Here is a 1153433-nt window from a genome sequence, read left to right as displayed (position 1 = left end):
GATAAAGGAGTCCAACTGATCTCTAGATCATCAGTTACCTATAAATTATTGATTGACTGACTTCTAGTATTTTACCAAGCTTTTTTATAAAAAAAAAAAAACTTGGTTTCACACACCTAGTGGGAAAGAGATAAGGCTTTGTGTGTGTCATTTGTTACCTAGTTAATTCAATAATATCTGTTAATTGCTTCATTCGTTTGCCAACTAGGAACATCACCATAAAACACCAATCTCTTGTCCTTATAGGCTTCCAGTGGAGGATCTTTCTAATTGACAGAGACAGAGATACAGCATCAAACAGTGGCAAATGCCAGGGATGTTCTCTCTATCACAAGGATCAGAGGGAGGTGAGCTCTGAGTGAAAACCACAGAGGACAGCAGGCAACAGATGTGACCTAGTGAGGCCACGCACATCCCATCACACAGGGCTGTGGTCACCTCCGATGAAGGGCTGCACTTCATTTAAGTGTGAGTTGAAGCTATTGGAGGGATTTACATGGGGAAAGTGATGGATACAACCCTCTTGTCACTTTACCACATGTGCTATCTTAAATTTGGGGAGAGAGAAGGAGAAAGAGAGGGAAGCAGAGAGTTCCAAACTCAAGAAATCTGTTGTCTACTATGAAAGATGTAAAAGAACAAAATTCATGTAACATAATTAATACTTTTTCCTCAAAAATATCTTCCTAATATTTTTTCTTAATCAGTTTCTGACTTAACCTCTCTCCAGGCCTGGATCACATATACCTGAGTCCCAATTAGAGCAGCACTGGCTGCTCTTCTAATTAACTGTGTTCTATTTCCAACACCCACACGAGGGCTGGCAACCACCTGTAACTCCTTCCAGGGTGATCTGATACCCCCTTCTGTTCTCCATGGGTACTGCATGTATGTGGTGCACAGACATACATGCAGGCAAAACCACTCACATGCATAAAATGAAAATAAATACATTTCTAAAAATAAGGTCATTAAAAGTTTATAAAAAGAAAAGTAGATAACTTCTTGGCACATTTTAAATTTCTCATAATAGAATGTTGGTAGAAAAAAGTGAGAGATTTTTCATTCATTATTAGCATCCTTCAGCAAATTCATTACAACCTAAACATCAGTAATTCCCACTCCTCTCTGTAAAATAAGGGTTCTGTCTGTTTTCTGTTCAACTATCAAATCCAGTTTCTCTGCTCAAGTCAGACTGTACCTCACTACTGCTGTGGCTTACAGGGGCCCTGGCCATTCTTTTCTCTCACCTCTGCCCAAAGTTATTCCCTGAAAACATTCAAGGGCTGAAACAGAACACGCGTTCAGTGGGTAAACTGCTTGCTGTACAAGCGTTTAGATCCCCAGAACACATAGAAAGGCAGATGTGATAGTGCAGTCAGGTCTGCGATCCCAGCCCTCTTACCAGGAACCGAGGCAGAGATGGGAGAACCCTTAGGTTCTGGCCAACTAACCTGGTGTAGACAACTAACAAACTAATACAAGAGACCCCGTCTCAAACGAGGTGGAAGCAGGAACCCACACCTGAGGCATCCTCTGACTGTGTGTGCCTGCACACATAGACACACACCCAGACACAGACATAGGCACACACACACAGAGACACACAGGCACACGCACGCGCGCGTGCACACACACACACACACACACACACACACACAGAGATTTTTCTAAAGGTAAATCTGAGGAGAGGGGACATTTCTCAGAGACCTCATTTTCCGCCAATACAGCTTTCAAATACCTTTATGGACAAATAGAGAGAAAGTGGACTATAGGAGCCCTCATCAAGGAACAATGTGTCTAAGGCCTCTTCTTTATAGGTGACTCTGTCCCTTTGATCATCTTTCTACTCTTTAGGCTGGAGGCTGCTTCCTGCTGTTTACCCTCCTTGTCTCTGCTGGGGGACTTCTTCTGTTTCCCCTAGACCAGAGCATCTTTATCCTCAGGCTAGCACTACTCTGCCTCTGACCAGGCCAGTTCTAGACTATCAGGGAACAGAGAGAAGCCAGAAGTTGGAAGTGAGAGACAGAGAAAGGGAATATGCCGGAAACAGGGGTGGTCTCAAAGGGGAATTAGATAGGCACAATGGGGTCCAGAGAGCCCTTCCACTCTTTCTGAGAGAGTCCCAATTCAAGCTAAGCTTGTCAGAGCACTTATCCTACAGGCTCCAAAGGTCCGAAGCCCCCAGACAAGAGCACCCTCCTTCACTCATCGGTATACACCCATTTGTTCCTTCGGCAGCAGTTTAGAAAAGAAAATCTACAAACTTGGAAACTTGGCTGGTATTCCACTGGGAGAAACCAGATATTGGTGGACAAAAGGTGCTTCTTTTTCACCGGCCTGGCTTCCTAATTAACATACCAACAAAATAAGGAGGGTTTAAACTCCCCTTTTCTTTTTCACCTAAGTAAGCACACATTTAATGTCACCCTCCGAATCGTGTGTAAAGAATACAATGGAAAAGTCTATTACAGAGCCAGGACACAATTTACATATTTCTCATGCGTGCACCCAGAAAAACGGCAAATGGGCACGAGCAGCATCCTCGGATTTTACTCTTGAAATGTTAGTTTACAGGAATGCTAAGAAAGTAGCACGTGGTGCCTATCTTTCTAAACGCTGCCCAGATCCTAGGATGCTCAGGAGCCTGGGGCACCCCTCTGGTGCCCAGGAACAAAGCCATCGCACAGACCTTACACAGTGCAGTAAAACTTTCTTCTCAGACCAGGGTGGGGAACATTAGCTCACCACTCTGCCCTCGGGGTGAGCTTGCAATCTGCAGAGTAGATTTGGGGTCACGCTTGGAAATCTCCAATCTGCAGGGAATTAGTTCCAAGATCTCCTTTCCAGCAGTTAGCCTCTTATTCAACAAAACAGAGAAGTGGCGCTCTGTTCACACCCAGTTACAGCACTCACCTCTCTTATTCCGCTCCCAAATTGCAAGACCACGAGCTCTTCCCTACTCTTTTTCTTCCTTTCTCCCTTTCTTTTTTAAAATATATTATTTTGTAAACCATTCCTGAATATTCTGCCCAGGTTTTGAAGAGACGGGAGTGCCTCTGCCCTGTCCACTTCTTACTGTAGAATTTGGGTGCCCCGTGTTTTGTGGACACACAGCGTCCACAGGGAGCTCCTACAAAAACTCGCGTGTGGGATCCTCAAGGGCGCACTGCTCACCTCGCGGGGTCCCCGGCCACTGAGAAGCGCCGAGCCCTCGGCTGTGGCTGGAAAGCTCGTGGTCTCCAGGTCTCTGGTGGGCTCTCGGGGCTGGAAGGCGGCGGGAGGGACGCGGACCGCGCCCATCGCCACGCAGACAGCAGGAGCGGCGGCTGTGCGGTGTGCGCGGTGCCCTGCGGGTCGCCTCCTCCCCTGCCGCCCCGCCGGCCCTCCTCTGGCGCCACCCGGCGCCGGGACCCGACCCTGCGCTCGGCTGCAGACCGCTCCGCTCCCGTGTCCCCTACTCCCGCAGCCCCCACTCCTCGGACATCCAGTCCCATCTGCGCGGTTCGAAGAGTTCTCTGAGAGCCCCGAGGAGCAGGAGCGCTGGCCTGGGGAGCCCTGCTGTCGGAGGATGCTCAGGCCTCCAGAGAGCTGGTCCTGTGCCGGCCTCTTCAGACTCGGTCCCCAACTGGTTCCTGTTGTTTGGGACAGAGTTACCCATTAGTTTTTCCCTGGCCTTTTGCGTCTCCCCTTCCTTCCCCTCTCCTTTCCTTACTCACCTTTCTTTTTTTCCCTCCTCTCTTTTTTTAGTCAACATTCTTTTTTATTTCTGTACTTTTTGATTCTTTACATTGAGCTTGTTTATTTTAGAGTCAGAAAGACAGGAATGTTGCTTATGATAGAAAGATATCATTCAAGGAAAACCCTACATGGGCTCTGATGGAGAGCGAGCATGATCTGGGACCTGGGAATCTATTTTGAGTTTCATATCTTCACTTATTTTCTTCTAAGACCACAAACCCGAGTGTCCATGTACAGGACATAGTGATGGCGCTGAGTGTAGGACCCACTCGGCCAGGGAGCTACTTCTCAGCTCCCAAAAGCCACATTTTTACGACATACTTTAGGGACAGGAGAGGAAGGGAACCGAATAGGGCTGTAGGGGTCTGATCACATGTTACTTTTTTTTTTTACACTTTTTCTGGCCAACCCAAAGTCTTCTTTTCACAGGGGGTGGGGGGGGAGAGGAACCGTCCTGTGACTATAATTCCAAGGCTGGAGGCAGGGGAAGGGGGACAAAGACAGGGGATCTCTGGGGTTTGCTGAACAGCCAGTCCAATGGTGCCTGCCTCAAAACTAGGGTGGAGGACAACTGAGGAAGACAACTGCCATCAACTTCTGATCTCCTCATGGATCACACACACACACACACACACACACACACACACACACGGGCTACCTTTCTCTGCCAATGGTCACTTTCAGAGTCAAAGCTGGTTCTTGAGTCTGTGGTCCCACACTAAGGATTCCCCTCTGATCTGCATGGCCTTTTACCTTGCCCCAGGATCCCTCTAAAGGTAGCCGTTTACTCTCACTGCCGCTCTAAGTTGGATTTCTTCCAGCTCGCCCCCCCTTTCCCACTCCTCTGTCCTTTTTCCATTAAGCTCCCCCATTACTGGCCACCAATTTTCACCCCCCCCCCCAACCTGGATCTGCCACATTTACTTCAAAAGTGTTTCTGGAGACTCTCTTTGCATTCCCACACTGCCACCCTTGTGAAGTTTTAATTACCCTGAGCTGAATCATTTTAATAGTTTCCTAACAAGTTCTCTTTTTTTGCCTCCGGGTCTCCTCACCATCAGCACAGACTTCAGAATGTCACCTTCATGACAAAACAAGCAAACTGCCCGCCTCCCCTGCACCTCCCCTGCAGTAACTATCAGGAGCATTTAACCCTAACACAGACTAGTCTAAGCTTTCACAGTTGGAGAGCTGGCTGGCTTTCCAGCCCTTGTCGACTTCTATCAGACTTCTATCAGCTGCAGCTCTCTGAACACACCCTGGCTGTCAATGCATAGCTTTCTTTTGCTCCCTTCCTTCCTTCAGCTGCGTCTTTACTTGTTGAATTGGCCCCGATTCTTCAACATCTGAATCAAATACCTTTGTCCTTCAACACTGTTATTCCAGATCTTAGGATTCTGTCTGTTACAGCCCTAAGTTGGGTTGGACATCATAGTTGGCTGTGTCTTTTTGTCACCCTAGTAACTACCAGAGTGTACAAGGCAAAGGCTGTGTCTGCCTCATCTTCATCCCCCCAAGGGGATGTTTATTTTATTCAAAAGGTTTGTGTTTCAGCCTGGCGATGGTGGTGCAGGCCTTTAATCAGGTGGAGAGAGACCAAGGAAGTCACTCAGTGTCAAGCCCTGGTCTCCATGTGTATGTGTGTGCATGTGCATGTGCGCTCACACACATAGATGTACTATACATGTGTATAGGCATCTAAACATGAATACACACCAAACACACTTATGAGAGATGGGGGAAGGGAGGAGGGAGGGAGCGAGAGGAAGTGTCTGGGTGGGGATATGGAGGTCCCTCAAAACCCCCAAAACAGATCTGCCTTATGATCCAGCTCTACCATTTTTTATCTTACATACCAACCAAAGTTTCTCCACCTTCCTCTCGTTCCCTCCCCCACCTCCTTCAGCTGTACCATTTTTGCAGATATTCAAAGAAATGCAATTCAGCATGCAGAAGCAATGCCACACCCATGTCTGTTGCAGCACTATTGGTAAAAACCACATTGTAGTATTAGCCCGGATGCCCATCAATGAATGACTGGCTGTAGAAAAATGTAGTGTATATGTGTGGTAGAATAATGTTCAGTCATAAAGAATAATGAAGGGCTGGAGAGATGGTCCAGTGGTTACGGGCATACTGCTCTTGCAAGGGCCCAGAGTTCAGTTCTCACACCCACACCAGGCAGCTCATGACCACCTGTAACTCCAGCTCCAGCAGGGTCTCTCCTTGAACCCACGCTTGCTGATTTACCTGTCTAACTAGTCATCTTGCCCTGGGGTGGGGATCCCCTCAAACTCCAGTCCTCACATGCAAGCTGCAAGTGTCTTATCCACTGACTCATCGTGTGTGTTTTCTTAATGGTAGCCATTCTGAATGCAGTGAGATGGAATCTGTGTCATTTTTCAAAATGCCCCCCCAAAAAGTAAGAAAAAGAAAATGTCCCTCCCCCTTCTGTTATATGGGACAATGTGAGTATCTGTGTGTTCTTCAAAAGTCTGATAGAATTCATCAGTGAAGCTACAGGGTCCCGGCTTTTCTTTGATACAAGATTCTTCTTTATAGCTTAATTCTCTTTGCTTGTTAATGTTCTGTTCAGTTTGTTTATGCACTATTGGTTCTATTTCAGTAGGTCAAATGTGTCCAGAAATTTGTTCATTTTTCCCCCTATATTTTCTATTTAATGGAAGATATGTTTTTAAAATTTTCTCTAGCGGTCCTCTGGTTCAGTGGTGTCTGCTGTAACCATCCTCTTTTCACTACCTATTTATTAACTCGGGTATCCTCTTGTTTTCTTCTGGTTACTTTGGCTAAGGATTCAACAGTTTATTTCAAAGAATCAACTCTTTGTGTCATAGTTCCTTTCTATTATTCTTGTAGTCTACATTCCATTCATTTCTACCCTGATTGTACTACTTCTTTCCAGCTACTAATTTCAGGGTGAATTTGCTCTTCATTGTTTTAAGCTCTGACTTTTTAACATAGAGCCTGAGAAAGTTTGGTGGGGGGTGAGGGTGGGGGGTGATGGTGAGGGGGAAGTGGGGTGGCGGTGAGGGGGGCAGAGGGGAGGAAGCAGGGTGGTGGGATTACAGCTCCTTTACGAGCTTCCGCCATCACTAAGACCACGGATACAAACCTGGTAGTGAGCTAGCTTGTTGGAGCCCATTCCCTATGGTGGGATGCCATGCTCAGCTTTAATGCATGGGAGATGGACGTGGCCCAGCCCCAACCTATTGTGCTAGAGACTATGTTGACTCCTCATGGGAGCCCTTACCCTTAAGGAGGAATGGACTTGGGGTGGGCTTGGGGGGAAGGTAAGGGAGGGTGGGAGGAAGTGAGGGGGAGTGGGAGGAAGTGTGAGAGGGAGAATTGTGGGGTTGGAATGTAAAATAAAATTAAAAATTTTAAAACTGGCAAAAAGAAAAGTTTCCGCTGGTCAGTGAGCTCTTGAGCACATAGTACATTTAAGAAGGAACAACACAACAACAAAACTGAAAATGCCTGCCATAGCACACGCATGGGCATTCCAGAGCTCTAGAAGGCTGAATGCAGTTCCTGTTGAGATGAACCTCCAAAGACACGCGCGCTTTAGGCTTGGCTCTCAGGAACTGAGAATCGGGCAGAGACAGCTGAGAGCTGAGCAGGTCCGGGTCTAGCTTACCAGTCTAAGGTTTGCTCCTGCGGTCAGAAAAGGCTAGAGATACTTGGTAAAAGAGATCCTCTTAAACAGGTTTCAGTGTATTTTACAATGTGCATAGGCTTGAGAAAGAAAGAAAATGGGTATAGGCAGTTAGAGAAAGAAGTAGTTAAAAAAAAAAAAAAGAAAGTCTTTAAAGAGACATAAACGTAACATACTAGAAAAAAAGCTCCATAGACACGGGAAATACACAGGAAGTCTGGGTCCTGTGTGTTATTGTGTCGATTCTGAATTTTTTGATTCTGAAAAGCAAAGGGTAGCTGCTAAGAGATCTGGAATTGAAAAAGGGACAGTGGAAATCAACCAGTCTAGATATTTTAAGAATGCCAAGTCAAATGGAAATGTATTTGTCAAATGGAAATCAGAAATGCTTTGGAGAGGAGGTTTTGCTTTTGTTTCTACAGAAAACAGGAGGCTGTGGATTCGTTCCAGGTTGATATAGGTGTTGTTTGATCAAGGGAGACTGCCTGAAACTTGACAGGTGATACATATAAACAAAGGTTATAACTGGTCTTCCCAGGACTTGGTCATTATCTCAAATTTTTCTCCCTGGAACTCTAAAGATATTTCACCCACAGGCAGCAAGAAGCAGTTTAGAGAAAACTACCTCCACATTCCCAAGAGCCTGGCTGTGGGAGGCTTTTGGTTACTTGGTGGGTCATGGATGTTTGTTATAATTTAGAGGAGTACGGGATAAAAACCAAATATTGATCTCAGATATTTTGCTTTGGCATGGATTTTGGTATATGGATACAAATTCAAAGTCAAGGACTTTCTTATATTGGGGCAAATTTAAGGTAATTTTTGTAACACTATATATGTTCCTATCGTTTAAAGGATTTTTGTATGTTGACAAAAATTTAAGGTTATTTTTGTTACAACATATTTTATGTATGTTTCTGCTCTTGTTTAAGGTATAGTACCTAGGCAGTTAATTTAAAAACATAAGGTAAAATTCTAGTTTTTGAAAGTTATTATTATGAACTACTTAGGATACTCAAGAAACACAGGTCAATAGTTATCTATATCAATCAAATTTGTAGATACACTAGGTATGCTTTCTAGATCATACAGAGATATTTTTGATAGATGATCTTTAAGACCTTTCAAAGACCTACAGAATATGGCATTTAAAATGTTTTAATTTAGGACTTCTCATGACAATGAGACACATCTGTTCCTGGCAGCACCAATTTACTTCAGAGATGATGGGCATTGAAGAAACTCCTTATGAAGCTTGCTTTTATAGTGGCAAGATTAACCATTTAGGTAAGAAACTGCTTTTGCCTTGACCACTTGACAGTATGCTGCATAAACTGGACATGCAGGACCCCTGAACTTTGTCAAAACAAGGGATTCCTGTATCACAGAAGAAACTGTCAGACATTCTTCAGGACACAAGAAAGTGATTGACAAACTGCCAAATTAGGCAGGGCAGTCAGACAGTCTTTCAAATTTCCTGCTTCATTGAAAAGTCTGCCAGATACTATGAACCTGTAAGCTGAAGACAGATGCCCCAACGTTACAAAGGAACTTTGGGTGACTGTCCAGGCAGTCAGATATCCCTGTCATTTCTAGTGTTGTTTGGAAGATGTTTGCAATGCACTTTTTGTTTACTTAATACTCTATCCTTCTGGAGTTGAAGACTAGATAGTTATAGTAGCAGTTTCCCTTAGATACAAAAGAAAGTAAGTTAGGTATAAATGTATTCCTTTCTCTGAATACGCTAACTACAAATGGACAGAATATTGTGAATTAATTCTTACTTGGTAGCTGTTTTTTGTATATAGTTTTATTATGTTAAAGTTTAAAACTTTCTTTTTCTTTAGACGAAAAGGGAAATGTTGGGGAATATTATTTTAAAGTGTGTGACTTTTGTTTATGCTGCATTTGTTTAACTTTGTGAAGCCGTATTACTGTCCCTGTCTAAAACACCTGGTGGTCCAAATAAAGAGCTGATGGCCAATAGCGAGGCAGGAGCAAGGATAGGTGGGGCTGGCAGGCAGGGAGTATAAACAGGAGAAAATAGGATCAGGGAGGAGCAAGAAGAGAACAGGGAGAGAGGGTCATCAGGGGCCAGCCACCCAACTAGCTTCTGTGAATAGGAAGGAAAGCAAGGTATACAGAAGTAAGAAAGATAAAAGCCCACAGGGAAAAGGTAGATGGATTAATTTAAGATAAGAAAAACTGACTAGCAACAAGCCAAGCTAAGACTGGGTGGGCCTCAAAACTCTAAGAATAAGCCTCCATGTGTGATTTACTTGGGAGCTGGGTTGTGCTCCCCCAAAAGGCTGAACAGTCAAAAGAATAGGAGCAAAAACATCATTCAATACATCTGTTTTCCTGCAAATGGAATAACACCATCCTTCCTACATTTTTTTTTTCTTTCTTTCTTTTTCAAGACAGGGTTTCTCTGTATTGCTTTGGAGTCTGTCCTGGAACTAGGTCTGTAGACCAGGCTAGGCTGGCTTTGAACTCAGAAATCCGCCTGCCTTTTCCTCCCTGAGTGCTGGGTTTAAAGGCGTATGCCACCAATGCCTGGTCACCATCCTTTCTTATAGCTGGAAAAATCCTATTGAATATAAGCCACATTTTCCTTATTCCTCTACCATTCATCTATTTATTTGAGACGGGCTGGGTTTGGGGAATTAGCTCAGTGGTAGAACACTTGCCTGGCGAGCACAAGGCCCTGGGGTTTGCCCCTCAGCTCTGGAGAGGGAAAGGAAGAGAAAGGGGAGAAGGGAAGAGAGAGAGGGGGAGAGAGAGAGAGAGAGAGAGAGAGAGAGAGAGAGAGAGAGAGAGAGAGAACATGAATCACTGTAGTAGTACAGGCTGGCCTGGAATTCACTATATAAAACAGCCTGGCTTTAAAGATTGCAGGCATGAGCCATTATGTCCAGCTTTATTTTCCAAACCTTTCTTTTGAGTTTCTCTTTCTTTTCTTTCCTCTTTCTTTCTTTCTTTCTTTCTTTCTTTCTTTCTTTCTCTTTTTTTGTTTTGTTTTGTTTTGGAGATGGGTTTTCTCTGTATTGCCCTGGCTGTCCTGGAACTTAATTTGTCCACCAGACTGGCCTAGAACTCAGATCTGCCTGCCTCTGCCTTCTGAGTGCTGGGATTAAAGGTGTGCCACCACTGTCTGACTCTTCTAAATTTCTTGGTGAGAATTTTATTTATTCTAACAGCTGCCTCAGGCAGCTGTAATGTTGGTCAAGTACCACTATTTTTAACAAGCATTTTGGTCATTCTTTGGTTGAGGAGCATCTAGGTTGTTCCAGGTTCTGGCTATTACGAATAATGCTGCTATAAACATAGTTGAACAATTGTCCTTGTGGTATGCGTGTGCATCCTTTGGGTATCTGCCTAAGAGTGATATTGCTGGGTCTTGAGGTAGACTGATTTCCATTTTTCTTAGAAACTGCCATACTGATGTCCAAAACAGCTGTACAAATTTGCACTCCCATCAGCAATGGAGGAGTGTTCCCCCTTTTTCCACATCCTCTCCAACAAAAGCTGTCATGATTTTAGCCATTCTGACAGGTGTGAGATGGTTTCTCAGAGTTGTTTTGATTTGCATTTCCCTGGATGGCTAAGGATATTGAGCCAATTCTTTAAATGTCTTTCAGCCATTTCAGTTTCTTCTGTTGAGAATTCTGTTTAGATCTGATTATCCCATTTTTAATTGGATTATTTGGTATTTTGTTGGCTAGTTTCTTGAGCTCTTTGTGTATTTTGGAGACCAGCCTCTGTCAGATGTGGGGTTGGTGAAGCTTTTTCCATTCTGCAGGCTGTCGCTTTGTTAACCTTGTCCTTTGCCTTATGCAGCCTCTCAGTTTCAGGTCTCATTTAGTCATTGTTGCTCTCAGTGTCTGTGCTGTTGGTGTTATAATGAGGAAGTGGTCTCCTGTGCCCATGCACTCAAGGCTACTTCCCACTTTCTCTTCTATGAGGTTCAGCGTGTTGGATTTATTATGTTGAGGTCTTTGATTCATTTGTACTTGAGTTTTGTGCATGGTGATAGATGTGAATCTATCTGGAGTCTTCTACATGCCAACCTCCACTTATGCCAGCACCATTTGCTGATGATGCTTTCTCTTTTCCATTGTATAATTTTAGCTTCTTTGTCAAAAAACAGATGTTCATGGGTGTGTGAATTAATATCAAGTTTTTCTATTTGATTCCATTGGTCCACCTGTCTTAGGAAAATGTAGTACATTTATACAATGGAGTATTACTCAGTGATTAAAAAAAAAAAGACACCTTGAAATTTGCAGGCAAATGGGCAGAACTAGAAAAAGCCATCCTGAGTGAGGTAACCCAGAGCCAGAAATGCTCTCTCACAAGTGGGTATTAGATATAAAGCAAAGGATAATCAGCCTGCAGGGAACCTAGGTAACAAAGAGGCCCCTAAGAGAGACCTACCTACATGGACCAGCCTAGGAAGGGGAAATAAACAGATCTCCTGAGTAAATCAGGCTTATGGGAGGGGGTGAAAGTGGAGAAGGGAGTAAAGAAGGGAAGTGGGGAGGTGAACATATGAGGAATGGGACAGATGAGTTGGGGGTAAGGACAGAGAGGGAGAGCAAGGAAATAATTACTTTGATACAAGGAGCCATTATGGTATTAATGGAAACCTGGCACTAGGGAAATCCACAAGAGCCCAGATAATTCTCTAAGCAACAGTGGAGAGGATGCCTGAACTGGCCTTCCTCTGTAATCAGATTGATGAACACCCTAGTTGTCATCATAGAGCCTTCATCCAGTAGCTGATGGAAGCAGATGCAGAGATCCACAGCCGAGCGCTGGGCCAAGCTCCCTGAGTCCCGTGGAAGAGAGTGAGAGGAGGAATAATATGAGCAAAGGGGGAAACCAAACCCGCAGAGACAGCTGACCCAAGCTCGTGGGAGCTCGTGGGAGCTCAATGACTCGGGACTGACAGCTGGGGAAACTGCACAGGGCTGAACTAGGTCCCCCAAATGCAGGTGACAGTGGGTGGCTTGGGCAGTTTGAGGGGCCACTTGCATGAACTGACTTTTGGGAGCCTATTTCCTATGGAGGGATATCTCGCTCAGTACAGCCAGAACTACACAGAGAAATCCTGTCTCAATAAATAAACATTAGGCGATCTCCCTTAGTTTGCTTGCTTTTTTTTTTTTTTTTTAGATTTCATTTTTTTTAATGTGTTGTGGGTGTTTTGCCTGCATGTATGTCTGTGCACTGTTATATGCAATGCCAAAAAAGCCAGAACAGTGTGTTGGATCCTCTAGAACTTGGAATTACAGGTGGTTGTTAGCCACCAACCTTGGTTCTTCTGCAAGAGCAGCCAGTACTCTTAACTGCTGAGCCATCTGTCCAGCCCCTTACTTTGCTTTGTACTGCTGTGATAAAACCCCATGAGGAGGGAAGGGTTTATTTCACCTTCCAGCCTATAGTCATAAAGAGAAGTCAGAAGAGGGACTCGTGGCAGGAACTTAGAGGCAGGAGTTGACTGAGCAATGCTGCTTTTACTGCTTTGCTTTCCTTAGACAATCCAGGACCACCTGCATAGAGATAGCATTCCACACAGTGGGGGGGGGGGGGGCTCCAACTTCAATCATTGTTCAAGAAAATGTGGGGCAGGAGGGATGCCCCGGCACTGGTTGTTCAAGGGATTAGATCCTTAGCACCTACATGGTGGCTCACAACTATTTGTAACTCCAGTTCCAGAGGCTCCATTGCCATTTTCTGGCCTCTGTGCCAGGGTATGCATGTGGTGCACAAACAGATGGTCACATAAAACATCCATACACGTAAAAAGAAAACAAACCTGCTCTCACAGAATTGCCTGCAGGTCAATCTGATGGATACATTTACTTCACTGAGTTCCCCTCTTCCAGGGTATGTGTGAGTTTGTGTCAAGCTGACAAAGGCCAGTCATCTCCAATTGTCACCAAGTGTTTTATACACCATGGCTCACTGCTTTGTTTTTAATCGATTTTTATTATTTTTAAGCGTGTGCATGCACACGTGTGTGCACATGGACCTGTGATTCAGACACATGTGGAGGCCAGAGGCACTGGATCCCCTGTTACTTGAGTTATAGGTGGTTGCATCATCTGACATGGGTCCTCTCCAAGAGAAGTCCATGCTCTTGACCACTCAACCATCTTTCTAACCCTTTAGGCTAGCATACAAAGTAATGGGTTTCATCATGGCATCTTTCTATTTTGTGCTCATTCGTTCCTCTCCCTCACTGCCCTCCCCTCTGCTCTTCAGCCGGTCCCTGTTCTTGGCCCCCGTTAGTTCCGAGTTCTTCTTTCCTAGTACATGGATTCCAGTACTTTTTGTTTCCTACCTCCCTTAAATTTCTTCTCCCCACTCCTGATCCAGAGGGGCGGGGGTTGTTTAACGGGATTTTCACACTCCTTAAGCTAGATGTCCAGAGTCTACACCCAGCCAGTCTTTTGAGGCTGGGAAGCTGGATAGAAGGATAGAAATTGAAAAGGAATTACTTAGCCTTAATGTTTTTAAGAAAAATGTGCCCTCCCTTATGTGAGGTCCTGCGTTTAATACTCTGTCTCACACACACACACACACACATCCCTGTGTGTATGTTTATGTACATGCATACATTTCCATACATCATATGTAAAATTACATTTATATGTATGACATACATACACATATACAATTACATTTCTGTGTATGACATGCATACATATAGATATGTATGATTACATTCATCCACTACAGTCCTCTGCTCTACCAACTGAGCTGTCGAAGGCCCCGCTGTATGATTACATTTATATATGACATTTTATACATACTTAAATCACACTTTCTATGTGCATCCATAAAGACTTCATTCTTTTTAATGGTTGCTGGTTGTCCATTATGTGAATATATCACTATTTGTTTCGGCATTCTCCATTGATAAAATTTGGGTAGATCCTAATACTTTACTGACATGAATACAACATTTACACTTGTTTTTTGTGCTAGTATTTCTTAGAACTGGAATGACTAGGTCAAAGGGTATGAAATTATACTGTTATGTAACTCGACACTTTAAACCCTATTACTTAATATATTATGAAAGTCTTTCCAGATCATTAAATATTCAGTTTAGCTGCCAATATTAGACTCTATGTGTATGCTAAGTTATTTTCTGTTTCCTCAAGCACTAGAAATTGTGCTGCTCAAACCATTTAGCAATATTGTAGCTTAGTCTTTGCATGTAGGCTTAAACTCAGAGATGAACTCCCAGAAACACACTTGTTTAAAACTCACAACTATTAAACAATGAGAACTTCTACTGTCTCTTTATCACAGAAATAACACATCATTGTTGTTAGACAAAACAAATCCCAACTGGACCATCCTAGACCCCAGAGGTAACTTCTACTATCTGTTCTGTTTGCTGTAATTATTGAATGCAAAAAACAGTATGTGCCACTTAGAGCTACTAGTAATAAACAGTCTTTCACTTATCTCCATCATCTTAAATATCTGCATAGTTTTACCTTAGAGGCACAAAATTTTATTTCCACGTACTCATTGCTGGGCGTTTGGGTCACTGATAAAACTCTTCTGCTGAGTGCAGGTTTTGAGTGGAAGAGCCCCTCTCAGTGTTGAGGAGGCTTTAAGAAAGGCCCCCTGTTTATGCCACCAGGGACCAAGAGGGCAGGGAAAGGGGCTAGGAGTGGAAAGGTGCTGGGCTGAAGTCCAGAAGTGCTCCAGCAAGGCTTTCAATGAAGGAGAGCCAGGGACATGTATCAGCCAACTCCCAGAAGAGGTCTCTGAATGGAAGATGCCAGAGCTTTGAAGATAAATACATGCGTGGGCATGTCTCCCTGGTAAGAGGAGGGGGAGGCAAATCCTTGACCTTAGCTCAAATGGCAATTGACCGTCAGCACCTCAAGTGCGGTGTGTGACTACAGCTTCTCCCCAAACAAAGCCCAGAGTTAGCTTTCAAAGGTCACATACAGGGTTTTGGCCTGGAGCCAGACTCCACAGCAAATAACATATTGCCAGGGTTTGTCCTGAGTCCTTTCCTACCTGAGCATGCAAGGGTGCCTGGAGTCTAAGTGGAAGTTTGTCAGGGCTGGAACAGCGTAGGCCAGAATGATTCCCTTTGAGGTATGTCTCTGACACCTAAGGGACAAAGCTCCAGCGAAGTTGGGCAACTGAGTCTCTGAGCTTCCTCAGCAGGCTGGGCCAGGTCTAGTGCGAGGTCACACAGCTGCCCCATTCATCTCGGCAGAGGGCTCTACTGGACAGAACCCTAGACACGTGCAGTGTGAAATAATGGCCACATAACTTAAGATAGCCATGAGAAATGCCCCGTTTCTAGTTTTCCTTTTAAAAAATCATCTATTTTGGTCTTTCTTGAATTTCCTTTAACTTTTTTTTTTTTTTTTTTTTTTTTTTTGCTATTTTCAGCTTGCCCTATTTCATTAACTAATGGATCCTTAGTCAATTATTCATTATACATACTACTTGCGTTAAACTTTTTTCAGCTCTAGGATTTAAATACTTCGAAATTTAATGTCAAGTAATGTGCTCTGATTATCAAACCACATCCAGAACATCCATGGCTACACAAACTTTCTACACATCTCATTTGGTCCCCATTGCTCCTCCCAAGGTCCCCATTGCTGGCCCCGAAATGACTGTTTTGCTCTTTCCAACCACAAAAAGAAAGACTCTCAAGGCCTCCAGCCACAATAAGTGAACATTCCTGAATTTGATTAAAACATTGCTCTGACTGTCCATTACTATCCTGGCTGTCAATCACAGGACAGTACTGTTTAGGCTCTTGAGGAGTGACACGGAGTTCAATAAACTCTGCCCCTTAAAAATGTCTTCTTAGGTTATCACAGTAGTTCCGTGTTCTTCTAGCACTTTCTTCAGTCGGTGCCTCTATTTTCAGGATCTCATGTGACTCGGGTTGCCCTCAATCTTCTCAGAGCTAGGACTACACATGTGAAGCACCATGCCGAGTTCACGAGATGCTTGGGGGCAGGGGGAGGGATATCGAGCCTGGATCTCTGTGCAAGCCCCTGCTAACTGAGTTACATCCCTAGTCTTCAGCTGCTCATTAATTTAAAAGACTTGTTTATTTTATCTGTATGTGTATGAGCCAGCAGTGTGTGACCCCTGCACAGGAGTCTGCAGAGAATAAAATAGGTGTTGGAACTCCTTGAAACTGGAATTATACAAGCACGTGTTATGTGGGTTCTAGGAATCAAACCCAGGTCTTCTGAAAGAGTAGTAAGCGCTCTTAATGGCTGAGAGCCATCTTCTCAACCTCCGATTCATTGTTCTTTTTAATAAGTGTAGAGTGTAAATAAGGGGGTTGCACCCAATGTGCTGTGGGTGTACCTAATGCTACTGAACTATGTGATTAAACGCCTTTAAATGAGCCAGGTGTAGTGGCAAATGCATTTAATCCCAGCATTTGGGAGAGAGGCAGATGGATCTTTTTTGAGACTACAGAGTGAGTTCCAGGACAGCCAAGGCTGTTACACAGGGAACTCCTCTCAAAAACAAAAACAAATTGTTAAAATGTTAAATTTCTGTTGTCTCTATTTTTCTATAATTAGAAATCAAATAAATAAGCTTATGTAAACTCACTTTAATAAAAATATATTTGCAGGAAGGGAGAATGTCTGGGTGTGTGAGCAGCTCTGAGGAGGCTATCAGAACAAGCTTAATGTCTGAGGCTCACACAAGGCAATTGAGGCTAACCTTGGCTTTTATGGGGCTCTCACAAAGGAACCAGGACATGCACATTGCCTGCAGTAGGCTGAGAAGGAGAACTTAGTCATTTTAAATTCCCATTTGAGCTGGAATTAGACTCCGCACTGTTGTGTGAAATTAAAGAGCAGGAAGATTTATTGGGCAGTGTGACCAGTTTTCTTCCTGGGTAACCAAGGATTTGGCTTGTACAGGACCTAGGTAAAACCTGGGCTGGATTCTTGTAGCTCAGAAGTTGTCCTGGAAACACAGACTCCCAGAAGACGATGCAGGTACACCCACTTTGACGTGAAGACAAGGAGAACTGGGGGAGGGGCTTGCATGCTCCAGGGCACGTGAATGGCAGGTGATTGAACCAAGACTACAACTTACACCTCCAGCACTGTTTTCCAATAATGATGATACATTTTAAACAGTCTCAATGTTCATAGCTCAAACATCTGCCCCCATCTGTCTCCTTGTTAATTGGGTCTGGTGTTTGGTAATTCTTTTGCTATATTATATGATCCTGATTGCGAATATCTCTTCTGGATGATAGTCATGCCTATGTTCTATAAGTGATATTGGCCTGCAGTATTCTCTTGACATACGATTATATTCACTGATTCTGCGACATATATGTTTTCATATCTTTGAAGTCAGAATGCATCAGAAAAGCTGCCATTGGCCTGGCTTAGGTCATGACCACTTATGGACAAGGACTAAATATTCCACTGACAAACTGCTGACAAGAAAAAGAAAGCCCCTGCAAACCAAAACTTGCCAAAGGGAAAACAGTCATTGGGAAAAGAATCCCAGAAATGGATCTTTCTTTCAGAAAGTCATATTACCTGTGTTTCGCTAATACAGGGTTGGCACTGCAGTAGCTGAGACCTGGAAAGTAATCAGGACAGAGTGGCATTGAGGACAAATTCTCTCTCTCTTCATTCTTTGAAACTCTAATAGGCCCAAAGCATTTATTAAATTTAAAACAAAAGTCTTAAGTGCTTTTGTACTATAACAAAATGGAGTTTTACAGTCGTTGGCATTTTCCATTAGATGAAATAAAACCACAGTTTTTATATTAAACCACAAAAAAGACTGAAGAACTCTATTTTAATTTTCTTCTAGACTTTGACTATTTACAAAAACACCAGAATTAGCAATGGGCCATCGACTCTCAGCTATGATCACATGGCACCCTGGGATTGTCAACCACTCAGGATTTAAAAGTGCTGTTCTAAGCTTTTCTACAATTGAATTGGCTTATCTTTCTTTTCTGGTTTCTCTTAGATAATTTGCATTTTCACTAGGAAATTACCCACTGTTTCAAAATTCCAGTTTGACAGCATAGAATCTTATAGTTTTAATGACTTCTCTCTTTGGCTCCTGGATCACTTTTTCTTGTCCCAAATAGATCTGCACACCCTTTGTACACGAGAATCTTATGTCCACTCATAGTTGCTTCTTTTCTGCTATGACCATTGCTTTGTTTTCCATCTTTTGCTGTTTTTAAAATCTATTTATGAAAAGACAAACTGTTCTATTTTCTCTTATTTAACACAGAAAACGTTTATGGCACATGTTTTTATTTTCTGAGTATAGTTTTCACTGTGACCTTTGGATTTCAGTAAAAAGTATACTTTTTTTTTTTGTTTGTTTTCCAGGCAGGGTTTATCTGTGGCTTTGGAGCCTGTCCTGGTACTTGCTCTATAGACCAGGCTGGCCTCAAACTCACAGAGCTCTGCCTGCCTGTGACTCCTGAGTGTTGGGATTAAAGGTGTGTGCCACCACTACTGGCTAAAATGTATGAATATTCTGGTTGATTATATGTACTTTATACTTCAATTCTCTTATTCACATGCGTTTGAACATTTAAAAATTGTAACTTTGTGTTTACATGCATTTCTGTGCGTGGGTAGGTGCCTGTCAGAGCTGGACCCTCAGCCTTTGAGTTACAGGTGTTTGTGAGCTGTCCAACCAGCATTCTGGGAACCAAACTCTGGACCTCTGTGTGAGAAGTACAGTATGAGTGATCAATGGCTGAGCCACAGTTTTAATACTTTTTACATTCTCTAATTTCAACTCTGAGTGACATCAGAAACTACGTCTAAGGACATATCCCAGCGCTGCAGAGAAATGCAAAGGGCCTTGGGTGACAGACTCTTTATAAACAAAGAAACAGGACCAGTGAATGCAGTTGTGAGAATTTTTTTTAAAAAGATTTCTTTTGATTTGTTTTTAAGGCAGGTTTTCACTATGTAGTCCTGGATGGCCTTGAACTCATGATCCTTCCTCCTCTGCCTTCTGATAGCCTACTCACTTCAAGAATTTATTCATCATTAAATATATTTGACTTTGGTAAGCTTTCTACGGAATCCAAAATCTCTTTGCAGTTTATTCGTTTGAGAGATGATGTATTTACACATAGGCACCCATCATGTCACGTTATTATTTTACCATGCCATGCAGTACATTAACAGGTACTCAAGATTTGCCCAATTGGAGTCTTTGCCCATATTGGAGTCTTTATGTGTAATTATTTTATCTAATCCTTCTTGTGTGTTTTACAGTTTTGGCCTTATACATGTAGCCATTATATTGTTTACCATGTGTTTATGCATTCACAATCTATTATTTAACCTATGTACCTATTTTCATTGCTCACTGCCATGTCCTCTGTTCTTTATCATCTTCCTAGCTGTTATGGTTTGTTCATTGGTTGGTTAAGTCCCCTATTAAACATTTTCTTCAGGTGGGGAAACAGGCATTAGCTTCCAACTTCTGGTATATCTGCAAGTACCTGGATATTACTGCACTAAATTCCAGATATCAGATTGTTTGTTAATAATATTTAATTTTTATTTACTTTATTAATAATTATTTTCACTTATTCATTTTAATTTTATTAATAAGAGTTTTTATGTATCTTGCCTGCATGTATGTGTACCACCTGATGCAGTACCTGAGGGGGCCAGAAGAGGGCGTCTTATCTTCTAGAGTCTCAACCACGGAGCCATCTTTCTAATCCCCAAGTTCCTTCTGTGTATCTGCTTGGAACCTCCCACCCCACCTCCACAGTTTCAGATTTTATCAGGAACTTGCTAGGGTTTGTATTCAGTCTAGGATATAATTACTGGAGGCATTCAGTAGTGTCTGGGATTTCTTGGTCTAAGAAAGCTTCTCTATTGTGACTTTGTTCCTTTTTTCCTTACCTGAGCCTTTTTTGTCTGCCCATATCCCCCATCACAGTCCACTAAACTACTTAAGCTAACCTCCAGTCTAATCTTTGTGCTTTGAAATATTTTCCCACTTGATCTTTTAGCCTATTAACTGGGATCTCGGTAGTGGTTAATCTCTCATTTAGGTATAAAATCAAGTGCAAAATTGCCTTTTTTAAAAAGTCACTTCTACATTTGTGTGTGTGTGTGTGTGTGTGTGTGTGTGTGTGTGTGTGTGTGTATGTATGTACCACTGTGCACTTGTAGAAGTCAGAAGTTGGGAACTGGTTCTCTCCTTCCACTCTTTGGGGTCCCAGGATCAGACTGAGGTCATCAAACATTGTACCAACTGTCTTTACCTTTTAAGTCATCTGGCTTAGCCCACTTTGGGTTTTGACACAGAGTCCTATTAAATAGTCCAGGCTCTTAAACTTAAAACCCTCCAAGTTCTGCCCTCTGAGGCCAGGGTTACAGGCAAACCTGGCCTTCTTGCCCCTCTAGATGTAGTGCTATTTCCTTTGTAGGCTCATTGTGGTTTGGGGATTGGGGTTTTAGTGAAGTGCATGTTCTGAGCTGGAAAGATACGGAGGGAGGGAATGTGTTATCCATTCTCCAAGCTTCCGGTGGGAAGGCAAGCTGTGCACAAGTGTTCTTAGAGGATGGAGAAGAGAATATGGAAGAGGGAGGATGGAGGGTTGAGGAGGGAGGATACCATGAACCATTCAATCCTTCTTGCCACTTGGGATCCAGAAAAGCCACATACTCATGTGGAAGAAACTTACATCTCTTAAACACCTTAGTCCCTCAAACTCAAGTTGTCATAGGGTTTGTTTGTTTATCCAACCAAAGCAATACCTGTCCTCCTTGCTAGGCAACCAAGCCACTCACAGCAAAGTGTATAACTTCAGGTACCCAAATATACCACCATCAGAGACCAGGATGAGGTCCTGTGTCCACCAATTTTCACTCTCCCCTGATAATATTATTATACCGCCTATTTAAGAACAGCTGCCCAGGGGGAAACCCTTTTCCTCTCTGAGGATGGAAAACTCAGCTGCTTCTCTGGGCAATCTGGAAGTTCCTGGTTCAGATTTCCTTGTAGAGCAACACTTGGGGGTTTAAGGTTTGATCTGCTCTCTGTTGGCTGTCTGCTCAAAGCAATCTATTTTCATCTTCCCAGTAGAATACCATCCAGGGACAGGGCCACTGTAGAGGAAGCCTGCGCTTCTGACTGGTCTCATTCAATTTAAGAACTTAAGCAACTGAATTCTCTTTTTTGTAAAGCTGGTGTTTAGATCTCTATTTCAACTACATATCAACTTCTTTTTTCTTCTTTTTTTCCCCAGACAGGGTTTCTCTGTGTAGCTTTGTAGACCATGCTGGCCTCGAACTCAGAGATCTACCTGCCTCTGCCTCACAAGTGCTGGGATTAAAGGCATGCACCATCACTGTCCAGCTTAAATGTCAATTTCTTAAGTGATTTCTAGTATCAGTTTAGTGTCAGGTGGACTGAATAAGGTTGTCTATATTTCCTCTTCTCTAAGGTCTCCCATCAGATTTCAAATTGTGATTACATTGCAATTACATTGAGATACAGTAGCCAGTAGCCCAGTTAGAGTGCAGTTCCAATGCTAATCTACCACAGCCTACAAAATGCAGCAGTACCCTGCAGTGGGAACTGTGTTTACCTGGGAATCCAGAAGCTTAACAATAGGCACAGGGAGTCTCTGGGAAGTTGAGATGAGGGGATGGGGAAGGGAAAGTTAACAAAAACGAAGACTGTATGAAGAAGTCATACACTTATTATCTGGTAAGCCAATTAAACACTGTAAGACTGAAGGGAAATACCTGCAGCTTATAATGCATGGCCTAGAAGCAATGGGTTACTAAGCACAACTCCCAGTGGCGGGTGTGGGGTACTTTATAGAAACCGGTCAAGAAGGTTCTCAAAACAATAAGAGTCAGTTCTCTTGATTGTTCAGTGGAATTGGTGGATAAGACCATTGCCTGTGACTTCAAGGCCAGCCTGGTCTACATCAGTCAGTTCCAGACTAGCCAGGGTTATATGACACCTTGTCTCAAAACAAAATCAATTCTATTGCTAAGACACCACACACTTTGGTTGCAACATAGAGAGAAAACAAGCTGGAACTGAGCTGGAAACTTCCTCCCTTGTAGCTAGTTTTCAAAGAGTAGTAATGTGTAATGCCAGAAGCTGGAAGAAAGTCATAACCAGCTGGGATTCCTACCAGCTACAAAAATCAACCTTCCAGGCAACACATGCAACAACCTCCCAGACTGGATTTAAGGCCTGTTCCATTAGGAGTGAAACCCATGTTTAGTCAATAATTCATTTCTGGACTGGTCATAGGCCCAAGGTGTGTGGGGACAGGGGAAGATGGGGAACTAGGACTTACTATATTGTTGATTGACATAGCACCAAACTACCTTCTGTACCATAGACAAACACTTCCAGCCTTAATCTGAGAATCTTCCTTGCAGTGAACAGAGCTCAATAGACTAATGGCTGTCCAAAATGCTCACAAGTGATGACCGAGCATCTAACCCTGAACACTGATAATCTCCTAAGGCTCAGATTGCAGAGGAGGTGGCGGGAATAAAGTAGGCACAGGAAGACAGGAAGAAATGCCATACTGTAGGCATGACACACCGTTGCAATCGTGAACAGCAGCTGCTACTACTGGTCTTGGGTCAAGGCTGCCCCATCAATGTGCACAGGGCCCTGTGGGAGTGGGCTTTTCAAGATCTCATATACTCTCAACCTAAACCCAGTGTGGTATCATCTCCTGCTGCCTGTGGATCACAAGATATAGAACTCTCAGATCCTTCTCCCATGTCTGCCTGCACGCCACCATATCCTGCCATAATAGACTAAACCTCTGAAGCTGTAAGTCAGCTCCAATTAAATGTTTTCCTTTATGAGAGCTGCCGTGGTCATGGTGTCTCTTCACAGCAATAGAAACCCTAATACAGGTCTGTTGATTTTAAGCTCCCCGCCCCCTCAAATGAATACATGTGACTTCTAGCTCCAACAAGTTAAGGAAAGTTAATTACTCCTCAAGTTGGAAGTGACTGTTGTGATGGATGGGACATGTGTAACTTTATATACCCTTGAACTTTCTGGCCATCAGATGCCTGCAGAGTTAGGTGGACGATGTCTCCTCCATCACTACCTCTAAGAAGTTAAAGAGTTTTATTCAGGAAAGATAAGAGACTGGAATGACATGTTTTTTCCTCATCCTTTCCATTCCTTAGGCCTGTTTTTATAAAGAACCTTTTCTAGATAATAATGAGAGATGCACAGTTTCTCCCACTTCAGCAATTTTGAAGCATAGCTGGTTTGTAATTGTTGTCCTTCCCAGTCACTATTTGCCAGCTCACAGCCAACCAAAACATTCTTCTACATTCTGGAATTCAGAACATCAGGTGCTCTAAAGAAGGGCAATATGAAGTGTGGGACCATCAAGTTAGGACTGGATCAGTATAAGATTCTGAAATAAACACAAATCAGAACTGACCTTGGTTGCAAGGTGATTAGAGCCTGCAACACAGGGTGGGGCAGAGGAAGGAACGCTCATAGAGGAGCATATTCGAACTCGATTTTCTCTTGTATCTTAGCACGTGCAATAAATGCTAATACACATTTAATTTTTAGAGTTGTATATTCAATACTTTCAATAAACAGATAAGTAGTGATATACCAAATACAGGCATTATAAAGATTTTTTTAATGTTTGTTTAGAATAAAATGCTGTTACAAAAACCAGAATTGGAGTTCAATAAAACAAGGCACAATGTTTAAGGCAAAATTTATAAAGATATATAAAGTTAATATATTTTTTCATGTCCTTTGGGTGAGGCATAAGAATTTAAATAGTTTAAACATTCTTTTAGACTATTAGCCATTATAAAGTTACATATATTTGATACAATAAGACTCTGTCGTTTCCAGAAAACAAACTCCACTACTGATCTATATTTGAGTTACATTTTAATTGTATATATACTTATACAGGTATTTCTAATACACAAGACTATAGGTACTGAAAATTAAAGAAATCAGAGAATACATAATAATTTGACACCTTTTCAGCATCTTTTGTTAGCATATGAAGCCCCCAACTTTATGAAAAGCTAAGGCTGTTATATAGACAGTCTTCCCCATTATGTTCTGTTTCTAACAAACATCCAGTGGGCTCAGAATGCAACAAACCTCAACACAAGTCTGCATGTGGCTGTTACAAAGTGACTACTGGCGTCACTGGAGTTCCAGGAACACAGTGCTGACCATGTGAACTGAGAACAGGGACTCTCAACCATCCCCATGCACAAAACAAACCAACTTAGTTCAATAACAGCAATGCCAACCTCATCCTAGTTTCTTTCCTCAGCTGGAGCTCTGAATAACACAATTTTATTCAATTTTTTTTCATGGCCAAAAGAATAAAGTATGTTCTGATGAATGCAGAGATTTCTGCATGTGAATAACCTGCACTATGCTACTAGATCTAATGCACACATAACACACCATATGAGATTGCATATTTTATCAATTATTGAGGCTGACTACTGTTGAGTAATAGCAGCACCCATCAAGATCACCTACTAAGTGCTTAACTTTGTGAGTTAGTGGAATGCTTCTTACTTCAATCCTTGGTAAATAGAGATCAAGAAAAATATAAAAACAAAGGTGGCACTTACACATATTAAACTATTCCCCTTTCAACCTATAGGAAAATTGATGATGATAAGACATGCTAGACCTCATTGACAGTATTCCCCTACGATGCTATAAATACGATAGCAGTGGGATTTCTGCTTGCTGTCCTTTTGGTAGCATGAACATTTAAATAAAATACTATATATAAAAGATACACCTTTCTACTGGGAGTAGGGTAGGGTGGTGGTGCTTGCTTGGGCTTTGGTTCCAGATGGCTCCAATCTCCTGGCACAATATGGTTAAGGTACCCTTCCCAGAAGCCCTGCTGTGGGCAAAGGAATCTCAGCATCAGTCTTTCTCCTTCAAGTCAATGTAGAAGATCATACAGCCATCACTGACAGTTTACCATCCAATAGACCTTCATTCCCATACTTTGGGTTAAACGGAAGACTTTAAAGGCACTTTCAGACTACAAAGGATAGTGCTACCTACTCTACTACCAAAAAGATCACACTGTGATGAAATTATAAAACTGCATGCTACTGAATTAATGTTATATAACACTAAATGCTTAATACACAGACAGTGAGGGCTAACACAACACTTTTCTAAGCAAGGGAACAGAACTATGTGCTACACATCACACTGCCTAAAGTCTACACAGTACCCTTCACCACGGGGTTACATGCCTAGTCTAACTTAAAAAAAAAATCAGTATTTTGGACTAAGTAGAGAGCAATACTTATAATAAAATCTCTACTTTTAGATGAAAGGCAAATCATTTCGTTAAAAATTCCGCACTTTAAAATTAAATGCAGCTAAATCATTTTACATATATACTTTTAGTGTTAAAGTCTTACCTACAAGCATGCACATGCAAACAAAATTTGTTTATGTAGTTACTACTAAATACTTGACTTGCAATTTTTTAAAAAGGCAACAAAAAGGTAACATTCACTAAGGTTACCTGCTATATTATAAGCCAGGCCAATAGGAACTGCTTTCCAATAGGAACTCTGCGAAGAGCAAGATTGAAAGAAAGCCAAAGCTTGGTGGTTCTGCTTTATGGGGAGCAATGGAACAGCCTCCAGTAGCAGGGGCCCGATTCACTAACATTAGCAGTAATAAACTTAGTGATAAGGATTTTAGATGGCAGTAGGAGGCCACTTGGTGGATTAATTTTAAAACAATTTCTTACTATTTGATAGGGCTTTACTGGCTCAGGGATTTCCTGGCCACCTGATTTCTCTTTCCCTATCTTTTGCTGCTTTTAAAGACTTGTTTTCCTTAACAACCCAGCAAACAGCCCCTTCTTGAGTCTTCATGTAACCCAGTATCTCCAGTGTCTGTTAGAACTGATCTGCAGTACTGGGCTGCACTATTGAGGATTGCCTCTTATTTTTATTTATGTCACCCCCAAATATCTCATATTTGAAGCACATCTACAATGTTTATTTTTAATATTGGCAACAAAAATTTAGATATCAAGTTTTTAGACTAACTGGCACCTTTGGCATTTTTCTAAGTAAAATACTGAGCTGGGCCCATGGTTTATTTACACTTGTGATTCCAGCAGCTGGGAAGCCGAGGCAAGAGCATTACAAGCAGACTAGCTTGGGCTACACAGCTACTTCAAGGGTAGCCTGGGCTACATAGCCAGGCTCTGTTTCAGAAAATAAAATAGCCGCATTATGAAAATTAGCCCTTGTTGATTCTAAATGTTCATTAGCTGGGTAAACATGGGATTCATACCTATAGAGACAGGCTACAGCTTAAAATACACCCTGTTGACTTCAGAAGATAATCCTAATTCTAGAAGGCCAATTCCTATCTCATTAAGTTAATGTCTATAATTAGCTTTTATTTTTAAAGAAAAAGTATGAAAAACTAAAATAGCAATCATTGGCAGCTCTAGTAAAGAAGACAGCCAAAGATGGATTTAAAAAACAGAAAGAAAAAACAACCAAAACAGGTAAAACAGCTGCCAATGAAGACTTCACTAAAAGCTATCTATGCTAGGCGTGGACTGTACCTTGTTCAGCATGCACAAGGCCCTGGATCTATCCCTATAATCCCCATCTCTGCAGAAAGACAGCTGCACACTGTTCACAGAGTTTAACTATACACATAAAAAACCACAATAAACACTCTGCTGAAAGAAGACCATAAGGCAGGCATATCATATGCCACAGGCTGGAATATTTATATTTAGGAAAGATAAAACACTATACTGTCTTTCTAGGAGGCTGGAAAGTGTATGTATGTTAGATGCTCTATTTACAAGGCTATTTTACAAGTAATCTCTAAAAAGCCATTCAAGCTATTACTTAGGTCAAGAATGACTATTAATCAAGAAAGTAGAAATATTTAAACCAGAAGAATATGGTCCCATCAATCTGGACATTTTCCATGAGAACATTCTAGATTAACTAAAGTCATCTAATTACAAAGCATTTACAGTTTGACACTTGGGTACTGCCCAAGTCATCTGTGCCTTTCCTAATCGTGCAGTAGGCAGCTTACAGCTGCTCACTTGGTGAAATGCAAAGACTTTATAACATCATTCAATTACATTTGCAGTAGAAAACATCACTTTTATAAACACAAAAAGAAAATTTCTAAATAAAAAAAAATAATCTTACTACACTATTTTGAGGAAAAGGTAAGGGGATCACTATAGCAGCGTTTCACAACTGCAGCCACGAAACTCTCGTGTTTCATGACGTAACACAAACACACACAAACCCTGAATTACCCTAAAATCCACTAATACAATCTACTAAAATAAAAAATAATATATACAAGAAACCTAACATGCAAATATTCTCAGCTTCTAACAAAGCACTCTTTAAGAGAACACTGGACGCCCTAATGTAATCTGAAACTACCTTTAGCACTTACAAACCAGCCTTTGTGCTATTAATTCAAGTTGGTTATTTAATCATCAGTAGTGAATTAAGACATATTCTGATGCCCACTTAGGAAAATTTGTTAATTTCCAATGACAATAATCTGTTACTATTTTTCTCCTACATCTCCTACATCTTAAAGGAAAACTTTAATGTTTTCATTCCTGTTTTATCGATACTTCGTAGTGTTCAATGGTTAAACCAACTTTGTGAACTATTCTATTGTGGATGAACATACTAAGCTCTATTCTGACTACCTTCAACTGTCATGTTATCTAGTTGTAGTTTTTCTTTCAAATGCAGAAAGTTTTGGTTAGTATACAACACAAGCAAAGGAGGCACATTTGACAGTTCAAATCCTCCCCACCCCCACGTTGGGACGAGTTTTCGAGTATATAGCCCAGGCTGGCCTCAATTTCACTATGGTGCCTAGGCTAACTCTGAACTCCTGATCTTCTGCCTCTACCTCCCAAGTGCTGGTTTGGAGGTGTGCACAGCCATGTCCAACTTCCCCTCATTTAGTCCAATATTATAAAGCAGCTTTTCTTAGATTACTTGCCATCTAGATTTTTCTGTCAAGAACAATTATTCTGTCTTTTGGTAAATAGATGGATCGTGACTGTAGCCTCCTATAAATGTGAAAGCCATGCTTGTAAGAGATCACTGCAGTTAACAAATTGAAGTTGAGGTGGTCAGAGAAGTAGATGGTGGTGCACACCTTTGATGCCAGCACCAGGAGGTAGAGGCGGGTGAATCTGAGTTCCTGGCCAGCCCACTCTACATAAAGAGTTCCAGGCCCACAGGACTTGGTATTATCTACACAGTTGTTTACCTAGTCTGTTAAAGCCTATTTCCTAGTGTTTTGCATAGTGTCAGGTTGTAGGTTGCTCTGAAATCATTTTTAGAATAAGCTTCCATATCCTTGCTAGGATTAAGGCACTGTAACACATCATAGCTAGATTGCATAAAGTCAGGAACAATCACACAAAACAAGAACTGAAGTTTGCATATTCCATTTAAAGGTGATAGTCCTTACTGTACTGGTTAGTTGGTCACAAAGGCTCAAGCCCAGGGGTGACACAAGCAGAAGGCTCATTCTATTTATGGCAGTGTTCAGCACAAACCAGGACAACTCTCGTAGTACAGCTGTCAGGGTGTCCTACTATAATCAACCCAACTGTCCCAGGTGACACCACTCAGGCAGATTATGACTGCTCTTCAGAGTGTACCATTGTGTTAGTGTTTCATCAAAGACTTAATTGAAAATTGTGACCAACCAGTTGAATTTTGAACTGCCATTTATAATAAATTACACTCAAAAGAATCTAAACATGGAACTGAACTCAATCTTGCTAAATGGACAGACAGAATGCGAAATCTTTCATGTCACTGCAACTCTTACATGGACATTCAAGATGAAAACACAAAGGTTTCCAATCATTTTCAAGCTCCATTTTCTTTTTTAATCATCTTTGCTTAGTTTTAGTATTTTTCAACACCCACTGCTGCTCAACCAAGAAGAACCTTCTGCATCCTGTGTGCAGCAACACTGGCTTCATCTTCTGAGTCAGACTCACTCTGGGATGTAGAGCTGTGTGTGGCAGAGCTGCAGGGGGAAGAACATTCTGGAGAACACAAATAGTGCATCAGGGGGAGGCGGTACTTCCCGCAGAAGTCCACAAACTTAATTTGTCTGACACAGCAGTCAAAATAGACTCCTAGGGAGAAGAATATAAGAAGTCAGTAAAAGCACAAAGACCCAGAGTCCTTTTTCTAGAGAAACACTGCATCTCAAGCTTTAAGCAGAAGTATTCCAGCAATCCCTTCTCATAGCACAGTGTAGAGAAATAATGGATGACGTTCCAGGTAGCAATCTAATTGCTAAGAGAAGGCAAGGGGGGCTCTTGAGATGGCTGAGCAGCCAGGGAGTTTGGGAATCAATTTACCTCAAGACCTAGCAAAACCACTCCTCAGTGCACCAAAGGGTGCACAATCATATCACAAAAACATTTGCTCAACTATGTTCATAGCAGCTATTTGTAATAGCCAGAACCTGGAAACAACTTAGGTGCCCCTCAACTCTATCAATGGATAGAGAAAATGTGATACATTTACACAATGGAGTACTACTCAGCAGTAAAAAAACAATGACATCTACAAATGGATGGAACTAGAAAAAACTACCCTGAGTAACCCAGACCCAGAAAGACAAACACCGGACGTACTCACTCATAAGTGCATATTAGATGTAAAGCAAAGGATAACCAGCCTACAATCCACAAATGCAGAGAAGCTAAGGAAAAAGGGGAACCCTAAGAGGGACACACATAGAGGGCTCCAGGAAGGAAAACTCACAAAGATCCACCTGCCTCTGCCTCCCAAGTGCTGGGTGGCATTCATTAAAGGCATGCACCACCACCACCTGGAGAGAAATAATTTTTTTAAAAATTAAAAACAAACAAACAAACAAACAAAAAAAAAAACTAAAAAAAAAAAAAATCTTACAACGCCCCCTCTCCCCAAAACTGGTATTTCCAGTGGGTGGTGGTGGTACATGCCTTTAAGGCAGATGCAGGAGGATCTCTGTGAGTTTGAGGTAAGCCTGTTCTACAGAGCAAGTTCCAGGAAAGGCTACAAAAGCTACCCAGAGAAAACAAACAAACAAAAAAACTGGTATTTCTCTTACGGTTCTTACTTAAGACCTCCTGAACTACTGTCCTTCAGTGGAATAGAGCTACAGCCAGAGCTGAGAGGAAGGCAACGGACTCTACAGATCCTTTAGAAACACCTTACCATCCCCCCACTGCAGAATTGTGTCTTAAACTTCAAACCTAAGTTTCCCAACTACCCTCTATCACATGACGAACCAAAACAGAGTGATCTGGTCTAATCAAAGGAGACCTCCCCATTGCTAACCTTTTTACTTATTTAATTTTTAAAGGGAAGACCTCACTTGTATCCCTGGCTGGCCTGGAACTCTGTGTAGACCAGGATGGCCTCCAACTCAGAGCTCCATTTGCCTGTGCCTCCTGAGTATGGGAATAAAGGCGTGTGCTACCAGGCTTGGCTCCCCTACAGCATTTTATGGTTTATACTCTGATCAATTTAGAAAGTAGACACATTCAATGGGTTTAAAATAAACCCCTCATAACTGTGTTAGCTTCCCATAGTACTAGTCATTGTAAGCTTTCAAACCATACAAAGAGAAAATGTCTCATAAATGATGATTTTTAACTTAACAGTTCAACAAGGAACCTGGGGTGGTGATAGGGAAGCATGTAAAATGATTGATTTTATTTAAGTGATTTATCAATGTTATCTGAAATTTTAAACTTGTAATTTTAAAGGCATTCCTAATAGAAACAGTTCTTTAGAATACTGAAGAAGTCAATGAAAAGGCAGCGAAGAGAGGAGAGTTTCTTTCTCTTTAGAGGAACACTTCCAAAAGGACGGACACTGGCCCACTGGGTTTCACAGGAAGCAATGGTGGGAATGCCTCCTACAAGTCTTCACACCCTACTTTCAACAGTCCCCTGCCACTGTCACAGCCATTTCTAGACAGAGGCCCACAGACAAAGACAGCAACCCTTGCTCTTGAGAGGAGGTGATCAAACCAGCTCAGAGAATGCTTTTCTTCTTAAACTCAGTCTTTATCTTGTAACAATATGAGAAATTTACCTGTTGTTTTCTTTTTACCTATACAATAATGTTAAGACACAAGATGACCCTTTTTTGGGGAAAATCTTACCTGGTTTTGCTATCATTACGTAACGTTTTCTTGGTATTTACATTTATCCTCACACCAGTGCCTTTCTATAGCTTATTAAAAACAGACTTATTTAAAAGTGTTAGTTGTCTCCCAATGCTCTAAATGCGAATCTTAGACTATGGAGTTGAAGAATATAAAGTTCTTTTGTTCATCCTGAAATGGGCACAGTCTGCTGATACACATCTCTAAGTGTACCCTAACTGTATCTGATACAATGAATAGTGAACCTTCAAATAAACATGGAAGAACTGTTTATATTTCTTTGTATTTTCTTTCATTTTATCACTGTACTTTCCTCATAATGTTCTAATACAGGATGAGATTCCCTGGGTATTTTCCTTGTGTTTGAAGTCAAAATTAGTATGAAAATAATTTTTAAGAAGAAAGGAGGCTCAGGGAGTTAAATGTCTTACTACTTTGTATGAAAGAAGCTTTATAAAACAACACAACATTAAATTTTAAACATGGCTAAATGAATTTGAAAAGGACCAATATTCTATTCACTTACCACCACATTTTGGGTTTGGGCAATTGCTGGCTGAACCCAAGTATCTTAAGAGATTCCCAGGAAGGTCACAGGGAGTGTAAGAAATACTTCGGATCTTAATGGTCCTTGCAGCTAATTCCAGCAGAGTTGGAGGGTCGTACGTTAAATCTCTAACGAACCGAACAACCAGTGGATTTCCTCGTAAACTCAACTCTTCCAGATGGATAAGGTTGAGGATCTCTCGAGGCAGGTAAGTCAGTAAGTTATTGTGGAGACTGAGAGAACGAAGTGAATGCAACCTGGAATGAACACAACACAGAAGCCAAAGGTAATGAAGCACGGCTACACACATTTCTAAATGTGCACAAACACATCTGTGTGTGTATACACAGGCTTTGAGCCTCCCATATGAAAGAACAATTAGGACTGAGGTCAACAGAAGAAAAAGTGTCTAAAATGAACTCAGAATAGTCTTATAAATGCTATCAAAGACTTTCCTTCTGGGTACTTAAAACACTTAAAGTACTCTGATGTCCTAGCTGGGACAAATGATAGATTTAAGGACATTGGAGGGCCTATTTTAGCACTTACAAAAGATTTCAGGTATGCCATAAATAATGACCCTTTTCATTATAAAGCCACATATGGACAGGAGTTTGCTTAGCATCAGATAAAATCTGCCAAGTTCCTCAAGAAAGTTATGCCAAATTACTATTTTTTTCTGTTACAAGAAGCAAGCTGAGGGGCTGGGACAGTCAGTAAAGCCTCTGCCTTGCATAAGGACCCGAGTTCGATCCCCAGCACCAACGTGAAAATGCCAGTTAAAAATGTCAGGTGTCCCAAAGGCAGTGCGCTGGACCTTCTGGCCAACAAGTCTAGACTGACTGGTAAACTCTCCAGGCTGATGACACCCCATCACAAAGGAAGTGAATGGCATCTGGCCTCCAAAATGAGCATGCAAACCTATACCTACCTGCACACAGACATACACTCTTGCAGAGACACATATGCACACACACACATACACAGCCAGCTGAGCAAATACTTTGAGGAATAGACCAGAACACTTAAATAAAATTAAAAGCTACTCAGCTTATAACAAGCTGCAGAGCTATTAAGCACTGCTTTTTTTTTTTTTTTTTTTTTTTTTTAAAGCATACCTATTTCTTTGCCTTTTCTTTTTAAATCAACGTCTTACTATGTAGCCCAAGTTGGTCTTGAACTTAAGAATATCCTGTTGAGATTATTGGCATACTCTTCATTCTTTCCAATATATAAAGCACAAAGAGAGTTCCAGACAGTGACTCATAACCACAAATGGCTGTCTCTATAAGCCAAGACTACTCACTGTGAAAGCTGAGGAGGCACACTTTGGATTTTGTTGTCACATAACACCAAGTAATTCAGAGAAGGTAGATTTGCTAATTCTGGTGGGATTTCTTTAATGAAGTTTCCTCCAAGGTATAAGCATTCTAAACTGTAAAAGAAAATTTAAAAAAGCAAATAAATACAAGTTGGTCAAGATACTTCATTGTCTCTACTACAATGGACACATACTCATTCACATATTTTACTCAGGATCTGCTCTAAGCTAGCCAGTGGTTCTCAACCTTCCTAATGCTCAGGCCCCTTAATCCAGTTCCTCATGTTGTGGTGGCCCCCAACCATAGCTTATTTTCATCGATAAATTATAACTGTGATTTTTGCTACTGTTATGAATCATAATGCAAATATCTGATACACAACTGATCTTAGGCTACCCCTGTGAAAGGGTCATTTGACCCCAAATAGGTTGCAACCCAGAGGTTGAGAAATACTGTGCTAAGCAGTTTCCAGAAAGTGAATGCAAAACAATGCATGATTAAACCACCAAAACAAGAGAACAGTTTAGGGGACTGGAAAAGAATATGAAGGGTCACAGCAGCTCTCATGGAAAAGCTTCCCCCAGCTGGGACACGAACTTAGTCCTTAGACAGGGAAAAAACATTTTGGCCTGGGCAGTGATAGGTGGATCTCTGTGAGTTCAAGGCCAGCCTGGTCTACAGAGTGAGTTCCAGGACAGCTATTACACAGAGGAACCCTGTCTCATAAAAACCAACCAACCAACCAACCAACCAAACAAACAACCAACCAACCAAACAAACAAAAAACAAACAAACAAACAAACAAAAAAAAAAACAGAGGGAGGAAAGAAAGAAGATATAAGACTCTGGATAGAGGAGGGGGCTTTGAAGACTCAATGGGCACACCTGTTAATAAAAGAGATTTTTTTCCTCGAAGATCCCAGACAAGGCTGGAGACGATAAGTTAGTTAGAAGCACCCTGCAATCCATGCTGGCATGCTTGTATTTGATTCACAGGCAAAGGGAAACCCCATAATCTTGCCCTTCATCCAAAATGGGCAGAGAACTGTCTCCACCCTCTGATCTTCAGACAAGCTTTATCTGTTAGAGTACAATCACCACAGAAAACCATATACAAAGTTTCTTTGCTCTTAATAAAGCAAGTACATTCTTCAGAGTTAAAGTTCTAGTTAACCCTGATTATAAACATCTTCAATGTAGGATATATAGCAACAAGACATAATGCTATTTTCTGATGATTGTAGAAAGGCTCCTTCCAAAGGAGTTTTGCAGGGAGGTGACAGTCAGCTCTTAACAGTATTCATAAAAATAAAGAGCGTACACACACAATGTATTTGCAACTTTCCTACTATTACTTTTGGTTTTGTTACTCTGCTCAGAACTATTGTTCTTTCAAAGACTTTCAAATAAAACACAAGTAAAATAACAAAATACCAGCTTTAAAGTGGGGGTGGGGTGGGGGGAAACCAGGCTACTACACTGTCAGCCAAAATAGGAGTTATCTGGTGGGCATTTTACTTTTTGCCCCTATGTGTGTGCAAACGTGCATGCATGTGGAAGCCAGCGTGGACTTGAATGTCTTCCTCAATTACTCTCATATATGAGGCAGTCTCTCCTTTGAGCCTGCAGTTGGCAGATCTGCCTGCTCACCAGCCTCCTTTGGTGACCCTATCTCCACTTCAGACCATATCCCCTTGACAACACCTTTTTTGAAAGTAACTTGATGGTGTGAAAAAGGTACTATTCTGCACTTTTCACCTACAGATCTGCAATTTTCTAATTAGTGAAATTTAGTTTTGTCTCTGTGTTTCTGATTATTTGCATATCCTCAGAGCATTTCTGGTTCATACCATTTGTCCATTTCCTCATGGTTTAGACAATTTCCATTGCTTTGTTGAGAGCTCTGCTGCTAAATACATGCTCTGCATAACTTTGTTCCTTTGTGACCTACTTTTTGCTTGCTTTAGATGTATTATAAGATTCATGTTGCCTTTGTAAAAGGAGCAATTCAGAAGCTGTAGTTTGTCATCTGCCTCCTTACTGGATGCTCATCTCCCACATAACCACAGTGTTCCACTTAGATGTCTGTTACTTTTTGCTCCCAAAAGCTACATTGCAGACACATCAAGCTTCTAACTCCTAAAACTTCCTGTTGGAGTGTTACTTAATTCATATGAAGTGTTTCTTTGTTCCTTTAAATCCAGTTTGTTCTAGATCCACTTCCCCTGATTATCAATATTGCTTCCAGCTTTTGCTGTTAGCATTTACTTCATTCAATTCCACCACTTACTGTCATAAAAATTAGGGCCAGTTACTCTCTGCTTATTAAAGATAGCATAAAACACCTAGTCTACAAATATGAACATCTACCATGTGTCAGGCACTATAGTGTCAATCACTTGTCTCTTAGAGCAGATAGTACTCTGCCTCCTGAGCTGGGATTAAAAAGGTGTGCATCACCACTGCCCAGAGGAAAGCTTTCTCTTATGAGAAATGTGAGCAGAGCTGAGTGAACTGACAAAAAGCGGTCAGTGCAATGCAAAGTTATAGCACAGCAGACTGAAGAGGAAACGCGGTAGTCGGAACTCAGCAGTTAACAGCTGGCCTGGGAAGGTCGGATCACAAAGCCTGGAAGGATTTTGAATTTTATCCTAGGTATGATAGGTGGGTTTTAATATTTAATTTTGTGTTTATGTGCATGCATGGGTGTGTGGTGCTCAGAGAAGCCAGAAGTCATTGGATCCCCTGGAGCTAAAGTTACAGGCAGTTTTGAGCCACCTGACCTGAGTGATGGGAAGCTAACTCCAACCCTTTTCAAGATGACTCTCAGAGTCATCTCTCCAGTCCCCTGCTGGTAGATGGGTTTTAAATGAAAGCTGGTTGCATTATTTTACTCACAGTTAGCTGGATGAATGTGTGCGACTGGAAGCAATACAGTTGCCAGAAATATCTTTTCATTTTTAATTTACTAGTGTCTTTTTCTTTTACTAGTGTTTTTACGTACCTCTCATGCACAAACAGGGAACAACTTGATTGTTGATATGTTAGGGACTAGGGTCTATAATGATCTATCTCAGTATATTGTCTCTCTTTGGTGCTGCCTTTTCTTACTGGCATAGTTTCTTTTCTTTCATTCTTTCCCCCTACTGTTCTGAGCCACATATGATATTTCCATTTTGCTGGCAGATGTCCTTCAATTTCCTTCCATATCTGGCCTCATTATCTCATCAGTCACTATAGTCATTTGTAGCTGACTTGTTTATTCTCTTTCGCAGGTGCAACGGTCATCTATAATAGCTCTTAAGTGTTTATATGGTGAACGCTTGGTCCCAGCTGGTGGAAGTGTGTCACTAATGGCAGACCTCTGGGAGTTATACTCCTTCCCTGGTTCCGGCCATCTGCCATGTTAATAGCCAACCTCTGCCACACATGCACTGTGTACTGAGCTGCTTCCCATGCCTTCCACCACAAGGCCAGCACTGTCTGAGACCGAGTCAGCTCTTCCCTCAAGTTGCTTGTGTCAGGAACTTTGTTCCAATGAGGCAAAAACAGTCGTCAAGGAAGCTACTAAGTGATTCACAGGCAGGTAGGCGTACAGAGCAGGAGAGCAGGTAAGATAGATGAGGTGGACCATGGAGCAGAGCAAGGTGGGATCCAAGGACTGGGCACTCCCTGGGGAATGAGAGCCCATTCAGGTTTTGGATGGGGCAACTTGATTTCCTCATGAAACTCAGAATGGGCAGCAACTTAAGAATTATGAAATGTTTATTTCTAGAATTCTACATGTAGTATTTCTGGGCCACAGTTGATTGTGAGTACCTGAAATCATGAGTAGATGGAGGAGACTACTATGTATTTTTTTTTTTTAAGACTTTTACTTGTGTTTTTCATATATCTCCATTCTAAAACTTCTCTTTCTGTTTCATGGAAAATTTTCTTCCTTTCCTTCTCTGAGTTAGAAAACATACTTAGGGCGTTCCCACTCCCTTTTACAGGAGTAAACCAACCACTTTCTGATTGCATTTAAAGCCTCTTCTATAAAATGGAAGATATTTGGCATTGTTATTGGTACAAAAAACAAAAACAAAACAAAACAAAAAAACCTGTGGTTAGGTATGTCATAGGCCCTAGGGGAGAGCCAACTATTATTCTATTAAATGGACAGGGCATTAAAACACTGCTGTTGACTTACTGCTGTACACAGACAAGTGCATCTATCTCTCAATCATCAGAGAAGATTCTTCCTGATGTAGATGGCAACTAGTACAGAGCCCTGCACCTGCTTAGCATGCAGAGATCCAGAGACTGAGGAGTGCTCAGCCCTAATCCATTTCACATTCCAAAGCCCCAAGGCTCAGGATCCTGAAGTAAAAAGGGGTGGGAAGTCTCTAAGCACCAGAGGTAGTAGGTAACGTCAAGAAAGCAGTATTTCCTAGACACAAGAGGGCTGTTGTATATAACAACTCACAGCAATTGTGACAGCATGCAAAGACCTGTGCAAGCTCAACCCTCACAAAATCCAACCATGAACTGGATATTAACACAAAGTCCCACCAGTAGCTGAGAAATTATTTAGGCATTTGATGGCTGCTGGGGGTGGGGTAGAGTCAGTTTTGTAGGTCAACCACACTTCAGGTCAGGCCCCACAATCCAGGAGTAGCAGGGTAACATCAACATTGAATTTGGAGGGTTTAAGGACAAAACGGAAAGAGAATTTGAAGTTGGTTAGGTAGGGAGGTAGTATCAAACCTAGCAATGTGTGTAGAGGGGTGATGATCTGCTAATACACTGTATGAAATTAAAGAAAGTCAACACAAAGAAATGGACATCCACAAATTCAATGTAAGGTTTTAAATAGAGAAAGGGTTTTATTTAAATTTTAGCACATTTTTCTACTTATCATCTTGTTGAGTTACCTCATTCCTAAGATAGCCACTGTAGAATAGCTTTAACATTCCACAGATTCATTTTTAGCCTTTGTTTTTGCTGCAACCCTCATATATTTATCTTTGAAAATTACACTGAACAGACAACATGGGAGGTTCACTAAAACATAGGACACTGCTTTTTTAAAAGATCAGAAAAAGACCCAGAAAACTCATTTGGCTCAGACTCTCAGTCTCCCCAATAAGTTTCTGAACTGAGAGGAATAAAACCTAAGTTTGTCAGAAGAATGTCAAAGTGTGAACCATTCCTACCTTTAAGCATTGTAAACTACAAGCAGAGTTAAGACAAATCTAAGGCCCAGGAAAACCTGGAGAGGCCAGTGGCATGTTAAGGCAAGTTTTGTTATTCTTTCCTGGAATGGTGACAGGTAGAGAAAGGGACATTTTTGTACACCATATGCTTTGTGTAATTTTAAAAAAACTGTTCTTCTTGACTGTTCTTCAAAAGGACAGAATCTTCATGTGTCAACATATTAGACTTGCCTAGCAAGTGGAAGGTCATGCGGTCCACCCTCAGCACCGGGAAGGGAGGAGAGGAGGAACACAGCAGCATACCCCAGCACACAGTACACACCAGGGTTACAATGAGGAGAATTTACACAGATTTTGGAAGAACATGATGTTCAAGTGACTATAACACCACCTTCATTTTCCAGCATTTCAGAATAGTTGGAAGTCTTTGAGAACTGAACCACTGAGCTCTCACTGGGGCAATGATTTGGCTCCAAGCAACTCATTCACATCTCAGCCTCCTCATCCGTGAAAAGAAGGAAATGAACTAGGTCATGGTCGAAGCTGCTTCTTTCTCTAGGAGTACAATTCTGCATGACCCCATTGGTCTACATCCAACTAGAACTTATTTTCTAAGCCTTTGCTGATTCCTATCAGTATAGTACTGAACAACAAAAAATCACCATGCAAAAAGTCCCAGAATTTGTCAAGCCAAAGACCATAAATCAGGTCAACCAGGTATAAATGACCTGACATAGTTCTCTGGATCACATGTGCCAACACAACAGAAGCCTAGATACTTGGGTCCTAGCCCTACCTGGCCACTGGAAAATCCATGGATTTGGTATCAGAGACCCTAGAAGGTCAAACCCAGTTCTACTACTTAATGGGTTTTGTGATCTTGAGACCTCCTTTCTCTGAGTTTGTTTCTACCGCTAGAAATAGAACACCTCATCTTAGACTCATAGAGAATGCTAGAAGACCTATGACACAGCCCACCCTTTACCTACTTTGCCTACTTTTTCCATGTGGAGATAATTCTCTCCATGGGTTCCTCTTAATATGCTGGAATTGAAATCACACAGTATTTCAATTAAAAGGAACCAGAGCACATCAAATTAACATAAATCTCTCCTTAGCTGTCCTACATCCTATCTCTTCCTAGCACTCTTGTAGATTATCATCTCTATTGTATCACAATGGTCTCCTAAGCAGACTCAAAATTCCCCTCTCTCTCCAGCCTCTCCTCACTCCACTGGAACAAGACACATGTGCATTCAGAATGTAACCCACACTCTACAGAAGCCTTCAAGCTGTGCTGACAGGCTGAGTGGCCCCAGTTTTAATGTCACTGTCTAGCACAATGCTCATCTTTCAGCAGTTTGGCCATTATTCTCCTTGCTTCGGGACTTTCACACACACCCTACTCTTTACTTGGACTGATCCCAATGGCTCACAGTACTTAACTTGCCCTGGTACTTCCTTCAAAAGCCTGACTCAAATGCCAAAACAGGTCAAATCCCTGTGATTCCATCTCAAGGTGCTCTCACAACCAGGATTTATTGCTAAGCACAACTTAATAAGAAAATCCATAAATGTTTAGCATCTCTTCCCTGTGCTAATATAACTTGTTAGATCCATGTAGGCAGGACATGCTCAGCAAGTCACCCTAGAGCCTAAGGGAATGTTGGAGACACCAAGTACCCTGCAAACATCTATCAAGGAGCAAATTAAGGGACACAATGTCCAGATGTCTCATTCTGCAAATAGAACACATTAAGTGAGTGACCTGCCTAAGGCTGAGACATTAATTTTTATTCCCAGGTCCATGTTTTCCCTGTTAACTAAAATGTTCTCTCCTGCGCCACATTCTTTTAACTTGGCTAATCCAATAAAGGAGCTGAAAATATTTAACAAACAGAAGATACTTCTTTGTTGCTGTTTTACTTCCAACTCCCCTGCAGGTCACCCTAGGGAACTTTCAGTACCCTTTTTTTCTGTATGTCCTCATTCCATTAAATTCTACACTGTTGAATAAATAACCTACTAGGTTAGGTAGACAATTCCTGTAAGGAAGAAATGATAGTCAATCAGATAAACACAATGGTGGGATGAGCGAGATGAAGGAGTTCGGCTGTAATTGTCAGGGAACAGAATAAAGGAGGCACAAGCTGGGCTGTGGCGTCCCAGGCAGAGGCAGGGAGATCTGAGCTCGAGGCCAGACTGGCCTACAGAGCAAATTCCAGGTTAGCCAGGGCTACACGGCGAAACTCTGCTTCGGGGCGACCCCCCTCCCAAAAAAAGTTAAAAGGAATCGCAGGAGCGACTCCTAAGGTAAGATTTGGAAGTGTGAGTACCCCAGGGTCAAAGGAAGCGCCCCTGTGACGAGGCTCACCCAATCCACATTTAGCAGTGACAAGCTGCCTTTTCTATAGGGTGGATAAGTGCAATGTTCACTAACTCCACTAATGGTACTTCGACAATCGCTGAAGAGAAGGGGGAGCTGCAAATAGAACGAAAAGGAAGGGACTAGATCAGAGCACCACGATAAAAGCACTGCGATGCAAAGGCACGGAAAGTCAAGGACGGCTTTCCAGTAACCTCCGTTAATGGGTGCCCACTTCGCCTCCTCTCTAGACTCAAGAAACAAGGCGAAGCCGGGTTTCGAGGCACCCTGGAGGGCAGAAGCCAGCCTGGGCTACGGAGTGAGTTCCGGAGCTCACTGTTTGGGGGGGGGGGGCGGTCAGAAAAAAGAACGCAGCTAAACTGCCTGGAAGACCTGCGTAGACCAAACACAACGCAGACGCCACGACCCACTCAACCTTAGCTACGTGTTACCACCGGCGATGGATGGCCCGGCAGTCCTCGCCTCCAACTGGGTTGGGTGCCACGGAGCTCGGGCCACCGCCCAGCTCTCCACCCTGCCCGCCCCCACGACCCCGTCCCGTAGCCTCTCACCGCTGCAAGTTCTCGATCTCGGCGGGGATGCTCTGGAGCTGGTTGCCGCCCAGGCTGAGGGTCTGCAGCGCGCGCAGCTCCAGCAGCGAGGCGGGCACCTCCTGGAAGCAGTTGCCGCTGAGGTTGAGCACCTGCAGGCTGCGACAGAGCGGCGACTGGGCCAGGCCCTTGGGCAGCGAGCCCGGGCCGCCGAGCCGGTTGTTCCTGGCCAGCAGCGTGCGCAGGCCGCTCAGCGTCAGCAGCTCCGGTCCCAGCGCCGTGAGCGCGTTCCCGCTCACGTCCAGGAGCTGGAGGTGCGGGAAACCGCTGCCCAGCGCCCGCGGCAGCGACGTCAGCCGGTTGTAGGGCAGCAGCAGCCGCAGCCGCAGCAGCGCCTCCCGCGAGCCCCGCCGCTCCTCGGAGCGCGCCTCCAGCTCCGACTCCAGCGTCTCGGTCGAAACGCTCAGGCGGGACCAGTTGAGCTCGGCGTCTCCGATCGCGGCCTCCTCCATCCCGCCCGAATCGCAGGCCGCCGCCGCGGCGCGCCCCGGAACCTGCTGCGAGCGCCGCGCCGCGTCGGAAGTGGCGCGGCCCCGGGGCCGCCTGCCGCTCAGCCCGTGCGCCCGCCCGAGTCACGCGATGCCCAGGCGTCGAGTGTGCGCGCGCAGCCTGGGGGGCGGGCTCCGGCTCCGGCTCACGTGGCGCGCGGCGCGGCGCAGCGTCCGGTGCGGGCGAGCCGAGGCCCGACGCTCCCGGGAACCGGCGGAGGGAGCCGTCCTGGCCCCAGTGGGCTCCGCCTCGCGAGACTCCCGGGGAGGCGAACTGCTCGGCGAGCGGAAGCCCGTTGCGCTCTGGAGCCCGCTGCGCGCCCTTTATAGCGGGCGGTCGCGGCCTTGGCCGCCTGGGTAAACAGCTCCGGGTCCGCCCGAGGGCCTGCGCGTCACGGGGTGCCGCCCCCTTTGTTCTCCCTTGAGACCAGGCCCCCAAATCTACCGTATCGGGAGGGCGCAGCCACGGCAGGAACTGAGAATTGCAAGTCTGCAGAAGAACGGGCCTGGTGGCGCACGCCTCTAGTCTCGGCACTGAAATGTAGAGGCAGGTGTATGGATGTTCGAGGCCAGCCAGTCCTACGTGGTGTAGAACAGATTGCAATTGCCCCATCTGGAAGACACGCTTAAGGACTTTCCCTCCAGGATTTTTTTTTTTTCTTTTTCTTTTAAAGCGGCACTGTAATAGTAATGTGTGAGTGCCCAGCCAGCCACTGAAGGCTGGTCAGCAGCTCCCACAGTGCAGGCCACGGAGTGGGTTGGAGCAGCCACTGAGTGGTCCTGAGCAAAGGGGGAAAAGGTGGAAGGAAAATCAAATTCCAGCAAGCTTTCAAAAAAAGAAAAAAGTAATGTGTGTCGAATAAGAACTTTGCCCACGTCAACTACACAATCACTGGCGTGGGCTTTAGTCTGCTCTTGTGGGTGGGATGAGTTTGGGAGGTGGATTGAGGAGGTCCCTTGGTTTGAGCTGGCTTACCTTGAGCTTAGTTTGAGAAAGCGCTCAGAGTCCACTGTGAGAACCAGAATTCAATTGGGAAACCCTTGACTCAGGCTCTAATTCAGTAATTCCATTTCGTGTATTTTCACCCTTATTCCATATTTTCTGAAATTACCCTTTGTAATCTTACAGCCATTAATGGAATTGAGAAAAATAGTTTTGTTTCTTACTGAGCCCAAATACAAGAATTTTACAGGTTACGTGTAACCAATGGCATTAAATTGCTTTCTTCCTAAGGGGGAATTTTTTTTTTAATTGTCAGTCATATAGACGAGAGACTTGAGATTTACACTTCACAGATAAGCCTTATTGATTGAGTTGTCATAGGAGGATATCGTTTTGTCAGTTTAACAGTCTATGGTGGAATTAAAAAAGAAAGAAAGAAAAAGACTGCCAGGCATAGAGAGGCAGAAGCAGGAGGATCTCTGTGATAATGAGGCCAGTCTGGTCTACAGAGTTTCAGAACTTCCAGGGTAACATGAAGAGCCTGTCTTAATGTTATGTCTTAAATAAAATTTGTGCCACACCTTCAATCCGAGCACGTGAGAGGCATAAGCAGACAGATTTCTGAGTTCGAGACCACCTGGTGTACCTAGAGAGTTTCAGGACAGCTGGGGCTACACAGAAAAACCCTATCTGGAAAAGCAAAAACAAAACCTGAAAGTGTCTTACAGGCATATGATCTGAAAGTTTCTTTGTTAAAATAGACCTTATTTCAGATCAAAGTAACACTATAGAAGTAGCTCTACTATAATAATCAAAACACTTAATGCAATTTTATGCTTTAAAGATAAGTATCCTTGAATTAAATAAAAAATAAAAAATGTGATTAGGAAAAAGCTAAGATTACATATCAGGTAATGGGGAAAAGATGATCTCAATAGTAGGAAATGAAGCTATGTAGAAAGTTTTGAATAGGACAGAGGCTATTTTTTTTTTTTAAATAAACAGTAAAGAGTATAGAAGATGGAGCTTTAGCAAAGAAATGAGCAAACTGACAAAATTTTAAGTATACTCCTTGCAGAACTGGGGTTTGACTATTTTAATAACGATTTGAACTAGTTATTTGTTGAATTTGAGATATATGTAAACATCATTGGACAGAAACTATGTTCTAAAAGTTGAACACAGTATTATTTTTGAAAGCTATCACAGGAAAACTATAGATATTAGTAGAATAGGTTTCCATATAGAAAAGCTCTTTATTTTCATTTTTGTGCCTATTCAACTGCCTATCATTGCAAGTATGATTAATTCTTATGTAACTGTACTAAGTAATGGGTTTCTTGAACTTCTTAACACATGTATAGCATTGTGTTTTGCTGCTTCAATCCACCATCACCTTCCCTTGCCCCTTCCAAACTATCTCCCTGTGTTTTCATGTTATGCATGCATATGAGGGCATACAGTATTTGTCTTCTTCCCCTTTCCCTCACCTTCAAAACAAGCCCTTCTAATCCTTCCTCTCAGTACCTTTTACACACACACACACACACACACACACACACACACACACACTCATCTATCTTATATGTATCTTATCTACATATGGAGAGAGATTAATTTTCAAATATAGATTCACATATGACATAAAACATGGGACATTTGTCTTTCTTAGTCTGATTTATTTCCTTTTACATGATGATCTCCAGCTTACCCTACTTTTGTTGTTGTTTGGGCTTTTTTGTTTTGTTTTTCAAGACAGAGTTTCTCTGTGTAACAGCCCTGGCTGTCCTGGAACTCACAGAGATCTTTCTGACTCTGTTTCCTAAATTCTGGGATTAAAGGCATTTGCCAGCACACCTGGCTAGGCTACCCATTTTTACAGGTGTAACTTTTTAAATTTATTTTTATTTTGTGTTCATTGGTGTTTTACCTGCATGTATGTCTGTGTGAGGGTATCAGAAGTCCTGGAACTGGAGTAACAGACAATTCTGAGCTGCCATGTAGCTGCTGGGAATTGACCTGGGTCCTCTGGAACAGCAGCCAGAATTCTAAACTGCTGAGTCATCGATCCAGCCCCCAGTGTAATTTCCTTTAGATAATTTCACTGATTGGCTGCTGTGTCTGACTTATGTGATTGATTTTTTTTTTTTAAAGTTATTTGGTGAGATTGAAAGGCCCCTGAGAGGAGCATCCTTATTTATGAGTATATCCCCAAACCCCACAGTGCCTAAGATTTTGAGTAGCAGTGTATTTATATTTTTAGTTGAAAGAGGACTAACATTTATTAAGCTCCCACATTTATCAAGAACTTGACATTTAGTTTGACTTTCCATATCAGATAAATTACATTTCAAACAAATGTAAAAATCTGATGTAATTTATTAAAAGGAGTTTTTGGCCCTACTTCAAAGGGGGAAGAAACCTAAACTGAGAAAGAGTAAATGCCTTGTATGACATAGATAGTGACAAGCATAGTAAAAATTTAGCATCATGTCTGTGTGACTCCAAAGTCCGTGACCTTTAAATTACGACACACCGATTCACTGAACGTAGTCTAGTGTGTGTGTGTGTGTTTTCCTTATTCAGAATGATAAGATTGTTCAAATAGTAAGGAGACAGTGTTTCAAAAGGCATCTACCCACTTGTGACGTTTCAAAACTTCTGTGTTTTATTAGAGTTACAGGGCATTTGTTGACACTGGAGATTTTGTGGGCATAAAGCACACAACCAGAGTGGACCACTCAGTTGGAAACAAAATTTGAGATGCTGTGCTTTTGTTATGTGACAGTACTTCAGGACCACAGGCCTGGTGGGTGCTGAGCAAAACAAGCCCATCTGTAGACTACTGGAAACCTGTCATTTGTAGGACACTTCCCAAGTGAAGAGAATCAGAAGTGTGTATGCATCCAGCTCTTACTCTCTTGCAGGAGAATTCAAGGAACCCAGAGGGAAATCATGGGAACAGACTAGAAAGAGACACAGAGAGTGCCATTAACTTCTGCCAGTTGTAAAACCTATGTGTAAAAACTTGCTGATGTCTAGGGTTATTGTTGCCTATCAGAAGGTCAAATGCTCACATGGGCACACAGGGTTTTGCTTTATTTCCACTGTGGAATCCTTTTCACTCTGGCTTATCTACTTACCCCTAAGATGGATTCATCTTCCTATCACTGCAGTTCAAGTCTTAAAAAATAAAATCAGTAGCTCAGGACCAGGTGTGGTGGTGCATGACCTTAGTCGCAGCACCTGGGAGACAGAGGCAGTGGATCTCTGTGAGTTTGGGGACAGCATGGTCTACAGAGTGAGTTCTAGGTCAGTCAGATCTATTAGATGACCCTGTCTCAGCAAACAGAAAACCCCAGATCAGTAACTCAAAATTAAAGGTAGGCTTTAGTGATTCTCTTCATTTTTTAATTATTATTTTTAGTAAGTAAACAAAACACAATGGATTTCTTCATGATGCTGTGCATATCATTGTACTTTGCTGGAAGTTGTTGTGTGCCAGATACTGTCCTATGGACTTTATGTTCAATATTTTACTTAATCCCATCTCCAAACTATAAAGTAGGTAGTAGTATCCACATTTTACATACAACAAAATCAAGATATGAGAGAATTAATTAATTTTCCAAGTCACAAGAAATGATGGATCTGGGTACCAACACAGTGGAACTTAATTATAGTAGTTATAATTCAGTTACTCCCTGGCTTAGTTATTTTCCTTTTTCTGTGCTAAAACACCATGACCAAGACAATATATAGAAAAAGTGATTTGGCTTACAGTTGCAGATGGTTAATAGTCCATGTTGGCAGAACAGAGGTAGCAGGTGACAAGCAGCCACAGCTGAGAGCTCATGTCTCAGAACTCCAAACAGGAAAAGTAAAGAGAGCACACTGGAAAGGGTGCTTGGCTTTTGAAGCCTCAAAACCCAGCTGATGTGGGATATTTGATTGCACTGTGGTACCCCAAGACTGTTCTAATAACCTTGAATCAGGGCGGAGCCAGTGACTAGCTAACCAGAATTAGCCATAGAGAAGCCAGAACTATGGTAGATAAGATGCATAAGAAGGAGGAGAGACATGGAGATTTTGTGTGCTCTTTGATCTGGGAAGTATGGAGAGTAGGTCAGCTGGTCAGTCCTCCAACAATCCTTTCATCTATCAGGTTTTCACCCCAATATCCGACTCCTGAGTCTTTATTGGTAACAGAAAAATTTAGATAAAAACAGCAGCCATCTCTGGTGACATAATTCCTTCAGCAAGACCACACCTCCTAAACCTACCCAAAGAATGTCACCAACTGGAGACCAAATATTTAGATGCCCAATGCAATAGGGGAATATTTCATTCAAAACACCACAGTGCCTTTAAGGGACTTCCTGTGTAGGAACAGAAAGAAAGCATGAATCATTGAAAACTGCAGTTTTAGAAGGGAAAATATACATATCACTCAAGCACATGAGAAGGTGATAAACTTTACTAGTTATCCGGGAAATCTGAATAAAAGTCACAACAAGCTACTTGTGTTGTTTTTCTGTGGCTTATCAGCTGCACCCAAATCTACTGATATTTTAACTATTTTCTGCACCCCCGAGGCCCCAGAGTCAGTGCCCTGGATACAGCTCAGGCCTCAGCCTGGTGGAATTTCTGGTCCTGCCAGCACCAGCTGTACCTCAGCCTCCAAATATAGTTTTTTTTTAATATTTATTTATTTACTTATATGAATGATTTATCTCCATGCACATCAGAAGAGGGCAACTGCTCCCATTACAGGTGGTTGTGAGCCACCATGAGGTGCTGGGAATTGAACTTGGGACCTCTGGAAGAGCTGCTATTGCATGGGAATCAATACTCACTAGACTCAGTACAGGTTAAATGAAGTTTATTTGGGGAGAATGCACTTACACAAGAAGCAGGTGACCGCCACAAGTTCCAGCTCCAAGGATTCACCCAGGCTGCCCTCTGTCACCCAACCAGAAGCAACAGAGCCACCTGTGCCCCAAACCCAGACCTAAAACTATTCTCCCTCATGGCTGCACCTGTGACCACGCCAATATGGGCGTGGCCAGCGCTATAGGTGTGAGCAGGGTGAATATCTCACTACAAACTGCCAGTGTTCTTAACTGCTGAGTAATTTCTCCAGCCCCTGCAAATATAGTTTTAAACTATGTCTTTATCATCCTATTTACCAATAAAGACTTGAGAATTATATGTTGGGGTGAAAACCTGCTAGAACTGAGAAGCAAACAGTCGACCTTTCTTTGTGGCTGGAGACCCAGCAAGAAGAGTGTCTCTTCAACCATCCAAACCAAAAAAGATCCACCAAGACTGCAACCCCCTCCCTACTCCTTCCTGTGCATCTCTCTATCCTGGTTCCTCTGTACTCTCTATGGCTAATTCCTGACAACTAGTTGCTGGCTCCACCCCCTGATCCAAGATTGTCTTAGTTTTACAGTGTGATCAAATATCCCACACTACCCATGCCCACACAGGAAAGCTAAAATAAAATGGTGATTAGTGCTCGTGCATGTGTGAATAATAGTACCCCTCATAGTCTGATGGTGGGGTGAAAAATGGTGTAGTCACTTTGGAAACACAACTGGATGCTGTGAAAAGGGTTAAAACTCACACGTTGCCATCTGACTCAGCAGTTCTCCTCTCAGGCACATACCAAAGAGTAAAGGGGAACTCATCACAAGCATGCACACACAAATGCTCACTGCAACATTATTCATACAGTGTGGTGGGAGTTGGGATTGACCCCACATTCCTAAATGGATAGAGCATAGATGAAACGTGGTAGATCCATGCAGTGGGACACTATTCAGCAGCACAAATAAAAGAAATGCCAATATATGTTACATGGATGACTCTTGAAGACATTATACTCATCTCTCTGTAAAAGAAACCAGCCACAAATGAACACACAGTGTGTGATCCTATGTGATTTCCAGCCACAAATGAACACACAGTGTGTGATCCTGTGTGATTTCCAGCCACAAATGAACACACAGTGTGTGATCCTGTGTGACTCCCAGCCACAAATGAACACACAGTGTGTGAGCCTGTGTGACTCCCAGCCACAAATGAACACACAGTGTGTGATCCTGTGTGACTCCCAGCCACAAATGAACACACAGTGTGTGAGCCTGTGTGACTCCCAGCCACAAATGAACACACAGTGTGTGAGCCTGTGTGACTCCCAGCCACAAATGAACACACAGTGTGTGAGCCTGTGTGACTCGCAGCCACAAATGAACACACAGTGTGTGATCCTGTGTGACTCCCAGCCACAAATGAACACACAGTGTGTGATCCTGTATGACTCCCAGCCACAAATGAACACACAGTGTGTGGTCCTGTGTGATTTCCAGCTAGAGGTCCCCTGCAGCTTTGTCATCATGCTATTTGCCCTGCTACAAAGCCTCTGTTGACAAACACATGGGCTCACTCACATCCTGGTCCATATTCACCTTGCCTATTCTGAAGGTCAAGATGCAGCCAACCCAGTTAAGACGAGATGGCAATTTATGTGCTGTGTGGATGGGAAAGGGAAAGAGATGTCTCAATAAAAAACTTCCCACAGGGTGGTGGTGGCACACACCTTTAATCCTAGCACTTGGGAATCAGAAACAGGTGGATCTCTGTGAGTTTGGGGCCAGCCAGATCTAGTTCCAGGATGGTCAGGGCTACACAAAGGAACCCTGTCTCAAAAACCAAAACCAACCAACCAACCAACAACAACAAAAGAACCTTCCATTACTGAAATTGTGTGTTAATGGATGAAGCTTCAGTAGGACCAACAAGAGGAGAAAACGTTGCTCACTCTTTTCTGGACTCCCATTCTCTGTTCCATAGTAAGTGTGTAAAGTCTGCTATTGTTCCACTTACAGTCTTTGTTATAATGTCATAAAAAAGGTCACTAATTCAGGAATACACAATGAATACACTAGAATCGCAATTCCATCATACCGAAATAATCCCTGTTATTATTATGATACATTTATTTTCCTCCTCCATGAGCACACATTTCCCCTCACGAGGTTGACATCATATATCATGTTATCATGTGCCTATAAAGTTTCATACTTTGTTTTTTTTAACCAAAATTTCTCACATGCCATTTTATTAGTCTTCAAATTTTTGATTAAAAAAAAATGAGCGCAGAATAATTGCCTAACAGAGGTTTGGAGTTTTCTTTTTAGTTCTCAGCGTAACACCTTGAAAGACTTTTTCAGTTAACAGCTATGACTGAACAGTTCTTTACTCAGCATCTGCGGCAACAGGTTGGTAATAGCAGTTCTCGGAGCCATCTCCCTGAGGACCGCTACACAACTATTCCTTCAAAGATGTGCTGGCTCCGCCTCACTTGCTTCTGGCTGATCAGAGAAACCAGCTGGCAAACAGGTAAGCCCTCTGCCTAAAGAGATTGTCTATTTGGGAAGATTTGGTGGCAGTCAAGCGACTCTTGGCGTGACTCAAGTGTTGCGCTCTCTGTGTCAACTGTGCCTTGTCCCTTCATGCTCCTCTTGCCACAGCCATGCTTCATGGACCTCTCTGTGGTTTTTCTGCAAATCGGACATCAAGAAGGTATAACCACTAGAGGCAAGGCCTGGCTACAGGGCTGGAATTTTCTGTTTTAGGATAATGTACTCTCATTATTATTAGTGCATAAATCTGTTTGTTTTGAGTTTGGGGGTGGGGCGGGGAGGTTGTTACCCCCCCCACCTTTATACAGTGAAACTTTGTAAAAATCTTAAGCCAGATGCATTTAATTCTATGAATGAATACTTATTGGATTAGAATTATATAGACTACTCTGAGAGTCTAGTCCTGTTGATGAGTGCGCAGCCCAGTAGAGTTGTAGTTAAATATGAATGTGGACAGCTATAAGACAAAGAGGATAAGTTGAAGGTGACTTTAATATTCTTGTCTATTAAAATTAGTTTTACATGAAGCCTGTGTTCCTGTTAGGACCATTGAAAAAAAGCTTTATTAAATGTGTACGAGGATTACACAGCAGCACAAAGGGAGAGGAGTGGAAATTCTGTGTAACTGGAGGTGAAAGGGAATTAGGAAGGCCTTGGAGTTTCTATTTTTCCTAATGACGAAAAAGAGTTCACAAATTTTATTGAGTTATAAAAACACATATTGTATTTTTAGAACCCTTTTCTCCATGACGTTTATTTCTTTTCTCTATTAACTACAATAGCCATAGTGGCTGTTATTGGTCATACTACCCATTAAACTCATATTAATTTAGGTCTAGTTTCAAAATATTTTATTGTATCTTCCATGGAGAGATATTTGACACATAGTACTTACAATGTATCAAAAGTAGTGCTGGGATGTTTCTCCCCACTTAGTAAGTAACAGGAAAGAAAGGAGGGCAGACTATATGCTGAGAGGGAATCGTTTTCTTGCCTTTCTTTGAAATGGAAAGAGATACAGAACACATGGAAAAAGTAGCTGCCTACAGTGTGATTTGTGCAATAAAATTATGCTTAGGGTGATGCAGAAGGAATGACTAGCTGGCTGTAAGGTGAGAAGGACTTCAAGAGAGCTGCCTTAAACAGTTTGTCTGTGGGGGCAATGAGGCCAGGAAGGATGCAGGCAATAGTGGGCGTGGGGTGGTACCATGATATTGGGATGTATTAGTACAACTTTAATCGTGGAGAAATATCCTGGAAAGTAGTGGCCCACACCTTTAATCCCAGCACTCCAGAGGCAGAGGCAGGTGGATCTCTTGAGTTTGAGGTCAGCCTGGTCTACAGAGCAAGGCCCAGGACAGCCAGGGCTGTACAGAGAAACCTTGTCTCCAAATAAAAAATAAAACAACAACAACAACAACAAAAAACAACATCAAATCAACAAAATAAGACAGAAAAAGAAATTGGCCAAGTGGGAGGTTGGATTCAGTTCGAGTATTATACCTTTACTTTACCTGCATACCTGTGTGCTTCTGTGTTAGAACTCCTTCAAGTGGCAGCATGTTGTCACTCAGATGGCGTTGGCACATGGAGAACAGGTTGTGGGAGCCTCAGTCAGGTCTGGAGGGTGGAGGTGGTGCTGATGAAGACCCCGCACTCACAGGTGGCTGTGGCTATGCGGACCAGATTATCTCTTAGCTGAAGCAAACTTCTGCCTTTCTGTTCTTCACAGAATGGCTTTCTTCTTGATGTGGGCCAACCTACTTCTGCTTCTTCACTGTACAGGTGAGTCCTTTTCAAAAACTCTTCATTTTGGAAACCATTTAGGAGATAGTGAGGACAATGCTGCAGAGATAAGAAACAAAACCAACCAACCAACCAACAAACAAACCAAATAACCAGTCAAGCAAATGATTGACTCTCTTCAAATTTCAGCCTTGTTATTTGTTAAATGTGAAAAGCCAACATTTATTTACTTTACAGACTGTGGTGAAATGTGTGGGAGAATATTTCATACATTTTGCAACATCAACAAGAATCCCCTCTCTCCAAATTAGGTGTGTTCATTTGAAGCCACAGCCACGTGACTAACTTCATCCCCCCCCCCCACGTTGATTGCAAACTTCCCAACAGAACAGAAAAGACACACAGATGCCCCACCTTCAAGTGACCTGTGAAAGTACCAAATTTGAAATCAGCCCTGTCTTAAAACAAAATCCGGATGGTCATAAGTTAACATTTTGTGCTCAAGTCTACATCAATGTTGTTGATTGTCAGGTGCAGATCTTAAAGTGGTTAATGTAATCAAGCTAATCTGAAGCATATAATTGAAGGTTTCTAAAGACACTATGCATACAAGCCCTACAATATAACTACTCCATACAGTGACCAAACATATTATAGTCCTCGGGGACATGCCATCTCACAGGAACCCATAGCGGCTCTCATCTCCCATGGGCAACAGCAGTTGGAGAGTATCCCTAGTACCCAGAGATAACTCAGAAGTTAGTGCAGGTCTTGGTCCACTGGTGATATTTCTTGGCTCTTTTCATTTGATGATTGACTGTGTGTGTGTGTGAGAGAGAGAGTGTGTGTGTGTGTGTGTGTAGGTAAAGGGACAGAGGCAAAGTGAGTTGACAGTCACTCATACTAAAAGTGCTACAAAAACATTTAAATTAATGTAGATGAGAATGAGAAAGGAAATCTCTCAGTACCTCTCTAGTAATATATCTTGTAACAATATTATCAACATGGTATGGCATGCCAGGTACTGTAGCAATGTGTTAGATGCCCATCATAATTTTTGTATGATTTTCAAGGAATTTTTGTACAATTTTAGCTTTTTTGGTGCTTTTCTTGTCTTGGTCTTTTAGACCTGGGGGAGCTAAAGACAACAGCCTAGAAACAACAGTTTGAAAAAGATGAAAGGCATATTTAGACAGGACTGGGGACAGTGCAGACACAATACTTAGAGACATGACATCCAGCCTTGGCTGATTGTGTCACTCTTAGACTCCAGAGTGTGAAGCCTTTCCTTCCAAGGTCATAAAAGGTACAGTTGTAGCAAGAGCTCGGAGGCTGAACCCTGGATGATAAAACCAATGATCCATCAAAGAGTAAACTACACATTCTGATAAGAGAGATCGGAATGAGTGCAGCTACGCACAGCTGGTCTCTTTGTCATGTCCCTCTGGAAGATGACTGAGTCCTGTCACATAAAAACAGTCACTAAAATCCCAAGGTGTTTCACTACCACCTGGAGCAGGTGGTGTCCTAATTATATATACAGAAATAAACTCAGAGAGATGAAGTTGCCTGAAGCCACATGATTAGTAAAGGGTAACTTAGCACTAGAGCTTTGATTTGTAATTTTTCAGACCAAGACTTTAGAAACTGTGCAAATTCATCCTTGCAACCATTGCATAAGCTGTTTCTTCCTATGTCGTCCCTTCTATCTTGTCTTTCTTTTTATTCATTCATCTGTTTCCTCAGTAATTGATTCGCTTGTCACTTTGAAAAGAATGATTATTAGCTGAAAGCGTACATTTTAGATGAAGAGCTTTGGAACCAGAGTCCCGAGACTCAGCAGTCTACTTCTGCTCACAAAGTGAACTGTGTGCCCCCAAACAACCCCACCTCCTGGTATTTGATAGTATCTGCTTCAGTGTAGTCTGCAGATGAAGGTTAAATCCAGAAAAGAAAGACCTTACAATATGTTTAGCATATTATAAACACAAAATACATATAAGCTGATAGAGTCAGGGTTCTGTATATGCCCACGCGCGCGCGCGCGCACACACACACACACACACACACACACACACACACACTGAGCTCCACATACCAATTCTTCCTCCTTTTTGAAGCTTGGTATCTCTTTGGAGAGAGTCAGACAGACAGACAGACAGACAGACAGACACACACACACACAGAGAGAGAGAGAGAGAAACACACACATACACAGAGAAGGGGGAGTCAAGTGACCTGTCAACCTTCAGCTACCACATGCCAAAAATCCATGAGACCTATATAGTTCATGGCTGTGGTTTCTACAATCATTGGGCCCCCAGTGAGAACTCTGACCAGGCTGGGAGGTATTTGCAGCAGGTAGAATAGGTTTATTGAAAGATTTTCATGTATAAACCATCTTTCCACCATTCCAATGTGCCTTCCTGGATTGCTAAAGTGGAGAATAAGGAACATTTTCAATAATGTTTCGACGGTAGGGTTCTGGGAGTGACGCCTGCTCTGTGAGTCAGAGATGTTTACCTAAGGGCTCAGCTGGCAGCTGACTGAGGGATGGAAAGGTTACATTGCACAGTGCATGTGGCAGTTTTCTTTTGCCAGTGTTAATCTGGCAAGCACAGCTTGGGTTTGGAGCCAACACCTACTGCAACCCAGCTTCCAGACAGGTAGGCTCTGACAGACCCACTTTGCTGTGTCATTCTGAGTCCAGCAGAACACAGGGGGCAGGTAGAACACACATGACCAGCTACGTCTTCCCCGCACACCTTTGGGCTCACTTCTCCAGTCTTTTAGTGATTCTATAAATGGCCAGTCCCCTCCAGTAAACCCTTCTCTGGTCTGCTGCTGTCCCTTACTCAAAGCCGTGGTCATCAGCCTTTACTAATTTCACTTCTTTGACGATCTAGTGTCTGCAGAAGAGGTGCGGGCGCACCCGTTCACTGATGTGACCCTCGACTGCGAGTTCTCCTTTATAGAGAGCACAGAAGACCTTGAGTTTTACTGGGAAAGGGAAGACATAATAGAGGAATATGAGGTGGAAGACCGTGACTTTTACCGCTTTTTCAAGTACTACGATTTCTTTCAAGTGTACACAAAGGTGGTTTACCAGTTCTACGACAAGGCAGAGCAACTTGAGGACCAGAATGCCTTATATGAGGGAAGGGTCTCTGTGGATCAGAACGAGATTTCCGAGGGTGTTCTGTCCCTTCTGCTGCGGAACGTGGATTTCATGGACGAAGCTGTGTACAAGTGCTCTGCTATCACCCCCAACGGCCGAGGCGAGAGTAAGGTCAAGCTGATAGTGGAAGGTAAAGGGACTTCATGGACAAGCTTGGCTTCAAGTTTGGCCTCTGTTCATAAACTCTACATTTTCTCTCTTGGCCTCATTTTTCTAACGAGGATTACTTTATTTCTATCTTAAGAGTAAAGAGATATCAATTTACTTTCCTCTGAACTGTTTCTCTGAACAAAAGGTGCTATGTCTAAACCAGTCCATCACTCGCTCATTGATACGAATGAATTGAAGGGCAACCAAAGCTGCACTGGTTGAATCCCAAATGTTACACATTGCAACTGCCCCCTGCAGCGCATGCACACACACACACACACACACACACACACACACACACACACACACACACACACCACTGATGCAACAATAGTCCCATAGGAAGATGCTAAGGTCAGACACAGTTTAGTGTGAATGGCGCTAAACTGGGAGTCAGGAGACTGGAGTTCTAAATCTGGATGGCATTGGGCAATCCATTAGCTTCTCTGGGCTTCTTATTCTTACTATAAAGCATATAGCTCATTAGATGAAAGCACTGGTTCAATTCCAAGCACCTACATCATAGCTTACAATCATCTGTAACTCCAGTTCCAAGGGATCCAACCACTCTCTGGCCTCCACGAGCACGGGGCATGTCCACGGTACATAGACATATGTGTAGCTAACACACATACATAAAATAAGAAGTTTAAAAATATGAAAAGTAGTTTGAAAGACATTGATTGGGTTGAATCCATATTCTCCTAGTGTTGAACCCTTATTTTCCAGTATTGCTTGGAAAACTGTGTCCTTTCTGACAGAGAGCTCATGGGGCTTCCTGTCCTGCAAGGCAGCCTCCTCCCTCCAGAGTAAGAGTTGAAAAGAGATTGGAAGATGGTAAGAATTGTTTCTCTCTCTCTCTCTCTCTCTCTCTCTCTCTCATTGTTGTTTGAGACAGGATATTTTATTTGTTTGTTTGTTTTTTCAAGACAGGGTTTCTCTGTGTATAATTCCTGGCTGTCCTGGAACTTGTTTGTAGACCAGGCTGGCCTTGAACTCATAGAGATCTTACTGCTTCTGCCTCCAGAGTGCTGGGATTAAAGGCATGCACCACCACTGCCTAGCAAGACAGAATCTTTCTATGTGGGTTGGTTTGGGCTTGACCTCACAACAATCCTCCTGGCTGAGCCTTCTGAGTGGTGGAAATTACAGGCATGTGCCACCTCCCAGCATTATTACTTCTGTGATTTCCCCAACTAAGTACTAAGTAGGCCCAACCTTGCTTAGCCTTCAAGATCAGATGAGAGTTCATTCAGAGTGGTGTAGTCATACACTCTTCTGTAATTTTCAGTTAGGGCATCTGAGGTCAGTGAAAAATGTGGAGTGAACCCACATCAAGAAGGAAGACCCTCAAAGGAAGACCCCCTAATAAAGACAGCAGCAATAGGGGCCTAGATGGCAACATATCCTCTTTTCTCTTACTATGCTGGGGTCAAAATATTAGCTACAGTGAACCTGGGCATGCTGTCTCTATGTGGTGGGGGAGTGGAGGGGTTAGTATAAACACTGAAGGCTTGAACCTTCTGGGACCAAAACAAACAAACCAAAAAGTAACTAATTACATTGGTTTTTTTTTGTGTTTTTTTTTTTTTTTGTTTGTTTGTTTCTTTTTTGTTTTTTGTTTTTTCTCCAACCAGACTCTGAAATGCCCCAGGTGAAGTTTGACAAGATTGATGATGAAGATGTGGTTACATGCACATCAAAGGGCTGGTACCTCACACCCAATGTGACCTGGTTAGATCGGGGAGAAAGGGACATTAGCAACCACAGTACGGTAGAGGTCCTGGAGGAGCAGATGAATGGCTTGTTCAGAGTGTACTCTGTCCTCAAATATCCAGTCAAGTTAAATGAAAAATACGTCTGCCATATTACGGAGACAAATGAAAATAACCGGCCCATCAGATCCATCCGGCGATACCCTAGTAAGTGCAGCACAACTCCGAGGGGTAGTGGGAATAGGCTGTACTTCACCACACAGAAACCACGGCTCATTAATATTTACTGAATGCCAAATGTAGCAGGCACTTCTGAGCACTTTGGGGACTTAAAGAAGCTTCAGGAACAGCAGCTTGTAGCCTGGGGTCAGAAATAGTGCTGAGGTAGAATCCCCTGGGTTTGGGGAGGGGGTAAGACTATGCTTCAGGGAATGACAACTCTTGTCCAGACAGAGGTGGCTGTTCCTCCCAGAGAGGCTTCTGTTCTCAAGCTTCCTCATATCCTGATATGACAGGCTGAGTAGTCATAGCAGCCATCTATGGGGCCACTTACCATGTTCCTGGAACTTTACATGTGTGTTGTTTGTGTCTGTGTGTGCACATATGTGTTCGGGGTGCATCTGCATCTATGTGCAAGGATGGAGGCCAGAGGCTGGTGTTAGTCTTCTTCCTCAATTGCTTCTCTACTTTGGTTTTTGAGATAGTTTTTCCCACTGAATCTGGAGCTCACCCATTCAACTACAACGATTAGGCAGCCAGCCCCAGGGATCTGCCTAGCCTCTGCTCCGCCAGGGCTGGGATTACACATGGGCACTGCCTCACCCAGTTTTTATTTGGATGCTGGAGACCCCTACTCAGATCTTCATGCCCATGCAGCCATATCCCCAGCCAACATTTTAAGTCATTAACCTATTTTAAGTCGTTAACCTAGCCCTACAAGATAATTGCTTGTTACTGTCCCTTTCTATATGAAGAAATCAGAACTTTAAATAATTTGACCAGAATCTTAACTAATGAACACAAACTTTAAATTTTTGGTAACCAATAATGTTATCTACATCAAATATTATATATCTAAAATGTATTAATGTTATTTATCAAATTTAACTGGATTCCCTATATTTTACCTGATAAAACATAATGATACAAACAGTAAGAGGGAGACATTGAAGCTGGAGGATGGTAGGGCTGGAGCATTCACACCTCTGGAAGAAGAAAAAGGAGACACTATAAAATTCTATGTCTGGTTTAGGGTTCAGGCAAGAGTGCAGGGTAGTGATTCCCCAGGCCAGCCATACTGTCACCACAGGGAATTCGAGGACAGGTCCATTCTTGGATCCCACTGTGACCTGTGGAAAACCTGGGGTAGACTCAGTATTGAGTTTTGATATGTCCTCAAGGTGATTGTGACCCACACTCAAGTACAAAATGTGCTGGTGTAGGATGTAAGCTGTGGCAGATGGTAATGACAGCCAGAGCACCTCTGTCCTTTCCTGCATGTGGGGACAGGGTGTGGTCTCCTCAGAGCCCTATCTAAGAGATGAGGGAGGTAGAGCTACTCCAGCTTTCCCCCAGCCCAGCAAAACAGGCCAAACCAGACAGATTTATGCATTTAAATTTCCCACATGAGCTGGCCTTTCCTTCAAAGGAGGGGAGGGGGCTCACTTATCTTCCAGACTTCTAATTCTTTCCCACACATTCAGACAAACTTGATGTCTGTGAGTGTTACAGTGGGCCTGGGAGTTTCTTCTGAGAACACTAGGATACATTATTAATGAGTTGACCTCAAAAGAAATACTGTTGTTTTTACCCTCTAAAATTTCAACACCCTTAAGATGTCCTAGAACTATCTAAAAAGCCCTCATATTTTACTTCTCTCTAGATTCCCCCCATTTATTTATTAATGTGAGACCCTTGAGATCTGGCATCTGCCTGTTTTCCCAGCTCTGCAGCATGTCATGATACAGCCATTGCTCATTGCTCTGGGCTTACCCTGTCCTGAGGCTTTCAGACTGTGTCTATTTTTTTCACAGTGCCAAGCCTTTGTGCACACTCTGCCTCTCTGGAATACCTTTTCCTTGATCTGCCTCATGAACTCCTTCCCATTCCCAAGACTTGGCTCACATCTGGGACCCTTCTCTTATGCTCATATCTGTTTGTTTAATATTTTGTTCATTTGCACATCAAATATTTGTTGAGCTCCAGCTCCATGCCATATCCTCTTTGTAGCACGAGATACAAACCAGTGAATAAAATGAATTCTTACACTCATGAAACTTCACACTATTAGTGGGGAAGGAATACGTAGTAAACTGGCAATTAAAGTGTGTTGATGTTACCATATGAGGCCACTTACCTGAAATTCAATACCATGGGGGAAAATCTTCTATGTTGTGTGAAGGAAGTCAGAATACTGGTATCCCTCGGAGTGGGGATGTAAAGAGTCTAGAAGAAGATGAGGAGATTTCTGGGGTGTGGGTGCTGGTTGTCTAGTAAGTAGTACCGGACACTTACATAATTTTCTATATGTATTTTTCAATATTAAGGAAAACATGTACTAGATCATATGGTTACTAGCCACATAAAGGAAAACAAAAGGTAGGAGGCAGATCAGAAAGAAGGGAGTAGAGGGGGAGTTGTAATGTGAGACTATCCATAGACAGCCTCACTTCCATGTTCAGTTTCAACAAAGACTGGAGCAGAGATATGGAAGCCAGACCTAGCGTAAGCAGGAATGGTGGGCTTGAGAAGCAGCATGGAGGCCAGGGGTTGGAATGGAAAGAGTTAGTCACAAGCGTGTAAGGCTTAAGACGCTAGAAAAATGAGAGGCGGCTAGCGCTGTGTGGTTTCTAGTAGAGCAGTGTAAGGATTTTTGGATTTTTCTCATACTGAGAGGAAATGCAAAGCCTTTGAACAGAGGAATGAAATGATCTGGCTTGTATTTTATAAAGCTCGTTCCTGTTATTCTTGAGAGTAGGCACAGAGAAGCAAGGGTAGGACCAAGGTGGCCAGGCAAGAGAAGATGGTGTCTTGACCCTAGGTGTCAGGAGTGGAAGTAACAGAAAGAGACTGGGTTATGTTTACATTTCTGAAGGTATAGCAAACAGAATTTGTTAAAAGATTAAGTGAAGGATGTAAGGGAAAGCGAGGAGTCCATGCTCACTAAGATGTTCTTTCAGTAAGAGAATGGGTAGGTTAATGTTTTTCTAGGAAGCATTGTGGTTTCTTTGGGGGGCATCTTTAGTTAGAGAAGCCCATGTGAACCCTTGGAGGGGAATGCCAAGTACCTAGTCATATATTCAATTGTGGGCGAGGGAGATGAAGGGAACCCAGTAAAGGAGAAAGAGAAGGCATGAAGAGTGAAATAAATTGAAAACCAAGGGAAAAAAACATTTCAGAGAAGAAGGAATGTTTAATTATGTGGAATACTACTAAAGAATCGAAAAAGATGGAGATGGAGAGTAGATTATTTGAGAGAGAAGTTAAATAGGAGTCAACTCGTCAGCTAAGTGTAAGGTTAGCCCTGCAGTGCTGAAAAAGAGTGCAGCCATCATCTAGGAAAGACCAACTACAGAAATAGAGCAGTTCCTTTTCCTTCTTTCTTTCTTTCTTCCTTCCTTTCTTTCTTTCTTTCTTTCTTTTTTTTTTTTTTTGTAGCACAAAAGCACTTTTGAAGTTGATGATTTTTAAATTAAAATGAGGTCACTGGGCACCAGTGTGTGTTTTTCTTCAAGCTCAGTTATTTGAGTGTAGACACACAGTGGTAATAGAGTTGGATCAACCAGATGTTAGAGTTTTCTCATGCTGCATGCCAGATGGAGACAGATGGGTGTGCACTGGTAATATAGAGATCAGCAGCAGAATTTAAGATGGAGGGAAAGATGAAGATTTAAGCTGGGGAAGATGAAGGATGGAAGTGAGGAAAAGGGCCGAGAAAGGGTGGTAAGAGGGTTGGGGTTGTGTCTTGGTGGTAGAACACTTGCCAGGCACCCATGTAAGCCCTAGGTTCTACCTTTAACGTGTACCTGAAAGCAGTAAAGTCATTGGATTCTAGGTCCTGATGGCATTAAACAAGCTATTTAAGTTGGGGGACTTGACTTGAGATGGTGAATTGGAAAGACAGAGGCAATGGTTAAAGAGTGTCTGGAAATCGAGAAAAGGAGAAGTCATAGTTATTGCTAATGACTCATCTAAGAACTGACCATGGGGAGGGTGACTAAAACAAGATGTAGGCGAAGATCTTTCAAGAGAGGAGGTTAAGGCCCAAATGGATGGGGTATACATGGGATATTGACATTGACACCAAGAAGTGAGAGATGGAAAGCATGGGAGAGTAGTAGGTAAGCCAGAGTGATGAGAATTGCAGAGGGACAATAGGAGGTTGCAACATGGAAGGGTACTGAGTAGTAACGATGCATGATATTCAATTCTAAGCTAGAAGTTTGTAGAGAGATAGGCAAGGAATGTTCCAGCCTGCAGTCTTTCTTTGTCTGGGATGACTTTCCCCCAGAGCATCCTGGAATGTCATGTGAATTGCTGGCCTATGATATCAGCTTCCTCACCTTAAGCCCCACACAGATAACAGGCAAGGGAGGGTCACCCTGAGGCTCTAGGCCTATGTTGATCTTCTCTCTCTTTTTTTTTTTATCTCTGCAAGTTGAGAGGAAATATTGTTTTCTCTCTTCCTGTTTCCTTTTGGATTCTCTAATTGTTCTCCAAGAATATTTGTTGAGTAAATGAATTGTTGAGCTACTAAGACCAAATTTCATCTTATAAATGGACAGAAATTAAAAACTGTGCTTAGAGTATTTTTAAAAGAGCCTTAGGGGGCTACTATTCTTAGAGGGAACAACGAATGTATTGCTCAAAGTTTTTCCTTCTTGTGTGGCTCTAAGAATGCATTGTAGCTAGACTGCTTCTAACACAAAACTAACTTTTATATTATATTTCTCCTTCCACCCCACCCCCCACTTTTTTCCTTCAGAGAAAAGGTTCGGTGAATATGAATACTAAGAGATCCAAATGCCCAAGAATCTGCTGTGCCTTTAGTCAGCGGAGTTCCTGGTTTCTCTTGTGAGTGATGTTCTTTTTGTCCTGGACCCTTAATATCATCAACTAAAAAAAGAAACAAGGCAATCAGTACAGAGTATTACAGATTAGCAGAGTCCTGCTTCTTTATCCCTGTTGTCTCTTTTGTTTAAAAGATTTGTTTCATTTAATCTCATTCTCCCAACATGTTAAATTCTGAGTAAATTTCAAAAGTCTTCCATGCAAAAGGGAAGGAGATTAAAGTCCTGGTAGACAGAGTGTCACGTGTCAGTTTCACTGGGGTATAAATGGCTTGGTGAGCTCAGGGGCAATCTGTTTCCTCTATGTCAGGTTTTTGTTTCCTTTTGGTAACAGTGTTAAATTTGGGCATTTGGCCAACTGAGGAGAGCCTAAGAGATCTCTCCCCCCAAATTATTATGAATATGTTTGCTAAAGTCCTTTTATGCATTACTGAACAAAGGCTGTAGAAATATTGGACATTCATAGCGAATTTAACTCTTTCAAGCTTTTCTGTTTGTTCAGTGATTTCTATCTTCATTATTCTTATATTTAGATTTCTAAATCTCTCCCATCTCTATGCTTTCTGTAAAAACAGATTTATGGTCTGAATATTTGTGTTTTCCCCAAATTCATCCTTTGAAATCCTTGCACCAAAAGTAATGGTACTAGGAGGTAGATTTCCCAGGGAAGTGGCTTGGTCACTAGGGCAAAGCAAATATGATGAGACCTGTATTGTTGTCTTGGTTAGGGTTCCTATGGCTGTAACAGAACACCATGATCAAAAAGCAAGTTGAGGGAAAAAAGGATTTATTTGGCGTACACTTTCATATTGCTGTTCAATGTTGAAGGAAGTCAGACATGAAGTCAAACAGGGCAGGATCCTGGAGGCAGGAGCTGATGCAGAAGCCATAGAGGGATGCTGCTTACTGGCTTACTTCACATGGCTTGCTCAGCCTGCTTTCTTATAGAACCAAGGACCACCATCTCAAGGTTGGCGTCACTCACAGTGGCTGGGCCCTCCCCCATCAATCTCTAATTAAGAAGAGCCTTAGAGATGGATGTTATGGAGGCATTTCTTTAACTGAGTGTTGTGGAATAGAGTATTTGTTTAACTATGTAAAGATGTGTTATATTTGTTTATGCCGTGGAATATAACTTGAACTATGTAAATGGATGCTACATTTGTTTATGCTGTATTTGTTTAACTATGTAAAGGTGTGTTACATTTGTTTCATCTTGCCTGCCTAAGGCACCTGATTGTTCTAATAAAAAGCTGAACAGCCAATAGCTAGGCAGTAGAGGGATGGGGCAGGCGCTGACAGACAGAGAGAATAAGGAGGAGAAGGAGGAGGAGGAATTTAGGCTGGGAGGAGAGAGAATGAGGGAGACTGAAAGGGAGACACCTGATGCCAGCCATGCAGCCAGCCAGGCATCCTCTAGTCAGCCAGGCACAGAAGAAGATGGAAAAAGTAGGACATACATAATGAAAGAAAGGTAAAAATGAGACAAAATGTAGGTGAAGAGAAACAGGTTAAATTAAGTTATAAGAGCCAGTGGGACAAGCATTCATAATTAACAAGTCTCCATGATTTGGGAGCTGGTTGGTGCCCAAAAGATAGCCTGCTACAACGGAGGCTCCTTCCTCTCTGATGACACTAGGCTGTGTCAAGTTAACATAAAACCAGCCAGTACAGTGTGAGAGAGGTAGGTAGGTCCCTTGTCTCTTCTGTCATGTGAGGACAGATGACAGGTGCCACTATGAGGCACAAAGGGAGTTCTTATCAGACACTGGGTCTGTGAGTACGGTAACCTTGGGCTCACCACCCTTCAGAATGATGAATGAGTCATCTTGGTGACGAAACGTTGTCATAGCAGCAAATGTGAACTCAGCCATCTTCACTTGTTCCTTTTTAGGGACCTGGGTGTGGCAATGTCTTTTCTGGTGTTTGAGCTCATAGGATTTAAGCTTAGGTTGTAGATAGAGAAGAAAATGGTAATGAGACATTAGGAAAAAAAGAAAAAAAAATGTTCTGGAAATGAAATTTTTAAATGGACCAAAACCTTAATTTTTTGAGTTAGGTGATTCATCTGATAAAATAATCTTATTTCCATCCATAAAGCATATTTCTGCTTCTAAAACTTCCACATAGGATATTCCAAGAAGGGGACAGTCTAAGGAGACAGATATATGAAATGTACAGAAATGATGTCTCTATTCTTTTTGAGTTACTTTAGTCTTCTTAAATATTTATTTGTATGCATGTGTGCCTGTGTGAGTGATGTTTGCAGGTACATGCAGATGTCCACAGACACCAAAGTCAATTGGATCCCCCGAAGCTGGAGTTACAAGAAATTGTGAGCTGCCTGTGATACTGGTGCTGGGAACTGAACCCTGGTCCTCTACTGGATCAGTAAGTGCTCTTAACCACTGAGCCATCCCTCCACCCTGTTATTTACGTTCTTGAGGTAAGCTCTCAGGGGCAATGCTAAGTGTTGCTTGCACCTGTGGGAAGACCAAGATGGATATGGACCACTAGGTCACCTAGCCCGAATCAGAGTTAATTTTGTGAGCTCAGCAATTACATCATAGGCAACACTGACTGGACATGAATATTCATGATGACGAAATGATTTTTGGAAAAACAAAGGAAAACAGTACAGAGTGGGTGTGAGAGGTGTGCGGATTTGATTTCTGTCTCTGTTTCTTTCCAGTTCTGTAGCCTTGGATACGTTCATAAGTTTATACTTCCCTGTTGCTTATTTGTGAGACATCTCTGACACAGGGCCAGTATGAGAATTGAGGCCGTGTATGAGATGAAGATAATTGGTAACGGTGATACTTGACACAACATTTCCTGGGTGCTAGAAGTTTTAAAATTAACATGCATTTGCTAATTTAATCTTAATAAATATGTAAATAAATAAAGCAGAAATGGAGACACAGGAAGTTGAAAGAGCTTCCAGAAGCCTAAGGTGTAGGAATGGGTGGGCAGTACCCAGTGGAAGAAAGGGTGGAAGGATTGTGGGAGCCAGGGGGGTCAAGTACACCAGGAGAACACAGCCCACAGAATCAACTAAGCAGGGCTCATAGCTTGTAGGTTCACAGAGACTACAAGCAGCATTCACAGGGCCTGCATGGGTCTGTGTTAGGTCCTCTGCATACATGTTATATTGTATAGCTTGATGTTTTTGAGGGACTCCTAACTGTGGGACTGGGTGTGTCCTGACTGTTTTGGCTACTCTTGGAACCCTTTTCCACCTATGGGGTTGCCCCATCCAGCTCTGATATGAGGGTTTGTGGCTTGTTATGTCATGTTCAGTTGATATCGCTGACAGGCCTGCTGTTTTCTGAATTAAAAATAAAATGAATCTGAAGAAGAATGACTGAATGGGGGCAAGTGAGATGGCTCAGCAAGTAAAAGTCTTGTCACAGGAAGCCTGCGAGTCTAAGTTCATTCTTGGAACCCACATAAAGGTGGAAGAAGAGAATGTTCCCTATTGAAGTTGTCTTCTGACCTCCACACCCGTGCCATGGCATTCATGCTCACACACATATATGCCACGCACACACATGCTAATAATATTAATTATTATTTTATTAAAAGAATGACTAAATGAAACTCATTACTTTGTCTACTCACTGATGAAACACAGAAATGACAAAAAAAAAAAAAAAAAAAAGATGGCAGAGATGGCTCAGCAGGTAAAGGCACATGCTGCCAAGCCTAAAACCTTGAGTTCAGTCCCCAGAACCCACATGGTGGGGCAAGAACACAAACTTTCACAGCTGTCTTCACATGCATGCTGTGTGGCATAGCTCTCCACCACATGTACACCAGTAAATAAATGTAAAGAGAAACTTAAACAGTGCAAGACAGTCATCCCAATGAAATGCCTTATGAGTTACAAGAAGAGAAAGAGAAAGGCATTTGTGAAAGATAAAGAATATAGGGGGAAACCCTGTTATCTTAACACTTTGGAGGCTGAGGCAGGAGAATTGTGAGGTTGTGGCCAGCTTGGGGTACAGGGTGAGACTCTCTCTCTCTCTCTAACACACACACACACACACACACACACACACACACACTAATAAAATAGCTGCTTGGCAGTTCTGGATATGGATCTAGGGAATAAACTAGAACAAACAATGTTGTCTCAGCATCTTTAAGAAGGAGAAATCCTGATAGTTTGTGTATTTAAAACTAGGTCAAAAACTAGGAAGATAAAGTTCTTTTTCTTCTGTAGGCAAAATTTTCTTACACATAGTTTATTTTCTTAACATTTTGTACATGTTTCTGTATTAAATAATGCATTCTTTTTTTAATTATAAAGGTGTTGGCCAATGGCTAGAGTTTCTTATTGGCTAGCTCTTCTCTCACATCCTACATCTTGACTCCTCTCTACTTCATCTCCCAGAATCCTCCTTGTCTCCTAGTCCACCTGTCTTGATTTCCTATCATCCAACAGAGCTTTATTCATTAACCAATAAGAGAAACATATTTACAGAATGACATCTTCTATCATCTCCTCTTTTTTGTCTAAAATAAAAATGGTTTTAACTTTAACATAGTAAAATATATAACAAAACAGTTATCAAATAAGAACTATAGCTAACAATATTTAGTCCATTAACATTTAAAAAGATTTAAAGAAAATATTCCATCATCTATTCTATCTTTGTGAGTCTAAAGTCTTACATGTAACTTATCTAACTAAGGAAAACTATAACCATACTATCTGTCTTCGACTCCATCGAAGACCACAGAAGGATAGTATATAAACTCTAGAAATGACAGAGACATCTTGCTACCTGGATAGTCATCTGACGTTCTTCTGTAAATTGGCGCATTCATCTTCAGCCTATAGGCCACGTATGTCTGGCAGACTTCTCAGCAAAGTAGGAAATTTCAAACTGTCCCACTTGTATTGGCAGTTTGTCAGTCATTTTTGTCTGTGTCCTGCAGAATGTCTGGCAGACTCTTCCATGAAGCAGGAATTCTGTAGCAATGTCCATCTTGTTTTATCAGTCACTTTTCTGTGGGTCCTGCATGTCCAATTTATTCAGCATAAAGTCAAACAGTCCAGACAAGAGCAGTATCTTGCCTAAATCGCTAGTCATGCCATATTGGAAGCAAACTCCATAATGAGTTTCTTCGATGTCCATCTTCCTTTCTGACACAGGTGATGTTGCCAGGAGCAGTTATGTCTCACTGTCAAGAAAAACCCTAAACCATTTTAAATGCCATATTCTGTAGGTCTTCGAAAGGTTTGAAGAATGCCTATCCATTTGAAATATATCTCTATATAGCTATAAAAACCTAATAAAACTAACTATAAGTTTTGACTATTATAGGTAACTATTTGTAATTTGTACTTAATTATACATTACATTTTTAAATGAGCTATACAAACACAATACGTAAACAAGAGGAGAAATATACATATCACAAAATTGACCTTAAATTTGTATCAATAAATGAAAATCCATTCTAAAACAAATTATTCAATTCTATATCATAATCCCCCCCTTTTTTTTTTTTTTACCTTTAAAAGAGATTGGTTGTGATCATTAACCATTTAAAACCAACCCCATTTAAATGAAAACAAGCATCTATAGACAATATTTGGGAATTTGGGCGTTGTTCTTTCCAAACTGCTTCCTGCTGGTTGGGGATGCTGTAATATCATGGGAATCCTAAGGAGATGCAGAAATCCTGTTGTAGTCTGCATTTTGGATCACCTGGTACTCTGTTTCAGGGGGTCTGGCTTGCTCAAACCACGTTAGTCTGGAAGGAATCCACAGCTTTTCATTTTCTGTGGAAGCAAAAAATAGACATTCTTTCCCCAGTTACCTGTCCTTAGACTTAAATTTTGAAGTCAAAGCATTTAAAAATATATAAATTGGATTAATACAGCAGCATTGGTAATCAAGTGTATTTTAGCAGTAGCTGTTCCTTCCTTAGCAATTGAGCAATTCAACGACAACACAATAGCATACAGTATCGATACTCCTTGTGTGCTTCCCATCTTTAGGTGACTTATATTTTGGTTGTGAGCCTAGCCTTTAATGGCTAAGCTATCTCTCTAGCCCTAGGTGGCCTTTTTATTACTTTTTTCCTTTTACTTCTATTTTTTTTTTTTTTTCATTTTTTTGAGACAGGGTTTCTCTGTGTAACTTTGGCTCTCCTGGAACTCACTCTGTACACAAGGTTTGCCCTGAAATCACAGAGATCCACCTGCCTCTGCCTCCTGAGTGCTGGGATTAAAGGAGTGTTTCCCTCTTTTAATTCAATATCCATTTTATTTTCTCTCCCAAGTTAATGTATATTTTTAAACACATTGTGAAAATCTTTTAGGTTTTGCTTTATCTGAATCTGTCTTATATCTGCTAAATAGCATTGCTAAAACTAAAGCAATGGCTATTTTAGCTACTTTTTTCCCAATATGGCGGGGGTATGTTTACGCCAGCACTGAGAGCTGTGCTCATCACCTTGGTCTGTGCTGCCATCAAGCCACATGCTGCCGTCTTGGAGATATGGTCACTGCCACTACCAGTTGTATAGCAGGGCCTCTTAAAAATGCCCTATGTTTTTTGTTTGTTTGTTTGTTTTTGGGTTTTTTTTTTGTTTTTTATTTTTTTTTCTGCTTATGCGAGTCAGGAAACCTCCCTTAAAGGAGCCATGAGAGTCTCTGCTTGTTTCTAGCAAAACAGAGCCTGCCCAAGAAAAATGCTGCTACCAAGAAGTCTTCCTTGTCTCTGTTCTTTTTTTTCTAAAATCCCTTTTTTAAGTTCTTGTCAAGTTTTAAGTGAAGTTCTTAGTACCCACTTTGCAGGCGCCATTTTGTTACGAGCAGTTTCTTGCCACCCTGGTACCAGAGTCTCGTCAGTCCCAAAATAACACGCAGAGACTCTATTAGTTATAAAGCTGTTGGCCAATGGCTAGAGCTTCTTATTGGCTAGCTCTGTCTTAAATATTAACTCATCTCTATCCATCTAAGTGTTTCCACGAGGTCTTATCTTACCGGAGAAAGGGTCCAGACCTCTTACTTTTCTTACATCCTACATACATATTGACCTAAATAATGCATTCGTGCTTCATTCACTATCTTGCTATTCTTATTTGTCCTGGAAATGCATTCTTTTTACAGACCTGCATGCCTTCAAGTTTCTGTTGGTTTTAGTTCTTATTATCTGACCACAGAAGGTCAGGCAAGACCTATTCATCCCAGTGCTAAGCATCAGGGTGTATTTTCCTCTTTGGTCCTCTTTGTTTGACCTGTTTGTCTGCAAAGGTGTGCTATCCCATTTGATATATGGGTGGTGAAACTTTTGTGCCATCTTTGACCTCCTAGGAAGTCTCAGAGATTTGTTTCCTCTCTGGTTTCTCTACAATGTGACATTCTTAAGTATAAGTTTCCATGAATACTTTCTGTTGATGAGGCCAGGAGGATGTAGGAAAAACATATCTAGAGTTTCTGAAGAGGTTTTCCCCTGACATTCAGGAAGCTGAGACAGGAATATATTGAGTTCGAGGGCAGCCTGGACTATGCAATGACACTCTGTCAAAACAACAAAGGGTACAGGAATTTAGTAATTTATAGTAAGCCTGCCTGATTTAACAATGTCTTTTTTTGTTTGCTTGTTTTTCAAGACAGGGTTTCTCTGTGGCTTTGGAAGCTGTCCTGGAACTAGCTCTGGTAGACCAGGCTGGCCTTGAACTCACAGAGATCTGCCTGCCTCTGCCTCCCGAGTGCTGGGACAAAAGGCATCCACCACCAACGCCTGGCTTTAGGGTTTTTTTTTTTCCCCAACAGTGTCCTCTCTTGATACATTTTCCACAACTGCCATCTTGTCCCCACCCAAAAATACTGTTCCTAGCTGTGCAATCTAGACATCCTAGCATCTTCCTATCCAACTGTAAGATGTGTCCATCAGAACATCTCAAGACAACTCAGATTCAGCATGTGGGAAACTCCCATGACTTCTCTCCCCAAGTGTCTCAGGAAATGGCACTGTAGTCTACTGAGTCATTCTGGTTAGAACCTTGAAGTCATTCTTGACCATCAATTCTACCTCTGTATCCATTCAAGAGCCACTTCCCCTAGAAGCTACCTCCTTACACTTTGGTTAACCAAGGGCTATTGTCTTAATTCAAATCACTCTAGTTTCTTCCTTCATTTCTGTAGTCTCCCCAGGGATCTGCTGGGACTTGCCTCTTTCTAGCTCTGCTACCTCTAACCGAAAGCTGGATCTGGCCATGCCCTCCCCTGACTACTCATCTGATTAGTTTTCTGCTGTCTACATGATACAGACAAGCTACATAAATATCTATGCCACGGGCCAACAATGATGATTACACTTTTCTTAGTCAGTTCACTGTCTGCTGAAGCCTTAACATGTTTGCTTTGTTTAGCTTACACGGCAGAGTTCTGGTGACTTGTTAGTTGACTTGTACAGAGATGGATAGTTGCCAACAAAATGAAGTACAGCAAATACTTAGTTAGCATTGAGCACATCAGGACTTTTAGGTTTTCCATATCCTATACATTTCATTTTATTCTTCATAAAACACATATGATCATTATCTCCATCTTACAAACAAAGACACAGCACATTTGTTAGATGTAGTACAATAATTGAGTATAGAGTGGGATTCAGACCCAGGTATGAATCTACTATCGTTCCTGTTGCTTCTGTCCATTTCCACATCTCCCTATATGCTACTCGATCCAAGTGGATGCTAGGAAAATCCTACTTATGCAGAGGTCAGCTTGTTGTTTGTGGTGGGTTTCTTCTCTTTTCTTTCTTTCCTTCCTTCTTTCTTTCTTTCTTTCTTTCTTTCTTTCTTTCTTTCTTTCCTCTTTTGAGACAGAGTTACCCTGTAGCACGATTTGGCCTCAAATTTGTAACCTTCTTGCCTCTGGTGTTCTTATGTGTTGGGTCCCTAGTCGGGAAGACAGAGAATGAACAATGGGCCTCTGTAGCTTCCAGGGGACTTCTGGAAGTATGTCAGGATCAGGGTGCCAGAGTTTAGCTTTTGTGGATAGCATTCTCTAGTACAAATGACAGAATTGTCGATGGTCTTTGATGTAGATAGCAAGTGCTTCGCATGTCTGGACAAGGTCTGAGATCTCCTTTGATGTAAAAACTTTACTGTCTTAGAAATAAAATTCTGTTTCACAACCAGCCTAAGCCCAAAGACAGGGGGAAAATGACACCTGGGGACAAGATAAAGAAATGAGAGGAACAAATGTCCCCTTAATGAACTATGACTTCTATGTCCCCAAAGCCCCACCCCTTGGGGGAGTTGCTCAAGGCATTCACTGCTGGCCCTTCCTGCTTTCTTTCCTCTCAGCAAGCATAACCTTTAAAATAACCTCCTCCTTCTTGCAGCTGCCAAGATCAATAGCTGCTTGCTCTACTGCTCAGCACCACTGACTCTGAGAGACTGTCCTTGAGCTCTTCACTGTGTTCATTAAAAACAATAAATCTGTGAATATGAAACTGAATAGGACTCAGTGTAATGGTGACTCCTCCTCCAGTTACCCCTCCTCCTCCCCTCCCTGTGTCTCTTGAGGACTGGGGTGAGAGGCAGACATTCACCTCAAACTTTGGTTTAGAAAACTCCACAGAGCTGATTTTTGATTCCCAACCAGAATGTGGGGTTTTGTTTTTGTTTTGTTTCTTTATGTTTGTTATAATGTGCTCACAGCTAACACAGCCTGCTGACATATTTTTCTCGGAGAAGGGCCAGTTTTGATTTTGCTTGTCATCCTAACTCAACTCCTTTCTCAGTGCCTGACACCAGGGACTACAGAGGCATTTGCTCAATTCTACATTTCTTTAATCTGTTTATACTTCCCAGTTCTCATCTGTTAACAGTGTATGCATGCACTCACCTTTTCCACAGATCCAAATGGTGTCTATGGACCTAGAGCTCTTCCCACCGTGAAGCCAACACTTCCACAGTGATCCTATACCAGAATCATTGTGGGGTCCATTTCATGGGTCGCTAAATGTACAAGTGTGTAGGGAGAACAGTCCAGGTTGACACAAAGCTACAGACGGAGTTTTAAGGGCTGGCACACACATAGCACGCAAAGCACCTACTGTTCCCTGGTTCACTTACCTGTAAGAGCCCTAATCTCATCAGAGTAAAACCCAGTGTTTGCCTGGCCTATTCATGCTGTCAGAAACACTCTCCTCTTCCTTCTCCATCATTCCTTTAGTGTGTATCTGCCACTCTTCCCCTCATCCAGCCAAATGGATGCTCCAGCTTCTCTCGTCATCACCCACCCAATCTCCTCCACTGCCTTTCTTTACACTCCTTCCCGATGAGGCCTGTCTGCAGCCCAGATGCTTTGTCATCCCACATGCTCTCCGTCTTCCCTGTCTTGCTACCTTACCACTTTCTGACAGATATAGGTTACTTTTTCTTTTTTAATCATGCCTGATATCTATCTCTTCTTACTAGAACATGGGCTTCACAAAACAGAGACTATTATGCCTCCCTCCACACACTGATTTCTGATGCATCCAAGTACTTAAACACTTAAAATGCTTAGAATATAATAAAGACACATAAAATAATTGCCAAGTGAACATAAATGGTATTGATCTCAGTCTCTATCTCACAAAAGTACTAGAAACCACTCTTCTTAATGAGCCATAAAACAGAACAGATCTGAGGATATCAGGACTCAGCTCCTCTCCTGGGCTTCTCAAGCTCTGTTCTGGAATTTTCCAGAGATTGCAATTCTAAATCAAGTTTATACACATCCCAGTTCTGGTAATGATTGTGCCACACTACGTTCTGATTTCCCTCGTGGGCGGGCATTTCTGTTCATTTCGAGGGCTTCTGAGTTATTCTGCGTTTGTTGTCCCTTCTTGGGTTTCTCCACTGGTACACATCTGAACTTCTTTTGTCTTAATGACAAAGGGAAAGGTGAACAAGTTGGTTTACACCAGCAGTGAAGTTTGTGACAAGACAAAGAATATCACACAAAAAGTCAAAGGAGAGTGAGCAAAGTAGGAGAAAATAATCAATAGTGCTAAGGACATGAAGAACTAATTGTTACTGACCTAGGGCCAAAAGGCCAACAAACAACACAAACACAAGCAAAAGAAAGGATTAGAACCGTCGTAGAAGAGGCTCAGTTTCACAAACAGAACAAAAACATCAATACCTGGAAAATGAAATAGCAGGAGCCCCATTTTCCTCTACTGGTAACCAAAGAGTTTGAAGTGCAGGAAACGGACTTGTTTAGATACTGACTATTTGAAAGGACCAGTGTAGCACACGATCCCTGAAAACCATGTTCTCAGCAAAAGGAAATTTGTTTACCCCAAAGGGACAAAGAGCAGGAAATAAGAGACAAAGACAGACAGAGAACCAGGGAGAAGGGGAAGGGAACAAAGGAGAAGGGATATTTGTCCCAGATTGGGACAGAGAGGGTACAAATGTGTCCCGTAGGCAAATGGCAGTTTATGAAGGTAAAAGGGGATGAGGTGTTTAATTTTGACTGGAGATGTTAATTGGGGCAGCCAAAGGGGCCTTTGGGTTGCTGGACTTCATTTGATACTTGGACCTTGGTAGTCAGCTTCAGGTGGATGAAGTGGCCAAATAAGGGGATAGACCTTAGGTGATAGCTTTAGGAATGTAAGGAAGAGGGAACAGAGGGGAAGGCCAAGGCCTGCTAGAGCCATGTTTGCCATGTGTCCAGCCTATTAGGAGTCCCTTCACTTTTGGTGGGAATGTATACAGTATGATGTCTTTGAAGGCAGTTACAAGTATATGTACAAATGCACATGTTTTCTAAGACAATGCTTATCTGTTATATTTTCTTTGATAGTCTCTAAGGAATATTCTTACCATGCATACATTTCTTATTGACCGGAAGACTCCTCCCTTATTCAGACAGCAACATTTTACTAGCTACATCAAGCCGTGTGGGAACCAGATGAGAGCATGAGTGAATGTGTGCTGTTGGCATGAGCATGGTCATGTCAAGGATGCCAAATGTTGACACTAGGTGAGAAAGTGTCTACTCCCAGATAGCTGTAGCCAGAGACTTCTCCCCTACAGAGACTTGCCAGCCAGGGTTAGCTAACTGCCTCCTCATTCAGCTGTATACAATAAACCCGGCTCCTCATTCAGACATTCTGAGTTTCTGGATTGCTGGTGCATGTCCATCAGAGTGCAAGAATCACTCCTTTGCAGTGTTTCTGCATTTCTTCTTTCCCTGACACTTCAGTCCTGTGGATCCCAAAGCCATGCAGGATTTGGCAAGTAGTGCCTGAACAGGAACCTTGACTACAGGGCACTCACACGTTGGTCAGGCAAGGGAATGCTCCCCTGAGAAGGGCACAAATAAGGAGGGGGCCATTTCTATGTATTGCATATAAAATATGGGACGAGCATAACCTAGAGGCAGATATTTATTAGTAGTTTGAAGGAGATTTTGAGGAACCATGAAAATAAGGTGTTGCGGGAGAATTGTTTGTATGGCCATTACATTGTGCCAATAAAGCCACCTTGAGTCAAAGGATGGAGTTAGCATTTGGCTGACTGGGATCAGCCATAGACTTGCTGGAGGACTGAGGAGAAACAGAGAGGAAACAGAAGGTGCAATACGGAAGAGAGGTAACACCACCTGGTAGAACATAGATTTTAAAATATGAGTTAATTTAAGTTGTAAGAGCTAGTGGGACATTCCTAAGCTAAGGCTGAGCTTTCATAATTAATAATAAGCCTTGGTGTCATTGTTTGCTGGCTGGTGGTCTGATGAGAAACTACTACTACTACAGGAAGGTAAAGATATTTCACTTAAAAGATGTTCAGAAGATATACTCTTGGTTTCCGGAAGAAGGGGACAGTAAAAAAGACAAAGAAACAAAGAAACAAACAAACAAACAAACAAAAAAAACAGCAGAAAAATTAAGAGATAGATGCACAGCTGAAGTCCTTGAATGTATTCCCATTTTTTACTTTTGGTTTATGGAGTTTTAAACTCCAGTTATAAAGGACTGACCCTTTGTCCCTGAGAGATAGCCATAGCTGCAGGTCTTACAATGACACCTGGACCTGCAGAGACAGAGAGGCAACTTTGATTCACATGTCATGCTTGCCCTGACCTGCTAATACTGAGGAAAGTGGTTACAAGGATGAACTACCCAACCCACAGTAAAACTGCCCCTTGGGTCTGGGCCACCAAGAGATTTAAGGTAAGGTTCACTTACTCCCTTGCAGCAACCTTTTAGAGCAAGATGTTTGGGGAGGACATTGATGATTTTAAATGTTTTCCTGTGTTTGCGTGATCTGACTCACAAAATCCAAACAAAACAGTACGCTATCAAATCCTTACAGGAGATCAAAAGAACCTGTGGGCCTATGGCTCTACGTGCACACAGATTTATTCAGAGTATCCTGATTGGCTGAACATGGGAAAATCTTAACTCAACCCAGGGGATTAACTGTTTTCAAGATTGGGTTTGCAGAATTATGTCAGGACCAGGCACAGTGTAAACTAGTTCATGGAGCAGATCAGAGATACTCTATGTCCCATACAGGACCTTGGGAAGAGACTGGTAACCAATCGTGCTCTCCTTTGCAAGCTGCCTCAAGAGCAGAGAGACAGACAGACAGACAGACAGACAGACAGACAGAGAGAGAGAGAGAGAGAGAGAGAGAGAGAGAGAGATAGAGAAAGATTGCCCACTAAATGAAAACCAAAACAAAAGAACAAACAGGTGAGACTCACCAAATCCACGAACTGCACTAAGACTTTGAGGCCCAGCTCCTACAAACTTATAGCTAACCCAGAGACAGAGATAGGGCTTCCAAAACAACTGGCTTTTGAAAATGCTAACAGGATTTGGAGGAGGTACTCCAGGGTTTGAATAAGCACTTAAACTTAGGAGATGGTTAGTTAGGTGCAGACATGGGTCCTGGTCACCTTCACTGTACGGCTCTGACAAAAGGCATGTTACAGGGTGAGAACCTCACTGGCTTTCAAGGTTTTTTCTGGGTTTTTTTTTGAGCAGGATGACCTGAAAAATGTAGGTCAGAGATGGAGGATTTTTATGCATTTCTTTTAGTCTGTTCTGGACACTACACAGAACTCTTGCTGGGTTAGAAGTTGAGCTGCATCAGGAGAATTTAAAAAATAAGAAATGGGGAGGTGTGGGGGAATAGATGAAGTTCCTGAGTGGATGTATGCTGTTGACATGAGGCCATGTCAAGGACACCTATGTGTCAGATCTATGAGAATGGCAAGGCCTTCTCCTGGTCCACGTGTAGACATTAGCAGTATGTACAGAGAGTATCCACCATAGCTGGTTCCTCCCAGATGATTGTAGCTTGAGACTGCCTCCCTAGCAGAGACGCTCTACCAAGGTTAGCAAACCTGTTCCTCCTTCAGCTGTGAATAATAAACATACTGTACAACTTCACCAGTGAGCACAGCCCACCCCACCCCACCCCAGCCTTTCTGTTTATGTGTTGTGTCTTCATTCCCTGTCACTCCAGCCAGATTAGTCCCAAAGCTATGCAGGTCACGGCATATAATAACTCCTAGTAGCAGCAGTCTATGTTGTTGTTGTTGTTTTAATTGTTTCTCTTGGCTCTTTGGGGGCCCACCACCCAGCTCCCAAATAATTGCACAGAGGCTTATTCTTACTTATGAATGCTTGGCCTTAGCTTGACTTGTTTCTAGCCAGTTTTTCTTAAATTACCCCATCCACCTTTTGCTTCTGGGCTTTTACCTTCCTTTATTCTATATATCTTTCTTTCCTTCTTACTCCATTGCTGGGTGGGTGGCTGGCCACTAGCATCCTCCTCTTCTCCTCTTCTCGCTTCTTCCTCTCCTTTTTCTCCTATTTATTCTCTCTGCATGCCAGCCCCACCTAACCCTCTCCTGCCCAGCTATTGACATTCAGCTCTTTATTAGATCAAGACAGGCAAAGTAACACAGCATCATAGAGTTAAACAAATGCAACATAAAAGAACACATTTTCGCTTCACTAAACAAATGTTCTACAACATTAACAAATGTAACACATCTTCAACTAATATTCCACAGCAAGTTTACGAATGTCTTCATGTCCCACATTCATGCTAGGCTTACTCCAAGGGTCTTACAGCATCTGCTTAGATCTGGCTAATCTTGTTCTATGCAGTTTTCCTTTCTCCCCTTATTTGTTCAGGGACTGATGTGAGCTTGGTACATGTGCTCTAGAGTTAAAGTTAATTTATACTCATATAATGCAAAATAAAATTCTCTCATATAAGACTTTTGAGTTGTGCTTCATTTAAGTTGTTTTAATGTGCTTTTACATCCTAAACACATATACGTTGTAAAAATATTTCCAGAGATTGGTGGAAGATGATTTAAAAGTGATCATTGACATGTTGTCCATTACACTGGGTAAAATTTTATTTCTGAGAACAAAATTTGAAGACTAAAACTGAACAATGTGTAATGAGATTAGTAATCTGTAACAATAACATGGTCAAGGAGAATTTAAATTTTTTTTAAAAGTGTGTGTGCATGCTTTTCACGGGTGTGCAGGTGCATGTTTGAGTGCAGGTGGGTGGAAGGATGGCCTCAGATGCCATCCTTAGAAATATCATCCACTTCCTTTAGACAAGGTCTCTCATTGGCTTGGTGGTCCTCAATTAGGCTGGAAGTACAAGTTCACACTGCCTTGACTGGCATTTTCATGTGGGTTCTGGAGATGCAACCCAGTTTCCCATTCAGAATAGCAAGCACTATTTGGAGTGAATTATCTCCCTACCCTGGAAATTGCCTTTTCATAATGTTTGATTTTCCTTTGGGTAATTCCCTAAATCTAACCTGACCTGACTTGGCTGTAACAGGGAACCACACTTAGGTAGATATGAAATGCTTGCTGTGCCAGCATGAGGACTCGAATTCTCATCTTCAGAGCTCATGTAAAAACCAGGTGCACAGGTACACATCTGTGACCACTGGTGCTGGGTGAGGACAGGGGTTGGGGTGGTATCCCTGAGGCTTGCCAGTTATTGACCTCCAGATTCAGTGGGTAACCCTGACTCAAAAATAAGGTAGAGAGTAACTGAAGAGTACACTAATGTTAACTTCTGGTCTACACACACATACTCATATGCACACACACAGAGACACACACACACACACCTGCACACATACAGATGAACACACACATGAACATGTTTACCCATACACTTGCACATACACAAAATTTATAAGAAAGACTTCTATACGCCAGGTGTTGGAGGCACACACCTTTAATCCCAGCACTCAGGAAGCAGAGACAGGAAGATCTCTGTGAGTCAAGGCCAGCCTGGTCTACAGAGCAAGTTATAAAACAGCCAGAGCTACACAGAGAAACCCTGTCTCAAAAAAAAAGACATGTATGTGTATATGTGTGTGCGTTTGAAATCAAGCAACTTTAAACCTCTGATACCAATATATTATATGTTGTAAGTGCCCATACTTACTTACAGGGCCAAGGTCAGCTGATATGGCCTCAAGGAATTAAATCAGCCATTTGGAGGGTCCACAGCAAAACCCAAGCTGTGGAAATTATATTGAGAGCAATCAGACTTTTTATACCTTTATCAGAAACAATATAATGGCAATTGCCAGGATCAACACAGTTGTAGTTGCCAGGATACAATGACATTTGCAAGCTATGCAGAATACACAAGATTAATGTCTAAGACTAATAGTACTGTCAAGCTTCCATGCTTCCTTGACTTCTAAGGGAGCATACAGAGAAACACAAAGAAACCTGTATGAATATTGAAGGAAATATCTATAAAGGAGACTTTCAGCTACAATGCAGTCGTTGAAAAGGCAGAATTGGTAGAGGTGGAGAGTGCAGGATGAAAGTGGAAAACAGGTACTGCTTATGTGTCTTAAAATTGGAGTGAAGTAGATCATCTAAGCCACCAACATTTGGTCTTGTCTATCCCAATAGGACATGTGTATCAGGAGCATTTAAAGTTATCCAACACATTTTTGAACATGCTTCCCTGTTCCCTGTGTCACTTCCCCGAATGTATTTGTTTTCTCATGTAGGTTTACTTGTAGTCACCATCCCAATCTCAACTGACTCACGTGACTTTAGAAGTCATTTCAGGGGGTAATAGTTCAGGGGGGAGGGAAGTACTTGCTTGGTATAGGAACAATCCAAAATGAAATGGAATCCTGTGATCCCAGCACTTGAGTGGCAGAGGAAGGAAGATTATTGCAATTTGGGGATTAGCAAGTTTGAGGTCAGCACGTGATATATAGCTAGACTCTTAAAAGCCATTTAATTTACTATTTCCCCAGTTACAGGATGCTTCTTGCTCCATCCTGAGTGGGCTCACCCTTTGGTTTACAAGTTGAAACCTAATGTTGAGTTCTCTACCAGCATGACTGACATTTAATGTTCCTCTTAAAGACACCCTAGGGAGCTTATTTACCCCATCCACTCTGAGGACACAACCAGAAAGCACCATCTTTGAGGGAAAGGGCAACCCCTCAACAGACACCAAATTTGCTGGTGCCTTGATTTTAGACTATCCAACCTGAAGGTTGTGAAGAATAAATTGTTTTAATTACTCAGAGAATTACTGATGAGGCAGGAAAAGTGGAGAGAATGAAATGGAGGTGTTGTCTTTGTTCTTACAGACATTGGGGCCTGAGAGAGAGATGTGCGATTAGACCCATGCTAAAGAATCCTTCTTTAGGGGGATGAAAACTTGGAGCCCAGGGGAAAGAGTTGGGCAGTGAGGGAGGAGAGAGTGATGGAGAAGTATTACAAGATAGCCCTCAGGGAGCTGGGGCTGGAGCTCATTGGGAGCTCATCTGCCTAGCATGTTCAGGGTCCTAAATTCAATCCCCACTACCACTCCGCCCCTCCCTGTAAACGATCATTTAATCCTGGCACTGTGGCACACGCACGGTGGCAGAGAAAAGAGGATTCGAGTTCATGGTCGTTCAGCTTCATAATAAACTTGAGGCCGGCCTTAGCTATATAGGATCCTGTTTTTGTTCTTAAAGATATACACCAGATTCAACCTTTATTACAGAGAAAAGGGGAAAAAAAATCTACGAATCAGCATTCAGATGAAGGCCTCTATCTTGTGTGGTGCTGGAAACTATGATAATCAGGGAATGCCCTGCCTTGAATTGTGTGGATTGTAAGAGACTTCTAGCTTGTGAAGCTGTGGGACATGGGGGCAGATGAGATATTTGGAGTGCTGTGGAGGTGGGAAACTACGTAATGTAAACACTCATCACTCCTCAAGACAAAGGCTGCATAACTTTAGGCAATACGAGGGGAAGCAGTCCCGGCTGAGGTCCCTATGAGTATCAGGAGGAAAGACGGGCATCACTGAAGGAAATGGGCGCAGGAGAAGCAGTGTTTGACCAACAGTACACGGCCCAGATAGGCATGGGTTCACAGGAGAGTTAAGACGGAAATGAATTCTGCAGGAACCTCAAGGCTGGTCTGGGGCTTTAGTGGCTTGGCAGAAACATGTGGTAAGTAGGCGAGGCTCTGGCAGATCTGTATGATTTAGACAGGCATGTCAATTGGGCTTATGTGCTGAAACATGCAGCAGTGCATGAGAAGAGAGGAAAGTTAATGGTGGGAACTGTTCAAGGTCCCTCAAAAGCAAATGCAGCAAGAGTGTGTTGATCCGGAGTTCCTAAGGTGTGGGTGTGGGTGTGGGGGTTGGTGGGGTGGGGGGATGGTAGAAAGCCAGACACTGGACTAGTGAGCCCCTGGGAGGTTTCACAACCTGGGCAGCAACAGTTCCTCAGGGTGGTGGAAGCCGGCCGGAGCAGTAGAGGTGAAAAAGACTGAGCTTGTCCTAGAGGTGGTCAGTGTGCAGCCAGAGTGTGCTGTTTATCTCCTCAGCAATGAAGTACACCGGGGTGGTGGTAGGGGCCGACACTGTTTACCCAGACCAAGGCCCTTTCTGCAGGCAAGTTTAGCCAATAAGTCATGTACAGAACACTGCCTGGAATCTGTCAGAGTCAGGGAGCCTGGCAGGCAGCGTGCGTGACACGTGAGGAATGAGATGTTTTCATGCTATATTTGAATGGGACGACATTGTTGTTTGCATTTTCTTTAATTAAACTTTTGAGACATGGAAGTAATGGGTTTCATTATGGCATTTTCATACATAGGTCACTTTGTTAATATTTATCCTCTTCCTCCGTTATCTCCCCAGGTCCCCTTACCCCCTCTTGCTGGCTCCCTTCCTTTCTTCAAACAGTTGGGTTGTTTTTTTTTTTTTTATGCTTTTATGTCATATTAATTCATTACCCTCTCTTTCACCTCTTCCTTTAGGAGTTCTTCCTCCTTTCTCATGGTGGGCTTTCTATTTCAACACACACACACACACACACACACACACACACTTAAATTTAGTTACTGCATATGAGAGAAAACATGTAGTATTTTTGAGTCTGGCTTATTTCATTTAATGATTTTCACCCATCTGCTTCCCTGCTAATGTCCTGATTTCCTTTTTCTTTAGAGCTGAAGGAAGTTCTCTGTACATATGTACCACGTTTACTTTGTCCATTCATTAGTCCATAGACATTGAGGCCAGTCCTATTTCTTAGCTATTGTGGACAGTGGGTACGTAGAGTGTAGCTGAGTCACATAGCAGTTCCAGTCTTAAGTTACTGAAGAGCCTCCACGCTGCTTCTGAGTGACAACAGTAGTTTACACATCCACCAGCAATGGGTGTGTGCCCCTCTCCCTCCTTGCCAGTATTTGTCATTTGTTTTCTTCACAATAGCCGTTCTGGCTGGGCTGAAATTACTTTTCATTTGCATTTCCGTGCTGGCTAAGAGTGTTGAAGGCTCTTGAAGTACTTATTTGCTCTTTGTATTTCTTCTTTTGAGAATGATCATTAAGTTCAGTAGTCTGTTTATTGAATTGAGTTTTTTGCCACTTACATTTCAGTTCTTTCTGTACCGTGGGTATCAGCCCCTTGTCTACTGTGTAATTGGTGGAGATTTTTCCCAGCAGTAGGCTGCCTTTTTAGTTTAGCAAAGTGGTTCTCAACCTGCAGGTCATGACCCATTTGGGGGTTGCATATCAGGTATCCTGCATTTCAGATATTCACAGTAGCAAAATTATAGTTATGAAATAGGAACAAAATAGTTTTATGCTTGTAGGTCACCACAATGTGAGAAATTGCATTAGGAAGGGTGGGAACCACTGTTCTGTAGATATATGTTTAGTTCATTTGATCTTCATTGACTTTTAAAGTTTTTTGTTTTGTTTGGATGATCTATGTAAAAATGAGAGTGGGTTATTGAAATCATTCACTTGGGAGAATGAGTCAGCGGGATTGCCATGAGTTTGAGGCCAGTTTGGTTTACAAAGTGAGTTCCATTTAGGGCTTTAGAATGAAACTTTGCAAAAAAAAAAAAAAAAAAAAAAAAAGGAAAAAAAAGTATAAATAGCAAATGAACGAGACAAGGGAAACGAAGAGGAAACAAGGTTAAAGCAAGGTTAAATACACAAAAGGTAAAAGAGTGGAAAAGACTGTTATCGAGGGAAAATAAAAGAGAAGGAGATGCCAAAAGTTTTAAATGAACAAAACAAAAACATTCCTAATAATGAGAACATTTGAAAGCAAAATTAGATAAGTGTATAGAGAATAAAATATAAAAATATAAGTTTGAAATAGGATAAAAAGAATTTAAAAACTAATAAACACTTAGTAGAGGGGGGAGTGGAAACACAAGAAGGGGTGGGGGGAAGGAAAAGATTGCCCAGTAATGAAAAATACTGCAGAAACCAATTTTCATATATGAAGAACAATTTTTAAAATTCTGGGGACCGGAGAGATGGTTAAGAGTGGCTGCTCTTGCAGAGGACGTAGGTTTTAAGTCCTAGCATGGCAGTTCACAACTGTCTGTAACCACAGTTTCAGGGGTCCATTGCTCTTTTCTTGGCCTCGACAGGCACCAGACAGGCATGTGATAGACATGCACATCTGCAGACATGACACTAATATAAGTAAAATAAAACAATCAGATCTTAAATGCTAACAATGTATAATGAAGGGGCTGGAGAGATGGTCAGTGAGCCACTTGCTGCTCTTACAGAGGACCCGATTCTGGTACCCAACACCCAACTGCAAGCTCACAACCACCTGTAACTCCAATTCCAAGGTATCTGACACCCTTCCTGACCTTCATGGGCACCAGAAAGACACACGATACACATATGTACATGCAGGTAAACATCCATATACATACATAAATGAAAACATTTAAACATGACAAAGGAAAAATACGCCGAACTGTAGGGGGTTTTGTTTGCTTTTTAAAGTGAAATGTCAGAGCAGTTCATTCTGGTTACTCAAAAATTGGAGACTGCATTTTGTGCATGGGCAGGTGGGGACCGTCAGCTGGACTTGGGGGACTCTTTATTTTCCTGTGGTTTATGCTGTTGCTGTGTCTGTATTGGGCAAGTGCCCAATGTCTGCTCAAGCTGTCTTCATTTTAAAAGGGTCTCTTCTTTGTCTACCAGGAACCTCTGCTGGCCTCACTTAGCTTTGCAGTGTTGACAGTGTAGGCTCTCCTACCCTCCTAAGTCTGGACCTGTCAGGGTGACAAAGTGCAATGGGACTGTGGTAAGCAACCTGAGCACTGAGGTAGCAGAGGGCCTCTCTTTGTATTTTAAAATCCTCCTAAGTAGTAATTACCCTGCTGGAGAGATGCACTTCATAGTAGTTCTCAGGCTCTACAGCAGGGAATACAAATAGGTAGCCCCAGAGGTTGATAGATCCTGCTGACCTGAGACTTGGGGCTGGCTATAAACTCTAATATTCCTCTAAGTGGATAAGATCTGCTCCTGACCACAGATGGCAGGGGTTTGCACTTCATTATCAGAGTTGAGCCTTCTAGAGTCTACACTTTTCTGTTTGTCAGTATCTGGCCTTCCTGCTATCCACAGTTGCCTCCCAGGTCTGTCTCTCCACCCAGTGCTGTGCTCTGCTGAATTTAGAGACCACAGACTATCTCAGTTTTAAGACCCTTGTTTAAAATTGAGATGGTATCTGGACACTGTCTGACAAATCATAAGTTGACAAAATGGGTGGGAATCCCCTCTATCAGTTACTTGTCTGCCAGAGGAACCCTTGTCTCACCAAAACCTGCTGGTGGATCTGAGACTCACTGTTGCAGAATATCCGTTTACACTGTGAAGATGTGCTTTTGCCAAGGCGCCTTCTGATTGGTTTAATAAAGAACTGAATGGCTAATAGCTAGGGAGAAAAGAGGTGGGACTTAAGGGGACAGAGAGGACTCTGGGAAGAAGAAAGGCAGAAACATTAGGAGACACAGAACAAACAGGATGTGCAGGAGGATAGATGATAGTCACAAGCCACATGGCAGAATGTTGATTAATAGAAATGGGTTAATTTAGATTATAAGAACTAGTTAGAAACAAGCCGAAGCTATAGGCCAAGCTTCATAGTTAATAAGAACTGCTGGGACACAGAAAGGCTCATTGTATCTCATGCCATGTCCTGAGGGCATGACTGCCTGTCTCTTGTCACCAGAACTAGCTGGCTTACCTTTTGGATGATACTTCTTCTGGGAAGCTATTCTATTCTGGCAACTTTTATGTCAACTTGACATATGCTAGAGTCATCAGAGGAAGGAGCCTCAGTTGAGAAAATGCCCCCATAAGATTGGGCTGTAAGCAAGCCTACAAGGGACATTTTATTAATTAGTGATTGACAGGGGTGGAGGAGTTTGTGGGGGGAGGGCCCAGGTCATTGTAGGAAGTGTTGTCCCTGGGATGGTTGTCCTGGGTTCTATAAGAAATTAGGCTGAGCAAGACCACCAAAGCTAAGAGAAACACAAACCTACTTTTATGTGGTAAAATGTAAACACACTCATAATTTCATTTGGCCTTCAATGGAGAAAAGGAAACCAACAAAACTATTATTTTTATTTTTATTTATTCGTAGTAACAAAAATCAAAAATTACAAAAACAAGTTAAATGAAATATGGAAGCAAACTAAATACAAATACATTTTCATAACCACAAGGGCAACAGAAATTTGTTGAAACTGTTTCCTGAAGTTTAACGATTTAGATCATAGGTATAACCAAGGAATTCAGACTGTTCACATGGACTTGTTCACAGATGGAGGAGCCTGCTTTCCCAAAACTGGCACTAGTATCCAGAGTACTGGCATATGTATATGGGAAAACTTCCCTGGGCCTGTAATCTTAGGAGACACTGCTGTTTATTAAAAACAAAAAAACAAAACCAACAACAACACAGAAAGCCCAGGGAGTTTGTAGTCCTGGACTGAAGGCTTCTGGGGGATTGTAGGAACTAAGCATGGTACAATCTTGCTTGTTGGTGCCATGCAAAGCTCTACCCAAGGCTCCCCAAACTAGTGTACTTAGCAGCTTCTCATGAATGGTTTACGCATCCCATGAATCTATGGCGGTGCAGACAATAGTGGCCTTGCTCACACAGAAGTAGCGGAACTTAAGAGGAATATGGGCTTGCCCATGGGTATTCAGTGTTACAGGGTGGGGTAGTCTTGGCTGAAAAGCACTGTTCTAAAAATGACTTGAACAGTCACTGTAGCTCTTTGCTTTGAGCAAACTGATGATATTCCTGCCCTCTCCCATCATGGCCAAGGACTAGCAAAACTTTTGATTAAGGCATGCTGCTGTGAGTTCTCCAAGGCACTTGGAGAGGGAGTTTAAATCTAGACTGCACAAGGGGTTCAAGAGTTTTTTTAATGAAATGGGACATAAAAGCTCTCAACACTCAGCAATGTGGAGTTGTCTCCTTTCAAATGAGAACAGGAGAAGCTATTTAGGAGGAATTCCACTTCTGTCCCACTTTCCATACTTGCCTATGTGGGAAAATCTCAATAATTTATCTGGAGGGTCAATAGTTTGAGTTTTGCAAATGAGACAAGGTTTTGATATTTTGTGTGTGTGTGTGTGTGTGTGTGTGTGTGTGTGTGTGATGTTAAATGCACATGAAACATGGCTGTAGGGAAGTTAAGAATCTGAGGTCCAAAGAAAGAACCGACTTGCAATCTTTTATACTGCTTTCAAATCTGTAAACTTCTGTCTTCCTCTGTATGGGGAAATCTCTGACTCTAACCAGAGACTGCACTCATGTGCACCATGTTGAGAAGGTTGGAGGTTCTCCTTCACACCCTCTTCCTGGGCAGACAGAGCCATGAAATCCTCACCCCAGGCACCTGAAAAGCTCATTTAGACCAAGGCGAAACCATGTTGTTCCTAGCTGTCTTTTCTTATTGTATGGTTTCATCTATCCTAAGGAGAAGACAGTCACAGGACCCTAGCTCCTTCTGGACCAGTTACCTAACCCACAAACTGTATCATTTATTAAATCCCAAGATGCATTCTTATCACTTTACTAAGGAAACTTGCACCCAGAATAGGATGAGACAGGCCCAGGGTTGCTCTACTGGTTAGCCACAGATCACTGTGTGTTGGCAGGCTGGGATAACCTAGGTTTCTGTCCTGTGTAAAACAAATTAACTCTCTGGATTTCAATAACTGCCTATGAAGATGCTTTGTCCTGTGGCTTCTGTCTGAGGCATCTTACACTTCTTGGTATGTAGCTGATCTTCTGGAAGCCTGGGGTGGGGTAGTGCAGCTCTGCCTTGCATCTAGTCTAGTATGTGGCAGGGTAAGGGGCTATCTATGTTACAGAAAAACTCCCAAACCCCTTTCACCTCTGAAATAGTAGGACTACTGGAAAAATAATTACAAAAGCTTAATATCTAGTCAAGAAAATGAAATACTAAAAAATGACATGTATAATGATAATAATTGAGGAATAAAATCAGCTTGCCCCAAAAAAAAAAAAAAAAAAAAAAAAAAAAAAGTCTTTTATAGAGAAATAGCACCTTTGGTTAAAAAAAAAAAAAAAAAGAAGTCTATTTTAAAATTTTGGGTTAGGTGTCTATGGCGCTTGAAGTACATAAGTATCTGCATCACTTAAACACTCTCCTAGAAAGTCCATCCACATCTGAGGGCACAGATGTGGGATGGCTGCGTATTCAGGTGATTGTTGGGACCCAGGGGAAGCAGATATGGTGCAGGTTTGTCATGCTGACAGTAGTGACAAGGGTCAAGGCAGCAGGATTCCTCTCCACAGAGCTCCCCACTCTTCCTCCAGCAGAGCCAGCTCAGCCCTCCCCCCAACATCACATGCTTTTCCAACAGCTGCTGTGACCCCTGAAAGGATTGGTTCAGACCCGGGCCTGCTCCTCTGGCAGCCTGATGCAGTTTCCTTACTTGCCTCCAGCCCCAAAGTGCCCTTGAGTTTCTCTTAAAGCATTCCTGGAAATGAGGGGAGTGGCCTCCCTCCCCCCCTGCTAGCCAGCCACCCTCATTTCCTTCATTGCAAAACAAACAAAATAATATTCATTGCCAGACAAGCAAATACTGATGGTTTGGTGATCACAGCAGATGCTCCTGTATCATGGTCTCAGCACCGAAGAGGAGGCGGCGCTGGGCTCCAGACACGGTGCTGTGCTTCTTGTTAGACCTCTTTGGTGTTTACCTTCCTGGCCTTTTCAGCTGTTTCCTTTGAGATGGAAGAGGAAATAATCATTATACAAATACAAAAAAGCTGATGGCATTTATCCAGCCCCCCCCCCAATACATATAGGATCAATAGACACATGATTTTGCTAGATTTTAGTTGTTTACTTGTACGCTCCCTCCTTGTGTGATAAACAATACAAAGCTATATCCAATTTGTGGCATAGTCATTCAGGAGCAGTTTACTGAACTAGGAGCTGACTCTATATGAACATCTTATGAAATAAGCAAAACACTTGTTGTCCCACAGTTTTAATGATAAAGGATACTAAAGGGAAAATGTTCTGAATCCATGTCCTACAAAATTGCTAAAATCAATAGGTCCCAGAGGCAGACCATCTGGGCTTGAATTTGGCTGTTCAGCTTTCCTAGTGTCCTTGGAAGTATTTTGAAATCTACATCTTAATGTTTTCAACTGTAACATGAGGGCAACACTGTACCAGCTCTTACAACAGCGCCTGACACATTCCTCTCCAAAGAAGATGTACAGATAGATAGCCAATAAGGACACACCATTAGACACTAGAGGAATGGAAATGAAAGCATAATGAGATACCACTACATGTCCAGTAGGTCAGATGAAATAGAGATTAACAGTAACAAATGTTAGCAAGGACTTGAAGAAAATGGAGACCTGTGGGGGAGAATGTACAAGGAATGGTGTTTGGGAAAAAGTTTGGCAATCAATCCCCTGGGGATTAAACATAGCATTATTTTATGACCTGAATTCTATCCGGAAATATACAGGGGGAGTGAAAACACGGTCCACACAGGAACTTGTACAGTAAAACTCACAGCAGCATCCTTCATCAGAGTCAGAAGTCACCTAAATACTCATCAACTGTTGACTACATACACAGAATGTCATATATGTAGAATGGCACTCACATAAAGAAGAATGAAGTAGACTCATGCTAAAAGCATGAACCCGAAAAGCAAAGTGCAAGAAGGCAGATAGAAAAGGAACATTCTATGTGGCATGTCCACGCCAGGCACATCTACAGCTGGAAAACAGGTTAGCACTTGCCAGGGGCAGAGGGAAAGGAAAAAAAAAAAAAAAAAAAAAAAAAGAGTTACTTCTAATGGGGGATGTTAAAACACTCTGGAATTAGACCGTGAGGAATGGCCCACAATCTTAGGAATTCTGCCTCAATTTAAAAACCAACCTTAAGAAACTGCTGACAACATTAGCTGGCATCTACTAGGCACGCTTGGTGCTCCTTGCCCAGCTGCCTTGTACTGAATGTTTTGCAGTGATCACTGGCTTTACTTCTTGTGGCCTACACCTGCATCTCCACCTCGGGGCTTTCTCTGTCTTAGAAGTCTGCTCTGCCCACACATGCCGGAGGACAGAAATGCTAAGAATCATTTCCTGGTAGCAGCTCTCAGCTGGCTATTAGAAGGCTGGGAGAGATACCCCAGACCCTCCCACCTCCAGCAACTCCTTCAGGGAATGATCTTATACCACAGTTTGGTAGTATAGGTCAGTAGCATTCTCTGGGATCTACTGTGTCAAATGAAGTATGTTTTGTTTCCCTCCTCTCCTGGGGCTCTGGACAGCTTCTGAGTGGCATTAAGAGCCTGGTAGTAACAGCGACATTTGAACCAGCACTGTGGCTGCTCACCTGGTGCTTCTGGGGTTCCTGGACATATCTGGTCATCTCCTCCTGTGTCTTGGTCTGGGCTCCCTTCTGAGTCTTTCCTGTAAGAATGATCAAAGTTCAGAGCAGTGGGGGCTGTGGTAAGCTGGAGAAGGCTCTACCTAAAGGACTGTCCACTTAACCTGTGGAGAAGAGTTGAACAGCCCACCTCTCTCTGAGCAGCTAGTCATTTAACTATCCTATCCTATCCTATCCTATCCTATCCTATCCTATCCTATCCTATCCTATCCTACCCTACCCTACCCTACCCTACCCTACCCTCTCCTCTCCTCTGGCTTCTGTTCCTGCTGTTCTCTTTACTCACAAGATGAGCTAGTCCTACTGAAAAGCAATGGCAACAACCCGAGTGCTGCTCAGGACATCCCTGGGGTAGTGCTCCTTAGTGGTTCCCACACTCTCATAATGTCCCAGAGAACATTTGCAAATGTAATTTCTGGCCTGGGTTGCAGTTTCTTGGCAGAGTGCTTGCCTGGCATGCAAGCCATGATCCCTACCCCCATGCTCAACCTCAGAACTGCAAAACAAAGAGACAAATAAAATAAACTCAAGTTGCCTGGCTTTCACCTATAGAAGTTTTGATATAATTGATTGAGATGGGAGGTATCAGGGTGAAGAGATTTTGCCTTTTGAAGGGTTCTGTACACCCAGGGTTGATAACTACAACATGTAACAAACATTTCTCAAGTATAAAGAAAAAAAATAGTAAAAAGCAAAACAAATCCCAACAAAGCAAAGCAAAGCAAAACAAAACGAAACAACAAAAACCCCAAAGAACCAAACCTACACAGATCCACAAGATGTTCTTTTTGTAGATTATACTCTAGAAGGTTTGGAAGGGTGCCTGGGAATCCATTTGCTGAACACAATACTTACCATGAGGAAACGGTAGACATTAATATCAGTCTGTCCCTCATAGCCAGCTCTCGTGGCCCTGGCCCCTTCTGGTATTATCTCAGTGCCTTGCTTGTGCCCTTGATATTTGTGATCTAAGATGACACCGCTAAGTTTTCAGACACTAGCCTGAAAATGCCTCTTCAATTTCCTCTTATGTCAGTCTCTACACCACCATGTGTTGAGGCCCCATAGACCGAACTTTCTGTAAGGAGGGCAAGCAGTCCATAGTGTGCTATGGAAACTGACAAAGTCCGTTGGGAATAGCGTGTTGTCTGATGCACTGTGATTGACTTATTGCCCAGATGTCTGAGTTTAGGGTTCCATAAGTCAGTGCGCACTCACTCATGCATCTCAGAAATGGAGGAGGGATACCTAACAAAGCGAGGACAAGAGCAGTTAGACATATGGAAGGGAGTTTGGGAGGACAAACTGGGGGTGCTTCCTGGTTGAGCCAGGCGGGGTCCCTGTTTAAAGATGCCCTCTGATGGCTTCAGTAGCTACAGTGTGTGTGTGTCTGGCTATCAGTTCCAATGTCTTCTAGAAAATTATTGTTCTAAAACAGCCTCTTTTGCTTTCTCATCTGTCCCTACCATTAGGTTGGGCATCTGTTCTCTCAAACTGAAGCAGACTTGGACCTGGAAGGTTAGCAAACCTATGGATAACACTGGCTTCCACCTGCAGTGCTGGTATTCAAGGCTCCATGGCTAGAATGCTTCTTGGGTCTTTGATTGCTGTCTCTCAGTGACCATCTTACCCAATTCTCCTGAATATAACTTTAAGTATCAACTTTTTCTTGCCTCGATTAACTTCTTAAAATATAGCCCCAGGGTCATTCCTGCAGGTAGAACTTTTAAGTCTGGTTCCAACTGACATTTCTTTTCACACTGTGTGACTTCTATTCTGGACCTGGCTTTAATACCCTTCTCTGATTTGCTTTCATCTGGCTCTTTGATTCAGCCTGACTTTGATGTACGTTCCCTCTTGATCACTGAAATCTCTGTAGCTCAGGTCTCTGATGGGACATGAGTAGTTCCAACGTACTCTTTGACCTCTACTCTGCCTCCCAAACTTCAACACCTATATGTCCCCAACCCGTCTTGGACCTGTCTCAATGGTCTTAATTTTTAACTAATTTATTTTTTACATTTTCCATTTACTTTTTTTCCTGCCTGGTATGGAAAATTAAGGTCATTTTGACTTCTGACCTCCTGACTCTTTTATATATAATATTTCCTTAAGTGTCACAAGGATTAAGTTGGTAATATACAAAGACCGTGGAAGAGCGCTGGTATACTTTTCTCACCGATCAGTCTTTTCTTTCATGATGGTTATTTTGGTCTGATATCGACAGTTGCTGGTGCTCTGGGCCACCATTCTCTCATTTGACATCCCTGGAATGATTTTCACACCTGATGCATCTGAAGAAGTGCTCCTCCCACAATGCTCCCCAGCGGGGCTGTCACTTACTTCCGATCCCTGACCTTCCTTTATCCCCTGTCACTGTCTTTCACTCAAGTCAAGCTCTGCTCCCCCCCTTCCGCCCTAAGTGTGGCTCACCATCGCAGGTCATTGCAGTGCAGACCCAGTGTCCACAAGAACAGACACAGCGATTGCAGTCTACCTCGGTCTCAGCTCCATCTGCATAAGTTTCGTCCTCCAGGGCACACTCTGTTGGATCATACATAAAGGCAACAGTTGGGACATAAGTAGAACAGGGTGGTGTCTTCAGTACAGTCTGAGCACCTACGTGTCCCCCTTCCCAGACAAGGGCTGCCTTGTCTCTCATGGTCAAATGCTCCATAAGCTCATGGCCTTAACTCCACCATGATGGGCTGATGACAGCCCAGTACCATGGGTAGGGGCTAGTTCAGTATCTTTGGAGAATTCTACCAGTTATTTCTGGCTTGCACCTCCCTTTCCCTGTGACCCTCCCATCCTCAACAACACTCAGTGTCTAGACTAGGCATACTCTTCTCAGGAGGGTTGAAGGATGGGTTGAGACACTTGAGGAACTCCTGGAAGTTGAGTTTCCAGTCGGCATTCTCATCAGACAGTTCAATGAGAGCATCAACACAGAGCCCTCTGAAAGAAAGCACAAGAGAACGCCATCAGCGAGGCGGCGGCTTCTTCCCTACAAAAGGAAAGAAGCACAAGGCTCACAGACACCTGGGGCCTCAGGCAAGATGACTGTTGAGGGAAAAGACTTCTTTCCTCTTTGGCCTGTCACACCATTACCCAGTAACTCCTGTGAACATCTAACCTCCAGCTGTTAGACTGGATATCACATCCCATAGGCTGTTCAGATGTTCCCCCATAAAGCTTTATGAACAGTTAGTTTTACCCACCTTGATTAACCAATGCTCTCATTATTTGCATACCTTTGTCTAGATTGCCTTTTCCTGTGGTATGACTTGTCAAGTCAACCAGTCCAGAAAAACAAAACAAAACCAAAAAACAAAGCAGGAGATGATAGATGACATGAAAAGGAATATAGGACTTGAAAAAAATATTAAATTCAATCAAGCATCACCACCATCACCATTCTAAAAAGGTCTTTTAGAAGTTTTGTAGAACCTTGGCTTCATCACTTCCTCTGTTCAATAAGACTTGGGCCCTGGCTCAGCTACTTCATACCCAAACATTCATGAGCTATTATTCAGTCTTTCTGAGTTTATTTTCTTACTTCTATAGGTAGGGGGGAAAGTCTCTCCCTCACTGGGATGTTTTGAGGATCAAACATCGAAATGATCAAATTGCCTAAATCCAGGTTACCAAAAAATGAGTGGCTATTCCTTAAGGTCCAGACTCACAGAAGCTGCCCTTTGAATTTGTTTTGAACAAAAGAGAGGCAACGATCTCATGTTTAATTCTTCCTGATGTACTAGTACCAAGCCAGAAGGTTCTTTGTTTATTAATATTTATTCTAAGATGATACTAAAAGAAGGACATATGCTTCTAACAGTTAGGGAACTCTACATGAAATAGCACTGGTCATCTCAAACACCAGGAGTGAAATGATTTTAGGTTTACCACTAGAGAATACATGAATACAGTTCCATCAGAAGATCAATGACAGAACATCACTTTGCCATACTCAGAAGCATAGTGGGTGTGGCATGACCTTGATAACTTATTCTAAAATTACAGTCTTTTCCCCTTGCAAGTTCTGGCCCCAAACAATAGCCTCTTGCTCAGGCACCAGTGTTGACATCCCAGTTTTATAATGTTCAGAGCACAGATGGGAGCAGAGACCCCACTTCTCTATCTCTTTCACATCGGCACTGGACGCTCCTCGGGTTCAAACCCCTCTCTCAGGAAAACTTCCCTGGGGACCGTATGGCCAGGCCCTCACTCCCCACCTGAGCAGTTTGTTGTTCTCCTGGTCAGCGTAAGTGGTGATGTTGATGGCTGTTTCGTTCTGCTCCACGAATTTCAGGAATTCACTGGAGTCCAGGTGAGAGTCACCATTATCAAAGTTCTAGAAGAGATGAAGAGATCTCTCAGGATCTGGCCTGACCCCTCATCAGTTCATCTTATTCTTAATACACCCCAACCCTGTCCTCGCCTGGCCACAAGGAGCTTCTCAGATCAATCCAAGATGAGCAAGTGTCTAAACAGAACCATTAGGGGTTTCTTTCAGTATGGATCCTGCTCAGGAGGGCAGCTGAACAGATGTCTGCATTACTTAAGAATACTCTGTGAATTAATAAATAAATAAAAAAAAGAATACCTGTGACCCACTCCCTGACACAGTCCCACAGGCCCCAATTCAGACATTGATAGCATCACTGTCTCACACCCTAGTGAACTCATAACAAGCTAGGGCATTGTAAGCATACATTACACTCTGGGACGTGGAGTCCTGGGTGTATGACTCTAGCAGGTTGCTAAGGGGAAGCAGCAGTGTAAATAATCTTCCAGGCTCCCCTTGGGACCCACAGAAGTCTACCTTGCTGTTTAAGGCCAGCCTGCCTCCTCCTCAGCCCTACACCGCAATGTCAGCACGTATGTGCACACAGATCCTTGGGCTACACTGTGCAGGCTGATGACATGTGACACCCCAGGAACACAACTGAACAAGGAATGGTGAGGTCAGGCATCATTCCCCCCAAATTGACATGCTAAAACAAGACCTCCGCCATCTGGAGCCATTCAACATGCCTATTCCCTAGCAACAGGAGGGAGCATCGACTGGAGGGTTTAGATCAAATTCCGTGTTGGGTGCTGCTGCTATCCTAACCAGCCCTAGGGGGACCCCTTCACTCCCCACACTTTCCTTAGGCTGCACTGGGAACCAATCAGCATCTCTATGCTATTTTTAAGTTGGTTCCTTACACTGTAAAAAATAGAGTCTGGAAGAAATGTCTGCTTAACTCCTGGGCAGGGAGCAAAACGTAGCCAATTGTTCTCTCCTGGTTGCTATGTGCCACATGTAAAATGTCCATGGCATGTACAGTGAGAGGAACACAAGAGACAATCATTATGCCTTTGCTTAGAACCTGTTTGTCAGTCTTATCCACTGCACACCTGCCCTGAGGATCTCCCCATAATCCACTTGTGAGGTTTTGACTAATTAAAGATGCACAAGTCAATAAGCTAGATCAGGGAAGGGGCATTCTGAGGACCACAGAACTTTCCTGAGTACAACTACAGCAAACCCTGTCCCCTGTCTGGTGACGAGAGTGAATGTAGGGGAAGCAACGGTCCTGCGGTAGGTGCCCAGCCACTGACTAGGCATCTGGAGCCGCTACTACAGTCCAGTTGGCTCTCACAAGTCCGTACTTTGTGTGCACACTTCATCTATTGGGGAACCAGATCACAGGCCTGAAACAAAGCGGACATCCCAGTTCTTGCCAATCTCATCTCATCTCATCCACCTGGTGCCCAGAAACAGCATTAAACCCAGTAGCACCTCAATCTCTGGCCAAATCTAGCATACTTCACTCAGCTAACCCACTGCTAAGGCTGGATACCTCTGCAAGCCTGTCTGTAGCTGTTTCTGAGACAGTAACATTTTTCTCTTTTGATTGTATGATGGGAGACAGGGAGGGAATGTTTTGAGACCTGTGCTAGGGAATCATACTTGTATGTTGACACAGTGTTCAGAGGAGATGGGCTGAGCCACGCATTCACTCACATAAAGCAGCTGAGGAACTGGGGTATATCATGCTAGGGTCAGGGAGGTAAGAAGGCTGGCTTCAGTTTCAGCCCCATCCTCTAAGAGACTCCCGTCTAGTGACATAGGTATGGACAGCATGGGTATGAAAGATTCTCCCTACCAGGTTCTCCTTTTGTTCTGTTTTGAATTCATCAAAGAAACGGTTACTGGACCATTTGGAGGGGAGAGGTAGTGTGAGCTTTACTTGAATTCTGATTAGATTTGCCATCCAGCTAGCTAGTGTGAGGAAAGCCAGCTGGGCTGGATGACAAGGCTCTGCCACAGAGGTCTGAGACATCAGATCTTTGACCTACAGGCAGCTGTGGACCTGGAGGGATGGCATCTCCTGCTGCAGATGTCTTGGAGGAGGAGCTTTGTGTCTGTAATCTGTGAGCAAGCTTTCTGAGATGGGAGAATGCTCCAGAGAAAAGATGTTTTCCCAAGTGGCTATGCTTTTTTTCCCCCCTAGAAGCCGGTAAGAGTGTTATTGCCTGGGGACATGGAGATATGTTGAATGGCATCATGGCCTGGGTACTTGGCAATCAAATTTAATAGCAGGTATCAGAAGTGCCCGAGGCCAGTTTCCATCTACAAATGGTTACAAGATCCCAAGAGACCTCTTGGAATTAGTGTTCTAAAGCCCAACAGCTCCATGCTCTAAGGACAGGACAGAACGAATGCTTACAATGAACCTTACAGACACTATTCATTTGGCTTTGGGAAAAGTAATTTTCTTTAAAAGCATTAAAATCACATCTATCTATCGTGTGTGTACATAGGAGTGTCATGACATAACATTTGTGTGGAAGTCAAAGGACAGTTTGCAAGAGTGGGTCCTGAGTGTCAGCCTTGGCAGCCAGACAGGCCTGAGTCATTTTATGTCTCTTTCTGCTCCTGTACAGTTCTTCTGCTCAGCAAAGTGATGCAGTTTGCTATAGAAAAGGAATTGCCCATGTCTTCAGGGCTCTGTCATGTGGGAATGGCTAGGACACTGCCCAGTAGGAAGAGCGATGCTCTCTCTCCAGTGTAAGATGAAAACTAGGAATCCATAGTTTAAATCTCTGACTTAGTGGAGAAAACTTCTATCTAATAAGACTAATACAGGAGGAGATGCCTTAAACAATCAGATATCCATTTCAAACCAATCCAGAATTTCTTCATCTATGTCCATAATGCCATCTAAAGAATCCACAGACTAGGATGGTGTGAAAGGTGTTTGGGTGGCTTGAGAGCTTCCAGGAAGTCCCTTGCTTGTGTGGCTGGCTAGTTGTGGGGATAGCAGGCTTGTGAGCTCTCACTAGAGTAAGTGTCCAAGGCACTGACCTTAACATGTGCATCCTGAAGGGCAGGGGCTTGGTGCTTCTGTGTGAATGCAGTTCCTGAATGTGTGGCTGAGTGTAAGAAGTGTCTGTGATGGATGTGTGTGGTTTGTGTGTCTGGAATATTGTAGGTGTGTCTCTGTGTTCTTGTCAGTTAGCTAGTAGAGTGCCCTTAACCACTTCTTCCAATGGGTCTCAGGGCTCCTGAATGATCTCCCATACCCAAGCCAACAATTTATTTCCTCACTCATTTGCCCTTCAAAAGCAGTATCTTTCTGGGTCTCCCGATGGAACTCTGTCTCTTCTATTAACATGGTGTACAGCAGCACTACTTGGATTCTGGAACAATCTCCAGACCCACAAGTTCCCTGACTCTTCTCACATGAAGAAGATGTGAATGGTCAAGTTAGTGACGTGGAGAAATGGGTGGCAAGCTGTGTGTGTGGGGAAAGATGCTGAAGTGGGTGTGGTATACCAGAAGGTGCTCTGTACCAGCTTCCAAAGTGTTCCACAGGGAAGCAGAGAGCCTGGCCACTTTTCCCATGGCAGCTCCTGGAGACCCTGGTGGTTTTAAATGTTCATAGGGGTGTTGGACAGGCATGTTGGATCCCAGAAGTCAACTTCTGGCTCCTTGCTGGTCAAGCAGGCTGCAGCTTTCACAGCTCCATAATATAACTGGTGATGTAGGCACACTCAGGGACTCTAAGGAACTCTGTATCTCCTGATAGTCACAAAGGGGGAAGAGGGGAGTTCTCTTTCTCCAGGACTGAACACTGTTGACCTCGACTCTGATTACCTTAAAGTACTTGTCCAGGATCTCACTGTAGTTGCTGCCTTTGGAGAACCAGCCATCTGGAATGATCTCAGCTTCCAGCCACTGGATGATGCGACGCCGGAGCTCATCGCGGTTAGCTTGATAGCAGACAACTACGGGGTGAGGGTGGGGTGGGGGGAATGTGTGAGGTGGGTGTGGGGAAGAGAACCAGGGTCATCCGCTGTCCAGAGCCCAGTGTCCCTCTCAGTTCTGTGTGTCATCCTATTCAGTCTTCACAGCACCCAGGCAGGCAGGATTATCGTACCCAGAGTACAGAAATGTGTCTACCCCAGGAGTCACGCTCACATATGTAAAACACCCATAAAGATTAGGACACTGGTTCTCAACCTGTGGATCTCAACCCCCTTTGGGGGTTGCATATCAGATATCCTGCATCCTGCATATTAGATACTTACATTATGATATATTTTGCTATATAATAGTAGCAAAATTACAATTATGAAGCAGCAACAAAATTAATTTTATGGTTGGGGGTCACATGAAGAACTGTATTAAAGGGACATGGAATTAGGAAGGTTGAGAAACCCTGGACTAGAAACTTGAAACAGTGGTCAAACAGAGTTGTTATTTAAGAAAAAATAAGGAAGAAAAAGTGAAGGATGCTTTCACGAATGTTTAGGGGCAAGGGAGAAAAAAAAGGTCATCCACTGAAGCAACTCTCCTGGTCCTGAGATGCGCTTAAAGTACTAACAAACCAATAAATGAAAACACTAGTTATGCATGCTGCTGGACTGCTGGAATTCTACATCTCTCACCAACTGAGCCTTTCAAAATTCTCTCCCATCATTCTTTATTATAAACAATAGAAAACAAAGCCAAGGAAGGGCTATGTCTTAGCCCTTCTCTGGGCAACTGTGACAAGTGCGAGTCATGTGGGTAGACAAGCTACGAGGAGACAGCTCTGGCCAAAGGAAATTCTTGGAAGACAACATATGCTAGGTCATGAGGAGGCGCAGGGCCAGGGAATGAACATATGGGCACTTCCCACCCTTCCTTCCTAGCTGTGTGGTTTAGGGGAACTGATTCAGTCCTATGGGCCTTTATACTTTAAGGTAATTACAGCAAGGTCTGCAAGGTTACCATGAGGTCTGGGCCTATAAACCACACTGCGATTTCAATAGGTTTTAATAGCAAGCTACAGCAATCTCCATATTGGCATTTCCAATTGTCCTCTGACAAAAAGAGTCCTGTCTTCTGGTTTCACTGGGTCCATGACATTAGTGTGTCTTTTTATTTGTTTGTTTATTTATTTATTACTTTGAAACAAGGTTATTTTACATGTCAATCCCAGTTCACTCACACTCCCATCCTCCCCTTCACTCCCACCAAACCCCAGCCCATCCCCTTCCTGCTCCCCAGGGAGGGTGAGGCCTTCTATGGGGAGTCTTCAAAGTCTGAGCATGTCTTACAAGGCCCTGAAGGTCTTGCTGGCTGTCTCTCTAAAGGGCATTTACCATTCAGCAAAAATGCAGAAGATCCAATATTTAGACCCAAACAGCTGCTTTGACCGGCAGACACCAAAACAAACATTTTTACAACACAGTCTCATGGTTTTACTGAGCTGTATTGCCCTCAGACCAGATCTGGATCAAAAGTTCTGATCCCATGTGATCCTGGCAGCTCAGCGGGGGACTGTGGAAGACAAGATGCTTCCTCCGTGATAAGTCTCCTCCCTATGATACACACACACACTGTGGAAATGTCAGGTACTTACTTGGGCTGGCAGATGGACTCACAGACTTCTTTTCTGCAAGACAATAGGAGATGTGTAATGCCAAGTGAAGAATAAAAGAAAATGTCGATGGTTTTAGGATTAAAACTGTGAACTTGCAACTTTGTCATCATTTTGCATTAATACTTTTTTTTTTAAAAAAATTAAGATTTGTTAATTTCTATACTAGATGTCTGTGCACTATTTGCAAGTCAGAAGAGGGCATCAGATCCTCTGGAACTGGAGTTACAGATGGCTGCTAGCTTCTATGTGGGCATTGGGAACTGAACACAGGTCCTCTGGAAGTGCAGCCAGTGCTCTCGACCACTGAGCCAACTCTCTAGCTCATGCCTTCAATTCTTCTATCCTTTTCATTCTTATAAGGTCTAAGGATGGGGATCCTTCCTGCCTGCGGACAATGGACCACCCTTCTAGATTTATATTTCATCCTGCAGTGTTGAGCAGTCCCTGGGATTTCAAAACTCCATATAGAGATTAATTCTGCACAAAGGTTGGAGAGGAGACTGGTATCTGGGATAAAGCTTTGTGTTTTCCCAGGGAAAGTCAAAGATGGAATTGCTGGGCAAACTCTAGTCATAGAAAGGTCTGGTGACTGGCAATCATGCTTGGGAGTCCATCTTTCCAACTGATCACAATGACAAGAGTGAAAATAAAGAAAGCATATTACAAGGGTGAGAAATGCCCAAAATTTAAAAGCAGGAAAAGGAGAAACTGACCCATGTTTTCAAAAAGGTGTGGAAATCCCTTAAGGGCCTTTTTACCATTGTTGATTATCGGTGCAGTGACCTTATTTACTCTTCAGCTGCAGGTGATGCTGAGAGCAGGCCCAGGTCAGATGCAGGGAGCACAGGACAAAGTCAGCCAGGTCAAACCTAGGAGGCTTCTGAATGTTAGGAAGGAGCATCTCTAAATGGTTGTGTGATCAGCAGGCCACCCTGCTATGGTATCTGTGTCTGTCTCCCTGTCACAAGACCTGCCATTCAGAGATGGCAGCATGCCTTACCTTTGCAGTGTCCATCATAATCAACCTGGATCTTGGATCCAGTGAGGCAGGCATCTCTATGAAGTTCACAATGGTTGATGTAGGTCTTGCCATTACTGCCACACACAGGTCTCTTGTGAGGTTTGCATTGCTGAAACAGATGGGCAGGAGGATGCTTGTGTAGCATGCAGGCTAGAACATGTACTCATAGCCATTTTGTCAGGTGACTCACCACCAACAGAGATGGAGCATGTATATATCACCAGGGCTCAGGGAACCTCAGCTCTGGTCATCATCAGTGACTCTGCTTTACTTGATACGGAAGATCTACCTCAAGTTCTCCTTGCCTCTCTGTTTATCCTGGTTCAATGTCAACTTTCAAGTACACAAACACCCTCCTGTGGCTGAAATATTTGCACTGCATGTATCCCCAATGCAATTCGTCTATTTCTGTTTTCCTAACAAAACGCCTGAGCTGGGCTCTTTCCAAATCATAGAAGTATACTTCTCATAATGTTGGAGGCTGTGACATGCACGATCAAAACAAATTCATTTAATGTCTGGTGAGAGCCTGGTCTCTACTTGTAAAGGAACCCTCAAACATGGTGTTTTTACATGGCCAAATGCTGTGTGAAACCCCTTTGTAAAGGCCTTAATTGATTCATAAGGAAAGGTCCCTGGTGACTTCATTTATCACCTCTCAAAAAAATGGCTTCAATGTAAGGACACACACACACACACACACACACACACACACACACACACACACTCACTCACTCAATTCTTCTAGGGCCAAATTACAAGGATTCCATGTTCTCCATGCAGCTTTTGTCCTAATTTCACAACCACTGTTGTAAGGCTGACAGGAAATCATTATGGACAGAGATATGGAATAAAGTTCATCTGGTTTGTAGGTGGACTAGAGCTATTAGAGATATGAAGACAAAAGACAGATGTTAACCAGAGTCCTGGGCCAGGATGGGCATCTAACCCCTCCATTTTATACAGGAAGATACCCAAGCAAAGAAAGGAAAACTTCATTTATTCACTCAGTCAACATTTACTGTGGAGTGCTTGCTATGTTTTGGGCGCTGAACAAAACCAACATGGGCTCGTCTTTACAGCAACTCCTGGGAATTTGTTTGCTCAAAATCACACAATTATCTGTGGACAAGCTGAGACTATTTCCAGAGTCTAATTCTTGCTACCACATGGTGGTTAGTATCCTTCCAGCACAGGCTGCCAGGGTGAAGAGATCCTAGTGGGATCAGGTTTTAGGTTTCAAGTTGGTACACTTTCCCTTCAGATGCAATGAATCAGGGTCTGGAGACTTAAAGGGTATTATTATTTACAGAAAAGCCCATTTCCTGGGTACAGAGCAGCTTGACAGAAGGGAAAATAAAAAAGAAAGCCCATGGTCAGGGTTACTTACTTTCACATGCAGAATGAAAATTTATTAAAGTCTTGCCTATTTCCTAAAGGCTCATTTTGCCTTTTAAATGCCATTTCAAGACAAAACTTCAAAGCCCACATTCTGCCTGATGATTTAAAAATTTGCATATCCTTTGACCCAGGAGGCCCCCAGTGGCCATCAATTTTGAGAAATAAAAGATATTGGCTAAAGGATGCTATTGTTGTGTTGGTAAACAACCCAGAGAACTACTTAAAAATCCATCTCTAAGGAAACGAATGAATACATTTACATCACTAAATATTATTCAGCGGTTTCAAAACGCTAAAATCTGTGTCGGTCTGGGAGGCTGCCACAGCACACCAAAGACTGCATAGACCCATGTGTGGAAATAGTATTTTAAAATTTAGTATTTATAAAATAGGGGAAACTCTGCTGTTTAGAAAAGTTGTTAATGCCATTACCTCAGACTAATCAGAACTGAGAATTCTTTGGTAGTACAAATGTCTAAATACTAAGACTGTTTGACACATAAAATAACTGGTAATGTTTTAAGTTCAAGAAAAATTTTAAAGTTCAAAACCATACTTAATTTCATGTCTAGCAATACAGTTTCCAATAAAATAACACTGCAATGGGTAGCTTGGTAAAATTTTAAACTAAAGGAAAAAGGAACAATTTTTACTTTTACAGAGCCTCTCCTCAGATCATTTTTTTAAAGTCACTTTTTCAAAGTAGGTCAATGTGACAAATGTACTTGTGACTAGTCATGGCTACTTTCTGCTACAGTGGTCAGTAGAATTAGGGAACTCGATTTCACAACCATTGCCTCAAAGGACTGACACACATTAGATTCTTAGGGAAAGCTAAACAGTTCTTGCTACTTCAGACCCAGAAAGTTGAACTCCAGCATCCAGCATAAAAAAACAAACCCAAACCGCAAAAGACAAAAACTCTGACCGATCCGAAGCTAGACACAAATTTTCGTGTATGCCTCTTTCGTGATTCATGCATACTTTTGCCGACATTCCACCCTTCCTTGCTTATTATGGAGGAGGTCTAACTACACTCCCAATCTCATTTTTACCTTTTAGACTACACCACCCTAATACAGTATATAGTGGTCTGGAATCCACATGAGAAAGAACCTGAATTTTGTCTTTCTTTCTGAGTTTGAGTCATTCCACTTAATATCACACTTTCCAGGTCCATCTATTTTCCTACAGATGGCATTTTTCTTTATAGCTGAATAATATTTCATTGTGTATATGGATCACATTTCATCATCTGTTCATATGCTGGTGAACATCTAAACTGGTCCAATTTCCTTGCTATTATATAAATGTGTGTGGGGGGGGGCATATGTGCACACGCGCTTGCGTGTGAGCCTGAGTGCACATGCACATGAGTATAATGACTAGAGGTCTATACTGGCTACTGTCCTTGGTTGTTCTCTGTATAATTTTCTGAGATAGAGTTCTTCTTACTACATCTGGAGCTCATGAAATGGCTGGCCAATGAACTCCATGGATTTGCTTCTCTTCTGCCATGCTAGGGTGACAGACTTCTGCTGCCACACCAGGCATCTATGTGGATCCTGAGTCTCTGAATACAGCAAGCATGTTTCCTACTGAGCTGGCTCTCTAGCCTCCTTAAACATTTTAAAAAAAAATAAATGAAAAGCAATCTCTTTTAAAATTTAATTTAAAAATCAGGAATTTCACTCTTAACCCTAGGGGAAGCCTTCCTTATGTCTTTGGGATACACAAGCTGTGTGTTTATAGAAATGACAGGATCCCTGGAACTTTCCATAGTCACTGCCCTCCATGCCTGCCACCCGAACCTACCTCAATGCAGAGGCATGTGGGCTCCCCCTTCTCTGTGACTGCACACTCCCGGCCAGCTCCACAAAACACATTGGCACAGATCTTGGATTTGCTCCTTTGTTCTTCCTAAAACACAAATCACAAAGAAAGCCATGTTACGGGATACAAGCCCACCACAGGATGAAAGGACAGAGGTAATGACCGAGGCTTGAGACTTTGGTCTGCTTAAAGGTGTCTTCCAATATGGGCACCAAACTCACATGCACTGTTCTGGCTCAGGTTTGGGAACCCCAGATGGTTCACCTAAGAGCAATGCAAGAATGGCTTTCCTGCATTCTTCCTCACCAAAAAAAAAAAGCATTGAGCATCTGTGTTGTGTTAAAGCTAGCACTGTGCTAAGGGCTGAGATACAAAGGGCAGTCTTTGACCTAATGAACTCTGTGGCTCCCAGGGAGTAAGTATTTAGAACACATTTGTGGGCATGCAACAGTGAGAGCTCCAGGAGGAGGTATGTATGAGGAAATCAGGTGAGACTCTGAAGGTTCCACGCCCTTAACTGATTCTTTAAGGTGGAGAAGACTAAGCCAGGAGGAATTACAAACACTGGAGACACATCTAGACATCGTAACACCGAGAGGAGTTCACAGCAATGCCATTCCGAAGGGCAGGAGAAGGGTGCTAAAATGTGGATGTGCTATTGTCTGATATTCAGCCACTGTGTGTGTTCAGGCTACAAGAGGACAAGGACCAAACCGCCCCAAAGAGAGTAGCCTAGCCCGAAAGCCTCTTGCTGGTCAGGATTCCTGCTCAGACAGACATAACAGAGCAGCAGGGAAATGAAGCTCTGTAGGCCACACAAAATGTGGGCTTTGGCAGGCACCAGCTTGTAGGTGGCACATTATTTAAGCCCTTTCCCTGGTGGTAGAGGGCCAGCCCCACCCCTCTCACCACTCAGCCCTGCAGCAGTGTGGATAAACAGAGAACGGGATTCCTCCAGGCCCTGTCCTCATCTAGGCTGAGCAGGCTGAGCTCTCCAAGTTTCCAGGCCTGGTGCTGGCTACAAAACAACAAAGGGAAGAAGCCTAGGGATGACTGGGATAAAAGCAAAGTTCATGCTTCTAGCCCATGCCTACCATGTCGTCTAAAGAACTCATACCCACAATAACAGAATATTTCTTAAACGGGAAACCAAGAACAGGCCAAAACCAAATCAAACCAAACCAAAAACCGAAGTATAAAAAAAGTTGAGGTGTGAGATCCTTGAGACGGGTCCAAAATAGCTGCTCTGCTGCCACCTGGAGGCTACTTTGCAAACTTCAGGTTTTCTTTTCCTCCCATAAGTTACTTTGCCTGCCATGCGGGGCTAGCATTGTCTAGAACTCATTTGCATTTCCACATCTCATAGGTTTACATACTGTTGCTAAACCTTTTCTTTCCCCTTAAATGTTGCTAAGGAGAATTCAAAACCGCTGGCACACAGCGAAGCCAAGATGAAGCAATCCTCAGAATCGATTTAGATCTCTGTCTCAGAAACTGGGGTGGGGGAATAGTCAGCAAACTCCCCAGACAGACAGGGCCCTCCCTCTTGTGGGAGCTGTACCTCAGAGGACAAAGCAAAGCTGGAAGGAAAGAGAAAAAGTAATTGCTGATTGCTGTAAATAACTCGGGCGGCCTCTTCCCTTCCCTGAACACTTTAACCCGTGGGCCATCAAATGAGCAAGAGATGCACAAATGCACACAAGTGAGCATGGGCATGTCTGCACTCACAAGGCACCCCCACCCCATGTCCCTAATTAGTCCCTTTGATCCCTCAAGCCATGCATTTCCTCATCTATGGAATAAGACTAAATAGATAATCCAAAAAAAGTGTGATGAATGGGAATAGCTTGCAGGCTGCTTGCAGAAGAGTCTGCTGTGTTTAGAGCATTTGGTCTCATGTGTGTGTTTATGTATTAATTTGTGTTGGGGAGGGGTGCCCCTGGCAGGGTATGTGTGGAAGTCAGAGGACAACTTGTGGGAGTGGCGTCTCTCTTCCCATCAGGTGAGTTCCAGGGATCGAACTCAGGTTGTCAGTCTTGTCTGCAAGTGCCTTTACCCACCCCTTTTTTTGGTAAATGCTACAAATAAAAGCTATCTGTGAAGGCTGAATTCAACTCAAGTCCTTGCAGAAAGTGAAGGCTGAATTCAACTCAAGTCCTTGCAGAAAGTAGTAGTTCTCAAAAATATATCTGGAGAAGCATACCTTTTTCTTACACCCTAAGAACTAATGTTTGAAGAGTGCAACTAAAACTTGCAAACGTTTCCATACATACGATTTCACCTTACTGCATGGCTAACCCAACAAGAACATGTATATTAATAAGCTCCATTTTACAAATGAAACGGAGGCTCCAAAAGTCAAATAATTTGCCTAAGCCCCCCCCCCCCAAGCCTGTATTCAGCTCACAGGTGACTAAGCACCCATTCATAAACACCAGACATCCTGCAGAATGACTTACTACTTACCTACTCTAAGTCCCTAATTCTGATGTCATAGTATCCCCATCTTTCAGGTGAGGAAGCTGATCTTAGAGGCCCAGTACAAAAAGACAGAGTTGGCTCCTCCTCCAACCACAGGGAAGCAATTCTTCTGTATTTGGCTTATTTTTAAGTCCACGTGACTTATGGTTAGAGAAATTATGGCGGGGATATGGGTGATACAATAGGAGGCGGAAGCAGGCAGTACTGAGTGTATGAGGCATTGAGATCTGATACTGACTCTCATATCCAACCCTCTTCCATGTCTGCAACAGCCACCATCACGCGAAAGGGAGTCTCTTGAAATGTTATTCCTCGGGTGCAAATATGAAAAATTGATGGTTAGAATTGTGCTGAGGATTAAATGGGACATGCTGTGTGCTATACAACAGGAAGTGGCTGTCACGACAGTGGGTGGTTTATTATCAGTTTTCCACTGAATTGCTGTCACTGTCACCTTGGACTGTCAAGTCCCCATCCTTCCCGGTCCTCTCTGGTGGAAAGCGTGGAGATGGGGGAGCTGCTAGTTACACAAGCATTCTCTTTGCAGGTGACATGTCTGTCAATAGGTGGCAATCTCTCTCTTTGTCTCACAGCGCCCAGAGCCGCAATGCGGAAGAGCCTTCCTGGCTGCTGCAGCTCTACCCAGCTGTCCTCCCAGTGAGAAGTACAGGAACGTGACAGTGACAGGGGCTGTCTATCCTGGGGCACTCAATGCCCTTCCTCTCCTCGCTCACGGGTATACTTGACTACAGAAATCAAGGTCAACAACGAAGGGCATTTTCTCTAGAGGAGTGTGGTCTCTTTGTGCCACTCATCTTTGGGAGTCAAAGGGTCAGAGCCGACCCCAAGGCTCCTGGAAAGTTGCTTGGGGACATAGGTAACTTTTGGCAGAGCAGCTGGTTTATAACAGTAACCTAGTCAGGGGTTGCAAAGGCCTGACGCCAGGGGCTGGAGGACTGAGTGTGGAGGCTAACTCAGCACCTGCAGCTGAGCGAGGCTCTGCAGACACCTGTCCCCATTGTCTCTGTTTGTGTGTCTTGCATTTTCAGTTGCATGTAACAGATGCAGGGGTGTTTGAGATTCAGAAAAGCTCCATGGTCCACCAGTGGCAGGTAATTCAGGAAAGGAACACAAGTTGATCTGGTCCCAGAGTCTCTGTGTTCCTTCTCCAGTAAGGCTGAGGGAGGGTGCTGAGGGCAAACGGGGCTGGTTTCTAGGCCTGGTAGAAACAGTTCTTGCAAATGAAGTAGAAATGAAATGAAGTAGAAATGTGTGCACTACCATCAATCATAGTGATTTCAGAGATTGTTAACCACACTGGCTTATTCAGGGTCTAAAGTGTGAACAGACACACAGATCTGAATGTACTCATGAGTGTGATGGACTAGGTGTGAGTAGAGGTATATTCATGAAGCATGAACACCAACATATAGGTTTAAAAATCAACAAAACATCTGGGCATGAAGGTACATGCCCATAATCCCAGCACCTGGGAGGCTGAGGCAGGGAGACATTGAGGTTTCTTGTGGGATACATAACAAGATTCTCTTCAAAACAGCAAGTAAACCCCAAACTACAAAACAAAACAACCCCCCTGAGCAGCAACAACAACAATAATAATCCCAACAAAATATCTGCCTCTGACTTAGTTAGGGTTGGTTACTATTGCTGTGATGAAACTCCGTGACCAAATGCAACTTAGAGAGGAAAGAGTTAAATTGACATCACAAACTCAAGCAGGGCAGGAGCCTGGAGGCAGGATGCAGAGGCTATGGAGGGATGCTGCTTACTGACTTGCTCTTCATGGCTTGCTCAGCCTGCTTTCTTATAGAACCCAGGGCTACCGGCTCAGGGGTGGTCCCACCCACAATGAGCTGCCAGCTCTCACATCAATCACTAATCAAGAAAACACCCTACAGCTTGCCTACAGCCTGATCTATGGTTTCTTAAAGAGGTTCCTTCCTCTCAGACGACCTCAGCTTGTGACAAGTTGACATGAACAGCCTCCAAATGGAAAAACAATCAGAAGTTCTGGTTCGTTCCTTTTACTCCTGCCTTGTCTCCATGGTGTTTTCTGGATGTGAGTGGCAAGCTAGACTCTGCAGAGTTAGTCTCATGGCTAATTTTCACACTACAAATTCCTCTTGGCAAACGAATGCCCCACAGTTCTGCCTTTTACCAGATGAAAACTTTCTCTGTCAGCTCTTGCATGTTAATGCTTCAGTGTGCTTACACAGTGAGTTTCAAATCAATTTAAACTTAAAATTTTTTATTTATGCATTTGTGTGTGCGTGCATCCTATGTGAGGATATGCTGTGGATGCCCAAGGATGCCAGAAGAAGCCCTGCGGCTTGCATCAGTTATAGGGCCATGAACTAGCAAATATGGGTGTTGGGAACTGAACTTTGGTCCTCTGGAAGGGCAACAAGTGCCCGTAAGTACCACTTGGCAATTTTGGTAGGTTATCTTCCTATCTTTTTTTTGGCTCTCTAGAAGGAGCTTTACTCTGGACTCTTCCAGAATTGAGATCCTGGCATGATGACTGCCCTCAGAGGACACTATACACTGGGCCTGGCCTCCAGCTTTCAACTCCAGCCTCTTTCCAATGATCCACTACCTCTGTTTACATTACAAACAAAGCCAAGAAACAGATCATCTTCAGTCCAAGGTCTTACGGACTTGCCACGATGTTTTGTTGTTGCAAGCAATGAAAAAGGAAGTCACTGCAAAACCAGTAGAGGTGATTTTGAGTTTCAGTCTGGGTCGAACAGCACACGATACACATGGAAATGTTTCTAAAAAAGCCTTGCGAAGTAAAACAATTTCTGCAGGAACCATGTGCCTTGGCAAGGATGGAAGTTTATAAGCAAAGCCATAAATGTCAGCTCAATGCAGCATCGCTTCACTAACTGGAACTGGGTTAGCATCATCTTAGTTCTTTCCCCTTGCTAGTCTCCCCTCCCCCCCACCCTCACTCTGTCCTTTCCTGCCAAGGTGGGTATCGGGCCCCATTTGCCACTATCCTGTAATAGAGCGGCTTTGTTAACAGGCGAAGGGCTCTCCTTGCTTTGCCAGAATCAGCCATGGAAGCTTCACGAGACTATCAGGGCCTCTCCAATGTAGAGTGCCAAGGAGCTGGGGACAAATGGATCCACAGAACTGGGGAGATGGGGCTGCCACACGAGTGGACTGCGCAGACAGTCCTCCCGGAGCGCAAGCCCATAGTGAAGCCAGAGAGTGTGAAGGAGAAAATGAAACCTCTTCCAGCTGCTAAAATCTAGCTGGAACATCCATCCCATGACCCCATGCAGTCTCTGCACCCTGCCTTGAAAAGGAACGTGCCAGTGCACCACAGACTGGAGAGGAGGAAGGGGAGAGATGCTCTACATCAGTCGTTCTGATTGGTGTGGCAGTAAACAAAGCATCCATGCCAACTCCATGCTTAAGTGTCCTTGGCCTGTGTGTGTTCCCAGCCAATGCCTTACCTCAAGTTCAACATTCCAGGGCCACAGGTGGGTTTTGAAAGGCCCACAGCTTGAATGCTTGCTGGGAACCTTCTGTGAGAACATGTGACTGTGAGTGTAAAATGGAGCCCAGGGTTCTTGGAGGGATCTAGCCGGTTAAAGCACTGAAATAGATGCTTAGTTTAGCATCCAGGGCTACCCAACTCTCTCTCCATTCACTTCACTGTTTCCTTCTTAAAGAAGACCGTTCTAACAATGGTTTGGGGCCCTGGTCAGTCTGCCAAAGTCCTGCAGAACAGCCTGTGCACACATGGCTTGTCTCAGGCAGGCAAGCACTAAGTGGCTGGGCTACTTTGGCTTCCCGAAGACCCACTCTCAGGGAACAGTTTTCACATTAAATGGCTTTTGGGAATACAAAGTTTCAATTATACAAGCTGAGAAGTTTCTGCAGACTATTTCTTTCTTTATTTATTTAAACTATACTGTAATGACTATTTTTAATTTGCCAAGAAAAGGGATCTTAAATCTTCCCAGGGCATGCACAAAATAGTAACCACTTCTCAGAGGTAACAGATGTGCTAATTAGCTTGATTGAATATGAATATAAATACATTGGGCTGGAGAGATGGTTTAGCCACTTTTAGGCTAGGCTCACAGCTAAAAATACGGATGTAAAGATCATCAAGTTGTTTACCTCAAATACATAAAGTCTTTGTATACCAATCAAAGTTTAGAAAGCCTAGGTGAAACTGCCATGCATAGAACACTTAACTATTCCAAATTATCCTGGTAGTTTTGCACAAGAAATTCATTTTCTGTTCTTCGGCTGAAGATTTGTCTACTTTAATAGCCAATGTAGGGCATAGACATAGTTTTCCAGGTTTCTTCAAATAAGGGAAGTAAATCATTTAAACATTTAAAATTAAAACTGATGAATGCTCATATTAATTAAAGATTATAACAGTGGCAGAGCTTGGTAGAGCACACCTGCAATCTTAGCACTTGGGAGGCAGGCAGATCTCTCTGAGTTCTAGGCCAGCCCGCTCCACATAGAGTTCCAAGCCAACCAGGGCTTTATCACGAAGACCCAGCTGGACATGGCGGTGAGGACACATGTACCCCCAGCTCTGAGTAAGGAAGATCTCCTGAGTGTACGAGTTCCATGCTAGTTTAGGAAACAAAGGGACACTGCCTCAAAACAAGTAAACGAAGAAAAAACTAATCAAGATAACAGTTTGTGACCAGCATGGAACAAGGGATATAGCATAAGTCTAAAAGGAACTAAGGACCTGACCTCCATCCTCGTGAGCTTTCTCATGCAGCTGGGTGGTCAGATTGGCGGGTAGATGCCTGCAATGCTGCAAATAGGGACCCACTCTGAGGATGGGGCTCATACCACTCCGGCAGGACAGCAGGCTCTACCCATAAACCCTATGGACATGTGGAGAAATAGAGAAGAAAGGACTGGGAGCACACAGGGACTTCCTCATGGGAGGAGATATGGTTGAAAGACATCTTTAACGTTCTAAAGAATATCTAGGTCTGGCAATATAGTGGGTGTAGGGGAAGGAAGGAGTAAACCTGTGGAGGCCTTTGGTTTTGGGGGACCAGCAGGTAGAGGAATGTCTGCAGAGATACAGCCATGGCAAGAGGGTAGGGTGAGCACAAGGTAGGCAGTGACGAGTCAGGTATGAACTCAAGTCTCAGCAGACAGTAGGATATCCCACTGACGGCTAGAAATAGGGACAGAGATGCACATCTGGATGTTATCTGTGTAGGAGTGAGAGGGAAGAGAAACACATGGGCTCAGGCGGAAAGGGTGGGGTGGAAGGCTAAGGACAGCTGGGGAGGGGAAGCCAAATGGGAAACAGAGTCCAAGCACCCATCAGTCCACCAGGGGTCTCTGCAATCAGAAAGGACAACTTGCCTCCAGGCAAATGCAGTATTAGGCCAGGGTACAGGGCTTGGCAAGCACAGTACAGGCAGGGTTGCAGACCCTCTCATTTCTCTGCCTGCTCAGACCAAGGGCTCAGAAAGTAAAGCAGCCAAAAAAGTGGAGGAGGGCAATTCATGAAACTGGGGAGTGCTCCAAAGATGAATACGATTGCACGAGAAGTGAATTGGTCGATGCTAGGATGAGACAGTGAGAGCATCCCAGCTCTGAAACAGTCACCAAGAGGCAGACCCAAAGCAGGACCCCAGAAATTTACCTGCCTCCAGTATGGTGTGACCTAGGGAAAAGGCTTAACATCTCTGAGCCTCAGTTTACCAATCTATGACATGCAAGGGTTGGATGTGATGCTCAAGTCCCTTATATTGTTTGAATTCCATTAACTAGTACCACGCTATGGGATCCTGAATACCAAATGTTTATCTCTCAAGTAGGAATGTCTGGAATGCCTACTAAGAGAAGGGTTCTCTACAGACTTTTTGAGGTAGGATCTCATTATGTAGCCCCAATTCACCTGAAGCAAAAACAACAATGGGTACCAACTGGGCTCAGTTCACTTGTGAGGAAACTGCTGGAACGTTCTACTCCACTTGAGTGCTACTAATTAAGTTTTAATTCTACTTATGTTTGCCTTGTATGAAAAAAGAGTAGGGGAAGAAAGGGAAAATGGCTAACGGAAATTCACTGGCGATTCAGAGCCTCCTTTCCTGCCAAGAACCTGTCACTGAAATATGCTTCTTGCGCTGCCAGGCCTCACATTTACTCCGCATTCATGCCCTAATTATTTCCACATGTAGTTCAAGAAAAATGGCTGATTGGGAGTTTCTTAAGCAAAAAAAAAAAAAAAAAAACAAAAACAAAAAAAAAAAAAAAAAAAAAACACAATCCCCCACACCTAAATCCCCAATACTCTTCAATTCTGAGTGGTGATGGCTCCAGGACAGCTGACTGAGCATCCCAGACAGCCAGTTTTAGAAGCATCCATCCCTTACAGAGAAAGCCACATCTGGACCGACATCCCTGCTTGCTCTCAGCCCTCCATCCCCAGCAAGCTGACCCTCCACCTTCCCAGCTAGAAACCAATTAGTATTCATTCTTCAGAATTCTGAGTGGAATGCAGAATTCTTTGTTCTGATTGGGTGTGAGGGAGAGGGATAAAACCAAGAGGCATCTTGCTCTGTTAGCCAATTCCAGCAATACCTGGGTGGTAGTTGTTGGCAACACACATTGCCAGGGAAGGAACTGACTGTGGTAAAATAACCACAGTAGCTACCTTGATTGAGAAATAATGTACTCTATCTCTTACCCCTACATGCAGCTTCATCCCATTACCCAAATTTGCATATGACTCCCTGTCTTAGTCAGGGTTCTACTGCTGGGAAGAGACACCATGACCAAGGCAGCTCTTAAGAAAGCACTTAATTGGGGGCTGGCTTACAGTTTCAGAGGTTCAGTCTGTTATTGTATGGTGTAAGGCATGGTGCTGGAGAGGATGATGAGAGCTACATCTTGGTCTTTAAGCTGCCAGAGAGACTCTCAAAGCCCACTTCCAGTGAGGGACATACTTCTTCCTTAATCCTTCTAATCCTTTCAAATGATGCCACTCCCTGGTGACTAAGCATTCAAATATCTGAGCCTATGGGGGGCACTCTTATTCAAACGACCACACTCCCCTATTCTGAAGAGAAGCCATCATCCTGTAAAGTGGTTCCCATGCAGTTTGGCTGCCTGACTCTCATATACCAGCCCTCACTTAGACATATTAACAAGTCCACAGCACGTGGTCTTTCCCTCTCTCTTGAGTGACTTCACTGTTTAATGTGGCCTTGGCACTACTGGCTCTTTTGGAGACTAGGGAGAGGGACCTGTGAGTAGAGTAAGTGGCCAGGACAGGTTAAAGGCACAAACTTGGGCTCTTGGGTTTCTCCAGTTGAAATGAGAGCTCATTACCCTTTGAAAATGTCGGTCCTATGAGATATTGCTAGATGCTTCTTTAGCCTTCAGATGGGAAGAGAATGTCCCACAAGACCAGCTTAAAAAACACTATCACCATCTGGGAAGTCTGATTTATGGTCTGGCTTCCCTAAATTCTTCCCGTCCTTCATGGTTTAGTTCAGACTGTGTAATTTTCTCCTCAATGAGCCTTTCTTTTTGATTGTTACGAGAATTCTCCCTTCCTCGTCTGACTTGCAATTCTCCCTTGCATGAATCCATTTTGAATTTTTTTTTTTAAATCGATTGTGTATACTTTTTTTCTTTCCAGCTGAGCTACAACCTTCTAGGGGACAAAAGTTAAGCATTGGTGTCCTTTATGGGCCTTAGCACATCATCCACATCACTCAATCAACCTTAAGTTAAAAGGCAGACTTGGGCGGCATCACTCTGTTTTGGGGCAGGAAAGCACAGTGACAGCACCAACTGCTGTCCTAGAACCGACCCAGGGGTGGGTTCTTCCACAACTCTCCACCTGACCATTGGCACTCAGCCTGGGACTTTACCAGTCTGAGATTGTCTGAGGTCCACACTGACAGTAGGTGTGTGCCTCTATGGGCGCATGTGCGCTGAGGAGGCAAAGGAGGGCTGAAATGGCTTTCAGTCAAGTCTTCTGTCTATGACTCATGTGTGCTCCAGCTGAGGCATGCTGAACGAATAAGAAAGGGCAGAAGGAAGGAGGAAGAAGTGGAACTTCCTGGAGGGACCACAGGGCACACATTCAGGCAGGGTAAAAGCAGCCCGACACCTTGGTGGCCTCATCATGGGGGAAGGAGAGGCAAAGAGAAGCAAGGGAGACAAGACCAGAGAAAAAGTGGGCTGGTGTTGGTTCCTTGGGGCAGTGGTTTGGTGACCTCTTCCTAGGAACCCTGCTCCTTCATCGTCCTAGCAAGTAAGAGGAAATGGACTGCTTGATAAGCGTAGACCTGAAACAATACTTGCCTTGCTCTGCCCCTTCTTTGTGGCAGAACATGTGGGTCTCCTGGCTATTGGGGGGGGTCTCATAGCGCCCCCTTCTGGCTCATGTGCTATCCTGGTAAAGGACTGTACTCTACTGGAAAGAGAATTAGGAGGGAAGGCCGGTGTTTAGCTAGACATATGGAGGGTGTTTTCCCTAGGACTGGGTACCCAACCAAGATTAAGACCTTCTGTCAATGGCTGGGGCTGGGGCTAATAGGGATAACAGGGAGGTCAGAGATGCTGAACAAAATGGAAGTAGAAGTCCTGATGTAGTGGGGCAGCATGAGTCTCCAGTTTAAAAACGGGGACAGAGCCCTGAGACCCTTTGTGTGTGTGTGTGTGGGGGGGGGTATGTGAGTTTGTGATTGCAAAACAGCTGTCAAGATTCCCAATCTAACAATTATTTTTCTAGTCTAAAAGTGCCGAAGGGGTTAAAACTCAGAAACTCCCAACTAAATGAAGTCTCCATATGTGTGTGGCTCAGCAGGGTTCTAGGAGAAGCAGACAGATGTAATTAGAAGTGCTCAGACACTGTGTTGCCATGGAAACTGCTGGCCAGCAGAAACCTGGAGCCCCAGGAATAGTCTTCCCCGGAGCTGCCTGAGGCAGGTGGTACTCCTCCAGCTTGCCTGCCTCCAGGCTCTTGGGTCCCATCTAGTTTCCTTCAGTGATGCTAAACGTGAGCCGATGCTTCCCTTCAGGAGCATCCCAAGAAAGGGGGCTTTGAGTGGTTAGAACAAAGTTCTCTGCGTGGTCTGTTTCTGCATCCCGGGTTAAGGGTCAGGCCAGGAGGCCACAAACTCCATTTCTGTTTTATGACAGTCGGCATTTCTGAGAAGACAGTGATACAGGACAAGCAGGAAAGGGTCTGTGGATGTGGCTTTCAGCCATCTGCCCTATCCACTGTGACAACGTAGCTCCAGTCAGGCAGCAGGCACAAACTATGACCTTAATCACATATCATGAGGTCTATGGGGGAATTATTTTATAGAGTAGGAACTCTAACCTAATGTCTGTGCGTCCCCAGAAATCCAGTTACAGACTTGAGGAATAGATTTCAATAGGACATATAGATACTAAAAAGCCCACCTGGCACTCTATAGACTTAGGAACAGTGAGAAACCTTAGAAATTACCTCTTGCAGCCCAGCTTCAACAGTCAGGGTTTCTTAGAGGCTCTGCTACCAGGATGCTGGGAAATTCGAGTGTGAGGAGCACCTGTCCTTCTAGATTTCGGCCAATAGAAATCCCCTCACCTGCTTCTCTAAAAAGATAACCCATTTCATACACTGCCACCAAAGGAAGATGACTACTCTGAACTGCTTCCAGGTGGGGAAGTGGCCAGTAGTTAATCATTCCTAGCAGGGAGGCTTACTAAATCTCCCCTGAAGAGATGATATTTCTTTGGGTACATTCTTGCACATTCCTTAACCCAAAGCAGTGGCTCCGGTATCCCATGGTCAGGAAGTGCAAGGAAAGGTCAAAGTCCCTGGGAGACCGGCAGAAATGACTATATTTTAGGCATAATAGATCCAGTCTGAGTCTTATGAGCATCTGGTTCAGCCACAAGCACAGTTACAAAATTGTAGGATGTTTAGAGGGTAAGGCCCACCCAGTATGCAGCCTATAGTAATGGCCCAGATGCTGGCAATCCTGGCCATCCATCTAATAGGACTCCCTAACTGATACTACGCAGCCATGCTGGTGGTGGCCCTGGTCTCCACTCTGGCTCTAGACTGGAAACCACTGGGCTAACATTCTTATTTATCTGTACTCATGCTCAGACTCTTAGGCTGGAAAAATGGGGTACAGATCTCTGCCAAGTTTGGGACTTCCCCAAGATTTCTGAGGTAATAAGGGAGCCTTATGACTTACAAGGAGCCATTGCTCTCTCTCTGCTCTGCCAGGTGGGAAAATCTGGCAATCCCCAGGATTTTAACAAGTCTGATTAGAGAAATGTTGATCTTTCTAGAACAAATTAAGAGCTACATAAAACCAATTCCCGTGGAGAAAGGTAAGACTCTAAACGCAAACAAATCTCTGACCATTATAGCTGTCCAAGGTGAGACTTGTAGACTCCATTTCCACCACAGTAAAAACAAAAGAACAAAACAAAAACAACAAAACAGGCCAAACAAGCAAGGAGTAACATCACATCATGCACGTATGCACGCACATGCACACACACACACACTCACCCATCCTCCCCCCCCCACCCAAACCATGTTATCGGTGTGTGCTGGAGGCACAAAGAAAAACAAGGCACCACACATCTATGTGGGGTTTTGAGGAATAGAAACACCATATTCTAACAATGACTCAAAAAAATGCACAGCCCATGACCTACAGCTAAGTGATGCAGTAGCTAAAATCTGAAATGTCCCTCCAACCCCAGGCTCGTGCTTTTGAGTATTTTGCCCTTGGCTTGTGGCACTGTTTTGAAGGCTATGGAGCCGTGATAGGTAGGGCTTGGTTAGGAAGCAAGTCCCTAGAGGCAGGTCTCTGAAGATTAGGCCATCCCTGATTAGGTCTCTTCTCTGCTTCTTAGTTGGTGGCCATGTGGCAAGAAGCCACAGGAGCAAATCTCCAGCACCCAGGACTTCGCCACTCGTCACCATGCCTTCCTCGCTGTCACAGACTGAACTCTCTCTGGAGCCGTGTGACAAAGGAATCCTGTTCTCCCTGAGTTGTTGCTGGAACTTTCTGATTTGTCAGGTAGGTTTGTTGACGAGAAAAGCAAACAACACAAGTGACAGCTGTCTGGACAATTCTTAACTAACAAACACCGACTATTAGCTTCAGAAGAGTAAGTCTTTCTATTATTTACTACCAACCACTTTCCTAAAAATCCCAAAGAAGTGTTTTGCAAAAAACAAATAGAAGCAAAAAATTATTTTAAGACATATTTCCCAAACGTTATCATTTCAATGTATGAAGAAAGCTTATATATTTTTTTTCATACTGTCTTTTTCTTGTTGTTATTTTGTTCTTTTGTTTTTCAAAACAAGGTTTCTCTGTGTAGCCTTAGGCTGTCGTGGAACTCCCTTTGTAAACCAGGCTGACCTTGAACTCACAGAGATCCACCCGCCTCTGTCTCCACCACTGTCCAGCTATGAACTGTATATTTTTAAAAGATAATTTTATTAACTTTCTTTTCTGATAGTCTTTACCTTCCTTCCATTCTCTCCTATCTCACACCCATACCTGCCTGTTATACTCCCAATTCCTGTAAGTCCTTTCTGTGTGGACCTTTTTGTTTTGCTCTGTGATCCACTAAGTTTAAACAGGTTGAGCTGTGTGACCCTTGTTTGGAATTGTCTGTGGAGCCTGATAGAATCATGGGTACATGACTCAAGACAATGAATGTCCTTCCCCCAGCATCTCCCAGTTGCTAGTAGTTGAACAGGGACGGAAGGAACACCTCTGGCGTCACTGAATGACTACTAACAGACCTAGTCTGAGGCAGGCCCAGTGGTGGCAACCTCAGCTGCTGTGATATCATGACTGTCATGGCTGAATCATGCCCAGAAGACAGTATCTTGCAAGCTCCACCCCAACTTCTGGCTCATACAGTCTCTCCATCTCTTCTACAATGTTCCCTGAGACTTGCAGAGGGTGGTATAAATGCCCTGGTTAGGATTGGCTACTCAACTGCTCTAAGAACCTAGAGTTGCCATGGACCTCTGCAGTCACCACCATTCACTGCAAAAAGATGACCCTCGAATAAAGGTCAACAGCAGCATTTGTCTGTTTATAAGCAAATATTTCTAAAACAGTCTGGGGTCATGTACATTTAGCTACACAATATTAACTTATCATCTAGGACCTCAGATCTCCTCAACTATGGATTTCTGGCAGGAATTACAGTGCCAAGCATGAATTTCCTTGAACTGGTGGGGCCCATCTTACCTGACAGGCTGACATTGGGGTTTGCATGATTCACAGTTGGTTAAGACCATTGATGCCTTTAACAGCAGGGTTTTTTTTTTTTTTTTTTTTTTTCCCGATTCTGAAAGCTAGGCAGCCTGAAGGAAGCATTCATCTTAGCTCTTAGCTCCAGTTTGGTTTTTATTTATCTTGCAGTCTGTGGTGTCTTCAGCAATAGGATCTTGTCAACTAGTTCCCGTGGGAGAGGCAGATGAATGGTAAGAGCCTATACTGTTTGGGGGATGGGTGGGTTCTGGGCTCATCTGATGAGTAAGTCATAAGAAGATAACTGGCTATTTCTCGTTTGAATTAGCCACATTGGAATAGTTCTAACTACTTGGTAGCTGAAGAAGCTATTCACACTACACAGCACAGTTCTAAACAGTGCTCAGTTCTGACCTTACTGAATCAGAGGAGGAGCTTGGGGGTAAAGTAAGGTTTTATGTAGCTTTGAATGTTCTAGACGTGTATGTATATCTGCAGCCCACGTGTGATATGAACATATGGGCAAGGCAGAAGACTGAGCTATGCCTGGGAACAAGATATGGAAATAACAAACACCCAGAACTTACATGGACCAGTGTTGTGGGCTCATAAGCCTCACTTTGGCTCTGCTTTCAGTGCCCATGGCCCAGTTGCTTCAGCAATATGGTTTCCTGTATGAGAAAAATGCTGGGTCCAGTGAGATGACACAGGGGTAAAGGAGCTTGCTGCCAAGCCCAGTGATCTGTGTTCAATTCCTGCGCCCACACTGTAGGAGACACCTCACCAGCATATTGTCTTCTGACCTCCACATACATGCCATGGCACATGCGCCAATCTTTCAAGGAAATGAATATATATATATATATATATATATATATATATATATATATATATATTCATTTCCTATGTTTAGACTTTGAGCAGCTTAGCTCACAACATGGATCACATAAATAAAGGGCTAAATAAACTACATATTTTGAGCTTTCATGGACATGTTAGACAATGAGATGGCTATGTCTTGTCAAGTTTTCCTCTTTGTTATTTTCTTATTCTTTCTCCCTCTTTCTCTCTCTCTCTCTCTACACACACACACACACACACACACACACACACACACACACACAAACTACTATTAGTGTTCTGAGATTAAATAATTGAAAACACGCATTTTATTACTGAAACATTTCTGCCTTGCATTCTTCCCTTGAAGCAGCTAGGAAGAAAAAGCTGAAAAAAAAAAAAACAAAAAAACAAAAAAACAAAAAACGACATGTGCTGGCTAATCAGACCAGCCTGGGCTGGCAGGAGGCCTGAAGAGTGATGGTGAGGAATTTAATTCCATCACAGTAAAACCCTCTATTTTCTGGAGGGAATAAAATCCCATGAGACCCTCCTGTTGTACCAACAATGACCTCCTTTTCTATGCAAAAGGCTAACAGCAGCTGTACTGATTTAGCTGCTGCAGCCAGATCCGCATTTATGGAGGAAAAATATCCCAAGTTCCATGTAATAGGACAGTTCCCAAAACCACCACTGTTTTTTTAACTGATCCACCCTGGAGAAATGCCACATATTTAACTGCTTTGGGGTACCCAAAGAGACTGAAAGGTAGAGCGACTGGCTGCGGTGAGTCAGGAAAAGAACTGGTCTGTGGATCAAATGTAAGAGTTTGGATCGGTTGGGGGTTGGAAGGTGCAGCTGCCTGCTCTTCAGGTCTCCATCCAGTGCTGTTCACTGTGTTGTGGGGTGGAAGGTTTCCTGGAATAAAGGGATTCTTCCATGAGACCCGAATGTGCCCATCTGGCAACACCGAATGATTTTCCATTGTTTGGAGACATCATGCTCATGGCTGCTGTGACAGCTGAGGACAAGTACAGGAAGGGTTTCCCCAAAGTGAGGGTCTCAGTAAATGACAAAGTCAGGAGGGGGAGGGAGAGAGAGAGAGAGAGAGAGAGAGAGAGAGAGAGAGAGAGAGAGAGAGAGAAATCACCAACAGAATGTAACGCTTTATTCTATACTCCTGGGGGCATTTGCTTCCTCTGGGAATGGTGCCCAGTTATACCAGAATTGCTGAACATGGAAGTTAAAGAACAAAAATATTTACTACTCAGCTAGCCTCTGCTAAAATTTCAGCTTCTTTAGGGCCTGAACAGATTAGAATCCAGGTGTCTTGATAAAGTAAAGTCAGCATTGCCAGGATGTTCAAGGTTAAGCAAAGGGTTGATGGGCAGGTGTTGACAAACCACTTTCCTTGGCACATGGGACACATGCAGACTGACACAGAGATGATGACATTGGGGTACACAATAAAAGGCAGAGGTCATTCTGTAAATATGTTTCTCTTATTGGTTAATGAATAAAACACTGTTGGCCAACAGGGAAGCAAGTTAGGTGGAGGATTCTCGGAAACGTAGGATGGAGTTGCGATGTGATCTTGGGAGGAGAAGATGCACGAGTCTGGTGTTCTCGGTAAGATAAGACCATGTAGAAATACATATATTAGTAATTATAGGTTAATAATTAAGACAGAGCTAGCCAATAAGAAACACTAGTAACTGGCCAACAGTTTCATAATTAATACAGTGTCTCTTTGTGTTATTTGGGGCTGACACAGCTATGGGACCAGGCTGGCGGGAAAGGGCTCATAACACCATATTACAAAGGACAACAGCCTCATCAATGGTCCAGTCAGTGGGTAATTCAACAAGCACTTCATAGGCACCTATTATTTAATAAACACAGGTCTAGGAGCTGGGAACTCATCAGTGAATGAAACAAACAGGGTTCTGTTTTTAAGGAGGACGGCGAGCAAACAAACAAAAACAAGTTCATTTCACACCACATTGTTGGAGGACAATGTGGTATAGATTACTGAAAGCTGGGAAAGAAGGAGCCTGACTTCGTATGATTGGTAATACTGGAGCGGAAAACTGAAGCATGAACAGTTCATTCACAGAAGGGAAGTGCAAAGCAGAATGGGATTTCTTATGCTCCCAGAACAGGAAAAGGGCCATTGTGATGTGGTACAGGGTACAAGAGGAAGAGAGAGGCCAGAGCATAAGATAAACAACACAGTAAGGGACATTGAAGGGCATTGCATAGAAAGTGACACGTGTAGATTTTATAAAGGCCACTATGGATGGTGTATAGAGAAACAGATGACCAGACGATAGGAAGAAACACGAGAGCATCTAGGATACTCCTTCAGTAATGCAGCTATGATGGTGGCTTGGACCACAGTGGAGGCCATGGAGACAGAGGATAGTCAACACAGGTGATGTATTCTGATAGTAGAGCATGTAGTAGAATTTGCTAAGAGACTGGAGTATGGACAGTGAAAATAAGGTACCAGATAGGCCAGATGTGGTAGTACAAGCCTTTAACTCTGGCACTTGGGTGTGTTTCAGATCAGCCTGGACTGCATGGTGAGTTCAGGCCAGCTAGAGCTACACCCCGAGATCCTGTCTTAATTCATAGAAAATTCTTTAATGCTTTCGCTGGAAACCCCAAATATCCAGAAGTAGAGTCAGACAGAACCATGTTGATGGCATCAACCTGAGTCACTCCTAGAAGACTCTTTCTTCCCTTGGACAAGCTCTGAGCTCCAGATGGCTACATCATCGCCATGAATTGGGTTCATTAGGAAGCAAGTTCCCCAAGACCTGGGGTTCGATACAGATAGGCTCTGCTGGCAGACGTTTGTCCAGATTAGCTCCTGGAGCACTAGCTCACACATAATCCTGGCATTTGAGAGCTGATGCTGTGGGATGGCCCATGAGTTTGAGGCCAGCCTGGGCTAGAGTAATTCTTCACTCTAGCACTTCCCTTCATTTGTTTGGCCGCAGCATCAGCGTTTCCCATCTGCACCCCCTCCTCCTCATTTTCTCGTTTCCCATTTTTACCACCATGTAAAGCACTGGGTTTCGCTATGGCAACTTCATACAAGCTTTGACATTTCTGTTGCTCCCCCTTCCCTGACCCCCATCCTCCTCCTGTCAGTCCCTGTCCTCCCCAGTGGTGTCCATTCTGCTTCCAGACTACCCGGCTGTCCCACCCCACCCCACTCCCATTTCCAGGACAGGCATCACCGTGGAACAGTTCATGCTCTAAACACTCTCAGCCTTAGAAACTCTTAACCATTGTTTCTCCCTTAAAGGGAATGTTATGGTTTTCTGAATATGGCTCCCGTCACACCTAGGCTACAGGTTGGCAATCCAGAACCCATAATAATATCCAGGTACCCAGGAGCCAAACACACTCATACTATACACACATATACACACATGAATGAATGTGCATGTTCTTGTGTGTAGGAGCGTGTGCGCCCGCGTGCGCACACACACACACACACACACACACACACACACAACACAGAGTCAAAAAGCCAGCCTTCCACAGAAAGCTCGTCCTGTCCCCCCACCCCCAGCATAAGCAGAAACAAGACATTTCCTATAATTAAAAACCTGTCACTTTGGAATGGGGAGCTCTTTACATCCCAGGTCACTGGAACATGAGTAATTAAGGTCTCCAAGACAATGCCATTTACACTGAGCCAAATGACAGCATCGCCTGCAAAAGTAATCCAGCCAACCAAGAAAACAGCCTGTATGGAGAGCAGGCTCCTAATTAAACCACTGTACAGTGAAACAATGTAACACGTGAGGAGCCTTCTGTTTGATTAAACGTGTAAGGGGATTTTGAGGGGAAATGCAACTTCCTAACCTGTAAAATCCTCAAATAGTAGCTGTTCTAATAGGAGTTTGTATCACCATCATAGCTTTTTGGGGGGATTAAAAATGCCTAAAATAAGATATCGAACGCACAAATAAAAACAGTGCCTATCTCATCCAGATCAAACTATACAGGTCCTTTTGTAAAAAATAAACAGACTTCTTCCCAGTTGTATTTCTAGGAGAAAGCTGTTAAATTTAAAACTGTCCTGAAAGTAGTATGGCCCCTTTTAAAAATTAGGAAATTTTATTAGGAAATAAGGAGCTGGCTGGGCGGTAGTGGTACATGCCTTTATTCCCAGCACTCAGAAGACAGAGACAGGTGGAGCTTTGTGAGTTCGAGGCCAGCCTGGTCTACAGAGTGAGTTCCAGGACAACCAGGGCTGTTACACAAAGAAACCCTATCTCAAAAAAGAAAAAGAATAAATAAATAAATAAATAAATAAATAAATAAATAAATAAGGCACTGGAGAGAAAGCTCAGCAATTAAGAGTGCATGCAGCTTTTTCAGGAGATACACCTCAAACCCCGGTACCCACCTCAGATGCCTCACAACCACCTGTAACTCCAGCTCTGGGAACCAATGCCTCTGATCTCCATGGGCACTCAAGCACACACACACACACACACACACACACCAAACAAACAAACAAATAAATAATAACCACAGCCCTGGCAACCCCTAAGATAAGCCAGGCAGGGTCTCCCATCCTCAACAAGCCAAATAACAAATAACAAATAGTGAATTCGATGAGGCCACATTAGGAAGAGTATTACATCCCAAGTCCCTTTCCTGTGTCTTAGTGTTTAAGCAGTACAGATAAAGGTGGGGCCCTGCCCCCTATCACTGGATCTCGACACTCCTGCAAAGCTGTTAGAACTGTGTGAAGTCTCCTAGGAGACAGGGTATCATGAGCTTGCTGGAGCAAAGCCGCTCTCTCGGGTCAGTTGTTTGAATACTCTGATATCCAAAGGGTAGGACACAAGTGTGGAAGTCACACGGGGAAGACTGAACTCATCACATCCAACCTGAGCAAGCACCTGGACTTCAGACTCACTCTCCTCCTTCTGCATCTTCCAGAAGGGAACTGAGGAAGCCAAAGTCAGCAGGTGCTCCTTGGCTGGGGTTCTCTTGGTCCTCAGTCAGTCCGTTGTGCATTGCAGAAACCTAAATGAACAAGATGCAACACCGATGGATGCAGACAGAGAAAGCCCTGCCTTTAAAATAAATGCCTACTCAGGAAATCTGACTCTCTGCTTAGCTGTCAGCAAGGCCAAGGCAACACAGGCTAAGACAGAAAAGAAAGGGGGAATAACAGAGCAACTGGGCACATTCACATTCCTAAGATTCTTGGGACCAGAAGAGCCTGAAGTTTCTGGTGTAGCCTGGCCCTGCCCTAGTTGACTGCAGCATCATAGCTCCAGTGTTTCAAGAGGCCTGTTGTGAATGAACTGGTGCATGCATGTGCCTCTCTCCTGCAGAAGCTTTTGTGAATGGAGCTGGGCCAGCAAGAAGCTATGAAGCATCCCTGGGTCCTTAAGACAGGCTGTGTTAGTAAAGAGGGCGTCATGTGCGAGCATCTGTGGCGTTCACAATGAGCACCTGGAACCTGCCCATTTGCTTCACTAGAAGATGTAGCTGACCCAGCAGAAATTCCTCCCTTACTAAAACCACCCTAAGGTTTAAAAGACCCAAGCATCCTTGAGACAGTAACCAGGAATCCCTCTGGGCTGTCTGAGTTCCTTATCCATTTTCTTGCTCTCTTATAAATGTTATGCTCCAAACATGGGTCCCTCTCCAAACTTAGTCAGCTTAACTAATCTCAGGCATTCTGTTTTTGGTTAAGGTAGAATGATCTACTGACATATTCGTTCACTAGCAGTCAAGTTTCATAATCACAAAAATAAGCACTGTCCCTAGGCTTAGAGTGACAACATGACATTAAAGTAATACAGTAAAAGAGACACTGAAACAATACACACTAGTTTCCATAGGACTTTGTCATTGAGGTAAGTCTTACTATGAGACACTGGCAGGTGGCTGTGTTTCCCAGGGACGAAATTTAAGTCATTGTGCACGGGTGTTCATATGCAAATGTGTAGACATACATGTGCACAGTTCTAACCTGTACTAGAACCCTTATTAGGAAGGACATATGCACTACACGAGTAGCCCCTATGCAGGACCAGAGATCAGTGCAATTGAGCACCTGGCTATCTACTAGGGCTTGGAGCCAGGAGCCAGGACATGGCAGTGAACACACTAGTGGGACTGAAGCATCCATGTTGGCCTTGGCTGCCTTACAATGACTCCAACAAGTCACTTGATTTCAGTGCTTGGGTCAAAGACAAAAACACCAATGCCTGAGATAGCCACAAACGTTTATCGCTGAGTCACAGTTCAAGGCCAGGGGACCAAAGCAGGACACTCATCAACACCTGTTCAGGAATCACTGGATCCTGGTCATGGGCCAGGCAACATGGTGGGAGGCAAGAAGGGTTCCAAGCAATTTTCTACGTAGCTATTTTGTAAGCCATTGGCAATACTGTACCATTTTTTGAAGGAAAATGTGAAGGTTTAAAAAGTCAGTAGAAAGTTGTTTTTGTCAAGAAATCTCATGCTGGGTAGTTGTGGTACAGGCATTTAATCCCAACACGGGGTGGGGGGGGGGGGCAGAGGCAGGTGGATCTCTGCGAGTTTGAGACCAGCCTGGTCTACAAAGCTAGTTCTAGGACAGCCAGGGCTATACATAGAAACCTTGCCTAGAAAAACCAATAATACATACATACACACACACACACACACACACACACACACACACAGAGAGAGAGAGAGAGAGAGAGAGAGAGAGAGAGAGAGAGAGAGAGGTCAGATCGCACTCTTTGGATTTTAGATTATAGTGCATTTTGTTGGGGTTTTGTTTGTTTTAGGATCTTTCCCTCAATCCCAAGGGGATTTGGCATCTTCTATTTCTTCCTTGGTATTGAGATACAGTTGCCACTTGGAATAGAAAATCAAATGACTCCTATATCTCGGGGTAGCCAGGATTTAGGATCTGGGCATGAGGACTGCAGGCACCACACCCTGGCCTCCATGTTGCACTCAATAAATAACAGCAGGACCCGGGGGCCTCCTGCTTTCCTTCATTCTGTTTGCTCATTCCTTGGCTAGCCTCTCTTTCCAATGGTTCCCCCATAGGTACAGCAATTAAGATAAGAGCTAACCAAATATCCAATCAAATATTCTACTTCCTCTAAATAGAGTATCTGAAAATCCAAAACGGGGGCGGGGGGGGGGGGATTTTCAACTGCAAGTTCACTCTCACTCTTTTTGGGGTATATTTGTTTGTCTCATTTTCCCTAGGAGAGATACTATTGGGTTATTCACTCCAAAGATGGAGGCTTCCTTAAAGCTAATTTCTAGCAAGGCCACTTTTCTCAGGCATATTGCCAGCCAGTACTTCTTAATTCAGAACCTCACAAAGCAGCTGAATCCTGGGCAGGCTCATAATTCACTCTCTTGCTTCCTATGTGTGTGGGTACATGCCAGTCCCCCAAGACAACTGAGGGCTGACTTTGAGAAAGGCAGGAAATGAGCAAGGAGAGGAACCAGAAAGAACACCGCTGAGGTAGTCAGGGCTGCAGAGCCCTGTGGGCTGCTGGGAAGGCGCGGTGCCAAGCAGACGCTGTCTAGACTTTAGCTGGCCTCTCCCAGTGGAGGGGAGAATGAGGGAGGAGGGGAGCCAGGCCAGAAAGCTCTTTGTTCAGCTAGTGCAAACATATGACGCAACCCCTGAACCCCTGACAGGCTCCAAGACTGGGGGCTCACTCCATCTAAGACATTTCTTCCCGGGGCTGGAATCCAGCTGTAGGCTGAGGAAAGTCCATCCATCAGAGGGGAGCTGGGGATGCTTTTCTTAGTTCCTGAGAACTCACAGTTCCTCCACCCAAACTGAAGTAAGCAACGGCCAAAAGAGGCACGCTGGAGGGGCGAAGGACCATGTTTTAAAATTCTTTCCAGTTGTGTTATTTTAGCTTGTCCATATGAAACTCTAGCTTTTGATGGAGGCCTTAGGACTCTGATGAAACCAGTTGATTACAACTGCTACAGACATAGAAATGGCAACCACAGTCCAATAAGCTCACGACTCCAAGGTAATGTGGTTGGCTTTGGGAAGCTTCACTGTGCGAGGGCACATGGCTTGATGAGTGCAGTGCAGGATAGAACTGGCCCCATCCGCCCCTCAGCCAGGAGCATCCATCTGCGCCACAGACAACCATAGTTAGCAACTAGACTGGGGTTCAGAGCCATTCTGCAGTTTGGCTTTATGTGGTATGGAACCGTTGTGAATACATCTCAAGGGCACAGAAACTGCCCAATCTTGAGTCATTGGCCATTAGCTCCCAAACAAGGACTGCTGTTCAGCATGCACCAGAGAGGCAGCTGGTCAAGCACAGATCACATTCACTAGGCTGGAGAGGACAAAGCTGCAGTAACAACTCAGGTACTATAGCCACCCGGTAACTGATGCACTTTGAAGAGTTTGTTGACCAGGTTTGTACAGAGCCAAGTCCACAGGACAAGCAAAATCTTTGGTGTGTTCTCAGATTCTGACTTCCAGAAACAAGAAGAGTAGCGGGGGTCCCTGAGTTTCATTCTTGGGATTTCAAGCTCTAGGTTTACATCCCACCTCTAACTGATGTTGGGTAACTAAGTTTCTTCCTGGGGAAAATGAGGATAATCAGTGTGTAAGAATGAAGTAGAGACTTTCTCTTTCTGCCTGAGCTACACAATAGCCCCTTTGCAAGCTCAGCTGCTGGCTACTTCTGAAAGGCTTTCCTGGACCCTAGCATGGGGGAGATTCTCAGCCCCGTCTTCCTTTTTATCATACTAGACCATTCTGAGGCTATACCCTTCCCTGCCTATTTCTACTAGATAAAAGAAAGCTCCTGAGACTAAACCCTTCTTCATCAGCACTAACTCAGGCCCCACAGGGGCTACAAAGCCTGAAACCATGGACTCTCTTTCTCTGTCAACTTGAGAAAATAAATTGTTTCAGATGAATTATAAAAGGAGCATGTAAGGTTTTGTGACTTTAAATTGTGTGAAAACAAGCTGGAGGTCTGTAGGGATTATGTCAGCTCCTAACATGGCCCAGGCATTTGGGGGTGATGGCTAGAAGGGAAGCAGGGAGAATGTAAGAAGGAAAGGCTAGACAAAGAGGATGAGAGAGAGGGAGTGTTGTGAGAATTCATCTAAGCAATAGCTTGTGGGGTACCAGCCCTTTCAGGTGTGGATGGATACGCAGAGATTTGAAGTGTACTTGCTCTCTTGTGTGGTGATGGGAGATCTGATCACAGTTTCCAGCAACCCTGGGCAGAAGACAGAGGCAGCTCTCTACTGTCTTTCATGAGTGTTCTCCCAATAAATATGTGATATCCCTTTATTTTGGGCTCTCATGGACTCTCATACCATTCATTTCCAAGGGAGAAGATAGCAAAGAAAAGTCCTGGCCTGGGATTGCGTAGCTGTGAGCACATGAAGCTGGAGTCAGGCTGGGCCCTGGATAAAACCATGCTTTCCTATCAAGACTCCAGGTTCTCTTCAGAGAATCAGGTGCTGTATTCCTGACTGTCAGGAAACACGTCCCGGGACCCCTATGTCATGGACTATTTCATTACTCTGCAAGAGTGCTCTGTAATAGGGTCTATCTAAAAGACAGGCTTGGAGGACAGACATGGTGGCACCACCCTGTCATCTCAGCATCCAGGGTGCAGAGGCACGAGCGTGGCACATGCAAGGCTACATGAGGTGCACAACGGCTGAGGGACATGCTTAGGGTGGAACTCTTGGCTAGGTTGAGCTCAACCTAGGTTTCAATGCATAACTAAAAACAGATAAGCAAACAGTCAAAACAGACTTGGAGATACCTAGTGTGAGAACAAGAGACAACGAAAAAGAGAACTTGGGGAACCTCTGAATGACAAGGATACGGGAAAATACCAGGCAAGAAAAGACATCATTTCAGATAAGGTTCTGTACAAAATGCTGCCACAGCTGACACAGTTGGGAGGCAGAAATGGTGTCATCTGCCCAGGGGCAGCCTCTGGGATTGTGGGTGGGCAGGGGCCACCCATCCCACTGTGTTGAATTGTCTAAACCAGAGGCAAGAGGTGAGGAAGGGCTGGCTGCTCATTCCAGGGGTCTCTGATGGCCAGACTCATTTGGGCTGTATACCACTGGTGACAGAGGTAGCAGGAAAAGACCTGCATAGTCCTATTAGTCTCTCACTTCTGCTAATGGAAAGAAATGTGTGAAGCAACTGATATCACACCCCAGTAAGGGACATGAGGTAATGCCCGAGGCTTCTATAGATTAATAAGTCATATTTATTAAGTATCACTGAAGGATAAAGGAAAGCCTGGAGAAAGACATTTTTTTTTCCTGAGACAGGAGAGTCACTTTCCCTACATGGAATCAAATATCCCATTACACACACACACACACACACACACACACACACACACACACACACACACACACGTACGTCTGCAACACAACATATTGTTTGCCATATATTACATAAGTCATTTGGCAATGTCCTGATTGGTCACAAACGTGCCTGGATTATTCAGGACATACCAGACAGTGTAAATTCAGACTTAATCCTGGGGATAGAGTAACAGTGATTGCTTCCAAATGAGGACATAAAAAGTCCGTGAAGAGATTACACGGAAATCTTTCAAGGACAGTAGAAAATGCAAATTTATAGGCAATATTTTGTATAACTACCCAGAGACCATTCTATTAGCAAGTTATTGCCAGTCTCTGCTAATGCAGAAGCTGCTATCTGTGACGGCAGCTGCTCTTCAAGTCTTAACCAGAGCAAGCGTGTATTTCATCAGGGCAGCCACGAGAACTCTCACTGCCATGCCTTTGCCGATGGCCAACATGAAAGGGCTTGACTTTAAGGTGTTTACAGGCACCCAAACAACTTAGATGCTTGGGCCAGAAGCTAGTAAGTGGCTTTTTCTGACACTTTCAACCTCAGGCCCATCACCTCTTGTTCACTGTGTCAGTCACACCATCCTGAGCTCACCCTTCTTATCATCCTAGGTTCAGGGCTTGCCAAACGGGATTGAGTATTCCAGCAGGAATGACAAGTAGCTTTTATTTCACATAGAGACTCTGACTGATGGAATACTGTTGAAGAAGATTTTCAAACCCCCTCTGAATTCAATAGGAAAGAATTCTATGATGGATTAGTAATGTCTGTCACTGGTAGTGGCAAGTAAGGATTGCACGTATGCTTTGTTCATGCCATCTCCATTTATTCCAGAGTTGGGAGGTACTTATTTTCACTGCCTATAGTGTTTAATAATATCATCACATATTACCGATTTGGTCAGTTCTCTGGGAGCTATAGAGCAGCAGCTACCATATTCTCTCATAAAGCAATCCCTGTTAGTCTTACTCTTGCTACTTCATCTAGGATCTTGACATCATGAGGGTTCCTGAGACCATTTCCTTTTCCAAGAGGAATTTGTCTTCCTAATGTCATTTTATATTTAAAGGAAAAGGCAATGCTGGGCTGGGGAGATGGCTCAGGGGAAAAGCACTGGCCATGCAAATGTGGGCAATGGAATTCAGATGCCCAGAACCCACATAAATGCTGGATAGACATGGTGGCTGGCCTACAAGCCTGGCACTTGAAGACAGAGACAGAATCCCTAGAGCAAGATGGCTGTCTCCACTAGTCATATCTCTGAGCTCTAGGTTTAATGGAAAGACCTTGAGTCAGTTCATAAGGTAGACAACACTAGAGGAAGATGTCCAGCATCAACCTTGGGTCTCCAAATACATTCAGACACATATACATGATACTCCATTAAGTGTCCACACACATGTCAACACCCTCACAAACACACAGATGCATGCACATAACATGAGGAAAAAGTTAGCATTAGGTTCTCAGGAGACATGAAGCTAAGATATACTCAAAAAAACTTAGAAAATATAGAAAAGACTAGAACAATGAGTAAAATTACCCTCCATTCCACCACCTACAGGTAAGATTTTGAAAAACAGCTCAGAGTGGCACATACATTCTCCCTTCTCCTACTAGATGTCAGGGCAATTCTAATTTACAGGTGTTCTAAATAACATGATTGGCATCTTACGAAGACTCTACTTAAATATAATGATCAACTACACATTCAAATACACCTAAATTGCCAGACTCCTGAGAGAATTAATTAATGCTAAAACATGAATTAAAAATTCCCCAAATATTACTAGACATTAAGAAACTGATTAAAAGAAATAATTGTTAAACAAGGAATGATGAAATGTGTGAACTCTTGCCCACCTTTTTTTTTTTTTAACAGTTTTTAAAATTTAAATTAGAAACAACCTTGTTTTACACGTCAATCCCAGTTCCCTCTCCCTCCCTTCCTCCCCCACCAACCCCCTATCTCATCCCCTTTCTGCTCCCCAGGGAGGGTGAGGCCTTCCATGGGGAGTCTTCAAAGTCTGTCATATCATTTGGAGCAGGGCCTAGACCCTCCCCTATGTGTCTAGGCTGAGTGTATCCCTCTATGTGGCATGGGCTCCCAAAGTCCATTAGTACACTAGGGATAAAAACTGATTCATTACCAGAGGCCCCATAGACTGCCCAGTCCTCCTAACTGACACCCAAGTTCAGAGGGTCTGGGTCAGTCCTATGCTGATTTCCCAGCTATCAGACTGGAGTCCATGAGCTCACCTTTGTTCAGGTCAGCTGTTTCTGTGGGTTTTTCCAGCCTGGTCTTGACCATTTTGCTCATCACTCCTCCTTCTCTGTAACTGGATTCCAGGAGTCCAGCTCAGGCATACACTATTTCTACTGAGTTTTTTCTACACTGAACTTAACATCCTTTCTTCACCAACTACATCTGTCTTCACTAGGTAGTGGCTTCCTGGGAATGTCTGGGTATAAAAATTTATCAAGCTACACTTTATAGATGTTTATATTTTACTAATGTAGAGGAATTTTCAGGGGCTAGAGAAATGGCTCAGCAGTTAAGTACACTTGTTTTTGCAGAGGACCCAGGTTTGATTCCCAGCACCTCAGTGGCGCATTACCACCATGGCTGACTCCTGTTTTAAGGGTTCTGATGCCCTTTTGTGACCTCCTAGGGCACCAGGTACAAAGGGGGTACAAAGACATACATGCACACAGAACACTCACACACATAAAATTAATAAATCTTCTAAAAAGGAAATTTTCAAGAAATTATGGAAGGACCTCCCAGTTTTATTTTGTTTGTTTGTTTTTGAGACAGGGTCTTACCATATAGGGCTGGCTGACCTAGAACTGCCTATGTTGACCAGGCTGTTCTCGAATTCACTGGCTAATAATGTTATTCTAATGTACATTTTATCCTTCAGTCCTTAAAGTTCCTGGCCCACCAGTAGACCATAAGGAATCAGAGGGCAGAGACCGAGAGTAGCACATCATCCTGGATTCTGCTCTGTGAACATGGGCAGGACATGATTTTCCTGAACCAGACAATGCTACCTCTGATGGAAACGGTAAAGGGAAATCCTGTGCCGTTCCTGGTTCACTCTTGGAGAAAGCACCCTTGCCGAAGCCACAGGGTTTGGAACTGGGCAACCTGGGAAGACATCTGTATTTAACTCCACAGTCACTCATCGCCTGACTTACAAAATGAACACACTTAATTTTTTCTAATAATATCATATCTGATATTCTGAAGCCAATAAAATGAATATCTGTTCAAAATGTCCCCTGGATGTCCAGTTATTTGGGGAGGAGAAAGAAAAAGAAGCCATCTCATTTTCCAATCCACCAATGTGGCCCTGGGTATTTACAGCTTATCTTTTACTTTTTCTTCTTGCCTAGGCCTGTGCTGCTGACCACTTCTTTGGGGTACACCTCCGGGGACCTTAGATCCATCCACCTCATCCATAGTCCTAAGCCTCTTCCTTGGACAGCTCTTCAACTTGTTTGCATGAGCTTCCTGTCACTCTCCTCACTCTGATAGGAACTGTAATGCATCCACCTTCTAAAGACATTGGCAGCAGCGATGCCTCCATCTGCCAGGTGCTTGCCCATCTGTTTTGGCTTTTCAGCTGTGTCCCTGCTATGTTTTAACTTCCGAATTCCCAATGGTGCCTTCAGAATCACAGCAAGTAGTTTATTTGCTACAGGATAAACAGGAGATCATTTGGGTGGCTAATGTGCAAGCTGCAAGTCCTCAGGAGCTGCAGTTGGGGGGTGTGGGTTACACTGTAGTCTCAAGGACAGTCCTATAGAACGCAGGGGTATTTGTCCCCAGCCCTCCCGAGACAGCTGGTACAGCCCTAGTGGTTAACTACATGCAGGTGGGGAGGTGTAAATGGCATTAAGCAGTGTGGCTTCCAAGGGACAAAGACCTGGCAGTCTGCTAGCATAGCATGCCTACAGCTAAGCACAGTGCATCTGTCTGTAGAACTGTTATTGCTTCTCCACACCGCTGTCTCAGAAGACACATTCCCAGCTCACAGCTCAAGTGTGGGTCCCCTACTGGAATGAGTGATCTCCTCTGTAAATCTGTCCCTTGCATATGTAATTTACAATAATGGGTTTCTAGACCTCGAATGCTGGGAACCACAGCAAAAATAAGCTAGGGCATACATGGAGGGGGCACTTGGACATTTCCTAAGGCTGTCCTGAAGCAGGTAGTTGGGCTATGTCCTCTCTAGCCTGTCATGTCAGAGGAAATGAATTACACTCTTCAGGACTCTATGGGCACACAGACTGATGCCTGGAATTCTCTATATCACCCCTTTATTGCGTTACCAACGCTTTCCAAAGAACTGTGGTCATTCTTGTTGCGGGGGAGGCCTGGGAAGAAAGAGGAGGAATGTGTGACGGTAGAAGCCCCCTCTCTGCTGCTGCCCCCACCCCAGCCTAGTTCCACCCGATATGTATATCTAGACACATGTGCACAGCTCTGAAGAACACATGTGTGTGCTCACATGGACGGGGGCAGAATGCTCATGGAAACGGGCTGAAGGAACACCCTGGTGACAATACAAAGGAAGGAGGGTGAGGACAACCACAGTGTTACTCTGAGGTGCCACGTGTGACACCATGGAAAATACGGAAAACAATGTAATGCTTCCCCTTAGTGAGATTTGGTAATAGTTTTTCAAATGTAACCAGACAGAAGCTACCACCAGCATTAAGAACATTCTAGCCACCCTTCCCTGAAAAGGAACAGCTGGTTCTGAAGGCTGACTCCAAAGGCTTCAGGGTTTTCAAAAGCCAACAGGAGTTGTAAAACCATCAGTTTTTAAAAGTAAACTAAATCCTCGGGATTGATTATTACAGCACAAAGCAGCGAGGAAGTTCACTTTATTTTCTATGTTTCATTTTTTTTAAGAGTTCAACAATATTTGCACAATTGCAGCATATCTAAATCTTACTAAAATGGACTCATGCCAAAAGACTAGAAATACCATATTTGAGTGTTTGCTGAATGTTCTTATGGTTAACAAGGGAAAAAAAAATCCCACTGCAAGCATCATTAAGTACAAATATAGTGTTTAAAATGGATGCCAAGTCACGTCTCCCATAGAGAGGGTCAATTTACTTTTTCAGCCATGATTGAAGATGCAGTATTTAACGCATGCGTTAAAACTTGCCAAGAGTTACCTGAAAGGTCAGGCAATAAAGGCTGGGTTGATTAAAAGATAATAATCCCTAATAAAATGAAGTCATGAAATATGGTGTGGCTGTGGCTCACGCTGGGATCCCTCTTCCCTGTGCCTGTGTCCTGGCTTCACAGCCTCTTCGTCCCTGGCTTTTCATGCCTCAGCACCCCATCCCCATCGCACCCCCACTGAGCCAAGGCTTTGCCTGAGAGCCGAACACTGGCTCTTCTTCCATAGAGCCTGATCAGGAGAGCTTTTCCCTGCAGTGCACAGGGATGAGGGAGGCCAGAGAGCAGTGCAGGTTACCTAGGACAGATCCCACACCCTGGGACATGCAGCCTTGTGCGGATGAGTCACAGTCCCTGCACACCTTAGCTCTGCAGAGTTCTGTCATTTCACAAACTAGTTGGCAATTCGTAAGCTGGCTGTGACGCTAACCAGGAATTCCCCTCATCTATCACAGGACAGCAGCTGCCATCATCGTCATCATCATCATTATTTGAGATAGAGTCTCACTACAGAGCACTGCCTGTACCGGAACTCGCTATGTAGACCAGGCTGGCCTGCCTCTGCCTCCTAAGTGTCAGAACTAGAAGCGAGCACCCCGAGGGCCATAGGGACGGAGGAATATTTTTTAACAGGACTAAAAATCGGACTATTTCCTCCATTCAAACTCTGAAGAAAAATGGATGAGGAGCAGGCTGGGGCTCAAGGAGGCTTTGCAGGTAGTGGGAGCTAGGCACATACCAATCCACTTCCAGAGTTAATCAGTTATACGAATGTGGACAGTTTAACTAGTTCCCTTAACTTTGTTCCCTGCTCTGCAAGATGAAACTAAGAAAGCCCACCTCACAGGGTTTGAAAGGCTTTAAAAGATACCATGCAAGTGACTCAAAGCAGCCAACGTCTGATGTCAAAACACTTGGCAAAAATCCTAAGATTTCATGCTTGCAAGTGGGGTCAGGGAGTGATTAAGTCTATGGGGGTCTCAGAGGTCTCAGGGAGATGGCTCAGTGGTTAAGAGCACTGGCTGCTCTGATGGAGGACCCAGGTTCAATTCCCAGCACCCACACGGCAGCTCACAACTCCCTGTAACTCCAGTTCCAGGGGATCTGAAACCCTCATGCCAATGTACTAAGATAAAATTTAAAAAGGGGGGGGGGCTAGCAGGTTTTGGTTCCATCTTGCCCCCACTGTTGTAACTGAAGGCATCTGATTAGTAACAAATGTTTCTGACTCAGTTTCTCTAGGATTAAAGTAGAATTTTATTACAAGTAGTAGCTACCTGATAGTTGCTGCTTTTATCTCACTGGGAGTAAAACCTCAATCAATGATGAGGTGTATTAAAGGAAACAATAGCACAGTGTGTGCTTTATTTTATTTTTTAAGTAAGAAGACTGCATGCATCTATGAATTCTGGGGCAGACTCAAGCTGTGATGCAAAGGGTGGGGCTAAAAGGTAATATGAAAGAAAAACTCAAAGAGGGGCTATAAACCACCCACCAGGGAGTCATTTCTTTTGCAATGTGCATTCCATTTCTTCTTTCTCATGCTTTTTAATTCCTTCCACATTTCCTGCCATAATTATCAAATGTTTAGTTTCTGACCTCACTTTTCTGGAGACTGGAGCTCGGGGAATTTAGAATTGTTTATTTTCTGTCCATAAACCTTTGAGTTAATGGAGGGGCTTGTGAGCGTGGGATTTGTTGGTTTGTTTGTAGTGTCTCAGGAGGTCACTGGAGTTGAAAAGAAAACATTACCAGAGAGAAAGAAAGGAAGAAAAGAAAGAAAAAAGAAAGGCAGGGCTGCTACATGCTTTAACTGGAAATCAGAGGCCCCAAAAGGGCAGAGCCGCAGATGAAGGAAAAATATGAACTGTAAAAGGCTGTTATGGAACCCAGATAATAACAAAAAACAAAACAAAACAAAACAAAAACCCAGCACATTTTACAAAGAAGAAAACACATTTTGCGGAATCATAATCCACTCTAAAAGAGAAAGAAATTTTCATTTTGCTATTTAAACAATCTTTTCAATCTCCCCCACCAAGGAAAGACTTTGAAAGGAAAAGTCCGCAACTATTCGTAGTTTCCTCTGAAGTGAACAGAATTCCAGGCGTCTGTTCGAACTCTGCTGCTGCTCTGGCCGCCACCTCTGCTCCTATCCGCCCAGTCTGTCCCCCTCTCCCCAGCCTCTCTCCATATTAGGCGTGGTGGGGCTCCAGTTTATAGACTAAACTACTTCAGAATTGAGACTTAAGTTTGTTTAGTAGAATTTCTGCTCGGAACACCCCAGAGTCTATCGCAAGCGTGGGGACCCCCAATCCCACCCTCAGAAAGCATCCTGGGGCGCACACCCGGCCGCCCGGGCGCACAAACCCCAGAGACCGGTCACCTACCTCGCCGTGGACCAGGGCGACGGCCACCAGTGCTAGCGCTAGCCAGTGTTTCCACATCTGCGGAACAGAGAAGAGGGTGAGACTGAAGGCTCTGGGCCCCACGCGGACCCTGGAAACTTCCTCGAGTCCCGCAGACTCGTCCCCTCCTCCCAGCACCGCCGGAGCCCGCGGCCACCCAGCCTCCTCGCTATGCTCACGGTGCTCGGGTCCCGGGCTTCGGAGGACGTGGGGTAGAGCAGAGAGCTGAAATCGAAGATGGGATCGTTGCTGGTCGCCGGGCTCCGAGGAAGTCCGACCTAGTCTCGCCGCCCCTTAAGACCCTTCCTTCCCCGCCCGCCGGGCCCCCAGCTCCTCCCCATTCTCCTCCCCTTCTGCTGCGCAGCCCCCGCGGCTCCCCCTGCGCTCCCTCCTCCCGGCCCCCGCCCGGAGCCCAAGAGCTTCCAAGCACCGCAGGCATTGCTGTCCTCTCCCGGACCCCCATCAAGAATCTTCAGGCATCTCAAGAGAAGGCACAGGATATCCCTGTCTCGGGGGACCCTGCAACAAAGGCGGGGGAAACCGCGGAAAACCCATCCGCGGGAGGGGCGCTGGCCTGCGGCAGTCCGGGTGACAGCAGGAACTAACAGCAGGCTGCAAAGCCCGCTAGAGGGGCAGCACAGGGGCGCCCATACTGGCCTGGGACTTGAGCCTGAGCATCCCAGAGCCACCCCTCATCTCTAAAAGGGACAGAGAGAGCAGAGGATATGAGGGTGTTACTACAACCCAAGTAGAAGGTAGTGGGTACTGGAGTCGGAGAAGTGCTGGTGAACACAAAGCTACTTTTGCATTCAACTGCAGAGAGGACATAACTGCCCTGCTCTGCTAAAAGCCTGAGTGCCTTGTTTTTCTATCCTTTCCTCTAGTCAAGGAACGTGGCCCCCTCTCCGCCATCCAAACCTCACGAATGTTCCTGTTATAATGCACCCTTGCCATTTCCGGTAATTTCCATATGTATGCATTCCATAAGCGGTCTTCAAAGGTGTGCCGCCTCTATAAGGGTGCTGAGCCCCTTTGTTAAGAATCTCTTTCCTGCCCTGACCAGAAATAAATCCACGTGTGACGCTTCAGACCCAACATCCGGATGAGCCCCAATTTCCACCAGCTCAGGGCTTCCACTCATTACTTCTTTCAAGAGTTAGCCTCCAAACCCTCTGTGCTTTTCCCATAGCAGGGGCTAGCACCATAACCTAGGTTTCCCGCAGAGATCTCCTCTGCAGCAGCCCTTCAGTCCTGCACACTTGTCTACTTCCCTATTACAGCCTCTCCTTTCTCGCTCAGAAATTCAAGAAGTCGCTTCTGGTAGCGGATTGACTCCTGACTCCGGGAATACTCATTCTTGTCTGCACTGAGAAAAACATTGACTCCGGGCATAGCCATTCTTGTCTGTACTAAAGAAAAAATTGCCATTTTCTTTCACTCTGGGGTTCAGACACTAAGGTTTCATGTCTTCATCCACGGAGAAATTTCATCCATACTCTTCTCCCACATCAAATCCAGACATTCCCCTTCCTTGTAAGCACTCCATTACTCTGTGTGCCTAACCTTATCTGTCTTGTCTTCACCCTCTTCACCATACACCCTACTGCTCACATGACACCAGGTTTTGTGGTGTCCTCTGAACTTGTCATAATTTGTCTTCTCCCAAGGCCTGCTGAATACCTACTGCTGAAGTTTTAGAAGGTTTCAAAATTATGCCTAAATTCCACCCTGAGAGAGTTGCAAGTGTTGCATGGATAGAAAGAAACCATGTGTAAACTGGGTTACCGGTCAAACTGGAATGTTGGCCATGGCTTTAGAGCTGGCTGAGCAATGGGTCTGCTAGTACTCAACTCCAGAATTGAACAGATGCCACCTGCACAGATAGAGTTGGAAAACATGCTGGGTAAACAGCTGCATGCAAAAGCAAAAATAAACAAAACCCAAAAAGGGTGTTGTGAAGTTATCTAAGAGATAATTGCCTAGATTAGATGGGCCTGTGGAGTCTGTGGATGTGCTATCTCAATTGACATTGATGTTGGAGGACCTAGCCAACTTGGGCAGTACCATTCTTTGGGCATGTGGTCCTGGACTGTAGAAGAAAGCTAACTTTGTATGAGCTTGCAAGCAAGGCAGCAAGCAGCATTCCTCCACAGTTTCTGCCTCAGGTTCCTGCTTGGGGTTCCTTCTGCAATGATGGACTGTGGCCTCTAAGATGAAATAAACTCTCTCTTAAGTTGCTTTTGGTCCAGGTGTTTTATTGCAGCAACATAAAGGAAAACAAAACGAGGGAAGAGTGACACATTCTTTGAAACACATCGGCAAGATACTGCATGCCTCCCAACTTGTTAGAAGGAGGTAACTAAGAAGTAGATGGCCCCCATCATCTGCCCTGCTGTCATCGTGCTAGGGTTGAAGAAGGGAGCCCTTCTGTCCTCTAATAATTAATGATGTTTTGTGCTCTTCAGAACTGGCAAAGCTCTTCCTCTAGTGAAATTCACTTTATTGATTTTAGAACCCAAAGTGAGTTTCACTACATTAGTTGCACCTTTCTCAATAACAGCTTTGGGTAGAAGGAAGTATTTAAGTTTAAAGCCAAATCAACCTGGCATTCTATCCTGGCATCGCACTTGCCAGCTGCTAACCTTTGCTGTCTCCCAATCTAGGCTCTAGCATCTGACAAAGGACAGGGATAATACCCTTCAGGGGCTTGTGAAATTTAAAGTGGTAGGTTATAAAAAGTGCCTGGCAGATAGATAGTAGGCTTCTATATATGGTGGCCATTATTACTTCATCGATCTGCCTTGCATCTAAATTGTCCCCAGTACTATGCGCCAGCTACACGATAGCATCCAACATACCATATTTTTAGTTAACTGTTACACTAAACTTGAAGGCATTTTGAAAATGACTTCTTCTATCTTCCAATAAGAGAACTGAAGATCAGAAAAATTCAGATATTTTCCCAAGGTTAAATAGCTTTGCAACTTGGCATTTTATTGTACACTATTATTCTTTGGTTACTATTTAGGATATAATTGTTCTTGATTCAGAGTATGAATATACAATCAACAAATAGAAGTAAAAATAACAGCAAAACAAACTATAAGAGGGAGTTGACAGTTGTGTTGGGGAGGGATAGATTTCATTGTGAGTGATAGATACTTAAGTGGCTTCTCAATAGAAGCCAATTTAAAAAAAGCATTGCAGTTAACTGGAATTTAGTGGCCTGGTTTTGTTGAGAAGTACCAGGATAGTGGCTGGATTTAGGCAGGTCTTCACCTAGGAGTCTGAACATGTCCCCAAGGACCTTTGTTTCTACCTTCAGTAGCCATTTCTTTCCTTGTTTTTACAGGGTGCTTCCTGAGAGCTGCAGTCTGTGTTCTCAGGGTAATAAGGGGAGGGAGTTAGTCTTCTTCTGGAGATGCCATAGAAGTCTTAAGACATGTTTTTAAAGTCCAAGTGGGGTTTCTTGTTCTTTTCTCCCTTCTTCTCTCTGTCTCTCTGTCTCTCTCTGTCTCTCTCTGTCTCTCTCTCTCTCTCTCTCTCTCTCTCTCTCTCTCTCTCTCTCTCTCTCTCTCTCTCTCTCTCTCTCGATAGACTTAAACTGGCATTCCCCTAACTGGCATTCCCCTGTTTCACCCTCCCCAGTGCTGGAATTACATGGGAACCACCAGCTCCAAATTGACTTTCTTGGTGTCTCCTTAACTTTCCTCTGTGACTGGAGGAATTGGCCGACTTAGACAGGCGAGGACCCTAACTTAGATCCATCTAAAGGCCCAGGCTGATGCTGGCAGGACATACAGGGAACAGACACTCCAAAGTGTCTCTGAGTCTACAGCTCACACCGTAAATTCTGCTCTTCAGAGTGGGTCATGGAACCTCCAGAAAGGACTGGGAATAAAATTCTAACGTCTCATTTTACTTTTACACATATAGAAACACAATGTGGCTTTGCAAATATAGAGATTAAATCTGGCTCCATATTCAGTCAGTAATAGACTGATGGACCGAGTGAGGTATGGATTTACTTATTGTATTGTGTGGTTTAAATTAGATTAAATGCCATTTCAGCTAAAACAAATGAGCAAGAAAAAAAAAAAAAAAAAACCAACCAACCAAAACAAAACAAAACAAAAACAGGACCTCTACTTCAAAGGTAAAGCTTTTCCTAGTTTCCTAGAAAAGCTTAGGAAAGAGGAGAGTTGACATAGTTCCTACTTCTGAAAGAGTTCATTGTCACACTAGCCTAGGGAAAATAACAGGAATCAGATCTGATAAGTAAATTAAAAATTCAAAAGTAACGATAAACCTATTTAAAAATGCAGAGATTAAAGTTTATTTAACTCAGTGTCGATGCACATTCATCATTATTAGTGAAACCCTGATCTTAAGTGTCCTGGGGGGGGGGTACTGGTTAAGTGCTTAGAATCAGCAGGACTTTTAGAACCTGGGTATCTGGACAAAGGATCATCATCTTCAGTGATGCTTAAAGACATGTGACAGTCAATACAACACTTGGAAAAATTTCCCTCCATTAAGCGTCTTACAAAGTACATATCTTAGCTGGACAGTGGTGGCCCACGAAAGCCTTTAATCCCAGCAGTTGGGAGGCAAAGGCAGGTGGACCTATGTGAGTTTGAAGTCTTCAAAGCTACACAGAGAAACCCTGTCTCAAAAAACAAACACCTATATTTGGGGGAAAGGTATCTTCCAGTTTTAAAGGGCTCAGACGGCAATTCAATAGTCTAGCTTGCCACACAAGCTGGTGGCCTGGGTTTGATTCCCAGAACCTATGTGAAAATAGTTAGGCACAGTGGTACAAGCCCATAATTCCTGGACTGACAAAGCAGACACAGGTGACTCTATAGGGCTCATCCTAGCTTACTTGAATTTCAGGTTAATGAGAGACCCTGTCTCAAAAAGCAAAGTGAACAGTGTTTGAAGAATTTCACCTGAGGTTGTTCTCTGGCTTCCACATGCACTCACATACACATACATGCACACTCACTTATACCTACATGCATGCATATATGCACAGTTGTGTAGTATAATTAATTAAATGGGGAACAATATGAGAAGATGAAATGAATTCTTTGCTCCTCACACACATCTGAGATAGTTGTTTTTTTCATGTCTTTGGGTTTTACAAAACAGATTCTATTTACCACTAATAGAAATATTCAGGAAAATGTTTTCATTGCTAATGAACATGTTACAACTTCTCAACTTTGTCATTGTTCCCGAAACAATGCCGCCTAATGGCTAGTTGCACTGCTTATATTTTACTGGGTACTACAAGCAATATAGATATGATTTAAAGTGTACTGGAAGTATAAAACAGGGTATGTGTAAACACTGCACCATTTTACATAACTGATTATCCATGGATTCTGGACACTTCAGAGGTACCCTGGAAATACTTTTCCAGGATAACAAGGGATGACTGTAAATAAATTGATGTAGACATACAAAAATAAAGGAAAACAAAGACAGCAAATATTACAGCAAATTACACCTCGTGGGAGAATTCATGCAAAGTGAATAAAATGACAGCTGTCTCAAATGTTCCTGAGAACATTGCACTGGTTACATCCGGGTTCAATAGTGAAATCTGCAAAGAATTGCTATTTGATGAGCAACTAAGGAAGGCAACGGCAGGGTAGATGTATTCTTTATAGTACATTGCATCTTTAATGGAAACAGTATTTCCTACAGGAGCTATGGGAATATAGTCACACAGGGTAGAAGGCTTCCCAGGAAGGGACTACAGCCAGGCTCAATCATGAAACCTTCACTGCACCATTCATAGAGAAGAGACTGCAGCAAGGACTCTGAGGCTCCAAGCTCACAGCATGTGACAAAAGTCACTGAAATGGTTAATGTGACAGACTTTATACATCACCAAACAGCAAAGTATTTGTTAATACTTAGTAATGACATGAGAACTGACTGGAAATATTTTATCTGCATTGATGCTCCCAGATGATCTTGGGACAGAGGTTTTAGATGTCGTTAAGCTTGAAAATCTGCATCTTCGTTTGGCAAAAAGACAGCTGTTCCCAATTTGTTATTGTCTATTTATGTGTCAACTCGACACTCCCTATCAGATTAAAATAAATCCACACACAATCTATCAATTTGGGATAGAGAAAAATGATAATAAGGACTGCTGAAGAACAGTCATTTTGGAAAAGAAATATGTTATTGAGAAATATTTTGAAATTGGATTCTTGGATGTATCTTATAATTAAGTGATTTTGTCCAATTTAAGACTTTTGCAGATGCAATAAAAACAAAACAAAACTCTGGCATAATCTTCTAAGAGTTCCAGTGGTCTGTTTATCCTTTTGATAAGAATATAAAAGTGGAACAACTTTTAATTAAATTGAAAAATAAATGGTTTATAGGGAAATTTACTCACCAAATTTCCACAAAAGCCTTTGCCAGACTGATTGCTAGGGCTAAGAACGGAATATTTGAGTTTGGGGAGTAGACAGAGGGGACATGTCTTTATTCAGATCTCTGGGTTTGTGAGTATATTCACCATAGAGGGTTACTATAACAGAAAACTGTAGAAGATAGCTTCAACCACCCTAACTTATTTCTCACCATCCTGAAAGCAAAAATCCAGGAATCCAGATGGGCTGGTTGTTCTGAAGTCTCAGTCCCAGGCTTGCCCATCATCCTTCTCCTCATGTGGCTTTTTGCCTGCTGCCTGTCACCCTTCTTGTAAGAAAGGGTACCAGTAGTACCAGATGAGAGGCTTCCCTGTGATCTTACTTAATCTTAATTACCTATCCAAATATAATAAAAGTTACCTACAATTTTGGGGTGAATGCACTTCTGGCAATGGCAATGAATTTACTTCTTCGACTTTGACAGCTATAAAAACCAAATGTGAAATAAATTGACCTTAGAAGCAGACTTGCAATGCTGCTACAAATATTCGTCAAATATTTCTAAATGGATAATGACATCACACTTACCTAATTTATTATCATTGTTGCTCCAATGGCCTAAAACAATGTTTTGACTGGAGAAAGCCCTCTATAACACAATGCATATGTAGCATGTATGAGGCATCAGGTTCAGTCCCCAGTACCACACACGTACATTTACATACTGTGATGGTTTGAATGAAAATGGCCCCATAGGCCCACAGGGCATAACACTATTTATTAGGAGGTGTGGCCTTGTTGGAGTAGGTGGGGCATTGATGGAGGTCTCAGATGCTTAGGCGATGCTGTTGTCTGCGGATTTGAATGTAGAGGTCTCAGCTACTTCTCCAACGCTGTGTCTACCTGTATGCTACCATGCTTCCTGCCACGACAACAGTAAACTAAACCTCTGAACTGTAAGACAACACCAGTTAAATGTTTTCCTTTGTAAGAGTTTCTGTGGTCATGGTGACTCTTCAATGGCAGTAGAAACCCTAACTAAGACACAAACATAAAAAAGTGTTTTTAAAATGTACACTTATTTATATTTAAGTCCTTGTGTCTTTTCCTGCTGGGATATGTTGTAATATATAAATAGCCCTCAGGAACTTGTAGTTACTGTGGTCCCCACAGCCACTTATCATAATTGTTAAACATAATTGGCTGATGGCTCAGGCTTGTTACTGGCTAGCATTTATTAACTCATTTCTAATAATCTGTGTATTACTACATGGCTGTGGCTTATTGGTAATGTTCTGGCATGCTACATGGCATCACCCTGTGACAGCCTTCTTTTTCTCTATAACTCTGTTCGGAATTTGCTGCCTAATTATCTTCTGCCTGGCCATTGGCCAAAACAACTTCATTCATAAAACAATAAAAGCAAGACATATTCTCAGCATACAGAAGGACATTCCACATCATCTCTCCTTTTCTATCTAATTAAAAAGGGAGGTTTTAATTTTAACGTAGTAAAATAATATATAACACAAAATTTATCAAGCAAGAATTATAGTTACAACATTTAGTCCACTTTCACTTGGCAAAATTAAAGAGTCTATTATCTATCCTATCTTTGTGAGTCTAAAGTGTTAAATCTAATTTATCTTTTATCATAACTAAGGAAAACTATAACTATCTGTCTTCAGCTCTATCAAAGACCCCAGGAGGATATAATATTAACTAAGGAAATTGAAAGTGCATTGTAAGCAAATTCCAAAACTCTAGAAATGACAGAGATATCTGGCTGCCTGGACAGTCACCCAAAGTTGTTTTGTAACGTTGGGGCATCCATCTTTAGCCTATAGGCCATAGTAACTGGCAGACTTTTCAATGAAGCAGGAAATTTGAAGATCTGTTCTGCCTTGTACTGGCAAGTTCTTCAGTTGCTTTCTTCTCTGTCCTGCAGAATGTCTGGCAGACTCTTCCATGAAGCAGGGGCCCTGAAACACTGTCCCATCTTGTTTTAGCAAATTTAGCAGTCAGTTCTCTGTGGGTCCTGTGTGTCCAGTTTATACACTACACTGGCAAGCAGTCCAGACAAGAGCAGTTTCTTGCCCAAATGGATAGCCTTGCCACATTGAAGGCAAACTCTATAATGAGTTTCTTTGATTTACTATTATAGATGACTATTACTCTGTATTTCTTAATTATACATTTTAATCGATCTGTATAAACACAATGCCTTAAACAAGAGTAGAAATATACATTCAGTATAAACAAAGCTAACTTTAAATTTGTATCAAGAAACTAAAATCTATACCAATGTAAAGTATCCATTTCTATGTTATATCCCTTTTTTCTTTAGAAAGAGATTGATTGTGGCTATTAACCATTTATAACCTACTCCCCTTAAATGAAAACAAACATTTATAAGCAATATTTAGAAATTTGGGCATAGTTTTCTAGACTACTTCTTGCTGATTGGGGGTGTTGTTAATCTTACGGGGATCTTGAGAAAATTTAGAATTATGTTCCAGTCCTGACTGGGGAATTTAGTGTCTTCTTGGTCAGTAGTCCTGAAGCTGTCGTGGATGTTGCGTCACCTGGACCATCATTTCAGGGGGTCTTGTTTGATCAAACCATATTACCCTGGAAGGAATCCACAGATTTTCATCTTCTATGGGGAAAAAAGCAGACCCCCTTTTCCAAAGTAACATATCTTTAGACCCAAATTTTTAAGTCAAGATACCTTTAAAATATGTATGTTGGTTTAGCTTAGCAACCCACATAATCAAATGTTTCTCTGTAGTTAGCTCATTAACAACCAAAAAATTTAAAGAAAGCACAATAATATGCATACTCTGGGCTCTCTGTGATACTATGTAACTAGAAGCCTGAAGATTGCTGCCTACAGAAAACAAACTCTCACATGTAGGCTAAAAGGACTCCTTAAATACAATATTTTCATGGTTAATTAATCAAACTCATGGTAACATTTTGACTTATCACTGAGAATACCCGTGACAAGATTCTTTGATCAGCATCTTGGGGAAAATAAAGTATTTATTCAACATTTATATATTTACTGATGTGTCTAATGCAGCATTCCCTTTCTAAAGGTCAAGAGTATTTCAAGATATGTACAGTTACTTCTGAATTATTTTTGGAAATTTTTATGTTAGCTGTGAATTTTCCTAATATAGTCATAGACCTATGATAGCCACATGTTCAGGATGAGCTTGGCAGGCATATGCCATTGGATCAAGAGCAGGGCCTGGTAGGATTTCCAAATGTCATGACATGCAGGACGCCCCTGTTCCTTTATGCCACATGCTTTTACTGCACTTTGAGTAACAACATTTCATTCCTATGCCACTTGTCAGCTGCAGTTCCTAACCTGTGGGTTGTGATACTACTGGCAAACCGCTATCTCCCAAAGTATTCACATTATGATTTATGACTGTAGCAAAATTACAGTTATGAAGTAGCCACAAAAATAATTTTATGGTTGGTTGGGGTTGCAACATTAGGAAGGTTGAAAGCCACTGCCCTAGAGGAAAGGAAAGGCTTGGAGAAAACCAGTCAGTACATATCAGCCCCTTGGCCTCAGAGAGTTCAGAGAGGGCATTTGACTGAAGTTCGTTAACAGAGCTAATGAAATCCAATTCCAAGAATTGAATCTGTCCATCAGGAAGGCTGGCCCTCTGTGCTATTGACGTGGGTACCAGATGCCTGAGTTTGGATTCCAGGATACCTTTGCCTGGGTCCTGAAGACACAGAGATGGGAAGTAGAGATGGGGCATCATCAGAGCTTCAACTGCAGTAAACCTGATTTGGCCCTGACTTGGGGGAATGGGGGCTCTTTTTGTTGTCTTTTTTACACAGCTGAAAAAACTGCAGCTGATCGTCAGGCCACAAAAGTTGCTACAGAGTATCTAAGACAATACGATACTGTATAAACATCTTCACCAGTCCTTTAAATGTAACGGTTGTCAGGGTTCTGAACTAATGTTGTCTGGAAAAGAGAAGTGAGTTTTCTCACACCTTACAGGAAGAGCCAAGGTTCTGATCACAGGCCTTTCTTTGCACCTCCCCCACCGCCCGCCTGCTGCAGACACAGACCTGCGTGATTTAAGGCACCCTTTACTTGACTCACCGAGCCCCCATCATCTAAGTTAAGAGGAAATTTTCTAGCTTGGTGAAAGGCAGGGAGGAGCCTTGGTGGCTCCTAGGGGCTGAAGGAGCTGCTGGAGGTACATAAAATCTCAGAGATATGAATGAAATTTGTGGTAGGTGTTAAGGCGGAAGCTTCATCCCAGCCCCTGGCATTAATATGCCCAAAGAATCTGGAATGTTCTGGTGGAGGTTCCACCTAAGCTGCACCCCCATCTCCCTCCAAATCCTGCTGAATCTCAGAAAGCCCCCCAAATGATGGCCCCTCCTCCAGAGATACTCAAGTCACTCCCACAGTGGGGGGGGACTTAAACTGCCCCCCAGAAACCAGACTTGTAGTTTTTCCGCTCATCCTTTCCCATCTTCTCTCTGGGGGGGCTGGATGGATAGAGAGGCTTATCAGGGTGTAAAAACTTTTCAGTCAGTTAAAAAAAAAAGTCCCTGCAGTATACAATGTTACCTTACATGGCAGAAGAGTGGATATAATCTTATATGTCAAAGAGGTGATGACGGCTCTTGAACACAGGAGGATTATCCAGGAGGGCAGCCCTAAAGGCAACCACATGCAGAGGTGTGCACACACAGAAGAGGAGAAGGAAACACACACTGTGACATGAGGATGAAAATGGGGAATCGGGGCTGCAACCCCTGGCCAGGAAACACCAGGGAATGCCAGCCACCAAAAGCTGACACAGACAGAAACAAGTTCTTTCTGGAGGGAAGTGAATCTTAATGACGCCGTGGTGATTTCAGGGCTCTGGTCTCTAGCTTTGTGTGAGAATGGATGGCTGCTGTTGTAAGCCATTAACATTGTGGTAACTCTAGGAAACCAATACCAGACATAATGCTGTAAGCCAGTTAGTGTCTCTCTCTCTCTCTCTCTCTCTCTCTCTCTCTCTCTCTCTCTCTCTCTCACACGCACACACGCACACACGCACGCGCGCACTCAAGCTAGTCTCTCAGCTTATGCTGCTGTTTGCTTTTTCCATGTGGCTGTAAAGAAGGCTGCATGTGGCTAAATCCACGTCTTCTCTCTTGTCCTCCTAGCATGAGACAAGCATTTATTCATCTCAGGCCCAAAGATCCTTCCAGGAAAAGGCTCTGATTAGCTCTGTTTATGCCATGTGCTCACCCCTTGGACAAAGCATACAGCCAAGCAGGAGGTCCTGGGTTGGACAATGTTTGGTGAGGAGAAAAGCTTTCCAAAGAAGAAATGCTAGACAACTAAATACCCACTAAGAGGCAGTAGGCCTGGCCTGGGCTCTTTCCCAGCTGAAGGACTCCATGAAGACATAAAAGATTATTGGTAAAACAAACTTGTCCTGAATGGACATGAGAGGTAAGACGTGCTCACTGGTGTAGCAATGGCAAATCAGAGCCCGGGTGGGGAGGGTTTACCAATCACTTTTTGATCGTCTTTGAGGCCTTCTCCACCAGAGGGAATCCACCTCTGGTTCTGTAAGCCTAGTTCAAAGCCTGAAGCTGGGGAGGCTATAGGCCATATTGGGGAAGATGCTGCTCTTGTTTTGCTAAATGGAAATGTGTCCACACAGCTCCTTTCTGTATAGTTGTGTTTACAACCACAGACTAGTGCTGCTGTCTGCTTTGGTCAGTGCGCAGCGGTAATTATAGAGACTCAAGAGTGGTCAAAGTGATGCAGAATGCTTGGTCAGAAGCCAGCTGTCCATACATATCACCTCCTTGCAAGACTCGTAAAACACTGCAGAAGGTGAGGTGGGAAGAAGGAAAGAGTCAGAAAGCAGAGCAGTGTGAGGTGAGATTTGACAGAGTCATTGCATACTGGACTTCACAGAAGTTGTGGTCATTAACATAAGACCTGCACAAGACCGGGTCTGTTGGCAAACTGTCCTGGTGCGCATGGGGCACGGGTGGGGTACAGCCTTGCCACTCCACCACAACTGGGTGGCTATCTCCAGGTAGATACTGTTGGCTAGGAGAAAAGGGCTCACAAAGCCCTGGCCTCCCTCTAGGAGTTCATAGTCAGTAGGAGAGGGAGAGACATTTTCTTCAGTGGTGTAGCCACAGGCAGGGAGCCTAAGCTCTTGTAAATTATCCCCTAACCAGAATTTTATAAGGAGCCCTAATAAAATGCATTGCGCCACCAAAACAAAACCCACCAATCAAGCCTCCCACCCCATCTCATCCCCCCAAAATGAGAAAGGAGAATCGCTGGGGTGAAGAAACGCAGCAGGGGAGGTCAGGGAGCAAGAAAAGCTAATGTGAGGTAAATATGATGAAATATACATTGTGCACATGCATAAGATGCCATAACAAAACCATTATTCTGTATAATTAATGTGCATGAATAAAAGTTTAAAAAAAAAAGGAAAGAAAAAGAACCTAAATCACTTGCCCTGAGCACAGGGCGGGGAGGGTGTAGGAGGGTGGGGAGGGGATTTCTTTTTGAGAGCAGGTATAAACAACCGCCTCTATAATCCAGGTGCAGATTATAAAGGCTGTTTGAATAAAATGGTGATCCTGCAATGCTAAATACTGCTGTACCAAGTAGGGCTGTCCTAGGCCTGTTGAGACATGGCCGAGTAGCTCCTGAGGGTCCTGGCCGTGTTATCTCTCCTGGTGGGTTTTCCATGGCCAGACACCCACAGCTAAGAGAGGCTTCACCTTGCTCTCTAGCAGTTAACTTTTCTTCTTTCTCCCCCCACTTTAGCCTTCCTCCCTCTAATATCTTCTCTTCCTCCTCTTTCCCACTTCCACTCTTGGGAGGAAAAGCAGGATGCCAGTCTCGGGCTTTGTAGAAAGCAATGTGTTCTATTTTTTCCCCATTGAAAACAAATTGCCGTCCATTGTCGAGTTTAAGTGGAAAGTTTTATCAGCATAATCATGGACATTTATCATAAAACCTCGCTGCCTGACAGTCTCCCAGGGTCTGCACAGCTTCCCAGGAGTGAGTGGGCATACGAGCAATGGTCAGGGCTTCTGTCAAACTCTTGGGTATCACTTTTAATTTACCACCAAAACCTAAAAATGGATGAGAATAGATGCAGTTCCTCAGAGGCCTGACTAGTGCACAGGGGTCATGTAGAAAAACCCAGCTCATTAAGAATGTGTGGATGTGGCAGAAAAAAATCTCATTCTTACCAGCCTTTTACAGTGTTTAGAAATGCTGAGCCAGGCTGCAGGATGGCCCTGCAGAGTGAGCCTTCCAGGTGGCAGCCTCCTCCAGCTGAGGTCCACCCTGCCATGTCTCTTCTCCCCTCATTAAATTTGGAGCTTGCTCACATTTGCCTTCAGAGGAAGCTTCCTTTTTACATTACTGTGAGCTAAATGGCTACAATGAATGAATGCAAAGACTGAAGGAATACATTTTTTCAGGGAACATTTAGAGTCTCTCTCTCTCTCCCTCTCTCCCTCCCTTTCTCCCCTATGAGGAAGGAACTATGCTACTCTAATTTGAATGAAAACCTCTCCATCTGATTGGATATATACTAGGGGTCCCCCAGGCTACCTTCAGATTCAGTGGTTTGCTGGAAGAATCCAGTGGACTCAGCAAGCAGGACTAGGACTTATTACAGTGAGGGACATAAAGCAAAGTCAGCAAAGGAAAAGGTGCCTGGGACAAAGGACAGGAAACTTGGTGCAAATCCCAAGGAGTCTTTACCCTTTGAGTCATAAGGGAGGTGCGGACTTCCAGCAACAAATTGGCACAAGTGCTGAGTGTTAAATTGGCAGGCTTGTTAGAAACACACTCAAGGGTTTTATCAGGAGCTGATCACCTTCTCTCTGCCACATGCCAGAAATGCATGAAAAAGTCAAGTGTTAACGCAAGTTTTGTGTGTGCACAGTCCTGGAGAGATTTGAATACTTGGTCTCCAGTTGGTGGTACTGTTTGGGAAAACGTAGAAGGTGTTGTGGAAGTGTTACTGGAGGCAGGCTTGGAAAGTTACAAGATGGATGTCATTCCAAGTGTACTCCCTGCTTCCTGCTTCCTGCTGATTCAAGATGTGAGCCCTCAGCTTCTGCCCCAGCCACCATGTCTGCTGTCACGACAGGAACCTGGAAGCCAGGTACACTTCTTCCACTAGTCGCCTTGGTTGTGGCATTGTACCACAGCGGTAGAAAAACAGCTGACACAGGTACACACGGACAATGTGTTGACTCTGCGATCCTAGCCACAAATGATTTCTCTGTCAGTCAAAGCTAATGGATTTAAGTTGAACGAGCCTGAGACCATAGTCCCAGAGACTGACCATCAGGAGAGTGCTCCAATGGGATGATAAGCACTGACTCGGTTTGTTCTTTCTAAAAACGAATATTATACAGATGAGTATAGGTGTGAGTGTAGAGCTCGGACTATGCGAGACCAGTGCTGCTGTCCCAGATTCCCAAGAAAGATACCCATGAAAGCCACTGTGCTCTTTGGCCTAGAAATGCCGCATTAAGACATACTAAGTCCTCCTTGTCTGTATTCCTCAAGTTGCCTTGCAATGAACACATTCCCTTCACTAATATGGGTGTGTCTTTCCCAAGGATGAAAAAGCCTGTTGATGCAGCAGCTAATGTTCACCGAGGGACTCAGAAACTGAAGTGAGATTAGTTCTACTAGAGGGCATGCAAGGAAGTTGTGGGATACATTCTATATAAACTAGAAAACATAAGTAGGTTTCAGAAGAGCTGTAGAAAGTATCTGAGTGGCTGAATCATAAGGAGTGGCATTGGGTAAAGCTCTCTATGTCAGGCTATTTCCTTTCCAATGTTACCCACCACCTAGCTCTGGCATCCTCAATTTCATGCATTCCTAAGAAGGCAGACTGAAGACAACAGGGTAGTCGGAGACAGGACTCCTCTGTGTGTGGGACTCAACCTCTGGGGGAGGTTGTTGGCAGGAGTTGTGCCTCTGAATCTGTAGCCAGACTTAAGCAATAAATGACCATGTTGAAGGCCCCCTGGGAGGCAATTGTTAACTCTAGTCCCCTAGACTGGCTGTCAGGCAGGCATTCAGTGTATTTATCAACTTATGGACTGTGTATCTCAAGAGCTGACATCCTATGTCTGTGAGATGAGGTGGTTAGAAATAATCAGATGGGCAAGATATGGCTGTAAAAGGAACCCAGTTGGTGAGAGGGATGAAACCTGATGGCAGACTCCCAGCCCACCGAGATGCCCCCAGAAGCTGTTGACTGCTGCCAGAACATGATTTGGCAGGAAGGTTTCATCCCACATCATCACCTCATTTCAGAAAGCGTAACTTTCCCCTATGCAGCATGGGACCTTTTAGCCTAACTCAGTATCTCAGGACTTTAGCACCGTCTTGGAGAAAGTGCTAAATGGCAGAATACTTTTCTCTGTCCTGCCAAGTCCCTAGGGACCTTCCTGCTGTGTTCACGATCAGGGCTGGGTGAGAGTATCTGCTTGTGGTATTGATGCCTTTTCCATCCTTTGTTGTTAAAAAATGAGCTTGAGTTGTCTTTCCCTGGAATATGGGCAAGGCAAAATGAAGGTATTGGGGTGTTGTGGAATATTACACTATGTAAAAGTGTGCTACATTTGTGTTGTGGAATATTTAATTGTGTAAAGGTGTGCTACGTTTGTTTATGCTGTGGAATATTATTTTATGTAAAGGTATGCTATGTTTGTTTGTGTTGTGAAATATTAACTTTAACTGTGTAAAGGTGTGCTACATTTGTTTATGCTGTAGAATATTACTTTAACTGTGTAAAGGTATGCTACATCTGTTTGTGCTGCATTTGTTTAATTATATAAAGATGTGTTGCTGTTTCACCTTGCCTGCCTAAGGCACTTGATTGGTCTAATAGAAGCAGAATGGCTACTAGCTAGCAGTAGGGGGATAGGTGGAGGTGGTGGGAAGAGGAGAGAGAATGAGGGAGAAATAGAGGGACCAGTCAGTTAGGCAGCCAGTCAGACATGGAGAATGAAAAAAAGAATACAGAATGAAAGAAAGCCCCAAGGCAAAACATAGATGAAGAGAAACAGGTTAAATTAAGTTATAAGAACTAGTGGGACAAGCATAAGACAAGGCCAAGCATTCACAACTAATAAGTCTCCGTGTCTTGATTTGGGAGCTGGTTGGTAGCCCAAAAGAAAGCCTGCTACATTGGGGCTTTGAGGAAAGGGTCCTGGGTGAGCCAACACTGTCTGAACTACTAGTCATCTGCAGCTTACTAGCTCACCTACATTCTTTGTGTCTTAGTTTCTTCTATCAAACATGACTAATTAGAATAGCAATATCATCCATGGGTTCTTCTGAGGACAGAACTGAATAAAACACATAAAAGTATAAACCGTATAATCCTTTTCCTCTAGTACAGCCCTAGACTGGGGGGGTCTCAATTAGGATTCCTCAAATCCCCTTAGTTACTGCTTATGGCACAGTTGCTTTTAAACTTAGCTTTTCATTCTCATTAGAATATCTGCACAGAAATAGCACGGACCCCTATTTAATTATAGAATAACTAAAACTAACAGGAACTGTCTGTGCTGCTCTCTTAGAGACTTGGGCTCTGAATTTAATACCAAATACTATGGCACAATTTTATGTCCTATGTCTTTGGTGGTATTAGCTTTCAAATCTCAAAACCCTACTCTTGCAAAGCTTAGTTTGAAACCTAAAGATTTGGCTTCGTTGTTTGTCCTTTTGTTGTAAAAAAAACCTATGGCAGGGCAATGATTACTTCAGGTCCAGGTCAAAATGGGGACTGCTGAGGGGTGTGGGGTGGGGTACAGGGGGCAGAGAGGGAGAACATCTTGGGCTACAGTTGCTGCGTTGCTGTCTTTCCACTTGTCTCTGGATTTCCACAAGAAATCGGTTTCTGGACATCTGTGGACACTTCTATCACATGTGTTCAGGTCCCTTACATAAAATACCACAGCATTTGCCCATAACCTGTGCACAACCTCATGCACACTTTAAATCATCCCTAGATTATTTATGAACTATACAGACCATGCACATAGGGGTTTTGCAGCATTGTTTAGAGAACAAAAATGTGCTGGTTAATTTTTTGACAACTGGAGACCAGCTAGAGTGATCTGGCTAAAGGGAATCTCAGTTTAGAAAATGCTTCCATTGGTTTTGCTTGTGGGCAGGGCTATGAGGCATTTTCTTGACTAATGGTTGATCTGGGAGGGCATTCTCCACTGTGGGTGATGCCATGCCTGGGCAGGTGATTTGGGGTTGTATAAAAAAGCAGGCTGACATATATATATATATATGTATGTATGTATGTATGTATGTATGTATGTATGTATGTATGTATATCAAGCACTATAGATGTAACTGCATTTCCCCATCTGTTTTGGTTCAATCTACCAGAAATAAACCCCACTATATGAAGGGCCGAGGTACACCATGTTACCCATGGATCTGGGAATTTAAAAAGATCTAAAATGTCCCTGTCTAAGTCAAGGTTTTCCTCTATGGAAAGGCAGGATGTACATCCTTGCTGAGTTGTACTAGCCTGTAACATCTCACATGCCTGAAATTCAAGTTGGATGGAACAGCCTCAACAATCCAAACAGAGCTGGGTCTTGGAGGTATCAATGTCGCTAAGTCATCAAGATGGTTTTCCATGAAGACATACACTAAAGAGTTCATTCATAAGTGTGCCCTTCAATCCTTCAAATCAAATCCATTTGTTTTTATTTACATATCCACACACTCCAGTTATCAGCTTCTGGGCCGGTGCAGGGTTGGAGATTAATGAAAGGATCTGACTGTATGTTGTAAACAGAAAAGCTGCTGATAGTGCAATGGCAATGAAGGAGTCAGACAATAAGAAAAACCAGCTGCTAGCATCCAAGGCATGAATGCTGCCTGGGGCCTGTAGTGTACATAAACTTCCCTCTTGCTCCTTGTTTCTACATCTTAATTGATCAGTGTCTTAGAGATCGGTGGGACTTGAGAAGAACCCAACTGAATTAATACATTCAAGTTATAGTTTCACAATATGACATCATCAAAATAGGATTTTATGGCTTGGGGTGTTGAATTTTGATAACTAAAATTCAGCTTGTGTCGGCTAGTTTTATGCCAACTGGACACAAGATAGAGTCATTTGGGAAGAGGGAACCGAAACTAAGACACCTTGCGAGCAAGACTGTGGTATATTTTCTTAATTAGTGATCGACCTGGGTGGGTCCAACCCACTGTGGGAGGTGCCACCCCTGGGCAGGTGGTCGTGGGGCATACAAGAAAGCAAGCTGAGCAAGCTGTAGGGAACAAGCCAGGAAGCAGTTCCCCTATGACCTTGCTCTGGTTCTTGCTTCCAGGTTCCCACCCTGCTCGCATTCCTGCCCTGACTTCCTTCAGTGATGGGCTGTGACATGGAAGTCCACAAAGAAATAATCAATCTCCTTCCCAAGTTGCTTTTGGTCGGAGTGTTTCAGAACAGCACTGAATGAGACAGGAATGACCTCAACATTTTGATTTTCCTTCGGAAGATCATAATGGTTGAAGTTTGTCCCTTGGAAATTCATGTTGAAGCTCTGACCCCCATGTAACTCAGAATGTGACTACATTTGTCCTAAAGAAGTGATGGAGCTAAAATGAAATTGTCAGGGCTCTAACTCAGTGTAATGGTGTCCTGTTTGTAAGAGTGCACTTGGACACAGAGAGACACCAAGAAGTGTGCCTATGGGAGGACACGGGAGAGGAGCTGCCTCGGAGGACACTCAGTTCACTGACTTCTTCATTTTGGACTTCCAGCAAATGCTATGGCATTTTTTTTTTTTTTATGTAGGCCCAGCAAACCCATGGAGAGATTATTTTGAAACCCACACACTAAAATGAACGTCTTTGTCAATTACACAATGGGGTGGAAAGCTCTGGAGGGTTTGCAGTTCTAAGGCTGTCCAATGTGCTTGCCATCGTCTCTGGGAAGACACTGGATTCAAGCTAAAGCTTTTCCCCTGGGGATGTGATTTGATATAGCAGGAAGAAATCAGGCTTCACGTTCAAATCCAGGCCCTGCTGTGCACAAGATGGGTTGGGTTTGTGGAGGCCACGGGGTCTGTGAGCTCAGCTTGCTCAGTCATGTAGCACGGATGGACACGACATGAACTTTGCATTATCTTGGGGTACACATATAAAGTCACTGCATAACAGGCAGGTAACAAATACAATTTTATTATTTCTGTGGAACATCAGCATGACCTTGTGTCCTACAGGAAAATTGGGAGGCAGCTTCCTTTCTCTGTTAAAGGTTAGGGAGCTATTTTAAAAATCAAGTTTTAGCCTAATGTAATGAGACTCCAGTGTCTTGGTGATGACAGGGATAAACATTTGGTATTCACAACACTTATTATCTAGAGGTATTCTCCCAAGACAGTCAGTAGCTGATATTACAGTGTCAACATTTCTCTGTCCTCCAAACTATTTCTAACTTCTATTTTAGCTCATTCAGAGAACCCTAGTTTTCTCATACATGCCCTGGATGGTGACCTTTAAAAAACAAGTGTATTTTACTGTTTTCCAAAATGTCAGTTATGTGTGTGTGTATGTGTATGAAAAAGAGAGGGGGGGAGAGAGAGATTTTTAACCAATCAAAGATTTTCATAAATCAAAAGCTGTTCCAGAATAAGAAGTACACAGTGAGTTTGGCCACTTAGCCACGGCTGATGGTAGTGGAGGGTCTGAATGATAGTGATAGATAACTGGATGGCAGAGACTGAGAAGTCAGAAAGTGAGGGTACACAATGACAAATGTATAAAGAGGATCCAGGGCTGGGCGAGCCTTGTGGGTCCTTATAGATAGAGAGGAAGTAGATCCTGAAGAAGGGGAGATTAATAGGAGGTCCACACAGGCACGGGTTAACCCGGGACAGGACTGAAACTCTTAGCTGGGACAGGCAACTGGGAGGAGAGTTGGGGTCATTTAGGTCAGTTTAGACGAAGAGATGGGACAATGCTGAGGAGTTCCTGTTTGTTAAACTATTTTCATGGGAAGAAATTATTTCAATTTCTGGGATGGAGGGTCAGGCTAGAGAAGAGGATGCAGGAGACTACACAGACCATGGAGGGATGGAGGAGACTATGCAGACCATGATGGGATGGAGGGGTGGGCTAGAAGGATCAGACAGTGAACAAGGTCAATAAACTGGGACTAGTGAAATCATGATAGATCAGGGCCGAGGTGGAAAGAAATGAACATATAGAAACAATTATATTACTAATTAAAAAAAAGAGTAATATGGAATAAGAGGTATTTTAGGATCTTTTAAACAATGGAGGCAGGAAGATTGTAAGAGTCAGAGGACACAGGGAGTTTGCTATGAGTCTGTGTCTCCTAGAAATATCAGAAGCCATACCCATAAAGTCTCATGAAGATGATTGCCCAAATGTGAGCTGAACAAGGATAAGACACTAATAAACATGCCAAAATTGGACAAGGAAAGGTCCGCACAAAGAACTACAGGCCCCTGAGGAAAGTTTGGAATGGGAGAGGTGGCCTTCCTCAGAGAAGAGGATACCAACTGGATGTCCAGTGACAAATGGTGAGCTCTGAAAACATGCATATTACATTCTACAACTAAACAGGTTATATTTAGGAATATGTATGTACATACATATATGCATGCAGAAACAATTAGTGGAAAAGAGGCCATGAATTTGAAGGAGAGATGGGGAGAGAAAGATAGGAAGGCTTGGAAGTAGGAAAGGGAGTGGAGAAATGTTGTAATTATATTATAATCCCAAAAATTAAATTAGAAAGGAGGGTTGGAGGATGGCTCAGCAGTTTAGAACAGTTGTCCTTGAAGAGAATCTGGCTTTTGTCCTCTGAACTCACACAGTGGCTCATGGCCATTTATAACTCCAGTTCCAAAGGCCCTCTCATGGCCTCTGCAGTCACCAGACATGCACATGGTGCATGGGTATGCATGCAGACACAACACTCATGCATATAAAATAAATCTTAGAAAAGAAAACAGCTGGGGCAAGTGAACTTTGCTAAATTCTAGTTCTAGGATGGTCATTAAGTTCAAGGATTTCATATCTTGGTGTGTATAGAATGAAAACAACAACAACAAAACCCCAAAACATAACTAAACAATAAGAGTAGAGCCAGACGTGGTGGTATATGCCCTTTATCCCAGCACTCTGTCTGAAGAGGTAGGGATCTTTGTTAATTCCAGGTCAGCCAGGTCTAGGTAGGAAGAAGAAGGAGAGGAGAGAGTAAAAAGAGATTTATTTCTCTTATAATTGGTAAATAAAAATGGGAATGACTTCCAAAGCAATATCCTCCCTGAACAGAGGAGGCTTGGGGAGTCTGCACATACTCAGACACATTTTGAACCATGCTTAGCTCAAGGTCACAGACAGGAATGTGTCCATGGTAGACAGGAATACTTCGGGGATGTGCAGCTTGCTTAAGCTTTTTATAAAGATGGCAGGCACAAATGCCTCCAGGCATGCTCAGTTTTCTCCAAGCCTTTTAGTTGAAATGAAAGGAAGGCACTTTGAAGGAGCATCCATGGCGGAGTTTGCCCCCAAAGGTGTCTGCCTCACTGAACAGCTAGCAGGACCATTGGCAATGAGGCCCAGCCAGCAAGGGATGCTAAATGGGGTCCTCTTGAGGGGATCCCTGCTGAAATGTGTATGAAAAGGGAGGGATCAGCAAGTTGCATCCATTTGTCCCAGGCTGGCTCCCTGGGACACTCTGACTGCAAATGTGAAGGGGACCCTGGAGGCTGCAGGGAAATCTTCAGACTTTTGTATTTTGTTCCTGTCAGGGTGTTCGAGGATGGCTTGTGGAGAAGATGCTTGGTTCTGGTTTCCGTGATTTTTTTCCCCATACTTCTGAGCTGCAGCTCCCAGTGTTCCCCTGGAGAAGGCAGCCCTCAGGCTGGGCCCCACTCCAGAGGCCTTCCCTTCTGACATCCCTGATCCAGATAACACTGGCCTCTTCTTGTTCTCTGTCTCTGGAGAGTGTAGCTGCCTCCTGCAATTTTCAGTGTATGCCAACCTTCTCCTGGGATGTCCTCCAACACCTGCTCAAGCTGATTTGTTAAAGTCAATGCTTCCCTGAAAAAGGAACCGGTATGCCTTTTGGTTGTCTCCTTTCCTTTTTAAAATTAAACTCTTATCAGAGTGTCCCTTAGTGTCTGTCATCATTGTCCTTCTTCCCCACCCCCCCCCACCACACACACACACACACACACACACACACACACACACACACACACACACACACACTGGGCCTCAGCTCCACAGGCGGGAAGTCTGAAATGAAGGTGCCTACAGGGCAGGCTTCTGAGGATTGTGAGGGAGGAGTATGGCATAAGCCTGAGTCTTTGATTTTTTTTTTTTTGTAACCATTTCCTTCTTCGTTTACTCACACAGTCTTTATAGCTGGAGCTCTCCAGATTTCCCCTTTCTGTAAGGATACCTGCCACATCACATTAACGCTCATTCTAGCTATTTCAGTTCAAGTTGATTACCTCCATAAAACAAGGTAACATTCTGAGCTAGAGGGACTTGGGTAGTGAGGACGTAACCCAGTCTGTACCAGTCACTTTTCCGCCTGGTAAACAGCAATGTGAGAAGGCTGTTCAAATCTTAGCCAGACTGCTCGCAGGTCCTCAAGCAAGTCACCGACTCTCTCTAAGTCTTGTTTATTTAGCATCTGTGAAATGGATAGAGTAATTCCTAATTTAAAGATTAGACTAGATACGATAAAGAAATCTGTTTCTCCATTTCTCCATTCTCTTCCATAGCTCATCCTATTTTTCTTATTTTATTTAGATGAAAACAAAACAAGCAAACAAACAAAAACAAAACAAACAAAACGGAGTTTGTCTGCTCATAATTCACTCTGAGACCTGAAGGCCGAGGGCTGCGGTGATCACCGGAAAGCCACACCTCCACTCCCAGTTCTCTGCAAGCATTCACTCTTCCTTCCAGCCTGCCTTTGTTCTTCCTAACTCTGACATGACCTGGGTGTGCCTCTGCTCGAGACCCCACTTCCCTGGCCAAGTCTCAGCCAAGTTTCTCCCTGTTGACCACACCCCTGCGTCTTGGGGAGAGGGTGCTTTTCCACACACTGCTTTGGCTAAGAAAGACTTGTTCCTGAATGCTGGCAAGCTGGGAGTTGCTTAGAATACAAGGGCTTTCCTGTAGCAGTGCCACCAAGCATTGTTGTGCAGTAGTCAGCATTTGGAAACAGAAGAGCATTGTTTAAATGAGATTTGGAACACTTTCTACCATGTAGGGGTAGAGTGAATGCCCTCTGTAAACCTCCATTTTATATTTGAAAAGACTTAGGATATGTGTGTGTGTATGTATATGTATATGTGTATGTATGTATACATGCACACACACACACACACACACACACACACACACACACACACACACACGATGGAATCTTGAGCTCTTCTGACTCCTCAGTGCTGGGATTACAAGCGTGGGCCACCAGTGTCCAGGTCTCCAATTTTAACATGACTAGAATCACCTGAGGATCTTGTTAAACGTGGGTTCTAGTTCCCAGGGTCTCCTAAGGCTTGAGATTCTGAGTTCACAGGACTGAGGTTCCCCAGCCGGCTGCACTTAGAACTATCCAGAGAGCTTTACCTGAGAGCTGTGCCTGGCTCCCAGCAGGCAGATCTGACTAAATAGGTCTGAAGTAAAACTCAGATATCATCGGCTAGAAGGCATTGCTCTGGCCCACTTTAAATTTCAGTGTGTGTTTGAGGCACCACGGGAGGTCGTTAGAATGTATCTCCTGATTCAGTTGCTCTGGTCTGAAGCCAGGGACACTGGACTTCGGAAGTGCATCTAGGTGATGGCAAAGCTGCTGTTCGAAGGACCACGCTGACTAGGAGTGGTCCGATTCAGTGTTTCTCAAAGTAACTTTGGGGCCAGGTAATTGTTCATGGTAGAAACTCTCTTGAGCATTGTGAAATATTTAATAGCATCTCTGGCCTCTACCCAGTAGGTGCCAGCCATGCTCACCCATCACTGCCATTTGGGGCAGGTAAATATTGTCAGATAGCCTGAGCGGTCAGAGAAATGGTGGGGCAAAGTTGCTGTTGCCACCGTCATCACTGGCGGCCTAATTCAGCCAGCTTATTGTGCTGGCTAGTTTTTACATCAGTTTGATACAACCTATACTCATCTGAGAGGAGGGGAATCTCAACTGAGAAAATGCCTTCATAATGTCTGTCTGTAGGCAAGACTGAAGATCATTTTTTTTTCAGTTAATGATTGATGGGGGAAGGCCCAGCTCATTGTGGGTGGAGCCACCTCTGGAGTGGTGGTCCTGGGTTCTATAAGAAAGCAGACTGAGCATGCCATGAGGGGCAAACCAGTAAGCAACATCCCTCTGTGGCCTCTGCATCAGCTCCTGCCTCCAGGTCCCTGCCTTGCTTGAGTTCCTGCCCTGAATGTTTTTGATGGTGAACTGTGATATTGAACTGTGAGTGAAATAAACACTTTCTTCCCCAAGTTGCTTTTGGTCATGGTGTTTTATCATAGCAGTAGAAACCCTAAAATACTGAGTTATTAAAAATGGGAGGCCAGAAAAAATCCAGTGTTGCAAGTCCTTATCTTCTAAGAAGCTAATAATGTCCAGATATTGGAAGCCTGGCACGTTGCAAAGCTAACCATTGCCTTGAATGGTTGGTAGATAATTACATCCCTTGAGAGGCCTGTGTTTGAATTCTCAAAACCTATTTGTATTAGTCTGTTTCTCTGTACTATACTGTGATACCTGAGGCAATTAACTTAAAAGAAATAAGGTTTATTCTGAGCCACAGTTTTGGAAATTCCAATCCAAAGTTAGGCGGCCCTGTTCTTTGGTCCTGAAGATGGCTGAATGTCGGCAGTGGAACATGTGATTGAACAAAGAGCTCTCTTCACAGTCAGAAAGCGGAGTGACTGACAGGGGCTCTACCATATCAGCAAGGGCTCTATCTCCTAAGGACACAATCCCCGCCAATGTTGGTACCCAAGGGACCAAGTCTGTGACACATGGACTTCTGAGGGACATCATCTTTATTTAAATTGTGGCTCCCTCTGAACATGTTTCTTTTCTGAGTGTCATTATGTGAAGGTTCATTTCAATAAAGCTGTAATGTTTTAAACAAACCTTTAAAAATCTGCAAAGAACATTCAAATACAAGTCATTGCACAGATATACATTTTAACTTTTCTTTGAATAGGGTTACATGCTGGGCTTATATAATTTTAGGTGGAATGTTTCTCCCCTCCCCCCTTTATATCTTTACTTGCAAGTGTGCATCGCAAAGAGTCATTGGTCTGGTTTGAGGCCTCTGGTTTCTGCTACACTATGGATGCTGGCCTCCCACTGGAACTCCTCTTGGATATCCTGCTGTTGCTCAGTGTCATGGAGAGCTGCAGCTTCCGGTCTGCAGGATTGGTCCCTTCACGTGGATGTTGGAGTGGGTCAATTCATAACCCTGGTTCTGGGCCTGGGTAGTTGCGGGATTGGTCAGCCCACCAGCTTGCTCTTGCCTCACCACTGTGGTGAGCTCTCCGGCACTGCCCTGCATAGTTCACCCCTTGCAGTGATGAGCAAGAGGCGGGGCCAGTTCTCCCACTTCCAAGTCCTCGGGGTCAGCTCTCCCACACCTACACAGTAGAGGGTCAGCTCTACTGTGTTACCCAGGTGTTGTATAGGGGCCACTCTCCCCAGAGCTGCAACAGATGAGGAGCAGGGCCAGCTCTCCTGCTCTTATGACCTCAGGGCAAGCTCTGTCCTCTACCCTCAGGCACTGATGGGCAGGGAGGAGGGCTGGGGGAGGGCATCCCTCCCTCTTCCATGCTGCCATATAGCTAGGTCTCCCCTGCTCACACTGGAGGTGCAGGGCTTGCTTTCCTGCGTGTTGTAGCTAGTATAGGGGTCAGATCCCTCACCAGCTAGTCAGAAGGGATGGAGGGTGTGTGTGTGGGGGGGGTGGTTCTTAATGGGGTAAAGGAAGATTTGAGACGAGGACTGTGACATGAGGAAATGATTCTCTATTATCTCAGTTGAGCTAGCACAGTCCCAAGTGTTTGTAACAGGGAAGCAGTAGTGACAGATTTAGGGTAGAGATGAAAGTAGAAGTTGAAAAGAAATAAAAAGAAACTGGAAACAAGCACAAAGCACTTTGGAAGTGGCAGAACAGAGTACCAGCCAAGAAACGCAGGCAGCCTGTAGAGGCCAGAAATCAATCGAAGAGGGCAGATTGTCCTCGGAGAGTTCAGAAGAAACCAAGCTCTGCTCTGTTCAAGAGAAACTTGCTCTGCAAGTGGGAATCCACCTGGTGTATACTCAACTCTCTCTCTCTCTCTCTCTTTTAAATAACAGCAGCCTGAGCCCCTTAACTGCTTATGCTGCATACATTACTGCATGCTCATAGTCCACTCTGAACAATGCAACAGAGGACCCAGCTTGCACAGAGCTGCAGGCACACCCTTGTCTAAACAATGAAATCACTTCCTCTTTCCCAGTGACACTCAAACTCAGAGTTTATCCAATCTTATCCTCCTCATGTCCAGGTATAAGAACAGAAAGACAGCCTGGCCTGAACTTGTTTTGGGTGCGTGTGCAATAAGGCAAAATGATGTCCTCCAATGATCTTTTAAGAAAAATCCTCTACTTGCCTTCTTAAGCCTGTGCCTAATTTTAAACTCTGAGAAGTTTAATTTATGAAAAGGGACATGCATAGTATAGAAATGATTATGTAACCCAATCTATGCATTAAAACAGAGAACCCAAACTATGCCCCTTGGTTGCACTACAGGGAAGCATCAGCTAACTAACTTCATTCACTGCTTCTGCCCTGGAGGCCCAACGTGCTTGGGGGAGATGTCTCAGCTCTTGAATTTCAATGCATATTAAAACCACTTGGGAAGATTTATAAAATCTTACCACTGGGGCTGCACCCATCGTAAGTCAGAACCCTCCTATTATGGTCCTGGGAGGCTGCCATTGAGAACCTGTGCTGTAGAAGATGGATGGGTGAGAAAGCAGCTAACAATGAGTTTAACACTAGTTTACCTGTCTCTGGAATGCTGGTCCTTTGGCACATGGAGTTGCCTATTTCTTGGAGGGGATGGTGTGGATAGGAAATCACCTGATTGCCAACAGTGGGACAAAATATGTGGTGGGACAAAGATTGAGACTCAATCAGGTCATAGGCAGAGTGGGGACACATGACAGCTTAGAGTCATCATCAACTGGAAAGGACCTAGGATCACTTAGGGAGGGAGCAGCTGGACATGCCTGAAGGGATAGTCTTGATTAGGTTACTGAAGAAGGAACGCCCATCATAAATGTGGGCAGCGCTGCTTCATGGTTGGGTCCTGGGTTTGAATACAGAGGAGGAAGGGAGCTGAGCATCAGTGTTGTCTCTCTGCTTCCTCACTGTTGCTGAAATGTGACCGGCTGGCTTCCTGCTCCTCCTCTAGTGCCTTTCTGCCTGAAGCCGTGTCTTCCTCACCATGGCAGAGTGATTGCACTAGACTGTAAGATGGAATAAATGGTTCTTTCCTTAAGTTGGTTTTTGCCATGGTGTTTTAACACAGTAGTGAGAAAAATAACTCAAATGCAGACCTTAGCAATAGTGTAGGAAACAGGAGAGGAAAGGAAGCAGGAAATATTTGGCTGAGCTGGATGAGGTTATTTATCTAAATCTTGGCATCCAGAGAAAGTCACAAAATTTACACTTTTGCTGGATTGAGATCAATAGTATAGAAACAAAGGAAGTCTCCAGGAAGCTGTGACTGGATGCAGCCCACACCTGATAAGTCTCTATGAGTGTTGCAGGGCAGATCCGGAGACTCTTCTCCCTGGAAGCTTTCCTTAGCCTTGTCTTGAGTTGGGGTTTCTCACTAAGTGCTTCTCTACTTTGTTTGGACACAGGGCCCTTCTATGAATCCATGTTGGCCTCACATTCATGGTCCTCCTGCCTTAGCTTCCTGAGTGCTGAGGTTACAGGCACTATGCCTGGCCTTAAAGCCTTTTTAATAAATAGTTTGAGCTCTACCTCTATATGCCAGTGCAAGTTGCAAAGCCAAAGATGTCTTGAGACTTTGCCGTACATTCACTGGGGTCAAGAACTTCCCTGGATGGGAACCACTGATCTAGAGTAGCACAAAGTATTAGGAGGTCAGCACATTTGCATGCCTAGCAGGTGCACTGGGCTCTATAGACCAAATGGCAGGGTCTTCCTCATTGTCTCACAGCCTCTCCTCCCTCCCATCCTTTCTTAATCTAAGCACATGGATATTAAAAGTTGCAATGAGTAAAAGGAGGACTTGCGTCTCTGTTGCTTAGTGAGAAATTTTTACTTTCAGTCCTGCAATACGGCTTCTTCCATGGGCCTTGTTCTATGTAAGAAGGCCTCTTTTCAGAGTGACAGCCCTTGGGTTTCGTGGATCTACAAAATCCCTGGGATCTTATAGACTAGCTGGGGCTCTGCAGAGGGAATAGGTCTGCCCGGAGCAGAGATGACCCAAAGGAAGCAATTGGCATGGATATCTTTAAAGAGATTACTTCTAAGTCCTCACACATCAACTCACTGTTTTTTCACTTTGGAAAGTGTGAGCTGAGGGAACCACACAATAGCTCTTGTCAGGCCACTGAGATGTGCTTCTCAAGATGGATTTGATCACTGGAGAACTATTCATAACTTAATGTCTCAAGGGAAATTAATTTCCAGATTGTAAAAACCTGAGAAATAAAGCCACACAAAGAACTTAGGGAGTGGCTGTGTCAATACTGACAGAACTTTTCCAGGCACCTCTTTATGGTCAAAGTCAGAATGCAGAAGGGCTGGTATCACATCCCACCCCATATCCCTTCCTGTATTCTGAGCAAAAACCTAGCTCATCTAAGTCAACATGGCTCCCTCTGTGTTCAGAAGACTAAGCATCTGGTTTTCATTAGATAAAGAAATAGTCATTATAACAAGAATGAGATCACATATGGAAAGCAGGCAGCATGAAAGGGGACCAGAGGTTCTTTCAGAAGAATAGTACAATGCAGATGTGTAGATGGGTTGCTTGAACTGTCAACTTGACACAACTTAGAATCATTTGGCAAGAGAGTCTCCACCGTGGATCCTCTAAGTCAGGTTGGCCTGTGGGAATGTCTGTGGGGCAGTGCCTTGATTACCTTAATAGATGCAGGAGAACCAGCTTGAAAGTGGGCAGCACCATTCCCTGGTTTGGGCCCTGAACTGTGAAAGAGGAGAAAAAGCTGATGAGCATCAAGTACATATGTAATTACCCTCTCTCTGTGGATGTGATGTGCCTGGTTACTAGCTCCTTTCTTGACTTCCTGGCAATGACAGATTATAACCTAGAATTGTCAGCTAAACAAACCCTTTTCATCCTAAGTTGCTTTTGTTAAGAGTATTTGACCACAACAACAGACATGAAACTAGAATAAGACCCTCATCATTCAGCATCTGTGAGACTTCTGTCTTCTTCCATGCTAAGCACATGAGATTGCCAATGAAAAGATGTGAGTTGAAACTACTATTTGGAGAACAGAAACAAGGAAGTTGAATAGTTACAAAGTTAATAACAAGTGACAGGTGATGTAGGTATACATAATGGGCTCTCAAAGGGAAATGTAATCAGGGGAAATATCCCAAAGAAGGTGTGAATAAACAGAGGCCATCCTGGTGAAGGATGGTGTTGATAAGAATAAGAATAGAGAGGAGGTTCACTTTGGAGGTTTGGGGGCAGAGAATAGACTGGAAGCAAATTTAATCTGGGTGGAATAGAAAGGGTCCCATGGCACATGTCTGAAGGGATCCATGAGAGGTGTGTGGCTGTTCTGTTTCATTAGGGCAAGAGCCAAATCAAGGCCAGATATATCAACAGACATCTCCACCATTGGTGCCTAGCTTGGCCTCATCCAGAAGGTCCAGGGTTTCCTGTTGCCTCAAATCCCAGTGATCAGGATCAGTAAGAAGTTAGCAGGCCAAGAGTGTGGGGCTTTATGTCTTGGCAGATGGCAGAATTGAGTTTGTTGAACTCTGCATGGGCACTGATACATTAGTCAGACTGTTTGGAGGGGCAGAGTGTACTGACCTCAAAGATATACTCTGGGGTAGTAGACTTGTGGGTTGGGGTAGTAGAATTCATTTCCATTAAACAAAGAGGGCTTCTTTGGTAAAGTCATTGATATTAATAATTAACAACTAATTAACCAGATAGGCCTAACAAAGCTAGAGTATCTATCAGCCATCAGGGCATATGTGGGTGATTCCAGCCTAAGGGTGCAGAGCTGTTGACAGGCATCATCGGCTCCTCAGTTTGGCCAAGCTCGTGAACTCACCAGACTCCACAGAGAGCTAGCTCTGCCCTACAAGTGTCAGCCACTGTCCCTGCAGTGCACCTGTTTTTTCCCTATGTACAGTGGCCTGGTGCCTCCTGGTACCTATCACCTATAACTCTTTTGTTTTAATTTAATAAAAAAATTAATTATGTTTGCAGGGGGGTTGCAATGTGAATTCAGTACCTGTGAAGGTTAGGGGTTGGAGTCAGATCCCCTGGAGTTACAATTATGAACCTCCCAACGTGAGTGCTGGGAACTGAATTTGACTCTCTCCTCTGCAAGAACAGTAGATGTGCTTAACAGTTGAAGCATCTCTCCATCCTCACCACCTAGAACTCTTAATAGAAATTCCATCAAACTTCAGAGCCTGTAAGAACTTACAGAGCATGCTTTCTAACCTCTTCATTTAACACCAAAGGAAACACAATTTGAGGGGTGTTGGCAGAGGCCACTCTCTGTGTAGGCAGGTGACAGAAAGCGTGACAGCACAGCACCTCTGAAAGTGCGGGGACACATAGAACGGAGAAGACAAGAGAGGCCCGAAGATGCCCGGAATGTTTGCATCCTTCTGCTGTTGGTGTTCAGCTGCCTCGTCATCCTCAGGCTATACAAGACTCCCCTGTTCCCAGATACGAGATACAAACTCCTGTTCTTGCTTGTGTGGTCAAGATCAGTTTCTGTTACTTGAAAGACATAAAGAGTGAGAGTTTAGACATGACTAAGTTGGCTTTATTCCTGAGATGCAGGGATGGTACAACTTATGCAAGTCAATAAATGTAGAAAACCACATAAATGGACTTAAAGACAAAAATCACATGATCATCTCAATAGGTTTAAAAAAAAAAGACTGAGAAAATCCAATATGTCTTCATAATAAAAGTCCTAGAAAGAGCAGGACTAGAGGGAATATACCTTAACATAATAAAAGCTACATGTGAGAAACCCATAGCCAATACCATCCCAAAGGGGGGGGGGCTTGAAGCAATCCCACTGAAGTCAGGAATGAGACAGGGATGTTCACCTTCCCCACTCTCCTTCAAAGTTGTGCTTGAAGCATTAGCTGCAGCAAAAGGACACGAGAAGAAAATTAAATGAATACAAGTAGGAAAAGAAGAAACCAAACTGTCACTATTTTTAGATAACATGATATTGTCAATAAGAGCTTCTAAAAATCCTACCAGAAAACTTCTGGATATGATAAACAAGTTCACAGAAGTGTCAGGATACAAAATCAACCTGCACAAATCAATAGTTTTCTACACAGCAACAACAAACATGCAGAGAAAGCGATCAGAGACACACTCCACTCACAATAGCATCAGAGAAAATGAAATTATCTATACATAAACATGATGGAGGCTAAGGACCTTTGCAATGAAAACTTTAAGCCCTGGAGGAAGAGATAAAGACACTATAAAATGGGAAGACATCCCATGCTCATGGATTGCTAGAGTTAATATTGTGAAAATTACCATTCTACTGAAAACTATTGACAGATACAATGCAATCTCAGTCAAAATCCCCATCTCATTTTTCATTAAAATAGGGGGGAAAAATCTTTCCTAAAATTATATGGCACCACTAAAAATCCCAGATAGCTAAAAACAATTCTGGAGGGATTACCATTCCAGTCCTCACTATATATTACAGTCATAGTAATAAAAAAATAATATGGCTGGTACAACAACAGACATGTTGACTCAAACATGAGTATAGCCATTTAATATTTGACAAAATGCCATAAAGGAAGCGTCTTCAATTTCTGGGGAAACTGGATGTCCAGAAGGATGAAATTGGACTCCCAAATATCACCTGCCCTAAAACTATATCCAAATGAACCAAAGATCTTAATGTGAACCCTGAAATAGTGAAACAGCTAGACAAAAAACACAGCCAGTTCCCTACATGATCTAGGTATGAGGAAGGTTGTTGTGACTAGGACTCCATTTGTCCAAGAATAAAAGCCAACAAGTGACAAATAGAACCTCATAAAACTATAAAGCTGCACAGTTAAACAATCAACTTAGCAAAGAGGAAGTCCACAGAATGGGAGAGAATGTTTGCCAGCTACACATCTGACAGAGGATCAATACACAGAATACATAAAGACTAAAAAAACAGAAAAAAGCAAAAACCAAACCCCAAAACTTGATGACCCTTCAAAAATTGGCCTGTATTCTAAACAGTTCTCAAAAGAAGAAACAAAAATGTCTAAGAAATATCTCCAAAACTATTCATCATCCCTAGCAATTAGGAAAATACAAATCAAAGCAGCTTTGAGATTTCATCTTAAGTCAGAATGTTGAAGATCAACAAAATAACTGACAACAAATGTTGGAGAGAATTTGGAGACGAGGAAACCCTCACTCCCTGTTGGTGGGGTTTCAAACTAGTCCATTCACTCAGGAAATTAGTGTGAAGTTTTTTTTTTCACAAAGCTAAGAATAATTCTACCATAAAACCCAACTATAACACTCCTCGTCATATGCTCAAAGAGCTTCAGATCTTACTCCACAAATACTTGAGCAACCATGGTTATTTTTGCTCTATTTACAATATCTGTGAAATATAAGTAACCTAAATGTCCTGTAACTGACAAATGGGTAATGAAAATGTGGTACATGTATACTATGGAGTATTATTCAGCTGTAAAGAAAAATGAAAACATTAACTTGGCAGGTAAATGGATGGAACTAGAAAAGAGAGACAATATATACCCAAGAGGACAAACTTCACACGTTTGGATGATTTATCTTCTACTACTACACTCTCAATCTGCCTGTGTCAGTATATATGGAGTGAGTATTTTTGTAGATAGAGACAGGTTATGTTTTTCAATCCAGTTTGCCCTTTTCTATCTTTAAGATGGTGCATTTATATTGCTTTATTTAATGGAATTACTGATATGTTGAAATCTAAGTATCTTTGTTTCTTTTTCTGAAACATTCTGACAAAAGCAATTTAGGGGAGAAAGGGCTTATTTGGCTTTCAGTCCCAGGGTACAGTCCGTCATGTCAGGGCAGTGGCCAGCTGGTCTGGTTGCATCATTAGTCAGAGAGTGATATATACTGGCTCTCAGCTCTCTCTCTCTCTCTCTCTCTCTCTCTCTCTTTTTTTTTTTTTTTTTTTTTTTTTTTTTTTTTTTTGGGGACAGGTTTCAGGGTTTCTCTGTATTGCTTTGGAGACTGTCCTGGAACTAGCTCTGTAGACCGGGCTGGCCTCGAACTCACAAAGATCCACTTGCCTCTGCCTCCTGAGTGCTGGGGTACTGGGATTAAAGGCATGTGCCACCAATGCCCGGCTTCACTGTCTCCTTTTAATTCAGTCTGTGATCCCAGCCTAGGGAATAGCGCCTCCTACAGTGGGCTCTCTTCCCACCTCAGTTCACACCATCACTACACCCCACAACACACACATGCAGGCCCGTCTCTGGGGTGGGTGATTCTGGATCTCAACAAGTTTCCAATGAGGTTAAACACACACACACTAAGTTTTCCATTTCACATTTCCTTCCATTCTCTTCCCTTTCCTTCTCTTCTATCTCCTCTTCTCTCCTTTCCTCTCCTCCCTTCCCTTCTCTTCTCTCTTCCTTTCTTCTTCTCTCTCTCTCTCTCTCTCTCTCTCTCTCTGTTTTGTGAGTGGGGTGGTGGTGAGACAGCCCATGTTATGCAGCCTAAATTGGCCTGGGACTCACTGTCTATCCAGGCTGGACTCAAATTCACATCAATCACCCTGCCTCTGCCTCCTGAATGTTAGGATTATATATATATATATATATATATATATATATATATATATATATGTATATATATATATGTGTGTGTGTGTGTGTGTGTGTGTGTGTGTATCTGTGTGTATATATATATATATACACACATATATATTTATATATTTATGTATGCTTGGTTCATTGTGTATTATTTATTTTTATTTATTTTGTTAACTAATGTGACATTAAATAATATAACATATAGAGATGCAAATAAGTTTGGTCTGTTTCCCCCTATATCTACCTTGCACTAAGTCTGAATTCTACATACTATTTTAGTATTAAAATGTTTAGGATTGGTTGGCTAATATTTCTTCTTTATTTATAACTTGTGCATTTTAAAACTGATTGCAAGACACTAGTAAAGAAAATGCTTAAATGGCAAAAATACAAAATTGGGATTGGTTACTAAAAAGAGATTTACCAGTTTTTATTAAGAAAAGAATACTGAGGATATATTAGCTTATGAGAAAAACAACACACAACTGGAGTTTTATAAGCATATTCAAAAAGGTTTATAGCAACACACTGATAATCTTGGAGGCAAACAATGTGCTCTAACATAGACAACTCTTGCACAAGCTTTTAAATCAATGTTTTAAAAATACTTGAGTTGTTCCTAGCTATTTATAATGTAAATTCTACCCAACTGAGCACCAACTGAACCACTGGGGAAGAAACAAGGAAGAGAAATCACTCTGTTACTATCCTGAAAATATTTCATGTGAGCCTCTGAAGTGAACTACAATGCCAGTCAGGACTGTGTTTGTGTGTATGTGTGTGTCAGTGAGTGTGTGTGAGAGTCAGTGTGTTAGTGTCTATGTGTGTTACTGTATGTGTGTGTATGTTGTGTATGTGGAATCCTGGGGTCAACCTCAGGGGTCGTTTCTCAGGAGCTCTCCACCTTGTGTTTTGAAACCTGGCCTTTCATTAGGGTTCAGGGCTCACCAATTTGTCTAGACTGGCTGGCCAGCAAGCCACAGATGTCCTCTTTCTCCCATTTCCTTGCACTGGGACTGCAGGTGCAGCTTTTTGTTTTAATGACTTATTTGTTTTTATTTTATGTGCATTGATGTTTTTGCCTGCATTTGTGTCTGTGTGAGAATGTTGGATCCTCTGAAATTGGAGTTATAGATAGTTGTGAGCTGCCACGAGCAAGCTGGGAATTGAACCCAGGTCCTCTGGAAGAGCAGCCAGTGATCTTAAGCACTGATTTATCTCCCCCAGCCATTACTCAGCTCTGTATATGGGTGTTGGGGTTCAACTCAGGTCTTCAAGCTTGCATGTAAGTCCTTTATTGCATGTGACCAAGGACTCCTGAATCCTCCCTCTTGCATGAATTACATTCTAGTATTTTCTCTGGATCCTTGTTGCTGAGGAACATGGGTCTGATTACTTCAACAGTCCATGACAGCCAGCATTTGGGGCATCTGGCTCTTTCAAGTTCCCTGGGTGTAGATTAGGGGTGGTGGCTCATAGTCACTCAGACCTGGTGGCCCTGTGAGGATAACACCAAGGATGTGGAAAGGTCACAGTCATTTGTGAAGTATGTTTAGTTTGAGGCTTATACTCCTCAGCGGCTGTTTAAAAAAAATATGCAAGTAGCCTGGTGATGTGAATTAGTGCATTGTAGACATGCCAGAGGCTGCCTTGGGTTTTAGCTCAATTTTAGATTCAATCTTAGAGGTTAACTGTGCATCGAACTCTGAGGGGTGGTGGGGCTGGATGGCAGTTACAAGAGGATACAGAAAAGATTCTGAGGTGGCCTCAAAGAGTGGATAGGGCTGGAGTTTCCACAATTCTTTATACTCTCACGGTTTCGGTGTGGATAGGCCTTAAGTTTGCAATCTTTCTTCCCTAAGATGCACTTTTACTTCAAGGGAGAACTGGGCTGGGACTGTTCTCTGCTGGGGTCTGAAGGGAGTTGGCGGGGTCTCCTCCCTGAGTGTGTATGACTAAGAGAGGTGGGAGGGCCCACAGAAAGAGACTCGTGGCCAAGAACATCTTGGGTGGAGAGACTTCTGGGACATTTTTTTCCACTCTGCATCAGACAGAGTAAAATTGATTAGCATCTAATTGGTTTCAGCTGAGCTTAGAGTGTCGCATAGACAGCTTTGATATACTTTACTAAATTCAATTCCTCACAGTTAACAAATAGGAAAAAATAATAATAACAAAACCTAAAACACTCCAAAAGAGAGAAAACAGTGCTTTGGGTCACATTTCACCCATTTGGAATATGGACTACCTTGACTAGAGTATGAAAATAAGAAACCAAAGAAGGAATTCTTTGGGTAGTCGGCTGCCTAGAAATCAAAACATCTGTGTTGGGTCCGGGCTTTCCAAAAACAGCCACACGATCCTGGTTAAACCTTTTTGTGTCCCTGCACTGTGCTTTGGACTCTGGAAATATCGAGAAGTTAAGGAGTTTGACCTCAGTGATTTCTAAAGTTCCTTTCTCCTCACATTTCCTAATTGCTTTCCATCGGTTGTTCTGATGAGCAGGGACAAACCCAGAATAACGTTTCAGTATAACTGCTTTTGTGAATTATGGGCCAGAAGGCAAATGAAGGTCTGGGAAAATCTGTTTTACTGGGTGTTTGGGGGCATGGATACCTCGTTCCCTGCCCTTCATGTCTCTATCCATGATATGTGACAGATGACACTTTCTATGAATGCAAAGCCTTTTGTTAGTGTATTTGGACATTGCTAGGTATATAGTTCACCCACCAAAGAGTGTGCTTAGCACACACGGGGTCCTGGGTTCAATTCCCAGCATCCCAAGCAAAGAGAAAATAAAATGTGTTTTATAAAGTATGGTGCAAATAGTTTATATTTGAAATAGCTTGCCAGCTAAACTGTCTTCTCAATCCTTCCTTCTGCTTTTCCTACCATTTCCTTAAATTGTTCCTACTTGTTCTTTGCCCTTTTACTGTTCCTCCTCCATGCCCTTCCCCCATTTGCTACATTTGTCTGGCTAAGTAATTTTATTTTTCTGGGTTTTTCCCCCCCCAAACTCATGGATGACCAAGATGGCAGCCTGAAGTGTAGAACATCTTAGAGAAATTTCACCCTGTGACCCATCTGTTTCAGAGTGTTGAGAGGGAGCTATTTGAAGCCATTTGTATTACCAACATTCTTGGTTCCCCATTACTAAATCTCAATTTAGCATTTAGCTAACTTGTAGGCTTAACCCCAAGACCAAGAGAACTTCTGACCCATCTCTAGTGGTACCTCCAACTTCCCCATTTACCCCCAGAGACTTGAGGCTTAGAGTAGACTTGCTGAGCAGAGAGAAATAGGAAGCTAGTGTTGTGAGATATTTGTACATTGTGTGAAGATGCATTGCTGTGATTGGTGTAATAAAGATCTAAATGGCCAATAGCTAGGCAGGAGAGAATAGGTGGAACTTCTGGGCAGACAGAGGACTGTGGGAAGAAGAAAGGTGTATTCACCAGCAAGATACAGGGGAAACAGGACATGCAGTACACAGATGAGATAATGAGCCACATGGCAGAACACAGATTTGAAAATATGGGTTAATTTAAGTTATAAGTGCTAGTTGGAAATAAGCCTAAGCTAAAGTTCAAGCTTTCATGATTGATACTAAATCTCCATGTCATTATTTGTGGGCTGGTGGTTCTGACAAGAAAGTACTGCTACAGGCTAGTTTTATGTCATCTTGACACCAGCAAGAGTCATTTGGGAAGATGGTGCCTCAAGTGAGAAAATGCCCCCACTAGACTGGCCTGTCAGAAAGCCTGTGTGGAAATTTCTTGGTTTATGATTGATATTGGAGGGCCCAGGCCACTGTAGATGATGGACTGATGGTTCTGCATTCTCTATGAAAGCAGGCTGAGCAGCATTCTCCAGTGAGCAGCATTCTCTATTTCTTTGGTTTCAGTTCCTGCCTCCAAGTTCCTGCCATGACTCCCCTGGAGGATGGGTTACAAGCTGTAAGATGAAATAAACCCTTTCCTACCCATGTTACTTTGGGTCATGGTGTTTTATTACAGGAGTAGAAATCCTAACTAAGATATACTATTTGTCAAGCCAAATGGGCTAGTGAATAAGATAGCTCAGATTGATAGCTCCAGAGTTGATGTTGCTGTATCTAGAGTCCAGAGCTCTCAGGACACAGGCTTCCACTGTAGGTGTAAGAACAGAGCATTGCCAGAGTCCCACTAAGAGTAACACTGAAGAACTGTGTTGGCTTTGGCTGTAGTAGCTCTCTAGGAGCTGATGGAGTAGGTTTGTTAGCAATGCAAGGAGCTGTAAGATTGAAGGTGAGATAAGACTCAGGTTACTTGTAAATCCAACCATTATTTTCCCAAAGTAAAACTCTTTCTCAGGGATAAATCAAGCACTGGAAATCCAAGGTCTGGGAGAGTTTGGTTCCAGGCATCGCCGATTTGATTGACTCATGGATTTGGGAATGGCAGCCTTATTAGACTGGAAAATTTCCCTCTGGAAATGGCATGTGTCTCCCTGCAAAGAAGAGGAAGGTTGGCAAGCAGCAAATGCTTCTCAACACTTCTGGCATCTCTTTTTCATCTGGGCTTGAGATTCATCAGTGACTATTCACCAGTGACTCATGAGAACAGCACAACATCTCTCAAGTCTCCCTTTCTCCAGAAGTAGTTGCAGATTCTGTGTCCCTGGACACTCCTCAGATCCCCGCAAAAAGCAGAGCCCACAGAGTAAGCCCTGCTGATCAGTGCTGGTCCTCTTGTGTTTACATGTGCTTGGGAATGTGGACAGACACGGAAGAAGGATGACCAGGCTAGTGTGACAGCTCTAAATACTGGTGCTGTTTATTACTGCTATGAGTGTATAGCTCCTTTGGCTCCATCTCCTCTATGTGGGTTTAGGCAACAGGGTCCTATCATCTGCTTCTTTACACACCCTGCAAGTCCAACCCCATTCCTCTAGCCTCCCCAGTCTTGGCAATAAGCCCAGACTCGCTTTATAAGGTCTTGATCCTGTGCTTTCTCTTCCTACAGCTTAAACAGTACCCAGACATGGACCCCAGGCCTTTCTCCTAACTTCCCAGCTCCAGTTCACCTTGAGCGAACAAATGGATGCTGGAAGGCCACCTCATTTTAAAAACTATTACAACAAAGAGACAGTGAGGGAGTTTAGTCTCTTGAAGCAGTCACTGTGTTCCTCAAGCACTGTTCTGATTTGGCTGTGGAAGAAGAGGGTGTGGTCAGACTTGTTCCCCCATCCCCACCCCCAAGCTTTCAACACAAACTCTGTTTATCCTCCAGGTCCTTCCTTCTCTGAGCTCTTTTGTAGGTTGTTGCCCTTTCTTTCTCTGGCATCCTGAAGCTGAACTCCAATGAGCTATTTAATGAGCTGTGGCAGCGTTATCTGACTTTTACAAATTGAGTGACAGGGTTACGAGAAAACAAACCATGATTGTGGAGAGTGCCACGAATAACAAGTTCTATACCACTGCTCTTGAATCAACCTGATTAAAAACTGATTATAATTCTTCTGGAATCAGGGGTGCTAAATATATTGGAAATTGACTTGGGCATCCAAGACTTTCAAGTTTGCCCATTTCAGTTTTATTTTCAGCCAGAAAATCTGATCTATCTCAAGATCTGCTGCTTTTGCCATCGGCCATAAACTAGTTTTAGTTACAGAGGAATGCTGTTTATTTGCAGAAAAGATTTACTTCATCAGTAATTGGGTCATCTGTGAAAAACTCATGCCCTCCCCCCTTTAAATGGTGAATAAAACCATGAGAACTCTTATTTATTAGAGCACTACATTTGTGTATTATTCTTCTAGAATATAACAGTTGAGAAACTCTACCCTTCCCTTGCCACCAGGTCTACTTTAGTTATTTAACTATAAGCCCTTTCACTATTGTCCAGGAGGGTTTGAAACTCATTTCTTGTGAAGAGAGACTATTAGGCAATGCTCCCTAACTGGAGATTTGGTGTGCTGAGGTCACTGAGTTCTTGGGCTTTGGTCCAGAGTGACTTCATTTCTGCCTGCTGGGATTTAAGTGGGACTGTTAATAGAAGGGCGGTAGTGTGTAAGCCAATGATGTCTTTTCTTCTGACTCATGCTAAGTAGACTGCACTGTATGTTAAGATGCTCATCAAGTTTCTCTAAAACTTAAGGATTGCAGAACTCTACAGGGTCAATCCTGGGGATAATTAAAACACACACCCCAGATCTGAGAAAGTTTAATCAAGCTGCATTGGCATGGTGTAGGCGTAGCTATTAAAAGTTCTAAAATTACAGCTCTCAATCTCAAGTTAAATGCATCAAAACGGATTTCAGCTGTATCTAACATTCCTGTCAGGGTGTGTTTTTAAAAACTATTTTGATGGAAATGGTAAAAACAATGCTAGAGTTTCAAAGTGGAAACAAAGTGTTCACTGATCACAAGCCTGTCCATTAGGAAACACAGCCTGCATACCCACAAGCATCAGCAATTCAAGTAATTGACACTTCTATGAACCTGAATGGAAATGCAGATTGTGAGAAGAAAATTGGCACTCAAATTATCACCCCAGTTAGTCCCTCTAGCCTTCTAGAAGAAAAACACTTTTCAAAATACTTTAAAAGATTATCAAAGATGTGCACAAAGATTGCAGAAGAATGGCTTTTGCAATATTTGTCACAGTGAACAATTGAACCAGTCAAATTTCCCTTAACTAGAGAATTGGATAAGCAAATGATGCTACATTGTCACAATGGAATTCTACTAAAACAATGTAATGCTTTTGTTATGGCTTTTCCTGGGATTCTATCTCTATTCCCCCAGAAAAGAGGCCAGTGACAAGGGAAAAATGATGCTATGCAACTAGTTTTGCAAACCATTGTGGTTACTTTTCAGGGCGATGATGGTAGCTATGCCACCAGAGTCTCTTCCTCAGGTTTTCGGCTACTTATTTGTCTTTGGGAAGTTAGGGGAAGAGTCTCTGGAGCTCCAGGGGATCAGGAACCTCATTCCTTCCATAAAGGATCATAGCAGCTGTGCTTCAAGACAACAATGATCATATCTGCCCTGAGGAAACAGCCCCAAAACAGCTTCAGCAACAAAGTTCATAAGAAAACTGTGATATATTATCTCATGTATTTTAAGAGAACAAATCAGGTTGCAAAACTGTAGACTCTAAAACTCAATAGCATGCAATACAGGCCTGTCAGGAAAGATGTGCCCTCTGGTGCAATAATAGCATCATTGTTATGAGGTAACCAACAACTTTCTGATTGGATTTGAGGCCTGCTCCATAGGAAGAAATCCATATCTGGTATTGTAAACCTAGTCAAAAGTCTATGGCTTGGGACACAAAGGCTGGGGTGGAGGGAACCTATTACTGTTTTGTTAAATGAACATGCTGTCAAACTGCCTTCTAAACATATATGTTTACACCCATAGATGAGCGGTTTTCTCAGTCTTAGAAATTTCTTTTTGGAGTGGGCAACAGTTAATGCAGAGTTTCATAACTGTCAAAGTACTTCAAATATGTGTCTGTTTAATGCTTAGCCCTAAATGGGACATCTGTATCAACTCTACCAGGGCTCAGGAACTATCACAGAAGAGGAGGGCAGAAAGAAAGGAAGTACCAGAGAATGAAGAAGAGTGTGAAATGTGAAATGTCTACTAGGCATGGCATAAAGTCCTAGCATAACACTCCCACAAGAGGAAGCCAGTGAGACCCTTCAGCATTCCAGGGGCAACAGTCATTGGACCAGTGTGTTACATTAAAAGAAGACACAGTGGGATGTGTTCAGGGAGAGTGGTTTCCAAGTCACTTGGCTTCAGAGATGAATATGCTTGTAATTCCCATCAGTCTTTAAAACTGCCTTTCATTTTCTATCACACTTACCCAGTGCTTCAGGGAAATTAAGTTAGTTTGTGCTGGAGTCATCAGAAATGTCCTTAATTTTGTTTCTGTGAAGGCTTTTTTAGAAGTTGTTAGGTGGTATTAATAGGCTGTTAAATTGGTCAAGAAGCCATTGGGCCTGCCATAAAACAGCTCTTTATTATTACAGACATCTGCACAGACAAGCTCCACCCCCAAAGAAGCACACAAACCCAGAGAGGAAGAGAGGCAGATGTGGTGATCCAGGTCGCTCTTGTATGTTCAGCACAGAGCAGGTTACTGAACTGAACGTGGAGAATTGCAGCTCTCAGCAGGGAAACTATGGACATCAGTTCTTCAGGTCAATACATCTTTGTGGTGTGATGCCATAACCATTGTAACGTCACAGCACATGTAGAAGTAATTCTTAGCTAGATGTGACATCTATTAAAGCTATATAATCCAAGCACATTAGAAAGCAGTATCCTGTACTAGCTGCTCCTAAATCCAGACGTGTAGAGGGAAACCGCATCTGAGCAACTATGAACTCTTGGTGATCACATTTTCCCATCTCTCTCTGTCTCAGTCTCTCTCTCTCATACACAGTAAGGAAAAGAGAGAGACATTTTAAGATGCTGAGTTATCATGGTACTTTCTGGAACTCTGACCTCCCTGACATCTCTTTGCCTAGGCTCTAGAACTCTTCCTTTCTTCCCAGGCTCACATATTTCTTGCCTGCACCCCTGCTCTGTGCAAGTTGAATTGCATGAAGGATAATGAGGTAGCTCTCCTTCAAGCCTCCAGGACTACACTGCCCCAGGTTTTGTACTGTGTGTAAAGAGCAACTTGAGCAGACACTCTAGCTGCCGAGTGACCAGCTGGCCTCAGATAGTGAGGTATAAGACATAACTGCTTGATGCCCGCAACATGAGGGTATGGAGACCCAGGCCAGTAAGGAAAGTGAAGTGGGTGGGAAAGGAAGGGTTAATAACATGTGTCAAAGCATGACTTAGGCAGGGTGAGAATGTGGTAGGTTGGTGTAGGGGTGGAAAACTGCTGAAGAATGGACGGAAAGTGATGTCAAGGCAGGAGGCAAGGTTGGGGAGTGGTGGTTCATCCTTTCAGTGCCATTATGTATATAATCAATAGTTTTGAGACCTGAGGCATTAGGGTAAAAGCTACTGGTAGCCCTGATGAGGTAGACATGGCCACTTGACCAGATACATCAGGTAAAGAGATGAGTTATGGTGAAAAGCAGGGAAAGATGATTTATTTGGTGTAGTTGTGTTGGGAAAAGGAGCACACAAAGTATTCTAATGACCCCAATTCAAACTTTGGGTACTGATGTGGGGTTTGGGTTTAAATACAAGGCAAGGAGTCTGCATACTTGAGTAGTTCTGATCAAGGTGTAGTTCTCCCAGCCTTTGGCACTTCATCGTCTCAGCTCTAGTTCTGCAAGATGGTTGGATACATTGTTAAGTTGCTGAGGGTAGGACGTCACCCTCATGGATAAATGTCCTCATCTGTGACCACTCAACAGGGAAGGTTAAGGGCAATAACGGTTTCTGTACCTTCAGCCAAAGTGTAGACACAAAAGGAAGGTGATGGTACCAGGATTTCACTGGCTTTTACTCACAATCCTAGTTTGATTTCTGTTGCTGAGATAAAACACCAACCACAATCAACTTGTGGAGGGAAGGGTTTATTTGACTGGCACGTCTATGTGACTGCCCATCATTGAGGGAAGCTGGGCTGGGAACTCAAGCAGGAGCCTGGAGGCAGGAACTGAAGCAAGGGCTTTGGAGGAACACTGCTTTCTGGCTTGATCTCCATAGTGTTCTCAGACAGCTTATACAAACCAGGACCACAGTCCTTTGGGCCCACCAGTGTCAATCTTCAATCAAGAAAACGCCCTATAGATTTCCCCATGGGGCATTCTGATGGGGGCAGTCCTCTGTTGAGGATCCTTTCTCTCTGGCATCTCTAGTTTATTTTGATAAAAATTGACCAGCATAGTCACCTTGGGGCTCAGGCAAGGACTCAGCGCTGTTGAGTAAAAGCAGCTTCTAAGGATGTGTTCCAGTCCTTAGTCTTGTGTGTCCCTCTGTCCCTTTCTTTCATAGTCACTTAAACTATAGCTTACCTAGACATGACTGTTGTTTCGTTCCTTCAGTACACTGGAGACTGTTTTCTTCATTGCTTTGTCCCACTTAGTGTTGTTGCTGAGAAGCCCAGTACCTGCCCTCCTCCTCCTTTCTCTCCTCTTCTTCCCACTCCTCCGTCCCCCTCTCCGTCCCCTTCCCCCCCCCCCCCCGCACCTTCTATGCTTTCTTTCTGGCACATTTAAGACTTCATTTTATTCTTTATATCCTGACTGGTTACAGAGTTCCCAGTGGGGTTTGTTTTTATTTGTCTTTTGGAATCAAGCGTCAACTTCCAATGCAAATCTTTCTGTCTTTTGCTCTGGGGAATTCCTGGCTGGTGATTTTATTTTCATCACTTTATGCTGTTTTCCTGTGCACTCATTTTCTGGGATGTATATTATATGCCTAAGACAAAACTTGAATATTTGAACTGTTGTTCCTGTGTTGCATATGGAGTGAATGCCTCCCTAGGATTCCCCCGAGACACTTGGTGTCTCTTTAGCGTGTCTAGAAAGCATTCCATTTATTAGCATTTTAGAAATAACTAGGGCCACATTTTTTGTTTCCAAGCATTCCATTTGCTTATGTGTGGGTATTCATCTGCTTTTGCTTCATTTATGCCTGCTTTGTCCCACAATAGCTCCTAGTCTCTTGTCTCTTTGAGCTTTCACATTTTAAGCAATTTGTTACACTATATTAAAATTAATTTTCCTTTGCAGGGAATGTATGTTCTGATTTCATGTTTACTGCCTGCATATTTTAAGCTTGGGCTTCATAATTTTGATTTGCAGGCTTATTTTAAGTGGAAATTGTTTTGTGGTTTGTTTGTAGCCTCCTTCCTTCCTTCCTTCCTTCTTTTCTCTCTGTTCTCATTATATCTGTTTCTCTAAATTTAATTGGTTCCAGGCTGTGGGATCCATTTCTTTTTTTGAACCTAGTATTATAAAGGCAGCATAGGACTGTGATGGTTATGCTGACTATGAACTTGACAGGATCTAGAAATACCTCAGAGACAAATCAGCATTAACAGTCCTAAGCTGCTTTCATAATGCTGGGTTTAAAAAAAAAAAAGAATAAAAGGATTCCACAGCCCAGAACCTATTAGATCTAGAGAAATAGATACAATGAGAGCAGAGAGACAAACCTTTGGTCATGACTGTGAGGGATTTAATGGATTATGTTAGCCTCTGGCCGGGTCTTTGAGGAGGCCCATGAGGTATTATCTTGATTAAGTTAGCAGAATTAGGAAGACCCATCTTAAATTTGGGCACCTCCATTCCCTGGGACTAGGTCCTAGCATGCACACACACACAAAAGAGAAAGCTAGCTGAAAACACACATTCATTCACTGCTCTCTGCTTTTTGGCTACCAACAAAGTGTGACCAGATCCTCAGTGCCTGCTGTTACAATTCCTCTGCCATCATAGACTGTCCCTTGGACTGTGTCCCCAGACAAATCTTTCCTCCTTAAGTTGCTTTAGTGAGGTTTTTTGTCACTGCAATAACACAAACAGCTGATACAGGACTCATATGGTGATGCTGAAGACATCACAGGTCTACACCCTAGTTGGCATGCAGCTCATGTTTTTTCCTGATTTCAGATCTGTGTTTGTGTCTTCTCACCCTCCATGATGCCAAAGTCACCTGAGGCATAGCTCAAGTAGCCTCTGGCTAAGAAAAACGGTCTGCATTTGAGTCCCTGATTATCAGTTGGAAAAAACATCCACCCCTCCCCATCCCATCTGGTTCCAGGCTAAAGTCTGTGACCTTCACACAACTTCCCATTTCATATTCTGTTGTTTTTTTTCTCATTTGTAGATATAGTAAATCATTTTTCCTTCAAATACAAAGTAATTTTTGTTTCATGTTTACACATTCACTGGGGAATAATAGAAAGGTCACAGTGTGTTTATGCTATGTTGGAGATCTACCCTGACTCTGTGAACTTCTGTCTAATTGTGTCAGACATTCGGCAGCCATGTTTAAAATTTTACTTGCTATGCATTGTTTTCTGTGACAAACGTGACTTGAATCAGTTAGATCATGGGCCATCAACTGCCACACTAAAGAACTGAGTGGGAATTTTGTATTTGGCAAAGTTAAGATGACATGCTGTGTTGAAATAGAATGGGCTGTAGGTTTCCATCAAGGATAAATTTATTCTCACTGAAATAAAAGTTTTGTGTCTGATCCGACTTCCAATGTCTGTGGTCCCTAAAGTATAGGAGCAGCTAAGGATATTCTCTAGAGACTTATGATGGATATAAAACCATAGGACTTGGTAGCTTAAAGAATACCAAAGGTTGTGTATTTGTAGATCCCTCATTTCCATGTCTGGAAGAGATGCTAAAGGAAATGAAAGCGTTCCCACAAAGTTACATACTAGGCAGACTTTGTGCACCTAGGTCCTCTTAGGTTTGTATTTCTGCAAACCAGTTGTCCACAGCATGTATCAGAAGTGATGTAAGAAGAAGGCCTGATCAATTATTTCTTCACTGATGCTTTATTTACAACATGGAGGCACTACACAGAACAAACCACATCCAGGGTCTTTAAACTCTGTTTTAATCTGCTCTGTGTTTTAAAATGTTGGTATGCTCATACCAGCTTTCCTTGCTCCACACAGACAGCAGCACTGGTAAGGATGCTCCTAGTTCTCTCCCATGGCCATATTTGTTAAATGTCTATTTGGATAAACACAGGAGAAAAATTGGGAGTGGTTGAGAACATAGAAACACTGTATATTTATTGACCAATGGCCACAACCACTAAAATATGACTCTTGATTAAGGACATCGAGTAAGCAGAAAGGTGATTTATTACATAAACGTTGTGTAGCTCATATGTTTGTTGAGAAGGCTGGAGAACTAGACCTGAGAGTGAGTTTCTAAAGGAAGTCCTAAACTTTGGGCATTTGCTCTACCACTGAGCTATTTATTACTCTAAGAGGTCTTTCTTTGGACCACTAGCTCCCAAATAATGACACAGAACCATTTTACTAATTATGAAAGCTTGTCCTTAGCTTAGGCATGTTCCCAACTAACTCTTGAAACTCAAACCAACCCATTTCTATTAATCTATATTCTGCCATGTGGCTTGCTTGTTACCTGTCCTCAGTAACATATGTCCAACTTCTTTTAGTCTGACTGGCAAATCTCCCATGCCTCATTTTTCCCCCAAAGTCCCTCTCTCTCTCCTGAAGTCCTACCTATCCTCTCCTGACTAGAGCCATTCAATTCTTTATGAAACCAATCAGAAGGTGCCTTAGGCAGAGACACATCTTTACAAGACACATCTTTGCGTGGCATACAGAAAAATTATCCCAACATATTACCTCAGCCCTCGGCCAACACTCTAGGTCTGACCTATAGAGGTAAGTCACTAAGTCATTATTGTTTATAACACTGTGCACTGGAATGAACTAGGAACTCACAGGGATCTATATTTACTGAAACTACAGCTGCCACCAGCATGACCACCATCAATGCTGTAGATAATACACTCAGGAGTCCTGCAGTTCAAGTTGTGACCTCTATTGGACCTGAAAGTAGTCACTTCCCTCACCATCCTCAGCTGCAGAATGGTCCTATGCCTAAGCCGCCTCCTCCAAGCAGGATCATTACACTTGGTTATCTTTGACCAGCAGAACTGGGCTCACATCCTAACAAGCTAATTTCCAATGAGGAGATGCCATCTGTCTTGAAGAGACAGTTCAGCTATACCAAGCAATGAGCAAGTTTGCCAGTGGTTATTACATTTAAAAACTCAAAGGTGTCAAAGAAATGAAGCATTTGAGGTGATTATGATGTTGCATTTAGGGAGCGATGGTCTATTTTGATAGATACTCCCCGTCCACACCTCTAAATTCACTCCTTATCATTTTCCTCCCTGAACAGTCTCCCATGGGCTGATGTTATTATAAAGGGCAGCATTAACTAACTTCCTTGTGTTCATCTCTGGGTAGGTTTAGTCAATGTCCCAACAGGAGTTGGGACAATAGCAGAAGGCTGCGGTCTGGGCATGTAGATACCCAAATCCCCACCTGGCTGGGTTGCAAGATACTTTTTCTCCAGACAGAAGCCTTGTTGGGTGTCCCTTTCCTACAGCTGGGGTTCCGGCCACACCACTCCTCCCTCTTGCCCTTCACGTCTAAGGGTTCCCACTAGGGAGCCTTGGACCACTTTCCTCTCTTGTGTCCTTTATCCTGGGAATCTTTTCAAACTCTTCTCAGTGACCCCATTCCCATGTACTATCCAATCTTGCTAGGTTCCTGGAGAACACATCCATGCCTACCATGATACGCACCTGGAACTAATGTTCTCATCTCGTCATCAAAGTTCTGGAACACAGTTTTCTTCTGAAACACAAGCTTCTGATTAATTGAATTAGATGAAAAAAAAAACATTTTTAAAATGTGACTATAAGAGAAATCTGTCATCAAGGCTTTAACATTTGGCTTTTCAACAGCTCTAACAAATTTCTTTCCAGTCCTGAACATGTAGCAGGAATACCTCCAAAAAAAAAAAAAAAAAAAAAAAAAACCCTGAGTTTGGAGGACCGTTTCAGACAAGGGAGACTAGAGCATTGTGCATACATACATACATACATACATACATACATACATACATACACACACACACACACACACACACACACACACACACACACAGTGATGGCTAGTTCTGAGGCAAACCACAGAGTTGAGAAAGATGGATTCACAGACACAACACAAAATGATAGCTATTTATCTTGACTATTCGCATATATGAATAGCCATGTTGCCTCCATTTGGCACAGAGTGCCAACATTAGTACTTTGAGTGTCTTGTTTTGTTTTGTTTAATGCAGATGAAAATGGGATGTGCCTGAATCTTCATAAAACCCTAACTGGCTTCTTACTTAATAGCGGCTTCCTCTAGTTCTTTTGACTGATGGACAATTTCCTCTTACATTCTAACAGATGTCTTAGTCACTCCTGCCACATGTGACATAAAATGCTCTGAGCGTGAAACTCTTACTTATATGATCCAGCAATGAATCAAAGGAAATTTCTACTGCCTTCTGCTCTCCATGACACCACCCCCCTCTAATTTCATCATAAAATAACAGTAAATGAAAGCAACTGGCATTAGAGGTTCAGTAAATTCCTCTGCGTCCTTTTAGAATTGAAACTCAGTAATCAAATCACTAAGCTTCATAATGATGAACATAGGAAGTCATTGTTTTTAGTCTTAACAATCACTTTTTAAGGGTTTTTTTTTGTGGAGTGGGGGGAGACAGGACTTTTCTGTGTAGCCCTGGCTGTCCTGGAACTCACTCTATAGACCAAGCCGGTCTCAAACTCAGAGTTGGCAGAGTCCTCCCAAATGCTGGGATTCATGTGGCACCATCACCTGACTACAAATCACATTATTTTACATATTGTTTACTAAATGCCTTTAATTTTCCTATGCTCTTCTCAGAAATATGGCATGTGGTGGCTGCTCCCAGGCAGCTTGCAATCTATGGGATGATGGTGAAAATGATTTAAATCCCATTTAATGTTAAATTGCATAGCACTGATGGGTAGATGTGTAGGGACATTGGGTGTGTTCCTGCATGATGCATACTCCAGCAGTTCTAACAGGGCTAAGTGGCTTGAAGCAGTAGCTCTTGTAGATGACCCACTTGGCAGCCATACTCGAATTTCTCTTCCCCAGCCTTGTTTTTAACACAGTTTGAAATTGTGTTCCATTTGTAGCACTCACATCTTAAGTGATTTCTAAAACTTTCGCTATAATGATCTAAAACTCAATTTTTTTTTACAACCTGTAAATGAAACTCATTTTTGAACCTACAAATAAAGCTTCCCCTCCCATTCAGTTATTCTGACCATTCGAGGGCCCTGGTTCTAATTTATTAAGATCATTTGGACCCTGGTTCTATTATTCACTTGTTAGCTGTTTCAAATATGATTGTTGAAAGCGTCAACCTGAGTAGGCCTTGATTGTAAGGAAGTTTAGAGTCCTGTGAAGTTGGTGAAGCATTGCTGTCTGTCTTCATTCATGTTATCACTGACATCTCAGAGCACAGAGCTGGGAAGATGGCTCAGTCACTAAAGTGCATGCTATGCCTGCATGAGGACCTGAGTTCCAATAGCTAGAACACACAGAAAGCCAGGCCTGGTGGTGTGCACCAGGCTCCTTCTGCCAAATAGGCAGACATGGGCGGATCCCTGGCCAGCCATTTTCCGGTCCATAAGCTCCAGGTTCAGTGAAAGTCTCAAAATAATAATATTAACAACAACAATAATAATAGTAAGAGGAGGGTGACAATAAGGACACCAACATCAGCTGACCTCCTCATGCACATGTATGTGCAGCCCCCACATGACCATGTACACACAGAGATAAATGAGTGAATAAAGCCATGGGCAGTGGTTGTTCCCTCTCTTATAGGCGAGATCGCTGATGTTGAAGACAGTGAGCTAACTTAAGCAAGTGAAAATCCAGGAAATGGCCATGTCTTCCGATTGGTACCAAATATACTCTCTTTAAACCAAGACACATTTAAAGGATTGTTTCGTTTAATCTTAGTTTTACAAGTATATAGTAAGGCCATTAATGCTGTGTGAAAGGACACATTGTCTAGAAGTGATAGGTTTAAAAAGCCCACACCTCTTTGGCGTAACCAGGAATGCATTTCTCTCACACCTCTTGACTTCCAAACAGTTCCCTTTGTGCGGCATCATATTGTACTTACTCTGACATCTGTCCTTTTCAGAACAGAATGTGAGTCAGAGCTCATCCCAGTCGCGATTTAGCTGTATCATTCATCTCTTTACCTGATTTTGATGTTCTGTGTTAAGGATGTAGATAAGGATTTGAATATATATTGACCTAAGAGGGTTCCACTTGTAGCTCCCTGGTTAAGGATTCTGTAATACACCATGCATTTTGTAAAACCATGGGTGTTAGTTACTTTTCTTGTAATAAGAATAATTAAGAATATGACTAAAATCCCCATGAGAAGTAACTGCAAGATGGAATGATGTACTCTGATTCACTGTTTGGCAATATAGTCCATTATGGTAGGGATGGCATGGCCAAGTGGGGATGGCTATGGCTGTGGCAGTGGGAGATGTGGGGCTGCTTGCTCACATTTTAATAGACCATGACTAGAGTCAGAACAGGATTTGGGATCCAGGCTATAAATCTCAATGTTCTTCTTGCAGAGGTCCACTTCCTCTAGCTAGGCCCAACCTTCTAAAGAGTCTGTAATTTGGAATCACCCAGTAGAACCACAAGGAAGGGTCTCATAAACCTATGGGGGGAACACTGGACATTTAAATCACAGCACCATATTTTGAGTTTTGACCTTTTCCTGAGCAGCAGTCAGTTTGTCTCCTAATGCCAGGTGAGCTTCAGCTCCCAGTCAGCCCACAGTCAGGAAGGTTAGCAGGCCACACTTTACACTATACCACTAGCCATAGAGTGTATTTAGCTATGCAAAATGTATTTGTGACATGACATTATGTCTTCAACTTATGGTAGATTTCTGAGGATGTGGCCCCAGTGAGACTAAAGGAGAACCTGTAATTGATTTAACTTCCTGTGAATGGAAAAAAAGTTGTTTTTTGTTTTTATTTTGTTTTTTAATCTTTATTACTAACAAAGTGTTGTGATGAAGAGTCTGTGCATAAATCTTTGGATACACTTGAGGCATTTCCCTAGGCTGGATCTCTTGAAACGGAATGACTTTTATTACTGATACATTTTTCCAAAAGGCCACAGTAATGTGAATGAAGACAGCATTTCTCCATACTCTCGCTGATACTGATTAGCCCTAATAGTAATTTCTACTAATTTGAATTACTGAGTTACTAATGAAGCAGAGCCTCATACACTTCCTACTCAAAGAACAGATTATTCTTTTGGTTATATTGCTGCCACTGCACTCTTTTTAAATGAGTATCTGTGTGTCTCTGGGTACATAGATGCATATAACATGGGTGATGAAGCCCGCTGAAGTCAGAAAAGAGCACCAGATTCCCCTGGAACTAGACTTACACATCTGTGGGTCACCATGTGGGTGCTGGGGATGGAACCTAAGGTTTCCTGGAAGGGCCACAAGTGCTTTTATCCTTTCTCCAGTCCCTCCCACAATGCTTTTTATCGTCCTCTATAAACTTTTAAAAAAGGGTCTTGGAGAAGACAGGGATATGTCCAGAGCTGTAAATAACCTTGGGGGCATTGGTCTGTGATGGATGTGGATCTACTAACAAAGAGATGAACAAAGTTATTTCTAGCAGGAGATGTCCCTTAAGCAGAGCAATGTCTCTCTGTCTTGTTTGAATGAATATTACGAGCATCTTTGTAAAGCACTGAGCTGATAAGAATAAAAGATACACTGCATCTAGTGTTTCCACATTCCGTCTATCTTGTAGCTTCCCTAGAAAATGAAATGCAGGTAGTGTCGCTTAGTGGTCAGCTTCCAAATGTTTACACAAAATGCCTTCCAGAACATTGCAGAAAGCGATGCTACATTCATGCTGTAGATTCCTTTGGGAAAAAAAAAATCTATCCGTATTCTTGCCTGGCTCTGGTTCCTGGCACCCAGTGTGGTTTCAATTTCTCTGTGATGAGAGGCAATGGTTCTGAGGCCTGTATTCTTTCATCCAGTCTGCAGTGCAGACTTCACCCAGACTCTGTCCTCACTTCAATTTACTCCCCTTGCTATCCAGGTTACTCTCCTCGGCTTGAGGATCATGTTTCTTGCTGGAGAAGAAAGCGGCAATTGAATGGCTCTGCACTTGCTCTGTTATCGTTTGACAGGATCTTCTCTGAGCTGCAGCTACCCTTCCCCTCATGTTCTTGCCTCAAGCTGCGTGTGTTTTCAAAGCCCTTTCTGGGGCCACCTCATTTAGCATTCCTCAGCTCATATTTTGATTTCTGCATTCTGTCACTTTTCTTAGAGGGTTGGTAGCATTGGTCTATTCACCTGGAGTTGTGAGTTTTTATGAGTGTGTCATTTCATCAGAAAACAACATCACATAGCATCAGTTCGGCTTCTGCGTGGGCTGTTACATACCAAGTTTACATTTTCAAGTTTTACAATTAAGAAATGAATTTATTCTTATTGTCTCTGGCCCTTGGGTCATATTTGTATTTTAGTGAATTTGTTTCCTGAGGGCCTCAAGTAGATGTCTTATGTGTTCAAAATTTTTCTTTTGCTATTACAAAATCTGGTATGACATAACTGCTCTCATCTTTAGGAAGAAGACAAGGACTATATTTGATTTCATGTGTTTGATGAAGTAAAAATTCCTATTGTATAAATGTGGCCTGCATGTTCTACTGATTAAAACTGGGAGTAGAGTAAAATTTCTATAATTCTTTTTTTAAAAAAAGAACTGTGTGTGTGTGAGTGTGTGTGTATGTGAGTGTGAGAGTGTGTGTGTGAGGGTGTGTGTGTGAATGTGTGAGTGTGTGTGTGTGTTAGAGAAAGCACAAATGCTACAGCATGTGTGAAGGTTGGAGAACAATTTTTGTGGACTACATTCTCTCCATCTACTCCTCTTCAGGGAAATCTACTCAGATTGTCAGGTTCCTTTCCCCCCTGAGCCATCCTGAAGGCTCTCATCATTTTCCCTTGCACCTTTTGAGAAATAGACCCATCAAGAAGGCAAGTCCAGAATGTATTAAATTCGAAGATTGTTGTAGAGATTTAGAGCAGATGTCTAAAGAACTGAAGTAAGGCATCAATATTGCATATTTCCTCTGTGACATTTTTATCGTGTGTTTTACAAAGGCATCTTCCAGCGCCTCTATTTAGCCTGGCATTCTTCGCATGCACCCACAAATACCAGCACTTCCTTGCTCTTGTTTAAATCTCTCTATGTATTGAGTGCCTGGATACCATAGTTTAGTTTTGACGCATGGTGGTACTATATGCCCATTTTTCATCAGATCTGTCTAATATTGAAAGGCACACACCACTGAATTGATGGGGCAAATCTCATTTCTCTAGTTACTTAAGAAATCATATTCATATGTATGGTCAATGCTATAGTGTATAACCTATTCCTCTAAATGCATTAAAAAAAAAAACTGTCGCTCCAGCTTGGGTGCCACTGAGGCTGACTTCTGGCTGTCAGTCCCTTCAGAGATAATCATAGATGAAGAGAGTGTCTTCAGTCCCCAAAAGCTATGACTTTGCAGGGTAGCCCTCATCCATTAGTTGACTGGTGGATGTGACAGTTTAGGCTAGGTGGTCTCTTGCCCCAATTCAGGACAGCTCAGCAGAGTTCATGCCTCAGCTGCGTGCAAGCTTTATTCTCCTCTCTGCTCAAATCTGCCTCTTCCCTTCCCATCCATGGATCCCCATCCAAAGGCAACCACCTAATGAATTTACTACATGCAAATCTCTGTCTTGCATCTTGCTTCCTAGAAGACCCAGCCTGGAATAATTTGCTTGTTTAAACAAAACAAAACAAATCCCTGTTATGCCATGTTATATATTGTGCACTGAGTTATGAACAATCAAGACATACGGGTCACTACCAGCCAACCCAGTTCTCTGCTATTTTCTCAGAATAACTGGACATCTTTCTCCCTATGTGAACTGTCCTTCTATGCCTCTTATGCTAACTCCCATTCATGGATTTAGAAGTTTCTTCCTGATTCCTTCTGTCATCCCTCCAGACTTCATGTGAAACCCCATTGTCGCCCCCAAAGCTGTTCCCCTCCAATTTTCCTAACATGTATGGGATTATTTGCTTTGTCAGGCATCTGTTACTTTGGAATTAGAAATCAAAGTTGAGGAGAAACCCATACTAGTCACATCTTCTGAGCTACCTTTCCATGTCAACAATCGTCCTGCTCTTCCAAAGGCACAAACAGCTAGTAACTGGGAGAGCCGAGAGAGCTGGTGTGGTTTGCCCCCCACCCCCTGCAATGTTTCCTGCTCAGCAGTTCAGAACCCTCTCTCTGAAGGGACTCCAAGAGTCACTGTCTCTCAGGGGTGGCTCAGAGGTTCTATCCTTGGAGTGGCTCTTCAGGGAAGGGTGTCAATGAGCTTTGTGTGTCAGTTGGGCTTTCTGGGAATGTGGCGGGAAAGGCTGAGAGAGGTCAAGGGAGAGAGGGAGCAGACTAGAGCAGAGAAAGTGTTCAGATCACCATTTGAATCTGACATTAAGGAAGAGAAAGCAATGGGGGACAGTGCTGGGGAGAAGAACCACAGACCATGCTGGAGGTCTAACGAGGACTTGGCCAACCCAGTGGAGAGATTTGGAGCCTTTTCATGCCAGGCCAGGCCTTTCCATGCCTGCTGTGGGCTGCAGGGAAGGGCATCATCTGGCCTTGGAAGTTGGTGTGGATGCTGACAGCTGATGGATACTTGAACCCTCTTTCTTGAGGAGAGATACAAATGGAACATGCCTTGGGTCTGCCCCACCCCTCCCTTCTACATCATCACCCTCAGACACTTGCTAGGCTTCAAATCTTTCCTCACTACAGCTTACTAGTTACACGGGCGAACATTTGAGTAGTGATGAGCATCCAGGGACCAGCCCGAGTATATCATAACTATACATTAACCCAACTTACTTTACAGTAAAGAGGTAGGTGCTATTTTCTCTGTTATGCGGATAGTGATTATAGTAGTTTGCATGTAATTGCCCCCCATAATATTATCGGGAGTAGCACTATAGGAGGTGTGGCCTTATTGAAGTAGGTATGGCCTTGCTGGGGGAAGTGTGTCACTGTGGGGGCAGGCTTGGAGGTCTCCCTTGTTCAAGCTTCATTTAGTGTGACGGCCAATTTCCTGTTGCCTGTGAGATGTGGGACACTCTGCTATTTCTCCAGCATCATGTCTGCCTGCATGCCACCATGCTCCCTGCCATGATGATAATGGACTGAACCTCTGAACTAAAGTGAGCCCCAATTAGACGTTTTGCTTTATAAGAGTCGCCATGGTCTCATGGTGTCTCTTCACAGCAACAGAAACCCTGACTAAGACAGGGATACTGGGGAGTAAGGAAATATGGTAACTTTTGTGAGATCATACACCAGTAGGCAGAGAAGCTAGGTATCCATCTATTACATAGCAAGACTAAACCCTTCCATTTTGGAGGGAAGATTGTTAAGATGCAGGATATTAAGAGGGAGATGAAACAGCATGAGGAGAAACTATGGGGAGAGGAAACAGTTCATTCCTTAGGGAAGCTTTTTAAGCTCAAAGAGTAAAGGACTCACACAGATTCAAGAAGCACCTGAAAATGACCAGATTCACTGGACCTCTCCCTCCCTGCGCATGTATTGGCACTAATGGCTGAGACACTTTCAGACCTGCCAGGCCTTGTGAAAGAGGTGGAGACAGCCAAACTTCCTAGAAGAGGCAGAGACCAGCTGAGTTGCCTAGAAGGGGCTCAGACTATTCAAGCTGCCTGAAAGAGACACTCTCCAACCAGCTGAGCTATCTGCAGCTATAAGTGTTCTCCAGGTTCCTAGCTTTCATGAGCCACTGCCCATGCTGGGGTGGATGCTGCTGTCTTTGGGCCGTTCTGATCTTGTAAGGAACCCAGGCAGTGTTGCACACCTTTAATCCCAGCACTAGGGAAGCAGAGGCAAGTGGATCTCTGAGTTCAAGGCCAGCCTGGTCTACAAGAGCTAGAACCAGGATAGCTAGGGCTACACAGAGAAACCTTGTCTCAAAAAGCAAAATAATAAATAAATAACACCAATACTGCTGTAAGCTGCCTCAACAAAATCCCTTGGTTTATCAATTTGGACTTTAGTTGGATGTTGTTGGTTCCCTATGTGGGATAAGTAGATAAAGTTTAAGCCAAAGGTGAGTTTTTTGCTAGGTTGTACCTCGCGCTGTCTTCCCCATGGGTAGGTAATACTGTTGTACTCCAGTCCCTGGCTGCAGATTCTGTGACCAAGAGAAGGTTCTTTGACATCTGTGGTTGCTCAGACCTGATGTTGCTACTCCCTCATCCTTCCATCCTAAGTAGACTTGGCCTCTTGGCAGAGCAATTAACTCCTGAAAGGGGATCACCCCCCCCCTCGATCCACAAAAATTAATGCGTCTCTTCCTACCTGTTTGTCGAGACTATTCTGAGAGCCTCTTGGCCCAGAACCTGGGCCATGTTTTTATTTTCTAAGTTGTTTTTCACCCATAGGAAACAAGCAAAGCAATGAACACATAGTAAGAAATTCAGATGGAAAGCAATCTGATCCATTTTAGAAAGATTTCTGTATGGAAGTTTTTTGTTTTTTTGTTTGTTTGTTTGTTTTTTTGTTTTTTTTTTCAGTCAATCGTCCATCTCTTACTATCCAGAAAATTAAATTAAAGGGATGTTTAATTCCACAAACAAGCTGATCAATCCATATGTTAGTAGAAAAAAGGTTAATGTTTATGATCATTAACCTGCTTTTTCTCTAAAGAACTGAATCATTTGACTAATGTTTCCCCTTCCTCCCTCCTACCCCTTTCCTCAACTCCACCTTGTTAATCTCTCCAATAATTTTTGTTTGAGAATAGTTTAAGAATTCTGCCCTTAAGTATAAGAAAATTGATTTTCCAAAATAACTATCAGAAGGTTTCCATGGGAACTGGAAATCTAAACCATTTTTTTTTTCATGGTCTATACTGGTACAATTAGTCATCTACGGGTTTCTGCTTTGTGTGCTAGCACTGTTAGGACAACCCTGACTTGCCATATATTGTGAGACATATTTTTTTCCAACTTTTAGAAATAACCATGCCTAGTACCATGTCCTTCCATCAATGTAATGTGTATAAGAGTTTTCACACACTGGGAGCATTCCAAAGAAGTGAGGGCCAAGTCTCTCTACTCGTGTTCTGTGACTACTCAGCAGCTCACTTTTAGGAACAGTCTTTAAGATGGGGATGTCACTCCAAGAATTACTGCTAGGTTAGAGTATTCACAGTTGGGCCCGGGCCATGCATTTTTATAATTCCTGAGTGCATTAAGGTTTAAGAACTGTGTCTAGCTGGGTGGTGGTGGCACATGCCAGCACTCAGGAGGCAGAAGCATCCGGATTTCTGTGAGTTTGAGGCCAGCCTGGTCTTAAGAACTAGTTCTAGGACAGGCTCTAATGCAGCAGTACAGAGAAACCCTGTCTCCAAAAACCAAAAAAAAAAAAAAAAAAAAAAAAAAAAAGAGGCCCCATTATCTATGACTCCAAACTGGTGCAGCCATTATGGAAATCAGTGAGAAGAGAAGCTTCCTCAGAGAAATCAAAAATAGAATTACCATATGATCCAAATGCACCACCACTCAAGTATATTCCTGAAGGACTCTGAGTCTGAGATATGACTTTATGTGCATGCTTACTGTTGCTCTGTAGTGAAGCCAGAACTTCAGAACTTCATTTTGGTTTTTGGTTTTTGGTTTTTTTTTGAGACAGGGTTTCTCTGTATTGCTTTGGAACCTATCTTGGAACTTGCTCTGTAGACCAGCCTGGCCTCAAACTCACAGAGATCTGTCTGCCTCTGCCACCCAAGTGCTGGGACTAAGGGCATGTGCCACCAACACCCGGCAAATCTTACTTTCTTGAATGACCTTTTTTAATCAGTTGGGGTATATCTGAATCAGAACTACCACTAGGGCCCAGCCAACTTTCATTGGACACCTATCATAATCAGAGCCTGGAAACAAAGCTGTATACTAGGATCCCCTTGTTCATCCTTCCCCCATTTCTCTGGAAAGTACAAGAAAGGGCACAAGCAACTGTTGTGGAATATTATTTTAACTAAGCAAAGATGTGTTGCATTTGGCCAGTTAGTGGTGGTGCACTCCTTTAATCCCAGCACTTGGGAGGCAGAGAGAGGCAGGCAGATCTCTGTGAGTTTGAGGCCAGCCTGGTCTATAGAGTGAGTGCCAGGAGAGGCTCTAAAGCTACACAGAGAAACACTGTCTCAAAAAAAAAGTGTTTATGCAGCAGATTATTACTCTATGTAAAGGCTGTGTGTTACTTTTGTTTATGCCACATTTGTTTAGGGATGTAAGCATGTGGTATTTAGTTATGTAAAGATATGGTGTATCTGTTTCAGCTTATCTTCCTAAGGCACCTAATTGGTCTAATAAAGAGCTGAATGGTCAATAGCTAGGCAGAGAAGGGATAGGCAGGGCTGCCAGACAGAGAGAATAAATAGGAGAAATCCAGGCTCAAGAGGAAAAGAAAGAAGAGAATGAAGGACACCCGGGATGACAAGCCAGACAGACATCAGCCAGCTAGACAGATGTAGAGAAGCAGTGAAAGTAAGATGTACAGATGTAAAAAAGGCAATAAACCCTAAGGCAAAAGAGTAGATATAGAGAAACAGGGAATTTAAGTTAAAAAAGAGCTAGCTAGAAACATGCCTAAGCTATAGGCCAAGCCTTCAAAACTAATAAGTCTCCAAGTCACGATTTGGGTGCTGGATGGTGGCCCAAAAGAGAACTTCTGGTGCAAGCAACTGTGAAGGAGAGGAGGCTGGGACCCTGCAAAGGAGGGGTGGCTTCAGAGCACTGATTCTTACAGAAAGCAGCGAGCTCAGCAAAAGACTGAGCCTCAGCAAAAACCAACCCAATTGCAAACTGAGCAAAATAAAATGGGAGAAGGTAACAAGCATGGGAAAAAATGTAGTTATTGATCAGGGAAGGCAAGGTAATTAAAAGAAAACTCTAAATATATCAAGGTTGAATCCACCATGGTATCCTATTTCTAAAAATGCAAGCCAAGTAATTCAATATTGATCCCCCCTCCCCAAGGAAGGAACATAAACAGAAAGAGCATGCAGTTGTATTGACTATTTAGATGACATGAGAAAGTTTGCTCTACTTTTCTCACCTTCCATAGAAACAGTTTTCTGCTCTGAGAGCTACTGTTGAAAGCAAAGGAAGAGGTTCCATAAGTGGAACACGCTGGTGACTGTCCAAGGAGACCCCTGTCCTTCCTGGACCTGAAGGAACCAGCTGGTACTTAGCCTTTGGTACCATGATATGTTTGGGCTGGTGTTCTCAGACCATGGACCCTTAACCAGCCACTAGGTATCATTTAGCACTTGGAAATGCAAGGTCAGAGGCTACTGCCACGCCTACTGAATCAGACACCCTGACAAAAAGTTTGTGCTTCAGTAAGTCCTCAAGGTGGTTCTGAAAAGCATAGCAAAGTTAAGTAGCAAGGGATCAAAACTGTATGCTGCTCCCAACTATACATCCTGCTAAAGCTAATGAAGAAATGGGATTCCCCCTCCAGCAGATTCTCATCAGGCCTGAAGACCCTCTGCTGAAGAAAAACCACCAGGACTTGCTTTGACCAGTCAGGTCAGATTTAGTGCTGGAGCCTATCATTCCTGGACCATTCGTTTTCAATACTGAATTAGAATAACATGAATAGAGTTCCTGAAGATGAAACCCAAAGCTGTCCTCTGGCCTCTACATGCAAGTACAGACATCATGAGCACACACAGCGCTCATGCAATACACACACACACTCACACACACACGCGCGTTCAAAAAGATAGAACAATTTTGAATACGCAACTGCTTTCTATAATTTCCAGAATTTTTAATCTTTTCTTTAGTAAAATAGTCAGTGAATTTGGTTTATAATAAATGTGGCTTCTTTTCAAAATCATAAACTCTTAAGTGCCCCATGACTTGCATGGCTTTGGGTGATGAACCAGCCTGCCTCCATCTTAGGCTTAAAAGCCATCTTATAGTAAAGAAAAATAGGTTCATTCTTGTTTATAATTAAATCTCTGTTTCTCAAGGTTTTGGCTATGCCCCACCTGTAACCTTAACTACAAATGGTTCTGTGCTGCCTATTCCAGGAAATGGGAACCTTGCCTTTGTTTCTAAGTGTTTTTAGGACCACCCATTGTTGTGACTACCTTTCAATCATGTCTTTGTTTTAGGAGGTCATTATGACTAACTTGTTACGTTAAGTTCTGTCCTGTAATCCTGCCCATTTTGCCCACCAAATCTCCCATTTGGAAATCCCCTACCCCTGAACTATAGAAACCTTGTCTTCCCTAATGTCTGTTGCTGACCTCTTGAACCCTGCCTTATGGGGAGGCAGCCAGTGTACCTGGATAATAAAGCTTGTTTTAATTTGGCCGTGATGATTGGGGTTGGTGGTCTTTCTTCTCAAATCTTTGGGATTACCACTGGATTGAGCTAATTGGAACAATGAAGTGAAGAAAGGCCAGGCACAGACACATGTACAGACAAGTTGGGATAGGGTGGGCCATGAGCTCTGATGGGGACTCACCTGCAGCCCAGAAACTCAGTGGGTTTGTTTTATATACCTGATTAGAAGAGATGAGTTTATTGTATGCAGCTGAACTAGGAGGCAGGCTTAGTTAATCTCAGTAGGCATCTCTAAAGAGGAACAGTCTCAGGCTGTAGATACTAGGGAGGAGGAAACTGTGATCCATCCTTTTTGCACACAATGTCAACATTCACACAATGGCTTTGTCATTTCTCTGGGCCTGACCCATGAGTCTGAGGCATTTGGGTCTTTGACATAGTTATTATGCTCATGTCAACAGTACACATCTGCTCCTGACTTCATCCATCCACTCCCTATGCTTAAGTCTGTTTTCTTTTTTAATGTTCAAAGTCTGGTAGATTGTGTTCTTTTTGTAAACGGCATTGCAGCCAGCAGCTCAGTGTAAGAGATTAAGTGTATTACACAAATTTACTTTTTTTTATCCTTGGATGAAGGATTTAGGAGAACTGACAGAAGAGCATTCCAAGCCTTGTGACAACTTGAACTGCTAGGCGGCCTTGGGGAAGCTACAGAGCATCTTTTAGAATCAGTCCACAGATTGTAAAGAGCAAGGAACTAGTTATCCTTGTCCACCTCAGTCCACACAATAACTGTGAAGCTAGGGCAGAGGAAAGAGATGTACCTGAAATTATGATCACCACTCATGAACCTTTCTCAGTATTATACGGGATAACCTCCATTTTTCTTTCTCCTTGTCATCAGAAAACCCCTCAGGGAAAGTCTTCAGCAAGGGCATGGCCCAGACTCTTCTGGAAGCCTAATACCAGCACAAACATTATTATTTTGGATCTGTTCTGGGCAAAGGGAATAGCAGAAAACATTCCAGCCTGGAGGATAATGGATAAAACATTAGATGGTTACAGGAATACATTAAAGATTTCCCATCATAACTGGTAAATAACATTGCAAATTGGTGTGTGATTCCACAATAAAAACTGCTCTAATCTTTGGAGTAAGCAATTGGCTTAGAGCAAATCTTCTGAGCTTCCCCAAATGTCAATCCCTTGGAAGTATCTTGCATGCTGAGTATATTATCAAGGCAACAACCAGATAGGGAACAGCTGTAGGGTCTAGCTGTCCTAGGAGATAAACTGGTGCCTCTGGTAAATGCAGGAAATTTATGCTGGAATATTTGCTGAGGGCCAAAGTGGTCCCTGTGGTATGTGCAACATTTCTGAAGGAAAAAAAAAGTTGCTTTTTTTCTAAATAATTTCCTGACTTAAGGCAATTATTTCTATAACGTATCCATTATTGGGATGAGCTGATACTTCCCCGAGATCTGAAGGAATAAAAGGATCTTTCTAATGTGTGCCCACACTGAAAATGAAGGTAGGAATCTTGGCTTCAGTTAAAAGAGGCAAGCAGAGGATAACTTGTATGACAGAGAAAAGAGAATTTTTGATTTACCTAACACCTGCTGTGGGCCAAGCACCTGAGTAAATGTATAGGTGCCAACTTTTCCTTACAGTAGATTGGCTAAGAGGATGCTTGTTTCAGCATAAAAGGGCATTATGGCTCTGAGAAGTTCAATGGCGTCCACATAGTCCTACAGCAAACAGTTGATGACAGAGCTGGCACAAAACTGTGCTGTAGACAGTAGCAGTGACCTCCTGTGCTAGATATCTCCCTGTGATCTTCTACATTTCCTTGGTATCTTTCTCCATTATCCTTCGTATCTTTACAAGCTGGCCTACCTCACATTCTGGCTTTCTGTTGTGATTGGCAGGTGGGGACTGATGGCAAGAGATGGGGAGGGGGAGCACAGAGGCGCCTGAGATGAGAGTGTGAGTGCTCCCTGCAGTTCCTCGTGTTCCATCTCTTGTTGGTTTGAGCTCCCCACACAGAATGCTTATTCTAGGTCTTGAGAACTCTCCTCTGAGGGCCCAGCATGCTGCCCACATCTCTTCAGGTCCCTGATTTGAGTGTGCCACGGATTTAATGCATTTGAGCTGGCCCACCGTGTGAGATCTCAAGGCTTAGAAACTCCCCGCCATATTGTTACTTCTAATTTAGGTAAAATTGTTGAAAACCAGACAAGTCCCGATTCTCCTTCAGTGATCCATCTAAACAGCTCTTGGTTCAATGTTGGGGGCGTCTCTGTCTGTACTTCCTGCTCCCTGAGAAAAACAGGAAGGTTTGTAGGTTCAGAAGCACCCTGCTGGGCCATATGTGATTTCTGAAAGATGACATTCAGAGTTGAGGGAAAAAATGCCAAGCTGACATTTGTATAAAATCCTATAGCTTTACTTCCATTACTTTCTATTTAAGGATATATTAGGAGACGGATGTGCATCCAGGAAAAGAAAATAGCTGAGCAAGAATCAACAGTAAAGTTGTCTTTTAAAAGGCGAGGTAATGGCTGAGCTATCAAGACACAGTAGCTGCCACGTGAACTGTCTCATACAGACTGTGAGATGGGTCTACTTTGGCACAGCCTGCTAAATTCTGCCTTCTTTGTGACTCATCACAAAAGCTGTCAGGGCAATGATGAAGGAATAGAAGTTGCATATTAAACAGGACAGCTCTGACAAGGTTTTTTTTTCCCATGTATTAATTATATCAGAAGGAATACGGCCTTTGTATGTTGTAGCAGTCCTAACATTGTCAAGGGTGTCTCTCTGAGAGGTGTAATGCCATGCATAAACACGCAATAATTTTTAAAGGATCCGTTTTGTCGTGTTTTTCAATTTGAGTGACAAGACATTTTGGGATCACCATATTTCCAGAAGGTTGTCATTCTATTATTAGATAATTACAGTACTTAACATGAAAAAGGATGGTAGAAGTGATACTTTAAATATATTTCCATGATTATAAGATGTCTCTTTTCATCTCTAGGAAGCTGTCTTACCTCAGTGTCTACTTCAGCTGGTATTAATTTTACCACACCAAATTTACTTCATTATCTGTACTGAAAAATCAGCCTTTTATTTTGAACCTTTCTCTAATGTATAACTGGAGAGGCATGTTAGGTGGGTTTTACTTTTTAATCAGGCTGACAGATGTTGTCTTTTCACTGGATTGTAACATGTTTAAAGTAACTATGACACAGTTAAGTCTAACATCTTGCTATTGGGTGTGGTTCCTTCCCATTTCTTGTTTTCTCTTGGATCATGAAAGCATATTTTATTATTCCTTTATATTTGTTCTTTGGTTGCACATTCTTACATAATTCCACCTGCAGTTACCATAGAGATGACAATATGTATTTTTTTTCTATGCATTACAGTTTTCCTCACATCAGTGATTTTGGGTTACTGCTTCCTGACTATGGCAAAGTCCTCTGCAATGGTCTTACATGTGAGATCCTTCTCCTTCAGCTTGAACAAGTCCCTAGTGTTTCTTCTGAGTGTCTGATGCTGCCGTTGGTTCCTTTCAGGTTTTATTTTTCTGAAAACAAATCAAATGTAACCTTTTGAGCTTTAGCATCAGTACTGTAAGATGATTTGCATGAAACAAAATGCACCCATTTTAAATAAGAAGTTGGGTGAGTCTGGGGGTGTTTTCATAGCCTTGGAGCCACCTGTCTACCATCTAGGTTTACTACAGTCCCACCACCCTCTATAAGTTCTTTCTCACCATTTACTGTTCATCCTTTCCCCCGGGAAGCCCTGAGCTGGGGTGCAAGGTGCCTCCATCTTGCTCCTTTCAGAACCTCTTTTCACGGGGAACCATACCTCAGTCCCTGTGACTAGATTCCTTCTGCTAGCACTCAGTTTCTGGCATCCATTGCCGGCTCATAGCATCCTGTAAAAGTAGCTCAGAGATAGGGCCCTGCCTAGCATGTTCAAGGTATGGACAGTCCCTCAAACAATTTATGCCACCACGTTTCCTTTGCATGGATATACTAGATTTTGTTCTTACTATTAAAAATGCTTCTGCTATGAGTATTTATGCACAAAGTGTGAACATAGTCTTTATTTTCTTGTGTATTTACCTGGGAGTGGTGAGTGTATATTTAACATTTGAAAATGAAATCCCAAGCTGATTTCAAAGTGACTACTATTTTGAATACGACTTGCAATGCATCAGAGATCCGAGTTGCTCAGCACTGGCCGAGGTTTGCATCGCACAGCAATTGCCGAGACTTTGATTTCAGTTGCTCCACAGGGTCATTTGTAGGCCTGACTTGCATCTCTTCAAGTAGCAACGGTGTTGAGCGTCTTTTCATGTGCTTTTGAGCTATTAATATATCTTCTTTGGTAAAATGTCTGTTCAAATCTTTTGTTCAATTCATATTTGTCACTTCTTGAGAGTTTTTCATATATTCTGGATACAGATCATTTGCCAGATAGACATTCTTGTTTGCAAATGTTCTCTGTGGTTTGTTTGCTTTATAATTTTCTATTACTGTTTTTGTTTATAATTAATAGTAGAAGTAGTATTTGTGTGTGTGTGGTATGTGAGTATTTGTGTGTGTGGTATGGGCGTCATCTCCCTGGTATTTTTCTTTTTAAGCTATTTTTGAAGTTAATATGGGATTATGTTTAATGATTTTCAAATATTGAACCAACATTGCATTACCAGCCTCCTATGATTGCAGTATAGTATCCCTTTTATGCCCTGCTAGATTCAATTTGCTAACATCTGGTTGGGAATTTTGCGTGTTGTTTATGAGGCATCTTGGCCTAGTTTCTGTTCTAGCACCATATTTAGTGTTGGTATCAGAACAATCTTCTTTAGAGTAAACTAGAAAACTGCCTCTTCTTCTATTTTCTAGAAGTTCCTTCCCTCCCTGTTTCCTTCCCTCCCTCCCAATCTCTCTCTCTCTCTCTCTCTCTCTCTCTCTCTCTCTCTCTCTTTCTCACTCACTCCTTCCCTCTCCTCCCCTCTCTGACTGCCAAAGGTTTGTCAGTTTTACTGAGCTTTTGATTTCTGATTTTTCTGTTGGCTTCCTATTTTCGATGTCATTGACATTTACACTACTCCCCCCCCCCCTTTATTTTGCTGGTCTTGTGTTTATTTTGAACTTCATCTTCTGGTTTCTAAAGTGGAAGATACAGAATATTAACTTGAGGAATTGCATCTTAGCTAATGTTGCAAATTTTTGTTTCTTATTTGTTTGTTTTTTCAATACAGGGTTTCTCTGTATGACAGCCCTGGCTGTCCTGAACTTGCTTTAAAAACCAGGCTGTCCTCGAACTCAGAGCTTTCCCTGCCTCGGACTCCTGAGTGCTGGTATTAAAAGTGTGCACCACCATTGCCCTCAAATCTTTCTTTAAGCAATGTTCTCACATGAATTTGTTTGCTGTTTTGTTTTCTGAGGCAGTCTCACCATGCAGCCCAGACTGGCCTCAAATTCATGCTCCTCCTACCTCAGCTCCTAAATGCTGGGATTACAGCACCACCACACTCCCCACAGTCACAAATTTTGACATGTTGACCATTCATTTTTTGCTTGCTTCTGAATATTTCTTCAGTTCTTCTTTTTGATAGTCAAATATATCTTAAAGAACTCAGGAAGGAAATACTCATTTATTTTATGTGTCTGTGTACATGCCATTCTGTCCCTGTATCTTTGTCCTTGATGCCATCGTTTTCCTCTTGGTGTCTCTGAAGTTTTTCCTCTGGTCATGTTTTAAAGCAGGCCTGTTACCTTTTTAGCTTTCCTTTAAATGGAAATGTGTTTACTTTATCTTCTCTCCTGAAGGATTTTTTCCCCTGGGTATAAACCTATGGTTTTCTTTTCCTGCATTTGAAAAAATGAGGTTTCCCTTCCATCAGTCTTACATAGTTTCAGCGGGTTTCCTGCTGCTGTGAGAACTGTTGCTCATCTGTAAACAATGTGTCTCTCCCCATGCTTTGCTTCCCTTGGTGTTTGTGTTGTAAGTCTTCTTATACTGTATTGGGACATGGGCTTCTTTCATTCACCTATTGAGGGTTGCTCTGCTTTGGGTCAAATTTGGAAAACGTCACCAGTATTTTTCTAAATAATTTTTGTTCTTCACTCTAGCCTCCCATCATAGATCTTTAATAACATTAACCCTAGACTATATGGTGTCATCCCACAGTTCCCTGATGCTCTATTCCTGTTTTAAAATTCCCCTTTCCCAGGGCTAGAGCGATGGCTTAGCAGTTAAAAACACTTGCAGAGGACCAGGCTTCAGTTCCCAGCACACATGTCAGGCAGCAAACATCCACCTATAACTCTAATGTCAGAGAGGCTTCCTGGTCACCTGCATGTGTGTAGTGCACACACATATGTTCAGCCACACACATGTACACATACACACAGAGAGAGAGAGAGAGAGAAAGAGAGAGAGAGAGAGCTGTGCACATAATTAAGCCTTTTTTTCAGAGTCTATATTTTTATTTATAAACTTTCCCTTTGTTTCTTCTTTATGTCTTCAGTCCCTTTATTGGGACTTCCTGACTCTTCACATCTCAAGAGCATCTCCCTTTTTGAAGCATTTCAGGACCATAGTTTCAGGACCATGAGATAACACCAACATATGCATCATCTTGGTGTTGGCATCTCATGGTTGCCTTTTCCCCATGCTACAATTTCTCTAGTTCTCCAAATGCTAATAAATTGATACCACACTCCTGAGACTTCAATTATCAGGGGATGTTGGACATTTGTTTGGATTTGTTGGACAATCAACCTAGCTTGACTTGGGTATAAATTCCATCAAGCCTTCAGTGATTTGAAAGTAATTTCTGATTTCAAGTCGGTTTTGCATGCATGTATCCTGCCCAGTAGCTCGCCTGGGATTTTGACAGTGACCTCTCAGTCCTGTAAATGTTAATGACATTTAAGGTCAGGTCCATGCATATGTCACTTGGAAATGGAGATCAGAAGCAACTTTCTAAGTCTCCCTGAAAACAGTCTCCTTAGTATTTTTTCATTTTCCTTGGGCTTCTTTTTTTATTTCCCAGCCTGGAAGTTGTGGCTATATTTATCTACTCTTTTGTGTATACTCATCCTCAAAGGCATTGGTGTCCAGAGCCAAGAAGCAGGAGGACAGACTGAAGAAGACAACATTGAAAATGTGAGTCCATTTACTTTCTGAGGATTACATCTCTGACTGGAGAAGTGGGCACCTCGTCCCTAGTTTAGACTCCTGAAGTCTCGGTGTCTCTGTCGACACCTCCATGCCGCGGTGGGACCTTCCAGAGGCTGCATGTGAGTGAACAGAGGGAGGAAAGGTGTTTGTCCACTCCCTCTGAGCATTAGGAGACCCATTCATGCTTTTAAGGTAGAAGTAGAGGTGTTTCTGCTAGAACTCTGTGTAAAACGTGCCCACATTGAAGTTTCTTTTTTTGTTAGCTTGGAGTTCAGCCTGAAGTTTATACCAAAGGAAACAAATAGCAAATTCATTTCAAGTCTTCAAATCCCAACTATCTCCAGTCCCCAGCCACCATTTAATTTTTCAGGATCCTTAACATGAAATATAGCTACTCCACTTTCCTCAGAATTGGAAACTTCTATCAAGATTGAACCACTGAATAGGTGGGATTTTTATTATTATTATTATTATTTTAAAATATTGTTTCTTATTTTTCATATCAATCCCAGTTCCCTCTCCCTCTCATCCTATCACGTCCCTCACAGACCTCCTCATCCCATCCCCCATCCACTCCCCAGGGAAGGTGAGGCCTTTCATGAGGGAGCATCAAAGTCTGCCCAATCATTTGGGGTAGGACCTGGGCCCTCCTCTATGTCTCTAGGCTAAGGGGAATGGGCTCCAGAAGTCCATTCCTGCACTAGGGATACATCCTGGTTCCATTGTCAGAGGTACCATACACTTCCAAGGGCTCCTAACTGAGACCTACATTCAGGGGGTCTGGGTCGGTCTTATGCTGGTTTCCCAGCTGTCAGACTGGAGTCCATGAGCTCCCCCTTGTTCAGGTCAGCTGTCTCTAAAGGTTTCTCCAGCCTGGTCTTGCCCCTTTGCTCATCATTACTCCCTGTCTGGAACTGTATTCCAGGAGTTCAGTTCCGTGTTTAGTTGTGGGTATCTGCTTCTGCTTCCAATCAGCTACTGGATGAAGGCTCTAGGGTGGCATTTTAGATAGTCATCAATCTCAATATTGGGGATGGGCATTTAAGATAGCCTCTCCACTATTGCTTAGATAGTCAGGTGGGGATATCCTTGTAGATCTCTGGACATTTTCCTACTGCCAGATTTCTCTTTAAATCTATAATGGCTCCCTCTATTATGGTATTTCTTTTCTTTCTCTCCTCTATTCTTCCCCGACTCAATTTTCCTGCTCCCTCATGTCCTCCTCTGCCCTTCTCTTTCTCCTAACTCCTTCTTCCCCCGCCACCCCACCCCCCGCCTGCTCCCAATTTTCTCAGGAGATCGTGTACCTTTCCCCTTCTGTGAAGGACTATGTATGTCTCTCTTAGGGTCTTCCCTGTTTCCTAGCTACTCTGGCAGTGTGGATGGAAGACTGGTGATCCTCTGTTCTATGTTTAAAATCCATATATGAGTGAGTACATACCATGTTCATCATTTTGTGATTGGGTTACCTCACATAGGATGGTTTCTTCTAGTTCCATCCATTTGCCTGCAAATTTCAAGATTCCACTGATTTTTTTCCACTGAGTAGTACTCCATTGTATAAATGTATCACATTTTCTCCATCCATTCTTCAGTTGAAGAGCATCTAGTTGCTTCCAGGTTCTGGCTATTACAAATAATACTGCTATGAACATAGCTGAACAGATGTCTTTCTTGCATGAATGTGCATCTGTTGGGTATATGCCTAAGAGTGGAATTGCTGGATCTTGTGGTAGACTGATTCCCATTTTCTTGAGGAACTGCCATACTGATTTCCAAAGTGGCTGAATGAGTTTGCACTCCCACCAGCAGTGGAGGAGTGTTCCCCTTTCTCCACATCCTCTCCAGCATAAACTGTCATTGGTGTTTTTTATTTTAGCCATTCTGACAAGAGTAAGATAGTATCTCAGAGTTGTTTTGATTTACATTTCCCTGATGGCTAAGGATGTTGAGCACTTTCCTAATTGTCAGCCATTTTAGATTTCTATATTGAGAATTCTCCATTTAGTTCTGTACCCCACTTTTTAATTGGATTATTTGGTGTTTTAGGGACAAGCTTCTTGAGTTCTTTGTATATTTTGGAGACCAGCCCTCTGTCAGATGTGGGGTTGGTGAAGATCTTTTCCCATTCTGTGGGCTGTCATTTTATCTTGTTGACTGTGTCCTTTGCCTTACAGAAGCCTCTCAGTTTCAGGAGGTCCCATTTATTAATTGTCAATCTCAGTGTCTGTGCTACTGGTGTTATGTTCAGGAAACAGTCTCCTGCACCAATTCGTTCAAGGGTACCCCTCACTTTCTCTTCTAAGAGGTTCAGTGCGGCTGGGTTTATGTTGAGGTTTTTGATCCACTTGGACTTAAGTTTTGTGCATGGCAATAGATATGGATCTATCTGCAGTCTTCTACACTATCCAGTTGTGCCAACACCATTTGTTGAAGATGCTTTCTTTTTTGCATTGTATAATTTTACCTGCTTTGTCAAAATCAGGTGTTAATAGGTGTGTGGGTTAATATCAAGGTTTTCAATTCAATTCCATTGGTCTACTGGTCTATTTTTGTGCCAATATCAAGTTGTTTTCAGGACTATAGCTCTATAGTAGAGCTTGAAGTCAGGGATGGTGATGCCTCTTGAAGTTCCTTTATTGTACAGGGTTGTTTTGGCTATCCTGAGTCTTTTGTTTTTCCTTATAAAGTTGAGTATTATTCTTTCAAGGTCTGTGAAGACTTGTTCTGGGATTTTAATGGGGATTGCATTGAATCTGTAGATTGCTTTTAGCAAGATGGCCATTTTTACTATGTTTATCCTATCCAAGAGCATGGGAGAGCTTTCCATTTTCTGGTATCTTCTTTAATTTCTTTCTTTAAAGACTCAAAGTTCTTATTATATAGATCTTTCACTTGCTTAATTAGCATTACCCCAAGATATTTTATGTTGTTTGTGGCTATTGTAAAGGGTGATGTTTCTCTGATTTCTTTCTCAGCTCCTTTATTGTCTGTATATAATAAGGCTACTGATATTTTTTTTCTTTTTTGAGTTAATCTTGTATCCTTCAACTTTGCTGAAGGTGTTTATCAGCTGTAGAAGTTCCTTGGTAGAGTTTTTTGGGTCACTTATGTAATATCATATTACCTGCAAATAGTGAATGTTTGACTTCTTCCTTTCCAATTTGTATCCCCTTGATCTCCTTTTGTTTTCTTTTTTGCTCTAGCTAGAACTTCAAGTATCATATTGAAGAAATATGGAGAGAGTGGACAGCCTTGTCTTGTTCCTGATTTTAGAGGAATCACATTGAGTTTCTCTCCATTAAATTTGATGTTGGCTCTTGGTTTACTGTATATTGCTTTTATTATGTTTAAGTATGTTTCTGTTATCCCTGATCTCTCCAAGACCTTTATCATGAAGGGGTGTTGGATTATGTCAAAGGCTTTTTCAGAATCTTATGAGATCATATGCTTTTTCTTTTTCAGTTTGTTTATATGGTGGATTACATTGATAGATTTTTGTATGTTGAACCATCCCTGCTCCCCTGGGATGAAGCCTACTTAGTTATGGTGGGTGATTTCTCTGATATGTTCTCGCATTGATTTCCAGTATTTTATTGAGTATTTTTGCATCAATGTTCATGAGGGGTATTGGTCTGTAGTTCTCTTTCTTAGTTGTGTCTTTGTGTGGCTTGGGTACCAAGGTTTGTAGGCTTGTAGAACCTTCTTCTATTGTGTAGAACACTTTGAGGAGTATTGGTATTAGCTCTTCTTTAAATTTCTGGTAGAATTTTGTACTGAAGCCATCTGGCCTTGGGCTTTTTTTTTTTTTTTTTTTGGTTGTACTTTGATGGTTGTCTCTATTTCATTGGGGGTTATATGTGTATTTAAATTGCTTAGCTGTTCTTGATTTAATTTTGGTAAGTGATATCTATCCAGAAAATTTTCCATTTCCTTTGAATTTTCAAATCTTGCAGAGTACAGGTTTTCAAATATGACCTGAAGAGTCTCTGGATTTCGTCAGTGTCCATTGTTATCTCCCGTTTTTCATTTCTGATTTTGCTAAATTGCATGTTCTCTCTCTGCTTTTTGGTTAGTTTGGATAAAGGTTTGTCTATCTTGTTGATTTTCTCAAAGAACCTACTTTTTGTTACATTGATACTTTGTATTGTTTTCCTAGTTTCTACTTTATAGATTTAAGCCCTCAATTTTATTATTTCCTGCTGTCTACTCTTCCTGGATGAGTTTGCTTCTGTTTGTTCTAGGGCTTTCAGCTGTGCTGTTAATTCTCTAATGAGACTATCCTCCGTTTCTTCATGTGGGCACTTAGTGCAATGAACTTTCTTTCCTCTTAGTACTGCTTTCAAAGTGTCCCATAAATTCGGGTATGTTGTGTCTTCATTCTCATTGAATTCTAGGAAGTCTTTAATTTCTTTTTTTATTTCTTCATTTACCCAGGAATGGTGCAATTGCACATTGTTCAGTTTCTATGAGTTTGTAGGGTTTCTGTGATTTGTGTTGTTGTTGAATTCTAACTTTAAAGCATGGTGATCTGATAAGATATACAGAGGGCTATTCCAATTTTCTTTCTTTTTTTTTTTTTTTTTTTTTTTTTTTTGTATCTGTTGAGGTTTGCTATGTTGCCAAGTATATGGTCGATTTTAGAGAAGGTTCCATGTGGAGCTGAGTGAGAAGAAGGTATATTCTTTTGTGTTTGGATGAAATGTTCTATAGATGTCTGCTAAATCCAATTGGGCCATAACTTCTGTTACTTGTTTGGTTTCTTTGTTTAGTTTCTGTCTGGTGGTCCTGTCTAGTGTTGAGAGTGGGCTGTTGAAGTCTCCCACTATAAATGTGTGAGGTTTTATGTGAGATTTGAGTTTTAGTAGTTTCTTTTACAAATATGTGAGCCTTTGTATTTGGAGCATAGTTCTTCAGTATTGGGACTTCATCCTGGTGGATTTTTCCTGTGATGAATATGAAATTACCTTTTCCATCTCTTTTGATTGATTTTAGTTTGAAGTCTAATTTGTTAGATAGTAGGATTGCTACACCCACTTATTTCTTGGGTCCATTTGATTGGAAAATCTTTTCTCAACCTTTTATTCTGAGGTAGTATATGAAGTTGAGGTATGTTTCTTGTATGGAGAATAAGGATGCTTTCTGTCCTTATATCCATTCTGTTAATCTGTGTCGTTTTATAGGCAAGTTAAAACCATTAATATTGAGGGAAATTAAGGACCATTGATTGTTAATTCTTGTTTGTTTTGATTTGGTGGTGGTGGTAGTATTGTGAGTAGATTTACCCCACTTTTTCTTTTGGCTTCTGGTAAAATGGGATTATCTATTGCCTATGTTTTTGTGAGTATAGTAACTTCTTTGGGTTGGAGTTTTCCTTCCAGAACTTCTGTAGAGCTGGATTTGTGGATATATATTGTGTAAATCTGGTTTTGTCATGGAATATCTTGTTTTCTCCACCTATGGTGATTGAGAGTTTTGTTGAATGTAGTAGTCTGGGCTGGCATCTGTGATCTCTTAGTGTTTGTAGAACATCTATCCAGGCTTTCAGAGTTTCCATGGAGAAGTCAGGTGTAATTCTGATAGGTTTGTCTTTATATGTTGCTCTTAATAGTCTCTCTCTCTCTCTCTCTCTCTCTCTCTCTTTTTTTTTTTTTTTTTTTTTTTTTGGTCCAGTCTATTTGTTGTTCGGTAAGCTTCTTGTACTTCTTCAGGTTGAGAAAGTTTTCTTCTATGATTTTGTTGACTATGTTTTCTGCATCTTTGAGCTGGGCTTCTTCGCCTTCTTCTATGCCCATTATCCTTAGGTTTGGTGTTTTCACTGTGTCCCACATTTCCCGGATATTTTGTGTTAAGGATTTACTGGATTTAAGATTTTCTTTGGTCAATGAATCTATTTCCTGTAGTTTATCTTCAGCGCCTGAGATTCTCTCTTCCATCTCTTATATTCTATTGGTTATACTTGCATCTGTTGTTCCTTATCATTTACCCAGCTTTTCTATTTCCAGGATTCCCTCAGTTTGTGTTTTCTTTATTGTCTCTATTTCAGTTCTCAGGTCTTGAACTGTTTGAATTGTTTTTACTTGGCTTTCCTTAAAAGACTTGTTGATTTCTTGCATTTTTTGGTTTGTCTTTTCCTCAATTTCTTCCAAATTTTTGTTTGGTTTTTCTTACATTTCTTTAAGGGATTTTATGATATCCTCTTTGAGGTCCTCTATCCTTTTCATGAAGTTCTTTTTAATGTCATTCTCTTCTGCTTCATCTGCTTTGGGGTGTTCAGGTCCCTAGATTCTGGTGGTATCATATTGGTCTTTTTATTGTTGAATGTGTTCTTGTATTGCTGTCTTCCTGTGGATGCAGATGGGGTCTCTCTGTCTACTCTTTTCTGCTGGTGGGTTTAAGTAGGTTAGGACTTCAATGTCAGTAATTATGGATGGTCAGAGCTCTCTCAGAGTTCTCAAGCAGAGGGTGTAGGGGGTCCAAGATTGAGGTGAGGGCTGGCTCCAGATGGTCTGGCATGCCAGGGCAGGACCACTCAAGCAGAGGGCAAAAGGGGGTGGTCAAGATGCAAACTCAGGAAGTTTCAAGGAAAGGATGGGGGCTTTGGACTACTCTTGCCTTCGACTCACCTCAAGCAGAGGGCATAGAGGGGGTCGAGTGTCAGGTGAAGGCAGGCTCTGGATCAATTGCAAGGATTTTTGTTCTAACTGTTGGGCCTGTCCTAATTTAGTGCATTCCACCATTCCTTTGTTCTTGCACTTTGTTCTTCTCAGCAATGTCTTAACCTCAAATCAATATTAAGACTTTTATACCCCTGGACTCCATAATTGGGCTGTGTAAGGCACATGTGCCAGTGAAAGATGATGCTGAGGGGAAGTCAGGAAGGTGAGTCCTGAGTTATTTACAGTAAAAGATGATTGGTTGTCTAGATCAAACCAGATGAGGTCACTGCATGAATAGCTTGTAATCACTAGGAAAAGCTAGGGCACCTTGGGAGTGATAGGCTGACCTTTAAAACCATTGGCTGGCTAGTTTCCTGCTCTGGTTTTTTCCTTTAAAAGATGCTTGCTATGGGACAATAAAGGAGTTCCTGTTTGACTAGACTCCCTGCTGCAGTCTGATCATCTCCAGGATTCTGGGAGGCTGGAAAATGGGCAGCAGAGGACTTACCTTTCCTTGGACCCAGCTCAGCTTTCTGTGGCTGGGCTAAGGCCCTGCAGGGCTGGAAAAAAAAAACTGATATAATCCTGAAGTACTGTGGGCATTCATATGTTAAATGTCCTCTCGTTTCTTTGTGGATGTTACCATTAATGTTTGCCTTTTCCAGCAAGACATTGCTGGAATCTTCTCATTCTATTAAAAATATCTCTGTGGGTCTCTCCCCCCCCACCCCACCCCCCATCCCCCCCCCCCCCCCGTACCCTTCTCTCTCTGAGAAAATACACTGCACTAGTAAACACTTTCTTACTGGTCACCTATGGATGTCTCTCTGACTACTTCTTTTTTGACTACTCTTCCCTCCTCTTGTCTAAGAGCTCTTGCTCTGTGGCCTAGCTTCTGAGATTTCCCACAAATTGTCACTCCCTACATTTCGTCTCCCACTCACCTTTTACAACAGTGCTGTACAGATGGTTAATTCCCGAGCCAATCTGACTAGATTAAAGAATACCTAGGAAGCGAATTAAAGCACTGGGGTTTCTTTTGTTTTTTGGTTTTTTTTTTTTGGGGGGGGGGGGGGTGTTTGTTTTTAGATATCTGGCATCTCTCTATTACCACTTAGTCCTGTCTCTCAGAATAAGTCTGAATAATGCATGCTGCTGTCCTTCAGTGGAGGGCATAGAAATCTAGATTGTACTTTATATATTGTAATATGCCTACTGCATTGGGGGCAGCTTAGCAGTGACAACAGTATTAGGCTCAATACTCAGAGAAAACCTAATAATAGGTGTTCTTGGTGTTCTTCACCATTCTGATTCAGAGTTGGGTTTCTTTCATCTTGCTACACAACCACCTCCAACATGAAGCTTCGAAGTTGCCATGGCTGGGAAGACAGCATGAATGGATTGTCTGAGGAAGCCTGGGGACCTGCTTACTGTCACTCACAATCCTTTAGCCAAAACTTGTTCCTCCCCGTGGAAAAAGCTGGATAATCAGAACAAATGCTTCCCAGCCTCAAGCCCACACTACAGAGGGAGTCACAGATCTTCAGTGGCCAGCCACACTTCCTGCCTCTGGTCCTACCACACATCCATCCTGATCTTTCTTCACTCAGATATAACTGTGCCACTTTCTCTTGCCTACTGCTCTGTAAGAGAGGTGTAAACCCTTAACCAAAGCATCCGAGACTATTTTGGGAGTTGTCCGTCCAGCCTCACCTTTTGTCTCAAACACCAGCTTCATTGGACTGTTTTCTGAGAGGCTACACTGGCCTGATTCACCTCTATACTTCAGCACATGGTCACATGGTCTTCCTCCCCCCCCTCATCCCCTAAATGTTTCTCTTTGCTGTATGTAATGGGCAAACTTCTACCTCTCCTTCAAGACTCAGCGAAAGCATCTTCATTCCACGGATCCCTGCTCAAGCATTGTTAGTCATATACTTCCTTTGTGTTACCATTATCGTCTGGTGAAACCTCCATGTAAGGCTCCAACGCCAAGTCACACTTGTGCTTTTACACTCCTGTGAACCTCTCTTAAACCATGAGCTCCTGGAGAAATGGTCCATAACCAGCTGTTGTACCTCTGGTACCTAATACAGCACCAGCTATGAGGGATGCTTCATAGACATTCATGCCATAAATTCCTAAGTGAATGAGTAGAGGAAATGCATTCTAAAATATTTCTTACATTTCAATTTCCATTCCATATCTATTCAGCATCTGAAAATTCTCAAAACGATGGGCTTGTATAACCGTTACCACTGCCTTCTGAAGAAAAAAAAGAAAAGAAAAGAAAAAGACATTAAATCACACCTTCCAGAGGGTGCTCATGCAAGCTCTTGTTTCAGTGACAGAAGAATCTTCAAACTCAGTGAACTTCCTGGTGCTTCAAGGTGATCTGGTGCAGTAGGCAACTGTAGTGTGTGGCTCCTAAGAACCATGGAAGCTTCAATCCTGGAGGCCAGAGGGGCTGAGAATGCCTGAGTACTTGAGCTGAGAAGCTTGGAGAAACACTATCATAGTCTTTAATGTCCTGACAAAGGATGCAGCAGGCAGCCATGCTTGCTTCCCTGAGTGCTTCCCTTCATCCAAATACTCCTAAGTCATACTTAACACAAGGCTTTTTAATGCATTCTCAGCCCACGTTTTAATGCTAAAAATATATATATACACACTAAAAATATATCTAACCAGTTCCAAGATATTTGATTACTGTGTGAAGATAGATCACTGTGATTGGTTTAATAAAAAGCTAAATGGCCAATAGCTAGGCAGGAGGTATAGGTGGGACTTCAGGACAGAGAAAGCTCTGGGAAGGAGAAAGGAGGAGTTGCTAGCTGGACGCAGAGGAAACAGGACATGCAGAAGGAAAGGTAAAGGCCAATGAGGCATGTGACAGCACATAGATGAATAGAAATGGGTTCATTTAAGTTATACCAGCGAGTTAGAAACAAGCCTAAGCTAGGACTGAGCTTTCATAATAAGAAGTCTCTGTGTTACTTGGGAGCTGGTAGGACAGAGAAAGACTTACTACATCAACTCTCATAACAGCTCCTTTTACAAAGAGTCAATTTTTTTCAAAACTCCCAAAGATGCATAGATGAAGAAGCTGCGGTGCCTCATACACTCGGTGAAGCTCTTTTCACACCATCTCATCTCATACACCAGCAGGGCAGTGGCGTCCTCTCATACACCGGCAGGGCAGTGGCGTGCTCTCATACACCGGCAGGGCAGTGGCGTCCTCTCATGCACCGGCAGGGCAGTGGCGTCCTCTCATGCACCAGCAGGGCAGTGGCGTCCTCTCATGCACCGGCAGGGCAGTGCGTCCTCTCATACACCAGCAGGGCAGTGCGTCCTCTCATGCACCAGCAGGGCAGTGGCGTGCTCTCATGCACCAGCAGGGCAGTGTGTCCTCTCATGCACCAGCAGGGCAGTGTGTCCTCTCCTGCACCAGCAGGGCAGTGGCGTGCTCTCATGCACCAGCAGGGCAGTGTGTCCTCTCCTGCACCAGCAGGGCAGTGGCGTGCTCTCATGCACCAGCAGGGCAGTGTGTCCTCTCATGCACCAGCAGGGCAGTGTGTCCTCTCATGCACCAGCAGGGCAGTGCGTCCTCTCATACACCAGCAGGGCAGTGCGTCCTCTCATGCACCAGCAGGGCAGTGGCGTGCTCTCATGCACCAGCAGGGCAGTGTGTCCTCTCATGCACCAGCAGGGCAGTGTGTCCTCTCCTGCACCAGCAGGGCAGTGGCGTGCTCTCATGCACCAGCAGGGCAGTGTGTCCTCTCCTGCACCAGCAGGGCAGTGGCGTGCTCTCATGCACCAGCAGGGCAGTGCGTCCTCTCATGCACCAGCAGGGCAGTGCGTCCTCTCATGCACCAGCAGGGCAGTGTGTCCTCTCCTGCACCAGCAGGGCAGTGGCGTGCTCTCATACACCAGCAGGGCAGTGCGTCCTCTCATGCACCGGCAGGGCAGTGGCGCACACAACAACAGGGCAATGGCATGTACACCAACGGGGCAGTCATGCCTACATGGAACAGCAAGTGGACATCCACACCTGTGCTTGGAGGACAGGAAGTGAACTATTCTCAAATACGGTATTTTAATATTCTTAATCTTTTAAATTATGGGGGTGGGCAGATTTAAGGTTAAGATTGATGCCAGGCTGACAGAAAAGTTTTCTGGTCCTCTGGATGCAGGTGTCAATGCTGAGGACTGGATCTGGGACTCAAGTGCTGTCCAGGGCTACACCTAAGCACAAAAACACATTTTAATTAAGGACATAGGATGCCATCACCAAAGGTATCAAAATGTTCTCAAGTCATCAGCAATCACAACTATATTCTGACTTTAAAGGAGTTTAGAAGTCTGAGCTCTATCAAATATCATGTGACGCTATTTTAATTTGCTTTAGGGGACTGTTAGGAGCAGCATTTTAGAATGACTCTGGCCTTATATGTTTACTGGTTGGCAGATGTATCAGTAAGTGGCAAAGACCATTTCTATTTGGGATACATCTCACTTCCTTAATACAGGTTTTGTAGGAGTTGGAGTGAAATAGAGCTCTGCTTTGCTGTCTTAAGATATGAATCAGGGCAATGGGCTGGGACAATGGCTCAGTCAGTAAAGTCTCGCTGGGCAAGCATAGGGACTGGAGTTCAATGTACAGAATCTATATGAAATAAACCAGGTAGGTGTGAGGCACCCTCTTGTGAGCCCGCTGCTGGGAGATGGAGACAGGTGGGCCTCTGGGGCTCTCTGCCTAGCCAGCCCAGCCTAATCTGCAAGCCCTGCCTCCCACTGAAAGACCCTGTCTCAAAAGCAAAGTGGATGGTTCTTGAGGAATAGAATCTGAAGTTGACCCTGACCTCTACATTTATGTTTACACACATGCATGTGAATCAGGACTTGTACAGGTGTAGTACACACACACACACAATCAGGAAAATTGTCCCAGTTCTAGAGACTGATGCCAAGACAGAAAGGAGTCAGAACCTGCCTCAGCCCTCTTTGTGACATCACCTTTGGCAGAATATGGAAGCACCAATGGGAAAACCCCACCTACCGAATTTGGAGATCAGAAGCATGAGGTCACCTCATGAACTCGTGAAATTCATATACAATGAATGCAATCAGTCGACCATCTGTTGGATGAATGGAAGACTATCTGAAATGGGCACACCAAATAAACCCACTGCAGCGGTAGGAGATCCTGGTGTAATCCGAGAAAAACAGGTCCAGAGTGCAAATGCCCTTTAGAAGACTAATCAATTGTGCTGTATATGCTTTGTTGGCAGTAGACTGTGTAAACATAGTGGCAATGGTAGCTGGTGGTAGGGTTAGGTTACAGAAAATAAAAGTCCAAAGAACTAAACATGGCATGAGCTTTCCAAACTTTGTGTCGAAGAGACCCCTACCTGAGTCCTCGTGGTTGCTAGAAGAGGATGATCTGCTCTCTGTGGGACTGCAGGGACTGCACTGGACTCTCCCTCACACACCATTCATGCTCATCTCCTGTTGCCCCCCAATAGGTGCTCTGAACAAGGGACAGTAGCTTCCCAGACCCTGAGGAAAAGCATCTAGGAGATTGGTGAGTTGACTGTGAGATGAGCCCCATAGATGCTATTGATTGGAGTGGTGGCCCTGGATTCAAATTTTCTAAGGTCCTGATGAACAAAATGTTAGAAAGTGGGAAAGTAGTCAGTTATACAAGGGGTTACCACCCATGAGTCCTCCTGATAAAGTAGCATAGCCTTTTCCTAGAACATAAAACATTGTCATGGGGCCTGTGTGCCATCAAAAGTGAGCCCTACGGTATTAAGTCAATAATGATTGACCCTATCAGACACAACTTTTAAATAACTGTTTCATTGCATTCTCTCAACTATTGAAGTTCACAAATAATATAGCTTCCCACTCACTCCTAATTTTAAAAACTCAATACTCTTAAAAATAGAAAACACTGGTAAAGGGGGATAATTTGTAATAAAATAATATGTATTGAAGTATGTTAATGCATGGGCATGACTAACAGGAAGGCATACTTTGGGAACAGAATGAATGTGACACAGACAGATGTAGATGGGGACAAGTGGGCGGGCAACAAAAATGCCAAGAGAGGTAGGTATTGCTAGGAAGGGCTTTTCTGACATCAAGGCTACTGTTGGTAAAGTTTGAATCAAACAAAGTACAATCTCTTGCCTTTAAAATGCAACATTCTGTTAGAACTTTACAAAAGAATTTTTGTGTCCAAATAAAATGGGATTGGATCCCATACCCAGGAAATTATAAGCAATATTTTCAGAGTCCGATCAGAATACATGACATATCTTGGCTGTGGTGCCTGTGCTGGACAGACCATTCTTGGTCCCCTCTTAGTAAATGCCATCAGTGTCACTACCAATACCTGTGGTGATTAAAAAAAAAAAAAAAAAAAAAAAAAACATGTCTCCAAGTGTCCAGTACTTCCCCATTGGGAGCGGCTCCACTGCTCTGAACTGAGTAGGATTCATATGAGGGTCCCACAAGGCAGATGTACCCTGTCTTACAGCACAGTCAGTACATGGCCTGCCATAACAGAAAAGTCCAGGAAAAGGAATTATCTAGATGAGATGGGACAAGTATAGAGTAGTTTGGAGAGAAACCTGAGTTCCAAATGGGGCATTGAGTTGGAGTTTGATAGGGGAAGCCAGGGTATATATGAGTCAACTTCAGGAACCTGGACCAACACATGGTGGCCACCAACCTAGAAATAACTGTACCTTTAGGGCCATAAGGATACCTAGGTACTATAGATTGGATCTTGAATGTCCCCAAAGGTCATATATTTGTGTCCTGAACATGAGACTGTGGTACAACTTGGAGGTAAATGAAACATTAGTGGGTAGAGCCTAGCAGAAAGAAGTTCAGTCACCCCCCTTTACTTTCTGACCACAATGTGAGTATATCTCTACTGCCACATACATGAGGTACTGTGCTGTAAAGGGACCGTGTACTTAAACCACGAGCCAAAATAACCTTTTTCTCTTTATATATCCATTCTCTCAGGTGATTTGTCCCAGTGACAGAAAGCTGACCGGCACACCAGACCTATCCTTAGTGCCTAAGAACCCAGATTAAAGATTCATGACAGCCTGAAAGCATCAGCTTTCTTCCTGGAACTAGAGCCTGGGAATGTGACTTCAAGTTCCTCATACACAGCTCTGTTAAAAAAAAAAAAAAAAAAAAAAAAAAAAAAAAGACTCATGTCAGGCATGAATCCAAGCTGTCTCACGTTGCATCGGAAAACAAAGGCAATAGAGACCAACAGCCTCAGTCCATCAGCAATAAACCTGAGCCTGGATAGAGCTGTCTACAGAGCAACACTCTAGTCTCTTACATTATTTTGACACAGCTAATCAAGTCATCATTCCAACAAAATATGCATTAGAACCAGACTGGAATGTTGCTAGAGGCATCTCTCATCCACCCACATACCAGTTATCTCTTAGTTTCCTCTGGGTGGACACAAAACAGCTGTTTGGAACTCAGATTTGAGGCCCATTTCCAAGAGCAGGGGGAGGGAGGTATGGCTATAAATTCAGGCGTTGTTTATACTGAATCCCACAGTTTACCCGAGTGAGTCCCTTGTTGTGCATTCTGCTTGGAGTCCTGTAACTCAGAAGCCAAGTAGCACTCACACAAACCCGATATTCCCTACAGACCATCTGAATGGGAGAGCCTCGCCTTGTCATCCTGTTCTCAAACCCCCATCGAAGACAACTATCTGAACCACTGCTTTAGAATTACTTGATCTTTTTGTTCCAAAGGGTTTAGTGGGTTTCTTTGTGCATATAGAGAGTTCCTGGAAATGGTTCTCTTTAAAGCTCTTGTTTCAGTTATGACTCTCTCAGAGTTCTGATTGCTCCATCTGGCCCACGCCCATTACGGTGGAGGGTCATGTACAGTGGGTAACTGTGGAAAGAACAAGCCCATCTTTGATAGTCCTTGATGGGATGTATCAGCAAGATCAAATCTTAGAAAAGAAAAGCATTTGCTTCAAAAAGAAAAGATTTTCCATTTCAGCATGCAAAGAGGATAAGAAATAAAACGGCATTACCTGCCATTACCAAACAATCAAGGCAATCAATTTTTTCCTCCAGGAGCTTAGATTCAGTCCTGCTTAAGATGTTATTGAATTACACACCACAGTTCCAAGACATTTTGTGCCCTCTCTACTTCCTCTTCTCAGTCACCTCCCATCTTTGAGTATATCGCATTCTCTAAGCCGAGCTCTGCCCCTGCCTCTGAAGCACCTGCCCAGGTCAAACAAAAAGCCTCCTATCTCGGTAGCTCCCACTTTGCCACCGACCAAGCACCAGATCCTTTTGTTGTTCAAAGTCTGAGGAACTGGCAGAGGTGGCTCTGGACAAAAAAAACTTATTCATGGAAAAGCAAGGTAATCTATAAACACATGCTACTAATTATGCTGTATTCTTTTCTATGCGAATGTGTCTTTTTTATTCTTCTCCCTCTGTGTATCTCAGTTTAATCAAGATCCATTTTTATGCCTGGGAATTCTTGATGGGTCCCCTAATGCCCCCAAAGTCAAGTCCAACTTTATGATGGGTTCAAGATGTTCAATGTGTATTCAACAAGACTTTCCAACAAGTCAACTCCACTACTCAAGGTGAGAAAAGCTGCATTAAGAATCCTCAAGATAAGGCTAGAGAGATGGCTCAGTCGTTAAGAGCACTGGCAGAAGACCCAGGTTCAATTCCCAGCATCCACATAGCAGCTCACAACTATCTGTTACTCTAGTTCCAGGGTATCTGACACCCTCACACCAATGCAACATAAAATAAAGTTAAAAAAAAAAATAAGATTCAAATCTTTGCTCAAGTCACAATGGCTGTGTCTTCTGCCTCCTCCTTCTCTTTCTTCCTCTCTCCTCCTCCTCCTTCAAGGCAGGGTATTCCTATGTAATCCTGACTGGCCTGGAATTCACTATGCAGACACTGCCACCCCAGTGCTGGGATTAAAGGTGTATGCCACACACCCGACTCTCTGCTAAGTTTCTCAAACTTCTCTATGCCTTGGTGTCCTCAACAGTAGGATCATTACAGTAATACTTTGAGTTGTGGGAATCAACTTAATACTAGGAATTGAGAATAAACAAGATAATCACCAAGAGCTGCTTGCCTCTATGATCACCGAACCACTGACTTCCTGTTAGCTTGGGCATTTCCAACATCCTTGTATCCTTCCCAGTTACTAACTTCTGAAATGCTCTGGCTTTCTCTCAGCACTCTTCCTTCCTCCCTTCCTCCCTTCCTTCCTTCCTTCTTCCTTCCTTCTTCCTTCCCTTCCTTCCTTCCTTCCTTTCCTTCCTTTCCTTTCCCTTCCTTCCTTTCCCTTCCTTCCTTCCTTCCTTCCTTCTTCCTTCCCTTCCTTCCTTCCTTTCCTTCCTTTCCTTTCCCTTCCTTCCTTTCCTTTCCCTTCCTTCCTTCCCTCCTTCCTTCCTTCCTTCCTTTCTTTCTTTCTTTCTTTCTTTCTTTCTTTCTTTCTTTCTTTCTTTAAGTCCTCACCAAACTCTTCCTCTTGCACAAGCCTCCCTGGGCTGCTCCACTCCTCTCTTCTGATTACCTGTTGTCCTCAGGTAATGACATTTTTTTTTTTTTTAAACTGTGCAATACTCATTTGTTGCATCACAGAAGTTCTCAAATCTCTGTTCTGTGTTCATCATGGATGCAGTTTCTCCTGACCTTCCCTGATGAGTATGTGGGTTGTCTGAAGGCAAAGATTCAGGCTTGTTTTTGTCCACGACAGAGTACCTGCCACATTGCCTTTCCAGTGGTAGCTCTCTAGAAATGTATGCATTTGGATTGATTTGATTCTTGGGTTGAAGGCACATGCCTTTGGAGTGATGAGCTAAAGGTGTGGTGAAGAAATTTGCTGATTGCTTCTGAGGTTATGATGTCTTTTGAAAAGAAGCTCCATTTCTCTTTCATACCCACGGGCACACCGTCCCCTCCAGAAAGAAGTGCCAGAACTGAGTCTCATCAGGATGAAACGAGGAACTGGTTTTAACAGCTAAAAAGTGCTCTTAGCTAGCAGAGAGGAAGGGACAGTCCCCAGGCTGGCTTCTGCACGAAGAGGTGATCGCAAGAGCAACTGCTTCAGAAAGAAGCACTAGGCATTCAAACGTTCCTCCGTTGGCTGTTCAGACGTGCCCGAGTTGGCAACCTTAGGCATCTAAGGACCAGGGTCAAGTAAGAAATATGCCTTAGGGCTTCTGCATTCTAGTACAAACTCTTTCACTACCTTGCAGGGCAGCTGTGGCTGTGTGTCCTAACCTGCAGTTCCCTCAACCTATCTATGAGGGTGTTGCGGCATCATGAATCTCCTGATCTTGGCTGACTCCGGTGTTCTGTGACCCTTGGATTCTCCTCATAGTGGACTCATGAACCTCAACAAAGCAGGAGATAGGGATCTCCCCAGGCTGGCTCAGATTCTTCTGAGAAGTGGGATATAATCTTATTGCCAGCCAAAGGAGCCCAATTGAGTCATTCCCTAGGGGAATAGGATGGGATCATTTTGTTAGGAGTGGTCCTACAACTTACCATTATCTTGGAATATTTTTCCTTCTCCACCCATCTGGGAAAGTAAGCACTTGGGAAATATGATGGAGAGAGGGCAAGGCAGAAATGAGCTAAAGACTTGTCTGAGAGCCATCTCTACTAACTGTGTCAATTGTCCTTGCATCTAAATCATCACTGGTGTCCTCTCCCTCCAGTCCCTCACTAAAGGACTAATGTCATAGCTGTTGATGACAGTAGAGGCCAGGGAGATTGTACTGAAGAGTGAGTGGTGCCGTGAGTGTGCAAGTTGTCCACGAAGCCATTCATGTCTTGGACTCAGCCTTATTCATACCTTCAGCTGGCTGCCCTACTCTCCCATTACCAGATGGTCACCTAGATGTCCTGGGCAGTCTAGTTCAGATATTTCTGCCTTCTTTTTCCTCCACTACCATTTTGAAACTCACAATAGCCCCTCTTGTTAGTTCCTCTCTATTCCTCCAGCCAAGGAAGCATGCCTGCCTTTTTATGCCAGGGTCTTAGGCTAGATACTTAAAAAGCCATTGTCTGTCTATGCCTAGGAGCTCATTTAGTGCCTGCAAATGCAGGCTTCTGCTGCCTCCTGTTGCTCATGCTTGCCACCAATGGAAACTATCTACACTGTGTTCTAGGGCCTGGGAATAGTATGGTAGGGAACAGCATGGATAATGACCGCCAATCGTGGCAGAACAAGTGGACAAACATGAAAACATGTCTGTGCCGATGATCTGTGTGCTTCACATTCCTGCTTTGCTGTCCCACATGCCAGCATTGCCACAGTCCTGTGAGGTACTCGACTCTGTGATATGTGCTGGAGGGGATGGAAAGGAAGAGAAAACCTATGACATGAACCTCCAGGGAGCATGGGAATAACACACACACATTTGCAAATATTCACCATGGCAGCAAGAGGCATTTTTACCCTAGGGTCCATGGAAAATTTGTATTAAAGTAAATTAGGTCCCCCCCAAAGATCCATAATTATCTTATTTCAAAGTCACAGTGGACCCCTATCCTCAGAGTGCATGAAGAGCTAAGCTCTTGTTACCAGATCCTAACAGAAACCCAATTTCCACTTGCTATCTATGTCATAACAAATTGCCTAACCACTCTAACCTATATAGGGAGCAGATCAAGCCCTGAGCGAGTGATGTCTTGAGAGCATGTGTGTTTTGGCATGGGCATGGCCTGTCAAGGACTCCAAGACCAACTGGCTTATGGGAAATTGGCAAATTGGCAAAGCAGTTTGGGCCAGGCTCAAGAGAATGACAGAGCTTTTTTTTTTCTTTTTTCCCCCTCTCTCTCTGTAGACAGGGTCTGAGTATTTATGAATGATTGATCTGTATGTGTAAAGACTAGCAACTGCAGCTTCCTCCTCCTGGGTGTTTACTGCTTGTATACAGAGACCTCCTACAGAGACCAGCCAATCCCTCCCCTTGTCAGTAACTACTAAATACACTGAGGTTGTCAGCTGTGGTAGCTGTATGTTAGAATCCCCAATCCCAGCTTTGTTGTTTTTGTGTATGTGTGTCATTCCTTTCTTCATTCTGTCGCTGTCTCTAGTCTGTGTGGATCATACCACTAATCTTTACATTCTTCATCTCCAAAAATGGAATAATTTCTGTTATCTTGTAGGTAGTTATGATTTTTTTTTTAAAAAAATAAGACCCAACCTAGTGGTTCAGTCTTGTAATCCCAGATACTTGGTGGTCAGGGGCATGGGGATCACAAGTTCAAGGCCTGCCAGTGTTACAAAGTGAGTTCAAAGCATAACTCCAGGGGCACAGACACTGAAAGAAACAATTAATAAATGGGACCTCTTCAAACTTAGAAGCTTCTGTAAGGCAAAAGACACAGTTGACAAGACCAAACGGCAGCCCACCGACTGGGAAAAGATTTTCACTAATCCTATATCCGACAAAGGGCTGATCTCCAAAATATACAAAGAACTCAAGAAACTAGTCAACAAAACACCAAATAACCCTATTAAAAAATGGGGTACAGAACTGAAGAAAGAATTCTCAATGGAGGAAATCAAAAAGGCTGAAAGACACTTAAGAAAATGCTCCACATCCTTAGCTATCAGGGAAATGCAAATCAAAACAACTTTGAGATACCATCTTACCCCTGCCAGAATGGCTAAAATTAGAAACACCAGTGATGACTTATGTTGGAGAGGATGTGGAGAAAGTGGAACACTCCTCCACTGCTGGTGGGAGTGCAAACTCATACAGCCATTTTGGAGATCAGTATGGCGGTTCCTCAGGAAAATGGGAATTAGTTTACCACAGGACCCGGCAATCCCCCTCTTAGGCATATACCCAAAGGATTCACATCAATGCAACAAAGACATCTGTTCAACTATGTTCATAGCAGCACTATTTGTAATAGCAAGAACCTGGAAGCAACCTAGATGCCCTTCAATTGAAGAATGGTTAATGAAGATGTGGCACATCTACACAATGGAATACTACTCTGCAGAAAAAAATAATGGTATCTTGAAATTCGCAGGCAAGTGGATGGCACTTGAAGAAACCATCCTGAATGAGGTAACCCAGTCACAAAAAGAGAAACACAGTATGTACTCACTCATATATGGATTTTAGAACTAGATCAAATGATCACCAGCCTATAATTCACATCACCAGAGGAACTAGGATACAAGTTGTATTCTAAGAGATTCATATAAAGTCCCTCACAAAACTGGGAAGGGACAAGTCCCCCAGACCTCAGGTAAAGTGGGGGAGGACAGCTAATGGAGAGAGAAGTAGGAGAAAATGAGAGGGAGGAGAGGAAGGCATGAGCGACCAGGAGGATTGAGCCTGGTTAGGAATGGAAAATAGGAAAGAGAGAGAGAGAGAGAGAGAGAGACAGAGAGAGAGAACATAAAAGAGGGAGCCAATATTGGTTTGAAGATAAAGTTTAACACAAAGAAAGGTCGAGGGAACTACAAGACTGCTCCCAACTAACAATCTCAGCTTCCGTGGAAAGGCTATCATAAATGCCCTTCCCGGAGAGTTAGATCAACAACTAACTTATCCATGGAGTCCTCAACTAATGCCTGTTGAAAACAGGAGCAAACACCCATACATAAACACTGAGTCGAACTAGAACCCAGAAGCAGATGGAGAGGACAAGACCATGCGGTAGAAGTACATAGAGACAGCTTACCTGAACAAGGAGGAGCTAAGGGCCACTAGACTGATAGCTGGGAAGCCAACAGGGGACTGACTTGGACCCCCCTGAATATGGGTCTCAGCCAGAAGGTCTGAGCAGTCTAAGAGACCTCAGACAGTGGAGCCTGGATGTATCCCTGGTGCACAAAAGGACTTTGCAAACATATCCCCCATGGAGGGATAACTGCCTTATTCTAGAGATAGGAGAGAAGCCCTAGTCCCTACTTCACAGGACCTGTCAGATCTACATGACCCCAACTGGATGGCATTCCCCTACATATTGTATTGTGGTGGGGGGTTGGGAGGGGAGGGTGTTTAGAGTGCATGGGAGAGGGTAGAGAGGGCAAAAGGGAGGGAAGGAGGGAGGGAGGGCTGGAAGGGAGGAAGGGAGGGAGGGAGAGGGAACTGGGATCGACATGTAAAATAATAAATTAAAAAAAAAAATGCTTTGACTCCAAAATTTAAGTTGAAGAACAAGTTACTGGGGAAAAGTATTTCTATTTTTGTTTCCACAGAAAATGAAAAGATGTGGATTCCTTCCAGACTAATGTGGTTTGATCACACCAGACCGCCTGAAACAGAGTACAAGCTGATCCTACATTCCAAACAGCTGGACAAAACAGCCCTACAGACTACAGCTAGGATATCTGAATCTTCTTTGAATCCCCCAAGACAGCGCCCCTTACCAGCAGGAAGTAGTTTGGAAAGAACGACGCCCAAATTCCCAAATATTGTGTATAAATGTTTGTTTTCATTTAATTGGACTTTGTTATATAAAATTAAATAAAAAAAAAGAAAAGAAAAAAAAAAGTGAGTTCAAAGTCAACCTGGGTAGCTTAAAGAGATCCTATCTCAAAATAAAAACATTTTCAAAGAGGGTATTTCTAAACATGTCAATCATGAACCCTTTGGGGATCAAATGACCCTTCACAGAGGTCACCTAAGCCCATCAAAAACACAGATATTTATATTATGATTCATAACAGTAGCAAAATTACAATTGTGAAGTAGCAACAAAAATTATCTTATGGTTGCTGGTCTGTACACGAGGAACTGTACTAGAGGGTTGCAGCATTAGGAAGGTTGAGAAGAACTACTTTAAAGATCTGAGTGAAGGCAGAAAAGGCTCGCAAGCCCCTCCCCCCTAGCTGAGGAGTTACTGATGGTTAATTCTTGCTGGGGGAGGAGAGAATTTTCTTTAAGGGTGTGCCCCTGGTAGATATACCATTTCTCCAGTGGATGGCCCAGCACCTGTGACTACATCCACAGCACGAATAGGACATGAAGTTAAGATGGGGCCAAAGGTAGATTTGGAAAGAGTTGGAGGAGTGGGGGAGTGAATGTGATCAAAATACATTGTATGCATGTATGAAATTGGCAAAGAATTAATAAAAATATGATATTTAAAAAGTATGAGGCTACAGTTCAGTGATGGCATGTGAGAAGTCCAATTCAAACCCCTAATACCTCAAACAAAACAAAACAAAGCCCTCCCCCCAAAAATAAAACAAAATTTCATAAAGCACAATATTAATATTTTTGCTGTGTGTGTGTGTGTGTGTGTGTGTGTGTGTGTGTGTGCCAGCCAACTTAACACAAGCTAGGGCCATTTGGGTAGGCCTAGGGCCTCAGTTGAGAAGACGCCTCCATCAGATTGGTCTGTAGACAAGTCTGTAGAGTATTGATTGATGATTAAGATGGGAAGGCCCATCCCAGCATGGGTGATGCACTCCTGAACAGGTGAGCCTGGGTTTCTTGAGAAAAGAGATTAAGGAGCTAAAGAGATGGCTCAGAGGTTAAGAGCAGTCTTAAAAGCTCTTCTTTAAGAGGACCTAGGTTCAAGTTCAAGCGTCCATAGGGCAGCTAACAACCATCTCTAACTCCAGTTCCAGGGAATCTGATGCCCTTTTCTAGTCTCTATAATTAGTGAATTGTCATGGTATCCAGACTGTGCAGGCAAAAGACCCATAGACCCATACACCTGAACTAATTTTTTTTTTTTTTTTTTTTTAAAGAAAGCAGGCTGAACAAGCCATGGAAAGCAATCCAACAAACAGCATTCCTCCATGGTCTCTGCTTCAGGTTCCTACCTAGAGTTCCTGCCCTGACTTCCCTTCAGGATAGACTGTAAACTATAATCAGAAATAAATAAACCCTGTCCTCCCTGAGTTACTTTTGGTCTTGGTGTTTATCAAGGCAGTAGAAACCTAACAAGGACAATGTTTGAAACCAAAACACAAGGCTAGAAAGAATGACAAAATGTAGGGCTTATCAAAACCCTAGAGATGTCTAATATTTTCCACTCACAGACAATGAAATCAAGACTGGGAAGGTGTCCAGGAACAGACAGTTAAGCTGGAACAGAGCCAAGACCAGAGAGAGGCCTCTTCTGAACTGCGTTCCAAGCTGTAGGAAAGACAGCCCTAAGCACACAGTCTGCCCCCCTGCCTCCCTGAGCCCTTTGTAGCAGCAGGCAGGGCCTCTTGCTTCCTCAGCCTCAGAGACAATACTACCTGGCTGCATCCAGCATTACCTGTCTCCTCACTCTGCTCTATTGCAGCCTCATTTCCCTTCCTTCCTTCCAGCCGATGACTCCTGTGGAAATGGTTCCTACGTGAGGTTACATCAACACCACGTAATTGATGACCCTGTGGGAGAGACCCAGAGATTCGGTGGGAGCAGCTTGTGTGGAATCTTGAGTCTTAGTAGTCTGAATACTGGAAACTGTTCTTGTAAGCAAGAGCTAGGCACAAGCTTGAGGAACAAACCCTAGAGAGAGAACATCTCTCAGTGAGCTGTTTGGGGGGGTGCAAGCGGGAACACGTTGCTTCCTCTGCCTGTTTCTCTCCAGCCATTGCCTTCCGAATTCTTTTGCTTGCCAGTGTGGAGAGGATCCTGGGAGTTCAGCTCATTGGGGGTCATGCTCCCGGCCCCCTCTCTCTGAGATGTGACTTCATGCAGTGTTTCAGAACATGGAGATTCCGTGTTTTACTAAGCGCCCTCAGAGGCAGGAAGGTGCCCAGCCACCCTCTGTGACCTGTAGTACTAGCCTTGGAAGGTGGCCTCATGGTTGACCTCCTCCCTGGGCAGTTTCTGATTAGTTCTTCTAGTTCCTACTGATTAGAGGAGGGAGCAGCGCCTCCTCTGGGTTTGTGCTTTGAAGTCCCTGTTAAATGTTTGACCAGAAGGAACCCCTTAGCCTATACTTACCCAGACCCAATCATTTTAGAAACACGTTTTATCCACTTGCCTGCTTGATTATATCTTTCCCCCACTCTTCTACAATACCTGCTACTTAATCGAAGTGCCCCCCTCCCCCGTCTCCACGGAGCCCCTTCCCCATCTCTATTCCAGAGGTCTGCCTCTCTTTTCTACCTAAGAAACATTTCCATTTTTTAATCCACTGACATTTGGATAGTCATACAAGCACAAACTGTTTAATTTAGGAGCAGTGTCTGTAGGAAGGAACACTTTGTTAGTTTCCGGAGTGATGCAAGGCTGAATTTAGAAGGCAATGTAACTTTGTTGTTGTTATTCTAGAAGTCGGAGAGATTATGGATTGCACTGCAGAGGCAGCCTGCCTGATGATGAGAGCATTGGGGTTTTTTGTTTGTTTGTTTTATAGCAGTTCCATTTTTATTACCTTCGGAGACTGTGTGTGTAATGGAAACAGTTACTCCAGGCAGACCCCCTTTTCTAGATGCCCAAGGCCCAGCAAAGGGTAAGGAAGTGTTAATGCTGGGTTGATTCTGTTTACTCTCTACTTCCTACCTGCATCTTAAACTTAGCCCTATCAGCCTCTGGAACCAGGAAATGACAGCCACCAAGTACCCAGCAAAGCAAGGATGTGCTAGATAAGATCTCAGCTGCCATCCTTGGCTCCTAGAAAAAGCTAACATGCACAAGCCAAAGAGTACCATGCTCTACCCAATCTAGTTTCTTCCACTCGGACTCATATGCCTATTATTGGAATGGGAGGTGGGACCATGGAAGGAAAAAAATTAGGAAGCTGTATCACTTATAACATCATAGCACCAGCCTTTGGGAAAGCACCCCTCAACACTGCCTCTTCAGCTCCTGGCAAAGCAGCTTCCCATCATGGTTTGGAGGTGCCAGTTGGTTGTCTTACAATCTCCCGGCATTTTACAAACATGATTAGTCACTTTTCTAGATTCCCTAGGGCCCAAACACCCTCCATTCCCCTCAAAAATGTATACATACATACATACACATGTGCAAATTCGAGTTTGGAAAGAAAGACAATGAAGGCTAATTCGTAAGACAAAGTTTCCATAAGTAAAGTGCTTGGCCTGGAGCATAGTACATGCCCCAATCCTGGTGTTTATAAGGCAGAAGAATCAGAAATGCAAGGGTATCTTTGCTGAGTTTGAGGAGGCCAGCCTGGGCTACATGTGGCCTTAGCTCAAAACAAAAAGGAGAAGTCATTCTGGCAGATTGGCCCACCCCACCCAGAGACCCTGAATCTCACAGGTCAAGAGGGTTCAGGCAGAGGGGAAGCTGTTTTTCCATTTCTTATCTGGACTACCGCAGCCCCTGACTCTGAATTCCATTGTGTTCTGGAACTGTTCAAATATCAAAAAGCCAGTAGCTGTCACTGGAGTCATCCGATGTAAACTGTCAGTGACTTCTCTAAAAGATCCAGGATACCCGGTCCTGGTAGCCAGGGAGGGAGGCAGAGGTTGGAAGTCAGTGGCTGTAGTCACTCACTATTAGCAGAAAGGCTGTAGGTGGTAAAGGCAGCTTATCCAAAGAGAAGAAAGATGTCCACGTGGTGGCGGATTTCGCCATCTTTACTTTACAGCATATTTTAGATTTTACTAAAAGTGCCAGGCGCTGATGTTTTTCAGAGCTCTGTCTTGTGGGTGGTTTTTATCTCCATGCATTTTTCATTGCATTTACTAGTGAGTGACTCGAGCATGGTGCGGAGAAACAAGAAAGACACTTAGAGATGGTAAAGACAGGAAAACAAAAGCAACACACAGAGTCTGGGAGAGCATGGGACACAGACTCGAGACTTACAAAGGGGATAGGGGAGAGACGAAAGAAAAAAAGAAAAGAAGAAAACTGAAATTTAGTTTTATGGATTCCGAAAAGCCTATTAAGTAAGACGGGGTCCTGGGAGAAGCTAGCTGCGTCCTCCTGGGTGGGGATCGGGCCATCCTGGTGGAATTCAGAGCCAAAGAGAAACCACAAAGGCTCATTGTTTTGTTTGTGCTCTGGCTTGGCTCCTGACCACGGCCTCGCTGGAGTTCTGATGAACGGCCTGAGCTCCCCCTACTGGCCGCCCTGCAGAATCACCGTCCAGTTCCCAAAAAGAATAGGATTACGTAACCCAGCTTAAACCGCTTAAACATTTCCCCCCCTCTTTCTCAAGGTCTTGGCGTCTCCAAACCTTGCTGTTTAATGCAAGAGCTTGGATGCTCCGACTGATTGACAAGGCCCTAAGACCCAGAGAAGGCAGCTATGAAGGACCCAAGCTAATGAAAGAACATTCAGGAAGGTGGCTGAATTATTTGAACACGTGTCAAGCAAATAAAAGTGCTGCGAAAAGGCCTGAAAAGGGGACTTTTTCTGGACTTTGCTCTTCTTGCCTTAAATGTGACACAGGCATTAAACAAGACCTCTTTGCTTAGGGAGCCGGCCTGCCTGAGTTTAGGTCTGAGGCCAACCAAAATCAGAAGTACTAAACTGAGACCGCTCCTCAGCAGCGAAGGTGCCCTCCTTCCCTTTGCAAAAACAGGAAGGAGAGGGACAATTCTCTCTCTCTCTCTCTCTCTCTCTCTCTCTCTCTCTCTCTCTCTCTCTCTCTCTCTGTGTGTGTGTGTGTGTGTGTGTGTGTGTGTGTCTGTCTGTCTGTCTGTCTGTCTGTCTGCCTCTGCCCCCTCTTGTCTGTCTCAGACTCTCTCTGGCCTCCCTCCATCTTCTCTCTTACCTCCTCTCAAGTTTGATATTAAACCACGCAGGAGCCCTGTCCTTCCTAAAGGACACAAAGGCTAGCCTTATGTATGGGGAAAGCACATCCAGAGCCTCGGGGCAGGTGAGGGAGATACAAGCAGGGACTTGCATGCAGGAGCATCAGGAACAGAAACTCGAGTCTGCAGCTAACCTAGACTGGAGCCTCCACATCCGCGGGGAGCGATGCTGGGTCAGCAGAGGAGCCCGCTGGGCAATAAGCAGTGGACACGCCCTCTGGCCCTGCAAGGGCATCACTTGGAGGACCGGCAGGGTTCTTGCTCCCCATAAAGTACCTTCTTAAGTCCCCCTTCTCAGAGGTTAGAAACCCAAACCTCCTCTTCAAAATTTAGCAACTTGCCGTGAATGATTGAGGCCAGCCTGATATACATGGTGAGAACCTGTTCCAAAACACAAAACAAGCAACTTCCTTTTTTCATCAAAGAGCTGAGCCTCTGTCTAGGCAGAGAGAAAACGTCCCTACACCGTTGTTTAGGTCGGTAGCATGGGGTTGTTTTCAAAGGCTCAGAGTGAACACTGGATAGTTCCCTTTCTTTGTCTTCTTAGAGCTGAACAATCGTTAGTTCATTGTTTTGCAGGGAGCAGTGCATTCCTGGGGAAGGGCCTCTTGCTCTTTAGTTCCTCAGGACGTGGGGAGCCGCCTTTCCTTTGTCCCTCTTCCTATGCCTGTTTCACGGTTTCCTCTCTTCCCAGGAGCTGGCACTAACTCCCAGGGCTGACTTCACTCCTGCCCTGTGCTCAGGGTCTGTGAGCACAGACAGGGTGCTGATGTAGGAGGAAAAAGAGAAAGGTGTTGTCATGCGCTTGTGACATTCCCAACACATCTGACACCCGTAGGGATCTGGCAAAGCTAGCATATTTCACAGAACTCAAGGGAATCCTTTATTCCAGCTGCAAAGCACCTTTGCAAAATTCCTGGCAAGCTTTCAGCCTCAAGGTCATACCATCTACCATCTTGAATAGTCCTTGTCCATTGCCACTAGAAAAGAGGATTTGGGGAGCTTGTGAGTCCATAGGAACAAAAAGTGCCCTGATAGGCACTGCACAGTACAAATAATATTTATTGCCAATGAAAGATTCTCAACTGAAACCAGACCAGCTCTGTGTCTGCTGAACGCAAACACACACACACACACACACACACACACACACACACACACACACACACACACACACACACGAGGCAAAAGAGGAATGCTCTGCAGAAGATGAAATTTCTATGTTGCAATAGTTGAACGGATTATAACATTTTCTAAGCTGTTACTCATAAGGGGGAAATGATGTTAGAAGAAATCCACTCCGCAGCCCCTGCTGTGGGTGCCTGCTGCTCATGGCCAGCAGGGGGCAGGCTTCAGCCAAATACGGGAAATTATGGGTCGCTAGCCCTGCTCCGAGTTGTAAACTGTTTATTTGGCGCTATAAATATCCACTCAGCTTCTGCCCACCCTCATCATAGTGAGAGGTTCTTCATAGATTTTGAGAGACTACATAGTAACCAGGCCCTTGACATGAAATCTCTACAGATTAAAAGCTTGGTAGCGAAGGCTGGTTCTGCACCCCCCCCCCCCCAACTGAGTGCAGCAAGCTGCCAGTTGCCTGCTCAATCACTGCAGTGACTTGTCTCTGTCCTGGGACTGACAAAGTCACCCAAAGCCGCAAATTTGCGGGGGGGGGGGAGTGAGGGTGTTTTGGCTTATATTTGACTCGGAAAAGCAAGCGCCAGTGCCACAGACTCAGTAGGGTCCTCCATGTTGGATTTGCTTAGTGAATGTGGGAAAATCCTGGGAACGGAGAGAAGGGAAATATTTCCTGAAGCTCTGGGCCAGTCCTAGGCATACATGCTGGAGAACTGAAAATAAATACACACACACACACACACACACACACACACACACACACACACACACACACCCCTATACAAAGCCAAAAAATGTCACCTGTCCCTTGGCTGATGGTTTATCTAGTGAATGTTTCAGTAACAGAAATGGAGTATGTAGGGAACTGTTATCAAGGTTGCACCTTTAAATCTTGAAGCTAACTGAAGGAAGCTAGTTACAAGGGACCACGTATTGTGTGATTATTCCATAGAAACAGAAAATACGGAGTGGCTGCTGGGGCCTGGAGGGAGGCAGACTCCTAACAAGAGTAAGATTTCTTTTGGGGATAATGACAATGTTCTAAAATTGCAAAGTGTTGACAGACCAGGTTAGACAACCTTGTGGATGTGTTTAAAATGGGTGAATTGTGCCGTTTAAGAGAAAGAATCCTACATATGGTGTTGTAATTTAAGAAAACCAGTGTGCTAGAGAAAGAAGCTGATGGGAGATGTTATATGTTTCTCATACTGATTAATGAATAAAGCACTGTTGGCCAATAGGAAAGGAAGATAGGAGGGACTAGGAGACAAGGAGGAAAGAGGAAGTAGTAAGAGGAGTCAGGATGGAGAGTCTGGAGAGAACAGAACCGCCATTCTTCCACTCTCAGTAAGACCACGTGGAAATACATAGAAATGGGTTAATAATTAAGATAGAGCTAGCTGATAAGAAACTAGTACCTGGCCAACAGGATTATATCAAATACAGAGTCTCTGTGTGTTATTCGGGGCTGGCGCGGCGGCGGGACAAGACAAGACTGGCAGCGGGAGGAAAAACCATACTCCTTACAAGAAGCCATGTGACAGTGTTCAAGTAGAGGGTTTGTTGTTGTTGTTGTTTGTTTGTTTGTTTGTCTTTTAATTAGGGAAAGGGATCATAAAGAGAGGAAAGGGGAGGGGGGAGACCAGCCTTCGGAGACAGAAGAGACAGAGAGAGGGAGAGAGAGAGAGAAGGATGGGAGGTGGACAGGCCCTTTTAAAAGGGAACATAGTGAATTTGCATGGGTGGTGCTCTCAGTGGCTACAGCTGAGGGCATATCCTGTCAGAACCCCGAGGACAGGCTAGTACATACTAACATATGAGAACTGTAATTTAAAACAACTATTTGGATCATAACAGAAATTACAGAGAGGAGCTCAAAGCAATGAGACTACAAAGAGAATATTTAGTGTGGTGATTTGAATGAGACTGACTCCCTTAGTCTCATATGTTCCCATACTTGGTCCCCAATTGATGGATTGTTTGAGAAGGGTTAGAAGGTGTGGCCTTATTGGAGGTGTGTCACTCAGGTTGAGCTTTGAGGTTTCAAAAGCCTGTACCAGGTTCTCTCTCTCTCTCTCCCTCTCCCTCTCCCTCCCTCTCTCTCTCTCTCTCTCTCTCTCTCTCTCTCTCTCTCTCTCTCTCTCCCTACAGATCAGGATGTATAGCTCTCAGCTGCTTCTCCAGCACCATGCCTATCTACCTCTCAACAGTTTCCTGCCATGGACTAACCCTCTAGAGCTGTAAACAAGCCCCAATTAAATGATTTCTTCTATAAGTTGCCTTGGTCACAGTGTCTCTTTACAGCAATAGAACAGTAACTAAGACATTTGGCTTCTGGGAGGGTCAGATTCACCATCAATTAAATAGTGTGGTTGAGAATAGGGTAGAGTTAAACCAGGTTGAAGATAGAGCTAGCTAAGCACAGAGTAGGAGACAAGGAAATGGTCCATTATACTGAATTACTCTGTTTTTTCTTTAGCTGACTCAAATGCAAAGAATTTGCACCTTGCATCATGATGGCAGTGGTAAAGGGGTGCTGTTCCACTCAAGACAGCAGAGCTGTGAATGGGTGACACCGTGGTGACACCCCATGCAGAGAGAAATAAGAGAGAATCACAGTCTTCAGGCTCCAGTAACAAGAAAGACTTCCCAGTTCTCAGAAAGTGTCAAGGAAGGAAGAAAGGTGATAATCAAGTCACCAACTGAGCTGCCAGGGCCCTTACTGCCTGCCAGACACTTCTAGCTTTATCGCCATTTAAAGGGTGCCCGGTGATACTGGCCTGTATCGTAGCAACTAGGGAGGCTGGGGAAAGAGACCAGAGGTTGAAGTTGTCCTGGGCTATATAGTGAGCTTGTCTCAAAAACAAACAAAAATGGGGCTGGGCAAGTTAGGTCCGTGGATAAGGGCACTTGCTTGCAGGGCTGACAGCTGAGTTCAAGCCCCAGGACTCATGTGGCAGGAGGAGAGAACAGACCTCTGAAAGTTGTCCCCTGACCTCTGCCAGTGTTCTGTATGCATGCCTTCTCCAGCCATGCCCAAATTAAATAAATGAAAAAATTAGTCATCATGTTCATCAGAGTCCCTAGAACACCTCATAGAGGCTTAACCCATGAGCATCTTTAGAAAACACTTGGAAACTGGAGCAATAAAGAAATAGGTCAAAGTCTAGGAAGGAATCCAGGGTGACTGGAGTCCTAGGCAGGAGCACAGTAGAGAGGCAGGACATGGAAGGAGCTGGAAAAAGGAACTTCCTTATTTGCTTGCTCTTTGTGAGAATCCAGCCACTGGACCTGTCTTCCAAAGCCCAAGCATAAATAGTGCTGTGTCTCAAGCCCACGAGAAAACTCCTTCCCCTGGAGAACCATACATCTTTCTTACATCCATCCAAGTGCTTGATAGAAACAATAAAATACTGATATCACCATGTGCTATCAAATCAAAAATGGTTTTGTTTCTAAAACACACTGTGAAGAAACTGTATAAGATTAAATCTCTGAAATTTTGTGTTTATTGATTAAAGTAGAAAAAAAAGAAAATCTTGTTCTGTATTTGTTTATGTTGGCTAGGGAGAAAAATACTTCTAGAGCATGATAAAACATTTTCCAAGCCTGTGTTTTTCCCCAAGTCTAGCCCTTTGGGTAAATGTTACGCATTCTAGGGACCAAGGGAATATGTCTAATTGTGTCTTACAAACTTGCTTAATTATAGATTCATCCAGGAGACAGGAACTCTGTAGCTAATTATGTAGCTAGCTGTTGGCCCCAAAATTCACCACACTCCCAGCCTTGTATCGATCTACAAGCAACTATCCAAATGCCAATTGTTTTGAATAAATTATATAAATTTAGTAGTGGCAAGACTGGTCTGGTAGCTGAACAGATCTGGGTCTAAACCTGCACTATCTTTAGTCAGTATCTTTAGTGACTGTGAGTAATCATGTATTGATCATCCACTATGGACCACAGACAACACTAGGCACTACACTTAGTACCTACTACTTTAAAAAGTTACTGAACCTCCCTACAACTAGGTAGATAAGATATAAAAGAATAATTTTCAAGGTCATTGTAAGGAATGAATTGAGTCCCTTAAAATGCCTGGGACATTGCATTCTAAAATGTTCTCCCTCCTATATGTAAGACACTGGTTTGGTGTCTGGTACCTGTGAGGGGCTTGGTGAAGGTTGTGTTTGTCTTACTCATTGAATACCAGTTTTCAGTGTTGTTACTGGCCTTGATTAGTATCATGGTCAACTCCCCATTTTATAAATGATGAAACTGAGGTTCCAAGTGTTTGGTCACACTGTGTCAGTCAGTATGGAAAGAGGAAACTTGAGTTGTTGCCCCTGGAACCCTCTGTTTCTCCTTCACATCCCAAAGTGGTTTGACTAGAATATTGCTCAAGGCATGTTAAACATGAAGGAATGAGAAGAGATCATCTTCTGAGCATCTGGCAAGACAAAAGATGCTCTAAAGAAAGATGCTGTGTCCTCCCCGTAGGCCACAGACTATTGAGACAATTGACCCCAAAGGAATTGGAATGTCTTCAGGAAGTTTTCAGTGGGAAAAAGAAAAGGCTAGGATTCTGGTGGCAGACAAAGGAAGAGCCTGACATGTCACAAGGTGCTGACTTGCAGGGTATACTAAGGAGCTAAGAGCTCAGAGGATGTACCACTGATGGATGGGTGATGATAGGACAACACCTTCATCAGGAATGCATACATACATACTTACTTATATTTAAACCCAAACTTCATGTTAGGACTCAAAAATGAAATTGGTGTCCCTCTCCCCAGTGTGGGCACAGCAAATAAATCTGCCTTCCCTATTCTTCACTGCTAGTTGTCTCTTTGATTGATCCATTAGGGACTGATATCCAAGACTAGATTGTTAGCCCCAGTCACCCCTTTAAGACTGCAGTAGCAACTTCTTTTTTCTGAGCCATTTTCTTTATGTACAGGGTGGCATTAGCTAACTGATTCTACTTAAGACCCCATGCCTTTCTGAGAAGCTTGGGGACATAACTGACCATAACTACCTTATTTCATCCTTGCCAAGTGTGTGTTTCCATCAAGTTTAAGAATAGGTGCAAACAGATGTAGGATCCTCCTCCATGGCTTTTATTACAGGACAACTGTGTCTAAACTTTACAGCTTTCTGTTCTTGCAGGCTGCAGGTTGGAACCTGATAGTCTTGAAACAATTTTAGTGGGTCAACAAAGGAAATAAAAGCAAATTTAAAGTATCAAAGTGCAAAACAAGCAGTAACAAATATTATTTTGTGAAGTTGTTGCTACATATTTATATCATATATGTATAAATTGATTTATGTACTGTGATAGCACCATATTAAGGATATTTTTCAGTGTGAGTAGTGGAGTCAAAAGATCAACAGTTACTGCTTTGAGACAAGATCTTTGTTGCCTGCATCTTAATTTTTTTCTTACTTTTAAGGTACATACTCATTCATTTGTTGAGTATAGGTTAAACACCTACCTACTGAATGCCAGACACTGTTCTAGGCAGTTGAAATGGAGCCACAAACAAGGCAAGACCCCTCTGCTATGAGGCTTGCCTTTTAGTGAGGGTAACACAAGTAGACCAAGGTACACTCCAGTGTTCAGGAAATGTATGAAGGGAAAAAAGTCAGGTGGGACTTTCATACTCACAGAGCAAAAGTGCTGTTAGTATTCAGGTTTATATCCTTACAGCTTTTTCTCACACCAATGCTATTTGTCTTGCAGTTTCAGGACCTCTGAGGACTAAGTGTCACATCAACAAATGTACAGGGTCAATGATAACCGCCATCCAGACTCTTGCTTCTCTCTGATTCTGTTTCCTTCTTCCTTCTTCAAATCATCTCACGTCCCTGTCCAACAGCCTCTTCTACAGTAACTCTGGAACCCATTCCTCAGCCTCAGGGACCAAGTCCCCTACTGTGCATGGAACAGGCACAGTGGCAGTTTTGCCTTGCTTACTAGGAAGGCTGGTGTCAGGGTTCTATGGACTACTGACTTTTAATACCTTTAGTGATTCCTTGTTGTTTTATGTAGTTGTTTAGTGCAGGCTGGCCTGGAACTCCTGATCCTCCAGCCTTAGTCTCTGGAGAGCTGAGATTACAGGGTTCTTGACAATACCCGATAACTACTTTAGCAACTTGATCACCTTATAGATTAACACACACACACACACACACACACACACACACACACACACACACACACACACCAAAACACAGAAGTCCAGAGAGGTTGTAACTTGTCCAGTCTTAGCGATGAGAAGTGGAAGCAAGAGTCCGAAATGTTTGTGTCATGGCGTGAGGACTTAGATTGGCCTCCTTGTATGAAACTCGGCATGAGGACTTGGATTGGCCTCCTTGTATGAGACCCGGTGTGAGGACTTGGATTGACCTCCTTGTATGAGACCCGGTGTGAGGACTTGGATTGGCCTCCTTGTATGAGACCCGGTGTGAGGACTTGGATTGGCCTCCTTGTATGAGACCCACTTTGCATCTCTTCCTTATCTCCCCATATAGTCCTTCAGTCATGTCGTATTGTGGTGATGCTGAGCTGTTGCAGTGCTCTGTGCTCCGTTAGACTTCTACGAGGGACAAACTGGCTGGACTCATCCTGGCTTAGGAGACCACTAATCATATAAGTGCCTTTGGAGTCTGAGATTGCCTCACTAAAAGCCTTAAACATAAGTTTAATGAAGTTTACACCAAGTCTTGCAGACAAGATAAAACTGGTCCCTTCCAGAGCCGGTGTTTACATTTAGGTGTCCCTGGCTTTCTTGTTTCTTTCAGCAAAGTATTTAATGAGGTAACTTTATCTTTGAAAATGTGAGTGGAGATGAATCATAGTTTTGGGGAGAAAGTGAGGAACTTAAACATCAAGAGGTTTGAACTCCAGAAGTGTGGTTGTGGTGGTACGTATATGTACACAGCACTCAGGAGGCTAAGGCAGAAAGATCCTAAGCTCAGAACTTGCTGAGCTATATAGAAAACTTCGTGTACCCATGTAAGAGAGAGGATGATTTGGACTCTGGTCCCAGTTTTGACAGGTGACTGTGAATTAGTCCCTTCCTCTGTTGAGCCTGGGCATCTTCACTTGTACAAAGCATGGTGTCCACCCCTAGCCAGGTATACTGCTTACTGCTTTCTTTTATTTGTTTCTGTAGCATTTAAAATCACCTTACAAAGAAGAGATGGTCTGAAAGACTCTTCCCATTGTAGTTTCTGCCAGTTATTTTTTTCTATTTATAGGTCTCTTTGCATGCTTATTGCTCACTCCTCCATTATGCATTTTTCTCCACTGATCTGTACTGCTTAACATGTATTATGCCGTGTCATTTACAAAGCTTCTGGAAAAGGCTCTCTCTCCTGATCCTGTCCTAATGCTGCAGCAGCCAGCGGGGACCATTTGCAGCAGCGCTTTTTGCTGACCAGGGTTGGTTTTTTTTTTTTTTTTTTTTTTTTTTTTTTTTTAACTTGCGGGTGTTTTGGGAAGAGCAATTTCAGAATCACTGCCAGATCAGGCCAGCAGGACAGCATCCTCAGGCTCAAGCTTTCTCTTACTATAGGGAGAGACACCATACTGCCATTCTTAACAATTCCGGAATCCAGCACCCTTTTCTGAATGGTGTGTGTGTGTGTGTGTGTGTGTGTGTGTGTGTGTGTGTGTGTGTGTAAAACCATTGATTTTGGACTGCCACTGCGGTCTGGGCTTAGCCAATTTGTGCCATCACAAGTCCCTCCTAGAGCCTAGCCCTGCTGGCACCGATAAATTTCACATGCAAAGTGTGGCTTTGCCCAGAGGGAAATGAGAGGGAGCATTTTTCCTTGATAAAGAACTCATTTGGACTTCAATCTAAAATTCACAGGTGCTAAAACCTGACTGAGATAAATCAGAGCGCTCCACTCACTGGAGGTCAGTGAGTCTAAGAATGCACTGTTGGAGGTCACAGGGCTGCAGAAGCGAAAGGGAACAGACAGTGTGTCTCACTGCATCTCTACGCAAACCGCAAACCGCAAACCGCAGTGTAGCCGAGGAAGACACAGGCTGGGAGAGGGGGAGCTGCTTGTCTAGATTCAGGAAGCAGCAGACACAGGAGTCGAACCTTGGTGTTCTCTGCACCAATACCCCTGTTCTTCCCACCCTACCATACCCCCTTTTGATGAGCATGCTGACTCACTGGGACGTTACATAAGCCTGTAGATCACTCTGATTCCTAAATAATGTGCCTGCGTTGAGAACAATGTGTTAACCACCAAGAGTTCTGGCACAGTGACTGAAGGTTCAGGCTATATTCTATGTAGGTAGAGATATCCAAATAGTAGTTTCGGGGACAGGGGCTGCACCTGCGAGCTCTGTCTGAGCCAGAAGCCATTTTCTGTTTGTCCTTTCCCTTCCCAGCTGTGTTTTAATTAAAAACACAGCAATCAGTCACAAGTAGTTACTTATGTCTAGTCTAAACGTTGGTCACTTGCTAAGAGTGTATCAAGGTGTGCAGGGTCAGGCACGTCAGTTGACAGTCACTTGATCATGTAAATCAGCGAGGCTGGCCTTCGCCTCATCCGCAGACCTTCTTGGTTGACTAGGAGAGTGTCACAGTCTGGTTTGCATTAGGAAAGTTATTTCTCGGCCTCACGTTGGGGAAGAGGCAACAGCTCTGGGTGTTGTCAAGGCCCACCCATGTTCCCTTGGAATTTGCCACTCTACACCAGAGGTGTGTGTGCCCTGGGCTCTAGGTTGGCAGCATGGCATGTTGGTTGGGAGATGTTGAGGGGTGTTCTAGGGTGACTTTTGAGACAGTATGAGACTCAGGGTGCCAGGCCCTGCATAGGCTCATCCTTGCAGATCCCAGGGTTTTCTCTCAATCTCTCAGATCATGTTTTAGTCCAGTGCTTGTTTCCAGAAACTAAAGATCATTTACTATCACAGTGAGGGAGCTAGAGAACAGGTTTAGCTAAATGAAGCAGAAGCGGGAATGGGGAGGATCATTACCTTAAAATTTGAGACTTCAAAATGAGGAACTACAGTTGGCTGGGTGGCCTATGCCTCAAATTTCAGCACTTGAGAGATTGAGGTAGGATTTCCATAGCCTTAGCTACATTGTAAGTACCAGGCCAGCCTGGGCTAAGGAGAGAGACCGAATCTCAAACACACACACACACACACACACACAACTCTGTAGCAAAAAGAAAAATTCAACTAAAAAAAAAAAAAACTCAATGTAGCTGGGTATAGTGGCCTTTTATCTCAGCACCCAGGAGGCAGAGGAAGGTGGATCTCTGATTTTGAAGCCAGTGTGGTCTACATAGTGAGTTCCAGGACAGCCAGGGTTACATAGTGAGACCCTGCCTAAAGAGAGGGGGCAGAGAGCGAGAGGGGAGAGAGAGATAGAGAATTTAACCAACCAAGCATTCCCTCCAAAAACTGGAGAGGATGTGGTAGAAGCTGGAACCCTCAAATACTGTTGGTGGGAATGCAAAATGGTATAGCTGCTGTGGGAATAGCATGGAAGTTCCTCCAAAAAAAGGAAAAGATAGAACTCCCATATAACCTGCCAATCCCACTCCTGAGTACTCATCCAGATGATACTCTCAAGATATGAAAACAAATTAACTGTCAGCAGATGAATGGATACTGTGCACACTCAGGAACAGGTTGGAATGTATGCAACTTAAAAGAGAAAGGGGATTGTGTGCTAAGTAGCAACATAGACAAGTTTTGCTGACATTATGCCAAGTGAAATAAGAAAACCATAGAAAGACATATTGTATAATCCCATTTCCATGACTATCTAAACAGCCAAGTGCAAAGACTCACAGAGCCATGGTTGTCAGGGCCTGAGGGAAGGGATTTATGGGAGTAACTAACCAGGAGCAGTCAGGGAAGTAAGTTCTAGACATCTGTTGTACCCATATTGTAACTATCTGAGATAATGAAAGGTAACGTTTTATACACCTGGAATTGTATTAAGAGTGTAGATTTCATGTTCAATGCTCTACCTTGATAGAAACAAAACAGGTTTCATAGGGCTGAAAAGATGAGGGAATGGACACGGTATAAGGACTCTGGGTTTCTCTAATCTAGAAGGAGGCTGATGCCTTCAACTAACCTAGGGGACACATTGGGAGGTTAAGAATGTAATTCCAATTTCAGATGTGTGGGAGAAAGTGCCACCAGGCTATGATGTCATTTGTAGAAGTGAAGTGCCCCATTTGCCGAAAGTATCTTCCTGGAGCTCACACCACAGTGTGAAGCTCTGTATTACTCACTCCTTAGGCTTGCTTTTTCCAGAATCCTATTTTTAAAAATGCTCCCGACATCACTGGTACTTTTGTTATGTGTGATAATAGCATGAGGTTTTGCATGAAAGGAACCCTCTTAACTGTTAGATATACATGCCAAAGTAGTTAATGGATAAAATGAAATGTTGGCAAGGCTTGATTTCAGATACGTCAAATAAGAAATAAATATGTGTATATATATTTCATATTGTATGTGCACACATATATATGAAGACAGATTTTTAAAAGAAAGGGACAAAATATTTAAAACTGTAAAAGTTGAGGAATAAATACATGAGTTCCTTATACCACTTCCTCTATTATATTTGAAAATTTTCACAATTAAAAAATTAATAGAAGTTACCCAAACATTTTCACAATGCTCCTGGGAAGACATAGTAGCCAATTGTCTTTAATATTTGTGTGTTTGTGGGGTGGTGAGCCCTGAAAGTGTTTTCAAACTTGGTTGGAGAATGCAGGAGAGGGACATCGGGCCTTCCTTTGATAGTCAGAAAAGGTTGGGTGTTGGCTTAGATGGTCACCTGACAAGCCAAAGGGCTGAACACAGGCCCATACAGGAGTCCTCGGTGCCAAGTTTTTGAATAAGTAATGGATGGAATGTGCACATGGAATTGGTGGTTTCTGGGCTCGAAAGAAGAGTGCAAGATGGAATATGAAGATAGCTGCAGACTGTCTTCTTTGGCACAAAAGCTACAAAGCTCATGGGTGACAACTCCAGAGGCAATGGGAGGAGCTAATGGAGCTAATCCGGGAGGGTGGAGGCCTCCTCTTCACCTCCTGGGCAAAGTGGAACCCAGTGTTTGTGCAGAGCAGCTGCTGCTGACTGGAGGTTGTTTTTCATACTGTTCTCCACTAGAAAAATGTTTAATGAAAACTTCTTTGTCTAGGTGTATAAAAATAAAGAATTACTCAAATCTTTAAAAACAACCATGAAACTATGGTTGGAATGCATATGAACGATGGAATTGTTTTCAGCCATAATGAAAAATAAAACTGTGACATTTGCAGGAACTGGATATCATTTTGTTAAGCAAAATAACATAGACTCAGAAACTCAAATGCTACATGTTCTCAATTATATGTACAATCTGGATTTGCATTTGTGAGCGAGTGTGTTCAGGTCATGAAAACAGGAAAAGTGGGTTGAGGGAGAATTTATGGAAGGTGGAAGGGGGCAATGGGATTCATGTGACAGGGAAGCAGAAGGGAGGAGAGGGTGGGAGAGGCAGGTGAGTAAGAATAAGGTATGATGACATGTTTTTTTAAAATGCTATCATGAAACCCATCACTTTATATAAATGCTAAATTTAAAAATCAATACTTCACTGTGCTGTGGTGGAGCACACCTTTGATACCAGCACTCAAGAGGCAGAGGCAGGCGGATCTTTGTGAGTTTGAGGTCAACCTGGTCTACAGAGAGAGTTCAAGGACAGCCAGGGCTGTTTCACAGAGAACCCCTGTGTGGAACAACCAAACCAAACCAAACAAACAAACCAAACAAAAATTGATCTTTAAAAACCCTCCATTTAGACAAAAAGAGCTTGTGGTTGGGTTTTCAGTATTAAAAAGGGGAGCTTGTCAAGAGTTGCATTTTGGCCAGCTGTGGTGGCACATGCCAGTAGGTTTTGATGAAGGAGGCAGAGGCAGGAGGATCACAAGTAAGAGTTAAGTTTTGAAACAAAAGAAATACGGATCTTTTTTTTTTTTTTTTTTTTTTTTTTTTTTTTTAAATCACTCTGCTCCATGAGAAAGCACGGATGTCCTGCCATGTCGTTCATGGCTCCACATTAGGGACCTGCAGACATCATTACCTCATGCTTGTCTCCGAAGCTCTGTCCATAGAAAAAGACTGTGGCTACAGGGTTCGATCTGTGTTCACTGTCAATGATCTTAAACTGCAAGGGTACTAAAAAATGACAATGTTTCAAGAACCACATATCTGCCTCCAAGTTCTGGTACATTCTGCAGCCTTCATACCAGGGCACAGGGTACCCATGGCAGCTTCTGACTGAATGGGATCCCTGGAAATGAGCCTTGCTTAAATCAATCCTAAACCAAGAGAAATTAAGAGCACACTTCTATGGGATGGCAAGGTGACAAGGGCTCGAAGACCAAATGGGGGCCCTAGGGAAAGCATGTAGCCTGTTCAGCCACAGCCTAGCATTTGTGGATAACCCAGAAGGCTGAGGCAGGCAAAGCTGTCTGAGAAGTGCATGGAAGTGTTTAGACAAGTAGAGCTTTTTAAAACTTATCTGTACTTTTGTTTTTGAAAAAATAAGCTTTAAGGACATGTGATAAGAGTTGGTTAAATAAACTATAATTATAAACATATACTGTACATTTAAACATAATATTAAATTTTATTTGCTTATTTAATTTTTTTTTAACTTTTGCTGTGCTGAAGGTGGGACTTGGGACATGTGGCACAATGCCTCGACCTGGTTGTGATTTTCTAAAACACCTTATTTATGCACAAAGATTGGAAGAGAAAAATGCCATATGATTGTCTATGAGTCATAGAAACAAAACATTTTTTAAAATACTTTAATTTTTCATTCTGTTTGAAATTTTGAGGCATTCTGCTGTGTGATCCTCCTCTTCTGTATTCATGTAAGTGTCTACATTGTTAGATCCTGCTTTGGACCTAGAGTCTGAATTTGTGCACAGGGAGTGTGGAGTACTGCTGGAGAGGATGTTACTCATCCACGTACCACCGCTGAGATGCACCAAGCACTTTGCTGGTGCTGGGACACTAGATGAACCACACATCTGATGTATTCCTGGTCTCCAAACAGCCTCCATTCTGATGGAGGGGCCGGGGGCATGGATTAACTAAATAACTGACAATGTAATGCTTGAGTGTTGTGAAGGATTGGTCTGTGGTCCTATGAGAAGTCAGTGTAGGACTTGAGCCTAGTTAAGGGGCTGCAGGACTGAGTTATGATGGATGAGTAATAGTCACCATAGAATGTGATGTTTAAGGAGTCAGGGCAAATTGCTAAGGAGAAGAAGGGCAAAAGGCCTGTGGAGTGAATGAGCTGAAGAATGGCTGGTGAGGGCTGGGACAACAGTGCTGAGAAGCATGAGCTAAGTGCAGTGAAGAGACAGGAAGCAGACTGCTCTGAGAGCCCTAAATCATGTGAGGGTTTAATTAGAGGAGACAGGGTCATGTATATTTTAAAAAGGTCACCCCAGCTGAAGCATGGAAAAGAATTGGGAGGTATGGCCAGAGTAGGTGTATGTAGAAAGCCAGCTAGGGCACTGTGCCCAAGCAAAAGCCAATGATAGGTAATACTCTGTGTCAAAGAAGAAATGGAGACACAGCCTGAACTAAGAGGATTAACCTTGTGGTATGTTACATCGGCCGTCTTGCAAGAAAATGTCATCTTCGGTTTTGTGGGAAAGGCAGTGTTCCTTTGAAGCACAAATATGTGCTTATGTAAGTGACTTTAGCAGTAAGAACAGATACATGCTAACACCGGGAAAAGGGACTGTCTGAAAAAGAGGAATGCAAGATGTAATATTCATAAGCTTTGGGATCTGTCGACATGACAGATGCGCTTCTAAGTGTACTGTACATTTTAGGCAGAAATCTCCTCCTGCTCCTCTGCTGGTTTGTATACGGCACACTGAATGGATAGAGTGAGCAAGCCATTATGCACAAGTTGCTTTATCTTGAGACAAAAACAATCTCCAGGAACAGGCACATTAAAATATTCCATCACCTCCAGTTCACCCCGGGAATATTAATTTTGCTCAAGGAAAAATTAACAAGCCATAATAGCATGGAGAGGTTATAATAAAAGTCCATATTGGAAATAAATCTAGTAAACATAAAACGAGTAAGGATATGAGAGGGCTGAATGAAGTACACAATTAGCAAACCCAATCTAACCTTGAAATCAGTTAACACAGACTTACATACATCCTTTTGAGATTCACATGGAACTACTTAGCATAAAAATTGAACATATCCATGATTAAGAGAATGTGTCTACTTTTTAAATAACTCATTGAACAGAATAGGATTCACACATTTTCTTATCTGTAAATTCTATAGCAACGGTCTATCTCGAAAATCCCCAACTAATCAAGAACCCAACCACTATGACAAAAACAAGCCACACTAAACCAAAACAAATGAAAACTCTCCCAAAGAGAGTCTCGGCAAATTTCAAGGGGTAAAGTCCTTTGATAATAAATTAGAAATTAACAACAAAACGTATTTGAAAAATAAATTGTACATTTCTAGGGACCAATGAATAAGATGGTATTGTGGGTAAAGGCACTTGCTGCCAAGCCTAATGACCAAAGTTCAGTCCCTGGGTCCCACAGGGTAAAAGGAGAGACATGACTTCTGTCAGTTGCCCTCTGTCCTTCACACATTTTCTCTAACTCCACTTCCAGCAGCTCCAATGTCCTCTTCTGGCCTCCAGGTACCAAGGCATGCACACATGTAAGCAAATTCTTTACAAATAATTTTTTACAGAGGCTAGGAAAACAGATACTTGAGTAAAGAAACAGAAAAACAAGTGAAAGAAAATTTCTAATTAGCAATGATTGTGGCACAATAAAAATATAATCCAAAAAGAGTCCCAGTAACTTGTTTTGTAGGTATTGACAATCTGAGTCTTAAGTTCATTTGGAGAGGTTAAGAACAAACTCAGACTACCCCATATAATACTGAAGAAGAAAGATAGATGAGTGATATTTCAACCCTCAAAGCTTGCTATAAAGCTACAGTGATTAGAACTGCACAGCATTGATGGAAAAAAGAAAGGAAGGAAGGAAGGAAAGAAGAAAGAAAGAAAAATAAGCCAGTGGAAGATGGATGGGTATTGCGGTTTAATAAGGAGCAGGATAAACAAATGGGCAAACGAGATGTTTATTCAGGGAGAAATAACTTACAACCTAGACAGATGAACACCAGAAATTTCCACCAGATGCTCTCCTCTCCGCAACCCGCCAGCAAGAAAGCATTCCCTGGCTCCTCCTCAGACCTACTTCCACAGGTCACTTCCGCCCCTGGCTCCACCCCCGCCCCCAAGCACGAATCTTCGAAAAGATCATGTATCTTCCACAAAAGCACATTAGAAAGGAATCACGAACCTAAGTTTAAAACACAAAACTGAGCTGGACGTGGTGGTACACGCCTTTAGTCCCCGCATTTCAGAGGCAGCAGCAGAGGCAGGTGGATCTCTATGAATCAGGACAGTGGTGGGTCACAGAACCAACAGACAAAACCATTAAGTCCTAGAAGATCTGTACAGGAAAAAGGCAAAATAGCCTTGGGTATAGCAATGGCTGTTTTTATTCAACACCAGATGTTATACTTGAAAGAAGTAACTGGGCTGGAGAGATGGCTTAGAGGTTAAGAACACTAACTGCTCTTACAGAGGTCCTGCGTTCAATTCCCGGCAACCACATGGTAGTTCACAACCATTTGTAATGAGGTCTGGTGCCCTCTTCTGGTCTGTAGGCATGCATGCAGACAGAATACTGTATGTGCAATACATAAATGATGGGAGATGTTATTCTGCATATGTTTCTCAGACTGGTTAATGAATAAAGCACTGTTGGCCAATAGGAAGGGAAGATAGGAGGGACTAGGAGACAAGGAGGAAAGAGGAAGTAGTAAGGAGGAGTCAAGATGGAGAGTCTGGAGAGAGCTGGACACCAGCCGGCTCCCCGAGGGTAAGAGGAGACCACGTGGAAATACATAGATCAGCAGAAATGGGTTAATACTTAAGACAGAGCTAGCAGATAAGAAACTAGTACCTGGCCAACAGCATTATATCAAATACAGAGTCTCTGTGTGCTAATTGGGGCTGGCGCGGCGGTGGGACAAGACCGGCGGCGGAAGGAAAAACCCTACTCCTTACACTTAAAGTATCTGATAAGATAGATTCAATTTAATATAAATTTATGATGTCCAAAACTTTATTCTAAGAGAATAAGAAGACAGACCCAGGGCTGTGAGAAAGTATTTGAAAAAGACATGTAAGTTATTTAAAATGTACAAAATTATTAAAACTCAGCAAGAAAGCTCACAGTCTGATTGAAAATGGGCCAAAGCAAAAGGAAAGTAGTGGGATGATGGGGTAGTGTGTGCTCAAAGACATTCATATACCTGCATGAAAATGGCTCTGTGTAACTTAGAATAACACATTAAAAATAAAATTTAAAGCTGGGCCCAAACCCTTAACAGATACCTCACCAAAGAGGATACTCAGTGAAAAAAAGAAAAAACAAGCAAATGAAAATACCCTTCAATTCAGGCCACCAGGAAAATGTGAATTAAAGGAATTGGATGGCCTCCCCCCCATTCTCCCCCCCACGCCACACACACACTCCCTTACACTGGACACTAACAATGCTCAATGCTGTCAAGGGGCTGAACAACGGAAAAACTCATTGATGACTGATGGGAAGTGTGAAGTGGTGTAGCCACATTGAAAGGCAGCCGGACAACTTCTTACAAAACCAAACATATCCTTGCCATACAGTACAGCACTGCCTGTAATTCCGTGATCTGAAAGTTAAGGGAAGGGATCCCTGGAATAAGCTGGCTAGCTGGACCAGCAATGTGAGTGAGTGCAAGGTTCAGTTTGAAGAAGGTGGAGAGACTGGGGAAGACCTCCCAACATCAACCCGGGCTTCTACATGAGTCTACATAGACTTGCATGTGCACTTGTCTATGCACATGCATCCACATACATGAGAAAATGCATATGCACATATATGCACCCATACTAATACACAAATAATGAGTGAGGAGAGAAAACTGGATAAAGTCCTATTTTTTTGTGTGTGCGTGTGTGTGTGTGTGTGTGTGTGTGTGTGTGTGTGTGTGTGTGTATGATCTTGCTGCAGACAAAGGGTTGGAGAGAAAGAGACAGCTCTGGAGTTAAGAGCATATACTGCTTTTACAGAGGATCCCAGTAAGGGTCTCAGCAGCCATGTGGGTGCTTGGCAACCATCTCTAACTCTGACTCTAGGAGGATCAGATGCCTCTGCCATCTATAAGTGCATATTATACTCTCCAAATGGACACAAGTTATCAGAATCGATACATAGTTGCAAATATAATCCTAAAATATATTAAGTACAAGCTAAATCCATGTCCAAGAATTATTAGATTTTTCTCAAGATAAGGCTCCAATCATATCTTTTCCTTCCATTGTATAGTTTAGGCCTCCATCTTCAATAGGCTCTAGGGGGTTTTTCCTGATTGCAGAAAGGAAAACCAATTATTCTAATTTTTTGTTTTCCAAGCACATAAGACTTTATAAGAATCCTTTCAGGACCTGGGGATAATTCTGCCTCGTAAGTTCCCCTGACACACCAATTCTGAATCTCCAAAGGCAAGAGCTCAGAAACTTCATATTTTTTTGGTCAGGGTGGTCACAGAGGACGACAAGAGCCCCCAAACAATACAGGCCATTTCTACTGCCCTTGGTGCTCATGTAAACTAGATAGTAAGACCCTGTTGCTGAAGACGAGTACGTGTTTTGGTTGTAGGACATAGAGCAATCAAGTTGGATCTGAGCTGGAAGCTTCCCTTCTGCTGGCCACTTTTCACAGTGCTGGAAGGAGCTATGCAGGTTGATGGAGAATAAAATGTATCAACAACCCCACCCAGCTATGGACCTTGTATGCTAGGATACTGACCCATCTGGCAATATGTGCCTGCTGGTACCTTACTGGGTTGACTGCTGTGGATTTGAGGTCTGTTATTGTAAACCTAGTCAAAGGGTCATAACTTGGGGCAGTCATGTGCCCGACTGAGGAAGCTACTGCTGATGTTTTACTAAATGGACATGTTGTGCTTGTAAAAGTGCCTTCTCAATTCAATATTTATGTTTATGCCCACAGTGTAGCTGTGCTCTCAGCCTTGTTACAGAAGCTTCTTTCCTTTTCTTCTTCCCTTCCCCCCTCTCCCTTTTTCATTCGTTCTTTCTTCCTTTCTCTCTCTCTCACTCCCAACTCCCAGTGGACAGTGGTTAATGTAGAGACTGGTAACTCATTGAAGTGCTGAGCATTAGTGATTATTGAATGTTCATCACTAAACAGGATATCTTTATTACTCTTTCAGAGACTCGGGAAGCAACTCAGTGGAGGGGGTAGAAAGGATGTAAGAGATGGAGAAAAGTCTAGAATGGTTACCATTTCTGGGTATGAAATGGTTACCATGCTTATGAGCTTACAGCAGCTGTGATTAACAGCATAAGGCCTGTAGAAGAATGGGTCCTTCAGCATTCTAGCATGGGCTGGGGAAAGTCTCATGAGATCCTCTCTCTCCTTGGTCAACTATTGCTGGGACAGGTCAGTCAACTCATGGGGCCCAATTTCTCTCAGGTGAGCTAATGCCTGCCGAGGGAAGAGTAGATATTGTCTACAGTAATGTAGTCATTGGTAGGTTGTCCATGCTCTTCTAAATCACCCTCCTCTATATTCCTGAATCAACCCTAATTAAACTCTTTAGATCACCAATGAAAAAGACATGAAAGTAGATGGGGGATGAGTTGGAAGACAAGAATTAATGGGAGTAGAAGGGGGACAAGAGAGAGTAAAGGTGGGTGAACATCAAAAAACATTATACATGTACAAAAACAATGCAGTGAAACACATTATCAAATATAACTAATGTTAACAGAGAAACCGAAAGGGCGCCCCGTTATTATTCCAATGGCAATAACCAGTAGTTTAGGAACTGAAATACGTATCTGATACACAATAAACACTCAGGGAAGTGCAAGTGCCCATAAAACAGAACAGAACTCCATGTCTTTTACAGTCGTCTTGAGTAATGTTTTTGATAACTAAAAAACATAAGAATAACCACTTAATCTCATGCAAATATTTCACTTTAATAAAGCCCCCCTCACACACACCTTTTTAGTTTTGTAAGATGGCTGTATCGCACTCACACACTCGCTGCATTTCTTTATTCCTTTTATTTTCCTCACTTCCCACATCAGTGTCTTAAGTTCTTTTTAATGTTATCCATATAGTATTTAGATTTTACATCCTGAACCTGCTTTTCATACTGCCTTATCTTTTCTTCGGTTTTAAAACATCTTTGAGAACCCCCCATCCCCCCTCCCTCTCCACTCTTCCTCTCCCCTTTAAATGGATTGCAAATGAGTTTTTGTTTTATACTCATTTGGACACAGAACTACTTTGCAAATATCCTTCTCTGTCTGTTCTCTGCATGGTTGTCAGCTACTGGGGGAAAAAATTAACAAGGACCCAGCTTCCATTTCTTGTGTAATTTCTCTACTGCGCCTAGAAGATTGACTGAAGCTGAGTGGTGTGAGGTGCACTTCATGCAGGGGTGCTTAATAAATATTTTATAACAGTGTTAAAGTGTTGAATAAATTTGACAGCCATGCTGTTGCTCATCACTTCAGCGCCAACATTTTCTAGGTCCTGCCTCTGCCTAGCAACCATTTCTCCCACATACCTGTATGTCCCCAGAAGGTTCAGCCAGACTGAAGCTTTTTTTTTTTTAATCCAGCTTTTCTTGCTGGAGTTATGTGGTATTGTTTCCATCATTGCTTCCTAAGGAGTGTTTTGTGGGTACCTAAAGGCTTTGCTGTGTGCCTTGAAGTTGCTTTCTCCCCTTAGTGATAGTGTGTATGAGGGTGGAATGCAGAGATGCTGAAAGCTGCATGTGTTACCTTTATTTACTCTTCAAATCATCTTTTCTTTTCTTTTTTCTTTTTTTCTTGAAGCAAAGGTTTGTGGTATACACCCCAGACTGGCCTTGAGTGCAAAGCTCCTACTTCTGCCTTCCTAGTCTTGGGATTGTGAGTCTGCCCTAGAATCCTGGTGTGTACTTTTGTATCTGTAAGGATGGATGCCTTTTCAGCACCTGAGTAGTGCTAAGGATTTAAGAGTTCTTAGCCCTTTTAACTAAGATATTTCTTCAGGAGTTTCATTCTTCATCATTTTCTGATTGACTACAGCTGGTTACACCCTGTAACGCCAGTCTCCTATCTCACATCTACAAAATATAAGCTTACACTTAGGTGATGGAGAACCAGCCTGCCTCCATCTTAGGCTTAAAAGCCATCTTATAGTTCAGACAGACTAGGTTCATTCCTGTTTATGATTAAACCTGCTTCTCAATGATTGGACTATGCCCTACCCACCTTAATGACAAATGGTTCTGTACCTCCTATTCCAGGAATGGCAATCTTGTCTTTGTTTCAAAAGTTAATAACCATATTGCAACCCTACCTTTGCTTCAAAAAGGTTGCTATGGCTCTCTTGTTATGATTACCTGTTGTCGCGAACACCTTCCAAAGAGGTCACTATAACTAACTTATTGTGCTTATGTTCTGCCCCTATAACCCCGCCTATTTTGCCCACCAAATCCCCCATTTGGAAACCCTCTACCCACCCACCCCCAAGCTATAAAAATCTTATCTTCCTCACATCAGTGCTGACCTGTCAAACCCCATCTTAGGACATGGAAGCTCCTATATAAGAATAAAAAGGCATGCTTTCATTGCTTGCTTTAATTAATTTGGCCCTGATAATTTTGATCAGTGGTCTTTCTCCTCCCATCTTTGAGATTAATAGTGGACTGGCCCTAATGTGGTAACCTGCAAAATAAAGTTCATTCTCCTTTTGGGGGCGCGGGAGGAGTACGGAATATTTGTAAAGAGCTCTGCATTTTTCATTGTCTCATTTAAACCCACAACTCCACAGGGTCAAGGTAATTTCTTTTGGATAAGAAAAAGGAAACTCGGGAGACACTAAATGACCTTCTCCAAGGTCACCCAGTTTGGATGAACCCAGACTGGACAGCAGGACTTCGGAAGCGACAACCAGTCCAATTTCCCAGACTCATCTAGACTGCTCAATCAGGAAATCGGTTCTTCAAGCGAGGAGCAGCACAGAGAGAGAAACGACTGTCAACTCCAGACAAGATGCCAGAGGCGAGCAGACAACAGCGCGCACGCGCAAAATACGCGTGCCCAGGAGAGTGGGGGAAGTCTCCGCCCCATCTCAGACTCCACCCTTCTCCCTCCCCTTTCTGCCAGGTCGCGCAACGGCGTGCGCAGGCGCATTTCCTGAGTCTGAAGGTCAAACTGAGTCGGGCAGCCCTCTTAGGCGCGCAGGCGCAGACGTGTGCCGGGAGCCAAGATGTCGGGTTCCAAGTATAAGCCTGCGCCCCTGGCCACTCTTCCCAGTACCCTCGACCCAGCCGAGTATGACTTGTCTCCGGAGACCCGAAAGGCGCAGGTCGAGCGCCTGAACATAAGGGCCAGGCTTAAACGCGAATATCTGCTTCAGTACAACGACCCCAAACGCCAAACGCACATCGTGAGTGGGGCAGGGCGGGATCGTGGGCCGCGGCAGCCGCATCTCACGCGGGGCCGCCCAGCTCTAATCCATTTGCTGGACGCGGACCCCTAGCCACACAGCTCTTGTTCCTTTGACCTTGGCCGTAGTCTTAGTGGTCAAGAGGATGGGCCCCGGCTGCAAACCCAGCTGGCCTTGCATCCTGGCTTGACAGTTTCCCTCCCAATCTAGAGCAAGTTGTTAAACTCTGCATAGTCTCGGCTTTCTTGTCTGAAACATGGTTGCAATATGGTCCTTCGTATGTTCTGAGGCAGAGCAACACGTGACCGGTCTAGCCCAGTGTCTTCCTTGTAAGGGCTTGTTCAGGTCAGGTCCTTCCAACTGTGCAGCGTAAAAAGCTGTTTGGAGCTCCTAACTCCCAAGGACATTGCTCTCTCATGACAATGAAGGGGTTGTTCACATTAAGTGCGTTACAGAACCTAAAGTTTGATGAAGCATTTGGCTTTGGGATCAGACCACATGACATATACAGACAAACTATGACCCCCTGGGAAATTTATGTAATCTCTCTTAAAACCTAGCTTTTTAATGTTCTCAAGTAAATGGTGTATAGAGTTGTGAAACCAAATAAGTATGTGGCATCACTATACAGCATGTCAGTAAACTGGTATTTTAACAAGTGCTTGTTTAGACAATTTCCTCTGTAAACGTTCTCCAAATATCTCAAATGAAGACATTCCAACAATTGTATACCCATTCTCTCTGAAATTTCGGAAGTTATGAGAACAACCAAGGGAAAGTTACACTAAGGGGCCAGATACAGTACTAAGTCTTGTTTTGATTTTCTTCTAAAGATATCAGAACTCCAGGTTTCCCAGCCACAGCTCCACATACTGGGATTACTGCCCCTTCCTTGTAAAGCCATACCTGACATGAAAGACTTTTTTTTCCCTTAAATTTATATTTCACGACCTATCATAGAATTAAGCTGTGTTACTCTTTTCTTGACTTCCTAGATGAGAAGACAGGATGGGCAGTATTTTTGCTCATACAGATACACCCAGTAGGAGGTCACAGAGCTCAGTTTAAGCCCTAGTTTGTATATAGTTTTCTACCTAGTTGGATATAGTATCTCCAACCAGACCTTTGTTTGCAGGGTGAAAGAAATACATCTGTTATAAACTATACACATAGTTGATTTTGATGTGTACAGTATTTTTCATTATTATTATCTATTTTCAGACACGGTTTCTATATATCCCTGGCTGTCCTGGAACTCACTATGTAGACCTGGCTGGCCTTGAACTCACAGTTATTCATCTGCCTCTGCCTCCTGAATGCTGACATTAAATGCATGCTCCATAACACCTGGCCTGTTTGTTTTTTGAATCTTTTTAAGTAAATAGAATAAGGTCTCAGTCAAGTTTGTACCCCCAGTCACCTGTCTTTTAATCTCTGCAATCCAGAACAGTTTCCATTTCTCATCTGTAGCAGAGTTGTTCATCCCTGCCTCTTTAGCTGTTCCGTTAATCATTTACCAACCAATACATGTGAATCACTTTGTCTAATCTTTAGGAATGACTGATTTGCTCAGAAATAATTGCTCAGTATCTATTATGAGACTGTTTGATATGATGAGGTAAGAGTATAAAGTCAGCTAAAATCCCTCTCCTTGTAGAGCTGTCTTTCTAGTGGGGGTGACAAAAATTAAGTACGTTAAGAAATCTAAATCATTTTGTATGCGAGATAGTGTTAAATGATACAGAAAAAAGTTAAGAGTGTGTTTAACATGCAGGCACGCACGCAAATGCACGCAATCACTCTTGTTTTTGTAGAGGCCATTGTGGATAAAATAGGGAAAGTCAAAGACAGAACGACAAAAAACAAAATGAGGTTAACGAAGTTCCTAGGACCTGATCACAGAGACCTGAATGGCACTGTACAGATTTTTACTGAGGGGGGAGTCATATAATGGAGACTTACATCTCAACAAAATCTGTTTCCTCAAGAGTTGTCTGCTAGGGGCTGAGGGCAGAGAAGTGATCTAGGAGGCTTTTACCACAGTTAAGTCTCTTAGTTAATGGTTGCTGTGACAGTAGTGGAGGTGGCAAGAAGGGCAGGAACTGAGTAGATAGGTATTAATTAAGAGTAGATCTGGCCAGGTTCAATGCCAGGTAGGTGTGTATGAGAAAGAGAAGGCTGACAGTTCCTTCTACTAGAAGAACCTGAGAGGAACAAGAGTGGTGGATTGAAAAGGAATATTAACAGATAGTTTGGATAGATCAGTACTTTTGGAGTGCCTGTTAGATGCTTCCATCCATGCCCAGGTGGGTAGATGTTGAGTTGAACATGGAGGTCTAAGGCTAGAGGTAAAATTCAGACTAAAAAGGCTCACAGTCATGTGACTGGTTGACTTGAATGGACACTGAGTGGTGTCATGGAAAGTTGCCTTTCCCTATTTACTCCATTTGTTTGTATGAGTGTTTTGTCTGCATTTTGTATGTGTACCATGCATATGCCTGGTGCCAGAAGAGGCCAGAAATAGTCATTGGGTACTTTGAAACTAGAGTTAGGGATGGCTGTGAGCTACCATGTGGGTGCTGGGAACCCAACCCAGGTCCTCATCAAGAGCAACAACTAACTACTCAGCCTCTGAGCCATCTCTCCAGCCTCTTGTGGTTTTGATCTTGAATTTCTGGTGCTTTTGTGAAATGAAATTTCTGTGTCTGGAGAGTGGCGCGTGGCTGGCAGATTGAGAAATCTCACAGTGTGGCCTTCAGGTACATTCTCTAGCAGAAAAGCATATCCATTGACCCTTTCATCTTCTGGACTTACTTTCTACTGTGTCCAGGGAATAATAAACAGTGCTACAAAACCCTTCTGCCTTAGCGTGGAGTGATAACAGGAGTGATTTCTAGAGCAGCAGAAGCGAGTTTTAGACTTCTCTAAATGATCATTACATGGCTGAGGATTTCACCTATTGAAAGGTTGGAAGCATCTCCACTCAAGGTTGCTTTTACCTCTGAGCCACAGCTGGTCACCTCCGGGTCAAATTGCTGTAATTCAGTATAGTTTGAAATGTAAATGTGGGACTTATTTCAGTCCTGCCAATCATGGCTGTGTGGTGTTCCTTAACACCCTCGATGTTCATGCTGCATACTGAAGACTAAAGCTGATTTTATTTGCTTATTTTAATTTGTCAGTTAATTGGGGAGAATAATTTTGCAAAATCACTTGGGAATTTAGCTAATTAACTTTAATTATGTGTTTGGGGTAGATTTGCTATTCTTAGGAAATTATTTTAGTTTAAGTACATCACATTATTTTTTTTCTTAACCAAGATAAGCTGATTTTTTTTAACAACTTTGACCTTTTTTGCAAGACTTTTAATAGTGTAGAATGTCATAGATTGTTTTCCAAACATCAGCCAAATTAGTTTAGAAACATACAGTTTATGGTGAAAGGTATAGCTCAGTGGTAGAGTTTATGCCTTGGTTTGATCCTCGGACCAAAAGAAAGCAAAAACATATAGCTCAGGATTAGAGTAAGGCTGCTTTCATCTTCCTGCAACTGTTGAAGCCAGGAAAGACCCATGGGACAGCATCAGAAAGGATCTTAGAAGCAAAATAGGAAGCTTGATAGAGAAGCTGAGGTCTCTTTTCGCCAGGGGTGTGGTATGGTTCTGATGGCCACTTTCAAGAGCCAGAAAGAGGATAAGGATAAGTCTGAGAGGGATTTGTGGAAATGAAGGGAATTCTGGCTTCTCTGCCAGTTTAAAGTTAGGCACCTTATATCCTAAGTACATAGAAAACTAGCTGGGGATAGAAGGATGTTTAAATTGTGGAGGATTTGAACAGGATCATTAGACAGTTCTGACCGGGCATGGTGGTGCACACCCATGACCCCAGCAGCACTTGGGAAGCTGAGACTCAGGAGGACTGCCATAGTGTTGACTTGGGCTACAGGTTGGCCAGGGCTACAGGGCAAGACCTTGTTTCATAAAAACCAAAACCAAAAAAGGAAAGGAAAAAAGAGGGAGGAGAGAAAGAAAACAAGAAGTTTTTGAGTTCTAGAAACCATTCAGGTCTATAATACATCTTGGGGGTAGAGGCCAGAAAGCCAGAGTTGAAGGCCTGTGTGAGTTACCCTGGAGAACAGAACACACCCTTGTACCTTCACAATTGCCTGATGAATGTCTTCCTCAACATGTCCTCCTTAAGGTTTACAAGTCTTTCTTTGTATTGATTTCAGGAAGATCCTGCCTTGATTCGATGGGCCTATGCAAGGTCAACAAATATTTATCCCAATTTCAGACCCACTCCCAAGAACTCACTTTTAGGAGCTGTGGTGGCATTTGGGCCCCTCATCTTCTGGTATTACGTTTTTAAAACAGATAGGGTAAGTATCAGGCGCAGGTGTTTAACTTTGGTGTGAGAGGTCCCTCTAGGTGGCAGCTGCCATTCAGTGTTGTGGTTGCTCCCAAGCCTCTCGCACAGGAACAGTCCTTTCCCTTTCTATCTTGTGTCTTCATTCCTTTCAGTAAGGATTGGGGGTTTCCATTTGATTTGGTGCTCTGTTAAAAACCATAGCAGCCTATGGGTCTTCCAGGTTTTAATTCAGGGTTTACATTTATGAGACTAGGAGTTAGTTCATGAAAGCTTTCTTGTTTCTTCCGGATACTATAAGGAAATTATAGTGTGATTATTAGGCAAATGAATACCATAGTAACTTTTTTTAAGTTAATTTTCTCCTTTGAGGGTAGGAAGAAATTTTACTAAGACAGGATTGAGAAGGTCTCACTTTGTTGCCCAGGCCAACCTAATTTAAAGACGTCTGTCTCAACTTCCTGAGCATTGGGATTTCAAGAATGAGTCACCATGTCTGCCTTAAAATTAGCCACCTTTTGTGATTCACTTCAAATAGCCTGGTGAAGTTCTTTAGTTTTGTTGGAACATTTGTTAGGGATGATGTTTATTGGTCCAGGGTTAACAGAACATATGGATCATTTAGCATGGTATCTGTTGCTAAGTTCTTTATGGCAGTTACTCTTCAAACATACTAAGCCCTAGCAACAGAAGCAGAAGTAGCCTGTCAGTCACTGGCATCAGAAGCTGGCTGCATGGTCACAGAGAAGGCTGCTCCATTCTGGCCCGCAGTTCCTGGCACAGTCCATTGACTTGTGCAGCCATCTAGGCTGGAGAACACTCATCCGTCTTCATCATCAGCCCCACACTGACTCTTGTATCAGAGCAAGTGTTTTTTGATTGTTAAATCAGCTGTGCTTTTCTAGAACTTGTTTGCACTTGCTCCCCTGTCTACTTTTGAAGCTGGGCATGGGAGCTCACACCTGTAATCCCAGCCCTGGGAAGGCTAAGGCAGGAGGATCACCATGAGTTTGAGGCCAGCTGGGCTATTGACTGAGTTCCAGGCTAGCCTGGGCTGTAGGGTAGGATTCTGCCTCCAAGCAAAACAAAAACTGTCTGCTTTAGAATGGGGCAATTCCTTTATTATCATTAAAAGCAGCTAAGGTGGTGGTGCATGCCTTTAGTCCTAGCACTTGGGAGGCAGAGGCAGGCAGATAGATCTCTGAGAGTCCAGCTTGGTCTACAGAGCGAGTTCCAGGACAGGCTCCAAAGCAGTACAGAGAAACCCTGTCTCAAAAACCCAAACAAAACAAAACAAAAAAAAGCTGAAGTACTTTTGAGTGGCAGTATTTTCTTATTGTCCTAACTTTAGCTTCTTATTACTTCCTCAGAGTTCTTGAGCTTGGGATTACAATTAAATTTTGAGGCTTTTTCTTCCTGATTTGCAATTATTTCGTGGCCATGCCAGAATTTTTAACATTTGTCTTTTTTTGTTTTATTCTATACAGGACAGAAAGGAAAAACTTATCCAGGAAGGAAAACTGGACCGAACATTTAATTTGTCCTATTAAATTTGGCAAGGATGACTATTCTTGCATAAATAAATCTTCTGTTAATTACTGGACAGTTTCTTGTATTCTTGGATTTATTGTTGAAGCACATTAAAACCTTAAAAATGGAAGCAAAGGTGACTTGTGCTGGGAACCTGTGTCTCAGAATGATTGCCACTGTTTGCTGGATGCAGTACAGTCTCCTTTCCAGGAGCCCAACTCAATGAAGAAACTTTTCTTTACTCATTTAATCTGTCATTCAGCAAATGAGTATAAACCATGGCCAGCTGATATCTGTGCTGGGGTTCAGTGGTGGGAGAGCCAGAGCGCACAGCCCTGAGGGCTCATTGAGCGGCTGAGCACTCAGTACCTGGGACTCTAATACCTAAGTCCTTGAGGTTCCAGCCTTGTTGGAAAGCACAGTAGAAGGTGAGGATGTGGAACACATAACAGACATGGGAAAACGAAGTGCTGATAAGGAAGTAATTGTCTTTGAGAAGTTCTGGGAGATGGCATTAGACTTGGTCTCTGAAGATCCCGAGGCTGATAGGCCTAGCAGAAACATGAAAGGGCAAGGCCTGCTGGGTTTGTCTGACCTGGCTGCCTCTGGAGTAGGAAAGTGAGGTTGGAGGTCAGGGTGAGGAACAGAAGGGTAATGGCTCAGGGCAGAGGCTAGAAATCAAGCCTGGGATGAAGGCTAGCTGGGGTTTAGCAGCTAGAACTCTGCTTTCCTTTTTTTTTTTTTTTTTTTTTTTTTTTTTTTTAATAGCATGGAGATAGTAATGCCTTTCACCTTGTAAAGCCATGAAGATAAAAATGAAATACTATTAACCAATAAAAATAACCACTATGCTTTGATGTTCAGTTTTGAAACAGTATGATAACAATTTTATCCACAAAGAATCAAATTGTGAGCCCTGTGTGAACAGCGTGCACCCTGGGCTGATTTACACGTGTCTTTGGTCTTAACTTTGAAAGCATATGCAACTAAACTCTGATCTGTTCCTAGCGTTAGCGAGTTGCCACAGTTAGCAAAGCCTGAAAGGTTTTGTATGTAAATAGTTTATATTGGGATCTAAAAGGGCTGGGGAGAGTGAAATGCAGGGAAGGGGAAAGTGCCACTCTGCTAGTGACCTCTGAGTAATGGGTTCCCATCGCATTCTGAAGACATCTGTAGAATGTATGCAGAATTTCTCCTTAAAACATGGGAAAAGCAAATGTGCTATGTCCAGTGACCAAGAGTTCACCAGGCAATTAATTACCTGTGTTCATCCCAGCATGGGCATTCCTCACCCAGCTGGGAGGGTCCATCAGGAGGAGGGTGCTTAGTGCAAAAGGTAAGCGGGGTGTGTAGCTGAGCCATGTATAAGCACATCAGGAGGACTAAGGGTGTGAAGCAGACATGAGGATGTATATCAGTTCTGCATCTGTGTCATGCAGATCTTCAGCCACACATGTTAAATAACACGACCTTCAAGGTGATGGCTACCTAACAATCTACCAACAGTATAGGAGGGGAAGTGGAGCAAACCAGGGACCACACTACTTCAGCTGGCCTGGGGGACGGAGCTGGCAATCCCCATCTCAGTCATGCTCCCACTCAGGAGGGCTAGCTGCTGCACTCTTTATGAACATTGGTTCATTGATTACATGATGAGCCCTGAGCGTCAACCTTTTAGGACGCTGTCAGCAAGCTGATGCTGTAGATAACCTTACACAGGTTTTGCTGCTGTTCACTTATATCCCAGAGCTGTTAATGCCCACCTTGCCACACACCTCAGTGCTTCTAACTTTGCAGGTCATGATGAGCAGCCCAGTTTGCACAGATTTGCTTTTATAGTGGTAAGTAGCTGCTTTTGGAGCAGAGCTGTTCACTGTTGCCGAGGTATCACCATGCTCCAGAGCCTTAGGAGTCTTTACTGCAGTTATTGCCAGGGTTCTGAGGACGACCCCAAGCGTCACTCTTGCGTGCCATGTGTACCTAGGATATTGGCTGTATTGTGTTAGACACATAATTCACAGCACTGACAGCTGCTGGCCCTGTGGCCTAAACCTGCTGCAGAGTTCCCTCTGGGCTCCATTCAGAACCAGGAGCTTTACAAAGCATTTCACTAGTGGGTGTGAACAGTGTGCCCAAGTAGTCCTGAATCCAGAGAGAGTCACAAAATACTGGCCCTGCCTGTCTCTTGAGAAGGAAAGGGTGTTGAATGGAATGGATGAAATAATTTGCTCCTTTTTTTTTTTCCTTCTGCCCTGGCATGCTGAAGATCACAGGAGTCCATAATCACTGAAAATGAAAGGCTCCTGATCCTACACAGAGGTGATTTCCCACTTCTGCTGTGTCTTCCAGGGCCTGTATTAGCCACATTTCTCACTGCAACAGAATACCTGGCAATTTAAGGGAAGAAAGATTTATTTTGGCTCATGTTTTGTTCCACGGGGGAGGGGTGCTCAGGACAGCATAGAGCAGATCATGTCACAGCAGCTGGGACACAAAGCAAAATTACTGCACCCATTGGGCTTGTCTCTGTCCCCCTTTTATTGCCCCTGGGCCTCAGCCCATGAGGCAGTGCCATTCATATTCAGGGCAGGTCCTCCTCCCATAGTTAATCTGGAAACATCTTCGAAGATGTACTTTACTAATATGCTAGGAACTTCTCTATCCAATCAAGGTGACAATCAAAATTAACCACCATAAAGGCTGGGAGTGAGTTCAGGAAATACAAAGCTTACCCTGTAAATATGAGGACCTGAGTTAAATCCCAGTTCCCCTTGTAAAAGCTAGATGTAGTGGGATGCTTGTAATTCCAGCTCTGAGGAGGCAGAGTCAAATCCCTGGGGCTCACTAGCCAGCGACCCTGACCTAACCTAATAACCATAACCTGGCCAGTGAGAGGCCCTGTCTCAAAGCCAAGGTGAGCCAGGTGGTGGCCCACAACTTTAATCTCAGCACTCAGGAGGCAGAGGCAGGGGGATCTCTGTGAGTTCAAGGCCAGCCTGGTCTACAGAGTAAGTTCCAGGACAGGCTCCAAAGCTACAGAGAAAGGCTGTTTCGAAATGATTAGCACGTGAAGAATGACATCCAAAGTTGTTCTGTGACCTCTGCATCCATGCACACTCTTGTGCATGTGCCATCTGCACACAAATATGTGTGCAGGTGAACACTAATACACACACACACACAGAGAGAGGGGGGAGTAATATCATGGGGGACTGGAGTAATAAAGCGCCCAATCAGTAAGCAAACAAAGAGTTTTGGGTCAGCAATCACAGAAGGTGTGAGAAAGAATTGAGAGGAGCAAACCTGGTAGACACAGGAAGTGGCTGTGTGTAATGACGGAAGGTCCAAGTGAAGCAGAATGCATTTCTGCAAAACGGGCCTGCAAAGCTGTTCAGCTCTACAACTGCAAGCAGGGTTTGTCTGACTCATGCAATTCTCACCGTCCATTTCATGTCATTCCTGATCTGTCCATGCCCCCCCCCCCCCGCAACAACACTCTTAATGCTCCAGTTTCCTTCAGTGCAGACACTGAACCTGGCATCTTTGCATACTCTAAGCAAGGACCCTAGCACTAAGCTATATCCCCCTTTTTACTTTTTAATGTAAGACAGGGGTCTCATTAAGTTGCCCAGGTTGGTCTTGAATTTGAAGTCTTGTTGCTCAGCCTCTTGAGTAGCCTGGATTACAGGCCTGAGCTATCAGAACTGGCTACTATTCTTTGATGATTATGGATTTGAATTCAGAGCCTAAGCATCTAAGCATGCTAGGAAAACACAGAGCTACATTCCCAGCCCAAAAGTTCTCCACCCCCTCCCCCCTGGACCCAAACTTGAGATTTTCCTGCCTCTGCTTCCCATGTGATAGGATTGATGCCATGCCCATGAGCATGAAAGGCTTTAGTAGTTAATTGTTCAATTGTTCTCTAGATCATAACAAACTATGTTGCACTCCTTTATTACTGACATTTAATATTTTTCACATATTTCTGTCCATTTGTCTTTTATTTGCTTGCTCAAATTTACTTCCTGCCCTTTTCTTAATGATTTTTTAAGGCTTAAACAAGATAAAGACTAATCTTGATCATATCAATCAGATTTATTCTAGCATTCCTTCACATGGGGTGCAGGGGGGGGCACACCGTGTACTCTTGGTGTCTAAATGTTAAAGGAAGACAGCACCCAGATGAATTTTTGTGTAATTTCTTAGCATTGGGAATTATTGAGCAATGTGTTCTTGAGACTCTAATCACTCCTCAAGATTTTTTTTTTAAAACCAGTCAGGAACAATGTCCTAAATCAAACCAAGAAGCAGTCTGATGAGGACACCAATTGCCACCTCCTCTGAGCTCCAAATGTGCCATCTGTCTGGCTGACGCTGCTAGCTCTGGGCATCAGAGCCCACACTGTGGTACTGCTGAGCATTAAAAAAAATAAAAAAGACAAATGTGTAACAAGGATCCAGATCCTAAGACTTTTGTCACACAAAGACCTCAGACTTGAGCTTTCAGCAAGATGGCAGTGAAAGTGACTGATGGTGTCAAGCCGGACCAGCCTGATTCGGTTCACCTTCTTGAAGACCACGTTGGTTCCTGGTGGAGCATGATCACAGGGCAAGAGAGGCTCCCGGACACCAGTAATCAGGCTGCTGGTTTTCAGGCTTGGTTTTTAATATTTGAGACAGCCCTTAATGCAGAATGAAGTAGCTCCTGCCAAGCAGGTAGCTCATCCAGCTATGAACTTGTCAAAAGCTGTATGGAAGCCTCCTTATATTATCTCCATCAGCATCCCTTCTGCACACAGAAAGAGACAGTCTCAACAATGCCTCAGCATTGTATGGCATTGCTTCCCCTTCTTTGGAACAGTGTGCTTCTCCCACAGGCTGTTACTGCTTTATTAATTGATATGCCTTCTTACCCTTCTGCAGAGTATTGTTACCCATTTCTATGTCCTTCAGGATAATTCATAGGCTATTTGGAGAAATTAGAAAAAATGGACAAGAATCTGTTTTGGTTAAATTTGCATGATTGTAAAAAAAATGTTTAAGAACATGTCCCACCCCCACCCCGCCCCTGTCCAAGACAGATTTTTCTCTGTGTAGTCCTAGATGTCCTGAAACTTGCTCTGTAGACCAGACTGGCTTTGAACTCAAAGAGATCCACCTGTCTCTACCTCCTGAGTGCTGGGGTTAAAGGCGTGTGCTACCACTGCACACCTTTAAATACATGGAAAGGTTTTGAACTTTCAAGCTCTTATCCATATTTTCTCCTTTTGTGGGAACATTGATTGTGTTCCCGCGTCTCTTCTAGAACATCCATTTGTTGCTCTAACTATTCTAGTGATACTTCAATTCCTTCCTCTGTACTACCTTGGTTTTTTCCGGCAAAGTCAAATGCCTTACCTTGGTGGTACCATGGCCAAGAGAAACACCCACCAAGCCACATCGACTACTTGGAGACCCTTCATTCGGAGATATCACAGAAGTGTTCTATGACTCTCAAGCTCATGGTCAAGCTTTAGATGCAGAGTGTTAAAGAGGGCCTAGAGTTCAGGTTTGCTTTTCCTCGTCATCACATGGAGCATCACTTTAGTTTTCAGTCTTCCCCTTCTCCTTGTCCTCCACGCTTATGCATGAGCTCTTTTGCATGTGTGGGTTGATGTGCATGTGGATGCACAGTATGCGTGTATGCACATGAGGCCAGAGAGCACCCTTGGGTGTTGTTCCTCCCTAGGGAACATCTACCTTGCATTTTAAGACAGAGTCTCTCCCATGGGTCCTAGTGCTTTCTGATTAGGCTAGACTGGTTGGCCAGTGAGTCTCAGCAACCCACATGTGTGTGCTGGAATGATCATTCTTATCTTTTTCTTGTGGAGTGTAACATTAAACTCAGGTTCTCAGGCTTGCATAGCATGCGCTTTACCAACGGAGCTATCTTCCCAGCCCCACACTTTCCCTTTGCAACTGCTTCTCTTTCTTTGTTTTGTTTTGTTTTGCTTTGCTTTGTATCCTAGATTGGTTCTGAACTCATAGACCTCCAACCTCTGTCACTCACAAGGAATAGGACTAGAGGCATGCTATCTTATCTGGATAAGTTTGCGTTACTTCTTTACTTTGTCTCTTACTAGGTTCTAGAAGAATCTTAGACCCTGGAGAAGCTAGAAACAGCTGGGGCCATTTGAGGAATCATTCTAGGAGGGTCTTGAGGGCTGCTATCAGATATGAAATCATTGAGGCAAGGATGGGAAAGACAGAAGGTGATAAGCAACCGTTGAAATTTTACAAAGACTTTAAACATCTCATGTTGATTTTTCAAAGATTAAAAACATGAAGTTTTCCAAGGACGGTCTTATCAACATTTTACATAAAATATTAAAAGCCACAAAGAATGTAGTATTGTGTATAGAGTGGCTTGTTTCATATCATAATTCTACAGGAAATGTTTGGGCTGGAGAACTGCCTTCTCTGATTCTTCAACAAACCCACGAATCTGAGGGTTAGGATTCTGGGCTCTGACACTAGAAAGTGATGCTTTATTTTCCTTCACACATAGTTGTGATCACAAGTGATACTGCCAGAGCTGGACAATGGCTGGTCAATTTTCTGACCTCATCTAAACAGAGGACTGAGAAACTGTTTAAGGAGGGAGTTGTTTGCTTGCTTGTTTGTTGTTGTACAAAATCGATGTTGACAGATTCATTTCTTTCCCTGGGGCTATGAGAATGAAAGTATTCAACCACCTATTGTCTTGCTGCTTGGCCACTTGAAGGTCCTCATGGTAGGCTGTAACTGTTGCCTACCAGTACCTAGACCCACTTCTTTTTCAAATAGAAGCCTGGTTTCTCAGGAGGCTGCTGGATCATCCTTCCAATCAGGCAAGATGAGATAACCCTTGTCTTGGATCAAGACTGCCAGACATTGGTGTGGACATGTGCCCATCTGCCCAGGAGGACATAAGTCTTCTGCTCTTTGCTGTGTTCTAAATGTAGATGCAAAGTTCAAGAATGAAGATGTCTTAGTTAGGTTTTATTCCTGTGAATAGATGTCATGACCACGGCAACTCTTATAAAGGGAAACATTTAATTGTAGATGGCTTACATTTCACAGGTTTAGTCCACTATTTTCATGGAGAGAAGCATGGAAGTATGCAGGCAGATGTGGTGCTGGAAAGGTAGCTGAGAGCTCTACATCTGGCTTCAAAGGCAGCAGGAAGAGAGAGTAATCCACTGGGCATGGCTAGAGCATCTGAAACCTCAAACCCCCACCCCCGCAGTGACACACCTCCTCCAACAATGCCACACCTCCTCCAACAATGCCACACCTCCTCCAACAATGCCACACCTCCTCCAACAAGGCCACTCCTCCTAATAGTGCCACTCCCTATGGATCTATGAGGACCATTTTTATTAAAACCACCATAGACGATAACTAGACAACACGCCAAGAACAGAATGCAGAAAATCAGAAAATGTGGGTCCAGGACTTCTCTATGCTGTCATATTTCCCCATTCTGAACTGCTAACCTCAGACATCTTTAATGAGATACTGGTTGCTAAGCTAACGTTATATTTTCAGATACTTAGAAGTGAATAACCTCTTAATCAGATTATATCCTTTCATGTTTTTGGTTGTAAGCCTAGCCTTTAATGGCTGAGCCATCTCTCCAGCCCCAGAGTATATCCTTTTATTAAGATAAATAGAACATCCTTCATATTTTAATTTTATTCACAGAATCTAAAACAAATGCTGATGAAAGTACAAAACATCCCCATTTGTCAAATTTCCCTTGCTGAGGTGCTATGGAATTACATATAGTTGGCCCTGTACAAGGCATTGCTCTTAATCATGCTTATCGCGGCTTGTACCAAAACCCTGATGTAACTTCAGTTGTAAAAAATCTGGATTAGCCTAATGAAAGTCCCAAGGGCCTCATGATTAGGTAAGAGTCCTCCGGGGAAAGCTCTCAGACACTCATATGAAACTGCTTTTATCAAAATCACTTTAAATTCTGCCTTAACTTCCACTTCACTCCATCTATTAATATACACTGTTAGGATCTTAAATTAAAACATATGATTTCTTGCTCTCAGACCTAAAGACAAGAGGATCTTTCAAGGCTTCTACACTCCCATCCTCGGTACATCTGTCTCTTATGGCATCAGAAGTGTACACACCTTCCTCTTCAGACAGACGCTGGTTTATTTAGGCACAGGGGCCTCTGCTTAGTCATTCCAGTGACTCCTACAGTAGAAGGCAGCATAGTCTCCCTGCAGTGGGATCTGAGTCCTCACTGAGTCACAGAGTGACAACAAACAGTGTGCCCCACGAGGGTGTCTTCACAGAGTCGTTTAACTCACAAAGTCCTGGTGAAAGAAATCACTTATTCCTTTATGTAAGAACAAAAGGCTTAGTTAGAGAGGTTGTCACCTGCTCAGGTTCATTTTTCTATAAAAGCACAAGCTGGATTTCAGAACCTATATTCTTACTGACCATTCTTTCCAAAAATGGAATTCATGTATAATGGTTACTAGTAACTACTTAGTAATTATATTAAAAATGAATAGGTTAAGATCAGCAATTTTCCCAAACCCCACAAGAAATAATAACTAGCTACTTGTTACACAGTGCTTTTATTGTGATAGGTTTCATTTTGCTGTTACAGGTTGTTGTGAGTCACCTGGGTGCTGGGAATCGAACTGTTGATCCTCTGGTAGAGCAGTCAGTTTTTTTTAACCACCTATCATCTCTCCAGTCCCTAAGTCACTGACCTTAACTTATTTACCTGCCTTAACTAGTGCTAGGAGCTAGATGTTATCCTTAGCATTTCTTGCCCCATGAGTAATCCCTTACTTACCCCATGCCATTGCCTTCCTGTCCATTATGTTTACTAGAAAATGGAGCCTTCAGGTCCCCCCACCCCAAACCTTTCTTCTGTTAACTCTGGAAACAGAAGTATCTTCATTGCTGTTCCTCCCCCCACCCCCACCCCTGAGACAGTTTCTCTGTAGCTTTGGAGACTGTCTTGGAACTAACTCTGCAGACCAGGCTGGCCTCCGAACTTACAGAGATCTGCCTTCGAGTGCTGGGATAAAAGGTGAATGCCACCATTGTTAGGCTCTTCATTGCTGGTTTTTAAACTAGAGTTTCCATAGCCTTGTTCCAACCCTGTTTTTCTTTAATTTCTTGATCTGTATATCCTGAAAGTTGAAGATGCTGTGAACCATCAAATGCACATTTGATACCGAGAACTACTGTTTATTCACATCTAGCATTGGACAGTTCTTTGTTGGATGTGATCATCCTGTGCCCTTCAGTCTACTTATCCATGGACCAGATGTCTATAGCTCCCTTTCCTGTTGTGTCAACCAAAAAATTTCTCTCAACTAGTGTTGTTTGGGGTAAAGAAACAAGATGCCCCTATTGAGAATCACTGGTCTAGGGCCATTCTAGTGGCCTGGACTGTGAGAAGTCTTTTGGAAAGAAAAATGAGGAGGGTGGTTTCTATTACACTTGCTTCTAAATGGCAAAATATACAGAAATGCCAAGGAGGTCTGGCAGGAAATACTCCTGTCACCAGAAGAAACTTAATCCGGCTGCTTTTTGTTCTTTGAAGTTTTTCATTCCAAGCAAATATGTGGCAAAGTTTTTGAGGAACATCTTGGAAAATTAAGGAAGCGACACATATTTTTCTAACTGATCTGAGGCACACAGACAGAAATTAATTTTTTTAATTAGTGTGAACAGCCTGGCCTGGGTGAGATCTTGTCTCAGGATGGGGAATTGCTGCTGTAAGTGGAGAGATAAAGTTCAAAGTCATGGGTGCTAAGTGCATGGAGACCCAGGCCATGCATCTGGTCCTAGGAAGGTTTTGCCATCCAAATGACAACAGAATGACAAAAACAGGTCAGAGCTGAGGTGCAATGGGGCAGGGTAAGGTTAAAATGGGTGCATGGAGGAAAGGCCAGGCTTGCAAATAACCTGCTTTAGTGGCACTCTTAGTGTGGGGTTGAAAGTGTGATGGAAACCCAGGAGTGAAAGGGAAGAGAGGAGGGTAAACAACAGGTGCACCAGCGAGGGAGTTGCCCTTTGGGCGGCTTAATCCTTTCAAGGGTTGCGGGATGAAAATACAGCTAACTCTCTAATGACCACTAAAAGTTAGAAATTTAGAAAAAGTCCATCAGACTGTATTTAAAAATCACCCTGGCTGCATGCAAAGCTCAGGAAAAAAGAAAAACACATGAAATAACTTGGTCACGATGACGGGTTTCTGGGAATTATTATTATTATTATTCATAATTACCTAGTTTCTGAAGAATGTTGTTATCCAAAACAACAGTCTAGGAATTGTTATGGGTCATCCTGTCTACAAAGAAAATCGATAACTAAAAGAAACGGGACTCATGGCAAGAAGGGAAAACTAGAAAGAACAAGTGCCTCTGCCAATAGGTATAGATAACTCCCTGACTGGAGAGTACATTCTCCCAGCCACTCAAGGACAAGGCCACTGAGCCCGCCGGTCCTAGAGAAAGAAAACCCCCTAACCTTGCAGGTGTGCTAAACAATCCCGTCTTGTAAAAACTGTGTACTCTATGAAATCTCTGTAACCTAGGAAACCTTATTAACCATTCCAAGTTTTGAACTGTCCCATGACCTTGCTTTTAGGCCTAATGAAAATAACAGGCTAGCTTAGCTTTGAAACTGGCCTTGTTAGCTTTGACGTAAATCCTATAAAAGCTATCTCAATTCTGCCCTTGAGGTTCTCAGTCCTCTACCCCTGTGTGGTGTATGACTGTGGACCCCAGTGCACTTGGAATAAAAACTCCCTCATCCTATTTGCATCAAGACCGCTTCTCGTGAGTGAATTGGGGTTTCCTGAGTGGGAGCGTGAAGGTCCACGCTCTGCAGGTCTTTCACAGGGAAGCAGAGCTGAACACAAACCTCAGAGGTATAGGGCACGAGAGCATCCATCTTTATTCACGTATTCCCATGTGTTGATGTCCGAGTGCTATATCCAGGCATACATTCCTCAGTACTTCACTGTGTTCTGACTTGACATCAGGAAGAGTGATGGGGACTTGTAGTTGAGCCCCAGTTGGCCTGGGTAGTAGTTGGTCATGGGGTATAAGCTTCAGCTACTGCAGTTTATTTTAAAACACATTTGAAGGTAGCTTTGCTGGATAACAATGTTTACTTTTTTAAATTATTTTTATTTCTAGTCCCCCCACCCTCTCTCTAAGGAAGGGTTTCTCTGTGTAACCCTGGCTATCCTGAAACTCACTCTGCAGACCAGGCTGGCCTAGAACTCAGAGATCCACCTGCCTCTGCCTCCTGAGTTCTGGGATTAAAGGACTTTGGGAAAGTTCACCAACATGTTGCCCTCAAAGATACCTGTACCTTATTTATTTATTTACTCATTTATTTATTTATTTATTCAAGACCGCAAGAGACAACCCCCATAAACTGAGAAGCCACCCAGCCCTGCTCTCAACTCCTCTTTTCACACGTTCTTTCGGGTCCATGCAAAAACAAACCTTCTCCTTTCTCTGTTTCTATCTCATTAATTCAGGACAATGTCAGGCTTTTGTGGAGGCTGCTGTTTTTCATTTCCTTTCTTCCTTGTACAGACCTCTCATTCCAATTCTCCTTTCAGCCCCTTGAATCTAGAGGGTGTCTCGTTGGTATGTTTCGCCTTCTCTTTCCACCCCAGCCCACCCTCATTCCCAAAGACCTCCGTCTTCCTCTTCTGTCGGTATGGCTGAATGTCACTTCTTCCCTGAAGACCCCACTTTCCAAAGAAAGCCTTTCCTAGTCCATCCCGTTAATTGTTATATTCCATTCTACTTGTTTTTAGCTGGGATGCTTGTAATTGTTTTGCATGTTTATTTTATCTATTTCCCTCACTAGAATACAACCTTTGTACAGGCCAGGATCATTTCTATATCCTTAATATCTCTAGTAAGGTTGCCAGATTTAGCAAAAAGAACTATTGGTTTCCTGGTTAATTACAAAGATAAGATGAACCGTGAAAACTTTTTAGTATAAGGTTGTCCAAGAATTGGAGAGGACATAGTTACCACTAAAATTATTTATGGTTTATCAGAATTACAAATTTAACTGAGCATCCTGTACTTCATCTGGCTGTGTAGTCCCTGGGTTCTAACATATGACTCTCACCACTTATTATTAGAGGAAAACTTGGTAGCAGCAAATTTAAGTTGCTGTCACGGCAACAAAACAGAGAGGGGGTGCTCCTCCTATAAAACCAAGGCCAGGACAGCTATCACTTTCCATATTTCTGTTCTGGCTTGCATATCTTTTCACCCCAGGAGAACATAGTCAAACCACTTTCAAAGTCTTGCACAGCCCCATACTGAGAGGGATACTGCCCTTATAAAGGAAGCTTTGTAAGTTGAGTTCAGCTTGCTAGACAGTCATGCTTCATTTTTAGTGTGGTCTCCTCCTTGGGTATTAATTACTGTTGGCTCTGTCTCCCAAGACTGATTTTTCCATTTCAACCATTCATCCATAGCACCCTGTCCCAGGGTTGGTAGTAGGGATTTCATGTAGGATTACTCAATGGATTGACGAATGAATAGCAGGGTGAACAAGAGCCCCGATTCAAGGAGACTGACAGGTTTCCTAAGATACAGGACCATTGCTGCAAGACCAGAGAAACACAGATCTGGGTGTTCCCCAGACAGCTGCCCCCTTGGATGGATAACTGCTTCTTCTTGGTGGCTGAAGATCTTGTCTAATTTTATTGTACATGACTATCAGAATTAGATACCTGGTGTCTTGGGTATCCACACAGTTTAGACAAATGGCTGGTTGTCTGGAACTCTGCTGACCTCAACTTGCCCATGTCTGGATTGACTCTAAGGGTTTGAATTGAGATTCCGCCTCGGCTCATAGTTCTAATGCTTGTCCTGTCCTGCACAGGGCATAGTCTCTGACAGACACCTAGTGATCTTAGGGTAATGCCCCCAGGCCAAGTACATGGGGAAGTACCCCCACCCCAAGAACCCAGCCATGGGCTTATCTGACCCACTAGTCCTGGACATGGAGACCTGAAAATGACCATTTGCAACATCCACTGAACACATATTTATTGAGTAATTAGAAAGTCATATACATTCCCGAATGCATTCCACTCTGAGTTACTTGACTATGAAAAATGAGTGCTCATTTTAATCACTGCTCCCACACCCCCAGTGGGTGTGAGATTCTCAAGGAAGCCATGCAAATCTGTTCTCAATTACAGGAACAGGCTTTAGTCTCACTTAGGTTCTGTGGGGTTCCTGGAATTGGGGGTGAAGTGGCTCTTGAGAGGCTCCCAGCACTTGTAGTAGCTCTTATCCAAACAACTACAGGTCTTGAGTCCCCACTTGGTGATGGCCAAACTCAAGGAAGATTCAAACATGAATGCCTATAGGAAATAGGATGAAGGTGAAAAAGAAGACGTAAGGGGATGATAAAGTGTGTTTAACTGGAAGCACAGAGAAGGTATAGGTAGACAAACCATTGGACAAGCTATGGTTATGTATACTTCCATGATGACGAGATGAAACACAAGCCCTGGTTTCTGGATCTGGTTTACCATAAATAAGCTGATGACGCTATATGCAAGGTTTCTATCTACTTATGGCCTTGAGTGTGGGACTAGCATTGCTCATGGCATTCTGGAGACAAAGATTTTATTTCCAAGGGCCATTGTGGGAGAATCCTGGGGTCTTCTGGGAACCATCATTTGTAGTGATGTTTCTGTACATTGAGCATATTTTATTTTCTCAAAGGAAGAAACAAAGCTCAGAGCTGGGAGGTGGCTTCTCTGAGGTGGTAAGTGATGGCAGAATTGAGTCATTAGCCTGTTTCTTCAGGAGTCCAACCAAGAGTTCAGCTCAGAAAAAGGAAAAGGAGGAAACGAGAGGAAATGATCCATGAAGGGACTAATGCGGCACACCCCACTGTGTTCTGGATGTTTCTGGCCTCAGTAGAAGGAAACTAAAAAATGTTTCATTTATATTAGACATTTCAGCTTTTTATCTGTGGTTGACTTTCTATCTACAGTGTCTTTTGTAAAATAATGGAGAACAACCCAAACCTTAAAATTCTTTTTGCTGTCATTAGGAAATTGGAAACACTCTAGACAGGCCAAAGGAAAATTATAATCTTTTTGTGACACCACTCAGAACACCTGTACTAATGTTTGGTGTCTCACATACATTGATGTCTCCTTGTCTGTGTTCATCGAGATGTGTGTCTTTGCCTGATTCCCAGGACAGGCTTAGAAGTAAAGCTTTGAATGAGATGCAAAGGTATAAAGCCTAGTTCACACATGAGAGTAACTATTACAGCCATTGTTATTGTTGTCTTCTGCTGACTTTTCGGGAGCTTCACTGTCAGGCAGAGCTGTGAAGGATCACATGTATCACTTCACAGTGGAGCAAGGATATGACAGATTGATCTGTGTCTACATTCTATCATGGGGAATGGTAAAGGAGATATAAAATTAGAACTAGGTAAAGTTTCTATTTATGTATATGTGTGTCACTCTGTATGTGAGTATGCATATATGCATGCAAGTGCCTGGTGGGGGGGGGTGCCTTCCAGAAACCCAGTCCCTTATCCTAATCCCCTTCCCAAGTCAGCTCTGTCTCACTAGCAATCCAGGCCGTGAACATCGCTCAGATTCTTACTGCGTGTAAAAGCAGTCCTACACCTCACCATGGTGGAACACTGCTTCATAATAGCATGGTTTTCAAAAGCCCATTTGGAGGCCCAAGGTTATTGATGAACAACTCCAGGGTGAATTGTGCACTTTCGAGGGCTGTCAGAAGCAATAGCCAAGCCGAGATCATCAAACTGTGTCTCGCAGAGATGTAGGTCCCTATAGGTGCTTACAGGAGGCTCTTGAAGTGACTGAGGAGATAGGAAGGACTCTATGCCCCCCACACACATAAAAGCAGCTCTGGCTTTGGACTTGGGCCTAAAAGCAAACCCCACTAGACAGGTGGACAGTTAATGTAGGGAGTTGACAAGTCAAGCTTTCAGGCAAGCAGGTCTGTGTTATGAGTTTTAAACTATGCAGCACTGAAGGCATTTGTTTTAAAATGTGAAGCAAGTTTACATATGGTTTAGCATAAAATTATTTCTTGTGGTCCATTAAGTCTATTTCCAAGAATGTAAAAAAAAAAAAAAAAAAAAAAAAAAAAATCAAATCAAATCAAGGACTGCAGCCAACTGCAATTGTGTTCCGCCTCAGTGTTTACAGCTGGACACAAGAGGAATACAAAGTAGGGTTTAAATCCCACCAGCTTCATCCCATGCCAAAGGAGAACAAAGAAAATGAAAAAAGCAGCTGGGAATTGCTGCTCACAAGCCCCTGACTATTGCAAGGCAAAGGCTGCTTGACCTTCCTTTGCTTTTGGAACTGGCTGAAGGTGACATCTGCCTCCTCTACTACTGTGGTCTTCAGGATTACTTCCCATATTGACTACTCAGAGACATAACACACACACAGACACACACACAGCTGCATTTAGATACAGCAAGACCCTTTGAAGGGTATTAATATTTTCTTGCATTTGAAGTTATTGAACTCAATAATCTGAATGCTCCATAAGGCATTATAACTCACAGATGTCATCTGGGTTGGATAAAATGAAGCATGGAGAGGTTACATAGGAATTAAGACCTAGGATTTGAATTGGTCTGACTCCGATTCAAACACTTCCTACGATATCACACCGGAAGTGTAGTATATGCATATGGCTGTATGTATTTATACTTATAACATGCACACACAGACAGAAAACTCTCCTCACTCCACCTCTGTGACTTTGGAGAAATAAAAAAGAGCTGCTGTTCTCTATAGAAGTTTGCAGTGCACAGAGGCAGGTCCCTGAAACATTAGCTTGCTTACCATAGTGCCATCAGCAATCCTCTCAGGTGCCAGTGTGGCCTTGCTGGCCTTCTCAAAGCAGTCTGCATCCGGGCCATGAGGAGTCATGACACTGTGCAGGCTGCCTCCCCCTGGCAGGAATCCTTCTTGCTTTGCTTCATAGTGACCTTTGATGAGTCCCATGAATTCACTCATGCAGTTTCCTGGCAAGGTGGAGGCAGTATTATTTTTGTTGTCCAAGGCAAGTTCCATAAAAATCGTGAAGACCTTCCAAACAGTATTTCTTCTAGGTTTTCAGATCTCAAGTTCCAAATTCACCAAATAATTCCACAATGGCACATGGTTTTACCATATTTCTATTTCCCAGTCTGGAAAGTGTGTGTGTGTGTGTGTGTGTGTGTGTGTGTGTGTGTGTGAAGGTTATGAATGATACAAGACAAGCAAGCTCCAGACTTACAGTCCATTATTAAGTGATAATCTATAAGCCAGCTGCTTGGTCCCTGTAAGACACAGTGATTTATTATAACAGAACTCTTCTGTTCTCCTGGAACCTGAAATTTGAGCAATGGAAATGAGCCTTCTCTCTACTCCAGACAAGGACTTTTCTGCATCATTCCTTATGGATTGTTCCCTGGGCTCTGCCTTCAATGATTAGAAGGCCCTGTGGAGCAAGCTATCATGTTATTGAATAGCTCTCAGTGTTTGTTTGCTTTATAATTAAATGGACATTTTTTTACATTGCCTTCAAGAGTCACATGGAATTTGACAAAGCCCACCATGCTTCCATTTGTTTGGTATTTTATTTCTGCAGAAATGAAACTCATTATCAACATGGCAAAACCTAAAAGTAGGATTTAAAGAAATCTGACACCTTCCCAACTCTGCCTATCTATCTATTCGTCTGTCTGTTTTCCACTCCACTCACTTGCTTATCCATCCATATTGAAAATATATAATTAGATACTATTCTAACTACTGTGCTACACAGAGGAATAAGAAATAACCTGCTTAAAGCTGTCCATTGTATGTCCCACAAGAAGATGGAGAGTGCAGAGCATATGACACTGAAGTGACATCCCTTGCACAGTCAGAAGCTTGGCAGGCCAGTGCCATAGCCTTCTTCCTACAATGTGAGATAGAAGCAGGTACCATAATACCTCTGTAACCTACTGCACAGCCACCTATCCCCTGCTAACCCTGAGAAGGAAGTGAGGCCCAGACTGGAGCCCCACATGCGGAAGCCCTAAGAAACTGTGTTTTAAGAACAGTTCTGCACATAGCTTCAATCTGCAGTCAGAGTCCTTGCTGCACTACATGTTGCCAGGGTCACCTTCACAGTCTAATTTTAAGAAGAGAGCAAGACAGAATTTAGTTTTGATATGAACGTGAATTTAGTTAGCAATGAGTTTGGTGAAAATACCCTACACCGCTTTCGATATTTCAAAGGACAGTGGGAGGGTAGACCTTGCCTTTCTGATTAAGGCTGGATCTAGTTGGCTACGGTGCATTAAAATGACTAGAGGCAATATTTCTACAGAAATAATTCCCCGGGTCCCCTTAAAGTCACATCAAAGTAACAAAGATTTTGAGTATCACTGAAGCAATATTTTTATATCTCAGATAAAACTAATATCTAACTTCGGGTTCTGTGGGCTTTTTTTTTTTTTCTTTCTTTCCAAATCAAATCAGGGTACCATATCTTTATGAGATGGTATTTGGGGACAACTCATTAAACATCACAGGAGGCATGTCACAAGGCCCACTGTTTTAGGCACTCTGCAGCACAAATGGAGATTAAGGGGCTGGTTGGGAACCCAGAGCACAGCAGTGCAGTTGTTATCCCTCTGCCTAGGAGGGGAGACAAGCCCTCCACCACTGCTCAACAGAAAGTCTGTAGACCTCTGGGTCAGAAGCCTATGGCTTCCTAGTTCAAAGGGCAGCCTCTGAGTTTCCACTTTAAAGCCAACGAATTAAACTCTGGGAGAGGGAAGCTTGAGAACAACTTAAAAGAGACAGGGTCCTCTTGATGGTGACCTCGAAGGGGCATGCTAGCTGTCATCTGACTGTGAAGTGGCCTTCTTTCATCCATCAGTCTCACTTCCCCACTGCACAAATGCCTAGCTGGACCATTCAGTGCAGCTGCCCACCATTACACTCTGGTACCTGAGAGCTGGTACAGAAAGGAGGGCATATAAACCAAGGTTCTGTAGTTAACTATGGAAAATCGTTTGTTTTCTAGAATGTTCCAGCTGAAAATGCACGTTAGAGCCTTTTCAGAACTCTATGTTCAAAAACTGTGAAATTCTCCTGGAAGCAGAATTGTGCCTTGACCTGTTTAATTTGCACAATTAAAAATGTCAACCTCATTAAACACAGCTGTGGTATACTTATTCATTCTTGATAATGTATTCACTGGCTGAATAAATATTTCTAGACGTGTATTATGTACAGGCCACAGCACTAGCTGCATCAATTAGCAGTCACATGTGTCTGCTTTGGCATCAGACAGTCTGCAATTAAATCCTGACCCTGCCTCTTAACTAACTGTGAGACCTTGAGAATTGCTTACTCCCCTGTGTCAGTCTCCTCTTCTGGGAAACAGAAAGGGAGATAATTGATATTATCTATCTCTTGCTGCTGTTCTAACCCAAATAAGTTCATACTTAAGAAAAAAGAAAAACTTATAACAGGGCCTTAAAACTTGCCAACAATCATTTATCATTAGTCTTAATTATGCAAAAAAAAAAAAAAAAGCAACTGGATTTGTTTGAATCACCTTCTGTACTGTGCTGGTGGCTGGGGGGAGAAAAGCTATCAAATGGTCTTACCCATCAATGATAGTGTGTGTGTGTGTGTGTGTGTGTGTGTGTGTGTGTGTGTATCACTAACATGCCAGTGAGATGTGCCTACATGTGCACTTATGGCAAGGTTGTCATGGGGTAAACAATTGCTCTCTAGATTTGAGGCCTGTGCTGTAGAAGGGATCCTTTGGTTGGTCCTGAAAGCCTGGTCAAAATACAAGCCTTGGGAGGTCATAGGTCATGCAAGGAAAATTAACACTAATAGTCAACTGCATAGACACAATGCCAAAATATCCATGCTCATTTCTTCAACAGAAGCTACTTTCCACCTCACTCAAAGTAGCTTCTATTTGCAGTGGACACTGGTGAATTCAGTCTCATGGCTGCTCAAGATGCTGAAAACATGTGGAAGATGAGAGCTCAGGCCCAAACAAGTTATTTATACAGTCCTTTCTAAGGCCCAGGGGGGTGCTATGGAAAGACAGAATGAAATAACATAGAACCTGGAAGATAGGAAGAAGAGCAGCAAGCAAGCACCATCCTTTAGATACAACACAGCCAATGTAGTTATGAGCTATAGCAAACTAAAATCACCACTACTCTCCACCTTCAAAAATGCACATCTGAAATGCACTTCTCAATTCGCAATCTACCAACCTTTCTGTCTCTCTTTAGGCCCAGAGAAACAGGAGGCAGGTTTAGTCAATGAACATTTCTGCTGACATTGTGAGGCTGGAGCCTCTCAAAGCCCCTGAGAGGCCTGACTGTAAACTCAAGGCACAGCAGGCAGTCCTAGAACAACCTGGCCCTTGTCCCTAGTGCCTCACTCCTTTGCTGTTTCTAGTTTCCAGGGGTATTCTGCTAAAATAGAGACTTACTGTGGTAATAAGGAGGCCTAAAGGTTTTATCTGCTACCCCCCACCGAGGTGGGAAGATGACAAAGTCAGCGATGGCCACCCCAGGTCGGGTGGACTTGGCAGTCAGCACTGTGAAGATGGAAGGGTCCTGTGGATACATAAGGAGAGACTGAAGGTAAGACGCATGGGAGGTGACTGAACAGTGACAGCATGTCACCTGCACAGGAAGGTGTTTTCAAGTGACAGTTTCTGATTAAGTGACCCAGGTTAGGCTTAGCTATTTGGGCTGTGATTGAGGTGCAGTAATCATTCATGTGACTGTCCTCTTGCTGTGATTGAAGCAAAATGCATTCACAACAGATAAGAGAGCTGGCAGCTGCATTCTTAGCCTGCTGAGTCTACATTAGGAGCACCCCACAGCTCTGAGAGCCCAAGGCTCCCCCCACCCCCCCCCCCCCCCGCTGAGCGGCAGGGAGCTTTGCATTGCTCTGAGAATGTTGGGAAACAAACAAAACAGCATCCACATCCTAAGGTAGATGTTGGTATGCTTCTTGGGGAGCCAGGGCATCAGAGGTATCCACCAGCAGGAAAAATCTGAGAACTGATTAAAATTAATTAATTTTCTGACTCTTGATTGACTCCTTGATTGACTCTCAGAAGGACAAGATTATACTTTTTCCCAAGAGCTTTAGACTTGTAGACGAAAGAGCAAGATTCAATTTAATTGATATCCCTGTTCATTTTCAGGGGAAGCGCTGACATCTGGAAATTCAAAGATTGGGAGTCTGTTCTCTACTACTTTAACTTAATTGGGGAAAGGAGAACGTGGCTATTTCTTTTTCAAAATAACTCTCTGTTGACTTTGTTCTTTGACAGTTTCATGCATTTATATAGTGCATTTAGGTGACAGTCAGCCCTCTCCCGGCCACCACCTGTTCTCATCTCCTGTGACAGGAGCAGGGAACGCTCCAAAGACCTGTGGCTCGAGCTAAATCTTTAAAAGTGAACATAAGAAAGGAGACGGAGAAAAGAGGAAGAGAGGGAGGGGTTTTATCAGGGAAAATAGAAAAGATATCAAGGTACAATGGAATTTTGTAAAGCGGGGGTGGGGGAGGGTTGTGTTTAAAGCCAGTGTAGTGAAGGATAAAGGAGGAGCAAGATGTGGCGTTAGAGAAACGGTTCCTGGGCCAGACGGTGAGGACTGTCAAGAGCTAAGCTTCAGAGCTAAGACTCAATCCTAAACCATGGGATGCCTGTAAAGGTTTTCTTCAGCAGGGGTGGGATGACCAGATCTGAATTTAGCAGAGCTAACTAAGCACCAAAGCAATACAGAGAAGGGTGAACCTCTGTAAATCCAAACGAAAAAAACAAAACAAAACACAAAACCATGAACAAAAAAAAAATCAACTAACCCTTCTGGCTGGAGGAGTTACCTTTTTACCTTTTTTTTTTTTCCCTTTCATTTGTCATGGGAAATGGTCAGAAACTATTAATAGAAAGACAAGGTAGGAAGGCTCAAACAGAGCTTTAGTGAGGTCTCAGAGTGCTTCTTACTGAGGCTCTGGCCTTGGAATCTGGCTCTTCCTTTTCCCCTTTGGTTTTATTAAGATTCACTGTTGTCCAGAAAGGTAGTCTGGACCCCCTAGAGAGAGACTGAATTGGCTCAGAGTAATCCTTCTCTCTCTGACTCTCTGACTTCTGCTCCAATTATCCCTCAGCTTGTGGGTTAAATTAATCTATTATGAAGTACACCACAAATGAGCTTCCCCTCAGGGTCATAGAACTGGCACTTTAGCAAATGTATGTGTTCGCAGGAGACTGCACAGTAGACCAGGGACCTATCTGTGGCCCCCTAATTGACTGAAAAATATGACCAAATTCAAACATTAGGCTTTTTTTAAAAAAAAAAATTCAAGTATTCAACTTTTGTGTAACTTTAGAGGAGGGCCGGCTGCCTTGCTCTTCATAGCCAACCACAGCCAGAAGCATTGGCTGGTGAGCAGGTAAGCAGCCAGAGCAAGCACAGTACATGCCCCAGGTTCACAAGGTGGCCAGACAGACCCGTAAATGACTTTCCCTCCTGACTTCATTATTACCATTAGTAGGTTTCCCTTTTCCCATCCATGAGAGTTGTGATTACACTGAGAAAAAGTAAATTAGGTTGAACATTTCTTGGCTTCCTCATTTGCCATGGAATGTATTCCCTCACTAAAGGACAAATGATCCTGTTGAGGTTTGCAAGGATGACCTTGAAAACCTTAGATCTGTGAGTGCCACAGGTATACTCTGGATCCTTCCCATTCAAGGATTGTCCCATCCCCAGGGTCCCTGCATGGTCTAGACTTACCGCATGGTCAAAGGCCACAGCATTGATGACCATGAAGTTCTCTAGGTTGTATTTGTAGGGTGTATAGTTTCCGTGCCAGGCCACAACATTGAACGGGGAGACATCCTAATCACAAAAACAAGGAAAGCATTGTCTTAGAATGTAATACTTTGTAGCTGTGGACTTACAATTCTTATTGACATAACTTTTTGTTTGATATTGTTCTAAATATAATTAGGCCATCCTTTGGGAACATGGGCACTCATAATCATGCTGTGGTTGCTTCACACTCCTTCCCCTAGGTCCTCACTTTGTCACTACCTCCTTTTCCAGGCCATAAACTGCAACTGTCGTCTCATCACCTGTACAGACAAAGCCTAGGACATTCATCGAGCAACGCTTTTTAAAATTCTTAACATAACCGTAGGAATCTGCAGATGCCATCAGTTCTCAAACAATCCGAGCTTCCCTCTGTTTCCTGGTGCAGGCACTTCACTTGCTATGATATTTCTTCAAGGTTCTGCACCCTAAAGGAACTTCTCATAGACACGGTGTCTGCTGTTGAGTTCGTGGAAGAAGGCACCTTGAAGAGATCCAGCCTAAATGTTTGAGATTTCAGAATGACATTGATACAGTTCCCTGTTTCGTCTTGGGTAGGAGATCACTTTTGTGCTATGGATTTATGGTCTTCCTCATGGGTGCTATGCACCTAGTCAAGGAGGATGTGGTCAAGAATATTCTAATGTTCAGGAAATATGGCTGGTCAAAACACTGAGAATAAGAGGTTTGAGTACTCATCCCTAAATGGGGCATCTATATCAATGCCCTCCAAGCCAGACCGAGGCTCAAGAACCATCTTGAAAGAAGAACAAGAGGAGGAGGAGGAAGAAGAGGAGGAGGAGGAAGGAGGAGGAGAAGAAGAAGAAGAAATACAAGAGCTGGGAGATGGGAAGGAATGCAGTGAAATATTGTCTTCTGGACATGACATGGCTATCAAACTAATGAACTCATAGCAGCTAAAGTTACCAGCACATGATGTACATAAGAGCAAGCTAGCCAACATTATGGTATAAATGGCATAGATGTTCTCTAGGCACTGAAGATATGCACTGGCAGGAGTCTCGTGTTCCTGTGGGTGGTCCTACATCCATGCATATATAGGTAGCACTAACTGTAATTAGGGCAGTATAAATAACAACAACAAAAAAAGATGTGAAGTTGGGAGTAGGATGTGTCCAATGGGATTAAGAGATAGGAAAAAGGGGGAAATGGGGATGAATATGATCCCATGTCCTTGTAGTTATGACATTATGATATTCTCAAAAACAAAGGAAAAAAACTTAAAAACTTAGACGTTATGGTATTCTCAAGAACAAAGGAAACAAACATGCACAACAGCATGGTTTGGGGCTAAATGGAATGACTAGAAGATTGAGATATCTGAGCCTTAAAACAATGGGAAGGCATTGACATTCCTGGGCATGAGAAATAAGAAGGGAAAACAGCAAGATCTGGGACCATGAAGAAGAGAATATTTAAATTTGTAGCTAGTTTTCAGAGGAAACAAAGCTCTGATTTATAGCATTTGCTATATCTGGGGTATGAATACTCTCACTATATTTTATCTTTCCCCTCAATGTAATATTTTTCCAGAAAACAAACAAACAAACAAACAACAACAACAACAAACAAAACACCCAGATGTTGAGTGCCTTTACTCATAGACTGAGATCTGGTTTGGGGTCCCAGTGTGACACTGCTGAACACCAGGGTAGTGAAGATGTGTGCACATCAGCTTTACAAGTTGCAATGAACTGACTTCTCACACTAAGGCCACTTAGTGTGAGCTAGATCAGGTCCCATTTATGTCTTAAACAAGGAGGAAGTAGTGAAGAAATGCCCAACTATTCTTCCTGTCACCAAGTTCCTTCCAGTTGAAACAAACAATAGACAGTAGACTACTTTGTGGGTAAATGCCAGCCTTCCAGGGCACAGGGGAGAATGGACTAGTAGCACCATTACAAGGACCCTCTGGGAAGGAGAAAGCTTTCTACAATAACTGCTAGCCACTGCCAGAATAGACGCTCTTTATCAATTGCATGTAAAATAATAATATGGGGAACATACTTAAAAATTCATGTAGATTTGTACTTCTCAACCCCCCCCCAGAGAATTTTGTTTTTGCCAGGTGAGAGAATTTATGTAGGTATGAGCATTTTAAACAAGACTTTCTGAGGTTTCTAATACAGATGGTCCCTGAACCACTTATGAAAAACCCTGACCTGGAGATCATGAGAATAACATATTGCTGTTTGCTCCAGGGCTTAAACTGAAGTTTCAGACTTGTTTGCCTCTGCTGATTGGCATGGCCTTTTTGCTATTCAAGGAAAATAACACATGCTAGGCAAATACAGTAAATCATATTTAAAACCAGAACAACAAATAACAGTTAACAGAAGGGTTATTTGGGTACCTTTCACTATATAATTAATGTTCTAATGTTATGCATTCAACAAGTTAAGTAATATATAGTAATAGCCTAGCATGATAGTGCACACCTGAAATGTTCTTTCTTGGGAGGTAGCACCAGGAGGATCAGGAGTTCAAGGTCACTCTCAGCTACAAAGCAAGTTCAAGGCCAACCTGGGCTACATGAGACTTTGTCTCAAAAAATAAACAAAAAGCCATATAATATTATAGCATAATATATATATATTACTACATAACATATATTATGTTATTATATATATGTTATTTTTATATGACACTCTTATAGAAGGGACAGAATGTTATTCTGTCTCAAAATTATATATTATATTATTGCCTGTGATTTTGTATCCTCAGTTTACTAGATCTCTGGTATAATCGAAGCTACTTAACTAAATTCTCTTTGTTTTGGATCAACAGCCAATCACTTGTTTGTAATAAGGTGGTCACTGAGGATTATCAGTCTTGGCTGACCTTTGTGGTAACTCATCTTCTTTTTCAGGACATATTAGGTGGCCTATAAGTCATGTACGCCATGTCATTTTTGGGACCTGTATATTGCATGCTAGATAAGTAGAAAAAGCACAACCTCTGGTTGGGGGGGGGGTGTTTAATTGCTTCTGTCATCGACTGGGACATGGGAGAATTACCCTGACCTGTTTCCATGACTAGGAAGGCAAGTAGTATGCAACTCGCAGTACCTTAGTGGCGTGATAAAGACAAAAGAACATATGTATTGCTAACTTTGGCTGTCAACTGGTGCTTCATAACTCCACACTCACCCTCTGGCTACCGACAGTCTTACTTTACCTGTTTGGAAGCAAACAGCCTGCCCTGGTATTTGTTAATCACAGTGTAACCACCTGGCACTTGGCGATCTTCATACCAGGCAACAGGGATCAAGAAATCACGAGGGTTGGCCAGGCCATTTGCTCCTAGAACACAGTAACCCAAACCCCATTTAGATACTTCAGAAGTCAAAGGGAAGATGCCCACAAAGGGGGAGACCTCCTTCTGTGTCATGAGTCAGTCCACCAATTTGGATGATTACTTTCATCACCAAAATCCTTGCTGGATTCCCAGCCGGGGCTATGGCCAAGTGCCTGCCCAGCATATGTGAGCCCCTAGGTTCAGTCCCAAGCAGCATGGAATCTGTTGGATCTCAGTCTGCTAGATTTGTAGAAAGATCCAAGAGATTGGATTGAAAAACAAAAAAATTTCAAAACTCCTCATAAAGAGCATTGTCTTCTAAGGTTGTAGAGTGATTATGGCTCATAGGCTTTTTATATGCATTACCTCATCACTCCTCATATACTACAGGCGAGAGAAAGGGAAAGGAAGCGAGGAGGAAAGAGGAAGAACTGAGAGGACAGCAGATCTCTGTCCAAGGAAGCCCGGGGACTCTCAAACACACCCCTAGACCTTGATCTCATATTAAAAGGCTATAAGCTATTGTCCCAGGCAGGCTTCTGCCCTGTAGATAGAACTCAAAGACTATAAAACTGCTGTCCAGCATAAAAAATGTGTGCATGCCATTCAGAGAGGACCTGCCTGTTTAGCTTTGTTCAGGAGTGGGTGTTCCCTCCAGAGAAAGGAAATAAATCAAACGACAAAATATAAAAAAGCATAAGTGCAAAAACATAATTTAACTCGGAGAGGAGAGGCCTGGGGAGTGTTTTATCATTTCCAGCTCCTGGGGTTAAAAGAAAAAAATAAGCCCCCAGCTGGTTAGTAAATGACATGTATTTTCCAGAGGGTACATGCTCGGTGGAACCTGAAGGCTCAGCTGCCTGCACAGCAGCAGGAAGCTGGACCAAAGTGGGAAGAGTGGGCGGCCAGCAGGATGACAGACGCCACCAAGGCTCCAGCTGCCTCTCTGCTGCCTCCCACCTTCCTCTGAATATTTGGATCCCCAGGGGAGTGACCAGAAGGAAACATGCTGGCCTGTCCTTGCTCTGAAAAGCTGTTGACACAAAAGGAAAGAGCTAGGAGGCATGGCTCAATATAAAACCAGGGAGGGGCCAGTTTGCCCGGCTCCCTTTTCTTCTCCAGGGGAGGCTTGAGAACAATTGCTCCTAACATCCCCTCCTGCACTCCCCTGCCTTCAGCTCTTTGAAGAGTAGGGGCTGGAATAATGGAAGTTTTACTCTACCTCACAGGGGCTGTTGTTTCTAGCTCCTTCATAGCACGAAGTGACACACTTGTTACTGTTAGCGTGTGGATTTTGTGAAGTGTGTTCAAAAGGAATGCCATGTTCAAAGGCCACATGTCACCCAGCCCCGTCCACTGTTCTGTGGGAATAGAACCCAGGCCATTTTCATGACTGGAAACACATAGCTCATTGACTTAAGAAAATAACTATCCACAAAACTCATTCTCATTAGCATACATTTGCTTAAGTACTTCCCTTGCCTCTTTAATATGCCATCAAAAGTTAATCAAATCTCAGGGCTGGGGGACTGTAGCTCAATTGGCAAAGTGCTTGTCTGGGGTTCAGCCCTCTGCACTGCCTGGGACTGGGCATGGTAGTGGGCGCCTATAATCCCCACACTCAGGAAGTAGTGGCAATAGGATTAGAAGTTGAAGGTCATTCTCATCTTACAGAGAGTTAAATGTCAGCCTGGGATATAAGAGACCCTGACTCAAAAAACAAAACAAAACAAAAAGCCCAAAACACTCTAATCAAATCTCAGATCTCATTCTTGGTAAACCTATTCTTGTGTTTCCCTTCTGTGTCCTCTGTAATACATACCATCTAACCAGAAACCCACTACATGCCTTTATCATCATCGTTCTGTTGTGTTATTTTAGAGTACACTGGTTTGGGTCATTGTCTGTTATTTCCTATATTTTAGAAGAAGGCTCTTGGTCTAAGGAAGCTGTCTGGAGAGGGAAGTTAAGTTGGAGTGTAAGAGAAGAAGAGGTAGAAGGAGATGTCTCAAGTGTAGCTTAGAGTGAAGGTTTACCAATGGGTCCCAGGTCAGGTAACTCAAAGTGGACACCATAAACCTCCAGGATGTAGCCCCTGGTCTCTTCGAAGACATCGATGCTGAATCGCATTCCTCTCTGGAGGACATAAACACAAGTGTGCCTCTTAAACAAGTCATGTACTTAAAGATATATCCAGAAGTACACTGATCATGTTTGCAGGTATGTTATTGTGGTAGCTCGAATGTAATTGGCCCCCTTAATCTCATAGGGAGCAGCACTATTAGAAAGTGTGGTTCTGTTGGAGTAGGAATGGCCTTGTTGGAGGAAATGTGTCACTACTGGGCCTGGCTTTGCGGTCTTCTATGCTTAGGTACCATCCAGTGTCTCAGGAGGCTTTCTGTTACCTGGACAAGATGTAGCCAGCACCATGTTTATTTGGACATCACCATGTCCCTCATCGCCCACCATGTTCCTCACCATAATAATAATGGACTGAACATCTAAAACTATAAATGAGCCACCCCAATGTAATGTTTTCTTTATAAGAGCTGTCATGGTCATGGTGTCTTTTCATAGCAATAGAAACACTGAGACAGTCATGAAAGGTAAGCAGATTAAAGATGGGCTACAAAGAAAAATGTAATCCATAACCATACCCATAATTAATCTCTCATTGGGTCCAGAGATAACAGCAGTCTCCAATCACTATCTATACATATGAATATCTTTACCATCTCCACTCTTCCACATGCCTTAAGCAGATTACTAATATTTAGGGAAGTAATAAACATTCTTTGCCTTGTGTGCTATATTAAACAAAAGCCTGCTTACCCTGAAGCCTTCTATGTAACTCACATTCCTCTCTGTTGCCCAGCCATGACAGAGACGTTTTAATATTAGAAATAGCAGCAACTGAAAATCTCATTGCTCCCAAATTAGGGAGAGGCAGTGGGGAGAGGGGCTCATTACCAACCTGAATGACGCAGATCTCATTGGGCTGCAGGAACATCTTGCCAAACTCTGTGTAAATGAGAAGCTTCCCTTTCTGGGGAACTGATAAGGGAGAAAAATATGGCAGTGCAATGGTGAGCAACCCTGCTCAAGGGAGACCCCGAAGGACAAGGGTTCTGTTTGCTTGTTATTGCGAATGTGGAGAACGTTCTTGTGTCTCTTGGGGGTAAGTTATATGCTGACAGTTAACTGTTTTACTGCCTAGAAGATTTTGAAAATTCTTCAAGATCTCCATCTTCCCCCTCACTCCCACCCCCTTTAAGGAGCTTGTATATATGCACTTTTGTGAATTGACCCCAAAGGGTCGTAGAAATAGCATGGCAAAATCACTCTTTTCTGACATTTCAATGGGAATGCTCACGTTTGCCTGTCTACTGACCACCCAAAAGTGTTCACGTCCAAATACTGATATTAACTAACAAAGGGCATGGGAAGACCAGAGTCATCTCTGATGGGCCTTATATATTTTAGATGGTCTAAAAATTTTTACCTGACTGGTAATTATTGATGATAAATGGGCTTTCCTTGGTTGAGTTTAAAAGCAAATAGAATTTTCCTAATAAGTTAGTTGTATATTATTAACTTCATTTCAGCTGCCAAGATCTCCCACATGAGCGAGGCCCAACAGAGACAGCCACAGGCAGGAAGCCCAGAACATACATTAGACACTGAGGTATACTAGGAATCTTTTCAATACCACCAGTGGGGTCTGGACCTCACTCTGTAGATGCTACTTCATTTACCAAAATAGATGGGACAATGCGGGCAAGTAAAATGCAACAACAACAACAACACCTGGAAAGTAGCTCGGGCTAGGGATCAGTCAATCTTCCCACTCAGGAGCTTACCAATCAGGAAATCCCCGTCTGAATTGCAAAAGCATCTGAAATACAGAGAGTATTTTCTGTGGTAACTTTCAGTTTTAACACATTCTGGACAAGCTTATTCATTCTAAAATTATTATTTAGTGCCTCCCGCAGACCAGGTCCTGGGTATAAAATGACCTGCAGAACCTCCCCCACCCCCTACCTTCCACCCCATGGAGTTAAAAGTCTAGCAGACTGCAACAGGAAATACACAAGTGCAGAACTCTATCGCTGCAAGGCATACCTGGGAAAATCAAGTTCAGGGACCTGCACTGGTTTGAGGAGAAAGCAAAGGCCTCCCTACAGATGAGACATTTGACAAGAGATCATCTTGGCAAGGGAAGAAGCATCAGGCGAAAAGAGAAGCGAGCTCAGATGCTCTGGGGCAAGGAGGCTCATAGCATGTTGAAGTAAAGGGAGGCCATTGTGGCTTACATGGAGAGAAGGGAGGTGACCCCATACAAGGCTAGACTTAAAGGGAGGTCTCCAATATCTCATAGAGCTGTGATCTTGGCCTTGATTTGCGACTCAACAGTGGAACAGCTCAGGTAGGAGAGACGGCTCAGCAGTTCACGAGCATTTATTTCTCTTTGAGCGGTCCCAAGTTCTATTCCCAGCACTTCCTTTCTCACAACTGCCCGTCTCCAGGGCCAGGAGATCCAACACTCTCTTCTGGCCTCAACAGGCACCAGCACACATGGTGCACGGATATGTATGCAGGCAAGATACCAATGCACATAAAATAAAATAAAAGTAAAAACTTTTTTAAAAAAATTTGAATAGCTCACACAAATTCATGAAGTCAGCAAGATCAGACTTCAGCTTCATGAACAACAGTGTAGCTCTAGAGGTTGTGCACAAAGATGCCATGACAGACTGCTTTCCTAAGAAAAGGCAGGGATGGCATTCACTTTTTCAAATTGAAAAGACAGAAGAATATTGGTGAAATAGCCCAGCATGTGAGGTACCTGTTACCAAGGCTGAGGATCTGAGTTTGATCCCTGGGACCACATGCTGGAAGGAGAGAAGGTACTCCTTCTGACTTGTACACACATGTGCTATGAAATGCACCCCCTCTTCAAAAAAAAAAAAATAGTATGTAGGCTGGGCGTTGGTGGTGCAAGCCTTTAGTCCCAGCACCTGGGAGGCAGAGGCGGGCGGATCTCTGTGAGTTCGAGGCCAGCCTGTTGTACAGAGCGAGTTCCAGGACAGGCTAAAGCTGAAACCTTGCCTTCATAGCTGCTCTTGTCTTCAGTGGATTTGAGCCCAGGGGAACGTTACTTGGACTAATCCTTCATCACAGGGTCCTAACCTCTCCTTTCTGCCTACCCGGTTACATGACATTCTTTGTCTATGTCATGAGTCACTCAAAATAGAAATTCTCATTTGGTATCGTTATCAAGAAAGACATAGCAACATTTCTCTGAGAGGGGAGCAACTACAATGTGACAGTGTTTGTGCATGTGTGACTAGACTATTAGGTCTCCACAGGCCCTGGGGGATGGGTTTATCATGGCCCCGCACTGAAACTCTTACCTGTTCTCCATGGAGGAGTTACACAGGAAAATGTGAACAGCAAGCCCGTTGTTAGACTTGATGTCTCCAGCTCCACATAAGGTGTGCAGACCCTGGGAGAGCAGGAGAGAGGGTGAGAATAGCCAGGGCTTAAGAGACTCAGCCTCTCCCCCTGGCCCCTGAGAGTCATGAAGCTTGTGAGGTTCTAGTCTTCTTCCCATTGAGAATGTCCCAGGAGTCATTTGGGAGCTAGGCTGCCTGATATGTATTGACTTATGATTGGTTGGCTGTAACCCATCCTAGAAGACCTTGTCTGAACTCTTAATGGCCACGTCAAATGAACTTACATAACATAAAGTTATTTCTTTAAATGGATTTGATACTGACACTTTATTATGATTACAATAAACCTGGAAGAAGGAGGTGATGCCTGGTAGAAGGATTTGGGGGGGACAAGGGGAAGGACCTGAAGCTTCTCTTGACATTTAGCACTCCTCAAATCTACTCCACCCTGGGGCAGCCCTCTTTTGTGAAGAAAGCCAGGCTACTCTCCTCAAAGCAGAACAGAGTTGAGTAGAAGACTATGTGACTAACTGCAAGTCCTTCTGCTATGGGACCAGATGACCCACAATGCAAGAAGCCCTGACATGGAGGCAGGGGACCGTTTTACATCACTCTCCCCAAACCTGCAGGCAAGGAGCCAAAACAGAGTGAGTTCTGCTTCTCAGATACCCATAACCTACACAGGAAAGGAACTTGTGTTTCTATTGTCACTTAGCTGATAAGCGTGAGGTCTACTAAAGTGAGTCTTCAAAAGGTATGGGGACACTTATAGGGATAAAAGCTTCAAGGTGATTTATACAGTTTAGGCTAAAGCGGGGCGCCTGGAGTGTCCTTAAGTAAACTATGAGCCAAGTTGTCCTGCAGAACTCTCCTCTGTCCTCTTTAGCACTGCCCCCTGACAGCTCCTGTCCCTTCACCCACACACTTCTTGCTGTGGGTGCAGGTGTCCCAGTACTGACAAATGGAACTATCTAGAAGGGCTGCCAGTTGGCACTGTACTTATCAGGTTGCCACCTGAGTTGATGCCATCTTAGCCCAGGTATCATTTCAGGGGTTTCAAGTTCTTGGAATGGGAACATTTTTGTATTTTTTAAAATTAATCTGTATGAAATTTAACATTTCCTTCCAGTATTATGAATGCAGGCAGCAATCCACAGCAGCACTGGAAGTACCTGTCACTCTGTCAATGACTGGGGCATTTTTATAGCATCCATCACAGTTATCTCAAAGTATCATTTGGGCTCATACTATGGATTCCCATAGGTCTTATGATCTAGTACATTAACTAGGAGGCATGTTGATAACTATAAAACAAGCGCAGTTTATTTCCTTGAAGTATTTTATCATTGCCTCTCAACATAATTGTATGATTTATTTTACCCAGTCAAAAACACAGGTTATGGCAAGTATAGTGACTTATAACAGTAATCCCAGCACTAGGGCTGAGGGAAGAGGACTGTTGAGTTCAAGGCCAGCCTGAACTACAGAGGGAGATCCTATCTCAACCAACCAAACAAAGCCCCCAAATTAAAAACCAACAACAAAATAAATAAATACATAAATAAAAATAGGCATCACCAGACTATTAAAGATGCCATGGATCAAAAAAGTTAGCAGTCCTGTTCTGACCCAAAGAAGTTCTGGAGGGAGGAAAGTTTACTTTCCTTGGTCTTTCTGTGAGGTAAAAAAAAAAAAAAAAAAAAAAAAAAACAAAAAAAACAAAAACAAAACTCCTGGGTGCCCTTTGGTGTCAGAAGCCATATGGTGCCTGTAAGTAAGACATCCCTCAGCCAGCCCCCATGCTCCACACAGGTGGCTTGGTCTCCGCTTCAGGCTGCTCTGCTTGGCATTCCGATGGCAGATGGTTAGCTCGCTCACCGCAGGACAGAGGAGGGCAAAGGCAAGGTGCGAAGAATATTGACTTACACTCACAAAGTCCACTTTCTTCTGAGACGCTTTTGGAATCTCAAATGGCTTCCATCTAAGCTGGAAAAAGAAATACCCATACAGGAAAATGACTTCACAGGGAGAGACCATAGGCTTATTAAATAGATTCAATTACACAGAGGAAAAAGAACAACTACTCCCTCTGTGAGGCCCAGGCCATTTGTGATTTTGTTGTGTTAGAACTAATAGTTATCCATCATTTCTTTAAAGGGTCTCTCTCTCTCTCTCTCTCTCTCTCTCTCTCTCTCTCTCTCTCTCTGTCTGTCTCTCTCTCTCTCGTGTGTGTGTGTGTGTGTGTGTGTGTGTGTGTGTGTGTGTGTGTATGTGTCTATATGTGAGCACCTGTGTGTATACTCTGTAGGGGTGTATATCTCCTGTGTATGTGCAATTGGGGTGCATGGTTCTGTGTGTGTGCTGTAGGGCTGTATACCTCTTTGTGTGCTGTAGGGGGTGTGTGCATTTAACATGAAGAACACCTTTGTTCTTTAGTGCTTTCAATTATAAAAGTAAAGAGGAGCCATCACACCCTCTCTCAGAAGGTGTTTCTTTTAACATTTCGCTCAGGCACATCTGTGAGTTTTGACTGATGCTGCTTTCATGCTATTTATAATCGGCTCCCTTTCCCGGCCTGCCAGCCTCTCTGTGTGGGCTCCTGACACGCAGGGGAAGGCTCTACTTCTACTTCCAGCCCTTGGAGTTTTGAATTATTTCCTTAAGACAGAGAAAAATCATCCAGCTGAGACTGGATTTGGTAAATGCAGTGCCCCGTTCAGTTTCTTCCCCCAACTTTGGGTTTGTCCCCAGGCTGCCCAATGGTTCACTTTAAATCACAATGATCTTTAATTCAATAATGAACAGATCTAAGGGAGTGGGGAGAAAAATCAGCAGATGCAGGACTCGCTCAGAATCAGCACAGGGTTTATGGATCAATGCAGCACGGGGTCTGCTGCAGGGAGGCTGGGAGCTCTTCTGCCCAGCAGCCCCAGGGCACAACACCTGAGCCCCAGGGCTAGCTCCATCGGCTACAAGACTAGCTCCATCGGCTACAAGACCTGGTGAAGGCTGGATGGGCAAGTGGGGTCGGCTCATTCTGTATTTTGAGAAGGCAGCCAGGCAGGAAAGTGAGCCGCCATTGGAAAGGGTGTTGCTGGGATTATCCTGCCTGTGATGTGATCCCTGCAGTCAGGCAGCATCCATCATTTCTTAAAAGCAAAGGGGAGGATGACATTCTGAGACCACTTCAAAGAGATGCAAAATGTGGGACTGAAAAAGACCATTGAAATTGTGGTTAAAGTAGAATTAGAATGCAGGAAACACTTCAGAGCTGATTCCATTCATGATGCTTCTTCCTGGGACACAGCGAGGACCCAAAGAGCAGGGAGCTAGAAAGGGCTTTCAACCATTGGCATGGGGGACCTTTTGTTCTGGGTAATTCTTTGCTGTAGAGCTGTCCTATGCACAGAGAGATGCTTAGCACTGCTCCTGGCCCTGCCCACAAGATACCAGTTGCATTCCTCCAAGTTGTAGAGATCCAAAATACTCCCATTATCAAAACACCCCTTTGAGTCCAATATCCTGCCAAGAACTACAGACCTAGAAGAAAATTTCCTTGACCTCGAGAAGGGCCAAGCTGAGCACTGAGCGTGTAGGGTGGTGTGTTGTGTGTGTGTGTGTGTGTGTGTGTCCCGGGACCAAACTCAGAACTCTGTGCTTGTACAATACATGCTCTCCCATGGAGCAATGCACCCTCCCATGGAGCAATGCCCCCTCCCAAGTACTGCTGCAGCTTTAAGGGGTGGCCACTGCCTACTGCCTCTCTCTGGAAGCAGTGAGGGAAAATCACCTGAAAAAGAGTCATCATCATAGATTTCCCAGAGGAAGATATCTAAGTATCAGATCAATCGTTGCCCTGGCAACCATTCAGCGCTAACCAGAGATTCTCAACCCTGGATACCCCTGAGAATCAACTGGACAGTCTTTGAAACCACAACCGAATGAAATAGGGACCTCTGGAAGTGGGTCCTAGGCATCAGCATTTTATAAATGTTCTTCTATGTGCAGCTAACCAGGCACTCAAATTCAATGACCACTGCATTGCTGAGTAAACACCATGCTTAGAAAAGCCTATCCAGTCATTCAAGCGATTAGCCATCCAGCTAAACCAAAGAAATCATGGCATCTCAAACCAGATGTGGTGGTTCCAGATAACATCAATGTTTAAATAAATCTAAATCCAAGGAAAAAGGAAAGGTGGGAAAGGGATATGAAGGAGAGATTTTTTTGTATTATATATGTACATATATATGTGTGTGTTTGTTATTATATATAAATACCACATACACAAATAATGTAATACATAGATGTATTTATAAATATATTACTATAAAATATATGAATGTATATGTATACATATATAGAGAGAGAGATAGAGAGAGGGAAAGAGAGAACACGCAAGCCTGAGGGAGACAGCAGAGTACCAAGTGAATTGCTAACTACCTGGTTGTTGTCCTAGAATACCTGTGTAACCTGTCCAAAGGTCGAATATCTGTTGCAGGTAGAAATGAAGCCCCACCTCACAGAAAAGAGACTCTTCTGTGAGTGGGAAAGACTGAACCCAAGGCCTGATGGGTTGGCAAGGTCTGCTGCGGAGTTTCCAAAGTCTTCGGTGGCATTGCAGCTCTCCAGCCACAAGGAGAGAGAGGTTGAGGTGATGGGTAAAAATGTAGCCACTTGCTGATGTAGGAAACCTGCCATCAACAGGGCCCACACTGCAGGTGAAGGAAGCCGTGGCTCCAAGCGAGCCTTTCTTCACCAGCGTAAAAGCGATTGCTTTTAAATGACAGATGGTACAGGGAAAAGAATGATGTATCCATCATTTGATGGTGGTAGATCACACAGAGCCTATATCATGAGGCATAATGAAGACCTTGATAAGACCTGGATCACAAGAGGATTTCAACTTTGGATCATCAGGCGACAGGTTCTGTTCAGGGGCCGTGGTGTGACGTTTTGAGGAATATGGAGAGGGATGAACAGAAATTGCCCTTGCCATACAGAACATTCGCTGCTGAGGCCAGAGGCTCAGCCTAACGCATTTGCGCCAGAGCAGTCACCATGGTAAGCCCAGGCCAAGAAGCCCATGCATAGGACAAACTGGAAGATTTGGCTTCTGCTACTGCCTCTGTGGGCAAATTATATTCCCTGTTTGGATTGCTTCCCTTATATGTAACAGTGGGGTTATGGGAGGGACTGTAATTCCATGAGCTCTTATAGAAGAGTCATTTTGTGACTGATAAACTCTTTGATATGAACTGACGTCCTGTCCCCCAGAGCAACACCAATTCATATATTGAAGCTCTAACCTCTAGTGAGATTGCCTGGGAGCTGAGGTCTTTCAGTGATAAATAAGGTCAAATTAAATAATATAATTTAGGAGTGATAGCCTAAGAAAAATGAGAATCAGGCACTTAGGAGACTGAGGGTAGAGAACTGAAGGTTTTACAGCCTAGGATATATACAAAGATCTTGTCAAAACAAACAAATAAATTAATAAAAATAAAACCCACAGTACCAAACCAAAACACAAACAAACCACAAACCATGCAATTATCTTATTTCTAACATCTAGTCAGAGGAAAGGCTGTTTGGAGACAAAAAAGGAAGATGGTCCAATAAAAAGAAGCTGAGTGGTGGTGGTGCATGCCTTTTATCTCAGCATTCAGGAGGCAGAGGCAGGTGGATCTCTGAGTTCGAGACCAGCCTGGTCTACAGAGTGAGTTCCAGAACAGCTCAAGCTACACACACACACACACACACACACACACACACACACACACACACACACACACACACAAACCCTGTCTCAAAATAAACAACAAACAAAAAGTAAAAAAGAAAGCCATTACCAGACATCAACCCTTCACAGACCTTGTTATTAAATTCTCAGTCTCCAACTCTTGAGGGTACTGTTCCTAATATTTAAGTGGCCTAGCCAATGGAATAATATAATGGTGCAGTTTCACAACCATTTTTTTTCATGCTATAATAATTCCTCCCATATGCAGTTATTAAGTCTTTCAAAAACAATGACTTAGGTTATAGTATTTAATATGACATCTAGACTATAGTGTGCATGAATGCATACTTACTGAATGAGTGAAGAGATTAATAAATATAAGCATGGAGAACACTGCTTATAAAAGTTCACATATTACTTCTGGTGTGTGAGTTAGTTCCCATGCCTGTACAAAGTTGCTCAACTGTTCTGTTTGTCCAGTGGGTCTGTCAACTTCTGAGAGAGGGATGTTGAAGTGACTTGTCTTCATACATTTCTTTTTCTCTCAGGGTTATCAGTGTGTCATACAGTTTGCTTTTCACTTTTGCAAATTCTATTAGAGAATAAACTTTTAGTCCCTAAAGCTGAGGTGGTAAAAGAGTTTGAAAAGCATTTCCAAGAGTGTTTAAGGTTTGAATTAAAATTTCTTTAACATTTCCAAAGGAGGGAGATGAGAGAATTTCTGTTAACATTTCTGTTAACATTTAATGAATGAGATTCAAAATTCATGCCCAGAGAAGAAAAAAGAGAGGAGAAGCCTCAATATGTCTGAAGTTGGAAGAGTCAAGTCTGGCTGGATGATGTCAAGAGCCCTTTCAATACTGAGAGTCCTTGATTCACTGACTCAAACTCAAACTGCCAAGGACTCAACTATGGTGGGGGACCTGGATTTCCTTCACATTGGTGGGCTAGAGGCAGACGTGTTACTCCAACTCATATCATCATCCAAGAATTTGGAAATAACTTGTGGGTAGAACTGTAGCCATGATGCTTAAGCTGGCGCCAGCAGCAGCTATCGTTGGAGGAGGTTCAGGGTAATCAGTAATGTTGACTTTTAGACCAAAGAGTGAAGAGGGGGGTGGATGAAATAGAGAGTGACTCATAGAAGTCTTCCACAGATCTACCAGTCTCAGGAGAAAAGGAACTGTAATTCATGTGGAGAGAATCAGGCTTTGCCTGATTCACAGAGATCTTTGGAGTAATGGACAAGAGTACAGGTAAAGAAGACTCAAGTCACAGCAGTTTTTTAGACTTCCTAAAGTCTTTCATGGGACTTCCAAAAAAATGAGTCATCGTAGATGGAAATCTAGATTCTCAATGTGACTTTGCCCCTGAATGCCAAGCTGAGGGTTCATTATCCAGTGTTATGGTTATGCTAGTCAGTCTTACATCATGATAATGAAATTCCTGAGTCACTTAACTTCTAAAGAGTAAAGGCTTACTTTGGTTCATAGTTTTGGAAATTCTAGTATAAGATTGAGAAGCCCCCGGGCTTCGTAACTCTGATGAAAGTGGAGTATTATGATGGATGTGAATGGTTTACCTCATGAGCCAGGTAGCAGAAGAGAGAAGAGAGTGGGTTTCTGTAATCCCCTCTGAGACTGTACCCTCACTGATCTAAAGGCCTTCACTGCCTGAAAGTCCCACCACTGCCCATCAGTGCCACTCTTAGAACATTCCAGAAGACCTCAAACTGTGACAATTTCCCAAGAAGGAAAATAAGCAGTGGAAATGACTTTGGAAGAGAGACATAACTAGAATCATTCCTTCAGTAATACATCCTGGCACGAGGCCTATTTGACATCTGTATACATGAAATCTTTTGGTTTGCAGAAGTGTCCAGTATCTTTCCAATGAGTGAAATGTAAGTTGGTAGAGATGAACTGTACAAACGATCTAGCAAGCTGTCCAAAAAGGCTGCACAAGGCAATGTGAATTGTAGTGCTGGCCAGTGCCAGAAGATGCATTTAGGGAAATGCAATCCTGTCTATTTATAGGGTGGTGAGATATGAGCTACCAGGGAATACGTTCAACAAATATTTGCAGTTTTGGGAAATAGGCATATGCTAGGTTCTGCAAACCAGAGAGAGAGAGAGAGAGAGAGAGAGAGAGAGAGAGAGAGAGAGAGAGAGAGAGAGAGAGAGAGAGAGAGAAAGAGACCATAGAGACACAAGCTCCTCTCAGACACCCTAAGAAATGCTGGAGTACAAGGGAAGAAAGCAGTGTTCATATTTCAGATCAGTTTTAAATTATCTGAGGGATTTTGACAGATAGATGTTAATAAGGGAAGAGAAAATTCCAGGAAGATGAAAAAGCATAAAGCACCAGGACAGAGTAATTTAGCACATTTTCCTGGAATGGTGATGGTCCAAGTGTGACTGGCAAGCAGGGGACCTGGGAAGAAGTAGAGCAGTGGTTCTCAATCTGTGGGTCGTGACCCCTTTGACAAACATCTGTCTCCAAAAATATTTACATTTCAATTCATCACAGTAGCAAAATTACAGATATGAAGTAGCAATGAAAATAGTTTTGTGGTTGGGGGTCACCACAACATGAGGAACTGTATTAAGAATCACAGCATTAGGAAGGCTGAGAGCCACTGAAGTAGAGGGTTTAAAAGCTCATGGCAGTACATCATGCCTCCTCCTCTCTGGTGTAGGAGCCTGCACTTGACATCCTGGCCAGTAGGGCTAAGGAATGATTGTAGAGTTTGAAGACTTTTATAGAAGAACAAGCTGAATCAGGCATAGGATGAGAATGCCATATTGGATCCATTATGAGACTGTTAGGCTGTTATAATAACCCAGGTAAATGGAAATGAGCTCTGTATCATCTAGAGTTATGGAAAAGAAGAAGAAGAAAACCAGAAATATCTCAGAAGTAAATTCTACAAAATTTCTTAAAATGCAGCCCACATTTTAATTTTTAAAAGTGAACTAGAAGTTCCTCAGTTGCTCAAGAAATTCTTCCTAATGGTTCCTCTCTCCCAGGCATTTTTCATTAATAACTATCCCTTTGTATGTGTGGCAAAGGGAATCCAACAAAGGGGAATTCACCCGTTGATATTTGCAAGGAATGGGTGAGGAAGAATATTATAGCCTGGACCCCCTCACACCCCCATTCACATAGCCTCATCCCCAGAATGCGATAGAATCATTTATTTATTTATCTGCCTATCCATTTATTTATTTAATTTTGAGGCAGGGTCTCACAAGGCTAGCTTCAAACTCATGACCTCATGACCCTCTTGCTCCTGTCTCCTGAACACTGAAACTGTAGACATGTACCACCATGACCAGCTGGGGTAGAATCTTGACAGCATACAAGGTGGTAACTGAATATGATTTGTACCCTTACAAGAGCAGGTATGAGACAGAAGGGAGAGGCAAGACAGAGAAGCAAGACAGTAGAAGAAACCCCCCTCAGTCTCGGAAAGCAGAGCTTTGAGCAAGAGATGCCACAAGTTCTGTTTTGTTTTTGTTTTGGCATCCTTAGCAAACTAATGCAGAGATCAAAGGGAAGACAAACGTAAGCGAAAGGGAATAAGAGAGAAGGGAAGGGAACTCTCTTATTTTTGGTTGTGAGGGGAGGAGCTCCGGCCTGCCTCAACTTGTCCTGCCCTGCTTTGTTCAAGCCCAAGGGAGGCCTGCCCCCTTCTGAATGGAGTGGGAGGAGGAGTGGATGGGGAGGGAGGTAGATGGAACACATCGTGGGGAGGAGAGGAGGGAGGGGAAACTGGGCGGCATATAAAATAAATGAAAGAAGGTATTTAGATTAAATTTAAATAAAAAGAGAGAAAGAAAACCACAGAAAGGGGAGTGTCCTAATTCCAGGAGGGAGATGGCCACAAAGGGGAGATGATAGTCTAGTTCAGGGCCTGGAAAGCCCTTATTTTGTGGGTTTTGAGTCAATGCAATGTCATGGTACCCAGGGAAGGACAGAGGTTCAGAAAGAAAAAAGGCGAGCGAGTTAGTGTTCATGCTTTGGAGTACTGGGAAGACAAGGACTGAAATTACCACAGATGATATATGACGGTAAAAATGGGAAGTACCCAAATGCCACAGTAGAATCCATTTACCAACGTGGGTTATTATACAGCATTACAAATGATCAACAAAAGTGCTCGCCACCAAGCCTGAAGACCTGAGATAAATGCCTGGGGCCCCCATGGCAGGAGATACAGAAACCTGGACATCTCTACCACCCAGGGCTGGTGTGTGTGTGTGTGTGTGTGTGTGTGTGTGTGTGTGTGTACACAGGCACTCACAAGCACTTGTGTGCACACACACTAAGTAAACTTAATTAATTAAAAAAAATAATGCTGGGTAATGGTAGTGTATGCCTTTAGTCCCAGCACTTGGGAGGTACAGGTACCAGGATCTCTGTGAATTGGAGGCCAGAATAGCCAGGGATATACAGAGAAACCCAGTCTCAGAAAAAAATAAAACAAACAAAATATCAACAAACAACAACAACAATCTACCAACAGACATATAAGACATATGAGAAGGTACAAAATATGTTTTTAAAAAACCAAATATGAAGCTATTATATTGTAACACATGCAAAAAATGTTTTTAAATTATTCATATTCCCAGGTTCTTTCCCAGCTCCTCTCTACTCCAGGGAGAGTAATGCTGGCTTGTACAGTCTCACTGGATATCCTTGAACTTCAGTCTCACCATGGGTATCAGTGTGTGTGTGTGTGTGTGTGTGTGTGTGTGTGTGTCTTAGAAGAGGGGTGAGAAGCTCCGTGACTGATGCCATTTCCTAGACGCAGAAGACAGAGTGTAGAAAAGTCCAATTAGAAACCAGTGGAGATAAGGCAAAGGCTTGGGGCAGGCTCAAGAAGGCCAGAGAAGATCCCAGCTCAGAAAAGGCTTGGAGTCTAGGTAAAACTGAGGAAAGGGGATTTTACAAAGCGATGATTCAGGATGTGTATTGGATATCTGTTAATGTTTTAAGGAGAACCAGTAAGGGTTGACATTGTTTTCAATTATTTTTGGTACCTGGTTGCATGAATCTCTAGGAATTGCCTATTCATGCAAATGTACAAGGAATAAAATGAAAAAGATTAAGACAAAACATTAGATGTGTTAATTCTGCTTTGGTGGAATTCCCAGGCACTGATACTTTTCTATGAGTTTTGAATAAAAGTGTGTTATTTTTGGCAATAAGGGTTATCATGAGGATAGAGTCTACTACTAGTATAGTACCTACTCAAGAAGTTGGGTCAGGATTATTTCTCGAGTCCAGGGGTGTTGGGAACCAGCAGTCTGCTGCCCCCACCCCCTGATGATGGGCAGGATGCTCATGGCCATGTCTTCTCTACATCACGACTTACCTGGCTGCTCACGCTTTGCCTGGCTGCGCAGGGGACTTGATTACACATGTGCCTCCCTCTCTTCTCTCTCTCTCCCTCTCCTTCTCTCTTTCTCTCTTCTGTCTCTCCTGCTTTCGGTTGGCCACCAGTTATCCTCCTTTCTCCCCCCTCTATCAATAAACTCCAAGTGGCACTGAGTCTCATATTTGTGTTTCTTAGGCAAGAATTAGAGCAAAAGTACAACAAGGGTTTCAAGGGCAGACTGGGCAAACATAAGGTCTTCATGTCACGGACAAAATGGGGGGTTGGGAGGATGTTTCTTGTTTCTTTCTTTGTTTTGTTTTTGTTTTTGTTTTGTTTTGTTTTGGTTGTCCTTTGTTTGTTTTGAGTTGAGATCTTGTTATATAGCTCAGGCTGGACTCAAACTCATAATCATTCTATCTCAGCTTCCTGAGCATAAGGATTAACTTCTAAGAACAATCAGGGTTGGAGACTTACATAGATGTCTGTCAGGACTTGGAGTAGAGTGCCTCTTTAGTATGAGACCAGGTTCACTCTGCAAAGAGGAAAAGGGGATGTGGCAAGGGAGAGGAGGCAGCAGCTGCTGATTGTAAAGAGAGAGTTAGATAAAGAAGGCAGGAAAGCCCAAGGTATTTTGGAGGAAAGAGACTGTCAATATGGTAAGACCTGGAGAGTTGGACAAGTTTGACAGCAAATATTCTGGAAGGATGTATTGTTTGGCAAATATTCTGGAAGGATGTATTGTTTGGCAGCATTTTTAATAGGTTGCATGTCTGGGACAGAAGGAATTCTATGACCTTTAGTTAATTCAGAAATAATTCCCACATGGTCCAGATCATCCTAGTTGAAAACCAAGTGGTAATTTTCATAGTTGAGGCTTTAACTGTGTTGAGGGTTTTATTATCCAACAGTCAAAAGTTAGGAAAATAAACTTTGGAAGACTGGTGTCTAAAAAGGATTGCTGACTCGGGATGCGAGTTGGAATCTGTGAACTTGAATTGGATTTAGATTTGTTCATTAAATTCTGAGATTTCACAAGTTAGGGGGAGAGACACAGTAAGTAGAATTTGGCATACTTTTTAATATGAGATATTAATGGACTGAGCGAACCTCTGAAGGCTGAATGTAAAAACACTTAAGAGTTCCCATTAATTCTCAGATGCAGGATCAGATATAAACTACAGAAGATGAAGGCTGTGGTGGGATAGTTACCAGGCTTCTGGGAAGGCATCAAGAAAAATAGTCACCACAGCCTATGGGATGTGGCGACCTCTGTAGGACTGAAGGTTAGATCAGAGGATTTATTAAGCAAGTCTTGATTCTTCACAGTGTCGGAGATCTTTCATGTGGGTAGTAGGTAAAGTTACTGATGTATTAAAAATTGGGCTTTGACAGGTAAAGGCATACCTATCTCACAGGCTCCCGCCAGGAAGGCCTGTCAGATAGGAGCCTAAATAGAATTTTCTCAAACTTCCTTCATGAGAGCCTGGAGTACATATTTGGAAAAGGTTATGAAGGGGGAAGTGATGAATGCAGAATGCTGTGGTTAATTAATGAAGCATAAAATTGGAAAGAGAGATTAACTTGTCAGGGAGTAAATGAAGACAAAAGGGTAGATATGTACAAGAATAGCCAGTGTCTATCAGGCAAGGGAAGCAGATGGCAGGTGACACCCATCACAGGTCAAGAAGATAGCTGCTATTTCTATCACATTAAGGGACTGACGAGTTTTGAGGCGCACCTCTCTCAGTATATGAGCAGAGGAGACAGCGGGGAGAATGCTATTTGGTCATTGTCATATACAAAGTGTTGAAGGAATTCAAAGCGAGGATAATGCAACAAGTTTGAGAAGAAACACAATGTCAAGCCAGGTGTGATGCTGTACACCTTTAATCCCAGCACTCAGGGGGCAGAGACAGGAAGATCTCTGAGTTCGAGGCTACCCTGGTCTATATGGTGAGTTCCAGAACAAAACAAAAAAGAAAAAACACAACTCAGTGTTAGAATGGAAAACACAGGAAAGCGGGTAGTCAGGGAATGAGGGCTCGTTGACTAGGAAGCAGCTGCCAATTCCAACACAGCTGTGTTGGTTTCTTGCCATTGACTCTAACTTTTAAACACAGTGCCAGGAACTTCTTTGCAAAATGTTAACTAGTTGTGAGATAATAATTTAGCATATACAACTGAAATCTATGTGACTCTTGCCTGGGGTGAGAGGGTTCCACTTTCTACGTTAATCCTTATAGCATTTGAGGTTTTAGAAGTTAGATACTTGGACAAGAAGGCAAGGCTGGGTGCGGTGGCACCTGCCTATACTCTTAGCAGCTGAGAGGCAGGGACAGGGGGACCATGAGTTTGAAACCTTTCTGAGAGAAACACACACACACACACACACACACACACACACACTGAGTGAGTAGGTGCGGAGAGAAAGAGAAGCGAGCTGGAAGAATTCTATTGACCTAAGGTTAATTTTATAATTCTGATATGTCCCAGATTTAATGACAGAGGCCAAAGTTGTAAGAGATAGAAGTTAATCAGAATTTAATTCAAAACCAATAAAATATCAGTTTATAGTGAGACTGTGACTTTAATCACAGTGATGACAAGAGCCACCCTGTATTTCTTATTAATTGTTGTAACCTCAACCAGTCCAGATTTGACCACAACTCTCCTCAAGGACTGCATTCTTCCCCTGTGTTTGTTAAAGAACACCCTTAGCTCTGGGTTGACAGACATCTGCTAACCACTACACAGGCTGTAGGTGACTATGGGGAACTTGTGCCAGAACCTTGTCTCTCCTCTTATGGCTGTTATGGACCAGTAAACATTTTATTGCAGAGATATGTTGGTCTCAACGCTTGCAGTTTTACAGATTCTATGACATGAAACCGGTACCTTGAAATGACCTTAAGAAGCGATGTAATCACATGAAACAAAGTGCATTTCAGTAGTCATGGAAACAACAGGCAATAAAAGCCTGCCCTCAAGGACCTTATGCCCCAAGCTTGCAGAAGATTTTGTTATGTTTTTCTTTAAGGTTAGATTTAAAACCCACCCTGCCCCTAAGAAAACTATATGACAGAAGAAATGGTTTCACTGTTGCTCACACTAACTACGGACAAGACTGTGACTACAGGGATGCACTTAAGTCTGGATGTTGAGGCAATGCTAGGAATGATGTGCATGGGCAAGGACACTGGAGGGTCTGGCCCACCCCGTTTAACATGAGTAATGTGACTGTGATCTCCATTGACACATCCCTCCAATCTGCCCAAGAAACTTGCCCTGTAAGCCTTCATTTAGTCAAGCTCAGTTGTTCTCGCTTTAGTTTACAGAGGAATTTCCTTTTGTGGCTAGCATGCACAGGGCCATATATCCTATACTTTATGGGCTTTTAAAGGGATTTTTTTTCAGAGATGATTTTTGTTTGTGCTTAATTTTCTTCATGTTTGGTCATTTCACAGCCACTTTTTCCTTTGTGTGACAGGAGATTTGTCTCTATTAGAGGGAACTGTCGGAAATATAATTGAGGATTTCCTGTGCTACCTGAATAAGGAGTTAGAAAACTCTCTGTGGTCCAAATGCCCTCTCAAGCCTCCCACGCTGTCATATAATAAGCCCCACACTGGCATTTATAAAACACATAGGTGCCACGCTTCCTATTTTTCTGGTGAAAATAGAGTCCTGTTGCTAAGCAGACGGGTAACTCTGGGAGAGAACTCAGAGATTTTGAAATTTAACTCTAGAGGCTCAGGAAGAGAAAGCCCCAAAGTGACACATGGGCACGCTGAGATGAAGAAGCCGCTGAGATGAAGAAGCCGTCTTGGAGTTAAGGTTAGACTCAGGTCTGCTGCCCTTATCTGACAGAAAACATCTTTTCACAAACAGTGGAATTGTCTTGTGCCTAGCAGTCGCACCAAAGGAAAGGTTAACCGTGGAGAAAGAAGAAACTAAAAGTCATTGGCGTGACCCAACCCAGACAGTCGTCATGTATTGTCCTGAGTGTAGCACCCTGAGGTTACCTGGGAGAGTTTATCTACATGATGGACTCTTTGTCCACACTGAAGCCCCACATCTCACACTCTGGCACCTTGTGATGATGGCTTCTAAGCATTGGAACCTGTTGGTTGTTAGGTAACCACTCTGCCACGACTCCCTCCTCCACACAAATGCTAACGTACTTGCTTCCCTTTCTCCTGACCTCTCTGTGCTGGCTCATGTCTTCACTTTGCCCATGTCAAACAGGAACTCAGAGATTGAGCACAGATTGGATGACCTCTTCTGAGAGAAGTGGAAGATGGTAAAGTGAGGATGTTTTGCCATGCTCATTTTTATTTATTTGTTTGTTCGTTTATTGTTCTGTATATACAGTGTTTTGCCTGCATGTGTCCCTGCAGGCCAGAAGAGGGCACCAGATCTCATTACAGGTGGTTGTGAGTCACCATGTGGTTGCTGGGAATTGAACCCACATACTCAGGAAGGCCAGTTAGTGCTCTTAACCCTTGAGCCATCTCTCCAGCCCCAACCATGCTAATTTCTAAATATTAGAGATGAGGGGAGAAAGAATGATTGAGTTAAGGAGGATCAGGTAAAGGCAGGATGGTGTGTGTGTGTGTGTGTGTGTGTGTGTGTGTGTGTGTGTGTGTTTGAATTGTGTGCTTCACAAGAGTCTGTCCCACTTAAGGAGAATGGAGCAGGAATTGGAACCCTAAGGTCCTATTCATGTGGGGACTGAACTTGTGGAGTTTGGGTTAGAGCTGAAGCAGGGGCTGACTGTTTCCCACTATGCTGAAAGGGGGATGCACAGTAGGGGACCAGGGAGGTATCTGCTAAACCATTAAACTACCCCAAAGCCAGGCTTATGGCACAGGCCCTCAGTTCTAGCTACTCAGCAGGCTGATACAGAAGATCCCGAGTTCAAGATGTGCTCAGGCTGCACAGTGAGTTCAAGGCCACCCTAGGCAACTTAGTGTTGGGACGCTTTCCTAACATACATGAACTCCTAAGTTCACTCCTCAGTAGCAAAAAAGAGAAAGTCACACAAGATTAAAGGTCAATTATTTAGAAAAGCTATCCCAGTTTAAAAATGCCTGAAGTAGACAATATTTTAAGATACATTTTGTCCACTCCAATCACTTCCATTTCTGTCCTTGCCAGAGAGAATATGTAACCTTCAAACTACTCAGTCCCCTGAGTTCCTGTAATCATGGCAAGATACACAGCAAGGCAGGAAACACAATGACTAATATTTTCCGGCTTTTGCCTTACAAAACAAACCCTAAGCATATAGGGGAAGAACCTTTGCAGATAATTTCAGGAATCGATGAAATCTCATGGATCAAAAAGGAGAAACAAGATGTGAGAAAGAGTCCTCAGAATGAAAAACAAAACCTTCTAAGAGCTGAATTGACCTTAATATAAATTCTGAGGCTTACAGGGACTGTCACAGCCTGTAAGTGACTGCATCAGGATGGCTTTATCAGAGTCATGGTTCTTGCCTATTACCTGTCAGGCACCAGGCAAACACATTCACACATACTCTCTCCTGTGTAATCTTCACCACAATACCACAGGGCCAGTGTTGTCATCACATTCTAGAAGTGAAGCATCTGGCTCAAGGGCAGTGTTGCAGGGATGCAAACCCAGGCCTGTTTTTCTCTGCAGGATGCATCACACCAGGGAGCAGAGACAGGTCCCTAGATGCAGAGACAAAGGGATTGCCTCAGAATTCCTTTCTTTAAAGAGTTCTGCCAGTTATAGTGATGGGTCACTGCTACAAGCTGAGAACATGGATGATGCTGATCATCAGAGGAAACTTCAGAGGAAAAAAAAAATGTACCTGAGGTGGAAGAGATTGTGACAACTGTCTGTCAACACAAGACTTAAAGAATCCTTCACAGCAATCCTCTCATCTCTATTCCAGATTTCAGAAGTATCTCTTTAAGGATGTCAGTATTGAAGGTGTTCCTTATGTTCTGTGATAAGTGGGGGTTAAGAATAAAAACCTACGGGTGTACAGGTATTTTGACCAACCTAGGTCTGAACCATGCCCCTGCCTATCTACATGGCATTACACCAAAAAGAAATGCTTACTTCCCTTGGTTTACACACACACACACACACACACACACACACACACACACACACACACACAATCCATTTCAAGATCCCCACTGGAATACGAGTCACAAACAGAAATGCCAGCACTTGCTTCAAAAAGCACTCTAACTTTCCATGACTTGAGCCCGGATTTGAGCATTTCTGTTCAAGGCTTTGGATACATGGTGTGTTTCAGTTCATGGGGCCAGGTTACCTGGTTAGGATCAGGGCCAACTTCATCCCAGTTGTGAGTCAGGTGGCCTTGGTCAATGGACTCAAAGGGCTTGTGAGAAACTGAAGGGAGAATCCTATACAGCCAGCTAAGGGAAACAAGAAAAACAGAAAGACACAGCTTTCGGTAATGTTCTGAGGGTCACAGACTGGCTCTGGAGGTGCCATCAAGAAGACACTCAGCCAGCAATCATATGGGCTTTGATGTGAGAAGCAATGACTCATCACTTCTCAATAGCCATCTCCTGCCAGTAACTCTGGTTTCTCCACTTCTTCTAATGACAACCCATGCTCTTCAGGTTGAGGCTCTGGTTCCTTCCTATTCTCATACTGCCCAAGCAATGAAGCATTGCCTTTCCCAACAACTATAAGGGAAAAGGAAGCACCATGAGGAATATGTACATGGATATCCACAGGAAAGCATCCTAAGATGTTAATTCTTGCTTTCCAAGTGAGGACAACAATTCTAGATAGCCTGAGAGAATATGGGGAATGCCTTCATTATTTCTTAGAGAATAGCTTTGCCCTTTAAAATCACAAAGTGATTTATGACAATGGTGAAATGATTCCACACATTCAAAACTTCCTAGGGTTCCTACTCCAACCTTTTTCATGGATAGTCCTTAGAGGTGCAGAGCTTAATGCTTCTCTTGCATATTTCCTTGGATATCTCCAATGCATATATAAGGAAAAACAACAAATTGTAGGACTACTGTCTTCTCACACTAATGATACAGGTGGGAACATAGCCCCATATCTTCCCCAGTCTGGCATATTATTATAATTGCACTTAGTAGAAATATATATACATATATACATATATATACATATATACATATATATACATATGTGTGTGTGTGTGTGTGTGTGTGTGTGAGCGTGTGAGTGAGTATGGTGTATATGTGTGATGTGTGGGCATGTGTGTGTGTGTGCACACGTACACATACTTGTGTACATTCAGAGGCCAGAGTAGGACTTTGTCATCTTGCTCTATAAGTCGTCTTCTTATTCCCTTGAGACAGGGTCTCTCACTAACCTGGAGCTAGGCTGGCAGCTGGCAACCCTCCTGTCTCTATGCTCTACAGCTCTGAAGTTATAGGTGGGAGCAGCTCCACTGGCTTTCTATGTAGGTGCTGGGGATTTGAACTCAGGTCAAATGCTTTTACCCACTAAGCCATCTGTCAAGCTTCAATGACTCTACTCTTAAAAGTGAAATATAATACCTTATTTTTTTAATGAGTCCTTTATTTAGAATAAGGTTGAATGTAAGTTTTGCTTACTTATCAGTTCTTTGTAATTTTTCTAGGAATTGCTTGCAGAGTCCTGTGTTGATTTTACTTGGTCTTTTTGGCATTAGTCATGAGAAGTTTTAGTATTTTCACTTCTCTACTATGTAGTTATAAAAGCATATGTCCATGCTTCAATATCATATCTTTATGGTTTTGTTTGGCTTTCTTTTTCATTACTAAGTTTTGCTGTCTGTGTATGTCAAGGCCTGAGCTGGTCTCTTCTCCAGGATTGGATCTGACTCAAGGAAGGGGAAAGAGTCTACTGAGGGACTGTTGAAGATGAGAGGGACACTGTCACACTAAGTCTTTCCAGGGGATGACAGGGTAAGGAGGGAGAAGGACCCTTCTGTGACAGTGGAAGACCTGTTGTTCTCAACAGGCTCCAGGACAGTCCAAACTCAAGAGTGGGGTTGCCTGTCCAGTCACTGAGCACCTGAGCCATAAATGGACTAAGTTTGTCCCGCTCCTGCCCCCAGCTCTCGTTGACTTCCGGCCTAGACTCACAAAAACTTTCCAACTCCCAGGAGTCTGTGGGGCTGAGCACATGTGTATGTCTTAGCCCTGATGGTATGATTCAACTTCTTGGATCCTACCCTCTTTATCTTTAGTTCCTAAGGTTGTGGTGAGGACTACAAGTTCACCTAGGCATCCACTTACTGGATGATTATTGAACTGCTCTCAATCATCTGGTTTTTAACCATAATTTAAACTTTACCCATTTGCTTTCCAGAGAGATAGAGGGAACCTCTAGTAGTTTTGGTGTTTCTAATAGTTTGGGGTTTAAGTGAATATTGACTACCTGAGAATGTCAAGCCAACCCATCCATAGATGGGGAGGGACATAGTTTCCTGCTGGAGGTTTGAGTGTTTTCAAACATTTCTTGTGCATACCTTGGGAAAGTGCTAAGCAGATGGGTGAGCCATGCCTAGTGTCCCTTATTTTTCAGCTGAGTTTAGAAAACTCCCCAGGGTACACTACGTTGCCCTGGACAGATTTAATTCTGATGCAGGGAATGTTGCCAGCTCCTTAATGAAATGCCAAGAGCTCCTTTTCAGCCTCCTGGAACAGAGCTCAGCTCCTGCTGGCTGAAGATACTGCTGAATAATGGGGGCAGGCAGCAATTTCTGGAGGCTGTGTGGGTGGCCCTGTGGAGATAGACCATGAAGTCAAGAACACAGTCCAGGGGAGGCCAGGCTGTCATAAATTAGTACAGATAAGGATTGTTTGTGGATTAGTTTATCTTGTCTAGAGGAAGAGATAGCCAAATAACAATAGAAATAACCTCTGAGTACTTGTGCTTTTGTATTGTGTTTTGTTTGCTTGGTTGGCTTGGGGTTTTTGAGGCAGGGTATGTAGTTCAGGTTGGCCTCAAATTTCTGATTCTTCCACTTCAGCCTTCCAAGTCCTGGGATTACAGGTGTTCACTACCATGCCCAGCTTAATCCTTGATTTTTGACAAATATAAGAGTCTATCCCTTCACCTAAATTAGGATCCAATGGATCTCAGGATCCAATGTACAAATGTAGACTAGGATGTGAGAGGGAGAAGTCTTGTTCAAAACAGTTCAACAGTAGAAGTGGGAGCAAGGACTTGACCACAGGGGGCCTGCCTACAGCGTGAACTTGACTCATGAGGGAGGCGAGATATTTACCATGCATGTGGCTTTTGGTGCCATTGTACACACTGGCCCATCTGCTTCTTGGGAGGACTCAGTGGAGATAAATCTACTTCCTCCCTCTCTCTAGGCAGTATAAGACCACTCCAACCCTACTTCAAATTTCCAAAGTTAGCAACATCATTCTTTTCACACACAGGACCTGAAATTCTTACAATTAAATACAATGACTTCAAATCACAACACTTGGTGGCCTCCTGGGTCTTCAGCGTCAGCATCCAGCCTGCTCCATAGAAGTTGATTAGAGAGCAAGTTCACTGAGGTAACTAGGATCAGAGTGAGCACAGAACATGCCATACTGTGCTAATGAATGTGCTAGATCCCAGGAAAGGCAAATTCCAAGGAGGGGAAAACCCTATTAATTCAAATCACATGGGGCCATAATGCATGACCTTTCAAGCACTTCAGTTTGGAGTATCGGTTTTCGAGCAAAGACCAAATTGCTTCCAGTTAGCCGAGAAAGATGTCTGAATCTTCTCTGACTGTAGTTTGAAACTATACAATCCTTAGAGGAAAGTCAAAACGTGACCTACGTTTCTTGTGGAATTCTAGTGAGACTTTGTAATGGGACTGAATTTGTGTGCTATTTTGCATCTGTACAGCTGTCTCCAAGTTTTCTTCTGCCAGTCACTCACTGGAAACAAGCCTAGATGTTCCTGATGTGATCCAGAATGCAGTGTGTAAGGAGGACCTCAGGGAGACTGTGGCTGGGATATAGGTCCCACAGAATTGATCTTGGCGCGTACCTTCTCTTATTGGTGCTCCGTGGACAAGTGAAGGCTGATCCCGAGAGCTGCTCTGCGTAGAGATTGTAGGGGCATACTTGAGGATTATTCTAAAACAAAGAGACAGCACACAGCATCATTCTACTACCCAAAGCATCCTACTTTCCCACCAACCTGTTCAGTGGGGAGAGATGCTGGTCTCTGGATCCGGGAAGACTCTGGGCCACTGTACATTGCTATCACCCACCCATGTGTACTTGGAATATCTTTGTGACTCCCCCCAATGACAGGAGTGATGCAAGCTTATTGTGGAAAATTCATAACATATATGATGACCCATTATATCACCAACCAAAGCAAACCAGTATTAATGTTTGTAGATTTCTTTCTGTTTTTGCCTCCGAATGAGGATCTTATGAGACATATAAGCCCATAATAGGAATTTTTCTTTTGAAAAAGACACACTGTGTCATGAGCATTTCTTTCTTTATGAGAATTTTGGGGGTGTGCCACTAAGCCCAATCTATCAGTACTTTATATACCATTAAATAGCCACCAAAAAGTTTTTTTTTAAATAAACCTGTTTGCAATGTTTTGTTACTATAGCCAGCATTGGTGAAGACATCTTTGTGCACACATTTCTCAGGCAACTTATTTTCTCATCATGGCTGCATCTGATGTACTTCAAAGGGCTCCCAGGAAGCTCCTCCAACCTTGAACTTTGGGGTATATCCTGGAAGTCCTGTAGTTAATCTCATTAATTTGGGTTGGGTCCTTTGCTGTAGATAATCACCAATTTAAATCCAGTTTTAATGTTTTTGTTGCTATTATGCTGTAACACCATTGTCCTAATGATCTTGGAAACGGGACAGTTTTCAAACTATCAGAAGAGCTGTGTTGGGTGGAGCTACTGGGCCTACAGGCTTGTCCTCTAAGTCTACAGTTTGGAGTTCTCCAAATATCCCTTTCACTCTTACCTGTCCTTCTGGCAAGGAACCCGGGCAGCGAGGGTCCTCTGAAGCACACTCGTTCCCAAATCCAGAAATGTACTACATGTGACAAAGACACAAATTTCATTGTTACTGGGACATACTTGTGTGTGTGCACGTGTTTGCATGCATGTGGGTAAATATATGTGTGCACGTGGAAGACCACAGCTGAGGTTGAGTGTCTTGTTTACTGAGGTAGCGGCTCTCTCTGAGCTGGAGGCTGGACAGTTTGCTCCAGGACCCATGTACTCTGCCTCTCATAAGTGAGGATCCATACTCTGCTCATAACTCTTGAGCTGCAAATGATCCACCTGCTGAGCCATATTCCCAGCCTTTAATAGGATTCAAAGAGCATTTTACAGCATTGCCATTCTACAAAGGCAAGAATAGCTACAAGGGCATGTGTTGTCTATGATGCTCTGCATGTAATATCTGCTCTGTCTTGGCTGGTGAGCCTTTTAGGAAATACACTATGTGTTTGTGCATTTTAAATATTTGCAGTTGATCAGAGAGAAATACTGGGTATTGTATAGACTTTTCTGTCCTTAACCATTCTTGACTGATTTTTTATAAGCTTGCTTTTCATGATCCCATTTCAAGAATAAGCTCTTTAATTTTGGTTCTCTCTGGAAATTCTTGGGAGGGAGATGGCTCAGGCATCATTTCAACTCCAAACCAGCAGGAACTTTCTGGCTCTACATTGCAACTTCTTTCCCCCTGCATACCCTAAAACAAACAAACAAACAAACAAACAAACAAACAAACTACAGGAAATCAAAATTCCAATCTGGGAAGATGTTTGTTAGAACATTCCTTTCATAGGAGCCAATATCACCTTGGTCACCGTGTGTGTGTGTGTGTGTGTGTGTGTGTGTGTGTGTGTGTGTGTGTGTGTAGGTTGTGTATTTGCTCCACATGGATACAAGGAAAGAAGGGTTAAAGACTGAATGGCTTTTAGGAGATGTTCCAGCCCAAAATCTTTTCATAACAATGCAACAAGCCTACTATGATTGACATCTCTTAGGTTCATAACACAGAGGGGGGAATAAGTTTCTTAACAAGGAAACTTACAGGGGTCCCCTGAAATTTGTACCCCCAATGGTAAAGACTGCTTTATTGATGGTAATTGGTAAAGTCAATAAATACTGATTGTCAAAGAATATCTCAGTTATCCACAGACAGCTGAACTAGGACCAAGTAACTAATGGTTTGAACAAATTCAATTCTGTTTCTTGGAAAATGAGTGCAGCATTGATATAGTCATATGCTGGTCCACACACTGTGAGAGCGCTGGTGGCCCTATGCAGGAGAGCATCAGCTACCCCAGCCTTTAGTTATCTACGTTGGAAATCCATTAGCTCTCTGAAACAACTTAATTCCCCTCTCTAGAAATTTATTTATGAAATGGTTGCATGAAATTTTGCTTATGATCCTTCAGGCAACTTGAGTAAGAGCAGCAAATTCTGCAACATCTTGGCTCAGTTACTTCTTATCCATTGTGAGCAAGACTTACTCTTGCAATGGTTAGTGCACCCGACTTTGGGTGTAGGCCTGTCACTGTCTGGCATCTTTGCTGTTCCATATTTCCTGAAGGTTGGGACTATGCCAGTTTTATTTATTTCTGTGTACCTTTGTGTCTTAACCCATGGAAGCTATTTCAGTAAGCACCCAGTCCTCAGAGTGCATGCTTGCCGTGGTGAGTGGGATTTGAACTCCCTTTGCTGTAACTCAAACATGAGTTGATTTTAGCCTAGGATAAGGAGAGTGCAGCCTTACTGGGTGAGTGAAATGTCACCATCTGAGCACAGTTCTTTAAGAGATATAAGAAGGATGTGATGTGGGTGGAGGGTAGGCCCTTCAAAGTTCTTGGCAGCTCCAGGAAGAATGAAGCTAGATGTAACACGCTGGATGTGTGAGCGATGATCAGGCCAGCAGTGTCTATATTTGGAAGGAATATGAAATGTGAAATGTTATGACCTAGAAAGCAATGGAAGTGAAATTATTCATTTGCCTTCAGACACAGTTTTTTTTTGTGGGGTGGGGCAGAAGGGGGGCTGCTGCTGGGGATTGAACTTGAGGCCTCACACATATGTGCTTTGCCCCTGAGCTATGCTTTTCAACCCCCACGATATTTTAAAAATCTCTGAAAATTTATCAGAATCCCCCCCTCCTCCAACCAAGTTCTATTTTAATGAGATTTGTTCCAAGCTTCATGCAGTTTGGAATTACAGCTTTGGGGTAATGGCAGAGACTATCCACTATCCCAAACCTCCATGGAATAACAATTTTCTTCTCTCAAAATGAACCTCATGCTCACCACCAACAGGACTGAATTTGAGCTGCTGAGAGTCAGTAATGACCTCCAATTATCTTCAATTCTGTGAAACAGAATTGTAGATCAGCCTGTGACAGAAGCCACTGAGGATGACAGTGGCCTCTCTTTGTTGGGCTGTGTCATTGTTCCTATCTGCAGGGAGGAGGGGAGGATTGAGTGAGAGCTGCCCTGTCCAGCCGAGCTTTCTGGCAGATAGGGGTGGATTTACTGATTAACCGTCCTTGGTCTTTATAACTGAGTTTATAGGTCCATTCTGAACAAGGGGAACAGGACTTAGCAACTGTGAAGCATTTGCTCAAGGCTCTGCTCCAAGGAAAAAGGGAAAGAACACAGAAAGAACAGCTGTTGGTTTGGGAGGAAGCCACCCAGAGCTCTGAGGGAAAAGGAAAGAGGCAGGAAGGGAGGAGGGAGGTAGCATTTTTTTTTTTTTAATCTTTTTGTCCCACCTCATGCAAGTGCACTGGCTTAAGAAGCAGGTGAAAGCTGAATCACCCTTGGCTGCTTGTTTTCCTAACCTTCCAGGAGCAAAATTACAGAGGCATTTGTTAGATTTTTTTTTTTTCCACCGAAGGCTTTGCAATGGAGGGAGCTGTGTTTTGCAGCTGCTGTCTTCAGGCTTTGAGGCCAAGGACAGACTCTGAACTCTGCTTTTATCAGCTATGAAAACCCAAGTGCTCCAAGTCCAGCTGCCTCTGGGATTATGTAAAGATGTACCTTCTGCAAAAAATGAAATAAAAACCTGACATTAAGCGAGTGTGTTTATGTTTCTTTCAGCTCAGATTTCGGAATAATGGGATGCTATATAAAAAATATGCTTTTCTTTCTTTCCAAGAGAATTATATGCACGCTTGTTAAATGAAAGAATACATTTCTGGGGCCCACGCGACTTGGGTACAGTGACTTCTTTGGCAGCTCACAGGCATCCAGCTTTTCAATTCTCACCTGGTCCCCAGCATATGATTTACTTGTCAGAATCATTTTTAGGGGTACTTCTAAGTCAAATTCTGGGTAACACCTGATGTGAGGAGCAGATGGTGTACCTTGTTTCCTTTAGTGGGTGCTATAGAAATGGAGACAAATCTGGGGAGACAGAGACCTGGGCTTTCTTTTCTTTCCTTTATTTCTTTCCTTTTTCTTTTTTTTTCTCGCTATAGCAGGATTCATTCTCCTGGCTAACTTTCATGGAATCATAGAATCTAGGTTGATAGGAAAACATGCAGGTTGCTGCTGCAGGCTGAATAACAGTCTGGAATGTTGTGTTTATTTTCTTAATGCCTGAAACTAAGAGGTGGGCTTTTAAATAGTGTAGGACTTTGAAACCCTGACCCTTTGACACACAGCCCTCACAGGGCTTGGTGTGGCTTAGTTAATGATGAACCAGAACCCTCAGGTGGTGACCAAGCCTATGATCCCTTCCAAGAGGTGGGTGAAGATTGGGAGTTCAAGGTCATCCCTTTTTGCATAGTGAGTTCAAAGCCAGCCCGGGCTCCTCAAGACCCAGTCTGAAAGAAACGAAAGACAAAATGAAACAGAACAGACAAAAGGACCAGAGAAGCAATTTGGGGCTCACAAATGCTGGCTAAGGGAACCAGTGCAGAGCTTAAACTGGCTATAAAGCTAAGAGGTAAATTCATGGCAGTCAAAACAGGTTATTCCTTCCTGTTAAGCAAACAAAGGCTAAAAGGTAAATTCATGGCTAGAGATGGTGTTAGCTGGTTCTTCTCTCGAATACCTTCCCTGAGTTTGGGGCTGCACAGACCCACCTTTAACTGCAAAGCTAAAAGACAAAGGTATCCTAACACTGCTAATTCTGTCTTCCCAGACTGGCTTAAGGAAGGAGAGGAGAGGTTTATCAACTCTCAAGTCATGGGAGCAAGTTGTAGTTTTCATGCCCATCTCAGTAAAAGCCTGGTGGAGGCAGCCTTGTTCATGCTGGCCTCTGTTATTACCTGCTGTCTCCACTGGTCTCTATCCTCTGTCTGGGAAGGAGCCTAAGGAAGCTCTCACTAACCTCTGGCTGCCTCAGCCATGGCCCGAGGTCATTTTCCAGCTGCCCTAAGGAAACTCGTGAATGAATTTGGAAATGTGAGCAGGTAGGCTCTGTGGATTTGATTAAGTAAACAGTTTTGGAGATGGAGAGTTTCCCCATTATTTGAGGTACTCTAAGTGAAATCACATGTGTCCTGTTGAGAAAGCAGAGATCTGAGTAATACACTTCGAAGATAAAGGAGGGGCTGCAAGCCAAGGAATGTGGGCTTTCTAGAAACTGAAGCCAGAGAAATATTCCTCTTCAGAGTCTCCAGAGGAGCTCGATCATGCTGACACTTTGGTGTTGGCCCAGGTGGACTGATTTCAGATAACCTCTCTGCAGAAGTGCATTAGAATTCATGTGTGGTCCTAAGCTTGCAAATCTATGGTGATTTGGTATAGCCCGATAGGAAACTGTAGGTCATTTCAGACCCAAAGCTATGGAGTCAAGTGTCTGCTAATGGGGCCCAGTGTCTGCACGTGAAACCAGCTCAGCATTTGAGAAATGGCAGGACCAAGGCGACATAGTCAAGAGCGTAGTAGCCCACCTTACACCTCATGGAATTATTTCAGCTCTTTAATTTTCTTACTCTAGTCGTGCTTTTATGTAAATATGATTTCATTTGAGGCTTTGTGTTGACACAGCCATTGAAATGATGGCAAAAACACGAGGAACATTTTAAATTAGGTTTTATAATGTTTATTGATTGGGATGGGTGCACTTCAATTTGGCTCTCTGTGTTAAGATTCCTGACCTCTGGAGATGACCTTTCCTTCTGGAGATGAGACAGCAGGCTGGGCAAGTCTTTGAAACTGAGAACAAAGGACAGCCTGCCATTTACATGTGGTGATGTTTTGCATAATAAGTTGCTTAAATATAGCGGTGGGACAGGACTTTAGATATGATTTATTTATAAATGTTTCCTCCCTTCATGAGCTTCCTCATAGGATTTCCATCATAAAACAAAACTCTTATGGACTCTCCTTCCTCCACATCTTCAATTGTTCTGCTGCATAATGGTCCCCATTATCTATGCCCACTCCTCTTTGGTTCAGATCTGCACACGGGTCTCCTCCTGGGCACCCCTATTCATGCAGCAGCTCCAGCTTAGCTGAAACACTGGGTTCCTGGGATACATGGCTCTTTCTTCATGTTTTGCATCTTCACACATGATATTCGTTTGGCCTAGTCCTTTATCACTTCACCTGGGAATAGCTTTCTTGCAGGAATTTCCACATTAACCGTTATGCTATGAACTAGCCCCGAATGAGAGCCAACTCTTAAGTCTGGTGTGAAGATGAAGAAGAAAAACTCTTTGCTGAGGCACTAAGTGCCTTCAAGGTGCCTGCTAATTAGAGAGTTGCTTGATTTACCATCCCAGATTTTATTGAAAAGCTTCCTGGCAGTGTTCAATCCCTGAATTCCAGGAAAAGACCAGGGGAGTCTGTTCCACTCAGCTCGAGCCCACAGGACTGAACGTTCTAGTTCTGGTTTTGTGTGGTGAGCTGAACACTAGGCAAGAGATTTTTACACAGGGAACATACTCTTCTCCCTGATCCAAGGGCACCAGTCCAGCGGGTGCTACCAACACTCTTTTTGGGACCTGAAATTTGAATTCCAACAAACCCAAGTTCTGTTGTGGCCTCCATCATTTACCAGTAGGGACCTTGGATGAGTCCTTCAGTCCCTATGAGCCCTGCTTTCCTTGTTAGTTTAAAATAGAAAAAAGGGCACCTATGCCCAAGGTTTACTGTGAAGAGTACTAATGCATAGTTGAAACCCCTAGCTCCAGTAGCACATGGCCACTCATTCTTCTCAAAGGCACACTAAATAAAAAAGGACTATTCAAAGTTGAGTCTCAGCCACCAAAATGATTAAGCAGGTTAAGTACATTGAACTGGCTGGCCTGAAGCAGCTCAGACACAAGGATGATGGAAAGCACCCGGGAAGGACGCACATAGAGAAATGCATGTGTCCATTTAGAAGGGGAATTTTCAACATGCCCGCTGATCCACGCGACAACATTAGAAATCAACAAAGGTAAGGGTACAATTACTTCTTCTGTTACCTTTCCTGTGTTTCCTCAGCACAATCATACCCGCCAATACCTCGATGTACCATCTGAACACAGGGCCTTAGGTCAGGCCTCCTTCAAGTGTAGGTGTGTGTGTGTGTGTGTGTGTGTGTGTGTGTGTGTGTGTGTGTGTTTGTGTGTGTGTGTGCGCGTACATGTAGGCACATGAGCCTATAGAGGCCACAAAGGCTAGATAGAAGAAGGTGTCAAGAGCCTTTAGAACTAGAGTTGTGAGCTGCTGCACAGATTCTGGGAACTGAACTCAAGACCTCTGGAAGACCATCGAGTGCTTGCAACTACTAAACCTTCTCTACATTCCCCCACCCATGAGTCTTTTTCAACTCTGGAATCAGAAAACTCCATAAATTCTTGCTGAAGAAGGCACAGTCAACTTGTTAGCGATCTCTCCACTCTAGCTCTTCCCTCCTCTCTCCCCTTCTTTCCATCTCTTTCCTGTTCTTTTTCTTGTGTTGGGAGTTGACACCTGCTAAGTGCACACTTTCCTGTTTAAGTGACGCCACGGGTATACTCTCCAATCTTAATCCAAAACTAACCAGATTGTTTCTTACCTTTAACTCTGTCATTTTAACCCAGGCCGGGGAGTTTAAGAGACACCAACGCTTCTGCTCGCTTCTAAAACCTCTCTGAAGTTTTGTTTTCACCAGCTCATCATGTCTGCTTGATCAGCACGTCACTCAAGGCAGAGTTGCTTAACGGACTCACTGGGCAGTAAGTCCAACGCACTTACATCAAAATTCTTGCACAATTTTTTTTTTTTTTTTAAATTGACCCCAGGTCATTTCTGAGAGCATTTGCAGAGAACTGGTTCCTTTCACTGGACACTGGAGGTAAATATTGACCAATTATTTGTTCCTCTTTAAGGAAGCTTTTTTTTTTTTTTTTTTTTTGCCTTCTCCCAAGGGCGGAGACTGCAAACCTATCCAAGAAACTGTGGGAGTTAGCACCTGCCAGATGTGACAGAATTCTCTGCAGTCCTGGCTCAAGCCAGGAAGGGGTGGAGCCACTCTTCAGTGACCATGGAAAAAACATGATGTGCTTTGACCCAAGTGCAAGAGCTGCAGGAAGAAGGGGCCAGGACTGGATGTGCCCCGCCATCTCCCTGTCAGTGTCTCCCAAGGATGAGCTCAGCTCCCAGGGCTGGAACTGTTGAAAGCCTCAGTGTTGCACTTAGAGCAAGCTCGGATGTTTGCTGTCGTTTATCTTAATTCCTTAAAATACGTTTAGTATGCTTATATATTCTTTAGTCATTTGCTTCCAAATGCCTTTAGTCCTCTGAGAGCCAACTGCTCTCTAGCCGTCTTCTCCTGGACTCCCTCGTCCTTCATCTTGGTCACTTGTTGACTGGTGGTGTTCAGGAAGGAAACATACACTGAGGCTTGTCTGTGCCAGGTTTTTCCCACAGACATTACCTCATTTGCTGTCACAAAAAACAATTTTTGCAAACAAAGTGGGTTTTATTATTACAAACTCAGACACAACAGCACAGGGAGGAAAAGCAGCTGAGTGGATCAAACTAGGTGATTTCCAGAAGTTAAATTCTAACTTACATGTTGGCAAAAAAAAAAAAAAAAGGCGCTAAACTTTTGCAGCTAGAGGTTTCTGACAGTAAAAGATTATTGAGCTGTGACACTAGCTAAAAGGTAAAGGACCAGAGTCCCTACATGAATGACACTACTAGAATATGTCCACCTAACCTAAGCAGTTGGGATGTTTTGTAATAAAATCTGGGAGAAAGGAAACCAAAAGCATTTACATGGAACCTGTACAGGCTACAGATAAGACGTGCAAGACACACAAGACCACAGAGGCTTAGGTCAGTGCAAAGAAAAAAAAAGTATTGGTACTGTTTGCTTGGTTGGCTTCAAAACCAGAATGCAGTATAGGCCTGAAGAGTGGGCTTCAGCATGCAGAAGAGGGACATGGAAGTGTTTTTCTTTGCTGGTTAACCTTGAAATGTGAATTTAAATGGCCTTCTCTTACCTCTTTATTCCTCTATTCACTGGCACATAACTTAATACAGGGCATCTCAGAATGGAAGGAAAGAAGGAAGGAGAGAGGAAGGAAAAAGAAAGGAAGGAGAGAGTAAGAAGGAAGGAGAAGTCTTCTTGTGGACCATTTCAACAGTGATAGAGACTACTGATCCACAGTATTATTGGAGGGATTATACAGGGTCTTAAGCCCAGACTAGGAGGGCCAGGGAAGATGTCTGGCCCAGGTCACCTAGGAGAAGAGTTAAAAAGGGCTTGGGCAAAGGGAACAGTACGTGTGGAAGGAAGGAAGGAGGAAGGAAAGAAGGGAGAAGAAGGAAGGAAAAAGGAAGGAAGGGAGGGGAGGCATAAAGAAGGGGTGAAAAAGAAACTATTATAATAAATTACAAACATTGCCCAGATTCTTCCGCATGTTTCTGTGTGCCCCTTGAGTGTGACTCTACTGTTTCTTCCATCAAGAGAGTCTTTAGCTGGGCATGGTGGCATACAGCTTCCACCCAGCACTTGGGAGGCTGAGGCAAGATTTTGAGTTCAAGGCTAGCCTGGCCAACACAGTGAGATGCTATATAAAAACAAGTCAAGAGTTGGGGGTCTTTTTCTTCTCTGGATCTTGGTAAACAGAAAATGTAACATGGTGGCTTGAAAAATTGGCCATAGATACATGTGCATTTTCTGCTGTCTCAGACTAATATATAAAGAGGCAGAATCAGCTTTCAGGGGCCAGGTGGCAGCTCCATAGCCCACACTAACCGCCACACATATGGATGAAGCAATCTGACTGCCAGATGACCACAGACATGTATGTGATCCCAGGTGAGAACCCAAGAGCTGTAGCTAAACCGAGCCCAGATTGTTGGCTGAAGGACTTGTGACCAAACAGAAGGGCATATTTTACACTAATAAGTTTGGGAGAAGTTGGTTAAAGGTGACAGATAATTTAACCATATAGCTAAAAATCATGTGCCAGGTCAAAAATGGATCAAGGAGGCCAATCTGCATCTTTAGATTATGGGACTAAGCCAGCTTCATAGGTCAGGATTTTAACATACTGTAGTTGCAGTGAAATGATTTGCCTGTGTATGAGGTGTTCCATACAGAGGGAAGACTTACAGGCTATGTAAGTAGAAATAAGAGGTGTTGGTACAAACTCATGGACCGATTTCTGGTAGGCAGCTTGCAGGGCATCTTAGCATGTTAGAGCATAGACAATTGACATTGTGTGGTATTTAAACTCTGGAGTTTATATGCAAACTTGGAAGTGCATGGAGACCCCTGTATTACGGTACAGCATGCAAACTCGAAGTAACTAACTTGCTTTAGTGGGTAAAAACCAATACAAAAGATCCATTAAAGACAAAGGGAAGGCTTCACTGCTTCAAGTCTCTAAGGAGCCAGCTTTAAAGACAGGCTTAAGAAGTGTTTCACAGCTGTGTGTGGTGGCAGTGCACACCTTTAGTCCCAGCACTTGGGAGGCAGGTGGATCTTTGTGAGTTCAAGATCAGCCTGGTCTACAGAGAGAGTTCCAGGGCATGTAGAGAAAGAGCCTCAAAAAAAAAAAAAAAAAAAAAAAAAAATGCTTCTTTGTGTGAGACTGAAGGAGTAAGAAGAAGGTGATGAGAGGTTCCTAGTTGGATGAAATTTCCTTTAGGGCTCTGAAAAATATTTAAACCAGAATTAACTTATTAATAGACTTTAGGAATTCCTCCTATGTGGGTTAACTTTATCTCCTGCCTTCTCTATAACAATGATTCAATAAATTATTTACTTTGCAATTACTATGGCAGGTACTGTGAGGCACACCTCCAGGGAATGAGAGTTAAAAAAACAAAACAACAAAACACAGGTACAGTAGCCTTGAGTCTTTGTCTAATGGATTCCGATTTTAACTAACATGTTCTTCATTCAGTCTTCCTGTGGACCATTTCAACAGTGATAGAGACTACTGATCCACAGTATTATTGGAGGGATTATACAGGGTCTTAAGCCCAGACTAGGAGGGCCAGGGAAGATGTCTGGCCCAGGTCACCTAGGAGAAGAGTTAGCAAGTGCAGTACACAGTGTGGGAACAGTGACTGAAAGTAAGAGTGGGTGGGGGTCCTATTGAGAAGCCTTCCAGGAACAGAAATGCTTGGGCAGACTTCTGAAGCAGAGGAAACAGAAGGGACCTGCCTAGGAGAGCCACAATTAAAAACACATCCAGTGGAAGGGTGAGACTCACTGCCAAAGGCATACTGGACCAGAGCAGAGCCACAATACCCAAGCAATGAGCAACAAAAACAAAGATGGTAAAACCTGGAGCAAGGAGGGGTTTGATAACATTGGGAATGTGTGGAGCAGTGAACTGAAAAGCAGGATTTGAAGTCGGCAGGTGTTTGCTGCTTTCTGATCTAGCCGATAGAAACTTGACTCTCTACAGAGGCTCACAAGAAAAGGTCTAACTCTCAGATACCAGCTAGTCAGGGAAAGGATCAAAGACAAGCATAATAAATGGCGATGAGTCTACAGCCTGAGTGTTGGGATGCACGCCTGCATCCCAGGTACTTTGGAGGCTGAGACGGGTGGTGAGGTTCACTTTAGCCTGGGCCACCGAGACCAACTTGGGCAACATAGTGTGAGCCCCGACTCAGAAAAACAACGAAAACCAAACCCCCAAACCCCAGTATTCTCCTGTCCCCACTGCACTTCCAGGATTTTCACAATTTGTATTCCACTCTTTAGCTCCTAAACTGAAGACTCTCCTCCAGGTCAGTGGCCTGAAATATGACATATTTGCATAAATTTGTATTAAATATGGAATGCAAAATTTCTGAAAATGTTCAATGTGTTTTATTTTTTGTGGGGTGTGCGGTGTTGCACACATCATAGTGCACCTATGGAGTTTGATGGCCCACCTAGGCTAAGCCATCTCACAAGCTTTGAAAATATTTCTCTTCTTTCTTCTCCTTTGTGTTTTAATGAATGAATAACCTGTACATCTAAAATAGCAAGATTGTACCATCTAATCCTGCTTTTTTCAGTTTTACATTTTAGAAAATTTGTTCACACAAAAATAGATATGAATGAGATTTTATCCTCACTTCTGAATTCAATGTCAAAAATCAGCCATTTCTCATTAAGTATTTTCTAATGATCTACACTTCAACACCCTACTTAGGTTTTTCTTTGTGTTGAAAGGGAATAATTAGAAACCTGATTAGAAAAGGCTTCATTTCCCAGCTATTGGGACCATTTAAGTTTAACTGAATATTATACTTTGTCTAACCTGTTTACTCAGAAAGGGCTAGGGAAATAAAAATGTTAATTTTAGAAATCATTTTTTTATATTTTGTTTCTTACTTTGACAGGCTAGAGAGAAGCACTGTCATGAATGTGACAAAGCCTTGGTTTTTGTTCCTTTTATCGACATAAATCAACTATACATAGTAATGGGCTTCATTATGGCACCTTCATACATGCATACAGTGTATCCCAATCACACTCACCCCTTGTCTTTACCCTCTTGTCTCCCCTCATTTCTTCTTCCTTCCAACTGCCCATCCTGTAGCAGGCTTTCTTAGACCACCAGCACCAAAATCGTGACAAAGAGGCTTATTAATTATGAACACTCAGTCTTAGCTTAGGCTTATTTCTAGCTAGCCTTCTTTCTTTAACTTAAATGAACCAGTTTCTATTTTGATCTGCGTGCTGCCCGGAGGTTCGTTTACCTCATCTGGGTACTGCCCATTCTGCTTTCCTGGCTTCCCCCCTGCCCCTGGCTAGTTGGCCCCCCTTTTCTCTCTACCTGCCAGCCCCGCCTATCCCTCCGGTACCTAGCTACTGGCTATTCAAGTTTTTAGTTAGGCAGGCAAGGTAAAACAGCAATACATCTTTACATAGTTAAACAAAGATTCTAGTCCACATCAACCCACTTCTACTTTCATGACTTTTGGGTTTTAGTGTTTAGTGTTCCAATGAGCATGTCAGAGTTGCCTAAAGAAACAACAGGAGAGAGTCTGTTTATAGGTTTGGGGGCATTTTCTAGTGATGCTGTTCCTAAGAGTCCTGGATTAGGTTTGTTTTCTCTGTCAAGTAAAGATTAAAAAGGCAGGAAATAAACCAGTCTCAGCAAGCACAGGTGTTTTATTAAAAGCAAAGTGCATGGGCCCCATCCCATTCAAGAGGCAGACTCCTTTCCACAAGTTGGGAGAGGAGCCAGACACTGAAATCTACTTTTCTCTTGGAGGGCTGGGGGTTTTAAAGGTGGCCTAGGACAGGTCTGCTCTCCTCACTTTGGATTGGTCAGCTTAGTCAAAGGGAAGTGGGCTGGCTGGCACATAGCCTGTGTGTAGACCTGCCTAGAATATAAGTTTAGTCTGGTCAGTTGAAAGGGGCCTACCCAGGGGAGAAGGTGAAGCCCGTCAGATCTTTGATCTGGGTGAAGAAGCCAGAAGTATGCCACCTTTCTCTTTATGTCCTCTTCCCCTCTCTGTCTGTAGAGAGCTGCCTCCTGAATGTCTCTCAACCATTAACTGTATAAAAATCCCTGGTGGGGGCATGGATTCTTCCCCCATCAAGACAGGGAGTTGATGGATCCAATCTTGTGCAGATCTTGTGTGGGCAATCACAGCAGTTGAGTTCAAGAGTGTAACCGCCGTGTCATATTTAGAAGCATCCACCACCACCCTGAGCCTTCTCCGTCTCTTCCTATTCCTTGTACAATGTTCTCTGAGCCTTAGAGGGCATGATACAAACACTTCATTTATGGCTGAACATCCAGTTGTCATTTATTCTCAGTACTCTGTCCCTGCAGTAACTGCAATCACTACCAAAAGAAGGCTCTCTGAACAAAGATGATAGCTGTTAGTTGTTCAGAATGCAATTTGATGGGTAAACCATGTCTATCTAGCAAAACAATAGCAATAGCATCCCTACTAGGGCAAATGGGCTCTTGGGGCTTATAGTACCAGACACAAATTCCTTCCCATGCAGTGGGCATCAAATCCAATCAGATAATGGTTGGCTACTCCACAACAGACCTAGTATTGTTGCAATGCTGGGCTCATCTTATCTAGCTAGTTGATACTGTTGTACACATGGTCCAAGGCTGAGAGGACTGTTGATGGCAGTATCCCCAGCAGTCTGCAGAGCATCTTCAGGCACTGAGGGCTAGCCAGCATAAACCAATCTAGCCTGGTTCTTGCTTGATTTCTCTGTACTGTGATGAAGGCATGGGGTATCTGCAGAAATGTGTTCTGGTGACCAACCAATAGCAAGCAGCAATAGGTTGGCTATCTTTGTTTTCAGGAATTCCACATTTAAAAAAATGTTTTAAAGAAAAATGTTGACAGTTACTTATTTTCAAACTTCCTTGTTGCATTGTTTTTAAGATTTACAAAACTGAAAAATTGTTTTAAAGAAAATGTTGACAGTCATTTAACATTTTCAGATCTTAGTTCTGGTTGTTTCTGCTTTTTACTAGTATATATCAATTGTACAAAACAATGGGTTTCATTGTGCCATTTTTCACATATGTATATTAGGTATTGTGATGTTATGAATAAGAAGGCTACCATAGGCTAATAACTTTCAATGCTTAGTCAGTAGAGAATCTCCGATAAGATTAGAAGGATTAGGAGGTGTGGCCTTGTTGGAGGAAGAGTGTTACTGGGAGTGAATGGGCTTTGAGGTTTCAAACACCCATGGTAGGCCCAGGTTCTCGCTCTGCCTGAGGATCAGGATGTAGCTTTCAGTTACATCAATGGCAACATGCCTGGCAAGCTTGCTGCCATGCTCCCTACTGGGATAATAATGAACTAAGCTTCTGAGACTATAAGCAAACAAAATGCTTCCTTTCATAGGAGTTAACTTGGTCATGGTGTCTCTTCACAGCAGTAGAACAGTGACTAAGACACATAACTAAGATGGGTATATTTAAAAATAGCTATGGAGATTGGTACAGGCAAAGTCCTTAAAGGAAGTAACTATTTAGAACTGTCCTTTTGTTGGCATCTGGAAATCTACCACAGTACTACTGTAGGCCAATGAGTTGTTCGTTTGCCAGTGAGGATAAAAGAACTAGCAGCGGGCTACATTCATAAAGCAGGTCAATTCTGTTGAAGGTACAACACAGAAGTCAAGCTGGAAAATGGGTCCCTTAAAATGATCTGTGCCTACATACCTATTGATGAGATGTGTGTGTTCATCCATTTTAAGACCACTGGTACCCCCTTCCCACCCACCCCCAAAATTGGAAAACTTCCAGGAAGGTGGGGGTCTGCAGTGTGGCAGACCCACTAAGCCTCCACTGCAGGATGACCCTTACAGCTCAGGGGGCTCCAGGACAGACATCTCCAAATAAGAGACAGTTCTGAGCAAGCTGTTACATCTTGGCCAGGGACTGCGTTTTCTACCACTACTTGGTAAAGCTTAGCAGTTGGTTAGTTGAGGAAACAAAACACTGTCAACAGAAGGGGTGTGTTATAACAGCCAGCAGAGTATGGATTAGCAATAGCTTGGACTAGAAACAGGTATTTGTAAGAAAACATCATCCCCAGGAGTGATAACAATAGACTAAAGTCAATATCTCCTGGTTTACCAGTAGGTGGCATGGCTTCAAGAGGGAGAGAAATGTACCAGATCACTAAGGAGAGATTAAAGTTGAACGTTGGTAAGCTTTGTTACAGTGGTACTCAAAACGCACACGATTTACAATCTGTGTATTTGTCTTCCTGAAAGGCTGGAGCCTCACCACCTGCATTGGGGTTCACTTGGTTTGTCTGTCAAATATATAAAATCTGGGGGCCAGAGAGATGCTTAGTAGTTAAGAATATACCTGTAATGACAGCTCCAGTGATGGGAGATGTCATTCTGTATATGTTTCTCATACTGGTTAATGAATAAAGCACTGCTGGTCAACAGGAAAGGAAGATAGGAGGGACTAGGAGACAAGGAGGAAAGAGGAAGTAGGAAGGAGGAACCAAGATGGAGAGACTGGGGAGACGAGACGCTGGCCACTTTCCCCAGTAAGAAGACCACGTGGAAATACATAGAAATGGGTTAATACTTAATACAGAGCTAGCCGATAAGAAACTAGTACCTGGCCAACAGAATTATATCAAATACAGAGTCTCTGCGTGTTAATTGGGGCTGGCGCGGCGGCGGGACAAGACTGGTGGCGGGCGGAAAAACCATACTTCTTACACTCCAGGGATCTAATGCTGTCTTCTGGCCTCTGCAGGCATGATTCCCGCCCCTCAACCCCCCCCCCCCCCGTCCATCCCCTCCCCACACACAAGAAAATTAGAGACATCCAAAACTACAAAATGTTACATTATTGCATAATATAGAATTAAGTGTTGTGAAAGAAAAAGGATGAAACCTTGGAATCTGAATTTAAATCCCCCCAGTTTGAAAGCAACTGATTGGTGGCCCATGGTGGACATGTGGATACATTGTAACTAGAAGTCATCCTATGGGATAGTCCTGGCAAACTGACAATCTCCACTGGGATAGTTGAGGTCCAGGGTTAGACTTCCTGGCACCCTTCTTCCTGTGCAGTGATTTAGCTGTCTTTCAACTATGAAGAAATCCATTTCTCATTTCTTTTCTTGCCCCCCCCCCCCAATGCTTAGTCTCTAAATTTTAAGGTATTAAATCAATGCAGGAATCCCACTGAAATCATCAGTTTTTTTAGAACAGGATGTCACCTGTACTTTTAAAAATTCAAGGAAACCACTATCTATTAAGTATCTGTACATATAGCTACCTGTGTTAAGTGTTCTAACACACACCACTGAGATGAAGATAATGGCAGCAGTTAAGAACACATTCCAGTCTGATGGCCCAGGACATTGGTTCCAAGAAGTCCATTTCAAAATGGACAGAGAATAGTGATTATACAGATGAACACCCCAGGGAAGGTAAGATAAGGGAAGACATCTTCTTTTCTCATTCATGGTGAAGGCACCAACAACAGGTAGATTAACAAGAGAAAAACATACAGATTGAACCTCAAACAAGCAGGGTTTGCCTAACGACAAGGCATAATCACTCAGATTCTGCCTGATGTCTCCATCTTTGAGGATATAGATGCTCCTTCCTCCCAGGATGAAAAGTAGGCATGTGGAAAAAAGGTTTTTCTGAGCAGGTTCATGGAAGAAGCTGCTAGTTTTACAACTCGCTTTGGTGGAGAAGGAATAAGGAGGGATATGAGTACCCTCACATTTTTTTTTTTTTTTGTCATTTTCTAAGATGCCCAGATATTGTATGATGGAGTAGCGTGTCTGCACCCCATTGGTACTGAGGTGGAGAGACCACCTAAATCTTCAGTTAGGTTCCAAGTAAGGGAATTGTCCACCCAAAGCACAAATGGATGCCTCAGTGCTTTTACATTTGGTTCCCATTACACTGGATGAGAATATTGGTCAAAAACTGTTATTCAGGGAGAAAAACAACAATAGATAACAGCTATTACTAGCATGATGGGAGATGTCATTCTGTATATATGTTTCTCTTATTGGTTAATGAATAAAGTCCCATTGGCCAATAGAAAAAGAAGATAGGTGGGACTAGGAGACAACGAGAATTCTGGGAGATGTAGTAGAGAGGAGTCAAGGTTTAGGATGTGATAGAAGCTGTCCGGACCCTTTCTCCGGTAAGATAAGACCATGTGGAAACACATAGATGGATGGAAATGAGTTAACATTTAAGACAGAGCTAGCCAATAAGAAGCTCTAGCCATTGGCCAAAAGCTTTATAACTAATAGAGTCTCCGTGTGTTATTTTGGGAATGATGCCGCACTGGGACCAGGCGGTGGGAAATTGCTCACAACACTAGCAATTTGCATTATCAACAAGGTAAGATAATTAAGACTCAACACGTCAAAAGAGAATTCTAGCAGTTACAGTAATTTATTCTTTGTATTATATTAAATTGTTGTTCACAAGTAGTATGCTATATGTCTTTAAAAGTCATGCTTCAAGAACATTCATTCTTTTGAGGGTGTCTGAAAATGATACTCATTTGTTAAGTGGCTTTATTTGCTGCTACATATACTTATAACACATTTACTTCAGATGATAGATTAAAATTTATTTTTTCTTAGGAAACTACAGCTCAAAACTAAATGCAATATATATATTAAAAGTGTGAAACTCGGGGTGACACTCCCCAGCTTCATAATGGCCACTTTAACTGTACTGAAGCTTACTGAGAGATAGAGACCTTGGGTCAAATTAATTTGGGTGTGTAATGCTTATTTTATTTATGAGTTTTTTAAATAAAAAGTGTATAACATTATAAAGAAAAACTATGGTTCAAGGAATCAAGCTGGTAGAAGAAATGGGATTGAAGAATATTATTAATTTATCAAGTCTGACCTTGTAACCATCACTGATGGGTTGCTTTTATTCCCTCATCCTTTAAAATAAGATTTATTTTTAGTTTACATGTATGAGTGCTTTGCTTTTATGAATGAAAAATGCACTGTGTACATGCATAGTGCTGACAGAGGTCTGAAGAAGGTGCTGGATCCCTGGAATTGAGTTATTGATGGATGTAAACTGCCCTTGTGGGTGCTGGTAACAAATCCAGGTTCTTTGCAAGAGCACAAGTGCTTTCAACCACTTACCCTTTGCTCAGCCCCCTCTTTTCTTTCTTAACCCCTCCCTGCTTCTCTCCATCTCTCTCTTTTATGTTTTTTGAGATAAGGTTTCTTTGTGTCCTGGAACTTGCTCTGTAGACCAGGCTGGCCTAGAACTTGGAGATCTGCCTGCCTCTGGCTCTGGAGTGCTGGGATCAAAGATGTGCATCATTGCCTGACTCTTTTATTTCTTAATAAGAAAGAAATGAGAGAAATTTGGGTGAGTTTCTTAATTAAAAAGAAAGGAGACAAAAAGGAATGGATTTTAACTTAGTTACATTTTATTAAAATTTTTGATATTGGAAACAAACCTAATGCCTTGCACATGCTAGGTAAATGCTCTACCACCAAGTTGCATTCCATGCTCCTGATTTAATTTTAAAAGAGAAATCAAAGAGTTTTAGATAGGTTAGATAGGACTTTGTGTAGCATTTGGCTTCTACTTTCCCAACTTTACAGACAGTCATTTGTGCCAAAAGTCCACACACAGATCATAATTTGCATAACACCAGTTATATCAGAGAAAATCAAACCAGCAAAGACTCCAACACTGGCCTGGTCTTTCCAGGGAGGAGGAAAAGACAGAACAGCCCGGCTCAGGAGAAGCGTTCTTCCAGTCCCCAGGAACAGTCCTGAGCTTCTCAAGACCTTCCCAGCACACCCTGCCTTCCAGAATCTTTTGAAATTTAATGAAAATGAACAGAAAATGAACTTGGTAGTTCTTACCTGGTTTTAAAAGAACTACAACTGTGTATTTATATTCCTCTCTTTAATTTTTTGAGTAAAACTAGAGAGCAGAGAGCTGCAGCACAGAAGAATGGATAATAAGGTGTTGAACACAGTAGCCAATTATAGTCTTTTTTTTTTGCAACCAATTTTATAAATCAAGGAAGAGCTGGTGTGACAGAATTAAACTGGCAAAAAACATGGGCTAAAAAATGATGATTAATTATGCAAACATATACATACCACCATCAAAAAGCTGTGGAGTGATTATGAAATGCTGAACACTGGTTCATAACTTATGAGAATGCCTTGCTATTTGACTTTCCCATAAATACATTGTGAACTCAAGGATAACATTCTTCGTTTACTTCATCAAATTAAGGGTCATTTCAGGAGTTCAATTTCCTTTAAAAAACAAAACCAAGCAACAAGAAAAAACCACCTAAGAGGCAATAACTCTCTTATCGCCCTTGTGCTGCTCTCAGAGTCCACCCAATTTCTAAAGAGAAAGCAGAAAGAGCCTGGGAAAGCTGCAGCCTAGCGTGGAGGAGCTGTGGATGCCTCACAGAAGCCTTCTTTTCTGCTCTATCCTCCATGTATTATTAATTTGTATTCCTATTTAACTCCAGCTATTCGTTCGTCTCTGCCAGACACCAAGCCTTTTCCAGGGGAGAGGAGACAGGCTTGCTATTCTTAGGCATCCCTGTGTGTAATGAGGCTGGAGAAAATGAAATAACACCACTTGGCTTCTTAAAAAAAGACAGAGATGGTTTGGGGTGGATAATTCGGGGCTGGTTAACACGACCTTTCCCCTCAAGAAGGTAAAACAGCACAGATACATTTCTGAAGTACTTAATTAAGTCTTCAGCATTGAGTGTGGGAAAATCACAGACCTATAAAGGCCCCTGGATTCAAGCAAGAGTCAGTTTTCTCTGCAGTCCTTGTCACCTCGTTTACTGCACTGTTTTGGCAATATCTCATATCTTCATGAGGCTTTTACAGAAGCTATCAACGGAGACAGGAAGGGAAGCAACACAGAGAACAGGGGCAAAGTAGGATCTTCTGCATCATTGCTTTCTTTCAGTCTTCCAGGAGAGGGTGAGGTAGCATTTTGAGATGTTTGTATCAAAGCCTGAGAAGTCAATAGCCTGCCACAGCAAGAGGAAAGCTGTGAAAGCTGCCACTGCTCAATCACTCCTCCACAGGGTGAGTGCAACTCAGTCATAATGGAAATTCTTTAAGGTCCCTCCTCCAAACCTCTTCCGATCCGGAAAGCCTGGAATCTGTAGGCAAGAAAGAGTCCTGTTACAGTCTAGGCAGAAAGACGCATATGTTAAAACTGAACTGTTTCCTGTTTCAGGTTCCTGTAGGCCAGCCTGTTGCTCATTATAAAACCAGCTCTCTAAGATTTCACTCAGAGAGCTGTAAAATGATAAATAATAAAAAGAAACTCTATAAATATGGAAAAAATTTGCCAACAAATTGGGGGCAGTGCCATCTGGAGTCACAAAGGACAAATCTCCCAAATCACCAACTGACTTTTATACAAATTGTCTGTACTGTGGAAGACTCTAGACAAAAACCTTGGAAGACCAAAGCTGATTATCTTCTTTCCTTGTGTTACATTATCACCTAGTCCATGGATTCTTCTTGTATTGCAGATTCTTACTTCACCTTTGTCTGGGTTTTTTCCTTTTGTATTCAAAACGACTGACAGTAAGTGTCTGTGCCTACAAAGAGCTTCTCATAAGTTAAAAAAAAATTGGAAACCATCTCTTTCGAAATTTAAGAATCCACTTTATCAGAAAAGATAGATACCAACCTGATTACCTTCTCTACAAAAGTACCTCTTCTCTATGACCTGTGAGAGACAAGCAAAGACTTTATTTAGGGATTAGCATATTTACCTGAAAAAGGTGACTAATTATAACGTTCATTAATTTAACTATAGAAAATACTACCAAATTAAAACCCCTTTCAACAGCTATAGACATTTAATAATGAGCTAAAAATCTGGTGCTGGGGTTAGAGGAATGGCTCCGAAGCTGAGCACTTGTTGCTTTTTGAGAGGACTGGAATTCAGTTTCTACAACCCATACTAGGCAGCTCCCAACATCTGCAACCAGTCCCAGGGAATCACACAGCATCTGCCGGCTTCTGCAGGCACTTACACACATGTGGCATTCACTCAAACACAGACACAGACACACACACACACACACACACACACATACACACAAACACACACAGACACACATATAAGACACACACACAGAATAGACACACACAGACACACACAAACACGAACATATACAGACACACAGACAAACACACTCACACACACACAGACACACACACAAACACGAACATATACAGACACACAGACAAACACACTCACACACACACAGACACACACACAAACACACACACAGACACACACATACAAACATACAAAACACACAGACAAACACACTGAGACACATACACACACACCTACCTTTAAAATCTGGTGCTAAAGGATTGAAACTGTGAGATTATTTCCACTAATGCCTTCATTCCAAAAGGAAGGAATGGTATATCAAACAACCAATGAGCAGAATACAGTGGCACACCCTATAACTGTGAAACTCTGTAATCAGTCCCAACACTCAGGGAGCAGAGGCAGGAGGATCAGGAGTTCAAGACTAGTCTGTGCAACTTAGTGAGTTTCAGACAAGTCTTGGTTATGTAGTAAGACCCTGCCTCAAAAGAAAACAAAACTCACAAATAAATAGCACATCAAAATACATAAGGGCAGAATGATGTTTCAACAGGTTCCTAGAATATGGCAGCAACTGGGCTGCGTTTCCTAGCAGTCAGCTCCAAAGGATCCATAAGACAATGCAAATCACCAAGCAGTGCAGCTATCTTCAAGAGGGATGTGTGTGAGGGATTCTGTGCATCCTGCATACAGACGATGGTACAATGCCATCAAGCAGTCTATGGGCTTCCCGTATGGGCTTCACTGGCACCCTTATTCAGTAGTCTCCAAGCTCACTGCATTTGTCGGCAGGGAGAACAGGCTGAAGCAGTGGATATATCTTCATAAAACATTTCAGCTGCTAAAAGCTCACAAAACACGTTCTAATGCAGTGGGTGTGAGAAGCATGCTTTCAGGTGATGGAGACTATTATATAAGATACTAATTCCATCTGTCCTGGAGGAGAGGATGTGATTATAGATTAGGTGCAGGCAGACTAAGGCATTCACATCTGGAGAGATGATGCTGAGGATGCTGACTGAGAGCACAGCCTGTCCTTTCAGGCCTGGGACAGCTTTCTCATAATACGTGAAAACAAACTATTCAGGCTCTTTCTCTCTTGGAGACTATGTCTGGCTTAGTATTTAAGCCACAACAGACCCAAGGCAAAGACGCATCCATTGGCCTTTGAGGCAGAAAAGCTTGTTTCTGGTTAGTAATACATTGAAATACCAAGCCCTCAAGCCCCCAAAGTACTGAGTCTTTTCCAGTTCTCAGCAGGATAGGAAAATCTTATTCTATTGTAGAATGTAGAATTACTACCAGCTGAGAGAATACAGAGGACTTAGACCCCTCTAATAGAAGAAGCCTTGGCATTCTGGAAGGTCTAATCCACAGAAAAAGGGCAAACTATTGCCAGGTTTGGGTTTCATATCTAGAACATGTTGTGCAAACCAGACAATCTCCTTACTGATAGACTCTATGAGACCTAGACAATAAAGGCAACTTTCTCTTTTGCTGAGAATTCTTCACCCCCAACTTACAAGGTCCTCTCTTAAATCCAACCAAAGTACTGACTGACTGACTGACTGATTCTCTGTCTGAAATAAAGTATTGCTGAGAGTTAAGTTCATGACAGTGTAAAATCCATTATTTCTCTAGGATGAGACTTATAGTTTTTAATATTAAAAAAAAAACACTTAAAACAAGCTGGGCAGTGGCATCACACAACTTTAATCCCAGCACTAAGAAGGCAGAGGCAGGCAGATCTCTGAGTTCGAGGCCAGCCTGGTCTACAGATCAAGTTCCAGGACAGCCCTATCTCAATAAACCAAATCAAATCAAACCAAACAAAACATCTAAAAGTATGAGACCAAATCCAGATGGACAGAATGTTATTCTTAGGGATAGGACTTTGTATTAGATGCAGACTTGGATCTAGATTAGGCAAATGCTGCAACATTTTAGGTTTGAAAACAAGATGGAGAAAAATATTAGTCCTTGCTCCACTTCACCCCAACATGCTATTATCTGTGCGGCCCAGGGGAGTGAACAGAAGCTGCCAATTTCCTAGTCCCCAGCTTGAAGGGTTGGCTACCTGAGAATGGTGAGAATCAGTGTCTGTGTACATCTGTCCCTTTTGCCACACGCCAGTTAATAAGTTGTGAGTGAGATAAAACTTCCCTACTGAACACTTAGGGGATTGAGCCTCATGGTAATGTATTGAAAATATTAGAAATATTAGAAACATTTAAAACATTAGAAATATTAGAAACAAATAGTTAAAAGAAAAATGATCCGCATGGAAGGTCTGTAAGAAGGGGAATGTCTTTCTTATTTTATTTTTATTTATATGCATATGTGTTGTGTGCATGTGTACCTGCTCAACTGTATGTACAATACAGAGGCCTGAAGTGGGTATTGGATCTGTTGGTGCTGGAGTTACAGGTGGTTACGATGAGCCCAAGGTGGGTTCTGGGACCTGAATCTGGGTCCTCTGCAGGAGTAGCAACCGCTCTTAACCACTGAGAATATTCTCCAGCACTGAGGTGTTTTTCTTAAGAGACCATACTTAAAATAGATCTAATACAGAAATTAATCCTTTTCAGTAATGAAAGCAGAAAAAAAAAAGTCCTGTATTACTTTGTTATGCAAAATCAGCACTATGCAAGGCAGTTGCATAACCCTGAGAGGAGAGGAACACTGCTCAAACTTACCAGGGTGCTGAGCCACACCACGTTCTCACTCTAGCTCATTGAGAGGCGGTGCTACACTAGGAATGGGACACTTCTCATAGGGAAACAAGAGAGATTCAAGGAGACAGCTTAACTTCACAAAATAATAGTAACATTTACATGGGAAATATTAATAGCTCGGAGAATAAAGGGCTTTAATCTCTGTTCAGTGCTTTCTGGGATATGGAGTAGTGAATAATTGCACAAAGAGCTGAAAAAAAGGGTAACTATAAATTGTTTTAAGGAGGACTCTGGTATCTTTTTAAGAACCCTAACTGAATCCAGTAGCCTTTACTCTTTGCTTAGAGAACGTCAGTGATGGAATGAGGACGTCAGCAGGCCTTGAGCAATTATTCCAACAGATAAGAGAGATCAAAACAGGTATTCAGGCTGTGAAGTCTTGGGCAAAGGAACAAAAGGACACAGCATTTTACAAAGAGTTTAAGCTATCATATGTTAAGTTTAAAAATAACTTAATTGAAGCCATTACCTTATCAAAAAATCTACTGAGCTTGACAGCATTGGAGGAGCCTGCAGCTGAGGACCGTGGGTTTGTGCAATCCTGGAAAACAAAGGGGCATACAGAAAAGCCAGGCAGTGAAGCTCCGGTGTAACTATTCCCATTGTACCGTTCTAATACTACAGCATCACAACCCTCATAAACTGGAAGGCAATATTCAGATTATGATGCGCAAAGAACAGGAAAGCACCAAACAAGGTTAAGCCCTTTAGTCTTTGCCATGTGAGCCATACTGGAGGGCACTGAATCAACACACTCATCATCAATAACCCCTGAAGGGAGCAGAATTACTAGCAAAACAAAGGGACTGATGAGGTGACCTCCATATGTTTACTCTGAAAACCAGAAATAGAATCATTACAAACAGGACATATTTAAGGCCAGGAACTAAGTGTTCAACTAATTAAGTACTGTGCAGGCTGCATAATAGTTGGAAACATGAAAATGAGATTTAGTGGGCCAAAGAACAAATGGATGCCAAGATTTCTCCATTTCTTCATATATATCACAAAGACATACAGGACCTGATAATAATAAGCAAGAGATTTTATTATTATTATTATTATTCAGTAAGAGTCTTTAAATAGGAAAACATGGCGGGACACTAAGTCATTATAACAGTTTGCAAATGCCGGTATTATACCACCTTTGCTTGTCACCAGTGCGGGCTCTCTTAAGAGATGGAGTAGGCTTTGATGTTTACCTCAAATGCCACCAACACCAAACTGTACAGAGACCATTCAGGCTCTTTTGTGAAGGTAAGTGTCTTCTAAAAATCTGTGAGCCCTCTGTGCCCTTGAGAAAGTTCTGAAATTACTCTTGCTATATTTAATAATGCTGTTTTGTAACAGCCAGGCCCACATGTTTCCTTCTAATACATTCAGAAGCAATTTCTTGTTTTGTTCATACACAGCATTTCAAGGATCACATTTTAGACAATGGCCAGAAACTATAATAGTTCTCTGCCCACTCCTGCAACATACACAAAGAAAAAGGGAGTGGGCAGGAGGGAAAGGGGGAAGCTGGCTGACTATAATTGTAACAGTTTTCAAAGATCATAAAATACTAAGGAAATCAGGAATGGAGGAAGAAGCCAGTAATTTCTGGAAATGAATGTGCTAACACTTCCAGAGTGTGTAACCTGCTTAAGTCACTATTGCTCTAAAGTTGGGCTTACTTATTTGTGAAATGGGGACGAATCTGCTCAGTTTTGTGAGATTCAATGAGATATTGCATGCCTGTCACACAGCAGACACGGGAATATTATTTCTCTTCATTACTGTAAGTAAATGATAGCAGATTGACTTTTTTTTTTTGGAAATAATAAATATTCTAAACGTATCAGTTTTCTTTTTTCTTTTTAAATTAAAAATTTTCATTTGTTTTACATGCCAACCAATTTCCCCTCCCTCCTTTCTTCCTGTTCCCTCTCCCTACTTCCTGTCTACCCCCCACCCCTGTTGAACTTTCAAGTATAAACCATTTAATATAATATACACAATCCCACATGTAAATTAAATACCTTAGTGTATCACTGTGCACACTGCTGTATTTGCAATACATTTTTGAATACAATTCTGTACCAGTTGGGACAAACAAGAAATCAACCTTAGACCTATACTAGATGTTTTTGCAAAATGGGTATTGATTACATCATCAGAACATTAAAACATTAAATGATAACTCTAAATGCGAGTTAAAATTACTAAAAACAAAACAAAACAAAAAAACAACAACAAAAAAACAAAACAAAACAAACAAACAACAACAAAAAAACAAACCCTAAATCAAACAGCAAACAAACAAGTTCCCAACTTCTCCATAAAAATTGACTATTGGAGTTGGCAGGTGGTGGCACATGCCTTTGGGAGGCAGGCAGATCTCTGTGTGTTCAAGGCCAGCCTGGTCCACAGAGTGAGTGCCAGCACAGGTTCCAAAGCTACACAGAGAAATCCTGTCTCAACCCCCTTCCAACCCCCCCCAAAAAAATTGACTATTGGGCTCCACAATTCAGGTTTAGCAGGAAATCTGAAACTCCATGCATTTTTGGGTAAACATTTTGGAGTTGAAAGAGCCATCAGTCATTGATCATGGCTGAGGGAAAGTCTGAAAATTAATAGCTCTAAATAGCTTGTCTGAAGTGGAAAATAACTATATACTAAATAGACACACATGAGAAAAATTACCACACACAACAACCCTAGCACCCATCTTTATTCAAATAACTCGCATTTGTATCCACAGAAGGCAATTCTGACTTCACTTCCCATAGGTGTATGTTAGATTCATACTTCTCCATAGGTTTAAGTAAATTCATACAAGAAACAGTGAGCTAGTACTAATGTTGTCACATTAGTCCCAGTCTGAGGTTTTACAGTTACTTGTTGATTTCTATTTTTAATTCCCATATTCAGCTGCCCTCTTGTACATTAACTCCTTGTATCCTCATTGCCCAATTCTATATTGTTTCCGTTGTGTTCTTGAAGGATACACAAACTAAAGGCATGTTATACTTAAATTCTTGGGAGATTATAAGTGTTGAAGTCCTACTGCTTATCTTTTTGTTTTGCCAACAACTGAAGGTGGTCTAGCCTTTGTAGGCTAAGGAGAGATAATAAGTGTCTAGCTGGCTGTCACAGAAACCAGTAGGCACTAGACAAAGACATATTCAGAAGCACAGTAAAGTTACTATTGGAACAAATTGTGTGCATTTAATGGTAAATTTCCCTTTGAAAATAACGTGCAAATAAAGTAACATCAGCACTAATTCTACAAGATAACATATTTCTATAATTTATACAGTAGGGACTCTCTGGAATACTATGGTCCAGCATTGACTACCTAGGATGTTTACATTGAGAGTTCCACAGTGGCAGCTACAGAAAAGCGGACACATTCCACTGCACAATAAAATAGAAAAACAATGGATGGCAGGCAGAAGCTGAGTCAGACATGGAGTAGAGGCAGTATTTATAGATGCTGACTCACTAGGCAATCTATCAAGTGACAGCACTGGCAGAGGCTGTAAGTCAGCAGGAAAGTCTATGTTTCTCTTGTATGCGGCCCAGCACCACAATACACAGACAAACCATTAGCAGGGTACTGCTCCTGCCAGCACCATGGACACAAAGTTCTAACCTGAAGGGTATGAAGACATCCACAGGCACTGCTAGTAATGATATGCAGCGAGCTTTGGGTAACTGTTGGTATAGCTGATTTCAGAGTTCTTTTGGAGCCAACATTTTAAATCTTAGTTGAAGGATAATCAGGTGAGAACTAGGCTTAACTATAGAACCCAAGCTCAACAGTCAGAGTGCCTTATTTGGCTTGATTACATGTTATTCTTATCTTCATTTTTAAAATGGAGGTCAGAGGGTCTTAAGGTAAAGGTTGATATGGAGACGGTATGTGTGGCATGATATCTGTAAAGCCTTAAAACAGTATTAGGTGAATAACTGCTTTAAGAGTGCTGGCCGTCGGTACTCTCGATAGTCAACACTACACACCTGGGATGACTGCTACCCTGCCTATGAATGATGATGAAGTATGACCATCACTGAACCTGCAGATCAGGTCATTTTCTGGGTAATGTGAACTGGTTTATACGAGCTCTGTTTCCTAGCCTCGCCAGCCCCCTGTTCTTATTAAACTAGCTATTACAGCCAGGTTGGATATGCAGAACTGTATATAAATAACTCTTTATGATGCACTCCTAGTTTATAGTTTGTAATTTTCTTGTACATCTGTTTGTGTGCCCTTCCGTGATGTAAGCTGCTGAGAGGCATGTTCTCTTTTTCCCCCCTTTTTGGTTTTTCAAGACAGGGTTTCACTGTATAACCCTGGCTGTCCTGGAACTCGCCCTGTAGACCAAGCTGGCCTCAAACTCAGAGATCTTCCTGCCTCTGCCTCCCAACTGCTGGGATTAAGAGGCTTTTTCAAAAGCAAAAATAATCAACATACAGTGTCACCTTAATTGATATGATTCTTTTGAATTTGATAGGTTTTGAAACTTTCTCAGGAAAGATTTGTACTCTTCAACGACCATAGTCTGCAGATTCCAGCAATTAATGTGCAAGTTCAAAGGGAAAGAGACCCTCGTGTCATAGTCTAGACTCGGACCTCCTTTGTGTTTGGTGAGCTTCTGCTTTGAGTGTAAAGCTTCTATGACTAGAACATAACCCAGACACACATTAGTGAAAACACATACCAAATTAATCTCTTCAGCATTGAAGTCCTCAGCCAAGAAAGCAGTCCTAATTAAAACTTCATGGCGCTTGGTTTCATGAATCTGGTCCAGTTTAGTCCCTATTACCAATAGTGGGATTTGATTATCAGCAAATTGTTCTCGGTCATAATCCCTGTGATAAATAACCATGAAGAGGTGAATAGGATTTAACTTTCCGATGTATAGTATTTAAATGCAAGATGCTTACACAATTGTAGTGATAATTAACTAATTCCTATCCATCATCGCCTAGAAATCTTTTATCTCCTAATTTCTTCCCTGTGCTTATTCATCATCAATACATCTTCTACTGAATTCCAATTACTTATTACTCAATGTCTGTTCCTGTGTGTCTTTCTAACAGATAACTTGGGCCATTGAAGGCCTAATGTGACTTAACTGTCCCCAACGCTCTGTCTTCAACAGGTATCAGCTTCAAAATTTTCCAGTGTAGAAGCAGAAAGTGGATTTAAAGCTCAGCATATGGAAACCCAAGAGCCTAACATGTACTGCAGGTATTTCATGCACAAATTCTCTAGCTTGCATATCGATTCCCAGCTATGAGGTGTTAAAAAAATAAATAAATAAAAATCTTTCAGAGTAAAAAGAAGTAGAGAAGCTATAGGCTAGAGTAAAGAGAGCCGGAGTGAGACCTCAGCTTTGAATGGGAGTGGAAGGAAAACAGCTGAAATGTTAACTGTAATAATAAAGGGCCAAAAAATTAGCACCAAATAATTGTCCTAACGTGACAGCCATGAGAGAGAGAAAAAAAAATGACCATCAGAATCTCTCAGGGATAGAAGGGGGTCTACTATAACTCATTTTATTTCATTTTCCCCAAAGGACTGAGTAGCAATACGAATGATAGTTCTCATTAGTGAAAGGAACATAAAATCCATTGTTGTTAATTAATTGAAATTCTATTCACCTACTAGAAGCAAAGTAGATCTGGATTTCTGGCACGTTATAAGCTCTATTTACAACGGTCAGCAAAATCTGCTTTTGAACAATCAATACTGCATAATCCAGTCAATAACATCCACTGGAGCACAGCTTCACGCTCCTTCTCTTTCCTACCCCCTTTCCTTCTTTCTGAACAATCTAAACTGGGATGGGAAGAGAGGGTTACTATAGCTCTTCCTCCTTCACAATGATCTCAGCTATAATTCCATCTCAGAACACAGTTGGTTTGAACTATGGAACCCATCTCATATAAGTATCACCATCGCTTTATGTGCACAGAAGCCAATAATAGCTCAAGTTCAAGGCCTAAACACCAGCACCTTCTTACCTGCATATCTGACTCAGGAGACATGGATTGAACTGAAAGTTGAATTATTAGAAAACAAAGTTTTTGGAGTACCTTCCTTCAGGGTTAATTTCTTTTCTTATACTCACAAATTCTCTCATGGGAAGTTTGTGTTTTCTATCAGACACTATTTTTGACACATACTCTCTACTATTTGGACTCTTATATAATCTCTTGTTGATAACCATGTAAGTATATGTATCTTGCTCTCTCAACTTTCCTTTCAGCTTTTCATTTTTTTCAAGAACTATAGTCACTGAACCATAAATGTATATAGTGATTCATCACTTAAATTATAACACATTGATTTTGTTTCTTATTGCCTCTTTCATAAAAATTATCATCCAACTGAAATTAGATCTTGAAATCATTTTAAAATCATTTTGTGAAAAACTGATGGAGAATTTTATTATAGACATAAATGGCTAGCACTTTCCCCTAAAACCCATATCGTTTTATACACACAATAACCCTTTGAGAAAAAAAAAACAATTATGCATTCTTCAACACTATAGCTATCATTGAAAGAAGATTTAAGATCCAAGAAATATATTTAAAAGACACAATAAGGCTTTCAATGTTGATGTTTTATTCTTTAAAATGGCGCTAAGGATTGAACTTAGGACCTTGTGCATGCTAGGGAATGGTTCTACTAAGTTACAGCGTCAGAATTCTAAGGAGGAAATATTTACATAGGCTCATGGCTTCAAAGGGAGTAGATACATAGATCAATAGCACAGAGTACAGAAGTTGACCTGGATAAATATGGTCAACCAACTTTGTCATAGGAATGAAGGCTACTCAATGGAGATAGGATACTCTTTAACAATTGATGATGGAACAAGTGACATTTGAATTTTAAATTGATAAGCCCAAATCACACATATTATATAAAATTAGAGCAGATTATAAATCTAATATAAACCCCAAATTATAAAACGTATAGAAAGAACACACAGAAGAAAATCTGTGTCATCTGAGATTAAGATAACAGTTCTTAGATATGAGCAAAATCTAGAGTAGGAAAACTTAAGTAATTAGATTTCATCAAAATAAAACCACTGCCATGAAAGATGCCATTCAGATAATAGAAAGACTATGTATAGGCTAAAATATAGAACCAATCACACACTTTCCCAAGTTTTATTTTGTAAAGTGAATTTTGAGAATTGCAATCACATTTATAACCAATTGTAAAGTATTTCCAGGCTTACCCATTTGTCACCAGGACTCCAGTTGGAACCAAATCTCTATTCAGAACTTCCAATGACCATCGATATAAGTTTTGAGATGACTTCTTATTTGTTAAGTCATGTACTAAAATAATACCTAAAATAAACAGGTAAAATGTCAGTACTCATCAGCGCCTCTTATCTTACGATCAACAAGGACAAGCTCAGTAAGTACAAGGAGGGAGGGAGAATGAACTGATTTAGGTATACTGCTGTGGATATGCCCAATCTCATTTCAATTAGAAGAAACATGCCATTAGAAGAGTAAGAGGACAAAGTAAAGTAGGAATGTGGGCTGCAGAGATGGCTCAGTGGTTAAGAGCACAGACTTTTTTCATTTAAGCTGAAGTGTTAGGGCCAACTGACAGAGTCACACTGATGTCTGATGAGAATATATTCTAACTTAAGGGGGCTAGGGAGACACTTCATAGGCTTTCTACTGATAACAGTAGCCTGGGTCACCAGACTGAGAAGACAGAAAGGGTACTTATTTTCAGATACAGTTCATCTGGAATACCTACAGAGGCCGGGAAATTACTAAGGGGTCATGGGGGCAGGGGTTTAAAGGGAGATGAGATAGATTGAACCAGCATTAAGAGTTAAAAGGGAAGAATGGAAAAAAGAAGAGTTAAACTTGAGTTGGGGTGGAAGATCAGGGTTGAGGAAACAGTACAGAGAGGGATAAATATCACTAAAGACCTGTAAAAGATATATGGAAAATTACTACTGTTGAGCTTCTGAAATGAATATATTATACACATATACACAAAAAGATAAAAATGGAGTAACTTTATAGCAAGGCAACAATGTCCCAGCTAGACAATGGAGGCTAACAAAAAATTAGACTACGAAATGCAGATTTAAATCAAGAGTTTAAGCACATCAGCTTTCTCATAGTGAGATAAACCCAGCATGCCATGTCGCTTCATTTCAGATAGTCCACACTCATAGACCATTACAACATGGCAGAAATGAAAAGAATTTACCATTGACAGAGTTGTAGAACACTGCTCTTGTGCTTTTCACACTGCTGGCACTGCCCACAGAGCCTCCAACATCCCATAATTCTATATAGTAGGTCTTCTCTTCTGGGGTTCCTTCTTTGTAGTCATGAACCTAATAGATTAATTAAAATACTCATTAAAGCCTCCATACAACTGGTGAGCACCCCTATTCAGTTAGAAGCAACGCCATTCCTCTCAGCCCCTGCCCTCTGATTACCACCTCCTCCTAGCTTTCATGCCCGCTCCTGACTGTTCCCACTCAAGTCTTTCACCCTTTGGACCCTGTATTTGACGGGAACATCTTTGGACAATTCCCTTCCTGCGTTCAGAGTTTTAGTTCTTTTCCCACTAAGCACAAATCCCATGACCCATTCTTTTACTATCTTTCTTAGCCACATTCATGTGACAAAACCCCAATCCTGGCCACAGGCTCTTCTTCCTCTACTCTGTCCCTGGAATTCAGCTTCCTGAATGTGCAGCTCAGAAAACTACATCCTAGCAGACTGAGTTCTTTTCTATTTCAAGTGTGTCCCTGGAGTCATGCTCCCATCAATTCTGCTGTCCACTCCCCTCTCCCTCATAATAATTTTTATACTTTCCACGTCTTTTTGAAAATTCTAGTATCTTTTCTCTAGGCTCAAAAAGAGGTAACACAGTTTCCTAGGCTAGAGTAATAATAATAAAAGAAGAACTTCCTCTGCTTGCCTTTTCTCCCCCCTTGAATGTATGCCCATAGGATTACTTTCCATCTGCTATTACCTTAGGCTGTCTGTGCACCTAAGGCTAAGTCTGAATCCTCTGTGCTGTAAATTCCATCCCATTTCATCACGCAGAAATGCAGTCACACCATTCTTCCTGCTCTCTAGCATGGCATTTTTTTCCTCTGCTGGATAATTCTCAACAACATACAAATATGCCTCATCTTCTTCAGCTATCGTGCTGTTTCTCTGTTCATTTTCTTAGAAAAAGCCTCCAAAAAGTTATCTATTTCCAGCTCTATTTTTCCTCACTTTTTAAAAACGTTTTCTTTTTTGAAAACTTAATACACGAGTACTGTATTTACAACATTTCCATCCTTCCTTCTCCCCTTCTGCCCTCCAACTCCACAACTCCTTTTCAAATTTATGCAATTATTATTGTGTGTGTCTGTGTGTGTATACATACATTCTACTGAGTCTATTTAGTGTTTCTGTATGTAGATATGTTTAGGGTTGACCATTAATTATCTGTACCTCTTTATCCAGGCGTGGGACCTTGTGAGACTTCCTCCTTCCACATTGGCATGTCAACTGTGACTTTATGTAGATCTTGTTTAAATTGTTGAGATTTCATGGTGCAGCTTATGACTAGAAGATGCTATACTTTTTCATGCATATATATATATATATGAATATAAATATAAAAATTGGGAGGCACATAGTGTGATGTACATGTGGTAGTCAGAGAACAACCTGTGTAAGTCAGTTTTCTCCTTCTACAGAGTGGGTTCCAGAGATCAAACTCAGGTCACCAGGTTTGGCAGCAAGCACTTTACATGCTGTGCAATCTTATTGGCCCTCACATTCCCTTTGTCAAATATTTATTTAGTTTTATGTGCCCAAGTGTTTTGCCTCCATGTATGTATGTGTACCATGTACATGCCTGGTACCCAGAGGTCAGAAGAGGGCATCAGGTGCCATGGAATCACATTCTCTTTAGAATTCCTTTTTATATGGCCTTCACATGATCTCTCTTTTTAACTATTTCTGGTCAAGATTACCAATTATCAGCCAGGTCATGGTAGCACATGCCTTTAATCCCTGCCCTGGGGAGGCAGAGGCAGGAAGATCTCTGTGAGTTTGAGGCCAGCCTAGGCTACAGAGCTACACAAGAGAAACTCTGCTTCAAAAAAACAAAGCAAAACAAAACAAACAAACAACAACAACAACAACAAAAAGATTACCAATCATCTCCACAGTTGCTAATGCCAATGGTGGAGTGAGTTTGAGTGAGTTTCCATCTTCTTCCAGCTCTTAGTTACCGCCTGGGCTTTGCAACCTTTCTTCACTTAGCGTCTGTGACACCATGCTCTGTGGGTTCCTCCCATCTATTGACTGGTCTTTTTCAGGGTCACTTAGCTTCTCCTTATTCCTCTCACCTCTGCCGCTGTAGTGTCCTATTCTATTTCTTCTCTGCCAATTCCTGCTCTTGGGAAATTTCATCTACACTTATGAATTTACATATGTTGATGAATCAAAAATTTTTGAAAATCCTGGGAGTTTTAGACTACCACATTAAGCAGGTGACCACTAGAGATGTCTAATGGGTATTTCAGAGTTAATCTATTAAAAAAAAAAAAAAAAGATATCCTTGTCTTCTTCTCAAACCTATTCCTCTACCAAGTTTTACAGTTTTAACAAAGGGCAATCCTTTTGTTGAGATATCTTTCCAATAAATTGAGTCAAAACATTAGGAGTAAACTTGGATTCCTTCCCCACTACACAATTGCTCTGTCAGCAAACTCTGTTCTTTGATCACAACCTTAACTATCACCTTTTAGGGAGATGTTTACTTCTTTGCCTGAATTAATTCACTAACATAGTCTCTTAGCCAGTTTCTCTACTAGAAGCATTCCTCCACCAATATGTTTTTCACAAAGTAGTTAGAAGGAATAATCTCAACCTTATGCTTTCTCAGCCCAATAAATTTCAAGGTCTCCTTCGATTCCTCATGATCTAGACTTTTATTGCCTATTTTACTATTTAGGAACTATCCTGACAAACAGTAACCAGATGTATGATGATTCAAGGATAGTAGACATCAGACTTCTCAAAGGAACTTAAAAATTAGTATATAGAGCCAGGTGGGTTGTACACCTATAATCTTAGCACTTGAGAGGTTGAGGCTGGAGGATTATGCATTTGAAGTTGTCCTTGGCTATGTGGGACTTTTTGACTCTCTACATGTCGGTATTCCTTCCCTCCCTTCCAAAGAAGAAGAAGAGGAAGAAGAAGAGGAAGAGGAAGAAGAGGAAGGAAGAAAAGGAAGAGAAAGAAGAAGAAGGACAAAGAGGAGGAGGAGGAGAAGAAGAAAATCCAAGAGAGCAGAATCAGGTTCTTTGGGGGCAGGGGGAGGGTGAGGTCCAGGCATATGCGTCTCCAAACGATTCTGCTGTAACTCTCTACTGGAGAACTGCTGATTTTACAGAGTGGAACTATTCTGCTGTTAGGCTTACACCTCTACCCCGAACCTGCCCTGATGAAAGCCAAGCCTCCGATGAAAGAGATGCATCTGTAAAGCAGCTACTGGCTTTAGAACAATAATGACAAAAAGGACAACTTAATTGTTTAAAAGTTGTCATAAAATCCACTAAACTTCACATGTTAATACTCAACAGGTTGCTTTGCATTTTGCTGTATTCATTTGTTTAGTTCTAAGTCCTTTGGCCAGGAAAGCGTTTGAGTACATGCGGTACTCTACAGGGAGAGTCACACTGGCTTTAAGAAGATAAGGAACATACAAAGACAACAAGATGGAAAATGATGACAGCACAGTCACAGACATTGGACACTGTTTCAGAGAATGGAAATTAATGTTATATTATTGCAACAAAAACACTGCTATTTTGCTATATGACTTAAATAACTGATAACACACAATTATGCCAAATCATCAAAACAAAAAAGGTTAAGAAGGTATGGAAATGGAAAACATTTTACAAAGATTCTAAGAAAAACTATTTAAATAGGCAGTATGTAATCTGGTATGAAAGAGCTTAGCCATCTCCACAAGCCCCTCCTGAGCTTGCCTTTCCTCACACCCCAAGCCAGGGCATGCTAGGTTCTGTCCTTCTATATTTCTATTGCTCTCTCTACATGCTGACATCTCACTGTCTGCACTTTCTCACTGAACACCCACTGTCTCTTCTCTCACACTGGGAGTTTGAGAGAGCAGGGGTCATGTCCTATTCATCTTTGAATTTCTAGAAAATAGTGCTATGTCCAGAACATGTTTGTTAATATATTTACGGCATGCTATCCTTCAAGGTTTTATTATGCTTAGCTTGCTTACTATATTTCTGTTTTTCCTAGGTATAGCTAGTTGTCAGATAAAGTAAAACTGGAACAAGAACTATAGATTTTGTATTGTCCTGAAGCTTCTGAGACAAGATCAAAACCTGTATTTTTGTAATACAACTCATACAGATCATGCCTTCTTGTGTATACATACTCCTAAGCCACTCGGATGACTCATTTACACTCTCCTCTACCACAAAATACCTTCCCAAACCAGTTTCTCAAATTCCCTTCTAGAATTAAAAGAGAAGTTTTTCTTCCTCCCCAATTTGCTTAATTAATACTCAAGTAAATGAATTCATATGCAGCGAGTCTTAAGAATTTAAAACTGCAGGTTACAAGGAAGTTAACACTGTATTAAGCAAGGCTCTTGACAAGTGGGATCTGCGGTTATATTAAGACTCTAACATGACAGGCAGAGTAATGCCTAACTATAAGAAGCTTTTTAAAAAAAATTATTTAAATCAAGTCACCAAGGATCTGATACTTAGAGACATTCAAGGGTTTATGGTAATCAGTTGGGCTTTCTCAACAGGAGGCAGGACTGTACAGGAATCCTCAACAATGAGCAACACTCCTCAGTACCACGCCCTCTCACATGTCTACTGAACAACTTATCACAACCACACACGGGTTCACTTCATCTGAGTGCTTCAGTGTAACTTATAAAGGGAAATACATTTAATAAAGGAAATGATACACATTAAGAAAGAACAGATGCTAAAAGTTCAATTTAGTAACTGTGCCTATAGAATTACTTCTAGAAAGAGAAAAACAGTAGGAATTCTTAGGAGAGTGTTGGGAGAAAAGGAGAAGTGGGACAAACAGAGCACTAAAAGATGAAATGGGTGTGTGATGGGAGATGGCATTCTGTAAATATGTTTCTCATACTGGTTAATGAATAAAGCACTGCTGGCCAATAGGAAAGCAAGATAGGCGGGACTAGGAGACAAAGAGAGAGGAAGTAGGAGGGAGGAGTCAACATGGAGATACTGGAGAAAGCACAACACCAACCCCTCTCCAGTAAGATGAGACCATGTGGAAATACTTAGATTAATAGAAATGGGCTAGCCGATAAGAAACTAGTAACTGGCCAACAGCATTATATTTAATACAGAGTCTCTGTGTATTATTTGGGGCTGGTGCCGGAGGGACCAGGCACCAGGGAAAAACCTTACTCGCAACAGGTGTCCTGGACATTTGAATTAATGGGATAGAGGCTACTGCCAACTGCGCTTTTTCTAGTAACTTCTCAATTGCTTTCAGTCAAGCTCATTTCCTCTATTTAAAAAAGACACCCCCCCCCCACAATTCTTTCCTTTCTTTCACATCTAACATTCATGAAAGACTGGCTGCACAGTCAATCCATTGGGTTTTTGCCACTAATATGTAATCCCACATCAAAGGATAGTGCTAACTTCCCAATGTTTGTTTTGTCTCTCTACCTTGTATCACAGGCATTTTATAGTGAAGTTCAATGTCGCTCCCTTCAGGAATGCCCATGTTTGCTCATGTAGTAGTCCATCCTTTTAGCTATATTCTACTCTGATTAATTTTTCAATGACTTCTCTTTCAGGTACTCTTTAAATGCACCCCAAGGTTTTCCTTTATTTTTTCTTTGAATTCACTGGTTGTCTGGTTTAGGATGATTTCTAAGCACATGATTGTAATTTGGAATTATCTTGAACTTTAGCTTCTCATTATCAAATGCTTTCTGGTCAAATTCAGTTAGATAGCTCATAGATGCACCCTTTACCATCTTTACAACTGAATTTCTTATAATTTCCTTCTCTCTAACCTGTGATAGAAGCCTTTGGGAGGAGGGTTAAGTCTGTCTACCCAGTAACTTGGACCACCCAATCATCAGCATCTTCTACACATCTCTCACTTTCTCTCAGACTGCTACCACCTTGTTCATAGTGCTGCCCTGTGGCACTGTCTTCAGCAATAGGCATGTCCAGGACCAACTGCAGCAGCATGTAACTTACCAAACCATCCAGCTATGGCTCATTCAACTGCTGAACTAATTTTTTAATTTTAGTAAATTCAAATTTGTTGCCACATTGAGCTTCATTGGAATACTTATTTCCCTACATTGTTCTGGAATAAGAGGCAGTAAAGTTGTGATTAAGAATCACAGGCTTCTGGAGTAGCGTGTCTGGACTTGAATTCCAATTCTGTCACTTGCTAGCATCAAGGCCTTGACAAATCCTACAATGCCTCTGTGCCTAAATTGCTTCTTGTGCTGAACGTGGCACCAACAATACCCACCTTACAGAGTTGTGGGAAATTAATGAACTACTATGTGCATGGGTCCCTAACCAAAGCAAGCACTAAAGAAATGTTAGCTATTATTATTATTGTCACTTTAGAGACTACTCTATAGAAACCTTATCCCTCTAAGTAAATCCACTTCATATCTCTAGTGAGGATAAAAACTACGCCTTTTTATTTTTCCCAGTGCCTGCACATTGTTTCGTTACCCAAAGAGAAATTCAATAAGTATTGATTGCGTGCAATGTACAAGTTAGAGAGTTAAAATCCCTTTAAAGGGAACTAGAAATGACAAATCAATTTCCTTATTTATAATCTGTGAAAAGATTAAGCTCTAAACATCTTGTTGTCATTACTAGGAGTAGCCATGCACTTATCAGTCCATTAGATTTCAGGTAACAAAGTCAGAACCAGGAGTGAATGAAGAATACCACCAAATAAAACTCCTTACTCAATTAATTCAATTATGGGCCTCCACACAGAAGAAGTTGGTCTATATAAACAGTTACAATTACAGAGTAAATTCATTAACTTCATGCAACACCTGAAATGATCACATTATCACCTTTGTCCTCTCTATTTTTAGTTCCCTCTTAACATATCTAAAGTGAGTTACACGGGGCAACTGTATGCAAGAGTTCTGAAGAGGGGGTATTCAAGCATCTACTTCAGACTTAGAGAGTCCCCTCTTGCAGGCTTGGTAACAGATACCGTGGTTGTACTATAAAAGCTGCTTCAGGAAGTGCTGTTCTAAAACATTTATAAGGCCTTTATACATTTTAAACATTTCTGTACAGGGAACAACTGCTCATTTTATTATAATAGTGATTTATGTTTCTATGACAACTTTAGATTATACTTTCAAAATGTCTTTTACTTATGCCACTGCTCAAGAAACACATGCTTCTTAGAGAAGGAAGGCAGAGATGAGCACTAATACAAGCTAGGCCTCTTTCAGCCCCCAATGCCTTATTCTTCAACAACACAATTCAGGTCAGACTGGCTTTAAGGGAATCACCTCGCACCACACTGGTTCCAGTAAGACCAGTCACATATTACGTGAGCTCTGTCTACTATAGCTCCCCATCACCTTTTCTATTTTATTTGTTCTTTTCTCATATAACACATCCTCCCCTCCCTCCATTCTTCCCAGTCACCCCTCATCTCTCCCCTTTCCCCCCGTCCACTGCTCCTCAGTTTCCCTTCAGGGAAGTGCAGGCCTCCCAGGGATAGGACCTCTGCATATATGTTGTGGTTATTTACTCTGCTCTTGGGACCCTTTTCCTCCTCCTCCAGAATTTTTTCCAGTTTCCTTTTGGAAAGTTTCATGCTATCTATCCAGAGTCCTTAACATTAAGTAATGGAAAAAACAACAGCAAACCCTATGGTCCAACACGATTTCAAGGAAACTCTTAACTTGGTAACCCCCAGAGCAGAGATTTTCTAAGGGAATTGATGTTACTCCAGGAAGTCAGCTCTTTTGAGAATTTGCTAGTTTGGCTGACGTGCTCTCTAGAACTTACACAAGAGCATTAACTGCAGAAATGATCAAGCCTCCTTTCACGCAGAGGACCCTGCAGAGACAACATCTGTTCTGGAATCTTTGCTGTCCAGATACACTCAGGACATTCATACACTTGTTTTCCTCATTAAACACACATGAGGGAGGGGCTTTGTTAGAACGCTTACATTCTTGTCCTCAAACTAATCATTTGACCTCAATCATTTCCTTCCTCCAAGAATTTCTACTTTTCCTATGCAGTCTTACTCTATGATTATAAAATCCTGTTACATCTTAGCCTTACCTTTCTATAGTAAAAATAACTACCTCTCTCCCAAAGACACAACTTTCAGATGCTGCTTATCCTTCAACACTCTTGTTTTTGGGTTGAAAACTATGACATGCCCTGCTTATCCCCCAAACTCCTTTCAATTACTTTACCATTACCTAAGAAACTAGTATTGTTTGGAGTTTGGATCATTGTTTATGCTCCCTCCTCTCTGTTGTTACTGTGCATCCCCAGCAGTTTTCTGTGAGCAACCAGACTAGACACTGACAATCTTTATATTTATCGGGAAACCTGGTTCAGCATCCCATTTATCTCTGCTTAATCACCTTAGATGTTTCTTAAAATGCAGATGCTTTGGTGCCATGTATATCTCTAAATTAGAGTATCTGGAGCAAGATCCATAAACCAAATTAAAGAAAAAAAATCTATTAGACTGACCATTAAAATAAACAGTCTATATCCTCCTACTTAACAGGAGACACAACAGAAAGACATGGCATGTAAACAGTTAAGTGGAAGATGGAAGTAAAATACACTACCGAAACACAAAAAAATAATTAGTTTAAACTATTTCAGGATCAGAGAAGATAAACTTCAAGGCACAATACACTGGCAGACAAAAAAATGGACATATTACAGTGATAAAGTGTCAAATCCAGGGGATAAAAGTGCTTGCTGCACAAGCCTGAAAACCAGAATTCAACCCAGGGAAGTCCTTCAAGCAATTTAAACAATGGCAGACCAGGATATAATCTCAAAACAGGCAAATTACACAAGAAGAATGAGGAAGAAGACAATGACAAATTTACATATACAGTGAAAGGTTATATCATTTACTCCTTATAAATGATCAAGTAGATAAGAAAAAGCAATCCAGTAGAGATAATTAAAACATAATACTTAACAAGCTTGACCTAATAGAAAGAACACTGTATACAATGACAAAATATGCATATATGCATCCTTTCTCACTTAGATATGAAATACTTAACAATTATTTAACAAAATTGACCATAAAACAAGACATGAAGCAAATCTCAGGCAATTTTAAAGGATGAAATTATATAGTATATATTCTCTGAGCACAGTGAAAATATGCTAGAAACCAGTAATTATAAGATCATCAATACTGTCAAATGTTTGGAAATTAAGAAGCACATTTCAAATAACAAATGAGCCAGAGGAGAAATCACAATGGAAATTAGACAGTGTTTTGAACTGAATGATAACGAGGCAGCTAAAGCTGTGTTTAGACAGAAATTTCCGTGCCTCAGAGCTCTGTGAGAAGCCTGAAAGAAATCAATGAAACAACTACTCATTTCAAGGAGCTTGAAAAAAGAGCAAATTAAACCTAGAGGTATGGACACCACAGTGAAATTCAAAACAAACACAGGGATAGGGAGATTGCTCAGCCTTGATGGGCAAGCATAAAGGCCTGAGTCCCACCCCCCGCAGCACCCATTTTTTTTTTTTAAACTGGGTGTGGTAGCATGTTATCATAATCCCAAAGTTGGGAAGGCAGAAATTTGTGGATTCCTGGGACGCTGGCCATACAGCCTGGCCCCCTTGGTGAACTCCAGTCTGATGGGCCCCTGTCTCAAAAGGCAAGATGGGTGGTTTCTGAGTAACAAGGTTAACTTCTGGCTTCCACAGGTACCCACATAAGGCTGCACATGCCCTGTACACATGTGCACATATATCCCCTTGCCCCTACCCCCCAAACCCCAAAACATATAGAAAAGTAACAAAACAGAAACATGTCTTTGCTAGACCATTGGCAAAACTGATCAAGAAAAGAGCACCCAGGCTGGCAACATCATTTGCTGAGTAAGAGGCTTGCCTTCAACTGCTACAACCTGAATTCTATCACTAGACTTCATATGGTAGGAAAAGAAAAAGAAACCACTCCCGCAAACTCCTGCAAGTCACCCTCTGATCACCGCATGTGTGCCACACTACATATGCCTCCATAAATACATATACATTTAAAAAGTAAAGGCTATATAAAGTACTCATCAGAGTTAAAAAAAAAAAACAGAAAACAATTTATAGGATTTTCAGTAATGATTGTATTATTCAATTATCTTACTGAAAGAAACTAAGACAGAGTAATAACTTTTACAATTTGCTTGATATGAACAAATTCTTTTTCAAACACAAAACTCCAAAAATCAACAGGAGAAGAAATACAATTGTTCTCTTTACTAAACTTAAAAACTTCCCACGTAGAACATCACAGTTTCACTTGTAAATTCAAAGGATAAATAGCATCAATTTTACAAAGTTCTTTTGAAGAATAGGTTAGCACAGTACCAAAACCCCACAATGAAATTGGAAAAAAGTAAATAGGCTAGTATGTTTCATGAATTTAGGTGCAAATATCTGAAAAACATACTAGATAACTGAGTCTAGATACCATAAAATTGATCTAAACTAACATGTCAAGACAAGCTTGAAGAGGGTAGGGCTGGAGAGATGGCTCAGGGTTTAGGGACTCATGGCTACTTTTTCAGAGGACCTGGGTTCGGTTTTCAGCACCCACCCAGTAGCTGACAGAAGTCTGTAACTCAGTTACAGAGGATCCTACACCCTCTTCTGGCCTCTGAGGGTACTGCAAACACATGGTACATAGCAGCAACATACAGGTAAAACACCTGTACAAATAAAAATAAAGGTAAAGGCACATGGGTGGTGGTGGTAGTTTGGATTTAGTTCAGGATGGCAAGGTGTGTTTAGTGTTTAAAAATTAATAAATAGAATAAAGCAGGGAAATAATGATTATTATGAAGACAGAATGAATAGAATTCAACAACCATTCAGGATAAAAACTCTCATCAATAAACTAGTACAGGGTACTTTTAAAGTAATATATATGTACAGAACATTCTATATCTGGGCTGGGGATACGGCCAGTGGTAAAGTGCTTTCTCAGTGTGCACAAAGCTCTGGGTCAAATCCCCAATACCATATACAAATATAATTCCTATACAAACACTGTACTTAATGTGATATACTTCCCCTGGGATGGGAATGAAACCAAGATTATCATAGGTACACATATCCTAAAAATGTACTAGATTTTAGCCACATTAATAAGACAGAGAGAAAAATGCACAGGACAAAAGGTGATAACATGAGCCTACTTAGCCCCGAGTGGGGTCAGAAATGAAGGGTCAGCCAAAGATAAAAGGGGAGGCAGAAAATTGTACAAAAGTCAAGAGCTATGTAATTTTCTTCTCTCTTATAAATGATATAATTAGGCCTCAGGAGGTATATTGATTAGTTTAAGGTAACTGTTTAAGTAGAAAAGGCAATTGATACAGGGCCTCCTTTTAATGTGCTATGATTGTTCTTAGGAAGGGAGTTAGAAAAGTCTAAAGGAAATTTTGTCCAGAATATATTACTTGATCTCCCAAACCTAGATAAAATTGCTATTGAGTTCATTACCCAGACCCTGGTTTTCTTATACAGCTAAGAATGTAAGAACATATTAGGCTAAAATGATATAGTCTTTTTCTATTCCAAACACAGAGAAATGCTATAAAGTATTTTGAGGGGGAGAAAGGAGAGAGGGAAAGAGAGAGAACATAAACCAGTGACTGAGAAAGAGAAAGGAAGGGATATTCACAGTTGCTAAGAAAACCTTAAAATTAAAGATGAGGGAGATGACACAGACTCAGACACAGCTTTAGGGCTGTGTTAGTGGGAATCCAGGAATGGTGGACTCTTTTAAGGAAAAAAGTATGTGTGGGTGAGTGATAAGTAATAGATTGCCATCCCCATCTTGAAATATGAACTCTGGACAAGCCTCTCAGTCAGAGGAGGAGGTAGCTAAAATAACTAACTAATCCCTACAGTTTAGGGAATCCTGTCAGTTGACTATAGGTAGGCTGCCATAGAATAGATGAAAGATACACAAGAAACGGAAACCTCAGGCCTGTGCCACAGTCAGGTGGTAGGGGAATCTGATGGCACAGGAATTCTGAGCATCAATGAATTTGTTAGGTCCCTGACAACAACAGAAATAAAACAAATCAAGGATACTTGTATAACATAGCACACAGGTCTTCTTGCGTGTTTTTTGTTTTTATTTCTTTAAAGAAAAATATGAACATGGAGCTGGAAAAATGGATCAGTGATTAAGAGCACTGGCTGCTCTTTGGGAGGACCCAGATTCTAGTCCCGGCACTTCACGGAGGTTCATGGCTATTTGTAAACACAGTCCCAGGAGATAAAATGCCTTCTTCTGGCCTCTGAAGGCACTGCACACATGCGGTACACAGACATACATTTAGGCAAACACATAACAAGGAAAAAAATCTCTGAAAGATAGAACATTTTCCAAGAATTACAAGCCATACAAGATATGTTTCTGTAAAGTAAGATAACATATATAGCAAGTAGGATGCTCACCTCACTTTAAAAGATACTATAATCCACAAGAAACTACAAAATGACTATGTGGAAAATGAGTTAATTAAAAATAGAATCCACAATGAAAAATAAGATTTTGAAAAAGTTGATGTTTGAAAGTGAATGGACATTTCAAAAAGTTAAAAATTATACTACTTCAAAAGCAGAATGTACATACATATTAACACTATATTAGGCACAATGGAGGTGTTTAGTCAATTGGAAGGCAGAGGTGAATGCATCTTCTAGAAGGCAGCTATGAAAAATGAAAAACAAAAAAGGATATATGGTATATGGGAATGAGGTTTAAAGATATAAACAGCAAATCCACTAGAAATTCAAAAGGAAGGAATAGAGGGATGAGGAGACAGACGGAAGAGGGATGTCTTTTGAGAAAAGAAAATATGAACAGTACTATTTCTGAATAGGATAATGAATGTGACTGAGGTAGACTAAGATGTAGGTTAGATTAGCATTACTGCAAAACACTAGACCAAAAGAGTCCTTAAAAAAGCATCTGAATGCTGTGGAAGCTCGTGGCTTCTCAGAAAATTGGGAATAAGTCTACCTCAAGACCCAGCAACCTCATTGTTGGGCACATACCCAAAGGATACACACTCACACTACAAGGACATTTGCTCAACTATGTTCATAGCAACATTATTCATAATAGCCAGAACATGGAATCAACAAAGATGCCTCTCAACTGAAGAATGAATAAAGGAAATGTGGTGCTTTCACACAATGGAGTACTACTCAGCTGTAAAAAATAATGACATCTTGAAATTTGCAGGCAAATGGATGGAACTAGGAAAAGCCATTTTGAGTGAGGTAACCCAGACCCAGAAAGACAAATATACTATGTTGATGGGCGATGTCATTCTGTATATATGTTTCTCATACTGTTTAATGAATAAAGCACTGTTGGCCAATAGGAAAGGAAGATAGGAGGGACTAGGAGACGAGGAGGAAAGAGGAAGTAGTAAGGAGGAGTCAAGATGGAGAGTCTGGAGAAAGCAGAATGCCAGCCGGCTCCCCGGTAAGAGAAGACCACGTGAAAATACATAGATCAGCAGAAATGGGTTAATACTTAAGACAGAGCTAGCCAATAAGAAACTAGTACCTGGCCAACAGAATTATATCAAATACAGAGTCTCTGTGTGTTAATTGGGGCTGGCGTGGCAGCAGGACCAGACCAGTGGCGGGAGGAGAAAACCTTACTCCTTACACTATGTACTCCTTCATAAGTAGATAGTAGAAATAAAGCAAAGGAAAACTAGCATACAGGCCACAACCCTGGAGAAGCTAGGTAACAAAAAACACCCTATGAGAGACATACATGCATACACCTATGAAGGGAAAAAAGACAAGATCTCCTGAGTAAATTGGGAGTGTCAGGAGAGTGGGAGGGTGGAAGAGGAGAGGAGGAGAGTGGGAAAAATGTAAAGCTCAATTAAAAAATAATGGCAAAAAAAAAAAAAAAAAAAAAAAAAAAAAAGCAGCTAGAGAAAATAGATTCCCTTAACAGGGAATAATTAATTGAATAGGAAAATTTTAACCATGTCAGAACCTATACCATAGCCCCAAAGAACAGAAGAAAATAGCTGTTAATAACCATTTCTTCCTTATTTGTGCCCATTTTCTGTTATGTCTATTTATTTACTGTGCGCATGTTTGTGGGGGGTGTGTGACAGGGCGCACATGTTGAGGCCAGACAACAGATTGCTGGAGTCAGTTCTCTCCTTCTGCCATCTGAGTTAGTGGGGATAGAATTCAGGTCCTTAGCCTTGATGGCAAGGGCCTTGACCTGCTGAGTTGTTCTAACCAGGCCCCATATTTGTCCTTAATTCAATGGTAAGAAGATGTGCCAACAGATGACAGACTTGCCTGGAACTAGGCACTGACATTTAATTTAGGGAAAACTGCACTGAATACCTAATGTGACAGAGAACAGGCAATCTACAGGACACTCTGGAAGCTTTTGCCTTTACACTGAACTTCTGGGCACACGTTTGTGGCTTCAGAGCTACAGGCTTAGGCAGAATTATTTATGGGGGATATTAACTGAATTCTCAAAATACAGAGATTAAAATTAAAGCCTGTACAATCAGACAACTGGGTTCATGTGTTGATTTAGCTTCATGTGTTGAAGGAATCTTTTTTTTTTTTTTTATTTTCCATGACTAAAGACTAAATAAGAAACGACAATAAAGTCTTGACACACAGTAGAAGCTAAATCAATCACAGTTATTATCATTACTTCTTTTAATTAATTCTTGTAATTTAATCATGTGATTTGAAGGCCGTGGGGGTGGTACACGCCTTTAATCCCAGCACTTGGGAGGCAGAGGCAGAGGATTCTCTGTGAGTTCAAGGCCAGCCTGGTCTACAAAGCAAGTTCCAGGACAGGCTCGAAGCTACACAGAGAAACCCATTTTGAAAAAGCAAGCCAATAAATAAATAATTTAAGTAATAAAAAAACTAAAACAAGAACACATACTCTGATATCCACTGAGCAGCCCACTGTCCATGATGGATTTCCTAGCACTTGATTATGGCAAAGAAGATGGACGAGTGAAGATTTCCCAACACCTGTGGAAGATACAAGGTCTCTGGTCAGAGAAACACGTAGATCCATACTACTGCCTGTAAGCCAGGAATATCTCACAAAATTGTTTGAATTCCGTCAGTGACAGGCCTCATGATTCCATACTCAAAGGACTTTAGTTCTCACACGTAGGTTTTTAAAAAGCAGCTAACCACTCTGCCCCAGATTTATCCTCTGGATGATAATAATAATCCTATTCTCTTTTCTTCATCATGGCCTTTTATTCTGCAGCACTACTTTATCTCTTTCTAGATCTCTTGTGCTCAGGCAATCTTGTCACTAACACTAAAAGGCACTTCTTGATGGGCTAGGTGGAGAGGAAAGGGATGAACCGTCTATTCACATCCTGGTTTGGAGTCACTCATTCATTTAACTGGCTATGAATTGCGAATTCTATCAAAAAATTCAGGAAATCTCTCTGTGTGCAATATTACATATGGACCTACAACTCATGTTACTTTTTATTAGGAAAGCTGTATTTCCAACAACTGAGAAAGTATAAACAGGAAAAATCACCTTAGATCACTACTGCCAGCCATATGGGGGTTTCTATGAACATGTTGTTGTTGTGATCTTAAAAACAGTAAAAACTGGCTGAGGCTCAGTGCTTGCCCTACAAGCATGAGAACCGGAGTTGCATCCACAAAACTGACACACAACACAGAGGTGCATGCTTGTAACGCCGGTGCTGAGGAGGCAAAGACAGACAATCCCTCATGTTTGCTAGCCCGGTAGCCTAAGCTCAGGAGCTCCAGGACAAGGGGAGACTTCACCTTAAAAAGAAGTTTGGGAACAGATACATCTGAATTTTACACCAGCCTGGTTCTACACTAGCCAGGGCTATATAGTGAGACCACGTCTCAAACAACTCTATGGCCCAAACAACAACAGCAACAACAACAATGCAAGATGGAAGGCCTGGAGAGATGTTTTAGCCATTAAGAGCATTTGTTGCTTCTGAAGACGAAACTTGGGTTCAGTTCTCAGCTATGTAGAAAGTAATTAAAAAGCCACAATGATATACATTATGATCATGTTTGCAAATCAATTTTTCTCATTCTTATGAATTTTCTACTAATGGTCTCTGCCTATTTAACTGATAATGGGTTTTAGCATTATTAAATTATATGACCTTTTGTGTCATCCTGTGAGCTGAATATTGAATACTGAATACTGAATATACATTCTTGCACATGTTTGGCAAGTGCTCTCCTGTGGAGAATTATCACAGCCCTGTATGATCTCTTCGCATATTTAAAGAAATTAAACATCTTGTGTAATTGAAGCAAACATTTTCTCAGGTTTCCATTATATTCTTTTACATATAGACTATAAGAGAGGTATATCTAAGGCTTTAATTATCAGTTTGATATAAGCTTTGAGCCCAAAGTTGGCGTAACTAAACCAGGATAAGCATTTCTGTGTGTTAATATTATGTAGTTATTTATTTCTCCATGAACTAAATGCTTGGGGTATGTTAGACAAAAGGAAATGAAGCTCTCAGCAATGTGATGAGGTGACATCCTAGGGAAGAGGAAGTGCTAACTATTCACTTCTGTAAGAACTTTGAAACGTTAATACCAATCTATAAACAGATGTCCTTTCACCCACAGATAAATGTAGTCCTCACCCTTCATCAAGAAAACTTCACGTTGTAAGAGACAGAAACCACTATAGAAAGCCATACCAATCAAAATGCAGAGCTGTGGGGCCCGGTCCTAGTGGCTACATCTACAAAACACTCCCACACCATAATACTGTTGAGGGGACATTACAGAAGAAGGGGTGGAAAGACTGTTAAGAGCAGAGGACCAGGGAGTTTGCTCTGAGAGTGTGTCTCCTAGTAATATCAGAAGCCACACCCATGAAATCTCACCAGCATGCCCAAACATGAGCTGGACAAGGATGACACCAATGGACACACCACAGTGGACAGGGGGAAAAAAACCCCATGAGGCTTAAGCCTACACCAAAAACTACAGACAACAGAGTAAAACTGGGAATGGGACAGAGAAAAACATACTAGCTGCCTGTCCAGTGTCAAACAATCAGTCCTGAAAACAAGTAGCATTATATGGACTTAACAGGTTATATTTAGCAATATACATGTATATGCAAGTATAGATATGCACGAAACAACAATTAATTAAAAAAAGATGCCACGAATTTGAAGAAAAGTGGGAGAGGTAAATTTAAAGGTTTAGAGGAAAGAAAAGGTAGGGAGAAACATTCTAATTAATTATAATTTCAAAAATAAATTTAAAAACTTATAAAAAGGAGAAATGTCAAAAAAGTTCTTTTTGGGGAGAGGGGAGACTGGCTTCAGTCTTGGAATTGAATAGGTTGTCTATTTGGTGCATATGTCCTCTTTACCAAGCATCCAGCAAATGTCTGTTTAGAGCACAAATGGTCATCTCCAGAAATGCGCATCTATAAAATGCATGGCTAGGGAACATTCAAGTTCTTGAGAACTGGAAATGGGAAAGAGTAGGATAATGAGGCAGAAGAGGGAAATGAAGGGTTCAATAGTAATTATAAAATGTTCAAGGTATAAAAAAGATTTGACCCTAAATTAAACTGTGCTTAGCATTGGGCTGCTTCAGAGTGCGGTGCTTATCAAATTTGTTTCGTACATCTCAAAGTCTAATAGGAATTCAACTATTAGATGAGAATAAGGAAGAAGGAAATCTAATGATTACCATCTAATATCACATTGCAAGCTACAGCTTACATACTGGGTTCGCACCAGTTTGCCTCACTTTTATCATCTGTAGAATGGAGTTACAGGTCTGATTTTAGAATTAAAGACGCTGATACGTCTCAGTGTATTCTTAGTATATATTTTACTTAATGAACAAAGTTTTCTGAAGGCGCGGTTTTACCAACTTCTGTCTGCCTAACAAGAGCGATACAGAAACTGACAATACACTCTCGTTTGGGAGACCAGGGTAATGAAAAGCAAAGGCAGAGAAAGCCCCGGGCTCCGCGACCCCCACCTCCCGCCACGCCACCACGTCGTCTAGAGCAAAGTCCTCTGGGAAGTGTAGTTTTAAGGTCTTGGAAAGGACTCCGGCCAGGGACCCAAACGCTAGGAAGCTGGTGGTTAAACAGCGAAGAGTGAGGGGTATCGGGTAGCTAGAGCGTGTCGGGAGTTCCAGGCGTGGGTTAAGCGGCTCACCTGAGTCTCCCAACACCAGAACCTTCACCCGATCCAGGGACGCCATCTTGCCACGATTTCCTGGAGGTTAACGCCCGTTCCTGGATTCTCAGCCAATCAGAGCAGGGTTTGAGGGCAGGGCCTACCACCTCATTGGTCGGCCAGAGCATGACTGACTTGATTGAAAGCTTCGCCGTGCGGATTAGCGGATGGTTTCCAAACTGGTCGCAGGAAATAGGCGTTTGTCCTTGTGTCGCCAGTGGCGTGGGCTGGCTGAAGCCGGTAGTTGATGTGCTGAGGGCGGCTGTAGTGGGAGTGTTCGAGCATCCGCGTGGGTAAATCTTATTCTCTGATCCTTGTTCCCGGTTTCTGACTTGCGTGGTATTACATGGTTTCTTCTGTCCGCCCCCACCTTCTCTAGTCCCCTCTCCTCGACCACCCTCTCTCCTTGGTGCTCTTCTTAAGTCTTCCAAAGAATCATTACCCGGGAGCGGCCCTTGTGCGACCTCGGGTAGGACGGGCTCGGCGGCGTCGACCGTGGTCCGGGAGACCCCTGGGAGCGCCTGAGGGACTGTGGGGTCTAGGGGTCTGCACACTCCTGGGCACAGCTGGTGGAGGGCACCTGGGTCCGGAGCTTGCTCCGTCGTGGGCCCCTTACAGTACGAAGGGATAGAGAGTTCGTGAAGTACAGTAACACGTTCTCCTAGAACTCGCCAAGTAGTACTTTGAAATAGTCTTGGGTATCCTGCACCCACTTAGTTCTTTTATCCTCCGCTCTTCATCCTTATACAAATCACACATTTAATTTCGTAACTCCTTGCTTAAAGGAGTTACAAGTTTAAAAAGAAAAGGATGGCTTGTGTGTGTTATTGTTGTGGATGCAGGTATGGAACAAGTGAATTAATTCTGTGGAAGCTGGCAGGATGGATATGGTACAAGAACACGTGTCCAGAAGATGTATTGAAAGTTTGGTTTGAGGACTTGAGTGGCTTATGCTACTTATGCTAGGTGCTAGCCCTGGTGAACGAGGTGAAGTTTCTGCAGGTAGAAACTGTACAAATTCTGAGGCATTGTGGAGGAGAGCATTAGATGCTACTGTTGGGAATTTAGGAAGGCCAGGAAAACATCACCTAAAGCCTAAGGACATCAGGAGAAAGGTTTGGACTTGGCTTTGAGGGCTGGGGGAAACGGTGTGTGGACATGAGGCCAACTATGGCAAAAGCAGAGTGATTTCTACTTTGTTTCTCCCAGCTCTATACCTGGGGCACCGTAGTCCTTAATTGTTTGTACAGTTAGACTATAGGTCTCGACTGGGTAGGGTGAAGTTGGGAGATGCCCCCTTACTATGACGAGAGAATGAGATGAAGACCGGTAGCTATTACACCAAGAAGGCACCATAGACCAGAGAAGTTATGTTCTTAAGTCTCAACTGCTATAGGAACTAGCAGATGTAGGAATGTGGACTCACTTTTCACTTAACTTCCAGTTTTCAAGAGGAGTGGGACAATGAAATTTATATGCACTCAAGATTTTTCATTGTTGGCAGCGGATTCATAAAATGTTCAAAGCATCTCGTATGGGCTTCCAGTTTCAGAACTTGACCTAAGTAGCTTACACCCAGAGGCTGAGTAATCTTGATTCATCCTGATTGGGGGACTAAGTGGTGAAGGAGCAAAGGCCCTGGTCAGGAAGGGGGATTTAAAATTTGGGATTTTTGAACTAGGTAGCCCACCTGAGTTCCAATTTCATTAGTTCAGCCACCTTGTGTGTATCTTCAAAGAACTAGCATGGTATTTCATCAATGACAGGGTTCTGAAAGGGGTGTTAGCATGCACTTTCTCTCCTTACAGTGGCTTAAAACAGCTACTTAGGATTTTCCCCTCCTCGTCTATTGTTGGGTCCTTTTGATTTTGTTTCGTTCCTGTATTACATTTCTGTTATCTTGTCCTTGCAGTTCTTCCCTTTCTTCCTAAGTTTAGGATTTACTACTCCAGCTCCTGATAGAACCACAGTATCACTTCATGTCATCAGCTCGCTGACGTAAGGATCAGTTAGATGGGGGATTTTGTTCTGAATGCCAATAGTTCATTTGAACTTATATACTAACACTGAAGCAGAGCATGTTATGTTAATTATCTGATTTAATTCATACATTAATTGTGTGAGAAAGGCACTTTAATTTTGTATGTGAAGAAACCGAGGCTGTGGGTTTCTGGGGCCTACATTAAGAAATTGACCTGGAATTTCCAAGCCTAAACTATTGACTATAAAAGTCTTGATGTCCCTCTTTTGCACTGGTCTTCAAGACCCCTGGAGGTATATCTGACAATGGAAACAGGCTGAACAGCAAGTCATACAGTGATCTCTCCATACAGGATGTTCATTTGCAGGATGCAAATTGCCATGGGACAGATTGGAGTGATTAGCAAGGAACTTTGTTGCATATTAGAGTAATCTAAAGGGATTTTTAACATTAGAGACATTCCTAATCTGGAAATAGGCCTAGGGTTACTTAGTATGCTTACAATACTGTCTAGATGATTCTGCTTTGCAGTAGAGTTGAGAACCAATGGTCTGAATCTTAAGAGTGTGCGAGGGCAGGAACAGAGGAGAGTAAAGTAATAAAAGGTGATACAGAAAATGATGGGCCATGCTGACATTCATCTGGCCTTTGGTCTTTTGGATGTTTCTGAAGCCATATGTTCTATTCTGTCAGCTACTGGGCATGTAAAACAAAAAGCAAAATATGGTTTTAAGTACACTGTGTAGACAAATTTGGAAGGAGATCAAAATGTATCTGATACTGTGCTATGACTCTGATTTGGTAATGAACCCAGATATTCTAAAATATCTAGGGTGACAGAGAGAGGCGCCAGGACTGTGGGTTTACACCTAGTGAGTCCAGGTGCTACTTTTGTTATCTGCACGTGTGTACGGTTATGACTGAGTTCGGTGGTTTAAAATATATATTGTAACTAACTTTCTTTTTATTTTTCCAATGTTATAGATATGGCCCATAAAAAGTATGTACATTGGTTATTTAGGACTTTATAGTATAATATTGCAGATATTATTTCTTACAGAAAGAAGTATTACATCTGGTAGGATTGGTTACTTCAGAGTTCAGATTAAAGGTGCAGTTGAAAACTGGCATTAATAACTGGCTCATAGAAATAGTTCAGCAGGATGTCTGTTAAAGTTTTTTTTCTGTATCATACAGAAATTCCAGGGATAGCTGGCTAGTTTCAGTTTGGTCATATTAAAGTTATGTGAAAACAGCCCCAGTTAATAAGTCCTCTTAGGTATTACTTAATGTTTTTATTAATTGCAGTGCCCCATTTTTCCTTCTGAGAGCTTGAGATGTGTAAGGCTTTGAGTGCATACAGCAACCAAAATGCAGCCTGTGACGTGAGTCCACAGCCCAAGTGCTGTAACATGTATGTCAGAGACTTGGAGAGGACCGCTCTGGGCTGTGGCCCAGAAGTTAGATACTGTCAGCATCTGCTTTGTTCTTCAAGGGACTGAGTATTAAAGGACATCTTTTTACCCTCCTATTTTTTAAGACCTAGAAGGTGTTTACTTAATAATCAGATTTGACTTTCAAAGTTGGTAAAGCACTTTGGAGCTTAGCATTAATTTCCTTCGGTTATGACAGTCCTTAATTTTGTCATCCCAGCAGGCAGTTACTTATGTGTTTATTGTTTTGTGATTTCATTGTGAAAGTGTGACTGTGTGAAACATTCTTGAGTCTTTGCAGGAAAGTTTTACTGAGAAGAAATGAAGTTTAGGGTAATTGCTAGGAATCTCCGAGCATGCCATTAACAATAGTGAGCACTCTCAGAGGGTTTTTTGTTTCTCTTTGTGAAATAAAGTGGAGTTGATGTAATATATCATTGTCAGAAATAATAGTTTTTTGGGGGAATCCGGCACACTGTTGATCATAAAAGTAACTAAGGATTATGTCAACTTTTTAGGGGTGATATTTTGTGTATTATAGAGGAAAACCCTGGCTTTCTATTAAGTACTTAAGTGTTAGAACTCTTTTAAAGCAATGGCTGAATGCTTTTGTGGCACTTTAAGAATAATGAGGTGGTTGTAGATTATAATGATTATTGTGTCCTCATGCCTACTTATCTCCACCTCCATCCATAGAGTTGAAGTTGAAGCTTGCTGTTGAAGATGGCAGACCCAGATGTCCTCACTGAGGTTCCAGCAGCATTGAAGCGGCTAGCCAAGTATGTAATCCGGGGCTTTTACGGCATTGAGCACGTGTTGGCCTTAGACATCTTGATCCGCAACCCCTGTGTAAAGGAAGAGGACATGCTGGAGCTGCTCAAGTTTGATCGGAAGCAACTTCGATCTGTTTTGAATAATTTAAAGGGAGACAAGTTCATCAAATGCAGAATGAGGGTAGAGACTGCTGCAGATGGGAAAACCACGCGCCATAACTACTACTTCATCAATTACCGCACTCTCGTTAACGTAGTAAAGTACAAACTGGACCACATGAGGAGGAGGATTGAAACGGATGAGAGAAATTCCACCAATCGGGCCTCCTTCAAATGTCCTGTCTGTTGCAGTACTTTCACTGACCTGGAAGCTAATCAGCTGTTTGACCCTATGACAGGTGAGACTTACCCAGTTTATGAATCAAGTAAAGTAAGATGTGTGCTCTTTTTTTTTTTTTTTTTTTTTTCAGTTGTTCTAAGTTGTAAGCCAAGCTTTGCAGGAGTAAATAGGTGAATGTGAATCAGCTTACAGCCCTGCTGTCTTGGCTGGTTGACATACAGCTTTGAGACATTTTTGCGTTGTCTTTTTCCTTCATAGGGAAGTGTGCTTATCCGTGGAGTTTTCTCACTGATGGCTCTCCTGAACCTCCCTTTGCTTACTGCTGCAGCCTAATCTCAGGGTTGATTCTATACCTCTCTGAGGCTATTCTGACTTTACTTGTGACCTCATTCTTCAGCAAATTATTTTACTGTCTATTTATGCCCATCACTGACAGACAAGCTTATAAGCATATTGAAGGAGATCCCTGCACAGATTAGGCACAAACCACACCCTAACACCTGTTTTCACGGGAAAGAAAAGTTAAAGAGCCTGCTTTCTGACTCAGGCCAGCAGCAAATGACCTTGCAAGTGTAATTTCTAAGAGGAGAAAAAGGGGAGATGTGTGTTAGAATGAGCTAGGATGCAGTGGTGAAGGAGAGAGGGGGTGGGGCAGGGCTATTTGTCCTGGAGTGACTAAAGACCGAGTGCCTCTGGATAGAGAGGAAATAGACAGACTTGGCTCATAGGAAAATGGTGGCTATAAAGGTAAAGGTAAAACACCCTGTGTTGGGATAAGTTGTTTAATTTTAATTGGGCATGCTAATTAGGTGACCCAAAGGGGTCTTTGGATAGCTGGATTTTTGTAGTAAGCCTCAGGAGGAGGACGTGGCCAAATAAGGGAATAGACTTTGGTGGCTGGCTTTAAGAATGTAATCTAATGGTTTTTATCAAGGCAGAGGGAATGGGGGAGAAGAGCAAGGCCTGTCAGAGTTATGTTTGCTAGGCCTGGACTGGCCAGAGTCCCTGCACGTATGACACAATATGCTTAAATGCTTTGCTAGTGGATATATATTGTGCCAGCAGGAGTGTGTAACTAGGACATGTGATCTGCATTTAGGGGAGGACTTTAGAGGGAGGAATAGTTGAGACCTAAAAGATTAAATGAGAATTAGCCAGATCAAGTAAGAGGGGAACCTTTTTTAATTTAATAAATGGATCAATAATTTAGATCAATTAATGGAAGACAATTGTTAACAGCATGTATGACTTGCCTCATTTATCAGATACTTTAAGAATTTGCATTAACACAACTTATGAACCATGTTTTCCAGATTTTTCCAAAAATATAGTATAGCTGGCATTCATGTGAGAAACATTAAAGTACTGGGTTAAATGGTTATTTTTAAGTTAAACTAGGCATGACAATTTTTGTCAAATACTAGGACCAGTTTTGTCTTGTTACCTTGCAGTGGGCTTAGGAAAGGGTTTTGTGGTTTTTGTCATTTCTTTTTTGAGACAAGATCTCACTGTATGCTCAGGCTGCAACTCACTATGTTGACCTTGAACTCCTGTTGAGCCTTTTGCCTTAGGCTCCCGAGTGCTGGAATCCTAGACCCTTACCTAGTACATTGTTTGCTTTTTGTTGTTGTGATAACGCAGCATGTCCCAAACTGACTTGTGGAAGAGTTTCTCTTGGTTTACAGTTCCAGAGGGAGAGTCTGTGTTGGGGAAGAAGGTATGATGGGAGGCGGTTGGAGCAGCAAGGCTAAGATATTATGTCTTCATTAACATGCAGCAAGCAGAGGGAGCTAATTGTAAGTGGTTGATGCTATAAACTCTCCAAGTCTGGCCCCAGTGACATACTTCCTCTGGTAAGGATCCACCTCTTACAGTTAACCTCCCTAGATGGTGTCATCAGCAGGATGTCAAGTATCAAATATTTGAGCCTGTAAGAGACCTAACTAGGAGAACTCTTTGCTTATTTATTTATTTATTTATTTATTTATTTATTGTTATTTCAAGACAGAGTCTACACTCTAGCCAAAGATGACCAGGAGCCCACTATGTCACTCAACCTAGCCTTGAACTCTTAATGAGCCTACTTCAGTCCCCCATTCCTGGGATTATAGGTGTGAGGTACAATGTTTGGCTGTGTGATATTGACCATAAGAAAATCTTGTTAACTATCTTGGGCGTAAGCATTGTTTGAGTATACCAGAGGAATTTCTAGAATTTACCTGGAGCTTGTCATAAATAGGCTTGGGATTTTTGCCATTTACTCAACCAGGTTTCTTGCTGAAGTTTGAGGTTCCAGTTTTGTGTTTTGTTGTTATTGTTGATATGACAGTGGACTTGTCTTATTGTATTGGATGGCAGTGAAAGGTGTTATCTAGTTCCTCACAAATATAATCTGTAGTAACATGTTTCTACATTTATTCATCATTTGAGTCCTATTTAATTTTTATGAAACTTCCTAAAAAATCATTAAGGTAATTGATCCCTGCTGCTCTTTGAATTTCACTCGTGATTAGGGTGAATGAAATTAGGTGTTTGGGATAGGCTTTGGGAAAGTTGTCTTGATTTATGAGTCTAGCTAGAGTTATTAGCATGAATGAGCAGATGTAGGATAAAGGCATGAAAAGATTTTCTGAAAGAAAAGTAAAGGTGAGGTGAGTGTTGGGTAGCTAGTCTGAACAAAGACAGCATTTTCAGTACGAGGTCGCTAATCAACATGAATGTAGGAAGAAGGGGTGTGGGAGAGCAAGACAAGCCTCTTAACCCTTGATGTCACCCAGAACAGAGCACTTTCAAACCCTTGTGCTAAAGTTCAGTTGATGGCTTTTTGCTCATGGTGCGATCTGACTTAGCACAACTGAAAATCTATTATCAAGCAAGGACTCTTGTTCGTGAATGTACTTGCCACCTGATCATAATGTGACTTTTATTGGGCTTTACAGAAGAACAAAATGTACTGATTGGTTGATTCTGTGTGTTAATTCAGAGGTAATAAGTGTGTGTGTGTGTGTTTATTCTTAAACTACTAAAATGTTGATATTTTCCCTTTATCTGTACTTGGTCTTTAGAAACCATTGTGGGGTCCCCCACCCCCTTTGCTTCCTTCTTGTTTTGTTTAGTTTTTATCTCTTCTACCTTCATTATGGAGAAAATGGGAAGTAAACATACATACGGCAGGGGTGCAGGGCCCTCACTCTGATAATATTTATGCACTGTTTACATTTGTGCTCAGTAGATTTCATTCTAACCTCAGTTCTGCACTCTGAGATTTATTGATACTGGAGATTAATGATTTCTCTGATCTAATATTGGCGATGACTGAGGGGCTTCTTTTGTTCCCTTGTTTAGGTTTTGAGAGAGGGACTCAGGTAGCCCAGACTATCCTTGAACTTGCTGTGTAGCTGCAGATGATCCGATTCCTGTTCCTTCTGCCTCTACCTTCTGAGTGCTAGGAGTATAGGCTGTGTCATCCACTAGCTAAGTAATGGACCTGAGAGCTTCCCTTTCTATTTCTTCCTCAGCAATTCTAGGTTGAACGTGATTATTTTGGCTATCAAGGAACATTCAGTAATTGGATTTGGAGCCTTCCATACTTATATACTTTTGGTGAAAGGTTCCTAACTCAAAGTATGGGCAGCTCTTTGCCAATGAATAAAAGGAAGTAGTAACTCCTAGATGAACTCTCCAGGAGCATAGGGAATTCTGTATTCAATGAGTAAGGGTTATCTTACTGTAAATTCATGTATAGGCCAGTGATCTCCTACTCTAGTTTTTTCTTACCCTTTCTTCCTTTTCCTACTGGTTTGTGGATTTTCTCCATATTTGCAATTTATGCTTTACCTTTGGTCTTCCAGGGTCCAACTATAAATGTTTGGTATATATAGATCCTTTTTTACTTCTCTCCCCACCCCACCCCCACCCCCCCCCCCCGCATAAGGAGTAAATTTTTCTTGCCGGCCTGGACCCACCATGGCGCCAGCCCCAAATAACACACAGTGACTCTGTATAGATATAATTCTGTTGGCCTGTTACTTGTTTCTTATTGGCTAGCTCTGTCTTAATTATTAACCCATTTCTATTATCTAAGTATTTCCACATGGTCTCATCTTACCAGGGAGTGAGTGGGGCCGGCATCTGGTCTCTCCAGTCTCTCCATTTTGCCTCCTCCCTACTACTTCCTCGAATCCTCCTTGTCTCCTAGTCCCGCCCATCTTGCTTTCCTATTGGCCAACAGTGCTTTATTCATTAACCAGTATGAGAAGCATATATACATAATGGCATCTCCCATCATCTCCTCTTTTCTGTCTAAATAAAAAGAAGGGTTTTAACCTTAACAAAGCAAAATATATAACACAATATTTATCAAGTAAGAATCACAGTTAACAGTATTTAGTCCATTAACATCTAGTAAGATTTGAAGAAAATATTCCATCATCCTATTTTTGTGTGTCTAAAGTCTATGTAACTTATCTTTAATCCTAACTAAGGAAAACTATAACCATAACTATTTATTTGTCTTCAACTCCCTCAAAGACCACAGAAGGATAATCTATAAACTCTAGAAATGATAGAGACATTTTGCCTTGTCAGTCACCTGAAGTTCTGTAATGTTCCATCTTCAGCCTATAGGCCATATTGTGTCTAGCACACTCCTCAGCAAAAGAGGAAACTAAACTGTCTACCTGTATTGGCAGTTTGTCAATCACTTTTCTCTGTGTCCTGCAGAATGTCTGGCAGACTCTTCCATGAAGCAGGAACCCTGCAGCAATGTCCATCTTGCATCAGCAGTCACTTTCCTGTGGGTCCTGCATGTCCAGTTTATACAGCATAAAGTCAAACAGTCCAGACAAGAGCAGTATCTTGTCCAAATGGCTAGTCTTGACATATTGGAAGTAAGCTCCATAATGAGTTTCTTCTATGTCCATCTTCCTTTCTGACGCATTGTTGTTGCCAGGAGCATTTATGTCTCACTGTCAAGGAAAATCCTAAACCATTTTAAATGCTATATTCTGTAGGTATTTGAAAGGTTTGAAGAATGCCTATTTATCTCAAATACATGTCTGTATATCTAGAAATCCTAACTCACCTTGCTATAAGTTTTGACTATTATAGGTAACAATCTATAATCTATACTGTTATACATTTTTAAATGAGCTATATAAACACAATACCTAAACAAGGGGAGAAATATACATATGACAAAATTGAACTTAAATTTGTGTCAATAAATGAAAATCCATTCCAAAACAAAGTATTCATATCTATACCATAATTCCCTTTTTACCTTTAAAAAGATTGGTTGTGGTCATTAAACATTTATAACCAACCCCATTTAAATGAAAACAAACATTTATAAACAGTATTTGGGAATTTGGGCGTTGTTCTTTCCAAACTACTTCCTGCTGGTAGGGGGCGCTGTCATGGGGGATCCTAAGAAGATGAAGAAATCCTGGCTGTAGTCTGCAAGGCTGCCTTGTTCACGCTGTTTTGAATGTTGGATCGCCAGGAACTCTGTTTCAAGGGGTCTGGCTTGATCAAACCACATTAGTCTGGAAGGAATCCACAGCGTTTCATTTTCTGTGGAAATAAAAATAGGAATCCTTTTCCCCAGTAACTTGACCCTAGATTTAAATTTTGAAATCAAAGCATTTTTAAAATATATAAATTGAATTAATCCAGCAGCATTTCTTTTATCAGTTGTTGTTATTTCCTCAGCAGTCAAACAATTAAAGACAGCAGAATAGCGTATAGTATCCATAGTTTCTCTGTGCTTTCCATCTTTACTTGGCTTTTTTATTATTCTGTTTCTGTTCTGTTGTTTCATTTTTTGAGACAGGGTTTCTCTGTGTAACTCTTATCTGTCCTGGAATTCACTCTGCATACCAGGTTTACTTTGCTATCACAGAGGTCTGCTTGCCTCCGTCTCCCAAGTGCTGGGATTAAAGGCATGTGCCACCACACCTAGCTTCTAGCTGTATTTTTAAAACCATTTTATTCCTTTTCTCTCTCAAGCCTACATATATTTTAGAACACACTTAAACCTTTAGTGCTTTTTCTTAATATGAATCTGTCTTTACTGTAAATCTTTATCTTTTTCTGGCCACGAGTCTTTTATCTGGTAAACAACAACATTGCTAAAATGAAAGTCAAAGCTGTGTTAGCTGTGGTCTTTCCAAGATGGCGGGTACTTTTACCACCAGAACTGAGAGCTGTGGTCACTGCCTTGGTCTACGCTGCACCCAGCACCATGCTGTCGGCTTGGAGATGTGGTCACTGCCATTGCCAGCTCTCGTACACACCATTCAGTTGCTAGCAGAGCTCTTTAAAAGCCTTGCGGTTTTTTGCCGCTTATGCTGAGTCAGGAAACCTCCCTTAAAGGAGCCACGCAAATCTCTGCTTGAATCTAGCTAAACAGAATCCAACCAAGAAAAATGCTGCTACCAAGAAGCCTTGCGAAGCTCTTATTAGCCACGTTGCGGCGCCATATGTTTTGAGTAAGGTTTTTCCGTCAGTCTGGTCCCACTGCCACGCTAGCCCCAAATAACCCACAGAGACACTGTATTTGATATAATGCTGTTGGCCAGGTACTCATTTCTTATCGGCTAGCTTTGTCTTTATTATTAACCATTTCTGTTAATCTAAGTATTTCCACATGGTCTCATCTTATTGGAGAGTGGGCCCGGACCTTTGTTCTCCAGTCTCTACATGCTGACTCCTCCCTACTACTTCCTATTTCCTCCTTGTCTCCTAGTCCCTCCTCTCTTGCTTCCCTATTGGCCAACAGCCAACAGTGCTTTATTCATTATTCATAAACCAGTATGAGAAAACATATTTACAGAATGACATCTCCCATCACCCCCCCCCAATTTGGAGTAGTTTTCAATGTGACCAGCATTTAACAAGCAACACAACTTGGTTATCCACACAGTTTATGTTTGAGAATTGTGCAATGCAGTTGCAAAAAGAAAAAATCCTAAAGATGTTTTAAGTAAGTTTATGGTTTTTTTATTGGACTGCATTCATAGGTAGCATATGGCTGGTGGGATGCAGGCTGGACAAGCCTGGTAGTCTTTGCCCACCACTTCTGGGCTTCAGAAGTTTAATCGGACAAAAATAGCTGTTTCAGTTCCAGAAATATGGGGAGGTTATATAATTAAAACAGACATGATATGAAATCCCTCAGATCAGCAGAATAGCATCTTGTGGTTCCTAACTGCATGTTTTAGATTTAGCAAGCTTTCTAACAATGTAAATAGACTTAGTATTTCTATCTTAACACTCTCAGCTACATGTGATGTAGTTAATGGCACTTCTGAGTTAAGTTTAGCAACATGTGTTATTCTCTTTTTATATGTTGGGGTTAGATGGAATGGAAATAGCTTATGTTTTCCATTTTTAAATTAAAAATATGCACTCGTAGTTTCAGAGAATATTTTCAAGAAGGAAAAAAAGAAATCACCCAAACCACAGGCCTTTTTGTATCTTACCTATATTTATAATAGTAGCCTAGAATATTTTTGATCTCTTGGTTTCTTATTCTAGTATTCAAAATATAGTTAATAGGTCTGGTTTTCCCTGCCATAGCACGAGTACTTTGTTTTTGCATCTGTTATAAATAAGTTGCTTTGTATTCCTTTGTTTATATTGCATTTTATTCTTGCTAAAATTTTTCTCAATAGTAAAAATGTTGCAAAAAGAATGTAGTTTTGTGGCTTCTATAAATGCTTATGTGGCACTGTGGTTTTATTGTAAGTAGAATAAAATTCTCAAATGTTGGAATTAGAATTATGTAGGAAGCCTTTATTATAGATAACCTAGAGACCACAGAACCTCATCTTAAATAAACTCTGAGATAGGTGTAATTAGAAATTCTTAAAGGAATACATTTATTTAATAAAATCTTAAAATTGATGTTTAGAGATGATGTAGCTAAGTCATCAAATGATGTATGTATGGGTGCCACACTACATGCCTTTGTACTGTTGGATTTGGAAGATCTGCAAAGTAATGTCACAAGTCTAGGGATGTAAACAGTGCTAGGATGTTCTGCACAGAACATCAGGTATGTGTGAATCTTCACGGGGATTTAGCTTGTTTTCTCTGGCTCCCTGGAAAAGATACAATCAATTTTAAAAATAGTGTAAAGAAGTGTTTACTAGTTAAATAAAATCTTTAGTTAAATAACTCAAAAATAGCCAACAGTAACTGAGTATAGTGGTTCACACCTGTAATTCCCGTAGTCAAGAGGCCAAGATAGAATGATTGTCATCAGTTCAAGGCTAGCCTAAACTAGTTAAGTTCCAGGCTAATGAGTGAGATTCTGTCTCAGAGTCAGCAATGGGGATAGATCTCCTTTGTTGATGAGTTAGGAGTAATTTAGAATATTCAAGTAAACTTGACATCTAAGCTAGGATCCAACATTGTGAACCATCAACTCTGTTAGTGTTTGCCTGTACAGGACTGGTTACTTTTTCCTGTCTTCATCTCTTACTGCTTAGAGCAGGAGCTGTCTTGAAAGTAGTGTTTGCAGTTCCTGAAATTTGCATAGCACAAACTTAGAAGAAATCTAGGCTCATTTATTCAGTTGCTGAGTTCTCAGTCTTAGAAATCATGTGCAAGTTGTATTAATTAGAAAATTATGCTGAAAAACTACTCAAGTTCCAGATAGCCTGGTAAAAGCTGGGGCTGGTCATGCATGTCTGTAACCCTGCCCAGCATTGCAGGGTGAAGGGAGATCCAGGGGACTCACAGCCTGGCCAAAACAGCAAACTTTTAGTTCATGAGAGTGCCTCAAGGGAATAAGGCAGTGTTGGAGAAGAATGTCCAATGACCTTTCATCCATCTGTGTAAATGTGGGCCTGTGCATCTGCACATATTCACATGCACACATATGCATATGCCACACATATAAATAAGCACATTCAAAAAAGTTATAGAAATCCCAAACCTTTAGATTTTTTATTTTGAAATCATTTTTTAAATGATTTAATTTTGTGTATGTGTGTTTGTGTTGGGGAAGGGTATGTGTACATGAGTGCAATACCTGAGGAAGCCAGAAGGGGGTATCAGTGACCCTGCAGTAGGAGCAATGGGGGCTTGTTATGTTAAGCCACCCAGTGGTGTGGAATCTGGCAACAAACTCAGCCTCTGCCAGAGCAGCATCTCCTCTTAACCTCTGAACCATCGCTCTAGCCCCCAAATTATTTGCTTGTTTGTTTTGAGGCAGGGTCTCACTGTGTGGACTTGGCTGGCCTGGAACTTGCTATGTAGACCCAGCCCAGCTTCTGCCTGAGAGCTGAGATTTAAGTCATTCGTGACCATGCCTGGCTTTTGATGTTAACAGTTTGAGAGCTCTACTTTTTTTTTTTTTAATTTATATTTTATGTATGGATGCTCTACATATATGCCTGCAGGACAGAAGAGGGCATCAGATAGTATTAAATGGTTGTAAGCTACCATGTAGTTGATTGGACTTGAACTCAGGACCTGTGGAAGAGTAGCCAGTATTCTTAACTGCTGAGCTACCTCCCCAGTTCACAGAGCTCTAGTTTTAGAATATATTTATTTTTTATGTTGATGCTGACATAAGAACTAACTTACATGCGAAGAGTTGCATTTTGGTTCTGATTCTGGCATAATATTCATTTGATTATTGTCTTTCAAATATGTCAAAACCTCAGACTTCCTGCTTGGCCACTGTATTTAGAGGTGAATTTGATTGGAGCCTAATTTAAAAAACATATTGCAAACTTTAGTAGTCATCTTAAGTACTATAGTTCACGTTGTCATTTTTCCTATTCTTCCCCAAGGCATGCTACATTTCCCCCCTCTTTATAATGTGTTCTAGAGCCTGGGAATAATTGATGGTTAGGCTAGCTAAATGTCCATTTGTGGAAGGACAAAAGCCAGCTTTCTTGATAAATTCAGTTTGGGGGTAGAGATTATATTTTGTATATCATCAGTACATTTAAATCTTCTCAGTTTCAAAAAATGCTAAGCCTATCCTATTTTGGCCTTTTATGTACATATTTATTTTTGTAGTGCTATACAATGAATTAAGGGATGAATTTATTTTTATGATAGGTACACTAATTATGAAATATATAACTATGTTGCTGTCATGTGTTAGATAATCGTATTTTTTTTCATCTATGTTTGCATATCTAAACTGAAGCCATTTGTGTTAGGAAAGTAGTTTGAAAATTGGACAGAATAAAAGGTGGCTCTTTGAGATTTCAGTATTTGAATTAATAGTTTTGATATATGTATTCCCCTAACTGAACTCTTAAAGCTTGTAACAAAGGAATGGACAGTGCTTTGAAGAAGTAGGTAGTAGCCAGGCACTCCTAAAGAGTGCATCCGTCAGGTCATGGCAATTGTCCCTTCAGTGCTCCCAGACCCCTGTACTCAGAAAGGTCAGTCCATCAGCGTTCATAAGGTCTCTCAGGTTTGGGACTGTTTTGCCCTGTACCACACTCACAGCAGCTATCTGATCTGTATCTTGTGAGCATCAGTGATGCCTGTCCTTACCTTTTCGCAGGAGCCGTCCTCACTGCCCAAACCCCCGTAGGCTTCCTCCCCTTCTTCTTTGAAGTGTCCACTCATAGGTATCAGAGGCGACTTCCTTGAATTCCTGGAATATGAAATGAAGCGTTATCTTATCCTCCACTATTTTTTCTCTACCTTCCTTCCTTTTCCTTTTTCTGTAATACTTATCCGTATTTGATAATACTTATTTGTTTATTTTATCCTGCCTGCCGGCCAGGGAGATAGCTCAGAGCAGGATTGGCTGGATTTAAGAAAGCCTAATGTGGAAAAGTCATGGGGACATCACACCTATTGCTCTTGGTTGAGGCCTCTGTGCAGTAGTCATGTGATCTCCCTGACCAGCCTTGAGGATGTGGGCTGCATCATGACTCGCTGTAGCACTGCACTTTAACAAAGTATGTGGACCTATTTTGACTTTTAAATTTAATCTGTGTAACTTCTTAAAATTTAATTTCTTTTTTAATTTTTAAAATTTAAAAGTGAAGGAAAAATGGCTAAATACTCTCCCAGTCTGATGGACACCTCTGATAAATCTTCGACCGGGAGGTACTGATGGATAGATAGATGGCCCTTTGTCCGCAACTGGAGGAGGAGAGAGGAATGCTATCCTCGGCAGTTAATTGTCTGGGGCTTTGACTCTTGCTACCTCTACCCCTAAGTGTAATCATTTGCTCTTGCTGCTCCTGTTCTCGGTTATGAGTGTCCCAAGCACTGCCTTGTCAATCAGAGGAGGGCAAACTCAGCACTTAAATTCTCCTCTGCTTCCTGACTTGTGTTGACCTTTTTGGCTGATTTTCTTTACCCCTTTGTTCTAAGTTCTTATCTCTCATCTTCTCCATTCTGAATTCAGTTTTGTTCTTATATTGAAGTGTGACATGCCTTCATTACAGAGCTAGGACATTACAGAACTATCAAATAAATGGCCCTAAAATCTTCTGAAATGCCTATTTGTAAAAGTGTCTTTTTCTCCCTATTTCAAACGCCTATTTGCAACTGGATTTACTTTGATCCTTCTGGCAAACATAATAGGTTAACGGTCAGCTAAGTAAATGCCAGCCATGTGATGGGCACTTAATGCTTGTTAAATTCTTTGATACAATTTCTTCCTTTTTCTGTTCCTTCTTAAGAAGAGGACTTAGTATCTACATGGGAAAGTTTGTGAGATTAGAGCTGGCAGAGATGATGAGTTGGAGAAGGGGTATATAATTCTGATGGTGCAGTGAGTTTAGTCTTTTGAAGCAGATAGATTTGTGTTTTGAATCCAAAATGTAATCCTGTAAACTTAGTATCTGTAAGCCTTTATTCTATAAATAGCTTTCTTCTTTAATAGTTTGTGAGAATAGATAACTCCTTTTCCTTGTCAGTCCCATCATTGTCAAACTTTGTCCACAGAATTGCATAGCTTTCATTTTCTCTCTGCTCCCACATTGTTAAGATCTGACTTGCATGTTCTCTCTAGTGTGGCTTGGCTTCAGTTTTTTTTTTTTTTTTTTTCCCTGTTTGTTTGTTTGGTTTATTTTTGTCTTTTATGTGGGAAAGATGGAAATGGGCACTGGGTTTTCAATTCCAATTTCTTCTCCTGTATTTGACAGTCAGTCCTTACGGCTTAGTACAGAATGGTTTAGCCACATGAAAAGTTTTCATTAATGACTAATAGCAGTTCTCTACCAACCGTGTACGGAATTCTTTGTGGAACTTTGAAATTCATGTTCCTGTTCCCCACTCCAGACCTATTGTATCGGTGTTTCTGGATATGGCTTGGGTATTACTGCTACTAGAAAGATCAACATTTTTAAAATACTAGTTTTGATGCCTTATGTTCCTTCCAAACTTTTCCGTCACTAACGAATAAGTCAGAGTGAAGCTTAATGTTTAGAACACTCCTGTGATGATCCGGTGTGTCTCGTGAATCCCAGGTGTCACCATTCTCTTTGATAACTGCATTCCTACCCAACTAAAACTTTAGCTTACTTTACTACCTACTGATGATGGTCTGGGGCATCGTGATCTCCTTGCCCATGTTTCCTCAGTGTCTGGAATAAGCTTCTATCTTCTAAGTCCTGCCTCAGAAAAGTGTAGCTTTCTCATGGCCTTCTTTCTCATAAGTCTTCTTTCTCATGGCCTCGAAGCCACTGTCTTCTCTGCTAAAACACTCATGAGTGATCATTTCGGTCTCCAGATAACCTCCTTCTCTGTGAAACTTTAAGCTTATTGGTGACAGGTTCTTTGTGAATATCCCACCACCATTCTTAGAATGTGCTGAATTTACCTGGGCCTTCTCTCATAGATCTGATTTTGGAAAGCTAATTTGCATCTTCATAATGCTTAGAAAAGTTCATAAAAATGAGGATGGTATGGTAATGTGATGTCATTTTCCATAAAATATCATATTTCTACACTCGGCTTTTGACAGGCCATTCCTTATTTACAATGTGTGCTTTTATGATAACACAGGACTCAGATATTAGCCTAACTTTTCCTTGGGAAGTGTTGACCAGAAAGGGAACAGCTTTCCCTGGGATTCTTTTGTTAACTCTGTCTAAGATGGAGAGGTTCTGACTGATCTTTTAAAAATCTCACTTCAAGAATGTTTCTATAGCAAGTAGCCTTAAGTAATAAGAGATCATTGGTTCTAAAGCAACCAGTATTATCTTCCTCTGGAGCAAAGGGTAGCCTGATAAAGAGCATGCTTAGACTCTAAAGACTGGGGTTGAGTTCCCCAGAAGTGGCTGTGACCAGTCAAGGAAACTTTGATGGAAAATTTGAGGCACTGGATCTTGCAGAATTGATTAAACAGCAACCATGGTGGCCTTCAACACTCAAACATAAGACAATTGACACTCCTCTTCCTCTTCCTGTGCCCTTCTTTCTGTTGTGACAAATCTGAATGGCTTCCATAGGCCTTTTATGAGCTTGACATGTTGGGAAAGACAATAGATGTTAACTCTCCCAGTATAATCCTTACTACTTTGTCAGTGAGTAGCTTGGTATGAATGTTCCCTTTCCCCTATGTAAGATCCTTTTCCAAACTTCATTTGAACAAGCAGCACATAGTTACCTTAGTATGTGTTACATGGAAAGGAACCGAACACACTTGCCATTAAGCATGAAAGATTTTGTTACTTGGTGTGTGCTTTCTTTTTTAGTTGATTTTAGATTATAGAGAGAGCTCATCCTTCCTGGGGAGTGGATGGGGGATGGGATGGGGGGTTGGTGGGGATAATGGGAGGATGGGAGGGAGAGGGAACTGGGATTGGCATGCAAAATAGATTTATTAATTTAAATAAAAATTAATTTAAAAAGGAAAAATAAGATCGGGGCTCCTTTTTAACTTTGGGGTTTCTTTTCCTGTAACAAACTGTGTGTACAGTTTTCACCTGATCCTCTTATTCCTAATGTAGAAACTGAGGTTCAACAAACTGACTTAAGTAATTATGGTGACTGTACATACACTGGGTATATTAACAAGAAAGAAACCTAAGCCAGGCCTAATGGTGCTCCCCTGGAATCTCAGCTCTTGAAAAGTAGAGGCAGGAAGATCAGGAGTTCAGTGCCAGCCTTGATTACATACTGAGTTAGAGGCCAGCCTGGGTGGCATGAGACCCTGTCTCAAGCAAATAAACAACACCTTTAAACATCAAAGGAAACTATAGTTTTTATAGTCTCCCATCTTTTGTTCTGGGAGATGACATTACCCATACAATATTGGATATTAAATAAACATATAAACATGGAAATGCTGTTTTTTATTATACTGGGCAGTTCCACTCCTAAGAGAAACAATATTTCTGTCTTTGAAGGCTTCAAACAATCCAGCATCTACAAAATTATTGAATAGCTTGTTAGCTTGCAAGGTGGGTAAATCTCAAACTCTTCATAGTTTTTGATATAATATATAATATAAAAACCACCTCTGTCAAACTACAATGTGGCCATTCTTTAAGTAACTCTTGCAAAATCTTGATGAGGTTAGCTAGAATTCAGGTTTCTTATACATATATACATATAAAATCAATTTTCCTTTTTTTTTTCATGAAAATCAATTTATTCAAGTTAATGGAGTAGTACCCTGTGTTCTCTTATAAAGTGGTGATGTGAACAGTGCATTTGTATGCATGCTTGCAGGCATGCTCTTTTTTTTTCCCCCAGAAGTAACCTGTAATTTTATTACGGGAGCTACATTAGTAAGCATGTTGATTTATTTACTTGAATCTGAATAAATATTGCCCTCAAAAAAGAAGTGGGGTATTTGAGAGCCCAGTTCTTTTTCAATTCAGATACAACATTTTTAAAGATAAGTAAGCTAATAAACAGTAAGAATTGTATATTGGGTAGTGACATTGTCAAGGACAGCTGGAAGAAAGCCAGGGCTGTTGGGATGACTAGGACATGTTGAGATTTTAGGTAATGCTGCTGAGGGAGAACCTTCTGGGAGGCAGGGACTGTAGGAAAGAGCTGTGGTATGTCAGGAGGTCAGCTGCTCTGCTTTTGTGTTAACATGGAAGGAATGGGATGCCTTCCTTTAAAAGCAAAGTTTTATAAACTATTACACTAGGTAACATCTTCCAAAAGTACTTTTATTTCTCTTTGATAGTCTCTGTGGTTGACCATCTTCTGTCAGCTTCAGTCCTGTGTTGATGTGGGTGTTTTTAGTTCACCAGGTATTTGGGAGTTGACATTACTCTTCATGGATTATTTCTCACATATATTGCATACATTATGTTTTTATATTGAGAAGACACAGCTTGGAGCAGGTAGAGAATATTTAAAGCTGCCATACCATCAAGAACCTCTCTAAAATCCTTACTTGTCTTTTGTTACTGGTATGCTTTTCAGTTCTGGTTGACTTTAAAAAATTGGTCCTGTATTATTCTCTTGAGGCACCAGCCTGCCCTCTGCTTACATCATCTCTTGTTTTCATTTAATTATTTGTTTGCCAGTTTCCTCTCCTCCCAGTTCCTCCCCCCACTCTCCCTCTGTCCCCACCCCCAAATCCTCAGTTTCTGTTCAGGAAAGAGCAGGTCTCCCATGGATATCAACAAAAATGATATGGCATACCAAGTTTCAGTACAACTAAACACCTTTCCATGTATTAAGGCTGGGCAAGGCAACCCAGTATAAGGAATAGTGTCCCAAAAGCAAAAGTCAGAGACAGCCCCTGCTCCCACTATTAGGAGTCCCACAAGAGGACCAAGCTACACAACTGTCACATACATGCAGAATAACCATGCAGGCTCCCTGCTTGTCAGTTCAGTCTCCGTGAGCCCTTACGAGCCCAGGTTAGTTGATTCTGTGGGTTTCCTTGTGGTGTCCTTGACTCCTCTGGCTCCTGTAATCCTATAATCCCCCTCTTCTTCAGGATTCCCTGAGCTCTGAGTAATGTTTGGCTATGGGTCTGCATTTGTTTCCATCAGTTGCCGGATGAAGCCTCTCTAATGACAATTGGGTTAGGTACCAATCTGTGAGTTTAGGTATCATTACATTGACTTTTTCTTTTCTCCAGTTGTGTTTGGTTCTATCCTAGGTCTCTGGGTCATCCAGCACCTGTGGGTCCTGGTGCTCCAGGCAGTGTCAGGGTTGGGCTTAGTCTCCCAGCATGGGTTTTAGGTTACACCATTCCCCCAATCTCCAGTCCACCCTTACCGGAGCAGATCCCATAGGCAGGACAGACTGTAGGTTAAAGGCTGGATTGGTATCCCAGACCCTCCACTTGAGGTCTTAACCTGGCCACAGGAGATGGCAAGTTCAGGCTACATGAGCACTATTGCTAGGAGTCCCAGCTGGAGTCACCCTTGTGATCACTCATGTTCTCATCCCCTCCTGCCCGCTGTTCACTCATGAGATCTCTTCTAGTTCCCCTTTCCAGGGAGATCTGGACAACCCCTCCCCCAGCCCTCTTGTTAACCTAGTCTCTCTTGGTCTGTGGATTGTAGTGTAATTATCCTTTATTTTATAGATAACAGCCACTTATGAATGAATACATACCGTGTTTGTCTGGTTCTGGGTTACTTCACTAAGGATTTTTTTTCCCCCCAGTTCCATCCATTTGCCTGCAAATTTCATGATGTCATTGTTTTTAACAGCTGAGTAATAACTCCATTGTGTAAATATACCTACCACGTTTTCTTTATCCATTCCTCAGTTGAGCGACATCTAGGTTGTTTCCAGGTTCTGGCTATTACAAATAAGGCTGCTGTGAACATAATTGAGCAAGTGGTATGATTGAGTATCCTTTAGGTATGCCCAAGAGTGGTATAGTTGGCTCTTTTGGTAGATTGAAGTTTTGAACTGGGAAATTTTCTGAGAAACTGTCATATTGATTGCCAAAGTGCTGTACAAGTTTGCACTCCAATCAGCAATGGAGGAGTGTTCCTCTTGCTCCCACATCCTCCTGTATTTTATCTTAGCCATTCTAACAGGTATAAGATGGAATCCCAGAGTTATTTTCATTTGCATTTCCCTGATGGCTAAGGATGTTGAACTTTCTTTAAGTGTTTCCTGGCCATTTGAGATTCCTCTGCTGAAAATTCTCTGTTTAGGTCTGTGCCCCATTTTTAAATTTGGATTATTTGGTTTGTTGATGTCTAGTTTCTTGAGTTCTCTATATATTTTGGATATTAGACCTTTGTCATATTTTCCCATTCTGTAGGCTGTGGTTTTGTCCTGTTAATGGTGTCTTTTTCCATACAGAAACTTTTTAGCTTCATGAGGCCCCTTTTTATTAATTGCTTATCTTAGTGTCTGCACTATTGGTGACCTGTCAGGAAGCTGTCTCCTGTGCAGATGCATTCAAGGCTATTTCCCACTTTCTCTTCTGTCGGGTTCAGGGTTATCTGGATTTATGTTAAGATCCTTTACCCACTTGGGCTTGAGTTTTGTGCATGGCAATAGATATGGATCTATTTGCATTCTTCTGCATGTCAGTATCAGTTATGCCAGCCCATTTGTTGAAGGTGCTTTCTTTTTTCCATTGTATAATTTTGGCTTCTTTGTTGAAAATCAGATGCTCATAGGTGTGTGGATTTACTTCTGGGTCTTCGATTCCATTCTATTGGTCCACCTGTCTGTTTTATACCAATATCGTACAGTTTTTATTACTATAGCTCTTTAGTAGAGCTTGAAATCAGGGATGGTAATACCTCCAGAAGTTCTTTTATTGCACAGGATTGTTTTAGCCACCCTTGGTTTTTTGTTTTTCCATATGAAGTTGTCATGCCTTGTTTTAAGGATCTTTCTTGCCTTGAGTTTGTACCTTGACTCTTATACTTGCTCTCCTGAATCTCTTTGGATACTGTGATCTACTTGAGTGTTAGTTACCACCTGTATGTTTATTCTCTCGTATCTAATTTTCTATTCTGATTGCCTCTTGAGCTTTCAATAGTTGTAATAAATGGCCTTCTAAAACATACCTGCTTTAACAGCCAATGAATAATGTGTATTCAGATATCTAAAAACAACATGATGGCTTTTATCAAAAAAGCAAAAGAAAATTACTCATTGTTGAACATTACTAAAAGATACCCTTGTCCAGTTGGTCATCCTAATGTGTTTTGTATGTATAGGTTGGTTTGTATGCAAGAGTGTGCAATCTGTAGTTTTGGTTCCTCAGATTCTGTTCTTTTTTTTTTTATTTTATTTTATTTTATTTTATTTTATTTTATTTTATTTTATTAAGTCAGTGTCTCCCTAACCTGGGACCTGCCTATTAGGCTAGGCAGGCTGGTCACTGAGCCTCCGGGATCTATCTGCCTGTCTCCCCGGTGCTGGAATTCTAAGTACATGCTATATGCCCTACTTTTTCTTTTTTATACCTGGTTATGGGGTTGAGCTCAGGTCCTCATGTTTTCAGAGTAAACCTTTTCCCTACTGTCCAAGCTATCTTCCCAGCCCTGATTATTCCAAAATCTTTGTGTTCCTTAGTCAGACATGCATATAGCAAACTGTTAAGCTTATGCCTGCTTTCTGTAGCAAGAGGAACTACATGTCAGGAGGTGTGTTCAATTGTTTCAGTAATATGGTGCTTGAGAGACTTTGGTAGTTTTCTAGAGGAATCAGAAAATGGGCTTCTATGTTTGCTGGCTGGCCTTAGTGGGTAAAGACACCTGCCCCCAAACCTGAGAACCTGAGTTTGACCCAAGAGAACTACATTCACAGTGAGAAGAGAGAACTGACCTCTGCACACTCACACAGTGGCATGTATGTGTGTGTTCACATGTGACTATATAAATGCACACACACTAAAATAAATCTCACTTAAAAATGTTAAAGGAAAATGGGGGTAGTTCTCTGATTGGGTGTTAATACATCTTACATATATGGCTAGAATAGCAAAAGGGTAAGACTGATTGGTTGGTCATTAGTAACTTAGGTTCACTGGGAATTGTTCATAGTTTTGCAGAGTCCATGCCTATCAGGCAGGCTTGGTTCTGAATCACTTCCTGTGATGGTTGCATTTGATGTGAGAGTCTTCCTGACAAACCAGCTAGCCAGCCAACCAACTAACCAACCACAGCCTAGCTGTGAGTGCTGGGCTGCCTCCTAGCTTTGAGAGGCTGTCTTTCCCCCTCCTGTATTGGGGATAGATGGAGAAAATTGGGAAGAGTAATGTTCTAGAAGTGTTATGTGACCAAAGCATTCACTTATTCTTGGCCATGGGGGTGGGAGGCATGGAAACGTATTCAATTGAGAACATGTCTGGAGGCTTGGGTGTCATACTGAAATAGAAATGCCTAGTTTGGTTTCTATTCTGTTTCTGGGGAAGAGAAGGGAAGAGGAGATCGTCCTTGTTATATGCCCTACACTAGTACATAAATTAATTATCTTTCTCCATCCCTCAGGTAAATTCTATAGGAAAGGAAGAATGTTATGGCTGGAAGTGCATGTCTGGCAGTAATGTAGACTGTTAGTGAGAAGACACTAGGTAGCATCATAGTTGAGTGGATTTGGTTCCTCCCCATCACCCAGCTAGTTGGGTGACCTTGCCATTACCCAGTGCTTTGTAAACACTCAAGGTGCAATAGTTAGAGGTGCTGTTATTTTCTTGTGTTAGCTGTATGACTGGACAAATTATGAATTCCTTAAGGGCCTTAGTTCTTAAGAGTCCTCTCCAGAATTAATTTATAGATCAAAGCATGCAAGGGAGTATTTTAGAAGCAGCATTGTGCAAATAAAGTAATTGTTAGTCATGTGTTTATGGCTGGATTATAATATTTTGGAACCAAAGTTTACAGTGTCTTGATATTATTTTGCAGGTATCAGAGACTGAGCTATCAAATAGACTTTAGACCTGGGGATAGGGTAATAACTGGGTGGTAAAGGAACTGGGACTGGGGAGGAGAGCCTGGAGATGGAGGAGCCTGCTTATAATGGCTGCAGTAAGCTGCAGAGGAGGCCACACTTAGTACAATACAGCAGTGATGAAAAATGTGGGTCATTTTGAAATCACCATAGTTCTATATTGATGTAAGGGATATGAAAACAAAAATAAGTTCCTTGAACTTTTTTGAGATTGATTTGAATATATCTCCTTAAATACAGATGGTTTATACATATGGAACAATAGTCCCCAAGGAGGTAGCTCATTGGTTAGGAGCACTCAGTGCCTTTGCGGAGAGAGGGTCGGAGTTTGGTTTTCAGCATCTCCATCAGGCAGCTCACAACCTCTTGTAACTTAAGCTTCCGGATCCATTATGGTCTTCTGGCCTCACAGACACCTGCACATACATGTGTATGTGTGCATACAACCACACAATTAAAAAATAAATTCCCTCCCCCAAAAGTAAAAGAAATAGACCTTTGACAAAATCTTGTAGTTTAAGGTATTTATTTGGTCTTTTCTAAAACAATAATCCAAATGTATAATATTTAAAGAAAGCTTTTGGAAAAGGGTACAAATTCAGCACTAAGCTGTAAATAATTAGCTATAAGTTAAAATAAAACATTAATGTTGTGATTTTCAAAAACTGCTGGGGATGAAATTTCGAAACCCATAACATGATGGGCATATATAAAGATGGACAGGTCTGTGGTAAATATGACAGAAAATTATAGAACCTAACATAGATATCATTATACAGTTGTCCTGATTTTTTTGTGTGTGGAAGTTTTACTAAACCATTGGAGGAGGCATGGAGCTAAGGCTTACCTGGAAGATTTCCCTCTTCTGACCTAAGACTTGATGTTTTCCATAGGAACTTTCCGCTGCACCTTTTGCCACACAGAGGTAGAAGAAGATGAGTCAGCAATGCCCAAAAAAGATGCTCGCACACTTTTGGCAAGATTTAATGAACAAATTGAGCCCATTTATGCATTGCTTCGAGAAACAGAGGATGTAAACTTGGCCTATGAAATACTTGAACCAGAACCCACAGAAATCCCAGCCCTGAAGCAGAGGTAAGTGGAACCCTGTGACTTGACCTTTTACAACTTGTTTTGGTTTTAATTTTGGAGAGCTAGAGTGAATACTCTAGAGACTGAAGACAAGATGTCACAGAGCTTATGAGTTCTGCCACGCTTGTCTTACTAACTTGTGCCTGTAATCAGATTTGTTGGTCCAGAATGCAGAAGTATGTAGGCCTGAGGCAAAAATCTTTGGAGTAGTCAGGGTTCACCTCAACCACTCCTGAATGGACCTGCAGCCAATTGATTGCTAATCCTAAAATTAGTTGTGCCTCTTGGGAATGTTTGAATATTTCTAGTCATCTTTTTTTTTTTTTTTTTCTTAATTTTTTTGGTTGTTCAAAACCAGGTTTTACTGTGTAGGTCTGGCTGTCCTGGAACCAGGCTGGCCTCCTGAGTGCTGGGATTAAAGGTGTGTGCCACCACTGTCTGGCTCCTAGTCAACTTTTTGTTGTTGTTGTTGTTTGTTTGTTTTTGTTTTTATTTGTTTTTTCCGCCTGGAATCACAGAGATCCGCCTGCCTCTGCCTCCCGTTGTAGTCAACTTTTAAAAGCTAATTTTTTTTTAGGGACACAGCATTTTCCTGTGGTTTTTGTTTGCTTTTCTTTAGCATGCATGTTTTGTGATAGCCATTGCATGCACACTTTGTTTTTGTTGGTCTTTCTCCGTGATTTCTCTCCCATGCCCCTGCCTCCACTCCCAGCTACCACTTGCACCATTGCATCTCACACAGTCCCCTGTCCTCTTTCAGATTTGATGTCACATGTATTTTATTCTCTGCTACCCCAGACCTCCTGCCTCAAAACCTTTCCTCCCTTTCCTATTTTTGTTCTCTCTAATTCATGATCTACACCCACACATATACTCTCACAAGCACACATACATAAACATTAAAAGCTAGGGTTTGTGTATGAGTGAAGAACATAGCATTTTGTTTTATTCTTCAGAAACATTTTAAACACGTGCTTCTTGTCTTACTCAGTTTTCATGCAATTTTCTGAAGGTATAGTTTTATTACCCCTGAGTTAATACTACTAACAATGGCGTCTTCCTCTTTTTTCAGTGCACTGTAGTGTTTAAATTGCCAGGCAGGCTTAGTTCTACCATGCCATGAAAAGTCATTTTAAAAGGGTTATTTGCTTTTAGTTTATGTGTGTGAATATTTTGCCTGCATGTGTGTGAGTGTAAGGCATCTATGTTTGGTCCTCACCGAGGCCAGGAGAAAGTGTCAGATCTCCTAGAACAGAAATTACACATAGTTGTGAGCCAGCCACCCCGTGGATGCTGGGCAGTGAACCCAGGTTCTCTGCAAGAGCAGCCAGTACCTTTAACCTCTGAGTTATCTCTCTAACCCAGAGAGTTACTATATTACTTCTTGAGATGCCCAAGTGAGAACTGGTGTCAGGAAGTGTTCTCTTGTTCTGCCCTGTCTTTCTTTCCAATATCAAGGTGAATTCATATGCGCTGATCTGCTCCACAATGTTCCATTGTGTCTCAAAAGCATGTTGCATAGTCAGTTAAAACAAAGCAGAGATACTGCCCCACTAATGAGTAGGGCGCTCCCAAACAGACCCCATTATCTCAGGACTTCAGAACTATACCCAGGGTTAAGAATCAGGAGAAATTCCTGACTTGACCAAGATTAGGCTAGGAGAATTTTATGCATTTTGAATGTTTTGTTTTAAAGACAAGGTTTCACTATGTAGCCTTAGTTGGCCTGGAATTGCCTATCCATCATTTACTATCTGTTCTATTTCCTCTTTCTAGGGAGATCACACTCTCCACCCTTCAGTCCCTTACTCTGCCTAATTTCTGTGGTTATGTGAATTGTCGGCTGCTTATCAAAGACCTAACAGTTATCATCCACATATAAGTGAATATACCATGTTTGTCTTTTGGGTCTGGGTTGCCTCCCTCAGCATGATTTTTTCTAGTGGAGTTTCTATTTTTTTTTTTTAATTCCCTCTATTATTTGCTGTTAAATATCAAGTCCTGAGTTAATTGCATTTCTTTACAGCTGCATAGAGAATTCTGTAACTTTATTGGTTATTGTGGGCTAACACCTAACACCATGTGTTAGTTATGATGCATTTGCCTGTGATAATTTTTCTAGTACAGTTCAAAACTCAGTTGCATACTGAAGGTCTAGATTTCTTTTTCCATCTCTGTTCTTCCCTGTTGCAGTGTCCTCTTAGAACTATGAGAGGATCTGCCCTAAAGTGGCCATCTGTGTCTTGATTACCTGCAGATGAAAATATCCAAATGCAGAGAAGATGGCATCCGTTCCTTGTATCTTACTCTGAAATATGACCGCAATATTCCAGAAAACACCTTCTAAAATATGACCACAGAAACATTCTGGAAAACACCCTTCACCTTCTCTGTTCCCCAGTGTCGTACTGGCTAGAATTACCTTGTATATTTATTTTAAACCAATATCTGATAAGAGGCATTGGTATTCAGATGAACTAAGCTTTTCTTTGGCTAGGGAAGTTCTGAGTTCTTTGGAGTAATTAGCCATTAATATTTAAATAAAATTGTAAACAAAAATCAAGGAGCCATGATTAGTAGGGAAACATTACCATCCACATCTCGGGCAGGCTCATGTTTGACTCACTGGTGAGACGGAAGCATTTAGTGTCATTTAGTTGATGCTACAAGTAAAATCTACCTTGAATTTCTGTAAAAGAATACTGAAAACAAGATTTTGAGGATAGTCTTTTTCTTTCATTCCCATCATTATTTCTGGTTGTTTTTTTTTTTTTTTTTTTTCCTTCCCCTTCAAAGTAAACCCTATGAGACTGTATTCAGGATTATGTATAAAGAGAGACAGCATCAGAAAATCTTGCTAATGTAAAGACAGATAATACCAATAAAAAGTAAAGGCAGGCCCCACTAGAGCAATGTGTCTTTCTTCTCTCTCCTGACTGGAGTTATCTAACTCTGGAGGGCAACATTATGAGGCAGATAGAAAAGCAAGCTGAGTACAGCAAGGTGAAGATAATGGCTGAGGACAGATAGTATTGAAAGGAGTTGGGGAAACAGTGAGATGAGCAGGGAGAACTCAGCATGTAGTAAAAGCACAAAATCAAAAATGGATCAGGGCGAGAAAATGAAAGGAACATGAGTGCTAAGGGAGAACAAAATGTGAAAAGCCAAGATACACTGAAGTGACAAGTCAGATTACAGTCAAGGCAGCTTCACAGCTAGGAAGGTAGAATGTCAGTTGACAGATATGGTCAAATTGAGACTAGGGGTAAACATGCAAAAAGTAACATCATTTGAATGCAGAAAGGAACAGAAGGTAGAGGGAAGTCAAGTGCTTGCAATTGTAGCATGAGACATCAAAAAAAGCAAGATGTGAAGATGGAATATCTATTTGGTCAGATCCAAAGTAGGAGCAAGGAGACAATAGGGAGGAATTAAAGGAAAGTATTAAGACCAGATAGACTGCCAGGGAGAAAGGCTGTGGGCAAGAATGGCATAGAGTATCCCTGGATGCAGGTAGGATAATGAAAGAGTACTGAGGCAGTAACTGCAAAGCATGCATTAAATAACTGGAACAAGCTTGTTGCTTGGTTTCAAAAGTACAGGATCCAGAAGCAGGGCAGGAGAGCTGAGATAAGCCGAGATTACCTCTAGAGAACAGCCCAAGGAACTTTGAAGTGGTCACAGAAACAGAGAGGCCAGCTTAGTGAGCAGAACAAGGACAGTGGTCCTAGTGGCTTATGAGGGAAGAAGATTAATGACATGTTGGCTAGATTTAGGATGAGCTGATTTCCAAGAGTATAATGGAATATAGGGGAATGAATCGGAGAACTATGAGAGCTCTAGTCAAGGGGAATCATAAAGTCTAGAGTGCACCAGAAAACCAGCACAAAAGGTAGTTCAGGAAGCATGATTGATTGTGCAGTGAAACCTGTACACCGGCACATCAGAGACAAAACAGTATAGATCAAGATTAAAAACTTTAAAGCAGGGGAAATAGGAAGCAGAAGGGAGAAGGCAGACTTGGCTTAGCTCATGGAAACGAGGAAGCCTAGTGAGAAAGAAGGAACAATCAGGCTTATAGTGTTCTGGCGGCAAGGAAAGCCATGGAGTTAGGGAGCAAACCAGACCAGGAAACATCGGATCCCTGATGGGGGTGGGGTGAGGAGGTGGGCTGGGGTCAGAGAGTCAGTCTGGTTGTACAAACAGAAAGGTGCAGCTGGATAGAAGAGAGACTGTTCTAAAGAGTGTTCTGTTCAGTGAGTGGCTGGAGGAGAATGTTAATTCTAAGCTGGGGTCTGACCCTGTACAGTAATTTTCTAACTTCTTCCATGATTGTACACAAAACTCTATCCTAGATTAAAGTTGAACTAGGAAAATATTTTTAAGATTATTTTGTTTTAAACAAAAATTTCATGGAATATACGACTGGGAGCTGTTTTGCCTGACTAGTGTCTTTAAGTAGACTTTCCCTGTCCTCCTCCCCCATGCAAAATTGGTGGACATGTAATAATCTCCACATACACATTCATGTATGTGAGGAGGTACAGTGTCTGCTTACAGCTTTCCCCATGGGCTATAGAGAGCTTTCTGAGCGTTGTTGAAGCATGCCTGCTGGATTGCTAGGTAGCATTTTTGCAAACTTCTACTGCATTAGCACTCTCTAGCTGTCCTTTGTGCCCAATGCTCAGAGTTGAATTTTTCTTCTCGTTTCTCTCTAATCATTTTCTACAGCAAGGACCGAGCAGCAACTACTACTGGAGCTGCTGGTCTGGCAGGCGGGCACCACCGGGAAGCATGGACCAGCAAAGGCCCCTCTTATGAGGACTTGTATACCCAGAATGTTGTCATTAATATGGATGACCAGGATGCTGTTCACCGCACCTCACTGGAGGGCAAATCTGCCAAAGAGAGACCCATTTGGTTGAGAGAGAGCACTGTCCAAGGAGCATATAGTTCTGAAGAGATGAAGGAAGGTAAGAGTGAGAAGTCTGTAAGGTGGCTCTTACCCAGGAGAAGGCCTGGGTAATACTTGGTTTTATTGAAAATTCATGGTATGAAATCGAGCAATAAGCATTAAAAGCAGCCTGTTGTACTGTCTTTCAGTTTAGTCTAAATAACAAATAGGTTTTTAAATCTCTGTTCTTAAAAGATTTATTTTTATGTGTGTTAGTGTTTGCTTATACATGTGTATGGGTACCGCATGCACCTTTTTGTAATGAGTTTGAAGTTTCAGGAAAATGAAACTGTCATTTGCTTATCCATCCAGAAAATTCTTACTCAGTGACTAACACACGGCAGGTACTCTCCCCATGCATGGGGTCACAGTGAATAAGAAAGATGTAGTGGCAGAATCTACATTCCTAGAACGTGAGTAAGTGAGGCAGTAGGCCTAAGTCACTGTGTTGGAAAATGAGTGCTGTGGGAAGAAACATCCTTGCTGAAGTGCAGTTGAGTAAAGACGTGAAGGATGTAGAGAAGTTAGAAAAAACAAAACAAAAAACAAACAAACAAAAAACCCAACTGTCAGAGCAAACAGACAGTACAAATACCCAAATACCCTGAGAGAGTGTGTGCCTTGTGTTTACAGGGAATACCGGCTGTAGCTAGAACAGTGGGTAAGTGGGGAGGGCGGGTAAGAGGGAGGTAGCCAGGAGGAGGTAGCATTTTATAGTACATTGTAAGGCCGCTGGGTTTACTCAAGCAAGGTGGAGGGGCCATGCTTTCATTCCTGTTACACTGTACTTAGTCCTATCTTGACATTTTCCCACAATTCTTACCTGGAGTCTTAGAAGGCACACCTTTTGTCACCCTCCTAAAACTTAGAAATGGAAAACTTTGCTTAAAATAGGGCAGATTTTGTGGGGGAAGGGAAGGATTCACATTCATGTAATCTATGTAAACCTATAAATTCCATGTACTTAGTGATTGTATTACTTAAGCTTTAGTTTTAAAAAAAAAACATTTTAGATACTCTGTAAAATAGAAGCTCAGAAAATGGAGCCAGTGACGTCTGTGTTGTTATTTATCAGTTTAAATATAACACGTCAAAGTCTATTTTTCATTAGTTACAGATGAATGCTCATGACTTTTTGGGTTTTAACTTCCAGGTGGCATCGATATGGACACATTTCAGGGGCGTGAGGAAGCCCGTGCAGGGCCTGATGACAATGAGGAGGTCATGCGAGCTCTACTCATCCATGAGAAAAAGACTTCTTCGGCCACAGCTGGCTCAGTGGGAGCAGCCGCTCCAGTGTCTGCTGCCAATGGCAGTGACTCGGAGAGTGAGACCAGTGAGTCGGATGATGACTCCCCACCCCGGCCAGCAGCTGTGGCTACCCATCACCGGGATGAGGACGAGGAGGAGGATGAGTTTGAGGAGGTAGCAGATGACCCCATTGTTATGGTGGCTGGCTGTCCATTCTCCTACAGTGAAGTTAGCCAACGGCCAGAGCTGGTAGCCCAGATGACACCAGAGGAGAAGGAAGCGTACATAGCCATGGGTCAGCGCATGTTTGAGGACCTCTTTGAGTGAGCGTTCCCTGCTGCCTCCTCCTGTTAGCTCATCTCAGAGAGACTTCCCACCAAGTACTGAAGTGGTCTCCTCCCCCCTTGATGTAAAGTACCTATTAGTCAGTACAAAACCATAATAGGAGAGAAAGTTTGCTTTTTTTTTTTTTTTTTTAAATGCCAGAAACTTCCAAGAAAGGTAGGTGGGCTATAAGTATTCTCTCCCCTTTTATTACTAAAGTATTAATATTTTTCTGTAAATCCTTGCCTAATTTTTTCCTTCGTTTTTAAGACATGCTTTTCTCACTCTGATTAAGATGCTCCTGTCTACCTATAAGGATAAATTTATCCTATTATAACTGTTTTCTGGCCAAGCATTTGAAACAATTCCTTATAGTCCTGCCAACCAAAGCAGCTTACCAAGAAGTGGATCATTAATTAGGGGAGCCCCAACCACTTCATCTTTCCTCCAAATTGAGTTTGGGGTCACCCTGTAAAAGGAGTGAGAGAGTACAGAAGAGAGACAAATTAGAGGAGAGCATGCACACAGATCCAGGGTTACAGATAGCAGCGCAGGCTAAGCACACCTTCATGAAGAGATCAGGAGAGCGCACACAAGGGTAAGGAGTCTGTGACCAGGGCTGAAGAACTGAGAGCCTGGGGACAGTGCCTTAGAACTGCCCAGTGTGATCTGGAAGTCTGTGTAGAGCTGAGCATAGTCCCACTTCCCTCCTGCTCTTAGGCCTTTGCCAGTGCTCTTAGTGAAGGAGCTGTTTCAGGAGAAAGCGCTAGAGGATTGTTGGCTGCTCCACTCTCCCTCTGTCGCTGTCTTCTAATCAGCAAGGCCTCTGTCTCTCCCATGAGTCTTGTCAGACATCGTTTTCTTTGGCCTCCACTGTGTTGTTGAGCACAGTAACCTCAAGGCACATAGTCATGTGGCATGGTGTTATTCCTGAAGGCGGAACTTTCAAAATAAAGAACCATTACATTTTTATAGTGTTTCTCTTTGCATTGTAGTATAGGTGTGAAGCAAAGAACATTTTAGAGTATCTGAGCCTTGTATAAAGTGATGATTCATTTACCTGGTTGTTGGATAACTGAATATTGATGGTTTACTTATTATTGTTCAAAATTTGTGAATTTCTGGTTCTAACATCTTGGAATATAACTAAAATGATCACTCTTCCTATGTAAAGATGTTAGAGATTTCTTACTGGCCATATGTCATAAGTGCAAATGGATGCGAGCTAAATTCTCTCTCTTTTTTTTTTTTTTTTGGCAGTAAATTGCCATAAAATACCTTTTATGTATTTATCTTAAATACATGAACTGTTCAACTTTTAAATTTTGTTTTTTTAAACTTCCATGGTTCTGGAAAAATGTTACTGTTTAAACTATGTTCTTTGTTGCATTTTATATGAGTATGTGTATGAGTGTACTTTTCTATTGTGGAAAAATGTATTAATAAAGGCACTCATTAAAGCAGTGTTTGAATTAGACTATAGAGATGGTTGTACTCACTAAATGGGTATTAATCAGGAACTAAATATTTTCCAAGGAAAATACACGATTGTTCCTAAGAAGACATTAGGAAGAAAAGGTGTCCATCTCATTTTCTCCTAATGTTTGCAAGACACTCTTAGCTGTTTTATTTGACTGATCATTTGGAACAATCATAAATCAGGGATGGTGTGTCTGAGTGAAAATACTGGGAATGGGATTTGCAATAATCTCAGTGTGTTATACAATAAAAGCGATTCCCATTTTGGAAACTAGCACACAGATAATGGATTATATGTAGAAATAGAATGACAAAAGCAAATTCCGTATTATTGCTAAGATTTTTAGGTGTATTCCTTTTCTCATATTTAAATCCCTGGTTAATCGAATTAAAATAATGAGGCACTATAATTTAATAAGTCAGTTTTGACTATTGCCTCTATATTTCAGTAATGTGAACAAACCTCAGGAGAGCTTGTTCTGATTTTGTCACACAGGCATGTTTGTCTCAAGCTGCTCAGTAGCATAAGCCAGTTCGTGACAGAAACACAAAAAATGGGAGTGCTGCTAACTCTTCGCCTGGAATCTCTAGTGAGGGCAGGTCTATCCCCATAGGTGGCAAATACATGTAGTGACATGTAGTAAAGAGGGACCCCAGGATGTTAGGAATTATCGCCACCCACAGCATATAGTGAAGGTAGGAAGGAGCACAATTTCTCTGAATGCAGCTGGCTGTCTTATGCACGTCAGCTGTTCATGTAGCCTAACGTTTCCCCTGCCCTTAAGATTTTCACAGAGCTCTTGACATGGAAGACTAGTTCTAGTATCTTTTCCTTGGGAAACACCGCTCCTTTGAGGGGAGGCAAGCAAAGGGCTTATATTCTCTATTCCTACCTCTTTGCTACCCTGGTGTCTCCATCTGTACCACCTGGATGGATTCTTCCGGGTTCCATTAACACCAGTCTGTGTTGTATTGGATCTTCACTGGGGGTGGGGGTGGGAGGAATCAGGAAAGGGCTTTCAGGGAATGGGGTGGTGGTGGTGGTGGAATTCCAGCAGTTCTCAGAGGTTCTGCCATAAAGCCTGAATTTTCTGCTTCCCTTTTTCTTTCCACATCATCCTTTTTTTCCCCAAAGGCCTTGTAAAGTTTTCCTGTGTTTTAAGATATTCCTGTTTCTTTCAAATAGTTAAAGTGCCTATGACACCCAAAGGGGCATATCAAGATGGCTCCCTAATGTAAGAGCCATCATGGGAGGGTAACTGTGGCCTCTTTTTCCCCCTCAAGACCCCCACTTTCGCTTACACTTTCCCCAAAACTAAGGTGGTGTGCTGCCCAGCCCTAGGAAACCCAGGTCTACCTGGATTACTTGGTCTGCCTTTGAAGATGATATCTTTGTTTATTTTGAAGCTTCTCCCCGACCTTTTCACAAATCATCTTAAGGAATATTAAAATTTAATGACGTAAGAATCCACTCAGCAGATCTTGGTGGAAGTCAGGGGTGCTAACCCTAACACTAACTGGCCAGACACCCTAACCTCCCATGCCATATGTTACTAGTGTGACATTTCTTGGCCATTTTCTCAACAGTCTTTAGGGAATGGTTCTGCGAGGATCCCCAGGTTTATTCCAGCTATGTTATGGAGGCAAGTGTAATTTTTTTTTTTTCTAAATAAAGCCAAACAACACCCACAAAAAATGCCTTGTGATGTGCTAAATGAAGTCAAAACCAGACAGAGGGTGTTGTAATTGAGAGACCAAGGTGGAGGGCAGATCTGGAATTGGCCGTGTCACAAGCCACAAAATGAATTGGCAAATAATTAGGTTTCTATTTTCCCATCTTGCTGTGGTACTTAACTTCTAGTCATCTGCATGACTAAGGGAGGGATAATTGAGTATTTTATAACTGTTGATATTATAAGAGGTTGGGATACCAGCAGGAGATGAGGCAGCAAGAGCAAGTTCACTTTATTCCATCAATTGGCTCCAAGCCTAGATTTCCAGCCAGGACCACAGGGAAAAAAAAAAAAAAAAAACAAAAAAACAGATGTAGATGTGTGTTGGGTTTTTTCCTCTTTATTTCCAAGTTTTGTAAACAGGAATTATAACACTTTCTTATTCCCAACCATCAAAAGTCACTTGACTGGGAGGGACACTTGCCTGCATCCAGGCCTTGGGTTGGGTTCCCCCACCCCTGGGAATAAAGACAAGACCTTTCAGGGTTTTGAAATTGGCATGGTTTGCTTTCACCAAAGCTATGTTACCTTTAACAGCCTGGCTGCAGTCACTTTTAATAGCTAAAACTTCTCTCCCCAGAAAGGCTTTTAGAAAGAAGCTGCTACTGTGGTAAACTCACTCTCCTTTCATGCCCACCCCCCACCCCCAATAAAAGAAATAAAGTAAACTGAACAGGATTAGTGCAGATAACTCTTAAAGCCTGTGAAGCCTAAGCGGGTTGAGAAAGGCGAAGGTAATGACGTCTTCCTTTGGAGGGCCAAAGGGACGAACCAATTCCCGAGTGCCTTTAAGTGCAGGAGCAGATAAGTGGCCTCGATTCAGAGTGAGCTTCATGTCCCCAGTACCAGAGGCAGCCTTTCGAATTCACTTACAAAGCTGCTAGGCCTGGTGCATGACCCAGTTTCAACAGTCAGCCCACGATTCCCATCATACAAAAGTACATTATCGCCTACCCAATGTAAATAAGTCTGTGAAATTAATCTAGAAAGAGTACAAGCGCCAGGCTCTTGAATCATGTTAAGACATACAAGATGGTTGTCTAGTCTCATTGTCACATAAATGGATCTAATATTTTAAAATTACCCAATTAGAAATATAGATAGTGAAACTGAGAATGCCTCGGCCCACCTCCATTTCACTGTTCTGAGGAAATTGTTGTTGACAGACACTTTGCTTATTCCATACATCTTCTATGCCATTAGTCCCCTTCCTGCATGAATGGAATTATATACACTGTCAGATGCTTTTGTAAAAATAAGAGCTATATAGAATTGTAAAATACCATACGATGGTTTATGCAACCTCCTTTATTTAACAACTAGTCCTATCCTTAAATTTTCTTTTTCTTTCTTTCTTTTCTTTTCTTTTTTTCTTTTCTTTTTTTTTTTTTTTTTTTTTTTTTTTTTTTTTTGGTTATTTCAGGTTACTCTGCCTTACATTGCTGTAACAAATAGCCGAGGTGGGATACTGCCTAAGGAACCGGGTTTGTTCATGAGTTTTTGAGGATGAAAGTCTCAGGAGCAGAATTCCGCGTCTATCTGGCCTCAGATGAGGGCCCACTTGTCTGCAACACAAAAGGGTGGGAAATGGCGGTTTGCAGAAAAGCCCCATACATGGAATGGACTTACTTTATTATGATGCCCTTATAAGATCCCACCCTGAGAGGCGGCATTAGTCCCTTTTCCGTTCCTGTTGATGTGGTTGTCATCAGGCTCAACTCATAAATGTACCTCCGTCTTAGCACCCCCACACCAGGGACCCGCCTAGCACATGAAACATCCAAACCAACAGGACACATCCATTTACACTTAAGCAGAGACTGCCAAGTTATTCTTTAAAAAGATGGTCAGGTGATATTTGAGCCAAAGAAGAGTATGGAGTATTGCTAACTTGATTAGAGTTTACGTCTGGGGAATTGTAAAGCCATGTTCATAGTCTTGGGGACAGAGTAGAAAGATGGTTAGAGATAGAAGTAATATGATTTGGGGACTTTGGACAGGATAGTTTTTCTTGGATGATTCTGAAGTCTTCCACATGAATGCTGGATCAGGACTGGAAACAGGAGAGACAGGATTTTCTAAATTCAGCATATAGTGCCTCTATTTTATCTACAAGGTCAACCTAAAAGTCATAACAGTTGACCATTTTTGCTTTCTTCACCCTACATCAAATTTATCATGTAGTTCTGCCAGACTCAAAAATATCATCTAACTTATATAACCTAATTCTGAAGGTAGAGCTGACAAGACTTGCTGATGAATTGGAGATACACTGTAAATCTGATCTAGTGGCTTCTACCACTGCAATTCTCTCTTCAGCCATGTCAGCTCTCACCTTGACTGCAGCCACCTCCACCTCTCTCTGCTTCTACAACACACACACACACACACACACACACACACACAGACACACACACAAACACGATTTTAACCATTCATCCACACAGAGGGATTTAAAAAATGACAAATCATAAATCAAGTTTTAATTTTACATCCAGATCTTTTACCCTTTCCAAGCCCCTATTTGATCTGGCCCCTAACTTCCTGCTCCTCCCACTAATTTCCTTGTTGAAAACTTAGCTTGACTGGAGCATCTTTTTGCCTGCCTTAGGTCTTTGTCTAGTTACAGTCTCTGTATAGACCCTTCCCTGTTCTTGCCTGTCACTTCCTTCTTAAGCACAAATGCTACCTCTGAGAAACCAGGTCTCTGTTCTCCTGTCTGCCCTATATTTTCCTGTTTTATTTATTGCAATTTTAAAACTTGAAATAAATGTCTTATTCATGTCTACCACTCCTCTCCCCAAAGGAGACTAAGTCACCAAAGGACAGGCTACTAGCGTGTGTAGATTTAATTGTGAGGCCGAGTAAGTGTTGAGTGGGGAGATGGGCAGATGAGTTAGCAGTAGGGGAATCTGACCTTTTCCGAACCAAAGCTGATCATTTTGTTCCTGCCTGAGTTGCAAATTAGTTAATTATCTTCTTAATCAGATAATTATGCTCACTTGTGATTCATGGTGCCTAGGGCTCTGTCAGTAGGGGGTGCTGGAACACAGTTTCTGAGGCACAGCTAGACATCTTGAAGCTTTGGTTCTGGGAGCCATTAGCTTTAATGTTTGTGGAAAAGGAAGTTTAGTGATACTGGGGCTGCACTGTCTATACTTGAGATGTGTCTGACCCAAATGGAAATATGCTATAACTGAATAGTGTCCATGGTCCAAAGGGGAGTAATAGCACAATATAATTCTTACATTGATTATGTTTTTAAAAAGTAACGCTATAGATGTGTTGGGTTAAAGAAAGAATACTAATTTTTAACTGTTTTCCCTTCTTTTAAAGGGGCTATTAGAACTTTGAAAACTCCAATAAGAGGTCACATTTGTAGCTTGTGTTGAATGTTTCTGTGGACAGACATAGTCAAGTGAAATTTTTTTTTAAGTAATTGTGTGTGTGCACAAGTGTGATTACATATGTGGGCAGGTGCTCATGGAGGCTGGAAGCATTAGATCCTCTGGAACTGGAGTTACTGGCTATTGTGAGCCAGCTGGAATGGGTTCTGGGAACTGGTCCTATGCAAGAACAGCAAGAACTCTTAACTGCCAAGTCAGCTCCCCAGCCCTGCAGCCCTGGGTATTACACTTACTGACGCTGGTGGTTCCCATTCACACCTTTTTTTGCCTGAAGGCTTCTGCCACCCTTGTTCTTCCCATCATCCATCAGGAAGGTCGCCTTTGCTTTGTGTGTTGGCTCTGTATTCTTGGAGACCTTAATGGACTTTGTTGTGAGATATTTGTACACTGTATGAAAATGTATTGCTGTGATTGGTGTAATAAAAAGCTGAGTGGCCAATAGCTAGGTAGGAGGTATAGGTGGGACTTCTGGCAGAGAGAGAGAGAGAGAGAGAGAGAGAGAGAGAGAGAGAGAGAGGGAAGGAGATGAATCTAGGAGTGTGTGGGACACTAACAAGACATGGAGGGAATCAGACGTACAGAAAGGCTATGAGGCAAAATGTAGATAAATGGGTTGATTTAAGTTATAAGTGTTAGTGTAAGAAGCCTAAGCTAAGGCTGCGCTTTCACAGTTAATACAAGTCTCCATGCTGGTGTGATGGGAGATGTTATTCTGTATATGTTTCTCATACTGGTTAATGAATAAAGTACTGTTGGCCAATAGGAAAGGAAGATAGGAGGGATTAGGAGACAAGGAGGAAAGAGGAAGTAGTAAGGAGGAGTAAGATGTAGAATCTGGAGAAGGCAGAACTGCCAGCCGCCTCTCACTGGTAAGACCACATGAGAATACATAGATCAGCAGAAATGGGTTAGTAATTAAGACAGAGCTAGCCAATAAGAAACTAGTACCTGGCCAACAGAATTATATCTAATACAGAGTCTCAGTGTGTTAATTGGGGCTGGCGTGATGGTGGGACAAGACCAGAGGCGGGAGGAAAAACCCTACTCCTTACACTGGTGTTTGGGAGATGACACATGGGACAAAGAAAGACTTATTATGGGACTTTGTTTCTGCTTCATTCTTTCTCCTTTGGGGTGGGGGGAGTTCCAGGGTGGGGATGTTTGGGGTGGGATGGAGGAGTTCAGGGTAGGATTGGGGGAGTCTGGGGTGTGGTGGGGGAGTTCAGGGAGGGATGGGGATGTTTGGGGTAGGGTTGGGGGAGTTTGAGGTGGGAGGGGGGAGTTTGGGGTGGGATAGGGGTGTTTTGGGTGGGGTGCTTTGTTTCCTTCCTGAGGGAAACTGGCAGCAACATTGTTAAGAATATAATGGGTTCTTCACTGTCCAATGGCATGATACTGGGAAAGGGCTGTTTCTTTATAGTAAAGGAAGCCATGGCGCAGTGGAGGAGCTGAGAGGTGAACTATGAGGACAGCTGGGAGCCCCGTGTGCTGATCTGCATGTATTGTACTAATACATAAGTTACATTGTTCCTGTACTTTCCTTTGAATCTTCACCCCACAGCATGAAACTAATACATATTAAAAGTTACATTGCTCCAGTGCTTTCCATGAACCTTCACCCCACATCATTAGAGCCAAGGCCTTCTGCTTCTTGTCCATTGTAGTATGGTTCACTTCCCAGGCTCAGAGCCTGACATTATAGGTGGTAGCCATCAGTATGTATTGGCTGAACAGATGAATGAATGAATGAATGAATGGATGGATGGATGGATGGATGGATGGTTGGATGGATGAATTAACGAGCAAAGAATTATATGGCAGTTTGTCCAGACCACAAATAAGCTGTGACCCTTTTATATGCATTTTTTTCTGTCATTGCATACCCAATGTCTGTGATACTAATTTGTGTTATCTATCCACACCTTCCTTTTTAAAAGGGCATTTTTATAAATGACATTTTCCCAGCAATTGTTTAAACTACTTAGCCAAAAGTCTATCTTACAAATGCATCTATTCTTAGGCGTGCACATGACTTTATTTCATGTATGTGAAGGTAATCCTTTGAGGAGAAAATTGTATGAACAACAAAGGTTGAACTATTTTCTTCCTTCAGTTTGTGCTTTATTTAATATATTTACTTTTCACAGACTGGAGAATTGACCCCTGGCCTGGGCCTAGTACATGCTAAGGAAGCATTCTGCCACTGAGCTACATTCTCAGACCTCCCTTTCAATTTTCTTAAAAATCAACTAAGAATTTAACTTTTCTCATAATAAAACTGGTGATTTTGTACCAGTCTTCATGTTGTCAAAGATGCAGATGCTTGCCTTATCTTGACAAATAATTATTGGATGCTGATGGCTCATCCTCCTTTTCCATCAGTTAGAGAAAAGGGAAGGTAAGAGAGAGCATTGGATTTGTCAGTTGAGTCAGTATACTTTTTTATGGTAAAATTCATGAGACATAAAATTAATTGTGCAACAGTAAAAAATTCAGTGGCATCTAGTATATTCAGAATATTTTGTAACCAACACTATCCAGGTCATTGTGCTGTTACTATCCAAAAGGAAACCCAGTATGAACCAACCTTCCTTCCTCCCTCTCTTCCTTCCTCCTTCCTTTCCTCTTCCCTCCCTTCCTACCTTCCCTCCTGCCTTCCCTCCTTTATTTTTAAGTTGGGATTACAATATTTGAATGATGGGAATCAAATGAAGGCATTGAAAGTATTGCTGCTTCGTGGAACTCCGTGAGCTTTAAAATACAGATACACTGCCATATGTCTATGAGTTTGATATATGACAAACGTGAAATTACTGATGCACAAAGGAGAAAGTAAATGGTACTGAGATAATTACACTTTTCTAAGAATAAGAGTTATGTTTTATTTGTACCCTACTTGATAAAAATTATTTCTATTTTTTGTTTTTATTTTTATAATGTAATCCTTTATTGATTCTTAGGGAATTGCACATCATGCACTCCAATCCCACTCACCTCCCAGTCCCTCCATATCTGCCCCTTATCCTTGCAGCATCCCTCCCAAAATTAACTCATCTTTCTGGCCTCTCCAACATCTCTTCACTTGTCCTGGTGGCATTGGGAGCTGCATTGTGTCACGCCAGTATACCCCTTGTCCAATCAGCCCCACCTGCAAATGTTCACTGCAATGAGTCATGGTCTGGTTCAAGGCCTCTGGCCTCTGGCACACACACCTTCATCACTGTACTGTCACTGAAACTCCCTTCAGGCACTGAAACTCCTCTGTTGTGCCTAGTCATGGAGATCCTGCAATTGTCATTCTACAGGGCCAGTCCCTTCACACACTCCAGTAGCTCATAGATGGGATAGAGCCAACCCAAGGCCTTGTCCCCTGTTATTAGGTGACTCTATTTAGACTGCTTTTATATATGTATATGTTTTGGGAAGCTCCCACTGTATGAGGGTCCCGTGTGGCCCCTCAAATGGCCCTTAGTTTTAGCTGTCCTTCTATTTCCTGCTTACCTCTTCATCAATTCTCCTCATTTGATCATCCTGTCCTGTCCCCTGATTTGTAACTATTTATTCTATTTCCCTTTTGTAGGGAGATCCATCCCTACATCCTATTCCATTGCTTTATACCTAACCTCTGTGGTTATAGGGATTGTTAGCTTGCTTTTAAAGACATTATAGCTAACATCTACATAAGCGAATACATAGCATATTTCTCTTTCTAGGTCTGGCTTACCTCAGGATGATTTCTTTTTAGCTCCATCCATTTGCCTGTGGATTTCATATTTCTTAAATGACTGAGTAACATTCCATTGTGTAAATGTACATTTTCTTTATCATTTATCCAGTAGTGGACATCTAGGTTTCTGACTGTTATGAATAGAGCAGCAATGAACATGGTTCTGCAAGTGTCTCTGTAGGAGAATTTTGAGACATCCTTTAGGTATAGGACCAAGAGTGTTATAAGTGGATCTTTAGGTAGATTTATCCTTGGCTTCATGAGGAACTGCCACACTGTTTGCAGTAGTAGCTGTACAATTCTGCACTCCCACCAACAAAAGATGAGTGTCCCCCTTACACCCTCACCAGCATGAGCATATCTTATTATTCGTGGCCATTCTGACTGGTGTCAGATGATATCTCAGAGTAGTTTTGATTTGCATTTCCCTAATGACTGGATGTTGATAATTTCTTTGAATGCTTCTTAGTCATTTATGTTTCTTCTTTTGAAAATTCTCTGCTTAGATATGGACCCTGTTTCCTAATTGGCTGTTTGTTTTCTTGGTGTCCTTTTTTCTTTTTTTTTGTATTTTAAATATTAGCCCTCTATTGGATTTGGATTGTGGTTTGAAAAAAAAAAAAAAATCTCTTCCCATTCTGTAGCTTGCCACTTTGTCTGAATGATGGTGTCTTTTGTCATGCAGAAACTCTTCGGTTACATTTATTACTTGTCCATCTTTGTATCATGGTTTATTAATTATCCATCTTTGTGCCTGTGTTACCAGTGTTCTGCTCAGAAAGTCTTTTCCTGTACCAGTGAGTTCAAGAATATTTTATATTCGTGGAACTAAACTGTATATGGTTTGCTAGTTTAATTTCTCTCAGTATAACATCCTACGACTTTTACACGTTGGAGCATGTGTCAAAATCTCATTCATTTTATGGCTGAATGGTATTAATATTGTGACTGTGTGTTTGTGTCCTCTATTCAGCTGTAGATGGACATCTAGGCTGCTTTTTTTCTGTTTTAAACTGTTGTGAACAGTGCTGCTCTGCGCATTTGTGTATGGATTACGTACACACAGGCTTTCATAGGTAGCCTGGGCAGGTGGTCTTGTATTAAAGCGATAATAGAGAAGAAACAAGGAAGCAAGCAAGCAAGCAGCACTCACTCCTCCGTGATATCTGCTTCAGTTCCTGCCTCCAGGTTCCTGCCTGAACTCCTATCTTTGCTTCCCTCAGGGCTGCAACCCTGGAACTGTAAGATGGAACAAACCCTTTCTTCCCCTAGGTGCTTTTGGTCATGGTGATTAATCAGAGCAACAGAAAGCAAACTAGGATAGGTATAAACCTGTGATTTGTAGGTTTATACAGTAATGCTATTTGTGTACTATTTCTTTTAAAAATAGTCTCTCTTCTTACACTCTCTGCAGCAATTACTGTCAATCAGAGGGGAGTAAGTAGCCAGGGAATGGTAGCCAAGGTGTCTATTTTGGATGTGGTGGTCTCAAGAGAACACCGTCACTAGCTGGCAATAGCTACAGAGGACAGGTAAGGAGATGAGGATTCATGAGTTTTCAATCTCCCTCCGTTCCCTCCTCTACATTGTCCAAAATCACTCTTAGGACTCGGGTTATAAGTTAAAATCTAGACTTATCCTCTCAGTGCTGTGGTGTCTGCTCCAATTCTGTCACAAGTCCAGGGTCAGAGGTGGCCTAGATCTTCCTTTGGTTAAACACGGAGGTAGGGCCCATTGGTCTGAACATGCTTGGAACTGGACCAGTGTCAGGGGCGGTGGTGATGGCAGTTGTTAGCATCCGGAAGGTGGATCCAGAGCTAAGTTGCCTCTCACAGTATTGGCTCAGCATGAAGTCAGCTTTAATCAGCCCTCTCCCACTGGCTTCCAAAGGGGAAGGCTGGCAGCTTTTCATTTCAGGGGAGTAATCTACCTGGGAGGTCTGAAGAATGTTCTGACAACATTCCAAGAGAATCCTTCCCTGCTGCTCAGGGCCTGTGTGCAGGCATAATATACATGGGGGAGGGTTAGGGGAAAGGCAAGACAGAGTGGGTGGAGAGGACCCACTGTGAGGTGTGTGTCAATCACGTATCTCACATCTTTCTGACAGGCTGTAACCGTCAACTTTAGTGATAGTTTGCTTTTTTCCATGGAGACTCCTTAGGCTATAAAATTATTGTAGCATCTATGGATGCTGCTGAGGGCATCTATGCCCACATCTCCAGAAACAGTAAGCTTCCTGGTTCCTTCCTGCCGATGCAGCCTTCAAACCCCAGGTCCTTGTTCAGTGCACCTTACCCCACCAGCAGGAGAATACCTACCAAGCAGAGAACTAAATGAATGTATGGCGACAGTGACAGCTGCCCCCCCTCCTAAGCTCAGTTCTCACCATGTATGTTGAGCCATCTTGGGGACTTTTAAATATGTTGTTGTTCACCGCTTCTTTCACTGGGGAAATCTGCTTCATGTTGGATACACTGTGTCCCCTTCTCACAAATTGCAGTTGCTAAGTCCCTTTTGGAACTTGCCTTTCTTTCTAAGTGATACTTTCTCTGGGTAGGCTCTTCCCTTGATGTTTCCCCTCCTCTCTTCTGAAACCTCCACAGGAATCACACCCTGCAGTTAGCGCTTCAGACCTGCTCCTGATTGGGTGTTTTTCACTCACTCCCATGGTGTGCTTCCTTCCCCAATACTTCATGCACAAGGTGCCACAAGCTCACTGTCTGTCTTACAGAGATCATTTCAGAGAAGGGTGTGTGATCCAGGCCAGAGAGCAGGAGCTCCCTGGGGATACTAGTTGAGATGAGCCCTCTTTCTACTAGGGCCGCTTCACTGACGGAGTATAATGGGTAACTGCTAAGGACAAGCTCTAACCCTGATCCAGGACAAGCTGCCTGAAAATAAAACCAACAGACAGACTGGCAGTAGTTCAGTGTGGAGAAAGAAAAATTCCAATGTTGATACCCAAGTCCCTTGCCACACTTGCAGGCATGTTTACCTTTGCAATTACTTCTTATTTTATTCCTAGGCCAGTTTGAGTGGCTCTCCGCCTGACGTTGGTCCCATCATTCCATGCGTATGCTAAATTTCTTACCATCTCATGCCAACCCCTTTCTTCAGCTGAGGAAACAAGCTGAAAGATGTTTTGGATGATTTGCCCATGTCATGGTAATTATAGTCACTGCTGAGACCTACACCTAAGATCCTGACTTCTAGAAATGCTGCCTTCCCATTGTGTTGCCTCCCCTGGGTAGAAACAGGGCTCTGATGTCAACTTACACAGTCTTCTCCCGTGGAGACCTGGAGATGGCTCTGCTGTAATACCTGTGGATCTACTGGGAGTGAAGCTTGGTCTTTGCCTCAGGATCTCTTTCCAAATGGCTGTCTTTCACTTTCCATTATCTGAATTCTGTTTAATGATCTCTACCAAACAGCCCAAGTCTTTTAAACTGTGGTGGGTCACTTGTAAAGGATGTGCCCTAGTGTAAGAATGTGATGTTTGCCTCCCTGTGACAGATCTTTGGCCTCCCTACCCATGTGACCCGAGAGCTCTTCAACTCTGTCTCTCCCCAACAATTGAGATCTCAACAATGGAAGCCGCTGCATTCCCTGTCTTCTCCATACCTTCCTGGTCATCTTTTAAAGCAGCCTGTCCAGTACTAGGGAGTGTAACAGCAGAGATGTAAACACACACCCCTCACTGGTCTTGCTGCCTATTTCCCATCTGGTCCTTTCAGCTGTGCATGGTTCCTACCACGGTTGAGTCTCTTCCTGTTGGCCTTTGCCAATCTGTTCACAATCTTGATTTCTCTGTGCCTTTAATGTCTGAGCTTAGTTGGCCTTCATGAAACTTCTGTAGTAAACACTTTCAACTGTAGACTTGGCCTCTGCTGTTTCTAATAATACCTATTTTTTTCCCCCAAGGATCCCTTTCCCAGGGTAGTGTATATGCTCCTGGAGCAGCATAGTTCCATGGTTGAAGTTTTGGGTGGTCATGTAACTTGTTTCAATCAATTGTGAATAGAAATAACATGCCACTACTAGGCAGAAGACTGTAAAAGCCATTGCACCTTCTTCCCTGCTGCAGTAATCATTAAGTCACCATTATCCAGTGTCCCAGGGTGACCATAATGGTTAAGCTTCCCATGTTAGCCTAACCTGCCACGCTGTGAGAACAAGAAATAATTTGTACTGGGTTAAGCCACTGGGATTTGGAGGTTAAATTACTGTTACCGTTGAATAAGAAGACTGACCTAACAGATACAGCAATCTTATTTATTTATTTGTTTACTTCCTTTTTTATTTATTTTTGACAGTGCTGGGGTCAGCAACCTGGCCTAAGTGAGCAATCCCTAACATTCAGGGGCTAATGAGTTGGTTAAGAAAAATGCTTATGGCTCAGTTGTGACACTAAAACAATAAGGAAAGGTTATTGGGGCTTCGAGGAAGGATGTCTTTGCACTTTTATAGACACATCAGTATGAGATCTCAAACTAAGGACAAATGACTAACTGAGGTGTCCATTAACATATCAAAGCTGATCATCAGATTCTCCCAGCATCCCTCAGTCCCTACCTGTTACAGGGCCCTCCTGGTTGGCATATCCTGCCCCTACCCTAAATAAACTTCCCCAACCCAGGGGCAGGGCTGCCCTTCCCTATATAATCCAACCATCTTGGTTACCTGGCTTTTCTGGTCTACCCATTATTCTCTTGGCCAGGCCTCCCCTCTTGGTCAGCAGCTCCTCTCCCCATCTCCTCCCTCCCATCCTCTCCTCATCTGGCCCAGCTCAGTTTGGTCATGTTCACACTGGACTCTCCCAGATGTCTATACCTCTGATTAAACTCTCCCTTTTCTCTATAGTAAACCTCCCTCTATATCATACCTAGGAGCAGCCCTCTTCCTTCCTTCCTTCCTTCCTTCCTTCCTTCCTTCCTTCCTTTCTTCCTTTCTTCCTTTCTTCCTTTCTTTCTGTCTTTTCCATTTATATCGGGAAAGACAAATTCCCCATTCTTATGTGTGAATGCAAAGCCCGGAATTACTAGAAGTGTCATGATATTATCCTGAAGGTAAAGCCAGCATCCAGGAGAGTAGTGTAAAAAGAACAGATTGGGGGGGAGGGGGCGTGAGAAGGCCTAACTAACTCTAGCCTATCATCACCCTCCTCTGGCCTTCTCAGTTAGAAAAGCCAATAAATCTCCTTTACTGTTTCAGCCACCCAAGTTAAGGTTGCTGTAAATCAAAAATGTGGAAATAGTTTATTTCCTTTCTGTTATTTCTACTTCTCACGAGTCCATGTACTCTTGAAGAAGTAATAAGTAATAATAGCATCCATTTACAAAAACCTACTGTGTGCATGCAACTATGCTGAGTGATTTCCAGAAGGAAAACAAACAAATACATTCCATATCAGGGTAGCAAATATAAGCGTGAGCTCCTTGAAAGAAAGCATTTGTTCTTATGCATATTTGTTTCCCTTCCAAATGATATATAAGTGAATGCTGGGCAAATATTGGATGAACTGAACAAACTTAAACTGAAACATACCCTACAATATTGTCAAACTGCAGGTCTACCAAGCTCAAAAGATTCAAGAACAATACAAGATAGTATGTGCTGTTAATTAGCAACCGGGACACCCAAAGCACAAGGTATTAACCACAAAGGCAGTGAAGGAAATGGCACATTCTTGCCTGTGGGTTGGAAGCAGGAACAAAAGCTTTTTGGAGAAAGTCAAGTGTAATCTTAAAGGGGTGGGGGGCTGGGGTTAATTAGGGCAGGCAGAGTAGAATAAGCATGGTAGAGTTAGGGGCTGAAGTCAGGGCAATCACAGAAGCAATGGCATGCCACCAGGAAGGAGCATGTTGCACTGGGAACATCCAGTTAGAGCCCATGTTTCGCTTTTCTTGTCACAAGACAATAGACAGTTGATGTCTCTTGATTGTCTTTTGAATATTTGGTATAGGCACCTACCCTATTACTTACTGACTCGTTCAGATTTACACACAGTAGGCCATCAACTATGTTTACACAATTGCAGACATCTGTCCACGTGCCATTTCTCCCCAGGGAAAGTACACATTTCCAAGGGCATGTGGGAAGCAGCCTGCTTCTTTTCTGGCTCGCAACTTACTGCTGAGCTTGTTCACAACACAGTAGGCCCTCAGTTAAGTGCCTGTGTTTGTCAAGTTGGTCCTGAGGATTTGGTTTGGGGGATGAAGTTATTTGCCTCATGAGTCTGGTTTTTCAGCACATCAATGCTTCATCAAAGCCCTGTCAGATCCGATTCTCAATAGGGTATCTTAAATACATGCTATTAAAATACCTAAATAGAAGTGCCATCTGTTTGAATAGACTGAGCCTGGTGATTCAGCGGGAGAGGTGGGAGGCTGATCCAGCCAGACATGAACCAGTTGGGTGGGGAACAGACAGCTAGCTCGCTCTCCCTTTACCAATCTCGAGTGCTCACACCGGAATATACTGATTTACAGAAGAGACAACATCAACCAGCTAGCAAAATGTGATGACAGAAAGGAGATATGGGGAGGCATCTGGGCTAGTTAACAAGTCTCCTGCTGGAGCCCCATGTCCCACAGTGGGTGGTGATGAAACCTATGTCAGAGCAGGGGAAAGAAGAACAGTGGCTAGGCCTCTGAAATCAAGAGTTTGCTTTCGTGCAAGTTTATAAAAGCATTTTAAAAAAAAAATCAATTCATTTTGGGAACTGTCACTAGTGAAGTCACCCGGGACTTGAATCACTAAAATCAAATGCAATGATAGGAAAGAGGTTCAGAACACACTTTCCTATTTCTCCTACATTCTCCCTTGTGACAAGCCATCAAGCCTGAAGTCTAAATAGTCTAGGCTGCCAGAATCCTGACCACAGTCAGCCTCTTTTCCTATTACCCTTGTAATGTTGCGGTTGGAGCTGGCTGCTCTTGATGCTGCCCTTAAAGAAGGAAACAGATTCCACTGTTATTCATCACCTCATGGAAATGCATGTTAAGAATACTTTCTTCCTTCCTTCCTTCCTTCCTTCTTTCTTTCCTTCCTTCCTTCCTTCCTCCCTTCCTGCTTGTTTTTTTTTTTTTTCTTTTCTTTTTTAATTCTTACATTGCCAGCAGTAAGGGAGAAAATATAAATCATGTCAGGGTTTTCCACTGAAGCAAGAAGAACAAGTGAGTGTTAAAAGAGTTAGGAAAGGAGGTCCTAGGACATCAGTGAAAAGTGCTTTTCCTCAGCTCTGCTCTTCTTGGTGACACTTACTACATGAAGCCTTGCACACAGTAGATGCCCCATTAATTAATTATCTGTTCAATTGGTCTCCAGTCTTCTTGGCCAAAATTAACAAAAAATAAGATTTTTTTTTTTTTTAAACTACAGCTCTGCTCTGATTTGTCCTCTGCTCTTCCCGTTTGCCCCTCGTATCCACGCTGCTCGCCCAGCTCATTGCTCTTCATCTATCCCACCTCACAGACAGACTGGGTCCTCCTGGCCTGTTGTCCCAATTGGATGTTTCTAATTCTTTTTAGGACTCTGTGTAGGGTGTTTATATTAAATGAGAAAGGAATAAGAAGAGTCCCATGCGCCAAGACTTAGGTTCTGGTCCCAGCTGTGGCATTTCCTTTGGTTCTTGGGTAGTGGCTATATGCTCAGATTCTGCATCTCGGATTTAAGGAAAGAAAAACAATGCATCTATTCATATTCTCTTTGTGTCCCTCCCCCCCTCCCTCCTCCTCTCTGTCTTCTGTCTTGCCCCCTCCCCAGCCTCCTAGGATTGTCACCTGTGTCAAACAGTGTATACACAAGGAACCCTTTGGAAAAAGGAAAGGCCTTCCTTAAAAGCATGCTAACCAGAGGCTCACTGTCTCCCACACCCCACGCTCCCAAGAAAGCAGGTGTAAACGATCTTCCACAGTGTGTTTTCCTAGGAAATGGGCTCCTTTTCTCCTCCCTTCTCAGGGAGCGACTAACTGCCTGGTTCCTGAGGCCCAACGGGAACACATTTGTCAGATCAGTTCTCTGGGGTCCAGGGTCAAGCCCTCAACTTTGCAGCATCAGGAACTTGGTCTTGGCAGACGCTCTGCGTTGATCAGACTCAGGGCTGCTGACTCATGCTAACCCACAAGAGACGGATCTATAACCAGCATGGCAGTTTATTAATTTACAGTGGGAAACATTTGGCCCAGTCTGCCCCTTCTCTCCCTGTAGACCAGTTGCATGGGAAGAGAGTTCATCAGAAGGCTGCTCGGTGAGCAGGGAATTTTAACTAGAGAAGGTGGAGGACTGAAATGTTTGGCATCACCAGGCTGCGCTCATCCAGGGCTCCCACCTCCTCAGCAGAATCCCACCTCCCTAGACAGTCCAGGATTTCAGGCACCTCAGTGGGGAACTTTGTTCTAGAGGTAGACTTGCATGAGCCAGAGTGCACCAAGACTCCCCAGCCCCCATGTTCACTCTATTGGCCCATCTCAGGGCAGTACAAAACACTGTTCTTTCTATAGACCGATCCTTATCAGACCTGCAGTGGAACTGTGGCTCCCTTCGTGTCTGCTGACCAGGAAGCTGGTTACCACTGTGGAACCTGGTCCCTTGCAAAGAAATACAGACTTGTTCAGCGTGTGGAAAACTCTAATGTATTAGGTTCCAGGAGGGGTCTAAGGAGATGAGTACTTTAGGGGTTCCCAGTGATGCTAAGGCCAGGAAACATGCCCATGAAAATCTTATTTGTTTCATGATCTCTTACATCAAGTTAAGACGACTTTGCATATTCCTATCCGATCCCCTTTAGAATGATTGTATACGCTAATTCTCCTAGTTCATGGGGGCAATCGCATAGCATATTTGTGCTTTCCTTCCTCTCGCCCTTCCTTTTCTTCCTTCTTTCTCTCTGCTTCCCTTCCCTAAAAACTTACAGCAACTGACATGCCGAATGGCAAGAGCAAAACCCACTTTAGGTGATTATGAGCTTGAGGATTTGGACGAACAAGCCTGCTGCTGAGTGCACGAAGGCCAGAACAATCTGGAGAAGGAGCGGCAAGCGACTGTTTCATGTGTGCTTCCTGAACTGATGGACTCTAGGACGCACTACCAAGCTGTCTTACGGGATACTCCCCCTACCTTTGACAAGAAAGACAGCTGCAACTCTTCTCCAACATGGTTTCTACCTTGCCAGTCCCTGGCTTCCCCGAGAGCACCAAAACCTGGGAAGCAAAGGAACGGAGAAGTGCCAGGGTGTGGTGACCATCTTTTTATCCCCAGACATTATGTTCCCAAAATGGGTTCCACAGAAACAGGGTTAGAAATCCTCATTTTCCCGAAGAAATCAAGGCTCTGAAAGGTTAAATACATACTTGCTTAAAAGTCATATAAGCAGTAAATGATGGGATCTAATTCCAAGTTCACTCAGTGTCAAGTCCTGTGTTCTTTTCACCATTCTATACTGGTTGTAGATGGGGACAGTACACACAGGAATTTTGAGCATGAGCTTCACAGTGCTGTGCATATGTAATTATTGATAATCCTTATAATTTCTCTCTGCAAAATGACATATATAAATACACATCTTCTAAATATATGTCATAATGATGACTACCACATTCCTACATATAAAATATACTAACATTGAAATCTGCACTTGACTATATAGCTAGTTCTGATTTACTTATAGGAAAAAAAAAAAAAAAGCATTGTGGACCAGGGTGGGAATCAGGATACCTGGCCATTCACCTCCTGTATCCTGGAAGGGACATCATCTTCCATCTGTGCCTCATTACTATCAACTGAAGGAAGGTTTGATTAGGTATCTAACATGCTAGGCTTCAAAGGACCTATTGACAACTGCTACTCTGTCTGTTAATTGTTTCAGACCAAAGTATAGAATTGGAACACTAGATAAAGACAGCTGAGCATTGGGGCCAGAGAGATGACACCGCAGATGGGAGCTCTTGCTGCTTCATAGATGAACTGAGTTTGGTTCCCAGCACCCATCCTAAGCCACTCACATCCACCTGTAACTCCATTCCCAGAGGACCCAACACCCTCCTCTGGCTTCCATAGACACCCACAGGCTCTCTCTCTCTCTCTCTCTCTCTCTCTCTCTCTCTCTAATATTTTTTTAAAAGAAAAATGAGCACATATTAAAAGGCTATTTCATAGCCGTCAATGCCAGGGATGATACCAACCTATTTACATAATATTGCAATTAATTCTCATCACATTGTATTAGTTACTTTTCTATTGCTGTGATAAATCACCATGACTAAGGGAATTTAGGGAAGAAAGAATTTATTCGGGCTTATGGTTCCAGAGGGTAAGAGTCCACCATGGCAAGGAATAGTGTCAGCATGTGGCAGTCATGACAGCAGGGACAGCCCTTGAACTGCAAGCAGGAAGTATAGAGAGTAAACTGGGAATGGCATGTGGCTCTGAAACTTCAAAACCTGCTCCTCATGCTTCATTTTCTCTAGCAGGGCCACACCTCCCAAGCCTCCCGACACAGCACCACTAACCAAAGACCAAGTAGCCAAGCATATGAACTTGCAGGGGGCATTTCCATTCAAAGTGCCACAATCCGTCTCTGAGGGATAGAGATTTGCCCAACATTATAGGACTATTAACCAGAGAGGCTAATACCAAGGGCAGACCCAATTCTAGGGCCAGATGCTTTCAATACGGTTTTATCCTCTATTTTCTTATTTATGAATTCCTACTCGGATAACTATGTAGGGCACTTATTAAATTTCAACTTGAGATTATATAATTCATGGTCTATAAGGAAGGAGAACACACACCAACCCATGTAAGTGGATTTTTCTGGGCAGTATCATTATATCTTCCTTGGAGAAGGGAGCTCTAAAAGAGTCACAGTCTAAGAGAAAGTATTAACACATCAAGCATCCCCATCGTGAGGAGGTGACTGATGCCTGGACAACATCCTAAAGGGGCCCAGCCCTGGAGATCACCCAGAAAAGGGAAGGAGACACAGGTGAGGCCTGCTTCCTTCTGTTTTCTTCCTTTCCCACTGCCCACGTTCAATGGGCTGCCTCTTCTCTGTGTGCTGTGTATTACACATTGTGCAGGTGGGTTGGCGAGAATTGCAAAGGGCTGTCTATAAATTGCTCTAGCTAATTTTGAAGTCACTCTGCATCACACACTCAAGCCTATACTTTCAATAATGTCAGAAAAGTTCGCTTCACTTTTGCAACGCATCAATAGGCTAAATGACATTTTTACCAAACCTACAGGTGACAACACAGTTGGAAAAGACAGCCACTGAGCTAAGTCAGAATTTAACATTGTCTAGACAGTCTGGAGTGTCTTGTCTAACTCAATAAGATGAGATATCTCAGAAATAATTGCAGAATTCTGGGTTTAGAGGAAAAGGAAAACCAGCTGCATGAATTCTGGATTGAGGTGATTACCTGGATAGAGTTTGTCCATATGAAAGGATTGGAGACTGTAATTACCCAAAGGTGAATACTTGCCAACATTGTGATTCAACATTCTGCTGAAAAAGAAAAAGAACATGATGATCTTTAACTACATGAAGAGATTCGAGGTACAGATTACAGGCACCCCTCTGGTCTTGTTGCTATGGGCTGTGGTCAGACCATATTGGAGTACTGGGTTCTGTGGTAGTTACCACATTACTTGGGGACCATTAACCAACTAGAATAAGGTTGATAGAATGGTGAGGGTCAGAAAACCAAGGTACTTGGTGGAAGTGGTCTCACTTACCTTAGAGATGGAGGGGGAAAATCATCAAAGTCATACTATATCATTGTCTTCAAATATTAATGATACTTTCTAATGACAGGTAGAATAAGTTTGTTCATGTCTGTCAAGATGTAAAGCTAGACCAAAGCTGAAGTTAGAGAAGACAGATTTCAGTTCATCCTCAGTAAGAGCTTGTAAATAGCTGAGCCACTGTCCTTTGGGTGGGTGGGGGTGTACCCTGAGCAGCTGGAGGTTTTTAAAACTATGGCTGCCTTGGAGGAAACCTTGATATAGAGCAGTGAGAAGTGAAAAGCATCTTCAGCTGGAGTTCTACTCCTTGGACCAAAGGAAACATTATAATGTCTGTTTTGCACTAGTTGGAGTCATGGCTATAACTTCACCTGATATTTTATGCATGTTGTGTCCCAAATTGGATGCTACCAACTATATGAAAGAAACCAATCTGGGCTCACAGCCACTTTCTGCAGCACTAGGAGTGCCTGATCCCAGTCATACTTAGGAGTTCTTCCCCAGGGGAACTGCAGTTCATGCCTTCATCCATTTGCCAGACAACAGAAGGACTCACTTTGCTTTCTGAACATCTATTATGTAATTATTGTTTCTGCTGCAGAAACATCTTTGTTATTCCATACATTGTATTTTATTTTTTGTGATCTGTTTGGTAATTCCTAAACACCATTTTTCTGCTTTTAAGAACAATGAGAGAATCTTTAGTACAATGAAAACTAGAAAGACATTTCTGCTCTGAGATTTGACTGTGCTAATAGCAGCGATACCAGGAGATTTCCCTTGGCACATCTAGTCATCCCAAAGACTGGGCACGATGTCTCAGAGCTCCCTCACCTTGCTCTCCCACCAGGAAAGCAGGTTGTCTCATTCTTGAAATCCTTATCCAAGAGCTTAAGGAAGTCACTTCTCAAATTTCTTTTCAGGAGATCTAAGAGACAAGGAAAACCAGAGTGTGTTTCCTACTTTGACATACTCAACTGAACACTTCTGACACCAAATGTGTGCAGGCCCTCCTCACAACATACCACATGTCTTTCTGCAGTGGGTAACACAGTCAGGCCAGTGTTGGATATCACAGGTTGAAGCCTTGGCCCCTCAAGACTGTCTCTCATTCCGAATGCTAGTTGCAAACCCCCAGGTGCAGCACCTACTTCTGACTCACTGTAACTAGAGTTCTTATGACTTACCTCCCTTGGTTCAATTTCCTAGAGCAGTTCTCACAGTGCATATTTACTGTTGCCTTTGCTTTCCCTTTAATTATAAAGGATGTGTGAAAGGGTTTGGATAAACAGCCAGATGAAGAGATGCATGGGACAAGGCATGGGGGAATGGGGCAGAAACTTCCAAAGCTTCCATATTCTTTCAAGAACATGATCTTCTTCTATGTACTCATCTGTCCACCAGTTTGCTGAGTTCAATCTTTTTATCATCATCATCATCATCATCATCATCATCATCATTATTTTAATGCTTCCTCACTTGGTCACTGGTGATCAAGCAATCCAACCTTCAGTCCCTCTCCCCTCCTCAAAGGTCTTTGGGTAGGTGTAGGAGAAATTGTGGCCAGCCTACCCAAGCCGCAATCACTCTACCTACAGTGCCCAGGCCAGAGTGAATGAGCATGAGCATGCACATGCGCAGCCGGCACTTCCTCCCTGAGCCAAGCAGCGAAGCCTGCCTCAATGCCCAGAGAAGCTGATGAAGAGACACCTGACCCAGAGACACCAACGAGGAAAGGACATGCAGCAGAGTCAGCCGACTGAGCCAATAGGACCTTGAATGGTGGTATAAAGGCAGGTCTAACTTCCTTAATAAAGGAGTCTGCAGCACGCTCTGCTACTCACTGACTTCTGGTGCCTGAGTGTTGGTGCTGTGTCTTCTCATCTCCTCCTCCTCCTCCTCAAAGGGGTGTCCAAGCAGGGTAACCCGCAACAGGTAAGTCTAAGATTTGCAACCTTTAATGAAGTGCTTCTTACCTTCCTAATGTTGCTACCCTCTAATATAGTTCCTCATGTTGTGGTGACCCCTAACCATAAAATTATTTTCGTTGCTACTTCCTAACTATAATTTTGCTACTATATAAATTGTTATGTAAATATCTTATATGCCATATCTGATATGTGATTCCTGTGAAAGGGTCTTTCGAACTCCAAAGGATTGGTGACCCATAAATTGAGAACAGCTGCTCTAATTGCGAGATTTGTTCCCATGTCAACAGTGCTCTAACCTGAGACTAAGAGTCCCTCACCTCTGCACACCCATCACCTCAAGAGCATACAAAAAGTCACTTGACACATTGAACCTGCAGGGTTTGAGGTGGGTGTACCTGGAAATGGAGAACAAACGCATATCATGCATCACAAGGGAACATAAACTGGATTCCAAAATAGTTTTGGATACTACTACTAATAGTATCAAGATCAATAATACATTTAACTAGCGTGCCTGTCCCTATTTAAGTTATTTCATACATTATAATTTACTCTTTACAATAATAATCCAATGGTAGGTGCCATTATTCTCTCCATTAATAGATGTATAAAACATGATATGAAGAACTTATGTAACTTCCTTAGAATCACAGAGCTAGCAAGACAGAAAACTGGATGTAAGGCTTGTGTTTTCTGACTCCAGAATCCAAATTCTTAAGCACTATACTACTGCACTTATATTGCCACATACTGCTGTGCATATATTGTCATATACTACTGCATATATTCACATACTGCCATATACTACTGTATATCTGTCACCATATCCTACTACACATCTACCACTATATATTTTTGCATATAGACTACCATGTGCAACTGCCCATATATCACCATATAATATTGCATATATATCACCATATACTACTGTCATATACCACCATACCAAGTTTCCTCCTGTTTTACAACAGATCAGTTCTCTGAGTTAAATCCATGATGCAAATTTCTAATTTAAATACCTTAAAGTATTTCTAAACGTATGTATGTATGAATTAATTTATGTTTGAAATGCAGTCTCACTGTGTAGTCCAGGCTGCATTCAAACCCAGCATCTTCCTGACTCAGCCTTTTGGAATGGTGGGATTGTAAGCACATATTGCCTCATCCAGGTCAAAGTATGCATTTTTGTATTTTTTCTGACTATAATATTGGATATACCTTGAGCCACATGCAAGTTAGTTGCTGAGAAATTACTTTTTTCATTTCCTTATCTATAATTTTTTTTTAATGTTAAAGAAGATTAAGACATTAAGTATGTAATGTCCTTGCAGAGTGCCTGGCCCAGGGTCTGTGCAGGAAATGTTTGCACTCATTAATATGTATTAGGATCATATAAAATATGGGAGGACTGAGAATTGGAAGAAAAAAGTCACAGAGTTCTAATGCTTACACAGATTCTAATCCATTTCCTTTGATCTATGTGTGTGGTAAAGTATTCTCTTGTTGTAGGACCCGAGAAGTTGTCCTCTGTTTGCCAAGTCATCATTGGTGCAGTAAGGTACTGAGGTAACTTGGTGGGTGAAAGCGGAGTCACTGTGCGTAACAAACAGAAAGGGCAAATGAGAGTCCCTAGAGGAGAAATGGCCTGGTTTGGATTTCCTGAGCAGTCTCAACAGAGGCCATTGGTGGCTCCAAGTCTTAGAATGACTCCTGTGGGGATAGCTTCAATCTGTGATATCTTTTTATTTGAGTTTGCATTTTTTCCTAGAGTAATGAGGAATCTGAGAGCTGAGTCTAACAAGCTTGTGCTAAGAGCCCTTTCTAGCCTCCATCCACTCCAAGTCCCTCTTCTGTGGCCCACTTCTCCCAGGACAGTCATGGTGGACTCCTCCAGGGTAGCCATGGTAGGTTCATCCAGGGTAGCCATGGTGGACTGGCTCCTCCAGGGCAGCCAAGCCAGGTTCATCTAAGGTAGACACAATGATTTTGTTCATGTTTCTCTGTCTCACTCTCTTAGGAAAGTGGGAACACCATACCACAACTTAAACCTTGTTAGCCAGGAGGGGTATCCATGCCTTATTAATAGCAAATAGGAAATAAGAGGATTTATTTTCCATGCACTTGGCTTAAAGACAGCTACTAGAGTCCAAGAAGAAAATATTTGGGCAAACTAATTTATAATCACCAATGGATGTTGCCATGGTCCTTCCACAGCAACTGCAGGTGTCAGAACCATGAGCTATGCTGTGAGCTCAAAAATGTTTACATCATTTTTGAAGCTTTTACATGCCTATCCAACACCTTGTTAAGGAAGTAGCCAAGTAAATCCATCTTCCACTTTGCTAGCCCAGGTCACCAGTAGCTCTAACTGTTACTGTATAAAAATACAACCAAGCAGTGATTGAAACTGTTGTGTCTGTGCTCCCTATTTAGAGCATTCATTTCCTGAGAGGAAAAAGATGTCCTGACCAACTGGGCTCATGAACAGTGACCCCCATGGAGTGTACCTAACGTCCTCTGCAGCAAAAGCATGGCCAGCCAGTTTATAATTATGTACATCCGAGGTCTATTAGAGCTGACTCCAGGCCATGCATTGCAACCATAACCACAAGATGCACACAGAGTCCCTGCAAGGTGCCACCACTAGTGCAATTGTCTCAAAGCATGAGTGACAATTGATCCTTTAGAACTAAGAGAACAACGAGGAGGAAAAAACAAAACTCTCTTCTTACGTTCCTTGAATCTCATGACTAGCTTCACAGCCTTAGCTGGCAAATCCAGAGTCCTCTCAATTTCTTGACTTCTCCCATGTGTTTCTGGCTTTCCTTTGCCATGGCTCGTGAACTCCAGTCCTTAAGTAGGAATCCTGTTCTTTGTTGCTTTCTGGACACACTGTTTACCTTCAGTGTTTGAAGAGGTTGGTGCCCTTTGAGGAACTTTGCCACAAACCAGCAGCTGAAGCACTGGATACACTCATGGTTCATGCTCCTGCAGGCCTCCCCCATGCTCATTGTGATGATGGTAGAGGAGGAGGAGGCCTCTCTTTTATTCATTAAGTAAATATGGACCCAAAATTTGAAAATCTTCAGTGTTTAGTTAGGTAGGTTAAAAAGCTAAAAGGAATGAAATAGAATAAGGCCTCTGTATTTCTATGACTAACCTTTAGGAAAACATGTTTTATATTATCCAAGACTTGTATTTGTCACCTGTGGGCAGGTTTTGGGCTGATTTTAATCAGACATGATGAACCCAGGATGAAACTGGGGTGGGGGTAGGGGATAAGGTTTGATTTAGTACATAGAAAAAGAAAGTCCAGAAATTTTGGATAAAAAAAAAAAATTGATCTTGAGAGAGTCTTAGAGAATATTCAGTGAAGAAGCATTACACGAAACGCTTATGTTAAGCCCTGGGTAGAAAGATGACAAAAGGCCCTTATCAGGTGCACAGAATAACCGGGTGTTGAGATAGGAGTGAAACTCAGCAACAACCGCAGCTTCTAAGAAAAACCAGGACCTGGAGGTGGGCGTTGGGTGCTATTGAAAATAAGGGCAGAGTAAGGAGAAAGGACTTCCACACTGAGACTCAAGACAGCCTAGCCTGAAGAGTCCGAGGGCTGAAGTTCTAGCTTTGCCAGCGTACTGGTGTGGGAAGTGGAGGGACAGAAAGGACGAGAAACCTCAAGTACCTAAGGGTCTAGACACAGTTCTCTCAAAGAGTGTTCCAGGGAAGCTGTTCTAGAGAGCATCACAGAGCTGTTCCCATCCCATATCCACTGGTCATTTGATCAAAGAGGAAATGTGTGGAGGGATAAATAACATGCAAGACATGTAGAAAAAGTTATATGGAAATACAGTACTATAGAATCACACACACACACACACACACACACACACACACACACACACACACACACACACACAGAGTTACAATGAAGTTACTTTATACCAGAATGCTCTTCCTAGCCACCACATTAATAAATAAAAAAACCCAGTGCCAGGAATGGGTTATCTCTTTTGGAGTTGTTGATCAGTGAGGTCTTATGGCCAATGTGATTGGTAACCTTCCAGAACCTGAAGGTAGGACTAATTTTGAAGATACTACATATTTGAGTTATATAGAACGTGGAGTAACCAAGTTGGAAGCTTTGTCTCTATTGTCTAGCTTTTGTAATGCTGGGAGGTGCTGTGCATGCTACTGGAAGAGGAAATTATCAATCTTACCCAGCTGGGCATCCTTTGAGCTACAATAATAATGGCCTGGTAAGACAGATCCATGGATGCCAAAGTGGCATAAACATCATGGGAATTTCTGAGCACTTTCTGATTGGATTTCAAGTTCCACTCCACAAGATGAAACCCGTACCTGGCCCCATTATCAGGTCAAGAATCTTTAGCTAGACAGGTTATAGGCCCTAGGGGAGAACCTATTACTATTATTCTGCTAAATGGACAGAGTATTAAACTGATCCTTAAAGACTTATTGTTATGCCCATAGATTAATATGTTTCTCAGCTCTCCTCAGAGAATATGCTATGTGCAGTAGATGGTGATTAATGCAGAGCTGCAGCATGCTCAACTCTGAATGAGACAGCTGGATCGTACCCTCGCCTCCAAAGGCCCAGGGATCATTGTGGAAGAAGGGATGGAAAGGATGTAAGAGCTGGCAGCAGGGGATGAATACGGAAACAGTGTCTTCTGGACACCGCAGGGCAGCTGCACATGTGAACACACAACAGCTGTGACAGCATGCACATGACCAAGGGGCTATTGGCAACTGAGAGCTGCTAGGGGAGGGACAATCAGTTTCTTCTAAGAGTGTAACCCCTGACTTGTCATGGGTTACCATGCTCCAGGGGAAGGCCGCACATCCAAAAGTAGGTGGGCAGTGCAAACTGGACTTCATAGTTTTGAAATTACAATATAACCACATAATTTTTTCTTTTCTCCCTCCAACCCTTCCCATGCAACCCTTCCTATTTCAAATATGTGTGTGTGTGTGTGTGTGTGCGCGTGCGTGCGTATGGTGCCAGAATATTAAATTTATATATTTACATATATTTATATATAAATGCAATATTCTCAGTCTATAATGTTACTTGCTATATATATGATTTCAGGGCTTGGAGCTGCATAACCAGTTAGCGGACTGTTTCTTGGGGAAGACACTTTTCTCCAGCTCTCAGCAATCCTAAGGTACCTGTGACCCTGTGTCTAAGATTGGGCCTCATGAGATTTTCCCCTTCTATGTTAGCATGTTTGCTGGTGTCATCCCTGTGCAGGTCTCACTTAGGCAGCCATGTTGAGTCTTCATGCGTTTAGCCCCTCTGACATTTCTGGGAGATGCACTCTTACAGCAGACATCCTGTCCCTCTGACCCTTACAGATCTTTCTGTCCCCTCCCCCTTTTCTGCTGTGTTCTCTGAACATGGAGTGTAGGAGTTGTATTGTAACTGGACCAGTTGGGCTCATGATCACCTGGTCTCTGCATCTGTTACAGGTTTTGATAATGATCTCTGTCTGTTTCAGAGAGATTTTTGTTGAGGGATTGAGAGCTACACCTGCCTGTGGGTATGCAGCTAAATATTGAGAATACAGTGCAACCTCTGGAAGGCAACCTAGGGCAAAGTAAATCGCCTGTGACATTTGAGCCTCTTATACTCTCCTGACTGACAACTTGTAAGGGGGCTCTCACGACTCACACTGGTGCTTTCGTTACATAGTCTATGGAACGTAGGGTCAGTGGTGCCTGCCCAGATGGGAAAATTTTATTCAAAAGATGGATGTCTAGACACACCCATAGACTTATAGGTATTATGTGTAATTTTAGGTAAATAATAGTATGATCCCTTATGACTTTTTCCCTTGCTGTTATTTTACCTTCTTCTCCCCACTTCCGTGTTGCTGCCCTAACCCATTTTCCCCATCTCCCTCTCCAAATTACTTTCACCCTGTTTGGAGGACCCAAAGTTGGGTGCATAGGGAAGGGGAGGAGGACCTGGTCGAAGTTAGGGGACGGATTGAATATAATCAAAATGCATTGAACAAAATTTTCAAAGAGCTAATAGAGATTTTTTTTGAAGTGAGACTTAAAGAAGGTAAACTATACTTCTCTTAAATGACATGAAGTTAGGAAGCTGGCAGTCCAGAACAGTATCACTATGGTGTAACTAGTGTTCTAGCCACCCCAACCATGTGTGTGCATTTGTATTTATGTGTGAACACATAGTGTGTGCAGGTGTGCTTTTCCGTATGTGCGCATACAAGAGTCAGAGTTCATGTCCAGTGTCTCCTGCCATAATGTTTGACTCGGGCACTCTCACTTCACCTGGAACTCACTATTTTGGCTAGACTGGGTAGTTAGTGGGCTTTCAGCTGTGTATCTATTCCTCATCCCCAAAGCTAAAATTACAGATGTGTCAGATGTGTGCTGTGTGTGTGTGTGTGACTTCTGGAGATCAAATTCAGGTTCTCAAGTTTCACAGCAATCCCTTTACTCATGGCACCATTCTGCTGGTTTCTAAACTTATTGTTTAAGTGCCAACATGTTTAGCTTATGGTTTCTACCTTTGAGCACTATAAGCACTATGCCCACCACAGAGGTAGGAGGAAGGAAAGAACGATGAACACATACTGATTTACCCACTCAGCTAGTCTCCTTCAAAGAGGATTTCTTGTAATATTCCAGTTTATAATGGCTACTTACACCTTTTCAGCATTTTGACTGAATATGATAAATCCTAACTACTGAAATATAATTTTCAGGTTTGGCACTTAGGTTAGTTTATATGTGTAAATGTATTTGTTTATCTGGGTAGATGTGTGCATGCATGACACACATGTGATGGCCAGAGGACAAACCATGTGGGCTGCAAGGACTGAATTCAGCTTTGGTGGCAAGATCCTGTACCAGATGAACCATCTCACTACCCCTAGATTACTTTAAAGTTCTCTTACTAAGATACATGAGAATTAAGGTTACTAAATAGGCAAGTAGCCATCTATGCTATAGCTTTCTAACCACAGAATATTTAAAGTCTTTTTCCAGCTCTGTATTATGTGGTGGATAGAGCTCTAGATGTATGGTGTTGGAGATGGAATTCTGAGCCTTGCACGTGGTACACAAAAAACGGTATCTACACCTCTATCCTTGGATCATAACTAGTAATTTTCTGTTGGGTGCTTGTGTTACTTTAAACCTTTTTTTAAAAAAAGTAGATGATTCCTATTGAGTTCCCTTCTCCCACATTAAGCTTTCTTTGTAGAGGGAAGGCATTTGGCCCAACAGCTTACTTACAGTAAGACATATGCCCAATGTACAAACTAGGTCAGAAGGCCACAAAACGTGTTAGGAAACAAACCAGAGCATGTGAGATTGCGCTTGTACAAACATATTGTGTGTGTACTATTGATCTCCATGTCATAGGGGAACTGTAATGAGCTGGCAGAAGCTCTCAGGAGGGAAAATTAGAAGATGAGAAAGCTGTTCTCCGAGGACCAATGACGAGCAAGCAGCACAGCAGATCCCCAGAAGTATAGGGGTTCTAGTCCTATGTACATCTGTCTCTATCCAGGCGTCATGGTACTAGGGAAGGCAACCAGTTTGGTTTTCTTGTTGAAATAAAGAGAGAAAGATCATGTGATGGCCAATTTCTTTTGTTTTGTTTTGTTTTGTTTTGTCTACTTGACACAAGTGACAATCATCTGAGAGGAAGAAACCCCAATTGAGAAAATGCGTCTATGAAATCAGGCTGTATACTAGCCTGTAGGACATTTTTAAAGTTAGTGATTGATGTGTGAATGCCCACCCCTTGGTGGGTGGTGCTATGCTTGAGCAGGTGGTCCTGGATGGTGCTATTAAGAAAGCAAGCCAAGGAAGCTAGTAAGCAGCATCCCTCCTTGGCCTCGGCATCAGCTCCTGTGTCCCGGTTTCTGCCCTACTTGAGTTTCTGCCCTGACTCCCCTTTAGTGATGGACTGGTATCTGGCAGTGTAAGCAATATAAACCCTTTCCTATTGAAGTTGCTTTTGACAATGGTATTTTATCATAGCAATAGAAACCCCAAGACAGATGGTAATTAAAATCTTTTGCAATATAAGTAGTTCCATGCTGTTCTTAAAATTAAATCTCAGTCTTATGATTTTATCAATAAAGACTCAGGAGTCAGATGCTGGGGTGAAAACCTGTTAGCTCAGAGAGGCAAAGGAGCAACCAGCTGACCTTCCTCCTTAACAGGGGTCTCAGAAAGAGCCTTCTCTGCTGTCCCAAACCAAAAGAACCCACAGACTCCAAGTCCCTCCCTACTACATACATCCCATGTGTTTCTCTATCCATTTTCCAGACTCCCTCCAACTCCCTATGACTACTTCCTGTCAACTAGTCACTATCTCCACCTCTTGACCCAAAGTTGATTTTATTTAGTTAACGAAACCTCAGTGTTCACAGTATGATAAAATGCCCTCCAATAGTACCTGTGCCAACACGAGAGAAGACTGTGAAATGATTTGGGAAGGAAGAGTGAGAGAGAATGGAAGTGGACACATAGCCTAGAATGAAGGGTTTCCATGAGAAATAAAATCCTTGGTAAAGGATTATCAAAGCAAAGGAGCCATTTGGGGATGATTTCTACATGGTAGTATCCTGCGTAATGGAATTTTTAGATTTATTTTATGTATACATGTCTGTCGTGCATACCTGGTGCCCACGGAGGACAGAAAGGCATTGACTCTCCTGGAAATGGAGTGATAGATGTTTATAAACTAGCATGTCAGTGCTTGGAATCAAACCCAGGTCCTCTGCAATAACAAGTGTCCTTAACCACTGACCCATTTCCGAGGCTCGTCATATTGAGTCCTTTAAATTGTAGGATTTTTTTTTCCAGCTGATGACTTGAACCCCACTGTAGTATTGGACATACAGATTAAAATTCTAGTAACCAGCAATGATGCCTCTGTGCATCTGTTTTAACCACCTAATTAAAAAGCCTAAAATGGGAGCAGCTTCTATAATCACCCAAGTCAATGAAATGCACTAGTTCCCATTAAGTTCCCATTTTAATGCAACTGTTTTTAAATAGCATTTATTCTACCATTCTAGCCTTTCACACACCTTCTTTTAATATTTGTTTCTACGGCTCCTGATCCTTTTTTTTTTTTTTCTCCCTAATCTCCCACAAGTCTTTCCTTCTTTAAGTTTAGGAACCTCCAGTGATCTATTTATTGATCTTCAATTGAAAAAGTATGTGCGGGTTATTTTATTGCAACATTGAGAGTCTGCATCTCCCTCTGTGTGGGCATGCTGTAGTTCTTCTAAAATACTTTCTTGGAGACTGCCTTATAATCTAATAGGCTCCCCTAATGAGATTGTTTTTCAAATGCAAATAAGGCCTCAAATTCTGCAGCTGAGATGAGTTTCTCTCCTTGAGAGGCCACACACTCATCCCATTCCATTATTTTGCTGTTAGCAGCTTGTCTTTGAACAGAGCCCTGCTGCTCTTTCTGCCACCAGCAACTCCAGAAGAGGGGGATAAGGTCTGTTTTCTGGGTTGATGGACAAGTCAAGGAACAGGAGGATGTCAAGAAAGGCAAAGAATGGCGGCGCTTCGACCCAGTTCAGGCTCTTCTCTAAAAGGTGGCTTCACGGCAGCCCCTAATCCTTAAGCTTCAGCCTTAGATCTCTTCGATAAACTTCAGAATTCTAAAGTCTCTGGTCTAAGTTCTTGTTTCCATTTCCAGCAAATGGTACTGTTGTCATTCTGCACACGTCAGCATCTTCCTCCCCTCCCCCACCAAGCAAACTCCTGCCTTTCCAGCTTCCTTCCCTCATCTAAGCCACGATCATCAGGGAAAAGAGAGAAGAAACACATTTATTTCTGAATCAAACATACTGAGAAGCCAGGTGTGGCACATACACCTGTGATCCCAGTACTTTGGAGGCTGAGGCAGGAGGATCGTGAGCCTGAGGTCAGCCTGTCCTAAATAGTAAGACCTCATTGTCAACAAAATAAAACATAAATTCTGGGAGAGTTTTTCTGTGAGCAGGCCTGATTGAGGTCTGGTCTCCAGTTCTTACTTCGAATCTCGGTTGAGCACATTGTCAGAGGCTAAAGAAAACCCAAAGCAGGAAACTCTAAAGAGCAATGAAGGCCCTTGCTGAAGCTTCTTAAGGAGACAGAGAAGAAGCATGGAAGAATTCTGTATCCTGCTGTATAGATGCTCCTAAACCCTCTTTTCTGTTTTCGTTCTTTCCACTTTTTCTGCCTAATTTATCTGTGCCTGAAAGCCACATTTCTGTTCACTCATGGCTAGGTGATTCTTCTCCTTCAGTCTCTGCTCACATGACTCTGTCAGGGGAGCCTAGGCTAGATCTTGCATTAACCTGTCTTGTGGTTTCTTTTGCAATGTGGGCAGCCGCCAGGATATACTGAATAGACCTTCTTCCCAAGATCCTGCCGTGCAATTTCAAGGAGTGCCGTGACTGACTGCCTCCAGCCTTAGCTTTCTTACCATGCTCACTTATTTGAGTGAGTTCTAATCTAATGGTTGGGCATAGGAAAGAGGAGAGGTATCCCAGTGCTTGTGTCTGGGCAGTTTGGTGTTTCTCTAATGGGCATTGCTCCCAAGATCTTGAACTGGTAAAGGGAAGGAATGATGTTTGAAAAGGAAGATTCTTGGCAATCTCTAGGCCGTCCTTACTTTAAAGAGGAATTGATGCTGAGCCCAGTACTCTGCATTGCAGGATTCTCTGACCATTTCCCTCCCCCTGTGTCTAAGGCTGTATGACGGGTCCTCTGAAAGGAGTTTCCATTCATGCTACAAATAGAAGTGAGTAGACTTGAAAGCCAAATATTTCCCTCTTGCTTCAGTTGTGGTACACGGAAGGCATCTAGGAGAGAATACTTTATTAGAGCCTTGAAGAGACTGTAAGGAAATAATCCATTTATTTGGCTTGAGGAGTAAATTGAAGTCTAGAGAAATAAAGCAGACTTAGATATAACTGTGTGTTTTAGTCATTGTGTTGCTACAACATGATACCTAAGGCTGGTGTTTTGACAAAGAAGAGGTTTATTTAGTTCTATTTCTGGAAATCCAAGAACACAGTGTCAGCATTTCCTTGGCTCTGGTGAGGACCTTCCAGCTAAAGCTTAGTGTAGTTAATGTCATAATGGTGGAGGATGTAAAAGGTGGAGTAGTTTTACAGTGAGATAGCAAGTTAGAGAGACTAGGGAGGGTAGAGGATCACTTGTTAAAGAACTCACTCCTGCAGGAATGAACCAACTCTACCATTCATCCTTTCTGAGGCCTGGGGTACCTAATTACCTCACCCCTACTCCCTACCCCTCCAACTAGTCCTCACCTCCCAATATTTCCTCCATTTCAGTACTCAATACTACCCCACTGAGGAGCAAGCTTCCAGCTCATAAATCTTTAGAGGGCAAACTATAATAAACTGGTCTCAGATTTTGTGTCTACCTCTGAATCCTTGACTATAAAATAAGGATCTTTATTGTGTATTTAAGTGTAAAGCCAAACTGACTCAGAGTCCCATACTACCCTTTGTGGGGATGTGCCCCTGGAGGAGAACAATGGACCATGGGAGAAATGGGTATTTCTATAGTGTTGTGCAGGAAATAATGATTTTCTAGGCAGGCCCCAGGTCCTGGCAGTAAGATACAGTCATTGGAAAGGGAAGTATAATTGCTTGGAGATGGAGTTTTCTAATCTAGTTTGGATCTTATTGTTGGACAGTCTGATCAAATTTGAGTTCCCCTGTACGACTTTCTCTCATTCTTAGCCTAAAGCAATTACTGCTTCCTTCCAAGGATCACTGACCACTGTCCTGACATTATCTTTCTCTGAATATCTGTGCCTTCCAGGTATTTTCATCTTATAAATAAAGTCAGGAGACAAAAACAGGCATAATTCCTGACAAAGGTCACCCCACCTCAAGATTAGTACCATGTGCTCTTTATTAACACGGGACAGATCAATTCTTAGGCCTGGAAAGACGGCCAAGCAACCCCAGTTCCCTCCCAGCTTCAGGTCCTCCCTAGCATCTGTCAACCTGCCAAGAGCCAGTGTTACATCTTTGTCTTAGTGCCCATCTTTATCCTGGTTGGCTGGGAGGCCCTGCTGGGTTTGGAGAGGGTCAGGGCACAAGGCCAGGCAAGATGAGAGGCCACAGAGAAGAAATAAAGAAAAAAATTCCAGAGAAATGTACCAGCGTGGTGCAGAGAGCAAATAGGCTAAGGATTGGCAAGAAAGTGAAATAGCCTTGGTCAAGGTCAAAGCAGTGAGGACATTCTCAAGTTGGAAACCGAAATCAATTCTTTTGCCCTTTCAGTCTGGCAGTAGCATCTGGTAGGCGCTTAGGAAGATGTAAGACTGAGTGAGAGTCAGCCCCAGCAGTCGCCGGAAAAGGCAGAAGGGCAGCAGACCTAGTGTTGAGGCCAGAAAGCAAGCACATCCCTTTACTGTCACCACTGGATCTTGGCTGACAGTAGCAGAGCTGGCCCATGGCCTACTACAGGCATGGTGGGAATCTCTATTCTTTCAAGTTCCTGCTTTCATGTTTTTGCAGAAACAAATACATGTCATATATAAAAATAGCTAAAGCTGTGTTCTGATGAAGCTGGGGGCCACAGGGAACCTCGCTGTCCTGTCACTTAGCATTCAGGGCAAGGACGCTGCAGCACTTCTCCACAGCCAGTTCTTGCCAGAAAAGGTTGCAAGGATTTTGGATCGATGAGACACAGAATCAGGGAGGAGGGAGTACAGGGAAATAAAAGTTCTTTTCCTCTCTTTTCTGCTCCACTGCTTGGTAGAGTGCACCAAGATGACTGTAATTTAAGGATAGAGGAGGGCGTGTGAGAAAACACCATCCAGGAGAAAACACCATCCAGGGAAGAAAACTGTCATACAATGAGCATTTTTTCAGAGGTGAAAGAAAACCTGTCTTTAAATAATTTCAGTGTTCACTGGGGGAGCGCCTAGGCCCTGCTCCAAATGATGTGACAGACTTTGATGATCCCCCATGGAAGGCCTCACCCTCCCTGGGAAGCAGAAAGGGGATGGGATGGGGGTCAGTGGGGGGCATGGGAGGATGGGAGGGAGAGGGACCTGGGATTGATATGTAAAACATGATTGTTTCTAATTTAAATTAAAAAAGAAAGAAAAATTTTCAATGTCCAAGACAGTTTTTTTTTTCAGAAGTATAGACTTCGTGTTGATTCATTAATGAGCAAATCAGATAAGAAAGGGACATATCTTAGTCCATTTTCTGTTGCTGTAACAAAGCACCCAAATATATATTTATAAAGAAGTTTTTTGGCTTATGAAATGGAAGCTGGGAAATCCAAAATAATGATTCATTCAGTGTCTCGTTAGCATGCAATGAAGACCATTGAGTTGTACCATAACATTTTGGAAGCCTTCACATTAAAGTACTCTAGGCATGCTGGCTCAGGCCTTTCTTCTTACCAAGCCACTAATGTCATCACCTTACACTAATGACCTCATTTCATCACAGCTGCCTTTCAACATGCCTTCTCTCTAAATACCATTAGCATGAGTTTGAGGATTGGAGTTTTCAATGTAGGCATAAATTTTGGGGGCCTCATTTAACACATCGCAGGGAACAGATTTGACAAGCTCTATAATGGCAAAGGGAAAAAGAAAAGATATAGTGGAGGCTGAGTCAACACACAGTCATTGGGATCACGTGTTATTCCAGATACCAGGCATTCAGAAGCTACTAAGGTGAAAGATGAGTGAAGAGCTCAATTTTATAGATGGGCACAGATCTATTCACAAACAACTTCATATCAAAGCATAATATGACATATTATCAGAGGAATGAACTACATTCTTTTTATTTATCTTATTTTACATATTGATTCCAGTTCCCTCTCCCTCCTTCTCTCCCTCCCTCCCATGCCCTGCGACCCTCCCCCATCCCATTCCCACTCCACAGGGAGGGTGGTGCCTTCCAGGAGGGGTCAACAAAATCTGTCATTTGGAATAGGGACTAGGCCCTCCCTCCTGCCTCTAGGTTAAGGGAGTATCCCTCCATAGGGAATGTGCTCTCTAAGTCCTTTTGTGCACCAGGGATACATTCTGGTTCTACTGTCAGAGGTCCCTTAGTCTGCCCAGGCCTTCTAACTGAGACCCATGTTCAGGGGGTCTGAGTCTGTCCAGTGCTGGATTCCCAGCTATCAGTCTGGGGGTCCATTAGTTCCATCTTGTTCAGGTCAGCTGTCTCTGTGGGTTTCTGTAGCATGGTCATATCCTCCCTCTCTGCATCTGGATTCCAGTTCAGCTCAGTGTCTGTTTCTGTTTCCAACAGCTACTAGATGAGGGATCTATGATGGTGGATAAGTTAGTCATCGATCTCATTATCAGGGAAGGTCATTTATGGTAACCTTTCTACTGTTGCTCAAATTGTTAGTTGGGGTCAGTCTTGTAGATCTCTGGACATTTCTCTAGAATCAGTTTTCTCTTTAAACCTATAATGACTCCCTCATTTATGGTATCTCTCTCTCTCTTTTTATTTTTCTCTTGTCTGTTCCTCCCCATACTCAATCTTCCTAGTCCCACATGCTTTCCTCTCCTCCCCTTCTCTTTCTCCTAGCTCCCTCTCCACTCACTGCCCCCCTGAACTACATTCTTTAAGTGGTACAGGCTGAGTTTAATTTCATCTAGTAGAGCCGAGAAACACTGCCCCATGGAAGAGGAGATATTTGATCTGGAAATTGAAAAAGTTTTGTATTTGTTTCATACATTGATATTTCATTTGAAAATATCAACTCATTAGCTTAAGAAAATTCAGTCTCACCACTTTCCATTAAAAGGATAACTGCAGTCTGGACTTACTCCATGCTATTATCATTTATATGTCTGAGTTAATGCAAATGCTTCAGTAGACCTACCAAAGGTCTGTCCGTGGTAACTGGAAAACACAAAGCCCAGAGGTGCAAACTATGAGAAACGAGAATTCCTCTAGGGAAAAATGACAGATTTGCTGTTTAGGTAAAGCAATATTGTTCTTGCCCTAGCCATACCTTATTCAACTATTTTAGTTTTGAAGTGGAGTTTAAATTTGTTAAAAAATAAAGGGTTTGATGGAGATTTAAGTATGGAGTTTGGGAGGGCATGCATGGAAGAGAAGGACAATGGTTCGGGCTCATGGTCGCAAGAAAATTACTTACTCAGCTGCTATAATCAGAGTTCAGTGGAAGTTTGGAAGTTTGGTAAATGGCCTATATAGCAATTTTTTTTTTTGTGTTTATGTACCACGTAATCACGTAATCTCTGTTTCAATTATTTAACCCTGATGATACAGCATGGAAAAAGTCATAGAAGATATGCAAATGAATGAATTCTGCTGTGTTGTAGTAAAAAAAAATTATCTATAAAAAATAGTGAAGTGGGGTTAGAGAGATGGCTCAGCAGTTGAGAGCATTGGCTGCTCTTCCAGAGATGACCCAGGTTCAATTCCCAGCAGCCACATGGCAGCTCACAACTGTCTGTTACTCCAGTTCTATGGGGACTTGACCTTCACATATGTGGGTGAGGCAACAATGGATATAAAATAAAAATGAATCTTAAAAAAAATTAACTAAAAAAAAAGTGAGCTGGTGTGGTGGTGTACACCTTTGATTCTAGCACTCGGGAGTCAGAGGCAGGAGGATCTCTGTGAGTTTGAGGCCAGCCTGGTCTACAAAGACTGTTCCAGGACAGTCCTTTGATACTATACAGAGAAACCCTGTCTCAAAACAAAACAAACAAAAACAGTGAAGTGATTGGAAAAGACTCAGGATACCAGTTTGTCCTGAAACCAAAGTGTGTGACTTGGCTCTCTTTCTACTGCCCACTTATTTCTTCAAGATAAAATTTTCTGGCCCCTCATTAGTATTTTCCAACCAATGGCTGATTTTCATTTTACTGTGTGGCAAATAGGGATTGTATGTCATAGGTAGAAATTAAAAAATGTAGCAGTAAACAGGCAAAAACACGGAGTTCAACTTATGCTAGGAAGAGACAGGCAATAAGCATAAAAAAAAAGTGTAATGTCAGGTAGCAATAAAAGCTATGACAAAGCATTTGTAGAAGAAAGGGCATAGCAGGACATTATTTCCGATGAACAGTCAGAGAAAACCTCCCTGAAGAAGTCAGATTCCTCAAGAACTTGAATGAATGGAGGGCACCATGGAGGTAAGGGTGTCTCTGGCTGAGGAGCAGCAAAGGACAGAGCTAAAGGCAAGTGCATCTTTGTAGTGTTGGGTTCAATCCAGAAGTCAGCTGCTCTGAGAAAGCCAAGAGAAGGGTTAAAGTCGTGGACATTTGGACCAGAGAAGTGTCCAGGGCCCAGACTAAGCAGATCCCTCAGGGCACAGGACACAGTCAGAGCAGCCCCTATCATATTTACAGTTTACCAGTGCTGTTCTGCCTGCTGCTTGACAACTAGACTGTAGGGGCATTAGCAGAGAAAACAGCTTTGGGATTGGGATTGGGATTGGGGGTGGGGTTGTCACAGTGTAATAACTATATATATATAACTATATATAATAACGGTGATAGCCTGTTAGAAGAGAGTCTGCATTGGCATTCTTGAAGAATTTTCGTGTGAATTAGATATTGACTGTGAAGAAATCAACGGTGGCTTTAAACTTTTGGCTGGAGGAACCAGAAGTCACCATCCTCTGTGAATGCATCTGTTAATTTTTCCATGGCACTTATGTCACTTGTAAACTGAGAGTTATCAGTAGTGACATTTTTGGAGTTAAACAAAATTAAATGACTCATGGCAAGATTGGCAATAAATAATAATAATAATAATAATAATAATAATAAACATTTGATAGCATATTCCTTATATCAGGTATTATTTTGAGAAAGCAAAGTTAGTTATTCTTTGAGAAAAATTAGAGGTAAACAGACACCGGTAAGTTCCTGAACTTGCTTTAATTTAATTCTGGTATTGATTTTTAATTTTATACTATTGTGTTTGGGGGATATAGTTTGTGTTATTAATCTTCTTAACTGTATTGGGCTTGTTTTAGGGTTTCTATTGCTGTGATGAAACTCTGTGGCCAAAAGTAAGTTGGGGAGGAAAGGGCTTATTTGACTTATAATTCCACATCACAGATCATCATCAAAGGAAGTCAGGACAGAAACTCAAACAGGGAAGGAGCCTGGAGGCAGAAGCTGATGCAGAGGCCATAGGGGAATGCTGCCTGCTGGCTTATTCTCATGATTTATTCAGCCTGCTTTTTTATACCATCCATGACCACCAGCCCAGTGATGACATCAGTCTCTGTGGTATGGATCCTCCCACATCAATCATCAACTAAGAAAATATAGCCTTGGCCACAAGCCAGGCCAATAAGGGGCATTTTCTCAGTTGAGGTTCCCTCTTCTCAAATGAGTCTAGCTTGTATCATGTTGACATAAAACTAGTTAACACAAAGCTTCTTTTTTCTTTCTTTCTTTCTTTCATTCATTCATTCATTCATTCATTCATTCATTCATTCAGTCTGTTTGGACAGGATCTCCCTATGTAACTCTGGATGACCTGAATCTCACTATGTAGATGAAGTTAGCCTCTAACTCACAGATTTGTCTGCATCTGTCACCCAAGTGCTGGAATTAAAGGTGTGTCCCACCACACCCAGCCTTATTTTGTTGTTGTTGTTAAATAGATATTTTATAGTGTACTACATTCTCTTGTCATTTATTCTTACTATTTTTGTTATTTTCTCCATTTTGCTTTTATTTATTGTGTGTTTGTGACAGTGTGTCTGTGGCGATCAGAGGACAATTTATGGAAGTCAGTTCTTTCCTTCCAACATGTGGGTTCCAGGGATCATGCTCATCTTATCAAATTTGGTGGCAAGAGCCTTTACCCCCCAAGAGCTTTCACAATGGCCTGTTATTTTCTTAGTTGTTCCCTTGAAGTTTATAACGTAGGTCTTAGTTTTAATGACCTAGGTTAGATTAATACCAATTCGGCTTCAATAGCATATTTAAAAATATACTTCATAATAACTTTATTACCTCTTATACTTTTTCTGTCATACAAACCATACTTCTATATGTTATAGCTATCAATATATTTTTATAATTATTGACTTATATACTTATATTTAAGTCAGTTTAAAAAAATGAGTCAAAACAGAAATGCATTTATGTGGTCCTTGATATCTAAGTAATTGACTTTTGGGTGAACTTTATTTATTTTTATGTGTACCTTGAATTACTGCCAAACATTCTCTGACTCTCCTTTTAGTTATTTCTTATAAGCCAGGCATATTAGTCATAAGTTCTTTCCTTTTTGGTTTGTCTGAAAATTCCCAAGTTTCTCTTTTCTTTTGGAAAGATAATTTTACTGAATGTAGAATTTTTAGTTCACTGATTTTTCACTTTGAATGAGTGCATTGTCTGAGTACCTCTGGCCTTCTTGCACTTGTGAGTATAAAGCAGCCTTTTTCAAGGCCACTTGCTACATGATGAACTCATGTCTCTCCATCTTGTCTTGTTTATTACAGCATCATCTATTGTTTCAGTTTGCAAACATATGTTATTGTGTGTCTTGTTTAGACTTCTGAGAATATTGGCGATTTCCCAATCGAGTTTCTTGCATGTGTTGAATATTTTAAATCAAGTTTTGGAAATTGAAGCCATTGTTCTGTTATTTCTTTAGCTCTTTTTCTACCCACTTTCCTTCTGTAATTCTCATCATTCTACATGATAAGCTTTACAGTTTCCTATAGTGCTCTCACACTGTTTTGTTACTGATTCTGCTTGCTTTTTTCCTTGCTACCTAAAACTGGATAATAGGAAGTGGTCTGTCTTCAACGTTGTTTATGTTTTCCATTTTCCAGCTTTTATTAGTAACTAAGTCACAGCAGTGAAGTTCCTACTTCAATTATGCTGTGCAATCTGGGATCTATATTTGGATCTTAGAAACATTTTGTTTTGATACATGTAGTGCAGACTGGTCATGAGTTGTTTGATCTTGAGCCTATTCGCCCCAACTTCCTGAGTGCTGGGATTTCAGGCCTGTACCACCATACCCAGCTTTGTTCTCTCTCATGTGTACTTTTTTAGAAAAGTAGGATTCATAGTCTAATGATACTCCATTTAGTAAGACACTGCCATGCCTCCTACTGGTTCTTTACATGTGGCTTTCTTTGAACTTATTTGTGAAAACTGATGTAAAGTCTTTGCTTAGAATGCCCAATGCCCAGTGTCTAAGCTTCCTTTGTAATAATTTCTGCTGTCTTTGTTTCTGTTGTGTATACCTTATTTTTTATTGCTAAATAGCCATTGAAATAACTTAATGTGTACACCTTGAACACAAAATTGCTCTTTTCACCAAATTATGCAGATTTTACTCTTTTAAACATTTACTTGTTTTATTTTGTGTGTCAGGATGTCTTGCCTGCATGTTATATCTGTGTACCCCATGTGTGCAGTATCTGAGAAAACCAGAAGAGGGGGATAGATCCTCTGGAACAAGAGTTACAGATGGTTGCTAGCTGCTGTGTGGATATTGGAAACTGAACAGGGGTCCTCTTGAAGAGCAGCAAGTGCTGTTAGCCACTCAGCCACCTCTCCAACACCTGTTATCTAATTATGTCAATTTTTCATTTCCCACCAAATTTAGTCACTGAAATGCTTGGTAATCTTAGTGGTACCTAATGACTGTACAATGATTTCCTTAATACTTCAAGTCTCTAGTCACTGTTTATGAGTCTTGTGTGCCTATTGAGAAACTCCAATGATTTACAATGTTTTGCTATCCTTTACTTTACAAAATTAAGATCATATAATCTGGAGACATACTTGCCTGGGTTCATATCTTGGTTGTGTTGTGATACTTGCCTCAGTTTCTTTTTATGTGAAATGAATATATGAATTGTATCTGTCTTAGCTTTGAAGATACTAAATTAATTATTAGCCAGCCAATAATCTAGGATAGTTAGTCAGGGAACTATGATTTGGGGGCGGGGTGGAGGATTGGTCCTTATAATTAAGTTTTGTGGCCATGAGCTAAAGCCATCTCTTTGTCTTTATTTATAAGTGTTTTACAAATATCTATTTTTAAAATTTATGTGTTTTGCCTGAATATATGTCTATGTACGTGTGTGCAGTGCCAGCTGAGGCTATAAGAGGGTATTGGATACCCTGAAATTAGAAGTATTGGTAGTTGTGAGTAGCCATATTGGTACTGAGAATTGAACCCTGGTCTGTGGAAGAGCAAGCAGTCAATGCTTTTAAACACATGGCCATCTCTCTAACCTTAAAAGTCTATTTCTTCTTGCATAAAAATCATATGAAATTCAAAATTCAGTGTCGCCAAATAATATTATGCTGATTCATATATGTGTTACCTATCTGTGACTATTTTCATGCTTGGCAGAAAAGCCAAACAGCTGCTATCAATACTGTCTGTACTAAAAAGCCTCAGGTCTTTACTACCTAATGAGTGTGGGAGGGCTCAGTAAAGAAACAGCCAACATGGATGGTTAGGGAGAGGTTTTCAGTGCAGGTAAAAGAGAGAGAATATCAAGTACATCTGAAAGAGTCCAGAGCAGAGAGAAAAGGACAACAGAGTGGATGTGGTCAGTGTTACGATATGTGGTGATGGGACCTGGAGGCCAACATTGGCTTTGATAAGCTGATAGGCACCACAGGTAGCCATATATCCCTTCTGCCAGAGGTGAGAGAAATGGCTCCTTTTTGCATATGGGAACCAGTTTCACAAGTTCCTGGGGGAATGCTGGCTTTTTACTGTCCTGTAGGCCTGCTTGAGCTCACTTCAGGATATTTGGGATGTCTTTTGGAGTCTGGGGAATTGGAGTTTCCTTTGTATCTGACAACACTTTGAGATTGCCAACCTTTGACACATAGTATTGGCAAACATGAAAGTACCTACAGTTATGTGTTACTTAACGAGGCAGATACAGTTTGAGAAATACAGCATTATCTCATCATCATGCAAATATCATAGAGTGTACATACAAAAACATAGATAATGTAGGCCAATCAAAATAGCTCCATAGAATCAAGAAACACAGTAGACATGTGTACAGTACAGTGGCACACCATATATTTACAAATTACAGTACCCAGGATGCTGAGGCAAGAAGTTAGGGAGTTCTAGGCTGATCTGGGGTACATGGAAAACTCTTTCCCCTAAAAACCCAGAAAGAGGAGTGAGAAGGAGACGGAGGAAGGGGAAAGGAACAGCATGAAATGAAGGACATCTACAGTAAACCTTTTTTTTAAAAAAAATAAGTAAAGGACATACAAAATAGCAAAAATATATAGTGTGTAATATAAGCCAATGACATAATTGTTTACTATCAATATCAAGCATTGTGTATTGTACAGAATTATATGTTTTAGACTTTTACATTATTGTTAACATAGTAGACTGGCTTACATCACTATCATGACATGTGAGTAGTGTCTTGTGTTGTGAAGTTACAGTGGCTATTGCACTCTGAAGTGATAGGAATTCTTCATCATATCTGCTATCCATTGTTGATGGAAATTACATCGTGCAGCTGACTGTCATCATTAGCTGTAGATTTGACTAGTTAGTCTCAGTCACTGTCCTTTTGAACCAAGATATATTTCATCCAGTTCACACTGGCTTCCATTGCGCCTCACTGGACTGTATTGCCGCTCACCACCACTTCCCAGTCTCCACAGGCTCTGGCTCCTGTCTCCCTCTGATCTCATCCACCCTCTTACTTGTTCTGCTCTAGTTTCCCTGGCTGGCGCTGAGCAATTTCTTACCCCAGTGTTTTTTAATTTACTTTTATTTGGGGGTAGACTTTCCCTTGGCTCTCTGTAGGTACAAACCCATTATTCTTTAGCTTTCAGTTTAAATATCACACCCCATACAGCCCTTCCTAGACTTCCGTTTTAAATAGAGTATCTCTCTCTTTCTCACTGTTTCCTACCTATATATTTTATTTACTTCCTCAGGGAAATAATATAATCTGTGATTAGTTCATTTATTTATTTGGTTGTTTTCCCTGCCATTAGAACTTTAGTTTTTTTTTTTTTTTTTTTTCCAGAGACAGAAATTTTGTTTCTTAATCTTTGTAGCACCAGAAGAATGATCTTAATAAATATTTGTTGGGTGGATGATATCTCAGTTTCAGTTCCCATGGGTAAGTATACTGTTTCTCCTGTTCATGTTTTCTCAGGTTTCTATGCCAAGGACCTGGAGTGTCTGTTAGAATTGCTGCCGCTGGGCTTTTTGAGACCAGGGTCTCATGTATATTTTGTCTCTTTGCACAAGTGAGTTTACAGGTTGTTGGCTGGTCTGTCACTTGGCTGGCTTTAGTCAGATGCCCTTCATTGACCTAATGCCTGATGGCCAGGAATTAGGAAGGAGGTGGAACCCACAGGAACAAACATGATTTCTTTCAGGAAGGGCTCTGGACAGAAGTGGAAGAGGACAAAAAGGAAGAGTAGCGTCCAATCAGAAATCAACACGGGGCTTTCTTTCTCTTCCTGTGTTTGGTGCCATTATATCTTCCTCTATCCTCCGGTGGAATCTCAGGCAGGCCTCACAGCTTGGATCCTCACAATTAGCTAATAAAATCTGTCTCCTCTGACTATTTGACTCATTAGAACATTCTTCATTCACTAATTAATATAGCTAGTCCACTGTAAGTAAAAATGCTGAACTTCCTTCAAAGATACATCTTTTCCCTCAACTTGGACTTGCTTCAAGTAGAAGCTTGCTGTGCAAGCAGATGTGGGTGGGAGCAGGTGGGCTCTTTCCTTGTCTCCTGCTCTTCTCACTGGGCTCCCTGATTCCCTCGCCACTGATGCCAGGGAGCCAGGAGAGGGCTGAGACAGAGACGTTTAACGAGAACTACTGTAGTTCTCATTCCTTCCCTTCCCTCGTTTGCCGGGTCCTGGCCGAGAGGCCAAGAACCCCTGTGGTGGGGGTGCTTTTGAGGCACCTCAAAGATTTGTGGGAGAGGTGCCATTTGTAGCTTCTAAAGCGGGTCACAACTTCTAAACCTTCTGAGACCTCCCAGCCTGAAGGTTGTCTGCTCGCACAAGATCCAGTTTCAGCTCAGCAGCCTTCTCCTGCAATGCCCAAACCAGCATCTCACCTTGGTTGTTGGCAGGCATCTAGTTCAGCTACAGTGCTCCCTACTCGGCTGCCTCAAACTACTCCAGGCAACCTAAAAGTGTTCTTGGATGTCTCCTGGAGACACTCAGAACTCTCTGGTGTTTCTTCGATACCCCTCTTGCTGCACTGGAGGTGCCATGTTGGTAGAAGGTGGTCATTATGGAAGGAAGGAAGAGGAAGATACCTTTTCAAGTTGCACAACTCACCCTAGTTGTTTTTATTTTTTAATCTAAAATCTGTCAGCTCAGTGGTAGATTACTAGCTAGCATGCACGGGAACCCCTGCCCCACCCCCACCCCAGAGGCAGTTTAATCCCTGGCACTACAAAACAAATCAAGGCAAAGCTTCTCTCGGCATCATTCATTTTATTTTGAGAGGTAGAGAGACAGATGATCAACTAATGTCCACAAAACTGCAGACTCCTCTATGGGGATGTAGCAGCACCTTTGGAATGTGTGAACAGTTGACATTCATTGCTTTAAGAGCTTTGGCCAAACCAAAACAGACTCCATGTCACATATCTAGTGTCCTCTGAAATACCATGTCTCAAGCATGAAACACTGTAGTGTGTGTGTGTGTGTGTGTGTGTGTGTGTGTGTGTGAATTTTGACTAATTCTTAGGGTAGTACATAGTCTTTTCAATTCTGGAGATTTTGCAAGAGCCCAAATGTATCAGCATCATCTATCAACTAACATGGTCTTGAAACCAAATCAAAGATACCATGAATGAAAGCATCTTTCCCCCTCACAGAAGTTCCAGGTGTTCAGGGTGGGGTGTTTTAGCTCTATTGCACTGGGATTCTACTCCTATCCCTTGAGGCATCACTTTTGTATGCAGCTTATGAGGCAGCAGAATTACTTATGTGTTGGTGGGGTGAGAGGGAACAATTTCTAATTTCTGCCAGTAAAATTCTTTCCTGTCCCTGTCTATGGAGCCTGCACTGGCAGTAACCATGTTCTACCTCCCCCGTTCCCTCCCAGCCTTCACAGACATGCATTTGTGTTCATGTTGGATCGATTTAGGGAAAGTGCAGGAAAACTTTCCTCTCTTTGGAAGCATTAATTCCTTCCTGAATTCAGAAATTAGGATTGAGGAGCCTACACATCTAATTGTCTTCCCTGCTGTAAGCAGGAGCGAGTTTTATAAAGACAGATGAAGCCATAAATTCTTTGTGGCATTTTAAACAGCCTGCATCTCTTTAGCCCTTGCTAATTATTTTCTCTCCACTCCTCTCTTTATTCATTGGCTCACAGTCTTCTGTACCTTTCTTTTGTGTGTGGGTGCTGCCGTCCCCAGATCAAAATAGAAACCCAATATGTGTTAAGTGAATGACTGGTTTTGTAGTAGAATTGGCCTACGTGGGCTTCCATGGGCACTATGACATTTAAGAGGCCTCACTTGAGGGCTGTTTGATTAGAGCTGTCCAAGTATACAGGTCTGAGGTCGAGTGGCCACGAAGCTGCAGGGAAAGGTCTTTGTTCTATCCGATGATAATTTCTGCAAGTTTCAACACCAGCCAAGTAGACTCGGGCTTGCCCTGATCTTATGTAGCAGTGAGATGATGGGACAGACTTATTAGGCTTCCTAGGGAAGGCCTTACCCTCTCAGAGGATCAGATGGGAGGTGGTAGGGGTGGGGAAGTGGGGGAGGCAGGAGGAGAGGAGGGAGGGGGAACTGGGATTGGAATGTAAAATATAAATTAATTTAAAAAAATTTTAAAAGAACTTCATTCTTTTATTCCCCAGTGCTGTGGAATGAACCCAAGGCCTTGGAGGCTATGCAAACTCTATGTCATGGAGTATATTCCCAGTCCATATTCATGTGAGTTTTTTGGTTTGTTTGCTTTTTGAGACAAGGTATTTTTTTTTTCAATTTTCTTTGCCTTCTCCTTTTTCTTTTTTTCTTTTTGTGATATTTTGTGTGTTTGTTTTTTTTTTTTCAAAATAGAGTTTTTCTGTGTAGCCCTGGCAGTCCTGGAACTCACTCTGTAGACCAGGCTGGCCTCGAACTCACAGAGATCTACCTGCTTCTGCCTCCCAAATGCTGGGATTAAAGCACTGGCTAGACAAGGTATTTCTGTGTGGCCTGAACGTATTGTACCAGCTGGCTTTGAACTCATGATCCTCCTGCCTCAGCATCTCAGGTGTTGGGGTTATAGGTAAGCATGTGATGACTTGTTTCCCAGCCCCTATTCTTAAAAATACCATGTGCTTCTCTTCTTATTATATGAAAGCTCCTGTGTTAAAGTACAATAAATCCATTATCCCTTCTGACTCTCTGACATTCCATCTTAAATTTCAATTAATATTTCCCTCTCCTATGCATTTCTCTGTTCTATGGCTTCAACTATTACCACTATACTCTAAATGTGGATATCTCCACATCACTAGTCCACATCACCAATAGCTCAGTTGATGTATCCCCAGAGATGGCCATCACCATCCTCTAACTCAGCATCTCAGAAACTTTCCACTCTCTTCTTCCATTGTGCATTGTGTATTACATTACTATCTTTGACATCACTTACGTGTGTGAGCGCACGCGCACATGTGTGTCTTCCTGTCTGTTTTCCCACAGTACTTCTTAGGACCTAATGATGACAAAGGACCTCTGGGGGGCAGAGCAATTTTCCTGATTCTAGGAACTTTGCTCTTAGATGCATTCTGCCACTATCCCTGACAATCTAGCATAGATGTCTCCCCTATGTCATTCTGGGGATCAGTTGCCCACTGAGCTGAGTCCACATCCTAGTCTCTACTTATCTAAGTCTCTCCATGCCACCTTTATTATTTTTTGTTGTTGTTGTTGTTATTTTGATGTATAGTCTTTGTCCTAGTGAAGCTCAGGTCTTTTGTCACTTTTAACCTCTGAGTTTCGTTATAACAGTGCCTTCATCTAGGCTCTTTCCTCTCCCATTTTGTTTCACATGAAAAATCCAAGGCTTACGCTGGAATGAATTGTCATATGCCTGTAGACCTGGCACCAGGGAGGGACAATGAACTGGAGGCCACCCTGGACTGTAGAATAAGACCCTAGCCCCTCTCTAACAAAAATAGAAAAAGAATGCTGAGGCTCAGAGAAAGAATATATTCATGATTGATGATTTGAAGTCTTAGATGTCAAACAATTGAGCTGGGTTTAAACTATTCTTCTGATCTCCAGGAATGTGTTATTTTTCTTTAAGTGCTTTGGTTTGCTTCAGATTCATATTAATATAAGATGAATTTCACAGATGGAAACTCAAATTGCATTTGTGTTGCACCTGCCTGGTAATAATCTACTAGTCCAGGCCAGCATTAGCCTCGAAGACTGTTTCTCTTGTGTTGGATCTCAGCCATAGCAAATTAAGACATTAATATCTCCAGCCAAATTAATCTGCAAAATATGGCTCGGTTTTATTTTTTTTTTTTTTCAGTCTTTAGTCTTGGAAAAGGAAGTTAAAAATCAAATAAAATTAATTCTTTCAAAGCTACTGCAATTCTCTGCTGAGCTTCAATTTCAGTCACAGGGGGCATTGTTCTAGCTGTCCTAGGGTTGCACTTTTGCGCTTCACCAAGGTTCCACTGTGACTTTTTGGTTTTTTTTTAATGATTCTAAAAAAGGAACTGATAGCATATGTTCAAGCTGAGCAAGTGAGTAGGATGCCAATAGCATGTTTTTGTAAACTCTGACTATGGGCTTCCTATGCAAATAAGATTTCTCTGGGTCTTGCTTTTAAAATGAAGACATGACCTTTAGTTCAAAAAGAGATCAAAGAACATTAAAACCCTAGCCAGTCTTTTAAAGGATCCTTAAAGTGCATAGATGTGGGTTTTCTGGTAAACAATCACATTAAAAAACAAAACAAAACAAAACAAAACAACTGGTAATTTTCTAAGTAAAGTACAAATGTCTCTCTCCAACTTCATTTTCTCCTGGATTAAGGAAGGAACACATTTTTTATTTCTATCCTTTTGTGGGTATCAATGAATTGATGATGTTGGTGAGCATTATTTTTAAAGAGATATTTTATTTGCATAGAACAACACAGAGAGGTTCCCATGGTACCAGAGTTTTATTACTAGTGCATATGAGAACCTTTCTTGTCACTTATTTAGTCAGTCTTATTGTTACCACCACATTGATTTCTATCAGGTAAAAACAAAACAAAACAAAACAAAAAAAAAAAAAAACAAAAAAACCCCAGATTCTCAGAATCAAAAGCATCTCATTCTATCCAAACTATCCAAACTCATGGCCCTGCTATATCTAGAAGGACAATTTGGAACTCATAGTTGTTAAAATCTGGCCCCAGGATCTTTTACTCTTTTCCATAAGGTTTTATTGCTTTGGCTCTAGAAATTAATTGCTGACAGTAGCAGGTGTGTCAACCTCATCCCAACTCTCCATGCCATATTGGAAGAGAAGCAAATGATGAAGGCAGCAACATCATCAGTGAAAGGAAAACACTCTTATTCTACAAACGGATACCATTGCCCACTCTTTCTTTACCGCTTCAGAACCCACAGTGTGTAAAGCCGCCTCTGTAATTAGGGAGGGGAGATTCGAAGATAAACAAGGCAGTGAAGATGCAACTTTCTGTTCTACTTGGTCCCGCAGCTACTTTGCCCCAAATAAACACACAAAGACTTGCATTAATTTATATATTGTTTGTCTCATGGCTTAGGCCAAGGCAGCCTGTGTCTCCAAGGAATTTATAACCCAATACAAATTTGTTGTACTATCAATAGTATATTTCACATTTGCTAACTAATTTATTTTGTGTCTTTCCTTTATACATGGGGCGGTGAGTAAGTAGTTCCTACATGTTTGGTAGTAGTTCATACATGTTGGGTTAAGTAGTTCAAAGATTGGTTTTTGCACTGGCTGTGCCTTTGATGACCTTGTTTGATTTGCAAAGTCACTTTATATTGGTCTCTTGTGTTCTCATCTATGTCAGGAAATTTAAAGTTCTGTGCTTCCCTTCAATATATATCAACAACTGTTAAAATATCAAACTGTGTGCAAGGCACTGGCCCAGTTCCTTGAATACCTTAGTGGCCTAAGTAGACACTGATCCCTGCCTTTTCCCACCTTATTTCCTATTGGGGAGGAGAACAGACTGAAGAATTAATATAACACTAAATTAACAATATAGTGTATTAGAAGGTTACAGTGCTCTGCAACAACAACAACAACAAAAAAAAAGTGAAGCAAGAGGGACTCAGCAATGCAAGACGGAGAGCAGTTGCACTTTTACATAGAGTAGTCAATTTTGCTGTTTAAATAGTCTTGGGAATGGTCAAGGCCCTTCACAGTGTACACGGTAACAGGGAAGACTATTGCAGAAACATCACAGAAATGTCCCACCCCTTTCTGGCTTTGCTCTCTCCTTTCCTTCCCGCTGGAATCAGATGAATGACCTAGAACTTCTTCCTGTCGCCACCAGTCTTATGTAGATATCAAGGTATTGAAATGGAAATGAAACCTGTTCACATGCACTGAGATATTCCTTAACAGTGAAAAAGGCAAACAGGCTTTCAAAAAATGTATTACAATGCCTAGTGACTCACTAACAATTTTATATTGATTTTATGTTGAAATGATAATCTTGTGTATTGGGGTAAGTAAAATACATTTAAAATTAATCTTATTTATCTGACCTTTTTAATTTTTAGCTACTACAAAATTTGAAAGTATGTGCACAGCTCAAATGGTGTTTCCTTAGGGCAGCATACATCCAAAATTTGAAATAGGAAGGTGGTTATTAGTTTATTCGTCCATTTTGCCTTGCTGAGTGAGTTATTTGTTGTCTTACTGGGTATCTTTCATATTTCTCAAAATCCTTTACTCTATAGCCTTTGGGTCAAGAAATGTAAGCACAGGATTTGCATTTTTTTAAAAATGATTTATTGTATTTTAAGTACATTGGTGTTTTGCCTGTGTGAGGGTGTCAGACCCCCAGGAACTGGAGCTACAGATAGTTGTGAGCTGCAATGTGGTTGCTGGGAATTGAACCTGTGTCCTCTGAAAGAACAGCCAGTGCCTTTAACCACTGACCCATCTCTCCAGCCCCCCAGGAGTCTGCATTTCTAGAACTGAAAAAGACTCTAGGACCATCATAAGTGTGTATTTCACGAGAGATGGGTGAAGAAAGAAGATTTAGATTCTGGGATAGAGCAGAGGTCCACAGAGCCACATTTTGGTAACTGTAAGGTAATCATTTTGATTAAGTTGTTTTGCCAATGAAGATATATTAGTTTGTCTTTAGTTTTTATTCTGAACTTAAAAATAATGTCAGCTGTCATACATGGTCAATGAGGGAGATAGAGATATAAAATAGGAACACGTTGTCAAGCCACTAATAATTAGGGAGGTCAACAAACCTGAAAGGGTCAGGTTTAAAATTTAAAAGAGAATGGCTTATATAACATACACACAGCTTTGTTTTTTGTATATACTCAGAATATAGCATGAAGCATATTCAACATAAAGCTTCAAACAATTTACATTATAGATTCCCAAATTCCATGAATCTTATTTTTCAAAGTATTAAGAGCCAGGGCAGATGCTAAAGATGGCTCAACTCCCTTTCTTGAAGCAAACAAAAATCCTCTAGCTCAGGGAGCTTTCAGTTCTCTTGATGATGATTCCCCAAGGACAGCAATAAATCTTATTGACTGACTACAGATTCTGCCATGTCCCTTGGGAGCTCATTTCAGTATTTCATCCTTCTGATAGGAAAAGAAGTCTTGCTTGTACATGATTAAAGCCATAGTTCTTTATTCTAAGGCAATTTCTCTTCTTTCTTCCTTTTATTATCTCCCCCACCGCCCTCATTTTGGTTCATAGAGGATAATTGATGAGCATTAATCTTTTTAAATTTTTCAAGTATGCAAGCTGCTGGGATGTAATTTACCCCTTCTTCCCATCTTCAGATCACTGTATGAGCCACTAAGTTCTGTGCAGTTGGACAGCAATGCTCTCTGTCTGTGCTTCTATCTGTAAATCAACTGCTTTGAAAATTCTTTACTGAATTTTCTTCCTCTTGCCCTATCTTCTTGTTTATCAAGGTCACTGGATGTGTTTTTTTCTTTTATTTCATCTTGCCACATAAATGTGTTCCTGAACTTGTGGTATTAGAAAGCTGTAAACTATGGCACTACTAAAACAGACCCTCAATAGGAGAAACCAGACTGCCCCAAAGAATACAGAAGCAAAAGAACAAATGATGCCAGGCCATGAGGAAGTCAGTGACTGACCATGAGACAGGAGCAATGGGAAGAGAAAAAGATAATGTTCCCTGGAAAGACTGAGTTATATTGTATATCCAAATTCCATAGCCTGGATGGTCTCAAACGGCATATTTAAGAGTTCTTTGTTTTGTTCAGAACACTTAATTATTAAAAAAAAAAAAATGATAAGAGTAACTCTTGTTCAGCTCCCAAAGGCTTAATTTTCTTTTTATATTTTCCTTGGTTTGTTCAATTTAATGCTAGTTGTCTTATTGAGACATAGACAATGTTTTAAGTGCAGAAAATACTGTCTAGTTCCATTGGTCAGGAGAATCATTGCTTCACCAAAACTGCAGAATACTCATGAGTGAATTTTTATTGGTGAACCAATCATCTTAGGTAAGAAAGGATTGGTAATACCCCCTTTGTGACTATTGGTTGAAAAATAGTAATTTCTAGAAAGGCAGATGACAATTCCAGGTGTCTCTAATTGCAATTGTCTAGTTTTTCCTGGTTTCTTCACTGAATTGTGAGGTCCTTAAGGGTAGTGGCAGTGTCTTACTCAGATTGGGATCACTATGTCAGGGCTCAGAACTCCATAGATACTCAGTTAGTATGATGAATGGATGAATGAATGACTGTATGGATGAATGGCACAAGTAATCTTATTTGTGAAGAAAAATGGGTGGCAATGTCAATAGTCCAAAGCAAAACTCGTTCTTTTTTATGAGACAAAGTCCATGTGGCCCCAAACTGAGTCTGCCTTCTTAGTGCCAGCATCAAATGCCTGCTCCATTCATGTTTTTAAAAGGCATTATTAGTAGTCTAGTTTGTGCCTAATCTCATTCTGTAGTGATGAATCATTAAAGTACTAATTTTCCTTCATCTTATATAAACTATTTTGAGACACAAACAATAGTAACACTTAAGAATAATTGTATGTATTTGCAATTTGTATACCCCCCCTTCCCTCAGTATAATAGTCCTGGCTGTCCTAGAACTCACTCTTTAGGCCAGGCTGGCCTTGAATTCACTGAGATCTGCCTGCCTCTGCCTCCTGAGTGCTGAAATTAAAGGCGTGCACCCCCCCTCGGCCTCAGCATTGTATTTGCCTTTTTTGCATCTCTGTCTATACATATAACTCATAGGACAAAGAAATGAAAATCAAGATGCCATCAGTGTGGCCTGGGTTTAATCAAGTAATGTTGCAAGTGCATCTTAAATATGATTTTTGTTTTGTTTTTAGAAATTGTAGAAGACTTGACCTTGGCTTTGAACTTGCAATTCACCTGTCTCACCTGAGTACTAGGATTAAGATGTGTGCTACCACACTCAGTTTGAAACTGATTTTAATTGAATGGTAGTAATGAATTGACAGGGAGATGTTGAGAGCCATTCAGACAAAAATTAAAATTGTAGGCAGCTGATCAAAAGAATGATCAAGTGGTGGGAGAAGAGTGAAGAGATAGGCTTAGCGGATGCCACAGGGCTCTGTCCCCAAGCTCATCTACCTCCCTCATCCCCAACCCCATATTTCCCCTCTCTGTGTCCCTCTCCCTCTCTTCCCCATCTCTCTTTCTCTTTCACACCCTGAATCCACCCCCTACATGCACATGAATATACACCCACATATGATATGCATGCACACATTAAACATATCGAGAGAAAATTGATTAGGGTACAATTTGATTTATACCATGCATAAAATGAAACAAACAAACAAACAAAAACAACCTCAGGGCATATTAACACAAAGGCATATATCTAGTTACCAATATTTGTGCTAGTAGGCAGTTAGAAGGAATTACTGTTTTATATTGTGGTACTGGGCGTGCAACCCAGAGTTTCATGCTCTATCACTGAGCTACAAACTTGCCTCTGGTAGTTCTTTTATGCATTATGTTTCCTCAGTCAGTCTCCAGTTTCTGGGCTCAAGCACTCCTTGTATATTAGCCTCCTAAGTGACTGGAACTACAGGCAAGTACCATTCATTATTCATGGCTTGAATTAGCAAGGTTTTAAAAAAATTATTTATTTTATATGAATTTTTGTTTTTGCTTTCATGTATGTCTGTGTGATCATGTCAGATCCTCTGGAACTGGAATTACAGTTGTGAGCTGTCATGTGGGTACTGGGAATTGAACCCAGGTCCTCTGGAAGAGCAGTTAGTGCTCTTAACCTTCGAACCACCTCTCCAGCCCTGAACTAGCAGTTCCAAAGCAAGAGAATGGTATGCTAGAGAGGTTGTTTGGAAAGCAATGCAGAAAGAACTGAAAACCTTAGAAAGGCATTCAGCTTTGAGGGGATCATGAGGATGAAATGGTGAGGCTACAGGACAGAGAGATGAGTGATGACTTGGGATTCAACAGGAAAGGGAGATAGAATGAAATGAGCTACAGGGCTTGGTACCAGGATGAAACTCAAACAGCAAAAAATAAATTTGGGGTTGTGCTTAAGAACAAAGCGAGGATACATGTGTCCTAATGACAATGGAGAATTTAGGAAGGTGCAATGTTTTGATGGGAACAGTATTTGACATGTTAAGTTCTAGTGCAATTAAAACAGCTATCTCTGGAAGTGACGGAAACTCGAGATCAGCAAGAATCAAAGATAATTTCTGAGTGTTCCATTCCCTTAGGCTGACTGTTTTGTACTTCAGAAATTATTTTCTGTTTATTTATTTGTTTTACTGGCAGCCTTTGGATCACATTAGATCATGACCCTCACTTTATCGGAAGGCTGAATAAACCTCTGAGCTGAGAGATCTTTGTGTTTGCTCATATATCCAAGGGGTATCAATCAAGAGCCTAAGTAGTTAGAGACACAAGGACAAGTGACCCCTGCCCACATTGTAATCCAGGTTATGGAGTCAGCCTTGCTTGAGGGTCAGGTCCACAGTGTTTATCACGAACTGTACCCAGCTCTGCCCCAGCTGCTTCCCAGAGAACCAGAGACCACTTCAAAAGTGTGGGGGACCCCACAACAGCCCTTTCTCACACTGAAGTACACAGGTGGCCAGGATCTAAGCCCGCATCAGAGCTGCTGACAGGTAAGCATGGACTGAGGCTCCAGTAGGGTGTAAGTCTCATCAGATGGGGAGGAATCAGTGGTTCACATTACTTCTGTTGTCTGCAACACTGATGCATAGTTGGGTTTTATGAGCAGGTTCCTCAGCATCAAAGGGAGATTCCACAAGAGCTCGGGGGAACCAGATCCCTTTTTTTTTCTACATACTTAGCAATCATGAGGCATAACTTGGGCTGCTTTCTAATGGAATGCCACCATTAGTCTTTGGGGGCCTTTCTGCAAGCATATGATGTATTCTGATCATATTCACTGCCATTACTTGCTCTTTGTATCTTCTTTTCCTATTACTTTTTGTTTTCTTTCTAGGGAAATAATAAGATATGGCTATATACCACTTATCTCTTATTTACTTTTTCTCTGTTTCATGAGGCTATGAATTCTAAAAATGACACAAGAAGTATGTTTGGTTAGTTCAACGTGAGGTCAACAACATATAGATTTATATAGATTTAAACATTTGTCTATATTATCTGTATTACAGATGCTCAATAAATGCATTGTAAATGGTGTTTGAATGGTATCTTATCTTCTTAGGAGAGAGAAATAAGCTGACATCAACTCAATAAACTGCAACATGAACTCTGAATTTAAATAGCCTGAGAGAAAACTTGTAAAAATATTTACCTTAAAAAAATTCTAATTGTATTTGAGAGAAGATGCTGGCCTGCTGATGTCACACAGCATGCTGTAATTCCACAAAGCCCAGCTGGGTTTCAAGGCTAATCAACAATCAAGCATGGCCAGTCCTCTGACCTAGATTTTGCTAAAATCTCTCTTGAGACCATCAAATGATTAATTATTGGATTAACACACTGAAGATTAATGGTGCTTCCTAGTTCTAGCGGTTTGCAAAGCTGATTTTAAGTATTCAAGTCTTTTTGGCATGTCTTTCTCTATGCTGTGAATTTATTTTCTGTAGATTCTGTGTGTAACCAAAAGGTTTGTTTCCTGTAAATCTCTAACTTTTCATTCAGGACACTTAGAAAAGCAAAAAGAACAGCTGGTATGATTAAGAAATTGAATTATGTGTGTTTAAAAAAGTTAGATATGACTCTTTGTCTAGAATTGGGGCCCCACGAAACCCTCTTCTATGTTGGTATTAACTTTTTTGAGGTCTTGTTTAGGCAGCCACATTGTTGAGACTTGATGGGTGTAGTCTCTGTGATAGTTCTAGGAGGCAATCTTACGGGGGTGTCCTGTTTCTGTCTTTTATACTCTTTCTGCCCTTTCTTCTGAGATGTTCCCTGAGCCTCTGGTGTGTGAGTTGTGTTGTAAGATGTCTTAGCTGAAGCTGGGTACCACAAGATCACTTGTTTCCAAATTTTGTTTGGTTGTGGTTTTTTGTAATGGTCTCTGTTACAAAGATAAGCACATGAAAATAGTCTTCCCTAGGGAAACTGTCCCCTAAGTGGTTAACCAATTGATACTAAAAATATTTTTATATAGGTAAATTCACTTAAAGACTGTAAAATAAACACATTTCTGTTTCCCCTTGGAAAAACTAAGATTTAAATAGTTGAACTAGACACTCGGCTAGGATACTAAGATCATAAAATATTTTACAGCTTCCAGTGTATTTTGGACACAAATTAAACTTTTCAGATCATTCCTAAAGTAGGAGAAACAGGCAAAAATCAACATCATTCCACAGATGAGGAAACCAAGACTAAGAAAGTTGAAAGATGTCTGCAGAGTTGCATGGCATTTTGGTGATGAGAAATGATTAAAACTACATTTTTAGTCTATAATGCCTGTGGTTTACTTAAAAACAAAAAAATAAAGACACAGCAGCTTCTTCTCCTTTTCTTCACTTTTTTATGAAATGCTCTTCCGACTCCATGCACAGTTTTTAAGGTGGACTATTCAGAGGACATACTCGGGCAGACATGTTGAATTAAGAATTCTGGCTGTGCAAGCCTCCATCCTCCTACCCAAGTGAAAAATCCTGGTAAGGCCATCTGTTTAGTCAAGCATTTGCCTGATGGCTGTGGGAGGATCGACAACTGCACCATCATGGATTCAGGCCCTAGAGAGTAAATATTGAAGCATGTGTTTGTTTCTGTACATGTGTTGTAGGGCTCAGTGATGGGCACATTCTGAAGATGGAAATAATAATAGTCATTTCCATCCTGTCAGCCCCGATACCACTGCCATACCTGAGCCTCACTGGAAGGAAAGCTGTGGTCATTTTCATGACCCAGCTTCCCTCCCATTTGTTCGGTGCTGACAACCAACCAAACCTCTGCTGTCCCCCTACACAGGCCTTGCTCCTGTCATTCTTACCCTCCCAGCTACACCTTTTCCTTTGAAGGAGTCTGGTGTGGATGGATTTCATTGTTCTTCATAATGGATTTATTTCGAGGACATGCTTGCATTTCTGGCTCTCCTTTCCCTTCAATATGGCAGGCCACCTCATTCTGTACATCAGTAGAGGCAAGTATTGGTTATACAGGATTTGTGGAATAGGATATACATCAGATGTCATGGGGAATATACAAAACAAATAGGAAGTTGTACCATAAAACTTAGTTTGGAAGGTAAAGCTTGAGATCTCACAAGGGGAGAAAACCAGCCATTCTTTAGAAAGGAGTCAGGTGTGACTTTTAAAAATAAGAGAATATAGTGTCAAGTGGTGGTATAGATGGTGTGGACCAAATAGTCTTCATTCCAAAATTACTTAATTAAAAAACACAATCCAGAATTTAAATGTTTGTGCCGTGCCATCTTAGTTTCAGAATAAGCCTAACAACTGCCTTCAGATCAGGTTGACAAATTACCTAAATGGCCAAGTTCAGTATTTTAAAAAGTCCTGGAATTACACAGAGGAGTGTACTCCAAAAGAAACAGTTCATGGAGAGTTTTAGAGAAGTGTTGGAGATAGTTTTCCAATTGAAGATAGAGGTTTGGACAAAGCTGATAGCAAGTATGGAGCATGAGTTTCTGCTGAAGTTAAGGGAAAGGGGAAGTCTTCGAGATTCCCGAAATGAGACTAATGATAATGATAGCAAATGTTTATCAAGCTATGAGGTGGTTTATCAAGTTAGAAGGTGGACTCTGTGTTAGGCACAATGAGTTTATCATAACACACTCTCTTATTTTAAAGATTTTGTTTATTTGGTTTTATTATGTATGCGGATGTTTTCTCTTGCATGTATGTATATGAACAACATATGTGCCTGATAGTCTCAGAGATTGGAAGAAGGCATGGGATCTTCTGGATCTAGAGTTATAGATTGTTGTGAGCTGCTATGTGGGTGCTGGGAACCAAACCTGGGTCCTCTGCAAGAGCAGTAATTGCTTTTAACTGCTGAGCCATCTCTCCAGTCTCACATTGTATTATTTTAGTTTTTGATGATGAAACAAAAGGGCTAAGGGTTGGCCAAAGCATACAGATAACAGGTGACGACACAGTATCGATACCTGTAGTTCTTCTTCCCAAATGCTTTGAAAAAAAAGGATTCAAGTTGACTTTAGAGTGAGAGACTTTAGAGGTTTTATTTTCCAGTTACATTTTATTTTTGTTAGAATAATATATGCCTACAGTTTAAAAAGTCAAGTGTAAAATTTATAATCTGGTCCTTCTATTCCCTGTCTACATTCCCATCCTCAGAAGTCATTCATTGCTCCTTAGCCAATCCTGCCTATGCCTCTTAGTTTGTGTGCTTTGCCATGTTTCAACATCATGTACATAGACTTCCCTGGACTGCCTTCTTTTAAAATGTTACCTAGTATACTTGGTTTTGTAAATGAGGGTTTATCTTTTGTGTATTTTCACCTCTTCTTCCTGTTTCTGCTCTATTTTCTCAGCACCTACATATTTTGCAGGTAACTTAACTTTAAGTACTAACATTATGATGACATTATAAACACTGCTTATAGCCTAGCTAGATAATGTGCTGTTGTGGTACTTTGAATGTAATGGCCCCCATAAGCTCATAGGGAGTGGCACTATTAGAAGATGTGGTCTTGTTGGAGGAAGTGTGTCACTACTGGGGTGGGCTTTGAGGTCTCCTCTGCCTAAGCTATGCTCAGTGTGGCACACAGTTCACTTCCTGTTTCCTGCAGATCAAGATGTAGAACTCCCATCCTCTCCAACACCATGTCTGCCTGTGTGTCACCATGCTTCCCACCATGATAATAGACTAAGTCTCTGAAACTGCAAGCTAGCCCCTGTTAAATGTTTTTCTTTATAATAAGCTTTTGTCCAGTCCCAAGCCTTTTGGAGGTTCTATAATAATTTTATCAGTCAACTTCTCATAAATAGTCTCTACCAAATTTTGTTTCTTTTTCCTTTAATATATAATAACTATCATTTGCTGAATTTCTTACAAGTGACGTTACCTTCACTTTAGTGGTATTTAGTGGAAGATACGTCTTGATCTGCTGTGTTTAATATTGTCCCATGAAGCAGATGCTAAGGTTAATCTGGGATTCAAGATCAGATATCAAAATCACTGTGGAAGAAATTGGGCAGACATGCCTTGGAAATTTTGGACCTTTAAGAGTCTGCATTTTAAAGACAGTGGAATTTTTAAAAGTTGGAATGTTTTATTTTGTGATGTTGATTTTAATGTGTAATCTTGTAGATAAAACAATGGGCATGGTTTCATTTGGATTCCTATTTCTGGATTACATGATAACATTTTTTAAGTTGTTTACAGACATGACAGGCTATTGCCATGTATTAGAGAAGGTTCCAGGCTTTTTTTGTTTTTGTTTTTTTTTGTTTTTTTTTTGGTTATTGTCAGCCATTTTGTTTATACCTATTCCAGGGGTTTAAATGATACATCCCTCTGCATTTCATTCACAGATAATGATGTGGGACATCTATCCTCATACAACTTTGTGGGGATATTTCTGTCCAAATCTTTATTCCACTTTAAAGTAGATTAACTATCCCTCAATTATGGAGTTGTAGTAATTCCTTATAGACTCTAGATGCAAGTTCCTGATCATATGTACAATTTGAAAGTGTTTTCTCACATTCTGTGGGTGGCTTTTTTACTTTGTTAATGGTGTTCATAAAAGAGCAGAATTTAATTTTTTAATTTTAATTTTTCTCACACCCAGAATTTTAAAAACTTTATAATATGCAGCATAGCTTTATTTTTTGGTTGTGCTTTTGATCTTGTACCTAAGAAACCATTCATCAACCCAACATTGTAAAGTTTCACATCTATTTTTTTTTAAACGTTTTATGGCCTAATTCATTGTATTAGGTCTTTGACCTATCTTGAGCTAATTTTTGTATGAGGTACAGGTACACATGACCGTATCTAATTGTCCCAGTCAACATAAAATATCAAAATTTATATACACATGTTACATATGCAACATTATGGTAGACATTGTAAGATTTAAAACAGCTGTTTTTTTTCCTGGCTATTATTTTTAATTCCCTTTCACAGAGACATTTATCTAAAATTTATTTATTTTTAGAAGATTTATTATTTATTTTTTTTTGTGTGTGTTATACATGTGTGTACAAGATGCATGTTTAGTGCCCACAGAGGATAGAAGAGGGTTTTGGATCTTCTGGAATTGAAGGCATGGATGTTTGCCAGCTGCCATTTGGATGCTTGGAACTGAGTTCAATTCCTCTGGAAGTGTAACAAGTTTTCTTAACCAATGAACCATCTTGACAGAATCTATCTGTCTGTCTGTCTATCTATCTATCTATCTATCTATCTATCTATTTTTACTGCTCATATTAGAGTGTTGAATAAGCTAGTGGACATACAGAATATTTTCTTTACACCATGTAAGAACTATATTTGCTGTATTGTGTGGCTCCTTTTGAGCATGTTTAATTGCACATGAATTCAGGGGGTGGAGGAAATACATCAGATGCCTAGTATTTTCCAGGAACTAAATGAGATACCAGAGATACAAAACATCATAAAATATGCTCTTTTTCTGCCATCTAGCTTATAGTGCGGAGGGAAAATATACATTATAGAGAAAATAAAACCCAAAATGAAAGTATCATCATAACTTACTCCAAATCACCCTGTTTCTGACATAGAACAGATTTACTGCAATCACAATTTGTCTTTACATGGTTTACTTTGCAGACCTCTAATTTTAACAAAGAAAATTACTTTTTATAAGATAACTACCCTGATACCTGGTGGTCCCTATGTCTTTTTCTATGTATTTAGTAAGTCATTTAAGTCAATCTGTTGTTGATGTTTGACAATGGATTTTCTACTTGTTTTTCCATAGTTCATAGTAATACAGAGCTCCTGTCTCTTACTCTTACTCTTACTCTAACACTTTTGTGCAAGTTATCTAACCCCTCTCAAGAATCTTTTATTGTGTTCAGTGATTACTAAATGTTTACCAATAATAAATCTGTGAAACTGACTTTCTTTGTACATTTAATGTTAGTCATGGGGGGAAAGTTTAACTGTAAATAGGAAACTTTTTTTCATAACAATCTTTGTCCTATCTTAGTAAATATAATTGCTTAAGAGCAGATCAAGCATGTCAGAATGATGCAGTCCCAAATCAAGAGCTTGATGGTCTGGTGGTAGTGGTGCACACCTTTAATCCTGCACCCAGGAGGCAGAGGCAGGTGGATCTCTGAGTTGGGGGCCAGCTGGTGTACAGAGTGAGTTCCAGGACAGCCAGGACAGAAACCCTGTTTTGGGGGCAGGGATGGCTTTGCAGGTAAAGGCACTTGTCAAGCTTGGTGACTGGAGATCCACAGCTATGACGGAGTTCATAAACACATCAGCTTTGTCTTTTTCAGAAGATGTTGTTTCAAAACAGTTATCCCCAACCTCTGGTTCATACAATCTTTCTGCCTCCTCTTCTACAATGTACTTTAAGCCTGCAGGTTGGGAGTGATGACAGTCTCAAATTTAGGACTGACCATTCCAGAGTCATGTATGTATTAAACACCATTCACTGAAAAAGGGGTCTTCTCTAATGAGGACCAAGAGCTTCACTAATCTAGAGCTAGAAAAAAATACATATTTAGAAGGCAGTTTGATACTGTATCCATTTAGCAAAGTAAAAGTAGTAGATTCTCTTATATGGCTGATGCTTTCCCTAGGCACAGGTATTTAACCAGATTTATAATATTAGACATGAGCTTCCTTTGGTGAAGTGAGTCTTCAATTTGAAAGCCATTATTGCAGCAATGTTACAGATCATAGAGATAACAACTGGATTAGGCTGTGAGGACTTCTCTCCCCTAGCAGCCCGTTAGCACTTCTGGCACTATGAAAGGTAGCCATGAGGGAGAATACTTCCAGGCAAGAATAAACTTGATTTCTGCATGTCCTGTGCCCAAAGTATGTTGTGTTTCAGCAGTAGGATCTTACATTAAGTTCATGTAGGTAGCCAAGAACAAAGGCAAAAAGGCTCCTGATGTTTGTTTGTTTATTTGCTTGTTTTTTTGTTTTTTTTTTTTTTTTTTGAGGCAGGGTCTCACTTTCTCACCTAGGTTACCCTTGTGCTTATCACCCTTCTGCCTCAACCCTTACAGGCTGTGAACATAGGCATGCACAATTCTCACATGTGACATGATTTCTCATCTGAGAAACATATGATCTATCCCCAGATCTGGAAAAAAAAATAACTGAAATATTACCATTTAAGCTCATATAATCAATCATTACAATTCTAGATAATTTGAAGACATTGCAATACTAGGTAATATCATTAATATTTTTTCAGAGTTTGAGGATTTTGTAGACTGGATGAGTCTTTTTGACTAGCTATCATAAATGTTGCAGACAATGTTCACAACAAAAATTTCTAATACTGTACCAATTCATTGTGCACAATAGCATCCTTTGTTCTTTTAGAAATATTAAATCAATTATATACAATTTAATTAGATATTAACTTGCTAATGTCTAATCACTTATTACATGTTTATCTAATGATTCAAAATCAAAAATTTCATTTTATTTCCTCACCCTTCATTTCTTTCCAAACATAGAGTGCCATAGAACCTGCTTCAGTAGTTAGGTTCCTATTAAAACAGATTTTAATAAGGCAAGAGAATTCCAGAAGTAGGAAATGCCTTTAAAAAAAACCCCAAAAAACAAATGATGACTCCAAATCCACAATGTTTCCAATTTATGACTAGAAGGAGAATATTTTAAAATTTTAAGACTTCCCTTGGATTTTCCGTTTATCCTTTACATTGTAATTTCACTGTTTATACCGAGCATTGTATGTGAAATCATCCTGAGTTTTTGCTGGCAGGAAAAAGGACAGCCAGAACAAGTGATTACAAAGGTTGGGGCAAGGGTCTGGCAAGGATAGGGTGAGGGGTTACAGATGCTCTCTCAGCGGGAGCTCAGAGACCTGTTATGCTCACAAGGGGAACACATGGTCTACTTCCATCCTTCCAGAGCCCCAGTTTCCGCTGAGTTATCTGCTGTCAGTGGAGCACAGTCCAGAAGGAACTGGCACAATGTTTACTACCTGGGGGGGATCAAAAATAAAGACCAAAACCCCTATGGTGCCTTTGAACAAGTAAGCCTAGAAACCCACAGAAGGCTGGACAGATTGTCCCTAGCAAAGGGAGGTGGGTTTGGCTTCAAAAGCAAGGACCCAAGGGAATGCTGTTTATAGATGACCAGGAAGAAGGAAGAGGAAGATGTCTCACCAACAGACATCTCCTTTCCCTGGTAGGAACTTATTAAATGTGCTTTCCTTGTTATACCATTTAGAGGTTTATTTAGGAAAAGTAGGTACATTGGAGCTGTCATGCCTATGTTGAAAATTGCCATTTGGTAAGTTCCTTTCCTTGGCATGGAAAGTGCCTCATTTTTCACATGAAATGCAGTGACACCAGAGCACAAAACTGTTTGGAAGTCACCCAAGTGCACTTTTTGGGACTTGCTAGGTTAATGGCAGTCACTTGGAATCACAGAATGTTAGAGACAAAAAGCTAGGAAAGGTCTTGCTGTCAAAGATTTGGAAGGTAACCAGAATCATTGGCAACAGCCTGGAATGCTTGAGGACCTATAGGACTTCACTGGCCAACAACTCCAAAAGAGGTTACCCAGTTATGGTCATTGGGCTTTTTATGTGTTAGCCTTTGGTGTCTAGAAGGGCTTTGCTGCTCTGTTAGGGGATAACTCCATTTAAACTATTGTTATATGTGTGCATTATATGTATTACAGTAATGGGTTTCCATCCCACCTCAATATTCCCTTTCCATGCCTTTCATCTTCCACTGCATTTAATCTTTCCTGTTGCATTATTTGCTCACTTACATTACTGTCTCCCTGCCCCTTGGAGTCATTCCCCCATACCTCTTTATTGTATGGGTATTCCAAATGAGACACATTTCTGAAGTCAAAGATATCACACTGGTGCTGAACATACCACACACCTGGGTCATAGAACATAGGGAAAACAAGCTGTTACTGACCCGGAAACTTCATCCCAACTGGCTTCCTTTCAGAGTGCTACAAAGTGCTGTGCACACTACTGGATGAGCAAAGTGTATCAGTCTTACCTGTAAACCTATGAGCTGTGGTAGTGATGATCAGCCCAACAAGACATGCCTACTAGTGCAATATTGGCATAAACATCACAGGAGTAGCCAACCACACCCTGACTGGAATCAACACCCATTCCATAGCTCTATAGCTGGCCAAGATCCGGTATCTATACAGGTCTTGGGCTCTAGGGGAGGTTCTGCTAGCATTACTTTGTTAAATGGGCATAGTATTAAATAACAGGCTTCCAGTGACTTATCACCCCACCCACAGTAGAATTTAATTAGCACATTTTCATCAGAAAATCTTTTGGCAGTATGTAGTGACTAACAAAGACCCTTTAATAAGAAGACCCTTTAGCACATTAATAAGCAGTTAAAGTGCGGAAAATAAGAGACTGGAAGTGTAAGACCAAAATGGGACATCTGTGTCACACTTCTTCCTCGTAAGGTTCAGAATTACTCCAGAAGAGGAGGCAGAGTGATGTGGATGACTACAAGGAAATGGTGTTCTCTGGGCATGACAGGACAGTTGTGACAGCGTGCACAAGGTCCCCACAAGCTCAAGCCTGACAAATCCCAGCATGGAGGGGTGAAGTGGGCAGGAAGTCCCACCCCTACTAAGAAGATATTGACATCTGAAAGCTGCTGGGTGAGGGGGAGTCTTCCTTGAATGTGTGGCCCTGGGTAGGTCTACTACTCTCCAATAGAAAGCCACACAACCAAGAGTATAGGACAGCACAAATGTAGTTGCTAGGTTAAAAAAAAAAATAACAAAGGATACACAGTTGGGTAGGTAGGGAAGGAGGGCTGGATCTGGGCAGAGTTGGGGAGGGCATAAATATAATCAAACACATGGTACAAAATTCTCAAAGTACTACTAAAAAAAAAAAAAAAAAAAAAAAGGTAAAAGGGCCTTAGAGGTCATCCAGGCAGCTGTGTGTGTCAACAGACTCTTGAGTGATTCATGTTTTCATGTTTTTCACCAAGTTTGGCATCTGCCTTGTGAATTTACATGATGTCACTTCAGCGCTGACAAATGTGCAGTTTGGCTACAGCCAACACTTGAGTGGGTTGCTTCATCCACAGGCGTTAGCTGGTTAATCTGATAAAAATTCTCCCTGAGTCAGTAGACCTCAGCACTTTCGTGTGACCTGAGCTCCATTTCTCCTTCAGCGCCTCTAGGATTTGAGTCACCACATTCCTCTCTTCTACATTCTATTGCTGACCTGAGTGTAAGCTCCTTAGCTCAGTCTTCTCTCACCTGCCCAGTCCCAGCCTCCACAGTCTCCTCCAATCAGGGAAGAGAGAGAGCAGAAACCAAGTCCTGTGTCTCAGGGTGATGGGTGTGTTTTATCAACTCTTAACCAGAAAGCTTTCTCTTTGTGTCTGCACTCCCTTCCTCTCCCTAAATAGAGCACAGAAAGCAGAGGTCAGGGCTGGAGAGCAGGTCAGCTATAAAGAACAACGAAGACCTGGCTCTAAAGGAACTTAAGTTGGATGAAGGACATATCCTTAGGCAAAGAGGACCCCTTAGATGTAGAAACAATGATCTAAAAGCAGGACAGGTCGCACACCTTTCCCTTAGACTCACTTGGCTAAAACTTGTCTCCTAACTGGAGAAGAGGGAACACGCCATGACAGAAATCAGGGAAGTTACAAAACTGAGATAAGGTCAGGCAGTGGTAGTGGTGGCACTGGCCTTTAATCCCAGCAGAGGCAGAGGCAGAGGCAGAGGCAGGTGAACCTCTGAGTTAGAGGCCAACCTGGTGTACAGAGTGAGTTTCAGGACAGGTTCCAAAGCTACACAGAGAAACCCTGCTTCAAAACAACCACAAATAACAACAACAACAACAACAAAACCCAAAAACTGAGATAAGCCAGAACCAGAAACCAGAAGAGGTACGTTTCATGCTAAGGGCCAATAGAACTATTAAGTAGCCCTGTGCCCAAAATCTAGAGAAATCTGAGAATTATAGTTTAAGTCTCCATTAAGGGGGAACACACACACACACACACACACACACACACACACACACACACACACACACACACACACCTCCCTAGGCTTTATTCTTAGAAATTCTGGTTTAATTGGTCTGGGGTGTATTAGTGTCATTGAAGTCCTCCCAGGCAACTCTAATCTAATAGTCAAGACTGAGAGCTACTTTGAAATCATATGATAATATGAACAACAGGGGAACTTCCCAGAAAGTAAGTTTGTTTTTCAGTTCTCTGGAGAGAGGTAGCATAAAGGTACCTTGAAATCGTTTTAGGGCTCTTCTTGGGATAGAAGCTGCTTCAGAATTCCAAGGTGGTTTCTTTCAGACAGGCAGGTGTGGAGCAGAGCCCCTGGTGTCTGAACTTCACCGGGCGGGCGCTGTCTGGAGAAGGGAGTATAATTAGATTCTTTGTGTACTGACAGTTCAAAAGAAAAGGCTCTTCAACCCAAGTTGTATATCCTCACAGAGAGAAGAGAAGGAGGCACTCAGGGTTCCCTGGAGTCCTGGCAGGTGCCTGCTGGTGAGTATTCCCTTTGTCCCTGCAGCCCTGTGACTGAAGCACTAATACCAACCCTCCTCCTCGAAGCTCTTCCTGACCACCCCAAGTAAATTAATCTATCTTGTATTCCTAGAGTGCCGCATGCATCTTTCTATTTCCTGTACTTGTCACACTGTATTATAGTTATTTGTTTCTCTGTCTGTCTTTTTTCCTAGCTAGACTGTGGATTTCTGAAAACCTGACTCTGCTTTTCATCTTCATGTAATAAATGTCAAGAGTGCCAGACATGTGATAGGTACCGAACAAATATTTATAGAACCGATCAGGTTTCTAGGTAACTCAAAATGCTATTTTGTTTAAAATGAAATTGAAATCTGTGTGCAGGTAATGGATGGTAGGGAGGAATGGTGTGATGTCATCCTTTTCTTCACAATAACAAAATTTATTTAAATGCATACTGAGAACATAAAATGTCAAATTCAGAAATTCACTGGTTTTGATGGTTCACATCCTGTAGTTCCAGAGCTCAAAAGTCTAAGGCAGGAGCATTGTGTTTGAGTCAACCTGGGTCTATATAGAGGTCTTGTCTCTAAAGAAGGAAGGAAGGAAGGAGGGAGGGGAAAGAAAGGAAAGAAGGGAGAAAGGAGTGGAGGAAGGAAGGGAGGAAGGAAAAGGAAGGGAGGGAGGAAGGAAGGGAGGGAGCAAAGAAGGAAAGAAAGGAGGAAGGAAAGAAGGAAGGAATTGAGGGAGGGAGGGAGAAGGGAAAAGGAAGATTTAGAGGACAGTGTACATGGTGTGGAAGAGAGTGGCTGGGTGTGAGTTTGGGAAGACTAGGAAACTCAAACTAAAGCTTTACTATAGGAAACTTTTGAACTCTAAGGTTGGGGGACAGAAGTTACTTAAACAAGGAATGTCAACATTAGATTTTTCATGGGAGAAGGACCAGTTTAGTGGCTTTCTGGTGGGTTAATCGTAGCTGTTAAAGTGGGGAAATCAGAAGATTGGGAGAGATGCAGGAAATCGTCTTCCATTCCTAGTTCCAAATAATAGACACCAACAGTTAAAGGCTAAATTATTACTCCACAAACACATCATGTGCTGAAGCCAATGGTCTTCAACCTACCTAATGCTGGGTCCCTTTAATACAGTTCTTCATGTTGTGGTGACCCCCAATCATAAAATTATTTTGTTGCTACATCATATCTGTATTTTGCTACTATGTGTAAATATCTAATGTATGACCCCAGAGGGGTCTTGACCCATAGGTTGAGAACCACTGTCTTAAGCTCTCATATCTTAGCATGTAACCCCTTTTGAAGAGATAAATAAATACATGAAAATGAAGAAAGTTAGGGTGGCCCTGACACACTATGACTAATTTCCTTATAAAAAGAGAATGATAAGACAGACAGAAGGAAGACTCTAGAACAGCAATTCTTAACCTTGTGGGGCATGACCCATTTGGGAGTCAAATGACCCTTTTACAGGGTTCACCTAAGATCATCGGAAGACACAGATAAGATTCATAACAGTAGCAAAATTATAGCTATGGAGTAGCAATGAAAATATTTTATGGTTGAGGGTCACCACAATATGAGGTACTGTATTAAAGGACTGAAACATTAGGAACCACTGTTCTAGAAGATACAGAGGGGAGCTGGCATCTTTCATCTTAGACTTCCATTGATTTCTGTTGTTTAACCCATTCTGTCTTTATGGACCTTTGTCAAGGCAGCCCTAGCACACCAACACAACAGGAAACATGTAGGGCACAATCAGTGGTTAGGTTGTATGCTGTTCTCTTGTATTAATTTTCATGACCTAAAGCTCTGGGTTTTGGCACATTTTGGGTGCCAAAGAACAAGTGTTTTAATGTACATTATTTTATCAAACTCTAAAATAAAAAGTCACGCCCGAAGAGGCAGCTCAGTGAGTAAGTATTAGCTGCTCTTGCAGAGGACCTAGGTGTGATCCCCAACAAACATGCAGCTCACAGCCATCCATAGCTCCGGTTCCAGATCTGATGCTCTCTTCTGACCTCTGAGGGCAACAGGCACACATGGTACACAGACATATATCCCGATAAAACACCCATACACATAAAATGATAAAAGACATAATTAAAAAAGGAAAAATACAGGGTTTTGATAAGAGGCTTTCAAAAACCCTTGAGCAGGGGGGGGGGCGGGGGGGATTCCCTAGCAGGTAAAAGCAGGGACCACACTGGCCAGAGGACCTGAGTTTGTCATTCAGTCCATGTAACAAGTTGGATGCTTCTGCAACTCCAGCACTTCTACAGTGAAATGAGAAGGAGAAACATGAGAATTAATCAGAAGCCCTTGGGCAGGCTAGCCTGGCGCACTGCACAGTGGCAGAGACTGAAAGGAGACCCTGTCTTAAGATGGTGGAAGGCGAGAACCAACTCCTAATAGTGGTCTTTCACCCACACATGCAGTGACACACGTGCATGCAAATGTATAATAAAACGTGATTAAAGATAAAGGTAGTTGTTCATCCATTTTAGATTTTCCCGTTCATATATAATACATTGGTATTTGTAATTTTCACCTTCACCCACATTCAACTCCAGACACACATGTATACTTGAGTATATCATCTGCTGGAACAATCTCCAATATACCTCTGGTAATTCTGTTAGTGGCAAGTAACTCGCTCCTACTTTGCTCAGGAACAGTGACCACAGGGGTGGTCATGTAACTTAAAGGGAACCAATGTATAGGCTGGTTAATCAGTTTCTCTCCCTCCCTCCCTCCCTCCCTCCCTCCCTCCCTCCCTCCCTCCCTCCCTCCCTCCCTCCCTCCCTCTAATAAAGAAACCTAGAAATTGAGAACACAGGTAGCTGAATAGTATTTATAGTGGAAACTGCAACTGAGGTCCTCTGATTTGATCGATTCTCCAGAGACCTCTTGATCCACAGTAGATCGTGTTTGTGTTATAGCTCCCACAACCACTCTTACTTGAGCCATTTTAAGATTTTTCTTCCTCAACCAACTTTACCCTAATACAAAAAATTAAATGAATCCCAAGGTTGAAATTAAGCTTTAAAACTAAGCTGGCAAATAACCACTGATAAACCTATAAGTGCATGTAATTGTGCATATCCTTTTACTCTTCAGAGCAGAGGACAAAGTCTGCACCACAGAGAGGGGGCTGAGTGGAGAAAGGAAAACAAAATCAGTGAAGTAACTGCCTCAGTGACTCATGTAAAGTTTACTTTGAATTTTCCTAAAATAACATTTTCATTTAAATATGAGTGAGTGCATATGTATGACTACATCCATATGCCAAATATACCATAAAAAATAGTTAAAGCCTTACTTAGACAAAGAAAGAAAGGACATGGAACTGAGGTACTATGCTTCATGATACACACAGGAACCAAACAGTTTAAAAACTACCCCTACAATAATAAAACATGCACACGAAGGATGGACATTGTCGAACTTACAAAGAGACTTTAAAGAAACGTCTTTATTTTCCATTGTCTTCAGCTATTTTAAGTACTCACAACAACCAACCAAAAAGCCATTCTAAACTCATAGGTTTTTAAATAACAAAAATTTTAGTAGCTTTCTGAATTGTAATGGAATTCCTTTATGTGAGCATTTCAGTCATCCTTAATTCTCTGAAAATTCTTGGCCATGTGGTTTGGGAGTGTGACTTGTTTTCCCCTTCACTGGTACTCAGTTTCGTCTTCGGCATCACCTTCCATGGATAGTGCCATGGATTCAAGCTAATGGTCCAACTTCTTATAAAAGGGATGCTCCGTGTTTGGGAGCTCTTTACATTTGCTGGAACTACATTTCTAGGTAGCAGAAGGAGTGCAAGTCTGTTTGCATAGTGGGGCCCCGTTGTAAAAATTAAAATGAGTGAAAATGGGGTTGCAAGCTGAGGCAGCCTATGCTGTTAGAAGAGAATTCTACCTGGGTACGTGACCATACTGACCAGCTCAGGCTCCCTCTTTATTAGGACAAAAGCTAAGCATCTTTGATAGAGAAAACCATTGGAAGTCAAATGTTAAATGACCAATGAATCCCAGGGACTTGGAGGAAACAAAGCAGTAAGACCAGGTACTTGGACATACATATTCAAGATAAGATGGCTCAGTGCTTAAGTTTAGTTACTGAGGTTCACTTCCCAAGGCCTGAACTGCAGCTCACTATTCTTCCATTGCATTTCTTGACCTTTCTAATGCCTGATTTTCCCATCTGAAAAAAAACAAAAACAAAAACAAAATCCATATGGTGATAATGGTACTCATCTCATCTGCTTTGAGAATTAAATATGGTAATATATGTGAAATGATTTGCATTCTTCCTTATGTGTGACAAAAGCTTTATATTGATTCACGTCTTGCCAATCTAGAAGAGAGGCATGCAGTGAAGGTGGGCATAGGGCGGGAGCGGGCAGGGGGCACTGGGGTTGATATAGCCTGACTGAACTTCACTCTACCTTGCTCTCTACCTGTGCCTGACACAGAGAAAAGCCGTGCTCTCCTGGCTGTGCAGCTGTGCCAACACGATAAAATAAGAAATCTGGAGAGCTAAGAAAGCAAGGAACAGCTGTGCCTTTCTTTTCTGCTCAGCTTATTTTTGCTCCTTGTGAGGGCCACTCCAGCTACTGAGACTGAAAGCAACATCTCCCATACCCCCACACTGCCAATCCTTCCCCTTTCCCTTCTTCCGGTGAACCAGGGTATCTAAGTAGCAGCTCTTGTGACAGAAAATCTGGCAGTCCGGCTCCTGAGTGCTGGCATCTCTCCATCCCTGCCCAACCCTGTCTCGGTTTTGGCTTCCCTCCTCTGACTCCTCTGCATAGCAGCAGAGGGTGAGCTCACCACTCAGCCCAGTGACTGACAGACCTGCAGCGGCCTCCCTGAAGGAAGCCAGGCTGTGCTTCAGAGCACATTTGGAGGGCATTGCTCTGGTTCCCGGTGACTGAATTAGGTTTGTATTTTGTTATCACTGGATTCTCTGTGATCCCTTTTCTGATTAATAATAAGGTTATTATTATTGCTTGTATTCTTATCCCTTTTTACCACTCATTTTTTTAAAATGCTGCTCTCTTCTCACCTATCTCCTCATTTTTTTCTCGTCAGTAACTACATATTTTAATATATTTAGTTCTAAAGTCCTTTCTAAAATTCAGTGTATACATGAAAATTAATCATGAGTCCTTGTGAGGGAAGGTTCCACTTAATAACTGATGAAGCTTCCTAAATTCAGCCTATAAGTTCAGAGTCTGTGGATGGGGAAACAAATGTCTACAACAAACCTACATATCACATCACAAAATACATAGCCACCAGGCTTCCAAACTCTGGGGCCCTCAGTGTGATACATACATAGGGACAGATTTGGTGCCCTACATGTCACAGTATGATAACTCCAGGGTGAGAGCATATAGAGCATTATGAGCACTGTGGCTGATTGAATCTTCTTTTGTAAGATTTTGTTTAGTAAACGATCCACTACTAAATAAAATTTGGAAAATCATGACACTGGATAAATCAGGAGTTCTGGGAGAACCTAGGGAAAAATGTCACACTCCGCGAATGCAAAATACTCAGGAAGAGCTGTGGCAATGTCTTATTAAAAACAAAAGCAAGAGCTGGAGAGATGGATCAGTGGTAAGAGCATATAAACACATCATGTTTTTATGAGATAGTTACATGCAAGCACACAGGCTTATTGTTGACTGACTGAGGTGTTCATAACACAGGGATTAGACCAGAATTCAGCAAGGGTGCCCCAGAGATTGTGTGGTCCAATGACTCAGTATAGAGGGAGATGTGGTGGTTGGCTCTGAACCTCTCCATCCTGATTCAGCAGGACAAACTCCATTCCATGAGTCTTATGTTTTTGGGTTTGTGCTGCACGTTCTTTGTTGGCCTGTCTAGCTTTTTTTCCCTTGCCTTGCTGCTCCTTGCTGTCTGTCCTTAGGGGACTGTCTTCTGATGGACCATGCTGGCTGGATTTCCATGTCCTCTAGCATTCAATAGGACCCAGCCAATCAGAGAAGTATTCAAACACTGGAAGGCAGAAGGAAAAAGTAGGATATCTACTCCCCCCGACTCCTTCCTTTTGCGTCTGTGATTGGCAATGGCTGTTTACATCTACCAGAGCCCACACTTTACATGTAGTAGACTTCTACAACAGCTGCAGCTCCTTCTAGGCTTTGGGAACCATTCTGCCCCCTTTTGCCCTTTCATATATAGAGGAAGTGGTATTTCTGCTCTTGAGTAAATTTCACCTTCCTTTGTTGGTTTCCCTCTACACAGCCAGATCTTTGTGAATAGTCCCTTCATTAAGCTTTTTATTCACCCTTTGGAGCTTCCCATCTGTGTTTGGATTTGCCATGTGAGCACTGTGGCTGAATGAGCCTTCTATTGTAAGATTTTGTTTACTAAAAGATTTTATTGCTAAATAAAGTGTGAAAAACCATGACACTGGATGAATCAGGAGCTCTTTGAGGACAGAGAACAAATGTCACACTCTTCGTGAATGCAAAAATACTCCAGAAAATCTGTGGCAATGTCTTATTAAAAACAAAACCAGAGCTTCAGAGATAGCTCAGTGGTAAGAGCACATAGGGCGCTATACTCCTTCCTCACAGGACCCAGCTTTAGTTCCCAGTACCTATATGAGGGTATTCACAGATGCCTATAACTAACTCTAGTTCCAAGGGATCTAGTGCCCTCTTCGGGCCCCTGTGGGTACCTGCACCCGTGTGTACACATCCACATACACAGACACATGCACACAATAAAAAATTAAACAAATCTTTAGCAACAACAAAACTACTACATCAAATTATTATCAGACAGACATTTTAAAGTTTCTACTAGGAAGTACATTTTATCTAGCAGTACATTTAGTATCTATAAAGCCTTTTTTGTTTTGTTTTGTTTTTTGTTTTTTTTTTGTGGTGGTGGTTTGTTTGTTTTGTTTTGTTTTTCAAGACATGGTTTCTCTGTATTGCTTTGGAGCCTGTCCTGGAACTGCCTCTGTAGACCAGGCTGGCCTCGAACTCACAGAGATCTGCCTGCCTTTGCTTTAGTCCCGAGTGCTGGGACTAAAGGTGTGCACCACCAACACCTGGATCCTTCTAAATTTTAATCATTTAGTTTCATGAAATGCTTTATTGCACAGAAACAGGGAAAGTCTAGCAAAACATCTCAGTCAATTTTTTTTCTGCTTAAGCCCTCTTTTCCTCTGTTAGAAACCCACCTGATTCCTATTCAATTTATCTTCTAAGGCAATCAGAGCTCCTTCCATTGATTTTTATCTCATCAAAGGTGGACCTGGGAATTGACTTGATGTGCTACAGCAGTAAATATTAAAATTTGAAATTATATCCAAAACAAAGGATTTGTGATAGAAGATATTGAGTGGAAGAATTTTGGAAAAAGAAACCAGAGCTTTCTGAACCAATAAGGAGACAGCTTTTGTAAGACAACTTGCAATTCTAAACAACTTGCATAGATAGCCATTACATATTTTCTGTAGACCCATGGAAAAAAGTTGTTCTAACAAGAGATATCTTGTACAAATAAAGCCTGACTGAAGGTCCAAGAATGGAGCTTGCTACTAGCTAACCATAGAGGTTTGGAGGTCTGTGCAGACAGACAGGAAGTGAGATGGCTGGGCAGAGAGAGGAGATAACCAGGAAGAAACAAAAACTTGCTCTCTTGTCTGCTGAGATGCTAAGGAGGTAAGGTGTAACTGTGGCTTTCTTCTCTCTGATCTCTCAGCATTTTCCTCTACATCAGACTCTGAGTTTTTATTACTTAGGAGAATTAAGAGCTCACATTTTGCAATCCTACTTATGGGACAGCTGTCTTTAGAGTTGCTAGTAGTTCACTGGAATACTTTTTTCTTAGAGAAGAACCCCCCCCCCCCTCCACAACCAGAACCATCAGCAGCTCTTGGGAACATAGTTAGAAATCCAATTTCTTTGTCTTTACCACAGACTTAATACATCAGGAAGTCTGAAGTAATCTCTATTTTAGTAAGTCCTCCAGAGATTGTGATATATACAAAGTCTGAGAACAACTCACTAGAACACTGGGGATTCTAATCTAGGCTCCATGGGAAAACATGCAATAATCCATTAGCGATGTCTACCATGAACATGTAAGAAAGGGATGCATTATGTATTTTGGATCTCGCTTCTGGACACAGTGGATGAATACATGGCAAACTAATGTATTGTTACTCAAAAATTTGGAAGGACAGAGAGAACAGTTGGTCAGAGAAAATACAGAGTTAAATGGAATGGCGTCTAGGAGTTGTCAGAGAACCCAGTGTCTCTCCATAAACAGGATGGGGGGGGCAGTCATTTGGAAACCATGAGTTTTAGTCTACATTTGGAAAAATAAGTAGGCAATAAATACAATGCTTATTGTGACATACAAATAATAATTCCCAAATATCCAGAATTTTCCCCCTCTTCTCTCATTGTGTTTGTCAGTTGAGTTTGTGGATCTTTTTGCACAGAATCTGTGTGAGAGGGGAAGAAGTGGAATGAAAAGGACCCAGAAAGAGAGATTGTCATACAGGAAAAAGGAGGAAGTCTCAACGCCGAAAGATCTGGGGGTTGTCAAGGGGCTGGACTGGTTTAAGGAGAGTCGTTTGCGTTTTGAGGGTCATCTGGAGTAGAACTTAAGGTAAAAGTACAAAGACCTTTGCTATGTGTTGGGATAAAAGCCACATTTGCTATTGCTGAGAGATTTCTGGGAAGATTATACTAATCTTTAGGTTTTTTTTTTTTTTTTTAAACATCAGTTATCATTTCAATTGTTCAGCAGATGTTTCTTTCCGTGGTGCCATGGTAAAATTGAGTTCCATTTTCTTGTACATTTATTTACTTGTTTGTTTATATTCCATATTCTCCTCAGTGGTCTTCATCTAAGCTGACAAAGACAATAATGCTAATAACTTGTATCTGTCTAAAAAGTTTTAATTATAGAACTCTTTAACACATCATTTTTTTATGTTAAAATATTATGGTGAGGCAGGTAAGGCTGATATTGTTGCTCTCGTTTTGCAGAAAAGGATCGAATCTTTATGAAGTTTTATTCTACAACTAGTAAATGGTAAATTTTAAATTCAATCTTGACTCTCCTAACTCCAGATTCAGCATTCTCTTTATTAACTCAGTTGAAAAAAATGGTTACTGAAAAGGGCCACGTCTTCTATTGTTAAAGGTGATTAGTTTTAAACTCCCAACTTTCATGATGTCCCATAAATTGTGATTGTGTGAAAGTAAAGAATTAGGGTTTCATCTGGAAGGTGATATTAAAGAAACCAATTTCATCATATATTCATCAATTTTCTGTTGCTGCTAACTGACTATCACAGATTGAGTAACTTTATAATGTAATTTTACTTTGGCTCATAGTACTGGGGGGGGGGTCTAAGGTTGAGGAGCCCTATCTGATGATGGTCTTATTAGCTGAATCATGGGGATTTGTAGACTGGGAGTGTGTGTGTGTGTGTGTGTGTGTTCTCTGGTCTCCTCTTTTTTTTTTTTTTTTTTTTTAAATAAGCAGCAGGATTGAGTCATGGGAATATCACCACACCAATTCTGATCATTTCCCAAAGACCCAACTCATATTGCTATAGACAAGTTTTTACACTCTAAATTTCAAATACATGAAACCTTAGGGGACATACTCCAAAATATGTCCAAACCATAGCGTCTAGGAAAAAAAAAAAAAAAAAAAAAAACCCTGTTTTTCATACTAGATTTTGGATCAATGGCAGATTAAGATCAAAACCTACTGATATACCATATTCTGGTTTCAGAGGCTTTAAGAATCTTTTGGTGAGGATTAAGAGAGCTCTGAGAGTAATGCACACATCTTCAGATACGTATAGAACAGGACAGAGGGCAAACTCACCATAAGACTCACAGATCCAGCCTTTGTAAGATATTGTTTTTTTTGTTTTTTTTGTTTTTTGTTTTTTTTTTTTTTTTTTTTTTTTTTTATATCTTCTTTAACTGTCTGGTTCCCTTTGTATTCTTCCCATTGAACAAACTGTGTTGTGATACCCTGGCTAAACCATACCAAACTAAGGGAGGTTCCTCCTCCTTGAGTTGGAGTTTTCCCTACAGCTTTCTCTGGATTCCAAATGTTTTGTTAATGGAAAGGTGAATAGGAAAGAATACTGCAGTGGTGTGGACAGTCGGCTTTTTTCACCTAGGGTTCCTTCTTCATTGGATGAAATATGAGAAGTGCAATATTTTATTTCTGTTTTTAATTTCCTCTAAGGGAGAAAGACAATAGCCATTTAAAGAAGATTGCTACATGATTTCTACTGGAAATAAGGCAAAGGAGGAAAAGTTAAGAAGGCATTATTTATAGGGGTTTGAGAGATGGCTTAGGGGTTAAGGTCATTAGCTGCTCTTCCAGGGGACCTGGGTTTGATTCCTATATACAGCTCACAACTGTCTGCAACTCCAGTCCCTGGAGATCTGACATCCTCTTCTGGCCTCTGTGGGCACCACACACATGTAGTACACAAGCATCCACGCAGGTGGAACACCATACACATAAACAATTATCACAAAATTAAAAAACTAACACAAAATTTTTAAAAAGACATCATCATCATCATCATTTTCTAAACACAGAATTAGAATGAAAATGTTGATTCAAGTGTGGTGCCACATATCCTTAATCCAAGCACTCTGAAGGCGAGGCAGGAGGATCAAGAAGAGTTCAAAGTCATGCCGAGTTTGAGACCAGCTGGAACACATGGACCCTGTCTCAAAAAAACAAAAAAAAAAAACAAAAAAAAACAAAACAAAACAAAAACAAAACAAACAAAAAAAAACTCAAAGAACTTTAAAAGATGCTATTTTTTTTTTTCAGAATAAAGTTTTTCTCTACTGCTATCTGGTCTTTGCACTTCCTAAATTCAGAAGACGTGAGTGTGTGTGTGTGTGTGTGTGTGTGTGTGTGTGTGTGTGTATGCTCTGTGCAATGTCAATTGATAGGCAACATAGTATAATTCTCAAGCACAAAAGAAAAATACATTCTAGAATACACTTCCATTTTTCCAAGCAGATAGAAAAAAGAACAAGGGCTTTATTTGCCTATAGATTTCTAATTTAAATGTTGGGAAGTTTCCTAATTCTGCTGATTAGGCCTTGAAGCCTAGGGATACCTGGCAGTTATAACAAACATCTCCTTCTTAGGGACTAGATTCAAGAAGCATATAGCCCTAATTTTTCAAACATAATAGGAAAAGGTGTAGAAAGGAAGAGAGGGATTCTTCCTGGTTTGTAGAAACTGTGAAACATTATTATTGGTACTCGAGAGTTCAAACATACACAAATGAGAGCGCTAGACTGCTCCACTCACGTTACTAGATCTCCCTAGCCTCTATAAATTGCCACTGAAGTCTTACTAATCTGGTATTACTGTTTAATCACCTGTTCAACCTTGGCAATCACATAAAGCTTGCAGAACTAAAAAATTGTTCCTGTTTAATTCTATGGAGACCCATACACCCATTGTTCTATGCTGTGGGTTGACATTTATATGCAAACTAGCCAATTATCCATCTTTTTTCTTGGTTTTCCTTACAGTTGACTGGTAAAACCACTTTCTTGTCTTTGTTCTTCTAAGAAGAAAAATGCTAGTGAGGAAAAAGGGGTTTGTGTATACTATCCAACAAAATATTCTGCTGTTGGTGCTACTAGGATGCTTGAGACATTTTTTGTAGGGTTTGTTTGTTTGTTTGTTTGTTTGACAGAGTCTCAACATGAAGCCCCGACTGGCCTGGAACTCACTACATAGGTCAGGTGAGCCTTGAACTCATTGCCTCTGCCTCTCATCATGCCAAATTTATTTTGTTTTCTGAGGCAAGGTTTTGTGTAACTCAGACTGGCCTAAAACTCACTATGTAGTTAAAAGTGGCCTTGAACTCCTGAAAGTGCTGGGCTTTGCTTTGACATTCTTTGACTTGGGCGTACATTATTATGCCTGGCAACCAACTCTTCTATATGTAAGAATGACCTTGTAGTTTTCTTTTCAGAGAAGTCCTCTATGGATATAAAAGAGAAGGAACCACACAAAAGAAAGGTGTGTTTCTTTTTCCAATCATCTTCCACCAGATGTTCTTTCTCATGTGGCTACTTTAGCCATGAAAAGAGAGGCGGCCAATTAACTTCCTTGAGTAACCAAATATTTAAAACAATTGAATACACAGAAACCTTTTAGTGGCCTTCATTTGTAGGCAAGGCAACCACAAAGAATCAATAAACAAATTGACCAAGCACTTGAAAGTAGGTGTTTGTCACAAGGCTATGTCACTAAATGATAATCATCTGACCTAGCCCTGAGTTCATCAAACACTTGGTGGCTCTTTCCTCCCATATCCAGGCTTTGTGTCCTCCAGGGTCTTAGACTAATCCAGCCCAATTAGTTGGCTTGGTACCAAGTCACATTTGTCCTTGGTTACTCTCTAACACTGGTATTCTGTCTATTTACTTCCAGTGTCCTACACAAGCTCCCTGCCACCGGTCTCTCCAGATCTCGTGTTCTTGGAAGTTTAAGTAATCATTTCTCAGAGATGCTATAACAAGATACCAGAAATTGTGTAGCTTGAACAACAGAAATCAATGATCTCAGAATTCTGGAGGCTGGAAGCTCAAGAATCTGATGTCACTAGAGCTGGCTCCCTCTGAAGGCTGTGAGAATCTTTTCTTCCACCTTCTGGGTTGCTTCTTATCTTTGATGTTCTCTGACTTGTGGGGGCATCATTCTGATTGCCTCCAGTATCACAGGCATTTCATCCCTGTCCCCATGACGCCAATATTGCACCCTTTTTAATAAAGACATCAGTAAATAGTGGATTAAGGGCTCATACTTCTTCATTATGATCTCAAGCAATCTGAAGAGATACAGTTTCAAATATCAGATTACATCTGAGATACTGGAGGTTCATATATGAACACATCAGTGTGTGTGTGGGGGGGGTGGTAATTCAACCTATAGCTGCTTATTAGCTCTCCCCCAACACACTCTTTTTAGAAGGCTGGGTACATTTTGTTTGGTTTTGCTTTGTTTTAATCTGATATTTGAGTGGGCCTCATGTAGCCCCAGAATCTCTAGAAGTGGAAGAAGGAGGATAAAAAAGATTAAACTATTGCAGGGTCTAAGGGAAGCTAGGTTGCAGGCTTAGAAGGTGTAATGAAGGTGAAGTGGACCAACAAATGCGGCTGGTTTCTGTATCTGGGAGAGGCAAGATGATGGGTTTTTTCTAGAGCTTTCAGAAAGCAATACAATGCTAACAACATCATAATTTGGGCCCAGTGAGAACTATGCTAGATTTTTGAACCACAAAATTTTAGTTCATAGATTCTGATTGTTTTAAGATTCTAATTTTGTGGTCATTTGTTATGAAAACAATAGAAAACTAATATGTGTTAAAAGTTGAAATCTCTTATATATGCTCTGATGTTTGTATCTTAGGCCTGGTCTGCCTTGAAAGGTTGTCCTAGTCTTTTGACTCCAGACCTAGCCCATTCTGCTGCCACTTCAAACCTCAGAATTGACTTACATTATACAAAGAGTAATGCTGTGGAGTCCAGTGGGTGTGGAATCAGACTGGACCACAGAATCTGGCTCTGGTATTTCCTGGTTGTGTGACCTTGGATAAATCACTCAACCTTTCTGAGCTTAGTTACCTTCCCCTTATTTACAAGAATGGGGCTAATAAGACATACTTTTGAGCTGGAGAGATAGCTTAGCAGTTAAGAACTCTTGCTGCCCTTCCAGAGCACCTGAGTTTGGTTCCTAGTACCCATGTCAGGTAGTTCACAACCTTCTGTATCTTCAGATCCAAGGGATGCCCTCTTCTGGTCTCCGTGGGCACCCATATGTCTGGCATATACTTATACACACACACACACTAAAGTAAAATATATTTTTAAAAAGAACATAGTTCTTGCTGCGAAGATCTGTGATAATGCAGCTAACACAATGCATTACATATGTTAGGTGCCAGTAAGTTTGAGATTCTAAGAATCACAGTTGCATTTGTCCACTTTAAAGGAAGGCTTACTTGGGATTCAGAATATAAACCAGTAATGGGATTTTAAAAGGGAGAGTCAGTGAGAATTTGTATCTTAGAGTACTTACTGCTGACTGGATAAACATCTAGAAAAAAACAACCCATAAAACCACACACACACCAAATAAAAAATGTCATTGATTTGGGGATGAGAAAGGACATTGGAGACAATACTCAGCATACTGAGTTAATTGTGAGCTACTGGTTATTCTGCAGTAGATAATGGAAAGACATTTGCTGGATTGAACAATAATAATGTATAATAAGTAACTTGAAAGCAGTTTTGGAGATCATATCCATGTATTTTTTCTCTTCAATAGGTTTTATATTCATTACTCATTATAATGAAGTTGAAAGTCTCAAAAAGGTTTTTCAGAAAAATTTAAATCAGCTGAGTCAGCCAGAGGCCACCTCAACAAGATGAAAGCCGCATTGGGTCCCATGATTTGATAGGAGGAGCCATTGTGCTTGCTGCATGCCTTCCCTGCTGAGAGCCAGGGCCTCATTGGGCTGGAATCACTGATGACCTCTTGCATAGCTGCCAAGATGCTGTAGGCAGTGGCAATTGCCAACAGTAGCAGCTTTATGGCCAGCAGCCCAATGGCTACTCTGCAGTCAGCTCCAGCAGTTGGACTCCTATATTACCCAAAATCCTTCTCATGGACTGCTTGGGGCTGTTGAGGAGATGTCCCCTTTAGTTGATCCCAAAGCTGAAGAGTTATTGTGTCTGGATCAAATAGTGTATTTGTCAACTAAATGATGATGATGAAAACTGTTCATTTCTTATTGTAAGAACTGAGGAAGCAAAGTAAAAGAATTTTAGTAAGAAACAGGGGTGATTTGCAAATTCCTATTGCTGAAAGCCTCCCAAGTGCCAAGAAAAATGGGAATATATGAGATTAGTCCTATTGTCTCATTTTAGTGTGCTGGAAAACAAGCACCACGGTAGCTGCAGAGACAGATGGGCTTCAATAGATAATCTAGTTGAAGAGGTCAAAAATGATGGTGAGGGTTGAAGTCAGAGCTCAGTAGCAGACAAGACTCTGTAGAAGGCAGAAGAATATTCAGGATGGGATGGGAGTGGAGTCCCTGGAAGAAATACATCCTTCTACCCTGAGAAGGAGGCAGATGTGGATTTAGAGGTTGAAAACCAGTATGCAGCATCAGAATTTATGCAGAGCAGTGAAGTAAATAGGATTTATGGGAGGGCAGGAAGGCTGTCATTATGCTAAATGAGAGAGGGATGAAGAAACAGAAGCAAACAATATGATATCCCACAGGACCACAGGGAAGGGTTGGGGAGACATTCCATGTAGTTTCTGAGCCCAGGTGGCTGTTCACATCTAATGATTAGCTTGTGGGCATGGCTTGATTTCCACAGTCTTAGCCAGGATCCTCTGATGGTTGCTTATCCCAGGCTCTAAAGTGGGCAGGGCTTGTCAGGTAGATAGCAGTGTAAGTCTTGGCAAAAAGCATCTTTGTGATTTGATATTACAAAAACAGAATGTCTTCAGGTGGTAGGTCCCAGAACCCAATCTGGGATGCTGCCAAACAAACACATCCAGAAATATGATGGCAATGCCTTTGCTCAGCAAGACGGTTGGCACATCTTGCTTCTTGTCTGACAAAAATGTTTCTGCTTCTTCAGCCAGGGAGAAAATTAAACAATCACTCCAAACCAAAATGTAACCTGATTTCTTGGATGAGGCAGAAAAAGTTGTTTTAATTTGGGCATTCTGTAATTTTTAGAAGTCTATGGGATGAGAGAAATACAGTATCAGGTACCCAGAGTCATTTGGGAATTTCCTAATTCATCTTGGTTATTGACTTATGTAATGACTTTTGCCAAATGGCCTTGGACAAGAAGTCCAAGTCACAGCATGCATTTATAATTCCAGATAGAGTTTATTGTTGTGATAGCTTTTTCCGTAGGTTAGAAACACACTAACCTCATTCCAAAGATTGGTTTCAGCTTACCTAGGTGAGCAAGCAAGTATACACATTGCTGAAACACAGATGAAAATCTGAAACACAGCCATATCTAACCAGAAATCATATGATTTCAACTCTGCCTCTAAATTTTCCCAAATCAGTCTTCATCCCCCTGCTTCTCTGTGGCATTATCCCAGTTCAAGGTCTACAACCTTTATGATTGAAATCATTTCTCAAACAATTTGTGATCTCATTTTCCATCATATCTTTCAATTTCTTTCCACATTATTTGGATTGTTATTTTCCTAAGTACCTAGTCTGGCCATTTCACTTCCCTGCCTGAAACCCTGTAATGGTTGGGGATGTGACTCAATGGTATAGCACCTGCCAGACATTAAAACCTCTAATGGCATCTTATTTTTCTTGCTGTAAAACCAACCCTCCTTGAAATGGTCCACAGAGATGTTCATGGGCTACCTCTCATTTGCTTCACCAGCTCAGGTTTTCTATTCCATCCCCACTAACCAACCTTCAGCTCCTAGTTGCCATGCTCTCGACTCTGCTTTTCATAACCTCACCTCTGTTCCTTCTGTTCTGTCGCCTCTGTCCGTAACTTTCTTCCTTACCTCTTTCCCTCTCTCTCTCTCTCTCTCTCTCTCTCTCTCTCTCTCTCTCTCTCTTCCAGTTTTATGACTAAGTTCAACTGAAATTTCAGGTTTGAACATTTATGACTCCTGCATAACCTAATACATTTATCTCTTTCACTCTTTCATCCTTGCCAGGTAGACTGAACCACATTTCCTAGCCTCCGTTGCAGTTAGCTGTGACCATGGGACTAATTCACATGTGAGTGAAACTAGTGTGCTTGGCTTCACCCATTTAAAAAAAACAAAACCAAAACAACCTGTCATAAATTAAATTTTATTTCTTCATTTGTTCATTGAATGGAAAGAATTGAGATGGCTTCAGTGAAGGCAAAACCTTAAGATGGAGGCACCAGGAGCTTTCATTTGACTGAAATCTGAGCAGGAGAGAAGTCATTGGTCCATGGAGTTGCAGAAATAGGGTGTGCTTGTTTCATGGCAATCATTTCCTTTAGCAGCACAAGGTCCTAGCTTAGTTATAAGTTCCTCTGGGAAAACTTGGTTTGAAGGTACCTGTCCTTTCAATGTTCCTGCAATCCCAGTAAGAGCAGGGACCTTTATCTTATTCACCATTTCTTCATTAGTTCTTGTTAGTGTCTGCCCACAGTGTACGGACACATGAAAGTACCTGCCCAGTGTTGAACCAAGTTTCATGTGTATCTGGAAACTTGGGTAAGCACATAGGATTTCATTTGGACAAACACATTTAGTTTCTTAACTGAACAAAGAAGAGATTATGAAAAGCTAACAAGTCCTTACATCCAAACAGACAAAACAGTTTAAAAGATCAGATCTCATTTTAGAGCAAGAAAAGTATTAGAAAAGTGAGGGTTATCTCTCTCTTTGGGTTGGCATGCCATTTGATTTTATTAAGAGTAGAAACAATGATAAAGGTATCTGTCATCTATCTGGCATGTCAAGAAGCTTTGAAAAGAAATATCTGTTTTTTTTTTAAGGTTGTAGAACTTACATCATTTCAAAGTGTCTAATTACAGTTAAAATACTTTGTTATAAAACCACAATTAATGGTCAACGACTTATGAAAAAATGCATTTTTATTTTCATCATTAATATAAAGCAACTTATATTAATCTCTAGATTCCATGTTAATTGAGATCAATGAACTTAAGAGTGGCTATTAAAAGTTACTTTATAGAAAGCAGAAAGGTGCTGGAAAGCACACCTGTGGGAAACACAAACTGGAGAGTTGTCTTCATGAGTACAGAGCCTTCAGTCGTTTTATGGATCCCTCTCAACCTCAAGCTACACTTTCCACCTTCACCAACGTCAGTTCCACACAGGTAGGAGAGGGCAGGGCAGAATGGCATTTGCAATCTGCTATGTTCATGTTGTTTCTTTTATTTAAGAACTGAACAGATTTCTGCCTCTGCAGGAATGCAGAGAGCCTGGTCTCAGGTGGGCATTTGAGGAACATGTGGTTAGATGCTGCTGTCAGTCCTCCTTGTTTCCTCCTTGCTGCTTTGCGTATGTCCAGGGCCAGATGATGCAGCACGGTTGATAAGCTAGCCTAACTGTTGTCAGCCCCTTCCTTTCCCTTCCCTTCCCTCCTCTCCCCTCCCCTCTCTTCCCAGTACTTTTTGGATGATAGAACAGAAGAATAGAAATAGCAAGAGTCTTTGACATTATTGACTACTTGAACTGATACCCACCCAGATAAACATTTATAATTTACTTAAAATAGTAAAATAAATCCCCATTTGTTTGGGCCTTTCTTATTAGTTAAACTTTCAGAAACAACAACAACAAAACCATGGCTAATGCATATAGAAAAAGATCAGGGAATATGGTGAAACGTAATGAAAACTCACCCCAGATAACAATTCATGCCTTCTCATTAGTTGAAGAAAAACAAACAAACAAACAAACAAACAAACAAACAGTCTAAAACCCAAGACTTCTGTGCATTTGAGTATTGGAATTAATGGTAGAACTGTGAAGATGGGAATGATGGCTACAAACTAAATAGTTAAGAAATGTTGCTGCAATTACATTAAAAGCTGGTCGTTCTTCAATGATTAAGAACAGGATTGGTCATTAAGTCCTACCCGTGGTCATTCCCATAGTTCAAGGCACAGAAGGTAAAGCATCAGCAGATACTCCTCCAAAAAGTCATGCCTATCAATACATTTATAGAAATGAAAGATTTAATTATATTTAATTATTAGTTGAGAGTTGGAACCCAGGGTTCACCTAATCAAATTAAAACCAGTATTAGAAGCTGGGCTAGCTGGGCCAGTGAGGTGTCTCAGCAGTTAAAGGTGCTTGCTACCAAGATCTACAACTGGAGTTCTATACCCAGGGCTCACATGGCAGGAGAGAACCAACGCCTGTGAGTTGTCCTCTGTCATAGTTACTTTCCAATTTCCATGACCAAGAAACTCACAGAAGAAAAAGTTCATTGAGGTTTACAATTTCAGAGGATGAATGAGTCCATGACTATCATGGCAGAGAGCATGTCAACAGGTAGGCAGGCATGGCATTGGAGTAGTAGCTGAGAGCTTATATCTGATCCATAAACAGGAGGCAGAGAGAGAGAGGAGAGAGAGAGAGAGAGAGAGAGAGAGAGAGAGAGAGAGAGAGAGAGAGAGAGAGAGCACTAACTGGGAATGGTAGAGCCTTTTGAAATCTGAAACCCCACCCCACCCTCTGTGACATAACTCCATCAAGGCCACACCGCCTAATCCTTCCCAAGAAGTTCCACCAATTGGGGACCGAATATTCAAATATATGAGCCTATGTAGATCATTCTCATTCAAATCACCACATCCTATGACTTTCTCATTTGCAAGCATATCTCGTGAATGTTCTCACACACACACACACACACACACACACACACACACGTAAGTAAATAAATAACTGTAATTTGGAAAAAAAATGAACTATTGAGTTTGCAAATGAAGAAAATTAGGATTTGAGGTCAGTATCCTGACCACAAGCTCATTGACCTGGGGAAGGCTATTTTTTGTAGTTGCGCAATGAAAACAAAACAAAACATCCTCTCCCTGCCCCCTCCTCTGCCCCCCCCCCCACCTCCGTCCTTCCATAGTCTTTGTGAGGCAGAGATTAAGTAATGTGTGAAGATTATTTGTTGTTTTGTTTTATTTTGTTTTCTTGCTGTTAACTATTAATGTGAATGCTAGTTTGTAAGACGACAGTGATGACCATGCCTGTTATGGCACCTGATGTCACTCAGGAATCAGGAATCACTGAGTCCTCTTCATTACTGCCCTCCATATACCATGGCTGATTCCTGAGCACTGTCATCCTCTAACACCCATAGGGGTTCAGGGGTCAAACAGGAGTCTAGGGTGCAATTGCTAGAGTCACAGCTGTGCTATTACCCGGCATATTTTTGCTAACCCCTCAGCGTTTCTGCCAACCCAAGGCAGGCTTTTCAGTTCACAGACTCCTGTCACTTTCTGTTAGATGCTGAGAAAGGTCTAAAAGCCTTTCCTTGGTTTTGCAAAGAAAATACAATTGTCAGAAAATCAAACATATACAGTTCTACAATGGCCTGACACTCTTTTAAAATATACTTAGTATATGAATATGTTAAAATTCATAACAATTTGTGATGAACATGCTAACCATTCATTGTTTAAAAAAAAAAAAAGAATCATCCACAATGTATAAAAGCCTTTTGGATTCCTCCTCACTGCAATCCAGGTAAGCAACACCTTGAATGTTATTGTTTGTCCTATAATGCATTTCTTTGTATTTTTTTTGCTACTCTAAATGTTGATTTTTTTTTTTAAAGATCAGCTCTTACTAGACATATCACCATTCTAGATCTCAGTATTCCTTCATACTCTTCTCTTAAGATGGTAAAATTTTCATTATTATCCCTGCTTTTGACATCTTCAGAACTCAATCTGGGGATACGTATATACACAGATAACACATATCCATCAATCCTCATCTTTATACCCGATGGGATGCCTCCTGTCCCACTCCTCCTCCTCTTTATTTACATTAGCAGGTGGACTTCCTGTTCTCACCAAGTGACTCAGTGGAGAAAGAATGGATGGCAGTGCCTCCTGGGGGGGGGGGGATGCCATACCGCCGCAAAAAGCACTAGTTTGAGTCAACACTGAAGAGAGAGAGGAGAGAGAGAGAGACAGAGACAGAGAGAGACACACAGAGAGAGAGACAGACAGAGAGAGAGAGCGCTAGCTCATATAAAAGTCTAGATTTCTGACTTTTTTCAAAAAATAGAAAACACTGATAACACAGTGCCCACATTCCTTAATGGCAACACTCCACTTAACCCAGGCAGCAGCTGACTTTCTCAGATGGGCACTCTCTGTGTTGCTGTATTTCTATGCTCCTTTTTTCTTTCTGGGATTAAAGTCTGCGTCAGTTTCCATTTATTATACTGGGACTGCTGTTAAGGTAAAAACATTTTTCTTTGTCTGCACCAGTAGTATAAACTGTGTCAGAACAGAGCAATGCCTGCTCTGAAGCCATCCTCAAACTTAAACAAGCACCTTCCTATCACAAGCTGAAGTGTTCCCAAGCAGATTGCTGCCTCTAACACTCTGCTACACAGATTTACTCTAGTTACCATCACCTCAAGCCCTGCCTACATGTCACTCAAGCCCCACTCCCCAACCATCAGCCTCTTTCCTTATCTAGACTCATCTCAAGGCAATGAGAATGGAAATGGAAAAGAGAATGAAAGGGATGAATATCAAAACACTCCCAACTTAAATTATACCTTTGAATTTAAGAGCAAGGCACAGGCATTCACACCAAGCTGGTAGGATTATTTGCAGAACAATTTCATGGAGAGATTTTTTTTTGATTATGCTGTATAAAGCATTTTAGTGAGATTAAGATGTCTATATCTCATTTCAAGCCATTCTAAAGATGTAAGGATGAAGGATAAACTCTAACCTTGGGAATTATATTAATAGATAAACCCACAAGACAGAAGTACTCAGTAGACTAATAGCTAATGTTAAAAAAGGGGGTGGTGGTGGGCGGGCAAGTAAAGATACTGTTTGTTAATCTTCCATTATCAGCATCTATAGAAGAGAGTTACTGTGTGTCAGGCCTGTCAGATAAATGCAAGAATTCCAGTTACAAGTAATATGTTGTCTATGAAGGATAGATATAAGTCATCTGGTTTTTAAATCAATTATTTACAAGAACCTTCTAATTATTATTTTGGGTATAATGTCTCAGTTAATAGATATGATGTCTGAACTTCTGACTTACAAACAGCTGTTAACTTTGGAATGGTTTCTCAGTACTACTCACAACCATCCCCCACAAATCATTCTTCCCACATGTGACAGTCTTGCTTTTTGTTATTCCACTGTAGGCCACATGAGAAGTGAAGCAAACAAAATGCCTGAATATATCAGCTTTACCTTCAGCATCTATTCCCGCTGTAGAACCCCATGTCCACAATACACCCCAACTTCTTCCCTAGGCCCCTCGGACATCTCTGTCAAAGGAAGAAGCCAAATAGGGCCAATGCACTCTTTTCTGTTTATGTATTTTTTTTAAATGTAGAAGTAAGAATTGCTTTTCCTTTATATATAATACTATAAGGTATAGCTCCACGTATCTAGAATAGCACTATGCTCAAGCATATTTTTTGGTAGATTAACCAGTTTGAATTAGAATGGGATTCCGTATGTAACTGAAGGACATATTCCACACTTGAATTCTGTGGACAAATGAAAAATTGAAAACAACCCACTTATGAACTTAGGAAATAAATTACTACTCATCTGAGAAATTTAATCATGCAGCCTCTTTACCTCTTGATTTGGGATAGAAGAATTAATGCTGAGTTTAAATAAAGAGTCTTAAATTTCATTCACTAGAATTTGTTGAGTACCATATATCTGGCATTGTTCTGGACTCTCTCTCTCTCTCTGTGTATGTGTATATGGGTATGCATATATATGCTGATACACATGGGTGAATATGTTAGTAGAAGTCAGAGGTTGAAATTTTATCACTTTACATCTTAATTTTTGAGACAGGGTCTTTCATTGTACCTGGAACTTACTAATTCAGCTAGAATGATTGGCTTGCAAGACCCTAGGGATCCTGCTGTCTCTGCCTCCCTAGCATTGATCTCACAGGTACAAACCACTGCTCATGACATTTTATATCAGTACTGAGAGTTGAACTCAGATTCTCCTACTTGCCCTTTATGTACTTTACTGTTGGATCTGTCTTCCCAGCCCCTGTATTTGATTTTAAGATACAAAATAATTAATACAGATGCGGTCCCTGCCACCATGAAACTTTTAGTCGAATGGAGGGGACATATACTAAATAGTTGACTACAGAAATAATCAGTTACTAATTTCTTTAAGTTTTGCAAAGGCACAGCACCCCATCCCAACACTATAGTGATTACTGCGCCCAGGTTAGCTTTCATTGACTTGACACAACCTAAAGTCACCTGGGAAGAGGATATCTCAATTGAGGATTGTTTCCATTAGATTGACCTGTGTGAGCCTATCTGTGGGAAGTTTTCTTAAATGCTAATTAAGTGGGAGGCCCAACCTACTTCGGGCAGTGCCATCCCTAGGCAAATGGGCCTTGGCTGCTGTATAAGAGAAGTTGTGGAACAAGCCGGGGTGCAAGCCAATACGTTTGCTTCATGGTTTCTGCTTCTGTTTCTGCTTTAGTTACTTTTGTGGCTTCCCTTAATGATTGGCTGTGATTGAAAACATAAGCCAAGTGAACTCTTTCCTTCCTAAGTTGTTTGTCATGGCACTTAATCACAGCAAGAGAAAGCAAACGAGGACAGGTGTCTAACCTCCTTTATGAATTAGGAAAGACTAAGGTAGGCCAAACTTGGGCCTGAAAGGTGTTTAAGTGTTGGCCATTGAAGCAAGTAGAGAACTAGTTAGAGAGGCTAGTAACTAAAGTGAGAAGGAGCTTAGGTTGTTGGAAGAAATGAAAAGAGGTCCAAGTGAGTAGAGAGTAGTGACACAAGTTAGGATGGGAATAGATGATAATTCCAGATCAAGCGGATGGTGTAGACATGGCAGAGTCTTCAGAGTTCTCTGATTACCAGTGGAAAGCCAGTGCAGTATTCTAATTAGGGTATGACATAATTAGATTTAGGTTTACATCCAGTGTCTAGTAACTCCATGTAGTTGTAGCCATCCCTGCACCATCTTACCTCAATCCACTCTATTACCAGGAGTGGCATCCTGTTAATACAGTTCTAAGATCATTCTTGATGCAAATCCTTAAAATATAGATCATCCTGTCTCAAATTAATTCCTAGAAAAGTAACTAAAGCTTTGGACTAAGGAAAGAATAGTTACTAATGTTTTTGTTATTTCACCTTTAATCTTTTAAAACTTAAATTATTTATCAAATTTACTACTAGCCTCTAATCTCCTGTCTAGAAGTTTGATGGGAGCTCAGAATCCATATCAATTCTTAGGTCAGCAGGAATTCATTTAGGGAATTGAAATGGCAATTTAATAACAAGCTAGCATGGAAGCCCATTTTCTTATCTTCATATTTCCTTCTGTATTTGGACCATTCTGTCAATCAGCAGTTACTCATGGCTTGAGAGAGTTAATGTAGCATCCAGATTGTTGAATTTGTGTGCAAGAGATTGTACTTAGAGAATCAGACTTACAAAATTCTTTGTTATAAGCATAGCCACTGCTTCTTTTGTGTCAGTGCCTTTTAAAGAAATTAAACAAGACCAAAAATACATAGATTAAATCCATCTCACTCCTGCATTGTTTATTTATTGTGTGCAGAGCCCCCTCTCTCTGATCATTAGAAAGCTCAGCCTGCAGAAGCAGTGAGTGTGGGGGTGGGGTGGACAGAATGTGATTTTGGCCTTCCCCTGCACACGGCTGTCTTTTCAAACGATGCACGCATGCTTGGTCCATCTGTCTTCAAGGACTCCCAGAGTAGTCAGTAAAACTTTCTATTCAGTGTTAGAAGCTGCATTGCCAGATATTAATAACTCATTTTATTTTTAACTGATTTGCCAAAGTAGGAAAGAAACAAGTAGTACTTATGAAGTACTTGGTAACTGAATTTCAAAGGTCTGATGGTCCAAGTGAGAGAGAGAGAAAGCGTTTTGTGTCCAGACTCTTAGTGTATAAATGTTTGAGTGGGGCTCCTTTCCCCAAGCACAATACTGGTATCTAATGTCTTGCAGGACCTCCCTCTAGAGCCCTGCCTTCAACACCCAGCCCAATGACTACCATCCAGGAAGTCTCCCAGGCTGCAGATTTTTAAGGCTGTTCTCATGTCTCTTTGTTGCTTTCCCAAGTGGTCTCTCTTTGGTAAATTATGGTCACAATCCAGTGTCACAAATTGATCCATGAGTTCTTTTCCCAATGATTACATGATGTTGAACCTATTCTGGAGATAATGACTACACAAAACAATGGCTATAATAGCGATAGATTTCAGCTATGTATGCAGCATGTCCCCCACTTGTGGGAAGGCAGGGTCTTTCTCTTGTTAGTTTCCTGTGCTGTGATTGTGAGAATAGTAACAGACTTCTAAGGAATCAAGAATGGAAGAGATGCTAGGAGACAGCCTAATGAACTTCAGATATCTAAAAGGGAATTACACGTGGCTGTACAATGTCCCCCTTTTCTTTGCTTCATAACACATGTTTTTTTGTTTTGTTTTCTTTCTTTTGAGAAAGTATTTTCCTCATGGAGGCAAGGGTATCACTTGGGGTGTTTTTTTGCTTCCAAGCCATGTGGTTGACATGTGACTCAATACAGCATCAAAATGATGGAATTTATGAGACTTAATCACCCTGCTAGGGGCACTTTGTAGAGGTTATTCTTTAATCTTGCTTCGGAGACTTTTGTAACTGGCTTGGTTCTTGGTCTTTCTGAACCTGTTTACTCAATTGTTTTAGTACTTTTAATGAATTCCTTTTATTGTTCAAATTAGCTAATGTCATGTTTAGATGTTTGTTAGTAAAACCACTAACTAAGATAGATATTAATTCCAAACTGGGGAAATGTGATATTTATTCCAGGAGACTCCAAGGGTAAGGCTATGGCAATGGAATTAACCATAGAATCATTACCTCTATCACTTATACACAGCTCTTCCTTTTGAGGTGAAATGTGGCCATGTGATTGTCTTTGGCCAATGAAATATTACAACTGGTATATTGCCTTTCTAGGTGGGCAACTTGCTACCATTCTGGTGATTGGCATGTGTATCTGAATGACTATGATGAAGATAGCTTCCTAGCCTTACCTCTACTAAATTTGCCTTATGAAGTTGATGCAAACCCTTGTTGTATAAACTCTTGAGATTGTTGGGGTGCCTGGAGAATGGAGGGCTCTTATTAGTGACATACAAGACTGACTTTACTGTAGAAACTGAATAGTGATTTCTGGTTGCCAACATGGAACCCCAATGGACGACATGTCCAGGATATTTTATTCCCTCACCTTTAAAAATCAAAGTCGTTAGATGGAAAATACAAGAGAAATGGAAAAAATGAATATTTCTTTGATTTGAATAATATGTAGTCCCTATTAAGATGAAAGTAGAATCTATGTATATTAATTTTAACCATAATTAAATAGACATGAACCATTAAATCAAGATCATCCAATATAAAGACTAACAAATCTCAAAACATTATGATTTTAAAATAATTTCAGTAAATTGACATGATGATCAATATTGTTGGAAGCTGGCTGAAATGAAATTACTGTTCCCCATGGGTGTGTGACTCTGATTCTCATGGATTTGATCCTTCCAGTTCTACCACATGCCATGAGATGACTCAGGTCACCCACATCTTTTCTTTATTTGGAACATTGCAAAACCATCACTTATCGGGCCACAATTATGTTATTTGGCCTGATTTGGGCATGCATGCATCATGTAAGTATAAAGAGATCTTTTTTTTTCATAAGCTAAAATAAATTTAAAGTATCATGTTTAGTACCAGTGTGAAGATAAATACAGATGTAAGAGCAGACATAGGATGACAGTCCTTGGTTATAAAGGGTCATTCAATTTATATTGAATATTTTTGCATTGATTTTTTGAAGATAAATGAAGTGACAAAAGTATAGTAATTCCTTACAACTTAATTTGCTTTTATTTTATGTGGGTGAGTATTTGCCTGCATATGTGTATGTTCACCACATGCATGCCTGGAACCTGCAGAGACTGGAAGCAAGCATCAGATCCCCTGAAACTGGAGTTACAGATAGCTGTGAGCCATCATGTGGGTGATGGGAACTGAACCTGGGTCATCTCAAAGAGCAGCTAGTGCTGTTAACTGTTGAGCCATTTCTCTAGCACCCACCAGAGTAACTCATCAATAAGGAATTCTGAGGACAACTTGGAGGGCTTGTGGACTATCAGGACCTCTACATTTTAGTCTAAAAGTCTTTGCACTTGATACAGAGTACTGAAATTCAACAAAACATGACATGTCTTAGCAACTCTAGCCATCCTAATAGGTAGGGAAGATACTAAATTTACTGTATTTGCTATTAGATCATTATCAACTGAGAAGGAGGTTTTTAGTGGCTTTACTCAGGACTCTCCTCAAAATTTTATTTCATGACTCCATCTAAATCACAAATAAAAACAGAGTGCATATGAAAGCAAACATGTCAAGGTAAGCTAGAGCTAAAACCAAGTGGGTTGCATGAAAAGAAAATAAACAAAACAGCCTCTAATTCATTTCCCTCCCAAGATTTGGTTTTTATGCCATCAGATGTGTCTTCCATCCACTTCCCCTTCTTTTTGCAGTCATGTGCTGACCTCCAGAAGGTCACTCCTCCTCATTTCTGTCACTCTCCCCGATATACAGCTGTCTTGATTCTTAGACTTATTTACACATATAGAAGTTCCTACCAACTGCTTGACTTTTTTGGTTTTTGACCCTTCTTTCTTCCCATAACTATGTTTTCCACCTTCATTTAGCCACTCCATGGATCACATATTAAAGTAGTAAATGTCGAAGTGCCAGTACTGGAACCCTTGAGCATAACGTCAGTTTGGAGCTTTCCACTCTCATTATTATCCCCTCAAACCTGTCTAGTTCTTTTATTCCAGTACCTCAGTCCCAACAGTCCTTAGAAGCCACCAACAGCAGTAAAATATCAATTCTAATGTCCTTTAGTCTCTCATGTTTTCCATTTTCTTGATTACTCAGCTTGAATTATATATTCAGTTATGACACCGATCTCCTTAGCCCCAACCTCTTTCTGTTCTCTTGGTATATGTTCTCACTGCAATCAGGCTTAAATGCAATTTTATGCCTATTACATGCCTGTAATTGTTTAGTTCACATGACTAGAAGAAAACATTGAGCATCTCTGTATATTCATGATCATTAACTTTGATGCTGCCTAGGGATTATACTCCCACTCTCAAGTTTGACTATTTCATGCCTGCCCTGTCTCTTAAGCCTTTAACACTTCCTCTATTATCTTCACTCTTCACTTGTGATCTTGTTTCCCTTTTCTCTAAGAAAAAAGAAACAGTAGTTAAAGGCCTCTCTAGAGCAACACTATCTCCCAGTACTTCTGTGTCTATAGCTTCTCTCTACCCCTCCCCCACATTGTTATAGATAACTCCACACTCAGCTAAGGCCAGGCTTTTGACTTGTGTCTGGGTCTTTGCTCCTCTTTTTCTCAAGGCTGTCTTCCCACCATTCTCTTCAACTCTCATGTATCATTATTTTTCCTGTTTCCTCAAAAAAAGCAACTAGCCACCTGTTTTTACAGTCTCCCTTAAAAAAACAAAAAACAATACCTCCCTTATCTTGAGCTTACTCTTCTACAGCTCACCAGCCATTTCTCTTCATGGAGGAATTCCCAGGATATGTAATATTATATCACATAGCAAAACTGTAATACATCTCAAGGTATTGTTCCTTCCCATCTTATATACTTGAATTTTAATCTTCTCTTCTTGCTCTTTCTTGAACATGCTCTCCATCAGCTTTTATCCTAACTACTGCAATCACTCCTGTAAATATAGCCCCCCACACCCTACCCACCCCTAACCCCCACCTTCTTTCTTAATGCTTAGGATCAAGCTTAGAGCCTTGTACAGGTTAGGTAAGCACTTTACTGCCAAGCTATATCCCTAGCCAACCTCTTCTCTTTACTATTTATTACCTTGGTGGCCTGATCCAGTAGCATCACTTTAAATACCATCTAAATGCCAGTGACTCACAAATTTATATATTTGTAACATTTATAGCGCGGACCTCTCTTCCTTGAATGCCTGACTTAAATGCCCAACTGCCGGCTGCCAGGCATCCAAATAAAACAACCAAAATGGTGTTCTGATCCACTCCAAATCTTCCTTTTTTCCTCCAAAGTCTTATCTTGATTAACTCATGACAGCTCCATTCTTATTCACTGATTGTATTCTAATTGATCACATACTTAATAGTCATCCATACCAGTGCTTTTTTATTCAATTTTCATTAGTTATATTTTTTTCAAGTAAGAGATTTCCACTATGATGAAGAAGGTAATCTTCACGTTTCTAGGAACCATACTTTGAAAGGGCTACCAGGTATCCACAAGGCATTAGTAGAAAAATATCAAGTTGGGTATGGTAGCAGATGGCTTTAACCTCAGCACTTGGGAAACTGAGGCAGATGAATTTCTGTGAATTTTAGACTAGCTGGTTCTACATATGGAGTTACAAGCCATTCGATGCTATGCACCCAGACCCTGTCTCAAAAAGAATATAAGAAGAAAGTGTCTATGATACTGAGAAAATAAATCCCTGTTTTACAAAGAAGCACTAAAAAAGTTAAGATACATTTAAACTAGAAAAGGAAGAAATCAAAATGATGCCTGCTATATGTGTGTAGTCTTAGATGTTGAAGATAATAAATGCACTTGAATTATCTATTTTAGTCAAGCCATTGCAAATATCACAATATTTTTTTCTGGTAATGAAACGGGCTTGATAATTGGCCACTAGAGCATGGCAGTGTAAGATTTTTAGACTTTTAGTTCTTAATATTTTGTATTTGTTTAGTTTTTTTGTTAATGTAATGCAAACTAGAGTCACCTGGAAAGAGACCCTCAATTGAGGACATCAGATTTGCCTGTGGGCATGTCTGTGAGGCATTTTCTTAATTGCTATTTGAGGTAAGAGAAACCAGCCCACTGTCGGAGGCAACATCTCTAGGCAGGTGGAATATATATATTTTAGCTGTGCAAACCAGAGACCGCTAGCAAGCAATACTTCTTCATATTTTTGCTCTAAGATCCTGCCTTGGGCTCCTACAGTGGCCTTTCCTGATGATGGGACTATAAATTATAATCCAAATAAGTTCTTTTTCTACATAGTTTTTGTCAGTAACATAGGGTGTGTGTGTGTGTGTGTGTGTGTGTGTGTGTGTGTGTGTGTGTGTGTGTGTGTGTGTGTTACAAAAGGGAAAGGAGCAGTACCTTTAGATATTTTAGTCTTATAATTTTGTCTAATGTTGTATGGCCTGAAAATTTCTATATGAGGGTTTCTTTGTGATATCTCCACTAGAGTGTAGAGAAAGCCCATCCTTGAGTATGCATATCATATCTCACATGAGGACAACAACAACAGGGGTTTGCGTCAAATAATAGGAGTGACTGCAAAGAACCAGACTTTGGAGGAAACTTTTTCCCAGCCCAACTCTTAAGAGGAGAGACTTCTCTTCTACTCACAAGTATGGGAATTTAGGAAAAAAGAGCATTCCCTGAAAGGCTGAAAAAATCAAACGGGAGTTATATGCGATGTTTGTCATTTATATTTCTAAGAATACATGCTTTCCAAAAGTAATCTATTGTTTAATTTGACCTGACAAGAAGACAGGTTTTTGTTGTGGTTGTTTTATGTTACTTAGCTTCAGCTAATAATTACCAAGATATATATATTTTTTAGAACCAGTAGGTAAAGGCAGTCGAGTGATAGGTTTTTGACTCTTGTAAAAACAGTGTTACCATTGGGGTGGGGGTGAGGGGTCACTGCTAGAGCAGTAGTTCTTCATATTGACTGCCTTTGGAGTCATTGTGGAAGGCTCAAAAATTCTGATTTGTGGATTCAACCTCAAGATTCATATTAAACAAATATGATGAAACACATCTGTGCTGTAGCCTGAGCATGTGGAATCTTTTGTTGTTGCTGTTGTTTTTACTGATTTATTTTACATGTATGAATATTTTGCCTTCATGTGTGTCTGTACACCATATGCTTGCCTGGTGCCTGTGGAGGCCAGAAGAACATATTGGATTCCCTGGAATTTTGTACTGATGGTGGTGTGCCACCATGCAAGTACTGGGAATTGAACTCTGGAACTTCTGCAAGAACAAGTGCTCTTAACCTGGCAGCCATTTCTCCAGCCCAGTATTGGTTTTCTTAAAGCTCCACTCATGTCCTCTTTGCACTTGAGATTGAACATCTCTCTCTATATATATATGGCTATTTTACACCTTTTCCCATTGGTGAAAGATGGTGGAAAATGGGGAACAGGACCGGTGTTCAGCTATATAGTGACTGAATGAAGTAAATGTTGATAAAATTATTTAAATATTAAACAGCTAAGGGGAGTAGATGATTCATCTTTCCCAGCCTTGTGATCCTATCATTTTTGTGTCTACCCAACTCAATGAGCATATGTAGATTCAAAGACATGTACACAAGGACACAAATTCCATTAACTTATATGCATCGAGGTGATTTTGCTAATCTCATTGCATTCCTGCTTGCTGCTGCTTTGGATGGATGAATTACTTTTGTATGGTGAATGCTTTTCAGGCACAGCTTCATTAGATTTCATTATGCACAGCGTCATCAAGTCAAGGTGATCAAGATGATACCAGCCTACTAGAAGAAGCCAGCTGTGAGGGCCCTTAACATACATTATGATGTTAATAGTACACATAAATATGTGAGTGTATGTAGTAGGGGAGAGAAATTTAAACCAAATTTTAAAATGTGAAAGATACAGCAGCATATGGGAAACCAGTACTAGTTGCTACCAGTCTCAAACATTTTTCTTTTTTCAAGGTCAAGCTGGCAATTTTTCACAACTCCTACCCACAAATGCCCTTCCTGATTGATTGACTCTTACAGCTAGAAGCTCTCCTTACACCCAGGAGGCAAGCTTGCTTTTTATCGTATTAAAAAAATAATCTAAATGCCAAAGTGAAAAGAAGACTTGGCTTCTGTTTATTTTTATCTAAGGAAAAAAAAATTCAAAGCATCCTGTGCATTCTGAAGCAGTTGATTTTTTTCATCTTAAGGATTTAAAAATTTTTTAATTATTTAAAAAATAATATATGAAGGAAATTGCTAGTTACCTTACAGGACTAAATGAAGCCTTATTATAAAACCACTGGTAGGAATCTTTGATTTCTTCCCATTCAGTAAAGTATACTCTCTGATACAGCTATGGAAGAAAAACCTTCACTGTATCTTCAGTCTCCCTACTGTAGGTGAAAAGACATCCAATGATTGCTTATAACTACATGAGACTATTTTTTTCTTTGATTTTTTTTTTTTGTCTGAAAGTTCAACCATAGGTTAGAAAAATCAGGCAAAAGGTTCATGACTTTACATGTAGAGAAGGTGAGTTGGTTTTACAGTTTCTAAATTGGTGTGATAATTAATCCAGGTGAATACATTTCAAATTTATAGATGTGGGAAAGTATGATCAGATGTGAGATGGGAGGAATAAAGAAAGAGGTTGGTGCTGTTTGAAGGGCAGGGAGATAAACATTTCCAAAGCTATAATTTAATTCTAAATGTTATGTATTAGCTATGATGCTTTTTAAGTTAAAATCTACATTTTTTGTGTGTGTGGTGATTTATTCTTGAGACAATGTAAACATACTGTTTTCTCTAGAAATTCATGTAGGTCATAGAAATCACTGCTTGGTTTTAATTTACTTGACTGAACTACTGATCTCTGAGGATAATCAGAGACAGTTCATTTTGAGTCTTTTTCCCCCTTTTTGATTTCTGAAAGACATCAGGATGGTGATGCCAGTGAGGAACTGAAGCTCACAAAGTGATCAGTTGAGGTCATTAGCCTATAGGTAATATTTAAAGCCTTTAGACTAGACAGAACATGAGACCTAGGACTTAGAATGTATGTATGATGTAAAGAAAGACAATTCAGCCTTAAGAGGCTGAATAACTCTGTGGAAAGAAGGATCTAGAATGGAGTGGCCAGAAAAATGTGATGACTAGGAGAGTGAGACTTTAGAGCCAAGAGAAAGAATTATTTGAGGTAGAGAGATAAGATTATCTGTTAAGTACATTTTGAGACATCAGACATGAAGGGAACTGAAAAATATTCATTGAGTTGAAACCTGTTGGACATTAGTAATCTAAGCAATTGCAATTGCACATAGTTATGGGAATAGAAACTAGATTAGAATGAATTAGACAATAAAAGAGAACGGAGGAAGCTTGAAAAAATTTGAGACATTTGGCTGTAAGGTAAGGTAAAAAGTAGTTGAAAAAGAGATACAGAAGTTAAGACATGTTGTTTTAAGGTAGGATAGGCTTACAAAGGAAAGGTTCAAAAAAGAAGAATGAGAAAGGAAAAAAATCAAAATGTAGGAGGGAGAAGGAATTAATGCACATAAATAGGATGAGGCTTCTGAGAAACGCAAAGGAGATGGATCTTGAACACATGGGTTGGGCAGGAAGAAAATGCCTCTTCAGTTGACAAAGATATGAGAGGCAGATGAGTTATCAGGGAAGGCAACGATGCAAGTTGCTACCATATTGTCCAGAAGGTTTGATGGCAGAGGGATGAAGACATTCTCATTAAATGGCTTCCAGTTTCAGTTGTCAGTTAAATGAAAAGGTTGAGAAAGTAGGAAGATTATTAAATAGTTGTTACAGACTGTGACCTTGTGTTATTGATTATTTCATTTCATTCCTCCCCACAACTCTGAGACAGGGTTTCTCTGTGTACCCCTGGCTGTTCTGGAACTCACCCTGTAGACCAGACTGTCCTTGAACTCAGAGGTTTGCCTGCCTCTTTTTCCCAGAGCTGGGATTAAAGGTGTGTGCCACCACTGCCCAGCCTCATTTTACTTTTTAATTCTTGGCATCGTGTTATCTAATTCTATCTCTTTGCTTAAAATACTACAAAATCTCCAAGTCATTCACATCTCTTCCAGCCTTTCCTTTTTCACATTTTCTTTTCCTTTGTTACTTCTGGAAATAGTAATTTGTAGTTGCCAATTCTTGCTCAAATTACATTTGCTTTTTAAATATTTTGGAATTGGTAAAGTAATACGACTTAGTGAAGAGATGAAAGAAATCCCAAAGACACATAAGGAAAATTAGCATAGAGCTATGTTGAAGAAGCTATATATGTACATAAAGATTCAAGAAAAGCTAAAACCCCACCTTCTCAATTCATTCATCTCTTCTCCATGTTGGTACCTAGAAGAGACATCGTACTGACCCCTCCTGTAAGGCATCACCCTACATGTGGAGTGGGGGGGGATGGAATGGGAGGGGGGTCAGAGGTATGGGAGGGTGGGAGAGAAGGAGGGAGAGGTAACTGGGGTCGATATGTAAAATAAGAAAAATAAATAATAATAATAATAATAGGAATAGTATGATTTCATCACCATTCCTATAACACTGATTTATGGTTAGTTATTTGCATCTGTCATCTCATACTCAATTATTATTTTCTCTTCAAGTTAATATTACTTCTTTTTTGCTTTGTCATTCCCCTCTTTTCTGTTTTGTTTTCATCTGTCACTTACAACATTGTGCCTAATTCCAAATACATATGTAATAGATGTCTCTTGGATGAATAAAATAGCTTACATAATTTATGACTTTATTACATCTTCAAATTCGGGCCTGAGATTCTAGCCTGGTGTATGAATACTATTCATTTCACTCATTCATTCATTCACTCACTCATTCATTCACATCTATCAAGTACTCACTGGACATTACTGGGAATATACATTAATAAAACAATAAATTATTTTAAAGATCATAATATTAAATATTTTTTATGTGCATTGGTGTTTTGCCATGGATGTTGAGTCACCTGGAACTGGGGTTACAGATACAGACAGCTGGGAGCTGCCATATTGGTGCTGTTAATTGAACCCAGGTCCTCTGGAAGAGCAGTCTTTTCTCTTAACCACTCTCCAGCCTCCAAATTAAACATTCTTATTCTTGGCATCTTTCTATTTCCTAACTCTGTGCCATCAAAAGTCAACGAGGATCGTCAGTATTTTCTTTGCTTCCTGTGCCTTGTGGAATACAGGTTTCAATTTTTAAGATATAACCCATGATTCTTTTTAACTTTCTTTCTTTCTTGGACTTTGGAAATCTTTGAGTTGAAAAATTGGGCTGAAGAGATCACTTAGTGGTTAAGAGCACGGTATGCTTTTCCAGAGGGACCTGCGTTGCATTTTCAGTACCTGTATGTGGCTAACAATCAATCACCTGTAACTCCAGTTCCAGAGGATCTAATGCCCTCTTCTAGCATGTGTGGGTACTGTCTGTACATGGTGCACAGACATATATGCAGGCAAAATACCTGTATACATAAAATTAAGATACATCTCAAAAAAAGTCAGAGCACAACACATATGATAAAGATATTTTTTAAATTTAACAATCATATTGTCTTTCTTAGCTATAGATTATTTTATACCAAATATGTTTGTGCTGTAAATTTAAATCATAGTTTTACATCTAGTGAGTCACCTTCATTAAAAACCACACAATTACATGAAGAAAAAATGAAAATTCAGCCAAAATATATATTATTTAATACAATATTTGTGTTCTCATTTCCATCATCTGCTACTAAAATGATGACATATAACTCCTTCCTGTCTCTGTTTGAAGAAGTTAGTTTGCTTAAGAATTGTTTATTCTTTCCATCTCCTACCCCCTAGAACTTTTTGGCAAGACATTGAGTTCTTCCTGTGGATTATTGAGAAATATTTTGCAATGCCAGTGACTGCCAATGGTTATGTTAATCTCTTTAAGTTTTTAATTAGAAAAACAAAAGAGATGAAGAAAATGAATAAAACCTTTACATTTCTCAGTCTTGGAGTCTGAATAGATACAGACAGGTTGAAATAACATTTCCATCCATATTGAAGTTTGTTCCATGTATTTAACCATCTAAAAAATACGTTTCTTCTTCTGCTGGCAAGTTTTCTTAAGGTCTGGTTTAAGAAACTAGAGTTGATTAAGCAGATAATATGACTGAGTTTCTTATCTATTCTTCCATTTTTATTCTGGATGTCTGTACCCAAACCTAGCCAACTTCACAGTTTCTTTGAAGATTTTATTTCTAAACAACAAAGTCACTAGTTACCCTTACATATCCAGCTATCCTAGCTGCAGATGTTAGCAGGCATCACTGTTTTCATTTTCATGTTTTTACTTTGTGGGGTCTGTTATAACTTTTTGACAATCACCACAATTCATATGAGAATTCTGGTGCTGAAAAATGAGAGGGACAAATATTTGTGGGTAATTTCTGATTCACCAGGCATTTTGCTATGTGCCAACATGGATCCTGTCATCTAGTCTTCATAGCAACCCATAATCTTATATTCCTTCAATAAATAGAAAACTGAAGCAAACAAATGCATTTGTTCACTCTCAGTAATGAGTAGATGGCAGACTCAAGTTTATCTGACTGCAGAATTTCTGTTCTAAAAGATGTGCCATGGGCATCACATCTCCTAAAGGTCTTGTCACTCAAATTTTAAAACAGCATTGTGGAAAATAGTCATATTTGTTGAGGCACTGAATGTTTTTGATGGCTTATGAGAACAGTGGTACGGAATATTTTAAGTAGGAACTGTTCCAGAGAGTTCATGATATTCAGTTTCCATAATTAGAGTGTATTAGACACTGACACTCTTGAAACACTATGCAAATCAATACAAGACTTGTATTAGAGGAGGATTATGGTTAAAGACAGTAGAGAATTAGAAGAATGGGAAGGGACAAATGAGGCTGAGAAATACGGGTTCTGATTTCCTAACTGAAGAAACTAGAGGGACAAATAACCCATAAATCACTTGCTGCTACTGAAAAACAAAACAAAACAAAAGCCAAGCCATGTAAAGTGCCTCAGCTTGGCAAAGGTTAAGAAAGCAATAATGTCTTGTCAGTCTAAGCTAGTGAAAGCACTAGCTTAGAACAGAAGGCATATGCTGCATAGCTAGGGAGGGCCACATAAGGATTCTCTTATCTTGGTGCCTACAGTTGGGTCCCACAAGATGTCACTCATCTCTTCTTCCACCTTTACATAGGATTTGAATTTTTGTTCCTGACATTCTGGCTTATTCTTTAAAGCTCCAGTTGATGATTTTAATAGAACTAATCATGAATATGGATACTTGTAAAAATGTTAACGTTTCACCCTTTTTTTGCAAATTACTAATGCGGTTTATTTGTTATTGTCACTACAAAACAAATGCATATTCCTGCTTAGACTGATGCTATCTTCCCACAAACAAATGCATATCCCTGCTTAGACTGTCTTCCTGTGTCTTGGTAAATTAAAGCTCCAGGTGTGAAAAGGCTTAGTCTAAATAGAACTGCTTTCACTAGTCTCCTTGCTCCAAGACCAAAAAAAAGCAGTCTATCTTTATAGTTTATATTATCTAGCTCAGGGTCAGTGAATCTATTATTTGTTGATTGAATCTTGATGTCAAATTCATTTGGAATGATCATTTGCAAAGTTAACATCTCTTCTTACTTTGTCCATAGTTGTAAAAATCCAAACTTTTTTGAACGTTCTTTTACCACTTTTTGAGAGCTTGATAGGAGGTTCTAGCAGGGGAGAACAGCTCTCCACCCTTACTGAAGACTTGTCCTCTGTATTTGGAGGAAGGTCATTCTCTTTGATGAAGTGCTCAGCTTCAGGAGGGATGAACATGGAGCAGCGAGGGAGGAAGGGGACACCTGCCTAACCAGCCACATCATCTGAGTCAATCTTGGTGATCAATGGGGTGAGAGATGTCTCAGCCACGTTGCTTGCACACTTACTTGATTGCTTTCCTAAGAAGTTGCTTTTTTTTTTTTTTTTTTTTTTTTTTTTTTTTTTTTAGATCTAGCTACACAACTTTATTGACCTCCTCAGCTCTTCCCATTCTGATTTCTTCATGTCCATTCAAATAATAAGTACCAACAAAATGGAAACTTGTTACCATTTTTTACTCTTAGAAGTCAAGTATGTATTACCATTTCTTTCTAAGATTTATTAAAAGTTTATAAAAACTTTTGTAAGTTTATTTCAAACCCAAACCACAAGCACTTATCTGTTCTACTTTGCCATGTTGTATTTAGTAGATTGTGCATATTCACTCATCATTTTAAAGCTATCCTCAAGTTTTATCAACAACATCTAGAGAAAATTTCATTTTACATTGGTTCTTTGTACCATGAGGATATAAGTTTGTAAAATCTTTAAAACATGGAATTTAGAATTATGTGTGAAAGTACAGTCTCCTAACATAATGATACTCCTTAAAAAGCCCTTGGAATGTCTTCATATATTTAGTATAAAGGCAGTTCCTTATTTTTTATTCATAATAATATAAACGTATACATGAAATATCCAAAAATATAGAAACAATTAGTCATGTTGATGTGCTTGATTTTCAAAGCCAGTTTGTCAAAAGAATAGTTAATGTAGTAGGAAATGCTCACAATAAAATGTCAGTTACAAAAACTGGAGATTAAAACAGCATATGTTGGATACTTAAATTTGTTTGAAAATATTTTTTAAAATGACTAAAAATACATGTTTATAATTGTTATAGATTTTTTTCTTTTCTTTTTCTTTTTTGAGGGGGAGAAGGTGTGTTGTGTGGGGGGGCGGTTAGTGACAGGGTTTCTCTGTATAATAGTCCTGTTTGTCCTAGAATTCACTTTGTAGACCAGTCTGGCCTCAAACTCACTAAGCTCCACCTAATTCTGCCTCCCAAGAGCTGGGACTGAAGGCCTGTGCCACCACTGCCTTAGAGTTTCTTAATGATGGAAATTATGCCAGTACATACAAATAGAAATACTAATAAAAATTATCTCTAGAGAGCACTAATTAGTAGAAAATTTTAAAGATTTAAAAATGCTTTTACAGATATCTGTGTTTTTTTGTTTTTGTTTTTTGTTTTGTTTTGTTTTCTTACTATAGGCTGCAGTTCCTCTCTATTGGCAAATGCCTACATGGGTACCTTTTAATGTAACCTTTCAGTGAAGCTTTGACTAAAAGCACACAAAGACAGAACTTAAAGGTCATCTAGTCTAATCTCCTTTTGTCCTTCAACAACAGTCTATCCACAGGTGCTGGAAACTTTCAGATCACTAAAATGGAAGAACAAGTTAAACATCAAGCCAAGCGTTATAAACTGTGTTACAAATGTAAAAGAAGAATAAAGATAACAATACATTTCTATTGTTATTGTATATGTATTGTATTGTATATTTAGAATGCAAACAATGTGGTTTGCATTCTAAACATCATTTTTACATACCATTTGTTTCGTGTTATAGCCTAGATTGTTTACTATAATGCAGAGAGAAGCTTGAATCTTTTGGGTTAAAGTTACTTAACTTAGGCCCGTGTCAACATTAAACCCCTTTATCTTATCATATCACAGTGTGATGGATGAGTATGTGAAATCTATTTTAGAATAGGCACAAAGCACTGATTTTAACTGCATGCTTAAAAGCAAATATTTGAGTTTTGTACTAGAAGGCATGGGTTCTGTTTGCAATTCTGTTATTGATTGTGTGCTGAGCCATACTTTGTATGTTTTGGTTCTATCCTTATGACCCCTGGCTTTTTATCTGGAACCCATGGGAGCTATGACATTATGTAATTAATTAGCCCTGTGTGCTTTTTTTTCCCTTTGTGTGCTTGCAGTAGGTTGAATGAGTGTTTTGTTTTGTTTTGTTTTTTAAGCTGATGGTTATGCCCTACTATAGAGAGCTGACAATTATTAACCAGTTTCTCTGATGAAGGCTATAGGATAAGATCAGAAAAAAGTCTGATGAAGACTTGGAAGGAAGGATAATTCTCTAATTTGTTTGAAAGTTTGCCAGGAAGAATATAGATGGGGCTTAGCATCTCAGCTGCCTTCTCATAATTCTAATTTCCAAGGCGGCAAATAATAAGGATGTTGCTATAACTGGTCTGATGAACCTGAAATGGGCGACAGTTTAGGTTGTTTGGTTTAGGACCCATTATCTCACAGTGAGTGGATTGGAGAAGTTTGCTTTTGCTAATGTGAACAGTTGCTTGCCTTGCATTATGGCAAATCCCGTGTTATCACACTTTCTACTCAGATTTTCTCCAGCTGCTCTGATATTTGCTGAGACTTCAGCCTCACTCAGGAAATTAATACTGTCTTGCTCTTTCTAATTAGTTATTGAATAACTGGTTGTCTTCTATTCTAATGGGGCACACCCTAGTGACTCTGTTAATATATTTCAAATTATACCAAGCTTTCCTATGAGATAACTTTCCATAAGCTTGCCATCCCAGAAGGCTTTGATTTTCATAGTCTTTGCCCTCCAATGTCTTTTAGTTGTATCCAAACTCCTGATGAGATTTTTTTTTATTTATGTTTTATCCTCATGCTTGATCCTGGCCATAATTAACTTTCTTAAATATCAAAGATCTGTATAATAAAATTTCTTTGGTTTCTCAAAAGAAAACCACCAGCATAAATAGCTTTGAAGCTTTGGGATAAGGCTGATGATTTAAATCTCTATTTCTGAGCTTATGTATGATCCCTGGGCTTACAAATTTATTTTTTCTTCGGCTTTACCACCTATAAAATGAATTATCAGTAACCACTGCATATTATGTCTCGAAGGATTAAATGAGGAGCCAAATATAAAAAAGAAATTGACATAGATCTAGTTTACAGCACAGCCTCTCCAAAAAAAAAAAAAAAAAAAAAAAAAAAAAACAGTCAAATTTCATAATTACACTGTCATGGACTAACCTGTATCCTTCCATCCAACCTTACCTCAGAAAGCAATTTCCTTTGGAATTGGGGCCTTAAAGATTAAATTGAAGCAAGGCCATTAAGATGGTCTCTATTATAGTTTAATAGGTATCATAGGATGAGGGAATCAGGACACGTCAAGACACTAGAATTCTGGCCCACTGATAAAAGGCTAAATGAGACAGAGAGGAGGTTGGTAGGAATGAGCCAATTAGGGGTTTCAGAAGAAACAAAGACTGCTGATATCTTGACCTTAGAACTCTAAATTCCAAAATGGTGAGAAAATACATTTTCTTGTATTTTGTTATAGCAGTTCTGGCAAATTAATGCACATATATTCACACTTTTCCAGAAGAACTGATCAACCCCTTTCCTATTCTAGTTTGTTTAGTCCTCTGATTAGTGATGAGTAAGAATGTAGTCTTGGAAGTTATTCCTAGATCTGAGGACTAGATTATCTTAAGGGACCATGGGCAGACATCTTGCTTTCTTATCTGTACAATGTGGGGAGAATGGCTACCTGTCCCATAGAGAATGGGGAGTAAACTGATGAGCTGCTTTTAAAGTCCATAGCTTCCAGTGGTTGGAATATAGGTAATATCCACATGGTAGAACTTTATTTATGCAATGTATCATTTACACATTTGCTTTGCCATCCTTGCTTCCTTTTATCAAAGTCCAGCCAGTTCCACAAATTCTCCTTGCTATTTGAAATGTCACACATGTACATTTTGTATTATTATTTGATAGCTTTTTTTTTCATGTGGAAAAGTGGCTTTGATCAGCCTCACTATTGGCTTGAGCCCAAGATTATACCTTCTTAAAGTGACTTGTAATGTGTTTCCAACACATATTCTAAAACTCCTTCCAGTTTATTAGTTTCATTGAATGATTTAATTACTTTGTTGCAAGTATCAAGCTCAAACAATTTTTCTTTATGGTAGCTCTTTATACTTGTCATATAGGTAGGAAGAATTCAGAGTCTATTCAGAAACACCACTCAGGCAATTTCACAGTGTGAGGCTATTCCTTAAGAGTACAGGGATCCATTACTTGATCCAGCTTTGGCATCTTTCCCAATGTTTTAAAGATATATTGTATGCTCTGATCTCATTCCTGCTACCAAATGGTTTATAGAATAACACCCTGTTGGTTTTTAATTCAGGATGGAATGTGCTTCCCATATATTTCACCATGATTCATTTATCGAGATTCTTCTGTGACAGCAGTGTATGTTGTTTCCAGTATTCAAGGTGCCTTTTGCCAATTTCTGTCTGCCTATAGTCTAGGCTGTCATCACCCTACTTTCTGCCATAGGAGATTTTCTCTCTCTTACCTGTTACAACTGTGTTTAAGTTTTCACAATCATCTTTTATTCAGGTTAATATATGTTGGATACTGACCATGTAAATGTTATTGTGTGACTGTATATAGTATTGCTTATATTTGGAATAATGCCAGAGAGTCCTGAATATAGTAGTTTATTTTTAATTTTTATTTGTGTGTGTGTTTATGAGGATAAAAACACCTGTTAGACAACTGTTTCATCACTGAGTCACATTATTAATAGTTTTAAGTTTACAATGTTTATTTGGAAACATATATATGAATCTATCTATCTATATATATATGTTCATATATATATATGTAAAAGATTTATTTATTTTATATGTATCGGTGTTTTGCCTGCCTGCATGTATGTGTGAGAGTGTCAGAGCCCCTGGAACTGGAGTTACAGACAGTTGTGTGCTGCCATGTGGGTATCTGGGAATTGGACTCAGATCCTCTAAAAGAGCAGACAGTGCTCTTAACTGCTGAGCCATCTCTCCAGCCCCAGAAGCATGTATATATTTTGACATGACTTTTTATACATATTTGTTGTCCCTGTTGGACAACTGTGTGCTTTATCACTTTTTTTTTTTTTAACTCAGAAGGTTATTGAATTCTCTTCATGGTCTTCAGAAAAGTTTTTGTCAATGTTTCACATGCTTTTTCCTTTTCAGCCTTTTGTATTATAGACTACAGGGCACCACCTAGTTTGTTATAGTAGGATGCTGGTGAGAGTGATTTGTAAGCATTCTATCTCTCTTTGCTGAACTGGGATATTTTCTTTTTTTGCTTTTGCCAGAAGACAAGCCCTCCACATGCTACAGACTTGTTTTCATTAATTTAACATTTAAGGAGTTGCAGGTAGGTCAACTTTTGCTGAAGGAAAGAAGGCAGAACTCATCATTCTATTCAACAATGCCAAATTCACTAATTCAAAAGAAAAAACAGACAAAAAGAAGAAGAAAATCCTTTAGCTCATATTGACACCCATGTTTGGAAGTGAACAATGGGTCAAAAGGGAGAAAAATAAGTGTGAGAAGACAGTTAAGGACAAAGGTACATATTATTAGGACTGTAATATACAATTTAGAAGCATACCAAGATCCAGTTTATAACAGATATGAAATTTGTTTCTACACTTATTTCCCCCTTCCAAACCAAAAAGTTGGGTATCATCTCATAAATCTTTAACTGATAGCCTTTAACTAATCCATTGTCCATAAACATTTAAATGACTGTTTACAAGTGAAATATTGTGCCAGGTACTAAATTAACTAGAAGCCCAAAATTCCATTTTCACTGATAAGAAAGTTACTATCTAGTTTGACAATGAAAGTATGAAGGGGGTTACAAAGAAGTAATGCAAACGTTAAGGCGTCAAATTGAGAATGTGAACATTGATCTGAGGATCTGAAAATCTGAGTACTGTTCCATTACCATGTTTCCTTTGCTTTGTGCCTGAGTACGTCATATAACATTCACATCTCCCCTTCTCTTCCTCTTATCTCCTCTTTTGAAAGAGAAAGGGGAGGGGATGCAAGTGTCATCCTATATCTAAGATATAAAACAATAATTATTTGGGACGATTACTAATGGTCTCCGTTGTAATGCTCAGATTGAAGTATACTATTAGTTATGGACCCTGAACTACCTTTTAAGAACAACCAATCAGGGCTCAGAACTGCGTCTTCCCACGATGGTACGCCGTTTTGTTTTCCCGTGTGGAATAGAGTATTTCCCAAAATGATTCAAATGAGAGAAAGCTTAAAATGCTTCTTGATATGGTTTGAGAGAAATGTTTCCCTGAAATTTTAATTTGTCTATGTGAAGAAGGGGACCGTGGTTTTATTTCGTAGGCTGTGCAGAGCTGGGCAATCAATTCCTTAAGATGTGGAAGTCAACATTCCATTGAAAACCAGTTCCTTTTGGTACAGACGACCTGTTAAGCCAATTGGAGGCTATCGGGTTTGGGGATTATTTCCAAACCCACGTTAAATGAAGATAGCAGGGCTGCAAGGTGAGCCCAATAGATGCACCTGGCGAGCAGGAAGAGATTCAGGGAAAGAAAAAGCTGCAAAAAAAAAAAAAAAAATCCCATTTCACAAGGTGGTCCAAAGAGACCCAAGGTAACCCTTTTGCAGCCTCGGACTCCAGGAGCGCCAAGTTGTCAAGCTTGAAGCATTCTATTGATTCACACTTGCGTCCTTCAACAGGTAGCGCCAATTACAGCCCCCAAAGCACGGCGCCAGGGCATACTGGCTACTATGGCTGTCAATCAAACACCTCACCTACTTTCCTAAATTAGCCCCTCCTCCTGTCACTGGCTTTTCGCCTGACCTATCCCCAAATTTCTTTCCTGCCTGGAGTCCCGGGGACTCGGGTCAGTGGAGCTTGTGATTGGCGAGAGGATGTCCCGCCCTCTAGCGCCTCGAGTGCCCCGCCCCCGCTGCGAGAGTCTGGGAGAGGGAGGAGGGTGCGGGCCGGCTGGGGCGGGGCCTGCCTCCCACGGCGGGGGCGGAGCCTGCGGCAGACCCGCCCGCTCGGTTAGGACCTCGGAGAGCGCCAGGCACCAGGAGGACCAGAGGGACCCGAGAAGCGGCCGGAGCCGGGCTGGACCGTCGCCCGCCTGCGAGCCCGCAGCCTCCGCGCCCTCCGCCTCACGGGCTGGCCGGCGGCTAGCGGCGTCCGAGGAAGGTGCTAAGTCTGGGGTCCCGAGGGACACCCGTGTCGTCCCATCGCGGCTTGCTCTCACACCTGTGTGCGTGTGTGTGAGTGCCTGTGTGTGTGTGTGCGTGTGTGAGTGCATGTGTGTGTGCGCGTGTGTGTGAGCGCCCGCACCGCTGTCTGTGAGGTGCGTGTGGCGTGCGCGGCTGTCTGTGAGGGCTCCAGGGCTCGCAGCCCGCCTTGGTAGCCCCGGCGCCCTGCTCGGCAGGAGGGAGCGAGGGAGCCGGCTCTGCGCGCCCTGCAGGCTGAGGCGGGACTCGGGCCGCAGGCGTCACCGCCGCCTCACATCCCCTGAGAGCCTCCGCTGTGCAGAAGGGGAGCCGGGCGGGGAGGGGACACTGGAGACCAGGGGCGGGAGAGGGGCAGAAGAGAGGAGACGGGGACAGGTGGAGGCAGGCGGTCCCCCGCTCACCCCTCCCGTCGGCTGTGACCGTGAGTCACCCGCAGATGTTTTGGGGTCCGGGTTTGGGGGAATATGGGATGGAAAAAGCCATTTTTTTGCCCTATCCCCCAATTCCTATTGAGAAAGAGGGAGCATTGAAAATGATGGGGGGAGAGCCCCGAACATGGTGGCAAGAGTAAATATTGGCTCCCTCACAACATCGCTTTTTCTGATGATAAAATTTTTGGAGCTGACCCTTAAGAAGGAAAGCCCCCTTCCAGAATGATCCAGAGGGTCTTGGTCTGTTGGGCACTGGTTTGATTGTGTAATAATGATGATATAATGCTAATGACGATGATGACACTGCCTTTTATTTTTACCCCAGTGCTGATAAAGCATAGCTACAGCTGGGGATAAAGCCCTTGAAAATCTGATGTGTGAGGAAGGAATACTGTTGCTCTCGGAGTTGGGTTCTCTTTATGTGATAAAGACATGCTTTTTAAAGTTAAAATTCGACAAAATGAAGCCGGAGCCCCAGTCTCCACTAGATTCCACCCAATGCTTATCAAACCTGGACTAGCTAACCCTGTTTTGACTACTGAAAAGATGAAGGTTCTTGCCCCGTATGATTCCACGTTTTTCACCCCTTCTCGTTCCTTTTAATTTTTCAACAGTGTTTAAAATGAAGAAGTTTAATTTCCGGAAAGTTTTGGATGGCTTGACTGCCTCTTCCCCTGGCAGTGGCAGCAACAGTGGAGGGGTTGGAAGTGGCTCCATACACCCAGGAGGGACCGCAGGGGCTCTCAGAGAGGAAATTCAGGAAAGCCTGACTTCAGACTATTTCCAGATCTGCAAGGTAAGTTTTGAATTGGCTTTAAGGCCTGTTAGATGGATTTGACTGTTGTGAAGACACAAGGGAACGCACATGTATACACATACATAGAAGTGCACACACACACACACACAGAGAGAGAGACAGAGAGAGACACAGAGAGACACAGAGAGACACAGAGAAAGAGACAGGGCTGGAAATTGTTGGGACGCCGGCACCAAAGATCCTGGTACTGGGTCAATTAACATCAGACATCAATTTATAAAAAGCAATGGTAGTTTAAGGAGAAGGAAAACACACAGAAAAAGTAGTATTTGCAAGACAAAATATATTTGTGTATAAGCAGTAAACTGAAGGAGAAATGGTAGTCATTTGGTTTGCTGTGTTGCCATTCAGAGAAACTGAATTCTCTCTATTTCTCTGTTCATTGTAAAAAGAATAAGGCTCTTACCATGTTGTTAGAGTTAAGTAGGTAATGGATCAATGTGTCCAATGACACTTTCTTAAAATTCTAGATATGAAGAAAAGGGTTTTAGGCCCTTCATGAATGTTTAGATTCTATAGGCTTAATGCTTGCGGGAACTTGAAACACTCATAAAAACTCCAAAGTAATCAGTGTTCTGGTTTAGTGAGAAAACCCTTTAGGCACTTAGATTTTGAGCTTCTAATGAACAAGCAGAATTTTGGACAGGGAAAGAAAATAAGAGTTAATAAAACAGATGTAAGTTTGCTATATAAAGATAATACAGTATCAGTTTATAATCTCTTATATTTCATTCATTGCTCTTTTGGGGTTTACATTTGAGTATCATTTTGAGATGATTTATACAAGAAAAAAGCTTTAGTCATTTGTATGATACAAATGAATGTAGTTTTATAAGTGTGTTTGAATACACAATAAGAGAAATAGTAAAGTCTGGAAATTGCAGGAATTATGTACCAAATAATTTTCTACTTCAAAAAAGATTTTTTTTGCAAATTCTCAATTTTGTAGTAGACAAATGATATGTAATAAGCTTTTAGTTATTACCTCAGCTCTTCCTAGAAGGATTATTATGAATTATTAAATCTATAGTTGCTAGTTCCCTAAAAGTCCAAGTTCATTTAGAATTAAGCAGATTTAATCAATTGTGTGAAATTTGAATACAATAATAATTCCCTTTCAAATGATGTAATAGATATTTAATTAGTTTAAGGAAGAGCTTAATATAGTGGTCATGAAACAAGCGTGTGAAAGAGTCCTGGAAGACAATTTTGAATTGCCATGTGGGAGAATTACATCCTGGTTCCCTATTTTTTTTCTATTTCCTTTTCCACATTCTGAAAAAAATTCTTAATCCCCACAATGAATAAATGTGATAGTGATACAGGAGAATTTTATTAGAGATAAGGTTAGAAAAGAACAGGTAGACTTCTGAACCAGATGGATGTTGGACAGCTGAGCCTGTAAAGCTAAGGAGAGAAAATTTGAAATAAAGACAATTCAGATGCATAAATACAGGAAATAGAGTGCAACACAGGTCACCCAGAAGTTTATTAAGAGATGAATGGTCATGACACATAGCAGAAGTTATAAATGTACTATTTCAAATGCATATGGCATGGAAGGAAGAACACTGGCCTATGAATCAGATGCATCAGACTTTTAAAAAAATAGATATTTAAAACTCTGCCATTTGCCAGCCATACTGTAATGGGAAAGATATTTTTCTCCCTGGAACCTTGATTTCTGCATCTGTAGTATGGGAGTAAATGCTGTGTTTTCTTTATCTGAAAGGAAACCTTACTAGAATCTGAGAAGAAAATGCAAGGAAGCCAGTGCACAAGTTGGGAGGGGTCATAAAATATTTACATTGTTAAAAGTTAAAAAATTATCTTGTTTGTGCTAGAACAAATATAGCCATTATATTATGTATAATATAATATAAATATATATTAAATAGTGCAATATGTTGTTTAGGGTAATAAGTGTCAAATAAATTATGAGGCTAGACAGCTGCATTAGCTATGCTTTGATAGTACTGAATGGTCATTCCAAATAAGGAAATAAGGAAAACACAATAGCATCATTGACAAGGACTACAGTTAATTTTGAGTGATTATGTAACTATATTATAGGTAACATAATCTATAGATTAAGGAAATCCAAAAGTAGAGCTTTTATCAAAATGATGACTTCATTTAGACTTTCTGATTAAAAGTGCAAGGAACACTCTATTCTGAATAGAAAGAAGTCAGCACCTTCTGGGTACATTTACCTTTTTATCATGGCTTAAATTGAAGTGGAAATCTAGATTCTGATTTTCTGAACCAAGTCCTTCCTTTTCTTATCTGATGAATAATCAATTCTTATTTCCTTTGTATCTCTGAATTTTATGCCATTTCGATCCCTAGTACTTGTTCATTTCATCTTGTTTTCTTGATTTGTATCTTGAAAATACATTCTGATTTCCTCACTTCTTATTTTACATTATTATACTTCATTTTGTTGTAATAATGTTATTATCCAAATGCAATGTGATTTGCCTGGGACAAATTCTATGTTAGTTTCCATAGAGCAGTAGTTCTCTAGAAACAAAAATCTTGTTCAACTCCAGTAAAATCGATTAAAACAAATAAATGTGATGTATTATTGGCTTAAATTTACTTGATGAATTATAGCAAGTTATACAGCCAATCAATACTGTTTTTGTATTTTGTGTGTTTTTTTTATAAAACTGTTCAAAGTCAGGGTAACCCTTAGAAAATGTAAAGTTAAACTCTCCATAATAAATGAAAAAATGCTCAAGGTCAGAGAAGCAGGCTAATGCGTCAGTTTATTACAACCTGTTTTAGGAGCAATGTGTGCATTTGAGTGACATCTTATTCACCTACTTGCAACATACACTAACTACTTTTCCTGAATATGAGTTCTGTAAAACTCAACTGGAAGCCACTGCTTTATGCAATAGATTTTAACCTTGATTTTCTAACAGTTCTCTTCAGAAAGGTGTCCTATTTACCTTCCTACTCATATTTATTTCCTTGGTTCCCAAGGCATATTGTATTTCTCCAAAGCATCATGTTGCCATCTATCTAATGTTTCTTCCCATTCCTTGACTTCATTTAGATCATCTCTTCACCTTTAATGTGTATAACTGGAGAACTCTCAGCCTTTACCACATTCTTTTAGTGAGAGCCTTTAGGAAACCAGTTCTGACCACTACCTCTCTTCACTTTTTAAAAAGATTGCTGCCTTTATTCTATGAATGTTCTGAAAAGCGAATGTGTTGTTTTGCTCTTATATCTCACTTAGTTGTTTGAGTGTCCACTATTAACAGATTAGTGGTTCTCAGTGAGTTCTAGCCTCATTCCAGTGTTAGAGAATCAAAAGATTCTCCCACAAAAGATTCTTAGGCACAGTTAATATTGAGAACCAGGCATTGATGTGCTTTTTTAACAGAAACATCATATACATCATTGGTTGATTAACTGAAAGTAGGCTAAGGTAAAAAACTACCATTACTTTAGTATTGAAACAATTCTTATTTTTATTTTATGTGTATGAGTGTTTTGCATGCATATATGTCTATGCACTACTTGTGTGCCTAGTGTCCACGGAGACCAGAAGAAGGCACTGGATTCCTGGGAACTGGGTTTACAGATAGTTGAGGGTCATTATGTATGTGCTGGGAATCCAACTGGATCCTCTGGAAGAAAAATCAATGCTCTTAACTGCTGATCATTTCTCCAGCCCAAATACTTATTTTAAATTATATGTATATCTACGTGTGTGTGTGTGTGTGTGTGTGTGTGTGTGTGTGTGTGTGTGTGTACCCACAGAGGCCACAGGCATTGGGTCCATTAGAAGTATAATTATAACAGTCTGTGAAACATCTGACATAGGTTCTGGAAAATAAACTCAGGTTCTCTAGAAGTACAGACTGTGCTCTATTTTATTTTTACTAAAGACACACACAGTATTAAACATTTTAATTTATTTGAAGACATATAAATAGGTTCTACATTACAAATCACTTGATGAATGACAAATATACTTTTGGTTACTGAGTATTGGTTCTCTGATAAGAATTTTCTAAATTCTGTGTGGCTGTGTCTTCCATAGACCATTCCAAATCAATTTATGCAATTTTAGCTTTTATTTATTCAAGTGATAGGATATGTTTATAAAGCAAACTTAGTGTCAAGTCATATATATTGTATATTATACATTTTTATTCTTATGGTTAAGGGATTCAGATCCCAATTTGGTATTTTTATTGGAGAGTAGTTTACTAGAATTTAGCATTTAATGAGCAATTAGTTTCTATGGGTATACTTCACAGTGAAATGAGTTTTTGCTAATCTAGTGGGTTGATTAAGTTAAAATTAGTTTGAGAAATACTTTATTGGACTTTAGTAATAGCCATGTAAGGAAGGCACAGTGCTGTTTATATTCTATTGATAAAAACAGAAGAGGTCAGAGAATTTAAATCCTGAGGTTTCCCAAGGTAGCTAATAATTTCAGCACATTTGTTTTTAGTTCTTAAATCCAGATTCTTTTTGCTTTTTTTGTTCACAAAAAGCCAATATGATAAATTCCCAAGGAATCTGGAGACTTGGAAGGCAGACTATTTCTTTAACTCTTCATTCAAAGTGTACCTTAAATATGATGAAATATCTTCACTTCCTATTCTGATACCTTGATCAAAGCCTCCAATATTTCTTGCATGGGCTGCCAGCGTATAGCATTCTGTGTTTTCTCCAATTTCACTCAGGCCTCACTATAATCTTATCTCCTAACAGGTAGAAGAAAATCTTTTGTAGCTTGAATCATACACCATTCCTATTCATACTCTCCAAAGGCTTTCTGTTTCTCTTAAAAGTAATGAGGGTAGGCATGGTGGCACACACCTTTAATCCCAGCACTTTTGTGTCTGAGTCAGGCATATCTCTGAGTTCAAGGCTAGCCTGATCTACACAGTGAGTTCCAGGACAGTCAGAGAAACCTTGTCTCAGGAAACATGAAAACAAATTTAAAGCTCTACTATAGCTTCCAAAGCATCATCTGCCTCTTTATAAAACTATTTTCAACTGCTATTTCTTTTATACTCTATTATATACATTGTCCTTCTTGTTGTTTCTCAGGCATAATTTCTACCACAAGGCCTTTTATATTTATTCTTTTCTTAAAACTCTCTTCTTCCTTCTTCATCCTAGATTCCTAAATAATTGCTCCCTTTGCCTGACCTGCTTCCTTCACACCATTCAGTGCTGAGTCTGTTACCATAGAGAAAGGGTTTTACTGACCAGTGCTCAAATCCTTCACTCTGTACTCATAATAGGATAACTTTGTCTTGGTAATTATTAAAATTACATGTTAGTAAGTTTTATATATATATATGTGTGTGTGTATATATATGTGTGTGTGTATATATGTGTGTATATATATATATATATATATATATATATATATAATTTTTTGTGTGTGTTGTCTGTGTCTACCGTTACATATAAATTTACATATCAATACTTTCTGATGCATATAACATCACTTAACATGTGAAACATAGTCAAATATTTACTGAAATATTAATAAGTGAATGAGTGAATAGGAGCAAGGCAAATATTAGCAGTAAACTCAGAGAAGTAGCTCTTATTTTGGACAGTTTCTGAGATTTTTATGAAACAAATTTTATTAAACATAAATAAAGGAAAATCACTGAAAGAGATATTCTATATTATGAATGTGGTATGTATTTTTAAAAAGCAGTGATATATTGTTTATTTCAGGTTTTATTGTATAGAATATTCAGAATAATTTTGTTTTCAAATGATCAGTGAAAAGGTCAAATCATTAGACTGATAGTCACAAGCACATGACATGTGCCAGATCTAGTTAAGAAAATGACGAAAATCAGATGTCATAATTGCTAAAGTTTAGAGTTAGCTCTTAAATTAGCTACTTCATTGTTTACAGGCATTTATTATCATGATCTTTTAAAATAAATGATAATGTTAGAATCCATATATAGATAATTAGTGTAATTTCTCATCCATGGTCATGATCCTCATACTAGCAGATTTTTCTAAGCAAGAAAATAGACATAAAATCAGAAATGCAAACATGGAGAGTAGGGGTTAGGACTTTTAGAACTCTGAAGAGCTGGAAGACTAGAACCTACATCTGTGCCTTCCTCCTGTCACTTCCTCAAGATTTCCAGTGTCTCTTCATCTCCTGATTTCCTGCTTTTCACTTGTGTAGTTATAAAACTGAGACTGACACAAGGACATAACCATAGTTACAAATTTCTGTAATCTTTATGTATGAGAATAACTGAAAAGGATCACTTACCATGGATAAACTATCTGACAGTGGCTTTATGTTCTGTCACTAAAAATAACAGTAGAGAAGGGATATCCCTGAAAGCATACAATGCAGACTGAGAAGATTGTACTTATATACTTAGGAATATATATATATATATATATATATATATATATATATATATTCCTACATACAAAATTAATGTAAAATGATGGCATGAATTTGGAAAAAGAGCAGAGAGGGGTATATGGAAGAGCTTGGATGTAGGAAATAGAAAAGGGGAATAATGCATTGTACTGTTTTTCCAGCCATCCTCCTGGCTTCACCTGAAGATGTGCTTGCAAAAAAGAATCACAGGATTAAATTTGTTTACATTGTTTACTATTGATTTGCTAAGTTATAATTCTGGAAAAGAATTTGCATAATCATTTAATAGTCACAACCAGGTGTGTGAACATATGCTTGTTATAATCTTAGCCCTTCAAGACCAGCCTGAACTATATGGTAGAACCATGAAGCTCCCAATCAATTAAATAAACAAATAAATCAGGGCTGGGAAGATAGCTCAGTGGTTCAGAGCACTGGTTAATCTTCCAGGGGATCTAGGTTCAATTAACAGCACCCACATGGAAGGTCACAACAGTCTTTAATTCTACTCCCACAGATTCAATGCCCTCACACAGACATACATGCAGACAAAATACCAATGCACATAAAATAAAAATGAATATTACAAATTTAAACAAATTAAAAGCTGTTTAACAGCCGTGAACAACACTGACTGTATCTAATAAAAGTATGAAATAATGTCCCCAAGTACAATGTTTACATTTAGGTTTTTTTTTTCAGTAAGAGAATTGATAATTTTCTTCCTACATATCAAAATGATTTTTATAAAAAATTCTCATTTGTAGTGATACTTTTTTAATTTTAAAAATTTTTAAAATTTCTTAGTTTACTTTTGATAGCTGAAGGACCAATTTTCCAAAATGTATAAAATATAAATATTTTAAAAATATTTAGTAATCATTTTGGGGAATCATTCCTAAGGCTCTAGCTAATTCTGACTGTTTAACTTTTAGAAGAATAAGAATAGACATTATTACTTTTAAAGGATTTATGGAAGGTAGCTGTACACAATAAAATATAAAACTTTAAAAAGTGTGCTGCAGACCCACTGTGCTAATTGGGGAGATAATTGATTAAATGAAAGGTAAATGATCACTGAAACGACATAGCAGGGAGACACTTTGACATTTCACTCTTCAAAAGAAGGCTTTATTTCTAAATACAAGGATATGTGTTATTCTCAGCCAGTCAACTAAATGTGAGAATGTTTTTTAGGGAGTTGACTTACTAGCAAAAATTACCTACAATACTTTTCTGGGCTTGTATATTAGAAGGCAGAATATGATTTCAATTTCTTTGAAGGTAGTAGATTGTCAGTTGATATTGATAATTCAGTGTGCTACCAGGTGAAGAGTAGAGTTTTGAAATTGCCTTGTGAATACAGTGATATTCTTTATGGGGTTGGAAAATATTTTTAAGTCAGTCTGAACAGTTCTAGTGGTTTGTGATGCTACTGTGAGATAGGCTTTATTGAGCATGCTCGAAAACAGGAGACTGTAATAGTGCTCAAAGAAAGTTTCAGAATGTCTGTTCACATCGTTTAGCCTAATTCTCCAGGGACTATTATACTGTTTTTCCGTTTTCCATCTACTCAGATGTTTACCCACTGTAAACATCCCCCCCGACTCAATATGACTTCACAAATTACTAGACTACTCAAAATTCTTGAATGTTTTTGGTTCTCAATTTATGGTCAGGTTTTTAGTCAATTCATGTAAACAAAATAGATTGAACACTAAGTATTGCAATCAATTTTCTTGACAGCAAACGAATTTCATTGCCTTCATTTGGGGAATGTGTGAGATTTCTAATATCACTGGCATAACAACAAAAACACACGGAAAATAGTGCTTTTTATCTTAACAATTCTCACTTTCTAAGGTATTAGATGCGTTTCCAGAACTATCATTATAAAATATTAGCTTTGTTTATAATGAAGATATATATCAGCTCTTAACAAGATGTTAATTTCATGCCAAAGTACATTAGAGTAGGTTCTTTAGGTTAAAGTCAATAGTATTTACATATGAAGTATGTTACTAGAAGGGGATAGGATTAGATTCAGTTTAAAATCTCTTAATTGAAACAATATGAAGTATGACACTTAAAACAGTACAGCACTTAAAGTTATGGGTCCATAGGATAACAAATTAGCTAAAGTCTACTTTAATTCTAACTTAGATTTCTTCCAAGTTATAACCAAGACTAGCTGGGTAGATTCACTTGAACTGAACTGGGTGGAGTTAAGAGGATGACTTGAACACAGAGGAGGAATATACCTGGACTTACTGAGTTCTATTTCTAAATATGTTCACTATGCTTATCAAATACATTAGTCAAAGGTTCTTTATTCTGTTCTCCTACTATCCTGTGGTAATTTATTTGAATTTTTGTTTTTTCAATCTTAACTAAAATTCCTACAACATTTGGTGTAATAGCTAATGTTTTGATGCTTTGTAGTAGTTTAAGTTGGTGACATTGTTTATTTATTTTCATTTACTGGCTTACAATTGTTTTGATTAAAAATTTTTGCATACAATATATTTTGATCATATTCTTTCCCTTCCCCCAACTCCTCTTAGATACTTTCTACCTACCACCTACTCAACTTTATGTCCTTTCTCTCCAAAACAAGAAAGCAAACAAACCAAAAGCAAAAATGAAAATTAAAACAAAAATCAGACAAAAAATGATAAAACAAAACAAACCCCTCGCACAACAAACAAACAAATGAACAAACCTGACATCCATTTTGTGTTGGACAGCCAGCTACTTCTGGGCACAGAGCCTGCCCTGGAATATGGCTGATACACTTTGTGACACTCCTTTGGAGAAAACTGATTTTTCCCTTCCCAGCAGGTAGGTACCAATTGCAAATAGCTTCTTGGCTAAGGGTGGGACTTGGTCCACTTCCCCTTCTCAGTGCTGGGACTTTGTTTGGTTTAAACATGTGTAGGCTTTGTGTATCCTGCCCCAGTCTCTGAATTCATGTATGTGTCAGTATTGGTTCTATCTGTTTCCTTGGAGTAATCCACCACCTCTAGCTCTTACACTATTCCTGTATTCCCGTAGCCTCTACTGCATAGATTCTTGAGCCTTGAGGGAGGGCAAGATAACAATATCACATTTAAGACTGAGTTCTCTTTACAAACTGATTGGTTGTGGGTGTCTGTGTTAATTCCCATCTAGGGAAAGAAGCTTCTCTGAAGAGGGTGGAACATGTACAGACTCTGAGGGTTTTTCCTATGACATTCTGAGTTCTTCGTTTTCAAATTTTATTTCAATTTGGGTTTTCTTTAATGATTCTATTTCTTTGTTAAATTCTACTTTCAGGTTTTGAGTTGTTTTTATTACTTCATTCAACTGTTTGTATTTTCAAAGTCTTCATTAAGCAATTTATTTACATCCTCTTTAAGGTCCTTGAACACATTAAAAATTGCTATTCGAAGTCCTTGTCTTGTGCTTCAGCAAAATTGCTTTTCTCAAGGTCTATTGCAAAGGGATTGCTGCTTCTTGAGGAGATATATTGTCTTGTTTGTTCATGTTTGTGGCTTTGCACTGAGATCTAGGCCATCTGGAATCACGACCTTTGAAGGATTTCTTTGTGTAGATATCTGGTTCCATCTTTATTGGGTATGTATTCCATTCTTTGGTTGATGTTGCCCACTCTGGGTACTAACCAATTGTGGTGGCTGTGGGATCCCTGGTAGAGAGTTTGTGAGTCAGTGTGAGGGTGACATCATATATTATGTAAGCACCATAGATTTATATATCACTCTATACCAAATGCTTTAAAAATAAATTTTCATATGACAATGTATTTTCTCAAGGTATTCTGGCTGTTCCTCTTTACCCACTTCATATTCCTAATCTGGGTTTCACTCTATTATTTCTCTCTCTCTCTCTCTCTCTCTCTCTCTCTCTCTCTCTCTCTGTGTGTGTGTGTGTGTGTGTGTATCTTTTAACCTAGGTATTGTCTAACAATCTCTTTTTCTATTATTAGTGCATATTGTTTATACAGAGTAATGGATCTCACTGTGACTATTTCATATTTGCATATAACAGTGGGTCTCAGTCTTCCTAATGTTGACACCCTTTAACACAGTTCTTCATGTTGTGGTGACCCCCAACCATAAGAATATTTTCATAGATACTTCATAACTGTCATTTTGCTACTGTTATGAATTGTAATGTAAATATTTTTGGAGATAGAGGTTTGTCAAAGGGGTCACAACCCACTGGTTTGAGAAAACCCAGTGGTTTTAATTAACACTTTATGACCCTATTTCTCCCTTACCTCAATACTTTGTCTTCTTTAATAGTCCCCTTCTACTTTAATGTCACCCTTTTTTACTCCACATGAGAGAAAACATGGCAATGATTTTGTTTAATGTGATCTGTGGTTACATTCATCTTCCTGGAACCAATGTAATTTATCCTTCTTTGGTTCATAATATTTTACTGTTTGTCATACCACATTTTTCTTTAGCCATTTACTTATTGACAGACATCTAGACTCATCCCATAATTTTACTGTTGTTTTTAATGCCCCAAATAAACAATAGATAAACAGATACCTACATTGTATGTTGTTTTTAAAAAATCTCTTTGGGTATATATGAAGGAGTGGCATGGCTGTATTCTATGGCAGTTAGTTCCATTTTTAGTTTTTTAAAGGACTTCCATGGTAACTAAACTAATTTACAATACCATAGTGTATAAGAATTCTTTTCCCCCTATATATTTGCCAACATTTTTTTTATTTATTTTTAGTTGATTTTTAAAGGTTAGTGTAAAAAGTAATGGACTTCATCCTACGTACACACATATATGTATATATAAGTATATATGTGTGTGTATTTAATTTCTTGTGTCCTTAATAATAGCTATTCTGACTGAGGTGAGCTGAAATCTCAGTATGGTTTTGGTTTGCATTTTTTTTTCCTAATAGCTAAAAATAGTGACTATTTTTGGTCATTTTTAATTTTTCTTTATAAGAGTCTGATCAGTTCAATAACCCATTTGTTGATTGGAGTGTTTCTTTTCCTTTTCCTTTTTCTTTCTTTCTTTCTTTCTTTTTTTTTTTTTTTTTTTTTGTGATGCTTGTGTTAAACTCACGACCTCATAATGCTAGGTAAGCACTCTGCTATGCATCAACTCCCAGCCATGCCTGTTCCTCTGGCATTTTTTGAGTTCTTTATGCATTCTGGCTATTAATCTTCTGTCAAAAGAATAGCTGGCAAAGATTTTTCTCTCTGTTTTGGAGGTTGTTTTTGTTTCCTTTGCTGTGTAAGACCTTTCAAAGTTGATAGAATCCTATTTATTTCCTGAGCTAATGGAGTCTTATTCAGTGAGTTTCTTGCCATTGGTATACCTTAAAATGTTTTCTTTCTGTTTCCCTCTACTATTTCAAAGTTTCAGGCTTTACATTAAAAGTTATTTTTTTTTTCCTTTTATTCATTTGATTTGGTTTTTGTATAGGAAAGAGATAAGGATCTTTTACTAGGCATTTACTAGTTTTACTAGATACTTTAATTGGGACATCTTTCCTTTCTTTTCCTTTTTCTTCTTCTCTTTCTTTTTCTTTTTCTAAGACAGGGTTTCTTTGCGTAACAGGCCTGGTTCTCCTGGAACTCACTCAGTAGTCCAGGCTGGCCTCGGACTCATAGATCCACCTGCCTCTGCCTCCCAAGTGCTGGGGTAAAGGCATGCACCACCATGCCCAGAAGGACCATTTTTCTTGTTGTTGTTGTTTGTTTGTTTTTAAAAGAATGGCTTTGAGAGACAAGCACCCTGTATAAACCATTTATATATTTTTTGTAATCAGCGACATGCCATATGTGAATATTTATCTTTGTACTTTTATTCAATTTCCCCCTTTACAATGAATCATGTTGTCACTGCTGCCCTTCCCTCCTCCTTGTGCTTCTGCTCTTTCTAACACCTTATATTTTTTTGTTCTCTTATTTTTTTTATAACTTTTTTATTTAGAAGCAATTTTATTTTACATATCACTTCCCCTGTTCCTTCTCCCTCCCACCCCACCATCCCCCCCACCGACCCCCAACCCACCTCCCAGCCACTCCCCAAGGTTAGTGAGACCTTCCATGGGGGATCATCAAAGTCTGTCACATCATTTGGGGGAGGACCTAGGCCCTCTTCCATGTATCTGGGCTGAAATAGTATCTGGGCTGAAATAGTATCATCTCTTCCTAGGGAATGGACACCCAAAGTCTATTTGTACACTAGGGATAGATACTGGTTCCATTGTTAGAGATCCCATAGACTGCACAGGCCTCCTGACTGGCACCCACAATCAGAGGGCTTGTTTTAGTTCAATGATGGTTCCCCAGCTTTACGACCCGGGTCCTCTCACTAGGTCAGGTCAGCTGTTTCTTTAGGTTTTTCCAGCAAGGTCTTGACTATTTTGCTCGTCCCCGCTCCTTCTTAACAACTTAGATTCTAGGAGTATGACTCAGTGCTTAGCTGTGGGCATCTGCTTCTGCTTCCATCAGCTACTGTATGAAGGCTCTAGGATGGCAATTAAGGTAGTCATCAATCTCATTACAGGTGAAGGGCATCAAAGCGGGCCTCTCCACTACTGCCTAGATTCGTAGTTGGGGTCATCTTTGTGGCTCTCTGAACATTTCCCTAGAGCCAGATTTCTCTCTAAACCTATACTGGTTCCCTCTATTGAGGTATCTCTTTTCTTGCTCTCCTCTATTCCTCCCCTGATTCAGTCTTCCTGATCCTTCTTGTTCTCTCCTCCCACCTCCTCCCCTTCTCTTTTTCCTACCCCCACCCCCACCCCGTGCTCTCAATTTGCTCAGGAGTTCCTGTCCGTTTTCCCTTCTTCGGGAGTTTATGCCTGTCTCTCTTAGGGTCCTCCTTGTTTCCTAGTTTCTCTGGAGGTGTGGATTGCAGGCTGCTAATCCTTTGCTCTGTGTCTTATATCCACTTATGAGTGAGTACATACCATGTTTGTCTTTCTGTGACTGGGTTACTTCACCATTTTTTGTTTGTTTCTGCTGAATACTAACTACTACATTGTGAAAATGTACCACATTTTCTACATCCATTCTTTAGACGAGGGGCATCTAGGTTGTCTAACATCTTATAATTTATCTGAACTCTTTCTCTTTGTCCTTTGGTCACCTTAATTTTCATGTATATTTATTCTCTTGCCTAAAAGTCCTTTTATTTTCAAATGAGAGAACCTGAAAATGTCTAAAACATTTCTTCTGCCATTATTTCACTTCCCTGAGTGAGTCTAATGTTTTTATTGAGATTATTAACACATAAAATAACTCTTTGAGTCAGTTCTGTTCCATGGAATGAAAATTTAAACTTCACTGGGTCACCAAGGGATTATCTTTAATGCCTTTTGATTTCTGATAGCTAACGCTAACTTCTGCCATTATAAAAAACAGGATCATTCTTGGCTATAATTTTATTTTGTTTTAATATTTTTTCACACTGATGTTTATTTTATTCCAAGAAAAGCTATAGATTTAAAAAGCTTGGAGCAAAAGGCATATATCAACAGAAGGGGTGCTAAGAACTAAATATTTGAGAGTTGTCACCTAAAGATAACATAAGGGATAATAAGAGGGAGGTGTTTGAGCTATACTTTATACAGGATAAATTAACAGATTTTAATACTCAATTCAATGTATTTGTCAGTTCTTTATATATGTGTAGTCTTCAAGCAACATAAAATAGAGGATTTCTTAAATAGTCTTTCAATTTCCCATCTTTTTATATTCAGTTTTCCATCTCTACCTTCTTTCCAGAAACAATGGAATTGACTTTTCACCATAGCTTAACTTTGCTTATTATTGAATTTAAGTAAGCAGAATCAGAAAACATATGAAATATACATATGTATGTATATATGTGCCTTTCATGTACCATGCTTTTAAAATTTATTTTTGCTGTTAAATGCATTATGGCCAAGAAGTAGTTCACCAAATAATTTTAATTTTATTTTCATTACGTAGACATGCTCAGGACATAGAGGAAACTACAAATTATCGATATTTTAAACACTTCAATATAGGTAGCAGTTATTGATTTTTAGGTACATTTTGGTGCTTTTAAAAATAGGTACTTTTTTATTTGAAGACCACCATTCAGATAAAAAAGACTGCCATATTTAGAGATTGCTATAGCAAGGGACTCAGCAACCATCAGCTGCAAAAGCAGGGAATGAACAAACAGTATGCTGTGGAAGAGCTTTGAAACAAAAGGGGAAAAAAAAGCAACTTTCAGATACACTGGCTCGGGAAGTTATTTGCAGACTAAGTAAAATCAAGGCATCTCACAAGATTTGTTTAGAAAACATCTGACTTTCATAAGTATTGAATCATAAGTACAGAGGGGGCGGGGGAGGGAGCTGTACCCATTAGGGCATCTGGTAGTCATTGGCCAATATTTTATTACTTGGGGCTGATTGCAGAGGAGGTTGTGGTTTGAGTTCCTGGATTGTTTGCTTCAGGCATTGTGTTTTAGTTTCCTAAGCTGATCATTATAGAAGTTGAGTCATATTCTATTATATTTGTCTAGCCATTGTGTATTGTACAGACTTTCAGCTATATTTTTACACATTACAAGTATATTGAAGAGACTTCCACATTCTAGTGTTCCAAGATGAGGAAACAACCTAAATCTCTATGGAGCAATGAATAAAGCAAATGTGGTATATACATCTAATTTAATACTATCAAACTACAGAGGAATGAAATCTTGTAATTTCCAGTACCCAGGATGAAATTGGAAACCATCACATTAACTGAAACGTTGATTGAGCACAGAAAGGAAAGTACTGTGTGATCTTGATCATAAGAAGAACATAAAACAGTTGATCTAGTAGAGTTGAGAGTAGAATGGTGATTACCAGAGGTTGGGAGAATAGAAACCAAGGGGTGGAGAGAAGTTGATCAATGGGTGCTGTCTTATAGATAGGAAGACGTTTTTTCTAGTGGGCTGTTGCATAGTAGGGTGTGTACATATGCTGTGTGAGTGACTCTTCCTGTACAAACACAATATACCCACCTGAGACTAGAGCTCATAGCAAACCAAAGTAATGGTCGTACCGAAGTCTAACCAAAAAGCCCACTCCACTAAGGGTGATGCTTGGAGAAAGCTACATCCCTGGAGCTCTACAAGTCAATGAAATCTCTTTGTGGATGGATTGGTCAGTTTCCTTTCTTAGCAATTGTTTATTCCTTGTATAGAGATGAAGAGGGATCTTGGAGAATCTTGCAAATTTCCACTTTCCCAGATCTGTGACATTTTCTTTACTTCCAAAGTTCTATGTTCTTCCTCCTCACTCAAGGAGAGAATGTTTCAATCTAAAGAAAGTGCCTATACAACAATGATAATAAATACACTGTACCTTTGAAAAATCTAGAAGAAAATATTGGAAAACTTTACCACAAAGTTTGAATGGGGAAATAAATATAGGTAGTCAGATATTATACAGTACATGCCAGTATTGAATCTTACCCCAATAATTCATTTTTTTGTGCACTTAGCCTTTTAGAACTATAGAAACCAAGCTCAAAGGCATAAAGATAAAATGGTTATGTATTAATTATTTTACCATTTTATGTTCTTGAGGGTGTTGATTAATTTCTGTTGTCAGTTTGACTGGACTCGGGATCATCTAGTATGCACAAATTATGCCAGTTTGTGAGGATTATTCCAGAGAAGTCAGTTGAGGAGGGAAGACCACCAAGAGTGTGGCTGGCACCATGCCATGGGCTAAGATCCTAGACTAAATTAAAAGAGAAAAAGAAAAAGTGACTGGAGTACCAGTATTCATTTCTTCCAGCTTTCTGTGCGGTATTTCATCACATCAATGAGAGAAGTGACTATTACAATGAATTAAAGATGGAGCTATACCTCCATTTTAATAAATAACTCATGATGTTTATTAATCCAGTATAACAAATCTTTCCCAAGCTTATATCAAGATCCCTCTGTTAATCTCAGTCTTGGTTTTATTATTTTCCTTTCTTGTGCTAGAGATTGAACTGAAGGTCTCATACATGCTAGACTCTTACCAACACCTTTAGCCCTTGTATGCTAATTTGTATCCAACAAATACTTTTGCATATCTCTTTTCCTTTAACAAACTGCTCAACAAAGCCATATTTTTAATGCCATCTTTATATTTAGCAACTTCATCCTGGAATATTTATATGTAATGTTTATAGTCTTTAAAAAGCTGCCGCACACTTTTCAAAATTCTTTTGTGATTATAGAGTTAAGATTTTTTTCTCTTTTAAATTTTAAATGGGATAGATGCACTCCTCAGCAATAAGCAAAAGCAGGCAAGCAAGCAATGTTACTTTTATAATTTTTAATTAACATACCTTGGTAAAATTTCTGCTTCATAGATATCATGTGTTCTTGTCCAGTGCAGAATTTATTCGATTTTACAGGAAAACAATTTTAATTGAAAAAAGTTAAGCTGTTTGATCTTGGTGAGCAGTTGAGGAAGATGACATTTGAAATGTCTTTTGAGGCATTTGAAGAGAAATGAGAAGAGGGAAAAAGCTAAAAGTTATATTGCTTGCCTTTACTATGTAAAATTACAATAGTATAATTTTTCTTTTTCTGCTGTTTTAACTTTTACAATAAGTTAGAATTTCATGTTAATTTATAGTCAGGATTCTCTAAAGGAACAGAATCAACAGAATGAATATTTATGACAGAGGGATTTACTAAATTGGCTTATATGTATACAGGGACTTGGTAGTCTAATAATGGCTGTCAGTATGCTGGAGAAGCTGAGAACTCAGTAGTTGCATGATCCACATGGCTCGGTGTCTCAGTCTCAATCTGGCGTTGAAAGGCTGGAGGATTCTGGGTGAGCTTTGGTTTTGGAAGGCTAAGGAAGCTGGGTCCTGGTGACAGGGAATAATGGCAACAGAAACGCAAAGGGATTGATGCTATCATCAGCAAAAGCAAAGGCAGAAGCAAGTAATGCTGCTTTTTCCTCAGCCATCTTAATATCTGGGTGACCACTGGAAGGCACTGCTTACTTTATAGGGGGATCGTCTCCTTTCAGTTAGCCCTCCTCAGAACTGCTCTCGCTCTCACAGACCTGCTCAGAGGACCTTAATTAATTTTAGATCCAATCTAGCTGACAGTTAGAATCTAGCTGACGACAGTCAGAACTTTTTTTCCCCCTGAGACAGGGTTTCTCTGTATTGTTTTGGAGGTCGTCCTGGAACTAACTCTGTAGGCCAGGCTGTCCTCAAACTCACAGAGATCCACCTGCCTCTGCCTTTCTGCATGTTGGGATTAAAGGCATGAGCCACCAATGCAGGGCGACAGTCAGGATTAACCATTGCACTTTGCAAAGGTAATTATTATTTGATATTCATATTTGATTTAGAAAGAAAACCTGAATCCTTTTTTTTTCTTCTCCTTAACAAATAGTATAATATTGGTCTAGGATTTGGCAATTCTGATTCTCTGTTTGGTGAAAGAGCCCCATTGTTTGTTCAAGCCTAAGAAGCTGTAGACAAAACCAGTTAAATATCTAAGTGCTTTTGGTGAGGGACCAAGAAATGGAAAGCTGAATTTTAGAGAAATTTATAGGATTTTGAACTCTCTATGCAAATTTTCATATTTTCTTATTTAGAGTGGTGTGTTTTTGTTTGTTTTTGTAATTTCTGAACACAATGACAAAGTGGGTGTTCAAGAACTGGTAAGGAGATATGAGAGAGACTCTGTTTTAGGAGGAGACTCAATACATGGCATGCTATATAACAGGAAGCACTTGGAGTATGTAATAGTTTACTAACAATGTTATCTAGTGAGTCTGGGAGTTTTGTTTTCTTGTTAAACCTATAGTTCTGTCCCAATCTGGACAGTGGTATAGGTATAAATGAGTATCCATGTGTATGTGCCCATACATATACAGACTAGTGGTAGACATTGGTGCCTTCCACTATTGCTGTCTATCTTATTTTTTTAAAGTAGGGTCTCTGAGCTTGGATATCACTGACTGACAAGGCTGACTAGAGACCCTTTGGGATACTTCTGTCACTGCCTCCCAGCACTAGCCTTATAGATACATGTTGCCATCTATCTTGGCATTTTAAGTGTGTTCTGGGGATATGTATTCATGTCCTTTTGCTTACACAGCAAGCCCTTCAATCACTGTAGCCTCTTCCTTGACCCTTTCAATTTTATTTTTGATTCTGCCAAAAAATAGTGCATTGATAACATATTTCCTATTCCAAAGGACTGTTGAGATAGAAAAATAAATCCTATATCCCTAGTTAGACATCAAGGTTCTTTATGAAATTTTATATGGAAAGGGCTGGGGAGAGGTGTCAGTCAGTAAAGAGCTTGCATCACAAGCATGAGCATTCCAATTCACACCCCTGACACCCAAGTAAAAAGTCAGATGTGTTATCTGGCATCTGAAACCCTAGTGCTGGGAGCTAGAGTGGGGACAAGAGGATCCCTGGAGCTAATTGTTAGTCAGCAAGCTCCTGGTTCAGTCTCAGTAAGGTGGAGGAGTGGTTAAGGAAGCCACCCAATGTCTGCCTCTGTTCTCCACACACATATGTGCTCACATGAACACATACACATGCACCCCACACACATAAAGAGGAAACAGTGATTTGGGATATTTCAATATACCCAAAAGTGGAGGGAATAGTATTTACATAAACTACATATATCTGTCATTTCCTTTAGTTCTTACATCTTGATACTTTTATTTCATCTATTACTTTCTCCCCTTTTCAGATATTTTACTTTTTATAATGGGGATATATTGAGTTAAATAAGTTGCATGTTGAAATAGCTTCAGATTTTTAGAATGGTGGGGAAAACAAGAAAAATTCCATATGCCTTTAGTCTTTTGATTACAGTGCTATCTTAGAAAATGTCATCTGCTCTGTTCCTGATCCTAAACTGTTATATGTTTATGATATACATAGATATATAACAATAAAAATGAAGATTTATTTTCTTCACTATCTTTTCCATGTTTGAGAATGTGTATGAAACAGAGCCCTAAGAACTGTAGGCGCATATGCTTTATCTGGTCTTTGGAGAGACAATTAAATAAAATAGAAAATCATCTATTTTTGTTGGTATTGAGCAGTTTTAACTGATGTCTTTCTGCCATGTATATAGCACTTAATTAGCTTGACAATTCATATCTGTTCTTTCACCTCTCATAACAAGATTATAATAAACAAAACTTTATTTCTTACTAAACTTATTTTAATGTAAATGTATATTATCTAATAAAAAGTCATTTATTTTACCTGTTATAGAGATGAATGATCGAAATAATTGAGAATGTGTATGAAGGTACAAACATGCCCACAAACATAAATATATACATACACATTGCTAACTAGACTAGATCATTAGCCTGTTGGGAGCTAATAATGACAAAATAAGAAATGCTAAACAGGGAAGAAAGGTTTCATGAACCAGGTGAAGCCAAGGTCAACAAAGAGCATGTTTAGCACAAATCTTTTAGATTTATTTATTTTATGTGTGTGTCTGCATGTATATCTGTGTAAGGTGTGTATGCAACACCCGAGGAGGCCATTAACGGGCTTTGGATATCCCGGGACTACAGTTACAGACAGTTGTGAACCACCACGTGGGTTCTGGGAATTGCACTGGACCCTCTGAATGAGCAGCCAATGTTTTTAACTGTTGAGCCATCTCTTCAGCCCCTTTAGCATAATATGTTTAAACATTAAAAGAGGGGCAATGCTAATGACATTTATTGAATACTTCCAGCCATTTACTGTGCTAAGTATTTTAGAAGAATTCTCTTTTGATTGTCAATCACAAGCCTATGTGGTAACAACTGTTTTATTTTTGTGAGTCAGGTAAGGAAATAGAAGCTTAAAGAGATTTGCCTTAAGCCACATATCCGTAAGGGTAAATTTTCATTTAACTTGAGACTTTAAGCTCTTTGTCAGGTCAAATTTGCCAGTAGTGTGACTTATTTCAGTTATGACTTGTAGTTTTTAATCAATTTCTGCTCATTTATCTGAAAGTTTCCGATTATATAATAGAGTTTTAATAGAGTATCTGAGCCTTTTCAGGCATATCTGCTTAGTTTTGTGAGTAGAGCAGGCAAGAAGATCCATGCATAAAATCCAGTTGCTGTTAAATCTCCACTCCTTTCTTGGGGTTTCTTTTTCTATAGCTCTCGGCTGCTACTACCCACGGGATCTTGAAATACCAATGTTGGGATAAGTGCTCTCCTGACTGAAAAATACTTCACTTATAGCTTTTGTTTTAGTAGATGAGAAAAAAAAATTCAGCTTCTAGCTATCTCCTTCTATATTTGATCTCCCTACATTGTTGTATTTTTATAGACAAATGCACTGCCATTCATTAAGGTAGCCCCATTGTGAAAAATAAGTCAATGTCTATTCAAGAGGTTTTCCTTTTAAGTATTTGTTATGACATTTGTTATTATAAAATAAGAAATCTGTTGTCCTTGGACATTGAATTTGAGCAGTGAACTAAATAAAATAAAGGAAAATTTGGCAGTATGTAAAATCAGAATACTTTCTTATTTCTCTGGAAATTCTGATTTTTTTTTTTTTGCTTTTTTTCTGTCCTATCATATTAGTATCTAGAACATGTAGAGTCAGAAGAAAGCTCTCACACTTTCCTCCTAAGGCACTCATCTGCTTCTTAGTTTTTTATTCCATGATCTGAGATAGCTTCTGTTGATAGAAGCTTATTTACAAGAACAACTTAAGGTGTAGTAGTCTTAACTGAGCTTAATAGGGTTATTACACACACACACACACACACACACACACACACATACACACACACACAAAAAAAAATTTCTTTTAGCAATCTCTGCCAACTTCCTCCTTTCCCCCTTGTTCTCTCAACATTAACCATAAAGTTCAGAGATCTTATGCCCATTCTTATTGTATCCTGGAGTAATAAGTTATACTTTTACCATGACCAAATGTTCATAGTTTTTCCGCCCATATTTGTAAAATTAATCATCTTCATACATTCCATAGGAATTGATAAACTAATGCTTCAAGATTTTAAAAATGTTTTAAAATTTTTATTCCTTGAAAACTTTGTTCAATAAATTTTGACTATATTTACCTCCTCCCCTCGGATGTGCCACCAAATTCCTTGCCCATCTATGGATGTTTGAATGAGAGTGGCCCACAAAGGCTCATTTATTTTTTAAATGCTTGGTCCCGAGTTGGTAGAATTGTTTAGGAAAGATTGTTGGAAGGGTGTGTCACTGGGGATGGACTTTGAGGCTTCAAAAGCCTACACCTAGCTACTGCTTTTTTTTTTTTTTTTTTTTAAACAGGAGTTGCCTTGGTCATGGTGTCTTTTCACAGCAATAGAATAATAACTAAAACATAAGCCAACTTTGTTTTATCTTTTTCCCTCACACATGGAGGTGGGGAGGAAGACATGAAGTACCATCCCTGACTATGAAGCTATTGCCAATTTAAAACTGCTGGGAGAGGAAGAGCCAGTTGTTTTAATACTCCAAGCTTTTTTGAGCATCAATGCTGTAAAAGTTGTTATGGGTAATGTGGATCAGACTTTTTCCCTAATCAAATCTGATTGAGTTTATTCTAGAATGGCCCTGAGAAGAAAGAGGATTTTTTTTTTTAAACGGGGTGCTTTGCTTGTCTGAAATGACCTTTTTGTTTAAATTTTCTATTAAAGATCAGAAATACTAGTATAAGCTTCTGTGGTACAGACTTACTATTTGTTTAAAATTGAAGTGTGAGGTACAGAGATTACTTGATCTCATTTACTCTCATTGGCAAAATGTTTGATTTTTATTTTGTCATTTCCTCAATTTAGTGAGTGATCTTGACCTTACTTCAAGTTGAAGTTATGAAAATATAATGCTTTTGAAAGCTCTTTCTATTGCAATCTTAAATTCATATGGGGCAAATCAGGTCACTCTTTCATCTTAAGATAGAATTAAAGAGCTGAAAAGCTACATAGCCTTGAAGTTATCAGTCAAACTGTTGTGTTTCTGTAGTTTAGTAACCTTGGGTAATTAATCAACATTTCTAAGCCTCAATTTCTTCATAATAACACCACCTATGACATCAGGCAATAAAAGTCAATGAAAATTAAAAGAGATATTCCATGTAAAGTGTTGACAGACAAAAAATGAAGATGTTAAGGTATATGTTCAAGTTACTTAGTGGTAGATCTGGACCCTGAGCTTGTTCCCCTCATCTCTAGCACAATTTTCTTTTATGTTATCTGCCTCTGTGATGTTGTTTCACAACATTTTCATTTGAAAGTGTTTTTCTATTTTATTATAGGGCTGAAACATATTTTATAGTGATTAGTGATTACTTTCTATTTTATTGTCCAACAATGAGAAAGATCTTTAAGTTGGAAGCATTTGATTGATAGATACTAGATGCCTAAAATGGACTTAATAAGTGTATTTCTTTTAAGCATGATATAGGATTAAGCTGTAGGCTATTAAGTGTAGCAAGCTTTCTCATCGAACTTTCTTTGGACTGTCAGCCCCCTAATAATCACATGGAGAATAATTATTAATTATGAAGGCTTGGCCTTTAACTTGGGCTTGTTATCAATTCGTTCTTATAACTTAAATAAATCTGTTGCTATTAATCTACATTATGCCATGTGGCTTTGTACTTCTCTTCCATTTTGTATGTTCAACTCCTCAGTGTCTTGCTGGCATTTCCTTGAGCTTAGATCATCCCCTCAGTTCCTCTCTCTCCTGCTTAATCTCTTCTGTCTAACTACTGGCTGATCAGCTTTTTATTATACCAGTCATGATGATACATCTTTACACAGTGTACACATATCCCACAACAATTAAGTTGTAGAATGCTGATGTTAAATGGTCTAAAGAGTGAAAAATTAGTGTTTCCAGGAATAAAACAGAAATTTCAGACAAGTAGAGTTTAATTGGAAGGTGCTATGGTAGGAGGAGAGGCAGAGTAGGGTTGATATCTAAAAAAGGATATCAAGGGGGTGAATAGGACAAATTCTAAAGTTCAGTTTTGAAGGAGTCTAGAAATGTATGACACTGAGGTTGTATAAGATAATAGTATTAATTGGTGAGGGTGAAGGAAGAATAATGTATCTAAGGTATATTATATATTGAAACAAGCTACTAATAGGTCTCAGGGCAGGGATTAAAGATATAAGACAGATGATAAAATTACCTAAAATTAGAAAAGAAGACTTTTTTTTTAAATCCTTCAGTTCTATAAATCAGATAGAATTGAGTATCCTTTAGGGGTTTATTTATGGATTGTTTGTTATAAATGTAACTGCATTTAAATAACTTCCCTAATATGTAATGATGTGATATGAGAGAAAGTCATGAGATATAGATACATTTTAAAGGAAGTGCCTTTAATTTTTTTAACTAATAAATAATCACATTTATTTGTGGATGTAGAGGGCATCACACAACATGGAGCTGCTCATTTTGTTCCTCCATTCAGGTCCTGGGCATTGCACTTAGGTTGTCAAGCTTGGCAGCAAGCGTATTTATCTGCTGAGCCATCTCACTGGCTTGAGTGAGTTAAATTTGAATTTAATTCCTTCATAGTTTGAAAAAGTATTTCTCTATTAAGTTTAGTATACATTTATTCTTACATAATATGTTTAATCTATGAGGCATGTTTACAAATGCACTTCACTTATGAATCATAGATGTTTTTGAAAATTAGCAATTGTAAACTTTCTAAGTTATTGTGTGTGTTGGACTGTTGTGACAAAATTCAATAGTTTTTTTGAATACCCATGGGCCTTTTATACTTCAAAAGCAGAATCTCTGACCTTGAGTTGTTTATAATTAAGTAGTAGAGATTAACCTATATTCATAGTAAGTTTTGTAAAACATTGGTACGTGTAATATCTTTTCAGTTTTGTGTCAAAAATAAAAGCCCATTATTTTTTATCACTTTAGCAAGTATGTATGTTGATAATCTCAAAGTTACTTGGTGAGAAAGAGTGAAGAAGGTAGTTCTTGAGAATTTTTTAATGTTACTTCATTAGTATGGGAAACTGAAATATTACCCCCAATACAGAGTTAATTATTTATTTTTTTAAAGATTATTCTAAGGATTTCATTTCACATTAAGAAAGTTACAACTATTCATTTTTCTTAAATATAATTTTTAATGAAAATACTGCTTATATGCAGATGTTATGGAACTTAAAAAGTCCTAAATATTTAATCATAGCCCTAAACTTAATTAAGGACAGAATCCCTGTTCATAAAGGACCTTGGATTTTATTTGGGAAGACCTCAAAATACTGAAGTCATTCCTTAGTCATGTTGAATAAAAGCTAAGCTGTACTATTGGTTTAGGCTCTTGGCCTATATTTCTTAAGGCAGTGAAGCTATAACCTTGGAGTGAGTGAATTTGTTATATGTAAAACAATACTAACAACTGACACATCATTCCTTTGTCTGGATTTAAAAAATAGCTTTCCCGCTAATATATTTTAGAAGATACACTTTGAAAGAGATATTTTTTGCAGCTTCAGTCATAGAACAAACATAAAAGTTCTTAGACATGTAAACAAATTTGTTCTTGAATACTAAATTCAGATGGGATTTTGTTGTCAGAGCTACAACAGAAACTAATGACATCAGCTCTGGTTTCTTAATAGAAAGCTAACAGTTGTAACTCCTGCAGTTTTATACACATTAAAGTTTATTAATTTATTTTATTAGTGATGGTTATATAAACAAATTAAATTCCAATGTAGTAATACAATTTTCTCTTACCAGAGACTTTAAATAATGGAAAATATGTTGTTAAAAAACACTGAAAAATACAACCTTTGTTTTTGGGTCTTTAAAAAATTCAACATATTTCAAAATTCCAACTAAATATATAAATGGTTATTTCATCCTAGTTTTATTAATCATTATTTCTATTATAGACAAGTCACTGCTTTTTATTTATTTACTTTGTGTCTAAACTTTCTCTTCCTGCATGGGTTGAAGAGACTTCTTAATTTCTTTTAATTTCTTTCTGTGAATGTTTACTGATGATGTATCAGCCATACAATCTAAGTGAATTATTATTTTTCTACTTTCCCTTTATTGAAATAGTTTGTTTCATATGAAATATTCTGATTAATTTCCCCTCCCACAGCTCCTCTGAGATCCTTCCCTCCGTATACTCATGTTAGCAATTATTAGCTAAACTTTTAAAATATATTCTTTGACAACTTCTTACATGTATATAATGAATTTTAGTTCCTTTCACTCCTGTCACCCCGTTTTACTTTCTCTGCACACTCAGCATCCTCATAAACTGTTGTACAGTATTATCCTCTGAACAAGACTGCTACCATCTTCAGCTCTGCTGAGCTTACTCACAAGATCATCACAGCTGGGCCTTATGACTATTTACTTTCCGTCATAGGAAGAAGGGGATGGGGAGGATTGTGGGACCATTACTGAGCATCTAGCTATATTTCCCAACCAGTCTTACACAATTAGGCCCTATTTGCACTTGGTCTTGGGGAAATGAGGGGAAGGGGCTCTATTTATGCAGCCATGGGGGAGCTGTCATTTATGCTGGGTGCATACCTTCCAGTGTGGCATTTAAGATTACTCATGCTCCTGCCTGTAACCCCTTACCCATTGCTCTGTTATTAAGCCTTAAAAACTCATTGGTTCTCCTAGGTAAACTAAGGGGGAATTATATCTTGGTTTGCTGGGACCTTAGGATGAGGGGTGGATGTCGTTTCTTTACATCTTCTACAGGGAAGGAATTTTAGCAACACATCCTCTGCACTTTGAAAGCTATTCACCAGGGAGGAGGCTCCAGTTCAGTTCTAACTGATTTCTCCATGCCCTATGACCAAAATGTATGTTATTTTCAGCAATGGGATCTTGCTATCAATTTGTGGTTGGCAGCTGAAAGCAATTGCATGGTACATATTGTTTCAGTGACCTTTAATAAGACTTCCCTGACCAACAACTCATAGAGCAGTGTCAAACATCTGGTACTGGGATTTTTGTTTAATAAACTATGGCTTCTGAGAGTAACATTATTTCACATATAGGGTACCTTCATTCCAACTTTTTTTCATTTTAATAAGCTGATATAATTGTAGGTTTCTATATGGTGTTTTTATAATCCTTAATCTTTGTTATCTGTCACCTCCTCTGTCCTACTTTTCCAACCTCATCTCCACTTAGACCTCTGTTCCCATTGTTTCCTTTTCCCTCTTCATAACACAGATCTGGAACTATCCTCCTTAGGCCTTTCTCCTGTCCCAGGGGCTGTGTTCTAGTTTCCTGATTTCCACAGATAACTCTTAAACAGAAATCTTAAGGTTTGACATATGATACCCACATATGATAGAGAAGATATGGCATTTGTTTTTCTGGGTTTGTGTTACCTTACTCAGTATGTTTTCCCAAGTGAGTCTATTTACTTGCACATTTTATAGTTTCATTTTTCTTTATAGCTGAATAATATTCCATTGTGTATCGACCATATTTTCACATTTATCCACACACCAGCTGATGGGTATCTTGACAAATTCCAATTCCTAGATGACTGAGTACGTCTGTAATAAGATACATAGTCTTTCAAATCTGTTTAGGAGTAGTGTATCTGATTCTTGTGGTAGTTCAGTTCTATGTCTGGCTTTTGAGGAACCTTCACACTAATTCCTATAGTGATTGTACCATTTTATACTCCCATCAACAGTTAATAAGGATCCCTTTATCACATTCTCCTCACTATTTGTTCCCTTGAGACAGTGTCTTTCACTGAGTCTGTAGCTGCAGCCAGCAAACCCTAGCAAACACACCTCAGTGCTGAGTTAACATGTGCCTGTGTGACTATGTGGGGATTTAAATATAGGTGCCAGAGATTAAAACAGCTTGTGCAGGAAGTGGTCTCAACCACTGAGCCATTTCCCTAAAAAGTGTTGGAACTCTGTTTCTTACTTTCTTATATGAATTTTTTTCAATTTCTTGAGTTGTTGACGTAGTTTGAACCTATGAAACAAAGCTAAATCATAAAGATAGGTCTTTTGCCTGATTTTAATGGGAATGATTTAGCCTTTGCTATTTATTATTCATTGCTATTTTTGTTAATATTTGATATTTTGGTAGTTTTCTTCTAATTTTATTTTTTATCGTTTTTATTTATTTTATTTTATTTCTTTCTTTAACGCTGTTATCAGTTTTATAAACAGTTCATCGATACCTTCAAATAATCTATTAGATTTTCCAATTAGATTAATTAAATATACACATGAAAATGGGAATAGATAAGCAATGCATATATAAGGTCTCCCTTTAAATATGCACATTGGTTATCTATCCATTTATTTGTGTTGTAGACTTTTTCATGCAAGTTATGTAGATTAGTATTAAATCATTTGATAGATGTACACCAAGTCTTTATTTAGTTTTGTGGTAGTAGAAAATATGGTGTTTTGATATAATCTTCTAGTTATGTGTAAGACTATATTATATATGTGAATATGCATACTTTATTTATATTTATTAACATTTACACATACTTATTTTTTTCCTTTTTTTTGTATTAACTACTAAAGTTCATGAGATGGCTTTCTAGAAACCATTGATACCATGTTTCAATTCTTCAGTGTGTTGATGTAATAATACTGTCAATATACATCCTGATGTTGAATTATCCTTGTGTTAATTTAGTTGAGATTAGGTAATTCATTGCATATAGTATTGAGTTTTGAATTCTTTTAGAATTTAGAATTGTATCATGTTATTGAGTTTTGAATTCTTTTGAATTGTATCATGTACTTTAGCTATAGTTATCCCCATCTTATGCCTTTCCATTCTCCAACTCACTTCTAGGAATCTCCTCCCTGCTTTCATACCCTGTGTGTGTGTGTATGTAAGTGATTTAGTGTATCTATAAAGAAGTATAGAAACTAAAAATCACAGGACATATAATATTTGACTTTTTATGTTTGAATTAATTCACTTAATATGATTATTCCCAGTTGGTAACAATCACTCCCTCCCAAAAGGATATAGTTTCATTCTCCTTGATGGCTGAATAAAGCTCCATTGTGTATATATGTAATATTTTCTTTATACATTCATCTGTTAGCAGGTGCTTAGATTTGGCATTGTGAAAAGGGCTGTAATAGACAAGTATGTTCAGGTATCTCTGTGATGTAGAGTCCTTCAGGTATATATCCAGAAGTGATATAGCTGGATCATATAATAGTCTATTTTTAATTAGTTTGTTTTTTTGAGGAATTTCTATATGGATTTCCACAGTATTGGGACCAATTTACATCCCCATAAGGAGTGTAAGGGTTTTCTTTTCCTGGCATCTTCCCCAACAATTGTTGCTTGTTTACTCAATGGAAGTAATTTAGATTGAAGTTCATTTCCTGATGGCTAAGGATGATAAATATGTCCTCATTGTTTTCTGACTTTTTTGTGCTCCATCATTTGAGAACTATCTGATTATATTATCCCCCATTTATTGATTAGTTTTTTTCTTGTTTATTTTACTTGTTCTTTATATATTCTAAATATTAAATCTCTGATAGATGTATAGATAGCCAGATTTTTCTCCCATTTGGTAGGATATCTTTATACAGTTAACTGCTTATTTTACTGGGAAGAAACTTTTTAATTTCATGTAATCTCATTTTCAATTCTTGGTAGTATTTCTTGAGCTGCTAGAAACTATCCTATTTAGTTTCATCTATCAACTTGACATAGCCTAGAGATATCTAAGGGAGTTTCAGTAAGGGCATTGTCTCTATCTACTTGACCTATGGGCATGTCTCTGTGATGGGAGTTGTTATTCTGTATATGCTTCTCTTATTGGCTGATGAATAAAACACTGATTGGCCAGGCAGGAAGTTAGGCTGGGCTAAAAGACGAGGAGAATTCTGGGAAATGTATGCAGAGAGGCGTTGGGATGTGAGCCTGGGAAGAGAGGATGTGAGTCAGGCATTCTCAGGTAAGATAAGACCTTAGAAATACATAGATTAGTAGTTACGGGTTAGTAATTAAGACACAGCTAGCCAATAAGAAACCCAAGCCATCGACCAACAGTCTCATGATTAATATCGCATCTGTGTGCTTATTTGGGGCTGATACGGTTGTGGGACCAGGCTGGCGGGAAAGAGGGCTCATAAGATTTGTGGGGCATTTTCTTGATTATTTATTGATGTAGGATGGTTCAGTCCACTGAAGGACGATACCTAGGCAGGGAGTTCTGGACTGTATAAGAAAGTTAGCTGAGCAGAAGCAAGGGAATGCACTGGGAACTAGCCTCTAAATGTTTTCCTCTGCTCCTGCTTGAGTTTCTGTTCTGCCCTGACTTGACTGTCATTTATTCGGCATTTTTGTCAAAAATCAGGTGGCTGCAACCATGTAGCTTTGCTGTGTTGTCTATTCTATTCTATTCTATTGAGCCACGTGTCTGTGTTTGTGGCAGTGCAATGCTGCTTCTGTTTCTATGATTACTCAGGTTCTCAGGCTTAAGAGCGGATGTCCTTACCCACTAAACTATCTTGCCATCCTAATGTGAATGGGACTGTTTTCCTTATTTCTTTCTCAGTATGTTTGCTATTGGTATATAGAAATGACTGATTTTTGTTTATTTTATGGATGATTGTTTGTTATTTAAGAGTTTTCTTTCTGGTTTTGAGTTACTCACTCAGGATGTTTTTTCTAGTTCTGTCCATTTGCCTTTGAATTTTAGGATGTCATTGTTTCTTACCACTTAGTACTCAATTGTGTAAATATACCACATTTTCTTTATCCATTCTTCATTTGAGGGGCATCTATGTTTTTTCCAAGATCTGGCTATTACAAATAATGTTGCTATGAACATAGTTGAGCAAATGTCCTTATGGTGTGACTGTGCCTCCTTTGGGTATATATCCAACAGTGGTATTGCAGGGTCTTGAGGTAGGTTGATCCCTAGTTTTCTGAGAAATCAAAATACTGATTTCCACAGTGGTTGTACAAGTTTGCATTCCCACCAGCAATGGAGGAGTGTTCCCCTTTTTCCACATCCTCTCCAGCATGAGCTGTCATTGGTGTTTTTTATTTTAGTCATTCTGATTGGTGTAAAATGGAATCTCAGAGTGGTTTTGATTTGCATTTCCCTGATGACTAAGGATGTTGAGCATTTCCTTAAGTGTCTTTCCACCACTTGAGATTGTTTTATTGAGAATTCTCTATTTAGATCTGTATCCCATTTTTTAATTGGATTATTTGTAGTTTGATGTCTAATTTCTTAAGTTCTTTGTACACTTTGGAGATCAGCCCTCTACCACATGTGGGGCTGGTGAACATCTTTACCCATTCCGTAGGGAGCTATTTTGTCTTGTTGACCGTGTTCTTTGCTTTACAGAAGCCTCTCAGTTTCAGGAGGTCCCATTTATTAATTGTTGTTCTCAGTGTCTGTGCTACTGGTGTTTTATTTAGGAAGTGTATATGCATGCAAGTATTTCCCACTTTCTCTTCTATGAGGTTCAGTGTGGATGGATTTATATTGAGGTCTTTGATCCATTTGGATTTGAGTTTTGTGCATGGCAATAGATATGAATCGATTTGAATTCTTCTACATGTTGATAGCCAGTTATATCAGAAACATTTGTTAAATATGTTTTCTTTTTCCCATTTTATATTTTTAGCTTCTTTGTTCTCAGAGTGTGGTTCAGGGAAAGTTACCAAGCTATGCACTAAACAGGAGTCTTTAAAAAATGTTTTTTGATACTTCCACCATCTAGTACAAAGAGAAGAAGGCTTTTGTGGTATCCTGTCTTTTTGCTAATGCAGTTGATATAGCCAGCATTGTCTCCTCTCCCTTAAGATGTCTGTCCTCACAGTACACTGCAAATGCTCCCAGAATCTGTCTTTTGCTGCCATCTGCAGTTGCTCTGGCTTGCTGAGCCAGTCTCTCTGTCTCTCTCTGTCTCTCTGTCTCTCTGTCTCTGTCTCTCTGTCTCTCTCTCTGTCTCTCTGTCTCTCTCTCTCTCTCTCTCTCTCTCTCTCTCTCTCTCGCTCTCTCTCTCCCTCCCTCCCTCCATGACAGGTTCGGGACTTTTCTCCTCTATTGCCTTTCAAGTTTCCAAGTTCATTTTGTTTTGAAACTAGAGATTTTCCTGCCATTCCTAACCTCTTATTAATATGTCCAACTATTCCTAGTTTACTCTTCATGGATTCTAGCCAAGTAAGGCTGGGTGGTGTTCACTATCTTCTGATCTGAAGGCTTTTGTTTAAATCCAACAGATACACACTTTAAAATTTCCTTTTCTTTTCTATACAAGAGAAATAGTGCTTTTGGCTTTGTAGAGAAAATTCATTTTTATTTTTACTTTTTCCAACAATAGTGTGTCAATTTAAATTTCATCAGAAGATCATGTAATTAACCTAAAGAAACCACAAACTCTAACAATAAGCTCACAGGGTGACATAAAGTACAGTGTGCTTGTAGTATTCCTTTTTAGAGCTGAGCATTGGTGGTGCATGTGTTTAGTTCCAGCACTCAGGAGGCAGAGGTAGAGGCGGAGGTAGAGGCAGGCGGACCTCTGTGAGTTTGAGGCCAGCCTGGTCTACAGAGCAAGTTCCAGAACAGGTTCCAAAACAATACAGAGAAACCCTGTCTCGAAAAAAAAAATTACAAATACCATTTGTAAAGAAATTTACATGTTAAAAATTATGTTCATGTCTCTGTATCAGACCAATAATTATTTTGTAAGTATATATAAGTTCTTACAATTTGAGGCTGGGGCCTATAGGGAAATTTAAAGAAAAAAAGATGAAGTAAGTTTGTATTGATGTTAGCTATGCATAAAGATATATAAAGTGTATGTGTCTAGTCTATATACTCCATATATACTTAAAATGGTGTAATTATATATGACATTGTATTTTTATTTCAGGAATAAACTATTTGAAATAGTTGCATTTCATTATTGGCTTCATTAATGGATTGAATTACTAATATCTTAGCATTTTGTATTTATGTTCATTAATATTTTCCTTTACAATGCTTAAAATAATATGAAATGATACAAGCTGTACGATGTAATGAGTTTTCTCTGGTATTATTAGCATATTAAGAGTAGTGTTTTCCTGCACAGTCCATGGGATCTATAACAGTGGAACCAGTATCTATCCCTAGTGTACAAATGGACTTTGGGGGCCCATTCCCTATGGAGGGATACTATTTCAGCCCAGATATATGGAGGAGGGTCTAGGCCCTCCCCCTAATGGTATGACAACTTTGATGATCACCCATGGAAGGCCTCACTATCCTTGAAGAGTGGGTGGAGGTGGTTTGGGGAAGTTGTTGAGGGGCATGGGAGAATGGGAGGGAGATCAAATGGGGGCTGATATGTAAAATAAGATTGTTTCTAAAAAAAAAAAAAGTAGTGTTTTATTTCTCATGGCCTTCTGCTAATGAACTCAGGATAGCTAGTTTGTTTGTTTCTGTCACTATAGGTTGTTTGCAGTCATTTGATTGTCTGACTCTACCTCACTAAAAATATGTACCTTGTATTTATCATTAAAATTAAATTTTGGCATTTGAGGGAAGAAATTGAGGTTGAATTAATATCAAACAGATATTAAGAAAAATAACTTCAACCCCAGGGAGTAAACAACTTGTGTGGCAGCCTAAGAAAGTAGCAATAGTGCAATGCAAGTAGCTATGCTTTATTGGGAGACAGGCATGCAGTAAGTACATGTGGAAGTGTAATGGAGGGGGAGGAAGAAAAGAAAATGCTTTTCCTAAATGTTAGTAAGTAGCAGTATAAAAACCGATAAGGTAGATCAAGTAAAAGAACCAACACAAATATCAGAATAGACTAAAAATAATTGAATCTAGAAATGAAGTTATTAAAGAGAGATGGGACAGATGAATTTTAATCATGAATTATGGGATTTGCTAAACTATATGCATGACAGTCACAGAAAACAAAACTAATTGGGAGAGAAACAAAATTGTAATGCATTAGTCACAATACTTTTGATACTTTGTTAGTAAAATCTTTTAATTATTACATATATTTCATTTCATGATTGTACCACATTTTAAAATTCTTTTATTGATAGGCACCTGGGCTATTTGTGATTTTCTACTATTGTGATTAAAGTTGTTAGTGTCATAATTAAGAAAATAATTTTGTGGATATATGCCTTGAGTTAGGTGCATATGCAATAGAATTGCTATGGCCTGCTATAGGTATATATGATATATATATTTAGTTTGTTTGCAAATTGTAAGATAGTTTTTTGCTTTTGCAAGAGAGTGTTTCTCTGTGTAACCCTTGCTGTCTTTGAACTCACCCTGTAGAAAGGTTGTTCCTGAACTCACAGATATCTACCCATCACTGCCTGGCTGATGATAATTTTCTAAAGTGGGTGGTACTCTCACCAACAGTGTATGTAAGGTTATTCCATGCCCATTTTTTTTTCATTTGAAAGCTAATTATAGTCATCCTGGTGGTCATGTAATAGTGTCTTGTCATGATTTTAATTTTCACTCCCATGATGACTATTTCTACTATCTACTCTCTTTCAGACAGTTCGGCATGGTTTTCCTTATCAGCCCACAGCACTGGCCTTTGATCCAGTCCAGAAAATCTTGGCTATTGGAACAAGAACAGGTGCTATAAGAATGTATCCTTAATTTTTGTTTATTATTCATTCAAGTAAGTAAAACATTTATAACCAAAAAGTGTATTTCTTAATATATATATATATATATATATATATATATATATATATATATATTTAGTCTTTGAGAGCACTGTTGATATCCCCTTTTAAACTTCTGCTGTTGCTTGCTTGTGTCATTCTTTTTTTCTGATAGAAATATATGAATTGTACACAAAGATTGAGCTTTTTGACTCACATTTATTTATCTACTTTTGAACTGTTTTGAAATTTACTTTGGGTTTAGTTTGTCCCTTTTGAGTTTCTTAAGGTAAAAACAGTCACTAATTTGATAACTTCTTTTTATAGTAATGTGCATATAGTGCTACAGGTTTATTCCTAAATGCATTTAAATGTCTTTTCCATTTTTTTTTTCAAATTAAATTTTTTATTTTGAGATTTACTTTTAGGTATAAGAAATGTTTCTGAGAAATCTCATGCATTCTTTGACCCAGTTTATTTTACCTGTAATGCTTTATAAACTATTGTGTGAATCCACAACTAGGGAGCTGGAGAGATGGCTCAGCAGTAAAAGGACTTGCTCTCACAGAGGGCCAGAGTTTGGTTCCTGGCATCACTATGGTGGCTTCTAACTGTCTATAACTCTATTCCAGAGGATTTAGTGCCCTCTTCTGGCTTCTAAGGGCAGCAGGCATACACATGGTGCTCATACATCCATCCATGCATTAGTGCATGCACATAAATTTTTAAAAAATCTTAGAAACAATATTCTACACTTCTACAGTCACCTTGTCTTGTCAAAGAGGTCAACAATACACAGTGGAGAAAAGGTAATATCTATAACAAATGGTTCTGGTAAAAGTGGATAACTACTTATGCAAGAATGGAACTAGATCTTTTTCTCTCATTTTGCATAAATTCAACTCCAGTGTATCAAAGACCTCAGTGTAAGATTTGATACCCTGAATCTGATAGAGGAGGAAGTAGGGATATACTTGAACTTATTGGCACAGGAAAGGAACATTTATTCACTGTTACCAGGATTGCAAACAGGTGCAGCCACTATGGAGATCAGTGTGGAGATTCTTCTAAAAGCTAGAAGTAGATCTATTGTGTGATCAGCTATACCACTCTTATACACATACCCAAAGGCTCTGTGGTGGTGGTTTGAATGAGAATGTCCCCCACAGGCTCATATTTTTAAATGTTTGATCCCTACCTGGTGGAAGTGTTTTGGGAAGGTTTGGGAGGTGTGGCTTTGTTGGAAGAGGTGTGCCACTTGAAGTTTCAAAAGTCCATGCCAGACTGAGTCTTTTCATTTCTGCCGCCAACTTGTGGATCAGAAGTACTGTCTCAGCTACCTTTTAAGCACTCTGCCTGGCTGCATGTTGCCATGCTTCCTGTTATTATGGTCATGAATTTTCCCTCTTAACTATAAGCAAGCCCCCAATTAAATGTTCTCCTTTTTTAAGTTGCCTTGGTCATGGTGTCTGTTTATAGCAACTGGAAAGTAAATGAGAAAAACTATATCCTAATGTAGGGAAGCTTGCTCATCTATATTTATTACTTCTCCAATCACAATAGCCAGGAAATTAAAACAATCTAGATGTCATTGAATAGATAATGAATATATGGTGTGTTAAAAATGGAATATTATTAATCTATTAAGAGAAATGAGACTGAAGGTAGGCGAAGCTTGAAATAATAAATTTGAATGAGGCTACCCAGACCCAGAAAGACGAATGTCCTCTGTTTTCTCTTATTTGTAAAGGGTAAGCATCTCCAGATATGCATGTTTCATTTGAAGTGCCCACGGAGATTAATAGATTATTAAGGTGCTATGTGGAAGGGAGGACTTCAAGGATGGTGAGATAGACCACAGTGGTATAAAAAGTTAAAGGGGGAATAATGGAACAGGAAGGGTAATGAAAGGGCAAGGTAGACAAGAGAATAATGAAAAGGGGTAAATAATTCTAAATACTTAAAAAAATCATATGGAAAGCCACTACTGTAGAAACTTTCTAAAATATATATACATACACATTTGTAGTAAGAGTTTAAGTGGAGTCACCCTATAATGGAATAATAATGCTCCTGGTAGATACCACAGGCTAGCAGGTACAGTGTCACAATCGAGCTATTTCTTTTGGAGTTGGTTGGCCATTGAAGTCTCATAGACCCTCCCAAACATTATAGACTATTGTCAATGCATATACCTCCCATAATATAACAATAAGTCCATATTATGAAGATACCACATAGTTGAGTCACAAGAACACAGAGAAATTAAATATGGCACTAATCTGGAAGTTTCATGCCTACAGGCTAGCTTTGACCATGCTGGAAGTTGCTATGCATGCTATTGGAGCATAAAAATAATCATTTATATTATTCAGCTACAGTAACAATTGACCTGGTGAGACATGTCCACTTGTGCAATAGTGTCCCCTGACACTGTAATAGTGGCATGAAAAATATGGGAATTACCAACCACTTCCTTCTTGGATTTAGGCTCAACTTCACAAATTGAAACCCATATTTGGTACCAATATTGAGCCCAAGAACCTGTGGCTAGATAGGTCAAAGGTCCTAGGGAAGAAACTACTACTATTATTCTGCTAAATGGACATAGTAATAAACAAACTCCTAATGGTTTACCATTATATACCTAGATCAATGTATCTCTTAACCCTCATCAGAACATGTTTTGCAGTAGACGGCAATTAATACAGAGACCTACAACTTGTCAAGTTGTAGAAAATAAGACACTACAGAATCCCCAGCCCTAAACAGGGCATCTTTATTCATCCCTTCCTCCCAAGGCTCTGGAATCATTTTGGAAAATGGGGTAGAAATACTAAGAGCAGAATGTAATAGATTACTATAAGGAAACAGTAATTTCTGAACACAGCAGGGCAGTTGTACATATGAATTCAGAGTAGTTGTGACATGAACAAGACTTGGGCAAGCCAGACCAAAAATATCTCAAAATAGAGAGTAAAGATGGGCTCAAATTCCCAGCTCTAGCTGAGGAGCTATTGCTAATTGATAACTGATGGGAGAAGCAGAGTCAGTTTTCCTTAAGGGGTGTCACCCCTGGTGTGTTGGTCACACACCAGTGGAAGGTTGTGCATCCAAGACTGGGCAGTAACATTTGTATTTAATGGGTTAACCACTGCCCTCCCCACAAATTTGGGTGTGGAAGGAAAGGGAGTGGCCCTTGGAGGAGTGAAGGATGAGTTAAAAAATGAAAACCTTCAGTCTGCCCCTTCTCATATCAATAGCATAATAGAATGCAAATAATATTTAAAAACAATGTAATTAGGATATACTATGTAAATGATACGTCTTCCATAATAAGGATTCTTCAGTTTGCTCATTTATTGTGATACTTGCCTTAGTTTTGTTTCTGTTGCTGTGATAAAATACCATGAATAAAGAGCACCTTAAGAGAGGGAAGGGCTGACAATTCCAGAGTGATAGAGTATGCCTTGAAGGGGAAGAATGGGTGCAGGGACATGAGGCCAGCTGTCACATCAATTGCCAGCAGCTCTTCAGGCAGAGGTAGGGCTTCAAGGGTTCCATGATGGAATGTTGAAATGCCTAATCTTGAGTAAATTCACAGCAGCTGTATGGCAAGCAGCAGCGTTTCATTGGCTAATACCTCCCCACCCTCCTTCTCTTACATTTTTTCTGTCTCCTTCTACAACGTTCCCTAGGCCTTATAAGGGGTGAAATAGATGTCCCGTTTGGGGCTGATTCCTCAACAGTCACTTGTTTTCAGTAATTTGACCAACTATGTCTTTATTTTTTCCTCTATTGAACCATATTTTCATATCTTGGCATTCTTACTCCGTTTAGCTGTATACTCTGTCTTGCAATTCATTCAGGAATGTGTTTGTTCCCTCTTTCATTTATTTGAGGATATTTATACTCATTTTGAGTTCATTGTCTGGAATTTTGTCTAAGAACTCTCAGGAGGGGCCATTGCTCTGGGATTGGTAGTTTTTGGAGGATATATGTTGCCTTAGTTTTTCATGTTAGATTGTTGGTTGAATTTATTCATTTTTATTTGGCTCACCTGTTCTCTTTCAATGGAAGTGTTTGAAATGTTTCAGAAGTACTATATTATAGTAAAACTGAAGAATCATTTCCCCTGTTAGACTGGTGTTCAGGGCTCCATTCCCTATGTTCTCCTCAGGAGAATATTATTTGCAGTAACAGTACCTATTCAGGGTTAGACCCTCTATGAAGATAGAACCAAGTACAAAACATTCACCCTAAAACAATAGTCATGTTAGGGAGTACAAGGACACTGAAATTACTCTATGCATGTTATTGAATGTTAATTATTGTGGATTTGAGTGGGGGGGGGTAAATAAAGGAAAAACACAGTAAGACACAGTGGTTAGCCATTGGGTGATAGAAAGTAGAGGGGATATCTTTATTTATTTATCTTATTTTACATATCCATCTCAGTTCCCTCTCCCTCCCTTCCTTCCTCCTTCTCTCCCTCCCTCCCTCTCTTCCACCCTCCCATGATATCCAAACACCCTCCCATCCCATTCCCCCCCCCCACTTCACATGTAGGATGATGCCTTCCTGGAGGGATCATCTAAATCTGTCAAGTCATTTGAAGTAGGGACTAGGCCCTCCCTCCTGCCTCTAGGTTAAGGGAGTATTCCTCCATAGGGAATGTGCTCCCCAAGTCCTTTTGTGCACCAGGGATACATCTTGGTTCCACTGTCAGAGGTCCCTTAGAATGCCCAGGTCTTCTAACTGAGACCCATGTTCACAGTCCAATGCTGGATTCCCAGCTATTAGTCTAGGGGCCCATTCGCTTCTCCTTGTTCAGGTCATCTGTGTCTGTGGGTTTCTGTAGCCTGGTCTTTCCCTCCCTCTCTGCATTTGGATTCCAGTTCGGCTCAGTGTTTAGCTGGTATTTAAAGTAGCCTTTCCACTGTTACTCAAATTGTTAGTTGGGGTCTGTCTTGTAGGTCTCTGAACATATAGAAACCTATAATGGCTCCCTGTTTTATGGTCTCTCTCTCTCTCTCTCTCTCTCTCTATCTCTCTCTCTCTTCTCTCTCCTCTCATCTATTCCTCCCCTGATTCAATCTTCCTGGTCCCACATGCTTTCCTCTCCTCTCCTTCTCTTTCTCCTAGCCCCCTAGGATATCTTAATTAGGGTTACTATTGCTGTGATGAAACACCTTGACTGAAATAAAGTTGGTGAGGAAAGGGTTTATTTGGTTTACATTCTATATCACTAAACATGATAAACATCATCATCGAAGAAAGTCAGGACAGATACTCAAACAGGGCAGGAATCTGGAGGTAGGAGCTGATGCAGAGGCCATGGAGGGATGCTGCTTACTGACTTGTTTTTCATGGCTTGCTTTCTTATAGAACCCAGTATCACCAGCTCAGGGGTAGCACCACCCACCCTAGGCTGTATCCTCCCCCATCACACATTAATTAAGTAAATGCCTGGATCATATGGAGGCATTTTTTTTTTCAAGTGAGGTGCCCTCCTTTCAGATTACTCTAGCTTGTGTCAAGTTAACCCAAAACTAGCCAAGACAGGGGAGAATATAAATAGAAAGTGGAACTTTAAGGGCACTAAAGGGTGTGTGTAGGTATGTGGGGGAGGGGTGATGGGGGTTGGCTAAAGATAGACTGAAAAGAGAGATAAAGATACACTGTCAGGTATCTTAGAACTGCCCAGTCTCTCAGCAGCTTCAAGCATAGAGACTTACAAACCTGCACAGTCAGTGCTCTTCTGTAGAGATAAAAAAGAAATGAAGTCAGGTGGTGATGGCAGGCACCTATAATCTAAGCACTCAAGAGGCAGAGGCAGGTGGATCTGTCTGACTCTGAGACCAGCCTGGTCTACAAAGTGAGTTCCAGGACAGCCAAGATTATTACAGAGAAACCCTGCCTTGAGAGATAGAGGGGAGGGGCAGGGAGAGGAGAAATAGAGAGGGGAGGAGGGGGAAAGAGAGAGAACAAGGGAATATTTTTCTATAATTTTAAAGAGAGAGAGAGAGATCGTGATGTGGGGCAAGAAAAGAGCAGGGAGGAGTGGACCTGCTAACTTGACATTGGGCATTAAATGAACAGATGGGTTTAGGGAGAGATGGGTGCACACAGGATTTGTAAACTAGTTGCTGGGTTCCATTTGACATCTCTGTTGTTCCTTCTCTGGCTCCTAAAACTTGAATTGCTACTGGGAATTGCTCTGCCATGGGCAGTCCCATTCCTGCATTCCACATTTCTGAGGACTCTTCTGGATCAGGCTCTCCCTCTGAACATGGTTCTAGCTATGGTTCCTGCTTGGGTTTGGCTATGCTTTCGTCTCTGGCTCTGAATAAAGTTCTGGCTCTTACTTGGCTCAATATTTGGAATTAGCTCCCTACTCCTTAAACAAAATTTTAGCACATATTCACCGAGTGGTAATGGAAACCAGGAACAGATGGTTGTGAGGGGCAGGGGAATGAAGGGAGTTGGTGAGAGCCACAGGTGTACTTGACATACTTTGTTCACTCTAGGTAAGAAATGCCCTTGCATCCAAAGATATAGAATCACATAAAGGTGGCTCTTGCCAGAATTTGTTACATAACAAGTTACATAAAAATCACATTTATTCCTTAGTCACAGTTCTTTGTATATCCCATAGCAGCCATCTTAACTAAGTCATTCTGGGCATCTATACCATTGCCATGTTGTCTAAATTTATATCTGGCACTCAGTCTTTATTCCCATTCAGATAATCAATTGGATCATTCCTTAGCGATCTCTCTGTGGAGGAGGGACCAGTCTGTGTGCTTGAATTCGGCCATTTCTTTGTTCCAGGTACCAGAGTGTCGAAGATTAAAGGCTGTAAGATGTTGCTTGGTGGTTCCCTCTCCCTCACCCCAGCCCCTCTGTACTCTGCTTCTGCTTCTTGGTGCTGTAAGCCAGTGCATTTGAGGAAACCATTTCTCAGCAGGTTCATTTGTGCTGGCTGGCAGAGCCTTTGGTGGAGCTTGGTTTAGTCAGCTGCACTGAGCTGAGCTTCTCTTGCCTGCTCCCCATGGAGATCTTGACTTTGTAAATTTATTGGCCAACGTTTATTTTGTGACCAACAATATTACTTTCTACTGTCTTGACTGTTTTCTTCCACTTCACAAAGTTTCTTTGATGAAGTTTCTAACCAAACATCTTACCCAGAAGTCTGTTTAATTTTCTTACATAATTGTTCTGGTTAGAATGTCTTGTGGAACAGATAAGGTGAAGGTTAGCTGCTTTGTTGTTGTTATTCTCAATTGTGAAGGAAAAGCCTTGCTAGAATAGGTGGAGACCTAACATTCCAATTGGGCTGGTTTAGTCACTTTGGCTTAGGGACCACCGCAGGAAAGTCACCACCTTAGGTCGTGCTAAAGAAATAGGTGGAATAATTCACTCTTTAAAGAGATACTGTACTTTTCCTTCCCCAAATCTCCTAATTGCTAGGAAGGAAGAAAACTATTTAAAATATTTCTTAGACATTTTTTCTTCTTTTTAAAAATTATTTGTTATTTATTTATTTAATGTGCACTAGTGTTTTGACCGTGTAAAGGTGTCAGGTCCCCTGGAACTATAGTTATAAATAGTTGTCAGCTGCTATGTGGATGCTTGGAATTGAACACAGTTCCTCTGGAAGAAAAGTCAGTGCTCTTAACAATGGAGCTTTCTACTCAGCCCCAATTTTTCTTCTTTTGAGAACTCTCTGTTCATGTCTCAAGGGGTTATTTAGTTTTTTTTTTAGTAATTTATATATTCTGGTTATTAATCTTCTGTCAGAAGTATAGCTGGCAGTGACTCCCGTTCTGTGGGCTTCCTCCTTCTGGAGTTGTTTCTTTAGCTGTGTGGAGCTTTTAATTTTTATAAAATCCCACCTTTCAATTGTTGGCCTTATTTCTTGGGCAAATGGAGTTCTGTTGAGAAAGTAATTTCCTACCTACAACATATAAGGAATTGTGTATGTTTTCTTCTAGCATTTTTAGGCTTCATACTTAAGTCTTTGACTCATTTGGAGTTAGTTTTTCATAAGGTGATAGATATGGATCTAATTTCATTATTTTGCTTGTGGACATCCAGATTTCCCAGAGCCATTTGCTGAAGGTGCTTTCCTTTCCCCAGTATATGGTATCTTTGTCAAATATTAAGTGGCTGAAGTTATATGTGCTCGCGTTTTCATCTTTGATTTTTGTTCTTTTGGTAGATATGCTTGTTTTGTGCTAATACCATATCACTGTTTTTATTTGTTTGTTTGTTTTTGTCATGATGGGTCTAAAATACATCTCGAGATCTGAAATTGTCATTACTCCAGCATTGTTTTTCTGCTCAGAATTGCTTTGACTATCTAGTCTTTTGTGGTTCTAAATGAGTTTTAGGATATTTTCTTCTATTTCTGTCTGGAATGAGATGGGGGTTTTGATTGGAACTGCATGAAGTCTGTAAATAGTTTTTGGTAACTCTCTCTCTCTCTCTCTCTCTCTCTCTCTGTGTGTGTGTGTGTGTGTGTGTGTGTGTGTGTGTGTGTGTAGCTTTGGAGCCTGGCTGAGATTAAATCTGTGCTCCACCAATGCCCAGTGTTTACAATATTCTAATCTATGATCATGCTACATCAGTATTTTCTAGTGTTTTTCTTCTCTTTAGAGACTTTAAGTTTTTCATTGTTAAGGTCATTCACCTTGACTAGGTTTATTCCTAGATATTTTGTTTTCTTTGAGGCAATTTAAAAGGGAATGTATCCATGATCTGTTTCTCTGTATGTTTGTGTTGTTATATAGAAAAATTATTGATTTGTGTAACTTGATTCTGTACCCTGACACATTGCTGAATTTGTTTACCTTTCTAGAAATTTTCTGGTGAAAATTTTAAGATGTCTCGTGTATTATATCAAGTCATTTGTAAATAGAGATAGTTGGACCTCTTCTTTTCTCATTTCTAGCCCTTTAAGTTCCTTTTCTTGTCTATTGTTCCCACTAGTGCTTCTAACATAACATTGAAAAAGAATAGGGATAGTGGATATCCTTTAAGTCATTCCTGAGTTCAGCACTGCTTTTAGTTTTTCCTCTGTGTTTAACATGGATATTGTCCTTAAATTTTCTTTTTTTGTTTATTTTGCTGTGAATCCACCAGAGCTTGTACTTTCCTTTGTCAGGAAGTTTTATTACTATTTCAAGCTCCTCATTTGTTATGGGTTTGTTTAGGTTGTTGACTTCTTGGTTTAATTTTTAATTTAAAAAAATGCATCTATTTCTTTTAGTTTTCCTAACTTAATGGAATACAGGTTTTAAAAGTATTCCCTTATAATATTTTTAATTTTTTTGGTATCTGTTATAATGTTTGCCTGTTCATTTCTGATTCTGCTAAATTGGGTCACTTATTTATTTATTTATTTATTTATTTATTTAAGTTAGCTGAGCCAAGAGTCTGCCAATCTTGTTTATCTTCTCAAAGACCCAGCTCTTAGATTAGGTGGTTGTTTGTATTGTTCTCTTTGTATTTGTACCATTTCTTGTCATCAATTGGTTTTGAATTTGATTTGTTCTTGTTTTTCAGACTTTTTGAGTTGTATCATTAAGCTACTTTTTGTAGCTTGGTTTCTCCATGTTCTATGACCCAAGTATATAATGTCTTTAGCAAGATGGTCTTGCTCTCTAGTTCTGAAAGGGTAATCAATGATATCAGCAATGGCTTGTAATGCTTGTTGATCTATGAGATTCCATTGTATACTAAATAAAAAAGAATTATTCCACTTCTGGTACTATTTATTTTTATTTGCTAGCATGTGGTGTTTAGTTGGGTTACCATTGTAGGGTAACTCTATTAAAATTCTTTTTATGTGTATATGTGTACCTGAATATATTTACAGAAGCTACTACAGTAGCAGGTTTTCATATGGCCTTTTCAAGAGACCTTTAGTGTTACTCCCTCCCCATGTGCCTTTCTCTATTCAATAGTGTATCACTTTGAGGCTCTCACAGCCCTATTTCAATTTAACCTTTCCTGTTGCATTATTCCTCTTGAACCATTTATCTTTTAGCTGATGAATATAATCCATTTATATTCAAGGTCACAATTGAGTCATTACTACTGTTTTTTTTTTCCAGTTTTCCTTTTGGTATTTTGGAAATTCTGTGGGTGTTTTTTCTGACTTTTTTTATTGTTAATTGAGATTTTTGTGGTCTATGCTCTGATAAGGTTTGATTCTTTCCTTTTCTCTCATGGGTCTCTTCTTCTAGTGAGTTATATATTTTCAAGATAGTGGCTATCTTTTGCTTTTAGATGTAGAATTTCCTGAGCCATATTTTGTAATGGTCTATTGGTGATGACCCTTGTTGTTCTTTTGCTATAATTATTGCCTAAGAAACACAAACACGAGACTCAGCACCCACGTGGAGTTTATTGATAGGAAGGAGAGAAGGGGGTGGGGGGGAGAGCAAGGCAAGAGAAGAGGAGCAAAGCAAGAGCAAGAGAGGGAGGGGAGCAAGAGAGGAGAAGGAGAGAGAGAGAGAGAGAAGGGGAAGAGAGCAAGGGAGAGAGAGAGAGAGAAAGAATAAGAGAAGAGCAAGAGAAGGGAGCAGAGCAAGAGAGAGAGGGGGAGAGAGAGAGGGAGAGGGAGAGAGAGAGAGAGAGAGAGAGAGAGAGAGAGAGAGAGAGAGAGAGAGAGAGAGGGAGGGAGGGAGGGAGAGAGGCGCTCAGTACACTTGCTTTAAAAGGGAAACTTGCCCATGCTTAACTGAGTTCCCTGTGCAGCCAGGTAAGGCTTGAGCAGCCAGGTGAGTGGTGACTTAGAGAAGACATGACCATGAGCATCCCGCCCATCATCGGGGGCAGGGTTCCTAACAACCCTCTTGAGTGTGCGCTTTTTAAAAAGGTCTTTATTTTTCCTTTGTTCCTGAAAAGCTTTGCAATGCCTTACTTAGAAGTTTGTTTTCTTCCAGAAATTAGATGTTAGAATTCTGTTTTCTCTTGACTTGTAAAGTGTTGTTGAGAAACATTTTACTTTAGTGGTAGTATTTTTAAATGTGACCAGACATTGTATTCTTACAGGTTTTAGAATTTTCTTTGTTTTAACCTTAAAATATCATTGTGTGTTTGTATGTGGGTCAAGTGATATCAGCTGTCTTTCTTTATTGATCTGCACTTTATTTATTGAGGCATTGTCTGTCTCTTGCTGAACCTGGACCTCACCATTTCCAGCTAGTCTAGCTAGCCAGCTGGCCCTGGAGATGCTTTGACTGTGCCTCCTTAGTGCTGGGATTACAATGCCTTGCCTGATTTTTCTATAGGCTTGGGGAGTTAGATGCTTATGACAAAAGCGTTTTCCACTAGGTCATCTCCCCAGTCCAAACTTAAACTTTTGACAGCTCAACTTTAATATGCTCTGGTGATGATCTTTTCATGTTGTATTTATGTAGAGTTCAGTAAGTGTCCTGTATCTTGATAGCCATCTCTCCCAAGATTAGAAAAATTTCACTTATATTTTTAATAGATGAATTAGTTAACTTTTCATGTTGCTGTGGTAAAAAATCTGAGAAAAATGACTTAAGGAAGGGAGCATCTATTTTGGCTCACAGTTTGAGTGTGTACAGTTCATTATAAAAAGCAGAAGTTACTGCTGTAGAAATGTAAGTCAGCCTGCCACATTGCATCTGCTACAGGAAGCAAGCAATGTGTCCTGGTGTTCCACCTGCCCTCCACTTTTCTTTACTTCAAGACCCCAGTGCATGGGACACATTCATCGTGGGTTTTCCCTCCTCAGTTAATCCTTTCTTGAAACACCCTCTTAAACTCTCTTGGAGGTGTATTTTCATGGTGATCCCAACCCGGCAAAGATAATAATGAAAACTAGCTATTAGAATTTTTTTTCCCCTTCCCCTTCATGTACTACCAAAATTCAAAAGTATGTTTGATGTCTCAAAAAATTTCAATGGCTGTCTTTATTCTTTTTGTCATTATAATTTTCCTTTTTATTGTCCAGGTAATTCCAAAAGACTTGTCTTCAGATTTGGATATTCTTTATTATGCTTAATCTAGTCTGTTATTGGGATTTTTTTTTTTTTTTTTTTTTTTTTGACACAGGGTTACTCTGTGGCTTTGGAGGCTGTCCTGGAACTAGCTCTTGTAGATCAGGTTGGCCTTGAACTCACAGAGATCCGCCTGCCTCTGCCTCCCAAGTGCTGGGATTAAAGGCATGTGCCACCAGTGCCCAACCTGTTATTGAGATTTTTGCCTGTATTTAAAAATTTGACTTATTGAGTTCTTCATATCTGAAATATCTGATCTTTATTTTCAAAATCTGTATCTTTGCTGCATTTCTCACTCATGCCACAGATTGTTTACCTGGTTTGTTGTAACATCTATCATTGTTCTCTTCGATTTAACTCATTTCCTTTAGAGCCATTCTTCTTTGGGTATTATGCTCTAACCCTTTACTTTGAAGTCTAGAGCATTAATTGTTTCTTCGAAGGTGTCAGAGGTGTCAGGTGTCATGTTAACTTTTTTTTTCTTTCTTTCTTTTTTTTTTTTTGTAACTCTATATGAGGTTTATGGATTAGGTGGATCAGCAGTCTTTGCTATTTTTTTATAAGATGCAATTTTAAATTATTATTTTTAGTTTTTAGATTATAATTTAATTATAACATTTCTCCCCTTTCTTCCCTCCAATTCCTCCCATATACCTCTCTCCACTCTTCAAATTCATGGCCTTTTTTTTAACTAATTGTTATTACTTGCATATATGGATATGGATATGTATTCCTAAATATAACCTGCTTAGACAATGCAGCACTTCCTATATGTATGTTTTTGGAGCTGTCTGTTTGGCACTAGACAACCAATTGGTATGTTCTTCCTTGGTGGAGGACCACCTCTTCCACTGCCAGCTTTGCTCAGTTGTCTGTAGTTCTTCATGTTGGGTTGAGCCTCTGTGGGCTTTTCTCTGATCAGTTTGACATGTTCTGGACATCACATTTAGGCAGTCATGTGGGTGAACCTCTATGGGTATTGCTTCCAATATTACTAAGAGAAACACTCTCACAGCAAACTCACTGATCCTCTTCTGCAGTATTCCCTGAGCCTTAGATTTGTGAGTGTTTTGTAATGTGTAACCATTGAGACTAGGCTCTAGAACTTTCCATTTTGGAGGCCCCTGGAGTGCCTTGTTCATGATTTGAGTGGCAGTAGTGGAACACAGGAACTCCTTGAGGTCATTATTCTTTCCACATTTTGGAGTTTCTTGTTTATATAACAACCTCTAGAAATTTTCATTTTAAGGATGGTAGCATCATTATTCTTTCCACATTTTGGAGTTTCTTGTTTATATAACAACCTCTAGAAATTTTCATTTTAAGGATGGTAGCATTAAAAGGAATGGAGCAACTGTATTTTGGCAGGACTGAAAGATTACAGCCCAACATTTTGTATTTATTATCTGTATTAATTGTATTTTTGCTCTCATTCAATTTAAAATATCTTTAAAAAGTCTACTTAATTTATTTTCTTAATCATTTGCATTATTTAGCCTTCATGTTTCATGTACTTTTTCCAGTAACCTTTATATTAATGAGTTCTAATTTAATTCTGTTAGGGTAAGATAATGTACTTTGTATAACCTGAATTCTTTTCAGTTAACTGAAACTTTTCTTTATAGCACTGTATATTGTCATATTGATAAATGTTAAATATGTTTGCAGGTGTTGAGTAGATTGTTGTATAAATGTCAGTTAGGTCAAACTGATTTATGGTGTTGTTCAAATCTGTATTTGTTCTGATCTTCTATCTGGTTTCTCATTATTAAGATAGTGGCATTAAAACCTCCCATTACAACTGTAGATTAATAATTTATTTATATTATAGTTCCATCAGTTTTTGTTTTATGCATTTTCAGGTCTGTCATCAGATATATAAACATTTAGTGGTAAATCTCTTCTTGACAAATTAAAAATTTTCATATTAGTAAATGACTTTATGTCCCTAGTCATATTCTTTGATCTGAAATTTAGTTTACCTGATAAACATAGACTCTCAAACTTACTTTTATTTAGTCTTAGTATAATATATCTTTTAAAATATGTAGTCTGTTTTTTAACTTACTATATTTTAAAATTTGATTTAGTAGGGAGCACAAAATTTGTGTTTCTTGTTTTACTGTATAGTTTGATAATCTCTGCTTTTGAAAAATTAAAAAAAATATTTTATAATGTGAAAAACAGACTCACATTTTAATGATTATTCTTTTAAGACTTATCACTACTGTTATATTACACATTTAGTTAACTTTTACTTCGGATTTATTTACTGTTTTATTCTTCATTTTATGTGTATAGATGTTTTGCCTGCATGTATGGTGCCTAGTGAGGCCAGAAAATCATTTTGAATCCCTGGAACTGGAGTTACAGATGATTGTGAGCCACCATGTAGGTGCTAGGAATTGTACCCAGGTTCTCTGGAAGGGCAGTCAGTTCTCTTATCTGTTATGACATCTCTCTGGCTCCCAATTTTTTATTTTATTTTGAAGCTTATCATATAGTAAATTCACCTTTTAAATTTTGATATAATTTTATGTAGTATCTTAGAGTTTTATTGTTGTGAATAGATGCCATGGCTATAGCAACTCTTATAAAGGAAAACACTTAATTGGGGCTGGCTTACAGTCCAGAGCTGTAGTCCATTATCGTCATGGCAGGAAGCATGGCAGCACACAGGCAGACATGGTGCTGGAGATAGCTGAGAGTTCTTCTACATCTGGGTCAGCGGGCAGCAGGAGGAGAGACTGGCGCTAGGCCTACCTTGAACTTCTGAAATCTCAAAGCCCGCCCCCAGTGACACACTTCCTCCAACAAGGCCACACCTCTTCCAACCAGGCCACACCTCCAGTAATGCCACTCCCTGTAAGTCTGTGAGGGGCATTTTCATCCGATCACCACATTCTACTTCCTGGCCCCCTTAGGCCTGTAGCTATACCATATGTAAAATGCATTTAGTCCCCATAGTCTTCAACAGTGTCAACCCTGTTTAAAAGTCCAGTCTCTTTAGAGATTCATGGCAAACCCCTGTAAAATAAAAATAAGAAACCCAGTCACACACTTCCAACAAAAAATGGCATAGACTATACATTATCATTCCAAAGTGGAGGAAAGGGAGCATAGTGAGGAAATACGCAGCGAAAACCAGCTAAGCAAACTCCAAACTGCATCTCCATGTCGATGTCAAAGTACTCTTCAGATCTCCAACTCCTTTCAGCTTTGTTGACTGCACCACACTTCTCTCTCTTAGGCTGCTTCTACTCCCTATTAGCAGCTTTCTTTGGCAGGTATCTCACAGCTCTGGCATCTCCAGCCTCTTGGCTTCACCTTCATAACTTTGCACAATAGCCTCTTTAGGTCTCTATGCAGAGACACCCTGATATATGCCTGGCCTCGATGGCTTTCCTTAGTCATAGAGAAAATTCTATAATACCCCCCCCTTTTTTTTTTTTTTTTTTTTTTTTTTTTTTGGTACTCTTGATTCTAAAGCCAGAACCATGTAGCCACCTCTGCTGATTTCTGGGGCTGGAACATGGCCCCATTCATTCAAATACATTTTTACCAGCTTTCTGTTTTCCATGGTTTCTTTCACTGCCTTAGCTTGGCTGTCCTGACTCTCGATCTGTAAAACAGGCTGGCTTTGAATTCAGAGATCTGCCTGCTTCTGCCTCCAGGGTGCTGGGATCAAAGGCATGTGCCACCATGACTGGCCCTAAGCTTTTCTTTAATTCCTTTCATAAGTAGGAAGCTAAGCTAGGTGGGATCTTGCCCTGAGGATACTAATCCTTTTAGTCCATTTAATATTGGGCTTTTCTTTAACCTGTTTATCTCCTTGAACACAGGAATTGGCCCAGTTCCACTTCCTGGTGCCCCCTTTCTCCTTAAACTGTAATTTTGTATTTTTCTTTACTCAGCTCACTTCTTTTCCTTTATAGATCTGCATAAGAGTGAATACTAATAACCACATGGTGGTTTGAATGAAAATGGTCCCAAAAGACTCAGGAAGTATCATTATTCCAGGTTGGCCTGGTTGGAAGAGGTTGCAACCTTGTCAATAGCATCAATACTAGGCTGTTTTGAGATTTCCTCTTCCAACATAATTAATCCAAAATCCTTCAGTTTAGCCTCAGGTAGATTATTCAGACAAGGGCAAAAAACATCCATATTCTTAGCCAAAATATCACAAGAATGGTTTCTAGGACACATACTAATATTCTTCTCTCCTAAAGCATCTTGAACCAGGCCCTCAGAGTTCAAATCACCCTCAGCATCACTGTCTTCCATGCTCCTACTAAGATGGACCATTAATCCCCACTTAAAGCATTCTACTGCTTTTCAAATCCAAGGTCCCAAAGTCCACATTCCTCCAAACAAAACCATGGTCACACTTATCACAGCAATATCCTGGTACCAACTTCTAGTTAGGATTTTTTTGTTTTTTTCTATGAAAAAAAAAATGTGGTTAGTGAAGCAACTCTATATTATAAAGAAACCATTGAATTGGGACTGGCTTACAGGTGCAGAAGTTTAGTTCACTATTGTCATGGCAAGAAGCATGGCAGCATACAGGCAGACACGATGTCGGAGAAATAGTTGAAAGTTCTACCTCTGGATTGGCAGGCAGCAGAAAGAGTGACGCTGGGCTTGACTTGAGCTTCTGAAACCTCAAAGCTTGCACCCTATGGCATACTTCCTCCAACTTGGCCACGCTTCTTCCAGCCAGGCCACACACCCAATAATGCCACTCCCTATGAGTCCATGAATGCCACTTTCATTTAGACCACCACAAGGAGTTAAGTGAAAGTTGGATTTATATAGCCATTAATGTAATATTAGGATAAAGGAGTTTTATTACTTTGATTAAAAAAAAAAAATCACGTTATCACATATTCAAGCCTTTTCCCTACCTGTAACTATAGCATCCATGTTTTTGTTGACCTATTAATATAGCTTTTTCTATTAAGAAAACGTTTTCTAAAACATTTTCTAAAACATCAAGAATATTGATCTGCAGGACTGTGGGGGTAGAGAGGTACCTTGGTCCTATCTCAGCTAGATGATCCACAGACTTAGTGGACTTCGTATGGGAGGCCTTACCCTCACCAAGGAGCAGATGAGAGGAGGGGGGAGTAGAGAGAGTGGGAGGAAAGAAGTGAGGGGGAACTGGGATTGGAATGTAAAAAATAAATTAATAAAAAATGTAAAAAAAAGAATATTGATTTGCAGTTGTCTTTTCAAGCAAGACTTTTGGCTGGTGTAATTATTAAGGTAATGGTATCTAATAAATTTAGTAAGAAATTACTTGTTCTTTTTATATCAGTTGTAAAATTGGCTTGGTCTTTTGTTGATAAAATTCATCTGTGAAATCTTTTAGACTTGTAATTTTCAGTCTTAGAATGTTTTAAGTATCAAATTTAGCCTGGTCTGGTGGGCCAATTTATAATCTACACTACTCAGAAGTCCCAGACAGGAGGTTCACAAGTTCAAATGCAGCCTGGGCAACCTAGCGACCTCTGATCTCAATATACACATGTATATATGTATATATATATATATATATATATATATATGTTGTGTGTGTGTGTGTGTGTGTGTGTGTGTGTGTGTGTGTGTGTGTGTGTGTGTGTTGACACAGGGTTTCTCTGTGCAACAGCCCTGGCTGTCCTGGAACTCACACTGTGGACCACACTGGCCTTGAACTCAGAGATCTGCCTGCCTCTGCCTCCCAAGTGCTGGGACTAAAGGTGTGCACCACCACTGCAGGGCTACATGTATATTTTTAAAGGCTGTAGCTATAACTCAGTCATAGAGCACTTTCCTGGCATGCTAAAGGTCTGGGATTCAATGCCAAGTAACAGGAAAAAATTACAATATCTTAGTACATATAACACCATTATTCTCCTGAAGAGTTAGATAGTCAGCTCTTGTCATTTATTACTTGAGGATGGCAAGAGATAATAGAAGGGGTATGTATAGTTCTCTAAACCTCCTGACTTATTATCCACATAGGTAGACTAAATGCCACTGTCAAGAAAAAGCCTTAGGCGTTGGCAACTAAAGATCAGCTGTATATGTAACAATTGTAATGGCCAAAGGGATTTATCAGGACACTGACTATATCTCTTGCAAATTAGAGCATTTTGCCCTAATTTATCCTTATATCTCATTCTGTTTCCTCTGTTCTGTCACTGATTCCAATAAGCTTTACTTAGTTATAATATGTTAAAAACTCATATAATAAGAGGGTTAGCATAACAAACTATAATTCTCTTCTGCCACAATCACTTCAAGATTATAATTGATATTTATTAACTCATTCTTCTAGAATTTTTAAAATTTAGTTCTTTGCCACTTTCATACATGTATATAGTGCATTCAGATTCAAGGATCGCCTGTAATATTTTTTCTCTGGATTTTCCTACTGTTAGCTAACACTTCTGCTATTTTAAGTTGCTTTCCTAGTAGGTCTACCTAGATCTTTTTTTCAAGGTTACTGAACACTTATCAAGCTATACCTGATACTGGGAATGGAAGAATTAGGGAACTTATTCTTGCAAATTTTTATAGTAGTAACTATTGTTTCTCATAAAAATCAGAGTCCACGTCCAGTTAGGTCATTTGGCATGAGGAATACAAAGTATCTAAGTGGTAGTTGTAGCTTTATGTTTACTGAAATTCTTGTATCTCTTTAAAGGCATTGCCTCCTCCTAGAATTAGAATTCTAGTTGAATTCTAGTTCAAAGAGATTAAATTTGTATGGATGTGTTTATTTTAAAAGCACAATAAATAATTTACTGGGAAGGCTGAAAAAATAGTTCAGGCAAGCTTCCAGGACCAACACTATATTCTGCATAAAAAATTCCTGAATTTGATTGTATTTGATGCTCTTAAAACAAAAATAAAAACAAAACAAAAATCTAGCATTTCTTACTATATCTCAAAAGATCTGAGGGACCTCAAAGGCTAAATGATAGGGAACAATCATTTCATAAAAGACCCTACAGGACATGTGATTAAAACTGCATAAGAAATTTGGATTTTTCTTCTCATGGCAGTGAATTTAAAAAACAGATGTAACATTATACAATTTGTACCATGGAAAGATAATTGAGGATGAATGGTAGAGGATAAATTGGAAATAAGGTATATTAATAGGTGTTCTCTAGAGGATACATCAATTAGCATATCTGTATATATGTATCTTTTTTATCAATTAATCATTGGTCATTTAAAAAATGGCTTATACATTTATGACAGTCTCAGATGCAAAATCTGGAATAAGTTGGTTGGCAGGAAACCCAGGAAAGAGTTGATGTTGTAGTGACTAAAGGCAGTCTGGAAACAGACTTACTTCCTAGGGTCTTTTAGTTTTTTTTTATTAAGAACATCAAAGATTTAGAGGAGGCACATTTTTATATGGAGGGCAGTTTACTGTACTCAAGAGTTTTCTGATTTGGATATAAGGTACATCTGAAACATGCTTTCCTAGCAAGATGTATACTAGCATTTGACCAAAAAATGGGGTATCATGGCCTCCTTAAGTTGATGTATTAAAGTCAACAATTGCACAGGGAGACCAATTAAGGTGGAATGTAAGATGTTCTGTGATTATGACTTTCTAAAGAATATTTCCTCAACCTTAAACATTACCAGATCTCTGTAACTACCATGCTACTTTCACCATTAACTGTTATGCTTTCATGTAACTAAGGATTTAATATTTGAAAAGTAAATTATAATATTCTATTTTTTGTTAGATTTTATACATTTGTTAAAATTAAGTAAACTGAAATGTCATCACTGAGAAGTATAAAGCAGATTGTGAAAGCATGAATTAACTGAGTAATAAATTACTGCCTTAAGATACCGGCATTTTTATGTTTGTATTTCTTTAAATCAATTTATATGAATTGTTTAGTAACTACAAAATAGCAACAGGTTTAGATATTATTTAAAATGGGCATCTATAAAATAACTTTTAAAATGGATATCTGTCTAGATAGAAAATGCAGGCTAATGAGACAGACAAGGAAAAAGAATATTGTTTGCTCCTAAATTTTATGAGGTAGCATTGCCATAAAGCATACTTATTATATTTATCGACTCATTAATTGTCCCATCAAAATGATATGCCTATACTTTTTTACTTTGATCCTTGAGTAGTAATGTTCTTCCTTGTAGCTGACCATATACCAAGTAGAGAGACTAAGTAAGCTCTGTAATGCTCAACTTCCCAAAGAAATTTATGACTCTATCTAGTGATGACTGAGTTCAAGATTCCATAATTTGTACACAGCATTGTTTTATTTAGGTAGAGAAATTTCACTGTTACTCAGAAGCAGAGATTTAGTTAATGCAGGATGAAGACATTTGCTAGTTACCTGGTCACCTGTAGTCATATGGATCCTCATTCAAAATTGATTCTGATATTGAAACTGATGATGTTTCATTTATGTTAACAGCATGAAAATATTTATTATGTGTTAAGAGAATTGGGTAGATTGCTCAAGCACATCCAAAATGAGAAAAAGAAAGAAAATTGCTTGAATTTTTATTTCAGTTACTGTTAGTATTCAGGCATCTGTCCTGTTCTTAGGGTTCTGACAGGATCTGCCCTCAGCTGCAACCACTAACAGCATCATTTGTGCACATTCAGTGCATTCTCTTTTAAAAGGACCCTGTCTGTCTCCCCTCTCTCTCTCTCTCTCTCTCTCTCTCTCTCTCTCTCTCTCTCTCTCTCTCTCTCTCTCCTTCTCTGCCTGCCTTTCTGTCTCTTCTCTCTCTCTTTCCGGCCTCTCTTTCCTTTTCTGCTGCTCCTATCTCCTGAGGCCCAACCCAACCCCTTTTCCCATTCCCCTTCCCTTAATAAAAACCCCTGCCACCCAAACTCTGTCACATCTTTCTCTCTTGGGCCACTTTTTAAAATTGCAACAAAAAGTTACAGTGTGTAATTAGGATTAGAGTTGTAGTATTAGGGTAAGAGCTTGTGTGATTCAAATCTCCTGCTGGTGTCAAAGGAGACAAAAGCCTAGACTTTCTTATGATTCTGTTAGATGTGTTCACAAGAGCAAGAGGAGGATAAAGCATAGCTTAAAATCCATCAGCATCATGCATCAAAAAGTTGAAGCCAACATCTTTATACAGGTTTATTTATACCTACAAAAAGCATAAGTCTGTGGAGTTGAAGGCACTCTTTTAGTCTACAAATATTTTAAGTAAAGCTAGCTATCTCTACTAAAGGCTGCCCTGGTTAGCTTTAATTGTCAACCTGACATAGTCGATTATCATCTTAGAGGAAAACTTTTTTCGAGGAATCACCTATGTCACATTGGCCTGTTGACATGACTGTGGGGGATTGTCTTGACTGTTAGTTGATATAGGAGAACCCAACCCACTCTGTAGCACCATCCCTAGGTAGGTGGTCTTAAATTGGATTAAAAATTTAGGTTAGTATAGCTCCACAGAGACACCAAGAGAAGATGCAGCCTCAGCAGCAACGGAGACTCCAGGTTATTGGAGAGGCCAGGACCGTGGAATGTTTACCAAGGACAATGGCAAGTGGGAAGTGAAGACAGCCTAGGTCTGAGACAAGCTGTGTGTGCTGCAGGTGACAGAGCTGTAGAAGTAGGGCTATCTAAGTCTTTGGAGCCAGAAGATTATATCATGAGTGAGTCCTAGAAGCCAGGCACCATTTGCATTTATATTGCTGTGTTTTGTTTTTGCTTAAATGTGGTTTATACTCCAGTTCTTTCCTGTTCAAATAAAAATTATGTAGCTTGTTTTTTATTTTATTGGAGACTGACTTTTTAAAGAGACTCTAGACTTTTAAAGTGTTGGAATTTTTAAAGACTGTGGGGATCTTTTAAATGTTAGCTTATATTATAATGTTAATACAATCTTGGGGGCAAGACATGGTTATGGCTTAAATTGACATATTTATGTGTCAGGTTGATAAAGAGTAGAGTGGCCTAACACTCTACTTCACCCAACCTAGAACTAACCTGGGAGGAGAGCCCCAAACAGGCATTTTTTTTTTTCCAAATTGGCCTGTGAGCATGTCAATGGGAGATTGTTTTGATTGTTAACTGATATAGAAGGGTCCAGTCCACTGTGGTTGGTACTATTTTCTGGGTCTTGACCTTGGCCATCAGGCAGCCATCAGGCAGCCATCAGGCAGCATTGACTCCATTGCTACTGTTGTACTTAACTGTGAGATTCCTGGTTAGAGTTTCCCATGATGCATGAGAGAGCAAGCAGTTTCTGCCTTCACTTCCTTCAATGATGGACTGTGATCTGGAATTCAAAACTAAAACAAACCTTTCATTCCCAAAGTTTCTTCTGGTCATAGCATTTCATCATAACAACATTAAAACTCTTTAGATCAACCAGTGCTCTTAACAACTGAGCCATCTCTCTAGCCCCACATTAAACACTATTTTAAAGTAATTTTGATGCCATGATAAATAGTTTTTTTTAATTTAAACTTGTTCCTTGCTCATAGCAAGAGATAATTGATTTTTAAAATTTTGAATATTTGAATATTGTGTGTGTGTGTGTGTGTGTGTGTGACAGACAGACAGACAGACAGAGAGAGAGAGAGAGAGAGAGAGAATTGGTCAAGACTTGCAGGAGTTGATCTCTCTTTCTACCTTGTGACTCCTGGGAATAAAGCTCAGGATAGCAGGTTTTGGTGACATGCTGAGTTATGTGATAACTCTAACATTTGATCTTCCATTCTTCATGATTCAGTTCATTTAGTAGCCATGTAGCAGTTTTGTAGTTTTCTTCCTCTTATTGCATTATCTGCAAATAGACACAATTTTAATTCTTTCTTTCCCATCTTCATGCTCTTACTACTACATCTATTATGATATTAAATATAAACAATGGTGATGGATCTTTGACTTTTCAGTATGAGAATCTGAAGGTATTATCCTTTTACTGTTCAGACTGATATATAGATTTTTCTTAGATGACAATCTGTGAAAAAACTTATTTTCCCAATTTACTGGAGATTTCATATTGAAATATTTTGTCAGTAGCCTTTTCTATATCTATAAAAATTGTTCTAAGATAATTGGATGAATTACATTGATTTTCATGTTTAACCAACTTTGAATTTTTAGGACAAATTCTATTCCTCTTCTACATTGCATTTAGTTGGTTAAAATTTTTGTTAAAATTTTGGAATCTGTGTTCAAAAGAGATACTAGTCTGGCATTTTTTATTTTGATATCTTTGTTTTATTTGTTATCAGAATGCGGTTTTCATAAAATTTGTCAGAAAACTAGTTTCAGGAGGTGCCATTTATTAATTGTCGATCTCAGTGTCTGTGCTATTGGTGTTATGTTCAGGAAGCAGTCGCCTGTACCAAACGTTCAAGGGGACTTCCCACTTTCTCTTCTAAGAGATTCCTTGTGGCTGGATTTATGTTGAGGTCTTTGATTTATTTGCACTTAAATTTTGTGCATGATGATAGATATGGCTCTTTATATAGCCTTCTACACACTAGCATCCAGTTGTGCCAGAACCATTTGTTGAAGATGCTTTCTTTTTTCCATTGTGCATTGTTCAATTGACATGATTTTGTAGGTTTTCTGCAATTTGTGTTGCTGAATTCTAACTGTAAAGCATGGTGGTCTGATAAGATACAGGGAGGCTATTTCAATTTATATTTCTGTTGAGGGTTGCTATATTGCCAAGTATGTGGTTGATTTTAGAGAAGGTTCCATGTGGAGCTGAGAAGAAGGTATATTCTTTTGTGTTTGGATGGAATGTTCTATAAATGTTTGTTAAACCCAATTGTGTCATAACTTCTGTTAGTTCTTTTGTTTTTTTTGTTAAGTTTCTGTCTGGTCGTCCTGTCTAGTAGTGAGAGTAGGGTGTTGAAGTCTCCTATAAGTGTGTGAGTTTTTATGAGAGATTTGAGTTTTAGTAATGCTTCTTTTACAAATTTGGGGCATAGATGTTCAGAATTGGGACCTCATCTTGATGGATTTACCTGTGATGAGTATGAAATGACCTTCATCTGTTTTGATTGATTTTAGTTTGAAGTCTAATTTGTTAGGTATTAGCATAGCTACACCAGCTTGTTTCTTGGGTCCATTTGATTGGAAAATCTTTTCCCAATCCTTTATGATGAGGTAGTGTCTGTCTTTGAAGTTGAGGTGTATTCCTTGTATGCAGCAGCAGTATGGGTTCTGTCTTGGCATCCATTCTGTTAACCTATGTCTTTTTATATTGAGGGAAATTAAGGACCATTGATTGTTAATTCTTGTTTGTTTTGGATTGTGATATTGTTTGTAGATTTATCCCACTTTTTCTTTTGGCTTCTGGTAAAGTGGGATTATGTATTGCATGTTTTTCTGAGTGTAGTTAACTTCCTTGGGTTGGAGTTTTCCTTCCAGAACCTTCTGTAGGGCTGGATTTGTGGTGAGGATATGTATTGTGTAAATCTGGTTTTGTCATTGAATATCTTGTTTTCTCCATCTATAGTTAGTGATTGAGAGTCTTACTGGGCTGGCATCTGTTGTCTCTTAGTGTTTGTAGAACGTCTATACAGTACCTTCTGGCTTCCATGGAGAAGACAGGTGTAATTCTGATAGGTTTGCCTTTTTATGTTACCTGGCCCTTTTTCTTTGCTGTCCTTAATATTCTTTTTTTTTATTCCAAATGTTAGGTGTTTTGATTATTATGTAGTGAGGGAACTATTTTTTTTCCCTAGTCTATTTGGTGTTCGGTATGCTTCTTCTACTTTCATAGGCATGTCCTTCATGTTGGGAAAGTTTTCTTCTATGATTTTTTGAGTATGTTTTTTTGCACCTTTGAGCTGGGCCTTTTTACCTTCTTCTATACCCATTGTTCTTAGGTTTGGTCTTTTCACGCTGTCCCACACTTCCTGGATATTTTGGATTTGTTGGATTTAAGATTTTCTTTGGTTAATGAATCTATTTCCTCTAGTTTAAATTCAGTGCCTGAGATTCACTCTTTGTATTCTGTTGTTCCAACTCTTGTATTCTGTTGGTTATGCCTATATCTGTAGTTCCTGATCATTTACCCAGCTTTTCTATTTCCAGCATTCCCTCAGTTTGTGTTTTCTTTATTGTCTATTTCAGTTTCCAGGTCTTGAACTGTTTGAATTGTTGCCTTCATCTGTTTGTTTTTTCTTGGACTTCTTTAAGAAATTTATTGATTTCTTGCATTATTTGGTTTGTCTTTTCCTATATTTCTTCCAATATTTTGTTTGCTTTTCTTCCATTTCATTAAGGGATTTTTCTCATATTATCTTTGAGGGTCTCTGTTATGTTTTTTATTAATTTATCTTTTAAATTTTATTTGACATATAGATCCCAGCTCCTCCCTCCCTTTTTACCTCTCTCCCATCCTCACATTTTTTTTTTTTTTTTTTTTTTTTTTTTTTTTTTGGCTTTCTGTACTTTCTTTAAGAGATTTGTTCATTTCTTCCAATTTTTCAGTACCAGAACTACCTTTATCCAGGAGATGACTTTTCCTCACTACCTAGACAATGTTTTCCTTAGTGTTTTGCATGACTTTTCTGTGAATTGGTGTGGGGGTTGGGGGTTGGGGGTGGGGGTGTTCCACTTTGGATGGTGGGAGCATGAAACATTCCTGGTCTCACTTAAACACTAGTTTCTTGTTTTGTTCTTCCTAGCTTTGTTCTTTAAGAAGGAGTTATCTCTTTTTTGGTAATGTTTGTTTGCTTTTGGTTTGGTTTGTTCAAGAAACATGCTGTTTGTTTCTTAGTTCCCCTTACCCCGTTTCAAGTAGTTCCCACAGCTCTAATCCCTGTTCCACACTTCACTGGACTCTGTAGAGCTTTTCTACAGACCTGTGGAATACTCCAGCATGTGTCCATCCTTTTTACTGTGCTTTTGGGCCTTGTGATTTCTTGTTCTTAGCCTCCCTCACTTCATTTTGTCTTCGACCAAGGGGGCCTGCTAGATTTTACAGCCCTATAGTGTGGCCTGGATATTCTCTATAGAGTACTCTGGAGCAGTGAGAAAGCTTACTGTCTCTTTGCAGTCTTCATCATTCCTTACCTTTCTCCTTTGTTCCCTAGCCAACTTGGAGGTTAACTTTATATATAAACTTTTTCCTTTTTTCAGGAACTACCATCATTCCTTATTTGATATGCAATGTCTGAAAACTGTAGTGTTCATGAATGTAGTTACAACCATGTTGTTTATACTTTTTAATTACTTGGGTGGGAGGATAAATCTACCCCATTTCTTCACTGTGTCTGGAAATAGAAGTTTTCATGCATTTTTTGTCTTTAAGAAAAGAAGCAAATAATAATTATACATAGAAATATGTCATTTGGCAAGGAATACATTAGTAAAATTTGTTTTGTAGTGTTTTTTTTCTTCCTTTCTTACAATCTCTCATTTTTTTCTTTCCTCTTTTGTTCCCTCTCTGACTTATAGGTTAATTTTCTTCATGTAAACTGAAAAATATATTACTGTTATTTCTTATCTTTCATATATAATATATATACTATATATATAATTTTTTTCATATTTTACATATCGTTCCCAGTTCCCTCTCCCTCCCTCCCATGCCCCCAGAACCCCTCCCATTCCATCTCCCCCCCCCAACTCCACAGGGAGGGTGATGCATTCCAGGAGGGATCATCAAAATCTGTCAAGTCATTTGAAATAGATCTAGACCCTCCATTATCTGTTTTTAAATTGTTTTTTTCTATGCAGAAACTACTTATATGCCATGTATTAATCTATCTCTTTATAACCTATTAGTTTTAAAATATTGTCAAAAGGGCTTTGTATATACCAAATTGCTAATATGTTTAAAAATATTAAATTGTTTTTTTTATTTTATATAACCAAGTCAATTTAAATGAAAACAAACATTTATAGACAATATTTGGGAATTTGGGTGTTGTTCTTTCCAAACTACTTCCTGCTGGTAAGGGGCGCTGTCATGGGGGATGCTAAGAAGATGCAGTTTTTAAAAGTTTTTTGTGATAGTTTCTCTATGTATTCCCGGCTTATCTAGAACTCACTATGTAGATCAGGCTGTCCTGGAGCTCACAAAGATTCTCCTGTCTCTGCCTCCCAAGTGCTGAGATTAAATACCTGGCTAACATATTAAGTATTTTGTATTTCATCTGTTGCACTGAAATCTTTTAGTTGTTTGAATCTACTTTGGGAAAAATGTTTAATTAGATAAATATTAAAAGGAATGAGATGTGTCTGGAATCTCAACTCTAGTGTAACTTTAATGGGAAGGAAATTCCTTCCAATGTTTTACTATAATTCTTCTAATTGTTAACTTATTTATACTGTAAATTGTGTAAAGTAAAATATCTCAATTCTTTTTAAAAAGTAAGAACAATGAAAAATTAAAACATTAGTTGCTAAAATAAAGGCAGTTTCTCCTTTACTTTTTAATATTTGTGCTAATTCAAATGTTAGAATCCTTGACTTCTGTTGTGTTAGACTTGGGAGGCCTGGTGTTGACTGTTATTGCCAACACGAAAGTGGTGCAGCTGTCTTGCAACTCCAATTCCTTATCAATGAGGTAAGTTTTTTTTTCTTTTTTTTACTATTGCAAACACACATGCACAGAGTATTTTTGATTAGTTAAAAAACAAATATGCATACACTCACACTCAGAGTATTACAGGTTGAGCGTTCCTTATCCAAAACAGTTGGGTCTAGAAAGTCTGTGAATCCTGGATCTTAAATTTGGGAATATTTGCATATATATTGGGTCAGCTTGGGGAAGGGACCCACATCTAAATATTGAATTCCTTTACTTTGTGTGTATACTTATACACATAGTTTGGTGGTAATTTTGTATAATTTTTTCAGTGCTCTTATATTTTGATTTAACCACATTAGATCAGGTATAGAATTTTCCCTTTGTGGAAAAGTTTAACTTTTGGAGCATCTAGGCTTTATATATTTGGATTATGGATATTTAACTTGTAGTTGATATAGTTCTTTTTTATATTATGATTTAGATGTTTAAAAGTACATATGTATACATTATTACTAAAATTCATGTTTTTCATATTCCTATATGAAATTTAGAGTTTAAATTTTAAGAAATATTAAATTTAAAATCTAAATGTAATATTAAACTTAATAAGAGGAACACATTTTATCTAGCAGAAGATTCTTTTATTATGACTGTGTATAATAATTTAAAAAATTATTTAATAATTTTCTAGACTATTGAACTTTCTATTCACTCTCCTCCCCTAATTTAAATATATTGCTTGTATCTTCATTGAAAGTATATTCTTCTTTACCAATAGTCTTTTATATGTATAAACAATGCATCTTTTATCTGTATGTATGTATTTATCTTTTATTTTCATGCACACTTGGTTTATGTATGTACTTTATTTGTGTCCATAGGTATTATAGAAATTAGCTTTCTAAATTTTAGAAACAGAATGTGTATTTATAAAGGTAAGAAGATTTGTAGTTTTTATTTAGTTGAAGGCAACTTAGAGTCATCTTAACTCAGATTTCTCCAGTGGCTCCTGCCATTGTGTATAGTTCTTTTGTGTTAAATGAACCAGTCAGTATGACAACCAGTAATGATGGTAATGGCAAATGTTGACTTTACTTGTCTCAGACTTTTTTCAGAGGGTGATGATAAAACCCTTTTGGCTGACCAGTCAAACATATTTCTTCTTGTAGGCACCCTTATATGAGACATCAAAGGCATAGGGAGGAAAACAGAAAATGATAGCCAGTCATTATAATCTGAAGTGTCCACCTTTCTCAGTTCTCATGCTATTCTGTAGTTCCTAGCAGAGGGATCTCACTCAGTTTTTTGCCTTCTGCAGATATATTCTACTAGGCATGGTTTGTGTCTCTGTAGTTTGCTTTTAGTTTCTCAGAATTGTCTTTGAGGTCCTAAGTTTGCTCTTGTGCTATTGAGGTTATGTAACTAAATGAATAAAGACAAACTTCAATCTCCTTGCTTTGTTTTCATTGTTTATCAACTACTTGCCCCATATTATGCACCGCATAATAATTTCTGGACTTTTCTCCATTATCTTCCAGTTCCCGACTCCATGGTTAGTGTTCTTTATTTACAGGTTTACATTTTTTTTTGTAGATAATAAGAAGTATTTCATTGTGCTTCTGTAAGTGAACTGTAGGAATTCTGCTTATGAACTTACTTTCATTTATATATTTTGTCATCAACTGATCTTGTTACATCCTAGTCTTATTACAGACCTAACAATGCTGATTTTCTTTATAGCTTAATCAGATGTCACACAGAAATATTGTTTACGCTGTTATATTTTAATTCTATTGTCCTTGACATGTTGTTTTGTGTTGCAAAAATTATTGTAAATCATGTTTTAACAATTTCATAATAATAATTTCATTATTACTTTTTCATTGTTACTTTTTCTCAAGTGACTGTCTACCTCTCTCAGAAAGGAGATCATTATTCTGCACTGTGCTAAAAATTTATAGTTCATTAAATGCTTTCAAGAAATATTAATAATTTTAGTTTGTACCTAGAAATCATTTGTGCATTTATAAACATCTTATTCACACAAATATAAAAACTTCAAAGCATACATAAGGTAAATATTATTGCATGATATAAAATTATTTGAGTTCATGTTAAAGTATATATTAAGGTATACCCTTTGGATATGTGTATTTACATATATATGAAAATTTTATAAATAGTAATGAAAATATTCTAATTATAATTCATGTCTCTGAGACCCAAATCCCAGATATCATGGAATATCATATTGGCTAGCCTTTTATTAACTTGACATAAGCTTCAGTTAACCTGAAAGGAAAGAACCTCAATTGGAAAAATGCCTCCATAAGATCCAACTGTAAGGCATTTTCTTAATTATGATTGATGGAGGAGGGCCCAGCCCATTGTGGGTGGGATCTATGAGAAAGCAGGTTGTGCAAGCATGGGAAGCAAGACCATAACCAGCACCCCTCCATGGCCTCTGCATCAGCTCCTGACTTCAGGATCCTGCCCTGTTTGAGTTCCTGTCCTGACTTCCTTCGATGATGAGCAGTGCTGTGGAAGTGAAAGCAAATAAAACCTTTTCTCTCCATGCTTTTTGGTCATGGTGTTTCATCTTAGCAATAATAATCCTAACTAAGACAAGTTGGTATCAGCATAGTGGGGTATTGCTGTGACAGACCTGATCATGATTTTGGGAGGATTGTGAAAGAACTTTGGAACTTGGAGCTAGAAAATCCACTGAGTGTTTAGAACTCAGTGCGATGTTATGTAGGACCTTGGAAAATAAGACTGTTGAGAGTGGTATGGAAGATGGACGCCTGACTTGTGAAGGTTTCAAGGGAAGTTTAAAGACTTTATCAGGGCTGTTGGCTCTTTTGGATTTAGAGTCTGCCATTCTGGTAAAGTGGGGCTGAAGAGTTGGTCATGATTAACAAGAGGCCAGCACCATTGAAATGAAACTTTTGTGTGACTGGGACAGTTGATGCTGGTTTGCTGGAGCTGAGAAATTAGTGGTCATTAAGAAGAGACCAACATCGCTAAGGTAAAATTTTCCAGGAAGTGTTTCCTAAGAGTTAGTACACAGAAACTGTTCGGGAGGTGACCAAGGTTGTATCTCTCTCTGGCAGCTGAACTTGATAGTGTAAGAATCACCCAGGTGGTACTGGTTTTGAAGGCATGAAAGGGTCATAAAGAGCAGCCATCACACTGTGAGAGGCCAGAAGAGGCCATTGGTGAAGATGCAGCCTCAGTGGCAACTGCAGGCCCATGGCTGAAGGGGTTGAGGGTTGGCACCACAAAGCGAGCCTATGAGAAGCTATTGGTGATAGTGCAGCCCAGTTGCAACAGAAGACTCCAGCAGTGTCTGAGATATCAGTATCATGGGATGAACACCTGCAGCAGCGGAGAGGAGCCAGCCAGAGTCCAGAAGACAATCTGTGTGTACTGCAGAGGGTACAGCCAGATAAGTGACTGAAACCATTTGGAGTTCAGAAGATTGTGAGTGCATCCCAGGCATGGGACAGTTGGTGCAGCTTTGATTTGGTTGTGACAGTGCCTTGGTTCTTCCCTCTTGAAGTAAGAAAGTATTTAACTTATCTTTCTTAATTTTGTAGAGCCAAATTGAGAGACTTTGAATTTTAAAAAACTTTGGATTTTTAAGAGATTGGCTACTTTAGAGGGACAGATTTTAATATGTTTGAACTTGTTAAAACTGTGGGACATTTATTCTGTTTTTTTTTAATATGAGATCTTGGGGACAATTAAGAAAGGAAGGGTTGTAGCTTAAAAGTGATGTTTGTGCTAAGTTGACAAAGGTCAGTTGTGCTGGCTAGTTTTATGTCAACTTAGCAAATCTAGAGCTAACTGAAAGGAGGGAAACACAGTTGAAGAAAATACCTTTCTAAGGTCCAGCTGCAAGCAATTTTCTTAATTAATGATTGATGGGGGAGATCCCAGCTTGTTGTGGGTGGGGCCATCCCTGGGCTGGTGGTCCTTGGTTCTTTAAGAAGTCGAGCTGAGCAGGTCATGGGAAGTAAACTAGTAAACAGCCTTCCTCCATGACCTCTGCATCAGCTTCTGCCTCCAGGATCCAGCTCTGTTTGAGTTCCTGTTCTGATTTTCTTCAGTGATGAGCAGTGCTGTGGAAGTGTAAGCCAAATAAACTCTCCCCGGGTTTCTTTGGTCAATGTGTTTCATCTCAGCAGCAATATTAACCCCGACTAAGACATGTACAGTGTCTGTTCTGCCTGGTCCCTGTGCCCTTTGGGCCCAAATAAATACAGTCTCATAAAAATTTAATAAAAGATGTTTGGCTGAGGACTAGGGCTTCTTACTAGCTAGCTCTCAATTATTAACCCGTTTTTATTAATCTATGTATTGCCTCGAGGCTGTGGCTTACCCATAATCATACATGTTACTCCTTTGGCAGCATGACATCTCATGGCTGCCTCTCTTTATCCTTCTCTCTCCAGCCTTCTCCTGATCTGGTAGCCCCAACTATAACTGGCTACTGGTCAATCTGTTTTATTCATTAACCAATAGGAGAAACATATATACAGAAGGACATCCCCCATCATTACAGAGTTTTTTTTTTTTGGTTTAGGAACGTTTCAGAAAGACATTTAGAGTCTTCTTTCTCTTAATTTATGGACAAGATATAAAGTTGGCAATTTAAAAATATGCTTTCATATGGAATATAAGTGAGACTGTGTATGTGACCAAGGATGTAAACTGTGAAAGATTACTTGTAATAACTTTTTTTTTGTTTTTGGGAAATATATAAAGCATTTTAGATATCTCAAGATCACCATGTGTCTGCCAGGTAATTATTAGAGAACACTTAGTACTCTAGGGTAGCTTTAAGTGTCATTTTAGTGAGAAAGATATTAGTATAGTAAATGTTCTGACATACTTAAGATGACCTTTAGATGTCTGTCTCTGTGTATAAAGTTATATGTGACAGTTATCTGTACATATGCTTTCTGCTACTTTCAAAGGTAGAACATATTCTATTGTATTCGAGATAGGATTAATTTTAATTGGTATAAAAGGATTTTAGTATTATTTTTATAGTTATACTTAATTGTAGGTGAAGAAATATTTTTAGTGATTTTTTTAATATCACAGATAAAGCTTTTGTTAGACTGTAAGCAGCAGGTCATATTATAAAACATACAATTTTAAGAAACCATACATAATTTTTAGTTGCAAAAATTACATTCAAAGGATAAACTTTTATAACCTGTATTTAATTGATAAAGCTGGGCTGGGTATTTGCTTCCTTGTGAAGTTATATGTTTATGTAAATAGTAGAAACAAAGGATTTAGACTGTTTTCTTAAAGGAAACAAAAGAAAAGTCCTTTAATAGTCATGTCACGATGATGTTGTGGCTAGTTTGCTTTTAGCTGCTGTGATAAACACCATGGTCAAAAGCAACTTGGAGGGGGATGGTTTGATTTCATCTGAGTTGCAGTGCATCACTGAGTGAAGTCAGAGCAGGGATGGCAGCAGGGCAGTCATTTGAAGCAGAAGCCATGGGGGAATGCTACTGACTGTTTGCTCCCTCTGGCTCGTGCTCAGCCAGGTTTCTCATATAACCTGTGACCACCTGCCTAAGGGTGGGCACTGCTTATAGTTTCTGGGCCCTCCTACATCTATTAGCAATCAATAAATCCATCACAGGATGGGGGATCTGATGGAGAGCTCCTCAGCTGAGGGTCCTCCTCACTCAAGTGTCTCTAGTTTGTATCAAGTTAATTATAAAACCTAACCAGTGCAGGTGGTATATTGATTATTCCTCTCTAGTAGTAAAAGGGTATTTCTGAACAAGTCCTGCTGACCATCCATATGTAAGTCACTTGCCTTTCCAACTCAGCATTCTTAAACTTTCATACTGTAATCTTTCTTCTTTTTTTCTAGGTTACATTAACACACATCTATTCAAGCAATGTTAGATCTGTACATTTGTTGTTTCTTTTGTCCTAATAGGTAAGCCTCACACTTTGTCTTCTTTTGTCACAGGGCGCTTTGGTTAGTGCGAGTTCTGATGACACACTTCATTTGTGGAATCTGAGACAGAAAAGGCCAGCCATACTTCATTCCCTTAAGTTTAACAGAGAACGGTAAGAACATTTGTGAATAACTTCTTGAGAAAATTTCATGCTAGCTTGAAAGACCTGTTTGTTTTATAAGTCTATGCTATTGACAAACTTTTTTATAGAAAATAAATGATTGGGATTGAGTCGGCCATTTATGAAAATATGAAGTACCTAAACCTTTTATTCTCTAGGTATTGAACATCACTACAGCAATCATTTTCTTTTCTCTGGGCTATGGCAATGAAAATTTAAACCTAAGATTTAAAAATCAAGTAAAACCAACTTTATTTTACATATTTTTTTTATTTCAGATATATCCAATGTTCCAACACTGACCCTTATCTAAATACTTTTTAGCAGTAATGTCAGTTCTAATTAAATGCTGAATTTTAGCATTGCCAAATATGGTGCTTTGATCAAAATTCAGTTCCCCTCATTTTAGAATGATCACAGCCAGGGGTTTATTTGAATTCAAACAGGAGAAGTTATTTTATTTTTAATAAATTGTATAGTATTTTAATATTTCCATTGTTGGATTCAATTAGACCTAGACATTTGCACATCCACTTATAATCATCAGTGATCGAGTAAACCCTGGGAAGTACCTTAACTGCAGAGTATGTCTACTCTGCAGCCTTTTTGTAGTAAATGGAAAAGCACCCCACAGGAAAATTTGATGTTAATGGTAAGAGAAACCTTTGAGAAGTAAATTTATAGAGGCTGACACCATTCAAACCAAGATAAACACTAGAGGAAAGTAGCAATGACCTAGAGCCCAACATGGCTCTGATTTTATTGCATGGTAATGGTAAGAAATCACTGCTATTTTGGCAGAAAATGAAATGTGTATGTTTTTATGAATATGAGAAAATAGCAGGGTAGCTATATGGAAGTTCCTCATTGTTTTTTCAGTATTTTTCATCTTATGTGCATAATATATGAGGGTTAAATCATTGAATATTCTGAATGAAATTCGTGAGTATTGCATCTCATTACTTTATGAATTGGCATCTTTATATCTAGTATATTTTACAATGAGGAAAATTAACACTTAAGAATTTACTGCTGGACAGTGGTGGCATATGCCTTTAATTCCAATCACTCAGAATGCAGAGACAGGAGGTGAGTTGGAGGCCAGCCTGATCTATGGAAAAAGTTCCAGGATAGGCAGGGATACACAAAGAAACCCTGTTTCAGTGGAGGGGGAGGTTGTTTGTTTGGTTTTGGTTTTTTTGTTGTTTGTTTGTTTTTTAAACTAAATTAGTCAAGACTTCTTTCTCTGGATTAGGCTGATTAATTTTCTACTTTATATTGTAGAAGAAAAGGGTTTCATGAGTAGTACAAAGGAACAATGAGCCAGGCAGTACCAAATATATAGCATGCTATCTTATTTAAATATAAAATAAGTAAAATAGTAGAAATGTAAGGTTATTGAAAACTATAAGACCAGTTCAGAAGTGCTACAACTAAATCTGTTCCCCATTCAGGTTGTTATGCTAATCTCTACCTGTTCATAACATTTCTTTGAGGGAGGGGAGCTGGGAGATCATTTGGTTGCTTAAGTGCTTGCTGTGCAAGCATGAGGACCTGCATTTGGATCCTCACTATCCTTGCCAAGCTGGACACTGGTGGAGGTGGAGAAGGCAGATCCCTGGAGCTCATTGGACAGCCAGCCTAGCCAAATCTGTGAGCTTCATGTTCAGTGAGAGTGGGTCTGTCTCAAGGGAAAATAAAAAGCTACTGTGATAAGGAAGAAACCTGCTAATAACCTCTGACCTCAAAACACAGCCGTGTATACATGCACACCATGTACATACATGCATGTATGATACACACACAAGGTTTTTTTTTTTTCTTTTTCAATGCCTTGATTAACTCACTCTTTACTTTTGTATTGATGGGCACTATTCAGACATTAAAGGTAATATATGGTCTACTTTATGACTCTCTTGAAAGGAAGAAATATTGATAGTCATGATTTCCAGTTATAGTTTTTTTTAAATCTCAGTTGAAGTGAGTTAATTGGTTCTCAATCTAAGGAGCAACCTGACAAGTTTGGTACAAGCTTACATCCTAGAAATGTAACATGGTTCCCTTTCTAGTTTCCTGGACTTTATCTCTATTTATTTCCACCTAGATGCACATATTCAACAATTAGAGGCTAGGATTTGCATATAAGAGAAAGCATATGTGAAGGTTTTGGTTCTCTGAGTCCATTCCAGATGTTCCCATCCTCTTCTACAATCAAGTTCCAGCATCCTCCTTTATTACCAGGGGCTCTGCAGAAAATTTCAGCACCATGCTAGTTCTACTGAAAAGAGTTTAACTTCATGTTCTGAAACTTTATGAGGTTCTTTGCTTATCTAGCAATATAGATGGCTATTACTGGATTACTCAGCCTCTACTGTATAAACCAATTTAATAGACCCTTTAACACAAGCACACACATGTATACATGTGTGTATATTCTATTGTTCTTTTCTCTTAGAGAATCCTGTTTAATATCTGTGCCTCTCAGAACATCTCATTGGAGGCTTCACAAGGAAAGTATCCACTTTCAGTCCTATTTTGTTGTTGGCAAAATTTAGGTATCTTGCAAATTGATGGAGGGCCTTGTTTTCTTTCTGGATGTTGGTTAAAAGCTATGTCCTGTTTGCCATATTTTTGTTGTATGAGAGACTTCTTGGAGAGACACAGCACATACCATATCTACTTGACCCAGATAGAAAAACCACGAGAGACCAAAATCTAACTTGGTGAACCAATCAGTTGTTGCTGGGGTTACTAACAGGAGTATGCAGGAAGGGTTATTTAAAAGAGCAGGGATGATTCAAAAGAGCAGCTGCCTCATGAAAAAGCCTCCCCCCCACCTGCCAGAACAGCCTAGGTGGAAGCTGAATCCCTGGAGCTCTCTGCACACTTACAAGCAGTTCAACCCATCCAGGAAACCTCTATAGAGCAGCTGATTGAAACTCCTCTCCCAGCAGCTAGTCTCTTCCTCTTCTTTTATGTTTCTATAACTCTAGAGTAGAGCTCCTTGCACAAGACTCGAATCTTGTTAAGTTTCTCCTTTCCAAGAAGTGTGAAGTTTTCTTGTATCCCAAGTCTAAGGAGTCCCTCCTTTCTTTCCTGGAGGAAGTGCTTTAATTCAGAGGAAATTACTGTATAACAATGACCCTTTTTAACAGGTCAGTTCAGAGGTGCTACAACTAAATCTGTTCCCCATTCAGGTTGTTATGCTAATCTCTACCTGTTCATAATATTTTTTTTGAAGGAGGGGAGCTGGGCAACTTTCTTCTCAAAACTAGTCAGATAGCAAGAGTGTATTTCCACAAGAGAGAGGTTATAGGCCCATGTAACAATCATGGACATGACAGCCCATGATCATTGCCACATTCTATTGGTTAAAAATAAGTCACAGGTATTATGTACACTCTGGGGCAAGAATACAAGGAAGATCATGGAATCTGGTCTCTATAGGTGTGTGTGTGTGTGTGTGTGTGTGTGTGTGTGTGTGCACACGCGTGCACATGCATGCTTGCAGGCGAGGGCCAGAGGACAACCTGCACGAGTCAGTTTTCTTCCCACCATATGAGTTCTAGAGAAGGAACTCAGGTCATCAGATGAGTTGACAGTTATCTTTTATCCACTGAACCATCTTGCCAGTTCACCTCCATAGATCTTCTATATAATATTGTGATGTAATAGTATTATATGTGTTAGTGCATGCTAGGTTAGCTACTATTTTGATCTTTCTTATAATTTATACAGATGGTTCTTGACTTAATGTTAAATTATCATTGTTGAAAATTATTAAATATGCTTACCATATTAAGCATCATAGCTTAGTCAGTCAGTACACTTTAGAGTATCAATTATTTGCCATCACAATCATGGCTGAATATCAGTTTCATAGTATCATCTGTATAAACGAGTATCTTACTGGGTAGTAGTAGCCTGGGAAATGATTAAAACCCCAAACCAAGAGTATATTTTCCACTTAATGCCTGTAACTTTCATAACATAACATTATAAAAAATAAGTTAAATCGCCAATGGTTGGGAACCATCTGTATTTGAAGTAATTTCCTTCTTCTTGAGCAAAATTCTTTATTCTTTATTTTACTGTGATTTTTTTTTTTAGAATAAGTTTCTCTACATTTTTGTCATTTCAGAACAGCGTTAAAGAACATTTTTACTTTCAGATAATTATAAATTTTCAGGAAGTTGTAAAAATAATGAGCAATAGTTCCATGTTCCACACACTTAGTTTTTCCCAAAGCAAATGCTTTATCTGTATCCACTTATGTGTGCAGATGTGTGTAGTTGAATCAATCTACATAGTTATATGTGAATTTATAGTGTGGATATCCATATGACCACTGGCATAATCAAGAAACACAATGTTCATTATCACAAAGATCTATCTCATGCTAACCCTTTATAATCACACTCACCTGTGCTTCCTTTTCTGAACCCCAGATGTACTGTTTAACTCTACAATTTTGTCAGTCATGAATTCCATATGAATGGAATTATGTAGTAAATTTTTGAAGACTAGATTTTCATCAAGTAATTTCTTGGAGGTCCATCCAAAAAAATCAATAATTTATATATTGTATCTCACAGTTGTGGTCATATATTGTTTATGTTTAATAAAACCACTGGGAATCAAAATGCGAAGCTAGCTACAGCCATAGAGCCAGGCAATAGTGGTACACACCTTTAATCCCAGGACTTGGAAGATAGAGACAGATGGATCTCTCTTAGTTCAAGGCCACTCTGAGCTACACAAAATTGATCCAGTTTAAAAGAGAAACAACTCACACAAATGTGATCCTAGCACTTGAGATCGCATGCCTTTAATCTCAGCACTTAGGGAGGTGATATGGCTGGGCAGAGAGAGAAATACAAGGCAGGAAGAGACAGGAACTAAGGGATTGTAGACTGTGGCTTGGTGGAGAGCAGTGCAGTCTGCCTTGAATGCTGAGGATTCATGGAGACAGGATCACCTGTTTTGGTCTGAGGTAGAAGTAAGAGGTAGTGGCTGGCTGCTTTGCTTCTCTGATCTTCAGCTTGACCCCCAGTATCTGTCTCTGGGTTTATATCTATTTGTGTTCCATACAATATTAATGCTAATATTTTAGAGTATCTAGACTGCTTTTTAATTTTAGTTATACAAATTTTTCAGTGAACATTTGCATATAAGTATCTTTGTGATCCAAAATTTTCATTTCTCTGCCAAAATTATTGCCCAATAATGCAATTTCTAGTCTTATGGAGACGGATTTGTTTTTAATATGAAGAATTGAAATGATTAAGTGACTATATTCCTACAAGAAATATAAGCAGACATCATTTCTCCATACTCTAACTAGAACTTGCATTGATGTTTTAACTTGCATTTGCCTAATGGATTGAAGTATTTTTGCCTAATGGATAGAAGTGTTCCATGTGCCTATTTTCCAGTCAGAAGTCCTTTGTGAAGAAATGCTTTTTCATGTCTTTACATTTTCTAGCTAGGTTATTATTTATTTGTACATGTTCTCTTTGTGTTCTACAGGTATTTTATCAGTCATATTTTTGGAAATATTTTCCTTGTTTGTAGCTTGTCTCTTTCCCCATGTAACAAAGTCTTTCACAAGCAAAGATTTAGTTATGATAATATCTAATTATTATTCCATCTATTCTCTGTTTCTTTGATCTCAATGGTAATTTTTTTTCTATTTAAAAAGGTTTTTATACTTTTAAGTCTATTATAATTCACCTACTTTTTTGTTTGTTTCATATGTGGGTTTATAGGTCAAGATTTATTTTTGAACCTGTGACTGTCTAGTCATTCCACTGTTTTTGGAAAATGTCCTTTCTCCATATAATTTTTCTTACTTTATGAAAATTCAATTACATGTATTGCCTGGGTCCATTTCTGGAAGCTTCATTACATTTCCTAGATGCATCTGTCCCATGACCAACAACACCCTTTATGATTACTCCTATCTATATCTATCTATCTATCTATCTATCTATCTATCTACCTACCTACCCACCTAATCTATCATCTATGTAATAAACTTAAATTTGATCTTAGTAGTTTTTGTTTTTGTTTTTTTAAATTTCAGAACTGGTTTTAGATTCGTTTCCTTTCACATAATATTTTAATAGCATTTGCTTTTCTGCAAAAACAATGCTAGAAATTTTATGGGAATTGGACTACAATAGTTTGGGAAGCATTGACATCTTTGCAATTTTTAAGTGTTATAATAATTCACATAATAACTCTACATTTATTTAGATATTTAAACTTTTTCTTTCATCAGTTCTTTATATTTTTGATGTACAAACCCTATGCATGCTATGACGGATTTATAAATAAGCATGTGTTTTATGAATGGTATTTAAACTTTTTTGTTTGGAGTCTGGAAATACAGCTCAGTGGTTAAGAGTGCTTGCTGTCGTTTCATAGAACCTGGTTCAATGTCTAACACCCCCAACTCACAATTTTTGCCAGTTCCAAGAGATATGACACATTTTTATGACTTCTGCAGGCATTACATACATGTGGCATATAGACATACATGCATTAAATAACAATAAATCAGAACCAATGTGGTAGGACAGGGACTGTGCTCCAAAGGATCTGTACATCTGTACTTGTTCAAAGCTCTGCTCTCATCATCTGGATTCTTCATCTTATCTTTGAACTTGAGTTCTACAAATGGTCTTAATGGGACTCAGTAGCATGCTATGAAAAGAGATATAATGTCTTTGCTATTTCTTTCCACAACATTCTTACCTATTGCATTTTCAGTGTTCATTATTTATCTTTTAAAAACTTAATCTCATGTTTGGGAACAATCACTTAGAAGTACCTATGCTTTGTTAAATTTTCTGCTCTCACTGTCATAAATGTTTAAAATAATTTTATCTAGAGTCATTTTGCTTTGCCTTTCCCTGATGACTAAGATTTTGAGCAATTATTAAATGTCTTTTGTCCATTTGAGATTCTTCTGTTTTGAGATTTCTCTGCTTAGATCTGTACCCCATTTTTAAATTGGATTTGGTATTTTGATGTCTAGTTTCTTGAGTTAAGAACTCTTTTGAGATCAGCCCTTGGTCAGATGTGGGGTTTGTAAAGACCCTTTTCCATTCTGAAGGCTGCTGTTTTGTCTTACTGTCTGTGTCCTTTGATTTACAGTAGCTTTTCAGTTTCAGGAGTTCCCATTTACTCATTCTCTAGCTCAGTGTCTGTGCTACTAGTGATATATTCAGGAAGTGGTCTCCTGTAAGGTTGTGTTCAAGGTTACTTCCCACTTTCTCTTCTATCAGGTCCAGTATAACCATATATATGTTGAGGTCTTTGATACACTAGGACTTGAGCTTTGTGTTTGATGATAGAGATTGATCATTTTTGCATTCTTCTACATGTCAACATACAATTATGCCAGTATCATTTGTTGAAGATGCTTTCTTTTTTTTCCATTGTATGATTTTAGCTTCTTTGTCAAAAATCAGGTATTCATGGGTGTGTGGATTTATCTCAGGGTCTTTGATTTATTACTATAGCTCTATAGTAGATAATTACCTTTCAGATGAAAACAAAAGCCTAGATGGAATAATAATTGGATTTTATCATAATTAAACACTTGGCTGTGAAAAACTTCATTACAGGGGAAAAGAAGCAAGCTAAAAACAGATAAAATATTTACAAATAACATTACTGATAAAATACCTGTAGAACATAAAGAGAACATGTATAAATAAATAATAACCTAGCTGAAAATGAAAAAAAAATCATGAATAAGCATTTTCTCACAAAAGACTTATGGCTGGGAAATAGGCACATACAAAGATGGTCAACACTTCTTTTTTTTTTATTTTATATAACCAAGTCCATTTAAATGAAAACAAACATTTATAGACAATATTTGGGAATTTGGGCGTCGTTCTTTCCAAACTACTTCCTGCTGGTAAGGGGCGCTGTCATGGGGGATTCTAAGAAGATGCAGAAATCCTGGCTGTAGTCTGTAAGGCTGCTTTGTCCAGCTGTTTTGAATGTAGGATCACCTGGTACTCTGTTTCAGGCGGTCTGGCTTGATCAAACCACATTAGTCTGGAAGGAATCCACAGCTTTTCAATTTCTGTGGAAACAAAAATAGAAATCCTTTTCCCCAGTAACTTGTCCTTCAACTTAAATTTTGGAGTCAAAGCATTTTTTTTTAATTGAATTTATTATTTTACATGTTGATCCCAGTTCCCTCTCTCTCCCTCCCTCCCAACCTCCCTCACTCCCTCCCTTCCTCCTTTCCTCCCTTTTACCCTCTCTGCCCTCTCACATGCACTCTAACCACCCTCCCATCCCCCACCCCAATTCCATATGTAGGGGAATGTCATCCAATAGAGGTCATGTAGGTCTGACAGGTCATGTGAAGTAGGGACTAGGGCTTCTCTCCTGTCTCTAGATTAAGGCAGTTATCCCTCCATGGAGGATGTGTTTGCAAAGTCCTTTTGTGCTCCAGGGATACATCCTGGCTCCACTGTCTGAGGTCTCTTAGACTGCTCAGTCCTTCTGGCTGAGACCCATATTCAGGGGGGCCTGAGTCAGTCCCATGCTGGCTTCCCAGCTATCAGTCTGGGGGCCGTTAGCTCCTCCTTGTTCAGGTAAGTTGTCTCTATGTGTTTCTGCCGCCTGGTCTTGCCCTCTCCATCTGCATCTGAGTTCTACTTTGACTCAGTGTTTATGTATGGGTGTTTGCTTCATTAGGCAAATTCAAGTTTTTTTCTCTCTCCCATCTCTCTCTCTTTCCTTCTTTCTTCCCTCTCTCCATCTTTTCCTTCCTGAATACCATAGGACTCCTGTATCTGAAAACGGAAGAATCTGAAAGTCGTCTACTAAGATCTTTAAATATAAGATCATGTGTAAAAATATTTATTATTATTTATTTTACATCCCAACTGCAGTGTCCCTTTCCTCCTCCCCTCCCAGTCCCTCTTCCCCCTTCTCTCCTTAGCCCCTCCCCCATCCACTGCTTCTCTGTTTCTATTCAGGAAAGGGCAGGCCTCCCATGGCATCTAAGGTTAGAGTACCACTAAGCACCTTGGCTTCTTTGGGTCCCAAAAGTCAGAAAAAGAGTCATAGACAGCCCCTGCTTCCACTATTAGGAGTCCCATAAGAAGTCCAAGCCACATAGCTGTAACATATGTGTAGAGGACCTAGGTCAGTCCCATGCAGGCTCTCTGGTTATCTGTTTAGGATCTGTGAGCTCCTATGATCCCAGGTTAGTTGATTCTGTGTTTTCTTATGATGGCCTTGACCGCTCTTGCTCCTACAATCCTTCTTCCCTCTTTTCAGTAGGATTCCCCAAAATCTACTTAACACTTGACTATGCATCTGTTTCCACTAGTTGCTGAATGAAGTCTCTCTGATAACTGTTTAGGCACCAATCTGTGAGTGTAGCAGAACATCATTAGGTGCCATTACATTGACTCCCCCATCCCTTCTGGTTGTGTTTGGTTCTGTCCTAGGTCTCTGGGTCAACCAGCCTCGGGGTCCTTGTGGGCCAGTTAGTGTCAGGGGTGGACTCATTCTCATTGCATGGGTCTCAGGCTGGGTCTCAGTCATTGGTTAGTCACTCCTACAGTCTATATACCTTCAAATCCTAAACTGAAATAAGCCCTCCCATCTTTTTGTAATTAGTTTATTTAAATTAAAAACAATCTTATTTTACATACAAATCCCAGTTCACTCTCCCTCCCAGCTCTCCATCTCCATACCATTTCCTCACCCACCTACCCCCCCCATCCACTCCTCAGAGAGGGTAAGGCCTCTCCATGGGGGGTCATCAAAGTCTGTTATATCATTTAGGGTAAGACCCAGGCCTTTCCCCTTGTATCTAGATAGTATCCCTTCATAGAAAAATAAATTAATTAGCAACCTGTAAGACATTTGCAATTTAAATTGCAATGACAAAATAAGTTTATTTACAAAAGAATGTGTCAGATTTTATTTTATTTGTATATATGAATTAAAATAATAAGACTGCCATTCAGTTTTGCAAATGTTCTATTAAAATTTACAAAGGACTACAGATGTACCTTATAAGTTTTGTGTCTCTTGAGCTGAACTCCTGGAATCCAATTGTAGAGAGGAAGGAGTGATGAGCAAAGGGATCAAGAGAGTTCTGGGAAACCCCACAGAAACCTGACCTGAGCAAGTGAGAGTATAGGGATCCTAGTCTGACAGCTGGGAAGCCAGCATAGGACTGAACCAGGCCCTTTGGACATGGGTGTCAGTTAGGAGGCCAGGGCGATCTATGGGACCTCTGACAGTGGAATCAGTATTTGTCCCTAGTGCACAGACTTTTGGAGCCCATTCCCTGTGGAGGGATACTCTCTCAGCTTATGTACATGAGGGAGCGCCTAGGCCCTGCCCCAAATGATGTCACAGACTTTGAAGACCCCATGGGAGGGATGTAAGTGGGGTGGGGGATTTTTGGGGGGCATGGGAGGATGGAAGGGTGAACTTGGGTTGGTATGTAAAATAATGTTGTTTTTAATTTAAGTCAAAAAACATAAAGAGGAAAAGTTTTGTGTCTCTGGCATCTAGAGAATGGGTACATGTTAAATATGAAGTATTACGTTAATTTTATATGTGCTAACAATTATTTCTTGTATATTTTTGGCAATGTAAATGAGACTGCATAACATTTTGACCATATATATTTCTTTCTTGTTCCGAGAAGTAATATTTTAAAAATATAGGATAAATATGCTATGATTTCCATGGAAAAAGTAAAGTATTTAAAGTAGTTTTCTTAATAATTTCAGCTAATAAATTTGTATGAAACTACATATCCAAATAAAAATAGAAAAGTTAATGATTAGATCCCAAACTGTAGCATGTATAGCTAATGTGATCATCCTCCTTTTAGAAATAAGGCTTTGTTGGAATATAGTTCTGTTATTAATGTGTGTGTTGTCTGTGGCTATTTTTGTACTACTGTGTAAAGGCTGAGTAGTTGTCATACAAACTATGGTATTTAAAGCCCCAAATAGTTAAGACACTTTAATACTTCACAGAACATGTTTGCTGTCTCTAACTTAGGTTATTGGTAAGTCGCTTTAATAGTTGCAGAAATAAGCTTAATTTGTCTTATGTTAGATGGTTCCCCAAGCAATGGTAAGTGATTGCGGTTTTTGTTGATGGATTAGTTAGTTGATAGTCCACTGACACCATGGAAGGAATTTAGCTGAATTTTCATTTTTATTTTTAATTTGAACTTTTATATAATAGTCCTAGCTAGGATAGTTTATTTAAAATCATGAGATTATTTTACTTGACGAAAATCTTTATGTGTTAAATTTTCCACTAAAATTCCTGCCTACCAGTGTTTGGATTAAGACAACAGCACTCACAGGGACATTGTCACTTCTTATCTGACTGTTGTCATTTTGGTTGTCCTCGGTGTTCTTTCTTCTCCCCTGTTTGTAATTTCATCTTTACCTGGTTTTAGGGGACCACATAGTCATATATCTACTATCTGGATAGTAATTTTGGCTCCACCCCTGAAAGTTGAAAAGGAAGTAAACAGTAATCATTCAACCACAGAAAAATGCTTCTTCAGTCTGTTCTGTAGATTGTCTGATAAAGCTTGCTCAGTGAAGTCTGAGCATGGTTGAGATCCACCTGGGGCTCCTTTCATAAAATGCAGCTTGTGATTTAGACAGTCTGAAGTGATGGAGGCCTCACTGAGTCTGTAACAAATGTTTATCCAGTCTTTGATGTTTCTGGTCAGACAACTCTTACTCTACAGATATATTTTTTTTTAAAGTGAAATAGAATTTCAGTTTATTATGCACCATTCATACCTAATGAATCACAACTTCTGTGGCTGGAATCTTAGAACACACACTCAAATTAGGTGTCTACTACCCCCAAGACTTAAAATATTTAAAATATTGGTATAATTTAGTGGATATGCATCAAAATCTTCCCCAAATAGGTGTTTTTTTTTTGGTTTGTTTGTTTTTTGTTTTGTTTTTTTTTTTTTTCAATCATTAGTAGATTGTACTCAGAAATACTGGGCACCATTTCTGGTGTGTTTTTTTCACATGCAGCTCAAATTACAGTTGATTCAGCATGTCTAAGTTAGGTAGTTATAAATATTCTATAAGAGGTTAAGGTCTTAGCTGCATTACCACAGTCATTATGCCTGAAACTCAAGAATTTACTGGCAGCTATGTGAGAAATAACCCCAATTAAACATATTGGAACTTATTAGAAAGAAAGCCTTCAAAATCAAACTCTCCCAATGTCTGTCTATTTTTGATACAGGGTCTCTCTACAAAGCCAGGCTGACCTCAAACTCAGAGAACCACCTGCCTCTGCCTCTCAAGTGCAGTGATTAGGGCCGTGCAACACTATGTCTGGCTCCAGTGAATCTGTTACAGAACAATGTCAAAAATTTAGTACCATTTTCTTTTAAAAATTGTTTTTTGACTTGTGAATTATGATACTATTTGTTAAACTGAAGACTATAGGCATGGTCTGGAATTGTGAATTTTCACAGTAACTTTTACTTGGAATGCCTTATTTTTATATTAAACTAATACTTGCATTCTACATGATTTGAACAGATTGTTTTATCCAAAAATGCTGCTCTACAGGTTCAGTTCACCAACTTGGATCTTATGAATGTTAGTACCAAGTAGTTTGATTTTGTTATGAATTACTAACATACCAGAAGTGCAGTATTTATGTGTTAGACACTATGTAACACACATTTACCCCAAGGAACCAAGGAGTAAAAATGGACTTAGACTAATGGTTTCAGATACCTCAGCCCATGATTACCATGGAGAGGCTGAACATCACATCATCAGGATATAGAAGAACAAAATGATTCATCTCATAGAAGCCAGGAAGCAGAGAGAGTACACCCTTGAGACAACAGGCTTTTTCTATTCTCTCTTTTATATTTTACCCAAACCCCCAGCTACAGGGTAATGTCACTCATACTTAGGGCAGGTACTTCCTCTGTAGGTAATAATTTCTATAAATATCTGACCAGGGACACACAACATCAGGGCCAAGGATAAACCTCACTGGTAGAGTGCTTACCTAGAATGTGTCTGATGCTTAATACTATTTAAAAAAAAACACCTAACCATCACAAAATCATTAAAAAATTTATTTATGCTAAATCATAAAATAAGATATGTATGCCATGGAAAAGTTTAAAACACTTCAGTGAATAAAAGTGGTGAAAAAAAGTACAAACACACAAAACTTGAAAGAACTTGGCACCAAACCCATGTCCACACTGCCATGTTATAAAATTTCAAATATCACACAAGTTACAGAATTTCTAAATTGAGTCCCAAGTGAGAATCAGAAAAATTTTTGAAAGTGTGTCCACTATTTAAGTGTGAAAAATGATGATTTTGTATACTGACCTTTAATATTCTAATTGAAATAGAACTTTCATTTCCTCAATCCCCAAGATCCTCTTCTTCTTTTGAAATGTATATAGACATTAACACACTTTGATTTATTTTTCTCGTATATTTGTTTTTATCTCTTGTCACCTATGGGTCAGATGAAAATGATGGTATATGTGTTATGTTTTTATAAAGACTTATTTGGTGAAGTTTGAATAGATGAGTGGATGGGAAGCTAAGAATGTCTTAAATGCTTTGTGATATTCAATATGGACAGGAAAACGAGATTATTCTTCCAAGGCTTACATATAACATATTAAAATTATTTACATATCAGGTGGAATTAGTCAAAATTAGTTACACATGATGACAGTAAATAAAAAATAAGGTATATAAAGTTATCAATTAATTATTAGGATTATCAAGTACACATAATAGTATAATCACACCCTTTGACCATGTCACTCTTAAGTCCCACTGATTTATTCAGATAGTTTGGAAATATTAAGTGGCTATTATAACCTTGTCAACAGATGAATGAGACCTTGTCTAGTGTCTCTTTACTTACTATCACAGGCTAGTTATTTTTCTGTTGGGATTTCCATCCTGTATCTCATTCATCCTGTTCTATAAGGCTTACAGTAGAATTCTACCCCATGCTTAGGTTTCCTTACTGAACTTGGCAATTCTCAGACTTTATGTGCTAACTTCCCAGAGATGTCTGAGTCATATTGAGGGTTCCTCATGTCCTGTTGAAGCACTGAGATGGTTTTCTCTGTTTCCCTGTGATCCTATAGCTTCTTTTAATTGAGTTCTATTTCTATTAAAGGTTAAATTGATCATCTATTGCCTAGAAACATGACCATCAAGTTATTTCCTGTGTAATATTAGTAAATATCACTTGGAGACAGTAATTCTAGACTTCATGTTTTAGTCAAAGATTTCCAGTATCATGTAGGTTACTCATTAATTAGAAAAATCAATTAACTTTGCAGTTGCTTATATCATAGCAGGTTTCTAGTGTTTTTAATGTCATATGCCTGGAGCTTTCTACAGGATAGATAACATTTTGTTGAGAGATAGGATATTGAAAAATTCAGTGTGACAGGCTGAGAATATGCACTGGATACACTGGCTATTCACTGTTGACTTTTGTGTAAGTCACACTCATAAGTTTCACACTCATAATACTCTTACATGTATTATAAAATGGAATTTACCATTCACATTCTTTTTAAAGATGATCTGTTTGCCTAATGTCAAAATTTTGATCAGCTCCTCTGATAGTTTACTAGATAGTCTTCCAGGAAAACTCCAGGAGATACTGATGCAGTAACATGCTCAGAAAAGAGATTATCTGAAGGTTTATTGTCTTTTTAAGTGCCCAGAAGAGTACAATGAATCCAAATTAGAGAGACTAATTACAATGTTAATAGATTAGTCATTAAACTTCACATCACCTGTGTAATAGTCCTGATGACTCCAGCTATGGGCCAGTTCTCAGAGCTATCCAAAAAGGCCACTATGAAGATGAGAACAGAATTATGAAACTAAGAGAAGTCTGGAAGCAGTGGTATGTGTCTCATCTTACAGTCCACTAGTAAGATGAGAGGTAGAGAGAAGGGAAGACCCCACAGGGCAAGTAGCCTGAAGTGTGCTGCACTGTGGGAAGTGAGAGAAACTGCCTTCAACAAGATGGAAAGTGGACAAGTACCTGAGCTTGTCCTGACTTCCATGTTCCCACCGTGATACATGTAAGCCCTCACACACAAACATGCATCTCACGTTGTGTACACACATGCACACACACGTGTGTGTCTACACACATCCCACTAAGGGAAGAATAAGGTACTACTTTGATCTTAACAGTTTTCCCCTACTACATACGTGGGAAACATCTGAACAAAGTGAATGATTTATGTTCTTGTGTAGACATAACTACTACTACTACTCCATGAGCTCTGCAACTTATGTTCATCATGTACCTAATTTACCTTTGAAATGACTTTTATTTTAATAAATAAACTGTGGAGCTCGGTGGAAAGATACACATTTTTATAACTGAACAGGAATGCTTTGCATCACAGTTTTACCACTTAATACTTATTAGCTGTTGTACTTTGGCAATTATAAAGCAAACAGTTTCAGTCTTATACATGCATCTATAAAGACAAAATTAAACATTAATAGAACAGAGCTTTATAATTTATAGTGTATTTTGTATATAATATGTAAAGCACTTAGAGTTATCTCCATCTTAATAGACAGTTTTAGAATTATTTAGTAATTATCAGAACATTCCTTTCTCATTTTGAGTGTGTGCTGTTTTAATAAAAATATCTGAAAATAAAGTTCAATTTTCTGCTACTGAAAAAAAAAAATCTTAGTTTCTTCTATGTAAAATGGAAATACCTACTTGTTTGCATTGCTGTAGTCAGAATGACAAGTAGTGTGGTTAATCTCTTAGAAATAGTTACTAGAATGGTAGACACCAGAAGAAGAGGCCATAGAAGAAGGAAGGGTGTTGGGGAAGGCTGGGAAAGGTTGATTAACGAGTAGTATATCTCAGATATGAAAAGGAAACTCTGAAATACTGACATGCAGTGTGATGACCTTAGATGACAATGTACCACCATTACTAATGCTGGAAGAAAATATTTTATAAGCCTTCATAATCTAGAAATGATAAACCTGATTTAAATATTTTCAGTATACATACATAACAAAATTCACATTGTTCCCATTATTATCTACAACTTGTATATTTTTTGTGTATTGACCAAAACATTTAAAACTAGACACAATGCAAATTCATGCCTATAATAGACACTTAATGTGATTGTCATTGTTATTTTTAATGATATATTGTTATTTTTGTCCTGTGTTCTATTTAAGGGACTGCCACCACAGTATATAGGTTTTCCTATCATTTATATAAATATACTTGTGTTAGTGTGATGTTTAAGGAAAATGTACTGATCAATGTAAAATTTAGATATGTTAATTGTAATTTTCTTTCTTTCAGAATTACTTACTGTCATCTACCTTTCCAGAGTAAATGGCTCTATGTTGGAACAGAAAGAGGAAATACACATATTGTAAATATTGAATCTTTCATTCTTTCTGGATATGTCATCATGTGGAACAAGGCAATTGAACTGTAAGTTTGAACTTGGCTGTCATTTTGTTTGACTAAAATATTGAATATATTATATGACCTGTTTGGATTATAATTGTTGATAAATATATTGCTAATGTGTAATTAACTTAAGTGAAATTGAACTAAAATAAAACAACAGGTAATTTTAAAATAGATATAAATGTATCAATATATATTTATACATTATAAGTATTGTGAATAATAAAAGCCTACATATACCAACATTAATAATAGGATAGCACTACAGTTTATTCATATAAATTATCTCATGATATAATTAACGTTAGTATAACCATAGTGAGAATGGATTGTTTCGTATGAAAATTAATTATAATCAATACACATAATTATGAATGAAAATAGTTTGTCTTATTAGACTCTAATTCTGAGAACATAGAGAAGCAGTTACTCAATATTCATGTTTTGACAATACAGCTTGAACTTTTTTGTTTCATTTCATTATTGTATGTGTATGGATGTTTTGCCTGCATGTTTTATCAGTGAACAAAAAGCATGCTGAGCTTGTGGCGGCCAGAAGAGGGCACGAGATCCCTGGAACTGGAGTTGCAGGTGGTTGTGAGCTGTCATGTTGGGGCTAGATAGCAAACTGGGATGGACAGGGCTCTTAACAGGCCCTACTGCTTCAGCTCTGGCATTAATATTGAAGCTTCTGTGCATATAAAATGTGAAACATTTCAAAGCTAAAATTTTATGGACTTAAACGTTCTATTTGTGTAGTTCACATATAAACATAATTTTGGTCTGTGTTTTATGAAGAAAACAATTTTATTTGTTGCTAGTTTTGTACATGTTAAGTCCTCAGTAAGATATGTTTGACTTGATGATGACTTGTTTTCCTACATATTCTGTTATTCTCTGATGTTCTAATTAAAACGCTATTTTAATGAATCTTAAATCTGACAAACATTATTTCTCTACTCTCAATGCTTTTAATTATACTAGTACTTCCAACGTGCATTTCATAGAGTTTAATTCCACTGTGATAAATACAAATTTAAATATCAACTCCTGATCTCCTGAGTTGTCTTTTAATCACTTTCAACTTCTTAAGATACATTAGAAATGCATAGCTCAGAACTTTGTTCCTTTTCTGACAGTTATGTTTTGCTAATGGAACCTTCTGGGGTTTTAGAAGTTAATGTTAGAGAAACCGACAGAAAATATGCCATCATGTTAATAGGCATTATCTTTAAATAGCAAAGTAGCATAAAAAATTTCCCTTAACTTTTTATATAATATGAAAACAATCACTTTTATCTTTAAAATTTCATTATAAATGTAAATTTAATGTTGAATTATTTTCTGAACACTTTTATTATTCAGTAAGGCTCTAAGTGGAAGAGTCTAGCATATGATCTAATCTACATTTCCAAAATTTATTTCTTTAATATGATTTTATGATTAAAAATGGAATACATCAATAACTTTGGAAACAATTGAATATATGGTTGCACTTGGATGTAGACTTACTATGTGAATTTGTATAGGTAAAATATTTAACACTTAATTCAGGGTTTCTGAACTTTTTATGGGTAGACTTTTCTTTCTATGAAACAGTTTATTATTTTCACTAGTTTACTATGCAATACACTCTAATAATTTTTATTCCAATCAAATCCAACAGATAGCAGTTTTATTCAGAACATTATTTTTATTATGAGCATTTATCTTTCTAGAACAATACAAGTTATATGTAAGTATATATTACATATGAATAAAACTAAAAAAGCTCTATAAACTGTTCTTTGTAGTCCTGTTTATTTGCTTTGAGAATATACTCTTGAATATAAATAGAAATTCTGATTTTTAAATAGAACAATCATCTCAGTACATACTATTGAAAATAACCCATCTTTTACCATTAAATTTGGATATATATCAGATTATATATCTATCTATATAAAGATGTATAAAATCTGAAAAAATATGGTGTTTTTTCAGTAATATCAATGGAACTATATCCATTTTTAGATGAGAAAATATGTCTAAGAATTGGATAAATGAATCCATTCACAAAATTTCTCAATATCTAATTTATGTTCCTTACAGTCTCTTTCAAGAGTCATTGTAAGAGAAGCCTAGAATTACTTACCACTTTTAAAGTTTCTAGGATCTAAATAGTCTTTATTGTTTTGTGACGGGTCTTTGTAGATTTTGTGTGTCCTTAAGAAAGAAAGTAGAGCTGGGCAGTGGTGGCACATGCCTTTAACCACAGCACTCAGAAGGAGGGTCTCTAAGAGTTCAAGGCCAGCCTGGTCTACAGAGTGAGTTCCAGGACAGGCTCCAAAGCTACACTGAGAAACCCTGTCTTAAAAAATGAAAGGGAGGGAGGGAGGGAAGAAGGGGGAAAGGAAAGGAGAAGGGTGACAAATTCAGCTTAGCCCTACAACACTGGGAGCATATTCTAGCTTAATTTTAATTTCTTTGTCATGTTCTCATGCCTAGTTTTAAATTACTGTTATTACTTTAACAGATCCACCAAGACTCACCCGGGCCCAGTTGTTCACTTAAGTGATAGCCCAAGAGATGAAGGGAAAGTAAGTATGATTCATTATTCTTGCTTCTGTTTTCCTTATTTTTAGAAGATATTTTAAACTGGTTCTTGAGATTTAACATCTAACTTGGTTTGTAGCATTCCGTAGCATCTAAAAATAATACTTTAAGTATGAATGAGCAAGTGAACAAATGAAATATTCTTGCTACTAATGCTCTAAGTTTTTAGTTTGCCTAAAACTAAATTTGAATCTTAAATTTGCATTGTTGAGAAGGTAGCAGAGCAGTTTTTATTTCCAAATATTGTATAATTTACCTTAGTATGATTAACTGTCATTAATCATGTATCTGTTATTTGACTTTGACATTAGCAAAGTCATGACTAATATCCAGTAACACAAATTAGATAGTTTATTTTCTCATAAATACACACTAACATAGAAATTTGCCCATTTCATTGGGAAAAACTCCAATGGATTCTCAAAGCACACCTCTGAATGTGTCTGTGCTGGAGTTTCTAGTGATGGCTAGAAAAGGAGGGCTCTGACTTGCCCAGTGGATCAACCCCTGATGGCTTCATTACACGATAACAGTATTGGGGGGGGGGTAGGAGAAGGTAGGCGATGGAGTCTAGTTGCAAGGGTGTTCTGGGATCTATTTCTCCCTGGCCTCTTCCTAGGTGCAATTTCTTTGGTTTGTGGCCTGCACTGTCATGTAAAGATCAGTTCTTCCTCATCTTCAAGACTAATAAGGACTGTCTGATTTTTTTGTTGTTGTTGTTTTTTCAAGACATGGGTTCTCTGTAGCTTTGGAGCCTGTCCTAGAACTCACTCTGCAGACCAGGCTGCCTTTGAACCCACAGAGACCTACCTGCCTTTGTCTCCTGAGTGCTGGGATTAAGGGCATGCACCACCATCGCCTGGCCTAACTACATTGTTTGAAACTGTAAATCATAATAAATCTCTTCCCACTCTAGTTGATCTCCCAGATATTTTGGTCACAGCTATACAGATATAGCTAACGCATTATCAGATTATAAAAAAATCCTGATAATTTCATAATTTGCCTTAGATAATGAAATGGTTGATAGCTTGATTTCTAAAACTTTGTCTTTATGGATGACATGTCAATTATATAATTCTTAATAGATACTATTAAAAAATTATGAAATCATTTACTGTAGGTTTAGGGGTTGGCATAGTCTTAACAAAATTCCAACATGAAAGGCAAGTTCAACTGATGAAGCAGTATTAGGTGTATTTAATTGACTCATAAATAGACTGTAATGCTAACTAGGTGTTGTCAGATTTTTTTTTTGTTGTTGACAAAAGCTTGCAAGGCCTCAACATATGTAGAACTACAGGTAACTAAGGAGACAATCTTCCCCAGGCAATGGCATACCAAGTGGCTGTTCAAAGCCTAGTGATCAGCTCTGAAAATATACACACAAGTAACATTATACAGACTGAACAGGTTGTCCATAATGTACAACATGGTACTTAAGTATCAAGGAATATACACATGTTTACAAACACATATGTTCATGTAACAGCAGTTAGTGAGGCCATTAATTCAAAGTAGGGCAAGGGGGCACATGGGGAGGGTTGGAGGGAGAAAAGGGAAGGTGGAAATGATGTAACTGTATTATAATCTCTAAAAATGTTTTAAAAACAAATTGTCTTAGATACTTAAAAAGCAAATGAAGCAAACTTTTTCTGAAATGAATCAAGTTATATTTCATGTGCAAATGTTAAAAATAATAATACTAGATAGCAGAAAATGGTATTCAGCTATGCAGACGTAGTTCACACACATAATCAGATTATAAAACTATTGAAATTATTTCATAATTTGAATTAGATATGCAAATATTGGCACAGAAAACACATTCTGATCACTTAAGACTTAGATAATTCTTTTCAGATATCCATACTATTTATGTGAATAAGGAATAATGTCTATTGATTGAAAATTAAATAAATGAATGTTGATACAGAGATAATACAAAATTTACTAAGGCACACTTTGAAAAGAAAATCTCAGAGCAATGAGGCATAAAACATGTGAATAATGCGTCTGTATTTGTATGAGATTACTACATGCCTACAAACAGAAACCCAAGTAGACATCTGCAAACCAGGAGAGTACACTAGACATGGTATTGGGGAAAATGGTAAAAAGTGTTCTTTTTTTGTGTTATTCAAGTTCTTATAAAAGAATGCAGTGTGTGGTAACTATACTACTAATAAAAAGGGATTATAAATGAATATTGATGCCAGAGTACCAACATCAATGTGTTGCTCTGAAATATATTAGTCTACCACTCAGAGTAAAATCTTGCCTTCTTATAGCCTAGGGTTTTGCTTTTATTATATTCAATTTTTGTCAATCTTTTGATCTTGCTTTTAGTTTAATGTCTTTCCTTTCTTGGTTAAAAATCATAATTGCACATTTTCTGTCAGTTTTGAGTATTTCTATTTCATAATTTATATTTATGTTGTTTTGACATAGGGGTATTACTTTTAGTTTGTATATTTAAATAATCCACTTATTGAGTCAAGTTTCCCACTGTTTAGCAAGTTACATTTATAAACGTGGTTTATTTACTTTATGTTTTATATAACTTTACAATAATTCTCATAAAAATTGTACCTCTCTTTTGTTAGCTTAATTCTATTATACTAATTTATGTTTATTGCTGTTAAGACTTAACTCTTTTACATTTTTACATTTAGCATGTGTGGGGATAGGGCATGCATGTGCTGTGGGTGTGTGGAAGTAAGAGGACAGTTTGTGGAGTGGTCTTCTTCTCTCAAATAAGAAGAATGTAGGGAATTGAACTCAGATTATCATACTTGGCTGCAGGTGCCTTTACCTGAAGAGCCCATATTGCTGCCCCCTGACTTTATTTTTGTTAAGTCAGTTTGATAATAGCTGATTATTATTAGTATATTGTTTTAAATGGCAGCATCATTGAATGTTTTGTTTTTAGTATCAATCTTTAGATTCTTTGCTATACCGAGTATAGATAATTTTTATTTCTTTTACCAACACATATAGTTATATGTATCTTATGTTTTGTTCAATGAGTTACTACATGTATCAGGTTAACTACTCTTTAATTTGTTGAGATATGTTGATAGATTTTTCTTACTTAAACATTTCTTTTTACATTTCTGAGATAAATTCAGTGTGGAAAGGCATGCTGTCCTTGGAGGGTTAATGGTGGTAATAAGAAAAGACATACAGTAGCAATGTTAAGGTTCCTATGGAAAAAAATAGTATCATGAGCAGAAAGAGAGCATCTTTCTTCCGAGACACCATTTCTAAGAAATTTCAACACCACTCTCTCAAACAGAAAATGGTGGTGTTGTACTTAGAAATTTCTACATAGAAGATAACTTTTTGAACGCACACTGTAGTGTTGTATCCCAAACACGTCCCTGCTTGCCTGACTTCAGGTTTGGTGGGGTTAGTAAGTTTCTTACAGCACCACTTCCTGAAGTTCACTAGCTATACCCAGCACCCATGTCACTTCTCACTAATTCTGGATTCACAAGGTATTCTACAACATAAATTACACCATCTGCCTGCCCTAGAAATTGCCACAGGGGTCAAATGAAATGGCTGTCTAGTGAAGAGATGCTAATGTCCCCTGGAGCAACTTTACCAATGTCAAACAAGAGGCAGAGAATGAGTTATTCTCCTCCCTTTAACTGGGTTGTTCTAAGTCATGATTTAGAGAGAAGGCCACAAGTCCATACTGATAAAACAACTGCCAGAAAATTATTGATGGGCCTCTTCTGACTCTCCCCATGAAGTAATGGTTGCCATAATTTTGAGTCATTTTGCTTCTTCTTCACTTTCCCTTAAATACTGCAATCCAGAGAGTATATTTTTCCTGAAATATTAGCACAAGGACCTTTCCTCAGGCTCATTTCTACTGAACTCTGGTTCAGATAATAATAAATCATAATATCTGCAGCTTCATTCTTAAAGTTTGCTGAGTCCTTGTCTGTATCCCCACCCCCATGGGATTGTTAGAGTTGGATTTTTTTTCTCTATAAAAATCAAAGGATTTATTGAAGATACCATGTGGAGTAACAGTAAACTCTGGCATACAATGAACTCGTATTTACTTGAACATTATCATGTGATTAACTGGAAAGGGGCTCCTGGAAAGGTAAGACAGTGACAGATTAAGTCCCTATGATATTGGTTAATAACAGTTGTAATGGAGGGGGTAAAACAGCTTCCTTTGATGGCATTTGTGTTCTTGTACTGATACACACTATCATACTGAGAGTGGTTTAAAACAGCAAAAATTCATTGTATTAAAGTCCTGTGTGCCAGAGAGCCAACAGCAGTCCCACTGAACTCAACTCCTTTTGAGAAAAGAAGCTGATGTCTTGCCTTTTCACAAGCTTCACACATCCTTTGGCTGGTAGCTCCTTTTGTTTTTAGGTCTTTGGAAGAACCATATCCCCAACCTGGTCCCTTGAAGCACTCTTTCTGATCACACCCAGGGAAATTTCTCCTCTCTTAAGGACTTACTTTGTTAGTTTGGACCATCTGGAAATATAAGTTGCCTCTTTCATATTAGTATCTACCTTAATTATGTAATAGAGGTCTTTCTTATCATGGGAAGGACTGTTTTTATGCTGAGGATCAGACCCGGTGTCTTATACATGCAAAGTACATGCTGTGTCACTCCAAGCACTGCATTATTAGACATTTGGGGCTGTTCTTTACTCTGCGTACATCATCCCAGACTCAAATACTGGTTTATCTTAGCCCAGGGCATCTTAAGGTATCTTTAGAGGAACTCCTATTGTTTTCATCTTTAGAAAACTATGCTAAAATCGGGCTCAAGAACTACTTATGAATAATACAGTTGTTATCTCTTTGATAAGCCAGTGTCATTAGGAAAGAACATTACCCCAGGTCCTTATAAACTAGTTTCTTAGGGCTACCACAACAAATGGACACAGATTGAATGACCCCAAACCATAAATGCTTAGTTTTTCATAATTCTAAAAGCCAGAAGTTTGAAATCCATGTATTGGTTTATCCATGTTCCCTCTAAAACATGGGTTCCCACCCTGTGGTCATTACCCTATTAGGGGTCAAACAGCCTTTTAACAGGGATCTCCTAAAACTTCTGCAAAACATGAATATTCACATTATGAGTAATAACAGTTGTAAATTACAGTTATTTAGTAGCAATGGAAACAATTTTATGGTTGTGGGTCACTACAACATGAGGGACTGTGTTAAAGAGATGGAGTATTAGGAATGTTGAGAGCCACTGCTCTAAAAGCTCTAGGGGACACTTTTCTTGCCTCTTGTAGCTTAGATTTTTTTTTTTTTTTTTTTTGACTTGAGGAAATATAGCTTCAACTTCTGCATCTATCTTCTTCTGCCTATCTTTTCTATCTCTTTGTAAGAGATAGTAAGATTACAGACATTGTATTTAGGGCTGGGTCCACTCTAATTCCAAGATGATTTCATCTCAAAATTCTTAACTAATTATACATTTAAAAGACCTTATTTCAAAAATAAGGCTACAGCATATCAAAGTTTTGAATGAATATGTGACTTTTTAAAAGCATGCTTTTTTTAAAATAAATATCATACCTAGGTAAGTAAACTGATAAAGATAAACCTGAGAAAACTTTAACTCTTTGTACCAGCCTCAATTTCCATGAACCTATCTGACCACCAAACCATCATTTTCACTGTCACTTAGAGAAAATAGTTTTTCTCTGTAGGAGATTGATATTTGCATTTACAAGGATTCGTGGAGTCATTAACTCAGACTTAAAACCAGAATCAGACCTCAGATTTCACCACAATCTAACATTAACACGTAAGTCTTTCTCTATATGGAAACAGAGTATATACATAAAGTAAGTAGAATATCTATAAAAGAAACCAAGGACCATAATGTTGTCGACCACCAGAGAAATGGGTTTAGCAAATATTTTTAAGGGTTTGAACTTGGAGGCTGTACAGAAGTCAGTTCATTACATAGGGCATATCTTGGGTTATAATTCTTTGGTGAGGACATTTGCCATAGTATTTTTCAGGGATAATCTTTTAAAGCCTCGACTCAACAGACATATGGTAACTAGAGATACTAACTATTACTTCTGGTATAGTATTTAAAGTGGGATTGGATCAGAAGAAGCAAACATTGAGAGTATTAACTAAGTCACCTCCTGCTCCCCAAGAGGCTTCAAGGGATATATTTCTACTTAGTAAGACAGAACACTCTGGAAAAGCAGGTACAAAACATTTACAAAACTAGGTAATGGCTATCTTTTTTTTTTTTTTTTCTTTATAGGCCTTTGTTGACAGTAGGAAATGATGGCAAAGAGCCAGTCTCCACAATACCTATGAGGATTAAATATACAGATTGGTAGAGGCCAGGTGGTAATATTTAACCATCTGGCAACATGGGTCTAAATTACTGTAACAAGCAGCTAGGTTAGAATGGCAGTGCATAAATCCCTGGTATTAACTAATATTGCATGCCATTTCTAGGAACAAAATTAGGTGGGGCATTTGACTGGGATGTTGTTTGATTTGCATAATCAGGATAAGGTAAAGAGTAGTTTTCTCTTAATATTTATCACCAACATGGAAAATCACATCTCATCGATCTCCCAAATGTAAGTCAATTTTCAGATCCATAATATAGTGACTGAAAGAGGATTTTGTTGCCCTTGAAGAAAGATTCTGAAATACTCTGTAAATGGATGTGGAATATAAATACAAGTAGGAACATTACTGATCATTTGTAGTAGAAAAAAAATTCAGGATGATTATCTAAAAGGTCAGAGACAGCATTATTATTAGCAAATCCAAAAACAATATTGTGGTCCTCCTATAAGTGGTAAGTTATATGAACTAAGTAACCAAATGAGAAATGAAATATTAGCCCATGACCAAGCTCAAAGTACACTACCCATCTGCATGAAATATACCAGTTTTTCTTTAAGTGTGATTTGGATTAAGACTCTCTTTGGTTTCCTGACATTGTAATTAGAGGAAGAGTAGGAAGAGAGAACAAAAGTTTCTGCAACTATCTCCACCTGCTGAGATTATCTAAGCCAATCCTGCATCTCTGAAGTCACTACAGAGATTAGGGTAATTAGATTGGATGACACAATGACATGGGTAGAAGGCAAGGCTGCATCCTTTCTGAATTACATTGTGTGGATTCCACAAAAAGTATCTTGGACTAGGTTTGGTTAATAGAAAAATCATTGTAAAGAGTAAAAAGCAATATAGGAGGAAAGTAAAGAACATAAGAACATGAAAGTAAGAGACTTCCAGAGGTATGTAATTAGAAAAGTTGGGAAAGTAAGGATAAGAAAGGGCTGAATATGATTAAAGAGCATTATATGTACATGAAATATTTTAAAGAAACCCCTAAATATAATTCAAAAAGGATAAACTGGATATGGTGAAGCGCATGTCTGTATTGTAGAGATAGAGACAGGAGAATCAGAAGTTCAAGATCATGTTGGCTACATAGTTCAAAATCAGCTTGGGGAGAAGCTGTCTCCATTATTTAATTAAATAATTAATTAAACAAATGTAGGTCTCGGGTTATGCCTGTCTTCCCAACACTCTGGGAGGCTGGATCAATAAGATTATCAATTCCAGGTCAGCATAACAAGTCCATACCTCAGTAAAACAAGCAAAATATAAATCACAAAGGATCATAACTCATTTTTTTCATCCTTAGAATATAGTTTAACTTTTTAAAATCAATATACATTTGCATATTAACAGAAAGAAAAAGCGAAAAAAAAAAAAAAAAAAAAAACTTTGTGGACCTGAAACTGTAAAACTCACAAAAAGCCAAGAATATATCCTCCTTAATACTGACTTTGTTTCACTTTTGACCAAAGAAAAAAAAGATTCCTACCATTTAACATTGGTTAGCTGTAATCTTTCTTTTCAGAGGTATTAATAAAAGTATAAATCTCAATTTATATTTATGTGTGTCCCACAATATGTGGTATTTAAAAATATTTTTGTGAATCATTTGATAATTTCATGTTATATTTTTGTTCATGTCTATCCCCAACTCCTTCCATATTCAATTCCATCCCCTATCCATACAACTTCTAGTTTTCTCTCTTTTTAAACACATCTAATCCCCAGTCTCTTTCTGCACGTTGACCAGTAGCAGCCCTCTGGCTTAATTTTCATATTATTGCACAAAGCTTTTCTAATGAGGGGTGAGAGATGAATTAATCTGTTGTTATATCAGTAAACCATTAGGAGTTGGCTTAATACAAAGTCCACTTAGCAAAAATAATAGTGGAGGTTCTCCCCTAGGGCCTATGACTTGTATGACTTGTATAGCCAAGTGTTCTTGGCCCCAATAACCATGCCAGCTACAGATAGAGTTCTGGGCCTGAGTTATCTCACTCAGGTAGTTTTTTGTTTTAATTTCTTTCAGTTCTACTCATTCATCTAAACATTTTATAATTTCATATAGCATTATATAAATGTATCATATTTCATTGTGCATTTCATCAGTGGATGGGCTTTTAGGCTGTTTCCATTTGCTGGCTATTGTAAGAGCAGCAATGGACATGGATGAGCAAGTATCTGTGTAGTAAGATGTACAGTCCTTTGCATGTGTCCACGAATGATATAGCTGGATCACATGGTAGGCATATCTATCTCTAGCTTTCAGAAGATCCACCCAGTGGCTCGCCAGTTTACACCCCCACAGTAGTAAGTTCTCCCCTTTCTCCACATCAGCATTTGTTGTTGTTGATTGGGAATGTTACTTATTTTATCTTAGCTCTTCTATTTGGATTAAGATGAAATCTCAAAATAGTTTTAATTTGCATCTTCATGATGGCTAAGGATACTGAACATTTTTAAAAGTTTCTTTTTTTTATTTTAAGATTAATATAATTACATCATTTCCTCCTTCTCTTTCTTCCCTCTAAACCCTTCATTTTAACATTTTAAAGTAATTTCCTTTAAGTTAGCATATCAAAAAGCTCAACATTTTTGTAAAGCCAATTCAAACATTATCATATGTGGTTCTATAACTAAGCATTTGGGTATAAGATATATTTTAGAAATAACTCTAGGGGCTAGAGCAGTGATTGGAGTATTTGTTACTCTTGAAGATAATCTCAGTTCAGATACCAGCACACACTTGGCAGCTCACAACTGGCTATAACTCTAGTTCCAAGAACTCTGACACTTTCTTCTGGCGTCAACAGGCACCACCAGCACATACAATACAGGCAAAATATACACATAAAAACATAAATAGGATAAGTAAAAAATGTACTTCTTTGATAATATTTAAATTTTACCTTTTTCAAATTCTTCTATTTTAAAACGAAAACTATTACTTTTCAAATACTTTTTATTGTTTTAAACATAAACACCAGTGGTAGTTACTTTCCTTATTGCTGCAAGAAAATATCAGATTAAACCAACTCGTGGAATGAAGAGGTTATTTTGGATTGTAGTTGATGGAAAGTCTGTCATGGTTGGGGAAGCATACAGACAGAAGTATGATGCTGCAGGTCACATTATAGCCACAGTCAAAAAGTAAAGAGTGATGAATGCTTATACTCAGCAAGCTTTCTCCTGGTTAAGTGGTCCAGAGCCCTCACCCATGGAATGTTGCCACCTACATTTAGGATTGGTCTACTCATCTCAACTACTCTAATCTAGAAAGTCCCCCACAGACATTTGTCTCCCAGGTGATTTTAGAACTTGTCAAGTTTATACTGTAGACTACAATTAGCTAATATTAATATGTAGAGAATGTTTATATTGCAGCAAAGGTTAATTTGTTTTTAGTTGCTACATCATCTTTGTTTTTTAATTTAAAATAGGAAAAATTTAAGTGTTAGAAAGGTAGTATAAATCAGGCTGTGTTGTGTAGCATGGTTTTTCTTTATGGTAGTTACTTTTTTTATTTGAACACAGTTAAAATTAATGTTAGAATTAAGAAAATTGTTTTACTGTTTTCCAGCTGTTAATAGGTTATGAAAATGGTACTGTAGTATTCTGGGACTTGAAATCTAAAAGAGCAGAACTGAGAGTTTATTATGATGAGGTAAGTGATTTCTGCTGACATTTTTTAAAAGTTTGGCAACTACGTGTCACTTTTTACTCTAAAGTTTTGTGCCTTACTAATATTTTTAATCACTGGAAACTACCTGTCCTTTCTTAGTATTTAATATTAGTTTTTTATTTGTATAAATTTCAATTGCTGATTGTGTTTGAATGGGAATTCTGCCTTGACAGCCAATTTGGGAAATATTGCCTATTTTTGATTTGTACATAGTTTTTTTCCTTATGATGTATTCTTAATTTGTCTCATCTTTCTTTTATGTAGGTTCCATACTCACAACTTCCTTTTTGAATTTCAGGTTTCTAAAAGCATCATTCAAACCTTCCGAAAAATTTCATTTTCTGTGGCTGAGTTCAAGTTTGAAAAGCTTTTCCCTTCTATTACTTCTTAAAATAATGAAATATTTTGTGCATGAGGGAAACTGTTTCTGTAGCTTGGAAACAAAGATTATCCTTTATTTAATTTATTTCCTTAGGTTAGAAGTAAGGTAAAGGGGAGGACAGGAAGGACAGGACCAACAGAAAATACAGATAAAAAAAAATCTCAAAATCTCTGCCTAGTTAACATCCACTCTTGTGTGGGTAGATTGACACATAATTTAAGAGAGCATGGAAATAAACAGAAAAAGAAGTCTTTTTTTTTTTTTTTTTTTTTTTTAAGAAAAATAGTCTTTTAGTCTCTTCTATAACATGTAGTTTTTAGATTAGAGGAATAAAAAAATCATCCAATGGACTTATAGTTGCATTAGAATACACATTTTCTTTCCTATCATACCATAACAATTAAAATTTTAAAGCATTGATGCCTAAACATATATTTCACGGGCTAGAGAAATGTCTTAATGATTAAGAGCATGTACTGCTCTTGTGCAGGATATGGGTGTTGGAAACAACTAAATGTAACTCCAGCTTCATGGAATCTGAGTCCCTCTTCTGGCCTCCTCAGGCACTATACTCATGTGCACACACTCACACATGTGTGTATACACATTACTAACAAATCAAAACAAAATCCTGCTAAAAATTGTATTTCATGAAATCCAAAGTTCATTTCTTAATGGTTCTCTCAAACTAATATTTTATTATATATATGAGATAGCTGCATTGCCAAAGAGTCCAGAAATTAATTGTGTGGCATCTGGGCAATTTGGTCATTATTGGTGAAAACAACCATACAAGTAATATCATACAAATGATGTTCTTCATATCCACTTCCAGTACATCTGAATCATAGGGAAAAATGACTCCACAGAGCTAAGTTATCATTTTTACTGTTATTAAATGCACAGATTGCAGAGATATGGTATAAATGTTCCTGTGTTTCTTCCTTTTTCATGACTAAGAGCTAGAGAAAAATCCAAACGCTATTTGAACTGTTAGAATTGGAAAAGGTCAGATCAATAGGAAAGCAAAAGGAAAATACTAAAAATTATGATTTTCTTTAGATTAAAATATATAGAAATAAAATTTCCATCTTTAAAATGTAAGCATGTTAATTCTGAAATTGAACTATTTTTTTTATTATTCTTTCATTAATTTTTATTTTGGGTCCTGGGGTGCAAGCCCAGGGCTGTGAACTTGCTAGGTAAGCACTCTTTTTTTTTTTTATAATTTTTTATTTAATTTTATATAACAAAGTCCAATTAAATGAAAACAAACATTTATACACAATATTTGGGAATTTGGGCGTCGTTCTTTCCAAACTACTTCCTGCTGTCTTGGGGGATTCGAAGAAGATTCAGATATCCTAGCTGTAGTCTGTAGGGCTGTTTTGTCCAGCTGTTTTGAATGTAGGATCAGCTTGTACTCTGTTTCAGGCGGTCTGGCGTGATCAAACCACATTAGTCTGGAAGGAATCCACATCTTTTCATTGAAATTGAACTTTTAAATAAAAGATTAGAAGCATTCTGAGTTAAAAGAGTATGTAATTTATACATAAAGATTATTTTACATATTGACTTATACATGCACATAAATAAATTATATCATGTATTATACAACACATTTGTAGGTCCTGTTATTCTAATGGAGATAGTAATAAACTTCATTTCACTGTAAAACTTTTCAAACTTTCTTAGCACTTTGTTATATCTGGAAGCTATCTTTAATAAGTCTCTAAGATGATTTTATAAATCACATTTACTCTCCTCAGAACTACACATATAGTGGTCTCCTCTGTAATTTTTCAAAGCCCATTTTAAAAATTGTTTCTTTTCTTGTTTTGCCTATCTTATTTATTATGCCTCTTTTTCCATCTCTGAGTCATTTGAATTATAGATGCTTGAGTCTGGTTCACAGGAACATACTAGGTGTTTTGTGACTAAGGCAGGAAAACAAGATATATCACTAGTTTGAGGCTGGCTGAAAGATATACTGAGCCCCTCCCACCTTAAAGTCTATCTTTTGTTTCCTCCTCTAATTTATGTTTCTCTGTATAGGCTTTCATATCTAGTACTATTACTAAGCAATATGCTTAATACAGCTAAAAATCTCTAGTCTTTACCCCTTTCTTAAGCTTTAATTTTTAAATGTTTAGTAAGATATAATCCAGTCATATGATTTCTCTAGACAACAACTTTGAATGACTCCCTGTTAACAGGGTCTGGAAATGATAATTAAAGCTGTGGGGTACTTTTCCTTTTTTCTTTTTAAGTACTATTTACTACATCTTATTAAACAGTTCACACATTTGAGATATGTTACTCAATTTCTCTTAATGATATAATTTACTTCTACAGGATTTGTCCCTTGATGAATAGTCATAGATGATTGAAGTTTTGTTTGGAAATCCAATATTTTATTGAGAAATAATTAGCTTCAAAAACTTACTTCCTGCTAGGTGTTATAGGTTATATCTCTACTTGGGAAGGTGAGGCAGAAGAATTTTCTTAAGTTCAAAGTCAACTAAAGCTTTGTAAGTTTCAGACCAGCCTAGAATACAGAGTGAAAGTTTTCTAAATAAATAAATAAAAAGGAAAGGATTTCTTCTACAACAGTCATTTTTTTTCTTTATATTGATATTTCTTTAATACTCTCAGAGAAATCTTTTAATTTGGCATAAGGGTAATATTTTGATTCCATGAAAACTGCATATTTCCTTTTGTCAGATTGCTATATAATTTTTAAACTTTTGTGTTTAAGAAAAAGTCACTGTTGATAAAAATATAACTAGTATTTTTGCTTCAAAATCTTTTATGCTTTGTGTTTTTTTTCTTGAATTGATTGATACTAGTACCTGTTTCGATGGAAGGAATGTGATTTAACTAAATAAACAAAAATTAAATACTCACCATGAACTCAGTTGCCAGCTCCTTAGTTATGCACTATTTGACATCCTGATCTCTAAAATAGGACAGTGTTTACACCACTGTCCTGGTTACTGTAATTATATTTCATTTACAGTAGTAGCTAAAAATATTTTCTGTCCTCTCCAATGGGTAGGATTTTACTGGGTTAGGATGAGGCTTTGGGTCTGTATGCTTTCTTATCCTCTACTTTTGCTATCAAGTAGTTTTAGAGAATTTTAAATAGACTGAGTTTCACCAAACTTGACAAAAGAAGTGCTATTTTTTTTGAATTACCTGCAGGAGGGAAAAAAATAAACAGAGAAGACATTGAAGATTGTTTTGTCTCTAAATGCCTTTGTTGGAGACTTAAGAGGAAAGTCTCTGCATAGAAATTATGGCTAGAGTGAAGAAAAAAGAAAAGAAAGGAAAATAAAAACAAAATTCCACAAGTTCAGGATTTCATGTTGCCTTCTATGTTCAGTTTACTCTTATGTTGATGGTAGAATTACATCTTATTTTCTTTATGTTTAATGACTAGTCAAGATATCAGTTAGCCTTAACTCTAATACTATGCATATTGACTGAAAATTTCACACTTGGTTACATAAAGAATTCAGTTATGTAACTGTGTAAGCACACATGTACTTAAAGTTCTGAACAATAAGTATGATAAATATTCATCTGTATTGATCTTCATTCTCTGTTTCTTTGGAGGAGATGTCTTATACACCTTTTTTAATTTTTTTTTTTTATTTACTGGGACATATCTCATTGTACTTAACACAATGGTTAAGTTATGGTGATTAATTTATTCACAATGAATATTAAACATTTGGAAATGCAATATTAATTACTTACTAATTCAATAGATCTTTCTTTAAAATCTCCTTTACAGAAGATACAACACAGGGATTAATACAACTTTAAAAGTGAAGTAATTGCTGTTGAATCTTATCTAACTCAAAACTATAGAATCGACTTGAAAATGTCAAAATTTAAATCTTACTTGCTTTAAATCAGTTAGTATAGTAATATACTTGAGGCAATACTGTGCAACAGTTGAGAATGGGTTTTCGGAGGAGGATGGCTTTGACTTCTGTGACTTTAAAAAGCAAATGTGTATCTCAGTCAGCCAATTTCACCATATGTAAACTGAGAAATAATAGTAAAATAATACTCTTTATATGATAAGATATTTTATGTAAAGGGCATATCATGAGATCTGGCATATGGAATGTATTCAGGTGCTAGCTCAAATTATTTTTAAATTTTCTGCCTTAAGTGATACTAGGCCTACATCTTAGAAGAGACTATGTTCTGATAACTATACTTTTACTTCTATGTAAATATTTTTTTTCAAACAGAAATGGTAGGATATTGGAAGGGCATAGGATTTACATCAAAATGTTCTGGGATCTAATGTCATTACATTTTTTTGTGGAATTGTTATTTAAGGAAATGAGTTTTGGTAGCCTTTAAAAGTCTGTAATGGGTTGAAGCCAAAGACAGCCCAATCTGGGTGAAAAAACAATTATGTTAAAATGTTATCAGTATATGAATTTTATGTCAAAGTATTTTTCAGAATATAGGATGATTTAATATATCTACTTTCCCCTGCTTTTTATTGTTATTTTATCAGGCCATCCATTCAATTGATTGGCATCATGAGGGCAAACAATTCATGTGCAGCCATTCGGATGGTAGCTTGACTTTATGGAACCTGAAAAGCCCAAGCCGCCCTTTTCAAACCACAGTACCACATGGTAAGATACTTACTTTGAAAAGAAACTGTGGAAACTATAGATTTGCCTCTTCACAACTTTAATTTTTCCAATTTTAGCTTCCTTTATGTTACAGACTGGCAGAGGGCATCAATCAGCTCCTGTATAAGGAGCATATTTTAGGCTTTTTGTTTTTTACTGTCTTGGGCTTAGTATGTTTAGTCCATTAACATTAAATATAATTACTAGTAAGACTAGATCTAGATCTATTTCTTAGTATTTGTTTTCTGTTGTTCATACTGTTTCATTGTTTTGCTTTTCCACTTTCAAGTAATTTAAATATTATTATGAATACATTTTAATTAATAAGCCTTTTATCTTTTTCTATTTTTATTGCAAGTATCACCATGTTTCCTTAACTATTCAATATGTTAGTACTAAACTTATAACGCCTTATATAACATATAAACATAACTATATAAATTAATCTACCTTATCATTTATACTATAATTGTATATTATACACAGATTATTATTGTGAATTTTAGAATTAAGAGACAAAATAATAATTATAATAATTTTATCTAATTGTGAACATTATTTGCCTTTCATGTAGATCTGGTGAAATTATTTCATTGATCTTTTATTTGAAATTACTTTTTCTCTCCATTCTTGAAGGCTATTTTGCTAGATTTAGATTTATGGAAAATATCAGGCTGTGAGCTGAGAATTCGCTACATGGGAATTCATGTAATGTAATGACTGCTTTAATGATAGCACATGATCTTCTAGTTTCAATATTCTCTAAATGAGAAATCCTCAGTGCTTTGAGCTTTGCTTCTACTGTGTAGAATGTGTTTTTTCCTTCTGCTTATATTCAGACAGTTTTTATATCTTTTATTTGCATCAACTTAAACATGTTATGTCTCCTTGTTTTGGTTGGTTTTGTTTTTATTTATTCTATTAACAGTTCTAGCAAACTTCTTAAATGTATAATTTTCACAAAATGTTGGAACATTTTCATCATTTATCTTCAGTATATTTTTATGTTTCTCTTTCTGGAATATGAGTCAGCTTTGTTAGAATTTTTTGGTGTTGTGGGACACGTCTCTGAGTCTTAATTTTTGTGTTTGTTTTTGTCAATATTTTTGTAACAGATTTCAAATAAATTAGTTCCAACTGCTTCACCATCTATTTAATTGCATTTTGTTCCTGCATTTTCGTTCTATTAAACTAAGACTTTTTCAGATAGTTTTTCCACTCACTATCTTTTTGCTTTTTGGAAGTCTTCCAAGATTTTCTTTTGCAGTTGATTTATTCTAAACATTTTACCTGCCTTTAATCATTGAGCTTAGGTACAATCACCTCTTAAAAACTTTCGTTGATAACATCACCTGCTTTGCCTTGACCTTTATTGACAACAATGACTCACATTCCTCCCTCTTTAAAATAGTTATATCCTATAAAATGTAGATATACAGGCTTTTAAATATATTTATGAAATACTCAGGATAGACAGTATAAAAGTCTGTCCGAAATGAATGTAAGGCCTTCCATAGGGGATCATCAAAGTCTATTACATCATTTAGGTGAAGGCCTAGACCCTCCTCCATGTATCTGGGCTGAAGTAGTATTTGGGGCTCCTTTTTTAAATATAAGTTTTTATTTAAATAAGAAACATGCTTATTTTACATATCAATCCCAGTTCCTGCACCCTCCCCTCCTTCATTGCCCCACCTACCCCCATCTCTGCTCCCCTTTCTGCTCCCCAGGAAGGGTAAAGGCCTTCCATAGGGGCTCTTCAAAGTCTCATATCATTGGAGCAGGGCCCAGGCCCTCTCCCATGTGTCTAGGCTGAGAGAGTATCCCTTTATATGGAATGGGCTCCCAAGTTCCATTTGTATACTCATAATAAATACTAATCCACTACCAGAGGCCCCATAGGCTGCCCAGACCTCTCAATTAACACCACATTCAGGGAATCTGGGTTGGTCCTATGCTGGTTTCCCAGCTATCAGACTGGAGTTCATGAGCTCCCCTTGTTCAGGTCAGCAGTTTCTATGGGTTTCTCCAGCCTGGTCTTGACCGCTTTTCTCCTCACTCCTCCCTCTCTGCAACTGGATTCCAAGAGTTCCGCTTAGTGTTTAGCTGTAGATGTCTGCTTCTGATTCTATCAGGCACAGGATGAAGGCTCTAGGATGGCATATAAGGTGTCATCAATCAGGAAGGGCACTTAAGGCAGCCTCTCCACTATTGCTTAGACTGTTGGATGGGGTCATCCTTGTAATCTCTGGACATTTCTCTAGTGCCAGATTTCTCTTAATACCTATAATGGCTCCCTCTATTATGGTATCTCTCTCCTTGCTCTCCTCTATTTCCCCGACTCAGTCTTCCTTCTCTGTCATGCTCACTTCTGCCATCCTCTTCTCTCTAACTCCCTCTGCCCTCCCCAATGCTCCCAATTTGCTTGGGAGATCTTGTCCCTTTCCTCTTCTCCAGGGGATCATGCATCTCTCTCTCTTAGGGTCCTCCTTGTTTCCTAGATTTTCTGGTGATGTGGATTGTAGGCTAGTAATTCTTTTGCTCTATGTCTAAAAGCCATATATGAGTGAATACATACCATGTTTTTCTTTTTGTAACTGGGTTGCCTCACTCAGGATGGTTTCTTCTAGTTCCATCCATTGTTTTTTCTGCTGAGTAGTACTCCATTGTGTAAATGTATCACTTTTCTCCATCCATTCTTCAGTTGAGGGACATTTAGGTTGCTTCCAGGTTCTGGATATTACAAATAATGCTGCTATGAACATTGTTGAACAGATGTCCTTGTTGATTGAATGTTCATCTTTTGGGTATATTCCTAAAAATGGAATTACTGGATCTTGAGGTAGATTGATTCCCATTTTTGTGAGGAGCTGCCACACTGATTTCCAAAGTTGCTGTACAAGTTTGCACTCCTACCAACAGTGGAGGAGTGATGCCCTTTCTCCACATCTTCTCCAGCATAAACTGTCTGTGATGTTTTCGATTTTAGCCATTCTGATGGGAGTAAGATGGCATCTCAGAATTGTTTTGATTTGCATTTTCCTGATGGCTAAGAATGTTGAGCACTTTCTTAAGTGTCTTTCGGCCATTTTAGATTCCTCTGTTGAGAATTCTCTATTCAGTTCTGTACCACACTTTTTAATTGGATTATTTGGTGTTTTGGTAACTAGCTTCTTGAGTTCTGTGCATATCTTGAAAATCAGAATTCTGTCAGATGTGGGGTTGGTGAAGATCTATTCCCATTCTGTGGGCTGCCATTTTGTCTTGTTGACTGTGCATACAACCATTTTTGTCTTGACTTTTTTTCTGTCTTTCATAATATTTGCTTGGATTGTCTGAGTTTGGGGTTTTTCTTTTATCATTTTACCATTTCTTTCCTAACCATTCAGTATTACACTTGCATCTATGGTGATAATGACTAATGGTATTTCACAATTTTTGACATTGTTCACTTTCTGTATTGTGTTTAGTTTGCTATTTCTTATATTTTTCATATTAATTTTTGATAAATTCACCCATATTAATATTCTGAAATATTTGTTCACATTACGCATAAATTGAAAAGCTGTCCATGTTTATATTACATTACACTTTGAAAACACATTTTGTCATTGATTATTTTGTACCTGAAAATGTATCTTTTACTTTTTTATTTATCCTTTGATGGAATCAAATGGTCTGTTCATATGTATATGTATACATATATGTATATATTTTTTATTTAGAAACAATCTTGTTTTACATATCAATTCCCCCATTCCCTCTCCTTCCCATCCTTCCGTGCTCCCCACCAACCCACCCACTCCCCAAGGATAGTGAGGTCTTCCATGGGGGATCATCAAAGTCTGTCACATCATTTGGGGGAACCCTAGGCCCTCACCCATATATCTGGGCTGAAATAGTATCCCTCTATGGGTAATGGACTCAAAAAGTCCATTTGTGCACTAGGGATAAATACTGGTTCCACCGTGAGAGGTCTGTCTCATAGACTGCTCGGGCCTCCTGACTGTCATCCACATTCAGAGGGCTTGTTTTGGTCCAATGCTGGTTCCCCAGCTTTACAACTGGGATCTGTATGCTCTCACTAGGTCAGGTCAGCTGTTTCTGTGGGTTTCTCCAGCACGGTCTTGACAGCTTTGCTCATCCCTGTCCCTCTCCTGGATTCCAGGAGTATAGCTAAGTGCTTAGCTGTGGGCTGTATGCTTTTGCTTCCATCAGCTACTGGATGAAGTCTCTAGGATATCAATTAAGGTAGGGGAAGGGCATCAAAGGTGGCCTCTCCACTACTGCCTAGATTCTTAGTTGGGGTCATCTTTGTGGCTCTCTGAACATTTCCCTAGTGCCAGATTTCTCTTTAAACCTATACTGGCTCACTCTGTTAAGGTATCTCCCTTCTTGCTCTCCTCTATTCCTCCCCTGATTCAGTCTTCCTGATCCCTCTTGTTTTCCTCTCCTCTTCTTCCCTTCTCTTTTTCCTACCTCCTTCTCCTCTCCCCCATGCTCCCAATTTGCTCAGGGGCATAACCCTGTTTTAATTACAGCTTCTACAACATGCTGTATCTATTACTCATTTGCTTCTAGTACAGCATACTGTGATTTTTATATTAGTGTACAATCTAATGAATTCTAAACATACTAGAATTTAGTTGCTTCTATGTGCTCTGACACTTATCATATAGTTCTTATAAGATAAAAATAACAATAAATTAATCTGATGATACTGTTGTTTTACATGTTATATTTAAACATGCTTTAATTACTGGTAGAAATTGATATAATCAAAATAAGCAACTCTTTCCCCAAAGTAAACTATTGGAGCTGAAGATTGAATATTAATTGGACCTTACAATTTGATTTCAATGTCCAAATGACGAAAGAGGAGAGCTTAATGGTTCTCTTACCTCTATATATGTACTATAGCACACATGTGCCCCCTCTCCACACAGTAAATGAATCATTTTCATAGCATTTTAAGTGAAGTTGAATGATTTTGTAAGTCTATCATATGCTTTATATCACAAGACTTTCTGCAATATGAAAGTTTATTTCTATTATAGTTAAATTATTGATAATGATAGAGATTTTATTCTTTTTCTTTCTTTTTTTCTTCTTGTGGAGGGGACAGAAAGAGGATCTTATGTACTCTTTGCTGAATTTGAACTCTCAGTCTCCTGAGTGTTGGGATTACAGTCATGAATAATATATTTTAATAATAATATATTTCATTATAAGTGTGTATCATCAGTGCTAAACTTTATTTTATGAGCATATTAATTAAAATAACTTTATAAGAAACTACTTTCTTATTTAGAGAATACAAAGCAGCAAAAGGTGAATAATTTCATAAACAACTTTATTGATTATATAGCAATCCATTGTTATTCTAAAGCTTATGAATTTAATAAAACATTAGAATATATAGATTTATTATGTCAAATGTGGGCACTTTTTAAGAATAAACCAATATCTTTAGCTTAAACTAAAGTTACTATGCATTAACTCATTAAAATGACAAATTTAACAATATAATATAGCTAAAGTAATAAGATTATTCCAAACTCAGTAATCACTGATGGAAATATAAAACGGTGCTTGTCCTATTCTCTTATGTAAGCAGTACATATAATTAAAACTGTGCTTGGGCCTTTGGCTTCAGTTGTGAATGTATCATGCCATACTGTAATCGGTTCAATGGTTATTGTCACAGTGCAGTAAGCTACATCTCACCCCCAAAGGCTTGTAGATTTCTTTTTTTTTTTTTCATTGTATTATTGTTCCATGTTTATATTTCTTAATTAAAATTTTTTAAAATTCTCATTGATCAGTATAATTTAAATCAGATTTAATTATTTCTTTCTTTCATTAGGAAAAAGTCAAAGAGAAGGAAGGAAGTCTGAGCCTTGTAAACCGATTCTTAAAGTAGAGTACAAAACTTGCAGGAACAGGTACGTGGTTGTACTTGGTCAATATGTGACTATATTTAAGGGTAGAAGAGGAAAAGCCAACAATCTTTGATAATATTTCCATAGAATTATAAATTCTCTAAATTAATAACATGTTTTGTTATGAATATTGAAAATATCAAATGACATTTTAATTATATTTATATCAACATCATATATATCAGCTCTTGAACTGACTCTTGAACAATTTATAACACTTGTAGCAATATTTATTAAGCTATATTTATGCATCTATTGATATTCCTTATGAGATTTAAATATATAACCAGATCTCTCTGAACTTAGGATCTAACATACTGAAATTGAAAAACTAGCCTTTTGTTGGAATTATAAAGTTATGTATATTTTCATAATTGAAAAGAACTAAATTTTAAGATGTGTATGATAAAATATTTAATACAACTTTATTACATTTATAGATACTATGTCCAGTATTTCTGCATTGCTTCTTTAATTTATAATAACCATTAATGACATTTTCCCATCTCGTATGAATATAATAAATCTTCCCTAATATTATTATTATTATTACTATTGTGTATGTACATGCTTGTGGGTTCTTGGGGCTCTAACTCATGAACAAGGCTTGTGCAGTAAGCACCTTCATATGCTGAGCCATCTTGTCAACCCCTAAACAGAACTATAAACTGAAAACTCATATTTGTTACTTGTTCACATTGTAATGTGCTATTAGCATCATAGATACAACTATGTTTGTTAAAACTTCCTCTTCTGAAGCTCTAATAGTATAAAATTACAGTAAATTGTCAATATCTCTTTATCAGGCCAGTTTAATATAGTATAACTAAAGAAATAAAATATTCCATATTTAAACAGCCTGGATGGAAACAAAATCTTTTATAATTCTTTTTTTCTTAAAATATTTATAATTAAAAGTTTTCTTGTGCCTTTGGATTCAGTAGTATATATAACATGTTATACACTGTAAATTCTAAGGATCTTTGAGTGTCGGAAATTATATTAATTGTTCCAAGTAGCTTATAGCTTTATTTGGTTTTCCTTTTCACTTGTATAATATTTTTCAAAAGAATTTTTTTCTTTACTTCAGTGTTGGCTATCCTACAGACTATAATATCCATTGAATTATCAATTAGTGTTCAGTCTTTTCTATGAATTACAAATGTTAAAAATAAAACAGCAACATGGGAACAGTTTCATGTGAAGCCTGGGATGCTTCTCTCAAGATAAATATTATGATCATTTGGCCTTTATGGCTTCTGTTTGGTTACAAAGCTGTTGTTTTGAAAATGTTCTCCTGTGACATGCTCAGCAATGTTCAGTTTGATTCAGTTGGTTTTAACTATATGTCATACATTGAGTTACCTGATTTGTGTGCTAAAAAAAGAATTACCAGCTTTTTAATTTGGTAGGCTCTAGTAACTAAGACCAAGGCAACCCCCCCCAAAAAAAACAAAAAAACTAGTGGTTTTTAAATACCATGAGAAGTAGTTGGGTAGATGTTTGTTTGGGGGGCATAGAAAAATGATAAGGCTATGATAAGGTTGTAAATGTTATCAAATTTCTATATCTATCAGCTTTTGGACAGTTAAAATTTTTGAACAAAAATAAAAGGAACATCTAGCCATCCTTGAATATCATGGAGAGGAGAGTTATCAAAAGAGAGATCAAGACAATTTCTTTGGGGAAAGATTTCTGAGATAGGACTTAAAGGGTGAAAGTAAAGGAGGTACTTAAGGAATCTGGACTCAAATGAAGCAGTTTAAAGTCACTCACAATCAATATTACTGACTTTACAATAATATGACTGTGGGATTTTTAATTATATCATAATCTTTAGTTTCATCACCAGTAATACCTGATTTACTAGGATGCTCATGAAAACTAGATAAAATTATACATAAGGAGTAGATTTTTATGACTAAGAGGCTACACACTCAGTTTCCTAATAAATCAAATTAGCATTATTATTATCATTGGCAAATTAAAGATTTTTTAACAATTAGTATTCTAACCATAATAATTCTATTTATAATGTGAAATAGTCATTTTATTGATCACACTTTCATCCCACTTGTATACAGCACATATAGACAATTTTGTTTTTATTTTTGTGATTATTACTTTATTGTAAAAGTCACATCTGAAAGTTTAAACCGAGAACTTGGAAGTGTACTAGTCTTAAAAAGAATGAAAGATATGGTCACAGAAGTAGTAGAGAATTCTACTGAAGGTTATATCAAAATTAAAACTATGCCTTCATTAGTTTTTTATCATGCACACATAGATGAATGTGTGTGTATATGTATGTGTGTATGTGTGTGTATGAACACGTGTGTGACTCCCTATGTTCTTGTTACTAGATTGTGTTAAATTTTTAAAGGAAAACGTGTTTTTTTTTTCTTTTGTTTAAAAGTAGAGAATTTGTTCAAACACATTGCTGTCCTCCCTGCTAAACACTTCAGATCACAAAGTCTGGCAGGGGCCCTGAGAATTTGTATCTGTAACAAATTCTGGTTTATGCTGATGCTGAACCACATTTTTTAAAAATTGATACATTGATTAAAATAAAATGGTAAGAGATGAAAATAACCAGAAAATATAGATTAATGATGACACAAATATCTGTTGCTGTGAGGAGACACCATGACAAAGGCAATTCATAAAAAAGCATGTAATTGAAGGCTTACTTGCAACTTTAGAGGTTGTCCATGTTCATTGTAACAGGAAGCAAGGCAGCAGGCTGGCAAGTGGTGAAGTAGCTGAAAGCTACATTCTGAGCCACAGGCAGCAGGGGAGGGAAGGAGGGAGGGAGGGAGGGAGGGAGGGGGAGAGAGAGAGAGGAGAGAGACTGGGCCTGATGTGGGTTTTTGAAACCTCAAAGTCTACCCTCCCCCTCCCCACCCCTGTGACACAGTCCTCTGACAAGACCACACCTACCTCCAACATGACTTCATCTTCTAATTCTTTTAATCATCAAACATTTTTTCACCTTGGTGACTAATTCAACAAATGTTCAAATATTCCCACACTGAGCCTACAGGGGGCCTTTTCATTCAAACCACCACAGAACCTTAGTGTAAAAAAGATAAAGGTTTTTTACAAATGGAAAATAGTATGAAAACTAATTAAAACGTCCCACTGTAAGGATTAAGAAAGACTGCTTAACAGTTAAGAGCACTAACTTCTCTCTCAAATGGCATAGATTTAGTTTTAGTTTCTAGAATCCATATGTCAGCTCACAACTGTATTACTACAGTGGCATGGGCCTTGATACCTGCTTTTGGCTTCTGTGGACTCTTACATACACATAAACTTATGCAAGCACACACATAAAAACTTTTTAATTAAAAACAAAACCCCTAAACCATTGTGTACCCACATTCACTACTTAAAAATAAGATATGATATTATTGGATAGATGGAAGTATACTTTAAACAATAGGAAACATGCTTCCTAATACCAATGTAGTGGTTTCTTCACTCAGTTTTTCCAGTCACTCATTTAGGCCATTCCCTCGAATGATCCACAAAGCAAGACTTAGAGAACAGAAGACCTCTTTGTCAAAACATAATTTTAAAAATTAGAATAGCTATTTTATGTATAAATGTGATAGAAATATTAAACACTATGGTTTTTGTTGTTCTTTAGTCAGCATAAAATTAAATTATTGCATAACACAAGATGAAAAAGAGGAGACACAGTGGTTTATAGAGACAGGAGCGTTAGTTTAGCTGACAGAGTGGAAGTGGATGTTTTAGGAAAGCAGACTTTAAAAGGACTCTGATACAAAGGCTTTCTAGTCCTTTTAAAAATGTATTTGGAGAAGGATGTTTTCAATTTGGTATTACTTGCTGAAAATACTTTAATAATGTAAAGTGTATGTGCTGAGTTTAGAGTAGAAAAATGAAAAGTTATGAAGATTTTTTTTTAGACAGCTATATTTATAATCATCAATGGAAACCTCATTGAGTTTGTCATTTTGTGTCATTTAGCAAAGTATGAGAATAAATACCTTAAAGTAAAAAGATCTAATTGGCTTTAGGTTGCTTTAGTCTGGTATTGGCTGGTTCTATTTATTGTAAGTCTTGCGTCAAGGCAAATTAAACTCATCACAGCAGAAAGGCACACCAAGGAAAATAGCTTGCATTATGTCAGCTGGGAAGCAGAGTGAGAAAAGAAGTACCCTTTCTTATTCTTTATTGCTCCCTGGACTGCCCACTGTTGGACAGCATTGCCAGTGTTCAGCACAGGTCTTTCCCTGACTGCCTTTACTTGCTGCTATTCCACGTGGCAGTTGTCTCTGTAAATGTCCTAACAGACCTATACAGGAGTTCCTTTCTTTTTTTCTTCCTTCCTTTCTTCCTTCCTTCCTTCCTTCCTTTCTTTCTTTTCCTTCCTTCTTTTTTCTTCCTTCCTTTTTTCTCTTCCTTCCTTCCTCCCTTTCTTTTCTCTTGTCCGTTTGTCTTTTTTTTTTAATAAATTATTCTTCTCTCATACATTACATTCTGACCATAGTTTCCCCTCCCTCCACTCCTCCTAGTACTCCCCACCTCCCCTCACTCCCAGATCCAAATATCTTCAATCCAACCAAATTGAGAAATGAGTGATACTCATTTTATTACTTATTTGTATCTTGAAAAGTAATATATAGACTGAGCGGTGTGTGTGTGTGTGTGTGTGTGTGTGTGTGTGTGTGTGTGTAAACAAGTAAAGAAAAAGGCCATAATTTGAGAGAAAGAGAAAAGGGGTTGGAGGGGGAAAAGGGAAGCAGGAAATGATGTAATTGTGTTTTAATTTCAAAAATAAAAAGTAATAGACTATAAAGTTTTATGTGAAATTACTTGAGCCAGCTATAGCCTGATAGATATATTTAAAACTAAGTAGGAGACATTTTTCTGACAAATTGTTTATCTACACATTACTTTCTATCTTCTCATAAACCTCATAAACTTCGTTATGGAGAATTTTCATGTTCTCATCTGCCATACTGAGCCTTCCATTGTGATACTTCATTTTTTATTAAAATCTGCCTCTCTTTTTCATCTTAGGGACGTGGGTCCCACATGCCCACTTGTTAATTGAATATTATAACATAAACTAATGTTCTAATGATAGTGATATAGCATTTCTTAGCCAAATAAAATGTACACATATGTCCCTTTGAAAGTCAGTGAGTACCTACACTTCCCGCCGTCTTGTCTTTTCCCAATGACACTCAAATATCTTTACACTTACCCATTAGTTATTCTAGTAGCTAGAATGTGGACCTGGAAAAGGGAGGTGTTAAAATAGTCATTGTTAGTTAAGAAACTAGAGTCAGGAATGCCGTTTGCATTGAAGATAACCTACTCTGAACCTATTATTTAAAGGCTTATGTTTTATCTTTTTGTTATCTTAAAGAATGTAGCCTCATTACCCTTTTTCCTTCTGTGTAGTGAACCATTTATAATATTCTCTGGTGGGCTGTCATATGACAAAGCTTGCAGAAGACCAAGTTTAACCATCATGCATGGGAAAGCAATTACAGTACTTGAAATGGATCATCCTATTGTTGAATTTCTAACTTTATGTGAAACACCTTATCCAAATGGTAAGTATATAAGATGAAACATTTCATTTTAGAAAAAAAAAAAAAGATCATTTTGAGATAACAAGTTCCTAATGAAATTAAGGTTAAATATTTTCAGTTTTGGCAGCAGACTCCCACTGTGGTGCAACACTGTGAGCTACAGTTGCTGGCGCAGGTTCTGCAATTGCACCTACTTGGCAAACGGGAAGTAAGACAGATGTAGTGCAGCAGTGCTGGCGTTTCAGGTTCTAATGTCAGGTAAGTGCTTTCAACTTTGATCCGGATGGTGGAAGCTGAGCTGGGAGGGTCCGATAGGGGTCCGGGGTGAAATCACTTGGGGAAACTGAGGGCTCCTAATAGTCTCTCCTAGACCAGCTCCACCCATCCCATCCCAATGTCAATCAAAGTTAAAGCACTTACCTGATATCAGTGATCTGTAACTCTGGTGGCGCTGCACCTCTTTCACATCTGGCTCTGCTTCAGAGGCAACTGCAGCACATCCGATTACTCTAGGATTGCTGATGTGTGGTTAGTGATCTGCTGTCATTTGGAGAATAGTCATAAGACCTTCAGGAGGAGAGCTGCATGCACATATCGTCTCGAGTAAAGTTACAAACCTTTGTAAACATGAAACGAGTCCTAACTCGTGCGAAAAATCTAATGGTGATGAAGTAAATCCAAAAATTGAAAATGGTTAGACATAAACCAGAAATATGAATTTATGATAAAAATATTAATATATGTTACTGCATTCTCAAAAGGGGACTTGTAGAAATAGAACAAAAACTTGACTTGGGACAGAATATTTAATTTATGATCCACCTCTGGATTTATGATTCACCTCTGACATTTATTAACTGCTAAGGAAGATGCATACATATTTTACTTATCATGCATAGAAAGGGATAATTTTACCCAAATATGATTAGTAGAAGGGCAAATGAACATATTTTGTTAAGTATGAAAATATGTATGTTGTGTTTCATTACTAAATATATTGATTTCCTTTCAATTATTTAGCTTTATATTTAAAATATATAATAGATAACAATCTAGCACTTTATTTCAAGAGTTACTGGAGACAAATGAGCTGCCTTTTCAATCAACATTTATTTATTGAGGGTTGATAGGGTCGCAATACTATAAGTACTTGTTAAACTTACAGAAATATGAACATAATCTCTACAGTAATTGCATAAAGTCTAATTGGGTCAATGAAATAACTATGAATTGTTGAATTGAAGTAATGCATGATTATAAGACTGAATTGCATGGTTCACAGTATAAATATTACACTTTTTTATAGCTGGTTAAATGACTGCACTATTCATGTAAAGCCTCAAAAGAGAAATAGGATTTAGGCAGAACTTATTGAAAATATTGAGTAAAGGTTTTTATAAATTGTGGGTTTTTTATTTTATGTAAATTAAAGGCAATCTTATTTTACATACCAATCCAGTTTCCTTTCCCTCCTGTTCTCCCATCACCCCCAACCCCCCCTCCCATCCACTCCTCAGGGAGGAAGGGTGAGGCCTCCCATGGAGGATCATCAAAGTCTGTCACATCATTTGGGACAGGACCTAGGCTGTCCCCCACCAGGCAAAGAGAGTATCCTTCCATACAGAATGGGCTCCCAAAGCCCATTTCTGCACTAGGGATAAATACTGGTTCCACTGCCAGAGGCCCCATAGTCTGCCCAAACCCCCTACTGACACAAATTGTGGGATTTTGTAAGACTAATTTGGAAGAAAACATCTAAAATCTTTGGAGAGGTTTGTGAAGAATTGGAAGAACTTTGAGGAAATACTAAGATGAGGAAAGGAAGCACCCATTTTAGTAGGTTTGTTCAAGGAACATGTAGGTTTCAAGAAAGACTTTCAATATCTAAACTGTAGCAAAGACATTTGTAAGTAATATGTATTTAATGTAGCTGGGTGTGTTTACTCCTATAATCTCAGAATAAGGGAGAATGAAGCAAGAGAATTGTCATGAGTTCAAGGCCATGAGTTTTAATATGGTCTATGCTATAGAGTGTATGAGACTTTGTTTCAAAATGAACAAAAATAAAACATTAAAACAAACCCAAAACCACTACATCTTTTTAAAACACAGTCACAGCATTTTTTTTTTCTTAAAGAAAGAATAGTAAGATTGAGTACAGTTATGAGAGAACTAGAAAAAGGTAAAATCTTGCAATGTTTATTCATGATTTACCACATTATAAATGTTCTTTGGAGAAATGAGTATGGATGACAAAGGAACAAAGGTTAGAGTCACCTAGAAAGGAAATATGGAGGAAACAGAAAGAAAAGCCAAGTACCAGACTACAAACTAAAGTTAGGAAAATTCCTCCTATCAAGAGCAGTGAGATGTATATGAAATAGAAGTTGAAAGTTTATAATTGCAAAGATCAGACACATGTCTCATACATGTAGTCTTCTGAAAGTCAGTAGTTATGTAAGGACAATTTATAATGACTTTAATAAAGCATGAATCTGCTAAACCATGCCTGTTCTCCACCACAAGTGGATTAATAGGTCTGTTTTTCAGAAAACTGGTAGGGAAAACTGAACCTTTCATTCATCAGATTGAGGAGAAATAGTTTTAACTATACTCATGGGAATGTAAATGGATAAACTACTCAAACACATTTTATCTCTTCAAACCTTGAGTCTATCCAAGCACCAGAAAAGAAAACCTACATTATACATAATAAAGTTTCTCACGGCTCCAGAGTCACTCAGTGCTACTCGCCTTTTTAGTTATTCTCTTCAAGTGTGTATATATCAGTATCTTGGTTTTTTTTTTCTACAAATGACATAGCAGTTAATAGGGAATTCCAGTCATCTTTACAGCTACGTATGATAAATATCATTCCCAGGCTAAATCAAGTTATCCATAATTTTAATACTGCTGATAACTTTTATGACATCTGATGATATAACTCATTCTCATGACTCAAATGTTTTTAACATTGTTCACAGGATCATAATCCAGAGTAATAACTATAAGCAGGGTTTGCCAGTTCACATATATGTTTAGTTGGCCAGTCATCTCTAGGCCTCTCAAATGATGCATTATATTCAGAATAATAATAGTGTTAGAACTTTCTTCACCCTTAACTGGTAGGAGCAAGGGTTAAAAAGATGAAACACACCAACCTAAAAAGGTACTATTATTTATATCATTATGTGTAGTTTTTAATATGACTTTTATAACGATTTAAGGTGGTTATAATTGTGCTGTTTAGTGGAAAAGGAACTTCAAGTCAAGGAATGTAACTAATAGGCCCAAGGCAAAACTTTTAGTAAATAATAGGCAAAGAATTGAACTCAACATTTATTCCTAAACAATTCTTTAGTTGCTGTCACAATATACAAAGGACTTCTACAAGATGAAACTTCTGCCAGGTTTTTATTTGTGGAGGAACATCAGTTACTTTTGACAATTGTAACCATCTACAATTTTAATTTATCTATGACTTTTGTTCACACATAGTAATGCCTCAACTACTTTATCTTCCAATACTTGCTATAAACCTAGTCAATGAAGTTCCTAAGGAGGAGCTGACAAAGAGAAAATAAGTAGTCATACAGAACCCTACTGTTCTTCAAACTAAGAACCAAATTGTATTAAACAACACTGAGAAACTTAAAATAATATTAAAGATAAATACTGAGAACATTTCGGTATGAGAATAGTTGCAGACTTCCTGTTGTCATATAGATGAACTCCTAAATACCAGCAAGTTCTAACCCTTGTTCTCATTTTCCTGTTTGCTCTTGTGTTTTTCACTCAAGTGAATGTTGGTTGGAAACATGAACTTGTGTAGGCACTGTAGCTTCTCAGGCCTGGAAGTGACTCTAAAGGCTGTCTATCCCAGTATTTAAATTTCCCGGCCAAGACTTCAATCCTTTGTAGAAGACTTCTGTTGAGTGATTATTGAGTTTAGGATAAATACTTTTCAGACCAGCCCATAGGGCCTGCTGGTATAATGAAGACAAGATGATGTTAAGAGTTTAAAGTTCTGGGTTTAAATTTCAGTTTAACCACTGGTTGATAATCCTTTGTCTCTTTGGAATGCTTTCCCAACAACTTGGAAAAAAATAACACTCTGTAGCTACTGAGAGTCAAAGATCATACATATAAAATATTTTCTTATACAGTTTCCTAAAACTGAGAACAACACTTTCACTTTGGCTTTCCCCATTCGTCCTTTAATGTAAATGGAAAACAAAGCTTTCTTTGCCTCTTAACTAAAATCACTGCTCCCATCTTACCACAAGTTACATTTTATACCATTACCCTTATCGCCTCATAGCTCATAGCAGTTCCCAGATTCTTATTTTTTCACTGTTCACAGCTTGTAAACATTTATTTTTGTCAGTCTTATTTGCCATATAGCTTTTGGTTTTTGAGGCAATTTTTTGGGATATAATGGAGCAAGAGTAAGAGGGAAAGGAACAATGGAAAGAAGGTTGGATTTTAGAAATGAAAATATTAGGTTACCTCACACTGGTTTTTGTAGGCTTGTACACATCCACACAGGAATAGTTTATAAGAGTATACTAAACCATATTGACTCAAAATATACTATCGTAGTGAGGTGACTGTGTATCATATCCAAGAGAAGCAGAGTTAGTGCAGTCTCAGTGTGTCTCCTAGCAGGTAGGCATGGACAAGTATGATAGTGACCAAAAGGTTGCAGTGACACTCTCACTCTCTTCTGGTAGTCCAGGATTGCAATCACTCCATGATTTTTCAAATGTATTTGACTGTGTACTATACATATGGTCATTTTTGTTTTAGTTTAAAGATCCTGACATTATAGTATTCTTTGTCACTTTGGGTCAATTTGGTTTTATTATCATTTATATAATATCTCTATATGAAATAAAAGAAATGCAATGTTGGTGGTTTAAATAAAATATGCAGTATGGAAACTTGTCAATGTTTTTCTTTCTGTTGTAGAATTTCAAGAACCCTATGCTGTTGCTGTACTTCTAGAGAAAGATCTCATCGTAGTTGATCTGACACAAACCAAGTAAGTTATTAATAATAACACCAACTACTTTTAAATTCCATTCAGTGCAATAAAAATGCAGGAGCTCATTTTAGATAATTGGCATTGGAATTCTCTAGATAGTAAGTTTTCCTTATATGAAAATTGTCTTGCTAAAGTTACAGAAATGCAATGTGGTCAAATGATGAAAAGTGAGCTAGTTGAGTTTGCTTGTGTAACAAGAAAATTGCTATTCATCTTAAAAGCAGCATAGATGTTTGAACATAGCATTTACACACCCAGAACATAGTGAATCACATTTTTTGCCTTTGTCTTTAGCAAAATTAATTGTTAAAAAACATGTACAGTATAAGAGCTGGCCATCTGTTACTCTATTGACTGAAGGAAATCTGATTAAAAAAATTACACATGGTGAAACTATTTAGAGACTATCACAGCAGACAGTTGAAGCCTAGGATTTTTAGAGACACAGAATGGAGTCTACCTTTTATTCCTATTTTTTAAATGTGGGAAATATATAACAAAAATGAAGGAAATATGCTTCTCCCTGAGACACAAACATGTGTAGCTGGAAGACAGTGTCCATCAATTTCAAGTCTACTTTACAATCAGTATAAAGGACTGAAACACACCAGCAGAACTTTTTATGTTTTCATGTTACATGTGTTCTCTTCCTTTCTCTCTCCTTATGATACCTCCCTTCCCTCTCATGATCCTTTCTAGTTTCATCATGCACAAACACACTCATTTAGCTCTAGATTCTGCATATAAGAGAAAATATTCAGTCTTTTTCTTTCTTAGTCTAGCTTACTTTGCTTAACATAATGATTTCCAGGTCCATTCATATGATTTCATTTTTGTTCAAGATAATAAAAGTCTAATTTGTATAAGTACTATACTTTATCCATCTGTATGACCATTACATTAGAACTCTCCATTGAAACCTGGTGGAATCATCAATGAACATACAATTAAGGACAGTGATTCCCTTTCTCCCTAAATCTATTTTAGCAAATAGTCCAACAGTGAAGAACAGACCCTCCTGAGACCCTCCCCTAGCCATACTAGACTGTTAACAATTCCATTCTTGGGCACACTTAGTGAATGTATCCTTGGTCGCTTTGAATTTGTGATTGCATAGTTATGTCTTGCCAGGAGATGATATTTTATATCCTTCTCTCTATATCAGCTCTTACATTCTTTTCCACTCTGTTTCTATTTTCAGCATCCCATAAACCATGCACAGGACAGAATTAATGTATTATTTAGGGCTGTGCTCTCAGTACCCTGCAACTACAAGTCTCTGTTTTAAAACTACAATTCACTGGAAAGAGTTTAGGCTGAGAGTAGCGTATATCTATGGGTATAAACAAATATTTAGAAGGTAGCTTGATCTATCTCAGTTGCTAAATAACAGTATTCTGTTCCCTACTGAGACTGTGACTTCCATAGCCATCGGTATGTGATCAGATTTATGGAAATAGACTTGGATTCTCTCCTGTTGAGTGAGTCTCAAATCCAACCAGAGGTTGTTTACACCCACAATGGTAGGGCCACTATTACACAAATGGGATCCTCTGGGTCTCCAGGTTGCTTTTTTTGTTCATAGAATTCACAGTTGTGTAAGACCATTGATCCACATAGGAGCTTCTAGAACTATAAAAGCTACCTGTCAGTGGAGGATTCAGCTCACTTCTAGCTTGGCTATTTCCAATTCCTGTGACCATTCCCACCCCTACTGCCTCCTTTCTAGGTTACTGTCTTTTACTAATACTCTGAACTGATCCCACAAAATTAGAGATGTGAGGCTGGAATCTATATATAATGGAGAATGTGAGGTGTACATGTAGATTGTGTCATGTTTGTTTTTCTGTGCCTGGCTAACCTCACTCAGGGTCTATTTTATTAGAGCCACCCATTTACCTGCAAATTTCATAGCATCATTTTTCTCTGCAGCTGAGTAAAATTCTACTGTACCACATTTTTCATTATCTAGTCATTAGTTGGTGGACATCTAGGCTCTTTCTATTTCTTAGCTATTTTGAAGAAAACAAGTATAAATATGGATGAGCAAATGTTTCTTTAGTAGGGTATATAATATCACTTGTGTATATGTCCAGGGGTAGAGTAGATGGAATGTGCAGGAGTTCTATCTTTGGCCTTTAGAGCAGAAGGTTCGCAGCCTGTCAACTTTGGGGGTCAAATGACCCTTTCACAAGGGTTATATATCAAATATCCTGCATATCAGATATTTACACTATGATTCATAATAGGAAAAAACTTACAATGATGAAGTAGCAACAAAAATAATTTATGGTTTGGGGTCACCACAACATGAACTACATTAAAGGATCACAGCACTAGAAAGGTTGAGAATCACTGTTTAGAGGAATCTCCACACTGATTTTCTTAATGGCTATAAAAGTTTACATTTCCCCCAACAATGAATCCTATTTCCACATTTGTTGTCATTTGGTTTCTTGATGGTGGCCATTCTGGTGAACAGAATATCAAAGTAGTTTTATAATATTTTTTTAAATTAAATTAAATTTTTTTATTTTACATATCGATCCCAGTCCCCTCTCCCTCCCCCTCTCCCTCCCTCTTCCCCTCTCCCCTCCCAACATGCACCCTGACCACCCTCCCCTCCCCTCACACCTCACCCCTACTCCACATGTAGGGCTATGCCCTCCAGGAGGGGTCATCTAAATCTGTCAAGTCATTTGACGTAGGGACTAGGACTTCTCTCCTGTCTCTAGGTTAAGGGAGTATCCCTCCATGGGGGATATGTCTGCAAGGTCCTTTTGTGCTCCAGGAATACATCCTGGTGCCACTGTCTGAGGTCCCTTAGACTGCTCAGGCCTTCTAGCTGAGACCCATGTTCAGGGAATCTGAGTCAGTCCCATGCTGGATTCCCAGATAAATGTATTCTAGACATTAACCCTTTTTCATAGCTGGCAAAGAATTTCTTCCATGCTGTTGCTGCCTCTTCACATTGATTGTTTTCTTTGTTGCACAGAAACTGTTTAGTTTCATGAGCTCCCATTCTTCAATTGTTGGCCTTATTTCTGAGTCATTATTACCTATTCTGGTATGTTGTAGTCTTTTCCCTCCCATCTCTAAAACCAGTTACAGAGTTTCATATATTACATTGAAGTCTTTGGTGCACTTGAAGGTTTTTTTTAAACAAGGTGAGTCTAGTTTCATTCTTCTACATGCACACATCTAGATTTCCCAACATTGTTGAAAATGTTGCCTTTTATCCAGCATGCAATTTTGTCAAAATTCAGATATCAGTAGCTGCATGGACTTTTATGGACTATTTGGAACTTTTATGCTGTTTCATGATCTGTGTGTGTGTGTGTGTGTGTGTGTGTGTGTGTGTGCACATGCATGTGCATGCACATGTATGTATATCAAATAGAGGGAGTACAATGTTCCTTAGTACTTCAATTCTGTTGAATACCTTGATATTAGTTATAATAATGGCCTATTCTTATTTTCTCAGAATTGCCTTGACCATCCAGGGTGTTTTGTTTTCATATGTATTTTAAGATTTTTTTATTTTACTTTTGTAAATAATGGCATGGGGTAATACTTTTGATTGAGATTGAATACATCTGTAAATTGTTTTTGGAAAGATTGTCATTTTCATACTATTGTAACAACCATGAGCACGGGAAAACTTTCTTCTAATGTTTTCATAAGTTTTTTTTTCTTCTTTTACATATCGATCCCAGTTCTTTCTCCCACCCTTCTATGCCCCCCGACCACTCTCCCATCTCTTTACTCCCCCACTCCACATGTAGGGTGATGCCTTACAGGAGGAGTCATCTAAATCTGTCAAGTCATTTGGAGTAAGGACTAGGCCATCCTTCCTGCCTCTAGGTTAAGGGAGTATCCCTCCAGGGGGAATGTGCTCCCAAAGTCCTTTGGTCCACCAGGGATACATCTTGGTTCCACTGTCAGGGGTCCCTTAGACTGCCCAGGCCTTCTAACTGAGACCCATGTTCATGGGTCCTAAGCCAGTCCAATGCTGGATTCCCAGCTATTAATCTGGGGGCCCATTAGCTCCTCCTTGTTCAGGTCAGCTGTCTCTGTGGGTTTCTGCAGCCTGGTCATATCCTCCCTCTCTGCATCTGGATTCCAGTTAAGCTCAGTGTTTAGTTCTGGGTGTCTGCTTATGTTTCTATCAGCTAAATGAGGGCTCTATGATGGTGGATGAGTTAGTCATCAGTCTCATTATCAGGGAAGGGAATTTATGGTAGCCTTTCCACTGTTGCTCAAATTGTTAGTTGGGGTCAGTGTTATAGGTCTCTGGACATTTCTCTAGAGTCAGTTGTCTCTTGAAACCTATAATGCCTCCTTCTTTTATGGTCTCTCTCTCTCTCTCTCTCTCTCTCTCCTCTCATCTATTCCTCCCCTGACTCAGTCTTCCTAGTCCCACATGCTTTCATCTCCTCCCCTTCTCTTTCTCCCTCTCCACTCAACTGCTCTCCACCCCACTCCAGTCACAGAAAGAGGAACTTGGTATGTACTCACTCATATGTGAATTTTAGACATAGAGCAAAGGATCACCAGCCTATAATTCACACCACCAGAGAAACTAGGATATAAGGAGGATCCTAAGATTCATATAAAGTCCCTTACAGAAGGGGAAAGGGACAAGATCTCCTGAGCATGTATGCCTTCATAAGTTTTCAAGTTTCCATTGTAGAAGTTCTTCACCTCTGAGAGTTTTTTAAAGGCTATTGGGAATGGAATTATTTCTGTGATTTCTTTCTTTGTGTGTTTCACATTGGTATATAGATAAATTATTGATGTTTTGTTTATTTTTTATCCTGACACTTTGTGGGAAGTATAAATTAGATGGACTATTTAGGTTCTCTTATATGTGTAGCAGTATATTATCTAAAATTAAGTATGCTTTGAGTTCTTTTCCTATTTGCATCTCTTCTCATGATAATGGTCTAGCTAAGACTCTGAGCTCTTTACTGAAAAGTAGTGGAGACATGGACAACCTAGTATTCTTCCTGATTTTAATCATACTACTTTGACTTTTTCTCCATTAAGATGATGCTAGCTATGGATTTGTCACATGCTGTCCTTATTAGATAACATGTATTTCTGCTAACCTTATTTTCTCTGGAATTTCTCTCATGAAGGCAATTTGAATTTAGACAAGGAATTTTCTGAATCTACTGATAACTATGTGAGTTTTGTTCTTAAGTTCAAAGAAAGAAGGCTGTAGTTAGTCTGAAGTCTCAGGGAAGGCAGATGAGGAGTTGGGAACCTTTTGGATTAGGAAGAAGAATCTACATAGAATCTAGGTCTGCTCAAGGCCCTAGAAAAGACCAGCAGTGAATTTGGTGGCCAAGGGAGAAACAATGACAAGGGACTACCTAGTGGCAGGAGGGCCTAACAATGGGCCACAGAAATCTGGGTGGTTTGGGAGTACAGAAAGTAAAGAGTTTACCTGGAGGCAAGATTGGCAGTGGAGGGGAAGGTAGGCTGGTAGTTGGGCAGCCTATGGGAGGAGAGAGGGTCCTTCACAGGAGTGGGCTCAGGCAATCAGAGAGGTGAACTGGGTAGCCTAGGGAGGAAAAAGGAATTAGGGGAGGGCAACCTGGGAGCAAGTCAAAGCATGTCCAAGAAGGGCAGGTAGACTTGGGTAACTTAGGGACAAGGAAGTGAAAGGCTTACTTGTTAGCACAGTAACCTATAGGTGGAGGGTAGTTGTTTGGCTTAGGGAGGAAGACTGCCCAGGGCATTTTTGGAAGTAATTGCAAATATAATAATTTTCTTCAGTTCTTCCTCAGTTTGTTTGTTCTTGGTATATATTTCTGCATATTAATTTTTGTCTTACTACTTTTCTCAAAGTATCATACATAAGTTTTCTAATGAATAGCTATGGTTTTTTTATGTCTAAAATCATAGCACCTGCAAATGAGGATACTTGATCTCTTTTTCTGTTTGTGTTCATACTTCTTCCTCTTGTGTTCCTGTTCTGGATTAAACTTCAAGCAGTGTATTGAGTAAGAGTGGGGAAATGCTTTTTATTTTTTACCCCAATTGGGTAGTTTCAATTATAGATTTGTCATATACAACTCTTGCTATGTTAAGATCGGTTTCTTACTCCTAATCTTTTCAGGACTTTTATCAGCAAGGATTGGATTTCATAAAAAGCCTTTTCTGTACCTATTGCACTGATCATTTGATTTTTATCCTTGAGTGTATTTATTGAGCTGTGTAGGTTGAAGCATCCTTTCCTCTGTAAAAATGATTACAATTTGATTACATGAATGATCTTTTTGATGTACAGTTGAATTCAGTTTGAAAGTATTTTATTGAAAAAATTTTGTCTATGTTCATTAGGGATATTGTTCTATATTTTGTGCCTTTATCTGGCTTTTATATCAATGGTTTCATTCAAAGATTTTAGTGAATACTATAGGTTGTCTTATGTATAGAATCCTATCATCTCAAATTAGGACAATTTTTTGTTGTGTATTTTTCTAGTATTTTTTTATCTAGATATTGCTGTCTTTGTACAATAAGTTTGATAATGTCCCTTTAATTTTGTGGCACAGTTTAATAAGTATTGCTTACTGTGCTTTCTGGAGGGTTTGGAATAAGTTGATAGTAAATATGTCTGTTCCTGTGCTTCTTTGTGGAAAGTTTTACTCATTGCTCATTGTGGGTCTTATTTTATTGATTGAATTTGGTAGGTCCTTTGTATTTCTATTTCTAGAAATGTATATATTTCTTCTAGAAATTTATATATTTCTTCTTTTTTAAATACTTTTTCAAAGTATTCCCTAATAATCTCTGGATTAAGGTTTGTCGTGACAAGAACTTTCTGCCATCTCTCTATTAGTTTGAATATTCTCTCTCTCTCTCTCTGGTTGGTTGGTTTGGTTAACACTTTGTCAATCTTTTCTTTTTTAATTTTTCAAAGAACCATTTTGTATGATTGACTATGTATTGTTTCTATTTCACTAATTTCTACCCTGATCATTATTATTTCTTTTTTTTTTTTTAACAAACATTTATACACAATATTTGGGAATTTGGGCGTCGTTCTTTCCAAACTACTTCCTGCTGGTAAGGGGCACTGTCTTGGGGGATTCAAAGAAGATTCAGATATCCTAGCTGTAGTCTGTAGGGCTGTTTTGTCCAGCTGTTTGGAATGTAGGATCAGCTTGTACTCTGTTTCAGGCGGTCTGGTGTGATCAAACCACATTAGTCTGGAAGGAATCCACATCTTTTCATTTTCTGTGGAAACAAAAATAGAAATACTTTTCCCCAGTAACTTGTTCTTCAACTTAAATTTTGGAGTCAAAGCGTTTTTTTTTTTTTTTTTTTTTTTTATTATTATTTTACATGTCGATCCCAGTTCCCTCTCCCTCCCTCCCTCCTTCCCCCCAAGCCCTCCCTCCCTCCTTCCCTCCCTTTTCCCTCTCTACCCTCTCCCATGCACTCTAAACACCCTCCCCTCCCAACCCCCACCACAATACAATATGTAGGGGAATGCCATCTAGTTGGGGTCATGTAGATCTGACAGGTCCTGTGAAGTAGGGACTAGGGCTTCTCTCCTATCTCTAGAATAAGGCAGTTATCCCTCCATGGGGGATATGTTTGCAAAGTCCTTTTGTGCACCAGGGATACATCCTGGCTCCACTGTCTGAGGTCTCTTAGGCTGCTCAGACCTTCTGGCTGAGACCCATATTCAGGGGGGTCCGAGTCAGACCCCTGTTGGCTTCCCAGCTATCAGTCTAGTGGCCCTTAGCTCCTCCTTGTTCAGGTAAGTTGTCTCTATGTACTTCTACCGCATGGTCTTGTCCTCTCCATCTGCTTCTGGGTTCTAGTTTGACTCAGTGTTTATGTATGGGTGTTTGCTCCTGTTTTCAACAGGCATTAGTTGAGGACTCCATGGAGAAGTTAGTTGTTGATCTCACTCTCCGGGAAGGGCATTTATGATAGCCTTTCCACGGAAGCTGAGATTGTTAGTTGGGAGCAGTCTTGTAGTTCCCTCGACCTTTCTTTGTGTTCAACTTTATCTTCAAACCAATATTGGCTCCCTCTTTTATGTTCTCTCTCTCTGTCTCTGTCTCTCTCTCTCTTTCCTATTTTCCATTCCTAACCAGGCTCAATCCTCCTGGTCGCACATGCCTTCCTCTCCTCCCTCTCATTTTCTCCTACTTCTCTCTCCATTAGATCATTATTATTTCTTGCCACCAACTATGTTTGGGTTTATTTTTTTTTCTTGTACTTCTAAGTTCTTGAAGCGTATCATTAGATTATTTATTTGATGTCATTGGGATTATTTAATGTAAACATTTATCAACACATACTTTCTTGGAACTGCTTTCACTTTGGCTTAGAGATTCAGATATGTTGTGCTATCATTTTCCTTTGATTGTAGGAATTTAGTAATTTCTTCCTAACTCCCTCAATGACTCCTTGGTCATTGAAGAGAGCATTGTATAGTCTCTAATTATTTGTGTAGTTTTTTGTTTCATTTGCTTTTGGTTTCCAGTTTTATTCCATTATACTCTGATAAGATAAATGTAATTGACTATTTCTATCAGATAATCTGTATTTTGAAAACTTGTTTTGTGACCTATAATGTGATGCTTTTTGACTTAATGGTCTCGTTTGACTCTGACATTTCTTTGTTGATTTTTAGTTAGGATAACCTATCTAAAGATGAGAATAAGGTGTTAAAAGCGCCTATCATTGTATCAGGACCTACCTGACCTTTCATTTTCTCTTAGCATTTATGAAACCGTGAGCCTTAACATCCTATGCATTCACATTTACATTTTTTTTTGTCTTAATGAACTGTTCACTTTGTTAATGTGTAGTGACATTCTTTATCCCTTTGGTGAATAATAGGTGCCTCTATCACCTAATAGGATAGTTACACCAGATAGTTTAAACCTTTTTACTTGGTAGATTGATTTTTGTTGTGATAGTTTAAACCTTTTTACTTGGTAGATTGATGTTTGTTGTTTAACTGTAGGCCTGTACTTGCCTTTGCCAATGAGGTGTGTTTTTTGGAGGCAATAGATAATTGAAACTTACTTTTTAATCTTGCCAGTTACGCTCTTTCTCTCTCTTGTTTTACAATGACTTGAAGCAAATTATATTTGAGATTTTATGGAGAGAAATAAATTCCATGGTTTGTGCTTATCTTTAAATGTCCTCATTTTGCTGCATATTTTAAACAGGTGGTTTGGCTATATATAGCAATCCTGTTTTTTAGTCATTTGCTTTCAGGGCTTGAAATATATCATTCTATGCTTTCCTGAATTTTAGGATTGCTGATGAGATATCTGATGGTATTCTGATGTATTTGCCTTCATAGGTGAGTTGGTAGTTTTTCCTTTATGCCTTTTATACTGTTTCTATGCTTTCTGTTAATGATTTCTTAACCACAATATGTCTTGGAGATGCTATGCTCTTCATTGGTCATGTCTGTTTTAAATTCTAAATTCCTCTTGTGTTTTGATATATTTTTTCTATATATTTGACGAATTTTCTGCTTTAATTGTATGAATTGATTATTCATACCTTTAGATTTTATCTCATCTATTTATGTCTAGTGTATTCTTAGTTTTGGTCTCTTGAATATATCTCAAATATCTTAGAAGTATAGCTATGCTCATTTTTCCTTTATATATGTCTAAGTGGACATATATAAATGTCTTGATCAAAGAACTATAGGTAGCTAAGGACTTTTAAGAGGGGGACATTAGTCTTCCCCAAGGATGAGCCCTTTAATTGGTTACTCAATACTGAGCAAGGAACCTTGAAGTCATGTACAAATAACTAACACTAGATGAATTCGGCAGGTTGCTTTATATATTTATGCTTACATATATAAAACAATAATTATTATAGGAAAAGTCAAAGAATCTGAGAAACAAGGACAGGGAGGTAATGGGAGGAGGAAAGGAAAGGGGAAAGTGATACAATTATACTTTAATTTTAAAAATTGCAGAAAAGTAAATGGGTTGTCATGAGATTATCCTCTGTCACTTGGAATAATTTTTCTTTCTTATTAATTTAATCTTTGATTTTTTTACATAATGTAATCTGTTCATACTAATTTTTTACTCTGCCTTATCTTCTTACTACTATCTATTCCTTCTCCCTTATTCCCACAGGGTCTAGATCCCATTTTCATGTCTTTTTGCTTTGCTTTATGATCTTGAGTTTAGCCAGGGCTGCTCATATGTACTGGGTTGTGAATCCCTATGGGAACATGAGTAACTCATCAGTGGCTGCATCGCTAAAGCTAGATATTTATTCTTCATCAGTTCTCAGCTATCATTATCTCCCATTCACCTTTTCCTTTGTTTGTTTCCACTCTTTTCTGCCATGTTCTTTGAGCCTTGGAGGAAGTTTAATGCTGAGCCCCTCAACTTATTCTTAGCACCCTGCCCAGCCATGAGTGTCTGAATTAATCACCATTCAGTGCATTCAGTTTCTTTAATCAAGGCCAAGGACAACTATAGTTTATTAGTATAAACAAAGATCTAAAAGACTGTTTGACAACATGTAATAGGTTCACCCTCAAAGCCCATGACTCCCCAGCTATGGACCTTTGACCAGGTACATAGTACTGATCATGAACTCCTTCCTTCTGAGTGGGTTTCAGATCCAAGCAGATACCATTTGCTTACTCCCAAAGCAGTAGTCCCATTATTTTACAGGTAAAACAAAGCCTGGTAAGTTTTGGTATTGTAACATACAAAGTCTATAGCTGATTTTTGATTGTTACTAACATTGCTTCCTAGCTTCTTTCATTGCAATTTCCACAACTATGAAAGCTATCCAGAAAAAGGGAGCTTCTAGATCAGTTATGGCATACTTTCTCTATATTATGCAACTGAAATTTGTGACATTTTCATCAATATGGTCTTACTTTCCAACTCCAATGGGTAACTAATGGAAATACCCATCTCGTATATATTTTGAGGGACCTATAGAGACTTCCTGACCAATAACTGTGAGGGAGGAGGCTCACAATTGGAACAGGGATTTTCATTTTATTACCCATGGCTTCTGGGATTGCCATCATCTATTCATGTATGGTAGTACCTCCATTCAAAGTCTTTTAAAAATTGTGTTTTAATTAGTTTATAAAATAGTGGTTTCCGTGTTGTTTCTTCATCCTTCCATGGTTTTTGTTAACTTTTTTTCTGCACCCCATCTTGGTCCCCATTCTACACTGCCATCTCTGTTTAAATCTTGGCATCCAAAAAATTTCTTCCCTCTTTCCATGTGTTCTACCATGCCCAGTGAGTGTAACCAAGGATATTTGCATGGGAATAAAACTTTCCACTGGAAGATGGACTTGCCGGTGGCTACACCGCTGTCTTTAGTGACCCTCCTTCTGCAGCATCCATCACCAACAAATAATTCCCATGGGAGAGGCAGGGTCCCATAAGCCTTTGAACCAACAATGATTAAATGTTGACAGGCTCAATCTAATGCAGGCTAGGTTCAGGCAACCACAGCTGCTATGTGTTAATGATAGCATTCCATAGCCCTTCTCCTGATCATCTGGCCCTTCCTTCTTTCTGTTCCCTCTTCCAAGCTTTAGAGGGGGTAAAATGTCTCATTTATGTATATATTATGACTATTGTATCTATAATGACTTAACTATCAACAGTCACTTGTTCTAAGCACCACAAATCTGTGTTTAACATTTCACTACATAGAAACATCTCTGATTAAGTCTGAGAACAGCATTTATTCTGTTCCTTTTGTTAGTTTGCTTCATTTTATTAGTTTATATTTTCATATTTCCCAGGGCTATTTCAAAGAAAAATGACCACAGTAACAGGAAATTGATAATTGACTACAATACTAATTCTAGCATGTAGTAGCAGATACTTTATTGCTTGACTTATGTTCCCAATAGGGTTCAGAAACAGAGACAGAAGGGTACTTACTGGGGGAAAACCACTGGTTTTGTAGAGCTAAGAGTATTAAAATTTATGAAGTATAAGGAGTAAGAAATTGTAAAATGAAAGTCAAGGAAACAAAGTACAGATAAGAGGGGAAGTATAAGTGCTGGAAGAATAATAAATAATAAAGACAGTATTATAGAATGGATCCATAAAAAGAATGGACAGTAATAGAAACCTATTCATGAAAGGTACAAGTCAAAACCAAACCACTCAACAATTGGAATAAAAGTATAAATTGAAATTAACTGAAATACGTATTAAAATTAAATAGAAAACATTTTAAAATCAGTGTCTCTTCTTACTTGAGTGTTGTTTCCCCCATTCCTTTGGTGTCTTCTGTAGTTGACTCTGGATGAAGGGAGGGCTTCTAGTCTTAGTAATTAAAATATTAGACTGCAGTGCCTTCCTCAGTGTTTCACTCTGCTTTCTCCAGGAGTCGTACAGTCTGAGACCTTAAACCAGTCCTACAAGATTGTTTTTGGTGTGCCAAGGAACATACTTTCTGTGTGGTATATGCAGTGCATTAGGCTCTGAAGGCTATGGAAGGCATGGACTCATTTCTATTCAGCCTTAGTGTTTTCTTCCACCCACATCCCTCTTGGGTTTACTAATAAACCACAGTCCTTGCCTGAGAGTGTGTGTGCCACATTCTCAGTAGTTCAGTATACATATCATCTTTCTATGTTGTTGCTCACCTAGGTTGTGATGGATGTTTTAACTTCCATAATTTCCTTAGGCTGGTCACTCTAGACCAATGGTTCTCAACTTGTGGGTCAAGACCCTTTTGGTGGTTGCATATCAGATATTTATTTCCATTATGATTCATAACACTGGCAAATTACACTTATGAAGTAGCAAAAAAATGTATTAAAGGATCACAGTGTTAGGAAGGTTGAGAACAACTGTTACAGAGTCTAGAGAGCTTGTGGGAAATCTCATATTCAGGCCCCTAAATTATAATGCTTTTGCAATCTCCATGACCTGCTTTGGCCATCTTTCTTATCCCCCTTTCCTAGCCATGTCTCTTTAGCTTGCTCATTCACTCTCCACTTGGTATTCTTAAAGCACCTGTTCTCAAGAGGGGATAATACCTCCTCGATGTCTCCTAGTGATCTTGGTCCCCAACAGGCAGAAGATACCAGTTAATGTCTCCATTATCTGCTGCAGAGATTTTGTAAATTCACCTCAGCTTATGTTTTCTATGTATAAATCTTCTTTTCCTCACATGTTTCAGCTGTCCTTCATGTGTTTCTGATATTTTTCTGTTCTTAGTCTCTTAGGAATAAAGTCATTTATTTTAAGATATTTTTTTTATTTTCAATTATATGTAGGGTGTGTGTGTGTGTGTGTTTGTCTGTCTGTCTGTCTGTGTCTGTGTCTGTGCCTGCAGGTGGGTATGTGAGTGTGTATGAGTGCAAGTGCTCATGATTGTGAAGCTGCCTGATGTGGGTGCTAGGATTTGAACTAAGGTCTTCTGAAAGAACATCAAGAGCTCTTAACTGCTGAGTTGTCTTTCCAGCACCAATCTATTCCTGGTTTTAATCCTGATTCTGGGCCATACAGAGACAGCTTCCAGTCCACCATTGTTCCCTGAATTATTTTCTAAGAAATTACAACATAATTTTATTAAAATGTATTTTCTTGGTGTTGATGTTTAACTATATCATATATGTGGTTTCCTCATACCTTATCTAATTATCTAACACCCTCTAATGACCACTAGGCATCTTCTTTAAATTTCCTTAGTTTATACACTCACTAAAATCTTTATTGTGGTGGGATATGTATAACAAAACTTCTATTTTATGTGTTTATTCTTATGCTGTGTGTGTGTGTGTGTGTGTGTGTGTGTGTGTGTGTGTGGTGTTGTATGTGGTACATGCTTGTGAGTATACAAGTGAATGCACCCATGTGCATGTAGTAGAGGACAAAGAGCAGGTCCTTGGTCATCCTCTTCTATCACAGGTCCTTGGGCATCCTCCTCTATCACAGATCCTTGGGCATCCTCTTCTATCACAGGTCCTTGGGCATCCTCTTGTATCACAGGTCCTTGGGCATCATCCTCTATCACAGATCCTTGGGCATCCTCTTGTATCACAGATCCTTGGGCATCCTCCTCTATCACAGGTCCTTGGGCATCCTCCTCTGTCACAGGTCCTTGGGCATCCTTTTCTATCACAGGTCCTTGGGCATCCTCTTGTATCACAGGTCCTTGGGCATCCTTTTCTATCACAGGTCCTAGGGAATCCTCCTCTATCACAGGTCCTTGGGCATCCTTTTCTAACACAGATCCTTGGGCATCCCCTTCTATCGCAGGTCATTGGGCATCCTTTTGTATCACAAGTCCTTGGGTATCCTCTTGTATCACAGGTCCTTGGGCATCCCCTTCTATCACAGGTTGTTGGGAATCCTCCTCTATCACTATCATACTTTCTGCTTTGAGCTGGGACTCTCCTCTGACCTGGAAACTTGCTCCCTTTGCTAAGTTGGGTTGTCAGCAAGGTCCAGGGACTAACCCATCTCTACCTCCCAGTTGGCTGGGTTTATAGTTATGGTCATTTTAACCTGAGTGCTGGGAATTCAGACTAAGGCCTTCCTGTTTTCAAAAATAATTGTTCTTATCTACTGAATCATTTTTCCAGCCCCTGTTCTTAATACTTCTTACCATCTGTTGTTAAGTGAATAAACATTTTGTTGGCAAAAACAAAAACATTTTGTTTATCTTGATAGCATGATTAAAACTTATATAAATTTCTCTATTGTTGAATATTAGATACATTTAAACATAAAAATTAAATATATTGTATTTCCCTCAAATAGTTATATCTCAACCACATTGAATGTTAAGTTATAACTTTAGAGTGTTCTGTCCCTCTTTCCCTCTGCCCTCTCCTTCTCTCCTTTTTTCTCCCCCCCCCTCTGCCCCTTCCCACCCCCATCCTCTACATTCACTGTTTAATTTCTCTTCAACATGAAGACAAACATTATGATGAACAATTTTTTCTCTTGGTTCTTAGATTTTTATTATAGTTTTATTATTTAAAGCAACTTTTAACTTTAAATATATTTTTGTTATATTCTTCCTCTTGTCCAAGTCCTTCCAGATCCTCTCCCCCCTCCCTACTCATCCAACTTTAAATTCTTTCTCAAAAATCCCAATACAACAAAAAAGACTTCCTAAACCAAGAAAACAAAATAAAGCACCACCCAAAAAAGGAACACACACACACCAAACTGTAACCAAATAAAAGCACACACAAAAAACTATGGGGTCCAATTACATGTTGGTCAGCTACTCCTTAACTTGAAGCCTTTCCTAGAGTGCTTGATATATCCAATGCCATTCCATTGGAGAAAACTAATTTTTCCCTCTCCTCGCAGGTATAAATAACAGTTCAATTGTTTTTTTATTTATTTTATATAACCAAGTCCATTTAAATGAAAACAAACATTTATAGACAATATTTGGGAATTTGGGCATCATTCTTTCCAAACTACTTCCTGCTGGTAAGGGGCACTGTCATGGGGGATTCTAAGAAGATGCAGAAATCCTAGCTGTAGTCTGTAGGGCTGCTTTGTCCAGCTGTTTTGAATGTAGGATCACCTTGTACTCTGTTTCAGGAGGTCTGGCTTGATCAAACCACATTAGTCTGGAAGGAATCCACATCTTTTCATTTTCTGTGGAAACAAAAATAGAAATCTTTTTCCACAGTAACTTGTCCTTGAACCTAAATTTTGGAGTCAAAGCATTTTTTTAATTTAATTTATTATTTTACATGTCGATCCCAGTTCCCTCTCCTTCCCGCCTTCCCTTCCATTTACCCTCTCTGCCCTTCACATGCACCCTAACCACCCTCCCCTCCCACCCCCACCCCAATTCCATATGAAGTTCAATTGTTAACCTTTACCCTAGTGCTTAGGTATTCATTCGTTCATTTACTTTTTAAAAAATAAAGTAAAATAAAATATAAGATAAAGCAAAATCTATCACATCGAAGTTAGACAAGACAAACCAACAGAAAGGAAAGAGCCCAAGAGAAGGCATAAGAATCAGAAACACACTCATTCTCATCCGCACACTCAGGAATCCCATAAAAAGACTAAACAAAAAGTTGTAACACATGTGCAGAGGACCTGGTGCAGACCTGGGATGCTGAGGGGATGCTGCTTCAGTCTCTGAGTTTGTATGAGCTTTGCTCATGTTGATTTAGAGGGCTTTGTTTTCCTGGTGTCCTCCATCCCCTCTGCCTCTTACACTCTCTCTGCCCCCTCTTCTTTAGGCTTCTCTAAGCTCTAAGAGGAGGGCTTTGATGCAGATATCCCTTTAGGGCTATGTTCCAAGTTCTCCCTTTCTCTGCATAATGTCTGGTTTCAGGTTTCTTTTTTTGTTCCCATCTATTGAAGGAGTAACTTCTGATAATGCTGAACAAGGCACTATTCTATAAATATAGCAGAATATCATTAGGATTTTTAGACCAATGTTATTTGGGTTTTCCTTAGGTTTCTGGGCTATCTAGCCTCAGGGTCTTGGTCACCCAAGCAGTGTTGCATTTCCAATTTGTGGAGTGGACTTTAAATCAGTTATTGGTTTATCACTCCGACAAGCTTTGAGCCACGATTGCCATAACATATCTTCAGTTAGTACACTGTTGTAGATAAAGAGTTTGTGGCTGACTTGGTGTTGACATTTTTCTTTTGATGATATGCAGAGTGCCTTCCTGACTAAAGTTGCTGAAATGTAAAGGTAAAGGCTTTATGTAGACACTAGCTCAATATCTCTATATTCAATGAGTTGTATGGATATTGTCTTCAGCAGTGGGGTCTTGCTATCAAGTTTGTGGGGAGCAGCCTATAGATTTGGCAACACCTGGGCTGTTTGGGGTTTTGTGTGGGTCCCCTTTGGTCTACGATTCAATAAGATGTAACCCAACCCCAGCACTGAAAGCTTTATTTGGTGACAAAAGATGGCCAGTTGGGATCTGTCTCCCCCACTGTTCAATGATTCCATTTAGGTCACCTTCACATGTGTATGTATTTTAGGAAGTTTTTATAGTTTCATACTCCTCTCAAATGTTCCTTCATTTTAACTGTCTCTCCCCTTATTCCCTCCCACAGTCACCTCTCTTCCCCCACCCCAACTTGATTCTTTCATCCTGCCCCTCCCCTCCCACTTTTCTTCTCATTTCACACATTTACATCTAAGTACCCTTGGTAAGGATGAAGTTAGTGGTAGAGCATTTACTTGCTCAACGTGTGAAAGGCTCTGGGTTCAGAATAAAGCTTTAAATGCCTAAATTACGGTTTTTGTTGTTGTTTTTTTCTGAAGTAAATTTTTATTATTTTGACTTCTAAGTTACTAGAAACCATGCTAAATAATGGCTCGGTTTTGTATTTTATATTCAAAATTATGTCTATTTATTACAATTGCACACCTGGCAATACTGTTATAGATGCAAATAGAGTACAGGTACTTGCCAACATATATGCTTTTTCTAATAACTCCCCAGGAAACAGTCTTTTGGAAATAATAATTTTACTTGTTGGCGGTGAATGTCAACAGAATATCGTAAAGTGTGTTTTTCTTCGGTATTTTGTGCTTACTTTCTGCCTATTGGATAAAATAATGTTTCCCAAATATCTTCATTGTGCTATTTACTGTGTTTAGGAGCTTGTTGTCAAATTCAAGTGTAGGTGTGGTCTTTGAAGTGATTCGCTCTTACTTTCCCCTAACTACTCAACCTTAACCATGATCAGAATACGTTATATGAAAAAAAAATCTATTTTTAATAAGAAAGGAAAAAATAGTGATACAATGAATGGTTTGTACTTTGAAATCAAGAATTTACAATTTGCTAAATTTATCCTACTTGTCATTAACTATGGCTTGCTTCTCCTGGTTTGATTTTGCATATGCTGCTGTCCTGATCTGAAATACTGTGTCCTTGCAGCCCTTCAGACTGGCAGAAGGAGACCCCCTTCACTAACAGCATGGCTTAGTGGAGGCCCCTGCCACCCTGAGAATTTGGCTTCTACCACAAATATTCTAAGACCGTTTCTGTATTTCTTTGAAAACATAAAATTTACATATGTTTTACTATTTAAAAGAACTTTAAGTAATATATTAAATATATTATGCCTTTAAATAGTATAAAGGTATAATAATAAAATACTAAACAGTAAAAGGTATATTATACCTTTAAGACATTGAGCTTATTATATAGTATTTTAGTTTAATACAATTATTGTATTCATATTAGCAGAGTGTGTCATTATGGCATGTTGGAGGCCTGGAAAGAAAATTAATTTCCATCATTATTAGCATCTCATTTTAGAGATAATTATATTTTATAAGTATTCAAATAAAATGATTTTATGGTGCTAAAAGGAATAAAATTTATAATGTTTATAAACATTTTAGGGCTTGTTTATGAAAATTATTTCATGTATTATCTTTGCAAAATGACTCTATATTGTTTTTATCTATTAGTTTTCCAATCTTTGAAAATCCATATCCGATGGACATTCATGAGTCACCAGTTACCTGCACAGCATATTTTGCCGATTGCCCTCCAGATTTGATTCTAGTACTCTATTCCATAGGAGTCAAGCATAAAAAACAAGGATACAGTAATAAGGTAAAGCTTTTCTGTATTTGTATGTATGGTAATGCTTTTTCTTGTCTTTTTATATGACATTTGTTTTTCTTGTCTGACTTTGCACACAATGTGATTTGAATGAAACTTTGGAAGTTGTGAGATGGCATTGTCAAAGATGTAACCAGGGTAATTCAGTTTCCTGACTGTGTATAATTATAAACCTATAAGGTTATAAATTTTCCGTATACTAAGTATGTGATTACATTCTATGATCTATTTATCAGTCATGCTTATTTTGTACTACTTATATGATGTATCAGAGTCAATGGTAAGTACCCTTGCATCCTTTTTTTAAAGAAATTCAAGAATAAGTTCTTCCTAATTTATCATTTGAAAGACACAATTAAAACATTCATTGCTAACATGAGATTTTTCTTTGCAATGTTTAAAATGATACAAGTATTTATAATTATCACGAAATAATTAATATGGTTTCTGTTATTGGCTCAGGATAACTGAAATATAGAATTCAAAGAAGCACAATTTACATATGTGTTGGCAACACATACTACATGGCATATGTTGCAACACTGTATTTATTCAAATAAAAATACTTCTTACTGGTTTGTATAAATGGTAATACTGGTGAAAATCTATTTTAAAGGAGTTATTTTGCATTTACAGATCTATTTACTTAATAAAAGAATTGAAGATAACTATGTACATGATCTTTGTTTTGTAATGATTCAGTATTAAACATTTCTATTATTTTGTAACATTTAATTCTAAGATTCTAAGCATTTAAACTGAAAAAATAAAAGCCATACATTCTCTTTGATAATCTATTTAGGAATGGCCAGTCAGTGGAGGAGCTTGGAATCTTGGAGCACAAACTTATCCAGAAATTATTATTACTGGGTGAGTAACAAGTTTTCTAAGTTGTAAGTTATAAGATATTATGCTATAAATTTGATAACAATAAAAATATTTTTAAGCTTTGATACTTATATGAATTTGAATCATTTAAGTAAAAGTAAGAATTGAAGAAATAGCTTTAATCCATAGTCTTAACTTTAATGAAAGATACAATCATATTGCTGGAAAAAGAATTATAATAAAAGAATTCTATTTAGATTATATTAGAAGAAAGCCATAGAAAAATTATGATAGAAATTCACAGGAAATGCTTCATTTGGAGGTCATAGAACATTAACTTCAGGAAAGCACTCAACAAAACCTCATGATGCCTACAAAGTCAGGAATCATGTTTTGCATCTCCTTTGAATATAAGATGCCCTCCACAGGCTCAAGTGTTACCTTCTTGATACCTACCTGGTAGTGCTATCTTGGAAAAATGAAGAAACTCCAGGAGATGGAACCCAGCAGGAGAAAATAGGCCACTAGATCCATGCCTTGAAGGGCTAGACCAGTGCCTGGTCCCTTCTGTTTTCTTTGCTTCTGCCCAACCACCTTGAGATGAATAATTTGTCACATGCTCCCATTGCTGTAGTGTAAACTGTTTTGTCATATCACATTCTCCCTGCCATGGTGGACTGTGAACACTTGAACAAAACCAACCTTTCCTCTCAAGTGTTTAAATCAGGTATTTATCCCAGTGACAAAACATTCATCAAATGGCAAAAATTTGCATCAAAGTTCATAGCATCAGAAATGTTACTACTTTGAGCTGGGTGGTGGTGGTGGCTGTGGCGGTGGCAGCGGCAGTGACACTTGCAGCAGACCTCTGTGAGTTCAAGGCCAGCTTGGCCTACAGAGTGAGTACCAGGAGAGGCTCCAAAAGTACACAGAGAAACACTGTCTTGAAAACACACACACACAGTTACTACTTTGTAGACCAACCCTCTTCATGTCCTGGTAATAGGAATTAAAAAGAGATATAGCTACATAAAGTATAAACATAAAATATAAATATGTAAGCATAAAATCTACATTGTTAATAGTAAGTGCTTTAATAGGATCACATAGTAAATTTTGTACTAATGGTGACAAGTTCCTCATCTATCCCAGGCAAAACAAATAACAGAAGTGATTTCTCCTTATCCAAAGAATGAGAAAAGGAATACACCTTACTTAACACAAACTAGTACCTCTAAGTTAAATTACACACACACATGCACTACAGACCCAACGCATTCCAGCAAAGGTCACATTCAGAACTTAGACTTTTATCATCACCAGGCTCTAAAGTTCCCCAGTTTCTCTTCATTTCCACTGAGTAAAAACCCATCTCTGGTGACATCAGTAGAAATCACATGAAGCTAGGATTCCCAGCATATCCAGCAATAATGAGCAGCAGCAGTCACTATTACCTATTCCTTTCTCAGTGTCAGTCATGTGAGGTGAGAAAAGAATGTGGACAGTGCTGGAAAAGCATTCAAAGAAATAATGGCTGAGTCTTAACAAATTTAGCAAGGAAAAAAAACTCACAAAAATAAAAAAAAACCTAACAAGCAAACAAAAACATAAACAAAAACAAAAAACAAAACATGAACATACAGAGTCTAGAGTTGGAATAAAACCCAAGAAGACAATCACATCGAGATGTGTCATGGTCAAACTGTGCCACAATAAACACCAAAGAAAGGTGTTGAGATACACAATAGAGAACAGGACTCCCACACATAAAACTAAACTAATATGATGAATGACAGATTGTGCATCAGGAAACCTTTAAGACAGCTAGGATTGCCAACCAGAGCTAAACATTTAGCCACTGTGATGGTAAGCAGCATGCCTGAATGCTTGGTTGGTGCCATGTGCCAGCTCTATCAGGCCCAGTTTGTCCTTACAGATCAAGTCATCAACAGCAACGGAGTACTCTACCATGAGCAATGTTTTGTGTGTGCACAGTGCTTCTGGCTCTTGTATGAGTTTGAGGGCTAGCGGTACTGTGAGCATGACTTCCCTGGGCTGTTTGCTCCATGCTGTGGATTCTGCAGTCATTTGTCACTGGACACATGGATCAAGGCCATGAGGTTGGTGAACTAGCATCCACGCTGTTTCCATTGTGAACCATTTTGTGGAGCTAGGTGGCCTGAGCTTTGTGAGGAATTCAGGGACACCTCTGCCGGCCTTGCCACATTTCATCTGCCAGTCATCTGACAGCTTCCCCTAATATTCAGGAATGATGCCCACCACCTATACCAATTCAGCCGCTTCCGCTGGGGAAGGAGCTGACCTCCAAGTGGTAACACCACTCTCCTGCCTGCCTCTCCATGACAAAATGGTTGTCCACATGGAGGGCTGTGTAGTAGAGGCAGTGGGAAAACAGTGCCAAGTGTGAGAACCCATTCCTGTAGCTCCAGCAATCATAAGAAGGGCCTGGCCTACTGTGAGACCTACTATACTCAGATCTTTGGGGGACAGGTATCTTCTCTCATGTAATTGAGGGTGATGGAAGAAGTTTGTGGCATTCTATATGAAGCCTATGTGTAGAAGGGGCCAGAAAATTTCCCCTGGAGCTGAAGAAGAGGCTGAAGAAGCTGTCTGATCTGACTTCCCAAAAGACCCAGCCAAGTCTGCAGATATGAACTAAGTCTGAAGGTCCTTGGCCTCCATTTACCTGCCTGTAGAACCTGATGGTCACTTCCCACTTGTACTCTGTCCCAACCTCCTTCCTCTGGGATGTCACCCTTTCTGTGCCCAGTATGCCCGTACTCATCTTCTGTGTCATTTCATCTTATGCCCGTAACTCCAGGGACAGGAACAAGTTGGATTGGGGGGATAGTTGGAGGACATTTATGTTGTTAGGGATATATGTTGTTAGGAAGAAATTAAAATGGCTAAGAAATACCTGAAAAAAAGTTCACACATCTTAGCAATTATGGAATTGCAATAACAAACAAATAAAAACTTTGAGATTTAATCTCACCCCAGTCAGGATGATTTAGAACAACGAAACAACTGGCAACTACTGGTGAGGTTGTGGAAAAAGGAATACTTACTCACTGTTAGTAGAAATACAAATTTGTATTTCCACTCTGGAATCAGTATGGATAATCCCAAGGAAACTAAAACTAAATCTACTATATGACCCAATTATACCATTCCTTGACATAAGCCCAAAGGATGCAACATCTTATGATACAGATACTCGCTCAGCAGTGTTCATAGTGTCCCTATTCACAATAGACAGCAAAGGGGAGAGAGATTTATATATTGGTCAGAGGTAACATTGGAAGTGTTCTAAAACTGGATTAAAGTATCAATGTGAATAGTAACTAAAATATTAAATTACTGACAGTGTGTATAATATTTTAGTAAATCTGTTGAAGTAAATTATGACTACCATCCATTAAAAAACTGCTAAACATATAAATTGGGGTCAACATCTCAGCTAATATGTTGCATGCACATATGCACACACATATTCCAAAATAAAAATAGCTTCACTGTATCTTTAGAATGGGACTTAAATTATAGGTAGAGTCCTCGAACCTTTTGTTTTTCAAAATTTTGACTAGTAGTTCCTTCACATACAAGTTTTCTAATCAGTTTATTTCTACAATTTTTTGAAATATTCCACTGAGCTTTACACTGAATCCATGTGATTTGTGAGGACCACTATGAATGTTATGATCATCAGGAGTATACTACTCCTGTTCTCTTAAGACTACATCTTCTTTCTCAGCTTATGGCTTTAACATAAATTATAATGGTTTATGTCTAAATGTTTTTTAGTCTCTTAGTATTGTAAATGATAATTGATATTTTGATAATCCAAGTTTTTTTTTCAGTTAAAAAGAAACAGTATTGATTTTTGTATGCTAGTCTTCATTTTAGTAGCACTTTCATTGAGCTATTGCGATTTTGCAAATCAATTACAAATTCTACAAACAGAAGCAATTCTATTTTTTCTTTCCTGACTTGTCAGTTTATAATTTGTTTTTTTCTTTAATGCAATTTTAATACCTCCACTACAACACTAAATAAATGGTGAAAATAAATATTTTTTTTGCATTGTTACTGATCTAAGAAGAAAAACATTTGTTCTCTTGTAATCATGTATGCTTGGCAATGTTTGTAGCTGGCTCTTAGCTGTCCTTTGTTAAATTAAAGGCACTTGTGTTCCTCATCAATCATGTTACTTCCTGAATGGATGGTGAGGTTTTGTCTACTGCCTTTCTGCATCATTTTGAATAACCAAATGGATTTTCTTATTTTGGAGAATTAGATTTTCATTCTGGATAATTAGGATTTGCCAACTGATTTTTATTTAAAATGTTTACTATGGTTCTACATTCCTGAAAATTTCCTCTTGGTTATGAGGAATTATTCTTTGTATATCTTTTATTTACTCATATTTTCTTGATTTTTTTTTTTTGTCTGTGTAGTAGGATATTGTTGAACCTTCATTTCCTGAAACATTTTTTTCTGTGTTTGGTTTCAGATAATTCTGATTTTCCCAAATGTATTGAGAAGTAGTATGGCTTCTTTGTTTTATAGATAAGTTTGTATACAATAAATTTATATTAATAAATCATGACAGTTTTAGATCATCAGTCCAGATTTTTGCTTTTATATTTTGCTAACTATTCAAGTTATATATTTATTAAATTTTAACAATTTTTAAAAATATTATTTCATAAGCCATTTTACTGTTCACTGTGATACATATAATCTTTTTTCTAATCTTTAGAGTACAATGTATTTTTTGTGTCATTTTTTTCAGCTTAGTATTATTTATTATGTATGAATATTCACTACAATGATAATTTAATGAAAACATTATCAGTGGTACTCAAAGTCTTATGTATTAGAGTGACTATTTTACTTGATGTTCTTTAATTAATGCTAATTTATTCTTACCTAGTCATGCGGATGGATCAATAAAATTTTGGGATGCTTCTGCAAGTAAGTTTTATATTTATCCCCACTCAACAGAAAGCACTTTGTTCATATTTATTCATGGCCATCCACCACCTTTTAATTTGAATAATTACCATCTCAGAAATATTTTAGCATGATTATAATTATATTGCTTTATTACAAAATCAATTTCCTGTATTTTAGATCAGCTTGAAGTAGCTCTACCCTAATTGTATTCAATAATATTAAATAAACAAGATTATGGCCACTCTTTTAGAAATCCTATGTAAAAAAAAGAATGTTGTATCAGGAAAAGAACCAAGCTTTGTGAGATTAGCTGTTCAATTTCTTCTTTTCTGACTTGTCAGTTTGTAATAATCTGTGTCCCACGTGTGTGCCATTTGACAAGTGTTTTTATTCCTCTGTTCTCAGCGTCTCTATCCCAATCTATAAAAGTCCGTGAGACTCAAAATAAATTATTTGATAACAGTAAAAAGTATTTTTAATAGTTTGACAATTAGATAATTTAAGGATAATGTGTGGTCAGTGTAGAAGGGCCTGTTAACTTACCTTAGCCATCATTTTACCCATGTATGTCATTCACAGAGCATGTTATTTTCTTTCTTAGTTTTAAAACAATCTTATTTTGCATTACCAACCCAAGTTCCCTCTCCCTCCCACCCTCCTCTTCCCCACAACTTTCTCCCCACCCCACCTCCCTATCTACTCCTCAGAGAGGGTGAGGCCTCCCATGGGGAATCATGTTCTTCCAAAAAGTGAAAAAAAATGCACATATATAAACACATGGCAAACTATGAAAACTCTAAATGTAGTGTAATCAAATGCTATTTTAATGAGAAATGATAGTGATTTATTTGAACCAGTAAATTTCAAGAAAGATTATTTATATATTTACATATTTATTTTTCAGACAGGTTATTTTTAGGCAGCCTATTCTGGCCTCTAAGACTCTTATGCCTCAGCCAATCACTTTCTAGAATTACAATTATTCACCACCATCCTAGGTAGAAATAATATTTTATGGCTTAACAGCTAATCTGAATTTCGTTAGATAATTAAAACTCCAGTGGTTCTCAAACTTCCTAATGCCACAACCCTTTAATACAGTTTCTCATGTTGTGACCTCTGACCATAAAAGTATGTCATTATTACTTTATATTTCATAACTGTAATCTCTCTACTGCTATGAATTGTAATATGAATATTTGATAATACAGGGTATCTGACATGTGACCCCTGCAAAAAAAAGTAATTCGACCCTCTATGGGTTACAACTCACAGGTGGAGAATTACTGCTTGGCAGTCAAGAATAGGGCAGTGGTGGCACATGCCTTTCTTTCCAGCACTAGGGAGGCAGAGACAGGAGGATCTCTGTGAGTTTGAGGCCACCCTGGTCTACAGAGCAAGTTCCAGGACAGGCTCCAAAGCTACACAGAGGAAATCCTGTTTCAAAAAACTATAAAAATAATTTTTAAAAAATCAGAATATTATGTTAGCAATTTTAGTTTCTGAGAATGTGTAACATGAGGCAACAGTCTTGAAAATTAGAAACACAAGAAAACCGATTAATATGACACAAAGGTGTCATCTAACCTACAATTCCATTTCAGCTTTTACCAACTATCTCAATGATGTCCCTTACAACAGCAGCACAACAACCAAAAGGACCACTTTTTCATCTAGTCATATTTTCAGATCATTAAAGCCTAGAGTGAACCCACGTAGTTCATGCCACTGACAAGTTGTAAAGTTCAGGCCAATTATTTTGTCTTCAATACTGCTTCTTGTTAAATTCAAGCTGTGCCCTATTAGCAGGAGATGTTAGAAGAGTTCTCTTGAAGACCATTCATAGAGCAAGAATCTTTTGTTTTGTATGAGGAACTATGTTTTTTATTCTGCTCTGAAGTGGAAATAACTTCCCTGGAATAAATATTATTGAAAACCATTCATAAACCCAGAGTTTCATCAGCATATACATGACCTTTTCTTAACTAAAAACACCTGGATGAAATCATTCCCAAGACAATTAAAGATTTCTGTCTAAAAAATAAGTAAACTATCAAGAATATCATATCAACATCTCATCAAGCAATTAAAGGGGTTGTTGTAAAAAACAAACAAAACAAACAAACCATGGAGCCATCCCAACCTGGAAGGTTTATATTGTGATTTCTATTTTAAGCTTTAATAATTCCAGTGCCCATGAACATTTTTTTTTTTTATAGCTTCTCTCTTGATACTCCTGACAAAGAGGACATGACACTGACGGTTTACTATGTAAATGGCCTTTGCCTTATCTAGGGTTTACTTTTGTGATTCAACAAAATACACTGAAGAAAAGTTGAACAATTTCTAAGAATTAAAATCAAACTAGGAAATAACTGCACTTTAATATTTTATAGTGACTCTGCAGATGTTGTACAAGTTAAAAACTTCAAAAGTATTTGAGAAGCAGAAGGTAGGAGATGGCAAACAAACCTGTGAAATTGCAGAGGAAGATCCATTTGCTGTTCAGATGATATACTGGTGTCCAGAGAGCAGGATATTTTGTGTATCAGGAGTCTCTGCATATGTCATAATTTATAAATTCAGCAGACATGAAATTACAACAGAAATAGTGGTAAGTTACTTCCAGTTTAACTTTTCTATTTATAGTTACTGAAAGAAACAATTATGTACTTGAACTATTACTTGGTATGGTTTTCAAGTCATGAAGAGACATTATAAAATCCATAGTATTTTAAATTATTGTTACTTAATATATTTAAAGGTAGTTTATTTTCAAATGAACAGTTTTCTAACAAAACTTCCAATATCAAAATGAACTTGCTATTTTAAATTTATCTCACTAAAATTGAATATCATATTCTCTTCAATGTTGTATCTAACTGACTGGACTGAATCATTTCCTAAGTTTAATTGCCAATATTATAATATCAGCATTAAACTTACTTATAATGAAAAATTTCTTAGTATAGTATATATCACATTTAAAGTAGGTATATAGTATATGACTAAAAATGTATATGTGTACATGCATTTAATTAGTGCAGTTTTTGCTTTCTGTGTAAGTATCAAATTGGATAGGCCTTTCCTTTTAAAAATTTAACTGCTTTTTTGTTGTCTTGTTACTTACCTATCATAAATTATTACTTCTTAACTATAAGATACCTACACTTAATGGTTTCTTATGTAGTAAAATTTTATATGGTAAAAGTAAGTAAAATATTACCTTACCAAAATTTTAATTTTAAAATTCATTACACAAAATTCTGAATATAAAAATAATGATGTTACTATGGTATTAATTACATCTAAGTTAATATACCTGTAATTTTCCAATTATGGCCTATGTAATTTACCCATTTTCTTTTTACCAAACTATAAAGATTATTTCATACAGGGCTTTTTTAACTCAATTAAAATACTTATTCTTTTAGAGTATATTGAATTCCTGGGGCTTGAGTTCACAGGTACCTAAGTTTCAACCCTAATTTTAGAAGTGATTGTGTGTGTGTATGTGTGTGTGTGTGTGTGTGTGTGCGTGTGTGTGAACAACAGGCAGTAATAGAATCTAGGTACAATATTACACACACACACACACACACACACACACACAAACACACACACACGCTTTTTCCCTATGGAAAAATTGGAAGTAGACCATAAAAGCAAAGTGGTAATACTCAAGCTAATTTCATCAAGTTTTTATATTGGTGTTATAGCAACATCAGCACTGTGTATTAATTAGTAAGTACTCAATTACTAACTCACTAATAACCAGATTGTCACTGCCAGAAGGCTTCTAGTAGTTTAGAAATAACTATTATAGTAAGTTTGATAATATTGCTGTGTTCATGACATGGGAATATTACCTTAATCTGCTTTTAAATATCAAAGTATACTCATTACAATGTAAATTAAATACTTTTTATAAATATATACACATACTTGTTTTAATTTCTTTCATTGGGATAACTATCAATTTCTCCTTTTATTTTAATCATCCACCAAATTACAATTCTATCAGAAAATGTCTTAGTTAGGGTTTCAATTACTATGATAAAACACCATGACCAAAAGCAACTTGGGGAGGAAATAACTTATTTCATTTATACTTCCAGATGTTATCAGTCACCAGAGAAGTTATGACTCAGGCAGTGTGGGAACTCAGGCAAGGTGTGAACCTGAAGGCTAGAACTGATACAGACATGGGAGAAAAATACTGCTTGAAGCCTTGCTCCTCAAGAGTTAGTCAGCCCACTTTCTCATACAACTCAGAAGCACCTGCCCAGAGTTGGCACCACACACAGTGGGCTGGACCCTCCCATGCCAATCACTAAGAAAATACCCAATGGGCTTGCCTACATGCCAGTCTGTTGGGAGACATTTTCTTAACTGAGGCTGTCTCTTCCAAAATGACTTTAGCTTGTATTAAGTTGACAAAACAAATTTAAGAAATCATAGGAATATTCATTATATAAGAATTTATTTTCACTGACAGGCATCTTTCTTATCGGTCTAAGGAATTAATAACTACGGTTTTTGGGGGGTTATTGTCACTGAATAGTCCATATAATTCACTACATAATTCAGCTCAGAATAATTCTCAAATTGGTGTAATTTTTTTGATTTACTGGTCTAAAAATTATGAATAATTTCTAAAAACCTCAGATATATTAATGTGGTTTATATTTTTGTTATAACTTAGACTAAATTAAGACCTGACTTTTTTTTCTTTTTAGTCATTAGAGGTACGACTTCAGTGTGATGTTGAAGATATTATTACTCCAGAGCCAGAAACAAGTCCTCCGTTTCCAGATCTCTCATCTCAACTCCCCTCTTCAAGGAGTCTTTCTGGAAGCACCAATACTGTGTCTAGTGAAGGGGTGACCAAGGACAGCATCCCGTGCCTCAGGTAAAAACTGCTACCAAGTGCAAAGCATGTTCCTATATTAATTATAGAATTATTGCACAGTGTAACAGATAAAGTTAATATTGTCCCTTATTGTTAAATGAGCTATTAGAGAACATCGTTTTTTTTCTTTGAATTACTCCCCAAAAAGGCACACAGTGTTTTCATATTTCATTTGCCTATTTATATTTTTACCCAGAAGGTTCTAAAGGAAACATGGCTTTGATAAAATGAAAAATTTAGCAAGGCAAAATCGGGACCTGTTCTTCTAATTAGTAATTGTTGCTAAACATTTTATTCAATATATCTAAGCTTAAAAATATAATAAAATCATAGTGTGTAAAGCTTATAGCAACACTTATTTTGCTTTTATGCTTTTCATGATAGGATTTATAAATTGTTACTTATATATTGTCAAGTAAATGTTTCTTGGAGGATTCACCCTAAATAAGCAAGGGTTTCCTTAAGCCCCATATGAAAATACATGTTTCTATTACTTAAGAATGCTAGAAAGCTTGTTTCCTAATTTCTTATGCAAGTTTTTATGAAAAATTTAGAGATAAGATTTCAGCAACAAAAGCTATGCAATTAGCAGTAATCCATAACTTTCTTCTTTAAAGTTTTAAAAGAATTTCAAAAAGGAAATACAAGCATGAATTAATTGGAAGCAAAATCTACAAGCAAAAGAAAACCATTAAATTTTAGTTAGCAAAGTGCTCTTACAAGTTTATGTATATTTGCATTTGTTTATTTATGTGCATGTAACGTGAGTACACACTCTCTCTCTCTCTCTCTCTCTCTCTCTCTCTCTCTCTCTCTCTCTCTCTCTCTCTCTCTCTCTTCTCTCTCTCTCACACACACACACACACACACACACACACCATTCTGTACATGTGAATGTCAAGGACAACCTGTAGGAATCTGTTTTCTCCTTCCACCTGGTGAGTCTTCAGATCTTTCAGCATTAATGGCAAGCACCTTTACTTGCTGAGCTATTTTGTCAACTCATTCCTACCTTTAATTTTCCTTCATATCACTTTATTTCATTTAACCAAATTCAAAGAAAATGAAAACCAATAACAGAACATTTAAAGTAGCACTGTAGAGCTAGCTATTTGTTTCCTAAGAAGCCCTATCACTACAGTATAAATCTAATAACATAGACAGTTATAAAATGTAGACGAATTTAAGATAGGGATGATGGAGAAAAACCAGCAAAATAAAATCTGATGTGAAGACGAACTTAGCACTAACAATTATTGACATAGGGTTCACTTGAGAAACACTGAAGTAAATCTCATCTGCATTCTTGCCCCCAACGATATGTATTTTTGAAGCATGTTTCTGTGTAAATTCTTAAGATGAGTAAGCATGCTAAAATTGTATGTGATAGAATTATGTTTTTGTTTCTAGTGTGAAAACACGGCCAGTGCGGATGCCACCTGGTTATCAAGCCGATCTTGTTATTCAGTTGGTGTGGGTAGATGGTGAGCCTCCCCAGCAGATTACCAGCCTTGCAATAAGCTCAGCATATGGAATGTAAGTAATTAAGTTTTCGTAAGAATTTTAAACAACTTGCAAATGTTTCTTTTAAAATATTAAGACTGAAATTAGAATAATTCCTTAGCTCAATTTTTACTAGATTTACCATAGTATGATACATTAAAAATTAAGCTTATGCTATGACTATTTGGGTTTTTTTCCTTGATTTTGTATTAGTGGTAATGTTCCTACTTTAGATTTTTCTTTTTGGATTGACTTGAATTTTCTACCCACCTTCCCCATGTGTTTCACTTTGGGTACCATCTTTTGACCTGTCTTGTAGAGTTCACTTCCAATTCGTCTGATTGATGGTAGATCTTCCTGCAGACTTTGGTTTCAGTTACACTTGAAATAGAGCAAATTTTAGGTTTCTAATGTAAACTGTTTTTTTTTTTTTATTCTATCCTGTTACTTTGAAGATGGGTGAATCCAAGATACCCTTTTCAAAAGATTGGCCTTCAAAGGCAGGGGAAAGATTATTAGAATTGAGAGTCTGTGGACTTATGCCACTCAATGCAGGAACTGAGAATTAGAGTAAATCATTAGAGAAAACATTTTCTCTGTATAGGAACTCCACATAGGAACATATAAAAATGGCAGCTTGGGTGCTTGCCTTCAGTTGCCAAAAAAAAAAAAAAGAAAGAAAAAGAAATCTCAAATCATCCTCAAAGTAAATTCCACCAAATGCAAAATATTAAATAAATAAATATTATAATCATTATACAGAATGTTTCTGTGATTTATTAAAGATGAAATCATGATTGTCCCATTTTATGAGGTAACATAAATTTTGAGTAATTGAAAATATTTTTACAATTATGGAAAATATATCTGACTCATATCAACATGAATTAAAAATTCTACTAAAATATAAATAAATCTATCAAGAAAACTGATAAAATTATTTATAACCGAAGTTCATTTACATCGGGAATGTAGATGGTTCTAATCATTTCAAATAAAGCAGGGCAATTTATCCAATTAACAGAATGAAGTAGAAAAGGCATATGATCAGGGATGCAAAAACAAAAAGCATCTGAGAAGCTGCCCATGCTCCAGCAGCTAGAGCTGCACCCATACACATATTGGAAGTACTGAGTAGATTCAGAGGTTAAAACAACGCAACCACTTGAAGTTAGGAAGAAATGGTGGAAAGTGAATGGGAGAAGAATTGGAACAGAGAAGATGAGGGATAGACTTGATCAAAACACATAGTATATGTGTACAAAATATCCCTCCTATGAAACAAAATACCAACAATACTTCCCCTAACAGCCCTAATCTTACTATCCATAGGAGGTCTCCCACCATTAACAGGTTTTCTCCCAAAATGACTTATCATCTCAGAACTCTTAAAAAATAATAGCCACATCCTAGCCACATTAATAGCCATAACAGCACTAATCAACCTATTTTTCTACACACGCTTAATTTACTCAACATCCCTAATCACCTTCCCAACAAACAACACCTCAAAAATATTCTTACATCACATTTACATAAAAAAATGTACTCTCCTACCAACAATGACTATTCTAAGCACTATGATTCTCCCTCTATCAACCATATTAGCATAAGAAGTTTAGGATAAAAAGTCCGAGAGCCTTCAAAGCCCTTAGTAAACATACAAGTTTAACTTCTGCCTAAGGACTGTAAGTCTTCATCTTACATCTAATGAATGCAAATCAATTGCTTTAATTTAAGCTAAATCCTCACTAGATTGGCAGGACTTAAACCTATGAAATTTTAGTTAACAGCTAAATACCCAACTACTGGCCTCAATCTACTTCTCCCACCTATCAGAAAGGGGGCGGGAGAAGCCTTAGTAGAGTATGTTATCTACACCTTTGAATTTGCAATTCGATGTGATTATCACCTTAAGACCTAGTAAAAAGAGGCCTAAAACCTCTGTCTTTAGATTTACAGTCTAATGCTTACTCAGCCATTTTACCTATGTTCATTAACCGCTGACTATTTTCAACCAATCACAAAGATATCGGAACCCTATATTTAATATTCGGGGCCTGAGCGGGCATAGTAGGTACAGCCTTAAGTATTTTAATCCGAGCAGAATTAGGCCAACCAGGAGCCCTACTAGGTGATGATCAGATTTATAATGTAATCGTCACAGCCCATACATTCGTAATAATCTTCTTTATGGTTATACCAATAATAATTGGGGGGTTTGGAAACTGGCTAATCCCTCTAATAATTGGAGCACCAGACATAGCATTCCCACGAATAAACAACATAAGCTTCTGACTTCTACCACCTTCATTTCTTCTACTACTAGCATCATCAATAGTTGAAGCTGGGGCCGGAACAGGATGAACTGTGTACCCCCCACTAGCAGGAAACCTAGCCCACGCGGGAGCATCAGTAGACCTAACAATCTTTTCACTGCACCTGGCAGTTTTATAGAAAACACACATGCACACATACATATGATAAGGTTCAATACCAATTGGTGAATTTAAAGAAGCTACTAGTTAAAATATGAAGACAATTTTCTTACTCTAACACATGGCAACAAGCACTATATTTTTGGTGAAATTATAGACATTTTACCCGAGTTTAAAAAAATAAAAGATAAGTATCTTAGCTTATTTGGGCTGCTGTAATAAAGCACCTTAGACTGGGACTTTATGTACAACAGAAGTATATTACTCAATTCTGGAGTCTGGAATGGCCACGCTCAGGGCATCAGCAGATTCAGAGTCTGACAGCATTCACTGTTTCAGAAATGGCATTTGATGCATTCTCGTGTAGAAGATGCAGCACACAAGCTTTATCTCCTACTAGAGGATCTGATCTCATCTGTGAGATGGAAGTCCTCAAGACCTACAGACTCCACATCTCAATACCATCAACTTGGGTTTTATGTTAAACATACTTGACAGTAAGCATTATGTTTGTCAATTGCATGTGCTGTTTAAGCTTTCTGAGAAGCTAGTCCTGAAGAAAGGGTTGATGTGTTCCCCTCATTTCAGACCTAAGCATGTTTCCCCAAAATGTCCTCCAAGGCCCCCTGTCTAGGGACAGGCTGGTCCAATGACCTGTGACATGGAAAAAAGCAGCCAGCAGAGGGTATTGAGAACACTGTGCTCTTGAGAACAGCTAGAAAGAAAAACCATTTCAATAGAGGCTTCTGCTAATTATCACTTGCTATGAAAATGTCTTCAGTGGGAGTGAAAAGCCAGAAGCTCATCCAGAAAGAGGAAGTGCAATCTGGAACTCCAGATGACTGCCTCAGCTTCCCTGGTTGACTGCTATCAGATAAGCCCTAAGCGTTATATTATCTGTGTTCTCTCAAGCAGGCTACTCCTGGATGTTCTCTCTCTCCTTGATGTTATAAATTAAATTGTTTCCTTATCTATCTTATGCCTATTTGTTCTTTCTCTTCTGATCGCTCTAAATGTAATAAATTCACTAATTCAAAACTGAAAATATTTCTACTATAAACAATTTTTTAGACAACATAGAATACGTGATTTTGAGGAGCTACAGAAATTCAGACCATAGCTTTCTGCCCAAGATTCCCCCAAATTCATGTATTTATCACTTACAGAATAACCTTTATTCAACATTAACAGCTCCAAAAGTCTTATCATTTCAGCATCAGTCTGTAAGACTTAAGCCTGAAGTTTCATCTAGATGCCATCTGAATCAGACATGCTTGAGACTCAAAGTATGATTCATTGAGATATAAACTCCACTCCCTCAAGAATTTCATTCACCTACCTAAAGTTGTGATTCATGAGTCATCCTCTTCTCTAGCCATGACCCTATGAATTATATGCTTCCAAAATGAAATGACAATCAGTTTGTCCCACCATTCCAAAAGTCATAAATATAAAAGAATGGGATAATATATTCCAACTAAACCAAAAATATGGTGTGGAAATATTAAATCTTAACTCTGGTTAATAACTTGACTTTGTACTCCACCTTTCAACACAATGAGGTCATATTGGGCCTGACGGTTTGGGGTAACTATGTTGCTAGTGGAGAATAACTGGAATTATAACTCTTATGGGCTGAGATTCATTCCATGCCTGAATCTCCACTATGGTAAAGTAAATAGTGGAGGATTCAGTAGGAGGGAGATTACATCTCCATAGTCGTCATCCTGATAATGTTTTCTTGCTCTTCTTTGTCAGATTTCTGGCTAGGACCCTAAGTCCCTAGGGGAACTTCCTTAGCAATGTTGGTGAAGAGAGCAAGCCCATGTTTTTTGTATTTGTGTGCCATAGGAGCTTGTATGGGTGGGATATCATCAAGTTTTGTGACCTGAGTACTCCTAAGGATAAGCTATGGGGCCCATAATGAGCCTGAGGCTACAGAAATCGTACATGGAATTGATACTGTTAAGGGGTATGAGTAGGAGAAACACACCACACACCAAGATTCCTTAGTCTTTTAATGTCCCTCTTGTGATGGGGTTTCATGTTCTAAACCTTCACACTCTAGGACAGTGATGATCATGTAGGCCTATTTATCTCCAAAATGCCTTTAGGGTGATTCTACTATCTTGATGGATAGCACATAGTGTCTCCTTACTTTGTGATTATAATTTTTTTTTGTGATTATAATTTTTAATGCAATTTTTGCTTAAAAAATAAACTTTCTTTTTAAAATCATTATTGAGTTTAATATCTTAAAATTTTATTTCAAGATGCTTTAGAATGTACCACCCATATTCCTAATTTTCAGATTAAATATTTTTGTTTTTTCATTTCAATGTATAGTAGTCAAATCAAAGTGATGAGCATTTCTATCTCAATATCAATTGTCAACTTTTGCTTTTATTATTATTTTGAGGCTCTATCTAGAAAAATTATTGCCTGTATCAATGTGTTTCCTTTATATTCCAGTAGTTTCAGAGTTTTGGGTTCTATACTTGGGTTTTTTATTTATTTTGAAGTAATTTTATATAAACTGATATACAGCAGTTATTTCAGTACTCTGTGGATATTGGCACTAATCATTGAAAAGGCTGTCTTTGCTTCAATATAGATTTCTGGTGCCTTTGTTGAGTATAAGTTGGCTATCCACCCTAAACACATGTACATTTATTTCTGGGATGGCTCTTTTATTGGGTGACATGTTTATTTTATATCAGACTTATTTTGACCACTAGGATTCTGCAGAACTTAAGATTCAGTACATTGTTACCTTCATATTTGTTATTTGTTTCCTTTATGCTTGCTTTTGCTAATTGGAATATTTGTGCTTCCATGTAAACTTGATGATTTTTCTTTTTTGGTTTTGTGAAAATGTCATTGGTATTTTGCTAGGGATTATATTGAATCTTTAAAAAAACTAATTTTTTATGTATGTGAGTGTTTTGCCTGCATATATGGATGTTAAATGTGTGTCTGGTATTTCTGGAGGTCAGACAAAAGCACCAGATATCCTGAAACTTTAATTGCAGAGGGTGCTAGGAATTGAACGTGTGTCCTCTGGAAGAACAGCCAGTGCTCTTAGCTGCTGACCTATCTCGTCAGTTCCTAAACTGAGTATTACTGCAGCTAATATAGATATTTTAATAATGTTCTTTTAGTCTAAGAACTTAGCAGGTCTTTCAACTTTTGTGTATTTTTCTCAGTTTCTCTCTCTCTCTTCCTCTCTCTCTCTTCCTCTCTCTCTCTTCCTCTCTCTCTCTCTCTCTCTCCCTCTCTCTCTCTCTCTCTCTCTCTCTCTCTCTCTCTCTCTCTCTCTCTCTCTGTGTGTGTGTGTACATACTCACATGTGCCTGGGAGACGTGTGTATACATACATGTCCAAATGTGTGAGGGCACACATGCACATGGAGACCAGGGATTAACATGTCTTCTTCAGTCACTCTTTACTGTTTGCCAAGGCAGTCTTTCACAGATCCCAGAGCTAGCTAGTTTAGCTAATCTAGTTAGCCCATGTGCCCTGGGGATCCACTGTCACTGCCTCCAGAGTTCTTAGCTCATTCAGCTTTTACATGGGTGCTGGAGATATGAACTGCGGTTCTCATGCTCACAGTGTTCCCTAGCCCAGAGAACAATCCATGATAGCTGTACTTTGTTTTCAGTGAGTGAGTTCATTAAGTATGCAGAAAGTGGAAATAAACAAAAAAAAAAAAAAAAAAAAAAAAAAAAACAAGTACAGACAGAGGTAACAGATGGATAGGATAGCAAAACATCAACTGAGTGCACAGCATCCAGCAAAGGCTACAAGAATAGCCTGATTTGAGAGAACAAATAGTAGCTGTACCATCAAGTGAAGGACTTATAAATGCAGCAGACATCAGCTGGAAAACCTGAAGCAGTCAGTTCCAGGAACTCAGGTTGGGTCTTCTCTCCCTGGACCAGCCTCTGGCTTTTGATTCCTGATGTAAGCACTATTAGACTGTGAGACAACGATAGTAACCTCTGTTGTTCACAAGAGCACAATGCTTGTGTTCTTGGCCCATTTGCTTCTCTTTCCCCTTTACAGAGCCAACGAGGAAGCCTTATCCAGGATAGGGACTTTACAGAATTCTTGACATAAACATAATTGAGCCTGAGACAAGGGAGGGCTCTACACCCTAAAGCCTGCTTTCAACAAATGTAAACAACACATTTGTGTTGTCTTTATTTTCTCTATTTCAGTTTTCAAGTCTTGAACCATTTACTTCACCTGTTTAATTGGCTTTTCTTGGTTTTCTGTACTTTCTTTACTTTCGTTAAGGAATTTGTTCATTTCCAATTTTTTGTTTGTTTGTTTCCTCCATTTCTTTAAGGATTTTCTCACATCTTCTTTGAGGGCCTCTATCATTTTTATGATGATAATTTTTAAGTCGTTCTCTTCTGCTCCAGCTGCTTTGTTGTATTCCAGTCTAGTTGGTGTAGATTTCCTAGATTCTGGTAGTGTCATGCTTGTCTTTCTGTTGTTAGGTGTTTTCTTGTATTGCTGTTGTCTTCCCATAGCTTCTTCCAGTAGGTGTTGGTGGGGTCTCTCCCTCTGTCTATGGTACTTCCCCGGTGGGCTTAGGTGTGTCAGAGGTTCAATGTCTGTAGCTCTGGGTGTTCCAAGCTCTGTAGGAGGTCTTTCCAAAGGCAGGGGCCTGGCGATGGGGGGAGACCTAGTTTCAAAAGATGTTGATAGTGTTCAAGGACTGACAGTTAAGACTGACATTTAACCTCTAAATGCTTGTGCGTGCAAATACCATCCACATACACACGTGTAAACAAATACACACAACTCATACGCATACCCATACAACCATACAAAAGTGAACAATAAAATATAATCTTGGATTATTTCTTAGGTAACTATTCTTTGAAATCATTTGCTTGCTTATTATTGTAACAGTTTCTTTTCATTTTCGTAGTCTTGCATTGGTGTTTGCATTTTAGAGAGCAAGTTTCATCATCCTTTTCTAAGTAGGTACAGTGAGGGAAAACCTACCTGTGGATCGTTGTAAAGGTATTAAATAGATAGGGTAGAGAATCTTCTGTTCAAGAATGATACACTGGTATAGCTTCCATGCTACCTCTGATGGCTAAAGTCTACCTTGGTGAAGACCAGGAATCTTTGGTTTCCTAAGTTTCCAGTATCTGCAATGGCAGCAGCACTGAAAGCCCATCAAGTTCTAGAAGGCTCCTGGTTTCCATTGTTGTTTTCTTTCATGCATGGGAACTCTGTCTAAGGGGATCCCTCTTTTCAGGTCTAATGTCCTTACATACATACAGGAGCTTTGTTCACATTGTTCCTTTGTTCATATTTTTGTTCCTCTGTCACTTTGGTTGTACTCCAGGAGCTTGACCCATTGGTTAACTGTGGATTTCTGCATCTGTTTTTCTGTTTCTGGAAGAGGCTTCAAGCTTCTCTGGGGTTGGTTCTCATTTTTTTTCCACCCATGTAACCTTTTCCTGTATTGAACTGCTTTTACCATTTTTGTGTGTGGTCCTCTACCTATTTGGGCAATTTCATTTCTGTTTTTCATTTGTTTTATATTGTTCTTTATTTTCTTTCTATTGAGTTTTGTATCTTTTAATTATTTATAGTGTATCAATTTAACTTACTAGGTATAATTAAGTTTCTTTTCCATTTTGGAAGTTATGTATTTGACTTATATTGTTTTTATGTATGTGCACAATACCCCTTTGCAGGAGTTTGAGAAGTTCACAATGTACTTTTGTTCCCTCCAGTTCTTTGTACTATTTTTTCATAAATTCTGCAGTTATACCTCATGAACTCCAAATTATATTTTTATTTCCCTGTTTTAAATTGTCAGTTTTATTTTCAAAGAATGAGAAAAGTTTCCAATATTTGTCATCTAATTTTTATTCAGTGTCAATTTTCTTTTCACCACCAAAAGACATTATTGTTGTTTGTTGCACTGTTCTGTTAGTGTTTATTGCCCTGTTTGATCTCATATCTGAAAGCTTATCTTGTGGGGGTAAAATGTCTAAGAGACGAGTGTTGGGAAGAAAGGTTTTGGGATTTTTTGGTTATTTTTGTTTTCCCCAGTAACCAAAGAATGGAAAAGTGAAATCTTTCCACGTACTTCAATTTCTCAATTTCATGCAGTTGAGAAATTACAAACATAGTAAAAAGGAAGAATATCCATGTTTTCTCTAGAAATCATTTCAATAGGTGGAAAATTTACAGGAATTCAGGCACTACCTCTTATCATTCATTTCTGGTCATGGCAACTGGTTAATGCATTTTTCCACAAAAGATCTTACCATCAGGTTGTGGAGAGTAATCAATAACCATAGGAAGACCCTGTGATGTTTGTCTAAGTGTTTGGCTAGACAGCATGTTATAAATGGACAGATATGGGACCTAATATATACCTAATATATACCTAATGGTTCAGGTAACCAAAATGCCTGCCTAGGAAGGTGCTTTAAGTAATCACCTAGTTAATTAGTCAAATTGCATTTGTCTTTTAATATATAGGAGACAGTAATGAACAAAGATGAGAGGAATAATTTTTCATAAATCAAGCTGTATTTCTTTGTATCTACTATGATATTAAACCCTAGATATGTGCCAAATGTAGTACACCCTTGTCTCCTGGGAGACAATGTAGAAAGATTACAGTCCCTGTTCTAAAACAGAAGGAGGAGGATGAAGGAGGAGAGAGGAGAAGAAAGGAAGGAGGAAGAAGAAAGAAGCAACAGCAGCCAGAAGAAGGATGCAGAAAATGTTAAAGGGAAAATGTATTAATTTGGAACAAAATAATCACAATCTTATTTGCAAAGCCGTTGACTGTTTACCTAAGCATATATGTCTATTTAGTGTGCCTGTTTCTTGACCTATAGCCCCTTTTCACTGGAAAAAGGATTTATGTCATTCTGTTAAACTATAAAATCAAGTTAGACTGTGTGACTAATCACAGCTTAAATGATAAAACTTGTAATGAAGTATGATTGCAGGCCATCTCTATTCTTTACAGTAATCAGTCATGGTTAGTATACTCCATCTATCCTAGGTATAGTGGATTTGTTTCCTGACTCTAAAACAATAACCACTGCCTCGTGTCCCTAATCTCAGATTACTTTCCAGTAATCTTATATTTAACTTAAACATAAAATAATCATGTTTATGATACATTGGTTCTGTTTTCCCCATTTTCAGAGTTGCATTTGGAAACTGCACTGGGTTGGTTGTAGTGGATTTCATACAGAAGACAGTACTATTAAGTATGGGAACCATTGACCTCTATAGATCAAGTGACCTGTACCAGCGACAGCCCCGATCTCCTCGAAAAAACAAGCAGTTCATTGCAGGTAGGAAACAAACTAGATGGGTTTTGAACTCCATTTGCTCACTTGCTTTCTTTCAGATTGTCTTTCTTGCATGATGATTTTCAAATGCATGGTGACACTGACTCAACATGTAAATAAATGAACATGAACTGGGAAGAGGCAGCAATAATCTTTGAACAGGAATGGCAGTGCTGAAGTTCAGTTTGCTTTTGAAGTTAGGAAGCATCTTAAGTTTCTTAGGTTGGATTCCTAGGAAATACCAGAAAATAAGAACTTATTGATGTGAAAATTGGAACTTTGGTTGAAAAGCTGTTTTTAAAAATTAGGACTAAACAGTTTGACTTTCCTCTAATATCTTTAAGGCTTTTCAAATACACTTTAAGGTCATGGATCACTTTTCATTTTTAAGCAACTGTATTGTAGCCTTGTAGCCATCATTTTTTTTTTTTTACTGATGGTGACTAAATTGAATCGGATATATATATATATTATATTAATATATATTATATTATATACATTAATAAATACCATTCTCTGATATTTTATATTCTATGAAAGATGGAAATTTTTCTTAATAGGACAAGCACATTAATTTAACTACAAGAGAAAATAAATTTAAGGTTTAATCAGGATATGATGCCAAATTTTGATAGCCTGAATTATCTAAAATTTTACAGAAATTTCAGTATATATTCAAATAAGTGGCCTTAACATCCATAAATTTTGTGTTTTTATTATCTAGTTGGTTAAAATTGACTTAAAACTTTGCTTCTATAGCATTATACACTAAGATAGTGCTTTTTCATTTCCTTATTTTACCAAAAATTAACTGAATATTGAGACCTTTACTAAAGATACCTGTAAAAAGGATATTTTATAATATATGATAGTTGTTATTTTCCAAATTGCAGATGGGTCAATTTTAACATTAAATGAATTTCCTGATTGGACTAATGGTGTTTGATTGACATCTTTCTTTGTTAACTCTTTTTTTTTTTTTTTTTTTTTTTTTTTTTTTTTGTAAACTTTAATGCTTGGTAATTTAGACCCTTTGCAGAGGCACATTTGTCCTTCAGCTCTTGCCAGGTTTCTGTTTGGGATGTCAGATTTCAGAGTTATCTTAGTATCCTGGAAATTTTAGTTCTACAGTTCTGCCTCTGTCACTACTAGCTATGAAAAGAAAACCAGAGTAAGAACTATTCCTTCATGTTTGGAGAAGAGGCAGTGCAGTTGATTTTGAAAGTTCAGAGCATCTAAGACAGGAAGCTGTTATGGGCAGAGTACCCATTGGGTAGAAAAGCTGTAGAGCCTCTGCCAGCAGTCAGTTGTTTGTCTGATATCCACTTAGGGGCAGAAGAGTGAATGTTTGGACTAGGAAAATGTATGTAATTCAAGCCCATTGTGTTTTGACTATAATGATTACAGATGAGAACTTCGGTAGCTTAAATATAGGGGAAAACTGATAAAGTTGTAAACTCAGTCTCTATTTTATCTAATAAGGTAACTATAATAAAAATATGCTTTAAATTCAAAACAAATTAAAAACTAAAGAATCTAAGCTGTATTTTCAATTAATGAAAGATTAAATATGACAATTTAATATTAACAAAATATTTTATATGGTATTGCAAATGAAATAATTCCACCATGGTAAAAGCACATGAGAAGAATATGCCACCAACTTTAAAAGATACTTGGTTAAATAAATGGCTACAGCATTCTCATCATTCATCTATCACCTTTTCTAATTGATTTATTTTTAAAATATCTCCTCTCTAATTGATTGCCTAATCTTGCTACAATTTCTTCATCTTGGCTGTTCTAGATTCTGGTATGATATCACTTCCTTTCACTTTAGACTATTTTCTCTCTTTCCTCTGCCTGCTGCTGATGCTGATGCTCTGGCATGTTCCAAAGACAACTTTTGCATGCGTGGGCTGTCTAACTTTTATCCTGATTTAACGAAACGGATCCGTACTTCCTATCAGAGTAAGTTCTATAAAGATTAGGCAAATAGCTTTTTTTAAAAAGTCATCATGCTTTAGTTAAATCCATTCATGAGTGCTTAGTAATGTGTTTTTCATAAAACACATTCAACATGCATGCAAATTTTTGTTTTGTTATGGAAATGCAATCTGATGTTTTCATTTTAATTTCAGTATTTCAAATCATTATTGTCATGTACCCTCACTCACTTTTTGTTTCAGTGTACATTTCAAACCATGTCCTATTAGTCTAGTAGTCATTGTGTTTTCTTTTTAAGGAGGACGAGTTATGGTATTCTTAGAAATTATGAATCTGACATACTGTCAGTAACAATTTAGTGCTTTCTTATTTTGTCAGTGTTGTGATTTTGACCACTTTGAAACTTTATTCTAACTATCTTTTATAGTTCCTTGGGGATAACTAAATATTCCTAATTTATGTTGTCTTTTACTAAAATAGAATACTCTCAAACACAGTTCCATGGTGACTTTAGGTACCAAACCCTGTGACATAGAGGAATTAAAGTCTAACTAAAAGGTGAATAATATTAACAATTTCTATGGTAGCAAAAGAAGATATAAAGATGGATGAAATGAGAAATTATAAACATTGGTACAGAAAGCATGAGGGTGTGTATCACTAAGATATAACAATACAAGTGGTATTGTAAGTAGTTACTGATATGAAAAATGTTTATATTATGATATGACGCTAATATATTTCGTGAAAGTCAGGTTGCTTGCCAAAATATATAATATGGCATTATAGTTGCATAAAAATATACACACATGCACATAAACACACACACACGTGAACATGTATATTCTTGTAACCTGAATTTCTTCAGACCCACTCTCGTTAATTAAAGCACATCTCATTATAAGTTAAAACTCTACAAATTTAATGTTTCTGGCAGGAAGCTGGTTCCTGTGAGCCCTTCCAATCTCCTAGGAGTGCCCAGTGTGACTTGTTTTGCTCATGCTCTCTACCTTTCTACTCTACCAGTCACCCCTTTGCCCACTGTCCCTGCTCCAGGTGACTTGTATCACTTTTGGCATCTGTCTTGGCTTCTACTACTCATAAAGCAGGAAGAGATACTGGAATATTTCTTGACATTTTGCAATTATGTGAAGTTCAATTTCCATAAGTTTTTTATTGGGACTTAGCTATACTTCTTCACTCTCATATTTTCAGTGACTGATTTTACATTTCAGAGGCAAGATTGAGCAACCCAAAATTCATATGGCACACATTGCTGTCTCTGTGTGCATTTTTAAAAGTTTACTGATTCCTACTCTATACCATTTTTTCACACCTATCCTCTACAACCACATAAAGTTTGCAACTTTCCTTTGTTAGTTTCAATTACATCTGAATACCATTTTAGCCTCCCCAAATGTTCAAGAGTATGAGATTCAAGTTTTACCACGTTCTCATAGACTGATTCCCTGATGTTTTCTATAGTAAATGTGATGCTATTTTGTTGACTAGAGCACAGAGAATGAGTGCTGGCTCTGAGCATCCCAGAGTTCATGATACTCATGATAGCCATACAGGAAGTATTAGGAAGCTTTGAGAATTGCTGGAGATTTTTATATTCCCCCATAAAAATAAGGTCTAAGCTTTTAAGCTTATATTCTAAATTGTAACTTCCTTTTTCTTGTCTATAAAAATAAGTTGCTGAACCCAACTGTTTTCCTACCCTTGTGATTTACTCACGTCTCCTCTCCATAAATGGCCTGCTTGTTTCATTTCCTATAATAAACCTTTTGTACTTCCATAAGCTCCCTTGTGCCAATTTCTTTAATTAAATGCCTATGGTACACAAGCTTGTACACAATATGTCTGTATTGTTTCAATTCATTTATATAGCTGTGTATTTTATATTTGTATGCTACATCACAAGAATCTGAAAACTGTATCAGCTACTTTTGAATTTAAATTCAACAAATGAAAATTCAAATTTGAAAAAATTAAATTCTTTATGTCCTCTATGTCCAGCACAAGTTCTGAGCTTAGCAAATAAATGATGATGGAGTAAGACAGAACATGGCAGATAGCTATCTTGTTGCCGTGAACAGGCAGGGAACTTCTCATTGGATAAATAGGAGAGCTAACTCTTGTCAATACTGAATTAATTGGAATTTTGAAATAATTATCAGATTTTTTCTAACCAGAGACCTAGATAGAAGAGAAGTAAAATCGGGTCCTTACAATATAGAACTTAAGTAGGATTTTCATGTGTCTGCCAGTGGTCTATGTGGCAGCCTGTATAGATCTGAAATTTATAAATGGTTAAATTTCCTTTCTTGATGATACATATCCTATGTTAAGAAGGGGGTTGATTCTTTAATGACTCAAATATATTCATTAGAAATAAATTGTTAAAAAATTTTAGTTGGTATAATCTGATTGTATTTATATAGTCCTATATTACTATAATAGAGATGGTACATGAAGTGCTTCTCCTAACCTTTAGGACTGAATCTCTGTGTTGTTCCTGTTTGTGGAGAGAGATTCCATTTCTATGGACAGTTCATCTTACTCTGATTATACTAGTCCAGTGGTTTTCAACATTTCTAATGCTGTGACCCTTTAATACAGTTCTTCATGTTGTGGTGAACCCCAACTAGAAAATTATTTTTGTCGCTACTTCATAACTGTAATTTTCTGTTATTAATCATAATGTAGTCATCTATGTTTTCCAATATCTTAGACAACTCCTCTGAAAGGGTCATTCAACTCCCAGGGGGGTCGATACCCACAGATTGAGAACCATTATGCTAGTCAATTTGTTTATTTAATGGGCATTATAACACTTTGAAGGAAATGGGGATTAGTTGATATATTCCTCTACAGATGAGAAAATTAACATTGAAAGAGATGAAATTTTTATCTTAAAATCCTAAAGGACAGTCAGACAAACTGACCTCAACATGACTTTAAGAAGACCATGGGCTCTCACTGTATTACTCTGTACCTCTTCTTGCCTCTTAAGTTTTGATCACATTAGGAAGCAAATCTATCATCCTATAAACAAAAGCCATTCTCTTCCTCCATATCACCTATTATCAATAAAATTACATTCAAAGTTAAAATAATTTTAATTTGTTTTTCCTATTTTTGAAATAAAGAATTAGGTAAAACACTCCATAAATGTCTCTTATTTTTAAATAACTTTTTTATTCTGTCATATCAATTTTGTTCTTGAAATAATGTCACATTCACATATGAATGATTTTGACTTTTATGCAATATCTTAATTTGAACTTTTTCTTGGTCCATTTTCCTGATTATCTAATCATCTAGTTTAGGATCCAAGAAGCTACATTTTACAAGCCTTTAAATTCTTGACTACAAATCTCTTGTATCATAAAATAATACAATTTTATAACTGAAAGAAATGCCCATATTTAACAAATTACTGTTTGTGGAAGCAGCGAAATGCTTTGGAAAGAGCAGCACACACATGTTCAAATTTAGATCAAGGTCTAGTTTTTTCAGCTTACTAACTAGTTATTGTAGTCTTAAAGAAGATACTTAAATGAGATTTCTTCTCATATGTAAAACAGCATATATATCATTATCTCTACCTCCCTTAAAGAGTTACAGAACTCTTCTGGTTGATTTTGTAAAAGACCTTCTATAACTATTAAATATGTTTATTATTAATGTGTGCTACAACTGAGTAGCAGATGGTTAAATAGAGAAGTTGTAGAGTTAAAACTCCATCTGCCTGTTGGTGCCTAGTGTTCTGATTCTGAGAATGTCAGAACTGTTGCCAGTTAAAGACTGGATTGCACGCCATTGTAAGTCAAAGGAATTTTGAAGATACATTTAAGGTAAAGTATGGCTAGAAACATTTGCTTACACATCAATGTATACATGAAGAGATCCTTTGAGATTTCAGTTTTTCGGTGTTCATCGAATGAAATTTTTTCTGATTAGGGAATGGCAGGGTGTCCACAAAATGTATATAAGAAAAAAAAAAACACAAGAAAATGAGACAAGAAGCTAATTATAAAGAAAAGGAAAAGGTAGGTGTAAGAGAACTGACTAGTAAGGAAGGGCAAAATTAAACATCTGGAAGCACAGAGTGCAGAATGGAAGAAAAGGGAAAGGGGGTAAGAACAGAAGGGGTGTCTCAGACAACAGAAAATACCAGCATAAATTGTGATAAACAAGAAGATTCACTCATTCAGCTTTTCTTTCTATTTATTATCTCATACAATTCATTCCAACTACAGCCCCCCTCCCTCCACTCCTCCCTGTTCTTTGCACACCTCCCCTTTCCACCAGATCCACTGCTCCTCCATTTCCCTCAGAAAGGAGCAGGCCTCCAGAGATGTCCAAGATACAACAGGACTAGGCACGAACCCTCAACTACTGTGTGAAACAACTTTCTTGGGCATTGAGTATACAGTGGTAAGAGGAACAATCCTGGTCATTTACTTGCAATTACTGTTGACAATACACTTAAATAAATCTATAGATGGAGTCTTATAATTGAAAGATAGCAATGATAATGGTGGAGAAATGAGATAAGAGGTTAATTATAATTCTGTTTTTATGTTTTATCAGAGAAAAGCCTATTCAAGAAGGAAATACATAAGTGAAGCTTTGCAAGACAACAAAAAAGCAGTCTGAGCTTCTAGTTTCTAGTTCTAAACAAGCTAGAGCCAGAGCACTAGATTGTATTTACTGCCAGAAATAACCAAAGCGAATATTAAAATGACAAAATAGGGAAACAGTGGTTTAGTTTTTTTACAACCATGACAAAATGATGTTAAATGATTATCTCTGGCATAGGGTGACAGAGGAGGTAAACCCAAAAAAGGCTTCCACGAACTGATGCTTTCTAGACTATAACAAAAGGAAGGGAGGTCCAGGAGAAAGCCAAGTGGCCCCTTAATCTAGGAATAAGCAGGTGAGGAACCTGAAAAGCCAGGGCTAAGTCGAAAAGCATTCGGTGTAAACAAATGATCAGTATTTGGATTGGATAAACTGTTAAAAGGAACTTTTCATTCTCATTTTAAAGAAAATATTCCACCATAAAGTTATGTGAACATGAAATAATCTATTCAGAAAGAGATTTGTGATAAGGGAGGAGGGAAGATACTAAAAGAACAAAATTCTTAGGAAGGTGAGGCCATGGGAATCAACACATGTGCCTAGACTGGCATTTCTATACCATACAGGGCCACATACAAACTATGTGACAGCATTGCAATGACCTATCAGTTTATAAATGCAATGAAAAATACTTATTAAATATCTCTAAAGATAAAATATGAATATGAAACATTGTTACATTAAAAATAATCATAAAAGGGAGAAAAGAGTCAAAACTAGGATATAATTGTATCAGTCACTTTACTATTTTTCCATATTTCCTATGAGGACAGAGCACCATTTCCATAGTCAGAAAAAATGTATATTTCAAAAAACTATTTTAATAGTTTCATTAACTAGTAATAACTATGAAATCTTTATTTTGAGTTTGGGATACATTGTAACTTAACACATGGAAATAGTTTTACCATTAAGTCCATTTTGATCATGACTTTTGGTGAAAAAACTAGACAGACAACATATTTAGTAAGCAACACAGAAATAGGTAAATGAAGCTCAGCTGTGTGTGTGCTCCAGCCTGTGTAAGTGCTTACAAGTGGGGGTGCACGCTCATATGTCTGTGTGTGTGGGGGGAAGCCAGTGGTCAATCGCAGGTGCCATTCTTCAGGGGTAATCCACACTGTGTGTTGGCCCAGTCAGCGTCTCCAGCACTGAGATTGCAGGGATGTGTCACCATACAGGGCTTTTCTATATTGGTTCTGAGAATCATACTCAGGTCTCCATGCTGTGTGACAGACACCTTACAGAATAATCTGTCTTCCAGACTTAAAGCTATGTTTTTAATTTCCAGGTTTTTTTTAAAGTAAATTTATTTACTTTTATTTTATGTGCATTAGTGTTTTGTCTGCATGTATGTCTGTGTTAGGGTGTCAGGTCCCCCTAGAAATGGAGCTATAGACAGTTGTGAACCACCATGTGGGTGCCAATTAAACCCAGTCTTCTGGAAGAGCAATTATTGCTCTTAACAACTGAGCTATCTCTTCAGCCCCTAAATTACAGTTTATTTTATTTTGTGAAATGTCCTAACGTGAAATTCCATACTACTTACCTGTTTAATACATTGTAATTACCCAATCTCATCTCTCCTACATCCAAATAGCTGGGCAATTTATTTAATGGCCTGTGCCTCTCTTCTTATCAGTATAATAGGAGTAATAACATAACTTTTCTCATGTGTTGTTTGATATAAAAGAGATAACTTATATAAATTACATAGCAATGTACTAAGTACAAACTATTACATGTAATAAACATGTGAGCATTAGGCATTCATAATTTTGATTATTCAAAGTTAGCCAAAGTTATTCAAGTCTCTCTAAAATCTGCAGATTTTTTCCAACCACACACATTACTTATAAGTCATAATTCTTTTTTTTTCTGTCTATTATCTATCAGTTGTCCCAAATTAACTTTTCTTAATATTTCTAGCTTATTTAATCTCTTCCTTTTCATATCCTATTTCTAATTGGATGTCATATAACAAAGACTGTCCAAGTGAATAAAAATTCAAGAACTATCTAAATTAAGGTCATAGTGCATCTGTAAATTCATATTCAGTATTTATTTAGTAATAAGTATTAATAAACTTCATTGCATCCACTTTTATCTCTGGGGCAAAAAAATGTGCTCAAGATCATTTAAATTAATTACTGTTTACTTTCAGTTAATAATAATGCTTATATCAGTAAATATCATAAGTATATAATGGCTGAAAACAGAAATGTAAACATTGCATAACTAGTTAAAAAAAAATCTCGAAATTTTCCAGTGAAATTTCAAAATTCCCTAAGAATATGATGGAACAGAATGATTCCTGTGACCTTAAATTTTTATCCTACCATATTTATGTTTAGAAACACAAAGATTTATGATTGTGTTAAGTGTCAGTAGTACAGTAACAGTGTAAAAGTGTGCAGACAAGGAGAAGTAGCTCATACATACTGAATATTTTAAGGGTTTTATAAGTACACAGTGTGAAGTGTGTGCAATGATAGAATCATCAGGTGATATGTCTCTCAGAGCATACTCTGCCTATAAACGATGAAAAACTTCCTGCAGTATGATCTATCTCCAAGGCAGTTTGTACTTCCTGTATGCAGCTCTCTTGGCAGGTGTCCCTTGGCTCTGGCCTATCCAACATCTTTAGGTCTCTATTACTTCATCATATCTCGGGCTTAATCTTCACACAATGGCCCTTAAAGGTCTTCATATAGGTACTCCAACCCTGCCACACATTGCCTAGCCTCGAAGGCTGAAACCATGGAAGACGAATCCATGATCCCCTCAATCTTGTATTTCTCATGCCTCCAAAACCAGTGCCACGTGGATAATACTGCTAAGTTCTGCTTCCAGCTAAAATAGAGTATGGTCCCTTTGGAACACAGTTAAAATAGTCTCTTGTAGATGGCATTTCTGTTCTGCCTGGTCCTGTAGCTGTTTAGTCCCAAATAAATACACAGAGACTTATATTAATTATAAATTGCTTGGCCAGTGGCTCAGGTTTCTTAGTGGCTAGTTCTCTCTTAGTTATTAAGACATATCTATTAATGAATGTATTTCCACATGGTCTTGGACTTACCAGTGATCCCCATTGCCCTTTCTTCCACGGCAGCTACATGGTGTCTCTCTGGTAGCCTTTCTGCATCCTCGCCCAAGAATTCTCGTCTGCTAGCCCCACCTATACTCCCTGCCTGGTTACTGGCCCAATCTGTGCTTTATTCATCAACCAATAAGAGAAACATATTATTCACAGCTTACAGAAGGACGTCCCCCCATCAGTCTCTGTATGCCAAAGCTATAAAACAAAACAAAACAAAACAAAAAATCTCTAGGGCAGTGGTTCTCAATCTTCCTAATGCTACAACCCTTTAATAGAGTTTCTCATGTTGTGACCCCCAACCATAAAATTATTTTCATTGCTACTTTATAACTGTAGCTTGCTACAGTTATGAGCCATGTAAATATCTGATATGCAGGATATCTGATATGTGACCCCCTGAAAAGAGGTTGTGACCCACAGGATGAGAACCACTGTTCTAGGGACTGACCTTCCATGTGCAGAAAAGCCCTCACACTCTCTCTTGTCACAAATGACTTTAGTGCATGAGGTCTTAGCCTCAGAATACCTTTCCTGTTGTTCCAGGGCAGAACAGGTGGCTTTTCTTTAATGACACTAATCCCTTTAACAACTTCCTAGTGTCCTTTTTTCTCTCCAAACAGCAGTTTTTATATCTTTCTGACCTACTTATTGTTTCTTTTTCACTATAGACATGTTTAAGGGTAATCATTCATAACAAAAGGCACAAACTGAACATTATATTGTCTTAAAATCTACTCTACCAAGATAGTCTATTTTTAATGCAGCCACATGCAAATTCTCAGGACATGGGCAGAGTATATGCAATTCCCTGATCAAAATCATACAAATGCCCCTAACCCAATTCTTGATAGAGTCCTTGTTTCTTATGTGCTTGGCCTGCATTGTGTTTCTCTCAGCACCCATATCTTCCAAGTTCCTACTGGAACAGCCCCTTAAGCTCTGTGTAAAGCATTCAGCTGCTTTTCCAGTTCAAAGTTCCACATTCTTCCACAAAACAAAGGCCTAAAAATCACATGACCAGGGTTACCACAGCAGTCGCCCCATCTTGATACTGATCTGTTTTCAGTTGCTGTGATCCCGTGACAAAAGGAAAGGTTTATATTGGCTTACAGTTGTAAAGGGCCTGCAGTCCTAATGGCAAGGCATGGTACAGAGCCCTAAGACTGTGTGAAGTGAAGCACAGAGAAGGAACAAGAAAGAGGACATGCTATAGAACCTCAAAGCCCTTCAGCAGTGGCATAATTCCTGAGCCAAAGCTCCACCTCCTAAAGGCTGTATAACCTTCCCGACAGTGCCTCCCGTTGAGATTAATATTCAGATGCACAGGCCTGTGGGGAGCATTTCACATTCCAACCACAGTAACACTTCTGGCATTTGTTACATAAATAGCATACATAAAGGTTATAAGGAGGAATAGGAACAAAGGCAAATTTAATCACTCACAGTATCACTCAAATACTTCTGGGTATGGAGACATAGCTAAGTGCAAACTGAAGAGTTATGAACAAAGTGCGTAAGGTTATCCATCAAGAATAGGAAACTATGATGAAGGCTATTCTATGAATGCTATAGGAACACAGAGTTGTAGATGATGAGAACCACAGAACATAGCAATGTGTCCTGACTTATCCTTGAATTTGTCCAGAAGTGATAAAATGGAAAGAAATAAATACTAGAAATAAGACAGTGGTGTAGTGTCTGTTGTAATTTGATGACACCAAATAAGTTGCTTACTTATATAAAATACTAAAAACAACGATAAAATTTTTAAATCTGTAGTATCTCTATAAAGATCTTTTTAAAATCCTCAAGTAGAAGATTGTAGTATGCCTTTTTTTTTTCCTGCTACAATTAAAAAAGTACACGACCATCCCCAGAGATTTTATTTTTTATTGTATGTTTATGAGTGTTTTCCTGAATGTGTCTGTGTACCTCTTGCATATAGAGACTGGAAGGGGGCATTGGATCCCCCCATAACTAGAGTTACAGGAGTTACAGACTGTTGTAACTACCATGTTGTGAGTTGCCATGTGGATGCTGGTAATTGAACCTGGGTCCTCTGGAAGAGCAACCAGCACTCTTAACTGCTGAGTCATCTTTCCAGCTCCATACTGAGCAATTTTTGTGGCCTCTCTTATGCTTTTTTTGTTTTCATCTGTGGAGTGGGGTTACTATAATTGCCTCATGGTATTAAACTGGCATTTAGACTATGTCATACCTGGCTAAGGTAGATTTTCTTTTCTTTTTTTAAATTTATTTATTTATTTTACATGTTGATCCCAGTCCCCCTCCCTCTCTCTTTCCTTCTTCCCTCTTACCCTCTCTCCCCCCTCACATGCACCCTGACCACCCTCCCCTCCCACACACCCCCATTCCACATGTAGGGCTTTGCCATCCAGGTGGGGTCATATAAATCTGTCAAGTCATGTGAAGTAGGGACTAGGACTTCTCTCCTGTCTCTAGGTTAAGGGAGTATCCCTCCATGTGGGATGTGTCCACAACATCCTTTTGTGCATCAGGAATACATCCTGGTTCCACTGTCTGAGGTCCCTTAGACTGCCCAAGCCTTCTAGCTAAGACCATTGTCAGGGGGTCTGAGTCAGTCCCATGCTGGATTCCCAGCTATCAGTCTGGTGGCCCGTTAGCTCCTCCTTGTTCAGGTCAGCTATCTCTATGTGTTTCTGCAACCTGCTCTTGTCCTCTCCCTCTGCATCTGGATTCTAGTTCGACTCAGTGTTTAGTTATGGGTGTTTGCTTCTGTTTCCAACAGGTACTATATGAGGGCTCCATGATGGTGGATAAGTTAGTTGTTGATCTCACTATCAGGGAAGGGCATTTATAGTAGCCTTTCCACGGATGCTCAAATTGTTAGTTGGAGTCAGTCTTGTAGGTCTATACACCTTTCTTTAGGTTCAGTTTTCTCTTCAGACCAATAATGGCTCCCTCTTTTATGTTCTTTCTCTCTCTCTTACTCTCTGTCTGTCTGTCTCTCTCTCTTCTGTCTTCTATCCCTACCCTGACTCAATCTTCCTAGTTGCACCTGTTTTCCTCTCCTTCCCTTCTCTTTCTCCTAGTTCTCTCTCCATTCACTGCCCTCCCCCCACTTTCCCTGTGGTCTGGGGGACTTGTCCCTTCCCCCTTCTGTTAGGGACCTTATATAAATCTCTTAGAATACACCTTGTATCCTAGTTCCTCTGGCAGGGTGAATTTTAGGCTGGTGAGCCTTTGTTCTAGGTCTAAAATCCATATATATTTTAAAGCACTTTCTATTTCCTATTATTCTTGGCATATTTGCTAAGGAATTTGGTCATTTACTAAAGTAGTTAAATGTATATAATAAAAATAATTTTGTCTTTATACCATCCATGTTTAATTACTCTTTGTATATCAGTAAGTTGTTATCATCTATTTATTCCTGTATCACAGGTTTTTCAAATAATTAATGTAAGATGGATATGGTAAAGTAGTTTTCACAAATAAATTAAAAAAGCAATTACAAAGTATGAATTACCTATAAAGTGTCAGCAAAATTTATCTCTTTTCTCCCTCTCTCTCTTCATGCCCCATTATATTTTAGGCTTAACAGAGCTGAACGATAGTCCAGTTCCCCTGGAACTTGAGCGCTGCAAGTCTCCCACTTCAGGTAAAAATAGTGGTATTTTTCAAACTTCTGGTAGTTACTATAGTAAGCTGTTGATATATTTTCATAATTCTTTTAAAATTAGTAGTTAATTCAGTTTCTGAATTTTAATCATAAGTAGCTTTGTTTCCAAAATAAATACAAATGAATGTCTTTTAAAAAATTCTTGACCCAAAATAAAAATAAGATCAGAAATATGAATGTAATACTTTAAAATTTCCTTAAAAAAGATCATTTTCACATAGTACATAAAAATCTGTCAAATGAAAATGGGTAATAGATACAAAACTTTATCATCTCTTGGTATAGCTAAACTTGTGAGAAATATACACTTTAGGTACAGAAAAAAATATAACATACACCTGGGTCACTATCTATGGCATGCTTATTTATTGATAAATTAAAATGAAATCTAATGTGGCAGGAAATATATTGTGATAAAGGGTGAGCCCACTAATTGTACATGTAACAACATGAGGAAAGAGATTCCTAGAGATAAATATTTAAAGCATATACATATTTTAATAAATATATTGGCATGATAGGATTCTGAGTGGTTATCTATTTTTTTAAAAAAAATCTGACTATATACTATCTTAAAAAATTGAAATTATTTTTAAAATCTCTATTGTGAATTTTCTATAATGAGTATATAACATTGGATAAAATGTTTAGCACTTAATTATCATGTATATTTTTGATAGTGGATAGATCCATTCCTACTATATTTCAAAAGAAGTGATTGATATGTAGCTAAATGGTAGAGTGCTTACCTAGCATGTACAAGCAAACAAACAAAAACAACCTTTTTTTTCCCAGAATAGCAAAAGATATCATTACTTTTATTTACATATTCATTGTATATGGAATTGCCAAATTTTAATAATGCTTTTAAAGCATATATCTGAATTTTAGAAATTATTGCAGCATTTATTCAATTTGTTGTACCCTTCACAAGTTACTAATTCCTTTTCCTTGCTCTTCAGGCGTCTAGCCTATGTAGAACCTTCTGTATCCTATGTGAAATTTTCTTTTGATAAGAACTTTTCATTCCATTTTACTGCTGTTTTAAAAGATAATTTTATGTGTATGTGTTTGAGCCTACAAGGATATATGTGCAGGAGATTGCAAAGACAGACAAGGGCATCAGATCTGATATTGCAAATATGGGCAAGTGGTCATTGTATTCTGGGAACAAAACTGCTTGCTCTGCAAGAGCAGTGCTGTTCACCACTGAGCTATCTCTCCAGCCCCATGTTGATTTTATTTTGATTGTCTAATGCACCTGTCGTTTTGCACCTCATTGGCACCATCGTGATTTAGAAAATCATTGCCTCATACCTAGAGTAACACAAAAAATGTCCTGGCAAATGCTTTTGTCTTTTAAAACTCCCTACAGTTCATTTTCTGTATCATGTCGTAGAATTAACTTCCTTAAAATATTACTTGGGTCATATTTTCTTATAACTGGTAATCTTTCACATAATTCAGAGTCCTTTATCAGATTGTTTTAGCAACCTAACTTTAAATTTCTTTCCTTAACCTGAATTTGAATAAGAAACATTGAACTCTCCCTTCCATTCTGGTCTTCATGCATTTCCATCCTCCTGAAAAGCTAAATCTTATTATTTTTTAATTTATCTTTCTAGGCATCCATTTTAGATCCCTGTTTTGTATAATTTACTACAATCATGCCTGCATCAACTTTCAGTATAGTTTGTGTTCCAATTTCACTACATTAACCATTCATTTATTTTTATAATTGTATAAAATTTAGTTGGACGCATGCATCATAATTTATCTAATTTGTTCAACTATTAAGTACATTATGTTTGCTATATTCTGCTACTACAAACTGGTGCTGAGAGAAACCTAACTACATGACTCATTTTAAATTTGTGTAAATGTATCTAAGAGATAAATTTGTAAAATTAGAGTTTGGGGGTCAAATATCATATGCTGTTTAATTTTTGTAGATATTCTTATGTTTCTGTCCTCAAATCCTAAATGACATTCAAATATTGGTTACATTTTTTATTTATAACTAATTAATAGATTAAAGGAGTATGTTGATGTAACAATTTACATTTTACATGCTGTAAGTTATGTTCAACACTTTTTTCATATATTTAAAAACTTAATTTTCTGTACACTATTTGCTCAGTAGGACTTTGTCATGTATTGATATTGACTTAATGGTGGGAAATCCAAATAGTTTCTCAATTTAAGTTTTAATTTTGTTTGTTGTATTTTTTCTCTTGGGCACTTTTATATAAAAAGACATCAATATTTTATGGCATACCTTCCTCTCTCTCTCTCTCTCTCTCTCTCTCTCTCTCTCTCTCTCTCTCTCTCTCTCTGTTTGCTCATATGTTTGCTCATGTTTTTGTGGGTGCATATGTATATTTGTGTGCATGCACATTGAGGCCAGGGGTCAACCTTAGAGGTCTTTTCTTAGGAGCTGTCTACATTGTTCTTGAGGCAGTCTCTCACTGGGACGTAGAGCTTACCAATTAGCATAAGCTAACTAGCCAGTGGGTCCCAGATACCTGCTTCCCCAGCACTGGAATTTTACAACCTGCCATGATGTCCAGCTTTTTATGTGCATTTGGGGATCCAATTCAGGTCTCTGTGCTTATGCGACAAGTCCTTTACTGATGAGCCATCTCCCTGCCCTTTCTTCTTTCTTTTTGCACAAGGGTTTAAGTAATTGTTGAGATTACTTTTTATTTAAAGTCTAGGTGACATTTCTCTATTACAACAATTATTCCATGTATCCTTTATAATTATGCTTTCTCTTTAAAGAAATTTATCCCCATTGATGGGCATTTTTTTTTTTTTTTTTTTTTTTGGGTTTGGCCTTAAACAATGTTTTACTCTTGTTTATTTTTAAAAGGTCAATTTCAGGGTTCAAATTTCATAACACAGCAAGTACTTTTTTTCTTAGGGTATCTGAGGGTGAATGAACCCACACACGTGCTGTTCTGAACAAGTTTCTTTATTTTTCTGCTTTTATTCTAATTATCCTGTCCTAATTCTAATTCATCCTAGCTTTTTCTCCTCTAGCCTAAAAATTCTGTTCTTACAGGATGCTTGACGCAAAGAAAAAGTTACAAGAGTTACCCCTCATTGGTCAAAAGTATATTCCTAGTGTAAGTGATAAGGAGCTAAGCCATTTACCATGGCAATACGTAGGTTTTAAGGTGTCAGGGGTAATATTGTGACCAAATTTTTTGGAGGGGGTGCACAGTGCCCAGTGACAACTTTGATTGTCTATTGTTAAGAAGATTTGGCAAGCAAATAATTGGCATGCTTTTCTTGGGGTGCTTTGTGTAGCAGCCTTGGTTGGACACCTGTGACTCTGACCTCGTGCATAGCTGTAACATTTTAAACTTATGATCTATTTACAAAAAGCCTTTAGTCTAGTTTGAACTTGCTCTGAGGTAAAAGTGAGCTAATTATGTGCAGTTAGTCTGAGCAAAAGGAACAAAGCAGGCTTTTTAGTGTCTATAGCCCTCATGGGACAAATAGATCTATGCATGAAGCATATCCTAGTATATTTTATATACATTAAAATTATACAGATAAATGAAGAGTAATTTTATGTAGCTATAAGATTGAGATGTTATAATGAGATTACATATACACATCACATGAGATCACACATTGCAATGCAGGTATTAGAGAGACACCAAGCTGCCTTAGCAAAGTTGACCAGCAGTTTCCAGAATCGATGGTCCTGCTGTAATGTCCTCCAACAATTTTATTGCTACTTTTTTTTTTTAAGGACAGTAGTGGTTGACTTTCCCCCAGATCCCTGAGCTATCTAGTCTCAGGTTCTTGATCACCCAAGTAATATCAGGTGTGGGTTCCATCTCATGGAGTAGGCCTTAAGTCAAATCAGATATTGGTTGATAACTCCCATAAGTTTTGTGCCACCACAATACTAGCATTTCTTACAGAAAGAAGATCATTGTAGATGAAAGGGTTTGTAGCTGGGCTGTTTGTTTCTCCTTTGGTAGAAAACAAGAGTACCTTTTAGTATCAAGAACACTAGCCAATAATGGTGAAGGTTCTATGTAGGCACCAGCTTGTTATCTCTGTGTTCAATGAGTTGTGTAGGTGTTGTCTTCAACGATGATGCCTTGCTGTCATTTTGTGGAGAGGAAACTATAATCTTAGCAACCACCTGAGTTGTTTGGGGTTCTCATGGGACCCCTTTGGCTAACAACTCAATTAGACTTTACCCAGTCTCAGTACTGGAAGCTTCATTTTGTGACAAGAGATGCCATTTGGTGCTCTGTCTCTCCCATTATTTGGCAATTTCATTTAGATTGTCTTTGTATATGTATATATTTTAAGAAGCTTCTACTATATTGGGTTTCCATACCATTCCTCAAATGTCCCTTAATTTTAGCTTTCTCTCTTTGTATTCCCTCTCTCATTCTCCTCTCTTCCTCCCATCCTCACTTGAAAACCCTGTTCCAGCCCTCCTTATCTATCCATAACTATCTATTCTGCTTCCCTTTTCTGAGACAACTATTTGCACTCCCTTGTCTCTTACTGTATACCTAACCTCTGTGATTTTATGGATTGTTGCTTATTTATCAATTCACTTAACAACTAATATCCACATAAAGGTGAATGTATACCATATTTGTCTTTCTGGATCTGTGTTACCATACCTGGGATGATTTTTTTTCTAGTCCCATCCATTTACCTACAACTTTCATGATTTAATTTTTTTAATGGCTAAATTATACTCCATTGTGTAATTGTACCACATTTCCTCTATCCATTCTTCTGTTAGAGGACATTTAGGTTGTTTTATATTTCTGGTTATTATGAGTAGAGCAGCAATGAACATGGTTAAGCAATTTTCTCTGTTGTAGGATAAAGCATCTTTGGGGGGTATGTTCAAGAGTGGTATAGCTGGATCTTGAAGGAGATTTATTCCCACGTTCCTGAGAAACTGCCTCACTGATTACCATAGTGCCTGCACAAGCTTGCATTTCCACCACAATGTTTGTTCCACGTGTCCCACATCCTCGCCAGCATGAACTGCCATTTGTTTTATTGATCTTAGCCATTCTGACAGGTCTAAGATGAAAGCTCAAAGTAGTTTTGATTTGCATTTCCCTGCTGGCTAAAGATGTTGAATGTTTTGTTAAGTGTTTCTCAGCCTTTTTAGTTTGTTCTTTTGAGAATTCTGTTTAGATCTGTGCTCCATGTTTAATTGGGTTATTTGTTTTCTTGATGTTCAGTTTTTAAAGTTCTTCAGACATTTTAGGTATTAGTCCTCTTACTGAATGTATAGTTGGTTAAAAAAAAAAAAAAAAAAAAAAAAAAAAACCTCTTCCCATCCTTTTTATTTTAAATATATTTTTTATTTAATTTTATATAACAAAGTCCAATTAAATGAAAACAAACATTTATACACAATATTTGGGAATTTGGGCATTGTTCTTTCCAAACTACTTCCTGCTGGTAAGGGGCGCTGTCTTGGGGGATTCGAAGAAGATTCAGATATCCTAGCTGTAGTCTGTCCTCTTCCCATTCTTTAGCTGTGCACTTTGTCTGAATGTCAGTGTCCTTTGCTGTACAGAATCTTTTCAGTTTCATGAGATCCCATTTATTAGTTGTTCTTAGTCCCTTTGCTATTGGTGTTCTCTTCAGAAAATCTCTTCCTGTGCCAATGAATTCAGAACTATTCCCTACTTTTTCTCTACTATCATGTTCAGTGTATCTGGCCTTATGCTGAGGATTTTGCAGTTGAATTTTGCACATGGTATAAACATGCATCTATTTTCATTCTCCTATATGCAGCCATGCAGTTTGATCAGCACTGTATGTTGAAGAGTCCATCGTTTTTTCTAGTATGTTTATCTGGTTTCTTTGTCAGAAATCAGCTATCGATATGCATGTTGGCTTATGTCTGAGTCTTTAGTTTACTAAATATATCAATGTGTCTGTTTTATACCAGTAGCATGCTGTTTTTATTACTATAGCTCTGTAGTACAGTTTGAGATTGGAGCTGGTGATGCCCCCAGCAGTTTTTATTATTCAGGATTGTTTTAGTTACTTTAGGGTGTGTGTGTGTGTGTGTGTGTGTGTGTGTGCTCATGTGAAGCTGAAAATTTTTGTCAAGTTCTGTGAAGAATTATGTTGAAATTTTGAAGGGATTGCATTGAATATGTAGATTGCTTTGGGTAGGATGGCCATTTTCGCTGTATTAATCCTACCAATCCATGAGCATGGGAGATCTTCCCATCTTCTGATGCCCTCTTTGATGTCTTCATTTAATGTCTTAAGGTTTTTACTATACAGGTCTTTCATTTACTTGACTAGAGGTACCCCAAGATATTTGAGGCTATTTCTTTTTCAGTCCATTTGTCATTGTTATTTAGGTGGGCTATTGATTTTTGTGATTTTTTTGTTTGTTTGTTTGTTTTGTTTTGTTTTTTATCAGCTACTTTGCTGAAAGTGTTGATCAGCTGCAGGAGTTTCCAGGTGGAGTTTTTAGGGCCACTTATATCCCTGATCTCGCTAGGACTTTTAACATGAAGGGGGATTGGATTTTGTCAAAGGCTTTTTCTATATCTAGTGAGATGATCATGTGTGTTTTTTTTTCCTTTCTGTTTGTTTATATGATGTGTTGATTGCATTTATCATTTTACCTACGTTGAACCATCCCTTAATCTCTGGGATGAAGCCTACTTGATTCTTTTTCCACTTTCAGATCTTGTACTGTTTTGTTAATTTCCTCCCACTGTTTATGGTATTTATCTGTGCTTCAGCTATGCAGTAAGACTTGGGGCCTGCTGTGGTAGGATTGTTGGGCTTTAATGCAGACATATTGTCCTGCTGATATTGATTATGTTTTTAGACTGGCATTTAGACATCTGGGTTTGGGAATATTGTAATTTTGGGTGTTGACATCTGGTTTTGTCTTTGTGGGGTGGGTTGTTTGCTCCTTGGTTTCTGAGGTCCTCTCTGGTTCTTAGGAGAGTGTGGTGGCTGTGTGTTCCCTGGTAGAAAATTATTTCAGGATCCTGGTAGGTGTGGCCCCTTGGGTTCCTGGTAAAATGTATTTCTAGGTATTGGGAGCCTATACTTAGAATGGGGTTGGCTAGGAGGGGAGCTGAGGAAGTACAAAGAAGGGAGGAAAGCAGGGTTTTCTACCTGGATTTGCTTAGTTCCCTAGGAAAGGACACAGATTGGAGAGACACCACAGCAGGTGTCTGTTACAGAGCTGGGGATGAGACTGGAGGACTGGATTTGAAGGAATGAAGAGGTAAATGATCTTCTGTTAGCCTTCCTGCTTAGCTAGCAGGAGGGGCCTGTGGGTTCTTGCAGAAGGTGAGGGCCTGCTAGAGTTGGGGCTCAGGGCAAAGCAATGTGTCTGGGGACAGAAGTTGAGGGGATGATCTGTGTGATCCACTGGAGATGGGGACAGAGAATGGGGAACTTTGCTAAAGGGCTGGGGATGAGACTGAGGACTGGACTTGGAGAAATGGAGACAGGGGTAAAAATCTTCAGTTAACCTCCCTGCTTCCCTGAATAAAGAGGGAAATTTTCTTTCTTTCTTTCTTTTTCTTTTCTTTTTTTTTTTTTTTTTTTTTTTTTTTTTTGTTTTTTGTTTTTTGTTTTTTGTTTTTGACTTAAGAGCTACTTGAAGTGAATTTATAGCATTGGGTAGTAGTGTTACTTTATTTCTTGTGTTCCTATTTGCATTCTGTTTACTTTACCTGCCAAGAACTGCAAATCAGTAAATTAAAATATTATATGACAATATATTTATTGCTTTTCTTTCTATCTGCTGTGTTTTTACTTCTCATAGTATTTTTTACTTACTGTGTCATATTTTATATGCCGATGTTTGGAAAGCAAATCAACATTTAAGGTGTAACATTTACCAATCAGTAGTTTTTTACTATATATATTATGTTCTTACCTAAGTCTTACCTATATTAACAATACAATAACATATTTTTATAATTTTTGTATACTTTTGAATACCTTAACCCTAACTCTTCTGATTAAACTTTTTTTTTGGACTATAGTACTCAGGCTTCACAATACATACATCTTAAAATCTCAGCCAGATTCACTGAGCAAATAAATATACCCTGTAAAAATCTCAATTAGAAACAGAATATGTGTAACCTTACCCTGCCCCCCACACAGCCCTCCCATCGCTGTGTGTTGTCACTTCTGTGTGTTTATTACCATAAATCAAAATGTGCTACCTTGATATGAGTAAAACCATATGTTTACTTTCCTTGTTTATCTCTCCTCTTCCCTACCTCTCTCTGGGTGTGTATCCTATCCATCTCTGTTACAGTATGATAGTTTCGCTATGTAATAACTCATTGTATGAATATGTCAAATTTAACGTTGCAGAACATTTGGTGGTTTGGGGCTTTTATAAATGAGCCAGTAGTGTACATTTTTAATGTGAATATCAACTCATTTCTGTTGCATATATATCTAGAAGTAGAACTGGGGGAAATGTCAATTATGCAAATGTGAAGATTTTGCAAATATACTACCAAAGAGTTTTTTTTTAAAGTGGTTGTACTAATTTGCTTTCACTTAAAGTGCTCAAAAGGTCTATTCTTTCATATACTTCCCGATAATTCAGTATTAGGGCAATTAATTGTAAAAACTATATAGGGATTCTGAAGTGTATCTAGTATATCTCATTGTAGGATTAAATTGGATTGATCATTTTTCATGTCTGATGATTTTGAAGAGTTCTAAATGTACTTATTATTTATCCTCTTTTACAAGATATTTAATTCCTTTCCTCATTGTGATTAGGTCACCAACTTTATTAATTTCTTTGTGTGTGTGTGTGTGTGTGTGTGTGTTGCTAGACAGAAGTCTTTTGTTGCATGATATAGTACAAAATATCTTGTTCCTTCTCTGTAGCTTTCCCTTTACTTTCTTAAAGTCTGTGCTAGTTCTAATGTAATTCAACTTGACAATTATTTATTATCTATTAGAGCGCTTTATGAGTTGTTGTTTAAAGAAAATCTTTGCCCACTCCATGATCATGAAGCAACTTTTAGTACTATCATCTAGGAGCTTATTGTTTTATATTCTACATTCAACTGTCATTTGGGACTTGTTACAACTTTGAAGAAGGAGCTGCTTAGCTATCTAATTGATAAGTGCTATTCATTTGGAAAGTACCCTTCCTTCACTGCACGGAAATGGAGGTTTTCCTATAAATAGATGGACTTTACCTTATGGAGTATGAGTGTGCATGTGTGTGTTTGTGCATGCATGCATGTGTAGGCTTTATCTTTCATTCTAGAAATAATGCCCACCACTTTTTCAGACCACACTGTCTTAATTAATATAGCTTCATCAATACTGCTGACAGTGTGAGGTCTCCAAATTTTTAGTCCTTTTTCAAGATTGTTTTATATATTCTAATTTTTTGTAACTTTTAGGAAGAACTTATAATAACAAGCATGTTTATATTGCTATTTCCATTTCACTAGTTATAGATCAATCAGGTATAATTCACATGTTTAATAATACTGAATTTCCCCTTCGTATTATACATTTCTGTGTTTGTTGTCTCAGTAGTAATTTTTAATTTTCACTATAAAAGTCTTGTTCTTCTTTCCTTAATATTTGTGTGATTTTCAGTTATTATAAATGTCATTTAATTTCTTCATCTGTGACTAGAATATAAAAACATAATATTTACAAATTACAGTTGCATCCAGAGACTTCTTAAATTTACAAATTCTAGTAGTTTATAAATTCTTTTGGATTATCTACATATTTAAATATATCCCCAGTGAAAATGGCATTTCTGTTTCCTCTAAAGAAATATGTTAAATAAAATAAAATATATATATAATTACCAAAAAATGTAAATATGTAAATACAGTTTTACACACATGTAAAAAAAAAAAAAAGAAAGAAATATGTTGTTTACAGCCTCCATATAGTATTACATAGATATGATTTTAGTAACTTCTTTGTTTCTAATCTCAGGGATAAGGCCTTAAAATGTTCATAATTATGAGATAATTGCTGAAAGGTTTTGGTGAGCATCCTACCTGTATCCCTCTTCCTGTGCTGTCTGTTATTGTATGAGAGTTTGGGCACCTCTGGAAACTCCACAGCAGTGCTGCTATTCTTAGGGTCACCTCGAGGGGCCTGCATGCAATCAAGTAGATTACTTCAAAGCAGGACAGTTTGATTACCTGTGTGTTTTGTTTCTTGGAGATAAAATTAAGATGGATTTCATTTGTAACTTCAGTGCTAATAATGTCTGTTGAGTACATCTTCCTAATTGGGATAGATACAGTATTTTCCATATGAATACGATTTTAATTATTTTCAGTAGTTATTCCCCAGAAACGATATCATTGGAGGATCTAGATCTTCCCCCATTACATCTTCTAAAATCAGATAGAAATATTCAATGTAAATCTATTGAAATAAGATAAACTAGAACTAAAGGAAAACAGTCATCATTTTATATAGGTTTTTCTTTGTCCTCAAAGTCTCTGATACCCTAATAAGATGTAAATAACAGAGATGAAGATTCAGACTATGAAGTATTTTCTTGAGGTAATAAAGATAATATAATGTAGACTGGGAGTTCTAGAACCCAGTGAGCCAGCTGGAATTGGGTGTTCTCAGTATTCAAGAAAAGATAATGTTTTCACATTGGTTATTCATTTACTAAACTATTTAACCAGTATTTTCAGTTTCTATGTTTAAACATTAGGCTATCTGCTGAAGAAAAAAAGAACAGAAAGCAAGCATACTTCATCACTAGAACTAGAGTTCTTTTGAAGAAACAAACATTATATTAGTAATGTTAAAAAAGTGGTATTTTTTAAAGCTATGAAACACTTTTGCACTCAACAGATAATGGTGTGTAATTTGTGACATATATAAGCTTATCTTCCAAGAGGGTTGGGTAGGTCCTAATATTCAGTCCTATCCCCAGTTGCTTGACAGAACCATAATTTTCTAAAGAAAACAACCCCATTTTGGGACAAAAAGTTGAAAACTCAGCAAACTTTTAATTTCCTGTTATATCTTCCAAAGAATATGGACTTTTTTTCAAATTTTGTGCCCAGGAGAGATCCTCTTTTGTGTCCCGTTGGGTTCCAAGACTCCTATTTCTGTTATTACCATCAACCTTATAATTCCTATTTCCAATAGTCTACAAAATATTTAATATCCAACCAAGTCCATTGAAAACTAGGGTGATGGATATTTATGTTATTAAACATATCCTTATTAAAATATCATAGAAGTGGTATTGTAAAGTAGTCAAAAATGGAGTGGCCAGCTCTTTTTTTCAGAATTAGACTTGATCTAGATTCAGTAGCCCAGTTTTAATGTTCCTTTTGTTAAATTCTAATATCCCACTCTTCATAGAAACTTCACTTTTCCCTCCTAAGATACATATATACACATATAGGTATGCATATGGTATCATAATTATGTTAAATAAAGACACAAAATGGGGCTGGGAAGATGCTCAATGACTAAAGTACTTGTTACATAATCATGAGTACTGTAGGTCAACTCCCCAGCACCCACATACTTGTGAGATAGTATGGCAGTCAACTTGTAACCCCAGTGCTTGAGAGGCAGAGATGGAGAATCCCTGCAACAAGGTGGCTAACTAGAATAGCTACATCATCAAGCCCTGGATTCAAATTAGAAGTCCTGCCTCAATATAGAAGGTGGAGAGTGATCAAGGAAGATACTTGACACCTACCCCTTATCTATACACACACACACACACACACACACACGCACACACGCACACACGCACGCACGCACGCACTCACGCACTCACGCACGCACGCACGCACGCACGCACGCACACAGACAGTCCAGCCCAGCACACAGACCTTCTGTGTAGTCATTAGGAAATTGACCTTTAAGATATATTCTTAATTCACTTGGGCTGAGAAATTATATGTCAATAGTCTTGTATTCCCTTCCTTTAGGACTTGCTACCAGAACTCCTGAGGCAGCACCAGGCTTTTATAGGAATGAAATGGCAGCTGTGAAACAGAGGAGTCAAGTACACCACTTGCCAGGTGAAGGTGAAAATCTTTTCTATGAATAAACAAAGACTTGTTTCTTCCCAGTTTGCTCCACAGTTTAATAATTGCTTCTCATTTGTTGTGCTGAAAACACAGGTCAAAACATGACAAGTAAAGACATGTTGCTAGAAGCATTTATTCAAACCAGAGATACTTATGTCACATTATAAAAGTATGTCCCATAGAATTTTGATACTACTTAAAAAAAATTTAGAGTTCAATAACCTCATGAAGCCTATAAGAAAGTAGGACAAACAGGAAATTCAGAGGAAATTTAAATGCCATCCAACTAGGAAGATTTTAAGATTTTATTATGGCCTTTATAATCCAATGAATTGATTTCTGTAACTGGCAACCACCACTGATGATCACAATGATTCTATCAAAGAATTGCCACTTTGAAAAATTTTTCTGAAAAATTATTTTTCACAGGTTTTACAATACTATGTAGAGGCCTTAAAACCTGAAACTGGCCATTGGGACCCCCCTAAAGAATAAAACAAAGACAAAACAAAACTTGAATACAGTATGCATACCCTTTCTAAGTTTCTCATTCATTAAAAAGTGTATCTGGCCAGATTTGTAACCTTAAAGACTTACTAATGTTACAGATCTCAATATGATCAATAGCCAAGGAATATCAAAGCACTTGTTAAAGCTTTGTAGACTGTAGTTTGTATTGCCCTTTCGGTGAGAAAACTAAAGCTCAGAGTATGTCAATAGAAAGAGGTAAAGTTTCAATTATTTATATTTTGTTTGAAAACCTAAGATATCCTCCCTTCCTTTCCCCCTCCCTGTGTTCATTCATTAAATGGGAAAAGCAATTGACATTTACAAAATAATCATTATTAAAATTTTAGGACTGAGCAATGAGAAAGAAGTAGCTGATTTATAAAGAAACTACATTTAACAAAAAAAATTAAAAAGAACTTGAGAAATATAACTTTCTCCTTTTTATATTTATTTATTTATTTATTTTTGAGACAAGGCTTCTTTGTGTAGCCTTGTCTGTCCTGGACTCACTCTGTAAACCAGGCTAACATTGAACTCACAGAGATACACCTGCCTCTGCCTCCCAAGTGCTGGGATTAAAGGCATGCACCATTGCCTGGCTGAAATATACCTTTCTTGAAATAGCAGAAGAAAATAGTTCACTTTTTAAGTTCCAGGAAAAGCATATTTTGAAAATTACTTCATTTTTGTAGTTCAAATAATTAATGTAAGTATTAAACTTGCTTGTTAAAAATCTCTATTTTATAGTACTTGATCACAAATAAGATACTTTTGTCATGATGTCTGATTTGATTTTTACAGCAACTCTATGAGGTTGCTGAGTAGAAAAGGTCTTAATTCACTCCTTGTGATACCTTGTGAGCAATAGTTTAGCACAAGTCCAGATCGTCGAACCTCATGGGCTTCTGATTACTTGGCCCAAATTAAATGATCACTAATCATTTCCTCTCCTATTGTAAAAGGGTTAAAAAAAATAGGTTGAAAACTGAGGCATCCCTGGGAATTTATACTTGAGATATATATTAAACTAATCAGATATTAAGTTTCATACTCAATGAAGTATATGAAATTAATAGTCATTAATTACCATTGTCTAAACTAAACAGAAACATAATGTTTAATGTAAGATCAATGGCAAGGCATTTTTATGCTAAGGCAAATTCTAGACAATAACAATAACTCTCTGCTCACTGTATCTTAGCTTCTTCTAAAACGGTGGGGGGCAGGTATAGCAATACAGTGGAGAATACAGACCTTTCATGGCATGGTGACCCCAAAATGTTTCTCTTCTTAACTTTGCCCATATATATATATCTGGTATATTGGTCCCCTCAGTTTGTGGATTAGGACAAGGGAAATTCAATTGCCATATTCAAACAGGCAATTAATCAATAAATATGTAAGTACACAGATAAACATCACAAACATTTGTCATCAAAACAACTTTTATTTTAAATTAGTGCACGATTTGTATGTTTCCTAGAAGCCTAGACCACAGAGGTAGTGTCTTCTATGTCAAGAAGACCGTGCTGTTCAGGTTAAAAGGCATGACTTTGAAATCAGAAAATGTCACCTTATCTAGACACTTTCTATCACTGCATTACTTAATATCTTAGCTTTAAATGTTTATTCATGTCCAGAACATAGGTGAGCCACAATATATGTAAGTTGTCTTTACAAACACGGGTGAATATCCATAGCCTAAAGACAGCAAGTTAGTTCCTCTTGACCATTCTAGGCTTGCAAATGCTCATTGTAGCTTAGCCATAACAAATTTCAAAACCTTTACTAGAAATCTAAAAATAAATCTAGTTATTCAAGAAACATCTGAACAGTAGGCTTGAACTGGGAACTTCTAACTTAACACATTGATTTAGAGTTTAAGCTATTTATTTGTTGATTCAACTAGAGAAAGGAGGTTATGGCTAACATTTATTGGAAGTCATTGCTTATTTTGTAATGAACCACACTGCACTATCCACTGACTTTAAACTGAAGAACCAGCAAAAGGGCAATTCCAGGTGATTAAAGGACATGCTATTACCAAGACACATGAAGGCATCTAAGCAAAACCATATTTTAATGTCTAAAATTCTGTTTATATTAAAGGGCTGAGTATATTATCTCATTCTGAAATAAGCTATGATCAGCTCAAATTGATTACTTTGCCTTGTTATTAAAATTAAACTTAAATTTAGGAAGCATGGAAAATAATAGTTTTGAGAAAGTTTATGATCTGCTGATGTGACCTTTAAGCCTGAATTTACAAATGCATTTTGCTGTAAGCAAGTCCTTTTACTTACCTATATCATGACTGTCCTCTCATAATGATCCTACTTAAAAGAAATTTGGGTAAATCATCCAGAACATAGCTCGGTTACGGAGTGCTGGCACAGCATGCATGAAGCCCTGAGTTCAGTCCCCGCACAGCACAGACCAGGTGTGGAGGTGCATGCCTGCTACTGCAGCACTCAGGAAGCATTTAAACTTGTCCTCAGCTATTGAAACCACAGGACTACATGAGAAACCACCTCGAGTGAAACAAAAATGAAACCTAAGCTGATAGGTATGATTTAGTAAGTGGTGATATGCTTTCCTTGGCCTTTTATTTCTCTTATGTCAGATGTATTGAGGTGCAATTAACATAGAATAAAATTTAACTTTGTAGTGTGTGATCCTATGAGTTTTCTTGCCATTGTTTTTATTTTTAAAAAGTATGAGTAGGGCGTCAGTGGCACTTGCCTTTAGTCCCAGCGCTCGGGAGGCAGAGGCAGGGGGATCTCTGAGTTCGACCCAGCCCGGTCTACAGAGTGAGTTCCAGGACAGGCTCCAAAGCAAAACAGAGAAACTCTGTCTTGAAAAACAAAAACAAAAACAAAAAAAAAAAAAAAAAAATCAAAACATATGCCATGTCACATTAAATAACAATAAATTCTTGATAATTCACCCAGAGCCAAACAGGGCTAGGGTCATAAGAAATGGAATGGAGCTGGTGCTGTTTCTCGGAAGTAAGGGGTGGGGGGGTGAGCTCTTACCTGGCATGCATGAGGTCAGCTTTCATTCCTGGGAGAGAGGGAGGGAGAAGAGATGAAACTGTAATGCTTGCTGAAACAGTATTTTCTGACCCAGCTAAATTATCTATCGGTGTTTCCTGTGGGACTTCCTGTAAACCAGTTGAGCAGCTCTTCCAAAATGAATCTGTTCTGAGTGAGAGTGTACAATATGAACAATGTGACCTAGCAGACTTAATAGAGAAGAAGTCATTATGGGACAAATGTGTGGTGTCACTTTTATTTCTTTTTTTATCATAATTTAATTCTAAAACAATCTTTTCTCACATATGTAAATACCAATCCCAGTTCCCACCCCTCCCCTCCTCCTACTTCCCCCACCTACTCCCCACCCCCTCCACTCCTCAGAAAAGGTGTGGCTTCCCATGGGGAGTCAACAAAGTCTGTCATATCACTTTGAGGCAGGACCAAAGACATCCCGCCTATATCTAGGCTGAACAAAGTATCCCTCCAAAGAGAATGGGCTCCAAAAAGCCAGTTCAAGCACGAGGAATAAATCCTGGTCCCACTGCCAGTGGCCGCACAGACTGCCCAAGCCACACAACTGTCACCCACATTCAGAGAGGGCCTAGTTTGGCCCCATGCAGGTTCCCTGTTGTCAGTCCAGAGTCAGTGAGCTCCCACTAGCTCAGGTCAGCTGCTTCTGTGGGTATCCCCAAGATAATCGTGCTCCCTTTGCTCATATTATGGTTCCTCCCTCTCTTCAACTGGACTCTAGGATCTCAGCCCAGTGCTTAGCTGTGGATCTCTGCATCTGCTTCCATGAGTTGCTGGATGAAGGTTCTATGATGACAATACAGGTAGCTATCAATCTGATTACAGGGAAGGCCAGTTCAGGCATCATCTCTACTATTGCTTAGGGTCTTAGCTGGGGTCATCGTTGTGACTTCCTGGGAATTTCCCTAATGTCAGGTTTCTTGATAGTCCCATAATGGCTCCCTCTATCAAGATTTCTTTTTCCTTGCCCCCCCCATGTTCTTCCTTCATCTAGATCATCCATTCTCTCATGTTCTCCTCCCCCCTCCTCTTCTCCCTTCCCTGCTTCCATCCTCCTTTCCTCTCCCTCTCCCAGTTTTCTCAGGAAATCTTGTCTATTACCCTTCCCAAGGGGATCTGTGTATGTCTCTCTTGGGGGAGAGTGTTTCATTTTAAATTTTTTTGCTCTTATTCTAGTTCCCTCCCCCTCCCTCCCATCCCCCCAACCATCCTCCCATCCCACCCACCCCCACTCCACTGGGAGGGTGATGCCTTCCAGGAGTGATCAACAAAATCTGTCAAGTCATTTGGAGTAGGGACTAGGCCGGCTCTCCTGCCTCCTGGCTAAGGGAGTATCCCTCCATGGAGAACGTGCTCCCAAAGTCCTTTTGTGCACCAGGGATACATCCTGTCTGAGGACCCTTAGACTGCCCAGGCCTTCTAACTGAGACCCATGTTCAGGGGGTCTGAGTCAGTCCAGTGCTGGCTTCCCAGATACCAGTCTAGGGGCCCATTCGCTCCTCCTTGTTCAGGTCAGCTGTCTCTGTGGGTTTTTGTAGCCTGGTCTTGTCCTCCCTCTCTGCATCTGGATTCCTGTTTAGCTCAGCGTTTAACTATGGGTGTCTGCTTCTGTTTTCATCAGCTACTAGATGAGGGCTCCATGATGGTGGATAAGTTAGTCATCAATCTCATTATCAGGGAAGGGCATTCATTTATGGTAGCCTTTCCACTGTTGCTCAGATTGTTAGTTGGGGTCAGTCTTGTAGGTCTCTGGACATTTCTCTAGAGTTCATTTTCTCTTCAAAACTATAATGGCTCCCTCTTTTATGTTCTCTCTCTCTCTCTCTCTCTCTCTCTCTCTCTCTCTCTCTCCCTCTCTCTCCTCTCATCTATTCTTCCCTTGACTCAGTTTTCCTGGTCCCATGTGCTTTCTTCTCCTCCCCCATGTATGCCTCTCTTAGGGTTCTCCTTGTTACTTAACTTCTCTGGGGTCGTGGACTATAAGATGGTTGTCCTTTCTTTTACATCTAATATCTACTTAAGAGTGAGTACATACTGTGTTGTCTTTCTGGGTCTGGGTTACCTCACTTAGGATGTTTTTTTTCTAGTTCCATCCATTTGCATGCAAATTTCAAGATGTCATTGCCCACCCCCCAATGAGTAATACTCCATTGTGTAAATGTACCACATTTTCTTTATCCATTCTTCGATTTGAGGGCATCTAGATTGTTTCAAATTCTGGCTATTACCAATAATGGTGCTATGAATATAGTTGAACAAATGTCCTTGTGGTATGAGTGTGCATCCTTTGGGTATCTGCCCAAGAGTGGTATTGCTGGTTCTTGGGGTAGATTGATTCCAATTTTCTAAGAAATGGTCATACTGATTTCCAAAGTGATTGTACAAGTTTGTATTCCCAGCAGTAATGGAGGATGTTCTTTAAAAAAGACATTGGTGTCTTACAAAGTACAAGGCCAAAAAAAAAAAAAAAGGTCAAAATTATATACCTTCTATACCTGTGGAACTCACAATAGGTAGGGACACAATGCCCTCACCAAACATTATGAGATAAAAAAAGTAATCAAGAAAAAAGCCAAAAATATTAACTTGAAAAAGTCTAATTTTAACAAATTTTAAGATTTAGTGAAGTGACATCAATGTGTGTGTGCGTGCGTGTGCGTGTGTGTGTGGTTTAATACCTAAGAACAACAGGGCTTCTCTTACATGGGAAACTGAAATGCACTACAGATAATACTTCTGTGGAAGTGATGTGGTTGTTACTCGTGAAGGGTTTATAGCATCCTTTCTCAAAATGCCATTTGCCAACATTTGGACTTCGGTGTTATCTATAAAACATCTTAAAATACAAATTTCTGTTACCCTTCCAGTGTTTTTTAAAAACCAGTATGTGAGACAAGAATGTTATGCTTGCTTCCTTGTTTCAAACTCAAACCACTGATTTTTTTTTTTTTTTGTAAGAGTTTATTTTTGAAGAAAAGGAAACTCTGTTGCAGTTGTAGCTGCTGATCAGAGAATTACCAAAAGGGATGAAGTGGGGAAAACTGTGTAGAACTGTGTGATGGTGAGGGCATCAGCTTAAGCAGCTCCGTGTGTCCTTTGAACCAGGGCTCTTGAATCATCTTCTGTGCTAGTCTACTAGGCAGTAAGAAAAATCAGTTCCATTTTCTATCTTTGGCTAATGTTATGAAATGAAAGTGGAATGTATATTTCAGCTTAACCATCAGTAAAAAGGGAGAAATTTAGAGAACTGCATGAACTTGGTCACATTGCATAAATTACATTTTGTTCAAAGCCAGTCTACTCTGCTTTGCCATTTACCAGCTGTCTCAGTTTGTACCTCTCGGGTATCTGATTCCTGCTCATATGCCAGATCTAAAAATACTTGGAGAAAACTCACTGCCACTTCAGGCACTAAGTATAAATAAGCATTCTAATATTATTTACCTCAGAAATATAATTTACTTCTATTCTCTGACACTTGAATGGGTTCACCTAATTTGCTCAGCCTTTATTCATTAAGATAGTCTGAGGTACATCCCCAGCCCAATGTCTGAGATACCTTGACAGGTGAATAGTAATTATTTACAGGAAAGCTGAAGAATATTGAATGCATATTAACAGAGATCTAATGCATTACTATTACAGAAGTTCCTTCATCTTTCACTCTTCTAGTCAGTCTTCCCCTCCCCAAGTAGCACAATTGAGGACAAGATTTGTAAGAACAGTTCTAGGTTTCTGGTGAGAGGTAGTCTAGGAAGGCCAGGGCCAGGAAGGTAGGTGTAAGCTGTATAGGATCTGAGATTCCCAAACACCAGAGCACAACTGAAAGCCAAAGGTAAATGCTAGAATTATCAGTGAGGAGAGTACCATAAGAATGATAGGGAGAGGGCCTGGGGATGTGGCTCGGTTAGCAGAGTAGCTACCAAGTATGCATGAAGACTTGGTTCCATCTCCAGGCCCATATAAACCAAGTATGGGATACACTTCTATAATCCTAACTCTCAGGTGATGGAGACAAGAGAATCATAGACTCAGGGTCATCCTCAAATGCTTAGTGAGTTTGAGGCCAGTTTAAACTTTATGAGGAAATCCTACCTATAGGAAAAACAAACAAAAAAAATATTGGGAATGTGAATCTTTCACTGTAGTAATTTTCCTGCTGTATGAACCTAGACATTTTAAACCTGGCAGGGATTATAGGCCTTTTAAAAAGAATCAATGTAATTTTTGAAAGAGACAGAGACAGACAGGGGGTGGTGTAGACGTGTTAAAGATCCTATTTAAAATCAAGGTAGAAACAATTCAAAAGATGAAATAATAAATCCTTACCTCTTCAGCCTGTCTGAGTTATGAATTAGCTCTTCTGAAGTACCATTATGTGGTCAATTTGAATGCATTAATAATAAACTCAAAGTAACCAATAATATGTGGGTGTCACATTAAAGACAGAAATGAAAGCACTTCCCTTTGGTGCCATTTAACCAAGAGAAAGCCCGGATCTGAATCCTTTGTTTGTTGTATGAGTGCCTGTGTCTTATGCATCTGCCCCCATGCCTGTGAGTCCAGGATGTCCTGTGTGTGCCTGTGTGTTTATCTGTTTACCTGTGTCTGCCTGTGCCTGTGTCTGCCTGTCTCTAGGAAGAAAAAAGCTTTTGTTCTCTCATGTATTGAACCACACAGAAAGCATCATATAGATAAAGATATTTTAGCAGAATTTTACAAGGGGTTCAGCCACAGCCTCCAACTGACCCAGAAAATAACAGTACTACAGGTATCATTGTTTATAAGACAATATAGCTACCTTCAATCTATATTTGCTGCTTTAGGCAAATGATTATCATAAAACCACATTGCTCTGGGTCAGGGCATGGAAGAGCACACACCGTAAGACTGGTTACAGGGGAATTCCAAAGCAAGTATGATTGGCTGTTACATTGTTCTATAACAGACAGGTTAAACAAGTGTTAAGTGATATTAAGGTATATTATTAATTTTGGATGTGAAGTCCTGCAAAATTTGCAGTCACTGCAATGTAAGAGATGTTTTCATAATACTGTATTACCACACCATTATTATGTGGGCATTTTTTGTTTATTACATTTCAATATAAACATCTTCTGTTTGTGCTGGCGATTGTAATACCAAATTATTAAAATTTGATTTTATTTCTTCTCAGTCTTTATTGACTGATATGCAAATGTATCTCCACAGAAACAAAAACATGCTTTAATGAAATATGGCATAGCTTATTAGAGTTAGCAGTCTATAACAACAGGGTCAAATCATAACAAAGAGGTTTATGTAACTTGTGAAATATGAGTGGATCTTACATCTTCAGATTGTTGAAGTAAGATAAAAAGAAGAGTAGAATTTCAGAACACAAGAAAAATTATATTTAAGGGCAGAAAGATAGCTTAGTGAGTAAAGATGATTGTCACCAAGCCTGATGATTTGATAAACTTCTATTATGCATAACAATGATAAAAGTAAAAACTGATCAACACTAACAGTTTTTAAATCAAAAGAAGAAAACTTCTATTATGTGTGGTTTAATCTGTATACTGTCCTTGGTAGATGAAATGGCATTGATACTAGGATGTTGAAGATGCATATTTGAAAATGGGCTAAATTAGATTATTTTAAACCAAGTTAGCCAAAAAAGTTAGTGTTTTTACTTTTATTGTTGTGCATTGTGTAAGTTTATATCTATTAAATATGTCTGAAATTAAGTTTTGGTAATCTATTAAAAATTACTTATCACACCTTGTATAATAAACTATGTGTATATGCACTTATTTACTTTAGAAGCAAATGTTTTTCTCATGTTTCTGTTTGACTATTTGAAATTTGCTACTAAATGACAACCTAACTAACATTGAAACAATATTTCTGTTCCCGTAAATGCATAATAAGTGTAATTTTCAGGATGCTACTGACTATACTATGAAACATACTGACCTCCACTCTCCTCTTTTATTTCGTATAACTGACAACTGCCTTTTTTCTTTCTTTTTTTTTTTTTTTTTTATTTTTTTTTTTTTTCATTCAAAGGATCAAGAAAGTCTGCCAACAGATCTTAAGGCTTATCTTAGTACAGTAGGCAAAAGCCAACAACTTTAAGTTTTCTTATATTCATTTGGCTGAACATTTTTACCAACCAACATACACTTTCTAGATAGCCATATTTAATAGCTTTCCAAAAAAAAAAAAAAAAGGTGATCACCATAGAGTTCTATTGGCAGCATTCAACATTATGTTTGTTAATAATCATTTTACAAAATTACATTTTATAAATCATTACACACTAAGGTATATAATGTTTCTTGTTTTCTGGTCATAAAATGTTTTCAAATATTTGTCAAATATATACACTTTATGACTGTAATCTTGTGAATAAGCATTCTTCTGGAGTTCTTTCCCTATTGTATATATTGGTAATGGTTGGATTAACACTATTTAACCAAAAAAGGCTGGTACAAAATAAAAATGGAGTTCTAGATCTAGTTTTTTGTTTGTTTCTTTGTTTGTTTTTAGTTTAGTTTTGTAGTTTTGTAGTTCTAGGAATCTTGTAGATAATTTAATTCAAGGTGCTTGAGTTTTTGTAGTGGTCTAGGCTTAGGTATTAAATCTTACAGTGAAACATACTTCCTTAGATAGGCCTTTATACTTATTTCAGTACTTGTATCTGATTGTTCACATTTGAGACTTTTAGTTTTGCTCTTTGAAACTTCATTAAATAACCTATATTTTAATTTCCTTTACTCTGATACAAAGCTATAATGTGAAATCCAACCAGGGCTATAGTTAAAACAGACAAGCTGCAATCACCTTTGTGCTACTCTTCGGGTGTATAAAGCTGCTTTATAAGGTCCTCTATGTTTTAGCTCTTTAAGATTGTCGTTATTACTATTCCCAATGCTTTTTTTTTTTTTTCTTCTGAAAGCAGAAACTAAGATCATTGCTGCCAACTGGTAGAATTTAAAGTCCATGACAATTTGAAGGTCTGGTAGAATTCTGTACTACATCTATCTGGCCTTGAGCTTTTGTTTAGCTGGAAGATTTTCAATTCTGCCTCTCTCTTTCAATAGGGGTTATGAGTCTATTTAAATTATTTACTTCATGTTGACTTAATTCAATAGATCATACATATCAAGAAATTCATGCATAATGTGCAAGATGTGGATAGAATCTTCTGCAGATACCTCTTAAGTCCATTTTCACTAACTGTTATTGATCTCTTATTTTTCTTTGTTAATTTGTTTCAATTTGGATAACCTGTACATTTGGTAAACATGCAATATTGCAGCTATCCAATATTACTGTACTAAGGTCAATCAGCACCCTTATACCTAATAGGACTTACTTTGACAAAATTGAGTGTTCCAACATTCTGGGCGTGCATATGTTCAGAATTATAATATGTAGTGAGTTTCTGTATCTCTTCTAATTAGTTTTGATTTGGAGCCATTCTGTTGGAAATTAAAATTGCAACATTTGCTAGCATTCTGTCTCCATTAGCTTGGAGTTTTTTTTTTTCAATCCTTTTACTCTAAGGCTTTGTTTCCTTTGCAGTGAGATAAATTTTTGCAGCCAACAAAGAAGAGAGCCTTGTTTTTAATCTAATGGGTTAGTATATGTCTTTTGAAAGGGAGTTATCATTCTGTAAATTTTGACAGTGTGTATTCACTTTTGTTTCTTTGTTGTTTCTATTTCCTAATTCTCATTTGCTGATTTATTACAGTGGGGTTATTTCGCCCTGTCATCTCACAGATGTGCTTATTGTTCTCTTCAGTGTGGAGGACTCATTTGAGTATCTCCCATGCTGCTGGCTTAGTGGTGATGAATGCCTTTAGTTTATATTTGTCATCTTGTGCTAGAATGTGGCTAGATTTGTCTTTTAATCACTCGTATTCCTTCAGTGCAGCTGTTTACAATGTTCAAGTGAGATTAGTTTGTAATACAGTTGAGGTATCAGGTTTCTCCACTGGACTGGATGTAACCCTTAGTAATTAGACCCTAAGCCATGGGCTTAAGGCACCAGACTCAAAACCCAGTACTGCTAGGAGAGTGACAAACTCTCTGCTGAAGTAATCATTCCTGAATAAGTCAATTAAACAGCAACCACCATCAACATCAATGATTTGGGGTAAGTAAAGGAAGATAGAAACATGTTCTCTAAGATACAAGTTATGGAGGGCATGAGTGCCATGGAAATAAACAGAGTGAAACAATTAGTATTAGGGTGATAGAGAAAAAGAGATTAGACTAAAAACGAGACAAGGAGCGGACATGAAATAGTTCTGTTGGTTTTGTTTGCTTGTTTTTGTCAATGCCATACTGTGTAGACTACTACAGAGTTGTAGTGTTTATTGAAGCCACACGGTGTATGTTACCTTCTATCTCAAGAAAATTGAAAAAGTTTACATGGAACCACAAAATACTCCCTAGTTCTTAATTTTCTAATTTTATGAAATATATCACTGGAATTTAAAGTAGATATTGAATTAAATCTGAAAATTTCTTTGGATATTATATGCCTTTTAATAATAGCCAGGACCACAAATACTCAGCATCACACTTAGCAGTTTTGTCTGTTTTTACAGATTTTGACATACAGTTTATATTGTCTGATGAATTTCATTTGTGTTGCACATCCTACTCCTCCCTTCACCTCCAGTCCACGTGCACCCTTAAAGGTGAAAAGAGTTTCACATAATGTCAACATAGTTGGATATTTTTGGGCACATTTTTTATTAATTTATTTTTTACATTCCAATCCCAGTTCCTCCTCCCTCCTCTCCTCCCACTTCCCCCCGCCCATCCCCCACCATGTCCCATCTGCTCCTTGGAGAGGGCAAGGTCTCCCCTAGGAAGTCTACCAAGTCTGTACCATCTTCTCACTGAGGCAGGACCAAAATGCCTCTCTACCCCCACACACACACATACACACACACACACACACACACACACACACACACACACACACACATCCTTGTGTCTAGGCTGAGCAAAGGAGTCAAGAACATGCTGGGGAAACCTACAGAATCAGACGACCTGAGCTAGGAAATTCATTCACAGGGTCTGATGTAAATGAGGCTGAGAAGTGAGCAGAACAGCAGTCTTCAGGAAAGAAGACTAGCTGGAAAAGGCCATTAAGAAAAAACTACAAGTCTTGGTTTTAATAAAGTTATAAATAAAACTACCTTATATTTTGTTATGACTAGTTGTTTTAAAATAAGATCTGAAAAACTCAGTTTTCTAATTGTCTTTAGGAATATATATACACATATATTCTCATTATTCAATATAATTTGGATAAAACAAAATTCCTGCCCTTCAATTTAACTTTAAATCTATTTATTCTAGATAGAACTACCCAGAGATTTTGGTTAATTCTTTTTCCAAATTATACAAAAGACATCAATATCTAATAATATTCATGATATCTTATACTTTAAGTACTGTTTCTTGATTTATTAGTATATAAAATATTCTATAGTACAATTATCTGGGAATAAAAATATTTTAGCAATAAAAGAGAGATAGTACTATAGTAATTTCTTTAAAAATTCCATTTCTAAACCATTTAAATATAAGTAAGACCTTTTATCAAATTCAAATAACTATGACTACAACGGCAATTTTAAAGTTAATCTCATAAATTTTAGTCATCTTAGATGTTTATTTTATATATTATCTTTACTTCATTAGGACAAGCTGTGTTGTTGATTACTTTTTTCTAATTTTTTTTATAACCAAGTCCATTTAAATGAAAACAAACATTTATAGACAATATTTGGGAATTTGGGCATCGTTCTTTCCAAACTACTTCCTGCTGGTAAGGGGCGCTGTCATGGGGGATTCTAAGAAGATGCAGAAAACCTAGCTGTAGTCTGCAAGGCTGCTTTGTCCAGCTGTTTTGAATGTAGGATCAGCTGTTACTCTGTTTCAGGCGGTCTGGCTTGATCAAACCACATTAGTCTGGAAGGAATCCACATCTTTTCATTTTCTGTGGAAACAAAAATAGAAATCCTTTTCCCCAGTAACTTGTCCTTGAACTTAAATTTTGGAGTCAAAGCATTTTTTTTTTTAATTTATTATTTTACATGTCAATCCCAGTTCCCTCTCCCTTCCTCCCTCCCTTCTTCCCTCCCTTTTATCCTCTCTGCCCTCTCACATGCACTCTAACCACCCTCCCCTCCCATCCCCCCACCCCAATTCCATATGTAGGGGAATGCCATCCAGTTGGGGTCATGTAGATCTGACAGGTCATGTGAAGTAGGGACTAGGGCTTCTCTCCTGTCTCTAGGTTAAGGCAGTTACCCCTCCATGGGGGATGTGTTCGCAAGGTCCTTTTGTGCACCAGGGATACATCCTGGCTCCACTGTCTGAGGTCCCTTAGACTGCTCAGTCCTTCTGGCTGAGACCCATATTCAGGGGGGCCTGAGTCAGTCCCATGCTGGCTTCCCAGCTATCAGCCTGGGGGCCCATTAGCTCCTCCTTGTTCAGGTCATTTGTCTCTATGTGTTTCTGCAACCTGGTCTTGTCCTCTCCATCTGCATCTGAATTCTCCTTCAACTCAGTGTTTATGTATGGGTGTTTGCCCCCCTTCCAGACTCCTGTTTCCAACAGGTATTAGATGAGGGCTCCATGGATAAGTTAGTTGTTGATCTCACTATCCGGGAAGGGGCATTTATGGTAGCCTTTCCACGGATGCTCAAATTGTTAGTTGGAGTCAGTCTTGTAGTTCTCTAGACCTTTCTTTGTGTTAAATTTTATCTTCAAACCAATATTGGGCCCCTCTTTTATGCTCTCTCCCTCTCTCTCTATCCCTCTCCCTCTCTCTCCTGTCTTCTATTCCTAACCGGGTTCAATCTTCCTGGTCACACATGTTTTCCTTTCCTCCCCCTCGTTTTCTCCTACTTCTCTCTCCATTTGCTGCTCCCCTACTTCCCCTGTGGTCTGGGGGACTTGTCCCTTCCAGGTTCTGTGAGGGACTTTATATGAATCTCTTAGGATACACCTTATATCCTAGTTCCTCTGGTGGTGTGAATTATAGGCTAGTGATCTTTTGCTCTAGGTCTAAAATCCATATATGAGTGAGTACATACCATGTTCCTCTTTTTGTGACTGGGTTACCTCATTCAGGATGGTTTCTTCAAGTGCCATCCACTTGCCTGCGAATTTCAAGATACCATTATTTTTTTCTGCAGAGTAATATTCCATTGTGTAGATGTGCCACATCTTCATTATCCATTCTTCAATTGAGGGGCATTTAAGTTGCTTCCAGGTTCTTGCTGTTACAAATAGTGCTGCTATGAACATAGTTGAACAGATGTCTTTGTTGCATGGATGTGGATCATTTGGGTATATGCCTAAGACTTAACTTTAAGATAGTACTCTGGGTCACATGTAATATTACATATCAAGTACAGAGGCCATAAGAAATAATTCAGACCCAAATTTTTGTTTCCTCTAAGTTCACAAGTTCACTGTGTTGCTTTAAAAAAAGCTGTTTTCAATTCTCTTAAGTTTTCCTTTTTTTTTTTTTTTTTTTTTTTTTTTTTTTGGTCTAGGCATTGAAGGATTAATTATCCAGACTTTTTATTCTGACTTTGTTTCTTCTTCCTGTAGCTCAGGACATCCTAAGCTGGCTGCTTACTTTCTCTATGCCTATAGTCATTTGCCAAAACTCAGGACAGGATAGCACTTAGGCCTAGATGTGACAAGAGTCTGGTCTTAGTCTATTGTCACTATCTCAGGCAAGGGTTATCCTTTCATACACTTTGGCATATTGTTCAGTGTGTAGTAGAAAAACACCTATGAAGGACAATCTATCCCAACAAGGGAGTCCAGGGGCCGTGATAGGCCCAAATGACTTCTATGTAATTATTTCCTACGGTCATCCCCTTCAGATTCTGCCTGGCTATGCTTAGTTGCCATACATAGATCAGTCCTAGATTTCTGTGTCATACCATGCCCATGGTATTTTCTCAGCTGAAGTTCCCTCTTCCTAGATGACCCTGGCCTGTGTCAAGTTAACAAAACTAACCAACATATTACCTATTGCTGAGGTAGACTTGTGGACAAAGACCACTGCAAATAATCACAAGTGTTGCTAGCTGGAAGGAAAAACTGACAGAATGGCTGCATGTTTCCCCCTAAACCTGGAGTCATTTCAGAGCTTCTAATCTGCAAACAGTACTAAGGGACAGTACTGTTAACAACAGCTAAGAATTCTGTTTTATCAGTATAGCACCAACTTCATGACAGTCTGTTACCTTGCCCTATCCTGGCAGCTCTAGTCTGCCTCTGTTGGAATGGAGTCTTCTACCATACAGTGCTGTCCAAGGTTGAAATGAGAATGTGAAAAGAATCTCTTAGCTATCTATTCTGATGCAAAATGAGTTGTAACAGAGTATTACAGTCTTAAGTACCTGTACAGACTCAGGGGTCAGCTAAGACCATGCCCTGCCTGGCAGTGATAAAGGGTGAAATATGAATCTCTCCTAATGGAGCATAGGAGTCTGCTCAATGCCAAGGGAGTTAGAGCTATGTTTATAAGCACTTGCCTGTCAATAGCTGAGTCTTTCCAGATTAGGGGTGATGAGCACAGCTCAGTAGACTACTAATGCTGATGTTCAACTTGTTCAACTGGCTTACATCTAAGTCTTGTATCTGTTGGTTCTGCAGTCTCAGAAAAAAAAAAAAAAAGGGTGGGCATGTCTTGGGCTTATTCTAAGGCTGGAAATGATAGAATAAAATCCCAGTATGTCTTGTCAGTCTTCACCTTATGGATGTCTAGAAACTTGGTTTGTGAGCTCTAGTCTGCCTACAGGTCTTTTCTTCTTACTAGATACTGAATTGCATAACAACAAGCATGGCACTGGGCTCTAAACAAATCACTGTGCTAGCTTTTGTCTCTATGGATGGAGACCTGCTTTCTATTGAAAGTAGAAGGAAGGTGGTAGAGGAAGATAACCACCTTTTCCAAAACAATATTAGTTGCTCAGTCTACAAGTATCTGGTGATATGGATGAGCAATATTTTGTTCAGTGTCTGATTTCTCCATTGCAGATCTGGGACTCACATTCAAATCTAAGGTCTGGGCTTAATTTTGTTGCCTACTGTAAAGGAGATAGATAGTCTTTCTCTAGGGCTGCACAGCTCAGAGTTGGGAGGCTGGGAGGGCAATGCAAGAATCATCTGTTTTCTCTTTTCATTCTCTTTTACTTTGGTGGTTCAATTATGCTGTTATCATTATTATTATTATTATTATTATTATTATTACTATTATTATTATTGCTTTTCAGTAGTTCCTTTAAAATTTATGATATAACTTTACAATTAATCCAAATTCTCTTTTAGTTGCCACCATGCTCTTTGCAGTTGCTATGTCATATAGTAGCTATCCCTTATATCGTCATTCATTTCACTTACCCAAATGCTAGTCTGAACATTTTAGACAAGTTAATATGGATGTCTAATTCTTTTAAAATAAAAATAAAACTGTCCTTCTAAAAAAAATTATACTATGTCCTGGAAAAAGTCTGAATTGTCTGTAAATAACAATCAATAGAAACCGATATAGAAATTACAGGCAGGATAGAATTAGTGAATTTCTATTAAATATACTGCAGATGGAGATAAAGGTCCAGATATGTCAAAAAGAAGCATAGAGTTACAAAAAGATTGACTTATCTTATAGAGAAAAAATATTTTGAGATGACAAATACACTAAATGAGTGTAATAAAAACAATTGATGCTGCATTTTGGACAGTATTAATGAACTCACAATTTACTCTTTAGAAAGAAACTCTGTGTCTCTTAATTCACTGTAAGAGTTCTGGGTGGGGGGGGACATAAATAGTATGAATAAATAATACTGAACAATTTTTAATTTAATAAACAATAAAAATCCACAGTTCCAAGAAGCATAATGAACCCAAGCATGGGAAATATAAAGAAAATTATATAAAGTGCATCATAATTGAAATTCTTTAAAAACTAATTAGCCAGAGGTGTGGGAGATGACATTTAACATGTCAAGTAGCAAAAACAGGAATAAGACAGATTTTTTTTTCCACAGAAAATGAAAACTGAAAGACAGTAAAAAAAGCATGTTCAAATTACTGAAAAGAAAGCAATCAACACAAAATCTATAACCAATAAAAAGTGTTCAAAATGAAGGTGAAATAAATCCTTTCTTGGGTGAACCAAAGCAAAGCCATGCATGCATGGTGACACATGTCTGTAACATTCCCAACTGGAAAAGGGAAGCAAAATATCACAAGTTTGAGGTCAGCCTGAGCTATATAGTGATACTCAAAAAGTAGCAACACACACACACACACACCCTTACACCTGAAAGAATACAACCCCAAAAAAATCCAGATGACAGAAAAAAAGAAAAACAATACCAAGAGAAATCTCAACATACCCAGAAATTGAAGGCTAATAATGGTAAATTCTGATAAATTCAGAATATTAACTTTTTAAAGTTTCTTTTAAAAAATAGAGAAATGGGAAAATTCAAAATATTTATCAAAGGATAAATAATTGAACAAATAGTGGCATACCCAGACAATGGAATATTCCTCAGAAGTGAACATAAATGATTGTTTGACACATAAAAAGAGAAAGAACCTTGACTAATCATGATGAGTGAAAGAAGCCAAGCAAAACCAAATAGAAACTGGTTCTAGATTGGCCTATGTAGTAAACTATATGACAGTATATGACTTTGTCACTATCTAGAATTGTTTTCTTCTGATTTAGCATAAATTAAACAAATTTTCAAGTTGACTGTCTGAGCTATATCTGAGTTTTTCCTCTCCTACATCAATTCTTATCTAAAAAGTCTATCATGGATTCAAAAAACAAGAAAGTATGCTGGACATGGTGGATAAGCCATTGCCCCTAAAGCAGGGTGCCATGTCTGTGGAGAGAGACTGCTGTATGAGGAAGGGGGGGTATTGTTGCAGATTGTGGACTCAAGCAATTGTGTTGTCTAATGCTCACTGGATAGTTAGTGCCAACTGTTGCCCTTATTGTTTCTCTTTTTTTATGATAGAGAAGGAGGAGAAGAACCCTTCACTTCCTCTTCACAGTGTCCGGATCTTCATAACTTCTGCCTTTTTAGCTGAGATTCCTGAATTTCTGTTCAAAATGAAAGATGCTTTGAATGCAAAATAACTAAATTTAAATGGGCTTCATCAGTTTCTCAAACACTACTAAATATATTTTCAAAACTATCATTCTTTCCCAACTATTTTAGCTAATCATGTAATTCAGTGGTTAAGCATATATATCAATTGAGAAAATCAGTTTAGGCTCTTGCCTGGTAGGAAATCTCATTTTTTTTTAAATATTCTTCTTTTTCCTCATTTATGATGTCACAATAATAATAAATTATCTTATAGGATTATTTGAAAATTAAATGATGTAGCAAATACACAATGCCCACCATTTAAATATTGATAAATGTTAACTCTCATTTTAAAAATGAGTAAGAAAATTCTATTAAAATGGTGATAAATAATTCCTTCCCTTAAGTAGCTGCAAAGTAATCCAGGAAATATACAATTTTAGGCTTTAAAAACTGTGCGATACAGAAAAGCTATGATGGATGGTCAGTTCCATATTCAACATTGTTAGTAGGCATTTCCATGTAGCTCTACCTCAAGGATGACCAGAGAAGAATGCTCTATAATACAAGCTTTAAACTGTATAACTATGAATGATATTTCAAATGCAATTTGTTAATTTTAAGCAAAATGTCTGTTTCCATGCTAAACAAGTTTTCCTGCCATTGAGGTATACTCCTAGCCCCAAGTTTTTAAAGTGGTACCCAAACTTTGCAGACATTAGATGAACATTTTACATGTAAGTAATTTTATACTCTGAAACAAGAATGACAGTAGCAAAAATTTTATAGTGTCTATTGCAGGACATATGTCTTGCATATGTGTAGGACATATAATCCAAACAGATTATAGAAACTGCATGAAATGGGTAATAATAATCTAGATTTACAGAAGTGTGAAGACTTCATTAGGGCAGAACTAATTATATCAGAACTAGAATGTACATGAAGGCATCTTGGCTTCAAACCTTAAGGACTTAAGGTTTCCTTAAGGACTATTCTCAAGCCCATAGTATGATGCCATCATTCTACATCCTAAACTCTGAGTAAAGGCAGTACTTCCAAAACTTATATAAATTAGATCTGTTCAAATAATGTGACAGAAAGTACAATGTTAAAACTCATTTTATATTGCCATTCAACACTATATTAAATACATAGTAGGTTATACGGCACATTTCAAGCAATGATGATTAAAACAAATTATGAGGGTGTGTCCTATACATAATAAGTATTTTGATTTTTTTATAATCTGAAATTGTAACTAAATCTTAAAATAACAAGAAACTAGTCATATGCACATGGGTTGGAAGAAGAGGAATTCTGTTCCTCCATTTTTTTAACCTATGCCTTTGGATTTCCTCATCTGAAGACTTAATTGTGATATTTATTCTGCCTTCTTCCTCTTGGTACAGACCATGTAAATGGACACTGCACAAGTCCAACCTCTCAGAGTTGCAGCTCTGGAAAACGTCTTTCCAGTGCTGATGTTTCAAAAGTAAATCGCTGGGGTCCTGGAAGACCACCATTTAGAAAGGCACAGTCAGCTGCTTGCATGGAGATTTCTTTACCAGTTACAACTGAAGGTAGGATAAACATGCCAATTTTTGTGAGTACAGTTAAAAACTTGGTTTATCATGATAACATGTGCTGGGAGACAAGAAATGGAAGTTACATTTAAAAGATGATAAAAACTACATGACATTGAAAAAATTGAGATCCTGTTTGACTGTGGCCATAACTCTAATTCTATTCCCTGCTCCACCTCCTTCCTTATCTCTTATAAAAAGAAAAAAAATATTCCACTCTAGGCAGACTACAAAAGGAGATAATATGTAACTGCAACCTTAATTTCCTCTACTGCCAAATGAATATAACCAAGTTTTAAAAGACATGTTTTTAAATCTTAAAGTTTAGAATCTTAGCCGGGTCTGGTGGCACAGGCCTGTAATCCCTGCTGCTGGGGAGGCTGAGGCAGGAGGATTGCAATTTCAAGACCTACCTGGGTTACAGAGGGAGCTCAAGGCCAGTCTGAACCATTTGCCAAGACCCTGTCTCAAAGAATAATGTACAAAAGGCCTGGGGATGTGATTCAGAGGCTGAGCACTTACCCAGTCTGCATGAGGCCCAGAATATATCTCCAGTGCCACAAAATAAATAAATGATAAATAAATAATAATAAAGTTTATAATCTTTGTAAAATTTTAAAGGAAGGATTGCTTCCTTATTTATACAATAAGTATGAGGATGGGAAGTAAAATGCAAGAGGAAGAAGCAAAACTGTTTAGAGAAGGAAAGAAAACAGAATCTTGTCATTCTGCTTTTACTCTTGGTAATAAAGATTTTAGGAGAAGAGTGTGGGAAAACAATAGAAAGATTAGGCTATAGTAACTCTAGACAATCCTTTAAATTCTCAAGCAACAATCTATTACTGTTCTTCAAAAAAGTAATGAATTTATTACTCAGTTTTATTTAATATTATGTCATACTAAATCTGGTCCAGTAGACATGGAACAAACTGCATTATATTTCTAACAGGTGTTTGTAAGTATCAGTGCTGAATGGTAATAAATCATGAGTGAAGTTTTTGGAGACACAGATTAGCTACAAATGCTGCAATAGGAGCATCATATAAGGATTACAAAAGAAAGAATAATCATTGGAATGAATGCTGCAGATTTTTGAGTTGTAGATATTTCTGCCTCTAGCTTGTGCTAGAAACAAATTTAGTTGTAATTCTGTCTTTAAATTTGTAAAGTATGTAGATAATGATCTAACTTTGTCATCTCTAAATTTTATAAGCGATATTTTATAAATTTGGTAAAGATCTAAAGGGAAATTAGGAATATTGCATTCTGTTCCTTCTAAATATATTTTGAATAACTCATATTTCATCTGGCCCTTGAAAATTACCATGACACTCTCAGATCTATCTAGGGGAAAAGGTGAGTGAAGAGAGTATAAAGAGATAATAAGAGCCTGTACTCGAGCAATTAAAGCAAGTGTCACTGTATTACTGTTTCACAGATGGGTGAGTCTATGTTTATTGGGTCCTTGGCAAAATTAGCCTAGATTTGAATAGCAGGAGGCATCTCAAAACAAATTTACATAAATCACGTTCACGTTTTTTAACTTAAGTTAAAAGTTCAATTTTTATAGCTTTAATTGCATAGGGTATACAATGTGTTTGTCACAGAACATTTATGATCCAGATTGGTTCTTTCATGTTGGAAACCATGATACTATCAGTATGACTTGCCAAGGAATCATCAATATGGTTTCTATGATCAAAATGGAAAGGAGAAACAAAGTGGAATTGAAAAATGTTGTAACCTTGACTATTTAGATTTAAAGATTTTTTTCTTTCTCTGATTAGAATTTTAACTGATCTTTCAAGAAATGCAGAAAAGAAAGAACTGTGTGCTAGAACTCAGACTGGAGTTTTAGTTTTAACTCTGCCTAAGTTTATTATAGCACATAGACTTCAGACTGTCCTCCTTCAGAATGAGCTGGTACCCTGGGTAAGATGCTCTTCATGCCAGCAAACAAAAAATAAAACTCTTCTTTCTCTCATAATTACAGTTTTTAGGTATTAAATTTGTCTTGTTTTATAGATTCATTAACACTTAATTTTGCTTTTTAAATGCTCATAGAAGTCAGAGAGAATTCCTATAACCGCTCCAGAAGCTCTAGCATCTCCAGTATTGACAAAGACTCCAAAGAAGCAGTTACAGCTTTATACTTCATGGAATCCTTTGCACGGAAGAATGACTCTACCGTTTCCCCTTGTCTGTTTGTTGGAACTAGTCTGGGAATGGTATTACTCATCTCCCTGAACCTACCATCATCAGATGAACAAAGGTTTACAGAACCAGTGATGGTACTGCCAAGTGGTAAGAGTTTTTACTCATCCATTCCCTTGTTGCTACTTTCTCAACTTTAAATGCTAAGAATTGATAAGGTGAACTGATTTTGGACAAAGGTGAAGAGTCCAACTCTCATATGTAATATGGACTATTGAAAATTCATAACTCAAATATTCTCCCAATACTTACTATACTGTCATGATCCAGATCTCAGGATGAGAGTACAATTGAGTTGTTTCTATGATGGAAATCCAGAAAGGCCAGGCTAAGCTCTGCCTTCAGAAACGGATGCTTTTAAAGTTACTGCACAAGTTCAATTTATTTTTAATAACTTGCAGCATTTTCCCAAAGTTCTATGCCAGGCCAGAAACTATGATGCTAAGTTCACGTTTGTTTTATAATTAGCCATTGAAAGAAAAAAAAAAAGATTATCTGTTTGGCTCTGCTATTGTTGCCCTGGTTCCCATCTCTTTGCCATAACCATTCTCTGTTCTATACCCACTGACCCTCATTCAATTTATGAAAATCCTATGGTATTATTATCTATAGTACAGTATTGCACAGCACATCTCCTCAACTTACCTTACATAATTTAAATATTATATTAGTTTATTAACAATTCTTCATTATCCTTTCTCCCATTCCTGGATACGATTAGTTTATTCTTAGCTCAAATGAGTTTAAGTGTTTAAATCATGCAGCATTTGTCCTTTTGTGGCTGGCTTATTTCACTAAATTAGTATTCACACGGTTTATCAATGTCTTCAAATATTAGAGAGCTGCTTTCTTTTCAGATTGAACAATATTGCAATTGCATATATATATATACCACATTTTTTCTCATTTTTTATTTATTTTTTACATTCCAATCCCAGTTTCCCCTCCTCTCTATATATCACATTTTTATCCATTCATCTGCTGGAGACAGAGGTTGTTTCCATATTTTCACTATTGTAAATAGCAGTGCATAGGAATATGTATGTCCTCACAGTCTATGGTGCAACTCCAGAGTTGTGTTGCTTGGTTATATGTTAGTTGCATTTTTAATTTTTTTTTTGGGGGGGGAAATCTCCTTTTCATGTCTTTTTACTGCTCTAATTGGCAGTGGAACCTTGGAGAATGAAGCCTAAAAATGAGGCAGACTAAAGTCTCATGCAATAGCCAACTTTATTTAGAGCGTCAGATACTTTATACCCTGAGGGTTAAGAAAGGTCATATGAGTAAAGTTCTCATGAGTTCAAGCTGTATACTGCTACAAGAACAAACTACGTGTGACAAAAAATGTGTTTCCATAGAGGCATATAAACAAATAATAATAGTCAACTGTAATGATTCATCTGAAGTAAACTTACTCTTATCCTCTATACTCAGGAGTGGCAAAAACAAACAAAACAAACAAACAAACAAAAAACCCACACTCCAAGAACAATTCCATGTTTTGAAGAAACTGAGGTCACAAGACCCTTGTCTTGTTTTCCTGGTGTTTTCTCATAAGCACTCAGAATGCCCCTTACACAACTCCATTCTTGGACAGTGTTCTGACACATGTTGCACTATTTTGCATGTGTGGCTATACCAACAGTGTGATGTTTTAGTCTCTCCACATCATGCCCTTATTGTTATTTTCTGATGATTTTAGAATGGTTAACCTAACAGATGTGAGATTTTACCTCGTCACAGTTGTGTTATCCTGCCATTCCAATAGATTGGATAACCTAAGGGAAAGGAATACAACACTGCAAATACACAGTGCACCAAAGCTTGAGTCAGTAGAAAATCTGAACAGACCCAGAGCTGGTAAGGTGGTTGAATCAGTAACTAAAAAGGATATTAAAAACAAAATCTCACTCTCCTTTTATAGGGAATATTTTCACATAGATAATCTTGTTAGTCCTAGCAACAAATTCTTAGCAGTAATATGGAAGTTTGAAGTGCATTCAGTCATTGAAGAGTTGGAAAGTACATACATACTGTGTCTCTTCCACACTGTCACTTTTTTTTTCTATCAGAATCGTTTGAAGGTATTGCTGTGATAAGGATCAAAGGACCCCACCCCACACACTCTGGTTCAGGAGGTCTCTGATAGTCTGAAGATTGGCACTTCAAACAAGTGCCCATGTAATGCTAATCTATCAAATGGACTATCACTTGTCCCAACTGTGTATTGATATATTGTAGTTTCCTAATTAATTATTAATAAAATGAGACCCAGAGAGAATAAATAGCATGCTTCAAGCAAGCTAGAGAGAGGATTAGATTTGAAGCTGTTTCTTGAGTCCTTACTCACCACACTTTGTACTTGATCACATTCTGTTTGTTCTTCTGTTCTAGCATTATTATGCCAATTGCTGCTGCATTAGAAACTGCCAGCTGTGGCTGACCTCCCAGTCCTGAGTCAGTAAGCTGACCTGCTAAATCCTGTCCTAACAGTCCACAGAAATTTAGGACTCTGCACTAAGGAAATTAAGGAGAAGAACAGTCAACCTAATATAAAATTATGTTAATTAGATTACATAGAATCGAAGATCTTAACCTAGCACCTGAAACTTTAAAACCGCCTTAAAAATAACATAGGGGAAACACTTCAAGATTCAGTTACAGGACCCAAATGATCAATAATAATGGAGAAAACTGACAAGGTGAATTACATCACATCCAAAAGGTTCTTCACAGCAAATAGAGTGGGGAAGAGACAGAGTAAATAATGGGAGAAAATGTTTGCTAGTTGTTCAACAGGGAATTAATAACCAAAATATATAAAGAACTAAAAAGTGACTACCAAAAATAAACAATCTAGTCAATAAATGGATAAGGAAATGAAACACTTTCGTTAACACATATGTTAATTGTACAAAGTAACATATAATTACATATAGATAGCTATCTGCCATGGGCATTCAACCATGGGAAATACAGGTAGATGTCCCTTTTTCTGAATTAAGATACACAAATTTGCCTAAGAGTTGAAGGTAGTTATTTTAAGAAGACAAAATCTTTAAATTATTTTATTGGAGGCCAAAAGTGGTAGAGTTTTAAGTTTCACAAAACCTGACTCTATCCCTAGTTATTTTGTTAAAAGAACTTGTTTGTTGTACCATTAAATTGGCATCACACCAGGCATAGTGGCGCACACTTTTAATCCCAGTACTCAGAGGCAGATCTCTGAGTTTGCAGCCAGCCTGGTCTACAGAGCAAGTTTCAGGAAAGCCAGAGCTACACAGAGAAACCCTGTCTTGAAAAAAACAAAATCAACAAAAAAAATTGCCATCCTTTTTTACCTTTTAGCTAAGATCAAAGATCAAAGTATAAAATTGGCAGCATGGAGTAACTGAATGTTGAAATCACATAGCATTTGTTAGTGGTTTAATTTCAGAAAAATCAAAGGGCATTTTCTAGCAAGTGAGCATCAAAGAGGAAATTGGAATCAGGTAGTATATGTCTTGTTTTGTTTTTTTTAATAGTTGAACTCACTTAAAAAATGAAAGTTACGCACATACTAAAAATTTTTCTCTTAAACTTTTATGGGTTTTAATGGAAGTATATAGGATAATGAAAAAAAAAAAAAACTCCTTGTCTATGTTTTCAGAGCTGACCACTCTGCATTGAGCAACCAATAAGGGGGCTCATTATCCCTGAGAGAGGTGAATTCTTCTCCCAACAGTCATTAGCTGCCTGTGGGAAAGATGGAAGAATTCACTGGGAGTGCTGGAGGAAGGAAAGGGATGGAAAGTGATATAATTCCATTTCAATTAAAAACATTAAACAAAAGATAATGAAAGGCATTTTGAATTTATAAAAATGAAAATTCTTGGGATTAAATCTGAGTTTTAATCCATTTTTAATATTAACTGTGACAGAGGCTATAGTCCAAGGTGTATGGCCTGTCTCTAATATTATCATCTCTCTAGATCTGTTTCTCAATAATACAGTGAACATGTTTGGCAAACTGATATTTTAGTTTCCTTTTAGACCTAATTTTTTTGTTTATTTGTTGAGACAAAGTTTCTCTGTATTGTTTTGGAGCCTGTCCTGGAACTAGCTCTGTAGACCAGGCTAGCCTCAAACTCACACAGATCTGCCTGCCTCTGCCTCCCGAGTGCTGGGATTAAAGGTGTGAGCCACCAACACCTGGCTTTAGACCTAAAATTTTATCAATCCAATTTATTACAGCAGATTAACTCACAAATATACTGATTTTGTATATGGTTACAATATTATAATATTCCTGTAAAATGCCATGATATGAAATATTTGTTGCCCATCAATGAATAGTAACTAGCTGCTTTATAAAGGATCTCACATGTGAGTGACATGAATTGTTTTGTAGGTACATTTCTGTCATTGAAAGGAGCTGTGCTAACATTTTCCTGCATGGACAGAACTGGCAGTTTAATGCAACCTCCATATGAAGTATGGAGGGATCCAAACAACACAGAAGAAAATGAAAAAACGTGGAAAAGGAAATTGGTTATGAACTACTCCACTTCATCCCAAGAAACAGGCGACCATCAGTATACAATAATCTGCTCAGAAAAACAAGCCAAAGTCTTCTCACTGCCGTCTCAGACTTGCCTTTATGTTCACAACATCACAGAGACCTCTTTCATACTGCAAGCAGAGGTGGTGGTCATGTGTAACGGTGCCTGCTTGGCCTGCTTTTGTGCAAATGGGCATATCATGATAATGAGGTACTTGACATATTCATTGTTAACTGGTGGTCATAGCATAGCAAAGTATAATGATGAAAAGTATATTCATACTGTTGAAGAGAAGCAACCTGATGTGATGTTTCATGTTTGTGAATGTGCTGTTGTTCAACAACGTGAAGAGAGGTTTGTGGCTTGGGTATGAAGAGGGCTGGTTCTGGTTTTGGTTTTGTTTCCTAAAAAAAAAATACCAATAATACATATATTATACATAATATAGATAAATATGTATTATATAGCTGACAACAAAGAATCCAAGGAAAGAATGATTTCCCAATAATTTATACATTAATTTAGCAGGCAATTACTGGGAATACATTAGGCACTGGATTCAGAACCTATATAGAAATAAAATTATCTGTTGCTTTCACTATGACATAAGAACTTTACACACAGAATTTCACTTGATTATCATAGCTTTGTAAGGATATTGACAAGTATTCTTTTCCTGTTCCATTTTTCATATTAGAAATTAAAGTAATGTAATTTGTGTGAAGGCATAAAGCATAGGAAAAAGTGAAGTCACTCAATGGGACACTAAAAGCCATAAGACACATTAAAATAAGATACACACTTAGAGAGTTCATTCTACTCAATGAAATCATGTAAAACTTGTGAAACATAAAATATTACCTAATGAGGTTATGGATTCAACAATGCTATGCTAGTGGTCATTGGATGAATAAGCTACACGAAAATGAAATCTGTTCAAAATATTTTAGAAGTGACTGTCATTCTTGTTAATATTTCACCTTGTTCTAAAATAATTTAAACAGTAAAATATTACAGTAGACATGGAAAGGAGATAAAATTGGTAACTTACGATAATACACAAATAATTAGCAAACAGAGAAATGAAAATGCCAGTAGAGGAAATGCAAATTGAATTTTCTTTTGACAAACTAAGTCCCCAAAGTTTAAAAGCATTGAATCACTAAATGTATAAAAGTAACTTGGAGAGGAAGATTGACATAAATGTTTGAGGACCTTGAGTGATGAAGTAAACATAAGATTTGTAAGAATGGGATCTTAAGGCGGTAGTTAGTCTCTCTGGATGAGCACTAGGAAGTACTCATGGGGACACAGAGCTTGGGATGGGCTCTCAGCTGAAATGAAAGCTGTCTACAAGGCAAGGAGGGAGCAGCGCTGCAGGAGGAGGGAAACTTGCATGCAAAGCTGAGTTGTCATACAAGGTAAAGAAGATCACTAGGTCTCAGGATTTGTATTACAGTAATGCTATTAGCAGGTAAGAAAGGGAGGGCAATTTGAAAAGACTGAGTATAAGGAGTTTGAGATGGATTAAAAATAAGCTTGACATTTGTGGTGTTCCCAAACCATCCAGGAGAAGAGCTTACCAGCAGTTTAAGGTCTGGTCTCTTGGTATAATACAGGCTTGGGCATCATCTAGGAAAATGGATAGATAATGGCAAACAAAGTCATCAAAAGGTCCTATTTAAAAAATGAAAAGTAGACTGCGCCTAGGATAGGCGTTTGGGGCCAATCTCTGTATTTATGTACTGGAGAAAAGAAAATGCAAAGAAGGAGGTTGTGAAGGCATCTGAGAGACAAGAAAAGGACCAGAATAGCACAGCCTTTTGCAATAAAAAGGAGAGTATCACAACTACAGAGGTGGTCAAAAGGTAGTAAATATAGCAGAAAAGTCGAAGAATTGAGGTACCAGGAACAAAATTATAAACTGGTCATGTTGGCGCATGCTTAGAATCCTGGCAGTGAAGGCAGGAGATTCCAAAATTCAAGATAATCCTCTGATACATAGTAAATTAGAAGCCAGCCTGGTCTGCGTGAAACCCTTTAAGAAAGCAAGTGTTAGGAGTGTAGTGAAGGTAAGAGCTAACTATCGTAGGAGGGCAAGAATAGAGAGAGTAGTGCAGATACAAGATTGGCAAATGATGATAATAAAATCAGTTCCTGTCTGATTTTGTAAAGCCTGGAAGCCAAAATTTAAATGATCGTAAAAGTCAGAGAATACAGTTGGTGGAAATTATATGAATTCAAATGTTTGGAAAGTAAGGCATCTTGTAGCATGGCCACACCCATCATTCATAAGTTGACAATGGCTGTTTTTAACTACAAAGCAGAACTGAACAATTGTGAAGGAGCTGCTACAGGCCCAAAGCCTAAAACCTTTTCTGTCTGATCCCTTACCCTGCTATATGTTATTGTTTCAGAAAATGTTGTGGTAAATAGAAGAAAAGTAAGAAAGTCAAGAGTAAGACAAGACTTAAATGATATTTTGTTTTTGTTTCTAACTGGGAAGACCTGAAGAGATCTATAATTAGTGAGGAAGACACTTTGGGGAAAAGGCAATCATCATGGCTTGCTTATTCTCCTATATTTCAGGTTTTCTTTTTTCTTAAACTATTTTCAGAGATTCCCAATGAAGATCACTGAATCTTATTTGCAAACAATTTAGCCGCTAGGCATGCTCCTGTTACAGGGAGCACACATTTATGGTATGTGTATGTGATGTTCTTCCCTCCTCTAAGCTTGTTTGTTACTCAAAATTTATAAGTCAGTAGCATATATTTCATATTTCAGATAATTTTTTACTGCTAAGTCTTTGAAATCCAGTGTGCAATTTGCACTTTCAGCATACATCAGTTCTGACTATCCAAGGGTCATCTACCTGCTCACTAGTCATATGACTAGTTGGTGGCTAAAATAGCAAGGAGGATGGTGCTGGAACCACAATAAATTCTTATTCCAATAATACAGATTTCAGTCCCCATATTATATAAGAAAAGTTGTTGGTCTCTGAATGTGGCCACAAAATGTTTTTTAAAAGAAAAATGATAACTTTTTGGAATGCTACCTGTATTCCCGAATAAATTAAAACCAGTGTACACAAAAATTTAAAATAGTCCCCAAGTCTGAGGATTAAGCCAACGAACTTATTTCTGCCATTGATGTTCACGGAGTAATAAAAAAAAAAAAAACAGAAAACAAAACAAAAATAAATAAATAAAAACTGTGGAGTTGTAGGACTGTCTTATCAAAATTATAGCTGTAGGATTAGGTTAGGAAGGCATTATAAGATGAAGTCTTTCTCGTGTATAAACACTAGTCTGTTACTTATTACACTGTCATTCCCTTAAGCTTTGCCCATGTTTATTAATTAGTCATGTTCAATATAAATGCCCTAAGAAACAGGAAGATTTAATTACCTGTGAAAAGAAAATAAGGAATGGAGAACAAAGCAGTCTATGCCCAGACATACTAGACTGACCCCGCACGTGTCTCTGTTGGTATATAAGATCAAAGACTAAGGAGTTGTGTGCTTAGAGAGACCATAGGCCTCTACATTAGTCCTCTCAGGACATTTGCAAAGCATTTATATGGGCTAAGAGAACTGTGCTTATGTTTGTGTGTGTATGCGATTATATTAAAGTATCCGTTACTAATCTTTGAAAATACTATAAAGAAAAAACATAAAGTAATGACTTAAAAGGTTTCTTATTAAAGGAAATATCTATCAATGTAAATATGAAATGTAGATTTACGAATTTTTTTCCTATTCAGCTTACCTAGTCTTCGCCCAATGTTGGATGTAAATTATTTGCCACTGACAGACATGAGGATAGCACGGACATTTTGTTTTACTAATGAAGGACAGGCACTATACCTTGTCTCTCCTACTGAAATTCAACGGTTAACATATAGCCAAGAAATGTGTGATAATATTCAGGTAGGTAAAGTTCCTTAAATAGATGTCAAATTGGAGGAGAGGAGGGAGGGGAAATTGTAGCCAGGATGTAAAGGAAATAAATAAATAGAAAAGAAATTAAAATATTAAATAAATAAATAAATGTGATTTGTTAAGGAAAGAACAAGAGAGACATCTATAAGCTAAAGTTCCATAAGGCCAGACAATAAATACACATTTTCTACAAGATGTTCTGAATATATATTCTTCAATGGATTTTCCTATCAACTTCTAGTGTGGTTCTAGGCATACACAGAAGTAGTAAGAGCATCATAATAATTATATATGATCCTTATGCTCATCTATAGTAGTAGGTAAGCTAAAAATGTATTTATTTTATTCTAGGAGTCTTGTTTTAATCATAGAGGTATAGGTTTCTTATACAGATGGTTTTCATGATGACAGGGTACGCAAGTGTATCATATACTTTGATCATATTCACTCTTACATATATTTCCCTTTCTCCCCTCTCACTCTTCCTATTATTCTATTTCACCAGGGAGTCTAAGTTTTACATACATGGTGTGTGTGTATGTAATTTTATGTATTTATATAAAATCTAAGACCCACAAATGAATGAAAACATGTAATATTGGTTGTTCTGAAACAGATTTGTTTAACATAATAATCTCCAGTTGCATCCATTTTCCTAAAAACAGAATTTTATTCTTTTTTAACTTTTTAAGCTTTATTTATTGTTATTTCATGTGAAGGGGTATTTTGCCTGCATGTAAATCTGTGCATCATGTGTGTGCCTGGTACCCAGAAAACAGTGTCAGGCCACATGGATCAATTGTTATACACAGCTCGGAGGTGCTAGGAATCAAACCCAGGTCCTCTGAAAGGGCAGCCAGAGCTCTTAACTGCTGATCCATTTCTCCAGCCTCCATTATCCCATCCTTAATGACTGAATAAAATTAAATGGTGTAAACATACCACATTTTCTTTATCTGTTCTTCTGTTAGTGGACATCTGCATTTGTTCTATAAATTGCCTATTACAAATAGTGCTACAAAAATAATAAAAGTGTACTAGTATCACTGTGGTATATTAACTTCAAGTCCTTTGGGTTTAGACCCAAGAGAGTATAGCTGGGTCATAATATAGCTGTGTCATATGTTCTATTTTTGTTTTGTCCAGGATCTCCATGAGCATACTGGTTTCCATAGTAGATAGACTAATTTATATTCTTAGATATAGCAGTATACAAGTTCCCCTTTCACTTCATCCTTGCCAGAACTGGTTATTTATTTTCCTAATATGTGACTAGGATAACATGGCATCTTGATAGTTTTAATTTGCATTCCCTAGAGGCTAAGCATATTGAATATTTTCTCATATAATTATTTGGCATTTGTCTCCATCATTTGATTGCTGTGTTTATTTTATTAGGCCATTTGTCAACTGAATTGTTTGGCTTTCTGGCATTTTGGTTTGTTTGGGTTTTAGTTATCTAATATATTCTACATGTTAATCTTTTGTCTGCTATAAATTAGCACATATGTTTTCCATTCTGTAGTCTATCTACTGATTTGTTTTCTTTGTTGTTAAGCACACCAATTTAATAAATCTCATTTGCAAATTCTTGATTTTACTTCATTATTTGCATCCCTTTCAGAAAGTCCTTACATGTGCCTATAATTTGAAATGTTTCTCATAACAATTTCAAAGTTTCAGGTCACCTTAAGATTTGATCAATTATAATTGATTTTACTCAGGGTGAGAGATAATGGATCTAGTTACATTTTTCTGTAAGAGGCTATCCAATGTTCCCAGCACCATTTGTTGAAGAAATTGTCTCATCTCCAAAATACTTAGGTCCTCTTTTTAAAATGTCCTACCAGTGTAGCTGAATGGTTTATTTATGGCCCCCTGTTCTGGTATGTTGATCCACATATATGTTCTTATGCTAGTGGGATTCCCAGGGCTCTATAGTAAAACTGAAGTCAGGGACAGTGATACCTCCAGCATGGTTCCTTTTGCTCAGAATTGCTTTGGATGTTTGGAGTCTTTTTTGCTTCCTATGGATTTTGTATTTTCCCTTGTTCTATAGAGTGTCATTGATGAAGAATGAACTAAATCTATAGGTTGCTGTTGTTTATGTAACTATTTCTTCAGTATGGAAAGTCTCTGTCATCTAGTGTCTTCTTCAATTTCTCTTCAGTGATTTAAATGTTTCCTTATAGAGAGGTCTTTCACATCCTTAGTTAGATTTTTCCCAAGGCATTTTTAACCTATATGAAAATGGTTGTTCCTTATTTTTTTCTTAGCATTTTTATTAGTGACATTTAGGAAAGCTATTAACTTTTTGTCTTTATTTTGTATCTTGCTACTTGGCTGTAAAGGTTTATTATTTCTCAAGGTTTTCTGATAAAGCATTTAGATTTAGGTACCCTACGGATGGGACCATAGTATTGAAAATGGGAATGATTTTTCTTCCTTTCCTAGTCTATCCAACTTGAGGCTTTTTGTTTTGTTTTGTTTTTGTTTGTTTTGTTTTTTGTTTTTGTTTTCCCTATTCTTTGTAGTTCGTATAAATACTCCAAGAACTATATTGAGAAAGAATAAAGAATTTAGTGAAAATGCTTTGAGTTTTTCCTCTACTTAGCATTATGTATGTAGGTTAGTAGAACAAATGGGATTTAAAAATGATTAAACCTATAGAAAATTATAATTAATATATCAAGAGGAGGGACTGGGTAAAGAGAAAATGAAATGGGATGGAGGGAAATTTATATGAGTTTAAAATAAGAAAAATAGTATGGAGAACTAAATGGGATAGGTGAAAAAGTATAATAATTATAGAATGTAAAGAATATACAAATTGAATAAAGCCATTAAGAAATATGCCAGAGTAAAGACACTTAATGAGACAATGTAAAATAAAAGCAAATTACAGTGTCAGTCTGTCTTCTTTAGTAGGATGGATGTTCTTTTCCTCCTCTCCTTGAGCTGTCTTAAGGATATAACTCTGCTGATGGGAAAGGAGATGTGTGCCTGTCTAGCTCAAATCTGTTAAAGCAGATTTGTCGACATGCAGTGGCTCAGGGAAGTTCAAGCAGGTTCCCTGCTGGGTTGAATGTCTGCCCACGTGATAGCAGAAGTCAGCCCTCTTTTAGGAGGGTTCCACAGTAATGTAGTCTAGTGAGATGTGTTCAGTGAAATCCCAGACAAAGTGTTCAAAAGAATACCTTTTAAGAATTTCCAGTTGAATCAGAACACAAAATAAGGTCCTGGAATTCAAACAAAATAAAAGTAAATGATATCCCTAGACTTTTACATGGGATTCCCCTCAGAATAATTTCCAACTGGCCAGCTACTGTCTTCTTAATGTGCTAGGTGTTCATCTTCATCCTGTGTAGATTTCAATGTCTGGCTCTGATGTGGCCACACCCGTGTTTGTACTTACAGTCCTGGCTGTGTATTCTCATCTTATAGGGAAATGTTGCCTTTTTTCCCAAGGTTCAGTCTTAGCCTGAGTATCTCCAACGAATTGCAGTTCATTGGAGTGATTTGTGATGCCCATATGAATCTCTAGTTCTTCAGTCTTGTCTTAGTCAGTGGTTAGTGTTTGGAGATACAGTTGTGCTGGATTTTCTACTTTTCTCAACAGAATGGTTGAATACACAATCTGCTCCCTTTTCTCCCCAGAGGAGTCTCATATCTGTTCCATGGCTGGGTATGCTAAAGTTTTAATTTTTTTTCTTCCCCTCTCCCTTCAAAAAATTTTTTTTCCTTTTCTCTTTTATTTAAGGACTCTGAGGAGTTAATGTCAAGATTGTGTACCAAATAAACAAACAAAAAAAATCACACAGAAAAGCAATGGAAAGGCTGTCTTCATGATGTACTGTAACATATCACAGTGTTACCTTTTCATCTATTAATTTCATCTTGGTTGCTCTGACACTCTTTTCTTAATTGATACAGGACATGTTAGGCGATTTGTTTACTCCCATAGAGACACCAGAAGCTCAAAATAGAGGCTTTCTCAAGGGACTGTTTGGTGGAAGTGGACAGACATTTGACAGAGAAGAGCTCTGTGAGTAAATGTGTGTGTGTGTGTGTGTGTGTGTGTGTGTGTGTGTGTGTGTGTGTGTGGTGTTTAATATACTATATCTCAAATTCTAGACCAACATGCTTTTGTTTTCTATATAAAGTTTGAATATTATTTTTCTTGTATTTTGAAAATTATGTTTATTAAATATGGATAAAATTATTCACTATATTAGGAAGTAATTAACCACAACTTATATACACATATGTATGTATTTCAACATGCATTAATATATTATACAATATATAATGTACAATTATATATAAATGTGTGTTTTAATATATATATATCAAATTAATAAGCATCCCAGTTGTAGATAGGCACTAACTGCATGAACAGTGGATAGTATTTGGCATTTTAATTCTGAAAAAGCATTTTAGTCTGCTTTCATATAACCACTGCTAGAAAATGGATCCTTTATTCATAAGGCAAATGTATTGGTGCCATAGGGGAGAAAAAAACCAGTTTGAAAATCTATGAGTGAGACTCTGATAAACAGTAATCAAAAAGGAATAGGAGATGGAAAAAACATTTTCAGAGGACAGATGAAAGTAAAATTTTCAGACAGTGCCTCCTGCCGTTTGATTTTACATATCAAATCCCCTTTTGCTTAAATCTGTTACTGTACAAAGAGACATAGGTACCACCCTATAGTTTAATACTATTTTAGCCAATAAAGAGAATAATGTATTACATGTGGCAATATAGAACTTCACAAATAGCATGCTAAATCAGAGAGGCCATATCAAAAAGGGACTACATATTATATGATTCTACTCATATAAATTGTCCAGAATAGGCAAACTCATGGGTACTAAAAGTTAATCAGTGGGTGCCTGAGGCTAGAGAAAGGAGATAATAGGGAGTGATTATGAATGAGTTTGGGGTCTCTTTTGGCATAATACAAATATTGTAAAATCAGGTGGTAGTTGAGTTATACAACTTTTTGAGACATTAAAAACCAATTACATGCTTTACTAAGGTTGCTTTAATGGGATGTGAATTAGATATCAACCAGGCTTTTATTTTCTAAAGCCTAGGTTCTTTTCCAATGTGATATTCCCCAAAATATCCACTAAATTTCTGACTTATTGCCAAGCTAAGCAAGAAACCCCATCTCAGAAAAGAAGATGCGACCAGCAAGATTGCTCAGCCAATGAATGTACTTGTCACCAAACCTAATGATTTGAGCTTGTGGCATGAACTAAGCCCACACAAAGACGCACATATGCACGCATGCCATAATCATTCAATTTTTTTAGGGAAAAAAATGAAGGTGGAGAGCACCTGAGGTTAACCTCTGACATCCACATACAGGACCATCCGTGTGCATATACACAAACACATGAACACATACATACATTGAAAGTGCAGTCTCATATACACACCACATACACACAAAGACACATGATAACTATATCTCCCAGTTTCAGCCTTAGGCATTTTTCTTAAGAGCTCCTATCTTTAACATATACACATATGTATGACAAGACATATTATGATAGTAGTAGAAATTTATCAAAGGGTTTTTGTTTTGTTTTGTTTTTGCTTTGGAGGCCATCTTGACTATGAATTACTGACATCTTACATTTCTGTGGCTTAAATTCTCAGTTGGGGAAGCTACAGCAGGAAAAGCATCCCGCAGCCTTGCACAGCACATTCCTGGACCAGGCAGTATAGAGGGGATGAAGGGCGCTGCTGGAGGGGTGATGGGAGAGCTGACCAGAGCCCGGATTGCACTGGATGAGAGAGGACAAAGGCTGGGTGAGCTGGAAGAGAAGACTGCAGGCATGATGACCAGTGCAGAAGCGTTTTCCAAACATGCACATGAGGTAACTGCCCAAGTAAATACAGGTGTCTTTATAATGTGGCCCCGAGTCCTGAATAAGGAAGCCTAGAAGCCTAGGCAGGGGCACCATGGAACCTGAATCCCTGAAGTACTTCAAGCCCCCTATTCAGGGAGATTAAAAAATAATATGCATTAAATTGAGACTCCTTTTATTTGGGGTATAACCTATTGATTCATTCAGATACAGTAGGTGTGTATTTTGTATCACCTGCTTGAAAGGTGCATAGGGAGAGTTTATGAGTCCCCTCAAAAAGGGCGAGGGTCAGTAGAGGCCAGAATACATGTCTTTCATTTTGTCTGTCGTTTAATATCATTTCCCATCAGCTAAGTCTGCACAGCTTAAGTGTTTGTTTTTAAGCCTGTCTCACGTATACTTTGTTCCATGAAGTAAGAGTCCATACAGTTTTATTACATTCTGAGACTTAACTAAATGTCCACAATTAGCTCACTATTGATTTGCTGAATAGCACTTTTAAGTATTTGTAGCATCTTTTGATTGCTATTTTTCTCTTCCCAGTTAATGCTGAAATACAAGGATAAGAAATGGTACCAGTTCTAACCATCTAAAGAAGCTGTGACTGCTTTGAGAAACCATTATTCAGGGAAACCAAATTTATTCCCAGCATCACTATTCAACTGCTAGAAACCAGTTTCTTCTACAAAATGTTCCATTAGAGCCCATCTGAAGTTATCATAAGGAGGCGTACCCAAGGCAAAGCTGCTGTACACCACGCAAACTGGAACCCCGGTCACAATCCCAAGATAATGGCTGAATTTGTCTTTTCCCCATGTGGAATGGATGTTATCATCTTGGCATATAATTTGCTAAGAATTTGTGTTTGGAAACTATTGGGGAGTCTTTTTAATTTGAAATTTCCTGTACAAACAAAAGCATTAATGCACTTAATGAAAAAAATCTTTGCATGATAAATTAACATCTTAAGAGGAAAAGAAACAAAAGCATGTTATAACAGAAGAAAAAGGATTTATGGTAAACTACTTTTATGAATTGGGCCACACCCAACAGTTTAAAATTTTGCATTAGAAGATATCAGTGCATTTCAAGTGTCTCTGCCATACCCAACTGAAAAGGAATCAAAACAAACCCAGAATTTTCTTCTCATCTGAAACTTTCCTTAGTATACCAGGACATCACCGAATTCTTCCAAGCAAGAATCTGATTAATGTTTTTCTCTCTCCATAGTATTTCACACCATTTTACAGCTCTCATTCATAATCAAGTATTGCAATGATAGTGAAGTGTTCCCAACACTTTTTATTTCTATTTCTGTCACCTTCAGGATGAACCCCGGGTTTTAGTCCTCAGCCAAACAGGGCTGAATCGCCTCCCAGCGTTTTTTTCAGCCTGGTTTATAGTCTACAGAGGAGTTGGCAATAAGTTGGCAGACACTAGACAATAGGAACAATTCAATTTTAGTTTTGAGAACTGATTTCACAAAGAGTGGAATTTCACATACCCCAATTTTAGTTTCCAAAATGATATATTTTTAAAGCATCATTTGTATCCTTATCTTCCAGTTACACAGTATATTACTGTTCAAACCCAGTAGGGTACAACCCCAAGGTGCTTTGTGCAGCCTCACAGTCACAGACCAAACTGGTCATTCTTGTCGATGCGATTCAGGAAAACCTCAGTTAATGTTCTGGGAAAGAGTTACTACATTTCTGATTCATAAGGGCTTCGTTAGAAAATACTTTGGGGTTCAACATGTACTAATGGGAACCTTTATAAAATCTAGTGGTGGTTTAGCTATATTGGCCACAGTCGTCATGAATAACACAAATCCATAGATAATTTAATGATACAAACTCAATAATAATTTTGTCACTAGATTGACTAATGTAAGTCACAGGAATGTGGCAGCAAATACCAAACACCACCTTAAAAACTCTCAGAGGTAAAGAGCAGCTCTAGCATGATAAACTTATCTGTCATAAACCGGCAGAGAAGCACTTACAGGGAAGAATAGGTGACAACTCCTACTCTGCACTCTATTGAACATGTCTGGGAGTCAGAGTCACAGGACTCACCTGACAGTGTGTGTCTTTTCTGAATTTCAGTGATTTGAGATCTTGCTGGGTTTACATTTGTGTTTAAAACATCAACATTTCCTTGAATCCAGCTTCATAGGCAAAATTATCACTTTCATTGGCTTCATAGTTTTTGTTTGAAACGGTGCTTCCTTTAAATTCTTCTCAGTAACTTTGAAATGAGAGCAGTGATGATTAAAAGAGCCAGAAAATACATACTAGAGTAGCATTTCTCAGAATCCTAGAATTCTGGTTTCTTAAAAAACATCTTTCTGTAAATCCACTTTCGGCTGTAGTGTTAGCGTAAGAGAACTTAGCTTGGAAACACAGACGATCCACACGTTTATATAGTAAAATATGAATGGAATTGAAGGCTAGGACCCAGAAAACACTGGCAGTCCAATCCCAGCACATAATTACACTATCTGTTTAAAGGCCCAAGTCTCTGATTTTCCTGGATATTTCAATATTTCTACATTTAAAAATGTCTTGAATAAGGTATTTCTTTTGTTTTGAAGCATTGAATTCAGTGGCATCTCTGAAACTCCCAGGAATGTTTAACTTGTTTTAGAGATATAGCTCAGGGTAGAATGCTTGCCCACCATGTTCCAAATGCTGGGTTCAATCCTCAAGAACACACATACACAAACAAATCCATTTGTTCTATAGCAAGAGTTCTCAATAGCAGCATCATTAGCACAAAATTTTTCTAGAGTATTGTGGGATGTTCATAGTACCCTTGGCTTCTGCCTCCTAGATGTCATTAGGAACCTGCTAGTAATGACAGGTGAGGGGAAAAGACAAAATTGTTGAGAGCTACTATTTTACATCATTTAAAGAGAAGGCTGTGAAATACATAAGGTATGTTTTTACAGAAAACAGCATACAATAAGAGCACATTGTCTTAGCAAGAGAAGTACCACATAAAATTATATGTGTGATTCATATACAATAGAGCTCAATTTTGAAAAATCAGTGAGCTAACAATTGCAGACTATTTCAAAGCACACGGAGAATATATCAAAAGGAGACATCCACATTTTACAATAGACATGCTTAAAATTCTGGCTTCAGCAAATACATCAAAAATGTATAAATAGACATTTGGAATAGGTGCTTCTGCAATGCTTGAGAAGAGCAAGTTCTCATAAATTGCTAAGGCTTACATGTGCTTACAAAATTGTTTGCCAAGCCCCTTTTTAAGGGTAACTTATCCCACAAATCAATGGTTGGCAGAATCCAAATTAATGAGGTTTTACTGCATCAAAATAATTTTTATAATTCAAAGAGATAGCAATAACAATAATTTAACCATGGATTTTCCTCTTTGAGCTTTTCTATTCTGTTGCATTAACCCCCCCCTCTCTCTCTCACACACACACACACACAAAACCACCACTGTTTTGTCATCATTGCTATCTTAGAGAAATGAGTAGTGTTATACATGTAACCTTTTGCATTTTTTTCATTTCTCTTCTGCCTTGGACCATAAGAAAAACCACCTCCAGAAACTTTAACAGTGCTGCAGAAGGTGATGGAGTCTCAGTTACGCCAAATTACATTGTATCTCCAAGGTGGCATCAGAAGATAAGTCTTGCAAAGCCCCATCTGCACAAGGTGACTTTACCTCTGGTTCTTTCCTCAACAGAAGAGCCCTTAGTGTCCCAGCAGAAAACAGACCTTCCATCCTATTCATTAATCATATAAAGAAGACGTGTGTTTCCCTGGCTCTAACAGTAATGTAAGCAATGGTCTCACCATGAAACTGTCCATTTGTCCTGGGATCTGGGTGGAGGGTGATTGACTTATCACTTCAATCCCCTGAAAATGCTGCGCTTTGGACTTTGCTTCTTCACTTCACCATGGGGGCTGTTGTGTGTTGTGTGACTTCAGCTTCAGTGACAAAACTGAGATGTTTTTCAGAAATTCCATCATAGGTACATTTCTCCAATCTTTTGGAAATGATTCTCAATAAAATCTAGATCTCTGACCCTCAAAAATTTAAAGAGACCTTAAACAATAGGGTCCCTTATGTATGACCCACCAATACCATTTTAAAAGTATCATTTACCAATTGTCTATGCCAGTTTGAAAAAAAAGGGTAAGATGAGGCCCAAGATTGGTTGAAGATTAAACTGTTCTTTGAGATTCTTAGCTATCAGGCATTGGGACAGAGTGATGAAATGAAGCCTAGCCAGCCTGGAAAGGAAAACTATTAGGATATTCTTGTATCACAAGCTTCTTGGAGAAGAGGGCAAACCCTGTTCCCTGACCACTCTGGTTCACTTGGAGCAGTGATGAGAGCCAGCATGTCAGATCAAGTCTTGCTCTCTGTGTCAGGAAAAACCCCAGCTTCACAGCTTATTCACCTATGTCTCTCAGCCTCATCTTTTGTGGTGGCATTGCGTATGCACACTGCTTAGAGTGCCTGAGATAGTTGTCACCAACTTAGGTTGAGCATTGGCTCCATATGCAAGATTCTAAGAAGCATGGCTACTAAAAAGTTTTGTATTCCTATCTACAGACAGAAATGGTGAGGTCACATCTAGATACAGGGGAGACAGTGCAGTGTGGTGGGGGAGTGAGGGTGTGGGGAGGGGTATGAGAGTCTGAGGGAAGTGAGGTTTTGTTATAACCAGAGCACAGGGGAATGCCTGTGTTTGCATCTTTTTTTGGCTTGTATCTTTTTAAGTACAGCCTTGGAGGTACATAGCAATCATTTGAGATTTTTAAATTCCCAATGAGTTCAAGCTGTCTTAGACTGGGAAGAGAACATCAGTATTTTTGAAAGTCCTAAAAATGGGTCTATGTCCAGCCAAAGTTGCTAAGCACTGCTTTATGACCAACTAAGAAAGATTCTTGTCTTCCTGAGCTGGTACTCAGCCCCTTCTATGGGACCAAGAAAGGCAGACTGTAAGAGACACAGCCTTGTCTTCACTGGCGTTTATTCTGTGCCTCTCACAGAACAAAAGTGAGTACACATGTCCAATCAGGCAGCCCCACTAATTCTTTGAAACTTATTCTGTGTGACTTGATCTTTAGTTATTTTAAGTCAAAGTTGTAAGTTTTGACTGCCTTTTACATAAGGTACCAGGAATATCACCATAGTTCAGCAATATATAAAGCTAAGTAGTAAAATTAATTCTCATTATCTGGACAATGGAAACTCTAAAAAATAATCAAATACTAAATCAGCTCCAAGTTTATGACATACCCTTCCTCTGGAGCAGACATGGTGAGTGGTCCCTGCTCTGCTGTGGGTATCCTACTAGATCTGATTTCAGCAAATCAGAGAATTGTTTGATTGTTGTCTCAACAGCTGCCAGGACCACTTGAATTTGTTCTCTGATTTATTGGGTATGTGGGTAAAGGAAAAAAACAAAAAAGAAAAAAAAAAACACCATCTGAACACCAGGACCCTGAAAAAGTGCTTAAATGCCCAGAAAGGAAGAGCCCAGCCAATGGAAGGCAAAATTCAGACTCCCGCCCCTCCTGCCTCTTTCCCTACTGTCTTGGCCCACCTTTCTCAACTGCAAAGCCAGAAGATACACTAGGTGGTGGTTTTGGGTAGCTGTACACAGGATTAAAATCTCTAACAACCTATAATTTTTAGTACTCAATTATGTGATGTTTTATTCTAGGAAATAAGAGACAGACAACACCATTGATGTATCTTTCTTTCATCTTCAGAACTTTTGCATCTTTTCAAAAAATGACAAATTACTATTTTTCTGTTGCATTCAGCAATTGTGACTATACTTAAAATTCTTGTAGTCTGTAGAGATATCAATAAAATTGTATATGTTTGTACATAGATGCTCTCTTATGTCATGATGTCATGTACTATTGATTTTTGCCAAGATTAAAATATAGAGATAATGCCCTCATTTGCAAACTGTGAACTATGGTTTTACCAAGAATGAATGTTTTTTAAAAGATAAGATATGGAGTGGATGGAAGAACATATTTATTTGAGCCAAAAAAAAAAAAAAAGAAAGAAAGAAAGAAAAAAGAAAAGAAAAGAAAAAAGAAAGAAAAGAAAAAAAAAAAGGAAACAAAATCCAAGTTCCCCAAAATGAATATTCTATTACAATTACTTGGTTGAAAGTGTTAAAAATATCCATTCACATTTTCTATCAAATTGGGGACATGTGTAACATTTTAGTGAAAATTTTAAAGACAACTTGCAAGGCTACTGATTGAATTGTACTTGTGGAATGAAAGTAAAAGAAAATTTATTAACAGTACCCATAATACACTGCTGTAGCTCAAAGGCCTAGAGATTCAACAGGCCTTAACTTCCTTCTTTTACAGCTCAAGCAGAAAAAATGAATTTGTTGTGTGTTTATTGTACCATCTAGTGGTCACAGTCAGCATTTCTCAACCCCAGATGAAACAGTCTGAATTGTTTACCTTTCATCAACATAGTTAATTCAATTCCCCTCCTAGCACTTCCTTTAGATTTATACTGGAAGCCTAGGCCAGCTAACCTTATGCTTCCAAGTTCTAATTATCTTAGAAAAATTCATCCTTCACCACAAGTTTTCTCCTACAGTTGGATCTATATAAAATTGAGAAAATAACAGCTAGTCCTAGGCTGAAAAATAATTTTGAGTAAAAACAAATAGATCCTTTAAAATATAAATGCTAATCTGTATTTCAGATTTCTCTCAGGAAGATCAGTTTATCTTATCTTTAATTACAACTCAAGCCCACAAACCTGCATTCAACTCTCTTCTGCTTCCTCACCCCTTCATCTCTGTTTCCACCTCCCTCCCTTCTCCCCCAACCTGTCACCTTCAAGTCTCTCCCACCATTCCCTCTAGATAAATGATAGCCACACCCCTGGAGCAGATTAACAACGGAGCCTCACACACAGGCTGACCTCGCTGGATCAGGGTGACAGGAGCAGTCCACAGAAAACGGAGCTGGGGTGAGCTGGTGGCAGGTGAGTCTTAGGTGGCCAGTGACCATGGGGTTTGAGGTCCTCTTTGGAGCGCACAGAAGGCAACCCATTTGTCTCAGGAGAGTGGCTCAATTCAAGGGTGAATTTAAATAGATTCACCCAGGATATGGGAGCCAAGTTTCTCACTTATGGAAATTGTAGAAGGATATACAATTAAAAGAGAAAACTAGAAAAGCTACACATTTTGGTACTTTTTCATACAGGTAACTGAAGTTTGTAATTTCTGTATTTCACGATAGGTAAAGGAGAGTATTTTTAAATCTTTCACCACAAAGAATAATAGTTGAGGGAATGATCGTGATAAATAGCCTGGTTTCATCATTCCATAATGTATATATATATATATACAAAACTATCAGATTATTCCTTATCAATATATAATTATTATTTCTCAATTCAAAATAGCAAAACTTCTTAAAGAAGGAAAGGTAAGATATGGCTGGCAATGTCGATTAGAATTGGAGTGGAGTTATTAGTGTGAATTTTATGTTTGTGTATATATATATATATGTATGTATATATATAGTTAAATACATAGATACACTTAAATATATATGCACACTGGAAGGTGTGTGCATGTTGTACATAAATATTTTCTAATTGTGAACACTGGAAAGACAAAAATGCACACTGGCTATCAATATAGCCAGCACTGGATTTTGATTTCCAAATATTCTTTCCTGCTAAATGTGCTGGAGCATCTTGAAGGGAATGGCTGATTTCAACTCTGGAATACACTCTGTATCAGAAAATAAAGTATTCAGAGAAAGATGGCTCCATGTCAGAAACACCCAGCGACAGCTTGAGGGAGTGTACACAGGCCAAATGAGGAATAATTTACCCATGAAATATAATAATTGAATAAAATAGGAACCCATGAGTTCATACTGATATAAATAAATCTGAGGAAGAGAAAATTATCCCTTACAACAGAATGCCAGCCATTAAATATAAATGGAGTTTAAAACTGCTGTTAGAGAACTAGTGTTCTAATATGTTGGACAATATATATCAGTGCTCAAACTAATGGGGTCAAGTAGGTGTCAGAATAGGGTGATTTACATCACCTCCAAGTGTCTTAAAAAAAAGTGCCCAACATTAAACATTTACACTCAAAAACATGGCAGATACTATATTTGTTTTTGAGGGAGCAAGGTCCTGCCACCAGTAAGGGGACAAACCAATTTCATGTACCCCTTTGAAAAGAACATAGCATTCCTGCCAAAACACACAATCTGGATCTTGTCCTGTGGAAATGTTAACAAAACTAAACAGAATGACACTCTGTAAATTGCTGCCCCATAAGGACTTGACTTTGATGTATTGAAAGACCAGGAAAAGCAGATATTCCAGATCTAGGAAGACAAAACCCATGACCCCTGCATGTAGTACACGATCCTAAATGGAGACATAAACGTCATGGCCTCAATGGAGTAATTTTCAAAATTCAAGTGTGGTTGCCCACTTGATTACAATTCTTTGTACGATTCTTGAAACTTTTATTTAGATTTGAGCTTATTTCAAAATAAAATTATAAAAATAAAAGTATTTTCAATTTTGTTGTATTATTTGTACTTCAGTAGTATTATCTTGTGTATGTCAGAGCAAATAGATACCTGTTTGTGGCTGAAAGAGAACAGCTTTGTAAATTGTTTGGGAATCCAGTCGTTTAAATATTTTAAATGTTTCTTTTTTATCTTAATTTTCATTGTGCCCCTGCCTCTCCATTGCTAGGAGTAAAGCCTCTACCTTGTTATTGATTTCTTAATGACAGCAATTCTGACGAGGAATTTTGGTTTGTTCTAAACTGTATTTCTCTAATGTGTAGTGAGGTTGAACATTTTTCATGTGATTATTGGCTGTGTGAATGTCATCTTTGTGGAATTTCCTGTTCACTGCAGTAGCACATGTGTTGGTAGAGTTGATTGACTTCTGGTTTAACTATTTGAGTTCTTTCAATACTCTAGACATTAATCCTTTGTGGGGTGATGCTGTGCACTGTTTCTGTGACTTGAAGCTTTCCCTCCCTGAGGAGGACACGAAGGCCCCATAACACTCAGGAAGTAAATACAATTTTCCAGCTTCAGGAAGGTCCTGAAGCTATCAGATTCAAGAGACTCCTCCCGGTGCTCCAGGGTTGTTGCTGAGGAGAAGCTGAGCCACCTGCAAATTAAATTGTTCAGGGAACTCTAGGATTTCAACCTCCATGGTCACTGTCCTGGGCTGTTCATGATGCGGCTCCCTTTGAGTCATCACACTGTGGTAAGTGATCCCCTGCTGGTCACTAAGCTGGATATGGGTACAGTCTTCCTCTTGCTGTGTCATCAGTGCCCTATCTGGGGTAATCACTACTTGCTCACCAGAAAGTCACACAGTGGGGGTGTTGTGGTGTTTTGAATGAAAATTTCCCCTACATCCTCAGGCATTTGGTTCCCAGCTAGTGGCACTGTTTGAGGCGTGGCTAGTGGAGGAATGTAGGGACAAGTCTCAAAATGTCATTCCATTCTATACTTCCTGCCTGCAGTTCAAGCTGTTCCTGCCACATGCTGCTGTCTCACTGCCATGGAAGACTGGGTGGAGGCCTCTGGAAGCGTTAAGTAGAAATACCTGGTTACAGTGTTTTACCATGGCAATAGAAAAGTGACTAATAAGGTGTGTGATGGTTTCAGTAAGAATGGCCCAAACAGGCTCATACATATGAGAGCTTAGTAATCAGGAAGTGGAACTGTTGGGGAGAATTAAAAGGTGTGGCCTTGTTAGAGGGTGGTCTTTGAGGTTTCTAAGGCCTGTGTCAGGCCCATTCTCTCCCTTTCCCTTTGTCTGTCTGTCTGTCTGCTTGTAGATCAGGATGTAGTTCTTGGCTACTACTCCAGAGCCAGGCATATGGGCCACCATGCTCCCATCCATAATGATAATGGACTAAGCCAATCGTGGTCATGGTGTCTATTTACAGCAATAGAACAGTGACTAAGACAATGTGGATAACTGGAAAAGATTTTCTCCCAATCTATGGAGTGTGTCTTCGCTGTTTCCACCGCTGTGAAGCTTTTTTATTTTGTGATGTCCTACTTTTATTTATAGACGTTGACTCAACTCCTCTTTGTATCTTTTTTGCTTCTCTTTTTTTCTTTTGTTTTGTTTTGTTTTGTTTTTTCAAGGCAGGGTTTCTCTGTATTGCTTTGGAGCCTGTCCTGGAACTCACTCTGTAGACCAGGCTGCCCTCGAACTCACAGAGATCCACCTGCCTCTGCCTCCTGAGTGCTGGGATTAAAGGCATGCACCACCAAGGCCCGACCTTGCACCTATATCTTGAAATATTTCCTCTCATTTTTTTCCTTTAACATTTTAGATCTTACATTAAGGTCTTTGATCTATTTAAAAAAAAGTTTAAGGAGTTTATTTGACTTATTGAATAAAATATTCATTTCCAGTATTTCAGGGTTCTTACATTTTGCTTCATTGAAGTCTTTCATATCCTGAATTGACTTCCTTACTTCATTCAGAAAGGACATTAGACATCTTCTGATGGCATCCATCCCAAGCTGGCAATGGCACTTGACAGTGTGGTTCATGTGTCGCTGGTCTTACAGGCATGAAAGATGCAGGCAAGAAGTGTTCATGGATTTTCCCTCATGATTTAAGAGAGCTGCCAAGGCCAGGCAGCATGTGACAAGGGTGGTCCTTGCATGAAGGTCCTCAGAGGACAGGAGGCTATGAAAGGCCTTTACATGAAGGTCTTGAGAGTGAAGCCTGAGTTACAAGAGACCCCCCCCAAGATCTTGGAAATGCCAAAGCTGAGAGGTATTTGCCAAGGAGAATTGCGTACGGGGAACGCGATCAGCCCAAGAGAAAGTTAAGTGCTCCAGGCCACAAAGCTGGGAGGGTGGAGCTATACAACCTTTAACAGAGGACATGGAACTACAAGATTTGTTTGAACTGCTGGGTTTCAGACTTCCTCACTGTGCGCCATTCCTCCCTTTTAGGATGGTAATATATTCTATGCCACTGTGTGGCTAGCATGTAATATTTATTTATTTATGTATTTATTTATTTATTTATTTTTGGTAAGCGGTTACAATTAAGAGACAGCTGTGGAACTTGAAACAGTATTGAAACTATGAGGACTTTTGAAGTTGAACTACATGCATTGTGCATTATGGTATCGCCATGAGTCCCGTTGGGGCCCGGAGGTGGGATGGAGTGGCTTGAATGTGAAATGTCCCTCATAGTCTCAGGAATTTGGGTGGGTGGCACTGTTTGGGGAGGTTTAGGTAGTGTGGCCTTCCTGAAGAAAATACATCACTGAGGGCAGATTTTGAAGCTGAAAATCTGTCTACTTCCAGTTTGATCTGTCTGCACATGCTCTTAGCTTTCTCTTCCTGCCGTCAGGCCTGCTGATTGCTGCCTGCCACCACTCCACCACTGTGAACGCATCCTGGGGATTCATGAGCCAAAAACAAATGCTCTCAGCAACATAATGAGTTTAGACAGTGTGGATGTAGTTCACTGCTTTCATCCAAGCATTGCTTAGTGCTGGAGTGCTTGTGTGCCTGTGTCTCAGGTTGTCTGTTCATGAGTCAGTCTTCCTCCCTCCCTCCCTGACCACTTGCCTTTTGTGCTTTGAGCTAGTTTCTCAACTTTGTGGTAAGTTTGTTTTTTTAATTTTCATTTTTTTATTGTTTGGGAATTTCATACATGTATATACTATGTTCTGATTAAATCTGCACCCACCTCCTTCCAATTCCTCCTGTATCCCCACCATCATTTTTCCCTCTCAACTTCCTAAGGATTTTGTTATTGTTTGAGTCAACTTGTTATCCCAGATCAGCCAGAACCTCCTGTTCCTGCCTCTCTCTGCCTAATATTTTTTGTTATTTTGTGTATGTTCTGCATGTATGTCTGTATACTGCCTGCATGCCTGGTGCACTGGAGTCCACTGGAGCTGAAGTTACAGACAGTTGTCAATATGCTCATTTTAAAAATGTTCCAAGTCTGCCTGCATGTGCATGTGTGTAACCTTCTACTGGAGTATGGGGCCTTCCCAGGGCTGCAATCTGAGGAAAACCGTGAGTCACTCTTTATCTCATTTGTTTTATAACTTATCATCTTACTAGTAGTAAGCATTGACATGTTTTCCTATCTTTGGTACCATAGACAAGACAGCATTGACCATTTACATGTGCTTATGTACAAGTGTAGGGGATGAGCACAGTGTGGCTTTGGAATCGGGCCTACCTGCTTCAGACTTATAATAGCTGTTGCCAGCTGGATTTCCTGTTCTCCTGGTCATGCTTAGGAACACTTGCTTTCATCTCGGCCTACTCTCAAACTTTCATCTTTTTACTTGATGACATGAAACATGAAAATATTTTAATTATACTTTTCTAATTATAAGCAACTTATTTATGTGTGATTAGACCTTTAACTCCTAATCTATACATGTCAATTTTGACAACTTGGGGACATAGTTGTGTCACAGGGCCCCAGAGGAGGGGGCTGGCCCTCTCCACCTCCCCTACAATATTTGACTATGAATACTAGGACCGATGACACCATCAGAGGGTGTGCACACTTTTATCACACACACAAATGGGCTTTGTAGGGAACAGACAAGTGAGAAAAGAGGCAGAGAGCAGCTGAAGGGTTCGCTGAGTACAGGCATTAGCAGAAGGGGCTTAATCGGTTTGAAATTTTTCAAGGAACCAAGGAAGTCACCATGCTTTCTTCTTGGGTCACCCTGATGTGGATCAAACTGGAGTAAGGATGAAAACTTGTGCTCAAACATCAAAGCAAGCAATTAGTTAGTGCAAGTCACTTGTCTATTATTGGGTTTTCATTATGAATACAAATTAGTTTATTCTTGCAAAATAACTGTTGTAGATGTGTATCACATTAATTGTATACAATGGGATCCAGTGGCCCCCATACATGCAGTTACTGTGCATTGGTTTATCTCTCCCCCTTTGTAATTTTGCTCCCCACCCTCTCTGATTGCTTCCATAATCCCTAGCATTCACTATTCCACTTTGAGGCCAGCTCTTTGTTTTCAAATTTCTACACGAGGGAAAAAATATTCCCACTTGTCTTTTTTTATTATTATTATCATTAATTTGTTTTACATTCCACACACTTGTCTTTCTGTGCCTGGCTTTCTGTTGTCCTCCAGTTCTATCTACTTAGCAAGTGACAGAACTTTATTTTTTTATAGCTCAGTAAGGTTCTGTGGTGCATGTATCTATATCTATTACTCTGTTGATACTACCTAAGCTGAATCCCTCTTAGCCATAATTAAGCTTGCCATAAAGATGGGTATACAGGAAGCTGGTTCCATGCCCTTTGGTTATGTACCAAAGATATTGGGGCACATAGTAGCTCCAGTTTCAGAATTTTGAGGAGTCTCCAATCTGCTTTCCAACAAAGCTGCACAAATTTACACTTTTACGGAATGTGTATCCTTTCCTTCATCTGAATCCTTACTTGTTGTTTGGGGTCTGTTTTTTTATAACAGCCATTGTAGTTGGTATGAGCTGGGGACCCACTGTGATTTTAATTTTCACTTCCCTGATGGCTCATAACATTAAATATGTCTTTTACATACTTACAGACCACACACATTTCTTTATTGAAGTGTCTGTTTTTAGCTCATTTGCCCATTTTAAAATCAACATACTTGGTTTATTTTTTTCAGTTTATTATATATTCTAGACATTAAATATCTCACAGATGAAGAGCTAGTGAATGTTGCTTCCTTGTTGTTTGCTTTGTTGTGTAGCAGCTTTCCACTTTGATGCAATCGCCCTCGTCAATCAGTTTCGTCTCCCATGTTTGGGATCCTATTTAGAAAGTCTTCACCTCTACTAGTATCTTGCAGTTTCTGGTTTCATCATACAGTTTCAGAGCTTTAGGTCTTACCATCTTGGATGTTTGGGGTTAATTTTTATACTAAGTGTCAAGATTCAATATTGCATATGTAAATATCCTGTTTCCCAAGTAGAGTGTATTAGTGAGGCTGTCTTTCCCCAGGTTTGCTTTTGGTACTTTTGTCAAAAGTTGTGTCGTAGGTACATGGGTTTGTCTCTTAGTTTTCTATTCTATTCCCTCAGCCTGTGTAACATACTGTTTTTGTCGATGTGGCTCTGCAGTATGTCTTAAAATCAAGCAAGGATTATGACACTTCTAGCTTTGAATTTTTCATTGATTCATATTTTCTTTGATAGTTTCACACACACTAGGGTTACTTTTTGCTTCTTTGGCTTCTGTTGTTACTCGAAGTTATAAACTTACATCTGAAATTTTGAATTAGGAGCCATAGATATGAGAGCAAATGCCATGTCTTTCCAGAACTAGATTCTCTCACTCAATGTCATCTTTTCTAGTACCACCCAGTCGACTGCAAATGTCATTTACAGATGCATGGTATTCCACAGTATTTGTGTACTATATCTGCATTATCCAGACATCAATTGAAGGACATTTAGGTTGTTTCCATTTCCTAACTATTGTGAACAGAGCAGCAATGAACACAACTGTGTAATAGGATGCTAAGTCCTTTGGGCAAGGCGTGGTATAGCTGGGTCATGTGGCAGATTTATTTTTAGCTTTTGGAGGTTCCCAGAGTGGCTGGACCAGTTTGCAATTCCACCAACAGTGAATGAGGGTTCCCCTTTCCCCAGATCCTCTCCAATATTTGTTGTCAGTTGTTTTGTTGATCTTTGCCATTCTGATTTGGGTAAGATAAATCTCAAACTTGTTTTGATTTGCATTTTCCTAAGCATTTTTTTGAGGTATTTCTTAGCCATTTTTATTTCTTCTTTTGAGAACTCTGTTTTTTAAATGGGCTGTTTTTTTTTTTTTTTTTTTTTTTTTTTCGTTTTCTTCATATATTCTGGGTATTAATCCTCTATCAGATGTGTAGATGGCAAAGATTCTCTGTCATTCTATATAGGCTTCTTCTTCACCTGGTTGATTGGAGGCATCTTCTGCCCCCTGTCCCTCAGCATCCATTTATCCAACTGTATATGATGAAGCAGGCGTCTCTTTCCATCATGATTAACACACACATAAAATCATTTGATAACTAAAAGTATAATAAACATTTCTTAAATGAGAAAACTAAATAAAGGAGGTTTCTGATACTCTTAGATCAAATAGATTGTTTAAAAATAAAAAAACAGAAACATTGATATAAGGTTCTCATAAATTTATTCCAACAGCAAAAATGATCACTTTGGAGTATAAAAATCAGTGTTTTGAGTCTGACTATTCTCTCCTTATCACAAACACAGATAGGGACACTAGGGGCATTTTCCTGGCTTGACGGTGTTAGGTCCAACTACAAGCAATATGTGACCTGACTGGACACTTCCTATGGGGATGGCTCATTTTAAGAGTATTTCAAATATGTTCATTGTAGGAACTGTGAAGAAAAAAGAGCAAGTGACAATAGTTCCTGAAAATTACTTTCTAGACTCCTTTCATAATCCTACTTTCATAGAGAATTCTGATTTATTTGCCATTTAAAATTCTACTTCAGACAAAAAGACCACACACTGTACATTTAAACTCCATGTACAAAAACTGAGCACTGCCTATGGCTCTTCAGGGATCACATCATGAGTGCCAAAGTCCTTGGTAGGAATAAAAAAGCAGCTCCAGTCCTTCCACTACACAGATGAGGACCCAAAGTGCTAAGTGCATTTCTCAAGTATATTCTGAGACTGTTAGAGGTAAAATAAATTAGGAAAGGCAAATTCATAGATACTCTGAGGGCGAGAATAGCTAGTAAATCTCCCCTGTAGTCTAGTGGCTCTACAGGAACTAGACTGTGGTTTATATAGAGACTGGCTACAGAACTGCTCATTTAAGTGCATCCCAACTTGAGAGCTGTTGTTCATGAAGCAGTCTCTATGCTTTCTAAGTGACTGTCTGCACCAGGCTGGCCTGGGGACCTGGTTACCTGCACCATCACACATCAAAGTCCTCCAGCTGTCCCCAGCTGGCACCCATTTTCACTTTCACTTTCAGCTTCACAGAAAGTTTTACAGCACATTCCATTTCATTCTTGACAATCTGAGCTACCTACAAATAAAGAAAAGAGGTTAACAAACTGCCCAATCCAACGATGTTGCCCAATCCAACGATGTTTCCCAATTCACCCACTAAGAAAGGAATAAACTAGCCTGGCCCTCTGCATCCAGTGGTGTTTAAATGAATAATGAGCCAGGCATGCAGATTACCCTGCACTGATGAGCACTCAGACTCTTCCTCAGTGTTACCCCAGACAACCGTCTCTGCACCAGGAATCCCCTTACCTTCAGTACACTGTGCACACTTAGCTTTGCTTTTTTCCCTGTGGGGACTCAACCTTTATGCAGCCAGCCTGTGCTAGCGAGGGCCCAAATACACCGGGCATGGCAAAGAACCAGTCCTCTTGATCCCCAGCATCTCTGCTGCTTGCTACATAGACTGTGTACTGCAAAGATACCTGAACGATGTCTTCTTCTGCCACTTCATATAAAAGCTCATCATGAAGCTGAAGGATAAAGAAGCCTCCTCTCATTGGACAAAACATCCCTTTCAGTTTTTTCTTTGGTAACAATCCTGCCCCAAGGGGGGGAAAAAAAACTATTTTGTCATTTTGTTCTTAAAATTTCAAGTTCTCAAAATTCTTAACTAATATATCAAAACACACAAGTCTTGGAGCCGTCAGGAGAACTGAGAGTTGGCAGCTACCAGCAGGCAAACTCAAATCCCCAGTAACTTCCCCGAAGAAAGAAGGAGTAAACAGGATAAATGGAGCTCACTCTAAGACTTCTCTGTTTTTCATAAGTATCCTTCACCTTATGTGTGGCAATACCAGGTGACATGGGTGGGACCTGAGCACTACTCCAGGGAACAGTCAATTCTTACCAGGCTGTGTTTCATAAAGGCCTTCCCTGGTGCCTTGCTGTGTTAGAAATGTCATGTGGCAGAATTTATGTTTCCCTGACGGACTATATTGTCTGGGCAATTCCAAACCTAGGTCCACATGTGAACTTAACACATTGTGAGTACCATGAATTGTAGGTTAGAGTCTGTCTGTTTAATAGCCTGTATTTTTCAGTCAGTTTGCAAAATGTCAATGACTAGTCACATGGTGACCAACTACTGCCCTAGGCTTAACTACCCTTTCCTAACTAGCTAGGCTAATGGCAGACAGTATCCCTCATAGTAACTGCCTCTACCTGTGCACTCGCACTTCACAGCAACCCTTCCTCTCTGTCTCACAAATTTGCTACTCATCCTTCAGGCCTAACAATAAGTTTCACCTTCCTCCAACATTTGCCACTTCTGACAAAGTCCTTTAACTGCTACTGATGGTCTGCAGCCTGAGTTTGCTCAGAGGTGGCTGGGGTATGAAGACAGCTAAGCCTACAGCAAGCTGCTTCCACCCCAGGGTTGCAAAGCTGTGTCTGTGTGTCAGCCTGGCTGAAATTTACCTGCCACGTGGTGTCCACTTACCATAGGAGTATCTAGATCAGTGATTCTCAACCTGTATGGGTCGACCCTTCTGGGGTCAAAGGATCCTTTCACAGGGTTGTATATCAGATATCCTTCATATAGATATTTACATTACAATGTATACAGTAGCAAAATTACAATTATGAAAATAATTGTATGGTTGGGGGTCACCACAACATGAAGAACTATTTTAAAGGGTGGCAGCGTTAGGAAGGTTAAGAACCACTGCTTCTAGATGCTCTAGTTTTTCTCCTTTCTGATAATTTTTTTCTTGCCATTTCTCGATTCCTGGCTTCTGACCTAGAATGCAGTGAGTTTCTTCTTCCTTGGGATCACTTTTCCTTGATATTATGATTCATGGCTCCTGTCACTCAGCATGACATCATCCTCAGTGACACACTAACCTGACTTCCACTGAACCTCAAAGTGCATGAGTCCTGTCGACACACTCTGCTCTGCCAAGGAGTCCCACACTGTTTATTCAGGGATCACAGCTTCCTTAGGTGTTAAATGTAAAAATCCTCTAAGTTGATAAGAATCTATTTCTAAATCTCTATACTAGTTGCTGTATCCTATACAGATCTCTTTTGGAAGCAGCAAATTCCATCTTGAACTTGTGCTATTATCTTTTCTAGTCAGGCACAAGGCTGTGGTCATGATTGGCATCTCACTAGCACTGACAGATGGCATTTAAAGTAAAGTATGGAAAGTATTTAAAGTAAAGAAGAGGAAAAAGCAGAACTCTACCTGATTACCAATTACCAAAGAACAAGTAACTTATCCAGGAAATAAGGAACAGAACCTGAAAGTATCTTGAAAAAAAGAACAGCAACAACCAGAGCAAAGAGGACAAAAGACTGTATGTGGTAAGGTCACCTCAGAGAGCACAGGCATCAAAAATAGGAATGTCAAGGTTCTAAACTTGACATTCCAAATGCTCTTGGGCCACAGAGGACTCCCACAGGTGCACGGTCAAAATGACTTCCTAACAGCACTCAAGGTGCTTTTGCATAAGTCAACAGCAAGGCAACCAACCAACTGTCCTGGGCTCAGCTCAAATCCCCACATCCCAGGAAACACATGAGCATTCAAAACCTTGGAGCTTATCGTTGCAAACTTCACAGAGGGTTGTCCAGAGACACAGGACATGTGCTATAGAAGCAGGAATCCATCTTTTTGAGTCAGGCATAAAAGAGACTTGTAGAAATGCAAAATAAAGTAACCCATGACTAATTTTCTTCTATTCCAAAAAGATTCACAAAAACATGTTACTTATGTTAAAATATGGTGTATTTGTTATTTTTAAGATTTATGTGTGTGTGTGGGGGGGAATACAGGTACCTGAGGTGGTCAGAGGTGTTGGTTCCCTGGAGCTGGAATTACATGCTGTTGTGACCCTCCTGATGTGGGTGCTGGGAACAGAACTCAAATCCTCCATAAGTGCAGTAATATACTTAACCTTTGTACCATCTCTTCAGCTCCCTCTTTTTGGAAAGGTTTACTTTTAATTATATTACAGTCTTAAAAATGTTAAAGCAAGCTTGAAAATTATCTAATTTCCAATGTGGTATATAATCTATATTAACAATTCCTTGGAATGATTAGTAATTTCCAAGAGTATAAAGGTATCTGGTACCAAAATATAAAATATGCCCTCTCCATACCTACTTTCTGGGTGCAATCATTTTTAGCAAGTTAGATTATAGCAAGTGCCTCATTGACAGACAAACCTGTTCGGCCATGCTGTAGCATGCTTTCCCGATGACCATGGGATTTGAAGGCTGAATTGAAGGTCTCTAATTGCTTCTGAATGTTAACTGTGGCTGTTTTGACTATATCAGCAGCCGATCCTTGGACTGTTGTGTTGATGGCCTGACGTTCAGCCTATAAAAAGCAATTACAGGTAGGAATGATATGTGTCAACATGGTCTCACATTTAGCCACAGTGGTCAGGTCTGAGATTTGACCCAGGACATTAAGAGGTAGGCCACATGCTATAACAATCCTCAGCCCTCTCTTCTGGACCATCTACATGAGACTAGACTAAGCATCATGTTGGACTGTTTTGGTTTAAAAATCTTCAACGTTCATTTAGGATCCCCTAACTATACTGCACTTAAAATGTTTCCAATAGTTCCAATAGCTCCCACTCAGTTTATTCTAGAACAGCTAGAGCACTGAAGATATATTTATAAACATCACTCTAAAAGATTTATTCCTAAAAATACTCTTATTCTAAAAATAAGAATATTCTTTGTAATGCATGTTGGACATTTCCCATACCAATCTCACAATATTTAGCCAGCAGGTCTGAAGCCCTCTGATAGGAACCAGAGATTTGCATGGGTGGCAGAAGCTAATCATTAGTTATCCTCAAATATTAAATTATAATTTCCCTGAAATAATTGCTCCTAGTCAATTGTAGGACAGGAGGGGAAGGAACCTGGCTTACTATCCAGGGGCAACTGCTCATAAATACTAGTTCTGGTACCCCAAATGGCTTGTGAAATGGCAAGAGTCTCTTTTAAAGACAGGCAGTCAATGTTATTGGAGCGTTCCTCGGAAGATGATATGCCCAGCTTCTAACGTATGTTTAACATCTGCTAAAGAGACAAAATGTTGATAAAGCTACTGTGAACTCGAGTGTGAACTTCAGAGTGTCACCTACTTTGCCACTTTGAAATCTCTGTGTAGTAGGTTGAATAACTGTCACTGTTGCCTTTCTCAGTTATTATACATAGGAGCTTACTTTTTTGACTAAAAGCAAATTAAAGAATGAGTTTATGTGGCTTATGATTTCAGGTTACCATTTATCACTGAGGGTGAGTCAAGGCAGGAACTCAAAGCACAGTCAACATCCAATCTTTGCTTGCTTTCACCCTGCTTTCTCCTATCTTATAAGTTGAGGACGCCCTCTGCCTAGGCAATGGTGACAATCTCAATGGTTTGGGTCTTCCTACATCAGTTAACAATCAAGACAATCTCTATGGCCATGCCCACAAACAACCTGATCTGGGTAGTCTCCAAAAAGGGAGAAACCAAGGAAATAATCTTGGCATTGGAAATCACTCTTTCTCTTAGAGTAATCAACAGATTCCATAAGCAGTAGCCAGAAGATGTGGAAAGCTGGCAAGAGCTCCTAATAAACTTGGGGAAGCAAATCTGGGGTCAGGAACCAACTAGTAGAAGGTGTCCTCATAAACCATCAGGGTGCAGCAAAAAAACCAACTATGTATGTGTCTTAGTGCTGGTGGTTTCACTAGCTCATCTCTTTGCCACACTAGCTTGGATTTAGGGTTATATCCATCCCTCTGCAGAGGCCAGTTGAGCTTTGACCTTGTGTATTATACCTACATTGTGATGATGGGAATTCTCACCATTTAGACCTGGCATAATAGCTCACAGGAAAAATCTCACAGGGATGGTTCCTGCCATTAAACATCTTCCAGCTTCTAAAAAGAGCTCATTCCCAGCACTCTGAACTTATAATAGCCTTCAAGAATCTGTTCCAAGATGTATCTCCTCCCTGAAGCCAAATAACTGTGTGTACATGAAGGATGGATGCTTTTATATATTGCTTGCTTTTCTCTTCCGTGATTTAAGACCATGTTTCTAAAAGGAACAATTACAGTGTCCAGTTGGCTCAGAAATGATAAACAGTCTGAAAAGCTGCTGTGTATGCAGGCTAGAGAGTGATGCTGTGACAAAAGTCAGATGTTATTTAAGGCCCCAACACATATCAGTGTCCTGATAGCTCTGGATGCCAGAGAAGCTGGACAGCAGACAATGCCTTGCAAAATTATGGAGACATAACAGAACAAAATGCATGAAAATTGGAAAATTTGAACTGTAATAGAGCTAAATATGTCAATAACTATAATAATTTTATGACCTCCAACAATTTAAAAACAATTTTAATAATTTAAGCAAATATCTTAGAGACCCTACAGCATTAAGTTAAAGCTACCCTGCTCACTACTCTGAATAGCTTAATAACCTCTTTTAATAAAAAGTAAAACAGGACTAAAAGGAGATCTGTGGTTAATGAGCGGCTAACCTGGAGAACATCAGCAAACTGTGCAATGGGAGAAAGTAGGGACTGAAAGGCAATGGAGTCTGTGCTGAGCTTGGTGGTGCAAGTGTGTAGTCCCAACTCTTCCAGAGTTGAAGACAAAAGCAACTCAACACTTTCCTGTGCTACAAGACCAGCCTACTCAAAAAGTTGGGGGAGAAAGGAGGACAAACAGGAGTGAAGATGGGAATATATTCCGCATTAGAATGCTTGCCTGGTATGATTGATGCCCCAAAGTTCAACCCCAGCACTGGGGAGGAAAAAGTAACATGCTAAAGTCTTAAGCGACCAGATGTTTATATTAACTTCCCCAAAACAGTGTCATCACTCCAAACGTCCTTTATAAAATCAATGGCCAACTTTGTTGAAAAGCAGAGAAATTTCAACATACATGAGCTTTATGATAAGGATTGTTGTCTTTGATTCCTGGCAAATATCTACGCCTTCCCAAAATGGTCTGAACAAACCCATCTCTTCTACAGTTCTTCACTGTGTCCCTCAGGAAATGATTAATTCCTACAAAGAAAATACAGAAACATTTACAACAAAGTCCACCCCCTGTGTCACCATTGTTTCAATACAGCAAAATCCCACCATGCCTCCCAGTTTTCCTTTGTTCTTGTTCTGACTACTCATAGCCACCCTTGCTCTTAAATGTCACATAGTGTCATCACTAGATCATCTACATCCTAAGGGCCTTACTGTCCTATCCACATGATCCTGAAAGTGAGCTTTCCCAATCTTCCTCCTTTTTGTCTTGCTCTTAAATTTCAACTTCAGGTTTGGGGGTTCACGGTCATCTAGAACATGCACAGCCACAAATTCACACACAGACATATAGCTTGCGCTAAGCAGGTGGCATCTGGATCACCTCATGTAAGTATAATACAACAATGTCATCATTTTTACTAATTTTGAACAAAGTCGTCTAAGTATTAAAATACTCAAATCTGGGGGGGGGAATGAAAATCCAGAAACAGGGGTTGTGTCTCAATTCAACACGAACTGCCTGCTGTGAGTCATGTTAGTGACTAGATCCACAGAGGATTGATTACTTTACTCTCCCTTTTCAGCTCATCAGAGGATTAATACTACTTCCAGATGCCTCCACATCAATGACAGGGTCCAATCCATAAACTAGAGCTGACACTTCACTTGGAAGATATGAGAAGGTAAAAAATAAATACATTCTGCCAAGTATGATGAAAGGAACTTAAGCTCTGTGAGAACATGAATTAGGCCTCTCCTTCAGTGCTATTGCTACAAGGCCCATGACTGTTTCAAACAGGATGAGTTATCTACAAAGCATAGCAATCATGGCTTTATGACAGCGAATCTTTAGGACGAAGATTCCTAGATTCATTGGATATCTAAAAAGTGAGGCTTAGAGTTGTCCCTGATTCTTCATCCAAGAGCCTTTCATTTCTGCTTCTGCCTTTCTCTTGACAGTGCTTCTGATATGTGGCCAGTGGCTTTCTGAGTAGCATGACTCCAGTCTTACAGAGAGAAAAAACAAAGCAATAAAATAAAGCTCTCCTCAGCACAGGCTTTGTCAGGGGCCACCGACTGCCCCCCCCCTTCTTCCTTTCTTTATTCTTCTCTCATATATTATATCCCAGTTGCAGGTCCCTCTCCCTCGTCTCCCATCTTCTGTGTCTTAGCTGAAGTACAGTTCACAGACGTATGTATATGAAAACAGTGACTTTAATAAGCTTTTAAAAGGAGGAATAATTTAAGGTACTCAAACTGCTCTATAACAGCCCCTCAGAGTTTCTAACACAGTTGATAAATGTTTTACTGTCAATCTAAGCTATCTAAAGCAAATTTTAAAGTCCATTATTTTGAGAGTAGGCACTGTATACAGCACAACAGCAAATGAGCCTGATATTACATCTAACTCTGCCTTTATCTAAACAAGCTGATCTTAAAAATGACAATAACTGCATGTTACTTGCCCTCAGGAATTCCTGATAAAAATTTCTCATTAATAGAGATTTTAATAAATGTGTATAATATTAAGATAATTAATATGGTGAGCAGCTACAAGATCCTTAGTTTAGATAGTCTTCTTACCTGTATATCTGGACTTGAAAGAGTCAATATAGCAAGCAGCATCGTTTTCTTTAATGCCCATCTGCTCTCCTAAGGATTTAGCTCCCATCCCATATATGATCCCATAGCAAATCTGAAAGGTAGGCATCACACTTGGTAAGCTGAAGGTCATAACTATACAAAGTGAATACAGACTGTTCACTAGGACCTGGTAAACTTCTACTTCACAGTGAACCACAGACATGATTAGACCAGCTGGGGTGAGTTGGGCCCACAGAAGCCAGTACTCAACAAACATCTGTCCTGCCTCTGAGCATTACTGTGTATATGTGTGTGAAGATTGCTTTCTGTTTGTTCTGTCCACCACCCATTAGAGTAGGTTTTATTCCTCAGAGTATCTCAGTAGTGTCTTCGAAGGAAGTGCCCAGAAGAAAGTTTTGCAAATATTCCTCTCCTTGCCCATGGCTGAGAGTAGGAGAAACATCACTGGAAAGAAATATCTACAACTCACAGTTGCCTAATGTCTCACATTCCACAAATGCAAAGTTCATCTGGGTTAAGTATAAACCTTCTAAATAAATTTTGGAAGTGGCAGAGGGTAAGTCCTACCGCAGTCACGTATTATCTTGCCATAGCCACCTGACCTCTTTGTAGCCAAATGTTCTCATCTAAAACTAAAGAGAGCAGTGTTGGGATCATGACTTGTGAGTGTTTAGGAAACTGACAATGAAAAATTAAAAGATAACTCTTAAGTATTTTGCAAGGTGTTTTGGTTTTGTTTTGAGATGAAACCTCATGACATAGTTCTGGCTAGCCAGACTTGCCATGCAGATCAGACTGACCTTAAAACACTGAGGACACACAACATGTCTGCCTCTGCCATCACACCTGGCCAAGGGCTTTTTACTTTAAACCTCCATTTACTCTTCCTTTTGGCCTTTAACACTAACACTATTTTGTGGGATTCCTGGAGTACTCTGCTTGTATTACTTAGCCTCAGTCTGAGATCTCAGCAAGATTTGAGGGTTGGGTCATCCAGTGCAAATTGAGGCAGAGTAAGCATTGTTCTAGCATGTTCACTGTTGACTGAGGCAAGTGCTGCTGGGTAGAACAGCCATCACCCTGGACAATTGTGGATTGAGAAGTATGATATTCTGGTGTTCCATACATAAAATGGGGATAGAAATACACCTATCTCAAGAGCTGGCTATAGGGCTTAATTACAGGAACATTTTACTTATTTTAGTAAGGCTTTGATCTTTGCTAATGTAGATTCAGGAGAGGAGGAGCAGAGTTAAACTGCACTGGGGAGAGGAAGTGTTTCATGCTAGCATGCAACTAAGTCCAGGAAGAAAATGAACCTACAACAGGTCACTGCAAATGGCATCTGATTTCCCACAGGGTGTAGTTATGGACGTGTTAGTGTTAATCTGTTTGGGAAATGTGAATGGGCCCTTTGACTCCTCTGTGACTGACAGTGGCCCTGCAAAGTGCAAACAGCTGCTGAACAGCTCAAGGGTCCGTTACTCATTACAATCCAATTCTATTTTCAAAAACATTAGATTACCTTCAATATAATGCACTTTGGATAGATGCTGTAAGAAAATAGAAATATGAGAATATGGAACTTTCTGTCAAGACATTTACTGATTAGAAATTTAAAATACCTCTACCATCCCTGCCACTAAGTACCAGACCCCACGACTAGCCACATTATAGACTTAAATACACAGGGCTTTTTGACACTAAGTGGCCCACAGACTTTAGTTTATCTGGTTCATTCTACTCTGTCAGGGAGGCAAATATCACAAGACAGACTAGATTCCAATGCATGTGACTTGAAAGATCCAGACAGAAATCATCCCCAAATAGAGCGAATGGGTAACTTGGAATGTGAGCATTTAACTCTTTTCATTCCAATGCAGCAGGTCCACTAAGTTCACCTGCTTTGCTTGTTGCCTCAGATCCTCCCCAACAGAGTCGGGCTCGATCATCTTCCACTCCGCAGCAATGCTCCGGAAAACATCAGCTCCCGTATTTAAGACTTGAATAAGGCGACAGTCACGTGACAGGTGAGCCAGGATCCTCAATTCAAGCTGAGAGTAATCAGCAGCCAAAATTACGCCTCCTGAAAAGCACAGCTGCTTTAAAAGGCTAATACAGCTCCATAGACCACAATGCAGCAAGATGACAAAAATGCAGTTTTATAAGTTTAAGGTCATGTGTTCAAAAGTTAACGCCATACTTCAAGTAAGATACAGTTCATTTCTATGCATTGTCATGTTTTTAAATTTTCATTTGTATTCATTATCAGTGATATCTGTGTCTTGACAGTGAGGTGCTTTCCTCCATGTTCCAAAGCACCTAGCCCACAGTCTACATTTATCTCATGCTTCTCCCACTCCTTAGCAATAAGAGATACACAACAGGTTTACCAAAAACATTTCATAGAATAAACCCTTAAGAAATGGCTGTGACTAATTAATGGACAAATTGGTGTTCAGTAAGTATGTGTTAGTATGCTTTGTTCAACAATAACAAAGATATTCTCAATGAAAAAAATCAAGATACTAAGAGAATAAGACAAGTTTCTTAAGGATTACCAATAACTTGATTAGACATGTAAGACAAAAATATGATCAAAGTGCAAAAGCTATTTTAACTGCTAGCATAAAGGACAAGTTGCCATATTATAAAAAGTGTGGTTATAAATCAATAATAGACTTTATTAGTAGTAAGTTCACTAAAATACAGACAGAAAAACCTCAAATGAATTTTGCTCATAATAAGAAAATTGGAAATTAAACCTGTAAAATTTCCTCTCAAAATGGCAGCATCCAGAAATTTGCACAACACAGGCAAGTGTGCAAGAGACACTAGGATGCTATTCCTAGGAAACAAAGGACAGCCTTGTGCCCACACTGTCAAGATTAAGCTGGTTCTAGTCTGTGACTCAGCAAACAAACTCATACATTATGGTGCAAACTGAGCACACAGGTTAAACTGTGTTATTCCACCGCTTATTTTGCTTTGAGACAGGGACTCACTGTGTGACTGTGGTTGGCCTAGAACTCACAGATCTTTCTGCTGCTGTTAGGACTAAAGGTGTGCACTACCACATCCATCTACTGCCATTTCTTCTTTACTGATAAGCACAAATCTTTAATGTAAAAATGTTAGCTGAAAGCCCAAACACAGAAGTATATACAGAATGATAATTCCTAGATAAAAGTGAAAAGATTACATAGTCAAAAGTATCTATACTTGAAAAAGGAATACTAGCAAATACATAATAGTTATTTTGTGGAATAACTTTTAGAAGTTGAAAGGAGGTGAGCAACTGTGAAGTTTCTGAATGCTAGCACTTCCAGAAAACCCTGCTGGATGGGGTGTTCCCTCCGAGCTGAAGAAGCTGACACTACAGCTGGGCCAATCAGGCAGCCAGGACTGATAAGAAGTGAGGAAGGAGGCGTGCATAAAATGATCACCAGGACATGCACAGGACCCCTTTGCAGCTAATTCGGGTTACAAATGCATTACCCTTCTAAACAGGATGAACCCACTGTGTCCAGAGACACAAGTCATTTTTTAAAAGGTATTTTAAAAACTGAATTCAGTTACCAAAAGTTAAGAAAAAAAAAAAATGTTTGAAACATTTTCAGCACATGGGTCTGCTTTTTAAAGTAAGTATAAATTTTATGAACTCTAAACAAATATCAAGCACACAAGAGAATTCTGCTTAAGGAGGCTTGGGCAGTCTATGGGACCTCTAACAATAGAACCAGGATGTATCTCCCTAGTGCAGGAACGGACTTAGGAGCCCATTCTTCATGGAGGGATACTCCCTTAGCCTAGAGACACAGGGGAGGAGGCCCTAGGCTCTACCCCAAATGATTTGACAGACTTTGATGATCCCTCATGGAAGGCCTCACCAGGAAGGCCTCACCCTCCCTGGGGAGTGGATGGGATGGGGGGGGGAACTGGGATTGATATATAAAATAAGAAGAAGAAGAAGAAAAAAAAAAGACTTCTGCTTCTTCCTGTGTGCCCACCACACCCCCTTGCTGTTGACAAGGGGCCAGAGGAGCCTCCTGGATTCATGTGCCTGCCACACATTTACTTTTAACAAAGGCCGTCTATGGTCTGCGGGACCTGTTGAGAACTTTCAAATACAATGTGGCCACTAGGAAACTGCAAATTCTAAGCATGATCCACATGAAATTATTGTGCAGTATGGCTTTTAAACCCAGCATGTTCCTTCCTCATGTCTGAAGGAGACAGTCAGACCCTCAGAACTCTCACTGCTTCCCTGGGTTAGACTGAACTTCTCATGCCGATAGTTCATAATAAGTTAGTCACCTCATCAGACAGTGAGGTTCTGACAGAGCTTAAAACAATCTCACTTACTGGACTATCCACTGGCAAAAGATAAAGGGAGAATGGGCACAGAAATCATGGCACAATTAAGGAGTTAGGTTACAGCCTCGCGTGTTCTGATGACTAACAGGTGTGTGACTTAAGGCTGCAGCTGTCCTAGCAGTCATTCAGCAACAGGAAGCAAGCAGAAATGAATAGAAAGCAAGAAACACAGGGGCAAACGAGTCATAAACAGGGACCCAAAACTCTGCTCTTCCTCTTCCAAGTCAATGGGGGAAAGCGAATTCTCTAGCAGTGGAACACCATAGAGAAGCAAAGGCAAAGAGGACGAACAGAATCAACTACATTTTGCAGGTTTTCAAACAGCAGCTACTGGGATATACCACAGTGGTACTGGGTGGGGTCAGGGCACCATCCAGCACAGGAAACATGAAGGGCATAATATACACTTCTGAATTCTACTCCTAATCAGGACTTCCCAGTGCCTTTAAAACAAACATACAGCCACAAGGAGCTCACCTTACCTGGGAAAGGCACAAAGGCATGGCGCATGCTCACCGAAAATGGCACCCCTCTATCTGAGGCTTTCTCTTCCATCAGTGTCCTATCCCCAGGGTGCAGGCCATAAAACTTCTTATTTTGTCCTCTGCAGTACAAATAAAAATCACCAGCTAGAGCATGATAAATCTCAGATACATAAAAGGTATGATTTCCAATAAAAATAGAATTTCCATTTAAGAAACCTAAAATGGCCTAACCTGAAATCCACTGTAAAGTTTAAGACATCAGACCTCCCTCTCAGCAAACGTTCAGTCAAACATGAAGGCACTTCTCAATCACTTTCCTCAGAAACTGCTTCCCCCATTTCCCTCTACAAACCTCTACGCAGACCTAAGGGAAACCGCCCAGGTGCTCCCCTTGTCAAGTTCCCATGGGGGCAGGGTGTTGCTGGTATGGCTAGCCTCTCCTCTTCCATATCTGACTTAAGCACACAGTGTGAGTAGCTCGAAGCAGCTTCACTACAGGATTTGAAGTGGATATTGTCTAGAACCAAATGGTTTGTCTAGAATATAAACTTTAATGCACTGCATTGTTTTGAGCTGTCCACTCACAAAAGGATAATATCAATATAGAAACGAAGTCTACCTGGCCATTGGAAGCAGGATTTTGCCTGGAGCTTGAGATGGCGGGCTTTCCCTTACTAGCGTTGGCATTTTAATCTCAAAATCTCTTGGCACATTCTGGATATTAGGTTCTATAAAGGTTATCCGTCCTAAAATAAAGAAGAAAAATAAACCTGACAATCTTTCTTAAATACAACTGGGGCTGGCAGGATGATTCAGTGGATAAGAGTACTTGCTTCCTAGCCTGAGGTAAACCCAGGTAAACTCCAGAACTCACATAGGAGACAGTGACTCCCACAAATGTGACATGAAGCACATGCATGCATAATACACACACCCACACATACTCTAAATGCAATCAAAAGATTTTTAAAAGCATGCTTGATAATGCTAACTGGGTTTATATTTAAAATTTAACACTCATATGAATAGCAGTGATGAAATGGGCACAAGGTCATTCTGAAACCAATCAGCTACAATATCATGTTCTTCGTTAAGCTAGTTCTCTAGAAACAATGCAGTGATTGAAAGCTACCTAGGAAACTGAGATCACAGAAGGAAGACCACGGCAGCATGACAACAGGCAGCAGACAAACTAAGAAGCAAACCTCAGGGGACATGGCTGCCTGGTAGCTGGGCTGGGGGCACAAGACAGAACACCTGGAACAGAGCAGCTGAACACTGACAAGGACAACTGGAACCAAAAACGAGCTCTACAGCAGTGAGAGGCAGCCATGGGACCACAATTTCAGCCCTCACCTCAATACCATTACTCAAGAGCGTCAACAACAGCACTGACAGGGCTGGAAACAAAATCAGACACATCATCAGTGCTCTAGTGGATAGAAACTATGTCAAAATACTTTCTATAAAGCATTGTATTTCTTATAAAGCCTTATTCCATATTTTACTTGTTAAAAATCTATTTAAAACATATGAGGTATATTTTTATTTTTGTTTTTCTTCAAAATAGCACTTTGTGGGATTGTTCTTGCCAACTCTTGCTTTATGATACCTTCTTCATGGCAACTGGCTCTCTGGGAGTCACTAAATATAATTTCGACTTCTAATGAATCAAGACCTTTCAAATGGCTTGGATATTATTTTCCTAAATAAACTCTGATGTGAAACCACAAAGATATATGTATATCAATTTATTAAAAGATCTTCGGGGGAAACAGACTCATGGAGTTGGGACCAAGGGAGCTAAGGACTGACCACATGCCTGACCCCCATCTTCACAACCCAAGAGCGACCTCTATCTCCTTCCTTTTAAGAGGTCAGAGGCATCCACAGACAAGAAGCCACGCCTTAATGCTGGTACTCCAAAACTATTGGCAGAATGAATTGCCACAACAAAACTCATTTAAGATCCTTATTATTTAGCTTACAGCACAAATTATTTGATTCATATTAGCTTTAACATTATTTTCCTTAAATGCTCAGTCCATGTGACCAAGGAACACACAGCAGGAGGAGCAGTCTTCCCTCCCCAAGCACTGTGTTCTCCCACACACTACTCAGCACCCTGCCCTGCTCTATTAGTTGAGTCAGTGAGTTAATACTGTTCAACAAAAAAAGGTTAGATGAATTACAAAGCATGAGTATACATTAATGAAAATAAATCCTAATCATCAAGCAACTTTGTCAAGCTCAGCTAAACTTTGGTTTCTGTATGATTGAATATTACAGCAAGTATAAAGAGTCCTTAACTACTGTGTTTCTAAAGCCAATAAAACAAAAAACTGATTTGGCACCATGTGGTCATATGAATGATAAATGTCTCCCACAGTCTCAAATATTTGTGTACTTTGTCCCTAGTAGGTGGCACTGTTTGGGGAGGTTATGGAACTTTTAGAGGTACAGCCTTGCTCGAGAACATACATGACTAATCACTAGAGCAGGCTTTGAGCGTTTACAGCCTCACCCCACTTCCTGTTGCTCTCTTTCCTGTGTGCAGATGAAATATAATCTGTTTTCTGTTCCTGCTACCATGCCATGCCTTCCCTGCTCTAGTAGACTCTATTCTCCTGCAACCTCAAGGCAAACTAAGCCTTTTCATCCTTATGTAGGTTACAGTATTTTATCAGCCAAGAAAGTAATGCATAACACATATTTCATTTAGTTTCTAATATTAACAGATATTCCAAGGTGAAGCTTAAATATCAATAAGGCAAGAAATGACTAGGAAGAACCAAGATATGAGCTTATTAGAGACAAAGGAAAAGAGAAAGTTATTAGAAAAAGAACTACAGTCAACCACAAGACAGCAGCTTGGAGCAGGATCTACTCTAACACAGGCAAGGGATGTGGGATGTTCCTTCATTCAAGAGAGCTCTTAGATGCTGATGATATGGTGCTGATTTGTCTCAATTCAGAGCATCAGAACTCAGATCTCCACTTCTGCTTTCAGAATACACACTACTACCACCAATCTAAATGCCTCTTCTATGGATGTGTTGAAACTGCCCTTTCTTCCCCTGAACATGTTTGGCAAGTAACTGCCTAGAAAATACGCACCCTTTTTTTACTGCATCACACTCATCTCTGCCCAAGAAGTCCATGTGACATCCAGAATACTCTACAACTTTCTTTTCTATTTGCAAAATGAGACACTTAGCATACCATTCCCCTGGGCCTGCAGAGACTGAGCTAGAAAAGAAAGGGTTAGGATGAAGTTAGCTAAGAACACCAAGACAAATATAGACTCAAATGCCAAACCCTGGGCCAACTCTGGTGCAAAGAAAGCACTCTCCCAGATGCTCTCCATTGCTCATCCTGGTGTCCAGGCAGTGTCTAGCTGGTGTGGAGGCAGTGTAGGCTTCATTAGTGTAGTGCAGCCTCACAAGGGATGGACATGAGTTCCTAGACGTCACAAATACAACATATGAAAGTCTTTTCATATCTCGTATCTCTCACCTGTAGCCGTGTGTGACTGTGATACAGGGTAGAGCCTTTCCATTCTGAGAAAAGGGTTCAGACGTTTTTCCCGCTGCAGAGGAAAGACCACTTTGGTAATAGCATTACTGATTCTTCTCCATTCCAGTATCAGGCCTGGTAAAGGATGCAAGGCCTTTAATTTATTTAAAACCTCCTGAAAAGAAATATAACAAGATGAAGGCTGTAATCTTGCCAAATTCAATGGCAAATCAGAATGTTTCTTACATTAATAAAGACATCTCAAAATTTAGTCTGGTAAGCCCTACATCCACAATTAGAAGTCACTATAATGATAAATCCTTAAGTACAGTTTACAAGACAGCACTATGGAAATGCTGAACACTTCCAATTTATAGTTCCTTTAAAAGACAAAATCAATGGAATATCAGTTTCACAGAGCATCCATATCCAAGAGTTACATCATCTCCTCCATCTGTCAGTGATTAGAGGCATCTAAGTAGTCTTCCTTCTTACCCTGATACAGGGTTTCCATATCAAGAAAATTAGGAGGCATTTATTTAAAAGCAGGTATTTCTATGGTCTGGCCCTTAACAAACAGAAACTAAGGCATCAAAAGGACCAGCCAAACTAACAGAGTTGTTCTAAGAAACAGAGCTGTGCATACTTTCCAGGGCAGATGAATTGCTATTAATGATGTCAGGGTCAAATTTCCACAGAAGAAACTGGACAGTTCTCCACAAACTATGTGGCTACATTTTTCTAGCCCTGTTGTGTCAATGGAAAGTTAGTAAGTAAGCCATGCACATCTTTCCCTATCTTAAATTAATGCAGTGTCTACAAATAAGCAATAGCAAAATCCTTTTGAAAATGACAGATTAAAAGTCTTAAAACAAACCCATTGAAAATGTATTATATTTTTTTCTTGAAACTGAAAAAAAGAGGTATTTTTGTTTTTTGCTATAACACTTTTTGCGTTCATATAGAACACAAAATCAAACTCTACTAAACCCCCCAAGCATACTGGATAATAATGAACAATGTCTGCAGGTATGAGCTCACAGACATCCACATTGAGTTAGCACAGAGCTGATAACTCAAATTATAGTCCCGGTTCCCATGCTGGAATTCCCATAGACCATTACAAGATTCTGAACCACCAACCAATCTTCTTGCTTGAATCTGAATAAGTTAATGTGGTACCCTATGGTGGCTCTTGATGTCATTAGTACTTTTTCATGACTTCAAAAAGCTAAAAGTAGTTCAGATTCTGCCCTGTGAGTACCCACATATACCTTGCTAGTGCTGAACCGTCTTCCCAGCCTTAGTTTGTGGCCATTCTCATTGCCTCTTCTGGTAGAACCCAAAGTTTTCTTGCTGCCTTGCATTTTCATCTCTCCATTCGGTGGTAACTTCAGTTCCAAAAATAAAACCTGAAAAATTAATATTTTCTCAGCCAACAATCAAATGGTAAGTACTGTCACTCAGAAACTACTTTTTAAGAGTTATTTGAGAATATAAGCTCTACAATTTAACATGGGGGCTGGAAGGATGTTTCTTTGGGTAATCACTTTTAGTAAACAACAGCAATGACCACGCCTCTCAGGCATGCTGTCTGTCCCTGAGTTGAAAGATGTCAGGAGACCTTTATAAGAGCATGCGCCATGCTAAGCACTGACAGCTAAGCTACTGATGCTGAAGCTTGGGTTGCTCTGACAACTGTGAGCACTCCTAAAGACCTCTTGAAGGACAACTTACATGGCTACTGCATTCAACCACCACAGTGATAATCAGGAAAGCCACCAGACTGCAGCATACCACTGGGTCACAGAAGGCCCTAGACACAAAAGCTAGGTTGATCCAATGTGGCAATAAAGAAAGCTAATGAGTGGCTGACACAGGCAAGGGTCCTCACTAATTCAAATTAGAGAAACTTAAAGTTAGGCAATTCAGAACATTATTTACTATGCTTACCCATTTGCTTATATAACTTGAACAGCTTTTAATGAATCTTGAATTTTTTTCCTGTAATAATTCCCGAAATGGAAACAACTTTACATAAGTACAAGAATGTTTTTCCCACAAGTTGGCTGAGGAGCAGGGAGAACGAAACCCCTGTGCTTCCGCAGTAATGACAAAAAACTAACATATATTCTAATTTACAATAGTAGCAGTAGCTGACATCCTAGAAATGACAGGAATTAAGGCTTACAATATCAGTCAGTAACTACTTAGTCTCAAACTTTGTGTTATACAAATATGAATACATGCGTGCATATGGGTCATGGTTGCCACACCTAGCAAGTAAAATTACAGAATACCTGGTTAAATTCTAACTGCATGGAACATAGTTATACTAAAAATTTTCTTAAATTAAGATTTAACGGCAGCCTATATTTTATCAAGAAATCCGCTATAGGTATATGAATGACAGGATAGGAGAAAAAAATCAGAAGAGTGAACAGGAAATGTGGGACATTATCAGCATTCACCAGCAGTCCTAAGAGAGAGGAACATCAGTTAAGACAACACAAAGATCTCACATTATCTATATAGTTTTTTATCATAACGTTCTCTCTTGGGTGAAATTTTCAGAATTAACTGTGAAAATTTCACATACAAAATTTCCTGCTTCATTTTAAAACCAAGACCTAGGCAGTAGCCAATACTATCAAAAGACTGCTCTCACTTGAAGTTTGGTCTACTGAGTGGTTGGTAAATACCCACTCAAGAAACTTGGCATACACAGGCAGGGATCCCATGTGACCAATGGTTCACCTGCTTTGGTACCCTGAGTCACAAATCCATGTTTGCTTCACCCCATGTGTTGAAACCTACACATTCTGCTTTTGGTAAGTGCCCCATGTAATTCTGTACACAGTCTACTGTGTATATGCAGTTGAAGACTTCCCAGCTACAGGCTATAAAATTCAGAAACACACACATACACACACACTCTTCCACAAGGAAAGCCTTGAAAGCACTACTGAACCCAATGCAGATAAACAAAGTTCTCATGTTCTTTAAAATACAAAATTCTCTAGATTAATGGGCATTTTCTTTATTAGGATTTATAACATATATTAATCATTTACCATCTATGTGATGGTCAGTAAGTATATTTACATTTATCATTGCCACAATGTTATGAGGCATTTTTAATTAAAACTCCCATTTCACTGACGAAGAAACACAGACATAAGGAGTTGATGCATTAACTACTCCAGTCCAAGGTCTTGCAGCTTGTTAACAAATGGCAGAGGCAGGATTCAAACCCAGAAGTCGGGCTCTGCAGCCTGTGATCTTGACTAAATGTTACATTACTAAATTGCATACAAAAAGCAGAACAATTGGTTCTCTCCAGTGTATGAATGCTCTTCCAACCTCTTCCCTCACCCTTGACATCCTCCCTCCAGCCCCCCCAGCTAACTCCAACTACCCTTTACAGGGAAAGAATATGGTGGGAGGAGGAAATAGAAAGACTACCAACCCGTTAAAAAAAAAAAACAGGAATAACTTTGTCAATATTTCATTAAAGTTACAAAAACCTTAAATTATGGTTAAAAAAGAAAGGTCACAAAAATCTTTTTGTTTACATCTCGGAATAATATCCAATTTCCCTTTCTGGAAGAAGATGTTGGAGCAAAGACGCGGGTGAGGGCTTATAAAGGGACTAGCATCAGGAAGCCATAGCTACACCTTATTTCAGAATACAGATACCTCCTTTACAACCTTATCTCTGAATACAGACACAACTTCTTACCGGACACTAAAACACTCTCCCCAAGTCATTCTATTTATTTTACTAAGTGTTGGTATTTAGAAGTGCACAAAAAGACAGGCTGTGACACAGGTCATTTTAATTCCAGAAGTTCCTCCCAGCTTTCTAGTTCCAAGACACTACCTGTGCAATGTCATCTGCACTGGTAAAGGAAAAGCTGTGGCCGGCCAGCTGATAAGCCTGAGTCTCAATGGCATCCAACTTGGCTTGCATGATATGCTTCTGACTTTCACATTCTGCAGTACTAAAGCCAATTCCATTCAGTTCTAGCAAGGCCAGGCAGTACTGAGAGGGCATCTCCACTTTACAGAAAATATCTGAAAGGGAAAATGGAAATGCAATGGTAAATCATCACCTAAGTAATTGGTCCATCAGTATCACTGAAACCACCCACAACTGTTCAAACACTCCACAGCAGTTATACAAGCTGTCATTCAAACCCAAACAGGTCGCCAAACCAATGGAAAGTGACAAAGTCTAAGTCATTTAAGCACTAGATGCCAGCCCTGTTTGCAAGAGTTGAAAAGCTGGCAATCCTGTGAGCAGTCTGGACTACAAGAGACATTTCTTCTAGGACTTAGAGACAGTCTCTGTTCAAACCTTCTAGAAAAGACATAACTGATGCACAAGAGAACAAGACTATTTTATCCCAGGCACCTTAAGTAAAGACATGGTCCCTTATTAATATTTATTCGTACACTAACATAAAGCAGCTCTCTGTGGGAAAAGGCCAGCTGTCAGAATAGACCTACCCACCAGGCAGGAGGATAAGAAGAGAAGGGAATCTGGAGGTCACTAAACTAAATAAGCATATCTTGAAATAACTGTTTCTTTTTTAGATTTTATTTTTATTTATTTTTAATTACATGTATGTGTCTGTGTGTGGGAATCTGCAGGTATGTGATGATGACTGGAAAGAGCCCTAAGACCAGAAGAAAGTGCTGGCTCTAGACTGGAGTGCTAGGTTCTTGAGTTACAAGTTCTTGACTTGGGTACTGGGAATTGAACTCAGGTCCTCTGCAAGAACAGCAAGCACTTTTAACATCGGGGCCATCTCTCTTGCCCCAAAGCAATCATTTATGAACAAACTTTAGCAGCTTCCCACGTTGCCTCCAAAATTTTCTCTTTTTTCAGGGAACTTCAATTCCATAGGCCTTATGACTGGGAAAGTCTTAACTTTCATACTTAAACTACATAAGATAAGGCACTTTGGGGGTACATTTAAATGATCAAAGTTAAAAATAATAAATTTAGAGTCTTCTTGTATTTTCTCGTTTTCTCACAGATAATAAGCAGGTTTTAAGGCTAGAACAGTCCTCTCTTGAGCACCTGCGAGGAAGGCACTCCACCACTGAGCTATGGCTCAGTCCTTGGATTTTTTAAACAATTTTTGATGGAATTTTTGGGAATTTCACATCACACACATCAATCCCACTCATTTACATATGCTTTCATAACTACCTTCCACCCTGGTAACCTTCCCCACAAAAGAAAATAAAAACAAAAATTAGAAAAGAAAAAACCAACCAACCAGACAGGCAGACAAATGGAAAGCTCTCTCTCTGACCCTCTGGACAATGACTTACTCCTTTACCGCCTGTAGCCCTCTGTGCGTGCGCCACTCCACTCCTCCCTTCCCCTGCATCTGCATCGCATATTCATCCATCTCAGTGGCACTGGAAGTTGCAGTATTTCATATGATACCTTTTTGCCCAAACAGCTTTATTAGAAATGTTCATTGCAATGAATTAGTAGTCTAGTTCAAGGCCTCTGACTTCTGCTATAGCAGCAATACTAGACTCTTGGATATCCTGTTGTTGCCTTGAGTCGTGGAGATCCTGTGGCTATAGATCCCCAGGACCCATCCCTTCATGCACTCTAGCAGCTCATAGGTAGGGAAGATGTTGGGGCGGACAACTCAAAGCCCTGATCTGGGTGGTAGCTGAGTTGCTCAGCCCCTCAGCTCTCCTATACCCACCCCACCAGAGCAGGGACCTCTGGTCAGGAGAGGGGCAGGGCCAGACCTTCCACATCTACTTCACCCTCACCACTTACAACACCTTGCAGTGGCCAGCGAGGGCCAGAGGCAGCTCAGCAAGGCCTTCGGACATCAACATGGCTTTAGGCTGCAGTAGCATAGGTCCAGACATTACCATGGACTTGGGTGGCAGTGCAGGTTTCTCTCATCAGACTATTCCTCATCTCCAGTTCTGCCTTTCTTCACGACACACAAACTGTTCATATCTTCCTCTCCAATCTCTCTACCACATCTTTGCTCTATTCTGGCATTCGACCACCCAATCCTTGGATTTTTTTGAGGTTAAGATTTCACTATATAGCTCAGGAGAGACTCAAATTCACTATGTGGCTCAGCCTGGCCTCAAAATCCAGACCTTCTTACTTCAGACTTCCAAGTGTTTGGGATTATAGCAAATGCCTCCATACTTAGCTTATAACTCAATGTCTAAATGTCTAAACATGACAGATCAAGACTCTAGCATGATTTTCGTTAGTCAATGGGAATGACCCTCGCCAGGGTCACCTGCCCTGAGGCAGATGGGCAGAGATCAGACAGAAGCTGTGATCCAGCATGACTGAAGGCAAATGCAGGAGCACTGCTAGCACATGGCAATGGTGGCCAGTCATCCCTCTTCTTGGTCTACACTGGCTTAAAGAAGCTGGGAAAAAAACAAAACAAAACAAAACAAAACTAGCTCCTTTCTACACAGGAGCTGCCAGCAAATATTACTCCAAAATATCCTCCATGAACACACTAGTCAATGGAGATTCAGTCTCTACAATCCTGCCCTGTGGTGCTGGGAGAACGAGAGGCTTTGTGGTAGAGGTAGAATAACTATAGCAACAAGTATAATAATAAGATCAGCTATGCCTCGTTGACCTTTACATTGATCTTCCCAAAAACCAGACGTGAAGACTTTCACTAGCTCGGTATAGATTCCTGTCTAGTAAGTGAGGAAGTCTCATCTCAAGCCATACTTGTTCAGCACATTGCTCTGCTGTTTCTGGTTATCCACAGATCAGTTTAAAAAGTCTCATGATATAATTTCCTCATAATGAAAACAACGTTGATTCCTTCATCATCTTTGTTATAAAGCATTTGCTACACTCTCTCAAATCAAGAAGTCTATCCTGGGCCAGCAGACTTCTCAACAAATGCATGGTGTCTTGAGAGAAAAGGAGACTCACACAACTTTCCTTTGCTAAAGAGATTACTAATAGCTCTAAAAAGAAAATGGTTCAACATTTGAATTATATGAAAGGTCTGTTATAGAAATAAAATCATCAGATAAAATTAAAATATATAATTGCCACTAATTCTAATCACTTTAAGGCCAGAGGCCAGCAGATTATGGTGGAATGAGCACCAGATTCATACTTTGCAACTAAATTCTTGGAAGACAGCATAGCATGTGATATGACCATAGCTGCTCTAGTGATCAACATCAGACTGAGGACTTGTGACAGACACCATGAAGTCAAAAGTATTTACTATCTGGCTTTTTATAGGGGCAAACAAAAATAAAATAAACCCTAGGTTTGTTGACTTCCTCAGTAGGTAACCCAGAGGATTTGCATAAAATGTAATTTATCCACCTGTGACCGAGGAATGGCTAACGATATGCATATATTATCCCAGCCTATAACATAAAATGCCACGAATTCTGCTTTTACCATGAAGGTTTTCCTTCTGCAACAAAGAGTTGAGTTGATTCATGGAGTTGAAGATGAGAATGGATTCCACAGATGCTCTGTATCGCCCAGAATGCTCAGTGTTCACATTTAGCCCCAGGCTCTGAATCCCTTGGCCTGTCTCTATTCCTTCTAGCAGCGGAAGCTCCTGGGGGAGAAAACTGGTCACTATGCTATGGAGAGTTGGCTCCTTAGAGTCTGGATCGAGAAGCCAGCATGCCACCTGTATGACACAGCAATTAGACAGTTTGCTTAGATTTTTTTCAAAGCCATTTTTTTTTTCATTTTTACATTAATAGTGGAAGACAGTAAATTCATTATAATTTAATGCATTTCCATTTAACACCATTTAGTGGTCTTTCCATCCCTGTGGTGCTCTGGCTGTCCTGGTTCTCAAAGCAGGCTTGAGAGGCAAGGCCCTCTCAGTTAAAGAAGGCCTGTGTCTAGGAATGAAGATTCAAACTAAGCTACCCAATAAAGATATGCCTCTGAGGTTTTAGGTTTACTTAGCTCTTCTTGTTTGTTTTTTGAGACAGAGTTTCCCTGTGTAGCCCTGGCTGTCCTAGAACCCTCTCTGTAGACCAGGTTGGTTTCAAACTCACAGAGACCCACCTGCCCCTGCCTCCGGAGTACGAGGATTAAAGGTATGCACCACCACTGCTTGGCCTACTCAGCTCTTTCAACACAGAAGTCATGCATACATGGTTTACCATTAAAAGTTAGTTTCCAAGGGTTGGGAGAGAGTTGAGCTGGTTGAGTGCTTGCTGTGCAGGCATGAAGACCAGAGTTCTATCTCCAGAATGCACATGAAAAGCTGAGAGTGGTGGTATTACTTTCACTCTCAGCACTAGGAAAGAATAAACACGAAGATACCTGGAGCCTCATGGCCAACCAGCCTATCTAAATGGCAAGCCATAGGTCCTGGAGACAGACGCTATCTCACAAAACAAAGTGGAAAGCTCCTGAGGAATGAGTGACACTAGAAATTAATGTCTGGCCTTCATATGCACATGTGTCACACACACAGTTATCATCCAAAGTATTAGAAAGCCTTTCCTCTGAACTGGGAATCTCTCATTTAATTATTTTTAGCTTCCACATGAGACTTGGAAGCCTGCAGTTTCAATACTAGATCAAACAGATCATGAACTGGATTTATAATAAGCAAATCTAAGTTTCTGAACCTTTCCAAAATTTATGATGACTTAGTTATGTCTTCTGTATAAGAATGATGTTTTGAGCAAGAAATGGTGGCTGACAGCAGCAGTCCTAGCACCCAGGAGGCCGAGGCAGGAAGAATGAGGCTAGCCTGGACTACATGGTGAGTTAGCCTAGGTTACAGAGTGAAATCCTGTCTCAAAAAATAAAATAAAAATAAAAAAGTTTATAGGATAACTTTGAATGAGAGAATTTGATATAAAATTACTATTTATTTTAAAATGACACTATATAGTTTATCATCTTATATCAAAATACTATGGGCAATAAAATAATTAATGGAATATTCCAAGTAGTATAAGGCTTAATAAGAATGTGCTATATAAATCTAGAATGCTACTGTAGCTGTAATGAGAAACTCATATCACCCATATTCTTATTTGGATTCCAGATCAAAATTAAATGATAACTTTTAATCAGTAAATATCAGTGTACTCCTCTCCACCCAAAACACAAAACAAAACAAAACCTAGTGAAACTATGACACTTGATGGAGATACCTAGTGGCAGAGTGCTTACAAAAAGCCTGAATTCAATCCCCACCACTCTACTAAAAAAAAAAAAAAAAAAAAAAAAAAAAAACAACAGTCTCCTGTCCATACCTACTGTGGATCCCACAGACAATCCCCGCTGGCTTCCCTTTCCCCAGTCTCCAACACTAGCAAGTACTCCCCATGAACATACCAATCAAGCAGGTCACTAAAACAGGCAATACCCAGCCAGCGCACTCTGAAAATCCAGAGAGAAAAGAAAACCAAGGAATGGGACCTCCTGAAACTGAGAAGCTTCTGTAAGGCAAAGGACACAGTGGACAAAACCAGTAGGCAGTCCACAGACTGGGAAAAGATGTTCACCAACCCCACATCTGACAGAGGGCTGATCTCTAAAATATACAAAGAACTCAAGAAGCTAGCCACCAAAACACCAAATAATCCAATTAAAAAGAGGGCTATAGAACTAAATAGAGAATTCTCAATAGAGAAATCTAAAATGGCTGAAAGACACTTAAGAAAGTGCTCAACATCCTTAGCCATCAAGGAAATGCATATCAAAACAACTCTGAGATACCATCTTACTCCTGTCACAATGACTAAAATGAAAAACACCAATGATAGTTTATGTTTATGTTGGAGAGGATGTGGAGAAAGGGGAACACTCCTCCACTGCTGGTAGGAGTACAAACTTGTATAGCCACTTTGGAAATCAGTATAGTGGTTCCTCAGGAAAATGGGAATCAGTCTACCACAAGATCCAGCAATTCCACTCTTAAGCATATACCCAAAAGATGCCCATTCATGCAACAAAGAATTCTGTTCATCTATGTTTAATGCGCCATTATTTGTAATAGCAAGAACCTGGAAACAACCTAGATGCCTCTCAACTGAAAAATGGATGGAGAAAATGTGGTACATTTACACAATGGAGTACTACTCAGTGGGGGGGAAAAAAAAACAATGGAATCTTGAAATTCGCAGACAAATGGATGGAAAGAGAAGAAACCATCCTGAGTGAGGTAGCCCAGTCAACAAAAAGACAAACATGGTATGTACTCACTTATATATGGATTTGAGACATAGAGCAAAGGATCACCAGCCTACAATTCACTCCGACAGAGAAGCTAGGAAAGGAGGAGGAGCCTAAAAGAGACATACATGGTCCCCCACAGAAGGAGAAAGGGACAAGATCTCCTGAGAAAATTGGGAGCATGGGGGAGGGGAGAGGGAGTTAGGAGGAAGAGGAGAGAAAGGGAGGGGAGAGGAGAATGCGAGGGATCAGGAAGAATGAGTCAATGAGCAGGAAAGAATAGAGAGTAAAATGGAGCCATTATAAGTTTAAAGAGAAATCTGGTACTAGGGAAATGTCCAGAGATCTACAAGGATGACCCCCAAAACAATCTAAGCAATAGTGAAGAGGCTACCTTAGATGCCTTTCCCTGATAATGAGATTGATAACTACCTTATATGCCATCCTAGAACCTTTATCCAGTAGTTGATGGAAGCAGAAGCAGACACCCATGGCTAAACAGTGAGCCAAACTCCTGGAAACCAGTTGCAAAGAGGGAGGAATGATAAGCAAAGGGGTCAAGACCAGGGTGGAGAAACCCACAGAAACAGCTGACCTGAACAAGGGGGAGATCATGGACCCCAGACTGATATCTGGGAAACCAGCAAAGGACTGTCGCAGACACCCTGAATGTGGATCTCAGTTGGGAGGCCTGGGCAGCCTATGGAGCCAGGATATACCCCTGGTGCATGACTTTGGGAGCCCATTCCCCATGGAGGAATACTCCCTCAGCATAGAGATATGGGGGAGGGCCTAGGCCCTACCCCAAATGACTTGACAGATTTTGATGATTCCTCATGGAAGGCCTCACCCTCCCTGGGGAGTGGATGGAGGATGGGGTGGGGTGAAAGGCATGGGAGGATGGAAGGCAGAAGGAACCGGGATCGATATGTAAAATAAGAAAAAATACTAAATAAATAAAGAAAACCAATGAATAATACACTCACCCAATAAAGACAAACCCAAAAATCAGTACCTAGACCCATAATCACCACAAACCCAGAGGCATAGATGCCAGCTTAAGAACACAGTAACAGCCAAACCAATATGTCTCCACTTGCACCCAGCTAAGCTACCAAAGCAAGTCCTGAATATTCCAATAAAACTAAGGTACCAAAAAAAAAAAAAATCTTAAAATAAACTATATGAGCTCTGCAAAAGAGGCCTCAGATAGAGAGGGCCAGGCTCTGGCTAGATCCCTCTATCAGCAAAGGAACATCCTGAGGCCCAGACTGCCAGGATCTTTGACCCCCCATCACCAGATCTCTGCTAGAGACCTGCCTATCCACGAGGGACCAACCTGAATCCCCACCTGCCTGGCCTCTGATCCCCACTGCCAGTCCTCTACTGGAGTTCAAGGCCTCTCCCAGAGATCTGCCTATACCCTCTGGGCTATCCCGAGAGTCCCTGCAGGCTGGATCCTTGACCCCCATCAATAGGCTTCTGCTAAAGAGGCCTCAGCTAGAGAGTGCCAGGCCCCAGCTAGATCCTCCTATCAGTGTAGAAACATCCTGAGGCCCAGCCTGCAGGGATCTTTGACCCCCATTGCCAGTCCTCTGCTCCAGCCTGATCTTTGACCCCCATCACAGGGCCCCTGACTGAGGAGAGACCTCCTGAGAGCTTGGACCACCCAGAGCTACAGACATCAAACTTCTGACCCACCTAAGCCCACTGGGGGAGTACCATAGAGAGAGGGAGAGAGACTCCATCTGCACTTACTGGAAAAAGCGATGGGAAGACGGAATACAAGAAAACATCTAACAATAGAAAGACAAGCATGACACCACCAGAATCAATGGACTCTACACCAACAAGACCTGAACATCCCAAAGCAGATGAAGCAGAAGAGAACAACTTAAAAATATCATCATAAAAATGATAGAGGCCCTTAAAAACGATGTGAGAAAATCCCTTAAAGAAATGGAAGAAAAAACAAACAAAAAGAAAGTACGGAAAGCGAAGAAAAAAACAATTAAACAGGTGAAGTAAACTGTTCAAGACTTGAAAACTGAAACAGAGACAATAAAGAAAACACAAACTGAGGGAATGCTGGAAATAGAAAAACTGGGCAAATGATCAGGAACTACAGACTCAAGCATAACCAACAGAATTCAAGAGATGGAAGAGAAAATCTCAGGCACTGAAAATAAACTAGAGGATATAGCTTCAACAACCAAAGAAAACTGTAAATCCAATAAATCCATAACATAAAACATCCAGGAAATGAAAAGGCCAAACCAGAAGGTCCTGGATAGATGTTCTACAAGTACTAAGAGTCCATGGACGCCAGCCCAGGCTACTATACCCAGCAAAACTCTCAATCACTATAGATGGAGAAAACAAGATATTTAATGACAAAGCCAGATCTTCATGATACGTATCTACAAATCCAGCCCTACAGAAAGTTCTGGAAGGAAAACTCCAACCCAAGGAAGTTAACTATGCTCACAAAGACATAGGCAACAGATAATCCCACTTCACCAGAACCCAAGGGTAAAGCAGGACAAATATATTCACAATACCACTGCCAACAACAAATCTAAAACAAACAAGCATTAACAATCAATGGTCCTTACTTTCCCTCAACATTAATGGTCTTAACTCGCCTACAAAAAGACACAGGCTAACAGAATGGATAGGAAGACAGAATCCATCCTTCTGCTGCATACAAGAAACACGTCTAAGCTTCAAAGATAGAAATGACCTCAGGGTAAAGGGCTAGGAAAAGATCTTCCAATCAAATGGACCCAAGAAGCAAGCAGGTGTGTCTATCCTAATATCTAACAAGTCAGACTTCAAAATATATCCAAAGAGATGAAGATGGTCATTTCATATTAATCACAGGACAAATCCATCAACACAAAGTCTCAATTCTGAACAGCTATGCCCCAAATACAAAGGCACCCACATTCATAAAAGAAATGCTACCAAAACTCAAAGCTCACATAATACCTCACACACTTATAGTGGGAGACTTCAACACCCAACTCTCACCGCTAGACAGGACCACCAGTCAGAAACTTAACAAAGAAACAAAAGAACTAACGAAATTATGTCCCAATTGGGTTTAATAGACATCTATAGAACACCCCATCCAAACACAAAATAATATATCTTCTTCTCTGCTCCACGTGGAACCTTCTCTAAAATCTACCACATACTAGGCGACATGACAAACCTCAACAGATACAAAAAAAAAAAAAAAAAAAAAAAAAAAATTGGAATAGTCCTCTGTATCTTATCAGACCACCATGCTTTCAACTTGGAATTGAACAACACAAATTGCAGAAACACTACAAACTCATAGAAACTGAACAATGCACAACTGCACCACACCTGGGTCAAAGAAGAAATAAAGAAAGAAATTGAGGACTTCCTAAATTTCAACGAGACTGAGGATACAACATACCCAAACTTATGGGACACCTTGAAAGCAGTGCTACCAGGGAAGTTCATTGCACTAGGTGCCCATATGAAGAAAATGGAGGATAGTCATATTACAGAATTAACACCACACCTGAAACCCTTAGAACAAAAAGAAGCAAACTCACTCCAGAGGAGTAGACACCAGGAATCAATTTGAGGGCTGAAATTAATAAAATAGAAACCAGGAAAACAATACAAAAGAAAGTTTAATGCAACAAAGAATTGGTTTCTCCAGAAAATCAACAAGATAGACAAACCTTTATCCAAACTAACAAAAAAGCAGAGAGAGAACATGCAAATTAACAAAATCAGAAACGAAAACGGGAACATAACAACGGACACAGAGGAAATCCAGACAATTTTCAGGTCATACTTTGAAAACCTGTATTTCACAAAATTTGAAAATTCAAAGGAAATGGAGAAATTTCTGGATAACTTTCACTTACCAAAATTAAATCAAGGGACAAACAACTTAAATAGACCTATAACCCCTAATGATATAGAAGCAGTCATTGAAAGCCTCCCAACCAAAAAAGCCCAGGACCAGATGGTTTCAGTGCAGAATTCTACCAGAAATTCAAGGAAGAACTAATACCAATACTCCTCAAATTGTTCCACACAATAGAAACAGAAGGTTCATTACAAACTCTTTCAACGAGGCCACAATCCCCTTGGTACTCAAGCCTCACAAAGACACAACTAAGAAAGAAAACTACAGACAAATATCCCTGATGAACATCGATGTAAAAATACTCAATAAAATACTGGCAAACCGAATCCAAGAATACATCAAAGAAATCATCCACCATGACCAAGTAGGCTTCATCCCTGGTTTGCAGGGATGGTTTAACATATGAAAATCTATCAACGTGATCCACCATATAAACAAACTGAAAAAGAAAAACAACATGATTATCTCCCTAGATGCTGAAAAATGCCTTCGACAAAATTCAACAACCTTTCATGATAAAGGTCTTGTAGAGATCAGGGATAACAGAAACATACCTAAATATAATAGGAACAATATATAGTAACCAACAGCCAACATCATACTGAATGGAGAGAAGCTTAAGGTGATTCCTCCAAAATCAGGGAACAAGACAAGGCTGCCCTCTCCATATCTCTTCAATATTGTACTTGAAGTTCTAGCTAAAGATATGAAATAACAAAAGGAGATCAAGGGGATCCAAATTGGAAAGGAAGAAGTCAAACTGTCTCTATTTGTAGATGATACGATAGTTTACATAAGTGACCCAATAAACTCTACCAGGGAACTCCTACAGCTGATAAACACCTTCAGCAAACTAGCAGGATACAAGATAAACTCAAAAAAAAAAAAAAAAAAAAAAATCAGTAACCCTACCTTATTCAGATGCCCAAGGGGTTGGGAAAGAAATAAAAGAAACATCACCTTTTACAACAGCCACAAACAACATAAAGTACCTTGGGGTAACCAAACAAGTGAAAGACCTATATAATAAGAACTTTGTGTCTTTAAAGAAAGAAATTAAAGAAAATAACAGAAAATGGAAAGATCTCTCATGCTCTTAGGTAAGATAAACAGTAAAAATGGCAATCTTGACAAAAGCAATCTATAGATTCAATGCAATCCCCATTAAAATCCCACCACAATTCTTCACTGACCTTGAAAGGATAATAATCAACTTCATGTGGAAAAACAAAAGACCCAGGATAGCCAAAACAATCTTGTACAATAAAAGAACTTCAGGAGGCATCACCATCCCTGACTTTAAGCTCTACTACAGAGCTATAGTTCTGAAAACAGCCTGGTATTGGCACAAAAATAAACAAGTAGACCAATGGAATCGAACTGAAAATCCTGATATTAACCCACATACCTATGAACACCTGATTTTTGACAAAACAGCTAAAAGTATACAATAGAAGGAGGAAAGCATCTTCAACAAATGGTGCTGGCACAACTGGATGATGGTATGTAGAAGACTGCAGATAGACCCATGTCTGTCGCCATGCACAAAACTCAAGTCCAAATGGATCAAAGACCTCAACATAATCCAGCCACACTGAACCTCTTAGAAGAGAAAATGGGAGGTAACCTTGAACAAATTGGTATAGGAGACTGCTTCCTGAACATGACTCCAGGAACACAGACACAGATCGACAATTAATAAATGGGACCTCCTGAAACTGAGAAGCATCTGTAAGGCAAAGTTCCCACAGACTGGGAAAAGATTTTCACCAATCTTACATCTGACAGAGGGCTGATCTCCAAAATAAACAAAGAACTCAAGAAACTAGTCAACAAAACACCAAATAACCCTATTAAAAAATGAGGTACAGAACTGAAGAAAGAATTCTCAATAGAGGAAATAAATAGGCTGAAAGAAACTTAGAAAAGTGCTCAACATCCTTAGCTATTAGGGAAATGCAAACCAAAACAACTTTGAGATAACATCTTACTCCTGCCAGAATGGCTAAAATTAGAAACACCAATGACAACTTATGCTGGAGAGGATGTGGAGAAATGGGAACACTCCTCCATTGCTGGTGGGAATGCAAACTTGTACAGCCATTTTGGAGATCAGTATGGCGGTTCCTCAGGAAAATGGGAATCAGTCTACCACAGGACCAGCAATCCCCCTCTTAGGCATATACCCAAATGATCCACATCCATGCAACAAAGACATGCTCAACTATGTTCACAGCAGCATTATTTGTAATAGCAAGAACCTGGAAACAACCTAGATGTCCCTCAACTGAAGAATGGATAAAGAAGATGTGACACATCTACACAATGGAATACTACTCTGAAAAAAAAAAAAGAATCTTGAAATTCGCAGGCAAATGGATAGAACTTGAATAAGATAACCCAGTCACAAAAAGAGAAACATGGTATGTACTCGCTCATATATGGATTTTAGACATAGAGCAAAGGATCACCAGCCTATAATTCACACTGCCATAGAAACTAGGATACAAGGTGGATTCTAGATTCATATAAGGTTCCTCACATAAGGGGGAAGGGACAAGTTCTCCAGAGTACATGGGGAGTTGGGGGGGGGGCAATGAGTAGAGAGGATACTAGGAGAAAGAGGAGGAGAGGAAAGCACATGGGACTAGGAAGATTGAGTCAGGGGAGGAATAGGAGAGAGAGAGAGAGAGAGAGAGAGAGAGAGAGAGAGAGAGAGAGATCATAAAAGAGGGAGCCATTTAGGTTTGAAGAGAAAATTTAACCTAGAGAAATGTCCAGAAACCTACAAGACTACTGACCCCAACTAACAATTTGAGCAACAGTGGAAAGGGTACCATAAATGCCCTTCCCGGATAGTGAGATCAATGACTAACTTACCCACCATCATGGAGTCCTCATCTAGTACCTGATGGAAACAGAAGCAAACATCCATAACTAAACACTGAGTCAAACTACAATCCAGATGCAGAGGGAGAGGACAAGAGCAGGTTGCAGAAACACATAGAGACAGCTGACCTGAACAACAAGGTGCTAATGGGCCCCCAGACTAATAGCTGGGAATCCAGCATTGGCCTGACTCAGACCCCCCTGAACATGGGTCTCAGCTAGAAGGCCTGAGTAGTCTAAGGGTCTTCATAAAGTGGAACCAGGATGCATCCCTGGTGCACAAAAGGACTTTGCAGGCACATCCCCCATGGAGGGATATTGCATTAACCTAGAGATAGGAGGGAGGGCCTAGTCCCTACTCCAAATGACTTGACAGATTTAGATGACCCCTCCTGGAGGGCATCACCCTACATGTGGAGTTGGGGGGAATTGGAGGGGAGGGTTGTCAGGGTGCATGTGAGGGTGAGAGAGAGGAAAAGAGGAAACAGGAATTGACATTGATCTATTCAAAAAGATCATCCATGAATAAGTAGCCTTCATCCCAAAGATATAGGGATGGTTCGACCTACAAAAGTCAGTAAATGAAATCCACTATATAAATAAAATGAAAGAAAACACACACACACACACAAACCAGATGCCAAAAAAAAAAAAAAAAAAAAAAACCTTTGACAAAATCCAGCACTCCTTCATGATGAAAAGATTAGGGATAAATGGATATATCTAAAGATAATAAAGGTAATTTACAGCAAGCCTATAGCTAACATCAAATTAAATGATGAGATATTCAAAGCTAAAATTCTAAAAGAGAAAAATATCCTATTATATTTGACTTTTTTTAACAACTGTTAAAATAGTATAATTTTCAACTTCACTCTGCATAGTTAACACACCTGTTAGCAACACATGGGAAGAAATGGTGTATCTTTAAGTAATCTCAGTAAGGCAATGATTTAAGTATCAAATGTATACTATAGTAACATAAGCTATCCCACCTTGATGGCTCAGCATCATAAAGGAACATCACACTTTGCTATTGTGCAAAACTCTTCTCAGGGACTAGTGATGTTATTGTCCTCTAAACCGCAAGGAGCACTCCCTTTTGACATCCATGCACATCTCCTATATTCTCCTATACCACCACAACATTTGAAAACTCTTGCTACCATAATCTTAAACCTAACAAACAGTTCATATTTCACTTCTAATTTACTGTGGTATAAAAATTCGTAACTTAACCAAAATTAAAGCTCTTCTTTTTCATCTCTGAGGAAGAACACTACCTTTAATGTTCAGAATTTGTGATATTTCTACGTTTACCCACAGAAGCATTTGGTACACAATGACATATTCTGGGTGAATGAGAAGTTAAAATTGCTAAGGCTAAGGACATGGAGAGTTAACTGTAAGCATTAACGATGTTGCAGTCTATAAAGTTACATGTAAGACAGAACCTTGGGATCTTCATAACTGGGTTCCAGGGAGACACCACAGGACAGCAGGAGGACTTTATAGCTCTGGATGAAGTCATAGGTGACAACAGCACGCTCTTTGTCAGATTTCTTTTGCAAGCAGGACTGAAGGTGCTCTATCCTCTCTTCCACAGTCAATGTTGTATCCAGAGGAGGTGGGGCCAAACTGGAACTAATTTCTTGGAAGAGAAACAGTCTCAATGTAGAAATCAGACTCATTCGTTTGAAGCAGTAGTCTTTAGTGCAAAGACTGAGGAAGAGTCAGAAATCCAAGGATCGGATTCCAAAGAACTGCTTGGTCAGGTCATAGCAACTACGTGATGAAATACTTCATAATCTAAACACGGTGGTTTATTTCACTATGTGGGTAAAAATTTTAGGCACCGAGATTTCTACAAGAAATTAAATTGACACACACACTATTGTATATCAAAAATAAAAGAAGTTTAGGTAGCTCCTCAGCCAACGCACTGCTCGCAGATTGTCGAAAGATTTCACAGAGGAGCTGACACTAAGTGCCATCCTTCCAGATTGCTCCTGTTCCAACAGCTGAGGGACAGACTATGCAATCAGATCCCAACCTATTTCTAGATTGTACCCTTTCCTTCTAAAGTCTCCCCAAACCTTTCTTTAGCTCAACACTGCCCTGGATGAACTCCAGAAAGACCGAGGAGAAATTGGCTTCCTATATCAGGCAGTAAGAAGCAAAAAGGTGTTTCTAAAAACATTTATTCTGGTATGATTTTTCATACATTAGATATTCTCTTAATAAATATTTTAATCCTAAAAATAAAGTCTGTATATCTGAAATTATTCTCAATTTAAAAAAAAATTCTCAAAAAAAAAACCCTCCCTTAATAGATGTCATAGAGCATATGTGACTTAGCCAAGTGCCAATGACTTACCAGAATGCTTTTGTTCCTTCTGCAACGACAAGTAATAGGCATCTCTTCCACCCCAGCATACTGCTAGTCCAACTACCATGACACCATCTGAGCCATGGACAGGAAAGCCATCATCTTCAGCAGTGGTCTCCTGAGGAGAGCTAACTAAAGGAATTCAAAGTAAAATTGTCAAAAACCTCCAACATTTAGGCATCAAGCAAACTATTAAAACCTTTACTTCACCCATCATGGCAGCACATACTTTATAATCTCAGCACTTGGGAAGTGGAGGCAAAATGATTATAGACTCAAGGCCAGCCTGGGCTATATGGCCACACTCTGTCCCCAAAACATGCAAACCAACATCAAAACAACCTGCCTGCCCTATCTAGGCTTCCAATGCTGTGACAAACACCATGATTCAAAGAGGAAGAGGGTTGGTTTCAGCTTACTGCTTATGGTCTACTGCAAGGGGAAGTCAGGCAGGAACCAGAGAAAAGATCATGCAGGAACAATACTAAATGGCCTGCTCCTCATGGTTTGCTCTGCCTGCTTCTTGTACCACTCAAAAAGAACCCACCTGCCCAGAGAGGTACACTGGCCCAATGGGCTGTGCCCTCCCACATCAATCATTAACCAAGAAAATGCCCTACAGACTTGCCTAGAGGCCATCTGATACAGGGGTTTTTCTCAGCTGAGGCTCTGTTTCCCAGATAACTGCAATACAGCATGCCAAAAATAATCTATAATGACTGAGGAGCAACCACTGGGTGGAAAAAAAGGTTTTTCAAGTTTCTATAACATATGCTCACACACACAATTTTACAGCAAATTCACTGATTCTTAATCAAAGGGATTGAGAGTTTTATTATGAACAGTTAAGCATAACTTTTGTATTCACAGTCAACATATTTTTCTAGATTAATATCTACTTAATTTTACAAAGGTCAGAAATAACCCATTTAGTTTACAATTAGAATCTCAATATCTGGAAAATACTGGTACACAGGAAGACAATATACACTTGTTAAGTTTAAGTGAACTTATGCCTGCCTACATAAGCTCGATGTGAAACATGGGCTATTTTATGCTTGATGGATTGGGAATAGGAAATGCTATATACTAAGAACACATAGAATCTACCATTCACATGCTCCAAGGACTTAAGGTGAGACAATACTAGCACCTTAATGACAAACACATAAATACAGATATGAAATCTAATTAAACCTATGATTTCCACAACAGATTGACAAGCTAACTACAGTTACTTCCCAGTCACAGGACAAAATGTTCAAGCATCATTTGACCAAAAGTCCAACTCAAGAACCCTAGAAAGGCTCTATAAGGACTCAGAACCAGCATTGCAGTACAGATTCATCAAAAGGGATAAAACTGGAAAGTTCAGCTAGAGTACCCATCTGCTATGGCCTTTTATAACAAAGTAGGCACAATTTGTGGGTATTAATGACTAATAAAAAACATTTGTAAATTAAGGCACCTTAAAGTGTGATAATATCCAAAATGTATTATTTTAATAAATTTTATATATACTACACAGACCTCTTATAATGGAGGGCAATTATTAGGGACTAGCTGATTCAAACAAACAAAAGCTACACATATATCCATTTAGATTATTAAGTGGATATACTTATTCAATTTGAATAAATCATATTTAATATCTAAAATTTTTAAATTAAATCTCATCACCAACGCAAAAAAAATTTAATCCTTACCTTGCTTCAACTTTCCCCCTATGGTAGCAGTTTTGGAAGATGTCGGACTTTTAATCTTTTCACAAGCCAGAGAGATGGAAAAGCGCTTTTGGCATCGCCATTCCCTCACAAATGTTTGGAAGAGAGTGTGGTCACTTGCTACATCAATTATGGCCAAGCTTCCGGAGTTGCATGAGGCTGGAGTTAGCTGCAGCTCATCCTGAGAGAACTGCAGAGAAAGACTTGTATCTCCGGCTGAACCATCGTCTTTGAAGCTGCCTCTACACTCTTGACTATCTGAAGGTGAGCCAAATAAACACCTTTCACCTGGCAGAAAAACACTGTCAGCGGTCGGATGGTTTGCAGATGTTCTGACAATCTCTGGAAATGGCAGCTTAGAAGCAGAAGCAAGAACAGGTGTGGGAGGAATGAGGCCATTGTCGTCAGCTGTGGCACTGTCTTTACAAGCTGAGGGAGATGAGGCCCCACCACGCCTGGTGTCAGTCCCTACCCCCTCAATCCTGTTTTGAACTTCATTATTGGGGAAAAGTGAAGTTCTCTGAACTTGAACGGTCTCCATATTTGAATTCATTTCCTGTCTCTCATTTAACTCTGTGCCATTTGTTTCAAAGCAAGACAAGTTAGCCTGTGTTAATTTGGGCCTTTTGTTTTCTAGAGGACTAGATACTCTGTCTAAAATCCTTTGCAGTTCGGGACTTAAGTCAAATGATGCTCCTGACCAAGTGAACGAATTATCTTGATTGGTCTCAGTGAGTTTGGACATTTGGGCCCTTGTGCTTTTATCTCCTCTGACCGTTTCTCCTTGGGAACACTCAGTACCCAGCACTGCATTATCACTGATTTCCAACGTCTTAAGGGTTACTGAGTTACAATTCTCTTGGACATGAAGTACAGCCACATTGTCCAAGGCTTCGATCATCTGAGCAGAGTCCACTTCTGAAAATATAATAGATCCACCACTGGAACAAGTCACTTGCCGTTGAATACCCTGATGGTCGTTCACATTTGCCTTCATGACTGGGTCTTCTCTTGCGCACAGAGAACTGTTTAAATGGTTTGGTGTCATTTCAGAAAGGAGAGGCTGCTTTGCCTGTACGTCAGGTGACTGTGCTTTTACTAAGCCATCTTCACCAAAACTGTCAAATAGTATACTATCACTCATATTCAAACTGGTTTCAGGCAGATTTTCTTCCTCCAAACCAGTAGGCGTTCCCACTGCAGGAGCCAGAGGTAGGACTGGTTTAACCATTTCTTGTGTATCAAAACCTTGAAGGAAACTGTTTATCTGGGAGTCAGTAACTGACTGCTCATTTGCTCTAAAGCAAGGGTCATTTCCCCCCTGTGGTGTTGAAGAGTGGAGAATGAGGCTTTCTGGGGTTAGTTGACCAATGCCCTTTCCAGGGTTCTGTTTCGTGGTCTCTACACCCTTACTGTCCAAAAGGTCTGTGTCAGCTGCTCTTCGGAAGTGCTGCTCACCTCGAGTACTGTGGCACTCATTCTGAAATGAGCTCCCTGAGTTCCAAGTGTTGGAGCCCTTCTCTTTGAAAGCCTTTGCTCTGTGCTTGGCATGTTCAGTTGCCACCTGTTCAATTATTTTCTCTGACTGAGTGTCCAGATAAAAGCTATCTCCAAAGTCACAGGGAGCCTGATTAGAAACATTATGTTCAGTTTTATTCGTTGCATAAGCATCTGTTTTTTCTTGTATTGCAGAAGAATTTAGAAGATGCTCATGCTGGCCACCTGCTTGTCGGAGTTTTGCAGCTGACTTCAGTAATCCACTAGGTGCCTCACTTCTGTCTGTATTATTTCCCAATGCCCGACATTGATTTGACTCATTTCCTTTGCTATGAAGCTTTATGCTTTCACAGTTGATAGTGGAGACATCGTTTGTGTCTTTGACCATATAACTAACTGCTTCACAGGACACTTGTCTCTCTATTAATGTTTTCTGTTTGGTGCGAGTGTTTGTCTGTTTGTCACACTGATTGGTGTCATGGTGTTTCACAGAAACATTCGGGCTTTTTGTATCATTCTCTGTGTACTCATTTATCTTTCCTGTCTCAGTATCAGTCAATCCTGTTCCATGGCTAGCGACACCAGGGGACCAACCAGGCACACTTTTACTCTGAGATCGTGCAACAGAATGTCCCACAGCACCATTACTTTCTGTTTTTTTCCTTAGGCAAGGCTGCTGCATTTGTAAAGGGAATGAGGTATTGCTGTATTTTTCCTTGGCACAAAAAGATACATTTTTTGTAAGTAGCCCTGAACTTCTAAATTCTATGTTCTGCTTGTCTAAGGAAAGTGGCTCTTTACATAGAGTAGACCTAGACACAGTCTGTCCCTGGGAATTATCTCTATGATGATTAGCCCTGGAGTCACGCACTGGGCTACCACCACAAGACTTTTTTCGATACTTTCTGTCTCTCCAAGAAGGGAAACTGGTGTTCATCCGCTCTGAAATAGCACTCAAAGCAGCTTTTCTTGTTTTCTCCAATGAGAAAGTTTGAAGGGCTTTCTTAGCGCTTGGTTCTCCTTCATTCAGAGACATCCGAAGCTTTTCTTTGTTTATACCTAAAGAAGTCCGTTTTCTTGCTCTGCAAATGGAATGTGGCTGGTGCTGGTGATTCCCCTGGAACAAACAGGAGTCCGCATGCTCGCTATGCTCACCTACGCCTTGTGCTGTATCGGGTGACGGTTTATCATTAGAATCACTTGCTCTCACACTGTTTCTGTTCTTTGATGTCAGCCTTTTATGAGAACTCTTAATGTGAGATTGAAGTGTGCATTCATTTACTTCTGACTCATTACTAGTCAATGAATATGTGCTAGAACTCAAGGATGAATTTGGATCCCACTGTATTCCCATTTCAAGTAAGTCCTGCTGCAGAATCATTTTGGCTTCCTCCACTATTAAGACTGCTGCTTCCCTTGCAGATAAACCTTTTCTACCAGTCACCCAAATAGTTTGCATATTGCGACGTTCTTCAGCTGCTTCCTCTTCTTCATCCACAGCCTTTCGGGCACTATTCAAGGACAAAAGAAAAGGGGGAAATTAATGCATGGATTCACACTCACACCATAAACCCATCTGGCTGGGCTGATCTGGAACTGAAATGACAGCACAGCAAAGGAGAGAAGGGTAAGACAGACAGAGAGACAGAGACAGAGACAGACAGAAAAACAGAGACAGAGTGAGCTTCTCACAGTGCTTACCTTCCAACTGGGAGACTGGAAAATAAATGTTTAAAATATATTCTGTCAGCGAGCGTGAGGGTTGTAAAAAAAGTGAAGTATTGGAAACGGCATGTGGTTTGACAATTTTAAGATAGCATAATACAGGAAATTCCTACTAGGACAGATTTGTTAAGCAAAAGTCTTAAAAACTGAGGGTCAAGGCTGGGGAGATGGCTCAGCAGTACTGGCTGCTCTTTCACAGTACCCAGGCCCAATTGCCAATACCACATGGCAGCTCACAATCTGTAACTCCAATTCCAGGGGATCCAACACACTTTTCTGACCTCTGTGGGCACAGCATGGATGTGGTACATAGACATACAAGCAAACAAACTAGCCATACACATTAAGTACATAAATAAATCTATAAAAAGTGAGAGTCAGAATTTTTTCATTGAAAATAAATCCTCTCACAATATAAACTCTGAACAAAGTTTCTGCAGAGACTAGAATGAACAAAGAAAGAAAACTCTAGAAGATGAGGCTTAGAAGGAAGAAATGACAGAACGGGTTTTCACACATTTCTCAGAGGGCAGGATCTAACCAGTACCATGGATGACTGAATTCAGAAGAAAAAATGTCTGGAAATGAGAATGTGAACCAGAAAAATAAACCCAAATTCTTCATATAAATTGTCTCACACCTGGCTCTAAGTCAGTGGTTCTCAAACTGTGAGATATACTGCATATCAGATATTTATATTACAATTCATAACAGTAGCAAAATTAGAGTTATGAAGTAGTAACAAAATAATTTTGTAGTTGGGGATCACTACATGATGAACTATATTAAAGGGTCACAGAATTCGGAAGGTTGAGAACCACTGCCTAAGTTATGCCAACAAGGGTATATTACAAATAACTTGTTATGACTCTGAGCCACTGGTGCTGGCAAGATGGCCCACTGGGTAAAGATATGTGCAACCAGACCTGACACCTAACTTCATTCCCTAGGATCCAAATGGTGGAAGGCAAGAAGCAACTTTCCATAAGCTATCTTCGGACTTCAATACATAAATAAATTTAAAGTTAAGTCTTAACAACTAACAAAGACTTTAGCTACTGCTCACCACAGGGAGAGAAAACTGGAGAGTGAGCTCTTCTGGAAGATAATGGTCTACACCCCAGAAGATCAAACAGTTAGTTATGTAATTGAATGCTAGGAAGAGAACAGGAAGTTATGATGGCTGAGACTCTTACTTCCAAGCACATGAAGTAACAGGGAACAAAGCAGCCTCCTGGGTAAAACAAGTACAAGCCAACAACAGGTTTAGGAACTATCAGTTTGCATTTTGCAGTCTCTTGCGCCATTCATGGCAGGGAGGCAAACTGTCAAGAAATCTTATGGATGGTCCTATGGCATACATCAAGCAGCAGACTGCCAGCATGAACATGAATCATATGGGCGGAAGCCCCGACCAAGCCTCTGAACAACTAAGACCCAGTCAAAATCTTAGCTGAACCTCAGGAGAAACTCCAGACCAGCATCACCACCAAAGAGACTCCTAATTCCATTTCTTGAAGATACAGTGATATCAGTATATATTTAAAGTTATTCTGAAACCATTTTTAAAGTAATTCATTTCAGAAAATAGATAACAAAACTATTAAATTTCAAAGATATTGTAAAAAAAACTCCCAAGTCCTCCTACAAAAAGATCAAATGACTCATAAGATAAAGGACTCTGGCTACCATCAAACTTCCCATGACAACACACAATGCAAAGCAAGAAAGAGTTAAAAACAAAACAAAATTTCAATTAAAGTTAACATAGATGCTAGTTGTGCTACCTTGTCCCAGAATTCAGGAGGCTAAGACACAGGATCTCAAGTTCAAGGGCAGGCAGCCTGGGCAACATAACAAGGTTTTGTCTGAAGGGCCAAGCAGGCTGAAGATTTTATATTAGCTTCACTGTGCTTCAAACACTTGAGGTAGAGAAGGATAGTTTCAAGTATATAGAAACTTCTTTGTAAGCAAAGCATTCCTCAAAGAATCTCATTACAGACAAGATCATTCAGTTAAGACACGCCTCAGAAATGAAACTGAAAGTCATATTTTCAACACATAAAGATGCAGGTTACACCACCTTTCTACCCTCATCCTCTACAGAGGCAAGGACAAAGATGAAAACTGAATATGCAGGGCTATATGCAGGGACACAGAAGATGGGAAAAAGGAAGGAGAGGAAATTCTATAACTGCTATTCAGACAGTGGGTAGAAGGTATAGGATACCCAAAATCTTCAAGAACCAGATCAAGCATAACACAAATACAATTTACCACAACTTTCTAAATTTAAAATTGGAAAAACAAAGAAGAGATGACCTGGAGAGAAAGAAATATGGCAAATGTCATAAAACTCACCATTTATTACTATAAAATATGAACAGGACTGAATCATTGATCCAAAGAAAAAACATTTTCAATATGGTTTAGATGCAAAACTCAACTACTACAAAGAGTGGTACACAAAACACTACCAATACAAAGGGATTCAAAAGCTAAAGAGGAAGAGATACCCAAACAAGCTGAAGCAAGAAGGTAGCAATGAGATCTAATCCAGGATCAGGTAAAATATAAGTCAAAAAGAGCTTAAGTATGTTAAAGGGTACTATTAATGCTCAAAACTACAATTGCACCCATACAAAGCAGTCATGAATGGTTGTGAAGCAAAACTATAGAGAATAAACTGAGCCTGAAAGAAGTATCTTAGAAATAGCAGACTAAAGGAGAACCATGTCTGTGCATCTAAAGTGGGTAAGAAAGAACCTAATGAACACATAGATCTGTTTCAGCCATTAGACCTTAAAATTGCAAACATACCTGGTCTGTATTGATTATAAGTCTAACAAGCCTTGCTGGTCTGGTAGTGCTAGATCACACTTTTTACATGTCTACATTAATGAAGTCTCCAGAACTGATCAGGACAGGAATTGGGAATCTAGACAGGCAGATATGTAGGAGTTTAAAGGAAGGTGAGCAGGAGGGGCCGAAAAAGGAGGATTGCTATGGCTGTTGGTGAGAAACAGTAATACATGTTCAGTGAAAGACCCTGTAAGGGAAGAAGAATCAGGACAGTAGAGGAGAGCGCCTGAATCCTCCTGTAGCTTCTGAATACACACAGCCACAGGAACCTGTGCCTACTCACATACACATACACATAAAAAACGGAATTTTTGGTTGTCAAATGAAAAAAGGTAACACAGGGATAAATTGTGAGGAAACATTTGAAACATACATATCAAGCAGAAGGCTCAAACTGAAATCAACTTGAAATTATTTTTAAGAAAGAAAAAAAGAATCATACGAATCTAAGGGTAAGACCTACTCAAGTAAGTCACAAAGATCTAAAATTGACCCTGAAGCGCACAAAAGATATTCAGGATGACTCACATTTACACAACTGCAAAGTAAAACCATGAGGAGCTACAATGACAAACAATGTGTTGCTTCTATTTGTGAGGCTGTGAGAAAATTGGCCTTCCACCAGCAGATTAATGGAGAAAATGCAACCCGGGTTAACCCTCCCGAGGGCAGTTTTGAGGGCCTAACAAAGCTTATGTATGCACTTACCTTTTAAAATGCCATGCATGTATAGGAACCCACCCCACTGAATTATACCTAACAATATGAAAATTCATATGCAGAGAGGAGAGTAATTCAAGGCAGACTGTGGGCAATGCTAACGGACTGGAGGCAAAGTGGGTTTTCTGGCTTTTCATGTATTAAGCATTAAAAGAAATGGGAACCAGGCACAAATGCACCGTTTCTATGCCCAAACCAGTGTTTTTACGAGCCAATAGCTAGTGCCCACTAATTTTCACCAATTGGTCCACTATCTTTTTTCCTAATGAAACCTAGAATCAAGCACTGTATCTAGTTGCTTAACTCCTCAGTCTGCCTTAATTATAAGTACCTCCTTAGTCTGTTTTTCATGACTGTAATATTTCTGAAAAGTTCTAGGCAATTATTTTGTAGATTATCTTCTGCTCTGTGCTTGTAATTTTTCCTTATGATTAAATCCATGTAGGTATTTTGCTAAGAATAGCTTAGCATATTGTATAACATGGTATTGGGTTCCTTAAAAAAAAAAAAAAAAAAAAAAAATCACTGTGAGGGTAGACTACAAGTTTTCTCACTTCAAAAAAAAAAAAAAAAAGGTAAGTATGCTTGGTGATATTTATGTTAATTATCTCAACTTAGCCTTTCCACAATATAGAAATATTTATTCTACATTTATCTGATAAAAATACATATTTAATAATTTTTAAAGAATTCATTTTAAAAGAAAAAACATTCCAGGAAAGTAGTTGCATCCTCAGTACACTGCACAAAGCCTGATTAACTTTATTATTCATAGCAATCATTTTGATAAATTTAAGCTCTAAACTCTCAGATATAATCATGGCAGTATCAACCTATCAACATTAATACTAAATAGAAAAGAGCCTCAAGATATGCTTAAAAACAATGAACAAGAACTTTCAATTGATTTTTTTAAATGTATACTGCTGTCAGATGAATCCCTGAAGACTTACAAGTCTTCACTGTCAAGAACAGCTGTGTTATTATATATTATATAAGGCCTATCAAAAAATGTAATTCATTGGCTAGTTAACTGAAGAACTGGAGAGCACTACTACTAAAGGTGATAGCAATGAGAGATATAAGCTAGTCAGCTCCCTAAACAAAGTGGCAATGCACAGTAGATTGAAAGTCACTCCTCTTAATGCCACAGCAATGCAATAACTCATATCACAGAAACAACCAAAGCCCTAGCTAATCTGATGTTATCAAGGAAAAGTAAAATACATTCTTTAAAATATAAAATACATTCCTAAAAGTCTTGAAACTACACTTGAAATTACTTAAAGTAAACACAACTCTGTGTAATACCCTAAAGCAACAAAAAAGGCTATAAATTTCCATTACAGCCCATATGTATTCCTTACAAACATCAGGAACTACAAACACACATATTAAACCCTATGGTTTTAGGAAAAAGACAGTTGAGACAGACTACTATATAATATATAGAAATTAATGACTGAACACTGATAAAAAATTAATATAAGAGAGACCACCACACCAAAGGCTCTACAGTATTTGCACCCATCACCAACTCAGAGGTATCCCTCTAGAAGACACCCCCCGCCAAAAAAAAGAGCCATGCATTGAAACTAGAAACTTGGCTCCTTACATCATTATCTTAGTCACTGTTCTATTGCTGTAAAGAAATACCATGACCATAGCAACTCTTATAAAGAAAAACATTTAACCAGAGCTTATTTACAGTTTTAGAAGTTTAGTCCATTATTATTATTGTGGGGAGTATGGTGGCAGCCATGGCACAGGAGCAACAGCTAAGAGCTTTATAACCTGATCTGTATGCAGAGAGAGGGGGAGGGAGAAATAGAGAGAGGGGGAGGGAGAAATAGAGAGGGGGGAGAGAGTAAGAAAGGGAGAGGGAGAGAGAGAGAGAGGGAGAGACACAGAGGGGAGAGGGGTGGAGAGAGAAACAGAGGGAGGAGAGAGAGGGAGAGAGAAATAAAGAGGGAGAAGGAGGGAGAGGGAGAGAGAGACTGGGTCTGGAATGGGCTTTTGAAACCTCACAGTCCACTCCCAGTGCCACACCTCCTCCAATGAGGCCACACCTCCTGCTCCTTCTCAAACAGTGCCACTCCCTGATGACCAAGCACTCAAATCTATGAGCCCATGGGGGCCATTCTTATTGAAACTACTACAATCACAAGGAAGCCTTCTTACACCACTGCTTTGAACATAGAAAGCATTGTAATTTGTTCAGCTTTAGTAAAGATGCAGTAAAAAGGCATGTACCCTAAAATATCACAAAAATGTCCCTTGGGAGAAAGAACCACAATGTGGACATAGACCAACACTCAACACCTAACAGATATGGAACAAACACCACTCAAAACAATTCTCTGCCCCTTTAAATGTCATTCCACCTCAAACCTTAAAAGCACTAAAGAGTAAATACAGAAGACATATAAAGCCAAGAGACTTGTAAAAGGTCGTACCCCATCCATTCCCATGCTTGTTAAAAGTGTCAGTTTAAAAGACAGGCCTAACATGAGTAGAAGAGAAGAGACTGAACTGGAAATGAGATGGGCCTCTGATTTAGAATACACTGTTAATATTCCTCAAAATAAAATTGTTAGTAATTCAAAGTAAAGGGCTGTAAGTCTGTCTGATCTTTTTGTTTTGGAATGTGTTCAGGCAAAGTAATTAAGCCAATCCTCGATTATATGCTAGTCTAGACTGATGTGTTGTTAGCCCGTCCCCCTTCACACACATCAAGGATTCCTCTCCTCACAACCACATTGGGGGTCCAGTGTTACATGGAACATTATGTGATCCTGGAGAGGTCGTGGGAATCAAATCGACCACAGCAGAGAAAGCACTCCTGCCTTACCCAGACTCAGCCAACAGACAGACTGACCACCACTTCACAGACGCCTGTCCAATCACACAGTATATAAAGCAGAAAACAAAAAGTAACCCTCAAGAGAAAAACGCAGCCACATTTTCTGACACAGCGAGTATGCTCTAAGGTTGATGAACTGCCATCTAAGAACACTGAGACACACATAGATGTCGTTACCTTTTGAAAGGCAGAGCATTCTTCAGAACCACCTCCACCTCCGAAATATTAGCTCTGGCAAGGTCTGCTACAGTGAGAAAGCCAGAGGCATACAGGAACCTGGCTCTCTGAGCATTCAATAAGGACACCCGGATGAGGTCACACAGCTCCCTCTGGATGCCAAAAGTAAGACGCTTCTGAAACTGGGAAAGTAGTAGTTCCATGTTGTGCCAGCCAAGGCGGTTGGAAAACACTGTAATCATTCCTAGAACAGTTGGAATGTTTGTTGAATTAAAAATTACTTTTAGAATGATCCTCTGTGCATGTATATATAAACATATGTGCATGTGTATAGATACATATATGTGTATATACATGTGTGTGTTCATGTGTATTTGGTTTGGCATATGCTTTAACAGGGTCAAGGGACAAGTTAAAGGAACAGACAAATACTAGAAGTCCTAGCTATACTCATAAAGAACAAAGTAAGCACATTAGACATCATCTCATTTATTCTTCCAAGTTTCATTTTGTGTGTATGCATTTTACCTATGTAAATGTCCATGCGTGCACAATTAGAAGCAAGAGATGTTTATCAGGTATCTTCCTCTCTTGCTCTCCTCTTCATTCTGTGAGGCAGGGTCTCTCACTAAACTTTGTGCTCATCAACTGACTGGACTAATTAGCTGGCAGGCCCCTAGGACATGTGCCTTCCAACAATGGGTTATAAATAGGCATTACTGTGTCCAGCTTTGTGTGAGGGTGTGGGGATCTGAACTCTGGACCTCATGCTGGCATAACAAGCCCTCTCTCAAGGCCCATCTAATTTATTCCTAATTCTGAACTGAAGTTTGAGTACTAAAGCACAGCCATATACACAAAGAGAATAAAACCCCCCATTCAAGTCCACTCCTCTCACTACCTCTCTTCTTCTTCTTTTTCTTCTTCTTCTTATTATTATTCTGTTTCTTTTCTTAAGGAAAACAGAACTCTAACAAAACAGGGGAAGAACTCTTTCCTGGACAAATGATTTAAAAATTCAAACACTGAAAGAACTACATAGTAACTTTCCCATTACTATTTTTTCAAAGAAAGGCTACGCCCACTTGTAATAAAAAGACCATAGCTGCTAAGTAGCACCAGTAGAAGTCAGTGTTCCATAAGAACACTCATCTCTGATGCCAGTCACCTGACTACTGAGTTCTTCCCTTCATTCTACCCTCTGCCCACATCTTCTACACAGCATCCCTCCTATGTACACATTCACAAGAAACTCTTACACATAAAAAACACAAAGTCCTTTATAGTAGCCCTGGATTTCCTTCCTAAGAGTTTACAAAGATTCTTTAGTAAAATCAGACCCAGACTCTACCTGTTTGTATAACTTAAGAGTGTTTCCTAAAGCATGGTATTTAGAATGGTCAGGTCTACAAATCTCTCTTCTTCTGCAGCCTCTTTCTCAAAATCATAATTAATCAGTACTAAGAGGAAAGGGATTCCATTGAGAACTTTCTGTTTCTCCTTGTAAAGGAGGATGAGAGAGAGAGAGACAAGAAAAAAGATGTACCATCAGCAAGTCACTAAGGAACAGAGGGGAATAAGGCTGAGCCCGAGGCTGATGATGGCTCTCTATAGAATACTTGCTGTAATTTAAGAAAAGTGGTGCAGAAGAGAAAGATAGCATGTGACAGGGTTCAAGCACAGGAGTTTTCTGGTTCTTTTGGGGGGGAGGGGGAGAGGATCATCAAAAGGGGAAAGGGATGTAGAGAGAACAGTGTCCAGAGAGGAGACAGAAGCAACAAGAGAGGGGAAAAAGGAAAGAGGGGAGAAAGAGAGGAGAGAGAGAGGAACAGAGAAAGGGAGGGAGGGAGAGAGAGAGACAGAAAGAAAGAAAGAAAGAAAGAAAGAAAGAAAGAAAGAAAGAGAGAGAGAGAAAGAAAGAAAGAAAGAGAGAAAGAAAAAGAGAAAGATGGGAGATGGGCAGGCCCTTTTAAAACGGAACATAGTGAATGTCTACAGTTGGTGCTCTTAGTGGGTACAGCTGAGGGTGGATCCTGTCAGAACCCCAAGGACAGGCCAGTACAGATGCCTGAATACTAACAGTGCTACTGCACCCAGAGGTACCAGCATGACTTCTGATGAAGGCATTGAGGGCAGCAATTTCAGAGAGGCTAAAAAAAAATGGAAGTTTTTAAAAAAGTAATCTTAAGCCAAGCGTGTTGATACACACTTTTAAATCCAGTACTCAGAGAGCAGGTGGATCACTATATTTGAGGAGAGTCTGATCTACACAAGCCAGCCAGAGCTACACAGCGGGACCCTGCTTTAAAAAAAAAAAAAGGAATTATAACAACCATAAACCATAGAATTTTAGATAAACATGATGAATTGCATCTAACTGACCTGCATAAACAGCAGCAGACTGTTGCAAAGACTGAATCTGACCACGATTGCATCCATATTTCTGATTAATTTCCTTTAAGGGAATTTCACTGATTAAATCCAATAATACAAGACTTGTGAAAAACCTAAAAATAAATCAAGATTGTTGTAAGAGATCACTTATAGCTACTCTGAAAGTGTAACATATACTTCAAACCAACTACAGACCAAAAAATGTAGCAGAGAGTTCACCCCCATCTGAGAGAATGGCAGAAGAAAGAGGGCTGGTGGGCAAAGCCTCAGACCACAGTAAGTTTTATACACCTTAACCACAGCTAAGAACTAACATCAGTGTAACAGAAAGTTCCCACATTTCAATGTTACTAACTGGTTCCAAGAAATAATACTTGGTTTAAGAAATGGGATGACACAAAAATTTAAGAGATTTGCTACATGGATATAAGATGAATAGAATTTCAGCCAAATGACAGTAACTAATTTTAAAAAACCAATCTGATTTGAAACAAAAACTTGGCACAAATAATCCAAGCACAGAGATCCTTATAAATCTGAACTTGACTGTGATGTAAATCATATACTATAAGTAATGTTGCTGTATTTTAAAGCATAACATGTTATACAGTTTCCCCACATGAGATAGTAAAATATTACTTCTAAAGGTGCTACAAAGAACAATTCAAAATAAAATCACCATAAATGAAGTTCTGACTCAAGAAAGGGAAATGAATAAATATTGGACTTTAAAAACCTACAGGCAAGCCAGGCAGTGGTGGAGCATGCCATTAATCCCAGCACTCGGGGGGCAGAGGTGAGCAGATCTCTGTGAGTTCCAGGCCAGCCTGGTCTACAAAGCTATACAGAGAAACCCTGTCTCGGAAAACCAATAAATAGATAGATAGATAGATAGATAGATAGATAGATAGATAGATAGATAGACAGACAGATAGGTTGCAAGAAAAAATGTCGGTAAATTAAATAAGTAGGAGAAATTTTAAAATCAACTATAGTCAGCCAAAATGTTTATATTGTTGGCAATGAGAGTGACTCAGTAAACTGGATATGAACATATGTCAGGCACTGATAATGTGGCAGGCTCCTTACCTTTTATGGATGGCCATTTGTCGATGCTGTCTGTCAGTTCTGGCTACTACTTTTCCTTTCACACAGCGAGCCAAGAACCCTTCCTCAACTCCAACCAGCTCTGCTACCCTTTTCATAGAAGTGGGCAGTTTTTCCCATAAACAGAAAAATCGATACCAATCAATACCAGTCCAATCTTCAAACACAGGTGTAACCTAAAAAGAAGGATCACTTTAGTTTGAGTAATTGCCTGACAGTGAGCTGTGGGAGCTCAGTGATAAAACATTTGCCTAGCATATACAAGGCCATGTGTTCAAGCCTTAGCACTTGACAAAACCAAACATAAATTAAAAAAAAAAAATTTTTTTTGTAAACTTCATAGTAAAGGCCAAGGCATCAGGATACAGAAAACATCTGTGATAACACATTTATAAGAAAACATTTATTCAAAAAGAGATATCATAATAGAGGGAGCCATAATAGGTTTGAAGAGAAAACTGACTCTAGAGAAATGTCCAGAGACCTACAAGGATGATCCCAACTAACAATCTGAGCAACAGTGTAAAGGCTACCTGGAATGCCCTTCCCTGATAATGAGATCAATAACTAACTTATATGCCATCCTAGAGGCCTCATCTAGTAGCTGATAGAAACAAAAGCAGACACCCACAGCTAAACAATGAGCTGAACTCCTGGAATTCAGCTGCAGAGAGGGAGGAGTGATAAGAAAAGGGGTGTCAAGACCAGGCTACAGAAACCCACAGAGACAGCTGACCTGAACAAGGGAGAGCACATGGACCCCCAGACTGATAGCTGGGAATCCATCATGGTACTGACTCAGACCCCATGAACATGGGTCTCAGTTAGAAGCCTGGGCAGTCTAAGGGACCTCTGACAGTAGAACCAGGATGTATCCCTGGTGCACAAAAGACTTTGGGAGCATGTTCCCTATGGAGGGATACTCCCTTAGCCAGGAGGCAGGAGGGAGGGCCTAGTCCCTACTCCAAATGACTTGGTATTATCTTCACTGTTTCATATACTTCCAAGAACAGATCAGTAAAATGGAAAGAAGAGACAAGAGGGGGGAAAGAAGTCAACACTCACAGCTGATAAATTTCTTAAAAGCTACAGGATTCAACAAGAAAGCTATGAGACAAACAAGAAAAGGACAAGTGTCCTAAGCATGGGGGTGGAAGTGGACACAAAGAAACACCTTTAAGTGTCCATGATAAGACCTCAAAGACATATTATAAATTTGTACATATTATAAATATGTACAAAAGGATTTAAAAATGCTTAAAGAAATAAAAGGGTGCATCTGCAATCCCAGCAGTTGTGTAGCTGAGGCATCAGGATACAAAGAGACATTTAGGAAGTAAAGAAGGAAGGAATGGGGGTTGTGGCAGAAGGCAGAGGTAAAGAAGAAAAGAAAATACTGTGAAACAATTTATGTACACTATAAATATGTATTGCTCATCGTTAATAAAAAGCTGATTGGCCAGTAGCTAGGCAGGATTTGGGGGGCAGAGAGAATACTGGGAAGAAGGGCAGAGTCAGAGAAGTAGCCAGCTAGATGGATAGCAAACAGGACATGCAGGAGAGGTAAAAGTCATAAGCCTTGGGGCAGCACATAGATTAATAAAAATGGGTTCATTAAAGTTTAAGAGCTAGTTAGTTATAAGCCTGAGCTATTGGCCAAGCATTTGTAATTAATAATAAGTTACCTGAGTGGTTATTTGGGAAGTAGCTGGTGGAAACAGAGCTGATTGCAGCCCCGATGAAAAATTCAGCCGACAAGAGAGAAAGGGGAGAGGGAAGAGAAGGGACAAAAAAGAAAGATGAAGGGAGGTCAGGAGAAAGGTAAAAAAAATAAAGTATGACACCATCATAACAAGAAAAGGACATAAATGAAGAGAGTGTTATTAAATAAAGAGCCAAAGGCTAATTCTGTAGTTAAATAAAACACAATACAACTACAGAGCTCAACTGTAAATCCAAGATGCTTAAGGGAAAAAAAAGACAAATATGAAGACACACTAGTTGAGATTATTTGATCTCAAAAAGAGAAGTGAAAGTTTCAGAGAAATGTGGTAAAAATTAAAGTATCAACATATATACAGTGAATTCAGGAAGAGAAAATAACAGGAAAAAAAAATCTGAAAAAATTGTGGCTAAAAGTATCTGTAGTAGTTAGAATGAGAATAGCCCCCATAGGCCCTAATGTTTCAATATTAAGTACCCAGTTACCCAGTTAGTGAAATTGTTTGGAAAGGATTAGGTGTGGAGGAGGTATGTCACTGGAGATGGGCTACAAAGAAAGACTTACACAATTCCCAATGTGCATGTGCTCTCTCTCTCTCTCTCTCCCTCTCTCTCTACCCCCCCCCCCCCCCCCCGGTGCTTGTCTATATTTCTTCCTGGTAAGTCCTCATTCTAATACAAATTTCAGTGTTATTCTCTCCCTTCACTTACTCATGTACACATCTGCTTTTCAGTGACAAACTTATTTCTGGTTGGGTTCTTACTGAAGAATATGAGATTAAACTCCATCCAATTCATATCAAAATGGTATTTACAATGGTAGAGAATGATCTAATGTAAGTAAGCTTTCTATGATAGTTAATATCTTTAACTTCACAGGATGAAGAATCACAAGGGATTATGCAGATTAGACTGACTGGGTTGGGAAGACTCACCTGAACTGTGGATGAACTGAATAAAGGGAGAAAGGGAGCTGAGCTGCAGCATTCATCTCTCTACTTCCTAACTATGATGTAATGGGCCCAGGTGCCAAACTTCTCTTCCTTCCATTCCTCCCCTGCCCTCAACTAGAAACTAAATAAATGCATAATTCCTTCAGTTCTTTTGTCAGGGTACTTTGTTACAACAACAAGAAGAGTAATGAAGGCATTTTTAAAATTCCTACTGCTGGGTTGGAGAGATGGCTGAGAGGTTAAGAGAACTGCCTGCTCTTCCAGAGGTACTGAGTTCAGTTCCCAGCAACCACATGACGCTTCACAACCATTTGTAATGAGATTCAGAGCCCTCTTCTGGCCTGCAGGCATACATGCAGGCAGAACACTGTCTACATAGTAAATAAATCTTAAGTAACACTTAACAAAACATGAGTAAAGTAAAATTCCTAATGCCAGTGTGGTACACCCCAAGATTTAGTAGCTAGAGGATTAAGCATTCCAAATTAAGTATCCCAAGCTAGCTTTGGCTACACAGTGAGATACTATCAATAGAAGGTAAATAGTTTTGTTTTCAAATAGAACTTACCAGGTAGACGATATGAAGGTCGTTCTCTAAAACAAAGCCTTTCATTGCTCTTTGGAGGTCAGCAAAAATATCTAGGGTATCAGTTGGAGAGAGTGAGGAAGAAAGAGTTGCCGTTCCAAGATGTGTCGGATGATATACCTTACCTGGATGGGGAAACAGGACGGTTGAAAAAAACAAAGCACTACCCTTCTCTACTACATGTTAACCCTCTTGGCTCTCATCAAAGCAATAAGTAGAACCTTATTTAACATGTAGAAATTTATGAACAGAAGCGAAAAAGTGAATACAATATAAAGAGTGAGCCTGTTCACATGAGAGCGTGTGTTTACCTCCTGAGCCATCACTGGGCTCTGCTTCCTGGATGAACTCATTTTCTAACAGCCATGTCACACAGGCATCAATCGCTCCAAGCTGAACACCATCTTGATTTCTCTGAATTCCCTGCTTCCCTTCCTTTATAGCAGCAGCCAAGAATGTGCAGGAGGCATAAGTCTGCATATCTTGTGATGTACTTGCCACTCCACCGACAATTATCTGAGAGAAAATATTTGAAAAGTTCTGCAATTTTTATAAGCTGTGTAGAGCCTCCAGACATCAAGTAAATGACGTGACTATTTTCTTAAGAGTATCTTTAGTCTTTATGTAGTCTTTATTAAATCTTTTGTCATCACACATTATAAACACAGATGACACCTACTGACAATAGAACATTTTCCTTAAAGGTAAATATATTTTCTTGTAGACAAAAAAGAATGTACCTGAATTTTAGGTATCATCCATATATACTACATATAAAAAAGATAGTGACAACTCATAGCCATGAGTCTTATCAGTCTTTGTTTCTTCCTCTAGAACACATGGACATGTAGAAATGCTACTCTTGAATATTTCCCATTCAGAAAGACAGGAAGGACAGAAAAATATGAAGCTAGTATTTACTGTACATAGCCTCGGCTGGCCTCAAGCCTGTGAAGCTCATGCCCTAGCCTGTAGCATACTAGAATAAGAAGCATGCACCACCACAGGTCCAGCCCTCTGTAAGCTTATTATTATATAACTGGATTTGATTTTAATGTTCACAAATATTATCTTATCATTTTTCTTTAAACTCAAAGTGCAGTAAATAATATATAAAAAGTAAAAACGATGAGCCACAATTACAGCTTAGTAACAGGATTCACACTTCACACACAACATATACAAGGCTGAATTCTATCCCTCTATTCCCTATACCACCAAAAAAAAAAAAAAGTTAAAAAGAACTACATATCATTTGGTTGTTTAATTGTTTTGAAATAGATTGATATGGTAGCAGCTATGAGAAACTCCAAAAATAACTACATAGTCATATATATATATATATAATATACTTAGGCATATGCACATACCAACTTATATGTGTGTGTGTATATATATATGTATATGCATACACATGTGCACATGTATCAGAATTTATCAAATTATTTAGCAGAGCCTGAAGAACTGTGTATATATCTGGATTATGTTTAAATATATGAGAGAAACAAACTCACTTGGGAAGGCTATAAATATAACAATCTTGTTTTGGTTTGTATGTTTGTTTTGGGGGGGGTTCTTTGAAACAGAGTTTCTCTGTGTAGCCATGACTATCCTGGAACTCCTGTAGATCATGCTGGCCTCAAACTCAAGAGATCCACCTGCCTCTGCCTCTAGAGTGCTGGGATTAAAGGCTTGTGCCCCCACCACCCAGCAACAATCTGTTTCTTTAAAAAAAAAAAACAAAACTCAACTCAGATTTTGGCATACACACTTTTCAATAGTATAAGTAACCGTGATTTCCTGAACTCCTACCTCTAGAATCGCTCGTATCATGCTAGCAGTGACTTCTCCTTGTCTCTGTAGACAGCTGTGCACAGGTTCCAAAGATCCTTGAAGCAGAGCAATGCCTTTCGATTTCTCCGAGGGCTTACAGACAAGGATACTTTCACCTACAACCAAAACCACACATCTTCTGAATTCCAACTCAATCCCATAGGTCTCTACTGACGACAAGTTCTGACTTCCTGGGAGACAGGAGGTGCTAGACGTTGTTTCAGGCACAGAGTCATAAGGAATAGCTCTGGTTTTGAACTCTGGACAGATGATCAGAGTGTCACCAGAAACCATACTGCTACTTGGCTTCTAGATTATTTTTAGTGGAAGGCTAGAGAAACAGCAAGCATTAGAACTCTTATCCTCTATAAATCGCTGTCCTAGGAAAACAGCTTCTCCTTTGTCTTACCACTTCTCTATACTTTACTGCCCTTTTTTAAAAATAACTTAAGACCCTACATCCAACAACTTTGGCCTGCCTCACTCCTTTTCTATGAAGCCCCCATGCACAAAACAATTAAAACGTTAACACAGAATAGAGATTATATGCCTTTCCCTCTTAACTTGTTCTCTCTCTGTCTGCCTTTATCTATGTATCTGTCTTTGTCTCTCTCTCACATCCCAACCACAGTTTCTCCTCGCTCCCCTCTTCCCATTCCCTTCCCATAAGCTCCCCTTTGCCCCCACCACCACTACCCCACCCCTCCAGCTGGCCTCAATCCACTCCCATGGGTATCAATCAAACAAGGCATATCAAGCTGGGCAAGGCAACCCAATATGAGAAATAGGGTTCCAAAAGTCAACCAAAGCATTAGGGATAGCTGATGATCCCATTGTTAGGAGGCTCACAAGAAGATCAAGCTACACAACTATAACATATATGCAGATTGTGGGTCCCATGCAGGCTCCCTGATTGTTGGTTCAGCCCCTATGAACCCTGTTTAGTTGATTCTGTTAGTTTTCTTGTGGTGTCCTTGACCCCTTTGGATGGCTACAATCCTTCCTCCCTCTCTTCCATACAATTCCTGGAGCTCAGCCTGCTTGGCTGTGGGTCTGCATCTGCTTCCATCAGTTGCTGGATGAAGCCTCACTTTAACCTGCTTTTCAACACCTTGTTTATGAGGCCCCAGCTACAGAACATGAAGAACTAGAAAAAGGGACTTTGCCTCTTCCCCTGCTAGCTGACCCATCATTAAATAACTAAGTAATTATTAGAGAAATTTTGAATACTATAAAGTAAAATGCAAATGTAGATATTAGCTATATATAATGACAAAAGTCAAGAGCTATTAGAAATCATATAACATCTTAAATGCTTTAAATCACTATGAGAATCAAATGGACATAAATGTCTGAAAAATACTTATAAATTAAAATATATCCACATATTGAACTTAAGCAAATACAAATTATCATTGTAACAATTTAGATTTTTAAAAACTAGTAAAAACCATGTTTTTAAAAAAAAGAGCCAATAATAAGAGAAAAGAAATACAAGATTCAAAAAAAAAAATAGCAAATGAAGCATACTTGTGCAATTTTCTTGCGCTATAAAAAAATTAAAACAGCATTATGGTGGAGGATCTAAACATTCTAAACAGAGAAAGGACAGATGATGACTCTCTAAAAAAATCACTGCTAAATTAAAACTCCAGATAGGATAAAATAAAGGGAGTTCAAACTAGATAATCTCTTATCTTATGCAGGATTGCAAGGGCTCTGAGGTAAAAGCCTTGCTAAGCCTGATAAGCTGAGTTTGATCCCCAGGACCCATAAGGGAGGAGATAATCAAGTCCACACGCTGCCCTCTGACCTCCACAGCAAAAGCCCATACAAATAATAAACAAATAACCAAAACAAGACTGTAAAAAAGGTCATAATAATAAAGCAAACAAATGAACAAAAAAACACTTCCCAACAAGACCATCCCAACAAGACATGGCATTCATGTGTTTCCAAGATAGATAGATAGATAGATAGATAGATAGATAGATAGATAGATGATAGATAGATGATAGATAGACAGATAGATAGATGATAGATAGATGATAGATGATAGATAGATAAATGATGGATGGATAGATAGATAGATAGATGATAGATAGATAGATAGATAGATAGATACATAGATAGATAGATAGATAGATAGATAGATAGATAGATAGATAGATAGATGCAAAACAAACCAGGCAGTGGTGGTGGCGGCGGCAGCTGTAGCACACTCCTTTCATCCCAGCACTCAAGAGGCAGAGGCAGGCAAATCTCTGAGTTCCAGGGCACCCTGGGTCTACAGAGTCAGTTGAAACTGTCTTGAAAAACACCCTTACCTATGCTACCCTGACAAGTATACTTTTGTAAGACCTTCAGAGCTCTGTAAAAGCCTCACAGAATTTGGGAATGTACCTGATGGGAGATGTCTTTCTGTATATATGTTTCTCTTACTGGTTAATGAATACATCCCTATTGGTCATTAGGAAAGCAAGATAGGTGAGACTAGGAGACCAGAAGGATTCTGGGAAATGTAGTAAGGAGAGTCAAGAGGTAGGGACTTGAGGAAAGAGGTTCAGATCCTCTCTCCGGTAAGATAAGACCACATGGAAAAACTTAGATTAATAGAAATGAGTTTATATTTAAGATAGCTAGCCAATAAGAAATACTAGTAACAGGCCAGATTTCTCTAAAAGGAAAATACAATTGGAGGCAGACATGTAGTTTCCTTACCAGTCTGAGACACTTCCCAAGAAGCCCACTCCAGTCTCAAGGCAGGGTGAAAACAGAGGATAATGGCAACTAGTCACCTGGGGCCACACGGAAACAAAACACGGGGGCAAAGGTCACAGGGACCAGCATGAGACCTAGTGGAAGCTCAATGAAACTTTCCTTTAAAGTTGAAGCATGCTTGCTTTGCATGTCAATCCCAGTTCCTGCACCCTCCTGTCCTCCCCTGCTCTCCCCACCAATCCCCATTCCATCCCCTTTCTGCTCCCCAGGGAGGGTGAGACTTTCCATGGGGAGTCTTCAAAGTCTGCCATATCATTTCTGGGAGGGCCTAGGCTGATAAAGTATCCCTCTATGTGGGATGGACTCCCAATGTCCATTCATATACTAGGGATAAATACTGATCCTAACTAATACCACATTCAGGGGTGTGGGTCAGTCCTATGCTGGTTTCCCAGCTGTCAGACTGGGGTCCATAAGCTCCTCCTTTGTTCAGGTCAGCTGTTTCTGTGGGTTTCTACAGCCTGGTCTTAACCCCTTTGCTCATCACTCCTCCCTGTCTGCAACTGGATTCCAGGAGTTTGGCTCACTGTTTAGCTGTGGGTGTCTGCTTCTGCTTCCATCAGCTACTAGTATTGATTCTATTTTCATTTTCAAGTTTTTAACAGTTTCCTTCATTTCTTTGTACTGTTTGTGTTTTCATATAATTTTTTATTAATTTTTTCATTTATTTTACACAAACTATTTTTCCCTCCCTCCTTTTGTTCCCTCCCCTCACCTTATATAACCCTACCCCATCCACTCCTCCTCAGTCTCTGTTCAGAAAGGGGCAGGCCTCTCATGGAAGTCAACAAAACATGGCACCAAGTTGAAGCAGGATCAAGCTCCTTCCCCTGCTTCAAGGTTGGGCAATGCAACCCACCTGGCGAATTGGTTCCCAAAAGCCAGTGCAAATGTCAGGGTCAGGTCCTGTTCCTACTGCTAGGAGCTCCACAAACAGATTAAGCTACACAGTTGTCACACACATGCAGAGAGCCTATGTCAATCCCATACGGGCTCCCTACTGTGGATTCACAGGTCAGCTGTCTCTGGGGCTCCTCCCATACAATCCTTCCTGTTCACTAGAAACAGCTTGCCTCAGCTGAAAAAGCCTCATTCCTGCCTCCCCAAACCTCCTCCTCAGAGAAACCACCAAAAGTCAAGTTCCACCCAATTTGTGAAGGATGCATCATTGTCCTGCACCTATAGCTTGCCCCACTCCTCCCCCTAAAACCCTGCCCTCTTAGAGAAACGGTCAAAAGCCCAGTTCTACAGATGCTACAGCCCAAAATCTAGCCCAAAAGCTTACCATAGCATAACCTGCCTCAGGTCTGTTATCACCTTGCACCCTTACAGGGTATTTAAGTCACCGCCTTTGGAAAGGACATGTGATTTCTCTTCTGCTCCCTTTCCCAACAGTCACCTGGGGGGGGGGGGGGAACCAGTCCTTTACTTTTTAATTTGGATCAATTTGTCTTACTGTGTTGGTGGAGAAACTATTACCAGGGATACAAAGATACCTATCACTTCCTCCCTCTCAACAAAACTCCCAGAGCTCGGCCCAGTGCTTGGCTGTGGATCACTGCATCTGTCTCCATCAATTACTGAACAAAAGCTCTCTGATGACAACCAGGATAGTCATTAATCTGATTACAGGGGAAGGCTAGTTCAGGCACCCTCTCCAGCACTATTGCTAGGAGTCTTCTCTGGGGTATTCCTAGTGGATTCCTGGGAGTTTCCCTAGCACCCGGTTTCTCCCTAGTCCCAAAATGCCCCCACTTCAAGAGATCTCTTTCATTATTCTCCCTGTCCACCCTGCTCCCATACATTTTTTTTTTAAAGGGATTTGTTCTTTTCCACTTTAAGGACCTCTATCATATTCATAAAAGCTATCTTAAGGTCTTTTTCTTGTGCTTCAGCTATGTTGCGATACTCAAGGCCTGCTGTGGTAGGATTATTGGGCTCTAAGGGAGCCATTGTTCTGGCTGTTAATAACTGTTTTCAAACTGATTGTCTAGGCATCTGCTTCCCTGGTTGGAGTGCTGATTATCAACTTTATCTAGCCTTTTATATTTTATGTAAGCTTTATAATGCAAAAAAATCTAAAGCATATATTAGAGAAAACCATCAAACCACAAAGACAGAAACAAAGAAAAAAAGTGTACATAAGGAAATAAATGACAAATGTTGATGGGAGGTCCTGACTGTTGAAACATGTTACAAGAGCAGAGTCATGTGATGGGAATTCTGAATGCTTGTGAGGAAACTCTAAGTAAACAAGAAAAGAGTCTTGTAATCTCTGTTCCTCCACAGCATAGGTTGCTCTTGGAATGTGCTTTTGGGCCTTTCCCAGGTGTAGTGGATAGAAGTTAGTTTACTATTCATTACAACTGGCTACTGGTATATGCATATATGCCTCTATGGAAAAAACGTGTTTTTGCCATGTGCAGCGTGTCCTTGTGATTGCACACTTTACTCAGGTGATTCTTCCTAATCTTCAGAGTATAAATTAGCTGATGCTCTAAGTAAAGCTGGCTATCGCATGAGACTTTAGTCTGTCTCATTTTTAGAATCCATCTCCTAGGTCCCACCACCTTTAAGAGTGGTAAATACTGACTACCATTTAGCAATTAGTCTTACACTGAATAATAAGATCTGAAATAATTTTTTCTTTTTTGATATTTAATTCAAAAACTACTTCATTGCTTAAGTCAAAACTTTTGTTTGGATTGCTGATAACAACATCATTACTTGCTGATGCATACCCATTATTCACATATGCATATCCCATTAGAAACATATACATAAAATATAAGAAATAAGTAAATAAGATGAAGAAAAATATCCAGTGTGGACCTCTGACCTAAATATGCACAGGCATGGGCAAGGGCACTCACACCCACATACACCATACTTACTGCAGAGAAAAAAGTCAGTAACATAGAAATTAAAATAATCTTTTAGCTAATAAATCATAAATCTTGTTTTATATAGCACTGAATCATTTCACTAGACACACACAAAAGAAAATTCTTAATCATCTACCAGGAGAAAACAAATAGTTAACAAATTAAAATCATATTCACTATAAATATTAAGTAACCCAAGAAGATGGCATTCATGGACCGCACAATAAATATAATCATGATGGGAAATAGCCAGGTACTAGTCAACTCCCAAGTAGATTATCTGTCAGCAATACCATGACAACCATATCCAAACTCACCCATTGTGTCTACTCCTTTCCTACCAGCACGGCCAACCATCTGCTTATAAGTGAGGATATCTAAAGTCTGGCCACCAAACACGGGAGTACGAATGATCACCCGGCGAGCAGGAAGATTCACTCCAGAAGAAAGGGTAGATGTTGCTGCTAAGACCCGAATAAGACCTTGACGAAAGGCTCCTTCGATGATATCTCTCTCCTCAAAAGTAAGACCTAAATAAAATGCAGGTCCCAAAACAGATTACCACAGAATCACTATACGACTATGTATTAGCAGATTTGAGAGTCAGCTACAAACCTTCAAAGAGCTTTTATACAATAGTTAAGATTATAATGAAAACCATCACAGTCTACCTACTTAACAGTATAATCTGCCATTGTTAGACATGTTTAGACAGGTCAGCAAAACTGTCTGTGTGTTAGGTAGACCTAATGGTTTCTGCTGAAACAACCTATAGACAGGTAAGACTTTTAGAATACACTTTCCCAAGACTTGAAAAAATATCCATTACCTAGAACAACTATACAATTCAGATAAGTAAGCCTATGTTTGTTTTATTCTAGTTTGGCTAATCCGCTGTTTCTTAAAATGAAATATACAAATAGTAAGCGTGATTAACAAGAGATAAATTCATGTAAATACAAAAATGAAAACATTGTGAAAGTCTGGTGAGGTTTTTTAAATTTTCTATATTTATTATTTTATGTGTTTGTGAACCCATATGAATATACGTGCATTACAGCGTGTACAGGAGCCCACAGAGACCAAAAGAGGGCTCATCAGATCCCCTGGAACTGTAGTTACAGGCAGTTCACCACACAATCCTGGTAATCAAACCCAGATCCTTTGCAAGAGCAACAAATGCTCTTAATCACAGAGTCGTGTCTCCAGCCTATGATGAAACCATCTTAATACAAGATTACAAACAAGGAATACCTGCATGATGAAATGCTACTCCCCATGGCACAGTGTTCTTCAATACTGAGTCTAGTCCTGAAGGTGAACGTTTTAGCTGATCCATCACATCCAGAAGGCTCTTTTGGTCTACATTCACTGGTGAAAATTCAGATGGTTTTACTAATCCTGCCAAAAGCACACAAATAAATAAATAAATCACCAACTGTACAAGTCTCTTTGCTTCATTGGCTGTTACCTGACAAGTTATGACAGAATTAAATATCAAGTTCAGAAACTGCCACATACTATCATCATCCATGGACCTTTAGAAGCCACTGACCCAGGACACTATGATGCAACCAAAATGGGACTTGATTTGGACCTCAAGAATTTGAAAATCTTCATAGGTAGTTCTAATACTGTAGTCCAAAGTTATGAAGCTCAGCTTTAAGCAGACATGATGTTCAAAGGAGGGGATCAAAGGAGCATGCTGGAGAAAGGACAGATTATCCCTTGTTATGGTTTGAGTATAAAATGCTCCCTGCAGGCTCTGGTCCCCAGATGATGGCAATTTTAGGAGACGATGGAGATTTTACCAGGTGAGCCTTGGCTGACAACAGTGGGCCTCTGGAGGTACACCTTTAAGAATCAAGCCCACCTGTGGTTCTAGCCCTTACTCTCTGCTTCCTGTTTGCTACCATGACAAATGGAGCCTGACTTAATTTGCTTCTGATTCCATGATTTCTCCCACCACATCTTCCCACCATGATGGTCTTGGATCCCCTGAAACCATGAACCAGAATAAAGCTTTCCTTTTAAGCTGCTTCTGTCACAGTGACAATAAAGTAAGAAACACACAAGCAAAGTCTAAATATCAAAATCCTTGTTCTAGATGTATCCCACCAACCTACACTTCAGCCCTGCCTAGGACCCTAGCTCTCTCTGGAAACCGTTCAGGCTCCTCTGTCACTAAGCTATTAGTCACACACATATAACCAACATGGGATGTAACTTTTAGAGTCACTTCTTTAAGAAAAAAAAAAAAAAAAAACCTCTAGCTTCTTAAAGAATTGCCCAGACTTTTAGGTTCTTAAACTTACAAAGCTTCATTAAAAACTTATTTTAATGTGTATCTTACATTTTGTGTGGCTTTAATTTTTAGGTAAACTTTTCCTAAAATTCTGAGGATACACACAGGGCTGCCTATGTTTTATTTTGCTAAAGACAATAAAAGTATATTAAGCTATTATCTATCAATATATTTATTTCAAAAGAAATGTTGTGTGTGTGTTTGTATACATGCGTTCATGTGTGTGAAGGTGAACATGAGTGCACATGCATGTAGAGATAAGAAAACAACCTCAAGTGCTGTTCCTCAGGAGTATTTTACCTGTTTTTTGAGGGAGGATTCATCACTAGCCTGGAGCATTCAAAGTAAGCAAGGCTGGTTGGCCAACACCTGTCACCACCACCCCGTGTGGGGATTACAAACACACCAGTAACTATGCCTTGGCTCAAGTTTTTTTGTTTTGTTTGTTTGTTTGTTTTGGGGGGGTTTATTTGTTTGTTTGTTTTGTTTTTTAATGTGGTTCTAGAGCTCAAACTACTCATGTCTTTGTGTTTGCAAGACAAGCACTTTACAGCTGAGTGACCTCCTTAAACCAAAAGAAATCATTTTAAGGTTAAAAAAAATCAGTAAGATGGCTCTGCGGGTCCACTCAGAGTTCCTGCGGGCAAGATCCTTGACCCCCAAATCCGGGCCCCTGCCAAAGAAGGAGGTCTCAGCTGGAGAGCGCCAGTTTCCAGTGAGATCCCACTAACCTGCAAAACCTTCTCAAGTTCCAGCCCAGCCCTCCTCCTCTTCTGCCGGCTATTGTGGTGAGTCTGGGCCCAATTGGGGCTGCCTGTCCCCTTCAACCTCTTTTCCCCCCCTCCCCCGCCTGAACTCCCTGGATTGGCCCCTGATCCTGCTGCTCCTATCTCCGGTCCCCATTGAGAGCACCCTTGGAGCTCTGATACACCCCCAACCATCCCAACCTCCAGCATACCCCCCCCCCTACCCTGTGCCCTACCCCACCTACGGTCCTGCTGCTCTGGTTGAGCACTGGGACAGAGGGTGGAGCCAACAGTCCACCCTACTTCGGAGACCTCTCAGAGCAACTCCGAACAAAGGAGACCTGACTATCCACGCAGGACCACCTGTAATTTCCACCAGCTTGGTCCCTGACCCCGCCTCCAGTCCTCTGCTGGAGTCCCAGGCCCCGCCCAGAGATCCGCCTATCTCTGCAGGTTCCAGCAGGCAAGATCCTTGACCCCCAAATCCGGGCCCCTGCCAAAGAACTAGGTCTCAGCTGGAGAGCACCAGTTTCCAGTGAGATCCCACTACCCTGCAAAACCTTCTCAAGTTCAAGCTCAGCCCTCGTCCTCTTCTGCCAGTCATTGGCCAGAGCTATTGGCCAGAGGACCACTGTGAGTACCTGCTGGCATCTTCTTCTGGATCCTCATCCTTGACCCCATCCCTGGATCCCTGTCTGCAGAGAAACCTCCTAGAGAGCTTGGACCACACAGAACTACAGACATTGAATCTTTGATCCACATAAGCCCATCGGGGAAGGACCATAGAGAGAGGGAAGAGACACCACCAACACCTACTGGAAGAAACTATGGGAAGAAGGCAATACAAGAGAACACCTAACAACAGAAAGACAAACATGACACCACCAGAATCTAGGGAATCTACACCAACTAGAATGGAACACAACAACAAAGCAGAGGAAGCAGAAGGGTACGACTTAAAAATCACCATCATAAAAATGATAGAGGCCCTCAAAGAAGATATGAGAAAATCCCTTAAAGAAATGGAGGAAAAAACAAACAAAAAAGTGGAAGAAATGAACAAATTCCTTAAGGATAGTACAGAAAGCCAAGAAAAAACAATTAACCAGGTGAAGAAAACGGTTCAAGACTTGAAAACCGAAATTGAAAAAATAAAGGCAACACAAATGGAAGGAAAGCTGGAAACTGAAAAGCTGGGCAAAAAATCCGAAACCACGGACACAAGCATAACCAATAGAATTCAAGAGATGGAAGAGAGAATCTCAGGCGCAGAAGATAAACTAGAAGAAATAGATTCATCGACCAAAGAAAACCATAAATCCAACAAATCCTTAACACAAAACATCCAGGAAATGTGGGACACCATGAAAAGGCCAAACCTAAGAATAATAGGCATAGAGGAAGTTGAGGAAGCCCAGCTCAAAGGTGCTGAAAACATATTCAACAAAATCATCGAGGAAAACTTTCCAAATCTGAAGAAGGACATGCCCATGAAAGTACAAGAAGCATACCGAACCCCAAATAGGCTGGACCAAAGAAAAAAGACCCCTCGACATATAATAATCAAAACACCTAGCATACAGAATAAAGAAAGAATATTAAGAGCAGCGAAGGAAAAAGGACAGGTAACATATAAAGGCAGACCTATCAAAATTACACCTGACTTCTCCATGGAAACCCTCAAGGCCAGAAGGTCCTGGATAGATGTTCTAAAAGTATTAAGAGAACACGGATGCCAGCCTAGGCTACTATATCCAGCAAAACTCTCAATCACTATAGATGGAGAAAACAAGATATTCAATGACAAAACCAGATTTTCCCAATATGTATCTACAAATCCAGCCCTATAGAAAGTATTGGAAGGAAAATTCCAACCCAAGGAAGGTAACTACGCCCACAAAAATGTAGGCAACAGATAATCCAACTACACCAGAAACCTAGGGTGAAGCAGAACAAATATATTCACAATACCACTGCCAACAACAAACCTAAACCAAACAAGCATCAACAATCAATGGACCTTACTCACCCTCAACATTAATGGTCTTAACTCACCTATAAAAAGACACAGGCTAACAGAATGGATACGAAGACAGAATCCTTCCTTCTGCTGCATACAAGAAACACATCTTAGCTCCAAAGATAGACATTACCTCAGGGTAAAGGGTTGGGAAAAGATTTTCCAATCAAATGGAAATAAGAAGCAAGCAGGCGTAGCTATCCTAATATCTAACAAGTTAGACTTCAAACCAAAACTAGTCAAAAGAGATGAAGACGGTCATTTCATATTCATCTCAGGAGAAATCCATCAACACAAAGTCTCAATTCTGAACATCTATGCCCCTAATACAAAGTCACCCACATACGTAAAAGAAACACTACTAAAACTCAAAGCTCATATAAAACCTCACACACTTATAGTGGGAGACTTCAATACACCACTCTCAACACTAGACAGGACCACAAATCAGAAACTCAACAAAGAAACAAAAGAATTAACAGAAGTTATGTCTCAACTGGGGCTAACAGACATCTATAGAACATTCCATCCAAAGACAAAAGAATATACCTTCTTCTCTGCTCCACATGGAACCTTCTAAACTCGACCACATACTAGGAGACATAACAAACCTCAACAGATACAAGAGAATAGGAATAGTCCCCTGTATCTTATCAGACCACCATGCTTTAAAATTGGAATTCAACAACAACACACATAGCAGAACACCTGCAAACTCATGGAAACTTAACAATGTGCAATTGCACCACTCCTGGGTCAAAGAAGAAATAAAGAAAGAAATTAAAGACTTTCTAATATTCAATGAGAATGAGGATACAACATACCTGAACTTATGGGACACCTTGAAAGCAGTGCTACGAGGGAAGTTCATTGCACTAAGTGCCCATATGAAGAAAACAGAGGATAGTCACATAAATGAATTAACAGCCCAACTGAAAACCTTAGAACAGAGAGAAGCGAATTCACCCGCAGGAGCAGACGCCAGGAAATAATCAACTTGAGGGCTGAAATCAACAAAATAGAAACTAGGAAAACAATACAAAAAATCAATGCAACAAAGAGTTGGTTTTTTGAGAAAATCAACAAGATAGATAAACCTTTATCCAAATTAACGAAAAAGCAGAGACAGAACATGCAAATTAACAAAATCAGAAACGAAATGGGGAACATAACAACAGACACAGAAGAAATCCAGACAATTTTCAGGTCATACTTCGAAAATCTGTATTCCACAAAAATTGAAAATTCAAAGGAAATGGACAAGTTTCTGGATAACTATCACTTACCAAAATTAAATCAAGAACAGACAAACAACTTAAATAGACCTATAACCTGAAATGAAATAGAAGCAGTCATCGAAAGCCTTCCAACGAAAAAAAGTCCAGGGCCAGATGGATTCAGTGCAGAATTCTACCAGACATTCAAGGAAGAACTAATAGCACTACTCCTCAAACTGTTCCACAAGATAGAAACAGAAGGTTTATTGCCAAACTCTTTTTATGAGGCCACAATAACTTTGGTACCCAAACCTCACAAAGACACAACTAAGAAAGAAAACTACAGACCAATATCCCTGATGAACATCGATGCAAAAATACTCAATAAAATAATGGCAAACCGAATTCAAAACTACATCAGAGAAATCATCCACCATGATCAAGTAGGCTTCATACCTGGATTGCAGGGATGGTTTAACATATGAAAATCTATCAACGTGATCCACCATATAAACAAACTGAAAAAGAAAAACCATATGATTATCTCCCTAGATGCGGAAAAAGCCTTCGATAAAATTCAACACCCTTTCATGATAAAGGTATTAGAGAGGTCAGGGATAACAGGAACATACCTAAACATAATAAGAGCAATATACAGCAAACCAACTGCCAACATCAAACTGAATGGAGCGAAACTTAAGCCAATTCCTCTAAAATCAGGAACAAGACAAGGCTGTCCTCTCTCTCCATATCTCTTCAATATCATACTAGAAGTTCTAGCTAATGCTATAAGACAACAAAAGGAGATCAAGGGGATCCAAATTGGAAAGGAAGAAGTCAAACTGTCTCTATTTGCAGATGATATGATAGTTTACATAAGCGACCCAATAAACTCTACCAGGGAACTCCTACAGCTGATAAACACCTTCAGCAAACTAGCAGGATACAAGATAAACTCAAAAAAATCAGTAGCCCTATTTTTTTCAGACGACAAAGAGGCAGAGAAAGAAATCAGAGAAACATCACCCTTTACAATAGCCACAAGCAACATAAAATATCTTGGTGTAATGCTTACCAAACAAGTAAAAGATCTATATAATAAGAACTTTGTGACTCTAAAGAAAGAAATTAAAGAAGATATCAGAAAATGGAAAGACCTCCCATGCTCTTGGTTAGGTAGAATAAACATAGTAAAAATGGCAATCTTACCAAAAGCAATCTACAGATTCAATGCAATCCCCATTAAAATCCCACCACAATTCTTCACCGACCTTGAAAGGATAATAATCAACTTTATATGGAAAAACAAAAGACCCAGGATAGCCAAAACAACCCTATACAATAAAAAGAACTTCAGGAGACATCACCATTCCTGACTTTAAGCTCTACTACAGAGCTATAGTTCTGAAAACAGCCTGGTATTGGCATAAAAATAGACAGGTAGACCAATGGAATCGAATTGAAAATCCTGATATTAATCCACGCACCTATGAACGCCTGATTTTCGACAAAACAGCTAAAATTATACAATGGGGCAAAGACAGCATCTTCAACAAATGGTGCTGGCACAATTGGATGAGGGTGTGTAGAAGACTGCAGATAGACCCATGTCTGTCGCCATGCACAAAACTCAAGTCCAAATGGATCAAAGACCTCAACATCAATCCAGCCACATTGAACCTCTTAGAAGAGAAAATAGGAGGTACCCTTGAACAAATTGGTATAGGAGACCGCTTCTTGAACATAACTCCAGGGGCACAGACACTGAAAGAAACAATTAATAAATGGGACCTCTTCAAACTTAGAAGCTTCTGTAAGGCAAAGGACACAGTTGACAAGACCAAACGGCAGCCCACTGACTGGGAAAAGATTTTCACTAATCCTATATCCGACAAAGGGCTGATCTCCAAAATATACAAAGAACTCAAGAAACTAGTCAACAAAACACCAAATAACCCTATTAAAACATGGGGTACAGAACTGAAGAAAGAATTCTCAATGGAGGAAATCAAAAAGGCTGAAAGACACTTAAGAAAATGCTCCACATCCTTAGCTATCAGGGAAATGCAAATCAAAACAACTTTGAGATACCATCTTACCCCTGCCAGAATGGCTAAAATTAGAAACACCAGTGATGACTTATGTTGGAGAGGATGTGGAGAAAGTGGAACACTCCTCCACTGCTGGTGGGAGTGCAAACTCATACAGCCATTTTGGAGATCAGTATGGCGGTTCCTCAGGAAAATGGGAATTAGTTTACCACAGGACCCGGCAATCCCCCTCTTAGGCATATACCCAAAGGATTCACATCAATGCAACAAAGCCATCTGTTCAACTATGTTCATAGCAGCACTATTTGTAATAGAAAGAACCTGGAAGCAACCTAGATGCCCCTCAATTGAAGAATGGTTAATGAAGATGTGGCACATCTACACAATGGAATACTACTCTGCAGAAAAAAATAATGGTATCTTGAAATTCGCAGGCAAGTGGATGGCACTTGAAGAAACCATCCTGAATGAGGTAACCCAGTCACAAAAAGAGAAACACAGTATGTACTCACTCATATATGGATTTTAGAACTAGATCAAATGATCACCAGCCTATAATTCACAACACCAGAGGAACTAGGATACAAGTTGTATTCTAAGAGATTCATATAAAGTCCCTCACAGAACTGGGAAGGGACAAGTCCCCCAGACCTCAGGTAAAGTGGGGGAGGACAGCTAATGGAGAGAGAAGTAGGAGAAAATGAGAGGGAGGAGAGGAAGGCATGTGCGACCAGGAGGATTGAGCCTGGTTAGGAATGGAAAATAGGAAAGAGAGAGAGAGAGAGAACAGAGACAGAGACAGAGAGAGAGAACATAAAAGAGGGAGCCAATATTGGTTTGAAGATAAAGTTGAACACAAAGAAAGGTCGAGGGAACTACAAGACTGCTCCCAACTAACAATCTCAGCTCCCGTGGCAAGGCTATCATAAATGCCCTTCCCGGAGAGTGAGATCAACAACTAACTTCTCCATGGAGTCCTCAACTAATGCCTGTTGAAAACAGGAGCAAACACCCATACATAAACACTGAGTCGAACTAGAACCCAGAAGCAGATGGAGAGGACAAGACCATGCGGTAGAAGTACATAGAGACAGCTTACCTGAACAAGGAGGAGCTAAGGGCCACTAGACTGATAGCTGGGAAGCCAACAGGGGACTGACTCGGGCCCCCTGAATATGGGTCTCAGCCAGAAGGACTGAGCAGTCTAAGAGACCTCAGACAGTGGAGCCAGGATGTATCCCTGGTGCACAAAAGGACTTTGCAAACATATCCCCCATGGAGGGATAACTGCCTTATTCTAGAGATAGGAGAGAAGCCCTAGTCCCTACTTCACAGGACCTGTCAGATCCACATGACCCCAACTGGATGGCATTCCCCTACATATGGTATTGTGGTGGGGGGTTGGGAGGGGAGGGTGTTTAGAGTGCATGGGAGAGGGCAGAGAGGGCAAAAGGGAGGGAAGGAGGGAGGGAGGGCTGGAGGGGAGGGAGGGAGGGAGGAAGGGAGAGGGAACTGGGATCGACATGTAAAATAATAAATTTAAAAAAAAAAAAAAAAAAAAAAAAAAAAAACTTTGACTCCAAAATTTAAGTTGAAGAATAAGTTACTGGGGAAAAGTATTTCTATTTTTGTTTCCACAGAAAATGAAAAGATGTGGATTCCTTCCAGACTAATGTGGTTTGATCACGCCAGACCGCCTGAAACAGAGTACAAGCTGATCCTACATTCCAAACAGCTGGACAAAACAGCCCTACAGACTACAGCTAGGATATCTGAATCTTCTTCGAATCCCCCAAGACAGCGCCCCTTACCAGCAGGAAGTAGTTTGGAAAGAACGACGCCCAAATTCCCAAATATTGTGTATAAATGTTTGTTTTCATTTAATTGGACTTTGTTATATAAAATTAAATAAAAATAAATAAATAAATAAATAAATAAATAAATAAATAAAATCAGTAAGATGATTCAAATTTTAAACTACAGTTTATAAAAAAAAAAATATGCTACTCTATTTTTATGGAGAAAATAAACAGACCAGACCAGACTCCAATCCAAACACTGCATTTAGAAACCACTACTACAAATCAAAATAACAAAACTCAAAGGAACATGGTGAAGACTCTGATCTTTAAGGAGAAAGGATCCACTGTCATGGAACCGTGTAAGCATATACTTTAGCATGGTACAGACAGCACCACAAGATGGCCTTGGAAGAGATAATACATTGAAAACACAGTACTGGACCAGACAGTAGTCAGTAGAAACTTCAGAAACGTTTACTTGTTATGAGGCTGAAATTCTGACTGCCTATCCTCATGACGCCAATCACTGGCAAAAAGAAGTAACAAAATACCCTAATATCCTATGACTGGATCTGGTCTGTTGTAGTTCTAGAACTCCACTGCAAAAACAATGGCCTCAGGCTTTAGAAAACTTCAGTGATAATAGCTCATTATATGAAAACATTTATTTCGAAGTAACTCAGTCTTAAGACACAAGAAGGGGTGGCAGGGAGAGAAGGGGTGGGCACGAACAGCTGAATACAAAATACACAAACTAAATTTCATAAAGCTAACCCTTTCAACAGATACTTTAACATGAATATTCTAGATACAATCAACTATTTTGTAAAATTTCCTAGAAAGAATAAGATAAAAAAAAGAGAGGACAGATAAAGGAAACAATATTCAGAGTTGAGGTCCAGAATTCAACAATAAAAAAAAAAAAAAAAGAGAGAGAGAGAGAGAAAGAGAGTCATGAAAGAAAGTAAGACCTCATCACAGGAGCAAAGACACAGAACAGAAACAGCTTTAAGAGAGCTCAGATGTCAGAATGAGCCAAGATCCCACATGATCATATGCTAGGAGAAATACTGAGGCCACAAACAAGGTTCATCCTACAACCAGTAAAAATACATAGTAATAGTTATTGCAGTACATAGTATTTAAATTGAACAAATTTACTAATGCAATACCTTGAACCTCAAAAACATCATGCTTTGTGAAAAAAAATATTTACAAAAGATACACATAATCTGTTACATCACTTACACGACAATTTTTTAAAAAGCATAGCAATCTGAAGTGAGAAAAAGAATGTCAACTGTTGTCTGTAGCTGTTAACAGAGGTAGGAAACCGGCAGCAAAAGAGCACATTTCAAAGTAGTAGAAACAGTCTATAGGTGATTATAGTAGGTGAATATAATAATATAATAGCAGATATATACATTAAAAATCATCAAATTATACACTTGAAATGAAGCATTATATTATGCACAAAATATGCAACGCTAAAGCTGATCTTATCTACATGTATATGTATGTATGATTCTTTTTAGAGTCATACCTCTGGACATTAAAGAAAGACATAGTCACTTTCTCCAGGAAAAAGGTCTATGCATGTGTAATTCTGCATACAATTTAGGGACTCCAGAGGTAGAACCTCTCAAAGCCCATACATCCAAAATTAAGAACCTATACACATATACATAGTACTCTAAAAATCAGAAGACAATTAGCCTGAGTATATGTACACATTAACTATGAAGAGGACAGAAAAGGATTAGAGCAACAAAAGCAGCCTCGGCAAGAATATCCAGTTTACACACAGTGACAGTGACAGAACAGAGACGCACTTTGTTACTATCACCACCAGTACTATCGTCAAATACAGCAAGGATGGAGGCTTTGCTTCCACCTGTCACTTACTCTCAGGTTGATGATGCAGATTATAAAATTCTCGGGCAATGATATCTGCTATCTTTTCACACCATTTTTTTGACGGACAAAAGAGTAATACTGAATGGTTATCACAAACTGTCTCATAACATAAACTAACAATATGATCTTCATCTCCCTAAAAAAGAAAGAGAAATAGCTACAGCAGTCACACCTTTAAAATATTTTCACATAGGGTCAAAATTCTACATTTTTTTACTCAAAGGCATCATAAAAATAAACTTCATTAATGATGGATCAAAAGAAAATTTTCTACGCATTCAACTCATGTTTATTTAAGCTCTAACCTCAGGTATGGGAGATACAGCAGTGAATAAAAGGAACACAGACAGTAAGGAACTAAACCACCACATGATGTGCTAAAGAGAAATATTTGTAATGGTTTAGTCTCATAGATTTGAAAAGACCTAAAGAAGGCTCTGAGAAAATGAGTGAGCTCAGATGTGAAGGAGGAGACACATTATCTCAATGGAAAGCATACTTTTCAAGCACAGCAAAGACTTTGTGTAAATGCCTTATGAAAGTCCCTCCATGCTGCAAGAATGTCAATGTGTGCAGGGTATCAGAGAGTAGCTTTCATTTATCAACTACAAGTGCTACACACACACACACACACACACACACACACTCCTACTGAATTCTTACCAAAACCAAGTATTATTCTCTACCTTATAAAGATAGAAGGTTCAAAGAGGTTTAATGACTGAACATCAACCATTTTGTGTACCTCTTCACAGAGGAAGGTCTATCTGGACTCTCAAAACAATAATCTCATTTAACATACTTTCTATATAGTAGATCTAATTTCAACAAATGTCAGTATTTCATGTGAGTGTTTAAGATAAATTAGGCCATAGGATTGAATACAAAAAAATCTCTCTCTCTCTCTCTCTCTCTCTCTCTATATATATATATATATACATATATATATCATATGATGTCATTTGAGTTAAAAGCATACTACATTCTCTTTCTCACTATTCTCATTAATTGCTTAAGTTTAAACTGATTAGCTTAATATTAATTCCAACAGATACATAATATACATTCAGCTACTATGCAACCTCTAATTATACAACTGAAAATTAACAACTTGGTAGAAAACTCGAAGGCACTAACAGTGGAGATATAACAGCAATGATTCACCTTCACTTGAAGCACAGGCTGAAATTCTCTCACAAGCTTCATTGAAGAGTCATATATGGAATTCCCTATTTTTATTGATTCCAAAAGTGGTACAGGGCGAAAGTCAGTATGATAAAGTTCAGCATTCAACCAGGAAGCTACGAGCTGCAAATTAGGAAGAGTAGCACTCATGCCAACAATCTGCACAGCATTACACAGAGCACTGGCTGAATCAGTCTGGCTGGAAAAAAAACAAATAAAAATTACTTTAGGAAATATGCAGAAAGTAACACATAGTACTGCTAATGATGTTCTTGGTAATGGCCTTTGGTACACAAATGCAAACATGTCTTTAAAGTACAGATCTGGGGATAAAATTACTAGATCACAGATATTCAAATGTAATGAGTGATACAAAGCTGTTTCCCAGGGAGACTATACCAAAGTATCATTTCCACAATTTGTGTGTTCTACTGTTCCACAATCTTGTCACCATCTGACAACTGCATTGTCGATCATTTTAATAATAAACACTATGGAGAGACTATAGCAATACTTATTTGGAGAAGTAATTTCTCTAACTTATTAATGACACTTTGTGCCATTTCATATATCAGACCATTTGGAATCTCTCTTGCAAATATCTATTTAATCATGTCACTAATACACTGGGTTGTTTTTCTTAGTCTGATATAACATTTTTTTACATGTTTGACACAGAGATTAGTGTAAAATGTATTATTTAATTTCCAAACTTGTAGACATTTTATAGTTATGTTTTTCTTGTACTTGGTAGGGTTACATATATAGCAGAGTATACAGTAAACCAAGTCATCAAACAATAAAGATATTTAATAGCATAAGAAAAATAGGCTTTTCAAAAGGTCAAAACAATCACAATGTACAATAGCTGAATTAACAATGCCATATCACTGTAACACTGAATAATGATCTAAGAAAAATTAGAATCCTATTTGGGAGAATGGGAAGATGGTGAGTGAATAGGATGGGAGGAAACTGGGTATGGATGAGTTGAAAATATAAAAGAAATCTTAATTTCTCATAGCAAGAAATCAATACACAAAAATTGCACAAATATCAATTCAAAATGGATCAACTGCCTTAATTTGAAACCTAAAGCAAATTTTTATCCCAGCACTCAGGAGGCAGAGGCAGGTGAACCTCTGTGAGTTCAAGGCCAACCTGATCTATATAGCAAGTTCAAGGCCAGCCAAGGCTATATAGCAAGACCCTGTCTCAAACAAAACAAACAAACATAAAAAGATTTTTGCCTACCCAAATATCTTGAATATCCTTTATGTTTTCTTGGCTGGCCTGGATGTAAATCAGGCAGCCCTCAAGTTAAAGATACTGCCTCTGCCAAGTCCTGGGACTAAAGTGTGTGTCTGGTATGGAATTTTTGAATAGCACACCAATAACTGACCCCAAGAATCACAGGAGGGGTTGCATGACAATAAAGTTTCTTCACAGCAAAGAAAACAATCAGAGCACAGAGCCCACAAAATGTGAGCAAATCTTCACCAGCTACACTACAGACAAGGGGCTAATATCCTGGGTTTACAAAGAACTGCAGAAATTAGACACCAGGGAAATAAAACTACCAATTAACATCAACAATGAGCAAATGAATGGATAGTTATCAAAAAAAAAAAAAAACCATAAATGGCCAATAACTATTTTTAAGGTATTAAATTTCCCTAACCACTAAAGAAATAAAAGTTAAAACTACTTTGGGAAAGCACAACACCTCACTCAGAATAGCTCTAATCAACAAATCTGACAACAAATACAGGAGACACAACAAAGATTAGAGATGATACACTATTAGTGGAGGTATAGCCATTGTGGAAATCAATTCAAAGATTTCTCAAAAAGTTAAAAATCGAATTACCTTATGATCTCTCTATTTCGCTCCTGAGCATACACCCAGAAAACTCCATATCCCTACCATCGGGATTTGCATTCCCATGTTTATTGATGCTTTATTCACATAACAAAAAATGAAATAAACCTATTTGTCCATCAACAGCTGAATGTATAATAAAAACCTGATGTACACACATATGAATACTATTCAGCTATAAAGAAAAATGAAATCATAAAACTATACAGTCTTTGAATGTATATTCTTAACAAGATCAGATCATACAATCTCAGAAAGAGAAACACATCCTTCCTCATATATATAATCTAGCCAAAATAATATATATATATATATATGTATGAAAACAAATGTAAACATAGGTATAGTATAATATATAGAACAGCAAATCAGAAAGGCTAAATATTAGATTAGTCAGGACTGAGTGCAGGTGATGGATACAAGTTATGAGAAAGAACATAAAGCTAATTGTCTTTCTAGTTCTAATTCTATCATGGTCTTGTCATTTTGGTCAAGATGACTAGTGAGAAATGTTTAAATGTTTGAAAGTAGTCTAAAATCAGTTAAGTACTTCTTTTAGAGCAACAGTTCTTAATCTTCCTAATGCTGTGTCCCTTTAATACAGTTCCTCATGTTGTGGTTACCTCCAACCATTAAAATTGTTTTCGTTGCTACTTCATAAATGTAATTTTGCTAATGTTATGAGTCTAATGTAACTGATTAGCCAAACCCTGTGAAAGGGTTGTTCAACCCCCAGTGGCTGGTTGTGACCCACACATTGAGAAATACTGTTTTGGAACAAAACAAAACTACTATCCATGAATTTGTTTAAATAAAAAAGGTTCTACACTCCTGTACATCTTATTTTTTCAGCTGGATAGATTCTTTCTCAACATTTTTTTCACATACCAAATACCAAGAAATCAGTAATTTAAATACTTACCACGATGTTGATTTCCGAGTAACATAGCAAATCTTGGTCAGTAAAAGTTCCAGAAGATATCCTCGGTGGGAGTCCCCCAGCATGTGTAATTCATCCACAACCACCATTCCTAGAAGGATTTTCCAGATTGATCTTTTACAAAACTGCACAGTTCTAAGAATTTTAAGACTCAGAAGCCCACAGCCAATGGCAAATAACTATCATAGTAAAATCCTGCAAGTAATGCAAAGTTCCAGAATAAAGGAAAGGCCAGGTTCTGTATAATGGTCAATTCTTTTCCAGAATGTTTAAGGAGGATCTTAAGCAATCCTATTGACATATTCTAATTGCAAATATTTTACTCAGGGCTAACAAAAAAAATCAAACCCAGTATCTTAATGTTCTTTCTATTGTTGTGATAAATGCCATGATGAAAAGTAATTTAGGGAGGGAAGGGTTTATTTGGCTTATACTTCCTGATCACTGAATGAGGCCAGGAAGGAACTCAAGGCAAGAACCATGAAGCAGGAACTAGAGCAGAGACCACAGAGGAGTACTGCTTCCTGGCTTGCTCAGTTTGCTTTGTTATACCTGCTTAGGAATAGCATTGCCCACACTGAGCTGGGCCCTTCACATCAATTATCAGTCAAGAAAATGCCCTTACCGGTTTCCTTTCATGATAGCAGCATTTCCTTAACTGAGAGTCCTACTTCCCAGATATATCTAGGTTTGTGTCAAGTTGAGAAAACCAACTAGCACATGAAATGAACTTGTGATGGCTATTCTTGGTTTTCAACTTGACTGAACCTGAAAAATGGAGGGCACACCTATGAGGGATTTTTGCTTAATTCCAAGTAGAAAGATCCACTTTTAATCCTGATCTTTCAAATAGAAAGCTATGTCTTTAATCTAGAATTTGAAGCTGGAAGACACACCTTCAATCTGGGCCACACCTTCTGCTGGAACGCTATACAAGGACAGGAAGAAGGGAGCTTCCCTCTCGGCCTGCTTGCCTTCCTTCACCTTGAGAGTAAGTCCATTCCTTCAAAGGCATTAGAGCCTTCCACTTCAGGATTCTACAGAAGACCAACTGAGACATCCAGCCTTATGGACTGAACAACTACTGGATTCTTGGATATTCTGTTTATAGGCAGCCATTGTTGGATTAGCTGAACTTAGCCTGTAAGTCATTCTAATAAACCCTCTTTCTATATATTTATATTTATTCTGTAAATTCTGTTACTCTAGAACCAACAAACCATAACAAATACAGTACTTAGCATATTTACCCCTTTGTTAACTTGTTATCCCATATCCCCTCATACTTGTCCCTTTATTTTGCCCAAACGGTTCCTTTAACATTTGTTTCATGACAGAAAAGATAGATTTGTCTTGAGTCAACTAACTTTTGTAAAAATAATTACAATTCCATCCATTTGCCTGAAAACATGACTTTGTGGCTTCATTTTATTCTTTACCCATTCATTCATTGTTCAGTTCATTCACCCATTTATTGGTTAAACTATTCTGTTTTTTAATTTTTTTGAATCCTGTGTATATTCTTGGTTTTAATCTCCTAGTACATACATAACTGGCAAATACTTTTCTCCCATTTTACAGGCCATTTCTTCACACTGGGAATTGCATACTTTGCATAGCAGTTTTTTGTTTTTTGTTTTTTGTTTTTTTTTTTTTTTTTTTTGTTTTTTGTTTTTTTTTACTTGATGTAATCTTGTCAGTTCTCCTTTTCCTGAACTATCAGAATCCTATTCAGAACATCTTTATCTTTATCTTTATGACATTCCCTATATAGTCCCCTAGTAGCTTCAAGTCTTACACTTTGGATTTCATTTCAAATTGATTTTTGTGCAAGATAAGAAATAAAGATCTAGTTTCACTAACCTTTATGTGGATATCCAATTTTCCCAGTAGTGCTTGTAAAAAAACTTTTTTTCCCCTCCAATATAGCATTTTACACTGGATGACTAGAGCTGCATGGGTTTATTTCTGGATACTCTATTTCTGGATGCTCTATTCTATTCCATTGTTCTTCACATCTGTCTTTTGGCTAGTACTGTGCTATTTTTATTGCTGTGGCTCTGTAATATAACATGAAATCGGAAAGGTATACTTATTGAGTCTCTTTGTTCAAGATTGTGTTTCTATATGAGTTTTAGAATTTTATTTTTCCTAATTCTATAAAGGAAATTTGATGAGAACTGCATTAAGTCTGTAAATCGCTTTCAGCAATATGACTATTTTAGCAATATTAATTCTGCCAATCCAGAAACATGGATTTTCTCTTTCTTCAGTGTACTCATGTAAAGATCCTTTATCTCCCTTCCTTAGTTGGGTTTATTCCTAAGTTTTGGCATTGAGTCATACCTACACATAGGTAAGACTGTCTGATTTTAGTATGTCACTCTCGGTATGCCATAAAACCACCTTCTTGTATACACTCATTTTATATCCTGCTACTTCAATGTAGCATGCATAGCTTCTAAGAATTTCCAGTAGCATCATTAGTCTTTTAAGTGTAACCTGTTGACAGAAATAATTTGACTTTTCCATTTCTACTTGCATCCTTTTTCTTTCTCTTGCCTTATTGCTCTATTAAAAATTCAGGCACAATTCTTCACAAGGGTATGGAGTGGACCCTTTTGTCATGTTCCTGGTTTTAGAGATACTTTCAGCATTTAGTATAACACTAAATGGCACTCCAGACCATCCACCATCCAGAGCCTGTCTTTCCTTCACCCTTGGCCCTGCTGGGCCCACTGCTCGGGGTATTTGGCCAGGGTGCAGGTCCAACACCCTCACCCTCTCCTTGCTCTGCGCATACTGGGCCCACCCCTCCACACAGGACCATCTGGAGCCTGCCCTCACCAGATCTTTGGGCTGCTTTGCCTGCCTTCTGCCTGAGGTGAGTCTGGAACCAGCCCAGGCTGAATCCCTCCCCCCGCCCCCCACATCCTTTCCTGGAACTCCCTGGGTCAGCTCCGCATCTTAACACCCCCATATGCCTTTGGCCTGAGTGGTCCAGTCCTGGCACTCCAGACTCTCCACCATCCAGAGCCTGCCTTCCCCTCATCATTGGCTCAGCTGGGTCCACTGCTCAGTGTGAATGTTTGGCCAGGGGTCAGGTCCAATATCCCTACCCTCTCCTTAGAACTTCCTGGGTCAGCACCGGCCCCTCCACACAGGGCCTCACTTGACCTTTGGGGCTCATTCACCTGCCTTCTGCTGAGTGCTTGAGACCATCTGGAGCCTGCCTTCCCCACATCATTGGCCCTGCTGTGGCCTCTGCTTGAGAGGCCTCCTAGAGAGCTCAGATCATCCAGAGTTACTGACATCAAACTCCTGACCCACCTACACCTACAGGGAGAACAGGGGAGAGAGAGATTCCACCTGCACCCACTGGAAGAAGGAATGGGAAGATGGCAATACAAGAAAACACAAAACAATAGAAAAATCAGTATGACACCACCAGAATCTAGGAACTCTACAACAACTGGACCTGAACACACCAAAGTAGATGAAGCAGAAGAGAATGGCCTAAAAAATAACTTCATTAAAATGATAGAGGCCCTCAAAGCTGATGAGAAAATCCCTTAAAGAAATGGAAGAAAAAAACAAACAAAAAAACTAGAAGAAATATAGTAAAAGATCAAGCCAAAAAAATGCAAGAAATGTACAAAGTTCTTAAAGAAAGCAAGGAAAAACAAGAAACAACAAACAGATGAAGGAAACAATTCAAACAGTTCAAGACCTGAAAATTGAAATAGAGACAATAAAGAAAACACAAACTGAGGGAATGCTGGAAATAGAAAAACTGAGTAAACAATCAGGAACTATAGATGCAAGCATAACCAACAGAATACAAGAGACTGAAGAGAGAAATAGATTCATCAATCAAAGAAAATCATAAATCCAACAAATCCATAACACAAAACATCCAGGACATGTGGGGCACTGTGGAAAGGACAAACCTAAGAATAACAGCCATAGAAGAAGGTGAAGAAGCCCAGCTCAAAGGTTCAGAAAACATAACAAAACCATTGAAGAAAACTTTCCCAATCTAAAGAAGGGCGACATGCCTATGAAAATACAAGAAGCATACCGAACACCAAATAGACTGGAAGAAGTTGTTGTTCCCTCACTACATAATAATCAAAACACCTAACATCATACAGAATAAAAAAAGAATATTAAAGGCAGCAAGGAAATAAGGCCAGGTAAAATGTAAAGGCAGACCTATCAAAATTACACCTGACTTCTCCATGGAAGACAGAAGATCCTGAATGTTCTACAAACACTAAGAGTCCACAGATGCCAGGCCAGGCTACTACATTCAGCAAAACTCTCAATCACTATAGATGGAGAAAACAAGATATTCCATGACAAAGCCAGATTATCACAATACATATCCACAAATCCAGCCCTACAGAAAGTTCTGGAAGGAAAACTCCAACCTAAGGAAGTTAACTATATTCACAAAGACAGAGGCAATAGATAATCCCACTCTACCAGAACCCAAAAGAAAAAGCAAGACAAATACACTCACAATACCACTGCCAACAACAAATCTAAAACAAACAAGAATTAACAATCAGTGGTCCTTACTTTCCCTCAATATTAATGGTCTTAACTCGCCTATAAAAAGGCACAGGCTAACAGAATGGATACGAAGACAGAACCCATCCTTCTTCTGCATACAAGAAACACATCTAAGCTTCAAAGACTACCTCAGGGTAAATAAAGCGTTGGGAAAAGATCTTCCAATCAAATGGAACCAAGAAGCAAGCAGGTGTAGTTATCTAATATCTATTCACATTCATCACAGGAGAAATCCATCAGTACAAAGTCTCAATTCTGAACATTTATGCCCCAAATACAAAGGCACCCACATTTGTAAAAGAAACATTACTTAAACTCAAATCTCACATAAAACCTCACATACTCATAGTGGGAGTCTTCAACACCCCACTCTCACCACTAGGCAGAACCATAGGCAGAAACATAACAAAGAAAAGAAGTAACCAAAGTTATGTCCCAATTGGGTTTAACAGACACCTATCTATAGAACATTCCATCCAAACACAAAGGAATATTATACCTTCTTCTCAGTTCCACATGGAACCTTCTCTAAAATTGACCATATACTCTGCTGTTGAGGACCATCACTATCCTCACAACCTCATGTCTCTGAAATAGAAAATTACTGCCTCTTAAGAAATAAGCAGAATGTTCAGCAGAACATTCCAAGGTACAGGCTTGTGGTTTCACAGCCAGTTAAAGAATAGCTCAGGGCTATCTCTCCTGTTGCAATTTACAGCCAATTATTGGTTAGCTAAACACTTTAGAGAATTCCTTCCACTGACCTTCTCACTCTGCCTATGTGCCAATGCCCATGCCCTGGCTACATGCAAAACCTGTTCACATCCTGCCCATGTTCCTTTATAAGCCTCCCCCAAGAAAATAAAAGTTGTCAGCTTGATCAGAATACTGTCTTGATGTCCATTCTTTGTAGCCCTTGCCCCTTTCCCTTCTAGGTGTTTCCCAGTTTGTCATTGACTGCCCCGTGGGTCGGGGCACTCAGCAACATAACAAACCTCTTTTGGTTTCTATATCCTGACTCAATTTAGCAAGGCCATATATATCCAAATACTTATCAATTAAGTCCAGATATTCCAACTTATTGAAATATAATCTTAAAAAATAGTTCCTAATAACACTTGGGTATTCAATGGAATCTGTTATAATATGCCCTTTTCATCTCTAATTTATTAATCTGTTTCTCGTTCTTTGGTTAATTTGGTTTAAAGTTTATTAATCTTGCTTATATTCTCAAAGAACTCTTGGCTTCCTTGATCCTATATACTACACTTACACTCTCCATTTCATTACTTTTTTATTATTTCTATCTACTGAATTTTTTTCATTGTTGATTTGTTAACAATTGCATATATATCTAATCCATTTTAATTGCACTTACCCTACCCTGTCTTACCATCCCTCAATCCCTTCCCCTTTCCCATGCCCATGTCTTTTTGTTTTGTGACCCACTGAGTTTAGGTTTGGAACTAGTCAGTGGTCCCTGGTGGGCTCACCAGTGGGTACCTAGCAGAAGACAATGACTGTCCCTCCTCCAGAATCCATCTGAAGTAAATAGCCCAGCAGGGAGACGTAGGGATCCATGAGTCCCTCCCCCATCTATGACTGACTATTGAAAGAATCCCCATCTTCTGCAGACCCAGGCAATCATACCTGATGTGATTTCATGTTTTCAATTACTGTGTCATACCCAGGAAATAGCTCTTGATTCTTTTCAACCCCTCTTCCAAAATGTTTCTTGAAATATCCTGTGTATGGCTAAGCCCTCAACCATCCCTTATTCTCAGTACCTTGAGTAACCATAGTCACTGCACACAGAAACTGCTCTAATTAAGGTTAAAAATAGCTTTAACCTATCGGTATAAACACAAATGTATGGAAAATAGTTGGACACAATGACAACTTAGCTAAGTAACAGTCACAAGTTCTCTCCTAGGATCTAGGACCTCCCTAGTCATGGGTTTTTTTAACTGGATTTACAGTGCCAGGTTGAATTCCCTCCTACAGAGCAGGCCTAAATGTCCCACAAAGAGCAGTTGTTTACCCTCAATAACATTCGTGCCACTATCACAGCTGTGGATATATCTTTCTCTGCAGTTTAGAATTATAATTTGTAGGTTTCACAGTTAGTAAAACTAATGGTGCCTTTCCTCTTCCAGCAGCCTACATGGTATCTTCCAGCATTATGAAAGCTAACCAGCAGGAGAAGCTTCCAGCAAAGTTCCAGTTTGATTTCTTTATATCTTGTAACAGTGGTATATAACATCTTCAACAATAGGATCCTATCAACTAGTTCTAATGGATGACCATGAAGAATGCCAAGAGCCTACATTGTTTGGGTGCCTCTGGGGGCTCCCTAATCATAACTTATAAGAAGTATTGTGATGATATATTGTTTATGATTTATTAAAGCCACTGGAGATCAAAATAGCAAAGCCGCCATAATAATCAGCTATAGAAACTAGGCAGTAGTGGCACATTCCCTCAATCCCAGGTATCAGAAAATAGGAAGATGGATCTCTTTGAGTTCAAGGCCACCTTGACCTACACAAGAGTGAAGAGTATCAGAGCTCACACCTTTAATCCCAGCATTGGGGATGTGGAGACAGGAGTGATATGGCTGCCTCTAAAGATTCATGGAGACAAGATTGCCATTTCAGGGTAGAGGTAAGATCTACTGGCTTGACTGCTTTGCTTCTCTGATCTTCAGCTAGAAGCGTGAACCCCAATATCTGACTCTGGGTCTTTTATTTATTGTGCTACAAAGTATGTCTACCCAGCGCTGAATTTTTTTTTTTTTTTTAATAGCCCATGGTTTCCTATCTACTTATTTTGAGCTTAGCTTTTCCTTGATCTTCTGAGACCTTATGGTGCCTTGTTAGATTACTTATTTGAGATAGCTGTTTTTTTTTTTTTTTTTTTTTTTTGGATTGCATTTATTTTTATTTTTTTATTCTTTTCTCATATTTTATATCCTGACTACAGTTTCCCCTACCTCCCCTCCCCTCTAGTCACTCCCCCACACCTCTCCTTTTCCCCAGATCCATCCCCTAGCCCCCTGTCTCCCTTCGGACAAGAGCAAGCCTCCCAGGGACATCAACCAAACATGGCATAACAAGCTACAATAAGACCAGACACATACCATCACCAAGGCTGGATGAGGCCACCCAGAAGGTATAGGGTCCCCACAAGCAGGCAAAAGAGTCACAGGGTCTTTTTAATATAGGCATTCATAGCTATAAACTTCTCCCTTAAAATACCTGTATTACATACCAGAGAGCCAGCAGTGGAGCTACAGACTGTTCTATTTTTCTTGTTACATTTCTGCTTCCCTTCTTTCTCTAAGAACATAGTCCCCTTTGTTACTCTGACTCTTTCTGATTCACAGTCACATAAAGAAACACCTAATGTGTCATTTATCCTGCAAGACTTGATGCTTTATAATATCAGTATTTCATAAAAACCTTTCAATTTCCTCATGACATAAAAAATTTTCCTTGTCTGTAAGCTATCTCCAATTCATATTATATGGTATGTCATGTCAACACACTTTCATTCTCCTAAAAGTATCTGTTCTGCCTCATGTGCAAAGCAAAATCTTCAAGATAGTTAAATCAACCAAGACCACAAGTAATGAGAAAACTTTGATATGAAGGGATTGTGATTTCTCTCAGCAGTATTACCAGGCCTTTCTAATCACTGATTCTTACCCTCCATTTCTCATCTACCACAACTTTGTTGTTGTTCTTAAGTTCACTGGGTTCTCGGTGACTTTCTGCTTCTATTGCTACTACAATTGCTTTCCTATTGCTACTTCTGTATAGTGAGTGACCTTTTCTTAAGCGTAGAGAAAGTTACTAAGAAAAAAGTCTAGAGTATCAAGCACAAAAACAGTTTATGTGACTATTATTTTCCTATTGAATGATAGCTTCTGAATCCAGTCCTAATCTAGATCCCATAGTACCAAAATAGGATAATGAACACATAAATTCACTAATTGTAGGGCCAACCCCAGCACACACACTTCTTTCTTTTTCTGGTAAAGCTGAGACAAGAAAGCAGCAACAAGGAATAACAAAGGCTCAAGGATAGCCTGTCTTTTATAAAGTTCAAAGATGCAAAATAGGGGCCAGTGAAATGGCTTAATGAGTAAAGGTACTTACTGTCAAACCTGATAACCCAAGTCAATACCCAGAACCCACATCCAAAAGAATCAACTTCACACGTTATCCTGACCTCCCTACATGTGCCACTCACACTCATAAAAATTAAATAAACGTGAAAATAAATTTTAATGCAAGATAGTAAAACAAAAACAGAAAGACATAAAACATATACTTTCTTTAAACATGAAGTTCCCAATTCTTGCCTCCAAAAATAGATGACAGAAAACAAACATATAGGTCATATAGGAATCACAGTTTCATCTCATTCCATCAAAAACATCAACAGGAAATACTTGTTTAATTTTATAATTTTCTTACCTAACAAATCCATCTTATTTTCCTCAATGAGGCGATTGACCAGCCCATTGGCTCTCTCAATAGTGCAAACAGCAATGTCCAAGGAGGAAAAACGTCCAGTAGGTGAGGTGCTGCCCATGTAGCCATCTACTTTTATTCCTACTTCCTGAAACAGACTCTAAATTAAGTAAAAAGAAATGAAACTGATGAAAACTTAGAATTTATTGAGTTACAGTTGGGTTCTACCCCAGTACATATACAAAATTATTTAAAGATGGCTACTTCTGGCCAAGACCCAGTGGCTTTTATAATAACATACTCATACTAAAAATAGAATCATACGCTAAAATATATTTAGAATTAGCAAAGCTAAGCACAGATATTTCTGTTAAAAATAGTGAAATAAATGTTTCAATTATCTAAGTTCTAATAGCAATTATAGAAATTAAAAATTAAAGTCCTACATGTTTAATTCAATAGCAGAAAGTAGTTTTTAACACTAATATGTTTTAAGAACAAACTTATACTTTACAAGGAAAATATTCTTATCCTACTAAAGATTAGTTTTCATATGATGGAAGACAAGTTTTCAAAAGTTCAATTCAGCGGGGTTGATATTAACTCTTTTGGTTTAACTTTTAACTAACATACCTTCTCAATAAAAGGAATCCTTTCATCATTTTGTTACTTGGGGTCTAAGTTGAGAAGAGGTTACTGAGTAGGACCAGCTTTGTTGGCTATTTGCCTCTGAAATAACCGTTAAAAAGATTTGTAAAACCATAGAATTTTACAGATGTTCATTTAATCAATTTCTTCTGAGAGTTTGAGTTTATTGAATTATAGTACAAAGAGTGAGCAACCTCAATTTTAAAAAAAAAAAAAACAAAAACAAAAAAAAACCCCACAAGTTATGCAGGTTGTGTGCCTAAAATCCAGACTTCTGACCAGTCTGTACATTGATTTCTATTGTGACAGCACACTACTCCACGGATGAAATCACATGGAGTACTGCGTCAGCGGGAACTGTGACTCATTTTACAAGACAGGGGTCTCATCACAGGCTTAAAGCACAAAAGAATCTCCCTCCAGTCCCTGAGTTTTCTCAATGGTCCTCAGATGGGGTAGACTAGGCTTCCTTAAACATGCTGATTTTTCCTTTGCAATCACATACTATTCTGTACTTCATATGAAAGTTTATCGTTTTTATGCAATAATAACTTTTAAATCTCCCTACTTGGGGTTATTTTGTTAGTTAACACTGAACTATAATATCCCCAGACCTCTACGTTTTGATAGGGTTTTACTAAGTTACCCAGGTAATCCTCCTACCTCAGACTCTCAGGTATATCTGATTCCACACCTGTGCCACCAGGCCCAGCTATCCCACTAAACTATTAAGACTTTTAAATCAGCTTTTAAAGCTACATACATGTGATAAAAGAAAATTGGTTTTCCATTTGATTTTACACCTCCTTCAAATGAGTAAAACCAATGCTACCAATGACAAACCTTCCATTATTTCAAATAGTAAAAACCATTACCTGGAGGTAGTATTTCTTCTCTTTAGCCACAGATACAAAGGGCAGAATAAACAAAGCTTTCTTCCGCATTTCCAAAACCCGCTTCAAAATAAGTAATTCTGCAACAAGAGTCTTCCCAGCACTTGTAGGAGCTAAAATGTGATTATTCCACACAATTATGACAAAAATTAACATTTAGTACCCTGCATTAGTAAATGTTGTAAGCCATACCCAGTATTACAGAGTCTAGGATTATACATTATTAAAGACTCATCTAGTATTTGAAACAGTAACTCCCAAATGTCCTAGGTTTTTAAATAGTCTCAGAGTAAAGGGTTTGTAAGTCTTTGTATTAGAAATTAATGACGGATATTGTTGGGTACTTCATTAATTCTATAGGTTTCTTTAAGAACTGACTGAATAGCTAAAAGCCCCACTATGCACCTTTAAGATAATACGAGAGGCAGAGATTCAGAGGAGCTATAAGGAAGCTCACAGAAAGAAATTTATGGGGAGAAGAAAGGAATGGCAAGCATCAGAAACACCATTTGCAAAGGCCCAGAGTAGAGCCTGGAATGTCCTGATGACAGTGATTTCATGAGCCTAAAATATAAAATCCTTCAGGAGAGAGAAAATAAAGAAATAAAAACAAAAGTCAGCTTCCCCCTCTGCCTCTCCCTTCAACTTGCAAATTCCTACAGCCAGTAAAATATACAGTTCCCAAATCCAATCAGTCTAACTCCACAGTCTGAACTTATATGTACTTAGTTAATAATTTAGTTCTTTGTTAAAGCCTTAATTAAAAAAAAAAAAAAAAAAATGTGAGCCAGGCACTGGTGGCACACACCTTTAATCCCAGCACTGGGAGGCAGAGGCAGGTGGATCTATGTGAGTTCCAGGCCTGATCTACAGCACAAGTTCCAGGACAGGTTCCAAAGTAATGAGAAACCCTGTGTGTGGGGGGGGGGGGGGGGATGACGGATGACTGTGAATGACTTCAGAACTTCAGAGAAACTGACACAAAGGAACTGTATCTTATATTTGACCCTTAAATCACTGCAGTAAAACAGGTGTAAAATGGTGGCTATCAGAGCTGCCCTTGAAAACCTATATAAATCTTAGGAAGTATACTACATATTGCTTTGTACAAACAATCCTGCTCAAATAGCTCTATTATGAACATACAAAGTTTACACCCTGAAAAGCAACTGAAATCAAATGAGGGAAGAGCAGACTGGCATCCCTCATTACAAATTCACTGGGACATATGTTCATTAAGCAAGTGGAATTTTAACTACATAAATTACCAGTGTCCTTGTTTCCCCTCCTCGACCATATGATGGAACTTTCATGACTTCAGTATGCAAATGATGACACTCGTGAGAATTTGGTTTCTCCCTAAATAAAAGATGCAACCATCCCGATAAAGAATCTCTTACACTAATAACTTTAGTGAAATGAGTTTGCATAAATTTGAATACCTGAATAAACTAGATTCTTTCCTTCCAGGACTTGTCCAAGCAAAAGACACTCTGCCTGCCATTCGAACATCTCTTTTACACCAAAACTATGGTATTTCTCCAGAACTGCTTCAGGAAGTCCCCAGTTTGCCAACAGCAGCTGGTCTATCTGGCCATCAGAAACTCTTTGCTTGCATGTCCCTTTCACAAAGACAAAAACAATTTAATTACCCTCCAACATACAACTTTAATAGCTAGCACTGTACTGCTGGAGTTTCCACATGTTGAAATGAAACTTTAGCACATCTTGACCTCAAGACACTTACAAGAAACTGATCCTGTTCTGAAAGACAGTAGCAAAATTTTATTTAACTTGACAGGATTTTGAAAACTCTTTTCAGACACAAACAAAAATAATGTGCTACACACAATGAATGAGGAGGTGGAATGATAGGGAGGTGGAAGGTGTTCTGTGAGTGATAAAAGAGCATTCATGACAAAGCTATTAGAGAAATTTCTGTTTACATTTTAGTATTGATATGTCTGCCGAACAAAAGACAAAGGATTACGGGATACATTGGTGCAGGCCAGCATTTGGGAAGCAGCAGGATCAAGAGTTCGAGACCCCAGGCCAGCCTGACCTAGCGTAAGCCCTTGCCTCAAAAAAACAAACAAGAATTGGACTAGGATGCTGAGCAAACAATACAGATCCCTTCCAGCTTTGCTCTGCATTCCAAAGGCCTGCATCCTACGCTACACCCAGCAATCTGGTATAACATCTGAAGTTGAACAGGACGTTATTCTAAGCAACCCCTCGACATGGTAACAGGATCTGGCCAACTAGGAAGTTGTTCCTGTGACGTTGTAAAGATCCCAAAACACAAAGAACGCCTATAAAAGACACAGGCAGTGGCAGGCTAAACCACAGTCAGCTGGGCATGCTGGTGGCGGCTAGTTAGGGAGGCAGCATCCTGTGTTGGGAGTCCCAGCCTCGGAAGTGCATGACCCTGGGGCCCATCTCTGTTTGCCCCTTGCCCCGGTGTTGGAGTATTTGCCCCTGCAGCCCTCGGGGCGGGGAGGGGGCATCTCAGGCCGGGTGCTGAGTGATTGCCCCTGCAGCCCCGGTGCTGAAGTGCACGCACCTGCGACCCTCGTGGCCCATCTCTGCCCCGGTGTTGGAGTATTTCCCCTGCTGCCCTCCGGCCGTGGCGGGCCCCCCTGTGCGAGTACCTGCCCCTGCGGCTCTGGGGCCGCGTCCCAGCCCCGGAGGTGGACTCAGCACCGGCCTAGACGGCAGCTGAGGGCTGACACAGCCATCCCCGGCTCCCGAGAACGAGTCGGAGCCGGACGCTGAACGCCGCCGTTTCCCACTCCGGCGCGGAAGACTCATTGCAAACAGTCTTCTCGGTTGTTCAGGGCGCGACACAGTCCCAGAGGCCTCCCACGCGGGAGAACCCCAGCCTGGTGACAGCTGCAGCCACCATCTTCCCGCCTCGGCCTTCAAACTCGGGACTCCCAGCCCGCCCCGGAACCACAGAGTTCTGCTGGCTAGAGTAACCCGACTACCATAGAGTCGTGAGGGAAGAAACAGCCCTCGCTGGTGACTAGCTTCCGGCCTCCGCCGGCGGCTAGAGAGTGAGAAAATGATAGATCGCCCACGACATTAAGGGGGCGCGAAACTTGATGCTGCGTTCATAGATTATCCTAAAAACATTCCTTCTGTTTTTATCCGCTTCTGATTTGAATAGAGAGGCTGTGCTGTCAGTAAAATTAGCTGCCCGTACATGGATTAGGAGAGTACCTGTTTTTTTTTACCTTTGTTTTTGCTTGTTTGTTTCGTTTGGGCTTTTTTCCCCCAGGAAATTATTCCAAATTCTAAAACAGAACTGTGGAGAAATGTGTAAAACAGAAAAATTTAGGGTTTCTGGTAGAGGTATTCTGGCTGTTTGCCTCTTGTGGAATGCATGAAGTAAGGAGGGGGGCAGAAGTAAGGAGCAGATGCCAATCCAGGGTTAAACATTCCAAGCTGTTAATGGAATATAGGTTCCGTGCAGAATTATTTTGGGCTGTCTCGGCCCCTTAAATAAATAGCCAATTGTTTGGTCATACAACCTTGTCACACGAACAGACCCTTAGTTTCCCACCGACTGAAAAGCAAAGCTCAGCATCTGACCCCAACAGCAGAGGTTTCTCTTTATTTGCTTTTTCCATCCTACATGATGTTCCCACCGTTCTATCTAAAAATGTCTTAATTTATAACTCTTGCTATGTAAATGTGTTTTTTAAAAAAATAAATAAAAACCCCATGAAACTTCTACCACAGAAACATACATTGAACAATTTAAATCTGTGTTCCTGGGGGCCGTGGTCACTCATATTTAGTTCCGGAACAAACTGTTTCTTATTCCCTTTTAGCTGAGAGCTGCACTTTAGTGTTGACAGTTAATAGGGAAGGAAGTAGTTCTGCACTCAGGTGCTATTTCAAACATTATATGCTGAGTGAGGGTTGTATGATCAGAACTGGAGATTCCCTGGGCGTTGGTGGCTCACGCCTTTAATCCCGGCCCTTGGGAGGCAGAGGCAGGCAGATCTCTGTGAGTTCGAGGCCACCCTGGTCTACACAGCAAGTTCCAGGACAGCCTCCAAAGCTACACAGAGAAACCCAGTCTCAACTCCCCCCCCCCAAGGGAAAAAAAAAAAAAGAACTGGAGACTGTGGACAGATTCCTTTAACGTTAAAGAAGGGCTCTAAAAGGACATTAGGGGTCAGTGAGAACAGGGAACTCATTAATAAATGTGCTTTGACCAACTTCCTGACATAATTTGGCGCCTGTTAATTGTCTAGTTCCACAGTTTCTCTCACCAGGCCAACTAGTGGGTGTCACGCCTACCCTGAAGAAGCTACAGTCCTAACAGGAAAAGAAGACAAGAAAGAGAGATGAGGTGAATTTAAGTAGCCATTAAAGGACAATATTCTAAAATCCCACCAGAGGGAGACATTACTCCATGAAAGAAACACTTCCTGCTTGTGTGCATTTACTCAGAAAGCACTGGGCATTAGCTATAAACAAGGTAGACCCTGTGTGGCAGGGATGTGGTGTTGGAAGGGCTCTTGCTGTGAAAGATAATGAGTCTAGAGAAGGATTCGGACATTGACTAGATAAATTATAAATTTAAATTGTGACTACGACTCAGGAAGAAATGTATAGAGCACTATCAAAGGAATCCTGACTTATAGTCACAATGGGAATTGTATAGGTCTGCTGTAGTCTGGATGTGGACCTACACAATCTAGATTTAGAAACATATTAACTATGCTATCTTGGGTAATGTACATACCCCCTCTGTGACTCTTTCCATATCCTATGATGGGAGGAATAAGAGTCTATTTGGGTGAATGTGTACACAAAGTGCTGAGCCCAGTGCTATCCATTACATTTAAATATTCTAAGAAGCCTTGGTAATAGTTCAACATTGTAAGGAGGAAAGAATAAGCCAGAGAAATCTTTTATCTTTAGCCTATCCAATACTAACCTATTTTATTACATGATCTTCAAATGAAATCCATTAGGACAATATAGGAAGGAATGGTATGTGTCCTTTAGCTACAAACCTAAAATAAAGTTTTAATTTTATAATTTTACTTTAAATATTCAATATCTGTAAGACTATGGCTAGGTCCTTAGTCTAAAATCTGTGTCCAACTCCCAGCACTGAGGAAGACAGTCTAGTAGACTGAGTCAGTTGAATTAGAAATAATAAACCCTTCCTTACACATGCTGTAAGGATTATACAACTGAGTTTGAGGCCAACATGGCCTACAAAGTAAGTTCAAGGGCAGCCAAAGTAACACAGAGAAACCCTGTCTCAAAAAATGAAAAAAATACAATTAAAGAAATTAAGTAATAAAAATAATAATAAAGCCACATAAAGATGGAAAATACACAGAGTCTGGATACTGTGTTGTCTTTGAATTGTTTGATTACTGAGAAAGGACCAACAGTTGCCAAAACACATTTGATTATAAATATTGCTCAATTAATCCAATTATATATAAATTATAATTTTTTAAAATGCCTTCAATTTTAAATTTAAGTTTAAGGACATGTTACTTTGGAAAAAAGGTTCTGCTTTTGTTTCCACAGTAAATGAAAAGCTATGTATACTTCCAGGATAATATGGTTTGATCTAGCAAGACCTCCTTGATGCAGTGGCCCAGGTGATCCAAATTCCAGCAAGACAAGGCAGAGAACGGCAGGGAAGGGCAGGGTTCCTCCCCATCTGAGCTGAACTGTGGACCACTGATAAACAAGATCAAGTGAGCTAGGAGAGCTTTCTTCTCCAGGAGAATTTCAAAGGACTACACCCATTCATGTCTCACCCAGTCTGGTCCTTGCTGTCATTTAAAATAACCTAACTAGCTAAACACACCCTGAGAGGTCCAATTCAAGAAAGAAACGGAACCGAGCCTTGCTTCACACTCTATTAAGAAGTATATAACCCAGACTCCCTGGAGGGAGACAGTGTTCCCACTAGGAACGCCGTCTCACTCTGGCTTTGTGTGTTGTATGTGTTTATCTGCTATCTGTGCTAAGATAAATCTTCTATGTAGTGGACTGCAAATTTCTTTACTCTTGACAAAAATCGGACTACCGATGGTGCTAGTCCACTACAACTAGATTACTTATTGCTAGATTACAAGTGGTGGGAGGAAGCATCAGAGAAAACAAAATTAAAAGTCAGCAAAGGTATCAAAGTGATAAAAACCACATATCAGACATTGTAGTTTAACAGGGTGAGGTTTGGGAAGTCTGGGAATAGACCGCAATTGAAAAACAGCAAGGAGCCATAATGAGAGTTCCAGAAGAACGGAGTTTAGGATTGTCCAGAATTTTAAAATTCAAGTGCATCCAGATTAAAGACATAAAAGGAAACATAGGTAAGATAAATAAAATAAGTCCTGCTTAGACACTTTTAGATTAAAAAAAAAAATCTATGTTGTGAGAAAAGCATAAGCATATTAAAAATCAACTAGACACTAAAATTACCTCCAAAGAGTAAAACTTTGACCAATAGAAGACTTTTCAAATAAATTAATTCTATACTGGCCTAACCTATTGTTCGAGAAAGAAAATGTAATAAAGGCATTTGAAGAAAGTTTGAAATTATTTATGATTAGCAGACCTTCACTAAGTGGGACATTTCTGAGTCTACATCAGAAAGAAAAAGTTGTCTCATGAGAAAGAGATGAAAGAAACAATGATCAAAGAACTCAGGCATGATTAAACCTAAATAAATATTGCTGGCAAAATAATAGAGCATGAAAGCAAGCTTGATCTAAAATAAAAGGCAAACATAACATGAAAAATTTAATTTGAACATGAGTTGATTGTGTAAAAGCTGAATTTTTATTTGAGGGGAGGAATTAGATAAAGTGAGCACTTGTTTTAATTCTAAAAAGAAAATTTAAAAAAATAAAAAATAAAAAACACTTTGGCAGCTTGGAGAGTTGGACCCAAGGCAGGAAGCCTGTTGTTAAAAGTCCAGTTGATAGATAAGCATGCATTTATGGATAGATAAGAAAACAGAAAAGACAGAGGGAAGGTCACACAGACTAGAACCTACAAAACCACTCAGCAATATAAAGCTATTTTTTTTGCCAAATTTTCCAATAAATAGAAATATGTGTTCTCCAGAATCAAAGCAATCAAGGTGGTCTAGTCTAGCAATGAAGTGTGTTTAGTTTTCATACTTAAATTACATCCCCATAGCTTTTTCCACCTTGTAGAATAAAATCACAATGTCTCACTTCATGTATTAATAATCATACCATCCTACATGAGGTTTAACTAGATAAGAAAGCACTTCTAACTCCCTTCATAATGGAACATGGTACCAGGTGTGGTGGTATATATCTTTAATCTCAACACTCGGGAGGCAAACACAAGTGGATCTCTGAGTTCAAGGCCAGTCTGATTTACAGAGAGAGTTCCAAGACAGCCAGGGATACACAGAGGAACCCTGTCCAAAAAAAAAAAAAAAAGAACATAAGAATTTTGGGGACCTGGTCTCATTATGTAATTTGTGATCCTTTCTCAGCCTGGTGTTGATGATGATGATTATATCATTATTATTCAAAAAGAAGAAAGGCATCTATCGTATGGTCTTTAATAATTTCTCCTCCCAGTTGTGATAGCCAGCTTGTCAAGCTTCACAAAAGTATCTGTTGAGATGTTGACTAAAATCAAATCCTATCTTAATGGCAGTGGGGGCTGACACCTACTTAGTACTGGGGACTGAGTCCAGGGCCTTGCATGTGCTAGATAAGTATTCTATCTATCCCTGAGCTCAAATCCGAGTTGCCCCTCACTTCTCCCACCTCTTCTGTTAAAAACAAGGTCTTCCTAAGTTTCCTAGGCTAGCCTTGAAGCTGCTCTATAGCCTAGGTAGGCTTTGAACTTGTAATTCTCCTACTTCCCATAAGTTACCGAACTAGCTCCTTTAGCACTGTTTTAGAGTTTATTTCACATGCAATTTACACATTTTATTTAGATACCTTTCATTGTTGTGGTGGTGGTAGTGGTGATTCAGGATACCCCTGTGTGCTGGTACTGAAGGCATGAGCCTCCTGGCTTCAGAGGCATTCTTAAGTACTACATTTATTTTGAGGTAACTGAGCATGAAATCATCCAAAAATCAACAGTGGCATTACATTTGCTGTTTGCTTTACATCAGTGATTAATGCTTTCATCTTAATCTTCTATTTTTCCAACACGTTTAGCTGTCTTATAAAATCTCTTTCCAGAGAGTTTTTCAAAACCTAACCTTCCCCATCACCAACAACAATGGTTTGCCTCTTCATTTCACCATTTGCTCTTGGCTAATGTTTGTTGCCCTTTCCAGGCACACCACCACAACACAGCACAGTACCTATGGTAGCACATTTTGCCAAGTATTTCCATTGGTGGGGATCCTTTATTGTTTCTTCATTAACTACTTATTCTTCTGATACAAACCTTGGTTTGGGTTAAAGCAAAGCCCCTGTGAATGAAAGTTCATGGAAAGAACCACGCCTTCCTCTGGACCTTCTTCCAGGCTGGTGGACTGAACAGAAATGCAGTGATTGTAGGAAGATTGGAATGCTGCGGCCAGAGCCAAACGACAGTTTATTTTGGCCTGTTTTCTTGTCTGGAGTAAAACTGGCATGCCATAGACTTTGCACTTGTTTAAAAAAATTTTTTTCAGATGGCACACGGCATGCAAATGTCTGCTTCAGAAAGAAATCTGCTCCACATAGAGTTGATCACAAAAGTTCCACTTCAGCAGGGTGGTGGTGGTGCACACCCTTAATCCAAGCATTTGGGAGGCAGCAGCAGGAGGATTTCTGTGAGTTCGAGGCCAATCTGGTCTATAGAGCAAGTTCCAGGACAGCTAGGATTGTTACACAGAGAAATCCTGTCTTGAAAATTAAAAATAAAAATGTTCTACCTCAGCTTGGGTCTATTCTTCTATCTCTGTAAAGGGATTGCTGAAGGCTACATTTTATTATGTAGACATTTTCAAATATAAAAGAAAACTAAGACAATAGTGAATTCTCATGAGTTTAACATTCAATCTTCACAATTATTTTTTGGAGTTCATCCTGGTGTAAAATGAGTCAGTAATTGGTTCATTTTTTATTGCTGGTTAGGTGTTCATTGGACATGCCACATTTTGCACACTCACAGCACAAGGACATGCAGCCTGTCCTCACTGTTTGGCTCTCCCAACCACTGCTACTATGAATAGTTGGGTACACGTCTCCTCATGGACTTATGCTCTCATTTCTTTTGGGTGGACTTCAAGGAATGGAACTGCTGAATGACTAGGCAAGTTCATGTTAAACTTTTAAAGAAATCACCACATTGTGTCCCCAAAGTATTTTATATTCCTGCCCCAGCTTATGAGGTTTCCAAGTTCTCAGTCTCTCTCCATACACCCTTTAATATTTTTCATGAAAATATTTTTCAAATTTTTTTGTTCATTCTTAACCGGTTTTTCTGTATTCTAACTTTTGAGTTGTAGTCGTTCGATGTTGCTCTAGTTTGCTTTTCTGTTGCTGTGATAAAACCCTGACCTAAAATAACTAGGGGGATGGAAGAGGGGGTTCATGTTAGCTTACAGGCTATTGTCTATCATCAGGGAAGCCAGGGTAGAAACTGCATCAGAAACCGTGGAGGAATGCTGCTTACTGGCTTTCTCTTCTGCCTTGTTTGGCTATCCTTGTTCACATGTGTATTTATATGTGTATTTATAATAAGCCAGATGGACATAGTTTAGATGGTCCCAACATCCAGAGCATCATAATCAGGACGCAGGCAAACATACACCTTCTTCTCTCCACCAGACCTCATCAGGGTATTGATTTTTGGCCACGTGAATGTCACAGGGTTTCTTCCCAGCCTGTTTGATTTGATGGCTCATTGGCTTTGATGTCCACAACAAACATATGTACGCTGGTGTCTTCTGTCGTCTTGATGGCTGACTCAGTGGTCAGAGGAACTTGAAGATGAAGTGGTAGTCAAGCTTTTTCTCCTGGGACCACTATCATCATGATATTAGCTCTAACATAGCAGGGTCTTGGGCTGCGGGAAGGTGGGTGACAGGTGGAACCTCCTTTTGTAGCTGTGGACAACTTTCAGGACCTCCATCTTGGCTTTCAATGCCTTTGCTTTGACTTTGGTCTTGAGGGGAGCCATCTTCTTGTAGTGCCATTTCAGGGAAAGCTCAGCTACCTTTCTCATAAAACCCAAGGACAGTACTGCTTGCAGTGGTCGGGTCCCTCCTACTCAACCAGTGAGAAAATGACTTACAGACTGTCCACAGGCCAATCTGCTGGAAGCAATTCCTCAGTTTGAGGCTCCTTCTTCCCAGGTGACAAACAATCACCACAGGTTTACATCCTTGATAGAAGCTGTTCACCTTCTAAGGGTCCTCTTACACCTCTCTTAGAGCAGGTTTGCTATGACAGACACTTTCAGTTTTGATCTAGTGACATCTTTATTTTTGTTTTGTTTTCTGAGGATTCTTTGTTTGTTTTCTAAGACCCTAATTCCGGGGTCCTGATGGGCCGATGGGAGAGCCCCGAGACACAAACACCAAAACAAGATGCAACAAGCAAGAGGTGTTTATTAAACAAGTGTGCACTCGGGTGACAGCAATCTCGGGGAAAGCTGCACACCCCTCAAAGGGTTCAGGCTCTTTTTATAGAGAAAGACCGCAAATCAGCATACATGCATGGGGCGCAAGGAGATTGATTACAAAGTATGATCTCATGTTTGAGAGGTCAGCCAAGTGTGACCTGTTCTTCTTCAAAGGAAAAACCATCAGAATGACTTGGAAAGTCCCCAGACTGTCTGTTGGCCAGGTATGACCCAGACAGGACTGTTCATCTGGAACCATTTGTTTCAGGGTTGGGGGCCTATTTCCTTGTTGTGGGCCAAGACCTGTGAGAAACTTCTTTCATACTCTGTCTTTCTCTTGGCTGTACATTTAGAGCTTTTAGTTATTTCACAAAGGTTTGATGATTCAGTAACTAACCCTATTTAACAAGATCAGCCTAGCATATAACCACTAGCCCCATCACCATAGTAACCTTTCTTGTTCTCATAATTCCTGATCTTTCCACCCATGTCAACGTCCATTCTTTGTGATTTTCTATATTCTGCTTGCAAGAACTATTCTCCTGCCCCTTTCCTGCATCCTTGCTCTGCAAGCTAAAGTCTTTCAGTTTGTTTGTTTGTTTTTTGAGATAGTGTCTCCCTATGTAGGCCTGCTTGTCCTAGAACTCACCATGTAGATCAGCCTAGCCTCAAGCTCACAGAGATCTGCCTGCCTCAGCTTCCTGGGAGTTAGTATCTGTGGTGATATATTATTTATGATTTAATAAAGCTTGATGAAGGGATGCAAAACCAGCCACAAGGTATAGAGGTCAGGCAATGGTGATACACACCTTTAATCCCAGCAGTTACACTAGTTAGCCATAGAAATTTGGTACACTACACACCTTTAATTCCAGGACTCAGGAGACAGAGGCATATGGATCTCTCTCTGTGAGTCCAAGGCCACCCAGATTTACACAAGATTGAATAGTCTAAAAGAGAATTAGAGGTCAAGCCTTTAATCCCTGTCCTAGAGAGGTATATAAGACAGGAGCCCAGGGTCTCAGGACATTCTGAGGCTTGGTGGAGAGGTGGTGAAGACAGGATCAGCCCTTTCAGCCTGAGGTTTTAATTATGGTGATACAAGTATCAAAACGGTGTGCCACCACATCTAACTGCTTTCTTCTTTGATTCTAAGTGGGCACTTAGTTGTGTTTTTGTTTATTTGCTTCCTCCCCCCCATTTTGGTGAATTTTTTATGGCTTTTTTTTTTTTTTTTTTTTTTTTTTTTTTTTTTGCTTTATTGTCATGTCTTCCCTTCAGGACCAGGACCAAGCTCTATAGCTCATAGTGTTGTCTGGCTCATAGAACACTCTTCATTATCCCCATCACACTTCCCACTATCTCAAGCATTTTCCTAAAAAATTAGTTTACCGGCTGGAGAGATGGCTCAGCTCTTAAGAGTACTGGTTGTTCTTCCAGAGGACCAGAGTTCAATTTCCAGCACCGACACATAATTAACTGTAACTACAGTTCTAAGGGAATCACTGCTCTCTTCTGGCCTCTGTGGGCACTGAACACATATGTACACAGACATGCAGGCAGACAAAATATCCACATGTAAAATAAATAAATCTTAAAAAGACATAATAATAATTATACTAATGTACTTTATTCGACTCTCTGTATCAGAGACTCTTTAATGTGTGTGTATTCCTGTTCACATGTATGTGAGCATACATGTGTTTTCATGTGTGCATGCATGTGTGTTTGTAAGTATGCATGTATGTGTGCGTGTATGTGTGTATGTATGTTGGCCTTAGGTTGCTGTTTCGAATCTTCCCTGACCACCCTCCACCTTATTCACTGAGAGAAGGTCTCAGCTGCATTCAGAGCTCACTGCTATGGGTAGATTGGCTGGCTAGCTTGCTCTAGATCACCTAGCATTTCACATGGGTTCTGGAGATCCAGACTCAGAGCCATCATGTTTAGTTGATTCACAGCAGCACCAACACATAGCACCTTCTAATCCTGTGTTCTTTGGAACTCCAGCACATCCCAAGCAAATGCCCCTTTCCTTTTTTATTCTTTAGGGTTCCAGCCCTGATTCTCATTGCTCTTCCTTTTGACTGCTCTCATGCCCAGTCACAGTGACTGGAGAGAACACTGGTGCTAAAAGTCTGGCTGTTTTCACTCAGATGAAGCCCCAGTTTCCCCTTCTCCTATTTCCATGTCCAGAACAACAGTCAACAGACACAGAAGCAACCAAACCAGATCTTTACAAACAATGATCAAGCCCGCCTTACCCAGAGCATCCACCAGTCTTCCTCTCCCTATTTTATTGTCAGAGTCCTACAGTGCCCCTTCTGTCCACCCTCAGGACCTATGATTGGTCAGGGACTCGATCCTCACAGAGGGTCTTGAGTGAGTCTCAAATGCAGGTGTGTTCACCACCCCCCAACATTGGAAAGGTTCATGGTCTCTGCTTCTATGTGCTTTGACACCTATGACATAGCACATGTCATAGCACATTCACACATATACAACTCTCCTGGTGAAGGTGAGATGGCCATTCTTTCTTCCATATCTTTCACATACAAGCTATAAGCCCTCACAGGGGTTCTCCCTCAGACCCTGTACTGGCCCAGTGGTAAGTCTGTTCTGACTGAGTGTAGTCTAGCATAACAAACCTAGGCTTTGCAGCCTGCACTCATCGTCTGTCTATCTATCTATCTATCTATCTATCTATCTATCTATCTATCTAATACATGAGTGCTCTGTCTGCATGTATACCTTTCATGTCAGAAGAGAGTATCAGATCTCACTATAGATGCCTTTGAGCCATCATGTGGTTTCTGGGAATCGAACTCAGGACCTCTGGAAGAGCAGCCAGTGCTCTTAATTTCTGATTCATCTCTCCAGCCCTTACTTTTTTTTTGAGACATGGTCTCATAGCCCTGGCTGGCCTCCAACACATCACAGAGACCCATCTGCTCTGTCTCCTAAGTGCTGGCATTAAAGGTGTACACTAATATCTGGTCTCTATCTGTCAGTGTTACTTTGATTTCTGTGGAATAATTACTTTTGTCTCTTAGGATAGCTCAGCAGGGCAAGATCAGCCTCAGGACTCTCAGGAGAGAGGGCTCCTAGAAGGCCAGGAGACTCCAAAGTTCTCCTCCCCCAAACTATCTTAAACTTTTGATCAGTAGGACAGCAGACTTGGGTCATTTACTTTAAATAATTGGAGGCTGTAAGCTTCGATTTAGTCATAATCTTTAGTTTGAAGGCTTCCCACGGGGGATTTCTAGTCAAAATCTTCGAGGGAATCACCATTGCCAATGATTTTAGAACAGTGTGAGAGTTCAGACACAGGAAGAGCTGGAGAAGCCAGCATAGTAAGATACAGATTTTTGAGGAAGCAATGTCTGGGGAAACTTGACACATCTTTTAAATGGCACTCAGTACGTTTTCTAGCTGTAACAGCTTTAATAAATCATAAATAATGTATCACCATATAGCTGAACAAACAACATGCAGAACCAGAGGCATTTTCAGTGCCTGTGAGGGAAAAAAAGGAAAATTTCTCAATAAATAAAATACTGAAAAACAAAATACAAAAGGATTTGACTAAAAAGCATTTGGGGGTCATAAAGTAATAAATTTTATAAGAGATATACAAAATACATTCTTCAGGCACAATGGAATGAAATCAGAAATCAAAAGTAGGAAAAAAACCCTGGGAAATCATGAATGTGGGGGTATTAAACAGTGTACTCTTTCAAGAAAGCTGGAGTATGCTTTGAAATGAATGAAAAACCAAAGCACAACCACCCAGAGTGTCTGCCACCTCCCCAGATCAGCTCTCCGAAGAAAGTGATGGCTGCTAAACCTGCACACAGGAAGGATGCTAGCATGGGCATCTCATTGGGGAAATATGTGGTTAGACAGAGATCAAGAACTACAGAAAATGACAATAGGGATGATTAACTCATGAAAGATACAATGCTGACCTTACATATTGCTAATAGCATATATACCCCAATCTGTATGAAGCCAATGTTAACAAAAATTTGGAGAAACTTGAACAAATATAAAACCATGATGCAAAACTCTCACACAGCAGTCTCCATAACTAAAAGGTCAAGTAGGTCACAATTTTAGGTGAGTGGAAAATATTTAGCTTCATAATTAATGAGGTTGATGCAATGGAGGTATGCTAGTTTCCATGCACAGATGTAAAGAATGCACATCCTTGGGGATGTAGCTCAGTTGGTCTGGCACGCTTGGAGCTCCGGGTTCCATCTGCAGCCCTACCAAAGTGGGCATAGTGGCACACACCTGAAATCCAAGGACATGGGAGGTGGAAGCAGGAGCATCATGAGTTCAACGTGATCATCAGGTGCGTAGTGACTGTGAGGCCAGCCTGGGCTACATGAAACAACAGTCCAGAGCAGACCCCACACTGAAGAGCAGAGGGGCAACACAAACAAGACATGATGGGGCTTCTCACAAGAAGAAAGCTCATAGTTGGGTGAGTGGAGAAGCAAGGGAGAACAGGGTGACGACGGGAGGAAGAGACAGGAGAGGGCAAATGATCAATCTACATCATAGGAATTCTCAAAGGACTAATAAAATAGGATATATATATATATATATATGTGTGTGTGTGTGTGTGTGTGTATGTGTGTGTATGTATATATATATATATGTAAATATATATATACATATATATATATATATATACTTTTCAAGCACACTAGAGACCACAAAACCAATCTCAACTAAATGAATAACACATATAGATAGCATTCATTAACCACAGACAGCAAAGTTAAAAGAAACTATCACTCGTCCCTTTACTTAGAAATTAAAATTAACTGAGGAAGGACTGGGGTTGGCAAGGCTCAGGGTTCAACCCCTAGTATCACAAAAAGAACTGATCAAGGAAGACACTCTGATTTGGACAGCCTAGGAGCATACATAGATAGTAACCCGAACCAGCATGTATTGGAGGAAACTGGTAGGTACCAAGAGGTATTGAGGCATTTGTTGTCCTCTGCTCTGTAAATCACCACAAAGACCACACAAAACAGTCTGTAGACCTGGAACAGGTTCAGGAAATTTTTTTGGTTTTGAACTTCTAGTTTTCTATAGACTTTATTTTTGTAGACTTGTTTTAGTTATGTGTGTATTATAGATACATATATGTTCATATGGGTGCCTATGGGGGCAAGAAAGGGTGTCATATCCCCTGGATTTGGAATTACAGGTAGCTGTGAGCAGCCCAATACAGACCCTGAGAACCAAACTCTGATCCTCTACAAGATCAGCAAGTGCTCTTAATCTCTGGTCTTCCTAGCCTTCTTAATAGTTTTAGCAAGATTTTGCAGAAGGTACAGAGAGCCCCACCATGTAACCCCTACTCTTCTATAGCCCCAGCTTCCCCCAGAGAGCATCTTTTACCAGAGAGACACATTTGATATGATGAACCTACATGGATGTAGCCTTATTTGAATCTATCCCTTACACTGCCTTTACTCTCAGTGTACAGACTGTGGCTCAGGGAAAATATATAGCTGTGTGTATCTAACATTGAAACATCACACAGAATAATTCTGCTCCCTTAAAAGTCTCTCCTGTGCCTTTTCATCCCTCCTCCCCACTCATTTGACAATGGCTAATCCTTTTAGTGCCCCCAACATCTTGCCTTCAAGTCAACATTTTTATCTGAGGAAACCAGAAGAGCAAAACAAAGTGCAAAGGAGGCAGAAAGAAGCAGGTATAGACTACAAGTAGATGAAATATGGAACAAGTAAAAGAATAATGAAACCAAACTTTGGCTCTTTGGGAAGACTAAAGTGCTAACAAATAAATAGTCTAACTGACCGAAGGAGGAGGGAAGAGGGAAGGTAACTAGAAATACTGAATCATACATGAAACAGGAGCTGCTACCACTAATTTCACAGACGTTAGAAGCATTATAAAGGAACCCCTACCAATTCATATGCCAACAAATTAGGCAACTTAGATGAAATGAACAAATTCCTTGAAATATGAATTCTGCAGTTAAGGCTAGACAAGTTAAAAGATTACAGAGGCTTCCCACAGAGGAAAGCCTAGCCCCACATGGTTTCTCTATTAAATACTACCAAATGTTTAAATCCTTGATGTGTCCTCCAAAAATCAAAAAAGGGATGTGATGGCTATTCTTAGTCGTTAACTACATATAGAATTAACTAAAATCCAAAAATACTGGGCATACCTTTGAGAAATGATTTTTTTCTTTTTTTATTTAATTTTATATAACAAAGTCCAATTAAATGAAAACAAACATTTATACACAATATTTGGGAATTTGGGCGTCGTTCTTTCCAAACTACTTCCTGCTGGTAAGGGGCGCTGTCTTGGGGGATTCGAAGAAGATTCAGATATCCTGGCTGTAGTCTGTAGGGCTGTTTAGTCCAGCTGTTTTGAATGTAGGGATTTTTTTTTTCTTAATTGGGTCATTTGAAGTGGGAAGATCCACTTCTAGTCTGGATAAAGACTTAACTTTAATCTAGATCTTTGGAGGTGAGAAGACTCACTCACCTCTGACCTAGGCTACCCCTTCTGCCAGAAGCCTATATAAAGGACACTGAAGAAGGAAGCTCTGTCTCTCTCTGTCTCTGTCTCTGTCTCTATGGCTCTCTCTGCTTACTTTCTCCTACCCTCATTAACAAGTTCATTCCATCACTGGCATTAGAGCCTACTTCTTCAGGATTCTGGTATATACTGAAGACCAGCTGGGACATCAGCATCATGTACTGAATAAGGACTGGATTCCAGGCCCTTCCATACACAGGCAGCCATTGTTACATTAGCTGAACCACAACCTGTAAATCCCGTTTGTGTGTGTGGGAGCATGCATGCATGCGTGTGTGTGTAGACGGATGGATGGATGGATGGGTGAGTGGGTGGGTGGGTGGGTAGGTAGATAGATAGATAGATAGATAGATAGATAGATAGATAGATAGATAGATAGATCCAGTCTATAAGTACTGTTACTCTAGAAAACCCCAAAGAATACACAGGAACATTCCCCAACTTGCTCTGTGATACAGTACTGCCCCAATATCACACCAAGCAAAAGCATCCCAAAGAGGTTACAGGCTAGGTGCAAAAATCCTCAATAAAATACTAACAAATCAAAGCCAACAAAACAGATGTGCTGGATAGTTTTATGTCAACTTGACAAAAGCTGAAGTCATCTGAGAGGGAGCTTCAATTAAGAAAACGCTTCCATAAAATCAAGCTATAGGTATGTCTGTAGGGCATTTTCTTAATTAGCGATTGATAGGGAAGGGTCCAGCCAATTGTGGATGGTACCATCACTGGGCTGGTGGTCCTGGGCTCTCTAAAAAACTAAGCTGAGTAAATCATAATGAGAAAGCCAGTGAACAATACTCCTCCATGGTCTCTGCATCCGCTCCTGCCTCCAAGTTCCAGCCCTGTTTGAGTTCATGTCCTGACTTCATTAGTGATGAACTGTGATGTAGATGTATGAACCAAGTAAACTTCTTTATCCTCAACTTGCTTTTGGTCACAGTGTTTTATCATAGCTATAGAAACCCCAACTCAGACAATGGAGAAAGAGCTATGTACCAGACCAAGTGAGGTTTGCCCAAAAACAGAAGTTCAGTTTAATATACAAACACCAAGCAACACGGTACAAGAAGTATAGAATAGTTATCTGGTAAAAATCCACCACCTTTCATGCTGAGAATAGTCTCTAGACTAGAAAAACAAAACAAAACAAAACAAAACCTACCAACACCTCCCACACCCTACAACCTGCCAAAAGTTGTTTGAAAGATTCCCAAACAACTTATACTCATCTGTGAAAAATTCCACAGGTGACTTGCCAACAAAAGAGCCTGCTGTCCAGGACACGTCAGGGACAGTCCCTGTTGCCACCCCTGTTCAACTTAGAGCAAGACACTTCAGCCTAGGTTAAAGGTGATGGAAGGAAATAAAGGACAACCAGTCTGGAAAAGGAAGTAAGAATACCTCCATTCACAGGCATTATCTATAGACAACACTAAGGATTCCACAGGAAACTGTAAAACTGCATGTTACAAATTCAGCCAAGTTTTATAATACAAAATGCATGCAGAAAATATTATGATTTCTATTTCCTGGCTTTTCACCTAGATGAGTTTACCTACAAGAATGAATGTACACTGGGGAATGGGGGAGGGAATTTCAGAGACTGTGCATACAGCAGATCTAAACACCCCTCTTTCACCTCAAGATATATCCACTAAGCACTTTGTATGCGGTAGACATTATTCACCTACTATTTTTCCCCCTCAGAAAAAAGTTGGGAAGAACTGTTTTGAAGTGGTTTAGATAATGACTACCAGGCTATCAGGTGTCTTTCTTCTGGATTTAGGCCTTGTGATTATGGATGAGTAGTTTACATTCCCTGATCCTCTCACCTGTAACAGGAGGGAAATGTATTAAATGAAAGTCAACCCTCCTATTGCCTCTAATGCTCTTCCCTTGGACTTAACTCTCTGCTTGGTTTCTGAATGACAAACTCTTTCTCTCCTAGCCATCTGGGAAAGACAAGAACCAGAGGAGGACAGATACTGAAGAAATAGGAGCATGACACCATGTCACCTGCACAAGTTGCTGTTGTGAAATAATATTTTAAGATGTGTTGCATTTGTTTATGCTATAGAACATGTGTTTCATTATGTAAAGATGTGTTGCATTCTTTTATGTTGTATTTGTTTAACTCTGTGAGGCTGTGTTACTTTGCCCGTCTAAAACATATGGTTGGTCTAATAAAGAGCTGAATGGTCAATAGCAAGGCAGGAGAAGGGATAGGTGGGGCAGGGAAGGAGAGGGAATAAATAGGAGGAAAAATCTGGGAGGGGAGATCAAGGAGAGAAGAAGAAAAATTTCAGGGGCCAGCTACCCAGATACATAGCAAGCCACAAAGAAAGAAGTAAAGAAAGACATACAGAAATTAGAAAGATAAAAGCACAGAGGCCAAAGATGGGATAATTTAAGTTAAGAAAAACTGGTTAGAAATAAGCCAAGCTAAGGCTAGGAATTCTTAAGAAAGAATAAGACTCGACTACTTTGGGGACTTCTCAGAGCAACTCTGAACACAGGAGAACTGCCTATCCACACAGGACCACCCATAATTTCCACCAGCTTGGTCTCTGACCCCCACCTCCAGTCCTCTGCTGGAATCCTGGGCCCCTCCCAGAGATCCGCTTATCTCTGTGGGTCCACTCTGAGTTCCCACCACCGGCAAGATCCTTGACCCCCAAAGCAGGGCCTCTGCTAAAGAAAGAGGCCTCAGGTGGAGAGTGCCAGTTCCCAGTGAGATCCAACTATCAGTGCAGAAACATCCCAAGTATCAGCCCAGCCTTTGTCCTCTTCCACCAGCCATTGTCTAGAGGTGAGTCTGGGCCCAATTGGGGCAGCCTCTCCCCCTCCCCCCGAACTCCCTGGGTTGGCCCCTGGTCACTCTGCTCCTGTGTCCCATCCCCATCAAGAGCACCCTTGGAGCTCTGATACACCCCCACCCATCCTCACCGAGAGCCTGCTCCCCCCCCCACCCTGTGCCCTACCCTGCCCACTGTCCCACTGCTCTGGTTGAGCACTGGGACAGAGGGTGGAGCCAACAGTCCACACTACTTCGGGGACTTCTCTGAGCAATTCTGAACACAGGAAACCTGCCTATCTACGCGGGACCACCTGCTTGGTCTCTGACCCCCACCTCCAGTCCTCTGCTGGAGTCCCGGGACCCTCCCAGAGATCCGCCTATCTCTGCGGGACCACTCTGAGTGCCTGCAAGCATCTTCTACTGGATCCTCATCCCTGACCCCATCCCCGGGTCCCTGTCTGCAGAGAGACCTCCTAGAGAGCTTGAACCACCCAGAGCTAAAGATATTGAACCTCTGACCCACATAAGCCCACCGGGGAAGTACCATAGACAGAGGGAGAGAACCCACCAACACCTACTGGAAGAAGCTATGGGAAGACGGCAATACAAGAGAACACCTAACAACAGAAAGACAAGCATGACACCACCAGAATCTAGGGAATCTACCCCAACTAGAATGGAACACAACAACAAAGCAGAGGAAGCAGAAGGGTACGACTTAAAAATCACCATCATAAAAATGATAAAGGCCCTCAAAGAAGATGTGAGAAAATCCCTTAAAGAAATGGAGGAAAAAACAAACAAAAAAGTGGAAGAAATGAACAAATTCCTTAAGGAAAGTAAAGAAAGTACAGAAAGCCAAGAAAAAACAATTAAGCAGGTGAAGGAAACAGTTTCAAGACTTCAAAACTGAAATAGAGAAAATAAAGGCAACACAAACCGAAGGAATGCTGGAAATAGAAAAACTGGGCAAAAGATCGGGAACTATAGACGTAAGCATAACCAACAGAACTCAAGAGATGGAAGAGAGAATCTCAGGCGCAGAAGATAAACTAGAAGAAATAGATTCATCGACCAAAGAAAATCATAAATCCAACAAATCCTTAACACAAAACATCCAGGAAATGTGGGACACCATGAAAAGGCCAAACCTAAGAATAATAGGCATAGAGGAAGGTGAGGAAGCCCAACTCAAAGGTGCCGAAAACATATTCAACAAAATCATCGAGGAAAACTTTCCCAATCTGAAGAAGGATGTGCCCATGAAAGTACAAGAAGCATACCGAACACCAAATAGGCTGGAACAAAGACATATAATAATCAAAACACCTAGCATACAGAATAAAGAAAGAATATTAAGGGCAGCAAAGGAAAAAGGACAGGTAACATATAAAGGCAGACCTATCAAAATTACACCTGACTTCTCCATGGAAACCCTCAAGGCCAGAAGGTCTTGGATAGATGTTCTACAAGTATTAAGAGAACATGGATGCCAGCACAGGCTACTATACTAGCAAAACTCTCAATCACTATAGATGGAGAAAACAAGATATTTAATGACAAAACCAGATTTTCCCAATACGTATCTACAAATCCAGCCCTACAGAAAGTATTGGAAGGAAAACTCCAACCCAAGGAAGGTAACTACGTCCACAAAAATGGAGGCAACAGATAATCTAACTACACCAGAAATCAAGGGTGAAGCAGAACAAATATATTCACAATACCACTGCCATCAACGAACCTAAAACAAACAAGCATCAACAATCAATGGTCCTTACTCATCCTCAACATTGATGGTCTTAACTCACCTATAAAAAGACACAGGCTAACATAATGGATACGAAGAAAGAATCCATCCTTCTGCTGCATACAAGAAACACATCTAAGCTTCAAAGATAGACATTACCTCAGGGTAAAGTGTTGGGAAAAGATTTTCCAATCAAATGGAACCAAGAAGCAAGCAGGCGTAGCTATCCTAATATCTAACAAGTTAGACTCAAACCAAAATTAATCAAAAGAGATGAAGAAGGTCATTTCATATTCATCGCAGGAGAAATCCATCAACACAAAGTCTCAGTTCTGAACATCTATGCCCCTAATACAAAGTCACCCACATTCGTAAAAGAAACACTACTAAAACTCAAAGCTCATATAAAACCTCACACACTTATAGTGGGAGACTTCAATACATCACTCTCAACACTAGACAGGACCACCAATCAGAAACTCAACAAAGAAACAACAGAACTAACAGAGGTTTTGTCTCAACTGTGTTTAACAGACATCTATAGAACATTCCATACAAACACAAAAGAATATACCTTCTTCTCTGCTCCACATGGAGCCTTCTCTAAAATTGACCACATATTAGGTGGCATAACAAACCTCAACAGATGCAAGAGAATAGGAATAGTCCCCTGTATCTTATCAGACCACCATGCTTTAAAATTGGAATTCAACAACAACACAAATAGCAGAAAACCTGCAAATTCATGGAAACTGAACAATGTGCACATGTACCACACCTGGGTCAAAGAAGAAATAAAGAAAGAAATTAAGAACTTTCTAATATTCAACGAGAATGAGGATACAATATAACTAAACTTATGAGACACCTTGAAAGCAGTGCTACGAGAGAAGTTCATTGCACTAAGTGCCCATATGAAGAAAACAGAGGATAGTCACATAAGAGAATTAACAGCCCAACTGAAAACCTTAGAGCAGAGAGAAGCGAATTCACCCCGTAGGAGTAGATACCAGGAAATAATCAACTTGAGGTCTGAAGTCAACAAAATAGAAACCAGGAAACAAAAAAAATCAATGTAACAAAGAGTTGGTTTTTTGAGAAAATCAACAACATAGACAAACCTTTATCCAAACTAATGAAAAAGCAGAGAGAGAACATGCAAATTAACAAAATCAGAAACTAAAAGGGGAACATAACAATGGACACAGAGGAAATCCAGACAATTTTCAGGTCATACTTTGAAAATCTGTATTCCACAAAAATTGAAAATTCAAAGGAAATGGACAAATTTCTGGATAACTATCACTTACCAAAATTAAAACAAGAACAGACAAACAACTTAAATAGGCCTATAACCCACAATGAAATAGAAGCAGTCATCCAAAGCCTTCCAACCAAAAAAAGTCCAGGGCCAGATGGATTCAGTGCAGAATTCTACCAGACATTCAAGGAAGAACTACTACTACTACTACTACTACTCAAACTGTTCCACACAATAGAAACAGAAGGTTCTTTGCCACAATAACCTTGATACCCAAGCCTCACAAAGACACAATTCAGAAAGAAACTACAGACCAATATCCCTGATGAACATCGATACAAAAATACTCAATAAAATACTGGCAAACTGAATTCAAGAATACATCAGAGAAATCATCCACCATGACCAAGTAGACTTCATCCCTGGATTGCAGGGATAATTTAACATACGAAAATCTATCAACGTCATCCACCATATAAACAAACTGAAAAAGAAAAACTATATGATTATCTCCCAAGATGCTGAAAAAGCCTTTGACAAAATTCAACACCCTTTCATGATAAAGGTCTTGGAGAGATCAGGGATAACAGGAACATACCTAAACATAATAAGAGCAACATACAGCAAACCAACTGCCAATATCAAAGTGAATGGAGAGAAACTTAAGCCAATTCCTCTAAAATCTCAAAACAAGGCTGTCTTCTCTCTCCATATCTCTTCAATATCGTACTGGAAGTTCTAGCTAAAGCTATAAGACAACAAAAGGAGATCAAGGGGATCCAAATTGGAAAGGAAGAAGTCAAACTGTCTCTATTTGCAGATGATATGATAGTTTACATAAGCGACACAATAAACTCTACCAGGGAACTCCTACAGCTGATAAACACCTTCAGCAAACTAGCAGGATACAAGATAAACTCAAAAAAATCAGTAGCCCTACTTTTTTCAGACAACAAAGAGACAGAGAAAGAAATCAGAGAAACATCACCCTTTACAATAGCCACAAGCAACATAAAGTATCTTGGTGTAATGCTTACCAAACAAGTAAAAGATTTATATAATAAAAACTTTGTGGCTCTAAAGAAAGAAATTAAAGAAGATACCAGAAAATGAAAAGATCTCCCATGCTCTTGGATAGGTAGGATAAACATAGTAAAAATGGCAATCTTGCCAAAAGCAATCTACAGATTCCATGCAATCCCCATTAAAATTCTTCACTGACTTTGGAAGGATAATAACCAACTATATATGGAAAAACAAAAGACCCAGGATAGCCAAAACAACCCTATACAATAAAAGAACTTAAGGAGGCATCACCATTCCTGACTTTAAGCTCTACTACAGAGATATAGTTCTGAAAACAGCCTGGTATTGGCACAAAAATAGACAGGTAGACCAATGGAATCGAATTGAAAATCCTGATATTAACCCACACACCTATGAACACCTGATTTTCGACAAAACAGCTAAAATTATACAATGGGGCGAGGACAGCATCTTCAAAAATGATGCTGGCACAATTGGATGAGGGTGTGTAGAAGAATGCAGATAGACCCATGTCTGTCACCATGCACAACACTCAAGCCCAAATGTATCAAAGACCTCAACATCAATCCAGCGACATTGAACCTCTTAGAACAGAAAGTAGGAGGTTCCCTTGAACAAGTTGGTATAGGAGACTGCTTCCTGAACATAACCCTAACCCTAACCCTACATAAAAGAGGAAGCCAATATTGGTTTGAAGAGAAAATTGAACCCAAACAAAGGTCTAGAGAACTACAAGACTGCCGCCATCTAACAATATGAGCATCCGTGGAAAGGCTACCATAAATGCCCTTCCCGGATAGTGAGATCAACAACTAACTTATCCATGTAGCCCTCATCTAATACCTGTTGGAAACAGGAGCAAACACACATACATAAACACTGAGTTGAACTAGAATCCAGATGCAGAGGGAGAGGACAAGACCAGGCGGCAGAAACACATAGAGACAGCTGACCTGAACAAGGAGGAGCTAATGGGCCCCAGACTGATAGCTGGGAAGCCAGCATGGGACTGACTCAGGCCCCCCTGAATATGGGTCTCAGCCAGAAGGACTGAGCAGTTTAAGGGACCTCAGACAGTGGAGCCAGGATGTATCCCTGGTGCACAAAAGGACCTTGCTAATACATCCCCCATGGAGGGATAACTGCCTTAACCTAGAGACAGGAGAGAAGCCCTAGTCCCTACTTCACAGGACCTGTCAGATCTACATGACCCCAACTGAATGGCATTGCCCTACATATGGAATTGGGATGGGGGAATGGGAGGGGAGGGTGGTTAGGGTGCATGTGAGAGGGCAGAGAGGGTAAAAGTGAGTGAGTGAGTGGGGGAGGAAGGGAGGGAGGGAGAGAGAGAGAGGAAACTGGGATCGACATGTAAAATAATAAATTAAATTTAAAAAAAGAATAAGACTCACTTCATTTATTTGGGAGCTGGGTGGCTGGCCCCCCAAAAGACTAAATTAAAAGACAACAGCAGCTGGGCGTTGGTGGCACACCTTTAATCCCAGCATTCAGGAGGCAGAGACAGGCGGATCTCTGTGAGTTCAAGGCCAGTCTGCTCTACAGAACAAGTGCCAGGATGGGTTCCAAATCTACAGAGAGAAACCCTGTCTTGAAAAAACAAACCAAAAAACAAAACAAAACAAAACAAAAAACCCAATAACTACAAATTGCTGCTTCAGTCAGTAAGGGGCTTGGGTGAAAAGCAGGTTTATAATTAGAGTAGCCTAGCTATTTCTCCCCCAGCTCCTGGGTGCAGCTGGACCTGCCCACAGCACATACGGGATTGTGACTGTGCTAGCCTTGCATTGACCTGTCTTCAGAAGGCTTTTCTCCTTCCTCTGATGAAAGAAAGCACATCAGTAAAAAGCCTCACTTCCCCTGGGCTCTGCTCTGCCACTCCAGGACTTAGATAGACACCGAGTGTTGATAACCTACAGGCGAAGGAAGTCGTAAGCTGAGCCTGGTCACATTGCCCTTGTGATAAAGTTTTATTTTTAACTTTGAAACACTTGAACTATGTCAGTTGACGTTTTCTCCCATTCGCTTGCCTTTCCAGCAGAAGTCGGGTCCTCTGCTGCAGCAGAGGCACCAGCAGCCACCTCCTTGAGACCTGCTTGCTCACCACCAAAGAGCTTGTAGCCGCAGATGCTGAGTCAGCTTGTACCATTTAGGTAAGGTTTTCAAAGGTGGGCAGGTGCGACCTGGGTCCTTCCTTTGTGCCCTGAAGATGTGTTGTTAAACAAACTTGGGTACATTTGGGTGATGGGGGAAAAGTTGGTACTGGAAATCCTCAGCCATGTGTAAACTGTTTTGAATTTAAAAGCCTACAGCAACTTGCTGTGTCAGCAGCCATCGCCAGTTTGGGCTCCCTCTTCTGCAATCAACTAGAACAGTTCAGTGTTATCTTAGTTACAGGGCGGTCATAGGGGAGGACAGCATGTGATGAAAGAAAAGGAGACCCAGAGTTAGTTCAAATGCTGCAATGTGTTCTCAGTCACCTTTGTGTTCTAATTGCAAGTCATTGTCACAAGGCTTAAATTCCATCTATTTGTGACACACTGCAGGCTAGTGTACCACAGCTATATTTCACTGCACTCGATACTGACACTCTGCCTGCCATCTGAAACCCGGTTTTGCCTAACAAAACTGCCCAAATGCGGCTGGCTCTCTCCTGCACGCTTCTCTTGAATCCAAAAAACACAGCCATGAAAGTGAAAGTGATCTACAAGCTGAAAATCGTGCACAGACTTATGTACCTGAACTCAAAGCTCTGACTGACTTGAAGCATGCGCACCCAAAACAGCAGAAGTAAAGCTATGAAAAGCCATTCATGGTCGTAAAAGTTAGGAAGGCAGATACATTACTCCTAGCTCCTGGAATAACCATTACACCATTGTTTGCATGAAAACAGTTGGCAACAGCAAGGGGGCTGTTTATTTTCTTACAGTTCTTCAGTTCCGAGGTCAGCTGAGGACAGTCTGGGAAGTGGCCTGATCAGAAAGGGATCTGAGGTGTTTGGGTTCACACCACCACTGCTGAGTCAAAGGAGATCTAAAGGGACTATTCAGGTGTCCTAACTGCTGGCTCCTCGTCACCATCTATAAGCTCTAATGTACCCCCAAGTCTGTACAGGAGCCTATGTTAGTATCGTACCTATTTACACAATCCGTTTCACTGTGGCCTTGTCTAACGGCAATTAATTCTGCCAGGGTTTCCATGGCACTGAGGCAGAAGTGTATGGGGCTGATGTCTGCATGAGGCTCAGGTATGAAATTAGAGTTTTCAGGGGGACAACCTACCAGTCCTCCCCCCCAACCCCAAGTAAACAATCGCCTATGAGAATTAAATGCTAATAAGGAAAAAACTTTAAATGTAAAGTGACTTCTCGAGATGGAAGACAGGGAAGTGAACCTGATTCTTAGCCACTCTGTTAGAGCAGATCAGAGATCACAGACCTTGGCAGTGGTGCTGGATACAGGTGTAAACAGAGTTGCCCACTGCCTTTCTAGACCTTTCGTGAAAACCCTTCATCTAGCAGGCCAGCCTGGGCTACATAGCAAGAATGTCTCAAGAAGGAAAACATGAGCCTTTCTGCTAATTCCCACCCACCTGGCAGTAGCTCCCTTGTGTTTCGACAAACACTATAACAGGATATCTTTAATTCAGTGATTATCAAATTTGAACTTCCATAAAATTAGTGAGAATCAGTAGGTCTGATTCAGTAGATTTGGCACAGACAATGCTGATTTTGCTGTGGGGACCTCTCCTTAGAAGCCTTAAGAGTCACGGTTCTACTTCCTTTGCCTTGGCTTAGCAATTTTACCGCTTTCTAAGTGGCCTGCGGAATGCCACCACCAGTATCTGGTTAAACTACTGTCCCCAACCCCAACTATCTATCTATCTATCTATCTATCTATCTATCTATCTATCTATCCATCCATCCACCTACCTATCTATCCATAATCATCTGTCTGTCTATCTTAGACAGGGTCTCTCTTTTTAGCTTTTACTGTGCTAGAACTCACTATGTAGACCAGGCTGGCCATAAATTCAGAGATCCACGTGCCACTGCCTCCTAAGTGTTGGGAATAAAGGTATGCTCCACCATGCCCAGCTCCTGCCAGGCTCTAAATGCTCGATTTCTTCATAAAGATATGCACTCCTTTAACAAACACCTGCTACCATCAACTTCACTCAGCCTATACCAAATAGAGCCAATTAAATTGAGCATGTGTCTATTGTTGGGCTAATAAAGTTTAAATCATGTTATTGTCTCTTTTGGAAAGGGGAAATTTAAATTTCGTATTTTGATGAAGACATGTTGCTCACATTTTTGACTTAATGCAGTTTGTTAGAGGTGGGAACAGTGAGTTTAAGGGTAAACACAAGAGCACAGAAAGTAAAGGGATCAGAGACACCTGGAAATCATACACTATCTCAAAGTGTATCTTTTTATCATTTCTCCCACAGTGAAGACTTTCTATAATATGTGTAACTGATATAGTTTCACAGCAAGTATCAGAACCGATATTATAGTGTGGCATTTTAACTCTGAAACTTTCTCTTTCACACTTGTACTCTCTGAAACATGACACTACCAAATGTAGATCATTCTCTTGTTTGTTCTACTTAAAGGGGACCCAGTGTACAATCTGACTGAAAGGCCTACAAAAATATCTCCATGGAGACAGAGACATTTCCTGATAAGATTCATCTAGCTCCTTTCCACTCTGGCAGGATTATACATGTCAACACTGTACTGTGCCCACTCTAGCCATGGCCTTGTGTCTCCTCCAAATGATGGAGATGGACCACGTATGTCCATGAAGAACACGACAGAGTGTTGGATTTGAAGCTTGACAAATGGAGATTTCTTTGTACCTCAGTGTCCTTGTCTGTAAATGGAAGGAGGCAACACACACCTCACATGGCTTTTGTGAGGACTAAATAAGATGTTAATATTGGCAGTAAGACCTTCCATATGCTAGCTAATTTCATGACAACTTGACATAAGCTAGAGTCATCAGAGAGGTGGGAGTCTCAATTGAGAAAATTCCTCCATATGATCCTGCTGTAGGGCATTGTCTTCATTATTGATGGGGGAGGTGGTGGATGATATCACCATTGTGTATGGTGCCACCCTGGGTTGGTGATCCTGGGTTCTTCTAGAAACTAAGCTGAGAAAACCATGAGTACGCCAGTAAGCAGCACCCTCCATGGCCTCTGCTTCAGCTTCTGCCTCCAGGTTTCTGCCCTGTTTGAGTTCCTGTCCTGACTTCTTTTGATGACGAACAGCCAAATAAACCCTTTTCTTCCCAACTTGCTTTTAGCCACAATATTTCATCACAGCAATAGAAACCCTAAGACACTTCTCTTCATCCATTATACTGAACATAGATGTATCTTCAGTCCAGGTAAGTCAGACAAACTCCAAAGAGAAGCATCTAGCCACTGAGCACTGAATTGGAGGATGAGAGAAACTTTCTCAGATCACAAGGCAACTGATGCTGTATCTAATTTAATCCACTTAGTGCAAAACTCACTATCTGAAACTCAAGTTATTCAATTCACTGCCTGCCTGGGATGTTCATCTTTCAGTACTAAACCAGGAGAATCCCAGGCAATAATTTAGACTCTCAAGAGTTCTGGGTTGATCCTTGTCCCAGTGAAATAACCCCCCCCCCCAAGTATACAATGAAAAGTTGAGGTGTGGTATTTATGCCTTGGGCTATCTCTGTCTTACTCCTGTCTTGTACTGCCAAACTTTTCCAAGGTGACATTTGCTCAACCCTAGTCCTCTCTTAAGGTCACTCAGCTGGTGACACTCCAGAGTTTGGAATGAGGTCTTTAAATAGCGACATTTAAAAAGGAAGGGGAGAACATTTTTGTTGACAGGATGTACTGTTTTCTTTTTGAGAGATATTTTTAAAGAATGCCACAGGAATAAAGAGAACAACAAAGCTATAGTACATTCTCACCTTCACTAATGGTTCCTAAGAACTCTAAAACACTTAAGGGGAGGGGTTGGGCTTCCAGCCTATCCCATTGTCTGTAGTGAAGTGCATCCTTGCTGGGGAGCAGAGTTCTTATTCCTGGAGTCCAGGAAACTAGTCAAACTCTTTTTTTCCCTTCACAGAAGTTGAGCTCATCATTGTGACCAAGTACATTGCCAACATGTACTAAGTATGCCAGACATTCCTGGTGTGGGTAGCTTTTTCACATGCTCTTACATCCTTTGTGATCATTTTTGTTTTCTGCCTGAAGGGATCCACTCCATCCTTACTGACCAGCTGAACAGGAAGCAGGTTGTGCCATTCCTCTTGAGAGGCCACAGTCCTGTCAGCATCAAAACACATGCTTCTCTCGCTCATCAAACACCAATTTCACATGGGTTCCCACAGCTGAAGAGCTGTTTGAGGATAGTTTGTAAGCACATGTAGTCATGACTGTGACCATTTTTTTTTTCTGGCAGTGTAAGTGGCATTACTCACCTTTTCCTTTATAGCTGTGACAGCATAGTCCTGATTTGCTCAACATTTGGTCCCTCCTCTGGCTGCCCTTCTTCCTAATGTCCCCAAAACGGTCACACATGGCTGGGTATTAATACTTCATGTCTCAGATATCTATTCTGTGTTCTCATTTCCCACTTAAGAGATTTCTCACTCTCTTGCTTAGCTCCACATCATCGTGTCTGCCTCTGCGTTCCTCTTCTTGCCATCACCTTGAACAACTTATATCAAACTTGTTGGACTCATCTTGCCGCCTCATGGAGTTTCTTCACAGACTTCTGTTTTTCTCAAAACTTGTGACCAACTTGGATTACATCTTGGCATCAACTTTTAACTCATTCCCACAACTCTACTCTCCCTTCAAAGCGCCTCCCATCAGATTCATCTTTTTGTTTCTACTGTCTTCAGCCTTACTTGTGCAACTATATCATACTCTCCACATTAGTTCCCCTTTCTAGATCCTCTGACTCCATCCTACTCAGCTCCCAAATCACAATGTAAAATGCCACCTTATTGTATACCAAACAGTTCTAGATTCCTTAGTCTAACATTTAAGAATATCCACATGAAATCCATCTTGGATTTTCCCTCTAGGAATGATCTCAAATATGGCAAGGGTCAACCTGCACACTTAAGTGGCCTTAAACGATCAGTTAACTAGACCTTTTCATACAAAAGATGTGTTCTTTGAACTGACTCTGTTCTGTCTATCATAGTTTATTCTGGTTACTATAACAAAACACCTGGGGCTAGGTAACATAAAACAACAGCAATGTATTTCTCACTTTGGAGTTGGAGATCAAGATGATGGCAGATCTGCTGCTGTATTTTGAAGGCTGCATGCTGGTTCACAGCTATCTTGTTTATATGTTTCAACAGGACAGGAGTCATGAGGATCCTTTCTTTCAGGCCCTCTTTATGAGGGCATTAATTTCATTCATGAATGCTCTGCTCTCAAGGCCCAATCACTTCCCAAAGACTCTACCATCAAGTTGGTGGTTGGACTGCAACAGTAAAACTTCTGGTGGATACAACATTCAGCCCATTGGGCAGACCAACCCTTTCAGCCTTCTGACCCCGTCCAGGTTCTCTGTGACTCTCATACCTTTGTTTTTCTACTACTGACCCTGATGATCTGAGTCACAGCTTCTTACCTGTTCCCTGGTTCAGGGTGGCAGGAGAATATAGTACTCTGAGATGATCCTCCTTCATGATTACTCAGTAAGGTCTAGAATGAAGGTTTGGGAAGTTTGGAGGTATGTTGTTTGTTCAGTTTATACTGTTGTGATTAACAGCAGAGCTAAAAGCAACTTGTGGAGTAAAGTGTTGATTTAAGTTTGAAGTTAATTGTCCACCATAAAGAGAAGTCAGGGCAGGAACTTAAGACAGGAAACTAGAGGAAGGAACTGAAGAAGGCCAAGGAGAAATGTTGCTTAACAGCTTGCTCCTCATGGCTTGACCAGCCTGTTTTCTTACACACCCCAGGACCACCTATCCAAGGGTGGCACTATAGACTTTCCTATAGATGGTCGATGGAGGTATTTCCTCATTTGAGGCTCCTCTTCCTAGGTAACTCTAGTATGTATTAAATTGACAAAACAAACAAACTAGCACCAGGGCATGTATTGAAGGTATAATTCCAGTATTTATCCTACACATAGCCACAGGTGTAGGTGCAGTCAGATTCTACATTAGCACAAAGTATTATAACTCTCCATGAAAATGGAAATGCCCTATTCTGTGTTATCCAACAGAGTAGCTACTTGCAGACATGGCTACTGAACACTTAAAACACAACGGCATGAAGGAGGAGTTACTCCATTTCATTTTGATCAATTTGAAACACCCGAATGTGGGTGGCTACCATAGAGAACAATGCGGATCTCCAGGTCCACAAGTGTCACAGGTGATTCTGATGGAAGTGTCTCACACTGTTTTGACAGCAGTTTGTGTGACTCACAGGCATTACTGACATATAGAGGACAATCAACAAATGTTTGTTGAATGGGTAGACAGATAAAAGCATAAAAAGAGACCCATCTTTCGGGGGGGGGGGTTATTGTGGGTTAAAGATAAAAAAGACTTCCCCAATTTCAATACATAGGTACTGAAAAGAACTCTGTTTCAAGCTAGGTGTGGTGATGCATACTTTTAATTCCAGCACTGGGGAGGCAGAGACTTTTGATCTTTGTGAGTTCAAGGTCAGCCTGATCTACATAGAGAGTTCCAGGACAAGCAGGGTTACATAGAGAGACTCTGTCTCTCTTGTGGGTGCATGTGTGTGTGTGTGTGTGTGTGTGTGTGTGTGTGTGTGTTTGTGTGTATCCATGATGTTAAGTAGTTGGTTTTAGGTTTTATGGATGAGATGATGGTACCATAAGTTTCAGAGGAAAAGGTCCATCCTGAAGTGCTTAGGGATGAAGCATCATTAGTGTATCTTTATCATGTGGGGTGGCTCTAACTATTTAAGAGGAGGGGGCACAAAGATGACAAGATACTAACAAGTGTTATAGTGGTATATTATGAAGTGCTTGTTGTATATGTTAATTCACCGTTTGTATACATTTGGAAAAAAAATTTACAGGGAGAGAAATCACCCAACAGATTGACAAATTCTAAATAAAGAAATAAAAATGTAAGGGTCTACATAGTCTGATTTTGGAGTGCTAACCTCCCAGCTGTGCCCCAGATGAACACAAACTGGAATGGCCTTGTAGACCCTTTAGGCCAGGCATTACAAACTCAGCCAGCACAGCTAATCTAGCCTGAATAGTTTGTCTTTGCCCAAACAGAATGTGGTTGTTTTAAATTGGATTAGCTGTCAACACTTAAAATTCTGAGGATTTTCTGATATATTATGTAGTAAAATATTTTACACTATGATGAAATAGAGAATACTTACTTTATAAGAGCAAGTATATAGGTTACGCAAGCACAGTTCTAAGCATTTCATGTATTTTTAGCTCATTTATCCCTCCCTCTCAATAGGGGTGTAGGTAATGCTAGCCTCCTCCTTCACAGAGGGGAAATGAATTTAAAAGATGCTAAGAGATGTTCCCAAAGCCTCATAGCCACTGGCCTGTAAAGCTAGGGAAGAGAACTACACAGTCAACCTCCTAACTACTTCACTGAATTACACTCACAGAAATCAGCTTCCTGTCTTCTCAGGAAAATCCAGAAGATATGGCAACACATTTTCTCAAAAAAACCAAGCAACTAGAGCTGGGTAACTTCAGTTCATCTGAAGGCAGGATAGCTTCTGTTCCGGTTGCCACAGTCTCCACTGTAGCCTGCTTGTAGAGTTTGGAAGTTTTGACCCCTGACCTAGTCATAGCACAGCTAAGATACTAGGTGAATGATATAAAATAGGTATACCCCAGGTCAAGCTGGACCTCAGGCTGGCCCCTCAGTGGACATGAAACCCCATGAATGGCAGGGGACATTAGGGCTGGATGGACAATTGGAGGTAAACAGTGAAGGGTTTCAAGAAGCAGTAGTCACAGTTTCCATAGTTGGAACAGTCCCCATCAGAGGATGTGTGGGTCAGTGCAAGAGCTTGGGCCAGCATGGCCTGACTTGGAAATCTGGCTCCATATTTGGTAGATGAGTGACCTTGGATAAGTTAGCTTCCGAAGTCTCCATTTTTTTAACTGTAAAATGGGATAACTCCTCCGAGGTGGTGAGCAGAATTTAATGACTAGCCATGTGAAGTTCCTTTGACCCTTGATCATATAAACAACTACAACACTTTCCTTACTAATCATTTATATTTTCATATTTCCCATAGAGTTAAGAAGCCAGATGTTGGGAAGCCATGGTAAGTATCAGGATTTTGCCAGAGCTTCACTGTTGAGAGGTCCAGGTCTAACTCCTATTTATCCCAGAGCCCAACCCAATGGTAATGGATGTGGCTGTGTCAGTTAATGATATATATTATCAAAAAGTAGATAGTAAGGGGAAAGATGAGAAAGATTCATGAGCAAATATTTAAAGTGAAAAAAATGAAAATTAATTGCTCAACACATAGAAATAGTAAACAATGAAATAAAAATGTCAATTACTCTGATGTGGTCATTAGCTATTGTAATACATATACATATATATAATTATTATGTAATGCCAATGAACTTTTTAAAAAGTAAAAATATTAAAAATGCCAACAATAATCTAAATGGCTAACAATTCCTTCATTCAGGACGTATTACTGAATACCTAGAGTGGCTTATGTCAATTGCTAGATGCTAAACAGTAAAGTGTGAACAAACCATACCCAGTCTTGTCCTCTGGAATAGCTGGCTAGATGGATAACAGCACAGTCATATTCAGAAGTGTTACATGCACCACCATCATGAAGAAAGCTTGCAAAGGATATGATTTTTGTGTTGAATTAAATTATATACAAAAATATAATCTCAATATGTTGTAGATCAAAATGGAACAAAAAAAAAAGACTCCCAAGCTATATAAATCTATATCTTCATGATATTAGGCAGAATTTTTTTAATTTATTTTTATTATTTTACATATCGAACCCAGTTTCCTCTCCGTCCCTCCCTCCATCCCTCTTTTCCACCTTCCCATGCCCCCGGACCACCCTCCCATCCCACCACCACCCCACTCTGCATATAGGTTGATGCCTTCCTGGAGGGGTCATCTAAACCTGTCAAGTCATTTGGAGTAGGGACTAGGCCCTCCCTCCTGCCTCTAGGTTAAAGGAGTATCCCTCCATGGGGAATGCGCTCCCAAAGTCCTTTTGTGCACCAGGGCTACATCCTGGTTCCACTGTCAGAGGTCTCTTAGACTGCCCAGGCCTTCTAACTGAGACCCATGTTCAGGGGGTCTGAGTCTGTCCAGTGCTGGATTCCCAGATATCAGTCTGGGGCCCATTAGCTCCTCTTTGTTCAGGTCAGCTGTCTCTGTGGGTTTCTGGTCTTGTCCTCCCTCTCTGCATTTGGATTCCAGTTCGGCTCAGTGTTTAGCTGTGGGTGTCTGCTTCTATTTCCATCAGTTACTAGATGAGGGTTCCATGATGGTGGATCAGTTAGTCGTCGATCTCATTGTCAGGGAAGGGCATTTATGGTAGCCTTTCCACTGTTGCCTACATTGTTAGTTGGGGTCAGTCTTGTAGGTCTCTAGACATTTCTCTAGAGTCATTTTCTCTTGAAACCTATAATGACTCTCTCTTTTATGGTCTCTCTCTCCACTCACTGACCCCCCCCCCACTCCCAATATGCTCAGGAGATCTTGTTCCTTTCCCCTTCTGTATGAATCTCTTAGAATTCTCCTTGTATCCTAGTTTCTCTGGCAGTGTGAATTATAGGCTGGTGGTCCTTAGGCAGAAATTTTTAAATAATACTTTTAATTCCTATAGAATTTCATACAATATATCTTGATCATATTTACTCTTCCCACATCTCCTTCTATATCTACCCTCTCCCCTTTATATATCCCTTTTTTATTTTGTCTTTAGATTATCACACAAAAAAGTAATAAATGTGATGAGAAATATAGGTAAATAAGAATCCAGTCTTATCCAGTATAAAAAGCAATGTTAAAATCATATTGGTGGGTGTTGTGTTGGCTAGCCTTATATTAGCTTGACACAGACTAAAATCATCTGAAGGGAGGGAACTTTAATTGAGAAAATGCCTTCCTAAGACCCAGTTATAGGGCATTTTCTTTCTTTTTTTTTTTTCCTTTTTTATTAATTTATTTTTTATTTTTATTTTACATATCGATCCCAGTTCCCTTTCCCTCCCTCTTTCTCTCTCCCACCCTCTCATGCCCCTTGCCCACCCTTCCCTCCCATCCCTCTCCCACTCCACATGTAGGGTGGTGCCTACAGGGCATTTTCCTAACTATTGATTGATATGGGAGAGCCCAGGCCATTGTGGGTGGTGCCATCCCTTGGCTGCTGGTACTGGGTTCTATAAGAAAGCAGGTCGAGCAAGCCATAAGGAGCAAGTCAGTAAGCAGCATCCCTCCATCAGCTCCTGTCTCCAGGTTCCTGCTGTGTTTGAGTTCCTGTCCTGACTTTCTTTGGGGTGGACTTTGATGTAGAAATATAAGTCAAACAAACCCTTTCCTCCCCAACCTGCTTTTAGTCATGGTGTTTCATCACAGCAATAGTAACCCTAAGACAAAATTGTTAGCAATGTGTTACAAATCACTCATAATATATGGTTTGAAAATAACAGTTATTATAAATGTAGTCTGTCATGACCCAATCTTTGGGATCTCTTTTAAAAATACATACCACTTACACAGCATAAACTACTACAAAGGCTGTCCTGGACTGCTGTGTTCCCCATTGTCTCTGCGCGTTAAAAGGTTGCTATAGAAGTTTTAAAGAGACATGAGGTAAGTGCATCAAAACCCATTGCTAGAGTGTATTTCATTCCCCTTCCTGCACTCACCTGTCTTTACTGCCTTTGTCTCCACTGTGTCCAGGGCCGGGCACGCAGGCCTTCACCTGAGCAGCATAGGCATTGTGAAGGATGCATCAATCGCCACTGCCATGTTCCTGTGGAACCTAGCGTCTCCTGCCAGGTGATAAGCTGCCACCTGCTTTGTGGTGCTACCTTCCACATGTGCAAAGAGGCAGAGCACGCACTCCTCTGCCCTCTAGAACAGGTTCCATGCCTCAACTCCGAGTATGGCTGCCCGCTCTCCATGGCGCGACACAAGCTGGCTAAGCACCTACAGGTGTGCCCAGCCAGCGTGGTCTGCTGCTCCATGGAATGGAACCGCTGGCCAAATGTGGATTCAGAAACCGCCCTTCATGAAAACATCATGAAAGAGACTCCCAGCGAGGAGTGTTTGGACACAGCCCTAGCCCTCCAGGATCAGAAGGTTCTCTTCAGATCCTTGAAAATGGTAGAGCTTTTCCCAGAAACCAGAGATGCCACCGAGGAGGAGCCAGCCATGAATGGTGACACCTGCTGGGAGGAGGTGGGAGGTGCAGTCGGGGGAGTGGATGCCAGGCCAGTACCACACTTTTGTTTACCGGCAACCAACGGGCAAATGATGGAACTCAGTCAGGAAGAAAGAGATGCACTGGCAAGAACCAAAGAAGGTATGGACCTGGCCAAGTTTGGCAAGTGGGAAAGTATGTTCAGCAAGGAGCACGCGGCCTCAGTTTTAACCAGTTCCTTGGGGAAGAGTGAAGACAAGAATAGGGATGAGACCGGAAAAGAGCAGTGTTCTAATAGCACAGGTGATACAGAGGGCTCTCCCAGAAGAAGTGAACTACAGCAAAGCCCGAAGCCCCAGGATCTTCCGGCTGCCATGGAGATGACAGGGCTTGCCCCCTGGCAGGATGGTGTTCTGGAAAGACTAAAAACAGCTGTAGATGCCAAAGACTATAACATGTATCTGGTACACAATGGGAGGATGCTCATCCACTTCGGGCAGATGCCAGCGTGTACGCCCAAGGAGAGAGACTTTGTTTATGGCAACCTCGAGGCTCAAGAAGTGAAAACTGTTTACACCTTCAAAATCCCTGTGAGTTACTGCGGGAAGCGAGCTCGCCTGGGAGATGCCATGTTGAGGTGCAGACCAAGTGAACACAAGGCCGTGGACACTTCCGATTTGGGCATCTGTGTGGAAGACCTGCCCAAATCTGATCTCATCAAGACCACCCTCCAGTGTGCTTTGGAAAGAGAACTCAAAGGCCACATCATCTCTGAATCCAGGAGCATCGATGGGCTCTTTATGGACCTTGCTACCCAAACATACAATTTTGAGCCAGAGCAGTTTTCCTCAGAGACAGTGTTGGCTGATGTCCTAGGCACCACTAACCAACCTGGGGGCCTGCATGTGGAACTCTATAGTGAGTGCGTGACCCGGAGACACAATAAAAGCAGTTCAGCCTTTACTTTCACCTGCAACAAATTCTTCCGGAGGGATGAATTTCCCCTGCACTTCAAGAACGTCCACACAGACATCCAGTCATGTCTCAATGGCTGGTTCCAGCACCGATGCCCTCTCGCCTACTTGGGGTGTACATTTGTCCAAAACCACTTCAGGCCCCCTGGACAAAAAGCAAAAGTAATCTACAGCCAAGAGCTGAAGACCTTTGCCATCAAGCCAGAGGTTGCTCCAGAGCTGAGTGAGGGATCGAAGAGTGACCAGCTCTCGGGCCATGGTAGAAAAAGCCTAAATTCTCTAACCAGCCTGCCCCTGGAGGTATTGCAATACATTGCTGGGTTTCTGGACAGCATCAGCCTGGCCCAGTTCTCACAGGTGTCGGTACTGATGAGGAACATCTGTGCCACTTTATTGCAAGAGAGAGGGATGGTCCTCTTACAATGGAAGAAGAAGAGGTATTCTCATGGAGGCTCCTCCTGGAAAGTTCACAGTCAGGCAAGTAAACATTTTTCATTCATTCAATATCTATTAAGTGCTCTCTTGGAGGTAAGTACTGTACCAGACATTGGGATGGTTGATAGAAATAAGACTCACCTGAGAAGCTCGGTCCAGCAGGAAAGAGAATATAAACATATGTTTGGCAGTATAGTGCTGATGCCAGTGCCTGCTTATATGCCTTGAATGTCTTTCATTTGCTCACCCGTTATCCACTGGCTCTCTTATCTTCATCCTTCTCAACCCTGGTCTATCTCAAAGACTTATCTCTGCAGCTTGCTTCAGCTGGCTCTCCTGCACTCCAGCTTCTCGTTAAATTGAACAATGCTAAAGTTTTAGGAGGAGAAGGGAGGAGGGTGAAGCACTGAAGCGGCCCCTCCTCTCAGTAGGCCCACCCCTCCCCTCCAAGACTCCGCCCCTCCAAGGTCCTGCCCCTTCAAAACCCCTCCTCCAGATACCAGGAAGTGGCTGTGTCCTTCCATGGGAGGTGGCTACTCTTGGTGACTTGATCCACACAGCTGCTTGTTCTGGATGTCTGGAACAGTTTCCCTATTTCCATGAAAATTTAGGCTACTAGCTCTGGATATTGCCCCCAGATTTGCAAACCACACTCCCCCCCAAAAAAAAAAACAAAAAACCACCCCATTTGAGTGTACCACTTGCTCCCTGCTTGGATTCTGATTAGTGTAACAGACCAACAAATTCCTCTCAGTCTCACACCAACAGATTTTTAAAAAGTAGGTTTTATTTTGAAATTGTATATGAGTTTGGTTCACTGATTTCCCATGGTTAAATGATTTAATATAAAACACTGCAGTATATAAATCAAAGAATCATTTCCTCTGTAAAACCATGTTCCTTCTCTCAGTTGAGTCGTCTTTACTGACTTGCAGCTTCTTCAGAAGTCAGACTCCTAATTCTTCATATTCAAAGTGTTTGTGATATCTTTTATTATACCAAATGTGTTGATAACATGAACCACGAATATATGATATCTATTTGCATCACCAATGCTATTTCTGTGTTTTTCCCTAATACATGGATGTTCTCAAATTCATATGGAGGAATTAGTTGTTTGCATCTATTTTTATTGATTATGTCCAAAGTATCCTGTATATATTCCCTCAATTTTTTCTTAAATAATCTTCTTGAAAAAATAGTTAATAAGACTCTCTTATGTATGTATGCCTGCATCCACATATTAAAGACCAACTGTCAAACATTCATGAACAATACACTGCCTCTAGCAAGCCGTACATCTAAGACTAGCACCTATATTTCTCTATAAAATCAGATGTCAATAATTTAGTTTACATGCTAAAAATGAGCTCATTATTTTTTGGCCCAATTTTGCCTCAAATGCAAATGTCTCATCACTTTTGAACATCATTTAGGACAGACTAATTTTCTTGCAAAAAGGGAGAAAGAACTTATATGATGCTAAAGGATAGCCATATTAAAGTGCTTTATAAGAAAAATGGATAACAGTTCTAAGGTCTCAGAAACAATGACCAAATATGATGGCAGAACAGTCAGGCTGAAAGGGTATTAGTCTGTCTACCATAAGCACTTTAAAACTGGTGACTCTGCTAGTCTGTCTCAGGTGGAAAATCAATGCTAGATTGAGCACCATACTCATGGAAATCTTTTGGAGTCTTTATTCTAAGAATACCCTTCATTATTGGGATATTTTTCATTTTAAATTTTAGAAAACAAACATAAAGGGGCATAAAATATATAAGAAATGTATGAATATATAATTTTTAAAAATCCATAGGCAACAGGTAAGGCTTAATCTAGCAGCTCAAAAATGACCTTTGTTCTTATCCCCACTTCTGCAATATTGGCTGCATTCTAAGGTAACTGCTGGGGGCTTCTGCGTCCCCAGCTTCCTCCTAGTCCAAGTACAGAGGGAAACGAGGATCTGCTTCTGATCTCTCGCTCAAAAGTTTCAGAGCAGAGCCCCACAAGAGCTAATCATTAACATTTGAACTTGTCTAGACCTAATTTTTGTTGCTCCTAGGGGCCCTGGAAAAGGTGTGTATCAATTGTTGATTGGCATCAGGAGTCATAAACAATACAAGGCTGGCTGGGAAGATTATTAATTAGCAAGGTGCTGGGGCATTAGATGCAGGAAAAGGAAATAAGGTGTGTCGTGCCGCCACTGAGCACTGTGGAAGCTGAACACAGAGGAACGGGGTCAGCCATCTCACACACTGCTCAGTCCCACTCAGCCTGGAAGCACTCAGTGCTCACTGCCTGTGCTCACCTTTGAGTTTCTCTTTCCTGGCAGGTCTGGCAGTTCAGCAGCCTCTTCTCCAAAATCAAGAGCTGGGAGTTTAACGAAGTCACCTCCATGTCTGAACACCTGAAAGCCTGTCCTTTCAACATTGTAGAGCACAAGACTGATCCGATTCGCTTGACCAGCATGTGTCAGCCCCAAGAGCAGGCCCGGGAGAGCTTGGTATCCACATTCAGGGCCCGACCACGGGGTAGACACACCTAAAGATTTCTACACTACTGCTCCTGGCTTCTCAGGGTTATTGAAAGTAGGACACTACGGTTAGAGGATACCCTTCTGAAACCAAACCCACATATCCGCTTCACTGGGTCTAGAGAATGAGTGAAATCCTTCAGGTCTTAGCAACTACAGTAGGATAGTTTTCTGCGGTATGGCTTGTATGACAGTGCCACATTTTTGCCTTATCTTAGATCTTTCATCTTTTTTCCCCTTAAAATAGATCCATCTGAGAGAAAATAAGTAACTTAAGGCCATTTGAAAAATGAACCCAAGTCCTCAGTTGACTACAGATCCAGGAAATTCTGTAACCAGCATGGACTGGTGATTCTACATTGAGCTATCTAGTTTACAAACCACCTTCAAATTCTTGAAGCAGGCAATACAGGGACAGGGTCTGGGATAAAGTGTCCTCCCTGAGGAGGGAACCCAACTGTAAGGTTCTAGAGAGTGGCCTTTCTTGACAGTTAAGGGCTTTTTTTTTTTTTTTTTTTTTTTTTGGTCACCCTACTGCATTAAAGCCCAGACAGTTCCAATACAACCCAACAGAATGAACCACTCTGGGGAGCACAGCAGTTTCAAAGACACCACAGGCCAAAGCTAAACAGTCTGTTGGATAAAGTCTTGGTGACACAAAGAAAGTCCTTAAAATGAAGGAAAGGCCAATGGTCTTGAGGAACAAAGTAGTTCATGGTTGAGAGTCACTGTCCTAAAGGATGCCACACCATCGACAGTAAGTTAGGATGTGCTCCCCTTTTAATGTGACAAATCAGATCTCACACAGCTACTCAGTGGCATAACTCATGCAATTCTTACTTGTTTACAAAATAAGTTTTAAACATTTGACGATGCTAGATTGGGAACCAGATGGAGATGATCTACCATATGGCTTTGCATCCTCGGGCTACAGTTTAAAACTATATCCTTCCTCCCTGGCCTCTTTAGGGAAATCTGAACCCAGGAAAGTAATTTATCTTAGGTTAAGTCAGTCTTCCCTTAATTGGTGGCATTTTCTAACAATCCTAGAAGTTCTCAAGTTAGTGAAAAACAAGGCAAAGGAAGGGCAGGCATCACAGGGAACCAACCAGCCAAGAAATCAAATAACAGAGTCTCGCCAATCTGTGAGCTCGTTGTCTGGGTATCGGTCTCTCTGACCATGATTCAGAGCTGTGCAGATGAAGAAGCTGGTGCATGTGAAGAAACTGATGCAGAAGAAGAAGCTGATACAGATTAAGAAGCTGATGCCTGCAAAGAGTCAGGAAGGCAGCAGAGGAAGCCCAGACTGAAAGCATGCTCATTTTTCACTATATTCCTCTCATACTATTAACACAATGCTATGATTCCTAATCTTTATAGTTTGACTTATATTTCTTGTATCTCACCACTTCTTTGTGAGTCATCATTTTCTAAAACTGTATCTAGGGTGTTCTCTAAGATTTTGTTCAGTGAAGATGACTAACTGAAATAGCTGAACAATGAAGCAGCCATAAAAGGAAAGCAAGTTCTTCAGGCATAGGTTCTGGGTTCTTCCCAGAACCCAGTGGAACGAAGTTCTCAAAGCCCTCTCAGGGTTTCTTATTAGAGAAAGAACTATAGACCATGGAAACAAACCCAGGACTCTAGTTAAATGAGCCAGCAGCTGCAGAGAGACAGGGAGGCCACAGGACTCAGCCCCATAATCTGTACTGCTAGAAGCAGCTTGGCCAAGGAGAGCAGTCAGGGACCCCACACCTGATTGGGGTGTAGATGCTTCCAGCCATGATTTTCCTTCACCAGGCCCTATCTCAGAGCAGCACCAAGATGACTGACATCGCGAAACATTATATAAGGGAATCCATTGTTTATGTTAAAGGAAATCAAGAAACCCCAGGCATTCCCTGACTGCTAGAGATACGTTCACTTTGTGGGAGGGCAGACATAGTGAAAGGGATCCTCTCAGAGGCACTGGGGCTGTTGAATGATTGGACCAAGGAAACTGCAAAGAGCAGAATGAGCAGCAGGTGCCCTGTGACAGGAACAAGACAGCTCCACGTGGCTTCAGTTTAAGCAGTAGCTGATGAGGGTGAGGAGGGATGTATTGCAAACATAGAGTCTCAGTAAGACATCCATGGGCAGAGCCCTTTGATGAACATCACCCTCAAGAAAGGCAACCTAGAGGTGAAAAGCAGAATGTGTGTGTGGGGGGGGGGGAACTACAGAACTGAGGCACAAATGACCTGTGACCTCAAAACAGACGTAAGGAGGAAGCTTGTCTTATGAGAAAAGGTCAAATGGGAAGCAAAGTGAGAATTAGATGTCAGTTTAAAGCAACAACAACACTGTACAAGTCTAATGTATGTGTGATGCCAAATCAAACAAACGGAAATGGAGAACAGTTTTATGTATCCACGGTGACTTAACTCTATACACAAGCAACCCCAGTGTCTCTCCAATGGGAAAGAAAAGTTGCCTTGCACTCTGAAAGGTGTTGTGGAATTTACCTTTACTATGTAAATATGTGTTACATTTGTTTATGCTGTGTAGCATTACTTTTAACTATGTAAAGGTGTGTTGCATTTGTTTATGCTGCATTTGTTTAGTTATGAAAAGATGTTTTACCTTGCATGCCTAAGGTGCCTAATAAAAAGCTGAATGGCCAATAGTTAGGCAGAGAAAGGATAGGTGGGGCTGGTGGGCAGACAGAATAAATAGGAGAAATCTAGGTTTGAGGGAAGAGAAGAAATAAGAGAATAAGAAGGAAGAGACAGCAGGAAAGACATACAGAAAGAAAGGTAAAAATATCTGAGGCAAAATGTAGGTGAAGAGAAACAGGGTAGTTTAAGAGAAATAAAAAGAGCCAAACATGAGCATAAGCTAGGACAAAGCATTCATAACTATTGAGTTTCCATGTCATGGTTTGGGAGGCTGGTGGTCTAAAAGAAAAGGCCTGCTACAGAAAGGCTAAATGGGTAAGCCTTGTGATTCATTGGCAAGCATGATGGTCATTCAAATGCAGCAGTGTTTGTTTTGAAGAAAGGCCAAAGGAAAGTCTGGAGTGTGTAGAGCTCTGGAAAGGTGGGGCTGACTCTGACACCCTGGGGCTGCTGTGGTCTCAGCCATTAATTGTAGCCCCTCCATTTCAATGCCTTCTCCATTTTTGGCAGCTGAAACCAATATCAATACTGCTAACAGCTTTGGCTTCTATATCTTATAAACTAAGGATGCTGTGTTTCAACCCCTGACTTTCATTTGTCTTGTACTCCATGGTCTCCCATTCCTGTCTTTGCTGGGGCTGGATTAAACCCACTTGCCTTCCTCATCCCTGTATCGTGTTTGGGGAGTCACTTTTTGCTGATCATGGCTGCCTGGCTGTCCTCATGTCCTTTTGTATCTGTTCTAGCTCTGGACTACACAAGAGCTCCAAGGACTTTCTCCATCTACCCTCTCCTGGTCTTGGGCTCCAATTGTCCTGGTATCAGGGAGTCTGGGCCTTCCTGAGAGCACAGCCCCTCTTCCGGTCACTTGAATTTTTTCTCCTTTGCTATTAGTCTTTCCTTTTGGGCAGCCTTCCGTTCTGACTTCCAACCCTCTAATTTGTGCTTCTTCCTCAAGAATTCACTATGTGCCAGAGGCTGGGGCACTGGCTCAGTTAGCAAAGTGCTTGCCTGCTACAAATGAGGACCTGAGTTAGATCTCCATAATAATCTTAGTGCTGGGAATGCAGAGACAAGATGATCCTTGGGGCTCCATAACCAACAGAATCTAGCCTATTAAGTGAGCACCAGATCAAAGAGAACTCCTTTTTAAAAAGAGGCAGGTTATGTTCCTGAGGGTTAACAGCTAATATTGCCCTCTAGGCAACACACACACCAAAATCACCATGTGCTGAAAAAGTCTAACTTCATACAACTGCTAAAGCCAATAGAAGCTGAGCTACCTTAATCTTGTTGAAGTCACCTGGCTCTGTTATTCCACATTGCTGCCACTGGGTGTACTGGTTAGTTTTCTCAACTTGACACAAACCTAGACATATCTGAGAAGTAATCTTAATCAAGAAAATACCTTTATAGATTCCTCCGTAGGCAAGTCTGTAAGATGACTTATTAGTGGTTGATGCCCCCACCTACTATGGGCAATACTGCCTCTGGGCAGGTGGTTCTGGGTATATAAGAAAGCAGGCTGAGCAGTTCTTACGTCTAGGTTCTTGCTCTGAGTTTCTGTCCTGACTTCCCTCAGTGATGGAGTGCGACTTGAGAATTATAAGCTGAAATAAACCCTTTCCTCTGCAAGTTGCTTTTGGTCATGTATTTTATCACATTTTAACCTTAACCAAGACAATAGCCTTGTCTGTTTTGGACAGGGGCTAAGGTACGGCCAAAAAAAAAAAAAAGGCCTAGCTCCTGACCCCTAAGGCTCAGGGTTTGGGCAGTGGGAAGAGCACCACATCCTAACCACCAAAGAGTCTTCTGGGTACATCTGCACCAGGGATGGAGAGTTAGTGCCACAGAGGCCTGCACAAAAAGTACCACTTATCCAGTACAAAACTAAGCCATAGTCTCACTTTATTTTCCATTTTAGGACTAAACAGAAGGACAGTTCCCATTTGTCTCTTAAGGGAAGAAAAACAAGCAAAAAGCACAACCAGGCAAATTACGATGCCTAATGAGAACTTCCCTCAAGGCTAGCACACAGGAGAATGTCAGGCCCCAAGAGGGAGGAGAGCAAAGTGGGGTGTTGCTGAAGGAGACAGGACCACAACGTGATTCCATGAGCTACTCTGGGGAAGAGTGGACACAGAGGGAAGGCCCCTGCCTCATGCTGGCTCTACCCAAAGCTCTTAATGAAGCAGGAGAGAGAAGTCTGCCTGAAGCCCAGGGTCTCATGACCTTCTATTAGGTCCTTGCAGCAGTACTGCAGAGTGGGTGGAGGGAGGCAGAGATGCATTGAATGGAGAATCAGTAGCAGAAACCAATGGGACTGGTCACTAGAGGAGCTTGACATAGTTTGCAGGAAAGAGTCCAAAGTAGCCTTTGCAACGGCCCCGCCACCAGCCTTCATCCACCATCTCAATGTCAGTGATGATGTCATCTGGATCAAAGGAAATCTCATCGCTTCCCTCTGGGGAGGAAGTTGAGGAGAACATTGGGACAGTTGGACAGGAATCCATCAGTACCTGCTTGTGCCAACTCTACGCCTTGGGGAAGGAAACAAGCCCAGCCTCTTGGGCCCTTTCTTGTCCCTCAGAACCCACACCCTTTTCCTATGTATCAGGGGCCACAGATGTACCAGGCCCCTCAGGTGGCTTCAGACTTACCTCCTTGGTAATCATACAGGGCTACAGCTGAGCTCCCTGCACCACCAGCCCCAGCTGATGATCCTGAATAATGAGAAATGGAAACACTGACACAAAGAAGGCAAACAGGCACGATCCCACTGGGCAGAAAGGGGAGATTTCTCCTCCAGCTCTGATGCCCAGAAACTGGCCAAATTTGGGAGCTGCTTTCCCCTCCCCATTAACCCCACTCACCAGCCTGGTAGGACACAGGAGGGATGCCCTCAGGCTCCAGCACATCCTCATAGTCTCCCTCTGCTTCCTCCTCCTGCCGACCTATCTCCACATCCTCATAGTCATTCTCAGGCTCATGTTCAGGCCCTGGTTCATACACTGGCTCTTCCACTACTTGGAGGCCTTCTGGGGTCCTAGGGGGCAGAGCTGGGGGCTCCTCATTGTCCTGAGGAGAGATGTGTGGACCAGGAGGATTCAATGATGGCTTAATGGGGTTGCTAACACCCTCCCCACCAGACCTCTTCCCTCTGTTTAGAAGCCTTTCCTTGGAGGCAGTCTGTTCTTCATTCCCCAATCTCCTAAAACACTTGTCCTCTCAAAGCACCTGCCAAGAAGGGACAGGAGGGGACTCAAGGTGTGAGGTGAGGGGTGTAGAAAGCAAGGAAGAGTCTTTGGAAAACTAGAGGAACATCAAAGCAAAAGCACCCTGCTGGGATACCACAGCTAAGAGAACCAACTATCCAAGTTTGCTCAGGGCCGGGGAGTTTCCAGAACGCAGGGCTTTCAGTGCTAAAACCAGAGCAAGCAAAGTGGGCTGATTGGCTGCCCCACACAACCCAAGACTTGAGAATATGGGGTGGGGACAGAGAATCTGTGGGGCACTGCTTACCTCCAGGGGATTCTGTGGTGGAGTCTGCATCGTGGGCAGAGGGGGCATGGGGTGTTCTCTGCTTCTCACAGGCTCAAATTCCGGTGGTGGGTGACTCTTTGCCGGAGGCCAGACCTGAAGAACGAGGTGTCTTGGCACTAACCACACCATCTACCATGCTCTCCCTTGTACTTACCAAGAACCCTCCCATTCTGCTAGTCCAGAGCAACACATCTCTCAAGATGGGGCCCACAATGGCAGTAATGGCTCCTTCATCTTTAGTTGGTACTCAAAGTGTACCTCTTGCAGCTGGTGATCACTTGGTTGTAGCTGGTGACCTGCCATCTGTTAGACTCTGATATAAAGACTCTAACAGGTAGGTAGAGCCTATAAATCTTGGTGGTTTTGTTGTTGTTGTTGTTGTTGTTGTTTTCCCTTGACCTTCTGCTACGTGGGGCCAATTACACATATGGAATCTTCACAAGGACAAGTACAGCAGACTCTGCTGAACAAGGGAAACATCTGCCTTCTTATTTATTTATTTATTTTTGCCTATCACTTGGGCATCTGAGAGACCTGTCTGGGCAAGAGATCCTGGACCCCCAATAACCAGGCACTCACCTCTGAGGAGATCTTCTTGGGCAAAGGGGCTGGCACTGCTGGCTCTTCCACGGGCTCCAATGGCTGCTGAGCTTCACGGCTCATCTTAACCACGGCCTTTCGCTCCTGTTGCTGCCTGGCCATCTGCTGTGCCTTCTCTTCTTCTTCTCGCTTTCTCTTCTCCTCAGCCATGGACTCAAATTTTGCCTTCAGCCCACGGGCACCACTGGAAGCTGCAAACATGGACACAAAAACCTAAGGGTGTTTTGATTGTGAGTGGAAAGAGAGGGAATTGTACTTGTGGAAAGAAGAGAAATCTACTAAATTTCAGGAGAGAAGATGAGGAAATGATTCATGGAAAGTACAAAGGTAGTGAGAGAGTAAAACAACGTGGGGATTGTACGGTACTGAAGCCCAGGTTCCATTTGACCAAAGCATCATTTGACCCTTCAAAATTATGAGTGCCTGAACCAGCATCTTTTTCAGTTCATATTCTTTAAATCTTTGAGTCTCCACCCACCACCATCCTATTCCCCATTCCAAGGGTCTACTCTACCTGTCTTTCCCAGATAACTTTTCACTCTTGTCTCTTGAGTGTCTCTGCCTCTAGTTTCTTCCCAAGTGCCACTCTTGCCATCCAGTTGGTCTGGCAAGTTCCAGACAAGACTCTGGAACTATGAGAGTAGGGGTCTCATCTTCCTTGGCTAATCTCAGTGGTTAAAGGCATGCAAGGGTCAGTCTTGGAAGAGAGAGAATCAGAAGAGGAAAGAGGCTGAAGGGCACAGAGAAGGGAACCATGAAGACTAACCTGCTTCTATGGGTGTGGTCTTCTTATACGCTGTGGTTGGGGCCTCCATTTCATTGAAGCCAACAGCACTCTGCAGGCAGAAGAGCAGTGAGGATAGTGAGGGGAACCAGGGGGGTAGTGATCCATAAGCTAACACTGGGGGATAATGCTTCCCTGGGAGGCATCCAAAGCCATGTAGTAAGCACCAGTTGGGCTACGTTCTCCAAGATTATCTTGTGGTAGACAGAGGGGTAAAGAACTCTACTGGTGGGCTGAGCTCCCCCTTTGAAAGCTCAGTGGATTTAGAATTTCGTGTTTCTGAGCCCAGTTAAATCTAGAATGGAGCTCATAAAAGAAGAGGAGCTGTTAAACATACAGGATAGTGTTGCAGAGCAGGAAGAGACAGCACAGGGTTAGGAAATAAATGCCTGAAATGTTATGTCTGGTTTCCCTAGTGTCTGCCTTTCCTCCGTGACTCTGCCCCTCTCCAGTCTTTTCAGTTAACCCTCAGGGTATAGAATTCAGGCTCCTTAGTGACCCAGCTCCAAGAGTTCCATTTTCCTTTGGGCTTCTCCTTTCTCTTGCTAGCCTCTGTGCACCTCCTTTACTAGGAGACTCTTGAGACCATGGTATCCTGTGTTTACCTTATCCACTCGGTCCTTCTGGATTCCATATTGGCCACCAAAGCCTTTGGCATAGTCTGCAGGAAAGAAAGTTCTGGGAGTGAAAAATAGAATTCTGGGAATGGGTGGGGAGAGGGAGCAAAAGGACTGGGAGATAGGCATGTGGAAGGCAGAGAAAGAAGAAGAAATGTCAGAGGTCAGAGAGACACGATAACATGAAGAAAAGGGAAAGGGTCGAGGGTGGAGCTGGGAGACACAGTAGAGAAACACGAGAGAGATGGAAAGAAGAAATGCAAGAGAAGTGACAGCGAAGGAAACACACAAGGAAATAAACAGGAAACTGAGGCAAGCCCTCCAGCCATCCCTAGTGTGTCCCAGGGGAGAGCTCTGTCCCCACTAAAGCTACCTTGTACCCATCACCCAGCCTGGCTCTACTCCTTGCCCAGCCCCCTTTCTCCCTGCCCCTTCCTTCTCTGCCCTGCTTCCAACCTTCTGTTTGCTCCATCCATGTTGCCTCTCCTCATTCGTCTCCTTACTCTGGGACCCTGGGCAGCTTCCAGAAAGGAAGGGAAGAGGATCCTGTGCTCCCTGGTGACCTCACTCCCAATCCAACTTACCTCGCTGAGACTCGTGCTTCTCCGTCTCCCCCTTGTAGTCATATCCAAGAGCTGCTTTGTCCCGTTTATCCTTCTCTACCCCATAGCGGCCACCAAAGCCATGAGAGTAATCTGAAATGGACAGAGGAGACCTGAGCCTCCTTTCTAGCAAAGCGCTAGAAAGAGAAGTCTGAGAGAATGAGTGCAGAGTAAGGGGGCAGGAGAGGGCTCAGAGCACAGACAGAGGTGAGCTGATTCAACATGGATGACTCCCTCACCTCCATTCCAAAACAAGAAGACCCCCTCCCTTATATTTTCCCTTCTTCGAGGAAAGGCTATGTATAGAGAATGTGAGACGAGATCTCTAGGATAAAAGGCAGACATAGGAGATGTGTGTTGTTCCTCCACCCCCATAGAAACAGGGAAATCTCAGCTAAATGTAGTAATTTTTTTAAATAGTGAAACTCAAAGGAAGAGATGGAGGAGGAAAAGAAGGAATATAGGGAGGATGAAATAATCTTGTCTCGGGAAAGAAATACAAGAGTTAGAGCTCCGTAAATGTGAGGGTGACTGTGAGCAGATACCATAGAAGCTCCAAGTGCTTTAAAGTCAACACTGAATGAATGCAATGGGATTAAGACATAGAGTCTGTGGTTCGAAATCTACTCAAGAGTGGGTGTGGGAGCTGGAAAGAAGGTTCTGCACAGTCCTCAAAAAGAAAGAAAAGTCCAGAAATACTTGCTCACTTGCACAGGAAATGGTAACCAGTAACATTTGGAACTCTGGTCCTTCAGCTGAATGTGGAATGTAATTACTCATTCCTCCCCCCAATTATAGAATTCAGGAATTCTAAGCTAAGAAATTAACTGAAATACTGATCTCAGAAAATACATATATAGAGGGCCCTGGGAGATGAGTCGGACAGTACAGTGCCATGTAAATATGAGCAACTGTTATGGGATTTCCATCCTTTTAGCCAATGACTTAGGGGTAGCAAGCTGTAGGGCATGGTCATGTCTGCCACATGACAACTGATAAGCTGAGGGGGGAGGGTCTTTCACTCTCTTTCTCTCATGCTGGCTTGGATGGTAGGAGCTGAGCAGGCTGTTTGCTGTTGATACCTTTTCCCCTTGGGCAGAACAAACAACTGTGGAGGTGTCTGATCTGTCCTATATCAGTGAATGTTTCTCCCTGTTATACACCTAAACAAATTCTTTTGAACTTCTCCTAGACTCTTGTGGATTCCCACTACAAGGACCTGAGTTCGGATCCCAAAAGTATAGATACAAAGCTAAGTGTGACAGTGTATACTTGTGACTCCAGAGCCACAGAGGCAGAGACAGGATGCCTGGAGCTTGTTGAGCTGTTGGTCTTGTTAAATTTGTAATCTACAGGTTTAGGAAGAGACCCTGTCTCAATAGTTAAGGTGGATAGTGATAAAAGAAAACACCCAACACTGACCTCTGGCTTTCACATACCTGAGCACATGTATGCCTATGCATCCACACAGTGAGCAAGCACACACAAAGAAAATATGTATGTGGAAAGAATAGCATAATAAAGGCAGCATGAGCACAACACAAAGAAGACATCAAAAAGGAATGCATTCCAAAAGGCAAGAGGGACACAGCATCATCCATCAGGAATAAGTACACTGGGATAAATCCAGTAGAATCAAAATCCATAAGGCAAAACCCAAGAGAAACAGTGAAATAAATAGGAGAATTTATGGCCATTGCTGAAAATTTAAACCTCCTGAACAAAAAGAACCATCAAAAAGTTATAAAAGATCCAAATAACTTTGTCACTAAGACCTAGTTGGCTCTTAAGAATGCTCTCAAACTACACAATGTACTCTTTGATTCTAATGCACACAGAGCATTCACCAAAATAGGTCATGTGCTACATCTTAATGCATTTCAAAAGTCTGGAATACTGAAAATCATTTTCTTATCTCAGTAAAATTAAAAGCCAATATCAATAAAATGAAATGGAAATTTTCCTCAATGCTTAAGAAATGAAAAATACGTATTTCCAGCTTATCAGACACATGGCAGGCCCCATGTTCTTGAGTAGTTGACTAACACAATTTGATTCTATGTATATGTGTGGTTTTGTTTTGTTTTATTTGTTTCAAGAGAGAGAAAAAGCATGAAGTGTTAGGTGGGTGAGAGGTGAGGAAGAATCTGGTAGAAATGGGAGAGGTTAGAAGAATATGATCAAATTATGTTATTTAAAATTCTCAAAGAATAAGTGGAAACATTAGAATTGAAATATATGTTGTGGTAGTTTGAATGTAATTGAACCCCACAATCTCATAGGGAGTGGCACCATTAGGAGATGTGATCTTGTTGGAGGAAGTGTGTCACTATGGGGGCAGGCTCTGAGGTCTTCTATGCTCAAGATACCACCCAATGTGACAGTCCACTTCCTGTTGTCTTCTGATCAAGATGTAGCCAGCATCATGTCTGCCTGCATGCCACCATGCTCCCCACCATGATGATAATTAACCGAACCTCTGAACTGTAAGCTACCACCTCAATTAAATATTTTTCTGGTGTCTCTTCACAGCAATAGAGACCCTAACTAAGACAGAAGTATATACTTTCAAATAACTTATAAGTCAAAGAAAATTTACTAGGAAAATTAGAAAATGTTTTGTCTTTAATTAAAATTAAAATATTCTCAGAAATGGTGGAGTACAGCATAAGTTGTAATGAGAGGAAAATGTGCAATTTACCCATATTGGAAAGAGAGGCAAAAAAAAAAAAAAAAAAAAATCAATGGTCTAGGTTTTTTATCTCAAGAATCTAGAAAAAAATTAAACCTACATTAAATATAAGAAAAAATAAATGAGTCAAAACATAATATATTTTTTAGAATAACAATTAAGGAAATTAGAAAGTCTAAAAGTTAGGTCTTTAAAAACATATTGATTGCCTCTAGCAAAAATGATCTATTGAGAACACAAAAAACTACATCCATAATGACAGTGAACATATCAACAACACTACAAATTTTAAAAAGGTTAAAAAGAACATAAGGAAATACTATGATTTATTGTGCTATTTAGATAAAGTGTGGCAACTTCTTAAAATAAAAAAACAGAGTATTTTATAACCAATCTAAGAAAAATAGAATGACTGACTTAACCTACCTCAAGTAAAGAAATTGAACTCAGTGAAAAAGAAAGTTAAAAATTGGATCATAACTATGAACACCTCTCAGCCTTGCCTAGAAGGGAACAAGAATTCTCTGTAGTCAACTCAGGCTATAAGAAACTCCTAAGAAGTAACCCGTCTTATCACTGAAATACATTCACAAATAAAATTACAAACCATAAAGGAAATAAACAACCATTAAGAAAAGTAAACTAAGCAAACACATGAATTTGTGCACCTAAGAACCATAAATAACACAAAATATGAAACTCTATAGCAGTAATTCTCAGCCTTCCTAATACTGTGACTCTTCAATATAGTTTTTCATGTTGTGATGACACCTAATCATAAAATTATTTTTATTGCTATTTCATAACTGTAATTTTGCTACTGTTATGAAGCATAATGTAAATATATGATATGCTGGATAACTGATAAACATCCCCTGTGAAAGGGTCATTTGACATCCCCACCAAGGGGTCACAACCCACAGGCTGAGAAGCCCTGGTTTATAGCCTTAGGCCACTTGCAGCTCACTCTCTGCATCCTCATCAAAGGCGTGGGGTAAGTTTTAAAGGCAATAGATTCTAGAATAAAGGAGAATATTTTACCTCCAATCAGGGAAAGAATGGATTGGACTGTCTTGATTTAGCTCGTGGCATGAATTAGAGAGCCAAAGAAGCTCTATAATTGGGAGCTGGAGGCTGGGAGCCATGACTGGCTGGCTGCTGCAGGGGAGATGTCAGCAGGGGTGGAGCCATAGGTGGGCCAGCCAGATACTCACCCTTCTGAGAGGCATGCTTTTCCACTTCCCCCTTGTAATCGAAGCCCACTGCTGACTGCAGCAGAGAGAAGGAGAAATGATTAGTCACCACTGGCTGCTTCCTCCCTCTCTGACTTACCCTCGCTTTTGTTTCAGTCCCTGGCCCCGTGGCCATTTTAGGGACCTGTGGCTAGTCATCATGGCCTCTAGACGTAGGCCACTCCAGATCCAAACCCCACTTCCCTTGTTTGTAGTTGTTTAGCTTTAGGAATAACCCTTAATGTCATTGAGCACTGGTCTCTTAAATAAGATTAAATGTGTCTTACCCACTACAACAGTGAATTGAGAGAAATGATCTCTCTTCATTTGGAATACTATGACACCTCAGCATGTATACATACATACACACATACATACATTATCTGCATTGAGTTTCTCAAGGAATCAGCACTATTTTTCCTCAGTAGCAAATACCTTGTAAACTAAAAGCTATGTGTGCATATGGGCTAGTCACCTCATTCCCACTGAACTGTGCTGGTCTCAGCCTGGCCTCACAGGACACAAGATGCAGATTTTGGTGGGATGGGATCTAAGTTAGTCCTAAGATCTAATGCACCCTGCGAAGTGTGTTCCCATTTCCTCAGTAAATATGGATTTCTAAGCAAGGGTAGGTTTTGCATCTTAATAACTAGTCTCGGCGTGTCTCCTTGCTCTCCTCTTCCCTTCCCTCTACTCTTTCTCTGGGTTGGCTTCAAACTCCTCTGTAGGCAAGGATGACTTTGGACTTGAGGGGACACAGAAAACAGTTAATTCTTAGCTAAGCTGATAGCATGGAAGAGAGGTCCTGCATCATTTCAGGCTGATCCATGGGTGCTTCCAATTTAGATCCATAACAGCTTGCTCTGGGACTCTCGTCCAGAAGTCGCCCTATTGCTGAGGCATTTCCTCTCTGGCAGGCCACTGGACTACCTCCCAGCCAGTGGGCGGATTTCCTCCTCACCCACTGTGGGCTACAGATAACCCACCAGGTAGGCTTGGCTGGGCAAACTCCATGCCAGGAAGCTAACTCCTCCCCCTCCCCACTGCACTGTGGGCTACTGAAATTTTGGCCCTGTGGCATCCTGTGGGTTTTTTTTTCCTTCTGCCATTTTAAAGGTCCCCACCAGTGTCACACCTAGTGAGGGCCTTGCTGTCGTTTAAAATGACACACCATGCTAAAAGCATCATGCCTAGACCATTCAAGAAGAAGTGGAGCCAAGCTTTACTCCACACTCTTCCCTGGGGAGGAAGCACATCATGCTCCATCTCTAGACACACCCCCGTTCATTATGGGGAGGTGGGGAAGGGGGGCCTCTGGCTTTGTGTGTCACATGCCTGCTGCAATAAATCTTACAGGTGGTAGACTGCATGCACACTTCTCACCCTGTCATTCTTTACTTGATGGACAAATGGACTTGTAGAAGGAGAGCAAGCAGGCAATGTATTTCAGATCCTCTGCTTCTACCCGGGAGTACCATACACCTGGTTTATGAGGTGCTGGAGCGATACCCATACCCTACGCTAGCATGCTACCAACTGAGCTACTTCCCCAAACACTAGACTGATTCTTGATTTATGGGCACATGCATTGCTCAGGTGATGCAGTCTGTGATTGATAAATAGCAACTAACAATAAGGAACTGGGCAAAGACCACCAGGAGGAGAGCCAAGACTTAGGAACTTGTCTCTTGTTTCTAGAACCATGTGTGCTCCGATGACATTACAGTCTTCAAACATGTTCCCTGCTCTTTCTTCTTTTACAGCATGTTTTGAGCTTTCTTGGTTTTGTTTTGGGTGTCTATTTCTCCTACAGTGCAAGCAATTATCATTCTAGCACTTTGCAACTGGGATTGGGCCTACTTGCTGGTAACAACAACAACAACAACAACATCAGCCAGATATAAAGATTCCCCACCCTCTCCTCTCTCTCTTCTCCCTTCCCCTCTCCCTCCCCCTCCCCCAACTCCCTTCCTCCTTCAGATGAGACTCTAACCTGTGCCACAAAGGAGGATGCCCCTGCTTTCCTAAGTTGGGATTTAGAGCATTAAGGGATCTCCAGCCTTGCTCTCCCACGTATGGGCTGCACTTGCTCAGCAGTGAACTTTTTTCCTCTTTAAAACTACTCTTGGGTACAAAAGTACTTCAGCTTCGCAGATCATTGTTTAGTCCTTCACCTCCTCAGAGCATTGCCGTCCTAATTAACTGGCTGGTTTATTTACTTATCTGAGAAATTCTGTCTTCTCTGCTAATGCCTTGAGGAGTTCTTATTAGGGATTGAAGAATCTTTGGCTTTGCTGATGAGCCCTGGGCCTCTCCTGAGTGAGGCCAGAGCTGCACAACCACTCCAGCTCTGGCGAATTTAAATGCATGATGATGCTCCACACACAGTTCCAAGCACCAACCAATCTGCTGTCCTAGCTCAGTGTTGTCACCAGACACCTAAGGCCCCTGCTGTCCTGTCTTTCACCTGAGAAGCATGGACCTACATTTAGGACTGGGTGTGGGTAATGCCCACATTTAATCTAAGGACTAAGGACAGGGAGAAAGCTGTCACTTACCTTGTCTGCTCGGTCCCTCTCAACTCCATATTTGCCCCCAAAGCCTCTGGCAGCATCAGTCTGTGAAGAGTGTTTCTCCACATCAGCAACATACTCGTGGCCCACAGCACTCTAAGGAAAATCAGGAATGGTGTACAAAAGATTAAAACAGCCTTCAGAATAAAGACTGCAAATGGGTGTCAGCATACAAGAAATTCCATTCTGGGGCAGATCCGTAGCATCTGACAGTGGTTGCAAGGAACCCATGATGGGGATACAGTAACTTTCTCAAGAGCTGTGTCCATCCCAGATTCTTTCTTCACATCACTAGAGAGCCCTTACTCAGAGCCTTCCAGGAATGTGCTAGAACCAGAAGGCAGAGAAGAGATAGCCAGAGCAGAAGGGAGCCCTACAGAAGGGAGAAGAGAGCTCAAATGGGGCATTGCAGAGCAAAACAAACAAAAGAGCAAAGCCTGGGTGCATCAGAGGGTGCTGACTAGATCATGGCCAAGGTTGGTGTTTTCACTCATCAACCTGGTATCTTTGTCCTAGATCTTTACTCACTTGGACAACCAAGGTTCAGCAGTCAATTATGGAGTTTTCAACGCATATATAAAAGATTAGGAAATGGCTAAGGAGAGGCTCAGTGCATAAGAGTCCTTGTTCTGCAGACATGAGGCCCTAGATCAAATCTGTGTTATGCCAAGATTGTGGGGTCACCCATAAACCATCATAGAGTCCAAGCTCATATGCAAAAGCAAAGAGCCTTTATTCAAACTGCTGGTCTATGAGACACAGCAGTTGAGAACAGGGCCCAGGCAGGGTAGGGGTTAATTATAGCAGAGGTTGGGGTGAGGGATTTTTAAGGTCCAAGACCCCTGATTGTCTAACATTTGTCTAGGGGTATCTTTATAAAAGGGGATGGATATGTTAAGCTAAGGGACACGAGGTGATCCTATCTATCTACAATGATTGGAACGTTAGGAATTTCCATTGGAACCTTAGGTACTTTCCCCTTGGGTGGTTCGTTCCTGGGTGGTGCCCAGGTAGTTCCAGCTTGTGGTCTCTCCTGGAGTCAGGTGCTGCCCCAGGGTAAACGGAAACCTCTGGTTGGTCTCTACTGAGTTTTGGTATGGCAGCAGTGCAGCTAAGTGCCAGGTGTATAGCAAGTTGCCCTGAGTCCCACAATCCCTAGCACCCACAAAAAAAAGCCAAGCATGGTTACATGTACCTATAACCCCATCATAGGAGGAAAGAGACAGGTGGATTCTGGGAGCTCCCTTTGTAGCTAGCCTGGCAGAAACATGAGCTTCACACTCAGTGAGAGATCCTGTCTCAAGGCACTAAGGCAGAGAGCTGTAGAGGAAGACATCGGACATCTTGCTGTGGCTTCTGCTTATGTACACACAGGTGCACTCACCAACCACCCCCCCACCATACACACACAACCTGCACGCATGCATACACCACACACAACACTTGCATACAACATGCATCCACACATAATCACATAATACACTAAGGCAGTGGTTTTCAACTTTCCTAATGCTGCAACCCTTTAATAGAGTTCCTTGTGCTGCTGTGACCCCCAACCATAAAATTATTTCATTGCTAATTCATAACTGAAGTTATGCATCATAATGTAAATATCTGGTATGTGACCCCCCAAAGTGTGGCAACTCACAGGTTGAAAACAGTTACAGTAAAGAAAATAATAAGACAAGTTGCAATATAGACAGAATACATGACATTTAAAGGCAACAAATAGTTCTAAAGCCTACTATCCCCCTGCCACTAATGTGCCCTGCTTCCTTAGTCTAAGTGTGACCTAGTTTGGTTTCTGTTGCTGTGATTAAAGCATCCTTCCAAAAGAAACTTTAAAGGATAAAGGTTCTATTTGACTACAAGTCCAAGTTCGGGTCTTTGACTTTGGGGGGAGTCAGGCAGGAATTTGAAGGAACCAGTCACATCCACAATCAAAAGCAGAGAGAGAATGAATGCACAGATGCTTGATGCTTAACTCGCCATTTCTACTCTTATACAATATATACAATACATGACCCAATTACAGAGACTGGTGCTACCCACAGTAGGCTTCCCACAGCTATTAAAATAATTAAGACAATCCCCAAGAGACACACTGAAGGTCAGTCTGGCCTACAGTCCTTCACTGATGCTCTTTTCTGAAGTTCCAGATTGTGTTGACAGCTATAACTATCCACCCAGGGTCATGGATACTTGGAGCTCTAACAGGTCAGCCGCTTTAATGTCCTAACTCTCTTTTCCGACATCTATAGCTCATGTGTTGAGATTAGGGGAATGGGGAAGGGATACAAACAGCACACAGATATTCTGCTTTAAAGTCCAAATGGACACCATATTTAGAACAAATTTTAAACCAAAGCATCAACAGACTAATACTTTTGTTTTTCATAATTTTTCTTTAAAATAGATCTCTCCTTTTCTACTCACCTTGTCCATCCGGTCTCTTTCCACACCAAAGCGGCCTCCATAGCCATGGGATGCTTTAGGACCTGACTCCAACTCTTTCTTCTTGAGAATGTTATGCTCCTCAGACACTTTGCTCCTCAGCTGGTGGATGCTGCAAGTAACGGCATGCTTGAAACTCACTTCATACAGGGAGGTCAACAGACCTCTTCCCAGAAAAATGGAAATCTTTGGTAGGTCCCCCAAATATAGCAGTGACGGGCTAGGAGTAAGATGTTGGTATAAGCAACATAGCCTGATTTAACTCTCTAGAAGCCAAGATCCCGTGCTTTGCTATCTTTCTCACTAACATAACCTTCTCCTCTTTAGTCCCATTTACCATGTCCTCATGTATCAGAGAATGAATGATACCTATATATTTACAACTGAGAAGTTATTGTTCTCTCTCTCTCTCTCTCTCTCTCTCTCTCTCTCTCTCTCTCTCTCTCTCTCTCTCTCTCTCTCCAAAAAGACCTGCCTTCAACTAATTAGGTGGTCTGTCTCAAGAATCATAAAGATATGTTACTACTCTTAGAGCAAAGTTCGAAGAGTCCATCCCAGAAAAATATTTTTAAATATGGCAAACCTTAGTGTCTAGTTTGAAACATTACAGACAGTAGCAAAAACAACCAATCTGTATGCCTACTAATTGGAAAATAGCTTAGAAAATTGAAATGCTACTTTTCAGTAACATAATGGAAGTCATTAAAACTGATACTTATAAAAATGCAATTTGGGGTAAGTTTATTTATTCATTAGTACTGTTGTTGTTTGTTGCAGCCCTAGGAGATAAAACATGAACCACAAAACTCAACAAAACCCACGTGGAGTGTATTGGGTAAAGGGAGCAAGGGGAGGGGTTGGGTGCTGGCCAACTGCACAGAGATAGAAGAAAGGACAGGCAGGATGTAGCCATGAAACACAGGGCCCTTTGAGCTGTCTAAGTATCTGCCAGAATGCCGGGGTGCATACCTTGCTTGTTGTCAGGGGGCAGGGTCAGAATAATGCCAGGATATCAACAAGTATTACCGTATTTTTTTTTTTTTTTTTTTTTTTTTTTTTTTGTCAAGCATTAACATTCTACAACCTAAGCCTGATAATTTCCGAGAACAACAAACAGAAACAACAGTTTAAAGCTCCCATAATTCAGGATTGGGATTCTACCTCTGAGAGTGAGTGACACTGACAGGGACAAATGGCACTCATGCCTCTCAGTTTATGCTCATTTCCATCTTCACTACCATAGAGGCTGCTACACCAAGGGGAGAGAGCCCTCTAGTCTGAAGACACGAGTTGGCCAATCAGCACTGTACCAACAAATGACAGCAACTGTTCACAAATTTGGAAATATGCAAAGAGCCCAGGGAGCACTAAGAAATAACCTGGGTGAGAGAACTCTAAACTTTAGAGGCCTGACTTTGTGCAGTGAGCAGAGGTCTGGGGGTAGTTACTGTCCCTCTCTGGGACTCCACAGCTCAGGCCCAGTAGAAACAGGTTACAGGCGGAGTGGCCATCTCACAGGGGAGATGTTCTCCTTTCATGGACAATTAGACCCATCTGCTGGCCTAGCAGGATAATCTCACTGAAGGCTTTTTAAAAGCCTTCCAGCTTTAGCCACGGTTAATTTTAGAGAGCTGGCTATGAATCAGATGAAACCAACCCCGCTGCTGGAGGCACCCAGTGTTCCCATGCCTCACCTGACCCCTCGGGCAGCAGTGAAAGCAGAGATCTGGGAGACAGCAACAGCTATAGAGCTGCCTGTGTCCGAGAAGGACCTGCTCCAAGAGCTTGTGAATGACTGTCTGAGGTTCCCGACTGAGGCAAGCATTCAAGTAAGAAATGAAGGGCTGGGGACAAAGATTGTTTTCCATTGAGAAAATATGCAAATCCATCTACTTAATGGCAGGTAGAAGATTATACCAACATATGACATTATTTGAATGAAAACATTTTGAACAACAAAAAAAATTACAAAATATTAAACCTTTGCTTTGTGTTTTGTTTTTGTTTGTGACAAGCAGTCTCATGAAACCCAGGCTAGCCTCTAAACTCCCTGTGTAGCCAAGAATGACCTTGAACTCCTGATCCTTGCACTACCTCTTCCAAAGTGCTGGGATTACAGGCATCTGAGGTCACACCCAACTGAAAATCTAACTTTTTGTAAATTTCTTTACCTTATAGCTGACTCCATCCTGAGTAGGTCTTAATAGATAATCGTTTTACTCGATAATATCAGTTAAACAACTTTGAGTGTAAAGCACGGTCAGGCTATGAGGGCACAAATGATCTCATGAATGGTGACAGTGGACAGATGGAAGAGACAGAAAAACAAAAGGTTACTGTCAGGATACCACGTGTCATATCTAAGAGCCTTTTGATAAGAGCTTGAGTTGACGGAGCAAGAGACTCAAGCAAAATTCAGGGATTCAAAGGTGAATTGGGAGAAAGGACAGCACCTTTGGGTTTTATTAGGAAATAAAAATAAAGGCATAAAGCTGAATGATTCTGACTATAAGGCCTTTATTCACAAACAATATGGCCACACGTTTAGAAAAGCCTAAATAATCACATACAAACCACCGAACTATTAAGTACACCTGGCAAGGTTATAGTCACTTTATCAAAGTCAATTGCATCCATCCAACAGCCACAGACATTTGAAAACTGACAGTTAAAAGTTAGCTGGGTGATGGTGGTGCATGCCTTTATGATTCACTGGAGACAGTCGAGGAGCCTGCACGGGTCTGAGCTAGGTCCTCTGCATAAATGTTATTGTTGTGGAGCTTGGTGTTCCTGTGGGACTCCTAACATCGCCAGTGGGGGATGTGTGTCTCTGACTCTTATCTGCTCTTAGGACCCTTTTCCCCCTACTGGGTTGCCTTGTTCAGCCTCAGTGTGAGGGTTTGCACCTAGTCTTACTGTATCTTACTATTCAGTAACTTATATTCAGTTGATGTCTCTGGGAGGTCTGCTCTTTTCTGAGGAGTGGACATGGGGGAGAGGGAAGGTGGGAGGGAGGACAGGGAGGAGTAGAGGGGAAAGGAAACTGCAGTCAGGATGTATTGCATAAGAGACGAGTTAAAAAAACATTAAATAGGATTTAAGGCTTTTATATCAAAATAAAATAAAATCCTGTGATAGTAAGAAAAAAATTTAAGGAGCACACAGTTGGGGGCCTATTTGGTTTTGATGACTTGCCACACAGCCATAACAGTCACTGAACTGTGGTGGCCCTGCTGCCAGGGCAAACACATTGCTTAATGAGGCAGAATAGAGTCCAGAATGAACCACACAGAAGGTCAAAGACCAAAGAACCTGCTAAGTCAGTGGGAAAAGAACAGTTTGGATTGTGTTTGACAACTGGATATCCACTAAGGAAGATGAAACTTAATCTCAACTTCATGTTGCACATGAATTTTAAAAGAAAGATGATCTTCACAACTTTGAGGTAAATTTTTTCTTAGACAAAAAGACAACAGTAAACAAATAAAAGAAATAACCCACTAATTATACCAATCTTTTTTATATAAATTAGACTTCCTTGGAATTCAAATCTTGTGCCTATGAAACAATACCATCAAGAAATTAAAAGAGCAATCATTACTCTTGGATTGAATATTTATAAAACACAAATCTCACAAAAGATCTGTTTCTGGGGCTGGAGAGATGGCTCAGTGGTTAAGAGCACTCTGTTCTTCCACAGGTCCTGAGTTCAATTCCCAGCAACCACATGGTGGTTCACAACCATCTACAATGAGAGCTGGTTCCCTCTTCTGGCCTACAGGCACACATAGAGGCAGAATGTTGTATACATAATAAATAAATAAATAAATCTTTTTAAAAAATCTGATTTTAAAATATACAGAGAACTCAGGAAGAAGACCATTGTAAAGGTAAGGAAATATTTGAACAGAAAATTCAGAAAGAAGATAGATGAAGAGACATGAATGACATGTGAAATACAAATTAAAATGGCCACACACCCTCAGAGTGGCTAAAATTTAAACTATCAATAATAACACGTGTTGACAAGGACATTGACCAAGTGAAACACATACATTTCTGGCAAAATAAACTAAGGTAAATTCCTTTTGGAAAATAGATTGGCAGTTTCCCAAAAGGTACTCATGCACTGACTGTATGAATAAGCAAGTATATTTTTAAGAATACCCTGGGAAATACAAAAATATAGGTCAACAAAGATATCTGTGCTCAAATGCTCGAGTTGTGTGTGCCTTAGATGCCCGGCAAGAACAATGAATATACTAAAGTGTAATATAGCTACATAACACATACTATTTGACAACAAGAAATAAAAGACTAATATACACAATGCTCTAGTTAGATTTCAAAAACATTCTAAGTAAAAGAAGACCAACATAAAAAAGTACAGTCTATGTTATTCATTTACTGAAATTCTAGCGAGACCAGACTAACTACCCTACATTGACAAAACATATGTCAGCGTTTATGTGTGGACTGATCAGGGGACACTAACTACAGAGACATGGAGGACATTTAGTAGTGATTGAAATCTTCTGTCCTGACTGTATTGGTGGTTGCTTGTAGTATTATCAAAATTCACCATTTGTTTATAATTATTACACATGGACAACATTGATTTTTTTAAATAAGAAAATATTAAATGAATATTAGATTTTATGTACTCCTAAATAGGCCCATGCTTATGAAGTGTATAAGGCATGTTGTTAAGGCTAGACTATTGTGAGATATTTGCTTACACGGTGTAAAGATATGTCACTGTGATTGGTTTAATAAAAAGCTGAACAGCCAGTGTCTAGGCAGGAGGTATAGAGGTGGAAATTCAGGACAGAGAAAGCTCTGGAAAGGAGAAAGGGGGAGTTACAAACCAGATGCAGAGGAAGCAGGACATGCATGAGGAGAGGTAAAAGCCATGAGAAAGGTGGCAGCAAAGCAGATTAGTAGAAATGAGCTAATTTAATTTATAAGAGCTAGTTAGAAACAAGCCTAACTTAAGGCTGAACTTTTATAATGGATAAGACGTCTCTGTGTTGTTATTTGGGAGATGTGTGGCGGGGCAGAAAAAGACTCATTACAGACTATAATACACTCAGCTATTTTAAACAGCACAGCAATCTTAGGGAACTTATAGCCATTTCTTGGTGAGACCTAACCTAAAGGCTTCAGGAAGCACCGAAGGCCTTGTCCAGTGTAGTGCTGCCCAGAGGACTGTTCCCGGTGCTTTCTGACTTGTTTCTTTTTCACAATCAAAGAAGAAAAAAAAAAAAAATCAAGAGTATGTGATGGGAAATGTCATTCTGTAAATATATTTCTTTTATTGGTTAATGAATAAAGCCCTGTTGGCCAATAGGAAAGCAAGATAGGTGGGACTAGGAGACAAGGAGGTTTCAGGGAGAAGTAGGAAGAGTTTCAACATGTAGGACCTGCAGAACAGACTCAGGATCCTCTCTCTGGTAAGCTAAGATCACGTGGAAATACTTAGGTTAATAGAAATGGGTTAATATTTAAGACAGAGCTAGCCAATAAGAAACACTAGTAACTAGCCAACAGCTTTATATCTAATACAACATCTCTGTGTGTTATTTGGGGCTGGCACAGCTGTGGGACCAGGCTGGTGGAAAAACATACTCATAACAAGTATGATTCTAGAAACATGAACAAGAGTTTTACACAGTGATCTTGTATCTGATGAGTCTAAAAGTAGAAATTGTGCTTATATCTTATACACTCTTTTTCAGTTACATTTCATTTTACAAAAATATCAATCTGTAACAAAATTTGATAATAGACAAATAGCAAACAAACTTCTGTCCTCTCCCACAGAGAGTTTAAGAACCACTGTTTGAGGGTAACAGGATCCTTTACTACTTGAGGGGAAAGATAGTAAGAAGAGGAGTAGGCAGGCATGGAGGGGGGGGAACAGACCTTGCACATTGGGCCATTTCTCTATACAATTGATGAGAGACAGTAGAATCACTTCAGCTCTTCTCTGAACTAGAAAGCCATCCACAGACTAAATTTATTCAAGGCTGACCTGAAAGAAACTCGGTGGTGAGGGGGCGGGCAGCACACCTACTAAGAACCACAGTCACTTCCTGTTCCTGTTTTGAGTCAGCTCAGTTTGGCAAGCACTCTCTCCTCCAGTTTCCCCTCCCCTCCCAGGGTCGTGGTGATTCCTACTTGACCATAAAGGGTGGCTCAGAGGGCACTGTCCAAAGGACACTAGAGACATTGGAGTGTTCCCTGAAGTGTCCCCTGGAGGGCTGTTTGAACTGGATGGGAAAACTGAAGGTCAGAGGGGATAAAAGGTTTGTCCAAGGTCCCCTACCCTGTCCTCATGGGGATCAAAGCTTCTTCAACATTTACAATAGGGGATATGGATCCAGTTAGTTACCACAGTGCACTACCACAGGGAACACAAGTCAAAATGGTGGGGACAGTGCGATGCAATGCAGCCATTTGAATCAATACCATTTAGGAAGAAAGAAGTTACTGTTAGGTATGGGAGATGGAAATAATAAGCCTCATCTGTATCAACATAGTATAGAAATAGCATCACCAAAGTCCTTAGTACCAACAGACCAGAGGTGACCAAGTTCACACAACTAGTAATAATAGAGCTGTGAACTGAATCAAAATCTTCCAAATGCAAGCTCTCCCCACAGGCCCACGGCAGGACTTCAGAAGTCCCTACAATGACCTACTCTTACCTAACACGCAAGATGCAGGCATTGGGAGGGAAAGCCCCTTGGTAGCGTTTCCTCATCTCAGCAGATCCCAGGACACCAGGGTGTGTGACCTTCACTCAGAAAGGGAAAGAGATCCTTGCATCTGTGAGTTCTTGGGGGAGTGATCACTACGGAAACCTCTGGAAAGGCCCTGTTCCTATTCTTTTTCTTTGTCGTGTGACATAGTTTCCAGAGTTGCTTAATTTGTTTAATATTCTGTTGAGGCTGGAGAGATGGCTGAATGGGTAAGAGTACTAACTGCTCTTCTAGGAGACCCAGGTTTGATTCCCAGCACCCACATGGCAGCTCACAACTATCTCTAACTCCAGCTCCAGAGGGTCCAATGCTCTTCTGGCCTCAATGGGTACCAGATCCACACATGGTACGTAGACATACATACTGACAAAAGACCCTTACATATAAAACTAAATAACCATTTAAAAGAATAACTTTAGTATGGTTATTTAAGTCAAACCATTTATATCTGAATGGTATTCAGTAATATTCCAGATCTGCACAAACATGTGCAGAGTTTCCTAAGACTGTGGCCATCGTAATGTGGTTATCACGGGCACCTTTTAGTGTCTAGGAGAAAATGAGACCAAAATACTGTTAGAGTGTAGGAGGAGGAATTGTGAATGGAACTGAAGATTGTCTCAATCTTTCCCAATTCGGGAGTAGTGTTGATTCAGTACATTCCAACTTTCACTCTTATTATACCATTGTGTTTATATTGCAACTAAAATATGGCAGCCTAGTGCCACCCAAAGCCAACAGTCCCGGTTAGATTGTCCTGATTAGTCCATGGCAGAGAGGTGTGTATCTCTCAGTCACAATATTCCACAGAAAAACCTACATATGCCCACATTTACTTCTCTCTTTTTGAGACAGTCTTGTACATTGTGGTGATATTCTAAAGTATCTCCCACATCCTAAGAGATTGAAACTTTTGCTAGATATCACAGCCAAAGTTAATTATAAGCCTTGGAATCTCTTAATACTTAAGACTGCTAGCCTGTTAATCCTGACCCTAAGAGAACAATGTAACAACCAAACTTACTTGTCATGTGACCAATTCTTACAACCTAAACTAATGCACAGTTGCACTCTTAAATTATGTCCCTGATCCACATTAATGCCTGTGTATCTTTTGCTAAAAGCAGCAAATACAGAAATTGAAAGCAACTTCCTAAAACCTACCACTTAAAGGTTGAAAGTAACCATTTATGGATATTGGTTGGTAAACTCTAAGAGTTTTGTCAAGTGTTCCTTATTCTGTCTCCCATGTGGAGCTTTCTATGCAGTTCAATAAAGACAGAGCAGAGCCTCTTGTTAGGGAGATCCAGATACCAGGCACACAGTCACAAGTCAGTCACATACAAGGCAGATAGACACACATTAACAATTCAGCCTTCAACCAGTTTAAAGGATTGAGACATACAGCAGACCTACAAAGGAAGGGAGACAGAGAGCATGAAGTAGAGAATTCAAATCTAAACTCTCTTTTGGTTAAACAAGGCAAAGTGCTTTTCTTTCTCTCCGTAACAGTACATGGATGCAATATTGGTAACTCAGAGGTAATCACTAACACAATATAATCCACACAGTGGAACCCAGGATAGCCTTGGCATTGAAATTCTGATACTTCTGTATCCATCACTCCCCCGGCAGCTACCTCCCTCCACCCCTCCAGTGCTAGGATTACAAGCATATGCTACCTAGTTTATTGGGCGCTGGAACCAAACACAGTGCTTCATGCATGCTAGGCAAAAAGTTTACCATCAGAGCTATGCTGCCACATTTATTTCAGATAAATGAAAGCTGGATCATTGTCTTGAAGACTAAACATCATCACTAAAATGGTTTTAGTTATCAGTTTTCCCAAATGCCACATTTCTTTATATCAACATTAATGGTTCCCAATTTCTATCAATGCAAATTTATATCTCAAGTCACTGTACCAAGTATGAGAGTAGATATTGCCCTCACTACAGCATTTATGGGAGAGTTCTTTACCTTGACATTTTACTGATGCTTTCTTTTTTTGAGACAGGGTCTTATTATGGAGTCCTGGCTGAACTGGAACTCACTCTGTAGACCAGGCTGGCCTTGAACTCACAGAGATCTGCCTGCCTCTGCCTCCCGGGTGCTGGGATTAAAGATGTGTAAGACCACACTCAGCACTGAAGTCTCCTTACCCACTGGCAGTCACCTTACCCTGTGAGCATGTGTTCTATATTTATGGGAAGGAATATGTGAATGGCATTTGATAAATAATTGATAGATTATACATAGATGGGTGACAGACAGACAGACAGACAGGGTAGGTAGATAGAACTGTAGCATTTGCACCACTTCTCTCACTACTTCATGTCTGACGGAAGGAAGGGAGATAATTAATACAATAGATTGGCCCCAGGGGGCAGTGAGAGAGCTGTTAGCTGTTACATATAAAAGGCACATAAAATAAGGCAGACAATAAGATGAAGTGAATACACACAGAGGAACACACAGAGACAGATTCTCAGATAGATAGATAGATAGATAGATAGATAGATAGATAGATAGATAGATGGATAGATAGATTCCCAGACAAGGCTATTTCCTTTCCTTACTTACATTCCCCAGAGCCTGCAGGTTTGTCATCGGCTCTTCTTCATGGGGTACACTTCCCTTCCCGATTCTTCCAGTACTTACTTGATGTGCTCTGTGCGTCCAGAGCCCTCAATGGTCTTGGCTCCCCACCGCTGCTCCTTCTCAGAGATGTCATTCTAAAAGACAGCATGTGACATCATCAGCAAAGGAGTGTGCTTTGTTGCAAGGAGCCTCACACCTGTCTGTATTAGATGCTTCTTCAGAGTTGTTACACTCACTCATAGATGCATTTATCCTATTTCAACCCTACATGAGAATTAAAATTAAACCAGTGATACTTGACACACCCTTCCTTACTCCAAATCACCTCCTTAGGTCTACCATGACACCTCAAATTATGGATCATAGGTCCTAAGAGTCCCAGATTCAGCTGAGCCTCAACTTCAGGATAGAGTGAACCAGCTCCTCAGTTTCACTACCATATGCACTCATACCTGTGCCCTTCTATGTACAACACCAGTTATGAATTCATAATAATAACAGCTAATCTCAGACAGTCTTTTCTAAGCCCCCTCAAAGATCAGAGCGGCTGAGATGCCTCCCCCAAATGTTCAAGTGAAGCTTACTTCCTACTCACCACGAAGTCAGGGTCTGTGTCCCAGTCATCACCCTGGGTCTCCACGGAAACAGATACATCATGCCCCACTACAGACTTCCACATCTGAGGATTACAAGTGATGGAAACAATCAGGAATGAAAAAAGAATCAAGAGGAAGGATGATAGGAATGCTGGAGTCGAGTATATGAGCAATCAAATGTTTCTTGTCATTTTTACAAGAAAACAAGAGCTGAAACAAAGCAGACAGAAGTAGGGAGACCTCTTGTTATTTAGAAGAGAAAGGAGTGGGGTTTAGTTAAGTTGATTTGGAATGGTTTGAGTCCACCCATGTCTGGAGAGAAGTCAATCTAGACATAGGTAACACTAAACAACCCCTGTCAACATGACAGAACTGTTCACTGTGTCCACAGCTTGTAGAGGTGATCAGTGGTCATACAACACCCACTACAGGATTGTGGTGGCATTTCCCTCAGATTTCCCCATGGTTTCCTTTCTAGCTGTCAGGACATAAATGAGTCCATGGTTCTTCCTGTCTATAATCTGCTTAGCTACATTGAAAAATTTTTCACCTGTCTATCAAATACTGTCCCACATTCACGCTAAGCCTGCTCACTCACTGTAGGTCGTTAGTAGGGATCATTGGTTGAAATACCCACACTAGTTGATGCATGGAGAAACATTAGGTGACAGGAATCTCAGTTTTCTAAGAAAGAAAACAAGGCTTTATGCTTTATCACTCAATTAAAAATACTGTTTAACTCTATTTAAAAAGATAAATATTCAAACATAGCTTGTAACAGGTCCCTTTTTTGGAACACTATATGAAATTTACCAACCAAATAAACATTACAGAAGTCTTTGGAGAAGACTAGTTTGATGGAGTATCATCAATCATTTTTCCACTGTACACTTGTGTTTTATTGAGCCTTGCCAAGAGAGTGTGAGGAAGAACTGTGTAGTCACACTGTGGGCTTTTGAATGGTGGTGTGGCCACGTAACAAGGGACAATGCCCATATGCCCGGTAGTCATTGGGATTTCTTGGTTCATCTCCTACCTCCTGTCTGGCGAGTCCCTGCTCATCCTTTCTCTTGGATCTCCACCACTGGCAGGCTTTCTTGGTGTTCATTACTCAAAGGAGACCCTTTTCGACTACCCATCACAGAGCTCTTTCCATCTAGGTCCCAGGTCTCTACTTTCTAGACTCACCTGGAAACCTTCACCTTTGCCCCCATTTCCTAAGAACCACTAGAACATCATCCCTGGGGAAATCTGAGGTAGGTGGCTTAAAAATTTGCTAAGGGGCAGCTGGGAAAGTGGTGAGTTAACCAGGCCAAGAATCACCGTGAGCTACTAAGAACAATGCCTTCCCTACTCGGCAATAGCTACAGATAGGGGTTAGGACAGGTAAAGGTGACCTGTGAACCACATCCTTATGGCCTCTGTTTGACACGTCCTGGCTCTTGGGCTATTCTGCAACAGAGGGAAACTGGAAAGGAGAAGTCAACTATATGCATGAGCTATAAGGAAGCAGTGGTCTCATCTTCTGTGCTTCTGTGTCCCCAGGCCTCAGCCTATCTCTCCCATCAACCTCTCACACTCATTTTTAAGATCAAAATAACTTAATATGCGTGTGCTGTTGGCATCTGATCAAGAAGGTTGTTAACTTGAAGTAGGAGGCTGGAGAATAATGCGGTGGACAGTGAATTCCAGGTACATCCAATGCCTGATGACAGTGTTGACTTATGGCATCAACAGTCAATAGAAACCTCAGTAATATGACAGCCCCTGTGGGACCACAGCCAGTCACACAACACACAGAATGTACTGTTTAGCAATTCACAAATATTAAACTTGGATACATCACTGATTACTGTGATTTTACTCCCCAGTGTTAGATAGTGAAGGGGTTGGCATAGCTGCCTGTCTCTGACACTCTGGGATTCCAACTAGCACACAGGGTTAGCCCTGCTGAATAATCATGCTTGCATTTGGCTCCTAAAAGCACTTGGCTCAGTGCCCGTATTCACTTGTGGTTATTTCCTGTCCCCTTACATTTCCCATGTGCATTTTGTGCCCCTGCTAGACCACTTTATCTTCTTCTGTGGGCCTCTTTGAGCTTAGTGCCCAGGGGCAGCCCGGCCTTAGAGTGGGCTGCGTAGATCATCGATAGAACCCAGGGTATACTTGGCTGGGCCCATGGTCCCATGTTCCCTGAGTGCAGGCCATTTCCGTGTTCCTATCCTCAGATGCTCATTGTCAACCACTGCACAAACGGAGGCCTTATGGCCACTGGAAAGTTCAACACCTATTAGCAACGCCCTCCCCCTCAACAAAATCCAAGTGCTCTGTAAGTTTCTCTCCCATGCTTCCCCAGTGCTCTCCAAGTCTCTCAGAGCTCTTTGCACCCACCTTTACTGCTTACTCGAGCTCCCAGCTTCAGCTCTTCAAGTCCACACCCAGCGCCCCCTCCAGCTGCTGCACTTCAGGGCAAGAAATGGAGCAGCTGCTTTAGTTCCGTTTTCAGGGTTTCTGTCATTTCCTGCCACACTGTCCTCACAGCTACTTCCTGAAGTTTGAGTCAGTTCCTTAAGCTTTAGGTACTTAAAAGGGTTAAGTGTTTCTGTGTCTAGTATCTTGAAAAGTTTTTTTTCAGGTCATGGGATTGTTATAAAAAATGACTGCAAAGGCACATCCCTAATAGTTAAGACACATCCAAGAATGCTGCAGGACCACTCTGTGTCCCTACACAGGACAGTTGCACCTAACGTAGTAAAAGAATTCAGAACAGGCCAGATGGGTGTGGTGGCAGATGTCTGTGATCCCAGCACTAAGGAGTAGCCTGGGCTACAACACTTTGTAGAGGTCTGGTCTACATAACATTTGGGATAGGCTGTAGCAATCAAGAAAGGTTTACTAGGAAACTGATCTGTAGGTGAATTTTGAAAGGCACACTGTAAAAGCACACATCTCATTACCTATAGCAGACCTCACACAGAACTGACACTCAAAGGATAACTCATGAGACAGGAGAAAGTTTCCTAGCTTGTTGGGAGCTGTGTGGAGCCTCAACTTCTCCAAGAATCTGGAGATGTGAACTTTGACATAGTCCACATTGTTAGGATCTGAGGCTCCTCCCTTCTATCTTCCAGTCAAACATGCTCAGGTGACTTGTTTGGGCCAATAAAAATAGACCCTTTCTGAGGTAAATGCCTCTGAGAGTTTGTATGCTTTTTACTGGACAATGAAAATAAAGTCCCAGGGATCTCTGGTTGAAAAAGAATCCTATGAATTTGTTATTGAATCTGACCCTGGCTCTCCTCATCTTGGTCATCTGTGGATTCTGACCTGATTGGCTTAGAGATAAAGAGCCCCCAAAGTGTCCCAGAAGGGCTGGGGACAGCAGTCCAGGATGAATGAGCACATTCCTGTAGAGCAGAGAGCTTCTAAGGTCACTGACAAATAAATGCTAGGCTTGGGACATTATTTGTCCTAATAAAGCTATTTTAAAATAGAGCAATATGTAGAAAGGAGAATCTTCTAGCTAATTTGGAATTCTAATCCCATGTCAAAATAAAAGTTTCAGGCCAGACATTTTAGCACAGCATACAGCAATGCAGTTATCTGGAGAAACCACATAGAGATAATACTAATAAAACTCATTTCCCCGTTTCAGATACCCCATATTCATCCTTTGAGGAGTGGAGTGTAACATACAGGAATAGCAGGGCTTTGAAACCAAGGAGATCAGGTTTGAAATCTGCTTGTACACTGAGATAGCAGGCCAGCTTTTCCCAAGCAGCAACTTCATATAAAAGCACAATTATACCTACCCAACCTGCAAGAGCTGTGAAACCTCCCCTCCTCCATGTACGTGTGTGTGTGTGTGTGTGTGTGTGTGTGTGTGTGGTGGTGGGTGTCTTGGGAGACTGTTTTTGTTTGCTGTTGTGTGTGTGTGGGTTTTTTTTTTTTTTTTTTTTTTTTTTTTTTTTTTGAGACAGAGTCTTGCCATGTAGCACAGGCTGTCCTGAACTTACCATATAGACAAGACTGACCTTGAATTTATGGTCCTTCTTCCTCAGCCTCCTGAGTGCTGGAATTATAGGCAAGTGCCACCATATTTGGTGGCCTAACATTTTCCAGAGTTCTCTTAGAACTATACACAAGGCTGCAGGAATTTCACACCCTACGAGTCTGCTCCTCTAACTCAATCTCAGGACAGATTTCTCTGCTCTAACCTCATCTGATTTTTCTCCAGCAGCTGAGGCTAGAAGGATGCCCACAGCTGTCTGATGCTGGCCAGTGACAAGAACTTTCAACTCCAGTAATCATTTCTCCATCCTTCACTCTCCAGAGTGCAAACACAAGTATATAACATCTGTGCTGACAAACAGCCTTACACAATTCTTCATTCTGAAAATAATTTTATTATTTTACAATAGTTCAGGAAAGTCCTTGGGATATTGTGACTAAAATTATTACCATAGGACAAAAAGCTGATCAGTGAGCCCACCAATCCTCTCTTCTTTAGGTGATACGCACAGGCACTGTGGAAGTCACTCATGACCACTACTCTCAGGTCTGGATTTGGGTGTTTTGCCTTCTCTTTCAACCTCAGTCTTGTTCCCAGAGGCAGGTGACAATGGCATTGAAGATGGAATAACTTATGCCTGCACAACAGTGCCGCTGCTCGGTGTTCTTGAGGCTAGAAGTTCTGATGTTTCTGCTGGCCCTGGGCACTGTCTCAGGATCAAGTTGGAGGCACATCCATAAAATAGGATGTACTAGGTATTCCAGCTCCAACCTGTCCTCATAGCCACCTCTGTTGTTACAGGAACTTTCCAAAGATGTAGGCTGGGTTGAAAGTGGGAAGGCTGTTTTCAAACTGGCAATTGTCATTATAGATGAAATTAAAAGTTCTGAGAGTTGTGGTCACGTGACACGTTTACAGATGGCCTGTGAAACAGAGGATGAGGAGGACATGAATCATCAGGAAGTAGATGGCTGCAAGCAGTGGCACTCGGGTCCGGGAATGGCACAGTGAACGTAGAACCCGCTTCCATCCAGCACCACTCCGGGTCTGAAATCAACAAAACAAAAAATGGGAAAAATCAAAGCCTCGCCTAAAGGCACTTTTCCTTCACCAGTAACCCTGCATTTAAGCCAAGCTGATCCCATCCTCATAAAAGAGAGGCATTCTGGGAGTTTCCTCAGTGGCTGGACACCTACAACCTTGCCCATCTCCATACCTGCAGCCCATTCCCATAGCAGAGTCCTGCTCCATATCTTTGTGTCCTTCCCCTCTTACCCTTAGACAGCTGCTGCCTGGGAGATCTATTAACACCGCTGACTCATGAGCGCCACAGGCACCAATGATAGGAGTCCGGGCTGAATCCCATTCACTATGCTCTTGCAACCTGTGTTGAGGAAAAAGATACAACACGCATCTTCCCAGTCTGCACGAAAATCTTCCCAGTCTCTCTTGGAAGGTGGCCTAGGGAACAGGCAGCAAAAGCTCCTCCCATAGGCCTGGCAGTAAAGGAACTGCCTGTTTAGGATGCTGGCTTGGGTGCTTCTGGCTGGGAAGCTGCTTACTGTCTTATTCACAGAAACATGATCAACAATCAATGGAACTAGAATCCAGTACCCATTGTCTTTATACCTCAGGCTCTTTCCCCCTCTTTGTGCCACATTTGATTCAGAAACTCACTAATTTCTGCCCCCCCTCCCCTCCCCCTTTTTTTTTTTTTTTTTGAGAAAAGGTCTTACTATGTAGCCAATGCTGGCTTTGAACTTATAATTCTCCTGGCTCTGCTTCCCAGAGCTGTGATTACAGGCATGTACCATTACATTTGGCACTTAAAAAAAAAGTTACAACTGGAAAAAGAACTCAAGAAATTCTGTAGGGCTCTTAGCATAAGGCTGACTGCAGCCTCTGCAGCTTTCTGTTTTTCTTTCTGCTGATTTGCTTATTACTTCATTTTGGAAATTTTCCATTTAAGGAGAAGCTGCCATTTACTCAGTGGCCTCTGAAAACAAGGGGTCAAGGGCATGTCTCATCATTTATTTGCTTATAGGGACACACACTCTAACTGGAGTGGGGAGAATGCAAGTTCCCTTCTTCACGTTTTTTTCCCCCACACAGGCAATCTCCATCAGCGGAACACCAAACACTTCTCTGGGGCCACTCTCTTCTTCAGCAGAGAGGAAATGCCTTCACCTGAACCTGGTCTAGGTGGGCTACATTTAGTTGCCCTGCTGTCCATTTTGTTCTCAGCCAGAAGGAAAGCCGAGTGGGGCTCACTAACCTTAGGTTAATGTGGTCCAGACACAGGCTCCAGAGTCATCCTGACTAAGCTGTCTCAAGTGGTCCAGATGAATGACACCCGAAGGGGGTGGGGTGTGTGTGACCTCTCCATGGATCAGGTTTCATAGATCTAAACAATTTCTTAAGTGGCAGAGAAACGGCCATGGACAAGTAGGTCTGAATATCTTTGCAAGGCCACTATATCAAGCTGCACTGTGCTCCCACAGAGCTACCCTGAAAGCTATCTAGACACAGTGTTGGAAACAAAAAGCTGTGAATATGCTAGATGGGAAAGAAAGAAATCTAAGCTAAAACCTGCTCTGGGGAAGTCATTGCAAGGAGGCAGTAACTTCCCCAGTGCCATTTATTCTGAGGGAAGAGACAACAGACACAGCTGCTTGCCCCTGAGGGCATAATGGAGGTGCCAGCTATGATTCGTCTTTCCGCATAAAGGGGATTCCGCAACAAAACTTGTTGTCATACTACCTTCTGATTTTCTTGACTTGAAATAAGCAATGAGGGGTGAACAGCTATGAACTTCAAATCACACTTGGGGTAGAGTGCCCACAGTATCACACACATCCATGCCCTCCTAGCTAGGAAAAAAGCCAGCAGACACTGCCCAACAGAGCCTGACTGGCAAAGAGAAGTTCAGGGTTAGCCAGTGCATTTGCCAAAAAATCAAGCCACATTCTCTATTAAGTGGTCTTTTATTCTCTTCTAGGTTACGATCTTCAAAATTTCAATTGGCTAGGTAGGTGTGGTAGCATATATTCTTAATCACAGCACTTGGGAAGCAGAGACAGGTAGATTTCTGTAACTTCAAGGCCATCCTGGTCTACAAATCAAGTTTCAGGCTAGCCAGAGCTACATGGAAAGACTTGTCTCAAAAACAAACAAACAAAACCCCAAAGTCTGGGTATCAGCTAGGTAATGAGAATGCATTGATTTGGTGCCTAAAAACATCTGACACTGAGGTCGTGGGATGGCTCAGTGGGCCAGAGCACTTGCTTTGCAAGCATGAGAATCTATACTCACACCCACAGTGCCCATGTGAAAGCTGGCCTGGCTGTGCATACCTGCAATCCCAGAGCTAGGGAGAAGATAGAGGCAGGAGAATGGCTAAAGGGCTGCTGCTCACTGAAAAACGGCAAGTGCCAGGTTCAATGAGAGACCCTGTCTCAAGGGAATATGGTAGAGAGGGATACACCAAGACACCTAACATCATCCTCTGACCTTGCCTCCCTCCAACATGCACAGACACAGACACACAAGAACCCAACACATACATCATATAGTTACTGTTGGGATGAAGTAACACACCTTATGTAGCTTACTTGTGTAATATGGATGGTAAATAGATTACCAACCCCTATAAGCTATCACTCTGGGAAGCACAGGCCTCCGAAACTCCAGAAGTACCGTGCTCCTTAGTGATGACTCTCAAGTCACTTGCGGAGATTAAGATCTTAACTTACCCTGAGCCTGGTCGCAGAAATGTGCAGGAGCAAGGCCAGGAAGGGTGAGAAGTGAACAGAAGGCACCTGCCTCCCAACACCTTACCGTCTGATCTGTTCCTCGGCCAGGGAGAGTGCGTTCTCGGTGGTCAATCTTTGGTCTCGTTCTTCTTCCAGCAGCTTCTTTAACTCATTCACTTCTTGTTGAGTGCTGCAGAGCTGCTGCTGGGTTTCAGTCAAACTTGAGGGTAAAAGGCAAACAAAGGGCATCACCAGATAGAGAACACTATATTTTCACAAGGCTGGAAGCATTTCCCCAAACAGGAAACCTAACGCAGAAGTATAGCTAGAGCAAACAAAGCAGATTAGTCCTATAGAGAGATGCGAGCCTGTCGGAAGAGTTTCAATTCTGCACCTGGAATGCTGCATGTGTGCACTTGTGTTATAATTGTTGTTCCTTTCTAACACAAAATGTTAGGTACTGTTACGTTCAATCTTTACATCACTCTGTGGTGCTAGTCAGATAACAGGACACTAAGTGCAAATGGCGAACTCTATCTCCACTAAGATTATAACCCAGTTTCGTTAAAATAGCACACACTAAGTATACACAAGAGGTTTCATTATTATGACATTTCCATGCATGTAGGTAATCTACTTTTATTACATTCACTCCCATCACCCTCTTGTCTACCACCCAATCTTTGCACACAATACACGATGGAGGGTGAGCCCTGCTCCACTACCTTGGCTGTGGCTCCACTGTGGCAATGGGATCACTCGTTCTGCGAACTCCACTCATTCCCTGGGGTGCTCCAGGAGCAACATCTACATTTGATGGTCCCTAGAAAACAGCAGCATAGCAGTTGCCATGGATACTGTATGTGTGCCAACTGCAAGCATTTCACTGCATCGGGAATTGACAGTCCCTAGCTACCCGGCCACACCCCCAACCCCCATTTCACAGAGAACTTCTTGATGCTGCCTTACCGTAGCCTGCAGTTGGTGCACCTGCCTTTCCAGGACTGCACAGTGCCTGAAGAGGTCACTGTAGTGGTGTTGGTTTTCACGCAGACTCTGGTTGGAGTCACTGAGCTGGATGGAGAGGATATTCTTCTCTTCGATCAGCTGAGAGAGCTGAAGCAGGACACAGAGTAAGCACCAACCCCAGGACTACATCACTGGAAGCAGTGCTTAGGCAACTGGCCTGAGCTTTTAGGATCTGATTTGTAGTGCAGCACCTACCTTAGAATCATACCACAGTATGTTTCCTCAAAGAGAAAAATGCAGACATGTTTCAGCTAGGAAAGGAAAATAGCTCTGGAAGAGCAGCAGGAAACTGGTTTATTTTTAATGATGCCAAGATCTATGGCGTGAATAATGATCAAGCAGAAACCCTAACAAAATTCCAGTAGAACAGGCTGTTTTGGGAATATAAGCAGAGGGCAGTAGGTTGGGTCCATGCTTGAATAAACAAAAGCCTAAGTGTTCCATATAGCCAGATAGCAAGCTCACACTTAAAACATATATAATAGTATTACTGGGTGCATATGTTTCCAAGAGAGCAGAAAGAAGTCATGTGTCTACACATACTTGAGAAATTTGAGTGGGAGCCACATAGAAACAATAGTCTGAAAGCCAATATCTTTCCTCCAGTTCCTGAGTGACAGGCAGTGGTCAGATATGTCCTTGTACAAGTTCAGTGTCAGGGTGGCCACTACCTGGCAAAGCAATCTAAGTCACTGGTTTCTAAACCAAAAAAAAAAAAAAAAAAAAAAAATAAATATTTTTACAATGACTGAAAACATTTCCTAATCAGCTGTAGCTTCTACTAGCTGACTGGTATTTTTGACTTCCCTGGAACCGGAATTCTGATTTCTCACTTGTGGGTTGTCATTTGAAACTTTAGTTATGATAAATACTCAGGATTTTCTTTAGTAGCCATGGAGATGTCCTCCTGGGTAGCCACCACGGAAACACAGGAAGGCTTGTGTCTCAGGAAATGGATGGATCTGGCTTCGAGTCTTGTCTTCTCTTGAAGTTCTAAAGAAAGCTGGTTTCTCCAGTTGAGGAGACCCAGAGGACAATGGCCTATAGCAGTGCTATTCACTGCAAGTGGTTCCGCTTAGTTCTAAGGGCCGGTGGTTATTGGAAGAGGGAATGCTGGACTTGTGGTGGACTTGTGGGTGTGTGTGTGTTATGTGTGCACGAGTACAGGTGTGTTCATTCTGCAGCATAGGTGTGTTCATTCTGCCGCACATGTGTAGAGAACTGAGAAGAACACTCAGCAGTTGATTCCATTTTTCCACTGCAGGATCCAGATCAAACTGAAGTCATCACGATTGCGAGGCAAGCACTTTCACCCACTGAGCAGCCTCAATGGCCCATGTTACATGAGTTCCTGTGATAAGAAGAGTACATCCCACCCCAAACTGTGCATACATTTGGGAGTATTCAAAACTTTTCTCCAAGTAGACCTCTGGACTCACTAACCACTAACCTCATGAACAACTTCTAATTCTCCCAGAGACTACCTGTTCTAGGTATCTCTGAAGAGGACAGGCCTGGGAGGAGCCATTGAGAACATCTGGACCAGTCAGAGAGCAACAAGAAGACAATGACTCATAGGAGATGGATGGGGAGATGTTTACACATTCCTGACTGTGAATGGGTGAAGCTCTGTATGGGCTTCTTCAAGTCATTCTCAAAGACCCACCAAGGGCAAGGAGAGCGCTGTCCATGTCCTCTGCTCTGCAAGAAATGCTCGCTCTTAGAACCTTCTGTTCTAAGTTCTGCTGAGGCTGGGTTCCTGTGCTGAATCTTACCTCCAGGAAGAAAAAAAAGAAACTGAATTTCAGTCTAGCATGAAACAAGTACCTGGCTGTTCAGCTGCTGAATTCTTAGTTCCTTCTGGTGAATTTCCTTTAAGCTGTCATTGAGTTGAGTCCTGAGAAGTTCTGCCTCATTGATGAGGTTTTGTGACCCATCGAGGGAAGTTGATGTCTCCGAGGACACCTACCAGGATACAAACGTCACTAAAATTGTCTCCTAAGATTGCTCACACCCAATCCCGTCCCTCTAGAAGAAATCATGTCCTCCCCAGAAAAAGTCAGGAGGAGGCTTGCCTAATAGTTGCTGATTTTTTGGGCAGGGCACTGTCAACAGCAAACCATATGGATAAGCTCACCTGTCTTTGGTTCAGTGTGGAGAGAATCTGGGTTTGGGAGGAAGACCTCAGGAGACTCTGCAGATGACCGAGCTGCTGATCTTTATCTGAGATGGCCATAACGTACTCCTCCTTCATTTTCCTCTCATGAAGTTCCCAGGCATTCTTCTCCATTCTACACCATGAAAAAAAAAATGGCTCAAATATACTCATGACACCAAGAAGAAAAACTTGATATTCAAAATATTCTTATGTGATATTAGCAATGTAGCAAATCTGGTATATATCAGAGTGAAATTTATTCTACAAGTGGAAACACCCAGAGAGGTGGTGAGCACTCAGCTGTGTCAGGACTAGAAAGAAGAACTACTATTCCACTGGATTTGGAACCTGAGCAAAGAATTGGGTTTCCAAATGGGAATGCAATTCAAAGTCAGCATGAAAAACTTGGCCTAAGGCACCAGTCTGAATGCAGAGAGTGAAGTTCAGGAATGCAGAGTCAGTGTGCAGGACAAATACATATGGAATGTGGATGTTAAGACTATGCACAGCACTAGAAACCACTACAGTCCTTCAGCAGGGTCAAGTTAATGATGCAGAACTAACATCAGTGTTGACTCTGAAGGACTTAGCTTTCCGGTTCTTGCATATACAAGGTATGAGACCTGAATAAATGTCAATCTTGCCAAGTTTCTTCAATAAAGTAGGAATAAACCAGTTATTTCTTAGGACTGTTTTAAGGATTAAATGAGATACCGTACATCATTCGTTGAACACAAAACCTGGCACATGTTAAACTTTAAGTAATAAACATTAGTTGTTATTTTATTTACTTATTTTCCTGAATTTGGTGAAGAGTGGGGTTTCTACTGAACACCAGCTACTTCTTTGTGATGTATAAAGCCAGCTGGGTGGAAGAAACTAGGTGAAGCTTACATAAATGGTCTCTATTTCTTCAGTGTTCTATAAACCAGCAACAATTTCAAAATACAATGTTACAAGACAACAAAAAGGGTCCAAATGCAAGGATAGTCCTACCTGAGCTGATGTAGCTCTTGCTGCCAGGTGAGGTTTTCCTGCCTAAGTTCCTCCTTCATCATCTGTAGGGTTTTTGTCTGCTCTTGATATTCCTCAAGTTGAGCCTTCAGTGGACGTAAGTCAGTGACTTCTTGATTCATCTGTAAGTACTGCTGCTGCAGATTCTTCAGTTCCTTCAGCTTTAACCAGAGGGAGCAGAAGGTGACTCACTTCTCATTTCCCTACTGACCAGTCACTCCTACCACACAGGCACCACTGTGAGCACCTTCCCATAGTTCACTGGCAGCCAAGGAACTGTCATAACTGTCAACAAGGCTACAGGACCTAACCATTCATTCTCCCAGTGCTACCCCACAGCCCCACCTCTTAGGCCCAAAGCTCTGACTCTGATCCGAGACAGACATAAAGGAACTACAGATTATTGTGAATGGCAAATGTGCCTGAAGAGTGCTTTCTCCCACGCACACATGTGCCTTTGTTTGGCTTCTGGATTTCTTACATGAACACAGCAGCATTTTCTTCATTGCTGCTGCTGTCGTCTACTTTTTTATCTTGTCTTCGTGTCCCAGTTTTTGGGTGGAACTCAGGCATAGGCAAGTGCTCTACCACTAAGCTACATCCCAGCTGGATTTTAGGATTAACTCAAGATGAACTGATGCCACTGTAAAGAAGGTGCAGACTTTGAATACTTTGGCTCTAGAATTAGATAACCTACTGTTTCTTGGATGTGAGATGATCTAAGTCTTTATTTCCCTCACCTATTAAATGAAGATCATTACAGCACTTTTCCTCATACAAATATGAGAATTAAATAAGAAAAGTGATATGTCTCGTACACAAGATTGATGAATATTAGGATGGACTTGCCTTTAGCAAAACTGCACTATTTTAAAACTCTTTGCCAATATTCACTAACAGCTTGATCAAGAAATAATGTCAGGACATCTGGGGAAGACATCAACCTTAAACAAACTTTTACCTACTCACAAATGTTAATACTACCACAACGGTAGCTTTTTAAAGCACCAAACACAAGAATGGGAAGACCCAGGTCAGCAGCAACACATGCCTAAGGCTGGAAAGCAGATGAATGACAGCAACTGACTTAACACGTCTGAGATAGCTGGAGCTTCAGCTGGTGGTAGAGAAGCCAAGGACCAACAGAACTGACTCTGCAGAATTGTCAAAGGGCTCAGGAATTAACAGCACTGGGTACCTCTGGAAAAAATGGTGATGGGACTGGAGGGAGGTGGGAGCTGAGAAAAGGGGGATTAGAGTAGTAATGCTTCAGAAGCAATTGCATCCAAATCCTCTGCTCCACATGCTTTGATACCTCAACTGAAAAACTGGTTTCACTCTCTGGGAAAGGTAAAGGACATGTTCCTGGAGCAGGGAAATACCAGCCCAGCTACAAGGCAGAACATTGCTCTAAAACAGCAGTGATTGGTGATGCACATTGTAAGTGCTCCCAGCAGGTTAGAGCTTCATTCTAAAACAGCAGTGATTGGTAATGTACACAATGAGTGCTCCGGGCAGGTTAGAGCACTGCTCTAAAGCAGCAGTGATGGGTGATGCATGCTATGAGTGTTCTTGCTGGTTCCCTGCTCAGCTTGAAGATGGAGATGCTGGTTTTCTTCTGAACAGAAGATAAAAGTTCTCTCAAAATCTGACCAGACCTTGAGAAACCAAAGACACAACCTTGGGGACCATTATCAATAAGCTCAACAAGATCACGCTGCAGTAAACTCACACCAAGTTCCCCCCAACAAGCTTCTTAGATTCTTCTCTTCATCTGAAGATGAAACAAGGACCTTTCTTCATCTACAGAAAGGCTAACATCAGGGATGAAAAGCTGGAAAATGGTAATCCAACACATTAGCAGGAGGACATCACATGTGATGAAAGACAAGAGAGAATGCTGGCAATCAGAAACATTACGGCAGCAATAAAAAATTACCAAGAAAGTCCACTAGCAGAAGAAGCCCGTCAGGTGTGGTGGTACATACATACCTGCAATCCTGGCCTTTGAGAGACTGGTGCAGAAAGGCGTGGGTTTGGGGTCAGCCTGGACTACACTGAACCCTCTAGGCAAGCCTCAGATATATAAGATCCCATCTCAATAACAAAATCGGGGTGGAGTTAAGAGTTCTCACTGCTCTTCCAAAGGGCCCCAGTTCAATTCCCATGTTGGGCAACTCAACATTGCCTGCAATTCTAACACCCTCTTCTGTTCAAGCTTGTCTTCAACTCACAGCAGCATCCTGAGTGCAGCAGTTATAGGCATGTGTTGCCATGCCTAGTGACACTTACTTTGAGAAATCCTTTTAAATTTAACTTCTTTCTGGACAAATTAGGTTTGAGCAACACTTCTAGACAAGCTAAGTTCTTACTACCCTGATCTAGCAGATGATCAAGTGCTCAGCCACCACTGTGAAAAGACACTGAGTGACCTGTGCTTCCTTCCAATTAACCTGCTTGAAGTTCTGGAATATTTACAGGATGTGCAAAGCAGTTTGGTATCTTTTAACCCCTTTATAACCAATGCACATTCTGTGCAAAGAAAAAGTCATCTGAAACTGGCAACAGCATGTCTGCTTTTCTTAAGACCCAAACAATCTGAGGAATGTGCAGCAATGATGATGATTTTATACATAGATTCTACATATAGAAATGGCTCCCTTTCTATGGAAATAAAAATCAGTGTAAAGAATGGCCCAAGGCCTCTCAAACACAGATCTGAAATACACACTCACTAATCGATCTCTGTCATTCTGGAGAGAAGACATAGCTTTCTTCAAGCTCTGCATCTCAGCTGGACTAGAGGAAGACGAAGGGGCTGCAGCCCTCTGCTTCCCTTCCTCCGATTTCTGGAATTTTTCTAGCTCACTCCACAGGTGATCTCTCTCATTTTGTAGACTGGCCATGGCCTTGGACAAGGACTGCACTTTGTTGTGACAATCTTGGAATTGTGAAGATAAGTGAAGCAACTGCTCATCTTTGGATATGAGCTGCTGGTTAAGTTTCTCAAGACGGGTCCAGCTGTTCTCAGTGGAGGTCAGGGGAAAGGCAGCCTGGGAAATGATGTCACTCTCCCTGCTTAAGTCCCTGTGTTCTTTCAGCTGTGCTAGCTCCTTCAGACTGGCCTCATACTTCTTCTCCAGGTCACCAAGCTTCTCAGTAGTATGATCTCTGCTGTCCTGCAAGGAACTCATTGATCTTCCAAAAGACTGGATCTTCGCAGTAAGATCTTTGTTCTCTTTGGTTACCATGAGCAGCTTCTGCTCCATCACGACCAGATCTCTGGCGAGCTCTGCCACTCTCTCTTCTGCTGTTTCTGTCTCATTTCGCATTATCCCTGCATCATGATGGAGATGCTTCAGTTCCTTCTGCAGCCTGTCCTCGATTTCACTGACCTTCCTGGTAGCTTCCCTCTGAACAAAAACTAACTCCTCTTCCAGGTCTGAAGCTCTCTTCTGGGAAGCGGAGAGCGCCACGTTTAACCTCCAAACCTCCTCCTCTTTCACTTTCAGTTGGGCACCTACAGTACCTTCTTCCTGCAAGGCTGCCACTTGTCCCTTCAAGCTCTCAATCTCTGTAGACAGATCTTGTTTGGCCCCTTGGAGGCTGTCACAGGTCCTCTGCAGGTTTTGCCTTGCTTTCTCCGACTCCTTCAGCTTTTCTTCTAGTCGCACACATTCATTTTTCAACTCCTTATTTTGTTGTAGTTGCCCCTCAAGTAGTTGCTTTTGCTGGCAGTCCTTTATGACTATCACTTCATTCAGGTCTTGCCTATACTGGATCAGCTCAGCATCTAGCTTGGCGTTCTCGGAATTGAGATCATCCATATGACCTCTCAGCCCTCGCATTTCTTCCTTCAGTTTATTATTCTCAGTAGCAGCTTCTTGGATCAGTTGGTCTTTTTCCAAGATCACAGAGAGATGTCGGTCTTCCAGCTGCTGATAGTCACTTATTATGCGGTCTCGGTCATCCTGGAGCGAGGACATGGATTTAATGAAGGAACCCAGCTGGGCCTTCTGCTCAAGGTTCTCTTTCTTAATTTTCTCCAGTGTTTCCATGAGCTGATTGGTTTTCTCAACAGCCCTTTTGTTTTCTTCTTCCTCCTGGGACAATAGATTTTCTAGTTCTTTAATGTCTTTGTTGTGTTGTTGGCACAGCTCAGTGATAGCTGCCTGGACTGCCTCCTCCTTGCCTGAAAGCAGGCTTATAATCTTCTGCTCCTTCATGTGGATTTCATCATGCAACTTACTGGTCAGTTCGCTAGAGGCTTTTAGCTCAGTCTCGAGTTGTTCATAACTGAACTTAAAATTCTGGATATCAGCTTCTTGCTGTTTGATGATCTTTTCTAAATTTTCTTTATGTTCTTTGCATTTTTCTAAAGAGTTATTTAAGTCACTTGACTGGTCTTTGAGATCCTTAAGTTCTGATTCCAACTTAGCTACTTCATTCATAGACTTGTGGCATAGTTGTCGAGTCTCCTCTAGCTGGAACATAAGCTCTTTGTTTTCCTCCTGAAGGGTAGCACAGACTTTGTGTTGTTGTTGTTGCTCTGTCTGGAACTTGGACTCCCACAGTTCCTTGTCATGTTCAAGACTAGGAGATGGGGTTAGGGGAGAGAAGGAGGGAGGAAGAAAAGGAGAAAAATTAACTACATGACCTACTACAAATCAGTCAATATTCATTATTGAAGGTTTTAATGGTGATCTTAGTTCTCTGCATCTGTGTGCGAGTACTAACTAACAAGATCCATCACACGGAAAAATAACACACAGCTACATCACGGAGATCTGGATCATGAAACTGTGTTCCTTGTTTTAGTGATCTAGTTTGAGACACTGAAAATTAAATCAGCCCTGGCCCTCACTGTTTCATTCTACCTTGCTCCAGACAAGCTAACAGTGGCTTTCTTTAAAGCTCTGGCCCTGATCAAAAAAAAGAGTAAGGAAACAAAAGGGGAAGAATACTGAGGGTGGGGGGCACTGTCAGTTCCTGAGCTTGAAATGTGACATTGAGAGTATAAGGACCGGATGTCTAAATGACAGAGAGCACACAGTTGATGCCAACTTTGGCAGTGAGGACAAGACAATTTAGGACACCAAAGCAATCTTTTGGGAGTGAGTAAGTTGGTAGAAATATAGACAAAGGTAGTAGATTGTCAAAAAAAAAAAAAAAAAAAAAAAAATCCAGACACAAACATGAAGAGAAAGAAACTCATGCTCTTTTAACAGAGACGTGGGGGAAAATACATCAGTGGTTCTATGTTAATGATTCTATGATAAAACAGATTATAACAAAACACAAAAATGGCAAAAAAAAAAAAAAGTCAGAAGGGAAAGAAGATATACATTCTAAGGGAATTGAAAACAAAAACTGGTTCTAATAAAATAAGTAAAAACAGCTTAAAGACTTGCTTTGCCTTCACAATCTCACCTCTGTATATTGATTTTCAGTTCCTCTGTATGGATGTTCATTTGTCGAAGCTGATCCTCTTTCAATCTGATCTCCTCCTCTTTGGTTTGAATAACATGACTAAACTTCTGCTCCCATTTCTTGGCTTCATCGATGACCCTGTCACGGTCATCCTGGAGGGATGACATGCTCTTAGTAAAGGCTGCAAGCTGGGCCACGGTGCTGTCCAGGTTTTCCCGCAGCTGCTTCATTTCTTGGTCTTTTTTGGCCAGGGTGACCTGGATTTCTGCAAGTGTGTCTTCTATATGGGCCTTTTCTCCATGGAGAGCATCCAGTTTCTCTTGCATGTTGTTCATCTCTTTCAGGTGTTTTTCTTCTGCTTGCTCTAATCTTTGTGCCAGGTCTTCATCTTTTTGTTTCATCTGGTGTTTGATGGCTTCTTTGTTTGATTGAAGTTCCTTTTTCAGTCTGAGGTTGTCTGCTAGCACTCTCGCGGCTTCGCTTTGGGTGTCATCTAGCAGCACTTTGAAGCTAGATAGTTCCTCTTGTGCCTGTTTGTGGTGTTCAACTGCTTTCGCCAGATTTCCTTTGGTCACGTCCAAATCCTTTTGGGATTCGGTCTGAATAAACTCTAGAGCCTTAACGGTCTTCTCCAGAGCACCGATCCTCTCCTGGTACCTGATGCAGTCCTTCTGCAGCTGCTTTACCTCTTGCTCTTTTTCTTTCAACAGCTCCTGCAGCTCCTTTGTGTGGCTTCTGTTGCCAGCTCCTTTCTGGGCACCTTGTATTTTCTCTAAATACTCTTTTCGGATTTCTGTCTCCACCTTGGTTTTTTCCATAACCAGCTGCTGCTTTTCTTCTTCTAATTCACTCATGCATTTTTTAAGGTTCTGCATTTCTGATTCTAGTTGCTCGTTTTTTATTTGGGCATCTGTAACATCCTGATAATAATTCCCAATGCTCCCATTAAGTTCAGCCAGTTGATTCATAAGCCTCTCTTCTAAATCATCCTTTTCCTCTTCTGCCATCTCTTTTAGCTTGGTAACTGTGCAAAGTTCTTCCTGGATTTGCTGATTTAAGGTGTTTATTTTGGCGACTTCTTCCTCAAGTAGCTTTAATTCACCGTCCTTTGCTGATATTTGACTAAGGAGAGCATTTTTCTCATTTAGTAATGTCTGGCTAAGTTCCCTATTGCTCTGTTTCTCCATCTCTAACTCGGCAATTCTTCCATTGAGCTGATCAAGTTGCTGCAGGTAGTTATCATGGGAGCCGAAGGTCTCACTAACTCCAGGCTTGGCACTGGTCACTGATGGAATACCTTCCGGATCTTCAAGTTTAATGCTCATGCTCTGGGAATCTTGCTCTTGAGAACTGCCCACCATAGTCTGTGTTTCCTCTTCAGAGACATCTTTTTGTTTATTGTATTTCTCAGTGGCCTCTAGGCTAGCTTGTTTCAATGCATAGTCTTCTGCCTGATGCTTCAGACCTTGAATCTCTTCACTCAGAATGTCTTTCTCGGCCATTACAGCCTCAAACTCCTTGGAAAGAGTTTCATACTCTAGTTTGACCCTTTCTAGTTCCTCCTTCAAGCTGGCATTGGAAGAAAGAAGAACTTCCGTGCTTTCTTTGAGGCTTTCCACAGGCTGGGCCTCTGCTCTGAGCCGATCATTTTCTTCCTCTAGCTCCAGGATCTTCTGTTGTTTACATTTAGCAAACTTTCTCATCTTTTCTTTCATTTCTTCCATTTCCTGTTCTGCATCCTGCAGCTGCCTTTCCATCTCCTTCTTGTTGGTCTCGGTGCTTCGTAACTTTCCATAGAGTTCCTGCTTCTCCTGCCTCACGCTTTCCACCACATGTTGAATCCTTTCCGTTTCGTTGCTCACGTTCTCGTAGGACTGCAGAAGAACTTCATACTCCTTCTGCAGCTCCTTGTGCTTCTCCTGCCATTCAGTGATCTCTGCCATCTTAGAGCACCTCAAAGATTCAAGTTCCTTCATCAGCTTTTCCTTGTCTTCGGTGAGACCCTCCAGGGCTAGTTTCAGGCTTTCGCAAGAGCCACCAAGGCTCTGATTTTCGAGTAAAGACCTGTCCATTTCTACGATGAGTTTGTCTCTTTCTTCCTGAAGAAGGGCTAACTTTCCCAGGAATGCATCTTTCTCCTTATTTTGAACAGAAAGTTGGCTTTCCACATCTGCCAGAGACTCGGTCAGGTGTTCGATGGCATCTCTGGCTGAAGACAGCTCCTCTTGCAGAGTCTTGTTTTCTTTCAGAGCATCCTTGCGGGAGATGAGGGCAGCCTGCAGTTTCCTCTGTATTTGCTGCTTTGCTTTAGTTTCTTCCTCAGCCTGCTCCGACTTCTGCTTCAGTTGACAAAGCTCCACCTGGGACTGCTTTAGCCTCTCTTCATTCTCCTTGGCTTGCATTTCCAGCTGTGTGTGCAGGGCCTTGATTAAATGTTCCTGCTCTATCATCTCTGCCTGGACTTTTGTGAGGGTCTGTTCTTTCTCACTAAGCTGCCCAGAAAGGTAGCTGACCTCTTCTTCCTTCTGGCACATGAGTTTCTGCAGCTCATCTAGTTCAGGCTGTAACATTTTCAGATGCTCCAGGCCAGCAAGTTTCAGTTGGCTGCTTTCCAATTCCTGCTGCAGGATTTCTGCGTGAGCCTCGGCATCCTGGGATGTAGCCTTCAAAGTCTGGATTTCTAAGCGCTGTTTACTTATCTGTTCTTGTAACAGATATACTTCTTCTGATTTCTTAGTCAGCTCTCTTGCTGTAGCACTCACTTTCAATTCTAGCCCTTCTTTCTCTATGTCCATTTCTATCAACTGGGCCTTAATTTGGGCAATAGAAACAGTACCCTGGAGAGCTTCTTCATCTCCAGAGTGAGAAGGCTGAGTGATCGGTAAATTAGACTCTGTGGCAAGTTGGGCAGGCTGCTGTTCCGTGTCTTCGAGGGAAACCTCTTCTAACCCTTGAATGGGAAGACCAGGTTCCCACTGGTCAGTGCCTGGAAGTTTTCTGTCCGAGGACTCCTTCACCTCACTCTGGAGTTGCCGAAGCTGGTCCCCCATTTTCTCATTTTCCTTACTTTGCTTATCGCACTTCTCCTGAAGGAGGCTATAAGCATCCTTCTGTTTCCCGAGCTCTTCCTTTAGACGTTTCTCTCTCTCTTGTGCTTTTTTCAGAATCACCTTGCGGGAAGTTAAGGCTTCTTGAAGCTTCTTTTGAAGTTGTTCTTTTTCTTTTTCCAGGTCTGATATCTTTCCCTCCAGGGCTGGCATCCAGTGTTCCCCACCGCCTGCACTGGGCGGGCTGCTCACCAGCGTTCCCTTCACAGGTGCTGCCGAGTCAGCATCCCCAGCATCTTGGGCACCTGTGGTTAGTTTCTGAATAGTAGTTTGGTTTTCAGTGATCTCTGCTTGAAGCAAATCTATTTGCTTTGTCTTATCTTCCAGGTTCTGAATCATCTGTTGGACCATAGCCTGTAGTTCTTGTTCGGCTGCCGTCTTCTCTTTCAGATCTCTCTTTACGTGCTCTAGCTCCACTTCTACTTCTCGGCACTGAGAAGTTTCACATTTTCCCAGGCCATCTTTGCTCTCGCCATCTGCCTCCGGTGCTCTCTTCTCACCCTCCCCAGATTTCTCTTTCACCTTGGCTAACTCCCCCTCCAGGACACTGACTTTTTGCAGGAGCTGCTTTCGGTGAATAAGCGCTGCCTGGAGCTTCCTCTTCCTCAGCTCGTTCTCTTTCTTCAGGAGCTCCAGTTCCTGCTGAAGCCCCTCATTACTCTGCATCCCCGCCGGGCTGGACTCATCATGGCTATGATTAGAAGCAGCTCCCTGCTTTTCTCCCACCTCCTCCGTTTTAGCTTCTTCAGCTCTGGACAATACATTGAGCTGCTCCTTCAGAGTCTTAATCTCAACCCCAAGAGAGAACTTCTCTTCATTAAGCTGAACCATTTTCTCTGTCATACTGAAGCTAAGTTCTGTCACCTGCTGGTCCTTCTCCTGGATGGTTTGCTGGAGGGTCTCCACAGCTTTCTTTGTCTCTATCAAGAGCTGGTCCATTCTGGCTAGTTCTAGTTCTTTCTGTGCCAGAGCCTGTGAAACTTCTTCCATTTTATCTGAGATGTTGTTCACGTGTTCCACCCCCTCTAGCACCTCACTCTCCTTTTTCTGCAGCTGGATTTGCAGGGTTTTTATCTGTGCATCCTGTTGAGAACACTGTATTTGCGCATCATCCAGTTCTCTCTGTAAAGCCTCAATCTTTACATCCTTAGATTTGGCTTCTATGCTTAGGCTGTGGATCTGTTCTGTGAGCAGGTCGTACTGTGTTTTCTGGCTCTCATAGTCCAGACCTCTTTGTTTTTCTGCTTCTGCGAGGCTACCTTCCAGCTCTCGGACCTGAGCCCTCAGCTCAGCCAAGACATTAAGCTCTTTTACCTGAGAAAGCAGCTGGTCCCGTTCCTCAGATAAAGTAGAGAGCACACTGCGGGCATTCTCCTCGTTCTTCTTAAATTCGCCAATAAGCTGGGTTAGGCTGCTAATTTCTTTAGCTTTCTCCTCTAAATTTTTCTCATAAATCTCCTCTGCCTTATGAAGGCTTGCCTCAAGTTCTAAAATTTGAGTTTTCAAACTTTCCAACTCACTCTGGTGACACCGGCAAAGATCTGGTACAGAGGGGGATTTGTCCACACCACCCAGCTTTGTGGGGTTCAGATCCACTGTGTTGTCATTTGGAGAACTTGCCTCAGATGGTGGAGGCTGATCTTTAGTGCTTGCCTGTTCTTCTTTTTCAGTTGCTGGGACACTGCCCTCTTCACTAAGCATGAAGGGGATGTCTCCTGCTGTTACTAAAGGTGACCCTTCACTCTCTATCAGCTTCACTTCCCCATCAGACCTCTTGTCCTGAAGCTGCGACTTAAGAAATGTGATTTCCTCCTGAGCTTCCTTCATTTCCACTAATAAAAGTGCCAGTTCTTTATGTTTCTGAGAAAATGTGTTCTCTGGGCCATCCTGATCACTTTCTTTGGTCAAAGAATTGCTCTTGTTAAACTGAGTAGCATCAGGGACCTATTAAAAAAAGAAACAAGTGACACCAGGGAAGACCTTAACCAAACATTTCATATAGCATTAAATGTAGCCACCACAAACTAGCATTTCATGAATTTTCTAAAACTTGCAACCTTCTGGTCCAAAGTTCTTTTATACCACAAAACTACTAAAATTTGTAAAACTGCTTTCCCCAAACTGAATGTGTAGGATTCAGACAAGCTCAACTCCCAGGGCTCTTTCTACTCAAAAGGCCCAAGGAAGCTTGGGATCCATTTTCCAGATATTTCCAATGTGAAACCATTCTGCTTCTAGGTTAAAACACCTAGTTATTTCTCCTAAGAATTGCTTTTCAAAAAGCAGGCAATGAATTAAAAACCCTATCCCACACCAAGGAGTAAGCTATGAGATTTCTTTTCCTAAGCAATTTTGTGAAATAGGAAAGTTGTAAAATTAAAATAAGCATTAACATTGACAAGTGGACTACCAAACAAGTAAATGCAAATGAAATTACCAGAGTCAAAAAAAAAAAAAAAAAAAAAAAAAACCATCAGCTCTGCTGATGCCCGGGTGTGACATGATGGATCAGTGTGGCAAGCATGAGACAAATTATTAGACTATGGTGTTAGGCTACTCAATCCATTGATGTTTGCTTGTGGAAAAAAAACTAGCCAGTCTCATGAGATATATTTAATTAGTTTAGGTTCAGTAAGAAACCCTGCCTCAAAAAACACATTGGAGAGAAACCAAGGAACAAACCTGGCAGTGGCCTCCGATCCACACACACACACACACACACCACATACAGATGCACACAAAGAGAGGGGTGGGGGGATGTGGGCATGGCTCACTGGAAACAGTTCTTGTTGAGCAAGCATGGGAACCTGAGTTTAGATCCCCAGCACCCATAAATGCCAGGGATGGTAGCATGGTAGTACCATTTTTCTTAAGTATCTTCTTGATAATTTAGAATTCTTTGCTCTCTACATGATTGAGACCATACTTCATAGCGCTCTAAACTAGACTCAGTACTAGACATGAGAAACTCCTCTATAACATTTTCATGCCATATTCTCATGTTCCCTATAGATAGGAGAGTCCGATGCAGAAAAAAAATCATCCATCACTGGGTTTAATGTAACTTACTGCTTTTGTTCTGTTACCCAAAGTGCTGCTATTTCCTCTTTCATTCTCTTTCCTCACTCCCTACAGTATCTACAGAGTTCACTCTTTGTTACAATGGGTAACCCTATACCCATGCATGTATCAGTAATACTAACTGACCTAGTTGGCTATCAAAAAGAGAAAATGACATGAAATTGGAAGAGTGATATGCTAGGGAGATATGGGGGGAGTTAGAGGAGGGAAATTGGGGTAGATATAATTAAATACCATACACATATGTACATGTATGAACTTCACAATAGGAGAAAATTTCAGGTTACAAAAGCCACACTTTTGTAAAGGCTCCTTTGAAATATAATCCTTAGTAAAAATTGTCAACTGCAAGATACGAGAAATTCAAGAGATTTTGTTTAATCTCTACCAAGAAACAAGCTGTGTGTGGTTTGAATTGATTGTCCTCCACAGGTCTGTGTAGTTCAACACTTGGTCCCCAGTTGGATCCCAGCTATTTGGTGAGGCTTAGGAGGTGTGGCCTTGTTGGAGGAAGTATGTCACTGGAGGCGGGCTTTGAGAGTTAGAAAACTGGAGCCATCTCTAGTTCACTCTCTCTGCTTCAAGCTCATGATGAAGGATGTGATTGAGTTTCTTCCTGCCCTGCAGCCATGCTGGCTGCTTGCTTGCTTGCCATGTACCATGATGGACTCTTACCCTCTGGAACTGTAAGCCCAAATAAATTCTTTCTTTTTTTAGCTGTCTTTGTCATTGTGTCTTATTTCCAGCAACAGAAAAAGTAGCTATTACACCAATATTCCTATATTTGTGTTGGTTTAGGACAAAGATTTCTAACTATTTGGAAATAAGTAAAAAGTCTAATCATTATGAATCTCTCTTAAATGTTATTTCACTCCATGGGTAATATAATTTTCTGTTAGCACTAACAACTGTTGGAGTTATCCCTTCCTAATCTAGGTCCCAGTGTGACTGAACCAAGTGGTCACTTACCTCAGAGACTGCACCATCAGTCTCCCCTGCTCTATTCTGAGCCTCCAGAAGAGCAATTTGAGAAGACAGTTTTTCTGAAAGTCAAAAAGTAGTATCTTTAGACAAGCTATGTGGAGCATTTGAAAAAACAATGATGTAGTTACACTAAGGCTACTTGAGATGCACAAAATAATGAGGAAGAAATAAGCAAAGTAGTTTGAGGCTGGAAGTACCAAAAGAGTATGCGATATCAGACATAATAAACTCAGTATGATAATGGTCATGAGAGACATATTCTAAACAGTGAAAGGTTTGAAAGGCGATAGATGCAAAGATATGTGAAGTGGGACAGTTATTGCTGTAGTAAAATCTGGAATTCTACCGTCTTAGTTTATCCACAATTTTGTTTGAATTGTGGATTTTTCCACGATTGCACTTACAATGTCCTAATGTTTTTATTTTTTAACAGATGTTTAGACATTAAAGTTGAGCACTAAAAAGGAGCTATGCAATCTCAACAAGCAAATGATGACATGATGGGAAGGGGTTACATAGCTGTATAGACAGCTGGAATTAGAATCCAGGTCTTAACTCTGACATAGGGTAGCAATGCTCTGGAAGAGAAAACTGTAACACTGACACTAGTACCTCCAAAGAGCTTCTTGCATTTCTTCTGATAAACTGATTTCACTAAAGAAACTAATTACACTATTGGAGCTCTTGTGTTTGGACGCTTATCCTCCAACCTCTTGTATTGCCACCTTTGTTTACTCTACTACAAAAACCCAGGGCTCCATTCTGTTATGCAAACACATCAAATTCATTCACACATCACATTGTTCTGCTCTTTTCTCTGATTGAAATGTTCTTTGCATGACTGCCCCTCTTTTAGTCATTCAAATGTCAAGTTCCCAGAGAGACTGAGCCTGACCTCTAGCACTGCCTTCCTCTTACCTGTGATTTACTTGAAGTACCTGATTTTACTTTTACCCTAACATCTATTACTCTAAAATGTTCTTTTTGTGTACATGTTTATGGCCTGTCCTAACATGTTCATAGCTGTATCCTCAGCAAGTAGAATATTGCCTGGCTTCATAGGAAAGGGAGAGTATTCACGAAACAAATGAATTCAAGACAGTATATATGATAAGCTCAGACATTTCAAACCCCAAGAAAGGGGTATAGCTGTAGACATGGCAGTACAAAAATTGACATGACACCAATGCAAAGGCAATTTATGATAGCAGACACAAAAGCCAGGACAGAAAACTCACAGGACCTGCAAAGCACATGAAAACCACACAAACAGGAGAGGGACTACTTTCAAAATGGTACAACAAGAATCAAGGATAAAACATCAAAAAAGTCCTTTAAGTGGGTGAAGCAGTAAATTGAATTGTGGCTTAACTGGCAAGGGCAGGAATATTTTTAATAATTATGTACTATGCATAATTTCCAGAGCCAAGTGGAAAACTATAAATGGTTACATGGAGATATTGGATCTAGTTTTATAAAGGTTGCTTAGTGTCCACTCTTACTCCAAGATGATACAGCACAGAAATCAGATGCTCTGGAGCAGAGCTTCTCAAGGGGTCTTTGCGGGGGTTGAATGACCTTTTCACAGGGGTTGCCTAAGATCACTGGAAAACACAGATATTTATATTACAATTCATAACAGAAAATTTACAGTTATGAAGTAGCAACACAAATAATTTTGTGGCTGGGGGGGGGGTCACCACAACATGAGGAACTATATTAAGGGGTCTCAGTGTTAGGAAGGTTGAGAACCACTGGTCTAGGTGAATGAGAACAATAACACATTATCAGCATGCCACTGCATTGAGGAGGTTCTTACAAAGCACACCGTAGACAGAAGACAGGTTCATTCTCACTGACTACTCACATAGACCAGTAGAGTGAAGTGCTACAAAAAAAATTATTCAGCAACTGTTAACTTTGCCAGGTGCCAGGTGTTACTAAGTTTAGTAAAACAAACTAAAAAAAGTCCTCTGCCCTTAAAGAGCTCATACCATGTCTTCAGGAGGCTTACAAAAAAAAAAAAAAGATAAACACATAAACAGACCATCCTAATACTTTAGTGATGGCATAAAGGATGTTACGGGAGCACAAAGCACTTAACCCAGGATGAAGATTGAATTCCCAAAAAAGACTAGGAGGAGGAGTAAGAAAGAGTTCAAGCAAGATGTGAACATGAGCAAAAGCCAACAGGGAGGCCACCTTTAACTTACTGATTTCTCTTGCCTCCTTCCTTTCCTCATTCTGCCTATTAAAAAAATTCAACATCTTAGGATAGTTCAACATGAGTCATGCTTCCTAGAAGACACTGTTGCCATTCCCAAATGAACGGACACAGTTCACAAACCCTGCAGCATTTGTGGTGCCTACCCTAAAATGTACAGCATTATGCTCAGCTACTTGTTTACACTGTTAGTTTTATCTTGGTAAGTGCCAGCTCTGCTCCCTGAGATCCTCAGAGTATAGAGTCAGAGGGACAGCATGTATACAGTGCTAAGAGCAGAGGTGCTTCTGGGGTAAGAAGGCAGAATTTCAGTTTTTATTCATGCATACCATTCTCAGCTTTTAGCTCCTCCAGCTCTACGGTACGAAGGAGCAAGGCTCCCTTTTCATTCTCTAGCTCCATTACTCTCTTCTGCAAAGAGGCGATATTCTCCTCCGTGACTGCCTAAAGTATAGAGAGACAGCAAATTAATGACTACCTGGAAAGCTCTTCCACTGATGTCCAGAGGGCCTCAAGCACTTGTATCAGCTCAAAGTTCTCCAGCCATGAGGATGCTTTAGCATTTCATTAGGTATAAATTGCACATTTACACTCTGTAATACTCATTAGAGCCCTTCAATACAGCAAATATAAATACATCATACAGAAATTCACATTTAATTACCTGTATGCCCTCATTATAAACATCTGGTAAAGAAGTCTGAGATGCTGTTTCATGTTTTTGCAAGTTTGGTATGTTTACAAATTGGCTAATTTCTTTAGATTTTTGCTGGAGTTGATCTAAGGAAAAGAAAACAAACATGTGACATCTGAGTAAAACAAAACACAATGAAGTGATATCTGCTTCTAGTCTGAACCTAAGCTATTACCCTCTAAGGATACACCTTTACTAGTTCAGTTACTTAAGATTATAATGCCAATCACATTTTTAACTGTTTGGACCGAAGAGCATCTCAGTAAACTACATTCTTCAAAGGAAAAATAAGCACATGACATGTTACAGAGTCATAAAGAAACTGCTATTTGCATCAAAGTGGATAGAACAGGGGAACTTCATGTCAAGTGCAGGAAGCCAGAGAACCACACATTTTCTCTCCCCATGGGAATCTCAGAAAGGATATTAATTACTAGGCACTTGGGAAGGAGAGGACGTTTGAGAACACACTGCATGTATGGAATTGTCATACTGAATGCTGTTAACATGCACACCTGATACATGTTAGTAAAGAAAGGCCTAGACATTTAAAATATTCCTTTTTCTTTTCCCCCTTAAAAAATGGCTTTAGTGGAGTCAGGTGTTGGTGGCGTACACCTTTAATTCCAGCACTCAGAAGGCAGAGGCAGGCGGATCTCAGTGAGTTCAAGGCTTCTCTGGTCTACAGAGTGAGTTCAGGACAGCTAGGGCTATGCAGAGAACCCTATAGTGGTTCATGTTTACATTCTTCACACAGAATGTAAGTATTATGAGCCCTCCAGGAGTGCCCAGCAGGGTTTTAAACATGTGCACGGTTCATGGAAAGGGACCATGTACTTGGATAGTTCCCTTTTCCCTCATGATGCTGTCTATATATCCTGGTGGACAACCAAGCTTTTGTAGTTGTTTGCAACTTACTTCTTTCAAGACTCTTCCAGGGCCATGCACATTCCTGTCTGCCAGTATTAGGTTGATATTTTGAGGGAGGCTTGTGACATGGAGTTTGGTGTTCAGGGAGTTGCACATTTTTTATAAACTTCTATAATGTCAAACTTTTAGAGAAATTTTCAATTTTAATAAGATATTTTAAAATGTTTCTTATTAGAGGACAAACGTTTTCTTTAACAGGAAATTTTCACAGGACAAACGTTTTCTTTAACAGGAAATTTTCACCTATCATAAAATCAGGAAACTCTAGAGTTATGGATGACTTCTTGAGTTTAGTCTGGGTACCTACACCATCTGGCCTGACATTTCCAGAGACAATTTCCATTCCTACTCATGGCAGTCACTGCACTCTTCCGGTCAGCCATGTGATCGTTCACACATGACTACACAGGAACTGGACAGAGTACATCAGGTTTTAGTGCTGTGACAATAATGTTAAGACTATTGCCTTGAGAGGCAAGGAGAACAGACCTGGCCAGAAGAGGTGTCTTTTGTAGCCACTAACAGAGCCCTATAGGTAGAAAGTACCCATTCAGGAGCTAGAGACGTGGCTTCAAAAGCCACCAAACACTGACCTTCCAGCTGCTCGATGGCCTGAGCTAACTCGGCAGCCTGTTCACTCTTTTTTCGGAGAAGTTCTGAGTTTTCCTCCTTTAGGGCATCACAGGTGGACTGCAGCTCTTGCTCGGTCTTCTGGAGGCTCAGAATATAAGCATTCTTCTCTTCCATTTCTGCTCTATGTCTCTGCTCGAGAGCGCTGTACTGAGTCTCCAGCTCAGCCTGGGCTCGGCCCGCTCGCTCCAGCTGTCCCTGAAGCTGATGCGTCTCTTCCTGCAGGTTATGGAAGGATAATTTTCCCTCTGCCACTTCAAGTTCTACCTTTTCCATCAGAGTCTTGGATTCCTGTCTCTCTGTTTCTATGGTATTCTTTAAAGTACTTTTTTCAGCTTCCAACTGCTGTAACTGCTGTGAGAGTGTCTAAAAAACAAAAACACAAACACAAACCATCATGATGAATATTTTCATTCAGGGACCACACTGACACACTCCTAGAAGCCAGCAAGTAGCACCAATTCTATGGCACGACACCCTCCATGTTGGTTTCCGGACATTTTGGACCCTTTGTACTCATATTTACCTTGTATCGGTATTTTTTTTCTTTGTTTTTGCCTCTCCCATTAGAAAATATGTTATATGAGGGAGGCTCTTTGTTTCTTCCTTACTAGTCTCTAGCTCCAGCATAGTCCAAGGCAAAGTGGACTCAATACACAATGAATAAATCTAGTCCACGCCTAGGAGGGATTCAGGATTCAGGCACAGAGACAGGTTGAGCATCATACAAAAGCAAAGAGGGCGCTAGAAGGATATCTGCAAAGTGTTTGCAGCAAGAGAGCCCTGGGGAAGGAACTGTGTTTGCTTTACCACTGTGCCACCAGCAGGTAAGCACTCAATGTTTGCCCAAAAGAATGACTAGATGGCACTAACTCTCCAACGTCTTAATGGTTTTTATGCCTGCTGCCCAACAACTTAAAGTAGAACCAGCCATGCCCTGGCAGGTAGTGGGACCACAGATAGTACCTCGTTTTTCTGTTCGGCCAAAGTCAGCTCCCGCTGCAAAAATTCCACAACCTGAGCACGGCCCAATAAGGCTTCTTCGTGTTCCTCAAGCTTCCTTTGCATCACCCTCAATTTCTGGAAAGAAACATTTAGACATAATTACAGATAAATAAGCACGATTATTTGCCTACCTTCCAAAGTGATATGTGCACCTATAAGGCTACGCTTTAGAATGTGGAAGAAAGGGCTAAGTAGGACACCAGCATGCCATGACCCATCCAGCAGCAAGAGAATGTCCAAAATGCCTTCTCTAGAGCGTGACAACAACCAAACCCAAATGCAAGCAAGGCCTTGAATCAGGCAGCCTAATACACAAGATAAAATGACACACTCACGTTCAAAATTACATAGTTCCTGTCCTGTCCCTAAGTAGCATAGGTAACATGCATTTCTTACCTACAAAAGAGAGCAATCTTTATAGGCAAAACCAATTCTCTTCTGTTTTCAATCACAGGGCAGGCACTTGAAAAATACCCATTGAATAAATAAATCAATATATATAATTAATAGTCTATTTTTCAAAGCAGTGCAGTCTGAAACTCTACTTAGAAGTACATTCTGAAATACTGCTTAGAACTTGGAACAAGGTTTCACTACTCAAGAACAAAGAGAAGAAGGCTGGAAAGGCGGCACAATTGGCCAAGTGCTTGTGAGGACTTGTGTTCAATCCCACAGTTCAAAAAAAAAAAAAAAAAAAAAAAAAAAAAGCCAGACCAGGTGAGTCCCAGACTGAGGAGGCAGAATCAGGGTTCCCAACACTTGTTGGTCAGAGCTAGGCCAATGAGAGGCCCCATCTCAGAGGGGAAAAGTACCAAGGCAAATAGCTCCTTAGGAAGGAATGACATCCAAGGTTGTCCTCTGGCTTCCACACACATGTGCATGTGTGCATGCACACCTGTGTGCATAAACATGCACTTGCACATACAAGAACACACTTATACAAACACAGATCAAACAAAGTGCCTTTCATTCCAGGGCTCTACATTCTACGTGTACACAATGTGAGTTAGTACATGGCAAACTCAAATACAATGAAGTCAATTCTTAGTATCTAATCAATGAACTTTAAAAATACCAATTTAATAAAAGACTGTGCCTTCAAAATCACTTTTTAACCTCATTTTTTTTTTTTAAATACAAAACCGACTTCATTTATTTGAAGTTTGGAATTAGAGTAGAGCATGAATGGTAGCTGTAAATCAGCAAATGAAAAAGAAACCAGCCCACTGCTGACTCTCACAGAAGTCCCCAAGTAAATTTAGATTGAAAGTTCCAAGTTCCAACCTGATGAGATGAGGAAAAAGGGAAAGCAAGGACAAGGCACAAAATGAAATGCAACGGAAGTCAGGACACCCATAAGAAGCCAAGAAACACATGGAGGTCACATGGAGCACAGCAGGGAAGGGCAGTGGTTGGAAAGTGGCTGTGAAGTCTTGATTAGATGTTAACCAAAATGGCAGTCGTTCTACGGAGTGTGAGCAACACACCTGTTGCATCTCTGTTTCCACATCTGACTGGGTTACTAACTGAAGAAGTTCATCTTCGTGGAGACGAACCTGCGTTTCAAAGCGGGCATCTTTCTCTCGGACCACCTGCTGCATGGAACTCAACTGAGGACACACACCAGAGAAACTGTACAAGTTACACTACAGAGTATTTCACAGACAACTCTCAGCCTACCCTTCAAAGATGGGCACGCAACACCCACAGAAAGCAGTTAGTTCTCTAAACCTCACCTCTGAATGTCAGGGGTGAGATGCTGGAAGATCAAGAGGCTCAGCAGTAATGAGACATGATGAAAAAGCCTACTATAGAACTCAGAATCAAGTCATATAGAATTTTAATTAAAAATCTTCATGGACACTAGAAATGCTTTAAATATGCAAGAGTATTTTTTAATTCTGGAAAGATTAGAAAATTAGACATACAAGTGAAGTGAAATTTCTGTTAACCCCTCATACTTCTCTCAGCATCAGACTCATGTTCAAAAATAGTCCTGGAACCTCACACCTGTAAACGAGCTACCAAGCTCATGAACATTATGCAAAATGCTCTACAAGTAGAAATACGAGCCTATTCTTTCTTGTAGTTTTCAAAAATTTGCTTTGATTAAAGAACTGTGTGCTTCCAAGGGCATGCCCCTCCCCAGAAAGCCATGTGCAGCTGTCACTCCTGCAGACTTTCCCTTTAATGCATTCTTTTCTGCCTTTCTCAATTCTGCCCCACAAGAATGCTACTGTCTAGAGAGTCACCTAGCTCTCACAGTTCTGTTTAAATCCATTTTTTTGAGTGTGTAAGCTTCTATAACCATCATGTTTATAAAACACATTTTCTCTCTCAAAATACTTTGATGCTAATGTTTCTTTTATCATTTTTATTTTTTGAGATAGTCTCAACTGTATAGCCTGGGCTAGCCTGGAACTTTCCATGAAGCCAATACTGTTGTCAAACCCATGATCCAGACCTCAGTCTGAATGCTAATAATGGCTTTGGCCTTTGGTATTTTTTTTTTTTTTTTTTGGTGGGGGTGGCTTGTTCCACGATGGATCTGTTAATATATTCATATGCCTTTGTTTTAAGCAATTTCTACAATTAAAAATGTATGACATTTTCTTAGCCTACACTATATATAATACATCAAATACCAACAGAAGCTAATAGGATAAAAATTATCAGTTTCTGGGTGTATAATTCTGTGCATACACCATCGGGCATTCCTACAAAAAAGACACCTCTGTTTACCAATATATCTGATGGATAAGATCACTATGCAAAGGGCTCCCCATGGGGGGATAAAAATGTGGCATGACCCAAAGGCATCCTCAAAGGAGAACTACGCGGTAGGTTGTTGGACAAGAAACTGAGAACAACAGAGAGTTGAGGGTGCTGGTGCAAACAGGCTGGCTCTGGCTTCAGAAATGAGTATGAAGAATGGTGAATGCCAGAGCCATTAGAAGGGATTTCACACCCTTTACCACTTCTTTATTTTATGCCCATTAATTAACTTTACTGTTAAGATGTATCTTCCTAATATGATTTTAATTAGAAAAGAAGGGAACTAATGATTTGTACTTCTTTGCTTTATCTATCAGTTTCCTTGGAGTTCATCATGAGCCCACTCTCAAGAGACAGAGTTTCTGTGTGCTATTAAAATGGAGTATCTGGCTCTAAAGAACAAAAACAGTCATCAAAAAAGCTGTTGTAAGTTCACCAACAGAAATAGCACCTTCTGAGATGTTCTGGTGTTGCCTATTAATATATGTATCACTTACCATACTTCTAACTCCTTCTACCATACCCTCCTAGGGTTGGCTTTAGTATCCTAGCTACCATACTTTCATCTACCAAGCTGGGACTGGCTTGCCACATACACCATTCTGGACCCTATGGACTTTACCCTAACGGAGGCACCATCACCTCACCTGAGCCGCTTGCTCTGCCTGTGTCTGGCTGAGCTGGGTTTGCAGAGTGTGAATGAGGTCTTCCTTTTCTTGAAGCTGCTGCTTCATCAGGACAAACTCCTCCATCTCTGCAGAACTCTTATCCAACTAAGGGAGAAAATATTTACTAAGCAAAGCGTCTGGCATTACTTATTTGACTCTAGTTGTCTACAATACCTGCCATATTCCTTCTAATTTCCATTTTAACACACAAAAAGTGTGTGTGTGTGTGGGGGGGACTCTATGCATATGCTGCATAGTTTCTATCAACTGAACACATGAAACTACAAAGATCTTTATTTCATCTTAGTATTATTTAACTGAAATTTAAGGCTGAGTTATAAATTATTTTTCATTACATACAGGTTTTTTCTTTGACTATGTGACTTTATATCTGTTACATCAGTTGAGATTTTTCAAAAATGATTTTTAAGTTTATATGTATGGAGTTTATGTACACCACATGTATATAGGTACCAGTTGAGGCCAAAGGGCATCAGGAACTAGAGTTACAGATGGTTCTGACCACCGGATGCTGGTGCTGGGAACCTAACCTGGGTCACCTGCAAGAGCAGTGCTCTTAACCACCGAGCCATCTCTCTAACCCCTCAAGTGAGATTCTGCTAATGGGGTGTGCATTGACCAGTGTATCAGCTGATGTCGACAAGTTGATTCACTTTGAATGATTTTTTGCTACACTTGCATGTAATATTGTAATGTGTTTATCTGAAAAGTTAATGCAGATGGCATTAGTAAGAGTTGATATCCAGATAACCAGAGAATAAACAAAGTTAATTTTTACCCTAACAGAGGCACCACACCTCACCTGAGCCGCTTGCTCTGCCTGTGTCTGGCTGAGCTGGGTTTGCAGAGTGTGAATGAGGTCTTCCTTTTCTTGAAGCTGCTGCTTCATAAGGACAAACTCCTCCATCTCTGCAGAATTCTTATCCAACTAAGGGAGAAAATATTTACTAAGCAAAGCATCTGGCATTACTTATTTGACTCTAGCTGTCTACAATACCTGCCATATTCCTTCTAATTTCCATTTTAACACTCAAAAAGTGTGTGTGTGTGTGGGGGGGGACTCTATGCACATGCTGCACAGTCTCTATCAACTGAACACATGAAACTACAAAGGTCTTAAAATGTGATGCCTCCAAAATAAGTATTTCATCTTAGTATTTAATAAAGTTTTATTTTTCCAAATGTACAGCCGATTGAACCTGTTTATGCATCTTCACCAGCAGCTGGGGCATCTCTACCCTTTGTGTTTCTGGTATAAATTACTTGGACTCTGTGCTTTGAAACTAGCTTGATAAGTCCTTTACTAAGCAGCTCCTGAAGGGCTGCTCTGGCCAAGGAACCTTGAATCTTCGGTCTCTCAGAGACCACGGTCAGAGTAATAAGCTTATAATTGGGTACTTCCTTGCAGAGTTTGTTGTATGTAGCTTTGTCAAACAGAACTAGGTTGTTGAGCTTGTCCTGAACCTTACCTTTGGACCACTTCTTTTTGGCCTTGCCACCAGACTTGTTTACTGGGTCTTTGTCTTTCTTGGCTGACTTTCCGGCATCTTTCTTTTTCTTGTCACCCTTAGGTGGCATGATGAAGCTCTGAGAGTGACCTAAATTATTTTTCATTACATATAGTTTTTTTTTTTTTTTTTTTTTTTTTTTTGTCTGACCATGTGGCTTTTTATCTGTTACATCAGATACACACATTTTAAACTGTGTGTGTGTGTGTGTGTGTGTGTGTGTGTGTCTGCATGAGTTTATGTGCACCACATGTATTCAGGTACCAGTTGAGGTCAAAGGGCATCAGGAACTAAAGTTACAGATGGTTCTGACCACCGGATGCTGGTGCTGGGAACCTAACCTGGGTCACCTGCAAGAGCAGTGCTCTTAACCACCGAGCCATCTCTCTAACCCCTCAAGTGAGATTCTGCTAATGGGGTGTGCATTGACCAGTGTATCAGCTGATGTCGACAAGTTGATTCACTTTGAATGATTTTTTTGCCATACTTGCATGTAATATTGTAATGTGTTTATCTGAAAAGTTAATGCAGATGGCATTAGTAAGAGTTGATATCCAGATAACCAGAGAATAAACAAAGTTAATTTTTACCCTAACAGAGGCACCACACCTCACCTGAGCCGCTTGCTCTGCCTGTGTCTGGCTGAGCTGGGTTTGCAGAGTGTGAATGAGGTCTTCCTTTTCTTGAAGCTGCTGCTTCATCAGGACAAACTCCTCCATCTCTGCAGAACTCTTATCCAACTGGAGGGGAAAATATTTACTAAGCAAAGCGTCTGGCATTACTTATTTGACTCTAGTTGTCTACAATACCTGCCATATTCCTTCTAATTTCCATTTTAACACTCAAAAAGTGTGTGTGTGTGTGGGGGGGGGACTCTATGCGTATGCTGCATAGTTTCTATCAACTGAACACATGAAACTACAAAGATCTTTATTTCATCTTAGTATTATTTAACTGAAATTTAAGGCTGAGTTATAAATTATTTTTCATTACATACAGGTTTTTTCTTTGTCTGACTATGTGACTTTATATCTGTTACATCAGATGAGATTTTTCAAAAATGATTTTTAAGTTTATATGTATGGAGTTTATGTGCACCACATGTATATAGGTACCAGTTGAGGCCAAAGGGCATCAGGAACTAGAGTTACAGATGGTTCTGACCACCAGATGCTGGTGCTGGGAACCTAACCTGGGTCACCTGCAAGAGCAGTGCTCTTAACCACCGAGCCATCTCTCTAACCCCTCAAGTGAGATTCTGCTAATGGGGTGTGCATTGACCAGTGTATCAGCTGATGTCGACAAGTTGATTCACTTTGAATGATTTTTTGCTACACTTGCATGTAATATTGTAATGTGTTTATCTGAAAAGTTAATGCAGATGGCATTAGTAAGAGTTGATATCCAGATAACCAGAGAATAAACAAAGTTAATTTTTACCCTAACAGAGGCGCCACACCTCACCTGAGCCGCTTGCTCTGCCTGTGTCTGGCTGAGCTGGGTTTGCAGAGTGTGAATGAGGTCTTCCTTTTCTTGAAGCTGCTGCTTCATCAGGACAAACTCCTCCATCTCTGCAGAACTCTTATCCAACTGGAGGGGAAAATATTTACTAAGCAAAGCGTCTGGCATTACTTATTTGACTCTAGTTGTCTACAATACCTGCCATATTCCTTCTAATTTCCATTTTAACACTCAAAAAGTGTGTGTGTGTGGGGGGGGGGACTCTATGCGTATGCTGCATAGTTTCCATCAACTGAACACATGAAACTACAAAGATCTTTATTTCATCTTAGTATTATTTAACTGAAATTTAAGGCTGAGTTATAAATTATTTTTCATTACATACAGGTTTTTTCTTTGTCTGACTATGTGACTTTATATCTGTTACATCAGATGAGATTTTTCAAAAATGATTTTTAAGTTTATATGTATGGAGTTTATGTGCACCACATGTATATAGGTACCAGTTGAGGCCAAAGGGCATCAGGAACTAGAGTTACAGATGGTTCTGACCACCGGATGCTGGTGCTGGGAACCTAACCTGGGTCACCTGCAAGAGCAGTGCTCTTAACCACCGAGCCATCTCTCTAACCCCTCAAGTGAGATTCTGCTAATGGGGTGTGCATTGACCAGTGTATCAGCTGATGTCGACAAGTTGATTCACTTTGAATGATTTTTTGCTACACTTGCATGTAATATTGTAATGTGTTTATCTGAAAAGTTAATGCAGATGGCATTAGTAAGAGTTGATATCCAGATAACCAGAGAATAAACAAAGTTAATTTTTACCCTAACAGAGGCGCCACACCTCACCTGAGCCGCTTGCTCTGCCTGTGTCTGGCTGAGCTGGGTTTGCAGAGTGTGAATGAGGTCTTCCTTTTCTTGAAGCTGCTGCTTCATCAGGACAAACTCCTCCATCTCTGCAGAACTCTTATCCAACTAAGGGAGAAAATATTTACTAAGCAAAGCGTCTGGCATTACTTATTTGACTCTAGCTGTCTACAATACCTGCCATATTCCTTCTAATTTCCATTTTAACACTCAAAAAGTGTGTGTGTGTGGGGGGGGGGACTCTATGCGTATGCTGCATAGTTTCTATCAACTGAACACATGAAACTACAAAGATCTTTATTTCATCTTAGTATTATTTAACTGAAATTTAAGGCTGAGTTATAAATTATTTTTCATTACATACAGGTTTTTTCTTTGTCTGACTATGTGACTTTATATCTGTTACATCAGATGAGATTTTTCAAAAATGATTTTTAAGTTTATATGTATGGAGTTTATGTGCACCACATGTATATAGGTACCAGTTGAGGCCAAAGGGCATCAGGAACTAGAGTTACAGATGGTTCTGACCACCGGATGCTGGTGCTGGGAACCTAACCTGGGTCACCTGCAAGAGCAGTGCTCTTAACCACCGAGCCATCTCTCTAACCCCTCAAGTGAGATTCTGCTAATGGGGTGTGCATTGACCAGTGTATCAGCTGATGTCGACAAGTTGATTCACTTTGAATGATTTTTTGCTACACTTGCATGTAATATTGTAATGTGTTTATCTGAAAAGTTAATGCAGATGGCATTAGTAAGAGTTGATATCCAGATAACCAGAGAATAAACAAAGTTAATTTTTACCCTAACAGAGGCGCCACACCTCACCTGAGCCGCTTGCTCTGCCTGTGTCTGGCTGAGCTGGGTTTGCAGAGTGTGAATGAGGTCTTCCTTTTCTTGAAGCTGCTGCTTCATCAGGACAAACTCCTCCATCTCTGCAGAACTCTTATCCAACTAAGGGAGAAAATATTTACTAAGCAAAGCGTCTGGCATTACTTATTTGACTCTAGCTGTCTACAATACCTGCCATATTCCTTCTAATTTCCATTTTAACACTCAAAAAGTGTGTGTGTGTGTGGGGGGGACTCTATGCGTATGCTGCATAGTTTCTATCAACTGAACACATGAAACTACAAAGATCTTTATTTCATCTTAGTATTATTTAACTGAAATTTAAGGCTGAGTTATAAATTATTTTTCATTACATACAGGTTTTTTCTTTGTCTGACTATGTGACTTTATATCTGTTACATCAGATGAGATTTTTCAAAAATGATTTTTAAGTTTATATGTATGGAGTTTATGTGCACCACATGTATATAGGTACCAGTTGAGGCCAAAGGGCATCAGGAACTAGAGTTACAGATGGTTCTGACCACCGGATGCTGGTGCTGGGAACCTAACCTGGGTCACCTGCAAGAGCAGTGCTCTTAACCACCGAGCCATCTCTCTAACCCCTCAAGTGAGATTCTGCTAATGGGGTGTGCATTGACCAGTGTATCAGCTGATGTCGACAAGTTGATTCACTTTGAATGATTTTTTGCTACACTTGCATGTAATATTGTAATGTGTTTATCTGAAAAGTTAATGCAGATGGCATTAGTAAGAGTTGATATCCAGATAACCAGAGAATAAACAAAGTTAATTTTTACCCTAACAGAGGCGCCACACCTCACCTGAGCTGCTTGCTCTGCCTGTGTCTGGCTGAGCTGGGTTTGCAGAGTGTGAATGAGGTCTTCCTTTTCTTGAAGCTGCTGCTTCATAAGGACAAATTCCTCCATCTCTGCAGAATTCTTATCCAACTAAGGGAGAAAATATTTACTAAGCAAAGCGTCTGGCATTACTTATTTGACTCTAGTTGTCTACAATACCTGCCATATTCCTTCTAATTTCCATTTTAACACTCAAAAAGTGTGTGTGTGTGGGGGGGGGACTCTATGCGTATGCTGCATAGTTTCTATCAACTGAACACATGAAACTACAAAGATCTTTATTTCATCTTAGTATTATTTAACTGAAATTTAAGGCTGAGTTATAAATTATTTTTCATTACATACAGGTTTTTTCTTTGTCTGACTATGTGACTTTATATCTGTTACATCAGATGAGATTTTTCAAAAATGATTTTTAAGTTTATATGTATGGAGTTTATGTGCACCACATGTATATAGGTACCAGTTGAGGCCAAAGGGCATCAGGAACTAGAGTTACAGATGGTTCTGACCACCGGATGCTGGTGCTGGGAACCTAACCTGGGTCACCTGCAAGAGCAGTGCTCTTAACCACCGAGCCATCTCTCTAACCCCTCAAGTGAGATTCTGCTAATGGGGTGTGCATTGATCAGTGTATAGTTGATGTCGACAAGTTGATTCACTTTGAATGATTTTTTGCTATACTTATATGTAATATTGTGTTTGTATATAATAATGTGTTTATCTGAAAAGTTAATGCAGATGGCATTAGTAAGAGTTGATATCCAGATAACCAGAGAATAAACATAAAGTTAGTTTTTCTGATTCAAAAGTATTTATACATTTTGAGGTCCAAAAGGAAGGCAAACTAATGATATATAATTCATTTTTTTATTTCTAACTAGTACTTTACTGTATAGATATTCCACAGTTTGTTTAGATATTCACCTGTTGATGGAAATGTGAGCTGACTACATTCACACATGATATCCAATGAACACATATTTAAAAAGCCAGGCATGGTGGCTCATGCCTGTAATTCCAGCACTCAGGAGGCTGAGACAAGAGGAATGCTACAAGTTCAAGGAAAACTGGGGTACAATGTTAGACTGTGTCTCCAAAACAACAACAAAAACCATGAAGAATAAGGAGCAGAACAGCATGTTTAAGAAAAGTGTACAGGGCATGAAAAGAAAATTAGAATTAGAAAAGTTAAAAAAGTATTAAATTCATAAAACTAATGTATAAGAAAATGCATTTCAGACAAAAAAAAAGCAAACACAAAACAGGATGCCATGAGTTAAATAAGAAAAAAGGATAGCTCTAAAAAATAATATATAACCAAAAATAAAGGCTAACAAACAGAAATCTGCAAGGAAGAATAATGAAAGCAATGGAGCTGATCAAACACTGTAAACCATGTAATTCCATAGAGCTTCTGACAAGATGTGAACCATATATGGGAAGAATCTACTGAGAATGCTGAGAATGTGCAAATACCAACCGAGAATGCCACTCACCAATGCAAACTCTAATAAGATGACTAGACTTGGAAGTAAGGAAGAGAGGAAGGGCAGGCGGAGAAGGGCTGACTGATGGGGATAGCTACTAATTGTCTAGAAAGAGGCATTTGTCATGTACACCCGTTGGCAGTCAGCGATTTGCTAAGTTAATAATAATGAGGCAACTCACTCCTACCTTCAAGGCTTGTTCTGTCTGTGCCTGGTGAAGCTGGGCTTGCAAGTTACTAATTAATTTCTCCTTTTCCTGAAGTTCGTGTTTTATCTCTTCTACTTTCATCACTTCTGTAGAATTCTTATCAGGCTGAAAAATGCAATAGAGTAAAGTCACTTACTTAAAAGTTATAATATTTATTTTATCTTTTACACTACTTGCCCTTTAGAGACATTTAATTACTGTTTCAGTAAACTGACAGAAGCTCTCAGGAGCCATAAGCAGGAGAATCTGAGTTAGAAACAGCCTTGTCTAGAGTCCCAGAATGACAGAACTACACACAGAAACCCTGTCTCAACCAAACAAACAACAAAACCAGTCAACAAGAACAGGAGCAAGAACCGAACAAAGGCAATGGGCTGGGAAGATAGCTCAGTTTAAGAAAGTTTGCTATACAACCATGAGGACTAGGGTTTGGATCCTAGAACCCACCAACACCTGTTACTCATCCTGAAGGGATCTGACACCCTCTTCTTAGCTCTGCTACCTTTCTGTCTGTCGCTGCCCCCGCCCCCAGCACTCACACTGCACTAAGCACACCATGGTTAAAGGGCTGCTGTGACTGACAGCTGGAGTGTACTGCATCTTCTTTTAGAAATCATTTATTTATTTTAACAGGGAAACAAAATGAGGATATAAGATGCTGACACATTTAAGGCCTGAGGGCTAAGTAGTAAGCTACAGTGAAATGTAGAATATAAAATGGATAAAAAAAAAAATATCCAACAACATGAGTCAAGGGAAGTCTGAAAGAATAAACACAGAAAGAAAAAGGTTAGTGCCTGCCACCACAGCCAGGGGAGGAGAGTTGCCATAGAAACCACAGAGAAAAATACTTCAAAGAAATTACTTGCTTTATAATCAACTTTGAGATGTTAAAGAATCCTATTCTATTCTCCTCCTTCACATGCCCCTGCTGTACAAGAGACTAAATCTAGGACCTTATACACACCGTATAGGTGCTCTTCTCCTGAGCCATCTCCCCAAGGAAAAGCCATGTCTCTGACAGACAAAGCTAAGCAGGGCACTGGGCACTGGGAGCAAGTGCCCTCAAGGACTGTGGCTCACAACGTGAGACCTCCCCTCCCAGAACTAACATTTCTGAGAGGGAGTAGGGTAAAGCTAGGCTGTGTGTAGTGACCCACTGGTATCAGTATAATTTCATAAATGCTCTAAAACCCTGATGTTCCTTGTCTCCTAAACAGATAACTGAATGTGGCTCTGAACAGAAAGCTAAGGAGAATGTACAATGGAACACTATACTCCTCTAAAGACAGCTTTCTTTAGTCCCAAGTGAACACTGTTTTGTGGTGGCAGCTGTTAACCCCGTGAGCCTCCTTACAGGGAGACCAGGTGAGCCGAGCAACTCAGTCCATAGTTCATGAAACATTAATGCACCAGTATTCACTGACAGAAGCAGAGGATATTCTTTATTAGTTAAGGAACAAAAGGATTTCAGAGCAGGGGGGAAAAATCTTAGTGATCATAGTTTTTAATGTTCTAACCAATACTCAAACTCATCACAAAGTATATGCTTCTCCTCACTGTCTCACTTCAGAACTTCTTTCTTCCTGCAGCCCTTTAAACTTCTCCCTAGGAGTCTGGGTAATAACTGCAAACTCAAGCCCACATTTCTGCATGCCTTTGCTCTCCCCATGTGGCCTTCAGTCCAAGCAAACCACAGACTGGGAGGAAAGGGCAGCATTCAAGCTGCATCCTTTCACTACTGCTGACCTGCCCTAACAGGGCCCCTGCCTCAGGAGACACCCAGTCTCTATCCAAGCCTCATTCATACCTTGGAGAGCAGCTCCTCTGCCGTGGGTTTTGTAGGCGAAGCCGCCCCTCCTTGAGCCTTCATCTCTTCCACATGTTTGTTCAAAGCAGTAAGCTTTGCTTTTGTATGAAGTTTTATCTTTTTAATTTTGCTGTCGGCAGCTTTCCGTTCCTCCTGCCATAGAGCAATGAAGACAATAAACAAGTGTTCACTGTTTACCTCGCACACCGCTTACTCGAGGCAAGCAGCATACTACAGAACTTAGGAACCCTTGGAGCAAATAACCTGTCTTTATCAAATGCTAAGCAAATGACTGAACAATACCTGCAGATCATCATCCTTCTGCTGGAGCTGGATGTCCTTCTGTCTAATGATGTCTTTTAACTCCACCACTAACTTCTCTGCATCAGCAAGGCGTTCTAGAATAGCCTGTTGTATGTTATTATCCAAGTCCATGCCAGATTCCTGGGATTTAGACATAAAACAGTAAAAATAATGCACAGGAAAAAGGCAATAATGACCCTCAGGAACTGCCACATCCTCACCTCATCCTCACCTCTCCTTTGAAACCGAGCCCTCTAACAACTAACTAACTACTAACTAATCAACTCCTCAGCAGTTATTCTTGCCATTACAACATAAGCAAGTATTTTATCTAACTTAAAGTATTTGTACTAACTTAAAGCATGTACAGCTGCATGCCAGAAGAGGGCACCAGATCTCATCATAAATGATTGTGAGCCACCTTGTGGTTGCTGGGAATTGAACTCAGGTCCTCTGGAAGAGCAGCCAGTGTTCTTAACCACTGAGCCATCTCTCAAAATAAAGGGAGGCAAGGATGATATACTATTAAGTGGAGTAACACAAAATTTAAAATTAGAAATGAGCTGAGGGCTAGAGATGTGGCTTAGCTGGTAGAGTGAATGCTTCACGTACACTAAGGCCTGACTTCGATTCCCAGCGCTGCATCAGCTGAGCATGGCAGCACACAACTATGATCCCAACTCCCAGAAGGCAAAGGCTGAAAGATCAGGAGTCTAAGGTCATCTCTGGCTAGCCACATAGCAAGGAGGTCAGCCTGGGACACATGAGACCTTGTTCCAAATAAATTAAAATAAATAAAAGAAAATTAAACAAACAAACAAAACCTCATTTGGCTTGCTGCTTGTCTTTCCTAAAACTACTGGACTGCTTTTGAATCATTAAGGATTGAAAAATATACAATGCAAACTACAAGAAAGGTAGGCAAATTTATAGAAGTAAATGTTTTAAAACAAAAATGGTGCTCCAGTCCCCCATTTACTCTTTATACTTTTCCCATGGAACAGGAGTTGTGTGCCCAAGCAGGAGGAAGGGGAGGAGTGGGAGGAGGAAGATGGTGACAATGACCTAAGACTGCATGGTCCTAAACAAGACCCATCTTTCCACACTCATCTAGACTTTGTTTCTGTCCCTACAGCTCTCAGGCTAGCAAACCTCAGCAGATGATCATTTATGGAGTTGAAATAGAATTCTTAAACTTTACTTCTACTTTGTACAAGGGAGGCTACCCATATCCCTCCAGCTTAAGGTATTCTAAGAACACAGAATGGAGGTCTCATCGGTTTGGATCTGTGTCGTTACTCACAGCTTCTAAGGGAGCTGTCAGGTTCTGGTCATAATTACTTCCTGATAATTCATGTAAAATAATATTTGCTAATCCTGATAATCGGCTCAGCATCTCTAGGGGTGAAACAGAAAAAGAAAATGCAACAATCAGTAAAAACAGATACAGGCTGCGAGAGCATGAATAAAGCAGACAGATGCCGCTAGACATATCTTCTATATGAATATCATCTATGTGAAATAAGGACACTGTGGTGCTACACACTGGGTGCAGTGTGTAGCCAGGCAGTGTGTATGGTGTAACCACACCCTGTTCTGCTCAGGTGCCATAATGTAAGCGCCATTACGTAAGCACCATTACTAGGACCATTTGAAAAATAAAATTTGAGAACCCAATCCTTAACTACAAGGATGTAATTGTCAGGAATGTCTTAAAGGCCCCCTTTTTTCATTGATAAACAAAACTCTTAAATTTTCCTTCTCCCAGATTTATCTTTTTCTGATTGTCAATTAAACCTCTAAGACTCAACAAAATTTCCTTTTTCATGTGTTCCCTGAATCCTATTCTTTCTTGCAGTGTTCCTAACAAACTATGTGATGTCAGGGAAAAGTCACTGTTCAAAGTGGAGCATACATATACATATGTAGATGACTGAAATCAGTGTCCTATGCTTGTTCTGCAAGAAATTAGAAAAAGGAAACATAAGCAGAAAAAGGGAAATAAAGCCTAGAGCAGATGAGTAAATAGAAAATTAAAAACCCATAAAACAAAGGCAGTTCTCAGAAAAGATCAATAAGGACAGTGAAGCATGAAATTTTTTTTTTCAACTGACATCAGCGATGAAAATACAACATCACCACTGCCCTGGCATACATTAGGAGAGGACAGAGAAAGGGGAAACTGAAATAACCTCTAGCTGTACAATCTACCCTGAGTATGAGTGGCACCAATCCATGGTTGGGTCTTAAGATGAATAAAAAGAAAGAAAAACTGATCATGTTTACTGAAAATGTGTTTTATACAGATTGAATTGCTGTGTCAAATTTCTTGGTTTCAGATTTTGAAATATTTTGGATTCTGTAATATTTGTACATATATAAAAAGCCATCTTGGGAAAAGGACCCAAGTTTAAACACACAAAAAAAAGTAATTTATAGTCCATATATATTTAACACACACAGGCTGAAGGCAATTTTGTATAGTACTTTTAATAATTTGTGCATGAAGTTTCACGGTATTGAATTTTCTACTGTTAGCATATGAATACTCACCAAGCTTTATTTTTGAGCCCCTCATGTTTCATACATTAAAATCAGAGATGCTGTGTGATATTAATAAGTGGCAAAAAGATGTATTATGACTCACATGACAGGACATATGTATTACATATGTGCTTTAGCAGTCAGAACGTCTCTTTGGGGAAAATTATTTACCTTGCTGATTTCTGGAGTGGGAAATGGAGAGAAGTAAGGAGATAGAATTGTGCTTTACATTATTATACCATTTGGTTTCAAATTTCCTTTGATCAAAAGCACATATAGCTTATTCTAAAATAGCTAAAATGAGATGAGTGCTACAGGGCTGGGGATGTACCTTAGTAGCACAATGGTTGCTAGGATGCATAAAGGCTCTGGGTTTGATCCCCTTCCCCAAGGTTCTGAGTTTCACTCCCCACCCTGAAAGGGCTTAGAGGGATCTTAGACTGCCCGGTCTGCTTTACAGGGTTGTTAATATCAGACAAGACAGTATGTAATAATCAGTGGTGAGATGTGTCTCATAAAAAAAATTTATTCCTACTAGGAAACCAAGAGATGTGAATGATATATTTTATAAAGAAGGGTAGTATCAACATCTCTTTAATCAAAATGGGCGAGGGCATCAGGGCAAGAGAAGTAAACTTTAAAATTCAATCAAAAAGTTAAAAAACAAAAACCTTCTAAAGATGATTATTTTTAGAAAGGGCTATATTACAGTAGAATGAAAAACCCACCCCCAAAAGATTGGGAATTCTCAAAAATGCTGACAATCATCTTGAGAAAATAAGGAAGCACCTTCTATTTGGTCTTCAAATTCTGTTGATTTGGGCCTGATTTTTTTTCATTTAATTCTCTTAATTTGTATTTTGTCTTTTTTTTTATAAACATTTGTGGCATATTTATAAAGGTATTTGCACACTATTTAAAGTAAACATAAGATATACTTAATAAACATAAAACAAAATAAACATACTTAGGAATAGGCTTAAAATGTTTTACCCATAGCATATGCAATTAAAACAGTTCAGGAACTACTAATGTAGTCAAATGTAATAACTAGATCTAAGGAGGAAGCATCAAACGGTCCTTCCAGGATCAAGGAAGTAAAAACGTGTAATGAATGAATACTACTTCAAGCCAGGGCCTCCTGGAGGCAAGGACTCTACCATTTGCGTATACTTTTAGCCCTGAAACTTTGGAGTTTTTTTTTTTTTTTTTTTTTTTTTTTTTTTTTTTGTCTCATTTGTTCTAACAGAACATTTCCAGTGCCTGACCCTTTATAGCCAATTCCAACAATTCAAAACTTGTGTTTCTAGAAAGGCCTCTACACTGTCATCTTTCACAGATCTGAAAAGTCGTCCTTTAACTGCTTGGGGAGCTTCCAACTACCTCTGAAAGTCAACGCGTTTATTATCCATGATTTCAAATCTCTATCCCACTCTCAGAAAGGTCCTCTTTCCACAGACCAACTGCAGCGCTTTAAATAAACCAAGCAAATATTTTCTCCAATCGCCTAGGGACTCACCCTCCTGTTCGCATTCCTGCGATGCTTTAGCAAAACACCCCCCCCCCCCAACACACACACACACACAGACAAACCCGGGGTTTTTTTCCTCCAGAACTCCCTTCGAGGTTCCCTTTCCTTGAACACCTCTCCCTCCTCATCTTCCCAGCCCATCAGCATCAGTAGGATCACGGTGAGCCTCCGACTGCGGAGACAGTGATGCCATTTGCCTAGTTTGAGGCCCGCCACCCCCGCGGGGCATAAAGTTTGTTCAGGGCCCGAGCTCAGGGCTGGGACAGGCTGGCTCCCCGCGTCCTCGGCTGCGTGCCCGGGCTGGCTTCTACAGGCCGCCGGGACACAGGGCCGTGCACGCAGGACTGGCCAGCTCGCCCGCCTGCGGGGCTCCTCCGAGGCCCTGCCGGCCCCTGGGTGTCTGTGCTCCAGGGCCGCCTAAGGCGACGGACACCGGGCGACCACCTAGGCCGGGCAGGTGGCGGCAGGGACCGGAGGGGCGGGGCGGTGGGCTGAGCCGCTGCCCGGTGTCCCTTGGCCAGCGGCCCGCGGTAGGGCCATTGCGGAGCTCCCCGCAGAGCCTGCCGACTCCACTCACCTGCAGGTGACGGCCACCGGCAAATCCGGCCGCCCCCCGCTCGACCTAAGCCACGTCAGCTCGGGAATCCCTAGCTCAGCGCCTCCACCGCCGCGCCCCTAAGACACAACCACTCGCCATGGGACGGAAGACGGGAATGAGACCAGGACCTATCGGAGCTGCGCACCGGGAGTTGCCTTAGCGACCAGGCACGCCTTGTTTGTAGCTAATCGCGTCACAATGGCAGACACCAATCAATGCCCTAAGACCTTTCACTTCCTCAAAGACCAGAGCCAATGGGTTCTAAGAAGGTGAAGCATGGCGGATGATTTTATGTTGGGGTATGACCCGGAAGGAGATCCTAGAGGGCCAGGCCATGCCAAGAGGGAGGGTATTCCCAAAGATCAGCTGTTTGCTGTGTAGTTTGGGAATTCCGGTTTACCCTAATTTCACACCTAGTGCTGTTCCCGCTAGCGACAATGGTCTAGGCTTCTCAGGAGATTTTTGAACTAGGAGCACCAGCCGCTGGGATTGGGATCTGTGTGAGAACCAACCCGGGATAAGCCTGAAACTTGGCTTACCGTGGCATTTTAACTTGTGATAAAAAATGAGAACCGGAGGCATGACTAGCCAAAGACCAACAGCACTTTAGTCTCGGACTACACCCTGACTTCACAGGGAGGGCATCGTTTGCTGATATCGCTCAGGATGTGTAAGAGACACTGAAGAGTTGGAAAGTGGCACTTCAACTGGCATCAGCAAACTGAGATTTAAGGGCTCTGGGATGGGTCAGTGAAAACACTCATCAAGTGCGCCTTCACCCTAACAGGCCTGCCAGCAGGAGTGGGAGGGGCGCGGCAGGGCAGAAACCCAGCTAACTCCTAATGATTTCAGACATACTTAATAAAAAATGTTAATATGAATTTATTGAGTCTCATTTTACACCAATCACTCAGCCCTCTGTATTTACAATCTCATCCTAATAATCACATAATCTTTTGAGGCCCAAATAGTAGCTCAATAAGGCATCTCGTAGTTGCTCATTTAAAATTGTACATCCTATATTTACTATATCTTTTCCCACCTAACATAACTCATTGTCTTTTTAATTTATTTAGTTATTTTTTATGTGCATTGGTGTTTTGCCTGCATGTATGTCTTTGTGAGGATCCCCTGGAAATGGAGTTACAGACAACTTGTGAGCTGCCACATGGGTGCTGGGGATTGAACCCAGGTGCTCTGGCAAAGCAACCAACCGGTGCTCTTATCCACTGAGCCACCTCTGCAGCCCTATCTCAGTTGTATCTTCAGGTCCCAGAATAGTATACAGGGGGTATTAATGTCCCCTGAAGCAATGTTATGTGTGATTATCTTTAATCTATGATATAATAAACTTCAAAGACTAATTTATTCAAGGTGTTTGGGGAGGGGCAGAGCCAGGATAAGTAAATTGTATCTCTTTGCATACTTACCTACATTTACCCTTAGATCTTTCCGTTTTAAGATAGCTCCTTACAGAAGAAGTTAGAAAATTACCTAGTAGGTATGGCCCCACTTTCTCTTGGGTGGGTCTAGACTGCTCATTCACAGAAAAATGCAGTAAACACAAAGGAAATAAAATCTGGAAATGTGGAGAGGTTTGAGCTGAACTGAGCTCTCTAAAGCTCCTTCAAACGTCAGTGAAGGACTAGAAATGGTTTGAAACTAAGTGCAACTGCAGCACATTGGCTCTGAGAGTGTGGCTGAGATAGCAAAATGTAATTTAGGAATTATTCAGGTGTGGTGGCACTTGACTTTAATCCCAGCAAGCCCTTAATCCCTTTGGGAGACAGAGGCAGGCAGATCTCTGAGTTTGAACCAGTTCAGTTTACAAATGGAATTCCAGGCCAGCCTGCTGAGTGAGTCGGTCTATAATTCTGTTGTGTCTCCAAAATCAAATAATTAGGAATCGATACCAAATGAGAGTGAAGAACAGTGTGGGTAGGTGCAGCATCATTTGTGGACTGCCTGAGATATTTGACAATAGTGAGAGGAACTGACAGACAAGGAATATGTTGCCTATACAAAATGCTATGTCATTTTATGCAAAGGTATTTGAATATTAATTCTGAAACCAAAGAAGTTTGCATCACTCAGGTGTCTCTTGGAGTGGGACGATTTTGGGTCTGTGAGATGGTTTCATAGGTAAAGCTTATGCCATATAAATTGATGATCCAAGTTTGACCTCTGGAATCTATATGAAGGTGAAAGGAACCAAAAAGTAGTCCTCTGAGCTCCACATGTGCTTTGGAAATCATATACACACATCATACACAATGTTAATTATTATTTTAAAAAATAATGACCATTTTCCCAATTAAAAGTATCGTGAGGAAAAATTGAGGGTAAAAAAAAGTCCTACCCAGCAGCACATGTAATATTTCAGAAAAAATGCCAGGGATGGAAAGGTTTAAAGTGCAGTGGTGGAGATGTATGTGGAGGAGAAATAATTAAGGCCAAAAAAGTCTAAGTTGAAAAGGGTATGGGGATGTAGATGTTAGGGAGGGGTAAGGACTAAAATGGAGTTTGAACAGAGGTACTTGCATGGGTGGATAATGCTATTCCCATATCCATGGGTTCTTCAGCCAATCCCAGTGCTAGGTATGGAATATCTCCCTATGAGTCAAGGAGGACTCAGAAACCCAGAAAATGCAAATGCAATTGCTCTTGGTTGTCCACCTGAACTAGATGGTAGGGCAGTATTATATAACATATGCACTTTCATTATAAGACAGAGAAATCAAGCTGGGGTTACCTGGAGGCTGGGTGGCTTTGGTAGTGCTAGAAAGTATGATTTGGGCTGTTGGGAGACAAAGTTATAATTGGTCTTAGCCTGCAGTGGACCCTGAATCCTACTATACTGGCCTGGCACATAAGATGTGCAAACTGGTGCAACAATGGCATGAATGATTTGGGGGTTACCAACCCATTTCTGGTTGGATATCAGGAAAACTCTACAAAAGGGAATCCATGTCTTGTACTGTAAAGCTGGTCAAGAGCCCTTATCTGGGGAGGTATAAATACTAGGAAGGAACTTCTATTGCTTTACCGAATGGACATGTTTCCACATTGCCTTGTATATATGTGTATATCCACTGATTTATGTTTCTTTTTGCCATGAGCCTTTAAGGTAAACGCAGAAATTCAGTCAAGGGGCTGAGAATAAGAGGCCACTAAGTACTTATATTTGAAAAGGATATTAGTATCACTGCCCATCACCACGGTTCAAAGAATATCACAGAAGAGGAAGTAGGAAGATTTTAAAAGCTGGAGATGGGGATAAATGCCTTGAAAAGCTGCCTTCTGGATATGACATGGATGTTGCACTCATGAGTTAACCAGCAGCTATGGGAACTTGCATATTGCTCAAGATGAAGCTTGTCAATATTCCAGCATGGATGGAAGAGCTCATAAGGCACACTCCTAACTAAATAGCTACTTGCAGTTAATGCCTGTTGGAGTAGGGAGTGAATCTTTTTTTAATGATGTCACAATTAGTAAATCACCCATGATTCAGTAAACAACTCCTCACCCATGCACATGCAGGCAACCCTAATTACACTCAGTGGTTTTGTTTTTTAAGGACATGAAAGTAGGAAGGGGCTACTGGAGAGTTTTCTAGAGGGGACTGGGAGGAGGATAAGAGAAGGAAGACACAAGTATAATCTATACTAGTGAATCATCATCTTATAGGTCAGAAAAAAGTGGCCAATTAAAGAATATTTCATTGAAAAACAGTGTGGGGTGGTTGGAGAGATACCTGAGTAGTTGAGAGCTCTTGCTCTTGGCAGAGCACCCAAGTCCAGTTCTCACAGCCCCCTGTCACTTGAGCTCTGGGAGAATTTAATACCCTCTTCTGTATGTTTTGCATACAGACTTCCACATGGTTACACAGATACACTCTCATACCCAAATAAAAATAAAAGTTAAAAAAAAAACAGTAATTGAACTTATTTTCCTATCATTTCTAAAAGGAAATACACAAACACAGCAGCTAAGCATGTTGGCACATGCCTGTAATCCCAGCACTGGGAGACAGAAGCAGGTAGATCCCTGAGTTTGAGGGAAGCTTTTTCTAGTGAATTCCAGGCTAGCTAGAGCTACATAGTGAGACCCAGTTGTAGGGCGGAAAAACCGAACTCCTTACACCCAGTATTTTTAAAATACATTATTTTGGGAGAGGGATGTGGAGAGACCACTCAGTGGTTAAGAGCACTGGCTGCTCTTCCAGAGGACCCAGGTTCAGTTGTCAGCACCCACATGGCAGTTCACAACAGTCTGTCATTCTAATTCCAGATAATCCAACATTCTCACACAGACATATATGCAGACAAAACACAGATGTACCTAAATATAATTTTTAAAATGCATTTTTACTGGCTCCCTACAGAATGGGAAAATATCTTCATCAACCCCACATCTGACAGAGGGCTGATCTCCAAAATATACAAAGAACTCAAGAAACTAGAAATCAAACTATCAAATAAACCAATTAAAAAATGGGATACAGATCTAAATAGAGAATTCTCAACAGAACAATCTCAAATGGCAGAAAAACTCTTAAGGAAATGCTCAGTATCCTTAGTCATCAATGCAAATCAAAACCACTCTGAGATTCCATCTTAAACCAATCAGAATGGCTAAGATAAAAAACACCAATGACAGCTTAGGCTGGAGAGGATGTGGAGAAAGGGGAACACATTGCTGGTGGGAATGCAAACTTATACAGCCACTGTGGAAATCGTTATGGTGATTTCTTAGAAAATTAGGGATCAACCTACCTCAAGACCCTGCAATACCACTTTTGGGAACATACCTAAAAGAGGCACACTAACACCACAAGAACATTTGCTCAACTATGTTCATTGCAACATTATTTGTAATAGTCAGGTCTTGGAAAGAGCCTAGATGCCCCTCAACTGAAGAATGGATAAAGAAAATATGGTATATTTACACAGTGGAGTACTACTCAGTGGTAAGAAACAATGACATCCTAAAATTCACAGGCAAATGGACAGAACTAGAAAAAAAAAAATCATCCTAAGAGAGGTAACCAACCCCAAACCAGAGACAAATATAGTATGTACTCACTTATAAGTGGATACCAGACATAAAGTAAAAGATAGCCAGCATACAATCTACAATCCCAGAGAAGCTGGAACCCTCTTCCAGATACAGATGGAAGCAGATGCAGAAGTCCACAACAAACCAATGGGCCAAGTTGCGAGAGTACAATGGAGTGTGAGTGAGGAGTGAAAATATGAACAAAGGAGTCAAGACCATGATGGGGAAACCCACAGAATCAGATGACCCAAGCTAGTGAGAAGTCACTAACTTAGATCTGACAAATGGAGAACCTGCAAATGGAGAACTAGACATTCTTAATATAGGTGACAATGGTGTGACTGGGACAATATATGAGGCCTCTGGTAGTGGGTCCAAGATCTAACACTAATGCACAAAATGACTTAGTGATGCCCATTCTATATGGAGGGATACCTTGCCCAGCCTAGACACAGGGGTGTGGGTATGGAGAGGTGCCTTGGTCCTGCCTTAACTAGATGATAGGACAAACTTAGTAGACTTACTAGGGGAGGCCTTACCCTCTCTGTGGAGCAGATGGGAGGTGGGGGAGTGGGGAGAATGGGAGGAGAGGAGGGAAGGGAAACTTGGATTGGAATGTAAAAACTAAATTAAGGAAAAAAAATGCATATTTACTATAAGAACCATTTCCCTCTATGTCTCTTCTACAGTTTTTCAGATAGTGAAATGTCCTGTACTTGACTACTTCTTTTTCTAAACTGTGTCGAGGTAAAAAATATAATGGTAGTAATAATAATAATGGAAATTCTGAATAACAAATGTGAAAAAATGAAATAATCCTGACAAGGTTTTCAGAAACACAATATTTATTTTAGAAAAACACAACCTTTAGTTAGAAACAAATGAAATTTCATATTCCATGTCAACAATAGCATTTCACAATGAGTTCTGTCCCACAATTAAAAGCCCACAAATCTGTGAATAGGACAAGGTACAGAAAAAGGGAAAAGAATTGGTAGCGAGGTAGGCAATGCTCTGCTTGTTGTGTCCAAGTGTTGCATGAAAAAAGATCCTCTGAAAAGCCTCCGGTAGCCCAGAGGCATAACCAGTTGGCTTTCATAGTTACCCTCTAGGGGGGTTTGGTTCCACCAATAAATAAAGTCCCTAATTCTATACTAAGCTCATCCTTTGGAACATCAATCTCATCACCTGGTTCTTCAAGCTTCTTCCACCAAGGTGCTTGTATATGCTTCAGGGTGGTGAGATGGGCCTGTTTGGCCTTGGCTGCCACAGGCCTAGATCGACTTAGGAAGTGCTCAGGTTCTTTTCCTTCTGCCTCCTTCAAACCTGGTGCCTCTGCAGCAAACAGAAAGTAAACATGTTAGCAGAAGTGTGCCAGGCAAGCATCAACCTGGAAACAGCAGAGCTGGGGCCCAGCTACAGTCAGACACAGGACAGGATTCTAACTCTGAATGTGTTGTCTCTGCTAACTGTAAAGGTAAGTATCTAGTCACAGATGTGGATGACAGCAACAATCTCAACTCCTTGGCAACTTCCAGGCTTAAAATAGAAGAATAAAAGAATAAATTTTGTTAGCTTAAAGATGGAAACTTTGGTAAAAGCATGTCATTAAAAGTTATAAAGTTCTATAAGCACATTGCATTGTAATTACTGCCCTTTTCTACTTCTAATATATGAAAAAATGAAAAAGAAGGCTTTAGGGACTACAGAACAGAATGTGGCTAGTAGAGTAAAACATCTTTGAAATTAGTAATTTTGCTTGAAATATTTTAATTGATAACAAGCACAAACAGAAACTACAAGAGTACATATAAGTGAAAACTGGGATGATGTAAATTTCTCTGAGGGCTGGCATAAAAGCTATTTGTGGCATTTTCAAGATTTTAAAAGACACATCTCTTGCATGGGGCATGCCTTTTCTGAAACATAGATGGAAGCAGAACATACTCATCAACTGTTCAATATTGGTGCTGATCTGAGCCATCAAAGCTTCTCTGTGTTGCTGGGCTCTTTCTTCTATGGCCCTTCCCATAAAATAGTGTTGAAGTCGTTCTTGTGCTTGGGCATGGAGCTCTCTGCTGGCCACATCTGACATCTGAGAGCCCTGAAAACATGACAGAAAACTTGTCATAAAGACAACATATGCTTTACCTAACCACATAGAAGGACTTCTACATTTTTAGAAATCTCATTTTATCTATAGAATCTTATAGCTCTTATATACCTTGTCCTCTACTGAAAGTATTAAACTGTCTTTAAATTAGTAGTTTAGTTAGGTGTAGCCATGCCTACAATCTCCATGCAGAAGCAGAGGCAACTTAATCATGAGTTCAAGGCCAACCTGGGCTATATGATGATACCTTGGTGGGAGATGTCATTATGTATATATGTTTCTCTTATTGGTTAATGAGTAAAGCACTGTTGGCAAATAGGAAAGATAGGCAGGACTAGGAGCAAGGAGGATTCTGGGAGATGAAGTAATAGGGGTCAAGAAGTAGGGGCTTGAGGGAAGAGGTTCGGACCCTCTTTCTGGTAAGACCACGTGGAAATACTTAGATTAATAGAAATGGGTTAATATTTAAGACAGAGCTAGCTAATAAGAAACACTAGTAACAGGCCACCAGCTTTATAACTAATACAGCATCTCTGTGTGTTATTTGGGGCTGACTTGGCTGTGGGACCAGAATGGCAGGAAAACTGCTCGTAACAAAATGGTGCCTACAACGCGGGTGCTAAGAACTTTCACTTAAAACTTGACAAAAGCTTAAAAAGGGTTTTTAGAAACAAAAGAATGAGACAAGCATTTTTCTCGGTTGGGATCTGTTTTGATAGAGACATAGAATGGTTCAGTTCCTTTAAGGGAGGTTTCCTGACTTGGCATAAGCAGCAAATGCTAGTAACAACTTAATGTTGTGTATGAGAGCTGGCAATCGCAGTGACCACATCTCCAAGCTAGCAGCATGCTGCTTGATGGCAGAACAGACCAAGGCAGTGAGTACAGTTCTCAGTGCTGGTGGTAAATGTACCTCCATCATCTTGGATAGACTGCAGCTAAAATGGCTTCCAATGGAAAGTTGTTTAGCAGATAATAGAGTTGTGGCCAGAAAAAGATAAAGATTTACAGTAAAGACAGATTCAGATTAAGAAAAAAACCTTTAAAGGTTTACAGTGTGTTTTAAAATATATATAGGCTTGGGAGAGAAAAATAAACATGATAAAGTGGTTTAAAAAAATAGAAACAAAGAGAGTAGCTGGGTGTGGTGGCACATGCCTTTATTTCCAGCACTCAGGAGGCAGAGGCGAGCAGATCTCTGTGATTTCAAGGGCAGCCAAAGTTGCTCAGAGAAAACCCTGTCTCAATAAATGAAAAAATAGAAGTAGACTAATAAAAAAGCCACATGAAGATGGGAAAGCACACAAAGAGTCTGGATACTGTATGGTATTGTGGTGTATTTGAATTGCTCAATTGCTAAGGAAGGAACAACAATTGCTACAACACACTCGATTATCAATGCTGCTGAATTAATCTAATTTATATAGTTTAAAAATCCCTTGACTTCAAATTTAAGTCTAAGAACAGGTTTTCACAGAAAATGAAAAGCTATGGGTTCTTTCCAGACTAACATGACTTGATCAAGCAAGACCCCCTGAAGCAGTGTCCCAGGTGATCCAACATTCAAAATAGCTGGGACAAGGCAGTCTTGAAGACCAATACAGGCAGGATTTCTGCATCTTCTTAGGATTCCCCAAGACAGCGCCCCCTACCAGCAGGAAGCAATTTGGAAAGAACAATGCCCAAATTCCCAAATATTGTATATAAATGTTTGTTTTCATTTAAATGGGGTTGGCTATAAATGGTTAATGACAACAAACAATGTCTTTTTAAAGGTAAAAAGGGGATTATGATATAGAAATTAATACTTTGTTTTGGAATGGATTTTCATTCATTGATATAAACTTAAGGTCAATTTTGTGATATGTATACTTCTCTTATTTAGGTATTGTGTTTATATAGTTCATTTTAAAATGTAATGTACAATTTAGTACAGATTTTAGATAGTTACCTATATTAGTCAGAACTTATAATTAAGTTAGTTAGGTTTTATAGATATAGAGAGATATATTTCAAATGGACAGGCATTCTTCAAATCTTTCAAAAATCTACAGAATATGGCATTTAAAATGGTTTAGAGTTTTTCTTAACGGTAAGGAATAACTGCTCCTGGCAACACCACTTTCTTCAGAAAGGAAGATGGACACTGAAGAAACTCAATATGGAGTTTACTTCCAATATGGCAAGACTAGCCATTTGGGCAAGATACTGCTCTTGTGTGGACTGTTTGACTTTATTCTGTATAAACTGGACATGCAAGACCCACAGAAAAGTGATTGCTGAAACAAGATGGACATTGCTGTAGGTTTCCTGCTTCATGGAAGAGTCTACCACACATTCTACAGGACACAGAGAAAAGTGACTGACAAACTGTCAATACAGGTAGACAGTTTAAAGTTTCCTGCTTTGAAGATGGGACATTACAGATGAACTTTGGGTGACTGGACAGGCAGCGAGTTGTCTGTCATTTCTAGAGTTTATATATTATCTTTCTGTGGTCTTTGATGGAGCTAAAGACAGATAGTTATGGTTATAGTTTTCCTTCTTAAAGATAAGTTACATATAAGACTTTAGACTCACAAAGACAGGATAGATTTTCTTTAAATCTTGCTAAATGTTAATGGAGTAAATATTGTTAACCATAGTTCTTATTTGATAATTGTTTTGTTGTATGTAATATTACTACGTTAAAGTTAAAACCCTTCTTTTTATTTTAGACAGAAAAGAGGAGATGATGTCATTCTATATATATATTTCTCTTATTGGTTAATGAATAAAGCATGTTTGGCAAATAGGAAAACAAGATAGGCGGGACTAGGAGACAAGGAGGTTTCTACGAGATGTAGTAATAGGGGTCAAGATGCAGGGGCTTGGGGTCCATTCTGAGTTCCTGTGGGCAAGATCCTTGACGACCCCCAAATCCGGGCCTCTGCCAAAGAAAGAGGCCTCAGCTGGAGAGTTCCAGTTTCCAGTGAGATCCAACTATCCTGCAAAACCTTCTCAAGTTCCAGCTCAGCCCTTGTCCTCTTCCGCCAGCTATTGGCCAGAGGTGAGTCTGGGCCCAATCGGGGCTGCCTGTCCCCTACAACCACTTTCCCCCTTCCCCCCGCCCGAACTCCCTGGGTTGGCCCCTGATCCTGCTGCTCCTGTCTCCAGTCCCCATCAAGAGCACCCTTGGAGCTCAGATACACCCCCACCCATCCCCACTGCCAGCCAACCCCCCCTACCCTGAGCCCTACCCTACCTACGGTCCTGCCACTCTGGTTGAGCACTGGGACACAGGGTGGAGCCAATAGTCCACCCTACTTCAGAGACTTCACTCTGAACAAAGTAGACATGACTGACTATCCACGCAGGACCACCCACCTGTAATTTCCACCTGCTTGGTCTCAGACCCCACCTCCAGTCCTCTGCTGGAGTCCTGGGCCCCTCCCAGAGATCCGCCTATCTCTGCGGGACCACTGTGAGTACCTGCTGGCATCTTCTACTGGATCCTCATCCTTGACGCCTTCCCTGGATCACTGTCTGCAGAGAAACCTCCTAGAGAGCTTGGACCACACAGAGCTACAGACATTGAATCTCAGACCCACATAAGCCCATCCGGGAAGTACCATAGAGAGAGGGGGAGACCCCACCAAAACCTATTGGAAGAAGCTATGGGAAAACGGCAATACAAGAGAACACCTAACAACAGAAAGACAAGCATGACACCACCAGAATCTAGGGAATCTACCCCAACTAGAATGGAACACAACAACAAAGCAGAGGAAGCAGAAGGGTACTACTTAAAAATTACCATCATAAAAATGATAGAGGCCCTCAAAGACGATGTGAGAAAATCCCTTAAAGAAATGGAGGAAAAAGCAAACAAAAAAGTGGAAGAAATGAATAAATTCCTTAAGGAAAGTACAGAAAGCCAAGAAAAAACAATTAAGCAGGTGAAGGAAACAGATCAAGACTTGAAAACTGAAATAGAGAAAATAAAGGCAACACAAACTGAAGGAATGCTGGAAATAGAAAAGCTGGGCAAAAAAATCGGCAACTATGGACACAAGCATAACCAACAGAATTCAAGAGATGGAAGAGAGAATCTCAGGCGCAGAAGATAATAGAAGAAATAGATTCATCGACCAAAGAAAATCATATCCAACAAATCCTTAACACAAAACATCCAAGAAATGTGGGACACCATGAAAAGGCTAAACCTAAGAATAATAGGCATAGAGGAAGATGAGGAAGCCCAGCTCAAAGGTGCCGAAAACATATTCAACAAAATCATCGAGGAAAACTTTCCAAATCTGAAGAAGGACATGCCCATGAAAGTACAAGAAGCATACCCAACACCAAATAGACTGGACCAAAGAAAAAAGGCCCCTCGACATATAATAATCAAAACACCTAGCATACAGAATAAAGAAAGAATATTAAGGGCAGCAAAGGAAAAAGGACAGGTAACATATAAAGGCAGACCTATCAAAATTACACCTGACTTCTCCATGGAAACCCTCAAGGCCAGAAGGTCCTGGATAGATGTTCTAAAAGTATTAAGAGAACACGGATGCCAGCCTAGGCTACTATATCCAGCAAAACTCTCAATCACTATAGATGGAGAGAACAAGATATTTAATGACAAAACCAGATTTTCCCAATACGTACCTACAAATCCAGCACTACAGAAAGTATTGGAAGGAAAACTCCAACCCAAGGAAGGTAACTACGTCCACAAAAATGTAGGCAACAGATAATCTAACTATACCAGAAACCAAGGGTGAAGCAGAACTAATATATTCACAATACCACTACAAACCTAACAACAACAAACCTAAATCAAACAAGCATCAACAATCAATGGTCCTTACTCATCCTCAACATTAATGATCTTAACTCACCTTTAAAAAGACACAGGCTAACATAATGGATACGAAGAAAGATTCCATCCTTCTGCTGCATACAAGAAACACATCTAAGCTTCAAAGATAGACATTACCTCAGGGTAAAGTGTTGGGAAAAGATTTTCCAATCAAATGGAACCAAGAAGCAAGCAGGCGTAGCTATCCTAATATCTAACAAGTTAGACTTTAAACCAAAATTAGTGAAAAGAGATGAAGACGGTCATTTCATATTCATCGCAGGATAAATCCATCAACACAAAGTCTCAGTTCTGAACATCTATGCCCCTAATACAAAGTCACCCACATTCGTAAAAGAAACACTTCTAAAACTCAAAGCTCATATAAAACCTCACACACTTATAGTGGGAGACTTCAATACATCACTCTCAACACTAGACAGGACCACCAATCAGAAACTCAACAAAGAAACAACAGAACTAACAGAGGTTTTGTCTCAACTGGGTTTAACAGACATCTATAGAACATTCCATCCAAAGACAAAAGAATATACCTTCTTCTCTGCTCCACATGGAACCTTCTCTAAAATCGACCACATACTAGGTGACATAACAAACCTCAACAGATACAAGAAAATAAGAATAGTCCCCTGTATCTTATCAGATCACCATGCTTTAAAATTGGAATTCAACAACAACACAAATAGCAGAAAACCTGCAAACTCATGGAATCTGAACAATGTGCAATTGCACCACTCCTGGGTCAAAGAAGAAATGAAGAAAGAAATAAAGGACTTTCTAATATGAGGATACAACATACCAGAACTTATGGGACACCTTGAAAGCAGGGCTACGAGGGAAGTTCATTGCACTAAGTGCCCATATGAAGAAAACAGGATAGTCACATAAGAGAATTAACAGCGGACTGAAAGCCTTAGAACAGAGAGAAGCGAATTCACCCCGTAGGAGTAGACGTCAGGAAATAATCAACTTGAGGGCTGAAATCAACAAAATAGAAACCAGGAAAATAATACAAAAAAATCAATGCAACGAAGAGATGGTTTTTTGAGAAAATCAACAAGATAGATAAACCTTTATCCAAATTAACGAAAAAGCAGAGACAGAACATGCAAATTAACAAAATCAGAAACGAAAAGGGGAACATAACAACAGACACAGAGGAAATCCAGACAATTTTCAGGTCATACTTTGAAAATCTGTATTCCACAAAAATTGAAAATTCAAAGGAAATGGACAAGTTTCTGGATAACTATCACTTACCAAAATAAATCAATAACAGACAAACAACTTAAATAGACCCATAACCCACAATGAAATAGAAGCAGTCATTGAAAGCTTTACAACCAAAAAAAAGTCCAGGGCCAGATGGATTCAGCGCAGAATTCTACCAGACATTCAAGGAAGAACTAATACCACTACTCCTCAAACTGTTCCACAAAACAGAAACAGAAAGTTCATTGCCAAACTCTTTATGAGGCCACAATAACTTTGGTACCCAAACCTCACAAAGACACAACTAAGAAAGAAAACTACAGACCAATATCCCTGATGAACATCGATGCAAAAATATTCAATAAAATACTGGCAAACCAAATTCAAGAATACATCAGAGAAATCATCCACCATGACCAAGCAGGTTTCATACCTGGAATGCAGGGATGGTTTAACATACGAAAATCTATCAACGTGATCCACCATATAAACAATCAGAAAAAGAAAAACCATATGATTATCTCCCAAAATGCTGAAAAAGCCTTTGAGAAAATTCAACACCCTTTAATGATAAAGGTCTTGGAGAGGTCAGGGATAACAGGAACTTACCTAAACATAATAAGAGCAACATACAGCAAACCAACTGCCAACATCAAACTGAATGGAGAGAAACTTAAGCCGATTCCTCTAAAATCAGGAACAAGACAAGGCTGCCCTCTCTCTCCATATCTCTTCAATATTGTACCAGAAGTTCTAGCTAAAGCTATAAGACAACAAAAGGAGACCAAGGGGATCCAAATTGGAAAGGAAGAAGTCAAACTGTCTCTATTTGCAGATGATATGATAGTTTACATAAGAGACCCAATAAACTCTACCAGGGAACTCCTACAGCTGATAAACACCTTCAGCAAACTAGCAGGATACAAGATAAACTCAAAAAAAAAAAAAAAAAAAAATTAGTAGCCCTACATTTTCAGATGACAAAGAGACAGAGAAAGAAATCAGAGAAACATCACCCTTTACAATAGCCACAACCAACATAAAGTATCTTGGTGTAACACTTACCAAACAAGTAAAAGACCTATATAATAAGAACTTTGTGACTCTAAAGAAAGAAATTAAAGAAGATACCAGAAAATGGAAAGATCTCCCATGCTCTTGGATAGGTAGGATAAACATAGCAAAAATGGCAATCTTGCCAAAAGCAATCTACAGATTCAATGCAATCCCCATTAAAATCCCACCACAATTCTTCACTGACTTTGAAAGGATAATAATCCTTTTTATCCTGTTTATATGGAAAAACAAAAGGCCCAGGATAGCCAAAACAACCCTATACAATAAAAGAACTTCAGGGGGCATCACCATTCCTGACTTTAAGCTCTACTACAGAGCTATAGTTCTGAAAACAGCCTGGTATTGGCATAAAAATAGACAGGTAGACCAAATGGAATCGAATTGAAAATCCTGATATTAACCCACGCACCTATGAACACCGGATTTTCGACAAAACAGCTAAAATTATACAATGGGGCAAGGACAGCATCTTCAATAAATGGTGCTGGCACAATTGAATGAGGGTGTGTAGAAGACTGCAGATAGACCCATGTCTGTAGCCATGCACAAAACTCAAGCCCAAATGGATCAAAGACCTCAACATCAATCCAGCGACATTGAACCTCTTAGAACAGAAAGTAGGAGGTACCCTTCAACAAATTGGTATAGGCGACCACTTCCTGAACATAACCCCAGGGGCACAGACACTGAGAGAAACAATTAATAAATGGGACCTCTTCAAACTTAGAAGCTTCTGTAAGGCAAAGGACACAGTGGACAAGATCAAACGGCAGCCCACAAACTGGTAAAAGATTTTCACCAATCCTATATCTGACAAAGGGCTGATCTCCAAAATATACAAAGAACTCAAGAAATTAGTCAACAAACACCAAATAACCCTATTAAAAAATTGGGTACAGAACTGAAGAAAGAATTCTCAATAGAGGAAATCAAAAAGGCTGAAAGACACTTAAGAAAATGTTCCACATCCTTAGCTATCAGGGAAATGCAAATCAAAACAACTTTGAGATACCATCTTACCCCTGCCAGAATGGCTAAAATTAGAAACACCAATGATGACTTATGTTGGAGAGGATGTGGAGAAATCCCACTGCTGGTGGGAGTGCAAATTCATACAGCCATTTTGGAGATCAGTATGGCAGTTCCTCAGGAAAATGGGAATTAGTTTACCACATGACCCGGCAAATCCCCCTTTTAGGCATATACCCAAATGATCCACATCCATGCAACAAAGACATCTGTTCAACTATCAAACACCCATACATAAACACTGAGTCGAACTAGAACCCAGATGCAGATGGAGAGGACAAGACCAGGCGGCAGAAACACACAGAGACAGCTTACCTGAACAAGGAGGAGCTAACTGGCCACCAGACTGATGGGACTGACTCAGGCCCCCCTGAATAAGGGTCTCAGCCAGAAGGACTGAGCAGTCTAAAGGACCTCAGATAATGGAGCCAGGATGTATCCTGGTACACAAAAGGACTTTGCGAACACATTTCCCATGGAGGGATAACTGTCTTAATCTAGAGAGAGGAGAGAAGCCCTAGTCCCTACTTCACATGACCTGTCAGATCTACATGACTCCAACTGGATGGCATTCCCCTACATATGGAATTGGGATGGGGGATGGGAGGGGAGGGTGGTTAGAGTGCATGTAAGAGGGAAGAGAGGGTAAAAGGGAGAGAAGGAGGGAGGGAGGGAGGGAGGGAGGGGGAACTGGGATCAACATGTAAAATAATAAATTAAATTAAAAAAAATGCTTTGACTCCAAAATTTAAGTTGAAGGACAAGTTACTGGGGGAAAAGGATTTCTATTTTTGTTTCCACAGAAAATGAAAAGATGTGGATTCCTTCCAGACTAATGTGGTTTGATCACGCCAGACCGCCTGAAACAGAGTATAAGGTGATCCTACATTCAAAACAGCTGGACAAAGCAGCCCTACAGACTACAGCCAGGATTTCTGAATCTTCTTCGAATCCCCCATGACAGCGCCCCTTACCAGCAGGAAGTAGTTTGGAAAGAACAACGCCCAAATTCCCAAATATTGTGTATGTTTGTTTTCATTTAATTGGACTTTGATATATATATATATATATATATGAATGATACAGGGGCTTGAGAGAAGAGGTCCAGACTCTCTCTCTCCGTTAAGATAAGACCACATGGAAATACTTAGATTAATAGAAGTGGGTAAATATTTAAGACAGATAGCCAATAAGAAATGCTAGTAATAGGCCATCAGCTTTATAACTAATACAGTGTCTCTGTATGTTATCTGAGGCTGACTCGGCTGTGGGACCCGGCTGGCTGGAAAACTGCTCATTAACAATACCTTGTCTCAAAACCCTGAAAAAGAAACAATCAAATAAATCAACCCATAATAGAAACAAAAAAAGTAGCCATCAAACCAACCAGTCAGAATTTGAACAATAACAACTTCCCATATTCTAACTTTATATAACAATGTAAGTGGGCAAGTTTCTTTTAATTAACTTATTTTCTCTTAGATTTTATTTTAAATGTATGAATGTTATATTTGTACTTATGAATGTGCATGTGTGTGTCTTGTGCCCTTAGAGGCTGGAAGAGCATATAAGATCTCCTAGAACTGGAGTTACAGATGAGCCTCTGTAAGAGCAACAAGTGTTCTAACCCACTGAGCTAGGCCCCCAAGTTTTTTTGTGGTATGATGGGAGATGCCATTATGTATATATGTTTCTCATACTGGTTAATAATAAAGCACTGTTGGCCAATAGGAAAAAAAGATAGGAGGGACTAGGAGACAAGGAGGAAATAGGAAGTAGTAAGGAGGAGTCAAGATGGAGAGTCTGAAGAAAGCAGTATGCCGCTGGCTCCCCGGTAAGAGAAATACAGAGATCAGCAGAAATGGGTTAATAATTAAGGCAGAGCTAGCCAATAAGAAACAAGTAACAGGGCCAACAGCATTGTATCAAATACAGAGTCTCTGTGTATTATTTGGGGCTGGCGCGGCAGCAGGACAAGACCAGCGGCGGCAGGCGGAAAAACCGTACTCGTTACAGTGGTATGCTTCCACATATCATTTCTTCAAAGACATTCAGATGAGGCGACCACAATGAAAAGATAAACAGTTTAGTAAAGTCTAGAAGAGGAACAAAGCCAATTCCTTTTGTTTTAGACCTTATCTGAAATATAACTTTCTTATCCATCCCTACCCCACAATGTTATAATAACTGGCTCTGATTTCACAGAATGAGGGACCCTATCTTTAGACTACTCAGATAATTTAAGGGGGAAGTTAGTGATTAATTTTGATAAGAATGAAATAATCTTAGGGTTATAGCTGATAAAATTTCTGATATCACAGCTTTCTCAAATATTGGTGTAGGCCTATTTCAGTTGGTAACTTCCTATTCAGCCATAGATCTCATTGAATTGTACTGGAATCTGGCCAAAACAATACTTAAAATATAAAATATAACGGGGGAGGGGGGTGGCTGGAGAGATGGCTCAGGGGTTAAAAGCACTTGCTGCTTTTCCAGAGACCCTGAGTTCAATTCCCAGCAACAACATGGTGGCTCACAACCATCTATAATGAGATCTGGTGTCCTCTGCTAGCACTCAGGCAGAAATGTGTGTGTGTGTGTGTATGTATATATAAAAATATATATGTCTGTCTGTATGTATGTATATATATATATATATATATATATACATACATACATACATATATATATATATAAAAACAGTAACAAACTGGGCTATTCATCAGAATTACACTCATCCTTCTATATCTATGAGCTCTACACTCATTCATTCAGCTGAAGAATCAAATAAATAATGCATCTATGCTGAATTCATGTATACACAACTTTTCTTGTCATTATTTCCTAAAAAGTACAGTCAAAGAACAATTTACAGTCTTTACATTGTATTAGGGAGTGTAAGTAACTACAGGTGGTTTAGAGTATGCACAAGGATATGCAGAGATTATATAGAAGAACTAACCCTTTGATAAAACGAACTTGAACACCTGTGAATTTTGGTATCCTCAGATGTTCAACAACAGTTTCTATAGGAACTACTAACTGCTCGCAGGTTACTTTTTTAAAGGAGAGGTCACAAACCTAAAATTAAGAGCTCAAACTGTGTAACAAAAAGCAAAGTGAAATTCATAAAATAAAGATTTTTGGTGCATCAAAAGACATTGTTGAAGGACAGTCCACAGAATAGAAAAAATATTTCCAAAAATTTATCATATTATCTGATAAGGAACAGTGTACAGAGAACTCAAATACCTCATCAACAAAAAAGCTACTTGATTTGAAAATGGGTGAAAGTCCTGAATGCATGTTTATACAAATGGTAAATAAATATATGGCAATGTATTGAAAATCACTAATGATAATAGAGATGCAAATATGAGATAACAAGTCATATTTATTAGTTGTATTTGAAACAACAACATGGGCTGAGGACATAGATCAGTCAGTAGAGTGCTTGCCTTACATGCAGAGTTCCTGCATGTTTAATTTCTAACACCACATAAAACTGTACAGTATAGCAGTGTGTGCCTGTCATCCCAGCACTTGGGAGGTGAAGGCAAGAGGGCTAGAAGTTCAAGGTTTCCTCAAAGCTACAAAGTGAGCCTTACACTAGTTTGGGCTTCATGAGATCCTATCTTATGTCAAAAAGTCAAACCAAGAAACACATCCCCCCTCGAAACAAAAACAAAACACAAACACCAAAACAAAACAACAACAAAAACAAGCAGAAAATAAAACCCTTGAATACTGTTATTGAAGTAATAAATTCGTAACAAACCTACAATGGAATGCTGTCTGAGAAATTATTTTTGTTTGAGACAATGTCTCATTATATAGCTCAGCCAGGCCTCAAACTCACAGAGATCCACCTGCTTCTGCCACCAGAATATGCCCAGTGGAATTTTATTCAAATTTTAAGAAAAAAATTCAGATACAAGCTACACCCTGAATAAAGGTAGACATAAGACATCTTATGAAGTAAAATAACTGTGTACAAAGGATACTGTATGACTTCACATCAAGTACTTAGTCAAATTCAGACACATATTGGTAGTTACCAGGAGCTGAGGGTATGCTATTTAATTAAATTAAATTTAATTAAAATTTAAAAACAAAATCAGAAGAAAAAAGTCTAAAGATGAATAATGGTAAAAGTGATACCACAAGGTAAATGTATTTCATGCCTCTGGGCAAGTAACTATTGCTAATAATTTTTAGGTTTTATAGTTTTATTTGCAGTGCTGGTATATGCAGGGTTTTGCATATGCTAGTATTCCGTATGTTTTTAAAGATTTGTGTGTGTGTGTGTGTGTCTGTGTGTGTCTGTCTGTCTGTGTCTGTGTACAAAAGTATGTGGGTGCCCATGAGTGTCTGTGTGTGTCTGTCTGTCTGTGTCTGTGTACAAAAGTATGTGGGTGCCCATGAAGACTAGATAAGTATGTCAATTCCACTGGAACTAGAGTTACTGCTCAATGTGGGTGTTGGGACCCTACTCAGGTCCACCGAAGGAGGGGTAAATACTTCTAACTTCTGAACTCTCTCTCCAGCCTGATATATATGTTTAAGAAACTATCAAATTATTTTTACATTCTTATAAGAATCTGAGCAATCACAATTCTTCTATTAGCTTGCCAAAACTTAGTGATTTAATCTTTTAGATTCTAGCTATTCTAACTGGTGTGGATTTTCTTACTGTTTTAATTTTTTTTCTTACTGTTTTAATTTTTATTTTCTCTACTGAGTGCTGATGCACATTCTCCTGTGTTTGTTACCTATATGTTTTCTTTGGAAGAATTATCTTTTCAAGACTTCAGGCCACTTAAAAATAGATCACATGTTTTCTTATTGTTGATTTTAAAAATTCTTTCTGCAGATTAGTATAAAGATATATGAACGGCAATGGCATTTTCCAAATCTGTTTCTCTTTTCATTATCTCAACAGTTCTGAAGAACTTTAATATTTTGATGAAGTCAATTCATTAATTTTGTTCATTAATTATTTTGTTTATTAATTAATTAGTTATAAATTCTGATGAAGTCAATTCATTAATTTTCTTCTTTTGGCTTCTGGGTTATTTGAAAAATCATTGACTAACTCAAAGTCACATTTTTAAATCATTTTTCTTCTAGAAGTTTTATAGTTTTAGGTTATGTATTTAATTAGATTTATGATAAATTTTGGGTTAAATTTTGTACATGGTACAGAATTTGGGTTGAAGTCGACTTTTCTATTTATATAGATATGCAACTGCTTTAATTTATCATATTAATTACATGAACCTTTGGAAATTATATATATTTAGCTCCTGGAAAACCATGATTCTGTCTTCTGTTTCTATCATGTGACTTCTCTATCCAACCTGGATAAGTGAAATTGCACAGTATTTATCCTTTGTATCTGACTTATTTCACTTAAAATTTCTTCAAGGCTAATCCACATTGGCTTTGTATATTTTAAAGGTATGCTATTCATTACATAAAGATTTTATGTTCTTTTGTTAAATGGCACTTTATTAGTACTGTTTCCCGTTATTTTTCCAATTAAAATATTTTTTTCTAATCAACATATAACCAAGTCTTACTTAAAAAAAATTATGTGTATGTGTGTGTACCCTGCTTGCCTCCATATGCATCATGTATGTACAGTGCCTAAAGAGTCCAAAAGAGGATGTTAGATCCCCAGTACTAAACTTACAGGTGATTATAAGCTTCTGATGTGGGTGCTGGGAACTGAATATGGGTCCTCTACAAGAGCAGCAAGTGTTCTTTAGCCCAGATTTTAGCTTTAATTTTATTCTGAAAACTCTTGTTTTCTAACTGGAGTCATAGCACTTACAATTACAGTAACATAGTTACACTGCAGTCTCTAAACTTGATATTTCTTATTTGTCCTCTTTCTTGTACATTCCATCTTTTCCTGTCTTCATAATTAGTCAAGAATAAAAAAATTATTCAGCTTCATTTCCTTCATAATTTTTGGTTCTTAATTCATTGTTGGAGGATGTACCATTAACTTATCTATTTACATATGAGGGATACTATACTAATTCTCACATAAGAATCTTTAAATCATACATGTATTTCTTCTCTACTGGCTTTTATGTTATTGTTGCCATGTATTTTACTTTTTAGTATGCTATAAAGACTACATTATAAATTATTATTATTGCTCAAAACAAAGACCAGCAAACTAAAACCAAAATCTCATTTTAGAAAATAAAAAGTTTTCAGTATGTGGTAACTCATTGCGTGAAGATCCCTGTCTACTGCCAAGCCTGATCACCTGAGTTTGATGCTCAAGACCTATATGGTGGAAAGAGAGAACTGACTATAAATTGCCTTATGATCCCCAGGCGAATGATCAATGGATGGACGGATAAGTAGGTAGGTAGATAGATATAGATAGATAGAAAGATAATTTAGTTGAAACATTAACATACCCATTCATTTATCTATAATTTATAGCTACTTTAGTCCTACAATAATAGAAATGAATAGTTGGTATGAAGGTTGAACATTTCATATCATAGAGGGTATTAACTATGTAGAGCACATGACAAGAGTCAGTGATATTTCATCAAGATTTAAACAATGAGGAAAATCTCTTATATAGGTAGGACTAAACCTTGCTATCCAATTTACTTTTTATCATTGTTCTGCTACAATGATTATTAGGCTCACATGTGGTCATAGACACATATGTACGCTGCATTTCATTTTGTGGCGGTCAGGCTCTGGAAGAATAAAATGTTAAATGGTAAGATTGCTTAAAACTATTATATCAAACCTCTAACATTAGTGATTTACAGTCTTTAAATTGTAGGAATTTGTGTTTGTATGAGGGGAGAAGAAAGAAGGGGGGGGGAAAGAGCATGCACTCAGATGCAAGCACCATTAGCACAATCCTAACAAAACATGAGCAGTACTTTGATATACTAAGAATGGTTGGTTCAAACGAGGGAAGTAAGAATTTGGGCTGAAATGTATAACTATTACTTTCTCCATAAAATTTGACAAGTGTGGAAACATGGGAGACAAGAAAAAAGTAGAGGTGACCTGTAGGCATACAGATAATTAAAAGTGATGTCAGGAATGGTGAGTCATTCTAAACAAAAAAGAGAAATGACCTTCAAGGTTATACAGGAGTGTAAGGTCAGGAACTCATAGGGAAGAAGCAGGTAACACCTGCTCTGTTATACTGTGCTCACACAAAGTCAGAAATATGGGCTTTTAGGGGAAAGGTGTCAGAAGCATTACAGTAATAAAATCAAAGAGGCAGGTCATCAAATTTTATATCTTACTAAGTCTTAGAGGTTTATTAACAGACTACTAAATATAAGTTCTTATATATGTGTTTGAGTGTATAAAGGTAAGGACGAATATTCATTGGTTGACAATACATATTCTTATTAGAAGATTCAAAACAGGCAAGATTTTACTATATAATTATAAAAGAAGCAACATCAAGTTTTGTTAGGAAATAACCGATTTTTAAGTTGAGTCCCCATTTACAACCAATTATACCTTTGGATCACAATTTCAGTAACTCTATGGAATGTGCAAATACATCTGGAACACTGCTTTGGTGGTGCATATCATGCAATGGATTAATGAAATGCTTTCTTCGCACAGAAACCTACATACCGGGTGTCTTCTGACATAGTCATCCACTTGTTGCTTCAGTTCAACTCTACGTGCATCACTGAGTTCTTGGAGTCCATGCCAAGAGGCAAACAGATTATTTTTCTTACGGCGTTTTGCTAGGAATTTAAGAACCTGTAGTTAAGTAGCAAAAAAAAAAAAAAAAAAAAAAAAAAAAAGCTTGTGATTCTTGTCCCTTAATAGCTATATACAACAATAGCTATAAGTCAATAACAGCACTACTGCAACAGTTAACTCAGTATGTAGGAGGAAAGGAATGTGACTGTGACAAAGTGAAGAAATATAGTAACTTTTTAACTATACAGATCAACCCCCTCCTTCTAATAGGGCTATGTTCCAATAAATCCTTGTAAGTTGAAAATACTAATAAATTGCAACACTCAATACCTTTACCATCATAGTCTGATTTCTACTAAGAGTAGATCACATTCCCACCATAGTAGGGTAGGGCTATCTATATATTTTTCAACTTTTTTTAAAAGGACATACCCAAATATTACTATTACTGTTGTTTTTGGTTTGCCAGGCCTCACGTAGATTAGGCAACCCTTAAACTAACAATGTAGCCAGAATGACCCTTTCTGATCCTCTTGCCTCTACCTGCTGAGCATACAGAGGTAAGCATATGTACTGTCATGCCTAGCTTACATCATGCTAGGCATCAAATCTAGGGTTTTATATACTTAGAAATGCAATCATATTATTTTATTAATGTTGTTGTATATATTTTGTTTTCCCCTCCCTGAACTCCTCCTCCCACATTCTCTCCACCTCCCTAACCAACTTCAAGTTCTCAGTCTCTTTCTCTCAAACACACAAATAAAAAATGAAGATCAAACAAACAAACAAATAAACAAAAAACCAGTAAGACAAAAAAATGCTCTAACAAAACAAAGTGTTTGCCTGGCTGCTGTACTGCTGTACTGAACAGTACATGTCTATAGTACATCTTTAAAAATGATGCTTTAAAAATATGATATGTTTATACGGTCCCTTTAAAGGACACTGCTTTGTTCTAATTTTCTCTAGTACTTTTTCTTTCTTTTCCTTCTTTGAAAGTAATCCTCTTATTTCTGTTTCCATTTTGCTAGTTTTGGTCAATTTTTTTCCTTTTCGTTCTGATTTTAACAATTTCTACTCCTTTTTTAGACTGAGCAGACATGAGGCAAATGTAATTAATCCCTTTCCTTGGATGTTACTATAAAGTATAAAAGCCAAAACAACTCTGCCATAGAATCACTGCTTCTCTAGAGAATGCACATGAACAAAGTATCTCTGAGAGCCTTTCACAAAGTACTAGATTCATTTAAATCAAGCAAGTTAGTACATCAATTCTGCAAGGGCACACCTAATTGCCTGGCTTGGAAGACTTTAAAAAGGAGACAGCTATGAAGTAGAAGTATCATAAAGGAGGCAAACTTCTCCCAAAAGAAGCATTTTCAACCTAGATATTAAGTGAGCTAAACTTTGGTTACTCTGTTTAGCTCAGTGTAAATACCAGGAGTATGTCTACAATTCAGAATGGTATAAGACTGTTTGTTACATATAACACAAGGGAGGAGGATAGATCATTCTCACATTTCCCTAGTATTTATTCTACTGATTGAGAAATATCTTCATCGAAGAGACAGCTCAATAGTTATGAGTGCAATAGTCATGAGTTTTTTACAGAAAACCCTAGGTTTAGTTCCCAGCACTCTTGTCTGCTGGCTCACACTAACTGTAACTCTAGCTCCAGGCACCATGATGGTTCTGGCCTCAGTGGACACCAGCAATTCATATGCACACACCCACACACACATGCTTACATTTAATTTTAAAAAATAAGTTAAAACATCTTTGTAAATGTTAATCCATATTGAGTGTACAAAATTTATCATGGTCAGAAATGAGATTAACAGCAAAATCTATACAAAAGATGATTAAGCTATATATATACTTTAAGAATTGAAATCTTAATAGAAACCCAATGATGTATAAGAGAAATTAGTGTTAATAGGGAGGTTACTAAATGAAAAAGAAGCCTTGTGCTATATATAGTAAGATATTATCTACTATACATAATCCCCAAGAAAATTACAATTTAAGAATACCATTCTACCCACTCGAGACATAACTTCCATAAAAATTGAAAATTCAAAGGAAATGGACACATTTCTGGATAACTATCACTTACCAAAATTAAATCAAGGAACAAACAAACAACTTAAATAGACCTATAACCTGCAATGAAATAGAAGCATTCATCGAAAGCTTTCCAACCAAAAAAAGCTCAGGGCCAGATGGCTTCAGTGCAGAATTCTACCAGAAATTCAAGGAAGAACTAATACTAAAACAGAAGGTTCATTGCCAAACTTTCTACGAGGCCAAAATAACCTTGGTACCCAAGCCTCACAAAATTCAACACCCTTTCATGATAAAGGTCTTGGAGAGATCAGGGATAACACGAACTTACCTAAACATAATAAGAGCAACATACAGCAAACCAACTGCCAACATCAAACTGAATGGAGAGAAACTTAAGCCGATTCCTCTAAAATCAGGAACAAGACAAGGCTGCCCTTTCTCTCCATATCTCTTCAATATTGTACTTGAAGTTCTAGCTAAAGCTATAAGACAACAAAAGGAGACCAAGGGGATCCAAATTGGTAAGGAAGAGGTCAAACTATCTCTATTTGCAGATGATATGATAGTTTACATAAGCGACCCAAAAAACTCTATCAGGGAACTCCTACAGCTGATAAACACCTTCAGCAAACAAGCAGGATACAAGATAAACTCAAAAAAATCAGTAGCCCAACTTTTTTCAGACAACAAAGAGACAGAGAAAGAAATCAGAGAAACATCACCCTTTACAATAGCCACAAGCAACATAAAGTACGTTGGGGTAACCAAACAAGTGAAAGACCTACATAATAAGAACTTTGTGTCTTTAAAGAAAGAAATTAAAGAAGATACCAGAAAATGGAAAGATCTCCCATGTTCTTGGATAGGTAGGATAAACATAGTAAAAATGTCAATCTTAGATTCAATGCAATCCCCATTAAAATCCCAGCACAATTCTTCACTGACCTTGAAAGAATAATAATCAACTTTATATGGAAAAACAAAAGACCAAGGATAGCCAAAACAACCCTGTACAATAAAAGAACTTCAGGAGGCATTACCATCCCTTACTTTAAGCTCTACTACAGAGCTATAGTTCTGAAAACAGCCTGGTATTGGCACAAAAATAGACAGGTAGACCAATGGAATCGAATTAAAAATCCTGATATTAACCCACATACCTATGAACACCTGATTTTCGACAAAACAGCTAAAAGAATACAATGGGGTGAGGAAAGCATCTTTAACAAATGGTGCTGGAACAATTTGATGATGGTGTGTAGAACACTGCAGATAGACCCATGTCTGTTGCCATGCACATAACTCAAGTCCAAATGGCTCAGACCTCAACATCAATCCAGCCATACTGAACCTCTTAGAAGAGAAAGTAGGAGGTACCCTTGAACAAATTGGTATAGGAGAACGCTTCCTAAACATAACTCCAGGAGCACAGACACTGAGATCAACAATTAATAAATGGGACTTCTTCAAACTTAGAAGCTTCTGTAAGGCAAAGGACACAGTGGACAAAACGAAACGGGAAATTGGGAAAAGATTTTCATCAATCCTACATCCGACAAAGGGCTGATCTCCAAAATATGCAAAGAACTCAAAAAACTAGTCAACAAAACACCAAATAACTCTATTAAAAAATGGGGCACTGAACTGAAGAAAGAATTCTCAATAGAGGAAATCAAAAAGGCTGAAAGACACTTAAGAAAGTGATCAACATCCTTAGCTATCAGGGAAATGCAAATCAAAACAACTTTGAGATACCATCTTACTCCTGCCAGAATGGCTAAAATTAGAAACACCAATGACAACTCATGCTGGAGAGGATGTGGAGAAATGGGAACACTCCTCCACAGCTGGTGGGAGTGCAAACTCCTACAGCCATTTTGGAGATCAGTATGGCAGTTCCTCAGGAAAATGGGAATCTACCACAGGACCTGGCAATCCCCCTCTTAGGCATACACCCAAATGATCCACATCCATGCAACAAAGACATGTGCTCAACAATATTCATAGCAGCACTATTTGTAATAGCAAGAACCTGGAATCAACCTAGATGCCCCTCAACTGAAGAATGGATAAAGAAGATGTAGTACATCTACACAATGGAAAACTATTCTGCAGAAAAAAATAATGGAATCTTGAAATTCGCAGGCAAGTAGATGGCACTTGAAGAAACCATCCTGAATGAGGTAACCCAGTCACAAAAAAGAGGAACATGATATGTACTCACTCATATATGGATTTTAGACCTAAAGCAAAGGATCACCAGCCTATAATTCACACCACCAGAGGAACTAGGATACAAGGTGTATTCTAAGTGATTCATATAAAGTCCCTTACAGAAGGGGGAAGGGACAAGTCCCCAAGAACACATGGGAAGTGGGGGGGGGCAGTGAATGGAGAGAGAAGTAAGAGAAAGAGAAGGGGAGGAGAGGAAATCATGTGTGACTAGGAAGATTCAGTCAGGGTAGGAATAGAAGACAGAAGGGGGGGGGAGAGAGAACATAAAAGTGGGAGCCATTATTGGTTTGAAGAGAAAACTGAACCTAAAGAAAGGTCTAGAGACCTACAAGACTGCCGCCAACTAACAATTTGAGCAACCATGGAAAGGCTACCATAAATGCCCTTCCCGGATTGTGAGATCAACAACTAACTTTTCCAACATCATGGAGCCCTCATCTAGTACCTGTTGGAAACAGAAGCAAACACCCATACCTAAACACTGAGTCGAACTAGAATCCAGATGCAGAGGGAGAGGACAAGACCAGGTTGCAGAAACACATAGAGATAGCTGACCCGAACAAGGAGGAGCTAACAGGCCAACAGAATGATAGCTAGGAATCCAGCATGGGACTGACTCAGGCCCCCCTGAATATGGGTCTCAGCCAGAAGGACTGAGCAGTCTAAGGGACCTCAGACAGTAGAACCAGGATGTATTCCTGGTGCACAAAAGGACCTTGGGGACACATCCCCCATGGAGGGATACTGCCTTAATCTAGAGACAGGAGAGAAGTCCTAGTCCCTACTTCAAATGACTTGACAGATCTACATGACCCCACCTGGATGGCATTGCCCTACATGTGGAATTGAGATGGGGGGATGGGAGGGTGGTTAGGGAGGGAGGGAGGGAGGGGGAACTGGGATCGACATGTAAAATAAAAAATAAATAAATAAATTAAAAAAAAGGAAAAAAAAGAATAGCATTCTACAACTCAAAGACTTATAATATTCTAATTATAGCTCGTAATTTCCATGTAATTTGATTATTTTAAAAAATTAAATGATACATTTGCATAGGACTTTGTAATTTACAGATGTCAGAATCCTCATGTATGTCATCTGATATTGTATGTCATCTGATGTATATAACATAAAAACTAAGTCAGAATAAATATCCATTTACATCAAGCTTATTGAGAGCTGACACCAATATAGAAGGCTTAGTTCCCTATTCTTGAAGAACTTGCAATCCAAATAAGAGAGAAAAATAAACAGTAACAAGGTTGCAATCTGGCAAATGGTATACAAGATTCTAAGGCAGTGTTAAGGACTTAAGTGTCTAAATCAGCTTGAGCAGAGCTAAGTAGGTTGTTAATATTACTGTATATTTTTTAAAATGTATGCTGCTAGAGACTGAGCCTAGGGTCTTGCATGTGCTAAGAAAGTACTCAACCAAAAGCAAATTGGCTTGATCATGGATTTATATTTGATAAATAGCATGGTCAATTTTTTGTTTGCCTCTTTATGTAGAACTATGTATACTACAGCAGACTCACTGCTCTTTGAAGTGTAACAGCTGCTTTATACTCTGTGAGAGATGGCCTCTGTTGACGGAAATTCTTCCTTTCCCTGTACCCTCTCCAGTGTTTCTGGATAATCAATGCTGACTTCTCTTCCATTTCCCTATAGTACTTCTCCACTTGACCTAAAGAGATGACAGACATTATTATAACATATTCAACTATGTTTTCTCAAATTCTGAAATTAGGACAACAGTAGTAATAACAATTTTACAGGTTTTTTGTTTGTTATTTTATTATTATTATTATTATTATTATTTTTTTTGAGACAGGGTTTCCATTGGTAACAGCCCTGGCTGTCCTGGAACTCATTCTGTATATTAGTCTGGTCTTAAACTCACAGAGATCCTCCAGTCTCTGTCTCATGAATACTGGAATTAAAGGCATATGCCACCACTGCTCAACAATTTTACAGTTTTTCATTTTTTTTCAATACTGTTCACTAACTTGCCTAACTCCTGCATTTTATTGTAGAAACTAAAGAAACTACAATACAGTTTATTTCCAAAAAGGACTTATAATACTTTTGCTTCAGAGTAATGAGAAAAGGGATGAAAGGTCAAGATGTTTGACCAGAGAATCATATGTCCATGAAGGAAAGCATTTGGTATGACCAGGGGAAAAGGGGGGGAAATGTGTTTATGTGTTCTTTAATCTACTCTGTGTTTACAAACTTCTCTCTGGTTGGTTGCACAATTGACCTTTCCTTGACTTTTGGAGTTGGTCAGCATACAGCTCAGGGTTCATAGTAGTTAAATGACAGAAAAAGGCTATAAAACACAGTACCAGTGGTTAATACAAAGAAGTTATATTAGAGTGTATTAAAAACCTGATAGAATTTAATGGCTAACCTGATGTAGAGGGGTTACAATGAAAGAGATTTTTGGTGTCATACCTGAAATGGGGAATCAATGGAGAAGAAATCTGGTAGTGAGGTCTGACTTTAGTTTTGGAAACACTTGTGAATAACAAAGAAAACTATCCAACAGGCAGCTCATCACAGAAGCACCTAGTAGATACATGTGACTAATGTGTAGGTTTAAATAAAAGTAAAATTAAACCTACACAGTAAAATTTAACATTCAAGTAAGTCCTCAAGTAGAGTAGCGCATTTTGAATATTCATTAGCTACTTGTAGCTATTGCTACTGTATTGACTGATGCAGACAGAAATTTTCACTGGTAACATAAAACATTTTTCTGGGCAGTGCTGCTTAGGAACTTAAGAGAAAAAGTAGGGTGGAAAGAAAGTCAAGAATGAGAGTGCTGAGCATTTTGCTAATAGCTGACATTGCAGTTATGGATAGGATACTTGGCAGAGTAACATGACAATAAATGGGAAAGGTCAAATTCTGGAAAATATTCAAAGTAAAAGAGAGAGGGCTTGTGAATGTTCTTGGTAATGGATAATAAAAAGGGAAGTAAATGAATGATGAAAAAACTGTGAGGGGATAGGCATGTAGCTGAGTTGATAAGAGTACTTGCCTAGCGTGTATGAGGTTCTGGGTTTAATCCTCAGCATGGCATAAAATCAGGAGTGGTGGCCCATACTTAAAATCTAAGCATTTAGGAGGTAAAGGCAGGAGGAAGACAAATTCAAGATGCCCTTTAACTACATACTAAAGCCAGCCCAGACAATATGAGATCTTGTCAAAAAACAAAACCATAAACAACAAAAAATTCTAGCAAAATGACTCAATTGACAAAATGCTTACTATGCAAGCATGAGAATCCAAGCTGGGATTTCTGGTAACCTATGCAAAAATCTGGCAATGGTGGCACATGGCTGTAACCCCAATACTGGGGGAAGATGAGCAGAGACAAGAAGATACTGATGGTTTGTTAGCCAGTTAGCCTAGCCAATCGCTGAGTATCAGGGTTAGTGAGAGACCCTGTCTCAAAAACTAAGGTGGAGTGGGACAGAAAATGTTAACCTCTGGCCATATACACATGTGTACCTACTACACATGCACATACATATGAACATGCACACACAAATACACCACAGCATGCTCTTATTAATCCAGCTTGGTCCGTCACAACTGATGACACGTCACAAATATTACACTAAGGAATGAATGACTAAAAACTTATGTTTAACACATGTACCTGAAAGTAAAAAATATTAAAATTGATAGCGTTGAATCAGAAAAGTTATAACTTTTTAAATTCAGAGCTTTAATATGATTTCTCTAGGGGGTAGGGGAGGGAAAGGCAAAAAATTTCAAAAACATAAAAGAAAAGAAATTATCAGGTTGCCAGAAAACTTGGTTTAAGATATTCTAACATTCTTAACATTTATGAAGGTGATATTAGTACTAACCTGGATGAACTATTTCAAGCATACTTAAGCGTGATTCTCGGGAAAGCCTCATGGCTCTCTGTCTTTGAAGCCGCAATCTTAATCTGAGGTCTTCTTCTTCCTTCTGCCTGTTTAGCTCCAACAATGTCTTTGTTCGTTTAGATCTGTGAAAGAAAAGGGGTAGTAAGTTCCTTACATATAATTTTATAAACCTGTCAAACAAATGCATGAAATTCTTGATTTCATGAGTAATCAAATAAATAGACAAAAATGTTTTGGAAGGTGACTCCTAGTGTTGGTAGGGTATTATGAAATACATTGTTCCTATGTATAAATATCTCTAGATCATCAAAACTCTGGAGAAATATTTAACTACATATAAAAAGGCTAAAAAGTGCAGACCAAGCAATTTTACTTCTAATAATTTTCTTACTGACATAATCAAATATGTAAAGATATATATTCAAGGATGTTGTAACATACTATTACAGTGCTAACAACTTAAAAGGTATCCCATAATAGTAGACTGAATAAATAAATATTGGGCCATTTAACTAACAGGATTTCACAAATTTTGAAAATGGAAAACTAGCAAAAATGATTTAGTGACATGTACTGTCAGGTGAAAATAAAATCAAGAGTTACAATACAAATTGTGCTAAAAATTTGTTTTAACTTACATAGAAACATAAATTATTTAGAAACATTAAAATTTTAATAGTGATTTTCACTGCATGGTAGAATTTTGTCTTTTAACATCTTAGGTTTATTTGTTTTCTTTCTCCTTTTGTTTTGTTTAAGGTTTATGGGGACTGGAGAGATGGCTCCACAGTTAAAAGCACTAGCTGTTCTTCCAGAAGTTCCAGGTAAGATTTCTAGTACCCAGGTGGTAGCTCACAACTGTAACTCCAGGTCCAAGAGATCCAATGTCCTCTTCTGGCCTATGCAGGCACCAGGAATGCATGTGGTACATAGACACATATGCAACACATGCATGCCTAGTGCCTTTGGAGGCCAGATAAAGGTGTCAGATCCCCTGGAACTAGAGTTAGGGATGGTTATAAGTCACCACATGGATACTGAGAATCAAACCTAGGTCTTTTGCAAGAGTAGCAAATGCTCTTAACCCCCGATCCATTGAACTTGACTCTTATTTTTTCCTTTTGTTAAATTTAATTTTTATTACATTTATTTAATGTCTGTGTATGCATTATGTGTGATCAGAGGAAAACCTGAAAGGGTCAGTTTTCTCCTTCTACCATGCTGGTCTGGGAACTGAAAAGACATCAGCTGGATGGAAGGCATCCTTACCCTGCTGACCATCTAGTCTACTCCCAAGTTGATTAAATAAACACTGTTTTATAGCTGGATATAAAATTGTTTCTGTGTTCAAAAATATTTAATTATAATTTCTGCTGTTATTTTTCAAATTGCTTTTTTTTAAAAAAAATTGTTTCTTAATCACTGTAACCCAGTCTTTGATACTTCCTATATGTCATTATGCAAAGCATCACAAATATTATATACAGTATATATACTCACAATACTTTTTAGGCATGTATAGAAGAAAACCAGGAAGAGAAGGAAACAGGATATACTATTCACTTTACTTAAATTTATTTGCATATCTCCCTTAAGAGTATATGTCTTCTCTCCCAGTAGCAACAAGATAAATACTTGAAAAGCAAAAGAGGAGTTTGAATCCAGTGGGGTTTACACAGTGAGACCCTGTCTCAATAAAATAGCACTACCCTCAAGCAAAATAACCTCCAAAATATGAGCAAGTTAATATACCATAAAGATACTTACATATCCATGTTAATTGTTGCACTATTTACAATGGCAAGATGATAGCAGCCTAAATGTTTTTCAATAGATGGAAGAATAAAGAAAATGTGGTACATATACATAATCATTTTACTCAGCCATAAAGAAAAAAATGAATTCATGACATTTGCATAAAATGAAGGGAACTGAAAATCATTAAGTGAGACTGATAAATATACAGAACCTGTATTTAATTTTGTGTGTATTTTTAATGAAACTAGAAAGAAGATCATGAGAGGGGATGGGTGAAGAAAAGAGTCTACTCAGGGTAGGGGAGAGAATCAGCCGGAGGTGGAGACAAGTGGAGTATTGTGAAGGCAATGAAGGAGAGGGTGAGTTAAAACGAAGTGTAACAGCACGTATGTGAGAAAATGCTATAAAGAAACTTTTTATGTTAATTAAAAATATTTAAATGACAGGATATTAATTAAATCCCATAATGCACTCCTACATGGAGACACTCATAATCCTGAGGTACTTTTTGTTTTCCAATGTAGTGATGTAGATTGTATACTAACAATGCATTCTAGCATTGAGCTAAACCCTAGTCCTCGGAGATATTTTTAAATAAGAAAAATCTTGAAAGAAAAATCTTGAAAGAAAAAACAGGTAACTTTAGCAAATACTATGGGGTCAAACTTAAATATCTGAATCTACTGTCATGGGATATCTTTAAGGATAAAGAGACAGATGGCTGAGGATGATAGGTAGGATCCCTAAGCAAAATTACTCTGAATTCACTTACAGAGGGCATTGTCAAGAACATTCAAACATTTTACAAAAATAGACATGGTCATCCTCAAAATATTTGGTATTTCTCAAATTCTGATCACAGAAATGTTCTTTTAAGTTATTTGGTTTCATTTTTATTTATTTCCTAAGAAACAATTTGTAGGAAAATAAGCCAATGCTATCTGGATAATGATAGCATTGCTTCTCATGAGTGTTATTATTATAGAATTATAAATTTTAAGGGCAGAAAAATTATTTTTTTTATCCTAACATTTCAAGTGCCATATACTAGAACATTTTATATTACCTCAAATGTATTGTTTCGTCCTTGTGAGGTACTTAAACCTTTAGTCATACATTCATTTAATTGTTGTTGTGCTGGGGAGTCAACCTAAGGTCTTATGAATGCTAGGCAAGTGCTCTACCACTGAACTATATCCAGTTTTCCTTCATTCTTTACTTTGAGGTAGGGTCTCTGCTAAGTTGTCTAGTAGTAGTAGTAGCCTTGTATTCACTCTGTAGCCCCAGGCTAGATTTAAACTTATATTCTACCTGCCTTAGTTTCCTGAGTAGCTGAGATTACTGGCCTGTGCCACAATTCACAGCTATTATCTCTTTTCTCTAGATTCAAAATTTGAGGCTAAGAGTTAACTTGTCCAATTTCACTCAGCCAGTAAATTACTGAAGCCAAATACAAACTCGAATCTGTTACTTTCTTTCCATGTGTGTACGCATGTGCGCTTGCACATGTACACATACACACACACACACACACACACACACACACACACACAATGCATGTTTGAAAGCCTAATACTGTCTTTGCTAACAATACTCATGCACAATATTATTTACAACTTGTCTTTAAATTCCTCTGAAAGAAAATTTTCATGGGATATCCACTAAGTAACACAGCCAGAGTAATCATGTGACAATGTAGTATTTTGAGCATAGAGCTATTTTTAAATGTTTTTATAACAGAAATGCAGCTGCAGTTATTAAAAGATTGGTTTCAGTTTTTAAAGTTTACTTCTGTAATATGTCAGTTTCATTTAGCTTAAATTTAGCTTAAATTTAGTTAAATTTAGCTTAAAGTAATCATGGATGAAAATAAAATCACCTCTGAGATGGCTCGACTTTTTAATCAATGTTAATTATTTTTTCCACTTATCTTGCTGTAGTTCTTTTTTGTAACCTTTAAGAATGTGGCTAGGTTAGTCATAATCAGAAAGTGACCCATATGTTCAGTATTTCATTTTTCATAGTACAACTGCAGTAGAGATCAATAGCTTTGTTATATCTAAAAGATCACATCTACCCATGCCATATTTACTCAGGGAAAATTGGTTTACAGTTTTAATCTTTATAAAGTCATATATTATCATTATTACATATGAGCACTTATGAAAACTGTTGGTTTTGAGAATTTAATAATGTAAATATCCCTGGCTCCCTCTTCGGGATTGGCCCACAAACCTGGACAGGAAGTGGACAGGACTGAGTATTGGATTCCATCAGATTTGTCATATTATGACTTTTGTTCTGAAAGGGTACCTGGTTACTTGAGTGTTGGTACTCAGTAACACTATGGAACAAAATAAAGACAAGAATAAAATAAAACACATTAAGAAAAAGAGGAAGAGGATAAGGAAGAGGAGGAAGAGGAGGAGGAAGAAGAAAGAAGAAGAAGCTATAGCCCAGCTGGCTATTTCCATTCAACTGTGCTCTGGTAACACTCTCATATCATTGTTTCTTTTCTTTTTCTTTCTTTCATTTTTTGGGGGGTGGGAGTGGGAGTGCGTGGGTAATTATAGATTTACACGCAAAGCTAGATCACCATTTCAATCAAAATTGTTTGGTTTGGTTTTTCTACCTGAAACTCCTCTGCAAAGCAATCACAGCAGACGGAAGCTTCTTTAATCTCTTTCTGGTCTGGAAACCTTTCCAATAGGCTTGAATCAAGCAAGCTGCTTTATGTAGTTTCTGAAATTATATACCAGAAATAATTTTGATACATCTCTAGAAAAGTCTTTTTGAGACTCTTAAAATACCAGGCCAGAGTAAATGCTATTCCTCACCTCTAAACAGATGGGAAGCAGGAAACACTGTGCCCAAATATACTATACCTCACTTTCCTGATACAGTATATTAATTTGGGATAATTTCTAGAACATATCTGAGATAGACCAGTTAGCTCCAAATTCTCTCTTTGATCTTACTTCCTTTTCAAAGATTTCAAGTCCTGCCCAGTCTTTCATAATTTATTTTGAGCTAATGTCTTGTTTGGTTGCTTGTGGTTTTTTGAAACTCAGTCTTGTTGGGTAGTCCACAGTGAATAAAGTTATCCTTTTGCCCTAGCCTCTGAAGCACCATCATGCCCAGAGAGTTAATTTGTTAATGTTTTTATTTAGTATTTTAAAAATATTTATTTTTTATTATTTTTAATTATGTGTATATGAGTGTGTTTGTGGGTATGTGCATGCCTGCTGAGGCCAGAGGCTTCAGATCCCCCTGAAACTGGAGGTGCATGCATTTGTGAGCATCTTACATGGGTGCTAGCAACAGAACTCAAGTCCTTTGCAAGAGCAGTACACACTCTTAACTGTTGAGCCATTGCTCCTTTCCTTTTAGTATTAATCAACTTTATTAGGCTTAGGCAATACAAGCTCTGTTGACTATTTGTGAGTAGTTATGAAAAGCCTTTTTAGTTCTTGTAAGCTTTCAGGATGCTGTTTTGAGTCCGTCTACAACACGTATAGTTTTCAAAGTAGTCTATGGAAGTAAAGAATTCTTTCCCTTTATTCTCTTCCTTCCAAATGTCCCCCTTCATCCTCCTGCCTAAAACAGACTTCCTTTCAATTACCTTTTGGTTTAAGACATCAAGTATATATATAATAATCTCACTTCCTTTTACTTTAAAATTTTCTTTTATTATTTTAGACTCTATTTCCCATATATATATATAAAGGCCTTACCTGAAGATAAGAAAAGTGTGTGTCTCTTTCTATAGAAGTTACCTGAAGCCTCCATTCTGAGTATATGTTGAGGAAGTCTGATAAAATAAACCTGTCATACCTCAAACATAATTTTTATTAACATAATTTTATGTAAGGAGGAAAAATGTATTATTTTGTATCAATGATTAAGAAGGCTTATTATAGGTGGCCATATATACACTTTGCTATAATGAGAGATATTTTTCAAGCAAATGAAGTTTAAATTGCTTACAGACAAAAAAAAATAGGGAATTTCATAAGACATTCTGAAAAAAATTAAGCTGCTCAAATCTATAAATAGATATAAGAGTGAGACTGAAATTGTGTTTACTGGTAGACTAAATGAAACAATACAATGTAAATCACAAAAGAGTTTTATGACCTAGGGATAATATTTTACTTAAAGTGTTAAGAGAAGGAAAGTGAGAACACTTAAGGAGAACTGAGGTTCAACACAGTTATCAAATATCACACAAATTAATTTTTATATACCTGTTCTTCTACTTCCTGGTGGATCTTAGGGGTTAAAAGAACAACAAGCTGTCTAAGTTCACGGCTAAATTCTGTCATAGTTTCCTGCTTATTTAGCAGACTTGTAAGTCCTGAAATATAATAACAAGACATAACAATTATCAATAAAGTAAGATTTTTGTTATCTAAGTATTAATGAACTTTAAGTCAATTCAGAAAATGAATAAATATAACAACATGATTATATATATGATTTTCTTTTTCTCAAAGATTTCCATGCTGAGACCCTTACAATCTTTACCGTTCTGATAATTTTTATGTCCCTAATTTGTGTGATCTAAATGTAAAAATATGTCTAAACAATTTATTTTCTAAAAAAGGGGGGCAATAGGCTCACTGCAGTAAGTCAGACTAGAGAGAATTTGTTTTCCTTTCAACACAAAAACCTTAAACTAAAACATTTTAAAGAAGATAGTTATTGTAAGCATATATTCTATGTATGCCTACCTTGTGGAAGCACTTGAGTAGGTTACTATTAGTCACTATTAATTAAAAAAATGTATTAACCAATTTTAACTATACTAACATCTATAATTTGGAGATAATCTAAGCGGTTTCTGAGCAAATACAGAAATGCTGTAACACTAGGACACTGCATTGTAATTCCAAAATAATACAGTAGTCACGAACAGGAGAATATAACCTTTATGTCCAAAGCATGCTGGAATTATGTGTGATATAATAAATATAAATAAGCAAAGAAAATTGTCTTGCAGTGAACATTAGGAGCTGTCATCATATAGATACTTAAGATACAAGTTCTCAGAAGCACAATTGCAAAATATCTTGGTAAACCTGAGTAAATTCTACTGTTGCAATTTTATCATTTAAAGAAATGAAGAGGCATTAAGGTAAAAATTCACATTTTCTTGCTTTTGTTCTTTTTGGCAGAGGGTGAGGGGGTGTTGGGGCAGGGTCTCACAATGTAGCTCTGGCTGTTCTGCTATTCACTATGTACACCATCTGGTCCAGAACTCATAGAGATCTGCCTGCCTCTGACTATCAAGGGCTGAAACTAAAGGCATGCACCTCCACACCTAGCATGAACATTCACATTTCTGGAGGACTCTAGCTGCTGTATTGAAAAAAATGTATGCCTGGCATAATAACAAATAGAGGTCTAGTAATGGTACTTATTCTACCTCTTTTCTTACAATATAAAAAATAACTAAAATGGCTATAGTAATAATAGATATAAGGAAAGTTACTAAAGTGCCTTTCAAATCATCAAGAATGATTACAGTCTATTCTAACTGATTAATAATTAAACAGATACTACAAATTTTAAGAGTCTCATGCAGCATCCTATATTAAACATATTCAATGAATTAGAAAACAGACAATATTTGTTTGAATACAAATATATTTGTTAACAAAGAAACAACATAAAGCTAATATAACTTTGGCTGGTAATTGGAAAACTATAATCTTAAGTAATATTGAGCAAATTACCTAATTTTCTACACTTCTTATTCCATACCTATAAGGATAAGAATATCCAATATACCAAAGGAATGTTTTAAAAATTAAATTTAAGTATGTTTAGTAGTGCCTTACAATCAGTTAGTGTTCAGTTAAATGAATGCTCTCACACAGGAATGGTAGACAACAATGAATTCATTTACTCTCAAGATTTATGACTTTTTAATTGTATGAGTTTGAGTTTGGAGTGTAAAGAATATTTTGTTGTTGCTTTTTTGAGTAAAGGCTGTGAAGAAGAGATTACTTATTAATTGATAATAATGCACAGTCCTACTTTCTTCTAGAGTAAGTTCTGATAAGGTTACAGACATCTTTGACATTATTTTACTACACTATTTGGTATATCCAACATAAACATTTTGTCAGGGAGGGAGTAAACATTTATTATAACCCCATCAACAAAATATGCATGCTATCTGTAGATTGTATAGTGACATGTTCTAAAATGGCATATGTTAAAATAGATTTGTCTGCACAATTCAGCTACTAACATTTCAAAATATAAAAATTTTGTCATTCATAAGCTGTCAATATATTTTTATCTTTGAGAATACCAAGAAAAGAAAATACACATGACCTACCTTTATAGCAGGCACTTAGTCTCAGTAAAATCAAAATTTCCTGATGGGATTCAGCTAGCATTAGCAGGAGCTTTGTAGAAACACTTCTTATGACTGGACTAGGAGTTGATAAAAGCTTGAAAAGAATTTCATCTAAAATAGAATGCAGGGTTTTCCCTTCTATTTTGAGCAAATCACCACTAATAGGACAGAATAAAAAAGTGTAATTACTAATTCATACATGGTTATCACAACAAATTTAAAATAAAAGGTTTAGTAATTTAAATGACTGTTTGTGGCCTGACCCATGAAGACAGTCACTTTTTAAAGCATATAACTTGATAATTTAGAGTATAGCATATTAAGTCAACTAACATTTCTGATTTCCTACTGTGGTTAGAGGACCATATTAGGTCCAACAGATGAAGGTCCCCTCTTTCCTCTCAGAGAAACTTACCAATTGAAAGAAAAAAACAAAAAACCTAAGATCAATTAAGTACTTCAAAAGCCTCAAGGTAACAAATCACAAGACTGAAGTTAGATTCAACAATTATATGATATATAAAACCATGTGCTTAATTTACAAGGAGAATTTATTTCCTTTGGCATTTATTATCATTTTGCATTACTGATTTGGGTTTTTACTTTGTTTGGGCTTTGTTTGTATATTTTGAAGTTGATTCTTGTGTTTGTGAAAGAAAAACAATATAAAGTTTATTGGGTAGGAAGAAGTAGAGAGGATCTGAGAACAACTGGGAGAGGAGAAAAAACATGATCAAGCAGGGCTTAAACCCAGCACTGGGAGCTGAGGGAGCACAGAGGCAAGCAGATCTCAGAGTTTCATGGCAACCAGGGCTACACAGAGAGACCCTGTCCTAAGGGGGGGGGGGGGACCAGAATGTACTATCTGAAAAAAAAAAAATTGAAAAAATGTAGTATTAAAAAAAGAACTTGTCTATTTCACCTAACTTGTTGCATTTATGAGTATAAAGTTGCTCAAATCATTCCTGTGTGATTTTTTTTTGTTTGTTTTGTTTGTTTGTTTTTCAAGACAGGGTTCCTCTGTATTGCTTTGGAGCCTGTCCTGGAACTAGCTCTGTAAACCAGGCTCTCCTGGAACTCACAGAGATCCACCTGCCTGCCTCTGCCTCCCATGTACTGGGATTAAAGGTGTACGGCACCAATGCCTGGCTTTCCTGTGTGATTTTTTAAATGATAGTAAAAAATGTTATTTTCTAAACTTTTACATTCTTGAATTTCTTTCCTGATCACTCTTGCTGTAGATTAATTTCATTCATCTCAGATTCAACTTATGGTTTCACTTACTTTATTGTTTGCATTAACTTTATTGACAATGATTACTGCTTTCATGTTTATTGTTTTTCCTTCTTTGGCTTCAAGTTTACTATTCCCTTATTTTTCTAGTTTACTTAAAGCAGAATTGACATAATGATTTGAGATTTTTCTTTCCCAATATTGATATTAATATAAAAATTTTAAGTATTGTTTGAATTAAGTTGTACCTCAGAAATTCTTTTCATCTGTTTCTTTTATGTCCATTCATTTAAGATTTCTAATTTTACTTTTGATTTTTTTTTCTTTGTTTTGTAGGTTACTTAGGTATGTGCTATTTCTTCCATTATTTGGGGACTTTTCAGAGATTTGCTTGTAACTCATTTCCAACCTGATTCCATTTATAGCACAATCTTTGTTATTTAAATCCTTTTAAGTTTATTGAGAGTTGTTTACAGGCACATGGTATGATTTTTTAAAAATGTTTCTGCGATAAGTAGACTTTTATATACTAAGCTGAGTTTATTAGTACTCTACTGAATTTTTGAAGAGAACCTTTTGCAGATCTCTGATAAAACTTTTTTCTAGTATTCTGCTTTGTGAATTTTAGTCATCTTGCTTTCCCTAGATTCCCTACTTTATTTCTTTAAATCAAACTTTCCTGCTACATCACATCCTAAGTATTAACTCAGGGCAACTGCTAAGCTTTTTGTATAGTTAGGATCTTGAGTGTGAAAAGCTCAGTCTCAAGGAAGGAGCTATTTGGAACTGCCGTAATGTTTAAGGTTTAAGGGGTGGGACATAGTAGGAGGTCCAGAGATCACTAGAGGCATGTTCCTTTCTCTCTCCTTTACTTCCTGGCTATACAGTGAGCTTCTCTGCCCTGCCACTTGTTCTCAATATGATATGATGCCTCACTTACAGTCTCAAAACCATAGGGCAAATAATCATGTAATGCATGGAGCCTCCAAAGCCATGATCCGAAGTAAACCTTTACTTCTTATAAATGTTTCTGGTTTTTATTACAATGACAGAAAACCCCAACCTTGGTCAGTGACACTGCAGCCCTGAGCTCCCCGTGCTGTCACCGTTCTCCTGCAGGTCCTACGCCTGCACTGCTGCCAGCAGGCATGGCCACCCCACCCAAGAGGTTCTGCCCTTCTCCCTCCAACAGCTCCGAGGGGACACACATCAAGAACTCCATCAAGGAGAACATCACTGCTGAGAAGTCAACGTTTGTGAATATCCTGAAACAAGTTTGTGAGGATTGGGAAGTGGTTCCTGAACCTGTTCCCAGGTGGTACAATGTTCAAAGTACTCAAAATGAATTTGATGAATTGACAATGTCTCAGAAAAGTGGTGGGAATATTCTTCAAATGATGTACGAGAAACCAGAGCAGTGGTCTTCTACGCCTGTCTCAGTCAAATCCGAGCTCAGCTTGCCTCTCTCAACAGCAAGCTCAAAGATGCAGAGAAACCTGAATTATTTTTGAATGATCTGTGTACAGTGACAGGTGTATTTTTGCATTGAATTTGTATGAATCTAATTGCATGAATGAAACAGAGTAGACAATATATCAGGACTGGCATGACTGGATGAATAGCCAGTTTGACCAAAGCCTTGAACTGTATAGAATAATTTATCTTTGGGCTACTCCAGAGAAATGCTTAAACAGAATATACTTTCGGAGGACTGAAGAGCAAGACATCCCCCTTGAATATCTAGAGAAGCTGCACTGTAAGCATGAGAGCTGGCTCCTTCACCAGAAGTGAAAACCAACTTTGATTATCTTCAAGAGGTGCCTATCTGCATACTGGACATCAATGAAGACTTTGAAGACAAGCATCGAAGTCTGGTTGAAAAGGTCAAAGAATTTTTGAGTACTTTGTGATTGTTGGGGCAAATTACAGGTGACAGGATGTCTCCAGACACTTAGTTTGTGTGCCATTGTAGCTTGCTCTTCGTACCAAGGTCTTTACAGGATTCAAGTTTTTAAACCATTGCTTTTTTTAAGGAAAACATTTTCTTTATATATGTCTTTTATTTAATATTCAGAATCACCTGTAAAACTTTGCATTCCTCCTTTATCCTTTACACCCTCCACCTCCCTCCCACAGTTTTAAATCAGAACTGTTGTATCTCACACCAGGAAGTCTGGAGGTAGGTGTTCCCAGAGTCGGAAAAGTGAGTGGATAACTGTTTTTAAAAACGCTCAGCCTTCTCTTCTTCTGCCTTCTTGGTTTATCCAGAGCAGGTTAACATGTTTTCATTGTTATCAAGATTTACTGGTGACCAGTTTAACTGGCCACTTTAATTGTCCATATACAGGATGTGTGTCTTATGTAACTTAATATACCTATTATGAACTGAAAAGTGAAGTTGGGGAATCCGTAGAATAGGATTTGTTTGGTGTTTGTTTTACTTTTCTTGTTCCCTTTGGTGATGGACATTGAACCCAGGGTCTCATTCATGGTTGGGAAGTGCTCTACAGTGAACTGTCCCCAGCCTCTGAAGTGTTGTTTTTAATCAAGTGCCTCTCCTTCCACCCACTTAATGACGATAAGACCATGTTATTGTCACCTCACTGATGTTTACTAATGTGTCTGTGGTGTATTTGTAGACAAAGAGATTCATCTCTTTTCCCAGTATGGTAATGGTGTAATTACTTTATAAATCATCTAATTTTTACCTATTTCTTCATCTGTGACGAGTATTCTTTTTCTTTTCTTTTTTTAAACATAAATTTTGGAGAATGGAAGACATCTTTCTGTATTTAAAAGGTAGCTAAGACTTTTATTACATGAGTATAAAGCTTTATTGAATTAGCTACTGCTTTTCTTGGATTACTATTTTTTTTTTTTTTTTTTTTTTCCTGAGACAGGGTCTCTCTACAGTTCTGGCTGTCCTGGAATTCACTATGGAGACCAGACTGGCCTTGAACTCACAGAGATCCACTTCTGTCTCCCTGTCCCAGGGCTGGGATTAAAGGCATGCAACACCACACTGGGCTCTAATTTTCTTGAAATCATTTTAGATACGAGTATAGTTTTTCCTCAATTTCTTTTAATTTTTATGTAAAATGTTGATAGAATATAATGGCAACTTTTCCATTGGCCCTGTGTTGGTAAGTAGTCTCTCTCTTCCTCTATACATGGTGAGACATTGAGCTAGACTAAGCCAAGGTAGAATGTTTCAACTATTCAGTCTGTTCATGCCACCTCTCAATATTTATAGGCTTTTCCTTTCCTATCTGAAGTTCTTAAGATTTAAGTCACACATTTCTGCTGTGAGAATGTTGTGATCACACTTGGCTTCGCAGTTTTCTTTGTAGGATTATCCTTAAATTCCTTGTGCTCACAGAGAAATTATTGATAAAATGATTTTGCTTTACATATAGTGTATCATTGACATGTTACAGTTTTTATTGAACTAGGAAATAACTTCAACAAATTCCATGAGGCTTAAAGCTACCATTAATAATGCGTGTATCTCTAAACCACTTTCATGTTTAGCTATAAAGCTGTGCTTGTATTCAGCTGAGGCCTGGATGTGCATTTTTACTAGGTAATTAGCTTTGCTACTTCACATCCACAGAAAATGAAAAGCTGTTATGTTTGGTTTCTTATTCAAAGATGATAATTTAGTGGGTTAACTAATACAGTAGCACTGATCTTTGAAAAAGGGGACTCAATTTCAAATTTGTAATAACCAAAAATAAGTTGTCTTGTGATATACCTGACCTCTTTTCATTTTTGTTTGATATAAATAATAAATAAATTTGCCACCTTAAATGTTTGTCAATAAATAAATTAAGGATTTTTGAACTAAAAAAAGAAAACCCCCAACCTTATTATTTTTCCCACTTCTGGGCTTTCATTCATACATTGAGTCATGTTCAGTTTACTGAGAACTGATCCTTCATGATTTTTCTTTTTCTTTTCCCCCACTGATCAAGGAAATTCACTTCTATAAGTCTATTTTAATCCAAAGTGGAAATTAAGTTCTAGATGATTTTAATTAATTAAAAAAGATCTATTCCCTATCACCAGTGCCAAGATTTTATCACTTTACTTGAATTGCTATGGTTGCTTGTTCTATTTTTTTATTTTTTATTTTTTTGCATTGCTAGGCAACACCTTTAGAATATTTAACATCCAAGGTAAGTGCCCCACCATTAGGATACCTCCCTAGTCTTCCAGTTGTCTTCTTTGTCTAGAGCAGCAGTTCTCAACATAAGAGTTACAAGCCCCTTTAAGTGTCAGGGCCGTTTGTTATTTGTTCTATTCCATCTTGACTTAAGGTCAGAGTTCAAACCTATTCTTGCTCCTCAAGGTTTAAGGACAAGATGTTTGGCCTAAGGTGTGGCTACTGAATGTCCTGACCCTCAAGACCTAATAATAGGATGTTTGGCATAGGGTGTGGTTGCTTGATGTTTTGGGTATTGGGAAGATAATTATGTTTGTCCCTTATATCATGGTAAGGAAGTGTTTTGCCCTCCCCTTTAGATTGGGAACTATGAGTAATAAACTTGGAGCTTTTTTTCAGTATTCACTGAGTGCCCTCCCAACTCTATTTACTGTCTCTTGTCTATTTCTTTCCTCAGTCAACACTCCCCTTCTCAGGAATATACAGATTCGTCAGCTGGACCTGATATTTAGGGGTCAAATATCAGCTATCTTGCATATCAGATATCTATATTACAATTCATAACAGTAGCAAAAGTATGGTTATGAAGGAGCAATAAAATAATTTTATGGTTAGGGGTCACCACAACATGAGAAACTATATTAAAGGCTTACAGCATTAGAAAAGTTGAGAACCACTGGATTAGAGTTTTGTTATCATCATCTCTCCATTAGTAACTAGAGAAATAAAACTAAAATGTAAAAACAAAAAAACAAAACAAAACAAAAAACCACTTCAGTGGTCTCCATTTCCTACAGGATATGTATGATTGTTTTCTTAACATAGCATATCATTTTTTTTTTATAATGTAAGTCTCTTCAAAATTTGCTGACCACATTTAATACTGATCTTTAAATCCCAGCAAGATGAACCTTACCTACTTTTTACCCCCCCCAGCATAATACTTCTTTCTCACCTCTGACTTTTGCTTATGTTGTTACTTTGTTCTTTCTCCTGCTTTATCCCCATCCTCCCTGTACAGCTTTGAAATTTCATCTCAGGTTTTAATTTCTTTAGGGTGCATTTTCACTTAGTTTAATTTAGAAGCACTTTTAATACTTGTAGATAACTTTAATATTCCAAATTAATATACAAAAATATAACTATGTCTTCCTCAACATTCACTCATTGAAAACAAGATTTATATTTGAATAAGCATTGCAAATAAATGAGAAACAGTAATTATGGTACATAGTAGCCAATAAATAAACCCATACTTGAGTGAAATAATGACTAAGTATATTTTTTACTGTGATCCTAATATTTTTCTTTAGGTATCACTCCAATTCTTTTTTCTAAGCCTGAGATTTTCTAGAGCTCTGAGATAACAATTTGATAACAAATTTCTCATCTCTTACAGTATCTTATATTAACTTTTTCCAAAAGTCAATCATAAGAGAACTTAAATTTCATGTATATATCATATGTAAAAGGTTGACAAATTATAATAAAATTAGTAATATTTCTAATTAAAAATTGTGTAAATTAAGTCACCTGTTGATCTGCAGTATATTCTGTAGCAGAGTCATGACTGTAGCTCCTATTTGAACATTATCAGTTTGCAGCAAGTGTAAGAAATGATCACTCTGCAGTACTAAAAGAATAGTGAGAAAAAGAAATGTTAAACCCAGATGCAGATGGAGAGGACAAGACCATCTGGCAGAAATACATACAGACAGCTTACCTGAACAAGGAGGAGCTAACGGCCACTAGACTGATAGCTGGGAAGCCAGCATGGGACTGACTCAGGCCCCCCTGAATATGGGTCTCAGCCAGAAGGACTGAGCAGTCTAAGGGACCTCAGACAGTGGAGCCAGGATGTATCCCTGGTGCACAAAAGGACTTTGTGAACATATCTCCCATGGAGGGATAACTGCCTTAATCTAGAGAGAGGAGAGAAGCCCTAGTCCCTACTTCACATGACCTGTCAGATCTACATGACCCCAACTGGATGGCATTCCCCTACATATGGAATTGGGGTGGGGGGATGGGAGGGTGGTTAGAGTGCATGTGAGAGGGAAGAGAGGGTAAAAAGGAGGGAGGAGGGAGGGATGGAGGGAGAGAGGGAGGGAGGGAGGGAGGGAAGGAGAGGGAACTGGGATCAACATGTAAAATAATAAATTAAATTAAAAAAATGCTTTGACTCCAAAATTTAAGTTGAAGGACAAGTTACTGGGGAAAAGGATTTCTATTTTTGTTTCCACAGAAAATGAAAAGATGTGGATTCCTTCCAGACTAATGTGGTTTGATCACGCCAGACCGCCTGAAACAGAGTATAAGGTGATCCTACATTCAAAACAGCTGGACAAAGCAGCCCTACAGACTACAGCCAGGATTTCTGAATCTTCTTCGAATCCCCCATGACAGCGCCCCTTACCAGCAGGAAGTAGTTTGGAAAGAACAACGCCCAAATTCCCAAATATTGTGTATAAATGTTTGTTACCATTTAATTGGACTTTGTTATATAAAATAAAATAATAAAATAAAAAAGACTATAATAACGTAAGAAAAATTTTGTCTTTTTTAAATCAAATCAAAGCATGATCATTTGTGCTAAACTTTTGGCATTATAAGCCCTATAATAAAGATTTTTAAAGATGTAGGCAGTTATAAATGACCATAAAGTTAAGAGTCATTCCATTTTTATAAAATTAGTTAGAGTCAATAGGGCATCTATAAATACCAAGCTAAAAATTTATTATTACTTCTTTTAAATTGAAAATAACATCTCCTAAATCTAAATCTTTTTTTTCTAACAATGAGTTTCATTAACTAAATAATAAAACAATAAATAATTTTTTCTAGGTTTCTAATTTTTTAGGCTCTGATTAGCCAGTTACAAAAATTTGCTGCTTAGTGCATACATAAGTTGCTTAACCTCTACCTTGGCTACATCTGTCCTGGCTATTTTATGTCAACTTGACATAAGCTAGAGTCAGAGAGGAAGTAACAGCTGGGAAATGCCTCCATAAAATCAGGCTGTTAACAGACTGTAGGACATTTTCTTAATTAGTGTTTGATATGGAAAAACTTAGCCCATTGTGGTTAGGGCTACCTCTGGGATGGTGGTTCTGTTTCTATCAGAAAGCAGGTTTAGCATGTCATGTGAAGCAAACCAGCAAGAGGCACTCCTCCATGGTCTCTGCACTAGCTCCTGCTGCCAGGTTCTTGCCCTGTTTGAGTTCCTGTTTTGACTTCCTTCAGTGATGAATAGTGATGTGGATGTGTAAACCCTTTCCTCCCCAGTTTGTTTTGGTTCATCGTATTTCAACACAGCAATAATAAGCCTAACTAAGACAACCTCCCACAATCTCCATTTCATCATTTGTGAAACTAGAAATGCATAATTTTCACACCATGCTAGGTATAATGTACCAGAAAAGACTATGCTCCCAATAAATGTCAGTTTCTGTTGCCTACATCAGCTGAGTACAAGATAATTAAAAGTGAGATAAAATACGTTGAAAGCTTGCCTGGAAGACTACCCTGGCTTTCATAAAAATAACTTTGTTCTTTCCTTTTCTATTTCCTGAAATATCAGATTTGCTCTTTTTCACACCAACTCCTATTCTTCATTTATACTTACAGTTCCATTATTCACTATATATAATTTTTAACAATTCAGAAAAAATATACTTCTATATTTTATACTGTTACATTAGTAGTAAAAAAGAATTTGTAACTACAACAAGTGTATTTTCTATTTGTGTGTCATTATTTTACTAATAACTCCAGAAGTATCCAGAAATTTACTAAAATCATATAGTATCTAGTTCATAAAATTTCCTTTTCCTCTGTTGAAAAAAAATACAGGAGTTACTGCATTTTATTTTTATACTATTTGCCTAGTAATCCTTAGTTTCAAAGTAGATGAGTAACTCCTACTCCATTACCACATTAACAAAAGGGCCTATAATTTATTCAAATTTTCTGTAATAAAGGTTTCAAACATACTTAAAAGCAGACAGGATAATGTAATAAATCCTCATAACTTAGTCAATTAATTTTAACCATCAACTCATGACCAAACTTGTTTTACCCATACCATCTACATCCATTTTAATTTTAAACAAATCTAGAACACCAGATTATTTAATCCATAAACATTTCAAATATATACACACATACATATATCCTAAAAGGACTGATGAATAAAAATGCATAATCATTATAATCACTTAACAAAAACTATCTCTTAATTTCATCAAGAAGCCTGACAAGCATTCCAACCTCTAAGTGGTTTGTGAATTTTTAAATCTCTTTCAGTCAAGAGTCAAATAAAATCCATGGAACATTGTCATGTTTCAAATTTAAAAACACTAATTATTCTTCCACTTTTATTTTCTTTGTAATTATTCGGGGGGGAAAAAGTCATGTAAATTGTCCTATGACAGGTTTGATTCTGTTAATTGCATTCCTGTTTCTTTGATTTTTCTCTCAATTTAAATGATGCAGGTTTGAATTTTTAGCATGCATATTTTTCCTGTGATGTTATGATAATTCAGCTGTCTCTCTTTTTATGATGTTGACAGGCATAGGTAGGTAATTACTAAATCTGCTCATTTATGAGGGGTTGCAAAATAGGTGGTATTCTTTCATGCCTTCACATATGAGCTAAAATAATTTTCACAGAGAAAATTTTCACTGATGTAGATTCTTCATTGTAAGTTTAAAAACAATGCATTAGTTCTCTAGCTGACTTCATTGGTAACATTTGGTATATCTAAGTTCACTGCAGTTATTATTGTTATTATAGTTCAACTTTTATTTATTTGGCTAGCAGAAGCCTCTTAAACTAAAATAAAAATTTCTCTTTATCTGCTGAGCCATTTCACCAGTCCTAGTAGAGGCCTCTTCATGTTGGCTTTTCAGTTCTTTTAATCCTTATAAATTTTAATTGCTTCCTTTACATTTGGCATTCAAGACACTTCAAGTTCGTTTGTTTACTTTCTATCCCAGGCCTACAAGTCTTCATAGTGTGAAACATTTTCTAGGGAAAGGTTATTAAAAACTCCAATGTATTTATTTGGTTTCTTGCACATTAATTTTTATAAACATTTAACATATGATACCTACATTATTCTTTCATATTTATCCTAGACACACTATCATTTATATGATAGTTCTTTTCAAAATGGAATATTTAAAAAAATTATTCAAGTATATTCTTTCTCTTCTATATCTAGTCCAATGTACTTTATACTTTTTAGTTAAACAGTCTTTAAATTGGGAATTAAAAAAAAAAAAAGATTTATTTGTTTATTATGTATAGTGTTCTGCCTGTATGTATGTCTGTGGGCCAGAAGAGGGCACCAGATCTTGCCATAGATGTTTTTGAGTCATCCTGTGGTTGGCTGGGTATTGAGCTCAGGACCTCTGGAAGAATAACAATGGCTCTCAACCTCTAAGCCACTTCTCCAATCCCCTAAATTGGGAATTTTTAACAATAGTAGTGACATAATAGGACACAGATCATACTTTAAATAAAAAGTATTTAGCATTCACTTAGCTATATATCTGTAACTACCAAAAGTTTCATTTTAACTAATTGGAAGTAGTTGCCTTTAGAAAACTAGAAATAGTATGGATTACAAATCTAGGAAATGTGTTTTTAATACTTAAAAAAACTATGTGGATCTTTATATGCATGAATAGTTGTGAAAGGAAAATGGTAGAATTAAAGATTCAAGTGTTACTACCTGGGGTGGGGGGAACCTGTGGTGTTGCATTTATGTAATGTGTAATTTTTCAAAGAGTAAGAATTGTGCCATGATTATTAGGAAGGATTACCTTTTTAGTCTTAAAAAACATAAAATTAATATACATTTATACTTTCAATGAAAACAAAATAACTTTGAAGCTTAGTAAAATTTTATAAAAGCCTTACCGATAGCCAGATCATGAGTGGAACTGTTTTACTCTGTACATGGGGGATTCAGTTAAACCTAAAGCCAAATTTATAATACTAACTGTAACTTAAAACATCACTTTCTCAAACTGTCAAATTATTAACATCTCAGATTACTAAATATAAAAATTAAGAACAAAGTTATATTTTAGCAATAGTTCCTTTAATTGGCATTTATATAGTCAATGCTGTATGACTATTGTTCATAATAAAGTTTTTTTTCTCTTACCATTCTGTATGAGTTGAATATGACCTCCCAATAGCCAGAAAAGAGAGTCAGTCACAATTTGGAAAAAATGTAGTAATTTATCTTTCTCTTCACCCTTAAAACAAAAGACAAAAACAATTTACTTTGCATAATTTAACTTAAATAATAAAAAGAAAGAACAAGAAAAGATATCTCTCAGAATAGTCAGCAGAGTTTATTTCCAGATTCAATAGCTACTTATAAAGAACCCAAACTTGTAGTGCTTTGCTTCTTCATTTGCAAAGGCAGTGTATGAATACTCTACTACTCACAGATAAAACAAAACTACACGGATAAAACCAAATGAAATAGGTAGCCTAAGAATTACAGACTGATATACTAGAACCTGACTTGTAGAACTTTTAAATATACTTATTTGCACAAGTCCAAATATATATAACCTGAACTTCACAAAGTTAGATGAGTGATTTCATTATACAGCCAAGGTTGGAAACCATGGCAATATGAAAATGTAAGCATGTAAGGCATTATTAATAGAACTTTTCAGTTCCAGTTTCTACTCTAAGACTTTATGAAAGCAGAGAGCATACCACTTACTACTCCCCATTATAACTCACTGTCTACAATTTTGATGTACAGTAAATGTTCCATTAATATATTCTAAGTAAATAAACAATTTCTTTTTCTGAATCTATTCTTGTGAAAAGGTTGTTAAGAGTGCAACAACAGTAGTCAAAACAGATTCCATTGACATTGTCATTTACTGGCTTTAGAACTTTAATATAAAACACTATATAAGGGTCTTTAAATCCATCCAGGTTCTGAACATTTCTACTGCAGCAGAAAACTGATAACAGTTAACAAACAAACAAACCATCTGTTAACTAAATTGTAATGTCCTGTCTATAAAACTACCAAACATAAAAAAGTCACATTAGATTGATTGCTGTTTGTCTAGTAAACTTCCTTTTCCAATTTCATTCAATCATAGATACAATAAGAAAGAGCATCATAGTTCTTGTTGTCAATCTAAAGGGAGATGTTGTATTTCTAAATGTCAAAATGTTACTTTAAAAGTCTGTTTGATAATGTCAACCATTAATTTACAACTCCTGACAGGTTAACAAAATTTGCCCATAAATCATTTCAAAGTTTTTGAATAGATTATTTTTCTTTTCTGTTACAGTTGGAGGGAGATATTTAAAACTAGTGTGTAGGTTGCATACTATCACATTCTTAAAGTTTTGCTTGGAAGCTCCTAACTAGACTAACGTTTACTCAAGATTCTGTGACCATTGATTTAAATCTGCTGCCAAATGAGGCAAAGGGCTAGCATATTGTACACATCATTGAATTTCTCACTTAATTCCATTCTTTTATATGTAAGATTTATTTAATATGTATTATTTTTGTCTGCATTTATGCATCCAAACAATGGCTGAGGAGGCCAAAGAGGAGTCAGCTCTCCTGGATCTGAAGTTATAGATAGTTGTGAGCCACCATGTGGGTGCTGGGAATCAAACCCAGGTCCTCTGGAAGAGCAGTCAGGGCTCTTAACCACTAAGCCATCTCTTTAGTTCCTTAATTCCAGTCTTGTGATTTTTTTATTTAATGTTTGGAAATAAAAATCCATTATCTTTAATTTTTCATAAAGAAATAGCTAAAATCTTATTATTAGCCTGAGAAATATTTAGGTACAAGGCAGACTCTTCACTTCATAAAATCAATGCTCTAAAATGAATTTAATATAACAGTGATTATTATTATCTGTGTCTCCTGAAATACACAGGTTGATGTCTTAAACCCCAATGTGATATGTGTAGAAGCATGAAATCATGAGGCCAGTGCCCTTTGATGAAATTAGTGCCCTTATTACTCCACCCCCTGACAAAAACCATAGAACACACAGCCAGGTGGCAGCCATCTCTACCAGCCAGCTACAAATTATGTTCTACCAGTAACTAAATCTGTCTATCTTATTTTTGTACTTCCCAGCATGCAGAATTTCAAAGACAAAAAATGTCCACACTTTTCTTAAAATAGTCTACTTTGTTATGGTAGCCTAAACTATGACACTGATGAGTTCTCTCCACAATTTACAAAAGTTATGAATGGATTCAAATCTAATACAGCAGTAGGCCCAAAGGTATATTCTGCCAAGAACTCTTCCAAAGAAAAAAGGGATTTAGCCTCATAGACTGACGGTAGAAGTTAACAAGTATCTTTCATAAGGTACTTAGAATGAGAAAAATGGACTTAGGAACTATTTAAAATTTGATCCTGACAGCCTTTATACTGGTCCCAGTCTTTTGAATTTAAAATAATACTGTCATCTATCATCTATAACTGCTAACTTCTTTACTCCATATACAAAGAGGGGTACACAAACTCCTATTGGTTCTGTTTTTGCTAAATTTCTGTTTGTTAGAACACTAATGGATGTGGTTGTCCCCATAACATAACATTCGTGTGTGTGTGTGTGTGTGTGTGTGTGAGTGAGTGTGTAAAACAGAGGAAAAGAAGGTCAAACAAAAATCCATAGAAAGAAATTTGAGAGTAAAGGGACAACCTATTGAATATTGCAAACTATGCATCTGACAAAGGTTTGAGTAACATACAAGGAATTCAACGGGATGCAAAAAAGAAAGATTCTGATTTTAAATCTAAAATGACATTTCTCAAAAGAACATACAAATGGCCAACAGGTTTACTAAAAAATGCTCAGTATTAATAATCATCAGGAAAAGGGCAATCAAAACCCCATCTGGCCAAATGGCTATTATCAGAAAGACAAAAATAACAAATGATAAGGAGAATGGAAAGGGGGGGTAATAAATTTGTTACAATTATAGAACATTTTGTGGGAGTTCAACAGATTTATATGCAGTAATTACATTACTAGATTTTTATTTAAAAGAAGTGAAATTAATATCAATACACATGTACTATTTTTGTACTCCTTTATTGTAACACTATTTACATATTAAAAAAAATAGAAATAACCTAAGTATCAACCAATGAATGCTCAAATAATGGAATCCTTTTCAGGCATAAAAAGGATGAATTTCTGTCATTAGCAACACCATGAATGGAAGTGAAGATCAGTAAGTGAAATAGGCCAGGCCAGAAAGTCACATCCTATATGAATTCACACATGTAGAATCTAAAACAAGCTGATATCATAGACGCTGAGACAAGAAAACCAGTGGCTAGGGATAATAAAAGATGATGGGGGAAAATTTAATAATACAGACATTATCTAATATTTAGAGATAATCTGAGGTACTCTATAGAACATGGGGTGATTATAATTTAATGATAACTTTTACTTTTCTTTAAAAAAAAGGAGTGATTTTATTCTGAATATTAAAGAGATTAACAAATGGTTGTCTCATTATTCTGATAGTCATATAAACTTAATATTGTGAACAAAGTTGCAAACTCATAGTTTCTAACAACTCCTAATTAGCCATTAAGAGAATTATAGACTGGAAGTTCAGGTTTATAGTCTTAGTACTTGGGAAGTTGATTCAGCAGGATTGCTGAGTTCCATGCCTGCTTGAGCTACTCAGTGAATACTATGGCAACCAGAGCAAGACATATATATTTACATACATGACATATTCATAAATGTTATGTGCATAGGAAAGAATAGAACATACCAATGAGAGACATCCAGACAGAAAGGTGGCTTTTCCCCCCATTTGTTCCCCTACCACAATTAGGTTTTCTGTTTTTTTCCTAAGATAGAGCCTCACAATACAACCCAAGCAGCTTTGAACTCACAATCCTCTTGCCTCATTCTACTGACTGCTGAAATATAGATATCCATCATTACATCTTGCTAAAAAGATGATTTTGTGAGTGAACTATTTCCTGACCATGACTAAGGAATAAAATGATTCTTGTTGGGCAAAGCACATACCTCTGATCCTAGCTCTCAGGATGCAGAGACAGGCAGATTTCTGTGAGTTTGAGGCCAGCCTGATCCACACAGAACTCCATCTAGGTCAGTAGGATTACAGAGTGAAACTTTGTCTCAAAAATCAAAGCAAACAAACAAAAAGCAAAAACAACAAATGAAGATTAGAAATCTTTGGTACTCAAATTGGAATCTGAGTTCTCTGCTGTGGTATTTTGGGCTAGTTTGACACAACTGGTTGAAAAAGGATTGAAGAAGATGAAGAAATTCTCAAACATCTGGTCTTATTCCTACCCTCAGGGTTATGACTGAGATCTCAACACAAATACACTTAAGGCCTAACTGTGAGTGATTTGGGACAATTTGGAAGACAATCACTTAGGGTCAAATCAAGCTGTAACGAGTTAGCAGGTCAGCTCTAACCTGGGGCCTTGTACTGGAGTCCTGAGGAAGAATAGGAACGGTAGATGAGAGAGGCTGGTAAATTAGCTATATGACAGACTCAGTCATCCATAAGGATGGAAGCAGAAGCTATCAAGACAATTTAACAGATAAAGGACATGACTCCACCCTTATAGGCAGCAATGCTAAGAAAATCCCTAATGATTTCTCATTGGGCAGGCTTCTCTGTTTCTATACTACACAGTACAAACTATATATTCTCTACTACAAAATATTTATACAGTATAGATCTTGTAGGGTAACGGGCCAGTAGAAAATCACCCTGCCCCTGGTCTACCCCTTAACCCAGGACTGGAAGTCTCCACCCCCATGACTCAGGGTTAATGGGCAAGCAATACCTTGTATTTTGCCACTTGCTCATAGTGCATGCTCCAAAGACCCTATAAAAGCCCCACCTTTAACCCAGCCTGCTGTGTCTCTGTACCCACTCAGAGGCAGCCATCATTCTGTGTTTCTCCTCAATAAATCTTGTGTGAGGTTTGTTGTATGGTGTGACTTTGTGGTATGCGTGGCTCCCTTGTGCCAGAAAACCTTTTCAGATATAACAGGCTTGGACACTTCAAGTGTCGAGCACATGGTCTTCAGAAATTTGTTTTGTTGTGATAAAAAAGATCACAAATTTAAAAAATAGTATAGCATTTGCTGCTGTTCTAAGGTATCATCACAGATTCCATCTTCAAATTTTGATGTGCTAATATGGCACTTCCTTATAGAAAGTGAACTACTAGAATGCTAGTTTGCATAGATAAGGCCTGGACTTTGTCCAGCAGCTCCTCAATCTGTAAAGATCTAAAGTAGGAATTCATAAGGCTAAGAATCAATTCTGTGGACTATGTAACGCAAAAACCTCTTGTACTCCTTCAGATCATTTTCTCCCTCCTTCCCTCTCTTTCCCTTCCCCCACCCCAGAACATCAGGTGTAATCTTGTGGTCACTTAAGTTTTTTTGACTGATCTAGAACACGCTTCTCTATTCTTTTCAAGTTAACAGCTGTACCTGAAGCTCATCTACTCTGATCTCCATCTTCTAACTTTCTGAGTTCATCGTAGGATTGTGTTCTTTCAGTTGCTACAGTTCAACCTTACAACAGGCCCTCCATTCTTCCACTTTCATTCTAACTTCTAACTGATGCTCTATAGTATCTAACTTTTCCTGCTTCCTTTGGAGCTCAGCCTGCATGTTTGAATTCTGCTTCTAAAAGCTTTCAGTTGTACAGCTTGATCTCTTTCTCTATTCCCTTAGCTGCAACAACATGATGTCCTCTTCAGTTTATGAATGAAATTGGAAAGGAATATTTGCTCCCCAGACCACATCATCTTGAGCCACATAGCAGAACTGGCACTATTCATCATGCATACACGCAGTAAACTTTAAATTGGACTTTCTGTGTTCAGGTCACAGGCAAAGTAACTCACAAGAACGTATAATACTCCTGGGTAGTCTTCTACTTCACTCTAGAGATGTTGACCCAATCCTTGTAACTGGGAATAAAACGCTAGCTAAAAGTTTAATAGTATATGTATCCTCTCCAAGAACATAGAAAATCTCCACAAACTAAAGATGATCGAGAGAAATTACTGATCCAGGAAGGCAGCTATTATGGAGTGAAGAGGATCATCTATTGTCTTTTCTATGGTGGGTCCAGGAACAGCAGACAGCAACAGTGCATCAGCAACAGGGCAGGCAAAGGCAAACTATGTGCTTTTTTTTTTTTTTTTTTTTTTTTTTTACCGAAAAGGAATGACAAATGTCTAAGGAGATAGATTTGCTTATTCTGATATGGATATTATATGTAGTATAAAGGTATCAAAATGTTACATTGTTCCCTTAAAGTATGTACAACTTTGTTATGTATCAATTAAAAAACAATAGAGTCTAACTAGCCTGAAGTATCAGAAATTAAGTTTGAAACAGCTAGAGCAGTCTGGAAAGAAGTAGGCTATAAGGCAGGAAACTCCAAAACCAGTATGTAAATGTCCATTCAATTTTTGACTTAACTATGCACTTTTAAGAACAGGCTCTAAGAAGCCACGGAAAACTATAGCTGGAGGGCTGAAGGAATTATTATCAGTCTTATTTCCTACCAATTGGTGAGCATACAGAGTTTAGAGTACAGGTTCTTCCATATTAGATGGTCTGTTTTAACACTTTCAGCTTTCATTTAAACCAAAAGATTACATATAATGAGGAGACTAAGGGCAATCCAATATTCATAAAACTGGAATGTATCTATCCTGAGGAAGGCTAAAAGGATCCTTTGTAGAATCACCTGATCTGCCAGAATGTAGCTGCTTCTCAACAGTCCTTGAAGGTAAGTGCTCCTACAATGTATCATTTGGAATCCATAATAAAACAAAAAATACTAATTTAATTGGACTTTATTACATAAAATAAAATAATAATAATAATAATAATAATAAAAAAAGAGAGAGACAGCTTGCCTGAACAAGGAGGAGCTAAGGGGCCACCAGACTGATAGCTGGGAAGCCAGCATGGGACTGACTCAGGCCCCCCTGAATATGGGTCTCAGCCAGAAGGACTGAGCAGTCTAAGGGACCTCAGACAGTGGAGCCAGGATGTATCCCTGGTGCACAAAAGGACCTTGCGAACACATCCCCCATGGAGTGATAACTGCCTTAATCTAGAGACAGGAGAGAAGCCCTAGTCCCTACTTCACATGACCTGTCAGATCTACATGACCCCACCTGGATGGCATTGCCCTACATATGGAATTGGGGTGGGGGGATGGGAGGGGAGGGTGGTTAGGGTGCATGTGAGAGGGCAGAGAGGGTAAAAAGGAGGGAGGGAGAGGGAACTGGGATCGACATGTAAAATAATATATTTAATTAAAAAAATGCAAGATATTCTTTTAAAAAAAATACTAGACATGTGAAAAAAAAATGGGCCCTGCAAAAAAAGAGGGGGAATATAAAGGTAATAGAAGCAAACTCTCAAATGATCCAGGTATTGAGTTTGTAAATAAGGGCTTGAAGTAATTACAAAAATATAGTAAAGAATCTACAAGAAAAGAAGGATATGAAGATTATGATATGAAGGAAAAGATTATGAAAACTTTAAAGGGAAAGAAGTCATAATTAAGAAATGTAATACACAAAAACAAAAATTCACAGATGGGATCATTAATAGATTAGCTTGAATAAATAATCAATGTGAAGGTACTCTAGTAGAAAGTATCCAAACTTATATAAACAACCACAGCAAGATGAACAGAAGGGAATGGCAGTAAGAATGAAGGCTGAGGCAAGAGGATAAGGAGTTCAAGGCCAGCCTTGTGACAAATAAAGCCCAGTTCACATGAGACCCTAATTTAAAAATACAGAAACAAACTAAAACCCAAACCAGAAAGAAACAGAGACAGAAATACACAGAAAAGAATGAATGAATAAATAATCATACAGTATTCTTTAGTAAGCATTTACACATTTTCTAATGTAGAAAGATTATATAACATAAATAAATGTTGTTATTTGGTCACAATAAAATTAAGTTAAAAATAGATAACAATAAAGTACAAATAAAATCTTCAAATATTTGAAGATTATGAAATATACTTTTTCTCTTTTTTTGCACTATATAAAAGAATAATGCACCTAAGAAATATTTGAATTATAAAGATCACCATGTTTGAGTTGAAATATTTTCATAAAGAAGCAATCTGAAATATAAAAGTTTACATATCTTCTTTATCACCATTAGAGATACTCAGAAAAGCCCTGGGCTTAGAGAACAAACTTGCCTCCAATTAGAGAAGGGAATAACAAGAAAATTTAAGCAGAGTATGTCCAGGAAAATGCAATGGAGCAATGGATATAAGTAATATATTATATGGGTATTGCCCAAAATTAAGTGGTAAGACAGACTATTCAAATATCATACAGCTAGCATTTATGAATTTTCTAATGTAGAGATTAAGTTCACTTTTTTTTTTTTTTTGGTTAAAGATATTTAAATTCACTACTCTACTTGTAAGTTAGGTCACATATAGCATATTTGATAAACAACATGGGAAAACTGAGGAAAGTCTAAATATGGTGTACATCCTTATAATCCCAGTACTCAGAAGACTTAGGCAGAAGGACTGACCCTCTGAAACTTGCAAGGCAAGACACTGAGCATGAAGAAAGCCTGGGTTATACAGTGAAACCTTATTTCAGGAAAAAAGAATAAAAATCATTGGGCTATAAAACACCAAATAAGCACATGCCTTAGCTGCATTGATGAAACATGTTTGTAACCGTCTCCCCAAGACAAGAAAATTTTCGGCAGCTGATGGAAGTAATTCCTTGTAAAATTCTTCTCCATCTTCTCCTGGCTCTAAGCCCACACAGCAATGGCTGAAATAAGAGTACAAGTTTGTGTTACTAATAAATATCAGTTTAATGTTCAAACTCATATAGGCATTGTGCTCTAATGAAAATCTTAAGTGCCATTCTGTTGTTGACAAGCCAATTAAAAACTTTCTAGACATTTTCAGCTTTTTAGAGAATTAAACTGTCATATGGACTTTGCTTGCATTTAGTTCCAGAGCTCACATATTCAAAAACCAAATATAATGGTCCTTTAAGAAATGAAAGGCATGCCTTTAATAGTTCATGCTTTTAATCCCAGCACCCTGGGAAACAGATACAGGCAGATCTCCATGAGTTCAAGGCCAGCCTGGTTTTACAGTCAGTTCCAGGTCAGCAAAGTTTACATAGTGAAACCTTGTCTCTGAAAACAAACAGAGGAAGGGAGGAAAGGAGGGAGGGAGAAAGGGGAGGGAGGGAGGAAGGAAAGAAGGAAGGAAGGAGATGAAAGACATGGTTTACAGTGAAAAGAAACAAGGTAAGTTTTCAGTAAGTTGGCTGCAATCACCCTAAAAGGCAAAGAATACTTTGGCTGTTTAATTCATGTTAATTTCTGTTAACTGATAGATTTTAGACATTTAAAATAAAAAAAAAATATATCTAGGGTGAGGTTAATCTCAAGGAACAATGATAAGAAAACTAGACATTCTAGTTTCATATCCAACTCTTCTTCCTAACAGACTGCTTTCTTAAGATCCACAGATTATCTGCCTATATATCCTTTGTATCAGAAAGGAAAACAGTAAACATATACTCTAAGTGTAATAGGAACATTTTATAATACAAAGATAAGAAGAATAAGCCCCTTAGAGAACTCTATCATGAAACCACAAAGTAAAGCTACTCCTTGGATATGAGTTGAATATATTAAAAAATATCAATGTTATAAGTACTTGTGTAGTAGTCTCATATCAAAAAGAGCCTTCAAACCAAAAGTGAGTAGTAGTATGATAAGTACTATTGTCTAAGTCTTTTCAACAAAATGTGAACACACTGATAAAGAATGGCAAATACAAGTGGAGCATGCTAAAAACATAACTGGCTAATGCTTGCTATCAAGTTTTTACTTTTTCTTTAGTTCTTAAACTTAACTACTCAGAATAGATGGCATTAATAAAAGAAATTATATTCAACCAATGTTTTCATCATCTAGTGTATCTAATCAAAACATATACAGGCACATATTTACTTATGTTCAACCAATATTGAAATAATTAATCTTGAAAATTAAAGTATGAAGGAGAATTACATAGATTAACTTTTTTTTGTAACTGTGTCCTTTGAATTGGGCCTTTATGTAATAACAAAGTAGGAGGAAACAGTTTAGAAAGTTAGGATCTAAAACAGGGTAGTATTAATATGAAATAAACAATCTCTTCTTTGTGGATAGTTCATTGAAAGTCAAATGGGATGGGACTGGAAAGATGGCTCAGTAGTTAAGAGCACTTGCTGCTCTTACAAAGTACTAGAGTTCAAATTCCAGAACCCAATCTGACAGATTACAACCACCTGTAACTTCAACTCTAGGGTATCCAAAGTGTTCTTCTGACCTCTGTGGGCACCTGTACTCATTTGTGTGCATATACCCACACACAGACACCCACATATATACATAATTATAAAAATAATAAATTTCTTCAAATGGGAGTGGAAAGATTACCTCAGACACCAAGAACATTTTATCCCTTATCACCTTCTTTTAAAAAGTTATGATCTTTCAATTACTAAAATGGCAGTAGAAAAGTAAATGATGCTTCTAAATTTCATGGACAGAATTTGGGCTACCTAACGAATATACAATTTAGATAACTAAATCACTACAAAGTTGAAATGAAGTTTATACACTTGTTCTCCCATAGTACTTTACTGTACACTTTCATTTTAACACCTAATTCAAGTATCACTGCTTCACAATCTCTACTGTAGTTTTTCAAGTAAAGAGCTTTAATTTCTTTATTTCTTCAAGTATTTCTGAGTCAACGGGAAAATATTAGCTAGTTGGGACTCAAGTGGTAAACAAAAAAGATGATCAATATGGAAAGAAATCTAAAGACAATCAATTGCAACTGGAGTAACAAACAATATCACACAGTGTGAAAGAAAAGTACAACCAAAAAAAAACCACAGGATTTTCTAACTTTTATTAGAATGACAAATAATAAAGAAATGTTGAAAATAAGAAAATATTTGCTTCATTTTACCTTAATATCTGTGTAAGCTGGGAAATTGTAGTCCAACCACCCTGGATTCGAGAACAATCTTGACTGAGGACCAATAGACAATACTGAATGAGGTCATAACAATATATATCTTGTTTGACTTTCTTCAACTCTGAGCTTCCCAAAGGAGTGTTGTTTATTATTTCTAAAGCAAGAGAAAAGATATACTTACTTTTTCTCAACACATCTAAGAGATACTTGTATTTTTATATGTGATCATTGAAAACATGGCAAAAGGGAAAATGCTAAGATTTCTCTAAACAAATTAGAACCCTAACACTGCATCATAATAGAAGCAGTATTTACTTAATGTTTTTCCTAAATATATTAAGTATTTTCTTACCTTTTAACTTTAACAATATAACAGGGACATTCTGTTCAGGACTTTTCGCTACTTCAGCAGCTAAAGACAAGATCCTTGGGTCTGTACCTGTTGGCTTCATTTTTTTTTTTTTTTCACTACCTGTATTTTAACAGAAAAAAATTAAACAAACAAACAAAAATCCAAAGGTCAAATGTACTAAGAACCAGAAATTGTGCTAGCTTTACATTCACTCTCTACACAATTCTAGGATAGAATTCATACAGGAGAAACAGATTGTACAAAGAGTTGGTATGTCAGGCTTCATACCAACTGTTAACAAAGGTCAGTTTACAGGGCTGGCCCTTGGCTATTATCTAGAATGCAGATTTCAGAAGGACTTTTTATTGTTCTCTTATAAGCCTAGATCACTGTTCCTAAAAATAATGGTTCTTGGTAAACATCTGTTTAATCTTTTAGAGCCCAAGAATTCTTACTTAACGAAATACCTGAGATGAAGTATTTTACAAAGAAATGTATTTAGCTCACAGTTCTAGAAGTTCAAGGACCTTGTGCCAGGCTTAGCTCTGGTGAGGGCTGTCTTGGCTTTGCCATATGACAGACGGTATGATAGCATGAATGGAAGACATCATATAGCAGAAGATATCCAAGAGAGACTGAGAAGGATCAAAACTCCTACAAAAACTGTATCAAATAGTTAGAGGTTGGTGATTCCAATAATATAATTATTTCCCACTAGGCCTTACCTCTTCAACATTCTACCACCTCTTATCATTGATATCAAGGACCAATCTTTCAACACACAAATCAGCAAACATCCTGGTCACTGAATATCTCATAAGCTTCCTAATGGAAAACACTTTACAGCTGTTGTCACAAGTTTTGCTTGAGAAACTGTGTGTGCCCTCTGTAATTCTACTGGTAGAGGATCTTGGAAGCCCAGGCCTGGTTTCCTCTGGATGTACTCTATATGGTCTTTGACTTTGATAACTTTGCTTTGCATATCTTCATTACAAATTATAGCTAACAAGTAAGACAATATATGAATTGAGTCCTGTAAGCCCTTCTACCTAATCACTGAATCTGAAAATGGTTTGGAAAGCCCTAACATACTAGACCTCAGTAATGTTATATAATTATAAAAAAATTATTTATATTGAATCAACTCTAAAATGCAGAAAATGTTCACATCTGAATTTTCTTACCAAAACCTCTTTATATGTCCTTAAGAATTTGAAGCTTAATACTATCATTTAATATAAAACATATTTTAATTAATAAAGGATAGCATATAATATGGGCTAGGACCTGCGCTATGTGGGTTTTAATGCATTTTTTATCCTCACAATGGGACTATGAAGCACTGCCCATAATCATCTTCAATGTGCAGTTAAAAAATAAATAAAACTTATCTGGGCAGAGTGGCACATGCCTTTAATCCCAGTACTTGGGAGGCAGAGGCACATGGATCCCTGTAAGTTCAAGGCCAGCCTGGTCTATGTAGTGAGTTCCAGGGCAACCACAGCTACATGGTGAGACCATCTTGAAAGAAAAACCATTAACAAGAAAAAGAAAACTTGAAGAAACTTGTCACAGCTCCACCAATATATGGTAGCATTAGTTAGATATCAGTCTAACTACAAACCTTGTGATTTTACATTTACTCTTATCAAAAAAAAAAAAAAAAAAAAAAAAAGGTGAGAAGCTTTAAAACCTGTGATTTTACTTATTTGATTTTATTTATTTAGGTTTTTCAAGACAGGATTCCTCTGTATAACAGTCCTGGCTGTCCTAGATCTTGATTTGGAGACCAGGCTAGCCTTGAACTCACTGAGATCTGACTGCTTTTGCCTCCCAAGCATTGGGATCAAAAGCATGGGCCACTACCACCTGGCAAAACCTGTCTGTGATTTTAATTACAATGTTCATTATTTTATTTTTCTTCCAGGTAAAGCTGTAAACATAAAACATATTTTCAAATAATCTGACTCATTTCTAGGCTGGTCCCATCTTTGTATTTACAAGTTGGCTGCAATATAGTCATTTAAAAATCATCTTTCTTCTTGGGCAAACGTATAAGTCATTGATAGACAAGTTCACTGAAGCCATTTTAATGAAAGCTCAATAAAACACCCAGCATTGTAGAAGACACAAAACTTTCCTACAGAACGCATGTTAATTACCTTACTCTTTCCAGTGTCTGCATTATTCTATCTGTTCTTTGTGAGAGTGCATTGAAATACATTTAAACATTCCCTTCACTGGATGTCATTTAGGTTGCAAATTATTATATATAATACTGCAAGTAAGTACATATGCATTCATTTGGCCCACAGAACAAATTCCTCTTGATTTTAGATGGCCAAAAGTCAACCATCTAAGCTTCTCAAAACAAATATTTTCATCTATAAGCAAAGCTGTCATTCCTCGGTCCTACAATTCAAAATTTAGAAGGTAGCCACCAATGTTAAGTCTTAAAATAAGAAAGTATAGCTGAATCTTAATAAGCATCCAGAGACCTATGTGTCCTATAAATTGTATTTGCTTGAATATATTAATTCATTTAACCATCTCAACAGTTCTAAAGGAAGGGCCTTATTTTTTACATAGCTATTATCATTACTTCCCCAATTCTAATGATAAACACATTTGCTTGAATTGCTTGCACAAAGTAAGTCACAGTGTTAGTATGAAGCTGGAGTACAAGCTCAGAGACCCTGGCTCCAAAACCTTCGTTTCCATGCACCTTTAAAGGGTAGAAGGCAAACATAATCACGTGTCCACCTCGAAAAATACATTGACAAATCTGCTTAAGGTAGAAGTGGAAGGATGATACAATTAGCCTGGAAAAAAAAAAAAGTCATCTGCTGGAGCAAGTCATTGCATACTTTTTCTGAATTCTCCTCTAACATACATAATGAACGCTTTCTCCCACTTTATAAAGATGCTGTGAAGTGTAAGAGGAAAGAAAAAAAAGGCAGTTATTGATCAATTCCTAGGCTTACCCTGCTGCTAGGCCGGTCTTTGAGGAATCAAGATTCCCTGGCCATGCCCTTCACTGCCTCCAGGGGCCACTAGGATGGAAACAAATGCCAGAAACCTGATGCAGCCGGTTACCCCAACCCTAAGCTTCAGGGTCCCCTGGGGAAACGGCCCCTCCTCAGACCCCAACCCTGGCGGGGAAAGGCCTGTGCTATTTAAAGGTTAAAAAAAAAAGGCCATCAAGGGACCTGCATCACTTCAACTGGCTCCCAGTCTGGTCCCGGCGCCGAAGGGGCGCGGCTGGGGTTCCAGAACGGGCCCCGGAGCTACTAGGCCTCGGAAAGCCACAGGCCCGGGCCCAGCGGCCCCCTCCTCAGGCGTCCGTTTCCAAACCTGCGGGCCAGGCGCGGAGGAGGCCCACGCCAGCCGGTTCACTAGGTCCAAGAGCCTGGAGTCCTAGCTTCCCCGCCCCCCTCTGGAGCCCTCGGCCACCCCAGCCGCCATCTCAGGTCTGTTACCGCATCTTCGCCTCGCCTTCGCCCACCTCAGGCCCCGACCCGCACCGCGCACCTCAGCGCGGCCGCGTTCGCCGAGCTGTGTGCGTCGCGACGCGGGAAGGGGGCTAAGGGCGGGAGAGGGGGCTAGGGGCGGGGCGGGACCGCAGGCGAGAGGCGGAGCATCTGTCTCCACATAGCCAATCGGGACTCGGGGCGCCCCAGGGGGCGGGCGCACGCGCGGGAGAACAGAGCCCGCAGGGCCCGAGCTGAGGCTCGCGGCCGGTGCAGCTGCTTCGGAAGGCTGCGGCAGCGGGTGGCGAAGGCCCAGTGGGTGCCAGAAGACGAGAATGAATGGACCAGCGGGACTCGCGTACCTCGACCGTCGCGAGAGGGTCCTCAAATTAGGCGAAAGTTTCGAGAAGCAGCCGCGCTGTGCGTTCCACACCGTGCGCTGTGAGTGCGGGCTGCCCGGGATACCCGGGAGGAACCTCCTGGGATGGTGTGTGGGTGGGTGATGTGGACACAGACGCCTCGGAATTCTGCAATTCTGTCCCCGCGGCCCTTTGCTCCCCGGGAGACCCGATGGCAGCTTGATCCACTATGCCGCCTTTCCCAGCCTCGGTGCAAGCACCTGGTATCCAGCAGGTGTAGGGGAACCCTGGGAGGATTTAGGGACTGACAGGCAGAAGAGGACGTTTTGTTTAGAAGATCCCCAAGGCTGGCTGTGGAGATTAGCATGACAAGTGGATGGTGCAGAGTGGAAAGGTGACAGATGGAACAAAGGATCGAATTCAGGGCAAAAGGCATGTTTAGAGGCCACAGGGATATTTCTTCCCCATTTTCACTGTCCTCTGGCGGATGACAGTTTTTTTGTTTCTTTGTTTGTGGGGAGAGACTGCTGTCAGGTATCTCAATAATAATATCTCTTTTGGATCTCAGATAATCAGTAATTACTGATTCCCAAAAATTGAAAGGTGAGGTTTTAATGTTACTTTAATATTGTTGGGAAATTGGCTACAATGAGCCTTTTGTTTTAGTACTTAAATGGTATAGACACCAGTATGAAAAATATAGCATACTTTTGTATGTAAAACTTCTTTTTTGCATAGTAGGCCTCAAAGTTCTAGAGCAAAAAGGAAACATCATTGAGTCGTGACCTCTTGTGCGTGCGTGTGTGTGTGTGTGTGTGTGTGTAAGAGAGAGTGACAATTTGTAAAGTAGGTATTTTTTCACATTTTTTTCCCCAGCCCAGGTGTTCTTTACTGTCTCATTGTTTTACCTTCCTCAATCATTCTGTCTTTTTTCTTATAAAGTTTATATTCTGAAGATAACCCTATTTAAAACCAGCCCTCAAAATTTATAGGTTTTAAACAATCTGACTATACTAACTCAGAGGAATTGTAGAAACAACGGCTTTAACTTTCAAAAGATATGTTTACACTTAATAAAAAAGGTTTTGTTATGCATTTTTGGTAGAACATACTGGAGAGATTTACCAGCAGAGCTCCAATGATGTCCCTTGTTTATTTTGCCCTGGATGACAATTCAGAGGACTTCCCCACAATAAAACAGGAGCTATAGTGCTGGGCAGGCCCTGTAGCTTCTCTCTCTGTCTCTCTCTCTCTCTCTCTCTCTCTCTCTCTCTCTCTCTCTCTCTCTCTCTCTCTCCTCCCTCATTTTCCCCTCTTCAGTTTCATTTTCCAAAAGTAACATACTCCTCTTATCTGATCTCTCAATGCTCTTTTCCCAAGTAGCATGTCCTTTCCTCTTCCTTCTCAGGTATGCAGTAATATTTTATTTTTCAAGCTACAAGGTTTAAGATGACAAAAAAGTTACATAGAGATAGATGTTTATTAGTTTTTACATGTATATATGTGGGCCTGAGTGTATATATGGGCAACATATGTATGCATGTGCCCTCTGAGGCCACAAGAGAGTCTCAAATCCCCTGTAACTGGAGTAACCAGTGGTTGTCCACTGATGTCAGTGCTCAGAATGATCCAAGTTTTCTGCAAGAACAAGTGCTTTTAACTGCTGAGCCATCTCTCCAGTCCCTCGATGCATATGTTTTTATAACTTAGGTATATGTTCTCTTCTTACAGATACAAATCCAAAATTAAATGAATGAAACACAGCTTCTGAAAAGTGCCTTGCAGGTGTTTCAAAGACTTTCATTTATAGCTTCTTTGATTAATTGATTGCAATGTTAGAAATCAAACTCAGGGCCTTGCACATACTAGGCAAGTGTTCCACCTGGGCCACATCCCCATCTTTACAAAAGTTCTTAAAATGATGAAATCATATTTTCCAGAGTCAGGTAATCCAGACTCAAGAATGACAACAAACAAGAATATGCAAAAAGACAATGATAATAACCACAGAGTAAACAAACTTATTAGATTCCATACTTAGTTTTGCAGAAGGCATTAAAAAGGTTTTCAGTCTTTATTTCTCTCTCCTTACTAGATTAAGTATAATATCACACAGATTATTTTAATGTTTATTTAAATAAAACCTGGCATTATACTTAAGAAGAGGTTCATTTCCAGGGTAACTCTGAGTCTTAATAACTCAGTGAGATACAATAGAGAATTTGTCATTTATGCAGGGCAGATGGACCTAATTTATACCAAACACTCTAGCTAGTGTCATTTGAAAGAAAATATTATTTTGTCTTATCTACAGCATAAATTTTGCTTGTCTTTTATACTAAGGATTTGGATAAGCTTGTCTGTGAATTCTGACCTTCACTAAATGCATATATAATGTGACTTTAAGAACATTTTCTAAGCTTTCAGCCTCAATGTTCATATGTGAAAATGGTAATAGCTGCCTATTAGATTTTTTTTCTAGAGGGATTATGGTAGCATTAAAAAAAAACTAGAACATGGTAAAGATAAATAATAGTCACCATTAGTTTTTATGAGTTATGTTCATAGGTGCACAAGGAGGATTAATGCACCTAATTTACTTAAGTATATTGAAGGTAACATTTAGCAACAAAGATACATTACATTAGAAGAGTTTAAGTAACACATTATTTGGATTTGGGCTAGCACTAGTTTTATAATTTATATCTATGTAAGGGCTAATAATCAGTAAATTTTCTGTTTTCAGTGACACCATTTATTATTGTCACAAAATAAGCTGATAAGTAGTGACTACAGAAAGGTTGTCCTCTATTTGAGTGGACCCACCTACCAAAAGTAGTACAGCTTTAGTGTAAATAAATATCAGAAATTACACTAATTTAAAATAGAATTTGATCATGTTTAGTTAAGGTTCTGACATTCCTTCCCTGCCACTCTAAAACAGTGACTCAGTGGGCTCAACAGTTAAGAGCACTGGCTGCTCTTCCAGAGAACCTGGGTCTGGTTCCCAACACCCACCTGGTAATCCACAGCTGTCTGTTAACTCCAATTCTAAGGGACCCAATGGCCACCTCGGGCTCCTGCACAAAAGGGATGCACATAAATACATGCAAGCAAAACATTCAGACATATAAAATAAAAATAATTAAAACAAAAACACCAGTGAACCAAATAATTCTCTAATAGTTGCTGCTGCCAGTATCTATCACAGTAATACATTGTTCTGTCTTATAAAACACTGTTATTTGTATCTATTTTTAGATGACTTCAAACCTGCTTCTATTGATACTTCTTGTGAAGGAAATCTTGAGGTTGGCAAAGGTGAACAGGTGACAATAACTCTACCAAATATAGAAGTAAGTATTTCTATATATTGAGATGAAAGAGATCTGTATAACGGGCCCTCCACTAAATTTTAATGGAAATATTTGTACAATTCATAGAATGATGGTCAGTTAAAGTGATGGGTAAATATAGAGAGCAAAATCAGCATATTTCAAACTATTTTGGCTGAAATAATTTTAAAATACTTTATTTCATTTAATATTTTCAAGGAATATCATAGCGAATGACTTGAAAATAATTGCAATAAAGCCAGATTTTATACTTTGAACTAATGTTTCTTGCCTTCTAGTCTAATTGCAGACAGACAAGTAAATGAACAGCTAGTGCTATAAGTTCAAACATTTATAAAATTCTGTATATGCACTTAAACAGGACAAAATACTCTGCCCAGTGAAATCTTGGAAGGCTTCACAAAACAAGCAGTAATTGAGCTGAGCCTTTAATAGACCAAATGACAGGTAGACAGGAAGCCAGTATCTCAATCAAACAGCATTACATAAAAGGCTAACGTTGAAAAGAGCAAGTCTATAAAGTAAATGGCTTATGTGTAGTAAATTAAAATCTAATAAAATAGATAAGGAGTAGAAACTGAAATGTAGACTGGGATCAAATTGTGAAGTATATTTTATGTTGAAATTTAAAATTGGTGCTTCATCCTATTGACATTAGAGAAGCATTAGGAAACATTTTAAGAAGAGGATGGTGAGACTTATGGTTTCATGGAGAAGATATTTAGGAAATATACACATTGAGCATCTTTTATACAAAGCACTTGGGGCAATCAGGGTTTCTGCTTTCTAGTTTGTTTAATTTTGGAATATTTGCAAATATATTATGAGATATATTGGGGATAGGATCTACATCTAAAATACAAAGTTTGTTTAACTTTCATATAGACCTTATACAAATAGCCTAAAAATAATTGTATGCGATATTTATAATATCTTTGTACATGAATCAGTCTGTGATATAAAATTTTCCACTTGTGGTGTCATGTTTGAACTAAAAAGATTAGCATTTTGGAGCATTTCAGATTTTAGAATTTAGAATAAGGGGCATTCAAATCTGTAGTTTAGGGATTGGCCTAAAGATAGTAAGTTCTGGATCCCTTAGCCAAACATTTTCCCTGTTTTTAAAATTTTCCAAATGTATTGAAGTAACACAACCTCACATAAAATGCAATCTTTCTCAATTCAGTCCTTGAGTTTGAAATTTCTTATTATCCAGGTCTTTTCTTTTCTTTTCAATAGCGACTTCATCTGTTATTGAGAAAACAATTCCATACTTTTGTGTTACCTATAAAGAAAACCCTGAACTTTTTAAGACATTTTGCCTTTAATTTTATGGTGAGAATAGTTTGGGGTTGGCCAATCCACATTGAACCGGGGAGTTGGTGTGTCATGGCTAGAGACACAGCGAGTTTTATTTTCTAGTCTGCTGTCTTTTTCTTACTTTTATGACTCCATACCACTTACTCAGACCCCACTACTATGTGGATGGAATCATTTGTTGCTTCTGAAGGTTTTCTTAAGTTAGAGCTTTGTGTGTATTGAATATTTCTCATTTGTTTCCTTAGGAGCTGAAGAAAATGAAAATCAATTTACTGTGAAATGTGAATAAGTCAGTTTTTGAAATCCTCTATTATAAAAATTTCCATATTCTGGGATTTCTATACCATTTGACAATTTATTCAGCAGTATCAAGCTTTGTTTGCTTTCTGGTGTTTATAAGGAACAACCTGGATGAGTTGTTCAATTTTATTTTCAGTTTTTATTCCCTTTTGAAATACATTTTTAATAGAAATAGGCTTTCCAACATCCTTTCCTCCCTCCAGCCCTTCCCAGTTACCTTCCCTCAGACTCCTCTCATGTCCTTCCTATTTCCAACCACTCAAAGAAAAACAGCCACTTAATTTTAAAAGTGACTGGAAAGCTTTAAGTTCACAATGGGAGCTACTGTCCTGTTCTTTCAGCCTGTGGTAGTATTAATCAGTGACGACTAGTTTGTACTAGAACTCTAGTTGGGTTCGTCTTTGCCATGTAAAATATTTGTTTTTCAAATTACAACTTTCCTGTTTTATCCCTTACCTTATATTGCTCTTCTATGGCAATTCTTCTATGTATTGATAAGTATTATTTTGTTCATTCTTACCCTGTTTAGTGAAGAATTCTGGTCTATCATGTCTGATAATGGTCTCAGTATAAGTCTTCTTAAACAAATGACTGTTGGACTAGGTCTATATTTTCGAAACTATGGTTCATAAATTTTTGTAATGTAAGAACAATGTTAGGAATTAACTACCACCTTCCAGTCTCCACACATATCTATACTCATGTGCACATACCTACACACGCACACACACACACACACACACACACACACACACACACACATACACACACGCACATGCACACGCACAATTTAAAAGTAAAATTAATTTTTTAAAAACAAGAATGATTTCAGGTACTGATGGTTCTTTTGGTAAGGTAGACTTTTAAATCCCATTCTTTATTTCTTTTTTCATTACCAAACAGAATAAACAAAAAATACAAAGACAATAGACCAGTTAAATACTGTGCTTATAAGATTTATAGGTATTTTAAAAATAATACATAATAATGATAACAAACATTTGTTGGATGTGGCGTAGATGGTCCCATACACTGCTTATTGATTTTCAAATATTAACCATTTAAATTTATTTACTCTCTACAACAAGTACTAGCAGTTTACTCCTATTTTATAGAGAAGGCAACCAAAGTTTAAAGATAATAAATAATTAGCACAAAAGTATAAAGCTAATATGTGACAGTCAAGAGAGTGTGTGGTTCACCATATTTTCCAATAATGTACACTTCCAAGTTGCTCACTCCATACCAAGCACTATCTCACTTTAATTTTCATAGTCTGCAATAGTAGGGATCACCATTCCAGTCTTAACTAGGAGGAAGGGGCCCAGAGAGAGTCACCATCGCTACTAGTAACAGGCAGAACAAGTCCTCTGTTGTTACTTTATTCCATCCCAGGGTTCAGATCTTTTCACTCACATATGAACTATCTAGCCGTTGTGATGGGCCTTCCTTTTTCTATGAACAGCCTGAAACTTCCTCTAACTATCCTTGCTTGGGTAGCTCTCCTCATTTCTTTTTCCTTAGGCAGGTGGGGAGCCTTTGACCTGCTGGGGCCTATTCTCCCCCCTGTGGAATGTGTTCCTCTCTGAATATCTTCAATCTCTGTTCTCAGTGAGTCTCCTTCCAGGTAGAAGGGAGGAGTCCCAAGTTCTAAGAGGTTCACTGAGCTCTTTCCTGTCCAGCTTGTTTCAGACAATTTTGTTTAAGGACAGTGCACCTCGTACCTGTATACTTAAACAAACTAATATAGATACTAGCAATGTCAAACATGGAATAACAGACAAAATGTTCCTTCTGAGACTTCTGATATGGTGTAGGAAATGAAGCTGAACTATAAATAAACATTTTTAAAAAGATTTAATTAACAAAATTTAATGTATGTATGTATATTAGTGCCTCACTGATGTGTATATGTACACTTAAATGTAGATATTAGTGGAGGCCAAATGAGGGCATTGGATCACCTGGGGCTGGAATTATAGAGAGTCATGAGTGACCCAACAAGGGAGCTAGAAACTACACTCAGGTCTTCTGCAAGAGCAGGATGTGGTCTTAACTGTGGAGCCATCTTCTCTACCCCATTAAGTGGACAATTTTGAAGGCAGAATTGAGATCCTGTTTAGAGGGCATCACAAAAGGTTTTGTAATATGGGAGAACATACAAAAACAGGAATGCCAATTCTTCTCTCTAGCTTTGCCAAGAATGGGGAGGTCTGAATTTGTCTCTTTATGGAAGAAGAAGAAACTCTTTAAGGTGCCCTTCAGCCCTCTGTACTATGGCAAGCAGGTATTGGCAAGCCATTTTTCAGTCAGTAATGAATGACTTAATCATGGGACATGACTCAACCGTTGGGAAACTGCAGGGCAGAGATAACTGAACATGTGAGACTTAAGAGGTAGTGGCTATGTGTGTGATGTGGCAGAGCAGCTGGGGGACCAGACAACAGACAGAATGAAGATGATGACCATAGATACCACCAAAACAGAGCTGCTCACTTAACTAAGTAGGTGAAGGAGCAAAGAGAGAAGAAGGGTGTAAGTGAGGGTTTATTTCTTCTAGTCTGGATTTCTCTTATTCCATGAAATACCCCCTCAAATGAGAGATACCCAAGTTAAGTTTGCTCTTAAGTCTCCTGTTATTTCCCCCTGTTTTGTGTTTTTGAGACAAGGTTTGTCTGTGTAGCCCTCGCTGTTCTGGAGCTGACTGTAGACCAGGCTGGCCTTGAACTCAGAGATCCACCTGCCTCTGCCTCCTGAGTGCTGAGATTAAAGGTGTGTGCCAACACCATCTGCTAATAAGTCTTCATTTTGATAATAATAAAAAAAAGAAGAGTATATATACTCTGGGTCCACTATAGCAGCTAATTTTACCTAGCCCAGCTTTATTGTGTGTAATCATGGGTCTATGCTTTATATAAATACAGATTGTTCAGTTATAAGTAATTCTTATGCAAATATCACAATATTTTAAAGTTCACATATACACATGCCACCTATGTTCTATTGAAAGAAATCCAGTTTTGCCTCAGATCATTTTAGCATTTTCAAAATGGGCCTTGTTATCCTCATTCCAAATTGCCACCCATGGCTGTGTCACATGCCAATGGAATGAGACATGGGAGTTAGAATCTGGACACTGGTGATAAATCCTTGCTCCACTTTGGGCAGAGATGTCTTCCCTCACAGTGTGGTGGTGTTCCCAATAAACTGAGGATAAGAGTGTCTCAGGGGGCTACAATAAAGCATGTATAAGATAACACATACTAAAAAGCCTTTATAGAGATGGAATCAGATAATGGAGCTGGAGACTCAGGTCATGTTATAGAGTTGGCACTTTGTCTTCTGTATAATACAGAACCACAGCACTTTCTATAGAAAGGGAATTCAAACTATTTTCTTGCCTTCTCCCAAGGTTTCCTTTCCCATCTGAATCTACCTTGTTTCTAGTAGCATCCATTAGTTTCTAGAAGTAGGACAAGAAGTTGTTGACAAGTAGATACAGTTACCCCAGAGGTGGTAGACCTAAGGTGTCAGTTAGAGTGGATTGGAGTGACCAAACACTTGACTATTTTATCCTTTTGCACAACAAGTCATATCCCCATTTCAAAGAAAAGTCATAGATCTAGAATTGGGCTGCCTCTGTTTAAATATCCCTCTGCTGCTCTCCAACAGTGTGAACTTGGGCAAATTATCAAGGCTTTTGTGCCTCATTTTCCTCATACAAAGGTAACAATTGTCTCATAGGGTTGATATAAAGATTAAATGTATTAATAAACATGAGGAAAGTGCTTAGAATAGAATGTGGTCCATGGCTACCTAAGAATGTGATGCTTATTGTCATTTTTAAAACTATTTTTGTTATTTCTATATTGACTTAGAGTGACTTAGAAGACATTGCTGGGAGAGATGGCTATATGGCTTGGAGGGTAAAAGGTGCTTGCTATGCAAGCCTAGCAACTGATTCAGTTCTTGGAACCCACATAAGGTGGAAGGAGAAAGCCAACACAATAAAGTGGCGTCTGACCATAGATGTGCCACGCATATGTATCCTCTCTCTCTCTCCCACCTCTCCCTCCCCCTCTCCCTCTCTGTCTCCCTCTCTCTCTCTTTCTCTCTTACACACACACACACACACACACACACACACACACACGATGAATTCTTCCCAGGCAGCATGTTGGCACCACGGCTGAGAATGAAGCTTGTACCAGTATGCTCCTCACTCCTTCCTTCTTGTTCTCTTCTTTTCCCAGTGTCAGTTCCATGCAGGGTAGGCCCCATATTTTAGCTGTAATAGAAACTGGAGGCTTTGGCACTTGTCCTCAAATTAACCACTGTCTGAGATTGGTGTTCTTTCCACAGTAACACCTGGCCTTGGCCAGTTCCTGTCTTAAATCTACTTTCTGTTGTTAATAATGCAATATCATAGTCTAGATAATCAATGAAGAGAACGTGTTTATTTTGGTTTGTCATCAGAACTGGGATTGCTAGACCATATTATTTATTTATTTATTTATTTATTTTTGTGGAACCCTCAAATTGTTTTCCATATAGCTACAATAATCACATTCAACAAACATTTTAGAGGGTTAGTGGTATTAAACATGTTGCCGTGTGCCTGTTAGCTATTTGTATTTCTTCTTTTGATAAATGCTTATTTGAATCTATTGTTCTTTAACTGGTCACAAATTAATTGGGGATTTTTTTAAACTATTGAATTTTTGGAATTTGTTTTGTAACCTATGTCAATTTCTTATCAGTTGTGAACATTGCAATGATTTTATCCTATTCCACAGGTTATTTCCACACTCTATTGATCATTTCAACTGTCATACAGAACTTTTTTTAGCTTAAGCAATCTCACTTCTCTATTTCGTTTTTGTTTCTGTGCTTTGGGCATTTTGTTCAAAACTTTGTTACCGACTACAATATCCACAAATATTCCCTATGGTTTTTTCTTGTCAGTTTATAGTTTCAAGTTTTACATTGAAGTCTCCAATACATTTTGAGTTGATCTAATAAGAGGCTGGACTTTAGTTTCATTATTCTGCCTGTGTATATCTAATTTTTTTTAGCAGCATTCCCTTAAAGTTACCTACTTTGCAATGCATATTTTTAGTAACTTTGGTTAAAAAAGGCAATGAGCTCTAATGTATAGCTTATTTCTAAGCTGTCTGTTCTATTCTATTGGTTTATGTGTTTGTTTTTTATGTCAGCACTATACTACTTTGATTAGTTCAGAATTTAGCATTTCTTTTAACTCAAATATGTAATGCCCTGTGTTTTGCTCAAAATAACTGGCTATTCAAGGATATTTTGGGTTCTGTGTAAATTTGGTTGTTTGATGAATACCATTGTGTTACACAGTCTATAAATCACTTTGGGTAGCATAGGCATTTTAATAATTTTAATTTTTCTAACCTATGGGTATAGGAAATCTTTCTTCCTTTTTTGTATCCTCTTCAATGTCTTTTATCAGGTTCTCACACTGTTATTTTTTGAGATCTTTCATTTAATTAATTACTAGATATATTTTATAGCTTATTTGTAAATAGAATTGCTTTCTTGATTCCTATTCCAAATAGTTCACTGTTGGCATATAGTAACATTAATGACTTTTGTATGTTGATTTTATATCCTGGAACTTTACTAGATTAATTTATTAGTTCTACTAGTCTTGGTAACATTTCGGGCCTCTCTGTATGGGAGGTCATGTCACCTTCAATGATTACTTGATTTCTTTGCAAAGAGAAAGTTCCAGCTCTTCTTTAGTCTATGTGATGTTAGCTATTGACTTATAAATGTCCTTTATAATGCTGTGTTCCTTATATATTAAATTTGTTCAACATTTCTATAATGAAGCAATTTTGAATTTTATTGAAAGCCTTTTCTGCATCAACTGATTTTGTCCTTTATTCTGTTGATGCCACATTTATTGATTTATATATACTAAACCATCTTGACACTTCTAGGTTGAATTCTACTGATCAAGGTAAATAATTTTTTTAACATACTATTGGATTCAATCTGTTAGTATTTCATTGAGGTACCTTATATCTGTTATTAATCATATTAGTCTGTACTTTTCTTTTTCTATTTTATTCTTTTCACTTTGGGTATCCAGGTAGTTCTAGCTTTGTGGAATGCATTTATAAGAACTACTTTGTGATCTACTTTTTGGAGAGTTTTATTAATTCTTCAACTAGTAGAATTCTGTAGTGAATCCTTGTCCTAGGCTTTTTTTAAATTAGTAATTCATTTCCATTTCTTGGATTGTATTGATTCAGTATTTCTGTTCTAGCATGTAGTTTATAATAATCTCTATCTTTTACATTTCTGTTGTGTCCCTTGTAATGACCTCTTTTGTTTTTTAAACCTCTGAATCTACTTGAATCTTCTTTCTCCTTCTCTTAGGCTAGCTAAGAGTTTGATTCTTTTGTCTGTCTTTTCAATGAGACAGCTCATGGCTTCATTGATCTTTGGGATTATCTTCTTTTTTGATGTTTACTATTTTATTTGCTTTACTAATTTGGGGTTGACTTTGTTATTTTTTGGTTCCTTAAAATGCAGTGGTAGATTGTTTATTTTAGGCCTTTCTGCTGTCTCTCAGCTTTGGGGAATATATCCTTTCTGCATGTCTACAGGATACCTTTGATCAGTACATACTGTCAAGAGACTGACAGCTTGCACTACTGAAAAGTTTACTGAGAAACCAGCTGCCAAACTAAGTGGGCATATTTATGTGTTAGAGGTTTCTTTTCTCTTTCAACCTGCAGAATACTCTCTCTTTTTCCTGTGACAGCTTTACTGCCTTTTACTTGGCAGTAAGATATCTCATGGTAGACTTAACTGAGTTAAATTTGACTGGTGACTGGACTTCTGCATCCTTCTCCAGGTTTGTTATGCGTTCTGTTATTAATTTGAATAACCCTTCTACCACTTTGGCATTCTCAGTTCCTTCTTAAGCTGTAATAACTCAAATGTTTGCTGCTTTCTAGTTGCCTTTAACTTTTACATTTATACATTTTATTTTATGTGTATGAATGTATTTGCCTGTAGGTATGTACATACAGGTGCCATGGAGGTCAGGAGAAGGTTTAGATCTTTTGCAATTGGAGTTACAGATAGTTGTGAGTCACCATGTGAGTGCTGGGAAGTGAACACAGATCTTCTGCAAAAGCAACCAGTGCCTCAATGACTGCCTAACATAGTGCTTATCTTTTATTCTGAAACTTTGGGTAGTATAGGCATTTTAACAATGTATTTTTTTTAAAATCTGTGGGTACAGGATATCTTTGCTTTCTGTGTCCTCTTCAATATTTTTGTCAATGTTTCATACTTTATTATCAGCCAATCAACTATATATATATATATGTATATATGTATATATATAATTTTTCTTATTTTATATATTGATCTCAGTTCCCTCTCCCTCCCTCCCATGCCCCCTGGCTCCCCTCCCATCCTATCCCCCCCACGCTCCACAGGGAGGGTGTTGCCTTCCAGGAGGGATCATCAAAATCTGTCAAGTCATTTGGAGTAGGGACTATGCCCTCCCTCCTGCCTCTAGGCTAAGGGAGTATCCCTCTATGGGGAATGTGCTCCGGAAATCCTTTTGTGCACCAGGGTCAACTGTATATTTTCAAATAGATGTTTTCAAGCATACTAACTCTTTCTTCTGTTTGATCTATCCTGTTATTGATACCTCCTATTTTGCATTTTTTTTTTAATTTTCCTGAGTGCATTTTCAGCTCAAGGATTTCTATTTTCAAAAATAGTTACAGTGTCTTTTAAATTTTTCTGTTAGACTGTTATTCTTTGTGTTTCCATTGAGGTTGTGAGGTTGTTAGTTTCTTTAAAACAATAGTTTGATATTCTCCATCTGAGAATCCCATCCCGATCACTTCCTAGTCAGTCTCTGGCACTTTATTTTGAATTGTAGGTATACATAGTTTCCTGAAACCTGGTAATGCTTGTTAGTGTGTGATATCATCTAGGCATTAAAGAATTGGTTATTTCACTTCCTAATTTGACACCCCTCATCTACCTCCAGAAATTCTAAGCAGATTCCCCATTTTTTTCTTGATGTGTCAACACTAGATGGTGCCCAAGTCCAGGTTTTCCCAGAAGCTGGCTGTTCATGTGTTTTCCCATTTCAGTACTAGAGAGCAAACTAAACCCAGATTTATATTAAATATACTGTTGGTGTCCTGTTCAGAAAGAACTAGGAGAATATCAGGAAAGATTTACCCATTCCTACACATACATTCTTGTCCAGGGTAGGTCTCATGCCTCATATACAGTGATCAGACACAGGAGGATTCTGCCTGTCTCTAGATACTCACTGTGGATAGACTGAACCTAGGCTTCTATGTGATACCTGTGAATACCAGTACCACCAAATCACCTCTGAGCCCATGCTTTACCAGCATAATTAGGACCAAGACCTAAACTGTTCTGGGCTGCTTATTATAAAATGGATTTGTGACCCAGAACTACTGTAATCAAACACAGCTGTTGTTAGCTGAAAAGTTAAGTTCAATAGAATATGACTGCAGTTTTCCCTTAGAACTGTAGCTGTTCACAGACAGGCCCAGGGATAGGACCATTAGTATTTGCCCAGTGTCAGGTGACACCACCGAGTTCCTGGGCAAAATCTTATGCTACTCCCACTGGGAAAAATCTTGCCATGTGCTTTGCAGCTTGAGGTTGGGGTAGTGTTGGGGAAGGCAGTCTGTGGGCCACCAGGTTGATGTTATTAAGCTGGATCACAGGAGTCACACAGCTCTAAGGACCTGTGTGGCCTTAAGGTGTGTTGGTGTTCACAGTGGAGTTGATGATCGTGCAGATCACACAAGTCTGTCCCACTAGAGCACACATCTCAATCACATATGAGATTCTATAGCTTATTTATGAGCTTTAGCCTTGTAACATCAATAATATCTATGCTATCTGAGGATGGAGATAGGTGGCAGAAGCAGTCTCTTAGCTATGGAGGCTATTGTTCAGTTGGATTGCAACTATAGGATCCTGCACATTAAGATATTTTTGTACTCTAATATTGTTCAGTTGGGTTGCAGCTATAGGATCCTGCACATTAAGATATTTTTGTACCCCAAGTTCACACTATTTGAAATTGAAACTGTCCAATCCCTTCAATATATGGTTCTGTACCTGGTACTAGGACCAATCTAGAGTTTCAGGGAGCTTTTCTGGGTCTCAGTGTGGTGGATCTGACACTGGGTTTCAAGAAAAAGCCTTTGTTTGCTTTTGTTTCTGCTCCCCAATGGGTAGAGTTCTGCTTTCTGTTAACTGACAATGCAAGAGACATGGATGAAGTAGTCAGCTACCTGACCTAAAAGAGTTCCACTGGGTCAGTCCCAGGTATTAGCCACTTGGAAGGTCGACATGGTAACTCACTAGGATGGGCCTGGTTTTTAAGTCCTTATCCAAACCTGAAGGTCTGATTTTCCCTGAAGGGTTGCTTACTGTTGGAGTGATTCTGATAATTCTTTGCTTCTTGCTTCAATATGTCCTTTTGTTTTGTTATACTAAAATAGGTAGATTGGTCTTTCACCTTAGATCTTGGGAAGATAGTTTGGTATATGAATAGCTATCCAACTTGGTGTGTCTACACAGTGAGATCACTAGAAGATCTTATTAGGCATCATCTTGCTTCTTCTTAATTTTTATTGTTTGGTCCTGGGTTGAAACACGGCCCTGTAAATGGTAGAGCAGGTATTCTATCAATGGACTATAACCCCAGCCACCTTATTTATCCTTTTATATTCTTTATTAGTTTTGCTAAGCATCTGTTCTTTTAAAATTTTATCATTATTTTGAGTTCATTTCCCTTTCCTGTTAGTCATAATCCAACCTGTAATTATCTGTTATTTACGAAAACTATACTTCTTCAGCTTTTAGGAAATCACAACAGAGGATGTTAGGGATATGTTTTTGCCCTTAATAAGATCCTCCCCTCCCCTTTCTTCCATTGTTCTTCCCTTCCACCTTGGCCAAACACTCAAGTATCATCAATGTAGCATTTTACTGCAAAATAGCTTTAGATAAAGAATGTTTAGCTTTTAAATTATACATTTATATAGCCTATTCCTATTTAATTATATAGAAATGAACAAATTCCTTTGATCAATATTGCTATGGCTTCATTCTCTTATGCTGAGGTTTAAAGCCCATACTTTTGATACGTGGTCTTTCAGGAACATTTAAGATCCAACTGTAGCATTCTACCCTGTTCCCCAAGGCTCAAATCTATCTCTTAATACTAAATACCTTTAATATACTTCAAAGAGTTGCCAGAGTGTTAAATGTTCAAAAGTCCAAGTCCATAGTCTCCTTTGAGACACAAGGCCAATTCAGCAGTGAGAGTCACAAAACTAAAAAGTTACATGTTTCCATTGGGACAAAGTGAACAAACATTCCCCTTCCAAAAGGGAAGAAATATCAAGAGGGAATGAGATCAAAACCCAGTAGCTATATATTAAATCCTAAATCTTCATGTTTAGCATCCAGGGCACATCATAGTAGGATGTTGGCTCCCAAGGTCTTGGGCAACTCCATCCCCTACAGCCTTGATGGCTGCAGCCCACGTGGCCACACCTCTGGGCTCTGCTCACTGACTGCAGTTTCACTTTGCAAGTATTCTTCTTTCCTGGGTCTCTACTGTAGCTTCAGCTTTACTCTCCCAACTCTTTTTCATCCTGTCAAGGACTCAGACCCTGCCAGGACACTACCTGTTCCCCCAGATTTTCCTTTGAAATCTCAACAGACCTAAGTGAGCAGTGTGCCCTGGGAAATCTCTTGTCAAATAGTATGCTCTGGAAAGTCTTTGAAACTAAATTTGCATTCTTTACATATCTGAGTCCTTGATGGCTATGATCACATGGACTTCAGGAAATCTCTCAAGGTGTCTTTCTTTTTTGTTCAGGTGCAGAGCACTTGTCTTTTGTCTTAATAATTTTGAACTCTTTAGCAACTGCCCTTTCTGTGCACCTTTTGTGGCTATACTGCAAGTTTCCCAAATCTTTATATTCCATTCTTTTTTGTCCTCATGTCACTATAAATCTGGTTAAAAGCTGTTATCCGGTCACTTTGCTGCCTTAGTTAAAATTTCCTGCACTAATAAATTCACCTTTAAGTTCAACCTCCTGAAAATTCTCAGGGAATAAACAAAAAAATGTAGGCATATATTTGTCATGATGTATTATAACAAGGATGGACTGTAGCCCAGCATCATTACTGTCCCGTATTTCTTCTGTTGGTTATTACCACATTGTCAACTGTATTCATAGCAACGATCTTACTCCTTAGAGTCTGTTTCTTAGGTTAGTCAGCTTTCCATTAATTTCTATTAATTTGGGGTCACGGTTGAGAAGTTTCACTTCATAATCAAGTTAATCTATTGTTTTTATCTCTCCCATCTCAGGATAGCACATCATAGTGGGAGTGCACAGCAGAAAAAAAAAGTTACTTCATGTCCCAGGTGCAATAAATAAATAAATATAGAGAAGGGACTGGAGTCCCAACACAAGCCCTAATAGCCAGAGGCGCACCACTAGACCCCACCATTTTAAGTTTCCACCATTTCCTGATAGCACCATTCCGGTGGATGACAAGACTTTAATTCATAGGGCTTCAGCAGATATTCAAGATCCAAACTATCACAAATACAAACAAGCTATGTATCATTCTACACAGTTTGTGAATACTGTGTAGATTGAGAGTGTTGGAGAATAAATGAAAATATCACAAAGGACCCTATTGTAAGGAGTACGGTTTTTCCTCCCACCGCTGGTCTGTTCCCGCTGCCGCGCCAGCCCCAATTAACACACAGAGACTCTGTATTTGATATAATTCTGTTGGCCCGTTACTTGTTTCTTATCGGCTAGCTCTGTCTTAAGTATTAACCCATTTCTTTGTATTTCCACATGGTTTCACCTACCAGGGAGTGGGGCAGGCATCTGGTCTCCCCATCTCTCCATGCTGACCCCTCCTTCCTGACCCCTCCTTACTACTTCCTCTTTCCTCCTCATCTCCTAGTCCTGCCTATCTAGCTTTTCTATTGGCCAACAGTGCTTTATTCATTAACCAGTATGAGAAACATATATACATAGTGACATCTCCCATCACCCTATGTATAATAGGTTTATAGAATATGAATCTAATCTTGAGTACAAAAAGATTTTTAAAGTGCATAGAGATTTTAAATCATAGGAACAATATGATTTGATTTTCCTGTCAGCATAATGAGTAACAAAATTGGAAAGAGAATATAGAGAATGATGACAAATATCTTGGTGAATTGCTGATTGAGTCCTCAAATAGTGAATGTGGCATTGTAGGAAATATTCATAGTTATTTTGAGGCAAGGATAAATTCATATACTTACAAGTTACTTGGTACTTTAATGAAATTAACAGAAATTAAAGTTAAAAGTTTTGAATGATGGGGCTGGAGAAATGGCTCAGCAATCAAGAGTACTGGCTGCTTTTACTGGGTTCAGTTCTCAACACCTACATGGTAGCTCACTGTCTATAACTCCAGTTCCAGAAGATCTGATGCCCTTTTCTAACCTCTGTGGGTACTGGTCACACACATGGTACACAGACATACTTGTAACAAAATAACCATACACATAAAATAACATAAATTTTAAAAAGATTTTTTAAATGGTGTTAAGTTTGAAGAGGAAGAAAGTTTATAATCTCTTTTAAATTACAGAGACTATGAGAACTTGTGAGCTATGATCGTAAGTTGTTTGTGCTCTTCATCAACATCCAGTGTGTGTTTGTAAGGTCTTACCACTGAATACAATTTAAAAAATTAATGATTTTCTTGAAGAGCTCAGAGCTCAATTAGACATTGTTACTTTAGGCTGTATTCTATTCTAAGGAATAATAAACATCTCTAAGAAAAATAGATTGTACAAATCTGTTGTCAACTATAGCTTGGCATTCATCAGTTTCTATTTTAGCATCATTTACTCACTTGTTAGCCAAGTCTGAAAATCAACTCACCAGCTGAGTAGACCTAATATTGTTTGTTTGTGTGTCTTTGCTTTTGCTTTTGTTTTGTCATAACCACACTCCTGGCTCTCCAGCTCAGCGGGGACCTGGATAAGTGTCCCACATATCACCCTTCTTGTTTTTATTTATGTGCTATGTGTTCTTGACTTCTGTAGATTACTTTAGTCTTAAGGAAAGGATTATAAAGTTGTTCCTTCCTTTCTTTCTCTTTCATCATTTCCAGGCATACCTATCACAAGCCCCTAACCTACTTCTTGTTTGTGGCATTCTCAATAACCAAATTTATTCCATACTGCTTTTAGTGGACATTTAATAGATTTCTAGTAATTATTAACAAATTTATATGATGGGCCTCTAGCTTTCTTTAGTTACCCTTTTCTAACCCAATTGTTCTATTGTGCTTAAAAAAATAGTTTTAAAGTGCTTTAAAATGTGAATGTACTTTTATAAAATTCAAAAATAGGTGAACTATGTTTAGGAATTATATATGCGAGACTAAGGGAATGATAACATAAAATTTCTTCCTGTTTGGAGATGGCAGTGACAAAAAAAAATAAGGAAATTTGCAGAATGATAGTAATAGGCTGGGTTTCTTGAGTGTGTGTGTGTGTGTGTTGTGTGTGTGTGTGTGTGTGTGTGTGTGTTTGCACACTTACTCATGTACTTGCATACAAACCTGGGTTAAGGCCAGAGATCATCTTCACATTTCACTTTTTAGGAGCCAATTACCTTACTTTTTGAGGCCCACAGATTAGGTGAGGCTATGTGGCCAGCTAAATCCAGAGACCTACCTGTCTCTACTCTACTGCTAAGATCACAAATATGCACCACTATGCCCACCTTTTTATGTAGGTGCTAAGGATTGAACTCAGGTCCTCACGCTTGTATGGCAAGCATTTACCAAGTGAGCTATCTCTCCATTCTTTCTAACTTCATAAAAATAACATGATAGAAAAATTAATTGCTACTCAGCAATTATTTTCTTACCATTCCCTTCTGGCTTGTTTTAAAGAAAAATCCTAAATGTTAACTTATTTCTTGAATCAGTGTGTATTTATTGTTAAGAAAAAACTTTACAATTTTTAATTAAATATATGCCATTAATCACACTTAAGAGAATAAATCATAAAATTTGTCTTTATTGACATTTTTCTTGCTCACCTAAAAATAAGAATATGTTTTAACATTTCTCTTTCCTTGCCTGTAAATAGATTTTTAGATTAGATTAGATTGAATCCCAGTTCCCTAATGCAAACAGAACAAGTCTTACTCTTTTGGGGTAATTACCTCTTCCTTTACTTTCCTCAATGATAGCACATTTGAGATCTCAGCTTGTGTGTGTGTGTGTGTGTGTGTGTGTGTGTGTGTGTGTGTGTGTGTGTACATGTCCATATGTGTTTGGACCTAAAGATTCATATGTGCTAGGCAAGTGCTGTACCACTGAACTGCATTCCTAATCCTCTGCAAATTTTAACTTGATGTAGAGTCCCTCTAAGTTTCCTAAATTGGCTTTGATGTCATTCTGTAATCAAGACAGGCTTTGAACTTGGGACTCTCCTGACTCAGCCTCCTGAGTAGCTGGAAATGAGGACTACACTCCAGCTCTGCCTTGATCACAGCCTTTTAAAACCACTTGTGTCTTTGTATTTCTATTTTTAAGTCACACTTTTTGGTTTAAGGGTAGTAAGTTTAAATAGTTTATAAGTGGCATGGTATTGAATATGGATTGAGAAACAATACCAGGAAAACTCAACATCCATCTCAATTGAATTGTTATGTTACATTTCACATAATGATGATTAACTTTTAAAACAGGGTTCAACTCCACCAGTCACCGTTTTCAAAGGTTCCAAGAGACCTTATTTAAAAGAATGCATTTTGATAATTAACCACGATACTGGAGAATGTCGCCTAGAAAAACTCAGCAGCAACATCACTGTGAAAAAAACAAGGTAGGTGATGTATTAAAATATATTACTGTCAACATATAAATTTCTAAGGAAAAAGAATTAATGGATTAAGACAAATTATAGTATAAGGTGTGTGTGTGTGTGTGTGTGTGTGTGTGTGTGTGTTTAAACCTTTGAATTGCAACTGTAAAGATGACACAGCTGTAAAGTACTTGCTTTGGAAGTGTGAGCACTGGAGTCAAATCCCAGTTCCTATGTAACAAACCAGATATGTGCACATACATGTCTGTAAGCTTAGCACTACAGCAGTTTGAGACAGGAGGATCGTGCCTTGTTGGTCTCCAGCCTAGCCAAAAAAATGCAAGCTCTAAGTTCAGAGAGAGACCATCCCTCAAACTAATAGGTGGAGAGTGCTAAAGCAGCATACTCAATGGCCACCAAAGGCATGTTATGTGTACACACACCACATACACATATATACATACACAAACAGGTACACAATCTTTTTATAAGTTTAAATTTAGTGATGACCCTTAGGGGAAAAAATCTTATAGCCACACTGCCTTGTGATGTACGAAATTATTTCTATATGTGTAGGTCTACCTTCTATAAATACTTTCATAGACTTGAACTGAACAGACCCATTATCCACTACCCAGAATTGAGCACTTGGGATATGGAATGCACCAGGAAAAGAAAGTTTGCCATATAAAGACTAACCTTAAGACTTCTATGTTTTATACATTTTAAATCATCCTAACAGGTCAGTTAATTTAAAATTTAGTAAGAGAATATAACCACCTTAAATCCTTTTTAGATATAATTGATACATTTTAAACCAGATAATGCCCTAAAAGTTAAACAAACAATATAGATAAAAATTCCTGTAAGAATTATAAGGAAGGGTCATGGTTGATAAGAACCTTTAGGAAAGCTTTGTGGAAAATGTTACCTCTGGGACTGAAGAGGTGGCTCAGTAGTTAAGAACACTGTTCCTCTTGCAGAGGACCCTGGTTCAATTCCCAGCACCTACATGATAGTTCACAACCATCTGTAACTCCAATTCCACAAGTACCAAGCACTCATGAGTGCACATACATAAATACAGAGAAAACACAATAGAATAAAACAAATAAGTCTAATAATAAATCTTTAAAAAGAAAAGAAAAATGTTACTTCAAAGAAAGTCAACATCCTAAGAATTACCTTAAGTGTGTGTTTAAAACAGAAGTTCCTATAATGGGAGAAAGCAAGGGAGAGGGACTGAAGAATGAATATTATCAAAGCACATTATACATGTATTTTATGTCATAAGGATGCATGTCTTTAATCCCAGCACTTGGGAGGCAGAGGCAGGCAGATCTTTGTGAGTTCAAGACCAGCCTGGTCTACAAGAGCTAGTTCCTAACAGGCTCCAAAGCCACAGAGAAATGCTATCTCAAAAAACAAACAAACAAACAAAAATGTGTTTTTAAAAAGTAGTCATTCCCAAAGTCAGCCTCAATTGAGAGAAGAAACCTGAGAACCTCTGCTTGTTAAAGTTCCTGCTGCCCTAGCTCCCTTACACTGATCAAAAAGAATAGGAGAATGTATAAAGCATGTGTGAAGGAAGGCGGGAATTAGCTGATTTTTTTTTTCAGGGCTGGTGAATAAGACTCATTTAGACAGAGCAGATATTTGGCTCTGCACCCATATATAAGAATTGCAAAGTGGGGAATGATGTTGGTAGGGGATTAGAGCTTAGGTAGTAAAGGTAGGTTGAAGTTAATACCTTGAATATTAACTAAGAAATCAGAACATTTTCTTACTGGTAGTGATTACATATTAAGATCGTTCAAACTAGGGATTGGCATATTTTACAGCTCTGGTCTGAAACAGTAGCCCAGCAAAGAGACAGAATAAAAAGGAATGTGGAAAACTGGAAAATATGTAATCTAAGATTTCTGAGAGTGCAAATAAATGTGAGAACTGAGGGGCTAAATACTTTGGGAAGAAAGAACTGGCATGATTTGATCACAGGAAATGGGAAAGACAAGCCTCAAATATAATTTTGAAGTGTACTCTTTATTAAAGTGTTGGAAAAGGTGTTTCTATCACCTTCGTTAACATGCCTGTTTGAACAGTAGGGCTGTTCTTGCTTTCTTTTGGTCATTGTTCCATTTATATCCCTCGTTGTGTATTCCATACATATAGAAGGAACTTAATAAATATTTGTTAAATGAATTAACATTTTAACTCTTCTTTTCTCCTCACCACTATACTAACAAGGAAACATTTTAATTCTTAAATGTCATTTGAGAGATTTCTAAAGCAACAAATGATAAAGTTTAGTAACTTAGTAAGGTGAATTTGTTACATTGCTATCTTACCTATTTTGGCATTTGATGTACTTAATTGCAGGGTTGAAGGAAGTAGTAAAATTCAGTATAGACTAGAACAACAGCAGCAACAAATGTGGAATCCACCTAGGACTTCCAATCTTGAACAGCATTCTCCGTCAGAAGACAAGATGTCTCCAACATCTCTAATGGACGATATTGAAAGAGGTAAAAATCTAAGTGTATATAATGTCAATTTGGAAGAGGTAAGTAATATTAATTAAAAGTTTGAATTTCCATTAACAGTGTAACTTACCATAGGTCTTAGTGAGAGAGTAATATATTTTATGATTGTGTACCTTTTGGGGGTAATGATGTAACACAAATTAGCATATTATAGTCATGTCAAATAATTCTTTTTATTATCATTTAGGGACAAAGACTTTTTCGTATTCAGTTCTTCAGAGCATCTACCTATGAAACGGATTGTTTATAGTTCATTGTAGTTGCCTAAGGCACCAGCAAACCAGCAGGAGCAGGCAGAAGGTTCCTTCAGTTGTGTCCCTTTTAGCAGGAAGGCATTTCTGGGGTGGCATAGAATGTTTAAAGAAGAAACTTAAATCCCCTTCTCCCTTCCCCTCACCCCCACCCCCAGCTACAGTTAGGACATTGATGCTACAGTAATTGTAATAGTAGCAAGACCCCAGTCATCAAAGTAAATTGTTTACATCTATTCTCATAATTTGCCATTGTAATTTACATGTAGCTCATAACACCCCTTCCCTTTAAGGCCCAGTAAAGTTCTTAATCCCTAACAAGTTAGTCTTCTCTATACAAGCAATGAGGAAGCTGTCAACTCCAAACTTGTTACAAGAGATCTTGAATTTTATTTTATCTTATATTATGACTGCTTCTAAAACAGAGTGGAGTCAGGCTATCATTCTATACATGTATACAGTTAAAAAATTAAGAGGTTAAAGGGAAATTTTAAGTAAAATTAGTAGTTATTAAAATTAAAGTTTAGTTCTGTGTTTATTGGCCAGCAAAACAAAATAAAGATTTAAGTTTTGTTTTCTATATTATCTTAATATATACTATATTAACATAAGTTCCAAAGAACCCTTCTATTCCTTGCTACTAAATCCCAAAAGCAATTCATTGTATGGAATCAGTTTTAGAAAGTAATAAACCATGTCATGTCCTCAGTAGTGATTCTGTGGTATAAGTAGAAGTTCCTACATGGGGTGCTTTTGTGTCAGACCTTAATTAAAGCTTTACTTGGAAGTTATAACTTTGTGTTTGGGCTGAGAGTGTCCTTCCCCATCAGGAAGTGCATAGGGAAAAGGCATGTTCATGTGGCATCACACTATGTCAAATGCTCATTCCCCTCTACCATAGATACCTTCCCTGCCTTCAGATTTCTCTCTCCAGTTGAAAGACTCCTTGAGACTGAGTGACACTGGTAAGGGACACCAACCATAGCAAGCACCTCAATAGGGAGCACTTTTCACTTTTCTCCCCCTACACACACACATGTGTACACACACACACACACACACACACACACACACACACACACTCACTCACTCACTCACTCATTCAATACTGGAAGCAATTTTTATTGTATTAGGCCACAGACTCCCTTTCCCCAGGAGCTGTGAATCAATGCTAATAAAGCCCCTTTGTGAACTTCACCAGTGGGAACTCTAGTTGCTGGAGATTTACCAAGAAAACCAAAACAGACCAACAAAAGGTTTGCAATTAGAATGTCATTTGAAACATAGCCCACAAAAAGAGGCAAGTATCTGCATGCTAAACCTGACCCATGACTCGCTGCTAAGGAAAAGCTTTAAATATTGTCCCTAGAACCCAAACCAAAATGAAAATGTACTAGGAAGTTAGCTATCATACTGTAAATCAGGAAAATCATAACTTGAGTGAGGAAAGTCCACATCAATTCTTAGAGAAAGTAGATGTAAAATGTATCTGATGAGGACCTTAAATTAACTTCCATGAATGATTCAATTTCAATTTCTCTTGAAGCAAGTGAAAAAGAGTTAAAGACATAGGAATTTCAAGTACAATCAAATGGAAATGATAAACATAACAGCAAAAATCCACTGGGCAGAGAGAGAGCCCACTTACTAGAGAATTCACTTGTTCTAAAACTGAAAGTATACTGAAACAAAGATCCCCAAAGATTTGTTGCAGAGTGACAAAAGTTCCAAAATTGTAGTAGCAACTGAACTCTTAGAGGACAGAGAAAAGGGGACTGAAGAATAATTGAAAGAAACGATGCCTGACTGAAAACATCCCAAGGTTGACTAAAGACATGAACCATGGAGTCAAAAAATTGAGCAGATCCCAAATAGGATAAACCCAAAGAAATGCATGCCAAGATACATCAAAATTAAACATCTGGAAACTGAAGGCAAAGAAAGAAGTTCTGAAAGCAAGAGAGACATAACCTATCACTGTAGAAGAATACCATGTAGGTAATATCACATCTCAGAAATGGCAGTACTGCTTAAGTGTTCAAAGAAATGTTGGTCATGAACTCTGCATTTACCAACATTAGTCTCTGCTAATAAAGGGGAATAAACTTCCCCAGAAAGAAAGACTAAAAGTGCTTGTTACTAGGGGGACTGCACTGAAGTATTTGCTATAGAAAGTGAAGCAATTGTAAGAAGAATGATATGAATATGGGAGCATCAGTTAGGGATAAAGAGCAGCAGAAAGATAAAGGACAGTCTGCAACTATTTTCATGGCTTTTCTAAATGATACGTGACAATTTAAAAGTTAATCTTTATATTAACACTGATACATAAGACAATAATATTAAAAACTAGAGAAGAAAGGGACCTAAATGGTAGTGAGGTTTTCATATCGTACTTGTAATGGTGAGTCATGGACAAGACATGTATGCTTATTGGAAAAAAAAAAAAAACCCAAATCACCATTATATATACAAAGCAACACCTGAAACACAATAAAGACAGAATCCTAAAAAGGGTTGAGGTATCCCACAGAAATGAAAGAAAAGAGAAATAGAGGGATCAAATACAGAGGAAATAAGCAGAAAACAAATAATAAATGACATAGGTAAGCCTTAGTATACCAATAGTTAACTTAAATGTATGTAGTCTAACTAAATTAGTTGAAATGGAGATTGTAAAAAAATATATCTGTGTGCTTTTTATAAGAAATTAATGAAATGGGCAGTTTTAAAATGAAAGACTGTAAAATACACTATGTAAACATTTTAAAGTATATGTGGTTGTGTTAATATCAGGTACAGTAGACTTACAAGTAAAACAAATTTGTACAAAGAGGCATATTAATAATAAAGGATTGATTTAGCAGGAAGACAATGTATCTAGCAACAGAACTACAAAATTATTAGATAAAACTGATACAGTGGAAAAAGAAATAAAAATCTACAATACTTAGTGAGTTACTTCCTGACTGTGCTCTGAGCAACAGATGGGGCCAGTGGTCAAAAGGAATGAATAACATGCAGAAAAGGCCACACATAATTACTTGCAAGTGTTCATTGAATGAGCTGTTAGTCTGGCTCAAGGCCTCCTGCTTCCGCTACTCTATCAATTCTGGATCCTCACTGGGACTCCTCTTGGATATCCTGCTGTTGCCCTGTGTTGTGGAGATCCTCTGTCTTTGCATCTGCAGATTTGGCCCTATCACATGTTCCAGCAGATCATAAATAGGCCATGTTGAGGTGAGCCAATTCAGCCCTGGTTCTGGGCCTGGATGATATTTGGGTGGATCAGCCCACCAGTTTTCCCTCATCCTCACCACCAGGGTGAGCTGTCCAGCGCTGCCCAGCTAGCTCACCAGGACTAAAGGATCTGTACTGTGTGACTCATTGTGTCACATACAGCTTCTTTGACAATTTACTTTTTTTAGTTTTACTTTAAATTTTATTTTATTTTTCTCTCTGTCTCCCTCTCTCTCCCCCCCTCTCTCACACACACACCACATTATCATTGAATATAACAAAAGAGCATACCTTTTTTTTCCCCCAGTGTCCATTGTGTATTTTCAACAACATAAAATATTTCCTAAAGCTATAAGAAAAACATAGGCCCGTTGGTTTCCACCCCCATGAATGGCAGTCATGGGGCTGGCCTAGAAGCCTTAGCGCAGCCAGGCCATAGGTGAGACCTGGAAAAGCAGCACGGTGCTGGTCCTCGTCAGCATCAAAGGCATCCCTCTGAAGAACATCAAACACCTGAGGGGAGTAGGGGTGGGGGTGTCGAGGAGGATTCCAGTCAGTGGGTTTCAACAGACCATAATGAAATTGAGAATGTAGTCAAGCAGTTTAGTGCACAGGCTTATTGATGACATTCTGATGTCTAAAGACAGCTCTGCCTCACTAGATGTCTTAGTAGAACTCTTTCATTATCGTGATGGTGATATTATGATGGTGTCTTCTCATTGTGAGGTGCCTTCAGTTTTGATGGAGTGAAATTCAGAAAGGAGTTTATGAAGTGACTGAGCCTCTGAACTTGAATCCAGCTAAATGGCCTCATTGACAAGACTGGGATGGAGAATTATATGAAAATGGTTAATTTTATTTAGCTAAAAAACATTTGATAGAGATGGATTACTTATAGAGTGGAAAAGTGAAATATTATGAAATATGAGCTGAACATAGTGTGGATATAAGCATGGGAATAGGTTGGCTAATTGAAGAGCAAAGGGTTTTGATATTTGTCTATTTTGAAAAGGAGAAGCTGAAGGATTTAAAACTCTTGGTTTATAATATTGATGGATGTCTCATTAATGGCTGCATTTATGTATCAGGGAAACATAAAGAACTAATACTTAAAGATGTAAAAGATACTAGGCTTATTAAAGTGCCGTTGAGGCAAGGCTCATCTCAGAAAGAGCCTACTCTAAGCAGACACTCTTTGCTTTAAAGTTGAACTGCACAGTGAAAGTCAATGTGTCAGACAAGCTGGCTGTCACTGGATGAGTGGAGGGAAAGATGGGCCTACACTGGAAAGAAGTGGCCTGTCTTTGTTTGTCCTTTGGAATTTACTTATCCTGTCAGAATAACCAGAAAAGAAAGTCCCCAAATGACTGTAGGGAAGTGGACATCTCCTTAACTGCAGACCAGAGTATTACATTTCAACAATCTGGGTCAGTGAGAAGGTATAGTGGGTAATGGCAATTACTGCCAAGTCTGGTGACCAGAGTTCAATCCTTGAGATACACATGATAGAAAGAGAAAGCTGACCTTTGAAAGATACCCTACCCTTTCACCTCCACATGAGAATCATGGCACATGTTCACACACACACACACACGCGCGCGCGCGCGCACACACACACACACACACACACAGAGAGAGAGAGAGAGAGAGAGAGAGCGAGAGAACATTAAAAAAGAAAAAACTTATTTCACTTATTTAAAACAAAGTCATAAAGACTCTGTACCCTGACCGTAGCACAATCATACTAAAAGTCAATACAGACAACAATAAATAAATTTCTAAACACTTGGAAATTCACATACTTTTACATGGTCCATGGGTTAAGGAAAAAGAATAAAAGAAAATTAGAAATACAGGGTAATAAATGCAAAAAGTGAATGCAGCATGCCAAAATATATGTGGGATGCATCTAAAGCAGTGGCAAAGGGGGATGTTTGGCTTTAATGCTTGAATTAGAAAAGGAGAACAGTGCCATGACTGAAGTTCTAATGCCCAGGAAAAGAAAACAATAAACCTAGAGCAAACAAAAAGAAACAAATAATAAAAGTGAAATAAATAAAGTTGAAAGCAGTAGAGAATTCCAGTGAAACAGAAAGTTTATTAATGCAGATACGATTGGTAAACCTTTATTAAGAAACAAAATGGGAAAGATGTGAATCATTAACATTGGGAATATAATGAACTCTTCTATACTCAGTAGAGTAGTGTATTCAGTATGGATCCAGTAGCCACAAAAAAAAAAAATGTTAAAAATAGTTCAGCTATGTCAGGGAACACTAGGGAAGCAGGGAAAGAATGTAAGAACCAAATGAGAGGGAAGGAGGTAGTGACATACTATCTATGCACTCATGAACTCCCAACAGTTGTAGTTGCATACCAAGGACCTGCACATGACAGAGACAGTAAGCGTTCAGTCACATATGAGGAGGTCACTGTATTCAGTGACATAGCCACTGAGGGGTTGTTCATCCTCTAGTGGGTAGCTTCACACATATGACCATGAAAGCGGCTCTGGTTAAACTTAGTGGATCACAAAGCAAAAGCTAAAAAGACATAAAAGTGTTTCCTAGTATCCAGGGCCCTAAAAATACTCCCAACTGCTCCCTCTTCCTGTCTTCAGCCCTTTCCCATGTTTGCTTCACCGTGTGCCCTTGTCATTTCCTTCTGGCACCCTTATCAGATGCACAAAGCAATGGATCTACCTGATTGTGGACTGAAACCTCTAATACTGAGAGCCAAAGAGAGCCAAAATAAACTTCATCAATTTATGAATTGATACCTCAAGTATTTGATCTAGTAACAGAAAGATGACCAACATAGTAGGGAACACTGACAAGCTCATTTTTTGAGATTGATATTACCTTGATACCCAAAATGGATACATATGTGTAAGAAAAATAAAGCTATAAACCAGTGTCTTTTATAAGCTTAAAATTTTTAAAAATTCAGAGAAATATTAGCAATAAATAATAGGAATTGTACAATGTGACTAAGACTGAATTTCTCTTCTTACAGTGTTTATATTTGGTCATGAAGTTGAGGGAAGAGGCAGCAAAAAGTAAAATGGCAAACATATATTCAAATGAACTTCAGAAATAAATGTCCCCCCCCCCAAATAAAACAGGTAATGGAGGCCAGAAAGAAAGAAATCCTTAGAGGTTATATTTAAACCAAATATGAGAAAGAGCCAAACTTTCAGAGACTTAATGGCATACCAGAGAGCACTGCAGCCTAGCTACACAGGAGGAAGTACTCATAATGCACATCTCTAACAAAGGACTCCCAGCTAAAACTAGCTAAAAAGAATGTTTCCAAATCCATGAGGAAAAGACAACCAAAAACAAGGAAAAAATATTCAAGTGGCCAACAATGTATGAAAACTGCTTTGGACCATTGCTGATTAAAGAAAGCTGTATCTGCTGGGACTGGGTTCCACAATTCTGCATTTTGACTGATTATAGTTTTCTGTTGTAATTGCTGTCGGTTGCAAGGAGAAATTTGCTTGATGAGTGATGAAGACTACACTTACCTGTGAGTGTAAGGACAAATGTTTATAGATAGTTGTTATTAAGGATTATGATGGTTTTTTTTTTTAGTAAATTAGTGGCTGTATATTCTCTTCCAATAATCATTACTTCACTACCAATGAGTAGTTAACTAGGTTTCCAGTATCAGGCATGGTCTTTTCCTGGTTGAATGAATCTTAATTATAGTTATAGAGCTGCTGGTATCACCAAGGTATGTGTACCACTATTGCTCTCTCAGGGTTATCTTGTGAAGCTAGTCATTGATGTGGTTCTTAGGTGTGGTAGCTGGGTGGGACTGTTGATTGCCTCTCTCCATTGGAAGCTTGATGGCACCTTCTGATACCGTGGAAGTTAGTCCTCAGAGAGAGGATATTCAGGTCAGTTCTGGCTCAGGGGTCTCTCTGCCCTGTTTCTGAAGTACATGGTGTCTTCAGCAATAGGGACCTACTTTCTACCTCAGAGGTAACCAAAGGCAGCAGCAAAAGGCTGCATGTTTAGAGTCTCTTGAATAGCATGCTACAGGAAATTTTAAAATAAATGCTTTAGATGCTGTAAATATGTATTTTTAATTTATTTCTTATCATCATCTTCTTAAAAGCTAATTAATGCATTTATATGTTATTGTGTCTCTTTATGTTATTTATCTTACCTATTATATCTATTTTCAGAACTGAAGGCAGAAGCTAGTCTAATGGACCAGATGAGTAGTTGCGACAGTTCATCAGATTCCAAAAGCACCTCATCTTCAAGTAGTGAGGACAGTTCTAGTGATTCAGAAGATGATGACCAATCCTCTCCTTCAGGTCCAGGGACATATAACCCAGGACATCCTAGCATGTCTTCCAGGCCACAATACAGGACTCCAGATACTGAGGCTAGCTGCAATAGGTTTCATGGCACCGGTGCCCTTCTGATGAGTACTTTACGTAAGTATATGTAACCACAGGGAACTAAAACAGGACTTGCAGTAGTCAAAGAAGAGTCTTATTTACAACCATTAGCCATTTTTCTCCTTTGCAAGTTGGGGTTCCCCAATCTTCTTAGTTTATCCTCTTTCCTTAGATAACCCCCTAATGCTTCTGTTTCAACTAATACCTATATGTAGATAACTGTCATATATATATATATATATCTCCATGCAGACCTCTGAGTCCTGGGCAGATAGGTCTAGCTTCATTTCCTAGCAAAAGGCACCTCAAATGTACTTTGTCCAAACACCAACCTGGAACTCTTTGACTCACGGCATTTCTGCCTAGTGAATGGCAGCGTTTGTCTCATTGTGTAAACTGGAAGATGGATTGTATTCTATGATTGAGTTCCTCTCTTTTTTCTTTGTGTGTAGTTAATACTTCACTAAGTGCTGTTGATTTTTACCCCCTAAATATTTTCCAAATCCATTTACTTCTTTTCACCTCTACTGCCACCACTTCAGCTTATTTCCTTGATTCCCAATGTACCACTACGAGTCCTTCCTCCTAACTTCATATTCTCCCTTTGTCTTAACTACTGCGTCCACTTGATTTTTTCCAGTATGTTTGTGTACATGTTCGTAGGTCCATACGCTGAAGCAAGGGCAACCTTCCCTGGGATGCATCTCTGAAAATAACTTCAGAGTTTTTCTTCCCAGCAACCTTCAGCCATAAACTGCCAATAGCTCCTCATCACAGGATGGGGTTTTGTGAGACCCTTTCACATTCATGTTTGATGGGCTTGATCTTATGCAAGTCTTGTGTTTGCAGCCAAGGCTGTTTAGATCTACTATGTATATTATTAGTCATATCTTTAAGTGATTCAAATATAATTTATTACCTACTTTAAACTTTTCAAAGTTTGCAATTTATTTTATAATGGAGAGAACTTAATGTAATTATATTGATTTAGTTATTGTTTATTTATTTATAGATTTATTTATGTGTGGTGTGCATTATGTATGTGAATATACAAGTATGCATGCATTTGTGTGTACATGCATTTGGAGGTCAGAGGTCAACCTTAGGTGTCCCCCTCTATTACTTTCTACCATATATGTTTCAGACAAGTTCTGTCTCTTTGCCTGCAATTTAGTGATTTTTCCAGACTAACTTGCCAGTGAACTCCAGGGATCCAGCACTGGGGTTGCAGACTACAGATATATCCAGGGGATATTTCCCCTTCTTTGGGTCTCCCAGGGCTTACCCTATGTGGTACACAGGCATATATGCAGACAGATATGTGCATAAAATAAAATTAAATAATTTTAAAAGCAGAATCAAAAAAATTTTAAAGAAAAGAACTGAAGCACAAACAAAGATTGGGCTTTGTGAGGGTATTGGTCTTGAGTTTAAAGGGATGTGATAGGAAACAGCTTGGATACCTTCAAGAAAGGTTAGCTTAAAAGTGCTTGAAATAGGGGTTGAGAGATAGCTCCATCAGTAAAGTTCTTGCCATGCAAATGTGAAGACTTGAATTCAACACCAGCACCCATGTAAAAAGCTGGGTGTGGCCACTGGGGAGGCACATGCCTGCCATCCTACAGGCTTAATTGCAGATTCTGATTCCTGAAGAACAACATCTAAGACTGTGTCTGGCTTCTTCATGCATGTACAGACACAAGCATATATACACATACACAGTGCTTGATATGTGGCTAGAGAGATAGCTCAGTTAGTAAGGTACTTGTCAGTTGTAAAAAAAAAAAAACCAAACAAAAAACAAAACAAAACAAAAAACAAACAAACAAAAAACACCTGAGTATGGTCATGCAGAGACAGGCAGATTCCAGGAGTCAGATAAAGGCACTTAGTGACTTCCGGCAGCTGTCCTCTGGCTACTGCATGCACAGACATGTGCACTTGAACACACACAAAGTTGCTTGATAAGATGCAGGGAATTTAAGTGTATGGTGGGGGCGAGGCAAGATGGGAAGGATTAGTGAAAGGAGGCTAGGAAGAAAAGTACCATTTACATGCTGACTGCAGCTGCTGTTTCAGAAGCCAGTGTTTGTATAGCCTTGTTATTCAGTGGCTCCTTGAAGGGATCCACCATAGCTTCAGGAGATAGTGATCTTTAAATGTGATTGAGAAACCTGTTTCTGGTAAATGGGACTGTAGGCTCGGTTTAAAGAACCACAAAATCCTTTAAGAGTGTTATAAAGGTAAAGAAAAAGACACTTCCCTCTCAAAATGGACAAGCGGAATTTTGAAACAAGAAAAAAAAAAAAAGTGTTGTTAAGAAAGAGAAAGATATATGGAGAAATAACTCCATTTTCTTTTTCTTTTTTAGTTTGAGACAAGGTCTCATTATATAAGTCTGGCTGGCCTGGAACTAACTCTGTAGGTCAGGTTAGCCTCAAACTCATAAAAATTCACCTGCTTCTACCTTCTGAGTGCTGGGATTAAAGGTGTGAACAACCACACCTAACCCAAGACATAGCTTTAAAAAAGATAATAAAACAAAGGAACACAGAAAGAAAACAAAATGCAATAAATTATCAAAAGAATGAAGTAGCTCTACAGAGGAGTGTTTGCATAGCATACACAAGGCCCAGAGTTTTAAAAATAAATTGGCATCAGTGAGATGGCTCAGTGGGTAAAGTCACTTGCCACCAAGCCTACTGATGAGTTCAATCCCCCAAACTCCCATGGTGGAAAGAGAACTGACATCCACAGACTTCTCTCTAACTCCCACATGCATGAATGAAAACACACTCAAGCAAATGTTTAAAAAAATAAAATTTGGGAGGACAGGTAATAGAAATTTCTTGAAAATGTCAATAAATAGTCAAGAGGAACATGTGTGAAAAATGAATTAGTAAGATGGAAGATAACACTAAGGAACTATCCTAGAGCGCAATATAAAATAAAATAAAAAAGTAAGAGAACAGTTTAGAAAATAGATGGCAGTGATTAAACATTGTGTACTAGGAATTCCATGAAAGAACAGAAGAAGGGAGAACATGAAAACTCAGTCTTTAGAATTGTCCAGGGCTGAAGATAGTCATGACTCTACTCCATATACTAAACTGGATAAATGAAAATAAAGGCGTACCTAACACTAACAGCAGAGCATCAAGAACGGAGTGACAGTTCTTCTGGCATGCCCAAAGCCAAAGCTAGCATTTTCTTCAAGAAGCTGAAAAGACTCAACTTCTCTCCCTGTTCCCATGTTTCTGCTACACCATTACAATGTATTCACTGATGTAGAGTTAGCTTCAACTTAGTTGCCTTCTTAAAATTGTCCCATGCACTCTTACTATGTTTCAGTCTTTACTGTGATCTTTTCTGTATCTTTCTGACCTCATTTCCTATCTTTGTCTTCCTCATTTGTCCCACTCTAACCATCTTTTTTTCAAATCAAAAAGAAAATCATGTAAGTCCCATCCCTATTGAGGCAGGTAATACATGCCACCTGAGGTAAAGTCAGTTTTCTTCAGAAGTGTGATGACCAAGCTTCAGTAAGTGGCTCTACACCCTTGTACATACAGGCAGAGCTAACTGTACTCAGTGGGCTATTTTTTAAGAAGAAGAGGATAAAGAAGAAAAATAAGATATGAAGTTTGGAGAATGATGTTGTGTCAGGGAGAGGGGGTTCCAGGAAGAGGTAGTTGGAAGGATGAGTTGGAGCTAGACACGATATAAATACACTGTATTCATGTGTGAGATTACCAAAAAAAAAAAAAAAAAAAAAACTATAATTTAAAAAATTGCAACCACTCTACACTTGCCTTGGGCACTTTTACTTGTGATCTCTATTTTTTATGACTCTCTGCTTTAAACTTCTGTTCAAATGTTGCCTCTCATAAAGCTTTCCCAGCTATAATAGCGCTTCCTGCTGTCTCTCTACAGTTCTTCATAGCATTTGTCCCTACTTGACAGTGCACTAGCTAGATATCTGTTTCCTGTCTGCTCCATTGAAATGCTAGCTCCATGACTAAGCTCACAATCAGAAATCCATTAGATATTTTTAGAGTGCTAGGGATGGAACACCAGGCCCTGTGCATAGTAGGCAGGCATTCTACCATCAGATGACATCTAGCCTAGTGATTCTTGACATCTGTTCCATAATGGTTTGGAATGCATCTCAAATTAAAGAAATTGTAATGTTTTTCACTCTTGGAAATAATGGTCTGATTTTTAAAAGCATTTTTTCTCTCATCTCTTGATGTAGCAAGTCAATAGTGTAAAGATGTCATCAATGTGTGTAAGAAGGCTAAAATAAATGGCAGGTGGTACAAAAACTATACTGAAGTTTGCTGTTGTGTTTTTTACTTTCTAGGCAGTATTGATTGGTTTACCAGATATGTGGCTGAATTATATGATAAGCAATCATATTAGCAGTTACAAAATGCTAAATTAACAGAATCACTTTTGACATGATGTTCACACATTTACTTTTGATAGACTAAATGAACATATTAAATATTAATGGTTCAAATTTCTAATTACTATGATTTTGTTATGTTTTATTTTAGGAAGTGACTTGCAGCTGAGTGAATCAGAAAGTGATAGTGATGACTGAAGCAATATTGAGTTACAAATCAAACATTTGTAAGACTGTGGTAATCTGTTTTATATTAAGATTAAATACTCCTGTGACTAAGGAAAATATGTAACTTTTGCTAAAAAATTAAATTGAGTCAGAATTTTCAACTTTTTGTTGGTATTCTCATGTGTTATCTTCATTTATTCATAACAAAACTGTCAGCACTTTTGACAGATGAGAGAAAAGATTCAGAAGTTAGGGAACTATCTGTCGCAGGTATTGATAGTGAACAAGCTGCAGATCAAATATTCCAAAGTAAGGGTCAGGCTCTATTTTACCACTTTGTTGTCCCAAATTGTGAAATGCTAAAACAATTGATTGATAGCAAGAGTTTGTGGTTTTTATTATGGTTGTGCCTTTCTTATAGAATACTTCTTGTATTACGACTGAAAATACTTTAATTCTTGCCAAATTTACACTTTCACTTTATATAAAACATGTTAAATAATTATTCTAGTTATCTGTTATCTCTTATGTGTTTTTGCTTTCAAGAGAGGAGTTTAAGTACTTGGTACTTATATTTATAACACCTTTGAACTGAAGGAAATATAAATATTTAATTACAGCTGAAATCTACCAAACAATATGTTCCTTATTAATTTTTTAAATCAGTTTTACGTTCACAGAAAAATTGATAAGGAAGTTGAGAGAGTCCTTTTTTCTGACCCTACTGCCACCCCATGCCTAAGGGGTGTATACGTGTTATAACTGATGTCCCTCATAACACATCATCACCACCTAAGTCATGGCTTACAATAGGATTCCTACTTGATATTTTATACTCTGTAGACTTTTCACAAGTATGTACAGTCACATCATAAATCCATCATTGTAGTAAACAGAATAGTTTCACCGCCTTAAGAATCTGTACTCTCAAACTCCTGGAATCCAATTCCAGAGAGGGGGGAGTGATAACAAAAGGAATCAAGACAAGGCATAAAAACCCACAGAGACAGCTGACCTGAATAGGGGGAGTCCATGGACCCCCAGGCTGATAGCTGGGAAACCAGCATTGGACTGACTCAGACCCCATGAACGTGGGTCTCAGTTAGAAGGCCTGGACAGTCTAGGGGACCTCTGACAGTGGAACCAGGTTGTATCCCTGGTGCACAAAAGGACTTTGGGAGCACATTCCCCATGGAGGGATACTCCCGTAGCCTTAAGGTAGGAGGGAGGGCCTAGACCCTGCTCCAAATGACTTGACAGATTTTGATGATCCCTCCTGGAGGGCATCACCCTTTCTGTGGAGTCGGGGGAAATGGGATGGGAGGAAGGGGTCAGGGGGCATGGGAGGGAGGGTAGGGAAGGGAACTAGGATCAATATATAAAATAAGAAAAAATAAAGTACAGCATTGTTTGAGGGTGATAACTTATTATTTCTTTGTTATTACCTGAAGAATATGTTCTATACACACACACATACATACACACACACAATACATACATACATACATATATAATATCTTCATATATATGTGTGTATGCATGTATATTGTGTGTGTTTCCATATATATATATATATATATGGAATATATATATTCCAAGTACTTAAACGTATGCTTGTTTCACTGACAGTGAGCTTTACACATATCACACTATAAGTTATCTCTGTACAACACTGACCTAAGTAATTTGAAGCAGCTCTCTTGAAGTAAATACACTCTTTGTTCACTGACATGGTGTTTAATCCAGTGTGCTAATTCCTAGTTTTTATTTTCCTTAAATTTGAAACACTACTAGACTCAAGTAGCTTGTGAAATACTTTATGTAACAGTTCTTGCTGTAAGACATATCTTTCACTTTCCTTGGGTTCAGTCCTGATATTAAAGTGTTGAAAAACAAAAACAAGTATAAAAGAAAAAAATTGTTATTACATGACAATAATGGTTCATTATTTTCTTTTACATTTATTGTTGGTTTTGTTAGTCAGAGCTAAACTAATTTTTCTTATGATTTACAAGACACATTTTGTTGTATTTTTAGAGTTTAATTATGATTTCTATGTGCATAAACAATCTCCTCCATTCAACAAATCCTCTTGTGATTTTTTTTTATTCCTTTCAGGGAAGCTATTGTAAACTGAGCTGAGGCAAGGGAAAAGAGGTGGAGAACCTGGAGCCATCACAGCTTTGGGGTTAAGTTCGTTTACTGAGGAGGAATCAGAAACATGCAATGGGTGGGGGAAGATGGAAGTCCAGTGATGCTGTTGATTGTGAGCCCGTCACTCATCATTTTGTTTTTAAATAATAAAGCCTGGGACATATTAGAACATTAGATAAATAAAAAACAAAAAACAAAACAAAGCAAAAAAAAAACAAAACAAAACAAAAAATAACCCTCTGTGCTCTGCCGGGCATTCAGGCTGGCCCAATATTCCTTAGTTCTCCTGCCTCATCCCCAAGTGCTGAAGTAAGTTAGACATGAGTCACTATTACTCCAGGCTAGACAACATATTATATATTATTGTCTACAGTTTTTACCTTTTTCTAGTATTCTGTGGTTGGACTTATACAGTATATGACCTTTTCAGATCAACCTTCATAGTTCAGTAGTCTATTTCTTTTTAAGATTGAATACTATTCCATGTGTACATATACCATGGTTTATCTATTTGCCTACTGAATAGCATCTTGGTTGCCTCAAATTTTGGCAATTATGAAAAAAATTCAACTTTGTCTCTTCCTGATATTTCTTTAACTGCCATTTATGAACAGTCTTAAGTTCTGGCTTTACTTTCTCCTGGTTTATTCTTTTTTTTTTATCTCTCTAGTCTCCCTTCCCTTAATTTATCTTTATTTGATGTCTTACCCATCAATACTTAGTTGAAAACTACTGCTATGTCATTTATTACTTAACGAAAGCAGATTTGTGCATTCAATGTATCTAGAAAAACACTCCTATTATATTACTAAAATAATTTGGAAGATAAAGTTTTTGCTCAAAGTTGTTATGCTGGAATTCCTTGTACTACTATTAACTACAAGAAATGAGTACATAGTGGATGAGCTAGTAAGGCTAGCTCCTAGATTCTATTTCCTCCTTTTATTTTCCTTGTAAATGAAATATTCTTATGACTTTTTGAGGGAGGCATATTTTGAGACAGAGCCTCAGTATAACAGCCCAGGCTGGCTCTAACTCATGATCCTCCTGCCTCAACCTCCTAATTCAGAAATTAGGCATATATCAGCGCATTCAGTTTAAATTTCATTTTAATGAATTCAACTTTATTCTGTATACCCTTCATGGGTGGGGAGTGGAATAAGGTTTTGGGTTTGTCTTGTAGTCTTCACTGTCAAAATCAACTAAAACAAAACAAAAACAAACAAACAAACAAACTTGTGATCCCAAAATGTGTGATGGATTTCTCTCCAACAAGCAAATAAGCATTCTGCAGCAGACACTAGTTTAGTTATGTGTCTTCTAATCCTATTTAATTATGATACTACCTGCCTGGAGATAACTTCAGGTCACACAGGGTGAGGGCCCAGTCCCCAAGGCTGCTCCCTCTCACTTTAAATGTCAATCATAAGCACTAGATTATTTATTTGTGTTTCAGACAACTGGTCATAAATGAAGCTCACTATAATCCCTCCTCTTGTTCAATTAACTTGCTTATAAACATATTTTCATGAAAGGTATTATGAAGAGGTGATAGGTCAAGGTATGGGGAAGGGGTGTGGAAAGTCTACACCCTCTGTGGTCACATGAAGTTCAGCAATCTGGATGTGCTCCAAATCATGTCTATGGAAACTTCATTGCATAGGCACGACTGCAAATAGACAGGATGAAGAAACCTAAAGAGGCCTGTCCAGATTCTTCAGCATCTCTTCCTCGTGGGCCTGGGGCAAGGTCTTCTGGAATTAAAATGGTCTAATGACCTACTGTTACACAAATAATATCAGACTGTCATTTTTATGGCTTGCCCTAAAAACAATAGGATAAGATCAGGGTATATTTTTAGTCTCTGTGATCTTCCTTGTTGGACTGAAATTCTAGTTTCTCTGGTCTGCCTTGGGGAGTAAAATGAGCAGGTGAATGGCAGAAGAGATAGAGGGAGGAAAGGAGCAAAAGAGGAGGGGAGAAAATGAGGGAAACAGGAAGTGAGACTGTTTGGTTTTTTTTTTTTTTTTTTTTTTTTTTTGAGGTTTGCTTTGGAGGTTGAAAATATCCTAACATTACTTTGTGACTTAGAAAACTTAGAAAATAAGAATTACAGGAGTGATGAGCCAAGAGTCATGGATGAAAATCAAAGTATGGATAACATTGTGTCACAGACACTCTGAAGAGTCGAAGAAAAATAAAACCCTAAAAACATGAAGGCACGTGAACTTCAAATGCACTGTCCTACACTTACAGATCCAGCAAGAGAGGCTTGAGAATGTCAAATCACAACAATCTGACACTCAGACAATACCTGCTGTTTTCATTTCTACTTCCTGAATCTCATGCAAGTGGAGACCAAGAATCTAACAGGAGATTCTGAGAAGCAGGTTTCAGTTTTAACTAGGTTGACACCTGCCCACACTAAAGCTGGGACCACCCAAGTGTCTGTCAACACAAGAATGGCTAAATAAATAGTGATATATTTGTCTAGTGAATTTGACCAAACATAAGAAAAAATTAACCTTTCTTTGGGCAACAACATAGATGAATCTCACCAATGTAGTATTGAGTAACAGGAATCCAACACAGAGACTGCAAACAGTGGTATTCTATTTCCATGAAACTCAGTAGAAGCAAATAAAATAGGTGATAAAGAAAAAATAGTGACTCTGGTGGAGGAGAATTTGACTAGGAGACAAAAGGTAAGCAATGGGTATTATTCCATTATTCCATGAAGGACTTCCAGCAATGAGGAGAGTACTTTTTTTTTTTTAAACTAGAGAATATGTTTTACTTTGGATGTGTGGTAGCTATGTGAGTTTCATATATGTGAAAAGCAATGGAATTGTATGCTTATGATTTGTACACTTTGCTATGTTATATCTAATTGTAGAAGTCTATAAAATCAATAGAAAATACATTTGCAACTCAAAAGATGGCAGTGTTAATAACAGCAATATTCAAATATCTTACAGATTTACCAAAGGGTAACAATTTACTAGAAAGTGGGCAAAGAAAATGATAGATCAAAAATTTCAAAATCATTTATTTTGAAAAAAAAAATGCTCTGACTCAAAAATTTAAGTTCAAGGACAAGTTACTGGGAAAAGGATTTCTATTTTTGTTTCCACAGAAAATGAAAAGCTGTGGATTCCTTCCAGACTAATATGGTTTGATCAAGCCAGACCACCTGAAACAGAGTACCAAGTGATCCTACATTCAAAACAGCTGGACAAAGCATCCTTGCAGACTACAGCCAGGATTTCTGCATCTTCTTAGAATCCCCCATGACAGCGCCCCTTACCAGCAGGAAGTAGTTTGGAAAGAATGATGCCCAAATTCCCAAATATTGTCTATAAATGTTTCTTTTCATTTAAATGGACTTGGTCATAAAAAATAAATAAGTAAATAAATAAATAAAAATCATAAATGAAAAAAAATCATTTATTTTGGCTCAGCAGTCTCCCTTATATGTATTATCTTAGAGATAAATTTTCCTCATATGCTCATAGTTAAACTGTATTTGCACCCATAAAATTGATGACCTGTTCACAGATTTATTGACTATTTGAGAAACATTTGTTTGTTCCTCTTGAGCATTTCCTTATTCATCTACAATTGATTTTTGGAGTTGTTTACATAGTATGGGCATATTACTTTTGATAGATACATACATTATAAACTTTTTCTCTCGTGGGCATGTACTTTTTCATATTTAATGGTATCTTTTTGAAAACAGTGTTTATTAATGCTAATATTAAGAATGTCATCTTTCTTTTCTTTTACAATTACTCTACTTTATATAGGTTTCAAGAACTTTTGACTTATTCCACAGTTACAAACATATCTCTTATATTTGATTCCAAAAATCTCGATTTTTGTTTTACTTTAATATTTAAATCCTCAATCTATGAAGAATTTATTTATTTTTTGGGTATAAATAAAACTTTTCTCCATAAGCATATCCGAATGGTATGTTTATTGGAATCAAATAGTCTCTGTGGTGCATGCCTTTAGTCCCAGCACTCAGGAGGCAGACCAGGTGGATCTCTGTGAGTTCAAAGCCAGCCTGAACTACAGATTTCTAGTACAGTCAAAGCTGTTACACAGAGAAACCCTGTCTTGAAATACCAAAAATAAGTAAGTAAGTAAATAAATAAATCAAGTAGTCTTGTGCTACAGATAGAAGAAACTATTAACCTTTTATAATATGGGCCTTCCAGATCATGAATATGGCATGTCTCCATTTATTCAAACCTTTAATTTCCGCTCTCTTTTACTAACATTTGATAGCTCAGGGTTGAGATCTCAACACCTTTCACTTCATTTACTTTTTATGTTACTAGCACTGATCTTTAAGTTCCCTTATTTATTTATTTGTTGCTAACATTTAAATATAATTTTTGGGTGGCTGAATTTTATAGTGTAGACATTATCAAGTACACAATTACTTTTAATTTCATATTTGCTTCTTTTCTCTAACTACTCATTTTAGAGCTCATTTCTATGAGTAACAAAACTACTCTCTGCTGTCACATCACAAAGGCCACAAATGTCTTTTACTTTTGTCACTGGCATTTGATTCTGATATTCAGATTCTTCTATTTCTATTGTCTTTTGTGTCTCTGGGGAGTTTATGTTCATTCTTATGTCAAAGACATTTTCTCTTAGTTATCTCTTGAACCTTTATCTTTCTGTTTGAGACAAGCCTAACAAAAACAACAGAGCATAGCAAGCACCTCAGTTTGGTGTTGCTCTGAATGACTCTTCACATCAGAGAAGCTGAATTTACATAAGAAAGTCTCAAACCTAAGGTTCCTTCTATCTCTGATATTGTTATTTTATTGCCATACTCAAGAGATGAATGTCAGGCTTTGAAATATGACTCAATTGGTAGAGCACTTGACTTAGCATTCACGGAGTCCTGAGTTCAATCTCCAGCACTATATAAACCAGGAGTGGTGGTTCATTCCTGGAATCCCCACATTCAGCATGCTGGAAGTAGAAGTAGGAGGATCAAACATTCAAGGTCATCCTTGGCTAACTAGGGAGAGGAGGACCCAGTCTCACATAAAGACAAATTTCATAGAAATGTTTTTGGGGACCAAAGCTCACACTGTGGCATTGGATGATCAGGAGACCTCTAAGCATGAGTGAATTGGTGCATTGCCTACAGGTGCATCATCTGTGCTTCCAGATGAAATGCCATCTAGAAGTACAAGGCCAGTGTAAGGGAAGCCAGTGGCATACATAATACAGTCTAAAGGTGCTTTACTAGGTGACTTGGCCATAAACTTCTGTCTGTTTTAGATTTAGCATTTAAGCAAGGTAGGTCAGGAAAGGCAACATTTCCTAAAAAGAATAACTACAGATTAATCATTAATGCTACACGTACAAGTAAAGCTGGACTACTCTTTGGCTAAAGGCTGGTGGGAGAGAAAACAGATGAAGGGTATAAGAGAAATCCTGGTCAAAGTCCAAGTTAAAGTTTAGGGAATTTTTTTTTTTTAATGTGCACTGGTGTTTTGCCTGCATGAATATCTGTGTGAGATGCTGGATGACACAGAGTGCGGGGAATTGAACCTCTGTACTCTGGAAGAGCAGCCAGTGCTCTTAACCACTGAGCCAACTCTCCAGCAAAGTAACATCTATCCCTGGTGCATGAGCTGGCTTTTTGGAGTCCATTCCCTATGGAATGCCTTGCTCAGCCTTGATGCAGCAGGGAGGGCCTTAGTCCTGCCTCAACTGAGTGTGCCAGGCTTTGTTGACTCCCCATGGGAGGCCTTACCCTTTCTGAGGAGTGGATGGAGGTTATAATGGGAGCAGGGGGAGGGGAGGAGGGGGAACTGTGGTTGGTATGTAAAACAAATAGAAATGTAAACTAAATAAAGATATAATTTTAGGTTAAAAAAAGTTTCGTTTGTGGAAAAAAGAATTCAAATGAGTAATGTAAGAATTTTTTCAAGAAATAGGGTCATAGACTTTTTTTCTCTTTTTAATTTTTAGTGAACATAGAAGAGAATGGCTTTCCTTATAAAAAATGCATATGTGCATTTCATTTTACTCATATTTGCCCCCTCCCCACATGGCCCTCCTTCGCCTGCCACTCAGTTTTCGCCAGTCTCAAGTGAAATTACTTGTGCTGGTATTGCCTGACTTGGTGATTTATTCCTTGGTGCTTTTTTTCTAAACTTAAGGGTTAGAAAAAAAAAATTTATAGCCTTTGGCAATATTTTCTCTTTTTTATGACTAACAGATGTATGGGCACTAGGTTCTTTTGTGCCTCTCTTAACTCTTTGAATTGACAAAAATAATACAACAAGGGAAGTAAGGCAATTCGAGGAGACTATGTTCAGAGTGTATATTGAGCATGTGTGGAAATGTCATAATGAAAGCAAATACTTTTATATAAGTAATATATAAATCAATAACTAATATACTATATAATATATAACGTAATACATATATGTTAATATAATATAAATGTAACTAATATATAATAATAACTAACAAAATTTCAATTTTCTATACATTCAATTCAATGTAGTCACCATGTTCTAGCCCTTCTTCTCATAAGGGCTAAGTATAGTATTATAGAGTCAGAATAAAATCCATCCACTGAAAGTTAAGAGAATCTAATGTTTGCAATAACACCTAGAAAGTAACCTGTTCGTGATTTTTGCAGAGAATTAAATTTTATTAAATTTTATTTTTTTAAAGAATGAATGGATTAATCTGGAAATGAGAAATTGAAAATACAAGGAGTGGCTTTAGCAAAGGACATATCACCAACTTTTTTCCCCCCCTCCGGTCATTTTCTTTTAGTTTTAGTTGTGAGCCTAGCCTATAATGGCTGAGCCATCTCTCTCCTGTCATTTTCTTTAGCCCTGTCTTTTTTACTGACAGGATTTTCTGGCTGAATGTTCCAATATTAAAAACCCAAGTCAGTTTCATTCTTATTCTCAAATTCAGGTTGGATATGGCTTCCCTCTTCAAAGCATTTTGATTTCCTTTTAGTCCCGCTTTTCCATGTCCATGGCTTGCATTCCTGCAGAGTCTGCAGGGTCACCGCTGATACCTATCTCTGCCTTTCCCATCTGTTGCTGCATAGTGAAAATTCCAGATCTGCCACTTTACTGGCACTGTGATTTTTAGATACTTTTCTCAATTTCTTGGAACAGTAATTTCTGTACAATGAAGATAGCAGTAAAATTCTGCATACAGCTCATATATGTTAACATTGCATGTAATAAGTGCCCAATAATGGTAGATAGTTTTAACCTGAAATCACCCTTCTGTATTTAGAATGTTGTAATCTTCCCCCTCCCCAAATCACTATCAATCAGACCCAGGACCTTATATGTGTAAGGCATAGTGCTCTACCACTGAGTTAAATCACTAATCAAGGTGTTGCATTCTTGTGTACTATCTGGTACTCATTCACCAAGCTATTTCTCTTAAACAGATAACCCTCATCAATTCTCTAGCATTGTTTCTTTTCATCTTGTGACTTGTGACATGTTGTTCTTCCCCATGCCATGCCTTTTGCACAACATTCTTTTGAAAGTGGTGTGCTGACCGGTCTCATTTCCTAAGCTTCCAGCTCTGTTCTGAGGCAGGCGGCTACCAAAACTGACACCCAGAGGGTTAAACCTAGTTGCTGTAGCCATCCCTCCTCCCCCCCCCCCAGTCCCCCTTCTCACTGTAGGCTGGCAGCTGTCCTAACTGCCTACTGAAGCCAAATGCTTGAGCAGAGAGAGAGAGAGAGAGTAAGGAGCCAGCCATGAATCCCTTCCAGAAAAATGAGTCCAAGGAAACTCTTTTTTCACCTGTCTCTACAGAAGAGGTGCTGCCTCGACCTCCAAGTCCTCCAAAGAAGCCGCCTCCGGTGAGTCCCCAAATTCAGTTTGTCTCTTGACAGTAACAGCGTGGGCACTTTCGGAAGTTCCTTCTGGGCTGTTGGAACACAGCACTGAAGTGTATTAGAGTAGAAAAACTACTCTCTCGTGGAATTAGAATTCACCTGAAAATGAATTCTAGTTTCTTCTGTTTCAGGAAGGAAGCCACGGTTTAGGTTTGCCAGAATTTTTCCGTTGGGCCCCAGAGTTTTGTTGTATTTCATTGCATATTCCCTTGGGGGAGAAAAAGCACTTTGAATGTTCAGGGAAACTTGGCAAGCATTTCTGTCTGGAGAACTGTATGTGATTGTTCTTTTACCAATACGAAAGCTCAGCCTTTAGCTCCCCTTGTGTACAGAGCCTTCCTTTTTTTTTGGACACCAACAGAAGCTGTAGAATAGACTCACTCTCTGTTACTAAGTGTCCCTACTTTAAAGTGGGAGAGAGCAGAGAGAAGAACAAAGAATAACATCTTGCATTATGCTCTTGTTAAAGCACTTCCGAATTATCACCTCAGTCAGTTCTCATATTGTAGTAAAATCCTCTCAGCAGAGAGACCACAGTAACAATAGCCAATGTTTGCTGAGTTCTTACTATCAACCACGAACTTAGTAGAATTCTTATTTCTATGGAATAACAGAATTAAAGCACAGAGACAGGCTAGCAATGTAGCTTAAGTAAGGTTTGAATGTTAATCCAATTAGTATACAGCTAATGTTAAATAAATTCTATGTTAGGTAATTCTTAAGCTGGGAAGATAATATTTCAATTCATTGAATCTTTCAAGCAAGGTATTATGTAGTAACATGTATGTAGAAAGATATTTATTCATATCTACATGTGTAAAAGACAGATTATATTAATTTATTATATATTGAATCATATTATGTCTTGTTGATGATTAAAAAGAGATACATACTTATAAAATAAGAGATAATGTAAATCTCATGTTAATGTTTGAATGTCTCAAGAGACAGATTATCTTTATCCTCTTCCCATATTAATGCAGAATGGAAAGACATTTGAAATAAAGCTTGATAGACTTTATCGTCTGAATTATAGCATTGTTACTCTAATGTGCAGGCTGCAAATAAAAATCTTGGTGCTAGAAAAATGGCTCAGCAGTTAAGAGCACGTGCTGTTTTTCCAAAGTTTAGCTCCTAGGTCCCATGTCAGCCAGCTCGCAACAACCTGAAACTCCAGCTCCAGGAGATCCAACACCTTTTTTTTTTTTTTTTTTGGCCTCTGCAGGCATCCACATACATGCGGAATACACTCTCACATATACACATAAATAGAAATAAAATTAAAAAGGAAATAGTATGGAAACATACTAGTATGAGGGTGGACACTTAATTTCATAGAATTTCAGAATTCTCTTCCTAGAGTTAATGTGATAAAACCCCTTACCTTTAGGAATGTTGCCTCCATTCTGAGCTCTATGCCTGGTTCCAGCAGCCTATGAAAAGGAAACTTCATATTGTTAATATTTCTCCCAGAATGGTAACTTTGGAAGATGGGAGAAGTCAGTCTCTATAGTGGAGTCAAGTGGGGTAGTGAGATGTGGCTCTGACTGCGTGGGTATCTGCCATACCAAAGGCTATCTTTTCATTTTATTCTTAGCAGTAAGTATGGACCATCCTCTCCCTAGAGCCATAGGCTTTTATTGATATACTGTGGGGATATGATCAAGGATTATCTGACCAATTTCATGTTAAACAACAGACAAAGTAAGATTCCCACATTGACAATATAAGCATAGCTAGTATGACAATATGTTTTGTGATGAGACCATTGTTCCATGTTAATTGACAACAATGATTTTAAAATGAGTCTGTCCAGGCATGGTGGGGTTCACCTGTAACCTGAGCTCTCTAGGAACCTGTAGCAGGAATATCACAATACCGAGGTCAGCCTGGGCAACATGACAAGAACCTCTTCATATACCTATGTTTGTGAAGATATGCTTTCAGTTGTAGAGTTACCATGAAGTATAAATGAAAAAACAGCTCATTCCTCAACCTTTGCCTCTTTGTTGAATAGAAAATCTTTGGATCCAGCTATCCACTCAGCATCGCCTTCATTGTGGTGAATGAATTCTGCGAGCGTTTTTCTTATTATGGCATGAAAGGTAATTCTGTGTCTCTGCCTTATGTTTACAGCAGCCTGGTCTCCTTTCATGAACTTGTTTCCTTTGCCTATTCTTTCTTCCTTGGTATAAATCAATCCTTCCCTCTGCCCATGATAATAAAGACCTTATAAATTTTTATTTATTAACTCATGGCGGTTAAGGTCAAAAAGGCCTGCAGAATTAACACACAGCCAAAGAAAACACAAGTGGAAAAGCTCTCATCATGTGAGTTCCACTGAACTATGTTGTTGCTGGGAAGGAGAGGAGGGAGCAGTATGGGAAGGACCATGTTAATTTCTCATGATCTAAATGATGCTATGGGTGCACAGAGACTGAAGACATGAGTATTGTATTTGGGTATCCAGCATGCCTCGTTTACTTCATAGTTCCCATGGGCCTTGCTTCTACTGCCTGGCAGTCATCACTCAGTTATTTCACTGCTAGGAGTGCTGAAGGCCAGGGTCACCTGTAGAGCCCTGAAATCAAATGTACGTCTCTGTAAACCATATTTATTGCATCTATCTTACTTTCCATTTGTTTTATTCTGTTTCATCTCAGCTGTGCTGACCTTGTATTTCCTGCATTTCCTGCACTGGAATGAAGACACCTCCACATCTGTATACCATGCTTTCAGCAGCCTCTGCTATTTTACCCCCATCGTGGGAGCAGCAATTGCTGACTCATGGCTGGGAAAATTCAAGTAAGGATAATGGCAGATCACAGCCTCAAGAGCCTCACAAGTTCATTGTCCAGAAAGTTACCTACAACTCCTAGTCTTTTACCTTCTAGCTAAAATCGAAACAAAACAACAAATAAGACCAAAAGTAAAATTAAGAAACCTCATGTCTATGACAAATACTTATCTCTTCAAGACTGACAACAACCAAAAAAAAATCTATTATTTCCATGCTTATCCACTAATATTTTCACATCCTTTTAGTCAAGAGTTCCTTCTTAAAATCTAATTTTAGTCTTCTACTCTGTAGCTTGGTACTGAATCTTATTTTTCTCCGTGAGGGTAAAGACTGGCAAATTTACATTAGTAAAGGCTTACTGTGGTTATCTAGTACTTTCTTTATGTCTTCCCCAGACTCCATCACCTCACCTCCTTCAGCATCTTATTGATCTTTCTTTTCAGAGGCTTTAAAATTATCTCTGTTTACCTTCATCACCTGTTTCTGTAGTTTCCTTCCTTAGACTCTAGTAAAGATTTCCACAAGTTAAAGTATTAGCCCATTTAGTTCAGCTCTTCTGTTCCTAAAAATAGAAGTAGCAGACATGGTATAATGGTATAATTGTCCTCTACAACATTTTGGCATTCATTATCTAACAATAAGTCTGTAAGTTTGCCATCCATGGATTTGTCTGAGTTAGCATTTCTCAAAATATATTCTTTTAAAAACTTGATTGTATAAGATATAATGAATTGTGTGAGAAAATAAAGCTTCCATGGCACCTGTCTAGAAAAATCCTATGTTGTTTCGGAACAGTAAGGAAACACTGAAAATGTTTCCTTACTGTATAACTTCTTTTATTCTCCAGTAAGTTAATAAGCACTGTAAAATCTCCAAGTGAAAGTTAAGTATGTATCGTTTGCTAAAGTAGTCTGACAATATGGTATTGTATTTGTAAACCTAGTGTTTGAAAGAACTTGTGTTTGCCTCACTTCTGTTGCTGTGACTAATACCCTGACAAAAAGCAATATGGAGAGGAAAAGGTTTATTTGGCTTACAATTCTAAGTTAGTGTCATCGTTTTGGCCAAGTCAAGGCAGCAATCCAAGCAGCTAGTCACATCATTCCCACAGTTAGGAGCAGTGAGAGAGTAAACTCAACCGTGCTTGTTTTCTCTCTTTTTCCACTAATATGTTCAGAACCCCTTCCCTAAGGAATGGCACTACCCACAGCGGGCTGTGTCTTTCTACATCAATTAACAATCAAGACAACCTCCCTCCCATAGACATGGCTAATGGCAAACCAGATCTAGATAATTCCTCATTAAGATTCTCTTCTCAGGGAATTCTAGTTTTGTCAAGCTGGCAGCTAAAACTAACCACATAGAATTCTAACTGTAAACACTGATTTCTATCTTAATTTGATATATTTATGTACATATATATATTCATGTATGTGAATAAATAAATTCATTCTCTCAAGAGAGGCATGGTGGGTAAGTGGATACATTTGTTACTTATGTAGTAGTAGTCATTGAATTCATTCAGCTATGAATTGGCATTACACAAGCTATGGTATAGGATAAAGGCTGACATTGCAGTTGTGTTTTTAAAATAACTTCCTTTGAGACTGAAGAAGTACAACTTCAGGATTTGTTAAACAATAGCTTCCTGAATATTTTGGAGTAAATTTAATATTTTTCTTGTACTCTTAACTCAATATTGATTGGGTTCTTTTTTTTAAAAACTTTCTTTTCTTAAATTAATTCTATTTAAATTTAAAATAACCTTATTTTACTTACCAATCCAAGTCCCCTTTCCCTTCCATCCTCCCATTCCCCACACCATCCTCAAACAATGCCCCCATCCACTTCTCAGTGAGGGTGAGGCCTCCCATGGGGGATCGTCAAAGTCTGTCACATCATTTGGGGCAGGATCTAGGCCCTACCCCATGTATCTAAGCTGAGAGAATATCTCTCCATGAAGGAATGGGCTCCCAAAGTTCATTCATGCACTAGGGATAAATACTGGTTCCACTGCCAGCAGCCGCATGGACTGCCCAAGCCCCCCAACTGATACCCACATTCAGGAAGCCTGGTTCATAAACCTACTTTCGGAAGAGTAACTTACATAAAGTACACAAATTCAGAAGTCTTCTGTATACAACTTGAATTTTTACAGAGGTTATCACCATTGCCTCAACTACTTTCTTTAGCTATCAAAGTCTCCCTCAGAGCTGGAATCTTTTCCTGTACTAGAATCAGGTACAAGCCTCTAGTATCTCTAAATAAACAAATAAAAATCTTGAATTTTTCCTATTTACTTTCTCCTCTAGTTACTCTCACAATTTAAAAAGAACATCTCTATGTTAGTCACTGTTTTCCCTATCATCATTTCTTATGACAGAGTGATATAATTCAGTGTAAGGGAACACGATTTAGTTCAATTACACGATTTAGTTCAATCTGATCCAAATTAAATGTTTGCTGAACTTCCTTTATTTGTCCAATTAATCAAAAGCATAAAGAGATGGATTATATATAATATGTTTTCACAGTGTTGAAGTTCAAACAGTTTTAATAAAAACAAATTGTGGAAGCTTTAATATGAAATATTAACCTTTATTTTCCCTACTGAAATTTCTCAGAATACTGATAATGATAATTAACAAATTATAGTGGCCATTTCTAGATTCGTGTTCATTCTGAACTTAAATTTCATTAATTTGATCTATTTATCATCCCCAAGGGTTTTTTTGTTTTCCTTCCTGGCCTTCTCTAACACTGTATTTTTTCTTCTCTTTCATCTTTCTGGGTTCTTTTAAAACCACCTCCATTTTTGCTTTTCATTTATTTAGCTCTTTCCTAAATGTCATATTTCTACCAGGTGGTAACTCCCACTATTCACTTTCTCCAGACCTTAGCAGGTCTGGAGGTGTGTAGTTATCTACAGACAGCTACATAGACTGTTGGAATGTTCAAATTCATCGTGCATTTATAATTGCTTGTTTCTTTTCAAGTTAGCTGTCCTCTATCCTGGCTTTTTTATGTCTTCAAATTCTAAGGTACAATATCACTTACACTCATTCTCTTCAATATTAACTCCAACTGCTATCAGTTGTCACCATTTTTCTTTTATTTTCTTTGTTTCTAAACTGAAAGATGAAAGGGGATACCTAAAATGTTTTCATTGCTGTTTTTTTCTACAATTGAGTGTATGCACTATTATCTAACCCATAATTGAGACTGAGAATATGTATGGATAGTAATGAAGGTGGTTTTTATTTACTTTGGGACTTGTCTTTTTTTAAACAGTACATTACATTTGAGGAATGCCTTGAATCTCTTTCAGATTTAAAACTTGAGTAACTTGTCATTATATAGACAAATGTATGTGTATGTAGACATACATGTGAGAGCCCTTATACACAAAAAGAATGATGATAATCTGGTGAAATAAACTTGGTATTGCCTTCCATCATACTTTATTGTCGGTTTTTAAAAGCTGGAATTGGCTCTTCTTTCACTTTTTAAAACCTGGAGTGGCAGTCTTGCCTCAGTGAAGGAAAAGGAATATGTTCAAACTTGTCCACTTTTCCTTTATCTCTCTGTCTCTCTGTCTCTGTTTCTTGCTTCTACCAACTTTCCTCTCTCCTTTTCCTCCTGCTCTTCCACCCCACCCCCTTCTCTATCTCTTCTGTACTTACCTTTTTCCAATGTTATCTTGGAGGTAGAAGACTTAGGTTAGGAAGATGGTTTAAACATTCAAGGAATGAGTTTATTAATTTAGTGAACAAGTACTAGATGACCAGCCTGGAATCCAAGCTATACAACAGAAAATGGGCACCCAGATTCCCCAACTCTTGAATAAGGAAATCTTGAAGATTTAGTTCAGGTACTTTTATGGTATGAGTCTGTGTCTGTGTACAAGAATGCTACATGTGTGTGCATGCAGAGCGGGGCGGTGGGGGGCTAGGGGGCATCAGATCCCCCTAGAGCTGGACTTATGGGTGGCAACGAACCTGTTGGGATCTAGCACTAAGAGTTCTTAACCATGAAGCCATCTTTCCAGACCCATTTAGTTTGTTTCTCTCTAATGATTTAGCAACCGTCCTCTCCTTGAGGTCTGTGATAACTAGTTTTTTGGGTTTTTTTTTCAGTTTCTTTTTACTCCCTTCTTTTCTAATTGTTCCTTTTACTTTGACAAAGATCCCCCTCAATCAAAGAAGATTAGGCATTTAGAATGAGGAATCCCCAAGTCGAGACTTTTAGTACTTCTAGACACTTTCTGATTCCTTCATTCCATTCTTCATATTCAACACCAGGATAAAACACTTTTAAAATGATAAAGACAAACTATATAATTCTGAAGGTTTATTATAACATTAACATTCCACCCATATGGTAATATGCATAATATACATCCCAATTATTACATACAGAGTATAATCAATATTGTGCTATGCCATTGGGCAGAACTCTACATATGTCCTTATTGGAATTCCTTAATCTGCTATTTCTTTGCCAGTCAAGTTCACTGGAAAAAAATAACTCAGCAGGTAGAGGTTCCCCATCTCTAAAAAAAATTCATGATTTTTTTTTTAATCACCGAACAGCTTAAGTCCTTTGTGCTTCCCTATTTTTGGCAAATTATCCATGTGTAAACTGTCCTGGGGTTTGCAGTTAACTAGAGTGTTCAAATTGCCCAGATTAGACCTCAAATCCCTTTGCCTTTTTGTACAACTCAGTGCATGTTTAGAGAAAGTCCTTTGTTTTAGCACTCCTATGACCTGGCATTCATCTTTTACTCCCCTTGCTTCTTAGAACTAAAAGACATTGCTTTAGAAGAACAGCAAGTGGAGGCATCCTGTTCTGCTGATTTCACTAATTGAAAACATCCCAGTGCTTGCTACAAAACTACCTAGTTCTTGTCACATAAAAGTAGGATTGCCCTGGGAATGCAGAGCAGGGTGTAGATCTGGGAAGAGAACTCAAAAACATGTCTGTAACCTCCAAGTAAATATTACACAGTGAAGAATCCTACGCCTTTCCCTCCTCTGTTTCCTCCATTCGCCATTGTTTCTCCCAGCTCATTCTTTCCTCTTCCACTCCCTTCTCTTCCTCCTCTGTTTACTGAGAACAGTGTGACCCCTGACTGTTATTCAGTTCTCTGAACGGTTTGACTTTCTTCACAGGACAATCATCTATCTTTCCCTGGTGTATGTTCTTGGCCATGTATTCAAGTCTTTGGGTGCCATACCAATACTGGGAGGAAAAATACTACATACGTGAGTAAAATCATGGGATCAACACTTTTCTTACATCAGACAGATGCATATTTTAGAAAGTCAATATAGATGACTTTTTACTTTATATCGGAGATGCTCCTTTATTTTCTAGTGTATAATTTTATTGTCAAGCTTACTAAAATAAGAGGTTTAAGAGCAATCAAACTCTTTCCTACATTGTCAGGTCTCATTTTTTTTTTTATTAAGTAAACATTTGAAGACACTTAGAATGCCTAATTAGTAACCTTCTCATAAAAACTCATTTGCTTGAAAATGAGAAAAAAATTATACATTCTATTTTCCTTCACTTACTCATCTTACTATGTATCTGTACACCATTACAAATTTTAAAAGTATTTACTTATAATAAAAGTAATATTCAAACTTGAGGTATATCTATTTATGTGTAGTCATGTATATTCCCATTTTACTGTTCCACTTTACTTCAAGAATTGGTGTTTATAGAGCAGAGACATTTGACAGATTTTTAATATATGTAATCAATTTAATATACTCACACACACACATATATGTGTGTGTATATATATATATATATATATATATATATATATATATATACATTCTGACTTGAAATTTTTACTTTATTTTAAAAGTAATAAACATTAAATACCTTCTTATTACTACTCCGAAAAACTTGTGGATGCCATTTCTATTTATTATGATAAATTTTAATATTTTACTTTGTAATTAGTAAAGGTATGTATGCAAGGTTATAGTCCTTATGATTTTTCAATTGAATTACTAAAATAGTATTACAAAAACTAGTGTGCTCACTTCTGAGTCACCGAGTGTCTTCTTTCACTTGATGCATACAAAGGATAAATGGTACTACCATGCATAGAATCTTTTCAGGCAGTATGGTTTCTAGCAGAGGCTCAAATGTGAAGACGGTATATTCTCCTGAGTAGTACTTGGAGTGAAGGCAAGTAGAAAGTACACGCAATAGATGTGAAAAGAAGGTATTACCTTTAAATATCTTTTTTTCTTTATGCATCTTTACGGTCCATCTCTACAGTTGGTTTGGTATCAACATGGTTATAGCACCCTTACCTCTCCATTTCAGAATCTTATCATTGGTTGGCCTGAGTCTAATAGCTCTGGGGACAGGAGGTATCAAACCCTGTGTGGCAGCTTTTGGTGGAGACCAGTTTGAAGAAAAACATGTAAGAGTCTTTTTGTTTTTGTATTTTGAGAGTTTATAGCCAGCATCACTATGGAGAACCTGTCAGGTAGCCATCTGCTAAGACTGAAGTAATTCCACTGATCAGGTCCTGTCTGGGGAGTTGAGTCCTGTACTGGACACTAGTCACTAGTAAAAACTAAAGCTCAGTTAAAGGAAAGTAAGGGTGGGCAGTGGACATGTATATGAGGAAAGGCTGAAGAAAATGAGGACATATAGACTGAATAAGCTGAACAGCAAGGGAGCTTAGATGTGGCTCAGTTGGTAGACTACTTGAGTAGCATGCACAGAACTCTGGGTTTAGTCTCCAGCAGAGTATAAACAGAGTATAGTGGCTCATATTCATAATCCCAGCATTGGGGAGTAAGAGTGAGAGGCAGAAAGATCAGTAGTTCAAGGCCATCCTCAGCTACATATTTATTTCAAGGCCAGCCCAAGATTCACAAGATCCTGACTCAAAACAAAATACAAACGAACAAACAAAACCTAAGGAGAAAATTACATATAGCTGTTCATAAATATCGGGGGACGATCATGTTTAAATCTGAGCACAGGGAGTGAGAGTTATAGGAAATTAGGCGCTTGCTTCACTGAAGGGAAAACTTCACACAGGATTCGGAAATAGTGACCTTACTTTCACTTGAGGTGCCTAAGAATTGATATGACAAGTACTTTAGGAGTGGGAAGTGCAATACAGAGATGATTTTGTGAAGGGAGAATTATCAGTTTGAATGAAACAGAATGCCCACTTATAGATTAATTTGCCTGGCTGGTCTTTCCCTTTCTTCATAACACTTCCCATTGCCAATGGTGGGAGTGGGGGATATATGACCAAAGTGAAAATGAGCCTATTTGAGGAAGCTATGGTGAGTGGACAAAGGAACCATCTATTCTTGGACCTTCTGGATTCCTCACTTTTGAGAAATGCAGAAAAAAAAAATTAGTTTTCTTTGTGAATCTATTTCTTCTCCCATAGCTGTTTATCCTGGTTCTGTTTTCTCTCTTCCTCTTTCTCCCCCAATCTTTATGTGCCCTCTTCCTTTCTCCTCCATTCTCTCTATGACACAATGCCTGTTATCTCTTTCTGTCCCTGTCTTGTCTCTCTGTGTCTTACCTTCCTATGCTTCTCTTTGCCATTCAGAACACTTGTATTACTTGGAACATTTTGTTCTATGGATTCTAATTACTTGCTAACACTCAGGAAATTACAAACCTTTGCAGATCAGCTTCTGTGTACAATGAACTTTGTAAGTTAGAAGAGCAAGCACATGTAAACAGGAATGAGAAGAGGAAGCAAGAGGTGTCACTAACTGAGCATGGGGGATGACTTACTGTTCTAGTGATTTATGAAGAGCTGAAATGCCAGAATTAAGTACACTGTAGGTTGTGAATCACCTATTAGAACCTTACTTGAAAGATGTTGCATTTAGTAGCTGGCCCATGGTGTATTTCTATTAATAAAACAAACTCCCCCCCCCCCAGGCTTCTGCAAACTGCTTCTAGGCCAGCAGGTGCCCTTTTATACTCTCTGGATGCACTATCCTCCTAGATCAACAGATTACTACACTGTTATACCATATACTCAACAAAATATATTCATTAACTCAAATATATTCATTGTCTAATTAATACAGTCAATAAACATTTATTGGGTGTCTAATATAGGTTAGTGTTTGTTCAGGTACTAGGCATTACTGAAGGAATTCACAACATACTGAATAAAGCATATTTAATACAAATAAATTAATAGTATGATAAACATGTATTGGACCCAAGAATGGTATTGAGGACAGGTTGATCACTTTTGCCCAGGTCTTAAGGGTATTGTTTAGAACGTGAGTAAAAGCTTGTTTAGGGTCTATTGAGATGGTTACCTATCATGGAAGCACTATCTGATTCTGTTGCTTTGTGTGCCTTCATCTAAATTTGAACATGGAGTGGGGTGGAGCTAAGAGACACATTTTTTCCTGATGATCTGTCTCATTCCAGGCAGAGGCACGGACTAGATACTTCTCAGTCTTCTACCTCTCCATCAATGCAGGGAGTTTGATTTCTACGTTCATCACACCCATGCTGAGAGGTCAGGATTCCTTCTACGGGTCTGTGTGTGTGTAGGGCTTTACTCTGGCCAAACAAAAAGCTGTTGACAGCTGCAGGTGGTTCCACTTTCTCCTTTCATATGGGCAGATATATGAGAGGTTATTTGAGTTTTGATTTGTCTGGCTTAAAATAAGGGTTAGATATTGGGAAGAAAAGATGATAGCTATGTCTGCACCAAGAACCTGGCCTTATAGAGTAAAATATAATTTATAATTAATAATTGCTCTCCCCCCTTTGTTTCCTTCAGGAGATGTGAAGTGTTTTGGGGAAGATTGCTATGCACTTGCTTTTGGAGTTCCAGGACTGCTTATGGTAGTAGCTCTAGGTGAGTATAGTGGAAAAATGAAACTAACAGCTGTGGATTCCTGCTACATGGAAGGCATTTTACACAAACTATTTCATTGATCCCTTATACCAACCCTGTTAGGCAAGTGTTATGGTAGTGATTTCCTTTGATTTTGAAGATAAATTATGAATGGTATCAGAAATTTTTATTTATTCTTATTATCTGTTTACCAGTAAATGTGTGTGTATCATATTTGTGCTTAGTGCCCATGAAGGCCAGGAGAAGGCATCAGATCCTCTGGAGCTGGATTTACAGACAACTGTAAGCAATCATGTTGTACTAGGAATGTAAGCCAGGTCCCCTGAAAGAGCAGCAAGTGCTCTTAAATTCTGAGTCACCTCTCCAATCCCACAAACCACTTTTAAGTGCTACAGCCACATAGTTAATGAATTTCAAAGGGGCTTTTTAAAACCCCATCTTTGGTGCTCATATAGAACTGCTGATCAGGAGTTTGAGTACCTAACAACTTAAATATCTCAGGTGACACTTTTTTCCCACCTGCCCCTGCCTCTGGATTACTAGGATGAGGTGTGCACCACCACCACATTCTCAGGCGATTCTTGAGTACAGTCAGGATCAAAGCCCATTGATTATTGCTGAAATAGTCAAGGAAGAAAAGAAGACAATTCAACCTCTATCTCAAACTAGTTTGTGTTATCCGACACTTATTTTTCTGGTAAGTCAATGCCACTTCTGATTACCTGGGCATTTTAAAGTAGCTTCCAGTTTTAGCTGTTTTTGCTCTGCTCTGCAAAGGTCCCAAGGAATTTTCCCTTGAACAAAGAGAATTAAAGAGGAGTTGGCTAATGCAACTTAGATCAAGTGGCATTCTTTTTAGCACTGAGAACTTTGTCCTGGAAAAGACTGGGGATGTGTGGGCCTGTTAGCTTAGGCAAGTTCCCCCAGGGGAAGGCTTGGGTGTGATTGTTTCTAGTCACTGACCTGGAAACCTGTTCACACTCTGAACCTCTGAGTGACACCCCTCTGGAACATATCCAGTCCAAACACATAAAGAGCTCAACAGAAGCAAGGGAGTCCAGAGATTCAATGTTTGGTCTGATTCTTTTCTACCAGAAAGGCTGAAAGTAATACAGTTCCCAGTTCCAAAGAAATTTATTCTGGGAGAGCCATGATCAAATCCTTCATTCTCCCTTCAATGACAAAGAATTTCCCCAAGGACTTCCATTTCTTTTCCACTTATTAGCATCATGGCAGCCTCTCTATATAACTGCCTGGTAATACTATTAAGACATTAAAGCAATTATGGAGCTCAAAAAGATTGAGGAATGAGAATGTTTTATCTTAAATAGGTGGTATCTATCATGGCTAGTCAGTAGAATGTTTTATCTTAAAGTAGGCAATATCTATCATTACTAGTCAGATGCTTCATTTTATGGTGCTAATAATGTTTATTATGTGAAAGATTTCATGGTAGGTACAGGGCCCATATTGGTTTTATTTATATAGTACAGGAAGAATAAGTCAGACAAATAAATGGAGATTTATTGTATGGTCCTGTCAATGTCCTGACAAGGGAAGTACAGAGAAAGCTATGGGGCTCACAGAAGGGTGCCCTGATGAAGACTCTGGAGGTTTTAAGGGTTTGCCTAGAGAAAAGACTTCTAAGATACGCCCTTAAGTATGAACAGTGGCTAATCAAAGAAGTGACCATATGGAAAGACAGTATGGTTGATGGGAGACAGGTTGGATGATTCAGGTTATTCAGAGCACAAAAGAGAGAGACAAAGAAGAAACGTTGCCAGAAAGAAAATAATGAAGGAAAATTTAGGCCATGAAAGAATTAAGACTTCTTTGTGAAGACTGGAGAATAAGCCAAAAGGGTTTTGAACAGAGAAATGATTGTTAGATTTGTTTTAAAAAACTGTTTCATAGTGTCTTATTTTGCAAAGGTCTGCATTAGGAGAAGAAATTGTATTGAGGGTCAGGCAAGGATAATATTGATTTTGTTTGCTTCATGTATTATACTCCTTTAAATTTTATACTTGAGGGAGTGCCTGATTTGGCTCACTCAGTCTTAGTCCCTGTTAAGTTACCAAGCCATGATATGATTGGATATGTGAAGTGAGGGGGAAGATAGGACACTGTTGAATACAGGGTTCTGACTTGAATCACAGGCTAGATAATAGGGTCATTAACTGAGATGGTTAGGATGAACAGGCTAAAGCAATTCTGATGGATTTTTGGTACACGTTGTATTGTAGGTGCTCTTGAAACATCTAAGTGCATCATCAAATGGTTATTTGGAGATACTGTCTCAGGGCTCAGAGCAAAACAATTGGGTTTTAGACACAAATATGGATTCATAAGATGCAGCCAGCAATTAAGTTTTGAAAATATAAAACTCTGAGGTAATTAGAGTAAAGTAAAAAGAAGACCTAGGCTCAAACTCTAAAGACACACCAGCATTTAAAGAATAGGTATCAAGGAGAAGTTCACACGTTTGTAATCACACATTTGCACTCTGGCAGAAGAGGCAAGAGGATCATGAGTTAAGAGTCCAAGCCTAGGCTGCATAGTGAGTTCTAGGCCAAAGTGGGCTATAAAGAGATACCCTGACTCAAAGATGGAAGGAAGGAGAAAAGGAATGGAAAATGGATAGAATGGGTAAAAATTGTTCTAGGTTGAATAAAGGAAGCAATGGTAATACAAAAGAGGGAACGGCTGTGCTATGCACTCAAGAAAGAAAAATTAGTCAAAATTGGTATCATATCAGATGTGGAGATGGGACACATGAAAGGAAACCAAAGATGACTTCTGTCTCTGCTATCCCTTAAAGGTCTCTCAATGAATATCTCTTAACAATTGAGCACTTATCTCCCCTTGGCTACTCTTGAAGTTAGGGAGCAAAAGTCAGTTCTCTGTGGTATTTGATGCTGACATACTGAATATTCTAAATGAGAGATCAAGAACATTGTCTGTGTATCACTTGTAGTTGTCTTTGCAATGGGAAGCAAGATGTACAGAAAACCACCTCCTGAAGGGAACATCGTGGCTCAAGTGATCAAATGCATATGGGTATGTTCATGAATTACCCTGCCTGCCTACTTTTTTTCAACAAAAGGGAAAGATACCACCCTGATCGTGTAGTTCCCCACACATGGGCAAATGTTTTTCTCAGCCATCTTCCTTCTATGTACCTATCTTTGGAAAACTGTGTTTAATTTATTCTCCTTGCCTCTACTTGACCATTAAGTTGCAGAAGCCATCACTTTTTTAATAGCAAAAAATTCTCCTGAGTACAGTTGTATATGATACTTTTAGGTAATAAGGAAATATAAAAATAACACCTCAGATGTTGGGATTCAGTGTTTGATGAAATTCAAAGTACTTGTTTAAGGGAAGGGTTAGTGGACTGGGAAAATCAACAGATGCTTTCTTTTAGTCTATCTCTGATTGTGTTCTCCACCCTAGTTTGCTATCTGCAACCGCTACAGGAACCGTGCTGGGAACATTCCAAAGCGACAGCACTGGCTAGACTGGGCAGCAGAAAAATACCCAGTAAGTGGAAACTTCAGGAATACCTCAAAATTCTAATTGATCTTTCAACCCTTTTTATTCTGGCACATTTGACCTCTTTTTTTTTTTTTTTTTTTTTTTTTCTGTTTTGAACCATTTCTACTCTAAGCAAGTAAAGCACATTTGGAGCCTCTGGCAATTTTCCCTGCTCTTTCTTCCTCCCCACAGAAGCATCTCATTGTGGATGTGAAGGCACTGACCAGGATACTGTTCCTTTACATCCCACTGCCCATGTTCTGGGCTCTTCTGGACCAACAGGTAATAGTGGGTTTTTTTGAAAGATATTTCTTTTTTCCATCCTGTTTCATATCACAGGAAAAGGATGTCTCACAACAAAATCTGTCTGCTCTAGGGCTCACGATGGACACTGCAAGCTAACAAAATGAATGGTGATTTGGTGAGTTGACAAAACTTCCAAAGAAGTTTAAGTTTTTAGTCATACATAATTTGTTTAATTTACATAAATTAGTTTAATTTACACATACATAATTTTTATTTCTACATATTTAATTAATCTATTGGTGATTTGTCTTTAAAAAAGAAAAAACTGACTTAAGATCATTAGAGATGTATATTCATTAAGCCCCAAAAACACTGAGTAGGTAAAGACAACCAAAGTTAGACTAGAAAAAAAATTATAATCTTGCCTTTAGAAATAAGAAGGGAAAGAGTGGGACATGCCCAAATACCCCCCATGACATACTGAAAAGACAACAGCTGAAGTCATGCAGGTCTGGTTGATGGTTTTCTTACATTTAAGCCTGTCTTAGACATACCAAGTAAAAGCTTAAGTGGTGCCTCTACACAATGTGCCACGTTCTTTAGGCAAGATCAAGCAAGGGACCCAGAGGACCCAACAAAAAAATTAATAAAATATCTGACTTGTGTCTATGAGAAGGAGTAATATTATTTTCTCTCTTTTTTTCAATGTCCATTCTTTGGTCCACTCTGTCCTTTATGGTCTACTCTCTATTCTTAATCATTCCATCTCTACACTATTATATTGGTAGTTTTGAAGATGACAGGATGAGTGACATCAGAAGCCTCCAAAATATAATCTTATCTTTGCCTTCCTCTATTTGTCCAGAAGTTACCATGGCAATTCTCTTATTGATTCTCACACCTGTCCTACTGTTATTACTGCCTCTAATTATGTTGTTGGGATTCAGTGAAACATCCCAACTCTATCACTCTCAGACAAAGTGTAGCTCAGCTTGAACATCCCTAATCCCCAAATCTGTAATCCTGACTGCTCCAAAAGACAAAACTACTCTTGAGCATTAACACAATATCACAAGTGAAATTTTCCACACCATAAAACTATCATGTACAAAATTGTTGCCAATTATTGAGTAAATTACCTTCAGGCTAGTGTTTGAGTCATATATAAAACATAAATGAATTTCATGTATAAATTTCAGCCTCACTGCTTCTCCCCCAATCTCCACTATGAACATGCACAAGATTGCAAATCCCAAGCATTTTTGAAAATGCTTAACCAAGACACAGAAAACTTTCTTTTCCCTAGGGCCCATCTGTCCTTAGCAAATAGTCAGAAGCCATCCCAAGTCTCTCCCCAGCCCACATACCTTTGTCAGCAAACAAGATAGCTTGAACTAAAGATGCAATGAATTTTCTTTAATATGCTTCTTATTTGCTATCAAGATAAGATGCTACTATCAGGCCTCGGTGGTCATGGCTTTCATTGTCCTCTACTGCCATCTAACTATAATTTATTATGATGTTTTAGGGATTTTTTGTGCTTCAGCCGGACCAGATGCAGGTAGGAAACTTCTCTGTACCTCTTCACCTGTACCTCTACCTGTTATTTGGGTTGTCAGCTATCATCTGATACATTCCTCACTACATCCCAAATGTAGAGATGAAAATAGTTTCTCTGAATCTTACTCTTTCACATCCTTTGTTAAGGGTATAATTCTGCCAACTTCAGAGAGACTGAGTATGATCCCACAGGAAGAGTGTGAGCATTGAATGTTCTTCCTATGCCAAGATGGCATAATTGAAAATATTGTTAAAGAAAGTGTAAACCTGAGTCTATGGCTGTAGCTCAGTGATATAGTACTTGCCTGTCATGCAAGATGTCCTAGGTTCAATACCCAGCACAACCAAAACAACAAAAAGAAAGTATATACTTCTGCTGTGTGAGCAACAAAGTTAGAATTTCTGCTTACCTATGGTGACTTTCAGGGTACTTTTTAGCCCCTTGTGATTTCCTTTAGGCTGTAAAACTAAAGGCAAGAGACACTGGGAGAGAATGGTTTCTAATTTGACTGACAGGAAAACAGGCTCAGTAAAACCAGAAGTCCCTTGCTATATTTGGAAGTTAAGATGCTTTGCAAGGGAAGCAGAGCCTTGTATATAAAGAGATCAAGAAATGTGGACTCTTTACCTACTAAGGTGAAAGTGAGTAGATGTGAGAGGATGCATGCAAGCAGCTTCGAGCATGAGATCACACTCATGACTGAGAGATGCTCTTAATAATCCTTGTTACCATGGTGTTTCAGGTATTAAATCCCTTTCTGGTTCTTATCTTCATCCCATTGTTTGACCTCGTCATTTATCGGCTGATCTCCAAGTGCAAAATTAACTTCTCGTAAGTGCTCACCAGGTCATGTATTATTGCATACTGACTCAGTGTTTATTCATTTTGGTCACAATTCAAAGCTTGACTGTTTCTAGTTAATAATTATTTTGATTTATCACTTATCTGTTCCTATTTTTCATGTTTGACAAAATTCTATTAATGTGGGAAAAGTGGAAATTAGATCTAACTGTTGATTGTCAATTCCAATACTACAGACATATGTATGGTGTTGACAGGGTAGGTCTAGGCAAGTATGTGATATCAAGTTCCAGAAAAACCATGCTACTTTGCTCTTGAATGTTGCCTCTCCAAAGAAGCACATTTATTTACTTATTTCATGTGTGGTTTGGAGAGGGGTTACACACAGCAAATGTGTAGATGTCAGAGGAAAACCTGTGGGAATTGGTTCTTTCCCTTTACCATGTGGGTTCTGGGGATTAAACTTGGACTATCAGCCTTCATTGAATTATGCTTTGAGCCATCTCTCTGGACAAAGTCCTAAGGTTTTGGTGACAACTAGTTCTTTTAAATATTGCTGTTCCTATGAAACTAAGAAAGGACCTTGTAGGACTTGGTATAGCATCATTTTTAGTTAGTATGCATTGTATCCCGTCCTGTGCTGAGTAAAGAGTATCATTTGTAAAGCCTGGCAAGGAACAGTTCAAGTCTCCTTTCATGTCTGATATAACAGCAGTCTAGTTGTGATAGTAAAGTAATGACTACTTTACCACATACAAATGCCCTTGTCAGATACTTATTGAGTAGGAAATAGGGGGTCTAGGACCAGTTCCATGCAAACCAATGTAAAGATCATGTAAATCAAGGTATTCATAAGTTAGTAAAGGTACTGGAACATAGGCAAACATAACCATTATATGGGTAATGGTGGTAAATACCCTAGGAAAGGAAGATGGAAGTGCCATAGAGGTCAACAAAGACTTCTGAAGAAGAAAATGAGTTTAATTACAGAAGTTGATGTACATTAAATAACAAAACCTGATTATATCGCTATTATCCTTAATATTATGACACAATGGCTAAAGTCATCATAATCAAGTAGAGGTAGGAAAACTGGTATATTACAGAGACGAGGTGTTAACTAGGACTTGAATAAAGGGTGTTTGAAGGAGAGTTTTAGAAAATACTTTACAAAGTAATTGGAATTAATTAAAGTCTTTGTAGAAAGGCTAAGGAGTCTGGGTTTTGAACCTTAGAATAAGGGGCAGATATAATGACCTCTCCTTTCCTCCTTCCACAGCTCACTTAGGAAAATGACTGTTGGTATGATCCTAGCATGCCTGGCATTTGCAGTTGCAGCACTTGTAGAGATAAAGATAAATGTGAGTTCAATGAATTTTAAGCTCCAAATCTCTCCTTACATGTTCAATCTCAATTCCTTGGGACTTGCCACAGCATCCATTTCATTGGACAGTCATGCTAAATATTTAAGCCAATAGAGCAACAATGCAAAAGGAATCCCATGTTCTACTTGAATAATTCAAGGTTTATCTTCAGGAAATTCCAAAACACAAATACCCAACATACTTTGGGAATGAAGGTTTATCTGATGCCATTGAAGCTATACAAATAATACTGGCCACCAAATAGCCAACATTAGTTAACGTTCTGTAAGCCCACTACTGAAGAAATGCATGTGTTACCTACCATCTGTGCTTGCTACATGGAACTGGGGTCTTTCCTGATTTAAAAAAAAAATGTCATTTCTTATTTCTAAATCAGCTGCTCTTCTGAGGGATAGACTTGTAAATCTTGGCTAGAAGGGCTAACCTGCCAAAGATAGGACTAAGATATGTGTTCTTGTACCTAAAGGATTATTGATTTGAATAAGTATTGTCTGTCTTTCAGGGAATGACCCATCCCCAACCAGCTTCCCAAGAGATTTTCATACAAGTCTTGAACCTAGTCGATGGCAAAATAAAGGTGACAGTGCTAGGAAGGAGAAATAATTCTCTCTTGGTGGAGTCTGTCAACTCTTTTCAGGTGAGGTATGGGCCCAGATGAATTAGAAACTGTATATGCTATAGTAGCCTTAGTTGTGTAATGGCATTAATCATATAATCTTATAATTGTTTTCTTATGCCCTTAAATAATCTTTGATAACATTATTCTAGTGGTTGCATAATATTCTATCCCTTAAATATAGTTCAATTAAGCATTTTCTGGTAGCTATTCAAGTTGGGTTTTGTTGTCATTAAGAAGAGGACATCAGATCTCCTGGAACTGCAGTTACAGATGGGTGTGAGCCACCACATGGGTGCTAAAAATTGAACCCATGTCCTCTGAAAAAGTAATCAGTGTTCTTAACCACTGAGCTGTCTCTTCAGCCTTGACCCTGTATTTGGTATTATGCATAATGTTCTAATGAACTACTCTACCCTTCTTTATGTATCCTTCTATGTCTCATGCCAGGGTTCTAGAAGTGAAATAACTCATTTAGAGAAAGAAGTAACTAGGTTACATATCCTGAGGCTATGAAATTTGATGTCCACATTGGGGTAGAAAATGAATATAACAGGTTCTTCGTTCTGCAGAACACAACACATTATTCCAAATTACACCTGGAAACAAAAATCCAAGATTTACATTTTCATCTGATGTATAACAACTTATCTGTCCACAAAGAGAATTCTGTAGAGGAGAAGAACTGTTACCACTTGGTTGTTTGTGAGGATGGAGAAAGTATCTCCAGTGTGCTGGTAAGTTAAAGAATTGCCCAAGTTCTGTTTTGAAGTAAGATGGCTGAGTCATCAGAAGCTTACCAAGGAGCTGCCTGGAAATGGAATGTTCTGATTATAGGTTTCCATTTGTCAGCTCCTACTGAGTTTTTCTTTTCCCTGTTGCAGGTAAAGGATATAGGAATCAAACCAGACAATGGGATGACAGCCATCAGGTTTGGATGTTGGGGACTTCAGTTGAAGAAGCCTCACATTTTACTTGTCCTGAACAGGGATGTTTCCCTCTTAGGAAGTCAGGGGCATTGGTGTCTGTGGCATTTCCTATGGCAGTAAAAGGCAAATGGGCATGCTTCCTTCCATAGGACTGGCAGATCACCACAAGTTTTTCTACCTCATATTAGCAAAATAACTCTGTAAATTTCTGTGTTCATGAGATAAACATTCAGAAGTCATTGGCTATCTATCCTGTAAAATGCAGGTTTCTATTGTAAACTGACAGAGGTATCAAAAGAGTCTTGTGAGATGGCATGAGACAGATAGAGGGGTGATCACCTGCCCTCTGTGGCTGAATTAGATGTAAAACAGAGAAATGATGGCACCAAGATCAGGTAGTTATTGTTAAATGTAGAGGAGAAACTGTGGAGAAAAGTCCAAATTCACTGAAAAGTAAAATACATGTAAGAACTTGTTCTTGAAATGCTTCAGAAAGGACAAATCACTCAAAGTAAGTTAGACAAGAAGGGACAGCAGGGACCAACTTTTCTGCATAAACGAAGATCCAGGAGTTAATTGTTAGAATACTAGAAGGAACCACCCTTCTTACCCCTAGAGCAAGACCACAATTAAAATTATTAAAACATAAATGTACCCAAACCCCATTCTGAGGGGAACTTACGTTCAGAATACTAGAAAGAAGATTCTGGAAGGGCCCAAGATTCCTGAAGACAGGAATATAGTGATGATACATTCTCTGGGCTGAGTCCCTAAATTTTGCACGAGGCAAACTAGACTCCATTTATAAGAAGATAACTTGTTTCTATAAAATGTAATATATATATATATATATATATATATATATATATATATATAATCTCTTTTATCTCAGCTGAAAGATTTCACCATTAAGAGGGAAAAATGTCTTGGGGGGGGTGTGATGATTCAAGTTCAAGCCCCAGACCACTTGTAAAAACCCTGAGTATGGTGGGATGAATTTGTAATCCCAGCATGGCAGAAGCTTGACTAGCCAGCAGCCCAGCTTTCAGCGAGAGTTATAGCCTCAGACCACAAGGTGGAAGCCTGTGGTTGACTTCAGGCTTCCACTCATCATGTGCTCATGTATGTACATCTCTATGCACACACACACACACACACACACACACACACACACACGTAGACATACATACAATAAAAAGAAAGAAATTATGTATTCTTAAACTAGATTAGAAAGGAAAGTCAGATTTCCATGTGTGACTGTGGTAGTGTCCATCTTGCTAGCCATCTGGTGTCAGTCATAAGTTAAGACTCCAGAAAGTCAGGTTTTTCTAGAGTAAGTTAAGGCTGGTGATTGCTTTTTAATTAAAGTTCCTTTGTTTGTTTGTTCCTAACCCAGCCACTATTTTATGCACTTAGAATACAGTATCAGGTATCCTTGTTTGGATATTTTGTCTGACATGTAAATGATTTGTCTACCCTCAGGTTTATTAACACCTTGCATAAAGACATCAATATCTCCTTGGATACAGATGTTCCTCTCAATGTGGGCAAAGACTATGGAGTGTCTACATACAGAACTGTGCTGGGAGGAGAGTAAGAGCCTTGACCTTGTGGACATTTTACTTTTGCTAAAACAATCTTTTTCAAATACTACTTTGTAATTAGGTGATTAACACAGGCATATCTGTGCTAATTTGAAGTAAAGGAAGATTTCTGCTGCTTTTTAATTCTTGCCCCCTTTTCCCAGGCCAATCTTCTTCCCACATTGCTAGGTTAAGTTGGTGATAGTTGTGCTGATAGTGTGTATCGTTAATACAGCCCATTTCTGTGCTCACAAAGTTTACTGTAGATTTTGGCTCCTGCTCTTTGGTACCTGTCATCAATACCTCATCATTCACAGCACTGGTTCTTAATTCTGTGACCCTTTAATACAGTTCCTTATGTTGTGGTGACCCCAACCATAAAATTAATTTCATTGATACTCCATAACTGTAAGTTTGCTATGTTATGAATCATAATGTAAATATATGATATACAGGATGTCTGATATGTGACCCCCAAAGGGGTTGTGAACTACGGGTTAAGAACTACTATTTAGAATTTCCCTCTCACATTACCTATTTTATATTATTCTGCTAAGTCATAAGATTTACATGAAGAAAGTTCACAGGCAGGCCTGATATGTACAAAAGTTGACCTGTACAGTCTTTCTTCAGGGTTAGGATTTTAAAAATGTACTTGTCAGGCAATATAAAATATAGATCCAAGGAGAAAACCTGGCCCAAAGGTGTCCTAGAAGTGTCTGTCTTCAAAGACACATGGCTTAACTATTTTCCTCGTTGGAGGAAAGATCGCTCCCCCTTGGAGAGGGGAATATTTACCCTAAGTCATGCTGTTTATTCTAACACAACCTCATCTTGTTGCAGGTACCCTGCAGTGAAATTCAAGACAGAAGACAGAGACTTTTTCCTCAATTTAGGTCTACTAGACTTTGGTACAACGTACCTGTTTGTGATCACTAATGTAAGTAGCTTACAGCCACCAACCTTCCTTCTGTCTGCTTGTCTGCCTGCCTATCTGTCTATGCCTCCTTCCTTACACACACACACACACACACACACACACACACACACACACACACACACACACACACACACACACACACACACACATATTTTGGCACCTTCTTGGTGAGGACACAGTGTAAATGAGAAGACTCTGTAGCAAGACAGGATTGCATACTTCTTTCTGGTCCAGTGTTAGGCTTTCCACCACTGTGGCAAATATCTAATGGAAACAGGTAGAAAGGCAGAAACATGTATCTTGGCTCATGGTTTCAGATGTTTGTGTTCTATAGCTGGATGACTCTATTGCTTTTAAGTCTATGGAAGAAACGTCGTAGTGGAAGGACATGTGGAGAAAAGGTGCCAGAAATGACATGGTGACCAGGAAGCAGAAAGAGTGGTAGAGAAAAGGATCCGGGGCAAGATATGTCCTTCAAAGACACGCCCACATTGACTCACTTCCTCAACACCTATGGAAGATGAGTCTTCCAGGTTCCACCACCTCCCAAGTGTCCATCAGTATATAAATCCTTCAGTCAGTCAATACATTTGTTAGGTCCGATTCCCCATGATCTAACTGCACCCTTGAAGAACCACCTCTGAATGTTACACTGGGGACTATGCCTTTAAAATGTGAATCTTTGCCAGGACATTTCATATGGCAATAGCAATGCTCCCTCTGAGGTTTTAGAAATCCCACCATCTCTGCAGGGGATAGCAAAAGCAGTGACATCAGAAGGAGGTAAGTGTGTTGGGAATGGAGGCATGACATGTCCCAAGTTATTACTGTGAAATCTCATGGTCAGCTCCAGTACCATTATGACCTTAAGAAGCCAAACATTATTGATGGAAAATTAATTGTTTTTAATTTGCTATTTTTTTCTGACCTAATATATAGGTCTGTTATGTTCCTGGGATTTTGATCTACTACTTTACAACAGTCTGAAATGTCAATCTCCACACAAAGTTTGGAGACTAATTAACTGTGTTCTATCAAAAGTAATTGCCAGCAGGCATAGTAGCACACACACACACACACACATACACACACACACACACACACACACACACACACAGCTTTAATCCCAGCACTCACAAGGCAGAGGCAGATAAGTCTCTGTGAGTTTGAGGACAGCCTGGTCTATGTATGAAGCTTGAGATTAGCCAGGGCTAAATAATGAGACACTGTCTCAAACAAACAAACAAACAGTAATTTTCTTAGTAACTAGAACAGAGAACTTTTGAGTCTTAATTCAATTTTTTTTCTTTCTTTTTCTTTTTTTTCTTTTTTTCTTTTTTTCTTTTTCTTTTCTTTTTTTGTGTGTGTGTGTGTGTGTGTGTGTGTGTGTGTGTGTGTGTGTGTGTGTGTGTGTGTGTATGAGTATTTCACTTGCATCTATCTATGTTCACCACACACATGCCTGGTGCTTGTGGAGGCCAGAAGAGGGCAGCAGATTTCAATTAATTTTGTACATAAGGATTTTTTGTTAAAGGATCATATTCTACTCTTTCATACACAAAGACATATAATTCATATAATAATTCATATATATGAATGGCCTCTAGTCACTCAGTGCAATTTGTTGAAAAGACTGCATACTAAATTGTCATGATGCTCTTGTTGAAAATCAATTGACCATAAAACAGATGTCTTATTTGTAGCTTCTCAACTCTGTTGCTTTGATCTACGTCTTCATCCTGTCTTAATTTCACATGGTTTTTGTTTCCTGTTTATTTGAAATCTATTTTGAATCCAGAGAATCAGTTTCCACATATTCTCCTTCTTTTCTTTTTCAAGGTTAGTTTGGAGGCTGGGGATGTAGCTCAGTGTTACAGCACTTGCCTAGCATGTGCAAGGCTGTGGCTCCCATCCCTAGACAAAAAGAAAAAGATCAGTTATTCTGTGTGACATGAGTTCCATGCAAAGTTAGGATTAGCTAGGATTAGAAGCCAGATGAAATTTTAATGGAGATTATACTGACTCTGAAGATTATTTAAGGGGCCAGTTGCTATCTGAATAATGATCAGCCTTTTGTTCAATGAATAAGAAATGCTTATCCACTTACTTAGGTATCTATTCTTCCAACCATGTTTTTGTAGTTTTCGGAGTATATCTTTTATATTTACTTTATTATATTTAATCCCAATTCTTTTATCATTTTTATTATTTCTTAATTTCATTTTCCTAGTGGTTATTTTAAGTCATAAAACTAATTCTGTGTATTAATCTGTGTATATTGTTATGAACTCTTATGAGCTAATTTGTTAGACCTAATATAACTTTAGTGGAACCCTTAAACTTTCCATATATGAGGTCATGCCATGTGCAATTAGAGATGGCCTCACTTTCTTTTCTGTCTAGATGTGCATGATTTCTTTTTCTTACCCAGTTGCTCTGGCACGGTGTTGGACAAAAATGATGAAACCAGACATCTCTTTCAGGAAGGGCATCCAGTTTTACCACTAAGGAAGTTACCCATGGACTTTTAAGTAGATGCCCTTTATTAGATTAAAGATATCTCTGCACACTAGTTTCTCAGGTTTTTGTCTACCTACTTCCTCATTTGTATGAGGTTGTATTTTGTTAAATGCTTTTTCTAAATTCATTTAGAAGACAATGTGAATTTTGTCCTTTATCCCATTGATATCATGGGCAACATTAATTGATTTTCAAATAATAAACCAACCAGTCAAGACCTGTTACTTTTATAGGGCTTCTATGACAAACCAGTATAAGTCCCCTTGTAGGCTTCAAGTCTGAGTTCAAGATGTTTGTAAGGCTTGTTCATTCTGAGAGCTGTGAGGAAAGCTATAGCTTTTCATGGTTTGCTGGGAATTTAGTATTCTTGGTGTATAATACAACCAGCCCATTGTCTATCTGTACCTTTGTATAGCACTTTTATTGTGTGCTTTCTATCTATATTTCCCTCTTTTTATATAGCTATACCTATCATATTCAATTAGCCCATCTCAATGACTCCATTTCACTTACTAATTACATCCATAAGCATCCTATTCCCAAGTCAGCTTACATTCTCAAATACTGGGTATTATAGCTTCAACACTTGAGTTTTTAAGGACACAATTTGACCTCGAAAATTTGTATTCCTTGTATTATTCCAGTCCTTTCTTGTCTTGTCTCTCCAAATGTTTCTGAATCCCAAACTTTATTAGGCTTCTGAAATAGAAGTCATAAATTGAAGGTTATGGAACCCAGTTCCTTCCAAGGTTCTATGGTGCTTGGCTTATGCGGATAATAAAAGGATCAATGGCTGATGTTTAGAATTTCAGATATTTTACCTGAGATTTGTATTCTTAATATTGTAACAGTGCCAGAAGATCCTGTGACAGACATCACTATGGTTCTGCCCAATGATGGTTGAGTTCAGCAAAGTCCTTATCATTTCCACTCAGCAACTTAATTACTTGCCTTAGAACACTTGAACATCTGACTTTTAGAGGCTCTTTTAGTCTGCTTTTATGTTGAACATACACACACAACACACATGTGCGCGCGCGCATACACACACACACACACACACTTTGGAACTAATTTACTTTTGACTTAGAGCCAAAAGCATTTGGACATCAAAGACTTTTAATCTCAGAGATTTTTTACTATAACTGATGGGAGTCAGGGAAATGAATGTAGTGTTACCAATAGAAAAATCCAAAACAATAGAATTGTATAGAAATGTCTAATCTTTTGAAGGTAGCAAAGAAATGAAAAGGAAGGGATAGATATAGATCGTAGGATGTTATAGTTGGGTATATTTGCTTAAGATTACTGAGAAGTCCAATTCCTGTTTCTCCCACTAAGATTACCAATCGGGGTCTTCAGACTTGGAAGACAGAAGAAGTTCCAGCCAATAAACTATCAATTGCATGGCAGCTCCCACAATATATCCTGGTTACAGCAGCAGAGGTCATGTTCTCTGTCACAGGACTTGAATTTTCTTATTCTCAGGTAATATTTTTATATGTAGAAATGATGACACCACTTAGAAAATAGTGAGTTTTAATTTTCACACTTTTCAAATAGGCATGTCATCTTAAGACTTCCATCTCTTTGGTTCATGAGTTTCTGATAATATGACCCTGAATAGTCATCTTGACTCCAGGATCATGAGAATGCATTTGACTCTATGTTTTGTTTAGGCTCTGAAGAAAAAAATAAGGATGAACCTGAGGGCTATAGGGTTAGACTAATCATGTTAAAATACTGACTGCATCACCTATTTTGGAATAGGAACAAGTAAATTATGTCTCTAATCCTGTTTTGCTTCCTTTTCTTTATGTTATTTTCACTATTTTTTTAAGAGTACCATATAATTCAGATTAGCTCTTAAGGTTTTGATAATAATTGTATGATATGATAAATTAAAGCATCCAATTAATTGATTTACTTTCTTCTTACTGCTCTATTATTACCATCTCATGAGCCAATGCGATTAGGTGAACTTAGTGGGGAAGATGGGAAATGTAAGTTTTTATGGACATGTTTCATGGACAGGCTCATGGGACAGGAAGGTGGAATAGGGAATTTGAATGCTTACAAATGTATCTTTCCTAGGCACCATCTAGCATGAAATCTGTGCTCCAGGCAGCCTGGTTGTTGACAGTTGCCGTTGGGAATATCATCGTGCTTGTTGTGGCTCAGTTCAGTGGCCTGGTACAGGTAAGGATCACAGGAGAACAGGAGCTCATGTCTACACAAAGTTTCCCCTCCAGCTTCCTCATCGCCCTTTTGCTTGACCTCCAGATTCCCCTTCAGTGATATGAGGGTAAGGCAACAGATTCTGCCATTTCCAACAGGAAATGGACATATGTATGTACCTATGGGAAGAGAGGGCAGTGAACCTAGTGTTCTGCCAAGACAAGTGACTCAAGTGATGGTTCCCTTGGTCATCTTCCCATTCCTCCACTGCTAAATCCCCCTTACACACTTCTTTTAGGTTTCCTCATAATTCTCTTTCATTTATCTCCCTGCAGTGGGCTGAATTCATTTTGTTTTCCTGCCTCCTGCTGGTGGTCTGCCTGATCTTCTCCATCATGGGCTACTACTATGTCCCTCTAACGCCGGAGGGTATTCACAAGCCAATGGACAAGCAGCTTCCTCATATCCAGGGGAATATGATCAACCTAGAAACCAAGAATACAAGGCTCTGATGACTCAATGGACTCATAACTGATCCCAGCTCTGGTTTCAGCCATCACTTACCTTCAAACTTAATTCCTCCACTATCAGGTTAGGAGAAGGAGATAGTATTTTATCTGAGTGAGTCTTCTCCATTTTCTACCACCATAGAGGCAATTCTAGGACTAGGTTTTCAGGTATATCTTTAAACAAGAATCCGAGAGACACAGAACAATAAGCTCACTAAACATTAGGCAATGCCTCTCAAGCTGGCCCAGTACCTCCAAATGGCTATGAAAATACAAATGGGCAATAGAGATAAGTCTCTGTGGGTATTCCAAGGTTGGGAGACTCCTTTATCGGGTATTTAGAACTGATAACTCCACTTGTTGATGTTTTGGTCTAGAAGGAAAAATGCAGAATAATAGAGGAATAGTATTTCAAGTTTCTTTATCAGTAGTATAATTGTGCTATTCATGAAGATGTCAAGAAAGGTATGTATGGTATGATCTGATCCACAGGCTAGCTTGTCAGCCTCTAGTGAGTTTAATATGATTTTAGATGGCAGGTTTTAGAATGGCATTTTGTCAGCACATGACAGACACATCTTTCTGATTACCACAGTGTTTCATCTACTTACCCAAACACCCCTTTCTCAGTACTGACAAACCACAATTAAAGAGAGTAAGCACAGATGTAGGGACACAGGAACACATAGAAATTATTTTTTGTTCTTTAGTGCACATTCCTCTAAAGAACTCTGGTGTTTCTGCCCTGGGCTGTGTGCTTCTGAGGACATCTGTCTAAGAAAGTAGCTATAACTTTGCTGCAACTCAGCCTGTTCAGTATTGCTGGGACAACTTTATCTTAATATTACATCTTATTTTGCTTATTACAGCAAATCTTCAGTAACAAAATGTTTTTCTAGTCCAGTTTCCTTTAATTTTTTTTCTGTTTAGCTTCTTGTGATGTATTTTTAGTTTTGTCATAATTTTTGTTTACATTTCTCCCTTTAGGCTTAGAAATTTCCTGTTTATTAAAAAGGGATAATTCTTCTGTCTTAGGTTTGAAGTTCTAAATGATAATATTCAACAAATGGGCAGGGTTCTATGAGAAATCTATCAAAATCTGCAGGGATGGGCAGAGCATAGACTTTCTGGTTGTCTATATGAACAAAAAGTGTCAGGAAACAGTATCTCACATGCAATGTACAGATCAAGGCACAAGATTGGGAATATCAGGACTGTGTCATGTGTCACTAGGAGATAAGAATCACTACCCCTGTATGAAAGACCTCTTTTCCACTCCTTTTACAACTTTGTTCCCATCTACAGCCATGCTGGATTGCATATTGTTAATAATGTAATATAAACTTAAGATAATTTGTTCCAGTTCCTCAAGCTTCGAATACTGTTGCTTTAATGACTAAGATTTCATAAACACAGAAGGGGTCGCAGCACCATCCATCTTCCCCAGATACCTTGTTGTGAACCTGTCCATACACTTTGAGAAGATGTTCATTTTTAAGCAGTTTTAACTCAAACTATTTTTATGAATTTTGTTTTAAGAGATATTAACACTGATCTGTGAATAAAAGTTTTTATGTATCAGTAAATTTGGGAAATATGATATATTATAATCTTCTAGATATTATATATGTGTGTGTTAAAGAGTCTGAATATCCTCAGGGAAGTTTTAATGTCTTTGAATTATCTTAACATGTGATAGTTTCTTCAGAACAGTGGTTTCAGAAAAACCCTTATGCTGGCTAATGGCTTCATCCACAAAGCTTCCTGCTCAGTGGTAGAACACTTGTTAGTGTGCACAAGGCCCTGGATCTGATCCCCAGCACCACAAGCAAGCAGACAAACCAACAACTGTCTTAGGACACTGGTTCTGTTCTTTGCTACAAGTGAAGATGAACACAGCTTTCTCTTTGGGGTCTTTGGGAGAGCACACTTTCAGTATGAATTCCACTAATGATCATCAAGCTAAATGTTCTCTGTTCTTGTAACATTCCTCACAAAGCACAGCTCTGTCTTTCACCACGACAGCTTCTTTCTTCTATAAATAATTCTTTGTCTAAAATATGTGATGCCTAGAGGCAACTACAACATTCCAGAAGTCCTCTGACTGGCAAGGTTAGTACCATCCACTAAACAAAGCATTTTTGTTAAACCAGGTAAGGTAATACTTGATGTTTTCTAAAGTTATATCACTGTGTGAGATAACTTCAAAGTTTTATTTCAAAAAATTCTATTATTCATATTTTGAGTTTTTCTATGTGCCATTCATTGAATTAGCTGAGGGGGGGAAACAAAAAATTAACAACCCACTATATATATGTTCAATAAGGGCAATGAGATAGAGAAATAAATATCTCTATAAGGAGTACAAGAGATATAAGACTTGTTTAGAGGATCTAGGGACCAAATATTGTGGGGCCTTGAGACCATGGGGGTTAGAGGAATGGCTCAGTGGCTAAAGTATTTGTTGTGATAGTATGATGACCTGTGTTTGGATTCCCAGAACCCACATAAAAGTTGGGCATGACAACACAGTGCTAGAGGTGAGATAGGCAAACCCAAAGGGCTCATTGGCCAACCACTCCAGCCAAAATAGAGAACTTCGGGTTTAGTCATTAAGGAAAAGAGTGATAGAGGAAGACACACAATGCCTTTTACATGTGTGAGCCCACATGGATACATATACACACATTCCTTTATTGTTTTATCATCGTGTGTGTGTGTGTGTGTGTGTGTGTGTGTGCGCGCGCGCGCGCGCGATGGATGTTGGATGCCCTTTTTCATCACACTCCACTTTATTCCCTTGAGTCAGGGTCTCTCACTAAACCTGGAGCTAGGCTGGTGGCCAGTAAGCCCCAGGAATCCTCCCATCTCTATCCCCATGCCACAGCAATGGGGTTACAGGCATGCACATGATTATGGCCGGCTTTTTACATGGGTTCTAGGGATATAAATTCAGATTCTCATGCTTGCATGCTAAACATGCTTAAACACTGAGACATTTCCCAAGCCCCCAATTTCCCTTTTGAATAAAGTGGAATAAAATATTAAAACCTCTAAAGCTTTACATTTATAATTCAAAATCAACAGCAGAGCATTACTAGATTTAAAAACTCTATTTTTGAAAACATTTATAAACAAATGAACAACAGTAAAAAAGCACACAAACAGAGAACTTTAAGCTCAGATAGGGAATGACAAATTACTCCATCTCAAAGCTGGCCCCAACTGCTGCATAATGGCTTCTTGAAGAACTCCGTTGTAGTGATTCTGAGGCTTTGAACAAACTCAGCAGGAAAAAAATAACAAATAACCCAGAGCACAGGGGAGTAGACTGTCCTGGCTATGCTCAACTATTTTTATCTTCTCCCTACATCCTCTAACTTCTTCCACCCAGCTACAATAACTTTTTATCATTTCCCCAAAACACTATTGTTCTCACTGCAAATCTCAGTGTTTTTGTAATTCCTTTCTTTCATTGTCTACATGGCTCTTGCCTGAATTACCTCAAATGAGACTCTTCCTCTTCTTCCTGATGTTTCCTAACCACCATTCATACCACTCTGGAGCATATACCAACCTCCTTTGCTTTAGAAATGCCATGTGTGTATACTATCTGTTGTGTGAGCCTCCATGTCTCAAATTGGGTGATAACCTTGTTGAAAACAGTGAAAAAATATTAAGTCGCATGCTGTTTTGTAGTTTGACCCACAAATGACTCACAGATGGGAGAATTTCTCTTCATTATAAAAATGAGTTGTGTCCAGGAGAAGCTGGAAAGGTGCAGTCTGGGTACCATGCCTATCTTTGTGTGCTTGTTAAGAACTGACTTGTGCCAAAGACTCACCAAGAGCCCAGTTAGCAGGACAGTGACCTGAACCTGGGGACTTCACCAGCACAGTACATGAATTTCTAGAATATTCTAACTATTGTCTAAAGACATCTACTTTCAAACTCCAAGACAGTTCAACCATCCAGCCTCTTCAGACTCCTTATCTTTGTGTTACCTGACATTGTTTGAGAGTCACCTGACATTCTTCACTGGGGTCACCAGCACTTACTGCATTCCTCTTAGTTCAGCTGCCACAGAGAACACCACGGACACTGATTCAGGTAAGGGCTATTCTACAGAAGTGTTCTTGTTTTGCTTGAAAAATCCACCTTTGTGACAAAAGTAAGCCACTGGGCAAGAAAGTGCCTCGACTGTTGACGATGTGCTGTCCAAATTCCAGGCAAGCTTTATTAAATCATAAACAATGTATCACCATAATCCACATTGACCAATTACAGAAACTCATACAGACTGTGAGTCACTGGTAGTCAGCCCACACAACCAATTGTTTTCTGAAAGCCAAGGTAAAGGCGGCCACATTTAACTTGACCCTTTGACTTACAACTTTTTAGTGTATAGCTGACTCGAACTATTCATAATTACTGTTTAATTCTGTATTTCTCCAAAGTGTGTACCAAGATACTATGGAACACTGTGATAGTACCAGGCATACTTCCAATTTTCTAAAACAGCAAAATTGTTTGTGTATTATATAAACTATCTCAAGAGTTAACAGTTTCAACATTAAGTAAGGTTATTTTCTTGTCAATGATTCATCATTACAGAACTGCAAGGGCCAAACAAAACAAATCATTGTCTGACCTGAATCTAGAATTAGAAAGTTTGTTCCACAGTCAACATAGTAACATAGTCACATAGTAACTAACTGCCATTATTTAAGAATGAAATAAAAATATTGTTTTGCCTTTCAGTTTATGTGTATTTTTCCCACATAGCTATCAAGTTCTTAGCACATACTTATTCAATTGTTTGGACTTAGAAAATAGGGTGGTTTATTAATTTTTTGAACTAGGACATAAATAATTGGCATTGATATATCAGAAGATACAAACAAGTTTGGGAAACTTTAGTGTGGTCCCACTAGCGATTAAAAGTTTAGATAGATAAAAAGCTTTGTATTTAATATTGTTGACATTTGCTTTGGGATGATGCAACACTTTTAAGAGAAAGAAAAAAAATGGAGTGGAAGCAATGTGGATGGGAGGAAGCTGCAGCAGGAACAGTCTATGACTAACTGAGCCCCTGCTGAGCTCTAGGATTTATGCTAAACACTTTACCTCTGATAAGCAGAGGTAAAGTGGGACTTATGTCATCATGCTTGCTGTGGCATATTCTGGATTTCTTCTGCTCTGATTAGTAAATAGCCATTTCCCAAAGCCCCAAACATTTCCTCACTACCCTGGCAGTCTAGGGCCGTCCACTGCCAGGCATTGCCTGCATATCCCCATGAAACAGCAGTTTAGCATAGAAAGAGGTGCTCTAGAACCTTGCCCCAGTCCAAGCCTGGCATTTGCTACAGATGATTAGTGCCTAGCCATCCTAGTGTAAGATGCTTACTACCACACTCTTCTTCAATCCTCACAGCATTCCCTATGGAAAAATAAGTCACAATGACCTTGACCTTGCATGTAGGTCATAGTTCATAATTTGTGGGATAATCCAGATCTTTCCACTGAAGTTTGATGAGCTGATGATATCAGTGTTCCAGCTTCTAATGATACAGTAACATTCCATTCACATTTTTAAAATTAAATTTATATATTCTGTTATACAAATTAGAAAGCATTAGTGATTAACTCCAAGTTACCAATGTTGTATTAAGGAAATAAATAAAAGTCTTTCCCCTTGGAGTTTAAACAAGAGAAAAACATCCCCCCCCAAAAAAAAAACCAAGTGAGTTCAGATTTGAATTCTCTACTTCATGCCATGCCTTCCATACTCTTTCTGTTGCATGAGTCTGAATCTGCGTCTGCCTAAAGCCATCTTGGTAATGTTTGTCCCTGTGTCTGTGTATGTCTATCCCTAGGTATGTCCATTGTATGAGTGGTGTGTGAGTGGCATCTGTCCCTAACAGAAAACTTTGTTCTGTATTTATAGAACAGCACAGAAAGCATCACAAGGGGAAGGGATGGGACACTTGACAGAAATCTTTAACAGACTTATACAAGGAATTAAGTCACAGAATCCAACTGATCCCAACTGACCCAGACAACAAACATCATTGTTTATCAACCAATACCCATAAAAAATATTTGCTTTCAATCTTTGTCATAGATTTTAGGAAGTTACTTTCAACTTCTGTATTCTCTGCTTTCAGCAAATGATACATAGGGGCATGGAAAGGACATGGCTCAGTGTTAAGAACACTTGCTGTTCCTGCAGAGGATCTGGGTTTCCAATACCCACAAGGCATCTCAGTCACTTATAATTCCAGTTTCAGGGTATCTGATCCCCTTCTAGCCTCCTTGGGCACCAAACTTATACATGGGACACATACAACATGGAGATAAATACCCATACATATTAAATAAAAATAAATATTGTAAAAATCTATTCAGAGCGATGTACTTGAGGCAGTATAGACAAATAAAACTGGGAGTCTAAAAAAGATGAACATACAAACCACAGGAAGTAGAAAGGGAAAAACAGTGTCTTTAGTATTTTGGATTAATCGGTGTCTACTGGTATCTCATTTCTTTTTAATTTGCAATTCCTTAATGACATATAATGTTGACCATGAGATGTACATTCCATTTTCCAACTGGATGCTTCTTTGGCAAATTTACTATCTATATTCCTCTTTTATCCATTTTTAAACTAGGTTATTGTTTTCTTCTTGAGTTCAAACTGTTCTTATTACAAGTTGGATATATATCTTTTATCAGACTTTTTTTCCATTTCCTTCCATTCTGTAGCTTGTCTTCTCACTAGACACTGTCCTTTGAAGAAGTTTGTATGAAACTGAATTTGTATCTGCTTTTGTACTTGAGGTCTTCTTTAAAGAACCATAACCTAATTTAGCATGTAACTTAACTGAAGCCTAATTTAGGGTATACCAGTGTGACAAGTTGCTGGCTCTTGGCTACATTTCACAAATCACAGCCAGCCAATTGATCCGGCCATGTGCAAATAGAAAAATGCCAACTCTCTGTACTTACTTCCCCTTCCTAGCCATAAATGCCACCTGCCAGCACTATTGACCACGCCTCTCTGAACTCATTCTGAGGGCTGCTCAGTTTGTGAATTGTTCCTTGTTCAATTGAACCCTATTAAGCTCAACTTGTCTACATGGTTTCTTTAAGCAATTGTTTGCTTTTACACAATGACACGGACATGGAAGAGAAACACGACTCAGGTATGCATACAGATACAAAATAATGTGTAGATTTCAGAGACAACTTGAATTCAAGTTTGCCTAGCTTCTTCCTTGGTCAGCAAAGCACCGCAGTTGTTTGAAGAAGTAACCAAAGAATGGGACTTTGCTTTTCTGTAAGCAGCAGACTGTGGGAAGGTAAATACATAATTGGTAAAGGCTAGTTGAGAAACAGTCCTCTGGTGCTGATATTCAGGCTAAAGGTGGCCTAAAGTTGGCCTGACCAATCTCCCTCTGTTATTCCTGGTGGAAACGACTTGATAAATTTATCTTCTGCTTTGGAAGAAACAGAGACTCTAGAGAGATTTTCTTAAAGTTTTTTTTTCTGCATTTGTTAATGTGGTGATATACTGTTTATGATCTAGTAAAGCCATTGAAGATCGGTTTGCAAAGCCAGCCACACTAGTTAGCTATAGAAACTAGGCAGTGGTGGTACACCCCTATGATCCCAGGACTCAGGAGAAGGCAGCAAGATAGATCTCTTAATGTAAGACCATGACCATGCTGGGCTACTGGAGAGTGAATCAGAGTTCGTGTCTTTAATCCCAGGATTTGAGAGACATAAAGGGTAGAAGCATTCAGTCTGAGGGTGAGTCTCTAGCCACACTGAGGAGAGCATAGCAGTCTGAGTGAATCTGAGGAGCAGTGAATTCAGAAGCAGTTTGAGGATCACCCCTTTGGTCTGAGCTGAGGTAGAGGTAAGAGCTAGTGACCAGCTGCTTTTTCTTCAACTTAAAGCTTGAACCTCAATATCAGTCTCTGGGTCTTTTATTTCTCATGATACTTAATTACCTGAGTTTTTTTGGGGTGGTGGGGGAAGGTGGGAAAGTATGCTATGGAACATAGAGGTGAGAGAACAATTAGCAAGAGTCAGTTCTCCTCTTCTACCTTGGGAGTTCTGGGCTCCACCTCAGGTCATCAGGCCTTTACCCACTGAAATATGTTGTTGACCAAGAGAGCCCTTCTTGTGTCTGCTTTTTTTTGTTCAGGGACATTTATCTGGAATAATAATATTTATGTTGCAAATTCTGGTAAAAATTTTAATTTTAAAAAGTTTCACATATTACCAGTCACACTGGTAGGTTGACCTGTATCTTATTGAACCAGTTTTAAAAATAAGAATAATGAGAAAGTATCTCATCCCAGAAGTGAGTATCATACCCTTCAAAGGTGTGTTCCTAGACATACGTTTTAGTACGTGGTTATTTACTAAGAGACACTTTTACAGAATCAAACACTAACAGAAGGCTGGGTGGTGGTGGGGTATACCTTTAATCCCAAAACTTAGGAGGCAGGGGCAGGTTGATTTCTGTGAGTTCGAAGTCAGCCTGGTCTAGATAGAGTTCCAGTACAGCCACAGCTGACCTTGTCTAGAAAAACCATACACCACCCAAATAAAACACTAATATAATCTTCAGCCCACAGGCCATAGTGTCTGACAGACTTTTTAATGAAGTAGGAAATTTGAAGATCTGTTCTGTCTTGTACTGGCAAAGTTTGTCAGTTGCTTTCTTCTGTAAAGCAGGAACCCTGAAGAACCTTCCTGTCCCTTGGCAAGTTCAGCATTGACTTTCTTTGTAACCTGTTTGTCCTGTTTGGACAGTGTGCTTACTGTCAGCAGTTAAGGCAATGACAGGTCTTTGCCCAGGAGGCCAGGTTTGCCTTTAAGTTGAAGGCAAACTCCAGAACCAGAATCTTTGATGCCCATTTTCCTCCTGATATACTGGGTGTTGTCAGGAGCATTTGTGTCTCATCGTCATGAAAACCCCAATAAACCATTGTAAATGCCATATTCTGTAGTTCTTTGAAAGGTTTTGAAGAATACCTATCCATTTGAAATATATCTCTGCATATCAGAGAAACTTTGAGTGACTGTCCAGGCAGCGAGACATCTCTGTCAATTCTAGAGTTTATATATTACCCATCTAGGGTCTTTAATGGAGTTGCAGACAAATAGCTACGGTTATGGTCTTCCTTAGTTATGATAAAAGATAACTTACAAAGATAGGATAGATGATATATTTTCTTTAAATTTTGCCAAATGTTAATATTGTTAACTATAGTTCTTGCTTGATAACTGCTTTGTTTTATATAATTTTACTATGTTAAAAATTAAAACCTTCCCTTTTATTTAGACTGAAAAGAGGAGGTGATGGGGATGCCCTTCTTGTGCTGTGAATACATGTTTCTCCTCTTGGTTGATGAATAAATGCTGATCGACCAGCAGCTAGGCAGGAAGTATGGGCAAGGCTACTAGACAAGGAGAAAGCTGGGAGGGGGAATGCAGTGAGTTGAGTCGCCAGGGAGAGACACCATCCAGCCACTGGGGAAGTAGGGTGTCTGGTCATTCTCCATAAGCCAAGACTATGTGGAGATACATAGATTAATAGGAATGGGTTAATAATTGAGAGAGCTAGCCAGTAAGAAACCTGAACAACAGGCCAAACAGTTTATAATTTTTAAAAACCCACTAACACAAACAATAGAAAACAGGTAAATAGTTGAAACAAATAACAAACTTGTTTCTGAGTTCAGAAGATAAACAATTGAGATTTAAAAAAATATGTTTATAAGGTATAATGAGAATGATAGTTTCAACCTAATAGATTTTCTTTGTTTGAATGCATCACATGGTACCCCCCCCCCCTGTGCTTTGTGACTTCCCTAGTAATGGGTATAAAAGTTTATATGTCAACTTCTGTGGTGATTCATCTAAAGTTTATTTCATGTTATAGGGCCTCAGCTCTCAGGGATTTAGCGTAGGTTAAAAGGTCCAAGCCCACTTACCAGTTTGAATACTTACCAAAATCCACCAACCCTTGAGCTCAAAATCCCACCAAGCCCTACCCTGCAAGTCTCCACCCTGAAAAACTCTTTCCCCCAAGAACCCTACATAAGCCCACCTCCTGCCCAGTTCCTTTCTGCTTCTCTCCTGAGCAGAGGCCACCACTCTGTGTGTCTCCCAGTAAGTCTCTTGTGTGAGTTTTGTTGTGCTGTGACTTTGTGGTATTCTTTCCTCTCAGATACCTTTCCTCTCAGAGCTGCAACTCTTCCACTGGGGAAACGTTCCCTCTCTGAGCTGTAACACATTCATTAAGTGGGCAACTTTGGTTTTTAATGGTTTCAAGTTAGAAGAGGAGAAGGAGGAAATAGGAAATGCTAGTTTGGAGGATTATGGCTTGATACCGATAGAAGACAGAATAATTTAAAATTAATACCTGTTTTGCTGATACCTTTACTAAGAAATCTCAGATAGGCTTTTACATTTAATTTAATGCATATAAGTGCTTTCCCTGTGTTCCACAGGTGTTCCTGGTACTGTTGGAAGCCAGAGAATCCCCTGGAAACGGGATTACAAATTGTTGTGAGCCACTGTGTGAGTGCTGGAAGTCAAACTTGTGTTTCCTGGAAGAATAGAATAGCAGTCAGTGCTCTTAACCACAGAGGCATTTCCCCCCCAGACTTTACCCATAGAACTTCTTAGTGTCTTCTCCCATGTTGTTCAGTTTTGTGTTATCTCCTTGAGGTTTGATAAACAAACAGAAACAGTTCATTAGACATCAAACAAATATACAACCCTTCTCAAAAGATAACCAAAACAATCAAACTCAACGACAAAAATCCTTTAAATTTGTATTTGCTACACAAATTAACTCAGAATTCATATAGTTAGATGGGCTTTGGCCCATCAGTATAGAGCGGTTTTTAAAGGTCTACTCTAGGGGATGGAGAAATGCATCTTAAGAGACTTACTCAGTGCGTTAAGTACCTCCAGAGGGTACTTAACAATTATACCATTTATACAACATTTTCAAATGCTGCGAACAGAAACAAAGAGCAAACTAGAGGCTGTTAGGGCTTAAGGAGCCGTAAGAAATTGGTGGCCAAGAAGGAAGCAGATGCTGTGTCATGATACTATAAGAGGTCCAGTGATGTTGGAAACAGTCTTCCTCACTGTATCAATGTCAATATCCTAATCTTGCTATGGCACTATAGTTTTATATGAAAATATATTAACATATAAACATGTGGTGATTATAGATTTAACAGGGTTTACATGCAAAACAATATTTTATTTGGTTTTATATTTTAAATATGATCACATTTAATCAACACACCTCTCTGTTGCTTGCTTGCTTATTACCCTCTTCAGTACAAACTGTGCATACAACTGAAAAAAATGGCCAAATTAGTTAAATGGACACTTGATTCCACAGTTCGAGACCACTATACATCTATTAAAACATTTAAAAAACAAAACCAAAAATTCAGTGTCAGTTGCTGAGAGAACAAAGAGCAGCAAGAATATTGCTTCATTGCCTGAGGAAGTGCAAAGCAGTGTAGCCATCTTAAAAAAAACAAAACAAAAAAAAAAAAAAACAGTACAGCAGTTTCTTATAAAGTTAAGCTTTATAGATAATTAAGCACATTCATATTCATATATTAATACAACCCATAAGTTGCCTAGGTGTTTTCTCAATTGATAGGAAACTCACGTTCAAAGGGAAACCTATGCATCTATGTTTATAGCAACTTTTGTTATATTTGTCCCAAGCTGTAAGAAACCAAGTTGTCCTACATCAGTTGAAACAATGAAGTGTGCAACACAACAAATGAAAAGAAACTGCTCTTTGTTAGGAGACATGTACTCAAGACAAATAGATGAACAGTAGCTGTATTCCACTGAGCTGAAGAAACCATACCCAAAGGCCATATGCTATTTAGTTTATACCTATGAGTGCTGGAAAAGACAGAACTGTAAGGACGAAGAACGGATCAGTGGAAGCTAGGGCTCTCAGCCAGGAGATCTGGTGACTATAATAGAGAAGTACAAAAACGTGTTACAACTGATGGAACTACTGTGTGTGATGGGCAAGGGACACTGTATGCCATAATCAAGTCTCTACACAATGATTCTTCAATGTCTGAGACATTTTGTTTGATCACAACTGGGAGTGCTTTGGGTATCTACTGGGTAGAGATCTGGGATGCTTGTTAGCACACTGAATGGAACGGACGGCCCCCTTTTCCACAACAAAGAGCAATCTGACCCTAAATGTGCTAGATTTCAGAAACTAAGATCTATGTATGCATAGTCAAACCTCACACCCCAATCCATAAAGGCAGCAGAATTGGGCTTAGTGGTTAATAATAAACAAACAAAATTGGACATGAATATGTGCTGGGGATTCTGAGGGAAGTTGGAGGAGTTGTAGAGGTATAAAAATAGAAATATTTTTAAACCTCAGGTCATACAGAGTGAATAGAAATGTGAAGAAAAACTTAAATCAACCAAAATGTCAAAAGAATGCACCAATTAGATATGAACATAGATTAAAGTATAGATAATTTCACAATAAATTCAAGATCGTTATGGTGAGTGTATCTTAACCAGAAAACATGGCATTTTCCACATGCCCCTTTCACACATTTCCTTGTTTCTTCCTAGGATTTCTTTTCTGTCTACACTAGGTTTTATTCTGAGATAGCTTTAATAACCAACACTCCCATTGCAAGGTCATTAATTCAGCTTCTAGAACACATTTCCAAATGTAAGCAGAGTCTTTGGCTTCTGGCAAAGATGGAAGAACAGGAGTGGAATTAACCATCTTGCTTCAAACAAACCAACTAGACAGAATCCATGAAACTGAATTTAAAGACACTGGATTCCAGGCAACCAGGAAGTACACCCAGAGATGGAGAGTAACAGAAGTCATCCATACAAATTTCCAAGTTTACTATCTTAAAAGATGCAAGGAGGGAGAACTTAATTAGCCCTGTGGATGCACTGAAATAAGGAGTTCAAAGAAACCAGTGTAGCTGGAATTCAGAGGCCAGACCACTCTAGTGAAGGGAGCATCATAAAGATAGAATCCTCGAGTTCTGCATTAAGCCCTAGCTGTGTATTCCAAAGAACACTAGGTGTGTGCATGTGAGGAGGCCACGGAAAACACGAAAAGAATTATTTGAAAGCATGCAAGGAAACTGAGTCCAGAACTAACACAAGGCAAGGAACAGTGTATTTTCTTGCAAGCTAGATTGAAAAAGCAAAAATTCATGGACATTGGGTAGTGTTTTGAGGACATTTGTAAAGGAGTAGAGGCGATTTACTAGACATAGATGAACTCCTCTAGAGCCACCTGACTGACAGGCCACTGAAGTAAACTCTGAAAAGATGAAGCTGCTTCTTTGTAAGGTCATTGTGCTAAAAAACAAACAAACAAAAAAACCCCAAAGAAACAGGACTACAAGTGGAAGACCCTGTTGGCCATATGTGTTGGTAGTTCCCAGTTGCAGGCCTAACACCCAGTGTGGTACATGGAGAAAACAGGAGAAAACAAAAGGGAAACTCTAGGGAATTTACCATCATGTACTAATCCCAAGATCCTCAAGAAGTCCTTTATCTTCTTCCCATCCAGAGCTTTTCCTGTACATGTAGGATTATGGCCAGAGTTGTTCGGTTTTGCTTTAGCAACAAGGAGCACTGGAAGGCTGGGACACATGTGATGTCTATTCTTGGTTATCAACTTGACTGCATCTGGACCTAGTGGCTAGCTACACTTGGGAGGCATTTTCTTCCTCATTAAATCATTTGAAGTGGGAAGACCTACTTTAACCAGAATCTTTGAGGTGGAAAGAGCCACCTATATAAAGGACATGAAAGAAGGAAGCTTGCTCTCTTTGTCTGTTTGCTCTTGCTCTCACTGGCATTGGGATTCTGACATAAACTGAAGACTAGCAGGGAAATCCAGCCTTATGTACTGAACTGTGGATTCTTGGGCCTTTCGTTTATAAACAGCCATTGTTGTTCTAGCTGGATCACAACCTGTAAGACATTCTAATAACACACACACACACACACACACAGAGAGAGAGAGAGAGAGAGAGAGAGAGAGAGAGAGAGAGAGAGAGATTTTCTTGCTGGTGGAGATAGATATCTTCACATCTATTCAAGTCACAAAAGTCTTTCACATGATTTCAATCTGAGACTAGAAGAACCATCCCCACCTCCAACTTTTTGTTCCCAACACACTTTCTAAAAATGTCAACCATATAAGTTTTGTTCTGTCTTGTTGACCTTTTTATTTCTTTCACAGACTATATAGTTCTATTTGGGGGTGACAAAAATACTTGGTACAGCAACAGGGGATGGTTTGTCAGGTCTCCTGTGGTCCCTGAGAAAATATGAAACCTGTGCAAAGATACATAGCATTAGGTTGCAACGTGTATCCTGAGTAAGGCCAGATAGCCAGTTCCCTAGGCTGAACTCAAAGCAAACAAGCAGTCAGCCCCACCCACCTTTAGCATAGCGGATGTCTTCATTGTTCAGATGCTATCCTAGGATAGCAGCTCCTTAATCTGAACTAAAGGCATGCTTTTTCTCACTCCATTCAGATATGCAGTTGTCCCCTTCCTGGCAAGAACATAGACTTTAGAGTAACAGACTCCACTATGGATTGATAAACTTCTCAATAGGGTTATCAAGATAATAAAATAGGTGCTAAGCATTGGAGATAGTGCAAGTGCTTCATGAATGTTGTAATCTACCATATTATATTCAATAAATAGACAAAAAAGTTCAGTTCTTGATAAGTTGGGGCTTTGTTGCTGTAGCCTGCCCTGGGCCAATGAACACCATCTATTATTGCCACAATATTCATATACAGCCACTCAAAAGGAGTCACAGAAGCCTGTGAGCCTGTGGTGTTAAATCCCCTAAGGACAAAGACTATATGTTGTATTTTGTTTACATTCTTCATACTTCTTACTCAAGTATTTCTTTTATAAAAACTCCCCATCCACCACCCAGAAGACAGGAATCTGTAGCTAATCCGTGACCTCTGTTTTTCTTAGAGATTCAACTACAGGCTGACATTAACCCAAGCAGACCTATCATCCTCTAAATAGCTTAGAATGAAGACACAGCACATAGAATTAATCATACATTGTGAGATGTTAAACTGTTTTGGGGTGGGGCAGGTGTTGGCACTAAGGTAACTTGAGCCTCAGATAAAACTCATTGGCTATGATGCTGCCACTGCTCAAAGCTCCATGGTAACTTGAGTAGAAGCAAGTTACACAGGAATGGAATTGGAGTCATGTGCTGAAATGTGAGATGGTTAACTGAGAGCACAGATGAAAAGTGGATAAGGAAAGAGGAAAAGGGGAAAAGGAAGTGGAGTTTGGAGGACAGACTTCTAGAGAAGAGTGCAACAACCAGGTAAGACTCTAAGAAAACATGTAGGGTTGGAGATGGCTTGGTGGTTAAGGACACTTGCTGCTCTTGCAGAAGAACCAAATTTGGTTCCCAGCACCTGCATGGAGGCTCACAATTATCTCCAGTTCCAAAGGGTCCGACACCCTCTTCTGGCCTCTACAAGCACAAGGCACATAACACAGTGCACATACACATTTCCTCAGAGAAGACACATTTTCCCCCAATTTGTTATCAGCCCTCATATCTTACTCTTTTCCTTGACTGTTCTGTTAAATCATTAATTCCTTCTCACAAGTTACTCAGCAAATGGCTTTTATTCTTCAGACCATCTTTCCTTTGGGCAAAATGGGCAATGAGATATCTCCTGCTTCAACATACTGGCAGAGATGCTGTACTGCAAGGGTTTATCTCCAGCTTCCATACAAAACTATAAACCAGTCTCATGTTTTTTGTTGTTTTGTTTTGTTTTTCAGTCAACAGGCCATAGAGACTACCCTATGTGATGGTTAATTCTAATTGTCAACTGACGCAATCTAGAATCCACTGGAAAAAGAGTCCCAAAGTCTCAATCTTTAGATCATGTTGGCCTGTGAACCTATCTGTAGAGTGCTAATAAATGTGAAAAGCCTAGCCAACTATGGGCAGCACCACTCCTGGGTGGGGGAATGTTGGACTGTATGCATGTAGAGAGGGTTTTGAGGACAAACAGAGCATGGATGCATTACTGCATTTCTTTCTGTGCCCGACTGTGGATGTGATGCTACTAGCTACTTGGAGTTCCTCACCTTGACTTACTGCAGTGATGGAGAGTAATTGGAATTAAAAGCGGAGTGAAGTCCTTATCCTCTAAGTTACTTTTTGCCATGGTATTTTACCAAAGCAGCAGAAATGAAACTGGGGAAACCTATTTGACTCAAGTGTAGATGACAGTGTAATGGGAGCAGTTACACCAGGAGTGAAAGCCACGAGTTCATTCAATTTACTTTCAAGGCCTACACAAGCCCCGTTCTAGAAACTGTCCACCCACGGTGAAGGGATGCTAATAGTCTGCCAGGCTCTTTTGGTGGCAGAAAGCTGCTGGTAGCTGCAGAGTTGCAATCCCCGATTTAGACAGTGGTTTATAAAGGGGCAGCTACTGAATTTAATAAACAAACAAACAAAAATAAACAGTGTAAAGGCATCAAATCAATGTGAGGCAGCTGGTGTCCTACAGTTGATTAGATGTCAAATCTCTATTATAGCCTAATAGCTACTTGAATGTTATCTCAAAATAAAGCTAGTTAAACTTCATAGTACATACACATCCCCCCAAAAACCTTACTTTTATTATTAGTTTAAAAAAAAACTTTAACAAGTTTAACATAAAGAAAAAGAACAGAAACTTATCCAGGTATGACCAAAAAAAGTTAAAGGGAAAAGTTGAGCAGTTTAGATCATTGTGTTACAAACTTTGAAATGGACTTCCCACGTTACAAATGCCAGAACTCTTATACTCTATAATATTACTGTTCTTCATTTCCCAACTCAGTCCTGTCGCTAAATAACACTGTGTTTATTTTAGAAAACCCTAAAAGGATTGTGCTGATTCATGGCTCTTTTCTAGCTTCTGCAGAAAGGAAACAGAATTCTGGTGATCACCTTGAAAATCAAAAGCTGTCTGTTCTTCTATAATTCTACAGGAAAATAAAATCAAACCCTGCCCTGTGTCTGTGGAATCTCACAAAGGACAAAGTTCAGAGAACTCCCTTTAAGCTTGGGCACCTCAAGACATGAATTAGTTAATTATCTTAAGCATATTTCACAATGCATGACAAACATATTGGTTTACATGCCAAATAAGTCATTTGGCAGTTTGACAGCATAGAGTCTTAATTTCTTCACATTGAAAGGAAGGAAAATAGCTAGAGAAATGCCAGGTAAAGTTATAATCAGGTTTCATGTTCTAGGAACATAATCTGCACCTGAATTAGCTAGTAAAAACAGCTTTATTCATATAGCTAGATCATAAATCTCCAGTGCTGCCTAGATCCTATTATCAGAAAAAGGGAGACCTACAACATAGAGTCTGAATGAAAAATCAAATTTTTAGTAGAGGTTGGGGAGATGTTTCAGTGGTTAAGAGTGCTTGCTGATGATTTTGTTTTAAAATGATTTATTAATTTCTATTTTGCTTGCATGTATATGTGCGCCACATGCATGCCAGGTATTCACAGAGACAAGACTAGGGAATTATAATCCCTGAAACTCCAAGGTTCAGTTTCTATGAAATCTGGGGGCTTGAGTTCAAATCCCCAGCACAAATGTAGAAACCCAGGCATGGCCATTCATGCTTGTGAACCTATTATGCAGTAGGGTAGGTGAATCTTGAGAGCTCATTGGCTACCCACCCTAGCTAAAATGGTGAGCTTCTGAGATGCTCTGTCTCAAAGTAATGTGGATCGAGGAAGACAGCAGATATCCTCCTCTGGCCTCTATATGCCTGTGTGTACACACAACCACATTAACACACATGTACCACATACATAAAACAAAAATACTACAAGTAGCCGTCTATATAAATACATCTTAAAGAGATATGCATTGTTCTCACCCTGCATATACAGAGAAAATACTTCTTATGATGCTCACCTAACTTTACTGAAGTCAGGAGAAAAATACTTACAATAAATAAATAAATAAATAAATAAGCGGGCTTGAGAAGATGGCTCAGTGGGTAACAGTGTTGCTCTACAAGCATGAGGGCCTGAGTTTGAATCCCCAGCACCCATATTAAAAGCCAGACATAGTTATGCATGCCTGTAACCTCAGAACTTCGGGGTAGACACAGGAAGATCCCAGTACCTCACTGACCAATCAGCCTAGCTGAAATTGTAAGCCTCCATATCAGTAAGAGACCCTGTATTAACAGACTAAAGTGGAAAATGACAGAGTTAGCCAGATATCATCTTCTGGCCTACACACACACACACACACACACACACAGAGAGAGAGAGAGAGAGAGATAACCAAGAAGGTGAAAGACCTTAATAATGAAAACCATTAAAACTGAAGAAATTGAAGACACTAAACACTGGACTTTCCATATTCATGGGTCAGAAAAATTAATACAGTTTAAAAATGTCACATCACTGAAAGCAGTTGACAGATGGAAGGCAATTACTAAAATACTAAGGGTATTTTCACAGAAATAGAAAAATATTTTTAAATTCACATGGAAGCACAAGAGATTATGAATCACTTAAGCAATCCTGAGCAAAAAGGGCAATATTGGGGCTGTCACAAATTACACTACTGAGCCATAGTAACAAAATCAGAAATTGGCCCAATGGAATAAAATACAACACTACCGACATACAGATATAAACTCACACAGCTATTGTCAACTGCTTCTCAACAAAAGAGCCAAATATGTATGTTCAAGAAAAGATAGCCTTTTACCCCTTCACATATAAATGTATTTTTTTTTTATCTTGATCATACCTACTTTTCATTCCCTGCTTCCAACATCTCTGGAGTCCATCCCCTACTTAACTCTCCCATTCCCGGGTCCACATGTAGGAGAATAAAGCTGTAGAAAATCAATTCACAATGGATCAAAGACCTCAATGTTAGATGTTAGACCTGAAACTTCGACAAAAGCATAGGCAAGCTATAAACCTAGGCAAGGACTTCCTTAAAATAACACTATAGCCCAGGACATATCAGCAAGAATTGACATGTGGGACCACATGAAATGTAAAATTCCTTCCCAGCAAAGGCAATAGTTAACAATGAGAACGGACTGTTGTTCTTCACCTAGTGGGTGGCTGCCCCTTAAGCAATTGCTGTGCTGTTTGGCAACTGTAACTCCACTGCTAACAGCATCAGTTCATAAGGGCCACAGCTGCCAGGAATTCTGTCCCCTCACGCTCTCAGAGCCACTAAGGGAAACTGTCTAGATCTCTACTCCTCTACAGAACTCAGGATTCAAAGGTTGAGGTGAAATTCTGCTAGCTCAGAGAGCCTGAATGGCAAGTAGCTCACTGCTCCCACTTAAGAGCACTGGCTACCCCTGGATCCTCCCTACCACTTCCTGTCAGCTGATTTCTGACTCCATCTCCTGACCACAGGTTAATTTTACTTCATCAAACAACTGAACATGTTTTTACATTGCAAACAAAAACAGTATGAAGAAATGTAATATACCTTAAAAGAATATTCCACAACAATAGACAGCCTGTGGAATGGGAGAAAATGTTTACCAACTATTTCCTGATAGATTATTGTGCAGAATACATAAAGAACTCAAAAAGTTAAACATAAAAGAACAAACAGTCCAATCAACGATTGGGGAAATGAGCATGGAGTTCTCAAATGGGAAAGTACAAGCAGACAATAAATGCATGAGATTGGGCTTGGTGACTACATACCTGTCATCTCAGCATTCAGGAGGAGAAAGCAGGAGGGTCATCAATAAGAGGCTGGCCTACATAGCAAGACCCTGTCTCAAGCATTAGCTCAATCACCAATTTATCCATAAAAGAATTTACAAACAAGTTCAGGAAAGAGGTTGCTGCCTTATTATGAATTTTTCTGGCTCTGTTCTGAACTGTTGTTGAGGTGAGGGTCTTTACCTGCTCTTCTGGTTTTGGAAGTGATTGAAGAAGCTTGCTGTCAACTCCTTCTCTCAAAGATTTAGCAGAATTCTTCAGTGAGACCATTGGGGTCTGGAGATGTTATTTGGGGGAGTGCTTCAATAAAAACTTTATTCTTTTTAATGCTCTCTATATATTTTATCTTGGGAGTTGTATGTTGTATTTCTCAAGGCATTGGTGTACTTCATCTAAGTTGTCAAATTTAGAATTACATGTGATATGCTCTTATTAACACCCCCCTCTCTCTCTCTCTCTCGTGTGTGTGTGTGTGTGTGTGTGTGTGTGTGTGTGTGTGTGTGTGTGTACTGGAAGGATTTTCTCTGGTCATGAGTTGCATATCTCTTAAGAGGGATAGATGTGAGAGAATTCTCTTGATGGTGTCCCCGGCCACCCAGGTTTGTCTGGGCCAGTGAATGGGAAGGCAATCTTGGTTCCTCAAAATGGCCTCTCGGACCAAGCTGGAAGGTTAGTTTTCCTGGTTCTACAAGTCAGCCTTCATGTCTCTGGGCAGGACAAGAGGCAATGGGGCTTTCCTGACAGGTCTCTTCTCAGAAAAGGGGGGGTGGGATAAGAGGGCCTCCCCTTGGTTGCTTTTCTTCAATAGGGCTCCCAATTGGCCCTCTTGTTTGTCAGAGAAACCCCACCAGACCCAGGATGAAAAATCAATGATTGTGACAACTTTCTGTTGACTGGGGGATGAAGATGTCCTGATTCTATGATAGCCTTCTAGCCCTATGTTCTCAAATATGCCCCACCCATACCCTAGCCTAGTACCCTTCAGAGTTTTAGGTTGTCTCAAAATTTCAAAGTCAGGGATGGAGATAACTCTAGCAGTTGTTTTATTGTTCAGGATTGTTTTAGCTTTCTTGTGTGCTTTGTTTTTCTATATGAAATTGAGATTTGTCCTCTCAAGGTATGTAACAAACTGTGTTAGAATTTTGATGGGAATTTTATTGAATCTGTAGATTACTTCTTGTAGAATGGCCATTTTTATTATGTTAATCCTACTAATTCATGAACATGGCAGATCTTTCCATCTTCTGATATCTTCTTCAATTTCTTTATTCAAAGACTTGAAGTTTTTAGAAGACTTTCATTTGCATGGTTAGAGCTACCCCCAAGATATTTTACATTATTTGAAGTTTTTGTGAAAGGTGTTGCTTCCCTAATTTCTGTATATGTAGGAGGGATACTGATTTGTTCCAGTCTCTTTTGTATCCAACCATTTTGTTGAAAGTGTTTAGCAGCTGTAGGAGTTCCCTGCTGGAATTTCTCAGGTCACTTAGGCATTCCATCATATCATCTGCAAATAACAATACTTTGCCTTTTTCCTTTCCCTTTGATCTCCTTCAGTTGTCTTGCTGTTTTAGCTTGATTTCACTTAGTTGTATTATTGCTCTAGCTAAAACCTCAAACACTATATTGAATAGGTATGGAGAGTGGACAGCCTTCTCTTGTTCCTGATTTTATTGGAAATGCTCTGAGTTTCTCTCTGATTAATTTGATATTGGTTATAGGCCTGCTCTAAATTGCCTTTATGTTGTTTAGGTATGTCCCTTGAATCTTTACACTCTCCAAGACAGTTATCACAAAGGAGTGTTGGATTTTGACAGACCTTTTTTGTATCTAATAAGATAACCATGTGGGTTTTTTTTTCCTTTCAATTGTTTATAAGGTAGATTACATTTACTGGTTTTTGTATATTGAACAACCTCTTCATCTATGGTATAAAGCCTGCTTGATAATGGTGGAAATTTGCAGGCAAATGTATGAAAAAAGAAAAAAAAATGAGCCTGAGTGAGGTAATCCAGAAAGACAAACATGGTATTTTTCACTTGTAAGTGGATATTGCTGTTAAGTAATAACCAAGCTATAATTCATAGATCCAGAGGTTAGGTGAAGAGGAGGACCTAGGAGGATGCATGGACCTTCCTGGGAAGGGGAAATAGAATAGATTTTATAGGGCAGATAGAGACAGAATCAGGAAGAATCAGGTAGGAGTGAGAGACTACTGGGAGAGACAGCTGGAATTGGAGGGGCATTTGGGGGTGACATGGAAACCTACTGTAGTGGAAACTTCCTGGAATCACTAGGGTGACCCTAGTGAGGATTCTTAGGAATGGAAATACAGAGTCTCAACTCTTGTAGTTAGGCAAGGCTTCCACGGGTGGGACAGGTTTCATTCAGTTGATTTGTTGGCCAAGGGCATCCCATGGAGATCCCCAAACAACCCAGGCTGATGCTGGAGAGAGGGTTGCTCACTGAAAAATGATAGCAGGTTCCCACTGCCAAGGACAACCTACATAGCTCAGTGAACATGGAGAGGTTGAGCTGGTGCCTGCATGGAGCCTTTACCCCTGCCTTCTAATCTCTTTGGCACCAGGAGGTACTCTGCAGGCTATGGAAATAAACATGGACACCAATCCAGCCACAGAACTTTTGACCAACAATCTGTCCTGCTTGCAAGATGTGCTGGGACAATGATAGTGCAGAACTTGTAGGAGTGGCCAATGAATGCCTGATTTAACTCGGGGCCCATTCCATGAGAGGGAGCCAATGTCCTACATGGTTTGGATGGCCATATAGAGAAAGGCTATTAGCTTGGTGACTTTGTGGGACTCCTGACTGTGGGTGGGAACAGATTGTCTTTTACTCCTTTGTCTGCTCTCAGGACTCTTTTCCTCCTTTTAAGTCGCCTTCGTCAGCTTCAGGGTGAGGAATCTTGCCTTGCTTTACCTTACTGTGTGTTTGTCTGGTCATGTTTGGTTATTTTCTTATAGCTTGCTGTTTTCTGTTGTGAGATACGATGGGGAGAGAATATGGGGAAGATAGGAGCTGGGAGGGAGTTTGGAGGAGTAGAAGGAGAGGAAACTGTTTGGGTCGTATTATATGAGATGAGAATCTATTTTCAATAATTTTGATTACAAAATTATACCTTGCCAGGAAATAGGCTGAAAAGTGGACCTATGTCAACTCTTCCATACCATAATTGTGCAACTTACCCAATTTTATGTCTCGATTATGTCTTTCTTTGTTTCCTAATTTAAGTTCAGATTTCAAAAAGCCTGAAAATAACCTCTGCCAAACACAGTAATTTAGCACGTCCCCCACCCCACTTCTAATTATGAGTCTGGAGAAAAAAATGAATGGGTTGATGCAATTATCTCTAAAATGAGCTCACAACTATATAGACGAGAATTGCTGATTTTGTACAGTATCGACATCATTGGAGCCGTCTCCTTCCAATCTACTCAAAGAAGGCTTACATGACAATCATAAATATATCTGTGAAGCAACCATATGGAACACAGGAAGCAGTGATAGACCTTATTACAAGAAGGGCTAAGTTTTTTCCTCCTGGGACTCGGAGTAACAATGCCTACATGCTAATACTTGGGACATTCAGTAGTCCCAGGAGAATGACGGCTTCAGAACTACTCACAATGGCCTGATTCTTCTCTGAGATTTGCTGGGGGAGAGGCTTAAATCAATAAGAAAACATAGAGACCCAAAGTAGAAAAGTGCATATTTACTTGGGATGGAATCTTCAGCCCATTACATTTATTTTTCTTGTTTATAACTGTGTGGTGTTTGAAAGTATTGAAAGTTATTTTAGCATTATTATATATAAGAAAATAAATTAAGTGTAGGTGAAAGGAGTAAGAAGAGGGGGGAAGCAAGAATAAATATGCTTGGTGCAAAACTGTTTCCCTGTGATTTTCCAGAATTACAATACACAGCCTGTGAAAGGTACAGAACTATGGAACTTCTACATGAGCTAGGACTAGAAACTCAAGCATGCTCAGGACCTCAGGTGGGGACACTGAACGTGGAAAAACCCCAAGAAGTTCCCATGGGTATTTACCCATTATATTCCATAGATTTCCTGTTCCTGGAACACATTTGCTTTCTTCTTAAAGATCCTGAGTTGTTTTCATGAGATTGCCTTGATCCTGACTACCATAACCTACTTAACACTTGGGCCACCATGTTCCCAAGGGATCACATCCTAGCTGTTTAAGTCAGAGATCATGTAATATGAACTCCTGTTTTTGAAAACTCTTCCATTTGATTCTTAGAATCTATGCTTAAGCTGTGAGACACAGATGTGCAGTGTTCTTCCCAAGGCAGCTGGCAATCTTAGTAGTGCTGAGGACACGTGGGATCCAAGAAGCATCATTGTGCCTGGAGACTAAATGACCACACTCCGTCCACTATGGGAGCTCTCTCTCTCCTGAGGAATAAGAACACAAAAACTACAGTCAGCCCAATCTACAGACTATACATGTAATGCCCAAGGTGAACTGGTCCAACCTGCTAAGTGGTGGCTGACGTATATCTTGACCTTTCACAGAGCCATTCTTTTTCCTCTCAATGGCCTTCCTTGAACAATGTCAATTTCTGAAAGTTTCTAATCTTATTTACTCTGTCCCTCACTGTTGTTTTTGTAATATCCTCAAAACTTCAGTAGATGGAAGAAAAGGCCTGCTTTCCACGCTTTCCACTTACTAGCTCATTTCTCGGCTTAACTTGAAGGCAGCTCTGCTCCCTGTTTATAATGAACCATGGCTCCCCAACCCTTTCATTCAGCTTGATACTAGCATTCCTCTTAAGTAATTTTTCAGACTTTTCCTTAACAACTCAATAGCTTTTCTTCAAAGACCTCTTGTTATTTGTGGGTTTATTTCTTGTTTTGTTTGTCTGTTTTCCTCACTTGACAAGGCAAGAATTATGGTTTATGATTCTCAAGCCTCTCCGTGCATTTTGGGGAGGGGGATAACTTCATTACATCTTTGGAAATCTACAGCTGGAGCTCAGGAATGGAACCATCCTCATCTCATTTGAAAATGAAAGACACCTGTTTTGTAATGAGCAGTCCTAGAGATCCTCCATAGGTATGTGCATCATATTGCTTCAAAAATCTGTTTCTCCTTAATGGGAGAGTGAGTTGTAAGGGCCAAGGTTTCCAATCTGAGTACTCTGAAGTGAATACTCTGACACAGAAGACAACACTGAAAAGAACCAACAGGACCTCTTCCAGGAAGACCTTGGCATGATCAGGGATCATGATCAAAGTAGAAGATTGCAAATCCCAATATAGCATTTTTTTTAACTAATAAAGAATTTAAGGCAAAAATATAATTCCTGGTATTCACTACAAAGCAGTACAGGTTAGCCCAGAAACAAACACTATGGCTTTCTCTTTACTAAAACAAATATATGTGGGCCAAGTTTTAAAGATGCCAGAAGCTCTTGGAACTCGTTTTATTAGGGCAAGATTGGAAAGAAAGATAGTCTGAAGGAGGCTAAGAACACAGGGCTCATTCACTCAGAAGCCACTGGAGTGGAAAGCTTGAAGTTCCTGCTTCATTTTGACTGAGTGTAAAGGCCACCAGGGAGTGAGAGCTCGGCTGGAGTCACATTCAGTGGGTGTTCTCACAGCAGAAGGTTAGTGTTTTCCTGGGCACTGAGCAGACAGTACGTCTCGCCTATTTAGATTGCCAGGACATTACATGAACAGAAGCTCTTGCTTGTGTATATTTATTAAACATTACTCTGGAGAAAGAAGTTGCTATATGAGCCTAAAAATATTTATTTCCTGTTTCTCTGCGTATTTGGTGAAGGATTTTAATGGACATTTTATTAAAAGTTATTGTAAACCTGCCAGTGTTAAAGCCTGACTTAACAGTGATAACATACTTTTAATGCAAGGAATAAACTTCAAGTCACACTTGATCAAAAGTCACCATCTAGTGGCCTAACTGTGCACACTATTGAAAGTGGCAAATTCCAGGGCCTTCAGAAACTTGGGTAGGAAGCATGGAGCGATGGCACAGAGAGTCTCCTTCCCCATAAAGCTACAACAACAACAAACTGTAATCTTTAAATGAACTAATCTGTAGAGTCAAGCTTTGGTCCTGGACCTCTAGTCACTGTCAGAATATAAATAGAGGCTTAAATGCAATTAAGTGATATTTCTAGAAAACAATCTCAGACCCCAATCAATGGAGGATTTTAAAATTAATTTAGACAAAAATCTTTGCTTTTCAAAGATAACTTTATAAAATTGTGGTAAAATTACTTCTTATGCACATCCTGATGACTTTAAAAAAAAAAAGAAGTATTGATACTTGGAGAAAACGGAGAGCCATAGTTGCTAGAAAGCATTGTGGATCTCAATAATCATCTTCTGTTTGAGGAACCCGTGTAAGTCATTGAAAAAGCTTGAGACGTCAGGGCTATGTTCAAAGTCAGGCTTCATGCTCTATAGGCTATGTGCTTTGCCCTTGTTACTCTGCCTTTCTGAACCTTGTGAGAACTAAATGAATCAGGAGAGGCTCTAGTGTCTAGAACATTCTGTTAGATTCTAGGGTTCAACTGGAGGAAAATAAAGAAAGGACAAAAAGTAACTTAGAAAAAAAAACTAAGGCTCAGACCTTAGAGCCAAAACTTGAAAATCACATCTTTCTACTAAAAGGAAGAGGCATATTTAGGCACTATATTTGAAAGATCACCACATGGTTCTAGACATTCCAGCTTTAACTGATTCTGTACTTTCTTCCAAGTTCCATTCTATTGATCATATCACAGAGAAGCAACTGTATCATGTGTAGCTGAGGTCACTCCTTACGCTTCTGCTGAGACAGTCAAAGAGATGTGTGAGGGACAAGCGTAGGGCAGAGGGCCATTGGCACACACATTCTTAACTCAAAGCCTCTCACAGTACAGGGCTGCTGTGTGGAGTACACAACACATGCAAATTCACACAGCTCAGTGCCTAGGGCTGGTGGTAGCTGCTGCCCCTACTGCAAATCTCAGTGCCCAGGGGACATGGGTGAGATGACACCCATGCCGTTGATGATTTCAGATATACCCACTGGGCTTCTCTGCCTGCCCTGTGCCACTCTTCACCTCGCCTGGCCCTAGAGAAACACCCTGCACCTCCCCTGAGGAGCTCACGCCTTCACACACGTGTGTTTGACTAAAAGTGTCTGTGTGTGTGTGTGTGTGTGTGTGTGTGTGTGTGTGTGTGTGTGTGTAAGCATATCCTTCAAAGCCCTTAAGAGACTGCTGTTCTTAGATTATGCCCTTCCTCTGGGACTTTCCCCTCAGAGTTTCCAAAGACCTGCCTGTCTCAGCAGAAGAAATGAAGAAAAGGTTTTGGTCTGAGAAGAGCTATTCATGGGCAGCCTGTAAGTTGCCTCCGAGTAAGTAGTTCATTCATACTTGAGCAATGGCAGAATGTTCTCATAAACTATCAGCTGGCATTTGGATGGGTTAATTGTAAAATGATTTCTTAATGTTGTGGTATTCCCAGGCCAGGTCTCATACGGTAGATCAGGTTGGCCTCGAACTTGTGGCAGTTTTCCTGCCTCAGCCTCCTGAATGCTGGGATTACAGACTGGGATTAAAGATGTACACTACCACACCTGGCTTTAAAATCATGCCTCTTAAAAAAAAAAAAAAATCCAGAGGCCAGGATATGATGTGTCTCCCTGGGTTTACTCCTTAGACTGCCAAACAGTGACTGGGACCTTCAGTGTTCACGGCATTCTAAAGTTTTACTCCTGAGTGGGATGCCAGGCATGGTTTTCATCAGTCTGGTGACCCTTCCCAGGGTATCTGGGAAGATCTCATCCTCACACACACAGCACAGTTGCTGTTCTCTTAAACCCCACAGCCCTGCCCATTTCTAACAAGGGCTGTGGGAATAAAGTCAAGGGGGCAGCTGGGACCCGAGGTCATTCTGAACCTCATCTCCTCATCTGCATATCAGTAGAACCCACCTGACCGGTCTCCAGGGGCAGAGAGGATGGCTGGATGGACACGGAGGTAAAGCAGGCCCTTTGCAAGCCCTGGGCCTTTTCTGCACCCTGCACTGTCTCAGCCCTTTCCTTCCAAGAACAGGCAGTGCCCTAGCCTGTCCAGACCATTATGCAGAACTAGGACTCTGCTGGGCCTGTGTCAGCTGTAGCCGAGACCACTGGCTGAGGGCCACTGCCCATGCCCGACCCTCCGCAGGATGCCCCAGGCTCACCAAGTGCCTCTCCACACTCCCTTTTTTCCTGTTGTTCTTGCCTGGAGTGACATCCAGTGAACGGTAGCTGGGTGGCTTCTCCTCAGGCCAGTTTGGGGACTGTGAACGGCGGTGGTGGCTGTGGCGGCGCTGGGCACCCCAATTCCTGGGCAGTGACTCTTTCTCCTCTTCAGAGCTCCAAGAACTGGGGCCAGAGGGCAAAGGAGGCGAGTAGCTGCGGTGCCTGCGTCTCCCATGTCTTTGGGCACCTTCCCTGCGCTCTGGGCCTCTGGGGGGCCAGGGGCCCTCACTGGATGAAGGGCCTTCGCTCAGGCTGTCCCAGTCTGACCAGGGCATGGAGGACTCCTTGGGCCTAGAGCGGTGGTGCCTCCCACTCCAATGGGGGTCCAGCTCCCTTCTCCCTGGGACCCAGGGTCTGAGCCCATGGTCCTGAAGCTCTTGGAGGAAATCCGTGTGATAGCGCTTCCTCCTGCCCTCACTCAGATCCCAGTGTCTAGAAGAAGCAGGATTGAGCCGCTGCTGGTGTGAAGAGTTGCTGGTCCTGGAGGACAGTGGGTCTCTGATCAGCGGGGGCAGGTGGATGACTCTGCGTTCCACAACCTCCGCAGAGCCCAGGGAGGACAGCATGCTGCAGGGGTAGCCAGACTTGGTTTTGAAGTCAGGAGGCTGGGCTGGGTTGAAGTTCCGCAGTTCTTTCTCCAAATATTCCAGAACACCATTGGCCACAGGAGGGTGAGCAGCCGTCTGAGTCATTGGCATCTGTGGAAGGCTGGACCGTAAGGAAAGATCTGAATAGAAACAAGGACAGAGCACATTGAACTGAGGGGCCCAGACATCCTCGTATGAACCAGCTCATTCAAGAGTCATGCCACTTAGCAGGATTCCACTCCCTCCCACCCCATTGGTCATGCAGCACTTCTGTGGGCCATACGTCTGCCCTCACCCTCTGCCCTCTTCCTCCCATGGCTCTCTGGCAGTTTACCTCGCTGCAGCAGCGGGTTCATTGCATAAGATGAAACTTGGGAGCTCCTGTCCGCCCCCCAGTACAGGGGTTTTTCCATCATCTGAGGACCTAGGGCCTGAACCTGCTTCATGTAGCGGTGGCGGGCCAGGGCTGCAGGGGAAGAAGGAGAAACACAGACCCTTAGCCAGCCAGAGTCCCACGCCTCCCACCTCACTCGCGGTCTGTGATTCCAGCTTCTTGCCTTGGAACCCATTCTTACCTGTCTTGCATGGAAACAAGAGTTAAGGGAACAAAGACTGGGGTCTTTAGCAAGGGAATTTCCTGTACTAAAGGCTACATCTCTCACTCCCTAGGAAGGTCTACTTTTAAGACTCAACTTCCTAGCCTCAAAACATACCCTCCAATTACTTGCTCTCCAAGTCACCTAAAGTGCATAGGCAGGTGCACACATACTAAGCAGTCAATCACACTTCGGGCCACACAGAGAAGTCTCACATAGTAGAAGCTTAGAGGAGGCGATGAATCAGGGCTCTTGAGCCTGCAGGGCAAGCTCAGGGCCATCTGTTCTGAGAGGAACAAGACAAGGATGTGATGCTAAAGCATGTTTCCAGTCAGTAAACCAGCCCTGGGTTAGAGAAAATGTGTGGCAGGAAGGCCAGGGACACATACATAAAGCTGGAGTGAGTGGTAGCCGAGCCTTTCTATTCTTCTTTACTAGCTGCTGGGGTTTCCCCCAATTAAGGATGGGACAGGCAAATGGAAGGGAAATATTCCCTTATTTGGAGGACTGTGTAGAAAAGCAACACAACGGACTATGATGGTCCCCTAGGTGTGGCTGGTCTGAAGCAAGTGCAATTAAAAATACAAACACTTATTTGTTTCTGTTTCCATTTTGAGGTAATCGTGGCCAACTACCACTCAACTTCCTAAGGCTCTGCCTGTCCAAGCGTGGAGCAGATGCATGCCGCTATAAACTGACAGGCCTCCACCCTGGTAGCCTCACCTTTTGACTTCAGGGTTAGCTGTAAACCAGCCCTGCTCTGCCTTGGTCTCCCTCCAGCACAGAAGAACACGGCAGAAGGCAGGTATTCTGTACCCAGCTACACAGGGTGGGAGGTTTGCTGAAGTCCTTGAGAGGCCATTTTCAAACACAACAGGAAGTGGTTGCCACAAAAAGTGCCCCAAAAAGTGTTCAGAGCTCCAGCCCCATTGGCAAGTCACAGCCCAGCCAGGAGGAAATCAAATGCAAGCTTGATACAGCTCCTAGAGATGCCACACCTTAATACCAACCCACAGCTCTCCAGCCTCAAAGGAAAACAGGGACAAGAGCTTAGCAGCCTCTGTACTGGCCACCTCAACACAGGGAATACTTTATGTAAGCAAGTTAACCCTTCTCTCCCCTCCTTGCCTGTTTTTTGCTTTTTCCTTCATCAATTTTTTTTAAATTAATTGTATTATTGTTTTTTCGTGTATTTTATATATCAACCACAGTTTCCCTTCCTTCTCTCCTCCCATTCCCTTCCCTGGACTCCCATTTACTCCCTCCCCATCCACTCCTCCTCTGTCTCCATTCAGAAAAGGGCAGGCCTCTCAGGGGGCTTAAACAAAGCACGGCACATCAAGTTGAGGTAGGAGCAAGCTTCCCTCCTCCCTCAACCCCTGCATAAAGGCTGAGCAAGGTAATCCAACATAGGGAACAGGTTCCCAAAAGTCCCCTAAGTGCCAGGGACAGATTCTGATCTCATTGTTAGGAGTTTTACAAACAGACCAAGCTACACAACTGTCACACACACATGCAGAGGACCTAAGTTGGTCCCATGCAGGCTACTGTGGTTAGGGAGAAACTTGGCACCAGGGAATCTCCAAGAAATCCACAAGGATGACCACAGCTAAGACTCCTAGCAATAGTGGAGATGGTGACTGAACTGGCCATCTACTGTAGTCAGATTGGTGACTATCCTAATTGTCATCAGAGATACTCTATCCAGTAACTGATGGAAGCAGTGTAAAAATCCATAGACAAGCCTTGGGCTGGGAGTCTTCCTGAAGAAAGAGAGGAGGGATTGTACAAGCCAGGGAGGTCAAGTTATGATGGAGGAACCCATAGAAACAGTTGACCTGAGTTCTTGGGAGCTCATGGACTCTGAACCAACAGAGGACTTGCATAGCCCCTGTCTTTTGAAATAGGGTCTCACTCTTATAGCCCAGGCTACAAACTTAAAGATTTTCCTGCCTTACCTCCTGAGTACCGAGACTACAGGCATGAGCCACCAGGCCTGGCTGGCCTTGAGATATCTTTTAATGTGGGAAACATAAGATGAAGTTGAGATCACAGAAGTTGCATTCCTACTCAATGTCTCATAGTGACCTGCAGTATGATGTGGTATGATACACCTAAGAGTATGATATGGTTTCTTTCAGCTTGGAGATGACTACTGAGGACTCAAGAAAACTGGGGAATGGGACCACATGGTTAGGCTTCTTTAAATAAATATCTTGAGAGCCAGACTGTTCTAGCTGGGGTTTTCAGAGTCTCTGGGCTAGACATAATAGGTCTTTCACAGAGTTGCTGCCATTAAATGAGGCAAAACATGGCATGTCTAAAAGGTAAGGCAGTAGATAGAGACTATCATTGTTATCATAACATTGCTTCTTTTGTTTTAGCTCTAGGAGAAACAAACACACATATGGAGTCTAAGCAGCACTAATCTTTGAGAGATGAGCCAGGACATAATGTTTAAGGCATCTACTAGGGACAGAAGGGACAACACTTCACTGTCCTCTGAAATCACTACCCCCTTCCCATCTCCCCACTGCCATGTCCCCGGAGATAACTTCTCTTGCCCATGACTGATTACCATTCTTACCACCGCCTCTTCACTTTTACAGAAGCCTGCCTGTTCTCTATCCTCCTTTTACCCGAAAGCCACCCTGCCTTTTGCTTTTTCTAACTGGCTGGTCATCTCATCAACACCCCCAGCAGCTTCTGGGAATGCCATACTCATTTTAGTCTCAGGGAACTACCAGCAGAGGCTTCCTGGCCTCAGCCAAGCAATGGGACCTCAAACAGCCCCCTCAGGATGGGCACCATTGGAAAACCTTTCTATCATTCATGCCTGTCCTCCCCTCCAGGGCACCCCACTGCTCAGGTCCCCATGAGTTTCCAGCAGATTTCATCTTCTTTGCTAAGGGCAGCAAGTAGCCTTCACAGAGAACCGGCAGCGATGGTTCTAGATCGCTAAGGCCTATGTAGCTGGAGAAAGCTCTCCAGGCCTCACTCTCACCTGATATATGAGAGGGGGGAGGAGGAGGGAAAGAGCGAGGGAGGGAGGAAGGAAGAGAGGGAGGGAGAGAGAGAGAGAGAGAGAGAGAGAGAGAGAGAGTATGTATGGGGAGGAGAGGCCAATAACTCAGAAATAAAAGAAGTTCCTCTAGCTCTTGCAGAAAAAAAAAGGCTCAATTTCAAAAACTTCCATTTCTAAGTCCTGTGAGGGTTGTTTACCAATGTCAGGTGGATTATCTGGATGTACTAAAAAAACAAAGTAGCATCAGACTCTCTCCCCCTTTCCAAGAGCTTTCCTTAACCATTCCTGCCCCTCTCTGCCATTCATCTTGTTGCCAAACTTGTGAGCAAAGTTAAAATCAACACACTTAACTTATGGCCTGCAGTCCTTCATTTCATCAGTTTTTAAATGAGCAAACTCCAGCCACTGAAGAGAAATCAAACCTTTGCTCACTGACTGCGTGCCATCCACACCAGCATTGCCCCCAGTCCTGCTTGCTTTCAATGCCCTGTGATCTACGGAGTCATCCTGTGAGGACTTATCTCATCTCACATGTGACTACTCCCATGACAGTGACTTCTCCATGGCTTCTGTCCCAAAGGCTGAAAAGTAGGAAGCTCCATAGACTCAGATTGAGTCCTTTGCTATTTCCTCCTCTTCAAAGAATTTATTTAACCTCATCTGGTCCACAGAGGCTGTGGCAGCCTCTACATGGGACACACAGACACAAATCAGAGACTTAACACTATGCAAGTGACTGCTGCTTCCTAGCTGTGAGACTTCTCTGACCTTGCCTGTAATGGTGATGGCATATGCCTGTGGCAGGCTGTGGTGAGGATTCCATGAGGAAGTCCATACAAAGGGCACACACAGAGCAGACACCCAATGAAAGCTATTTCTCTTTTCCTGTAAGATGCCAGGCAACCTCTGAACACAACCCTGAAACCAGACTCAGATCACTGACCTTGACATCACAGATTAAGTTGGGTGTATGTCATCATGAGTAATTATCATGTTTTCCTTTCAAACTTTCTTCTTCCCCATGAACCATGATGACAAGGGTGGTTGTCTCTGGGGAGTTGGCTTAGGTTACTTTTTTTTTTTTTTAATTTCTCAGATTTTCTACCATGTGGTACTTTACAGGAAAAGGAACTGTTACTTAAAATAAGCACAGGAAAAGAAAAACTTCCAGTTAAAATAGTTGATTCAACTCCTATCCCTTCCTAAGGAAAGCACTTTATAGAACATTCTTTAAATTCTTTTGTCTTTATCATCTATTCTGCAACTTAAAATTCTAGGGCATGTTATAGTCTCTCTCTTTCTCTCTCTCTCTCTGTCTCTCTCTCTCTCTGTGTGTGTGTGGTGTGTGGTGTGGTTGTATGTGTGGTGTTGGGGAGTATGGTGTGTGTGTGTGTTGGAGAGAGAGAGAGAGAGAGTGTGTGTGTGTGTGTGTGTGTGTGTGTGTGTGTGTGTGCAGGCATGTATGAGACATGGCACACATGTGAAAATCAACAAATCCAGTTCTGTTTTTCCACCATGTGAGTCTCTGGTATGGGACTCAAGGAGTCAGGCTTGGTAGCCAGCACCTTACCCACTAAGCTATTTTTCTGGTCCAAATTTTCTTTTAAAGGATGAATTTCAGTCCAAGGAAAGCTTATGCTAAGAGCCTCTGTTCCTTCTCCCCTTCCCTGGCACAAGCTTAACATCACCTGGGTGTAGTGAGATAGTCCTTCTGTAGCACTGACCACGTCCATTGGGGGGTGGAGCCATGGGCGGAAGTGACCTGTGGAAGGAGGTCGGAGGGAGCGAGGAAAGGCTCTCTCTTTCTGGCATGACTCGGACAGGAGAGGATCGGGTTGAATTTCCTGGTGTTCATCTGTCTAGTTTGTAAGTTATTTCTCCCTGAATAAACATCTATTCAACTCGGACAGGAGAGGATCGGGTTGAATTTCCTGGTGTTCATCTGTCTAGGTTGTAAGTTATTTCTCCCTGAATAAACATCTATTCGGCCTATTTGTTTATCCTGATCCTTATTTACCGCAATACCTGGGAATGCCTAGAAATACATTCCAGAGCCCTATTCCCCCAGACCCATTGGGTCGGAAGCAGAAGGGGGAGCAACAATTAATTTTGACCAAGCCCTCTACATGATTCAGTGTGAGCTTCAGTTTAAGAGCTAATGTTGTTAATACCTTTCTCTATTGCCCTCCCTGCGGTTTTCATCTCATCTCTTAGTTGTGAAATTATAATAGAATATGAGATATACTCTGTCTCTGTCCCTGATTTCTGAAATACAATGCCTAAAATGCTTGGGCTCTCCAAAACAATGAGTACCTTCCATGTACTAATTAGATGACTGATGACCGGAGTTCCTGGAGAGCTTTAGGATTGGAACAGGTTGCCAAAAAGACCAAGGCATGGCTAGAGAGCTGGAACTTTCTATTCTACTTCTGACCCGGAGAGAAAAGTTGACTTGCTCAAATACACGAAAAGAAAAATTCCATTTAAAAGTCAACCCGATTCCATCTGCATACTAAGAATAGAATTCCATAGGTGGGAATCCTGTTATCAAATACACGAAAAGAAAAATTCCATTTAAAAGTCAACCCGATTCCATCTGCATACTAAGAATAGAATTCCATAGGTGGGAATCCTGTTATCTGCCTCCTTCCTTGTGACTTCAGTCTCAGGGCTGAGGCTCATGTCTTCTGAACCTGTGAAGGAGGAAGGCATGAAGGAGATCCCGGAACCATCAGAAACTTTGACCAGAGCAAGGTAAAGCTTGGGACATCGGGCACTTGTATCACCATGCTCAACCCACTGCCACTCGTGTTCTCTCACCTTCCTCGGGGCAGCAACAGCGGGTAGGACAGCAGGGGCAGCGGATGTAGCAGCAACAACACTGTGGACAGCACTGGCACCAGCACACGCCAATCAGCAGCAGAAGGAGGAGGGCTCCAAGGATAATGAAGATCACTGTCAGCCAATCTACAGTGGAAAGAAGCCAAAAGGGGGCGGACTAAATCTTCAGAGAGATGCCTCTCCTCCAACATTCTAGACCAATGGTTCTCACCCTTCCCAAGGCTGGGCATGGCACCCCCAATCATAAAATATTTTGGATGCTACTTTGTAACTGTAATTTTGCTACTGTTATGAATCCTAATCCGTGTCTTCTGATACTCTTAGGCAATCCTGGTGAAAGAATCTTTCAAGCCCAGAGGGGTCATGTCCAGCAGGTTGAGAACCAATGCCCTAGACCTTAGCAAAAACAGCCATTGACCTAGAGATTAAGTTCAAGAGATATACTGGTTAAAAAAAAAAAAAAAAAACAATGGTTAGTTCTAGTAAGAGACCAGTAGAGGTTCCCAGTCCAATGGCAGTAACCAGACCTGTTTGTTTCTGGCTTTGCTGCTATTGGTGGATGTTTTTGCATGAAAAAATAAATGCACACTGATGGAGGATGCCAGCAGCACTTACGTAGGACAATGAGCTTCACCTCCTTATCTGGGTCTCCTGATGTGTCTCCTGGAGCCTCAATGGTGCAGTAGTATACCCCATGATCCCACCACATGACCTCATTAATCACAAGGTCCGCTCCTGTGTAGAAAGGGAGGGAAAGTAACAGTTACCGGGCATGGTACCTTCGGGACCTCAGAACTGTCATTTCTAAGAAGGCCTCTGGTTAATGAGAACACAGTCCCAGATCCTTCCTCAGACCTTCCTTTGTTCCCAAAGATGAGGATTATGGAAGAACTTCCCCCCTTGAACCCCGATAGTAGTTTATAAGGACCTGAATACACATTTTCATTTAATTCCCACTATATATCCCTATATGTGGGTGAGGGAGATTCCTTGCTGTCTTCCACTAATGTTGTTCCCTTCTCTCAGAATCATAGAACTGTTGGGTATACATGCAATTGCTATAGTTTAATTAAAAGTATGTTTGTTGTGCTGAAATAAAATTGTGATTATATTAGTATTAAGAGATTAGGACCTCGATGGACTGTGTGTTGGAAGTTTAATCAAACACTTTCTGAGAAAGGGGAGGGGGAGGGAGAGAGGGGAAGAGGGAAGAAGAGAGAGAGAGAGAGAGAGAGAGAGAGAGTTTTTAAAAAGCAGAATGAGCCTTGAGTGTTCTGTCCTCATGGGTAGGTAGGTTGGAGCCAACCTGGTTACAGGTCTGCATAGCAAGTTCCAGGACAGCCAGAGCTACATAGTGAAACCCTGTCTCAATAAAACAAAAACTAAGAGTATAATAGAATGGAATAAAATAAAACAGAGCATAATAATAGCAGAATAAAAAGACTGTCATGAACCACCTAGAATAAAGTCAGTTTTCCATCCTCTCTTCCGAGTGACTCAGTTCTGATTGACAGAAGGTATGTGAGAGTGTGGCAGGACCTTTAAGATTGCTTGTGAACAGTCTTCCTTTCTTCTTCATCTCTTCTGCTTTGTTCCCTGGGTGCTACGGATATAAGAGTGTCCTGAAGTGTCATGTGTCAGAAGCTTAGTCTCAGTGTGGCCTTCTTGGAAGGCAGTGGAATCGTTAAGGGCTGCATATCAAAACAGTAATGAGGTCACTTGAATGAGCTGTCCTGGGAGGAGATAAAAGTCATTCTTCCATCTCCCCAGATGGCTCACAACAGAAGGGGCTGTTACAGAAAAACAAGAATGGTCCTTCTGCGCTTTAGTCTCCTGTATCCCCCTGTGATCTCTTCTTATAAGCACTTCTACAATAATACTGTTTCCATGGTGACACAGCCACTAGCCTCCATGAAGCCAAACCAATGGCACCATATACTTTTGGACTTTCAGCATCCAGAGTGATGAGCTAAATAAACCTCTTTTCTTTGTAAATTATACAGCCACAGGCCTCTCATTTTGGAAACAAAAAGAAAAAAAAATGGACTGATACATCTTGAAAAAAAAATGACAATCTGGGAACATCGAAGTGAACTTGGGGTCCCCAAGGATTTAATGGAATGTAGCCACCAACCTGGTACTGGAATGTGTGTTTCTGATCTTAATACATAAGATCAAAGCAAGCCATTTCTGGAGTTTTGGGAGAAAATAGCAGGGCACTTTCAGAATATTACCCAAAAAAAGAATCAGGTACTCTGCGAGTAACTGATGCTCTGTGACCGGATTAAGAGCAACCGATGGTAAACTTGTGCTTTCAAGTTAAGCAAATTTGACCAATGTTCACAAAAACCCAATGGCTCAAATTATTGTTACAACATGCAGGATGATTCAAGAGGAGCCAGTCCCTCTCTGTCCTGGCAGGTTTAAAAGCCAGTCAGAACCCCAGAGCAGCCCCCCAAAGTCATGGCTTATCTCAGAAACTAGAGAGATCAGGCCCCAGTATTACTGACTTGCTGTTGCACAGCGGGTGGTCATATCTGGACTTCTTTATTGTCTCTTTGTCAAGAAATATCTCCTGAGGAACTGAAACAAAAACGTGAGGTCATGCAAGACTGGAGCGAGCCTTGACTTCTGTTTCCTTCTCTTTTACGTCAATCCTTGCAAAGCTTTTTCTCCTCATGGTTTTCTAAACCAACCACTTTCCCCCACCCCCAGAACCGGAGGAATGATGAAAGTGCTCGGTGAGCAGAGCAAACCTGACCCAACTTTCCTTGGAGTCATGCAGAGTTTCTGAGGAATGGCAGCATGGTAAGTCTATTCAGAGCTGACACAGGGTTCTCTCAAATAATAGAAACTCCGACATGAAAGTGTCAGAAAACAAGGATCCTGAGAAGCCAGGATGAGCCTGGAGGTAGAAATAAAATGCTAGTGGAAATGCTGCTTTCCCTTAGGAGTGGGAACAAGATGGAGTATGACCAGAAAGTGGTCAGGAGGAGAGATAGTGAGAGGAGCTACTCAGAATAGACACACGAAGATCAGAGACGGCCTCCAGATTCTCCACGGGGACTTCTCATCCTTCAGAAACTCTAAAGGAGACAGGCTAATTAAAGATGTGAGCCCAGGGGTCAGATCTGAGCCAACTCTGAGGAAGTAGAGCCATCTAACCCTCTGGGGATGCACAGAGACTAAGGCAAATACAGATGGTCCCTAGGCTCAGAATCAAAGGCTTGCCTTAGGGAAATCAGAGGACCAGTGTAAAAAGATCATATTTAAGTATTATGATCTCGATATCAGAAGCAATAGTTAAATTGGCCCTTTCGATGGACATAAACTATTCACTAATTCTCTGCACTGTTTGAGTGCCACAAGTAGCCTGCTATGTGTTTTCTCCCTTACAAGTTCTATTAACCACTGAGCGCTCCAGCCCCACAAATACTTTTTTCTTTTAAATTTTTAAATTTTTGTTTGCTTATTTATTTTATGCATATTTATATATTTTCATGTATCTAGGTATTTTGCTATATATGTGTGTGTGTTTGTGTGTGTTCCATTTGTATGGTGCCCAGTAAGCCAGAAGGGGGTGTCAGATCCCCTGGAAGTAGAGTTATAGACTGTTGTGAGCCACCATGTAAGTGCTGGAATCGAACCTGGGTCCTCTGGAAGAATAGCTAGTGTTCTTCACTGCTAAGTCCCTTCCTCATTCCCATGAATAATTTAAAAAAAAAAAAAAACACAGCATATAAGGCTCACTGCAATAGTCCTTGAGTTCTGTCATTACAACTTCACAGTAGTCCAGGATGACAGGCTAGGGATGTGGGGCATTAGTCAATCCTTTTTATATAAAAACATCCCAACTATTGGGTAAGTGATTTTCAGACACTATGTCACAATCCTCTGTGAGATGGGCTCTACAGCCAGCCCCACTTAATAGAAACTGAGGCAAAACAAACAAAAACCTGAAGGGCTTACTCAGTTTCATGTTCAAGTGGAGACCAATCACCATGCCTGAGTTCCTGCTGTGGGCCCAGCGCTTGAGAGCTGCTTCTTGTACCAGGACCCAGTGTGGGGGTCAGACACCATGTGTGTGTGTGTGTGTCTGTCTCTCAGATGAGAGGGAAGAGGCAGAGAAAGCAGCCAACCCATTGCTGGTAGCCCAGCTTGTGAGGACAACCACTGTGACTCCTACCCAGGCTTGTGTCCAAGCCCCGCTGCTTCCTCTGGCCAGGAATGGCAACAATTTCAAAGAATCCACTTGCCCTCAAGCTGGTATTTCTTTTGGTATAGGCATCAAGAGTGGTCCAGGGGACCTCAGGGTCCTGAGCACGGTTTGTAAAAAAGCATCAAAGTAGTGAGGTCACATCTGAGTCTCAGGAAGCAAAAGAACCAGTGACACCTAACCTTTAGCCAAGGCTGAGGACTACCCTCGCATCCACAGACCAAGTTCCAGGGAAGTGGCTTCAGACAGAACTCATTCTAAGAACCTGGCACTTGCTTCAAACAAACCAGTGACCAAGCCAGTCCTCGGGCCCCAGAGGTCTTGGGGAATCCCGTGCTGACTCAGCCTAACAGGCCTGTGTCTGCCTCCTCTTCAAGTCTGAGTTCCCCTGCCACCTCCCTCACACTCACGGTTTTGGATGGTGATCTTGCGCTGCCGGTAATCCACCCCCAGCACTGGCTCACTCTGCCCCCGCCTCTGGGCCACGATTCGAACTTCCCTCTGATTGTCGCTGCAGTCATTGGAAGGGTCCTGGCCCAGGGATAAAGCGGCCTGGTATGCTAAGAAGAAAGGACCAAGTCACTCAAAGCATTCAGATTCTTCAGGTCTGGAGTAGGCTAACAGGTCCCCGCTGATGCCAGGAGTTCCAGTCTTCCTCAATGACTCCAAACCCCTTGAAAGCTATGGCTTCCAAAGCCTGTCTGCCTCTCCATTTCTCTTCCCGATTTCCTTGCATCATTTACAAAGTGGGGCTGCCCCTGTTTTTTTTTTTTTTTTTTTTCTGCTCCAATGGGGGTTCACTCACCCAACCCTCACAGTAGAGAACTCAAAAGGTGCTGAGTCTTCCAGGTGACCACTGCTTCCCATAGTCTCCTCCCTAGTAGTTTTAGCCCAAGTGGTGGGTTTTGTTTTTTTTTTTTTTTTTTTTTTTTTTTTTTTTAGCCCAAGTGTTTTAAGAGTATCCCACAAGGAAACAATGCAGACTAAACGGGGAGGCTCAGTGAGATTTTTGAGGCTCTGCCCAGTCCTACTGTATAGCATAGGCCCCAGAGCTACAGGAAGCACCCAGCCTTCCTCCCTTTGCTTCAACTCCACTTCCTTCCCCCAAAGAGGGTACTCTCAAACTTCCTATGGGTCTAATTGCCTCAGGCTGACTGTGGGGCTCCGGCTTCCTCTGATACTAGAGAAGTTTGAGAGATGGGAATCTGGGAAGGAGCTCCTAACACAAGAGAGGACTTGGCTAAGGTGAAGGAGCAGCACATGGCAACGAATTGAGATGCCTAAGGTCAAATAGGCTGTGTGGAGGCAGAGACGCCTACATTAGTCAACGTGAGGCCGCGGGCAGGGATCGTCCAAACCATGACCACTGACTTGAGGTACCACGTGGCTCAGGGCTTGTTTGAATGAGGAGTGCTTGGTCTTTCATGTCTGAGCTGTCTGACATATTTTTTGAACAACATGGTGCAAACAAATGAACATCTATTTGCCCTCGATCTATTTGCCATCTATTCTTGTGTAACTTGGGTTCAGTTTATCTGAAAAATGAAGGGGTGGTGTCGTTGCAGCTTCATCTCATATTGGCAGTTTATGATATGTAACCTAGACCCTGATGGTAACTTACAGACAGATGCCTGGGAGCCATGGACAGAACAAGAAACTGGGTACTCACAGGCAGAGAAGTAGTCAAAGATGGGGTCCTTGCAGAAGGACTTGAAGCGCCAGGTCACTACCACGTCCTGGAGCTGAGCAGAGGTGGTGTAGTCACATTTGAGGGTGATGGAGGCAAACAAGGTGACATAGCGCTCTGTGTGCTGAACTGTGACCAGCAAGGACAGACACCCTGGAGGCAAGAGTAGGAAACAATGCTAAAGGTGACCTGCTTCTGCTCCTGAGTAATAAAGCCATGCAAATGGACGAAAGCAGCACAGCACCCACCTCTGGTGCCCACCTCTGGCTGGGAGCTCAAACACATGGGCACCTACTGAGCCCCATGCCCCCCCAACACCTCCCACCCCAGGGGAGAAGGGAAGGGGAAAGGGGTGAGGGAAAACTCCCAGAATTCACCCCGTTAATACTCCCAACACCAATCCAACAATAACAACACACACCACAACAATTAAAGAGCTGTGTTTAAATAAGGTCACGGTTAGAGTGGAGTGATCCTGCCGAAACCAGTTTCCCCTGTCCCTTCTCTTCTAAAAGTGGTTTCCCGTTTGTGGCCAGGCTCGGGTACCCTTTTCATTCCAGCACTCACCATGCAGAGGCCGGTGGATCTTTGTGAGTTCAAGGTCAGCCTGGTCTACATAGTGAGACTCCATCTCAAGGAGGGAGGGAAGGAAGGAAGGAAGGAAGGAAGGAAGGAAGGAAGGAAGGAAGGAAGGAAGAAGAGAAAAGAGGAAAAAGTGGTTTCTCATTTTCCTAAATTTCAAACTCCATCCCCTGACCCAAAGGTGAGTAGGTCAACCTGCCATTCCCAGCTGCCTCGTCACTTCATGCCCCACTTCACACAGGCCTCAGCCACTCTGAACCCAATTCTTCAGGGCTGGGACCACCCCTCCTCCAGATCCTCACACTGTGGTACCCTCAGGCTGGGTTGCTCTCTATATCTCCTGTTCCCGCTCCACTGGTTTCCTATAAGCAAGGCTGATAGAAGGGGCTCCTGACGTCTTCCTCAAAGAGCCCTGCCCTAAGGACAGAGAGTACCTCCCTAATTATTGCATATGGGAGCTCTGAGAAAATGTCTGGGTTTGCCTCTCACTCTTCAAATACAAACCCTGGCCACTATGCCCATCACACAGATGGTGGATGGATAAATGACTAAGGATATAGCTGTAAGAATTCAGGCATTATGCTGGCCTGCCCCTGTAGAATGCACTCAGGCAGTACCCTGGTCAGCCCAGGGCTCCGTGAATACTATTAGTCAGCACGCAGATGCAGAGGACCCCTTTAAAAGAAAGACCCTGCCCACTTAAGTTCTATTTCCCTCTCTCTCTCTCTCCCTGCTGTTCCCCTGGGGCAGACAGGACTGCCTGTCTCTTCTGTTTTCTCTCTGTCTCTGTGTCTCTTTACCTCTTTTCTCTTTCCTTCCCCCTCCCTCCCCTTTCGAATAAAACTTCTCACTTAAGCTTTGTCTGCCTGGCATGTTTTTCCATACCCTCAGCCTGGGTCACCCTCATCTGCCATGGATTCCGCCAACGTTCCCCTCAAGCTCCATTTTATAATAACAATAGCAAGCGGGGAACCCTGAACTGCACAGACAGGCAACATTGAAGGGAAGATCAGGGTCACCAGAAACAAAACCAAACAAAACATTCAGACCATATCAAGAAAGTCTTGAGAAAATTAGGAGCCTTTCTCCTTTCTTTCTCTCTTTCTCTTTCTCTTTCTCTTTCTCTTTCTCTTTCTCTTTCTCCTTCTCCCTCCCTCCCTCCCTCGCTCTGTCCCTCCCTCCCTCCCCCCCCTCTCTCTCTCTCTTCCTTCTTGATGAGGAGCTAGGCAGCACAGAAGCTCAGGATGGATGGTGGCATGGTTAGAGATCTATCCACAGCCAGCATCTTGGGATGTTCCCTTGGGTTCTGGGTTGCATTACAAGGGCATCTTCTTCAGGAGGGTCGGGGGCTAGTGTAGAGCAATGGTACTCAAGGTTGAGTTTATGTCACTAATGAGGACCATGACAGTCCAAGCTTTTTGGCCCTATACCAGGAGTTTCTGGTTTGGCAGGATTTGGATAACTTCCATTTCTAACAGATTTCCAGGAGAAGATAAGAAATACAATGTCCAGGAGAAACTGGAGCTGAGAGAACTTGGAGAACAGTTGGAAGAGACTACATGTTAAAGGCTAACTCTCCAGGCTTTGGATTCTGACATGAATCATACTTTGTTATGCACTTGGACAATAGAAGAACTCCTTGCTTCTCTAGCCTCAGCTATTGAGTGAGGATAAGGATAGCACTGCAGGTTGGACATCCTTCATCTGAAAACTGAAACCTGACATGTTTTGAAATCCTAAGTTCGCTATTCTTCTTTGCAGTGTGTGTAGTGTACATATCTGTGGGCTCCATGACAAGGCCAGAGGAGTGATGTCTTGTCTATTGCTCTTCACCTCATTTCCTTGAGATAGAATCTCTTACCGTGATGTGGGATGCAACCTCTGTATGCTTTGACTATGTTTTATTACCATTGGTTAATAAAGAAGCTGATTTGGCCATTAGCCAGGCAGAATATAGCTAGACAGGAAATCCAAGCAGAGATACAGAGAGAAAGAAGGCGGAGTCAGAGAGATGCTTTGTAGCTGCCAGAGGAGTAAGATGCCAGAGCATTACTGATGAACTACAGTCATGTGGCGATACACAGATTAGTAGAAATGGGTTAATTTAATTGTGAGAGCTAGTAAGTAATATGCCTGAGCCATTGGCCAAACAATTATAATTAATAGTAAGATTCAGAGTGGTTATTCAGGAACTAGTGGGCAGGAGAGAAACCAGCTACATGCTGTCCCTGGAAATCTCCATTTTCTGGCACTCAATAAACCCCAGTACATGTCTCTGCCCTCCCATGTGCTAAAATTATAAGTGCATGGTCCAGTTTTTACAATCATGCTGGGGATGTGAACTTAGGTCTTCATGTTGTGCCCAGTTCTCAGAACCCCCAAAAGCCACCACCAACTACAAGGTAGTTGGTAGGCTGTACCCTGGATTCCACTGGCTCAGGGGCAAACGGAATATGGCTTACAGCTGGGGGGGGGGGTATGGTTAAGGGAAAGTTCAAAAGACTGAAAGTCTTGAGATTATAAAGCTTCCATGGTTACATAGGATGAAACAATAACTGTATTGTAGGGGAAATAATATCTCCTGGGCCAGAACTTGAAAGTTCTCTTTTTCCTATATGGGCTTTGGAGTCTAAGTTTTTAGATTTTTATTAATTTTTTTCCATTTCACTCATGCTTATACAATAAGCTCTCTTACCCACTAAGCTATCTCCTCAGCACCCCCAAAACTTTCTGAGTACCAACAAGATACTCAAAACATGTCTGATTTTTAGATCATCTCAGAATCATATTTTCATATTAAGCATACTCAATCAATAAACTTAAAAACCTCAATCTGGTTGATGACTACCTTATATGCCAACTGCCTTCATCCAGTACCTGATGGAAGCAGAAACAGACACCCACAGCTAAACACTGAGCAGAACTTCTGGAATCCAGTTGCAGAGAGGGAGAAGTGATAAGCAAAGGGGTGAAGACCAGGCTGGAGAAACCCACAGAAACTGCTGACCTGAACAAGGGGAGCTCATGAACCCCAGTCTGATAGATGGGAAATCAGACTCCCTGAACACGGGTGTCAGTTAGGAGGACAGGGCAGTCTATGGGACCTCTGGTAGTGGATCAGTATTTATCCCTAGTGTACAAAAAGACCTTTGGGAGCCCATCCCACATAGAGGGATACCTAGACACATGGGGGAGGGCCTAGGCCCTGCTCCAAATGATGCGATAGACTTTAAAGCTCCCCAATGGAAGGCCTCATCCTCCCTGAGGAGCAAAAGAGGATGAAATAGGGGGCCGGAGGGGGGCAGGGAAAGAGGAGAGGGAGAGGGAACTGGGATTGACATGTAAAACAAGATTGTTTCTAATTTAAATTAAAAAAAAAAAATGTACTAACAAAAAAAAAAAAAAAAAAAACCTCAGTTTGGAACACTTCCAGTACCAAGCACTTTGGATAAGAGATACTCAACCTGCAAAAGGGCAATCAGGGAGTCAGCTCCTTACCCCTGCTTATGCTCACCTCGTGCTCTCTAGCAGAGCTCTCCAGTGGAACTACCCTCCTTTTTGACTGAGCCATCCCTTTAGAGCAGTGGTTCTCAACCTTCCTAATGCTTCAGCCCTTTAATACAGTTCCTCATGTTTGGTGACCCCTCCTACTGTAAAATTATTTGCTCATACTTCATAACTGTAATTTTGCTACTGTTATGAAGCATAATGTAAATACCTGATATGCAGGAGGTGGTGATATGCAATCACCTCCCACAGGGGCCACGACCCACAGGTTGAGAACCACTGCTTTAGAGGCACCTAACTGAACCTATGTCTTACCATCATTATTGTATTATTATTATTATTATTATTATTATTATTACTACTACTACTACTGTGGGAGGCAAGTGTGTGGGGATCAGATTAATACTCTGTGGAATTGGACTCAGTTTTCTTCTTCCACCTTTATGTGGGTCCCAAAGATCAAATTCAGGTCATCAACACTGTCAACCTACCAGCCTATGCCCACTGAGCCATCCCCTCTGGCCCCTAGATGGGCATTTTTTTTTTTTCCTTTATGTCCATCACTGTGTTACTCAGTTCTACATTGTACCCTGCTTTGTGCTATGTAATAGATCTTACACATTGCCAGTGTTATGTGTATAGTCACATTTTAGAAAACTGGCATATCACAGTAACAAAATGATGTACAGGTTTCCAAGACGCAGCTTCCTGGGTGCGAGCAGCAGGTACAATGTCCACTTAGAAACTGTAGTTTATAAAGAAGAGGCAAAAGACACAAAGGTTGAGCACTAGATCTAACAGTGGTCTTTCAGGTGAGCAAATCACCCCTAGCCCAGGCAAAGTAAGACCCCCCCTCATAGATGGGCTATGTTGAAAGCTAGAGTCATATGATTCCAGGTTGAGCACTCTATCTTTGAGCACAGGTCTCCTAAGAGCCCTCAGACTAGCTCATGATGGCCACTTTTCTCGAATCTCTGAAGAGGCAGCAGAATGCTGCTAAGGGCAGGTTCTGGCGGTCAGAAATGATGTGGTGGTGGCCAGTCTCCAGGACTGGGCTGTGACAGACAGAAGGTCTTCAGCAATGAAAGCTGTGTATGGAGACTGTGCAGGACAAGACATGTAAGCCCAAACCTAAGGGCTCAGGTAGGTTTCAGACCACACATCAGAAGCAGGGAGAGGCTGGGGAGGCAGATGCTTCAGGAAGGAAGAAAAAGAAGGAGCCAAGCTTCGCAGCAGGAAGGCGTGTAGTTTAGGGAGCCTGGGGGTAACCAATCTGGCTGCAGGCAAGGGAGGAAGGTGCCTAGGCAGGGGCAGGGGTAAATGGGTGATGGGAGTATGGAGTGGAGTCGAGACATATCCGTTGTCTAGTTCGCAGATGATCACTGACGGCACCCCAGAAAAGGAGCAGTAGGGGAAGGGGCGGGGTGTGCTGAGGTGTGTCAGTCAACTGTGAATGGAAAAGGGACATTTTCAGAATAAACCTTCAAGAGTTTGGTGGGAATGAGCCTCTGTCTTTACCGGCTGCAGAATTCTGAGAACTCAGACCAAGCAGAATGGAACTGCCACGGCGGGGCAGACCCCAAACCTTAGGTGGAAGACAACACATTGCTGTTCTTACATTTACATGAAGCGATACCTGCCCCTCCTTCCTCACCATTGCGCTTTGAATGTGAACTGCCTCTCACAGACACATGTATTTGTACACTTGGTCTGCAGGGAACAGTGCTGTTCTGGAACATTATGAAACCCTTAGGAGGTGGAACCTTGCTAGAGGAAGTGGGTCCCTCGTGGGGGGCCTTGCAGTTGTGTAGCCCAGCCTACTGCCTTCCTACTCTCTGCTTCTTGGCTGGGAACACGTTGTGACCAGCTGCCTCACACCTATGCTACCTTGCCTCCCCTAACCTGATGCACTCAATCGTCCTTAAGCCATGAGCCAATTTCCCCTAAATATCTTCTTATCAGATATTTAGGCACAGCAAAAACAAAAGTAACAAATTTTTATGTTTTTGCCTCCCCCTCCAAAAGACCCAAATTGTCATCTCAGCTTTTCTTCGCCACGGCTCTAACACAGCTAAAAGAGAAGATGCTGACAATGAATGAAGTGCCCTTGCCAATGATGGCTTATGTTCTTAATCAATTCCTGTTTTCTCACTGCTGAGACCAAATACCTGACAAATGCACCTTCAGGGAGATTTTATTCGGGCTCACGGTGTGAGGGGCACTGTCCCTCATGGCAGGGGACAGTGTCTATGGTGGTGGGAGCATGCGGGTGGTGTCCCTCACATCTCTGCAAGACCAGGCACCAGAGAAAGGCAGGTGCCAATGTTCAAATCACTTTCACTTTTGTTCTGCCTGGAACAGCAGCCCAGGAGAAGGCACCACACACATTCAGGGTGGGTCTTCTCTCCTCAACTAAACCCCTCTGGCAGCACCTTCAAAGACACCCCCATAATACCAACCACCACACACACACTGACTGGAATACATAGAAAAACAAAACCTCCGCTTCACAAGGCACCTTCAGATATTTTCTGTTAAACAATAAACAAGGTCCTAGGAGACAAGCTGCATGGCTTTACATGCATGTGGACACGGGGCTTGTCTGCAGTCACCCTAAGGTGCTCAGGGTCAAGATTCTTCCCTGTGCTTCTCCTCTAGTTAGGGGAAGAGGCGGGGCAATCTCTAACCCATGTGTTCCCTATTTGGCTGAAGGATAATTCGGTATGAGCAGCTTACTCAAATCCCAGTCAGCTCTTGTGCAAAGATGGAGCATCTGGGAGGGGAGAATGTGTTTGCTGGGGGGTCAGGAAAGGGAATTTGGTTCTCTGGGAGCTTTGAAGCCTACCGACTCCAACCCCTCAGAGGGAAAAGAATGGAATCTGGAGTGATGGCCTTGATTACCAAATGCACACCTAGCTCCTCTTACAGAATGCCCTCATTATGGGTAAGGCGTAGCTGGAGTGACCAAGTCACCTTTACCAACGTCAGGGCTGGCTTTGCTATCTGGGGACTCGGCCTCTGTCATTTCATCCCTAATGTGAATCTCAAGGCTTAAAACACAGCAGGTCTTTGTGGATTCTGAGTGTTTACCCCATTTGTGCTTCCTCCTGAGATCTACCAACCCCACAGCACCCTGTATGGGCCACACACCTTTACCTCTGCTCTGCCACACACACCCCAGGGTTGGTGGGGAAGTACAGGGAGAGGAGGTACCTGAACACTTCTGTACCTTTGTGTGCTTGCTGCTGGTCCTCAGAATCTACTATGCATCGAGTGATGGGGGGTGGGTGGGTAGGTGGATGGATGGATGGATGGTTGGTCGGTTTTTGTTCCTGTCATCCCCTCCATGACAGAGGGATAAGCTCCGTTCAGTCATGCAGACAAAAGCTCAGTGGGTATAAACCAAGATCTATGCACGAAGCACAAATCTAAGTTAGAGTTGGAATCGAACTCAAATCTACAATGTTTCTTAAACAAATGGACTTCTGGCACTGGACCCACACACAGAAGCAGCAGGATTTTTCAGGTTGCGGGAGAAAAAGGAAGTAGCAATTAGTCCATCACAAATGCAAGAATTTCCCATCTTCCTTTTTCTTTAGCCTCTAACCTTTACTCTGTACAACAAACCACACTGGACATCCACGGTAATCAACACATAAGGTTTACTCTACACAATACACCACATTGGACGTCTGCTCATAGGTTTTTAGGAAGAGACCTGAAGAGCCAGCAGCATCCAGGCAGAAAAAGTTCAAATTTAAATGAGAAATGCCCCAATTATGGGTGATCTGGGTACATGTTTGTTTTTTCAAACTTTAGCACTAAAAGTTTTTAAATTCTTGACTTCCTTCCATCTTGTGACTCTTCTCACATGCGGTCTGACTGTCACCTAATGCCCTAGTTGTCTCTATCATTTTCTCTTGAAAACTTTAAAGTCCAGGGCCTGGTTGCCTACATTCTAAACCTAGTACCCTCGCCCCATCCTAAAGATCTGGTGAGTTATTTCTGAACTGGGAGAAATCAGACAATGGCAATGTCTGTCTCATAGTAGAGAGAATGGTAAATGTCCCCAATAAGCAAGGAGTCTGACACATAGCAGGCAACCCATAGCATTGTCTATATCACTGTATCCTTTGCATTTGTTTCATCTAAATTAAGAGGTTAGGATCAACTAAGGCCAGAATGTTAAAGAAAATTGCCTTAGAAGACTTGAAATTACACAAATGTAAGCTATCATGATAGCCTCTGCTTTGCAAAAGCAGCTAGTAGACTGAGTGATTTCCAGCTCCAAAGCCCAGTAAACCCATTCATAGTTTGCCTCTTCTGTGAAAGAGGAAGGGAGCATAGACTTGTCATTTAAGGGCAGAGTGGAAACTTCAGATGAGCTCTGAGAACGAATGGGAAGGAGGGAAGAGGAGGGGATTCTTTGTTTCCTGACACCAGGTACTTTCCATGAGCATTTTTGCTGTGCCAAGTGAGGATTGGCACCCTCCAGTAAAATAGAAGGAAAGCAGACCATGAAGGCACAGTGTCTCACCAGACAAATGCCATAGATTCCCAAGTGCATGTAAAACCTAGTACACTTCTTACTTTAGTGTAGTATCAGATGGGAAAAGACATTACAGTTTCTAGATGATGCCATCCATACAGAATAGAAATGTAGGTGACATTTTTTTTTCTTTGAATCGACTTTGGGGGGGGGAGCACAGGGAAGAGAGCTAGATGGTATTTCCCCCTCTGCCCTGTATAGTTCTGCTTGAGGGACATAAGCTATAGTTTGTACTTGGGATGCCCCAAAGGACCCATGGGTTAAAGACTGGGTCCCAAGATGGTGAAAACTCTGAGAGTGGAAACTAAATACAATTTTCTACTGTTGTGCAATGTTCTCAAAGAGGACTGACTTGGAGTGCTGGCCTTCTTCTCTTCTGAATCACCCAACTGCCATGAGGTGAGTTACTGGGCCCCACCACAGACTCACCACAGGCCCCAAAGCAAGCGTGAGCTGAAACTTCCAATACTGTGAGCCAAGACAAACCTTCCCCTTCCTAAGATGACATTCTCTTGTTACAGCAACTCAAAGTTAACCCACACAAGTTGGTAGACTGGGACATAGAGCCCAGCTGGCGCATATGGGACATATGGTCCCCTACTGATGGAAATTGGGTCTGTTGAGGGTTTGTAAATCAGGCACTTCAGCTCCACTCAGAAGGTTAACAAAAAGCACACAGATTCAATCCTATCAGAGTTTCAGAGTTTATGTGCGAACAAGCTATCTCCTTGAGTGTATTTACCATTGATACTTGCTACATTCCCTTAGATAACAGAGCAAATAGGAGAGAAGTTAAAAGGACCAACAAGGAGCAATGTACAAGAAAGAACAGAGAGCACTGGGAGAGAAGTGTGGATGAGCAGAAAGTGGGTGGGACAGAAATTATGCCCAGACATGCAGAGCTGGGCTTCGAGAGGGGAGCTAAGCACCTGGTTTCTACGATACTGAAAGAGCATGAGCATCCCTACATTGTCAAATGCGGTACTGACTATCCAATCACACATTATCTCATCCTACCTTTGAAGAAAAAATAAAAGTCCTTTTTTATTTATTTTTCTCAAGTTTATCATTGGAGACAACCCTCAAAGGGATGACCTAAACTGGCACACAGCCATTAAACCACAATGGTACATTTAAAATGAAATCTCCTAAAATCTCAAGCTCTGCCCTGTTCTTATCACACCATCCCATTTTCCAGATACGTTTCCAAAAAAAGGTTGAAATTTAACCATTAAGGAATGTTCTGGGCTAAAGATGTAGCTCGGTGGGGAAGAGAACTTGCTGCTTGCCCGGAAACCTGGAGTTTAGTTCCCAGCATCCACTTTAGGTGACTCATAACACCTGTAACTCTAGATTCAGGGGAATGTGATACTATCTTCTGACCTCCACTGGTACCCAGACACATAGGAATATACACATACAGACACACAAATAAAAGTAAAAATTAAAAAAAAATTCTCTAATTTTAAGACATTCACAAATTTATTCTAAACATTGTGCATAGAAAATCTTTTCCTTTTTTGTTTATTAATATGACATAAACAAGAAGTACCATCAACACAATGAGTAAAAGCAAAAAAAAAAAAAAAAAAGTCCCTTCTGACTTGTCATTAATTTCACCCCATGGAGTTGTCACTGTTGATTGTCTGGTATACACCCTTCCATATCTTTCCATCACTTCCTGAAATGAACTATATTTACACTGGTTAGCAACTTCATTTTAATTTCAAATGACTGACATATTCTATAAAAGTATCTACGATCTATTTGTTTCCAGTAACTACATGAAAATCACTCTGTTGTATATAACTTATTACAAATTTTCATAAAAATGGGAGTTTAGGTTGCTTTTGATTTTTTTACTGCCAGAAACAATGATGGTATGAATTGATGAAATGGATATTTTAATGTGATTATCTGTTTATCTGCACATTTTTATTCTATAGTGTTTGCCCAGTCAAAGGGAATAAGCCTTTTTCTGTTTTAATAGGTATTTCAGAAATTAACTTTATATTCCCATAAACAGTAAATGGCATTACTATGCTTTACCACAATCTTTCCAAAAGGGGAAACTTGAAATCTAAAAAAAAAAAAAAAAAAAAAAAAAAAAGGAGGGGGGAGTGAAAAACTATTAGGTGGTGGAAAAAATTTTTACAGGTACCCACTCAGGTAATTTGAACTTGACATTCCTTTGGTTACTAGTAAGAAAGGACAAGACTTGTTTGAGGGGCAAGCAGGGGTTTCCCAAAGTCTTTTGCCCTGCTTGGTGATTCATGACCCCACATGCTAATCTCAGAGCATATGCAAATTTGGGTCCCACCAAAATGCACACATACATTTGTTTTTGAGTGCATACTCTGAGCTAGATACAGTTCCAGAAGACAGGGTCTGTCCTCTTGGAACTCATCCTCTTGGGGGAACTCAATAATAGACAATAAAACACAGAGACAAAATAATCTGTCATGAGCAAGTCTGGCAGGGTTCTCAGAAAAGACAACTTCTACCACCGTACACCAAGGGGCTGGCAGAAACGTGGGCCCAGCATGCTCCTGGTGACTCTTTGGTGTTTCAAACTCTAAATCAAGCCCAGCTCCTAACAACTCCCTTCTGTACAAACTTAGGCCTCTTTCATGTTCCCATTTTAGCAGATGAGCAAGACCAAAACTCAGGAGCCACCCCGTTGTCTCTTTCTACCTTCTTATTTATAGACAACCTTGCCACATTGGGTTTACTTTTCTCTTAACTACTCCTGGGATCTCTAGTCATCTTCACAACACTCTCAGTACAAACATTGCCTTAACTTAGCTGTTACAGTAAGTCTCTGTGATTTACCAATGTATGGATCCCACAGTGCTGTTCATCTCCCAACTCAGACTCCTTAAGTTCGCTCCTCCGGCAGTTTTTCATTGTTTTTTACACACACACACACACACACACACTTTCCCACCACACCCATGAAACCATTCATGTCAGACCCTCCACTCTTCTCTGTCCTCATCACACACTGTTGTTTTCTCCATTTTGCCTCACTGACATTTTTTTGCCTGCCCTCCCCTGAGCTCCTATCTTGTGATCCAGCATAGGCCATTCCTTTGGTTTCAGATAATCATTCCTCAACTCACACATGTCTTCGGAGAGTGCCTCCCGCTTGGAGGGAGTTCAGCCATTATGTGCTCTCCTGATGCCTTACCCTGGCTTTATAGTCTTAGTCACAGCTCTGCCTCGGCAGGGGTGTGTCTTTTCTTTAGAACACAAGAATCTTGGGGGCCAGGCCCATGACTGCTTTTGTTTGTGGGTACAGGCACCTTATGTAAAATGATGTGTTATGTGCGTGCTGAAAAAAAAAAAAAAAAAAAAAAAAGAACACTCAATATAGGCAAAATTACTCAGAATAAATTTTAAGTTTATAATTAATTTTTTAATTTTATACAGTTCATAAGATAAAGTCAGAGTTAACCATCAGTGATATGGTCATACAAAAGAAAAGAATGGCCTACAATGGGGTATGTTAAGCCATACTGTTATCAGTGGAGAGTCAAAGCTGCCGGTTGGAGATCCCTGACAATAGAGGTCCTTGAATTCCAGGAAGCTTCTTGAATGGAGAGTAAAAGTGGAGGAGGTGAAGAAGATTAACCTAGCCTGTCATTCTGTGGGCGGAGGATGCTGATATAAAGAGTCAGAGGCCTAGAGGCAAGGAGATGGTCTGCTAACAGGGGCTAGTGCAGGTGTTGGCACCTAGAATCAAAAAAACAAGCCAAGCCTGGAATTAACTAAGCAATATAACCTGGTCCTTAAAAATGGGAAATGAATAAAATAGCAAAACTATCATCCTTCAACCCTGCCTTACCCATCAACATTTGAAAACTGGAAAAAAAAAAAAAAATCTACAGGTAATTAGAAATGGGAGAATCTGGAAAAGCACTATGGTATTTCTCCCAGGGACGTCACAAACAAAACAAGCTTTTCTGCTGAAATGAATTCAGGAAGAAGGTATACCAATAATTGCCCAACATTTCACACCATGGAGTTGCATTTGGGGCTAGACGTTTGATTGGCATCTATTCCATCACTGAGGGCTGATCACCAGCTCTAGTTCTGTGTATCAGGATTCAACTAAACCAAACCAGCCTGCTCCACTGCTGGAAATAAGGGGAAGGAGCAGAGGTGCCAGCTTCCGTGTCTCAATGTAACACACAGGGCTTCCCTGGACCCAGAGTTTCTTATCTGTACTAACATCAGGGGTGGGGTGGGGTGGGGTGAGGGAAGAAGGGGTAGAATGGCTTCTTTTTGTGTGTAACAGGGCATGGGAATTCTGTAAGGAATTTCAGGAGCCCTCGAGGGGACAGAGAGGTTCTAAGTGGGCAATTAACCACCACACATAACCATCTTACCCTGAGAGGCTCCGCATCACTATATACCATATTGAGGATTTTATAAGATTTCACCAGTTCTAAGTATGACCCACCTCTCCACCTCCAGCACCTCGAGGAAATCACTGCTGCTTTGTCTGAGGATTGTGTCCCTTATGTGTCAGCTGTTGGATTTCCCGAAGTGTAAGAATATGGCTGGATAACTGCTAGTTTCTGTAAAGTAATACAATTTTTCTTCAGGTAGGGCCTAGTGGTGGTAGCCTTTAATCTCAACACTCTGGAGGCTGAGACAAGTGGAGCTCTGTAAACTTGAGGGCAGCCTGGTTCATGTAGAGTTTCAGGACAGCCAGGGCTACACAGAGAGACCCAGTCTCAAAACAACAACAAGACAGAAGCTTTTACAAAAGCACACATGCCACTCACCTTTTAGAATCAGAGGGAAGCTAAACTTTCACTCCAAAAATAAACTCTAAGAGTGACAAAAACAAGCAAAGCTAGGATCCAATAATGCCAAGTGCTAAAGTGCTTATTTTAGCCTAACTTAATATTTTGCAGTAAGAAACAAGAATTCAGGTATCATTCATGTGATGAAAATTCCTCTTACCCCCACCCCCTTAAAAAAAAGAAAGACTTCAGAGAATAACAAAGCAACACACAGCTGGCAAGTGATCTTTACAGAGCTTAGAGCCTGGTGGTGGGAACTTCTCAAGACTCCCTGACCTCAGCGCCTTCCTCTGGAACTTTACAATTCTATCACTGGCCTATACTTCTCAACTGTGGAAAGTCAGATGCTAATCAGGGAGTTAGTTGACTCTTAACAAGCCAAAATGGAACAAGTTATAGACCACAAAAGAGCACACTCAGATACAGGGGTTTCCAATAAATGCACTGCAAGTTGGAATGGGTCTTCAAAAAAACTTACTTAACAGATTTTCCTACTTCATAGTGTGAGTGTAGGGATTGTTATCTCTGAGTTTTAATAGCAATAACATTTCATGTTAATTATTTTTTCTGATACAGCAACAACTGTCGTGAACCCTTTGTCTCTATGTTGCATGGCTTACATATGTGCACACATTACCGTACATGTGTAACACACATGTGTCCTGTGACTGCAAATTGTGGGAAAGTTTTTGATAAGCACGTTTTGTGAGACACTGCAAACAAGGAATGTTTCTACAGTTTTATCTGAAGTGATGTTTGTTTTAAAAATAAGGGAAAAGGTAAAAGTTGGGAGATGGGCTCATGTCCAGAATTGCTTGAGTAACTACAATGCCACAGCCACTGTGCTTGACCGTAAAACACCTAAAAAGAGATGTTCTTGTTGGGTGTGTGGGCAGCAGTAGTGGGAAAGATTTAACTTGCCTGTTTTCTAGATGAAAAGAACTGAAATAATTCACCCACAATTAAGAGTCGGAGCCTGAATTGTAACTTGACAGTCTCTGCTATAGTTAGGACTAAGAGTGCCTCCCAAACGCCCAGGGGTGAAAGACCCGATGCCAGTTTGGCCTCATTCATTGGTGGTAGCACCTTTAATGGGTGGAGCCTAGAGGAAGGCTATTGGAAAAGTGCCCTGGACACCAATATTGGGTGCCTGACTCTGTCCTGTTTCTCTGCCTGTGTTCCTCAACACTGAGGCAGGAAGTTTCTTCCACCACACATTCCCACATTAAGGCACTGCCTGGCCACAGGCCCAAAAGCAATAAAGCCGTTGAACCGTGGACTGAAAAGTCCAAGACTGTAAGCCAAAATGAGCCCCTTTTCAACTTGACTACCTCAGTTATTTTGTTACAGTAACCTTCAGGTTCTCAGTCACAGGGAAGGGAGGAGTTAGTTTCTTTAAGCTTAGTTCTACTGGGGTCCAAATCAATCATAGCTAGCATTATCAGCATGGCTAATAGTTATTAAGCCCTCCTTCACTTTGTACAAGCAATATATAAAGTACCTTAAAACTTTCATTTTAATTAATCCTTAAAACAACCTTATGAAATATGTATTATAATCCCTGTTTACTGAAGGCCCTAAACACTTCAGTAAATTGCCAGAGTCATACAGACATCCGCCATCCAGAGCCAACAAACATCACTTATACAAACCCGTGGTAAACAGCACTGCACTAATACCAAAAGCCCTCCACATATGCAGGGGCAGTATCTGTGAAAGTAGCCATTTCCCCTCAGAGTGCTGGGGTCTCTGTTTCTCATGCATAAAATCAAAGTGAGTCCAGATGATCACTGAAGTCTTCACTTTCCACACTCTAGTAAAACAGCGTCCAACTTCTACATAAGGAAGGTGGATGCAAGCACCACACCCTGTAATATTATCCTGCCTTGGGGTCCTAGTGACTAACATTTTATGACTGGCTCACAGACATGGGGCCTTCTGAAGTCTGTATACAGTTAGCAAGTTGTATACTCTAAGATAGATTTGGCGACTGTATTTGAAAATTTCCATTGTCATTTATAATTTAAAAACTGGACAGTTTAAAACAACAACATGCAGGTAGTTTAAGGCATTAAGGACCAAGGTGTATACACTGATGGGTTCCCCATCTGCAAGTGTTCTTATTCTATGCAGAAGACTGTTATGTCAGAAGTCCCAGGTTGGGAAACAGGATGGGCAGGAGCTGATGGAAGCAGACCTCTGTTTTCCTAAGCCAGCTCAAAGAGGAATCCTGTCCCCAGCTAACACAGACTTGGAGTAGAAAATTGGACAGACACACAGGAGAAAAGACCAGAGATGAGTCTAGGATGCTCACAAATTTGCATTTAAGGTCTAAGCTGGTTAACCGTTCTGGTGGCGATCTGAGCACCTAAATTCAAGTGAGGCCTTAGACGCTACCATGTGTGCATTGGCATCTGTTAGTGTCAGACAATTTAGAAAACCACACCTGAACAAAAATTTTGCACGCCAGCATGCCTCCAGAGCTCCAGAGGGCTGATCCCTCCCCATCCCCCGCCCCCATCCCCCCCACCCCCGGTTCGGTTCCCTATTGTCTTGCAACCCTCCCTCCTTTTATTCTCTGCTTTAAGCTTAAGTTCTCCTGGACTGTAGTTTGGGTGAAATTTGGTTACAACTGAGCAGCTCTCGAATTAGCTCATAGAAAGGAAATTCTTCTTCCCCCCTTCACATTACATCTGTTTGTTCAAAACTATCCAAGCTGCCGATTGGTCAGTGAGCAAACTGTGAGCAAACTTGCACCGACAACCTGGGGAAGAGGACAGCTATTTCCAAAGGGGACCAAGTGGGAAGTAAGCCGACATAAAACTGGGTGAACGTCCAAAGGAAATTAAAATTCTTGTGTACAGAGTCACAGCTACACGCTAAGGTGAACTGGGCTGAGAGGGCCTTCTCTTTTCCTACAAGGCTTCACTCACAGACAGGACCTCTGCCTTGTTTCCAAGAGATACCTTCAGACACACAAATCCCAAGTGAGGGGTTTGGTGTGGAAGCCAAAAGGATGGTGACTAGGCACCTGAAATGAGGGGCTAATGAGAGAAAAGTGAACACAAAAAGTAGAAAATGGCAGGTGCTAGTGTGTGTGGGGGGGCAGGTAAAAGAAACTCGAAATTACGCTCAACTCTCCTTCACACACTAATGCCCAGAAAAGAAGAAGAAAAAATAATAATGAATGCACTTTGGGCCAATATGGTTGTCCCTGCATCTACACCCTGAACGCAAGTATGACACGGAGGCTGCGGGCTCGGGGGGAGGGGGCGGGAGGAGGGAGGTATTAGGAAGTTTAAGAATGGTGATTTCACCTTTATCGATTCATTTTTAGCCGTCAAGTGTCTAACACGGTTTGGAGGGGAAATCCAAAGGCTAAGGTTCCTGATTTTCAGTTGCATCCGTTTCGGACGGCCCTGGGTTAGCTAATAAAGGAGGAAAACAACAGGTTCCCACGGGCAGATACTCGATCCGGCCACTGTACCTCCTTGTTGACCGTGCCAAGTGCTACCAGAGCGGGTCCCAGGCTTGCACCGTCCTGCGGGTGACCAGCTTTGCTAGCCAGGCAATAATGGCTTCCTGGCTCGAGCGGCCCAGGAAGGGACCCTTTATTGTTTATTTTCAGGGCTCACCTGCTGGAAGCCAGGTGAAAAGGAGCAGGCAAGGTGTTTGTAGCCCGTGGCCCATGCTGGCTCCTCTCTAGCTGCTGAGGCTCAAGGGCCTGGGGCAACCCCGTCTTTTTTCTTCAGCCGCCAGCCGGGACGCGCATCTCCGAAGAGCCAGCAGGTCTTGCAGCAAGGCCGGACCATTGGGTCCCCACAGGTATGGCCCAGCCCACCCGCACCTGAGGCTCTCGGGACTCCGCCCCAGCCCTGGGCGGTCGCGATTTCCTGCTCCGCCCAGGCTTGGGGACCTCAAGCCTCCGCCCTACCTGTCACAGGCTGCCAGGTGATCCATCTCCGCTGGAAACTGATCACCTAGCCAACAGGCCCCGCCTGTGCACAGAGAAAATTGTCACCTTCTTTGCAAAGTTCGAAGTCACTCTCAACCCTTGCAATTCTTCCTCTTTGGCTCTAGAACTCCCCTTTCTTGCTCCCAAGACACACACACACACACACACACACACACACACACACACACACACAGAGGCACGCATGACTTCTGATGTCTACACATAAGATCTGTTCAGGTTTGTTTGTGTTTTGTTTTGTTTTGTTTGCAAACCAAAGATTCTAAAAAGTAGAACATAAACCAGAGACCATAAATTTATTTTCACACACATAAAGTTAGCAGGTGCTCATAGGAAAAGCATAATGGAAAAAGAAAATCCCTCTCTCTTTGTATGTCGATGCAGTTAATGTTGGTGTATTTTTTCTTAGGTTGCCCACCTATATTTCCTTGTTGCTCAGCAACCACGCACAGATCTCAGCCAGCTCAAGATCAGGGTTTAGAACTTTGACCTTGTCATGTCTACTAGAGTGGGGACCTGAGAATTTGGAACTACTAAAGGAAGGGATGGGAGAGGCACACACTGACCTTCTGGAACCAACCAGGATGTTAACTTGGAAAGTCACGTATAATCTGGGCAATGTAAATAATAGCAAAGCATTTTACACAGCTTCCCTTATCAGGAATTTTCATTGGGTTTGCTTTCCTCCTATAAGACTATT

The 1153433-nt window shown here is 40.0% G+C and overlaps 17 protein-coding genes and 1 pseudogene across 35 annotated transcripts; 8 read left to right on the top strand and 10 right to left on the bottom strand.

Annotated features, from left to right (window-relative positions):
• Positions 1-28168: 28168 nt before the first annotated feature.
• Positions 28169-42262, bottom strand: Lrrc58 (leucine rich repeat containing 58). Its single transcript, XM_051191457.1, has 4 exons — positions 41716-42262; positions 33565-33693; positions 32238-32515; positions 28169-29678 (listed from the first exon to the last, which is right to left on the bottom strand). Exons 1-4 carry the CDS (start codon positions 42204-42206, stop codon positions 29470-29472), a joined length of 1107 nt encoding a protein of 368 aa, XP_051047414.1. The 5' UTR covers positions 42207-42262; the 3' UTR covers positions 28169-29469.
• Positions 42263-50432: 8170 nt separating this feature from the next.
• LOC127227263 (V-set domain-containing T-cell activation inhibitor 1-like) lies at positions 50433-62505 on the top strand. The gene is made up of 4 exons (XM_051191620.1): positions 50433-50592; positions 55268-55669; positions 57327-57611; positions 62389-62505. Exons 1-4 carry the CDS (start codon positions 50433-50435, stop codon positions 62415-62417), a joined length of 876 nt encoding a protein of 291 aa, XP_051047577.1. The 3' UTR covers positions 62418-62505.
• A 24906-nt stretch (positions 62506-87411) lies between these two features.
• On the bottom strand, positions 87412-137811 carry Fstl1 (follistatin like 1). Its single transcript, XM_051191456.1, has 11 exons — positions 137738-137811; positions 137541-137597; positions 103935-104039; positions 100698-100827; positions 99677-99709; positions 97924-98054; positions 94010-94128; positions 92620-92732; positions 92208-92318; positions 89721-89797; positions 87412-88078 (listed from the first exon to the last, which is right to left on the bottom strand). Exons 2-11 carry the CDS (start codon positions 137595-137597, stop codon positions 88034-88036), a joined length of 921 nt encoding a protein of 306 aa, XP_051047413.1. The 5' UTR covers positions 137738-137811; the 3' UTR covers positions 87412-88033.
• Positions 137812-255410: 117599 nt separating this feature from the next.
• On the top strand, positions 255411-261602 carry Ndufb4 (NADH:ubiquinone oxidoreductase subunit B4). The gene is made up of 3 exons (XM_051191455.1): positions 255411-255640; positions 259871-260017; positions 261492-261602. The coding sequence occupies exons 1-3, from the start codon at positions 255461-255463 to the stop codon at positions 261552-261554; spliced, it is 390 nt and encodes a 129-aa protein (XP_051047412.1). The 5' UTR covers positions 255411-255460; the 3' UTR covers positions 261555-261602.
• Positions 261603-274617: 13015 nt separating this feature from the next.
• Hgd (homogentisate 1,2-dioxygenase) lies at positions 274618-321577 on the bottom strand. Its single transcript, XM_051191454.1, has 14 exons — positions 321432-321577; positions 314413-314484; positions 313457-313545; positions 309729-309834; positions 294213-294272; positions 292245-292336; positions 290691-290725; positions 289805-289884; positions 288867-288966; positions 286711-286835; positions 283435-283539; positions 281109-281235; positions 277451-277632; positions 274618-274954 (listed from the first exon to the last, which is right to left on the bottom strand). Exons 1-14 carry the CDS (start codon positions 321444-321446, stop codon positions 274805-274807), a joined length of 1338 nt encoding a protein of 445 aa, XP_051047411.1. The 5' UTR covers positions 321447-321577; the 3' UTR covers positions 274618-274804.
• A 12233-nt stretch (positions 321578-333810) lies between these two features.
• On the bottom strand, positions 333811-364947 carry Rabl3 (RAB, member of RAS oncogene family like 3). The gene is made up of 8 exons (XM_051191453.1): positions 364800-364947; positions 361514-361605; positions 346464-346593; positions 345460-345574; positions 342919-343069; positions 338682-338753; positions 335040-335078; positions 333811-334500 (listed from the first exon to the last, which is right to left on the bottom strand). Exons 1-8 carry the CDS (start codon positions 364843-364845, stop codon positions 334435-334437), a joined length of 711 nt encoding a protein of 236 aa, XP_051047410.1. The 5' UTR covers positions 364846-364947; the 3' UTR covers positions 333811-334434.
• A 16-nt stretch (positions 364948-364963) lies between these two features.
• Positions 364964-398292, top strand: Gtf2e1 (general transcription factor IIE subunit 1). The gene is made up of 5 exons (XM_051191452.1): positions 364964-365113; positions 368931-369405; positions 390083-390284; positions 395013-395254; positions 396389-398292. The coding sequence occupies exons 2-5, from the start codon at positions 368958-368960 to the stop codon at positions 396811-396813; spliced, it is 1317 nt and encodes a 438-aa protein (XP_051047409.1). The 5' UTR covers positions 364964-365113; positions 368931-368957; the 3' UTR covers positions 396814-398292.
• A 112526-nt stretch (positions 398293-510818) lies between these two features.
• Positions 510819-734713, top strand: Stxbp5l (syntaxin binding protein 5L). The gene is made up of 28 exons (XM_051191450.1): positions 510819-510991; positions 512078-512259; positions 546268-546365; positions 573901-573982; positions 579954-580054; positions 596492-596626; positions 599121-599184; positions 609171-609254; positions 614198-614321; positions 620188-620266; positions 625703-625857; positions 630808-630880; positions 649331-649478; positions 650290-650357; positions 655273-655313; positions 657692-657909; positions 660035-660207; positions 661618-661743; positions 671349-671500; positions 673397-673468; positions 684775-684840; positions 717081-717251; positions 719319-719558; positions 723859-724219; positions 727778-727943; positions 731889-732000; positions 733627-733847; positions 734382-734713. Exons 2-28 carry the CDS (start codon positions 512086-512088, stop codon positions 734421-734423), a joined length of 3546 nt encoding a protein of 1181 aa, XP_051047407.1. The 5' UTR covers positions 510819-510991; positions 512078-512085; the 3' UTR covers positions 734424-734713.
• Positions 734714-749067: 14354 nt separating this feature from the next.
• On the bottom strand, positions 749068-840770 carry Polq (DNA polymerase theta). Its single transcript, XM_051191449.1, has 30 exons — positions 840476-840770; positions 839267-839446; positions 837807-837937; positions 836287-836443; positions 827210-827318; positions 824385-824604; positions 823209-823356; positions 812417-812563; positions 811480-811692; positions 805476-805612; positions 803975-804179; positions 803646-803788; positions 800385-800578; positions 799284-799408; positions 796902-797145; positions 787040-790065; positions 785322-785465; positions 784399-784595; positions 773380-773620; positions 769810-770003; positions 767201-767338; positions 765927-766101; positions 763030-763156; positions 762408-762529; positions 759450-759634; positions 757528-757639; positions 755846-755970; positions 753113-753266; positions 750367-750482; positions 749068-749960 (listed from the first exon to the last, which is right to left on the bottom strand). The coding sequence occupies exons 1-30, from the start codon at positions 840633-840635 to the stop codon at positions 749847-749849; spliced, it is 7683 nt and encodes a 2560-aa protein (XP_051047406.1). The 5' UTR covers positions 840636-840770; the 3' UTR covers positions 749068-749846.
• A 23072-nt stretch (positions 840771-863842) lies between these two features.
• Positions 863843-879361, top strand: Fbxo40 (F-box protein 40). Its single transcript, XM_051191448.1, has 4 exons — positions 863843-864055; positions 872181-872210; positions 874844-876757; positions 879051-879361. The coding sequence occupies exons 2-4, from the start codon at positions 872208-872210 to the stop codon at positions 879261-879263; spliced, it is 2130 nt and encodes a 709-aa protein (XP_051047405.1). The 5' UTR covers positions 863843-864055; positions 872181-872207; the 3' UTR covers positions 879264-879361.
• A 4438-nt stretch (positions 879362-883799) lies between these two features.
• Hcls1 (hematopoietic cell-specific Lyn substrate 1) lies at positions 883800-909534 on the bottom strand. The gene is made up of 14 exons (XM_051191447.1): positions 909358-909534; positions 906966-907049; positions 906431-906504; positions 896988-897117; positions 894537-894647; positions 891961-892015; positions 888037-888147; positions 887441-887496; positions 886818-886887; positions 886031-886242; positions 885431-885544; positions 884782-884986; positions 884569-884631; positions 883800-884372 (listed from the first exon to the last, which is right to left on the bottom strand). Exons 2-14 carry the CDS (start codon positions 907047-907049, stop codon positions 884239-884241), a joined length of 1419 nt encoding a protein of 472 aa, XP_051047404.1. The 5' UTR covers positions 909358-909534; the 3' UTR covers positions 883800-884238.
• Positions 909535-911349: 1815 nt separating this feature from the next.
• On the bottom strand, positions 911350-954706 carry Golgb1 (golgin B1). 18 transcript variants are annotated; one of them, XM_051191427.1, is made up of 25 exons: positions 954498-954706; positions 949846-949986; positions 949543-949695; positions 947712-947837; positions 945151-945276; positions 944302-944427; positions 943453-943578; positions 942603-942728; positions 940439-940564; positions 938504-938626; positions 936978-937091; positions 935975-936377; positions 934422-934537; positions 934087-934201; positions 931519-931592; positions 924362-929412; positions 921667-923524; positions 918914-919092; positions 917897-918050; positions 917587-917724; positions 915700-915846; positions 915456-915553; positions 914816-914950; positions 912254-912362; positions 911350-912025 (listed from the first exon to the last, which is right to left on the bottom strand). In XM_051191427.1, exons 2-25 carry the CDS (start codon positions 949975-949977, stop codon positions 911891-911893), a joined length of 9990 nt encoding a protein of 3329 aa, XP_051047384.1. In that variant the 5' UTR covers positions 949978-949986; positions 954498-954706; the 3' UTR covers positions 911350-911890. The 18 variants fall into 18 exon arrangements, with proteins under 18 accessions (XP_051047384.1, XP_051047385.1, XP_051047386.1 ...); XM_051191428.1 differs by lacking the exon at positions 938504-938626; XM_051191429.1 differs by lacking the exons at positions 938504-938626; positions 940439-940564.
• Positions 941637-942073, bottom strand: LOC127227141 (40S ribosomal protein S25-like). The gene has a single exon (XM_051191446.1). The coding sequence runs from the start codon at positions 942056-942058 to the stop codon at positions 941684-941686; it is 375 nt and encodes a 124-aa protein (XP_051047403.1). The 5' UTR covers positions 942059-942073; the 3' UTR covers positions 941637-941683.
• Positions 954707-960400: 5694 nt separating the features above from the next.
• On the bottom strand, positions 960401-1016915 carry Iqcb1 (IQ motif containing B1). The gene is made up of 13 exons (XM_051191426.1): positions 1016801-1016915; positions 1016440-1016602; positions 1014097-1014226; positions 1005509-1005602; positions 1000866-1000965; positions 993914-994092; positions 991812-991921; positions 990197-990306; positions 985786-985928; positions 983440-983588; positions 977525-977656; positions 961527-961683; positions 960401-960914 (listed from the first exon to the last, which is right to left on the bottom strand). The coding sequence occupies exons 1-13, from the start codon at positions 1016898-1016900 to the stop codon at positions 960688-960690; spliced, it is 1794 nt and encodes a 597-aa protein (XP_051047383.1). The 5' UTR covers positions 1016901-1016915; the 3' UTR covers positions 960401-960687.
• Positions 996150-997893, top strand: LOC127227137 (deoxycytidine kinase-like; annotated as a pseudogene).
• Positions 1016916-1020545: 3630 nt separating the features above from the next.
• On the top strand, positions 1020546-1055775 carry Eaf2 (ELL associated factor 2). The gene is made up of 6 exons (XM_051191424.1): positions 1020546-1020711; positions 1023891-1023985; positions 1040467-1040603; positions 1042962-1043107; positions 1050812-1051069; positions 1055593-1055775. Exons 1-6 carry the CDS (start codon positions 1020606-1020608, stop codon positions 1055637-1055639), a joined length of 789 nt encoding a protein of 262 aa, XP_051047381.1. The 5' UTR covers positions 1020546-1020605; the 3' UTR covers positions 1055640-1055775.
• Positions 1055776-1065531: 9756 nt separating this feature from the next.
• On the top strand, positions 1065532-1094461 carry Slc15a2 (solute carrier family 15 member 2). The gene is made up of 22 exons (XM_051191423.1): positions 1065532-1065654; positions 1067708-1067795; positions 1068354-1068495; positions 1073662-1073754; positions 1074839-1074938; positions 1076945-1077035; positions 1077303-1077380; positions 1080355-1080437; positions 1080834-1080920; positions 1081107-1081196; positions 1081291-1081335; positions 1082689-1082721; positions 1083464-1083552; positions 1084802-1084883; positions 1085410-1085544; positions 1086096-1086260; positions 1086408-1086454; positions 1087935-1088045; positions 1088879-1088975; positions 1092837-1092983; positions 1093590-1093694; positions 1094009-1094461. The coding sequence occupies exons 1-22, from the start codon at positions 1065550-1065552 to the stop codon at positions 1094183-1094185; spliced, it is 2190 nt and encodes a 729-aa protein (XP_051047380.1). The 5' UTR covers positions 1065532-1065549; the 3' UTR covers positions 1094186-1094461.
• Positions 1094462-1117782: 23321 nt separating this feature from the next.
• On the bottom strand, positions 1117783-1152613 carry Ildr1 (immunoglobulin like domain containing receptor 1). 2 transcript variants are annotated; one of them, XM_051191418.1, is made up of 8 exons: positions 1152396-1152613; positions 1135291-1135461; positions 1134032-1134181; positions 1130021-1130140; positions 1129385-1129531; positions 1123278-1123409; positions 1122296-1123083; positions 1117783-1118491 (listed from the first exon to the last, which is right to left on the bottom strand). In XM_051191418.1, the coding sequence occupies exons 1-8, from the start codon at positions 1152448-1152450 to the stop codon at positions 1118450-1118452; spliced, it is 1605 nt and encodes a 534-aa protein (XP_051047375.1). In that variant the 5' UTR covers positions 1152451-1152613; the 3' UTR covers positions 1117783-1118449. The 2 variants fall into 2 exon arrangements, with proteins under 2 accessions (XP_051047375.1, XP_051047376.1); XM_051191419.1 differs by having other exon boundaries at positions 1122337-1123083.
• Positions 1152614-1153433: the final 820 nt, after the last annotated feature.

Source organism: Phodopus roborovskii, unplaced genomic scaffold, assembly GCF_943737965.1.
Source record: "Phodopus roborovskii unplaced genomic scaffold, PHOROB, whole genome shotgun sequence".
Taxonomy (NCBI): Eukaryota; Metazoa; Chordata; class Mammalia; order Rodentia; family Cricetidae; genus Phodopus; species Phodopus roborovskii.
This window is presented reverse-complemented; position numbering and strand designations above follow the sequence as displayed.

Bases quoted from the DNA above. Each gene is read 5' to 3' on its own strand.
- Lrrc58 (XM_051191457.1), bottom strand. From the start codon at position 42,206: ATGGAGGAGGCCGCGATCGGAGACGCCGAGCTCAACTGGTCCCGCCTG. The intron at 33,694-41,715 runs GTGAGAGGCTAC...TTTCTTTTACAG, and splicing joins GAGATCGAGAACTTGCAGCG to TTTAGAATGCTTATACCTTG. The intron at 32,516-33,564 runs GTGAGTAGTCTT...TGTTCATTCCAG, and splicing joins GTGCCTCCTCAGCTTTCACA to GTTGCATTCACTTCGTTCTC.
- Fstl1 (XM_051191456.1), bottom strand. From the start codon at position 137,597: ATGTGGAAACACTGGCTAGCGCTAGCACTGGTGGCCGTCGCCCTGGTC. The intron at 104,040-137,540 runs GTAGGTGACCGG...TTTGTGTTTTAG, and splicing joins TCGCCCTGGTCCACGGCGAG to GAAGAACAAAGGAGCAAATC. The intron at 100,828-103,934 runs GTAGGTTCGGGT...CATCTGTTTCAG, and splicing joins CCACATGCCTCTGCATTGAG to CAATGCAAACCTCACAAGAG.
- Gtf2e1 (XM_051191452.1), top strand. From the start codon at position 368,958: ATGGCAGACCCAGATGTCCTCACTGAGGTTCCAGCAGCATTGAAGCGG. The intron at 390,285-395,012 runs GTAAGTGGAACC...CATTTTCTACAG, and splicing joins ATCCCAGCCCTGAAGCAGAG to CAAGGACCGAGCAGCAACTA. The intron at 395,255-396,388 runs GTAAGAGTGAGA...TTTAACTTCCAG, and splicing joins TTCTGAAGAGATGAAGGAAG to GTGGCATCGATATGGACACA.
- Polq (XM_051191449.1), bottom strand. From the start codon at position 840,635: ATGAGTCTTCCGCGCCGGAGTGGGAAACGGCGGCGTTCAGCGTCCGGC. The intron at 824,605-827,209 runs GTAAGTATTTAA...TTTTTTTTCCAG, and splicing joins ACTCGGAAATCAACATCGTG to CCAGACTGATTCAGCCAGTG. The intron at 803,789-803,974 runs GTAAACACACGC...TTCCCCATCCAG, and splicing joins GCCCAGTGATGGCTCAGGAG to GTAAGGTATATCATCCGACA.
- Ndufb4 (XM_051191455.1), top strand. From the start codon at position 255,461: ATGTCGGGTTCCAAGTATAAGCCTGCGCCCCTGGCCACTCTTCCCAGT. The intron at 255,641-259,870 runs GTGAGTGGGGCA...TATTGATTTCAG, and splicing joins CCAAACGCCAAACGCACATC to GAAGATCCTGCCTTGATTCG. The intron at 260,018-261,491 runs GTAAGTATCAGG...TATTCTATACAG, and splicing joins ACGTTTTTAAAACAGATAGG to GACAGAAAGGAAAAACTTAT.
- Eaf2 (XM_051191424.1), top strand. From the start codon at position 1,020,606: ATGAATGGACCAGCGGGACTCGCGTACCTCGACCGTCGCGAGAGGGTC. The intron at 1,023,986-1,040,466 runs GTAAGTATTTCT...CTTTTAAAACAG, and splicing joins TAACTCTACCAAATATAGAA to GGTTCAACTCCACCAGTCAC. The intron at 1,040,604-1,042,961 runs GTAGGTGATGTA...ACTTAATTGCAG, and splicing joins ATCACTGTGAAAAAAACAAG to GGTTGAAGGAAGTAGTAAAA.
- Golgb1 (XM_051191427.1), bottom strand. From the start codon at position 949,977: ATGGACTTGGATAATAACATACAACAGGCTATTCTAGAACGCCTTGCT. The intron at 934,202-934,421 runs GTAATTAAATGT...TCTATACTTTAG, and splicing joins TTTATAATGAGGGCATACAG to GCAGTCACGGAGGAGAATAT. The intron at 912,026-912,253 runs GTAAGAGGGGAA...TGTTGATTTCAG, and splicing joins CAGGCAGCAGCTGTCTAAGG to ACCCGGAGTGGTGCTGGATG.
- Hgd (XM_051191454.1), bottom strand. The intron at 290,726-292,244 runs GTAAGAGTTTCA...TCTGTATTTCAG, and splicing joins AACTCCTCCATGGAGAACAG to ATGCTTTTGCAATTCAGACG. The intron at 281,236-283,434 runs GTAAGTCTAGAC...ATGTATCCACAG, and splicing joins CTGTGGCCTTTGACCATGCG to GACCCTTCCATCTTCACAGT.
- Iqcb1 (XM_051191426.1), bottom strand. From the start codon at position 1,016,900: ATGAAGCCAACAGGTACAGACCCAAGGATCTTGTCTTTAGCTGCTGAA. The intron at 1,005,603-1,014,096 runs GCATGTGCTTAT...TTTTGTTTTAAG, and splicing joins GTTTCATCAATGCAGCTAAG to GGTGAAGAGAAAGATAAATT. The intron at 991,922-993,913 runs GTAGGTCATGTG...ATTATATTTCAG, and splicing joins ACTAAGTGCCTGCTATAAAG to GACTTACAAGTCTGCTAAAT.
- Ildr1 (XM_051191418.1), bottom strand. From the start codon at position 1,152,450: ATGGGCCACGGGCTACAAACACCTTGCCTGCTCCTTTTCACCTGGCTT. The intron at 1,135,462-1,152,395 runs GTGAGCCCTGAA...TCTTGCCTCCAG, and splicing joins TTTCACCTGGCTTCCAGCAG to GGTGTCTGTCCTTGCTGGTC. The intron at 1,134,182-1,135,290 runs GTGAGTACCCAG...CTTTCTTCTTAG, and splicing joins CTTTGACTACTTCTCTGCCT to CATACCAGGCCGCTTTATCC.
- LOC127227141 (XM_051191446.1), bottom strand. From the start codon at position 942,058: ATGCCACCTAAGGGTGACAAGAAAAAGAAAGATGCCGGAAAGTCAGCC.
- LOC127227263 (XM_051191620.1), top strand. From the start codon at position 50,433: ATGACTGAACAGTTCTTTACTCAGCATCTGCGGCAACAGGTTGGTAAT. The intron at 50,593-55,267 runs GTAAGCCCTCTG...TTGACGATCTAG, and splicing joins AGAAACCAGCTGGCAAACAG to TGTCTGCAGAAGAGGTGCGG. The intron at 57,612-62,388 runs GTAAGTGCAGCA...TTTTTCCTTCAG, and splicing joins ATCCATCCGGCGATACCCTA to AGAAAAGGTTCGGTGAATAT.
- Rabl3 (XM_051191453.1), bottom strand. From the start codon at position 364,845: ATGGCGTCCCTGGATCGGGTGAAGGTTCTGGTGTTGGGAGACTCAG. The intron at 361,606-364,799 runs GTGAGCCGCTTA...TATCTTCCACAG, and splicing joins TCTGGTGTTGGGAGACTCAG to GTGTTGGGAAATCTTCACTC. The intron at 338,754-342,918 runs GTATGTGTTTTC...TTTGTTTTCCAG, and splicing joins ATGCTGAAGAGATTAATTTG to GATTGCACAAACCCACGGTC.
- Slc15a2 (XM_051191423.1), top strand. From the start codon at position 1,065,550: ATGAATCCCTTCCAGAAAAATGAGTCCAAGGAAACTCTTTTTTCACCT. The intron at 1,065,655-1,067,707 runs GTGAGTCCCCAA...TTTGTTGAATAG, and splicing joins CTCCAAAGAAGCCGCCTCCG to AAAATCTTTGGATCCAGCTA. The intron at 1,088,976-1,092,836 runs GTAAGTAGCTTA...TCTCCCACTAAG, and splicing joins ACCTGTTTGTGATCACTAAT to ATTACCAATCGGGGTCTTCA.
- Fbxo40 (XM_051191448.1), top strand. The intron at 876,758-879,050 runs GCAAGTAAACAT...CTTTCCTGGCAG, and splicing joins CCTGGAAAGTTCACAGTCAG to GTCTGGCAGTTCAGCAGCCT.
- Stxbp5l (XM_051191450.1), top strand. From the start codon at position 512,086: ATGAAGAAGTTTAATTTCCGGAAAGTTTTGGATGGCTTGACTGCCTCT. The intron at 599,185-609,170 runs GTAAGTATGATT...ACTGTTTTCCAG, and splicing joins GCCCAAGAGATGAAGGGAAA to CTGTTAATAGGTTATGAAAA. The intron at 609,255-614,197 runs GTAAGTGATTTC...TTATTTTATCAG, and splicing joins TGAGAGTTTATTATGATGAG to GCCATCCATTCAATTGATTG.
- Hcls1 (XM_051191447.1), bottom strand. From the start codon at position 907,049: ATGTGGAAGTCTGTAGTGGGGCATGATGTATCTGTTTCCGTGGAGACC. The intron at 886,888-887,440 runs GTAAACACAGGA...TTCTGCCTGCAG, and splicing joins AGAAGGACCGAGTGGATAAG to AGTGCTGTTGGCTTCAATGA. The intron at 885,545-886,030 runs GTGAGTGCCTGG...CTCGTTCTTCAG, and splicing joins CCAAGAAGATCTCCTCAGAG to GTCTGGCCTCCGGCAAAGAG.